Here is a 1122961-nt window from a genome sequence, read left to right on the forward strand (position 1 = left end):
TTATTAGCAGAGTTCTTATTTATATAATAAGTCAATCCACATAGGGAATTCACCCCAAATGAAGTCAATGCCTGATCCACAAACTGACATATATAAGTGTTAAGCTTATTGCTATATCCATTCCATAAACCTGGAGCATCTAACTATTAGCATAAGGTTAATCCAGGGATGCGGGTGGCACTGTGGTCTAAACCACAGAGCCTAGGGCTTGCCGATCGGAAGGTCGGCAGTTCGAAGCCCCGCGACGGCGTGAGCTCCCGTTGCTCGGTCCCTGCTCCTGCCCACCTAGCAGTTCGAAAGCACACCAAGTGCAAGTAGATAAATAGGTACTGCTCTGGTGGGAAGGTAAACGGTGTTTCCGTGCGCTGCTCTGGTTCGCCAGAAGCGGCTTAGTCATGCTGGTCACATGACCCGGAAGCTGTCTGCAGACAAACACTGGCTCCCTCGGCCTATAGAGGGAGATGAGCGCGCAACCCCAGAGTTGTCCGCGACTGGACCCAACGGTCAGGGGTACCTTTATCTTTAATCCAGTGAAGGATGAGTAGAATTTTGTTTGTGTTATGAGACTTTCCTGTCTTCCTCCGGCCCACTGGAGCCCTCTTTGTTATTGTCCCTCCTCCACCTTGAGGGTCAGAGACTGAAATGGTGTGGTTTAGGGATGTGATGTATTACAATGAGAAGGAGGAAATGGTGTAAACTGGGGCACTTTCCACTTACATAAGTCACCTTTGAATGTTATCCATAATGGTGCAGTATCAGTATGATACCATATGTTCAGCTGTTAATGTCCAATCTGAAACCTTCTATTTATATATTAGTCGTTAAAATATTTATATCTCACATACACACAAAGACACACATACGTGTGTGTGTGTGTTTGTGTGTGTGTGATGAATGTAGCTGGAGATGTTTAAGGAATGGAGAGTTCTATGATGCTTTGATTCTACAGTTCCACATTAGAAATTCCAAACTGGGAATGAAACCATCCACATAGAATGATACATTTATCCACTTAAACGTGACTTCTGGCATTGACTTGAAAGAGTTTTTATGAAATAGAATCACACTGCAGCAGAGCATTTGGAGCCATGAGTTTGTGAAACAGTGACTGTCCCGTGGCTTTCCGAGGTCTTTGCCAACACCAGGGATATTATGGTTACAAAAAAAGGCTATGCTTGTGGAATGAAATTAACAGAGTTGGGAGGAACCAATAAATCCACCTTTCACAGATTAGTTTGTATACTTTAGATGCTAGAATAGGCAGAAATTGGGCTCACAGAAAAAATAGCTTGAAATGCAAGAAAGACATATTCCGCAATGAAGGCTTAACTTGTGAAATAGCAGGTGTTTCCAAACTGTGGTCAGAACCATTGTTCTGTGAGCTGCATTCAGGTGGTCCTCAGGCAGTTCGTAAAAAATCATACATCATGTAGCATAGTACATTATAGTTGCTACCACAGGCAGAAAAAAAGTGGTCTGCCAAGATACCCAGCAATTTTCTACTGTGCATGGAGCAAAAAAAGTTTAGGAGCCACTATAATAAAGGATCTTTCTGGAGGAGGCAGAGAAAAACCTAATCAGTTCAGAACATAAACCTCATTTATACTGCAATCCCAAACACATTTCCTGAACAGAATGGGACTTGTTTCCGTATAAACATGTATAGGATTGCACATGGAATGCAATGGCATTTCATTGCCATGAATTAGATTTATTGCCAGTGCACTGTTTCCGTTTTAAGATTAGTATGGCAGGTATTATGAATACACTAAAAAGATTCTAACTTCTTTTTCCTTCCCTAAACATTTCAACAAATCAGTAGTAGTTTTGATTGGTTAAATTGTTTCTCTAGGTTTTGTTAAGAGACACAATTACTTATACTGTGTACTTTCCTAATCCTTCTTTAGCAGTAGTGCAACTCTCCAGCACTACCCGTTTAATTAAGTCTGAATTTCTTATATTATTTTGGTGTGCTGATTACAGGCAGAGACTTAGTGGAAGTCATTTTGGTATCCCAAGAGAATTCTGTGTTAACAATGCATACAGCTTCCCCCCCCCTTTCCTCCTCTTTCCTGAACCCTAGATAAGCAGCAGGCCTCAGCTAGATTTCATTACTATCACATACTCTTCATGGTCATCTTTTAATATTTGAAAGGATCATTTGTTAACTGGAAATGGTCAATTTTTTTCCCTTTGGCTTTTGAAATATAATTTTCAATTTTTAATTTGATTCATTTAGATGAAATCATTAATCAGGGTTGAAACTGAGTTAATTTTCTGGAAAATAAATGAGGTTGTTAGAGTGAACATTATTAAGTGGGTTCCTTGCAAAGAAAGGGATAATAGCTGAAAATATGGAAGACGTTTGAGAATTGTAGCAGTTGAGGGATAAAAACAGAAGAAGGATGCCCCCCCCCCGCTTTTAAATGTAATCTATTTTTTAAAATAAGTTAGGAGTTGGAGAGGAATGTTTCACAATTAAAAACATTAAAGCAGCAGGGCTTAGGAAAGTCTTTATGAAAAAATCCAGCAGTTTAAAAATTAGATCCAATAAGGTGTATTCAGATGGCACTGCAATACATATTGGCTGATTTAGAATCCTACTTGATCATCTTCCCTGTGCATGAAGTTTGTAGTGACTGGACACACAGTGAAGCCAGATGTATTGTTTCCACATGAATTCAGATATGCTGTGAGGTTCTAGACAGCTATCACAAAGCATAATGTCAGGTAAGGAGGCCCTACCATTAATAAGCTTGAAGCAACTGCCTCAGGCAACAGGTGCAAAGAGCAACACCACAGGAACATAAGCTTTATGCTGAGTATTCTAGAGCCTAGAATACCCTAGGAAGAAACCAGGTGCACTGGAGAAATTGATCCATCTAGCTCAGTTCAATCAACTGACTGGCAGAGATTGAACCTGGAACCTTCTGCATGCAGAACAGATACCTCACCACCAAACTAGAGCCCTTCCCCAAGTGTTAAGAGAGCACAGTTGTGTGTGCTACGTAGCCTGCCTTGCATTCTCAGTTGTAGTGGGGATGCTACTCCATTACCTATAGCAAAGTAACGTTCAGCTTCTTGGGGGGGGGGATATAATAACTTTATAATAACTGTAGAGTTCACTGTAAGCTAACAGGGCAGATTACAATTTAAAAATATAACATTAAAAGCAATTGAAATGTATTACAGTCAAGAGAATAGGTTATGTCTAATAGATGTCATGGACTGGCTGAATGCAGAGGAGTGGTGGGAGGAACCAGCTGGGGAACCCCCAAGAGAACCCCCAGAGGGAGAAGTCTCAGAGCAAGGGAATTGGTAGTGGGACAACGATGTGTGGTCAGAGGGAGAAGAAATAGCAGACTGGGAGGAGGGGGTGTTGGAAGCTGAAGAGGTAACAGGTTTTAGTGAGCAGGAAGAGGCGGTGGCAGAGGGCAGTCCAGAACTGGAAGCAGAACAGACTGGAGAGGAGGCAGGCTGCTGAAGAAGCTAGGGGGTCTCCCCCTCCTGCTGTGACCAGCTGCCCTCTCCTCTGGTCTCCCAGAACACAGAGAGGAATGAAGAGGGTGGAGCAAAGAGAGACAAGACAAAGAAGCCTCAGGTTGCTGGGGAGTAGTCTTAGAGAGAGGTAGGAAAGCGGGAACCTTCAGTCCTCACTACTGCCTCCTTGGGGCAAGTTCTTCTGGAAAGAGTTGCTCTGATCACTAGGCCTGAGCTGTTTTGGTTTCTTTGAATCAAGAGCTAGCTTCTCTGACACCTAGTGTTTTATTGCTGACCTGCTTCTGACTCCAGCTACACACACACACTAGATGTCAAAGGTGAATGAAAACAACACAACAAAGGTGCCAGATGCACCTCGGGGGGGGGGGGATTCCAGGACTTCCAGAACTGCCACAGAGAGTATAGTATATTGGGCTTCCCCCATGACTGTGTGAGGGCTATGGAACTACCAAAGGGGCTCCCTATGCTGATCCTGAGAAGCTCTACAGGGAAGGAGTCAAGACGGTTTGAGCATATTACACTGATCCTGGCCCAACTGCACTGATTGCCAGTTACCTTCTGGGCCCACTTCAAAGTGCTGGTTTTGAAATAATAATAATAATAATAATAATAATAATAATAATAATAATAATAATAATTTATTATTTATACCCCGCCCATCTGGCCGGGTTCCCCCAGCCACTCTGGGCGGCTTCCAAAAAAACAGAAATTCTAAAATACAGAAATCCATCAAACATTAAAAGCTTCCCTAAACAGGGCTGCCTTGACATATAAAGCCTTGAATACCTTAATACCTCAAGGACCGCCTTTCCCCATATTAACCTTTCTTCATGTGCCTCCTCCACGAGGGGCTCCTCCCAGAGAAACATTTCTCTTCAACAAGGCCTTGGGCTGATTAAACATACACATTTTGTGTTCTTTTCTTCCTTTTTTTCCTTTTTGCCGTTCTGTAAACTGCCCTGTGATTTTGAATGAATAAAATTTCCAAGCTAGAAGTTGCAGCAGGAAGGAAGAATTATTATTTCCCACAATTTCTCTTAGCCCAAGTTTCATGTAGTTGTGGCCATTAAATTTTTTAGAACAGGTGGAGCCATTATGGTACCCTCCAAATGTTGTTGGACATCAGTTTTCATCAATGGTCATAGATGATAGGTGGTTTACTTCAGCAACATCTGATAAGCGCCATGTTGGCTGCCTCTATATTAAAAAAGACGCATGCTACCTGATTCTTCCTTTTGACTGAGACACCTTTGGACGTGTGAAGTGATATATACATATAATTGTTGCACTGTGTTGCAATTTTGCTGCCTGGAGTTTTTCATCTGGTCCTAAACACAGTGCAACATAATAAACTGCACCAAACCAGTAGTGTATCTGTACCTATATGGTTGATGAAATGTACCGGTATGAATCCTGATGCACCAGCCTGATCCACTAGGCAGTGCTTTGTGAACTTAGTCTCTCTTGGTACTAAGAACTCTTGGCATTGTACTTTCCAGACCATGAATGGGATTGATACCTGAGGGTGGCTTATTAAGTCAGGTACCTGGAAGGGAAGCAAAATGCAGAAACAAATACTGTAGTGGGAGGATGGTTAAACAAGTCACCTTTTCAAACCAGCCGTTCTTACCTTCAGTAGATTTTCTCATACAAATGTATGTGACTGCAACCTGCCAGCTCAAATTTGGCCAAAGTCATATTGTAAACAGATGCAAGCATATGCCTCTGCTTGCAAGAAAATTAAATTCTGTTACTGTTTGGACGGAGAAGATGTTGCAGCAATTCACTTATTTTCAAATTGACTGTATTGTAATGGGATAGCCATCTGTCCTGCCTGCAAACTGCTCAGTTTAAATGTGTTTGCCCGTGTGAATGTTGGCTAGCTGTCTTGATTGAGATGAAAAAGTTTGAGAGTAGAAGAAACTGATTTCAACTGGAAGAAAGAGAATAACCAAGCAGGGGCAGTGAGCGTGATGGCTCTGCCTCTTTTTCTTTTTCCGCGCTAAACTTCCTGGTTTAGTTTTAATCCATTTCAAATGCTTTGCCCTAGCTTTGAAGACAGAACACTACCCCCCTCAAGCTCCGACACTGAGTGGTGGCCGGTTTGTTTTCACAAGCTGAAAATTAAGTGTTCGCATGAGCTCATTTACAGAGAGTGGAGTTGGCAGCATTATCAGGAGAGGAGAAAGGAGCCCTGAAGATGAAAAGCTATCGCAGTGACAGAAGTCTTTATTAGGTTGGGCAGTAATGGAATGTGGTGTACGCAGGATAAAGTGACGGCTACCTAGAGCATTTAGGGAAAACCAGAAGAGTAATCATGTTTTGTGTTGTTCCTAGTCTGGCTTCCTCAGTGATCCTATTGACCCTGGGGGTATATGGGATAAAAGGGGTGGAATGCATATAAGCACATGCTAAGAAAAAGTAAAGTTGGCATTAAATAACCAGCTCTTTACTTGCTGTTTGAAGCACTGCACAGCACTGAAGCGACTGAGTTTAAAACAGAGGGGGAGGGGACTAGGGCCACAGGCTTTAATCAGTTTAATCAGCAAATTTATCAATTGAGGGCACAATTTATTGGGATTTTTTCCTGCTTAGTTCTGCACCCTAAATGAGTATTATTATTATTATTATTATTTTATAAACAGTACAGCAATGCAAACATCCTTAGTTCCAAGTAACACAACCATGTATGGAAAACATTTGACTCACATCGAGTTCCAGCTCTGGCTGCACAGGCAGGGGATGGGAGTAGTGGGTGCATATTCTGCACAGGTTGGTTTCCAGCATGCCACAAAAACCAGATAAAATTGTTTATTTGTGGTGACATGCTAAAAACGCAATATATGAGGCTCTTCACAGCTTTGGGATTGTGACCTGCGGTTGTAAACTCATATCACTAAGTCTACATAACATGCAGAAATTCATGTGCATTTTAAACACTTTTGCATGAATAAATGCCAGCCATCTTGGGATCTTCAAAGAAAAGGCAAAATATAAATTTAAATGATGTTAGCAATGCTCAGAATAGACCCATTTAAATTAATGAATATGACAATCTTGGGTTCTGATTTCTATGGGTCAACATCAGGTAGAACATAGTTTGATAGAATCGTATACAGTATATAAAATCAGTATTTCATTTTTTTTTCAAATAAAAGGAACCTAGATTATTATTATTATTAGTAGTAGTAGTAGTAGTCAAAATTGCAGTAATCAGCAGAAAATGTGTTTCTAGCCCATTCTTAATGGCCCTTTTCAGATATAATATCATACTATTGTTTCCTGCTCAATCAATGAGCTGTGATGAGCATCAGACTCACTTGCCCCTCCGTCACAACTACAAGGAGAAGTTTACAAGTTTCTGCTTCTTTTAAACAAACCACAGCTTCCAGGTATGCCTAGATCAGGGAACTATGATTTGTTTTAATTCTAGCCAGTGAGCAAGATGATAAGTGTTGCTCAAACTGTGGCTTCAGATTGCAGCTTGTTCAGTGGTAATTAGATGCAGAACAAATCATAATTCTCTAAGTTCAGATGTGCTGGGGAATTGTGGTTTGCTTAAAAGGGGATGTTTGTTTTTGGGAAGGGAGATCAGTCGATCTCATCAGAATCAGAGCAAATGGAAGGCTAACTATCACCATAACAATATCTGAAGAGCCATAATGGTAAAGCACATGGTTTGCATGCAACACGTTCCAAGTCCTTGGCATCTCAGGGAGGGCAGAGAAAAGACACTTGCCTGAAACTCTGGAGAGCCATTGCCCTTCAGTGTATGCAGAAATGAGGTATGTGGACCAACAGCCTGAGTTTGCATAAGGTAGCTTTCTATATTTCCAAGCCACATCTTAAACAGAACACCTGAGCCTTGTGCAGATGACCATAGCACATAGGCTGATTTGTGCAGATCAGAGCAAAATCATACCTGTCCCTACCCTGATCTTCATGAATGAACCCTATGTACATGTAACTGCACACGACACATGGAAGAAAACCTAAGTGTTTACAATTTAAAATGCAGATAAGATCTGTCAACACACAGGCATCTATCTGCAGATAGTGGGGATAAGTGGACATGATCTCCTCCATCTGATTAACATGTTGGAGGGGGGCATGATGCAACTATTGTTTCCAGAATTGCAGGTAAGCATAGACATTTGGATGAATTATGTCTTTCTATATGATCTCTTGCTGTAGACTATAACAAACTCCCACTGAATGCATTTTTAAATCTGTGCATATTCCATGTATTTTAACAGCCCCAGAATATAAATATACTGTTTTAAAGCCATTACCTAGCATTTGGGTTCTAAAAGGAGTGGTGACAGAAGGAGAAAAATCAAATGGTATTTTATTTGTTATCATTGGATATAGTGGATTATATTTTGTTTTGGGGGCTATTTTTTCCATTCATTTTACTACATTTTAGTCTTCATTAAGGTTTATCTTTCCTCTCCAAGCCAATATAAAATCCAAAACACTTTTGTGTAGAGAAGAGTGTATTCACAAAGCAAAACCTTTTGAATTATTAGTAGGGGGGAAAATAAAGAGCTAATTGTCACTCTGGCACTTATAAATTTCAAAGCTGCTATGAAATTCAAATTGAGACCTGAAATGCTTTTATAGTCCATCTCTGGCCTACCAATAAACTGCAACCAGGCTTCATTTCAAGTTTCAAATTGCCTGCTTTTTTAAAAATAAAAATATTTAACAGACACATTCTAGCTTAATTAAAACATCATAAGTTTCATTTCCACTAGACTGATTTCCTTGGAAATGTGATTTATTTATTTATTTATGAAATTCCAGTTAGCAAAAAGACCTACCGTACATGCCGTTCTAGTCACAGAGACAAAGAGACAAACACTGAATCAAGAAGGAAAGATAAATGGCACAAATACTGCTTGCATTAATTAAGGTGGCTTGCATTTCTTGAATATTATTTAAATTGGAAATAACAGGCAATCAAGATCCCATCACCATGTTTTTGTGGAATATCCTGTCCATTCCTTCCCCACCATCCCCGATTAAGAATTGCAGGATTTGGTCTGCTGAGCATAGGACACAAAATCAGCGTATATCAATTGCAGACCTTTTGTTTTTAAAGTAGAAGGGATAACAGTATTGCCAACTACTGTGTTTTTCTCTCTGAATAGTATTTTGTGTTTTTTTTTTAAAGCTTAGATCTATTTCTATGTGGAAATATCTGAAGCTCAAAGAATGTGTCAGAATTATAATCCATAGCAAAGCCATACACATGCTTACCTCCAGGCAGAACCAACAACATACCGGGGGAGGAGGGGCATCCAATTCTGATCACGCTGCCTGCTGTCAGTGCAGCCAGCTTTTATGCCGCAGTGACGGACTTGACAGAAGACTGGCTCCAATAGGTCCATTGCCAAAGCACTGCCCACCCCAAGGGCTATGACTGGCCCATTTGAATTTCAGTTTTTGCAGGCCAACCCAGCAGCCCCCATGGCCTGTTGAAGCTCACAGTGATGTCAGCCAGCCGCGCAGGCAGAACCGTACCTGCAGGCCGCAGTCGCCCCTGAGGCCAGAGTACAATTAGCAGTCTCTGTAAGTGCATCTTATTTGCGTGCCGAGGCCCCCAGAAAATTCCCCCCAATAACTCAGACAGACACATTAATTTTGGTTTGGTTTTGGCATAATTTTGGCTGCAACTTTATTTAAATTACAAATTTTAAATTGAGTGTTGGCCTTAGGCTTTGGTCAATCTTCTGCCCCATGGTGGGCCAGGACCAGCTCCGACTTTCCTACGGTAGGAAAGTCAAGTAAACACCCTATAGTGAGGAGATAGCTGTGTCCAGGCCGCCTCCCCACCAGAGATGTTCCCCAGGGCTCATGCTCTGTATTGGCCCCAGCCCCGCACCATTGCGGGGGTGTAAGGACGAGAGCCCCGGAGCCCCAGGATTCCTTTAATGGAATACTTCTACAAGAGCAACCCTGAGGGGCATGCACCTCCATGCGATACCCCTCCAAAAATTTATCAACCAAAGCCTAACCGCCAACCTAACAAGTTGTGACTATTTGCTAAGCAGTAGGCAAAAACCAAATGGCAAAGGCAATCAGCCAGATGGCAAAATTCCTACTGGGCCCCTGAATACAGGCGACCCCCTAAGGCAAAGCAAGGTCACTCTAAACCTGCAAAGGAAACATAGCTGCCAAGTTTTCCCTTTTCTCACTAGGAAGCCTATTCAGCATAAGGGAATTTCCCTTAAAAAAGGGATAACTTGGCAGCTATGAAAGGAAAAGGAGGTGGGCAGGAGGGAGATTCAATCAAGAAGCAGACTGGCTGTGGCTCTACAGCAGGCATCCCCAAACTTCGGCCCTCCAGATGTTTTGGACTACAATTCCCATCATCCCTGACCACTGGTCCTGTTAGCTAGGGATCATGGGAGTTGTAGGCCAAAACATCTGGAGGGCCGCAGTTTGGGGATGCCTGCTCTACAGGATTTCAGACAGTAGTCTATTCCAGTGCTCCCTGGAGAGGCTAGTGATTGAAATGTAGACCTTCTGCATGCAAAGCATTTGCTTTTCTACTATGCTATGAACTCTTCCTCACACTGTATCCAATTTGTAAGAGGGAGCGTTCCATGCATTTCAAGCACATGTAACTATGGCATTAGCTAAAGCTTTCTTAGTTTGGACTACTGGCAACCAAAGGAACCCTTTCAGACATTGCTAGTAGGCTTTTTTAATTTGGTCATTCAACAGCAACAGCGCTGCCAGTGTAACATAAAAATGGCAGATATAAGAAATGAAGTATCATGTAAAAGCAGTTTACAAAGATGTTATACAATTTGTGTGCTGGAGTAGGGTTCGGTTGCTAAAGGAAGCAGCAGCTAGAATTTCTAGAACTTGATTCCTGTAAGAAAAGCGGTCAGATATGGACTGTATGTTAAACCTCTCATATTCAGAATGTGAGAAAGATTTTAAACAATGAGACACTGTATCAGAAAATACTGAAATGTTAAGATGCCTGAGATCATAGATTAATAAAGAGCCAATGTTCAGACCCCTGGGCTTTCCTCACCAGATCTATCCTTATTGCCGTCTGCTTTGATTTTCCCCAATAAACATGTGCCTGACTGTTTCCCCCAGAAAACATACTGATGTTGCTTGTAAGTGACACATAATTTTGCTAGATGCAAGATGGTTTCAGGCTTGTTCTGCAGCTGCTAACTCCTTCCTCCCCTTCCTCTGCTTATGGGGACTATGTACTCCCCCTCCTTTTCTGTCTGTTATTGTCAGGATCCCTATCATGGTCACATACCTCCTGTAACAACACGGGGGAAAATACTGTTCCGTATGTACTTCAAAGCCTATTTTAAAAGGTTGGTATCCTGTAGTGTTATTCTGCATGTATTCTACATCCATACAGAGCAACACAGAGTGAGCATTCTAATGAACACAAATAGGTCCAACTTTCCCCTTTGGGATCAAGCAGTTTTCTGACACAGGTAAAGTTTAAGGTTCTAGGAGAAACTTTTATATGTGGGGCCAATTTAAAGCAGGGGAACACAGTTAAAATGAAAACCATGTGTGCCATAGTGAACAAATCAAGCCCTGTTCAAGTGATTATTACTTATTGTAATAAAACATAGAGATGCCTGATGTGTGGCACCCAAGCTTCCTGAGGGCGGGACAAACTTGTAATTTGACCCTTTCTTATCTCTCATGTACGGCCTTGTCTGTTTTGAAAAATGAGATGGTTATTTAAGTTCCTTAAAGCTGTTTCCAAACAGTTGCTACTTTTGCATGGGATTCAAACACATGCTGGCAAGTTCAGGTTACGCAATTAAAGTTGATTTGGTGCTCTTGTGAAACAAACCCAGCTCTCTCTCTCACTCCCACCTGACTTTTTGTGATAAGGAAAGTAATGGGAAGATGCACAGGAAAATAGGATAACAATTGCTTGATACAATGTCATATAATCTCCCTGCAAGCAAATCAATATATAGCTCAATAAATAGCCAGCATTGTCTAACTTCCCTGCAACTTTGTACAAACAAATCAGGATGAATGCTAAATGAACAGGTTGTCTAGAAGAGACTTGGTTTTTTTTGTATTTCTAGGTGCCCGGTTTGGATTAACAGTCAGACATAAGAAATGAAAGGTTCTAGCCACGGAATAATGCAGAACGGTATTGGACTAGGTCAGGCGAAAGTGTGGATAACCCCATGTTTCTTAATAAAACAACCTAGCTTAAAACATTGGTTTCTGAAGCTACATAACATTTACATAGTTCTAGCATAATTTATGTTAAAATAAATAGTTCAAATAGCTTGCAGCTCTGCTTTGAGGTCTTCCACTTTGCTGCCATGAAACAGTGATTCAGAATTGACTTTAGTAAGTTAACTATGGCAATAAATGTTCATTTCATTCACTTAGTATACTTAATATATCATTCATTTAGTATCCTTAATAAAGTTGGCCTCAGAATCAGATGAAAGCCACTTCAACAGATTAGGAAGCAAATATAAAGTTATGTGTGGCACATCAGATTATTATTTTTTACAATGAAATATATTTAACTGTACATGCAGAACACTTAGAAGCATACCTGAAAATCTAAACATGCACTGAGCAGTCCTTGGAAACAAAACTACAACTTACCATTTTCCTTTGTCTATATCACTGTACCTCAGGTGTTAAATTACAGAAATAATGGCAGCATTCAGATGTAACAACAATCTGTTGTAATGATAAACTATGGGAGCAGGTCTGGGCAAGTAAATAAATTAGTTTATTGTTATATAAAATCATCAATAGCACTAATAACATGTAAATAATGCATGCCCAATTTAATTATTAGATCTAAGTGGATGTGTGTACTGGATTATGTAGACTTGTGCATCAAAGTAGTAAACATGTTAGTCCTGCCTTTTTTACTTTAGAGAGATGCAAGAATAAAACATGCAGGAAGGATTCTTCTGAATTGCTTCACTAAGAAAACCTGCTCCCGCCTTTCAGTGTTCTGGCCAATGAGCTGAAAGGAACTGGGGTGACTGACATGCAAAGGAAGCAGTGATGTCCTGCCTCATTTCCCTCCTTTGCGTGCACTGATCAATGAAGAATTTTTTGCTCCAGTTGGCCATGGCTGCATTATTTTCCTGGCTGCATTTATGTTCCTGGCTAGTGGAGTGGTATTGATTTTCTGGCTCAAAAACAAATTGGCGGATACACAATATTTATTTTTCTGGCTTGAGAGCAAATTGGTAGGCATGTGGTATTTTTTTATTTAATTAAAATTAAATTGTATATTATTAAGATTATATAATCATACTTATTTGTTTGTTTATTTGCAATATTCCTTTTGCACTGTTCAGCAGAGCTGCCAAGAGCAGTTTGCAAGAACAAGATAAAAAAATACAAATAAAACAAAAACACCACATTTAAAAAGTTCATTAATATACACCAACTGCATTAAGCATTTTGCTGTTGGTCACACAAGCATGCTCTAAAGCAAAATGTATGGATACACACTACCAGATTTATATACAAAAGCCCTGGTAGGGCAATGCTACTATTGGATGATTTCATTCTTTTATGATGGTGTCTTTATCTTTCAACAAAAATAACCCCTTTCTATGTATCCCAAAAAATTAATACACAGATGTACAGATTTTAATATATAGATATTTTGGTGAATCAAACATTGGCCCTGATCCAGTAAGGCATAATCTACATACAAAAATAAGCTTTTGCACTGTGCCTGTGAGCACTTGAGTAAAACCTTCCACATCTGGCCTCCTGCGTGATCTCTTATGTTTAATCCAGGGATCTATAGGAGCAAAGCAGCCAGCTGTTGCACTTGAGGACCCCCCCCCTGTAGAGGAACTAACTCTGTTGGTGCAACCTTTCTCATTACAATGATGTTACCCAAGCAATTTCACAAGGATAATATTTTTTTATGGATATACACACCTGCCAGCTGTCATTTAATGGGGTGGATTCATGAGAAATATTTTCAACAGGACATTGAGAAGATAGAATCAACTGACAATGACTTTATTATGGCAAAAGTGGGAGTGGGCCTTGGGCCTTTATTGGTCAGAGTACAGCTTTTGTATTTAAAGCAAGCTTGTACAAGTCTGAGCCAAACCAGTCATATATTGTGGCCTGCTAGTTGCTTGACATAAGAAGAAGAAGAAAAAAATTGAGGTTTGATAAGTCCCTGGTGGTGGGCAAGCATACAGTCCCCTTGGAACGGAACACCACACACCATATAGCAGACCCGGTGTAAGGACCAGGCTTGTTCTAAACTCACAAGATATCACCTTAATTTGGTACCCTGTAGTACCAATGGGGATTGTTTCGCCCACTATTGACTATTCTGACTGGCTGTGTCCATTGCCAAAAATTTGGCTCCATAGATTCAAAATTGCTATATTAATGGAAAGCTTTTGGCTGCTAATATGACAGAGGGTCTGACAAATGAATTCAGCAGGTTCTTTCTCAAGAAGGCTTCCAGGGTGAGGCAATGATAATGTTCCAAGCAGAATATAAAGTGTCAGATCACTTTTTCTGAGTTTCAAAATTCCAAGTGAAAGTATATAGATTCTGTTTTATTCATGCGTTTACATACTTCCTGGATGAATAATGGTTCACAACAATGAAATGAAACCATTTATGACAGAGACAGACTGAGGCTGGGTAGGGTAAGGTGATATCATACAGGGCAACAGTTCCTTTCCCCCCAGGGGGTACTCAGTACAGACAACTATTTTTGTTGTTGTTAAAAAGTGTGGCACTTACTGTTAGAACTTCATGATGAATACCGGCACCTATTTTTGTAGAAAAAAAGCACTGCAGGGTAATGAATGCTTGCTAGATAAATATGTACTGGGAGTGCTCTTTCTTCCTTTATCATCTGCTACCTGATATAGTTGCTTCATTTTGCTTAATGGTTGGGCTGGTTCACTTTCCCACATGTCTGAGGGGCTACAAACAATAGAGTCTCCATGTAGTAAGTAGGTAGTGGTTTGTTTTACATCCTGACTATATATTGTCAGGGATAGAACATTGTGACTTTATCTTAGCAACTGTCAGATAACACATCTTGTTCTAGATGTGTCAAATGTCTGGATGATGCACTCAGTGCTTTTTTCTTTTAAAAAAATAAAAATGCTTAGGGGTACTCTCATTTTGACTCAAGAACATCACCATTTTATAATTCAAATCCTCGAAGCTACTAACATGAGTCTGACCATATTGCGGGAGGCAGTGGAAGACAGGAGTGCCTGGCGTGCTATAGGTCCATGGGGTCACGAACAGACGGACACGACTAAACAACAACAACAAATAGTTCAAATCAGGAAAAATAAATGCAGTAAATGGACAAAAGTACAAAGATTCACAAAATGTTTAGGGGTATGCATACCTCTACGTTGTCGTCCCCAGAAAAAAAGCACTGGCTACACTGATACACTGTCTGACATCATACCTTGAGATGTGTAGACAGTGCTGTTGGGTCTGGCTCACAGAACATACTCCAGTTCCTGTCTGTACATTCCACCCTCCAAGCAAAGAGGCACTCAGGCACATGTGACTTATGGCTAACACTCAGGTGAACTTAATTTAGCACTTCTGTTCCCTGGTGAAATAAATTATTATGTACCGCAGGTAGATTAAAAAAAGACTACTACTACTATTTGGGTGGTGTTGTGTATATATTGTTTGATTAAAGCAAATGTAAACATGGGCATCTTAAGGAAGCACTTCTCACCTATTGCTGCACCAAATGCTATTGCCCATTGGGAGATTAAACCTAAATGTTTTGTGATGGGAGCAGGTATTTGGCTCTTCAGCTCACATTAATCACTTGGATCTTTGCTTTGTCTTCTGGATCCCCAAATAAATCCTGAAACCTTCCAGGTTCTAAATGAAATAGTGCTTAGCTGCTTATTATTTCTGAAACTGATATTGAGATCCTGATTTCATGCTATCAGTACTTCACAGTCGGATTACTGTAATGAATTTTATTTCGATCACGCCATATCTCTTGTGAGTTGCTAGTAAATGGTCCAGAACTTAACAGTTAGACTTCTTTCTTTTGAGGTGTCACTATCTTATCACTTGAATTCTTTTCACTAGAAAGCTTTACCAATGTAACTTAGAATCTCTACTGTTGACCTTCAAATGGCATCAGCTCATTTTTAGGCTCCCCCCCTTCAAGCTCATAGCTCAGATCGCTTAATTAAAACTTTTTACCAGTAAGTTTCAGAATCTCTCCCCCAGTGGTCACTAATGAATCCCTTGCTGAGTTTTCTCAAGGAGATCAAACTAGGCTTCTTTTAGTTGGCTTTAAAGTTGCAGCAGTCACCTGTCCATCTTTGCACTAGCAAGACCTAGGCACACAGAAGCTCTTATGCTGAAAAAAGTAGGTGTGGTTCTCAAACTTGACATAAATCCATAGGCACCTGATAGACTCATAGTGTAAGTGGAGGACATGCTGCTGAGCTGGCCCTTAGTAAAGGCCCATTGAGTCAAGCTACTACTCTTTCATGGGATATGGTAGCATATAACCTATGCATTTGGGAACATCTGCTATAGAAGTACAGTAAGTAAAAAACCTTTATTGGCATCAAACAAACTCGCAGACAAAATAATAACAGATTAAAACTGTCACTGTGGCAAACGCTGTGTTAAGAGAGAGAAGGGAATAATCCGGTATCCGCTTTCACGACAATGGGGCTTCTAATAATTCAGACAACTGCAGAGTATAACGCCGAGAAAATAGTAAATTAAGATATTGAGCCACCATCTTGGTGAGGACCTGGTCCTTCCCCAGCAAAAGGAATTGTAAGATTTCCCGCTCTTTAGCCTGCCTTCACATCAGGCATCCCCAAACTTTGGCCCTCCAGATGTTTTGGACTACAATTTTCATCTTCCCTGACCACTGGTCCTGTTAGCTAGGGATCATGGGAGTTGTAGGCCAAAACATCTGGAGGGCCACAGTTTGGGGATGCCTGCTTCACATCCTCTTTCCTAATGCACTCATTTTCCATGGACAAGGAATTCTTTATATGGAAGCACATTCTAACATATGATTGTCCTGCAAGCTGAAGTGGTAGCACATGGTTGTTCAGTGCATACAGTTTGCTTTTGAGATGTGAATGAATATGTCTGCCTGTGCTGTTCTCTCACCAAATTGCACTACACACAGGGATTAGCATAAGGGCCTTGCATAACTGACTTGTGCTGTGGAGAAAGTAGCTACCTTGCTGTTGTTCCTCCATCTACTTGATATAGGAATAGCCTGGTGGATCAGGCCAGTGGACCATCTAGTCCAGCATCCTGTTCTCATAGTGGCCAACCAGATGCCTGTGAAAAACCAGGGAACTTCTTATTTAATTATGTACTCTGCTGCACCTGATTGAACTTATAGTTTACAGATCTGAATATTACTGGACTAGAACTGGCAAACATTACAAATGAGTGATCCAGGTGTTGGATAAGTATGCAGTATCCTGCTCTTGGATTTTTATTCATTTTTTTGCAGACGCTATGTCAAGCATCCCATATACATTCCTCCGAGTCAAAACTGTTTTTTGTGTCTTTTATTCACTGATGATATTTGAAAGGCTTGACCCTAAATCATTACTCCTCTTTTACTGTTAAAAGTGCTGCTTTGAAATGTGCTTTCCATTATGTATTGGATTACTTGCAGCTGAGAATTGGCTATGAGATGACAAATTCCTTTTGTACAGTAGTCCCACAAGGCTAATGTTGCTATTCCTGCATAATGAAAAAAAAGTCGTGTTTCAGTGCTAGAATTTAGGATTCTCTGCACCTATGCAAAGTTGTATGCAAGACTTCAGGAAAGAAGGCTCCTCGGAGTTTGATAAATGGTCAGCCATGTACTGCATGCCCCATGAACTGGAGTATGGTCCTGAAGCCATGGTCATGCTAAACCAGACCATTAGGATTGGCTTATTTACTGTTATCTGAAATGCCTTTGCAACAAATAAACTGCTCTGAATTGCAATCTCCTTTCTGCTTCTTCATACAGAACTAATTAAGATTGCTTACTTGGTGGCAAAGATCTGCTATAATTTTGGAGTCAAAGATATAATCTTGGAGTCAATGATAATTTAAACAAGCCAATCAGAAATGGTTTTGAATTTAGGAGACAATCTTAACCAGAAATGTGACCTGTTTTAATCAGAGGTTGGGGCTAAACTATAAACTTAAAATCTTATTCATGCCTACTTGTGTTTGATTCAGTTAGATGCAAATTCTGGTCCTTGGGACACTCTGAATCAGCTGTTTTAAAGGCCATGAATAGTGGGTTTACTTTGATTACACTGAAGAGGTGATAATGGCACTGTCCCATGTTTAATGCAACATTGTTAGATGTCCTTTCTCTTTTGTATTAAAACATTCACCTAGTCTTGAGCAGAAATAAAAGGTTCAAAGCTTGTCAGCATCAGTTTTATAGATAGCCATTGAAAAAAATAATAATGAGATATTGGGTATTGTAAGGCTCAAGGGCTGTCTTGCCAGACTCATTTATTTCCATTCACCTTTTGTCTGAATTGCAGACAGAAGACATTCAATTAAAATGTGTCACCTGTTATGTGTGATCTAATTTGTATTTGTAAATGGTACAGATTAGAGCACCAAGCTTCACATGCTCCCAACTTTTTGAAACATGTGCAGAACAGCAATCTCTTTGAGAAATGTTGGGTGTGTTTGCCTGCAAGAAAATTCATTGTTTGCTTATGGTTCAAGGTACCGTATTTGTATCTGGTATTAATATTTTTATTCAAATCACTTGTACACCCCCTGGAATCCGTTGAGATAAAGTGCAGTTTAGAAATATTTTAAATAAAGCAAATAAGTAAATAATCTATACTAAGTTGGTCCAAGTGTGCTTGTTAGATACAGTTCAAATCAAATCTATCCTTAACCAATTAGTATATGGAGTATGTGTAGACCAGAGGTCAGCAACCTGAGGCCCATGAGCTTCCTGGAACCGGCCCACGGCCGTCCTGTGAATCGGTTTAGGGATTCTGTGCTGCTTTTTTTTGCAGCACCATTTTTTTTCTTGCCGCAGGGACCGACTTCCAGGTCGGAAGAGTGCCGGAAATAGCTAATGTGCATGTGCATGGACGCTCCTCCGTCCCGGAAGTGCACCGGAAATAGCATGTGCGCGCTCGCACGGGCACTTCTCACCTGGAGCGTATATGTTATTTCTGGCACACTTCCAGGACAGAGAAGCGCCTGTGTGCATGCACACAGGCTATTTCCAGCGCTCTTCCGACCCGGAAGAGTGCCGGAAATAGCTTGGGCGTGCATGCTCTGGCCCACCGAGAGGTCTGACGGGGAGTGGACTGGACCGGCCTCAAAAAACGTTGCTGACCCCTGGTGTAGACCCTGATGAACATGTGGCTTCCTTAGTTACATTTTCTCCAGCCATTAGTAGCCATAACCTTTTGATGCAGAAGTGCTGTTTTTAAAACCACCTCCACCACCATCATATTACAAACACCTTGGCCTGGATCCAGAGAGATACTTAAACTTACTCAAGACTCCTGTGCTGGCTTTTATCTTACTTTTCATTGAACAGCTGATCCTCATGCTGTATCACAAACTACTTTAGAAACTCCTCTCACTTTCAGTAGTAATTTGCCATGAGTTTGAGGTGGGTGGGGAAGAACTTGATGCTAGTTTTAGAGTTCTTTGGATCCTGGCCATTATTATTGATCCTGGCCATTATTATTCCTGACAGTAAGAGCTGTTCGACAGTGGAATTTGCTGCCAAGGAGTGTGGTGGAGTCTCCTTCTTTGGAGGACTTTAAGCAGAGGCTTGACAGCCATCTGTCAGGAATGCTTTGATGGTGTTTCCTGCTTGGCAGGGGGTTGGACTGGAGGGCTCTTGTGGTCTTTTCCAACTCTATGATTCTATGGTTCTATTTTCCTGTTATAACTATATTAGGCATCTGGTTGGCCACTGGGAGAACAGGATGCTGGACTAAATAGGTCATTGGCCTGATCTAACAGGCTTTTTTGTGTTCTTGCGTTCTTTTTTCTCTGAACTATCAATTGCATTCCTTATATACAAGAGTAAGCTGAAGACAAGAGAGTTGATGCCTTTTAAGGTTTCCTATACTATACTCAGTAATATGCTTCAGATTGCAGATAGCTATCAGGAGACAAAAACTGACTTCCCTTGCTAATTGTTAATTCAGCAGTAGAGCAGGAAAGCTTTAATGTGAGCCATAGCTTTTATCTTTTTTGATGACTTAGGATTCTGTTTTCAAATAAAAAATAAAAAAATGCCTGGCTAATGGACTTGCATTTTGCATCTCTAGGTTACTTTTTATTTTTCTCTGTATTGTGACTACTAATGTACAACTGAATACTGTAATTTCAGACCTATTTAGCATGGCCAACAGGCTCCTGTAAATATAAAAGTCCATGTTTTTGTTTTTCTTCACACCGTTTTTTCTAGTGTGAATTGCAGCGCTGTAGGTAGGTAATAAAACCACAGTGTAACTTGATTTTTATATAAGCAACTGTTTTTTCCTTCTGTGGAATTAGGATCTAATTTGTGTGGACCCAATATAATAATCCACCTGAGCCGCACAGATTACGAAATAATGCTGCATAGTTTATTATCCTAATAAGATTGAAAAAAGTTGCCTCATTTAGATAAATGAATGTTTATTCAACTTGCTTGGCGTTCTTGTAAATATATACAACATGTGGGTCCTAGTGTGTTTACATTACCCATTTAGAGTACTGTACAATGAAGTTGCATGTCCTCTGATACATACATTTCACAGCTTTTCACACACACACACACACACACCCCACAGTTCACATCAGCACAGCTTCGTTAGTATCAAGTTTGTCACTATTGAGCAGCATTGGCACACCCTTTTGGATATGCTTCTGGTGTTACCTAGAGAGGAAGAATATTTATGTTTGAAACGCCTTGGGAAATATGCAAACTGCCTTATCAATAAAACTGTCTTGTACCCATTTCTTTGAGTAATGGATCAGGTTTACAGTCTAGTTTGCATCTTTGTCACTGGAGGCCCAAGTGGCCTCTGTGGGATGGAATGCCTTTCATCAGCTAAAGCTGGTGCACCAGCTGTGCCTTCTGTGAACAGTGAGGCAATTCATGCTCCCTTAACATCAAGGATTGACTAATTTAATACATCATCTGTGGGCCTACTTTTGAAGAGGGCTCCAGAAACTAAAGTTAGTTCAGAATAGAACCACTAGGCTACTGTTTTGGACTGGACATTTCACAACAGTGCTTAATAGAGCTGCATTGGTCTGCAGCACATTTTCAAGTCCAATCCGAAGAGCTGGTGCTTATCTGTAATGCCCTGCATTATTTTATATTCAAAGTCATACATTGCTTGATGCCTAGGTTTTGTTGTTGGCATCCATCTGTCTCAGGAGAGTATGCCTTCAATGGTAAAAAAACTGTTGGAGAGCTACAGTGTTTCCTGTGGCTGTAGAGAACAATGCAGGAGAGACATGCTTTATTGCAGGTGGGACAGTTAAAGGCGTCCCATATTGCTGCTACAGGTGCACCATGGAGTTTCTTCTCTCTGTGTTCCTTTCAGCAATCATTCTTCCTCTGGTCGCTGCTGTGGATACACGACCTGTCTGTCTCCAGGCACTGCAATCTTCTGAAAAGGATTTCCATATGGTGGGGTTAATGTTGCAAGCCTTCATGTCATGTTTGTAGATGCAGAGTTAGTCTGCCAACAGGCCTAGTGCCTGCAGCCAGCTTCCATAGAGCACATCCTTGGAGATCCTGCCATCTTCCATTCTGTGGACATGATGAAGCCAGAGTAGACATCACTGAGACAGAAGTGACAACATGCTGGGAATGTGTGTTTGGAAGAGCACATCTTTATTTGAAATGCTGTCCAGCCATGTGATGCCAAAAGTCTTCCTGACGCAGCGCAAATGGAAGGCATTGAGGCATCACTTTTTGTGGGTGTAAGTTGCCCATGACTTGCTTCCATAAAGCAGTGTGCTCAGCACACAAGTCTAGTAGACCCTCATCTTGGTATTGATCGTTAGCATCACATTCTACCCTACCCTTTTGGAAAGGTGAGATAAGCCATTGCCATAGCGGCCTTGCCAATATGATTGTCTCTCTCACTGTCAATTGAAAGTTTGCTAGTTATGATAGAGCCTGAATAGACAAAATTGTCCACCACCTCAAGTGAGTGGTCATCAGCGCTGATGCATGGAATGTTATCAACATTCTGATATTGGTCTTCATCAGGCTGATGGTGATGCCAAACTCCATGGAGGATTGGGCAAAACATTTGATGATCCTCTGTAGAGCTTCCTTGGAGTGTGCTGTCAAGGCTGTGTTATCTGCAAACAACATCTCTTGGATAAGAACCCACCACACTTTTGTATTGGCATGGAGACATGCCAGGTTGAATAGACCCCCATCACTCCTTTAATGGATGTACATACCATCTTCAGTTGAACTGAAGGCATGCGAGAGCAACAGGGATTAAAATAGGCCAAAGAGAGTTTGAGCAAGAACACATTGCTGCTTCACGCTGCTTTTTATATGGAAGGTGTCTCTGAGGAGACCCGTCTTACTGGTGTACATGTCCTCATGGGAAGACATGATCATGTTGTGATGGGGATTCCATCTTGTGGAACAGTGTGAAGAGTCCTTTTCAGCTGATGAGGTCAAAGGCCTTCATCAGGTCTATGAAGGCTACAAAGAGTATCTCTGCTCTTGGCATTTATCCTGCAGTTGGCGCAGTGAAAAAATTATGGTGACCTCTGAGCTCTAAAACCACATTGTGACCCAGGATAGACCCTGTCAGCAAGTGACTGCAGTCTGTTGAGAACAACATGGTGCAGTACTAAGCATGGTGATTCCACGGTAATTGTTACAATAATCACAGTCACCTTTGTTCTTATAGAGGCTCCAAATGCTGGGGTTGTGCATATCTTGTGGTATGGATCCCTTTTCTCAACACTGCAGGAGAAGGCCGTAGAGGTGTGTCATGAGGGAGGAATTGAGGCCGGCTTTCAGCACTGTTGGGATTCTGTCCTGTCCTGGGGCTTAACCACATGTCTGAAAGATGATGGCATTCCTCAGCTCATCAAGGGAGGGAGGAATACCCAGCTCTTCCAAGACAGGCAAAGTCTGGATGCTGTCAATTGCTGTGCTGGAGACCATGTTTTCCAGGGAGTACAGCTCTTGCTAGTGCTCTGCCCATTGCTTCATCTGCTTGCTGTTGTCTGTAAAGCTCTCTCCAGACAAGGTTTTCAGCAGTGCAATTTCCCTGATAGTTGGTCCTTTTTCAGAAATGAGTATAGCCACAAGGCAGAAGAGGTTTAAGATCAGACTTTTCTTTCTCCTAGACCTAGAGGAGCTATCTTCCCTGGTTAATGAGCACCATCTGCCCCTCATTTCCTCAACAGCACCTGCAGAAAAAGCCTTCCTGGCCATTGGACTCACTATGAGTCTCATCTGCTCAATCTGCTGGAGCCTGTCTTTGCATGTAGGGGATAGACAAGTCTCTAATTCATCAAAGATTTAAGAGCCATTGGGTACTCTCACCTTGTTTAGTCAGCCAGTCAAAGCTGTTTCCTGGGATGTGGCCACTGTCACATGATGACAGCTAGGTGTCACAGGTGAGACTTGAGTGCATAGTGGGGACCAGGGTGAACGAACTACCCAGAGGGAGCACGACATGTATTCCAACAGAGCTCCTCCCCCTCCCTTAATACTCCATACACTGAGATATCCCCCAGCCCCAGCCCATGTGCTGAGATCATTGGTGAAGGCTGTCCTTTAGGTGTCCAACATCTGACCTGAAAAGAGGAAGAGAACATTTTCAGTGATGGCACCCTGATTATTGTGCTTCCTAACTAGGGAGGCTTGCCTGGCACCTACTCTGTTATCTTTTTGGTGTCGGATAAATACTTTTAAAAATGCTTACAGGCTTTAAAGTTCTGCCTGTTAATTTTAACTGCTGCTTCATTGCTGGTTTTATTGTGATTGCTTTGTTTTGCTGTATTGCACTGATTTTATTGCTGATTTCATGGCAAAAATGGTCCTATGAATATAAGTGGGGCTTGCAACAAAATGTTGCAGTGTGAAGTGTTTTTTTTATTGCTTAGTGTTATAAAAAATCAGCTATGCACTCCTGCAGGACACTTTGTTCCATTCCTGCTTCCACCTGGCTTTCTGTGACACACCATTCTAGCCAGCATTTTATGATCTCTGAGAGCACACATTCTGCATCGAGTCCTCTTTTTCTTAGCACCTCATTTCCAGATTTTTGTACTTCTAGGAATACAGTACCGGAGTTTCCCCAGCATACTGATTTGATATGGGTAGTGCTGTTTTATCTGTATAAATGTAAGCACTCATGCCTCAATATCAGAAATAGCAGGAATATTTCCTAATACTTTTGAATTTGTGTAAAGCCGAAGCTGTTGAATTTTATGCTTAGAAGACATTTAAAGGCAGCCCTGTTTAGGGAAGCTTTTAATTTTTAATAGATTATTGTATTTTAATATTCTGTTGTAAGCGGCCCAGAATGGCTGGGGAAACCCAGCCAGATGGGTGGGCTATAAATAATAAATTATTATTATTATGCTGTGCCCCTTTCTTTCACTTCTTTCAATTTCAAACAATCTTGAACTTTTACTGTTTTATTGGAAAGTTTCAACATTCCATAACATATTTTCTTCCAAATGTTTTAGACACACCTTTCTTTCTTTTTATCTCACCTTCAGGAGTGCGCCTAGACAGAGTACGTGGAGGTCGTCAGAAGTACAAGCGCAGAATAGATGCAGAAAATAGCCCATACCTGAATCCTCAACTAGTTCAGCCAGCCAAAAAGCCATGTAAGTAAATCAGTTGGTGGTGTTTTCCTTGGTACGTATACATGAGGTTGCATCCCAGTAAAGCAAGAAGCATCCAAAATGAATCATATGCATTATGTTCCTTATCAATGATGATTTTGTAAACTATTCATATCATCCGTATCCTTTCTCTGAAGAGTAAAGAAAAGACTCTTTTAAGGGTGAGAGCTTGCTAATGCACAATTTATGCAGTGCAAATTTTACATTTACAGGTGATCTTTATTTTCAGTGGTACATAAAACAGCTCATGCTGTGATCATTAGTTCATTGAAGCTTCTAGTCTCAGATTTTACAAGAAAGTGATTTTTGCAGTTTTCACTAACTAAATGAGTTTGACTGCTCAACCTCCCAATGAAAATACATTAGGAGCCTCATTAATTTATAGCAATAGAAGGCTGACACACTACTAGCTAGTATTAGATTAAAGCAGGAAAGTGCTACACCTACAACATGTATAGGGAGGGTGTTAATGTTCTCATACGCAGCTGATATTAAAAGAAAGAACAAGATACAGTATTATAAGCTAGAGGCTTATAAAGCCATTTGTACAAATCATGCAGAAGCTGCTAATTCTTGAAGAAACAAGTTGGGTAGTCTACAAAAACAAGAATTAGCAGCCAACAGCACTTGTGAATTCTTTAGTATGCCACTTTCAAAATAGCTGTTTTGGTGTCTAAGCAGTGGCAGAAGCCTCCAGGCTACAAGAGTCTTCACTTTGGACAAGAGTAATAAAAGGCTCCAAGGATTACCCTGATGGCACTTACCTGGTTGTGTAAAAAAGAAAAAGCAGTATGTTGTTTTTCACCTCCCATTCCCCAGTAGGGGACACTACTGTGTTCATTACGCATGAGCATATGGAGACCTGGAAAGCAAATAAACAGAGTTTGAACTGTAAGCAAAAGGGCATTTTAGCTATGTCAAAGGGAAAAGAAACCAGTTTTACATAAAATTAAAGCTTAAGTGAACATATGGCATCGTTTCCTTTTGCCTTTCCAAAAAACATTATGCTGATTATACCTTCAATTGTCCAATCTGGCATCTTCCACACAGTCTGGATAAGCTGTTCCGCCACTCTGTAAATACAATCTAGGGTTGCATTAAGCAGATTTTGCGCATTATAATAAAAACTTTCTGATAATACAATAAAATTCAATAAACTCTAATGCTTAATTTCATTAGAGGTTTAGATTTTCTGGATGCACAGATTGCCAGCTTTTCATTTGTTTTATATTGTGCCGTTGAGTTGAATTGCTGACAGCTCGGCACATGCACTCACAATTAAGCCTTTTTATCACAGACATAGGTTAATGTGTCCCGGCTGAAAATGTGAGGAATTGGAAGGGTGCAATCCACCAGTAAGTCGTCTTGGGAATGCCCCATTAAAATGAATAGGCACTGTACAAGAATACTACTCTGCTCTTTCACAGCTCCCATTCATTTCAAAGGGAACTATGTAGTGTAACTTTTCAGTGAATTGTCTTCCCTGTGCCTAGCCAAAATCATTGAGATATTGCACAACATACAATAATTTAATGAAACACATTTTAGAGGATTCTATTGCTCAAGATAAACCAGCCTCCGGTCCTCACATGCAATCCTTTATTTAAATATTTATTTAATGGATCCCTGATCATTTTTCTTAGTTCATCCTGTAAGAAACACATATAGCATAACTTCTTTTCGGTTCTTTTGCATCCGTCCCAGCAAGTGTCAAGAGTGGAACAGTGAAATCACTTTGACTAAAGAAGTAGCCAGGGAGATTTTCTGGGTTCTGACAGATAGTCTGAGTGCAACAAAGGCAGTGGAATGAAAATTGGGTTTTATTGATTCTAATTAGGGAAACGTTAAATAAGATTTACCTAGGAACCCTGCTTGTGGCTATTCTAACTGATGCGGCTTCCTGAGCACATTCAGAATGCCCCTGGATTTGTACTTTCAATACTGACAATGCTTTCCCCCCATAGCAAAATAATAGAGATTAGGAAATGTTCACAACACACTTTTTTATTATTATTTCCTTTCTTTTCACCACAACCCAGTGGTCTGCCTACAGGTCTTGTCATGTTGTCAGAACAATGGGTATGAAAACTCTGTGAACCTTAAATTAAACTGTACAGCATCCTGAATCACTGCACAAAGGGAAGTGTTTAAGGGAAAAATAGAGAACATTTCATTTTCTACCACCCCACCCCTAAATATGCTGCTCTCACCCATGCTTTTTTTTTTTAATTAACTTGGTGAGTCTTTGGCACTTCAACAAATTTGTTAAAATAGTTACTAGATTTCAAAATCCAAACAACTCACATCTCCTCTGTCTGCATACATTTTATTACTAATACTAGACAAACCTTGGACTTTAAGAAAAGAAATATTTAAGAAAAGTTGTGAAAATATTTACTTGTTTGTTTTGGTAATTTTGTTTTAGGAAGCAACCATGGGTAATAAAACAGTGAATTAATGGAGGTGTGTGTGTGTGCTCTGAACAGTTTAACATCATCATTGGAAGCTGTTTATCAAGAAATACTAAAACTGCTATCTGTCACCTTTAGATGAGATAAATAATACCCATTAATTAGTTTGAGAATAGTAGAATGTTTTTTTTTGGGGGGGGGGGGTTGTTTGTTGGTGTATCTTTAGTAGTTCTTATGAAACAATGAGCGTATGACTCCAGGCCTGTTGCTAAGTACTATAATACCAGATCAGCTTTTGAATTTCCCTCCTCTGTGAATTGAATACATAGTCTACATTAACTAGAATAGTCAAACAGTTTAAACCAGAGGTCAGCAACCTTTTTCAGCCATGGGCCGGTCCACCGTCCCACAGACCATGTGGTGGCCGGACTATTTTTTGGGGGGGAGGGAATGAACAAATTCCTATGCCCCACAAATAACCCAGAGATGCATTTTAAATAAAAGCACACATTCTACTCATGTAAAAACATGCTGATTCCCGGAGCGTCTGCGATTGGGCTGCATCCGGCCCCGGGCCTTAGGTTGCCAACCCCTGGTTTAAACAATCTCTGTTCCACCCTCTGTCCCACATCAACTTTCAGTCTAAGAATTTCTCCATTCACTTGTGAACAGGACGCTTTCACATTGTAATAATTAATAAACAAACATACTTGAAGTGGTGTCTTGTTTTGGTTTATGAGTGACTGGCATTCTTTTACTTTGTGGCATACCTGTTTGTAAAATACTAGAGACAGAAATAGATAAGAACTCCTGGATAAATTATACAATAGAACATTTTAAAAAAATCATAGGATGAATTTGGTCAGGTTTTAAAGCCATTGAATGCAGTTTCTGAAAACACTTGAACTTCACTAAGTGACAATTTGAACCTTGGTTTCTCCCATCCTATACTTCACAACCTCACACTGGGTCTCATGAGTGGTATATATAGATTTATATGATCATACCTGATCCCACTGAAGTAAATAACTTTCCCACCAATTCTGGTAGAAAGGGGCTATATCCCCAAACTAGCAGTGACATAGCAAATATTATACAGGCCAAAACTTAATATTTGTGGATAGCTCAGCTGGTAGAGCAGGAGACTCATAATCTCAGGGTTGTAGGTTCGAGATCCATTTTGGGTGAAAGATTCCTGTGTTGCAGGGAGTTGGACTAGATTCTTAAGTGGAGTCATGGAAATTACAGTGATTAGTATTAACATATGTTCTGATCTATATTCACAGATAACAAGATTGTCTCTCATTTGCTGGTGGCTGAACCAGAGAAGATCTATGCCATGCCCGACCCCACTGTGCCAGACAGTGACATCAAGGCCCTCACCACTCTTTGTGACCTGGCAGACAGAGAGCTGGTGGTCATCATTGGATGGGCTAAACATATTCCAGGTACAGAATCTATAAACAAGTATATCTTATGAGATTTCTGTCTGTTAAAAAAATATTACATAAAAGGTTAAATAAGAAAATAAATGTAGGACATTAAATGTGGAGACCACAAGGTAATAATGACTAGTTAGGCTGCCTCTCCTTTAAACTAGCATTATTTGCTGGGCCCACCTTGGTCCCTGTGAATTGAACCCCTGCAGGCAGGGTTTTATTTCTTCTGCTTCTACCTTAGCAAAGCATGTAGGTTAAAGTCCTTTGTGACATGCACATCCAAAGGAGTCTTAATGGTCATAAAGCACTTGTGTGAAAACTGGTTTAATATTTCCACATGCTGCCCACATTCCACAGAAAATAAACAGAGAAATTTGTCTTTTGCTTATACGTCTTGCCTCAGGCAACAGTAACTGGAAACAACATTTTGGAAGGAGTCTACATATCAAACAACTTAAGCTTTCCTTGGGTTCAGTGGAATTATGCCTTCCACCACACACACACCTTCCCACACCTACCCCATTTCACTTGGTTTGAATTTGTGTTGGCACACCTGTGTCCTAAAGCAGCTGACACTGTAGGCAGCTATGAACCATGAGCACTGGTGTATTTCAATGTCTGCAGACAACATAACAGTTCTAGATCACATGACCAGTGTCATCTGCAACCAATGTTTTGATTTTTTCAAATAAATATTTAGCACTTCCTCCTTTAACAACCTTCCTTGTCTTCAGGGTTGGCGCAATACATCTTGCTACCAGGAGTGAAGCAGCAATTTATTTATTTATTTATTGTGTTCATATCCCACCTTTTTCGCCAAGGAGCTCAAGGTGGCACACATGGTTCTCCTCCTTCTTCTGTAGTCCCTGTAGCAACCTAGGAGATGATTTGTGATCCCATGGTCAACTCCTTGGTTTGAGGAACTGAGGGCTATTCTCCACAGGCTGTTGGATTGGGCATTCAGACGAGAAATACACACAGTGCCTGCTTATTTGGCATTGTTACTCACTTTGCTAAGAATATGTGCACAGTTGCTTCACCCCCCCCCCTCCAGTGTGTGGATAGGCCTAACTGTTTCAGAGTAGCCACATGAGCTGTGAAGATTTCAAGGGGATTTGACAAAGAACATAAAATAGCTTCTGATACTTTTTTTTTTACTGCTCTCCTTAATGCTAGTTTAACACTTTGGATCAGGCACTGTCTCTTCCAGTGAATTTGAACAATGCTAGGCGCAATCCTGAATGATTCTAATTACTTCTCAAAACCAAATAATAAACAACTATCAATACACATCTAAATCATAATTTGCTTAGGAAGGAGGACAGTAACACACGTTCTGAACCGCTCCGCATTTTCTTCACAGAAGAAACTTAGTTGTTCAGAGTTTGCATCACAAATGGCTTATAAACGAGCTTTTGAATCATGAGCAATGTTTTTCTGGTACAGTTAACTTATTTCTGTCTCCTTAAACTAGTTTGTCTTTATGCTTTGAATGCTACAGTAATTTCTTTAATCAAATTGATGGAAGTCCCTTTCCCAGCCCACACTGAAACCAATTTATTGGTCATGATACGCCAGCTATGTTACTAACAGTCGTAACGAACTGTCAGGCAATATCGCAGTGAAGCTAATTTGAAGTCATTAGGTGTGCAGCGTTCAGGCAACAATTTGTTACAGTGGTTAGGAACACAGCTGACATTTCTGAATGGCTTTGTTCAGAGCAGGTCTAGATGAGCCCAAGCAAATTGTAAACTAATTTAAACATCACTCTGTATTATACTAGCTACTTTGTCTTACACTGGTTGCTAATAAAGCACCCCAGATTAAGTCAAAGCTAGTTAAATAGGTGAGTTTGAGTTTCATTTCTGGACAATGCCTACATCAGTCTTACCAATATGGGGGCATTCGCCCTAGAAGTCGGTCAATAACGCATCATGGTGATTGCCAAATTTATTTTATCAGTTTGATTTGTGTTGTGAATACATGACATAGGTTTGCTTGTGGGTATGGAAGAAACCAGGCAATCTAGAGGGAGAGAAAACAACGGTTTAGTGCCTGAAGTTAGCAGCGAAAGGTGTTGGATATTTAAAGACTGGCATTCTAAATTGCATACCAGGAATCTGAACCAATTGTGAGCTACTGAGGAATACTTGCAACAGCAGGCCCATGGTCAGAGGCAAATTCAAAACCTGGCTTATGGTGGTATATTAAACCTATTAGCTAAATATACATACTGGCGTTCACTTGGCCAGAAGGAGATAAGAGATTGAATTGAGTACAGAACCTTCTGATAACCCTTTTTGAATGCAAAGTTTGTTAACATTTTCACTTATTGGTTGGAAGTAAGTCACCAAAATACTGAACGCATAAGGGCAAGATGCAAAAACCGGTCTCAATGTGGTTACTTCAATTTTTAATGATGTAGAATTTGAGTATCTACAGTTTAACTTAATTTACTGGTATGTATTGTATTTAAACTTTGGGTACCAGTATATTTTTATTGCATACATTCGTATTTGTTATTTACTTTCATGTAAGCCATTGTGGGAGATCTTGTAACCAAGAGGCAGGATACATATTTTCTAAATTAATAAAATAAATATAGATAATCTTTTTAAAATACATAATATAGTTATTATTTATTTATCTTAATGTCCATTATGGAGTCATTCAAGCAAATGTAGAAGTGATCACTTCAGAATAATTCTCCAGGTTATCACAAATAAAATAAAATTAGCTCCAACCATCTTATTATTCAGGAAAAGGATAACTTTGCCAAAATGTGTGCATCTTCACCTCCTTTTTTTTTTTTAAAAGCCACTTCTGGTTTTTATTTGCATTTCAAATCATTACAAATTATATCAACACCAACAGAGGAAGGAAAAAGAAAGAATTAAGAAAACTATTATGAATTATAAACAATTATAACTCAAGAAATCATATAAAATGGTAAATCATATACATTTAACATGTTGTAAATAAATAAAAAAATAGACTTAAACAAATTAATGTCCAACAAAAGCAAACTTCAATTAAGAAGAGACAAGTGAAGGAAGAACATGGATAGAGAGAATGAGATAAAAAGGTAACTAAAAAGAGAAAAATAAAGAATTATATATATATATATATATATATATATATATATATATATATAGAAAGATATATATATATATGTATAGTTTACATTTTTTCTACCCCCCACCATCCCACCCTCCACCCACCATACGTGAAACTGTCCTTTAATGCTTTAATGACAGCTTTCCATTTCCCCTTTCTATAACAACCACGTGTTGGTACTGAAAAGTAGAAGAGGGCAGTTCTGCTACAGCAGTTTATGTTAATGGCAGTCATCATGTTTGACTTTGCAATCATGGCTTTCCTATAGTTCCTTAAAACTTAGTTTCTAAAGGTATAGAATTTTTAACACATGGTTCTATACATGTCTATTCAAAAGTGAGTCCCATTGAGTTTAGTGGAGCTGACTCCCCGATAAATGGGTATAGGATTGCAGCCTAAGGAGATTTTTCTGAGCATAATTGGGAACCAGTAAATGTCCAAAGCATATTAGAAGCAAATTCAATTTGGTGTTTTATCTAAAAATTGATCAATTTTCTCATGCAGATAAATTTCATTTTACTGCTAATCAAGAAAATTTGATTAAAAAATTAGATAGAAACACTGCTATATTCTGTATTCTGTAACCATTTCCTCTTAATTCTTAATTTTGGAGGAATTTTTAAAATTTTTGAATCAATCCCTTGAATGATTATCATTTTTTTTTGGTACCCACTTAAATTCCATTGATACTACTGTGCTGCTCTAGCTTTTATTGAGTGAACAAAAAGATACAGAACTGAGCAGAAACCTACCTTTCCCAGAAAGGAAACACACACACACACACACACACACACACACACACACACACTTATATACGGATTGAAAGGGTTTATCAGTAAATAGAATTAGTCTACTTTCATTAATAAATCAAACAAATGAAAAGTGTTGTTGTGAAACATGACCACATCTTATCTGTAAAAGAAAATGATCACAATGGTATTAGGAAATTCTTGACTTTAGTTACAGGAGCGTAAAGGCACAAGAACAGATGATGGTGCCCTAATAGCCCTTTTTAAGAATGACAGGGCCCCACCATTAGCATCCTTTTATATCCTTGGAAATTGCTCATGCCTCGCTTTTCTGGTTCCTATCTGCCTGACTCTTTTTTATTTCTCTTTCAATTTCATCCGCGCTCGGATAAGCGCATGCTAACACAATATGATTGAGCTGTAAAATGGAACGCTGTCGCCTCTAATCTCTTTTATGTAGATATGGAGGTTCTTCCACACTCCACTTCATTCTTTCTCCATTGTTGGCCTTTATAGAATGGGTTGCCGAGTAATGGAAGCTCACACTGTCAAATATTAGAGCTAGGTTTCACAGGGTGTGATAAGAAGATTATCAGCCTAGCAGTCAGATCTATTGTTGTTCTTTGTGTCAGATTAAAATATTCCTATGTACTGTAACTTTGTTAGTAAAATACTACAGGTATTTAGGAAGGCTGTGTTGTTTCCAATGAGACAATTACTCTTACATGAGTAAGATGTACAGAACCTAACTTAGATACTGAAAGCATATGTTAGTTTTATTGTGTGTTGCATTTTGAACATGGCAAGTTTTGCTTTTGGACATCTTAAAAGTATAAAGCCCATCCCCCCCCCAATGAGATGAGATTCTGCTGATGTCTGACCACGATTTCAAAGTCACTTAGGCATTGTTTCTGTAATGCAACTGTCTCATTGGCATTCTGCAAAAATGGGCAATGCTCTCCTTTTACTAAGTGGAAGCAGGAAACATTAAGCTCTTTAAATGTGCATAACAGGAAGCTTAAGAGACAAAATGTTCTCTGTCGTTTTGCAGACACAAAACACATCAAGTTAGACCAAAGTCCTTGCAATGTTTTACACTTAAAATTAATTTTAATTTGTACAAAAACATTGAATCTAGATTATTCTCCCCCCAAAAAACCCCCCCACCTTTTTATGTTGTAAAATAAAACCAATTGCCATCAAGTGCTTGCAGATTTACCTATTATGTAATTATTACTTGTGTAGCATTGCCTGCTGGTACATTTAGGTTGTCCAAAGAGGTACTAAATATACATAGAGAGACTTATAATTAATTGAAAGACAGCAACCACTATTGAGACATAAAGTTTAAAAATAAGTTGTACAAAGTATTGTGGCATTTTAAAGATGTGAATTATAGGGGTTTTTGTTTTTTAAAAACCCTTTATGTGCCACAAAATGATTTTATTCTTTGCAATTCTTTGATTTTTCCTGCAAAAGACAGAAAACACAGATATCCCTCCAGAAATTTGCATTGTTGTTGTTGTTGTTTAGTCGTTTAGTCGTGTCCGACTCTTCGTGACCCCATGGACCATAGCACGCCAGGCACTCCTGTCTTCCACTGCCTACCGCAGTTTGGTCAAACTCATGTTCATAGCTTCGAGAACACTGTCCAACCACCTCATCCTCTGTCGTCCCCTTCTCCTAGTGCCCTCCATCTTTCCCAACATCAGGGTCTTGTCCAGTGAGTCTTCTCTTCTCATGAGGTGGCCAAAGTATTGGAGCCTCAGCTTCAGGATCTGTCCTTCCAGTGAGCACTCAGGGCTGATTTCCTTCAGAATGGATAGGTTTGATCTTCTTGCAGTCCATGGGACTCTCAAGAGTCTCCTCCAGCACCAAAATTCAAAAGCATCAATTATTCGGCGATCAGCCTTCTTTGTGGTCCAGCTCTCACTTCCATACATCACTACTGATAAAACCATAGCTTTAACTATACGGACCTTTGTCGGAAATTTGCATAGCATATCTTAAAATCTGACATACGAGGTACAGTGAGTTTCATTTGTGTACCTGCAAGGAAACAGGTAAGCTATCTTGAAAGAACATATTTGTATGCTTGTCGCCCTGTTGTAAGCCAAAAATGGCTTATCTTCTGAGTTTACGTCAATAAAACTCAGAGACAGTAGGAGTTAGGAGTCCATTGTTGTTTATTGCTGGGCAATAGGTTACAGTCGAATTGTTTTGCAAAACTGCAACCCCGCCCAAGGGTCCAGGCAGGGGTATTTATAAGTTTCAAACAAAGCATTTCAGCTTCCACCAATCATGTACATCATTACCTCATTTCATGTTTAATACACATGCGCAATAAGCATTGCTAACTAAACTTTGATTCTCACCATGATCTGTTACATTGTGAGTAAACATGTTGGGAACCTGTGTTACGTGTAGCCATTTGCACCATGTATCAACTTATGTTCTAGTTTATGAGCTGTATCTTTGTGATTTACTGTACGTATTAGTGTCCTTCTGTCCCAGTGGGGGACGGCATCTTGCAAAATCATCAGTTTCTTAAAGCAGCAGGTTACCATAACTTCTCTATTCAAGGATTTATAGGGGTTCACATTATCACATTCATTATGGCCCTTTAGGCCACTACCACAACCCCACCAAAGAGAAGTTGAAAAGGGTAGCCTGGAAAAAGCATCAGGGAGAAAATAAGATTGTAGTTGGGAGGGGTCAATAGAACATTGGGAGGAAGATTTCATCCGTTTGCTGATGTGAACACAGTGGTGGAATAGATGAGGGCGAATAAGCTGTATTTAAATGTTGTTATTTCATAAAATTCTTACACCACTTGATTGTAAAAACAAACAAACCTCAAAGCGGTTCACAAAAAAGATGAAACAATAAAAATATCAAGAAATGATTCACAACAGTCATTTAAAACGTACAAAAAGTTAAAATAATAAAACAGGTTGAAATTCACATCAACTTTCTTAGCATCTGGGTAGGCTTGCTTAGCAAGAATGTTTTTAGCAGGTGCCAAAAAGAATGCAGTGAAGGCACCTGCTTGATCTCAATAGGCAGAGAAGATTGAGGCTCTTTGGTTTGGTTGTTACCATGGCTAGAAAATAGCCATGTTGTTCTGGATGGAGTCACATCCCCTCTGACAGGCCAGGTACATAGTTTGGGGGTATTCCTAAATACACTTTTTGTTACTAGAGGCCCAAGTGTCTTCTACCAGCTTGATCTGTTTAACGAGCTGCAGCCATACCCTGAACAGGGATAGAATGACAACTGTAGCCCATGCACTGGTAGCCTTGTGGCTAGATTACTGCAATACGCTCTAAATGAGCCTGCCCTTGAGCCTGGTTTGGAAGCTCCAGATTGCGGATGGTAGCAGGTAGCTGACAGTATTGTTTGGACATCTGCATCTACTGTTGAGCCAGATTAATTTGTATTAATTTACAAAGCCCTTAACAACTAGGTCCAACACACCTCACGGCCTGCCTGAAGCCTTATGTCTCAAGGTGAATCACTAAGATAATTTGCCGGAGTCTTGTTGGTGAGGCTCATGTGATGTCAACACAAATCTGAACCTTCACGAGTCTCAGCCCAGTCCTGTGGAATAGGGAGCACCACTGCAAAAATTTTCTGTTCTGCCATGCTTATGCAGGGAATTGAGTGGGGGAAACCTTCCAGTAATAGTTAGCTGATTGATTTTTTTATTTTAGTTTTTAATGTGGTTTTTAATGTGGATATAATTGTTGAACACTGCTCTGATTTTTTTTAATGAAATTGGGATATAGTGGATTATTATTATTATTATTATTATTATTATTATTTACTATATTTGTATACTGCCCTTCATCCAACTATCACAGGGCAGTTCACAACCTAAAAATACAAAATGAGAGCACAAAATACATAATAAAACAAAACAAAAACAAACCAATAACCCCTACTCCCACAAACATTCAAAAGGCCATAGAATGTGAATCAACCAAGGCCTGGTTATAGGGAAATGTTTTCACCTGGCGTCTAAAGATATGTAATGAAGGTGACAGGTGAGCCTCTCTGGGGGAGTGCATTCCACAAATGGAGAGCCACCACAGAAAAAGCCCATTCTTGATTGGCAACCAGACCTTTTGTGGCGGAGGCACACAAAGAAAGGCCTCAGGTGATGATTGCAGGGTCTATATCAGTTCATATCGGGAGAGGTAGTCCTTGAGCTATTGCAGTTCTGAGCCATTTAAGGCTTTATAGGTCAAAACCAGCACTTGGATTTGGGCCTGGAAACTAATTGGCAACCAGTGCAGCCGGGCCAGGATTGAAGTAATGTACCCAAACCATCTTCCTTTGGTGAACACTTGACCACTGAATTCTGCACCAGCTGAAGTTTCTGCTCTGTCTTAAGACGCATTCCTACATATAACTCGTTGCAGTAATCTAACCTAGAGGTTAACAGAGCATTGATGACAGACGTTAGGCTATCCCTGTCCAGCTAAGGATGTAGCTGGGCCACCAGCCAAAGCTGATGGTAGGCACTCTGCACCACTGAGGCCACCTGAGCCTCAAGCAACAGCAAATGACCCTGAAGTACACCCAGGCTACATGCCTGCTCCTTCAGAGGAAGTACAACCCCATCAAGAGCAAGTAGTCTTCCATCCACCCTGTCTAGGGTACTACCCACTAACAGTGCCTCAGTCTTATCTGGATTGAGCTTCAGTTTGTTGTCTCTCACCCATTACTGAAGCAAAACAACAGTACAGCGCATCCACTGCCACATCTACAGATGTAGAGGAGAATTAGAACAGTGTGCCATCAGCATATTGCTGACAATGTATTTCAAACTTATGGATGGCCCCACTTAGTTGTTAAACGGCATAGGGGATAAAATCGAAGGTTGAAGGCTCCAGAGGCCAAAGAAGACTTCCCAAATCATCACCCTCTGGAAACAACCATCCAAGGAGGACCACAGCCAATGCAAAGTGATGCCAGCCACCCCTAACTAGGACAGCCACTCCAGAATGATACTGTGATCAGGGAGAATTAACAGGAGACAGATTTCCCATTTCTTTCTGCCGACCAAAGCAGTTTCTGTGCCAAAACCGGGCCTAAACCCTGATTGAAATGGATCTAGAAAACCTGTTTCTTCCAAGAGCACCTGGATTTTGTCCACAACCACCTGCTCAAGAACCTTGTCCAAGAAGGGGAGATTGGCAACTGGCTGGTAGTTAGTTAGATTTTCTGAATCCAGGGAGGGTGGTTTCTTCCTCATACAGGTATCCTCTCCCTGCTAGTTTTTATCAGCCAAGAGGGGCAAGGGTCCACAGCACAAGTGGTCACCCACCGTAACCAATCGAAACACATTTTCCACATCCTCAAGCATTCCTAACTGAAACCCATCCAACACAACAGGACTAGACAGTGCTCTGGACACCCCTGGAGCTTCATCTGCTGTAATTGTGAAGTCAATATCCTGGTGAATGCAAACATTCACCCTCAAAATTGTGTTACAAACAAGTCACAGCAAGCTAACTTTGGTCCCACCACCTCCTTCAGGCCAAACTGTATAAGAGGCTTCTCACTACCTGGGAAAGCTCTGCTGGAGGCAGCAAAGTATAGGCAATGATTTGCATGGGGATTACATTCCTAACCCCCACACTCATTAGCATGGATGTTGAAGTCCCCCAGAATCATCAGTCTGGGAGGCCTCAAAACCACCTTTGAGGCTAGCTCTGTCAACTCAGAGAGGGAGACTGCTGGGTAATGAGGCCAGCAGTAAACCAGCAGAATCCCTAATCTGTTCCAATTGCCCAGTGCTAGGAAAACACACTCTAGATCCCCCCACAACTGGACAGAAAGCCTGAAGAGAGAGAAAATTGATATAGACAACAGCAATCCCCCCCTCTTCAACCTTCAAAGTCTGCCCTGATGCTGAATCATGTATCCAAATGGGCACAGCTGGGTGAGACCAACTCCCCCCTGCTCACCCACCCAGTTCTCAGTGATACAGACCAGATTGCCCTTCTCATCCATAATCAGATCATGTATGATGAAGGTCTTACTCAGAGCTGACTGGGCATTCAGCAACAGCATCCACAGACCTGAGGACTGGCTGATAGGACAACCACAGTTCCCCAGATTGGAGGATGGGTTGGTACATGGCACAGTTACTAACTGCCTGTGCCCCTTACCCAGCCTGCCCTACCCCATATTTCCCCTCTCCCAGAACCACTGCAATCCTCTCTTCCTAGGCACATTTAACATCCTTTAATTTAAAGAAACAACAAAACCCCCAAATTTAGAAACCCACAAGTTTAACAGCAGTTAAAAACAATTTTGAACATTTTTTAAAAATATGATAATAATAACCCCACCAATACCCAAACAATACCCCAACCCAGCCTCAGCTTTTGTAGCTGGAGGTCCCTGCCCTCTCAGCATAGCTGCCAAATTATCCCTTTTTTAAAGGGATTTTCCCTTATGCTGAATAGGCTTCCTCGCGAGAAAAGGGAAAACTTGGCAGCTATGCCCTCCCAGGCCAGGTAAAAATGGACTTTAAGGCAAGGAGCAGGTCTTCCAGGACTCGCAGCCAATCAGAAATCTGATTGTGTAATAATGTTATTGATGGATTTGTAAGTTATAACATTCAAATCTTTCAGTAATGTTAAACAGTTAGAATGAGACTTGCATATTCTTTGTAAAAGACTTGTTTGCCTCCAGAGTTTCTTATATGTACTGTTGTGGGGGTGGGGGGGGGTGTTTTCCCCCTCCCTTGAAGTCAACCCTTTCTCTTATCTTTTCCCCAAATCACCCACATCTGTGAGTCCATGCTCTCTCTCACACACACACACAAACTGGTGATTGCACTACACCCCCCTCTTTTATCTGCCTCAACCAATCTCCAAATGAATGCATGCCTATCATGGCCTTAGCTTTGACACTCTGGATATATTGATTAATAGTTGCCCTAAGCTCCTTTTAGCAAATCAAATTTTCACTTTTAGCAAGGATTTCGCCTCTGATTTATTCAGCAAAGTGAAATGCACTAGATTGACTTTGACATTCAGGGAAAATGGCTGAAAAACAAAGAGGAAAGGAAAGAGATATAAATTGTGTGGCAGCTGGGTACTTGAAGCATAGAAGAGACGGCTTTCTTTTTTGGGGGGTAAGCAGAATATAATTTGCTAACTTAAAAACATAAACATTTAAACAGGAAAAAGTTGTTTGCTGAAACTAGATGTATTTTGGGGTGGCACATTTTGCACACAAAGCCGTCATTCATCTAGCTCTGATTGCCAGTTGTGAAAGCATCTGGGTATAATTTTTCGAATAATTACATCTTATAGATATGCCCAAGAATTGTAGATGTGATGTAATGTAGTACAGTGGTACCTCAGTTTATGAACACAATTGGTTCCGGAAGTCTGTTCATAAACTGAAGCGTTCATAAACTGAAGCGAACTTTCCCATTGAAAGTAATGGAAAGTGGATTAATCCGTTCCAGACGGGTCCGCGGAGTACTCAACCTGAGGCATGGGTGTAATTGGTTCCGGAAGTCTGTTCATAAACTGAAGCGTTCATAAACTGAAGCGAACTTTCCCATTGAAAGTAATAGAAAGTGAATTAATCCGTTCCAGATGGGTCCGCGGCGTTCGTAAACCAAAAATTCGTAAACCGAGGTGTTCATAAACCGAGGTTCCACTGTACTTAGTGTTTTCAAGCACTCAATACTACCTGCACATTAGTTGTCTTTCTGGTATATTAAAATAGTGAATATAGTAATATAGGACCAAGTAACTATACTAAGCTCCATTTTTCCTTTAAACTATACCTTACATAAAACTTTAAGGCTAGACACTGGCTATGGGGAAGGGTATGGCTCAGTGATAGAGCATCTACTTTGCATGCAGAAAGTCCCCAGTTTAATCCCCGCCGTCTCCAGGTAAGGCTGGGAGAGACTCCCTGCCTGAAATCCTAGATAACTGATCTCAGTCAATGTAGATAACACTAAGCTAGATTGTCCAATGGTCTGATTCAGTATAAGGCAGCTTCTTACACTCCTAAGTTTCATAATAATTTTAAAACTGATCCAGGTATGTGTTGTGCAAATGGAAAATCACTTCTACATTTGTAAGATAGCCCCATCAAATTATTCCAGCCTCTGAAACCCCAGTCCATACCACTCCATATGATCCACCAACCCTCTGGATCCAGGGAAGCCCTGTTGTGCAGTCAGAGTTATGCTCACTCTTCTCTGTATCCAGCCCTAAATATTTAGCATTTTGATTGAATCACTCTTAATGGTTTCGATGGCATCAAAGTTAAATGACATAAGGGGGGTTAAGGTATGTGATGTCTCTAAACTTGACTACTGTACACCTTTCAACCGCAGCTTTAATACATGAAGCGACTTTGAACAATCGGGTTTGTGGTGATATGAAAGCACTGTGTGTGGTGCTGAAATGGCAGATTTGGAAATACCCATTATTGCTTGATGTTCTTGTCATCAAGTGCTTAATTTTTATTTATTAATTTTTAATCTGTACTTCCATACAAATGTATACACCATATAAAAATATTAAACAAAGATTTCCATAAAACAACAACAACAACAACAATTTATTATTTATACTCCGCCCATCTGGCCGGGTCTCCTCCGCCACTCTGGGCGGCTTCCAACACACATCAAAATATATTAAAATATCACAGACTAAAAACTTCCCTAAACAGGGCTGCCTTTAGATATTTTCTAAATGTCAGGTAGTTGTTTATCTCTCTGACCTCTGATGGAAGGGCGTTCCACAGGGCGGGTGCCACTACCAAGAAGGCCCTCTCCCTGGTTCCCTGTAGCTTTGCTTCTCGCAGTGAGGGAACTGCCAGAAGGCCCTCGGCACTGGATCTCAGTGTCCAGGCTGAACGATGGGGGTGGAGATGCTCCTTCAGGTATACAGGACCAAGGCTGTTTAGAGCTTTAAAGGTCAGCACCAACACTTTGAATTGTGCTCAGAAACGTACTGGGAGCCAATGTAGATCTCTCAGAACCGGTGTTATGTGGTCCCGGCGGCCGCTCCCAGTCACCAGTCTGGCTGCCGCATTCTGGATTAATTGCAGTTTACAGGTCACCTTCAAAGGTAGCCCCACATAGAGCGCATTGCAGTAGTCCAAGTGGGAAATAACCAGAGCATGCACTACTCTGGTGAGACAGTCTGCGGGCAGGTAGGGTCTCAGCCTGCATACCAGATGGAGCTGGTAGACAGCTGCCCTGGACACAGAATTAACCTGCGCCTCCATGGACAGCTGTGAGTACAAAATGACTCCCAGGCTGCACACGTGGTCCCTCAGGGGCACAGTTATCCCATTCAGGACCAGGGAGTCCCCCACACACCCCCGCCCCCTGCCCCCCCAAAACAGTACTTGTCAGGATTCAACCTCAATCTGTTAACCGCCATCCATCCTCCACACTCACACAGGCACTCACACAGGACCTTCACCGCCTTCACTGATTCTGATTTAAAAGAGAGGTAGAGCTGGGTGTCATCCGCATACTGATGAACACCCAGCCCAAACCCCCTGATGATCTCTCCCAGCAACTTCATATAGATATTAAAAAGCATGGGGGAGAGGACAGAACCCTGAGGCACCCCACAAGTGAGAGCCCAGGAGTCTGAACACTCATCTCCCAACACCACTTTCTGGACATGACCATACCTGCCAAGTTCCTCTCTGAAAAATAAAGGACCAGACCGGAAGTAGCATACCGGAAGTAGCGCTGTCGCCATTTTGGAACTGGGTGGAGCATGCTCAGAAGTGACTTTTGATGCTGCTGTGCCCAGTTCCAAAATGGCCACCACACCAGAAGTCACGCTGCAGCCATTTTGGAACTGGGCAGAGCAGCATCAAAAGTCGCTTCTGAGCATGCTCCACCCAGTTCAAAATGGCCGCTGTGCCAGTATAAACCGGGGGGAAACAAAAAAAACAGTTTTTTCAGCTGGGGACATGACCCCGGAGAAAGGAGCGGAACCACTGTATAACAGTGCCCCCAGCTCCCAACCCCTCATTTAAAACATCCATAAATACTTATCGCAATTTTAAAAAATCATGTTGTAGAGGCTTGTCTAAACAAAAAAGTTTCCCGAAGACAAGTGAAGGAAGGGAGGGGTGGTTCCTGCCAGACATTTGCTAGATGGACGTTGCACAGGGCAAGGCCTGTCACACAAAAGGTTCATTTCCTATTAATGGTCAATCATACCTCAGGAACATGGAGAACCACCAGAAGTGCTTTATCAGAGGATCAAACTGACCTAAGTAGAGTATAAGGGATCAGACTTTGACCTGCTTTGGGCCTAAGTTGTTTTGTTGTTGTTTAGTCATTTAGTTGTGTCTGACTCTTTGTGACCCCCATGGACCAGAGCATGCCAGGCACTCCTGTCTTCCACTGCCTCCCGCAGTTTGGTAAGACTCATGTTGGTAGCTTCGAGAACACTGTCCAACCATCTCATCCTCTGTCATTCCCTTCTCCTTGTGCCCTCAATCTTTCCCAACATCAGGGTATTTTCCAGGGAGTCTTCTCTTCTCATGAGGTGGCCAAAGTATTGGAGCGTCAGCTTCAGGATCTGTCCTTCCAGTGAGCACTTCCAGTGAGCACTCAAGGTTTAATCTTCTAGCAGTCCATGGGACTCTCAAGAGTTTCCTCCAGCACAATAATTCAAAAGCATAAATTTTTCGGTGATCAGCCTTCTTTATGGTCCAGCTCTCACTTCCATACATCACTACTGGGAAAAGCATAGCTTTAAGTATAAGTTGTTTCGGGTTTGCGAATTTACATAATTAACTTGAATCTGGCCCTGTTGCAAATCAGCACCTAGTGTAGCTTTTTCAGCAGTGGGGTAACATGTTGCTAGGAACCTACTTGTGTGAGCAGTTAGGCTGCTGCATTCTACACTAGTTGATGCTTCCAGACCAGATACAAAGGTAAAAAGGTAAAGGTAAAGGACCCCTGACAGTTAGGTCCAGTTGCGAACAACTCTGGGGTTGCGGCGCTCATCTCGCTTTACTGGCCGAGGGAGCCAACATTTGTCTGCATACGGTTTTTCTGGGTCATGTGGCCAGCATGACTAAGCCACTTCTGGGAAAACCAGAGCAGCACATGGAAATGCCGTTTACCTTCCCGCTGGAGTGCTTCCTATTTAGCTACTTGCACTTTGACGTGCTTTCGAACTGCTAGGTTGGCAGGAGCTAGGACCGAGCAACGGGAGCTCACTCCGTCGCAGGGATTCAAACCGCCGGCTTCTGATCAGCAAGCCCTAGGCTCAGTGGTTTAGACCACAGTGCCACCCGCGTCCCAAATACAAAGGTAGCCCCACATAAAGTGTGTTACAGTAAGCAATCCTTGCATGGCCTGCTGTGGTCACATTGTCTTGGTCCAGGAATGGTGACAGGTGGTAAAAAGCACTCCTGGAAACAGAAATCACTTGTGCCACTCTGATGGATTAAGGAGCACCGCACCCCCCAAAATGCTTACCTGCTTCTTCATAAGGAATGTTACCCCATCCAGAATAGGCAGTTGACCTATTTCCTGGACACAAGAACTACCCACCTCACAACTGATAGCAAGAGCATCAGAAAGGGTATGATTGACAAACTCCATGGGAGTTTCCTTTATATACCTGGATCACAAACCATTTAGAGAGAGAGAGAGAGAGAGAGAGAGAGAGAGAGAGAGAGAGAGAGAGAGAGAGAGAGAGAGAGTCCAGTCATCCATTTAAGTGACAAATCCTCTAACAAAGTCATCCAAGTACATAGCTATACACATTTTTATTTTTAACAAGTGAAGCCAAGAGACCAAGCAGTGCAAATGATAATAGAAGATGTGTGTCATTTCTATGCAAAGCCCAATTGAATACAGAATCCAATCAAATCCAATTACATGCCTCATCTTAAAGGTGTGATCTGTAAGAGACTCACTCACCATAATACTGCCATCCTTAATGATTTTACTCAGGATTGGGTATCACTGATTTAAATCAGACCTATTTCTGAGCACACCAGTTCAGTTTGAGCTTGCTCTGTCAGGGATGAGATCCCAATATTTACAGGGCTACTTGTACTTTGCTAGGTTAGCAGAGCTGCACGGCAATCTCATTCTTAACACGAGAAGCAACCTTATTAGCAAAAGAAAGAATATAAAGTGCATCCTATTTCCTTATTTTCATGTTACTATGCTCTTCTTTTTCTTCATTTGTAAGAAATCTAATAGGGCCGCTGCTGTGGTGACTGACCTCAAAATTGACCTAAGACTCAAGCAGTGGTAGAATTTTGCAAATGGGAGAGCATCTGGAGTGCCACACAAGACGTAGCAGGGCATCCCAGGCATTTACAGACATATTATTTCCTTAAAATCATGCTGTTCCCCACATAATTTAGTGCAATTTTCAGCCCTCTTAAATGACTTCTAATTAGGAGAGTGCTATAAAACACCAATTTAAATTGCTGGAATAATCTTCCAGGGGCTTCATTTCCCAAACAACTTACATTGTACACTAAATAGATCAAAGAGGGTCAATTCTGTGTAAGTGAAGGAAACTTAAGGAGGGTGAATTACGCTCAATCCTATCTTAAGCGAATTTAACTCAAGGAGGGGAGTTCTTTCCAAACAGAACATTAAAGGCCCAATCCTTTCAGCCCCTTTGCCAGAAAATCTGTGTTTAGCAAACGACTAATGGAACCACTCTGCCAATGCAGTTTCGTTATCTGTTGTGTCAGCATTACAAGTCAACCAAGGACATTGCATTAGCATGGCAGCAGAGGATGTTAGCACCACTATTCTAGAAATGTATACTGCCAGAGGAGGTGCCGCAGCAGAACTGTGGGCAGAAGCTAGGCAGGGGCTGACTCGACAACAGGGTTATAACGGTGTTTGGGATGGCGTGAGCCTCTGGGGGTGAAGTCAGACTGCTGTTTGTCTGATGGTTAAGAGTATGACTGTGAGTTCAAATCTTCCTGGTTCAAATCTCAAAAACCATTAATTCAAAGGTAATATTAGATAAGCCCCCATCTTTCAGTCTAAGCTGTCTCTTCCCCAGTATTAGCATTATCACTACGAAAATAACCACTGGTCTACTTCATCAGGTTATTGTAAGGATTGCTGAGATAATGAAGGATCCTTTTGAGTGCTTAGAGGAGAAAAACTGTTGTTTTAATATTAGCATTATGTGCCACAGAATGAATCAAACTTCTCTGTTCAACGTGGAAAGCTGAAACAAATGTACCACCCTTACCTTAAGTTAACTGCAGTTCTGTCTAGTTACTTGTAAAACTAACCAGGTCACAGCTCTCTAACAGAAGTGGGTGGAGGACAAGAGGTTAGCCTTAATGCCACATGGTGTCAATGCTGTGTATTACAGAAGGCAGAGGGGAGGGGAGAGGAAGGGACATATATTTGATTACACTGGTTTGAGAACAGACTGGTCTTTACCTGCACGACTAGGTCAGCGGAATGGACCAGTCTAGTTTTCTGGACTAAGCTGTGCCCAGTTAAATACTTTAAAGAGCTTCTACTTTCTCTCTGAACGCTGCAGGCTCTCCACCTGCTTAACCTAGATTGGAATAGGATTAATTACTTGAATTGCAAGGTCTCCGCAAGCCATCAGCACGTTTCCAGCAGGACACATGTCCTGTGTTGGTGCAGGAAAGTGCAGCAAAAGGAATGTCTGGGTGTGTTAATGGCAAGCTATGCTCTTGAAAGTGTGTGTTTGGATTTTTAAAAAACTTCTTTTCGTATCTTTTGGGTCCTGTTTCTAATGTTAAATCTAATTTTAGGCAATGCTCCAAATAAGAATAATTATATTGCACATCAGCAGCAGTGCTTACTTATTTAGTTACAAGCATTTTCCTGCCAGTGTCATTTAAGATTGGCAAATCATGCTTTATGGTTTGAGTAATTTAAAAATCACTATAAAAAGAAGAAACTGACATATAATCCATGTATACTATACATGCATACTTTGTGGGTTAAATATGCAACATAACAACCTGGATGGCTTAGTTGGATAGAGCATTGTGCTGATAACACCAATGTTGCAGGTTTGATCCCTATATTCCTGCATTGCAGCAGGTTGGACTAGATTTTCCTCAGGTCCTTTCCAATTCTACAGTTCTGTGATTCTATAATGTAAATAAAACAAATTCAGTTAAGCAACTAATTTGAGGAGGGTACAGAAGAGCCACTCTTGGAATATATTTCATTGCAGACTTTGCTGGAAAAAAAATGAATTAATTTCTTCTAGAGAGGTTTGGGACTTGATGTAAGCAGATAAATTAATAAATAGTTAAAAGTCACAGGGTAAGATGACTCCCTCTGAAATAAAATAAGTTTAAAAGGGAAAGCTACCAGCTGAGAAACAAAATAGAACTTTAAAGTACAAAACATATTAAAATGCCAGGAAAATGTTGAAAATAAAAGGAAGTGTACATTGAAACCAACCTTTGACAACTTGGTCCCCTCCTGATGTTTTAGACACTGGCAGTGTTTTATGGGAGTTACAGTGCAAAACCTCAAAATTGCTCCAGATTGGTGAAGAGTTGTTTAACTTCTAGTTTCTCATAATAATATATATTTATTATGTCATGAACCGCCCTGAGACCTATGAATGAAAGGTGGTATACAAATTTTAATGAGGATAATAGATAAAATTATTGAGTTATATTTTTATCTAATGCCATTGTGTTGTTATTGTTTAGTCGTTTAGTCGTGTCCGACTCTTCGTGACCCCATGGACCATAGCACGCCAGGCACTCCTGTCTTCCACTGCCTCCCGCAGTGGAAATACAATGCCATTGTATTTTCTTAATTAAAATTATAAATTGGTGTCTTGATTCAGAATAATCTAGTCTGGTTTTGCCAACTTTCTTCTAGCAGAGATCTTGTGTTTTTAACTTCTATCTATGTCTGACAGACAAAATGTTTCAAAAAGAATTTTTGGCATAACTTTCCACCAGCCTACCCAATTTCATCACATTAATTTCTGCTTCCATGCAGTTGTTAAAGGCACAGACCCTCCAACATTTATCCAGGGACGTCCCATCCCATTATGATTATTTTACTTTATATACTCCACACATTTTACTAGGTTGCCCCAGCCACTCTGGGCAGCTTCCAACACATATAAAAACATAATAAAACATTAAACATTTTTTAAAAACTTCCTATGCAGGATTGCCTTCAGGTGGCTTGGGGTCGGATAACTCCATAACCTCCAACATTTCTCCAGTGAAAATAGGCACATCCTAAGGAAAAGTGGGGCATTCCAGGATCAAATAAGAAACCGGGACGACCCTGGAAAATAGGGACACTTCAAGGGTCTGCAAAAGTTGACAAGCTTAATCCATGCAAACAGATAAAGATTTCAAAATACAAAAATGCCTCAACAGGAGTTGCTACAGTATCTCTTGCATCTGGAAGCTGCTGCTTCAAACATGCTGCCAAAGTATTTCTTGAGTGCTTTTGTGATTGTGCCAAAGAGTACTTGGAAATCCCCAATCATTCTAGGACCCTTTTGCAAACTAAGGCAAGGGGAGTGAAGAGAAGGAAAGCACAAACCCTCTTACATTTGCTTGCAAATATTGGGGGAGTGTGGGGAGAAATCCCAGCATGATAGGCTGCCATCAATAGCTTGTCCATCTGCAGATGTGGAAATGACAGTTCTGAGGATGCATAGTGTTTAATTTCCTTCCTTTATTAACTTCAATTTCAATTATCTTGGTAGGATATGATAGTCTGATAGTCCTGACTGTTATTTCCACTTCCGCAGTGGGGCAGGCAATATCAAGGCTAGTCCGGTGGCCAGTTACCCCCTGCACAGGCAGAAATAAGGCCTTTGTACTCTCTTTCACCCCTTATCTTAATTTGTGAAGAGAGAATATTGACGGGGAAGAGTTGGCCATTACATTTGAATTCTCTGTGGTAGGGGGCTTTGCCCCTTAGCAAAGAGTATCACATGCCCTTCAATACTTTACAGAAGAATTTGATTTTAATATCCCTTCTCTTATCAAGGATTTCTCTCTGAACTGAATTTTGGTTGCCAATTTTTTTTACTGTCCAGAAGTCTGTCCTGTACAAAACCAGGAAGCCTCCCCACTCTTAGATTAAAGGCATACTAGAAAAAAAACCCAACAAAAACAATTATCCTACAATCTCCTATTATCAACCTTTCAAAATTAGTTTCACCAGTTTATGAAATGACAGCCTGTGCACTCCAAGGCGTTTTAATTTTCATGAGTGTGCATTTACTAAATTTCCTGTGTGTGCATTTTGAAATGTATCCTTCCCTCAAAATTTTAACATCTGTAAACCATTGGAAGGGATCTGAACTGTGAAGAATGACAATTCTAACAATTCACAAGGAATCAAGAAAAGGCAATGTCTCCCAGACAGTTAAACTAAAACAAAAAAAGAGGAGAAAATGATAAGAAATTGCCCCTGTTAAATAGGGACAATTGAAAAGTATAGTATCCCTTGGGAGTTACCTAAATTAGAATTGCAATTTACTTCTACATTTTATTGCTCAAGTTAAAAGAATAAAAGAAAAAGATAGTGGGATTTGCAGTAATTCCCATGGTGTTCCAAATACCAGTATTTTAATGTATCTGTACCATTCTGAAGTGTCTGCTCCATGGTACATCCGTACTTGGCTTGTTATCCTCTTATCAGCCTCTTTGCCTCTCTTTGTTTATTTGAGGAGACAGGAAGACTGTGTGAAGGCTGCTTAGTCAGGGATATCAGCGTTGTTGGCAGGGGAGTGATTGCCAGTTGAAAAACAAGGCATTATTGCTCATTTTTTCCCTCTTATTAGTTTGATTACATTTGCAAATCAAATCAATCCATCAGACATGATCAGGCCTCGTCCGCATTTTAAGGAATAGTAATCTCTGTCTAATAAGATGCAAATGTGTCACATCGGTAAGTAACCAATAAATCATCGTCTTGTCTTTGGCAATCATTAAATATCAGAACCAACAGTCAATTTTTAGTATTTTCAATTTGCGATATGCCGCTGGAATATAAAGATAGATGGACGTAATTACACAAACCAAACACTATTTCAGTTCATTCCAGACAGCAAATTTAGTGGAAGGTATAACTGGCTTGTCATCACACTACATTATTTCTGGCGGTTCATGCAAAGTTCACAGACAAGCTTCAAATGGACACTGCATACACACACACACACACACACACACACACACACACCCTCATCCACATCCTACTCTGGTCAAACTTCATGAAATGTGTCAAGTACCCATCTCATCCCTTGGTGCACAAAATGACAGAAACAGAAAAGCGGCTTTCTGCCGCTTTCTCCAAATTAAACCACATTCTGATGTACTAAAACAATAATCAAGTTTTTTTAAAAAAAAGAAAAAAAGAAACAATATTGGATACATAAATTCTGTATTCCTACCTTTTGGCTTTTCAGTCTGAGCATTATTTTTATTATTAGTTTTCCCACTTAGAAAAACAACTGCCACCATCAAAACACACTGCTTTTCTATTTCCTTTGGAAGAAAAGGATGAAGCATGCTTATTTATGAGAGAGAACTTGCTTACCCAGGCATCCCATATCTAGAACGTTCTGTCTAGTGGTCTGAGGCACACTGCAGGATGGCAATATGCTTTGTATATGTCTACTGAGAACAGATTTCATGTTGCCTTAGGTGTCCAGATAATTAAGGATTGTAACTCCATATATTTTCTGTACCTCTTTTGCTCATGAGTTATTTAGTATCTGACTATTTATAAAGAAGACAGGATAAAACTGCAGAGGACTTAGCAGTAATTGAGTAACCCATTTTTTTCTTTGTAAAGATATAGAAATTCAAATTGTTTCCCTTTTCTAATTGATTAGGGATTTGAGAGAATTGATTGCCTCATGTGCTTCCTAAGGATTAATTAATAGCTCTTTTGTCTTACTTAGAGTGTGCTGCTTTCCATTAATGGGTCTATTTGTACTTAAGGTTTACATGTACTTTAAGGTGGGCTGCCATGTGTAGAAAAAGGAAATCTATTTCCAAATGCATGTTGTATTTTATATATATATATAAAAACCTGAGTACTGAATATTCATACATAATTTCTTTTGCTAAGTGAGATACACATTTGTATGGTTTTCCTTTCCTTTTTCTTTTGGATGATACTCAACTGCATTGTTCCTTATATCTGAATCCAAAGAAGTCGGCCATGCTCTCCATTCGTTGTATTGTCTGCTTGAATGACTTCTTTTTGTTTTACATAATATGATCTTAAAATTCACCTAATCTGAAAATTCATCTGAAAATGAGTTAACACTTGCTGGTTACTAAGAGTTTCCTGTCTCAGCCCAGCTCATGCTTGTGCAGAAACTGAAGCTAATACTTCATTGCCTTCTGCAGCCTTCCATTTGAAAACCATCCATTTCAGATTCCAGTTTTCTGTTCTGAAACTACTAAATTTACAAATATATAAAGCTGCTTTATACATACTTCAGACAATTGATTCATCAAGCCCAGGGCAGGAAATCTGTGCCCCCTACACCCAATGTTATTGGACTTCAACACTTCCCATCTCATTCTCATGGGAGTTGCATTCTCAAAACATCTAGAGGGTCACAAGTTCCCCACCACTTATAGCGTAAGAACATAGAGCCTGCTGGATCAGCCAGTGACCTATCTAGTCCTGATTCCATAGTAGCGAATTTGAATATTCCAACACTCTGCTTCATTGGATTTTAATTTTAATTGATTTTTAATTTCAAGTAACAAAACATATCCATACAAGGAATCCATACAAGCTTAGTAGTTGTACAGAAAATAAATAAAAATAGTGGTTGATAGTTGTAGTCTTAGACATTCAATATCCCCTAATAAACCACTTTCCGAGCCTGGTGCATCCAGATATTTTGAACTCCCATTATCTCTGAAAATTGACCATATTTTCCAGAACATTGGTGGGACACCAGGTTGGAGAAGGCTGCCCTAAATCTTCAGTATGCACACCACCTGTTTTACCGCTGATCTATTACTTTTTAATAACATCTATAGGTTAGAAATAACCTAACCACTTCTTTTACCAACTAGTTTGTCAGGAAAAGAGAGAAACTGTAATTAAGTGCTTGCATATAAGCCGAAACTTCAAACAGCTTTCTGTCTGGATGTTTAAATAGCCTCCTCAGCAACCTCACACTCCGCCATCGCAAAAATAGCCGAAAATAAAATGCCAGAATAATCAAAAATAGCTGCAATGGTCTTTGACTTTACATGCTTCCTTAAACAGAAACAGCTCAGCAAGAGATGTCTTAACATATTTCCAGGTTGCATTGAATGTATGCTTTGTCTTTTCCAAAACACAAGTTCTAGCCAAACATGTAATAGCTGAAATGAAGAAGGGCCGTGAGGGATCAGTCCATAAATCTATCTAGTCCAGCCTTCTGTTTCTGCTGTGGCCAAACTCATGCCCATTGGAAATCCTCAAACATTCATGAGTGCAATGGCACTCTCCTGCTCATGTTTCACAGCAAATAATACTCAGAAGAATACTGCCTCTGGAGATGAAGGTACTGTATAACTATCATAATGAGCAGACACCACTCTCTGGCCTTCATCTATAAAAACCCTTAATCACTAGACACTCCTTCCAGACTCCAGTATAAGTCCATTGATTTCATTGGGTCTACTCTGACTATTATTTTGTTGGATATAACTCTTTGCATGTGATCATGCAAACTGGATCCTTCCACAAGGCTTCACACACTCCTGATTTTATGCAGATTTCCAGTGGACCATAAAAACTTGTCCTATATAATGTGTGTGTGTGTGTGTGTGTGTGTGTGTGAGAGAGAGAGAGAGAGAGAGAGAGAGAGAGAGAGAGAGAGAGAGAGAGAGAGAGACTTTCAGACAAATTAGTTTGCTACCTTTATGCAGATGCACTAGTACCAAGTTTGAACCTTTCCTTCTTGAGCTCTTCCTAGCCATTGGCTAGGAAACAACAATAATATGTGCTAGATAGCATGGCTGAAAGTTCTCCCAGTAGGAGCCACAGTGTGAGTAATTTTGATCACAGCAGCCCGTTGATTTGATTTTCCAAATAAATTAAGTGCGAATTAGGTAAGAGATTTCTGTAGAGGGAGGCTCCACATCTCTGGGAAGCCAAATCCCATTGAGACTTTCTGCTAGCAAGGCTGGCAGAGAGGTGCAGTCTAGACGTTGCAAACATGAAAATGTGAACTGCTGAGCAATCTGCATGTAATTCATTCTTGGCACAGGAAAGTCTAGGTCTATTTTCTGGCAAAGAGGTCTATAAATGAAATAGATTATGAAGTAGTACAGAAAAACTGCTTGTGTTTAAACAATGTGAAGTACAATATCCTTTTACATGCAGTTTTTCTTTGTTACATTGAAACACTGGAAGTATTCTAGTTTGCACTGGAATAGCTTCATTTTAATGCAAGGACTATTTTAGTGGTTTCTTGCAGTGGATCCAAAATATTTTTTATCCTCATTTATTTATATCCCATTAACGTGGCATACACATTTCTCCCTTGCCCATTTTGTATCCGTACTAATCCTGTGAGGAAGAATAGGCTGAGAGATAGCAACTGCTCCAAGGCCATCCAGTGAGCTTCATGGCTGAGTGGGGATCCGAACTTAGACCAACACTTGAATCACTATGCCACACTGGCTTTCATTTTTAGTATTCTTTCTTTGAATCTTTTCACAACTCTACGCTCTTTAGCATTCTGCTGTACTGTTGAACGAGTAGCAGAAAAGACAGTAACGGGAACATATGTAAATAGAAACCCAAATGTAACAGAAACAAATATACTGTGAAATCCCCTGAAAGGAGAGGTAATCAGATAAAATAAAAATATTTAAGGAGCTAAGGATATCAAAAAACTAATAGTAACGACTGATATAGAAATAATTAATGAAAATAATCAAAACCTTAACGGGATGCAGGCTACAACCTTGTTTCACTGCGATTAACAGTTTCCTCAGAAGGAAATTGAAAGAACTGTATTTTCAATAAACATCATTCAAAAATAAAGAGTAAGGAAACACTAATTTTGCATATCCAAGGCCTACAACTCATGCCAAAAAGGGGTTCAAATTGAACTATATAGCTTTCTTAAAAAAACTCAAAACCTGGGCTATGTCAACACCATTCAAAGATAAAGGGTAAGAAAGCTCAGATTTTGCATTCTCAAGGCCTGAAATGCAAGCAAACAAGGGGTTCTAATTAAGCTATATAGCTTTCTGAAAAACTCAAAGTCTGGGCTGCGAGAGCTCCATGATCTAATGTTTGGCTGTAAAAGTCTCTTGAATGTCTATTTTGACATAGTATCTGGCAGCTTGTTCTGTTAAACCACAAAGGCAAAAAAAGAAACAAATCCTATGAATGTGTTAATAAGGAAATAAGATTATTCTCTCATTACCTAACCCACTAACCCAGAATATAAATAAGAAAAAGACAAATGAAGGATAAGTTGAAGAATTGTTCAAATGTTAGAGTTGAGCAAAAAAAGACAGAATATCTACACTGATTTCTATGAAACTGAATCACTGAGAAAGTATACTGCGAGGATACTATCACATCGGGAAAAATGAATTCGGAATGTCCTTTACTACACCTACTGGTGCTAATGTGGGCTATTAGATACACCATTGATTTAAATGTAAATGTGGTTCTTTATTCTGAAGACCAGGTGATTAATTTTGGTAGCAGAGTGATCAATGCCTGATGAAATGTTTGGATCTGTACATATTAGATACAGAAGAGCACCACCAACACAGGTGTCTCTTGCCTAGCTGGGCAATATTTCGGATTTCCTGGAAACATGAGATTGGTACTCAAATGTATGTAGTTCTGCCATTTTTTTCAATTAGGTTCATCACTGATTTGATAAAAAAATATATTTAAATGTACAATTGGGTGGTGGGTGAGAGAGTGGGGGGGGGAGAGAAAGCTTCTGCTATTGAGCTTCCTAGCTACATGCTTTTTATATCTGGTTTTATCAACCATAGTTTACAAATAATTCTGGCTGAACGACTGTATCTGTTAAGGGAGGTGAGCAATTTTGGTGATTTCTCCGAGGGCCTTCTGGCGGTTCCCTCATTACGAGAAGCCAAGTTACAGGGAACCAGGCAGAGGGCCTTCTCGGTAGTGGCACCCACCCTGTGGAATGCCCTCCCACTAGAGGTCAAAGAGAACAATTACCAGACCTTTAGAAGGCATCTCAAGGCAGCCCTGTTTAGGGAAGCTTTTAATGTTTGATGGATTTCTGTATTTTAGAATTTCTGTTTTTTTTGGAAGCCGCCCAGAGTGGCTGGGGGAACCCGGCCAGATGGGCGGGGTATAAATAATAAATTATTATTATTATTATTATTATTATTATTATTATTATTATTCTCCTCCCCACTGCAGCTCCCATGTGCTACAGAAACTTCCATTGCCATGATCAGAAGTCTCGGTTTTTATCAGAGTGTGCAGAAAAATAGGGCAGATGGACATCATTCAAAACATGAATTTTAGACCCTGCTTTTCAGAAATATTGAGTCAGCCTTTTTCACCTGACATTTTCATGGTAGGACTTTGTGCAGAGGCTATGTTCTTAGAGAGGTCAGACTGGAAACCATTGAGCCATTGTTACAACTGAAAAATCAGGCTAGCTCACCCTTCCCCTTTTTGTGAAATGAAAGGTAATAAGTGATGGTTCATCAATATGCAAATATTTCAGAGATTTTGAAAACAAAATTAAAACAAAAGGATATGTTGAAAATTATCTTTTGGTAGATGGAAGAGCTAATAGCTTTCCTTTCCTTTTTTTTCTTCCAGAGAAGACCTTTATAAGCATTTTATTACATGGGTAATTACATATTTAAATGTAATGGCACCAACAGAGCCATTACAGTCCATTGAGTAAATAATATGCATTTTAGAAACCATTTATAAATATGTATTTATTTGACGGACCAGAACGGGTTTTTTTAAAAAAGACATTCTCATTCACTGAGTAAATAATATATGGATTGCTTTTAAAGATAAATATGTATTTCTTCAGGATATATTTCAAGCAATTTGGCAAATAATATGCATTTTCTCTAGCATTTAAAAATACATGGAGTATAAAAAATAATCTACTCTAAGTACGTGTCTTTCAAAGAGATCAGAATGACTCTGAAAACGTCAGAGATTTCTGCATTACATTTATTTTGTCAATTTTATTGCAAGCTCATTCTGAATCGAGTATGCTTTAAAACATATATATTTTCATATACTTTATGCATTTCCATATATTTACGCTTCTTTAGTTAGCTTTTGGAACATTATTTTTTTATATAAATCCAATTCAAAGCCTTCAAGCACTTGCTAGGAAATAACCTATACATATCTGAAGTAAGAAGTCCTGTTGAGTTATTCAGTAACACAACAATCTGAAGCACCCTTGCACCAGAAGGGAAGGGTGTGTGTGTTTGGATTAGATCAGGCATCCCCAAACTGCGGCCCTCCAGATGTTTTGGCCTACAACTCCCATGATCCCTAGCTAACAGGACCAGTGGTCGGGGAAGATGGGAATTGTAGTCCAAAACATCTGGAGGGCTGACGTTTGGGGATGCCTGGATTAGATGGAAGCATCCCAAGTCAGCTGGCCTCTCACTGGCTATCCACTATGGACAGGCAGAAGGCCCACTGGTGGGATCCCTGCCAGCAAAAAGCCCCAAAGCAGGGTGGCTCTGAGGGCAAGGGGGGGGTGAACTGGGCCAGAATCTGCTGGATCAAAGACTGTTTTAACTACCATTACACAATTGCATCAGACTCATCCAAGGCCAAATGATGCACCAGCCAATGAGCACTAAACAAACAAATGGCATGAAATGTGTGAGTGCATTTAATACATAACAGGTTTCTCCGAACCAGGAGGGCAGAAGATGGCTGTAGTTGACAGACTCAAGCCTTCTTCCCCATTGTATGTTTGCCAAAAAATGCCTGCCACAAATTCATTGGTGCTCATAAAATGTTGTCGTCTGGAACAAATAGCAGATTTTCATCAGGTCATCTTTCCATATCCCATGGATCTGACCCTTTTTCTTCCCTCCCCAGAAACTGTTTATTATTTTTTAAAGATGTTAAGTGCATTCATATATTTGATATCATATTTACTTTGTCCCTGAGCTTCATGGCTGAGTGTGTATTTCAACCTGGTCTAATCACTGTAGGTGTTACAATCAGGCTTATTGATTTTATTACCGTATTGTGAGGCATATTTTAAAACAACAACTCTTAAATGCTTATCCAGTTTTGAGCTATCCTTTCCTGGGCTCCTCTCACCCACTCCCTGTGGTTGGCAATCTGTTACAAGTAGTTTAATACTTGCAGATGACCCTCACTCCAGGGATGATGAATACAGTTTCAGTACTGTGAAACTTCACAGTCCACCTGAGTAGTGAGCTTTAGCTTCCACTGGATCCTTTTGCCTGAGATTGACAAAGAGTAGCGTGCACCTCACTGCCCTTGCAACACACTTCATTCCATGCTTCATGTTAGATGCTAGAAAGAGCAGGTGCAAAGGGCAGCAGAATACCCATCATGTAGAAAAAGGGACTTTGGTCTGCACAGCTTTTCTTACCTCACATAATGAGGTGCATCCTCTGAAACAACTCTTCAAGGGGGCATGAGCACTGCCCTTATTTGCATTTGGATATCTACTTTATGATTCACTTTTCCTGACTCAGTTTGATCTTTGCAAATTCCAATACCGACTGACCTGATGTACACCTCCTGGACAAATGAACAGTTTGGAATGAAATGAATGTGTGTCTAAATGCAGCTTCTGTGTAGATTCAGGTTTCTTGGGGGTTTTTTTGAGGGAGAGAGAGGGGGGGATCACAGATTAATGCAGAAATGAAATGGAACAGTCTGGGCATGGGGGGCGGGGAGAGATACATGTGAAACTGACATGGGTTGGAAATAGACTGATTTTCCAATCCTTACCTGAAGGCTGTCAGATGCATGCTACTCTTTTTTACTTAGTTCACCATTTCTAAAATTGGTAAAGATGAAAGCATGGAAATGGGGAGGTGATGGGCAGTTAAGCACTCATTGGCCATGTTATAGAGAAGGTCACATGTGCACTATCTGTGCATACCTGGTTTTCTTTTTCTTTTTTCGGTTTCCCTTTCAGAAATTGCACTCCCAGAATGTTACAAAGCTGCATTTGAAGTTTTCCAGAATTAAAAAAATCAAAACAAACAAATTCTGTTGTGAAAACATTAGGGAGAGGATTTATTTAGAGGGCAACTCCCATTTTTGTACACCTTGTTCTCCTTCCCTGAGTTTCTCTTTACCTCTTCACCAATGTATTTTTTCTCCTTCCTCCCCCCCACCAGCTTTTTATGATTGTTACAGATTTCAATATTCATATTGGGAATGCTATTGGGCTGCTGTTGAGAGAGTAACTTGGGTTCACAGGCTGATGTTCTTTGGGGACCACTTTGGATACACAAACCAGCTATAAGCACAATTATTCAATTTTTTAAAAAGCATTTAAGCCACACATTGAACGTTGTTGGACACTTTTTTTGGCATAGGAGTTGTAGAAGACCTGAAGAGCCCACAACATGAGTTGGTTTATGTGGATGGGGTTTGCTAGTTAGGGACAAATTGAAAGAAATGTAGAAGGGAGGGCACAGCACAATGAGTAAAAAGGAAAATGTACATTTTAGTCATTCTGTGATCACATTAGATTTGGCTGTTACATTCTCAGTATAATTAAAGCAGAAGTATTCATACATTTTGTTTAAAACTGATACAATCTCCTTTTTGTCTGTGATCTCAGTAAGATTGCACTGGAGTTTTTAATTTAGCAGATTAAGAAGCACAATTAAAATATCATGAAAAAGATCATAATCTAAAACCTTCTTTCTGTGCTTGTCCCTAGCAAGTTGATAGCGCAGCCTGTTATGTGTAACAATTACCTCCACTGCTGTAAATTTGCTATAGTTTGTGGGCTGAAGTGTTAATAAATACCTTGCGGTATTCCAGGGGGAAAACCTTTCCACCTAATTAATAAAACTTGGAAGAATACCCAAGATACTGAACCATATCTTTCTTATTAGTGTTGGCTTCTACAAAAGAGAATCCCTGAATCTCAACACATTAGTAAATGTCATACTCTTGGGTTGCACAGAGACCTATTGAAAAACTGCTGATTTGCTGTGGTAGGGGCATCACTGTGCACTTTAGAAACAGTCCAGCTGGGGAATATCAAGTGTATAAAACCGCAGTAAAGCATGGTGTGTGTTATAGGAGCTACATACACCTGCAACATTAAATGAAGCTTTGCAAAATAGGCATACATTTATACTCTGCTTTTGTTACATGAGTTGGTAAGATTTCCTGGATTGATGTTATCTGCAGTACTGCAAATAACTGTAGGTCTTCTTCTTAGACATTTCTCCTTCGCTTCTCAGAAGAATCTATCCCCACAATTCTTAAGACACATTCGGTTACATATTTGTGCTGGTCTCCACAGCTCCTGTGGGCTTTTGGTAAGAAACATTCTCACCTAAGCAGCATAAACAGAAGATGGCCACCAGCTCAGGAATGATGATGGTGAAATCTCCTCCAGTGGTGATTTACTGGGTTTCCAGTAAATCGTTTCCAGTAAATCGTGATCGACTCTGGGGTTGCGGTGCTCATCTCGCGTTATTGGCCGAGGGAGCCGGCGTTCAGCTTCCAGGTCATGTTGCAAAAGGGTACTGATGGTTTATTTCAGTAGCTACCCGGTACCAAACCCCTCTGCCCTACAGCCTTTAAATTGCTGTTTCAGGTCAGTGGACATTAGGCCAATAAATGTTTCCCACCCAGTTGGCTATAGAGCTTTTTTTACTCATACAAGAAAAAAATGCCTTGAAACACATATGTGTGAGAATTATAGATTAAATTGCATTAATACAATTAAAGAAATTAATTAAAAAGCAAGTAAATAAAAATATGTGTTTTCAGCAGGCAACATTTGTATGGATCAAATTATATGATATTAGTGGCACATTGGTGCCTGATATTTTAATCCTTAAATAGAAACAATAGTTTTTCTTTCAGGGTACTTCAATAAACTACTTCAGTGCTCTGCACAGCAAGCAACAAGTTAACAGTTCAGATATTTGCCGTGCAGGTATATTTGTCCTTCCGTGTCAAACTACACGGCTAAAGTCTCACTGTTTTGAATACAAGTGTGCAAATATTTACTGACTGAGTAGTTATCACAGTGACACACATTTGAAGGGGAAGGAAGCAAGAATTGCAAGATCTGTGTATATCTACTGTAGATTTTCTTTAACCAGGACACAATCTATGGCGACAAGTTCCTGGAAAAGTGCAAGAGCAAATCCAGTTCATTTCAGTACAGCTTGCACAGGACAACTTCCTAGAAGACGGTATCCACATTATCAAACACTTGAGGTTTCTTTGAGCTGAAGTCTTTGCAATTCAAAGTTCCTAACAGCAAGCTGTTTAAATGTTTTCATGTGTGACATGAAAAGTGCTTCTTGGTTCTTCTCATATGTGCATGTTGAAATAGCTTCACATACACTTTGACTCTGCAGGAAACTACTGGTAGTTTATAAATTGCTTGAGGGTCACACAGAAAGGTAGGTTTAGGCATGTGTCAATCTTCATGTGCCTTTGGTGTCTCTTGTGAACAAAAATGCTGCAAACAAATTTGTGCATAATTGGTCCTCAACCATAGCTCTGTACACAGTCAGACTTCTGTTCACAGTTATTACCAGAGGATGTAAATTTAGAACATGCTCCTTTCACATTTTGTCTCTTTGCCCTTTCTCGAAGTGCCTCTGTGATTGCTGTGAATTGGCATCATTTAAATTGTATGCATTATTATAGGCAGTAGTGTGCACATTTTTATATGTACTTATCCTCAGATATGTACTTTTCAGTGCTTTTCCATGCATTTCCCATTAAAATATGCTTTTATGTGCATTTTAACCGTAAGACAATGTCTTTTCATGCACACCTTTTGTGCACCAAAACTGCAAAATCTGGAGAAGCTCATAGTCCAATCAGGAGTTGTGTTCCAATCCTTAAGGAAGTTTGGAACAGCATCCCTTGTTGGATCCAGACTTGGTCATTTTTAGAGTAGACTCATTTAAATCAATGGGGCTTCAGTTAGACATGACTTACAAGTCCTTTGGTTCCCTTGTGTTGTGTTGGTATCTGACTATCTTGAGAGACAATGGCGTGCACCTCCAGGGATGAAGGCAAACTGTTGGAGAATCAGAGTGCCTGGTTGTGGCTGTAGAGACTGGTAACTCATAGCTGCTGTCTCCTACATTGTTTTTGCTGCTTTAGCAGCACTAAAATGACCTCTCTGGGATGCAAACCTGAGCAGTGTGTATGGAGGTCCTGGGCTGCCCTGACTACAAGATCCCCCTCTCAGCCTCACTGCTGTGCTCCACAGGAAAGCAAAACAATACACTTGACACCAACCTGGCTGTAGGGGCTGCCAGAAGGAGATGTACAAGATGCTATCCAACCATCTTAGGGACTTCTTAGCCTTTTCTTCTCCCAAAGATGTCCCGCAAGGCAGTGGGTACGAATTTTTCTTCAGGGTTTACTCCTGAAGCCTTTCTCATGAATGAGTATAGCTGCTAGATAGTGGAGGTTTGGGATCAGAGTTTTCTTGGGTCTACTCTAAGTATAACTAAGTCTGAATCCAGTCCACGGAGACCACTAAAGAAGAACAAGCTGTCACTTTGAATAAAGGGAATGTGTGAAATGGAGTGCTGGTGATTTCCTGAGTGATAATTAAAAGCTATTCTCAGAACATTGTCCTATGTCTCCAGACTCCAAAGAAAGCTGCCTATTCTCATTCAATTAGATGAATTGTGTCCCAACAGAGTTTAAGAATGTGGGTGCCAATCATTTTTGTTATATTTCATATATTAATACATTACTACCAGTGCTACCCTTTCTTATAGTAATCAAAGTTTCTACTGAGAGGGATGATATATATGTGTGTGCATTTGCAGTTCATCTTTGTGATGTAGTTGCTTACATAAAAGAAACAGGAGTGATGCACTTGGTCTGGCAAAGAAGGTACAAGGCAGTGAGGTATATTGCAAGATATTTGGCTCTGTTGAGTAGTTTTAGGGTGTGTTAAATGATATATACAGCTTTGATGTTAAGAAATAGCACACTAATCATGAAAAGCTATGTAACAAACAGTGCAATACTGATGTTAGTCTCTTAATTTCCAAATACAAGACTCACAAACATTGGCTTGTTTGGTCATATATATCACCAATATCCAAGAAAAGTGCAACATTCCCAGAGATAATACAGCTGGCAGGTAAAGAGATACATGTCTGACTGAAATCACACCAGACCCTAGAGCAAGAGCTACATGTAGTCTTTGGCCCACTCTTCTCCAATGCAGTGCCCGCCAGATGTTTTGAACAAGAGCCATGCTGACTGATGCTAAAGAATTGTAATCCAAACCATCTGGAGGGCACTGCATTGGGGAAGACTGCCTTAACCCGATTTCATGCTGGTAGCAAGGAAGGGGAAGACTGTGGGGAAATGGATTGACTTCAGCCCACCCCCCACCGGTATCCAGCTTCTGACAGGTTGCCTCTGAGACAGTGCAGTTTTTGACAGGAACAAAGTTTGCACACCCCTGCTCTCGAGCCTGGGGTAGGTAAAATAGTCAGAAGGACACCTTGGAAAGTATACAACATTTGGCCTGCAGATTACGCCTCAAGTTGAACAGTTTTGCTGTTTGAAAAACCTCAAGAAGAACAGTTACTGCGAGTAAGGAGTTAATAAAATAGTAGTTCAGTTCTGAGCATGTGCAACAGATGACATTGTCTAATGAAATGCTGGCCTTGCAGACAAAAAATTGAGAACATCCATTCAAATACCTCATAATTAATTGCAAACAAGTTAAAAATCATTTGTAGTATGGCTTGTCATCCCAATATAAATGTCAGTGCATTATTTATTATCCTCGTCAAAAATCCCACTCACAGGTAGCGATATTTAGCCCATGTTATGGCGTTATGAGGTTGTGCAATCTGATGATAGGGAAACACACAGTGATGACATCACAGCTCAGGAAGTTGTTTCTAAAAATTATGGAGGGGTGATGTCATTTTTGCTGGCATCATAACGAGCAATTTCCTATTGTTTTAAATGTAGAATCTTCATTTTTAATTGATTGCAAATATTACAACAAGGAATCAACCCCAAGAAGTTTTGGGAGTTGTGTGTGTGTGTGTGTGTGTGTGTGTGTGTGTGTGTGTGTGTTTTAAAGACTCTCTACAACCATAATATTCAATAGAAATGTCACAACTTAAAGAAATTAAACTAATTTCACTTTGAATAAGAAAGGAAAAGGAAAAGGTTGAATTCATGTTCCTGGGAAGCCTTCCCAAGTGTCTCATCCGCTCTCCTCTGTCATCCCGAGGCACTGTGGCTGCATTTGTGCGTAGATTTATAGTTTATCTTTATCTATGGCTTCATCGGTAGGTAGCTATTATAGCCGCCTTGCCTGGATATTGTTTGGGCCTGATAGATCTGTCTGTAGTTCATCAAAGGGAAGCTGAGTGGCTAAAAGCCATTGGGTCCAGCTGAGGATGAAATACGAGCCATCAGCCTTGGTAATGGCTGTAAAATTTCATAATTACACGGCCTTTATTACATTGCATAATGATCCTGAAGCAGTATGGAACAATTAATTAAGATTTTCAACCGTGGCTCTTTCAGAAATTAAAAGGTGCTAGTGGCTGAAAGATGGGGGAAAGCGTCTAGTCCTAAAAGCATTAGGGATGCTTAAGAAGTACTTCCAGGATAGTTTCCTTAAAGCAGCAAATCTGATGAGTTACTAGTTAGGTAGCTAATGTTAGGCATAGCTAACATCTGTGCTTTGCTTAGCATGTTAACTTCTAACCAGCAACCTTATATTTTTCTCTGAACGAAAGAGAGAAGGGGGAGGAAGGAGGAGACGCTTTAATCCAAGACCTAGCCATTTGTCACACTTATCATTCAGCTCCACTAATATTAACACTAACATTACAAAACAGATTCCATAGCACAGGAGGGTCATGTAGTTACTCAGTGCTGTACCAACCCATGATTGTTCTATAGTTTGAGCCATACATGGTAAAGAGAGCTCTTCCCTCTTTTTGACTTCTGGACTGTATTTTCCAATATGCCAAGCACTTTAAATTGGTATGTTCTTCATGCCTTTTTAGGCATCTCTGTAATATCTGTTAATTAGGACACAGTTCTGCAGGTATGAGGGAGGTTTGGGTTAAGTGGAATGTTTAATGCTGTTGGTGTAGAAAGGTCAGGCGTACACAGGTGTACATTGTGTACATTGAGTAATTTCAATGTTCCCGCAAGGGGGGGGGGCAATGACAATAAATATTACCTTTGCAAGAGCACCTACTTGTACTACTGGAATAGGATTGCTTAGGGCTGGAGGTCAAACTACACAGAATCATAGAACTGTAGATTGGAAGGTACCACAAGGGTCATCTAGCCCACCCCCTGCAATGCAGGAATATTTTGCCCAAAGTGGGGCTTGAACCCATGACCCTAAGATTAAAAGTCTCCTGCCTCTACCCACTGAGCTACTTTTGTGATAGTCTTGGTTTTATACAAATGTGTAGGGGAGGTTCAATCAGAATCAGAACTGAAATGTGGGGGGGGGGGCGTTAATGCTTTCCTTCTGTACCATAGTCCCAATAACTATTCCAAAAGAAACTGCCACTGGCCCTAGTAGGAAAGCTCCCATTGTTGCTGGGGGAAGGGTGACGTCTCCACGTGACGTCCCTAATAGAGCCTTTCCCCCTCCCTTGTTTGGTCCTGGAAGGTTAGCTTTTGATTACACTTCCCTGTGGCAGCACCAGTGATGGTCAGGGATGGGAAATGGTTTTGGGTTTTGTTTTATTTTAAATCCTGTAACACATACAGCTGCATAGCTAAAAGACAACATGAAGCTCCACATTGAAATAAATGAACAGATAAATACATTTTGTTTTAATGCATTATACGTAGGGCTGCCTCTGAAGACGGTTCAGAAACTTCAGCTAGTACAGAATTAAGCGGTCAGGTTGTTCACCGGAGTAAGACAGTTTGAGCATATTACACCGATCCTGGCCCAACTGCACTGGCTACCAATTTGTTTCTGGGCCCAATTCAAAGTGCTGGTTTTGACCTATAAAGCCTTAAACAGCTTGAGTACCTCAAGGACCACCTCTTTTCATATGAGACCATCTTCTGAGACCCTTCTACATGTCCCTCCTCCTTGAAAGGTCCGGAGTTTGGCAGCACGAAAACGGGCCTTTTCTGCAGTGGCTCCCCTGTCTGTGGAATGCTCTTCCTAGAGAAGTTTTCCTGGCGCCTTCATTATACACCTTTCCTTTTTAACCAGGCCTTTGGATGATTTGATATGCCCTTTTAAAATGTGTTGGGGGTGGGGGGTGGGCTATTGGGTTCCAGGTATAGGGAGGTATATAAATTGAATAAATCATCATTATCATCGGAGCCCACTTGCATTCACACTTATCTAAATTATATAGTGAATGCAATGAGTTTCATGTGACAATTTTAAGGATTAACGTACTACCCCAATACGTTATGAGCATCTTTGTCAAAAGAAAAGCAAGCTGTAGTAATTAAAACAAGTAGTAGTTACCAGACTTCTGAAGTAGATTCTAAACTTAGTTGAGACGGAAATGGTTTTGCTTCTAAAATATATCCACCTTAACTAAACTAATCTGCATTTCTTTCACAAACTCAGACTACTGCCTCCTCTTAATATTGCTGATTTGATATGGACCAGTCGCATAATGTGCTATACTTTTAAATATTTCATGGCATATTTAGGGATCTCCAGGGTGTCTTTTAATTATAAAATTTTGCCAAAAGAATTGTAACGAATCATGTGCTTCATTCAAGGAGGAGCTGGCTGCTTGAAGTCAGTTCTTTTGTTGAGTCATTTATTCCCTTAATAGGAATTTTCTGATCAGCTGTCATTCTTGTTCACACACTGGGTGTCACTGCCTCTAAAACACTTGTCATTCTTTAATGGAAACAAAATAGTCATTGCTGTCAGAGCTGCAATGTCATTCCACTACCCCTTGCTGCGTCAGCAATAGTGAAAATGACAGAGCTGCTCTCAGTAGGGGTAATTAAAATGTAAATATTGATATTTTATTATTTGAAATTACTTTCCAGTGCGGCATTTAATATCTCTCCATCTGTGCGGCTCTGTTTAGCGGTCACTTTAGTACAGCTCTGGGATACCAAGTGGCGGCTTGATCCCCGTTATGTCAAAATGCTTGTTGCTGCTTAATTTTGATATCTAATTAAGTGGAAAAGTACAGTCCACACTGTAATCCATGGCATCTTAACCAGCTGCTTGGGTATATTTAGAATTAATCTCCACTATGGAATCATCCTAATGTATGCAATTAAGAGTCTGCCGATGGCTAATTAGGTGTATTAGAAGCAGGCAGCTTCCCCCCCTCCCCTTTCTTTGAACTGTTGCAGACTTCAGACACTCTGCCTCCTGAGGTAGCCTTAACGACACCAACACACTCAGCCAGGAAATACTAAAGCTGAAATCAGAAATGCAGGTGCTGGCTGGCCAGATTCTCAACCCACTTAAACTGGCATATTTCTACTTAATGAAATTTAGTCTTACTTAGGGCTGCCATACGTCCTGATTTTCCAGGACGTGTCCTGGAATTCATCTCCAAAAATGGCATCCTGTATTATTTTTCAGAAATCGGGCAAAGGTCCTGGGGAAACCGTCAATGAGGGTTAAATCGCATTGAAAATACCTTAAAATTTTTCAAAACTTCTTTTTTTTGAGGGGGGGTAGCTTTCACTAAAAAAAAAAAAAGCCCAAAAATTTCGGGGTCTTCCTAAAGAAAGCTTAACAACACTATGGCAACCCTAGTCTTACTGGGGTTCCACATTATTTGGGACTTGCCTCTTCTTGCGAACCATAACAGAGAGTAAATCTTTAATCATTTGACTGGTTGTTTAAGAGGTTTAGCTCTGCTGTTGTTGGTTTTTTTAAAGCCCTGAAAAAATTATATTGCTTTGATTATTTAAGAAGCAGCTAATTTTTTGGGGGGGGGGATTCTTTTCATCCTACCTTTTGTAAAAGTCTAAAGGTGATTTTTTTTTCATTTTTGTTTAATATTGTAGCATTGTAGGATAACCTTAGAAAGGGAAGGTTTCTCAATTTTGCATCTGTAGTTTTATCTATTAGATTTTTAAGACACAACTAGATAGGTCATATTTATCAACCAGATGTCTCGTTAACAGCCCAAACCTGTTAACCTATTCAAGTTATGGTACCCAAATTAATAGCATCTATCACCATAGAGGAGGCAGCAACCTGTGTCCAATATGTAGGGGAAATTTGTCCAATTCACTACTACTAAAAACTCCCCCCCCCTATCTACTGAGGGCCTTGACTCATTCACACCGACAGGCAGCAGTAAAGGGGTCAGCAAACTTTTTCAGCAGGGAGCCAGTCCCCTGCCCCTCCAACCTTGTGGGGGGGGCAGACTATATTTTGGAAAGAAAGAAAAAAAGAACGAATTCGTATGCCCCACAAATAACCCAGAGATGCATTTTAATATATAAAAGGACACATTCTACTCATGTAAAAACACTTTGATCCCCAGACCGTCCACTGGCCAGATTTAGAAGGCGATTGGGCCAGATCTGTCCCCCGGGCCTTAGTTGCCTACCCATGAACTCAGCAGCCAGACCAGGTGGAATGTGACTACCAGCTACATGCCACATAGAAAATGTGTTTGGAACTTTGGCGAGAATGATAAACCAAATCTTCTGTTGAAATAATGTAGTGCCACTTTAAAGAATCACCTACAAATGTCTATTCCAGTATGAAGCAGACTTGTTCCCAGTATGAAGCAAGAATAGAGCAGTGGGTGGAAGTTGTAAGGAAGTAGGTTTTAGCTAACGATTCGGAGAAAGTTCCTAATACAGTGGTACCTCAGGTTACAGGCGTTTCAGGTTACAGACACTTCAGGTTACAGACTCCACTACCCCAGAAATAGTACCTTGGGTTAAGAACTTTGCTTCAGGATGAGGACAGAAATCGTGCGATGGCGGCGGCGCGGCAGCAGCGGGAGGCCCCATTAGCTAAAGTGGTACCTCAGGTTAAGAACAGTTTCAGGTTAAGAACGGACCTCCAGAACAAATTAAGTTCTGAGATTGGAGGACACTAGCAGCAAAATGTAATGAGACAGCAGAAAGTGGCACAAACGAACAAACTCTCAAGGGTATTTGTTTCACATGATACCATGTAGCTGAAATAGTTGTGGCCACAAAACACATGCAAGACACTGAACTCATCTGACAAGCAGAGTACAGCTGCTCGTTTGGAGCAAACACATAGATCCCTAAACGGAACTTAAGATGTATTAAAAGGGGTTTGGGACTGATGGTGTGAGAGAGACCAAAGATGTTGGCCAATTAATAAGTAATTTTTTTAAAAAAAGCTTGGTTTCCTGAATTTGCTGCAGCAAGGCTAAGGCTCACATTCTCTCCACTCTTCTCTGTTGCTCTTTTGTACCCACAAAAAGCAGATTGAAAGCTTTTCCTTCTGCTATTAAACAAAGCACTATTCTGGTGTATTCCCTGTGCTGTTGGATTGGTGAGGTACAGTGGTACCTCGGGTTACAAACATTTAGATTACAGACTCCACTAACCCGGAAATAGTACCTCAGGTTAAGAACTTTGCTTCAGGATGAGAACAGAAATCGTGCGATGGCGACAGCGCGGCAGCAGCGGGAGCCCCCATTAGCTAAAGTGGTACCTCAGGTTAAGAACAGTTTCAGGTTAAGAACGGACCTCCAGAACAAATTAAGTTCTTAACCCGAGGTACCACTGTAGTAAGAGCTCTTCAGCAGTAGTATATAGCCTGCCTTGGGAGGTGGTGGACTGTCCTTTACTGGAAGCAGTAAGCAGAGGCTGGGTGTGTAGTTGCAATAAAGAGATAGTTGCATCCTACACAATAGGTCTTGTGTTGAGCAAAGGCTTGGACTAGATGATCTCCAAGTTCCCTTCACACATGATTTGTCTCTGAGTTATAATATTTTGTTAATTATTTAATTAATTAATTAATTAACCAACCAACCACTCTTCTTTAAGAAATTGCAGAGTGATACAGAAGTCACCATGTACAATGTTAACACACACAAAAATGGCATCATACAAATCAAAAAGTTCTGTAGGCCTTGCAGAAAATTGAAAGGTTCAGAAACCAAAATACAAACTATATCAGGAGGGCCCAAAAGACTTGCTGAAGGTGCACAGCTCTAATTGTTAAAGAGCATGAAGGATGGCGTGGGACCCTGTGGCACTCCACAGGCCCAAGCACATGTCCCTCAATGTTGCTCTCTGGAAGTCCTCCCTCCCGCGTGTAGGAATGGCCTTTTTTAAAAAAGGAGTGGGGAAAAATGTGACAGCTGTAGATAGAAATAAAAGCTAACAAGCAGGCAAATTTTCTTTTTAGGAAACAAAGCTTTTGATTTAAACAGCTACATCCTGCAAGGTGGTTACCTCAGAGATAGAAGCCTCCTTGCGGAAAAAAACAATGACAAGCTTAAATTGTTCCTCTTTAGGAATGTTATGTAAGGCTTTAGAGAAGGTAAAAGAGTCCAGTGAAATCTTTCTAACTGGCATTTAAATTACATTAACACCTTCTTGTATGGCCTGAGTGAAAGGTCACGCTAGACAAGCAGCATCTTCACTGTTTGTAAATGTCTAATTTGCTGCTTTTAAATTGCTGTGAACCTCACTTACTTAGTCCTGCTGAATGAATCCACTGTTGCAAATACTTCTGACAAGCGAATATTTGCTTAGTGAGAATCTATTGTTCTTAATGGATTGAGATGGACGTGCAGTGTGAATGCATTTTTATTGCCATGCCACCTATCTGCTCTTGTTTCAAGGAGATGAAAGTAGTGTGGCGTTAAAAGCCCTGGGTTTCTCTTATCTGTTTCGCAGCACGTGCAGTTCTATCAGTAGGGTTCATTGGAAAAGTGCTGATGGTCAGCATTCCCCCCCCCCCCATGTCTGTTATAAACAATTATTTTATATTTATATGAACTTGCAATTTAAAAAGGAATGAAAAGAACATAAATATATGCATTTAAATAAGAAATGGAGAAAATGGCCAACTATATTGAGAAGTTATGTGGGAAGCATCTTGTCATGACAGTTGCAGTGAAAGGTTTCACTTAGCCTTTTTAGCCTTGTTTGAAAGAGAAGACTTCTGCATAAATAAAACAAATACTTAAACCTATTTACTTTGTCTAGCTGCATGACTTATCAGCATTCTATCTCCCTTTTGAGGTTATTTTCCATTTGGCTACCTACCCCCCATTCATTGTTTTGTGTACAGCCATAGCCAGCTGGGGGGTGTTTAGCCTCGGGTAAAGCCTCCAGAGCGGTCTCATTGAGGCTCCCAGCCTGTGTACAGTATGTATGTATGCAGATTCACATGAGGGATGCCAAACTGGGTTTTTGACCCGGGTGAAATAAAGCCTAGTTTCTCCCCAGGCTTTGTGCTGTATATATTTGCAGTTTGAGCTCCACAGAATAGGGTGGGCCTGCTAGGTAGGCAGCAGAAGGTGAAATATAGGCATTAAAGGCAGTGTCGGAGCTTCATGCTCTGGCACCAGGGGGCGGAAAGCAGGTGGGGCAGGCCTGGTGCGCCACCCGCAGGGGCGTGACACGCCGCCCACAGGGACATGGCGCGTGTCCTGGGGGGCATGGTGTGCATCCTGGGGGGTGTGGTACGTCGTCTGTGGGGGGCATGGCACCCCGCGCAGGTGGAGGGGCAGCCATGATGACACCCCACCAGGATTGCGCTGCCGGGGGCGGTGCGCTTCCCCCACACTCCTCTTTTCCAGGGAGTCTTCTCTTCTCATGAGGTGGCCAAAGTATTGGAGCCTCAGCTTCAGGATCTGTCCTTCCAGTGAGCACTCAGGGCTGATTTCCTTCAGAATGGATAGGTTTGATCTTCTTGCAGTCCATGGGACTCTCAAGAGTCTCCTCCAGCACCACAATTCAAAAGCATCAATTCTTCGGCGATCAGCCTTCTTTATGGTCCAGCTCTCACTTCCATACATCACGACTGGGAAAACCATAGCTTTAACTATATGGACCTTTGTCGGCAAGGTGATGTCTCCGCTTTTTAAGATGCTGTCTAGGTTTGTCATTGCTTTTCTCCCAAGAAGCAGGCGTCTTTTAATTTCGTGACTGCTGTCACCATCTGCAGTGATCATGGAACCCAAGAAAGTAAAATATCTCACTGCCTCCATTTCTTTCCCTTCTATTTGTCAGGAGGTGATGGGACCAGTGGCCATGATCTTAGTTTCTTTGATGTTGAGCTTCAGACCATATTTTGCACTCTCCACTTTCACCCTCATTAAAAGATTCTTCAGTTCCTCCTCACTTTCTGCCATCAAGGTTGTGTCATCAGCATATCTGAGGTTGTTGATATTTCTTCCGGCAATCTTAATTTCGGTTTGGGATTCATCCAGTCCAGCCTTTCGCATGATGAATTCTGCATATAAGTTAAATAAGCAGGGAGACATGATACAATGTGCATGATACAAGATATTATTATTATACTTGTACCCCACCCATCTAACTGGGTTGCCCTAGCCACTCTCAGTGCTTAATAAAATTTCTAACTCTCATCTAAATCATGCTTTCAAACTATGACCAGGTTGTTATACAGAGCACCCTAGAGGCCTGCATATTACACCTGTCCTGAGAGAAGTGCTACTATGCTATGTTCAGGGCCTTGTTACTCACACATAAAGCTCTGAACAACTTGGGACCTGGTTACCTAAAAGGCCTCTTGCCCCTGCATAGTCCTGTAAGATCACTTAGATCATCTGGGGAAATTTTACTCATAGCACTGCACCACATATAACATCACAGGACAGTGACCTGAAAATGGGCATTTTATGCTATTGCCGCTGCACTGCAGAATGGCCTTCTCTCTGCCATTCGCGAAGTATCATATATTAGTTGCCTAAGATGTCCATGAAGACATCCTCCCATGGCTTTTTTTGACCCATAAAATTGAACCTTATTTCTTAATTTCTATTTTTGCATTTTTCTGTCTTATCTGTTTTATAATGCTGCTAAATTAGTTTTAATATGTTGTTTATTTGTTATATGTTGTTTTTGCATACCACTTAGGGTATAGCCATTTTATCATAGAACTGTAGAGTTTTTGAAATGCTTTAAATAAATAAATAGGGGCGGGGGGGGGGGGGACATAGTAGTACTCAATGCAGGCATTATAACCCACACAAGGTTGAATGGGGTAGGAGGCAGTGAACCAAACACCCTTTTCCATTTTTCACTGAATGCAGTAGTTCCAGGGAATTGGAATAACCTGAAATGACCCCCGTCTCATTTGTGTAATGTTGTACTGCCATCTTTTGTCCGCACGTTTGCCCTGTTCACAAGGCATCTAGGTCTACTTTTAATATCAAAAGGCCCATGGGGTGCACTTTCCTTTCTTCCCTGCCTTAATTCCTTGCTGTATATTGCCCAACTCCTTCTTCCCCCAGGTCGGCTCTGATACTGATAGTGAGCCAAGCTGAAGCCAAGGAACATGGAGAAGTAAGGCAGGGGAGACCGGAGAGTCAGTAACGCTCAGTCATGCACCACTTGGTCAAGGCTGGAGTCAGGTGCAGGTCAGCACAAAGAAACAGTCAGTTGTCAGTGAAGTTCACTCTTTATTCAAGGAAATGGCATACAACTAAATAACATTGCCCAGTAGGTTTTGCCTCTATAAAGCAGTTGCTAGGACTAAAGGTACCTGTCTTCCACCCCTCCTAAGGCTCCTTCTTTCCCAGATGTTTCCCAAGCAGTCTCAAACTGTGTCTGCATACCTCTGGTCTCTGTTCTTCCCTCCACATGCTCTTGTAGATCAGCAGGAAGGAGAGCTTGTTGTACTTGGAGAAGGAGACTCCTGGGATTCTTCAGCAGTCTCTTCTGCTTCATCCTCAGAGTCTGAACTGCTCCCTGTCACAGGTTCCTCCTGTTCACTAAACCCTGTTGTCCCTTCAGTATCCAGCATCTCCTCCCAAACTTCCCTTTCTGACCTCTCCTCAGTGTCTCACCACCAGTCCTCGGGCTCTGAGCCTTCCTCCTGTGGGATCTCCCTTGGGGGTTCCCCGGCTGGTTCCTCCCACCACTCCTTGTTGTCCAGTCAGTCCCTCACACAATTTTATGTTAAAATTAGATACCCATGTGAACACGACAGGACAGATATAGAAATAAATGAGTGTGACAACGAGCATCATTTCTAAATTGACTTTTAGCAGGATCCACACTCAAGTTATTAAGACATTATTGCTATATAGTATTCCAAACACTATTGGAACCTGATTGAGTTCTAAAAGGTAGGGTTTGTGTATCCCTCTTTGCCTCCAAGCTTCTTGGCCTTCTTGGAGAAATGACCAAATAGGCTGCATGCAAAGAACGGAAGAAGAATTCATTGGAGAAAGCAAGTGGCAGGATTGCATGTGTTAATCAACCATAGTGCTAAAGGGCACCTGCAAATTCCAAAAGTTCTGAATTTGCTTAAATGTTTAACTCTTTTACTATACACATGACAGATATTTGAAGTATGGAAAAATCTTTTATATTTTGGCTTTGTTGTTTCATTACCTTTTAAATATTTTTGTCCTAATTGCAGCCCTCATTATGCAAATGAGTACCATGCACTGCAAATTACTGAAAAATCAGAGCCCCCAGAACTTGATATTTCAGTTGTGAAATATTGACTTTGATTTGCATGTCAAATGGACCTTTGACATAGAAATTCCATGGGTGGCGCTGTGGTCTAAACCACTTTGTCCTCTTGGGCTTGCCGACCAGAAGGTTGGTGGTTCAAATCTGCACAACGGAGTGAGCTCCCGTTGCTCTGTCCCAGCTTCTGACAACCTAGCAGTTCGAAAGCATACCGGTGTGAGTAGATAAATGGGTACCGTTTCAGCGGGAAGGTAAATAGTGTTTCCATATGCTCTGCCACTCATCACAGTGCCCCGTTGCCCCAGAAGCAGTTTACTCATGCTGGCCTCATGACCCAGAAAACGCTGGCTCCCTTGGCCTGAAGCGAGATGAGCGCCATACCCCATAGTTGCCTTTGACTGGACTTAACTACCCTGGGGTCCTTTTCCTTTACCTTACCTGTACAAATATAATTTTAGAACAGCAGCACAATGTTGTGTGCTTACCTGAGCACACAAGGGCTGATTCATAGTTTCATGCATACATGTACACCAGGGGTGGCCAACTCCCAAGAGGCTGAGATCTACTCACAGTTAAAAATGGGCAGTGATCTACCCCCTTTTGGGGGGTTCAGGTCTAAGTTGTTGAGCTTTTTTATGAAATGAAAGCCCTGTTTTGGGAGGTTCAGGTCCTTTTTATAGGGGAACAAAACTTGCTGAGCTTATTTGGGGGAGCCAGTGATCAACCACAGACATCCAGTGATCTACAGGTAGATCACGGTCTACCTGTTGAACATGCCTGATGTACACCATTTGGTTGCTGTGCCTTTGATTGCTGGCAGCTGAATGTGCGACCTTACCTCACCTCATTAAAATGCTTTGGTGTATGAGATTATATAAAAGTTTTATCTGATGTATTTTATCTGGGATTTCAGACATGGAAGTCACTGCATACATGCCGGGGGAGGGGCATTGAATCGTGACTAAAGTGTGCAAGATGCTTGTATACTTCATTCACAGTAGTAACAAAGGGTTTTAAAAATGGAGACATGAATGAGTCTGCTTGCTTTATAGAGTCCCAAATCCCAGATGAAATCAACCTTTGTCAGGGAAGAATTAGAATAAAAGAAGCAGTAGAAAGCAATAGATGGCATCCCTTCTCAGATCATACATAGCTGTATGGCATGCATGTGTGTGTGTGTGTGTGTGTGCGCGCACACACACACACTATGCTGAGGGCACCACAGATGCGCCTTTAGTGTCTATGGGGTCCTGCAAAGCATCTTTAAGCATGCAAACAATTTAGGCTACATTGGAATGTGTGCTACATGAAGAGCAAATGGTCCAAATTGTCAGGTTTAAAAGATTACTTCATGTGTATGGAAACTGTAGTTGAGAAATTCATTTCATTAGCAATAATATTGCAAAGGTTTGAATTGGTAACAAAAATGCCAACCGCTGTGTTACCCCTTTATTCCTCACTTTCTCCAAGTGTTAGTTTTATAGACGTGTGGGCAAAAGGAGGGGGGCATCAAACAACTGTTCAGTTACTCAATCAGCGCATAGTTAGTGATATCAGTGAGTCATTAGTGTATAATTACGATTGGAGTGTAAGGTGCAGTTCTTTGAAAGGTCTCTATTTATAGTGAACGAGAGTCTGCATTCAACATACCGGTAGGAGGGAAAAGATGTTGGCACAGGGCGAGTGTGTGGGGGAGAGAGGACACCAGCAACCAGCAATGCAGCTCCATTGTTTATAGCTATTTACAAGAATCTAGGTGGATTTACAATGCCTCGGACTGAGCAACATGAAAATGGTACAGTAGAGAATGCCTAGCAGGGGTTAAGTTCTTATGCCTGCACTGCAGCCTATTTCTGTCAACACTGGGCTCGGGAAACAAACATTTATGCTTTGTGAAATGAAAGTGTATTTTTGAAGACTAGCCGTCAGATATTTTTTGCCCTTCACACTTTCAAATGCTTAGCCTTTTTTGTAAGTTGACTGCAAAGTGCATCAGTTTGCCAGGCCAAAAAAAGAAGGGGGGGAACCAGTGGGGGGGGAGAGAGAGTAAAGGGGGGAGTCTTGACAAGTGCCCATGGCGTTATTGTCAAGTACATGAGCTTCAAGTAGAAGATGGCAGGAGGGTTGGCACAGAACATGCTTCCTTCAAGCCTATTACCTCCGGGGTACCTGACTCTTGAGAAGCTTTTCAATCCTTCCAAATGACGTTATTCCAAACTGTCATCTGGTTTATTTGGAGCACACTGTCTCGCAGATAAACATGCTATTTAACTGCAGGTCAAGGTACAGAGTCATTCTGCTAGCAAAATGCCTGGGATACATTAAATGGCACTGACATGCAGAGGGAGACGGAGAGAGATCAAAGTTGTCACCAGTATGCCTGGAATTGGTCTGTGCTGTGGGGGAAATGCACCGCAATATATTGAAGTGTATTTTTAAAAACCATAATGTAGTTGAACATTTAAAACTATGACCTGTCAAATCCTAGGGATTAAGGTGCTGTGTAATACAAAACACAAAGTTCAGTAGCATAATGGCAAGCGAGGATCTTCTATATCTTGGGAAACAACTAAGTGGCGAGGGGCTAGAAATGTTTTTTATAGTCGGTTTGGGTTTTTCATTTCTTATGGAGTGAAAGAAATCCCTTGTCACAAAAGAAAAGGATGTAGGTGTTTGATTGTTTGTTTGTTTTCTTCCTAGTATGGCAAATTATGCATTTTTTAAAATGGCTGGTTTTATTCATGAAAGCTTCAGGTTTTTGAATTATTTTTAACATGTAAACACTGTCATTTATAGACAAATATATGGGCACTCTGTGTGGGTATCTGTATTGCTTGGAATATTTTCATCAACTGCATCTTATGTTTTTGCAAACTACAGATCAAACAATGTAACCCTGGTTTTTAAAAAATAAAATAAAAATACACATACGTTGTTTTTACAGTATCCAAATTTAACCATCCAGCTTCCTTTACCACTTTTGAGGAAGCCTTATGTTGCACATCCAGTAACAAAGGGGGAAGCTTAGTTGTATTAAAGCTACTTGAGGATCATGGACCAGATCTGAAATGAAATGGAATGTCATTTGTAAAATCTAACCAAATGTCCGGGCCAAATTTCAGTAACCTGCCCTGATTTGAGGGTTTTGTTTTTCATTGTCTGCTACTGTAATTTTGCTAGCAAATCACACGGTAGTTTAGTATCCTTTTACAAAAGAAAACTGCACTCAAAACTTGGTACATAAAAAAAAAACGAAGTAGGAATCTTTCTAAGGTGTGGGGGTGGATAGAAAGGAAAATGCTTGAAATTAAAACTTCTTTTGTGATCAAAAGGGATTTTATTGCCCTTTGCTTAATTAAATGCCTCAGAAGTGTGTGAAACATTGTTGTAGTTAAAAAAAATGTTACTTTGTAAATCGCAGGGACAAAAGGGCTCTACTGCTACTTTAAAGTTTCCGTGCACGTAAATGTCAATAGAGTGCCTTCTCCATCATCAGCACTAAATTCACATTGATGCCTCTTTTCTTCTCTGTATTGATCCTTCCATGAGAACGTAGATTTGTATCTGTTAATTAATGCGTCCTGAAACAGCGTTTGTATTAATCAGGCAGATAAGAAAAATTGGATGCCTGCACCCTCATGACAACCGTAAAAGTGCTGGCCCTGATAAAAATCATGGACGGACCTCAATAAAAAAGTTCCTCCTTCCACTCAATAAACTAATCATCCTGCTTTTAATTATTCGGCAGAAAGATGTGTGGAGATTGGAGAATGTGTAAATCTATTTACTAACAGCAGTGTCTGGGAGGGAGAATGGGGCTGTCACAGGACAGAGCTGCAGGCTACGTTCTCTGTCCATCTGCTGCAACAGAAAAACTGGTTCTTGAGAGAAAGGAAAAAGACAGTGATGCTGGAGCTAATTGAAAATATGCATTCCTCTTTTTTTACCCTTTCAAATTATTATTTCTGTTCCATTTCCTTCCATTTACAACAAGAAGTGTGGCATTATCCGTTGTCATCTTACAGAGAGGTTGTATTGACTTGTTTGATAATGTGTTTTTTTTAAAAAAAATCTTTATGCTCTTAAGGACAAATGTCCTTTCCCACAAAGCACAAAACACAGTATTTAAAATCACAGTTATAGATATATAAAAGGAATGGTTTTCAGTGCCCACTTGACATTGGTTTTTTAATACAGTTTGTGCCTCCTGACTTGAAGTACCGTAATTATCTTTTTGTTTTAACAGGTTCATTTCTGAATTCTGCAGTAGTCTTAATCTAAACTGATGCATGTGGCTTCCCCACTCCTTTTGTTTTCTATCATATTCTAGACACTTATTCTGTTATAAGGAAGGGGCCTTCAAAAGAGAAGGGCAATGTGTTTAAAGCTAAATGAGCAACAAAAACAGACTATTCTTTCAGCACTATCCTTGTCAAAGCACATGTAAGCAGTTCCATAAACAACCAAATGAAAGCTTTAGACATGTCTTAAGACCCCCTTACGAAAAGCTTGACTAATCCCCTTTGATGATTTTATTAAGTACTTGATAGATACCGGTGCCAACTGGCAAAACACTAAGTTTCACCAATAGGCCAGGAAATCGCCTCTTCACTAGCACCTTATGTGATGGGGGGATATTAGCAGTCGGAGATAATAAATTAACAGCTACTGTAAACAGGAGCCTGAAAGGTAAAACAGTAAAGATGTTTGGCCTTAGTGATCCTATTAGGAAGGAAAGGAGGGGAGGAGTGAAACAAAAGCAAAACTTAAATTAATTAAGAAGCATTATTATATTTTCAGTCTCTCTCAAAAATGATGGTGTGATTACTATTCACTAGGCACTTTAATGTGCCATTCTGCTATTTCAGTACTGTAGTAGAGGCAGAAGCCATTACAAAAGTAATTAGTGTCTTTTCTGAAGAGGATAGGTCTTGCTTCTGTTTATGCAGAGGTTGAAGTTCAAGAAGCACTTTGCTTTTTGTTGTGATCATCTTCATCATTCTAGTAAAGTATATAAAAAAATTTCCCTTAAAAAGTGTTCTTTTTGTTACTCATAATAATAATTACCCCCTTTAAAGTGGACCCTGACATCTTTAAAGTGCAATCCTATACATATCTACTCAGAAATAAGCTGAGGTTATTTGATTTGCTTGTGTGTGTGTGTGTGCGTGCATATGCATGCAACGTTAGCGTCTCTCATACCAAGCATGGCCATTATTGCCAGAGTGTTCATAAACAGCTATTTGATCTAAATACTTTAAGGTATTAAAAGTATTAAATTAGAGCTTCAATGTAATAGGTGCTTAGAATATTATTTGGGGGCATGTATTCACAGACAATGATAGGAATGTATTATTTAAAAAGCAGCAAATTCATGTTGCTAACAAAAATTTTCCAAAATTTAATTTAAAAAACCCCACATGAGGCATGCAAATTCAAGTTGACTTGATGAAACTTTTACTGTAATAATTTTATGTTGTACTGATCTTGAAGAGCAGAGGGGGTGGAATCCACAGGTAAAGATTTATAACTTACATAACAACAGCAAGCACGAAAGAATAGTTATAATGCAGAATTATGGTGGCCCAGGATCATTTTAATTATATTTCTGTGTACTTTCCTTCCTGGTTTAGGATTTTCCACTTTATCGCTTGCTGACCAGATGAGCCTTCTGCAGAGTGCTTGGATGGAGATTTTGATTCTGGGCGTTGTATACCGATCACTTTCCTTTGAGGACGAGCTTGTCTATGCTGAAGACTATATCATGGATGAAGATCAGTCTAAATTAGCAGGCCTTCTTGACCTCAACAATGCCATCCTGCAACTGGTAAAAAAATACAAGAGCATGAAGCTGGAGAAAGAAGAGTTTGTCACCCTCAAAGCTATCGCGCTTGCTAATTCAGGTTGGCAGATTGGCATGATGGCTCATGTCATTTCCCCCCACCCCTTCCTCTAATACCTTCTGCATGACAATTTCTAAACATGACAGTAGGAATAAGTAATTCTTAGTTATACTACTACAGGACAATGCTGAATGGCTAGAAACAAGTTAGTTCAAATTAAGGGAAGATCTATGAGTATATGCATTTGTTGCACATGGTTTCTAATTTGGTTAAAAGATGCCAGAAAATTCAGAAGGTATTAAAAGCAAAGATGCTTTTCAATAAACATAAACGTTGTTCTGCTTAAATCCATTTCATAATCCAGATAAGTCTAATCAGTTCACTTAAACCCAATAGAATGGATGCGCCCATGACTAAATATAATATATGATCTACTTCAATCCGGCTACTAAACACAGTGAACTCAATAAGAAAGGTGAACTCAGGTTTTATCAGAAAAGGGAGCAAATCACTGTTTAATCTTACAGGAACTCTCCTTCACCATACAAATTTGATTTTTTATGGTAGCTGTTTAACAGGCAGATATAACTTGTTCAGAAGGGGTTAAGAAATCAAGGAAGGATTCTTCTCTGCATTTGAACTTAAACGTGCTGAAGCAGTGAGCCGGTGTCTGATAAGTAAAAAATCGTTTGTTCTTTGTTGTTTTTTTCTTTTGTGCCTCCCTAATGCTTTATTGTGGTCTTAAGTCCCTTTTAGCATTTGCATAAAGTTCATGATAGATCCCTCTTTAATGACGTGCCGATCATTAGATACCTGTGTGTCAATAACATGCTCTGATGCTATGTACCATTGACAGTCACACCATGCCCCTCCATCTGCTTTTGTTTTGACCCTATCTTTGAACTTTATCTTGGTTGCTGGCCAGTAGTTTTCCCTTTAATTACAAGAAGGAAACTGTCAATAAAATCTGTTAAATGGGATGCAATGAGTGGCTTGAATGGGCGGACGGCTATTTGTTCAAATTCTGCAGCATTCAAGGTATTGACAGTTTGTTTTCTGGGGCCATATGTGACGATCAATCTCAGGCTGGGCTCAGCCGCGCTGAAAAATGAAAAACCAGATTGCTTTTGCTTACTTGTGGATGACGACTTGTGATTTGGCGCGGTCCTAGTGAGATGAGACCTTCTGCCCAAATTGCCCCCCCGAGAGCCAGAATGCGTGACTGTTTTTAGAAATAATTTTTTTAATTGATTTTGTAATTAACAGTTCATCTACAATATTGATGCATGAATCCTCAGATTGATAGGAAGAAAATTGTTTCCAACAATGAAGTTGTACTTTCCTATTTGTCTTCATAATGGGATCTAGCATTTTGCATTTTAATGCAAAATAAAATAAATACCAAAAGATTACTAAAAAAATTTTTTTTCTTACACTGCTATTGTATGTAGGTTTTGTTATCACACATCCTAGTTCTAGTGGCTGTCTCAAATTTATCTTTCCCTAAGATAATAGGAACCATCATAAGGTATCCATATTATTGGAAAGAAATGTTATAGGTACTGATAAAGTGAGATATTTATAAAACTAGAAAGCAAGTACAGTTTGTATAGAAATGCCTACTTTTGAACATTTTCAAAGACAGCTAACCTCTGCATATTTGGAGGTGATTGAGACAGTATTTCAGTCTGACCTGCAGAGATTTAATATGACATTCATTGAAATTATCAGCTTAGCATAAACATCTGGCTTGATTCAATAATAATTAATGTTCTTTTATGCTCTAAATCGGTGAACTGATTTAACAGTAACCTTCCCTCCTGCCTTCCTCCTTCCCTGTTCCACCCATGCATAAACATATAAGACTCGTGCACATAAAAATATCAGTAGCATTATAACTCCAATTCATAATGGTTTTAAACAGGAGGCTTGTGTACAAGACTTCTGGTTGTCGGCAGCTCAGTTTGGGAGAGACGGGAGGTCCACACGTGTTCTAATGCAGTATCCCATCCTGTCCCCAAGTTTTCACTGTCACCCCCAGCTGTAAATTGAGATGGGGGAAAACTGGGTCACCAGACCTGCTGGTTTATAGTTTCATCAGCTTGAACAGCCCCTGTAAGCTTTCCAGTGTAATGTAATGGTCATGAGGCTGGCATGATGCAGCCATGCTGTTTCTCCCTTTCCCGTGTCTTCTGAAATTCAGCCTCCATCTGGATGTTACCAAGTTAAGCACTGGACTCAGGTGGTTGGTGGAAAGGGAATTTGCTTTGCCTAGCATGTGTCCTCCAAAGGCAAGTGTCCCCAACCTTCCTCATATCTGCAACAATACAGAACTCCCACTTGTGGGTGTTTCGTTTTGTTTTAGAACATTTTGATTCCATCCATTCTCCAAAGAGCTCAGAGTGATGTTCACAGTTCCCTGTGATTTTCATTCTTACAATGAAGTCCCATGTGGTACATTAGGTCATAATGTTACCCATTCTGGTTAGTGCAGAGAGATATCCGCCCATGATAAGACATTAGCAAAACCAAACCACTTGATTTGAGTGCAGTATCATTTGTATGCTATTGATAAGAACCATAATCCATTAATTTGCGTAACCCAACAACACTGATGATGTACATTGGTTATATATATATATATCCCATCCCATAGGGGCCTTTGTCAGGTAATCTGGAAACACTGGCTTGGGGGTGGGGGAATCCCAGTCCTTGGCTGTGTAATGTGTGCAACAAACAATTTGGTCCCAATGAGTGCTTTTTTTTTACTCACGCAGAAAAAATGCCTTTGAATATTTTCCAAAGCATGTACTGTATGTACCAATTACTTCAGGCATGCAGGCAGGTGAACTGTTTTCACATAATAAAAGGTGTTCTCTCTGTCTCTTAGTGCTCTTACTAAGTGCTCCCATTTATTGATTGGGCAGTGCCAAATGGAAGGATGTAGGTTCACAGGTTTGTTTGTTTTTAATTATTTCATCAAGAAAGAAATAGTGGCTTGTACTTTTAGGCTGGAGGCTTTTTAAAAAGCTTTGCATGCCCAATCAGCTCAAGTGCCAGAGAATTTCAAATTCAATTTGCACAACTGATACAGATACCTTCTCTCATTGGCTGAACTATTTAAAAAGCTGCTCTTTGTAACTAGCAATACATGAATATCTGTCGATTTTTGTTCCTGTCAGTTTCTCATTTTCCAGTCCTAAGTTCATTTCTGTATCAGTTTACAGGTGACATACATATTTTTGCAAGACCTTTTTTTTAATAACATGCATTTTTGTGCATTATTTTCACCAATATAAACACTTTTGTGCACACTCCATCTATCATCTATGTTTTGGTTGGAGAATTGTATCACAAAATCCACAAAAGTGTGCATTTCAAAGGATAGCTGTCTTGATTCGGGAAATGTGAATTAGGTCGGTTTGCATCAGAATGTGAACCAAACAATTCCCTCTTCCCCAATCTCTTAACTGTAACACCAAAAATTGGGAATCATGGTTTCTATGGAGGCATTGCCTTGTAAAATCAAACAAGGTTTGAGTGGCAGGTTTTAAAAGTGGAGAAAAATTAACCTAAAGATCCAGTGGTTTCTTTTGGGGAGACAGTGTTGAGACACAGGCAGCCCTTCGAGTGCTTAACATCAGTAGGTAGTCCGATAGCAGCTTTATCTCTAGACACAGGCTGCTTAGACGAAACATATGAGGTTCTGTATGGACAGACAAAGTTGTATTGGCTCCTGATGCCTTCTAACAACCTCTGAATAAGGAAGCTGTAGAACTCCAATTTCCCATTAGGTAAAGGTAAAGGGACCCCTGACCATTAGTCACGGACGACTCTGGGGTTGTGGAGCTCATCTCGAGGGAGCCGGCGTACAGCTTCCGGGTAATGTGGCCAGCATGACTAAGCCGTTTCTGGCAAACCAGAGCAATGCATGGAAATGCCGTTTACCTTTCCGCTGGAGCGATACCTATTTATCTACTTGCAGTTTGACGTGCTTTCAAACTGCTAGGTGGGCAAGAACTGGGACTGAGCAACGGGAGCTCACCCTGTTGCGGGGATTCTAATCGCCGACCTTCTGATCGGCAAGTCCTAGGCTCTGTGGTTTAACCATTCCATTAGCTACACCCAACAGCAGTAGATAGCAAGGGAGCAGCATCCTCTTCTGGCCAGCAGTCACACACTGGAGATTAGAATGGGAAGAATTCCTGTTCCGTATACAGCAGACATTGAAAATGCCATTGAAAATAGAGTTTAGTATCTCTATTTTTGGTTTATGTCTTTTTCAGACAATAAGAATCACCATTATTTCTTGGCCATTTAGCAAACATTAAAAGGTATCTATGGCAGTCATATGGCGGTCAGAGTGGCTGGGGAGACCCAGCCGGATGGGCGGGGTACAAATAATAAATTCTTTGTTGCCATTTTTTTAAAAAAAAGTATGCAATTTTGCAATTTCTTTGATTGTTAGGGTTTGAAAAATTGGCTGTCTTTACCATCCATTGTTAAGAAATGCAGACAGTGCTGCAGAAGACCAACTGTAATAGGAGGCACAGTGAAAACAACATTTTAGGAGATGGATTAGGATGCAATGTAGGACCAGTTGAAAGGGCATATTAAACCATTATGACTGTTCATAATGCTGGTTGCTAGAGACCACAACACAGACTGCCATTCTGGAAAGAAATGAGAGTTCTCTCTCATTCAGGTACTTCATAGAAGCTCAATGGACTCATAATTTAACAGGACATTTGTGCTGTACCACTATGTAATCTATGCTGTAGCTCCAGGTGAGAAGGAGTAGAGGAGAACCTTTCACTATCCTGCATGGACAGTGACAGAAACACCAGCACCACTTTTGGATTCTGGCAACAAAATCCCTAAGTTTGGAGCAACTTGTCAGGCAACTTGAACTACTGTCTTTTGAAGCAAATGAAAGCAACATCTTTCAAGTACACTTTTTATATCCCTAAGTAGTGTTGAGATGGCAGTTTCTGCGGAAGCATAAACTAACCATGCTTAAATTCAATGCATTTGAACAATCTGTGCGTATCTGAACTCCTTAGTAATGTTCCCTTTTAACTATCCATTTGAATGCTATTCTACTTCACAACACAGTTTTCTAGTTTCTTATGTTAAAATCCCAAGTTTCAGACTGTTCTGCTTTTGTTCATCCTTTGAACTTTATTATTATTATTACTTATTGAATTTATATACCGCCCTATACCTGGAGGTCTCTTCCCAAGCCCTTTCCCATTTCTGCAACCCTATACATTTAAGACTTGTGAAATCGTCAGGCAAATTTAGATTTTTCTTGAAAGATGTGAAAACCTCTTTAGGAATTTTAAAGGAAGTTTAAAGAATGCCAATTAGATTAGAAAAATGGGTTGGGTGGAGGGAAGTTAATAGCCAGAGTGATATAGCAGAGTGTCCGACTAGGACTGGGAGACCCAGATTCAAGTCTTGACTCAGCCATAAAATTCATTGGTGACCTTTGGTCAGTCATTCAGTCTAATACGTTTCTTAGCCATAACCTATTTTGTGAGGATAAAATGGTGGCAGTGAGAAAACGTGTGCTATCTTGAGCTCTTTGAAATAAATGTGGGTCATAAATTGATAATGCCTGTGCCCTAGTGCTTTTCTAAGGTGGAATTGCCTTGAATTCATGCTTTCTAGAAACAATGTCCAATGGTGAATGTGCCTGAATCGCTGAGGCAACTACGGTAGATCTTCCCCAACAGTTAGGCCACATGCCTGTGTAATATATTGTAACTGGGATTTTCAATGTATTGATTCTGCCTCTTTAACAAACTCATGAAAATGAGTTACAGATAGATAACACTGTATGGAGTGGAAATCAAGCAGTCTTTCATTTTTCAAGGCAGTCTACTTCCCATGCAACTCAGCTAGGTTATTGAATAATGCATCCCTTGAGTATACATCGCAAAAGGTGCAGGTTTAAGTATGCTAAGTTGTATGCCAAACTGTAAATACATGCTTCGTTCTCCCATTGCAAAGTCAGTCAATATTCTTGGCTGCAATTTATAGATTCAGAAACACAGATTTATTTTTTTTGTAATAGAACAATGGCAAGCTGGAAGATGGCTGCACAGGTTATGATGTAGGTATTTCTTCCACATTTTCATTGTTCTGTGGCTTTACTTTTTCCTGCATTCTCCTAAATTCCAGTTCAACAATAGCAAAACTTTAACATTAATTTAGAAATTGGAGTATGTAGAACTTGCCACAGCTTTTAGTTCCTTTGAAAGCTGGCCTGAAAATGTATTTATTTATTTGATTCGATTCCATATATGAATCAGTTTCCATAAAAAAATCTTAAAGCGATTTCACAGTAAAATCAGGGAAGAAACAATTAAAAACTATCCATTGTGTGAAAACAATTCATGTTGAGATGGTCTGCCTTCAGAAACTGATGGAATCTGATGGATTTCTGAATGCCTTGGTCGATTTTATGACTGACATGGTAGGTACTCCTGTTGCGGCTCTCATTTCACTGAGGCCTGGTGAAATGTTCAGAGCCATTGAAAGGATTGGCTTCATCACCTCTGTGGAGCCCATAGATTGCCTTGTACTCTAGTGACCTGTGGGCGATGAAACAGGAGGATCAGTGTCTACAGTGCAGGTGGGGCAAATCTCTACTATGGTGATTTCCAGTGGACCATTCTCAATGTGGAACACTGCAAGGTTGCTTTGAAGAAGAAGAAGAAGAAGAAGAAGAAGAAGAAGAAGAAGAAGAAGAAGAAGAAGAAGAAGAAGAAGAAGAAGAAGCAGCTCTATAACTGCTTAAAGCAGTGACTTTATCTATTTATTTATTTTACAAATTCAAAGACTTCAAAGCGTTCTGCTGCCTCATTTCTATCGCAGTCAGGGATGCCATCGGGGGTGGGTGGGTGTTGAGGGCCCCCTGAAATTTTCAAGGAGGGGACCAGGCTCCCTCAATATTCTGTGGCAATGTCTGCCCGTCACTCATGGAATTCAGTTCATAAACTGGCCAGAGATACTGGCTTCCCCTACCCTATGGTATACAGTTCAAGCCTCTCCAGCTTATCTTTCAGTCGATCCATTCTCCACTCCTTCCTACTTATCTTCTCTTCATTTGCCTTATCTGCCTTCTTATTCTCTAATGTTGCTGTTGTCAACCAGAAAACGAGGATAGATGAGAATAGGGAGAAATGCTTGTAAATGAGTTGGTGCTGGGGTTTTTGTTTGTTTGTTTGTTTTTAGTATAATTCTCCTTCCCTTGCTTCCCCCAGCCCCTTTCTACCTATTCCAGTGCTGGCCAAATGGAACAAGTTAATGTCAGGTTTTATCTGGTCAAAATAGAAACCAAGGTTGAAGTGAGCAACTCTTTGCAGATCCCAGAAAAAGAAGGTCTTGCAGTGCCAAATCTAGAATTATATCATGCTGCAGCTTTCTTGAATGGATGCATTCTTCCTCAGAGCACCACTGGACATTCAGTCAGTGGGCAATACCTTATAAAAATGGGCCAGACAGTTATAGGTCAGAACAGAAGAGCCAGAACAAAGAGGACTGGTTCCAAAATAATGATCAGGGACCGTCCTACAGCTCCTTATAGCTGCTGTGACAGAAGAAGCAATCCAAGAAGCAGGCTGGACAGCAGCCCAGGAAGCAGCCCAATTACCCACATGCAGCAATATTACCAGCTGCACAATTCCATAATCCTGAAAGCTATGGAGGAGGGTTCTGGCAGCCACCTCTCAGCACCTCAACCAGGAGAGCACCTCTGTGACTTGCAGTACAAGCTGTTGTTGGTGATACTGGGTTTTGTGAGACTTCCCAGGCAAGCAACTGCCCAGTTCCATATTATGGTGGAGAGCAGCCTCCTCCATCGACTGGTAACTTCTGCATTGCATCCAGCAGTAATACTCCCTTGTGTGCAATGGGGAATTATCTAGCTGCAAATGCTGAACAAATGCTGAATGATGATGGAAGTGGTTCAAGCTCTCAGTTCTTCTCTTTAGGTCTTGTTTCAGAACCATGCAGTCAGACTGCCATTGGGAATTATCCAGCTGCAAACCCCCGACGTATGTTGCCTGACGATTACCAAAGTTGCCAGCAAAGCGATGTCTTCCCTTCTCCCAACGCCTTCCAGGGTTACCTATACATTTAAGATTTGTTTTCTATCTTTTAAATTTAGTGTCTGGGATCATCATCTGACTTTCCATTTACTGAAGCATTCATGTCCCTTTGTCCAAGCAAGCTAAAAGCACTTGGATATTGAAATAAAAAATACTGTAAAAGCTACATAATTAATTGGCCACTTGTACATTGCAATCAGATTGACATTGCCCAAGCACTGGAGAGATTTATAATGTGTGCCATTGGACTACATGTGTGATATTTAGCCCTCATGGAAATAGTGTCTCAAAATGATATTTCCTCATGGTATTAAAAAAAATGAAATAAATTTGTTTTGACTTGGCACTCACTTATTTTTTTACAGTAACAATAAGGGCCACCGTAAAAAGCATCCTATTATGCTAGAATTTGGAATGCATGGTGCTGTATTTTATTTTTTTTATACCCACAACTTTATTGCAGTCCATAGACCCACAATACATGTTGTTGTTGTTGTTGGTTTCCATTGATTGGTTGGTTGGTTGTCTAGGATATTTTGTTTTTTAAAATGTTTGATGCTTTGTTGTGTTTTTATATGTGTTGTAAGCCGCCCAGAGTGGATAGGGAAACCCAGCAAGGTGGACAGGATATAAATTTAAAAATTATTATTATAGGTCTAAGCGCAGGATTAAAACATTTTTGTTTAGGTAAGCCTTTCCAGACATGTAGAAGTTGCATGTGTCTTAGCTCTTTTTATCATATTTTGGATGTTTTTGAATACCTGTTTTTACTGAGAATTTAAGAGGTTTACATAGAATCAAGTTGTAGATAAATTAATTATTTAAATCTTTGAGACACTGTACTAGCTTTGAAATATTGGCAAAAAGTGGGGGGGGGGGACAGCCCCTGGCTCCTGGTCCGAACAGCCTTCCCTGGTTAGTTCAGTGGTCCAGATAGTCCCCCATTTCCCACAATGGTTAACAGTACATCATTGAGCCACTTCTGCTATCTTGTTGCCCATTTACTAAGTTTAGAGAGATCCTTCTGGAGTTCTCATAGTCTCCTTGGGTTTGCAGCACCTTTGATTTGGTGTAGGGATGGACTAAAGCAGACTAATTTCATCCCAGTTCTGCCTCATGGGCACTCAGTCATAGATCCATTCTTGAAAGAATTCACGGAAAGTCTGCAGTGAAATTGTATGAATTTTGTGCACATGTTTTACATGGAAATATGCATTTTACATAAAGCACACACTTTTAAAGCTAAGTATATACATCGCAGTACATTCATCATACATTTTGTACACATTTTGATGTAAAATGAACATTTTTGTGCATTGTAATGGCATCACAAAGTGTTGGTGCACCAAAAGTTGTCTTCTCATCCACAAAACTAGTTCTGGAGCATTAGGTTAGTTCAGTCCAATGGGAAAAGCAGTAACACCCATCCCTACTTTGGTGTCATTGACAAACTTTGCTCCTTCACTGCTCATTCCAAACTCTAGTTCATCTACAGATAAAATTTACTTCAGCCCTCTGCTTCCTGGTCAACCATGAGACCCATTCTTATCTTGGTATTTTACTTTACTTTTTCTTTAATTCCCAGACCAATTTTAAAATGAAGTTGTCATAGAATATGCATAATATTGTAACTGCATGCTTCCTTGGGCCTGTATCACTGTAACTCTGAAATCTTTAAATGGGTAGAATCCCCATAGGACTCCATTATGTGTAATAACTGATAAAATGCCATCAGAATCAATAAAATGTGCTAAATGACCCAAACTTGCACATAATTAACTACATTTTTCAGAGCTGAAACATTTTCTTTCTTTGCCACACTGCACATTTATTTATTTTTTGTAAATAATGGACTCAATTCCTCATCAACCTTTTTGATGCAAGGATTTCTTTCAGGAGGCTTTCCTTAAATATATATTTATTTAAATTAGTTGCGCCCCAAGTTGATTCTTAAGGTGGCTCAAATAACAGGACTTAAAAAATAATAACAGTTCCAGGTAAATAAGCAGCATACATATTGATCCAAATCCAGAATAAGCTGTTTTCAGAAAAAGGGGTTTCTTCAAGTGGATCAGCAAAACAGATGCACAAGCGCTAGCTAGGATAGTAAAGGGACCCCTGGGGGTCCCGACTCTGGGGTTGCGGCACTCATCTCACGTTATTGGCCGAGGGAGCCAGTGTACAGCTTCCAGGTCATGTGGCCAGCATGACAAAGCAGCTTATGGCGAACCAGAGCAGCACACGGAAACGCCGTTTACCTTCCCGCTTGGAGTGGTACCTATTTATCTACTTGCACTTTGAGGTGCTTTCGAACTGCTAGGTTGGCAGGAGCTGGGACCGAGCAACGGGAGCTCACCCCGTCACGGGGATTCGAACTGCCAACCTTCCGATCGGCAAGCCCTAGGCTCTGTGGTTTAACCCACAGCACCACCTGCGTCCCTTTGCGTCCTAGGGTAGAGAAGGGCATATATACAGCTAACACATGCAGAATTATATGCATTTTCCATGTTGGAGTCTAGACAATCTCCATGCTTTTCACTTAGTTTTCTGAATGAAGACATATATGTATGAATCGAATCTGATCTGTTGCCTTTTGTAGGTTAAAAGTGATTTATTAGGTACTCTGTAAAATTAAGATTGCCCCCTGGACAAGAAAGGCAGATAAATAGCTATATTATTATTATTATTATTATTATTATTATTATTATTATTATTATTAATTTATTTATACCCCGCCAATCTGGCTGGGTTTCCCAAGCCACTCTGCGCGGCTTCCAACAGAAATATTAAAATACAATAATTTATTAAACCTTAAAAGCTTCCCTAAACAGGGTTGCCTTCAGGTGTCCTCTATGAGTCCATTGGGCACATCTAGACATGATATGTACTGCTATACATTCCCCAGCAATGACACTTATTTCCCACATGCCCCCACTCTTCTCCAGAGGTGAGGGAAACACTGGAGCAGATTAGGGAGGGTGGGACACACGGGGGAAGGAGATGGCGGGGAAGTCCCATTGCACCCCCAGAAGTGATTCTGCTTGCACAGTGAGCTGAATGCAACCCAAGGTTAACGAAGATGTGACTGGGCTGCTGTTTCATGCTCCTGCTTGAGTGCTATAGGCAGGGCCAGATTTAGGTGTGATGAGGCCCTAAACTACTGAAGGTAATGGGGCCCTTTATATGTCCAGCTATCCTTTGTCAACAACAAATTATCACTGTTTTTTGTGTTGAATATATGCTATATGGTAATTTGTGGACCCAATAGGTATCTAAAGCCATCTGCACATAACAAAATATGTATTTTATTGAAGTAATTGTTGAATTGAAATACAATTAAGAAGTATATTAATAGTGAAATAATTATTAAGCTCTAACTTAAAATGATTTTTTATTCATAACAAACTTAATAATGCAAACACCAAAATAATGCATTTGGGAATAAAAAAAGTTTTATTTTATTTGTTTTTTATCTTATATTTTGGAAATGTACATCCAGGTTTTTTTCCTTTAAATTTTTTTTTGGGGGGGGGGGCAAGAGAATGGGGCCCTAAGCTATATCTTGTTTAGCTTATACAGAAATACAGCACTGGCTATAGGACATAACAAGGGACTTGGGAATGGTGCCAGGGAATAACAGGTACTCTTCTTTCTGAAACACTGTCCATACTCACCACAGAAAAACCAATCAACCACGAGGACTCCACAGTAGCAGGCACATTCAGCAGTTATAGTAAATCAGACCATGGCTGGCTGGCTGCAGGTCTCTAAACAGATGTATTTACCTGATACCTAAGTAGTTTTAAATTAGAAATCCTGAACCCACATATCTTGACTGTGGAGCACCTGTTGCTCAAAATAAAATTAGAAGTATCTGGATTTTTCTGAGCAAATCTCACCACTCACTGTAAATTTCCAAAAACTCTAAATACACATAGAGTTCCAGAAAACTAAATTGGTGTACTTTCAAGGTTTGTTCCTAGGGCTTTGGGCTTTCTTTATTATCTAGGAAATATATTTTGAAAACACTAGAGTCCAGGTCTGTAAACTGGACATTGAAAACTTAATGAAAAGATGCTTTTAAAAGTCAAGAAAAAGAAAATATTCATACAAATTTCAATGCAAATTTCAATGCTAATTTCTCTTAATCTATATAAACCAAGTGCAGGAAGCAATTATATGTTTGTAATTACACCAGAGACTCAAACATTTTCCAGAAGGTCAATATGGTAATATGAGAGTAATTATCTAACTTACTCATAAGAGAGCCCAGAAAATGCTGGGTAAATCCATGCAAATCCATAAACAGTTCTTGTGCTGCTCCTTATTACAGTGCAAGTTACAGTCTAGAGTGATGGCATCATAACCATGCTTTCTGGCACAGAAACTGAAAACTGCTGTTTTGCTCTTTTGTTTTGCAGACTCGATGCACATAGAAGATGTTGAAGCCGTTCAGAAACTTCAAGATGTCTTACATGAGGCACTGCAGGATTATGAGGCCGGGCAGCATATGGAAGACCCACGCCGGGCTGGCAAGATGCTGATGACTCTGCCGCTGCTGAGGCAAACCTCCACCAAGGCTGTGCAGCATTTCTACAACATCAAACTGGAAGGCAAAGTCCCCATGCACAAACTTTTTTTGGAAATGCTGGAGGCCAAGGTCTGACAAGCACCCTGGGCCTTCCAGTCACGCACGCTGGAATTTTAATGAAAGGGAAAATAAAAAAAGGAAAACCATGACAAAGAAACTTTAGCATCTAAATTAAGGAAACTAAAATGACTGCACTGATACGTCGCAGCAAGACTGAGAAGCAGCAGCTCTTTAGATTCCGTGTCTTCTCTGACAGTTTCCCTTTCTTGATCTCTCTCTTCTTTTTACCGTTCTGATTTTTCTTTTTCTTTTTCTCTCCCCGACACCCTATGCTGCTGAATCTTTTAAAAAGAGGTCTCTAATAGAAGAGAGATGGAAGCCAGGCCTGCCAAAGGATTGAAATCCATAATATGGATGCCAGTGAACTTATTACGAACTACAATACCCCAATGACAAAGGAATCAAAAGAGAACCATCGTAAATAGCAGTACAGTACAACACGATGAACTGACTGAATGCAGTATTAGGTTTCACAAGAGCAGCCTCTAATTAGACGACTTCGATGACGACGCATTGGCTGCTTCTTATCATTGCATTTCCATCTAGATCAGTTACAGCCATTTGATTCCTTAATTGTTTTTTCAAGTCTTCCAGATATTTCTTAGGTTAGCTACGATGTAACTTTTTCAGGGAATAGTTTGAGCTTTATTCATTCATGCAATACTAAAGAGGAAAGATAAATAAATAAATAAATACTGCATTTTTTTGTGCTGGCTTGAACAATGACAAACATTTAATGAAGGACAAATGAATCCTGAAGGAAGATTTTTTTAAAAAAAAAACCACAAATGTTTCGGTTCTTCTTACTAACAGAAGATTTTTTTCTACCAGCTTTACCACTTTTCAGCCATTTGTTAACGTGGGAATTTATCTTACTCAAGCAATAGTTGAAGGGAAGGTGCATATTATCACGGATGCAATTTATGTTGTGTGCCAGTCTGGTCTAAGACATCCCATTTCTTCGCATGAGCTCCAATTTATATCTTAAGTGTTCACTGAAACAAAGGATTAGATTACACCTACAGTATATCAGAGTAGTCTAACATGTTAAGATGCCATGTCAAATAGGAATTAAAAAAAAAAAGTTAGTAAGTGCTTCTGTACGGCCAAGGTACAATTGCTACATCATATTGTGTGTTAATTAATAATATGGCTTGTCTTTACAAAATTGCAGACTTTATTCCAAAGTTCAACCCACTGCAACTAGCAATAAGGCAGAATCAGATATCAGAATAGTCAGCCTCTGACCAAATTCAAGAACCTAGCACTTGTACCCATTATTTATTAATTTGTAAAAAATATATATTATTTTGGGTAGATTGCCATTTTTAAACAAACAGCCTAACCAGTATACCTGCTTTTTCAACCAGTGTTGTCACAGCATAAAAGTTGGTCGATTTCAAGACTGTTAAGAGGTGTAATCTAATGTAGAAACTGATTAGATGCCCCCAGAAAACTACAGTCGCTAAATAACCAATAAACAATAACCTCCATCAAATGCTATACCAATGTACCAGTGTTAGTAGCTGCTCCCTGTACTATGTGAACAACCTTATTCTATGTACACAAATGTAATTAAAATTGTAATCCTAACAAACAAAGGAAATGTAGTTCAGCTTCTCAATGTTTCATGTTTGCTGTGCTTTTTGGAATTTTTTCTGTTGCATTCAAAGACTGTTGTCTTGTTCTTGTGGTGTTTGGATTCTTGTGGCGTGTGCTTATAGACACAGGGTAGAATTAGAGACAATATTGGATGTAAAATTCCTCAGGAGACTTCAGTAGTATATTCTATTCCTTCTGATAATAAGGTTCTTCCTAGTAATAATTAAGAAATTGGAAAAAAAAATCCAACCAAGTACTCATTATGGACAAATACACATTGAAATCATAATATTTTCAAAACAAGGGATAATTTCTGTAACAGTTTATTATAGAATACCTATGTATAGCTTAGAAATAAAACTTTGAATATTTCAAGATTATAGATAAGTCTAATTTTTAAACGCTGTAAATATAGCTTTCATCCAATCATCTCTCAGATGTTGTTATTAACTTGCTCTGTGTTGTTGCAAAACCTTTTTTTTTAAATGCAGACACGTTTCCAAAATTATTGCTACTCGTGTGCTTTAAACAAAATACAACAGGCTGATGATACATCAACCTTGTGCTAGAAATACTGTATATCTCTCATTAGCTATATGGGATTCTCTTGTAGATTGTGTTTTTCTCAGTAGAGAAGTGACTGTCGTGTGGTCCTAGATAAATCATCATTAGCAATTCATTCAGTTGGCCAATAACTTGAAATTAATAGCGTGATAGGAGTTTGGAAATTGGCACGTCCCTTTTGAAAAATGGCAAAACCTCACAACTCCTGGGGGCAGGGGAGGGAAATGGTGCTGATTCTATAAAATTATTTATATATGTAAGAGTGCAGAATAATTATTTTCCAGAAAATTTGTGCAGGGTTTAAGTTGCTACTGTTCAACTACACTATATATGTATATATAAATATCTAATATAAATATTGTTTTTGCTGTATCGCATTGAAGAACTTGGGTTTTCAGGGTCAATAGCCAATCAACACACTCAGAAAAGCCTACAAAGACTTAAAGATGGAATGTGTTAAAGGAACACAGTGCAATTTTTTTATTATTATTGGTTTTCAGTAATTTTTAGAGCTGCAATGAACAAATATCTCGTGGCTGTACAATTGTTAACTGAAACACAGATACACTGCACAGGCATTAGAATAACATTCATCTTAAACCTTGCTGAACGGAATTTTAACTTATTTATTGTGAAGTATTGGGGAAGATTTCAAAAGGTGTTTTAGCATAACAAATTTCATTTAGGGGAATTGATCCAGATGGAATTTCTCCTGCAGAAGCCATTGAAATTAAAGGGTATTGTGTAAGACCTCTATGGTCTTGTTTGGCTCCCCCATTCAGTTCAATGTGCAGAAGAAATTTCTAATAGGCTATTTTATTTCCTCTTACCGTTATTTCTTTCTCCTTATTTAAAGCAATATGATTGTGTGACTCCTGGAAGTTACGCATTTGTTTCAATCAAATCAGATTGTTGTATTTATTCCACTATTTTGCATTTAAATGCTAACATAAAAAGATATAAAAAATTAAAACTGCTATTTTTCTTATGGAAGAGAAAATGGGTGTTGGTAATTGTATTTTAATTATTTAAGCGTCTCTGTTTACCTGCCTAGGAAAACACTTTATGGCAGTCTTATCGTGCAAAGATCGCAAAAGAGGGGAGGGGGGGACTGAATTAAGCTGCTTATTATAATCCAGGAGTTGCATAATAACCACTAGTAAAAACACAAATGAAAAAAATCATGTCTATAGCTGTAGATGGGCTTCACATCTGTAAAGCAATCAACTGTATATTTTTGTGATGTGTATCATACTGTGTGCTCCAACCAATGTCCATTTGTGTAAATGTATTTATTTTATATTGTATATATTGTTAAATGCAAAAAGGAGATATGGTTCTGTAACTCCAATCAGTTCAGATGTGTAACTCAAATTATTATGCCTTTCAGGAGGATGGTAGAGCAATATTAAACAAGCTTCCACTTTTAATTGCTTTTAATTTTTTGTGCGTTGTGGCTTTTGTTTTGCTCTCTCTCTTCCCCCCCCCCCCCAAATCAAGGAATCAAATCAATAAGCCCTACCTTTTGTAGAGCTCCAAGGATATACGCCCTCAAGCTAATGTTGCCACATGGTTACATGCTATATAAAGACTTGTCAAAATGAATTTCAGTGTGGTATAGTCATTTTGCATACACCTGAATATGCAGACTGTCCCTTAACACATTATAATTCATTCTGACAAGCACTTATTTAATCTTAAAACATCTCCACATCAAGCCACGTTACCGAAAATCATTACCTCTCAGTCAGTGTCATAAAAGAAAAGTTCCCTGCAATTTTGAGATCATATTACTACTGTCTACAATGGGCTATTTAATTTCTTCATCAACAGCTATAGTCATTATTCCACTCCTAAAACAGGCTTTATTTATCTATTTTACAAATTTGATAATCTTTTTTAATTAAAAATTTAAAAAGTTCTTATTTGCAGCAGCATTTATGAACTGCAAGCCAAAAAGCTAGTGATAATGTAGATTGGTGTTAATGATGATCATTAGTAATTCTACAGGACCATAGCTGAGCCTTGATTTAAATGTATCAGGAAACAGCATCTCTGGCTTGAGTCAGAAAGGTGGTACCTTCTTGCCACAGGGTCAACTTTTGCTTCTAGAAGACTTTTTTTAGAGTCAACATACAACTACTAATTTTGCTTTTTAGCCTGTCGTGATAGTATTTTGTCATTTGTTTCCTCAACATGTTTCTCACCTTCAGTGCTAGGCAGTCCCTAGAGAGTCATATGACACAAAGGTTTCTAAAGACAACGGAGTATTCACGCCCTGCCCCTGTTTTTCCACTACCTCCTTCCACTATTAAGATAAATTACCAGGTTCCCTTGTGGTATTGGTATATTGCATTCATAAAACATGTCTTCATGGAGATTCCATATTATGACAAAAAAAAGGACACTCTCTGTGGCACCTGATTTTTGGAGGTGTTACTAGAAGGACATTTTCTAAAATATTTTCTAGGCTTAGCCATGGGATTTGGCTGCATTGATCATCTTTAAATGCATGCTAACAAAATGGCTGGATGAAGCAAGCCCTGTCCTTGCTGTGGCTTGAATCTGAGAAGTGTGGTATCTGAAGAAGTGTGGTATCTGAAGAAGTGTGCATGCACACGAAAGCTCATACCAAAATAAAAACTTAGTTGGTGCTACTGAAGGAATTTTTTTATTTTACTTCGACCCAGACCAACACGGCTACCTACCTGTAACTGAGAAACCCAAGATACCATAGCCCTGAGCCATGCAGTGACAGCTGTTTCCAGCAGGTGGCTTTTCTTGGGTCTCAGGTGCACTGATTCAGCAGGCCTGACACATAAAAACTGTATTGGACTGTGGCAGAATTTCATATGGTTTTTGACTAGTCCAAATAAAGGAACCAGGACTAGCAGGGTAAACACTACGTGTCATACACAGCTGTTAATTTACAAAATCCTCTTGGTAACTGTTATCTGTCATGAGTGTCTGAATGGCTAGAGTGAGCATCTGCTTGCTCAAACACCATTTTCCCAGAGAGGAGCAAAATATTTTGCTGAAAAGCAACAAGGGCTTTCCAAGATTTGGATAAGGAAACCACACATTCCCCCGTGAAACCTAACAGCATTGCAAAAATCCAAGAGAGGCAGTTAAGTAATACTGTACTGGGATAGCCCAGTAGCCTCTGGCATTGGTAAACAGAGGAGGCCATTTCAAATATGAAGCAAAGGCACCACAGTTACAAGTGGTTTTGTGCAGAAATTTAAGATCCTGCAATCTACTGGCATTCTGTGACTCCACCTGATTTCAAGACCGACCACTGAATTCACAATCATTCCCACTCAAGCCCACTTTGTGGAGATCACTTGATACGGTATGTCCCTCCAACAAAAATACTCCTTGCAGAAGGCATATTGCAAGAATCTATCCTAGCCCTCTGAGAAATGTTCATTTCAGCAAGATGCTACTGATTTTCATCTGTCACTGTCCTTCCCTACACCTAGTGCCAAGCCTCCCTACTCAACATACATGGCTAAAGTGGCTGGCAACATGCTGAGAACAAAGAGGGACACATTGATTCACTCATTTGATTTATATTCTGCTTTCTGAACCATAAGGACCCACAAAGTGGCTAGCAATAACCTAAAACATATTGGAAAATAAAATCAAAATGTAAAATGCATATTAAATTAAAACAGAGACAAATACACACACACACACACACACACACACACACACACACACACACACACATATACTGGGACAGCCCATTTGCAGGTGGTAAAATAGGGACCACCTCGGCAAAGAAGAATGGAATAAGGTCTTACCAGTGTTGTTGTTGGTATTTCTCCAAGTGCCCGATGATTAGTGTGTGCCATTTTTATACCCAAATGGTCCAGGATGACACGCAGTCATCGTGTAGCATCATTATGATAGCAGCTTTCTAGGAGGGAAATGGCAGTCTTGGGAGAACTTAAACTAGTGGCAGTAAATAAAAAAGAGATATGCTGTGCTCCCCTAGTCTCGACCCCACACCCCCAGTTTGAACTAGAAGTTCCTCCTGGAAAATGTCATCCCGATCTGTTAAGAAGCCCTTTATCAAGGGCCAAGGATGTGGTTACCAAAATGTGGTGACCAGTTGTGTTACCAAAACGTGGAAGATAAGCTTGGTGACCTGGGAAGGACCATGGCAGCTTGAGCTACTGATGCCAACAGTCGGGAAAGACTTACATAGTAATACCTGTATCTAAATTGCAAAAATGTTGAAGAGAACAAATTGTGCTCATAGCAAAGATGGAAAATCTGTTGCCCTTCCAGATATTGCTGGACTACAGCTCCCATCCTCCTTGATCACTGGTTGTGCTGGGTAGGGAGTTGCAGCCCAACAATTGTATACAGCCACAGCCTCTCTATTTGTGTCCTACGGCATACTCTGTAAATTTCACCTGAACGCCAAAAATAGGAATCCTGTTGCTATTTGCCCACTTCCTCCCTTTATTTTATTTGTGCTTTGCTTTCATGTGTGCTGTGAACTGAGACGTCTTAGACATGAGCAGTGTTTATCCTTTTATTAGGCTTTGCAGCTGTTCTTCCACAAGACTCAAATACCCACCCTTCACTTTCCTTAAAATCAGTTAATATACAGAAAGCAAGAAGCATCCAATTGATTATGTGCGGCATCTTATTATTAAGCAAGGCTGAAGGGGGGGGCGGGGAGGAGAGAGAAAGGAATTTTAAAATATAATCCTCCTTTCCCAGGAGCATTTGTCTTGTTCTCTGTGAAGTTAAAGGTCTGAAATAATGTGCCCATCAGGAGCTCAATGTTGCATGCCCATGCCAGTTGGTCCAAGGGCTTGTTATGATGGTAATGACCTGCTGCAACGTGAGCTTTGATGGCAACAATACAATTGCTACCAGCTCACCCGCTGGGAGAAATATTTTATTATTGTCAAATGCCCTCCACAGAGATTTGTTTTGCCTGTTCCTGTTTAAATTAAATCTGGAAAAGGACTGCATTATAATTTCTCTGGAGCATCACGGAAATAAACAGCGAGGTTTTTCAAATTTAGGATTCCTGGCCAGTTTTTAAATATTCTTTATTAGCAGAGAAATTACAGGAGGTGAAAGCAGAGCTGCAGGAATGCGATGGCATCGCGCGAATGCGAGCGCTGCCTGGAAGGACACGGACTCCCTCCGATTTTGCAGATGAGAGTCAAATTAATAATTAATTGGGCCATAAAAATGGGAGGCCTTCGAGATGCACAGAAAGGACAGCACTTCGCTGTGGCTTTCAGAGGAAATTAGGTCATAAAACAACAACATCGCCGCTTTTGAGTAGTCACTGTTTCAAAAAAAAAAAAGCAGGATATAAATTTATTTATTTGTTGTGCTGAATTTGTATTTATTAAGTTGTAGCGTAACTAGAGTTCTTTGACTAATGAACCATTAAAAAGAATTTAAAAGAAATCCAGTAAAACAGCAGTCACAACGCAACACGGAGAGCAGCCTGCATAGCGCTAAGAACAGTGCAAAACTCTTATAAAGCATGACATGCAAAGCAGAATGAATATTATTTCAGTCCAACAGCCACAAACACATCATCATAATAGCTACAAAAACACCCTCATAGAGGTGGAACAACATTCTAAGCCACCATAAAATGGAGAGCACAGTATTTAGATACATGATTTAAAATGTTAAAAGGCTTAGACTTTTTATTTTTTTTAAGTATTTACCTGTAGCTGGAAAGACATTAAAATAGGAGCTAGGTGAGCCTTTCTAGAGCAGGTGTTTCACAACCAAGGGGCCACCACTGAAAAGGCCCCCACCCTCATAGATACCATTTATCATAGATACTCAGAGAAGGGCCTACATGCATTTGGGAAGAGGAGATCTTTCAGATACTAAGGTCCCATGATGTGCAGGGCTTTATAGGTCAAAGCTGACACTTCAAATTGTGCTTGGAAACAGACCAATTCACCAACAATCATCTCAGATCCAAATGATCCACGTTGTCTCTCAATATTGTATAATGATATTACACCATAGGGAAAATATCCTTTTGCTCTATTTTGACTCTGCCACTGGGTTCATACAAATACAAAAGCAATAAACTTAAACATGCAAAGCGAACATGGGAAGCAAGTACCTGCTGCACCCTCAGTTCCTCAGCTAATGGGCAAGTGCACAAGGACCTCTGTTTGAAAATCAGCTGGAAGAGAGAATTAGGGACTGCAATGCACTCCCTGCACTTGCTAAAGACCAACTGAAAACAAGAGAGCACTGTGGTGCCTTAAAGACCAACATGAGTATTATCACCATGTGCCAAACAGAGGGAGTTTTGGAGGGTAGCCACACAAGAATGGGCTTTTTCAAGCCAGCCCATCCCACCAGCAGATTGTTGTCCCCAGAGAAACATGCCTGGCACTTTCATCATTGGTTTTTAGGCACCACACTAAGTCACTCAGACCTTTGGTAACTTCATTATACACATTTAAGCACCAGGTAAAAACATTCCTCTTCAACCAGGCCTTTGGCTGATTGACATCCAATGGCCTTTCAAATGTGTTGTGGGAGGGACGATTATTGGTTTGTTTTTGTTCTTATTTTTATTATGTATCTTGTGCTTTTCATATTGTAATTTTATGTTCTGAATTGCCCTGAGATCTATATATGAAAGGCAGTATAAAAAAATTAAATAAACAACAACAACAACCTTTTAGTGGATTGGTTAAGACAAGTCCTTATGTATCTATATGTTATCTTGTTGAGTTGCTTTGATACTTTTTCTTTTGTATACAGTGACTAAAAAAGTTGTGCCTTGGAAGTCGAGTTGTGCCTTGGAAGTCGAGCAGAATCCATTCCGGAAGTCCGTTCGACTTCCAAAACGTTCAGAATCCAAAGTGCAGCTTCTGATTGGCTGAAGGAAGTTTCTGCAGCCAATTGGAAGCTGTGGAAGCCCCATCAGACGTTCGGGTTCTAAAGAACATTCGCAAGCCAGAACACTCACTTCTGGGTTTGCGGTGTTTGGGAGCCAAAACGTTTGACTCGCAAGGCGTTCAGGATCCAACGTATGACTGTACTACTACTAAATATTATGCTATAAGTGTGCTTCATCAGATACAATCAAAAACAAGTACTTGAGAGGTCCACGAGGGTGGGGCCAATGCCTTCTCTTTCACCAGAGCCTCAGTCCTCATGCAAAGGGATGCTGCTGTCCAATCAGCACTCCTCCCATGCACCATGTACTTATCTCCAACGCCACTGTGTGACACCTGCAGGAAAGACCATGGCATATCCTTGCCCTTCAGTCAACAAAAATATTGACAGCACTTAAGAACATATTGTACATCCTTGGTAAATTGGACAAAACATGGATTCTGAAGTTGAATTATGGATCTGGTTTGGTTTGGCATCTCTTTCCCCATTGCATCTGGCCTGATGGCTTTAGCACCTTACTGGGCCTCCACCACTCACCTGATCTCACAAGTATGCCATGTCCTTTGGGACCCTCCTGCCATAGGCCAGCTCCTTCTGTTCCTACTTCATTCCATGCCCTGTGGGATCTCATACCATTGTCTTACTATGTAGTACAGTGGTACCTTGGGTTACAAACACCTTTGGTTACAAACACTTCGGGTTACAGACTCCGCTAACCCAGAAGTAGTACCTTGGGTTAAGAACTTTACCTCAGGATGAGAACAGAAATTGTGCGGCGGCGGTGTGGCGGTAGCAGGAGGCCCCATTAGCTAAAGTGGTACCTCAGGTTAGGAATGGTTTCAGGTTAAGAACGGACCTCCAGAACGAATTAAGTTCGTAACCAGAAGTGCCACTGTATTAGATGACGCTTCCCTCATGTCTGTCCCATAAATCTAGAAGCATGGACACTCAGAATCAAGGAGGCAGCACAGCTGTGACTTGCTGTAAATGCGCACACGGAGGCAACCTAAGCTTGCCTACTGGAAGGCAACCTAAGCTTGCCTACCTCATGTATATGCCTCGTATAAAAGCAGTGAAGTCACTCTGCAGTTTTGTTTTGTTTTTAGCACCATTTGGGAATAATCTATTGGTTTTCCCAATTGTGCTAATGGTGGAAATGAAAGGAGTTAATAGGGAACTATTTTAACAGTAACAGCATTAAACTCACACTCCTAACACTTTCTCTAGTTCACTGTACCATGTGCTCTGTCTAATCTTTTCACAGCTTCACTGGGACTGTCTACAATATGAGGGACTGTTGGCAAAATTAAGTCAATGGGGAGGAGAAGCAATTTATAAGCTATAAGCCTTCTACAGATTTACAAAACTGATTATTCCAAGTTTTATATAACTTTAACGACAGTGGTAATTATGTAATGTATAAAGGAAAGTAGGCAGTGCTAAATGTGATCTATTGTTGCTATCTTTAAATAGTGAAAGGAGAAGCTAAGCAGCCTTTTGTATTTCCAGGAACCAGAGTTGATCATGTTTAGAACTGGGTGCCATTTCCCTCTGAAATCATCATTAAATTCAGAATTAGCTGATGTGAAAGTCCAATTGATGCAAGATTTTATCCATACTTAATATTTTGCATATTTTGGATTTTTGGGTAGAGTTGGGGGACTTGTATTTTTCTACAGTTTGGAACCATGTTGCTTCTAAAGGCAACAATCCTAGAATCGTGGAATCATAGAATTGTAGAGTTTGGGTCTCAATAATAAATTAAAAAGTAAAGTGTGCTTATACTGGCAATTCACATAGTTATCACAGTGATTTACATCACTATAATTTTTTTTCAATAAAAAAGTAGTCTCCTATCCCACACAAGGCTGACCAGGACCAAAATGAATAGATGCTCCTTTACTAAATGTGCCACTGAATGAATTTCTGTGAGGCTCTTATTGTATCTTAAATACAAATGAGTTCTCTTTTATAACTGGGAGATTTAGGGGAAGAAACTCCAAACTCCCAGTGTGAAAAGATTAAGGTCAATCTCCTGTACTTCATGTCACAAAACCTTTTCACAAGAACAAAATAAGAAACCTAAAAAACACAGCTGTAATATGTTTTTATAACACAAGCAAAAAAGACGAATTTCCCCTTAAGCAGCAATCAATAGTTGCGTGTTTGTGGATTGCTAGTGAAGGGAAATTTACACGTGACTATAAAAGGTTAAAGAATTGCTGGAAATCTTTATATATGACATATATTGATTCAAAGAATACTAATATAATCATAAAACTGTTTAGAATCAATGTTAATAAGTGTTAATAAGTTAATATAGCTGTCCAACAATAAATATAACTTGGATGGCTTACAAACAAAACTATATTAGAAAATATATAATTAACATTAACAGGAAGCATTACAGGACAGGCAAAAAAGTTTCCCCTGAAACACAAATGGTATAAGAAGTTTAAAGCCTAGATTTTAAAACATAATTTACATTATGTTTGAATTATCTGCACCCAAAAGAGCATAGAGAAGGTGCCAGGTGAGCCTCTTTGGGGAGCCTATTCTATAGTCATGGTGCCACTACCAAAAAGGCCCTCTTAGTAAACACTTGCCTCACTTTACTTGGCCTGGACTTCTAGAGTAAGGCCTCAAAAAAAGATCTTAGGGTTCAGATAGGCATATGTTGGAGGAGGTAACCTGGTTCTAAACCATCAAAAGCAGCATTTAAAGTGGGCCTGGGGATATGTATGCCTAGATGTGCCCGATACACTTGAATAATAAACCAGCAATATGCCTTAAAACAATTCAGCAAATTGAATTAAGATTCTATGTTGACTTTCTCTCTATTTCTCGTGCACAGTCTTTACACTTTATATCCAACTTTTCATACATCTTTATAGAGTCAGGAAAAATCAGCAGATCTACATTCTTTTTCTTTTTGTCTTTTCTACCAGAGTTGTTTAATTTGAGCAAATTAATTAAATTGAATAAAACTGGGTAAAAATGACATGTTCGATACAGCGTTAATTACTCTCTATTATATCATGCCATTGCTGTAAAATCAGCTCCCATAAGTCCTTTGACATAAAGAGGCTGAAGGCACATGATATGACTGATCTCTTGGGGAGTGAGAGCCCAACAGTTTGCATGAGCCTTGTTATGGCTTTTTGCAGGTAATAAACACTGTTTTACAGACATCCTGTCTTCAAAACAAAACTGTTTCTGTTTTGTTTTTTTATTTCACACACGCCCCCCACTGACACCTTGGCAATACATATCTCAAAAGCAATACTGTTGCTTTTGGTAGCCAACTTGCTCTGCTATTCAGCTAGGACAATGGAATATTGATATATGGGAAGCTTACAAGCTTACGGTGGTGGTCAAAATGCAGGATGGGCTAAAACGGGGGGGGGGGGCATTTATTGTGAGCCAAAGAGGCCATGGTACTCAGCAGTAAAGTTCTCATACAATTTATCCAGCAATTCTGTAAATGAAGACAATTGTGGAGGAATAAGCAACTGGATGATGGAAAAGGGGAAAAGTTGGGTTCATTGCACACCTTCCAACATCTCACAGAGCAAAGTAAGGACATTGTTGTGGAAATGCAGGATTGAGGCCTGGTAACCCAAGTGTGTCCCACAAGTCCAAATGCAAACATACAGTTATAGATGGGATACTAGAGTCAGTTAGTGAATATGAGAAACTAATAAACGGTAGTATTTAGATAATATTTGGGATTCTTTTGGGGAAATGGCCGGGGGGGGGAATCTACTTGTACGTCAAGCTGCAACATTTTGACTGGACTGTGGAATTAATGCTTTGCCAGTGTTACTTTTTTTAAAATGGATAAAGGGTGCCCAATAGCTGTTATTTTCTGGCCTAGCTCCCCCTTCTTATGGTACTTAATCTCCAGAACAGACTGGGAGCCCTTCAATAAGAGACATTTTAAAATACAGAGGCATTTCCTGACTGCCCTTCTTTTGTAAAAAGGTAAAAGGTAAAGGAACCCTGGACAGTTAAGTCCAGTCAAAGGCGACTTATGGGGTGCAGCACTCATCTTGCTTTTCAGGCCGAGGGAGCCGGCGTTTGTCTGCACACAGCTTTCCAGGTCATGTGGCCAGCATGACTAAATCGCTTCACTACGGGACACCGTGACAAGTGCCAGAGCACACGGAAACACTGTTTACGTACTTTCCCGCTGCAGGGGTACCTATTTATCTACTTGCACTGGTGTGCTTTTGAACTGCTAGGTTGGCAGAAGCTGGGACAGAGCAATGGGAGCTCACCCCATCATACAGACTTGCACTGCCAACCTTCCAATCAGCAAGCCCAAGAGGCTCAGTGGTTTAGACCACAGCACCACCCACATCCCTTCACATAGAGGACTGTCTTCTGCAAAAGAGGGCACAAGGCTGTCCTACTTAGTGCCCACCCATCCCATCAATTCATTAATGAGGCTTCATGCTTGATTTTTTTTTGGGGGGGGGGTGCTGATACAGATACTATTTTGTCCTTGTTCCTGAGCTGCATTGTTCTTACGCTGGCTCAGGTGAGAAATGAGAATCCATATTTGCAAAAGGATTTTGTTGCAGCTCTCATGAATGAATTCCACCACAGCTATTCTGAACCAGTCTTCAGCAAACAAAGCAGACTAGGAGAACTAATCTGCACAGATTAATTTTGTTCTCCAGCCCCAGTTTATGGGACAGCAATCTTGCCATGCTTATTGATTATCAGACAAGACTACTAATCCCCTTAAGGTCATTTAGTGTACTTAATTAAAGAGCAGTTAGCAAGCTCCCCCCCCCCAAAGTAATAGTGGCTGTTAAAAGTGATTTGTACATTACCAATATGGTGCCTATTAATCTAAAGGTCTACTTGGCATTTATATTTTTCCTAAACACATACACACTCACACAAACATTGGGTAGGTCAAATTAGAGCTGAAAAAGACTGTGCATTTAGTTGTTACATTGTCTATAAAGAACAATTGTGAAGAGTGAAAATAGCTTTAAAGCATAAACATGTCAATTTTACAAAAATATATTGGGCTTGATCTATATTCCCGTAGGCTGATGGAACTGCCTGCTGCAGACAGTTCATGCTCTGAGCCAGTGGAAATAAAGGGAAGGAGACTGAGCCATACAGTTAGTCCCTCCTACAAATGAACAACTGTACTCTGTTAACTTTAGATTTTCTCAAAACACAGGATTTGACATGGTGCTTTCTATTCCACATGCACCTATACATTGTAGAGGAAAATGAAATTGCATAAAACACCACATATATTTAGGTATAAGATAGCTTCATTCTACTATCCAACTACATGCTACAGTTATAGTACAGTTACTTAGTTGTTTGGCCCTTACAACCTCTGAGCTCCAGTCCTGTGTCTGGGCACTTTCACCTGACTCTGATAACAATGAGAAATAGAGTTGCTGGCACTATGCTTCAAATTGCCTGTTGACCTCCCCCAGAAGATATATATATATAGGGATGTTTTTCATGTTTGATGTGGTTTTATAATTTGCTGGAAGCTGCCCAGAGTGACTGGGGCAACCCAGTCAGTTGGGTGGTAACTAATTAACACACAAGCATAAGGGATAAGATGGAACCTTGCAGGACCTCACAGTTTAATTTCCATGGGGCTAAGCAGAAGTCCCTCACTGTTGTCTTCTGGAACTGGATCTCTAAGTAGGAGTCCGAATTACTGTTCATCTGATTCCCAACCCAAAGAGCCAATCCAGCAAAATAACTATGGTCAGTTGTATCAAAAGCTGCTTAGAGAGTCAGAAGAATCCACAGACCAACACTCTCCTTTGCCCCTTCTTGGCAGAGGCCATCCATTAAACCAAAAAGGGTGTTTTTGTGCCAAAACTGGGCCGAAAGCCAAATTGAAAAAGGTTTAGATAACCCATCTCTTCCAAGCACTTTTGGAGTTGTCTGAGCAGGTATTTGCAACTGGGCAGAATTTGTCACAAACCTACAGATCCAGAGAGGGCTTTTAAAGCAGTGGGTACCATCTCACCTTCAAAGAGGAATTTATCACTCCTGGATCCCACCCAGTTAATCTCCTGCTATTGGGTGGAGAAGTGGCTTTGACTGGTGATCCAGATCTTTATCTTCCTCACCCTCTGCAGGCCAAGTTTTTCAGGTGGGCCCACCTGTCAGTCAGCTGCCATTACAATGAAGTCAGGTGACCCTCCCCCCATGTTTTAAAATCAAACTGTGCAGGCAAGTGCACAGCCTGCCAAACACCTATGAAAACTGTCTAGAAAACCAGACTATCAAGTAATGGTTGGGTTTTGCAGAGGTAACTGTGGTGTCTGTAAACCTTTTCAGGCAGACTCAAGTCTCTACCTGTCCCATACATGACATCAGGTGTAGGGCAGATGGCTGTGACTTTGCCAAAATGTCTTTGTGGACCAAATGGGGAGGCCCAGCAGGCCTGAGGTTCCTTAACCCTGCCCCGGGAATAGATGTTAATAGCCATGAAAGACAAGGATCAAGTATACATTTGGCTGGTTGTGCCTTTTCAAGGGCATTCCCCATATCTGAGTACAAAACTAATCCCACTTAACCTGACTCACTGTATGTGCTTTAGTTGCGTGTTGAGGTCTCCAAAACCACCCCTCAAAATAATTCACACCACAGACAGAATTTTTGTTTTGGGTTTTTGGCATGAATTTGGCCACAACTTTATTAAAATACAAAATATGTGAGTGGTTGCGCAGGCATTGGTTCTCCAACTGTCCCCTAAGGACAGAACTAAACTAGCCTTGTCAACAAGGGGAAACCCTACAGGGAGAGACAGGGAGCCAGGTGCTTGGCCCTCCCCTCTCCCCTCAGGCTCCCAGGGGCTCTCGCGCAGCCCTGGCCCCCGACCGGAGGTTACGGACACTGCATATCGAGCCCCTGTATTCCTGACCAGAATTTTCCCAACACTCAGGCATTAACTTGAGGGGCCAACACAGTCAACAAGACCCCTCATACAACCAAAATAACCAATCCCTAACCGCCAACCTTACAAGTTGTGGCTATTTGCTATGCAGTAGGCAAAAACCAGATGACACCAGCCAATCAGCCCAATGGAAAAATTCCTACCAGGCCCCTGCCAAGCAGACGACCCCATGATAGGCACAGCAAGGTCAACACAGAGGCCTAAACATAGGGAGGGAGGGAGGGTGATCCGAAGAATGCAGCCAAGAGGAGGAACAAATCACGTGCTTTTATACCCCTGGCTGTCCCTCAGAAATTGAAACATGCTTTTCTCCCCAACAACAGCCTGGGTCCAATCAGAATGGTGGCCAACTCATAGCCCCCACCCCAGCAACTCAGGGGTAGTTTGTTAGGCCCCCACCGCAACACGTGCTCTCCATGAAGGAGAACCCGCAATACCTCCACTGTATGTGCAGCAATGGCAATATAAAGTTCAGCATGAATACAAAAAACCTGTGGTTTCTAAGGACCTCATATGTTTGTTACAGCAAGCCTCCAAGGCCTTCTTATCTGGGACAGAATTCAATAACCCATTCACTACCTGGAATAGCTCTGCTGGACAGCTAGTTAAGGATGCTATGGTGGCAGCCATCACTGTCCCATAGTAAGCATGATAATGTGCTCTTTCCTGTCTTCAGGCACAGTCAATAAGAGGCTTGCACCCCTTGCAGTCAAGCCATCATCTCATCTGCTTCATTGTCTTTGATGAAGCTGACAGGAGCACATTTGTGGCACATCTTCCAGAGGTTGGCACCTGGTTGGCCACTGTGAGAACAGGATGCTAGATGGGCCTCTGATCTGATGCAGCAGCGCTCTTTTGTTCCTATTCAAGTCAATGGAAGTATCCCCTTTGATTAATAGCAGCAGCTTGAGACCTACTTATTATTAACACTGGACAGTGTTGTGCACACACCCATAGTAATTTTAAATATTTAGATACCATTAAAATTGATGGATTCCTCTCCCCCGCCTGCTCCTGGTACCATTTAATTTGGATATTTTCAAGCAGCTTACCAGATAAAACCCTTTTTAATGTTCTATTTATTTATTTTAATACTGTTGCTTGGGATGCCTGTATAATCAGATAAGGATCATTAAATCACTTGTGATTAAATAGGATAATAATATTTGCTCACCCTATTAATATTAGAGCTTATGCTGACTGTATTTTTTTGATATTTCGAATGAAGTTGTCATAATTTTTTTCCAATTATATGAAAAGGCCATATTATCTCATTGTAAGGATTATGTCCCTTACCTCATCTACCATAATGTCTGCACATATTGCACTTCAGATTTCCCCGTGTTCTTAGCAGCTGACCTCAGGCATTTCTCTAGTCTCCCATCTGGCACCTGTTATTTATCCTCTATATAGTTTTAACCATGTTTCCACTCTCACCCCACCCCCACCCAACATTCCTTAAGACACACTAAGAAGTAGCTGTTCATTATCCCCATAGCCAACCATAATCTAAGTCATGTTCTATTCACTAGCTAATATCTTGCACTGCCCTTTGCTATGAGCAAAGACGTCTCTCGCTTAGTTTCCCCGGTCCTTTGAAGAACGAAGAGTTTCAAGAGTTTACTCGTAGGCTTCATCCACACGGCAGTTCATTCCATTTTCACAACATTTCCCTAACTGTTAATCTCCACGTTTTATTTGATATTCCGGATGACACAAGAGCCAGTTCCAGAACTATGGTGGAACATTGTGCCAGTTTACCACTCGTTTTCATTTTACCTGGAAGGAAATAACACGGAAATGACCACTTAATTTGCACTATATTCCATTATAGTTCCAGAAGTAGCTTTTACATCATGTGAATGCACAAATATAATGTGCAACTTAGCAGATAGAGAAAAGGCATCAGAACATAATACACTGCCATGTGATTGCAGCCCTGGTGCTGGCCCCATGTACCCAGGATTGGCCCAATACACAGGACTGTGTTATCTGTGTTACCAAGGCCCGACTAGCCTCCATTAGAAGTTGGGCATTTAGTGTTGGAGCATTCTTCCAGCAGAGATTCAGTGAAGGAGGAGGAATCTTAATGCATCTTAAATCATGTTGGCCATTAAGATGCATCTTAAAGCATCTTAATGGCCAACACGATCACTTTTAGTCGTTCTTGCTGCAAACATAACACAACAGCACGTCTGGAAGCTTTAGTCAAAGGGATACATTTGAAACATACTTAGCATTATGTTTTTGACTGGATACACGGTAAAATCAATGGGACTTAGAGGCAGATGATTAGCACTGGACTCTTCGGGATTCTGCTCAAAAAGACTAGGTTCTATTCACGAATTTCCAAAGTCATACCAACTTGCAAACTGGGAGAAGAGACACTTGAGTTTAAATTACTTGCCCTAGATCACGTTAATATGTTTGCTTCAGAGCTGACAATTCCATTCTTTTTTGTGACTTTCAATAATTACACTGCACAATCTGTTCCTTTATTAGTTCCCCAATGAATAATAATGTGCATTAAAAACTTGGCTGTATGGGGTGCAGCCCCTTTCTTTGCATTTCTGCTGCTATAGCGAATACATATACGGACAAAATGCTTGTACGGCACCAGCTTAGCAGGAACATTACTATTATAGTCTCAGTTCATTCATATACAACTATGTGCGAAAGCACTTTACAAAATACGTCCTGCCTGGCTCTTAAAAGTAAACCGGAATTCACACCAACTAACATTCCATGACTGGATTCATTTCTTTCTATAAAACATTATCTTTCCCTTGCCTCTTAGATGTTCAGTTTAGACTACCTACCCTCAACATCTCTAAATCAAAAGGGATCTCTTTGTTCAGTGGAGTCTAGCTGAAATCTGGAGGGAAAAAGTACTGTGGAATTGTGGGGAATTCAGCAGACCTGTTCTGTTATGACAATTTTAGCTAGCACCTGTAAGAATTTGTCCACGATAAGAAAAAAGATGTGAGAAAAAAAGAGCTTTCTGTAACCAAGGAGGTCCACAGAATTGCAGGACAATTTATTCTAGTTGATTTATTCTAAAGGTGCTGCCAGACGGTCACTGTTTTGTGAGAGGGATATCCAAGAGCATACTGCAAACTTACTTTTGCACTTTTAAAAGGGTATAAAGTGTTTTGCTGCCCTAGCAAAACAAATGTACTTCAACAAAGAAACAGACTATTTTTGTGCTTACAAAAGTGATGGGGAAAGGCATTGAAAAGCATGGGATTATAAACACTCTGCAAGGCAAATAAGCATGGTGGGTGCTCATTGTCACGTATCCACCTCGCAAACAAACCAGAAGGAATGATCAGTAAAGACCTCCGCATAAACGTTGTGTAAGCAAATCAGGATGAATGCTCAATAAACAGGCAATTTTTCCAACATGCACTCTTCTAAATATAACTCTGGTTGAACACCACCCATCAGAAGACATGTCTCCAAGAGTCAGGGGCCACATTGTGAGGTTCAGCCCATGGCATCCCTTGCATTTTTTCACACCACATTGAATTTTCCATCTTTAGGCTGCATGGACATTCATCTTCCAGAGAGCTCTGTGACATTGCAGTAGCCCGGGCAATGTGCCAAGGGGTGGTGTGTGTGTGTGTGTGTGTGTGTGTGTGTGTGGCAGGGAGTTCCTTGCTGTACCCTTCCAGCATCCCACCACCACCACCCAGTATCCACTTTCCTCAGTTCTCTTCCTCCTCCAACCATCCCTCTCTGGCTTCCCTGCTAACTCAGCTGCTTACACATTGTTGGCTTCTGTCCGACGCATCCTCTTCATCTTTGTCACCCATGGCATTTGTGGAAGGAGAGATGCTGAGTCTTGTTTGCCTAGAGGTTGCATTGTCTAATTTGGAAGCCATTCACTTTAATCCCAGGTGGCAGGAGCTGGCTGTGCCTGTTAGTGAGAAAAGGAACTTCACACATGCTTAGACGCACACCTTTATGTGATGCTTCACATGTTCCAGTGAGACATACGACTGAAAATGGATTTGAGTATTTGACACAGTGTTAACCCCTGATTTGAACTTCCTTTCTTCGTTCTTTATATCTGTGTCCCCCCTGTATTTTCATTAACTCCCTATTTGAATAATCCCTTCACTATTATAATTCTACATTCAGATGAATTAATATATACAGTGCATTCCTACAGTGCATTAATTTCTTACAGTGTATTCTCAACCATGGCTACTCAGAAGTAAATCCTGTTGAATTTGGTGGGGAATACTCCCAGGTAAATGGGCTAGGATTGCAGCCTTAAAGGTCAATTGTGGATTCTTTTTTGGCCACTGAAGAAATACAGCCATTTCAGACCCCTTGGGTTAGGAAACGTCTCTCTGTGTCCGGCGGCATGGATAAGAGATGGTATCTTCTTGTTCCTCCTACATTTTCACCCCTGAGCATTTTCTTCATAAGGCTCTTGAACAGAAAGTGCCTGCTAGTGCTCTTTTCCTCTCAAATATATTCATCTTTTGTAATCAGAACTGAGGAATCTTCTTGCTGCCATGTGGAGATCCTGAGGGGACCCCATTGAAACATCATTCATGCCTGAGATTGGAGGACACCAGCAGCAAAATGTAATGAGACAGCAGAAAGTGGCACAAACGAACAAACTCTCAAGGGTATTTGTTTCACATGATACCATGTAGCTGAAATAGTTGTGGCCACAAAACACATGCAAGACACTGAACTCATCTGACAAGCAGAGTACAGCTGCTCGTTTGGAGCAAATACATAGATCCCTAAATGGAACTTAAGATGTATTAAAAGGGGTTTGGGACTGATGGTGTGAGAGAGACCAAAGATATTGGCCAATTAATAAGTAATTTATTTATTTTAAGAAAAAGCTTGGTTTCCTGAATTTGCTGCAGCAAGGCTAAGGCTCGCATTCTCTCCACTCCTCTCTGTTGCTCTTTTGTACCCACAAAAAGCAAATTGAAAGCTTTTCCTTCTGCTATTAAACTAAGCACTCTTCTGGTGCATTCCCTGTGCTGTTGGATTGGTGAGGTACAGTGGTACCTCGGGTTACAAACACTTCAGGTTACAGACTCCACTAACCTGGAAATAGTACCTCGGGTTAAGAACTTTACCTCAGGATGAGAACAGAAATCGTGCAGCGGCGGCGCGGCGGCAGTGGGAGGCCCCCATTAGCTAAAGTGGTACCTCAGGTTAAGAACGGTTTCAGGTTAAGAACGGACCTCCGGAATGAATTAAGTTCGTAACCAGAGGTACCACTGTACTGTGGGAGGCTGAGGAGGTATTGGGTTCCTGAGATCAGAGGACGATGCCTGGGTCTGGTTCTACCACCCTGGCTCTATGGCAAGTTGCTCTGTTGGCTTCTGCCTGTCCATTGCAAGTCACCCAGTTGCACCTTGGCTGCAACAGTGTTCTCTCTCCCTGCTTGAATTATGCTTGTAAGAAGCATGCGGTTTTGCGGTGTGTTTCGTTGAGGTGTGGGTGTGCTTGAGGTGCCATATGGGGACCCGATATCATGCATGATGCATCGTATCAGTAAGGGCAGGGCTTCAAAAGAACAACCAGGCAGATAACTTGCTCAATGAAAGGGCTGCTGATGCCCCTGCGCTGTAACTCCCAAGCTCAGGTGGGTAGGACAACCCACCTTTAAATCATTTTTATTTTTTTTATTCCCCCCCCAAATGATAATAAAAAAACTGTAAACAATAATAACTGGGCACAAGTCTAGATATGTAATACAATCTCCCTCCTGTCAATCATGTGACATCATCTTGATGTGATTGACAGGTGGGTTGTTCCACTCACTTGACAATATCTGAGCCCCAGAATCCAAAAGGCTCTCCACCTGTGCCCTAGGTCATGGATTGCCTACCTATATAAAGTAGTTCAAGAACATATAGTCGCACATCAAACCTTTCACTTTTGGAAAGCGGACTTATTTATTTTTAACAACATAGCATTTATTTGCTAAAAGTTAGCTGGCCTAAACATAGTCCCTCCTGGGCACTTGACTGCATCAAAGAGCTTGTTACCATTTTGCACTTCCTGCTCAAGAGAATTGCTGGGCCATGTTCTTGCTGGGCATTTGCCTCTCAGATTTGGCTGTGCAGAGAAATTACAGCTAACTGCACCTGGCAATGATTTTACAGGACTACTATCTCAGGTGCTCTGGCCTCACTAATGTGATCTCTCCAATTATCGGTAGGCTAGGTTGGCAAGTGATCACAGCACCCCAAGCATATCTCCACCTCTAGATTTCAGTTTTCTGAGGAGTTGGAGCTGGATGTGTGGAAATGCTTGCAGCACTGTGTTCACTTGCCAGCCCAGTAAACAGAAGTTGCAGATAACTCCTTAAACAATGGTTAATGACGGCGTTCTGGTTTGTTTACCTGCTAGAAAGGAGGAACAAAGAAAAAGAGGAACACAGGTTCACAAAGCCAGTTTATTAAGCCAGTGAAAACCAGACAACTAGTTTAAACTTGACTTGTGAATCATGGTTTCCCTAAACAGTGGTTTGTTGTTACATCTGTGCCTTGGCTTAATCCAAGTTTGTTGTGTTGCTTAACACCCACTGCCCACGTGGTTCTAGTGCATGTTCCCTTCATAAAGATTGAGGGACATTGCAAATGGATGGAACACATGTGTATCCTGGCTTACTGAGTCAAGGTTTGATCATATAAATATGGCTGCTCCTTATCTTTGTGGTTTGTTGGGATATTCAGCAAGTCAAAGTTATCCAAAGCATGGTTTTAGCACTATGACCAAACCCAGCCCAGGTGAGAGACCGGAGAAAACTCACCAGCTCAGCAACCAGTCAGAGTTATCCCTAAGTGGCCTACTTCTCATAATACGGCCTAGTAATGGAAAGAAATTGGTGAATGGGTTTGTTGTCAGGAGCTTGTTGTTTCAAAGAAACTTTCAGCTCTGCCTCTCTAGTAACAAAGGAAATACTGGTGCTAAAAGATGCTGTGTGATGTATGGCATTTTTAAAGCTGTTAAAAGGCTCTTAACAGGTCTATAAAATATTTGCCTCCTCCTCCTGCTTCTTCAGAAATTTTTACTTTAGTATTTATCTCCTTGGTTTATCCTGAATTTCCTCCCCTTTAAAACACAAGTTATTAATTATTTCTGAGATGTCAGTATCCAGCTCCCCCTCCAGCTATTAAAAATGTACATGCTTGGTAGTTTTATTATTTAGCATTGAGCAACTTCTACAAAAAGAACCCTGCAAATCAATCAAATTGGACACAAAAATTCATAGCTTTATCATGTCATATCATAGCTTTTTCGTGTTCATTTTCTGCATAAATTGGAGGGTGGAGCTAAAGAGTATAACAAATATCAAGTTTTAGTTCCAGGTAGTCTTTGGAATTTTGCATTGGGTGATGGAGTGAAATTGATCCAGCTCGTGCACTGCTGGGTAATTTCTTTGTTAAGTCTTTCTATCCGTAAGAAGAAACAACACCTCAGGAGTTATGTAAGTAGCAAGGACAGATCAAATGTTGAAGGTCAGTGCTTCAGCATTTACAACAATCTATTCATATATGTAAAATATATTGCAATAAACTCTGAATACCAAATACATTGTTAGAATTTTGCAAAGAGGTAAAAATTTGGTGAACAGAATACAAAGCAAAATTGATGGATGGAGGGATCAATTATGAATTAAGGTGTTCAACTTTAATTATTCTTATATTTAAAAGGGAATGCTGCCAGAGGTCATGTGTGCACTACAAATTTGGTGGGGAAATTATATTTCTCCCCCATTTTCCATAATTATCAGCAAAAATCTACTATAGATCATGATGGAAAAGCAATAAGGCAGGGGGGGGGGAGCAAACTGTTGGTCTCAAGTTCTCCTCACCTTTCGTAATCAAATCACTTTGTGAATAATGTGATCAGTCCAGAATTATCTCAGGTCAAATGGGCATTCCCAGGATGAGTTGCATTTAGTTCCCTCATTTTCTTACCCGAGCCTATTGTATGATTTGAAATCACCAGAGATTACTCTGTTTTGGAGATGGTTTCCACCGACCTTGAAAGCCAAGTAAATTCCAAGTAAAGAAGTGAGAAGAGCGATGTCTCCAGATGACTCAAGTCATCATGCTTCTTGCTTCTTTACTTTGAATTGGCCATTGCTGCTAGCAGGTGTCGCTCTGTGCAAAAACTCTGTCCTCAACTTCCCATCCAGTGGTTTAGTGGAGGATGAATGCAGGGGAGTGCAACATTGGGATTTTTTTTTTAATAGTGCAGAACCAATGACATCACCTTCTAGGCCACAACCAGACTCTGAAACGCCCATCCCAGCCATGTGTGCATGTCTCCATGGCTATATTCTATATTTGGTATATGTTTGAGTACCCTTAATTTTATTGATTTTGGTTTTCCCAGCTGCTTTTTGTTTCACCGTTTCGCTTGCTTCTTCTGCTACTTTTATGCTCTTCATTTCTTTTTCTGTTTTTTTTTTTGTGTTACATTTTTATTATAAGCCATCTTGACAGCTGGCATTGTATGCATTTCCCTACACATTTCCCCCTGTAAAATATGCATTTCTGTATTATTAATTTTTTTAGAAAAAAAACTACACCCCCCAATTTGGAGTGGTATGCAATTCAGTCTCATTTCTAGGTAAGTATGGAAGCTATGAATTAGGCCAGTTTATGTGTTTCTTTATAAGGGACGCAGGTGGCGTTGTGGTTAAACCACTGGGCCTAGGGCTTGCTGATCAGAAGGTCAGCGGTTCGAATCCCTGTGACGGGGTGAGCTCCTGTTGCTTGGTCCCAGCTCCTGCCAACCTAGCAGTTCGAAAGCACGTCAAAATGCAAGTAGATAAATAGGGACCGCTACAGCGGGAAGGTAAATGGCATTTCCATGTGCTGCTCTGGTTCCCCAGAAGTGGCTTTGTCATGCTGGCCACATGATCTGGAAGCTGTACGCCGGCTCCCTCGGCCAATAATGCGAGATGAGCGCTCCAACCCCAGAGTCGGTCACGACTGGACCTAATGGTCAGGGGTCCCTTTACCTTTACCTTTTTATGTGTTTCTTTATTCTTATATTTATACCCCCCCCCCCTTTTCTTCAAGGACCTCAAAGTGGCATATACTGTTCTTCCTCTCCCCACTTTATCGTTTCGACAATCATGTGAGGTAGGCTATGTTGGGAGATAGTGACTGGCTCAAAGTCACCCAGTGGGCCTCAGGGCTGAGTAGGGATTTGAACCCTGGTGTCACATCTAGTCCAGCACTCTAACTACGACACCACACTGCCTTTAAAATGTGGACTGACCAAAATTCTTCTCCATCCCCAGTTGTGTTACTGGGCCACCTGACAAATGAACTGAGGAACATTTACAAATATTGTGATAGTTGATTGGTTCTAAAACATTGTACCTTAGGAGCCCTACTGATAGAGTTTGGTTTTTTTAATATAAAAAAAGCCTGTGAGATAATATAACACTCAGATCTTGGGCCTTTTGGTATACAACACTGTTCCTGGTGCGAGCCTTATTGACCCAGGGCCTTTTGGGGGGCAGTTTCCCATTGGTGGAATGCCCTTCCTCATGAGGTGTATCTGTCTCCCACATGATTAAATCTAATAAGGAATTTAAAAACATTCCTCTTTACTCAGGCATTCGATGGCTGAAAGACACTCTTCTCAGCAACATTGAAACCACTGGTTGAAGGGATCTTTTGGAAAGTAGTAAACTTTTGAAATTTTTTTTTTAAAAAAAACTTGTTGTTGTTGTTGTTGTCTTTACCAACCTGGGCTTTATCAGAAATAATATTGAGGAAACAACCCCTTTCGTGTGATTAGAATCTGTTCTGTCCCTGTCACCTGAGGCACTTTAACAGTCATGGCTCCCCTCAGAGAAGCCTGAGAATTCTCCTTAGTTAAGCTTGCTGGCCTTGCCGAACTATAATTCCCAAAACCCTCAATAAATGATAGTTCTCAGGAATCTCCATGGCTGTTAAAGTGGTGGGATTTTAAACACACGGTGTGGGTGTGAGCAGGGAAACCTGACTTATTTGGTGGTGGGATTCCTCTCACCTCCCACTCCCGCCCGGGGGGGGGGGAGGAACCTGGAGTATTGCTTTTTCTCTGGTGGGAAAGAAGCTTTGTCTGCCATTTTGACAACTACAAAGATTCTGTGGCTGAAGCGGCAGGTGAAACACAGGGAATGGAAACCCCTGAACACAAAGGAAGGGAATAAGAACCAATTTGTTGCCACTGGCTGTATTAAATATTTTATGCTTTGAATTTGAGCAACAATGCGAGAGTGTGCTGACACACTGCTTTTCACAAACACACACACACACACACACACACATGAAGCGTGTTGAGAGGGGGGGGGGACAACAGTAACATAACCCCCCCGCACAACCCCCATTGGGCATATTCTATACTGCTGCTTTAAAATTATATATGCACTGTTGTGTCCTGAGTGCTTCAGACTCCCCCCCCCCGCCTGCGATTAAGAGTCCTGCATGTAAGCATGAGGAGAGCAGACAGTTTCCTGGCATCCCACTTAAAGTGCTTACTGTCTGAGATACTTTACCTGGGAACCTGAGTGTTCCTTCCACAGTGCCTCCTGCCAAGGCCTGTTTACTAAGAATTACTGGGGGTAACTCCACGGTTGCCAGGCAACGGGAACTAGTGCTCCTGCCATTTGAGCCAATTGTCAAACCGAAGGTTTGAGCAGTCGTCTCTTTGAATTGCAATAAATAACAACAACAACAACAACAACAACAACAACTCAACTTACCTCTCAATAACAATTGCACAGTATTGTGTGTGTGTATATATATATACATACTGTATGTATATGTGCCAAATTATCTATCTATAGTATCAGGAAAGAGCACAGACATTTGCTAGGAAAAGGGTCATGCAGGACAGATGGTGATATGTTTTTAATCAGCTTTGCTGAGAGCTAAAAGGAGCTGCGTGAAATGGACAATCGGGGTAAGACGCAAAGTGCTTTGCAAACTTAAAGTTGTGTGTGTATGTGTATTTAGCCTTAGAGTATCTTTTCAAAAATGTGCCATGTGTTTATATACTTCTAAATGCCATGTTTAAATTACTTTGCACGCTAAGAAGGTTGTTTTTTTGTTTTGTTTTTTTGCTTGTCATAATATGCATAAGTGCAGTGAGTTAAGGGTCTCTGTACTTCAAAGACAGAATTGTAAAGCTGTGACTCTATGTAGCTCAACTAGAGAAAACTCTGTGGCTGAAATAAAATACATGGTCCACATGCAAATACAGAATTTGAAGTTTCAGATAGTTGTGCCAAAATATATATTTTTTAATTCCTATATTCATGCTTCACATATGCATTTCCCCATCAAAGTTACCTTGTGATTATAATTCTTTCTTATATCTAGTTCTGCATTTTGCTTAGGTATTATACAACTTCATTTATGTGGGGTTATTTAAATCCAGAAGATAAGAAGCTCAGACAAGGGAGAATCATATTCATATGCCATTACAGTGATAAAATAGATTTTCTATTGCATCTGATGTCTCTCCTCCCCAGCAGATGTAGGTCAGTCTGGCCCTAGGTATATGCATGATTATGTACAAAGCACCCATTTCCCTTATGCATTGTTTTTCTGTTGGCTTTCAGGTGTTAACCATGTCCCACGTGTCTGCTACTGGTTATGAGACGGGCGACACCCTCTGGATTTCAAATTAAGATGAAATGCTGTGTCATCTCTAAACCAGGCTACCCAAGGGCATTGCCACTGATGCAGTCATCATTACTTATTTAGGGATGCCTTATCAAGAGGAGACCTTCCTGTAAACATGATTTGCCTGGCTCTTCCCTTGCACTGCGGTTTCTTGTTCCATGCCATTGAAACATTCATAATGGCTCATTATACATCTTTACCCCTGGCCAGCTCTCAGGGGCACTTCCCAAGACTTGAAAATGTGGGCTCTTTCAAAAACATTTCCATTGTGCCAACCCAGGCTACCTGTGGGCTGCCGGACCGGAGTGCTTTTTGTCAAAGCTCTGCTGCTGTCGAAAGTATCCACTCCTGTACCCAGCAGTTTTGCATCCAGGAGTGCCCATACAGGTCTTCCCCTGCCCCTTATGCTGCCATTCTCTCAAAAGGTCAGGGTGCCTGCATCACAAGAGACAAGAATGACCTGCATCCTGGACCACTGAGCAACTCACCCAGCTTTATTTTTCATAACCTAAAGGGTTGCTTTTCCACTCCCCACGCTCGGAAGCTTGGGACATCATTTACCTTAATAGTGTGGTTGAAACCTGAGAAAGAAGGTGTAATGTAAGTAGCTGGCAGCTGTTGACTTAATCTGTAAAATCAGTCATAGTAGTAGCATACAAAGTTACTGTTCAGGTGTATATAAAATGGATGCGACAACCTGATCCTTACTCTGAACGTATTACAATTCTAGTCTGGCTGCACTGGCATCCAAAATGTTCCCACTTTCCAGGGAAAATTCAAAGTACTGCTTTTTAACCTATGGAATTTTACTTAACTTGGTGCCTTGCTACCAAGGATGCCTTTTCCATTATGCTGTTGGGATATTTTATGGTGATCTTGCTGTTGTGGGATTTAATATAGGATCGCCTTTAGCTTTGCTTATTGTTTTTTTCAGGTTTAGTAGTTTATTTTCTATTTGTTCTGTACTCCTGTTGTAAGTCACCATAAGAGCATTTTTTTGGTATATGATACCAAATGATTATGGTGATAATGATAATGATGATAATTTGGTACAGCCTTACTTGGCGCTGTGGGTTAAACAGAGCCTAGGGCTTGCTGATCAGAAAGTCGGCAGTTCGAATCCCTGCGACGGGGTGAGTTCCCGTTGCTCGGACCCTGCTCCTGCCAACCTACATTTGGGAATCACATGTTTGATGGCTTCACCATGGAAAGTGTATTCTGTCTGTGTAAAGCGAACATGGTTAGAAGTGTTGTAGCCTAGCATTTTCTGTTTTGTGCTTATTGTCTGTGTGCAGAGCTTTTAACATCCATGTGGTTTCCCTCCCAGTTGCATTTTGAAGTGGGGGGACTATGCTACATGGTAAGCATGTAAACACAGAGCTGTATTGCCATATAAAATTTGCAAATGCACACAATGTTACATTCTAGGTGCAGCAATGTAAGGGAAGACTTGTTATGCTCCCTGTCAATTGCAATCCCATTTTACAAGTTTATTACCAAATGTTTGGCATGAAAGGAGTCAGTATAGCTGGGTTTATGGCAGCCAAAAGGGATGGAATCTTAGAGTCTCATATCTATTACAGTACTTCTCCCCTCCAATGGCATACATTTCCTTAAGAGACTCATTTCTTTACTATGCAACATATAATCTATTACACTGAAGGTGGCATATGCCATTGTTATGTTGTATCTACTAGGTATGTGCACCAGCCACAAGATTCACCTTGTAACTACAGTTGCAATATTTGGATCTACTTGGTGACCTTCCAGTTTAACCCGATACCAAAGTGACAGCCTGTAGGTCCACAAGGCGATGCCTGGGCAACATCCTTGCCCCAGTTCACATACCACCAGAACAATTTATGACTGCCTCTGTTGCATACCTTATTTGCATCATGACAGAACAATGGCAAATCTACCCCATTCATTCAAGCATTGTGTTTCTTGTTCATGGTGGTTTTTCAGATTGAGAGACCATCTTCAATGTCATGTCTCTCTTTGAAAGATTGAAATGATTCAAGAGCTCAAGTGCCCATAGAGACCATCCATTGATTCAGTAGAATCTGATGGTCCACAATGACAGAAGCCACTGAAGAATCCAAATATGATCAACAGAAAGCATTGCCCTTTCAATTTCTAGATTGGCATTGGGCACATGGCAGGACATCTTCTCCCATATGGTGCAGTTATTTATTTATTATCTAACGTGTTTGTTACCCCACATTTCAGGAAGTATTACCAAGGTGGTCTACATTCTTCAAAAGGAAGTAACTTCTTGGAGAAGCTAGAGAGGAAAACAAAATTCTGAATAAGAACTGATGCAATTATTCTGGATTTTATTTTAAAGTGTTACACATCAAGGTCGCTTCCCTTACTAAAGTCATGACACATGTGGGGGTCCACATGTGGGGGTGTTTGTTTTTAGATAAGCAAAATTAATAAACCCTGGATTATCCAATTATTGTTTATCCAGGAACTGGGTAAATCCAGTTCATAAATATTTTCCTACTTGGCTGTGTCTTCTATCAAATATTTGTTAACGAAAAACTAACATGTTTACATGCAAACAGAATTGGCAATATGTTAAGAAATGCATTTTTAGTAAACTTGCAGACTGCCTGTTTGGCTTTAAAGATTCTGTTGACAAATACTGATGGGATCAAAATCATTACCGAAAGGGAGTAATGGTCCAACTCTATTTATCTTACCGGATTAAAAGTGTGTTAGTCACAAATCTGTCAGCGGGCATAACCATAACTGTATCCAGTTGAAAGCAATGTGACGAGACTTAGGAGCAACTAGTATTAAGCCATTTTTTGGCATGTTGTGGCTTAGAACTTTGAACTAATGCAACAGTGTTTTTCCCAAAAAACTGGAAACACACACACACACACACACACACGTTCTAATGTATTTTCAATGTTTGTTATTGATATAAGTATTGCTTATAAGAACATGATCATGCATAAAGTAGGTTATAATTTTATCATCTTTAGAGCAGCAAAAGAATCTGCCATGAACATACCATTCTAACTGAATACAACTGAATTTAGCAGCAAGGCCCAACCCTACCATGCCAAAATTGATAGATGCTGAGGCCAGAGAGCAGTTGCAAGGTGCTGGAGGTCAGCGCTGTTTGCAACCACCAGACTCGCTCAGCCTAAACATATCTGCATACTACTACATATTCAGGGAATGAATAACTGGGAGCATTCTAGAGAAACAGTTTCCCATTGCAACCCTGGCTTTTAGGTCAGGCTGTTTTCGGTCCACTAAAACTGGTCCGAAATGCAAAGGACCCAAGTATGGGCAACATATAGGCCAGTCTAGGTAGCTGAGTGTTCACGCAAAGCAAGGAGGATTCTCCCAAAAGACCACAGTACAAAAGGAAATTATTGCATTTCCATTCGCTGCCTACTGTGTTCATGACAATACCCACAGCCCAAACTGATGCAGACAAATTTTACATCATGTCATTTGACCTTTAGGGGGGCATTCTACTCTGTACAGTGGATGAGAATAGGGCTGGATCTAGACACATCAAAGAAGTGTCTCGGTTTAAAGTGTTGTAAATTTAAACAGGGAAAACAGGTAGAGAAAAACGGGACACCACATCACCATCTGGTGGCACAATGTTATATCGTATATACAACGCATATAAATTGTGTTTTCTTTACCAGTCTAGCTGAGTCCTAGGACTGCTCTTCAGTGGGTTATCATGATTAAGACCGTGCTACAGAAACCATTGCAGTGAAAAAGGAACAGAGGCCTGCTTTGCTCCATGCATTTCCGATATTCTACACATGCACAAAATCCTGTCAAGTTCTATGCATGCACAAAAATACAAAGGCATTGATGAAACACCAGTGGTGTAACCCAACCCTACATTTGGTAGCGATGGTGGCCTGCCTTGGTACCATGCACTCCCACTTGCCGCAGATGATCATGTTTAATTTGCATTATCCCAAGTGAGAATTTAACTCAAGGAGAGAGGCATTTGCCTGCAAAACATGGCATCGCTTCTCCCTCTTCTTCCCGTGGCTTTTGTAATACAGCTCAGCTACTCCTCTGGAAGTTGACCTTTGACTTCCTTCTTTATTGTTTCCAAAGGTGTATGGTGGAGAAAGCTGTTGATGGGCAGACTGTGTTCAAGCTTACAGTCTCTGAGAAAGAGACCATGTTTTATTATCGCACTGCAAATGGGCTGCAGCCACCGATAAAAGTAATGACACTGGGGAGAATTCTTGTGAAGGAATGGAATCATCTTAGCGTGCAGGTGAGTGAAATGACAACACACACACATTTAGCATGGGTAAAGTCTTGAATCGTATGATTGGGGCATAGCTGAACAAACACCAAAGAGGCAGAGTTCAGGTTAAAACATATTGCTATAAACTGGTATATATTATTGTAAAAGGGTAAATCCTGTCAGGCTAACCTTTTAGTGTTTTTTAAAAAATAAAGTGTTGATTAGTATATGGATAAGAGGTTAGAGTTTCAAAAAACATTCGATAAAGCAATTCACCAGAAAAACTCCTGAGTATGCTTAACCATCAAGGGATAAAGATAGGTCCGTTTATGGATCAGTACCTAGTGAAAAAACAAGAAAAGAGTAGGAATGAATGAATAGTTCTCAAAATAGAGGAATGAGTCCCCCCAAGAATCAGATTTGGGTCCTGAGCTTTTTAACTTGTTCATGAATGATGCAGATTTAGGGGCAAGCAGTTTGCTGATGATGCAAACTTGTTCAAGGTAGTTAATATAAAAAGGGAATGTAAGGGGCTGGTTGGCCACTGTGAGAATATGATGCTGGACTAGATGGGCCATTGGCCTGATCCATCAAGCTCTTCTTAACTAATCATGGGATGCCTATCAAAGAGGATATCAGTACTATCAGGGTATAGGAAATCTGTATAGTTTAGAATGTTGCATTTTACTCAAACAAATACACCAGCGCTTTTCTGATTATGTGGTCTCTAATTTACGTGAAGTATAACTTGTATGTGACCAGTTCTTTCTGTACTGGATTGAGCTAATGGTGCAATTACTATACAATCCCTGTATATGATACTTCTTAAACCCAGGATGCTATTCATCCATCCATCCCCAATGCCTAAAGTTTACATGTTGTTTGCTTGTTTATTCATTTATTTGATGATGCAAGTGGTACTTCAACTACTTACTAAGTACTTTGTATAAGAGACTACATGTTCTAAATGTGGGGTTGGTGACCTTTTGGGGCTGGTGGGTACAACTGAAATCTTGAGGAAGTACTATGGGCACTACTCGCAAAATGTCTGCTGTAGGAGTGTGACATAACACTAAATGGCTGCCATGGGGACATGTAGAAGAGGCTGATCCAGTGCAAACAGGAACTGAGTAGTAAGAGCAAACAGTTTCTCATGCATTATGGGTTTTTGAGGAGATATTACTGAGACCTCTCATGAGCACCACAGGAGGTACTGGTGGACGTGTTGTGACTGACAGCTATTCTGAACGATAAGCTGCATTCCACCTCATGTACGTTCAGAAACAAAATAAATCCTTTGTTAACCTTTTCAGCAATTGTGTGCAGCAGTTTTCTTTAAGTCAGAATTGTTTTTGATAATTTCTTGAAAAACCAATTCCTACTTTTTATTATTCTTCCCTGCTTTGGTTCTCTCTATTTCTTCTTCTTGATGTGCCAGCAATTTGGTGTGAATAAAATGTTTGGCTGTTGGATTAAAAGCAGTGACCTTAAGGCCAAGCTAATGAACTTTACATCCAGAAGATGTTACATTTGTGCTATTACTGTCAGCCACACCTTGTGGATTGAAAAAATTGCTAAATGCTGGGGTTTTGCAGTGAAAATGAGGTCACATTTTCTTAAATGATTAGGATGCAACAATGCCTTCTGTGCCAATCCTGGTCTTAAACAGAGGTTGCAGTGAGACCTATCATGAAATGCTTGAAATTGTTCAGCCAAGCTTGTTTGCTTATTTATTTAAAGCATTTTTATCCCAATTTTCAGCTAATAAAAGAATGTTGCTGGAGTAGCGTACAAATGTCAGCTATAAGAAAGTCCCTGCCTTCAGGATTTAAATCTAAAAAACACAACACAAAAGGGAAAACCATTGGAGGGAAGGAGGGAAAAGACAAAATTCAATTATGATTTCTTAGCTATAGAATTCTTGTAATGACCAGCTGGATTAAAAATATTACAAGAAGAAGAGCTACTGGTAGGCCCCACATTCCCATCTCTCTCACTTTCCTATAGTGTGATGGAATAGCTACTCCGACTTAATGCACACAGATGTCAGGGACCGTGCTGAGGAGGGGCTGCACTGAGGAGGAATGGTGGGAGCCTCCCCCCCCCTGCTCCTGATCAGGATCCTGAATCTTCCCAGGAGCAGGAGGACAGTGTAGATTTGGAACAGTGGTTTGCAGAGGGACATAGTTCAGAAGGCAGAAGTTGGGAAATACTGGATAGGGAACAGCTAGGAGAAGCAGCTCTGGGAGAGAGAGAGAGCTAACAGCCTCTGGAAAGCATTCCTCCACCCAGCTCAAGGACAAGAAGAGCTGATAGGGTGGCAGAACAGAAAGCACACAGATTACAAACTCAGGGTGACTAGGGAGGAAGTGAGTGGAACTCTTAATTGGGAGCACCGCCATTCCTAGGAAATGGATTATTTGTTCTCTCACTGTGATCATTAAAGTTCCTAACTAGTAAGAAAACTCATTTTCCTTTTCTAGTTACAGGTAGGTTAGCCATGTTGGTCTGCCGTAGTTGAAACAAAATACAAAAAAAATCCTTCCAGTAGTATATCTGAAGAAGTGTGCATGCACACAAAAGCTCATACCAATGACAAACTTAGTTGGTCTTTAAGGTGCTACTGAAAGGATTTTTTGTTTTTGTTTCATTTTCCTTTTTTTACTTATCTATTGTTGGGGGGGGGGAGCTGATTCCCTGAAGCCTGAAAACATGTGACACAGGCTCTGTGGGTCAGTGGCTTTAACTTATCACTATTATGAGGGCTGTTTCCATGAGGTTTGTAGATATGACTCCCACAACTTGAGGATATGGGCCTCAGAAAAGTTTGGGTGAGGAGAGGGTGCAGTTCAGCAAGAGACCAAATGTTTTATGCATAAGGTGCTGTGTTTGCATGTGCAAGGCCCCTGGCAAGACCTGTTTTGTTCTTCAAAGATTTCCTAGTCATCCCGCTAGCCCAGGTTTTGTGTATATTGGCCTAAGACACACAAATATGTTCTCTCTGTGCCGTTTTTGTGAGGTTTGTCCACCTCTAAAATTTCCACTTTTAGTAGCCTCTCGACAGCTACTGTCAGAATAGAGAATACTGAGCTTGATAGAACGGTAGCCTGACTTCTTATAAACCAGCTTCATATGTTAGCTCATAACAGAATAAACCTTTTGACAGTGGGAAATCCATTTCTATGAGAAAAAAATTATGATGCTAGTCCAGGGGTCCCCAAACTAAGGCCCCAGATGCAGCCCAATCACCTTCTAAATCTGGCCCGCGGACGGTCCGGGAATCAGCATGTTTTTACATGAGTAGAATGTGTCCTTTTATTGAAAATGCATATCTGGGTTATTTGTGGAGCCTGCATGGTGTTTTTACATGAGTAAAATGTGTCCTTTTAGTTAAAATGCATCTCTGGGTTATTTGTGGGGCATAGGAATTCGTTCATTCCCCCCCAAAAAATATAGTCCGGCCCCCCACAAGGTCTGAGGGACAGTGGACTGGCCCCCTGCTGAAAAAGTTTGCTGACCCCTGTGCTAGTCCAAAATTCCGTGTTCCATCCTTCTACTACAGTAACTAAGAAGTCAACAGCTGGCCTTTCCTCACCTTTCCAATACTAGTGTCAAGGCCCGAACTGGCTTCCCAGCCCCAGAACTGTTTTATGTTATTCATTCATATATTGTGAAACTGATTTAAGCATATAACTATGAGGAGTACAAAATATCAGTTAAAACAAAACAATGTAACATTGAAATCAAAGGGGTAAGGGGGAAGCATGGGTCACCTGACTAGAAGGTTACAGGAACAGTAATTTGTTTTCATAAGAAGGGTTGCTTGAATAGCCAACTCTTAGGTTGGTGCCTAAAATTCATTACCAGACGGTGCTAGCTTGATTTCATTAGTTAGAGAGTTCATTAATCCTAGTGCCAACACAGTAAATGCACAGTTTCTTGCTGAGGACAGTCTGACAGTGCCACGCACTGCAAGATCTGCCTCAGGGTCAGATTATAAAGATCAGGCACAGGTATAAGGAATGAGGTGATCCTTTAAGTTCACTGGCCCCAGGTTGCTTAGGGCTTTATATGCTAGTAGTAAGACCTTTACTATTAGGCCCTTTTGGAGAGAAGATTGAGAGATGGCTGTTACTTACTCAATAAAGTGGAAGGAGCAAGGTTTCCAGGCTGCCATCTCTTAAAAGAATCGCAATCCAACACTTGGTGTCCCGCTTTGTCCACCAGAAACTCAGTTCAGCTTTGCTCAGCCTCCACTTTTTAATTGGCTTTGTATACCATGCAAACTCGGCAGTTCCACTTGTGTGTTATTTTGTTGGCCTTTTAGGCCAGGCTATGGGCCAGAGGCTCTAGGGCAGCTGATAGAAACTCCCCCATGGTAACAGTTTATTTGAAAACGGTAGCAGATAGGCTACACCTGGATCGGGTACAAAGCACCTGCCACAGATAAGTTATTGCAGGTGATACGTAATCTCTGTTCTGACGGTTCTGTAGGATTGAGATGTAATCTGGCTTTCTTGGGATGCTCACTCACATTCTCTGTCTAAAAGAATAAACGAAAAGATGAAATTTTAAGTTCTTTAGGAATGTTGTGCTTTGATATCCACACTGGATATGGTGTGAGTGGCCATAAGAGTCTGCCAGCTTGGAATGTTTGTTGCAGATTCAGTGTCTGTAATTATTAAATTATGTTTTTACTAGCCTTTATTTTGCCTGATCATATCTGTGTAACTCTGCCGTGTTTTGGCAGACAGCAGCACATTAAAAGCCCTAGAAAGAAAGTTTAAATTCGAAATGCAAAGAGGTAACCAGAACTGAATTACTCTCCTGGGAGCAAAATGCTCTTAGAGTGCCTGTTGAAATCAGCATTATCATTTCAATGCATGTCAAATGTGAGTCATTTCCTAGTTTAGGCAAAATTTCTTTATAAATCTTTAAATCTTCCAGTTCTTTCAAGAAAAGGTTAAAGTACTTATGATTTAATGAGACCGCTTTACATCATAACTGTTTGACTATCAAGAGAAAACTTGTCCTTTCCAATTTGTAAAATCTTTTTATTATTATTTTCCTCAAATGTTTTTAGATAGTCTATATTTTATAGTTAATGCCAGGAAACTGACAACCGTAAATAGCCTGAGCAAAACATTTACTTCCTCATCTTAAGTGTACAAAGTAAAAGTAAATCAAGAGGAGCATCCCTCAAGGTTCGCAGGCTGTGATCAAGGCACCTATCTGTAATTTCACGTTATTTGGGTCTCAAGTATTTTATCATCTTTTATTTTTGAAGTTGCATTCACTGGTTACTTGTAAGGCTGAAATGCTGCATGCTATATTTACATGGGAGTAAGTCCTATTGCTGTATCTGTCCACACCAGCTGCTATTTAATTTGATGTCATTTTGATGCCCAGTTTTGATTGTTTTACTTATATTTTGTAAAAGGCCCTAAGCATGATCATGCATGCAGGGCCAGCCCAGGACGTTTTGCTGCTGTAGGCAAAATGCCCTGCTGGCCCCACAACCACGCCCTTGCCTGTGGCTGTGCCTGCACTGCAGCCACAATGCAGTGACAGTAGCAAGGGTCTGGCGGTGAGAGCAGTGGCACTGCTGCAGTGGTGCAGGCAAAGTCCCAGCATAGCTGGCAGTGGCGCAATGGTGAGGGGAAACAGCTTGGCTCAGCCACCCATGCCAAATAGCTTCACCACACCTGGTTGATGGACTGCTCCTGCATAAATGTATGAATGGCTCCATAAAGGGGCTGGGCAGGCTGTTATGCTTAGTAAACTGTAGCCAGTAGTGTGGCATGGGGGTGTACACAGGGGCAGTTGCTCCAGAAACAACCTTGTTCGGGGCACAAAATTTCAACACCTGGTGCTGCTTCAATACAGCTGTGTGCTTCCGTAGCTGGGGCTCCACTGAAAATGGCTTCCCCATGCAGCCCAGGAAGTGGCCTCTTTAGACGACGGAACTGTTGGCGTATTTAAGCAGAGTAACTATTGCGCAACAAAAAGCGTTTTGAGGAGACTGCAAAGTATAATCAGGAGTGGATTTAATTAAAGAAAAGCAACAGAAGTTACACTAATCATAAGAACATTGCAGAAACATGACCCATCCAGTGACCCACCACCCAGGGTACTGAGCGAGGTATGCAGACCTCCTCATATACTGTATGCGATTGCTGACATGCCTTAAATCAATACAAACTCAACATCAGCTGCTGTACTGCCCCACAGCTGCAAAACTAGGTCACTACATTTCTGTGGAACAGTAATGAACCCTCAAACTGTTAATCACTCAACAGGAACAACTCTTCTTTTCTTATTTCTGTGGATGTGATCTCCTGGGTAATGCAGACACCACTTGAATGCACATGTGTGGTCCGTCCATTTCCACCACCTCCATGTGGTCCCAGGCTCTAGCAACCCACTGTAGCATAGGGTTCTGGACACTTTCCCCCTACCTTCTAATATCATTATTAGGGGTCACGTTGGCTTACCCAGAATGTGACTTTCTTTTCACCTACTTTTCATAATTTCCCCTGAGTTTGAATCAAAGGAGTAATCTCCACATGACTGAGTTACATTTCTAGAAATGGGGGGAAATGTAAATACCCCGTATATTCTTGCGTATAAGACGACTGGGCGTATAAGACGACCCCCAACTTTTCCAGTTGAAATATAGAGTTTGGGATATACTCGCCGTATAAGAAATACAACCCAGCGTATAAGACGACCCCCTGACTTTTGAGAAGATTTTCCTGGGTTAAAAAGTAGTCTTATACGCAGGAATATACAGTATATTTATAATTTGTTTTGAATACGTAGCAGAATTGTGTTTTGTCCCAATGTCTCAAGGACCTCCCCTTCCAACATGGACTTACCTTGACCTTTCGTTTGTCATCAGAAGGCCTTGTACAAGGGAGGCGTAAATCATGGCAACAAGGGAACAGGCCTTTTCAGTGGTGGCTGCACAATTGTGGGACGCTTTCCCCAGGGAAATTAAAAATGTGAAACTGCCACCAGAAAGGCCCTGTCACAGGTCAGCAGTCAGGGGTTTTCACCATGCATGGTGTCCCAAGTGCTAGTGAAACTGACACACATCAAATGCAGATGGGTAGTAAAATGTACCCACCCAGACTATTGATCGGAGAGGCCCACTTATGCCTCAACAAGAAATGAGTTGGGAATAACAACAACAAAAGGCACCTACTTGCATAACATTTGCATGTGATAATTTATACTATAGACATGAATTTAGACATTATTTCCATAATTTAAATGGAAATACAATACATCTCACTCTGCTGGTGAACAAGACTGTGACTTATGTATTGGCACAGCCTGCTGTCCAGGTACTAACTGCTGATGGGTAGCTTCAAGGTCCTTGTTCTCTCTTCTTATATTTCTTTATCTTTAAACCAGACTTGGACTGGACAGTCCTCCAAAGAGAACAGGTGTGGAGAACTTTTGGCCCTCCATATGTTGCAGAACTACAACTCTCACCAACCCCAGCAAGCATAGTCAGTGACCAGCAGTGATGGGAGTTGTAGTTCTGCAACATCTGGAGAGCCAAAGTTTCCCCACATCGGAAATGGAGATTGCTTTCAAATAGAGGACTGTCCTCTGAGAACCCTTCAAAGAGAGAGCTGTCCACTGCAAAAGTAGGATGCATGACCACTCTCATATTGAAGGAACATAATTTATGGTGGAAATTTTTATGAGAACGATCCACTGTGCTCCTGAGTAGCTTCCATTAATTTTAATGTGTTTTTAGAGGGGAATGTCCCAGGAGATTTAGTCTTATGTCTTTTAAATCATGGGTGACAACTCTGCAGGTCATACCAATAATGGGCATCAGTGAACTAAAATGGAAGGGAATGGGCGAATTCAGTTCGGATGACTATCATATCTACTACTGTGGGCAAGAATCCCGTAGAAGAAATGGAGTGGCCCTCATAGTCAACAAAAGAGTGGCAAAAGCTGTAATGGGATGCAATCTCAAAAATGACAGAATGACCTCGATACGAATCCAAGGCAGAGCTTTTAACATCACAGTAATCCAAGTCTATGCACCAACTACTGGTGCTGAAGAAAGTGAAATTGACCAATTCTATGAAGACTTACAACACCTTCTAGAAATGACACCAAAGAAGGATGTTCTTCTCATTACAGGGGATTGGAATGCTAAAGTAGGGAATCAAGAGATAAAAGGAACAACTGGCAAGTTTGGCCTTGGAGTTCAAAATGAAGCAGGGCAAAGGCTAATAGAGTTCTGACAAGAGAACAAGCTGGTCATCACAAACACTCTTTTCCAACAACACAAGAGACGACTCTACACATGGATATCACCAAATGGGCAGCATCGAAATCAGATTGATTATATTCTCTGCAGCCAAGGATGGAGAAGCTCTATACAGTCAGCAAAAACAAGACCTGGAGCCGACTGTAACTCAGATCATCAGCTTCTTATAGCAAAATTACAGCTTAATCTGAAGAAAGTAGGAAAAACCACTGGGACAGTAAGATACAATCTAAATCAAATCCCTTATGAATACACAGTGGAAGTGAGGAACAGGTTTAAGGATTTAGATTTGGTGGACAGAGTGCCTGAAGAACTATGGATTGAGGCTCGTAACATTATACAGGAGGCAGCAACGAAAACCATCCCAAGGAAAAGGAAATGCAATAAAGCAAAAGGGCTGTCCAACGAGGCCTTACAAATAGTGGGGGAGAGGAGGCAAGCAAAATGCGAGGGAGATAGGGAAAGATACAGGAAACTGAATGCAGATTTCCAAAAAAAATAGCAAGGAGAGACAAGAGGGCCTTTTTAAACAAGCAATGCAAAAAAAATAGAGGAAAACAATAGAATGGGGAAAACCAGAGATCTATTCAAGAAAATTGGAGATATGAAAGGAACATTTCATACAAAGATTACCATAATAAAGGACGAAAGTGGTAAGGACCTAACAGAAGCAGAAGACATCAAGAAGAGATGGCAAGAATACACAGAGGAATTATACCAGATAGATATAGAGGTCTCATGCACCCCAGGTAGTGTGGTTGCTGACCTTGAGCCAGACATTTTGGAGAGTGAAGTTAAATGGGCCTTAGAAAGCACTGCTAATAACAAGGCCAGTGGAAGTGATGATATTCCAGCTGAACTATTTAAAATTTTAAAAGATGATGCTGTTAAGGTGCTACACCCAATATGCCAGCAAGTTTGGAAAACTCAGCAATGGCCAGAGGATTGGAGAAGATCAGTCTACATCCCAATCCCAAAGAACAGCAGTGCCAAAGAATGCTCCAACTACCGCACAATTGCGCTCATTTCACACGCTAGCAAGGTTATGCTTAAAATTCTACAAGGCAGGCTTAGGCAGTATGTGGACCGAGAACTCCCAGAAGTACAAGCTGGATTTCAAAGGGGCAGAGGAACCAGAGACCTAATTGCAAACATGCGCTGGATTATGGAGAAAGCTAGAGAGTTCCAGAAAAATGTCTACTTCTGCTTCATTGACTACGCAAAAGCCTTTGACTGTGTTGACCACAGCAAACTATGGCAAGTTCTTAAAGAAATGGGAGTGCCTGATCTCCTCATCTGTCTCCTGAGAAATCTCTATGTGGGACAAGAAGCTACAGTTAGAACTGGATATGGAACAACTGATTGGTTCAAAATTGGGATAGGAGTACGACAAGATTGTATATTGTCTCCCTGCTTATTTAACTTATATGCAGAATTCATCATGCGAAAGGCTGGACTAGATGAATCCCAAACCGGAATTAAGATTGCCAGAAGAAATATCAACAACCTCAGATATGCAGATGACACAACCTTGATGGCAGAAAGTGAGGAGGAATTAAAGAACCTTTTAATGAGGGTGAAAGAGGAGAGCGCAAAATGTGGTCTGAAGCTCAACATCAAAAAAACCAAGATCATGGCCACTGGTCCCATCACCTCCTGGCAAATAGAAGGGGAAGAAATGGAGGCAGTGAGAGATTTTACTTTCTTGGGCTCCTTGATCACTGCAGATGGTGACAGCAATCATGAAATTAAAAGACGCCTGCTTCTTGGGAGAAAAGCAATGACAAACCTAGACAGCACCTTAAAAAGCAGAGACATCATCTTGCCGACAAAGGTCCGTATAGTTAAAGCTATGGTTTTCCCAGTAGTGATGTATGGAAGTGAGAGCTGGACCGTAAAGAAGGCTGATCGCCAAAGAATTGATGCTTTTGAATTATGGTGCTGGAGGAGACTCCATTCCTTCATTCTGAAGGAAATCAGCCCAGAGTGCTCACTGGAAGGACAGATCCTGAAGCTGAGGCTCCAGTACTTTGGCCACATCATGAGAAAAGAAGACTCCTTGGGAAAGATTGAGGGTACAAGGAAAAGGGGACGACAGAGGATGAGATGGTTGGACAGTGTTCTCGAAGCTACGAACATGAGTTTGACCAAACTGCGGGAGGCAGTGGAAGACAGGAGTGCCTGGCGTGCTCTGGTCCATGGGATCACGAAGAGTCGGACACGACTAAATGACTAAACAACAAGAAGAAGAAGAACAAACCAAAATAAAGCATTTGTGCAGAGAATTAATATTTTTTGCTGCATATGCTCTTTCCACTGCTGTGATGGGAGTTCCTGCTGTTGTCCTGTCCTGCACGCACTACCAATGGACTGGCATGAAGCCAGCATGGGTGCTTTGTGGTCTGTATGGATTGGGTTCACTGATTCCGTACATCTGAAACGTTGTTGGGAGGGGGTGGATTCATAATGTGGATGCCCTTAAGCATCTGCCTGGAAGTGGTTCTATTCCAACGTGCCCTATGGATTAATCAATGTGTACTTCTTATTGCTAATCTCTCTTATCTCTGCAAGTACTTTCTTATTCTTTGGGTGATAAAAGAACAAAGATTTTCTTCAAGAACAATGCCTCATTTGACATCTATATCTTACTGTTAATTTACATGATTACATACAGTTCAGAGTGTGGGGGAGAACCCTAAATCAGTGGTAGAACTGTCATTTTAAAGAGGCGGAGGAGGTGGGGGTGGAATGCCTGCATTATTATAAGATTGCATCAAGTGAACTCCAGTAGCTTTTGTTTAAATTAATTTTGGTAAACCTTTTTGATGTAGCTGTTTTGGTGTTAAAAGACAGCTTGATAAATCCTTTAACTTGTCTCTTTTGATGTTATAATCAAGATCCTTGGATTTGGAATCCTGTTTCGTTTGTAATTAGGGGGAAAACACAGTAATGATGTGGCAAGGAAGCAATTGTTCATGATTGGTTTTTACACATGATGATGAGGAGGCCTTGATTGTTACGGCTTAATTCCTAAGGCTCTGGTCCTGTTAATACCTGTTTAACAAGGGGAATTTCAGCAGGTGCTGATTCTCTTGCAGGAATAACAAGAGCTGCACCTGCCAAAGGTTCAGCATAACTACCGTATAAATTGTACAGGTGTGCCATATTTGCCATTGCATCAGGTCTCTCTGCTGTTTAATATTTTCAAAGTAGTCTTTGAGACTACCAAAAATGACATTGTTGGTTTTGAATTTGCTTTTATATTTGTGTTGCTGAACATAAATTTTCTCTTGCTCATTTAAAGTTCTGCTCCTTTCCCCTCTCTGCATTGTGAGTGGATGGAGGGAAACTTGTTGCAGATGAGGAGGAAGATAGTGACTTGCCACACTGCCTGCTTCATATTAAGGGCTGTCACGTGGAAGGTGGAGCAAGCTTGTTTTCTCCTACTCTGGAGAGTACCAGCAACTTGAAGTTACAAGAAGGGAGATTCTGACTAAACTTCAGGAAGAACTTTCTGACAGTAAGAGTTGTTTGACAGTGGAGTTTCCTTCATTGGAGGTTTTTAAGCAGGGGTTGGATGGTCCTCTGCCACTGATCCGTTTGCAGAGATTCCTGCATTTCAGGGGGTTGGACTAGATGGCCCTAGGGGTCCCTTCCAACTTTACAATTCTATGGTTCTATGCAGGCCAGCCAAGGGGAGGGTGCGTATTTTCTCCCTCCACTATCACAGGTAGCATGTCTCTGAATACCATTTACTGGGAATCACAGGAGGACAGAGTGCTGTTGTGCACATGTCCTGGTTGTAGGCTTTCCACAGGCATCTGGTTGGCCTCTGTGAGAACAGGACGCTGGACTAGATGGGCCACTGACCTCATCCAACAGGCTCGTCTTATGACTAACTATGAAAGTCTATTGCAGCATGGTATTAGGTGGAGGTCCAAATGATCTCAATGTCAGCTATCACTGTTCTTGGACCAGGATAGCCTAGTCACAGTGGTTGATGTAATAGCAACCTCAAGTGTGGACTTTTGCAATGTGCTCATGGGAGTCTGTCTTCAAAGCTGTTTTGGAAGCTGCACCTGGTGCAAAATGAAGTTGCTGAGTTGCCAAGTGGACCACTTTACCATACACATCAAAGCCCTAAGCAATTTGAAACCAGGTTAGTTATGCCATGGCCTGCAGACGTTCATTTCATGGGAAGTTGCAGGAGGACTTTTTCCAAAGTAGCTTTCAGTCTGTGGAAAAACCTCTACCAACATACGGCAGATACCGGTGCTTACTCTGGTGACCTTCTGCGACATCTTAAAAACATATCTGTTTGCTCAAGCTTTGCCTGGTCTCTGATACCAGTTGAATGGTCACCATGAATGGAACTGTTGCTTTCTACTGAATTGTTCTATTGCACACCATGTTAGCATTTTTCTAATGAGCAGCAGTAGATAACTATTTAACTAAATACAGTTCGACGTTGCAGAGAGCCCTTTGTGTTTTGGGACTGGTTGTGTTTTAATCCGGTTGAAAAAAAGGGCAGAATTTGAAGTGTGGGTGTAGATTAAATAAGATATGTTTGGTGAGCAACCCAATATGTCTCTTTTAGGCCAGAAGAGTTTAGGAACCAGTGCTACTTTGGCTCCAGCTTGCATTGTCACCTCAAGCCTTTTTGGCTCAAAGCTGTGCATGTCACTCACCCAGGTCTCCTTTGACAATCTTTGATGGGTGCAGCCAGTGCTTTCCCCCCTGAAAAAATATGTTTGGGGGTACTCTCATTTTCCTATTCATATTGAAATACTGCCCCTCAATGAGGCCTAACTTAGATTCACAAAAATGTTTAGGGGTATGCATACCCCTGCATCCCCTCCCCCAGAAAAAAGCACTGGGTGCAGCTGTTAAAAGAATAGAACTTTGTCAGGTTTGGGGCTCTGAACCAGATATGGAAATCAGAATCATAGAGAGAGGTTCTCTCCTCTGTCATCCAGTGGAACTTAGAGCCTGAGGCTGAGTCTAGACATATCAAAGAAGCGTTTCAGTTGCAAACTTTGTATGAGAAATCAGGTTAGCAAAAATGGAACTCCACAGCGCCACCTGGTGTTAGAATCCATAAACCATGCATATAAAGCACTTTTTTCTTTGCCAATGTAGCTGAGTCCTAAGTTAAGTCTAAGTGTTGCATATCGTTTAATATTAATTTAAGTTGTTGGGTTGGTTTGATCCGTCTCTTAAGAACACCACAACATCCTGGATGGATCAGTCCAGTGTCCATTTAGTCTAGTATCCTTCTCACACTGGCCAACCAGATGCCTATGAGAAATCAGCAAGCAGGACCCGAGCACAAGAACACTGTCCCGTCCTTTGGTTTCCAGCAGCTGGGAATCAGAAGCATGCTGTCTCCAACAGTGGTGGAACATAGCCACCCTCCACAAATTTGTCTAATCCTCTTTTGAAGTTATCCAGGTTGGTGGCCATCATTAATACTTGTTGGAGCAAATTCCATAGGTTAACTTGTGTGAACAAGTATTTTCTTTTTGTCTCTCCTGAATCTTCCAACATTCAGTTTCATTAGATACTTGAATTGTGGCGTCTTTGTTCCTCTCTGCATGGGTTTTTACTAAATTACTGTAGTTGGCTTGTGCACATTGTCACTGGGAAGAAAACCCACCACAAAACCAGGGAAGTGCTACTAACCGGCAAAATAAGAAGAAAAACACAACTCCAGGCACTTGAATTAAGGTTTATTCCAGACCCAATGTGTTTTGGAACAAATCATTCCTCAGGGACATGCTTTAGCAGCAATTCATAGTGAATACGTGGGGCATGGCTGTGCTACAGCAGTGACTATAGTCCCCTATGTATTTGATTAAAATTGCCGCTAAAATATGCCTCCCCTCCCCAATAAAGTATTTCCTCCAAAATCCTTCAGACCTGTATAATAATGTTATATAAAGCTTGTGTTTCCCTCTTTTTATCTTTATTTTGTATTTTCGTAAGGCAGCAACTGCCTTTCATATGTCTATACAGCAGGTAGCTTGTGGTTGGAGCTAAATGTTAAATTGCATCCTTTAGTACAGTGTTTCCCAAACTCAGTTCTCCAGTTGTTTTTGGACTACAACTCCCATCATCCCTAGCTGGCAAGACCAGTGATCAGGGGTGATGGGAACTGTAGTCCAAAAACAGCTGGAGACCCAAGTTTGGGAAACGCTGCTTTTATAGGCATCAGCAGCAGTGAGACCTTTGGACTGGAGTTTTGGAATCCTAAGTTTGTTCTGGTGTACTTGATTTGTTACATTTGAAATACCCTCCTGCATGGTACAGGTGGGCATTAAAGGCTTTTGCAAGGTGATCAGAAGGAACCTCTTAGATTATCTGGAATAGCTGTGGCACCTTCACAGGCAGACCACATTCTGGTTTCTTTCTGATCACACTGTGTGAGGTTAAATTTGTATTAATACAAAGCTAGTTCTTCAACATCAAGTTAATTGCTTCAGGTGCTCACCAGAGTCCCATCATTGGTTCCTTCTTTTCTTTTAATTTACATGGTTCTTTGAGGGATTCAGGTTGAACTAGTGTCACCGCACACAAAAGGAAAGTCTTGGATTGCAGGAAAACCATTTCCCGTTGAGAAGGGATTAACATTGTAGGAGATAGTGAGAAAGAAAAGTAAAGGAGGGCAAAGAGAAAAGCTAAAATATCTTTTAGACAAATGCTAGGAGCATATGTAATAAGACTGCTGAATTGGAGTGACATGTTTTCAAGGATAAGAAAGATATTATTGGAATAAGAGAGACAACCAAGAAAATGAAAGGGGATTTAAAATGCCAAGATAGAGAAAGAGTTTTAGTGAGGGGGAAGAACTAATATAAAGCTGGAAGAAAGGTAGTAATATTGGTGAAGGATGATACTGAATTTGCAGCAGAAGTTAAAAAAAAAACCACATGCACCACACACTGAAACACTCCTATAAACATTTTGACGGATTCAACAGAGAGAGTTTCTGTGGATGTTGAGGGCAATACAAAGTAGCTGGGATATTTTGAATGTTGCTATTTAGCCAAAAAAAGGAAAGTAAAAGGGGAAAAAAGTTGAGGACTTTGATCACTGGTGGGATAAAGAGAGGATTGGAAGAGGGAAGGGATTTGCTAGTGAATAGTTGACATATTGAGAGTTTTCTTTTTTTAAAAAAAACAACAGTGCAAATTTCCAAAAGCTAGCATGTGATCATAACCCTTCCTACAGTTTCTGAAACAAAATGCCAAGCTCTGTGTGAAAGTGTGATCTGAATATTGTTGTGCAAAATGTATATATCAACCTGAATCTGTGTATGGATATGGTGAACAGGTAGGATCAAGCAATCATATCAGCATTAAATTTGAAATACATGTGCAAGTATGTAATAGACAGCCAAAATGGTCCCAAAGTTATTGATTTTTTTTTTAAGTAGAGCTAACTTTGAAAGGAAAAGCTAAAATGCTCTGGGGATTTTTTGCTTGCATTCCTGTGATGAATGGGAAATCCACTCCACACAAGTGGAAAATATACAGCCTATGAAATGCATCGAGAAACTGCAATTAAAATTCATCCCAGTTAAGTCAAAAAAAGGAAAAGCCGATATGGGCCTGAGGCAAAAGAAAGAAAGGCAAAGAGATAACTTGCTCCTCCCGACCCTATTCTCTTCCCTTTCCCCCTCACTCTTCTTTACCAATCCTCCTTTATCCTCCCTGGATCCTCTGTTTTATGACAGTTCTGTCACTCTGATCCCCTGATGAGGTTTCTTTTTCTGTCTTCTGTCTCTGCCATTGCTTTGCAGAGGAGTGGGCAAATCCTTAGAGGGAAGGGTTAGGAGACATGTCTCTATTTTCCCCCTTTCTCTCCCTACCTTTTTTCCCCAGGTCTTTTTTTTTTTTTTGCCCCTCAGAATAGCTTCAGGACTCAGGTATTCCCAGATAACCTAGTGGCTATACCTTGGCCTTACAGATGTCATTGAAATCTTTGCATGCTAAGGTGATAAAGGAAGATGCAAAAAAGATGAGGTGGATAGTCTGATGAAATGGCTGGGCTCCTTTAGATAACTCAGAGGGTGTTTTAAATGGGATGAATGTGGAGCGGCTAGCACTGTTGAAACAGCATTTCTTTCACTACAGAGCATGTGAAAAATGGAAGCTAGCCCCAGCATGTCTTTGTTTGGGGGGGAGTAAAAAGAAAGAAAAGGGATATTTTGGTTTAGAGTTGGTAGTGATGGTTCAGAGTCCCTAAATGGGACTTCACATGCAAACCACTTTCTCTTTCAACATTCTCTCCAATAATTAGACTGAAATGTGAATTGATATCTCTGTTACATAAGCTGCATTATATTGAGTCAGATCATTGGTCTGTCTAGCTGTTTAGTATTGCCACACTGGCTGGCAGTGACTCTCCAGGGTTTCAAGCAGATAATGTTCTCTGCTCTACCTGAAGATGCCAGGGATTGAATCCAGACCTTTTTATACATGCAAAGCAGATGATAATATGCTTCTTAAATCGTCAGACTTCTCTAATTGTCAAATAGTTCTTGCTGAAGGAATCTGTAGGGAGAACTGAGCTCTTCCTGTCCAATGTGTATTTTTGTTCATAAGGCAAAGTGCTAAATCAAACCCTTTGAATATGGCAAAAGGCCTACTTGTATACAACTACATGTTACATGCTATTACATGCACATTTCTACAATAAAACCCACTGAGTCCCCTTTTTTGGAAAACCTGTTTTGGAGAAGAGAAATAGTGGGAGGAGAGGATGCTTAACACTCCCACAAACTGTTGATTCACTGTCACAACTCCCGCTACACTAACAAGTTTCCAGATACCCTCACAAGCATGCAACCCAAGGGGAATTCAATGGGAATAGTAGGTGCAATCCCCATGGGTAGAAATACTCTAGGAAGAAGGAGTTTAAGATGGGTGGATGTTTTGTTTTGAAAAGGTGGGAAATTGAAGACACAATTGCAGTATTGCATAAGAAAAATGGGAAGTGTCTAAAGAAACTGGAGGGGCTGCATAAGGGACCTTGGAATTAAAAGTAGCATATGTACAGATAAGTAGTACCAGTAGCTAAAGCAAGGCAGAAGAACCTCAAACCCAGGGTCCTTGGGGCCCCTCTGTCTAGCCCCCAGGACTCTTTGCAGTCTGTGTCAAGTACTTTTGCCTGGCCCTGCCTAACACTGGCAGTTGCTCATGAAAAAATGTGGCCATTGGGTTGAAAGCTTGTAGGGAGAATACTAGGAGAGCTAAGGAAATCAGCCCTGAGTGCTCACTGGAAGGACAGATCCTGAAGCTGAGGCTCCAATACTTTGGCCACCTCATGAGAAGAGAAGACTACCTGGAAAAGACCCTGATGTTGGGAAAGATTGAGGGCACTAGGAGAAGGGGACAACAGAGGACGAGATGGTTGGACAGTGTTCTTGAAGCTACGAACATGAGTTTGACCAAACTGCGGGAGGCAGTGGAAGACAGGAGTGCCTGGCATGCTATGGTCCATGGGGTCACAAAGAGTCGGACACGACTAAACTTCTAAACAACAACAACAACAACAACAAAAGCTCAGAATGATAGTGCAATTCCAGTAGGTGGCTGCATGGATGGATCCTGGGGTTGGCTTATTCACCTTCACTGCCCAGTCTCTAACACCCCCCTTTTGAGTAAGGTGCTTGAGAGGAAGGTGGCGGCTCAGCTGCAGGCACTACTGGAGGAAACAATTGAATCAATATCTATTCCAGTTTGGCTTCAGGCCTGAGTTTGTCATAGTATTGGCTGACCCTGTTCAAGGGAGAGACGAGGAGTACAGTGCTACTGCTGCTGTAGGCTCCCTCAGCAGCTATTGATACCATTGACTATGGTATCCTCCTGGACTGTCTCCATAGGTTGCGAACTGGAGTCACAGTTTTACAGTGTTCCATTCCTATCTATATTACCGGTACCAAAAAGTAGCATCTCTCCAAACTGGCAGCTTAGCTGTGGAGTGAAGCAAGGCACGGTTCTGTCCCCAATGCTATTTAACAGCTATACAAAACTGTGAAACATCAGGAGGTTTGACGAACTGTGACATCAGTACAGCACTCAGATCCACTTTCCTGCTTAATCTCCCTAAACCTAACCCTATCCCTGGAGATAGTTTGGGGCCGTAACTGAGAAGGCTGCTCTGTCCTTGGTCGCTACTCTGACAGCAAGCGGCTATGGAAAAGGGACTCTCATGATGATTACAGAATACATACAGGTTCATGCAGGTGGAAGTGGCCGTTTTTGTAAATATATTGAGCTCTGAAAGGGAAAGTGTAATGACTAAAACAGGCTAACTCTTTCGCCTCTGTACTTCTCTATTGGCAACTTCCTTAAACATACTTCTGGTTAGGGTGGGCAAAAGATGGTATGGCTGGTGAGCCTTGGGGTTGTGTTATGGCAGATTTTGACACTTGGCAGAGCAAAATGAAGTGAGTTGGATCCCAGATAGCACAAGCCTGATTTGTATAGCCTATGACCCTCTCCAAAGCCAAATGCCCACTAGAAACTCAAAAAATCTGCTTTTGCACCCTACTTTCCGCAGGACTGCAAAAACAGCAAGGTTGTTAGGAACCCAGCAGATTGTAATGCATGACTAGAGAGCCTTCATCTTGGTGGGTAACAAATCGTGCAGTCCCTGGTCTATAGTAAGGCCAAAAAATAAAAAATCAGGTGAGAGTGTGGCAACTTCAAGTGGCCTTTAGCTGTCAATCATATTTGTATTCCTTCATAACGAGTTGTGATGATTTGTTAACTGAAGAAATTCGCCGAAGGCCGAGCCATGACGGCAAGGTCTTATGGCCTCTTTGCCCACTTGATGACTGACCGACCAATTTCCGACAATGCTATGAAGGATCATAAAGTTTAGTTCCATGTGCATTGTGATGATAGTTGCATCTATATTTAAAGCTTTCTGTCACCGAAGCACTCTTGGTGTTGTCAGGCTGTCTGTTGGGCTGGATGAGCTGCAACTTCTTGCAATTGAATGTCAATAAGACCAAAGCAATTTTGGTTGATTCATAGCACCAGCTTAAGCATATTCACTTTCACAGATTACATTTGACAGATAGTTACCTTCAGTTGAACTCTGTGGTTAGAAGCCTTGGTGTACTCTTGACAGAGAGCTTAAGAGTTGATGCCTAATGTTTATTTCATGCCTTATTTTTACCTACCTAATACTGCACTGGAATGCCCACGTTTTAATATATTCAGAAAGGAAGTTATAGTCAGTCCAGCAGTTATCTGTAAGTATGGTGCCATCCCGATCCAATTTCAATATTAAAAATAAGCTTGGTTTTCCAATTAGGCAGTTTAAATTCAAGAAGGTAATCTGACAGGGAGAAAAAAGGAATCTTCCCACCTCAACCCCCAATACAAACTAATAAAATTGGAACCACAAACACAAAAGTATATAAAAGGAACAAAAGTTAGGAAAGGTTGTGGGAGAGGCTACTGTTCAGAAATAGAGCACATTCCTTCTTTGCAGAAGTTCACCATCACAGTCCAACCCCAGGGAATTCCTAGGTGAAAATATAGTAGGATGCATGCTGTATGGGAAGATTCTGGATGTCGGGTCAGAATGCATATTGGGGAGGGGGGAACGCAGAGGAGAGGGTCCCCTGCAACAGATAACAAAGAGACCAAGTCACAGGAACCCAATTAAAAATAGTATTAATTTAAACAGATACAGAAAATATAAGCCGGAGCCACTAAATCATGACAGACAAACAAGGACCATGGTATAAACTACAATCCAATTCTCAGAACATGTAAACAATCATAGAATTATTCAAACCATACAGGATGAGATCTCTAGGATTGAATCTCATTTCATTCTTTTCTTTTTTTGACACTTAGAGAATATTCATTGATAGTAGCAATTAACCGCTTATAGCCTCAAATTATTTATTTAATCTCTATACCGCAATTCATCCAAAGATCATAGGGCGGTTTACAATGTAAAAACACTAAAATACGTACCATTGTAACAAACAACAACAATACCCCCTCACACATAGTTTAGAAGACCATTAATTGTTTAATTAGCCAAAGGCCTGAGGGAAGAGAGATGTTTTTTGCCTGGTGATTAAAGATATGTAAGGAAAATGCCAGGCATGCCTCCCTGGGGAGAGCTTTCCACAAGCGGGGGGGCCACCGCAGAAAAAGCCTATTCTCATTTTGCCGCCTTCTGGACATCTCTCATAGGAGGTACACAAAGAAGGGCCTCAGATTATTATAGCAGGGTCCAGGTCAGTCCATATGTATGTAGAATGGAGATGACTATATGTATCAGTTCAGAAAAATAAGAACTATACATCCATAAATGTTAAGAGTAGTTTCAGAGTGACTCCATTTTTAACAATGGGAAAGAGTAACAGAACAGCAGAGCAGTGGATTCAGCTTATCTGAAATGGCAGGGAAACATATTTTTGTTCTTGCTCAAATTGGAGGAGAATTCTCAGCTATCTTGACCCACACAATAGGTTGCAGACATGGTCGTCACACAGATGACGGCACCCTGGACGGCAGCACAACCCCCCTCTCAGTCACTGCCTGCCCTCTTGCCCCTCAGGCAAGCAACCTTGCACACTACCAGTCAACGTACAGCTGAAGGCTTCCTCCGCCAAGCCCAGCCGTCTGCTCTTTTGCCGAGATGTGCAGAGAGCACACACATGCCCCCTAGAAGAGATGTTTGGAGTTACAACCCTTTTTTGAATTTCAGTGGGTTTACTCTGAGTAAAACTTAGTTCGATACCACCTATAGTAATTTTATTGATTCCATTTTTAGTTCCTTCGTGGATGCATAAAGATCAGGGTTTACAGAAGACAGTTTTTCAGCTGAAACAGCACCATAGTTGGCAGCATCACCAGGAAGTTTTGCTACCCAGCTTAGATGTTACCATTGGTCTGTAAGACATTATGCAGATAAATTATCTGAGCTGGCTTGTCCTCCAGGACGTCATCCTTTGATTTCTGCTGTGTTAACATGGCATTTGCATTTTTTTTTGTCTTCTCAAGAACGAGGCCCCAGACAAATTCCTCGTGACATATGCAGAGAAGCCCTTTCATGTTAAAGTGACGTGTTTCTTGTTCTCATGTGTTTGCTATATAAATTCATTATCTCTTGCCAATCTTTAGATCTGCCAAGAACCCTCTGTGTTCTCTCAATTTTCATTCTGAATCAAATATTGAAATGCAAACAGCAAATGATTAAAAATATTCTCTCCACCCTAACCTCACGGTGTGCCTCACAAGAGGATAATGATATACAGTAGATTGCACAAATACAGTACAAAGCTTGATACAGACGGGTGTGCCACATAGACTATAAGAGGCCAGGCATGGTACCAGGGTAGAAGCTGCCATTCCAGTAATCACTGCCATGGCGTTCAAAGGCAACACCAAATTAGGGGGTAGAGGGAATGAGGGAATGCAATAGGAGCAAGATGTGTGCATCAGACTCATTTGACTTCTAAAAGGCTTGTCAGACACTAGATTAATGAACTCTAATCTTTACCTCCTCCCACATTTTAAAAAGCTTGCTGCTGCTGCTGCTTTTTTGGAAATTCAGCATAGGGAGAGAGTTGCTGAAACAAGAAATATGGGAAATGTTGAGCATGCCTATACTATTCTATACTATTCTATACTATACTATACTATACTATACTATACTATACTATACTATACTATACTATACTATATCTGGGTGGGGAACTTGTAGCCCTCCAGTTGTTGTTGGACTCCATCTTCCATATCCCCCAGCCAGCATGGCCAATGGTCAGGGATGATGCGAGTTATACTTCAGCACCATTGGGGTGGCACAAGTCCCACATATCTGTGCTAAGTCTAGTGTGGTGTAGTGGTTAAGAGTGTTGAACTAGGACCTGGGAGACCAGAGTTCGTAATCCCCACTCAGCCATGAAGCTCACCAACTGCAGCATCAGCCCTATAATCAACTTCTTTCATGCATTGCGCTTCAGTCATCCGCCCTCATCCAGTCCATCATGGAGCCCAGTTTGTTTATATTGACCGTTTCGTAAAAACATCTAACAGCCAGTATTCAAAGGCATTAAACTGAACAGCTATTCTAGTTAAAGACCAGGAAGAACCCCACTTTAATAAATTGCATTATAGTAGAAAATGGAATAAAGAATCCTCCTCAAAAGCAAGCAAGAAAGTATATGGTAGATTCCCCTCTATAAGCGCTCACATGAGTCCTGTTAAAAAATAACAACAACAAAACACGCTGCTACTCTCACCAGGAGGAAACCATTACTATTTATGATACTGGAATGAGAGATTACGAGAACAGCAAACTCATTTTTACCTGTGACCAGTGCCTTATTAACCCCTACACAGTCCACTGACCCATAACCATTGAGTTCCTATCATTCCATATAATTAACCATTTAATGCACTTCTAAAGCAAGGCAACCAGGAAGTACAGATCATAGGTTAGCATATGCACCACACTTTGACCCCTTTCCTTTTGGTAAGCCTCCTGTTCTCAAGGTAGCTAATATGCCCCTCACTTTGCTTTCTCCATGACTTTATTCTTGATTCAGTGGCTTTCATGGCCATACACTTCACACACATTTAAAAAATAACTAATGTGCATTTGGGTTGCAGTTGTATAATAGAAGAAATTATTCATGCATAAGTTTATTGGGCATCAGATAGAACTATTCCTGCACAACTGATGGCAGGGTTGCACCCATAGTATTTACCCTTAAATAACTCTAGAACAAGCATCCCCAAACTGCGGCCCTCCAGATGTTTTGGCCTACAATTCCCATGATCCCTAGCTAACAGGACCAGTGGTCAGGGATGATGGGAATTGTAGTCCAAAACATCTGGAGGGCCAAGGTTTGGGGATGCCTGCTCTAGAAGGAAGGTCATCCATTGTTTTTAGATTAAAGATGGGGTCCATCATTCATAGAACAGAAGCTGCAGAAGTTACTTATGCTATGGTTATTTCGGATGGGGGCATAACTGGAGAGGAGCATGCAATGACAAGTAAAATTCTACCACCATGATTTTGTTTTCAAGTTAGAGTAATGGTGGAAGTCCAACTGACTGCTATATTTGTGGAGAGTTTCTGACAGCATATTGGGTGGTATCTTGTGGACAGGCACAGAAAGACAGATAAACTTATCCCACCTCCTGTTCCTTCACTACAAATGGCTTGGTCCTCATTTTAAAATCTCCTACCTCATGTTCCACCACAACTGCAGTGCTTGATGGTGCCTTCCATACAGCAAAGAACAACATATTGGGAAAGGAATATGCTGGCCCAGTTATAGAACTCCTGATCTCTTGATAGATGTATGAAGTCTTGACCTGTATGCTTTCTGAAATGATTTAGGTCCTACTTCCGGGTCCTACTACTTCCGGGTTTCCCGTAACCATTTGGTTGACCACTGTGTGAACAGGATTCTGGATTAGATAGGCCTTTGGTCCAATCTAGCAGTGCTCTTCTTTTGTTTTTTAATTAGCTGAGATTTTCATGTGTAACCTAGTAGCTTGGCATCAACAGGATAACATATAATTTTATATGAATTGGTTTTTTTTAAAAAAAGTTCTGAATCTAAAGCACAGAATTGGTTTTAACTAATAGATGTGCAGTCAAAACAAGAATATTTAGAGAACCCAAAGGGATAATTCATTTTATCCTTGAATTTCTTTACTTCTTAATAGAAAGGTATCACTAATTTATTCTTTTATCATCTCTACTGTCTGTTGTATTTTCTTGTATCTGTTGTCATCGGTAACTACTAATGATTTGTTGTCTCTATTAAGCCATTCAAGGAAGCTATAGACCTGTCATTTTGGTCATAACCTTAATCTGTTTTCTCACCTTGGATTTAATGTAGTGTCTATTCCTGTAGAGTGAGTTTATTCAGAAGGAACTTGATATGCACCAGTATTGGGATTGAGGAAAGGTGGGGTAGTGAAGAGGGTGGAACAAGATATATGCATATATTAACCTAATAACAATCTAAGTTAAGTTGCATAACAGCTCATAGGTAGAGAATACATGTTATGATAACTCAATGAATGGAGTTGATTGTGGATCACTGGGCTATTTTTTTCTTACAATCTAAGGTTGGTGAATTGAAGGTCAGCCTCCATGTCTGCTCTGCCACTGCTATATAACTAACCAATTTAAACTGGATATTATGTAAGAGTCCAGCATTAATTTGGTCCCCTAACAAGTACAAGAATTCCAGCAAAAAAACCCAGCCTTTCTGTCTATTAACTTGCTGGGGACACAAAGTGAAGCTGGATTGTTTCAAGATACCACAAAAGAACAATCTAAATGGCCAACTCCTTTGTGTAGAGATGCTCATTGTGTAGATGGAGACATATCTACACACCCACACAAATCTTTCCCTTGTGCGTGTTTGTGCAAGTATGAAGAAAATTCTTCCATATTCTGTGAGATATGCACACATACATCACATGATATCATCTACCACGTAGAATGACTTGAAGGGGCCTCTTTGTGGAAGCTGTACTATGGTAAGTATCCCTTAGTGGATATTAGAACAAGGAGGTATTAAGCTTGGTTTCAGCAAATGTTCTCCTATTTCAGTTGGGTCAAAAGTAGTGCTTTCAGATGGGAGGGGGAAGAAATAATTCTCAACACACTTGAATTGTGAAAATACATAACTATTCAATATCCTGTTTGCTGCCATTGTTTGGAGTATCTGCTGCTGCTGTTTTGGGGGCACCCCCCCTTCCTGTTACGGCATCTTCTTCTTCCATGATTAGTCACATAGGCAATGCCAGCCAATTAATGCCTACATGTAGTGAAGCAGGATTATACTAAGCATTGTGCTAATCAGTGTTGGCTATGTACAGTGCTAGAAAAGGAAGCCAAAGGAGAGGAAAGGCAATGATTTCTGAATCAATTGTACCAGTAATTACACTGGAATCTCAAAAGGGTGCATTCAGACATGGGAATTATGGCATTCATTTTCCTGGTTATAAGGCTAGTGCTTCTGTTCCAGTTTCTGACATTAATTTCAAACCGCATATCTGTTGTGTCATGGAACTTTGGCTTGTTGATCAATATACCACCACATCTTACTAAATGTCATTCATACCAGTGGCTGTGGTGTGACTCTACAGCAGATTTATGCACATGTAAGCTTCTTTCCCCTCATGATTTATCCATGGAAATAGGAGGAAAGAACTGTATGTTGGAATACTATCCCAAAATTTGTCACGTTGTGATGACCCACAGAAATGGCAGGAAAATCACAGTGCAAAACTCCCATGATTTTTTGGGGGTGGGGTGGGGTTAATGGGGTTGCAAACAGATTTTTTTTTGGAAGTGATTGACGCAGGAATTAGTGCTAAACTTCCACAAGATTTCCAAAAGGGTCTTTCACGTGAAAGGCATGAAAGGTCACATAAAATATGAAAATTATCAGGTAAGGAAATGCCAGGAAAACTGAATGAAGTGCTGTCAGAATGCAACCATAGTGAGTGCAATAAATTCACAATGTTACATAGCCAATAAGGATTAGTTATGTTCTGGTGTCATTGAGGACAGACAAAGCCAATTTGGAATTAAATGAAAGCTTCCTGAATGTGTATACTTTCAAATACCATTATAAAATTGCTGAAGGAGTCTAGATCCTTCAGGATAATGTTCACAAAAGGCATTCCCCTTGGTTCTTCCCTAATATTAGCTGATCACTTCTAGCCTCTTAGACCAGGGAAGGAAATCAGTGCAACTCCAGCTGTTGTTGAACTCTCATCAGCCATAGTTACCTCCTCCTCCATGTCACTGATTCTGGGAAGGAAGACTTGAGAATGGTTCCCCAGTATTACTGGTGGAGAGATGTATTTGTATGTAATGTGGCATGGCTTAATTTCTAAATTGTTAGTTACTTTGACATAGAAAGGGTAAATTGACTGATCTAACAGCAAAAGGTGAGGAAAGAAAATCCACTATTAATAATCACAAATTTTGAAATACACAATTGTCTAATGTTTTGGGCCAATTCTGACGCTTCTCCTTTAACACCATAAATATTTTCATATGTTTAACTTAGACCACGCTATAGAGAAGGGTGCCTCCCGGTCATGTACTAAGAACCAAATGATAAACATAGGAGCTATAGCAGAATATTATGCTGAATTATTGTAATAAGTACTTTTTTAATAGAGGCAAGCAAGCTAATCCTCAGCCAGAAGAAGAAATGTTCCGACCACGAAAAGAAGGTGCATTTCATTTCTGACTTAAAAATAAAGGTGCACTTAAACTTGTAAAAGACAACATTTTTATTTGAATGATATGACAGAACTGTCACCGGACTGTTACCTGCTATAAAGCAAGCAGAAGAATTATTACCTTTATTAGGCCAGTGACACTGAGCTTTAGCCATACATTTCTAACTTCTGTCCCTCTACAGAGACAATTTTCTTTTCTTAAATAAACTGTCATGCTAGTGTTAATATATTGTTGGCTCTCTCATACTCCGAGAATACTGCAGATATAAAACATGTATATGTTAGATTGGTAATAGTATCTTTAGTGTAGCTGACTAGAACAAATGTGTTTCCCTCATGGCTGTGCTAATGTGATAAAGGAAAATTGGCTGTTCATCAGCTTTTGGCTGGGTAAAGACAGTGGAGATGGAACCACATTCTTTTTTATGCATTAATACCACTAAGAACTTTTCACTAGTTATATTTCATGTTGCCTGTGTGTGCAAAGATGTTGTAAAACATGAGATAATGCTACAAATAACAAAGCAGAAAAGGCTGTATCTTCTATAATGATAACAGTCAAACACCAAAAGGACAGTAACTGGCTGTAAAAAAAATGTGTGGTGGAAAAAAGAAAATCATTGCAAGCCACACACTCTCATATCCCCCTCCCATATTCTCCCCTCCCATATATAGACTTTGTATTAAAATGAAATAAAAAAAATTCACATGTTCATTGTGCATTGTTGTGTCAATAGATAAAAGCTAACACCAAATGAGAGTGATGTTCTGTGAGTAGGAAAATTCCCATATGCGAGAACTTTCTTGAACCAAATCGCACTGCCTAGCCATTATGATAATACCCTTCAGATTTTTCTTCAGCGGAAGGGCAATGATTCCATATATCTCAAATTTGGACAATATTGACTGCTTCTGGAAATAAAAATAACAAACCCCAGCATCTGTTTTTATTTATTTTTATTTAAGGAAAGAGAATTTGTCTCCATAAAAATCAATTTTCTATTCATTTCACATTTTCTTAGTTAAAATAGTAATGCAGCCAGGGGTGCCTGAAGCACTAATGATAACCATTCAGGCTTAGATTTCTAGATAACTGTGGCTGTTTATATTGGTCAGAAATGTATGTAGCTTTATTGACAGTGGAATGGGATTTTGAATGCTCATGTTCTGATTTTCCAAATGAATTTTTCAGGGCCTAGCTTCTGCACCAAATTATTCTGGCTTTTCATAAGCCTTTTGTTTGTCCTTATACACTCATTGTTTCTAGGATGCAATTATTCCAGTCCCATTTGATTTGATTAGAGTGGATATCAAGGCAGACTAAAGCACTCTAGCTTCTCTCAGCATCTATTTGGAGAGACGATTCAGCAGCCATCCCTTTAAACTCATGAGTACCTGTTTATGCAAAATGGAAATAGGTTTTCACAAACTGGCAGCAAGACAGTAGCAGCAGCAAGAACAACAACAACAAAAGCTTTTAAACCCCAGGCTCTCCAACCTCTTCTTTGAAACAAGCTGTTTGCTGGTAAAAGCTAACAACTTTCATACAGAAATATTTTTCAAGGTTTATTAAAACATGAACAAGTAATTCATCAAAGCTGAAGTTACGCTTGGCAGTTGTTGGCACCTGGATGGGGAAGGGGTTCTTCATGCACATCAAAAGATACGTCCAGTTAGTAGTTCATAGGGATCTGGGTGAGCTTGATAATGTTTATGGGGATGTATGTTCAGATGTGCATCTGCATTGGCTATGAGGGCAGCAAGATGCTCTGCATATGAGTAACCCTTGTGGCGTGTGAGTGTGTGTTTCGTCACCAGTGTGCATGGGGCTTTCCAGAGTACAAGAGGATCAGTAAAGAAAGAAGCAATAGGCAGTTGTTTCACTCACATGTCTGTTGATCTTGAAGAGTGGTGATGTCCCTTGAATTACCTGTGCCACTGCATCAGCTCACTTTCCAATGGCAATTATTATATTGTTTAAGGCAGGCATCCCCAAATTGCGGCCCTCCAGATGTTTTGGACTACAACTCCCATGATCCCTAGCTAACAGGACCAGTGGTTGGGGAAGATGGGAATTGTAGTCCAAAACATCTGGAGGGCCGAAGTTTGGGGATGCCTGGGTTTAGCTCTGGACTAAACATAGTAGTAAATGATTTTTTCTATCTCTTCATTGGGATACATTTGTTCATAGTTCATGAGTGAGTCATTGAATTGCCAGAATGATTTTTGAGAGCACTTGATGCACTTAATAAAAATGGAAAGATCTGGCCAGAAGGTAATAAATATTACTGCAGTGTCTTTTCCCCATCTTTTCCTGCTTTTAAAGAAATCTTAAATTCCAACATCAGACCAAGAATTTGGTTATAAGGTTTCACCCCGTTTCAAAACTCATAACTACTTTTAGAGGAGATTGACGCGCTATGCTGGATTAAGCAGCTAGTCAGGGCTAATACGGCTTTTACCCCATGACTTCCTCCCAGTAGTATTTATGTACCCTCTTGGGTAAAACATGGCTAAAAGCCAATTACTTCAACTTAAATGTTTCATCTGAATGCACCATTGTGGGATTGTTGGCAACTCATTTCAATTCACCATGCCACAGTTATAGATTATAGAAAGTCAGTCCTTTCAGATTCTTGACTAAGAACTGGAAATGTTAGTTGCAATGCTCTTACTGTGATGCAGAGATAACTGTGAGCTATAAACACAATCCATGCAAATATCAATCCATGCAAATTGACCCTTCATGGATCAATGCCTTGTCGTGGCGAAGGGGCTTGAATAACTCAGAGAAGCTATGAGCTATGCCATGCAGGGCCACCCAAGATGGACAGGTCATAGTGGAGAGTTTTGACTAAACGTGATCCACCTGGAGAAGGAACTGGCAAGCCACTCCAGTATCCCTGCCAAGAAAACTCCATGGACAAAGACAACAGGCATATAAAAGTTATGACGCTGGAAGATGAGCCCCTCAGGTCGGAAGGCGTCCAACATGCTACTGAGGAAGAGCGGAGGACAAGTACAAGTAGATTCAGAGCTGATGAAGCGACTGGGCCAAAGCCGAAAGGACGCTCAGTTGCGGATATGCCTGGAAGCGAAAGGAAAGTCCGATGCTGTAAAGAAAAATATTGCATAGGAACCTGGAATGTAAGAACCATGAATAGAGGTAAGCTGGATGTGGTCAAAAATGAGATGACAAGAATAAATATCGACATCCTGGGCATCAGTGAACTAAAATGGAAGGGAATGGGTGAATTCAGTTCGGGTGACTATCATATCTACTACTGTGGGCAAGAATCCTGTAGAAGAAATGGAGTGGCCCTCATAGTCAACAAAAGAGTGGCAAAAGCTGTGATGGGATGCAATCTCAAAAATGACAGAATGATCTCGATACGAATCCAAGGCAGACCTTTTAACATCACAGTAATCCAAGTTTATGCACCAACTACCGGTGCTGAAGAAAGTGAAATTGACCAATTCTATGAAGACCTACAACACCTTCTAGAAATGGCACCAAAGAAGGATGTTCTTCTCATTACAGGGGATTGGAATGCTAAAGTAGGGAATCAAGAGATAAAAGGAACAACTGGCAAGTTTGGCCTTGGAGTTCAAAATGAAGCAGGGCAAAGGCTAATAGAGTTCTGTCAAGAGAACAAGCTGGTCATCACAAACACTCTCTTCCAACAACACAAGAGACGACTCTACACATGGATATCACCAAATGGGCAGCATCGAAATCAGATTGATTATATTCTCTGCAGCCAAAGATGGAGAAGCTCTATACAGTCAGCAAAAACAAGACCTGGAGCTGACTGTAACTCAGATCATCAGCTTCTTATAGCAAAATTCCAGCTTAAAATGAAGAAAGTAGGAAAAACCACTGGGCCAGTAAGATACAATCTGAATCAAATCCCTTATGAATACACAGTGGAAGTGAGGAACAGGTTTAAGGATTTAGATTTGGTGGACAGAGTGCCTGAAGAACTATGGATGGAGGCTCGTAACATTATACAGGAGGCAGCAACAAAAACCATCCCAAGGAAAAGGAAATGCAAGAAAGCAAAATGGCTGTCCAACGAGGCCTTACAAATAGCGGAGGAGAGGAGGCAAGCAAAATGCAAGGGAGATAGGGAAAGATACAGGAAACTGAATGCAGATTTCCAAAAAACAGCAAGGAGAGACAAGAGGGTCTTCTTAAATGAGCAATGCAAAGAAATAGAGGAAAACAATAGAATGGGGAAAACCAGAGATCTGTTCAAGAAAATTGGAGATATGAAAGGAACATTTCGTACAAAGATTACCATAATCAAGGACAAAAGTGGTAAGGACCTAACAGAAGCAGAAGACATCAAGAAGAGGTGGCAAGAATACACAGAGGAATTATACCAGAAAGATATGGAGGTCTCGTACACCCCAGGTAGTGTGGTTGCTGACCTTGAGCCAGACATCTTGGAGAGTGAAGTCAAATGGGCCTTAGAAAGCACTGCTAATAACAAGGCCAGTGGAAGTGATGATATTCCAGCTGAACTATTTAAAATTTTAAAAGATGATGCTGTTAAGGTGCTACACCCAATATGCCAGCAAGTTTGGAAAACTCAGCAATGGCCAGAGGATTGGAGAAGATCAGTCTACATCCCAATTCCAAAAAAGGGCAGTGCCAAAGAATGCTCCAACTACCGCACAATTGCCCTCATTTCACACGCTAGCAAGGTTATGCTTAAAATTCTACAAGGCAGGCTTAGGCAGTATGTGGACCGAGAACTCCCAGAAGTGCAAGCTGGATTTCGAAAGGGCAGAGGAACCAGAGACCAAATAGCAAACATGCGCTGGATTATGGAGAAAGCTAGAGAGTTCCAGAAAAACGTCTACTTCTGCTTCATTGACTATGCAAAAGCCTTTGACTGTGTCGACCACAGCAAACTATGGCAAGTTCTTAAAGAAATGGGAGTGCCTGATCACCTCATCTGTCTCCTGAGAAATCTCTATGTGGGACAAGAAGCTACAGTTAGAACTGGATATGGAACAACCGATTGGTTCAAAATTGGGAAAGGAGTACGACAAGGTTGTATATTGTCTCCCTGCTTATTTAACTTATATGCAGAATTCATCATGCGAAAGGCTGGACTAGATGAATCCCAAGCAGGAATTAAGATTGCCGGAAGAAATATCAACAACCTCAGATATGCAGATGACACAACCTTGATGGCAGAAAGTGAGGAGGAATTAAAGAACCTTTTAATGAGGGTGAAAGAGGAGAGCGCAAAATATGGTCTGAAGCTCAACATCAAAAAAACCAAGATCATGGCCACTGGTCCCATCACCTCCTGGCAAATAGAAGGGGAAGAAATGGAGGCAGTGAGAGATTTTACTTTCTTGGGCTCCTTGATCACTGCAGATGGTGACAGCAGTCACGAAATTAAAAGACGCCTGCTTCTTGGGAGAAAAGCAATGACAAACCTAGACAGCATCTTAAAAAGCAGAGACATCACCTTGCCGACAAAGGTCCGTATAGTTAAAGCTATGGTTTTCCCAGTAGTGATGTATGGAAGTGAGAGCTGGACCATAAAGAAGGCTGATCGCCGAAGAATTGATGCTTTTGAATTATGGTGCTGGAGGAGACTCTTGAGAGTCCCATGGACTGCTAGAAGATCAAACCTATCCATTCTTAAGGAAATCAGCCCTGAGTGCTCCCTGGAAGGACAGATCGTGAAGCTGAGGCTCCAATACTTTGGCCACCTCATGAGAAGAGAAGAATCCTTGGAAAAGACCCTGATGTTGGGAAAGATTGAGGGCACTAGGAGAAGGGGACGACAGAGGACGAGATGGTTGGACAGTGTTCTCGAGGCTACGGACATGAGTTTGACCGAACTGCGGGAGGCAGTGGAAGACAGGAGTGCCTGGCGTGCTATGGTCCATGGGGTCACGAAGAGTCGGACACGACTAAACGACTAAACAACAACAACATAAACAGCCAAGTTATCCCTTTTTTACAGGGATTTTCCCTTATGCTGAATAGGCTTCCTCGCGAGAAAAGTGAAAACTTGGCAGCTATGGCAGAAAGTATTTTAAACAGAAAAGACAAAAAAGAAGTGAAATTAAAGGTGTGTGGTTCTCCCCTTAGGTATATGATGCAACAAATGTAGGGAATGATTATATTCATTTACTCTTATAGGACCCCGGTAAGCATTGTAGCAATATAAATGCTTGAGAAGCATTTTAAACATTTAATAATGTTACAAAATGTTTGTGAATACTTTGATTATCATCACTACATTGCGTGCACAGTCTTGACACATGGTGGGAAAGAAGAACAGCTGTGGATGGAGGTCGTGGACTGTGCTTGCTTGGAGGTTTTTTTAGCAGAGGCTGGGTGGCCATCTGTCATGGATGGTTTAGCTGAGATTCCTCCATTGCAGGGGGTTGGACTAGATGGCCCTTGGGGGACCCTTCCAAGTCTATGATTCTATGAGTAAGTACCTCCGTATGTTTTTCTCCTGGCCTTAGGAGGGGCTTTTGGTGGTGAGCAGTCCTTTGACACCATTCTGTGTCTTTTACTGTCTTCCATGATGGTAGACATTTAAGAAAATCTGAAGAGTTGATCCATGAACACCCTTCCTTCTTAAAGCAAGAAGGCTGAACAGATATGGACTCTTAAGAGCAATGACTTCCAATCAACTCAAATACCTCTTGACAAAAAAAAATGGAAGAAGAATTATCCTGCATTACTTATTGCCATCTTGGAATCTAGCCAAGTTACAGGGAACCAGGCAGAGGGCCTTCTCGGTAGTGGCACCCACCCTGTGGAATGCCCTCCCACTAGAGGTCAAAGAGAACAATTACCAGACCTTTAGAAGGCATCTCAAGGCAGCCCTGTTTAGGGAAGCTTTTAATGTTTGATGGATTTCTGTATTTTAGAATTTCTGTTTTTTTGGAAGCCGCCCAGAGTGGCTGGGGGAACCCGGCCAGATGGGCGGGGTATAAATAATAAATTATTATTATTATTATAGGAAGCAGGGAGTTTCCATCTATGCATCTGGTTAGCACGCAGATGCATGAGGAAAGAGAAGTTATCAATCAATGACATACCAGTATAATTAACTATGCTTGCCTACAATTTATTTGTTATCATCAGAATACTGACAGTAATAATTCAGATTAGTATCTACACATGGCTATATAACGTTGGTGTTCAATTATATCAGTGTTATTTGGTGATGCACATGGGACAAAGAAGATACTAAATGTTATCTTGTTATAGGATAAATGTTACCCTATTCATGTTTAATTTACCCATTGAAGGACTTTCCCTTTTCAGTAGTTGTATATTCTCTAACAGGAATTGGTTAGAAAATGTATAACATGGTTTTCCAGTGATTTAACTGAAACAATGGCACACTGTATTTCACACAAGGCGGTAAATAACAGATGAGATTAGAATGAGTGTTTTGTTTCATTTTTAAAAAAAATAAAAAGGGCTTTCCCTTCCAAATGTAATTTTATAGGTCCACCACAGCAGAATCAATTTCTTTATAAATGGCTTGGAAGATGACAACACAGCTTTTGACTCCAGAATTCTTGCTGGGCTAATTGCAGATCCCTCTGCTGATGGTGAATGGCGAATTGGGCAAAATTTAAATGGTAAGTCTGAGTATTAAGGGAAGATCTTATTCTGTGGTATGGCTTTCCTGTATTGGCTGGGGGCTGGACTAGACGATCCTTCTGTTACTCTACTATCTTTCACAAGAGATATTTCATTTTAAACGGCCTTGGTCCCGTATACTTGATGGAGCGTCTCCACCCCCATCGTTCTGCCTGGACACTGAGGTCCAGCTCCGAGGGCCTTCTGGCGGTTCCCTCATTGCGAGAAGCCAAGTTGCAGGGAACCAGGCAGAGGGCCTTCTCGGTGGTGACGCCTGCCCTGTGGAATGCCCTCCCATCAGGTGTCAAAAAGGAAAACAGCTACCAGATTTTTAGAAGACATCTGAAGGCAGCCCTGTTTAGGGAGGCTTTTAATGTTTAACAAATTAGTGTATTTTAATGTTTCTGTTGGAAGCCGCCCAGAGTGGCTGGGGAAACCCGGCCAGATGGGCGGGGTATAAATAATAAATTATTATGATTATTATTATGATTATTATTATTATTATTGGACAGCAAAATGCTACTCCACCTGCTTCAATATCTACTTTTATCATATGTTTTCATCTCGAAATGTCACACCATTGCCAGGTTTGCAGATAGGGAGGCACTAGTGCCTTACATTCCTCTTCCATCCCAGTTTCAGCAAGCATAGACTTGTCCTCTATTCTCCTCCTAACTGCACAGAATTGCTGCTGTGGCCAACCATAGGATAATGTGGGGAAAGAAGGGGAAGCTGAGGCATTTTTATTTTCTCTAAAGCTGGTTGGAAGAGGAAAATGTCAGGATTCTTGAATGCTAATGCCATTAAGTTTAAACAAAATAATAATAAAAAATTATTCCAGTAGCACCTTAGAGACCAAGTAAGTTTGTTATTGGTATGAGCTTTCGTGTGCATGCACACTTCTTCAGATACCTTGGAGAAAGTGTGGCATAGTTTCCTTGCATATTCAGTAGCATAAGTGGATTGTAGAGGGTTCTTAATTCTAAGACCCCTTAGGTATAATGTCCAGGTTCTTGCATTTAGTCAGAAAGATGTCGGTCTGTACCTGTGGAAGTTTCTTGGTGAGGTTGTCTAAATTTGTATACCACTTTAGTGTAAATAAAACATTTAAGCAGTTTACCAAAAAATTACATTAAAGTTATCAATAACAAGCAAATGTGTTTTTTTTTAAAAAAATCAAAATATAATTAAAGTCATCAGTGAAACTAGAATTACATATTCAAATACATGTCAGTTTTTACATGTCTGGGTAGGTTTGCCTAAAGAAACCTGTTTTTAGCAGGCAGTGAAAAGAGTACAGTGAAGGCCCTGCCTGATGTCAGTAGGCAAAGGAATACCATTGTGTTGCCATGCTAAAAGATCTATTCCTCACCAATGTGGAACGATTATTTTATGGCAGTTCCTCAGATTGGGCATAGGTGATCCTTAAATAAACTGGTCAGAAACTGTTCAGGGTGTGTGTTCTAAAACTGGCTGAGCCCCAGTTTTGCAAAGGACTAACAGAATCCTTTCAGAAGTGTGGTGATGCCTATAGGTTGTTGAACTGAGCATTCATTCCCCCACAAGGTGACTTAGAAATGTAAGTGTTTTGAGTTCCCTGCAATGTGATCTACAAGTTCCTTTGACAAGTGAAAACAATTAATACAAAAGCAACTTTGGAAAAGAAATGGAAATGAAGACTGAGTTATTACCACAGAAATACCAAATGTTTTGTAATTGTCCTGGCTGAATATTTGGTGAAGCGAAGATAAAATAATTTTTCACCATGTTCTGAACATTGCCATCAATATAAGGTGCCAGTGGTTTTGCAGCTCCCTTAAATTCTGTTTGGTGATGAATTGGTCCTGCAGATTTATTAAGGCTGAGTATCACTGATCCAGAACATACTGCAATTTGGAGCTAAGTCCTAAATATATCTGCATCTGGCTTGGAGAAATGTTTGATTCATTCCAATAGAACCATCCAGCTCCTATATATCAAGAGTTGAAAATTCTCATTTCAAAGTGCTTCTTGTTGACACTGTCACTTTTGAATACCAGACTCACAATAATTGTGTGAAAGAAAAAGAAATCTTTAAAAACATACCTTTCACCTTTATTGCATAAAGTGACAGCTACAGTTGTCCCTACTGTATCTCTTCTCTAATTAGAGGTGGCACATGGGCTGCCTCATTACTTCTGTCTAATGAGCCAGCCTGTGTGCCACCTCTGTAATCAGATAAGAGATAGGTACAAAATGTTCCTATAAAGTTATTATAAATCATTTTAATCAAAAAAATTAAGTCACTGCCCTCCATAGTTTTGTCCGGAACCAAGATGGTTTCATTCAGAAGAGGTAATTGTGCAAGAGAGATCTCTGTGTGCTGAATTTAAGATCCCCTCATGCAGCACAGAGCTGTTTTCTGGTTGATGGGACCGGATTATTTATTTATAATGTATTTTCGCAGGTTCAGAGCAATTTGTTGGGAGGATGCAAGATTTTAGATTGTACCAAGTGGCGCTTACAAACAGGTGGGGAAATTTTCATTTTTACAAAACCCAAATGTGAAATGATCAAAGGAAAGAAAGGCTTACAGCCACGATAAGTTTGCTTCAAAGTTTAACCAGTCTTTTTGGATATTTCTTTATAAAATGGCTAGATTAGATTTGGAACTTTAACTGCATGTACATGGATTCCAACAGGGTTTTTAATTAACTGCAGGGTGCAGGCTGATAAAATTATAGGAGATTGTGCTGAAAGATCAAAGGTTTGATCCAGCTCACTTTTGGCACAACATCCACTCACAGAGAGATCTCCCTAGGCCCTAAGGCATATCAGAACCATGATTCCCTTTTGCAGTAATACACACAGACACCACACCAGGTTGCTACCAGGAACATGGAACCTGTCTTGCCTACCATAACCATAATCAGTATCTCCTTTCTATTTGGGCAAGAAAAACTCAATAGCTCAGCACTGTGTGCATGAGCCTCCACCATCTTCTGATTAGCTTTCCATCCCACATAAAGATCTGGTATAATACTGGCGTGTGAATCATGAGGATGTGACAAAGGGTCTCTATTTTTCTCAATGGGGAATTCCTTTGTTTTCTAGCACTGCTCCTGAGGTGGACTGGATTGAGTTCCAACATAAATGCAATGTAAACACATAGTGCCAGAAGAACACCAATTATAGCTGCAATACTAACCTTACTCGCTTAAGAGTGGGCCCCACCGAATTCATGCTTCTGAGGAGTCATGGTTAGGATTGTAGCCTAAGTTCTTATAATTATTGTTACTTTAACACTGTTATTAATAATGTGGAATCTGTAACACTGTGGCTTATGATCCTGGCTTGTAGCCAAAGCTTGTTTAAAGCAGTGGTTTTCAACAAGTGTGCCGTGGCACCCTGGGTGATGGTCAAGGGTGCTGCGGGCAACACTGGCCCCTATCCCTCTTTCCTTCCCTCCCTTCTCTGATGCCCTCTGCATCTCTGCTTCCCAAAGGCTTGCGCAGCTGTTTGTTGCAACAGCCCTGGCTACAAGCTCCCTAGCAGAATGGTGCCTCTGGGGCTGGCGCGGGGGGGGGGGGGCTTCCCAGGCTCCTATGGGGCACTGTGAGGAAGCACCTCTCTTTGGGCAGGGGAACAGCTCAGAGACCAGGGGCAGCAGCAGCTGCTGCCTGGAGGACTCCCAATGAGAAAGGAGAGGAGACGAGCCTGAGGGAACACTCCACAAGGGAGGGTGTTTGAAAAAAGGTGAGAGGCTGCCAGCGATGGGTGACAGAACTGGGCTCCTGAGCGCCACAGGGGTGCCACAGAAATAATGTAGCTGGTCAAGGGATCTGTGGTCTCAAAGTGTTGAAAACCTCTGGTTTAAAGTAACCAGAGTTCCCAGAATGTTGATCTAATAGGAAGCTCTAGTTAGTTTGAAAACAGAAACAGTTTCTGCCAGCCTCCATTCTCATGGCTGTGCAAGAGGAGGAGAGAAGAGGCAGGAGGTGCAAGCCCAAGGTATGCTGCAGGTCATTCACATAGTGCTATATTATTATTATTATTATTATTATTATTATTATTATTATTATTATTTAGTTGCTTGTAAAACAAACAGACCAGTCTCTAAGCAACTTCTAACATATTTATGAGCATAAGCATAGGTTTATATAAAAATAGCTTTGTAGTTTCATGCCAACAGAGAATAAGGTCATGTAAAAGATAACAACATTCTTAAAATACGTTCTTTTTTTAAAGAGAAAACCATGTAGTTAAATTGGCTTTATCAGCCATCTTTTAAGTCACGGTAAGGCTAATTACAGATGGGTCTTTACAAACAGGGCTTTCTGCTCTTTTTATTGTGTGTACAACTCTTTTTTATATCTATTTTTTTAATGCTAGAGACATTTTTGAAGTATGGTCTGGAAAATTTCCTCGACTCCACAGTCAGTCAGAATGTCGCTGTCCTGGAAGTCATCCCAGGGTACATCCTTTGGTGCAAAGGTACTGCATCCCTAATGGTGCTGATGATACGACTAATGACAGGGTGCTCAGACTAAACCCCGAAGCTCATCCTTTGAGCTACATCAATGATAATGATATTGGAACTTCATGGATTTCATCTGTCTTTAGCACCACTGAACAACTCAACAGAGGAATAGCCATTACAATAGACTTAGAAAATGGACAGTACCAGGTAATTTTATGATTTCTTTATGCAATATGCTGTTCACTTATAGATGAAAATGGAAATTGGTTTATTTGTTCTGCATTTTCTTTGTTAAAAATTAACACAGAAAGCTAAAGAAAATTACATTCATTGCTCACTTAGTTCAACGAAATTTCTAATGAATTGGAAATAATGTTCTGTTACACTGGTGTGATAGTTTGACTGTCAAAATGAAAATAATCCAATTCTTATGAAGGCAGCTGGACTGAAATTTTCCAAGAACTTAATGTGACATAGTACATGATATACTCAACTAGGGACGGGGTAAGATTGTGTTTGACATTTAGATCTCCACAGCTTGGATTCTTGCTATCAGAATCATTGTGGACACAGCCCATCCTGGGCCCCTTGCTGGCTTTTAAGCTCACCAGCCATTTTTTCAGGTGGAGCCTTTGATGGGCTCCTTCCACCACTGTCTCCAAGCCAAGATAAAAGCTTTGTGCTTTCTCCCTTTCCCCTTAGTTTAGCTTGTGAGGTGGGAATATAATCATGGTTTTGTGAACATTCTTTTAGATCATATACCAAAGCCCCTGAGGTTTTGTATGTACTTAAATGGAATGCTCACAAAACACAGTAATTTAAAAGGGAAAATGGGAATATTTCTTTATTTCTACACACAGCTTCAAATGGGATTTGGAGCTGGTTTTCAGAATCCTCATTACAGGAGTTCCTTTGCAGCTCTAGGTAGAGTTGAATGCCTCACACTATCTTTGGAAAGCTATTCCTATTCTGTGGTTTGTCTTCCCCAGGGAATGAAAACTCTTGTTGGTACAATTGCTTCTGCATTAGCCTACATTGCAAATGGCAACAGAAGCCCGCAAATCCACATATAGTCCATTTCCCCATTATTCTCAGTCTGAAATCTATATAACCAATCATCAGCAGAGAGGAACAAATGGCAGTCTCTACAAGGAAGTTCCGATGCCATGCTTTCATGATCTAAGTTTACCATTTATTTATTTTAGATTTTCTAGTCTTTTTGCCTTGCAGCACTCGGGGAAAACAAAACATTCCCTCGAAGGACTGCATTATAAACATAATGACCATTACTGCTCTCCCCTCCACACATGGAGCTATCTTCTTAGAGTGCATAGGAACCCATCTGGATCAGGCCAAAGGCCCATCTAGTCCACTAGCCTATTCTCACAGTGGCCAGCCAAAGGCTTCTGGGAAGCCGGGAAACTAGTCATGAACACAAGAGCACTTTTCCCCACCAGTGATCAGAGACATGCCACCTCAGAAAATTGGTGTGATTGTGGCTTGTAGCCATTGATAGCCTCATCTGATTATGCAGCGCATTGAGCACCTGCCTCAGTGCAGTAGCTCTGGTCTGCTCCCCTTTGAGAAAGACCTTCCTTCCTTCCTTTCTTTCTTTCTTTCTTTCTTTCTTTCTTTCTTTCTTTCTTTCTTTCTTTCTATTGGTCTATAATGCACCTTCCTATGTTCCTTAAGTGCAGTTGCTTTCATAGCTAACTTCAGCTGCATCAAGGACCAATATGTATAAAGGTATTCCAAATGACTTTGCATTTTGCTGTTGATTTGTAGGTGTTTTACATTATCCTTCAGTTCTTCAGCCCACAACCCGAAGCAATACGAATACAAAGGAAAAAGCAACGTGACTCTGACTGGCAAGACTGGCAGTACTTTGCAAGGGATTGCAGTGCATTCGGAATGGAGAACAACGAGTCCCTAGAATATCCTGACTCTGTGAACTGCCTCCAACTTCCTAGGTATGAACAAACAGCATTGTGTGGAGTGCAAATTCACTTGTGGAGCCAATCCAGTGCTCCTGCCAATGTGTTTGCTGATCTCCCTCCTACCTTCTCCCTCTTCTCCCTGGTACACAGCAATGAGTCAGTTGTCAGGAGTCATGGGGATTTCTGCATTGGCGGAACTGCACTTTTTCTCAGTTTTTTAAATTCATTTTATACTTAAAACACACAAAAATGCATAACAAATACATAACAATAAGACATGCATATCAAATAAACACCATAACAAACACACTGTAACTTCTGAATTCATAATCCTTTCTTCACATTTTAGGGTGACTTCCTTCGAGTTCCCCCTATCTGTGCTTCATTTTCAATCATCTTTGGCAATTTCTATATCCTATCTTTAGCTCATACCGTATTATATATCTTCTTTAGCTATTTTACTCTAAATACTTCCTTTATAGCAATTTAATTTTTAACTTTTATAAAAACTAAACAATAAATTCTAAAACCTACAGCCAACACCTGCTTCCAAATCAATTCATACTAGTCAATCTTACAGTATTTCTTTAAATATAGTTTAAATTTCTTCCAATCTTCTTCCACCAACTCTTCTCTCTGATCTCGGAGTCTCCCAGTCAGCTCAGCCAGTTCCATATAGTCCAGGAACTGCACTTTTTCATCCTGGTGCCATCCTGGTACACCAATTACATGAATTTCTACAATTTACCCCAGATTATCTAGTGGGGGACTTGTGTGAGGGAAAACTTAATGATTTGGCGTCTCAGGCAGGATTTGATTAAACAAACAAGAAAGGTTTTGTTAAACAAAGGAAGTTTATGACACAAAGTGGGTAAAACAAAGGATACTTCAGGTTACAGTTATTTCAGGTAACCATTCACCTAATAATATTTATACTAAATTTAACTAATATTACGGACTTCTAATCAAGCACAGCTTCTTTTAAACTTCAGTTGCTTATGTTCAATTACTTAGCTTCAGGTAGATGTTACAGGTTTTTAGACTAAATGGTAAATGCTCAGCTTATTTCCAGTTATTTCACTTCAGTTCTTTCTCCACGCCCTGGTGCCGTGGTGCGACGGATCCCCCCGGTGCCCCCGCCCTGCCCCATTTCCCAGCGCGGCAGGTGGCCGGAGCTGCGTGGGCGGGCGCAGCTTCACGGCGGGCAGGCGCCCTGCGCCACCCAGCCTGGCCGTAGGGCCGGCCTTGTCTTTCTCAGTTGTTGCACAGCTATTGCAGCTTAATACGTACTTTGGTTCTTAAACAAGGAGGTACTTCCTGTCAGTTACACACCCCTTTGACCCCTCTACTCCTGAGGTACTCCAAGTAACAGACCGAAGGGATCACCACACCCCTCTTAACTGGTTTGGGAGTCTTCTCTTTTTGTAGAAGAATCTCTCCCCTCCTGACTGGAATGAGACCTAAGTACTGTAGACTGTATCATTCCAGCTTCTACTTCTCCTGGCTCATCCTCAGCCTCCCAGTTAATTCCTAGCCTGTTAACTCTCACAGGACACCACACACTGCCCTTCACACTAAGCTCATAGACTCCTTCCTCTAGCTTTTGATATATTCCTCGGAGTAGATGTTTCTACTCAAAACCAACTCTCTCTCCTCTCACTCCCTATCTCCCAACCTAAAACCGGTCTCTCCAAAACCTCTCCTTTTCAACTCCCTCTCCTGGAACCCTGGCCAATCAGAAGCTGTCGTATGTTAACCATTTGCTGGCAGGAAAAATAAAAATAAAACACTTTGTGACTCAACCTGCCCAGCAAAATGAACTTTTTCATCACAATTTCCTTCTAGAGAAAATGAATGACTAACCTTCACATTCCTATCTAGAATAGCAGCATATTAAAAGCGTGTACCCAATAGAGGGATGCGGGTGGCGCTGTGGTCTAAACCACAGAGCTAGGACTTGCCGACCAGAAGGTCAGCGGTTCGAATCCCCGCGACGGGGTGAGCTCCCGTTGTTTGGTCCCAGCTCCTGCCCACCTAGCAGTTCGAAAGCATGTCAAAGTGCAAGTAGATAAACAGTGTTTCTGTGCACTGCTCTGGTTTGCCAGAAGCAGCTTAGTCATGCTGGCCACATAACCTGGAAGCTCTCTGTGGACAAACGCTGGCTCCCTCAGCCTATAGAGCGAGATGAGCGCCACACCCCCAGAGTCGTCTGCGACTGGACCTAACTTTCAGGGTTACCTTTACCTTTCCTTTATACATTTATTCTGGAGTAATCTTTAGGGGTCACATGAACACAGTTGGCAGGGCAATAGCTAGAAGAGGATGGTTCCAATCTTTTATTTCTCTGCTTCTTCTACCCCTTTTTCTCTTTCTCCCCCTCCTTCTCTTTTTCCTGCCCCCTTCTCTCTCCATTCTGCTGGGGAAGGGGTAGATTGCTCTTGCCAGAAGTCTGGCCGCTTGAAGAAGGCTTCTGAAATTAGGCCAAGAGGGCCATCTGGCCCAAAGGCCAAGTGTTGAATGGCTCTACTGAAAGGCATTTGTATCTAATTAAAAGATCACTATACAAATTGTTTAAAAGACTGGGTGTCCTTTGATGAATTCTAGGAGACAAGTGAGGGTTTTGTGGGCTTAAGTATAGTCTGCAGCCCGAAGTAGTCTCATAGTAGGCAAGGTGAGTAGCTGAGGGGTTGCAAACATTTCCTAGTTACTCCTCTTGAGCAGTTTTTGTGTAGACAGGTCTAATACTGCTAAAAGTGGAAGTTTTAGAGGTTGGCAAACCTCACAAAAAAGGGGCAGAGGAGACGATATGTCTTAGACCTGCCTACACAAAAACCTGGCTTTTCAGACACAGGTTTGATGCTGACTAGGTTCTGAATTTTGCCAAGAGTTGGTGCAATCAGACAGTTATATGAAACTTGTAAGACTTACTGCTACACATTTGCCTTTAGCCCAGACAGTCACTGTTAAGTCTGTTTTGCATGATGCAAGCTTTTATTTGGGGTTGGGGGATTTTGCGTTCAGCCATAACTGTCGAACTGCAACCAACTCTTAGCAAAATTCAGAACCTAGTCAGCATCAGACCTGTGTAGCACTTGTCTGAAAAGACAAGAGGGAATGTTCCACCAGGTGCAGTCGCTGTTTGTTTTGATGGTGTTGTTGTTTTTGTTTTGTTTTTGCTGTTTCAGTCTTGGCGGCTAGGCTTTTAAAGTGTCAGCATCTTTCTCTGGGCTTTCACGATTCAACATTCTAAGGGAGGAACAAGAGGTCATTGAGGGTACAATTCATTTTCAGCAAAACATATATTTTGCATCCAGTTGAAGTCGGGTGGGTGGGGGAAATAGCCAAATTCATTGGCTGAGCAATGAATAATGTTTTAAAAAATAATAATAAAAAAACGGGTTTCTTTTTTTAAAACAACAACCACAATAACACTCCAACAGAAAAATTAGTGCATCTTTAGAAAAGGAATTCAAGAGCCAATGTGTGAAATGCTACCATAAATGTTTTATAATGGAACATTGTTTTCCCTTCAATTACAAGACATAAATGATAATAGGAAGTGATTGAAGTGAACGATTTTATGTAGGGAAGATGTACAGTGAACCTAATATAAAAATACCCTCTAAAGACTTGTGTATATTCATTGTACCACAGGAAACATTACATGGTAGTGAATAAGAAGCTACTCTGTTGTATTTTTAAAGAAGAAATTAACAGAATGTGTTACTTGCTTGTCCTAAAGATATAAATCAAACTTACTAAGGCTCCATCTGCACTATATGTTTATAACAGTATTATACCACTTTAAGAAGTCATGGCTTTCCCCATGGAAACCTGGGAATCTATTAAATGGTACAAAATAATATATCCTTTGCTTTTAAAGAATTAATCAGGCAAAGGATTTATTATTTTGTAGTGCTTAATAGGTATATAAATGGATTTTCACTTGTTTATAATTGTACTTTATGGATCTTGTATATCCTGTTATGCTTTGAGGTCATGCCTGATGAAAAGCACAGTATACAACAACCAAATAATTAAATAATTATACTAGCTGTTTTTATTTTTTTTATTTATTATTACATTTCTATACCACCTTTCCTCCAGGGAGCTCAAACAGCATACCTTTTTACTCCCCCCCTCTCAATTTCATCTTCACAACAACCTGGTGAGGTAATCAAGGCTGATAAGGTAGTGACAGGCCCAAGGTCACTCAGCAGCATAGCTGCCAAGTTCTCCCTTTTTTAAGGGAAATTCCCTTATGCTGAATAGGCTTCCTCGTGAGAAAAGGGAAAACTTGGCAGCTATGCTCAGCAGGTTTCATTTAAATCCCAGTTTCACCTTCCTATTTTCTTTGCCATTACTAGAGCTGCAGAGATATGGTTGGATGACAATTCTATAATGATACCTTTAAAATCAATCATATCTATCTATCTATCTATCTATCTATCATCATCTATCTATCTATCTATTATCATCATCATCTAAGCTAGCCTGTAGATTTAATCACCTTCTGAAACTTGTCCTGATAAAAGGTATATTTGGGCAACCAATGTGTTTTGAAAATGTGATGCATTCTGGACATTTGTAAAAAAAAATGCTGGAAAACTGATACTGTACTGTTTTTTTTTTTTTGCTTCAACAGCATTACTCCATATTCCCATGGAAATGTTACTTTCAGCGTTCTCACACCAGAACCAAATCGTCGGCCAGGATACAATGACTTCTACAATACCCCAGCACTTCAGGAGTTTGTCAAAGCTTCGGCAGTAAAGATTCATCTACTTGGCCAATATCATACCGCTGTACCTTCGGTTAACTTTAGACACAGATATTATGGAGTCGACGAAATTACTGTCAGTGGAAGGTAGGCTACTCATAGTTTGTATTGAAAATGAAGTATATTTGAGAGTAAACAACTCACTGTGGATTTATACTCATTCAAATGAGGTGAAGATGTACTTCGTAGCATTGATTTCAGAGCCAAAATGGGTTTGCCTTACATCAGATAAAAATCTAACTTAACAAAAATAATCTTTAACCAATTTTTATCCATCAATAATGCTTTTACATTCTGGTTTTGCTAACTCTTAGAAACAGGTATGTTTGATTGAAAGCCTGATTGAAGCTTTGCTCAAGTGGTGCTTCCATTTTTTATTATGGACTCCCATATATGGCAGTTGTAATGGTCTTAATAATGAACTAAACTCTTTGTCTTAGCTGGTTTCTCCCTTTAAAAATGAGGCTTCTGTCAGCGAAAGTGTTGCATTATCTATGACTGACAACTTTATTGTATATGTTAAGTCAGAAGTCTTGTTGAAGGCATAATTACACCCTGTAAATAAAATGCAAATTAAGTAATGACTGAGTCTCCAGTGAAAGATGTGCTTTTTTTTTACTTTGGAATTTATGTTTTAAAGAATATGTACTAAATCAGCTTTTCTTAGTAAGAAAAATGAATGTGTGGCTATAGCGTTTTGTTTTTAATTTAATGTTGCATCTCAACTGGTTTTGTGCATTCTTTGGACTTTTAGAGAAGGCAGGATGTATATTTTTTTAAAAAAATAGATAAATTAAATAAGCACAGTTTTTCTTCTACCGTATATTACTGTAGCATGGCAGTCTGAAATGGTATATAGTCTAATAACTTTAAAAATAATGTGTCTGTGTGTGTCTGTCTCTCTGTGTAGATTCCACCCCAAAGAACAATAAGAGCAACTCTGAAGTCGCAATGAGTAACCCCTAAAGTGTACTTTTTTCGTCCCAAGGGCTGGAGGGATATTAAATTCAATTAAAGTCCAATGGAATGAATTAATAGAAACTAAGTGAAGCTCTTTTAACTTCAATGGGATTTAAGCATGATTCTCTGCGCTAGGCCTATGTGTTTCAATAGAGAGAGCACAATCCAGCAAAAATTAAATGCGAGTAGGAGCTGATTCACTTATGACTTCGGCATGTAGGCTTTTCCTTGTGGCAGGACCCTCATGTCGCTCTCCTGTCATGTAGAGCTGGTGAACCTGTGGGACTCACCTACCCTTACAAAAGTTTTTTGGGCCCCTTGCATCTCCCAAAAGGTGCCATTAAAAATAAAACTAAGGGTGCTGTTAGGCATTTTACTACTCCCCATACCCATGTTCAGGTGTCATATTAAGTTAAACATCTGGGAGGAAGGGCAACTGCAATGGAGCTGAGGCAGGGGTAGTGTTGTTCTTGCTACTTATCCATAGATATTTCCTTTAACCCTCTTGTCCTGACTAAAGAGGGTTTGTATGTTAATTATCTGGGGCTTTGTTTTTTTATGATATTTTTTTTTAAAAAAAATCTGGTTATTGCTCTTCAACCTGGGTAGCCTGGAGAAGGAAAATGATACAAAATAAAATAAAAGATACGTACATATACTCCATGTCCTTTTAAGGAGTTGTGGTGTTCCATATTGAAAGGTTAATGCTGAACGAACAGGTGTCAACTGTAATAAATAATTGGAGCCTTACATCTGCATAGTATACAATGAAAGCACATAATGCATGTTTGATCACTTAATAGTTCGTCTACAATGTGTAGTGTCAATAGCAAAGCAGCATTTACTTGACAGTTATAAATGTTCAACGGATAGAGACATGAAATGGTTACTACACTTAAAGGACCCTTTTCTGAGATGGTTATCCTTAACAGAAGCAGGCAATTACTTTCATGATAGTGTACAAATAACAGGGAGATGCCCTCTCAAATGATACATCAATTCACTCTTCTAAATAGCTTGATTTTGTGTAACTTTCATACTGCTAAACTTTTGTTTTGTGATGACTGAATACCAAATCTGATCTGTTGTGCAGGTGTAATTGTTTTGGCCATGCTGATCACTGTGATACAAGTATTAACCCATACAGATGTCTTTGCTCCAAGAAAAGCTATACAGAAGGCAACAACGTGAGTTCCTTTAAATTTCAAGTTCTCAAGTTCTCAAAACCGAATCCAAAGGCAAATAAGAGTACACCCTCCATAATGGTCTACTGATGTTTGGCTTTTATTTTTTTCATTGTGCTTTTAACTTGTTGTTAACTTGTTGTGGTTTTACTGTCTGGTGTTATGCTTTTTTATTGTTGTAAAAAAAAAAACCAACAACAACTTTGTTTGCTGGAGGAGCAAACCTCGATCCTGCCAAACACAGGAAAGAATGATGAGGGATTCATTGATGCTATAATGGTACGATCTGGCTAGTGAGACTCCAGTTCTACATAGAGGTTCAGTATTGGCTACTGAGCTATTTCTGCTTCCAGTGTGCTACCAGTATCTGTATTTCCCCCAACTATTCTACAAGCATTAGCTTCAGGGGCGTCTTAGCCTTAGAGACTAGTGGCGCGAGGCCCCACAGTGCCAAGTTCTGGAGGGCACCTCCGCCATGCCGCGCCGTGCCCGGAGCCACCTCCCTGACGGAGGAGCCGCCCTCCAGCCCCGCCAGCAGCGCTGCCCTCGCCGCCCTCACCCACCTCCACCATGCCCCTGGTGGGGATAAGTGTCGCGGCAAGGCAACTCGGGGATGTGGAGGCAGGGCAGAGGTGTGAAGCTAGAGAACTCTGATAAGAAACCCGCCTCAGCTAAGGAACTTCGTCGAAACTCCGCTTCCACCATGCCATGCCGTGCCGTGCCCAGAGCCTCAGTCCTGCCAGAGGAGCCGCACTCCAGTTGCTGCCCACCCGGAGGGAAACGTGGGAGTGGGGATGGGGAACGGCGGAGGGATCCTTGCACCATGGCGCCAGATAAGCTTAAGACGGCCATGATTAGCTTTTAAGTCACTTTGGGCTGCTCAGGGCAAGATGAAGTTAAAGTCTGTAGTTCAGTTACAGGTGATTGTGTGGTGAAATTGTCATAAATTTTCTGTCGACCTCCATGGATTCTACTTGCCAGTTATTATCTTTAATATCATAGGGACCTGTGAATGTTGTATGAATGTCCGCAATGCACTTGCCAGTAGTGACTGGTGGGGCTGTGTGGGTTGCATTGGGTTGCATTGCTTTTCCATTTTCCACACATAGGTTGCTGCCACTAACCAAAAGAAAAAGGTGGAAATAGCAGGAGTTTGGTATGGTGTGGATACACTATTGATACAGTGGCAGGAGCATCCGAATGACTTCACTGCAGCACCTGCACTGCACGGAGCCTACACTGCCTTGCCCCTCCCCCTCTCAGTAAGCAGCTGTGATATACTGCATTTGGAAGATGGGAGAGCAGTGAAGTCCCACATGTGAAGCCTTGCTGGCCACTATTGGCACTTGCAGCAGTACTTTGGCAAGAGTTTTGTTATTTATGATTTACTGCAAAATCCATGCACTGTGTGAGTAGACTTAATATGCACAAAGGCATACAGGATCTGCAATAATATTAAAAAAGAAGAAGATGGCAATGCAAAACTAAGCAGATGGACTTTGAAGGCCAGACAGATTTTTCCTCAGATATTCATATCTCTGGAAGAGGTGCTAATATTTGATTGTAGAAAGTATTACACAATACACATATAAGTGAAATATGTGTGCAGATTAGAGTTGCCATATCTTGAAGAGCATAAAAGAGAGCAGCCTGAGCCACTGCCAGCCCAAGCTGGGGAAAGAGGTTGCGCGCGTGTGCGGGGCCACTGGTGCGCCGGTGCGGCTCTTTCCCTGGCTTGGTCTGACAGTGGCTGTGGCGTGCAGATCAGCCCAAACCCGAGCTGCCCGAGCTGGAGCCCAACCCCCCCCCCCCAGCCCTAGACATTTCCTTTGAAATGTAAAAATCCACCAGGACATACCCAGTTCCGCCAGGAAATACCCAGTTATAGAACTGATTTCTCTTTCCACTCCCTTCCACTGCATTCTACTTTGATACAGTAATGCATTCAACTCCATCCTGCATTAACCTCTGCTAGGTCCAGCTGCTGTTGCTCTCATTTCTTTTTCAGTCCCAGGGAGAAGAATATTGCTGCATACTCACCACATACAGTGGTACCTTGGGTTACAGGTGCTTCAGGTTACAGACATTTCAGGTTACAGACTCTGCTAACCCAGAAATAGTACCTCGGGTTAAGAACTTTGCTTCAGGATGAGAACAGAAATCGTGCGGCAGCAGCAGTAGTAGCAGCGGGAGGCCCCATTAGCTAAAGTGGTACCTCAGGTTAAGAACAGTTTCAGGTTAAGAACGGACCTCCAGAATGAATTAAGTTCTTAATCTGAGGTACCACTGTATTTAGTAAGTAAGTAAAACCTTTATTGGCATCAAACAAACACGCAGGCAAAATAATAACAGATTAAAACTATCACTGTGGCAAACGCTGTGTTAAGAGAGAGAAGGGAGTATTCCGCTATCCGCTTTCACGACATTGGAGCTTCTAATAATTCAGACGACTGCAGAATATAACGACGAGAAAATAGCAAATGAAGATAATGAGCCACCGTCTTGGTGAGCACCTGGTCCTTTCCCCAACAATAGGAATTGTAAGATTTCCCGCTCTGGTCTCCTTCTGGGGATGCAGAGCCGGTCCAGGAATTGTTGACGAAGGTCGTCGTAAAGTTTACAATGAAGAACCATATGTAGAAGGCTTTCCACCTGGGGGTCATGACACGGACAGATCCTCTCACCCTCCGCCCTGCCCAAGAACCTTCCCCACAGGAGGTTTGATGGGTTTGCGTTGAACCTGGCCAACGAAAATGCCCTTCTTTCTTGAGGGTTCAGTAGAAAGTCGAGATAATTAGGTTTTGTTTCATGAGCCCACGGGAGGTGGAAAAGAAGGGGGGAACATGTTTTGCCTGCTGCCGCTATAAGTTCTTGTAGCTCAATGTCCCACAACCTAGTAATGACTGAGGCTTTGGCAGATTGTAAGGACATTGAGCGGAGAAATTCCACTGAAAGCCCCAGTTGCTGTACCTTCCTGTTGCAGTGTTGCAGCCCTGGGGGGAGGAAGGTGTCCGAAAGCATTACCTGGAGGAAGGAATCCCTGTCAGAGTCGAGGCAGATTTTTACCACTGTATTTAAAACCATCCGCCCCTGCTCAAAAGATTCTGAGAACTGTGGTTTAACCCTCACAGAGCTACAATTCCCAGGATCCTTCACATACTACTGTTGCTAGTATTCTTGGTGTGTGTGTGTGTGTGTGTGTGTGTGTGTGTGTGCAGTGTATATGCAGATATACAGAAAGCTGCCTTATACCAGATTAGACCATTTCCCCTCTAGTCCAGTATTGTCTTTCCTGACAGACAGTGCCTGGCCAGAGTCTTATGCAGAGAGCTCTCACACCACCTGCTGCCTGATTCTTTTCAGTGGTGCTACCAGGGATTGAACCTGAGATCTCCTGCATGCAAATTGAGCTCTATGATTGAGCTACAGTCCTCCTTGTTCTGCCAGCTGTGTTGAAGGACAACGCAGTTTGTTTTCACCATGAAGAATGCATTTCCAAAGTGTTCCAAGAAACAGAAAATCATAAAATCACAATCTCTGATAGAATGCTCAGAGCAACATGCGATAGAGGGATAAAAATATTATCAGTTATCTACAGCTTAAAACATAAGGATGACAATAAAACCACTAGAGCAGAGAAACAGCAACAAGGTAAAACCCAGATTTCCATCGGCAAAAAGCTTGGGCAAATAATGTTCTAAAAATTGCCAGTGGAAGCTGTATGGGGACGTTGCAAAATGTTCTTAGATTTGTGTATGTATTTAAAATAAAGTAGACTTTTACAGAATACTGCACTTTGCCTACCTTTATCCTTCATATTCCAAATATCCTAAATAGAAAAATAGACACGAGTTGTGCAATTTGTAATAATAATAATAATAATAATAATAATAATAATAATAATAATAGTAATAATAATAATAATAAATTTATTATTTATACCCCACCCATCTGGCTGGGTTTCCCCAGCCACTCTGGGCAGCTTCCAACAGAAGTATTAAAATACACTAATTTCTTAAAGATTAAAAGCTTCCCTGTAGTAAACAGTCCTATAGGAAATCAGTTTTGTAGTAATCTTACTTTAGCTCATGAGTTGGCTGAAGGTTTTCCAATTCAATGTTGGTTTTTGCCTTACCAAAAAAGCCCTGTGCTCACAGCGGCATGAGACTCTCTGCAGCTACCTACTGGAATAGAAGTGATGCCACATAATGTTGCATTGTGTGGGATGTGAAGTGCCATAGCTCAGTGGTGGAGCAAAATCCCAGTCTCAATCCCCACCATCTCCTGGTAGAACTGAGTCAGGTTCCCTGCTTGAAACACTGCTGACCTCCTGCCAGCCAATGTGGACAAAACAAAGCTAGATGGACCATGGGTTTGATTCAATATAAGGCAGCACCCTGTGTTTTCATATATTCCTGTTTTTCTATTTTCTCATTTGATGCCTTGGGAGTGACAGCATCACATTGTATCACACCATCCTCGATGTATTCCTGGTAGCATGTAGAGAAACTCATAGGATGTGGGGCTTTCATTTTAAGTTATAGAAGCAAGCAACACACACACACCCCAGCAAAACAACAACAACACACCCCCTTCCCTTGTTGGATTCACTTTCTACTTTGGAAGAAACTTTTTACCTGCAAGTGTAATAGATTGGTTTCATAGCCAGAAACCATCTTACTCAAAAACACATTGCAATGCTTTTTATATTGTTTAAATGAAATAAAATATGAAGGGGCTTTAGTACAAACTTGTTGTTTTCTACTGGAAACAGAAGCAAAGTCCTGTTGCTAATGTTCTTCTTTTTTCTTTTCTATAAAGAGCTGGATATATTCCAAAGGGGGGGGGGAATTGCCTCAATTTCACTGAATCCTGCTAGCCATTAAAATAATGCTCAATAAACACGGGCTTTTGTGGATTACATTGCAGTCAATTTGGCAAGCGATGGCAAAGTTAAACCTTGATAATGTTCCAGTTCTTGACATTGGAAGGTATGAAAAGGAATATTTTTTACTGACTTTGCCAAACATTAGAGAAGCAAAGGGTTGAGGGCACAGATGTAGTGTCCCAGCAGAACCTTGTTCATACTCTCTCTGCCACAGGAACCTTTGAAGCTGCTTTCAGTCAGAGCACTTCAACGAAGCCCGTGGCAAACACAGAAATATTGTTTGATTTCTTTCTTTCTGTTTCCCCCTTTGCGTTTTCTTCCTCTTACCCCTCCCCCCTTTTTGTTTTGTTTTATAGGATTTTCTAATGTAAACGATCAAAAGAAAAAGCATATGGAGAATAAAATAACCAAAAAAGGAATATATTGTGTTTATATTATTAATAGCATAGCACCATCAAACTGCCTGCCTGTTTGCAGGAAAAGCAAACCACAAACAAGTAAGCAGGCACCTGCCCCAAGGACCTTACAGTGTAAAGTATGCTAGCAAGGAGAGAGGAAAGGGAGATCATGATTGATTCGGTAATGGCAGAATCACATGGACAAGTATACCAGATGCTATGTGTCAGGACCTTCTGTATTGCCCACTCCTGTATATAACAATTACGTAGTAGATCTGTATTCTTCATGATTTTAAGATGTCCAGGTTGCCTAAGTGGTCAGTAGTGGGTAAGGTAAGCTCCAGCTGATTCACTTGCTACAGCCATTCCCAAACCAGCCTGTCCCAGACCAGGACAGCCTGGCATCAGTAACCCATGCTCTGATAAACCCATGTTTTAACTACTGCAATGTGTTCTACATGGGGCCAGATAGGAAAGAAACTGCAGTTGGTGCAGAATGCAGCTGCCCATATATTAAGCAGGAAAGTACACTGGGTTCATGTGCCACCAACTGTAAGATACTGCACTGGCTGCCTGTGCTCTACCAGGCCCAAGTCAAGGCATTGCTCCTCATGTACAAAGCCTCCATTTCATCCTCCTCCTTACTTTATAGCGAAAACTCTTTTGTAGCATGGAAACATCCCCTTTTAAGCTTGATAAACAACAGCCATCTCTCGTTTTAAGACTTTATCACACATTGCGGCTTGCTTTTAGCAACCTGAACAAATATGAAGCTCACACTGTTCCAGTGGATTTGTAAGAGGGCATTTAACAGCATAATTAGACCAAAGTTTCTGGGAAAGGAGTGAAAAGCTTGCAGGTGTACAGGCAGAAAGGTTGGGGGGGACATCGCAAGATGTTGGCTTCAGCATGTTTTGTATTTGTGGTCAAAAGACTGATTTAAAGCATTTGCTAAAAATCAGATTGATTCACCAACTTATTTTAAAAGTTGAACCTCTGCAGTTGAAATGATGGTCTATCACAAAAATGAAGTAAGTCTTTTAAAAATACAAGTTGACACTGTCCTTTTAATTAGAATGAGTATTGTGAAATGGTACTTTGTGGGGATTAATTATAAATATTTGATAGGATCTGGAATTCGCCAAGCACTCTGGCAGGACCTGTGATACCATGTGAAAACAAACTAAATGAATGGTGCAAATGCCCTATCTGAATTTTTGGTGGGTCAATGTTTGTGTTGTTTCAGTAGGTTTCCCAGTTTTAATTAGCTTGCACACTCTGTGACTCTAATTATACTTATCAAGGCTGCAATCCTATGTCAATTTATCTGGTAGTAAGCCCTATTTAAATTAATGCAACTTTTTCTGACTAGACATGTACTTTATAGGATTGCACTGAAGTATCCTTCTTTAATAGACAAGTATGGTAAATTGTATATTTTCATGTATACAGTAATGTCAGTTTCTTCTAACAAAGAATTAAAACAAAATGTATTTCACTCAGCTTCAAATATTGGGAGATATTTTAGTCACTTTTTTACTGCAATTTTGGTGGTGTTTGGTGCTAGCTAGCTTAACATTTTGCAGTCTTACACTATTTCTACATTGTTGCCCCTGAACAGCATTCAAACATCTAAGAGAGGTTGCTTCCAAAGTATGAAAACTGACAGATTTGTCTCAGTGATTAAATACAATCAAAATGCTTAGGGTACATTGTTTAAATAAACCCTTTAGAGTCCCTGCATCTTTGTTCTTCTATCATCTTTCCACTGCTGTGGGGATAGATAATAATAGATCAGGCTACGTTTTCTGGAGAATGACATACAACCAAATATCCTGCTGGCATCTGTCTGTCTCAAGAGACAGTGGAGTGTGCCTCTGGGGGTGAAGCGACCTCTCTGGGGTAGAAGCCTGGGCAGTGTGTATGGAGATCCTGGACTGCCCAAATGACAAGACCCTTCTTGGCCTCACTGATGTGATCCAAAGGAAAGCGGAGCAATACGTTTGGCACAAGCTTGGCTGCAGGAGTTGCTGGAAGGAGGCTTACCAGTCGTCATCCAACCATATTAGGGACTCCACTCTGGATTTACTCCTTGGCATTTTCTTCTCCTGAAGATGTCCCACAAGGCAGCAGGTACAGATTGTTCTTTGGGAAGCCACGCCTTGGTTTTTCAATGGTTACAGGATTCGAATGGACTCCCAGAATGGATTGAGTTCGACAACCAAGGTACCACTGTACATGTTTTCTGTATTACATAGCGTAATAAGATCAGTTTTATGAAATTGCTTCGACTGACACGATTTCTGCTTCAGCAAGTGGCTATATGTGCTCCCCGCCATTTCACTGTGGAGAGGTTGGGGATTTTTTCTTTTTCTTTTTAACCAGTTTTGCCATATGGCCTAGCATTGGTGGCTTGCATTACAACCTCTAACATTTTACAGATGAAGACTGTCTATGCAGTGAGGTCATTTCCCCCCTGCTGCATTTCAAGTCATATTTGCATGTTGCTGCACACACCAGGGACCAGGCAGGGATGTTTTCATCTGATGTGCACAATCTCTTTCGTTTCCCTACATCTTCAAGACACCAAGCTGTCATCTGTGCCTGCACTAATGTACACACTTCAGCAAATTCAACATGAATGTGGGTTACGTTTTCGAATCAGACGGAAGCTGGTTTGAATGGAAACACATCACACAGCATTATTTCTCAAGTGTACACAGTGTGAAACACCAGCAGTGAGAGCAAGAGTGAATGGTAATTGTGTACACAGCCAAAAATAAGGACACACTTAAATCATCTATATTCACAAAGCAAGGGACACTGCATCTTTCAGTGAAGTTACCACTATTGCTAGAGATACTTGCCAAAATTTGAAAGCAAACTGGAAGCAGCAGCAAGTGTATGTGACCCAGATGCAAACATTCATATAAGAAAACCTTGCCATGTCTTCCAAGCCAGCTAGCTGTAGTAGCTGCGGCTGATCCATATACCCTTGGTCATTTTCCTTCCCTTTCAGTGGTTTTGCATCTTCCACAGTAGTGGTGCTTCCTGTGCTGCCACCGAAGTGCATTTCTTCCAGTCACAGCATGCAGTAAAAGTCCCATTTTCCCTCTGCTGTTACCTGCTCAGTCCCACTGACGTTCAGGTATTGGGATGGGTGGCTGGGTGGGAAGAATAAGATGCTGCAGAACTGCCAAAAGAACCAGGGAAGACCTGTTGCTGTGATTCACAAGTGGGGAGATTGGTATTGTGCACAGGTTCTACTTAGGACTAGTTGTGAGAACAGGATGCTGGACTACGTGGGTTTCTGGCTTGATCCAGCAGGGCTCTTTTGACTGAATGCTCAGACCTCCACTCTATGGAACATATTGCATATTCCACTCTATTGCATATTGCATATTGCATATTGCATATTGCATATTGCATATTGCATATTGCATATTGCATATTGCATATTGCATATTGCATATTCCACTCTATGGAACATATTGCATAACAACTTGCACTTGTTTCAAAATACTTCTCTGGTATTTTGTGAGAGGTGATATGTTAATACAGGTACTTTTATAGTAAATAAAAACAAGTTTGATGGGGAAAGTGGCAATCTGCTTCATTTTAATTATATCTATCTATCTATTAGACAAACATGAAAGCACCTTTCAATGCTTGCTTTATCTCTTTTCTGTAATCTTTGGACAGATGATATAGGTTTAAGAGAGAGAGAGAGGGAGGGAGAGGGAGGGAGGGAGGGAGGGAGATATGAGATATACACTTGGTAGAGAGAATGATAGGTTAAACACTTTCATAAGCTTGTTTTCTTCAAATTCACTTTCACCTATGATATAGAACTGCTGAAAACTAGCTTTAAAAAACGGTAATAGCAAAATCCATCTAACGTCTTCAAAGACTAACTTAACACCAGTTGAATATTTATGCAGCAAACTGTGAGAATATTTCACCCTAACTTGATTTTTTTTCCCTTTAAATTTATAGCGTACCTTGGGACAGGTTACTATGGATTTTAAAATGAAATTCCACTTAATTTTGCCTTCATTCACAACAACCTTAACCAGAACATCAGAAGAAGCATATATATTCTGCATGAATGAAAATGAAATATCCTCAAATTGATTCCCCTGACTAGTTTTGACACACAGCAACGGGGTGGGTGGGAAAGCTATCTGGATGAAGCTGGAAATTTTACAAGCTGGAAAATTCTGAATAACTTTCTCAAGATGCCTGTGGTAGTGATGGGTTTGTCCATGAACTCATCCTTGGCAAACAGATTTAATTTCACAGGCCATAGATCGTAGATTTCTAAAATAATTTGTGGAAAGTATTTGTTGAAATAGCAAGGTGCTGTCTCGAATATCCTAAGACAGGTGCCTAGACAACCTGGTAATACACAGAATTGTGAAGGAGCCATTGTATTATCAAAAAAACTTGGTTGTTATCCCACAGGAATACAATTTATTTTGCTGAGCTGATGAAAATCCATATGAGATTTTAGTTTCAAATAGCCAATTAAAATTGAAGTTGTCAGAGTTATCTCAAAAAGAGCAAGCTGGAATAGTGACAGCAAATTAAACAGGCTCCTATTTAGGTTAGTAAGAACGGTCACCAAGAGGGTTTGGTAGCTTTCTGTGTTGCTGAACTGACTCTGGTTCAGTGGCTCGCTGTAGAGATCCCTCTAGCTTATTTAAAATGGGTTCCTGAGGAAGAAGAGAGGGAACAGTTGTGTCCTTAAGGTGTTTTTCCTCACATGGTTACTGCATCCATGCTGGAGGAAGCAATTTAAAAATATAAATACAACAATGGCAACAACAGGAACTAATCCAATCGGTATTTCAAAATGCTATGCAAACAAATATAAATGTTTTCACAAGACATCTAAACTGAAGCAGCCAGGTGGCTTGGTGGTCTCTCTGCTGAGGGTCTTCATGCAACCATGGCACATTATTGAGACATTTCTGTGCTGATGGTTACAACATCAATTTTTCTGAAAATACAGGGCCTCAAGAAGATATTTCCATAGAAATATGTTTATAATGGAGCTTAAAATCTGAAGGAAGCCAGTTGCTAATGACAGTTCCTGGACTAACTGTCCTCACCTCATAAAAGTCACCACGGGGGGGGGGGAGAGACTTTGGTTATGTACTAGTCACAGGTAGGTAGCCGTGTTGGTCTGCCGTAGTCAAAACAAAATAGAAAAATTCCTTCCAGTAGCACCTTAGAGACCAACTAAGTTTGTCATTGGTATGAGCTTTTGTGTGCATGCACACGAAAGCTCATACTAATGACAAACTTAGTTGGTCTCTAAGGTGCTACTGGAAGGAAAAATTTTTATATTTGGTTATGTACATTAGTCCTGATTCTATGAACAACAAAAATCTCAAGCTCTGGTTCAAGGATCAAGGGTTGTCTAGTCCAGGCACCCCCAAACTGTGGCCCTCCAGATGTTTTGGCCTACAACTCCCATGATCCCTAGCTAACAGGACCAGATGTCAGGGATGATGGGAATTGTAGTCCAAAACATCTGGAGGGCCGAAGTTTGGGGGTGCCTGGTCTAGTCCAAGGTTTGTCTAGCCTTGAAGCTGAAGCTGGAAAGTACAGGAAGACATGGTTTAAGAATAGCAAAGCTCAATGAATAATTTGTAGAGGACAATTTATTTGAATAATTTAGCCTCCCTTTCTGAATGATGGAAGGATCATTACAAGGCATTATACTCTTTCTACTTGTCTGGTTTTAGCATAGCACCTGTTAGTGAATGTGACCTCTAATATAACCACAGGAACTTCTAATAGGTAAATATTTCTACAGTCTTAATATTAACAGTTGTCCTGTGGATTCAAATTGGAAATTTATTTTACTGTTAATAATATTAATATTATAACCAATTCATAATTATAAGTTTCCCAGTATCAAAACTCCAACTAGAGTGTTATACTATAGTGATATACTTTGCAGCTGAAGCTTTTGTTTATAAAAGAAATCTAAACAACTAGTGTGAAATATAAGTACCAACAAAACAATACAAATCATACAGCCATAATCTGAGGCAATATCTATGATGTAAGGGAGGTTACCAGAGATACCAGCAAACAGATTCAGCTTGATTTCAAATTAAACATTTGAATCACCGCAGCAATTTATACTGATTTTAGATAACTCATTCCCCCTGGTTATTATTATTAGTAGTAGTAGCCAGTGTATAGAGGGCCACTTTGTGTGTTATAAAGCTATTGTTGTCACTCAAAAGAAAACAGATCTTTGCTGCTTAGTATACCTGCTTGCTTGTGTGAAACAAAGGTTTCAGAAAGTGATCTCATGGGTCTCTCTATAAGGGGAGGCCAACAGATGAGTGATGTCTTCCACCTGAGGTAGACTACAAATACAATGTCTGCCTGTGTACAGACCTTGTTGTAGTGACCATCCAAGACTGCAGTGGGCATCACTTAGAAACCCAGCTCAATACAGACATTTCTTAAGGAAGTTTAATCAGATAACTAGCTCTAAAATACTCTGTTTTCAAGAGTGAATACCAAAGGGAAATGTTGGTTTTTGTAATCAGTTGCAGCTCCTTTCTGGATTCTATCGGCTGACTTTAGCAGCATTGTGGCCTCAAATCTCATGCAATGCAATCAAAGATCAAGCCAAACATGCATAATGCACCTGGACTTTCCTTGGGCAACTCCCATGCACTCTTGAGTTTCAGGCAGCAATATGATCTACACATTAGTTCTGGAGGTGTGGATCCGGTCAGTTTGCACCAGAATTTGCAAAGATTGAATTCCTCAAGCATCCCTATGGAGTTTCACAAATCGCAACAGCTGTGTGTATAGGCTCCACATGGAGGCACTGGGGATGGGAAGCAAGGGCTTCCGTTTGTGCAAATGGGCTTTCCCCTCTCTCTTCCCGATGTTTCACAAAATTGAATTCCACCCAACATTCATGTAATTTTTAGTTATTCATTGACTGCAAGTTCACTTGCAAGCTTGCAGGCTCCTGTGAATGATGTACCATATTTTTCCATGTACAAGACTATATTTTTTCCTAAATTTTTGAAGTTTAAAATAAGAGGCCATCTTATACATGGATAGTGCATAGTGCATTTTCTTAATTTTGCGTTAAAAAAATAGGGGTCCTCTTATACATGGGGGCGTCTTATACACTGAAAAATACTGTATGTGGAGGGTGGAGAATGTCAACTCTAAATGAAGGCAAAAGGCATGCGATTCTGAAAAAAAGGCATGATGCAGCAAGCATGGTCTGAATGTGGGAATAAGTTTCTTTTTATGGACATTCTTTTGTATGTCATCTGAAAGCACAAAAAGTGCCATATCAGAAAAACAACCTACATCCGACTTGGAGGTTCCTGCATCATATATGATCCACAGGTTCAGATTGTAGTTACAGGTAGGTAGCCGTGTTGGTCTGAGTCGAAGCAAAATAAAAAAATTCCTTCAGTAGCACCTTAAAGACCAACTAAGTTTATATTTTGGTATGAGCTTTCGTGTGCATGCACACTTCTTCAGATACTGTGTATCTGAAGAAGTGTGCATGCACACGAAAGCTCATACCAAAATATAAACTTAGTTGGTCTTTAAGGTGCTACTGAAGGAATTTTTTTATTTAGGTTCAGATTGGTTAGTGCTTCCACCTATGACATTGTTGAACAAAGCGAGTGTATGGAATAATTCCAAAAATCCAATCCCTGACCAGTGATGTTGACCTGACCATCAGTTGGTATGAGAAACACTCAAGAGTCAGGAATTTCCATGCAAAGCTTCATACATTGTCCTCTGGATCAGAGCCAAATGCTAAAGTTGATAGATCATTTTCTAGGGAGCGAGTACCATCAAACTCAGTGGGTTTTACTTCCGAGTATACAGGGCTGTCTTAAGCATATGCAGTGCCAGGGTGCAAAGATCCGCCTTGCACCCCTCCCCCCCCAGGTTGCCCAGTCCTAGGCGCACAGGAGGGCAGAGCTGGCCGGCCGCCTCAGTGTCTCGCTGGCTTAGTCCCCCCTGAACTCTCGGCGCAGAGCCTCCCGCAGCAGAAGAGCCCACCACGGCACTCTGACCGAAGGGTGGGCTCTTCCCCGGATGCAAACTCTCGGGCCCTGGACTCTTGGCCTGGTGCCCCTGAGAGCCTGGCATCTGGGTGCCCTGCACCCCTAGCGCCTATGGGTAAGGCGGCCCTGTGAGTATACATGCTTAGGGTTGCACTGTAAGTTTTGTAGGAGTGTCTTGAGTGGCGTATTGTGCATGTCTTCTCTGTTGTATCTTTAAAAAAATTGCAGCACACAACACAGAACACACAATGACGGTATATATACTTGTACCTATGTAGACATTTTGAACCATAATCTCTTTATTATTCTCCATTTGTTCCAGTGTGATCACTGTTGGCCACTGTACAATGACAAGCCTTTTCATCCTGGAGATCAAGTTCATGCTTATAATTGCAAGCCTTGTCAATGTTACGGCCATGCAATAAGCTGTCACTACAACAGGACAATGGATTCTTTTCCTAATGAACACTATAGAGGAGGTGGCGGAGTCTGTGATAACTGTCAACATAACACTACAGGTAATTAACAGAACAGAATATGTCCATGGTGGTTGGCTCTTGCAGTCATTCCAAAGCATCATTACACCTGAGGTTGAATTGTAAGGAAATTTCCATGGTACATATCAGACCAGGAAAATGAGATTGGTTTGCACTATCTGCATGTATTATAGAATCAAGTAAACTTTATATAAAATAAAGTTCCAAGGCAGTTTAGTTCACATGGTTAGAAAAGGGGATATGATCACACCCCACATAAAAAACACAGTGGGGGGTATTCAGCTAACCAGTTGCACTAGCAGAAGTCCTTGCGAGGATTCCTGCTAGCAGAATGGGGGTGTGCCATTCCCAAATCTGCACTGGAGGTTTGTGGGAACCTCCAGAACAGATTTAGGGAGCATGAGAGTAGAGGAAAGTTTATGTTGCTGAAGGAACATCCCTGTGCTGATGAGACCTTATCCATAGTGGTATGTTTAATACAGGCCAATGTGTGTATCAGGCTGGGTGCATGATTCCCCTAATGCCTGTGACCTTCCCACCACATTAGCACACTTTACATGTACTATAATGCAGCAGGGAAGAGGGGTAGCTCACAGGTAGGAGACATGTGATGCTTATCAAAAGTCCTGGGTTCAATCCGCAGTAGGTAGGCCTAGAAAAAACTCCTGCCTGAAAACCTGGAGAGCTCTTGCCCATCAGGTCATGAATAAACAGGAACAGGAGCAGCTGATGGAGTGGTGCAATATCTTTATTTATTGCCCTTTTATTGTCCTACACTTCCTCCTAAAAGGGAGCTCTGCGCAGCTAACAACATAAAATAATATAACAATTTATAAACAATTTAAAACAACCATTAGTCAGCCATCATAAAACTTCATATAACTCCGGCTAGGCATTATCAAATGTTTCAAGATCTTGTGCTTACATAAGAGCCAATGTGCCTCAGAAACTATTTTGCCCTCACCTTGAGACTGTTGTTTTAGCCAGGGAATTGGCTGTACAACATAGTACCTGGTGTACCAACAGAATCTACAGTCTTTCAGGGCCATCAAGCACTGGAAACAAGTTCCCTAGTGGATGCATTAGCCAATGGATATGGTTGACTGGCGAAATGTCTTGTGGTTTGTCTCAAGTAGAAGCAAAGCCCAAATATTTTGAATAAAGAAGTTTAGTGGAACTCTGCCTCTCTACAACTCATGTCTGCTAAGTCATTTAGTTTGGTAATTTGCTTCACCCTAAAACAGGCATCCCCAAACTGCGGCCCTCCAGATGTTTTGGCCTACAACTCCCATGATCCCTAGCTAACAGGACCAGTGGTCGGGGAAGATGGGAATTGTAGTCCAAAACATCTGGAGGGCTGAAGTTTGGGGATGCCTGCTCTAAAATGTATTAAAATAGAACATACTTTCTGAATTTCTAATTCTGCCTGCTATGTTTGTGGTGGTTTTGGGACACTTCCTTTAGTACTCTTGGCTTTCCTCCTTAAGGATGGTAGGGAAAGTTGGATGTTTAAGAGTAATTTCTCTTTTTTAAGTATAGAATATATATTCATACAGAATAGCTTTATAGGAGTGTTGTGTTATGTAACAGATGGAAGTTTAATGGAGTAAAACACAGTTTGTAACAGGTTCATTGTTTCATATGCTCTGGATCACTAAATTGGCAGGTAGAGATGAAAGGTGCATTAAAATGGACGTCCTGAAAATTATAGAATTCCCTCAAAGGAATAGTCTTTAATTTTGAATTATACCGCTAATTTTAATGAATTGGAAGCCATAATGCATAACCTTTCCTTCATGCAGGAAGAAATTGTGAGCTGTGCAAAGATTTCTTTTATCGGCATGTAGATGCAGATCTCTCATCTGTGGATGTTTGCAACCCTTGCAAATGCTACATAGCAGGCACCAAAAACAGTAGTCAGCACTGCAATAAGGTAGGTGGATTTAACCTATAATGTCACCCTATATTCCCAATATTCAGGCTGTGGGAACCATTGCATATGTAGCCAAAACAACACCCATACACAAGAGGGAGGTGTTAGCAGGCTTGGGGAGCCTTGAAATTGGAGAAGTACAAATATATTTATGAAAAAAGCCAACTTGAGGGTAGGGGAGCCCAAACCCATCCAAATAAGGACTGAACATTCCATCTATCAAAGATGCTTTTGCTGAGATTCCTGCATTGCAGGAGGTTGGACTAGATGACCCTTGTGTACATTCCAACTCTAAGATTCTATGATTTGCCATGAAATGCCAACTGGTTGGGTGTGGGTGAAAACTGGAGATCGAATAGTGGTTGGCATCTTGTAGGTACAACAAATAATCATACTTGTTATAACTGGCAGCTGTTGGCACTAATGTGACTTACAATAATTAATGGGATAGATAACATTTAAAGTTTTTAGAAAGAAAGAAATCCTGTTCCAAAATAGTGGCAGATTCACATAGGACTTACGAATTTATTTTATGATTCTGTTATCTGGATCACCATCTCTCCAAAGACTGAAGAAGTATGATAATAATATCAAAAACATCTGTAAAATGTCTTAATGTACTATAAGAACACTATTTTTTTTAAAAAAAAGAAAACCCACTTAAGTAGCCCACAACACTTTCCCACTTGCTAAATAGTTTCCTGATGGGTTTTGAAACTTTCAGCAGATAAAGAGCAGTTCACACATGCAGAGCGACTGCCTTAATTTCTCCAATTTTTGCTTTCCGTGGATATGAGATTATGTGAAGAACTGTTAGACAACAATGCCAGGCTAAGGGTGAGTTGGAGAACTGACACACACAAATGACGACAAATTTGTTACTTTATTTACAAGAGGAAATTTATCTTAAAAAGCCAAAATGGTACCAATTATTTTAAGTCACTGCTTTCATTTGCGAGCAAAAACATTTAGTGCAGTAATAAATCCGTTTCTTTCAAAAGAGCAGGAAAACGTGTAGAAAATCCTGCCTTTGGCTGAGAGCTGGATCAGTCCAAACCCAATTCCCTTATTGTATTCTTGCCTGACACTAAACTTTCTTCATTGGTGCAATGATGAAAAATCCTTTTATCCAGTAACGTTTTGTGGCTTTTTCTGTCATTTCATGTTTGTTTTTATGCTCACTGGGGACATTCTTTTATTGGTAGCTTTGATCCTTCAAGAGGCTCTGTGAGCACAGCAAGATTTGATATCTTCTACCTGTGAAGAGCTCATTGCTAGCTTGGGGTTTAGGCTGGCAAAAAGAAATGTGAAATCCTAGAGCCCTGTACTTGTTAAACTGGGACAATAGTCTAAAGCAGAGGGCCTGATTTTCTGCCTCTAATAATGATACATTTTTGGCCAATAGCACAACTCCAGAAACAATTTGAAAGTCGCATGATATGGTAAGAATGGGAAAGAGAGGGGAGGGGAAGGGAGAATTTAAATGACAATTTTGAGATTTCTTGTTTCAAGCGGCAGTTTTTCAGCACTGGCAGCAATTTAATGGTAAGCCATTCTGCTTCAAGGTGGCAAAGTGTAGGGTGTTTTGTTTTTGGATAGCTAGAAATTTAGCGAAGGCTAAGACTGAGAAATGAGTCGAAAATCAAGATAATATAAAAAAGAAAATAAGGAAAAATGGGTTGAACTGTACAGCTCAATAAGGCATCAATAGACTGCTGCAAAAGGAGCAAGGTAGAACAAAATGATTAAGAGGCATTAAAAAATAGATTAATAAGGCTGGAGAGTATGGGCTGAAATGAATTACATGAAATAGAAAGGCATTATTGAAGGGAGTGTTTCCAGGTCTGACCCAAGGAAGATGGAATCATAAGGAATAAGGCCTTGGCTCATGAAAATTAATTGTCACGTCACAAGGATAATTTTCAAGGAAATGTGTTAAAAATGGGCCACAATACACTTTCTCTGCATAATTTACCATTCCCAGCAGTTTATCAATGCTTTCCTATACAGAACCAGTTATCTGTCATTTAGCCTAAACGAAGATGCAGGATTCTGGAAGAGAACAATCACAAGTTCTTATCCTGTGGATTTTTTTGGGGGGGGGGGCACCCCACCCCACAAAAAGTTGGTTTAGAGAAGTGGTTCTTTTGCAGTGGCAAAACTTCCTTGATGACATTGTATTCTTTTTTAGGCACAATCTAGAAAAGAGTTCAATTTTATACTGTACATATCACACAATTCCAGATCAAGGAATAGCATTAAAATACAATAAAACAGTATTTCAAAATGCAACTTAATATAAAATCAAACAATATGCTAACCTCATAACAACTCCAGCCAAATAAGGGGCATCACTTTAGCCAAATGCTCGGGTGAATAGCTGCATTTTTACTGGGTGTCAAAAGTCAGTTAGTGTAGATGCTGATTGCATTGAAGAAGAGAGCATTTCGGAGGTGGAATGTCACTGTTGGAACTGCACTCTCATGTACTGTCATGCACATGGGTGTAGCCTGGGGGAGCACAGAGGGGCAGCAGCCCACCCTAAATCAATAAAATTCAATAAAAATACATAGCAAACTGAGATTCTGCCCCCCCCCGCCCCACCTGCAAAAATCCAGGCTATGTTCTTGGCCATGTACCATATCTGAGAAAGAACGGTGCCATAGTGAGAAGGGCACCCATTTGCACACTCCCTGGGCCGCTCCTCTGCTGCTCTGGGCAGCTGAGTGATGTTCACAGACTTCTCTGGGCACCTTGATGGAGGAATCTAGTTGCTGGCCTGGGTCATCACAGCAGTCAGCTGGCTGCAGTATTAGAAATGTGAGTGGAGTTGCCAGTGGGGCTCGGATGGAAGAAAGACAGATAGAGTGGGTGAGAGTTGCAGAAGGAGGAAAAAGGAGATAAAAGGGAGGGAGGGAGGGAGGGAGGGAGGGAGGACGCAGAAGGGAAAGCAGCAAGTGGAGAGAGCACAGGAGGCAGGAAGTCACTGGCAGAGGACGAGAGGTGATGAAAAGCAAACTTTTTTGAGTTTCTAGTCCATGGCCTCTCCCTCTTTGGAGGCATACAGCTCTTTGGCAAGGGGGCAAGGGGGACTAGGTGCACCTCTGTATATCACAGCACTGAAGTAAATATATAGTACAGAGATAATATTTAATGCTAGCTAGCCACCCATATCTAACTGTATCATTTGTTGTGCTGGACTTTCTTGTGGGTAAGGTGACCTCTTCATTGAGGACAGACTGGATTTTTTGTGTTAGACTGTGTGTCATAAGCCTCCTTTTTCAGGTCTGGAACCAAAGAGGAGTACTTCTGCTACTAGAAAGTATCTCATGCTGTGACCTAGCAGAAGAGCATTGCTGGGGAAAAGCAAAATGATTATACCAACAAGTTTATGTACCGTGTTTCTCATATTATAAGACACGCCTTATATTTATTTTTTCCTCAAAAAAACACACTATGGCTTATTTTCAAGGGATGTCGACATTACTGCTGCGCCTATCACTATGTCTTATTTTCAGGGTATGGCTTATATTCCTTGAATGCTTAAAAATCCTGCTATGGCTTATTTTATGGGTATGTCTTAAAATATGAGAAACAGGGTACTATGCACCTGAGTTCATTTACTGCTGATATTCTTGGTGTTTCTCATAATGCCACACCCAATACATTATGTCACTACACTGTAAAAAGTCTTTTGCCACCTTGCACAACATTCATGGAACATAACTAACAAAAAGCTGCTCCGTTATTTTCACTTCCCAGTAGGGGTGTTCCTCTCCAATTATACAAGCCTTCCTTCATAATATTATAAGAAGCTGTAAGATGATTCAGCTGGGCATTAACATGATTTATACTTCAGCAAACCCTCACTGGCCTCATTTTTGCTTCATAGTTTTTGATTGTTTGTTTAACATATTTATAGCCCACTTTGTAAGGAAACTTTCTTCACAAAATGCACATAAAAATAGAGTCAATAAAGCTTAATAATCTAATGTCATTAAAAGCTAGCATAAAAGTAACAAATAACTTAGCAAATGCCTAAACATACAAAACTGAAACTTTGTTGACAGTTATCACTGTCACTACTACAGGGAGTGACCTTTGCATAATACATTTAAAATAAAGGTGTCTTGACAGTGTGCATGTAAAGAGCTGGAATCACTGGGCACACACCACTGCCATCTCCCTGAACTACCTGGCTCTGTTCCTTTCTGTTGTCTCTTCTGGGCAACCTTCCAGGGCCATATGCCAGTGGTGGGTCTGGAGTCAAGAGCATAAAGTGGGGCGGGGGAGAATAATAATTTCACCTTTGTACAGTAGATCACTGTCTACTCACACCCTTCCCTCTATCCTCCAAACAGGCAAACAAAATGCATTGTCATAGTTCAAGGATGTGCTCTAGTCTATTAAAAACACCCAAGGGGTGTGTGAAGCAAGGTCAGTGAGAGGGGTGGCCTGGGGAGAGAGGGTGCATCTGGGAAGAGTTCAATGGGCCAGGTAGAGAGGCCTGGAGGGATGCATTGGACGTAAGGTTTCCCACCTCTGATTAAAGCACTAACAAATGCAAGCAGTGCCTTTTTTTATTAAAAGAAATTTTATTAAAGTCCCTTGACTTGATTTGCTCTTTCCTTCCATCCAGTGGTGTGGGTGGGGTTTAGAGGGCGAGAACATGAGAATGGGCAGTGGTGAAGAAGTGAAATCAGAACAGGGTCCAACAAAACCTGGAGCTGGCACTCCTTGAAAGCAGAAAGCCTGTTTAGTATTTTGTGGTTCTGTGTGCTTGGTGGTGATTTTGTATGCTTTCTGTCCAGTTTATGTTTGATAATAGATCAATTCATATTCATCAATGCTCCCTTCCTCCTCCTCCTCCTCCTCCTCCTCCTCCTCCTCCTCCTCCTCCTGTGTGAGCTCTTCCTTAAAGTCATTCTAATGAATTTTTATTCTCACAGTTTCTATAGTTTTATTTTATGGTGAGTTAACTGCTACAGAATAAACTATGGAGGCCTATTTTGTCCTTGTTCCCACTTAAAGATTGTCCAACCTGCCAACCCACCCATGTTGCTAATCAGTGTTTATCAGGGTGGGGGTGGGGGAAGATAAGTTCATCATTCCTCAACATTTTTCTTTTTGTATCCTTTTAGATTGGAGGCCTGTGTAATTGTAAGAGACATGTGTCTGGCAGACAGTGCAATCAGTGCCAGGATGGATTCTACAATCTACAGCAGTCAGACCCTGATGGCTGCGGCCCCTGTAACTGCAATACCTCTGGGACAGTCAATGGAGATATTACCTGTCACCAAAATTCAGGCCAGTGCAAGTGTAAAGAAAATGTTATTGGTAGGTGCAAGGCAATAATCTACAGTCAGATATATTTCCTTTGTCTACAAATTAGAAATAAAAAACATGCGCCGAAGCTTTTCATTCTTTCTTTTTTAAACACATCAGGTGAAATATATTCTTTTTCATGAGAAATCATGGAAAACTGACAAAATAATATGCAGTTGCTTATTTATTTATCCTACCCAATTACAGCTCAAAGCAAAGTATAATCAGCTCTTTGGGTTATTCTACATTTAGTAGGTTTTAGTAGTTACAGGAGCACCTACCACTTTGTAATAATAAAGGACAGAAATAATATAATTTGCTTACTGCACAAATGATTCTTTCAGGAAAACAGCACTTTTTGCATGATGCTATAAACTTAATGAGTTTTAAGCAAAGTAGTTTCTATGTCAGTTTCCTTAACAGACAAAAATAAATGGATTTTTCTCCTCAAAAATATTATGCGCTACAGGGTCCTTTGTGATAAATCTTTTCATTCCCCCCCCCCATTATAATTCTTTGAACTGTTCCTATGAAATGCAAAATGTCAACATAATTCTACAGATCTTACACATTGCTAGGGTTAGTTATCAAGGGCCACATAATTTTAATTTTGTAATTCAATGCCAAGTTGATTATAATAAACTACTACCTTCAGTGTTATTTATCATTTTTTTGACAAGACATGCTTTTTTGTTTGCTATTCCCACAGGTATTTTCCAGAAATTAGATTTGATTATAGCAATTTATTACTTCCAGCATATTTGAGGGGAGCCACATCTATGTAAGGACAAAATCTATCAAACACCCAAAATATACAGGGCATATTATACACTTTGAAATGTTGATGTATGAGAATATTATGCAAGGAAAATTTCTTGATGAAAGGAACTCTGAGTGGTAACTGTACATGCCCCAGACATGCGGTTTTAAAATAACGTTTTGTATTTTAGTATCTATTTATACACCATTTCATTGCAGAAAAAACTGTGCCATGTATTGATGCTAAATATGTTTAAGTGTAAAAAAAGCTTTCCCGTTATTAAGACCTATTTTGTGGAGAAATCCTATGGGCAAACATGGTTAACTACTCTTTAATTTCATTGATTCCCAGGGGACTTGTGCAATTTGTGGATAATCAACAGCACCAAGTGATAAAGCTTATTCTGGACCTAACCGCTTTAGGCTGCAGGTTGTGGGTTGCATGTTTGACTCTTTAAACCCCCCCCCAACACACACACACACACACAAGCTTTCATGCAATTGGTTTTTTTTTTCTGTGTGCAGAGAAAGTAACAATTCCATATGATCTCCCATGGAATGTGTTGGATCCAATGAATGGTACCTTCCATTCATGGAACTGACCAAAATTCAGCAGAAGATTCCCACCTGAGAAGGGAGAATGAAGTCAATTTTTGCTGATTCTTTCCACTACTATTCCATACACCATCTCTTATGCTGCTGCTAAGTGTCCCCCAATCCTCCTGATCAGATTTTCAGAAGGGACAGGAGCTGCAGTGTGACAACAACACGTGGGCATTGGGCAACTCTCCATTAGTGTTTTAATATTGTAAACTGCCCTGTGATCCTTGGATGAAGGGCAGTATAGAAATGGAATACAGTAAATAATAATAATATAATTATGCACTTCTTTCAGTAGGAGCAGAGCTCTGCTGAGTATATGTCTGGATAACATACAATGCTTTTAGCTATTTTCAGACATTTATTGGTGTCACTGAGTACTATGGCATAATTAGTCAAACATGAGAGATGTAAAATTTCCTGGAATCCAGGGTTGGGTAGAGTTTGAGAATTTTTTGGGGGGGGGATGTGAAATATATGCAATACTTTCTTGTAGACTCTAATCTTCCTTTATCATTTTAAGAACAGGTACATCATCTACAACTTTGTTAGCACAAGACAAAAGACACCCACAGTGATAGGGGAAAGATTCAGAAAACTAAGCATCTCTGTCATGTAATTAGGGAGTAGTGATATAGTTGGATGTTCAGTCACACTTCATAATACCATTGAGCAGTTCAAACTTATTTTGTTATTCACATGGTGATCTCATATTAGGTAAAATTATTTTAAAATTATATCCTGTTTCTCAGGAAATAATATATCACTGAAAATGATGGGAGACGTTAAGTTTGTCTACTCACTGCTACTGATTTGATATGCGCACTTTGAGCACCATACACTTTGTGTGCTAATTTATTCCTTAATCTGTATGTCTCTGACTGAATATTTTCAAATATTCATTGGTTACTTTTGCTTGATGCAGAAGATGGAGGAATCTAGTAGTGATGGCAAGGTGAGCCGGCAGCAGTTACCTGACCTCCTGGCAGCAGGGGCACTGTTTCTTACTGGGAAGGAGAGAGTAGAGAGTAAAGTGGCAGGGGTTTTAGTGCTGCATAGATAGAGCCATTATGGTGCTCCTGCCAGTGTGTTTGCACCAAACCTCACCACCACCTTGGTCCTCCCACTCGTACTCTTGGTAAGCAGCAGCTGCTCCCTTGCCAAGAGGTCAGATAAGCACCGTCACTACTATCTAATCCTGGAGGAATTTGAAATAACAGGAATTAGAGGCTATACTGGACCTTGCCACCATGTTGCAAGATCTGTACTCAGGCAGACTCCCAGATTACGCTCTTGTTTCAGGAACACATGAAAGTGTTTGGCAATCTGAAACATTTGAAACTTTTTGGTCATAGTCAGCTGGTCAGGGAAACCAGTGCTAAACCTCATGATTTGCATGTAGAAAGTCTTAGATTAAAATAAACATTGGCATCTCCAGGTAGGGCTGAGGAAAGCGCCTTTCTGAATCGTTGGAGAGCTGTTGTCAGTTTGCTACTGTGTAGATGGACCTGTGGTCTGATTTGGTATAATGTTGCTTCCTAGATGTCTTAAAGTGTAGTATTGAATAGCCCAACCAAAAGCCACAGAAAAGTTATTGTTAGTACTACTTGTGAGCTGAGTATTTGATTGCAGCAGCATGAGTCAGCTACAGAGCAATACTACTTGAAAATGTTGGAAGTGTTTAACTCATTCTGGAAGAAAAGCTCTGGAAAATAGTTTTTATTTTCTTTCCATTTCCATCCACTTCAGACTGTAGACATGCACACATTATTAACAGGAGTGAAGATGGGTTCTAGCAGAGGCATTTTCGTTGTATTCTGATTTAGCTATGTACATTTTATTCCTTCATCAGGGAAGACTGATCCAAAGCTCTTGGACAAGTGGGGATTTCTTATTTACTTACTAGAAGGTGAAACCTCATACTTGCACCATCTGTATATACTATATAATAGCGCCTCCCAACTACCCATATAATGAGAACTGGGGTGCCATTTTACTACTGAACAAAATAGCGATACTGAAATACTATGTATTCAGCATGTGCAGCTATTTAAATATATGTGCTGACTTTCAAAAACAACAACAATTGGATATACTAGTAACCTTAGAGTCCATTGTCATTGTGCCTGTTTAAACAAGCTTGATAACAGAAAATGTAAGTAAGTGCTGCAATGTTATGGAGCATGAGCTGTTAGAGTTAGCACAACTGTTAAATCTTACTAATGATCCTATCACTGGTAAAATACATTAGCACCAATAATTTTATTAAAGTAGGTCATTCATCTAGAATAAAAAAGGGAGAAGAATGTGAATTAAATGCCAAGCGTGCTAACTCCCCTGTACTTGTTAACATTGAATGTGATGCCCTGTAGGCCTTTCTCAGTATCGTTAGGAATAGATTACCTGTCAGGAATATGTATGGCATATTCAAATAAGCACGGTGCATATTTTTAAAACTGATATGATATGAATCCATGTAGACCCATTTTAATAGTTCAAAATGAGTCATAATTCTTGTTAACAATACAGTTATTTTTAAAATTTGCGGCAATAGTGGTCCTTTTTTATTTTCCTTATTGAAATTAAATGATATGCCTTAGGTGAGCCATTCATCACTGCTAAAGGAACTTGCCGTCTGTTGGAGTTCTCCAGTTTTTATCCATATATAATGTATTTCCCACCGTTTGGGGAGATGCTTTTTCTACATAGGAGATTCTAAATATATATATTTGTATTTTTATGTAACTTTTTTTTGAAAAAGAATGAACTTGTTAAAACATGGGACTTCCATTTTATTTTATTTTACTGTATGGTGCAGTTAAACAATGACAGGGTGGTGATCATTTTATTTTCATTACATAAAAAGGCGAGAGATGCATAAACGTGGGTTGGCATTTCTCAAATTATATTCTGGATTTAATTTTTGTTGGTAGTGCAGTTTATACATTAGAAACAATGCAATTCCTGAATGAAAAATAGAAGTTTAAGAAACCTCTCATAATCCATGCCTGAGGCAGCATAAAGTCATGTCTTTGGAAGGAGAAAACATGTGGACTTGATATACTGGTTTTGGTTATACAGTGGTACTTCTACTTATGAATAACTCTACTTACGAATGTTTCTACTTACGAATGGAGCTGCATCCGCCATCTTGGATGGAGTTTAGATAGGATTTTTTCTATTTATGAATTTTTAGATAGGGTTGCTTCTACTTATGAATTTTTTCCTCCCAATGCATTCCTATGGGATTCGACTTACATTTTTTTTCGACTTATAAAATGTGTGTTCGGAACGCATTAAATTCGTAAGTAGAGGTACCACTGTACATGTATGTATGTATGTATGTATGTACAGTATATAAAAACAACCCAGCATTAATCATGATTTCAGTCTACTTTCTGAGACCTCCAGCCTGCACAGAGCATATGCTCTGTCTTTGAGCCTAGCATTCGCAGCTGAATTGGTTTCTAATATGAGAGTTGATTCATCATTGATTGCAGGTGTACTTGCTGAAGATGGGACATTGTTCATGTGTAAGTTGTGCCTATCCTTTGGGTTTTTAAAAAAATCATTTTAATTAAATTTTCCACTTTAACAATCCAATCAAATCACATTAAATATTCCAAATTATACACAAACATATCAAATAATCCATATATTCTGCCAAATTATTTTTTAAAAATTGGGACTTCCCATGCTTCAAATTCGGAGGGCTCTGATCATCATCATAGTTCTACCACATTTCATAATCATTTCCAATGGTTCCTCTGTTTCTTTCTGTTGTTATCCTTCATTCTTTCGCATCCTCTGAGTTGTTCTTACAAGTGAGTTAAAACAAACAATGATATGTTTCTGAGTGGATTTTATGTCTATGATTCCCTTCCATAAGTTCACATGTCTCCTCACATGCTGGTATTTCTGCTGAATCAATCCAAAAGTCTTTTCACTGCTGGCAGCCACTATCTTCACATAGTTCTGATAAAATCAAGTCTAAGCATTTGCTAAGTAATTTTCCCAAACTGGTTGCATCAAACATCAAACATTAGCCTTTCCAGGGGAGATTTACCAAATCAAACTGGAACTACAAATATAATGACACATTAAAGGCTCACCTTCCCCTATGACTATTTATAATTCTGCAGCCCGGTCTTGACTTCCAATATGGTGGATTTCCAAATTAAAACTGCGACACCACTCCCACAAAAGATTCCAGGAAACCGTCCAAGGTTTTTTTTAACAAGACTCCAATGGCTAATGAGATTCTGCTTCTGTCTGGAGAATCTTTTATCCTCTTTCAAGCAAATCAACGATCAAAAGCCTTAATTATGTAATATTTTCATTTCCACACAGTTTAAAGCCATATTATGTCAACGAATACCAAACTTTCCAGTCTCCCTTGTTATAGATATTATAGATATTGTAAATGGTTCTTCTGGGTTTTTTTTTTTGCCAAGTAATATAATGAAGCAAAATACAATAATAAGCGAGGCTTGCCCCCCCCCCCTTTCGGTTCCATTCCATCATACCAACTCAGATGTTAAGCCTTCTTCCACTCAGTCTTTTTTGGTACCTCAGTGGCTGGGTTGCTTAGCAGACTAATTCCTCCCTCCACGCTCAAAGCATGTCCAAAACTTAAATCCAAATTTTCATCTTAAGAAATGGTTCTTGATTCGCTCTTGGAGACAGTGTCCAGAAGAGCCAGACTCTCTCGGGGGATTTCCATCCAGTGTCCCCCAGCTCCTCCTTCCTTCTGAATTTGGGGCTGGGTTGTTGGGCATCTGCAGATGAGACTGTGTCTTCCCTGACCCCCCAGGAAGATTTTGGGAGGCTGATTATTCCCATCTCAGCCTCTAATTACCACGTGAGAGTCGGAGTGATGGGATTTTCAACCATCTTCCGTGGCGCCTCAAGCGGAAGTCCCGTTGTGCCTATCCTTTGAACTGTATTTGGTTCTTGGCCAAGCTATATTCTGGGTCAGGAGGGAATTCCCCCTAGATCCTGTTGGCTGTTGACTCTCTGTTCTAGACTGTTAAAAGTATTTGAGATGGGTTCCTTTCCTGAATTGGCTTGAATTTGTTCTTCAGGCAACTTTCTGTGGTTCTTCTACATATGGTGTGTTGCTGTTTGAGTCCCATAGCTGGTCAGAGTTATAAGATAGTGCTGGTTTGGAATTGGAATTGGCCTAGATGTCCTATTAGTGTCTTCCATTTCAAGGATTCCTAAAGTGGAACTTCAGCAATGCCAAGTTTATATCCCTTCCACCCCCCGCTCAATTTCCTTATTTGATTTATAATGATGAATGATGATCTTTCTTTCTTCAGGTTTAAGATGTGATCACTGCAACTTTGGATATAAACTTCTTCATACTTTAAAGAATGATGGTTGTGAACCTTGCCAGTGTAATATCCATGGGTCTGTGAACAATTTCTGCAATCCTTCTACTGGTCAATGCAATTGTAAAGAAAATATCAAAGGACTTCATTGTGATGCTTGCATTGATGGTTTTTACGGGCTGGATGCTTTTGGATGTAAGCCTTGTGACTGTCAAATGGCAGGATCTGTTTTTGGTACAGCGTGTGATCATAACACAGGGCAGTGTATCTGCAAGCCTAACTTTGGGGAAAGGCGATGTAGTGACTGCTTAGATGGGTACTACAAAGTGCAGCAAAATGATTCCTTAGCCTGTCTACCCTGTAACTGTGATAAGGCTGGTACAGTAAATGGCTCTTCGCTGTGTGACAAATCAACAGGACAATGTCCTTGCAAAGCTAGTGTCACAGGCCTTCGGTGCAGTCAGTGCATGCCTCAAATGTACAATCTCACTACTCAGAACCTTTTTGGCTGTGAGATTTGTGACTGTGATCCTCTGGGAACAGGACCAGGAACAGTTTGTGACCAGCTCAATGGACAATGTGTTTGTCTGCCTCATCACCATGGAAGAAGGTGCAATGTGTGTAAACCAGGTAAGGAAATAAAAAAATCCAGTGCTCATAATGCTGTTTTACATCATTTTTCCTTCTCATATGACAATGGTCTTATTTTCACACCATTGTTTCCTCTTTATCAGGATTTTATGCTTCTCTGCATGGTATTAATGGTTGCATTCCCTGTTTATGCCACCCAACTGGTTCAGTAGAAGAGGTTTGCAACAGTCTCACTGGCCAGTGCATTTGCCAGGATTCTTCTGTAGCTGGGAAGAGATGTGACCACTGCAGGGACTACTATTATGGATTTGACTCTGAAGCTGGGAGGTGAGTGTTCATTGCAGAGTAGAGTTGACTTCTTAAAGCTGTCTTTTCAAAATTATAGATTCAGGTAGGTAGCCGTGTTGGTCTGACGCAGTTGAAATAAATTTAAAAATTGTTCAGCAGCACCTTAGAGACCAACTAAGTTTGTTCTGGGTATAAGCTTCTGTGTGCATGCACGAAAGCTTATAACCCACGTGGGTGGTGCTGTGGGTTAAATCACAGAGCCTAGGGCTTGCTGATCAGAAAGTTGGTGGTTCGAATCCCCGCGATGGGGTGAGCTCCTGTTGCTTGGTCCCTGCTCCTGCCAACCTAGCAGTTCGAAAGCATGTCAAAGTGCTAGTAGATAAATTGGTACCACTCCGGTGGGAAGGTAAATGGTGTTTCCATGCGCTGCTCCGGTTCGTCAGAAGCGGCTTGGGCATGCTGGCCACATGACCTGGAAGCTGTATGCCGGCTCCCTCGGCCAATAAAGTGAGATGAGCGCCACAACCCCAGAGTCGTCTGCGACTGGACCTAATGGTCAGGGGTCCCTTCACCTTTACCTTTAAGGTGCTACTGGACATTTTTTAAAAAGAAATTTCAAAATTATGTGTGTTTGGTGAGGACATATGCTCGTCAAACGGTAAAGCAAGTCACATGGGAAAATTCTCCATGCTTTTTGTCCATGTCCTGGACAAAAACCCCACACAACTGAGAAGTGTGAAAAATCATCCCAAGTCTAATGTCTAAGCCTATAGTAAGCTGTGCAATCCCTGTGTACAGAATCCCCAGGGCACAGATCAGAGCAGCTCCCAAGCTTGAGAGCAAGAGGACCGCCAAACAAGTCTATCAGCTTGTTAAATGAAGTTCAGAGAAGCTCTCTATTCTGATTAGCCCCTACTGTAGTCTTGTCTTTACCCAGCATTGAAAACAGTCATGTGGTGGTGGTGAGAGCCATTGCCCAGCCAAGGATAGGGGTCCAGTTTAACTTGGGGAGAAGATATTGGCCCTCTAAGTAATTCTGGCCCTTGATACTATGTGTTGACCCACCATATTCTGATTGTGAATTGTTTTAACTGATTTGCCTTCTATGTTTTAATCTTGGGGCAACTTTCCCTGGGACTTTATGTTGAAGGGTGGGTAAGAATTTCAATATTGTCATCATCATCAATAAATATGTGAACAGACCTACTAGCAGTTGTGGGATGTAAAACTGCAGTCAAGTACAACCATAGCTGCCAAGTACCCCATTTTGCCCGGGAGACCCCCGTATTTTCTTACCATTTCCCACTGGTCTCCCGAATGGATTTATCTCCCGTAAATCCCCCGGAAAGCAACTCCTGCTGGCGGCCATGTTTCTGGTGCTGCTCTGCCCATTTCCAAAATGGCCGCGGTGCCAGAAGTCACTTCTACGTGTGTCCGGAAGTGCGTAGAAGCGACTTCTGGCGCCGCTCTGCCCATTTCGAAAATGTCTGCAGCGCCAGAAGTCACTTCTACACATGTCCGGAAGTAGCGTAGAAGCGACTTCCGGTGCCACGCCACTGCTGGTCCCGGATTTTTCAATCCGGAACTTGACAGCTATGAATACAACATTCCTACAGTGGACATGTTAGGGGATGCTTTGTACTACTCAGGAGAAGACTTCCTGTTTCTTCCTGAGCTGGGACAGACTTCCACTACATGTGACTTGAAGAGGGTGTGTTCTGTTGTACTAGCATGGAGGAGCACATGGCTTCCATGTTCTGATCAGTGTGTGTTCTCCATTTTCTATGTTGCTGTGTGTTTGGAGAAGTGACTGCTTAGTCGCGGTCACTTGGGACTAACTTATTTATGGAGTAGTTCTAGTTACAGTATGTAACCTAAGCCTGCCTTCAGGGATAGGTCTGTGAACCTGAATGAATCTGTGAGTAAACTACTTTTATATTAACGTTAATCAGATTCTCATGTTTCTTTTTAAGAGGGATTAGAAGGGATTTTACCAGGAAGGAATCTTTAATAGAAAGACTCAGATGAGTTAGCAACAAGCTGATCGCTGCGTAATTTAAAAAGGGGGATGTTTGGAACACTGCTAGAATATGGAACTTGTTAGCACAAGTTGGGAAGGATATGATTAATGACCACTCCCCACATCAAATGGGGGGGTGCCTTTTGTGTGGTCACGTGTCCTCTCCTCCCTCCCTAATCATCCCCACAGCACTGGGCTGGTATTTCCAGCCTTTTTTCCTCCCAGTCATTCAAATACAGGAGTGAAAAGAAACAGCCTGCTAAGGAGGTTTGGTGTTAAGAGAAGCATTTTTTACAGCATTATTGCATCAGTCCCCACACTTCCTGAAATGCTTGGGGCATAACACATTGACACCCACCAATGGGCTTTTCAAGAAGTGTACCTGGCCATGAGACTGATTGTGGAGTGCTAGATAGCTCCAGAGGGTTTTTGTTTTTGTTTTAAGAAGGATCAGAGATTGGCGGGAACTATATCAGTTTGTCTCCTTTTGTTTTTAGTTTTGTGGTTTTATTTTATGGTTTTATGGCTCAACTCGACTTAGCGTAATCACTGAACGCCGAGTGAAGATTGATTGCAGCCCTGGCGATTAACTTGCAGTTTCGTCTTTATTCACTGGCTGTTTTTCCTCCACCTGTTAAAAGACCTGGTTTTGACTCGACAGAACTTTGCTAATTCCTTAGAATGCCTGTTAGAAGGAAAAAACGAAGCAAGAAGAACCAAAACAGCATAATTGGGACTCATAAATCCTCTAAAGCTGAGAAGCGGTCGAAAGCGAATACCATTACTCCTAACCCTGAAAGAGAGCAAACTGTGAGTAATGATGTCGGGAGATCCCCCCCACTCTTTTCTCCAAGGGAAAGAGATGACCTGACTCCTCTCCTCTCAAGGAGGGTTGGAGATGATTCAATCCAGAGGATAGGAGGAGGAGAGACTCCCCTTACTCCAAACGCTGACCCACCCATGTCTTTGGAACAAAACAGCAAAAGAGCTAATTGCCAGCAGATTCCAGACATGCACCCTTACCAAGAAATTTGCATGATGTCTGCAGAAACTATGGTCTTAGTTCTCCAAAGACTGAATGAAATTCTCACAAAAATAGTTAATATAGAGGAGAAATTGAATATCTGCCCTCCCTTTACAAAGCCCAGGCATAGCTATGTTAACGATTTGCCAATACAAGTCACGGACCAAATAAGGTCCTGCCAAGTTCTCCAAAAGAACCAGATTATGCTTGAGATTCATCGCAATGTGTACAGGTGGACGAATCGCAGGTCAATTACAACATCCTTATCCCAGCTTTTGAACTGCCATTATAAAAAAGTAGACCTGGAAAACTTCCACTTCTTGCCTAACACAAGAAATGCCACACGTTTACTTATGACCTTTAGTAAACCGGCATTCCCATCCCGACTTATGGAGATGAAAAACATCTTATGGCGGTCTTACTTTCTCCACCCGGTAAGGGTTTTCAAAGATGAAGTAGTGAGACAGTTGGTCCCTGACAGAGAATCAAAACAAATGCTGAGAAGGGAAATCAAACTAAACAATAGAGACATCATAAATACGAAAGAGGAAGAGAAAGTCGTGAGCTCAGAAATACAAGAACTGAAGAGAAGATTATTAAGCATAAAATCGGAGATTTCAATTCAAAGTATAAGGACACTACAGCCTGGAACACAATATTTAAATATGCCCAACAACTTTCCATCCCAAGGAAGGACATCGGTCCAACACTCGGATCTCTTCCTAAGTGATAGCAATGAAGAGGAAGAGCCTGGCGACCATGATAACTCCATGTTAACAACTCCCAAAGAACTTCAGGTTGCTGATAGACTCTTGATCCAAAATACTCAGGCTGGTCCTTTGCTTAATACTCCCAAAACCCACGAAGACAACCGTTCCTCCCCATTCCATCTTTGGCAAGATAGGACAGATGGAGTTCCTCAGCAGGAAGCTGGCTCTCTGTTGGCGAATGATCCCCATTTTACAGCACATGCTTCTTTAATATTCCCAAAGGCCCAGAAAGAGTTAGCAGCCCCTCGGTCATCCCATGAGCAAGAAAGGGATTGACAGCTAGTGGGCCATTGTGGGGCCGCCCTCCTTACATGGGGTGCTGCGGGATGGGCCATACCTAGTGGGGATGTTTGTCCAGCTGATTCCATACTCCATCATTATACCCCTCCGACCCAAGAGACCTGGCCCAGGGATGACTGGTTAGTGAGGGGATACCAGTCCTTTATAGATGAGGCCAACATGGGGTTTGGGATCACCACCATGGAAGGGCGAGGGAGGTATGGCGGTGGGGGTAGATTTTACAGGCGAAGGGTTTTGAGATGTGGTGATGCTCGAATCCCTTCCAATCTTCGCCCCATCCCGAGGGACGAGGGTAGGGCGAGCAGGGATTACCCACCTCCGTCACTGGTGTTGTGCAATGCCAGGTCTATAGGCAATAAAACCGCCACTATGAGAGACTTTTTCATCTCACTGGAGGTCGACCTGGCTTGCGTGACTGAGACCTGGGTGCGTGAGGGCGAAGTAGTTGCCCTGCATGAAATAACACCCCCGGGCTTCTCCGTCCTCCACCAGTCGCGGACTGTGGGTCGGGGGGGAGGGGTAGCGCTGTTAATCCGGGAGGATTGCTCTTTCAGGGCTCTGCCATCACCATCAATCACCGGCATTGAATGTGTTGGCCTAGTGTGGGGCACCAAGGGGGGCTTGGCTGTCTGGCTGGTGTACCGACCACCTAGCGCACCAGCAGCCACCCTGTCGGACCTGCTGGAGGTGGTGGCAGGCTGGGCCTTGGAGTTCCCTAACCTACTGGTTTTGGGGGACTTCAACGTCCATGCAGATGCCACCCCCTCCTCACGGGTTCCGGATCTGGTGTCTTCCATGGCGACACTAGGGCTCTCCCAGTTTGTTTTGGGTCCCACACATCAAGCAGGCCACACGCTGGATTTGATCTTTGGTGCGGGTATAGACGTGATCATGTCCCCAACTGTGGAAGTGCCATGGTCTGATCACTACGCTCTGAAAGCCAGGATTGACTTCCCGCCCCTCCCCTGCTTGGGTGGCGAGCCTATTTGGGCTCGCCCGCATAGGCTGATGGATCCTGACGGATTCCGTCAGGCCTTGCGGGACCCTGCTCCCCCTGGCGGCTCATTAGAAGAGCTGGTCGAGAACTGGAACAACCGGCTCTTGGCGGCCATCGATGAGATCGCACCTAAGCGCCCTCTGCGACCCCGCCGAAACCGGGCCCCTTGGTTTACTGAGGAGCTTCGGAAAATGAAGCGGGACCTTAGACGGCTAGAGCGAGTATGGCGGCGTGCTCACGACGGAGCCTCAAGAACATCTTACAGGAAACTTATGAAAGCCTATGAGATGGCGGTGAAAGCTGCAAAAAAGTCCTACTTCTCAGCTTCCATTGCATCCGCTAGCTCTCGCCCAGCACAACTTTTTAGAATAATCAGGTCTTTAACAACCCTAGAGGAACAGCCAAATTTAAATACGAATTTGACCCATAGCTGTGAGGCATTTGCGAGCTTTTTTGCGGAGAAAGTCTTGACACTCCGCCGTGACCTCCCTGCCAATTTGGATACAATAACGGAACTGGAGGCCCCTCGACTGTCTTCGAGTTCAGTATTGGACCAATTCGATCAGATACTCCCTGCCGATGTAGACAGATTCCTCCGGGCTGGAAGGCCCACCACTTGCTCCCTGGACCCGTGCCCGTCTTGGCTGATTAGAGCGTGTCCAGATGAGGTACGGGCCCCCCTGGGTGAGATCATCAACTTGTCCCTGGGCACAGGGACTTTCCCAGAGGAGTTGAAGGAGGCAGTGGTGCGTCCACTCTTAAAGAAAACATCTCTAGATCCTTTAGATCTATCCAATTATCGCCCGGTTTCGAATCTTCCGTACCTGGGTAAGATAATTGAGAGAGTGGTTGCTGAACAGCTTGGTAGGTTTCTGGATGAAACATCGGCTCTAGATCCATTTCAGTCCGGCTTTCGCCCTGGTCATGGGACCGAGACAGCTCTGGTAGCCTTAACAGATGATCTCCGTAGACAGCTGGATCGAGGTGGGTCGGGACTGCTGATTCTTTTAGACCTGTCAGCAGCCTTCGATATGGTCGATCATGACCTTTTAGACCACCGCCTTGCCGACGTGGGGATTCAGGGCACAGTCCAACAATGGCTGCGTTCCTTCATCTCAGGTCGGGGACAGAGAGTGGCGCTAGGGAGGGAGTTGTCGCCGCGGCACCCCTTGGTGTGTGGAGTCCCGCAAGGCGCAATCCTTTCCCCAATGCTTTTTAATATCTTTATGCGCCCCCTTGCCCAGATTGTCCGGAGTTTTGGGCTGGGTTGTCATCAATATGCTGATGACACCCAGATCTATCTGTTGATGGACGGCTGCCCTGCCTCGGCCCCGGACACACTCACCAGGTGCTTGGAAGCTGTGGCTGGATGGCTACGTGGGAGCCGACTGAAGTTAAATCCTTCGAAGACAGAGGTCCTCTGGCTAGGTCGGGGCGACATGGGGTTGGGGGGCCAACTCCCATCTTTTGCAGGGGCTCAATTGGTACCAGCGCCTTCTGTCAAGAGTTTGGGTGTAACCTTTGACGCCTCCCTTTCCATGGAGGCGCAGGTTGCATCCACAGCAAAGGTGGCATTTTTCCATCTCCGCCGCATCAAGCAGTTGGTCCCTTACCTCTCTCGCCCCGATCTGGCCACAGTGATCCATGCGACGATCACCTCCAGGCTTGACTATTGTAACTCGCTCTACGCAGGGTTGCCCTTAAAGCTGACCCAGAAACTCCAGCGGGTGCAGAATGCCGCGGCGAGGCTCCTTACAGGGTCCCGGCCGCGGGATCACATTCATCCAGTGCTTTACCAGCTGCACTGGCTCCCGGTGGAGTACAGGATCAGGTTTAAGGTGCTGGTTTTGACCTTTAAAGCCCTATGCGACTTGGGACCCTCGTACCTACGGGACCGCCTCTCCTGGTATGCCCCGCGGAGGACCTTAAGGTCCACAAACAATAATATTCTGGAGATCCCGAGTCATAAGATGGCTAGATTGGCCTCTACTAGAGCCAGGGCCTTTTCAGTACTGGCCCCAACCTGGTGGAACGCTCTTTCCCAGGAGACCAGGGCCCTGCGGGATTTGTCATCTTTCCGCAGGGCCTGCAAGACAGAGCTGTTCCGCCTGGCCTTTGGGTTAGACTCAGCCTGACCCCTGTGTTTTTCTCCCTCATGGCTTGGATTTATGGCCTACTTGAAATGAGGCTGCACTTTAAATTTTAATACTGTATTTTAATCTGTATTTTAACTAATTGTTTTTATGTTTTATTGTGGTTCTGTTGGTGTCAGCCACTTATGGCCTACTTGAAATGAGGCTGCACTTTAAATTTTAATACTGTATTTTAATCTGTATTTTAATTAATTGTTTTTATGTTTTATTGTGGTTCTGTTGGTGTCAGCCGCCCTGAGCCCGGTTTTTGACTGGGGAGGGCGGGGTATAAATAAAAATTTATTATTATTATTATTATTATATCACAGATTTGGGGGCCCATTAAAGAAATGGAAGTCCTTGCATGAATTAGATGACTTCATTGGATGCAACCTTTAAAATTCAATCCTCAGAAGTGGCCATAAGTAGTCGGCAGTGGTGGTGGGGAGCGAGTGGCAATCGGGAGTGGAACTGTAGTCTAGGTAGGAGTGTTTAACCCACTGAAAATTACCATTGCACCATTTTAAGCGTGTTACTTAAGAACAATTAACTGTAGCATGTAAGCAAACTGTAATCTTACTCTTGGCTCCTAGCTGTAATAGAAGGGTGATTATCTACTTTACAGGACTGTTAAAAGAATTTAAGTAGAAATAAAGAAAAATTATGTTTGCATAGCATGTTACATAGGTCATATATTTATTACTCTGGTGTAAAATGAGTCATGTGTGAATCACAGCAACTGAAATTCTGGTGGGGGGGGCTGATATTAAGGACCTCCAGAATATAAAATATTTGGGATATTTTGGGATATCTCTATGTATATGTATATGCATATGTATATGTATAATTTTGGAGACACCTTAAATTCTTCCAAAAAGTGTAGAATCACTACAAAATTTTAAAGTACGAAATACTGAACTGCTGAGCATATAGCAGCTCTCTCGGTTTCTATATACTTGTCTACACTTATGATGACATTTAATAGTCTAAACAGAAACTCTGTTTGACGGGGGAATTGTATGCAATCTGTGGTTGAAAACACTTAATGCAGTTTGGTGGGAAATACCCTTTGCTCTTGATTATAAAAAGGGGAAAATGCAGTATTATAGTTTCTAAAGGGATTTTTTTATTTATTCCCAAAGGAATATTATTCCACAACACAAATTTGCAGCTCATTTTGCAGCCTTAGCTTTTATCAGTCTTTTAAAGGGTGTTGAACTCAGGAGATCACACAGCAAGAGTTACTGAAGAAATTCTTTTGCTAAAAGGAGAGAGATGCAATTGTCAAATGCATGTGAACTGTTTGCAAATTCATTTTAAGCAACCTTACATATTTTATTTCAAACAAGAGTTGCTTGATTAAAAAAATAGCAAAAAAACTGTAGTCTCTAAAATTTCATTTGAACTGTTAGCATGAGGGTAGATATATTTTAAGAAGGCTGGATCATGACTCATAATGTACACTACATTTAAAAATCTCAGTATCTTCTCTGGTAACACAGGTTTTGAAGCTTCCTCAAAACCTGCACAACCTGTTTGAACAGAACACAGGTTATAGTTTGCTATTGAACCTACTCTGCAGCAGTGATGAGGGTGTCTTTTCCTCCTGCACCATTGAATCCTCTCAGTGTTGCCTAACACAGATTTTCCAAGTGGTCTTCTGCATTCTGACCTGGGGGATATATGGTGGAATTCCCAGTAGCACTCTGTGGCATATTTACAAGATGCTTTGATCATAATTTTATTTGCATCTGCTAGTTAATGCATTGTGAAGGTGTCCACTGTCCAGAGCACAGTCTTATCCAGCTTTATTATTATTATTCAGGAGGTAGTTAGTGTCTTCGTGAGGGAGGGCTTGGCTCTAGGCAGTAATCAGCTATGCTGTACATGGGATTGCCTTTTTATTTTTCCATATGCATTCTTTTTATAATAAAAGATTAAAAATACAATAACAGACGCCAGATGAAGTAAAAGTAGAAAGGTTATCTAGAACTAAATCAAGGTTTTGCCAACCCTGCCTGTGTCTGTTAGTCAAGAAAGTTGTGGCTAATTTTCACCTACGCGAGTCTCAGTTATTTGTTCGCACTCTCACCTAGGCCATGATACGGGCCATCAGGGCGACTCTGCCACAGTTTCCTTTTAACATACAAATTGAAAACAAAACCAAGCTGACCACTCGAAGAAGCCAGCTTCCATAAGGTACAGAGGCTCTACTGCCATCCAGTTTGAAAATGTGTCCTCAATACACCTGGGAATGACTGTTTTAAGACAATCAGAGGTTTCCTTAGGCTTCCCATAAGAGCAGACCTTTCTTTTTTACTAATGAAACTTAACTGAGCCTCCTTTTTTTGGAAGTTAAGAAAACACTTCTTGCATAAATAAATAAATAAATAAGGTTTCCTGTGGGTTAAACCACAGAGCCTAGGGCTTGCCGATCAGAAGGTCAGTGGTTTGAATCCCTGCAATGGGGTGAGCTCCCGTTGCTCAGTCCCTGCTCCTGCCAACCTAGCAGTTCGAAAGCATGAAGTGCAAGTAGATAAATAGGTACCGCTCTGGCGGGAAGGTAAATGGTGTTTCCATGCACTGCTCTGGTTTGCCAGAACTGGCTTTGCCATGCTGGCCACATGACCCGGAAGCTGTCTGCCGGCTCCCTCGGCCAGTAAAGCGAGATGAGCACCACAACCCCAGAGTCAGTCACGACTGCACCTAACGGTCAGGGGTCCCTTTACCTTTACCTCCCCTCCTCCAAAATGTTCAGCACAATTCAACTCTCCCCTCCCTAAAGGAACAGATATTCCCCTGTCACTTTAGCAAGGAATGAATTGTCCCCCGACAATTGGAGGGCATTACTGTTTAAGTAAAAGAAACACCATACTTGATTGTGAATGGAAGCTTTTTATATAAATGGATTGCAGTTTTTACTTTTTCTACTACAGACCAGTTTCTAAGGTTCTTCATCTGCAATGCTTAATTATGTGTCTGAAAAAAGCCACGGAATTAAGCCCTGCTATGTCTAACTGAAGTGTTAATGTGTAATTACTTTCTTGATTTGTTTTTGTTTATAGATGTCAGCGTTGTAATTGTCATCCTGCAGGAGCCATTAATGGAACTTGTCATCCTATTACCGGACAATGTGTGTGCAAACCATTTGTAACTGGCTCAAAATGTGACAACTGTGTTCCCAGTGCTAGTAATTTGGACGTCCACAACCTATTTGGCTGCAGTAAAAGTAAGTGGTTGTTGGTCGTAAGAGCAAATCTTTCAAATTAACTGGTTTGCTGATTGTCGGTATTAGTTTAACATTCAAAATAGCTGCTATTCACAACCTGAACTCCCCCCCCCCATTAATATATTTGGGGAAATAGTATGTTTTGGCAGTTAAGAGGCATCATATGATACTTTGTATCAAAGGCAGCATGGATTTTTGTATCAATGAAAGGAAGGAAATTATATTGATGCTCCAGTTTTCTAGGCATACTGTAACTTGTGGTGTTGGAAAATGACTTACTCTGAAAACCTCCCATTCTTGAGCTTTATTGGGATCCCTAGATTTAACAGAAATCCTCTTCAGGCATTGTATGTCCCAGATTTCTCTATATGGGAAGGAGGATGCATTAAGAAGCCACATCCCCTGGTGCCTGCACAAAGGGCACAAACATTTATCGTGGTGAAACATGTTGTCTCATAAACATTGTCTCTTGAATCCCAATTGGCCTCAGAGTGTCCATTTCCAGCTATGGCAAGGTCTACTCCCTTCCCTACAGACCCTCTGGGGTTTTAAGTTCCACCTCTCCATGTTGTGGCAGCCTGGGAGAGGGCATTTTTTGTGGCAATCCATAAGTTGTGGAATTCCCTCTTGAAAGAAGTGCATCTGGCTTCTTCACTATGCAGCTTTCAGTGAATTCTGAAGATGCACCTCTTTGCCCTGGGCTTTGACACCTGAGATATGTGTTATTGCAATCTGCTTTAGCTGTTTTTAATATTGAATTTTAAATTGTTATAACCTGCCCTGGGACTTGTTGGTGAAGGGCAGGTAATAAATCAAATGTTGATGATGTCACATGTACAGCTTGTATGTTTGTAGGCCATAGCTGTCAACTTTTGGATTTGAAAATAAGGGATCAGCACAGGGGCGTAGGAAGATAGGGGTGGTGGGGACGGGCCACCCCGAGTGGCAGGCTCCAAGGGGCGCCATCGCGGGCACCCTTCCCACCCCCAAAACGCGCCCCGCCCCCGGAACGCATATCACACCCCTCTGGAAGGTGAGCCACGCCCCCGGAATGCACGCCACGCCCCTCTGGGAGGCGTGCTGTGCCCCCAGGAGGCGCACCATGCCCCTGGAATGTGTGCCCCATTCCTGGAACGTGCAACCTGCCCCTCCGGGAGGCACACCCCACCCCCAGAATGGGCGTCAGCCCCACCCCCGGTACCGGAGCATGAAGTTTCGCCACTGGATCAGCAGCAGCCTCACCTGTCCCGAGGAAAGTCTACGGTATATCTAACAATCCAGGATAGCAGCGGGAAACGGCGCTGGAATAAGGGAATTTCCAGCAAAAAAGAGAGGGAAGGCTGACAGCTGTGGCTTGGAATAAGGGAGTTTCCCACAAAAAAAGGGAGGGTTGACAGCTATGTTGTAGGCTTCCATGACATCCTGAATGTTGGGAAATCAAGGTTCCAGGTTGTTTGGAAGCTGTTGTTTGTGTGTGTGGGCTGCTACAGATGTTTGTGCTTTTTACATAAGCACCAGCAGGTAAGGCTGCTCAGTGAATTCTCTGTGTAGAGAAAAGTAGGAGCTGTAATGCCTTAAGAGGGTTAAGGGTCCACAATGAAGCAGTTTACCTTACAACATCTACTAAATTCCATAGGGGGCTTAACCAAGTCCCAGCCTGGCCATATTTTATTAATTTATTAAAACTACTAATAATTTCCTATGAAGCATCTCATAGCGATGTACAGTGATAAGAACATATAGAAAACAGTCACATACATAAAAACAGTTAAAGAAATTGCATATACTGTATAAAAACAATAAAAACCGTATTACCTATGAAAAAACAAAAACTACTGCACATATAAAACCAGTTTCAACTCCAATGTTTTAAAGACAGTGTAAGACCTTTATCACAGAGTTTAATGGCAAAACCCTTTCAGAAATGGCCAGGGCTCCCATTCATTTCAAAGGAGCTTATTCAGGAAACGGTCTTGTTGGATTGTGCCTTGAAGCTGCAATTCTGTATGCACTTCCCTGGGAGTAAGTCCCATTGAATTCATTAAAGGCAGGTGGAGTTTACTTCTGATAATACATTTTAGGACTGCACTGTAAATGATGTAGCATATCATGGGTGCATCAGATATTCTTCTGAGTTCTATGTTTATGAAAGTATAAAGTTCTTTTTTTAATATAAAGAGCCTGGAAATTGCATATCATCAAAAATTATTTATATATATACACACAACATGGAAGTCCTCTGTCTCCATTCATTGCTTCAGTGTTTTCTTTTCACTACTTCCAGGTTCTACGGTTAAGGAAGTAGAAGGGTTAATATGTTCTCACAGTCCTAAAATTTTATTCATTGTGATAATAGTTTCAAAGTGTTGTTTCAAATGGGTCAATAAAACATTTCTCTCCTCTCTTTGGAGTTGTTTTGTTTCTCTTAGGAAAATTTTTCTGGCTTTTAAAAAAGAAAACCGCATTGCTTTTAAGCCTGTAAAATTCTCTGCTGTGTTGCTTTTAAGACCGTGAAGTGTATTGTGCGTAATTTCACACCTTAAAATCAAGATCAATATATGTACACATACCCCACACTGTCCCTTCATCATACAACACAAGGAGCCACAAGGTATGACTACGGTTTCTCACTTAAAAACAAAACCCTAAAATGTACTGTAGTTATCTGACCCACATAGGGTTAAATTTATTATTAAAATAATCATTTATTGTGGGAGCAAGACAGCACCTTGATGTATATTTCTTCCTTCTTTTTCATGCTCACTATATTCCAGAAACACACAACCAATTTTCTAAGTCTGCAAGTGAGGAGTTTTATTCATACATTAAAGGGTGTTCCTGTACATATTGAAACTTAAATAAATATTTCAGATATTTGAAATGTAAAATATCTCACAAGCCTGATAATGCTGCAAAATATATTAGCAAAGCTCGGGATAGGAGTCTAAATTTTAAAATCTGACATCTAAGGGAAGAGAAAAGGCAAGATGTTTCTTAAAAAAAAAAAGCTGTACAGCAATCCTCTATAGTTTGGGCCTCTTCCGGGATTTTGGACTGCAACTCCCACCAGCCTCAGCTAGTATGGTCAATGGCAAGGGATCGTGGGAGTTATAGTCCAAAAACTCTAGATGACACCAGGTTGTGAGTTGACTCTATGGCTTGAGGAAATATCTTCCCCAGCTATTGTCACATCCTGAAGAGCACTGTCACTGTGGTAAATTTTTGTGGGGAAGACTTACAACTTGATGAGGCTCTCAGTGTTCATCACACATTAGAACATTCGGCAGGAGGAAAAGCCCACCATATTTTCATTAATATGGAAAAATAATAAAAGTCATAGTAGAATATCTTTCAACTGAGTAAGTTGGTCATCTGTATTGAGTCTGTGCCAGTTTCTCCGCAAGTAGCTTGCATAAACAGACATCTGAAGGGAAAACAAGCTTGTGGGTGTCTGCAGGGAATACATAGAAAAAGACCAGAATTAGGATGGGAGTGGAGAGGCAGCATGAAGCGAGGGATCTACTTACTCCTTTCAGATGTCCCTGCATCTGTATGTTTGCTCTGTATTTGTGCATTGTGCAGATTTTCAGCAAAAGCACCCTTAAAGTGGTTCTTTAGGGAGAATTATGCTATTTTAGATGTATTGCACAGTGTTTTCTAATGTATGCTGGCTGGCTGCTTTGTTTTGGCTTTTCTTAAGATTGAACTGGTGAAACACAGCGCTCCTGCTTCATATCATTTTCCTCTGCTAGAAGAAACTGTTTCTTTTCGTTTTTTTAAATGCCCTTCTGCTTACGAAGTTTGGTTGTCTTGGTGCCTAAATGTGGCTTTTATTGCGTTGCAATCCAGCTCCTTCTCAGCAACCGCCACCAGGAGGAGAAGTTGTAAATTCTTCTGCTATCAGACTTATTTGGAATCCACCAGATTCTCCAAATTCAAACTGGCTTGTGTACAGGCTGTATAGAAATGGGAGTCAAATCTATATGACAGAGGATAACTACCCTTACCGTGAGTGCTCATGAATACTACCTATGCATATTTCACTGTATGTATGTATGTATGTATTTGAATTTGTATACCACCCTTCATCAGAAGAACACAGGGCAGCTCACAGCATAAGAATACAAAACGAGAACATAAAATACATAATAAAAAAAATCAAAAATAAACCAATACCCCCCAAACATATTTGAAGGCCATAGAATCAGCCAAAGTCCTGGTTACAGAGAATTTTTTTTTCACCTGGAGCCTAAAAATATGTAATGAAGGCTGGGATGACTCAATAGAAGATGAGACTCTTAATCACGGGGTTGTGGGTTTGAGCAGAACACTAGGCAAAAGATTCCTGCATTCCTGGTGGTAGAACCTTCGTGGTGCCTTCCAACTCTACTAGCCTATGATTCTGTGAGTGAATGATGAAGGAGAGCCTCCCTGGAGAGAGCATTCCACAAATGGGAAGCCACCACAGAAAAAGCCTGTTCTTGTGTTGCCACCCTCCAGACCTCTCATGGGGGAGGCACACAAAGAAGGGCATCAGATGATGATCATAGGGTCCAGATCAGTTCAAATGGAGGAAGGCCATCCTTGAGTTATTGTGGTCCTGAGCTTTTTAAGGCTTTATAGGTCAAAAGCAGCACTTTGCATTGGCCCGGAAACTAATTGGCAGCCAGTGCACTCGGCCCAGGATCAGTAAATATGCTCAAACCGTCTTGACCTGTTGAGCAACCTGACTACCAAATTCTGCACTAGCTGAAGTTTCTGAACTGTCTTCAGAGGCAGCCCTAAGAATAATCTAGATGTTACCTGAGCATAGAGGAGAGAAGATAGGCTATCTCCGTCCAGATAGTGCTACCTTCTAATACAGGGGTCAGCAAACTTTTTCAGCAGTCCACTGTCCCTCAGACCTTGTGGGGGGCCGGACTGTATTTTGAAGAAAAAAAAATGTACAAATTCCTATGCCCCACAAATAACCTAGAGATGCATTTTAAATAAAAGGACACATTCTACTCATGTAAAAACATGCTGATTCCCGGACCATCCGCGGGCCGGATTTAGAACGCGATTGGGCCGCATCCGGCCCCCAGGCCTTAGTTGGGCGACCCCTGTTCTAATAACATTAGGGTCCACTGGTACTCCATCCAAGACTTGCTTACAAGCCTTGCTTCCTGTAGGCAGTCAGTTTAGTTCTGGTATCAGGTGATTTTACCATTTCCTGGTCAGCAGCCATATTTTCAAATGAGCAAATCCAACAAATTTAACTCCCCTTACTGACCCTCTTTCATCTATACAGTACCAAGGAACAGGTAAAGTGGTCTCTTTAACCACCACCACCCGCTGTGTGAATGGCAAAAGATTCTGTGGCATGGCAGCAACTTCTTCTTAAGCACCTCAGTTACTATGGTAACTCCTATGTCCTTGTGTCTTGCTTGTGCAGGAGAAGGGGTATTAAATAAATGAAAGGCTTCACCACATCCTCTCTTGCTCATCATACTGGAGGGAAGGAGAGAGGGTTGAAGAGCCATTTGCTATCCCCTCACCTTAAGTTGTATAATAGTCTGTGTAGTGGTCATTTGAATTGGGTCTGTGCTAGGTTCCAGAGGGAAAACATTATGTGGGCAGATTTGGTCTAGTCGCTTATATCTATATCACATGTTTATCTGTCCTCCAAAAGGAGTCAAGTATCCTTGAAATCGCAAGTGTGAAATCATGTGGGGGAGGTCAGGCTAAGAGACTGACTGTCCAGAGTCACCCCATGAACTTCATAGCTGAGCAGGGATTTAAACCCAAGTGTCTCCAGCCTAAGTCCAGTACTCTAGCTAATAGATCATTTTGGCTGTCATATGCTTGCATTACTCTTTTTATTGCCTAGAGATTGGTAGTAGTGCACAGAATGAGTCCTGGTCCTCCAGCTGCTGAAGTCCTAAGTTTAGTACTTGCTTCAAGTTCAGATTCTGACACTTTTCTGTGTACACTATCCACTTTTCTATGTACACTATCTTACTGAGCTATTCTGGGATAAATTATGCTTTACATCTCTCATATCCTAACAAGAGTGTTTAGCAATTCAAATGTATATCCGAGAGGTTTACTAAAGTCCCTGCTATATTCTTGGAATTGAATGGAGCAATCCTTCTAGAATAGTGTGCTGATGCCATTTCGAAATCATATTAACATCGATGAGCAGCTGCTCTTAAAACATTAACTAACTACTGGTTTCCTAATCAGAGACTGTTATAGGCTTGTTCAACAAATCATTATTTTCTAAAGCCACAACTGTTCCTTAAAAAAAAAATTACCATTCTGACATTTCCTGACAATCATGATAATTAATGATGTGAATATAATCTACTGTTTGGCATTTGAATACTAAGATAAATTTGTTAATGCTGCCAGATTCTTATGTTTATGACTATATTCTTAGTATGTGTGTAGCATCTGTAAGACACACAGGGGACACCACCTAAGTGCAACAGCGTGCATACAGGTCTTAGTACTAAATGAGAGTTTCAAATTACAAATGTAGAAGCATTGAACTTTTCAAGGAAAATTAACAGTAGTCTCCAAACCTGGCCTGATTATTTGGCTGATGGCTTTGCAACATTACAGTGAAATGATTTTGAGAGTTCTTTTAGAAGGAAGGAATAGGCAATAGATGGAGGGGGGGGGGAAACCCCATTCTTTTTCTTCTGTAACTCTGATACTTTCAGATAACACATTCTTAAATGGTGAAGCTATTTAATACATAAAATAATGCAGAAAACAACCATTACTGTTTATTAATGAAATTAAATTTATAGAGACTTTACTAAAGCAAGGAATATTTTATTCAAGTTTACCAGCAGCAGCGGAAAGCGTTGTTGTGGAAGGTCCTTACTTGATTACCCTCCCAGCATTGGTAATTACAAAGTATCCATTATACTGCAGGTTTAAAAAAATAAAAATGAGAAATTTACATGTGGCTCCTTGGGATCTGACAACTGAAATATAACTTTTAATGTTTATATTGTAGGCATCCAGATCTTCACGGATACCTCTTTATCTCCCTATTCCTTCTATTCATACCACCTTGAGGCCAGCAATGTCCATGGATCTACAAGCAGTGCAGCCTTGACATACAGAACACAGCCTGGGATACCTGTAGGAAACTTGCATTTAAACCCAGTTATTCCTGTTGGACCACACTCTGTTTCATTCAGCTGGACAAGCCTATCAAATGACTCTGGTCCGATAGAGAAATATGTATTGACATGCACTTCTTTACTTGAACTTCAGGCCTGTGACCAGTATGAAGGCTTAGAAACCTCAACAACTGTCTGGAATCTGATTCCATTTACAAAATACAGTTTTTATGTTCAAGCATGTACTCATGGAGGCTGTTTGCAGAGCCAGGAGGTGGCAATAGTTACTGCACAGGCCCCACCTGAACAGCAGCATCCTCCGCTTGTACAAACTATCAACTCTACATCACTGGCTATAGAATGGAATCCACCCAATAAAGCAAATGGTAGGATTCTATTTCTACTGCTTAAGTAGGTACAACATGTTTTGCTCGTATAAGTGCATTTTAAAAATATAATGTTTACTGGGCACAACCTTTTCTCCCCAGGAGAGGTAAGCGGGGCTGGTGAGGGGCATGTAATGGATGGTTAAGTCTAGTCAAAGGCGACTATGGGGTATGGTGCTTATCTCACTTTTCAGGCCAAGGGAGCCAGCATTTGTCCACAGACAGCTTTCTGGGCCATGTGGCCAGCATGACTAAATTGCTACTAGCACATGGAGGACCATAACAAGTGCCAGAGCGCATGGAAACACTGTTTACCTTCCTGCCTACTTGCCCTGGCATGCTTTTGAACTGCTAGGTTGGTAGAAGCTGGGCCGTCATGCGGATTTGAACTGCCAACCTTCTGATCAGCAAGCCCAAGAGGCTCAGTGTTTTAGACCACAGCACCACCCACATCTCTTACCTGGTGAAGGGTATAGTACCAAGGACCACAGAGATAACCAGAGTGCTTGGTGGTGTGACATTTACTTCTGGGCCTAAGGTTTCCCACTCCTAATGCAAGCATTCTTAAACAAAATTTCTCTTAAACATGTTGCTTTGAGATGAAAACTACATCACAAAATTTGAACAATTGGAAGAGTCTATCAGAATCCATAGGAATTAAATTCCTCAAGCCTGTGGGAGGGCAGGTTTTGCAATGTATTGTGGTTGTAGTTGTATTTATACAGTGCCGTCAGTGGACAATGTTTCTACCAGTAGGTGGTACTAGACACAGAAGTATTTTAGATCCTTTCCGGCTGACATAACTTTGGTAAACCACTGTTCTTTCTAGGTATAATTATTAGATATGAATTATATATGAGAGGAACCCGACAGTCGGATGGAAGACATATTCCTCCTGAAAATCGTGTTTTCGAAACAAGTGGGTGGTTCAGTCCTCACCCAGAGATTGAATCTGCCAATGAGAATGCTTTGAAACCACCTCTTACTAGCACCAACATCACTGATTTGGAGCCATTCACAGTATATGAGTTCCGTGTTTTATCAATCAATATGGCCGGCAGCACATTTTCTCGTTGGGCGTCGCAGAGAACAGCAGAGGCAGGTAATTGTTAACCCTTGTAAACTCATTATCAAGACTTAGATTTTTCTTTCGGAATATGCCTTTCGAACCTTACTCCTTGACATTGCTTCTTCATTTAGGTTTCACCTTATAAGTGCTATTATAGGATTCTTTGCCATCCTCTTAACAATTTAAATTCACTAGTATTTCCCCATAACAACTGTGCTTAAACTATACTACATTTAAAGTAGTCTTATTTACAGAGTCTTAAGACAGTATACCAGCAGTATGTCTTCATTTTATTTTGTCACATTTCTCACATATTACCTTCATGTCAGAGTGAGCTTTATGATGATCATTGACAGATGATCATTGAATGAATTCTGGAAGTAGATGTTATGGAACATGTATAGCTGCTGCCAAAAGCTAACCCTACCCCCCTGCACAGTAAATTCTACTCAAACGAAACACATAAAATGGCATCATTGTTTTGCGTATTTTTTTCCATTTCTGCCAGCAGCAGGTTGAATAGATATGTAAAAATTTCACATGTAGTTTGTGATAGTGGATGACCTGTGGGTTTTCTGCTTTGATGGGATACATACATGGGGTGTCATAATGTCTACACCTAGCCTTATGCTGCTGCATTTAAATTATCTATGGCATAAGCAGACCCACTCTCCATTGAACTCGGTGTAACTGAAAAAGATTTAACTTTGTCTGGATTAGGCCCTTACTTTGAAGTATTTTTTTTTCATGGGTTGATTTGAAAACATGTTTAAAAACATTTGTGGTCTCTGATCTATTTTCATGAAATTGGTGGATGTGGTTGATGTCCAGGTTCAATCCAGTTAATTATAACTTATTAAGAAGGGTTCATAAGCATAATTTTATTTTAAGAGTTGTCATATTGAATTAGCTGGTTGTTTATAATTGTACATTACTTTCTAGCCAATGATTTCTCTTTCACTTAATTTTATCTGCTAAACAGATAGGAAGTCTTCCACTATGTTGGATAACAGTGATTTATACTTTGTTATGCTACATTTAAATGAACATTTGAGTCCCATATTTACTTTCTTGGAAGTAAACCCTACCTATTTCCATTAAATTGACTCTCAGAATCATTTGGTTAAAAAAGATCATAACAATAGTCTAACTCAAGTCAACCATGTAGGTATCTCAATCCCAAAGACATTTCAGTTGAACACAAGCCCCATTGATTTCCCTCAGCTGGAACTTAACGTATGAATAAATGGCTGAAAGCCAAGGATTGTGGATTTGGATGTTAACTTTTAAAAACCCAGCATTTTTGCTGTGGATGGATTTGTAAATGGTATTTTCCAAAAGACAACCATTTTACAGTGCCTATATGTCTTGAAAAATGGAGGCTTATCCTGCAGCAGTCACATGTAACATAATTAAACATCTCTGAAATACCAGCTATTATAATACAGGAGAAACATGTTGATTTCAAAACTGCTCAGCAATTAAATTTACTTTGACAGTGTATAAGTGTTCAACAATTTTTCCTCTAATCAGGGTTTTCCTGGGTCGCAGAATGGCTGTGCTTCTAAAAATCCACCTGCATTATTCTGTGAAATTTACACTGTGTTTCAAATTTTAAGTGGTGGTTAGGGCACCATAAAAATAATAGATCCCATACTTTGCCTATAGGTCGGATACATTTACTTTAAATTTGTAGCATTGAAAACCATATGAAAATTCCTTTTAGACCTGAAAATTAATATCTACAAGCTGCTTATTTAGAAATTGGATGCAAACAGCCATTTTATCAAGTTTAACAGATGGTATTTTACAAATATAGTGGGAAAACTTGCCTGACACATGTTGTTCATTTATTTTATGATAAATTAGCACATTTATTTGTGTTTTAGCTCCTGTATTCATGCCACCTCCATCAGTATTCCCTCTTTCACCATATTCTGTCAATGTATCTTGGGAAAAGCCACAAGATAATGAAGCAAGAGGAGAAGTGATGGGGTACAGCGTCAATGTAATTACTGAACAAAAAGTATTGCCAGTGTATTCTCAGGTATTATTGTTATTAGCAATCTGTTTTCTCTGCTTATTGATATATGGATGTTATAAAGTGGTCCCAGTCTTGTTGGATATGCCAAATTCAGATTTGCCAGTGGAGCAGTGCTTGCCATTATCAAAGTGCAGTGGGGAGTATCAAAGTTGTTACTATGGCATTTTGCCATACTTTCTGTTTGTTTGTCTCCGTATGAGAGGACATGGCTTGTTCCTGGCAAATTGTTCTGAAGGGAATGTCTGATGGCTTGTATACATGAAGTCATGGTTTAATTCTGCAAGCATTTAACTCTGCAAGCATTCTGCAAGCATACCCAAGAGGTCCAGTGCGGACAAAACATTTCTTAGTCTCCTGGCCATTGTTAAGAGATCAGGAGTGGGCTGCTTGCTGGAATGCTCCCTCCCTATTGTGGATTTTTCCTTCCTCTTCTTTTCACTATAATAATGCCCATCTAAACTACCTTAAGGAAAATTCATTTTCTTAATGCTAAACCCACTAGGGCTGATATATAATTAATATTGGTGATGATACTAATAAATTTATCTGTTTGCAAGAGACAAGTCTTCTCTTTGAAATACTTGTTAGTCATCCCTCTTATTCCATGGTGATTGGGTTGGTAGATTTCATCACAGAATGGTGTAATGCTTAATCTACACTGTTTGTAAAAATAACCATTTCTGTTTATTTGTTTATTTATTGACAATCTGCTAAATCTGTGATTGCATAAAATCAGTGTAAGTTGCAACACTACAGTTTATATTCAATTACAATTTATATTCTAGTTCTTTGAGGTTCCTTGAAATAGTCCTGTTTCTACTAATGGCTCTTGGCAAGTGTATTAAGGTTAAAAAAGGTTTTATTTTAAATCAGCAAAAGCTAATTTCTTTTTGCTAAATGTACCTTCTTATCAGTGTAAAATAATGGAAATGCTATCAAGATAGCTGTCTTAACTCTATTTGCTTTTTAGGTTCTGTATGTTGCTGAAGCTGATGAACAGTCCTACACAGTGGAAGGACTAGAACCATACAGAATTTACTATTTTACCATTACTTTCTGCAATCAAGTTGGCTGTGTGAGCAGTGAGCCGGGAATGGGACAAACTTTAGCAGCAGGTAAGGGGAGATAAAAAAATTGTATTGAAGTATAAATTCAGCACGTATCTTTCTAATGAGCACCATTACAGATGATCACAGGTTGATGCACAGTGACTGAGATAGGTACTGTGTTAATATAAAGTGACTAGCTTAATTGGTATTTGTTTACCATGACAGATTAAAAACAAAACACCATGTTTTCCACATAGGCTTGTAGTGTATTGGAAAGCCTGCATGAGTTTCTTTTTCATTGAGAAGCCATATAACATACATTTGTTTGTTTGTTTACAGTTTCAGCAAATAAAGTACATAAGCCTAATGTCCTATAGCAAAAACCCACCTTTCTCCTAACCGGGAGTAGTGCAGCAAGTTTTTCTGAGAGCTATATGTATGATTGAAACCTAGGAGGGGGAAAAAGGTACACTTGCAGGATGCATAAATGTTCGCATATTTGGATGCACATGTGACCCTCTACCCCCACATAAATTGGCATAATGTTTGAATATGATTTGTCTGTTTATTGCTCTACAGCAGGCATCCCCAAACTGCGGCCCTCCAGATGTTTTGACCTACAGCTTCCATGATCCCTAGCTAACAGGACCAGTGGTCGGGGAAGATGGGAATTGTAGTCCAAAACATCTGGAGGGCCAAAGTTTGGGGATGCCTGCTCTACAGCATACAGTAGGGACAGGGAAGATTTTTCAGCCCAAGAATTGCAACCCCTTCTATGTCAGTAGGAAGCACTGGAAGCAAAAGTTGGCAGAGCAATGAATGTTAATTTTACCTTTGCACAGTGGGCTTGTTCCCAACCACACTGAAACATCCCTCTCTGTCTTCCATCCAGGCAAGCAATAGGCATTATAAGAGTCTGAGGATACATTCCAGCCAGACAAAACATTCAAGGAGAATGCAAAGCAGGATAGGCAAGGGGTGTGGCTAGGGAGGAGTCCTGAGAACAAGATAGAAAGGCGCATTTAGTCACTGGGTCTGAACTTTCCAATCCCTGGTGTACAGAATTATACTCCTCAACATCAGTCTCAAACACTCAGCTGAGATGTGTAATTTGGAGAATCTGTAGGTGCCAATCCTTCAAATCTTTGTACCTCAGGATTCTGTAATATATTGTAATGAACAGTTTCAAATTTAACTAATGGAATTTAGATAGGACCCTTGGCTATTATTAGTGATAAAGCATCGTTTCCTGCTTATCTGTCAATTCCTTGAAAGTAAATAGCTCATCTAAACCTGGCAGCTTGTTTATTATTGTTTTAATAATTTGGTATCAGTCACATTAAACCATACAGTAGATTGTAAAATTGAGTGACCAGTAGATTTAGATATATTAATTGTTCGGTATTTTTCTATTAATCATTTCCAGGTTTGGAAAGTTGCCATTTTAAGCCTATATCCACTTACTTGAATTAACTCTTTTCACTGAAATCTAGCAAATGTGCTATGTGTGTCAACTCTTGCTGAGACGCACAAGCAAAATACAACTGACAAATTATTTTAAAGGCTAATTTAATTAACAATCTCCTTGGTGCTCATTATCAGGAGTAAATACAAGAGCAGCATCTGAAATGCATTTTGATGTAGCATTGTGGGTGTTTGGGGAAAGAAGCTGCAGATCCAGTTTTGCTAGGCTGTGCATATAACATACCTTATGAAGCACATTTAAAACCCAGGGCATCCCCAAATAATCCTGGGAACTGTAGTTTACCTGCCACTGAGCTACAATTCTCAGCACCTGTAACAAACTACAGTTCAAATGTATGGTGTTTACATGAAGGAGAGAATTATGCTCTTTGCTCTTTTTCAGTGGCTGGTTTTCTTTGGTAGTCTGGAAGACCAATGCAAACCAAAAGCAGAGGGACTGCTTACCAGATACCAAGTGCTTCCTTATTACTGTATAATACATTTTATAACAGTTGTAGGGAGATCTGTCCTGGAAAGTGAGGGGACGTGAAAGGATCCACAGACTTCATCGGGTTCATTACACAGCTTCACTTGGCATGTTATGTTCCCAAGACAATTTATGAGAGAGACTTTGGAGTTCTGCTTAAAGCAAAAGTTCCACACAACTGTTGGCTCTGGGTTGTTCAGAGCATCCCTTTGTAAAGTGGTATGGATCCCTACCTGCCAATAGCACTGCAGGTGTAGTCATCTAGTATCATGAGAGTGAACCTCTTTTTTGAAAAACCAGCTTGAACTTTCCACCTGCATTTATCCGCTTTATATTTGAAACCTTAGAAGCAAATGATACTTCTATACCTTTTCATCATGGAGTTTAAAGTAAACACATGGAAAGCAGCAGAGAAGTGCCATGGAAACCTGAATAATTATTTTCTATAGGGAATCATCAGATATTACTGTTAAAAAATGGGACTGATGCTCCTGCAAATAACTCTGATCGTCTTTGCTGCCAATGGTGAACAGCTGGTGGCTGAGGGAAGATAACCATTTGGTTATTGTCTCTTGCTCATGTGTCAAAGCAAAAGTGAATATTTAGACATTCAGGGGGCATGACAGGCCCATCTGTGTAGGTGTTGCCGGGCAAAACCTGCACAAACAGAAGGATTGTCAGGACCAAGCTGGCACAAGGAGAGGTGCTCGTGCAATGCGTTAGCACTCCTCACCGCTCCAGGTTTCACATATATTAAAATCAGACAATAATGCTAATATTTCTACAGATCCCATTTTAAGTGTAAGCAACAGTAAGCTTGGATGTTTATGCTTGGTGTCTCCAAATTAGAATCCAGAACATGCAAACACAAATCTGAACTTGAAATCTGAATCAAATTCCCACTGATGTCTAAGAAACACAGTTATCATTTATTTGTCAATTATTAAATATGAGTTTCAAATAATTGTGAAACATTTTAAATGCCTAATGTTGATCTTAAAGTGGAAATATAAACGTGTACTTAGGGCTGTCATATGTCCAGATTTTCCCAGACATTACCAGGATTTAAAAGGCGGGAATTTCTGAAAGGTGGCGCTTTGTCCTGGATCTTAGGGCAAGACAATTGAAAAATCATGTTGTTGTTTTTTGGTGTTTTTGTAAAAAAAAAACTTTTGGGGTGTCCTGGTTTTTACTTTTTGAAATATGGCAACCCTACGTGTACCCTACGTGTACTGCATGTTTTATAGCAGGTGAGCATGGTATTCAGAAATGATTTTAAAGTAAATGGCCTCTATATAGCAGACCCCCTTTATATGAGCTTGAGCTATATGATGGCAAAAAAGGTAAAGGGACCCCTGACCATTAGGTCCAGTCGTGACTGACTCTGGGGTTGCGGCGCTCATCTTGCATTATTGGCCGAGGGAGCCGGCATACAGCTTCCAGGTCATGTGGCCAGCATGACAAAGCCGCTTCTGGCAAACCAGAGCAGCACACGGAAACACCGTTTACCTTCCCGCTTGGAGCGGTACCTATTTATCTACTTGCACTTTGCTTTCGAACTGCTAGGTTGGCAGGAGCTGGACCAAGCAACGGGAGCTCACCCTGATGCAGGGATTCAAACTGTTGACCTTCTGATCAGCAAGCCCTAGGCTCTGTGGTTTAACCCACGGCGCCACCTGCGTCCCAGATGATGATGGTACTGATTATCTATTTGTACCAGTGCAATCATAAAACACTGTATTGCAAATTCATTGGACAAGATTCAGCTAAAGTTGGTCATGACTAAATAAACAAGTTCTTTGTGTGATAAGCTTAAGTCCCATTGAACAACTTTGTCATAGTGAGTCCCAGGCTAAGGATCATTAGGAAAGGAGTTGAAAATAAATGCCAGTGTCATAATGTGGTTATACAAATCTATACAAATCTATGGTGTGGCCGCATTCAGAATACTGTTCACACTACTCTCCTGCTCTCAAGTAGGACCCTGGCAGAGACACATGCCCGACTGGCATGTTCCCTCCCTCCTGGTCATAGTTGCCAAGTCTCCCGTATTCCCTGGGAAACCCCGGGTTTTCCAGCCGTTTCTCGCTGGCAGCCTGGATTTAAAAAACCCCCGTAAATCCCCTGGATTCTTACCAGCCCATTCTGTGCATGTCTGGAGTCTCTGGATATGCGCAGAAGCGATTTCTGGCGCCATTTTGGAAATGGGCAGAGCATGCGTAGAAGCGACTTCCAGTGCTGCTCTGCCCAGTTCCAAAATGGCCACAGCGCGACTTTCGGCACTGCGGCCATTTTGGAAATGGGCAGAGCATGCATAGAAGCAACTTCCGGTGCTGCTCTGCCCAGTTCCAAAATGTCCACAGCGCGACTTCCAGTGCCGATCCCGGAATTTTCAATCTGGGAGTTGGCACTTATGCTCCTGGTTGATCTTTCAGGAGCTTCAAAAGCTTTCTCCAGCCCAAACATCACAGCGACTGATGCCAGCTGACATCAGCACACTCAGGCATCTGCAGAGTGTTCGCAATCGCATAACAGACCTCAGCAACTCAGCATTTGGCTAATCTATTTTATTTACATATAATGCATTCAGAGCACTGCAACATGGCTTCCTCTCTAGCATCAGGCAGCAAAGAGAAAGAACAAAGGACAATAGTCCTACACGGAGAATGAATCTCCAACAATCTCACCTCAAAAAGGGTATTTTGGAGTTGGAAAAGAGCAACCAAAATGATCGAATGTCCCTGTGACGAAAAAAAGTTGCAACATGTGGGACTTTTTAGTTAAGGTGGCAACATGATAGTTGTGTCTAAAATTTGGCACGGCGTGGGGAAAGGTTGCTAGAGAAAGGTTTTTCTCCCTCTCTCACTATACTAGAGCTTGTGGACATCCAGTGAAGCTGAATGTTGGAAGGTTGAGGACATATAAATGAAAGTCCTTCTTCACACAGTGCATAGTTATGGGACTTCCACAGAAGGCAGCAATGGCCGCCAACTTGGTGGGTTTTAAAAAAGGGACTGAACAAATTCATGGAGCATAAGGCTATCGGCAGCTACTAGCCACAGTCACATCCGCAGTTGCTGGGAATCCCAGGTAGGCAAAGTGCAGTTGCTTGCGTGCTTCCCATAAACATTTGGTTGGCCACTGTGAGTACAGGATGCTAGACTAGATGGGCCATTGGCCTGATCCAGCAGGCTTTTCTTTTCTGATTGGCCACTTAGGAAGCAGGCTACTACGGTATTAGACTAGATAGCTGGTCCAATCCAATACGACTCCTACTATGTTTTTACATGTGTATCTGCCATGCTGCAGGGCCACATATACCTATTTCTATATTTGATGCTGTTTTTTCCTTTGACACTTGTATATCTGGAAAATACTCAGTTTTCATCAATTTATGAATGGAATACAGTTTCCAAAAAGTAAAACAAGCTCCACTCATTTGGGAGCATAGGATTTGATGTACGGTATATTTTTATTCAAGTTTTGCCATCCCTAGGTTTACTGTATTCAAAGAGAAACCTGTAATGCCTGAATTTCCAATAGTTCAGAAAGGTATACGCTACTGATAAGAACCATATGTTTTGCCTGTCATATAATGGTTTTTAAGCACAATACTCTATCATAGTCTTAAAAACCACCCATATCCAATTAACTGGTAATTAGTGGTGCATTAGATTTTCTTTCTCTATTAAAAGTAAAATACGCAGGCTGTTTGCCTCTGGTCTGAAAACACACATTGCTTTGCATGCAAGTACATAAAAGTCTGTCACTGTGAATTGGACCCAAAGTGATTAAACAAGCACTCTTAATATGTTAATTTATAATTTTAATTACAGCAATCTTGTATATATAGTCATTAGTGAATACTAATATAAATATTTTTCTACCTTTTTATTCATAATGCATAAACCAATCATCCCCTTCTTTCTCAGCAGTTGCCTGTTTTTTTGTTTCACAATACAATCTTTGTTCTTAGTTATGAATGCATTTTGTTCGTTCCTGTCTTGAATAATCCCTCATTAAAACAAAGTCACTTTCTGCTCCATGCTTAAAAGGGAAAATGAGCATGCAAATGTGCCATTGCATCCATACATATATTTATACACACATATATATACTTTTGCTTGCTGTCCTTCAATTAGTCCCCCTTCTTTGAATCTAATTTTATTTGTTGTTGGCTTGATGTATGGACACATGAATTTCAGGCTGGAGCCAATATCTAGACTGAGATGGGGAGTGGCAGGGGGCAGGGTAGAAGAATCAAAGCCTCTCCGGGAAGCTACAGAGGCAGCAAAGCGAAAGCGAATTGGCTTCACCTTTGACAGAAACTCTTGACTAGCGCTGGAATCCTGTGATGATTTTGCTTGGTTAATTATCCAATTATTTATTTCAAGAATATAGGCACTGTGTTACAATTAGAGACGTGAAACATAATCTGAGGAATTTGCAAATGACAGATGATTTAAATAACTCCCGAGATAAACAGTATCCGCTCAGTATCTTCTCTTGCCAAGTGCTCTCCAGCTACAGATTGGGTGCTCTTTGTGAACCACTGCATGAGCCAAACCTTATTTGTTTGTTCTCCCCAAAGGACATATTTCACTCCTCGGGAAATTGCACAAATTATTCTGTTGCCAGTATGTCAAATTTGCATGGTCTTTAGGCTGAGTTTAAGTTGTATTTCTCTTGATTAAAAGCTTTTGGTTCAAAGCAATACTTTTTAATTGCCTAATGATATAAGTCAGTTCTTAGGAAAGAGCCATGCATTTAGGAGTTCATTTGCAATATAACTGAAAAATTCATTGCATGGCAGTAAAACAATTTACTGTTAATTACAAGGAGAAGAATTTGCTGTACCATGCTCACAGATTGCCATGAATCATGCAGCACTCCTAGAGATTTATAACAGATGTGTAAGTGGGATGAATTAGCAGGGTTTAATAACAGAGACACAAATCATGCAGACTTCAAGGAGCTTTAATTGATATACTAGAATGTGACGGGCATGAATCACTCAGCCATTCAACAGCACTGTAACATATGGTCAGCTCAATATGCTGCATCTTAAATCGGTTGGTGAGTCGTTGGTTGTCCCATATGGTGGAAGCAATATATTTTTCGGGATTTTTTTTAAACATTGATTTTTAAAGAAATAGGATTCTATGTTCATCATACAATGAACCCTTAAAACTTGTTATGTTTATTTGAGGAATATTCCAGCCCTACTGTTTTAAACTGGAAATAAGTAGCTTTAATCCTACCGTGTGCAGGTATGTCATCGGGACAACCAATACAGCTGCCTAATCCTTGCCCAGGGATGGTTTGAGTAGCTATAAATGCCCCAAGGCAGCAAACAAGGCTGTCGCTGCCCCCGCTGCCCATTAGTTCTCTACTAGCTCTTCATTTGTACTCTCACCCGTCTCCTATAGGACAAATTTAATATCATGATGGAGGTGACCAGAGAGAAGGGACTAGCATAGTGAATAATGGGTTTGCACCACGGCAGGAAGCTCATTTAACACATGGAAATTTAAAGGCATGGGCACTGTTTCTGAGTACCGGATCTAAAGTTTTTATTTTTCTGTTTTTCTGTTTCAGATTAGCTTTTTAAAAAATATGTAATTATGACTTCTACTTGTGGAACAGTTTTATTACTGTCTATTGTAATTCGTTTGTTATTAACTTAGTTTTGAAAATGGTTTTCAGAGTGTCTTAATGTAAGCCCTCCTATAAGTTTTAAAGATTGAAGTTCAGGGTATTACATTTTAAATCAATCGCTAGGTAACTCTGTTGTTGAGTTGCGTTGCGTTGTTGGGGGTTCATCACTTAGGATTCTGGAATACAGACTAAGGTATCCTTGCTCAACCATTTCTATGTCTCTGTCACTCCCATTCAGTACAACGATTTACCCATGTGGTTGAATGGCAAAATACTTTGCATTGCTAAACTAGTCGCAGTTCTATTAAAAACATTCCCAGCACCCTTTTACTAACATCTTGTAACAATAGCCAAGCTGCTTCAGTGAGTGAGCTCTCATTTTTTTCAGTTGAGGGGCAAACATACCATTGAACCTTTGCTTACGAACTGAAATCGTACACCATATAAGTATATGTGTGTGTTTAAGGACAACCCTACAAGTAGCCATTTAAAAGGTTAGAGTTCTAATTAACAGTAGTCAAAGCATAAATGAGACCATATTCTCATGACGTTTTCAAAGTGCTGCTAAAGACTGTTGCTATTTTGGGTTTTAATTGAAGAGAAAACACTGAGGAGCAAATTTCAGACTAAAACCAAGAGGAACCAAGCATTAGAAGTGCTGCTGATTATTTGAGAGGTTGCTGTTGATATAAACGCATGAAAGAGAGGTAGACTTGTAAATTTTGTAGCTGTAATGCAAATGTGTTTTTATTAGCTTTAGAACCTGACAGGCTATAGGAAACTTTTAGCAGCTGCATTAGCAAACCTGACAGATTTGTGAAAAGAATACACTATCCTTAGAAGCATGGCTGCCAGAATTTAATGTCAACAATTAAAATTTATTTTGATACTCACCTAGTGTTTATTACTGTTTGTATACACAACAGACCTTACTAATACAGAGATGCACTATTAGATGGAATTACCATCTGTTCGCAGTGAAATGCTGGCATCTGTCTTAGCTTCTAAAACTAAAATGATATCGTTTCAAACAAAACAAAGTTAACTGCTCTTTACTTACCAACAATTATATTTTTCTTTTAGGCACGCAGATTGTCCATATGTATGTATGTGTGTGTTCACGCACACAAGCGAAATACTTTTTTTTTATAGTGACCTATGCAGCAATATCTATAAGTGATATATCTTTAACATAAAACAGTATGGGCCATCTGTTTAGTGCCCTCTGTTACACAACAGCAAACACCTAGTCATAGGCGTTTAAACTAATGTTTTACCTTTATAATATATCAACTATATATTATCTAGGAATAAATTTTAAAAACACTACATAATTAAAATATGCAAAATATAGCTGAGTCTACTAAAATACAGTATGCTTTGACAGATGTGTTTTAGGAGGCTTGGAGAAAATTTAAATAGGCAAAATTATAGACTGCTCCTTTGACAAAGCAGCTACAGGTACCACAGTGACACCTTTAGGAAATGTATACTGTGCCTTTTAGCCTCCAGTAGCTATATTGTACGATCCAGTGACATGGCAAACTGTACTGCAGATTTATAATCTTACTTTTTTTCGTCCAAATTGCTGAAGTACCAGCTTCAATAGAGACTCTTCACTGTATGTCAACACACAAGTATTCTGAATCACCAAGGACATGGTAGTTACAATACTAATGTTATACCGAAGATGTTGCTTTTTGAAAGGTTGGGTTTCTGTTCCATATATCACAAAATAATAAATTGTGTCATGCTAGTGTTTAATGCGTGTACACAGTGCATTAACTGTAACTGTAGTACATTTATTTGTGCTAGAGTAGACTTGAAAATGATTAAAAAATCAATACTTTCCTGTCAGAGAAGCAAGTGTTACAATGCATTTAAGTAGTTAATTGCACAAGCCCCATAAAAGCTTCAAATTTGGGTAGCAAAGATGTTATAATTACAGTGCAGGCAACTCCTATTTATTAAAGGATGATTGTTTAAGGGAGATGTGGTTGTTGTTGTTGTAAAGAAAGGTTGGCTGTATGTATTCATTTTAGAAATAATGAATTTTAGCCTTTTTGCTTTAGCAACTCTAAGCTGAACTAGAGGACTCAACCTTGGCACTCGCATTTAAAATGCTGACACAGACTGATTTGCTCCAAAGGTGAAGTTCCAATTGTAAAGCCATGTTTTCTTTTGAAACCTGTGCATTAATACTGCATTTCATTAGCGCTCTGCGCTACTTATGCGGGGAAGCTTGTGACCTCACACTGCACTACTTCAATTTCAACACAGTAAATTTCGAACATAGCAGTATGATACTAATTAGATTGTGAAGTCATAAATGATGTCCAAGCAAGAATTTACAATTCATAGCACGGTTGGTGGGTTTTTGTCTCCCATCATTCCCTCTGCCAAAAGTAATATTTTATCATCTTGTAGAAAAAGTAATAGCAACATACTACAGGTTAATGTGAGAAAATGATGGTTTTGTATGCAAGAAGCTTCAAGGATATGTTATTAATTTGTTATAAATGAAGCGCTTTGGAACAAACTCTTAGCTAGCTGAAGTAATTTGCAAGATGCATATTTTAATCCAGATTGTTCTCCAAATGAAGTTCGTGCCCTATAATCACCGAAAACTCTGCCTTTGATATATACGACATAGTTTAGGACTCTCCTCATGTAAAAACATTACAGGTTTGCAAAGTAATGATTGCTTGGGGTACAGAGTGGATAAAAGTATTGCTATGGAGTGTTGTTGTTGTTTTGTGGGTAGATTGTATGCCTGAGCCCCTTCCCTCTAATTCCTGGATCCAGAATGGATTAAATTCCTGGAATTGTGGTAATGGCCACCTAAATATGGGCCATTAGGGTTACAAAGGAATCAACTCTGTGCCAGATTGCAAATGGGTGGGGCCCACTTCCTCAACTTGCTGGTAGTTAGAAAGACAAAGGCCAGAGTTGAGAGTTGGTGTGTGTGAGGTAGAAGCTGGAAGCTCAGGCTGTAAATATGTGCAAATAAGCCATGGAAGATCATAAAAACATCACACTCTCTGCTGTCCCTCATTCCGAAGGAAACCATACCCTGGCTAAGTGCCTGGAATCATTGGAATCTAGCACTGCAACAAGATTGGGCTGGTGTGCAACAGTTAGAGATATGTATCTTGAGGAAATTGCTGCACCGAAGTTAACCACATAGCATAGCAGTGACCAGTTTTCCAGGCCAGCAAACCGCAACAAGCTACAAAAGACTGCATACCAAACAATTGCACTAAAGCAAAATGCATCGGCTCAACTGCTCACGGTGGGGGGGGGGGCAGCCATCATATGAAAGAATTGCAGTGGCTGCCAATTTCCACTGAGCTAGGTTGAAAGTGCTGGTGTTAGTGTACCAAGTTGCATACAGCTTGGGACCAGGATATGGATACGATCATCTCACTCCCTATATACCCAGTTGATTGGTGTGTTCTGTGGGAAAAAGCATCCTGCAGATACCATCCTACCAGGAGAGCCATTCCACACAATGGTAGAATCGGACCTTAGCAGTACATAACCTTTGGAACTCCCTCCCGCTGTAATCAGACAGGCACCTTCTCTATTGTGGTAAAAGATCACACAAAATTCCTCCTATCAAAGAGAGCCCTATTTCCTATTCCTGATACATTTGATTCACTCTGGAGAGATAGCTGGCTGCCCTTGTTCACAAGAATTAGTTGAATTTGTGCCTTAAGGTCTGTCTTATTATTTTTATGATGCTGAGATAAAATTATTTTCAGTCAGTAGTTAAGGTGAAAAAAAGCCAGTACTGTACCACTGACATGTTCGTTCCTGGTTTCCTGGTGCTGTCTTCTGCTGCGCTATTGCAGAACACTGAGTTGAGTTGTGATGTCAGAGAGTGCAACGAACCAAGCCTCAAACCTGTTGAAAAACACACTCCTTCCCAAATGCTTATTTACAAGTCATGGGAGGGCTGCCATTCAGATTTTTTTTACTAAATCAAGAATTATCTGTACAGTACTGTATGATTGCAATAGCACACAGGTCAAATGTTGTTTGCAATTGTAATTGATAGTGCTTTCCTAGGGGACGATATATTATACCTGTAGAACTCCCAGGTTTATTCTGAAAACCAGTATTGTTTTGATAACCTTAACTGGACAGATGCATCTTTTCTTTTTTTTCTTTTTATATAAATAGCTCCAAGACAGCTAATTGCCCCTTACGCTGAAGGAGTAAACAGCACAGTAATAAAGATAAGTTGGAAGGAACCTGAAGAACTTAATGGACCTCCTCCAATCTATCAGCTGGAGAGAATGGATGCATCTTTAGCAACATCAAGTGTAACTGTAATGAAAGGAATCCGTTTTCCAGGAAATGGGTATTATAAATTTCCAAGTTCTACTCTGCCTGCCAACACATATTTTACAGGTAAGGAGATTGTAGTGATAACATGCAGTGTAAAAGCTTTGGTTTTTGTTTAGACTACAATGGGATAACAAACTTAGTTGGTCTCTAAGATGCTACTGGAAGGATTTTTTTTATAGCGTTTTGTTTTGACTACGGCAGACCAACAAGGCTACCTACCTGTAACTAGTACAATGGGATAGTTAGGGTGTCTTTACACTAGCCCATTTCTCAGGAATTGCTCTTTTTAAAAAAAATCATTTGTTTTTAGAGCACTTCCACATGATGTTATTGTTAACTCTTTTCATTCTGTTGTTTTCTGAGTCATCTTGTGCTTCTTGAGACCTCATTGCTCCCTGTTGATTAAGTCTGGGGAAATTAATGATGGCAGGTCATTTCTAAATGTATGATTATATTATTTAGGCTAGCTTGTGGTGTGCAGCTTTTGATTTTTCCTTTGAACAAACACTCCAAATTGCCCCAGTGAGCTAGTTTCTCTTTCTACTAGTTGCAAGACTTCTATAGGCTTTCCCTCATTTCTCCTCTTCTTAAAAATGGCAAACAGTGCTATGAATAGCAAAAGAGCATTATTTAAAAAAGAAAAATAATAATGTGAGGAAATCAGTAATTAAAGCTTCCCCTCCCAATAGGAGCAGCAACTGGTTGTTATTATTAACGACCTTTGGTTTACCCCTGAATTGTCCCAATACCCTAATCACCAGGCCAGATAATAAATAATGTAATAATAAAAGCGGAGGAATCAGCATGATTAGAGGTAAACCTCGTGATATTGAATACAAAAGATTTATTAAATTGCCCAAGTTTACTAAAAGCCCAGAAAAAATTGAGTATGCTCAATCAATGGAGGCTCAGTTGAAAAATAGAAAAGGAAACTTGAGGGGGTGGGGAGTGAAATTTCATACTTGTTTGTTGGTTTATGCAAGTTGTTTTGTTGTTAGAAAGCAGCCTATGGCTGCAGTCCTAACCATGTTTACTCAGAAGTAAGTCCCATTGAGTTCAATGGAATTTACTCTCAGATGATGGGGTTAGGATTGGGATTGCAGCCTTAATCTTCTTCCTACTGCGGAAATTTAAAAACCGAAGGAATGTACCCTTCATTATTGTTCTTTTTGCATGGAAAGAGGTACAGTAGTCTTTTTTTAAAAAAAAACCTGTTGACTTTATCTATCCCTCCTTATGCATTAAGTAAAATGCACGATGCCAACCTGTGACATGTTTACCCAGAGTAGTAGAGGCAGCAGGGGATCATGACATTCATGAAAACAAACAAACAGACCCCACTTCATTAACATTGTCTTTAAGGTGCCACAAAACTCTATTTTGTGTTTGTTGCAAAAGACTAACATTAACTTTGGAAAGCAACACACAGAGAAGGTGACTGATTTGTAAATATCTGTTGATGGCTGAGATGTTTGCATCTTTTGTGCACTATGATATTTAAAAATACAGTAGCACCTTGGCTTACATTACCCTTGGGTAACGTAAACTTCGGGTTGTGAAAGCAGCAAACTCAGAAGTGTTTAGCTGCGCACACATGCTCAGAAGTGCTCTACCGCTCCGCGCACATGCTCAGAAGCGGTCTGCCACCACGCACGCATGCGCAGAAGCGGTCCCTCCAGTTGCGGAAACCTTGGGATCCGACTGAAGCTCCGGAACGGATCCCCTCTGCAACCGGAGGTACCACTGTATTTCAGAACTAGCAGGTGACAAAATATTTAAAAAAGACTTGTGCAAAATAAGCCAATTGCAGGGGTACAGAAAATACCAGATGAAAGTCTGGAGCGGCGTGAGGCATGTCCATACATCCCTATATATGGCTGTTCCATTCAAGGCCCAAGAATTATTATAGTTGTGTAATTAACAATATATATATATATTTTAAAAAATAATTTTTATTAATTTTACAAACAAAACTAAACAAACAAAACTAAACTAAACAAACTACACAAACATACATACAATATAACACTGTCCCTTCGTTTTCCCTCCACCCACTGGTTCACCTCTGCCACCAGTGAAGCCCGTGTGCTTTGAGAACCAAAGGGGTCCATTGTAAGTTGGGTTTAGCCTCCCCCTTCCCTCCTCCCCCCTCTTCCCCCCCCTGCCACTGAAAGGACAGGAGTGGAGGAGCTCTGAGGATTGGTTTCCCCCAGCTCATTCATAAGTATACATTGACAAATACAAACATAATAGGGGAGAATTTTAACTCCACAATTCTTATTACCTTAACCTTATACTTGTGACTTCCTCGATAGTCTTCCTCCTGGTTTTCCTTAAACAAAATCTAAAATTTATGGCGGGTTTTCTATTTCAGTTTAAAATCCTTTTCTTATAATATTAACTCAACCCTCCTCCTTTTCCATGCTGCCCTCCCACAGACCCCCTCCTGCCACAAGAGGAACCTGTGGGGCACAGCATTTCCAAGGTTCCATTATATCCCCTCCTCACCCCTCTGAGCACCCCCTGCCACTGAGTAACTCAGAGTAAGGAAAGGAGAGTAGACAGCTTTCTGCCTAAACCTAACTTAACTTACAAAAATTTACATTAACTTAAATTCTTTCCTAAGCTGTTCTTATAAGTAATTAACAATATTTTGCAACCCTTAGAAGCATTCATTTTCTGCTGCTCCTTGGATGAAGTCATCGTGCAAATGTTTCTCCTTAACTGGGAAGAATGATAAGTTAGTGGTAGTACATCTGCCTTGCAACCATAAGATACCTTAACCCCAGGTGCTGGGAATTAAAAGAAGTATCTTAGGCAGCAGAGCTAAAAAAAAAAAACCACCTGTTTGAATCCCAGAGAGCAGTTGCTAGGTAGAGGCTAACAATGGTGTGGCTTGGTGTAGGGAAGACTCCAGGAAAAATGGTTTGGGGGAACAATGTGGTAGAAAACTCCATTATAGTGGAAGCAAAGACCTTAATACATTATGTCTGAAAGTTGTTGTTGTTGTTTAGTTGTTTAGTCATGTCCGACTCTTTGTGACCCCATGGACCAGAGTACGCCAGGCACTCCTTCGGCAGTTTGGTCAGACTCATGTTGCCAGGCCCAAACAGAGGGTGGGCCATATGGGCCATTTGGCCCGGGCCTCCGATTCCAAAGGGGGCCTCAGTCAGGCTCACTTTTCTTATCTCAGCCTTTTGTACCGCAGCTTCCTTTCTTGATTAGCTCCTGAACCCCAGAGACAAAGGCACAGGGCAGACTCACATAAACAAAGGCACAAGGCAGACTCATGTAAACAAATCCCAAAATCCCTTGCAGAATCCCAAAAATTTCCACCACCACACCAACACAGGGTAGGTGGGCTTACCTGGCTGGTTGCCACCCATCTTTCTATAGCTGGGGGTGGGGCAAAGGTTCATGAAGGGCTTTTCGGCCCAAGCTCATATTTGTTTTCTTAGCAGCTATACTGCTCTTGGTCTTCACTAGGTAAGTGTTTCTTACCTAATTCTGGGCCTGGGATGCGACCTGCTGGGCATCCTGAGGGTGCTGGGGGCTGGCTCCGGGCAGTTGTGAAGGCCTTGGAGGCCTCCCATGGCCTGTAGGCCGATTGCAGAGCCTCTGCAGGCCCGGGGGAGGTTGGGGCTTGCCTCTGGGAGGCTGCAAGGCTTCGGAGGCCGATCGCGCCCTACAGGCCCATCGCGGAGCCTCCGCAGGTCAGGCGGAAGTCAGGGCTTGCCTCTGGGAGGCTGCAAGGCTTCAGAGGTCGATCGCGGCCTACAGGCCCATTGCGGAGCCTCCGCAGGTCTGGGGGAGGTTGAGGCTTGCCTCTGGGAGGCTGCAAGGCTTTGGAGGCCGATTGCGGCCTACAGGCCCATCGCGGAGCCTCCGCAAGCCTGGCAGAGGTTGGGGCTTGGCTTCGGAAGGCGGCAAGGCCTCAGAAAGCTCAGGAAACTCACTTCCAGGTTGAAATCTCAAAGAGCAAGCTGCTAGGATCTGGCAATGCAAATGGTATCACAAGCCAGGGCATCCCCAGATCAGGCATCTCCAAACTGCGGCCCTCCAGATGTTTTGGCCTACAACTCCCATGATCCCTAGCTAACAGGACCAGTGGTCAGGGAAGTTGGGAATTGTAGTCCAAAACATCTGGAGGGCCAAAGTTTGGGGATGCCTGTTCTAGATCATGGGTAGGCAAACTAAGGCCCGGGGTCCGGATCCGGCCCGATCGCCTTCTAAATCCGGCCTGCGGATGATCTGGGAATCAGCTTGTTTTTACAAGGGTAGAATGTATCCTTTTATTTAAAATGCATCTCTGCGTTATTTGTGGGGCCTGCCTAGGTTTTTTTTTTAATACAGTGGTACCTCGACTTACAAAGGCGATCCGTTCCGCGGCGCTCTTCGTAAGTTGAAACCTTTGGATGTCGAAGCGTCCATTTTGCGCATGCGTGAAGCGCGATTTTGCGCTTTGCGCAGACCGCGCACTCCGCTTCTGCGTGCAGTGAAAATACTTCCGGGTTTGCCGACTTCGTAAGTCGAAACCTTCAGAAGTCGAGGTGCCACTGTATATGAGTACATGTGTGGTTTTATTGAAAATGCATCTCTGGGTTATTTGTGGTGCATAGGAATTCATTCATTCCCCCCTCCCCCCCCCAAATATAGTCAGCATAACTTATTTGTCAGCATAACTTTTGTAAAAATTATTTATATACTTACTTATTTATAAGACTTCAGTGATCCCCAGGGGGGGGGAGGGGGGCCACATTATCTACCTGGCCCGGGCCTCTGCCTGGCTCTGCAAGGGCCTGCATGTTGCTAGCTTCGAGAACACTGTCCAACCATCTCGTCCTCTGTCGTCCCCTTCTCCCTAGTGCCCTCAGTCTTTCTCAACATCAAGGTCTTTTCCAGGGAGTCTTCTCTTCTCACAAGGTGGCCAAAGTATTGGAGCCTCAGCTTCAGGATCTGTCCTTCCAGTGAGCACTCAGTTAGGGTGGGGCAAATTTGAGAAATGGGGAAGGGCGCACCCACTACCAGAAACTTGTGCCCCTCCAGATGTTGCTGGATTTCAGCTGAGCTCCCATCAGCCCCTGCTAGTAGGGTTGATAGGAGTTATAATCCAACAACAGCTGCAAGGCCACAGGTTCCTCATCCCTGCCTTAGAAAATCTCTGGCTCAGTATAAGGCAATTTAATAAAACCTGCCTAAACTAAGCAAATATATGAATCATGGCATAACTGTGGGTCAGTCTCCCATCTCTGCAAAGGGCATTCTGAACCATGCTTCCTTTCCCTTCATTTTATCATTATTGACAGTGACATGTCCCACTATGAAGTATTAGCTGGTCTCAGAAAAGAAAGAATTTAGCCCTCTCTTCATTTCTCTCAGAACCTTTTTTGCTTGGACTATGGCCTTGCACTTAAAATGAACTCACAGTTCCTTCTTGAACAAGACATTTCCTTTCTTCCTCCTTCCTAATCCCAAGAAGCCTAAAGATAGGGTGAGAGGGGAGCTGGAAACACTTTAAACAAGAGTGATCCAGCACAACAAAGTGAATTGTGCTGCTTTGTGAACAAAAACATCTTAAGACATTTTCTAATGTGCACGACAGGGACTTAACGCTACAAATATGCGGAGCTGACCCTAGCCGGGCAGCATTACTGCAGTTGTATTTTCTTCTTCTTCTGAAACAGGACTATTATTATTATTATTATTATTATTAAGTTATCGAAACTTTGAAAAAAAGTCTGCATCAAACATTTGATTTTCCTATATATCCTTTTCATTGAAAAATACAGATTTATTTATGCCTTTGTACAAAATCTCAAAGGCCTCCACTTAAGAATGAATTTTTTCATGTACCTTTTGGTAGGCCTGATATACAAGGTGTTCCAAGCACTAAAAAACTGTTCTAAAAATCTATCCTAAAGAATCCATTGCCAAAGTACATAACTGTCCAAGCTGATCAACATTCAGCAGCTACATCTTGAAATTCCGAATATGAGAATGGAATAGATAACAACAGGGTTGTGTCTAGGTTTCAGGAGGCCCCGGGCAAAGTGCCCTCTGGCTTCCCTTCCTCTGGGCTTGTCTCCAAGCACTGCCAGGTAGCTGGGTTCTGACATTTTATTTTCCCACAATGCCCCAAAGCAATGCTATAGTAGAAGGCATTTGGGAAAGGGGGGGGTGATTGTATTCAGTGTAGCGCTAAGGAGATCATCCCATCAGTGCAAGCATTTCTGGATCACGTTCACAACCCGAGCGCCCACTGTATGTATATTAGGAAAATGTGCATTTAAATGTTGATGAATTTTCACGAGGCGTTTTAAATAAACAATCTGATGTGGAAATGTGGCAGACTGAGCATAAGATTGCAAAACGGAGAACTGAAATTGACAGTTCTGTCCATCACTATCTTTCTTGGCAGTCCTATACTGGTGGGGCTTACTTTTGAGTAGACATGCATAGGATTTAACTGTACAATACCATACTCCAATACTTTGACTTTCTGAAGGACTGCCTGCTTTCCACACTACTCATGAGCTGCGGTTTTCTCGTTCTCGGCTTGTGGTTTTTGCAGAGGACAGTCATGATGGAACTAACAAGTGGTGTATTGAACAAACAAGGAAGGGAAGACATTCATTGATTCCAATTGTCTGTCATGAATATCACCAGGAAACGTTCCTATGAATATTATCAAGGCATGTTTCATCCCCTAATTGATCTTTCAGAAAGATCAAATTAATATCTTGTCTAACTATGATGAGCCTTATCAATTGAGTGATTGCCAATGTTAAAGGGGGGGTGGAGAGGAGAGGATTAATTTTTTCTGTCCTTATTAGCTTAAAGTACTTATGGCCTAAAATCAATCAGATCATAGACTGAACAATGGTATTTTTGGCAAAACTATCAGTCAGGATTTAGCTGTTGCAATATTATACTATACAGATTTGTGTGTGGGAAAAACATAATATAATATAAGCTTGTAAAGCCAAACATTCACATGTTTAAACAATTATCTCCTAGATGAACAGAGGCACACTACTTTGGTTGAGGAAAATGTAAATGCACTTTATTTTTCCATGGTTACGCCCCCTCCCCACTCCAAGAGATGTCACACATTTCATTGAAGCTCTTTTGGCTATGCAAAAATCATTAGCAATTTTCCCAAAAGACAATCTCCTACAAGTTTCGAATTTCCTTTTTGGGCAAAATCCAACAGCAAGCTAGAGATGTGCAGGACCCCCCCCCCCCCCGGAATTTATCTAGCCAACTTTTCTTTTTGCCTTGCGTTGAAACACCTCAGAAGCTGAGATGAGGAAATACCTCCAAATTGGCAAAATTTCAGTTCAATTATAGCCTTTAAGGATCTTAGAGCTACAGTGGTACCTCGCAAGACGAATGCCCTGGGTGACTCGCAAGACGAATTCGTTTTGCAAAAAATTCATCTTGCGAATCGCGGTTTCCCATAGGAATGCATTGAAATTTAATTAATGTGTTCCTATGGGCAAAAAAAGAAATTTCAATGCATTCCTATGGGAAACCGTGATCCGCAAGACGAATTTTACGCAAAACGAATTGACTCGCGGAACGAAAGGCAGCACTGTATTTGTTTTACTTTCCTTTACTATACTGTTCTCAAACTGTACAGTAATGATAAAAAAATAGTTTGAAGCAACTAGCCTCCTAGATATAACAATCTCCTGAGTATATTGGCATCTTGAATGACATGGGATCATGTTTATTTCTATATTAGTCTTCCATTTTTTCCACATTACTCATGTTCTTTTTTTGATGTGCTCAGGAGGAATTTATGTGATGTGACCTCTTGATCCTTAATGTAAACTGACAAATTTATTGTAACCTTATATATTGATGCAAAGCAAATAACTAAATTCAGAATGCTAGTGTTAGCATAACTACTAGAATGAAGAAGTATAGGCAATAAAATTCAGGGCAGGCGTTTAATTTATTAAACTGCAACACTTGTTCTATCAGCATTTTATTTTAAAGGTAGACTTTACCTTTAAAAAGAGACTGGGAAGATAGTAAAATCATTAAGTTCTTTTATGTATTTCTAAACAGGGATGGCTTGCAATTGGTGTGGTCTGTTCATTTGGATCAAAGAGATGTCATATTTTAAATTTAATAGAGAACATAAATGGAGGAGCTTGTAATCAAGAAAGCTTGATTTTTTAAAAAATTGCTGATGGAAAGCCCTTTATTGGCATGTGAACATATCTCTTTAGGCTGGTTAATTACTACCATGTGGAATAAGAGAAGGTTAGTTCATTGGCTAAAAGCAGATATGCTTTTAATTTAAATAATTATGTACCGACTTTGGCCTGTTCATTCCACTTGCTCATCTCACAAGGTAAGCAGTTAGATTTTATAGCACTGGATAGTAATCGATGTTGAGGGGCCTTCTGTATTGATCTAACCAAAGTCTTTGATCTAGTAATCACCAACTATCACTATCCTCCAGGCTCACCGCTATAGTATTACTATTCCCTGTTTTTTTAAAATGTGCAAAATTACAGAGAAATGACCAGGCACTGAAATGGAGAAAGAGAGAGTTGATTAGCCACCAGGGCACAGCAATTTCAACTTTTAAAAACAGAATTATGTAAAATAATGTGTAGCACTTACACCAATCAAAACAGAACACAAAAAAGACATCAACAAGGTAGTCATGTGCACAACAATATACCGGTAATATAGTTGAATAATAGTTTATTGACTAAGTGGTGAATTTTTGAGCCATTCTTGAAAATATGTGGTGAAGTCATTCAGGGTGGACAACTTTTGAGCCTGGGGGCTGCATGCCATTAGGGGTCACATACTGGCTGTGAGCTGGGCCAGAGCCTACAGTAGGAGGGTTTGAGCTTCTCTCCTCCCCACCATAGCTGCCAAGTTTTCCCTTTTCTCGTGAGGAAGCCTATTCAGCATAAGGGAAAATCCCTTAAAAAGGGGGATAACTTGGCAGCTATGCTCCCCACTCACCCTCACAACTCTTAACTCAGCCCATGGGCACTGGCAGATTCAAAATGCCTTCTTTGTCTCCACCTTCTTCCTGATGGTTGACCATAGGAACCTATGAAGCATGTGCAGATAGGTGTCTTCTGCAGTTGTTCCCAGTGGTGTATTAGCTGGGCTGTGGGGAAGGTGTACTCTTATCATATACCTCCCCCATTCTCACTGCCCAGCTAATTTGGCACTGGGAAGAGGTGAAAGGTTTTTGATATGCCCCTCAGCAATTTCCAGCACCAAATAACTGGAGAGAGGGGAGGAGCCTGTGGGCCAGAAGCAGTCTGGAAGTGTGAAGGCCATGTAAAATGCAGTCATGGTCTCTCATCTTGCCCTCGGCTCATCTGGCCACCTGCCCTTCAGAGAAATACTTTTGAAGTACTGGATCTAGAAATGCAGCTGCTTTATGAGTTTCCCTTCAGGTCCTCTAGAATCAGGGCAGGTGCACTATGCTTGGGTTATGCTTCCCAAAGCATACCTGCTGTTCTTCAAATGGAATGACTCTTTATATTTTTGAAAGTGCATTTGGATCCAGCAGAGGCCATCACTCCATGAGCTGGATGCAGAATTGTGGGTTGCCAGTGGTGGAGGTGGGGCAAGTGTTGTGTCCCCCGTCCCGTGGAGCTCTGCTCTAAGCGGGGGGAGGGCACACAGAGTCCACACAGAGGGTCAGTGGAGGTCATCTCCAACAGACTCCTCACCCACTGCCTCTATCTCCCAGTGTACTAGCTAGACCAACCTGCCCACCACCATGCTTCAGCTGCCAGGGCTCCTTGCTGGAACCCCAGCCCCAGAGAATGCTGCTGTCCTCCTCCCACCTGCCTCTCTCCCTTCCCATCCCAGTGGAGCCTCTCGCCTCTCCTTGGTGGGGGGTGGAGGTGCCGCTAATGCCCCAGCCCTGAAGGCTTGACCCAGGCGCAGTTTGGCTTGCCATCTGTGACAAATTGAAGCACTTTTAAAATGTTTATTCCTGCCCGGCTGGCAAAGAGTTAACCCACCTCCAGCCTGACTGGCATAGAACTCTGATGGGGGCGGGACTGTGCCCGGTTTTAAAAAAGGAGGGAGAGTCGGTTTGGTCAGTTAGGAGGGAGAGGGAGGAGGGTGATGTGGTGTGGTGTTATGTGGTGGCTTGTATGAAGACAGTGAAGAGGCTAGGAAAACTTTAGTTAAATGTTTGACTGAGTTTATTTTGTACAACTGGAACAAAGCTAATTAATAAATGACACGTTAAAGAAACACTTATGTTTTTAACACAATAAAACTTCATCTCTGTTTTTGCCAAAAAGAGGTCCGTCTTTATTTTTCCAGCGAGGTACCAGGACTCACAACCGTGGTGGCTCAAGAGAGGGCAAAACTCACCTCAGGCAGGGAGGTGGCAGTTTGTGTCCTGAAGTTACATGGAGGAGGCTTAGAAGGGTAACCTGAGGTGCCAAGAAGTTGCCAGAGTGCATAGGGCAAACTTTTACAGTGGGGAAATCCAACTGAGGGAGACCCTTTACTGGAGGCAAGAGGTTATTCCTGGGGGACAGCCTAGAGTTTCTTAAGGTACCAGGTCACGCAGGCTGGAAGGCTCTCCTTACTTAGAAACCCATTAGTAAAAGGGGTTTATTTTTGAGGCGGCAGGACCAGAGGGTGGGTGTTTTCCCCTCTGGATTCCTGTGTCGCAGTGATAGTAAGAGAGAGTGGGACACGGGTCGTCACATTTTTGGTGGCAGCGTCGTGATCGAAATTCAAAGCTCACGCGCCTAGTTTGGTTTGAGTCTGTCAGGATTTTCCTGTGAGGAAAATGACTCACGTAAGAAAACCCAGAGAGGCAAAAGGAGATGAAAGAACGGAAGGGGCTGAGGGAAGCCCAGGTTCTGAGGTAGAACTGATGAAACTACGAATTGAGATGGCCCGAATTGAAGTTGAGAGGGAAAAGATAGCATCTGAAAGTGAGAGAGAAAAAGCTAGGATTGAAGCTGAAAGTGAGAGAGAAAAAGCTAGAATTGAAGCTGAGGAGAGAATGCAGTCCGAGAGGTTAAGGGTTCAATTAGAACAGGACAGAATGAAGCTTGAAGAGATACGTTTGCGATCAGAATTAACTAGTAGCCCAGTTAATAATGATAGTATCGCAATTAATTTAAAAAGGTTCCCCAAATTTGGAAAAGACGATAATGTCGAATCGTTTCTATTTACCTTCGAACGCGTTTGTGTGGAATTTCAAATACCTGAGGAGAACTGGATGCTTTATTTAAGACCTCAAATTTGTGGGATACTAAGTGAAATTTATGCTGACCTGAGGGAAGAAGAGCTGTCATGTTACCAAGTGTTTAAGCAAAGGGTCAGGGTTCGATGTGGGCTCACGGCTGAACAAAGCAGAAAGGCTTTTCGTGAGGCAAAAAAGGAACATAAAGAGACTTATGCCCAACTAGCTAGCCGCTTAGATAAATTACTTGACAGATGGATTCAAGGGAGTGGAGTGAAGAACTTTGATGAGTTAAAACAATTAATTTGTTTAGAACAATTTTTTAAGCAAATCCCTAGCAATTTACGTTGGTTCTTGAGGGATAAAAAACTGAAAACTGTGGCAGAGGTTGCCGAGGTCTTAGATGAACTACAAGGAGATTTCAATGAAATAGCATTCCCAAAACACTCACAGAAGGGTAATCCATGGAGAAACAGAGAAAATAAAGACAGGCAAGAAAATTTTCCTGTCAGGGAATCAGTTTCTGACAAGACAGGGTCTAAGAAAATCACTTGTTTTTTCTGTAATCGTGAGGGCCATGTACGTGCCAGGTGCCCCCTGCTGGTTAAGTCGCAAACTACACCTACTGCAGCTAAACAAATAAAACTGATAACGCAGTCACAGGAAAATAGCTCGCCTCAGACAGAAGGCTCAGAGAAAGCAGACAGTGCAGCTGAGACTACTTCTAAGGTCTTGCAGGTCTGGAGGGCTGAGCAGGAGTGCAACCAAGATTACATGGAGCCAATTGAATTAAATGGTCAGTCTTGTTTAGGTTTGAGGGACACAGGAGCAGAAGTCTCACTTGTCAAATCACAATTTGTTCCAAAGGAGCAGTACCTCAAGGGTCAGACCTATAGTTTAAAAGGCATATGGGGCCCACATTTTGAAGTACCATTAGCTGAAGTTGATATTACCTACAAAGGATTTTGTGGCAAGTGGAGAGTAGGAATCCTAAATGAATTGGAGGTACCCTTTTTAATAGGGAATGACCTAGCTAGTCAGAAGCACCGTATTCAAGTGATAACTAGGTCACAGTCTCAAGTCACTGAGAGTAATCCTCCTGCAGTTATAGAGTCACCCATAGAGCCTGGTGAGGATGAAGGGTTGATTAGCGTGCCAGTGGTCCAGGAGCACGGTGCCCAATTCTTGAGTGATCAAAAAGAGGATGAAACTATAAAAGAGCTGTGGGGTAAAGCACAAAGTCCTACTGCAGAAGTAACTGTGGAGAACCCCTGCTTATTTACCACCATTGAGGGAAGACTGTATAGAATTTCTAGGAGGAGGAAAACTGCTGCTGTTTGGGAAAGGAAGAAACAGTTAGTGTTGCCAAGAGCTTACCGGTTGCAAGTGCTACAAATGGCACACGACGCACCCTCAGCAGCGCATCTAGGCATTAGAAAGACTAGTGATAGAATCCAAGCAAGATTTTACTGGCCTGGTATGGGCAAAGACATCAAAGAGTATTGCAAGTCCTGTGTGATCTGCCAAAAAGCAGGCAAAAGAGCGGACAAAACGCGAGGCTTGTTACAGTCTATTCCTGTAATTACTGAGCCCTTTTCCAGAGTAGGAGTGGACATCCTCGGGCCTATCTCCAGAGTTACAAAAAGGGGGAATAAATTTATTTTATGCCTCGTGGATTATGCTACGCGCTATCCAGAAGCAATACCTCTAAAGGACATTGATTCCAAGACTGTAGCAAAAGCCCTCATGTCGGTGTTCTTAAGGCTGGGATTCCCCAAAGAAATTATAACAGATTTAGGGACATCCTTCACGTCCAAGACCATGGAAGAGCTTTTAACTCTTTGTGGGATTAAGCATGTTAAAACTACGGCTTATCATCCGCAGTCGAATGGCTTGACGGAGAAATTTAATTCGACCCTGAGCCGGATGCTAAAAACCTATTTCATCAATCATCCTAACGACTGGGATGAGAGGCTGCAACACTTCCTATTTGGTTATCGCGAAGTGCCGCAGGAGAGCACAGGGTTCAGTCCTTTTGAACTCCTATTTGGACGACAGCCACGAGGACCCCTAGACTTGATGAAAGCAGCGTGGTCAGGGGAGGAGCAGATCGACAGCCCTGATGTTGTGACATATCTACAGGAGCTGCAGAGCGACCTCCAAGAGTTACGGGAGCAAGCTGCTCACAACTTGCAGCAGGCACAGCGTCGACAGAAGCAGTGGTATGATGCACACGCAAGAGACAGAACTTTCCAGCCCGGTGACAGTGTGCTCGTGTTAAGAACAAGACGTCGAAAGAAGTTGGAGATGTCGTGGGACGGTCCCTTCAAAGTGGTCGAGAGGATATCTGCGGTGAACTATTTGGTAGAGTTAGATGGGGAAGGGAACCGATGTAAAAACTTTCATGTAAATTTACTTAAGCCTTATTTTGACAGAAATAAGTTGGTGTTACAAGTAAAGGGGAAGATGACACAAGGAATTCATTTAACTGGGTGGGGAGAACTGAGTAAGGGCACAACTCTAGCAGAGGTGTCATTCGATGAAGGTCTGACCCCAGAGCAAAAGGAGCAGTTAAAAATAGTCCTTGCTCAGTTTGCTCAGATCTTCTCAAACATCCCAGGGAGGACCAGCCTAGCAACTCATAAAATAGATACGGGGGAAGCAAAACCCATAGCTACCCCCCCTTACAGGGTGACGGGAGAGCATGCCGACTTGGTCTCTTCAGAGATCAGGGAGATGCTTGCACTGGGATTGATTGAGCCCTCTTACAGCCCCTGGTCATCGCCCCTGCTCTTGGTCAGGAAGTCAGACAATACCTTTCGTCCCTGTGTGGACTTCAGAAAGTTGAACCAGGTGACCGTGCCGGACGTTTACCCCATGCCACGGGTGGACGACTTGGTTGAGACCATAGGAAAAGCGAATTATATATCTACACTTGACTTAACAAAAGGGTACTGGCAAGTGGAAATGGATCCCTTAGATAAGCCCAAAACCGCTTTCATCACTAGAGATGGGTTGTTTGAATTTAAAGTGTTGCCTTTTGGGTTAAAGAACGCGGCAGCCACGTTCCAGCGACTCATCGATAGGATGCTAAGGGGTCTGAAAACGTTCGCCCTTGCGTACATTGACGACATAGCGGTATTTAGCCCATCGGGGAGAGATCACTTACAACACCTAAGTGTGGTCTTCCAGAGGATAAAAGCGGCAGGTTTAACAGTAAAAGCGGCTAAGTGTCAGATGGGGAAAAGACAGGTAAAATACTTAGGCCATGTTCTCGGAGGGGGAGTGATCAGGCCAGATACTAACAAAGTGGAAGCCATCAGAAGCTGGCCGGCTCCCAAAACTAAGAAGCAGGTGCGTGCCTTTATAGGAGCGATAGGTTATTATAGGCGTTTTATCCCCCAGTTCAGCACTCACGCGGCTGTGTTGAGTGACTGTACAAAGAAAAGCCGCCCGGACAAGATTATCTGGACCACACAGTGTCAACAAGCTTTTGAACTTTTAAAGGCTGCTCTGATGACAGATCCCATTTTAAAAGCACCTGATTTCTTTTGCCCTTTTAATTTAATGACGGACGCTTCAGGTGTTGGTTTAGGTGCAGTGCTGGCACAGGAGGGAGAAGGAGGTTTTTTACACCCAGTGTTATATATCAGCCGGAAGCTATTAGAGAGGGAAAAGCACCTCTCTACCATAGAACTCGAATGCCTAGCGATTTTGTGGTCCGTAGGTAAACTGAAGCCTTACCTGTGGGGCCGAAAGTTTACCCTATATACCGATCACTCACCGCTGAAATGGCTAAACCAAATGAAGGGTAACAACAGCAAGTTAATCAGGTGGAGCATGCAGTTACAGGATTACACATTTGATGTCAAGCACATAAGTGGGAAGGAAAACATCATAGCGGACGCTTTATCCAGGTATTTTTGAGAGGTATAGAATGGTGCGAATTATTATATGAAATGTTGGGAACCCTAGCAGAACATTTGTGCTTAGGCGTTATAATCTGACACATGCCAAACATGGTTTATCTGTGTACAAGTTTATGAGATGTTAATTTAGTTGACTTTATAATATGTATGAATGTTATAGAATGCACTGAAGTATTTTGGACCCCAAGCCCATTGCTTTGGCATTGCTCTAGTTAATTAAGAGCAAGCCGACGCAATGTCTTTGTGGTGGGGGGAGATATGTGACAAATTGAAGCACTTTAAAAATGTTTATTCCTGCCCGGCTGGCAAAGAGTTAACCCACCTCCAGCCTGACTGGCATAGAACTCTGATGGGGGCGGGACTGTGCCCGGTTTTAAAAAAGGAGGGAGAGTCGGTTTGGTCAGTTAGGAGGGAGAGGGAGGAGGGTGATGTGGTGTGGTGTTATGTGGTGGCTTGTATGAAGACAGTGAAGAGGCTAGGAAAACTTTAGTTAAATGTTTGACTGAGTTTATTTTGTACAACTGGAACAAAGCTAATTAATAAATGACACGTTAAAGAAACACTTATGTTTTTAACACAATAAAACTTCATCTCTGTTTTTGCCAAAAAGAGGTCCGTCTTTATTTTTCCAGCGAGGTACCAGGACTCACAACCGTGGTGGCTCAAGAGAGGGCAAAACTCACCTCAGGCAGGGAGGTGGCAGTTTGTGTCCTGAAGTTACACGGAGGAGGCTTAGAAGGGTAACCTGAGGTGCCAAGAAGTTGCCAGAGTGCATAGGGCAAACTTTTACAGTGGGGGAATCCAACTGAGGGAGACCCTTTACTGGAGGCAAGAGGTTATTCCTGGGGGACAGCCTAGAGTTTCTTAAGGTACCAGGTCACGCAGGCTGGAAGGCTCTCCTTACTTAGAAACCCATTAGTAAAAGGGGTTTATTTTTGAGGCGGCAGGACCAGAGGGTGGGTGTTTTCCCCTCTGGATTCCTGTGTCGCAGTGATAGTAAGAGAGAGTGGGACACGGGTCGTCACACCATCCCAGTGGCTCCAGCCTCAATGCAGGAGCCTGTTGTGGGGGTGTCTGGTTGTGCCCCCTCTGAAATGTGCACCCGGGTCAGTGGTCCCTCTCCCACCCCCACACTATGCCTCTGGCTGGATGCTTCTTTAGACAGAAGGGGCGGAAATTTTCACTAATACCGTCTGCCCATCACTTTCCATGCCATTTGAGAGGAAGCCCCAAGCTTTGGAGAAGGTTTTCAGGGGCATAAATGACTGCAGCAGAAAGTCCTCCTTCAACCCACAGAACCATCTTGTGTGTGAAGTTTCACAAACTTTGGACTTAACCCCTCGTGAATGGTTTTAAAGGAATGTTGCAATGTTGTTGAAAATTAAGCAGGTGCAGATCTGTTCAGAGCCTAAATGGAAGACCACACTTGTTTCAGTTCTTATTTAAAAGATTCATAGCCTCTGTTCATCAGTCATGATGCTTGGGCAGGGGAGAGAATAAAGTAAACTACACAGTAAATGTATGCATAAATGACAATAACTCAATAACCAGCTGCTTTTCATTTCACTCCTCGTGCCCTCAAGATTCTGCAGTTTTACTTGAGCATTTCTCTTTAGTTATCTGCATCTTCACACAAAGTATGCTGTTCATTAGCTATTCCCAAGTACACACTAGATGGCAGAGGCTTGAGTGTCTATCGGTCATGCTGCAGGCCTAAGATAATCTGTGCCTGAAGTTATTATATCAGACAACTTTATCTTTTTTTTAAAAAAAAACAAAAAACCAAAAGCAGGCATTTCTGTGTTCTCACAGTATTTCAAACACTTCAGTGGAGCTCTGTAATAAATCTTGTTGGATCCCACCCTTTTTTCTTAAGATGGAATACCAATCATACCAAGTACTTTGCCAAATTTTCTTTATAATACAAAAATTGAAAAAACGAATTATATGCACACTTTCTGCAAAAGAAAAAATATATAACATGAAGAGCGGGGGGGGGGGGCATGTCTTAGTCCTTAAAGTTAAAAATCAACAATCCACCCTAGACTCCCAGTATAACACACAAGCCTTTAGCTACCTAAGTCCATTAATGCTAATGGCTTCATGCCTTTTCTTTTATTCATCACAAAACTGATAACACTTGGTCAGCTTTTTATCAGCCTGAAATATTGACAGTAGAATGAGGTTCTTCCGTTAGCCAGACTATACCATTATCTTGTTCTTATAACTTAAGCCATCCTGAAAATGCTGTTACAATGAATTTATTACAACAAATATAAAGAGCCATAAAGTGGTACTGGATTCTTTGCAGCTGCTGTGATTTATACTCATTGGGCATGAACCAACCAGCCATATTTAATCCCATTAATTTTGCTTATTTGGAAGAAGAAGAAGAAGAGGAGGAGAAGAGTTTGGATTTGATATCCTGCTTTATCACTACCCGAAGGAGTCTCAAAGTGGCTAACAATCTCCTTTCCCCTCCTCCCCCACAACAAACAGCCTGTGAGATGAGTGGAGCTGAGAGACTTCAGAGAAGTGTGACTAGCCCAAGGTCACCCAGCAGTTGCATGTGGAAGAGCGGAGATGCGAACCCGGTTCCCCAGATTACGAGTCTACCGCTCTTAACCACTACACCACACTGGCTCTCCAGTGTGGATCCAGTGGATCAGACCAATGGCTCATCTAGTCCAGCATCGGGTCCTCATCGGGAAGTTAGTGGGACTCAAAACAACTAATTTTTTTTTGCCAGATTGTGCCCTCAGATTTTTAAAATTTTATTTAAATTATCAAGTACTTTACAAGGATTATATTTTGAGTCTGGGTTGTTCTACTTGTTCTGCAGGGTAGTGTTCTGTCCAAAAGGCTAGATGGGGGTTGACAGGACACAGAACATCCCTGAATGGTATCCTGGAGGATTTCCCCATTAAATTTGTGCCAATGAGTGGTACCCATTCACCCGGATCGGCCCTGATGGGGATAGCAGCCAGCAATTGGACTGGCTGATTCAGGATATATACCCAATGCCTATGCCAAAATCTGACTTACATCTGTAATCAATAAAGTTGTGGCCATTTTGATCCCAAGCTGGTGTCAGATACAGTGGTACCTCGGGTTAAGAACTTAATTTGTTCCGGAGGTCTGTGGCGGAATAGTGCCTGATGATGATTCCAGTTCATCATGAGTTAATCTATCACTCCCATTATAGGCAGGTGTTCCCTGGGAGGTGGAGCTAGAGGGCATTCTAAATGGCAGTTGGGAGTTGGGAGTTGGCAGTTGGGAGTTGGCAGTTGAGAGTAGAGTGTTAGAGAGGGATGCAGGAGCTGTATTAACAAGTCTGTGTTATATGAAAAGAAGATATGTGCTTTTAAGAACCAGAGAAATTCATGTTTATAAGTTAAATAATAAAGTTAAATGTGCTTAAACGTTCACTGACTCGGCAGTGTCTCAGTACCTTCAGAGGTGTGACAAAGAGGGGAGAACAAAGCTTTCCTGTGGAAGAGGAAACTGTTTGCTTTTTCTCCTGTCATACAAAGGGCTGGTTACCGAAGCCAAAGGAGCCACATAGTTGCCTAAGGGAGAGGCATATTGTGCAGTAGGGATCCCAGGGAGGGAGACCCCACTGGTGGCAATAGGTTTTGAACGCAGTGCCTGAGGTACTCTGGAGACAAGTCCAATTTGGACACTGGAGGTTTTTCTCCTGTTTGTAGAGAAGCACAGGGAGAGCCTCTGTTGTTAAAGCAGTGAGGGGTGGGAAACAGGGAATCCCTCACAAGGTCCGTTCTTAACCTGAAACTGTTCTTAACTTGAGGTACCACTTTAGCTAATGGGGGCTCTTGCTGCCGCTGCACGATTTCTGTTCTCATCCTGAAGCAAAGTTCTTAACCCGAGGTACTATTTCTGGGTTAGCGGAGTCTGTAACCTGAAGCGTCTGTAACCCGAGGTGCCACTGTATTTCTTACTGCATACACATTATCAAACCGCTCTGTTTCCACAGATGACAGTAGGCTAAGCAAAACTCCAGTTTTGTAACTACAGCCATATCAAACCACTATAAGTTGTATAGGATTAAGATCCTCTCCCCCATTGCTATGGAATTATATTGGTGGAATTAAACTGCCCATAAAAACTTAGGCTGCAATAAATGCCTTTGCTGCAACAGACTAACACATCTAACCCTCTGGACATGAGTAGTTTTATGTTGATGGGTCTCTGTAAGTGACCCATTTTTCCTGGACGAACATTATGCTGGTTTGCCAGGAATATGATTTTGTTTGGATTCTCATTTTTCTTAACCTTTTATTGTGATAACATTGACATTAATCTACGCGCTTTGTAAATAATAGCACAGTCAGTATTAAAGGGTATGTAGGATGCACCTACTCTGAGCCAACAGTAACACACTATGTTAGGGTGCCCTTTAAAACAATACAAAAGGTTTAGTTAATGCAATGTATCTTATAGAAATAGGCCAATGCAATCCTATTCAGTCAATCCCATTTCCATTTCCCTAGCTGCCAATATGCATCCAGTTCAAGTTACTGCTGCATAGCTACAAAGTCCTTCAGGGCCTTGTCCCACATATCTTGAAGGGTTCCTCTCTCCATACTGTCCTTAGCCCCTGCTCCAAGCAACATGTTCACATGTCATAGTGAGAAGTCAAAACAAAATTAAAAAATCCTTCCAGTAGCACCTTAGAGACCAACTTAGTTTGTCATAGGTATGAGCTTTCGTGTGCATGCACACTTCTGCAGATACACTTCTGTGACTTCTGTTTCAGTGTATCTGAAGAAGTGTGCATGCACACGAAAGCTCACACCTATGACAAACTTAGTTGGTCTCTAAGGTGCTACTGGAAGGATTTTTATTTATTTTTACTGCATCAGACCAACACGGCTACCTACCTGTAAATAGTGAGAAGCTGAGCCTTTACACAAATTGCCGAGAGTTATGGAATGAATCTGATCCTATATCCAGTTATTTCTTCTCTTTATCAGCCTTAAAACCCCTTTACTGGGAATAAAATGGTTCGACTGGTTTTGTTATTAGCCCTATTTTTCTGTTCATGCTTTCTTTTTTGGTCACTGTTCACCATATTGAGCACTGTAAGTAATAATACTAACAGTGATAATAAGTCACACTTCCCAGACTGACTGCTTTTTTGAGATTATATCAAATAACAGTTATATTTGATAACAGCTATTCAAAGGGAATAGCTGCTCCCTTTTGTTTCCACCTGCTTCTCCCCTCTATTTTGCCATACAATAGTTTGCACAGTTCAAAGACAAACAGCAGATATTTCTGTGTTTTCAAATGGCCTTTCCACACTTACCTTTGTGGTTGTGGTTCCCCATCCCAGATATTTCCTCTAGGCTCTTAGCATCATCCCTATTCTGCTAGTATTCCAGAACAATATACTCCCCAAAGCCACCTTTTCTTCTACGAGAAAAGAAAAATCTGATTTTTGTGAAAGATCTGGAATAGATTCTCAATTATTTTCATTTGTGGGACACGTGTATAAGTATTATCATGGTTTCTGTGTGGAGGGAGTGGGAGTTGGAGGGTGAGCTTTGGGACATACCAATTACTGGAAACCACAGGAGGAGTGAGTGCTCTGGTCCCAGGTTCTGCTTGCTGGTTTCCCACATGCATCTGGTTGGCCACCGGTTGACGACCCGATCCTGGACTAGATGAGCCATTGGTCTGATCCAGCAGGCTCTTTTGTTCTTTCATTCTTAAATCTGTTTCACACTGCTTCCCTGTGACCAGTGTGAGTTGTCAGTTTGTGAGCTCAGTTCAGAAGAAACGATAGTACTGAATCGAAGTACAGTCATACCTCGACATCTGAACAACTCAACTTCTGAAGGTTTCGACTTCTGAAGTCGATGAACCCGGAAGTCTTTTCGCCGCACGCACATTCTGTGCCTGCGCAGAAGTGGCGTGTGCGGTCAGCGCATGCGCAGAAGCACAAAATTGCGCTTCGCGCATGCGCAGAATGGGCGCTTCGACAACTGAAGACTTCGACTTACGAAGAGCACCGCGGAACGGATCGTCTTCGCAGTTGTTATCTGCCCACCAAATTTCATCACAGTAACATTTTTTGTTGTAGTTCAGGTAGACATATAGTTCCTCCTCTAATCTCATGCACTCCCACAAGTTTAGAATTCTGGAATACTAGGTTTAAAGAAATAAATAGCAGCTAAAGGGCTACCTACCCCTGTGTGCATACGCCTAACTTCGACATTTACTGGGTGGAAGAACATTATAGTATGTAAGAGGTGTGTCTATAGGCACAGAACTTTTCTCAGTTCAGGCACAACCCATCTTTAATGTGAAAAGGAAACCTCCAGACTAACTTTCTAATAACAGTGACATGTGACCAAGGGTGCAGACAGTCAGCTGCAAATTCATTCTTAAAAACATTAGATTAAACAGAAACTATTTCATTGTAAGCATGGAAAGGCCCTCAAACAGGGAGCAGCCATTGCTTCATTGTCATAGGATATTAGGAGTGTACCTAACAGAGTTTTACTCTGCTTGCAGTCTCCATCTTGGAAAAGCTGATTTATAGCTGCAACATCCAGCCTATTTTACTGTTATGCTTTTCTCATTAGAAAAGGAAAAGGAAACTTAATGCAACAGTCCTTTGAAAATAATCATTTTATGAAGCACAGTAAAACAACTGAAGAAAAAGGTCACTAACTACTGTATTGAGAGAATTTGGATGTGCAAGTTATGTAGCTGAATCATCATCAGAAGAAAATGCATCTGTATTTGATTGAAATGTGATCAGAAACTTGAAGGGCTTTTTCTTTTTCATTAGATTTTCAGAGTCCCCATACCAAATAGTTTTCCACACAAAAGTTTGGTGAGTTTATTTATTCTGAGTGAAGCAAACTGTTTTATGTCTCTACTGAAGAAGATCACTGTGTCAAGAATAATTAGGGGAAATGGCACAGCAAACACTACAGGATGAAATATTGTATATTTCTTACTTTCAATTATTGCCTCCTTGGTAGAATCATTAGCATTTGGCAGATTTGTTGCTGAGTTTGTTGTTCTGCTTTGAAAGTTTGGGATAGGCTAGATGTAGCTTGGTCTTCCTGCACTTCTGTCATGACTTGCAATTCCTACTGAATTTCTTCCTTGATTTTTGCTGACCTTTTGCTTTGTCTCATTGTAGTCGGATCAAATAACTTTTCAGGTTTAGTTTTTCTTAAACTTGTGACTTCATGTCTCCTTTAATTAGGAAGGGCGATCCGTGCTGTACAGGAAGATGAGAGAAGACAAAATTAAGAGGTTCAAGGAAAATTTATTTACAAGCTAGTGAGGAATTTTGGAAACCAGTTCAATACATTTTTTTGAGTACCATTGGTTTTCCTTCCTCATGATTCTATGCTTTCACTTTGGCTTATTATCTGTCTCAGATCACTCCTAATCTTTTATTCACCATGTGCTTAGCCTAATCAATAAGCAGCCTCACTCACTGCAGAATTTCTACTTTATGTATGCTTTCAACTCTTCTAAATCGTAACGTGTCCAGATTCTGCCTTGGCTGGAGTACTTGTTGTCTAAATTTGTCATGTTTCAGATCATTACACTGACTTTAATTTTGATGTATTTGTATTTTACCCAGCTCTAGTCATGGTCTTTCCCCCTCAGTCAGTTTAATTACTTTTTGCCTGAGCAATGTTTGTATTACTAAAGCCATTATTAAACACAGGTTTACGCTGAGCCTAACAATGGAAATCAAAGAGATCACCAATTAGTTATTTGGATGACTTCAAGATGGGTTAAGTCCCTTACAGTTTAAGCTCTGTGGATATTATGAATACAAAGCTGTTTATTTCATGTAGCTTGCTTAAATTATCTCTTATCATGGGATAAACAACACTGACTCTAACCTCTGCTCTTTTTTAATAAAAAAAAGGGAATGAGAAGTAGAAGACCAACAATCCTAGAAACTATAAAGAAAAATTCCTTTTGACTTGCTTACATATCTCCTAAGTGTGTATGTTTTACATTAGTGCTATATTTTACTGAAGTTCAAAGTTCCACAGAAAAGTGTATTCTAGTTGTATCAGGTTGCCAGTGAAGTCCAATCCTGGCAAGATAAGTCTAGTGCACCTGAGGCAGAAGACAAATGTCACAGTCAGACCGCACATTTAAACCATTATTATGCCACTTTAACAATCATGGCATAACCCAAAGATTCCTGGAAATTATACAGTAGTTTGTTAAGGTGTTGAGAGGTGTTGGGAGACTCTTCATGGAACAACTGTTCCCAGCTATCCACATAATGCACTGCAGTAATCCAGGCAGGATGTTACCAGAGTCCAACTTTTCTCTCACAGGTATTGAAATTGTCCTGTGAAGATACCCTGTGTTGTGAATAGGGAAGGGCAGATCAGGCTTAAGTTGGTCCATGTCTTTTTCACACATAACTGATAGGAAGTCTGTTTCATCTCATTTTCAAGTGCTTAAATTCTCAATTATAAAATTGTATACATTTTCAAGAGGTTGGTCATTTTATCCTTCCTTCCTTCCATATTATAAAGCGGTTATATTCTTTACAAGTTCACACTGCTTGGCGCATCTAGGAAGCACAGTGCAGTACATTGTGGTTTTAAAATATTTGTGAAAATGCTCTAAGAAATGAAAAGTTCATTACAGATCTGGTAGGAAAAAATGCTGGTGGCTTCCATGGACACATGGGGGCAGCCATCTTTTTTTCTGTACAATTATCCATGAAGGGACAGCACATAAAGATATTTGGCTGCTTCCTGGAGCTTTTTCACAAGCATTTCAGCTTGTACAGCAGTTTAACACTGCTGTAGTTGCTCCAAGCAGCCTGAAGCTGTAAAAAAGAAGAGGAGGAGGCGGGAAGACAGAGAGGGTATTTGGATAAACTAATAATAATAATAATAATAATAATAATAATAATAATAATAATAAAGCAGATGGATTATGCAGTGAAAGGTTTGTAGAACTGTGAATTTGCATATATACTTTCCAACCTGCAATGACCCTTTGTGGTACAAATCAGCTATGTTTGTTTCAAAAGGTGGAGCATATAAAATCCTCAAGCTTTCCTAGTTACGAGGTATTCTTGAGTGGTACTATTACTGGCTGTGCAGGACATTTGCCCATGAAATATTATTTCTGTGACTTATGCATCCAGTCCAGTTGGTAATGATTGCATATGTCATTCATATTTCTAGAGATAAGTAAAAATATATATTGGTTTTAGGCACCCTAGTTGTATCTGAGGATGCAGTTTATATAATATAAAAATGTTGATAATTAACTGCATTATTTCACCCCCACTCTCTTGATATGTTGGAAATTAGATGCATGAAGAGTACCAACCTTCACTTTACAGATGGTCCATGAAATTAGGCCAGGAGAAGTTAAATGACTTGACTAATGCCCTACTCTGTGTCTGTGGCAGAACTTGGTGCAGAATCCATCTCTCTTAATTTACAATCCCTAACCACTAGCCATTGTTCTCTTCCTAAACAAAACATCATTCAGGAGCTAGGAGGGGAAAGTGCTTCTAATACATCAAATCTTATCAAATGACTCTAAACTTATCTCGCCTTTGTTTTCACCAAGGTTTGCTGTAAATCTTCTTAACTAGAGAGCAACAGGACTGGTGTCCTTGCTAAAAAGAGAAGATTGATTTACTATATTCATACAGAGGCAGGCAGCTGCTTCCAGTGGGTACATAATAATGAATACAAGCCTGAAGACACTTTAAAAAGTCTTAAAGATTGGATGATGTTATAAATGTTTGTATAGTAGAAAAACTGAAAAGGTTTTATCCCCAATGTCTGTTTTGAATAACTGTGCAAAAAAAAGCCCCTTTACACTATCTTAGAGGTTTCTTATTCCTCAAATACTCTAATTGATTGCTCATTGGGCTCAGTCAGCCCAAAGTAGAGAGAAACTTTGTACAGACATCATTAGTTTTTCTCCATTTAAAGATTAATCATGAAGAGCTCTGGCTCTTTAATTCTGTAATTTGTATATTTAATGGGCTGCTGCAGAATCTATGACAGTAATTAGCATAGCCTGAAAACTCATTAATACGCAACAACATGATTAATGCAACATTAATGCAAACATGACTGAAGTTATTTGGGTTATGTAGTAAGAAGATTAAAGCTAAAATGTCCTGTTTGTTTTACCAGTAGTGGGTATAATGGGGTGGCAAAAAAATAACAGGTATCAAATTTGTCACTTTAACATAACAGAATGTACTTGAGTCTAAATCAAGATGGTTTCCTTGATCCAGGATGATAGGATGTATAGAACACCATTCCTTGGTCCTTTTATTAATTCCTTTATTCAGCCACCCACCCACATTCAGATTTGTTTACAATTCCTTTTCTTTACCCTTTTTAGATTGACCTCCTTAAGCTTCTGGTTGCTTTGAGATATTGCAATGATAATAATGGGGGCAGGGGGGAGTAATTAGTTGAATATATATTTCAAATCTGCCCCAGATCACAGTTACTACTTTAAGAAAGTATCACAAAATATCGCTCATGAAAGGAGTCTCCATGTGAAAGTCGGCAGTCTTCCTCATCTGGTCTCCCCAGGGCCTCAGCCCACCCCATTCACTTGGGTTCTCCAACTATCAGGAAAGCGTTTGGGAGGGTTTAGGGGATGGAGCATGCCAAAAGCCATCTCATGATAGCCCCTTCTGATAGTACTTTTCTGAAGCCAATCCAAGGAATGTTCCTTTTTCTGCTACCAGCAAAGTTAAGTTGGCTATATTTGCACTACTATCAATTTCCATGAAAAATCACTTGTTCACTATTCCTAAAGATAGTTTTGTTGCAGAAGGTATCATACCTCTGGGTCGAAAGTAAGGCTACATAGTTTTTCAGCTTAGAGCCATCCAGCAAAACACAAACAGTGTATGGCAGAGTGATGTGGAAAGTTGAGAACAATGAAGAGAATAGAATAAAATATATGAAATCAGCAATCAGTAGGAAAGGGCTGAAAAAATATATTAAAGAGACCTTTCACCATCTAGCTCTAGCCTTTATTTAATATAATAATATTCAAAGCTTCTCAATTAAGGGTCCAGCTATATGTTACAGGTAGCATGTGGCAGCTACTTGATAGAGATCTAATGTGTTTTCTGTAACATAGGTAAAGGTAAAGGGACCCCTGACCATTAGGTCCAGTCGTGACCGACTCTGGGGTTGCAGCGCTCATCTCATGTTATTGGCTGAGGGAGCCGGCGTTTGTCCGCAGACAGCTTCCGGGCCATGTGGCTAGCATGGCAAAGCCGCTTCTGGCGAACCAGAGCAGCACACGGAAATGCCATTCACCTTCCCGCTGTAGCGGTTCCTATTTCTCTACTTGCATTTTGACGTGCTTTCGAACTGCCAGGTTGGCAGGAGCAGGGACCAAGCAACGGGAGCTCACCCCGTCACAGGGATTCGAACCGCTGACCTTCTGATCAGCAAGCCCTAGGCTCAGTAACCCACAGCGCCACCTGGGTCCCATATATGCTGGCAAAGCAACACAGATAGAAAGAGAGCACTTTGAATGAAGCTCTGCAAGAGGATCTTACTGAATCACATGACACATCTACACACTGCAGCCAGCACACTAATGTTTGCAATACACTGTTTGCAAAGCTCTGCAATAGACCAATGCCTCAAAACTTGATGTTCTTAGAACATGACATGCCACACCAGTATCACTACCAAACACACTAGTACAAATACTGTCAAGAGTTTAGGTATTATTTACAGGGCTGTCAGGCAATTACTGAAGCTGACTCTTTTACCTTGTGTCTCTTATTATTTGTTTTAATGTTGGTTTTTATGTATTTTTAATCTGCCTTCAATATTTTAGTAGCAATCAGTTTTAAAAAGGTAAATATATGTAAAGGAATAATCAGGAATTAAGTAACCATGACATCGCCCTGAGGACAAATTTCTCTGTTTTTCCCTCCAGTTCTCCTTTTTCTTTGTGCCACCCCTAGCCCTCCGAAATGCCACCTGAACACTAAAGGAGATTTTGATTATATCCCCTGTTATGTTTGTTCAAAGTCAGTTGTTGCATAGCTCTGAACAGCTACTTTAATAGCATGATTGATGTTCATTATCTCAAGTGAACGTCTTAATATTTGTGAGTACACTGTGATGCATTCGTTGACAACCTGTGGCATGATTAAAGTCTGTGGGTCAAAGGATATTGTTTGTGGCGTGAGGTAATTAGTAGCCTTATGTAATATGAATACGTGTTGCAGTTATGATTCTTTAATTTTTCATAATAGTTTCTGTCTACACAAAGAGCTTCCCATTACTTATTATTTTCTGCCTGGCAAAGGAAGGGAAAAATGAATATGAAGAAGTTGATTCATTTGCTACAGCTGGGTAAAACCCAATAAATTAGCCTGCTCTGTGTTTAATGTGCTAAGGGGGAATCACAAGGACATGGGTATGAGTAGATACGAAGTGAGAGCACATTGTTAATCATAACTGCCCTTGTTGAAAACAGCATGGAATCCCACAAATAATTTTAATATTTGTCGCATAAGTGCCAAAATTGTGTCAATAAAATCCTCATCAAATGCTTACTCCTCATCAAATGCTTACTCTTCACTGTCCTCCTCAGTACATGCTTTTTCCTGCCTAGCAGCCATAATTGTAGACAAGGCCAGCCCAAGACATTTTGCTGCCTGAGGCGGAGCAGCAAATTGCATCCCTTGCTTCATGTCAAGACACATAGTACTATCCAAAGCCAGTCAACTTCTTTTGACACCTGAGGCATAAAATTCACCAAGTGTTTATTCTCCATGACAGTAAAATACAGTGTGGGGTTCTTTGTACAAAGGCTTACATTACTTCCTAGAGTAACCATCTCAGGTTATGGGGTCACATGGTCACTCTAGGAGGTCCTGCCAGAATGTAAGCCTGTGTACAAAGAGCCCCCCAGTCTTCCATTTTGTACATTTAATGAGGCAAGTGTAACACACACACCTGCCTCTAATGGAATTCCTTCAAAGTTCTTCCATTCTCCAAAAACGAGGCAGAAGAAAATACCACTTTTGTGGAAAGAGAAGACTCATTAAAATAGGTGGAGTTTGACACAGCACAGGAATAAACCATCTTTATTAGTGGTAGGAGGAAAGGTAGAGCAGATGGACAAGTGAACTTCATCTTTCATGAGGTACATTTTTAGAAAACAACACCTGAGCAGGTAATTCTTCTAGCATATTCAGAACTCATGTAAATTGGATCATGTACTTCAAGTGCACATATTCCCCTGGTCCTCCTGGATAATAGTTCTGGCTTTTTGTTTCTTATCAGACACATTGGTTTCTATTGAATGCATGAAAAACTGAGAGGTAAATAATATCCTTTTATTTCCAACCAGGCATTAAAGTGAGTTTTAGAACTAAGGAACTTGATGGTCTAATTCTTTTCTCCGTTTCACCTGGGAATCAAGAGGAATATATTGTACTTCAGTTGCAGAGGGGACGTCCTTACTTTCTCTTTGATCCTCAGGTATAGTAAATTTGCCAGTCTCAAAAGCATTTTATGCCTTTTAATGATATGATTTTTCTTCTTTTTCTGCTTATTAATTAATAGGTTAATGGGTTCATTTAAATTGAATGTAGTGAGGTTTGTTAGAGGACAGAAGTTTAAAACCTATTACTTCTCTGGCACTGAATTACTAATAAGTTACGAAGTCAAATTGAGTTAAATTTCTGCATTAAAATTGTTTGGCCCCCATGAAATACTGACACTAAGATTGTATAACTCAAGATCTTTGTGGATGGAGACAGAACTTCAGTAACATAATCTCAAGCTCTGCAAAGCTGACAACACTCCTTTTAAAACTACATTATCTAATGAAATAAAGAACTGTTTATTATGTAAAAATAACACAAATGTCAGTATCGCCAGTATTTTTAAAAAATACTGTATTAAAAGGTGTACATGTTAATTCAAATATATGCTTGGCAGAAGAAAAATAAACCTATGATTAGACAGCCTAAGAAGAAACTTTGAAAAGAAATGAGAATAATGTAGATTTTGAATATATTACATATATTAAGGGCTTTCTTGTGACTGTGTCACCAGTGTGGAGTACAGCATATCTTTTTTTGCTGCCAGTGTGTGGCAAGAATTCTGGAAGCATTCCTGAATATATTGCTCTGTGAGCTGCACTTGTTAAAGGGTAGGGACCAGACCAGACCAGTTAAATGCAGATCAGATTTAGGCTTATTGTCCCCCACACGCAAAAAATGGACAAAAAGGACAAGTCATGTGGCATCGTAAAAACTGACAAATACACTGTGACGTGAAGTTTTGTACCAACATAGCAACTGCTTTGCTAGTCCATCATCTAATTTCCAACAATAGGATGGCTAGCAAGTTAATGACTAAGCCAATTTAGCAATATTACAGTGGTTTTATTATTATTGGAAGCTAAGACTTGCCCCTTGTTATTTGTTCCTGGCGTATGATATAGTCCTTACATCACTCTTGCATGGAGGCTACAGGTTACAGTTCCAGGATTGATGAGGCCCTGGGCATGGTGTGTTCTGGTGCACCAGAGTGTTTTGTTTTTTTTTAAAAAAAGAGGCACAGGGCAAGCATCAACGTTGGACTTTACCAGGGAACAGCTGAAGCCCTAGCAGCTGCTTAAGGACACCAGATGCTGACTCCGGTCCTGACTTTTAGTAGATACCTAATGGGCTTGATGACCAACTATGAAAAGCTGCCAAAGTTTTCCCCAGTGCAGTTTCTATCACCACTGTCCTTGCTGCTCATCTGCTTGTTCCTACTACCAGAAGCAGCCCCCATTGGGCACTGTGTCAGGTCACTGTGGTGGGGTCAGCTCCTGCTACAGAGAAAAATGTGGAGTGCTGCAGCCCTGCTCACCATCCTAATAGGTCTGATGAACATACACCACAAGATTTTGGGTGTGGGCAGAAAAGGCACTAGGAAGAGTAGGGTGGAAATAAAAGATGCAGAATTTGGGGGGCTGGAAGTAGGAAGAAAGGCTGAGGAATGCCCATGTAGGAGCTAGCTGGGGCAGAGAGGAAGCAACTTTGCATCCAGGCAAGTGGTGTGGCTGCTGGAGACTGAAGTCAGGCTTGTTAGCCTGGGGAAGAGCCAACATACCTCCAGCCTTGCATTCTCCCAGGAAGGCCCCTAGCTAGCAAGGCAATGGCAAGCCTCAGGAGCCCACTAGAAGGGCTGGTCAGGCAGTTTGAAGGTACATCTCTTACCCAGAAATCTGGATACATAGGGAGCTTATAACGTGGAATGATGAAGAGACCCTTCCCAGGAGGGCACCGAGGGAAATATATTAGACAGCTAATATATGAGAAGAATGCTAGCCCTTATCCACCTTCCCAGCCTCCCTGAGTCAGCTACTTGGGTTTACGTAGGCCGGGTGTGGGTGGGTGCAGGGAGGTGATATTTGTGCCTGAATGGATCAATTGTCAACCTGGACATTTAGATCCTGCTCTCTGAGACCCAAATTGAGACAAAGCAGAACTTGAAGCAGTTGAGAAGGCACTCTGTGATGTCTTCGGAATTAGAAGAAATATACTCACCTGAAGACCCTTAGAAAGAGTTGTTGCTGTTTTGTAGTGTTAGGGGTGGTGGAGCTGTACATGCCCCTGGACTTTCTGTTGTGCTGTGTGGACACTTAGGATATATAAATCGAGCTGTTCAACTGCATCTTGCCTTCAGTTCTTTCATTGGACTCAGAACATCATATGGAGGTGGAGCCTTCTGACATGGACACACCACAGCAAGAAAACGAAACAGGCCTTGGTGGCCTGTTATTTCTGTTGGTCTACCTTATCTAGCCTCCTCTTGCCACAAATACATTTACTGATAATTAATCTTATTGGTCATTGGGAGTTTTCATCCCCCACTAGTTTTAGAAGGATCTAGATAAGAATAACTTTTTTTAAAAAGAGGTGCAGTTCCCTTTCTAGGTAAAGGTAAAGGGACCCCTGACCATTAGGTCCAGTCGTGACCGACTCTGGGGTTGCAGCGCTCATCTCGCATTATTGACCGAGGGAGCCAGCGTACAGCTTCCAGGTCATGTGGCCAGCATGACAAAGCTGCTTCTGGCGAACCAGAGCAGCACATGGAAACACCGTTTACCTTCCCGCTCTAGCGGTACCTATTTATCTACTTGCACTTTGACATGCTTTCGAACTGCTAGGTTGGCAGGAGCTGGGACCGAGCAATGGGAGTTCACCCCGTTGTGGGGATTTGAACCGCCAACCTTCTTATCAGTAAGCCCTAGGCTCTGTGGTTTAACCCACAGCGCCACCTGCGTCCCTCACATAACTTTTTTTTTTGAGTTTTAAAAAGCTTTATTTCTTATTCTTTTAAAAAAGTTACCTTATGTGCGTCCCTCACATAACTGGCATGAGAATGCAAGGGTTTTCTCCTGGAGAGACTGCTTCTTTCTATAGCTTTTTATAAGGGCTGTTCTTGTCCAAATCTTGCTTATCTCAGAATATTTAAATGTGATTACTATAGTTGAAATTCTTTTACTCCAAAGCAATTCCTGTTAGAGCTGACAGCACTGTTACAAAGGAAATGGGTTGTGGACTGTAGTCATTCAGCTTTTAACATGTTACAGAAGCATTCAGAGGAATGTGTCTCATATCTGCAGAGTGATTTTCTCCAACTTTCAACTCTGGTTGGGATATTCCCTTCTGTAGCTTAAAATGTTGAAATTGTGTTGCTACAAATATGATTTCTGATGAATAAAATAAAATGCTCCAGATTGTTGCCAAAACATATAAAGAATCACTTTTGTAGACACCTCATCTTTGGCATGCAGCATCGTTTGTAACAATTTTAACGCTAACTAAGTACACTTTGATGAGACAGCATTTAATAAAATGCTCATTAATTTCATCATTAGCAAGGGTATGCTAAGAAGTAAGCCAGTTTCTTATGTCACGCCCAATTAGCATCCCATGCTAGTAATCCCATTAGTATTGTTGAATTCACTAATGGAAAAACTAATGGGCATGCTACCAGGGCACATTAATTGGGCATGACACCGGTTCTGGTTTTAATTATTAAACTACGATAATGAAATGTGTGTTTGTAAAATATTAAAATGTTGAAATAGGGTGGAAGACAATAAAAAATAGTGTATGAAACGGAAAGCTTGTTGGCCTGTAAAATGCATTCTCGTGGGACAGAGAACTTCTCTGTGTACCAATATATCAGATTGACGAAAAGCAGTAACTCTGATGAATATTTACTCTTTTTGAAAATAAGCATATATACCTTTTGAAAATGCTTGGGATTTTATCTCTAGTAATCCAGTGTACTTGAGAAAAGAAGAGCTAGGAGGAAACAGGTCATTTAACTACTAAGTAACAGCTTTTATGTAGCAACATATTTTGTTTTAAAATTATATTGTCATTGCTGTATCATTTATCTTGTATTTTAGACTAATATTTGGGCATCTTTGTCCAAGACACTCCTACTGTAGCGGCAGACGTGAACAAATCTTAGACACAGGTCTGATTGACATAGCCTGTGTGATTGTTGATGGCTGCTGAAAACATGCTTGATAATGCATCATGCACTGAATCTGCTGTTATTATTTATGTGCCATTCTAACTTTGACTTCTGTGAAACATGTTGGGCTGCTTGATACTGTTTTGCCTTTCCACAAAGCTGTACATAATATGAATCTTAATTTGGATATGTCCCCAGATAATATATTTTATTACAGCCTCCTTCATAAAGAACAAACACTAATTAAACAAGAAGTTCCCTATAACACACATTCATTCTAGAATGAGTGTGTGAGCACTGTCATTGCGTTTTCCTGTGTTTTTAGTATTGTGCTTACATCTGCTTTGCTTCCTACAAATCTAAAATTTATAGAGTTCATTTACAAGACCGTTAGTCATTCAGATCACTAAAAAACATGACTCTTGTGTAATAGGTTACAATTATGTATGTGTTTGGATACATTTGTTTTAATACAAATGGAGAAAATTATGATTATACAGAAGTTTTGTTTTAAATGCACTTCTTACATACAAACGATACCAGAAAGCTGTCTCCTACAAATGCTATCACATGCTGTCTTGGGGTGTGCGATTGTTCTTTTAAGGATTGGACTAATTATTCCAAGACAGCCATCATTTATCCAAATACAGATTCTACATCCACTTTTGACAATATACTCTTCCTGAAGCTGCTAGGCATGGTGCTGCAAAGAGCTTTCCATAAATAATCTGCAGTGTTTGAAAAATGATGCAATTAGTGTCAAAAAAAAAAGCGCTATTGATTTTTCTGTCTTTGGACACAGAGCTAGGACCCACTAACACCTTCCCCTTCCCCTTTTACATCCCCCTACTCTGAGCTGCAAAAGGAACTTCGGATGAAATAAAGTGAAGTTGAAATGTTGATCTTATTTCTCCTGCAGCTCTACTGAAAAGTAGGGATACCGTGGTAATCTGACAGTTCGATTTCCAACACAGATATTGTTTCACTGGTACGAGCAATTACCTGGACCTTCCTTATGTCCAATTCTGTCTTGTTTACTTTTTACCAGGGGGAGAAAAATAATCAGTAGGTGGATGTGCAAACTCTTGCGCAAACTCACCAGAGAGAGAAACAAAGTGGATGCTGAATCACATCAGAACACATGTTGGAATGAGCATCTAAGTGCACATCTTGCCAGCAAAGCATGTCAGTAGGAGGCACATTCCACTATACAGTACATACAAATTGCATTCCCACCTACATCTAGTAAACATACATGTTTTGAACTTTCCACTATAATGTGCATCTGTTTGAATAATTTATTTTCCAGGCGTGAACTGGCGTATAAAACAGAACTCTGGATGTGTCAGAGTTGTTTTCAGAAAAACAAAGATATCACAATACCCTGGAAATAAGTTGGAAATGTTTTATAAAGAACTTAAAAGAACTTAAAATCTGTTCCTGGGCATTGGGGAATAGTATGGGAATAAGTGTTGGGGGCTGCAGATGGAAAGGGAGTTATAGCGAATCACATCCTCTTATGTGAATGGAGCAGAAGCTTGGTGCTCAAGCCTTAGTGTCCAAACATGGTTCTTGGAAAGTGAAGTGAAAATGGCTCAAACCAGGATTCAAAGAACCATGGAATTAGTTCCATGAGTTCAAGAGAGCTTTTCTTAACAAGTAGTAAAAGTGAGAAGTTCCATCATGTAAGAAGTAAGCTCCCTACATATGTCCAAGCGATCTTTAAATTCTAGTATTGATGGGTGTTACCTAACTATGTCATACTCAGAATAGATGCACTGAAATCAGTGGACATAAATTATTCGTGACTAAATAATAATAATAATAATAATAATAATAATACCTTTATTGTCATTGTACAACCTGTGTACAATGAAATTAAATGAGCCTCCCCCCAACACTCAATCTCTTACCAGACAACACACCACCTTGCAAGTCAATTTCGTTATGTTATTTTTCGTTCAACAGCCTAACAGCCCATGGATAGAAGCTATTTTTTAGCTTGTTGGTACGGCTGATTATACTTCTATATTTCCTGCCCGAGGGTAGAAAATTAAAGAGTTGATGGCCGGGGTGTGAGTCATCCCTGATAATTTTTCTCGATCTCCTAAGGCAACGATCCCTTGCGATGTCACTAGTGGACTCAAGGGACAGCCCATAATATCATGTGCTGTATTCACCACCCTCTGTATTCACCACCCTTTCTGTCCATGTCTGTCAGGCCAGCATACCACACTGTGATACAATATGAAAGGACACTTTCTGTTGTGGACCGGTAAAAAGAGTTCATCAGTTGTTTAACATTATTCTTTCGCAAGACCCTGAGGAAATGGAATCTCTGTTGGGCCTTTCTGACCACCTGTGTTATGTTGATTTTCCAAGTGAGGTCCTCCTAAGGTAAACTCCCAGGAATTTAAAGGAGGAGACTCTCTCCACACAGTCCCCCCCCTTCCTCCGGATGTCCAATGCCATCTCCTTTATCTTACTAATATTTAGGTGCAAGTTATTCTCTAAGCACCATGTAGATACTTTCTGAACCTCCCCCCTGTACGCTGTTTCATCTCCGCCTGCAATTAGGCCCATTGATTTCACTGGGTCGACTCAAAGTATGATTTAGTCAGGTGACACTCATGGTTTCTTCTTCTGGTTTAGGCTGCAATCCAAACCCTGTCCAGGAAGTAGAGGAACTTGATGGAGCACCAGGATCCACCACTGGTTGGCATGGAAGTTGAGAGGAGGTTAGACAGATTCCTGCACCAGCCTGGCACTGGCTTAGCAACTGAGCCTGAATTGGGCCTGATGTTGCTGCATGATGGCAGTCAGGCAGCCTTGGGGTCTAGTGGATGAAAGGGAACCTCATTCCTCCACATCTTATCCTCAACCAATATCAGAACTTGTTGTGGGCTGCTGTTGGTGGGGATCCTGTTAGTGACCATGTTATGCAGGCATAACAAGGAGCTCTGCGTTGGTGGAGTCTGGCAGAACTAGGTGCAGGGTCACTTCTGCCCAATTCCTTCTCTACTCCCCAGTCCAGCAGGAGTTTTGATTGTAGTGCCTCTCTGTAAAGCAAGCATCCAAAAAAGAAGACGAAACCACAGCTAACAATCGTGCCCATGCTAGTCTTGACATACAAATTTGAAACAAATGTAAGAAATGCTTCTTTGTTGAGCTTCATAGATATTAGAGTTTTATTATATGTCACCGTACACATTAATAGAGCTATAATAACACAAGCACAGTGGTACAGGTACCTCGGTTCTCGGATGTAATCTGTTCTGGAAGCCCGTTTGGCTTCCAAAACATTTGGAAACTAAGGCACAGCTTCCCATTGGTTGCAAGAGCTTCTTGCACTCAGTGGAAGCTGCGTCACAGGTTCAGGTTCCAAAAAACGTTCGAAAACAGAAGCATTTCCTTTCGGGTTTTTGGCGTTTGAGAACTGAAACGTATGACAACGGAGGTGTACCAAGGTACCACTGTACTTTCTCTCATTTTTAACTAGGATTTCCAATTAATAGGTTTTAAGGTGGCTTACATTTCATTTATAAAACTTTTTTTTTAATTTGAAAAAAAGACTTGGAACCTAAAACTGTTTACAATGTAAAGGTAAAGGTAAAGGGGCCCCTGACCACCAGGTCCAGTCGTGTCCGACTCTGGGGTTGCGGTGCTCATCTTGCTCTATAGGCCGAGGCAGCCGGCGTTTGTCCGCAGACAGCTTCCGGGTCATGTGGCCAGCATGACAAAGCTGCTTCTGGCGAACCAGAGCAGCACACGGAAACGCCGTTTACCTTCCCGCCGGAGCGGTCCCTATTTATCTACTTGCACTTTGATGTGCTTTTGAACTGCTAGGTGGGCAGGAGCTGGGACCGAGCAACGGGAGCTCACCCCATCGCACGGATTCGAACCGCTGACCTTCTGATCAGCAAGCCCTAGACTCTATGGTTTAACCCACAGCGCCAATGTGGTTGCAGCAATAGACGGCGATTAAAACTGCAAATGGAAGGTGTAAATAATTTGTTGTCAAAGATTTGAGAAATGAGAGCACTTTTAATCTGGTGCATAAAGGATAACAGTTTTGGAATAGGGTGAATATATCTGGCTTTAGAATGTAGAGAAGGGAGTTATCATAAGTAAATTAAACACATGCCATTTAGAGCTTTAAAAAGGTCAAACCCCAACAACTCTTTAACTGTTCCCTGAAGCCAATAGGAATCCAGAATAGATTTTGGAGCCCTGGTATATATAGTCCTGGGGACTCACTCCTGTTAGATTGCTATGTAACATTTCACATCATCTAAGGCTTCTGAGTAATAACCCATAAAGTAAAATACTGTATTTAATATTACAAAAGATACTTTTGAATTGCTATCTCTCTTGTGGTGTGTGAATGATTTTTTAAAAACATGTTCCATTATATAAACACTGGGTTTGTGTATATATATGGTTTTTTTTTAATTTAGTAGATTTATATCCCACTTTTTTACTAGGGTCCTCAAAGTGACTAATAATATTTATAAAATGCAATAGATATGTCAAGAAACACAGGCACACAAATGTTCTAGTTTTAGGGTGGGATTCATCTAATGAGTCCAATCAACAGGAGCCCTGTACAGAGACTTCTGCTTGTGCAAATACATGCATGCGTGCGCACACACACAAAAAACTAGCTCAGGGAGGGGCCAGGAGAACAGCGCGAGGTGGAGAAATGGAGGATAGTTACATCTAGGAAACTAACATGCTTCTGCTGGTGGAATGATCAGAAGAGGTACAATGTTAAATTCCTCCCTGAGTATATTAGACAAGATATTTGGTACATCCTGATGATTCTGTTCTGTTTTTGTATGTAAGTGTGTGGTTTGCGTTATATTTCAAAGGGAACTAAAAACACATGAGTGATGGTATCTAGGTTTCTATCTGAACTTGGGAGTCTTTGGATTAATGTGCAGTTGCCCCATGTGGTGAGTATTTCTGCAGCAGCGGCCCGGTTGGTGTATTTCTTCCATTGTCTAGTCCTGGACAGGAAGGTCTATAAAAGGGTAATAATTAAGTGGCATGTGAATGTTTCAAATAAGTAAAAATAGCCCTGCTAGTTCAGAGCAAAGGCCCATCTAGTTCAGCATCTGGTTCTCATGGTGGCCAACCAGATATCATACTCATAGAGTTGGAAAGGGACCATGAGGATCATTCTAGTCCAACCTCCTGCAATGCAGGAATATGCAGCTGTCCCTTATGGAGATCAAACTTGCAACCTTGGCATTATCAGCAGCATGCTCTATCCAACTGAGCTATCCATTTGTTGCCTAATATCCACAGAAAGCCTTGGAAGCAGGACATGAGTACAATAACACTCTCCCCACTTGTGTTTGCCAGCAATTGGAACTAAGAGGCATATTGCCTCTAGTAGTAGAGGTGGAACATAGCCACCATGGCTGGTAGCAGTCTGTAGCCCTAGAAGACAGCTGCATATGTCTGAGCCCTGACACTCGTCCTCACCACTGGGATTCCTGGTACAAGGATAAACCCAGTAATAGCCAGACTGTGGGAGGGTGGCCACTATGACTTACTTATAGGACTTACTTTCTACCCTGGTCACTGCTGGCTAATTTTTGTTTGAAACCATTTTCAGTCAGCTCAGTGAGAACTGACCCTTGCATTGCACTGACATTATTGGATGAAGATGTAATGAGGTTGTGTGTAATGAAAATTTACCGCTGAATTGTGTGCAAAGTTGAAAAGTTTGATTGTGAATGGTTCTACCATTTCAGCATGGGGGGGGGGCTTTATGTACTGTAGGATATTTTAATTTCACTTTGAAACAAAGTTGCCTCTGTATCTCAAGGCTGATATAATAATGACCTATCTCGGTACATTTTTATTAATTGTTTAAATATCTTTTAAAAGGGATCTGCTGTTGCACTAACGCCTGATAATGATGGTGGAAGACAATATAATGATAACAGTTGGCACCATATAACTGCTGTAAGGAATCAGGCTTTGGGAACAATCACTGTGGATGGGCAGTTCACAGGTAATTCTCTCAACTCATAGCATTATTATTAATTTTCTCAAGTGATTATCACAATATTTTTTATAAAGGTTTCTTCAGATTTTTCTTTCATTTTCACTTTGTTTAAAATTTGGGCACTTTATCATTGGAAGGATGCAGTAATAAAATACAAGATGATGCTTCTGAAAATACACACAGGTTTATCTTTAACTTGGTAATTTTCAGTTTAGACCTCTGGGCCTCTCTGAGCCCTTTCCAAATGAATAAATTGGTACGTTTGTGTTGATAATTCACTCTAACTGAGGGGTGGCCAAATGTTTCAGGTTTGTGGCCAAACCTGCAAACTAAAGAAACTTGTGGGCACCCCTCCAACACACACCATAAGCGAGATCACACCAGAGCCTGTTCTACTGGTTATAATAAAATGGTTTTTTCCATGCCTAATTTCAGCTAATAGAGGGATGTGGGAGGGAACCACAAAGGCCACAGGGAATGTTGTAGGGATATATATGCATGCCCTTGGACTGTCACTATCCTGGTGACCCCAGAAGATAGCCATTGATTCACTGGGCTTAATAAAATAAATTAAACCCAGTGTTCTAGAGCTCAGATGTCTAAGCTTCTCTGACCAGGTCACTCAGGTACCGATCATCAGGGAAATGATAGTCCTGATAATCTGTTTGGATGTGTTTTGCTCCTTCCTTCTCCTTGTAGCTCAGAGTGGCATGACAGCTAAGCCAAAGTTTAGCTTAATATCTCATCTGAAGCTGGGATCATGGTCCAGCTCTATCCTCCTTAACCACATCCTGTAACCAAGATCAAACCTTGGCTTCAGATCCTAGTTAAGGAGGAAGGAGTTTCACCACAATCTCATGTTCAGATGACATGTTTAGCCAAATCTTGGCTTAGCTGCTGCCCTGCGTTGAGCTAAAAGGACCAGGGAGGAGAAAAGTGCCTGCAGTCTCCTCTTTATGAGCAGTGAAAGATACAGGTGTTACTATAATTACAGCTTAACCAGGAAACATAAAAAAAGGATTGCTTCTGTTACCAAAAAGAAAATACAGTAGGTGCCAGTGAGAGATTTCCATAGCCCTTTTCCCACCCAGCTCCTTCCTTGCTTTAGAAGCCAGGGGCGTATGGAGGACTGCATCCAGATGCTGATATCATTGTACGGGCAGGGTAGTGTGGAGACAGGCAAATCCTGATCTTAAGGCATGTTGGGCTTTGACTGATATGAATAAAAATTGTGCTTTTCCTTTCTGTGCCCTTTCCCTCACCCCGTGATGATGTTAGGATACAAATGGCAGAATTATAGGATGTAGTGTAGCTCTGATTCATTCTTCCTGCCCTGGATCCCCCACCTACTCCTGGTCCCCTTTGGTCATGGCATTGATACAAGGGGGCTTGCTACGGTAGTGAAACACGTAGATCCTCCCTGTTGTTCTGACACACCATTTTCTGATACCAAGTTACCTAATTTCACCCTGTTAGCTATTATGGTTGTACATCTATAAATGAGATAAATTACATTGTCGGGCACAAGAGATAGGGTCTTTTCAGTTTTGTCCCCACTGTTGTGGATCTGAATTACGTATATGTGGTTTCTAAAGTGCAGGTCTTCAAATGTGCTTTGACAACTCATCTATTTAAATCTGCCTTTCTTCAACAGTGCTGCTGATTCTTGAGACTCAAAAGTTTCTTGCAGTGCTGGTTTTTATGGTTTTTGATGCTTCAAATGCATCTTTGTGTCATTCATCTAATCTCAGCACACCACGTTGTTAGGACTTTGTCTTGAAATGTGGCCAATAAATACCTTAAACAAACAAACAAACATTGTTCTCTACTTTTTCCATGGTGGTGAATTTTGACCTGACACCGTCTAGTTCTTGCTAGAATAAATTTTCTTTGGCTGATTTTAGGTTCCTCATCAGCTGTCAGTGGTAGTACCATTATTGGAGAAAACACAGGAGTTTTTGTTGGAGGACTCCCACAGGGTTTTACAATCCTAAGAAAAGATACAGGTAAGAAGGTGTTGCATTGTTTGCATGGCAATACTTTCACTTCCCAGCCTACCCTTGAGTATTCACTCGAAGTCCTTGTGCTACTGCGGTACCAAGTATGAAGTCCCAGAGCCATTCCAAGTGAGATGAGTTGGAGAACTGATTGGACTACTCTTGATGTTATGCATTAATTGTTTTTATTTCTTATTTCCAAGAAATTCATTATATTCTGTGCATTTCAGCTTTTTAACATATTTTTTTGTCAGGCGCCTCTAAAATAGTTACAAGAGGATTTGTGGGGTGTCTCCGAGAGGTGTCCTTGAAAAAGATACATCATCCTCATGAAGTTTGGGAGCCTTTAGAATGGAAGGAAGCAGTGGAGCAAAGAAATGTTTATCGCAGCTGGGAAGGGTGTCCAGGCATGCTTGCAAATGGAGCACATTTTCTTGGGAGAGGTATAACCCCATATTAAAATTGTTTGAAATACTACCTGTGCTTTTTATTGTTCTGAATTTTGTGAAGTGAAAAAATACAAAATATTTTATTTGATCTTATTTAGAATTTGGTGTTTTTCGAATTTAAAATACATCTATATTTTTAGTAACAGGTAGGTAGCCGTGTTGGTCTGCTGTAGTCAAAACAAAATAAAAAAATTCCTTCCAGTAGCACCTTAGAGACCAACTAAGTTTGTTATTGATATGAGCTTTTGTGTGCATCCACACTTCTTCAGATATACAGTGTATCTGAAGAAGGGTGCATGCACATGAAAGATCATACCAATAACAAACTTAGTTGGTCTCTAAGGTGCTACTGGAAGGGATTATATATATATATATTGTTGTTGTTGTTTAGTCGTTTAGTCGTGTCCGACTCTTCGTGACCCCATGGACCATAGCACGCCAGGCACTCCTGTCTTCCACTGCCTCCCGCAGTTTGGTCAAACTCATGTTCGTAGCTTCGAGAACACTGTCCAACCATCTTGTCCTCTGTCGTCCCCTTCTCCTAGTGCCCTCAATCTTTCCCAACATCAGGGTCTTTTCCAAGGATTCTTCTCTTCTCATGAGGTGGCCAAAGTATTGGAGCCTCAGCTTCACGATCTGTCCTTCCAGGGAGCACTCAGGGCTGATTTCCTTAAGAATGGATAGGTTTGATCTTCTTGCAGTCCATGGGACTCTCAAGAGTCTCCTCCAGCACCATAATTCAAAAGCATCAATTCTTCGGCGATCAGCCTTCTTTATGGTCCAGCTCTCACTTCCATACATCACTACTGGGAAAACCATAGCTTTAACTATACGGACCTTTGTCTGCAAGGTGATGTCTCTGCTTTTTAAGATGCTGTCTAGGTTTGTCATTGCTTTTCTCCCAAGAAGCAGACGTCTTTTAATTTCGTGACTGCTGTCACCATCTGCAGTGATCAAGGAGCCCAAGAAAGTAAAATCTCTCACTGCCTCCATTTCTTCCCCTTCTATTTGCCAGGAGGTGATGGGACCAGTGGCCATGATCTTGGTTTTTTTGATGTTGAGCTTCAGACCATATTTTGCGCTCTGCTCTTTCACCCTCATTAAAAGGTTCTTTAATTCCTCCTCGCTTTCTGCCATCAAGGTTGTGTCATCTGCATATCTGAGGTTGTTGATATTTCTTCCGGCAATCTTAATTCCGGTTTGGGATTCATCTAGTCCAGCCTTTCGCATGATGAATTCTGCATATAAGTTAAATAAGCAGGGAGACAATATACAACCTTGTCGTACTCCTTTCCCAATTTTGAACCACTCAGTTGTTCCATATCCAGTTCTAACTGTAGCTTCTTGTCCCACATAGAGATTTCTCAGGAGACAGATGAGGTGATCAGGCACTCCCATTTCTTTAAGAACTTGCCATAGTTTGCTGTGGTCGACACAGTCAAAGGCTTTTGCATAGTCAATGAAGCAGAAGTAGACGTTTTTCTGGAACTCTCTAGCTTTCTCCATGATCCAGCGCATGTTTGCTATTTGGTCTCTGGTTCCTCTGCCCCTTCGAAATCCAGCTTGCACTTCTGGGAGTTCTCGGTCCACATACTGCCTAAGCCTGCCTTGTAGAATTTTAAGCATAACCTTGCTAGCGTGTGAAATGAGCGCAATTGTGCGGTAGTTGGAGCATTCTTTGGCACTGCCCTTCTTTGGAATTGGGATGTAGACTGATCTTCTCCAATCCTCTGGCCATTGCTGAGTTTTCCAAACTTGCTGGCATATTGGGTGTAGCACCTTAACAGCATCATCTTTTAAAATTTTAAATAGTTCAGCTGGGATATCATCACTTCCACTGGCCTTGTTATTAGCAATGCTTTCTAAGGCCCATTTGACTTCACTCTCCAAGATGTCTGGCTCAAGGTCAGCAGCCACACTACCTGAGGTGTACGAGACCTCCATATCTTTCTGGTATAATTCCTCTGTGTATTCTTGCCACCTCTTCTTGATGTCTTCTGCTTCTGTTAGGTCCTTACCACTTTTGTCCTTGATTATGGTAATCTTTGTACGAAATGTTCCTTTCATATCTCCAATTTTCTTGAACAGATCTCTGGTTTTCCCCATTCTATTGTTTTCCTCTATTTCTTTGCATTGCTCATTTAATAAGACCCTCTTGTCTCTCCTTGCTGTTTTTTGGAAATCTGCATTCAGTTTCCTGTATCTTTCCCTATCTCCCTTGCATTTTTCTTGCCTCCTCTCCTCCGCTATTTGTAAGGCCTCGTTGGACAGCCATTTTGCTTTCTTGCATTTCCTTTTCCTTGGGATGGTTTTCGTTGCTGCCTCCTGTATAATGTTACGAGCCTCCATCCATAGTTCTTCAGGCACTCTGTCCACCAAATCTAAATCCTTAAACCTGTTCCTCACTTCCACTGTGTATTCATAAGGGATTTGATTTAGATTGTATCTTACTGGCCCAGTGGTTTTTCCTACTTTCTTCAGTTTAAGCTGGAATTTTGCTATAAGAAGCTGATGATCTGAGTTACAGTCAGCTCCAGGTCTTGTTTTTGCTGACTGTATAGAGCTTCTCCATCTTTGGCTGCAGAGAATATAATCAATCTGATTTCGATGCTGCCCATTTGGTGATATCCATGTGTAGAGTCGTCTCTTGTGTTGTTGGAAGAGAGTGTTTGTGATGACCAGCTTGTTCTCTTGACAGAACTCTATTAGCCTTTGCCCTGCTTCATTTTGAACTCCAAGGCCAAACTTACCAGTTGTTCCTTTTATCTCTTGATTCCCTACTTTAGCATTCCAATCCCCTGTAATGAGAAGAACATCCTTCTTTGGTGTCATTTCTAGAAGGTGTTGTAGGTCTTCATAGAATTGGTCAATTTCACTTTCTTCAGCACCGGTAGTTGGTGCATAAACTTGGATTACTGTGATGTTAAAAGGTCTGCCTTGGATTCGTATCGAGATCATTCTGTCATTTTTGAGATTGCATCCCATTACAGCTTTTGCCACTCTTTTGTTGACTATGAGGGCCACTCCATTTCTACTACGGGATTCTTGCCCACAGTAGTAGATATGATAGTCACCCGAACTGAATTCGCCCATTCCCTTCCATTTTAGTTCACTGATGCCCAGGATGTCGATATTTATTCTTGTCATCTCATTTTTGACCACATCCAGCTTACCTCCACTCATGGTTCTTACATTCCAGGTTCCTATGCAACATTTTTCTTTACAGCATCGGACTTTCCTTTCGCTTCCAGGCATATCCGCAACTGAGCGTCCTTTCGGCTTTGGCCCAGCCGCTTCATCAGCTCTGAATCTACTTGTACTTGTCCTCCGCTCTTCCTCAGTAGCATGTTGGACGCCTTCCGACCTGAGGGGCTCATCTTCCAGCGTCATAACTTTTATATGCCTGTTGTCTTTGTCCATGGAGTTTTCTTGGCAGGGATACTGGAGTGGCTTGCCAGTTCCTTCTCCAGGTGGATCACGTTTAGTCAAAACTCTCCAGTATGACCTGTCCATCTTGGGTGGCCCTGCATGGCATAGCTCATAGCTTCTCTGAGTTATTCAAGCCCCTTCGCCACGACAAGGCATTGATCCATGAAGGGGTATATATATATATATATATATATATATATATATATATATATATATAAACGATCAAATAGAAGCAGCACAATATAGCAAAATTCGGAGAAAACCTAGCCAGCTTTATCCCTTAAAATGGTTTCCTAAAGAGCAATGGCTTGCAGATCTTCTGAAAATCCAATAGGACTAAGCTTCTAACAGCAGGTCCCATAACATCAGAATCAAAACTGAAAGAGCCTCATTTTACTTCTTAATTACTCTTAAGTCTACTGAATATGTTATGCGCAAAGACATGGAAGCTACTGTAATTGCACTTTCCCCAGACCTGTCATAGTATATGAAGGGTGGATGGGACTGATGGGATATGGCCCCACACTAGAGATGCTGGTGTGGGACCATGTGATCAGTCTCACTCACCCATCAGACATCATGGAGTCCATACTACTGGGTTATATTCATCTTTATCACAAAACCAGACCCATGCAAGGGCATTGCATTTCACCAGACAAGATGGCCCTTGGCCATCTCTGGCATATGACATTTAATATCCTACACAGGGCTTTGTTCTCCAACGCATTGCTGCTTGCATTTTCTAGTTATTTTAATGTTATTGTTAGTGAAATTGAGTTTAATGAGAAAGTCATCATAGGCCAATGACCTGTTTAAGATACAGTGGCTTTGATGCACACACACACACACACACACACACAGAGAGAGAGAGAGAGAGAGAGAGAGAGAGAGAGAGAGAGAGAGAGAGAGAGTGTTGTACAAAGGCAAATCTGCCTGTCTGAAATTTCTCCCTCATTTCAGTATGTAGTTCCAAATGCATACTGTAATGCAGTTGAAATGAAGGGGGAAGCCTACATGAGTGTGGCTAACTCACTGCTAAGTTATGACTTCAGTATTCATTTCATTCATCTCAAAAACAAGCCCTCTATTTATTGGGCTGATATTATATACAATTCCTTGAACTGAGTCTGACGGAATTTCATTCTCACTTATATAATTATAGAGACTGCAGTATAACATTCTTTGCATGGTTTTCATTTCTTTTCTTCCCTTTCTGAAGGTTTCCTAGAACTTCATTCAAATGTTTTACATGCTGGTCCGGACATGGAGATCTCCTTTATTTTTAAAACGGATCAGCTGAATGGATTACTTCTGTTCATTTACAACAAAGAAGGGCCAGATTACATTGCAGTAGGTGTTTATATTTTTGTTTTCAAATAGGTTATTTAAGAATTTTTATGTATAGATGCTGGATTTCCTTTGTGTGGCAGGATAAACTGCATGATATGAAGAAATTTACATGAGAGAATATATCAATTGCTACTTGATTTCATTCTTCCCATCTGTCAACTGAAGTAACTCATTACCTTTGTCCTAATCTGGAGGACAGTGGACTAATCATGGCAGTAGTTATATGAATAGGAGTGTGCATCCATAAAGACTGTTCATTAGGTCCTCAATTTTGTTTCTTAGGTATAGTGATATTCCCATAACCTCTGTGACCTAATCTACTTTCCTGTATAGTTTTATAGCTAGAAAGAATAGTATCTTATTGATTTTTGTCTTGTGCCATTTCACTAATGTATTTCATTGCCAGGCCATCTGGTTTCTCTACCTTTATACAATCATGGGATCACAGATTATTGGAAGTTGAAGTTGTTTGAAAAGGCCATCCATTAATAGGCCATCCATTAGTATTTAACATTTCTTGACCACTAATATCATGCTTAGTGTTATAAAGAACTCAGAAGTAACATGGTCCCTGCCCAGAGGGTTGCAGTACAAGTCCTAAGCACATTGGCCCTGCAAAGGACATGTGGTGCTTTTTGCTGCACTCAAAGAACTGCTAGTATAAATGGCTTATCACTCCATAGGTGGGATACCACCTGGCTTTTGTCTGGGACACCCTTTCCCCTCTTTTTCCCTAACAGGTGCACCACAAAGTAGGTAAGTGCTGATAGTATCCATCAGTTTTAGTGCATGCACATTACCTGAACACCATGGGTGATAGTCAGCTATATTCTTAGGCTAGTGCATTAGTGCTAGAGCAACAGGATTTCTTCCTCCCCAGATCTGTTCTGGATGTTTGAGGGAACCCCCAGAAGAGATTTAGGTGGTGCGGAGGAAAAGAAGAGGGGAGGAACATTCCATTGCACAAAGCGTAAGCCTTGTGATGACAGAAAGTTCTCCGTAGTGCTATGTTGAACACAACCCCATATAGATATCCCAAGTAATGATGAACAGATCCCTCTCACTCCAAAGGTTTATTGTTTTCTGTGAGTTCATTCTGCCCCAAAGTCCACTTTTCCAGAATTTATGACTAACTACGGCTCCCTTCAGGGATTGTTGAAAAGAATCAAATAATTTGAAAAACCCAACAACACCTGAATGCAAAATGAAACATTTGCAAGCAAATTTCAGTCAGCGGTATTGGCTTTCCAAATTTATTTCAGTGTTATTCAGCAGGGATATTAACCTGGTTTTTCCACGAATCAAAGCCACTCCATCATATAGTTCACCTGTCTTTTAGTAACTCCCCAACTCTCTTGCAAAGACATTAAGATACTTAAACCAGTTACTTGACTGTAAAATAAAATAGCAACGTAGCTTATAGAAAAAAGCCCCCCCCTTTTTTTTACTGCAAGGAATTAATTTATATTTCCCTATTTGCATACATTTCAGGTCATCATTGCTACTGGCCATAGATAGTTAAATAGCTAAAGCCATGGACAGCTAAATGTTTTTTCTTTGTATTTTTTCCCCTGGCATTGGTGAGCACCTTCCATTTCTGTGTTGCTGAGCTACACCTTTACAATTAACTCCTTATCACTACTGCATTAATGTAGTAGTGGAGGCAGAAAGTATCCATGCATATTTGAGCTGACAAATAATATTACATTTGTATGTAATATTATGTAAAATTTACATTTTATATAATATTACATACAAATAACCTACATTTTCCTGAACTGGGAAAAGTTTCAGGGGCAGTGTTCCATATGTTTGATTTGACTTTAAATACACAAAACAAAACATGTATGTAGGCAAAGTCACATTACCAAGCCATACTATCCCACACAAGATCCCAGGGGAGGGAGGTCCCCCACACTCTCAATGTGTTTTTAACCATTCTTGGCATCCTTTTCTTCCAAAATGGGACTTTTATTTTTTTCACACACCCATGTGCATCTTACACCTGTTCCCTCCACTTAGTTGCAGGTAGGAATGAGATAGGCTACATTATTTTTTCCAAATTCTTATGAAACAGCAGCAGCAACAACAACAACAACAACAACAACAACAACAACAACAACAACAACAACAACAACAACAGTATCTATAACCTGCACATCTGACTGGGTTGCCCCAGCCTCTCTGGGCAGCTTCCAACAAGTTAAGTCTTCAGACACAGTAAAACTTCAAACATTAAAAACTTCCATATTCTGGGCTCCCTTTATATGTCTTCTAAAAGTCAGATAGTTCTTTATTTCCTTGACATCTGATGGGAGGGCATTCCACAGGATGGGCACCACTACTGATGAGGCCCTCTGCCTGGTTTCCTGTAACCTCACTTCTCGCAATGAGGGAAGTGCCTTAATTCCCTCGGAGCTGGATCTTAATGTCTTGGCTGAACAATGGGGGGGGGGGTGGAGATGCTTCTTCAAGTTCTCTCCCTCACCAAATCCCCTGATGAACCATCAACTGGCCATTCTGAACAGCTGGCCAGTAATCCACTCCTTACAAATGATTACGTAGTAGCTACTGTCAGAATACTTGCAATGTGTAGCACTTAAAGTATTTGGCCTACAGTGGGCGATAGGGCAACCTTTCAGAAACAAGTTTCCTTTGTAAAATGCACCCCAAGGACACCCTTCTTTTGCAGAGTGCCTTCTTTTTAAACTTTCTAACTCACAGACCCTTTGCAGTGTAGATGCCGATGGCTGTGACTGGCGAGATATGCGGGATAACAGGACACAGTACATTTTCTCTTCAGGAGGTCGCCTCACAGTGCCATTTGTTGTGAATTATTATATTATTTTATTATGTGCAGCCAGTTTCTTCCCTTAACGGATCATAACAGATGGGATTATATGGTCTTTCATGAGAACTAGCACTAAAGTCTCATTGGAAAGGAGTGTGTGACAGCTCAATGACTGCTTTTGTGTAGCTCCTGTCTTTGAATTCAGAAGATGAAAGGACAAGGAGGGGGTGGAAACCAGGGACAGGACTGAGCTGGCAACTGGAAACACATGTTTGATCAGCTGGGGTGTTTTTTTTTTAAAAAAAACTAAATATATATTCTATCTGCCTATCTGGTAATATTGATACATGATACAAGATGATGATATTTATTAAACAAGTGTATCTTTAAGAAAAGATAATGCACATCATAAGTTGCCCTCTTTATTTCACATAATAAGATTTTGGCATGGATGCTGAAATGTCTGTTTTTCCTGTGGCCTTATTAATCCTTTTCTTTCACAAAGAACCTTATTTAAATGTCATTTCCCCCCTGAGCTGGACAATTTAGAATCTCAAAATATACTTACCACTGCATCCCAAACAAGAGGCAGTGTTGACTATTGAAATCATGCAGGCAATTTAACTAGAAAATGAACATTTTGGTGATGCGTGCTTATATTAGATAAACCGACTCATAAATATACCCTCAAATATACCCCATTATATTTTTTTTAAAAAAACCAATTTCTTCAGACATTTCCAAAAATATGCAATATTATTTTTGGACCAGCATAAATCATGTATATTTAAAATTCAGTACACTAAATTTAAAGTTAGCAGTTAGATTAAGCAGATCTGGAATTTCTTTCTCAATGGACTAGTCATAATATTCTTCATATTACAGTTGGCAAATACATATTTTCCCATTTTGTAAAATGATTAGAAGATGCAGTCATACTTTAGGTCAGTCTTTTTTCTCCCATCAGTTATGCAAATCTCAGTAATGAAGTCATAAGCTAGTTACACACAGATTAGAAATAAAGATCATGATCAGCTCAAGTTAATACTTTTTAAGTTCTGTTGATTTCATTGAAAGAAGAATAGCATGTGCTTAATGCTTCTATCAAAATAAATGGGATTTTAAAGTGCTTAACTCTGACTAGAGCAGTTCTACATTCTAAAAATACTTGTTGGCATTTGTCTGTCTCGAGAGAGAATGGAGTGTGCCTCTGTGGGTGAAGCCAAATCGCTGTGTTAGCAGCACTGAAGTGACCTTCCCTGGGGTGCAAGCCAGGGCAATGTGTATGAATGTCCTGGGCTGCCCAGACGGCAAGACTCCCCCAGCCTTGCTGATGTGGTCCAAAGCAAAGCAAAGCAATATGTTTGGCACTAGCTTGGCTGGAGGGATTGCTGGAAAGAGGTGTATAAGGTGGTGCCATCCAGCTGTCTTAGGGTCTCTACTACAGATATATGTATGGCTTACTTTTTAGCCTTTTCTTTTCCTGAAGAGACCCTGCAATACTAGTGGACACTCAATTATGCATTTTGCTATATCCCTAGAACAACACACATTTTTCAGATGGTGCTCATTTTTCAGATGTGCTCATTTTCCTGCACAATTAAGGTTGTGATCCTACAGACACTTACCTGAACCCAGTGGGACTTACTTCTGAGTAAACACACATTGGGTTGTGCTGCATGTTTGTCTCAATTTCCTTACCTTGAGACTGAAAAATAGTGAGATATAGGTTACCCAGGTTTGTAATTATCCACCCAAAGCAATCTGTCTGAGGAAGTGTCATGTGATTTAAAGCTTGCAGTTTGTTTTTAAACATGGGCAGAGCTCTGTCAAATCCCTACTGGACTTACACTAGCAGGGAAGAAAGTGAGGAGGGGCTTCATGGTCTCTCTTCACCTTTTAAAGGCTTTTTTTTCCTGTTGGGGAAAAATCATTTCTGCTGGTTCAGTTGGAATGGTTGCAACAAGGACACATTCATGGACAGAGCTCCTAATCTGCCAAATCACATCCCATGGACCATATGATTGCACCCTAATTGTGCTGATAAAAAAAATATTTATTTTGTGTTTCTTCTTGTTGGACCAACACTGTCACTGAAATGTTAATGAATATTATTTAGCTACTATTTACATTTCTTCCATTGCTTAAATGCATTTTTGTCTTTGCTGTCATCAATTCTTTCTTTTCTGTTTCAACTTTGAACTACAGGCAGAACTAAAAAGCGGAGTCTTGTCTTTTCTGCTAAGCAATGGCATTATTTTGACACATGTGAATCTCTGGTTAGGCTTGTCCTATTGCGATGGAAAATGGAATAAAGTTATTCTGAAGAAAGGAGGGTTTGTAGTTTCAGCAAGTGTAAATGAATTGAAAGAACATGTGGTGGAACCTGGTTTGGACCAGCTGTTTGTAAACTCTCCAGTCTACATTGGCGGAATCCCAGATGAGGTCCAGAATGTCTTTAAAGAGCTGGGATTAGAACAAGGTATGTTACTACAAGGGAAGGAAACATGTCTGGAAGTGGATAGCATATATTGTGGCAGCTTGCTGAGCAATTATACAGTTTGGTCAAGTAGATAGCATGCAGAAATAGCAAGTGGAGAACTTGCCCAAGGGCCTCCCCAAAGCTGGAGCCAGCTTTCAAGGATTGGAAGGAATCCCCACCATTTGTGAAATACTTCTTTTATACAGGGGAATTCCAACTTATATGAGGGGTTCTCTTCCTGGCTGCCGCATGCAGGGCCGTCTTAAGCCCATCCAGCGCCCTGGCACTAGGTCCCTCCAGCGCCCCCCTCCAGTGCCTCTCCAAGGGCCCGGGAGTGCCAAGCGGACTACGGCAGCAGCGGGAGGCCACCTCCGAGGACTCCGCGCTGCGCCTTCTTCTCGTTTCCCCAGCGCTGGGTTCCGCTCAGTCAAGCTTCGCCACCAGCGCGCGCACCACGGGACCAGCAAGAGCTGCTTGGGCGCTGTGTGCACGCTGGTGGTGAAGCTCGACTGGGGAAACGAGAAGGAGGCACAGTGCAGAGTCCTCGGAGAAGGAGAGAGACGCACAGCCTCTCAGCTAGTGAAGTGCAGTCCTGGCCAGATCGCCGGAACCCTGCGCTCACTTGCCGCCCTACCAGCACCCGGCGCCGTGGTTCTCCGCGCCACTAGCCTCTATGGCTAGGATGGGCTTGGCCGCACGCGTCAGCAGAATGCATGCAAGTCCATTCTGCCCTATTCTGCCCCTACCCCATCCCCTTTCAACACTGAAAATGGTGCACATGTTAGCGGTCACATGGGTGCTAATTGTGCACAATTAAATTTTAAAGAATTTCTCCCGTGCCTTCTCCTTTAACAAGAAACAATAGTTGCTCTTAACAAGGCTGCCCTGATATTAGAGAGACACAGTGGTATGTTAGATTAATTTCAAACATTAACCCATGGGTACATTTGCTGTAGATGACTGAGATTGTTGTACACCACAGTTGGTATTTCTTGTACACTGAGCAGTGGGCAGCTGTAGCAAAGCTTAGAGTCAGATTCTAGCAGTACTCTCTGTTCATCCCAGCCAGACCGCTAAGTGAGGATAGACATTTTGGGGGCTTTTTGATTGGGGCTTCTAGAGATCCTAGACCCAGGGGTTGTCTAGTAAACTTTCAGAAGCCTAGGGCTATACCAGGGCTTTGCATTTTATATCCTATTTGCCAAATTATAACAAATTAGATTTATAGCAATTTGTATTTGGCCTTTGCTGCAGAAGCTCCTGATAAATTCCAAAGCAGGCCACCAGGAGGTAGGAAGTAACAATGCTATACTGCCAATAGCTGTGTTGGGCCGAAGGTGTGAGGGTAAAAAGTATGTAAGGGGCACATGTGGAAGGGAGACTTCTAAGCATGCCTAGCCAAAGGCACTAAGAAGCCTCCTTACAGACCTTCCAGCTCAACTTGGGAACATCATGGATGGAGAAGACGTAGACACTGGAGGCAAAGGCAGTCTATGTTTGGGAGCGCTTCTACACAGGGGTGGACATGACAAATCTGAATGGTGGGTGTGTCACCTGATTGATTCATGTGTGCCTTTCAGATTTGCAGTGTGCTTATTCTGCTTTACTTAAATGCCTAAATAAACATTATGGATGTTTTAAGCACAATTTGGATTGCTTTTGTTGTAGACAAGCTGCTTTTGGGTAGTTTTTCAGAACATAAACAGCTACAGTTTTCTTAAGATGTGCCTTGCTCACTTTGCAACTGGAAACGTAGAGGTGGGAAAGGTGTCCGTGCTTCACCCCCAATTTTCCCACTGCAAATGGTCTCATCCTGAAGTGACTTTGCTCTAATAAAAGCAATTATTAGTTAGTTACCCACATTGGCTCAGTATGTAATTTCAAGTTGGAGTTAGGTAAATGAAAGCAAACAGATACCCACCCACCTACTATTACCCAATTAGAGCAAGGCATTCCAAGTACTTTTCAATTTTTTATATTATGGCTACAATAATTAGACTGTAAAGCACGTGTGAATATTCATGTTGTGAAAATAGCCATTTCACACTGCTTCTGTTATTATGATAACAGCATTTAACTACAAATAGCATAAAAGTTACATATTATAGGAATAATCTGTGATAGGTTTCCTCCCAAATCAATATTTTGCACCTGTTGATGTGAATGCATGCTGACAAGTGGCAAAATTAAGGTTTTTCCATGTCGCCTGAAATGTTGGATAATTGGTGTACATTTCAGTGCGGTAGAACTTCAGGAATGATAGCTCTGTATCAGCTTAAATATTTTTTAATCATTTCTCAAACATAATTTGAAGTTTAACGTTTACATCTAGCTCTCCTTATCGCTGAAATGTAGCACTGCAAGAAGCAAAACATGATTCTTAATTAACAACTGAAGCCCTTTATGTGATACTAATCCCTTACTATTTGCTAGGTTTTGGTGGCTGCATGAAGGATGTTAAATTTACACGAGGTGCTGTCGTTAACTTGGCATCTGTGTCCAGCAGTGCTGTCAGAGTCAATCTGGACGGATGCCTATCAACTGACAGTGCTGTTAACTGCAGGGGGAATGACTCCATCCTAGTGTACCGAGGAAAAGAAAGGAGTGTTTATGAGAGTGGTCTACAGCCATTTACAGGTACCACACGGGCCTCTTCCTTATATGAAAAGCTGTGTGACTTTAGTTCATTTTCTACTGTTCTATTCTCACATTTATACACCCCCCCTCTCTCTTGCAAGAATATTTGTACCGGACAATTGCTTCTAATGAAGGAGGAACTGTATATAGTGCCTGGGACCGTGGTCGCACAAGAGAATCAGGTAATTAACATTTCTGCATTTTGTTCTTGTTTCCAGTCTGGCTTGGTAGCAATGGCAATGTTTATTGTGGAAAGAGAGAAGACACACCAAAACTTACACACTGAAATCAAAGAAGCTTTTGGCCCAGTTCTTACAGTTGTTATTTCGAACTTGAAATACCATGGTTACAATTCAATGTAGGATTAAATATGCTACGACAGTTGTTTTTAGTGGGCTTCAGCACATATAAAACAGAATTATATTCTGGTCCATATATTTCATATATTTCTTGATTTTAATATATTTTTTAAAAAGCATCTTAAGCTATGTGTTGACTTGCCAGATGATAATTTTGTTTTTGTGGGCACTTGTCCAATTTTTTTTTCTGAGCAGAGACTTTTGGGGAGGGATTATACATATACATATACATTAATCCCTATAGATAAAACATCAATTTTAGTGGTGTAGCCCAATTTCATAGGTTCAAGGCCACACATGATCCATACAAATGTTAGAAATTTGACAAATACGTATGTCTGGCAAGTACAATTATTGATAGAACTGAGCAAAAAGATAAGCATTGGGGCGGAAAGTCAGGCTCCCCCTGAATTGTTGGAAAACCTCAGCACCACCCTGAGAATATTTGGTGGTACTGAATATATCACAACAAATAGGGTGAAAACTTGTGGACATCTTAGTACCTTGGTTCCCAATGTGGGGCCCACGGCCCACAGGGGGGCAATTTGATTGTTAAGGGGGCCATTCAATAATGAGTTATTGATAGTCAATGACCTTTTAGGCTTCCTCCACATGAATAGGAGTTGACTTTTTGAATAATAAGAATTATATGTTATGGGAGTGATCAGGATTTTAGAGATGCTTAGGTGGGGCATAGCCAAAAAAAGGTTGGGAACCACTGCCATAGTGGATTCAGCTTTATTATTGCTGGAACTTATTTTAATATTTATTTATAAGAGTGATTCTTCACTGCCAACGTATCGCAAAAATTCAGGGTGGTGTACAATAAAAAGTTCAAACATCATAAAATTATTAAATCATAAAACACAGAACAAATGAACAATATTGAATCAAATTAGTTCTCTTCAAAACAGTTGTTGATAATGTTTTAAGCAGGGAATGAAATACAATTGTGAGTGCTACTCTGATTTCAGTGTTGGGGTAGGGGGAATGTGTTCCAAAGTACTGGTGTCACTAGGCTAAAAGCCTTAGTTTGCATAATAAATATGATAACAATGAGACCATCAGGCATCCATTCTGTAGATGACACAGTATAAGGGCCAAGGGATATAAGGTACAAGGTGGCCCTTAGGTAACTTGATCCTAAGCTATTGTTGAAAGAGGCAATAGGCTTGGTTTCTAGTCCTTCCAGTCCACCTCTGTGAGCCCTTCCTTCGCCCACCATATGAACCCTACAAGATTTTTTTCATTCAGTATTAACTGATACAAAATGTTTCAGAAGAGAATTTTCTCCCTTTCCTGTTGGGAAGGGGCCATTCCCTTCCACCCTGCTCTTGCAGTGCAGGCTTAAGCCAGGCTTTGAGGAGCAGCCACAAGGTTCTGGCAGGCCTCCTAGAGGCCTCCTAACTCATTCCCAAACACTAATAAGTGCTTGCTCAGCATTCAGAAGGAGGCAGAAGAACTCTAGGACCAGGGCCGGCTCTAGGTTGACCCCCGGTGGCGCGGTGCACCAGGGCGCCGGGCTGGTAGGCGCCATGCTGCGCCCTGCAAGGGCAGGGGCGCCGGAGTGATCTTCGCCCCTCAGTGCCAGGGCGTGCGACCTGCTCGAGACTGCCCTGTCTGGGACTTTGTCAGAGTCCTCATACATCTTCCTGAAGCCAGGCAAGCACTTACAGTGGTACCTCAGGTTACAAATGCTTCAGGTTACAAATGCTTCAGGTTACAGACTCCGCTAACCCAGAAATACCACCTTGGGTTAAGAACTTTACTTCAGGATGAGAACAGAAATCTTGCTCTGGTGGCACAGCGGCAGGAGGAGCCCCCATTAGCTAAAGTGGTGTCTCAGGTTAAGAACAATTTCAGGTTAAGAACGGACCTCCGGAACGAATTAAGTTCTTAACCAGAGGTACCACTGTACTGGACTTTAAGAAGGCACCCTCCTCGCACCCAGTGGGACCACACCACCCTAAATCTGCCTTTGCCTCACCCCCATCTTGCTTGAATTTTGTGGTGAAAGTGATAATAGGTAGAGACTTTTGGGAAGACATTTTTTTCTCCAACCTTGTGGCTTCAAGCTGAAAATATAAAGATGATTTACTTTTTGGGGCAGCCATTTTGCAGTGCCTTTGAACCAAAACTTTCTGATTTCCCTTTATTGCATGAACTGTTGCAGTATTGTTTGGACTGAATTGATTTCTTCAATTATTGTCATAAAATGCTGAAACCACTCTGGTATATGACCTCCGCAATCACCAGTCTCTTTGCAAATTAGTAGTATAATGTTCCTGCATCACAAAAAGCTGCTTTCCAATGCTTTTTACCAAAGCAGAGTTTTGACTTGCAAATGTGCTGCTTATACAGCTTAATGCCACCATGTGGTCGACCATCCCAGAGCGAGCAACTGCAGCCATATTTTTGCCCTAATTGTCTGACCAGAGTAACTCAGACCATAAATTTATATTTACAATCTGACCACAGCACGGAACAGCTACATGTTCCCAAGGGCTGGGAAATAATTGCACTATTTAATTATTTTTGAGTCAGTTTTGTTGTGTCCCTTATGAGAAGACCATCTGCTATACAGTACCTTACCTTGCCCTGTGATACATTTTAGAACTAATAAAATCAATATATTAATGTAGTATTGTCAGCAACCTGAAGATTTGCACGTGGATCATTGCTCCTTTCCGGAAGAAACATAGGCAAACACTTTGAAATTTAGCATACTGATGCCCCTTACACAGACTACCCACCTACCAGATTATTTTTTTAAACGAGTCTTAAGGTATCAGGGCGTAAAAGAGGGGCAGTTGATGCTGAGAGGCTACAGCAGTCCTAATCACCAGGACTCTAGAGTACACATGCATTTATAGCAAAACTATCATCCATCATCCTGCCATAAAGTTCCTTGGGCCTTTCCTTGGCATCCATTGTGCAGTCATCTGTGATGAAGTTGTTTCTGGCCAGATCTTTACTTGATATAGCAATATCTAATAAATAGTTAAAAGTTATTGGAAATAAGATTTTTTTTAAAAAACAACAACAACAAGGGTTGCAAGACTTACACGAGCTGTGCTTTGAAAGTTATTTTAATCACCTTCATTTATAAAGAAACAAAACAAAACAAAAAGCAGCAACCTGTACTTTATTATTTGAACTGACCCAAAGCAAAGGGTCTTGCAAAATGTTAAGCTTTGTTTCCTTCTTAATTATAACTTACGTCCCTGCAATGCACCATCTGTTGACATTAATAGACACACATCCATTGATAATACAGAATTAGATTGCATGTAATATCTCTAGGTTTTGTAATTTGGGAACCTGAAAATATGAAACTCCAGCTGTTTAGAAAAAGACATCATTTTAGCAAAAGTTTTACTTCTCAGCAATGAAATTTCAAATGCTAGTGTATAACAATAGTCTAATTATCTGTTCTTGCTTGGATACAACATTATATTGTTTAAACTTCTACAGTCCACCCCCTTCCCTTGTGAGTGACGTTTCAAACACGTTTGATACATTAAATGTATTTTGAAAACCTGAACTAGACAAAGAAGAATGTTATGTAGATGGAGTTCTGATGGTTTTGAAATATAGCTAAAAGTGAATGGCTCAAGATGTGCAGTCATATTAAATCAATGCTGGAAAGTTACAACTCTAATAAATTGTATTTATGCTAATGGCGAATCTGATTTACTGCAACTATTAAAAGTGAAGAATGGGGCAACAGTCTTCTTAGGACTGCTGTTTTCTCTGTTCCTCTTTTATCCTTCCACAGTCCCGCAAAACGTGCCGACACCCTCACAAGCTCACAGCATAAATGGATACAGCGCTGAGGTTACGTGGGACGAACCAGTTGGGGTCAAAGGTGTAATTGAGAAGTACATTCTAAAGGCGTCCAGCAAAGATGATCCCAGCATACCTACTGTCAGAACGGAGATTTCTAATGCTAGTGCATTCACAGGTACATGCCAATAAATATGTGTGTGAAGCAGTATTTTTAATCTGTTGGTGGCGGCGAGATGAGCAACTGTGTTCAGACACTGCAAAATAATTTGGTGTTTTCATGAGTATGAGAGAAAGAGAACATGTCTCTGGGTGAAGCAAAGCCAGAGGGAGGACAGCTTGAAGGCAAATACACAAAGAGGAACAACCCATCTCTTTATTGCCCAGACAGGGGAGGAAGCCTGACCTGGAAGCCTGACCTGGAAGCCTGTATATGGGTCACTGAGTAAAAGATGGCCTGCTTTGGCTTATTGGCTCATGTTGTTTGGGCAATATTCCACGAATTTCCTTCTGTTTTCAAGGCAATGCCCCTTAGGAATAACAGGATTGGAAATTGCTTTGGTGTTGGAGGATGTCTTCTCTTTCGTCTGGAGTATCCTTTTCAGCTTTTATGTTTGAGAAGCAGGAAGATGTCAGGAGGGAAGGGAGATCCAAAGAAAGCGGGGAGGGCACAGGGCCTTAAGGAAAATAGGCAGAAAGATTAAAAAAGGATTCTAGTAAGCAAAAGAAGGCAAACACATACACGTTTGGGCCGCCTGCTTGCTCTCCCCCCCCCCCCCCGGCCGCGTAAACAATGCTTCTACCGTAAAATATTTTTCTTTGGCACATACAGTGGGTTACAAACACTTCGGGTTACAAACTCCGCTAACCTGGTAGTAGTATTTTGGGTTGTGAACTTTGCCCCAGGACGAGAACGAAAATCGTGTGCTGGCGGCGCAGTGGCAGCGGGAAGCCCCATTAGCGAAAGCACGCCTCAGGTTAAAAATGGTTTTGGGTTAAGAACAGACCCCTGGACGAATTAAGTTTGTAACCCGAGTTTGTACCACTATACTGCAGATGACACCACAGGAAGAAGTGATGGCTCTGATTGGCTTGTGAACACAGGAAGAATGCATGGTTCTGATTGGCTTAGGCTGGCTTGATTGACAGGGAGGGATCCAGTGCCCCATCCCCCCTCCTTGTTGTTGTTGTTTAGTCATTTAGTCATGTCCGACTCTTCATGAACTCATGGACCAGAGCACGCCAGGCACTCCTGTCTTCCACTGCCTCCCGCAGTTTGGTCAAACTCACATTGGTGGCTTCGAGAACACTGTCCAGCCATCTCGTCCTCTGTCATCCCCTTTACCTTGTGTCCTCAATATTTCCCAGCATCAGGGTCTTTTCCAGGGAGTCTTCTCTTCTTGTTTGGTTTTTCTCTCTGAGGCTTCTTACACAGAAAAAAGGGAAGGGGAATGAGCAAAAGAGTGCACCGCCCTACCTGGGCTATTTCTTTGGGTGGGAGATGGTGGCTATTGGTGGGACCTGCTGGTAGTGATTGTTTTGATTGGCTAAAAAGTCCTGTGCTTTAATTTTTGTGTATTTTGTCTTGTGGTTTAGCTACGTTTGAAAGGGGTTAGGGGCTATGCAGCTTTCAACTTTCCAGAAGCCCCTTGCTGGCAAATGAGTAGTTTAAAATAAATGTGGCAATATCATTTTATTTCTCCATTATTAATACAGTAAAAACATCTTACTGATTTCTGTATAATGGAGTAATCAGATCTAAAAGTCAGCAAGCTAACTTTTGAGAGCACTGTTGGTCAAGCAGATGTATTTCAAGGACTTTTCAGTTCAGCCATGTGCTTATACCTGTTTAGTTGATGTTTGCTTAAATTCACATGAAAAGATTCTGTCAGCACAAATATTTGGGGAATGACAGTTCTCCTTATTGATATCCACAAGATAATCCTGAACAAACAGCAGCATTTTCTACTTATTGCTCAGTTTATGTCATTGATTCTGTTCTTGATTTAAAAGGTATCAGTCATCAAGGGAACAGAAAAAGAAGTTTTGAATTTAGGTGACATTAAAATCAGGATCTCATCATTGCCTAGGGTTCAAAAAGTTATTTTTGGTATGTTCAATATATATATTCTTTTTTAAAAAATTAATTCTTTTTACCCATACATATTACAAAATATTTTTGAACCTAATCTCAGTCTCAGCCCAGGGTTGATATGGAACATGAAAAAGATGATTAATAATAACCAAAAGCTGCCTTACATAGTTCTTTGGAGTGCAATTTACCCATACCCAGTCTGGGAAGAATTCCCAAAGTTGTGAAGTTATTTTGGAAGGTTAAATGTTTTAGGTAAATATTTAATATATGCAAAATATTTAATTAGAATATGCAGACTCTATCTCTGTAAATAAAATATCATTATGTAAAACTGCTTGCAGCTGAAAAGGGAAAGCATTTTGATAACTGAGTTTTTAAAGTATTTTGAGTAACATAGTCCATTGCTGAGGGAATATAATATACATGGTAAAGGTAAAAGGTAAAGGGACCCCTGACCATTAGGTCCAGTCGTGACCGACTCTGGGGTTGCGCGCTCATCTCGCATTATTGGCCGAGGGAGCCGGCGTATAGCTTCCAGGTCATGTGGCCAGCATGACAAAGCCGCTTCTGGCAAACCAGAGCAGCACATGGAAACGCCGTTTACCTTCCCGCTGTAGCGGTTCCTATTTATCTACTTTCATTTTGATGTGCTTTCGAACTGCTAGGTTGGCAGGAGCTGGGACCGAGCAATGGGAGCTCACCCCGTCACAGGGATTCGAACTGCCGACCTTCTGATCAGCAAGCCCTAGGCTCAGTGGTTTAACCACAGCACCACCTGGGTCCCTATAATATACATGAGGGGCAGTCATATGTTTGAAATAACTTTTCAGGAAAAAATTATTAAGAGAAAGAGAGAAGGAAACATGTTTAACTCTGTTCAACCTGTGGGGTGTTTTCAGACAAGTGACAATTTTTGCATGTGAAAATTGATGTGAAAATTGCATGATAAAACTGCTTCCTTAGTTACTAATGAACAAACCCAAGAAAAGGATCCATCAATGGGGAACAGGGGCAAGATTTCATGCCTATTTATGAGAACTGATAACATTGGTAATCTTTACTTTAATGTGAATACAAGGTGTGTGTGAAGTGACAGCTGTGCCCATAAATGTAATCTGGGCCGTCTCAATTACAACACCCAAATTGTGAAACTTCTTTCCTAAGAAAGGTTCACTATTGACTTGTGCAGTTAAGATCTTATTCTTCCAGATCTTCCACTTGTTATAATTCCTACCTCCTTTAGTTAGTGCTCACTAGTTTTGTAATGTTGTTTTAATATTGTAAACTACCCTGTGCCCCTTTTGCAAACTGAAAGGCAGTAAATAAATTAGGTTAAAAATTAAGTTCAATCAGGGCCAGCCCACCCATTAGGCAAGATGAGGTGATGGCCTCAGGTTGCAGGATCCACGGGGCAGAAGATCTAGCTTCCAAGGAATATTGCCTGTGCTGCTGCCATGGTAGCAGTGACAGCTGTGGCACACTCCATGGAGGCCAGGTCTGCCGCCTTGCGCCCTCTTGGTGAATAGGAGGCACTGCCGGTCTCCTCCCGGCGAGGGCTACCCCCTGGGGCAGGGCTCATCAAACTTTTTAAACAGGGAGCCAGTTCACTGTCCCTCAGACACTGTTGGGGGCCAGACTATAGTTTGAAAAAAGTAAGGTTTTTTTGCAAATGCAACTGCCATTTGCAAATGCAAATGCAGGCCAGGCAAGGGATGGCGCTGAGCAGGGAGACCAGCCCACAGGTGTCGGCGCTGCACAGTGGCGCGACTGCCTTCCCCATAGGCGGCGATGCCGCCACTTAAGCTGCGCCCAGCCACACCTCCCCCTGGCTGCTTCGCCAGGGCTAGTGAGGGAAGTTGGGCTGGATGCAGAGGTCGTGCACGGAAGTGGGTTCTGCAATTGCCGGGTGGGCCGGGTTCAGGACCCTGGTGGGCCAGATCTGGTCCATGGACCGTAATTTGAGGACCCCTGCTCTGGTGTTTCCTGGGGGGTCCGTACTTACCCGGTGCGATTTAGAGCAGGCAGACCACCAGACCAGGCCTTTGGTTCCTCCTTCAACCATTGGATAAGGTTGATTTGATTCCTCTCCTTGTTTTCAGGTGCAGATCTTTATTCCCCTCCCCTTTGTTCCTGATGCAGTTCTTCATTCACCCATTCTTTCCTGGCAGGGGGGGCAGCAACACCATTTTGTGGTTTGCCTCAGATGCCAAAATGGCTTGGGCTGGCCATGAGTATAATAATTCACAGTCAGCATAGTTGTCAAGGTTAGCTCTGCTATGGTATAGCCATTATTAATCTCAGAGCTTTCGGTAGAGCTCTCTGCCTAAATCTTATAGAAACCCTGTAGCAGAATTCTGGCCAACTTAATTTTTTTAAGAGCTGATAAAAATCCAGTGGTCTTCAGATGTGAATTCTCCTGCTTGCCTTTTGCGGGTTGATTGCAAAGCAATTTGCACAGCTGGGCAGGTCTGCAGGTGTTTGGAAATGCGTTAGATAGGTGGCCACCTACTAACACATGAGTTAATGCAGAGGACATGGGAAACCTCACAGGAACTGAAACTCTGCTGGCTGTTAGCTCAGGTTGTGCCAATAAATCAGAAAGCCATAAGGGCAGGCTTACCTGTGCTAGAAGCATTTGTTTCCTTGGTGGAGAAGATTGCTTCAGTTGAAAATATGTTTTGTTATTTTAAAGGAAAAGGCTGCAAATCAACTTAAATCTCCTAAAGCGGATATACAGGGAGTGTATATTTCATAAATGGCTAACACTGAAAAGACAGTTGTTACTTTTTAGATTGTACTTTAAAAATATGGTTTGCCTTTTTCATTCTCTGTGTTTGTTTGTTTTTAGAAATGAACCAGCAAAGACTGTACGCCTTGTTCAGACAATGAGGAAGAGGTGTGAGATGCTCATGCTTCCTTCTTAGTGGGGGGAGAAAATACTTAATGGACATGGGGAGACCCTGCAGGGTTTATGTTGTAAGGCCAGGGAGATCTAGCATTTGTTTCAGTACAGGATCTCATCAATGTACTTGGTGTCTTCTCTCAGTGGCAGGAAGAGGGAACCTGTGACCCTCCAGATGTTGCCAAACTACAAATCCCATCAGCTCCAGGGATTATGGGAATTGCGGTTCAGCAACATCTGGCGGGTCACAGGTTCTCCACTTCTGCTTTGTGATGAGGGGATGAGTGCATGGATAGCGGAATATTGAAAGTACAAGTTCATTGAATTCCAGAGCCTCTGTAAGCAGGGATTTCCATTTTCATTCTAGGATGCAAGACACATGTTTCTTTTCTCACTTGGGTTATCCATATTCGAAAAAAGTTAACATATGAAGTATCCTTGAAAAACAGCCTTCTATAGTGTGTTTTGTGGCAGTAGTTTTTTTTAAAAAAAATAGCACAAATATTTATTGACAACTGTACATCTTCCAGAGTAGTGAGTTCTCATCAGACAGGGAACTTTGTGTGTGTGTGTGTGTGTGTGTGTATTGCTGAGACTTGAGTGTATGTGAAACTGCAGTGCAATAGAAATACAATAGTGGCTATACTGTGATGCAGTTATTCTAGGAAGTCATACATGTATGGCTAATTATATGATATCTTCTGAAGATTCATATGCCTGTATGCCAGAGGGGGAAATGACTTTCCTGAATACTTTTCCTGGACTTTTCTTCAGCTGAACTTTGCCTCTTTTGCAAATGAGATTTCAAGCCTCAGTGAATCAGATCTGCAGTCAGACAAGTGGAAAAATGCTTTTCCTGCTTGATACCCAGTATTTACCATTGTATCATCTAATGCACAATCTAAAAATCAGCATTGCCAAATCAAAATTCCCATAATTTGTCTCCTTCCCTTTTATCTATCTGTGAAATATTTGTGCATTGTCCTCACTTGCAGAATAAGGATCATCCAATTGCTTTTTGTTGTGGTCTAAAATAACCCAGGACACCAGGGTTATTTTTATTTAGTTATTTAGAAGAGCCACTGTTCAGGGTGTTCAGCAGGGTGAAATATAGAAGAAATAATTAAACAATAAATACATAAGTCACTTTTTTAAAAGCATGGGATAGAAATAACATAGAAATAATATATAATATTTATGCATCTTACCCATGCTGCTGTAGGTAGAAATCTTTAGATGAGCAACCTGGTGTGGATCTAGACACAGGAAAAAAAATGCTATCAATAAGTCAGAAATTGGATTGCTATAACAAAAGAAAAAAATCTCTTTGGAAAATCGTGTTTTAAAATTTTCTGCTCTCTAGTGCCATTTGGTGTTGCACGTTTATAGCGCATTCAAATTGCTGTTTCTTTACTAATGTAGTTGAGTCTCTGGATGCTTCCCATGAGAAAGGTTGGAATGCTGCTGTGGGAATAATGCCTCTCACATTTGTATAGAGGTCTCTCTTTGTCAAGGAGAAGGGTGAGAGCAGGGGCCATGTACACAAAGAAGAATAAAAGCTACCGGTACAACAATGAGCTCACAGCAGGCAGTGTTCTGTGTAGTCTAATTGTTCAGTGGGAAAGCACAATGCAAAGGGAAACAGGAGGTGGAGGTTCAAGCCTCAAGGTATAGACTTCTGTGTCAGGGGTAGGGGTTGGGCAGCCAAGGACTATATATCCTTGGTGGAGTGCTACTGTCAGGATTGCGCCATGGGCAGGAGACTGGAGTGAATCAAGAGCCCAGAAGCTCCTGGGTCCTTAAGGTATCCTGGGCCATTAATGATTTGTAACCTTAGGCTGAATGCAGGCTAATGCAGGCTATGGGAGAGACAGAGTTTTGATTTTTGCTCTGATCGTAATTATGTTCTGTTATATACCGCATTGGCCTGAATATAAACTGCACTTTCCCCCCAAATTCTGACTGTGAAAAGTTAGTGTCGCTTATATTCACGACCTTACAAAAATTGGCTTTTACTATATCGCTGCTGAAACAGCTGCCCTAGGTCAGTGGCCCTGCCTTGCTTTCCAAGGCTGGAATGGAGAGTGCCCCCCCCCCCGCTCAGGATGCCACCACGAGGGCCATCAGGGGTGCGGGACAATGGCGCCCGCCCTGACCGTGGCTCCCAAGCCTCTCCCAAACTGCCAGAAAGAAGGGGAAAAGGCTGCTGGCAAGGCAGTGTGGCTCCGCCTCAGGAAATAGCCCGGGAGCACGGGGCTATGGTGCCCAGCCCGCCCGCAGCTCCCAAACCTCCCCCAAGCCACCAAAAAGAAGGGGGAAGGGGGGAAGTCTGCCAGCAAAGCGGTGTGACTCCCCCCCCCCCGAAGCAGCCCGGGAGCAATGATACCCGTAGGATTTTCTTCTGCATTCGCCATTTATGGGTGTGAGTGCCTGTGAAATTTTAAGGAACGGCTTATATTCAGGTATTTTTTTTCTTTCTCCCCCTTGAATGTTAAAGGTGCAGCTTATATTCGGGCTAATACGGTATTTAAGAAGAAGAACTTATGCTTGATCATGCATTTGATTTATACAGTACACAACTTTCTGGATGTATCTTTGATTGTTTTGCATCTGTTTTGAATAAGTTCTGGTTGGTAAAGATGGGTTTAGACATTTTTTATTCCAAAAGGAATCAGCTTTTGTGCATCCAATTGCTGCACAATATCAATATCTGCATTACGGCAGTGTTTAACTTGGGCAACCTTTTTTGCAGTTATAACTTTTCACTATTGTTGGGTTGGATATGACTGACCCCTAAGAAGCATAGGATTCTGATAAAAGGCTTCTTCTTCTCCACCACGCCTCCCAATACTCTGGTGTTAACTGTTGTGTGGTTGACTCTACTTATAGTTGAGCATAGAAGTATGATTAAATTACATTGATATTAGCCCTGTTGTAGGGCCATACATCTAAATACATTAGTGAAATCATGGTTTCACTAATCCAAGGAAGTCCTGTAATGGTCTCCAAACTGTTTTATTAATATTGTGTTGATTAGGAACCGACCATTACTGTGGAAGTTCCAGGGCTGCATTCCCTTCACCACCCTGTGGACAGATTGAGAAATATGCTTTAGGGAGACATAGAAGACAGAAGTGCCATGCCATCATTGCTCCAGTTTCTACTAGCCACTTTTGAGTGACATTCACAGCAAGAAAGAACAATCATTTTCATACATTCATCAGTCAGTGCAGAGAATGTAATTGTCCATTGTCCTTGCCTAGGACAAGCATGGTGAGAGGAGAGATTTATTATACCCCCTCAAATATGTGAGCTCAAAAGATGTCAGGGAAACAATCTTTGCTCTCAGTGTTTACTAATTACGCAACCATATGTAAGACAAACCTGATGCAAAAAAACCCAAACTTGTTCTAGCAATAGCTACAATGTTTGCTTGTTCATTGGTTGGCACAGAGCAGTCCATGTGTCCAATAATGCACTTTGGTCCTTTAAATAAATGTTCCATCTTGATTTGGGATGGGGGAGCAATTCAATTCAGATCACATTTTAAGGTGCACCTATCTAATTTGCACTTTCCATAACTGTATCTGAAGTGAAACACAGCCAACCTTCAATGTTCACATTTTTCTAAATTTTGCAGTGCCATTCTTCAGCCATGTAATGCGTACCAGCATGCATGTGTTGAGGTAAAGTGTGCATTGAAATGAATATATTAGTGAAAACTTACAATATGCATTATATTAGGGGAAATTGCTTTGTAAAAATGTGTATATTTGGGGCATATGAGCCATCAGTGAATCTAATGTAAATGCAACTGAAGATAAACAGATGTCAAAGCAGGGTCAGAAATGGAACCATAGAACTTCCCTCTAATGTTCCAGTGATGGGAGGGAGCAGTTTGAAAGTGCATTCAATAAGCATAAAGTAAGCATTATTGATGTTTTCAAAGTGTTAGCATCCCATGTAATGCTGGAGTGTTGGCTTCTCTATTAAGCTCTTTGGAACCAGCCGATCCAGAGATCTCACCACTAAGCGCTAATGCATTTTGCATTAACGCTTAACACCAACAAAGTGTGACTCACCACAGTGGTGGGGTTAAAAAGGAGAAGCAACAACACAGGATTTCAGTTATCTGCAGCACATAAGCAAATGCATGAACCAAACCTTTAAATGTGATATTTGCATGTGTGTTCCCCCCTCTCTTTTCAAAAAAAGTAAAATGTCAGAATGTGCTTTTTTCGTTTTAAATAGGAAATGATATTTTTGTGGTTTGATGTTACTGAGCTTTGGGGTTCCATTGCAGTTTATATAGAGCTGCACTGAATTTTTGTGTTCTGACAATTTTTACATGGGCTTTTAAAGGGAAAGCAAAATTCCACTCAAATACTTGCTGCCTTTCTGTCTTTTTCCCCACCCACCCTCTCATTTATTTGCAGCCCATTTCAATGCTTTTCTTCTTCTTCACTCTGGGTATCACTCTGTGATGATGTTATGGGGGACTATGATGAGAGAGCTGGTAGCTTATGAATAAAACAAGTTAGAGGTGGGGTAAGGTTGGCTTGGATTCCCAGCCCCCATATAATCCCTCATACATAATACCCCTCAGCAATGATCAATCTACTTAAATTGTGCCCTCAAAACCCCTCTCAGGTCAAATCCATAACTCTATTGCATGCAAAAGTCTCATGTTCCATGGGCTTGAGTATTGACATCAGCCCCTTGTCATGGTCAAATCACTTCCTGTTGAGATGTAGGCTTTCAGCACCTTCTCCCTTTGTAGAGGAGGGGGACCTATGAGGATGGTCTGCTCTTGGAGGCTGATGGATCAAATGGGTTTCCAGATGGCCCTGGGAGATTTTCCAACTGATATGACTGGTGTTCCTCTTTAAGCTCTGTCCAACCTCTAGAACATCTGAATGGTTTGGGCCATTATCACGATAGTCTCTGAGAGCCACCTCCAGCTTCAAGGAGCCCGTTTGACTCCCGGTATACTCCAGAGTTTAGGGCAAGGAAATTAGCTGGGAGACTGCTTGAATGCAAGTGGAAGACAGCACGAATCAAATGCAATCAAACTCTGGTTGAGGGCTCATCATCAAGCCTACCTAGTAGCAGTGAAGGCAGCAAAGAATACATACTTTGCTGCCTCTATTACATCCTCTTTGTGCCATATGGCACAGAGCTTTTATGGATAGTGAGGGGCCCCTTACAATCTGGCCTGAAGGAGGTGGCAGAACTGATGGTAGCTCACTGTGACTTGTTTGCAAAGCAATATGAGGATAAAATTGCTTGCATGCACTATTACAGCAGATTAACCTCAAATGGGGGTGGGGCTGTGACATCACTTTATGGTAGTTCCAGTCCTACTTGGATGGTTGTTTCTTGGGGACTGTTCTTCAGCCCTGTGGAACCTTCAGGGTTTGATTTATTCCCCATCCCATTAACCATCTACATGAAACCGCTGTTTGGGGTCATCCAGAGGTTTGGAGTACATTGTCAGCAATATGCTGATCTAGGTTAAATTACTGCAACACGTTATTTGTGGGTCTGCCTCTGCAGTCAGTTTGGAAACTTCAGCTGGTGCAGAATTCAGTAGCCAGGGTGCTCACCAGGGCAAGATGGTTTGAACATATAACCCCAATCTTGGCTCAACTGCACTGGCTGCCAATTAGTTCCTGGGCCCAATTCAGATTGCTAGATTTGACATATAAACCCTTAAATGGCTCAGGCCTGCAATACCCCAAGGACCTCCTCTCCCCATGTTAACCAAGCCAGACTTGGTGACAATCATCTGAAGCCCTTCTTCATGTGCCTCCTCCATGAGAGGTTCAGAGGGTGGCAACATGAGAATGGGCCTTTGTGGTTAATTGGTACCAGTAAGTGTCATTAATATGCATGAGACTACAATGCAGGGGGACAGGTGTGGTCCTCCAGTTCCTTTTGTCTGGCTCTCAGAACTCCCCCTAAGCCATGTCCCCATCCCAGGCCACACACTTTACTAACCTTGCACCAAGCTTTCCTTGAGTGCTTTTGCCTGGCTGGAATGTGCCCCTGAGCTGTGCTAATGCCTTCTGCTTGCTGGATGGAGCTAACTTTTGCATGGTTATAATTAGCTCACTGTGCAAAGATAAGAGTCACATCCATTGCTCTCTTGTGTTTGCCTTCATTGTTGGTCTGTGGCCCCCAGAAGGTTCCTCACAAGGTAATGTGGCCCTTAGGCTGATAAAGGTTCCCCACCCTGGCTTCAGTGTTGCAGCCCTTGGTTCCAATCTAGTAGCAACCTGTCAGGGCACTGCCCAGCGAGACCTTAAGGGTAGAGAGGGCGGAGGAGGCTGGGCAGGAATGGCTGGGAGAAGAAGGACAGGGAATAGTAGTAGGAGAAGGGGAGGGCGTGGCAGGAAGTAGCCAGGGAGTGCAAGGGCTGGAGGATGCTGAGCAGGAGCCTCAGCACCACCACCAGCTCAGGAACAGAGGGGGAGATTACTCAGGTTCCGTCAGCCAGGGAGAGGCAGGAGTGGAAACGTAAAACACAGAGGCGGAGATTAGGACTGCCTAAATTTTTATGCTTGAAAAGAACCCGCCAAAAGTTACTTCCGGGATCTGAGTCCGACAGTACAGATGGGTGAATGATGTCTGCTGCTTTGTACATATGTAAATAAAACCTGAAATATGTATAGCTTTGAGTGATCGGCACCATTTCTTGCGGAGAGCACCCCCACCACCCTTACACAACCTAAACAGCACAAGCTGTTATTTTAAAACAGGGAGTTAAAAAGTCCCTTGGGAATTCAGTTCATATGCATTCGCATGCACGTTTTTCATAATAAAATGTAGTTTTGTATGTTATTTTAATTAATATATGAATTTTTGTGCACACCTTTTGGCTTGAGGACAATTCAGAAAGATGTGGATTTTGAAGGATAGCCATGTTCCTTACCACAAGGATGTTAAAAAATGGGCAGCAGTGGGCAGAAAATACCTAAAGACACACAGCTGTCTAAAGCTTGGTAGATCAGATGTGATTATGAAATGAGTTAACTTTGAATAAAGTCTTGGGGAATCTGTTGCGTCTGCCCCTTCTGGCTACACCCCTTCTCTCACACAAATGCTTGCAGTTGGTAGGTATGAAAAAAGTACACTTCTTATTTACATAGTTCAGTAAGGTACTTTTTCCTCCTCTCTCAGCTGCCAACCTAGCTGTTTGGCTAGCATCCACTGTAATCTGTTCTCCTTCATTATGTTAATCTGTGGGCGGAAAGATTTCTGTCATCTTCAAATCGCTTGTACAGCAATGGTAAACACCTTGGCCTGTCTGTAATTGGACAGGTGTCTGCATTGGTGTCACCCAGCTTTTAATTCAATTAAAGAACTAGCTGCTCTGCTCTCATTACCCACTCATTTCCTCTGCACTTCCAGTCAGTCAGTGAAATTTATACTCAGCGCCTGCCTATCCTGCAGTACAAAGTCAGCAGCCCCATAACTAAGATCCTCATTGATGTACACCCACATTAATTTATAGCTGAGCAAATTAAATTATGCATTGTTATGAAAATATTCTGAGACTGTCATAGGTACTTGTAGTGGGTTTTAGAAAGAACTTTTATCTTAAAACATAATCATGCATTAGTTATGACAGCTGAGTAGATGATGAAGCACTGGATGTGGGGCCCCCAAAAACTTTGTCTTGAATTTTGGTCAGTTCTATATTGCCCTGTGAATATCCAGTTATGCCCAAATGCTAGAGTTCACCAACAACACCTACAGAGCTCTACACAATATTTTTAAAAAGCTAAATGAGCACATTTCTAGCTAGAATGTGGATTGTAATTGAGTTGATTGCAGAGTAGCATTGGGACTAAAATGGTGTATGTGTGCATGTATAAAACCCATCATCATAATCTTCTTCATCATCATCATCCTCAGATAATTATGACTTCCCAAGCAGTTAACTGTTAACTTCAGTTTTTTTAAAGGATGCAGTAATATAGATCCAGTTTCCGGGAAGGAAGTTTATTTCTGAGTATACATGTTAATTTACATAATTTGTCAAACATAAACACTCATAAAAGCATAACAAAATTAATAAACAGTAGAATAAAAATCAAAAATACCATACATATGAACAGTGCTTTTTTCTTGGGGTACACAGAAGTACACATACTGCTAAACATTTTGTGAATCTTTGTACTTTTGTCCATTTACTGTATTCATTTCCCCCAATTTGAACTATAAAATGGTGATTTTCTTGAGTCAAAATGAGAGTACCCCTAAACATTTTTAAAAGAAAAAAACCACTGCATATGAATAGCTATATCTATGAAATTCTGCCTTAATCACTGAACCTTTAGTTTGTGACAACAGTACTCTGATCCCTTGTCATCTTTGCAGTATAATACTACTGCAATGCAGGCAGGTTCTTCCTTTAAAAAATTATTACGTCACAGCAAACGTTCGTCTTTTTTTTTTATTAAAAAAAACCCCACATGGTAGATTACAGGCAGTAAATCAATTGAAGGTACCACTCTTTCTGGCCAGTGAAGGGAACCTTTGGAAATAAATTAAAATTCCAACACAGACATTTTGACACAGTGACCCCATGAAACTGAATAATGTCATTTGTTAAATATGGATGTAAAGTTAAGAGTGTAGCGGCGAACCGAAATCACACCTAGCACAAGAGGTCCACTTGGTATGCAAAGCAAGTTTTTTTTTATTAAAATAGCCCCTGTTTAATCATTAGTAATATTTAATTTAGTATCTGTTTCGGAAGACAAACCTTGAGGCCTTATTTTGATTTATCTGAAGTAAATGAAGAAAAACCAGCAGTGTTGTACCATCAGGCTGTGGTTTTTAAAATTTCATTTACATTCCATTCTTAATGAAAAATCACAACAGCTAGGCAGTATATGAAATGCAGCTCAAATATAAAGATTTTTCTTACTGTATTTTTTAAAATAAAATTTATTAAATAGCAAGTGTTTACTGTAGAATTACCGTATAATATTTTAAGTGAAACAATTATTTGTTCAAAATTCCTAAGTGGCATTGAACAATATTTAAGAGATGGTCAGTGATAAAGATGGTTTAAATTGTGGCTCATTATAGTTCTTGGTATATGTCCCAGTTTTGAATATCATTGGTTTTGCAGGACAGGGTGAAAGCTCCCCCTCCCCACCAGTAAGATTGTATTAACCTAGTGATTGAATTTAAATAAATTTGACAAACCTTTGAAATGCGAAGTGGTCATATTTGATGGCAGAGTGGCCAAAAAATGCAGAAGAAATATTTGGTGTAACACTACTCTGCCTTGATTGATTGCCTTGCAAGTTCACCCATTGGGGATTGATGAGAAGATGGGCATCATTTAAACACATTGTTGTGTATTCGCAACCAGGGTGGTTCAAGAACAAAGAAATGGTGGCTACTCTTTCAATTAATAGATGTGGGTAAAATGGGGTTTCTAAATCATGCTTGGAAACCAAATGGTGGTACTAATTCTTGATCGATTAACACAGAGGTCTGATTTATATGGCTCAGCCCACAGATAAATCTGTTTTTCTAGTAAATGATTCAGTCGCATCCCATCATGGTTTAAATGCACTTAGCACACCTCTTGTCTATTCATGTGTAGCAATAAGTGCACCAGTGATCAGTGCATACCATTAGCATGCTATGCTATCCCTAAATGTGGATGGAGCCGGTAGACGTGGTAACATAGGGGAAGGGCTACAGCCTCTGCTTTGCATGCAGATGGTCACAGTCTTTCAGGTTTCAACCCCTGGCATCTCTAGGTAGGACTGGGAGAGACCGCTGTCTGAAATCCTGGAAAGCCCCTGCCAGTCAGTGTAGACAAAATCAAGCAAGATGGAACTTGCTATAAGGTAGTTTCCTATGTACCTAGATATGGTGTGATATTTATCCATAAAATTGGTGGGCCGCTTTTCACCACAGATGTGGTGTGTGTACACAAACATATCTATTTAAACCTCAGTGGCTGCTTTTGGGAGAGTGGAGAGCAATTCTGGTTTTGCACTGGTCATTTGGCCCAGAGTGTAGCAGCTAAGAGACTGATAGAGAAAGTGCAATCCCAATTGTGATGCTGGAGGGGGTTGAAATCAGCAGATGTGGCCCTCTTGCCAGGCTGTGCTGTTGCGGAGACCACTGCAGACAGAGTGAGGCTGAGTGGACCAAGTTGAAAAATTAGTTTACTTTAGTCTGAAAAGCACATAAAGGAGAAGAGAAAATGCTCCAGTAGCCCATAAAAACTGGACAAATAATTGTAACTAATTAATTTCCCATAATTTTTTCCTATGGTTATTAGACTAGCCAAAATGAATTGTGCCTGAAGCAAAAGTTGGAGGCAATAGGGCTTCTTCTTTGGACAAAATATTCACGTCAAGTGAATTTTTAGAGAAGTGGGGGGAGGGATTTAGATGGGCTGGGAGGTTGGGTTGCATAACCCTAGATTGCCCCTGAATTTAACCTAAAGCAAAAATATTGAATCAGGCATTATAAATCAATAGGTATAATCAATGTGTGAATGGGGGATTGGGACTGGATCCACCAGTTGTGGCCCTGACCTCCACATATTGATTATTCCTTCTGCACAAAACCTGCATCAATAGGTTCTGGACTAAAGTAGATGTTTTGAATGCAATTAACGCAGACATTTTTCTTATGTAAGTAGCTGCCACAGTAAAGCCTCCAAGTCTTGCAGGTGGGCAAGGGAAGCTTGACTCTTTTCCTCCTAGCTGTGATCCTGACCAACATTCCTCTCCCAAATGTCTGTTTGCATTTCAAGCGAAATTTCTCCCCACCCCCACAAGACCTTGCTTAGACTTTCCTGTGGCTGGTGTTTACATAACAAAAGCGATACATGTTAATTACATTTATGCTATTGATGTCACGTCTAATTTCTGCACGTGCAAACTGCATCCTTTTAAAACGCAGGGTGCCGAAAGTGTGCACAGAATCAGATGTACTGACCGGTTAATATAGGGAGGTCAGGGATGAGGCCAGTGGGCACTGTTGTTGATTCTCCTTCCATGTGTTAAGTTTCAGAATTTCTAATTAGGGTAAAGATTAAATCGGAACATCCGGCTTGAGCAAAACCTCTGAGAAATCTCCGGGGAAGTTTTACAGCAAGGCTATCAATATTTCTCAGATGAGACTCGACCTGTCCCTGTCTATTGTAAACATATGATGTACAACTAGATTCGCTATTGTGCTAAATTATCTTAGGGCATATCTTAATGTTCTGTGATCCTTGCATACTGTACACACCTCCACAAAGCATTGCTTATTTCTTTTGCAGGCATCCTGACAGGCTTGCAGCCCTTTGCAAAGTATGCTGTAACCCTAACGGCCTGCACTTTGGCTGGCTGTACTGAGAGCTCGCATGCCTTGAACATCTCCACTCCACAAGAAGGTAAAGTAATTTCAAAGGTCTTGACTTCCACATTTCAGTCATGAATAATAAAATAGGAGAGGAGCTAAATGCTGCAAAGCCATTTGCTGGAAAACCCCAACCTAATTTGATGACAAAGTGCATTGCCAGACCATAATTGCTCCATTTTTTGGGGGGTGCTAAAATGAATCAAACTCCATACCCTTTAATGACATGCATCTTTAATAGCTGTAATGCAGATTAATGGGCTTTTTAATTGCTGTTACATTGTTCATGCAAGAGCCTTGTCATTAATATGAAGCATCTGAAAGATTAATGAAAGCTTCCTCATTTTACTATGGCTCAGAAGTAAATCTAGAGACAGTCTGACTAAAAAGAATTGATTGTATGGCACAGTATGAAATTGAGAATCAAATGGTTGATTTCCATGGTCTCTTTTAACTGCTAAACACCAGCACAGGCAACAATTATTTCAGCCTGATGGAACCTCAAAATGCCAATTGGGCCGTTTATTAATCTGTTGTACTTGAAACTTAAAAGTTGCAAGCATAAATTATCATTTCTGAAGCTGGTATTAAGCTCAAGAGCAGCTAGAAAGAGAAATTATGTTCGGGTTTTGCTTTTAGAGACTAGCTCAGTAACTTCTTCTGTGTATCAATTACTGAGGAAAGGGTTCTCAAAAGATTAGAAAGAATATTTATCTTAAACATAAAAGAAAATAACTTGAGCCAGACTGTAAAATTACACCAGTACATAGCTTTCCCCATGAAATCAAAATTGTTTGTTTTCTTGATGGCAAATTTATGCTACCATAACAGAAAGAAGGATCTGGCCCTAATATTATTTCAAAGAAGGCCCATAAGTTAACACAACCTTCTTTGTTTCTTCTATTACTATATGAATGATGTTCTTTTAAGAATTTACCTTCAACAAAGTTTACCTTCAAGTGATGCAGTAGCAGAAGGTGATGCTGACTCACTACCTAAGGAGACAAAGTTCACACCCCAGCATACCTGGCAAGTCCCGGACTGCAGAATCCGGGACCGGCAGCCGCGCGACACCAGAAGTTGCGTCTACGCACTTCCGGACATGTGTAGACACGACTTTCGAAGCCGGTGCCGCAACTTCTGGCATAGACGCAACTTCTGGTGTCGCTTTGCCCATCTATGGGCACCAAAAATGGCCGACGCTGGCTTCGAAAGTTGTGTCTACGCATGTCCGGAAGTGCGTAGACGCAACTTCCGGTGCCGTTCTGCCCATCTATGGGCACCCAAAATGGCCGCCACCGACACCAGAAGTCGCGTCTACGCACTTCCGGACATGCGTAGACACGACTTTCAAAGCCGGTGCCGGCCATTTTCGGTGCCCATAGATGGGCAAATCAGGGGGGGGGGAATGGCCGCTGGCAGGAGAATATAAGGGGGAATAACGGGAGATGAAGTGATACGGGGGACCGCCAGGAAAAGGTAAGAAAAAAACGGGGGTTTCCCGGGGAAAATGGGGTACTTGGCAGCTATGCACCCCAGGCTGTTCATATCTAGAATAACAGAAGGTGGAATTTCCTCACATTCACTTTTACCTCCTGATCTGCCATCATAGATCATTCACTCTTATCACCCTAGATTGTTATTGTTGTTTAGTCGTGTCTGACTCTTCGCGACCCCATGGACCAGAGCACGCCAGGCACTCTTGTCTTCCACTGCCTCCCGCCAGTTTGGTCAGACTCATGAAAACACTGTCCAACCATCACGTTCCCTGTCGTCCCCTTCTCCTTGTGCCCTCAATCTTTCCCAACATCAGGGTCTTTTTCCAGGGAGTCTTCTCTTCTCATGAGGTGGCCAAAGTATTGGAGCCTCAGCTTCAGGATCTGTCCTTCCAGTGAGCAGTCAGGGCTGATTTCCTTCAGAATGGATAGGTTTGATCTTCTTGCAGTCCATGGGACTCTCAAGAGTCCCCTCCAGCACCCTAGATAGCTGCCTAATAATTTTAGAATCTGCATACTCAAAAGAACTGTGGCTCATCTCTTTTCTCTCAATTGTTGCTTCTGAGTTGGAGTTATCATTGCTGGCATTCATCTGTCTCGAGAAACTCGAGGCTTAACTCCTCCCCTGCTAACAAAAAAATGCAACCCTCCAAATTTATTTTACCTGTTGTGTCGTGGGTTTCTTAATAGTAGTCATTCAGTGACAACATCTTCATGATAACAGCTCTTTATTTAAGGCAACAAGACAAGACTGACTCTGAGGACAGGAAAGCTACATTTATAGGGACAGGGGACTAGCTAGAAAGGGATACATTTTGGAGGGAACAATATCAGGCAATCACAGTGCTGCCTTTTGGAGGGAACCAATAAGATAGAGGATCCAAATACAGCAGCTTAAATGAACCAATAGTAGCTGAACCAAAAGGCAGTTACTTTACCCTAAAGCACATACAGACAATAGTAATGCAGATATAAAATCCTTTGACTCAATACACAACACCACCTATTTTTATTTTATTCAAAGATTTATATTCCACCCTTGAAATAAAATGTACCAGATCATCTTATACAACTCTGAATTAAAATAGCTCACTAAAATACAAAGTTGCAAGAACAAAGCCCCCAAAACAAAAACAAAATTCTGGGTTAAAGACTTTGGTTATAAAGCTCAACAAATACAATAAAGATACAAATCCTATGAAATCAGAAATGACTTAAAATGGCTGCTGAACTAAAAAGGACTTCAATATGCAATAGAAGTTCAACAAGGAAATGAGTTCAAGGCCACAAATTGCCCATGCCTGATGTACAGCCAAGGTGATATGGGGCAAGGCAAAATGGGTTGCCAATTCTCCTTCCTCCTCGCAAACAGCACTTCTTATTTTTGAGGGCCAGAATTGGGATGTATGCCTTGGCTGGCAGACCTGCTTGGCTCTCAATAGGTGAGAGGACTATACACTCATGGCTTTTGCAAGACTGCTTTGCAAACAAAGATAAGGTGTTGTTGTTTTTTTGCTTGCAAAGGGTGTGTGTCTGCTCCATTTGGGATTTGAATTTGGATTTGGGATTTGATTTTGTGAGAATTCATAAGAAACGATCATGAACCTGCATGCATTCATTACAAGCATATCTGAGTGTAATCCATTTAACTCCAGCCATTCCCAAAAGTTGTGTCAAAAACCCAGTCAAGCCTGGGCATGTGTATGGAGGTCCTGGGCTGTCCAGACACCAAGACCCCCCCTCTTGACCTCGCTGATGTGGTTCAAATGAAAGCAGAGCATCTGGTATCAGCTTGGCTGTAGGAGTTGGCTGGAAGGAGGCGTACAATATGCCTTCCAACCATTTAAGGAACTGCATTCTGGATTTGTGTAGGGTTTACTGCATATGGTAATTCTCATGCGGACTGACTTTTAGTTCCTTAATCATCACCATTTGTGCACTGTTTATATGAATCTATGCACAGATGCCATTCACAAACATCAGTTCTAGGTTACTTTGAAATGTATCTTTCAGTATTTCCTATTTATTTATGTATTTAAAAATAATTTATATCCTGTTTTTTTTCTCCCCGAAGCGAACCCTATAGCATACAATAAAGAGAAAAAAGCAATAAAATGTCTACTGAAATACTGAAGTCCCATTCCAAATCCCTAAATCCAGTTAGCTTCTAGAGTCTTCTAAATGCACTCACTGATATTTTAGTGAATTGATAAGTTAATGCTCTGCTACTATTTGTCAATGGAAATTAGATTATTTGTGGATGACTTTGAAAAAACAAACAAATTGCAATTACATAAATATGGAAGTCAAGCATTACCATGGACATATAATAGTATCTGAGGACTTCTTTTGTAAAACATTTAGCTCTTATTTCTCTCTTCTAAATACTTACAGTAGTGTAAACAAGCATTCTATAGGTGATTTGGAAACTAATCTCATATATGCAGATGTATTGTCATGTATATAATGATTTTTTTGCTTCACAAAAAAATCAAATAAAGCCATGGGGAACATGTGTTTTATCCCTCAGAAGGATTGGACATAAAGTCAATGTAAGCAGTTTCTATTTTGGGATGCTCATGTTGCATGCATAGTAACAATCCACTGATGATACAGAAGAATGACAACAATCATACCCTCTAGCTTTCATCATTCCCCCATTGAACCATTCATCACTTAACATGCACATTGCCAACCAGTATTGGCTGATGCTATGCAAAAGGCTTGTGAATGATCAGGCTGCACTTGGATCAAGAAGGCTGTTCCACAGCTTAGAGCAATGACAGAAGATTGTGGAGACCCTCTCTGGCATTGATCAGAATGAAGTTTAGTGTAAATAGCTACGGCATTTAGGTTTTATCTCATCCATTCCGACTGGATCAGGCCCTCCTTGCTTCTGCTTGAAGTCTTTTACACAGAACTGAGTATGCAGATTGCTTAGTAGTATTTCTCATTGACATAATTATATTAATTATTTCTTCTACACCAACTTTGTGTACTTGTCAAAATGGAAAAGCAGAAAGTACCGTTGTACCTACCTGAACGGTAGATTTCCTTGTCCAGTGTTGCATCGCTGAGTTGGGCTTACTTGTGTCTCTGGTGGACGACAGCAGGAGTATCTTTTTAAAGGAAAGAGGCTGGCCCCATCTTCAGTTTTGTGTACTGGGGGTGGGGGGCAAGGGTAGCTGATCTCCCCTTGTCTCTAGAGCAATGGGCCCACTTGTCCTATCTGGGAAATCCCTTCTCTCACAGATCATAGGAGAGGAAGCAGTTTGGCCCTCTTAGTTGTATACCTGTAATGATCCTCTGGTACTAAAGGGATGGTGGCTGTAATTGCTGCTGCAAAGGGCTGCTCCAGTTTCCTGGTTGGGGGTTGGTGGCGATTGATGCCCATGCTTGTAGAGCTTCTGGGAGACTTTTTAGCATCCTAGCTACTGCCAATCCCAGCTGTGATCCACTACTTTGGCCCACAACCATGATTAGTGAAATCAAATAAACATTTTAGCTGGGTGGAAATACCTTGGGAGAGCCTGGGGAGGCTGCCCGCTTCTCTCTTCCTAAGTCAGATGGTGGAGAAGGAGGCAAGGGAGAGAAATATTTTAAACTACTTTTTTTAAAGAAATAAAACGACAGTAACTAGTAAGAGGGCTAAAAAGTGAAATGAGAAAGAATAAAGTAAGCCAAGATGAAGAAATAAGAGGAGCCGAAATGAATGTGATTGCTTTCTTGAAGCAGTAGTGAAAAACTGAAGAGGGGGCAGCCGCTTTCCTGTCAAAGCCTTCGTCCTCTAGAGGTGCAAATAAGAGCAACCCAGTGATGCTACACTGGCAAGAACAATTGGGGTTTTTATTTTATTTTATTTTTAAAAAAATACATCTCTAATATATGTTAATTTTATATTGTCAAGTTGTTGTCTCCAAAATCTAAATAATTAGCTGTCATTGTTTTAAATTTTATTACAGATTTCAATGTAAAGTCTACTTTAGGTGTTATCATTTTTTTCTTCATTTCCCCCCCACAGCTCCACAAAATGTCCAGCCACCTACAGCTATTTCATTTCCCACATCTCTGTTCCTGAGTTGGGCTCCACCAAAAACACCGAATGGGATTATTACACAATATTATTTATACATGGATAATCAGCTTATTTATACTGGAAATGAAACAAAGCATATTGTCAAAGGTGAGTTATTTTTCAGAGTCCGGTATGGAATACAATGGAGAAGATATATTTTTACATTGTGTTTGGCATTTTAGACTGATTACCCTTTCCGAATCCAGCATCAGGCAATGTGGAATATATATGCGCAGGATATTCAATTCCAGTCCTGCTTCCCCTGTTTTTCCACTACACCACTCCAGTTGTCAGCCAGCGTTAGTACTTTTGTATACTTTGGGCTTTCTCCTGGCTTGCTGATACCTTCACCACTTCTGCATGGGTGATGCTGTTTTGGGTTCACACAACTAGGATAATCACTGTTATTTATGACATAGAACACTGTGGACTGGTTCACATAAGCCTGTTTGACCACAGTACCAAGGAGGTGACCTGCATGGCTGAATGAGCCATCACAAATCAGTTGCCATGGATTTTTATATTGGGGAAAGACAAACACAAGTCAGTGGAACCCGCTAGGTCAGTTTAAAATTTTCTACAGTGTATCATCAATTACACCAGCCCAGCCACTTGGCCCAGGAGGTACAGGACCGTCGTCACTGCTGATGGGTTCTGCCAGGATGCTAGAGGCTTGGCAGCTGCCTGAGAATGCAGGATGCAGATGCACCTGTGGAAGGGTGCTTCCTACCACTCTCACTGCACAAGTCTGGTCTAAAACACAGGACTGAACTATTAGTTGCACTGACTCACCACCCCGCTTTTATGTGAAATATGTGTGAAATTGGCCAGAATCTAAATACTCTGGCTTAACTAGTTTGTGGGACAAAACACAACTCATTTCCTGATGATACAGTTTCTTTAAATGTGTGGCATTTCTGCATTTTGAGTTAGTGCAGGAAAACTTTGAATGCATTCCGTTAAAATTTCTTGCTGTGCACATCCCATAAGCTACTAGTGTGGTGGGTCACTTCTGACACTGAAAAATGAGCCCAGTTAGAGAACCCCCTGAAGGCTGTTGATGTATACTATAATAAATAGTGCACACTTTAAGTCAAACTTTTTCATTCTGTATTCAAAGGTAATGGATTTTCCGTAACCATAGTAACCTTGGTGTATTTCTAGATAAATACATGAGGTATATACATTTTGGTTTTATTTTTGAATATAAACTACCACATTATGTATTGCTAATAATATGAAAAATAGGATATAGGTTCACATAATGACAGTTTAAACTAGTATGCATTTTTCTTCTGCAAAAAAATAAATATTTATCAAATGTATAGGTGCAATTAATATCCCCCCTCCAGGTTTTCCTATATTCTTGTAGTGTCGTTTATCTTTTGGGGCTTTTTTTTTCTTTTCAAGATCTCCATCAATCTTTTTTGTGTGTGCTTGTGTGTGTGCTGTCTTATTCTTCGGTTTCTAAGGATTTGGAATACGGACTGGTGGTAATATTATCATGAAAAGCATTATTAAAAGATCTGTGGGGAAAATGTTCTGTGATGCAGTTTGAGAACGATACAATTTATATATTTATAATTTTATGCCACTTTTTGTAAAACAGGTAAAAACACTTTTGCAGTAAGACTAGGCAAGCTTGTAGTAACTCTTGTGAGATATCAGCAAAACATTCAATGACAGGAATCTCAATAACTGCTTTAGGTGTTTCCCAAGGGCTTAGAAATGCCCAATGGAATTAAAGAATAACTTCCCCCCTTTAAGCAGTGCAAACCACAGTACTGTACCACAAACCACTTTTTAAATTTAAAAAATTCCTTCCAGCAGTGGTAAACCTGTTGACGACTGTTAACGAGTGTTAACGACTGCAATTGATCTCACAGGAAAAAGCAAGGGGTGAGATGGCATAAGTAAGCTTTATCATGTATAATGAGATAAGAATCCAATGTCCAGGTCTGAATAAGGACACTGGATTCTTATCTCATTAAACATGATAAAGCTTTCTTATGCCATCTCACCCCTTGCTTTTTCCTGCAAGACCAATTGCAGTCATTAAAAGTCATCAACAGGTTTAGCACTCCTATCAGCCAATCACCCATTCCCACCACCCTTCTGAGTAATACCCCGTCCTACCTTCTGACTATACATAAGGGTCTGGTGACTTCTGTTTCACTGTATCTGAAGAAGTGTGCATGCACACAAAAGCTCATAGCTATGACAAACTTAGTTGGTCTCTAAGGTGCTACTGGAAGTATTTTTTTTACTTTTTGTTTCGACTAAGTCAGACTAACACGGCTACCTACCTGTAACTAGCACTTTTTAAATGCTCATCAATATCCAAGAGACTTACCACGATATAGTGTAGGTAGCTATTCAAGAAACTCAAAGCTAAACCCTTGTGGGTCACGTGGAACTAGTTGTACAGTTCTTTGGACTCAGGCCTCTGTGGCTGACAGCCTCTACCTGAGCTAAAGAACTGAATCTAGTAGGATGTAATAAACTATCTAGGCTTGTTGCTGGAATGCAAGCGGTGACAGGAGCAAGAAACAATAACTATAGTGTGTGTTCCTCTTATCATCTCCTGGGGGGTGGCTGGGCAGTTTGAACCCAAAGGGATGGGACAAATGTATAGGCAGCAGAGCAGTTATAGCAGCAATGAGGAGGTAGGCCCATGTGGGGGACGGGTCCTATTAAAGGCATCTTTCTCAGTGACCTCCAAAATCCTGGGGCTGCCACTGGGTTGTCCAGGTTAACTTTAATTGCTTTGAGCTTAGCCAGGCTCATCCTCAGGAGAGGAAAAGATCATTCTTAGGCTCCCAGGTGATCTGTTTGTTGAAGATTTATCCTAATTTGTTAGCTTAAAGTTTGTGTGGAGGTTAGATGACCAGCTCTTTATTGAGCGTTCATTCTTATTTGTTTTGGGGAGGGGGATATTAAATGATGTTGCATCAAGCTTTATCCTACACTTTCCAGTGCATACCCCCATCACTTTCCTTATCGTTAAAACCTTCAGTTTCTTTCATGGGCTGTGTGCTTTTTGTCCAAGAACTCCAAATCAGCTTGAATTATGCAACTGAATTTACTGGTATGTGAATCCCATCTGGAAACAGTGGCAGCCTAGAAGCGCTCTGAGCCAATCCAAATCATGCCTTTCGATCTCAGCTATCACATGAGTAGCAATGCAGCTTCTAAATGATGAAAAGGCCATCAAGGGAAAAGGGGAAAAACTGTGGCCAAATCCAACTAATCCTATGTGTGCTTTCCTGGGAGTAAACTCATATTGAGTTCAGTGAGACTTTCTTTGGAGGAAATGTTCACAATACACCATACAACCTTCCCTTTTTAATGCTTAGGGTTTGTGAAAATGATAAGAAACTAAACCACCAATACCCCAAAATTACAATGGGTTGATTATGCTGGGTTTATGGAATAATCAAGCATCTCACTTAGCGTTATAATGCAAACATAAGATGGCAGAGTCTGACTGACAACAGTGACATCGCCATTGATCGGTGCTGAGTGTCATTAATTCTGCAGATCTGGGTTGCAGATTCAGCATGCCCGAAATCAAAGGGCAAAGCGGGCTAGCTGAGTTTGGCATATCAGTGTTTTAGCTTGAAAACAGATGGATTTAGGCCATTTACTTGGTGTAACATTATGGGGATCAGTAGAGAAGAGAAGAGGCGTATGTCTATTTGTGGCATGTCTGCTGTATCACTTCCTCTAGCCATGCATTTGGGCAGTGTTAAATAAAATCTCCTTATTTAAAATCCTTTTAAATAGTGTTTAAATATTTCCTGCTGATACAATCTGCTAAAGTGGTTATCCTTGCAGCAGATTTCAGTTAACCTTGTCGCAGATACTAAGCCCAAAGCTTCGTTGACTTTTAGGGGCCTTGATTATGGAGCAAAACCTAATGGTGTTATTATAAGACCACAGCTGGACAAGCTTCTGGAGTCCCTTGTCCTTTGATCAGATTTGGGTAACATAATGATCCAGGGGAGAACACACACGCACTGTCTGTGCCTCGACTGCTGAGCACTTGGCTATGAGGAAAACGCTTTCTAAAAATAAGCACAGAGATAATGACACAAAAAGCTTTTACCAAAAATCTAGCAAAAACCTTTGTCAGAACATTCACAACCATATGGTGGTAAGTAAAGGCAACTTCATATATTGGTTGCAGCTCTGGATTATGACACTATTGTGTTTTTGTTGTACATTTATAATGATTATTTGTATTTGTGAGGCACTTAGATCATTATCTGGAAAACCCAGTACTGTGTTGAATTGATGACGACTAGGGTTATGGGACCAGGTGGCGCTGTGGTTAAACCACTGAGCCTAGGGCTTGCTGATCAGAAGGTCGGTGGTTCGAATCCCTGTGACGGGGTGAGCTCCCGTTGCTTGGTCCCAGCTCCTGCCAACCTAGCAGTTCAAAAGCACGTCAAAATGCAAGTAGATAAATAGGAACCGCTACAGCGGGAAGGTAAATGGCGTGTCCATGTGCTGCTCTGGTTTGCCAGAAGCGGCTTTGTCATGCTGGCCACATGACCTGTAAGCTATACACCGGCTCCCTCGGCCAATAAGGTGAGATGAGCGCGCAACCCCATAGTCGGTCACGACTGGACCTAATGGTCAGGGGTCCCTTTACCTTTACCTTTTTAGGGTTTAAGGAGGATTCTGTTTTAGCAGTTTTATGCACAGCATTTGGTGATTCCAGCTTGACAGAGCTTTGGAATGGTCATATTTATTGAAATACAACAAGAGCCGATCAAACAGTGAGAGCAGGTGACCTTACTCATTGCACTTTCCCATCTTGCCTTGGGGTATGTGGGGGCTGAACATGTACAAAGTGCCCCTGAAGTAGAGCATTTCCCCTATTGTACCTGCCCAGCCCTGTGGACACTCCAGACCACTCCCAATATTGTAGCTGTAGATGCTGACTGTTGTGTGGCCACAACCCTGTAATACCCCACGGAGGCATACTGTGGCCTTAATTTGTTCTCCTGCCCCACACCAAAGGCCTTTGCAACCATCCTTCAGGTAAGGGATGGGGGTGCAGCAAATTTGTTCCCACTAACTGCTATCCATCAGCTGTGTGGTGTAGTGGTTAAGAGCGGTAAACTCGTAATCTGGGGAACCGGGTTCGCGTCTCCGCTCCTCCACATGCAGCTGCTGGGTGACCTTGGGCTAGTCACACTTCTTTGAAGTCTCTCAGCCTCACTCACCTCACAGAGTGTTTGTTGTGGGGGAGGAAGGGAAAGGAGAATGTTAGCCGCTTTGAGACTCCTTCGGGTAGTGATAAAGTGGGATATCAAATCCAAACTCTTCTTCTTCTTCTAATCTACTTTATGGGGTTCTTTGAAGGTAAAATGGAATAACTCATGTAAATACATTACTTCTGCTCACCAAAGTGTGCTAGCAACAATGGTAGCAAGATGGTGGAAGGAAGATTATTTCTGAGGCATATGAGAATTGCTGGGTTTCATCTGTCTCTCTATGTCAGAGGTTTTCAATTTTTTTGAATCCATGGCTTGCTTGACCATCTAAATTCTTTCCTCTGTGGGGAAACACATTCTGAGCCTCAGTTATGTTACCCCTTGCCTGCAGAGCTGGCAGTCCCTCATGCCTTTTCCAACATCCTCCTTTGTGGAGTGTTCCCTCAGCCTCCTCTCCTCTCCCTCTCCTTGGGAGTGCTCTGAGCAGCCGCTCCTGGCATGGGCGTAGGCAGGGGGGCAGGAGGGGGAAATTGCCCCCCCCCCGAAGCAAAAGGCTAAGGGGCGCAGAGTGGCAGCCCCAGGCTCCCGCTCCCAGCATGAAGCTCCAGAGGCGCGCAGGGAGCGTAAGTGGAGGAGCGCTAAGCGGGAGCGGGGAATGTAAGCGGAGGAGGCAGCCACAGGCTCGCGTTCCCTGCGTGCCTCTGGAGCTTCGCGCCGGGAACGGGAGCCTGGGGCCGCCTCCTCGGAAGACCTGGGAGGTGCGGAGGAGGCAGCGCCAGGAACGGGAGCCTGGGGCTGCCTCCTCAGAAGACCTGGGAGGCGCGGAGGAGGCAGCCATAGGCTCGCGTTCCCCGCACACCTCTGGAGCTCTGCTCCCGGCGCGTGGGGCTGCCTCCTCGGAAGAGCTGGAAGGGCGCAGACCACGTAGCCCCGCCCACATTCCCACTGTGGCCTCTCCCCTCCCACCCCTCCCCCGCCCCTTGCCCCCCCCTAATTTTGATCCTGGGTACACCCCTGGCTCCTGGTTTCTGACCCAGCACCCCTGCCCCAAAGAGAGGTGCTTCCTCACGCTACTCCACAGGGACCTGGGAAGAGGATGTTTCCAGCATTAGTAGTTTGACAGAGACTGGCTGAAGGTGGATGTGAAGCCACCATCTTACTCGCCTTGAGTGGCAACAGTGGGCACTGTCAGGCCTGCATAGTGGAAAGGCTGCCCTTTGGCTCCAGACACTTGGTTCTCAGGCAAGCATTGCACACAACAAGCAGAAGAAAGGCCAGCACAGTGCCTGCCTTTCTGTTCAGCTTCCCTACCTGTCTGTCTGTTCCCAACAGCAAGGACTGGCAGATGCGCTGGCTGGGCTCCCACACCCACTTGCTTGCTTACTCTGAGGTCAGCTCAGCTCAGCATCCCCTGGCCAGCTCCAGAGGAATCATTCACCTGGGGAGCTTGTAGTCAGGTCCGCTGCAACACAGCCATGCAAGCCTATGGGAGGCAGAGATGCAAGAGGGCATCAGAAGAGGGAGGGGAGACCAGTGTTGCCGGTTGTATCCCTGACCATCATTCAAGGCACCCTAGGGTGCCATGGCACACTGGTTGAAAGCCATTGCTTTATGTTCTTAGGGTACAGCATTGCAACCAGAATTTAAACAATGTCCCAGCAGCCATAGGAACTCTAAATCAGGATACTGAGGCTAAATGGGGGAAACCTAGATGCTTTTACATGCATTTGCTATTAACAGGAATTTACATATCTATTTTAATTGTGTTTTCACTTATGCCACTCTAAGGTTTTAAGCATCATGTTGCTTTCAACCTGCTTTAACGAGCTCTTTTAAGTTTCAGATTCTATTTAAAAACGAACCATTCTAGAAATTGAATTTCCCTGGTAGGGTCTTTCTGTAGTTTCTTTTACATTTCCTGGAATCAAAAGCATTGCATTAATTAGTTTGCACAGTAAGCAACAACTTGCAGGGTAGATGATCCTAGAATTACTGGGCAGTGGCTAATGTTGTAAAACAGAGTGTTGTACTGGGAAGTGGGAATGTAAACTGGAAATGAAGAATTGTGTTTGAAGGAAAATAATGTTGTCAGTGTAGATATTACAGGCACTGTGTAATATATAGATATTACAAGAACTGTGACCTATATAGCAGGATAATTATTGTTGGCTGGCTGTTAACCCCTGGGCTGTAACTGAACATTACAGGTGTATCACATCAAATGCACCTGCTGCGCTGGGGACTACCTGGTCTAGGATGGTAATGAATGATGGCAACACAACCAGTGGATGTAGTAGAGACCCAAAAGCGATAGTTTATTATCGGCCTCTAAAGATTTAACATTTAACAGTATTCTCCTGTGAGGCACACGGGGAATAATATTACACATTATATGGAAGTTTCCACTTACTGCTGAAGGACGCAAATCACCCTTGAAGCCATTGGAAGTGTTAGCTGTTTCTGGAGGGAACCTGAGCCATTCTCTGCTACCGTGAAGTTACTGGAAATTGTGTGACTGAATTGAGAAGCAGGGTCATTCATATGCCGTGTCTAAATTTCTCATTTGCCCCTACTAGAACATGTCCTATGCATTCTTGCTCATTAAGCAACAGAATATACTATGGCATAATAGTATTACAGAGGTATGTTAACCAAGGGTTAGCTGGCTATTTCCCATCCTTTAACTCTTTCCCATCCTTTAGAAAAAATATATATGTTCATAAGTATATATGCTCATAAATATATATGTTCATAAGTGTCAGGGGTTCTTGCGACTACTCTAGAGTAACGACGCTCCTCATGCTTGTCTTTAAACAGTTTTTATTAGTGCAGTCTATTTACAGTGAGACAGGTGTGTAAAAACATGTCTGCTCATTCCGATGCAGAATCCGGCACTGCCCCCCCACGTGATCTTCTCCAACATAGGAGTCTCGGGACAGTGAATCTCCTCCCTTTCTTTCTCCTGCGTAATTCCGGAACTGGAGGAAAGGGTCTACGCTCCATGCTTTCCTTCTCCCCCTCTCTTTCCTCCCTCCTGTGTAGCCAGGGATCTCCCATGCTGCTGGAGCCCTGGCCCTCTCTCTCCACTTCCTGACTGGCCTCCTCAGAGCCCTCGCTTCCATCACTGCTTGGGGTGGAGCTACTTCAGATGCAAGGGGGAGGTTCTCTGTACTTTCTTCCCCTTACAATAAGTATTAACTGTTCATAAGTATTAACATATAAATATATGTTCATAAGTATTAACTGTCCAAGGCTCAAACTACATTTTATGAAGAGTTCCATTATTCTTCCTTCTGTATTTTTTAAATGTTTGAGTAGAAAATCTGCTTTAAATGGAAATAATAAAGTAAAGTAGGAATTGCAGAGTTAATAAAATACCAAGCTCTTGGGTCTTTAATATCTGCATAGTGTCCAGTCATGGTGAATGTGCTAGGTTGGACATAAGGCATTGCAACTGGGGCCTATAAAGAATGTGACGACCTGGCCCTTAAAGGGTATGGTTCCTAGTCCTTTCACTCCAGGTCACTTGCCAGTTTAAATCATCAGCAGGTCACACACTCCTGGGAATTTATACTTTCCTTAGATATTGACAGTATGATTCAAGGTTGCTATTTTTATCAGGCAAAAAACTTAAAGTGCTCTGACATTCAAAAGCATCCTAAACTAAGCCTGTGGTATTTTCAAATTTACAATTGCATTTTGAAATTTACAAGCAGAAATGTTGTAATATATTAAACCCATACTTTCGGTTCTATTGAGGGAAAACAAAGAAAAGAATTCTCACTCAGAACTATAATTTTCTTCATGACTGAAAATTGAGGCCAGGAAAGGCAAGACCTTTATTTCCTGTTATGTGGAATATATAACTGGCTGATGAGAGCAGCTGACTATCAGTTTGGTTTCTGGTAAGGGATCAATATAGCAACTGCCCGGCAAGAAGAAGAGTACTGTACCCACTTGGCCTTATTAAGTGGCAACAAAGAACATAGCACAGGCAGTTTTGCATGCCACAAGGTTCAAGGTATATACGCTTAGATAATATACCAGCATGCCTAAATCTGGATGCTGGGGGAAAACACGCTTCTTAGTTTGATTATATGTTCAGAGACAGGGCAGGATCTAAACAGCTGCTTCAGGTGAGGAAAAAGGCTTTGCACACAGTGGGATTTTGATTGTTTTTCTTTGAAGCCAAAAGTGGTTTGCAAGTCAACACAGAAACGCAATTTAGTCCAAGATGCACACTCTGCTTTGGCACATGGAACTAGTAGCATGGCTGCTGCCATGGATCCCACCCAGAAAGTGTTAGAGAAGTATCCTCATATTATGAAAACCTGCTGTTTTACATTTCAAAGCAGAGATGAGAAACTTTGGTCCTCTATATGTATGAACTACAGATTCAGTCATCTCTGCCCAGTAGCCATGTTGTCTCGAGGTGAAGCCCAAGAACATATGGAGGGCCAAAAGTTCCCCATCCCTGTTCTGAACAATGCAAAAACAAACAAACAAAAATATGCATTAACCAAACTCGTTGATTCAAATTTACAGTATATCTAGATGCAAAAGACCATAAGAGCTGTAAAGAGAGTTATAGCTGTGTTTTGCTGCTTGAACAACCCCTGCCCTGCATTAAAGCATAGCCAAGGTTGAAACTAGGTTTTTGTACCAATCATCCAAATTGTTCACATAAAGCCCCATAGCATTTAAGTTAAGTTCTGTTTCCCATGATGTTCAACTATTACTCTAAAATATGTTGTTATATGTCTTCCTCTGATCGAAGCTTATTACATAACCGGCAGTTTAGCTTCAAAAGTTGTTATAATTTTATAGGATGGATATATTCATAGCCGTCATACGGATATATACTTACCATATAAATTTGGTTCTAGTTAAAGATGATGTATTACGAAAAAGAATAAATAGTGCACAAGCACTAAAATTAAGTGAACATAAATTGAAGTATGTAAGAAAAACATCAGATTAGCATTCTTTAAGTAAGGCATAAACTTAATCTTTTAAGATGGTTATCATGAAGGAGATGAGGAAATAGAGTTCATTACTGTTCCAATGATGGCATTACTGCAAATACTAAACTCCATTATTGCAGATGCACAGTGTAAATGCAACTTCAGCCTGCTGGTATTGATTTCTTTTTATGCCATTCCTAGCAAATGTATATGGTGGCATGTAAATAAACATCTGGATTCATAATTTAAGGAATGGTGTTGTTATTTAATCATCCCAGTAAAGTACTTAGTGACACAAGGTCTGCAGACGTAAGTAGAAAAAAAAATAGTGAGCTAGAGAAAAAGCAGATTTTAATGCTGATGAGACTATATTGCTGTGGACCCTGTAGCTAAAAAGCATGCCCTGAAATATCTTATAATTTTATGATAATTATGAGGCACACAGCTAGTGGGACTGTGGTTACAATCAAACACAGACCTAAGCATGCTTTCACCCATTGATTTAAAATAGGATTAAGCTTGTTTAACACAGAGTTGATTCTGTACATGGTCTTTGATTATCAACCAGCTTTAATCTAGACAGAGGGACCAAGCTTTTGCATTGCTACATATTTGCCATCCTGTGGTACCACCCAGGGACTACAGTGCTTGTAAACTGTCTGTTGGCAGCTCTTACGGAGTGTTTCCATTACAGAACTTTGTAGTTCTGCTACTTAGGCGACTCGACATTCCTGATGACTCATGTGATCCAAAAGCAGTGTGTAAGTTTTAAATTATAAATGGAGCCACTGCCGCACAAAAGTATTTTATGGGAAATTACTTTGTTTTGAAGTGTGGGTGTGAGTTGGAATAAACATATGAACCGACCCTTGGTTCTGCATTTCTGCCACCACCACCCACACTCATCGTTAAACCCCTCAAAAGGTTTCCCAAGTTTTGTAAGATGGACCCCATTTTTTGTGTGACTTGTTACTGGTACTGAGCAGGCAACTGCCGAGGAGGCAGCATTGCACAGCTCCAACCTAATCAAAAAAATATTCTGGGGAAACACAACTTAACCACCCATTCCAGACCTTTGGAACAAGATGTTGCCTCTCTCATCTCTTTCCCCTTGTTCTGTGCCAGTCTATTCCATTCATTTATGTAGAATATGGCAAAGAGGATACAGTCTGGAAAACATTTCGAGGAACCATGATCCCTTACCTTGCCATGTACAACAAGATGTGAGGGACAGAAACGCAATAACATTTTGCCTAGGCCAGCAAAATAGCTTGAGTGAGCACCCTACGTTCTTCATAGAAGCTGGGGTGGCAGAACTGAACATAGCCAAGTAGGCATATTTAAGTTCTTCATTATGAGCTAGTTGGTGGCTTGGTGCAACAGTACAGTCAATAGCCGATGATATAAATCAGATGTGAGGAACCTTTGTCCCTCCAAACGTTGCTGATCTGAAGCTCAGTCCCTGACCATTGCCCATGCCCGCTAGAGCTAATGGGTGTTCAACAACTTCTGAAGCACCAAAGGTTCCCCATTCGTGATGTAATTCTGACTTATAGGGACAATACAATGCTTGACTTCCTGTATCTGGAGTTAGTGCAAGATAGTGGTTTAATAGACTGGGCTCCCTGATGCAGGAAGTCTCTGGTTCAAATTTCACATCAGACATGAATTCAACAAGTGGTCTTAGACAAGCCTCTCTCTTTTCTCTCCGCTTCAGTCTCCCTTCTGCAACAGGCAGATATATAATAATAGCTGTCAAGTTTTCCCTTTTCTCGCAAGGAAGCCTATACAGCATAAGGGAATTTCCCTTTAAAAAGGGGAGAACTTGACAGCTATGCATATTATTGTTGTAGGCAGATACTTTGAACGCTAAACTACTGTAGGTGCAAGTCTTTGCTAATCAACTTTCAACTGAAGGTTGCCTCTGGTTTTTCCCCACTGTCATCTAAAATATGCACTGATTTTTTTAAAAAAGGAGGAGGATGCAGATACTGATGTATAATCATGTTTGATCAAACAGTGAATTATTCTATAGCTTCAATACAAGCAGCCTTCATTTTCACATCAAAATATTTTACACTATTATAAATCTTTGCCCCAAAAATCAGTTTAAAATTGGTTTTTAATTAGATGCATAGAAAAAGGCACACCATGTGTCAGATATTTAGGGTGTTTGGATAATTGAGATACACATAGCTCTCTTTAAACATTAAGGTATAATGATATTTTTCCTTTTGTCAGCTGAAATGTTTTGGACTCCTGTTGTGTTGTTGGCAGGAGTTAATATGATTGTTCCAACGGCACACAATCATTTTTTCTTGTAGTGTTAAGTTGCACTAGGGATGTGAATCTATGCATAATTGAAGTCTTTCTGTTTAAATTTATATGCAAATATAACTCACAGTGAATGGCGGTTGAACAATGCTGAAAAATGCTTAAAGCAGTATAAAACATAGGGAGAGTGAAAAATGAAAAGGTGAAAAAGTCCACCTACACATTAGTAATATGAGAGTGCTTTTCTTTATAAAAAAAGAGATGGTGCTTTAGCATAACTAGAAAGCCGGAAAGCAAAATGTTTCTGTTGTATGGGAAAGTTAAAAAAAAAGTAGAAAGTAAAATTTTGGTACCAAGCATTTCCAAAAGACCAAAGGGAAATTTCAAGGGACTAAATGATTGATTTCAGATAGATGAAATTAGTTAAATTACAAGGAATCTGATTTCTTTAAGGTGGTAGTCCCAGAGGATTCTTCTCTAGAAGACATGTCTAGAAGACATCTCAATAATTACAATTCTAGTGCACCTGTCAAACCAGAGAGACTACAGAAGCTACTCTTTTGATGAATCCACTGCTACTTCTCTGCCCTTCCAATTCCGCATTGGTTTATATAAGAAAAATGAATATTTTGTAGTCATAATGGAGTTATGGAACTCTGTCTTCTGCCTATCCATTCACCCATGGGTGTGTTCTACACTGTTCCCCTCTCTGATTCCCAATGCAGAAAAATCTTAGTAAGAGATTAAATCATGTGGTAGATCAGATATCCTGTAGTTATTCATCTGCTGTCTAATGTTTCATTCACAAAGAAATAGATGGTAAATGTTATTTCAGACCCAATAGTAGCATCTGCAGATAATGTATCTTTAAATAGGGTTTCTAGTTTGAACCCATATTTAATGAGAATACCTTGGCTGCTCTGATGGGAGCACGAAAGTTTCTCACTTCCTTGTTAATCTTATTAGGACGCGCCCCCCCCCCCCAGTTATCTAAATTTTTAAGTCATCTGAACTTGATAAATTAATAAAATTGGCTATTTCTACAATTTGTTTCTGTGACTTCATTCACTTGGCCAGATAAAATCTAACAATTCAACACAAACTAAGTGCATGGTGAAATAAACTTTCACAGTGTTCCTTAGTTCAGTCAAGAGAGCATGAGACTCTTATTCTCAGGATCATAGGTTTGAGCCCCACTTTGGGCAAAAGATTCCTGCATTGCAGGGGGTTGGACTAGATGACCCTTGTGGTCCCTTCCTACTCTATAACTCTGTGATTCTGTTATTCAATCAGTAAGCCAGCTAAGCATCTCTGTACAGAGGGAGTTGCATAAGTACTATGAAAAAGACCTAGCTAATGTTTAGTGTGGGGATTTAACACTGAAGTGGAGAAGCATGAACCTTATAATGTTAGTTCTATCATGCAACCAGAGGTAAATTGCTTGTGGAAATGTAAAATAGAGAGTTGCATGGCTGAGTGGAACAAATGCTTACTAAGTATGATAAATTCAAGGAGGGCCAGTGTGCTGTCATGAATGCAAACACTGGACTTGGTCCAGGGAAACCTAGGGTCAAATTGCCTCTCAGGTACCCTGCAGCTCACTAGATGACTGTGGGCCTGTCACTAACTATCTCTAACCAAAATTAACCAAAGTGGATTGTTGGCAGGATAAAAGATCATGAACACCGCCTTGTTGAACTCTTTAGATTAGGGTTATCCAATATGTTGTCCCACAGGTGTTGGGATACAACTCACACCATCCCTAACTATTGGTTATGCTGGTGGGGCTGGTGGGAGTTGCAGTGCAACACTACCTCTACCCCTGATTTGGGGGGAAATGAAACATACAAATAAATAAACTGTCTATAGATATAGTGTTTGGAAGTTTTAGGACGGGCCATGTTTATTTCTTACAAATTTAGTTCTTCTTGGGTTACTGTCTGAGATGGCCTAATATGGCCATTGTGAAGAAACTAAAATATTTGTTTAACCGGTTTCCAAAAAGAAGAAGCTGTTCTAACAACTCACTTTAATTGATAAGAAGTAATCAAGAAGCTCCTTGCTTGGTCCCCAGGAAAGCGAGCAAAAAGGATGGAAGCATGGAACAGAGGGAATTGAAAAATATCCCTTGATCTGCATGCTTCAGATTGGGGAATTCAGAAGTCTCTTAAGGGTTCGCCACTTGTGAATTATGCATCTCACACTCACTACTAGGCGTAAATGCATAATTCTAATCTGTTCTTATTATTTATTTATAACACACCGGTAGAATGTAAATTGTCTGCCTCCTTTGAGCAAGCTTATCATGCCATTTAAGGTATGCAGATATTTCAGGGGAGTCTACATAGACAATTTGCCTAGGCTAGCACATTGATTCCAATTAAAGGGCATATAAACTGCTAATGATAAATTAAACTTGTTCTCCCCAGCTCACAGGTGGTCTGCACAGGGGGTGTTGCAAGAGAAAGTCAACAGAAAAAAAGTATTCATCCTGAAATAATATACACAATGTATCTTAACCACTCTGGTTTTAATCCCCGCCTGCCGGCTTTTATAGTACGCAGTAAAGAACAGTATTGCATATGGATGGGGAAATAGCAGTTGCCTACCTTCTGGCAGGGGCATTTGAGTCCATTATGGATGGGGAAGAGGAGCAGGTGAAAATGTATGGATCGTGACAGCTTATAAGTGGCTTGATGTTGACTTCATCTTCCATTAAAAAGCTAGTCCATTTCTAGCTAGTCAGCCCAATACTCATTGGGATGGGGGCAGAATCCTGGAGATTAGTTCAGCTCACACCTGTGGATTAAAATGAACCCAAGGCCATTGTTCATTTTGCCTTCCTCAACCATCTACCCTTTATGAAGATGATTTGTCTTCCTTTACCATAGACATAGGTTGGTTGCTGACTAATGGAACTGGAAAAGTTTTTTGTTTGCTTTTTAAGCACACCTTTGGGATTGACAAACATTGGTTATGGATTCTTACTTTCCTCATAGCAATAAGTTTTTTTTTTATAAAAATTTTTTTTCAAGAGTTTAGTGTTCATAACATCACAACTGGGCTTGGTAACCAAGCAGGGGAATATTTTCAGGAGAAGCTATGCAGAAGGAAGCCTGTGTGTGTACAGGCAAGTACATCATATGGACTGGCTTGCAATGCACTGTGTCTATGGGCAACATGGAGACGCTCACGCCGTCTGCTGCCTTGTAGCATATTTCTACTGTGGTTGATGCAGCAGGTAGGCATTGGTTTCCCCTTACAGCGGTCGCAGCAACATCAAAGTGGCCTCTCTGTCTACTTCACACTAAGCCAATGGAAGCAATCAGCAGCTCATTGTGTCTCTCCTGACTGTCCTTTATCTCCCACTTCCTCCCAATTAAGGATAAACCAGAGCTCTGTACTATGATGGTCCAGAAATGACTGGTATGTATTACAAGCAACTCCCAATTTACGTGGGGATTACATTCCAAGGCACCGCACGTCTAAGTGAAATTGCATATATTTGAAACACCATAGAACAAGCCTGCAAACAGCGTGTTGCACCCCATCCCGTTCAGTTCACATGATGCACGTGCAGGGGCGGAGCTAGCTGCTCTGGCACCTGGAGCGGCACACACCCATGGGGGGGGTAGCCCTCCATGGGGGTTGGGCTAGCTGCCCGTGGGGGCGGGGCGAGCCTCCCAGGGTGGTGATGCAGGGATGCCACTCCCCCTCAGGGTTGACACCCAGGGCGGACCACCCCCACCACATACCCCTTCCTCCACCAGTCTGTGCGTGTATGGTTGCGCACATATTGGACATGCCTAAAACGGTCACTGCCTGTATATTATTTCTATACAGTGGTGCCTCGCTAGATGAATTTAATTCGTTCCACGGGTCTTTTCTTATAACGGAAAATTCGTCTAGCGAATCCCATAGGAATGCATTGAATTTTTTTGGAATTTTTTTTGCCCATAGGAACACATTAATTGAATTTCAATGCATTCCTATGGGAAACCGCAATTCGCTAGACGAATTTTTCATAAAACGAATTCATCTAGCGAGGCAACCTCCGCTCGAAAAATCCTTTCGTTAAGCGGAAATTTCGTTAAGCAGGGCATTTGTTAAGCGAGGCACCACTGTATTGCCTAAAAATTAGTTGTTTTTTGTTATAGCTCCAGTGTATTGTGTATGCGAGAGATATATATGAATACTGTATTCCTGAACATAGGTAGTAATAGGGGGGAAGTGGGAGGTAGGGGACTTCCTTGAACATTAAAAAGAATTTGGTTGCATTTGTTCAGCTTCTCTTATCCTTCAGTACCCAACCCAGCTTTTCTAATCTACTGTATATACCTTTCTTGTTTTCCATCCTTTCCCTATCAATCCCAGTCCTATCTTTATTCAAATTTTTTAAAAAATCAAAAACTTCAGTTTCTGTGTCTTAGGTGGAATCTACACACACACAAGAAACGTTTTAAAAATGCTTTTAAAAAGGTTTTGGAAAATATATTGAATTTGCCATAGCTCACAATCGCCATCTAGAGTCACATTTGCATAATGCACTTTGCAATACACTTAAAACCTTTTATTTGCAGCTGTATGCCTGAGTCCTCAGTCTTAGTTACATAGGCAGCTTCACAATTCTCTTATTTTACCACCACCACCACTTTGGCCCTGATTTTTAAGGTTAGGCTTGCATTTTGTTTACAGCTGCGTTCTGTTTTCTGTGTTTGTCTTTACTATTACTTTATTTTGCTAGTTCCTTATTTTTTCCGAAAAATCAGACTTTAATTGGTGCTAGCACAAAAATTCCTGCACCTAACTCTCTGTAATTTGGCTGGGTTAATCCCCTCTTGAGGTGCTACTCTGTCTCCAAATTCCATGTACCTATTTGATAAAACAAAAAAGTTATGGGCAATTTTGAGGTTTTGGTGGGGGGAGGTAGTCTACTGTTAAAAGAAAATTTATTCTGGACACTTGGAAAAAGTCATCAAGGGTTTTTGCATATGTGTTCAGCAGGAATGCTTGAAAAGTCCTACTGACTTTGGTGCTCCCATTTGCCTTCTCTTGGTGCCAATTATTTATTCACTTCTAATTTTACACTTCTTGTTTGATGTGCAAACTGTTTGGGTGTTGGATTATGCAACTGGATTTTGCTTGTCAGGACAAGGTTGTAGCACATCAAGGAACAGGTAATTCTCTTCAGCTGAATAGAATGTGAAAGGAACGTTTCCCGAAACGTGCTTTAGAATGGAATCCTCAGCTATGGCTGACCTCTGCTTACTTCTACAACAGTAGAACATGATAGATTGCATTACAGCTTCACCACCCTTTGTTCTGTCATTCAGTCCTAATTTACTGCTTGTAGTGCACAGGAAGCCAAGGCTAGCTGGAAACCTATTTTCAGTGCCAAAATGGGAGCATACAAAATAATAATTAGGATGGGAATGCCTTTGAACATGCACAGAATGTCTTCCACCGAAGAACCATAGCCAGTCTCTATTACTGTGGAATTATGAGAGCTAATCTTTCAAGCAGGAGAGTCTGAGTTCAGAGAGGGAGGAAAAGACAACATTGGGTTGTTAGTGTTAGGGTTAGAAGCAAGTGAGTTGCATCAGCAGAAGCTGGCTGAGGGACTTACACATAGAGTCATACCAAGACTTAAACAAATGCTTGGTTTAATGGAGAAAGTAAAAATAACCAAATTAAATTAGGCTTACACAAAATACCCACACAACCAAACCACCCACCAAGTGCACACTGGGAAATCGCCCAGCACAGAGGCAACACACAACACCCCTGATATACCCTGCATCATCAGCTTCACAGCAACACCTGTAGAGCTGCTCCACAGCTGCAGAGCCCCAGTCATTAAATCTTTCCTGACTCTTAAAGGTACAGTGAAACAATAATGACACTTTTACACAATCATTCAACAGTTAGATTAGGTTTAGGGGACCCAGGTGGCACTGTGGGTTAAACCACAGTGTCTAGGGCTTGCTGATCAGAAGGTCGGCGGTTCAAATCCCTGCAACGGGGTGAGCTCCTGTTGCTCGGTCCCAGCTCCTGCTCACCTAGCAGTTCGAAAGCACATCAAAGTGCAAGTTGATAAATAGGGACCACTCCGGCGGGAAGGTAAACGGCGTTTCTGTGCGCTGCTCTGGTTCGCCAGAAGCAGCTTTGTCGTGCTGGCCACATGAAGCTGTCTGCGGACAAACGCCGGCTCCCTCGGCCTATAGAGCGAGATGAGTGCTGCAACCCCAGAGTTGGACACGACTGGACCTGATGGTCAGGGGCCCCTTTACCTTTACCTCAGATTAGGTTTATCGGATTTACATAATGTTCAGCATAAGAAAAGGAGCATTTTTTATTATTAAAGATGTTATCGATTTACAAAAATGTATGCAATGTCTTTCGTAACGTTTTTACAAATCAGTTTCATTTGTTGAGATATTGGGAAGAAAAGGGAAAAAGGGGGTAGATGGGAGAAGGTAGGTGGGGTTGGGGTTGGGTGGTGATGTTTCTATTTTGCTTAGTATATGTGGGTTTTTTTTGTCAGCGTCGCTTCTGTAGGTTCTCTGCTGTTCGCTTGTGTTCCTTTGGTGGTGAGAGATGTTGGGGTTGGCCTGGGATATGGTTGTTCATTTGTGGTTGGCTGTGGTGTTCTTTGTCCCCCTTTATCACATACACAGCCCAACAAGACAACGACAAAGATCCATCAACAGCATACAAATCAGTATGGCTAACCTGACCCAAAACACCCACCCACCCACCCCACTCACACAGGAAAAGGACCATTCTTTCCTCACCATCCTCCAGTCCTTCTCTCTGGTGTGGCACTCAGAGAGCAGCCTGCTCCTGTCCCAGCTGGACTCCCCCCCTGCCCAGCACCTACCAACTGCCCTGCAGGAACTATTCCAGGAAAAAGAGGGGAGAGTTGATTATAAGACCAACGGTCTGTTCCCACTCCAACTGGACCAGCTTTGTTTTGTTTTGTTTTGTTTTAAGTGTGCCATTTTATTAACTCAAGGACCACCTCTTCCCATATAAACTGACTTTGACTCTGTGTTCATCATCTGAGGCCCTTCTTCTTCTTTCTTCTTCTTCTTCTTCTTCTTCTTCTTCTTCTTCTTCTTCTTCTTCTTCTTCTTCTTCTTCTTCTTCTTCTTCTTCTTCTTCTTCTTCATTTTCTAAAGTTCAGTTTTACACTATACATTTGAATTCAAACATTAATCACAATCATCAACATTTAGGATTCCCAGAATCCTTAGACTTCCCTCCACCCGTCCATGGTTTCCATTATCAAACTTTTTCTACCGCATCATAAAATTTCTCCATTTTTCTTAAAATAGTCCATTTTTACCTTAGTTTTTTATACATTACAATTGTTACTCAAATCCTGCCAAAGTTTTTAATTGTTTACAGTGTTCTCTTAAATAAATTGCAATTTCCCCCCATTCCTTATTAAAGTTTCTATCTTCCTGGTTTCTGATTTTCCTGGTCATTTTCGCCATTTTGGTATAGTCCATCATCTTCATCAAGTCTGTGGTCAACACTTTATCTTCTTCTCATCTCTGGGCCAGTAGTATCTGTGCTGCTGTTGTCACATACATGAATAATCATTTCTGCTCCTTTGGTATTTCATCTGAGGTCCTTCTTAATGTGCATCCTCCACAAGATGTCCAGAGGGTGATAACACAAGAACGGGCTTTTTTTTTGCAGTGGCTCCAAGTTTGTGGAATACTCTTCCCAGGGAGTTTCACCTGGTGCCTTCATTATACATCTTTAGGCGCCAGGGGAAAAGGTTCCTCTTCAACCAGGCCTTGGGCTGATTAATATTCTAAAGCCTTTTAAATGTATTTGTGGAAGGTGGTTTTTTTTTTTAAAAAAAAAAAGCACCCACAAAAAACTTTATTTGTGCTTTGACCTTGTATTTTTATCTTGTGTTGAAGAGCAGTATATAAATTGAATGAAATAATAATAATAATAATGCACCCACATTTTTACATATGCTGTTAGCTGCTTTAAGTAGCCCATTTCAAAAGTGGGTTATAAATTTACTAGATAGCTAACTACTGACAGAGCAACACTGGAATACAAATTGTTGCATTCACCCTGCCAAGTGTGACGTGGACACACATGTACAACTTGCCACATACTTGTAAAAAATAATATGAAGTGAACTGGAAAAGTTATTGAGAATATCTTTAAAATCGTTGCCACATTTTACTCAGGTTTGCATCCTTCACTCTGTAAAATGTGCAGGTGTACTGACGTGGAGGTTCTGCTGATGTATAAAGCATAGCATACAAAGCTGCCTTAATTCTGATTAAAATCTGGTACCTCTCATTTTGGCATGCTTTCACTCTCAAAACTCAAAGAAACCCCAGATTTAGTGTTAGTGTCTGACCCATATGATCTGATTTGTCAGATCAACTGAATGAATAGACTGTGCTTCCAAGTAAGTGTATTTTGTATGAGGATGTAAGAATCAGATTTGCTGCGATTAGTAAAGCACTTTTCCATTTATAGTGATATAAACCTGATGTAACAGAATTGTAAAATAATTGTCCAAAATGGTTGTCTCTGAAGCAGGATTTCTAATAGTAGCACTAAGGTTGAAATTACTTTGGTATTATGCATATCCTTATTGAGTTCAGTGAAGTTGCTCTTTGTTTATATGCAAGCAAAGACATTTCAGGATTGGGACCAGTATGTTTGACTCCTCACTAATTGAAATGAGAAAGCAAAGAAATATTCATTAAGCCATGGATAGCGATGTAATGACCTCATTTAAACCAGCCATGCAAGGAAATTCAGATTTAATACTGAAAAATATGACTAACGGTGGAGGCCAATATATGAACCTTATGCGGATGGATATTTACATAGATAAACCACATTTAGGTTAGCTCTGCTTCATCAGGATGATGATAGGAATTTGAATCTCAGACCCAGAAACCTCCCCCCTAAATAAATTCACACTTGACTCAAATTTTAGTTTTGTTTTTTTGGCAGAATTTAGGCCACAACTTTATTGATTACAGAAAGTGAGTGGTTGCATAGGCTCTGGTTTGACTAGCTCCCTGCACCCTTGCAGGTAGTGCTGACCCAGGGCACCAGCATAGGTCAGCCAAGGGTGAACACCTGGATACGCAAAAAGCCGGGAACAGACTATGTCCGCCACCCAGATGTCCCCCTACTCAGGCATGGGCACAACCCCCTCTCAGGGGTTGGCCAAACCATTTGAGTCCCTGGATTCCTTTAACGGAATACCCTTCACATAGGGATGGCGAGAGCGTTCTCCCATCCCTATTATCTGAACCAGTGCCTATCTGCAACCTTACAAGTTGTGACAATTTGCTATGTGGCAGGTGAAACCCTATTGGCAACAGCCAATCAGCCAAGTGGGGAAAATTCCTGTCGTGCCCCTGTCCCAACGACACACGACAGCATAGCAAGGTCAAGCGCAAAAAACCCTAAAAGTAGGGAGAGGTGGGCAGGTGTTCTGAATGCACACGCCGAAAGAGGACGTTCTGGGTCACGTGGATGGGTATATATAGGTCTCTCAATCCGTTTGGACTGCACCCCATTGGCCAGATTGAACCCAACATCGAGGGACCTACCAATCGGGTGTTGTGGCTGACCAGTCTTACCCACCCACAACACAGGGGATCGGTCTCCAGGTCTCACCGCAACATGTGCTCTCTTTTAGGGAGGACATGATTTGCAACTGGTTTTTTTTAAGCAAATTGTAAAAATATGGTCAGATTCTGAATTTTAATTAAATTCTTAACATGTATTTTTGAACTTCAGGTCAGCCAAAATTTTGATGCAGAATGTTTAGCAATTCTAGCATCAAAGCCAGAATATACATAAGCTTAGACTGCGTTTCAGTTTTCTTTCAAGCCATGCAGAATAAAGCAAAGCCTTAAAAAGTATCTTTCCGCCATCACTAAATATACACAACATGTTCCCACACTTCTAGAGTGGCTTATTTTGTTATATGGAAGTAATGTTTTTTGGAAACAACACTTGAGGCCTTTGTTACTCTTTTCCTGGAGACGCCTCAGAAAGCATTATTTATAGCTTCCAAGGTTCACTAGATTTTAACACAATATCACGATGGTTTAGGTGTCAGTGACACCATAAAAACAGTCTCTGAAACTTCATATGCACATCAGTTTTTTGACAGGAGCTATTACATTGATGTCACTCTGTACACAACCAATCACCACTGGTGTTCCACCAGCTGTGCTATTAACCAAAGGGAAATGTTCGTAACCTGTAGTCTTGATTCTGCATGCTGTGCAGAGTTATAACCCCTCCCTTCATTCTTTGGAAAGCATATACATGATGGATAGTGAAAAAAGAAAAAGCAGTTCCCTTACCAGGGAAGTTGTTAGTGATGTGTACAAGTTTAGGAACGTGTCTACATAATAAAGAGATTATTGGTGCAATTGTATGCATGCCTACTCTGAAAAACTCAATTGAGTACAGCAACATTTATTCCTAGGTAAATGTGCATAGGAATGCAGTCTCAGATATTATAATCTTATGGTTGTTGTTGCTGCCACAGGAGCATGATGTCTGCGACTGGTGTAGGGAGGGCCAAATGAATGGACGCAGGATTCTGGTATTGGGCTGGATTAGGCCACAACTTTATTGCTTACAAGTAAGAGTAGGTTTGGCCAAGGCATTGGCCATTTTTTCCAGCATCATTCAGGAAGCCCAAATTCTGCCTGAAAGGAACCCAGTGGGGTTGACCCTAGGACCTCCGCCACACATGCATTCCTGTTCTCTCTAGAAGCTCCACAGGGGTGCCTTTAGGGAACCAGAGTACTTCTTCATCACATTGCAAAATTAAATTTTGGAATTCGCTCCCACAAGAAAGAGTGATGGCCACCCATCTGGATTACTTGGATTAGGCAAATTCATGGAGGATAAGGCTACCAGTGACTACTAACCACAATGGCTATACTATGCCTCCATGGTCGGAAGCAGTAAGCTTCTGAATATCAGTTGCTGGAAGCCACTGGAAGGGAGCGTGCTCTTGTGCTAAGGTCCTGCTCGTAGGTTTCCCACAGGCGTGTGGCTGTCCACTGTGGGAACAGGAGGCTGGACTAGATGGGCCACTTGCCTTGATCTTGCAGAGCTACTCTTATATCCGGATGTTCTTAACAGTAGCTTTGAGACAGCAGCAATCTTTAAACAGACGTCTGCCCATATTTTGCATTCATAGCAACTGGCACATCTCATACTAAAGCAAGGGTAAACACTTGAAGCTTAATAGTTAAAGCAGAGATGTGGCTCTCCAGCTATTGTAGAGACCGTTGACGGGCCTTAGCCCTGCAGTAGAGCTTCTGTTTTGCATGCAGAAAGAACTAGGTTCAATCCCTGGCATATCCAGGCAGACCTGGTGAAGACATCTGCCTGAAACACTGGATAGCCGCTGTTAGTCAGTGTAGACAATTCTGAGCTAGATAGAGCAGTGGTTTGACTTAGTGTAAAGTGTGTTTTTGTGTATGTGTTTGTTTGCTCCCATAATCTCTGACCCCCTGGCCATGCTGACTGGGCTTGTTGGAAGCTGTAGTCCGACAGGTTCTGACCCTCCTGGGTTAAAAAATAAATGGTAGGAAGTGAAGACATAACTTTTCAGAAGAATAAAATAATGGGCAGAGACATGCCATTATTTTAAACAATTAAGAGATTCTGTATTATAGCGTTGATAAGACATGCGCCATTTTACAAATTGAAAGGGGCAACGGCTGACTTTTAATTTACTAATGTGGGAGTGAGTAATAATGTGATAAAACCAGTTCAATTTCTGTGAAGAGTTAAAAGAAAATCATTTCCTGCTTATTGGTTCATTTTGTAAATAGAGATCAATGAAATTCCTCCAACAAAAGCATGAAATCAATTGCAAAATAGCATATAATTTGTGATCTGTATTGTAAATTATAGTTTATTTGACGTTAATTGGTGAGGTTTCCATATACTGGGATGCATTTCCGCATAACACATCTCTGGATAATTCTCATGGATCCATTTCTAATGCATCTTAGAGTGATCTGTTTTTCATGCCCACAACTGCCTACATTTGCTCTTATGCAAATAACCCAATCAAGCAAATGGAAAACAAGATGCTGTAATCAGAAGGGCTTGACAAACAGTAACCTTAGAGTTTTAGGGGAGTGCCCCGGATTTAGATTTATGTTCCTACCTGCATCTGTAGCAGCAATTGATCCATTATGAAGCACTTGAATAGGTCAATATCAGACAAGAAGTACAAATCAGATCAGATGTGGCAAGTAATTGATGCTGGTTTGATTTAAATGTGTGGTTTCTGTAGCTCACTGTTTGTAGGAAATGTAGCCTGGTCTCTTCTCGTGGGGACCTTTTCTATCTCCCATTCTTGTGGCTACTTGTCATGCCACAAGATATGAGAGAAACTTCAATTCGTTTAGAGGCATGCAACCATTGTTTTCCTTAGTGAGTAATCCATTGTGGCTAGGCTTGAAAGCAGATTTATTCCCTGAGAAAGGCAGGAATAAACATAATAATGGAAGAGAAAGGAAAGGCTGGGATAAATCTGCATATGATTAAAAAGATATATAAGGGTAGATTCCATGGTACATGATCAGGGTTGTAGGTTCGAAGAGGCTCAAAACCACTGTGACAGAAGACTGGTGCCAGAACCAAGGACATTCTACCACACATCACATTTCCTGTTACCAGCTCTGATCAGGTGCACCACTTCACCCAAAGCTTGAAGACTAGGTTTCCACCCAATGCCTTAACCTCCAAAAGTTGTGACATTTTGCTTTGGGGAAAGGCAAACCTCTAGACCGGCCAATCTGTTTACAGGGGAATTCCTTCCTGGCTCCGAGTTCTGAATACAGCAACCACAGCAAGGTCAGGAAGCACTGTTGGAAAAATGCCCTGGGGGGGGGGGTTGCCTGCAAGCCCCCAGAACTCGAGTGTCCTCCGGTACGCACAGCTCTGGAAAAGGCACCTCCCTTCTCTTCCAGTGTGCTTCTAGCAACATACATCATAATGATATATGCACACTAAGCCTCTGGCATAGCACAGCAAGAGGTGTGAGACATCGTAGAGCTAACCTACTATTTATTTACACACTATGTACAGACAAAAGCATAACGGTGTCTGTTCTCTCCAGCTCCGAGAGAACAAACAGAAAGAAATAAAAGTGAAAGTACAGTGTAATGGTACCTGCAGCGGACGAGATAAGACAGTCTTCCAAATTGTTAGAATACAACCTAGGGAATAAAATGAGGTTAAAGCAGCAACCTGAAAAGCGAAATATGGTCAAAATGATGTGAAATTGACCTAAAATGTAAAAGAATGATTAAAGATGAAGAAGGGTGAAAGGGTTTTCTCTTCAGCCAACAGTGCTGTGGAAAGCAAGCGCAGCCAGCTCTCTCTCTCTCTTTTAAAATTTATTTTTTATTAAAGATTTTCTTAGTTTACAAAACCTGGCACTGGCATGGCAGCAGCTAATCCCTTCCCAGCCAGTGAGGTCTCTGATCGGCCCATTTGAAACTGGGGTCAGGCAGGAGGTCCTACTTTGAGATTGTGCCAGCCAGGGGAATTCCCAAATGGACAGCAAACATGCAATAGCTGTCTGCCAGGATGAAGGCCGAGGGTGAGGAGCCCCAACCGCATCCCACCTGAAAGGGTGAGCATCCATTGTAGACAATGTCTTGTTTTTTCCACTTGAAATATTTTTTCACTTGAAATCATTTTTTCTTAACACCGATATGTTCCATTTTAATAATAATTTTATTATTTATACCCTGCCCAACTGCCTGGGTTGCCCCAGCCTCTTTTGCGATGAATTTCCACTATGGTACCCAGCCACCTTGACAATCTTGCTATTTTTGCCAGCTTATTTCTTTTAGTCTTTATTAGTCTCAGGTACTGATTCTGGAACACAACTACTTCACATCACATTTCAAAGTTCTTCCCTCCCTTTCCACAGAACCTTACAACTCAGCTATTGGAAGCTACATGAGCTGCACACATTCTGAATTTATTGCAGGGAGCCATAAACCCAGAGGGTTGTTAGGAGATAAAGAAATGTATGTTTTCAGGAAAAACAGTTAATTCGAGTAGAGGAAGAGCTAAATATGAAAGGAAGTGTGTGCTAATGTAGACAGGGCCTTACAGAAGGCTGCCATTTCCAAGACCTCAGGGAAATTTCACATATGAGATATTATGAACTATATCATAATAGCTATATGTAATATCTAACACATTTTATGAGAGAAAACAACCCTTTGAGTGTATTAAGATTGATGTATATATGGGAGTGTTCATTATGTTTTATACATAAAATAGTATGAAACAGATTAATGCATGTGCCTTTTTTCTATATTACATTTTCCGCTTTCGTTCAGTAGCTCAGTTTTGCAAGAAAATATATAGAACAAAATGAGATCAATAACTATGCTAACACTGTTTATAGTATTCTAACTCCACCGCCACCATCCCGCTTAAAAGTGCAAAATATGTGGTAGATTATGTGCTTTCTTTTCAGTGTTCCTGAATCCAGTCTTTTATGAAATCCTAAGGGGGAAAAACTAAGTGCCATACCTGTTTCCTCCTTTTGTAGAATTGCGAGTTTTTGCAGCGTACCAGTTTCTCATCAGCGCTTGCACAATTGTTGGCTGTACCAACAGCTCCCAGGTCACCTTGTTTACAGCCCAGCTGCCACCAGCTCATGTGGATGCACCAGTCCTGACTGTTTTGGATTCTAAAACAATATATGCACAGTTAAGTATAGACTTTCCTCTTACACCAGTGGTTTCAGTTTGGGCCATCTTGGCTGCTTCTCTATTGGTCTCCAGGAATGCTCAACTTGTGTGTGGCAGCAAGGGACTCCCAGATTGGCCTTGCCTCATTGGGGGGAAGCCTGGTTGGGGTTTTAGCAGAGTCTATGACTTTGACTCAAACTAAATGTGGATTTAAATGTGAGGTTACCTTTGATGTGTCTAGTTTTTCCCCTACCAGAAAATGGGTTTAATCCTCCCCCACTAAAACAATGAAAGTAACCCCCTCTCCCTCAAAAACTATTAGCACCAGCACTGAAGCTTCCATTGGTTTCAATGGAGACAGCAGTGATCCTTTTCATGCTAAAGGTCACATGTTCAAGTCTTGCTGCCTCTGGTTACAAAAGATCCAGCTACCAGGGTTTCACCCCCTGCAATGACATTTGGGAAAGGGGCTACCCTCCCCGTGGGCTACTCAGCAATGGAGGTGATAACTGAGCGCTCCCAATCATCTGAGGTGAGGGTGTGGCCTCCAGGGAATACTAAGGGCCTGTTGAAGGAGCTTGGTAGGTTTAATTTTCCCCATGCCCGTCTTAGTAGAAGGAGCCAGCAAAGGGCTATGAGCTATGAGCAGATATGAGGTATCAAAACCTTATGAAACCTTATATTTCATACCAGATTAAAATGCAAGTCTTTGTGGTGAGCTTCTTTTCTGTAAACTTTAAACAAAACATCTTGGGTGCCAGATGGGTGGGGTATAAATAAGTAAGTAAGTAAGTAAGTAAGTAAGTAAGTAAGTAAGTAAGTAAGTAAATAAATAAATATTATTTTGCTGGCTCAGTTCAGTTATTTTTCTACTGCTGGAATTTGACAAAAGGGTCAGTCAGTCACTATGTGTGTGTGCGCGTGCGCACGCATGTGTGTGCATACATACATACACCTATATATGGCTTGCGTTATTCTGCTTTTATTACCATTTGTTAACTGCTTGGAATGTATTTGGAGAAACATGCATACATAATAAATAAAAAATGTGGCAGACCTCTGTTACAGACCTGCTACAAATTATAGTGGCACAATAGTAAGGCAGCTTCCTATGTTCTACATCCGAGTAATAGAGTCCCCCTATCTTACCTGGGCTTACCTGTGGATTCTCATTCTGAATGGTCATAGTGTAGGCCAGTCTACTGACTCAGTCTACTGATTCCTCTCCCCAACCTTTCAGTTAGGGGTCCATTGTCGCCCACCTTCTAGTAATTCTAGATAGTTCATGTATAAGGGGTGGCCATCGTCTTAGCATATTCCTTTTCTCTCTCTTTTTAAAAAATCTGTTAAAGTTCTGATGAAGTTTTAGCATAGTTCATACTGTTGTTGACAGCCCATTGGCAATTGCAATGGGGCACCTCTTAATACCTGAAGTGTTTCTTTGGATCTGGGGCTTGCTCTTGGTGTTCTGGAAAGTCTTCTCTTGGTGTTGTTAGCAAGATGGCCCCCAAATGGTGACCAGGATGAGGATCTATCTCAGTAAACAACACTGCCTCATCCTGGTACCATGGAGAATGGGAATTCACAGGAAAGCCAAATTTTTACACCCCCCCTTTTAAGATGACACAAATATTTTATCTGTTTATGCAAGAATCCTAGTGAGTTCAATCACAGAGAGGGTTTGTGACAAAAATTAAATTTATTATGATTAAATGCATAGAAGTGATTAGTTTAGTGCCTCTGTGAACCTTTGATTATCACTTGCCAACTTAATTTCCATTTTGTCTTTATGCAATCAGTGTATCCTACATATGGCCATAGCCTCAGTGCAAAGATTGCCACAGGAAAAAAAAAAAGCTTGTGATACCATCAGCATGAAGCTTTTACCTTGAAGATATTGTCACAATCATTTGGGCTCCAAGTACAAATATTACCTTTAAAGAATGTTTCATGTTGCCACATGTGTTACTTCAATATTTTCCCCAGACTGTTTGATGGCCAGGTTATTTTTCATCCTTTAAGTAATTACTATAAGGATTTCCCCCCTTTATACTTTGTATTTCGATAGTTGTGTGAGTTGCTTCCTGAATGCAATTATGTCTTGCTTTTATTTTCAGGTGGAAAGCACCAGAGGATGTAAATGGCTACCTGCAGCGCTATATTCTGTACATTGCCAATAATGAGAAAAATGCCACAGTTTGGAATGTCACCTATAATTCTACAGATCTTTTCCAGCACTATACCATCCGACACCTTTCCCCTGGTACTGAATACTTCATTAAGCTTGCAGTAAGTTGCACACACACACACACAAATGAGACAGTCAAATAGATAACTTTTATGTGTATTTATATTTATGCTTCCTTTTGACTATTGTGAAGGGTGTCAGAAGCATAATTTTAAATTTTGTATAACTTTAAGCAAGTTTTGCAACAACATGTTAATGCCAAAGAAAGGGACTTGTTTTTAAAGAAAGGATAGGCAAAACCTACCAGTTCCTCACCCCATAGCTTTGAAAACAATTGACTCCACCAAAGCTCCGGAGGGGATCACAGAAATGTGATAGCTTTCACAATTCACTACATATTAATGATGGAAGTTAAATTCAGTTTGCAACAACCTCCTTCCCTGTTTCAAAAAAGCTTCTCCCCAGTACAAGCCCTGGCCTTTTTAATGATTTGGGCTTGGACGTGTATTGAGTTCACACACTGCTACCAAACTAGCTCTCCCTTCCTCTTCTGAATCCAATTTCCTTCTCCTAAACCTAGTTCATAGCATGGATGAGACACTGCTACTGGTGGCAAGAAGCTCTCACGCTTCTCCTCCCTCCCTCTACCAGTGTGCCATGGGACACAAGAGTCCAGTGCTCATTGGAAAAGCATATTTTTAAGTACTCCTGAGTCAAGACCTCTGGATAACTTTGTTTTCTAGCATTCCTTGTACCTCAGGAACAGGTGTTGCAGTATTCTTGTAGGTACTCCAACGGAGGGAGGGATGTGTATGTATGTGGAGAACTTGGCAAGTCTGGTAGAAGAAAGGTACAGGGGATTGCCTAGGAGTCCACAGAGGGTGGAGGAACACAAGGAGGCTGGTGGGAAGGGTTGCTTAATCCACTTAATCTTTCTGCACACACTCAGAAAGACTAGATAAGTTGTTCATGTGTTCACAAAGTGAGTATGAGCCAAGGGAGTTCACACATCACTATTGCATAAAGGCATTTTGTGTTGTGTGTGTCTTAAATTCCGTAGGTGCTCATATTTAACCAAGCCCCAATTTCCACCATATCTTCTTTATTTTTGGCGTGGTGAAATTTCTTTGTAAATCCCCACAAAAGTAAGTTTGAGAAAATACAAGTGGGGGAAGGTGTTTATTGCAAACCGGCAGCATTTTAAAATGTCTTTTAAATGTCATTGCTGTTCTTTTGTGCAGTCATTTCCTTTGGTGTGGGTTTCCCCCCCCTTTTTTTGATTACAGAACAGTTTAAGTTCCATGGTACAACTGAAAATACCTTGAATATAAACATGAGATTGTCCCTATTTGTTTTAAACACTCTCATCATTTTATAGTAATACCTATATAAGGACATTTGCTTTGATAAATGCCATAGAAAAATATTCTGCTCTTGATTATGAATACATTTACATTTATGTGTAGACACTCTGTATGCATTCATTTTGCTCAACATGCTCTTGAATGCTCTAAATATTACACCACATTATACCACGAAGAAAATAATTTACCTTCAAGTAACTATAAGGATCTGACTCAGAGTCCACCAAAGCAAGGACATTCAGACTAATTAAGGATGACTTGGAATCCATGTTGATAGCATTTTCTTGTCCTTTGGGTATTTCAGCACAGTAAACTATAGAGTATTATGTACATTTTCTGCAGTTTTGTATGCAGTTAACACACTCATCACACATGGTCCAACTAAAATCATTGGGATGGGATAAATGTAACTTAAGGATGCAGCTACATCTGTTGTTCAAACCATAAGCATTAAGTGGCCTGTTAAATGGACTTTTAAAAGCAGTATGATTGCCTCTTCTAAGTATAATCTACAATGAATAACTTTTTTTTAAAAAAAAGATTATTTTCGGCAAACTCCAGTTTTATTCTTGGGTATGAAAGTAGTGCTGTGCTTCATTTTTATTTATTTCCCATCTTTTGTCAGAGGAGCTTGAGACAGCATACATGACCCAGCATTTTTTTCCTCACAACAATTCTGGGAGGTTGTTAGGCCGAGATATAGTGACTGAATGAAGGTTGTTCAGTGAGATTAAAGGCCGAGGGTGATTTGAACCTAGAGCTCCCCTGTCCTAGGCTGGTGCTTTAAACACCACACCATACTGGCCTCATTGGCTATCTATCTATCTATCTATCTATCTATCTATCTATCTATCTATCTATCTATCTATCTATCTATCTATATCTATCATCTAAGCAGACCCTTATATTTACTAATGCTAAGATTGTGAGGAGGCAGGAGACTGCAACTATTCAGTGCCGAGGAAAAGGCACTATTCACCACATGTCCACAGGTAACTCCCCCCCCCCTTATTTTAGGACTACATCCAGGTTGTCCCACTGATACCTTGGAACAAATTAAGTTAGAAAGAATTGGCTGACTGTAGGTAAAAATACCATAGGAATAACAGGTATGTTTTGCCCTATGGAGTAAATAGTGGTTTGTGATTGCAACCAATCTTACATCTAGTTTCACCTTTTCAGCAGCAAGATATGATGAAACTGTTAGTTTTGTGATTTATCTAGCTGGATATTTGCCATGAACAGGGCTGGAAAAATATTTTCAGCACAAGGAGTACATTCCTTTGGGGACAACTTTTTGGGGCTACATGCCTATGGCAAGTAGAGGCTACAGTCAAAAAGGGCAGGGCTAGACTCACCCCAAACTCTTTCTTTCTTGAACATTTACATCACAGAGCCTAGGGCTTACCAATCAGAAGGTCGGCGGTTCGAACCCCCGCGACGGGATGAGCTCCCGTTGCTCAGTCCCAGCTCCTGCCAACCTAGCAGTTCTAAAGCACATCAAAGTGCAAGTAGATAAATAGGTACTGCTACAGCTGGAAGGTAAACGACGTTTCCGTGTGCTGCTCTGGTTCGCCAGAAGCGGCTTTGTCATGCTGGCCACATGACCTGGAAGCTGTACGCCGGCTCCCTCGGCCAATAATGCGAGATGAGCGCCGCAACCCCAGAGTCGGTCATGACTTGACCTAATGGTCAGGGGTCCCTTTACCTTTACCTCTCCATCCCTCATTCACAAGCACACATACGTGTGTGCACACATGCAACAACCACCCATTTCTTACTCTTTCTTCTTCTTTCCTCCCCAGCTGACTTCCTTCCTCTTACCCCATTCCCTGCAGCAATAAGGTTTTGGAAAGTTCCCATTGCTACTGATTCTAATTGCTGCATGAGAGGAGGCTATAGAGTAGATGGTGCAGACTGCCCACCCCACAAGAAGTGGCCAATGGGTGTGAGTGGAGAACTTTCCAGTCCCATCAATTTTGTTGTGAGATTCAGTATAGTTGCAGATTCAGTGGAGTCTACAATCCTATAATCAGTTTCTGGGGTTTCCAGATTCAGGGGAACTAAATCCTGAGTAGACATGTACAGGAATACATTCTAAAAGTGAATGGAAGCAGATGATGGAAGTGATGTGGCTATGTGACAAAAAAAATGCACAATATGCATTTACACACACTATATTTCATTTGTTCACAGTAGAGGACATTGATCCCATTCCCCCCCTTTTTTTAAAAAACCACTTAGTATTTTTCTCTATGATGGCTTGTTGAGTCTTCATTAATGAATTATGAACTGCTGTGCTTATGTAAACAATCTACACCTTACATATATGCATTGATTTCCATTTAATTGTCACTTTCAGATCAATGTATACCATAATGCAATTTTTGCAGTCTCTGTGCAGCCCCACAGACCATATTCTAGAAACTTTCAGTCTTCCCTATACAGTGGTACCTCAGGTTACAGATGCTTCAGGTTACAGACTCCGCTAACCCTGAAGTAGTACCTCGGGTTAAGAACTTTACCTCAGGATGAGAACAGAAATCGCGCACCGGTGGCAGTGGGAGGCCCCATTGGCTAAAGTGGTACCTTAGGTTAAGAATGGTTTCAGGTTAAAAACGGACCTCCAGAACGAATTAAGTTCTTATCCTAAGGTACCACTGTAGTGCAACTCACTTTCGGGGTTGGTGTGTTGTGCGACAAGCACACAGAGTGCAATGAGATTGAGTGTTTGGGGGGGGGAGGGAGGCTCGGTTAATTTCATTGTACACAGGTTGTACATTGCCAATAAAGGTATTATTATTACTGTCCAGAAAATGAGGAAATCCCCTGCATTTCTTTATCAAACTAGGGCTTAGCGTTATATGTGAACCTAGCTCAGTCCCTTAACTATGGTTTATTAACCATGAGTAAAGTTTGCTGCTTAACCAAGCTCTGTTGTTGGTTTGTAAACCATAGCTACGTTGAACCATAGCTCAGAGTTATGAGTGATCCTGGGCTGTCATCACCCCAAAGTTACAAATCCACAGGTGGGTTACAGAAAACTCAGACCTCTCCCAAGGCAGCTGCTCTCACTGGTGTTTTTAGTGCAAGTATTCTGTTATGTAATAAACCAAGATTTAAATGACTATCTGCCAGGAACCTCAGCTTTATCTGTGATTCATGGACTGTGTGTAACATTGACCATGGTTGATGATAACCATGGTTTAGTGTGATGTGTGAACTCTGGGAAAATTAAGGGGAAAGCAGCATCCAGGGCTATTATATTAGAGTTTTGGATATTGTTAACCTTTTCAAAAATGCAACTGGTTTCTTTTATCCAACCTTCATCAAGAGATGGTGACCCATAGCACAATCAAATAGGGTGATCCCACCAGGTCATAATTTGTGTGTTCTATGGCCCATTAGCCCCTGTCTGGGCTTTCGGAGAGAATTTTACCCCTTTATGGGGTACCTGATTTTCATCCCGGATCAGGGGATGGGACACCCCCACCCTCTAGCTTTGTCCATCTCTATTTATTAGTACACTTGTAGGCTACTCCTGAGGGACCCAGGTGGCGCTGTGGGTTAAACCACAGAGTCTAGGGCTTGCCGATCAGAAGGTCGGCGGTTTGAATCCCTGCAACGGGGTGAGCTCCTGTTGCTCGGTCCCAGCTCCTGCCCACCTAGCAGTTCGAAAGCACACCAAAGTGCGAGTAGATAAATAGGGACTCCTCCGGCGGGAAGGTAAACGGCCTTTCCGTGCGCTGCTCTGATTCGCCAGAAGCAGCTTTGTCATGCTGGCCACATGACCCGGAAGCTGTCTGCGGACAAACGCCGGCTCCCTCGGCCTATAGAGCGAGATGATAATAATAATAATAATAATAATAATAATAATAATAATAATAATAATAATAATAATTTATTATTTATACCCCGCCCATCTGGCCGGGTTCCCCCAGCCACTCTGGGCGGCTTCCAAAAAAAAACAGAAATTCTAAAATACAGAAATCCATCAAACATTAAAAGCTTCCCTAAACAGGGCTTCCTTGAGATGCCTTCTAAAGGTCTGGTAATTGTTCTCTTTGACCTCTAGTGGGACCTCTAGATGAGCGCTGCAACCCCAGAGTCGGACATGACTGGACCTGATGGTCAGGGGCCCCTTTACCCTTTACCTTTACCTAGGGTACTCCTATCCATTTTACTTAGAAACAATCCCTCAGGCACATCATTGTAACTTATCTAAGTACAATGATGAAATAAAATTGAACTCTTCAATCCTATTTCTAAAATGTGACTGAGTTTCCAATTTTATTGCTACTAATCCAATGGGATTTTTCTTACGAGTGCTTTTTTTGCATATCCAGTTCTTTTCCATTGAAAAGCAAGAAAAAAACTATCTTTCCAAAATGTTTTTTTTAAAAAATATTTAAATATCCTACAAGTTAGCAGCCTAAATAAACAACGTGAAGAAAAGCAAATGCTTACAAGCTTACAACACTGCGTTTTTCAGCTCCACTTATTCACGTGGGGAGCCTTCACCCCCTCACAGAGAAGCGGCCTTTCTAATTCCTGAGCATCCTTGTTGAAAAAGAAGCAGGCAGTTGCAAAGAGTGATACACAGCTCGCTCTCTGGAGAGGCCTGCTCCTGGGAAAGGATCTTCCCTGCCATTTCATAGGCTTTGTGTAACTTTAACTTAAAATAAATCCCCACAAACAAGTGAAAAGGTATGAAGGGATCATGTTTTGTTTGAGATCTAAAAATATACAATCAATATAAGTCTTTACAAAGCCTCTTGAGTTCTGGCTTTTTTCTGATTGGCATCTGCTGGGGATGTATCTATAGATTTATTGTTGTGACTTATTTTATACTTTTTTTTTTTGTAAAAGGCCTGCAGTGGAGGTGGCTGCACGATAAGTGAAGCTAACTCAGCAACAACCACCGAGAGTACACCAGAAGGTGTTCCTGCTCCTGAAGCCCAGTCTTATTCCTCTGACTCCTTTAATATCTCGTGGATGAAGCCAGAGTATCCGAATGGTAAGTGAACTCTTTTAGCCTCAAGTTAAAAAGATGATTAGTAAAGGTAAATTAATATTCTAAATGGCAGCTTATATGTGGTGCTTAATTTTTAATGATCATTTTAGCGCATAAAATACCTGAGATAGTATCATTGTCTATAGCTAGGAGACAGAAGTTTTCAGCCTTGCTTTGCTGTTTTAGTGGCTCAAAAGTGCTCCCTTTTGATGGTTCACATGTACTGCATTCCTTTGCTTAATGCATTTCGTGAACAACTGAACTGAAGGAACGTCTTTGATACCTCTTAATAACGTGTTGATTTTTATAGCATTATACCATACCTTTTGACTTTTAGATGATTTATTTGTTGATTCATCTTGCATTTTTGCTTTCTTAAAAGGGAGACAGTAGTAAAGGGATTAAAGCGATTGACTAGGGGATGGAAGGATAAGTCTGTTTCCGGTCTGTGCCATTTTCAGATGTGTTTGTTCATAAGTCTGCTGCATCCTGTTTGCATCAAGCTGTGATCTTTTTTAAAAAAGTATGAAAATCCACATTATTTTTGAACATATCTCCCCACAAAACACAAGCTTTTATATGCATTTCAATCTAGAATACACACTTTTGTATGTATTTCAACCCAAAATATGAACTTCTATATGAAGTTTGGTAAGTTGTCTGGGCTTTTTTCTGGCCAAGAACAGTATTTCAAAATTCAGAGAAGTGTGAAAAACTAAAGGATAACAGCATTGTGATCCAAATAATAGTTTGTGCAAATTTGTTTGTTTAGCTTACAAGATCAATGTGATGTGGTAGTGTTTGACTTAGAATATGGACACTTAGGTTCAGTCTCTGCTCAGCCATCTTGAACTACCTCAGAAGTTTTTAGGATAAAATAGGGTGGGGGTACAGCATGCATAGTACTCTCATGGAGGAGAAGGAGGGTTAAAATGTAGTTTATAAGAATGTGCAACTGCTGCAGGGTGATAAAAGTTGACTTGGCCAAAGCTTTCCATTCTAAATAACTAATCACAGTTACTGTAGCCAGAATTGTCACCTTTCTTAGTGACTCTGGGCCAATGGCTTTTTGAGCAACTGAATTTTAGCAGGTGAAACTTTTTCCTGGTATAGAGGTAAATTGTGGAGAATGCTTCACCTGCTCAATTCTGGTACATGAAGAAGGCTAGTAAACGTGGTCGTCTTATTTGCAGATACTTGCAGATACTTTAAAAATAACTGATTTTTAAAAGTACAATTTTTAAAAGTACAAAATGAATATTTGGTCTCCTAGCATTCCCCCTGCATTCTTAAGATTTATATAAAAATTACACTAAGAAATCAATTCAAGTTGAGTAAAAGGTAAAGGTAAAGGGACCCCTGACCATTAGGTCCAGTCGTGACCGACTCTGGGGTTGCGCGCTCATCTCGCATTATTGGCCGAGGGAGCCGGCGTATAGCTTCCAGGTCATGTGGCCAGCATGACAAAGCCGCTTCTGGCAAACCAGAGCAGCACATGGAAACGCCGTTTACCTTCCCGCTGTAGCGGTTCCTATTTATCTACTTGCATTTTGACGTGCTTTTGAACTGCTAGGTTGGCAGGAGCTGGGACCAAGCAACGGAAGCTCACCCCGTCACAGGGATTCGAAACGCCGACCTTCTGATCAGCAAGCCCTAGGCTCAGTGGTCTTTGATAGACTAAGAGTTATAAAATCTCTTCCCTCCTGAGGGGGAGGAGATGTTGTGGGCCCACGAAGCCATCACATGTGTGTGTGTGGGGGGGGAATGGTTAGCATTCCCCCCCAGCCCATTGGTTGACTCCCCGCCGCGGCGCGCCCCTGGCAGCAGAACATGGTATTCTCTACTCTTCCAATCCCAATGTGTCCACATAAATTGATAACTGCAATACCCTGTAGCTACTCATACACAGAGGTATCAAACAGCTAAATTCATGAACTATCAAATGTAATCTTTTACCTGTTAGGTCTTTATGTCCAGTAGATGACTACCAGTGCACCTAGGTCCAAATGCATTTTTAACGGCCAGCACCCAAAGAGCAATATAGGCCCCGAGGAGTTTCATAGTTCCAACAGTCTTCTGCAGTCATGAAACCCAAACAATGGCCAGATGACACTCTGGAGTTACACTTAATGTGACATGAGAGGCTGCAGCCAGAAGGACAGTTTGCCATCTCCCAAAGTGCAGCTCAACGTGTTTTGTATTTGTGTTACCCTGGTCAATATATACAGGTTCACAGTACTATTTGGCAGGCTAAACTTTGCAGATATTTGACCTGAAACATTTACAGTTTGGGACCCAGGTGGCGCTGTGGTTAAACCACTGAGCCTAGGACTTGCTGATCAGAAGGTCGGCGGTTCGAATCCCTGTGACGGGGTGAGCTCCCGTTGCTTGGTCCCAGCTCCTGCCAACCTAGCAGTTCGAAAGCACGTCAAAATGCAAGTAGATAAATAGGAACCACTACAGCGGGAAGGTAAACGGCGTTTCCATGTGCTGCTCTGGTTTGCCAGAAGCGGCTTTGTCATGCTGGCCACATGACCTGGAAGCTGTACGCCGGCTCCCTCGGCCAATAATGCGAGATGAGCGCACAACCCCAGAGTCGGTCACAACTGGACCTAATGGTCAGGGGTCCCTTTACCTTTACCTTTGCCACCATGCCCCACCCCAGTCTGGTGCATGCTTCCCCCATCAGCTGCAGTACATGTATTTGGGATAGGAGAATGATACACCCACTGTCTCCTCCTGCCTGAAACAGGTTTCAGGTCATATGAATGGTCAGTTGGGTGATAACAGCTCATGGATATATGTTTGTGTGATTCTAGACACCAATGAGCCACATGTGTATGTGTGTGTCATGGGGAGGAGTTGAGTTGCCCAACAAATCTGTGTCTTCATTATAGAATCATAGAATCATAGAGTTGGAAGAGACCACAAGGGCCATCCAGTCCAACCCCCTGCCAAGCAGGAAACATGAGCAAAATATGGAATAGCTTATCAGGGTACCTATAAGAATATATCAAGTCACAGTAGCTCCAAAAAGCTGAAATTCATTGGTTATTGAGATTTGCAACCAAAACATGCTGCCACAAAGGGTGGAAGTACTATATAAGAAGCTGTGCACTTGTGAAGGAAACACTGTCCTGACTTGAACAGGCAAAAAAGAATAAAATGTTTATAATTGAAGTTGACATTTAAACTAACTGTAAAAAGCAGCTTATTTCCAAGTACAGAAGACAAAACCTATGATAAGTTATACAGCCCATTAATTACATTCACAGTTCTATTATAGGCAGTCCTGTGGTGCATTTTACAACTTCCATACAGAGCACTAACAATGTTCCCCTTGGATGTGCAGAACATTGGGTTGATTTAGATATCAGGGTAAAGGCAACAGAGGGTTAGGGGGTCAGGAGACCAATTATTTGCTAACTACCATGTAATTTCAGTGATAATGGCAATGGTATGGATTCTCTTTCTAATGTTCACTATAATGTGGATGTGATATCCCTGGGATCATTTGAAATTTTTTTACATACAGATAAAAAAATGATAGAGAAGCAGAAAGCTCTCAGTTCTATTTGGAAACTACAATTTGAGTGACAGTCAGTATCACTAGGCAGATAGTGGGAAATATTGTACTCTTACATCTCTATGGACCAAATTATCTAATGCCTGGCAATTGGTCCCCACCCAAATGAAAATGCCATTAAGATTTCAATTGGAGCAGAAGCCCTTGGGATTGTAAATGTCTCTGTTGCCATCTTGGACCTGGTCCCTCCTGGGTTTCATGATACAGAGGCAAAGGAAAACTGCACTCTGGACTTTAAGAAGGCCAACTTCAAAAAGCTTAAAGAGCTATTGGGTGAGATCCCATGGTCAGAAATACTCAAAGAGAAGTGAGTCCAAGATGGTTGGGAGTTTCTTAAAGGTGAAATATTGAAGGCCCAGATGGAGACAATTCCAACAAGAAAGAAAAGTGGGAAGCCTCTAAAGAAACCAGTGTGGCTGCATAAGGTGCTTACAGATGAACTGAGATCTAATAAGGGCGTGTATAATATAAGAAATGGAAGAAAGGGGAAATCACAGAGGAGTATACATGAGTAGCCAACCATTGCAGGGTGAATGTCAGGCAGGCCAAAGCTCAGAATGAGCTCAGGCTTACAAGGAAGGTTAAAAATAATAATAAAAGGTTTCTTTGGCTATGTTTAAAGCAAGAGGAAGAACAAGCAAGTTGTAGGTCCTCTGCATGGAAAAGACAGAGAAATGCTATTGGGTGACAGAGAGAAGGCAAAACTGCTCAACACCTAATTTGCCTCTGTCGTCATCCAAAAGGATAGCAGTGCTCAGTCTGGTGGTAACAGAATCAACATAAATGTAAAGTTAAGTAATGTAAGTCCTGAACTCCACCCACCCAATGTCATTGAAAGTCTCCTGTCTGACTCCAAAAGCAGCAGAAAATCAGCACCCCCCCATGGTATATTTTTGGGGAAGCAGGGCTAAGAATGGCTCTAGCAGTCAGGCATGTCAAACCTGCGGCCCTCCAGATGTTTTGGCCTACAACTCCCATGATCCCTAGCTAGCAGGACCAGTGGTTGGGGAAGATGGGAATTGTAGTCCAAAACATCTGGAGGGCCGCAGGTTTGACATGCCTGCCTAGCTTTACTTCATCTGTGTCTAAAGAGTAGATCCACATTTAGCACAATACTTTTGGCCTGCCCACATCTTTATCTAATGTCATATATAACACTACATTTAGGGCACTACAAGTGTGGCTTGGTCAAAATGGAAAACACAGCAAGAGAACATTGCAAAATAGTATTACAAAACAGGCCCCTCTCAGCTGTCAAACCTGGGCGGCAGGGGATGGGAAAGATAAGGAACTGACTCACCGGGTTGAATCCACTTCCCCATCCCTGTCTTTTCTCCATCATTAGAGAAAACTTCCTTTTAGTTGGAGCACGTAAACCATGTTTATGCTGTATGGCAACGAAAGAAAACTCCCCTCTGCTTACCAAGTGCAATACAAATTAGTTAACTGAACCCATAGCACCCCTTCCCTTCCAAGGCTGCACTTCCGAAGTAATGTCTCAATGAATAGCTATTTACTTAAACATTCGTATTTGTCTTATTTTTAAGAACAACCGCAACAATTAACATTGCAGAGGAGGGGCCAAGGTCAAGAGACAGATAGAGGAATTGTCTTTTGACTTGTACTACAGCAGTATGTTTAAAATATGGATCACTAGTTTTTCTAGGTCTGAAGGTGTTAGGATTCTAAATGGTCGCTATACATCTTCAGTGTCCTTGTTTTAATCCACACATGCATTTGCATGCAGAGTGGGGCCGTGAAGCGGAATTGCCTCAACTTTCCCAGCTCGATTGCTTTGACTTACACTTCAGAAACAGGTCTATTAAGAAGCTAGTCTATTAAGGTCTACTTTCTTTGGAGCAGTTTAATTTTACTTTTTAACAGGATGGGCACAGTACTGCTTCATTGGACTTCTCGTGTTTTACAGAGATTTGTTTTGGTGGCACATGTATGTTGCTGCCTCTGTTTTGTAAGCTGTGGAGATGAGAGAATGTACTGCCTTGAAGCTCTGTTAAAAAACTATTGCTTCCCTCCCTCTTACCTGTTACAATCTTTTAAATCAAGCCTTTTAAGTTCCTCTTTGTTTTTGTTTGTTTAAATAGGATTTATTACTAGCTATGCATTGCACATGGATGGCATTCTGGTACAGAATTCTTCCCAGCTCAGGTATTTTACTTCTGGACTTTCTCCTTGGAGTCTACATTCCTTCAGAGTTCAGGCATGTACGGCAAAAGGCTGTGCGCTAGGCCCACTGGTGAGTAGTACCTCAATTTACATTCTGAGAATGTAATAAATGTCAGATGGCAGTGAATATCAGACTAAATGGTGATGCTTCACACTGGTCAGTACTAACCCATCTGGCAAAATGTGACATTTTATTCAAAAAATGCCATTAAAAGCTGCAAAGGATTGGAATAGGTCACCACTAGGCACTGTTCCAAAATATCATATAGCTACAGTAAAGACTGAGAGAGGGAGGGGGGGAGAGAGAATGGAGATTGAAACGCATATTATTAAAATTAAGGAAAGTTAATATGTTTAAGAGGTGCAAATGTGGCTTAATCTGACTTATAAGGATGCAATTAAAAGAAGAATTACTATTCTAGTAATGAATAAAAAATTCTAGCCTCTGCCACACCATAAAAGTTTGAAGATAATATAAAGTTCGTAGAAGAACAAATCACATTAAACATCACATTACCAACATCAATGCCTAATATGGTATGTTGTTTTGAAAAAAAGGTATGGATGTAGGATTAAAGGGAATGTATTTCTGAATGTGACGCAGCAACAAATAACACACTGAGAATTTTAGAAATGTATAACTCTTAGTACTGAAATAATAAGTTGGAGGTTTAAATGACATCTACTTTATTCTCTAATATTGACAGCCCTTTGGTTCTGTAACCACTTTATGGTCCCCTAATAAGTATTCTTAATTATATAAATCTAAAAATAAAAGCACCAGAAGTTATTTAATAATGTTAGTGTTTTCTAGCATAAGAAACAATCACATTCTTTGGTGATCTTGCCTCTGACTCTAATAAGAACATTGCAGAATGGCACGGTGTTGTCTCAAAAACAACATAGCTTCTGTCTTTATGAGGTTTAATTTTGTTAAAATTGAACTTGCACTTTGCATTAAAATCTGGGAAGAAAAGCTCCCCTCCCCACCCAAGCTTTTATTCAAGAATAAAACCCCACTGAAATACATACTCTAGCATTTCTGGCAAAGTTTTCCTTAACAGGCTTTCACTTTGTAATAATAGCTTCACTGTACGAAGATTACCTTTAAAAAAAAAAAAGGACACCAGGACTGAATTTTTTATTTTTATTTTTGATCACATTTCCCTTTTTCTTCCCAAGATTCATTGCTTTAAAATGCTAGTAACATCATCCATCTGTAGAACAGGATTGTAGACTTTATTACCATTAAACATTTTATAGCTTCGATGGGGTTGATGGATATTTACTCTTAAAAGCATGAGTGGCTTTTTGCCAATTTTTCTACTCAATTTTTTTTTAATATCCTGGAAATTTAGGGAACAGTTCACCAAACACTTGTGCAGCTGCTGCTGTTCAAACTCCATTCATTTCTGTAGGATTTGTGTGGGGCTCCCACACAACCTCTATTCAAATGCACAAAGGTTGCGCAGCAACAACAGTGTTTTAAACTTTTCTTTTGTTTTGTTTAAGAGGTCCCGGTTCCAGTGAGTTAGCATTAATACTGAATCACTTCTCTCTAATTTAATGCACAGATAGTAATACTAAGCATTTCAGATGGTAGCATTGCACTTGCTGCTCACAGTATATTTTACTTGTACGGAATTGCAATAGTCTCAGAATATTCCGCCGTGTTCTGAAAGAAACTAGTAAGCATCTGCACTTCATTAAAGCTGAAACTCAGCCCTGACTTTCAGTGCAATTCAAAGTAGGGGTTTAGAGTCAACCTAATACTTATCTGTATCGCCTGCTCAGAATGCAAACTATTTTCCTGAGCCAGTGATCCATCTCCAATCACAAGAATTGAAATGCAGTGTCTTTATTTAGAGAGCAACTCACCTAAATGCTGCCAGGAAGTTAAAGCAACACATCTTCATTTGATTTTCTGAAAGATTCCCCCCCCCCCATTACCATTTATATCCAGCACTTGGTTTAGAAATATATATTTAGCTCATTGAGAACTTTAAATAGAAGCAGGGACATCTCCCTGTGGTAAACTGATATTATCCTTCCAGCTATTTTTGTTGCTGATCTTTTATTTAATGTGCCCTAATCGATTGAAGAGATGCTTTGCAACGCAAGCACCTCAAAGAAGCAGCTTTTTGAAGGTAGCAGATTTTAATGAGGTTTTTTATGTATTGCTGTTGCATAATATGTTGGCTTAATGGTTTTTTCAGAGAAGCTGTGTATGATTTCAAATTTAATGAAAATCTGGGAAATGGATAAATCAGAAATAATTAACTTACCCTTAATATATAAAATAGTTATCCATTTGGAATCTCTACCGATTTCACTGTGCTGTTTATGGAGGTACATACAGTAGCTGTTTAGAACTTTGATTCATCTGGGAATCATAAAAACACATCTGATAAACAGGGTACATATCTCAAAACTACAAGTATGTACTTTAAGAAAATGATAGATAAATTAATATATAATATACAATTGCACAATATGATTTTGAAACATCATCTTTATTTTGTCATATGTTCTCTTATTTGGAAAAATATTAAGCGCAACTTTAAATGTTCTTACTTGATTGTTAGTTGTGCTTATTTTTTAAATTTCATTTAATTAAAATATTATCAGTATATAAGGCATTGAATGAAAGCCAGGCAAGTTTTTTTGTCCACTCAATTTTTATGTTTAATGTCTTGCCTGCATAGTAAACAATATGCAATTTAATATACAGTACTGAAAAAGCATAACTATAAGTGCAATGCATCAAGTGCAGAATGGCATATAGGCATTTAATCCAAATTGTGCCTTATATTATGTGAGGCACAAAATATGAATATGATGAAGCAGGTGCACAATAGAAAAGAAGGAGGGAAACTTGAGCTTGGTTTATATTACTAAGCACACTCCGACTCTTGAGAAGCTTTTTGTTGTAATGGTAAAATAATAAAACAATAATTATGGAGACACAGATAACTGAAAATTAATATCACACATCTATCACATAATGCAGCCTTTGCTACATTTTAAAGGTAGTACTAATGAAATTGGTATACAGCAGAGTTTCAGTACAATTCCACAGGAGTGTATGGCTTCAGGATGACAGTCTATGTGTGAAGTCATGTATTTCATATGAATGTTCAGAATCTTTGAGAAGTTTAGCAATATTCAACCCCCCACCCCCACCCCCCTGGCCTGCAGTACAGGCATATATAAACTTCTGCTGTTTTGATGGAGTCATTAACCTGTGTTCTGGGATCAGGGTTTGCCAACATTTTGGGGTTGCTGAGTGCATTTGGAATTTTATGAATTTTGCATTAGGAATTTTGTTATTTTTTGTGGGAAAACAAAAAAGGTCTGACACATCTAAAAGAAGAGAGGGAGAAAGAGAACTATGAAATGAAATGATACAGGCATGAACCTCACTCAGCCACCCCACCCAACCAATAGGAAACAGGCACACCTACAACAGTCACCACTTATAGATGGAAGCTCTTTGGCCCAGTCCTCTGTTTAGAGCAGAACAATGAGTGGTGTCCAGTCCTGGCTTCCAATGAAATGTGGGGATGTTTAAGAGGCTTTGTTCAATGGATAGACCAAGCCAATGCAAACCAAAACTGAACAGGAAGAACATACCGTCTCTCATGCATTGTTCATGTTTGAGGCAATATTTATGGAGACCTTTCATTGACACCACAGGAGATACTGACAATCACAGGCAGGCATCACATTGGTGATCCCTATTGTAGGTACATGAAAGCTGAAAATAGCCATTGCAGGATATAGGGTCATAGGTAGCTATGTAGAAAAATTTCACACATCATTTGGGAAGACAGGCGAACTAATATCAGTGTACTGGAAGAAGCAAAGATCACCAGTGTTGAAGCAATGATTCTTCAACATCAACTTCGTTGGACTGGTCATGTTGTGCGGATGCCTGATGATTGTCTTCCTAAGCAACTACTCTATTCCGAACTTAAAAATGGAAAGTGTAATGCTGGTGGTCGACAAAAGAGGTTTAAAGACTGTCTCAAGGCAAATCTTAAAAAAATGTAGTACAAGCAATGACAACTGGGAAACACTGGCCTGCGAGCGCTCCAGTTGGAGAACAGCCTTTACCAAAGGTGTCATGGGCTTTGAAGAAACTCGATCTCAGGACGCAAGGGAGAAACGTGCTAAGAGGAAGGCACGCTTGGCAAATCCACACTGTGATCAACTCCCGCCCGGAAACCAATGTCCCCACTGTGGAAGGACGTGTGGATCCAGAATTGGCCTCCACAGTCACTTACAGACCCATTGTTAAAACCGTGTTTATGGAAGACAATCTTACTCAGATACGAGTGATCGCCAAAGAAGAAGAAGAGGATCAGATGCTGCCGGGGGGTGGGGTTTACAGGGGAGGGGTGGCATGTACCTGGCCTTTTTGTCAACCACATTGTTGAATTTAGTGGGAGGGCAATGGAGGCCAAAGGGGTGGGGGCAAGGTCAGCATGATGGAAGTGCAGCAGTAGGAGTGCAAGATTGGCCCCATCACTGTGCTCACACCTTGCTGAGCTTCCTGCCACCTCTCCCTCCCAGTAAATCAAGCAGTGAAGCTGTTGAGAAGCCAGAAGCACACCACTGTCCCTCCCTGGAGGATGCTGCTGGACAGGACTGTAAGTATGGAACTGGAATGTGGTCTTGGGGCCTGAAACAAAAATATAGACAGGCGGAAATAAAAATTGGGAACAGGAAGAAAGACAAGGAGGACTTGAACTAGGAACAGAAGACATTAGGCAGAAGTAATGTGGGAATGCTAAAGATTCATGGGGCAGGGAAAGAAAGTGGATAGTTCCCAAACCACATACTCAGGAAGCAAACAACCCAGCAAGTGTGATCACAAGAAACATGAAGCACCTGTTTCCGTTGTGTTTTCCTTTTGAAGGAGGAGAGGATGGCCAGAGGTTTGGCAACTTTTACCTGTGGCTGCAGGAAAGCATGGCAGGGAGATGAGCTCCTTTGGGGTAGAGAGAAGAGCTCTCCTAAGGTGCAAAGATCGATGGATATGGAACAGAAAGGGTGCACAGTGTCTTGGAAACTGCTTGCTAAAATGGTGTTCCAATACCTGCTCTCAGTTGTTTGGCAGATGGGTTTGATAGTATTGACAGAAGACATTCATTCACAGCAGCAAAAAGGCAACAGTCACATCACAGGGCACCTGTCTCTTCCCCACTCCATCACCACAAGCCTTAAGACCTAAACGATAGGAGCACTGGGGCTGCAGGACAAGTCTTAGGTTGAACACAGCTTATGTTTTACATATAGGCAATCTTGGATTTCATCCAGGGCACAAGCCAATCACTAGGGAAAGGGGGAGGCCCCCTCCCATAGGCACATCTGAGCCAATAATGAAAGGCACTGCATGAACCAATAGCCTTGCTAGCAAAAGTTGACATGGATTGCCTAGTCTTTGCCAACGGAGAGCTCATAGGCAAGGAAGGTGAGGAAGTTCCAGTTCATAGGATTTCCATGTCAATAAGCTGCAAATGCATGAAAGTCAGTTGTAATCAATCAAATCTGTTATAATTCCTATAGACAGGGACTTAGAAGCACTCACAGCAATGTAGAAATTATAATTAGGCATGCTTACAAATCTTCCGCTAGTGAAGTTCTGTGTAATCTTTCTTTCTTTCTTTCTTTCTTTCTTTCCTTCTTTCCTTCCTTCTTTCCTTCCTTCCTTCCTTCCTTCCTTCCTTCCTTCCTTCCTTCCTTCCTTCCTTCCTTCCTTCCTTCCTTCCTTCCTTTTTAAAACAATGTCTATTGGAGCAGAACAGATAATACATGAACCTAGGTTTGTTTGTTTTTTCAGAGTTCTGTTTATGGAATGTGTGATTTATGTGAAAATTGTTCTGTTTGGTTTTTTTTTAATTACTTATTGATTATGGCTACTTTTATTATGTTGTAGTTACCTACTTTTCATGTTGTAAGCCACCCTGAGCACAATTTAAACTGCGGAAAGGCAGCATACAAATAAAATTAATTATGTATGTAATGGGATAATAACAGGGAAGAAATAGGGGAAATTACCTTTCCTTCCTTATAATAATCTTCAGATGAAGGGCAGTCTAGATAAAATAAATATATATATAATGCATGATAAATGCATATCTTGCTTTCTATCTATAAACCTAAAAATATTTATATTAAAATATTTATATATTCATTTAAAATATCTGAACAGTTTAAAACAATTTTATATAAAAAAACTGCACAATAAAAACCATTAAAAAATTTACAATCAGAACTCATTATTAAAATAAGATATTCAGGGACTTAAGAATGATGGGTACTCATTTCACAGAATCCAAGAGGAAGGGCTGTAGTTCTATGGTAGAGCATCCGTGTAGCATAAAAAGGTCTAGGTTCAATCACTAGCCTCTCTAGGTAGGACTAGGAATATCCCCTGTTTGGGACTCTGGACAGCCACTACCAGTCAGTGTGGACATTACTGAGCTAGATGGAGATACAGGTCTGATGTTGTATATGACAACTTCCTATGTTTCGGTGATGACAGTTGTTACACACGCTCTCTGTGCTGACCCATGGCGCTGAAAACAGGAATGGAGGCAATCTGGAAATCTTTCATTGCCATGTGCCGAGTGAACAAAATGTTCCTTCTTCTCATGCTTCCCTTTTTTTCTGTAACAAACAAGTTTTTTTCCTGTAACAAACATTATTAAATTTGCAGGTAGAGGCTCGTACAAGTGAAGATGCGCCTGAAGGAACAATTGAATTATTTGTCTTTAATGATGGACCCAGAGCAGTTCAAGTGAAATGGCTTCCTCCTCGTGAGCCAAATGGGCAGATAAGCTACAATGTTCTTTTCACTGGCATCTTCTATACTGATGAAGGTATTTTCATTTTGGCACTTCAGTGGAAATGTTCTAGTGTTGTTTTGCTATATATTTGTGTCTCAGGAGTGGTTGTTGTTGTTTTTTTGCAAAATAATTTTCTTACGAAGACATTTGGAAGGACTGCTACTGAAGTGAAATCTGGATCACCAATGCAGCCCTAGCTGTTTCAAAGACAGAATAAAAATGTTGGTTCATCATGATGGAGGGTCAACTTATAGATCTTCTCTGTAATTTGTAGTTTGACTTTCAGCAAAGATGCTTAAATTTTTGCTGAAGTGAGCTGTACTAGCACCATAGGCACCAGCTCCTAGGGTCTGAAGCATGTTTCATTTGAGGGGGCCAAGCCTCCTTACTGTTCAGAGGATGTTTGACTCCACCCCCTGGCTCTTTGCAACATCATGCATGCGATGTCAGGAGATTGTGTTGGGTCCCCTCAATCATCTTGAGAAGCTGGCGCCTCTGACTAGCACTACTCATGCACCATCAAATCTAATGCTCAACTCAATATTCAAAACCTTGAACCCAAAATAGTATTTGCTGGCAAATGTAAATGTGCCATCAAATCTAATGCACTTCCTAATTTTCATGATGTAATTTGGCCAAAAAAGTTGCACATTACATTCAAGTAAATATGGTAATCTAATCTATGGCAGAAGAAGACTCTTATCAGCCAACAGTGATGGGAATCACTTTTCTTGGAAAAAATATCTAGCACTCGTAGCTAATCTCTGGTCAATATTTGGATTTTATTTCCTGATTTTCTAGTTGCACCAGATACACACAGGGAAGTGGGGAAAATTAGAATCAGTTCATATTTAAAGGCAGATATACTGAATTCTTAGTTTCTAAAACAAGATGTGAACTGAAACCACCATTCATTGAAATTCATGCTTCTTCAAATTTTGCAGTGCAGTTCTTCAGCCAAGTTGTTGTTGTTTAGTCGTTTAGTCGTGTCTGACTCTTCGTGACCCCATGGACCATAGCACGCCAGGCACTCCTGTCTTGCACTGCCTCCCACAGTTTGGTCAAACTCATGTTCATAGCTTCGAGAACACTGTCCAACCATCTTGTCCTCTGTCGTCCCCTTCTCCTAGTGCCCTCAATCTTTCCCAACATCAGGGTCTTTTCCAAGGATTCTTCTCTTCTCATGAGGTGGCCAAAGTATTGGAGCCTCAGCTTCATGATCTGTCCTTCCAGGGAGCACTCAGGGCTGATTTCCTTCAGAATGGATAGGTTTGATCTTCTTGCAGTCCATGGGACTCTCAAGAGTCTCCTCCAGCACCATAATTCAAAAGCATCAATTCTTCGGCGATCAGCCTTCTTTATGGTCCAGCTCTCACTTCCATACATCACTACTGGGGAAACCATAGCTTTAACTATACGGACCTTTGTCGGCAAGGTGATGTCTCTGCTTTTTAAGATGCTGTCTAGGTTTGTCATTGCTTTTCTCCCAAGAAGCAGGCGTCTTTTAATTTCGTGACTGCTGTCACCATCTGCAGTGATCAAGGAGCCCAAGAAAGTAAAATCAGCCAAGTAACATGCACAAAAATGCATAAAGTGTTCCTTAAAATTGCATATATTATTGAAAATAACATACAAAAATGCATTCTGCCGGGGAAAGCTGGTTTGCAAATATTTGAATAAGCAAAGTTGCCTACAACAATGTGTATATTCGGAGAATTTCTTAGTAAAATGCTGGTGAAAGTTCATGTGGATTTTACAAACACACAAACTGTTGTGGATGTGTGATGAACTGGATTCAGTACTGGAAAAACAAGAAACTGAAATCGACATATTCACCCATACCTAGCTGTGCTCAACAAGCCACAGAATATCAGAACTATTGTCTCAGTCACCCTGTCCAGTGAAAGAAGCCTCAACTGTCCTATTGTTGGTCATATTTCTTGCCAGTTTTGCTTCAGTCTTCACTCTCATCCTCTTTTGACCCTCTCCAGTTTCCTTACCTGGAACATCCCTTATCAAAGGTATATGCTCATGCCTACTGCTGCAAAGTCTATTGCCTGGACCAAATTCCCAGTAATTTCTGTCTAGTCCAGTGGATGCCCAATAACTGATATTTCTGCATAAGAAAAGATGTGTTTAGGATGGCTCTTACTCTCTGGATTAGTACATCGAGGTAAGATGCTATCACTGAAAGTTATCCCGCAAAGTGCTGTTGCAGACAAATGCACAAGCAGAAACGTTTTGGACCAAGTGCTTCAGTCATACTAATTTCGCTGAAACCTAAGACTGGGTAGTGAATCTCCTTTGAAGGATTCACCTTCACCCTGTAACAGATGAAAACACTTTGCTAAAGTCACACAGGTTGCCATAAACTCCTTTTCAGGTCATTGTGAATTCTAACGTTTGCCAAACCACTTTGAGTCATAATTTGGAAAACAGTTTCTCTTCTAGCAGATTGCTTCATTAAGGGGCTTGCCTTGGTTTGCCTTCCTTGTGTTTAAGACAGGGCTCAATGGTTGACCTTTTACAGATATCTTTGTTGTTTAGTCGTTTAGTCGTGTCCGACTCTCCGTGACCCCATGGACCATAGCACGCCAGGCCCTCCTGTCTTGCACTGCCTCCCGCAGTTTGGTCAAACTCATGTTCGTAGCTTCGAGAACACTGTCCAACCATCTTGTCCTCTGTCGTCCCCTTCTCCTAGTGCCCTCAGTCTTTCCCAACATCAGGGTCTTTTCCAAGGATTCTTCTCTTCTCATGAGGTGGCCAAAGTATTGGAGCCTCAGCTTCACGATCTGTCCTTCCAGGGAGCACTCAGGGCTTATTTCCTTAAGAATGGATAGGTTTGATCTTCTAGCAGTCCATGGGACTCTCAAGAGTCTCCTCCAGCACCATAATTCAAAAGCATCAATTCTTCGGCGATCAGCCTTCTTTATGCAAGATACAGATATCTTGCACATATGTAAATTACTACACAAGCGGCTGCAAAGTGTAAGACCCCATCCCATTTTAAACTGCTTTGTTCAAAATGTACTTCCAATGGTATTTGATCCTCCAACCCATGAAGAAAAATCAGAGGACAGTGAACAGCACCAGAAACATATATTTCCTTGTTTCATGATAATTTAGTGTGCAAATTATATTAATAATGATTGTTTTATAGCAAAATGTTGCCAGCAATTTTATGTAAAGTTCAGTGAGAAAGTTCCTGTAAGAAAGTTTTTGGATTTTAAGTATTTGCCTCCTGTCCCCAGTATACATATAGGATACACTGATATAATCCATATCATAAATGGCACAGGATAAATTGCAGATAGCATTAGTCAGATTTTAAAAATAATCAAGAGAAATCATGTTTTGTTATTGTATTATCAGTAAAGTAAGTGGTGAGTTGGATGCATTGCTCATGGATTGTTCAAACAAATACTGCCATCACAGCTCTTTCAGAAGTCATGTGTTAGTTTACACACTGGTGTGGTTTGAATTGCTTATCCACTGAAGGGTTCAATGTGTGGCAGGGTGTCTCAGCTGACCCCCATACAAAAGCTTGGTCTCTGTCTCTCTCTCTCTCTTTTATATATAAAGTGAAGGCTTTGATGTTTTCTGCTGCGAAACACTTGTAAAATTATGAGGTGAAGGAGTTATGATCGATTTGGAAAAAAAGAAGCAACATTTTGGTTGGGCCCCATGACAGCCCGGCCATTTCCGCTGAGGCAGTAGGGTGAATAATGCAAAAGCCATATTCCCCCTTGTGTTTAATCTTGCATTGTTTTTCACAGAGAAAAAATTCTACTTGCCTTCTAAGTCATGTCATCCCTGGTTGTCATCCCGTCTCTCAAACCATCAAAACTGTATTAAATGTTGCAAAGCTGCGCGGCAAGAGAACTTTCAAAAGTCAGAACCCATTTGCAGAGCAGCCCTTGTAGAAAATGTATTCTGTTCTCGGCAGAATTTTCCTTCAGTTCTTTCCACTGATAAGTTTACTGATTTCTCCCAGTGGAATCTGCTGGAATTTATCGGTTCATGGTTGGCAGTCACAGATTAAGGTAAATGTCGATCCGTAATGACCCTCTACATGTTAGTATTGCAGTAAAGCTGGGCTTTTATGTCAAAGATATCGGAGAGGGAGCTATTACACATGACAGGGGTGATCAAGGGACTCCAGACCAAGGCAAGCATTATTAAATATTGACTAGTTCTGTGATTTATGTAGAGCTGGAGGAAAAAAGTGACTTTTTAACCATTATATATTCTTCAGCAACGAAAACCAGCCATTTATCTCCTGCTGGTAATAAAGAACAGAGTGCCTGCATATTTTAGTGGAGGGGGGAAACCTGGCCTTATAAATGAGATGGACTCTTTCATGATAACATTTCAGTTTGTTAATTGCCAAAAGGAAAACAGGCAAATTGGAAGCAATTACAAGTTTTGACTTAAAGAGGTTTCTCTGTTGCTTCAGGTCTGTGGGGAGAAGAGAAAAAAAATGTATGGGGAATGGAACCCGGGAAATTTTCATTTATTTTGTTCACTGTTACTGAAACTTTGCTTTGCAATGCTAAATGAATAAAGATAATCTAAATATTGTTTCCCCCCCACGCTCTAAGCAGCTATTATGAGTGGCATTTATGCAGGGTGTTTTTTGGGTATGGGTGGGTGTATATTTCTATGCAAGAAAGAAATTAAAAATTAATTCATCAAACTTATTTAAAACATCATCTGCTCTGTAGATTTACACAGAGCTTATTGAATTGTCTGGTGGTTAATTGGATATATCCTTGACATAATGAACAACTGCATTTCATCCTTAACTGCACTGTCTGTTAAAAGGACAGAAATAAAAATGCAAAAGTTAGGGATGGAACTTGGTTGAAATGAAGATATATTAGCATCAAAACAATTGCATCTCCAGTGTCAGTCAGCACACAGTGAAATTCTAAGTGGCTAGTTTGGAAAAATGAATGAAGAGGCAAGCTTCAGCTCTTGGACAGAGAACTACATCACATAGCTTCATTTTTATGTGTGCACTCTCTAGAAGCATAAGTAACATCGACACAATTTGGAATGCTTGAGATGTCTCGATCCCACATGCAGGGAAGCATGTTTCTTATTTTAAGGGACAGAAACAGTGATGTATTGTGCAGCAAATCAATTGTATGATAAGTTAATGCTAAAATCAGCATCCAGGACTGGATGAAGAGAAAGAGGAACAAAGAATTTTTTCTGTTTAGTCCCCCAGCAACCATATGTTTTACAGTCTCTTCAAGTTTCATAACACCATTTAATAATATCTTTGACTTTTGAAATGGTTGGATATACAGATGCTCAATCAATTCTACAGTGCAGGTGGAAAAACATGGGGGAAATAGGTTGTCATTCCATTAATTTTTATTCTGCAGATATCCGCAGAAAAAATAATAAGTGTGAACCTGCAAAAATGCAAATAGTTCTTATAAGTAGTTTTACATTCATCATAAGCCCATGAAACTGGATGTTGTATAGCACAGATAGGGAACCTCTGGCCCTCTATATCTTGTTGGACTCCAGTTCCCATCAGACCAAGCCAGCGTGTCCATGGGCAGGGATGATGGGAGTTATGGTCCAGCAACATTTAGAGGGCCTAAGGCTGTAAAGGTTAGTGACAGGTGTTTTTGCTGGCTGACTGTTGTACACTTCAGGCACTATTTCTTCTAGGAATTATTTGCCAGCCTGAGAGGTAAAATAGAATTCTCTGCCTATGTGGTCAACATAAGCAGGCCATGTGTACAAACCCAGCATTCTCATTTCAGAGGTACAAATATGATGGTCTTGAAGCTACATAAACTAGGAAGCCATTTGTTCTCTTTGTGCAGGCATATCAATGTTCCTTAAAGAACACTAATGAGTTCATTAATGTTAACTGAATTATTGTTAAAACTCTTGTTGATTGCTGTGAACCAGGTGGCCCGGCCACCTGACTAAGCAGGAGCTTTTATTGTTGAGTATTTTTTTTAGTTTCAGTCAATTATTGTGATCATTTCATACAAACGTGTGATTTTTGTCCCACATCCTCCTCAGAAATGCTCTATTGTTCCTGAGTCTGCAGTTTTTTAAAGTCTTTCTGTGTATATTAGATCTTCAGGCAGCTCTCATCATGATTTGCTGGCTGTGGTGCAGGCAAAAACAAACTATAATTCCCATGATTCAATAGGGCACTGATCACAGAGACATCACCATCAGTGTTCCTGTGCCAACAGTCTCAAAAAATACTCACTGAGATAGCTCCCAAATCCAGAGCTAATAGCATTGAGGCCAAGGCAGTTCTCCAATCATTAACTGTAACAATGCTGTATTGCCTCACTTCCATAGAAAATTAGATTGCATTGCATTCTTAGTTTTGACTATGACATTTTTTGTTATTGTTTTGTGAAACATGATCTATACAGTATATAGATATTATACTGTGAGGGTTTTATAGATGAGGCTTCACATGAAAAGACAGGTGTCTCTGTCTGAATATTTCTAATATTTTCACCAGAAAGATAACCACAGAATGTAGCAAATCGGCCCAGCCACTGAATATGTATAATGTGTAGTTTAGTCAATTATTTAATAGAAGTATAGTATATATAAAATACAGTACATGGATGCACACACATACTAAGGAATTAAAAGGGATGAAAGAAATGTTGTCTCTGTCCAGGGTACTGAATACATATGTGTATTCATGTATTGTATACATATGCTTTCATTGGTTAGGCCAAATAATTTTTAATCGTCTGGAGCAGAATAGAAGTTTGCACACTGAGTGAACATCATCCTTAACTTTGGCATTTAGCTTTATCCTGAGCTGAACCTTTTATCCTTGTTGCTTAAATATTTGGCATTGAGAAAGCAGAAACCAGAACCTCTGCTGGACTTTTCGTTCACATGTATGTGATTAGTAAAACTGAACTGAAGACCAAGCAAGATACTTTAGATCATTTGCCAGGCTTTTTCATATCTTGCTTCCCACTCACAGCTTCAGTACAAATTCTAGAGAGAACTTGTACAGCATTAATAGTCTTTAATCCTTCAGAAATAAAGGTACTGAGTTCAACTAAGGCATATATTTATTAAAGACCTGATATGTAGGCTCAGCTTATTTCTGTTTCACTGCAAAGTAGAAGCAAATGATCACAGTTGAGAAGTTGGTTAGGGTAAGCTTCCCCACAACAGTATACAGTATAGACATAGAGTGCTCCCCATTTTACTTTAAGCTGTTTACCAAAAAAGGTGAAATGGCAGGAAGGTTAGTGCCATGTGGGCATAGTGGCAGGGTACTTTGCCAACCTTCCCATTGCCCTTTTTCATCCTCTGGGCTTCTCTTACATTACTGTTTCATGTTGGCAAACGGTTCCATGTGTTTTTCTTTCCATTAAACATTTCTCACATGCTTCCTAATCTGCAAAAGACCCATGAGACTAGTTATTTTATCTTGTCTTCCCCTGAGCTTTAATTGAATTGCAGGAAACCAGTGCAGCTGGCTAACACAAGCTGTATATTGGTGTCTCTCTGCTTTCAAGGGAAGTTCTTCCTGTTACCTCTAACATTTCTTTAAAGGTAAAAATAAATAAATTATCTGTCTAATATTTTTTAAAAGTTCCCCGTATTATATTCTGTGCACATTGGTTCTGAAGTCAGTGACTGAAGTGGATGGCAAAACACAGAGCCACTTTATATCATAATTGTGAAACTTTTCCTGAACTGAACAATTTCAGGCTGCAGGTGGAATGTTTTATGTTTACGTTTACCTCTGGGGTAACATCATTTTTAAAAAATAATAATAATCTACTAATATGTCAAGGAGAAGGGCACACACACACATAACATATGGAATAACACTTCTATTGTTTCAAGACTTTTATTAAATAAACGTGATGCCAAGAGGCTGACTATTTCCAACCTTCTACTGATTTACTCTGTGACCTGGGCAGTCCATTTAACCTTTCTGTAATTTTCTGTATCTTTATTCAAGAAGGATAATAATACTTTATATCCCAGGAGTAGTGAGGACTAATTAGTTAGTGTATTACAATGTTCTATGTAAGTGGTAAATATAATTAGTATTAAATTAAGAAGATAGTATACATGAATCCTCAATATGGTGGAAAGAGGGACTGTCTGAAACAGTGGTGCTTAACCTAGGAACTGCATGAAAAGGCTGTTCAGGGAGAAATGATTTCTCACTTTATATATTATTGCCTGCAAATATTTTGTCCATAAATTATTATTTTTTTGTGGCATTTCCCTCCCATGCTTTAACATTGTTTATGTTTTTGTAGTTTGTGGGGATATTGGGACAAGTAACTCCCCTCCCACATTGGCCTCCCTATGGAAATTATAACTGAATTACAAACTACAAATCAAAACTTGGCATCAGTGCCTGCATTGGCACCAAAAAATCAATAGGACCTATGGTTAACTTATTATGAAACTGATTAGTTTGTTTTAAGCCAGGATCCCTGGTTCAGGCACAACACTGAGATTTTTTAAAAAAAGAACTTATTGGTCAGAAGTCGTCCTCCCAGTCACAATGGAGGAGGAGGGAAGATTGTGTAAATCCACTGCTCCCCTTGGGTTTATTCAGACTTATTTAGGTAAAGGATTCCTGGACGGTTAAGTCCAGTCAAAGGTGACTATGGGGTGCGGCGCTCATCTCGCTTTCAGGCTGAGGGAGCCAGCGTTTGCATGACTAAACTGCTTCTGGCACAACGGAACACCGTGATGGAAACCAGAGCGCAGGAAAACGCCATTTACCTTCCTGCTGCAGAAGTACCTATTTATCTACTTGCACTGGTGTGCTTTCGAACTGCTAGGTAGGCAGGAGCTGGGACAGAGCAATGGGAGCTCACCCCATTGTGGGGATTCGAACCTCTGACCTTCCGATCAGCAAGCCCAAGAGCCTCAGTGGTTTAGACCACAGTGCTTACATAGCACTAAACCACAGTTTAGCGTAGCATGTGAACCACACCAATAGGTCACTATTATTACTAATTTATTCCTTACAGAGAGTTAACACCTACATTTGTATTGTATATTGAACCTGGCCTCGCAGATTTCAGCATTTTATCCTATTGGCCAGCATTTCTCTTCAGATTCCTTTTATGCAGAAGCCCATCATATATGAAGTTGTGCAAATTTCAGCTAGCAAAGTCAGGATCGTGTTGAATATAGGCTTCCATCCTTTGTGGAATAGTACACTTTGACACTAATGGTATTTTGTTGACAATATCTGTATTTATTATATGACTTTTTATAAAATTGTTTCTTTTCACTACTTCACTCTTCCAAAAGCAAATTTATATTTTTAAATGGTTTGTGGCTGACCATGTTAAAGGGAACTGGTTCATTACTGCTCACAAAAGGATTTATTTTGTTAACATAAATCAGTTTTATTCCACATTTTTATTATTCTCCTGGGTCAGTTTCTCCAATTGGAATCAATACAAGTGTAAGTGACACAATCAATCTAGATATTTGATTGTGGATTTGCCCCCCCCCCCCGGCCCGTGCTGCTTAACTAGTCTCTCTACCAAGGCATCTCTGGAGAACTGAGTTCTTATTGACAACCATGAATTATGAATACCAATTCATAATCTTTTATTGTATGGGAGGATATACAACACAACTTGTATAACATTTATATTACAAAGCAGATTTTGTTGTTTTTAGGTTTCTTGGGGGATTAAATTTATTAAAAGTATGAATCTGTTTAATGCAAAGGGTCATGGTTTGAACAGATACTTTGCATTCTAGGAAAGTTGTGTGGCATAGTTGCTTAAATTTTTAATGCCTGGCTGTAATAAGAACATAAGGAAAACGTGCTGCATCAGGCCAGCGACCCATCTAATCCAGCATCCTGTTCTCACAGTGGCCACCCAGGTGCCTTGTGGGTAGCCTTCAAGCAGGAGGTGGTGAGCCCAACAGCACTCTCCCCTCAAACAACTGATATTCCAACAACTGCTTTTCAGAAGTGTCACTGCCCCAACCATGGAGGCAGAGCTTAACTGTTGTGACTAATACAGTCATACCTCGGTTTAAGTATGCTTCAGTTTGAGTACTTTCAGTTTAAGTACTCCGCTGACCCGCCTGGAACGGATTAATCCACTTTCCATTACTTTCAATGGGAAAGTTCGCTTCAGGTTGAGTTCGCTTCAGGTTAAGTACGGACTTCCAGAACCAATTACACCCATACTTTGGGTTAAGTACGCTTCACGTTGAGTACTCCGCGGACCGTCTGGAATGGATTAATCCACTTTCCATTACTTTCAATGGGAAAGTTCGCTTCACGTTAAGTACGCTTTAGGTTAAGTACAGACTTCCGAACCAATTGTGTACTTAAACCGAGGTACCACTGTAGTCACTTATGGCTTTATCCTCAATGAATGTGTCCAATCGTCCTTTAAAACCACCCATTTGGGTGGCCATCGTTGCCTCCTGTGGGAACAAATTCCAAAGTTTAATTGTGCACAGTGTGAAGAAGTACTTTTTATCTGTCCTGGACCTTCCAGCATTCAGGTCCAAAAAAACTGTACTGCTATGAGAGACCGAGAAAAACTTTTCTCTATCCACTTTCTCCATGTTAAGCGTAATTCTATAAACTTTTGCATGACACCACTAATGACTGGCTGTGTTGCTTAAGTTGTTTGAGGTGAGCTCCCCAAAGCAAAAGTTTGACTCAGTAAGATTTACAGTGGTACCTCTGGTTGCGGACATGATCCGTTCCGGGGTACCGTTTGCAACCCAAAAAGTCTGCAACCAGAATGGCGCTTCTGCGCACGCTCAAAGTGAGATAGAGTGCTTCTGCGCATGTGCAACACTTCTGCGCATGTGTGTGCGGTGAAACCCAGAAGTAAACACTTCCGGGTTTGGCGTGTTCGCAAGCTGAAAAGATGCAACCTGAAGCGGATGCAACATGAGGTATGACTATAGTAGTCTGGAGGACCAACATAATAGCATAAACTGGATTAGGTCATAATTAATATACTTTCAGTTTTGTTACATGAAGAATTCAGCATAATTTGGAGTTGTCTGCATCCTTCCTGAGGTAGTTTGAAAGTCTTCTGTAGATCTGAATTCCTCAGGCCTACATCCATAGCAGAAACCTCTGAATTCACATTGAATACAAGGTAGGCTGCAATCTTCACCACCACCACCCCAATGTTGATGTTGGGAAGGGTGGTTTAGCATGCAGTAGAGTTGTCTCCCCACCAGCCTCCATCAGCAGAGAGGAGTACCACTTTTGCTGGGAATGTGCTCCGCCTGAGTTGGTGGGAAGCCAGCACCATCAGATCTCCCACGGTTGTAGCCACTGGAAAGCCACTAAACAGACCATTTTATTGCGGGGAAGGCAGATACTTTGGATCTGTGGGATTCAAGGTTCTGCAGATCTTTCAAGCACTGGAGCTAGTACAGCAAAAAGCAGCCATAACCCCCCATTTCCACCTTGATTAGCAGGAGCTGATCGGCCACAGTTAGTGTAGGTCTATTAGAGATGTCTGCATCACTGTCCCCCACCCTCTGCTCACACCATGTTCTGGTCTAATGCCAGATCTCATGGAGGATGGAGGCAGGGCTGGATCCTGGTGTGCTTCTTGTGTTGCTGTGGGGGGGGGGATCTGGTTCCTAAGGAGAAGGTGCCCATGAGGTTCTGGGCTCTGGTCCTACAGGGGTGGTAGCCTAGGAGGTTTCTGTCCTCTTCCCCATGCTTTTTAACATCTATATGTAGATCATCAGGGGGTTTGGGCTGGGTGTTCATCAGTATACGGATGATACCCAGCTCTACCTCTCTCAAATCAGAACCAGTGAAGGCGGTGAAGGTCCTCTGTGAGTGTGTGGAGGCAGTTGGAGGATGGATGGCGGCTAAGTGGTTGAGGAGTCGGATCTGCCGCCAGCGCTGATGCAGTGAGGAATCCTCGAGCTCCAAGGTTCCTGGTACTGTGAGGGAGGGGGAGAGCCACGAGAGCAACGCGGCCCCTCAAAAGAACCCCAGATTGAGCTTTCTGGGGGAATGAGAGCTCAGCTGCGCCCAAAGGTGACTCCTCTGCTCACCGGCAAGCTCTCCTTGAGAGCTCCGAGTCAGAGCAGAGTTGCAGTCGCGGGTGCCATTTTCAAGTCTACTGCTACCCTCACAGAACGAAGCTCCGAGCCGGCAGTGGAGAGCGGTGGATTATTATTTTTTTAAGGATTTGGAAGACATTGGACACCGTGAGTAATAGAAAGATTTTTTTTAAAAAAATCCACTTGAAAAGAATTGGCCACGGGAGGATATTTAAACAGGAAGTTGGTCTCCCCCATTGAGAGAACGGTGATGCAGTTAACTTGCCTGCAGCTGGAGAGTTTGACCGGACTTTAATAACTTCCAAGGATTGGTCTTAAAACCTTCCCCCTGAGGCAGGGTAAAGGGGAGAAGGATTGATAACATTAAAATCCCTGTAAATTTTTTAAAATTTGGACTGGGGAAGCCCCCCGGGAACTGGAGTCGGGTCCCTGGAGGGGTCAGCCAGCCACCATTATGACATCACAATAGGAAGGAAGCCTCTTTGAGGCTGAGAACTGTTAACTCTGAAGAGAGAGCAAATATAAGGCTGTGTACAAGAAGTTTGATAATGCTCTTTTCAGAAATGGACACAAGATTTTTAAAATATGAACAAGAATTAAAAATGAGAGTTGAGAACCAGATCGGACGTAAACTTTGTTTCTGAGGTTTGGATATACGAACAGCGCCAGTTCCTGCATTGTAATCTCTGCAGATCCCATGGAATTTGAGACAATCAGGATGTCAGTAGACACAACATCATCTAGACTTTTTGGATTATCAAAAACTCCTGGAACTGATTTTGGACGTGAGAGATGAATTGCGACAGAACAATATAGAGATCCACAAAATAAGGCAGAACTCTGTGGAAAGTGAAGGTGGATTGGTCTCAGTAGAGAATGAACTGAAGCAAGATGCAGTCCTGGACAATATAACTGAACTTAAAAAAGAGGAGGAAGATATATGGAATACTGTTCCCCCAGTGGGAGAGGGGGAACAAGACTTATGCTTCAATCAAGGAGTCCTCAAAGAAGAACCAGCATGGAATAATGTCCTCCCAGTGAAAGAGGGAGGGCAGGATCCATGCTGGGGCCTGAGCTTAACTGGGGGGGGAAATGAGATAGGGCTGGAAAGTGGAAACATAGCTGGATGGTACTGTGCTACAGTAACAAAATTGGGGGGGGGCAGCAGGAAGGAAGAGTGGTGGACAGGTGGCGAAAGTGTGGGAATAGGGTGAGGAGTACAATGGTTATTTTCTGATAGACTAAGATGGCTTCTCACAGCAAGGGAACCGCCAGAAGGCCCTCGGCACTGGACCTCAGTGTCCGGGCCGAATGATGGGGGTGGAGACGCTCCTTCAGCTATACTGGACCAAAGCTGTTTAGTTTCCGAGCACAATTCAAAGTGTTGGTGCTGACCTTTAAAGCCCTAAACAGGGCTGCCTTCAGATGTCCTCTAAAAGTCTGGTAGTTGTTTTTCTCTTTGACATCTGGTGGGAGGGTGTTCCACAGGGCAGGTGCCACTACCAAGATGGCCCTCTGCCTGGTTCTCTGTAACTTGGCTCCCAGTCACCAGTCTAGCTGCCGCATTCTGGATTAGTTGAAGTTTCCGGGTCAACTTCAAAGGTAGCCCCACATAGTGCATTTCAGTAGTCCAAGCGAGAGATAACTAGAGCATGCTGGAGCACATTATGTTACACTAGCTGTGATCATATTGAAAAAGAAAAATCTTCAACTGAATTCATGCACTGTTCTTTGAGTAAAACTATATACAGAAGACAATAGAAAGGATAGGATAACATTAAAACTGAGGGGCACAGGACACTCTGTATATTGTTTTTGTTTAACCTAGACATTTACTGAAAAACCATGTAGTTTCTGGAAATGGTTTAAGGTCTCATTAGCTTCAAAAGAAAAACAGTGGTGAAAATGATCTAATGCTGTCATGTGTTCTGATTGCTCAATTAAGATATGCCCTGCGTGGATCCTTATTTTGTTTACCTTATGACATTGAGAAGCAATTAAATTCTTCCAGCCTGGAGAGGTGTTTGGTTAAACAACTTGTTAAAGAATTGGGGCTTGGGGGATTTCTTGTTACAATATAAACAAAGGAACTTACAGGGTGTAGACCTTGGAAAGAGTACTCAGAGTTGAATTCACAAAGTAATGGACAGGAATATGTTTTAAGGGGCATAACTGACTTCTCTTGCATTACGGCTACACCAATTTTTAAACACCTTGCTATGTACCTTCACCTTTAGAGCATAATTAGAAGGCTTGAAACTCTGATCCAACTGCAAGAACAGCCAACTCATCCATCAACTCAAAACCAGTTTTCATAATTATTTGAAAGCACCATTCACAAAGAAAAGTGCAAAGGCTGAACAAAAATGACATTAGACTTTTAAATGTTTTTGATGGTGCAGAGGCCCAATTTCCCCAAACTTGTAATTGACTGAAAATCCAATTTGCAACAACTATGCAAATTAGGCTACTTGTTGATAAACAAGTAAAAAAGAAAAGTACTGCCGAACAAACATGAGTTTTGTTTCACTTGATAGACAGAAAGATAGAAAGATGGCCAGACAGAGAACTTTAGTGCACAATGTCCCCCCTTTTTGCGGCCCTTACAAGACTTCTCCTGCAACTCCTTCAGATTTATTGAAAACCACTGCAATAGAAGTTGATCAGTAAGACAATTTTAGCTCTTCCTCTGAATTAATCATAAAGTTTTCTATCTCAGCTAATTTTCCCATCTGTAAAGTGGGAACAATATTGGGCTGTCTTACAGGAGTATTAGGAAGATGAATGTGATGAAAAATGCAAGATCATAGGTTTTGTTTGATCTGTTACTGAAAAGCTCAGCTCATTGTGATGAATTGGAGGAAGCAATTATGGGTTAAGATGAAACAGTTCCAGTTCAACAATCATACAAGGGATTGAACCTACTCATGAGCAAACATGTAGACCCTCAAACCTGTTGCAAGTATCTCTACAATCTTATCCAGTTACTAATTAACTCTAGGAAAGTCACAGTAGAGTATCCTCCAGCATGCATCTTTAACCTGCAGTTGGATTGTCTGAATTTACATTTCCTGACTAGCGTCTTTACCTTTCCCCGTGACTGTACTGTAATGGCTTACATGCTATGTAAGTGGCATGAGGCCATAAAATGCACAGCGAGGCCAGCTTCGTTGAAGGTACCTAGTCTCAAATTCCTAACCAGGGATTTCTACCTAGTTACCTTCTGATGTGCTTCCTGCATCTATCACTTCTCAGTTATTTCCAGATGTGTTATTTTTCTATTATACTGCCTCTCTTGTTGCTTTGAATTAGTGTTTTAAAATAGGCTTTAATGTTTTTAAGGTTGATGTGTTCTTTGTACATGACCATGAGCAATTTTGTTACTTGTCAAGGGGACTCTGAACTGTTAAAATGATTGGATTAGCAATACAAAATGACTGCTGTAAATTCAGTGAATCAGGGTGGATATTGCCATTCAATACTATTGCTTCTTCACGTATACATTCATTCAACGAGGTGAAGTATGAGATAAAGAGAACTCCTCTTTCTGAATGCAAAAAAGAACGAATTTAGTTTATTCTATTTCCTTTTCTATTACAGTCTTTGCCATGAATGGCTTGATGTTGTGCCATTTTCTATTCCTGTTACAATCTTTGTAACATGAATAAGAAATTGGAATGCTAATGCCTACCAGATAGTATTCCATGTCTGCTTGGTGCTATACTGCACTACTGTGACCTTTGCAGTATTATGTATTCTGATTGGCTGTCCATTTCACCTCTTTCCCACAAGTTAATAAGGCTGTAAAAAGGAGAGAACTTGAAATGGCCAGCCAGTCAAATTACAGAATATTGAAAAGGTCAAAACAGTACAGCTCACAGGGAGAAAAAAAATTACGGGAATATATGAGGCATTAAAATTCTTGTGACAATGATTATAAGAAGAATGGGAAAGGATGCCCATTTATGTTATTTCAGTCTAGTGAACCCCATAGGATGATGGACCCAGGACAGCAGTAATTCATGCACCAGCCATCCACTAGAGTTTTATGCACCTATTTACATGAATATTAAAGAAAAAAACATGCTTTAGAACCTCTTTCGAACAATTCCCTTACATTTGCATGCTCATTCATCAATAGCAGCATTGGGTGAAGCTTATAGTATGTGCCCATAATAGCACACTTTATTACCTCAGTTTTCACCCGGATAGATTGTCAGATATATATTTTTAATCTATGCATATCATTTTATATAGAAACTAGCAGGATAAAATGGCAGTAGTAAGAGGCACCTCTCTACAAGACATGAGATTCCCTTCTCCACTAAAGGTGGCCAGGTGTCCCAAAGAAATTGTGAAAATAGCTTGAAATCTATCTATTTGTTTAATTTGTATACTGCCCTTCATCCGACGATCACAGGGAAGTTCACATAAAAATACAAAAGGAGAACACAACATGTGCAAAAACCCCAAACCAAAACCAGACCAACAATCCACCTCTCACAAGCATATTTAAAAGGCCATCGAATGTCAATCAGCCAAACACCTGGTTATAGAGAAATGTTTTTGCATGGCACCTGAAGATATGTAATGAAGTTTCCAGGCAAGCCTCCCTAGGGATAGCATTCCAGAAACAGGAAGCTGCCACAGAAAAGCGTCGTTCTCATGTTCACACCCTCCAGATCTCTTGTCGAGGATGCACACAAAGATGGGCCTCAGATCAGTTCATATGAGTAGAGGTAGGTATTTTAGGTATGGCGGTCCTGAGCCATACGTGGCTTTATAGGCCAATACCAGTACTCTGAATTGGGCCCAGAAACTAATTCACAGCCAGTGCAGTCAGTCTAGGAATGACATTATATGCTTAAACCGTTTTGCTCTGGTGAGCAGCATGGCTGCGGAGTTCTGTACCAGCTGAAGTTTACAAACTGTATTCAGAGGCAGTAATCCAACCTAGAGGTTACCAGAGCATAGACAACAGAATTTAGGTTATCCCTGTCCAGATAGGGGAGCAGTTGGACCACCAGCCAAAGCTTATGGAAGGCACTCCACCTCACTTAGGCCACCTGAGCCTCAAGTAAACAGTAAGATCCAGAAGAACCCCCTAGCTATGTACATGCTCCTTCAGGGGGAGTGTGACCCCGTCAAGAGGAGGCAACCTCCCATCCATCTGGTCTAGGGAACGACCCCTTAAAAGTGCTTCAGACTTATCTGCATTCAACTTCAGTTTGTTGGCTCTCATCCAATCCATTACCAATGCAAAACAACAGTTCAGCACATAACACTGCCTCCTTCAAGCAGGCAGGAACCACCCCCTCTCACAAGGAAGCATTCATCACCTCCCTGGCCAAGCCAGCTGTCCCCTCCCTGCTAGTTTTTATCACCCAAGAGCAGCAAGGGTCCGGAGTGCAAGTGGTTGCCCTGACCAATCCAAGCATCTTATCCAAATCCTCAAATCTTACTAACTGAAACTCATCCAACACAACAGGACTAGACAATGCTCTGGGTGCTCCTTGACCTTTATCTGCTATAATAGTGGAGTAGAGATCCCAGTGGATGAAACCAAGCCACAGTGAGCTCCCATTGGTTCTACCACCTCCTTCAGCCCAGACTGTAAGTGATCTCTAACTACCCAGAGATGCTCTACCAGTTGACACAATAAGGATGCAATGGAGGCAGCAATGTATTGTATACCATCTTTGCTGCCTTCACTGCCACTAGGTAGGTTGAATGATGAGCCATCAGTGGTGTTCAATTGCATTCTACTCACATTTGAGCAGTCTCACAGCTTGTTTCCTCGTCCTAAGCTCTGGAGTATCCCAAAGAGCCAAGCGGGCTCCACAAAGCTGGAGAGGGCACTTGGGGTGATTCTGTCAATGGCCTGAGCCATTTGGATATTCAAGAGGTTGGCCAGGGCTTTGACAGGAGCATCAGTCATACCAGCTGGAAAATCCCCCAGAGCCATCTGGAAGCCCACCGGATCTATCAGCCTCAAGGGGGAGACCATCCTGAAAGGTCCCCTGTCTCTGCGGAGGGGGAAAGGTGCTGAAAGCATAAATCTAAACAGGAAATGATCTGGCCATGACAAGGTTCTGGTGTCAATATCACCCACTTTCAGATCACCCTCTTCCTGCCCAGTTGAGAAAACAAGGTCCAGAGTTTGACCTGCCGGTGAATAAGATGTTGAAGTCCCCCAGAACCAGCAGTGTGGGAGTCCTCAGCATCCGTCAGCTCAGGCAGGGAAATTGCTGGCAGCAAATTGGGTTGTAAACCTCCTGAGTTTCCCAGGGGTAGGGGATTTGGATAATTACTCCAAGCCAATCAAGAGCATGGGAAAATGCTGCCACCATCATGAATTTATGAATCATAAATAAGAACAAAATAAATTTCAGCTTGTTTTGTAAGAAGTTTTTTGCAAATCTTTATAGCCATTCTGTCATCATTGGCATTATTTTTTATCTCCAAAAAGCAGTCGTCTCTGTGTTATCTCTGCGTATGGAAAATATTTTTAATCTCATTTATTACATTTAACCTCTATTGATCCTTTTTCACCCAAGTTACATCCACCGATTGCTACTTGGTACAAGTTCGCTATTTTTGCTTCTAACAAGGCTCATAAAATTGTGCTTGACTCATAGTTAGAAACAGCAGAGTGGTGTGGGCTGCTTTCTAAATGAGCTTTTCCATATCTGTGGATTGTACATTTCCCACCTTTGCTCACGCAGCAGGGGATATGATAGCCTGCAGACTTTTCTGGACTATAATACATCTCCTTTGTGAACCTCCTTGTATTGAACAAGCCCCTAAATACACTTGAGTCAAAGGGTCATTTATTTTTCACCCTCCTCTTCTCAGCAGGCATAGTGAGTCTATGAGATAAAAGTATTATTACTATTTTTTATATATATAAAAAAGGTTGCATGATCTACAGGTTGTAGGCAGTATAAGGAACAGAAAGCTGCCTTCATCTTCCCCCTTCATTGCTCTCCATGGCATTTCCTTGTCAGTTTATTACTGCTACTTACACACACTGATCTTAGTGAACACAATGGGGGGCTGGCTCAGGCTGCCAAAGAGAGCAGTCATTCCAAAAGTTCAGATCCCATGGGTCTCTGCTTCAAAGGAAAACCTCACTTAGGTTGCATGGAACTTTTGCTCTGTGTGAATTTCTTGGAGTGCTACAATGATGATATAATTAACGAAATATGGTAGAAGATCAAGGAGGGTTACCTTTGGGTCCTGGCATTTCTTTTCTAGCTGTGTTTTTTTGCATAGGGACCCTAAAAGGATGTCCATGTTTTTAATCCCCCCTCCCTTATTATTGCACTGGTCTGTTGCCCTAAACCCTCAGCCTACGATTCATTTTATGACACACAAACATTTAGAATGAGGCTACAAATACCCACCCACCCCCCTCTTTTAATATTTACACACAGGGGCACTTTCTGCAATAAAAATGGAGCACAAAGGATAATATCATATACCTCCCCCGCCCCACTCTATTCGTTGTGCTTGTAGAGGAGTACGTTTGAACAAGCCATGAGAAGGAAAAGTAAGTAAGTGCTAATTTATGGGTCATTTTTCAACGCCTTGAAATGAAAGGCTTTTGAAGTCCACTTTTTGTTTACTTTAAGAAAAAAAAAGCCTTATTGTAATCTCAGTGATGTAATATTTAATAGCAGCTAGATATTGGTCGTATTTGGAATTTCAAAATGGGCCTGAGTTGTTTGGCTTCACTCAGTACTGTTTCCCTTTAGTGACTTTTTTAAGCTGCCCGCGTCGAGCATCCCAGGGGGGAGCCACAGCGATGTCACCCCCCTCAGGGATGACACCCGGTGCGGACCACCCCTTCCTCTGACACTGTGTAGAAGAGAAGCCTTTTCCGCTATGCATTTGTGCTGGATTGGCTTTTGACATACCACTGTATCCATAAAAAGAACTTTGCTGGATCAGACCAAAGTCCAGCTTCCTGTTCCACCCATGTCTCTTGGGAAGACCACAAGCAGGACACCAACAACCACTTCCTGTAAATCTGGAGGCAGCATATATCAGTCATGACTAATAGCCATTGACAAGCTTATTCTTCCATGAAATTATCTGGTTCCCCTTTAAAATAAGCTTACCAGATTTTTTTTTCACTGAATCTAGGGACACTTTTCAACTTCCTACTAAATAGATGGATTTTGCCAGGGGACTGATTTGTAAATCCGGGGACTGTGCCGGGGAAATGGGGACATCTGGTAACCTTACTTTAAAAGTCATCCGGGTTAACTGTTTTTTGAGGCAGTGGCTGCTGTTAGGGAGAGATGATTGTATGAATTAGCCCCAAAATCAGGATTGCCTGCTTACTGTACAACTTTCTGCTGGCTCTCCATGAGGAAAGGCTGGTTCTAGAAGCTTCCTTCACAGAAATGCCCTTGCTGAATGGAGTGGACAGTAAGGGGTTGATGAAAACATCCTGGTTGAGGATCCTGTCAGGAAAGGGAAAGGCTGAAACAAATAGAATAAATGGTTGCCTCAGTGCAAACCGTACAGGAGGAAGAACAATTGCCTTCAAACTTACCAGTATCCCAGGCTATTGCTAATATAGGCATGAGGCACATTCTTGTTGTCAAACTGCTGTGTTTAGAATTGTGAGTCAGGTGCGAAGAAGGACACCTATGAAAAATGGAAAGAGGAATGCGCTACCCACTTATACTCACAAATAGGATCCAAGCTGAGGCAAACTAGTCAGGAATGCCATCAAATGATATGAAATGCTTATCAGTGTTGCACTTTCTTTCAGGCTGAACCAATGTGGCTGCATTTTCCAGCCCACTGAAAGTCAAGTTTATGCAGTGAAAAGTGGCAAAGCTGCACACTGTGTGTCACTGCCAGCATGAGTAATTTGAGGACCTGAATTCTTAAAGAAAAGGGTGTGTGTGTGTGTGTGTGTGTGTGTGTGTGTGTGTGTGTGAGAGAGAGAGAGAGAGAGAGAGAGAGAGAGAATAAGATTTTCCTAATATTTTAGTTGCCAGTACTGCAAATTGTTTGGATAAGAAACCTTTGTTCTGTACATAATTCATGTTAGGAGATCTGTCACTGGCTCCTCGGTTGGAATTTGAAGCAGTGAGCAATTTGAACTCCTGCTTTGCCTAACTCATTATAAATGTGCAAGTTCATTTTTTGGAGGGAGCTGAATAAAATGGTTATGTAATTACATACTTCTCATAATTATTGAGTAATTATATACTTCTCATAATTACCAAGTAATCATTCTGCTATAACTAGAACTTAATGTTACAACTAATTATATAATTACTGTGTATTACTGTTGTTATCTAGGCATCAGAACAAAGTGTTGCTTTGCTGATAGCTTTTTATCGTAAGCATTTTAAAACAAAAATACTAATATTTGTTGTGTAGCTGAAAGTGGATCTTACATACTGAACATACAGTGGAAAATAACACTTCTTGCAAGTGGGAAAAATGATTGTGTGAATGATTCATTGCTTTTGTATTCTGTAAAAGGGATAAAATGTTGCTCCTTTAAAATATATATATAATTAAATGCAATGGAATATAATACATGAAAATTGTTATTGGCATCCATCTGTCTTGGGAGACAGTGGAAGAGTGCACCTCAAGTGAAGTCAAATTGTTGGAGAGTTATAGCTCCTGATGTGGTTGTAGAGACCAATATGGAAGAGACGTGTTCAGTTGCAGCTGGGGCAGATGAAGGCTCCCAGTACGTTTCCGAGCACAATTCAAAGTGTTGGTGCTGACCTTTAAAGCCCTAAATGGCCTCGGTCCAGTATACCTGAAGGAGCGTCTCCACCTCCATCATTCTGCCCGGACACTGAGGTCCAGCACCGAGGGCCGTCTGGCAGTTCCCTCATTGCGAGAAAATCTGGTAGTTGTTTTTCTCTTTGACATCTGGTGGGAGGGCGTTCCACAGGGCAGGTGCCACTACTGAGAAGGCCCTCTGCCTGGTTCCCAGTAACTTGGCTTCTCGCAGCGAGGGAACTGCCAGAAGGTGATGGAGGTGAAGACGCTCCTTCAGGTATACTGGACCGAGGACGTTTAGGGCTTTAAAGGTCAGCACCAACACTTTGAATTGTGCTCAGAAACATACTGGGAGCCAATGTAGGTCTTTCAAGACTGGTGTCATGTGGTCTCGGCGGCTGCTCCCAGTCACCAGTCTAGCTGCCGCACTCTGAATTAGTTGTAGTTTCCGGGTCACCCTCAAAAGTAGCCCCACATAGAGCGCATTGCAGTAGTCCAAGCGAGAGATAACTATACTATACTATACTATACTATACTATACTATACTATACTATACTATACTATACTATACTATGGTTACAGGTAGGTAGCCGTGTTGGTCTGGATCGAAGTAAAATAAAAAAATTCCTTCAGTAGCACCTTAAAGACCAACTAAGTTTTTATTTTGGTATGAGCTTTCGTGTGCATGCACACTTCTTCAGATACAGTGAAATGGAAGTTTCCAGGCACTTATGTAGAGAAGGGGTGGGGAGGGGTGGGGATGGGGAGGGGGGATCACTCAGAAGGGTGGTGGAAATGGGTGATTGACTGACTGATAGCTGTTGATGACCGCAAACGACTGCAAATGGTTTTGCATGAAAAAGCAAGGGTTGAGATGGCTGAAGATCGCTTATCATGTATAATGAGATAAGAACCCGATATCTCTGTTCAAACCAGGTCCCTCCATGGTTTTGAGCTTGGTGATAAGTTGCAATTCAGCAACTTCTCTTTCCAGTCTATTTCTGAAATTCTTTTGTAGTAAGACAGCTACTTTGAGATCTTGTATAGAATGTCCTGGGAGATTGAAGTGTTCTCCTACTGGTTTTTCTGTCTTCTGGTTCCTGATGTCAGATTTATGTCCATTTATCCTTTGGCGTAGGGTTTGGCCTGTTTGTCCAATATAGAGAGCTGAAGGGCACTGTTGGCATTTGATGGCATACACAATGTTAGAGGATGAGCAATTAAATAGTCCTGAGATGGTATGTTGGATGTTGTTGGGGCCAGTAATGGTGTTGTCTGGGTGTATGTGGCAGCAAAGTTGGCATCTGGGTTTATTGCAGGCTCTGGTACCAGTGTCCATGTTAAGTCTGGTGGTTGTATTATTGTGGGTGAGGAGTTGTTTAAGATTGGGTGGCTGTCTGTAGGCAATGAAAGGTCTTCCTCCCAGAGCTTGAGAAAGGGAGCGGTCATTGTCCAGGAGAGGCTGTAGATCTCTGATGATGCGTTGTACTGTTTTAGCTTGGGAGCTGTATGTGATGACTAGTGGTGTTCTGTTATTTTCTTTTTTGGGTCTGTCTTGCAGCAGGTTCTCTCTAGGTATCTGTCTGGCTCTGTTGATCTGTTGTTTAACTTCATCAGGTGGATATTTTAGTTCTAAAAAGGTTTGCTGTAGATCTCTTAGGTGAGATTCCAGATCAGCGGCACAGCCATGGGCACCCGCATGGCCCCACAGTATGCCAACATCTTCATGGCAGATTTAGAACAACGTTTCCTTAACTCCTACCCACTCAAACCTCTCCTGTACCTGCGATACATTGACGATATTTTTATTATCTGGACACATGGACAACAGACCCTGGAAACCTTCCACCAGACATTCAATGACTTTCACCCCACCATCAACCTAACAATGAACCAATCTATGCAAGAAATACATTTTTTGGACACTACTATAAAAATACAGGATGGACGTATAGACACCACCTTATACAGAAAACCAACTGACCGACAAACATATCTACATGCTTCTAGCTACCATCCCAAACATACCAAACAATCCATCGTATACAGCCAGGCCTTACGTTACAACCGCATCTGTTCCAACTCTACAGACAGAGAATCTCACCTAAGAGATCTACAGCAAACCTTTTTAGAACTAAAATATCCACCTGATGAAGTTAAACAACAGATCAACAGAGCCAGACAGATACCTAGAGAGAACCTGCTGCAAGACAGACCCAAAAAAGAAAATAACAGAACACCACTAGTCATCACATACAGCTCCCAAGCTAAAACAGTACAACGCATCATCAGAGATCTACAGCCTCTCCTGGACAATGACCGCTCCCTTTCTCAAGCTCTGGGAGGAAGACCTTTCATTGCCTACAGACAGCCACCCAATCTTAAACAACTCCTCACCCACAATAATACAACCACCAGACTTAACATGGACACTGGTACCAGAGCCTGCAATAAACCCAGATGCCAACTTTGCTGCCACATACACCCAGACAACACCATTACTGGCCCCAACAACATCCAACATACCATCTCAGGACTATTTAATTGCTCATCCTCTAACATTGTGTATGCCATCAAATGCCAACAGTGCCCTTCAGCTCTCTATATTGGACAAACAGGCCAAACCCTACGCCAAAGGATAAATGGACATAAATCTGACATCAGGAACCAGAAGACAGAAAAACCAGTAGGAGAACACTTCAATCTCCCAGGACATTCTATACAAGATCTCAAAGTAGCTGTCTTACTACAAAAGAATTTCAGAAATAGACTGGAAAGAGAAGTTGCTGAATTGCAACTTATCACCAAGCTCAAAACCATGGAGGGACCTGGTTTGAACAGAGATATCGGGTTCTTATCTCATTATACATGATAAGCGATCTTCAGCCATCTCAACCCTTGCTTTTTCATGCAAAACCATTTGCAGTCGTTTGCGGTCATCAACAGCTATCAGTCAGTCAATCACCCATTTCCACCACCCTTCTGAGTGATCCCCCCTCCCCATCCCCACCCCTCCCCACCCCTTCTCTACATAAGTGCCTGGAAACTTCCATTTCACTGTATCTGAAGAAGTGTGCATGCACACGAAAGCTCATACCAAAATAAAAACTTAGTTCTATACTATACTATACTATACTATACTATACTATACTATACTATACTATACTATACTATACTATATTTGCTGTCCTTCCCAGTTTTACATCATAAACAAGTTAAGTGTGTGTACTCTTCAGTGTACTCTTTAGCCATAATTAATTGCTTAATGAAGTTCTGGTTGTTGTTATTCTATAGTATTTTCCTCAGATTTCAAAATAAGTCAGCCAGCCTTTAAATAAATAAAAGAATCAACAACCAGGCACAATAAATTAGGTCTGCTGAATAAGAACAATCCAGTAACAGCAGAAAACACCAAAAAAACCTCATTTCCACTCTCTCAAACACCCTCTCAACTAGGCAATTAAACCCACCCCCTTCTACAGACTCTTGATACTGCGATTTTTCAGCCACATTACACACCCACATTATGGTTTTCACTTTTCCAGCCCTGTCTCCTATGGCAATTGTTCTTTATGACTTACAGCTTTCTGTTAATGATCATATGTTTTATTATGGAGAAATATTGTAACAATTTATGTGTTTTTTTAACATGGGTGAGCTTTTATCAGCTAGAGAAATTTTTAGCTTTTTCTCTCTTTCTCTTCCAGCTAATGGCAATTATGCTATTTTAAATGGGACACAAATTTTGCATACCAGCAAAGAAGCAAATATCTGGGTGCCCATTGGAGGACTAATTCCGTTTTCAAACTACACAGTTCAGGTGAATGCTTCCAATAGCCAAGGCTATGTGATGAGTGATCGTGTGATGGCCACCACACCTCCTTCAGGTAAGTATGATGACATGTTCTCTGCCCACCGCTTCACAAGTAAAGCACACAAACATTTTCACAATAAAATATTTGAAGGTGGGGTGCAGTTGTGCTGTTACTGCCCTCTTCACCCCTATATGCACTATAGATTTAAAGTAGTATCAGAGCACTTTGTAAACAGTCTTGGCTTCCCCCAAAGAATCTTGGGAAATGTAGTTTGTTAAGAGTGCTGAGAGCTGTTTGGAGACACCTATTCTCTTCACAGACCTAACAGTTCTCAGAGTTTCCTGGGAAGAGAGATTGACTCTGGGACTTGTAGCTCTGTGAGGGGAATGGGAGCCCACTAACAACCCTCAGTGCCATCAACAAACTACACTTACCAGGATCATTTGAGGGAAGCCATGAAGTGATATGCAACTGCTTTAAATGTGTAGTACAGAGGGGCCTTTCTTTCTGTCTTTCTGTTTAAGTAGGCCAGGGGTTCCCAAACTAAGGCCCGGGGGCCGGATGCGGCCCAATTGCCTTCTAAATCCGGCCCGCGGACAGTCCGGGAATCAGCATGTTTTTACATGAGTAGAATGTGTCCTTTCATTTAAAATGCATCTCTGGGTTATTTGTGGGGTCTGCCTGGTGTTTTTATATGAGTAGAATGTGTCCTTTTATTTAAAATGCATCTCTGGCTTATTTTTGGGACAGTGGACTGGCCCCCTGCTGAAAAAGTTTGCTGACCCCTGAGGTAGGCAGTCACCAATCTTTTTGGAAACATGATGAACTGTTTCAGGCGCCATCCAACCCACGCTGCTGCAAGCAGACACAAACCACCCTTCACACTGCAGACCCCTCCCAATGTGGGTTGGGCTGTGTTTTTTTTTTTTAAGTTTCTTGGTCAGCCGCTACCAGCCTAAACCTCTGCCAACCCTCCCTACTTCCCTTCCTTGCTCCAGAATGGTGTTCGCAGTGTGAGCTAGGTGGGTTTTTGTGTGGCTGTGAATGAGAGGGGTGGTGGCCCTGATGACAGAGAAAGAGAGAGGGAGAGAGAGAGACTCACAAAAGAAAAGAGCAGAGCATCTTTAAAGATGGGCATATATTTAATATTTATGCCAACTTATTATAGGAATTATGATATAGTTTCTTTCATCATTTGATTGTTGTTGATTACAATTAGGAAACGTATAGCTTTGAAATGATCTTTTTTATGACCTTGTGGTACTTTAAAAGCAATACCTCATTGATTAAATAGGTTTTAGTTCATGCTTCCTTTTACTTAATGATCTGAAAACATATTATCCTGATTTACACATACAATCATGCTGAAAAGCATGTGGCATTCACTAGACTATGTGTGTTTAAGTAGAATTAAATTAGCACTGGAAGTTATTAAAGAAATTTTCCATCCCGTTGTCCAGTGGACTGTGATTCGTACTGAAATGAATAATAAATGAACCAGCACATATGAGAAAAGCACTGATATATACGACATTCTATAATCCATATTTACCTTGCCATTATGTTTTATTATAATAATTTTGTTTGAGTGCATTAACACCCTAGGCCCTAATGCCACATTTTAAAATGAAACAGTAAACTGCAGCACTCTGTCGCAACCAGTTGGTAAGAGGAATTTATCAGATTTGCAAGCTTAACTGAAGGTGATCTGAAGACTTTCGCTTAAAAGTCCAGCTTTGGAGGGCATTTGGGTATGTGCTGGTTCTCTTTTTGAAAGACAAGCATTCTTCACGCAGGCTTATCCTTTTAGCTGATCCTTTTAGCTCTGTTCCCAAACCAGTGCCATTGCATAACGCCACCAGCCAGGAATTGGCACACCTAACCAGGATGTGTACTTGATTTATAGGGTGAGGGGTGCCAAAAAGCACAAGAACACGGTTCATAGTGTTACATTGTGGACTTTGCTTACTGAATCAATATGTAGTGATTACAATATCATTTGCAGCCGTTGGGTCATCCAGAATTCTTCTTTGGTGGCCAAGTGTGGTGACTTCTGTGGCTGATATTCCTGACCCTTGTAGTTGCAGTGATGAATACAGGGACCTAACACATTCCTTTAGTATATATTTCCTCCAGTTATTTCAAATGACTGTTCTGCCTTTGATTCATTCAATCTTCCTTTACAACAGCTCTTGAAAGTATGATCCTTTCTTTATCTTAACTCTTTGTTTTTCTCACAAAACACAACCTTTATACCAGAAAGTATGGAATGTAGGAAATACGTTTATTTGCATGAGATTGCTGTTTACCAGATTGTTTCTATATTCTGGCAAACTTTGGTGTAGATTGGTATTGTACAGTTTACTCCTGCTTTCTGCCGCTCCTCTCCCATTCCCTTAAGGGCAGAAGCAGAACTGTAACAATCAATTACTATCCCCCCCCCCGAATTGTTCACTTAATTGAAGGGCATGTGTAGAACTGTAGCATACAAAACAGGGGGATGTGTATATTCTTTTCCAAAAGAAACTACATTTTGTGGCTGTACTTACTTCGCCAAACGTTTATTAGGCATTGGAAATATAGGCCATCATAAAACATCCATATATACAATTTTAAAATATATACAGATAAACAGCCATGTAAAAATATGTAATAATGAGGACTTTCATTGGAGTTTCTTCCCGCTAAATAGTGCCATTCACCACCCTAAGAGATACTATTGATAAAAACTCAGCCACCCTTGAAGATTTTGTGGCTGTATTCAGTGTTCTCTAGCAGGTGCTGAAATCACAAGGTTCATATCAGTTAATGAAGAATGGGAATTGAGAAATATGTAATGGTTTGAACTGAAAGCATGCATTAATTGCTAGGATTAATCCATTCATTTCCCTGTGATAAAATGGGAAATTGGTTTATTTATTTAATTTGAAGCAGGCTCCTGTGGTGTGAACTTGTTTTGAATATTTGGTGGCTATCCCTTGATTTGGACAATAGCATATTTGACATGGCGTTTGAAAGAACAAATGACTTACCTGTGTAATCTAATCAAGAGAAATTATTATCCCAAATGTACTCTCAGCATAAAACTGTATTGATTTGTTAATTAATGTAAGTTCACCAAAAGGAAATATAATTTGTTATAACAATTCTCAGCTAGTAGTAAATTTTGTGCAAAGTGTGAGTTTTTCTATTTGTAATATCAAAAACAAACAAAAACACCAACATGATACTTTTAAATGTTGTTATTTTTAAAATAAAATCTTGGATAACAATTAATTGTAAAAAGACCTGCACTTAAAATATAGAAGGTTAATGAAAATTATTTCTACGTGACAACAAAATACAGCTACTGTATTAAAAAAGTAGCATTTTTAGACTCTGGAATAGTTCGGTTATTTAAAAGATTGCTATGTAATATTCTTTAATATTTTAACATAGCAAGAAAAACATATTTTGAAGATTATTACATAGTAATATTTTAAATAACTGAGAATAGTGTTTAGAGTCATTTTTAAAAGCATCTCTTTAAGATGAGGTTACATTTTTATCAACTATCCTCATTCTTTCAGTGCTGGTTCAAGAGTTCTTAGAAAATAATGTAAAAAAATAAAATAAAAACAAGATCCAAATGTGAATCCATAAATATGAAACTTTGTTGTGACCCTTCCCCTGTAGAGGTCTTGAGTTACTAATGGGGTTAAGAATTCAACTCTTAATGGGACTTGGTGCATTAGTGTTTTGTATGCATGGAATTTGGCATTTGGTTTAATAAGTGGTTGACATTGGTGATGTCCCTTAATTTGCTTAAATCTAATTGGCTCTTTTATCAGTCAAACCTGTATGGATTGGCAATTGATCAGAAAGGGTCAGCCATGACTGTGCATGTAGTTAAATGATGGAACCACCAGCTAAACTCGGTGCTGCATTATAATAAGCTGAAACCAGGAAAACAAATGATCTCAGAGTTGTAAAGCGAAAGAAAACAGAAGTTTTGCATGATGTTCAAGTTCAGAACAAAGGCATTATGGAGTGTATAAATTTTAAATACACTGCATTTGGCCTCAAGACTTTTTTTTTTCCAGAGGAACTGAAATCTTGTCTGGAACTGTCTTTGTTACATCAAAGAACTGCATGGAAAGCTAAAAGAGACAGAAGAAGCATAAAAGGGCATAGTTTAAAATGATTAGTGACAAATTTCATACTGCAGAGGTAGAAATAGTTTTCTTCCGAGCTCTCTTTTCCCCCCTAAAAGGAATAAATTCATCCCATTAATCTTGTCCTAATATGTTTCAGGAGGAGTGTGTGTGTGTGTGTGTGTGTGTGTGTGTGTGAAGCTCAGCAGAATAATCAGACATTGGCATTCAAGCAATTTTGAAAATAACTCAAATAATTTTGAAATTAACTCAAATAAATAGCAATTATGGTCTTGAAAATAGCATGAGGAAATTTATGAGAACATTATACATTCCATTATAGTTGTCTTGTGGGATGGTTTCGTTGTGAGAAAGACAAAGGAGGAGGGTGCAAGGAAGAACCTACTTCTTTGAAATGTATGTTGTGCTAGCTCAGTTCAGTAGGCAATAGAAGCACCTGCCTAGGATGTCACAGTTCAAGTGGCGCCAGGCTTCCCTGGAAAACTGTCAAATTAGGAGCACATATGTACCCCAGACCAGAATCCCGAGGGGGGGTTGGGGGGGAGTGAAGGGGCAGCATAAATGTTCTCTACTGTTTTCTGTCCTATTGGCACTGCTATATCTGCAGTGTGTTATACACTGGGCTCCAAAGCTCTTATCTTACTACACTAGGGATTATATAGCTACATATGAAATTTCATGCATATTAGTTAATATCTTGACCCTCCTCCATGAAAATAGCTGTTTTAGCAGAGATGGTTTGGAAACTGCAGCTGGTGGAGAATTCAGCAGCGAGGGTCTGAACGTATAACACCAACTCTGGCACAACTTTGTTTCCAAGTAAAATTCAAGGTGCTGGTTTTGATCAGGAGTCTGGTGTGATCCCACTTACAATCCCCACTCCGATCTTCCTGCTCAGTTCAGGAAGGATATGTGTTTCGGCTGGCTCTCCACTAAATAGGGCTTGAGTGTTGCCAGAATTCTTTAACTCCTGAGCTTCATAGAAGTGTCTTATCAATGCAACTTCATTTAATTTATTACATTTATATCCCCCCCCCTCCTCCAACAAGATTAAGGTGGCACACATGGTTCTTCTTCACTCATTTTATTTTCTTCACAACCCTGTGGTGTAGGTTAGCTTGCGAGAAAGAGTGTGACCCGCTGAGCTTTCAAGTCAAGTCTCCCCAGTCTGCAAGCTAACCACACTACCCTGTCTCTTACTTTACAATGGGAGCATTTAAATTTCTCGGTATTTAATGCATGCAGATAGCAAGACATAATGGCTTACCTTTTAATATATTTCTACATACAGAGGCGTAGGAAGGTCAGGTGGTACCCAGTGCGGAAAATTTCTTGTCACACCCCCCCCCAACACATTGATTATGATTTTTTTTGTCTGCTAAAATGCATTTACGTTATTTCGTATTTTCTTACAAAGGAATGTGGATTCTGAGCCTCTGATAACAAGTTGACGACTATGGACAGATACTTAAATCTTTAGGATGGATTGTGTTTTGGCTTGTGTTGTTTTATTTATATTTATTGTTTACTTATTTAATAACATTTGTTTTAAAAAACCTGAAAAGTGGTTTACAAAAAAAACCACAGCAGTAAAATCAAGAAATATTAACAATCCTACTTTAAAACATACAAAAGCTAAAATATTAAGATTAAAATTATATCAACTTCCTAAGCATCTAGGTATGCTTGCCTAAAGAAGAATGCTTTTAGCAAGTGCCCAAAAAGAGTCTAGCAAAGGCACATGCTTTATTGAAATTTCAGCTTTCACGACATAGGAAAACGGCCACGTAAACAGCTATTTTCATGGAGGAGGGTCAAGATATTAACTAATATGCATGAAATTTCATATGTAGCTATATAATCCCTAGTGTAGTAAGATAAGAGCTTTGGAGCAGGCATTTTATTTAAGAAAAGTTTTTTTGTTTTGGTTTTTTATGAACCGCCCTCGTAGGGCAGTAATTGTTCCTTGATAATTTGTCACCCTCCTCCATGATGGCACCTAGGGCGAACCGCACCCCACACGCCTTTCCTACGCCCCTGTCTACATATACATTCTGTATGACAGTTCAGGAATCAGAAGGAAAGACTTTATGTAGCTGCAATAATAGCAGTCTGCTTTCTCAATAAAATGTCATCTTAATAAACTGTCAGCAGAGGAAGACATCATGATTTTATTTTTAAAAAACAAAAATGCATTAATGTATTTCTTATCCTGCTTGCATGGAGCTTGCTACAGTGCAGAGGTTAGCCTTCTGATTAAAAAGAAAAAGAAAAATTCAAGCAAAGTGAGCCAAATATCAACTTTTGAGGTCCTAAGCATAGCAGAGGACGCTTTGAAGCTTTCTTGCTTCCAATAGCCTCAGCAAGCCTCCAGCATAGACGTGGCTCCCTAACACAGTTATGTACTCTCATGTGGGTTATATAGACGAAAAATGATAACAAAAAGGAATTCTCTTAAGTGCATCTTGAGGGCATGAATTGTGGGGTTTAAGCGGAGAAGAGGGGATCAATCACTGATCCCACCCCCCACACATTACCAGGGGATAAATAGTGGGATATTGTTCCTTAAGTATGATTTCCACAAGTGTTCTTTTTTCCTTTTGGCTTTTCCCCCATTTTCAAAGGCAGGCATTCTATAACTTTCAGGTTAAAACCAATCCTGTTTGAGATGAAGTAGTTTGAAATGAAACAGTAAAATAAAAAAATGGAAAGAAGAAGACATCAAATGCTTACTTAGACTTTTAGGATTTGCATGCGTGTGTATTGTAAGATTGTGGTTATATTGCAGCGGGTTTGCCATTCTTTTAGAATTGTATTTTGACTTCTTTAAAATCATGCTCTGGTCATTACAGATGCTCTTTTGGTCTCCTTTTGTGGGGCTTAGTCTAGAGTCCAGCTGCATTTTTTACAGCTTTCTGATCCTCACAATGCATGCATGCAGGATGGTACTGGACCCTAGTTGTCCACATATGTTTCAGAGATCAACATAGGCTGCTGCCCCACACTGGCAAAAGGAGGATCCTGGCAGAAAAGCAGCTGAGACTTTTGCTTTGTTCCTACATGCTCACAACACTGCTGAAACAAGAGGGCTTGATGTTGTTCTCTTGACATAGATTAAGTGAGCTATCTTCATTATGGGGGGGGGGTAGAATGTTTTGCCCCCAAAGATGTAGTAGTTTTACTCAGTACCTTCCCAGTGAGTGGCCTGTGGTATTCTGTTTAGACATTGGAACCTTGGCTTCAGATCCATTCTTTGTTGGAACGCTTGAGTTGCAAGAAGGACACCAACCTAAGAACACAGGAAGCTGCCTTATACTAAGACCAGCATTGTCTGCACTGGCAGGCAACAGCTCTCCTGGATTTCAGACAAGGTTCTCTCCAAGCCCTACTAGGAGCTGCCAGATATTGGACCTGGGACTGCCTGCATGCAAAGCAGAAGATATACCATTGTTGGTGCTTCCCAAACTGTACTCCGAAACCATGCTCACTTCAGAATCCAAAGTGCATATGCTGAAAGCAATTGTGTTTTAAGTCACATCAGTCGTGATTTCACTATAAGCGTGGTTATAATCGTTGGATATTATAACCATGAAGTGAAAATAGTACACTAGACTATTGGACTATTGTTTGGATCAATTGATAGACTTGAGCTCTTCATTCCGCAAAGAAGAAGAAGAAGAAGAAGAAGAAGAAGAAGAAGAAGAAGAAGAAGAAGAAGAAGAAGAAGAAGAAGAAGACTGCCCTCCCTCTGAAATGAAACGAAAATAAATAGTAGCTTAGGTCTCTCAATTCCATTGAGAGTGAGGAAAAACATGAACCTGCTTTACGTGTTCCTTGCCCCACTATGAGACATGTTCTCTGTGTTTGGTATGGATGGGTTTTTAAATTTGTGCTTTGAGGACCCCAGGACCCCCCCCCCAAAAAAAAAATCCACACAGACACGTATTTTAGTTTAAGGTTGATGGGCAAATAATTTAGGCCACAACCTTTCTAATTACACAATGTGAGTGGTATTGGCTTAGGCATTGACAAACTATAACTGACTCCTGCCCTCCTAGCAGGGAGTCTGGAAGGGTAAACCAAACAAGGGTGCTCCATTGATGCAAATCGACTAAAGCTCACCCTGGTGTTCCCGTGGTCCTGGCATGGCCCTAGCCCCTCAAGCGGACTTCAGGCAAGATCTAGGACCCCCAGATTCCTTTAACAGAATACCCTTTTCGTGGAGGGGCAAGTGATGGCCGTGTCTCCTCCCCGACACAACATTAAGCCAATGCCTAACCACCAAACCTTACAAAGTTGTGATGATTGCTGGGAGGTAGGTGAAAACCAAATGGCCAGTGTCAATCTGCCAAGTGGGAAAAAAATTCCTACCAGGCCCCTGCCACAAGACAGGTTACCAAATGAAGTCCCAAGCAAGCCCAAAGCACAGACACCAAAAGAGGGAGGGTGGGCGGAAGTTTGGCAGCGTGAAGCAAGTGCCTCTGACACATCGCTTTGACATTTTTGTACCCCCCACGCTCGCACCAGCCCACCTGATTGGCTCTTGGGACTGGCGCGATCCTGGGGCCATCCCAGAGAGACCCGGGCTACGCCCAGCTCCTGGATGTTAGTGGGGCCCCAAGGTCCCGCACGCAAGCAGGACCCTCCTTGAAGAGGATCCCATTTCTTAAGAACCATCAAATGATGGAGGAAAGAGGTTTCTGATAATGATACTTTTCATCTCTTAATGTATCCTCCCTTATGTAACCAGAGTTGGCTATAATGCTTCGTCTTTTACTTTGACGTGTAGGACAAAACCCAGCCAAGCTGTTTTGAGATTTTGCTAAATGACACCGTGCACCAAAAAGTCTTTTAAAAAAACTTGGGCTAGCCAATTTCAAACAGCCATGCAATAATTAATTCGCTTGCAAGAAAAATACTAAAGGATAGTTGCTAAAAATGAGGACATTAGCATAAAACCATTGATGGCAAGTATGTATTAAAGGTACGTGCAGCACCTGAAGCATTACCCTTAATTTGAGAGGTATGGTGCATTTTTTATTAAATCTATATTGCCATTCAGCACTCTGGGTTTTCTTTGTGGAGGCCACGTAGGGCAGTTACTCTGACAGTGGCGATAAGACCATGGTATCAAATTGAAAATGTGTAGATACTGTCAAAATACAAAAACTAAAATAAACACAACTCTTGGTTATATGTCAATCTTCCTCCCTAGGTATTGCGTGAGCTGCTGTGATGTCACAAAAGCCATAGCTGAGAAACACAGAATCTGTTCTCAAATGTAATCTTAGGATATCCTGTGAATTGCATGTACCATGCAGCTGTGTTACGTGTGGTGTAGTGGATCAAGAAATTGACTTTGACTTTGACCATGATTCCTAGGTTCATGATGCTTACAAAGTGAACTTGAGCCAGTCACACACTCACGTGTGCAGTTTTATGTTGCTGATTTTTACATCTTCATCACTGGAGGCTCATTTGACTTGCAGTGCCTTCCAGGAGCTATGATGGGTACAACATCTGTGGCCCCTGGACATAGATGCCCTGGTCTCAACCCAACCTACCTTACAGGGTGGATTTGAGGATGAAATGTGCACCATCTTGAACCCCTTAGAGTAATGTACAAATTAAATAAACAGTGATTGGTGGTTTCTTGACTAGTTCATTTTTCAGCCCCATTGCTATGCCAGTGTGATGTAGTGGTTAAGAGCAGTGAACTCGTAATCTGGTGAACTGGGTTCTATTCCCCGCTCCTCCACATGTAGCTGCTGGGTGACCTTGGGCTAGTCACACTTCTCTGAAGTCTCTCAGCCCCACTCACCTCAGAGTGTTTCTTGTGGGGGAGGAAGGAAAAGGAGAACGTTAGCCGCTTTGAGACTCCTTCGGGTAGTGATAAAGCGGGATATCAAATCCAAACTCTTCTTCTTCTTCCCCCTTTTTATGCCTCTTCATGCACTGTTATTGAGAGAATAAACATAATGAGAGAAAGAAACACCCCTGAATATGTTGTTTTGCTCTTTGTGGACCTGACTATATTACTTTGTGTCTAAATGTAAAGAAAGCTCCCGACAGTCGTGATGTATTAAATTATAACTGAGAACTAATTCAAGGATCAAAGATGCTCTTTGGGAGAGATCACTTTACTGGTAGGAAAAATCATTACCTTTTTCCCAGGCTCATATATTTGTACTATATGTCTTGGAAATATCACTCCTCACAGTTTCTGAATCTTGATGTTTAATTTAACACAAAGGTCTTTGAGCAGCTCAATGGGAGGCTTTTGCTGGCAGAGTCTCATAGAAGAAAATTGAAATGTACATGTTTTTTCTCATGTATCAAAGAAGTGCAAGAATCTAAACTGACATTTTACATCAAATGAATTATGAACTGTGTACTGTGTACCTAAGGGAACAACAAGCAAATTAGATTTTTTGTTAAGGGGGGAAGAGAAGCCAAAATAATAAAAAAAAATAGGTTTTAGCTGAACCTGACATGTAATGCAGTATTCTTTGTACACTAGAGAATATAGATTTCTTCAAAGAGCCAATACTTTGAATTCTTTAGACATATTGTGAACAAGACAACGAGTCAGTTCTAGTATGCTGCAGCTGGAACATTGAACTTTGCTAGTATTGCTTCTTCATTGGTTTTGACACATGATTGCGCTGGAATGCTTGTGTTGACATGTTATGCTATTAATTTATTCGGCCACAGGTCCACTGGATCAGTTCTTAAACTAACCAAAATGCAACATAAGTAGCTCTCTGCCTTTCTTGGGCACAAGGCCTGCTCAGTGTTCCTGGCTCTGGGATGCTTTCATTAGATCTTGTGGGACCATCGGAGTTTCTACGAGATCTCACGTGAGCACCCCTCCTCCCAGAGCCCTTCATCCTGAGCTGTATGAGGCTTTATAGGTTGAAAGAGATGTAGGGTAGAAACCTTGATTATTTTTATAAATGCATGAAAATGGAAGTCATTCCAGATTTCTGAGATTTCCAAGCCTCTTGTCCTCTTTTTCTTGCCATGTCAGAAGATATAGCTGTTTAACATATGACTTCCAAATTATATATGTGTGTGTGTGGTGAGTGAATTAATTTTGAAGCTATGTGTCCTTAACAAGAGGTCAATAATACATGACAGCATACAAAGCAACTATAAGGACCAATGGCTGTGAAAAGGAATTTATTCTTTCAGAGATTTAGATTAGCATGTGATATCTATTTATTTGTTTATTCCTTGTTTTGGTAGCTCATTATTCTATGACAGTTATTGGCTGGGTATCTTTTTAAACAGCATGACATATAATTGGCTTTTCTGGACAGCAATAGATTCCATCTAGTGTCTCCCTGACACGTATTTATAATCATTAATCAGTCAACTAATTGCTTATTGGCATTCTTTTATTCTTTGCATAGTTTTAGCAGAAGTTCAGCTTGAGGATGATAAACTTGCAAAGGTGCTTGTAAAGATGAGTTGCCGTGTGCTCCTCTTAACTGTCCCTTTAAAGCAGTGGCTAGATGTTGTTCAGCTACAACTCCTATCACCCCAGACCGGGGAATCCCCAAACTGCGGCCCTCCAGATGTTTTGGCCTACAATTCCCATGATCCCTAGCTAACAGGACCAGTGGTCAGAGATGATGGGAATTGTAGTCCAAAACATCTGGAGGGCCGAAGTTTGGGGGTGCCTGCCCCAGACCATTAGGCTTGCTGGTGGTGCTGATGGGAGTTGGAGTCCAGTAAACAAATGAGGGTCACAGACTCCTTATCCTTAGCTTGGAGTGTGAGCCAATTGGCTAAGCAACGTGAGTGGGTCAGATCCTGTGACTAGGCAAAACTTTAACTAACACCAGAGTTCAAATTACAAAAACAGAGTTATTTCTATATTTTTAAGAGAGCTGAAGAAATAAGCTATTTTAAAAGAAAGAAAACTTATATTCATTGATATCTAAGGGAGACTTGGTTACTAAACAAAATTTCTTTAGCAGATATGAAGGCATTCAAAGGAAAGACAAGTCGCAAACCCACCCTTTTTCATCTCTGGAGATTCTGCAAAGGGCTGCCAAGTAGAAAGAGGCTCAACCAAACAGGAAGCCAGCTGCTTTTGACATCCCTTGTTGTTTAGTCGTGTCCGACTCTTCGTGACCCCATGGACCATAGCACGCCAGGCACTCCTGTCTTGACATCCCTGGGGTTCATTATGTAGAGAGAGGGCCCAGTGAGGTGGGATAAGAGATATTAATGGAACCAGCCCCCTCTTGATTTTTTTCTGTCAGATCAGGTTGCAGGGGGAGGTGTGAGGACAGTACTTTTGATGTGACTTAATCTTTACCTTGGTTAATGGCATGAAGAGTTTCTGAGCCCAGGCTGCTGTCCAAAACATCTGGGTTGGCAAAGGCTATCTTCAAGGTACAAAGATGGGTGGGGGCTTTTTGATAGAGGGTGCAATTCAGTTTTGTAATACTTTTCATTCTTGTACTTCTTCTTTGTAATTACACCATGCCATTTCACCATGCTAATTGAGCATTTACTGGACAAGATGTGTTGATTCAGTAAGTTACTGGTGGAGTGGTTGCCCCTTGAGGGCTATATTAAACCTTGAGCAGAGCATTTTGAGTAGCATTGCTTGTTAGAGCCAATATATCACCCTGATAGGTACATGGCTCTTCTGTTAAGAATGTGGCAGAGAAATTATTGCTGCCTTCTAATTATTGCTTAGATACTAAGCAATTCCTTGGAGGAGAAGTTAGGACTAAAGAGATGAAAGAGGAAAATGTTTCCTGAAACACTCCTATTATTAAATATATGTGAAATGCTTTATTTTTGAATAATCAGTGGGCATTTGATATATGGGTGCAGGTGATTAGTTGCTTGGGAAGTTTAATGATCACCATGTGAACAGTTTCACAGAACACCTTTTTTATTACTGCTCAACAAGAGACTCCACAGAAGTGCTCTGATCCTTTAGAGTGCAATTTTGTATTTTTTATGTTTTCAGAAATTATGTGTAAATTATATGTAGCTCTTAATACAATAAGAATATCCCACATTGTCCAGCATGTAAACAAAACCTCTGTAGTCCATACTTAACTCTGCTTGGATTCACATGGAAATAAGTTGCCTTTAATGGAAGCATTTGAAGGCGTTTTTTTAATTGCAGTTTCCCAAACATGTTGTCAGATTTTGAGTAGGGCTGGAGTCTGACTTACATTGCTGTGCCCAATATTTTATGTTGTGTGATTTGTATTGCTTATAGTTCTAAGTGTTGGATCGTATTTTACATTCTTAATAAATTTGTAAGCTGCCCAGAATATTTAGTTGATGGATAAGGAAGGAAGGAAGGAAGGAGGGAGGGAGGGAAGGAAGGAAGGAAAGGTGAACCTGTGGATTACCAACTCCCTTTCTATTTGAGAGTGTTTCATCTTAAATCATGTTGGTGTTGGGGGAATGGCTCTGAGCACAGACATGGCATGATAATGGCATTGCAATGGAAAGCCTATAGTACAATAGTGCAATAATGAAGGGGGGGAGAATATGTTGAATTAAATGGACCATGCTTACATTGCTTTTGATCCTCAGAAACAGGTTTTGTTTGTTTGTTTTAGTGCATGGAGCATTTTGATTCCATCCAGCATATGTTCTCCACATTTTTCTCTGCTCTAATTCATCCATGTTTTTCGACAGCTCCAGATGGCATGTTGCCTCCAAGGCTTTCATCTGCCACACCGACCAGTCTTCAGGTTGCCTGGTCTACACCAGTTCGCAACAATGCTCCAGGCTTACCCAGCTACCGACTCCAAATGAGGCCTAAGCACTCCCTAGAAGATAGACTAGAGTAAGCAAATAATAAAATCTATTAAACATAGTGAAGAAATGTAAAATGATCTGCAGAGTAGCATTTCTGTACATATGTAATGCGTCCCACCTTCATTTTGTTTCCTATTTTCTCTTTTAATGTATTTTCCCCCCTTTAGATTGCTTTCTGAACCTTCAGCATCATTAACCCATTTAGTCACAGAACTGCAGCCGTACACATCATATGAAATGAGGGTTATCGCCTGCAATGGATACGGTGATACATACAGCAACTGGACTCTAATGATTACAGCAGAGGACAGTGAGTAGTTTGTGGAACTGCAGGGTGCATTTCTGCTTAAGTAAATGCCCACAAGGACAGCATATAAGACAATCATATCTGATTTAATGATAATAGCATTTTTCAAGATTCATCACTCAGCGCTCTTAAGCAGGTTCACACTTATCTACTGGTGAATCAATGGAATATTGAAAAGCCAGATAAATGCATAATTGCAGAAATTTGCTCCTATAATTTGGTTTGGGTGATCCTACTGATCTGCAGCAAATGTGTTGTTTCTTTAAAATTACTTTGGCTTTTCATTTACCTAATTTTAAACCTTGAAGTTCTGTTGGAAGCAGTAGTTTTTTGGGGGACACTCAGGATAGCGGCAACACTTGGTGGGAACAGGATGTTGGAGTAGATGAGCCCTTAGCCTCATCTATCATTGCTCTTCTTATGTACCACCAAGAGCTACTCAGACCCTGGTGCCTGAAGCTTTGTTTGTTTGCTTTTTAAATGCACATAGAAATGAAAGTTGGATGCAGGAAAGCTGCATCCTTGATGGAATCTGCATCCAATGTTTGCCTTGTTTCATGATAAAGCCAGACCTAGGTGGAATCTACACACCTATAAAAAACACACTGCAAAAATGCTTTTTGAAAAAGCGTTTTGAAAAATACATTGAATTTGGCATAGTTCACTGTCTCCATCTAGTGTCACATTTGCATGTTGCATTTTACAACACATTTAAAACGTTTTATTTGCAGCCGTGTAGCTGAGTCCCTAGATGGATTTCACACTTTCCCCACCCCTCACCAGTGTATTTAACATGTAGAAAGCCAATGAACAAAGCTTTTTCAACATGGCAGTTCATCAACTGGAATATCTTTACCGGCAGTATTTCAGTCTGCTAAGCAGCTCTTTAAATACAAGAACTCTGTCAGAAGCCACATTTGGGTGTGGGATTTAAATTATCACTTCTTTATTACTTTAACTATTTCCCGTAACCCTAGAGCCAGAAATTGGTTAGAACTGACAACACTTTCTGAACAACTCCCCATTTTGGTTGTATTTATGATACCACCACTGAGATATCCTCTAAAACTGGTATATTGTACTTTGCTGATGTGTTTTCCTCACCCTCCGAAAACATGCAACTCTCATTATGTTTAATACTTAAAAATCTCTTTCTATTGCCCGCTATGTGTGTTTGGGCTCTACTGTTCCCACGGGTGTCCATGGGAGGTTAATTGGCTACCCCACTTCACCCCAGTCTGTACCAGTAAGTAAGTAAACACTCATTTCTAGTCAGGTGATTAGAAAAGGTTAATGATAATTTTGTACCATTCTTTAAAAAGTAGAGACTGAACTTTTGAAGCAGATGAGCAAAATAGCCTCCCATAAAAGATAATTTAATTTGCCAAAATGAAACTACCTTCCAGTATTAATGCTGTAATGAAATGGCTTGAAGAATGAATCAAAGACATTAAGGGAAGTGATATGCCCCTCCCCCTTCCACTCCTCATATTCTGTAGTTCGCTCTATAAACAATTCCTTCCGAGTAAAAAGAGTTTATTATTTTATTTTCAGCATTGGCAGGCTAAGCTGTGTTGCTGTCATCCTCTTGCAGTCTTCCTTCCAGTGACAACTACATTGACAACATGTTATATTCCACATTGATTTTACAGTTAAGGAGCTGATTGTGATATATAGAGATTTTAAGAATTCAGCTGAGAGGCTGACTTTTGCCTTTTATCATTCCATTAAAATTTTATAACCATCTTTTTCATGTCATTTCACCCATGAATTCTTACTTTAGAAAGTGATAGCTACTGCTGTGAGCATAACTTTTTCTCATGTTCAGAGCATTTTATTGTATTAGCAAACTACCCCAATTATAGTTAATACTCATGTTTTACATAATTGTGCTGACCCTTTCAGCCAAGCAGGACCATGCTAGTTGGTGTGTGTGTGTGTGTGTGTGTGTGTGTGTGTGTGTGTGTGTGTGCGCGCGCGCGCGCGCGCGTGCAAAAATGATTCTGCTTGTCACTTAAATGGGAAGTACTCTGCAAGAGTCTTGGGTACCACGATTTAACACTTCTCTATCCAGAGGGGCCAATTAAACAGCTCTCCAAAGTCTTGTTTGAATTGAGTGAGTTTTAAAGGTCTGCCTTTTTAAAGAGCTGCAGAGAGAGCATATGGAAAGACATCCCTTTTAAAAAAAAAGTGGGGGGGGAGTAGAAAATTGAAGTTAAGCATCTCTTCTCATATGTTATAGCAGATAATGTTAAGAGGGCTATGTCTAAACTCTGCAGGGGTTTGTAACACAAGTTCATCTCATTATCCCAAATGTTTCACCTATAATGCCAGCAATGTACTCAGTAGGGATGAAAGGCTTATTCCTCTTATCGCAAGGGAGAACAAACTGCTTGATTATTTTCCTCCTGCAGATACCCACAGTTTGATTTTTCAGATATATGTATAATTAGAAAAATTGCTGATGACCAGCCCTGAAAAAATCTTCAAAGAGCTTTGAATTTATTTAAGATGCATATCCAAAAGTCACCATGCCTTATATTTAATATGCCTTAAATGTGGTATTTCCCCCCCCCCCCTGTGTTATTATCATCCTAAAAAGAATGCTGCTTCAACAATATAAAATCTATATACCTTTGCTGGCACTGTAAACATTCAAAATACCATTCTCCCGCCCTCCCAATTATGAATATAAAAGTTCAAATTCTGATTTAAATTAAATGAGTGCCAAAATTGGTTGGGTTTCAGTAGCACACTGCATCTGTTGTGCATTTTGTTTGTTCTATAGTCCAATCTTTTGAAATGTGAAATAACCCTGAAATAAATTTTATTACCCTGAAATAAAAATCACTTTTTAAGGCTGTTGCAGATCAGTTCCCATTTAAGTGACAATCAGAATCAGAGCAACTTCTTTATATAAATTTATAAGCATGAGTAAAAGTGCAAGTGGTACCAGGAACAGAACTTAGGGCGATTTATCAACAATTAAAAAGACCTTCAACAATACTTCATGCCAAAATTGTTATTCTTTCTTCCTTATACTCTCATCATATTTTGTTTAATAATGGCCCAAACTGGCTTTTCTTCCTCCTGTATACTAACAAGCACTATTAATGTGCTTTCAGTGGGCAGTGAATAGTTGCTGCATGTGGAATATCTCCTGGTTCTAATATGATACGGAATGTAACTCAATCATTGACACTCAATTAAAAATATGTGAACCCTTTTGATTCTCTGAAACTTTTAAAAAAAGCCTTCAACAAACCAAAAGCTGTTTTAAACAATTACTGTACCCAAGTATATCTTTTTTTAAAGATTTTCAATAAAATCTAATGTTCACAGAAAATGTCATAAATGTCAAAATTGCTGTGGGCAGAATAGGTGGATATAGTATTTTCTTGATCTGCTGTAGCAATTTATAGATTTCAGGACGTGGTTTATAAGAATGCTAAATGTTCTGGAATTACAGCTGTTACTGATCAGTGATTGAGCCAGATTTGTGTTATTGCACCATGTTCTTGCTTGTACCTAGAGAGCAGTAAAGCCTCAATATAATAAAAAGCACCTGCATTTTAAATGAAATTTCAATTGAAAAACTTAACAACCCTTCAAATTGCAGAATTTAACGCAGCCCAGTAAAGCTTAAATAACACTTTGCCTCCACAGGCTGAGGGTTTTTGCATTCAAGGTGACTTGATTGTGTCGCATGGCGAAATTATTTACAATTAAGGGATTTCTCTGGAGGGGGCTGCAGAGTATTTGCTGTTCCACAACACCTATGCAGGCATATGGTCGGTCTTTTTCAGTATTCATGGAGGCTCCTGAACCTTTATGATAATTGAATCAGTTAGAGTGCTGAGTGGAGCAAGCATAAAACCTGTTAACCTAAAGGTCAGATCTGTGCATTGTTTATTTATCAGTAGGTGAAAGAGCTAAATCGGCAGCTTCTGTCACAGTCACAGTAAAAAATCACCTGTAATATTAACAGGGAGTAGATAAATTGCAAAAAAGGGATTAGAATGATAAACAGAAGAGAGCAAAATATTGCATATATAACGAGAGTTCCAGCAGTGGTTTTTACTGGGCTATAAAATGCAAAGGCTTGTTAAGACAGCCTTATGGGGGTAATTAGGAGCATGCTCTAGAAAAATGGTAACAGAAGCTAGAACTGTGGTTCTCAATGGCCTTCACAGTTCTGAATTGCCTTCACAAGAATTTAGTTGCCAACACAGTAACACGCCACTATTGATGGTTAGGTATGTGCATTGGTGAGGCAGTTTTGTCTGGACAGCGGACACTTAGGTTCATTGATCCTATTGGCTGTGAAGTTCACTAGCTCACTTTTGACATCTCTTAGCCTAACACATGTCCCAGTACTATTGCTAGTTTAAGGCCATTAGATGATACCCGACAGATCAGACCAACGGTTGTCCAGGAGTGGACAACATTGGTTGTACCATTAGACATGAAGACTCTGGCAGCAGTTGCTTGGGTAAGGAAAGTGATGAAGTATACCCCACAAGTGCCCCAGAAAAACTAGTACAGCCCTTTTTTTGTATGATAGCACAGCAGCCATTTTGGGTGTTATGATCTTGAACAATTTCTCACCGAGTTCTCACTCTAAAAAGCACTTTTTCTGGGGCCACAATCTTGGGTGGCACTGCAAAACATGTGCTCTTGGGCACCTGAAAAAAGTGCATCTTTGGGGCTCTATAATCTTGCTCAAGTAACATGACTCATGCAAGAGCACAGCCAGGAAGATGCACACCCTGGTTTGGGGACTCAGCATGTTGGAGGTATGGGTACTGAAAGACAGAGCTATTGTAACATGGATTCTGATCTGTCCCCTTTAAGCTAATCTGCTCCCCTCATGTTCATTGAGGCATATTGTCCCTTCACCAGTGTTGAAGTAAAATTCAAATGCCAGTCCAATCAACTTCTTTGCATGGAATGGCCAAGGCAGGTTTGTGTGTCTTGCTCTTTGCTTCAGACATCAATTTATCCTGAACTAGCCCTTGGGGTAGGGCACCTTTTTCAGCCTGAGTTATTAATCACCCTTTTCCTCATTTGTGTTACAGAACCAGGTCCTATAGATCCACCACTTCTATTGAATGTTAAATCCAGAGAAGCAACTCTCTCCTGGCAGCATCCATCAAAGCCAAATGGCATCATCACCCACTACAACATTTACCCAAATGGCCAGTTGCACACTACTATTCCAGGAACCAGATCTAAATTCACTGTACATGCCTTGCGCCCTTTCACAGTTTATCACTTTCAAGTAGAAGGTTGTACTTCCAAAGGATGCTCTCTTTCCCCTGAGACAGCGCCCATGAAGACCCTTCCAGATGCACCTGAAGATATCCCCGCTCCAGAGCTCTATTCGGACACACCGACATCTGTGCTAATATCATGGCAGCCGCCTCTTCATCCAAATGGGCAGGTGGAAAACTTTATAATAGAAAGGAGAGTGAAGGGAACGGAACAAGTATCCACAGTTGCTACCTTGCCCTTCAATTATTCAAGGAGTTTCCTGGACCAGAGTGCTGCCCTTAGCCCTTGGGTGAAATATGAGTACAGATTATTGGCAAGTACTTTCAAAGGAGGCATTAACAGTAGTGCATGGGCAGAAGTTATCACCAGGCCCTCGAGACCTGCGGGCATCCAACCTCCCAAGGTGCAAGCATTGGGACCAGATATCGCACAGGTTTGTTGAGTTTCATTTTTGTGAATGCCATTGCACATCACCAGAGGTGAATTCTAGCTTATGTTTAGAGATTTTACTGCAATGCACTGCATACAGTGGGCTGTGTACAAGAGTAGCTTCCATACAACTGCACCAGGACCTGCATACTGTCTCATACCACAGCTACCTTTCCTTGACTTTTTAGTGTTTTGCTGGTGGTCACAAGGATAGCCCAGATATCCTTGTGGTCCCCATGTCTCCCTAATAGGTCTCACTCCAGTTAGCTTACTAGTCATTCCCATATTCCCTATCCCGGACATACTGATGGGTCTGAGACCCTGGGCATGACTGCTGCCTTATTTCATGTGTAGCCACCATGGCAGGAGTGGGGGGATTTGTGTCCCTCCTGATGCTGTTGGGCTACAGCTCCCTTCATGCCTGACTACTGGCCATGCTTGCTGGGGCCGATGGGAGTCCAACATCTAGAGGGACCCAGGTTCCTTGTACATGCCTTATCGTATGCACCACACACTTATTATTTGACTGAGATTCTGTGGTTTAACCCCAAATCAACAGAAATCCAGCCTGTTCCTTATTGACTGAGAGTATGGTCATTTATTGGACTCGGGTGGCACTGTAGTCTAAACCACAGAGCCTAGGGCTTGCTGATCAGAAGGTTGGCGGTTTGAATCCCTAGCAGTTCAAAAGCGTATGAAAGTGCAAGTAGATAAATAGGTACCGCTCCGGTGGGAAGGTAAACGGCATTTCTGTGTGCTGCTCTGTCCCGTTGCTTGGTCCCAGCTCCTGCCAACCTAGCAGTTCGAAAGCATGTCAAAGTGCAAGTAGATAAATACAGCGGGAAGGTAAACGGCGTTTCCGTGTGCTGCACTGGTTCGCCAGAAGCGGCTTTGTCATGCTGGCCACATGACCTGGAAGCTGTACGCCAGCTCCCTCGGCCAATAATGCGAGATGAGCGCTGCATGACTGGACCTAATGGTCAGGGGTCCCTTTACCTTTTCCTAAAGCTGAGTGTGGACAAATGCCAAAGAGAAGTTTCAGCGGAGCAGCCCTGGCAGAGTCCAGCAAGGGCAAACAATAGCCATATCTAAAACAGGCTTGGAGAGTGCTCTCCCACTTGCAGCCCTGAGAGTAATAGTTTGATCTGGAAGCTAGAGAATCTGAAAATAGGAAATAGCGAAGTGCTAGAAAAGCTAAGGAGGGAACCTGAAGTGCTGCATGCAGAAGATATCAGGTGACGGCAGAGGGCAAGGCATAAAAATACATCCAATAGGCCTGAATAACCCAGAGGTTTTATACTACCAACCAACTACAGGGGCTGATGATCCATACCCAAGAAAGTAGCACACAGTCCAGCCTGATTCTGAGGTTACCAACTTAAATAACAGAGTCCCCAAGAATGCATAAATGACCATACACGACTCTGGGGTTGCGGCGCTCATCTCGCTTTATTGGCCGAGGGAGCCGGCGTACAGCTTCCGGGTCATGTGGCCAGCATGACAAAGCCGCTTCTGGCGAACCAGAGCAGCACACGGAAACGCCGTTTACCTTCCCGCTGTATTTATCTACTTGCACTTTGACGTGCTTTCGAACTGCTAGGTTGGCAGGAGCTGGGACCGAGCAACGGGAGCTCACCCTCTCGCGGGGATTCGAACCGCCGACCTTCTGATTGGCAAGCCCTAGGCTCTGTGGTTTAACCCACAGCACCACCCACGTCCCAGGCTGCACTCAGCTTTAGCGTCCCCCAAATTCAGTGAGATGCCACTTCTATACCAGGAAAAAGTCGGGTAGGGAACCTGTGGCCCTCCAGATATTGCCATCCCTGACCATTGGTTATGCAGGCTAGAACTAAAGGGAGCTATAGTTCAATGAGACTCAGAGGGCCACCAGTTGTCCACTCCTGGGTTAGATGTGATAATTTAGTGTTTAACCTCAAACCAACAACATTTCAGCTTATTCCTGTCCTCCCATCTACAATACTGTGTTCTTTATTATGCTGTTGAAATGCTTCCAGTTTTCTCTCACACACCTGAAATACCTGGAATACTACTGTGGGGGCATTTAATTTTAATCCCAGAGCCAGACTAAAATGTGCACGATATAAAAGAGAGAACGAACAAAAAATGAACAGCCCTACCCTTCTAGACATTATTAAAATGCTAATTGCTGCGAGTGTTAAATGTTCTGTGTTTTCAAATATGCGTCAAAACATCTGCTTTGCTTTAAATCTTTAAAGAAGTTAAAATCAATGTGTAAGTTGACTAACTAAGGAAAGAGCAGCCTTAGAGCACTACCTAGGAAATTTTCAATTATTCACATCCTTCATTTGGGAATGAACTCTAGAGGACAGGATAACTACCATTGTTTTGGCTTGCATACAAACTTCATTCAAGGGAAATTAGTGTAACCAAACAAGAGGGATTTTTGTAGCTTAGAAGCCTCTTTTGTGTAAATACACACATGCTTCCATGGATTCAGTCTTGTACTAGTGCCAAAAGGCATCGGTACAGTAGCTTGCTCACTAGAGCACAAAACAAAGGACGTTTGCATAAGTCTAGAGACCAGCCACTTAAATGGTGGCGCATGTAGATACTCAGTTTACGCTAAACAATTTGAATATATGGATAGAAACAAGACAAATGATAAAATCTAGAACCACATTTTGAAATCTTGACAAGCAGGTCTATATCTAAAGTGGTGAAAATGCTGTAGACTTTTTGAAATATATTGCACCCACATCACTACCCAAATGAACTCAACCTGTGGTTGCAAAGGTAAGCATAATATGTAATTTATTATAGACCAGGGTTTATTGTGATGCATGGAAAGAATACTTATATGAAAGTGGGTAGGAATACATCGAAACCATTTGATACAGGCAACTCGCAACTTGTGTGCATTGGACTTACACACATTTAATTTTACATGTTTGACAAAATAAGTAAATAAATAAATAAATAAATAAGGGGGGTGGAAATGGTGGGGAGAGACATTGACAAGCCCACCTGCCATTGAATCCATTGTGTTTTGACTATACAGTGGTGCCTCACTTTACGAATGCCTCGCACAACGAAAAACTCGCTAGACGAAAGAGTTTTGCGTTGCGCGAGGCATTCGTAAGACGACAAAATTTTCTATGACCGCCGCTTCGTCTTATGAAGCGCGACCATAGAAAGTGGCAAAGGAAGATCAGCTGTCAGCGAGGGAAGCTGACAGCTAATCTTCCTTTGCCAGGGGGGGGGGATGGAGCCGAAACGCGGCAGTGCGGCAGCTGCCCATGCCTGTCTTCCCCTTGGCTCGGGGAAGACAGGCGGGGGCAAGCAGCGCCCACTGCGATTCAGCTCCGTCCCCCGCCGCCGCCTCTCGCCTGCCTCCCCCGACACGGAGCGCAACTTCGGAGGTCTCCGAAGTTGCGTTCCGTGTCGGGGGAGGCAGGCGAGAGGCGGCGGTGGGAGAAGGTCTTCCCCCGCCGCCGCCTCTCGCCGCGCACAGCTGGCACGGAGCGCAACTTTGGAGACCTCCAAAGTTGCACTCCGTGTTGGGGGAGGCAGGCAAGGCAGTGGCTGGGAGAAGAGAGCTTCTCCCCCCCCCCCCGCCGCCTTGCACACAGCTGACATCTGACGGGGCTTCGGAGACCTCCTCCGAAGCCCCATTGCATGCCGCTGCCAGTCCCCCAGAGCCTATAGGAACTCATTGATTAAGTTTTAATGCATTCCTATGGGAAACTGGGACTCGCTAGACGAAAAATTCGTTACACGAATTGACCCGTGGAACGAATTAATTTCGTCTAGCGAGGCACCACTGTATGTGATTTTGGGTTTATGTGCTATCCCTGGAATGTAACCCCCACATAAACTGAGTCGCCTGTAGTAAGAAAATAGGAAAATTTGTATATAAGACAATAAGTCATATAACTACAATAAGAGATCAGAATGTGTGCATGTCTGTGTATCAAACTAACTGTATTAAAACCTGATTGAAACATTGGTAATACCTTGTAGAAAAACGAGAATAAAGTGATGGTGATTAAATAATTCTTGCTTAATAAATTGTGGTTTATTAAGCTGAGAATGAACACTTATGTCTGCAGTCTCTGTGCTCTATGTGAGCATGCTTCAGCGCTAAGGGATATTGGATCATTCTGTTCACCTGTTCACCTGAGGTCAGGAACAGAAATCACAGCTGTAGACAAAATGTAAAAAGAGAAGAACATGACAGTGAAAATTATTTAGAAATGATATTTACATTCCCACTATAACAATGGAAAATCTATATATTGTCATTGTTATCATTGTCAATAACTTCAATTACACTTTTAAATGGATATAATCCTGTATATGTTTTATCTCTTCCTGGCTATTGTAATCTGTCTGTGACAGAGCTTGAACTAAAGTTTTGCCCTCCTGTATCCAGTATGCCATATTGGCTCTGTCAATATAGAAAAAGGGGCAATGCAAGAAAAAATGAGTACATGCCCTGCTCACACAGCATCTCGTACCCCTGCAGGGTATAAGTGGCACATATCAGCTGTTGTGGGAACAGAACAGGTGTTGGACAGATGTGCTGATACAGCTCTACACTTTTTCTGTTCTGAGTATTTTAATAGTGAAGAAGCCATTTCATAGCAGCATGTGTCCAGTAGATTCTTCATCCCTTCCAGGTTCCAAATCCACAGGTCTCATACCTTGTATTTGCAACATATGGTGTTCAAGCACAGCAGTGACTTTCTGCATCTGTACACCTTACTTTTTTGTTACATGCTTCTGTTGTAGTATTTTAATTTAAAGCATTGCAGTATTTTTGAATGCATTGTTTTAGAATGATACTGTGATTTAACATTTTTGCAAGTTGCATTGAGTAGTGCATAAATAAATAAATAAATAAATAAATAAATAAATAAATAAATAAATAAATAAATAAATGTACGTGCTGCAGAAATGTGAAATAGATTGTGTAATGCCGTAATAACACGTTAGACAAATGACAATTGAAAGGTAGCCTGCAGAAGATGCTAGAACAGCTTAACTGTTCCACAGATCTCTGGTGCAGATTCTTAGGCCAGAATTATGCTTTATGCCAGACACATAAAGCATAATTCTGGCCTAAACTTTTTACTATGCATGACTTTTCCTCCCTGGATGAGGAAGGCTAAGGACAATCCAGATGTACAAATTGTTTTTCCATTCCCAGCCTTGTCTGCTAGAACCCTGCTTAAGTATACAGGACTTTCCTTATTGATATCCAGAAATGAAGAAATTCTGACTTGGTTTTCATCACAGGATATGATCATATAATCCACCAAGCTACTTAAGCCCCAACACTTTCCCATGTAGAAAATTAGGTACTGACATAAACATATAGCCTTAGCTTCTCAGGAAGATTCTATGAGTGACTCCTAATTCCAGTAATGATTATTTTTCTTTGATTATATGTCCCATTTCCAGAAAATGTATAAAGAAGCAGAATATATTATAAAGAATGACATATTAATTTTTCTTATTTAGTCATAAATCATCATGAATGGTTTTGTGGTATGTAACATTTGAAGAGCTTTGTCATAACATCCCCAGTAGCATACAGCTTTCTTTTACTTGGCTGGAACCTTCATTTTGGCTTGAATGTTTATTCTGGAAGTAGTTAAAAACAGCAGGCCACTTCTACTTCCTTCAACATTTCATTGTCATATGTGCCTGGGAGGTGGCTTTGCATTTTACTCGGTGGGTTACAAATTTTGTACCCTCTACTTTGGCATATCTCAGGCTATACCTTTAAAGCACATTCAAAACATTTTTTTCCTCAAAAAAAAGTCTGGGTACTGTAGTTTATCCCTCAGTGAGTTTACAATTCCCAGCAGTCCTTAACAAACTACAGTGCCTAGTGCCTTGAAGGAAAGCACATTCTTTCCTTCACAGTAAATCTACCCCTACATAGTCCGGTTCCAGCAGATATACATATATATATATATATATATATATATATATATATATATATATATATATATATATCCCTGTGCCTTTTTCTCAGGAAACACTATTCTGCTTAACATGAAAGGTTTTGTCTATGTCAAAAAGAAATGCTTCCCAAGGTTATAGCTGTTTAATGGGAGGGAAATGGCTAATTTCTATCCCTTTAAATTTTGTGGTGGAGAAAATAAGGTGCTTTGATCTTTAAATGACAGCTTCCTTAATCATTATAGTGAATTAGTTAATCTCTCCCAGAAGCTGCCCTATTCTAGCTTCCTCTTGGGCACCCTCTTTCTTAGTCTTCACACCGAGCTTCAAATCAGTGTACTGCTGTTGTCAACACCAAACCATTGAGTGCGCCCTCTTATTTTCATACATTGCTGAACTCTCACCTTAAAGGTCATCCAACTTGGTAAAGAACAGCAGAAACAAGCACTGCAAGATATGTTGTTGTTTGAAATCTGGATTCACAGTGAGGTATTTTTGTTGCACAAGTCAAGAACTTTGTTGTCCTCCCTACACAAGATGATCACTATTCTTTTCTCTACTCTGGAGATATATTGCTTACTATGGCCAGGAGATCCAAAGAACTTCCATGTTTGACTTGCATTTCTTAAGCAGCAGAATCCACCACCTCCCTCATGGCGGATGGCAAGCAACTGGAAAAGATGGAAGCTTAAAAAGCAACTATGAAGTGGCACAATGGTTTTCTTGAACAATAGCAACAAAAGAATAAGCCACAAAGTATGCCTAAGCCCTCAGGTGAACAAAGAAACACGGGAAGCAGCCATATATTGAATCAAATCATTGTTGACTCTGTAATTTCTAGCTCAATATTTTCAACATCGACTGGTAGCCAGGGTCTTCCCTAGCCCTACCTGAAAAGGCCTGAGATTGAACCCAGGAGCTTCTGCATGCAAAGGATGTACTTTACGTAACAGTGAGCTACAGTCATTCCCATAGAAATTAGCATTTTGCATCCAGGCCTGTCATATTAGAGGGCACTTTTATATCTGTTAAAGTCTGACCATGCTAGTCATTGCATCAGCAGATGCATTCATAGAATACATTTTTAAGTTTCTGCTCTCGGGAAATCTGAAAGGTTTCCATTTGCCAAAATAGACTTTCCTACCTGTTCCTTCCTGCTGTTGCACCCTGACTTCTTGGAAGCATGTTCAGTTCTGTAGTATGGTGTTCACTGTAGCATGGGCAATGCAGCTGTAGGGTTGGAGGAAAATCAGCAGAAACAGACATCCAACCCTTTTGCATGAGTGTAAACACCTTCTGGTTGACTCTGCTGGATCCAAACCTGTATGAATTACATTTTTAAATTTTTTTACAGGGTAAGACAAGATAATTACAATAAATGTATAATTACAAGAAAAGTTTTGTTAAGTAAGTGAAGTGCCAAATATACTCAAGCCACATATTGTGAAGGTAGATCCATCTCAACTTAATATCAGTCAATAACACAAGCACATTGCTTTCAAAAATCACTACATACACAGTGTCACCAGTCATTGCAAGGCTGGAAGTTCTGAAGTTGAAGTTAAGGGTGGATCTGTCAATTTTTGTTTTTCTCAGTTACTCATTTTCCATTCTTGAGGCCAGTTCTTCACATTTCTGCAAGAATTAGCAATTCAGAGGGGTTTTTTTAAGTGCATTAAAATTCATCAGCATCTTATTGAAAATTTCTTTGAATATACACAGTTTTGCAAGTAATGGCCCTAATATAATGTCATTTATATGTTATTTCTACTAATATATGCATTTTATACACACATCCCCCCAAATGCACCATTTTGTACACATTGTTTGGTTGAAGAACTGCATCTTAAAATTCAGAGAACTGTGAATTTCAAAGGATAGCTGTGATTCAGTTTTTGTATTCTTTCAGAAAATGGAAACCAGGAAGGTTGGCATTAAAATCCACACCAAATTGAATTTCTTCTACATCCTCACTGTTGGTTGGAACCCAGCATAATGTATCCAGAGGACTTTTTGAGCAGTGCAAAAGCATTTTCTTCTGTGCAGACCTGCAATTGTTTTTCCTTTGCAGGAAGAGTTTTCTGTAGCTAGTATTTCTCCCTCTCTTTCTCTCTCTTTTTTGTAGAGATTGTAGCACACTCCATGCTACAATGGAATAGTTGCTGGTGCCAATTCTGTAACAAGTTCTCTTGGCACACAAGCACTTGCTCTTTGATAGACATGAAAGAGCTACCTGATCGGATTTTGGGCGTCTGCCCTAGAAATGTGGAATGGCTGCAAGGCACTCAAGTAGCATGATTAATTAAGCTTTATTTTAAATGACTCCTGTAGGGGTTGACTAAAGCAGGTGGCTTAATAGAAGAGGGTGTTTGAGAAAGAGTTCTTTTTATACATCTTAAAAATAGCTTCTGTGATGGATGCTAGAAAGAGTAGATCACAGAAAGGCTATAGCCAGTCTTTAACACTCCTTCTAAATGAATGGAGGTTGACATCACAGGACACTTGGCAAATGAGGACAAGGGGGAAAACAGATCTCGTTAATAGCTTTTGCTGTTCACCATCACAAGACACTGAGAAAAATATTTGAGGCTTTGGCGAGTGTGTTTTCTTCCAAGCTGGTTTCACCAATAATAATTAGGTAGAATGAGATGATGTCCAAATAAATCTCCATCCCCAGGTTCTGAAGGAGTCCAGCAAAACAAAAATGATGCTATTAGTGGCATTTTAAAGATACTAAATATATTGTGGCAAAAGCTTTCATGTGCATGAAGTACTGTAGTTGTGCAAGTGTAAGCAGCTTCCTGCAGCCTTGAACCCTGGGACCACAACTCCCACCGGCTCCCGATATCATGACCGATGGCCAGGGATGTTGGAAGATGTAGTACAAAATACCAGGCAGACCCCCAGGCTAGGGAAGGCTGAAGTAGGGGAAGAAAGGTTTCTTTCTTGTTTCTCCTACAAAGTGAAAGCAAGACCTGTGTTCTTAGGTGGGGAATACTTCAGCAGAATGGAACAGTGCTGTATTTTAGTGGCAGGGCAGCTTATTACTAACCAGCACACACACCTGCTACTTTAAGCTTCTGTTCACATCCCGTCCAGTAACATAAAAGCATTACAGTTTTCTGTGGTCTTTCTTGTTTACATCCTCCTTTTACAGTCACCTGATTCTCGGAGAGGAATGGTCAACTGCCACCTTGGGGTTTGAAATATACTCGGAGTCAAGAGTGAATTTCATGCTCTTTATTCAGCTCATAGTCATCAAGGAGGAGAAGAGAAGACGAATGAATCTTTTCCCAAAACCATCTGCTTATATACATTATTTACACAATGGGCCTTGCGTGATTGGCTACTTCAGGGCTACACCTGTGGGCCAATTATATTGTGGATTGACTTTTGCCTGCAGTCTGATTGGCTGCTCCTACAGGCCAATCAGGTAGCAGATTCACTTCTGCCAGCCGCCTGATTGGCTGCTCCAGCAGGCCAATCAGGTTGCGGATTCACTTCCACCTGGAGTTGGATTGGGTAGCTCCCGCTGATTCTGAATCCTATTGTTCTAGGATTCAGCTCAGTACATAACACCCCTCCCCTCTAAGTTCCAGTCCTGCCCGGGAAGTTGCATTCGTAGTCCCCAAGGTCTGCTGGCCGCCTCCGTGTGCGTTGTGGCCTGGGGTGTTCCTTGGTCAGGGGTTCTGGTTCTGGCTCGTGTTCCGAGGCTGCTGGCTGTGCCGGGGCTGTCTGGTCTGGCGCCACTGAACCACTAGGTTGTAGCTCTGGTTCCGGTGTCCTTCCAGCCTCGGGGCGCCCCTCTGTGCCTACTGCTTCTGCTTCCTCTGCCCACCCCTCTCGCTCTACAGGCCTCACTGCCCTGCTGTCCCCTTGGGACCCCTCTGTCCCGCTCTCCTCCCGGGTTCCTCCTGGGAATCGTCGCCGTATCTGGTCGCAGTGGCGGCGCCAACATTGCCCCCCTTCCGTTAGTACCTCGTACGACACGGGACCGGTCACCTTGGTGACTGTGGCGGGTACCCATGCTGGGCCTGCCCCAAAATTCTTTGCATACACTGGGTCCCGGGCCACAAATGTCCGGGGGTTCCTGCCTTTCCCCACCACTACCTCATCCTGAGCTCTGTCGGGGTGAAGTCGGTCCAGTCTAGTTGCAAGGCGCCGGCCCATTAGTAATTCAGCTGGGCTCCGGCCCGTCGTTGTGCTTGGGGTGCTGTGCTGTGCTAGAAGAAATGCGGCAAGGCGGTATTCCCAGTCCCCTTGTGTCATGCGGCGGAGGCTGTCCTTGGTGGTCCGCACCATGCGCTCCGCTTGGCCATTGGTGGCAGGGTGGAATGGTGCTGAGCGGATGTGGCGGATGGCGTTCTGCGCTGTGAAGGTCTGGAACTCCTCTGACGTGAATGCGGTTCCATTGTCCGAGACGAGGGTGTCAGGGAGCCCGTGGGTCGCAAACAGCTTACGTAGTACCCGGATGGCTGCCGCCGTAGAAGTGGATGGTACCAGTGCGACCTCCAGCCATTTGGTGTAGGAATCCACCACTATGAAGAATGTTTTTCCCTGGAAGGGGCCAGCGAAGTCCACGTGCAAGCGTGACCATGGATGTCGGGCGGACTCCCAGGGCTGGACTGGGGCCCTTGGGGGATCCGGGCGGGATTCTTGGCAGGTCTGGCAGTGTTGGACCCAGGCCTCTATCTCTCTGTCAATCCCCGGCCACCACACATAACTCCTGGCAAGGGCCTTCATCCTCACTACCCCTGGGTGTGTCTCGTGTAGGGCTGTGAGGACCCTTTTGCGGAGGGGCTGGGGAACAACAACCCTGCTTCCCCATAACAGGCACCCCTTGTGGGCCGACAGTTCATGTTTGCGGTTTGTGTAGCCAGCGAATTCTGGCCCGGGGCTGCTGCTGGGCCATCCTCGCCACACCCAGTCCAGGACCCGGGAGATGACCCTATCTTTTGTGGAATGGTGCGCAACTTCTTGTGCCTGAATGGGTCGGTCGGGAAGCAGCTCCAGGGTCATAACCTCTTGCGCAGGCGCTGGGTCGGGGCCCGTTTCTGGTAGTGGTAGCCTGCTGAGGGCGTCTGCGTGGCCCATCGCCTTCCCAGGGCGGTGGATTAGTGCATACTGGTAGCCGGCAAGGAAAATTGACCACCTGAGGACACGTGGAGACAACACTTGGGGGGTCTGCTTCTCAGGGGCAAACAGGCCAAGCAACGGCTTGTGGTCAGTCACTATGGTAAAGGGCCGCCCGTACAAGAAATCATGGAATTTTTTTACGCCCTTCACGATTGCCAGACCCTCCTTGTCAATCTGTGAGTAGTTTCGTTCGGCTGCAGCAAGCGTCTGGGAAAAGTATGCCACCGGCACCTCTCTTCCATCCGGGAGTTGGTGTCCCAGGACAGCGCCGATGCCATAGGGAGAGGCGTCGCATGCCAGCACCACTGGCAGCCTCTCGTCGAAGTGTGCTAAGACCGAGTTCGAGACGAGCAAGTCCTTGACTGCCTGGAATGCGGCCCTTTGTCGCTGGCCCCACACCCAAGGGGCCCTTTTATCTAGGAGTCTGTGTAGGGGCTCCGCTACCGCTGCCTTATGGGGAAGGAAGGCATGGTAAAAGTTCAATAGTCCCAAGAATGACTGAAGTTCGGGCTTGCTCTTGGGCGCTGGGGCCTCACAAATGGCCCGTACCTTGTCACCGGTTGGATGGACCCCTTCTGCGTCCACCTTAAATCCCAGAAAGTCCACCTGCGGCACTCCCAGTAAACACTTTTCCCGCTTCACCTTGAGGCCCGCCGTCTGGAAACGGTGCAGGACGGAGCGGAGGCGGTCCTCAAATTCCTCTGGTGTGGGCCCGGCGATCAGTACATCATCGAAGAAGGGGGTGACACCAGGAATCCCTTTAAGGAGAGAGTCCATTAGATTCTGGAATATGCCTGGTGCCACGCTAACGCCAAATTGCAGCCGCTTTACTCTGAATGCCCCTCTGTGCGTCACAATCGTCTGAGCCTCTGCTGTGGCTTCGTCCACAGGCAACTGTTGATACGCTTGGGCCAAGTCCAGTTTGCCAAAGATTTTTGACCCAGCCAGGGTGGCGAGGACATGGCTGACCACTGGCACTGGGTATGCATGGGCCGTGAGAGCCTTGTTTATGGTGCATTTGTAGTCTGCACAGATGCGGACCGAACCGTTAGGCTTGACGGGTGTGACAATTGGAGTTTCCCAGGGGGCGTTGGGCACCGGCTCCAGCACTCCTTGCTCCACGAGCCGGTCCAATTCCTCGTCTATGCGGGGTTTCAGGGCAAACGGGACCCGGCGGGCCTTGTGCCTGATGGGTCGTACAGCGGGGTCTAGCTGTAGGGCAATGGGGGGTCCTGTATATCGTCCCAATGCCCCATCGAAAACCCCTGGAAACTCTTTGCATATGGCGTCCACGTCCACTTGTAAGCTAGTGCGGTTCACCCCGGTAATGGCTAGCCCCAGAGGTCCAAACCATGCCAGTCCCAGTAAGCTAACGTAGGGGCCCTTAACTACCAGCAAGTCCAATTGTTGCTTTCGCCCTCGATATTGCACCCTGAAGGTCCCCACCCCCATAGTAGGGACCTTACGTTTCTGGAAGTCCCGGAGGGTGAATGGGGCCGGCCTTAGTTTGGGACCCCCATTAGGGCACAGTTCCCTTAATGTTCGGGCCGAGATTATGGATAGAGTTGAACCCGTGTCCAGCTCCATGCGGCATGGGGCTCCCTCTATCTGTACCTCTATATAAATTTTCTCTGTGCTGGGATGGGGCAACTGGAATACCTGGTAGTCCGTGATCTCCGTCGAGTTGCCTTGGTGCATGGTGCCGTGTGACCTGGGGCTCCTGGGTCGGTCATCTGATGCTTGTCGACGGGTGAGTCGAGCCCGACACACCCGGGCGATGTGTCCCAATTTTCTGCACTGCCTGCACTCTGCGTTGCGGAAACGACAGGTCCTCCTCTCGTGGTTCTCCCTGCAGCTTGCACAGTTCCCTCCTTCTCGTCGAGGCTGCTGTGGTGTGTGTGCTGCTTGAGTGCGCCGCTGTACTCGGTGTACTTCCTCCCTGTCAGATTCGGATTCGTCGGTGAGGTCTTCGTGGTAGACCCTCGGTTGGGATGGCGGGGCCGGTCGTGCCTCTTGCGTTGACCTCTCGGCGGCTTCGGTTGCCAGGGCTTCCTCCAGAGCAATCTGGAACGTGAGGTCTTTTTTGGCGTAGAGGCGTCGTTGCAACATCTCGTCCCTCAGGCCACCGACGAGGTGGTCACGAAGCATGTTCTCCAATTCTGAGAAGTTGCATAACCGGGCGGCTTGGCGGAGGGAGGTCACAAACCCAGTTATGGTTTCCCCCGGGGCTTGCCGTTTTGCGTAGAAGGCATTTCGGCAAGCTACCACCGAGGGCTGTGGTGAGAAGTGCTCCTTCAGCCGTTCCATTATTGTTTTGTAAGAGACGGTAGCGACATCTCTAGGTGCAAGGAGAGCCCGGGCAATTTCAAACGTCTCCTCTCCACAGACGCTGAAGAATGTCGCCCTCTTCATGGCATCGTTGGTGACTTCTTTCGCTTGCAGGAGGAAGTTGAAACGGGCGGCGTACCCTTCCCAGTCTCCTGATGCTGGTTTGAATGGCGAGAAGCTGCTGTCGGTTGCCATTCTGGGTTCCTTGGGTCCTGGAGCTGAAGCCTGGATGCACGGTGCGATGCAGCGGTGCAGCAGGTGGCGGTGCTGCGGTGCAGTGTGTGGTGGCGGTCAGCTCAGCAGGATCCCATCCTCGTCGCCAGTGAAATATACTCGGAGTCAAGAGTGAATTTCATGCTCTTTATTCAGCTCATAGTCATCAAGGAGGAGAAGAGAAGACGAATGAATCTTTTCCCAAAACCATCTGCTTATATACATTATTTACACAATGGGCCTTGCGTGATTGGCTACTTCAGGGCTACACCTGTGGGCCAATTATATTGTGGATTGACTTTTGCCTGCAGTCTGATTGGCTGCTCCTACAGGCCAATCAGGTAGCAGATTCACTTCTGCCAGCCGCCTGATTGGCTGCTCCAGCAGGCCAATCAGGTTGCGGATTCACTTCCACCTGGAGTTGGATTGGGTAGCTCCCGCTGATTCTGAATCCTATTGTTCTAGGATTCAGCTCAGTACATAACAGGGTTTTACATCAGTTGTGCATTGTAATACATGTAAGGTGTAGCAGGAAGAAATATCTTTTCTTTCATGTTGTAAATTACAGCATAATATTGCCTTGCTTGGATGATTTTACACTGTTTCATTAGGGAGGATGAAGATAATGCAAATAACTAGGAAGGATTCAGTTCTGCCTCCCCCTAGCTTTAGATTTGTTTTTGTGTGGTGCTTTTGTCATTTACTTTCATGTTGTGAGTTAGGAGTAACAAAAAAAACCTGAATAGGAATTTTTAAGCCTTGCCAGAGTGAAATCTTTTCCATGATGATAGGCTACTGTTAAGCTGTTCCTGCTCCTGTGATTTAAAAGATGCATTTAACAATGTTTTCTTTAATACTGTTCCAAGTTCTTTTTACCCAAGACCTTCAGTGTTCCTAAAAAAATTATGTTGCTAGGTGCCTTACAAGTATCACAGTCTAAAAATTTAATGAGTTCTTAACATCTGGCCTGTTTATACATTGGTATATTTTCGACTGTGAAATTACTGATCTAAGAGTGGTCAGTCAATAATTGTTTGAGGACTAGGGGAAAGATCTTTGATAATTCTGTTATGATTTTATTTATTTTATAGCACTCACATTTTACCAGCTGATTGACATTAACATACTCTTTAAAGCAAGGATGGGAAATCTGAGGTCCTGTGGCTGTAGCTGGACTCCAGTTCCTATCAACCCCAGTGAGCATGGCCAATGGTCAGGGATAATGGGAAATGAAGTCCAGCAACATATTCAATTTAATTATAAATATTTCTTTTATAATTTACAAAGGTATGTAAATTATAAATGAAACATTGAGTATAAAATACTCAGACTTTGCCCTCCTACTTTGTACTAACATATTTCTAAATATTGTTCATATGTGGCCCTTAATAATACTGTAATAGATAATCTTAATTATTTTAGTTGGTTAGTGTCTGACATTACCCATAGGTAATGCCAGTAAATTGTTTAATTATTAATCATGTGATTAATGATTTGTTAATATTATTTTTATTAAGGCTAGTCTGTTTAAATATTCTGTATAGCGGAAGAATGGTTAATACAATAATGTTGATTTAAAGAATTTAAAAGGATGAAGGAAAGTATATAGCATATGGATGAATAAAAGCATATTCCACTGCCCATCTCTGTGTTTGATCTTTCAAATAATGAACAACTATGTTCCCTTTGTTTCACATTTTACTATGGGGAGGTCTGTGTCTTATGCAGTCCAAAATAGACGCCACCCTATGGAGTCTATTTTAAATCTGTACACCCTAATGGCTGCTCTCTATAGGGAGGCACACATGCCCACTCCATACATTGAATGAATACACAGAGAGTGATCATAGGGTCACATGGACTAGCCCCACCCATGGCCGTTGTTATGCGCTTTGCCAGTGCTTCCCTGATTAATGTTGCCTGGAGGAGATATCCATGTGAACAGATGTACATGTAGAGAACTATTACATATTAGGAGGAATTAGGAGGAATCCTAACATGGCAGTGTGGGTGGGGCTAGACCATGCAGCCTCTTGGTGAAGAGAAGGTGCTGCTGGTATTCTCCCACCCTTGTTCCTGATGTCGATCTTTATTTCTGCCTTGTTCCTGATGTAGATCTTCACCAACCCCTTCTTCCCTGGTGGGGAGGGTGTTATTTTGTGGTTTGCTTCAGGTGCCAGAATGACTTGGTGATAGTATGCTAAGATCCATGAACTGCTGACAATTCTTCTTCTCATTTTTTTTTAACATGGCCATATAATGTGAAATAGAGACCTGAAAATAATTGGAAGCAAATGCCTAGAATAAGCCATATCAGAAGAAAACATTGCTGTCAGAGCTGTGCTAATTTGAGAGTTGTTTTTTGTAAAAAAAAATTCTTGTAAAATTCTCTTTCTTTAAATAAAAAAAAACTTTATTTTTTCCCCAGGTTTCCTGGAAGGCTCCTTTCATACTGAATGGAGAAATACTTAGTTATGAGATCCGCATGCCAGACCCTCGAATCACCCTTACCAGCAACTTATCATCTTCAATGAACCACGTAGTAACCAATCTGATCCCTTTCACAAACTATTCAGTCACCATAGTGGCTTGCTCTGGTGGCGGTGACTACATTGGAGGATGCACAGAAAGTCTGGCTACATACGTGATGACTCATCCAACCCTCCCCCAAGGCATTAGTCCATTGTCTGTGACTCCAATCAGTGAATCATTTATTGCGGTTTCCTGGCAACCACCATCCAGGCCCAATGGGCCCCACATAAGGTAATGTAAATAGCAACATATGCAACTTAATGAAAATATGGGTCTCTACATATGCCCAGAGATATTGTTTTTAAGCTGTGGTCTCAGGAACCCTAGGGTTCTTTGGACGGTTTCCAGGGTTTCCTGAAGTAAAATGTTCCATAATGGCAGAGAAGACTGCTGGCCCACCACAGGACCAGGGAGATGTTGAGTATTTCTGTAGGATATTTTCTCATCATTGGAGGACTGGTAGGCTTCTCCAGTCCTGCCAACCTAGCAGTTCGAAAGAATGTCAAAGTGCAAGTAGATTAATGGTGTTTCTGTGTGCTGCTCTGGTTCACCAGAAACGGCTTAGTCATGCTGGCCACATGACCTGGAAGCTGTACACCGGCTCCCTCGGCCAATAAAGTGAGATGAGTGCTGCAACCCCAGAGTCGGTCAAGACTGGACCTAATGGTCAGGGGTCCCTTTACCTTTAGACTTCTCCAGGGCCCTGAAATGCTTCCCAATATAATCCACAAGGTGTTCTGTGGCAGACAGATCAGCATGGAACAGATTGTAGTTCTAGATTTGTGCACTATGAAAGCAGAATTCCCATTTGTGTGTTATCTGAGACCATTCTTTTTTGCGATGTGTTTTCTGTCCTTAAGATGGTTCCATATTTTTCTGGAAGTTCAGCCACCTTCACTTAGATCCCAAAGTCTTTTGTTTTGGGTTGATGTTGGCCAACATAATGGAGCAAGAAAGAGAGCTGATAGAAAATGCAGGTGCAGAAGAGTTTGCCAACGCACCACATGTCTGTAGAATCAAAGTTTCAATCTTTCTATACTGGCTGTCTTGGACCTTCCTGCTCCTATCTACAAAGCAGTTCTTCCGGTGTAGCCCTGGAATGACCCTCTGGACTTCAGAAAAAAGGAAATTATACATATGTTATGAGATCTTATTCTCTTTCTTGCTTAATATGTAACTATGAGACATTCCAGCAGACTAATTGCATGCATTGCAGAATAATGAAATAGTTAGGTTTGGGAAGCAATCTACATTTCTGTATATATTTACAGCATGATTCTCTCACCACTGGTAAGAGAAGAAACACAACATAAGCTGCACCTGAAAACTTCATTTTCTTCATGGTGTGCCATGCTGCTTCCAACCAGAACAACCACTGAAGCAGTTGCTCAGCACAATGTGTTGGGGAGAGGAGAGGATAGGGCACCTGCCACCAGTGGAGGCGATTTGTACGCAGTCACTATCCAATGCTTTAAAAGATTGTGATATTTCTCATGGCTTCTACATCAAATTACAGAGAGACCAACCAGAACTAAATAATTCTGCGGGTTTCAGGAGGCGGGGAGGAGAGGATGGTTCTGTTGACATTGATAAACTAATAACATTGAAATGGTTCCTATGATGTGAAGACAGCAGTATATTTTGGTGGTGTTAACTTTGGGATTCAGTTTCTCTTGGGATAGAGGTGAAATTTATACAAAGAGAAACAAACTTGCAATCCACAAATGAGTTGAAATTTGAATACTTGAGCTTGAGTCCCTTTACTATATTTGATTTCAACCAAAACATTGGTCTGTTGACTGTAATAAACTGGTGGTGGTGGTGATGAACTGAATCACTATAACAAAGATATATTCAAAGCACAATCCACAGCTTATTTATTTCATTGTCATTCCTAAATACCGTAGCCTAATCTAAATGTGTTCCAATGCAACAATTGTCTATTAGTGTTTTATCTCTGAATTTTATACAGTGCTGTGTATGTGCAGTTTACTGTAGTTTTAAGTTCCTTCAGTTCCTTAATCTACATTGCCAGTGTTCACGTGTGCATTGATTAATTACAGCAAAACAAATATTTGAATGTAACCATACATATAACTGTATCGAGATTATCTGTGGGTGGAGTTTTAATACCAATGCATGTGTGTATCTGAGTGCCTTAATGAAGCAATCCAAAAAAACAAACTGTGTGTGTTGAGATTGTACCTATTTTATTTATTTATTTATTAGTTAGTTAGTTACATTTCTTCCCTTCCTCCATGAAGGGTGCCCAGAGCTATTAACAACCTAAAATCAAATAAAACAATATACAGTAATGAAAGTTACATTGATAAGACTAACAATACCTGTCCCCTTCTGAAGGCATGATCAAATAAGGGCATATTCAGATGCCTCCTGGGAGGTCTACCCTGGGAGGGAATTTCAGAGCAGAGTGTATTCCCACTCTCTGCAGCAAACGGACTGAAATAAGGGCTTTGTAAGTTGTAGGTTGCGGCATATGCAGAATGGCACTCCTTCAAGTACTTGAGTCCCAAATAATTTAGGGGGTTGCACACTAGTACTAACGCTTTGAATTGTTCCTGGTATCTCACTGGCAGCCAGGGCAGCAGTCTTAAAATGAGAGTGATGTGCTTCCTGTGACAACACCACTCACCATTCTACATTATGCACTGGCTGCATCTTCTAGATCATCTTCAAGGGCAGCTCCAGAATGCATTGTAGTAATTTGTATGGAAAGTTATCAAAGCATGAATTATTGTGGCCAGATTATATTGGTTCAGGAACAGTCCTAGCTGAAGAACCTGCTGTAACTGGGCATAGGCATTATTTGCCACTGGAACAACCAGTGCTTCAGGTGACAGTTTCGCATCAATGACTACCCCAGACCTTGAACCTTCTCCTTCAGACATGTCAGCTCTCTAGAGAACTATTCACTCACGAACCCCCCCCCCCCATTTTATCCATCTCAGTTTATTGCCTTTAGACCAATAAAGGTTGGCTCACCACTGTACAACCTCTTTCAATTCTGGGGGGATGGAGAGGTAGAGATACAGTTGCGTCATTTTCTGTGATGTTTTCCAAAGATGCAAGTGTGCCTTAGTAAAACACTGCACGAGACAAATCTTGGCGCGATCATGCATACCATCACGTCAAGCCTGCTTTTGTTGCGTTGTTTTATCAATGGCCCTGTATGCATTGGTAAAACCAAACTGTGCATGGTACAATCCTAGAATTTATTTTATAAATTCGCTTAAATTTAATCAGAAATCAGGAGGAACAAGTCAGAGCTTCCATTCTCCCATTCACTCTTCCAGTCAGTCAGCTAGCTGTATATTTCTACAAGATACTCCATTCCTATAACCCCTGTTTTGCTATCTCACACCATACACAATGGTTATTGAACACACTCAGTCCTGATTATGGGCTCTTAGACTTCTGCCCTCACCAATATTTTCGTACAGGTCAGGGGTATGAGTCTGCTGATACCTCTATCTTGTCTGTGGGTGCTGTCTTTTTTGCTACTGACACTCACTGGTATTCACCTTGGAACATCAAGAATAAAGGTAGTGATGGTTACAATAGGGCCAAGAGAATTCCTGAAACAAGTAAGGCACATCCCCAAAGGTGATTGGTTTCAAGCCTGTTTGTCACAACTCTCAGTCAAAATTAGCTTCCAGAAATTTTTGGAAGCCGTTGTAATTAAACCAATTCTATCCAGTTTAAATTTGCATTGTGGATATAGCTTCAACTGTGAATTCAATTGTACAGATTCCATTGAGCTTTTCTTCCTTAATGTGCTGTACTAAATTTAAGTTCAAATCCCCACGACGGGGTGAGTTCCCGTTGCTCTGTCCCACCTCCTGCCCACCTAACAGTTCGAAAGCACGTCAAAGTGCAAGTAGATAAATAGGTACCACTCTGCCGGGAAGGTAAACGGCGTTTCCGTGTGCTGCCCTGGTTCGCCAGAAGCAGCTTAGTCATGCTGGCCACATGACTGCGAACAAATGCCGGCTCCCTCGGCCAGTAAAGTGAGATGAGCGCCGCAACCCCAGAGTCGTCCGCAACTGGACCTAACAGTCAGGGGTACCTTTACCTTTATCCTGAAAGGTTATGCAAATGTTTAATGTTATAAATCATTAAATACTCTCAGATTCTTTTTTCTAATAAAAGAAGTGTTGTAAAACATATCGTCATCCGTTTTGAAATGAATTAGGTAAGTTACAAAAAGTGTCAAATCCTGAAACGTTTTTTTTAAAAAAACTTTAGTTGTAAAAACAAAATAGTGTGTGACTTTTAAAAGCAACCTGATTTTTGTGTAATAACATTAGTTGAGATAATCCCAGCGTTCTGCTTGTCTTTTGTGTTAGATATGAGCTCCTGAGACGTAAAATCCAGCAGCCACTTGCATCAAATCCCCCTGAAGATTTAAATCTCTGGCACAATATTTACTCAGGAACTCAGTGGTTTTATGAAGATAAGGGTCTTAGCAGGTGAGATTACAAAAACTATAAAAACAAATGCTGGCATTTTGTATAGTCTATGCTTAATAGTTCAAAGTGTTGCTCGTGTCTCTGTGTTGTGAACATGTTAATTATGTAATGAAATATTTTCTGTCACCTCCTTTGGCATTTGCCATTATTAACACACCTGGGTTTTTGCTGTTTTGTGACTCCTGCATGTTGCATGCAATTTTTGTTCTGTTTTAAAGAGAGCACCTGAAAAGCAAGATTTGAACTACAGTACCAGGGTAGAAGGCAAGCCATTTACACGTATTTAATTTTAAAGTCAAATCATACAAGCACCAGCTTATACATTGGCATGCAGGGCATCTGCACAGCAGGGATCTGCACTGTAAATTAGTGATGTGTTTGCCTAGGAAACAAGGCTAGCCTAAGGCATTTGCTGCCTGAGGTGAAGGACAAGATGGTAGCCCCTTCCATTCTAAGTGGACTGGTAGCTCAGTCTTCAACACTGATGACAGGAGAGTGTTCTCCACCACACCTGAGGACAGCTGGCTAGCTCAAGGGTTAAAGGACAGGCTTTATGACACAAATAGCTGATACCCAGTAGAGGGGAACAGTTGAAGTGCTCAGAGGGAACAGCCTGGGGAGGGGGCTGCCATTAGGGATGTTGGAGAATTCTAACAAAAAATGAAATGGAAGTGGAAATTGCCTATGTTAGTTTATTAGTCCTGTGTTCAGAACGGAAATCAGTAAATGAATATGATCAGTATACACTGTTGTTCCTTTTATTCTGCAAATGATATTTCCTTTGCATTGAGAGGGAATAACTAACGACAATGTATGTAATTAATTGCATAAATCAGGGGAAACAAAATTTAAAAAATCCTTCCAGTAGCACCTTAGAGACCAGCTAAGTTCTTCAGATGCATGCACACGAAAGCTCATACCAATAACAAACTTAGCTGGTCTCTAAGGTGCTACTGGAAGGAATTGTTTTTTTATTTTGTTTCGACTACAGCAGACCAACATGGCTACCTACCTGTAACTATAAATTATGGGAGTAACCTAATTTTGCCATAACATTCAGTGAGAGGAATAACATAGGGTGGAATTCAACAATGTGCAAATATTATGCCAGTCAAGGCATAATTTCCAATAGGAGCCCAACATTGGGGCTTACCAACCCTTATTATCATGCCTTTTATCCACCTCCATATAGCACCCCATCTTCTTTTGGCATTGTAAGGAAAAGATTCAGATATCCACTTCTTTCCCTACATATGACCAAATGCTGCTGGGATTGAAGTGAATTGGAGGTGGAACCCCAGAAGGGAAGGAGAAATTAAAATGCCCTCTGTGCCAGTTTTCAGTTGGAGATTGTTCTCTTAGAGGCAAGTTTAGGCTGCAAGCAAAAAAGAGAACATTAACATCACGTATCATTTGAGCATCAGCAATACTGAACAAGAGTCTCTGAAAGACAGCTAGATGTAGAGAAGATTATCCATGGGCAGGACGTTTGAGAACAGTGTCGTAAGATAAATTTGCAGTCATTTTGTCGTTTGTGTATCCAGAAGGAAATCTCACTGTAGGAAATACAGATGACTCTGGAGTAAGTTTGAGGAGGTTAATGAGCATAGGGAGGAAGGGGAGGATTAATTGATAGTCTGGGAATGGTGGGAGTACTGTAGACTGGCTGCCGCTACAAGGATGAAGTGAAGTTTGAAAGAATATGAGTCAAAGTACAAAGTAGATTAAGCATGCTTTTTTGTTACGAGTGCAACTCTTTTACCACCACCACCCCAAAAGGAAAGAAAAATGAATGCATCCACCTCTCCACTTTCTTTTCTCCAAAAATTGCAGATGGCTGGGGGTGGGGGCATTATCCTGATTAGGATTGCAGTTTATTGGAGCAGGCTTTCAGTCACTCCCCACAATTCCATTTTCGCACCAAAAGGTAACCTTGAGGATGCTATCTGCCCCAAAGGTGCTATTTGTCATGCACAATTCCACATCCACTGAGTATCTGGATGGGAAGGAGTGGAGTTCTAATTCCTATGTGTACAACTTTTATATGTTTAGGCTCTGACCCTTTACCTCTGGTTGTGTTTGAAAGGGATTAAAGGGGAGAAGGGGTTTTCTCTGGTTATAACTTTTTTTTTTAAATACAGTATTTAGATGAGGCTATCTGTCAGAGGGCCTGGTATGGCTACTCTAGAGTAACGACTCCAGCATGGTCTTTTAAGGCTTTTATTAAGTGCTGATTATTTACAGTGTTCAGAGCAGTAAAAATGCATCCTTAAGGTGAGGTGTCAGAACTCCCGAATGGCGATTGGCGCGTTTTCTTCCAGCACCACAACTTTGGCAGACCCAACCTCTTCCCCCTACGTTTGCGTCGCAATTCGGGAGTTGGGGGGATTGGCCTCCCCCCCCGTGCGTCCAACTTCCTGTCCCACCTGAGGCATGGGCTCCACAACCCTGCCTGAGCCTCGGACACCACTTCCTGACTCTCCGCTGGAGGCAGAGCTCTCCTTACTCTCTCCAGTGCTTGGTGATGGGCTGGAACTTAAGATGGGAGGGACTTCCCTGTATCCCTTGTCCCTCACATCCACCCCCCTCCCAGGCTCCTCTCTCCCCCTCCCTAGTGGCTCTCTGCTTGCTGGGGACGAGTGAAATCCCAAGAAGTCAGTGGCATCCGAGCCTGTGGGTGTGAAAATTTCCCCCCAATCCGGCGATCTCTCTCCTTCCCCCTGAGAAGACGGAAATCCCAAGAAGTCAGTGGCATCAGAGCTGGTGGGAGTAAAAATGTTCTGCCAGTCCTCTCCTGCCTCTGACGTCGTCGACCTCGGTGAAACCCACACCTCTTCTTCCGTGTCCTCAAATTCCGCTTCCCATCTCCATGGGGAGCTGCTGCCTGCTATCCCTTCCTCCTGCTCCTCCCCCTCTCCCTCCCTTTCCATGTGCCAGGGCTTGGGCCTGTGGGGGAACAGGGCGTGGAACTCTTCCACTAAAAATTCCTCAGGGACTTCCGTGGCCGGTATCCACTCATTGTGGGATGGCGGAGTGTCCTCCCATGCTATCAGGTACTCCAGCCCTCTCACCCCTCTCCTTGAGTCTAAAATCTCAGTTGCCTCATTGAGCTGTCGGGCGTTTCCCGTCTCCCCCCCTCCCTCTGGAGGTTGATCGCTGTCCCTGAACCTGGTACTTTCCCTGTACGGCGACAGCAGTGATCTATGAAACACTGGGTGCACTCTCATGTCCTCCGGCAGTGCTAGCCTGAAGGCTACCGGGTTGACCTGTTGCGTGACCGTGAAGGGGCCCAGCCTCCTGGGTGCTAACTTTTTGCATCGCCCCCTGGTGGGAAGACCTTCCGAGGATAACCAAACCTTGTCCCCCACCCTGATGACCTCTCCCGGCCGCCTGTGGCGATCTGCCCCCTTCTTGTACGCTTCCTTGGCCCTCTCCAAGTGTTCTCGGAGCTGCTGGTGCACCGTCTCCAGGTCCTCTGCCCAATCCTCTGCCTGTGGGCCCTCTTCCTCCTCCTCCCCCTCCCTCTCCGGGAAAGATCTGAGGTCGCGCCCGTAATTGGCCTTAAAGGGCGACACCCCTGTGGAGACGTGCACCGCATTGTTGTAGGCAAATTCTGCTAGTGGCAGGCGATCCACCCAGTCCGTTTGCCTCTGGCTGACGTAACATCTCAGGTACTGCTGCAGAATGGCGTTGACCCGCTCCGCCTGTCCATTGGTCTGCGGGTGCCGAGCCGTCGACAAGCTGACCTCCACCTGCAGGAGGTTCATTAGCCGTCGCCAGAACCTGGAAACAAATTGGCGGCCACGATCCGAAATAACTCTTAAAGGCAATCCATGCAGTCGGAATACGTGGTCCACAAACAGTTTGGCCGTCTCTTCTGCCGAGACCGCCCTGGCACACGGTATAAAGTGGCACATTTTGGACATGAGGTCCACCACCACCAACACTGCGGTCTTGCCCCTGGACGACGGCAGGTCTGTGATGAAGTCCATGGACACTACTTCCCACGGCCTGTGCGGTGTGGCTAATGGCTCCAGCAAACCTGCTGGTGGCGCTCTGACCACCTTTGCTCGCTGGCAGGTGTCACATCCCCTGACATAATCCCGAACATCCTCCCGCACCCCTGGCCACCAGAAGTGTCTCATGACTAGGTGAGTGGTTTTGTCCCTTCCGAAATGACCCGCCGTTGGGTTGTCGTGCATCTGCTTGAGAACCTTACCTCTCAGCTGTTTGGTTGGGAGGTACAGGGCTCCCCTGTAAAAAAGCAAACCCCTCCTTTCCTCAAAGTCTTTGGCCTGCTCCCTCCCCCCTCTCAGGTCTCTGAAGATGCGGGTGGCAAATTCATCCGCTGCCGTCAGTGCGGTGAGTTCTGCCTCGCTCACCACTGCTGCACCGCATGACCATGCAGATGGGGGGAAAACGTGCCTCGGTGCTGGTGGCAACTCCTCCTCCATGTACTCTGGCTTGCGGGAGAGGGCATCCGCCCTGACGTTCTGCTCCCCCGGGATGTAGTGGATGGAGAAGTTGAAGTTCGAGAAGAACTCTGCCCACCGTATCTGCCGCTGGTTGAGCACCCTGGCCGTTCTCCAGAACTCCAGGTTCTTGTGGTCTGTGCACACCTGGATGGGGTGCTTGGCGCCCACCAGGAAGTGTCGCCAGTGCTGGAACGCAGCGTGGATCGCGAGAAGTTCCCTATCAAAAACTGTGTAGTTGCGTTCAGGCTGGGTCAGCTTCCTGGAGAAGAAGGCACAGGGTCTCCACTCTCTGTTGGCGTCCAGTTGCAACAGAATCGCTCCCACAGCTTTATCAGAAGCATCTGTCTCCAGGCGTAGGGGCGCATCCTGCACCACGTGGAACAGGTGCTGGTCTGAAGCGAATACCCTCTTGAGGCTTTCGAACGCTGCTTGTGCCTCTGGTGTCCACCTGAACTTCTGCTTGCCTCTCAGGCAGTCGGTGATGGGAGCCGTGACACGAGAGAAGTTCTTGATGAACTTCCTGTAGAAGTTAGCGAAGCCTAGTAGGCGTTGGGCATCTTTGCGCGTCCTGGGGCTGTGCCAGTCCAGGATGGTCTGCACCTTGTCCTTGTCCATCGCCAGCCCCTTGTCTGACAGCTTGTAGCCCAGGAAGTCCACCTCCTTGGTGTGAAACTTGCACTTCTCCAGCTTCACATACAGGTGGTTGTCCTTCAGGCGCTGCAACACCTCCCTGACATCCTTCACATGCTGCACTGGGTCATTGGAATAGATAAGGATGTCATCCAGAAAGACCAAGCAGTTCTTGAAGAGGAGGGACCCCAGGACGTGGTGCATGAAGGCCTGGAAGCAGGCTGAGCCCCCTTGCAACCCGAAGGGCATCACCAGATATTCAAAAGAGCCCAGAGGCGTGAACATCGTGGTTTTCCATTCATCGCCCTCCCGGATCCTGATCAAGTTGTACGCCCCTCTTAGGTCTAGCTTGGTGAAAATCTTGCCCCTGCGTGCCGCTGTCAGAAGATCATCCACTCTGGGCATGGGGAAAGCCACTGGCTCTGTCACTGAATTCAGCCGTCTAAAATCCACCACCAGACGGCGCTGTTGCGTGTCTTTCTTGTCCACCCAGAAGACCGGGCTGCCCCCTGCTGCCTTGCTTTCTCTGATGAACCCCCGCTTGAGGTTCTTGTCGATGAAAGCGCGCAGATCCTCCAGTTCCTGGTCTGACATGGCGTACAGCTTGGCTGGGGGTATAGTTGCCCCTGGCACCAGGTTGATCTGGCAGTCAAAAGGCCTGTGTGGAGGTAGGTGGTCGGACTCCGCTTCGCTGAAGACCTCCTGCAGGTCCCAGTACGGCTTGGGTATCGCCTCACCCCCTTTGACGTGCATGGTGGCCACCGTGGCTATCGGAGGCCCCTCCCCTGGTTGGTGCTGCATGCAATGTTCCAGACAAAAGTCCGACCCAAACGTGATGCATCTCTGGTGCCAACTTATGGAGGGGTCGTGGCGCGCCAGCCAGCTCATTCCCAAAACGATGGGGGGGTCTGAGATGGTCGTGACGTTGAAAGCCAGTGTCTCTGAGTGCCTTCCCACTGTCATTCTCATGGGGGGGGGGGGTTTGATGAGTGATGGCCCCTCCCAGCAGCTCTCTGCCGTCAATGGTTGCCACGTGCAGGGGAAAATCCAGCTGCAGAAGTTGGATCTGGTGCTCTTCTGCAAAGTTTCTCGAGAAGAAGTTGGCTGAGGCACCACTGTCAATTAAGGCGAGGACTGTCAGGGGATAGCCATTTGGGAGCGTCAGCGTGACTTCTAGAACCACTCCTGCTCTGGGAGGGGTGGGCTGGCTCTGCTCCTCTCTGTGCGGGTGGGCGGGCTGGGGCTGTTCACTGCTGACTGTGCCTGGCTGCTGCCCCTTGTCTCCTGCAGCCAGGCTGTCTCGTTTCCCTGCTGTGGTGCTACGTCAGTGGGGGAAGGTACAACCGTTCCCGCCTTTCCTTGCCACTCTCTGCGATGAGGGCAGTCTCTGACGCGATGCCGGGGGGAGTTGCAGAGAAAGCAATTCCCGCCTCTTCCCTCCTTGCGTCTTGGCGCCGCCGGGGTTTGAAAAGCCCGCACGCGCGCTCCCCCGATCTCCATCGGTTCCGGCTCTGGGCTTGGTCTGGGCGGGTCTGGGGGCGGTCCCTGGGGTGGGGTTTGGTGATGTGGTCTGTCCTGAGAGCGTGGGAACCAAGGTTTTGCTGCGCGCGTCGCTTGTTTGTCATACCATCTGGATTCCTGTCTCACCCCCACCGCTAGCGCCGCTTTGCTGAGCTGATCCATAGTCTGCGGTCTAGGACCTCTTGCCAGCTCATCCTTAACGTCTGCATGCAAACCCAGGTAGAAGGCTGATTTCACTGGCTCACTGTTCAGATCCCACCCCAGTTTGTGCACCAGCATGGTGAATTTCGCCCAGTAGTCCCTAACTGTCGATTTTCCTTGTGTTAAGTCATGAAGCTCCTGTTTAGTGGCCTCCATTTCACTGTCGCTAGCGTACATTAATTTTAAAGCTTCTAGAAATAAAGTTGCGTTCTTCATGCAAGGATTTTTTTGCGCGATGAGCGGTCTTACCCATTCCCGGGCGGCCCCCGTCAAATGCTCTATGATAAAGTAGACTCTGTGCGCGTCATCTGGGAATTCTGCTGCATGCAATTCCAGCGCATAATTTATTTCTGTCTCGAATCCGAGGTACTCCCTCGGGTTTCCGCTGAACTTGGTGACTAGGCTCTGTCCCCTTCTCACTTGGACTAGCTGCGGCTGGGGTGCCCCCCCACCTCTAGCGGCTTTCTCCTCTTCCAACTTTTTCTGCAGGTCTAATACCATCACCCTTAGCTGTTTCTCAGTCTCCTCTTTTGTCCTCACCTGGTCCACCAGCTTGTTCAGCTCCTCCTGCGCCCCTCGCGCCTCCTCCTGAGCGGCATGCAATTGCTGCTGTGCGTGCGCTGTGAGGTTCTGTAGCTCCTGCTTCGCTGCTTCGGCCTCCAGCCTCCAATGCTCAGCCTCTTGAGCGCTCATCGCTGCACTCCAAAGTAGCCAAAAAAAGATTCGGGAGTTGCTGTCAGAGGGCCTGGTATGGCTACTCTAGAGTAACGACTCCAGCATGGTCTTTTAAGGCTTTTATTAAGTGCTGATTATTTACAGTGTTCAGAGCAGTAAAAATGCATCCTTAAGGTGAGGTGTCAGAACTCCCGAATGGCGATTGGCGCATTTTCTTCCAGCACCACAACTTTGGCAGACCCAACCTCTTCCCCCTACGTTTGCGTCGCAATTCGGGAGTTGGGGGGATTGGCCTCCCCCCCGTGCGTCCAACTTCCTGTCCCACCTGAGGCATGGGCTCCACAACCCTGCCTGAGCCTCGGACACCACTTCCTGACTCTCCGCTGGAGGCAGAGCTCTCCTTACTCTCTCCAGCGCTTGGTGATGGGCTGGAACTTAAGATGGGAGGGACTTCCCTGTATCCCTTGTCCCTCACACTATCCTTTCACACTCACTCACACATTCATTCATTCATTGGCTGTTATAGCACACGTTGCTTGAACTTACACAGCTGTGTTATTTGAAACATTGGGTTTTTATATTTGGCTGGGATCAGCTGATGAAGCATGAGGCAAATACTGTTAGGGTGGGATGCAGAGTTTCAGATCAGTGGGTTTTCCCAAAGAGGAAAAAGCACCATTGAATCAACTTCATATCTAACTGCTGGCAGCTTGCCATTGCTGTAATTGCATCTTGAATTGAGCTGTAATCCCTCACTACTTTGGAAAACAATAACAATCCTATATGGCATCTTACTTTGTTTATTGTTACTGTGCTAGTATTGGCCTGGTATTTCAAGCAAACCTGTAATTCTTTGTCCGTGGATCTCAAACAGTACAAAGAAGCACCTTTTTAAAAGAAAAGGAAAAACAGCCTTCCTTTTTCATGGTTAGTAGAACAATAATACATGTTTAGCATGCCTCAACTCTTCAAAGGATATATACCGGTATTTTTCTATTTCTTTTAATGGTAATAATACTTTAGGTACACAACATATGAATACAAGACCATAGTGCACAATGAGGTTGGATACACATCAAGCGAAGAAGTGGCCGCTACAACATTGGCGGGTTTTCCAAAGAAGGGAAGTAACGTCACTGCACGACCTCTTAACCATACTGCTATAGAAGTGAAGTGGTCGACCCCAAGTAAGTGCCCTTGTTATTTTGACTCCCAGTCAGGGCTGGGCTATTCCCCACATGTATGTGAATTGCTTGATTTCTCTGCACTTAAGGACAGACAGCAGAATATGTGAACTTTGAGGGAACATTTTGCAATCAAAAGGATGTGAAAGTTTGATCTGTGGTGTCTGATCTGTGTTGCAAGTTAATAGGCCAGGGTGGTTAACAGGACCAGGTCTGTCCTGCCAAGCTGTTTCTTATGACCCACCTTTCCCGCATTCAGTTTACTGGCAGTAAAGTTATTTGCAGCGATAGGAGCAGTATCCCTCTGCCCCACCATTGTTTCCTAGGGGGAGTAAAGAGTGTTCCAATCAGCTCTGATTATTCTTGAGGCACCCTGGGAAACACTGGGAGAGATTGACATGCTCCTTCCTATTCCAGAGTGCTCTGACTTGCTACAAAACTCATTCTGTGCCACAGTTAAGCAGCTAAGAGGTGCATCGTAGGTAACATTGAACTTCTCCTATTCCAATTTGCTGGGGGAGGGGCCTGGGCTTCTACAACCTTCCCCCCTCTCTGAACAGATTGATGGAGACCTAAAAAAGACTCTCATTAACCCCCAACACTCCTTCCCCACTACATCTAGTGGGAATGAGATGCTGGGGAGGTGGTGGTGGTGGTGGTGTGTGTGTGTGTGTGTGTTTACTAAGCGGGTTTGTGGTCTGTAGGTGTACTATATGTTTGGTGAAAGTGTAGTCTGTATGTGTGCGTGTCCGGCATGTGTGTAATGTGCGTGCGAGCAAGAGAGTGAATTTGGGTTGTGCAGTGCCTGCTTTCTCACACTCTCTTATGCTTTGTGCATGTCCACCCCTGGATGTGGCCCTTGAAAGGGTTGACCAATAACAAATGCAACCCTCAGGCCAAAAAAGGTTAGCCACCCCAGCATTAAGTGAAGTTGCAGTAGGTCATCTGTATATGAGCTAGCTCAAAGTCATCCATTTTCATGATTTACTTTGCTCAGGTGAGCTGAACGATCATTGGCATCTTGTTTAAGAGCTAAATGTCTTTAAAATGATGGAAACAAAACCTGGAAAGAAACCAGCCCCTTTTTCAACCTTGAAATTCCATATACATATAATCAATGTATAGAAGAGAGGCAAGATCATGCCTGCTGTGCCTGCCCCTGCTCTCCATGTATGTACAAATCTTTGGTTTGTACAATTTGTATGTTGTGGTCAATTATAATAAAATCGGAGCAAAGTAAGACATAGATTCAGAGCTCTTGGGAGATTGGCACAATGACTCACAGAAGCCAGTATTTTGGTTCAAACTCTTCTTCACATCCAGGAGAGTTATGGATTTTCTGTGCATGCAAAAGTACACATTTGTGCTGTGTCATCTTAAAAGGAACATATCCATTTAATCCAGATTACCTGTCCATCAAAGCAGTGGGTTAATTCTTCAATATGTACATGCAAATCTGTCTGTAAGCACTTGCTAGTGACTCTCAGCAAATATAGGCTCCTTATTTTATAATTGGATGCCTGAAGTAAGCATGCTTATAAAAACTGACAAACCTAATAGATCTGAAGCAGGCTGCTGAAGTTTCATTACTTTAGTAATCTGAACCTCTGACCTTCCAGATAGAGGTAATGCAATCTGGCTTCATTTTCATTCTTACTGCAGAAATTTCCTAGATATCTGTTTATGAATGCAAAGGTTAAACATCAAGTGAGGGTCATTAGAGCAAACCCTCATTTATTCTTTCATTGCTGGAATGCATTACACTAGGCAAACTAGCAATCTACCTTCTTCCAAATGTTTTCATTTTGTCACAGGCCTATGCCTTCCCCACAAATAACTAGATCACTTGAAAATAGCTTTCTTTTATGTCTTTGTTTCTGGTGGGATCTTGAGTGAAAAACAGAAGTTGGGGGAACGTAGGTCCTGTTGAAATTGCACTATAGAAATAAAAGAAGCTGGAAACAAAGGTATGGTATATCAGTGCATGGTCTCTCCATGCATTCGCTCAAATTCTGAACAAATCTATGCGGGCACAACTTTTCCTCTCCCCATACAACCAGGGAGCTTGCATTTTTCAGTGATCTAATTTCATGCAAAGAGCCTACATATGTATACATTGCAGGTACATAGGTTCTGTTCACACATTTGGTGGATGGGAAGATGGGGCCGGTATGTGTGTGATTCCCACTTTTCCTATCTATGCACTGATATCCCCAAATGTGATTGGAATCCAAATAGGATTAGAGTCAGTCCTTTATGGTGTCGTAATTAAAGGTTTTAGTATATTCCGGCGTATAAGACGTCTGGGCGTATAAGACAACCCCCCCAACTTTTCCAGTTAAAATATAGAGTTTGGGATATACTCGCCATATAAGAAATATGACCCGGCGTATAAGACGACCCCCGACTTTTGAGAAGATTTTCCTGGGTTAAAAAGTAGTCTTATACACAGGAAGCAGCTAAATTTGGTACATCTTGGATTAAGTGGTTTGAGTAATGTGACCTTTATTTGTATTACAAACATTTGCCCCTGACTGATTTTTCATTTGAAAAAACATGTTTGCTTCTTCCTTTAGGAAGAAGGGTAAGATATAGATTCATCATCATCATCATCATCATCATCATCATCATCATCATCATCTCAGTAGCAATGATGCTATTCTTTTCCTCAGATGCTTAGGTTGTGCTTAAAGTTAAGGATTTAGGGCATACTAAAATAAGCACTCCTAAATTCCATTGTTTTCAGTACAATAATCACACGTTAAGTAGAACAGAAAGTGTCCAAAATGTTATTTTATATGGCATGATTTGTCCTCGTCCATAATGCAAAGAATGTAATTCTCAACAATACTGGATGTGTAATGTCTGAGGATGAATCTTACAACTCAGTGGTGCATGTGGGAACATGGTGTATGGCCCCAGACTCAACCTACATTTGGTTGTTTGTTTGATTAGAATACTGGTACCACAGTTTATAGCCTCCAGAAGGCCCTCAAAGTGACTCACAAAAGAATACAATCACATTCAAATGTGGCCTCAGAAAGAAAAGAAAAGAAACTTGGTAGCCATATGATGCCAGGTTTATTCAGACAGCATTCTACCCTCATACTGGTGTTGCCATGCAGCAGCTTCCACCGAGGACCTCCTGGGGTGAGGGAGTGGGGACCAAACAGCCAAATCCTGGTCCATGATAGAGGCAGTTCTTCATGCTGAAGGCTATGAATGAAATTTTTGCTTCCATGATGCTTATTTCTCTCTATGGTTGGCAACAGCTGAAGGGGCCCTTAGGGTGTGGTTTTTTTATGAATCAATAATTTGGATCTTTGCCCAGATGTAATTAGTGAAATAGACAGGCATGTGTATTCCCTGCTGACCTGGAATCAGTATGTGCAAGGAGTGGTGGATGAATGTCCCCAAGGCATGGTCTTCCCACCCAGCATTCAAGGCAGTTCCCAAGAGGGGCTTAGGAATCCAAATTACATATACATCGTCGAATAGATGGTTTACTCCCCATGCTTCTAATATATTTGGCACTGACAAGATTGACTATACCTTGGCGCCTAGTCGCTAGGCTCAAAGTCCACAGTTTCATGAGCACAAGAAAGTCTATTGCATATATAACCAGTGTTACCGGTAAACTTAATGCTGTACCAGAACGTGCAAGAATAATATTACTTGTTCTTTCATCTCCAGTTTCTCTCCCCCCCCCAATATTATTTGGATTTTTTTTAAAAAAATAATAATAATTCTACAGCCTTGCAGGATGTTCAAGGAAATGTTGAATATTATGTCCTCTCATGGAACACCACTGGCCATGACAACACCAGGAAGATCCCCGGCAGTGAAAACCTAGCAGTCATTGGAGAACTACAACCTAACACAGAGTATTGGATTTCGCTTCAAGTCTTCAATGGGGTGCACAGCATCACAAGTGAGGTGGTGCATGTGAGTACATCAGACGGAGGTAGGTTTAGTACTGGATGCAGCCTGGCTTAAAATCTGAGAATGAAATTGATTGATTTTTGTTAGGGTTGAGATCAGTCATCCTTCCATTATGAAATTTCCGGTATAAGAGGGAAAAGGACTAAAACGCTAAAATGCTTAAGTGCTGGTTGTCATCAAGTGGCCGATCAATAAAAGGTCCCACTGAGACAGCAGCACAAAGCTCTAATAGCGGATATTAACCCACTTTGTTCTCATCCTGCCCTGTTCACTACTATCCGTGTGCTCAGTTTGGAGCTGAGTTCATGTCAATAAACGGAGAGATTTAAAAAACAATTAATGGTTTTTAAAAAGATTTGCTCTGCGAAGCAGTGTGCTTTTGACATGACAGTCAACTCTCAGGCCATTCCTGAGTCACCAAAAATGGAAGGTGTAAACCCCACTCTCTGGGAGTTTTTCCCTATGAGTCATTTCCAAGTCAGTTAGCAAGCGGGAGGGAGGGAGGGAGGGAAGAAAGCAACTTGTGAATCTGAAATGTGTTTGGAATGGCCTTTCTAATCTTTTTGGCTTTATAAAGTCTCATTATAAACATTATAATATCATTACCTCAGAAGCAAGTGTTCCAGGTCATTAGCAAAGCACTTTAAGTGGGGATTGCATTTCCTTTGCAATGCCAAAGGTCAGCCCCCTTTTGTTTATAAAATAGAACTCCTTGCGAGTGCAATTTTTCAACTGGTTAAGATGGACCTACGAGATGAAAATAGGTCTTTTTGCATAGCTATTTCTGACATGCTTAAATAATTTGTGTAATTTAACGCTAAGGAAGATTTTGAAAAGGAGAAGTGAGGCTTCATCATTATCCTTGGTAATCAGCATTCAAAACCATTTACATAATAACAATATTGCACGTTGCTTCTCATTGCCCAAGTTACAAGGCTGCTAAAAGCTATTGATATGTCACTTTTCGCCACAGAGTGCATTTAAAGTTGCTGCTTTAGGAACAAGATTGCTGTTTGGGCATGTGTGAAGAATGAAGCCAAACCAAATAATTGTGGATGGGGCCACATAGATAAGTGAATAATCTATCATTGTATCCCACTGGTCACATTCTGCTTAAAGATGAAGGCGATGCTGGTGGTATAAAGCGCTTTACCACCATCTCCCACTGTTTCTAACTGAGATTATAATAAGCCAATTTAGAGAGGAATACAGACAGTGATAACTTCATCAGAGGCAAGCAGATAAGCAGCAGACCCTCTGCTAAACCCAAATTCTAATCTGCATTTGGTTAAACACATGATTTTACAGAGACAGCTGGAGTTTATTCAGCTTCTTCCTTTATTTCTAGAGCCGGAGGGCATGTTCCCTCCAGAGGTTGTCATCATCAACAGTACAGCTGTACGTGTCATCTGGACATCGCCTTCAAACCCAAATGGTGTTGTCACAGAGTATTCTGTCTATGTAAATAATAAGCGATACAAGACTGGAATGAAGGCACCGGGGTCTCTGCTTTTAGGAGATTTGTCTCCATTCACTGTTTATGATATACAGGTTTGGACAACTTTTTTTTATCTATACGTATGCTGTAGCTGATTATACATAATGGGGCAGGAGAGTGTTCTGCTTTTCACTGGTATTTCGAGGAACAATTCTGTGTATATATATATAAACATGCAAATCTAATAACCACATAAGCATTTATTGTAGTATGTGTAGATACATATTTATCTGATGGGAGTTCTCTATAGACACACATATAAGTGGTTTCATATTTTTAAATCAATGGGTTCACAAGCAGTTCCCCCTCCCCCTTAACATACATTTTATTTTTGCATTTGTGTAATGTATTCGTATTTTCCTCTATCTCAAGAACATCAAAACTACATCTCCTCTGATCCCATAATACTAAACTTACAATATATATTATAAAGAGGGAAAAATCCTACTCCTACTCATTAAAACAAAATTGTAATTGTTTTAGAAACATCAGGCATGCATAATACATCAACCTAGAGAAATAATGATATTGCATTTGTTAGCCTTTTATCATCTTTCCCCTCCTCCCTTCTCTTTGTGGAACAGACTGATCTCAGCCATGAAATCCTAGTCTTCTAAAAATACCATTAATTTTTAAAAACCTTTCTTTCCCCTCTTTTTCCTCCTCCTGTCTCCTTATCCTTGGGTTACCCCGAAATCTATATGTAATTTCCAGGTTTTTTGAATATGCTCAAGACAAGAGCTTACAACTATTTCCCCTGTAATTGAATTGCATTTATTTCTTGAGCAGTTTGTTTTGCTTTAATTGCAACTTTCCCGTTTTGTTTGTCACGTTCAGACTTGGCTTAGTCTGAATTATGTATGGGGAGGTCGCAACAGTAATCATGTATACTTTGTCCTAAAATTTGCATCCCGTTGCAGCGTGCCATAAATAAACGTCACCCAGAGGCACACCATAACAGATTTCTATGTTCCAACCCCTCTGCAGCGGCAGGCCCCCACCTCCATTAATACACATATGACTTTCCAGTTTCTGCATGGGCACACATTTGTCTTTCTTCAACAGTAACACAAATTCCAAGCACTTTCACACTTTGCGGACCTTCATATTAATTTACCAAAGGCAATATTAATCAGTTTCTCTTCGTTATCCTATCTGAGTATTAGCACCAGCACTTGTGGCAATGAGTTATAAGAGAAAATCCAAAGTTGTAATTGTGGATATTTTTTTAAAACCCTTTTTGCCTTTCATACTCTGTCCCTTCCCAAATACTTAGCTTCCTAAAACAATATCTCCATTTGTGCCCGCCTTGTCCTTGGTCATCACGTGTTGACATCTGTCGACTGGTACTTTTCATGTATTGAGTTGCCAATGCAAAGGTGACATTATTAGTCTTTCCTTGGAGCTATTTAAAGTACTCTTAAGAACTGAGGGAGTCCTATTTTGTCTCTCATCTTCAGGGTTCATCAAACATTAATACATTGCTGTGAAAGCAAACCATTCCTATTTTAAAAATGAAAAAAAAAGCTGGTAGATTCAGAAAGGTGATATGGTAAGGATCCGAGGGGATCCCACAACAACAATATACTTCTACCCCACCTGGGTTGCTCCAGCCACTCTGGGTGGCTTGCAACATAATATAAAAACCCACAGTGAGACATTATAAATTCTAGAATCATAGAGTTGGAAGAGACCACAAGGGCCATCCAGTCCAACCCCCTGCCAAGCAGGAAATACCATCAAAGCATTCCTGACATATGGCTGTCAAGCCTCTGCTTAAAGACCTCCAAAGAAGGAGACTCCACCACACTCCTTGGCAGCAAATTCCACTGCCGAACAGCTCTTACTGTCAGGAGGTTCTTCCTAATGTTTTAGTTTGATTAAAAACTTCCTGATAAAGGGCTGCCTTCAGAAGTCTTTAGAAATTTATGTCATTGATTATCACTTTGAAGTCTGATGGGAGGGCATTCCACAGGGTGGGCACCACTACTGAGAAGGCCCTCTACCTGGTTCCCTGTAACCTCACTTCTCGCAGGGAGGGGACTGCCAGAAGGCCCTGGGAACTGGACCTCAGTGTCTGGGCTGAATGATGGGGATGGAGATGCTTCTTTAGGTATATAGAATTCTCACTGACAGGCCAGAGTGCTGGGCTTCAGATGTTTATCTTAAGGCTCAGGCAGGTTCACATGGGTTCAGATGGTTCTTCAGATAGCCATTTGGGGATTGTAGATGAACACCAGCCTCTGAAATTGAGCCTGTAAACACATAGGCAGTTACTGGGCCATGTAACACTAAGCCCAACCATGGGTACTGTAAGCATGTATGAAAGAGCATGCAAATGTATAGAGTGAAAATCACAGCTGCTGCACTCCTGCTGCTGCTGTTACACTGTATGGAACTAACCCATGGTTTAGCTTAGCATTATAGCTGAACCCAAGCTTATGGTTTGTCTTGCTCCAAACATATCACAAGTAGTAAACCTAGAACAAACCTTTGTTCCCTCGTTCATGCTTAGCCAGGATTTGACTAAGTGTGCATGAGAACCAGTTCAGTGTAACAGGTGCAGAGGTGTGCCATTTGCTCTGAATGCCTAACTCTTGTCTGTGTCATCGCTTGTCTAAGTACCTCAAGGTGGCAAGCTTAGGTTTCTTAGGTGGTCTGCCATATGAATACTAAGCAATCCCAGACCTAGTTAGCTTCAGTGATGCTCGTGACACAAATGTTCAGTAAGAGTTCTGTGGCCATTGTAAGGGTCCTTAGCCCCTGCACATGCCCTGTTTCAAACCCAAATATGCTTTGGAAGGTTAAGGAACCTTCAGAACAGCAGTGTGGGGAGGGAAGGTTCCTTTGAGAAAATGGAAGCTGTTCTCTTAGCAGTGGAATGCAGACACCTAGAATTGCTGCGGCAAGTTTATAAGATTTGGCACTATGGAGTAACGGTATTTCCCTGTAGTCCTCATTCAAAATGGAAGAGCCATAACTGAGTGATAGAGCACATCTTTGCTTACAGAAGAGCCCAGGTTCAATTCCCAGCATCTCCAGATAGGGCTGAGAAAATTCCTTATCTGAACCTCTATATAACCATGCTAGCCAATGTGGACAATTTTGAGCTAGATGGACCAGTGGTACCAAGTAGTGCTTAGCATAAGCAGAATAACTTTCACTTTCCCAGTGCAACTTCTGCCTCTGGAGCAGATTTGGGAATGGTGCATGTGGGGGGAAGTACCCTTGCCCTAGCCCCAGTCCTTACGGTAGCGCAAAAATATGGTAGGATTCCTCCCAAAAAGTTCCTAAGTCCCCACCATCACATTGAGCCCGGTTTTACTTGATTTGTAGTCATGCTCTAACTTCAGTTACTGAATAGCTAAAACTATATTTTTCTTTCTTGCTAACTATTCTAGGTTGAAGTCTGCACAGTGTACGCTTGTGTGAGAAGCAATGAAACACAAATTACGACAGTGGAAGATGAGCCAAAAGAGCTATCGGCACCACGGATTCATGTCCTCGGTCCACGGTATTTAAGGGTCTTTGTTTGTCTTAAAACCAAAAGAACCTGTGGTGATAAAAGAAACAGAAAATGATTTTGTGCTTTTCAGCCTGTAAAACAATTGTTGTTTCCTCATAGTGTCAAAGATAAGAAGAAATAGTGCAATTAACTTATGAAGATGTCTTCTACACTGGTCTATCTATGCTAGCATTTCCTAACCACCTGGAAGTCTCTCTCTGTGGATCTCTGGATCAAGTGAGGCTTAGTATAGAAGTTTCCATTGACATTAATGGCCACTTTTATTTATTTTTTTACTAAGCTGCATAGCCACGCTGGGTGGGGGTGGGGGTGTCAGTGAAGATAATGGCAATATTTTGGTGAGGGTTACAGCTAGAGAGCCACACACACTAGGATCCCAGCACCAAGCACAACCATGCCCCATGCCTGTAATCAATTTAAGAAAAACAAGAAACATAGTGTGTGTTACATGTAAAGAACACTGTACCAACAAGTAAGAGTTCTTTCCCAGGTACGTAACCTGAGATCTTTCATCCAGAAGAGATTGAACCTGCAGCTCCCTCTGTGTAGTCCTCCCTCTGTGTAGCCCTCTGTTATGGTCCGGTGCGTAGATCAGGCTCGCCCCTGAAGTCCTTCCTCTTTCTGTGTATGGAGGATGAACCAGGTAGGCCACAGGGATCTGATGGAGGGGCAGTGCATTTCCGCACCTTCCCGTCAGTGAATTGGAGACTACAATGCCTGAATAAAAATCTAGGTGTATTTGATCTTGTATTATCTTTTCCATCTTTTTCTAATAGAGAATTCCCTCCCCATCCCCCTCCCCCACCCCCCAAAAAAGCAAATGGGTGCCAGACTGGGAAAAACAGCTGAATACTGACAAATGCAGTCATTCTTTTCCTAAAAAGATCCAGGACTCGGAGTGCCAGCATGGCCAGAAGAGAGGTTGTAACTAATGGCTGCCCATTGCCAAGACATTTATCAAAATTATGGCAACAATAAAGTAGTTAGCCTCCTGCGTGCTTGTTATTGTTGATGTGGTTTTATTACACTTCTGGCAGAGATTGGTGCTTAGCTTGTTTCTTGTGAGTGGGAGAAGTGTCTCTTTTGAATAACTGCAATCTTACACCTAAATCTTCAGTAATATGCTAACAAAATGGATCTACACATGCAGTATTTCAAAGAAACTTCTGTTTTCTCTTTGTACATTTTCTCTGAATTCTGTTATTTGTTTGTGCAAAGTACAACTGCTAGGTGAAATTAAGCTTGCTATTTTTCTGTCACATAAACATGTCTAGTCAAAGCTTGTTTGATGATGAGAACTCAATTCTGGAAATCATCCCCCTCTCCACCCCTGACTTTCACTGATGTATGCTTTTGTCTGAAGTATGGAAAACACTTATGCATGTCTCTGTTATTATATACAAACTAAAAATGTCATAACATACAAACGCAAGAAGATCAGAAATGCCTTGCAGATTTTATAATCTGCTGAGCCAGAAACAGACTTTCTCCATTGCCTTCCCTTACATGTCATATTATCATCAGCTGTTCCTATATCCCAAAAGAATACTAACTACTGATCGATTGCCCGGACATGTCTGGCTGTGGCCTACACGTGCCCCGGGTAGTTCATTTATTTGCCACGGTGGATTTGCTAGAGTGGAATTTAATCAATAGCTAATTCATTAATTCTGGTCCTTGAGTATGTAGGGACCATGCAGTATAAAAATGGCTGGCTGGCTTCAACTTTGATTGAAATATGACAAACACTACAGCTGGCAGTTTCAGTAGGTGCTGGCCTGCATATGAATTTTTCTTATTTATCCTCCATCAAGGAATAGGTTCAAGGGGAAAATAACAGATTGTATAAACAAGGAGACATTTTAATACATATCTGCCAATGGGGAAAAGGTATGATTTCTAGGAGACAGCCACATGGGAGGACGGCAATGCAACTCACATTCTGCAACATGTTTTTTTTATTAGAATTATTATAGCTCTTCCTCTTATGTTGCATATGTGTATTTTTGAGGATGGGGGAGCAAGTGGGCGGTGACTTTTAAGAACTATTTTAAGGTTATACCATTATTGTTTTTACATACAGTTGGTTTAAATGTTTTCTCACAATGCCATGGCAATCTCAAGTTGCGACCCATCATGCTGAGTGCAGCCAAATGCAACCTGTGACATGTATCCAATTTTAACTATTCAGGCAGCAAGCGAGAACTGGAACTTTATTGAGATTCTCCACTGTCAAACATAACTGGTGGACTATGTTTAATTTGCTGGGATATAAGTTGTGCAAGTTCTGCAGAAACTGTTATTAACTACCCAACTTGTTCAGTGTCTTTGGGATGATAGCCACTTGTTGTAATGGAAAGCTATTCTTTTCTAGCAGCTTAGCCAAGATGTCCAGCGGGTATCGCTTGTATCAGAAGGACCTTTCGTACAGTTCTAGCTCAGTCTTGATTCAGTTGGTGAGTCACAAGGCCCAATTCAAACAATCTTGTATGAACCTGTCCCCATCAGTAGCAATTGAACAAAGAAGCCAGATAACATTTTCAGGCAAAGTGGAGACTTTTAAAGTGAGTTGGTAGTATGAGGACTCAGAATGGAGATGAGCTGGTGGTCTCTGGAAGCATAAAAATGCAAGCACAAAATTTGCAAACCACTGAAGATAAAAATTAACTGCCACTTTTTTTGCATAAGATTCTACTTTTATTTTTGTCTGTTCACTTATCACACCATAATAAGAGTCTGCTGGATCAGGCCAGTGGCCCATCTAGTCCAGCATCCTGTTCTCACAGTGGCCAACCAGATACCAATGGGAAACCTGCAAGCAGGACCCCAAGCGCAAGAACCCTCTTCCTTCTTGTGGTTTCCAGCAACTGATATTCAGAAGCATGACTGCATCCAACAATGGAGGCAAAGCATAACCATCTTGACTGGTAGCCATGGATAGCCTTTTCCTCCATGAATTAGTCCAGTCCTCTTTTAAAGCCATCCAAGTTGGTGGCCATCATTGCCTCCTGGGGGAGCACATTCCATAGTTTAACCATGTGCTTGCTGTGCGAATAAGCACTTCCTTTTATCCATCCTGATAAATTTTATCATGTAAAAAAGATTAAGAACAAAAACAAGGAACACCATGTCAAAAGCATTCTATGCTTAAAAACTGTTTACTACATATTTGCTTAGCTCCAAAATAATATGCACTAAGATGTATATCCAGCCTTCAAATAATTTTAAGGGTTCATCTTTCTTTCTTTCTTTCTTTCTTTCTTTCTTTCTTTCTTTCTTTCTTTCTTTCTTTCTTTCCTTCCTTCCTTCCTTCCTTCCTTCCTTCCTTCCTTCCTTCCTTCCTTCCTTCCTTCCTTCCTTCCTTCCTTTCTTTCTTTCTTTCTTTCTTTCTTTCTTTCTTTCTTGTCTCTATATGTTTGTCAGTAATGTCATTTATATGTAAGGATTTTTTTTCCTTGAGTAGAATATGCAGTGAATATAAAATAGACTTTCACAGACTATGGCATTAATTCAGCAAGTCAGATGGAGATTTCAGAATAATAATGGTGACTCTACAAGTAACCTGTGAAGTTATCCCTTCACAGGTGACATTAATCCTTCCTCTACATATTGTTATTGTTATACGTTCCTCTGTTTATACCTCAAGGTAGTGGAATAATAGTTCACTGTGTTATTTTTTATTCTGTAAAAATGTCAAAGTTTATCTCAGCTGCTGCTGTCTGAATGTAACCATCTCACTTTAAATGAATGCTAATTTACAATGTCACCAAGTATTCTGACAGTAGCCATGTAATTGGGCTTGAACATTCTTTAAAATGTATGTTGGGAATAACATATGATAAGTGTGTGACCCTACTAGAGTGAAGCACTAGTAAGTCCATCCTTTTAAAAGGAAATATTTAAGCATGTGCTTCTTAATTGAACTTATAGAACTCAAAAGAACCTGTCTTTGCCTGGTTTGTGTCCATATACTATAATGCTACTGTCTGGTTTTGTGGACACTTATAACAGACAGCATTTAGCTCTGCCTATTGTTGTTGTTGTTTAGTCTTTTAGTCTCTTCGTGACCCCATGGACCAGAGCCTGCCAGGCACTCCTGTCTTCCACTGTCTCCCACAGTTTGGTCAGACTCATGTTGATAGCTTCGAGAACACTGTCCAACCATCTCGTCTTCTGTCGTCCCCTTCTCCTTGTGCCCTCCATCTTTCCCAGCATCAGGGTCTTTTCCAGGGAGTCTTCTCTTCTCATGAGGTGGCCAAAGTATTGGAACCTCAGCTTCAGGATCTAGCCTTCCAGTGAGCATTCAGGGCTGACTTCCTTCAGAATGGATAGGTTTGATCTTCTTGCAGTCCATGGGACTCTCAAGAGTCTCCTCCAGCACCATAATTCAATAGCATCAATTCTTCGGCGATCAGCCTTCTTTATGGTCCAGCTCTCACTTCCATACATCAATGAAACAGAAGTAGATGTTTTTCTGGAACTCGCTAGCTTTCTCCATAATCCAGAGCATGTTTGCAATTTAGTCTCTGGTTCCTCTGCCCCTTCAAAATCCAGCTTGCACGGTCCACATACTGCTTAAGCCTGCCTTGTAGAATTTTAAGCATAATATTGCTAGCATGTGAAATGAGCGCAATTGTACAGTAGTTGGAGCATTCTTTGGCACTGCCCTTCTTTGGGATTGGGATGTAGACTGATCTTCCATGATCCTTCATGGATCACTGCCTTGTCATGGTGAAGGAGCTTGAACAACTCAGGGAAGCTATGAGCTATGCCGTGCAGGGCCACCCAAGGTGGACAGGTCATAGTGGAGAGTTTTGACTAAACGTGATCCACCTGGAGCAGGAACCAGCAAGCCCCTCCAGTATCCCTGCCAAGAAAACTCCATGGACAAAGACAACAGCTCCGCCAATTAGTTTAGTGAATATGGCAACAGAGATGATCAGATCTGCAGAACCAAGGGTCATAGTGCAGTGGTTTCCCTGCAGAAGTTGCAACTTCAGTGCCCAGTGCCCAAGCTCCTGCCAAGCTCACAGTTCGAAAGCATACCAGTGTGAGTAGATAAATAGGTACCATTGCAGTGGGAAGGTAAACAGTGTTTCCATGTGCTCTGGCTTCAGTCACGGTGTCTCGTTGCACCAGAAGCAGTTTAGTCATGCAGGCCACATGACCTAGAAAGCCATCTGTGGACAAATGTCAGCTCCCTCACCCTGAAAGCAGAGATGAGTGCCACACCCCATAGTTGAATTCAGCTGGACTTAACAGCCCAAGGGTCCTTTACCTTTACCTATACTTGTTCTTGTTGGAAGTCCTGTCTGTCAACCAAGTGTCAGTACTTCCCAAAAGTAGACTGCCCTGCCCTGGTACTCCTGAGAATCAGAAATTTAAAAGACGTTCAAATTTTGCTTTTGACTATCAAACATATGCTTTATATTTTGGTATGAGCTTTCGTGTGCATGCACACGAAAGCTCATACCAAAATATAAACTTAGTTGGTCTTTAAGGTGCTACTGAAGGAATTTTTTTATTTTGCTTCGACTCAGACCAACACGGCTACCTACCTGTAACTAAACATATGCTTTGTAGCAATTTGATGTATTAATATATCATCCTTTGGTACCAAAATAAAGGTTTGTTTTATAAGACATTGAAAACACTTGAGAATAACGGTTGCACTGAAACAGTGCTCTGTCTGTTTGAGGTATTTCTATTTATATACCACTTTTCAGGTGGATCTCTCAAATTGGTTAGCAAAATACCACTCCAACGATGATTTACCTTAGCTTTGCAACTCAAAGCTCCGTTGCAGCAATGTTAAAAGGACACCTGTATGGATTTCAGTTTCAGCAACAGCTAAATGGAACTCACATATCTTATGAGTTGTCTTACACATTAATGATTTTTGTTGCTCTAGGTCACTTCAGATTAACTGGGCATCACCAGGACAACCAAATGGCATCATCCTAGGATATGATCTGTTACGCAAAGCTCAGCGACGGTGCACCATGCCACAGCAGCTATTAAAACATCAGGGTGGAATGGCATGTCTGTCCTTGCAATGTGATATCCATGAAAATATCTGTGGAGGCCTGTGCTATAACCCACAGTTTAAGGTAACATCAATTAACCTGCTGGTGAACCTGCTTTTATATTAAGATCTACTGAGTGAGTTCCACCTTCAGAGCCGAGGAGACTCATTATTGAATACAGGGGCTTTTCAGTTGTCCCACCACATTCTGTAACTCACTCACCAGCAAAAGTTGAGTATATGAGCTAAGGAGAAAATTATGAGTTTGAAAGTCCATGGCCATGATGGCATATATATTACCAACCCAGGGAGTACCGTGTGCATCCCTATCCCCAACTGCACACTCTGTCCTTGACGGCTGAGCTATTCAACAGAATTTAGGGGCTCTCCAGACTGGTGTCTTAGTGTGTGTGTATTCTGCAATGTGTTCTTGACACAATAATAGTGCATTAGTAATGGAGGGGTAGCCAATGCCACAAGAAGCACAATTGGAATTCAAAATGACCTTAAGAGATTGGAGAACTGGGCCAAAATGAATCTCAACAGGAGCATATGAAAGATTCTGCACTTAGGCAGGAAGAACCAGCTGCACAAATATAAGATTGTGGGGGGCACCTGGCTTGACAGTATTGCATATGAAAACGATCTAGGGGTCTTATTAGACTACAAGCTTAATATGAGTCAACAGTGTGATGCAGCAGAAAGAAAGAAAGAAAAAGAAAGAAAGAAAGAAAGAAAGCTGATTCTGTTCTAGGCTGCATTAACAGAAGTATCATGTCTAGATCAAGAGAAATACTAGTACCACTCTATGGTCTTGCTCAGACCATAACTGGAATACTGTGTCCAATTCTGGGCACCACAATTAAAGAAGGATATTGACAAGCTGGAACGTATGCAGCGGAGGGCAACCGAGATGATCAAGGGTCTGGAAACCAAGCCTTATTAGGAATGACTGAGAGAGTTGAGTATCTTTAGCCTAGAAAATGGGGGACCGAAAGGAGATGTGATAGCCATCTTCAAATATCTAAAGGGCTGTCACATGGAAGATGGAGCAATCTTGTTTTCTTCTGCTCTGGAGGTAGAACACGAATGAATGGCTTTGAGATACAAGAAAGGAGATTCTGACTAAACATCAGGAGCTGTGTTGGACAGTGGAACAGACTCCTTTGTGAGGTGGTAGTCTCTCCTTACTTGGAGGTTTTTAAGCAGGATGGCCATCTGTTATGGATGCTTTAGTTGAGATTAATTGTGTTGCAGGGGGTTGGACTAGATGATCCTTGGGGTCCCTTCCAACCCTATGAGATTTTATGATTTATTCTACTTTAGTTGGTTCTGGGATGCTTCCCTGATGCTACCACATTACTTCTATCTGGAGGGGCTATAGCACAACAAAAAAGTGGGGGAAAGATTAACAAGAACATTTGTGGTATAAAAAGTTATGAGATTTCAACAGGAGGTTATGGGATAAGTTTCTGACTGAAAATGAAACGGGGCCATCCCAAAACCTTTGCAGTCACAAACATCACAAGCACAAATCATCATGAATGTGCAAAAAGAATGACACCTGGAGGAGGCCATGATGTCCTGTTTACACACGTATCCATAGCATTGATTTGCATGCTGCACTATGGGATTGTGATGCTTGCATTACAGTGGAATTAAACTGTGCTGCTGTAATATGGGTTGCATGATGCCAGCATTTGCCATCACAACTGATAACCTTGCAGTGCTGAAGCTTGAGCCAATGTTTCTGTATGCTTCAATTACAGTGAATCCATAGTAACTGACTGCTTTTAGATACACATCTGTTTCCAACGGCCTTGTGCTACCTATATTATTATTATTTTTAAAAAACAAACTGACAGTAAAAAGTATGAGGAGATGCTTATACAGCTTCCTCTAGTGCATTTTATTCTTCTCATTTATCATAATCTGCATGGCAAATATTAGTTTATTGGGATGATTAGATGCCTTTTTGGAGACTTACTTGGTTGAATGATTTGATGCCACTTTACAGCAAATCCATTTAGTTTCAGCTACAAGTGGGTGGTTGTTTACGTGACAATGATGAGCAACTCTGAATGTGGGCCGATCGTGCTTTGTCAGAAATATTTTAAAATCATGGTCATTTGCAGATTAATGGTCATATTAGTTGCAGTTTAGGAGTGGGATCAATAATGTAGTCAGAGAGTAGGAGTCTGTACACAGTTTTTTATTGACAAATGAGGTAGAAAACTCTTAGTTTGAAGGTAAGATTTAATGTAATGAAATAATGTCCCTATTTGTCAACAGCATCATCACACATGCAATGACAGCGTGTATTCATAAGATCGCTGTCAGACAAGACAGCAATTAGGAAAGTGAGTTATCTGAGTGATTCACATCAAAATATAAATTACAGCAGCTGACACTGCCTTAGCTATGTGTTGCATCTAGCATTGGGAAAGTTTAGCCCTTTATTGTCTCACCTGTAAGATTTAAATATGCATTACTGCATTTTTGAGAATATAAGTATAAGGTTTTTTGTTTGTTTGTTTTATTTAGTGAACTTAGGACCTTTATAGTTTGTTACCAGCTGAGAAAGAAAACACGAAGGGAAATATATATATTTGGGTACAGACCAGGAATATGAATATGAAACTGCAGTTTTAGTGATGTAAAGGGCTGTGATTTTATAGATTTAAAATTTAAGTGTAAGAGGTTCTGCCATGAGTTGAGCTCTTATTCTTAACTCATCCCATCTCTAGTGCAGGTATTAACACACTTTGGACCAGGCAACACAGGCACCGTGCTCCCTTTTAGAGTGACCCCACTCTTGCTCAGAGCCCACAATGAATTGCACCATCCAGCTCCCCATAACTCACACATCTATCCGTGTTCTGAGGAATGCATGGCCCCCAAGGGTGAGGCAGGCACTAAAGGGATTCTACTCCCTGTCCTCCTTAATAGTTGTGGAGCATTCTTTTCATGTGCTATATTAGGGGTACCCAATGTGTTGCCCTCCAGATGTCATGGACTACAATTATAGTCATTACTGAGCATTGGCCATGCTGACTGGGGCTGATGGGAATTGTAACCCAAAAGAATTGGAGTGCACCACGTTGGCTGCATCCTGCTCTAAAGGATGCCTTAGGCTTCTCACCAGCTTCCCATCTCCTTTTCCCTTTAATCACACTGACCTTGTCAATTGTAACATATTTAACCGAATACATGAAGAAATTGATCAGATTTACTGATAAATTGGGCTACCTCCCACGGTAGTACAGAATAGGCTCCCCTGGAATAGGCTTTTGTGTCATGGGTCAGGAGTCAGCTTCACCTGCTGAACAGGGGGAGAAGGTGGAGTGACTCCACCTGCAGCTGATCAACCTTCAAGGACACAGAGGAGAAGGCACTGATGAGAACCAGCTGGCTTCAGCCTTCTTAAACAGAGCTCTCAGCAGCAGTCAGATTCTGGAAACAACACCTGTGGTTCCCTACTTTGTACTTACTGCTCTCTGTCTGGACCCTTGGTTTGTGATCATTGGATTTCCTGACCTCTGGATTGTCTGACTACATGGTTTACTGTTTGCAGAACCCTTGGAATTGACTTGACTTTGTATGTTGATTCTGCCAGGTGTATCTTGTAGACTCTTCTCTTTGTTTGACCTCATGCTCCACCAAGCTCTACACACTGTTGCTTGGCAGCAGGACGACAACACTTTTGCCCCCAAGAAATCAGTTTTTAGGCTGGTTTCCAAGACTACATTGAGTGGGGGACTGCTTCTGCAGGAAAAGGAACCTGTGTGTCTTTGTGTGCCGTGGATATTTGTCCTTCAGAAGCCATTTTTGTGTGTGCAGTTCTTCTAGAGGGCCAGCACACTAACCTTTATCTGGGCCAGATTATAAGCCACACTAGAGAAGAATCTGAGGCGTTCCAAGGGTCATAATTTGAGGTGGTTTTTGTGAGTTTGCCTCTCTGTTCGTTGCTTACACTTAATACTAGCTGTCGCTGATGTGGTTGATGGTGAAAGGAGGATCATTGAGAGCCTTGACTGAAGACATTGCAGGTGGCTTTGTCTATAAATTATTTGAAAGCTAAATGATCCTGCTATGAGCCACCTTCAGAGGGTTGTACCCCAAAAGTTCTCTAGATAGCCAGGCAGGCAAGCAGGTGCTAGAAGAGACTTGCTTTCTTAGCTTACAATGTTTCAGAACAGAAAGAGCCTGCAAGGAGGAACAAAGGAACACCATGATGAAAAAAGTAAGTATCCCAGTGTATCAATACCATATAGTACCATTTGATATCTGTAGTGCAAGAAATTCACTAAGAAAAAGACTGTAATGGGTTTTTTAAAAAATCATTCACTGGCTCCAGCTCAACTGTGATCATCTTCATCTTAAAAATAAGCCATGCTCTTTCTGAAAATCAAGAGCCAAACCTCTGCTTCCCCTTCCTTCTCCTTTTTCTAGGACACAGTATGGCCCTTATACTATCTGATTCATGTTTTATTTTCCACTGTGTTTCAGCATTGGGCACAAGAACTTATGTCAGTGGAGTGCCTTCCAAAAAGTTTTATCCAATATTGGATCTGCCTTTTGCCTGTTGCCTTTAGCAAAATAAAAGCAAAAAATAAAAATAAACAAAGTTTAGTCTGCATTACCTTTACAGCCCTTCATTAAGGATCTGTACCGTGTTGACAGGGACTTGTTGCCACAGTGCAGCAGAGTCTTCAAACCATGATTCTTCCATTATGCATTTCATCTTGCATGCTGATTTAAAGGGAGTGCAATCAAATCTATGAATTTAGCATCTTAAAAGTTTAGTGTATGAGCATGTTGTTAATTAATTAAAAAGTGTAACTAATCCCAAACTGCAATTCATTCAAGGCCAAGAGGTACCAAAGAAAGTGATAGAAGGAAACACAATCTTAGGTGTTAATAAGGTGCTTTTAAAATAAGAGAATATGTTTATCGGTGAAAGTCGCCAAAAGAAACCAATTAATATTCTGGATGATAAGCATCTTATATGGCATCCTTCTGTGGGTAGGGTTAGTTAAAACTGTAGCATTCACATTCTGTTTCCACTAAGATAAAGTTTTCAGATCTTGGCTTCATAAAATTTAAATGTTTATCATACATTGTAATCCAGAACCTTAAAAAGTAAAACAACCATTTCAGTTACAGTCCTTGGAAATGTAGGTCTAACCAACTCCAATACGCATCTTCAAAGCTGAACTGAGTGAAACACATAAGGGAGCCTAAGGTTATACCACAACAGTATATAGATTGATAAGTTTATTGTTTTGCCTTGGGTATGTGTTTTTGGTATGTGGGTTTTAATGCTCAAGTAAGTTATGCTAGAGACTAATGTCCTTCAATTAGCTGCTGAATTAATGTGGATTGGCAACACACACTATGCAAATAAACATTTATTTATTTATTTATTTCATTTCATTTGTATCCCACCTTTCCTCCAAAGAGTTTAAGGTGGCACACATGCTTTCCCACCTGCCCATTTTATCCTCAAAACAGCCTTGTGAGGTAGGTCAGTCTAAAAGAGAGTGACTGGCCCAAGGTCACCTAATGGCCTTCATAGCTGAGTTGGGATTTGAACCCTGGCATGCCAGTCCCTAGTCCAACACTCTAATCACTTTCTCACATTATCTTATTACTTTAATTAAGATCCAAGTCAAAAGAACATTTGTTTACATTTCTGGAAGTTTGAGCACGGTAAGTGGGTCTTGTGGATGTTCTGACATCACGTGATGAAAATTCACTCAAAACCCATGGCTTTCAAAGTTGTATTTAGAGCACAATGCAGGGCACCTGAAGACAATCCAATCTGCTTGCAAAATTTGAGGAAATCTGAGAGAAGCAACCAGTGCAGTGAAAGGATCTTCAAGTGGGAATTAAAAGTATGCTTTAGTGCAAAGACCCAGGCCACTTCTAGTAACCCAAGCTGCTTGTACTGGCCCACCAGGTCTGTCAAAATTGGGTACCTTGACCAAGATTAAAAGGTGGGGCATCTCAGTTGGTAGAACTTGAGGCTTTTAATCTCAATGTTGTAGGTTCATGCCCCACATTGGGCAAAAGATTCCTGCGTTGCAGGGGGTGTGAACTAGATGACCCTTGTCCATTCTTCCGACTATAATTCTATCGGATGAAGGTCCTGGGTTTTGCAACTCATGCTATGAGTAGGCTTGATTATGTGACATAACATGTGTTTAGTTGCTCTCAGAATGAGATTTCCTCCATTTGCACTTCTTTGTCCAACCCACAAATTGCAGCTCCTTAAAATACCAGGGAGCAGTGTGATTTAAAACAAATTCTACCTGCATCCCTAATTCCTGTTAATCTAGGTAGAACTAAGTCAGGTCCATTGTATGGACTATAATTAGGAAATGAAATATTTTATATTAGGTAGGATAGCACATATATGGCCCTATGCCTGATTACGCCATCCACCGTTGCTGTTCCTAAATAAAATAGGATGAGATAATACTGACCTTATGAGAACCCTGGCTGCTTCTGCACCTAAATAAAGGAGGATGAGATAATGATGATCATTACCAATTTCTGTATGTTGGCTTTTTTTCCTTCCAGAATATGACACAATCCTGACATTACTTGAATGCATTCTGTTTTATGGGCTGATAATGCATATCCTCTGGGCTTCAGACCAATGCAAATAGTAACTGTCTTAAAATGCTGCCAAAAATGCTATTTTGCAATTTACAGCATGTTGCAGATGATGTTACACAGCTATGTAATAAGATAGTGAAGCATACAAATGTTAGCTAGCTGGATAAATGAGCTTCAGCATTGTGTTGAGTAGGAGCAAATTGGTGAGCTGCTTCTTAGGTACATAGTGACAGCTACTTTTAACAAGAGGTTGTCTCGGGAAAGCATGACCAAATTCCCCATGGAGAACTTGATGGCAGTCTATCCTTTCAGAAAACTATTCCTCTGTTGGGCGGGAGAGGTCTCTAACATACTTGTTTATGCCATTACAAGTCAAGTTGCAAGGCAATATCAGGCTGATCCTAATGACTCTAATCAGAAATGCAACATCTATCCAAAAGTGTCCAAATGCCATGCTTGGAAGGGAACACTTCGATATATTTGTGAGAGAGGTAATTCTGTTCAGTCTCTAACATAAGAACATAACAGGAGCCTCCTGAATCAGGCCATTGGTCCATCTAGTCCAGTATTGTGTTATCACAGTGGCCAACGAGATGCTGGGGATTGAACCTGGGATCTTATGCATACAAAGCAGATTCTCTACCACTCAGCTGTGTCCCTTACACAGTTTCATTTTCAGTCTGATCATGTTTCTTTATTATGGAGGTAGATTATCATATCCTCAAGCTTGAAGGTAAGTTTCCTCTGAATTTGTACCACGGGAGGAAACTTATCTCCCACCAACCCCAAGACAAAGGTGTCTCTTCTACACTTCTCAGATCTTTAAAACAGAATTTTGTTTAATAATTGTCTTGTAGCGAGGCAGACACTCTAGTAACAGTAATTCCTAGCAAGTAAGTATGCAAATACACATAGGATGGAATAAATTAACAGCAGTGCAAACTTGAAGTGCATAAACCAAACAGGATTATGGTTATAGTCACACACACACTTGCTAGAGACAGGAGTATGTCTCATTGAACTCAGTGGGACTTAATTCCAAGAGCAGTATTACAATAATTCAAAATAAGTGGGGGAAATACTGCTGTTTCCCTGGACAAAAAGACGTCCCAAATGTGAACTCAGGGTTCTGAATTTTAATGCATCCAAATGAGTAAGGTTTGAATCTTACTCATTTGGATACTTTAAAATTAAGAATTTGGACAAATGGGCCATTTCCAGCTCTGGTTTCCCTACCATTTCAGGGAAACTTATGCCTCCCCCCATTTCTGACATTCTGTGATAAAGGAATCAAGGGAATATGTGAGTTGCTTTGTTTTACTGACTGACCGCATAAAAAGCTCAGCTTCATAAACTGTTAATTTCTGTAATTTTCTTTATCTTCCACTCAGTTTGATTGTTAGCATTTTCACCTGTTTAAAAGTAATTACGGAAGGAAATGTGAAAGTCATAGTATCATTGCCCTGCATGCTCAGAAGAACTCAATGGGGCTAATCACGTGAATAATGTTAGTGCCTAAAGGAATAACGGTACTGAACCATAGCAAGCCTGTGTATGCACTAGTTAATAGGTTTCCACTAATACAGATAAGTCGCTGTTGCACCATCAATCTGCCAAAGTATAGATAAAGATTTTCTTGCTGCCATACATTTCAATTAAACTTACGAGCTGATGGCTGTATGTGAGGCCGAGCCACAGAAGGCTTGTACTTAAGAATCTGATCTCACCTGGGCTTAGATAGACTGACGGTTGAATTATAGATATAGACATTTAAGGGAGGGGGTGTGGAATAAAAAAAAGAAAAGAATTCATCTTTGCCATTAGAAAGTTAATCCTCACCTTCAAAATGCACATTTTCATTCAGTGATGCATTGGAGTATTATTCAGCTACCACCAGACTGGGACATGTGGCTTTGGCGTTCTGATGCTTTGAACTAGGCTTGGAAATGGACTGCCTAACTTGCTTCACAGATTTCTGCTCCCTTCCTAGCGGCAGCACTGAATTAAGGGCCAGCCCCATTTGTCGATTTCAGCTGCTTCACAGATTTCTGCTCCCTTCCTAGCGGCAGCACTGAATTAAGGGCCAGCCCCATTTGTCGATTTCAGCTGGTTCACTTAAGAGCATGAGGCCATAAGGCAAGCCTGTTAGATCAGGCCAATGGCCCATCTAGTCCAGCATCCTGTTCTCCCAGTGGCAAATTTTGCCACTTACTTTTAATAAGCAGGAGGTAAGGTGGGGCGCAGGTGGCGCTGTGGGTTAAACCACTGAGCCTAGGGCTTGCCAATCAGAAGGTCGGCGGTTCGAATCCCTGCGACGGGGTGAGCTCCCGTTACTCGGTCCCAGCTCCTGCCAACCTAGCAGTTCGAAAGCACGTCAAAGTGCAAGTAGATAAATAGGTACCGCTACAGCGGGAAGGCAAACGCCGTTTCCATGTGCTGCTCTGGTTCGCCAGAAGTGGCTTCGTCATGCTGGCCACATGACCTGGAAGCTGTATGCCGGCTCCCTCGGCCAATAACGCAAGATGAACGCCGCAACCCCAGAGTCGGTCACGACTGGATTTAATGGTCAGGGGTCCCTTTATCTTTTAAGGCTTGTATAAGGCTTGTACAAACCTTTTATTTCCTCTTGCATAGAGTTCTGCTTTTAGAAATTACCAAGAAGACTGAAGGGGGGAAATCCTTTTTAAAAGTATCCCCCCCATGTGTAGTTAAAAAGGAGCTGCATGCCCAGCTAACAAAGTATAGCAGAGATTAGACATGTCAAATGGCACATTACTACAACCAACTACAGCACTGATAAAATATGCAGGGTTAAGGGGCCTGTCTGCACTATAAATTAGTTTAACTATCATTACTTCCTCATTCCCACAGAGTTTTCATTTTGAGGGGAATCTGGGGATGCTTAGCAAAATTTTTTTTATAAAAAATACATATATTCTCATAATATTTTTAAAAATATTACTCCACAGTCAGGAAGTCATTGCAAAACCTTTTTAATTCACTTTGTTGCTGTAGTTGTGTTCACTGTAGTGTTTATAGAATGTTGGTGGGTTTATATATAGCAGGGGTAGGGAACCTGGCAGAATGCTCTTCCCAGGGAGGGTCGCCTTGTGCCTTTGTTACATCTTTATGCATCAGGCAAAAATATTCTTCTTCCAGGCCCTTGACTAATTAAATAATCTATGGCCTTTTGAAATGGGGGGCGGGCAGGAGGGGGAAATGTTATGTATTTTTGTGTTTTTATATTGTAAACTGTCCCGGATGAAGAGTTCCGCAGATATGTAATAAACAAATAACAACAGTAGCTGCAGACCCACTCGCAGTGATCCCCACCCCCCCAGGGAGCAAGGACCCAGACATGAGATAGGTGTAATAAACAGCACAAGATGTTCTGGGTATTTTATAATTGGCCACAAATTTTATTGATTACAATTGTAGGTAGAGTTTGGCACAGGCATTGGGTGTGTGTCTATTCTCAGCCTTCAGATGGAGGGCTGACCCTTGAGCAGGGTCATGCCTGGGATTACTGAACCTCCTCAAGATGCAGTTCTCCCTAGGTGGCCCCCTGAGGTGGCTGCTGGAAACTCTAGAGCCTGTCTGTCCCACACTTGACTTCTGGGCAGACTTCCATCAAGGCCCCTCTACTGCGGTACTCTGAGATTGCACCTGTATGGGATAGGGGTCATGCAAAACTTCGCCCCACCCCAGGGCCGGCTCTAGGTAGAGTCCCGGTGGCGTGGGGCGCCAGGGTGCCGGGCCGGTAGGCAGGGTGCTGCGTGGCAAAGCCATGCTGCGCCCTGCGAAGGCGGGGGCGCCGGAGCGATCTCCGCCCCTCAGCGCCAGGGTGCGCGGCCTGCTCGAGACTGCCCTGCCCCAACCCAATGTTAGACTAAGGATTCCACTCAATGCCTAATCTGCCAAAAGTTGTGGCTATTGCTATGACTAAGGCAAAACCTCCAAAAGGGCCAACCTGGTAGAAATAAAAATAATATATAATTGACATGATAGTTTTGCATGTGATCCATATACGATGCTGATTTATACTATTATCATGGATCTGTTTATGAAAACGTTAAGGCCAAATTTCTGCTATACCATAAACATACATAGATACATAATTTTATTTGTATGCTGCCTTTCCACAGTTCAAACTATGCTCAAGCCGGCTTACAACACGAAAATATGCTATGTAAGAAAAGTAGTCATAAACAATAAATGAAACATTACAAAATCGACAACTAAACTGAACCATTTCCAAAAGATACAAAGCAGAGATACAAAACACCACCAAAAGCACAAGCCCGGGGTGCAGTCCCTAAGACAGTGGGGTGGAGTCTTGTACACCTCCTTCCAGTAACTCCTGCAGCCAAGCTGGTGCCAAACGTATTGCCAAACGTATTGGACCACATCAGTGAGGCCGAGGGGGGTGGTTGTCGGACAGCCCAGGACCTCCATTCATACTGCCCAGGCTTGCATCCCAGGAAGGTCACTTCAGTGTTGTCAACACAGTGGTTTGACTTCACCCTTGGATGTCCATTCCATTGTATCTCAAGACAGACAAAGGTCAACAACAAGAGGACATGGCATGACTTTCAGCCATTATATCTGCTTTAGATTTATGCATACTTTCCCCTTCTGATTGTTTTCTGCAGGAAATATATTTTTAACACATCGTGTCTCTGTCCTTGTTCTTTTAAAATACTTTAAGGTGTGTTGTAACGGGATTCTGCACAACAATACACCAGGTTTCCGGTGCTGTGAAGACAAATACATCCCAGTTCTGCATAATACATCAGGTGTTTGCTGTGGTGGCCAGGTGCATGCTGTGCAACCGGAGCATCAATGTTGTGGTGGCTATTACACAAGAGTACTAGCAGGTAAGGGAGGAAATAATGCAAGAATTTGACATAACAAATCTGCACAGTTGTCTTTCAGAAGAATGAATTTGTATTTGTGCGTAAATTTAATGTTTCACAGGATAAGAAATGGAATAGTGATGCGATTTTTGCCTGATATTGGAAGAGCATTCTATGCTCAAAATGACACTGTTGAATGGATGAATACATAAGTATCTACACCAGGCACCCCCTAACTGTGGCCCTCCAGATGTTTTGGCCTACAACTCCCATGATCCCTAGCTAACAGGACCAGTGGTCGGGGAAGATGGGAATTGTAGTCCAAAACATCTGGAGGGCCGAGGTTTGGGGATGTCTGATCTACACACTTGTTTGTTAGGCATTTGTTACCTAAATAGCTTTACAACGGCTGAATATGTGAACAGGATGAGAATTGAGAGCTTGGTGTTGGTTGAAGAACTATGGGTTCAAATCTCCACCGAGCCATGATGTTCACTCGGATAACTTGGGCCAGTCACCCTCACTCTGTCTAATTCTAGTGGGGAGCAGGTGAGTGCAAAGTTAGTTGCAGCACATTTTGCCTCACCACAACATGCTAAACTAGTTATCTTTTTAATTGCATTTATACACCATCCCTTAACAAGCTCACTGCGTGGCTTGCCACAAAATAGAATGGCTTCCAAGAGTGACTTTTCTCCACACAGCGCAATCTGACACTGCAGAAAATGGGTTAGCTCCGTCTTATCTGCCCATATAGACATATACCCAATTCCTAATTAAAAGCTGTATATATTTAAGGGTTTGGGGGTGGAATCAAGGTCCAGTATTACATTCCTTATTGCATATTGTCAGAATAACTAAGTACTCTGGAAAATGGGGTGCTGTTTGGTATGAAATCTGTTCCATGATACATCCCCCCCCCAAAAAAATTAAGCTTGCCAAGAAAGAAACATTCCCCCCCCCCTTTGAGCAACCCTCTTAATATTATTTGCAATTAGGTTTTTGACACATTTTAAAATAGGGCAAGTATGGTAGCCCAAAGAAAGATTTTCACTGGATGTTTAATTCACAAAACTCTTTGCAGACAACTGTGAGGTCAGCAGCTAAATTAACTGCATTACCCATGGGTTGGCAAACACTCCCTGTGCTCAGAAGTACTTTGAATTTCAGCCAAGCTATGCAGCACATCCTAAATTCCAGTGCCTTCAGAAGTCATTCATATATCACAATATTAGAATGCCTCCCATGATGTCATCCAAAAGGGAGAAAACTGCTGTCCCAATAAAGGAGAGTATTTTGGTGGTCTCATTAATCTCAATGTACTAAAATAAGAAGATCATTGTCTATGACCTCTAGACCCATCCAGTGGTCTCTGTTAACTAGCTTAATGCTGTTTAAAAGGTAAAGGGACCCCTGACCATTAGGTCCAGTCGTGACCGACTCTGGGGTTGCGCCGCTCATCTCGCGTTACTGGCCGAGGGAGCCGGCGTACAGCTTCTAGGTCATGTGGCCAGCATGACAAAGCCGCTTCTGGCGAACCAGAGCAGCACACGGAAACGCCGTTTACCTCCCCGCTGTAGCGGTACCTATTTATCTACTTGCACTTTGACGTGCTCTCGAACTGCTAGGTTGGCAGGATGCTGTTTACATAAGGACAAAATAGTACAGTGATGCAAACTATCTTGTCTCTAAAAGAAGCTCAAATTCAATTGGCAATTGTTAAGTTTCAAGCAGTGAACTGTTTGCCAGCAGTTGTTTTTTTAAAGATGTGGTTTCTGCTTTTTTTTCTTCCCCCTTGTTTCTTAAGTGCCGCAACAAGAACAATATTGGTCACTTTCTCCCCTCTCTCTCTTTATAATTATGCTAATAACCCCAAGCGAAATGTTAATGTGGGTCATTTTTTGATAAGGATAACAATTAACTGGTAAGACTGCATGTTAGTTTTCAGAGAGAAAACATTTTCAAGCTTGGCTTGGAATGGATCCCATTTTGAGAGGTTAATGAGAAGGTTACTGATCCTTTGTGTCTTATGTCTAATGGTCCTTTTATAAAATAAAAATATATATAAAATCTGTATTATTTCCAATTGATGTAGCTTACATACCCCGTTGAAGGCCTTACTCTGTTCAGTCATGAAATTAGATTTTGAGGAGAGCAGAGAAATGTGGTTAAGTATCTAAACTGATTATATATCTTACACTCCCAAGGTTTGCTCTTGTCTTTTTTGGTTTATTATTGACTTTATTTGATAAAGATATTTATACAGGGCACTCTTGGCATGCATGCCTTCCAGATGTTGTTTGGCCATTTTTTTAATAATGTGAGAGATGAACTTAAGTCCTTTGCTACAAGCATGAAGCTTAGAACTCAGGAAAGGAGTGGTAGTGTTATCTTTGAGGAAAGAAGATAAGGATATGAATCCCAAAGCAAAGATGGGAAGGGGTGAATTTCCAAACTATAATAAAGTAAATAATGCTAACGCTCATCACACTTCTCTCTCTCCCTGGGGTTTTGTGGAGAAAGTGAACAATGTTCTTTCCTGAATGTCATCTGAGAACATTGTAGCTAGCTTCCAGCAAGGTGACTTATGCCTCAGATTGCATGCACACACTAGTGGTTTTGGACACTTCCCTTTTCAAAGCTCCCCTAATAGATCTCCAAGTGGCATATTAAACTTGAAGAAGATTCTGAAGAGGAAACTTAAGTGAAAGATAGCTGGTTCACATGTGGACTGCAGCATGCATGACTTTCGGTGTGTGTACAGTTGTATTTTTCTTAAAATGACTACCTAAAGAATTTTTGAGGACAGGAGTATCTGGCGTGCTCTGGTCCATGGGGTCATGAAGAGTCAGACATGACTAAATGACTAAAACAACAACAAAGAATTTTAAGAAATGGAGAAATAGAGCAGTGTTGTAATTAGGTGTCCTGTGCAGTATTATAGCAATGATTCATTTCAACACTAGTAGTGTCGCTAGTTTGTACATGCCCAATCTAGTACAGCTTAGAAACCTACTTTGAGGGGCTTTAATAATTTATGGTAGAATTAACACCATTTGAAAACCATAGTAATATCAAATAAGAAGAATTTTACTCTTTAAAAAGTTTACAAAATCCCAGAAATTCAGGGTCTCCCCTAGCTATAGTATCTGAGGTTCATCAACGTGGGAGATATGGCAGAAATTCTCTCAGGCAAAATGTGGCACATGGTAGCAATTGTAAAGTTATATATATGCCAACCTAGCAGTTCAAAAGCACGTCAAAGTGCAGGTAGATAAATAGGTACTGCTCCAGCGGGAAGGTAAACGGCGTTTCCGTGTGCTGCTCTGGTTTCGGTATTCTGTTGCGCCAGAAGCAGCTTAGTCATGCTGGCCACATGACCCGGAAAAACTGTCTGCGGACAAACACTGGCTCCCTCGGCCTGTAAAGCGAGATGAGCGCTGCAACCCCAGAGTTGTCTGCTACTGGACTTAACTGTCAGGGGTCCCTTTACCTTTTATATATGGGCATAGGCCAGGCATCCCCAAACTGTGGCCCTCCAGATGTTTTGGCCTGCAACTCCCATGATCCCTAGCTAAGAGGACCAGTGGTCAGGGATGATGGGAATTGTAGTCCAAAACATCTGGAGGGCCAAAGTTTGGGGATGCCTGGCATAGGCCATCTCTTTTGACAGAAAAGCCTTCCTCTATCAGCCACACCAATCCCCTTTCCTTTTTTTCCCTAGCCCTTTTCTCTTTAATCTTTGTTAACTTGTCCACCAGCCCTGTCCTTTTCCTTCACAGTTGTGATACTCAGACTGTAAACCTGTTGGACAGGAATAATATTATAGGTGTTTCCTTCTAATGTTTTACACTTTTAGCTAAAAGCTTAACATGCAAGGACATTTCCACCCTTCACTGGAATAGTCTAATGTGCAGATAACTGTATTTGCACCCATCCATTCTTTGCCTTTTTTGTCCTTCCTCTCCTTTGTTATCTGCTACCCTGTCAAATGTTAGATTGAAAGCTTAAGAATCCCATATCATTCTATGTACATTGATGCTGATGTGTAAATAATATTAATCTACTACTGCTACTGCCAACATCAACAAATAATGGAATGGATTATGTAGATTTCCATACTATGTTTAAATCTACAGGAGAAGTATGCTGCCCAGATGAAGAACAAAACTGGGCCTCTGTTGGGATTGGGGATTCCTGCTGCCGGGGAATTCCTTATTCCACATCAGGGAACCAGATATGTTGTGGTGGATCTCTCCATGATGGCTTCAGTCAGCAATGTTGTGGGGGACAAATAGTAAGCAAAGACCTGATCTGTTGTGGCGATGCTGAAAAGGGGGAAATCCATCTACCCACTGCAGGTACTCTCTTAAATTGTTGCAGAAATATACTCTGTTCTCTTTTTTTGCTATTAAAAACTTAAGAAAGGTTAGTCTTCCCAAAATGATTATTCCATCCAATAGAAGAAAAGAGACCTGGATACTGAACTGCTTTCAGAAGACACTTCTAAAACTCTTAACTACCTGCACAGACAATCTTGTAGCTGTCCAAGGTCCTGTTTTCCTTGATGGAATGCTACCAGCTTTCCCTGTGAGCTTTAAGTTCCCATGGAATTGGATACCTAGCCTACTTTACAGGGCTGCCACAAGGATAAAAGAAGCTGGCAGTTGTGCAACAAATAAATGACAATTAAATAAAAGTAGTTGTCTCCCCTACACTCCCTTCCCTGATAAATTAATGACAGAATGTTGTGATCAACTGACTGGTGCCTACCCCACCCGCATTTGAAACCTCAGCTCTGAGCGATGAAGGAATAACACATTATCCTCATGTTTCTCCTGAACCAGGTCCCTTTCTATAGCAGCACATTGTGTGGCTGCCACAAGAAAGGGCTGGCTCGTAAAGCATCTCTTTATGTACTTTATTACTTAAACTCTTTTTATTTGCCTGCAGGAGCCCTTTAACAAAATCACATTGAATTGACTTTCTCACACCAAATCAAATCTCCCTGGTCCCAGTTCAGTTGTCTTTGTCAATATGTATTTTATAAATGGAGTGAATTAACAGATGCTGTTGGAAGAGAACTGCTGGGGTAGCATTCATGTTTTTACTACTCTCTCTGGGCAGATGAGTTGTGTAGGAGTGTAATACAGGTACCTTGGGATGAAAGTCGTGTTCTTCATTTCACTGTGTATATATAGATAGATATATGTGTTCTTAAACTGCTTTTCTCAAATTCATGCATTTGTAGATGGAAAAGGTTTAAAAAATTTCCTTTTTTTAGCTTTTTCAGGCTTTGCATATTGTACATTAAATTTTCAACATGAATTTGTTTTTTAAAGGCACAGTAGTGGCTTTTCAGCATGTACAGGTAGACTAAAAGCAATAAACCTTTTAATCAGAGATTTGCTAAGTTGCATGTTTATCTATTTTAGAAAATGTCAACTCTGCCTTTTGGCCCCCAAGATTTCTACCCCAGCACAAGGAAAAACGCACAACAATTACATTTGAAACAGTAAAACAAATAAAAACAGCAATCCTTCTTTCCTTCCACTCTGTGGTTTTAATCTGAAATCATAGGCACAGTACTGCCCCCAGAACTCAGAAACTGCTCGTGCTAAAGAAATTCCCTGTCACAAAATGCACCTAGAAGAATGGGACTTTCGAACACTGATTTCCTCTGTTTCTAGCACAGAGGCTTCTATCACAGACAGAGACATCTACTGGTTTCTTTTGGTGGTTATGTTACAGCATATTGTTCAGAATTCCCTCAAGGAATTAACATCCATGCATGGTTGTGTTTGTTTAGAGTCCACCCAAAACAACAAGAAGCAATGTCATACATATTTTTATACTCCTTTCCTAAGCAACACCCTTTATAATGTCAAAATAAAACGTTCAGTTACAGTGACCAGACATCATATTCTAGTTGAAGGAAATAGTTCAAGTAGTCAGTCACAATGAACACCAATTATCTGATTTGGTTATGAAACACTAAAGCTACAACCCTAAACACACTTTCCTGTAAGTAAGCCATATTAAACACAGCGAGACTTCCTTCTCAGTAAATGTGAAAGAGAGCGCTGTTGGCCTCATGCAGCACAACCTTGTGCAAGTTTACTTGGAAGTAAAGCCTACAGCATTCAACGTAAGTGTGCCACCTTAATCTTTATTTTCTTCTTCAAAGTTCAATCATTTTGCTGTTTTGCTGGGTTAGTACTACAGTACATGGACCTTTCTGAGAATTTTTAGAGGGATATTAAATAATTCTTTACAGGTCAAGGAGTGTCTTGATGGGGTTTGTGTGTTTCTTTCCCTTCTACTTATATTAGCATTGCATATGCCTCCAGAAAATATTTCTATTTTCTAATTTTTGGCAAATTCATATTTATTTATTTATTTATTTATTTATTTATTTATTTATTTGTGTGTATGTCTGTGTATGCACAATTTGTTGGAAGGCAATTCTCCCTCTTTAAGCAGTTGATTGAGGTGATGTGTTTGAAAGTAAATCAATCCATCAATAATATATGGGCCTATTTTCCCTTCCCTTCCCTTCCCACCCACTGCCCCACTGCAGGCATGTTTTAAACTGTACATTCTCAGTGTCAAGGTTCAAGAGTCAAGTGCTACATGTGATAAATTAGGCTGAGGTCAAAGGCTATACAGTGAGGTTTCAGAGGAATGTCTATTCCTGAATTTGTAGCTCATTCATGCTGAAGTGATGCACTATGGGAATTACTACCCAACTCTGCTCGGCAACATCTGCTCTCCCTAAGTGAGTTAGTGCACGTCAGACATCTTTATGTCAGAATATTGCAGTGATGGATGCAGTCTTCAGAAAATGCTGCATAAAAATCTGGTGTGCCGTTCTGGCCATTAAGTGAAATTACTATTTAAATTAATGGCGCTGTCACAGTTTATCTGTGCAAAGAATGAACGCTGATTAGGGTATTAAGTAATTAGCAATTTATCACGCTGGAACAAGGTTGATAATAATTAAAGAAGTAATGGTTTACCAAAGAAACTAGAAAGGGAGTCACTTCTTGTTATGTGAGTGAAATCTTGGCTGAAAAATTTAATTCAGTGAAACAAAGATGAGACTCTTGGTGAAAGAATGTGCCTTTCTTTTTCTCCCCTAGAACAAAAGTGGTTAATCATCAACATTTTACTTTGCTTGCCAATAGTGGCTCTGAGCTAAAACATTTGCCTTTGCTTAAAAACAAAACAAAAACACGCACACTATCCAAAACAATACGTGATGCAACTGGGGGACAGGAAGGTAACGTTAAACTTCAACTCATTATCACATGGTTAGGCGTAGCCTCTGAACATATGAGACTCAATGATTGCTGCAAACAGACACTGCTGTGTCCTGTGGCATGTGCTAGGGTAGGGGGGTGGATGCTGCATGCAAGATTATTGCTAGGACTGTGCTGCTTTGTTGGTCTTGATAACCCATCGGTGGGTGTGATATTATGCTACTACACAAAGCTGTTAGATCCACAGAACTGTATCATAAGGCAGAGGCTGAAAAGGGAGGATAAGTCTGGAACAATTCACTTGCACAACACCCTGCTGTCACTATTGTCAGTGCAATACTGAGTGCTTCATGTTTAATATTAAACTTTCATAATAGAATCCAACTGGCGGGCAGAATAGGAGGATGGATTTGGTCCTCTCATAAATAAATCATCTCTGCTTGGCACTGCATGTTTGTAAGATTGAACAGTTCTACTTTAAAAATTTGACCCTGACATGAAACCATTTACTATCGTAACTAACCCCATGAACAAAAATTCTTCGGTTGTATGCATTCAGCTAATTATACCCTGTGCTATAGCCCCAGCTAGCGTGGTCCTTGCAGTATAATGATCTTAAGAGAGCCTCTCTATGAAATGTATGCTCATCCAGTTTACTGTTCAGAGGTTACTAAACATGCACTAATATCCCAGGATTTATTTCTTGATAGTATCCTGCTTCATCTTATGGAACACAGCTGCCCCAGGGAAGCCAGGTGGTATCACTCCAAGAAGTCTCTGCTGTAGTAGAGTCACAGACAGCACCCTGGCACAATCTTCATTCAAACCCCTGACTCCTGTCTACTTTGGAGAGGGACAGACAGGTGGGGTGGGGTGGGTGGGGCTTTCTGCAGGTACCATTTTCCTAGCAAAGCTTTGGGAACTGGGAACTGCGTATTCCGATTAAAATTATTTTACCATCTAGTCCAGTATTATCTATGTGCTCCAATGGGCAGCGACTCTCCAGTCTCAGACAGACAGAGCTGCTTCCTATCACCTGCTACCTGATTCTTTTGAACCTGAGATTAAACCTGGGATCTTCTACATGTGCTCTGCAGTTGACCTACGACTCCTTCCCACCAGATGTTCTTGACCTCTAAATCTCTGCTGTCCTCCTATCACCAGCTTCTCTCCAGTTTAACCTTCTTTTGTTGTTTAGTCGTTTAGTCGTGTCCGACTCTTTGTGACCCCATGGACCAGAGCACGCCAGGCACTCCTGTCTTGCACTGCCTCCCGCAGTTTGGTCAGACTCATGTTGGTAGCTTCAAGAACACTGTCCAACCACCTTGTCCTCTGTCGTCCCCTTCTCCTTGTGCCCTTCTACTCATTGCCAATTCCCACCCATCTTCTCTCCTCTCTTATTTCTCTTTCTTTCTCACCATCAGAATGTTTATTAACATGGAAGCAGGTTCACAGCAATTTGACACAATTCACTCATTTCTAGAACAAAACCTATTTTCTTGTTTGTTTTTTCCACAGGAGTGAAGAAACTGGTTTAGAGGCCAGTCATCACTACATTTTGTTTTGAAATGTCAAACATTCACACCATGTGGCATAAGTAGTTGTGCACTGCAGATGTTAGCAGCTTCTTTCTGTAGTGTGTATGCAAGCAGAGGCCTTTCCTTATCACTGGGAATAGCTTCTGAACAAAGGCTTTACCAGTTTAGTCATCTTAAATTCAAAATTAAGTACCACTTTAGTTACCTTTTCCCTTGTATCAGTAGCTGCCTCATTCAGACATTTTTATGCTGTATTTTATAGCATTCTCCGTACTTTCCCCCACTTTCTCCCCTTTTCGCATTCATATATAATGTTTTATTGTTGCAGGAATGTTCTGTTGTGGACATGAATATGTGAATATGTCAAGTACCATATGCTGCTCAGCTTCCAGTGGTGAGTCTAAAGCCCACATTAAAGAGAATGACCAAGTGCCATTAAAATGCTGTGAGGCTGAACTTATTCCAAAGAGCGAGGAATGTTGTAATGGACTTGGATATAATCCTTTGAAATATGTTTGCTCTGACAGGATTTCAGCTGGAATGATGATGAAGGTAATTGATAGAAAACCTCTTGGTGGTTCTGATTTGACAATAGAAAGAGAAATACATTGTTCATAACTATTTTTGTAAAATAGGAATATAAAAACTCCTGTGTGCATTATTCATTTTCACATTACATCCATATTAATACCGAATGAGTTTGCCATGATTGATGTTATTGCAGTGAATTCTAAAGGAATTAATAATGATTAGCTGCTTCTTGTGATGTGTTGCTCAGCACTTCAGATTAGTCCAAGGGCTGAAAGTTAGTATTCCAACTGGGCTAGGTTGTGTGTGTGTGTGTGTGTGTGTGTGTAACTACCTTCAGTTGTGTTGCCAGTTCTTAATTCCTGCTGGCACTACTTTGTATAGTCTTAAGACTACTATCGTATTTTTGCAGATCCCTAATTTCATTTTATGTGATGGCTGCTACATAGGAGGCCACTTAGAAGGCTTCCAAATTAAAGCTCAATTTCATCTGCTGCAGTCCAGTGGTAGGCATCTGTTTTGCGTACAAAAGTTCCCAGATTCAGTCCTTGACTTCGGCAGGTAGGGTTGCCTAAAAAGATGGAAACCTGCTGCCAGTCATTGTAGACAATACTGAACTAGATGGCCAATTGTCTGAGTCTGTACAAGGAAGCTTCCTATGCTCATTAGTCAGCTCCTTCCCAAAGCTACTGTTCCAAGAGTTCTTTGACAGAGAGGGGGAACCAGTTGGCATTACGTTGATTCAGCTGGGTGTGTGGGGTGAACAAGAAGGGTCAAGCACTGGTAGGTGCTGAGTAGACACTATAGTTATGGGTATGCTCTGTGTTATGAGATGAAACACTGTGATTCAGTATTGATTCAATTATTTCAGTAGTTCCTCTATTTTTGTCTTAGTCTTGGAGACAAGCTAAAAATGCACCATTGACTACAATTTAAGAAGCATAGCACTGCATGACTGGGAAAATGGGGGAGGGGCTCCACATAGGCTTATATGTTAGAACTGTGCAACAGAATTGTTGTATTTTGGGTGCCTTGCTTTCCACACAACATCAGAATGTCATGTGCTAATTCTTTTGGGGTTAAAAAAAGAATTTTGAACAAGATCTGTGGATCAGTATCATTTTAGGAAAATGCATGTGCTTCCCTTGTATTCTCACTAGTCACACTGTGAAGGAGGACTCTTCAGTTGTAAAAAAAATAAGGATTTAGATTGTGGTGATGGATGCAGTTTGGGTGTGAGTGCAGACTACACTGATCTAGAAACCAGAGTAGTAATTTATTTGTGTTTTATCAATACTTTTATACCCCCGAATAATAACATTCCCTTGGCAATTTGCAAAAAGAATACTGTAATTAAAATGTAAATACAAAAACCATAGGGTTTGAATCAGACTTCATTCATACTGCTAGAGGAGGTAAGGTGACTTTTGCCACTTTCCTCTCTCCCCTTGCATCTCCCACTGTCACCTGTGCCAGAACAATTTGGGAGATGCTGCTTGGGGCTGCAAGGTAAGGGTGTTGGGTGGGCAGGGGATAATTATGAAAATATGCCACCCCCATACTAGCAGGATCTCTTCACTGGATGTAAGGGGTATTTCTATGTGTGGAAGACAAACTATGGAAACAACCCATTAGAAACTAATAGCCACAATATCATAAAAGCAGTGGAAAACATGCAGCAAGATTTAAATTACTAAAAAGCCTGGGAACATAAAATAAGGTCCTTGCTTGACTCTGAAAGGCTGCATGAGAATTAGTATTGTGGGGTGCCTTTGAATGTGTGTAAGAGAAAGCAAGGTGTATGTGTTGGATTAAATCATTTTTACATGGACTAAAAAGCTTGGGAACTGGTTTTGTAGGTAAAAGAAGAATGCAAAGCTAGCACTCTGTGCCCTATATCCATGGAAGCAACAGCATACTGTGGGCGATGTGACTTCGACAAACATGCTCACATTTGTGCTTGGATAAAGAGTTACTGGGATAATACAGAGAAGAAAGGAGATGGAGGCATATGCCCAACTTTGGAGGAGAAGGTCTACACTGGAGGTCCAACTCAGTATTCGTTCACAGGTAAACCATGTCTCATCTACTTTCTTGGCAACATTTGGTAAATGTCCAAGTTGGTTGTCTTTTGACAATGTTTTCTCTTTATAGATCTGAAACTGGAACCTCATGTCACATATGAATACAGAGTAGCCACATGGAACAAATACGGAAGAGGATTAAGTGAAATTGGCAGTGCTACTACTAAACAAGATGTACCTGAAGGTGTAAGTCCACCCCAGTGGACCAAAGTAGATAACCGTGAAGACATAATATTTCTAAGCTGGAAAGAACCTCGGCAACCAAATGGTATTCTGATAAAAACTATTGTATGATCTGATTATGGAGTTGAACATAGGAAGCTCCCCGTATGCCAAGTTAAAACATTGGTCCACCAGCTTAGCATTGCCTTCACCTATGGGTAGTGGCTCTCCAGAGTTTCGGACAGGGGTCTCTCCCAGCCCTACCTGGAGATGCCCAAGTTTGAACATGGGACCTTCTGCATGCAAGGCAGATGCTCTGTCACCGAGCCACACCCTCCCCTCAGTGCCCAATGGGCTTGCTATAGAATAATAAGTGCTTTGCTTAAGTTCATCACCCATGTATTTGTCATGATTCCAGAGATATTAAACCTGCATTTCATATATGTCTTCCATTAGCAGCTAGACAGCCCTCAGCAAAAAAGTGTCAGGCTGATATGGTGAAGATTTATCACACATAACTTCTGCAGGACACTCCAATAATGCTATACATGCTTATTGTCATGACTTGCTGATTGATAATTTAAAGTGAACAGTTTGTACAATAGGGTTGCCATATTTCAAAAAAATTGAAAGGTTGTTGAGCTCCCCCCCCCCCCAAAAAAATGCAATTAAAAACCCGTGTTTTTGAGCTATTTTTTTAAAAATGAAATTTGCCAAAAACTGCACTCCTGACATGGGCTGCCATACGTCCAACGATTCCCACCCAGATGCTGTTTGCAAGTGCGAAATACCGGTCGTATGGCAACACTGCAGCAACTAACGATACTGTTCAGTATCGTCATGTGCTGCATTAGAAAAAAGTATGTTTGAACCCACATGATTTGATGCAAGAGGCATTTTTAGATTTGGTTTGCTTTCAGACTTGCTCACAGGAAACCTCTCTCTTGAGGGTGCCATGTTCAAATTGACAAGACTTTCACACTGGCCTCATTCAATTCAATGTTAAATGGTGATTTAGTGTTATATGAGTGATATATTGTAATGTAATTAAGTATTTTGTCCCAACTTTACACTGTGGCTCATCCCTTGCTTATTGAAACAAACCATCTTCATAAACCATGGTTTGAAGCCCTCTTGTTTCAGTAAACTGTACTCAAGACCAACCACAGCATGTCCAGGTTTGGCTGTAGCTCCAAACTGCAGCAAAAACTTTCCTTCTCCTTACAGCCATACTGAAGGAGGAAAAGGATGGAAGGAGTGCATGACCCCATCTTGTTCATGTAACACTAAGCCAGGCTTCCTCAACCTTGGCCCTCCAGATGTTTTTGGCCTACAACTCCCATGATCCCAAACTAGCAGGAACAGTGGTCAGGGATGATAGGAATTGTAGTCTCAAAACATCTGGAGGGCCAAGGTTGAGGAAGACTGCACTAAGCCATAGTTTCATGTTATGTTTGAACAAGGCTGGGATGTCCTTAATTTCACTTTCTAATTGGATTTGTACCTGTTTTAACTTTTCTTCTCTCCTCCCTCACACCCTGCCCACAATTTAGTACTATCCTTGATTGCAAGCTGCTGCCAGGCACGACTCTTTCTTACTGAATCCCTTATAATATTTTGTGAAAATAGTTTGTCCCATGAATTCCCGATATATCTTTAATCCAAAAACATTATTTCCCCCCTTCCCCCTTATGACAAGGTATCATCATTCATTACATTATTCTCCGAAATGGGATTGAGCGTTTCAGAGGAAAGGAGCTGAGTTTCGCAGACACTGGTGGTATTCAACCATATCAGGAATATTCATATCAGCTGCGTGCATGCACTGTTGCTGGTTGTGCGGACAGTAGCAAGGTGGGTTAATTCTTCACTGGAGGGTGGGAGCAGCTGTGGGGAGGTTCTACAACAATATATTTGGACAAGGAAGCTTCAGCATTGGTTATCCATAAAGGCCCTTCCAGATATGATTTACTTGTTATTTTTTCTGCTGTGTACATATTCTCTTCATTGTCAGTGTTTCTAAGTTTCTTCTCATTCCCTTTGGGTCAATCTGTTCCTTCAGCTGGAAGCACCAGGCAGGGGCCCTTTGCTGCCCCTCCCTTCCACCACGCAATAGTTTACAGTCTGCAGCAGCCGGCAGAGGGTGCCTAACACTTCTCTTACCAGCTGATGTATGAGTGGCCCTCTGCCAGCCAGGAGAGGAAGTAATCTATAGGAAGCTGAGGAAGGGCCAGCAACTCTTTCAAATGGCACCCCAGCAAGTGGCAAGGGGAGCAGTGGCGTCAAAGTTTATGCCAATGTTTACTGGCGATAAAAAGCCCAAAGAAATGAGGCTGTTAAAATGCAGAGACACTGATGAACCATATGGAAGGGTGTTATCAAGAGTTCCATGGCAAGGCAGCCTGCTCTCCAGATTTTCCTCTTGCCTGGCGCTATGCACTGAAGACAAAATGTTGTGAATCTGCTTTGATAAATTGTACACCTAGACTCATGCGTAAACATATTCAAGGTCAGATTTTGCCGGGGTGTGTGTGGAATAAACCAAGGGGAGAAAAGTAACGTACTACAGGGCCATGGTAATGATATGCCAGAGCAAACAACAACATTTTAAACTAGAAGTGACATTCTCATTGATCAAGGTATCTTCTGTACTATTACAATAAATTGCTGTCTAATTCATGTGTGTTCAGGTAGTTGCAGTCACTGTCCAAGGAGTCCCAGAGACTGTTCAGCCACCAACAGTTACAGCTTTGAGTGCAGTGGCATTGCGTTTGAGCTGGATGGCACCCAGGAAGCCAAATGGTATCATCCGAGAATACCAGATCAGTCAAATGGGGAAAGGTCTTATATATACGGACACTGCAGGCAAGATGCAGCATACAGTATCAGGTAACGATAGAAAGCTCTGTAAGCAAAATGCTCACCGGTTATTTAGCATTCAGACTTTTTAAAGGTTGCAATCCTAGGTATTTTTGATGGTAAGCCCCTTTGAGGAAATGACGGGTTTGGCTTGCCCACATAGAACGATGTAGTGGATTCCTGAGGTGCCAGAGTGTTGTTGTTTAGTCGTTTAGTCGTGTCCGACTCTTCGTGACCCCATGGACCATAGCACGCCAGGCACTCCTGTCTTCCACTGCCTCCCGTAGTTTGGTCAAACTCATGTTCGTAGCTTCGAGAACACTGTCCAACCATCTTGTCCTCTGTCGTCCCCTTCTCCTAGTGCCCTCAATCTTTCCCAACATCAGGGTCTTTTCCAAGGATTCTTCTCTTCTCATGAGGTGGCCAAAGTATTGGAGCCTCAGCTTCACGATCTGTCCTTCCAGGGAGCACTCAGGGCTGATTTCCTTAAGAATGGATAGGTTTGATCTTCTAGCAGTCCATGGGACTCTCAAGAGTCTCCTCCAGCACCATAATTCAAAAGCATCAATTCTTCGGCGATCAGCCTTCTTTATGGTCCAGCTCTCACTTCCATACATCACTACTGGGAAAACCATAGCTTTAACTATACGGACCTTTGTCGGCAAGGTGATGTCTCTGCTTTTTAAGATGCTGTCTAGGTTTGTCATTGCTTTTCTCCCAAGAAGCAGGCGTCTTTTAATTTCGTGACTGCTGTCACCATCTGCAGTGATCAAGGAGCCCAAGAAAGTAAAATCTCTCACTGCCTCCATTTCTTCCCCTTCTATTTGCCAGGAGGTGATGGGACCAGTGGCCATGATCTTGGTTTTTTTGATGTTGAGCTTCAGACCATATTTTGCGCTCTCCTCTTTCACCCTCATTAAAAGGTTCTTTAATTCCTCCTCACTTTCTGCCATCAAGGTTGTGTCATCTGCATATCTGAGGTTGTTGATATTTCTTCCGGCAATCTTAATTCCTGCTTGGGATTCATCTAGTCCAGCCTTTCGCATGATGAATTCTGCATATAAGTTAAATAAGCAGGGAGACAATATACAACCTTGTCGTACTCCTTTCCCAATTTTGAACCAATCAGTTGTTCCATATCCAGTTCTAACTGTAGCTTCTTGTCCCACGTAGAGATTTCTAAGGAGACAGATGAGGTGATCAGGCACTCCCATTTCTTTAAGAACTTGCCATAGTTTGCTGTGGTCGACACAGTCAAAGGCTTTTGCATAGTCAATGAAGCAGAAGTAGACGTTTTTCTGGAACTCTCTAGCTTTCTCCATAATCCAGCGCATGTTTGCTATTTGGTCTCTGGTTCCTCTGCCCTTTCGAAATCCAGCTTGCACTTCTGGGAGTTCTCGGTCCACATACTGCCTAAGCCTGCCTTGTAGAATTTTAAGCATAACCTTGCTAGCGTGTGAAATGAGGGCAATTGTGCGGTAGTTGGAGCATTCTTTGGCACTGCCCTTCTTTGGAATTGGGATGTAGACTGATCTTCTCCAATCCTCTGGCCATTGCTGAGTTTTCCAAACTTGCTGGCATATTGGGTGTAGCACCTTAACAGCATCATCTTTTAAAATTTTAAATAGTTCAGCTGGAATATCATCACTTCCACTGGCCTTGTTATTAGCAGTGCTTTCTAAGGCCCATTTGACTTCACTCTCCAAGATGTCTGGCTCAAGCCAAGATGTCTGGCTCAAGCCAAGATGTCTGGCTCAAGCCAAGATGTCTGGCTCAAGCCAAGATGTCTGGCTCAAGCCAAGATGTCTGGCTCAAGATGGTACAATTTCAGAATCCAGGTGGAGGTTGCCTGCTTCATAGCACTGCTACACTTTTAAATCCTTGCAAGTGGAAAATCTAGCATAGCTGGGAGACATTTTCTGCCCAGCTTTTTCACTCCATGCTGCATTCTTCTTGCAGGGAATTGGGCTGTATGTGTGTGTGTAGGAAGGCATTCAAAAACATGATTCCTGAAATTACAATCTGATGTGGTACATTCCACTCTGCCATCTAATAACTTTTTCTGTGATATTTCGCTTACATCATGTAATGTGTAGAATTGGGGTGTAAGCAATAACACTACCCAAAGGAGTCTCAACGCGGCTAACATTCTCCTTCCCCTTCCTCCCCACAACAAACACTCTGTGAGGTGAGTGGGGCTAAGAGACTTCAGAGAAGTGTGACTAGCCCAAGGTCACCCAGCAGCTGCATGTGGAGGAGCAAGAACGCGAACCCAGTACCCCAGATTACGAGTCTACCGCTCTTAACCACTACACCACACTGGCTCTATGAGGGCTCTATGAGGGCTTTATGTGGCAAAATCAGCATGTGTTTCCATGGTGAACCATGCCAAAACCATGTTGAGTTTATCACCCAAAATCATATCCTGAAGTGCTGCTGAAATGGGGATTGCGGGCAAACACTGTTGTAAACAGTGTTTGTAAACACTGATATCAAATCCAAACTCCTCCTCTTCTTCTTCTGCTGCTGCTGCTGAGGGATAGTAGAAGGTTTTGAACATGAGATTAAAATAATCACATTTCCTCCTTACGGTGCTATGTGTCCCAATGAAATTGAATACCTGTTTTCTTTCTCTCTCTCTCTCTCCTAGAACGATATGATTTATTATGCTCTTAATCTCATTCCAAATTGGGATGTGAAACATAAGATTTGATACTGCCATCAGCCCCTCCCCAGTTTCCATTCTTTTACATCTGTATGTATAGTTGGGGTTTTGTTTGTTGCTAACGTTTTGTGCTTATAGATGTCAGGTTATCGGTGGTGCATCCTTTACCTCTGGATGCTGCTTGTATTACATACCTGCAGTGGACATCTGTGATTTCCCTGTGGACAGTGTGGGTGTGTGGGTGTGTATGTACACACACACACACACACACACACACACACACAGCCATACTGTTGACATTGAAGAATATCAAGTGGCATATAAATATCTGAAATTACTGATACATGCAGTGCTTTTTTCTGGGGGGATGCAGTAGTATGCTTACCCCTAAACATTTTGTGAATCTAAGTTTGGCCTCATTGAGGGGCAGTATTTCAATATGAGTAGGAAAATAAGAGTACATAAGCCTAAACATTTTTTTAGAAAAAAGCACTGGATACATGTGAGGTTCTTTTTTTAAAAAAAATGTTTTGTTATGATTTCCAAATTCCTTTGATGAAGCAAAACTGTCGGGCACATCCTGAGATGTTGGTCCAGGGACAAACAGTCTTAATTTGTCATTGGAGAAACACATTTACTGTTCTCCCTATATTACATAATCTGCCTAGTAGGAGTAGTACTTGTAGCAGCAGCAGCAGTACATTCACAGTACACTTCTGTTAACGTTGCATTGTTAGTCTAGTGTTGAAATGTCATGTTTAGCCAACTTCTGATGCCAATTAAAACATTTTTATTCTCTTGGGCTTTTTTGTGGGGGCTGATGAGGGATATTCCGTTGGATGCATCCGTGCCTCTAATGTTGTTGGGGAATGATTTGGTATTTGCTGCGGAAACTATTGATAATGGCTGTCACCTGCTGTTTTACATTCCCCCCCCCCTAATTGTTAGATAATTTTTCGTTGTTGTTGTTACAGCTTTTAAATCATTGCTACCTTCCCTGGGATCATGAAAATGAATAGCATGATATAAATCAAACCAATTAATTAATTAATTAATTAATTTCCAGTGTTAAGTGATGGCTTTAAAATACTAGACAGAGCCGCACTGGATGAAACGAAAGATCCATGTAGTCTAGCAGTTAGTTCCCAATGGTGGTTGGCAATATCATAGAATTAGAGAGTTGGAAGGGACCAGGAGAGTCATCTGTCCAGCTTCCTGCAATGCAGGAATCTTTTACCCATTGTTGGACTTGAACCTACGACCCTGAGATTAAGAGTCTCACAGTCCACCGACTGAGCTATCTATGCTTCTGACAACCTTAAAAGCAAAGCATGAAAGGCAAAAATCCACTTCTTGTTGCTGTTTGCCATGCTGGCCTGGACTAGGAATTTTCTTTGTCCTGAAGTAAAATTGCCAAAGCAATTGCCAATGAATATTTCTGTTGTCTACAGCTTTAATTAAAACAACCCCACTCTTCCAATGGCTTTTTTTTTGTATTCAGCAAGAACATCTCCTTACTGAGCAAGGCAAGAGTGCCTTTTATTCCACCTCAAGGTGGAATAGTGCTTTTTTCAATGTGATAATTACTACACTCTAAATTCATGGTGTTCACTAAAACAACTGTACTTATTTCACATATCTCAGATGTTTGAACTGGCCATCGTTTCAGGCCCCTGTGGACCTGTGTTTTGATTTTTCTCATCTTCAAAAAACCTCTACTGTTCCCAGAGCAACAGTTGAACGTTAATGAAGCTGTAGCATTAGCGTTCCCTGAGACTTTCAATCCGAGTGCCTTACAAATTGCAGATGAGGAGGCTTGCACCTTGCCACAGCACCATTGTCTCGCTGCTTATTTTTAATTACATCAAAGCTTTGGAAACATGATCCCGTAAATGCTTTGTGGGAATAGCGGTGAATGTGCTCGTCATGTGAAATCCATAAATTGCTTATAATCCTCTCAAGATGTTAAAAAAAGCATTAAGTAATTGAAGACAGGAAGTCCTCAGTTAATTATTTAGAGGTGTTATCAATGCTTTAAGTAAACTGAAGCATTTTCTGCTATCGCATGGAGTAGAATGCCACTGGGAGCGAGGGGCACCAGCCATCATCTTCTCATATTCTCTAATGCAAACAGCCTATGGCAGCTTGTCAATAAAAGACCTTTTTATATCATTTATTAGTGAACACTTCCAGTACTCTGTACAGAACAATTTGGATGACAGTTATGGCATTGTTTCACTTTGTGTTACTACTCCTTTACAAATGGTCCTGCTAATGCAAGCGGGGGGGGGATGGGGAGGGAGACTAAAATAATTAGGGGGCATTCTATTAAAAGAAAGCTAAGACTGCCCTCTTCAGCAGCAAGAACAGGAATTCATTTTCCCCAGTCTGTTTTTGCATCTCAGATGCTTCCAGAATAATGGAATTTCTGAAAAGATTCCTCTCTCCAATTTACTAAAGTTATTTCATAACAGGCAAGCACCCACGGACATACTTTTCATTGAACATATTTTATATGTTGTACAGAATATTTTGTGACTGAAATGGTTAGAGAATTTCACAAAAGTGGAAATTCCCAAGGGATAGCTGTCTGTTGTGCAAAAAGAACAAGAATTCCTGTAGCACCTTAAAGATTAATCTTGTGGCACAAGCTTTTGTGGGTTATATCACCCATTTGTTTGTTTGTTTGTTTGTTTGTTTGTTTGTTGTTATTTCCATTTATTAGTCATCTAATGAACAATATTCTTTAAACAAAAACAGTGGCAACAATGCAGGCACTTCTCATGCAAGGTTTCACTGTAGTAAATTTGTAAATTGGGCAAACTTGTGGATGCCTGGGCTGGAATAATATATGCAAACTGATGCAACAATATCATGAGAACAGCAAACTCGTGCCTTTGTTTTAGACTGGGACTTGACAAGGCCTGATATTTGAAGAGATAAATGTATGGTTTTTGCCCTCACACCTACATTATTAATTTTCATCTTCAGATTCTTCCTGAACTACCAAATTTCTTTCTAAACTCACTCATTTACAAAACAGTTTGAGGATATGGCAGCAGTACTTTAAAAAGAAAGAAGGGTATGTGTGTGCTCATTTAGACATGAAACTTCTTATTTCATTTTTATGGTCATGCCAGAGGAGCATATGAGCTGGAGGCTTGCTTTGGCTTCTGATACTAAACCATGAATTCGTGTTATATCTGAACCCAAGCAGAGAGCAAGAGCGAGTGAAAATACAGAAGAAAACGTCTCCTGTGCATGCACAATGTTTTCTTCCAATTTATTGTTCAAATGAATATGCAGTCTTCAAGAAATGCTGCTTATTTGTATTTATTTATATATTGCAAAATTTTCACTCAGCCTTCTTTGCAAATTCCAGATGGATTTTGGAATTGTGCCCATGGAGGAGTACATTCAGCAAACATTTTGGCAGAATTGGCCATCCATTGGTCTGTTTGTGGTCCTTTGAGAAAAGATACACAGGCAGGACAACTCTGTTTTTAACAGCTTTTGCTAATTCAAACTTCCAAGTCATTCCAAAACAATTCCTAAAGAGGCAAGCCTTATCCTGAAAGAGGACTCAAATGAAAAGCAAAGTGGTGATATTTATGAGTGGAAAGAACCCACATTTTAAACTTTTTTCTCCTGCATATGGTTGAGGTGATCATGGGCTGCCCCCCAGATTCATCTCTCTCCCATCTATGACGTTAGGACAATATTAATGAAAAAAACACCCATACAGTCTTCTTTTTTACACCATTTTCCCCAGTCTGTACTAAATGGTTGTAAATAAATAGTGCTTTCTAATAAATATTTACTTTTAAAAGTGAATGAACATGACTCCCTTTAGGGGAGTTGAAATAATCTGTTGCCACAGTAATCTTTTCTATCATGAAATACTGTTAAAAGTTTGGCTCCCATCCATGTCTTTCCCTTTCTAGCCTGCAACTATCGTTTTTGCTCGTTTGCTTTTATGCTAAGTATATAGAGATTTCCACCACCACCACACTTCTCTTTGAGTTCATGATTAGGTTACAATCCAGACTGTCTCTCTGACTCCTCTATTTTTCAAAGCTTTGCATCTTGTTCAGTTTGCAAGCAGCTTGAAGCCTTGGGTGTCATTCATTCATTCATTCACTGTATTTCCCTTCCGATGGGCCTGTTGTGTATTGCTGCTCTGTATGTATGACCATTTTGAAATCCACAACAACAATGAAGCTGTAATCTAACCGTTTTTAGACAAAGGGTTCTGCCCAAAGGATTTTTTCTCCCCTTGTCATAGAATTGCATTGTTTTTCTTAAAGTACTTACAATACTAGTTTAATGAAAACATTTTGCAAAGGGTAGAGAAGAAGAGATAAGAAAGAGCGGGACCCATCACTGACAAGGACAAGGAAGATTAGAGGAAAAATACAAAATGTGAACAGAAGTCTAATAGTGGTTTCTGTGCTCGTAAAAGGAGGAAATCTGGTGTCTTTCCCCTCCTTGATATTGCGTTTCGAGACTTATGCATTAGAATGAATCCATATTTACATATTTATAACCCATTTTCAAAGATGCAGTTGGGTCTTGAAATATTTTGTGGTAGAGGAATGCAGATAAATATAAAGGTGGAGCCATGGGAGGTAATTGTAAGTTAAGGATAGAGAAATAGGAAATGGCTTATAAAACTGATACTGACTGGGGGAAGAGGTTATATTTTTGGAATGGATTCCAAAGCACAGTTAATGAGTATAAAATACAACAGCAAGTTCTGTTTAAAATCCTGCTAGACCCTGGAACTAAGAGTTGATATATGTGTAGCTTTATACGATCACAAAATATAACTCGCTGATGGCATTCATTACTAGCAAGATGTGGCAATCTCCAGGACAGCTTTAAAAGCGGGGACTGAAAAAGTGGCCATTAACTATCACTAAGGGAGCCAGTGTGGTGTAGTGGTTAAGAGCGGTAGACTTGTAATCTGGGGAACCGGGTTCTCGCCTCCGCTCCTCCACATGCAGCTGCTGGGTGACCTTGGGCTAGTCACACTTCTTTGAAGTCTCTCAGCCCCACTCACCTCACAGAGTGTTTGTTGTGGGAGAGGAAGGGGAAAAGATATTGTTAGCTGCTTTGAGACTCCTTCAGGTAGTGATAAAGCAGGATGTCAAATCCAAATCCAAACTAAATAAATAAATAAATACAGTATGTGGTATGCCTTTGAATACGTACTGCTAGAGAACTAACAACATGAAAAAGGCTTTTGTCTTGTATTCTGTTTCTGGGTTTACGGAAAGCCTCAAATTCACTGTTGGAGTTCACAGGAGGTTGGACTAGAGGGACCTTTGCTCTAATCCAGGAAGGTCCCCTTAAGCATTTATAGATGCTGGGTTGGCATCCATTCAGCGCTGTCATTGTTACCCTAACAGAACACTCAGTATATCCCACTGTGAGAATATCTGGTTGTTGAGTGCTTTGGGCATCTGGGTGATCATTGTGTTGGGAAGGAGAGAGAGAAGACTATGACCAGCAAATGTATTTCTGAGCATAGCATAATAATTAACAGAAACAACTTATAAACTTGTTTGGGGTTAATTGAGGTTCTGTGAAGTGCTACCAAATTTGGGGAGGAAATGCCTTCAATATTCAGACATTATCCCCTCATACCAGGGAACTGGGAGTGCAGCTGTATGCTTACTTCTGTAATTGCAGAACTACCTACACCTTCACCTGCCCAACAGGTAACCAGTGTTTCCAAGATGGGCAACACTTATCTGTTAGACAGGGGGGGGGCTTGGATGAGTTTTACACCATCTTCCTCCTCCTCTGCATCAACAAGTGATGTCAAAGCTGATAGCGACACTCATAGATTATGTGGTACTCATGGATAGTTTAACTATGGTCATCCACCCTCTATCAGCCTCCTGGTTGGATTACTTCAATGAATTATAGTTGGGGCTGCCCTTGAAAATGACTCAGAAGGTTCAACTGGTACAGATTATGCTATAATCTGCATATCACACCAATTTTAAAAAGAACATCATTGTCTCCTTGTTCACTTCTGGGTGCAATTCAGTGTGCTGAGGCTTACCTTTCTACTCCTATATCAATATACCTGTGTCTTCAGCCCTTACACTGGGGGCCCTTTTTCGGTTGTGTCCTTGTGCTATTCAACCATAGAGGAGAAGTCTTTTTCTGTGCTGGCACCCCGTTTGCAGAATGCCTTCCCTAACATCACTTCCCTGGCACCTGCTTTGTAATTTTTCTCCCACCAGGCAAAATACCTTTATTCACTCAGGGATTTTAATATGTGGCAAGCCTTAGCCTGCTTTTAAGGATTTTATTTACTGTCTTATTATTGTTATTCTGTATGATGATGATATATAATCTGGGTCATAGCAAACATCTGAAGACTTCATTTTAATCCTATTTGGTTTGGTTGTTTAGATCTTCAGCCTTACAGAAACTACAGCTTTACACTCACAGCATGTACATTTGCTGGATGCACTTCTAGTCGGACCAGTTCAGGTAGAACACTACAAGCTGCTCCCCAAGGTAAGTAGAAATATATTAAGTTCTGCAGAACCTGGAAGCACTTACACCAGCAGTACGGTAAATGTTCTATAGAACAGATCCCAGATTTGTTTTTAAAGAAGAAAAAACCCTCTGGGTATCCTCAAAAATTCTAATATGATATTGAATTTGTACAGTCACATCTGTGTTCCTTTGTACCTGTGTACACACCACGACTTTGAGGTAGTATGCAAAATAAGAGAGGGAACCATCAAATAAATGAACAGAATGGAAGCACAGAAAAAGGGCTCTCATGCTATTGCTGTAATACACTGTTTAAGCACCTAACTTTCAAAGAGTCCAAGGAACAGAGCTGGGGAGAAAGAATTGGTGACAGGACACAAGAAAAGGTATAGTCTGCACCATCTCCAGGCACAATTTTCAGTGGCAAATAGTAGGTACTGTATATACCAAATTATTCTCAGCACGTTTTACCTACAATTTAATTTCTCCCATTTCTATTTCCATAGATTTGGAGGAGGATGCAAGGACAAAATACTTACTGTATTAGTTGGCGCTGTGGGTTAAACCACAGAGCCTAGAGGGCTTGCTGATCAGAATGTCGGCGGTTCAAATCCCCGTAACAGGGTGAGCTCCTGTTGCTCGGTCCCAGCTTCAGCCAACCTAGCAGTTCGAAAGCACGTCCAAGTGCAAGTAGATAAATAGGTGTTTCCGTGTGCTGCTCTGATTTGCCAGAAGTGGCTTAGTCATGCTGGCCACATGACCTGGAAGCGGTATGCTGGCTCCCTCGTCCAATAACGCGAGATGAGCGCCGCAAACCCAGAGTCGGTCACGACTGGACCTAATGGTCAGGGGTCCCTTTACCTTTAACTGGGTGACATACAACATATAATAAAGCTATAAAATACAATTTTATATTGCAGTCTGAAGGTGTTGGTGGATTGCTTTCGTCTCTGGCATAGGGTACCATAGGGTGCCGGAACATCAACCCTTCCTGAGCAAAGATAGGCTGGCCTCACTGATCCATCCAACAGTGGAATTTGCTGCCAAGAAGTGTGGTGGAGTCTCCTTCTTTGGAGGTCTTTAAGCAGAGGCTTGACAGGCATATGTCAAGAATGCTTTGATGGTGTTTCCTGCTCGGCAGGGGGTTGGACTGGATGGCCCTTGTGGTCTCTTCCAACTCTATGATTCTATGATTCAGCCCTCAGATTAAACTTCTGTAATGTATTGTGCCTGGGGATCCATCTGAAGACAGTTCAGAAACTAAGATACTCCAAAATGCACCTGTGAATCTAACACCTAGTCCTGGGTATTATGTTCACATTACAGCTTTCCTTTGTCAACTGCATTGGCTCTCAGTTAATTTCTGAGACCAATTCAAAATACTGGCTTTGACTTTTGAAGTCCTTCAGAGCTTGGAACCAGGATACTTAAGGACTGGTTACCTCGGGGTATGCTGGTCCATACACTAATATCCTCAAAAATTGCCTTTCTTTGGGTGATCTTGCCATCTCAGGTGCAAAACATTTTGTAAGCTGCCCTAAGAACCTGTTGAATGCTAGGTTATATATAAAATTAATTTTAATAAATAAATAAATAAATTGTATGGTTGTTTGCTGTCATCGAGATCAAGCTGAATTGATTTTGGATTTTGGTGTTATTAACTAACACAGTCTACCATCCTAGCTTGTTTATAACATTAAATAATTATGCAAAGATGTTGTTATTAACACTGTATTACTGATATAATTACAGGGGTATGGTCACAGCCTCGTCATATCACAGTTAGCTCTACAGTAGTTGAATTATATTGGGATGAACCGGAGCAACTTAATGGAATTATTTCTCAGTATCGATTGCTTTGTAATGGAGAAGAGATTTTCAAGGGTAGTAAAGAAAATCTGAATTTCACTGATTCTGGCCTGCAACCAAATAGCAGGTAAAATGGCAGAGGTGTCTAATAAGTGTTTAATCTAGTATAATGTATTTATAACTTCTGAAAATGTTTGAACGTGATCTTACTGTTGGACCCCATATATGGATATCTCTTTAGCATTCATATGAATGCTGAGCATGATAGCAGCTGAATTCAGTTTTTCAAAGCTTGAGACAAATCAGATCAGCAGTGCTATTAGCTCATTAGTTATGTGTGAGAGCCAGTAGACAATAGACTGAATCCAAATGCCACTCCTCACTCTAGTGAGAGCAAGTGATCTGTGTAATCAAGGATTATGATCTGTTACACACACACACACACACACACACACACACACACACACACACACACACTTACACATACATAAATACATATAACACACACACACACACACACAGAGAGAGAGAGAGAGAGAGAGAGAGAGAGAGAGAGAGAGAGAGAAATGCAGGAAATTTAATATTACAAGTATCTGACACAACATGTTTTATGATGTGCATTCATCAACCTAATCATTGTTAAAATTTAAAGTAAATGTGTTCCAAATAACTAAAATATTTGATTATTTTGTGAACATTTCTTTCTGTCCTCCACTCACTGTACCCCGTTGCTTGTTTACAGATATGTTTACCAGCTAGAAGCCAGCACATGGGGTGGGAGCAATACTAGTGGCAAATACATTATCCAAACACCTGTGGCAACACCAGAGGAAATCCGCATCCCATATAATGTCACAACAATTGATGCACATTCCATATTTGTAGCTTGGGAAATTCCTGGTAAGCATGAGATTCACTGTATAACAAATGTGGGATATGTATTAAATGAGTTATCTGTCTGCTGAAGTCATCTGCTTTTCACGTTTTTGGTTTCTGTGATTTAGGAAGGAATGTTTGATACCAGTGTTGGCCCTACCTTCCTTCCTCAAGTGGCAGATTTGGATTTATCATTAAAAGGAATCAATATATGTATGTATGATGTCTCGGTTCCATTGAGTTCAATGGGACATACATTCAGGAAACTTGATACCAAATTACAGCATTCATTTCTTATAAGTGTGACCATAATTACAGGGAGGAGAAACATTTGGATTTTCTCCTTCAGGCACCAAAATGTATTGAGCCATCTCTGGTTTATGATAATAATAATTAAGCAATAGAATCAGCTGTATTGCCTTCAAATTGAGGAAATATAATTTAATGCCAAATTGTGAATTTTAATTTAATAGTGATCATCTAGTCATACCATCTATGACTTATGTGCAATTGATTAATTCATTTTAATTTGGCTTCAGACAGTTATTTATTATCGGAGCCTTTGAAAAAGAGGAACCGTATCCTTGTTCTCCTTTCTCTGCTGAGTTCATGACAAATGCAGCCAATTCTGGGGATGTCTGCTCTCCAAAAAGGAAGCATTAACAACCCCAGTGTAGTGTCTGTTTGTCATACCAAGAGTTGCTGAGTGAACTCTCAGGCAGTGTACTGTTTAGTATGAAATTAAAGATGTTGTTGGGACCCAGGTGGCGCTGTGGGTTAAATCACAGAGTCTAGGGCTTGCTGATCAGAAGGTCGGCAGTTCGAATCCCCGTGATGGGGTGAGCTCCTGTTGCTTGGTCCCAGCTCCTGCCCACCTAGCAGTTCAAAAGCACATCAAAGTGCAAGTAGATAAATAGGGACCGCTCCGGCGGGAAGGTAAACGGCGTTTCCGTGCACTGCTCTGGTTCGCCAGAAGCAGCTTTGTCATGCTGGCCACATGACCCGGAAGCTGTCTGCGGACAAACGCCGGCTCCCTCGGCCTATAGAGCAAGATGAGCACCGCAACCCAGAGTCGGACACGACTGGACCTGATGGTCAGGGGCCCCTTTACCCTTTACCTTTAAAGATGTTGTTACACATCCTCTGTTGGGCCTCTACCTCGTGATACTTTCCCCTCAGACTAGAAGGGTTCCATCTACCATCTTCACCAGCAAGTGTGGCAATCAGCTGGACTTTCAGCTATTTACCCTCACTGTATGGGTATTCCAACACAATGGTGGTTAATATAAATGTAATGTTCCATTACTATAGTGACTTGCTCCATTCTCATGTTGTGTTTGGCTCTGTAATCAATAGTTTTCGACTGCTGAAAAATATGAGGAATTGTGTATATGAAGGAGATTGTGCTCTCATCATTTATTTCAGACAGAAACAGGAGGCCATATCTAAAATGGTTATGTATTGAATCTGAATTTGATTTTTTTTTCATTTATAGCTTCTTTAAATATATTCTACTAATAATACTAATTTGGCATTTTTCTATGGAGTCTTTCTTCATAAACATTAAAAATACTGTACTCCCACCTTGCAGAAAAGCCACAGAATGACAAGAGGATATAAAAACATTCAATATAAAGTTACCTGGTAAACATTTGCACTCATGCTTGGAATAGTAAATATTCCTGTGATGCCCATTGAACCAATGGTTAATAGATCTATAATATCCTGAGCTGTCAATCTTTTAGTTTTCAGAAGCACAAAATCCATTATAGAAATGCTATAATATATGAAAAAGATTAAAATCTTAAATTAAACTTTTCCCCTTCTACTGCCTAGAAGGATTTAGAACCCAGGAAGAAGGCAGGTGAATTTGACTTATAATCTACACTTGATTTCATTGGAAAGTCTCTCATACTGTCTCAGTTTTGATAATAAGTTTCACTGAAAGCTTTGAATATTCACTATTACAAATATGTTTTGTTATCTTTTTGAAGCCTGATCCTATGCAGAGTTAGTCATGGCTAAGTCCATTGATAATGTGGCTAACTATGTGTTAATTACACACAAAGAATTAAAAAGTCAAAATAAGAAATTGAATGATGTGCATGTTTCATCAGAAAATGGGCTTCTCTCTGTTCTCCCATCCCACTCTTCCCCCAGAGCTTCTGAATTGTATGCATTTCTAAAAGGTTTAAGGGAAAAGCTTAATTGCAGCAAATTCACAAACATAGATAGATGCATATGCCCACACAGAAGGTGTTTGTGAAAGCAAAGGTATATCTCTGAGAAGCAGGAACAAGCAGTGTGAGGGGAAATATGGGAAGCCAGCCACTACCATCATCACCACCGCAGTTTTATGATAATAATAGTAAGCTAACTAAGGGGAAAGAGAGTCTGAAGTAACTGAAGAAAAACAGGACAGGCCTGAGGAACTAATGCACCTTCCATATATTGTTGGACTCCGACTCCCATCATCCTTGACCACCTGCTTTGCTGAGGGGGCTGGTGGGAGTTGTAGCCCAACAACATCTGAAAGGCTCCCTTTTTCCTACTACTGAAATATTTATTTTATTTAAATCATTTCTATACCACTTTTATTTTATTTTTTTAAAAAAAATATCAAAGTAAAACATTGCGGATAAAAGTCAAATACAAAAATGTAATAAGCTCCATAATCAGCATCATTGGTAACTAAACAAAATAACTGAGAAAGGAACAGCACCCAAACTCCCCCACTGCCCAGTACAGTAACCTCCCCCAGAATGCATCCTTGGGCCAATCCAGCACATCCGAGCCTCATTCTCATGCGTTCCCACCAGCCATGCAGATAAATAAGTAATTTGCAATTGGCTCATTCACCCATCTCCATCTAGGACAATGGAATGTCATAACTACTGAGGAGTACTGAGCAATTTTGAAACACACAAAAACATGACAAACCAGACTCTCCCTGGACAGCAAAAATACAACTCCTGATTACCACCCAGTAATACATCACTCACTTTCTCCTACTGAACAGTATGGTAGGTTATAGGGATTTGCAAAGAGAGAGATAAACAACATCTTGTTTCATAGAAATATTGGCATGATGAAGCACTTCTATGAGTTTTCTAGCAAAAAGTAGGGTGATGTCTCACTGTCCTGGATCAGATTGGCTCTCAAGGACTAAAATTGCATGGGATTGTCAACCCATAAAAATGAGGCCTGGAGGAAATGGCTGAAAGTATGACTGGAGGGTGTCATGAAGGGATGGCAATGTTAGTAGCAAGCCAAACCTCTGTATACAACTATGATGTATTACTGGCAAGTTTTCCCCCCCTGTTTTGTGGGTTTAGTTTTATTTTTCTTTAGACTTTACTTTATCCATGAATGGATCTTCAGTTATGCATTCAATACATCATATTGAAATACTCAATTTCTCCCTTTTACATTCAAAGGTCAACCTTTATAATAAGGGTTGGCAGTGATTCTCCCATTGAGACAGTCATTTTAATTGATATTGTCTCCAGGAATAAAATTGCTTTTTATTAATCAAGTTTTGATGAGAGGCTAGTTGGCCACAGTATCTTCCTGTCTATGGAAAGTGGCTGCATTCTGGCATTCGATCCCCTTGTCTTCTATAATAAATTAGGATCACATAAGCACCCACAGGATTAATTATGGGCTACCTATCCATGGAGTCTCCTTTTATTTTAATTATGATGTTTCAACAGCAGTGATGTCTCCAAATTCCATAACTTTATAGATGTAATAATTCAAAACTCCTGTCTAAGCTAAATGGTGAGATGTCCAAGCAGTGGTTAAAGTGATGAATTAAAGGAGAAAAAGGTGTTTGACACACCTCACTTACTATGGAAAATAGGGCTTTAATTTCTGAAAGAGCAAGAGATACTGGGTGTCGGTGCACTTGTTTTACCAATATGGTACTACGGATCTTATTTTCAATGGCTGGGGTCATTATGGACAGGGAGTAAGTTTGGATCCAGCCCATTGTGTCCTTGAATGCACTCATTTAGGGGTTTTTTTCTGATAAAAGTAAAGCATTGCCAATAACTTCTCTGAAAGTGATTTTGCTACTGGAATAATAGTTTGGGGACTGAAACGGCCTTGGTTATCCTGGCGAGAGATATACAGGAGTGTGGCCCTGTTAATTCTCTTGGATATTTCAGGGGTTTATGTTACAATTTGAGTGCTGTATCCAGGTGGGACCTAGTGGCTTCAGTGGTTTTATGGTCGCTCTGGTTTTACCTGGAGGATAGGTCTTAAAAGGTGGTGTTGGATGGCTGATGCTCCACACATTGACCTTTTAAATGCAGAGTGTCTCAGACACTATTCAGCACCTACATGAAACCACCGGGTGAAGTTTTTGGAATACTTGGTCTAGGGCATCCTTCACCAACCTGGTGCCTTCCTGCTGTTTTGAAGTGTAACTCCCATTAGCCTCAACTAGCAAAACCACATTGTGTGCTGTAAATTACACCTCAGTGTGATTTTATTTGTGCAGCTTTTGGTAGAAAATAAGATTGTGCCATTAATATGAATATTTAGCATTAAAAATGATGATGGAGCAATATATGCTGTTTTATGATAATATGGGTGTGTTTTTAATAATAAACATCAGAGGAAATCTTTACGTTGAACATTAATAAAATACATAAGATATGTAGCTGAAATCCAACTCTAGAAGATATGGGAAAAACAATATTAGACCACTGGTCATTATTGGGTTTGAATTTTTGTATATGCCAAAGAACATGTGATGCTTTTCTTTCTGTTGATTTCAATAGTGTTTTTAATCTATACGGGGGAAAACAGAATAACCTTTTAAACCATACTGTCTTACACATTTTCCTTATGAGACTCCTTAGTTTTGAAATGATTTTGAAGGTGCTTTTTTCAGAATTGTCCATTATCCACTGTCCAAATATAAAGGATAAAGGGGGAAGAGGAAAGCCCAAGATGTTGTTTGATTGACTTGTCCTGTTGCAAAATATGCACCTGCTGTGAAATGAAGTCATGGAGGGGGAAAAGTGGAATAATTTAACTTTTTTATTTGTAAAGATAATCAGGATTTTCTGATTACATCTTAACTTCATAAATGTTAAATAACCTATCAGCATCTAGTTGTTGTAAATTATGAAAAGGAGTATTGCTGGGAATATTAACCAACTAAATCCTTGTTCTTTAGTGAACACGAAAATGCGTTATGGCAGGTTGTCATTGTGCTCACGGTAACTTTGACACCAAATAACAAAACTGCCATTTGCACTTAGGGTAAATTGGTTCACTTGTGCTTTTACTGTTCTTTTTATTCTGACATAAATTTATGAACTCTGGAACTAACCAAGTCGTGTGGTTTCCCAGCTGACTTTAACAAATCTGCCCATTTCATTCCATTCACTCATCAAACCATCATTGCTGTGGTAGTTTCAGACTCGCTGCAGATATTTTAAGACATAGGCACTTTTCTGACCGCCACATTTCCATTTCCTATGAACATTTGCCTTTCTTGTTTTCAAAGGCATCAGCTGATAGGGGAAATATGTTACACAGAATAAGAGGGCAAAGCATCCTACTGACAACCCCATTGTTCTTCAATGCATTTTTTACATGACTTGTGTAACATATTCTTGCTTTCTTCCTGAGAAGACTAGATCAAGGCAGTCTATTTACTTTTAACTTTATTTATTTGGGTTTCTGGCCTGTCCTTAGCAACAATCTAATACAATTTCAGATGTGAATAAAAAGTCCAGATGGCATCCCTCCAACATTTATATTTAGGTAACATGCAAAATGGCACCCTCCTTTTGGAATCTGCTGTCTTTTCTGGCTTCCTAGTGAGGTTATTCCTACCAGTTTTGAATCAATATAATATAGTGGACAGAATACCAAAGCTCCACTCCTCTCTCCGTGTTTCGTTTGTGTAGCTACATTGCACATATATGTGTAACACCCATGCAAGGCTCCCATGAGGCAAGGTGAGGCAGCAGATCTTGATGTTGATCTTTCTTCCCCCCTTGTTCCTGATGTAGATCTTCCCTCTCCCCTTCTTCCCTGGCAGGGAGAGAAGTGAAATTTTAGGATCGGCCTCAATCTCTTATGCTGTCCCTGATTGGATGGAGTACTGGATGGAGTGCTTAGTGATAATGCCTAATGCAGTTTTTGTCAAATTTGTTAGACTACAGCTCCCATTATCCTTGACCACTGGGCCTACCCAAGTTTGAGAAACACTGGCCTAATGTGTGCCTTCAGCCCAACCTATCACACAAGGTTTTGGTATGAATAAAAATGGGAAAGCCCCACATGTGTTGCTTCCATGAGCATTTTGAAGACAGGGCAAGATACAAGTGTGAAAGACAGCATGTCGTGGAAACCCAGGCTATGTTAGAGCTGCCCTAAATCCGGGTTTTCCTAGACACGTCCGGGAATTGCTCAGAAAAATGGTGAATTGGCAAAATCGGACGCATGGCAAGTTGGGCTGTTTTTATTTTAAAAATATATAATGGTTTCTTACAGAGCTTCTTGGCACCCTGCTGTCCACTTGTGGGGCAAGTAAGATTGTGCTATATGAGTCTACATGAACCTAAATATGCTTTCATACCTTTGGCTTGTGAAATTCTCTGAGTAAAGTATTTCACTTCTACCCATAACCCTTTCCCTACATTGTTCTGGTTTTGTATAATCTGAAAAGTCCAGTCTACTGAATGTTGGATCCTGTAGAACAGGCATGGCCAAACTTTGCTCTCCAGCTTTTTGGGAATACAATTCCCATCATCCCTGACCACTGATCCTGTTAGCTAGGAATGATGGGAGTTGTAGTCCCAAAACAGCTGGAGGGCCAAGTTTGGCCATGCCTGCTGTGGAACAGTGGTGGACAACCTGTGTCCCTCCAAGATGGTGTTGGGCCTCTGACTCCCATCAGCCACAGCCATTATGACCAATGATTACAATGACCAATGTCCAGTGATGGGAAGTCATGCAGAAGTGGAGGTACAATGGCATGTGTTGATCCTACTTTGAACTTCTAAAGTTCAACAGAAGGTCTGCATGGAGCCCACATTCATGCAACTATAAACTCATAGAGTTATTTCTGGGTGATCAGAAATCCTGTGAAAATAGGGTTTCCAATTCCAATTGAATATGTGTGTGATCCAATTCCAATATGTGTGTGATCCCACTCCATCCTTCTGTCTGAATATCTGAATAGGGTTTCGATGGCTTATCTTTGACTCTTAGCCAAATGTGTTAAATATCTCCATGGCTGATCATGATGTTTGAGTTGGTATTGGGAAAATAAAAAATTCTGTCTGTGGTGATTCGTCTCTGGTGCCTAATGCTTGTGACCACTGAAATGCTGAGCATTCATGTGTGAATAAGGTATGTTTATTATTCATGTATGAATGAAGTATCATTATCAAGAAACACAATCTTAATCATTCCAGTGCTTCATGGCACAGAGTTCCCCTGTTTACGAGGAAACACGAAATCAGAAAGACTGTGCATGTGAAACAGCAATTGTCCTATGAACTGTTGTCTATTTTGTAACAGGATCACTTAAGACTAATTCGCCTTTGAAGTACAACATACTACTAAATGCTGGCAGTACCTCCCCACTTGTAATACCAGTCGGCCAGCCTAACTTTGCTCTTTTGGATGGTCTGGATCCGTATACACAATACGAGATAAGGATACAAGCCTGCCAGGATGGTAAGATGTTAAGTAATTCTCTTTTGTGATCAGCAGACAGTGCAGTTTTGCAAAATAGCTTCTGTTCAGCAAAACAGATAACATCTTATTTCAAAATTGAAGTGAAATGTTTACCTAGTAAAAGCAAAGCCTGACACTGAGTGGTGCATTTTACATTTCTCCATATTATATCATGAATATTTTAAAAGAAAATTTAAAACGTTAGCATTTGGGGGAATGGTAGTCCTTTTTGTGAAATGCATTATGAAAAGCATAAAGTAGGTTTTTTTAAAAAAAATGGTCTAGAAGTACACATCAGATACAATCCATTCTCAATTGATGTTACATCAGCAATTTATCTCTTTTTTATTATTCATATAAAGCAGAAGGATTATTGCTCTGTTATTTTGGATTACAAGGAATGCATGAAACCTTATCTAAAGGGATCTGTTGGCATGGGTAAAGCACTTACATTGGTGGAAGTCTACAAGAACCGTTGAAACTGAACTTGAAGCTTCTGGGTATTGGGGACTTGTAAGATTGATCCCATCTTTCAAAAACTTTTATGACGGTCCAAATCAATATTATTTCAAGAACTCTTCCTGCACTGCTTGCCTTTTTTTTGTATCATTCAGTGAGCAGGGAGTGAGCCTTGGGACTCTGAGAGCTCCTTCCTCCTCTTGCTTCCTGCCTTCACATGCTAGTCCTTGTTAGCTTAAACTACAATTGGCTGTTGTTGTCCGTTAAACTGTGGTTTAATGTCAGTTTTGCTGTCCAAGATCTCAAACCTTTATTTCATGGCATTCATACACCACTTGATTGCAAAATAAATAAATAAATAACCCTCAAAGTGATCTACAAAAAGATAAAACAATGTAATCAAGAAAAGTCTACAACCTTATTTACAAACAAACAAAAGTTAAAGTAGTAAGAGATTGAAATTACTCCAACTTTCTAAGTAGCTGGGAAGTAGGCTTGTTTAAACAAGAATGTTTTTTGCAGGTGCCAAAAAGAGTACAGTGAAGGTCCCCTCCTTGATGTCAATAGGCAGGGAGTTCCAAAGTGTAGGTGCTGCCACACTAGATGAACACGTTCTTACAAATGTGGAATGGGTGTTGTGTTATGTTATGTTGCACCTGTAGTAGTGCCAATTCTGCCCATTGAAGCAGTGTAGTAGACACATGTGGAGTAAGGCGATCTCATAGACAAACTTGTACCTAAGTTGTTAAGGGCTTTAAAACATTCTTTGAATGTGGTTTAATATCCTGGACAATAAACTGATGTTAAATCATAGTTCCCTATCTCAAACATAACAGGAAACTTTAGTTTAAGTGAACCAGGATCAGTGTGCAAAGGGAACACATGAAAGCGGGTAACACATGAAAACAGCACTTGTTTCTAGCTTGCTAAACTATGGTTTGGTTCTCCAAATCAATTATTTATTTGTTTATGTCTATAGCTACTGAGAGCCATTTCAGTGGTGGTGCCCCAGTTGTGAATTATCCTCCCTAGTGGGAAATGTTTAGAACCTATGCTGTGGCCTTGTGTTAGGTGATGACCTTTTAAATTGTTCCCAGGGTTTTTAGACGTGTTTTAGTGGTTCTTACACCTTTGACATTGCCATTACCTCATGTTGGTTTCATTCTGGTTTTATGTTATGTTGGTTTCATTCTGGTTTTATGTTTATATTGTTCTGTTTTAAATTATATATTGTTCTATTTTTATGGTTTTATAAACCTTCCAGAGAACTTTGATAGCAACTGAAGTAAAAAATAAATGGAATGCTTAAGAATGAAAAGGAAATGTATATTTACATTGTGTGTGTGTGTGTGTGTGTGTGTGTGTGTGTGTGTGTGTGTGTGTTGGTTGTTTCATGGGCATTTGTCAATCCAAAGAGCATGTTCCAGTGTCCAAAACATGATCCTTAATTGATGCTTTTGTTTTCTTGGAGTTGGCTGTGGAGTTGGCGAACGGGCATATGCAAGGACGGCTGAAGCACCTCCTAAGGATTTGAGTCCCCCTGTCATTGCAGCCACTGGATCGGCATCAATAGAGGTGAAATGGTCACCACCTAGGAAACCCAATGGAATAATTAGAAACTACTTTGTTTACAGGTAGCTTTGGTTGTTGTTGTTTAACCTACTCAGATGCTCAATATAGAAACTACAGTAGCCCCCACCTTGAAGTTTTATTCAGCTCCAATAATAATTAAATTATTGGAGTGCATATGTTGGACAGCATGGGGGAAATCCACACCAGTGTTTTTAACCTGAAAAAGGAAGGAATTGGGCTAAGTGTGATTTCTACTGTCACTACAATATTATGGCCCCAGGTGGTCTATACCACTGAGCCTCTTGGGCTTGCCGATCCGAAGGTCGGCAGTTTGAATCCCTGCAGTGGGGTGAGCTCCCATTGCTCTGTCCCAGCTCCTGCCAACCTAGCAGTTCAAAAGCACGCCAGTGTAAGTAGATAAATAGGTACCGCTGCGGCAGGAAGGTAAACGTCATTTCCGTGCACTCTGGTTTCCATCACAGTGTTACATTGCGCCAGAAGTAGTTTAGTCATGATGGCTACATGACCCAGAAAGCTGTCTGTGGACTCCCTTGGCCTAAAAGCGAGATGAGCGCCACAACCCCATAGTCACCTTTGACTGGACTTAACCGTCCAGGGGTCCTTTCCTTTTAACCTATGGCCTGGCAACCTTAAGGTTGTCAAGAAACCAAAGGCCAAGAAGTCATAGAAAGGAAACAGAGAAACACAGAAAGTTGGATTGGCCCCTCCAGCTCAGTATTATCTACGCTGAATGGCTGCGACTCTCCAGGGTTTGACCCATAAAACTGAGGATTGAACCTGACACCTTCCGCATGAGAAGCGTTTGGCCTGCCACTGAGCTACAACTCTTTCCCATTGGTAGCTGTGGATCTAAATTCATTGAACTTGCCAGCCAATTCTTTGACTTAAGGTTTCTAGGAGTCTATAGAATTCTGGTTCTCCTGGAATATTTTCACCTGCTAATTGTATGGCCAAACACATCAAACCCCTCCTCTGTATAAAGAGAAATATAGGCTTCACCCTGCTGGTTTTGTAAATAAAGCTGATGATTACAGCTGCAATTCCACAGCAGCCAGAGAAAAGGAAAACAGGAAATATAATGCAGAAAGTGGAAAATACTGTAAATTGAATTTGACAGCATTTGATGGCATTTGATTATTCTAGTCACAGCCAAACAATGATATAAAGAGTAATATGAAACAGAATGTGTTACTGCCTAGCAGACTCGAAAGCAATAAACCTTCCTCCAATGTGACACAATCACTTCACAATCATAATTGTAGCCTGTTTGATACCTCTGAGTACAGCAGAAGGGCACTGACTGACATAGATACATTTTGTTTTTTATTTAAAGTGAAATGAAAATGGCGCATTGGGGCTCCAGATACAATCGTTATATTCACCTACATAGGCATGAATCACTTGGCAGTTATTTCAGCTGAAGTTTAAATGTGCTTAGACAACAACAATATCACATCTTTCTCAGATAGCTGTGAAAAAAATCAGAAATTTGTAAGGGCAGAAATGGGATGTAAGCACAGAGTTCTCTTTTTTTTTTTTGCATGTGATACCCACACATAGCCTTAGACTGTTATAGCAGGAAGTCTGCAGTATTTCTGGAGGATGTTATGGTATGTAATTTCTTTTTCATCATTTGCTGCCACTGCCTTGCTGTCATATATACACCAAACTAAATTTATTTAACCTGCAAGTGGTAGGCAGCTTTTCATTAAGCCTGGAGGATATATATTTGCAAGCGTGTGGAGTTCTCTGCTAACCTTCCTGATATTCTCACCCAACTCCAAACCTATGTTAGATAAGTTTTTAGAACAAAACTGGAGGTAGGGAGGTAAGTAGGTAGATAGGTATAGCAATATTTATTCATTTATTCTGTGTTTCTATGCAACCACCACCCCCCACACAAACACAATATTAGTAACAATGCAATGTAATAAAACAATAAAAAGCAGTAAAAAGAAATTTCCCTCTAGCAGAGGAAGAAATCAAGCCAGTTGACAGAACTGATAAACCAATAAATCACAAACATTGGGCATCCAGGTTTTAGAACCACAAATTATTTAAGAGGCCTCAGTAAATAAATAAAAAGACCTTTGCCTTGCTCTGAAAAGACCATAAAGAAGGAGCAAAGAGTGCCTCTTTGAGGAAACTACTCCACAGTCAGAGTGCCCTTTTATAAATGTATTTACTTGATTTGCTTTTGCTTATTCTGATGATAATAACTGAGTAGGTTGTGGGGGAGTAATTCAGTTGGATACTGAATTCTTGAGGCTCCCTGGATGGCAAGAGGACTGCAGAGTACAGCAGTAAGGGTTACGGTTAGTAATATGTAGATTTTAGGGTGCCCTAAAGTGAGGGGCCCTAGTCAGTTGCCCAGTTTGCCCTCCACTAAAGTCTCCACTTCAAGCTACGTGTACCTATGTTCTTGGCTATAAAGTTTGTCCTGATAAACATCACTCTTTGAACACCTTTAATTGAGTGGAGGCATCAAACCATAATATGCAGGTTCAATGACAGTTAGCAGTTCCTGAGAAGGGCATCTTTCTCTTGTGCTTCTCTTTGTGTGGGGGAAAAGCTTCCATTTAAATGAGCAGCTGAATTCTAAATCTTCGGGCTGTTGAAATGACTAGAGACTGTTCAGCCACTTCTGCTCGGAGTTTATTCATACATGAGGATATTCTCCTTTTAGCACTACAGATGGAACCATTTACCTAACCATAAGTTTCTTTCATTAAATATTCAACAGTAATAAGATCTAAACACTTTAACCAGACTACATTGTTCGGCTTTGCTTGTGGAAGAGCTCACGGTTGGTGGCATATTTGATCTATCAGGGAGAAAAGCTGTTTATCACAGATTTTCCACGTTACTAAACAGTAATTTGTGAACCCAACAAACAGCTATGGTGGCTAATAGAGATGCTATGCAGTGCAAAGCAAATCACCGAGCATTGCTGCACATAAAATATAAAAAAAAATCACTTTTTTGCGATTGACATATTTTGGTACCTCACTAGGAGGGCATTTAATGCAAAACTCTGCACTAAATGGAAGCAGCACAAGTGTACCCTATGCTTCCTGGCAACTAATAAACATTTAATTAATTTATTATATTTGCTCTTACATTTATGTCCCACATTTCTTCCAAGCAGCTCACAGGGGGGATAGGTGGTTCTCTTCTTCCCCATTTTATCCTCACAACTCTTTGAAGTACAGTGGTACCTCGGTTTATGAACACAATTGGTTCCGGAAGTCTGTTCATAAACTGAAGCATTCATAAACTGAAGCAAACTTTCCCATTGAAAGTAATGGAAAGTAGATTAATCTGTTCCAGACGGTCCATGGAGTGCTTAAACTGAAGTGTTCATAAACTGAAGTGAACTTTCGGCCGGGGCCAAAGGGGGCCGCGCTTGCCCTGCGGAGCCACTTCCCTCGCCCATTTTCACGTGTCTCTCCTAAGCGACTCGCTGGCCAACCCAGCTCCTCGCGGCCGCTGGGCAGCAGCGAGAGCGCCGGCAGCGGCCCCAATGGTGTCCTCCGTTCCAGGCAAAATTTTGGGAAGGGAGGGGCGCCAGAGGGACCTTTGCACCAGGGCGCTGGATGTAGTTAAGACGGGCCTGCCTCCCACATCATACTTCTCCCTATCCTGAACCACTGCGATTGAGACCACAAGCTTAACATGAGTCAACAATGTGATGCAACAGCAAAAGAAAAGAAAAGAAAAAGCTAATGTTATTCTAGGCTGCATCAACAGAAGTATAGTGTCCTGGATCACGAGAACATCATTGTCCCACTCTGTTCTGCATTGGTCAGACCACACCAGGAGTACTGTGTCTAGTTCTGGGCATCACAGTTTAAGAAGAATATTAACAAGCTTGAACATGATATCTAAAGGGCTGTCACACAGAAGATGGAACAAACTTGTTTTCTCCTGCTCCAGAGGCTAGAACCTGAACCACTGGCTTCAAGTTAAAAGAAAAGTGACTCCGACTAAACTTCAGAATGAACTTTCTGACAGTAAGAGTTGTTCAACAGTGGATCAGACTCTCCCAGGAGGTGGTAAACTCTACTTCATTGGAGGTTTTTTAGCAGAGTTAGATGGCCATCTGTCATGAATCCTTTAGCTGAGATTCCTGCATTGCTAGGGATTGGACTCAGGACCATTGGGGTCCCTTCCAACGCTACGATTCTATGATTTTATACCGTACTTTCACTTGATTGCACTCGTGTTATTACATGCTTGTGTTGGCCCATGTACATACTTTGCTTTTCCTTATGCAGTACCAAGTCAAACAATAACCAAGTCAACTTTCACCACCAACTTAGCACAAAACAAGAACCACTGCTTCCTGTAAATATGTCATGACTTTAAAAACAGTTGCTACAGGTAACCAGTATTGAATCAACCAAATTTGACAATAGGTAAAGATTTGTACTTGCGAAAGAAAAAGTCCATTGTTCATAGTGTGTGATCATGACACCTGCCTAGCACCCGAGCTGATTTCACATCAGCAAATTCACCATGTTTGCAGTTGCAAGTGGAACATCAGGTAATTTGGTGTAATAAGCATGCACATTGTTAATGATAAAAACTGAACTATACTAGACTATAGTCTTTTTGATGTTTGTACTTCAGTATCAAATGATCTCTTTACTTACTAGTGGCTATAAAAGTTATTTACAGATGATTTTTGTATGACTTTCAGACGTCCAGTGGGTACTCAAGAGGAACTGCTTATATTCATCTGGTCTGAAGGTGCTTTAGAATTCATTGATGCTACAGATGTCCTTCAGCCGTTCACGGAGTATGAATACCACATTAGGGCACAGAATTCCAAGGGCTCTGTGGATAGTCTGTGGTCTTCAACACAAACTCTAGAAGCCCCACCTTGGGGCATGAAAGTTCCCTGGGGCCAAGCTTTAAGCGCTTACTCTGTGCTCCTAAATTGGACCGAACCCACTTCTCCTAACGGTGCCATTTCTCAATATCGTGTCGTCTATCAAGAGAGAGAGAGCGACCCAACATTTAACAAGCCAGCTGTTACTGCATTAACTGTATCGGTAAGTGTTAGATAATCAGCCAACGTGAAGGAGTCATTTTTAGAAATGCATGCAGTTTCCTTTTCTGACCTCATTTGTGGTTTAGAAGTGCTTATTAGGGCTGTCGGCCATTTCAAGAAAGATTGCATGTTTCTGGTTGTATTATTTATTTGTTTATAGAAAACATATTTATATAATGCTACAGCATAAAAAAATCAAAGTGATTTACAATAATATCTCTGGATAAGAAAAAACATATAAAAATTCAATCACACAAACTATGGTTAGTCAGACAAACCATTGGTCATAGTTGATTAATCAGTTATATGTATATATGAGTAACGACAATAGTTCTGAAGCAAACAAGGATACTTTGTTTTTAGTTGATGTGCACATACTTCATAGTGGTCACTATCTTAGAAAAAGCTATTGTATGGGAGAAAATCCAGGGATTTTTCTTTTTGCCATCCCTAGTTTCCTGCCTCTCGTGTGTTGAAAGTATTTGTATTAAAATGTGTTGCCCAATTAATTGGAAGCACCTTTTTAGTCTTATAAAAATGAATTGATTAATAGATTATTTACATGGTGCAATCCTTAGTTGCCCATGTACGCTAATAGTGGATTATTCACATTCACTCTACACATGAGCAACAGCCGATCACAATCCCATGCATGTGGGCTCATAAGTTCCACTGAGCATAGCAGAACTTACTAGTAAATATCCTTTGGATAGGAGACTTAAAAGTCCAAAATGAAATATAATCATAGCAAAATCAGATATATATTTTCAACCATTCCAAGTGCATGCTGGTTTAAGCATGATAGTAAAATTAGCATTAGCTTGACTCCTATGATTTATGTTTAGTAATTAGGAAGATTTGCCTCATAACTCTTCAGAATCAGAAATAAATCAACCACCACAAAAAGAAAACGCTTTTACCAACAGTAGCACCTGGCAGTCCCATACTGTAAGTTGCAAACCTTGACAAATACAGGAACCTCTAATTAGATGGATACAATTTCTGCATGGAAGAAATGGCAGAACTTAGAACAAGATACAGTGTGGTGATTTTGCTGTAAATTGACTATTTCAGCAATCGTAATGTCAAAGGAGGCGTTGGACTAGCACTGTGTTGCAAATGTCTTACTTCAAAAAAAGATACTGTAGCACTGGAAATGGTTCTGAAAAGGGAAGCCAAAATGATCAAGGGGTTGAAGTAACTTCCCTAAGAAAAGGATATGCTCCTTACAGCTCAGGAAAAAGATAAGGAATGATATAAGGGAACTGTGTAAGATTATATAAGTTGTGGAGAAAGTGAATGGAGTTTTGCTCCATTGTTTTGTGGGTGGTGCTGTGGTCTAAACCACAGAGCCTAGGGCTTGCCGATCAGAAGGTCGGCAGTTCGAATCCCTGCGACGGGGTGAGCTCCCGTTGCTCGGTCCCTGCTCCTGCTAACATAGCAGTTCGAAAGCACATCAAGTGCACATCCGGCGGGAAGGTAAACGGCGTTTCTGTGCGCTGCTCCAGTTTGCCAGAAGCAGCATACTCATGCTGGCCAGTGACCTGGAAGCTGTATGCTGGCTCCCTCAGCCAGTAAAGTGAGTTGAGCGCCACAACTCCAGTGTCCTCCGCGACTGGACCTAATGGCCAGGGGTCCCTTTACCTCCACCTTTACCTCATAATACTACAACTTGGGGATAAGTAATAAAACTGAATGTTGGAAGATTCAGGATGGACAAAATAAAGTGCAGAGTTGAACTGTGGGATTCGCTCTAACAAGATGTAGTGATGGCCACCAATATGGATGGATTTGAAAGAGGACTAGACAGATTTATGGAGGATAACGCTATCTATCAATGGCTATCTACTAGCCATCATGGCTATGCTCTGCCCTCATGGTTGGAGGCAGTAGGCCTCTGAATCCTGGTTGCTGGGAACAGCATGTGGAGAGAGTGCTGTTGACTCGGGTTCTTCTGGTGGGCTTCCCATCGTCACCTGGTTGGCCACTGTGAAAGCAGAATAGAAAAAAATACTGTCAGGAAGCAGGCCTCAGTTGTTATTTACCATCTGATGTATGATGTCTACTTAAGCCAGCCTCAAAAAAGACGCCTATCTGCTGCCACTGTGTATTAATCTGAAGTAAAGGCATGGAAAATACCAGCCCTGGGACTTGTTAGTCTTGTTCTACCCCAGTGCAGAATAATGGAGACCTTCATATATTCTAATTACATTATATATAACTCATATAATAATGGAGGCTTTCATATAGTCTAGAATTCACCACAATATAGACTCATGTCAGATCAGAATATCATAGATTCAGGTAGGTAGCTGTCTTGGTCTGACACAGTTGAAATAAATAAATAAATAGTCCAGTAGCACCTTAGAGACCAACTAAGTTTGTTCCAGGTATAAGCTTTCAGATACCTGGTATCTGAAGAAGTGTACACACACACGAAAGCTTATGCCCGGAACAAACTTAGTTGGTCTCTAAGGTGCTACTGGACATTTTTTTTTTAATTTATTTCGACAGAATATCATATTTTATCTTAAAATTTTCTGAATACCATATTCTGTAGAAAGTATATGAGCTGTTGTTTTTTTCTTGGGTTACTTTCAACATGAGCAAATTAGCAGGGATAAGAAGTGGTCAATATTGAGGAGGACCCTGAATTTCTTTCTCTTAATTTTTTTAAATGTTATGCAGGCATGGTCAAACTTGGCCCTCCAGCTGTTCCCATCATCCCTGCCCACTGGTCCTGTTAGTTAGGGGTGATGGGAGTTGTAGTCCCAAAAAAGCTGGAGGGCCAAGTTTGGCCATGCCTGCACAGTATTGCTTCTGGGCAATATATTAGGACCTGAAGTATCTAAAATTGCACACTTTCCCCAAAGCAAGTTTATTGTTTCCCACCAGTGATCAGACAATTTAACTCTCTTGCAACAATTTAAAACATGTTTTAAAGGTTAAAGGCCAGAACTGACAAGTGGACAGTTTCTAGTTGTTTTCAAAATCATTTTCAAGTACCATTCAGCATGATGTTGAGTTTTGGAATTCCTCTCTCCAATCATGCATTGAACTGCCTTGCACATCATGCCAACAACAACTGAAAATATCCAAGATGGTTGCATTGAGGGCAGTAAAATGTACCAAAATGGCTTTTTAAATAATGTTGCCACAGCATGTTTCTTTAGCAAAGGCATTTTAACGCCTTTTAAATTAGTATTTTCTTGGCACTGGAGAAACATTACCCTACAAAACCTGAAATGGAAAAAATGTCAGAAATATATGCATAAAGATCAAGTGTGGTTTAGATAGCACTGATGCATTTTACTATATCTTTCTATTTTTATTTTAAAAATCTTTCACTTTTCATTTAAAAATGTGTGTTACTGTGCTAAACATTTGTCTCTGCAGAGCAAGACAGCTTCACTGGGTCATCGTCCCTGCCCACCAAATTTATTTCAAATTAATGCTTTATACTAAAGCAGTGCTTTATTTCCCTAAGTGCAATGTAGGACACATTGAATGGGACTCTGGATTTGGGGATAGGATGTGCTGATGTAGCAAATGCAGTCCATATTGGTCTTCAGCCTATGCTGGTAGCCTAAGCCTCCTGTAGGAGCAGTTGACAATAATAATAAGAGCAGTGACTTTTTCTGTCCAATGTCATTTTTCTGAGGCTTCTGTTTCAGGGAACTTCTAGTGCTAAATTGCTGAATTAAAAGAGACAGGGAACTCACATACACCGTGGAACTGATTAAGTCCATTCAAGAATGAGGAGTATCTTAGAGTCATGAAAGAAACACAACTGATCTCTTTTTGCACATTTTCTATTTTTCCCCAGTGGTCCTGAAGTTGCCATTGGATGCAACTAATATTTATGTATTTCATTTACTAATATCAAACCCCATGACTAGGAAGATGAGAAATTAAAAATGTTATCAAACGTATCAACCTCAAAACTATTTCAACTCCCCTGAAATTATCTGGATATTTTTCCCTCATGATTTGTTGGCATTGAATTTTGTCCAAAACAAAATTTCCACCTCATCACATGTTACTAATTATATATATTTAAAAACTCCTTGGATTCCTTTAAAATTCCTGGTGTGCCTCCAAATTCAACTTGAATTTTGTATCAGATGAAAATTGATCTCAACCCTAATTATTGACATAAATAGTACTGGGCTGATATGTGAATAATGCCCGTGTGTGTGTGTGCGTGCGTGTGTGCATTCAATTTCACAGGAATCTAAAATAAAGACATCATGTTTGAAAGTTGCTACTCTGTGGAAATAGAATTTCCCATGAAATTGCTGGCAAACACTTAACTGCAAATTTGTGAATGAGATGTTTTAATTAAAATCTAATTTTATTGAAGGAACTAGTTTCCAATGATTAAACTTATGCCCCTTTAAAATATAGCTTACGGGGGTACTAGGCTAAAGCATTTAATCTCTTAAAGCATCTCAACTGGAGCCCTCTCATGGGATATGCCATTAGTCATTCTCTCACACAAGCTTTCGCGTTACTTTACAAGACTTACAATACTGAGCAAGCAGTGAGGTCTGTCCTTTATGATTCTATTGCTAACAAAGTTCAAGATTTGTGTCTGTGTGGAGAGAGGAGATTCATATTTACAAAGCCTTTGCTAACCAAGGAATTTGTTTTAGCATTGCTTCTCGTGTGCATTGTATTCAATGTATACTCTATGTCCAAATAGACCGCAGAAACCTACACCATGTAGCATAACAGTAAAAGCCTGAAAATGAGCAAGTAGAAATGTAAAGAATGGCTGCAATGGCTTGGGGCTGTGGCCTGTGCATTGGGTGGAATTCAGTGCTGCACTCTATCTGCTTGCCAGACAGAATGATCCCCCTTTCCTCCCCCATTTGCCCCAAGCCACTTTCAGGGATGCAGGGGGCACAGGGAGGAGTAGAGGGGGCTTCTGCTGGTGAGGCTTATTGGGTGTCTCCCACCCTTTATTCCCACTCCACCTCTCAACCTTTTGCTGAATCACAAGTGCAACAGAGTTCTGCTTGAGCTTCTCTTTCCTGTAAATTGTTTGGTTTCTCTTTCTCCTTCCCACCTTTCCTTTCTAAGTTTCATTTCCCCTTTAAATGTAACATTCCTGGGATGAACTTCTGAGCCTCTTGTGACCTTTAAGCTTCCTGGTATGAACAGGCTCTAAATTGAATGTCTACCCTTTTTTGGCCAAAGGGCTGCATTCATCATTGGCCCCAGTGGAGTGGAGGCACTTACCTGACCCTCCCATCACCAGTGTCACTGCAGCTTATGAAGAAGGTATGGTGCAAATGCATGGGGGGTGTCCCAGATTGATAGGTCAGGCAAACAGTGCTGACCACTACAGGTCGGCACTCCGACCCATGCATATCACATAGAAAGACATAGAGGACACAACATGCATGGAGACAAAAGTGTGCAAACACACACACATCAGGCACACATATGAAGATATGGTTATTGCGTCTTACTGGCTCATCAAATTGTTGATCTGATGAGCATAGGGAGGGGGCCACTTGCATCCCCATTGGGGTGCTGAACTGGACAGAGAACACCACAATCCTATGTATACAGGCATGCCCCCCCCTTATGCGGGGATTACGTTTCGGGCCCCCACATGCATATTTGAAATCATGTAAAGTGGGGAGCACCCTCTAAACACCCTTTAAACTCCCTCTCTTCAATCAATACGAAAAATACTGTATCCAAAAATATCCACAACTGGAATTGAAGCTCTGGGACAGGCAGGAGGCGACAGCTGCACTACTCTGCCCATCAGCTGTTAAGCGGGGAGGCTGAGAAGAGTAAACAAAGCTCTGCTGCACCTCCAGTCTCTTCAGAGCTTCCTTTGTCCTCACTGATGATAGTATGTCTGGGGAGGGTCTCCTCACGATCCATGAAGACTCTCAAGCTCTCTCCTGCCATTTCTGGGTTTGAGTTGATTGGTTGGTTGGTTTCCAGGTGCTGTACATCTACATGCTGGGCGGGACGCCTGTACCTTATCCCCCACCCCCGTTTCTGATGTTGAAATGAAAAATCATGTGGTAGGTGTCTTGGGGGATCAGAAAAAGTTGCTTGGGAGGATGTATTATCCCCCTGTGCTGGGGGTTAATTACCTCTGCTCTAAAGCAAAAGGAACAATTTGACAACAAAATACATCACATAAAATCATAACATAATTACGCTTCTTCACAGTGGCTGTAATGAAATGTAACATTACATTGCAGGATAATAGTTCACCAGGCATATATGGGAGACTGCTAATGATGTTGGGCACAATTCAGCCTGTTACACTTCTTAAAATTCCATTGATTTTCATGGCAGAGATTTTCATGGCAGAGAGTCGCCTTGGATTGCCATGGGCAAGATATAGTGGTTAAAAATCTGATGAGTAAAATGAATAAAATCCAGTGGTCCTGGAATGTGCTCAATATTTCTCTACAGCAGGCATCCCCAAACTTCGGCCCTCCAGATGTTTTGGACTACAATTCCCATCATCCCCAACCACTGTTCCTGTTAGCTAGGGATCATGGGAGTTGTAGGCCAAAACATCTGGAGGGCCACAGTTTGGGGATGCCTGCTCTACAGTGATAACTTGCTGGGCTGTAGCCTACCTGGAGAAAAGTTGAGTTATTCTTTCTGAAAAGCTTTTGTTAAACCTTACTACTGGTAATTTCCTGGAACAGTCATACAGTTCTGATGTCTGCAATGCAATTTGGCATATCAGTTCTCAAGTAGGGACTGTGTAATATTCCTGTGCCTAGAAGTGAGAAACATCTGCCCCAAAGCAATACATCATTGATTCACCAATCACTTACAAAGCACCTAATACGATCCGAGTGCTGTGCCAAGATACAGTCCCTGCCTACAAGTTTACAATCTAAAAAGACCTGATGGAAAAGGAAAAAGGAATGAGGAGGGAAGAGAAAGCAGGCTTGGGTATTAGAGACACATCAGCTGCTGCAGTTATGCAACAGTCTTGTTACAAATAAGAGAAGTGGAAATTAAGTATTCCACACTGAGCAACAATATTTTGCACTACCCATCTTTTCAGACACCTTGAAACACATTTGGATTTCTGAAATTATATGGCAAGCAAGTATTCAGAATATTGAGAGCTACGTATGCCACCAGTTCAGGCTATGTGCCACTTAGCAAAGACCAAAAGCTGCAAGTGGCAATGAGGGGGCAAATGTTAATTGAACTGCTGTGCTGCTGCTAGCATGGAGAGTAGCCACCAACAGAAACAAGATGGCTGCCCCAGACATGCCCTATTGGAGCTAGAAGATCACATCGTTAGCTCTGCAAGGGCTTATGGGTTATGAGGAAACCATACACAGATGACTAATTTTTTTATGGTTCACAGCCAAGCAAAGTGAAATTCAGCAGCTGTTCAGGACAAGTGACCACTCTAACGGCTGCAATATAACCCACTAAATAGAGAGGGAATTGCATGAGAGCAAGAGGTTAGCAGTGATTATCGGCAGGTGAGTGCTTTATTGAAGTTGAAAGACCATTAACATTGATGGAGTAATTATTTCAGCTTGAAAGTAATTACCTTGATGGGTGATAACTTCTCCAGTGTTCCCAGATTGGATTGGGCCAAACAGTTGTGAACTCCTGAAGCCTAGAAAAATATTACAACAATACTGCAATGTTTAAACTACTGAACTCACTGTTAGAGTGTTTTAATTATGCCTAACAGTGGAGGGATTTTTAAGTTGCAGCAACCAGCGAACTCTCAAATAGAGAGACATTTACTTTCTAATCCTAGTGAAATGACCCACACCCGGCACAGGCACCTCAAATTATTCATGTTATTTTAATTCAGCTTTCAAGATGCAAAATTTGCTTCCTAAATAGAGCTGGTCAGGAATGGCTGACCCTAACTTTATTGTACCTTTGAACTGAGGAGGCTTTAGTAGAAAATAAACCATTGTCTCTTAATCTATTAATAATAGGAGCTTGATATAAGTGTGTAAAATACGCCTTGCAATCAAAGGGATTCATAAATTGCAGATATATTCATTCTCCATGTTATTCATCATTGACTGTCAAGAAACTGGATGATCTCTGTTCAGGTGTGTATTTGGATATAAATGAACATTTGTGGGTGGCTGATCAGTATTGTGCTTGCTGGCCAGCCCTTGCCCTCCACACATTTATTGATATCATTCATATGGAGCCCACGAGAACCTGCAAAATAGAAGGTCTCAGATTGTGCATACACTTGTTGGCATCCGTCTCTCTCTCTCTCTCTCAAGACAATGGAGTGGTCCAAATATGAGAGCAATACATTTGGCACCAGCTTGGCTTCTGGAGTTGCCAGAAGGAGGCTATGAGGTGCCATCCAACCATCTTAGGGACTTCGCATTTGTTTTCTTACTCCTTCTCCTGAAGATATTGCACAAGGCAGTGGAGATTTAGGAGCCTATATATACCTGGTATGTGTGTGTAGACTCCATGCAACTAGCAGAGATGAATGTGTGGAGGTCAGAGAATAAGGCTCAGAGGTCTTGTGCATGGCTTAAGTCAAACATCGGTAGTGAAACAAAGAAAGAAGGAAAGTAAATGGGAAGTCACTCATTATATAGAAGATAAATAACTTGGAGAAGAAAAGGTTCAAATGTATTTTAAAGCAATCTGTTTAAAAAACAACAACACATTATATAGAATATAAATGTATTTCCATTTCACTTCTCCACCAGGTGGCTCAGACATGACAGAAAAGGAAAATGGACTGTAAGGGAGGAGGGAAAAAGAAAACCCAGGCAATATTTCTTGGTTGCAGAACTTTTGTTATGGCCAGCTGGTATGGGAAATATTTCAAGGCGGGGTGGAGTCAAAATTGCTGGTGTTTCAGCAGAGCAAATAGAGAGCTTCTGTAGCCCCATCTCTTTCCCCTCTCCTCGTTGTCTTTCAGTTTCCTCTATAAAAGCAACTTCACTAGATTACATAGGTCATGGGCATTTGGGGGGGGGGATCCATTTGGATAAGAACCACAATATTTTCAATGAATTCCATCCTTAATCTGGGGAAAAGGATGGGCTGGGGAAACCCAGCCAGATGGGTGGGGTATAAATAATAAATTATTATATTATTATTATAAAAATATATGGAGGAGGAAATAACTCCCAATCCCCAGGAAAGCTTGTGAGTAAATTCAGTAAATGTAATAAAGAAATGTCTTAGCAGACATTTGGAATAATACTGTGAACATGTCAGATGGTCCCATATGCCTCTGCAGCTAACACACATGCGGAGAAATATATTCCTGAATTGATGGAACGATGTAGGCAGAAGGGGACTTATATGCATCTCTGGTGAATATGCCTGCAGGTAGAAAGTTTCTGGAAAGGGGTGCTTCAAGATATGGCTGTACAGTGGTACCTCGGTTTATGAACACAATTGGTTCCGGAAGTCTGTTCATAAACTGAAGCGTTCATAAACTGAAGCAAACTTTCCCATTGAAAGTAATGGAAAGTGGATTAATCTGTTCCAGACGGTCCGCGGAGTACTCAACCTGAAGCGTACTTAATCTGAAGTGAACTTTCCCATTGAAAGTAATGGAAAGTGGATTAATCCGTTCCAGACGGGTCCGCGGTGTTCGTAAACTGAAAATTCGTAAACCGAGGTGTTCATAAACCGAGGTTCCACTGTAATTGTATGGCTAATCAATTTGTGAAAACTCCAAAAGTATCATTGTTATCCATTTATACCAGGTTCTTATTACACAAAATCTGAAAAGTTCTATGCAGTTGTCCAAAGATGGTTGATACAGCACTTTAGAAGATAGTGTCCTTTTCTTTCAAGGACCCTGGTTTTTTTTTTTTCCGTGTGTGTGTGTGTGTGTTTTTAAGATTATTTCTATCTTGATTCCCAGCCCTCAAGAAGCAATTTCTCTTAGAGGCTAGCCAACACCTTGCAGCCACCCCTTCCCTCTCTAGCTTTTTTCCATGGGTGTTACTCTTGTGTTTGACAGTTGTCATACCTGTTCGTTGAATGGCTGTGCAAATTATCTGGATTATTTAAAACTTAACCATAGCAATTAGCATCATTTCACTGAACATCAGCCAGGTGCCCTATGTCTCCAAAAAGTCACATTGCATTATATATTTTATAACTTGAATTTTGGGTTTTTTTGACAGGGATCAGGGAATGAATTTTACTGTGTACATTCCTTTTCAGTGATTATGGCTCTGTTTTATTTTTTGCTAGAGCAATTACGAAAGTCATGGCTGATACCTATGCCCACTAGAGTTTGGTTCTGTTTTTCCTTTCCTTCTTCTTTTTTAAAGGATAGTTATTGATCTCTTGCTGAGCTGAGATTTCAGTTTTATGCCAGATAGCTTGATTAATGGGTTGGTTTCTGTAAGTGGACTGAATGGGGATAGGAAGCACAAGCTGCCCATACTGCCAGCCCTAAATCCGTCAAGACACATAGCTCATTATGAAACAGTTATCAAGTATACATGAAAAATTAATTGGGCTCAGTTTGATTCTGAAAAGAATCAGCCTTCTACTTGGCGGTCCCCCCAATCTTTCCAGATGTTGCGCACCAGCCCCTCGAGGAACAGCAAAGGGAGATGTATTAATACGTTGTATTGATTAGATCAAGACCCCTGACAGTTATTTGTAGAGATACCATCTGGCGGCTGTTCGAATTCCTTCACCAAAAACAGGACGTGACATGTTATTAATCTCAACTCTCTAAGTATAGACAGTTGCCTTTTCTGCTAAACCGCATTTTACCATTCCGTAGGAGATGAATGCAGACCTGAAGGGTGCTGAAATTAAGGTTATTACACAAATTGAGCCATATGGTCCAAATATTTCAGCAAGAAAATTGCCAGGCAATAAAAATTGCTCCTGCCTTCCTAATGGTGTAAATTACAGTTTAACCATGGCTCTAATGATGTCCTTCTGCCGCGCTTAACTACTGTTACATGAAGGACATTGTTTTAAAAATATAAAAAAAACAAGTAAATGCCAGCAGCGTGTTTTACAATCTGTTAGTGTGTCATTAAGAACACTGTCAGAATTACATAAACATAATGGCAGGCAACCTAGCATACCAAAAAAGAACAAGTATAGAAATAAGAGTGTCTTGAAAACTCAGCAGAGTCAAGAGCTCTCTCAGTTTTTGGATCTGCTCCAATCTGCAGTTTTTTCTGCTCATCACGTTTTTCAATAGGTTTTTTTTTAAAAAAAATGAAACAAAACACAGTATGCAAATTCATATGGAAGCCATAGTGCGGTGGTCCTTGTGGAAAATGTCGTTAGTGTGTACTCTAGGCCTTGTTCCTAGATTTACCCATCAGCAGCTCCATGTTGGATCATAATCATCATGTTGTTGTTTGTTTGTTGTTGTTGTTGCTCCTGCTACTGCTCATTACCCACCCTTCACCGTAAGGTCTCAGGGTGGGTTACGGCATTAAAAACATTTCCAGGACATCAGCTGAAAGGTTCACTTTTCCATCAAGTGGCTCAATAGATCAAATAGAGTAAGAGCAATTATTAGAATTATAATTGTTTATTTTAATTTATTACCTACCCTCAGGGCCGGATTTAGGTTTGATGAGGCCCTAAGCTACTGAAGGTAATGGGGCCCTTTATATGTCCAGCTGTCCTTTGTCAACAACAAATTGTCACTGTTTTTCATGTTGAATATATGCTATAGGGTAATTTATGGACCTAAAAGGTATCTAAAGCCACTCGCCACTGTTGCTTTATGTAGGTTTTATTTTATCTGTTTTTTTATATTTTGGAAATGTACATCCAGGTTTTTTTTTCCTTACTTTTTTGGGGGGCCCCCAGAGCTATAGCTTGTTTAGCTTATATGTAAATCTGGAACTGCCTACCCTTCACCCTAAGGTCCCTAAGGTGAGATACAACAATTAAAATACAATATTGACATTAAAACACAATATTACACAGTATTTTAAAAAGTTTAAAAACAACATAAAATTAAAGAAATAAGGAAGATCCTGAAAATATACATCTCAAGTGTCAAAAGCCAGGGTAAATAGGTGCACCTTCAGAATTTGCCGAAAGCTGTATAATGAAGGTGCCAGATGCACCTCTGTGGGAAGAGAGTTCCACAACTTGGGAGGTGCCACAAAGAATACCGTTTCCTGGGCCTTCATCCTCTACTGAGGCGGTGGAACAACCAAGAGGTCAGCCAGTCTTAGCACCTGAGAGGGCCTGTAGGGAGTGGGGCAGTCTTTCAGATGTTTGGGGACTGAGTCCAGTGCTTTAAACACTAATGTGACCACGTTGACTTGGGCCCAGAAACGACCTGACAACCAGTGCAACTGTTTTAAAGCAGAACCCCAGCCAGCAATCTGGCTCCTGCATTTTGGACTAATTGAAGTCTCCGAGTCATCTTCAAGGGAAGCCACACACAGAGCACATTACAAAAATCCGAAATTGCCAGTCCATCATTCTCCCTGGACACTGAGGTCCACCTCTGAAGGCCTTCTGGTGGTTCCCTCACTGCACGATGTGAGGTTACAGGGAACCAGGCAGAGGGCCTTCTTGGTGGCGGCGCCCGCCCTGTGGAACGCCCTCTTCAGAAGTCAAGGAAATAAATAATTAAGGTAGAACCACGGTTTATGAACACCTCGGTTTACGAATTTTCAGTTTACAAACGCCACAGACCCATCTGGAACGGATTAATTCACTTTCCATTACTTTCAATGGGAAAGTTCACTTCAGTTTACGAACGCTTCAGTTTATGAACAAACTTCCGGAACCAATTGTGTTCATAAACTGAGGTACCACTGTATCTGACTTTTAGAAGACATCTGATGGCAGCCCCGTTCAGGGAAGTTTTTAATGTTCAATGTTTTATCATGTTCGGGTTTCAAATGGACCTCCAGAACGAATTACTGGTAATTCGTAACTAGAGGTACCACTGTATATCGAAACCTTCATTCTCCCTCTTCCCACTAATGTCACTCTATTACGTTCAGTAGAGAAATATTGAGAGGCCAGCGAAGACAGCAGTTACTATTCAGCTCAAATTTTAGTCTGAGCCAGAGAAGAACTGGGGTTTCTAATTCATTCTCCTCTCCATTGAGGCTAGCTTTAATTAACTTCCAAAGTTATTTTCTGGGCCTGGCTTGAGAGAACTTTTCTGGCATCTTTAAATCTCAGTCATAACAATTAGCCTTTGCTAATTCAGCATGCCCAGTGTTTGCAAAATCCACCCTGTGGAAGGATCCTAATACAATCTAGGGAAACATGTTCTTTTGCTGTGATATTCTGCAATCAGATCCAGGTTCTGAAGCAAATGGTTGAAATAGATTAGTGTAAGGAAAATCCCACTGCCTTTTTATGTCGAGAGTAGTAAACAACAATCAGAGGTGTAGAAAATATTCATTCGGAGAAAGTAGTTTTCAGATAGATTTCTTGATATACGAACATAATTTTTTTTCAAAGGTAAAATATTTTTGTTCTAATAGTCCAATAAACTAGTCAGAAACTCGCACCAAGAAAAAGGCTTTTGTCATGTTTAGCCAGCAAAACTGCAGCAAAGTTGTTGATAATTTAAAAGCTGCCTACTCTGTAAAGAAAGGGGGAAAAAAGGAAAAAGGAAATACCCAGCAGAGTAACTGAATGCAATGTGCTAAATGCACTTGCTTGTAGAATTCAGCCACTGACTTCTTTTATGAAGCTTTTTTTTTCAAGTTAAAGCAAGGAACTCGCACTCTTGTTGGGACTGCTGCAAATCCCTAGCTGTCAAGGGGTGCCAAGAAAGGAAACAATTTATAGTCACACTAAGTAGTGTCTCCTTTTAGGCGGTGATCAAATACAAACCCAGTTGCTTTTAACTGATGTAGGGCACAATCCACCAAGTGCTGGTGCCCTTCATTCATTTCAAAGAGCCTGCATAGTATCCCTTTCTCCACTCAGGAGTCACTAGAATGAATGGCGATTTTGCTGTATATTTCTAAGTTACAGTGGAAGAGGTGAAATAATTCAGTTGGCTTTTATTTGTTAAGGTGTGTGATTTATTATTGTTAGCTAAACAGGGCAGTTTCACATTTTTAAAGAACCACTGGTTCATATACAGTCATACCTCGGTTTAAGTACGCTTCAGGTTGAGTACTCTGCGGACCCGTCTGGAACAGATTCATCCACTTTCCATTACTTTCAATGGGAAAGTTCGCTTCAGGTTAAGTACGCTTCAGGTTAAGTACGGACTTCCGGAACCAATTATATTCATACCTCGGGTTAAGTATGCTTCAGGTTGAGTACTCTGCGGACCCGTCTGGAATGTATTAATCCACTTTCCATTACTTTCAATGGGAAAGTTCACTTCAGATTAAGTACGCTTCAGGTTAAGTACAGACTTCCGGAACCAATTGTGTACTTAAACCGAGGTACCTCTGTACTTTCATTTGTTTACTCATTTCTATCCCTAAGGTGTAGCACTGTCAGGGCAGCTTACAAGGGCAGCTTACAAATAAACTCAACCAGACCCTCCAAGTGTCCCAATTTTCCAGGGACAGTCCCAGATTTACAGAAGTCGTCCCGGTTTCTGATTTGATCCTAGAATGTCCCGCTTTTCCTTAGGATGTTCCTATTTTCATTGAAGAAATGTTGGAGGGTATGGTTATGCAATCCCCGAGCCAAGGAGATAAGTAACAATACAACATCTGAAGGGAGCCCTGTGTAGGGAAGTTTTAAAATATTTAATATTTTATTATGTTTTATATATGTTGGAAGCCGCCCAGAGTGGCTGGAGCAACCCAGCAGTGGTGCACGTTGTGGGGGCGGGGCGCAGCGCACGTTTTTGCGGCGGGGCGCATCATGCGCAATGACGTGGCGCGTGTTTTGGGGCGGGGCGTGCCACATGCAGTGACGGGGTGCGCGTTTTGGGGTGGGGCACACCTTTTGGGGGCGGGGCAGGCAGCGGCGATGGCACCCCTAGGATCGTGTCGCTCAGGGCGATCCGCCCCCACCGCCCCTATCTTCCTACGCCCCTGCAACCCAGTCAGATGGGTGGGGTATAAATAATAAAAATGATGTTGTTGTTATTGAGTAGAACATCCCTGTTTTCATTAGCAAAGTGTTGGAGGGTATGAAGTCAACTGGATGAAAAGATCCTATAGCTTCTCTTAAGTGCTCCTTCCAGGGCAGAGAATTCCAGGTGCACTCAAAATAACAACAGAAACGTCTTTCATAGTGCATATGCATCCTTTGTAATTGATGTGAATATGGAGTTGATGGTGTTGAAAGAGGTTGGAGAGAGGCAGGGAGGATTCTTGGAACAAACTGCTCAAGGGACAAGGGACTGGATTCCCCCTTTCTCCGCTCCCCTCCTCCAGTGGCTTGACAGGAGGTTAAAAGCTTGCCATATTCTAGGAATAAACAACTAGTAGTTCATTGGGTCAGCCCAGACCCATAGTTTTCCTATCTATATCTGCAGTATATAGCTTTATGCACATCAGCCCCACATTTCCCCTGTACACAAGCAAAGGGTTGTTTAACTTTCCATTAGGAACCGTAACAAGTCTTTGGCAATTTTCTCGCCCTACGTATCTTAATTGTTCATCCTTATTTGCCTGTTTCTCTCTCTCTCTCTCATGGGTAAGAAGTCATCAGTTGCATGTGGGGCAGCTGAAAGACTCTTAAGAGAATGTTTAGATCACACTGTTCAAATTCTGCTGGCATTTTAGGTTTGGCTCTGAAATTTTAATTGATTTTCTTTAATGTTATGGTGTTTCAGTGTGTTAGATTTTGTGTGACCCTTTGTGGACCACTTACGGATTCCTTATATTAGGAGCTATATAAACTATAGAGAAAAATAAATAAAAGGAGGAGGAGAAAAATAAATAAAAGTCATGGGGGGGGGAATTGTGTATGTGCCTCTGATATGTAAGAGGACAAGAGTGACTTGAGTGGCACATGCACACATGCATATATCCATATAGCATAAGTAACCTCAATATAGTGCAAATAGGACATCTGTGTGTATATTTTTCTATGCATTGCATGTTACTTCTGCACACAGGGGAGGTGTACCCAGTAAGCATAGGAACCACCTCCCCTTTGAGCTTTAGATATTGTGCCTTCAAAAACTAAGGTTGGCAAACAAAGAGAGAACAAAGTGATGAAAAATAAATTTCCTTATAGAGCACTGGAAGCAGTCATTTTCTTAATGTCTCTGATTAATGGCACTCTTTGTTCTAACGATTACTCCCAAAGAAGTGATAAATAGCCATATTACCTGTCCATCAGCTCTCAGATGCCACAACAGTTCTCCTAATGCAGCTAATACTCTTCAAATCCTTTCCTGCGTCCCAGGAAGGAAACTCCAGGGCATGTTGGGAGATCTTAAAACAGAACAGAAAGCCCAGAGTGACAATCCTGGAAACTGCTGGATCACCAGATCAATAGATTCAAAGATGACTAGTTTGTGTAGCTTTGTGCAGTTTAAACATTTGTGCAGGGAGTCTACCCACGCAGAGTGTTATTGACAACCACAAATCAATGCTAATTTTTGATCCTTTTCAACCTACACAAACCTCTTGACCCTTTCACCACCTTTGGGGCACTTCAAGTAGTCAAAGGCAATCACAAGAGAAGGTATAAACTTGTCAGGATTTTGAAGGCTGAGTAGTTTTGATCATGCCCATGAGCTGAGCTGAAAAGTTTGTACAGGTGCCAAATGCATAGTTTTTTGGGATGCTCTTGCTTTCCCACTCTTAATGAAAGGAGCTTTAAGCAACTCCTGTGTTCATTAACTGGTGAGGGAAGCAGGAAGCCATCTGAAATATTCTAGAGGTGCACATTTGTTTGAAACCATTGTCAGCCTGCTTCTGCTTGCTTTCAAGATGACTTTCAGACAAAACTACGCAAATCCACGTTTAAGTTATCAATATTTGAAAATGTGCTTAAATTGTGTTTTTATTGTTGCTTTTTAACATTAATATGGTACACCTGTACTATAGGTCCTGTAGCATGATCTGGGCTAATTTACTATAACTGTTTAGTAATGCTTTCCAAAGTGAAGATGCAAGAGATTTTGAAAGGTATATAAGCGATTCCCACTATGTCTATGGCGAATATTTTCAGTGGGACTTGCAGCTCAGTGGTAGAGCACATGCTTTGCTGGTTTGCTTCCACTGCCACTGGTGGAATGAAGGACATCTTGGTGTTCTGCACCAACTTAACTTCCCGAATGGTCTTCAAGGGCAGCTCAATGTGGAGCATATTCTGCCCAATCTCAATGTAGGGTTAATGTGACAATTCCTGAGTAAGTTGGGAAGAGGAATACATCAGAGTCAGTGCAAGATACTCCGCTACCTGAGCACGGTGAACCACCTGTGCACTGACATCTGCTGCCTCCTCCTTCCTTGGCCCTTCCTCAGGTGGAGGCACTCCAGGCAAGGTGGCAAGGGCATACTATTCTGAACACAAGAGAATGGAGTGGAAGGAAGAATATTTTGTTGCATTTCCATTCATTTCATTATTGAAAATAATTGGGCTTTGGCAAGTGGGAGGGTAGGAGAACCAAGATGCTTCCAGCCTAAGTGATAGGATATGGTATAAAGTATAAATCGAAGTAAATGAATAAACAAACTTCCAGGTCTTGTACATATGAATAATTACTACATATTAAGGACGTACAGAGGGGCTCTGGCAAAACCTGCTCTCACCATTGGCAAATGCATCCCAGCTGACTTATACTGAGACGGACTCACTGATCTGTCTAGCTCAGTATTACCTACAATATCTCCCAGCCCTATCTAGAAATTCCAGGGATTGACTCTGGGGCCTTTTGCATTCATGCAAAGCAGATGCTCTTTTGCTGAGCTACAGCCCTTCCCTGGAATCCCACTGTAGGAACCTACTGCCACATAATTGACTTAATCTTTTGGCAGGAGGTAAGGATCCAACCAACTAGTCTATAAAAGTCTCCCTAGATTCGTAGTAGCTGGAACAGATACAGGAACAGATGGGTGTTGAAGTGCATGCTGTCTTGAAGAAGTGGTAGCATGCTATGCTCAAGCCAAAGTCAATACGTGATTGTGTTAAGCATATCTTTTAAAACTAGCAGCTGTGAGCAATTCAGGGACCAAAACATGTGAGGGAAGGTCTAACCTTCCACCCACCCTCACCCCTCAATGCATGGGCGTACCCAGGATCAAAACTAGGGGGGGGGCAAGGGGAGGGGCCAAGGCACGGAAGGGGAGGGGCCACAAAGTGGGCAGGAATGGCGAACTCGCGCTCCGCCGGGCTGTGCCCCTCCCTAGAAGCAGGGCTGGTGGGCGGAGGCGGAGCCCAGCCCAGCGGAGCGCGAGTTCAGCGTTCCCGCCCGCCGCGCTGCGCTCTCTGGTTCCCCGCCGCGCTTGGCCTTGCCAGAGGGCGCGACGGGGAGCTGGAGGGAGGGCGCAGCGCGGCGGGCGGGAACGGCGAACTCGCGCTCCACCGGGCTGTGCCCCTCCCTAGAAGCAGGGCTGGTGGGCGGAGGCGGAGCCCAGCCCAGCGGAGCGCGAGTTCGGCGTTCCCGCCCACCGCTCCGCGCTCCCTGGTTCCCCGCCGCACTTGGCCTTGCCTGAGGGCGCGCCGGGGAGCTGGAGGGAGGGTGCGGCGCGGCGTGGCGGGAATGGCGAACCCGTGCTCCGCCGGGCTGTGCTCCGCCTCTGCCCACCAGCCCTGCTTCTAGAGTAGGGCAGCTGCCCTAACTTGCCCCGTGGTGGGTACGCCCTTGCCTCAATGTGATGGTCCTGCCAAAACATTCACTTCTCAAAGAAGCTTCAGTTCTGCTTGAAATAATATCTTCTTGGGCAGGAATTTTAACAAGGGGTGCAATACAAGGAAAATACTACTCACCTTCCCGTGCACCATGCTTCTAATCCTGAATATCATGGGTGCTACGGCCCTAATGACATCTTCCCTAGTGTGGCAAATAGCAGCTTCAAGGAGGGCATGAGTGGTAAAGGTTAATTCTTACTCCCAGTGTGCTGTGGTCCCAGTCCTGATTAGACGCCCTGGATCTGCTGTTTATAAAACAAAAGAAAAGGCATGTTAACTGTGACCAGGAATTTTACATAATCTGTGGTTTGGCCATTACCACGTTATAGGAATATGATTATACACCCCAATCATTAGCTGATAGTTAGGTTTCGCTATTTTAAAGTCCCCCCAACCTCTCGATGCAGTCCATAAAAGAAGCTTTCTAAGGAATCTTGAATTATTGCAGCAAATAATACAGGACAGTTTGTAGCAAGCTTTATGAAAATTAATTAGGTTTTTTTAAACAACAATAGCACTAGATTGCCGTTCTTGATTGTTCCGTATGCAGACAAAGACACACAAAGAGCCAAGTATTTTATATCTTACGTGTAGAGTTCTGTGTTTGTTCTATTTCCAAGGCTCTTTGTAATACATAAAACCAATCATTTAACTTTGCGCGGCCACCCCATCGTCACTACTAAACCTTAGGGTGTAAAGTTTAGGCTTTTAAAAGTTCAGTTGTCGAAGTGTAATACATAACTGCCCTCATAAAAACCTATTAATAAAGACTGCATCCAATTGTAAAGCTAATTTTAATTGTGTTTTGTGCCAGCATAATTTCTGATGACAGATTTTTATTCCAAGCATGAACCTCCATTTGAGCTCCATACTTTTAACCCACAGTCCATAATTTTGCATTGGACTATACAAGTTCCCTTTGGCTATGGCAGTTTGAATGCTTCCACTTTCAAGGATCTAAGCCATAAATGTTTATTAAAAGAATCTATAATGAAATCATTTTTGTTATTTTTTTAATGGCTGCCTTGAGTATGTTGGATGACTGAATGCTGGTTGTTAATCATTAAGTACTCCTGGTATAAAAACTGTTTGATAGTATTGCCATCTAGGGGCTGAACGGGATTCTCCATACTGAAATAAACTGTAATTGAACAGGTGCTACTATTGACAATATGCATATGTTTTTCTTTATAGCCCACATGCTTTCCGTGTTTCTTATGAAAAGTGGTATCTCTGAATGTCCCCAAGCAGCTAATGTTTTAAATATGTATAATGTATTTGAGGTGATTCTATAGGCATTTAAACCATCCTATACTTTTGCGTCCATGAACGATCACAAAGTGGTCTTTTAAGTATGTAAAACTTTTTGCTTCCTGAAAATGGGATGTGTGGGTGTTATAATGCTGTTGTGGTTCAACCTGTCTTCAATGACCGTTGTATTTTTCTTTCAATTAATGATATACCTATACTGGACTCAGGTCTCTGAGAGCTGGTCCTTATGTAGATGAAGCGGCACATCCACACAGAACAGGGCCATCCTGTGGGGAAGAGGACTCCTCAAAGGTAGTAAAGTAAAAAAACTTTAGAGTGGGAGCTCTACAATTGGAAACTGAACAACAACCCAATGTGGACTGATCATACTTGGCTACATTGGATGATGGTTACTGTTTTACTAAAGCAGACTTGGGGTCAGTTAGCTTCCAGTTTAAGCGAATAACAGAAAATGAAGAGCATCCAAGGAACTGGTGGTCTAAATGACCCCCCCCAACAAAAATAGATTTTAGCAACTGCTTCACATTGGTTTCAGTGTATTTGGTCTACAAGCCATCAACATCATGAAGGATAGAGTTACCAAGACAACTGCAGCAGAGAAGAAAACATAATATGCATTTACCCAAGTTCTGCCTTTTAAAATAAAGGCATATCTAATCCATGAACAATAAGAAGTATATTTTAAAACAATCAAAATAATTTAAAAAGAATAATATTGGCTCAGGTCTCATCTTTCCTATAGCAGCTGTGACCTAGTTTGGATGCAAAGAACTTGACTCTATTTTCAGCAATAGAGTTTTTCGGCTTATGTTTCATATTGATACAGCACTTAAGAGAAGAAGGCTTTACAGTGTGCCTTATTTTTGTTTATTTATGCAGGGGTGGTGCGCCCCATTTTACTGTTTGAGGCAAGACAGGAAGCGTCGCTCCCTGTGCCCCTGCTGCCAGAGAAGCAGCACCAGCATCGTCGCTAATTTGCGGCAAGATTGTGACAAAATTGTGTGAGGTCTCCTGCATTCCACAATATATTGCCAGAAATGGGCGAGTGGTGAGGCACCTGCGGAGGTGCTGCTTTGGGGACTTCTGCCGCCTGAGGCAACAGTCTCGGCCTGCCTAATGGCTGTGCCAACCCTATATTCATAACATCAAGAGATTTTGAACTTAAGTGGAAACAAACAAACATGATGGTGTCAGAGTTTTCCCCCATAGGAGTTCATACTGGGGAGAAGAAATCGTTACAGACCATTGCTACCAGCCCTGTATAGTGACACACCTGTGCTTATATGGGAGGTGTAGCCAATTATGTCCCTCCAATGATGGGTGACTCTTTGATCCAGTAGAAGCTTCTGTGAGCAGAGATGGGGAAGTATTGATTCTCCTTTTGCCCCGTGCCTCTAAGATCCTATATCACCTCCCAATCTGTTCCAAAGGGTCTTCATTCTTCTGGTGTAGACTGGGGGAGTTTTGCAGCTAGATAGAGGAGGAAGAATTGGCAAAAATGTTACCTGTTTACTGCTTATGGAAGACCCTGCTGTCTGTCAGTGGAGGGATGCTGTCAGATATGACTCATGAACCAATAATCCAACTTTATGTTTCTACATTCAGCTGGAATCCTTGTCAAATAACTTTCACTGGGTGAAATCCAGTGGTTATCCACTGGTGGAAAACATTCATCAGTGGAACGTTTGGCATTTCTCCTTGTCTTTGCAGTGTCCTGCACCTTCTCTAAATCTGAAGCACCCTCTGAATTGCCCTTTCCCCTTTTCACTTATGGATGCCTTTTGTCAGTGGGCATTCACCATTGAATTCAAACTACTATTATTTTCTCTCTCTGAAAAACTATGACTAAGACTGCAACCTATATATATCTACTCAGAAGTAAGCCCCGTTAAGGTCAATGGACTTACTGCCACATTAATATGTATAGGATTGCAGGCTAAGGCTGCAATCCTGCACACAATTGTCTGGAAGCAAGTGTTATAGAAATCAATGGGACTTTTATGTAAATTAGTCATGTAAAGAATTGCATTGTGTTTGACCTCAGTATCTGATTAATACAGTGCTTCAAGTGTAGGATTGTCAAGCATGGGTGACTAGGAATTCCTAACAATAACTATCCTTTCAGCTCTCCCTTCCTCTCTTCATTATCAATCTTACTGCTGCCTGCCCTGTTTAACAGGGAGAGGGGAGGAATAATTGTCATTGAAAAGTATATTTATAATCAGTACTGGTGGCATGTTGAGTTTTAATATTCAGAATGGACATTCAAATGCTGCATTATATTTATCTAAAAGGAAAGCTCATTGTTGTGGGGAAATAACTATTTAATTATTTATCATCTAACTTTTAATATTTTAAAAAAGAAATGATTATTTTTCTGCGAAAAAATTGTTTCTGAGTCTGTTAGCTTAGCAGATACTTAAATATTTAAAAGGTTAGAAGTGCTGGCTTTTAGCCACTTAACACAAAATTGGGGAATTGACTCCTGACTTCTTTGCACGGTGAAGGAGATAGACCTAACCACCAGAAAAAGAGAAAATGTACTCTAACAGATCTGATATGAATGCCATCAAATTGTTTGGGTGAAGCAGGAGGCATTGTGACAGATATAAAATCTTTTCATATAAGATTATTTTCATTGAAAGAAATACAATGGTAGTTTACAGATGATGATGATAATAATAATAGTAGTAGTAGTAGTAGTAATAATAATAATAATAATAATAAGCCATTATGGTCATCAGGGATGATGGGAACTATAGCCCAACAACATCAGTCAAAACATAGGTTTCACATCCTTTCTGGCCCTTTGTGCCTGCTGAAGATTATGCACAAACTTGGTAAAATTTGCCTGTTAGTGTTGGGCCTTCAAGATACATTTTATTCAACAACCCACCATAATTCATTTATTCAACCAAACGAAAGAATATTCTGCATATTTCTGCTGCAGGGAACAACACATCAAACTCACTTGTTTGGTTTGAAGCCATTCACAACTTACCATATTCATGTTGTTGCTGTCAACAACGCTGGGCAAGTTTCAAGTCCATGGACTTCCGTGCGTACCCTGGAAGCCCCCCCAAGTGGCCTGACCAACTTTATCGTGGAAAAGAAGGAGAACGGCAGGGCACTGTTACTTAAATGGGCAGAGCCTTCCAAGCCCAATGGCAACATTAAGGTAAGCCCAACCTAGAAAATGACTTAATCAGGGTGGAGAGGTATGAACATACGTTAGAACATCATTGCTGAATACATGGTGAAAATTGTTGTCCGTTTTGTAGTTCCGAAGGGATGTGTGGTTTGTATGTAAGGTGCGAGTGATGTCAGGACCTGCATGCATCAATAGACAGCCACCAGCACCCATAGATCGGGCATCCCCAAACTGTGTCCCTCCAGATGTTTTTGCCTACAACTCCCATGATCCCTAGCTAACAGGACCAGTGGTCAGGGATGATGGGAATTGTAGTCCAAAACATCTGGAGGGACACAGTTTGGGGATGCCTGCCATAGATGATGTCTTCCTTTGACCCTTTACAAGCCACCTCCCTGTTCTTCGTTAAATGATCTGGAGCAACTGACCCTATCAAAGAAAACTCCCAGGACCTATGTGTCAAAGGAGAACTATGGGGCCATGACGTTGGGTGATACTATGCTAAGGGACGCCATTAACCATAGAACTGGCCCAGAGTGATGTTGTCTTAAATTATTCAGATGAAAGTAAAGCCGGTTATATGGGAAGTGCCCAAAGGAAACTCTCCCCATGAAGACTCTTGTGCTCAAGACAGGCAAGATATATGTGTGAAATGCTGAGGTCCCCATTTCTGTCATAATTACTTTCTTCCTTTGCACTGTCTTTGTTAAATTTAATTCTCATGGTATTTTTCTTTTCTTTTCTACCTTTCTTCCCCCACCTTTGACTGTAGGATATATGTATGATTGTATGAAGATGTAGCTATCACAGGTTTTTAGTAATCGTTTTGCAAGTGGTGTCCTTTTGATGGATATTGGGCTACATTCTTAGAATTACAAAGAGCTCTATACGTTTGTTACCATGAACAGTTGGATATCCTGCATTAAACAGAACTGCAGTAGATTGACCATTAAACAGAATGGCATGCTATAATTTCTTTACATTTGTTGTCTTATCCTATTTATTTAAGCATGCTTAAAAAACAACAGCATGATTAAAGTTGCCACTTATATATTAAACGAAAAGCCGCCCAAAGCAGCTTAATGTGGCGTTCAGTTGGACCTTCTGTTCTTTACCTTTTGGGACTTTTCTGCTTTCCTTTCGGTGCTTCTCAGAGTGCAGGGGCGGGGAGTGAGAGGAGGCAATAGTTCAAGATCTGGCCCAATCAACTTCTCAATCCGGCCCATGAACGGACCGGGAACCAGCGTGTTTTTACATGATTAGAATGTGTTGTTTTATTTAAAATGCATCTCTGAGTTATTTGTAGGGCATAGGAATTTGTTCATTACCCCCCCAAAAAATATAGTCCAGCCCCCCACAAGGTCTGAGGGACAGTTGACCGGCCCCTTGCTGGAAACAGTTTGCTGACCCCTGCAATAGTTCTTCCTTCTAGGAACACAATCACTGGACTTTTCTTTCTCTCAAAAACAACAATCGGGGAAGGAATGGTTGCTGCTCCTTCTGATTGCTCTGGTTTGTTTGCTTGCTTAATATGCAACTTGATCTTCAGTTCCTTGTTTCTCAGGACCTTTCCCCATCTCAAAGTGAGGGTTTAATCCTGTTAATGCCAAACTGGCAATATTCCCTTTTGTCACATCTATTCAACTGAAAACTATGGATCCCCGAGCAGCAGAAGTTTCCAAGTCTTTAGTCACATAAACTCAGCCAGTCAATTCAGACCTTCACTGCGACAAGTCCAATGTAGACTGTATGCCAGCCTTCAGCTTCGTTGCCAGGCCGGACAGGGCAACAGCCAATGCCCAACCAGCAAGCAAGGCACCACCCTCCAAACAGGGCCTCTGACTGGCCCATTCAAATTATCCCTCTTTGGCGGGAAGACCGCCCATTGATACCACCAGCCAGGGGGAATTCCCCAGCCCCAGCCTGCAAGCAAGCACAGCTTAGTTGCTAGGGTTATACACAGAGGGGGCCTCAACAGTTGCTCCCCACAGACACAGTGAACGGCCACTGTAGGCCAACCTCCTTCTGAGGCCCAGGACAGTACATGTGAGTCCCCCCCACACACCGCTCCTCATCACAACACAGGCATTGATGTCCACAGGGGAATTAAGGTTATCCCCCTTCTGTCAGATGAACCATAATCCCAGATTTCATTTTTAAAAACCAGCCTTTCTAGAACCTAAGATAAGAGGCAAAGGGTGCAGACGCCCTTCTGCCAGGGTGTGTGTGTGTGAGTGCGTGTGTGTGTGCTCCTACATTTCACTGTTTTAGCCGAAATGCATACTCTGACAGAATGATCACCTTAATATGACTTTTCCTTCCAACATCTCTTGCAGAAAATAATGTTGTTCTTTTGGAGGAGGGAAGGGTTGAAGGTAGATGTTCCAGGTTTTATGGGCGCCCACCAAACATTTATTGTGGCTTACAGAGTACTTGACAGGCTGTTTATGGAGTCTATGATGGGAGTCATACATATCTGGCAGGCTCCATTTGGCTTATTGAGCTGGAAGCAATGCAGGCCTGAGTTGCAGGATTTGGCTGTGAATGTCTTGCCAGTAACGTATAGCTTTTGTCGATATGTGTTATTTTTCTTCCAGACCTACAATATTTTCAATGATGATAACCTGGAATACAGTGGTTTGTCTCGTCAGTTTTTCTTCAAGCGCCTAGAGCCTTTCACTCTCTACATCCTGGTCCTTGAAGCTTGCACTGCAGCTGGCTGCAGCCGCTCTCCACCCCAGCCAATCCGGACGGACGAAGCCCCTCCTGAATCTCAGCTGGCACCTGTAATCCAATCGGTGAACGCGACTAGCATTGGACTGAGCTGGTCTCCGCCAATTAATTCAAATGGGAAAATAACGCGCTATGAAGTTATTCACAGACGCAGCAAAGGAAATGCTTCGGGGAACAATGCAACAACAGAAGAAGAGGAAAATGTTTTCACCGAATATAACACTGAGAGCACGGCATTTGTATACAGTGCTCAACATTTGCAGCCATGGACTAGGTATGAATATAAGATACGTGCCTGGAATTCAGCAGGTTACGCCGACAGTTCATGGTCTGCTGCAGAGACCAGTCAAGCTGCCCCAGTGCACTTGGCTGCACCTGTCTTGAGATACATCCCCAAAAGTCCAAACAAAATTTGGATCTTGTGGTCCTCCCCAGAAGAGCCCAATGGCATTTTGCAGTCTTACAGGCTCCACAGAAATAACGTTCCATATCCTTTTAGCTTTGATGCTGCTACTTTCAACTATACTGATGAAGAGTTGCTGCCCTATACAGAATACTACTATGCAGTAACTGCTTGTACTATGGGAGGCTGCTCCACCAGCAACCATGCCAATATTCGGACACTTGAGGCAGCTCCAGACTTTGTGAACCCTCCCACCCTAGAAGATCTTGGCTCCACCCAAATGAACATATCGTGGTTACCACCCCAGATCCAAAATGGAGAAATCACAAAGTACATTTTAAAATTAAATGGTGAAGAGCTCTATGTTGGAAAAAGTTTATTCAGAAAAGTGTTGAATCTACAGCCTTATACCAGGTATGACATCATGATAGTTGCTTGTACCAATGGAGGATGTACAGCTAGTGCACCCCACTCTGTTTGGACGATGGAGACTGCACCACTTAATATAGATGCCCCCAGCTTGCTAGTGACAGGTTCAGAATCGATAGAAATCACGTGGAAGGCTCCTGCAAATCCAAATGGCAAAATCCAAAGTTATGAGCTAAGGAGAAACGGGTTTCTGGTTTATTTGGGGCTGGATACTCGTTACCATGACTTTATGCTAACTCCAGGAAAAGAATACAGCTACGCTGTTACTGCAAACAACAGCCAAGGAAGTGTCACCAGTGCTGTAGCCACAAGCAGAACTAATCCCTCTGCCCCATCTGGAATGTCACCTCCTCGATTGCAGGCGTGGTCCTCAGACACAATTTTGGTTACTTGGGACCCACCAGCAAAAGTCAATGGGGATATAGTCAGCTATACAATCACACTGCGGGACCCTATTGAATCGGAGAAGAAAGATGCTCATCTGGAGTCAACACATGTTTCCTTTGGGAGACGGTACTACACTTTCGCAGCATTAGAACCCTACCACAGGTAACTTGTGAACACGTACCTTAATGAGTGAATATTGTGTGTTATTCTGATCATAGTGTGACACATGAAAAAGGCAGAGCAAAATGCTGTTATGCCAATGCAGCCTTAAATGACTGGTGAATTTTGCCCCCCTGTAACCAGTTTGTTCTAATGGTGGGTTGGAATTGGGAGGTTGGTATCCTCAAGATGCAGAAGACCAAACAGCATGTTAAAACAGGCTTAGCAGGAAGGACCCCATATTTCTCCCTAACAGAGGCACCAGCTTCTTGGCATGATTGAGGGAGCCCTACACAACATCATGGCGTCATGCACGCAATGTCATGAGGAGCCAGGGGGTGGAGCTGAACATTGAGGGGGCCTGAAAGTGCTATGCCTTCAGAATGTGATGCTATGCTAGTAGAGTTTGCCAAAATATTCCAGCTAATACATTATGAACAGTGTCTCAAGGCATGAATCATAGAATCATATATTTGTGGAGTTGGGAGGGACTGCAAGAGTCTTCTAGCAATGCAGAAATCTTTTTGCCCACCGTGGGGCTCAAACCCACAACCCTGAAATTAAGAGTTTCATGCTTTACCAACTGAGTTTATGAGATCTCTTCAGACTGGTCCTCAGTACTGAATGGAGGGTGGCTGTGGCAGCTTTCATCTGAATGTATGGTAGATTATCCATTGCAAAAACTGTCAACTCTTCATTCAGCAGAGTTTACTGAATCAATCAGTTTTTCTTTTTCTTATAGCCAGCTCTTGTCAATGGGATCTTTAATATGCCACTAGCTGCTCAATTAGAAGAGGACCTTTTATCAATAGCTTCAGAAAACTCCCCTACTTTTTTCCTGTTCAACTCTAAGCATTTGTATAGGCCTAAGTATAGAACCTAGCAGTTCAAAAGCACGTCAAAGTGCAAGTAGATAAATAGGTACCACTACAACGGGAAGGTGGGGATGCGGGTGGCACTGTGGGTTAAACCACAGAGCCTAGGGCTTGCCAATCAGAAGGTCGGCGGTTCGAATCCTGCGACGGGGTGAGCTCCTGTTGCTCGGACCCTGCTCCTGCCAACCTAGCAGTTCAGAAGCACATCAAAATACAAGTAGATAAATAGGTACCGCTACAGCAGGAAGGAAAACAGCGTTTCTGTGTGCTGCTCTAGTTTGCCAGAAGCGGCTTTGTCATGCTGGCCACATGACCTGAAAACTGTACGCCGGCTCCCTCAGCCAATAACGCGAGATGAGTGCCACAACCCCAGAGTCGGTCACGACTGGACCTAATGGTCAGGGGTCCCTTTACCTTTAAGCACACAGTGTGCATCACATTCCCTGCCTTTTGATGCATGGCAATCTCGGAATTACAGGGCAAGAGTGCTCATTTCTTTTCCTCCCAGAACGGGTTGTCCCATTATTTTCAGTGGAAATTTATAGGAAGTGGCTGGATGCACATGCAAGGTTTTCAACCAATTATTTTAACACGTTTTCACTTGCTAGCTAAGTGGGGAAGTAATGCATACATTTTTGCAGAAGAAGTCTCATTGATCTCCATCATTATTTTATAAATAAGAGCATGGGCAGAGAAAGATAAAAGTTCTGTCTGAGTCATGGATAGTCATGGGAACAAACCATAGTCCATGGTCCAGCTTTTCTCAGCTGGCTGGCAGTCCAAAACCTCTGGAGGCCACCAGGTTGTGGTAGGCTAACAATTAATTTTGTAAATTTAATGCAAACGGGCAGGAATGCGAGTTCAGATCACAAAGCCTGATCCTTTTTCTTTAGCGGAGCTCATGATACAAATGTTGCACCATGTATATTTTTTAGAAATGTGGTAAGACTTGTTTGTTTCAGCTAGCTTTCAGTGGCCTGAGTTAAGCTTTCTGTTTCATCATATATTTTGAAATTATAAGCCACCTAATTGGTTGACTGAACAAGGAACCTACAGTTTCTCTTACAGTAGATATAAGGAACTTTTAACATTTAAATGCAACTTCTTCCTAGTTCAGGCAAAGCATAGCCATTGTCTCACCAAATATATTCAAAGTACTGTGTTCCTAATATATAAATCATGCTGATTTGTTGCAGACATGGGGATCGCAGTGGGCACACATGCAGGAATGTCTCCATCCATTTCAGCAAAGGAGATAAAGGGATGTGCGTGTCTGCAACTCTTGCTTTGCACTGAACTAAATGGGGGGAGGGGAGTGCTTATGCAAGAGGTTGCATGCATTGAAGGTTTGGGACCTTCATGTATGTGAGGCCATTATGCTTGCTACCCAGCCAGATGGGTTACTACTACTACTACTACCACTTGTAAAAGGTAAAGGTAAAGGGGCCCCTGACCATCGGGTCCAGTCGTGTCCGACTCTGGGATTGCAGCGCTCATCTCGCTCTATAGGCTGAGGGAGCCAGCGTTTGTCCACAGACAGTTTCCGGGTCATGTGGCCAGCATGACAAAGCTGCTTCTGGCGAACCAGAGCAGCGCACGGAAGCGCCGTTTACCTTCCCACCGGAGCAGTCCCTATTTATCTACTTGCACTTTGATGTGCTTTCGAACTGCTAGGTGGGCAGGAGCTGGGACCGAGCAACGGGAGCTCACCCCATTGCAGGGATTTGAACCACCAACCTTCTGATCAGCAAGCCCTAGACTCTGTAGTTTAACCCACAGCGCCACCTGGGTCCACTACCACTTGTACCACAGTGCAAAAGTGGAGGGAAAAGAAACATCCCACCCAGTGGAACGCCCTCCCATCAGATGTCAAACAGATAAATAACTACATTCGTACCTTGGATCCCAAATGCCTTGCGAGTCGAACGTTTTGGCTCCCAAACGCCACAAACCTGGAAGTGAGTGTTCTGGTTGTGAATGTTCTTTGGAACCCAAAAGTCCAACGTGGCTTCTGCGGCTTCCGATTGAGTGCAGGAAGCTTGTGCAGCCAATCAGAAGCTGTGCCTCAGTTGTCGAACGTTTTCAGAAGTCGAACGGACTTCCAGAATGGATTCCGTTTGACAACCAAGGTACGACTATATATGACTTTTAGAAGACACCTGAAGGCAGCCCTGTACAGGGAAGTTTTAAATGGTTGATGTTTTATTGTGTTCTTAATATTTTGTTGGGAGCCACCAAGAGTATTATTATTTACATTTGTTTTAAAACACCACACTGCTGTGCACACCTCTCTTTTGGAACATCTTTACTGTAATCTACACGTATGTGCAATACGGTAGATACATTTATAGCCCTCCTTCTACTTAACTTCCTTCTGATGTGTTTTTCTAAAGGTATGAAGTCCAAGTGCAAGCTTGCACACTCCTGGGCTGCACTTCCAGTGAATGGGCTTCTCTACAGACCCTTGAAGCACCTCCTGAAATCCAGCCAGCCCCACTCATAGATGTGCAGTCAAGCCATGGTGGAATCCAGTCTGTTCTTTCCATTGTGTGGACAGGTCCAAAGCAACCAAATGGGAAGATCTTATATTACGAGCTTTACAGAAGACAAGTAACACTTGAGCAACTAAATCTAGACCTGGTCCTTGTTTATAATGGTTCGTCCACATCCTTCAAAGATGCCACACTTCTGCCTTTCACCGAATATGAATATCAGGTATGACACATACAGAATGAAAACCTAATCATGTACTATGAACATCTTAGGAAAGAAGTTTTATTGCTAAATTGTTAATATACTGTAAAAGACTATATACTCAGAAAAAGTGTTACAGATAATTCCATATAGTTCACATGGTCAAAAAGGACTTCAAGAATTAAATACAGTTAATTTCCCTCCCCATTTTTTGGCACAATGATTCCCATTTTTACATCTTTTTTTGGTAATGCACAGAAACTAACATATTTTCAGAGGCATGGTGCGAAATGTTTGTGAACGCTCTCAGCGCTTTTGTTTGTTTGCATATTTATACTCCATGCTTTCATAAAAATCTATCCAGGTATCATACAGCATATAAAAATAAAACCAGCAAGAAGCATCCATAAAAACCTAATTATGAACATCAGCAAAACAATAAATACTGGCTAATTAAAAAGATACCATTCATATTGCAAAGGCCTGTCAAAACAATATAGTTTCAAAAGATATGTGAGAGAAGGAAGGGATGCGTACTGCTTGAATCACTGTTGGTAGGGATTTCAACAGGCAGAGCCTGCCAGACTAAAGACTTGGCCCCTAGGGAAGGCTAACTGAATCTCAGGGGTGTGAGGCACCACCAGAAGTGCCCCACCAGAGGATCTCAGTGATCAAAGTGGAGCATGGGGAATCAGGTGGTTCTTAAGATACTTTGAGCCCGCTTTGCTTAGGACTTTGCGAATTAACAGAAGTATGTTGAACCTGGCATAGTAATTTGGCTGGCTGGCTGCAGTCTATGCTAGTTGAAGCTTCCAGACCAGATACAAAGGCAGCCCCACATAAAGCATGTTACAGTAATCATTCAGTTGCAGCTCTTTCCCACACAGGGAAATACTGTTTACTCTGAGTGGCTGCTGCTCTCCCAGTCTGCAATCTTTCCCAATTCTACCTGGAGATGCTGGGGATTGAACCTGGGACTTTGTGTGCAGAGCAAATGTCCTCCCCCTGAACTACAGCCTGCAATAGAGGATGCTGGTAAGGTTTAAGCTGCCAGTCTGATCAGGACTGGAAGGGTGTGTGAGTGTGGGTGTGAGCTGAGCATTCCGTTCTTGGTGTGTATGACCTGGCTTGGCTCCATATAGAGCTATTTCTATATGAAGATAGCTTTTGTATTGTATGTAAAGGTAAAGGGTAAAGGGACCCCTGACCGTTAGGTCCAGTCACGGACGACTCTGGGGTTGAGGCGCTCACCTCGCTTTACTGGCCGAGGGAGTCAGCATACAGCTTCTGGGTCATGTGGCCAGCATGACTAAGCCGCTTCTGGTAAACCAGAGCAGCACACGGAAACGCCGTTTACCTTCCCGCCGGAGCGGTACCTATTTATCTACTTGCACTTTTTGCTTTCAAACTGCTAGGTTGGCAGGAACAGGGACTGAGCAACAGGAACTCACCCCATCGTGGGGATTCGAACCACCCGCCTTCTGATCGGCAAGCCCTAGGCTCTGTGGTTTAGGCCACAGTGCCACCCGCATCCCTTGTATTGTATGTGCATAATAGTAAATCCAGAGGCCTCTTATTCATGTCATGAACTTTAAAGGAAAGGTTATAATAACTCTCTTGCTTCAGTATTTATTCCCATGTCTTCTTTTCTGAAGAGAACATAAAGCCTAATGAACTTTGGAAGTCTTCACTGTTTGCCACTGAATGTTCTTGGGTGATCAGACTGAATCTGTATTGCTGCTGTTGGGAAGTCTGTGACCTCCATTTGGCAAGTGTATGCCAAAACGTCTGGCATCTTGGGGGAGCCCATCTTTCATCGCTGATGATGACTCTTGGGTTACTTGATTTCCTACTCTTTCTAATGATGTAATTTTCCTTAAACTTCAATGAACTTAATGGCAATGAGGTAACTGCTAGGATTCTTTCCAAAATAGATCGCTTTATTTTAGAGACCGATATCTTTTTTTATCCCCCCCTTCCCCTACCCCCATCCCTCTCTCTTCTAGTTAATGTACCTGGGGGGATACTTTTTTCTTGTAATTGGGCTCTTTGTGGAAAAAATTATTAAATCTTTTCAGAAAACTATCCGGTACATCATGGTTGAGGTAAACGCCTTTAAATCAGGTGCTCAATGTGTTTTGGAAGCAGTGTGGGCTTCTTAAATGAGTAGATGTCTCATGTCTGAGACTAAGGGGAAGAGAAGAGGCACTGGAAATTCATTTTTCCTCTCTTTTCTAAAACATATTATAGCTACCATGTGCCTTCTACAGCACAGGTCTTCAATTAGTGGGTGGAGACCCACTGGTGGGTCACAACCTGATCCAAGGTGGGTCACAAAAGGAGCTCTACCATCATGCAAAAAGGTTGAGAAATTGGTCCTCAAATGCATGTTAAAGACAAAAGTTAATTAAGTAAATGAACTTAAACATGATCTTATTGAAATAAAAAAAATTCCTTCAGTAGCACCTTGAAGACCAACTAAGTTTTTATTTTGGTATAAGCTTACGTGTGCATGCACACTTCTTCAGATACGCTGAAATAAAAACTTAGTTGGTCTTTAAGGTGCTACTGAAGGAATTTTTTTATTTTACTTCGACCCAGACCAACACGGCTACCTACCTGTAACATGATCTTATTGGTTGAACTGAAGTCTGTCAATGGCCATTATTTCATTCTACTGGAGTACATTCTTTCCTGTGTGAAATGCATATAATCTATTCACAACAGGGTTTCTATGGGTCTAAATAGAATCCTGTTTCCTTCTTTCCAATACATGGTGCATACAGGCAAAAGCATTACAGGGAATGTTTCCCCCACCTCACTGTTTTAATTATAGAAAATAATGCATGGTATGCCGTGCTGGTCCTACTCAGAGTAGACTTACTGAAGTTGATGGACAAGTCTAATTTAGGTTCGTTCTGAGTAGGACTTAGTTGACTACAACCCCGTGGATACTTGCAATGTACAAGGGAAATGGTTCTAGGTGGACAGTGTTCAGTGGACAGCAGGTGCTCTCTCGGGTATTCTGGGCCCAGGTATACAGGACATTAACAGTAAGACGTATTCCCTTGAAATTAGGATGGCAACAAATTGGTAATCAATAGAATTCCTGCAGTATTTGATATGCACTCTGGCGGCCTTTATTTATCACTACACTGACAATCTCATTCTAGATCAACTCAAGTTTCCAAACTGCCTCCTTAGGCAATCCCTCATACACCACATTACAATAGTCCAGACAGAGATTTCCAAGGCATGTCCAACCATAGCAAGGGCTCTGTTTTACAGAGAGTGATGTACCTGTTGTATCGGCCAAAGTTAACAGAACACATTCCTTAGCATAGCCTCTGTATGGGAATTCAAGTTGTTCCCAGCCTAACACGCTACTCTTTGGGGGAGAGTGTGACCCTACCTATGATGGGCAATTCTCCAGCTTTAGGACCACCCACCACAGGGTGCTGTGCCTTCTGCAGATTAATTTTTTCAGTTATTCAGCCTCATGCAGTGCATGACTCATTCAAGGACAAAACTGTCATGTCTGGTTCGGATGGAAAGATGAAACAGAGCTTATGCTGATGTCACCCGCTCTAAAACTCTGGATGACCTCTATCAGTGGTCTCATGCAGAAGTTAAAAAACAAAGGAAAGGGACTAGATACCTTGAATGTCAGATGCAAGCTTCTTCAGGGAATGACAATAGTATCCCACTTCTACCTTCTGGAATCTTTGGTCAGCGAAGGAGTGAAGCCACTGCAAATCAATACTCCATGAATTGATCTGGAAGGACACCATGCCTGAATGTATTAAAAGTTGCCAGGAGGTCCAGGAAAATAAACAAATCACATTTCCCCTGTCTTTTCCAAGAAGGGTCATCAACCAAGTTGACTGACACAACCCACATTCTGACTAGAAGCAAGATTGAAAAATGCCTGGTTAATATGCATCAAGCAACACTACCTAGAAACACTCGGCCACAGCTTGCTAGAATACCTTGACCAAAAATGGAAGATTGGAAACCCAGGCTATAGCTGTCCAATCACGTGGTCCTTTTTAAGGCAGCAGGCTCATTTGTGGCTTTTTCAAACTAGTTGAAACATGGGCTACTCCTAAGGAAGTCTTTTTCTCTTGGCAATTCCAGTATGAGTCATGGTGGGTTGAGTGAACAAGTTGTAGGGTGAACAGAAGCAAGTCTTCTGCTTCACATGCCAACAAATGGGATTAATGAAATAAAATCCGACTGGAGAAGAATTTGGGTAACTCTAATACTAATATTGGGGAGATGGTGGTATGAACATGAAATAGATATGAACAACTTTATGTGCAAAAACCAATGCAGTGAGCTACTGAAAGTTCTAACCCTTCCAAAAATATAAAAGCTGTTTAACCGCTTGGAGAAGTTCAGCTAGATCAGATTGTGTGGACACAGTAGTAGGAGAAAAATACTTACGACCTTTGAGCCATATCCACCACTGAATAAGCCTTCAAATGAGTTCAAAGCCATGTCTGATCAGATTTGTCATGAGTGTTTCTCCACCTGCATTTTATTAATTAATTCTTTATTAAGGTCCATGCTGAAACTGGGTAAGTCTGACAGTCCTTGGAACTAGTTGTGTTCAAATTGCAGATCCTTAGCAGTCTTGTGTGTGCGTTCCTCTGCCATTACTGTCATTTGTGGCACCCTTCAGGGATCTATTCTTAGTCCCACCATTGTTGACAATTTATATGTTGCCTGTGAGACACCTTATTCATAAGTACGGGGATTGGCTTTCGCTATTATGCTGATGAAACCCAGATTTATATTTCACTTAAGCACGATATTGATTCTGCTGCCTCTCTCTCGGAGGCTTGTTTGCTGGCCATAAAATTTTAAATGCAACTAAATTTCCTCCAGCTGAATGAAACTAAAATTAAGGCACTAGAGCCAGGCCCTTTGCAACACTTTAAAAAATGCTGTCAGTCATCAAGGTCCAGCTTAATGGGTTTGACATTAACAGCACAACTGAGGTATTGGGGGGAGAATCTTCCTTTTCTTTCTCTGAACCTTTAGCAAAAGTCCATGTATTTAGGACAATATTGGGAGGGCCTGCGGCTCAGTGGCAGTCAGAGCATTACAGAAGGTCCCAGGTTCAATCTTGGCTTCTCCAGTTTGGATCAGGCATTAGGTGATGGGAAACACCTCTGGAGAGTCATTGATTTGGAAGAGTCATAATCCCCAAGCCAGAGCACACTATTTCCAACTGGCTGCAGAGGATGCTGCCTTGTATCTCTGAATGATTTGCTGTTCTGCCTTTGTGTCCTTCTGCTCAGACTCTATTGGATTTGGGTTATCCTGCTATAAGTATGCATCAGGTGTCTTTTAGACTATTCAGTTGCCTAGTCTAGAAAGCAAGCAGAATTCCCATCCTCAGAGGGGGCTGAAACACTCTGCATGACTGACAACTATGGACTTGCTTCCTCCAATTAGGAGACATGTCCAGAACATTGGCTCAGGAAGAAACATAGCAGTGGGCAGTGCTTTTTTCTGGGGGGGGGGGAACGCAGGGGTACGCCTGCCCCTAAACATTTTGTGCATCTAAGTTTGGCCTCATTGAGGGGCAGTATTTCAATATGAGTAGGAAAATTTCTAAACATTTTTTTTTTTAGAAAAAAGGACTGGCAGTGGACCACACTGAAGCTAGATGATTTATACCCTGTCATTCTCTGAAAATAAAGTGTGTCTGGTCTACAAGAAGTTTGGGAAACACTGTGATTGTGCGCTATTGACTTTCTAAAATTTCCAACCAACAGCTTGTCGAAACTCGGCATTCTAACTACATACAGTGGCCTTCTCTTCAGGGAGGTTTACAAGCGGAGCATGATATTAATATAATGTTGCTGATCAGAGATAAACTGTATCTCAAAATGGGGAGTGGTATATATTTGGCTGTTATCCACTACCAGATCCACTACCAGATCCATATAAACCATAAATTTATTTGGTCTTTTTAAAGAATTAGCTTCTTTTAGTGGCCATCATAACACTTTGTGGCCATGACAAGCCAGGGGTTGAAAAAGCAAAAGCCTGAAGTTTTAGTTTGTCTTTATAGAGATGGGAAAGCAAGGTACAAATGAATGAAACGAAATAATTTATAAATAATAGTACTCATATAGCTGTCCACCTTGCTATAATATTGTTATACTGCATTATTAACTATTTAATATGATTATCATATACAGTGCTATTTTTCTAGAAAAAGAGATGCTGGAACTCACCAGGAACACCTCCCTTGTTCTCCTATAACGGCAATGGTGCCCACCTGAGAGGTGCCAGAGCTGTGTTCTGGAGAGTTCTGGCTGAAAAAAAGCCCTGAACATACAGTATAATATAGATCAGCGTTTCTCAACCACTGTTCCACGGCACACTAGTGTGCCGCGAGACGCTGGCTGGTGTGCCGCAACGTGCGGCGACTGGAAGGGCGATTTGCATTGTCACGTGCCTGGCGGCCGCCAATAAACACCACTGACCCGCCGGAAAGCAATATTTCTCCTCCTCTTTCCCAAAGCTCAGTGCAAACGAGCCTGGCGGCCGCCAATACACAACACTAACCCGCCGGAAAGCAATATTTGGCAAGTGTTTCTTACAGTCATAATTATAATATAGGGCGGCACAGAGTTAATTTTTTTAACTTTTTTAATGGTGGTGTGCCTCGTGATTTTTTCACGGAACAAGTGTGCCGTGGCCCAAAAAAGGTTGAGAAACACTGATATAGATAGTATGATAGTGTGCTCTATTGCTTTGCTGGCAGATGGGGAAATAACAACAACAACAACAACAACAACAACAACAACAACAACAACAACAACAACACATCAATAATTTTATTAGTTATACTAATCTGGACGGGTTTCTGAAGCCACTCTGGGCAGCTTACAACATAACTAAAACCATAAGAAAAACATCAAAAACTTCTCTAAACTAAGCTCAAGCTATCCAGAAATTGTATTGCCATCACACAAATGAAAGAGCCGTTTTTGCAGACCAGAGTTTATCCACCTTTGCAAACCTCTATGAACAAGGAGGCTGTTTATGAATCTCTGTTTATTCATTAAACCAAACAAAGGTATCTGATTTATTGGCCCCTCCACATTAGTTACGAGCCTGTTATGGCTCTGCTCTCCCAAGACCTCCTTAGGTAGATTGTGATTCTGACATATTCAAACGCCATGACAAGCCTATCTTTTAAAAAGACATTAGTGTGAGTGCCATGGGAAAATACACCCCAGGGCTGTAGATGAATTGATATGATTTCCTTGATTGTATCTTTTTATTTATAAGGCATAATTTATGAGCACTGAAAAGCAAACTAAAATGAGTGATGACTAACTACAGCCAAAGTAATAAATCAGCAGCACTGAAAGAAGTAGTGATTTTGATCGAATCTATTGAATTAGCTGTTGCCCTTAGCCATTACAGGTATTGGAAAGACCTTTTAATATCTGCTTATCTCTCTCTCGGGAATGTTTTAACTATCTCATTATGTACCCATAGGAAACAAATTATTAAATTGTCTGCCTTTTGGAGTTAAACATGTTTGCATCTCATCTTCGTTACTGATGCATTAGAATATTAAAAGGAACAAGGTTTGGCTGAAACTTTGATAACCTTTTTTATGTCAGACTTAAATACTTCGTTCTGCCTCTCAGTCATGAAAAGAACAAGTTATGGAAGCAGAAGTGTTGCTCCTGTTTCTAAAAAAAGACTTTACAACATGAAGACCTATATGTCCCAGAGTTGACTCACCAGATTTCATTGTCCAACAGACCAAGGCTATATCCGTACCATACATTTAAATAACATTTATTTGGTCTTTTTAAAGAATTAGCTTCTTTTTAGTGGCTATCATAACACTTTGTTTAGATACTACTTGACTTTCCCCAAAGAATCCTGGGAACTGTAGTTTGTTGAAAGTCTTAATAGTTCTTAGGAATGCTTTATTCTCCTGCCAGAGCTACAATTCTCAGAATGGTTTAACAATCAATCCCTCTTCCCAAGCAACTCTGCAAATTATGGCTCTGTAAGGGGAATAAGGGTCTTATAATAACTGTTCACCTGGGGCTCTAGGTGGGCAACTTTTGCCACATGGCATGTTGGGTCTGGGGAGGCCACCATCTTACGACCCATCTTACAATCTGTTGATGCTCCCCCATGGTTACTAGGAGCCATGCATTCAGGCTAGTGGATCCCAAGCCTGTGCAACTCCTTCCCAACTGAGATTAGACAGCACCCACCCTCCTTGCTGAACTTCAGGTACATGACTAAGATTTCCTTGTTCTGGCAGGCAATTTAAGGTAGTGTTCTATTTTATGATGGTTTATTATTATTTTATTGTCCCATTTTCTGTGGTTTGTTTTTATGTACACCACATAGAAACATGAATGGTTCAACATTAGATTGTTGTTTAGTCGTGTCCGACTCTTCGTGACCCCATGGACCAGAACATGCCAGGCACTCCTGTCTTCCACTGCCTCCCGCAATTTGGTCAGACTCATGTTGGTAGCTTTGAGAACACTGTCCAACCACCTCATCCTCTGTCGTCCCCTTCTCCTTGTGCCCTCCATCTTTCCCAACATCAGGGTCTTTTCCAGGGAGTCTCCTCTTCCCATGAGGTGGCCAAAGTAGATATGTATAAAACATTAGATACATGTTTTAAATACATAATTGTGTGCTTGAGCTGTCTAACAATAAAAACAACAACAATGCAACGAGGGAAAAGTGCACATTTAAACATATGATTCACAAAGATGTCCCTAACATACTTTCATGAAAGTTGAAAGGAAGGTGTTCTGCAGCATCTTCTTGAGGGCCTCACTCCAAAGTCTTAGCCATTAGGAAACTGGGAAATCACATACATTTAAACTGAAATGTTTAAAGGTTGGTCTGTTTTACATTATTGCATTCTAACAAAACATTTCCCTCCGTCTTTGCGGGAAAGCCAATGGGTCACTTGGAGAGATTGCTGTGTAGACATTCACCAAAGGAATGGCTGTTTGGGGACCATTCTTCTGCCATATCTTACGGCAGAGGTCTGTAGCACAACCACTTGATATACCACCTTGGCTGCCCTTCTAGATTTGGTCATCTGACTGTTCCATTACCAGCCTGAAGGAGCAGGGCTCTGTGAAGGCACATTTTTCAGCTGCCAAACAAGATTCCATTCGCTGTGCCTAGAATTCTTTCGTTCACTAAGTGGATGGATTCAACTGAGCTTTCCCTTTTTTTCAAAGTGCTGTCTGGGCACGTGGCCAAGAAAATGAAGATGAAGACATCTGAGTTACTGCTTGTGTAGATGAATCTGGAGCCCTCTTATGGCTTTCTTAAGCCTGTGCACCTTCTAATGATGATAGAAATTTTGGCAGCGCTTTGGATTTGGGGGTCTGCGCAGCATGATGTAAGATTAAATTATAAAGGAGGCACTATATAGTTGAAGAATTCAAGGCGCAAGTACTTTCTGTTCCCATTTCCCCTGCCATAGACCAGAAGACTTAGACCTGAATCTATTACTCAAAGGATATTTCAAGATTCTCATATGAGAATTATAGGTATTCATCATGAATGCAGTATTAAAACTTCCAGGGATAGCTGTTATTAACTTGTATGGTTATTAACTGGTATGGTAGCTTAATGACAGCACTGGCCTTCAATGTCTAAAATAAATAGCATTCAACTTAGCTCATATACTCCTTAATTTAGTTTAAATCCAGGTTGTGCCATTTTCTCTGCAAATGTCTCTCAGCTCAGTGATTGCAGCTCCACCCCCATATGTTGGGTGGGCACATGCAGTTCAAGTTTTACTTCTCTTCATAAGCAGCATGTACCATTCCTTTAGAATAAGTTGGCTGTGCTTGATGAACTTTACACTTCTCCTTGTTTTTGTTTCATCTTCTGTTTCATCCATTCTTCCCTGCACAGGGGGTCATGTCTCAGTAGATCTGCTTTATCCACCTGCTTTGTAAGGATGATAGTGGCATTGCTACTTACAGTATGTGACTGTGCAAATTTGCTGGAAGCTACAATAACAGAGTTGAAAAGCTATAATTGACCTCCCCTCAACACACACAAAATAGGGTCCAAACCCTCTCCCCATCTGCCTAGCTTCCCCTAGGGATAGATGCACAAATTTTGGTAGTCTTATTTTTCCAACCTTAAGTTCAGTTTGCCAAATTTACGCATCAGTTTGCAATGGAGAATTAATGCAGGCAATGCAGGTGCAATGCCAAAAGGGCATACTCTCCAGCTCCCTCATTTTTTGTAGTGACATTCTTTATTTCTGGTACTGCTTCGCTGATACACTGCTGCCCTTATTTCACCATTTGGGGAGCTCTGGGGGCATGTCTTCATGCAATTGTTGCACACAGTGTTGACTAAATTGGACGATCTTTCCGTCTTCCAAGCCCCCAGAAGTTGAATATCTGGATGTGCTTGAGCTGCAGCTAATCTATGTAGTAAGTGAAAACCAGGCCCATTTTAATAAATATACTTTAGGTTTTCCCTTTATTAAGTTGACCTACAGCAGTGGAGAAGGCCTTCCAATAATGTGTTAAAAAACGAGTGGGAAGTTGTGAACCTGTGGAGAAAGTGTGTGGAAACGAGGGATTTCAATTTCCACGTGGGAAAAGCTGAGTATATGAAAGCTCCACAGTGGTTGGGAAGAATGGCAGAGCACCTGCCTTGCATGCAAAAGATCCCAGGTCCCATCCCTGGCATCTCCAGGTATGGTTGGGACTACCTTTAGTCTGAAACCCTGGAGTGTAACTGCCGGTCAGTGTAGAAAATACAGAGCTGAGTAGCCCCAATGTGTGACGTGGCATAAGGCAACTTCCTATGTTGCTTAGCCTGCGCCTCCTGCTTAGTGCAACTGCCAGTGGAGGAAAGGAGCTATATGGAGGCATCCTTAGCATTTGGGTACCATCCAGCTTATCTAATTAACTGATCGAGATTATACAGATAATTTAAACATGGCCTTCGGAGAACATACACTACCGTAGTGTCACAGATGGGGTGTTGGCTACTCCCGAGTAAGCACTCCACACATCCTCTGGATTTTCATAGTTTTATTGTGCATGCTATATACAGTGGTGAGATGTCTCAAATCATGTCTGCTCTGCATGGGGCAGAAGCCCACAATGGCGTCTCGTGGGCTCTGACCCCCCTTTTAAGACTCCAAACGCCCCTCCTCCTTGCTCTATGGGTCCTCCGTGGTCCCAAACCAGGCTCCTGATGTGCCGTTCCCTCTCCTCCCTCCTTTCCAGCCCCTGCTGAAGCTAGCTCCTCCCCTGCTTCCCTGCTACCAACCTGGAGCTGAGCCACCAGGACTCTGCAGAGCCCTGGACCCGTCTTAACCCTTCCTGTTCCTGATTTGAACTCCCAGACTTGCTGCTGCTCTCCCATCGGATGGAAGTAAGCAGAGTGGGCTGCTCTCTGCAAGCCCTCTCTCTTACATCCACCCCCCCTCCAGGCTCCCCCCCCCCTTTCTGAGGCCTGGTTTGCCTGGTCTGATGTCTGTAAAGAGGGCTGGAAGCCTGACAGGTCTTCCTCCTCTGTAGTGTGTGTAAAATCCTGTTCCCAGTCGGTGCTGTGTGGCTGGTCCGTGTAGTTCCTTCCGTTGTCATCCTCCTCCTCCCTCTGGAAAATTGCTTCCGATTCCCGGAGGGCTCCTTGGGTCTGCGTCTCCCCTGCTCCCCACCTGGGATCGCCCTCCCCCTCTGTGTTCCCTGTGCTACTGACGTGTGGTGGTTTGGGTCTGTGGGAGAAAGGAGCGTGCAGTTCCAGTGTGCGGTCCTCCCCTTGCATGGTGTGCGTGGTTGCCTCCGCGTTTTGGGAAGCAGGAGTGCCCTGCCTGGCCATCAGACATTTTAACCCCCCCCCTCCCCCCACCGGGAGCCCGGGCTCGCTGTGGCACTGTAGACCTCCTCCTCTTCCTTTCTTTCTGGAACCTCTTGGCTGCCTTCTCCCTCCACCCTTCTCTCTAGTGTCTTTTGTGTGATTTCCTCCCCCTCCCTCCTGTCAGCGTCTTGTGTTGGATGTGTGTCACGTCCTCTGAACCTTGGGCTTTCCCTAAAGTGTGAGAGCAAAGACCTGTGACCCACGGGATGGACCTTTCTCGCTGTAGGTGCTTCCCCCCTGAAGGTGACAGGGTTGATCAGTGTCAGAACCTTGAAGGGCCCCAGCCTTCTGGGTGCCAGCTTCTTCCCCCTTCCCCCCATGGGAAGGCCTTCTGACCACAGCCAGACCCTGTCCCCTCCGTGGAAGACCTTCTCCAGTCCCCCGTGATGGTCTGCCCCCTCCTTGTAAGCCTCATTGCTCCTTGCCACGTCTCCATCCAGTTGTTGGTGTACTGTCTCCCTCCTCTCACCCCATGCCTCAATAGGTGGTCCCCCAATCTCCCCCTCCCCCTGCTCTGGGAAGGCTCTGGGGTTTCGCCCAAGACTGGCCTTACTGGGTGTGAGCCTCGTGAAGACATGTACTGCATGCCCCTCCGTGGGGTTGTCATGATATTGCCTGAGAATCTTCCCTCTGAGGGAGTCCTGGGGCATATACCGGGCATCATTGCTAAAGAGTAACCCCTCTTTCTCTGCAAGCCCTTCCCCTGCCCCTTCTCCCTCCCTCAAGTCCCTCCGTATGTTCTGGGTAAAAGTGTCCTCTTTGGTGAGTTGGCTCAGTTTCTCTTCCTGCATCCCCGCCTCGGCGTCGTTCCATCCGCCTGGGGAGCTGATGTGGTGCGATCCTGAGGATTCTCCTTCTTTCCTGCAGTGCTCCTTGCCGTCTGCATCTCCAAAGGTGAGATCTCCCCGGCGCTGGCTGCCCACAGGGTCATTGTCCATTAAGTCCAAAGCTAGCACTTCTGCGTGCTTGTTCACTGTCATCTTCCGAGAGGGGGTCTGTTGCGTGACCTCACCCTCCTGCAATTCCCTGCCGTCTATGGCCGAGACGCTCATGGGAAGCTTCCTTGGGAAAAGGGGAATCTGATTCTGCCTAGCAAAGTCCACCGATAGGAAATCATTGCTGCTGCCCCTGCAGAGAAGCCCGACTGTCTCCTGGGTCTGGCCTCTTGGCAGCTGCAGACTTACTTCCATCTCTTTGTCGTGCTGTGGGGTGTTACAGGAGGGCTCAGTTGTTGGTGCTCTGCCTGGCCCCTCCCCTCCTGATCTGGCATCCAGGCTTGTGTCTGTGCCTGCCTGCTCTCGCCATTCCTTCCTCTGGGGGCAGTGTTCCACCCAGTGGCTGGGTGCATTGTAAAGGCATCTCCCGCCTTTCTCTTCCCTCTGTTTTCCCGCGTCAGCGTTTGAAAGTACCCGCGCGCGGGCTTTGTCCCTCTGCATCACATCTGGCTGGAGGGGTCTGTGCTGAGCTGTAGCTGCCTTCCAGGGACTGTATGGGAGCTTGTGGCCGCTGCCTTTCCCCTCCGTCTGTCCCCTCTGCCCGGACTCGCCTCTCAGCCTCCTGCACTTCCACGCCACCATGCCTCTCAGCCTTAGAGCCAGCTTGTGCTGAGGGTCGCCCTACAAAGTGCTGGCCCGTCCCGAGTGTCCTCTCTGCTTGTCCAGCCTCCACTCCGGCTTGGCTGTGTTCAGAGCTGCTCGGTTCACTAAGCCTGGCTTCCCCTGTGCCCGGGTGCCTACCTGGTGCTTGAGCCGTTCCATAGTTGCAGGGTGCTGGCTGCAGCTTGCTCTCTGCTACACCCCTCACGCATGCCAATCCTCCCTTGGCATCTCTCTCTTCTGCTTTAGATGCTGCCAACTTCATGCCGGCTGCTACATTTGCAGCCCTCTTCCCTCGGGGTAGCCATCAAGAGATTGTGGGCTTGCTGTCACAGATGGGGTGTTGGCTACTCCTGAGTAAGCACTCCACACATCCTCTGGATTTTCATAGTTTTATTGTGCATGCTATATACAGTGGTGAGATGTCTCAAATCATGTCTGCTCTGCATGGGGCAGAAGCCCACAATGGCGTCTCGTGGGCTCTGACCCCCCTTTTAAGACTCCAAACGCCCCTCCTCCTTGCTCTATGGGTCCTCCGTGGTCCCAAACCAGGCTCCTGATGTGCCGTTCCCTCTCCTCCCTCCTTTCCAGCCCCTGCTGAAGCTAGCTCCTCCCCTGCTTCCCTGCTACCAACCTGGAGCTGAGCCACCAGGACTCTGCAGAGCCCTGGACCCGTCTTAACCCTTCCTGTTCCTGATTTGAACTCCCAGACTTGCTGCTGCTCTCCCATTGGATGGAAGTAAGCAGAGTGGGCTGCTCTCTGCAAGCCCTCTCTCTTACACGTAGGAATTCACTTTTAGAGATCAGTGTAGTGGAATTACACAGCTAGGGCCCAAACTGCTGTTTTCTTTGTTGCGCCTGCAACAAATGCTGATGCAGCTGAGATTCTCCAGTTGTAGTTGGATCTATAATGTCTATATCACATTCCTGCTCTCCCAAACTTTTCCTTTTCAAATTGCCAATATTTCTCAACCGTACATTCAGGAGACTAGAAGGCTATACCGGTTTTCTTCTTTAAACAAAATGCAAAGCTACCCCACCCCACCCCAAAAAAAGTGGACTGGCGAGATTGCATAAGAGCATGTTTTAGTGTAGATAGAACTGCTCAACGTGAAAGCTTACTAAGGAATTCTTAATACTAAAAATCACACAGACAGTCCTCTTGTATTGCCATTTAGATCTATCATTCTGATTGATCACTGTGTGTTTCACTATTATTGAGCCTAATTTAACCCTATACACTTACACATCCATCTACTCCATCTATTGTACCTGACATTCTACAAATTACTTACTCATGCAAATGATGACCTAAGTCAACCTTTTATGCTATTCGTGTTTAATTATACAAATGATATTTGATAAATAAGATTATACCTCCTTCCATATGTTTATTCTCTCCTTGATGAAAGTGAAATTTAATTTTCATGCAGATTTGTTGGAGGCTGTGCTTAATAAGTGCTGAGTTTCATATAGTGTGCAGATTACTCTGGTTTTGGGAAGTTGACAAAAACAAAATCCGTTCACAGAGAAGAGCTGTTTTTAATTAGATGCAATTCCAGCGACCGGATCTTGGAATCGTAGAATTGAAAACCATGCGTCTTGATTGATAGAACAAAATGAATATAACAAAGTGAGCATTTTGGCAAAAGCAGTATGAGAAGATGCTGACTTGTGTTTTTTTTTTTTGAGAGGGTATTTCCATATTAAGCAATAAATGAAATTTGATGTATGATCAATTGAATTAATGCCATTAGGAAAAAAAAACATTCAGTAACTAAAGTCTTGTCTCATTTACTAAATAAGAGTAAAGGGAACATCAGAAATATACTGTTTTGGTTGACTGACCAGAATATACCGTACCACCTGGTCTACATAGCACTGTCATACCTCAAGGCAGCATTGATGATTGCCAACATTTCACACAGTTATCCTACATCCTCTACTGATGTTTCCTGCTGATGAAGAAAAACACAAATGGAGAAGTGGAGGGTTATGACTCATGCAATAGTCTGGGCTGCTAGGAGGGGCTGTACCACTGCAATGTTTAGGCTTTAGGCTTTCCCAGCTTAGCATAAAACTTATCTGTTGAAAGTTGAATGGACCCTCAACTGTGCCAGAAAGACAGAAATATTGAGAGCACTGTAACAGCATTTAATGGAAACCTTAATGAGAAAGAATGGTTCTTTTAAAAAATTCTTAAATATATAGCTCAACCTGTTCCTGCATGTATGCACCTGGGCATGTCTTCAGCTGTTCAAATATGAAGTGTGTTTGTTTAAAAATAAAATCACCTAACAGCCTAGTCACTCAGGTGTGTGCTGCAACAATGTAGAAGGTTAGGTTGCAGTAGAACGTTCAGTGAAGCAAGGGAGCAATTTCATCTTACAATACTGTCAATCACTTCTACGTAATTACCAGAGGTGTTACTATGGCATACAGATCTTTACCTAAGTACTGTATGCCAAATGTTTTGGTGTTGGTTATCAGCTTGGGAATATTAAATTGGGAGGGTGCTCTAGTTTACTGTGTAGAAGCAAACTAATTTAAAGACTTTATTTAGAGATTATTTGGGGTAATTAAGGGGGTTATGAGAGAGAGATGAATTTGATTTAGAGCAGGATTTGTTGCGAAATTAATTGAGGGTAAATAAATTCAAGAGAAGCTGACTTTGAGTGATTTAGGATGGGGTGAAGATTAACTGAATAATTTATTTGGGGTGATTTGGATAGGAAGTTTGCTGGCTGACTATGTGAAGTTTAAATTCTAAATGTGTGTTTGTTTAATACACACGCAAACTCATTAACAAGCATATGCAAATATATGCCCCTTTGTCTTTTAAGTTCCTAGCAATTTTCCTGCTAATTAGTGTGCCACACTTGTACGTAGTTTTTTAAGATGTTCAAAATGTCTAGAAAGGTCTGTGAGATGTCTCCCTTACTCTTGAATCTGTCTCACCACCACAAGACTTTGCAATTGCCCATATCTGTGCTGCGCAACAACATCTGTGGCCTGTGGCTAGCAATGCTGGCTTGCCAGTGTGGGAGCTTTGACCTTTGCTGATGTATTACATTTGTTAGCTTTGACGGATTTTGTATTGGAGTGGGTGTGGCAAGATTCAGTTGACCAAGCCTGCTTTAAAAAGGTAAAGGACCCCTGACAGTTAAGTCCAGTCGCAGGTGATTCTGGGGTTGCGGCACTCATCTTGCTTTACTGGCTGAGGGAGCCGACATTTGTCTGCAGACAGTTTTTCCAGGTCATGTGGCCAGCATGACTAAGCCGCTTCTGGCAAATCAGAGCAGCGCACAGAAACCCCGTTTGCCTTCCCGCTGGAGCAGCACCTATTTATCTACTTGCATTTTTTTGGCGTGCTTTCAAACTGCTAGGCTGGCAGGAGCTGGGACTGAGCAACAAGAGCTCACCCCGTCACAGGGATTTGTACCGCTGACCTTCCAATCAGCAAGCCCTAAGCTCAATGATTTTTAGACCACAGCGCCACCCGCATCCCATAAGCCTGCTTCATCTTTATGTAAAAATGGTCTAGAAGTTTTGTTGTTATCTTTTAAGTCCTTTATTAATGGGCTTTTTTTGCTTAATTTGGTTTACTAGTTGACTTGTTGGGTGGGTGGGTGGGAGGTACATTGTTTGAATTCTGCACTTTTATTCAACTTGTTTAGTTTAAACTTTTATGAGGCTTTCCTTATTAGCCACCACGAATGCTATTTGCAGCACACATACTTTTAAAAGTATTAAAATGAATAAATATACCGTTATGTGGTGCAAATGAAAATAAGCCTCTTACTCTTCCCCACAGACTACTTAAGGCTGCTTGAAATCTCACAGCTCAAATGTTATTTGTATTTTTAAGGTTTGGTCGGTCAATTCTGCAGGCAGGACTGCTAGCAGCTGGACCCAATGCAAGACAGGCCCAGCCCCTCCTCAAGGACTTCATGCACCTCTGTTTGATACAGTGGCATCTACTTCAGCTGTGGTGAAAATCAGTCCTCCTCTTAAGCCAAATGGAATAGTCAGTCTCTACAGGCTGTTCTCAAATAATACAAAGGGAAAGGATATGGTGGTGAGTTTTCATCAGACAAATTCTTCTTTTGAGCTGATAAGAATATTTGCTGTTTGATTTTTTAGGACTCTCCACAGATGTAAAAAAAAAAAAAAGCAGCAGCCCTTTGTTTGGTTTCATTCCTTTGTAAATAGGAAAAAGGACCACATTTCCAGTGTGGTTTGCTGTGCGCAATATTCTGTCCTTTTTCTTATCAGCTGTCAGAAGGAACGGCCACCCAGCAAACCATCCATGGACTGAGGCCTTTTACTACTTATTCTGTTGGGGTCGAAGCCTGTACCTGTTTCAGCTGCTGCAGCAAAGGACCCGTGACACATGTCACCACAGAGCCAGCTCCGCCCTCACAGCAGCCTCCTCCCTTCATTCACAGCATGACCTCAAGGAATGCTTCTTTGCAGTGGGATGCACCTCGGGAACCCAATGGCATTGTAAGAAGGTAACTGCTGGGATATCCTTGGTGTCAACACTTAACATCTATGCTGGCTGGGCTGACTCTTCAATTGGTTTTCAAATGTCTGCCTTCCATTTTCGAGTCAACTTTAACAGCATTCACACCTGGCACCAATAATAGGAAAGAGGCTAAAGGGGTTTTTTTTTGGTCAAGTGGCATGAAGGAAAAGACTCAAAGACTGCCTAAGGAACACAATGCCCATTGATGTTAAAGAGCCTTATAAAATGGAATCTCCTTGTAGGAGGTGCTGGAACTCAGTTTTACTCAGAGTAAACCCATTTGGATTAATGAACATGACTAAGTTTGGGGGGTACTCTGAGTAACTCATAGTTGAATGTCACCCAGTGTATGCATTGCCTTCAAAATAAACTGGAATCCTAGCAATCAGTGTTTGGTGTGGAGAAGAACAGACTGAGTCTAGTTGCTCCATCCAAACAGCAACTAGGTGAGATTCCAAATGTTATCAGGTTGTTTATATGCAGCCATGGTTGCTGGACTGTGTGCCACACCCTTTCACCAACATGGGGAACGGGTAATTGGTTCAGTTTGTTCTTATTATGTATTTTGTTTTTTCTCTTGTTGTGAACTGCCCTGAGATCTATGGATGAAAGGCAATATACAGTGGTACCTCTACTTACGAATTTAATGCGTTCCGAACGCACATTCGTAAGTAGAAAAAATTTGTAAGTCGAATCCCATAGGAATGCATTGGGAGAAAAAAATTGTAAGTCGAAGCAACCCTATCTAAAAATTCGTAAGTAGAAAAAATCCTATCTGAACAGCATCCAAGATGGCGGACGGAGCTCCATTCATAAGTAGAAACATTCTTAAGTCGAGTCATTTGTAAGTAGAGGTACCACTGTACAGTTTTAACAACAACAACAACAACAACAACAACAACAACAACAACAACAAGGGATATACAGGCGTTGGCCTGATACCATTCGCATATAGCCAAATGAGAGGCCTATAGCTTAGTAAACCCTCACCATCACAGTAATACCAAAAAAACCTCAGTGTCTTGTTGATGCCACCAAACTTACTTTACCTTAGACAAATCAGGAATGAATATTGGTGCCTAAGAAAACTAGGCAGATTAATTATCTGTTCCTTTGGCATTGACAGTCTTGGAAAAAATCCCAGGCATATAGATACTAGCGGTCTACAAATCAACATTGGCCTTTTTTTCTTCTTGCTCTACCCCTACCCCACTGCACTGTTTACCATCTAGCCTCCCCCCTACCATCTAGTTTGGAAAACTCAAAACCCAACACACTATTTTGTGACATGGATTTTAGAAATTTGTTTTTGGTGTGCCGGGATTTGTCACATTTTTTCCAGACTTATGCTGTATTAGGGTCCAAGCATTTGATGCTGATCCCAGTAAATAGGATGCTGGCACTAAGGATCTGGAGAAATTTGTGTTCATCCCTAGACATGCAGGTCTAGTTACCTAAAAAAGTTATCACTTCAATATTTTCAATACTGGCATATAGTTCAGTTGTCAATAATCATTGGTTGGTTGGTTGTAAGATGCTCTGGGTTGCACTGGGCAAGATAAAATGACTAGAAAATTCAGTACGTCATCATCATCATCATCAATGGTAATTGATTTACAATAAGTAAAATATTGAAAGCGGTGTGCAGAGTTCTGCAGCAATTAAGTTGAGAGCAGGCCCTTGTGTTTGACCTGCAACAAGACACATAAGCAGGAAAGGTAAGCTTCTGTTTACCTGCTAATTGTGGCTCATTAGTGCTTCCGTCTTTTCCTCCAGGTATGAACTCCACATGCACACATCCTGCCCTTCCTATTTGCAGCCAAGAGAAGGAGCTTGTAAACTTGGCCCTGTTGAAGTGAAATACGCAGGAGATGCTCAGCGTTCCAATGTGAGTGATCTACAGCCTTATACAACCTACAACCTGAGGGTGGTGTCTTACAATTCAGTAGGAAGCACTGCTTCAGAATGGATCAGCTTCACTACCAAAAAAGAAGGTGAGTTAATACAGGAGAGTATAAGAAACGTATTCTGCCACTTTATATGCTTAGAGCATGAATGGGAACGTGTGGCCCTCCTGATGTTGTTGGACCACAACTCGCATTACCCTTGGCCATTGATCACTGAGGCAGGCACTGGTGTGTCTAGTTTTACTGTATCTTGTTCATTATTGTTTTTAATCATCTCTATGGCTGCGACATACCATTTGGGGTTCATGCCATGGTGTGTAAGCATTTTCCTCTCTTAGCATCTTGACAATGGTGGAGATGGCAAAGGAGTGTGGTACATGGGGGTGGGGTGGGGCAGTGAGGAGAAATCCATCTATTTCATTTCAAAGAGCAAGTGACAAGAGCTGGGAGGAGCAATTTACCAAAGCATTGCCCCTCCACCAAGTTCACACTAGAGGTTTACATTAATCAACGATTGGTAAGCAAAATAATGGCAGCCCAAATAATGCTATTATAGCTATATGGGTTGGCTTGCCTTTGGAGACCTTTATTTGGTGCAGACTGCTTTCTTTTCTTTTCTTTTTTGGCTGGACATTTATTTCAACACATTCCTATTAACTCAGAGTTAAAGTTACTAAAAATTAGTGATCTGAAAAGCAGACTTCTCTGCAGCTTTACAACAATGGGTTTGCAATGAAAGGTTGGCCTCCTAGGAGCCATCATTGCAGGTCACATTGATTATATAGTCTAGTTAGTTAATTGCTGTATTAATTTATTCAGCTTGTTAACTCCATCAGCTCCTCAGGTCTCTTGTATGTGCACTCTGCGTTCTTTGTTTCACTTTCCTCTGTAGGTTCTGAAACAAATAATTTAAAAGAAGAAGTCACTGGCTTGTAAGCTTTCTTCTTTCCTTTAGCGCAGAGCCAAAATCATGACAAATGAACATGCCCACCTTCTGTCCATAAACTTACTTTCATCTAACACAGTATTTCAAGAAGAGTGTTTGATTATATACTTATGTATGATCCTATTGATTGATTATCTGGAGCAGTGAAATAGATGGTTATTTGCAACACTTTCTAACTGTTTTTGAAAGTAATGCTTTGAGAGGAAAAATCAAAAGAATAAAAACGAATGGGTGTCAAAAGACATAATTTATTCTTGAATAAATATAGTTTGGAGGGGGGAAATTAACTCCATTGACAGTTTTAGATTAAATTGCCTTAAATATTAATTCAATATGAAAAATGGCTTCCTTGTGTATTTAATAATATGAAAGATAATTAACAGCTCTAGAAGTATTTAATGTTTCTGGCACGTTTATGGGAATGCTCACAATTCCAGCAATTGCAAGTGAAGTGCAACTTTTTTTCAAGTTGTGATGAGTTAGTACGGTTCTGATCCTTTCCACACATTCTGCATAACATTATTTTGTTTGTTTGTTTGCTTGTTTATTAAGACATTTATATACTGCCCTTTACCAAAAGGCCACATGGCAGTTTACCACATAATATGTAACATAATTATTGCACAGCACAAAAAGCACTGAAAAGCAATTATTTCCATACAACTAATTAAAAAAGCAGCAGCATCAAACCACTTGTAAATTACTTCAGGCCCTATTCCCTTCATCCAAAAGCCTGCTGAGGCAGGTATGTCTTCACCTGTTCCCTAAAGGAAAACAGTGATGTGACTAGATGTATCTCAGTGGGGAGAGTGTTTCACAGACCACCCAAATATTTGGATTCTCCAAACAGCAGTGCATTTTTTGCAAACACTATTTAAGAGTATGTGTTCTCTCTGAAATATTTTATGTGTGAGATAGTTCATGATCAATCTTGCTTTATACCTAGAACTTAAGTTTAAGTTTTGTGGAAGTTAATTATGTTATTGTGTCTGTACTAGGTGCTATGCCTCTGTGAGCTAGTGTGTTGTAGTGGTTAAAAGCGGTAGACTCGTAATCTGGGGAACTGGGTTCGTGTCTCCACTCCTCCACATGCAGCTGCTGGGTGACCTTGGGCTAGTCACACTTCTCTGAAGTCTCTCAGCCCCACTCACCTCACAGAGTGTTTGTTGTGGGGAAGGAAGGGAAAGGAGAATGTTAGCCGCTTTGAGACTCCTTAGGGTAGTGATAAAGCGGGATATCAAATCCAAATTCTTCCTCTTCTTCTTCACTTTTTGCTCACCAACCCCCTCACCAAAGCCATCCCTACCCTTTCTCCCGAACTTTGATCCTCTCCCTGCAGAGCTTGCAAAAACCACCCTTCCCCTCTTCCCTCCCTTCCTCCCGTAGACTTTGTCAAACCTCTACAACTTGCTTGGATTGCTCTCTCGCTTGCTTGCTTTCTCACCTAGGCAAGCCACCCCCTTCGCCTTCTCTCTCCTTGCCAAAGCCACCCCCCTTCCCCCACAATCCAGTGCTCCTTCCACCACGCTGAGCTCCCCACACTCGTCCTTTCACTGCTGAGGTGGTCCATCAGCTCTGAGAACCCAGCTTGTCTTCACGCTGTATTTTGCAGTGCTACCTGTTAGCAGCCACACAAAATGCAGTTTGATAACATCCTTGCAATTTTATTGTATGTATAGATATGGGGGGGAGCCCCATTCTGGCTGAAATGCATTTGGCACCAGCAAGTGCAGTACTCTTCAGCAACATCCTTCCTTCATAACTGTACAGAAAATATGTGTGTCCCCATGTACCTATGGGAGCAGCCATCTCTCCCCCCCCCCCACACACTGTTCCTAATGCAGTCAAACCTCAGTTCTAGAACGGCTCTGTTTTCAAACATTTCGGCTCCTGAAAGCCAAAAACCCCATTCAGAGAATGTCCGGCATAGCTTCTGCTTGAATGCAAGAAGCTCTTGCAACCAGTTGGAAGCCTCACCTCGGTTTTCGAACGGCCTTCCGATTACGTTCGACAACCGAGGTTTGACTGTAGCCTTACAGGGGCCTGGGTACATGGGTATAGTCATCCTTTTCCCTCTATAATCCGCATCACTGGATCTATGAGAAAGCCAAGGTCAAACAGGCAAGAAGTAGGCAATCCGACCGGGCAGGATGTGAGAGTCAGGGTTGAGCAAAGTAAAGGAAATGAGCGTTGGAAAGCAGATTCAAGGAAGTTCAGGACCTGCTCTTTGGCAGGTTCAAACCAGGTTCAAACCAGGAAGCTCTAACTGGAGCTGTCAATCACCTTCCTATCAGCCTCCTTATGGGAGCTCCTGGGAAGGTGGATCCAAAGACAACAGAGCAGCTTGTGACTTCAGGTGAGCTTGTTGAATTGCATTAAAAATGATTATTCCTGACACTAACAAGTGGTCCTCTAAGGATTATTACTGAATAAATGTATGTGAAAAGTCCTGAACATTACTAGGCATTAGTATCCTCCAACTGCAGCAGCCCACGTGCTCATATCGTGTCTTCCTGCTCCATAGCAGGAGTGTGAAAATGGCTCTAGATCTTATACAGATGTGTTTAATCTCTAAAAACTGAAGAGGCATTTATTTATTTATTTTAAAAAAGACTTTTTTCCTGTCTGTTTTCTTCTGCCAGTACCTCAGTACGAATCTCCATTTACAGTTGTCAGCAATTTATCCACTCTCTACCTTGACTGGAGTCACACCTTCTCACTGAATGGGCCGCTGAAGGAATATGTGCTAATGGAGGGAGGGCAACGCATCTACAGCGGCTTTGACACCACTCTGTATCTGCCAAGGACATCTGACAAAAGTCAGTTTGAGTTTCACAGTTCTGTTTCTGGCTAATGCGTCACATATATATCGAGTTTTATGAGGTATCTTTATACAATTTGCACCCCACCTTTGGATCAAATGAACCTCAAGGCAGCAACCTATAGAGCAGGCATCCCCAAACTTCGGCCCTCCAGATGTTTTGGACCACAATTCCCATCTTCCCCGACCACTGGTCCTGTTAGCTAGGGATCATGGGAGTTGTAGGCCAAAACATCTGGAGGGCCGCAGTTTGGGGATGCCTGCTATAGAGCGATTTCCAAGTGATACTCAGAGTAGACCTATTGGAAATCAGTGGTCTCAGATTAAGAACATAAGAAGAACCTGCTGGATTAGGCCAATGGCCCATCTACTTCGCATCCTGTTCTCACAGATGCTTATGGGAAACCTGCAAGCAGGTCCCCCAAGCCCAAGGCCACTCTCCCTGCCTGCGGTTTCAAGCATCTCTGCCTCTGAGGGAAGAGGTGAAGCACAGCCATCATGGCTGGTATCCATTGTTAGGATGTATCGAAGAGACAGTTGACATACAAAGAGACAGTTGACATTTGTAGCTATCTTAGATTGGGGAGGGAGGGAGGGTATCTATCAGGATGTGCAGACCAAAGCAAATTCCGGCCTCCTCTCCTTGAGCTCTGGAGTACTGATAGCAATACAACACCCTGGGCCTATCATTAAGTGAAGGGAAAATGGAGATGCAGCTGTTTCACTATGCATTAAATGCAACATGTACCTTGACCCTGAATTAACATTATTTAGCTAACAGGCTGGTGAGGTGTGAGGGGGACTTGAGACTTCTGTTGTCAGATGAAAGGGGAAAATACACTCACGCCCCAACCAACTGCTGGGAAATGTGGTTTGGGAGCCTTAGAAATATGGAATCTGTTTGGCAGATTCCTTCATGTGTATAGAGCTGTACCTTGAATTGAAGCCAAGTAGAGTTTTATGCAAGTATCAGAACATACAATGGGCTCTAGATCAGCTACCTCCTTTATTGCCTATTAAACCCTTAGTTATGCTTCTAGGGCAACGTAAGTATTTTCTTTTGGTCCCTTTTCATTTCATGTTCTGCAGACACAGAAAGCCACACCCAAGTCTGAATACTTGCAATATCCTTAGTGGGAAGGCATTAACCATACCACATGCAGTGGTTGTAAAAATACTTAATAGGGAGATGATAAAAGGCATTTTCCATCTTCAGGAGAAGCTGTTTTCATTCAGTAAGAAGCCACTTTAGAATTTATATGCTAATGATTACGTTTTGTATATGAAATCGATCAATAGCCAACGTCATACATTGCAGAAGACAGTCCTATGTTTAAAAGGCTGTTATTCCTCTCTTTCTGAAGGCCCTGCACCCTGCAGGGGAAGACTGACTGGACGCCCTGGATGGCAGGATCCACAGAGGCAGGACATCCCAGTGTAGAACTTTATTCCCCACTCCTTCTTGATGTAGATCTTCACTCACCCCTTTTTCGCTGGTGGGGAGGGAGGAGCCATTTTGTGCCAAATTCTGGTCACCCCAACTGGCTGGAAGGGACTCATGAACCTCCATTTGGTGCATTATGAGTAAGGGATGTGGGTGGCGATGTGGTCTAAACAACAGAGCCTAGGGATTGCCGATCAGAAGGTTGGTGGTTTGAATCCCCGCAACGGGGTGAGCTCCCGTTGCTCGGTCCCTGCTCCTGCCAACCTAGCAGTTCGAAAGCACATCAAAGTGAAAATAGATAAATAGGTACCACTCCGGTGGGAAGGTAAATGGCGTTTCTGTGCGCTGCTCTGGTTTGCTAGAAGCTGCTTAGTCATGCTGGCCACATGACCGGCTCCCTCGGCCAGTAAAGTGAGATGAGCGCCGCAACCCCAGAGCCCGCGACTGGACCTAATGGTCAGGAGTCCCTTTACCTTTACCCTTTACTATGAGCATAGCAAGCAAGCAGCCAGGCAGGCAGGGGGAAATGAGGTTTGTGTCAATTGATGCTGGCGACAGGCCATGCCTCAGGTTTAAAGCAGACATATTTAAAGAATTAAATAAGCAGAATAAGAAAATGACAGTATAAGACGTTTATACAGTGTGCATGTTTTAATCATATAGTGTTGTTCAGCCTATTCATTTCAGGTGTCTTGTACGACTGACCAAGGAAGTGCGGTAACACCAGTGATCAAATACAACACTGCTACAGGACTCGGTAAATTCACAAAGGCGGCTCCTTATCATTGTGTGCAGATTTGCTGTCAATGGTACACATTGGCTCTGTGTGTATCTCAAATGATGAAGTGATTCAGATCATGATTCCATGTACCTGGGTGGAATCACACCATTAACAAGGCATTTCAAGGTGGATTAGATGGACCCCTTAAACTTCCAAGTGGCTTTACAGCCTTGGTTTCTCCCAAAGATTAAATGCACATGTTTTCCACCTCCCCTCTTTTCTTTTCTGAGAAACAAAACCAAACTGGCTGGAGAAATGGCCAGAGCTCAATAGGGAGAGACACAGAGGGTTTTTCCCATTTTGCTGGACACAGTGAGTTGTTTTCCAAGGCCACTTCAAAATCACAGTGATTTAGGGGAAGGGAGGTTTAGGCAAATCAGTGTTGTTGTTCATGTGGGTCATTATGTTTTAGTTATGAGAGCAGAGCATTAGTGGCGGAGTTACAATACTGGGGTGGCTTGCTTCTTTCCCAGTTATTATTATTGCCTAACAAACAATTAAAACTCATATCTTATTTTTTTCTGGGGGGGGGAGTACTTTCAGGGAGAAAAAGAAACTGCAACTTTTTAAAAAATAACAAAAATAAAATCGCCTAGCAGGATAGCTCCTTTACCCATTTGTCTGAGTGTTAGAAGCTTTCGTGCCCAGGGGTACCTCCTTCATGTCTCCAGTTTTTGAACTGATTGCCCACAAAAGAAACGAGGGGGTGGAATATGATTTCTATTTTCAGACCACTAAAAGGTAACCTTTTTAGAGTGGCAGGACCTGTGCTCAGGAATTCCCTGCCTCTGCTGAAAACTTTTCCGTTCCAGCAAGCCCCTGGTTACCTTTGTTTAAAATATGTTATATGTTATTTTTTAATGATGGTTTTATGCCTATTTGTTTTTGATTGTGCTGTTTATTTTAGACATGCTTTATCTAAAATTGACTCTATAGACCTCTTGGATAACTTTTTTTTTTCCAGCAAGTGGTTTATAATTCATTCAAAAAGAAAGAAAGAATGCACACCCTTTGCTAGAGAGACCAATGTACCCTGTGAGACTCTTTATTGTATCCTGGTTAAAACTTATTCCTTAAAAAAAGTATTTCCCACCAGACTTCCCTCTTTTAAATCCCCTTCAAGGATTAAATTGACACAGTTGTTGTGGTCTTTTTGGCTTGAGTGCAAGAAAGCTTTTTGCAACATATATTCATGTGAACACACACACACGCGCACACACACCCACACACACTACCTCCTGATAATTGTTTCAGCTGTTCAAGGTTATGTTGATGAATCAGCCTTTGCTTTTACACACACACACCACCTTTTCTTCCCTGGCAGGTGCCAATGCAGAGGTGATTTCCAACCCAAGTAGCAATGCCAGGGCTTAAAACACAGTCTCCAGAGTGCACTAACCTTTATGATCCAACCCACTGGCATACTGAGCCACTGCAGCCCCTTGCAAATGAGCAGAGTGTGACAAACAGCCACCAGCATGTTTCCAACTCCTTATAAAACCAAATAAGGGGCGAAGATAGATCACACTACATTTTCTTTCTAAAATAATGCGTGCCCACCCTCTTCCTTCCCCAGATATCACAGGCCCTACGTTAACAACCCCGGGAGATAAGCACGAAGCAGAGGCAAAGCAGGCAACCTTCTACACAGAGCTGTGGTTTGTGGTCCTAATGGCCATCCTTGGCTTGATCCTTTTAGCAGTTCTGCTGTCCCTGATCCTGCAGAGGAAAATAAGCAAGCAGCCTTATGCACGGGAAAGGCCTCCTTTAGTCCCACTTCAAAAGAGGATGTCGCCGATGAGTGTCTATTCACAAGGAGAGACCCACATGGTATGCTGCTTGGACTGTGAATTGTTTTTCAGGCATGCTCTCCACGTGTGTGTGTGTGCATGCATGCACGCATTAATGCACGCATTAATGCACGCATGCAGACACCTGCCCACGCATGCACATATAGATTGAGGAGCTTTTTGGCCGAAGGGAAAACTGCAGCTTCTGCCCTGGCAGTGACTATCAAGCCCGTTATGTGTGCTAGTTCACATTAAGCAATTCTCTTGCAATTTTCCGTCCACCTAGAGAACATATGCCTTTGGGCAACCATACAAATGTAAACTAATATAAAGAATGTAATTTGGGAAAATCCTAGAACTGTGGAGTTGGAAGGGACTACAAGGGTCATCTAGTCCAACCCCCCTGCAATGCAGGAAACTTGCCAAACATGGGGCTGAAACCCACAATCCTGAGATTAAGAGTCTCATACTTTACCAACTGAGCTACCTGGAGAGGCCAGTGGTATCATCTAAGGCAGCTTCCTATGCTCCCAACAGTTAAAGCAAATTCACTAAGCACATACTTAAGGTTTGCTGCTTGATATGGGGCAGAGGACAAAAGCAGGAGGTCTTGGTGGTATTCTCTCCCCTCTTCCCATAATGTTTCGCCATGTGTACTTGGGTCACGTGCTTCGCAACCAGCAGCACAAACTGTTGGAGAAATGCACTGCATGAGGAAATATGCCTAAATGTTTGGCGCGTGGCTGCAGTTCTACACTGAAACCAAGGGAGTTTTAAAATACTTAGCTTTGGCCAGATGACACCTAAGTAGAGGATAACTCTGCCTACCGCTCAGGATGTGAAACTTGGCAAAGTTACAGAATTTGAAGAGAGAAGCAGCCGCTTTTATCTCTGCCTTGTGCCTTTCTAAAGGGAATCGTTGCAGAATTATATTGCTAGCCATTTCCCCCTCTCCCACATGTGCTGTGTTCCCCCCGCTGCCCCCTTCAGACTGCACAGCATGCTTAAATGTTTCTGTCATTTTCGCAGCTCAAGCCTTTGTTAAAAGCCTCTTAAAAGAGTGCAGCAAGTCAACAATTTTAATTTTTATGTGGCCCCTTAAGGACCTGTCAGTGCTGTGGCTACTCCTCAAGCATTACTGAGTTAGGGGGCCAAGCGGGTGCCTTAAAGGAAAATGTTTGTGTTTCAAGAATGACCCTCAGGAGCTGGGGGATGCTGCTCTCAGCAACATTTCTATGGTGACTCTGGGTGGATTGTAAAGGCTAAATTAGGGCCTGTTTAATCAATTTTAGTTGAGTTTCTGAACTAGTAAAATGAGCTTTGAAAATAGGCTGGTTTGCCTTTTATAGGAATAGTCAGTTGTAGCTGAAAGAAATGCTCAAGAGCACCAGTAAAAACAAAAACTAAAAACTGAGGATGCAGTTTGATTATAATAAGCCAAAATGTGTGAAAAGTAGTTATTACAATAGGGAGAGAAAAACCTGAGTGTTGTAAATGCTTAATTCAGGCACCCCCTTGTTACAAGGCTGTAAAAAGTTCAATGAAATGGCTTAATAAGATATTCTCCCCTTTTCTTTGTTCTGCCTTCTGCTCCTAGCATCAGGCTCATAGTCTAGATACCGTAGGCCTTTAGGAACATTTGAAGCTGTGTTCTTCCAAGTCAGACCATTGGTCAAGCTAACTCAGTGTTGAACAGCAGTAGCTGCCCAGGGTTTTTGACCTGAATGTTTCTTTCCCTGCTGCCCTAATTATAGGTGCTGGGGAATTGAACCTGGGGCTTTCTGCATGCAAAGGATGTGCTCTACCACTGTGTGGTCTCTTCTTCAAAATGCCCAGGATCCTTGCCTTCCTTTGGTCCCACTTACCCTTGTTCAGGGCAAAGGAATCTGCCTTATACTGAGTAAGACCATGGGTGCATCTAGCACAGTACTGCCTACAACAGAAGTAGCCAATGTGATGTCCTTTCGATGATATTGGACTACAACTCCCATCATCCCTAGACACTTGCCAGGCAGTGTGTGGCTAATGGGAACTGGAGTCCAGCAGCATCTGTCAGGTACCATTTTGGCTACCCTGGGTCCGCTCCACTGACTGTCCAGGGTTTCAGACATGGCTTTTTCAATGCCACAAGTGGAGATGCCAGGGATTTAACCTGGGACCTTTTGCGCACAAAGGCTTTGTGCTACCTCCAAGCTCCAACGTTAGCTGCTGGCATTACCAACACTTTGCTATGTTCCCAGTCCCAAACAGGAACCCCCAGTCCACTTGCTGCTCAAATCCAGCTACTGAAAATGAACTAGGCCTGGGTGGGAGGGGGTCCTCTGGGCTGTGCCTGCTCCCAAGCATCAAGCATGCTGGCAATGCCTCCTGCATTGAGAAAGGGCCTTACAGGTGGACTGGCATACACATGTATCCCTCCCACACACAAGGGAGGATCCTGGGGCAATCAGGACCCCCCAGCCCACCCTTCAGATGGATATGGATGCGCATGTGAGGTCTCTTCTCACACCCACCAAACAAGTGGCCCGCAGGCGAATCATCAGCAAGGGGGCAGAAAGAATGGAGAGAGACCCATTTTAAAACAGTGAACTTGAAATTGTCGTAGTATTTAAGTTTATGCTATTGTGTTCTGTATATTACCATTATGGCGTATTTTGTTTATTTGATAAATTTAATTAATATAATTTAAATTAAAGCAACCTTGCCCATCGAGATTTCCCAGCTACCTCTGACCTCAAAGGGAAACTAAAAGCATAGACAGTACAACCTTGTTTCTGCTCTGAGTGTGTCAACAGCTGGGTGAGGTTTACATGTTAAAAAAAGCCGCATTTCCATTCACTCTCTTTTCTAGTTTTCCTTCCCCTTCGCCTTTGGAAGGTTAACTGTCTGAGTTGCTGCTCTTTCCCCCATTTCCGCTGTTTTAACTCCTTGTCTTCTCTACTGCCTTGCCTCTCCTTTATTTCCTGCACCTATGATGTTTCAAAAAAATGCAGAAACCCTCTTTCACTGATAATCCCTGCCATCAGCCTCCTCTTGCTACTTCTTTACAAGTCCCTGTCATCTCGTCTTCACAAGTATCACAGAGCTCAGATAAGGTAAGCCTTTGCGATGCATATGTCTGCATAAACATTGAGAAAGATATATTTCTAAACCGCTAGGCAATGTCTTCTTTCTGCATCCCCCCACCCCCACCACTGTATTAGATTGAGGGAGTCGCTCTGTTTTATTATCGCTTTCAAGGTCACCCGGCATAAGGTGCAGATAATTGTAAGTGCAGGTTTTTTTTACACCTAACTCAATTACTGGCTTGAATCTGGAACACTCAGCCACTGCAGTCCCATACAAATGCTAGTGAAACTTGCCTCCAAGAGCAACAAATTGGCTTTCAGTTGCCATAAGCCTTCACTGCAAATACCTTCCCATTTTTCTGACTCCGTATAATGGGGCAATTCCTCAGCTGCTACAGATCAACATCGCTTTGCTTGATGGCACCGGAGTTTCACGGGCTTCCTCCTTGCTGGCGCTGTGGCCCGCTCGGTGCAGGCATTCATTGCAAGCTAACCTTCTTGTGGAGCATTTGTCACAGCACCCAGGTCATTTAGAAATGCCATTAATACATTTCTTCCCTTTTTAATCTCAGTTTGAGACGGTTGCCGATACGTCTGAGTCATCAAGCAGCGTCACTCTCAAAAGCTACACAATGCACGCTGAGGTAGTGATTAGTGCGGGTCCAGCCTGGGCGACCAAGCGCTTGCAATTTTCTTGAGTGTTGGCATGAAAGTTTATTTTTTGCATGATACTTACTTTATAGCAGAAAAGGGGGTGGTGCTGAGCATGCTCTTGTATTGTTTTCATTGTCCAGGTAATGGAGCAGGTGTAGAAGTGTGGTACATAGGCTCAGGCAAAACTAATGGGTTTCTTTAAGAAAATTAAAATTGGGCTGATGCAACAGGGTTGTTGGGTTTTTTTTAGGAACATAAGAGCGTTGATTTCTATTAAATCACAAACTTAGGATAAGCCACACTTGGGAACCCAGGGGGGTTGGAAAGCTGAGTATTTACAGCTAATGCAAACAGTCTCAATCCATAACCATAATATCCATATTAAGAGCATAAGAGCCTGCTGGATCAGGACAGTGGCCCATCTAGTCCAGCACTCTGTCTCAAGGATTGCCAACCAAATGCCTATAGGAAGCCTATAAACAGGACCCCAACCCAAGAGCACTATCCCCTTCTGTGGTTTCCAGAAGCTCCTTCGATCTTCTGAGCATGAATGTGGTCGAGTGATTAGTATGTTAGAGCAGTGTTGCCCAACCTTGGGTCTCCAGCTGTTTTCTGACTAGTTCCCATAATCCCTTACCACTGGTCTTGCTAGCTAGGAATGATGGGAGTTGTAGTCCAAAAACAGCTGAAGACCCAAGGTTGGGAAACACTGTGTTAGAGTCAAACCCAGAAGAGCTGCATTTTCATTCAGTAAATCCTTATTCAATCCCAACATCTTCTAGAAGAGCAACCCATTCCCAGCTTGCAGGCATGTTTCGAACCTTTCCATTGTCTGAGAGTCTCTCCATTTCTTCCTGTAGAGTGCAATTGGAACCGTTTGGTGTTTTATGTGATAAACTATGTGGCATTGCTTCCTCATCTCTCGGGTTTGCTGTGATTGCAGTGCCTGCTTGTGTCTGTGGGCTTTTTTTTAACAGGGCAGGTCACTGGGAGAGCTATGTGACCAAACTATGAAAGCAGAGAATGTACAAAGCTAGGCATAACCCATGTTAGCAGAATCTTTAGAGACCCTACTGATCTACAAGCTTAAACCCCCCAGCAGTCATTCATTAGTGAACCAATGGCCCTGCTCACCTTGCAGGCACTGCTCAGCAAAAGGCTGTTGTTGGAGTGGAATGGGAATTGTGCGGGTGGCATGCATGTATTGCATGCTTAGCAGGAGATCACCTTGTGAAACTGCATTGCAGGCGGCTATGGTTTCCACAGGGAACAATAGCTGAAGAGAGTGCTAATGATCCTTGCCATGTGTGTTTAATGGTGTTCTGTTATTGGTCATAAACTCTGCTGTGAAGATGGGCTCCTGCAGCATTGTGAAATTAACTCTCATCTGGTCATCAGCTAAGGACAGCTTACAACCCCCTGGGGATCATTTTGTAGTGGAAGCCACAGTATGGTTTGGTAAAAGCTCTTCCCAAGACAACATTTTATTTGTTTTGTCTTCTACTTCCATGCTTCTAGGGATTAGCAGATACAAAAATTTCAGCACCAGTGTCTCCTTTGAGTATGCATAGCAATCAAAGTACTTCCGGCTTTCCAGTACCAAGCCAAAGCCAGATGCAGTGTACTTCTTCCCAAGGTTCTCTACATCGGAGTGTCAGTCAGCTTATTGATGTCTACGACAAAAAGTCCTTAATAGAAGATACCGTTTGGGATACCATTATTCATGGTCATGACAGTGGTTTGGTAAGTTCTTTTCAAGGGAAGACCGATAAGCTTTTTGGGCCAGTGGCAATTGCAGCATAAAACCCAGTGGAAAGAGAATACTAGGAAACCCTCTCCCCGCCTCCCAAATATTAGTAGAGTCATCAATCCCTGCATTCCACCACTTCTGGCCAATAACCCTTTGCTTCCAAAGCTGTCTGTTCATCTAGCTCATTTAATCCCAATTTATACAGGGCACAGGGAAAGCCCAATTACCTTAAAATGTACTTACTCACATGCACTGGTCTATTAACATGCCAGCAATTGATGGCCCAATGTTACAAATGAATGGACCAACTTACATGGTAAGTGTATTTTAATGCAGTTGGGCGTGCATGGAAAGCTTACAAAGATAACTTGCCATATGGGAGGAAAACAATATAAGCAAGTTCATTCCTTTCTTTCTAGATTTTGAGCCACATCCTATTAAGAGAGGTAAATTATCTAATCAATTGTTGAAAATGCCAACAGTGTTCCTGAATAAATTATTCTTCATTAATATTAGAAAGGCGTTGGGAGGTAAGGCGTTTCCGCCATTATGTTCTTGGAACATAAGCCTCTTCAACAGCAAAAAGTAAATTTGTTTGTTTGTTTGTTTATAGTATGTGGATGATGAAGATCTTGTGAGCGCTATAAAAGGCTTCAGTACCGTCACAAAAGAACATACAACATTTACGGACACACATTTGTGAGTAGTTTTGCCGCTGGTACGATGGCATAAGCAGAATATGGAAGGTGTTCTTTCTTCAAGCCATTCTGAACACACTTGCCTTGTTTAGTCATTGTGATGTAATGTGCCTACCAATATATGATCTTGATTTTTAAATTTTTTAAACAGCGTCAGTATTACCATATACTTGTGATAATGCATTGCTAAGAAGGATAAGATTTCACCCTACAATTAAGATTTTACAGAGTAAATTTTATTTATATAGTAAAGTATGTATTATAAAGTTTTTTAAAATGTGCACAACCGAGCCAGAAACATTTATAATCATTTTAAGCTCCACTTAGAAAAGTATGAAGGGAAACCATGGTTGGATAAAATGGCCTATTTGTCGATAATGAGCCACCGCTTATTTATGCTACAACATATATAAAAGTCTGCATTGAATGTTTCAAAATGTCTTAGTTTCAAAAAGAAACCAGTAAAAAGTAAATTGCATGAGGGTTTGGGATTGTGTGAATCCAAGTCACCCCAGATCTGTCCCAATACAACCATTCTCCTACACCACTTAGGTTTGGTCCTGGGATGTTCCACAGTACATGATCAGGGAAGTAGAGAGTTTGATATTTATACAGTGCTGTGTGTGCTCTTTCTTAAAAAAAAAAAAAGATTACTGAAATGAGTTTAGTTTGACTCACCTGTACAGTGGAATCTTGGCTCACTAAGAATCCTATTATATACCATGCCGATTTCTTGCATCTCTCTTAAAATATATAAATTTTCCACTATTGTCCTAGCAAATCGTTCATTATAGTTCTTATTCTGCAGTGGTTTGTTTTCCTAGCCATGTGTTGAAATATTTCCGATTGCCCTCTTATGTAGACTGAAATTACAATTATTTGTAGGTCAGTTCCATACCTAGCACCGAGTCGTACTGAATTCTTTGGAATTTACCCCCAGAAAAGTATATATAGGATTGTAGCCTAAATCGTTCCAAAGAACTGATCTAGGAATTTAGTAGTTTTAAGTATAAGCTACATCACTTTGCATCAATTTTCTTTGATTAAGTTATGTATGTTCTGTGTCAATAGCTAACTTTTGCTGTTGTCTGTAGCAGGTGGTCATCTTATCACTGTTTTGTTAGGCACAGGTTGAAACAAAGGTTCTTGTATATCTAGTTTTGTGGGCTGATTGGATGCAAGGTGCTACAACCATGCCACTGATAGTAACAAAATTCATTCCCTGAAGCAATAAGGCAGTTTTCATTGGCATACCCCTTGTCACATGTGCAGATATGTCTTCTGTGGCAAGGGCATAAACATTCCAACCCTACACCAAAACTGAAGATTTGGCTTGGGAAGAACAAGAGTAGAACATCATTTCTAGTAGCAAACTGTTGTATGTGTGCTACTGACAATAAAACCTTTGCAATTTTGTCTGTTGATAAGAAAAAGGGAATCACATTTGAACTCAGTCCAAGTGCCCTTCAAACCATAAAGTCCCAAAGGACTGGGCCCACTAAAATTTATACAAGTACTCTGGTTAGATGGTTTATGAAATGTAATTTCATGGTTTATTTAGAGCTGGATACTCTTTTTCTATGTTTAATGTTACCTGTTGAAATAGCAGATATTTTCTTTTCTGCCAATATACTTGCGGAGCAAAGGACAAAATATTAAGTTACTTTAAAAGCTGTCTTGTGTATTGTTTTTTACACAGAAATGCAAGCTAAAACTAAGTATTTTTAATTATTGTACAGAAATGTAATACATTTCAGAATAACCCAATTAATAAATGGTTTCAAACAATATTTTTCATTGGGTGTCTTTGACTCATCTTGGCCTATGGTCCTATTTATTGCTTCTATGAGTATAGAATTACTTTGGACAGACCACTAGCTGGACTTTCGTCTAGAATATTGCTATAAATTAACGATTGAACAAAAGTTAGAAAATGCCAGTATTATTTCCCTAGGAATTTTGCTACAGAATAAATTATCTAGCATTTACAGCGGCCTTCCACAACCTAGTGCCCTACAAATGTCTTGGACTCCCAACTCCCATCAGCCCCAGAATACATGTGCATTGAGATTTGTGGGATTCTGGAGCAGTATTTTGTATAATGTGGATACCATCTCCTTGACATGTCCCTTAGATGTCAGGTGGTTTTTGAAGGTGATCAAGGACCTAGTGGCTGCTTTTACTTCTGAATTGTTGAAGGTGGTGTGTTAGCCAGGATATTTGGGTGTCCCATAGTTTGTCTTATATTTCTTGTGTTGATGTGGGCTTGTTATTTTTTGTAGAGGTCTGTTAGGTGGTGTAGGCCTTTGGCTTGCCATGTTTTTATTTGGAAGTTTTGGGCTGTGTGATGGGCCGGGGGCTTAATGGAGATGTGGTTGGGGACAATATGCCTACTTTTTTTCCTCGTTTGTTTTGGAAGAAGGGGTATGCTATGGTGGGGGTGTTTTTGATTGTGTCTATTTCAAAGTGTATCCATTGTTTTGACTTGTCTTCTAGAATGTATGGGATTACAATATGTGGCACGCTTTACTGAAAAGAAGAAATGTATACACAGATCTGAACTGTTCCAGGCCAACCATGTGTATGCATGGCACAGGAAGAAAAAGGAGTGTAAAAACCTTACAGAAACAGAGATATACCAAGGTGCTCTTTGAAAGTTACCTGAATTTTTTACAATATACAAATGTTCAAAATTGATTCTAAAGGCAGCTACTTCTTTTAGATTCATTGTTTGGCTCAAGCTGGAGGATGGTAAAAGCTCACCAATGCTTTTCTTTTGGTATTACAAAACTACCCTATATTTTTTTTGGGGGGGGGAATACTATGCAATGTCTTACACTTGCAGAGTCAGGTCACAAGTTTAATATGGCCTAAATCTAAATCTCTCTTATTGCTAATATTTGTGGCTTATCTCAATTGTTAATGCTTTCCAGGAGGTGTCGCCAGTCTTGTAAGCAATAAGTGTTTTTTTCTCATAATAAGTAAAATAATACACAACTATTAATTTCTTTAAACTTTAATATTAAAGACAAATATATGCAAAATAATATTTTATAGCATTTGAATCAGTAACAAGATGTTTAGAATTGCAGTATGATTAAGTTAACAAATTGCACCAGGTGATGTATACAAAGTTTATTAATACTAGTAAAAAATATGGTGACTCAACAAAAAAAAAGGCAAACGTAAGGTGAAGTGGCCATGCCACCCCTCTTTCCATTATTATTCCCAATATGGAACCACAAAAGCATGAAGAGAGACCGAACTCACTGAAGACCAATAAGTAGGCAACAGACATTAAATATTTAGCATGTGCAGAGCCACAAATGGGAATCAGAGTTAGACATTAGAAAATGCTCCCCTTACAACAAAAATGGTAGTGCATGCCAGCCTCCATTAAAGAAGGCTTGAAATCAAAGTCTGTACCAGAATTGGACTTCATATTCATCGTCATATGAAGTCAACATCAATTTAGAATACTTTTAAAATGCTTCAATTCGTTGTGCTGTGAAGCCAAGTCCTTTGTGTAGAATGATGTGTTCCCTATCCTCCTTTATTCTACTTCCAGGACATCTTGAAAGAGAGAGACTTACAGATGCCCACAAACACATAAATGTAAACATATTATCCAGTTTAGTGTTTAAAACCTTTGATATATATTTTGGATATAAATATCCTTCAGCATTTTTACAAGGTATAATCCTGGCAGTTAGAGTCACTTTTCTTATGCCGTGGAGAAACTGCTGTCTTTGTAGGTGATGGAGAAGGTGCCCCAGATGTTTCAGATCCTCCTTCCACAATACTTGGTGAAGACACCAGATGAGGTGCTTTCTTCCTCCCCAGGAATCCTCCTCCTTCAAACCCACTTTTCTTTTTATTCTCTGCCTTGGCTTCATTTTCTTCATCAGTCCCTCGTTTCTTCAACTCCAATACATTTTCGGGCACTTTCTGACCATCACTTGCCCCATCTGCTGCTCTGGCAGCTCTTATCTCAAGTGCTGCTATTGAAGCCCTTTTGTCAGTTATGTTTTCACCTGTCCTCTTCACTTCTGCCTGTACAGGACTCTGGTTGCCATTCTGAAGAATACCTCTGTCTACCATAGTTTTGTTCAAATTAAAAGCCTGGATCTCTCTGTAGCTGTGAAAACTCTCTGTCCGCCGTGCCCTGGCTAATAAAGGGCTCTCCCTATATGGCCGTATGGAACCATATGTAGTGGTTTCGTGGATCATTTCACGGTGTTGCAACTGGAGGCTGAAAATATTTTATATGCATGAGTAGGAGCACCAGTATTAATGAACACAGTCACACTGAACAGATAGCAAGAGCTAGAAACAAGGTATTCTCCTTTTCAAGCATCTATGGTGCTGTTGCTTGTGATGTTACCATAGCTATTCTACACAAAGATAGTGGAAATTAAATGTTAATGGGCAGGGGGGAAGTATCTGATCTTTCTGGGAGGCACTTATTTTGCATATTTAACAAAAATTAAACTTGTAACCTTTTAACTGTTGGCAGCTGACTGTACCAAAGGAGACTTCTCTGGCTGATATCTACATTAGTCACACTCAAGAGTAGATCCAGTGAAAATCAATGAATTTGAGTATGGCTCATGTTGGCTATCACTTTCTGTAACATGCAGTTCTAACAGGGAACCACTATATCTAAAAAAAAATCCAAGTCTCAAAATGTTTAAAGTACTGAATGAAAAGATTCAGATTACAATTTACCAGCAAGTACAAACATGCACATGTGGCAAGGACATACCTGGAGCTGGATTCACGCAGGCGGCTTTGCTGCATCACTGAAGTGGCTGGGCTGATATTGGGAGTCGCACAGCGAGATGTGCTCAGGTCACACTGATCCAGAAGCTTAAGCAGTTCTTCTTCTGTAGGACCACCCACATCTTTTAAGAGAAAAAACACAGACCACACACATGCATTTAAACGGCCATATTCTGCCCACACTGCATAGCCCATCCAGATCAGCACCTTGTCTCGTTTGAGCCAAATACTGAAGGTAGAACCCTGGCATTTTTTTAGCATGCTGTTCCTAGCTATCCAGCCTTGCTGATCTACTGCAATTCACCCGGAGATCCACCAATAAATGCTCAATCTACCTTCTTCCCAGCTCTGCTTTAAGAAACAGGTTGGAACTGCAATACAGTATAGGAAGAATACAACATCCTACTGGATAACTACTAAATCTGGCTTCTTTCATTAATAGAAAAATTGGATTATTGCACATCTGACTATATAAAGGTACAGGTAGGTAGCCGTGTTGGTCCGAGTCGAAATAAAATTAAAAAATTCCTTCAGTAGCACCTTAAAGACCAACTAAGGTATATCAAGGTAGATACCTTTTTCTTCGCTCTTATTAACCATATCCATAGCAGTGGTGAGGTCCCACATCTGAATACTGCCATTCACGTGCCCCGTGAAAAGGTAGCGTCGTGGTCTTGAGCCCATCCGACTGGATCCCTCACATTCTCGTACCGTGAAGGATGAAATGGTAGTACAGTCAACAGCCTGAATTTCACATATCCTGCATTAGAAATTGCACAAGGGCACATTAAGTCAACCAATCTGCAAAAACAAGGGGCATTTTCATTTTTAGGTAAACGCTGAGAGACTACTAGTAGAACAAAAACTGTAATAGAAATGTTATTACTTGATGAATAAATCCTTAAACACCAAGATAGGACGGCAGTGTCTTCTTAAATTTATTTAAAGAGTGCACGCAAAATAGGACACTTCTGTTACTACCTAACACACCATAGATATTCTCTGCCTTTCAGTTATCCAAATATCCAATCTGACATGCAAGCTAAGAATCGCAATGCAGCCCTGTGACAGTTATGGAAGGGGGAAGAACCTCAGGGCGCTCATGAGATGTGGTCTGCCAAAGCCAGCAACTGGCACTGATGTGCTTGTAGGGTTATAGACTGTGGCCATACTATACCATAATATCATCATGCATATGTTAAAGAATGTTCTAGAAAATGCTTTGCTCCATACTGATGCAGAATAAAAACTCAACTGTTTCCATCCCATTTGTGATTTACCACTAGCTACGTAACTGCCAAGAGTCAAAATCCTTGCAGTGCCTTGCTAGTGGTAAATCACAAATTGTCAACTTGAATATTATGCCATATCAAGAGGGCCACAATTCCTCCCCAAATTTAGTGGGAAATTCAGTGGTAGTCACAAGGTTATCCTGGAAGCATTTGTTCTATGAAATGTTCTATAAACTGCCATATGCTTTTAAAAAAAAAAAAAATCTGTATAAATCATTCCAAGAGAAACCTGTGACTACAACTTCTGCTTTGTAATTGAGAACCCATCTCTTTTTAGCGAAGATGGCGGAGTAGATGTTCCCAAAGCAGTTCAAGAGCAAACGCAAAAGAAAATCTGGAACATCTGAATGCGCCCAATGTAAACCGCTGTCATAGGAAGCAATAACCAACACAATTATTTCTGAGATAAAATGGGTATAGATGAATGCAGGTTTAATTAACATGTAGAAGGCATAGGTTGATTAGACTATGCCTGCAGTAATCAAAAGAGAAGGAGGAGAACAGAAAGAGGTCAAAGTTGAACAAGCTTTGAGTTATTATGTTAAGATTTACCCTAGTACAACACCAATTTTAATAACCGTGTGGCAGTTTCTTCCTGTGCAAGAACAGGACATTAAATCATAGTGATTTATAACATTTATTGGGATGATAATTTGGCCTCCAACCATATTACAGGCTTCTAATGCTATTTGCTTAAAAACAAACAAGCTGTCAAAGGGATAATCTAGGTGCACAGAAAATGTACTCTTGATTAATTTTGGTAACAGTTGCTTATGATTGTACGTAATGAACTTTGATGCAAAGAAGATTGATTCCCTTAAAGAGTTTTATTCATTACAAGATTAAGCAATAAGAAACGATAGGCCATGTGTTAAAGATACTGTGTGCCGGTGAATCGCTATTAGTGGCCTTGGTTGTACTAGCAGTTTCAATTTTAGAACAGTGCTATTTTCTTTAACTAGTATCCAGGGCTTTCAAAAACACTTTAGCTGCTGTTTCCACGTCTTTGGATTTCATTTACTTTTAAATGGCCAAGCAACATATCATATTATTTTATGAAAGGTAGCAATACACACTAGCATATGGGAGGAACAGAAGAGAGCTCTAAAATAAGGGATATAATTAAATGCCCATTAAAAAAGTGGAAGTTAAATGCAAACCTGCCTGCAGGTAAACTATGGTTGTAAAATACAAATTTTACTATTATGAGTAAAGCCAAGACCCAAATTGATTCTTTGTCCTTCTATATCCTTGTATCCAGATTTTCAAATACTTATCAATGTTTAGTTCTTGAGACATTTATGTAACAGAATAAATTCATTTTAGAGATAGGTTAACATTTGTGCTGGACATGCAGAATCATAGCCCTCTGCTGCGAAAGTAGGATACCATGACACCCACTCATTTTTTTCTGCTCACTGCCAAGGATCTAATAGCTGAAAAATAGACGCAGAATAAAGACGACATTTAACAAATGATATGCAGGATCCAGAGGCAATAAACAGCCTTGAGTCCTGATCCTTGTGACACAGTATTAAAGCGACACAAACTTGTTTTCATACAGGGCTGGTCTTGACCTTGTGCAGAGAAGCTGGTGCATGCATTTTGTGGATGTTATCTTTATCATTTCAAGGGGGGAGGGGGGAAAGAGAGAAGAGTTCTTACAGCTTTTGTTAGGGCAGGAATTTTTATACTGTATTTCATTCCTGCCACTGTCTGCCCAAAATCAGCACAGCACTAAGCCCCCCAATTATGGACTCATATTCCCAAAATGTTATCTTTGCTGAGAGTATAGAACAGGTGTAGGGAATGTTTGGCAAAGTTACAGGGAACCAGGCAGAGGGCCTTCTCGGTAGTGGTGCCCTCCCTGTGGAATGCCCTCCCTTCAGATGTCAAGGAAATAAACAACTATCTGGCTTTTAGAAGACATCTGAAATTTTATTATTTTATTATGTTTTATAAATTCTTTTAGCTATTCATAGTGGCTGGGGTGTAAATCATACTACTACTACAACTACTACTACAGTGGTACATTGGTTTAAGTACACAATTGGTTCTGGAAGTCTGTACTTAACCTGAAGCGAACTTTCCCATTGAAAGTAATGGAAAGTGGATTAATCCGTTCCAGACAAGTCCACGGATTACATGATAAAGTGGGGCCAAGACTTGGGAAAACCAATCCCAATACAAAAATGGGAAAATCTCTGGAAACGCGACTTAAACTTTACACCAAATTATGATTTGAAAGAAAATATTCTAAAAATGCTAAACAGATGGCACCTGACGCCATTATCAAAAATTTATCCGGGGGTCAGTAATCTATGCTGGAGGTGTAAAAAGGAAATTGGCTCATATATTCATATATGGTGGAATTGCAACATAATTAAGGGATTTTGGGAAATGTTATACAAAGAATTAAAAAAAAATACTGAAATATCCCATCAAGAAAAATCCGGAAATGTTCCTCTTGGGAATGCTACCGGAAGATGTTAAATCTGAGGATAGGTGCATAATAAGTTATGCAGTAGCAGCCGCTAGGCTTCTAATTGCAAAAAATTGGAAAACCTCGGCAATTCCCAGCAGAGAGGACTGGCAAATCAAGGTATTACAATATTGTAGACTAGCGATAAGATATGAAGAACTCAAGGGAACGGACACAGAGGCAATTATAAAAATATGGAAACCATTTACCAATTATATAAAAGATAAAGTGGAGAACCCAAACCTGATCTCAGACCTTTAAAGGGTTCTATCATAGGTATAAGCATAACTGTAAATTGTAAAGGGTTTATATTTATATGTTATTGATAATTTTGTGTAACATGATTGGTAGTGTGTAATATCTTATATGGTTTTTCAGGGAGGAGCCCGGTACAGGTTGGGAAGTCATGAGGGAGGAGGGCCAGGGAGGGGGGGGGAGGGGGGAGGGGTGGGGAGGGGAAAAGAACAAATACACGACAACATATTGTTGATGTACATTATTTTCTGTTTTAATTGTTTGTACATTTTTGAAACTAATAAAGCTTTTCAAAAAAAAAAAAAAATTAAAAAAAAAAAAAAAGAAAGAAAGTAATGGAAAGTGGATTAATCCGTTCCAGACAAGTCCACGGAGTACTTAAACTGTAAGTTCTCAAACCGAAGCGTACTTAAACCGAGGTATGACTGTACTACTACTACTAGCCTTCCAGATGTTGCTGAACTCCCATCATACCTGGCCATGGCCCATGTTTACTGGGGCTGATGGGATTTGTAGCTCTCCAGAGGCTGCTGAACTACAAATTCCCACACCTGGCATAGAACAATTATTCTACAGTGATAATCTTAAACACGATGTGCAGAATGTAACCTGCCTTCCCTCCCAGCCAACAGGATTACTAGAGTGTCGTCATGGCACAAACATGAAGGTATTCTGTGACTCCACTATGCGTTCTGTCTTGGGTACAACAGTTCTGCTGGCCTTTTCATTTTCTTTCAGTATCCCCCGCGCCGAGAAAATGTGAGGCAGCAGTGGAAGAAGTATAATGTATGTTGCCCACATAGTGGAAAGAGATAATTTGAGAAGAGTGGGATAAAAAGCAAATTAGTTGACTGTACTTCTGCCATTGTCTATGTGGAACCAACAGTGAGAGGAACATTTGCACTAATCTCCTTGGCCTGATGTGAGAAAAGCAACACTGGCACCATAACAAGGAAGCCCTCCTTTCAAACTCCCACATGTCATCAATGGAAATCTCATGGAAGCAGAGATATCTTTTATCATACATTAATCGAAGGTAGAGACAAAAGTCATGGGATTTTAGTGTCAGCCAAAGCTATTTTGGTAATCTAACATCGATTGTTGTGCCAGAGCTAATCATGGGAACTTAATCAGAGAATCCTAAAAAAAGGTAATTTGTTTGGAACATTAACAATGAACAGAATTATTATGCTCTTAGGTGGTACATTAGCCCACACCATTTTGTAAACATTGGGATTTTATAATCATTGCAGTTAAAATTCTTGACATAATCTTACCACAGTAAAACGTCTTGAGCAAATCTTAACACAGTAAAAACAAACAGAACTTCTTGTTGTTAATTACTAGGCTACAAATTTACAATAAACCTTGACCTTCACTTTAATACCCAGCTGCACAATAATGTTGTTGCTTACCTTTTTCCAGTAGAAGAGAGCCTCACAAATAGTTTGTTAGTGATGGGAACAACTTTTTGGATAAACACCTGTTGGTCATCACGCTCACCAAATGGTCCTGTAATTGGAAAGCAAAGAAGATTTCCCCCCCTCAATTCAAGGCCATTGAACATCTATATACTGCACAGTAAACATTAGATAAACAGCCATTTAGTTCTATGTACTAGTTTCCAATTTTTCTGTGAAACTTTTCAAAAAGCTGTCCAAAATGTTTAACAATGCACCCATATCACTATCTCAATGTGGCCCGTAACAATCCCTCCCTCAATACTGTTCATAGATGCTCAGTAATGTTCCTTTCCCCTTAAGGAAGTATCGAAATCATCACCCTGTTTTTTATGGGTTCAACTATTGTTAGTAGTCACCAGTTACTAGTCATTTTCTCTCTGCATTAGCTGTATACTCAGAAACATGTTTGCCACGGGAGGGTCTTGGGGCTGAGAAAGAAAGAGAAACTAGTAGTCCCTCCCCCACTTTTTATAATCTTAATTTCATCTTTTATTTCATGTTGCCCTGAGTAATATCACTAAAACTACAGGGTGGGTAAAAGCACAGTTGCAAATGTATTAACAACTGTTCAGAGATCTGCACTGGTGGGCCATGTGCTACCAGGCCAAGTTCAAGGTGTTAGTGTGGAGAGCCCTTAACTGTTTGGGTCCAGCTTACCCCCTTAGATACCCACTCAACTGTTTATTTACAGAACTCTCACTGTCACAAGTGCCACGTAATACCTTCTGCACTTTTAAGAAACTGGAATTTTAGTGTGGCAGCATCTATACCAGGCACCCCCAAACTCAGCCCTCCAGCTGTTTGGGACTACAACTCCCATCACCCCTGACCACTGGTCCTGTTAGCTAGGGATGCTGGGAGTTATAGTCCCAAAACATCTGGAGGGCCGAGTTTGGGGATGCCTGATCTACACTTTGGAAATCCCAACTCCCTGCTTCATATTCTTTTTTGGTGCATAATTAAAATATTTTAGTTTAGGCGGCCTATCCAGCCATGTAGAATTTATATATGCTTTATCTCTCTTTAGCTACTGCTGATTTTAATTATCTTTTGAATGCTTTTAAATACCTGCTTTTAGCTATTTTTAATCTGGAACTTTAATGTTTTGTAAATTGCTTAGGTTTTTTTTTTAAAAAAAGAATCAAGTGCTATATAAATTATTCAATGACTGAGAAGTGAATCCTTGGACCACCTTCCTGCCATCTAGTCCTAGGCAGCTACTTCTTCCACTACAGGCCATTTCACATATCCCCTCCTCTTGTCATTTCCCATATCCTCTTCTCTTGAACACTGCAAGATAGAAATGTTCCATTCAGAGTCTCAAAGAACAGATTAGCTACCCGGCTGCTCCACTCAGAATGCTTTATCTACCTATATCGTTTCCAGAAGAGTAACTGCCATGGCTCTCGGTCTCTTCCAAGGACAAAATTTTGAATGATGCCAAGGGAGTCGATCCTGGCTGTGTTGAAATCATTCCTCTGAAACGTGTCACTGTCCAGGTCCGAACATGATTGTTATCTGCACAAACTAGAAAAAGTACAAGAAAAAAGGTTCACAAAAAGATACAGCTATCATTTTAAACCTCAACCAAAGTCAAAACCTCACAATATTTTTGTGTTACTAATCTCCATTCCTGTAGCCTCAATGAAACTTTGTAAGAATTGGTTTGCATTTTGAGTGCCTTCCAAATGTCTGAACTGAGGGTGCTTGCGGGTCCCTTTGTCCTATAAGCACAGATTCAGGTAGGTAGCTGTGTTGGTCTGACACAGTCAAAATAATAATAATAATAATAATAATAATAATAATAATAATAATAATAATAATAATAATAAACTGTCCAGTAGCACCTTAGAGACCAACTAAGTTTGTTCTGGGTAAAAGCTTCCGTGTGTATGCACACTTCTTCAGCTTATACCTAGAACAAACTTAGTTGGTCTCTAAGGTGCTACTGGACAATTTTTTTATTCCCATAGGCATTGTCTGCTTAAGTCTTGCAGGAAGCACCAAGCACGCTAAGCGAGAGCTACAGTGCATCACTGTGTGCTAATAGTGCACCCTCCCTATCTCAGAAACACACACACACACACACACACACAAGCCCCAGGAAGAGTATGAAGTAAAGGATATATTGCCCAGTGACTGCCAACTCCCATCCAGCTATGGATATTTGCGTTTGAGCCTCACCTCACCATATCACCATTGCTTTCTTTACTTTCTTCTATAAATTGCATCCATGACCTCTTAATTTCACTGGGCTTTCACACCAGAAACTCAGTATGAACAGGAGGTACAAGTGGGGAAGTGGCTTTTATCCACTCTCTTTCTAGCTTCAGGAGTTTAAAGAAATGAATACAAATTAAATAGGAAATAGCAGGAGATCCCATTTCTTCCAACATGATTACCTGACACCAAATGTTTCTCCGACAGCATGATCTTTGTAACGGGGCTTCGGTGAACTGTGAAAGTCTGAAAGAGCTGAGGGCCTGATCCAACCGTTTCTGGGTGTTGCACAATCACACGCACTGCTCCTGAACTTGTGCCATACGCAATCTCAATCCAATTACCACTTACACCTATGGAAAATAAAACACCAATACAAAACTGCACTTGCTTCCAAGATGGAATAGGGGCTCGAAGCTGCCTAGGAATTCTGCATAAACCAATGAGAGGCTTGTACACAGCTTCAATACTTTTTTTTAGAGATGTGCCCCATTTACAGGCTAATATTGGCCTCTTACTATTCTGTAACAACTCAGCATTAATCCTTAGTAAAAGGCGAAAGATTTATACGATCTGAAGAGAAACCAGAGTAAATTTTAACCTAATTTTAATTTAAAATAGGATTATGAAACAGTATTGCTCAAAGATGATACTTAAGAACTATCTATTTTATGTATTGTTGGTTTTCTTTTTCCTTTTTGCTGGTCTATGACCGTAATAAAGATATTAACTCAGCATTAATTACTGCAAATTTCTTTTCCCCCACCCCCAAGACATCATGAAAGTTGGCAAGCAATGTTGGCAAGCTATGAACAAAAAATGAAAACTGAAAAAAGTTTGGAATTGTGCAGCAAAAAACCTTCTTGCATTACTAAGCCATCTTCCAGAATATGACACCTCAGTCCACTCCTAGAATGGTTTAAACACATTATGCACAGCAATAAACCTGGGTTTTTATCAAGTGTAAACTGAGAAAGGACAGGCATGCAATCCTGGTTTCTAATGAACATGTTGCATGGTGCATTAAAAAAAACACCCATTTTTTCCACATTCTCACTAAGAAGATATTCTTAGGCAATGTTTGACAGTGGCACCAAGGAAGTCTCCACTTCCCCAATACTCACCCTGAAAAAAAAAATATTTCAAAACTGCACTGTAGAAGACAACCGTTTTTAAATAGGAATGACAGGGGCCCTAAAGGTTTGGCTGCTTGGTGTCAATGTTAAAGTGGATAATGTACTTCACCTATAAAGAAATACTGTTAAATAATTCAGCAACTGATGTCTCATTTATGCCATTCAGAAACACAATACTTGGGCTCTCTTCACAAGGTGTGGCCATGACTGCGCTAGGAAATGGCAGGTGTGAGATTTCTAACTGCAAAAACCTATGCTTGAATGTGCATAATGTGCTCACGTGTCATGTATAAGCAGACACAGGAAAAAAATGCCTCTGAATTTCCTGTTCTTTAAAATATAATTTTTTTAAAAAAACCAAAATCCACAAACATCTTCTGGTTGAACATATCATTTGGTATGTTCCCTTGCAATAGGACCGATTTAAAATGGAACATTAAATTAAATTTCTTACAAAAGGATGCATTGAGAAGGTAATAATAATGCTCCCATACAGTATCAAACATTTATTATTAATGGACATTAAAGGTGAAGATGGTACACACTTGTTTTGGGTGTGAGGTAAACACTAAGTGCTGTTATGGCATCATTGGAAGGGTCATGGTAAAGTTCTGTCACCAGAAGATCATTATCCTTCATTCGTAGTGGAAATTTCTGCATATCTGTAAAATAAAATTTTTAAAACACACATTTATTTACCTATTTATAAATCACCCATCATCAAAATATATTGGGGCACTGAACCATAGGTATAATAGTCATCTTAAGGTAGCAAATAAAAGAAATTCAGATCATGATTCTACCAAATCATGAAGTACTGTAAAGTGTTGCTAATTCTGAATGGGAGAAATTTCATAGTCTTACCAATGTAATATATGGAGCCATTGTTGCAGCCCAGCAGTAAGAATGACCCAGCAGTATCATAACTGGTGATGGGAACAACATCTTGAACCTAAGATAAATAAAATGCAAGTAATTACAGTATTTAAAATTGCATTTTTTCATCAGAATCTATCCAGTATTTCACTAGAGACAGTGCAATATGGACCTATGCTGTCTGCCAGTGTACTACAATTTTCCTTTTTAAAAGTGAATATAATTTTATTAAAGTTTAATTGGAGCTATTCCAATAATGTTAAAGTTTACATAATATAAGGCAACTTCCTAAAAGTTTATGAATCTTTGAAAGAACCCCATTGCCACATTCTCTAACCATTTTTCAGATGCCGTAACTACAGAAAGGTTGTTTCTCAAGAGCATTACAGCCCATGAAAATTAAAACAAAAATAGTATTTTGTTGATACTTCTTTGAGAATGTTCCCCTTCTGACTGAATAATCAAACATGTAGAGTGGAGACAGTTTTCAGCAACCAGCTTCCAAATAACCTGCAAGTACACTTTTGCCTTCAAAGGTTCCCACTAAATAGCAATTCCAGAAAGTGCAATTCACGGCGTTGTTTAGCAAGTACTGTAACTGATTTGCTCAAGAGCAATAATGATCAGCAAGTTTGTTATCAGTTCCAACCAGATTTCTCTTGCTGTTCCAAGTTAAAATGCCTTTTTAAAGAAAAGGCAAACTATCTTCCATCACCGTGTTTCTAAATGCTGCCCATGTTTGGGGAGAAGCATACATGTCCTGCGCCCATTAGATGGAACACTTGATATATACAAATCTAAAGAAAGCGAGTAGCAGTTTTAAGAACAGAACTCATTCTTAACAAGTAAACTGCAACAGTATTAATGGTAAAACAAAAACAACTTGAGAGCCTGTCACAGCTCATGCATGCTGCCTCTGCCATTTTCTCTAGTTCTCATTTCCATTTCAGTTCCTATCTCAGTCCCCCTGAGAAGAGGTTTTTCAGAGGATGGAGGAGGTACAGTGGGAAGGAGTGGAGCTCTAGCACAAGACAAGTTTGGGTGCAACCCACTGTATTTGTTTAGCAGCTTGTAATGATTAAGAAAAGAAAATCCAAACAGTATTTATAGTCAGTTTTTCTATAAAAAAAAGATATCCAGAGAACCCACATTGTATAACATAGCAACTTATTGAGTCCCTACAACATAGGCAAGGTGCCTTTGGATGTCCATCTCACTACTTGCCCTCTTAACCCATGTCCAGTCTGCGTTGTTCATAGAGTTTGGGGGGGGAGCTGATCACATGAATCCAGGGGGGGGTTATCCTTAGATAAGAAGCAAGTCGGTCTCCAGAGCCATGAGGGTGCTGCCTTACATATAATGGCCAAAAAAATCTGGACCAGGTTACATCAAAGACTGCTTTGCCTTCCATTGCATAGCAAGGGCAATAAGATCTACAAAGGTAACCCAACAGCTCTATTCATTCCCACTATGCCATTACATTCACAAGAGACAAAGACACACCATTTCTTACCCGGAAAATATTCACACAACTTCAGCAAGCTTCCAAGGAGGGGTGTACATAATGTGAAGATCATAATGTGTGATCAGCATAGCTATAAAGCAGACACTGCCTATTAACTCCTAAAGTAACACTTAAAACATAGATCATCTTCTTGCAGATTAGGCAGAGACTAAAGAGTTTTTAAGCAGGTACTGACAGAGCTTTTAAAGTGGTTTTAGCTATTTGTGTTAGATTCAAATGCACTAGGTCAGTTTTCAATACATAACATGATTATTATGTTATATCACTTGGCTTTTTGCATTCTTGCAGTGTTAGTCATTGGCATGACTGTCACTTATGGGTAAAATCAGGATTTATTCAACCAGTACTGTGGCAGCCACGGGAGTCAGCCTTAGGTCACTTCTGCCTCTCGAGATTTGCAAGGCAGCCACTTGGATTTCATTACAGTGTTTTTACATTGTGCCACAGAAACATTCATCTGGCTGTGTTACAAGGTTTGTTTCCTGCATGAATGCCCAGCTCTTCCCTCAGTCTTGTCTGGAATCCAAGAATCTCTATTCTCATTGTCAGAATGCATAATATATAAAATCACTGGGCATTTGAGAATAGAAATATAAAATAGATATCTTTGAGGCATGATGTGCAGTGCAATCAGTTCGAGAGCTTTGGAGAGTCCTCAAGATTAACATGCAACTTGTTTGTCTTAGATGTAGTCTGACTTACAAGTAAATGCAATAATAAATTGTAATGAAGAATAAGAAAAAAGAATCCTTAAGAATGGGTAGTAAGAGGCTTCCTGTTTCTGGCAGTGGGAAATGGCTGAGTCCCATACGATCAGACCCCAGCCGTGCCAGTAATTCAGGGGTGATATGGGGGTAACTAGCCATGGCAGACTCCGCAGGAGTCTCGAAGACCCGCAGATTGTCCAAGATTGCAAGCTTGCATCAAGGTGCAGGCGGCAGGACACTGGGTCAGAGCACGGTACGGCCAGCACTCTCCGAAGCCACTCTCATAGCCAGGAATATTTGTTTGATAAAATAATCACACTTGGACAATAAACAGACATAGTCTGGACTGAAGAAGACTGGGGGGGGGAAACCTGCAGATTTGTACAGTCCCTGGCTTGAACTTCAAAGCTCGGACTTCAAAGAGATTCTCATCATGATGTTTTGGATTACGGAGGTACTGGTTCGCTCTTTTTTCTTCACAATACTTACAATTGGTTTTCTATGCCAAGCCTCATTAAGAAACCTAATTTATTTTGAGGAGTACAGATGGACTTCTATATATAATTAAACATTCAATCGTGCAGCTTCATTAAGTGCAAGAGAGAAGGCTAAATGGATGTCTAGCAGCCCCCCTCCTAGGGTCCAGGAGGGGGGAATGTGTGGTCTCCGAAAGCCGATCGATCGTCAAATGATTTACATTTGTGGAATACAGTTTATTTACATTGCAATATGCAAACAGCATGCCTAACATCAAAAGACAGACTTGGACAACAGCCTGGATGGGAGTAACTTAACAGCTTAACAACATGGGAGTTGCTGCGTCATTACACTCTAAATGAAGTCTCGGATAATAGCCTGGATTGAAAGATTGGAATGAAGTCAGGAAAAGCTGCACTGGCAAACAGATAGTTGGAAAAATACATATTTACAAATAAAGCTGTACTCGGATGTAAGGATATATGATTTTGGACATGACTGAGAATCACATAGCCAGGGACGAAGAAATTTAAAGCGTTAAAATCAGAATGTGGAAAGAAGGAGAACAACAGGAAAAGGGCAGGAACGAGACGTGGGAGCTATTCTTCCGGAGCTCCAGACTATGGGAAGCCCGGGAAAAATTAATAATTAATAATTTGGATTACAATTTGGTCTTTTTTTAGTTTTTAGTTTTTAATTGGATTGTGATTAGATATTAATTGGCTGTTTTTATTGGAGAATTAATAAAAATGATTTTTTTATATATAAAAAAAGAATGGGTAATGATAAACTTTACAAAATACGGTAGTACCCTCAGCATTTATGTTGTTTTTACATTTTCATAAAACAGTCATATTGAGCATTTCTGTTTACCATACCTGCCAGTGTTGAGTCACGGCATTCCATACTCCAACTTTTCCTGTATGACTAGTAGCCACCAACTGATTACCAATGAAGAAGAGAGCATCCACAGGAACTCCAAGACTAAATACTCCTATTAGAAGAAAAACAACCACCTAAGAAAGTGTGCATTAAGTTTGCTTCCTGAACTAATATGATCAACCAACAAAAAGGGGTGTGTGTGTCAGAATGCAATGTGAGAATTACAATGCTGCTTTAAGAAAGTTAGAGAGCTTTTTTTAATCAGCTAAAAAGGCAATAAATACATTATATTCTGCTGTAACAATATTCTATCCAGCTGCTGGTTGGTTAATAGAAGATTCAGCAACATAACCTGCCGTGACTGGGTACAGTCTCTCTACACATTTACTTCAAGAGACCCAACAAATGCCTCAATATGTACTGAGGTTACAAGTGGCAGAAGGAACAGCAGGTTTTAGTCATGCTTGTCACAAGCACAAAATCAAAATAGTTGCATTCTATGTCAGTCCTTATTAACCATTTCTTGTTTCATACTGAAAACAGACACTCAGGACTGTATCCAGTGAAGAAGTTCCATTATCACAAGGATTTCCTTCTGCACAACAGAACGCCCCCTCTGCCCTCTCACACATCCCATGTGCCCTCCCCAAACTGCTCTGGAGGGTTGGGGAACAGAACAGATTTAGGGAGTGCATGGGAGGAGGAGCCAGAGTAACTTCCATTGCACAAGCAAAAATCTAGCATTCCTTGCACTAGCAGAAATACTTTGTTTGATGCCACCCTCATTCTATTATTCTTTGATGTTAAATTGATCCATGTGCACATTGTTGCAAACTCTCTCCAATTATGAATTGTCCAATTTTTGGCACAAAGTGACATGGTTGATTAATTCATTACTACAGCTAATACGAATGTAAAGTGTTTAAATAGCCAGAATACATCAAGACTGAAGAGATCTTGTACTTTTCCAAGTTTATTTTTTTTTGGGGGGGGGGGTGACTTGACAATGTTTGTCAGTTGTAGCCATCAGATCAGATTTAATAAGATTAGTATTGGAAACTGCAGCAAAAGAGTTTAGCATGTTGCCAGATTAAGTGACTTCACAGTATAGTTTTTAATTGTAATTTTAAAGAGTTAATTAAACCTGCAGTAGAACCATGTAATTATATGAACATTTTTAAATATAAAAAGCTCTACAGAAACCCTTTGAAGACCCTTCAGAATTCCAGACTTTACAAGGGTAAACTAGTTACTGGTACAACCTGTACAACCTGCTGTTCCTTCTGCCACTTGTAACCTCAGTACATATTGAGGCATTGGTTGGGTCTCTTGAAGTAAATGTGTAGAGAGACTGTACCCAGTCACAGCGGGTTATGTTGCTGAATCTTCTATTAACCAACCAGCAGCTGGATAGAATATTGTAACAGCAGAATATAATGTATTTATTGCCTTCTTAGCTGTGTTGGTCTGCAGTAGTCGAAACAAAATAAAAAAAAAATCCTTCCAGTAGCACCTTAGAAACCAACTAAGTTTGTCATTGGTATGAGCTTTCGTGTGCATGCACACTTCTTCAGATACCAAAATGGTATTTTGAAGAGGACAGTAGGTGCTGTTTTCAGATAGCAGTCAAGAAGCCTGGTGCATAAAGTGACTTAATTACAATGCCAAATAATTTTTCAGGACATATGATCATCTCTGATACTGACTATATTTAACAGCAGGGCGCATAAAAGCAGGCAATAATAAAAAGGAGAGAAAGAACTAGAATTGATTACTCTGGAGAAGGATGAAGTTCAGGGAAATCAAGGAAGACAGCATGAATAGTCTGAAGGAATTTAAAGTGTCACTCCTGCTTAGGCTCAACAATCCTGACGGCCGTCCACAGGGAAGACGACGGCATAAGTAATGACAGGTTCTTGTCTTAAGGGGCCCTCTCAGTAAAATATTGCTTATAGCAGCAATCCAGTAGTGGTATCTTATGTAAGTAATATTGAAGAGAAAACAGCCTCTGGGAGAGCTCTATCATGGAGATGCCAGCCCTTGCAATTTTCCATAGATGGTGTTGTCAGCTTCTGAAGAGTGTTTGTAACAACAAAATGTTTCTTTTACAGGACATGAACAAAGCACTGCTTCTCTATCCCAAGGCAGGGCTGCTAACATTAGGCTCTGCAAGATAAATGGGCCTATAAAGTTCTCTGAAAGAGAAGAGTTTTGCTTATTAAATGAACTGAAAACTCTTTGGGATATATCAATTTCAGTACATTTATAACTTTTAGCGCATGCTACATAACGCAATGACTCTAATGAAGCCGAATTGTTCATTTTCCGTTTAAACACTTAACTTAAAATTAAAATTCATTAACACTACAGTACTTGAAAAGCCTGATTTAGATTTCGTTAAATGCAGAGGGGAAAGCTTGAAGGGGCTGCCCGGACACTGAAGTCCAGTGCTGAGGGCCTTCTGGCGATTCCCTCGCTGTGAGAAGCCAAGTTTCAGGGAACCAGGCAGAGGGCCTTCTCAGTAGTGGCACCCGCCCTGTGGAACGCCCTCCCACCAGATGTCAAAAAGAAAAATAACTACCAGACTTTTAGAGGACATCTGAAGGCAAACCTGTTTAGGGAAGCTTTTAATCTTTAAGAAATTAGTGTATTCTAATACCGTGTTTCTCATATTTTAAGGTATCCCTACAAAATAAGGCATGGCAGGATTTTCCTGAGGTGGAAAAATATAAGGCATAAGCCGTACCGGGTGGTGGGAGCAGGTCTGTGGCAAAGAAGGGTTGCTGCTGCCGCGTTAACCCTCGGGACCTGGCTGCAGCCTCAGCGCGCAGCGCACGCAGCCCCAGAACCCGGCTGCAGCCTTTGCGCACCGCGCACGGACACCCGGGACCCGGCTGTAGCCTCAGCGCGCAGCCCCAGGACCCGGCTGCAGCCTTTGCATGTGGACACCCGGGACCTGGCTGCAGCTGCAGCCTCAGCGCGCAGCCCCAGGACCCGGCTGCAGCCTTTGCCTGCTGCGCGCGCAGCCCCAGGACCCGGCTGCAGCCTTTGCCTGCCGCGCGCGCAGCCCCAGGACCCGGCTACAGCCTTTGCCTGCCGCGCGCGAAGACCCGGTGGGAGCAGGTCTGTGGTCTGTACCGGTACTTAATTTAAAAATACGACATCCCTTGAAAATAAGCCATGGTATGTTTTTTTCAGGAAAAAGTAAATATAAGACGTGTCTTATAATATGAGAAACACGGTATTTCTTTTGGAAGCCGCCCAGAGTGGCTGGGGAAACCCAGCCAGGTGGGCAGGGTATAAATAAAAAATTATTATTATTATTATTAATACTACTACTACTACTCTTATACAATTTCTTAAGTAAATATTGTTGTTTTACTGTATTATTATTTTACTTCTTCAAACTTTGTCAGCCACATGATTACTGCATATTGAAGGACACTCTAAACATCTGATGAATAAATTTAATAATCTCCATACTGCCAATGTGCAGACACAACAGCCAAACAGAATTGAATATTCACACGTTGTCCACATCATTTCCCCCACTAAAATACTGATTCCCTCAGGGGGCTTAATTACTTGAGGGCAGAAAACAAACCTACTCCACTGAGTACCTCTCTAATCATACAACTTATTTTGGAAAAATGCATGAAGATACTACATCTATGCTGGCAAGTAGATTAAATCTATGGTGACAGCTCTTCATGGCTAGAGGAAACAGTCTGTCATTATCATTACCCTATTACTTAAATGTTACTTTTGGAACTCAAAAGATTCCTTGTATCTTTCTCTCTGCCCCTGCTCAAAAAGGCCACTGCTGATGTTTGGAAGCAAGTATGTATTTTAATAAGTAAGTCAAGCTATCAATCAGATCTGCAGAGTGAAGTATTTGGCTTCTCTAAAAGCCCTTTTCATGTTTATGTACCTTCTGGTAGCATGAAGCCCTTGGCTCTAAAGCTGTCTGGTGCCAGTGCTGGCTATCTCGACTAATTTCTGCTCAAAAGATTATTAGTAGCAAAGCATTGCCCAAATTGTGTTTTTTGAAGGTTATCAGAAGGAGACCTTGAGAAACATGGCTTTTAGTAAGAACAAGACAAGCTGGCAGTCATTCCAAACTGTCATCTCTAATTCCCACATTCAGGTTCACCATGCAGAGCTGAAATAAGTCAGTCAAAAATTAAATTACTTTCTACTTATTATCACAACAGGGCTTCAGGAACACTTCAATAAGTGACATATACCACTATGCACCCATTAAGCCAAGCATGGCTTTTAGATTTTATCTTATTTCCTATTAAGATACTGCTTTAGCGTATAAGTGATGGATAGAGAAGCAGCTATATGAAGAAATAAAATGTTGAATGAACAAAAGTTTACCTTTCATTCACTGTGGCCAAAAAGTTTGACAAGCAATTGCACAACGTAATTGGAAAACAGTGAGCCAATATCTATTATTAGGAACAGGAACGAGAGTGCACACTTGCCTATTTCACTGCCACTACCACCATCCTGAACGCTCCATAAGATGATACTGCTCTCAGATGCGACAGCAACCATTTTATCTTTGTCTCCATGTGGACCACCAACAACCTTTGCATTGAGAGCAACACGTTCAATAGTCCAGTCTAAATAGGGACTCGTGAACACTTGTTGCCATCCAGAGGATTCTTTGATTCTGAGAGAAAGATATACAAAAACATATTTTTGCAAGCAGGTTTTCCAGGATATGCTAAAACTTCAATGAACAACAGTTATTCCAACTTGTCAAAAGGGAGCAGAAAAATTATTTGATGTAGATCATATTTTTTTAAAGTGCCTACAAACAAAGGAGAAAAATAGTGAAACTTAATTTCGGTACCTAAAAGATAAGATCTAGATGCAATAATCCACTGTTCCTTATAGGATATAAGTCACAGTCTGGATTTATCTAAGCCAATATGTTTCAAAGGAAAGGAGTGAAACACACTTTGTCTAGTATTCTGAAAGGTAGACTCCTGGGACATCTTTCACTTGGTAATTTCACATAATCAGCAGATTCCCAGCAATGGGGAGGGAGATGGGATGTATCATTATCTATCATTATAAAGTATAACAGCACTTTCTAGGTGCTGTGCACAGATTAAAAATCGGATAGTCCCTCCTTGCCTGTAGGCTTACAATCTAACAGAAGCAACACAAAAAGGATGGGTAGGGAAAGAAGAACAAGAAAGGCAAGCCCTAACTTTTAAAGTTCCATAATAGTTCTTATATTGAGCGGCTGGAATGGAGACAGTTGGGGGTGGGGAAGAGACCAATGGTATTTGGGTCTCTTAACCAAAACTGCTGCAGCCTGGTAGAATGGGATGTAATAAGGTTAGTACATAATAACTATTCTGAATGAGACTGTTCTTGTAAGATGTAATCTATTCGTCTGGAGCAAGAAAAACATTCATAAAAAAAATTAAGGTGGGACCATGTCTAGTTTGGCATAAATGAGGACAGTATAGGGAACATTTCTGTCCTTCTTTGTGCAGCTCAGAACAAAGCAGCTGCTCCGTTTTTGCACAAGAGAAGAGTGTTTTCTTTCCTCATGTGAATAGATGCCTGTGGAGAAATATGCAGGCTTGTGGGTATTCATTCACTGCTGAACACTCAAATGCAAACTAGACAGAAAGCAACAGTATAGTAGAAATGTTGCAACTATAGTGGTGGGGAACCTGCAGCCTTATTTGCAGCACCTCATTTGGCCCACAGCATAGTTTGGCCCAAAGCACATCCAACCCTCCATTACCTAATGGGATAGGACATAAGTGCAAGACAGGTAAACTCTAAGTGTACCCCTGATTCTTCCTGTCCAGTTGCTGGGTAACAGAAAAAGATTCAAAATTCAGAAAGTGCTGAATTACAGCTGCAAAGGAAAACTCAGAAGTGCACAGACTCTTTTTTTGCAAGCACGTATTGAAGGTTGCAATTTCGGCTGCACAAAGGGAGGATCAAGAGCAACCTTAAGAGTGTGCTCCTGATTCATCTGTTGAACGTGGAAAGCCAACCGGATAAGAGTTCCCCACCCCCTTATACTCTGAAGGACATAGGAAGCTACCTTATGGGGAGGGGGTGTGAAGTCTTATCAGTACTTCTCAGGTCTCTAAAATGTAGGGACAATCCTGGTAGTGGGGGCATGTCACATTAAACATAAAAAACCCAAACAACCCTGCAGTTTACTGTGAACAAGAACATGCTCATGCACACTGCTGAAATCTCGAGCACTTTACTTCTCCCTTGCTCCTGCCATGTTGCTGGGGGGCAAGTCATAGTCTGCTTGAAATTACATCCCAATTTGTGTTTGGACATGAACCAAGACAAGACCATAGGTTTCCTGAGAGGGAAGAGCGAAGTGCATGTGGTTTTAGCTATGTGAATAAGCATCCTACACACTAACCAGTTTATTTTAATTATGGTTTATATCCTGCTTTCATGCCAACTAAAAGCTTTAACCAAATGTAGCAACAGCCCATTCTGTTTTTTTATCACAAATGGCTTGACATGGTGGCACAGTTTCACATCCCTAAGTAAGGCACCATATCCTCAGTGAATTTATACTGGAGCACTGACTCACAGAATCACATCTTGAAGTGCCCTAACACACACTACTCCACACAACTGAAATATTTTGCTAATGTCTTATGCACATAGTAATTCGTGAAGATAAGCTTTGGTCACAAATGACCTCCTGTGTATTCAATATAACGGGCTTCATTATACTTTACCTGTTGAGTGAACGAATTACCTACATTTATTCTGAGTCCCCCAGACAGAACAACTTTTCACAGAATATTTCCGGAACTGCAACTGTTAGAAGTATCAGATTTCAAGCATGCCTTTTCCTTTTAAAATAAATGAAGAGGGGATTCAAATTCTTTCCTGTTTGCTGCTTCTGTATATTTTAAAGGGAAGGAGCACAAATTTTGCAGTTGTGCATGTATGCCGGGATACAAGAATACTTGAGGAACGTGGCCATAAGATTGATTCAAAATGTCTGCTCTGTTGACGATATCTAGTTTTGCAATGGCAATCATAAGTTGAAGTCATAAAGCAGGGGTGTTACAAAGCTTCTCATTCCTGCCTCAGTACTACTCACACTATTAACAAAAAATAAACAAAAACTTTGTTTCTTTTAATGAATGCATATCTTGTATTTTATGAAAACTGTCCTGTAGAGCATAATTACTGGAATATAGACTGAAACAGTATTGCTCATTGCATCTTTACCTATAACAAACTGCAAAGTGAGCATATGCAGCTACAATCCAGTTGTGATGGCCAGCCACTATCAAAACTTTTCGTGGATCCACAGGAAACCCTTTAAAAAGAAAAAGAAAAACACAACAGAGGTTAAGTGAGGTTATTGAATTGATGGTCATGAGTCTTATTTTTCCAGAGTAGTGAGTATTCTTAAATTCTGCAGCTGTAATAAAGCTGCTGATGCACATGATGAGCTGCATTTGGCATGGAAGAGTTAGCAGAGCAGAGCAAACTCTGGGGAACTAAAGCAGAATACTATGGCTACTGTAAGCACACATGCCCTTCTGCTCTCTTTCCAGAGGAAGAAGATTTACCCCAGAAGCAGATAGATGATCACCATTCAATACCTGGCCCTATACTACAACCTAGTTGCAGCCTGCATGTACTTATATCTCATTTATGATGCTTGCACTGCAGGGCTAGTCTTCACTCAAATCTGCAACCTGTCACAATTTTCAAGGATCGGCAAGAACTAATTTGGGCTTTTCTTAAGATACACTTGCAAATTATTTTTCCACAAATATTTTAAATGCATTAAAGAAATGAAGATCGTTTTGCTCACCTAGCCTGACTGTATCTTCTCCAGTACCAGCAAGTGAAGTCTGCATATTCCCTCCTCGGGCCTCACTTTCAGGACAGCTCTGAGGTGCTCTGACTTCAGTAGATGCTCCTGAAGAAGGGCTAATCCTGCGACTTGGAATGCCTAAAGAAGATAAGAAATTTGTCAAATCTGGTTTTTCTGGGCTTAGATAAAGGCTGCTACACCTTTGCTGGTAGTTCAAACACATGAGGTTGGCTTTTGAGAACTGCAAGCAGAAGGAAGCTCATGACAGTGGACTTTCCCATTCCCTCCCATCCTTCCAAAATGCACAAGGGGCTGCAATGGGAAGGGGAAACTTCTCAAATTAATCAGACAAAGTACCTTGCACATTTCGAGCTCCATTTATCTGTAGTACCTCAACAATTTTGGGCAACTTCCCCCTCCTGACTATTCCTGCCCCCATCCCACGCTATTCCATGGCGCTGCCCAACCCTCAGTGAAAGTATAGCAGCCTCCATAACTAATTTGTAATTGCCTCAATAGTATTAAGAACTACTCTACCACAGAGTTTTGGTTTACACTGACTTAACATCAAAGCAATATATATTCATTTAGAGATAGTGGGTTCAGTGGGAAGTACCGTATTTTTCCGTGTATAATACACACACACCGTCCCCCTATTTTTGGGGACTCCAATATTAAGAAAATGGGGGGAGATTGCCCAGAGTTGTTAAGCTTTTGGGGGGAGGATTTCCCAAAGTTGTTGAGCTTGGGGGAGGGGGTTTGCTGAAAATCGCTAACCCGCCTGACCGATGCTGCCAATCGCGGACGCCACCAATCGTCTGACCGCTCGCCGCCAGCACCAGCCAGTCGCCTGCCCAATTGCCACAACAGCCAATCGACAGCAGCCCTTGCCGCATCCACCACTCACCCGCCCAATCGCCGCTGACAATCTCCTGCTTGCGTTTGCAACCAAACACCTGTCCTCCCTCAGCACTATTCGTGTAAAAGACGACCCCCCCCCTTTAACATTATTTTATAATTTAAAAAATGTCTTATACATGGAAAACTAAGGGATACCATGAAGGGGGGGGGGAGTATTTGATCCCCTGCTAAATTTGCCCATTGGCCCTCAATCTCTGACTTTTGTCTTCTGGGTTTCTGGGGTTTTCCTGTTGTTATTCTGTCCCTCACAGCTACAATAAACCTACCATTAAAATTATGGACTGGTCATTTCTTCGTCAGAGGGCAAACGGGCAAATTTAGCAGGGGATCAAAAACTCCCCCCCCCTCACTGTATATCAGTCCCTTTCTAGAAAATCAAAATCACCTGAGAAATACAACAATGTACTGCAGCCTTGTAGTTAAGCATTCACATGATTGCCAGACATCCAATAGACATAAGGTACACATATATTTCCCAGTGGTGACCCACAACTGTTTGTCTGAGCTACTGTGTGAGCCCTCCTTAACCAGAGACTGAAGAAGATGAATAATGTACAGCAGCAGTAACAAGCAGCTAAGATGAGGCATGATCTTGAAAGGGTCTATTGTAATAACCTCAAAACCACAATGAGAATGCTTATAATAAAGTAGACACTATGGCAACAGCAGGAAAGTGATTCTGGTGTACACATAGAACTAACATAAAGGTGGCAGCAGAGATGGAGAGAATCCTGATAAGTTCTTGAAGTGGAAGCTTCAGCAGGCATCAGCCCATAGTGTCTCTATACATAGTGAACCCCACAATGCTTTGACCAGCTCAAATGCCACACAGAGCTGAAAGTATTTCATTACTGTAAAGATGCAGAGATTTTCAGGAGTCGCTTCTTGATGCTGAAATAAAAAATGGCATACAAAGCATGCTCAAGTACCTGGAGGTGGCAGGTATCCATGGAAGAGGACACTGCCACAAGAGGAGCGCTCTAGCTCTTCACACAAGAGTAACCTTCTTACTGAAAGGAAACAGCATATAAATCAATAACAAAGTATACGTATGTGAATACTAATTGAGTTACTTTGCAATCTTTTTTTATACATATATAGCTTTCTTGCTGCAAAAGGGCAAGGCTAGGCTTCGAACAGCAACACAGCTTTAAAGTAAAGTCAGGTGTGCTTGGGCCCAAATGTTGTTGATTCCCCACCAAACTGCTCGGTAGGTGGGACTTTGCCAATCTTCAGGTGCCACTGGAGATTAATTAACTTCATAAAATAATATATATACTACTTTTGGGGTCTCAATAAGGCCGCTATGGCTTATAACATTAAACCTCCAGTTGCACAGTTATAACCCTGCCCTTTGATACCTGGTGTATATTTTTATAACCCACCCTACTTTTATTATTATAATTTGCTTTAATCTGTTTTTGATGTTGTATTTTAATTTTTTGTAACACACCCTAGAACCTTAGGAAGCAGGGCTTAAATTCATAATAACAACAGAGAACTTTAAAAACATACCAAAACAAGAAATCTACAAGTTATCAGCATTTGTTTATAAAAAAAGAAATCATAGCCACCCACCAAAAATATAATCAACATGGGACTTAATCAATCCTCTCTTAGGAGATCAATGTGCTGATCTCCAAAAACATTCTGTCTCGACTCCCAGCAAAATGTGCTCTGTTGATGATGGAACGCAGAGGAAGTGAAGGGGAAGCAATGAGAGGTATTCCCACTGGTTGCTGGCCCTCCAACCCACCCAAAAGTCACCTGGGAATGACAATATATATGGCTTAATTGTGTGGGGAACCACTACTGGTGGTTCTTTAAAATGATTAGTAACTGATCATGATGTTCAGACTAGTGGGTAATTTAAATCCATATATTTACCTAAAGGTGTAATTCCATAAAACTCTGCTTCATGCCTAAGTACATTAATGCTTACTCCCCTGCAAAAAGGTAAAAAACAGAAATATTTACAAATTAAATAATGCCGTTTTTTAGCACAAAAATTAATATTCTAAACACAAAAACTAATAAAAACTTAGTTGGTCTTTAAGGTGCTGCTGGGAGGAATTTTTTATTTTGTTTCTTTTATAGGAAGTTTTATTTTAACATGATAAAATACTTTGATTAAACAACTGAGAATATCTTTAAATTCTATGGATCAACAGAAACATCTACACAAATGTTAAATTAAAGCTTTGTGAAGAGATATACAGTAGTCTGGAACACTCAAGCAAAACCTCTGTTCTTTGAAAACATTTTTTTTTAAAAAAGTAAGCTTTATGAGCAGCAGAAATCACAGAACAAGTATTATGGGATACATATAGAATGTGCTGACTAGAAGTCCAATCTAACACATAGATGACAGAGCTAGGTGTTGTCACATGGGTGGGTGAATGTGTGTGTCTCAGCTGAGGCAAATGCACAAAAGAAAAGCTAGCTTAGCTCACAGGCCTGGCAAGTTTCTTCAAGTTGAACCCTTTCAGAATTGTGCCTCAAAGAGTGTACACATACTTTAACGTGTGTGGTTTTAGCTGCTAGATTGGGCTATAAGTGTCTAGTACACAGGTTACAAGAGGATATTTAAAGTCTCTCATACAGCAAAGCCTTAAGGAAGACCTAATAGTCTTTCAGAAATCAGGGGCCCCTTGAAGTTCCTGCAGAAATTCACCTCTAATATTTGGGAGAGTAGATTATTCTGTGGAGTTCAGGGGATACTACTGATACTTTCACAAGTACAATTTTTTTTAAACTTCAATTTAAGTGAGCTTAAGAGTGTTTTTATAACAAACTTCCACCAGAAACGTTTTTAAAATCAGAGTGAGAATTAACACTGAGTTCCTTACCGCAAATCTAACTCCTTTGTTCGAAGAAAATTTAAAATAGGTGCAAATGCTGCAGGATCTCTGTCAATAAATATCTATGAAGAAATGAGAGCCCATTTATTAGCTTAACATATAAGTTTTAGAATACAAGAAATTATGCACTCTGAAATCTTTATTTATTTCAATGGAAGCAGTTTAAACACAGGATTAATTCTGCAGCAGAAATCTGTGTGACCTAAAATGCTTAATTCTGGCATTATTTAGCCCTACATATATTACAACATCAAATTTTAAAAAAATAAACCCTCGTTTTTTAAAAAAAAGTTATATTTTTTAACTTTGCATTTTCATGATGCCTACAATTACCAGCAGCCACAATTTGTCTCTATCATTCAACTGAGCACAAGACTGAGTCTCCCCATTCTAACTAGAGATGTTGCAAAAGTGCACAATTCACCAATTTAGAATACAAATTTGTCCAGTTCAAATTGCAAATTGTATTATAAATCAAGTGTCATTTCCCTGAAAAGTTTGGAATGTAAAACAAGATTCTGCACACACAAACTCAGGATTCAGGCAGATCAGGCTGGTTTGTAGGTATATATGCAAAAAGTTATTTAATATTTACTCCTTACTCTTACTGATTGCCAAGAATTATGTGGCCAGAACATCTGATCAAGAAGTCTTTTGTATGGCAAGTATTGTATTTGGGTAACTTTTTTTCTATTGTTTCTATGGTTTACCAGGGCTGCTTCTCTGTTGTTTCTTGCAGCTGTGCTACTGTCCTTGCCCAGATGTAAAGCAGAACCCTTTTGGGATTAGGCCTCCTCTCATATAACTTGATCACTCCAAACCAGAATATTATAACCACCTGTACTTAACATTGGCTTACAAATATGAAAGCCTTTGCATTTATACAAATGAATTTATATGATATACATAGATTCCAAAAGTTTCATCCAGCAAAACCCAATACAGTAATCAACTTTCATATCATAATCTTCTTTTTTTAGAAAGGAATACTCACAGCACCAGTTTCATCTTTCAGTGTTGAAATTCTTCCACTCAGCAAACTGAAAACAAATAAAGCTAAATTACAATATAGCTTGGTAAGAAGAGTTGGGTGAAGAGTCCTAGTTTCTCCTCTGCTCTCATAAAGTCTCATAAAAGAGGGATGACATCTACCAACAGTATGTTTTTCTATGCAGTCCCAAAATCACAAATCATAGAAACATGTGGTTTTAAGTCCCACACATCTGCCATAAAACATATGTAGGGGCATTTGCAGGAAATAATTAGTGGGTATAGCAGGGATTAAGCCCCCCCCCCATTTCTCCTTCCAATTCTTCCCTAAACTCTTCTGCACCATTCCATTCATTCTCAGAAATGCAGGTTTGTAAACATGCATTTGCTGATAAAACACGTGGTTCCACCCTCACATTGTACCGACAATTTTGAGAAAACATTTCCTCAGAGATCACTATGATGTGTAAATACAACACACAAGGGCTTATTTATGTAACATACCCATAACATGAAACTGATAAGAAATGTTAGACTTCAAACTTGAACACAAGCCTAATTATGAACTGGGCTACAAAGCTACAAAGTAGGTAAGCTACACACTTAGACACACTGGTCAATGTAAAAAAAAAAAAAGCTACTGAAGATTTACTGGGGAGTAAGTTTTATTGAACTTAGACTGAATAAAGATCCATAAGATCTGGCTTCAAAATACCTGGAAAAAAAGGAGTCCGGAATCCACATTAGTGTTTGTCTTGAAGTGCTGAACCTGGAACATAAATATTAGAAGTCAGGAACTGAACTGGTAAGTTCCCTCCCTGCAACCAACAATTATTATTATTATTTACTTATTTAATTAATTCTTTCCTACCTAAGAAAAATAGTGTTTGAACACAGTGGGCAAGACCCCCAAAATTGCAAAAAGGCCTCTGTTCAAGCAAAAGGACTTCTCATTCCTCTCTTACTCCCCACCCCCAGTAGCCCCTCATGTATCTCATTCATTCTTCTAGGAACCCGTGCAAAAAGGAAGCACTTGTCAAGGTTGGCTAAAATTAGTCTTGACTATCCCACTGAGACCAATGAAATGAATTAGTAGCAACCAAGTTAGTCCTACAGCTTTCAGTGGAAGTTAATCCAAACTATCTTTTTTTGGATTAGGACCCAAAGACCAGGCCTTTGCAGTTGTTATTACCACAAATAAACGTCTCCTCCTTCCCAAACACACAAAATTAAGTTGCTTGCATTGTTTATGACAAAGCAACTTATGCATATTTACTCAGGAGCAAGCCTCATGTTCAATAATGCTTACTCTCTAGTAAGTACCGTATGCTTGTGATTTCATTTTAAGTCTGTATCGCTGAATGAGAATTTATTTCTGGCCACATTGGGAGTACATGTTTTGTAATAAGTTAAACTTTATGAAAATGTCTATGTATGTAAACTAGAGAAGTTCAAATAATTTCACGCATGCGAGGGTACACTTATTTTAAAAATCCTGTGCACATGTAGAAAAAATGGTGCATTTGTGTGCACATAAGAGAAATAGCCCTAAGACTGGTCTTTAAAGTCTGAAATAAAATTGCTATTCTACCATTTAGCATGTATTCCATTCAAACTATGGAACTTTTCTGTATTTTAAATGAAGAATGTGTACAACAGAGGCTCCTACATGCTATCTGTACTACTACTTGTTTGTATTGTTGGTTACTACAGAATCATAGAAGTGTAGAATTGGAAGGGACCCCAAGGGTCTATGATTCTATAGTATATAAAAAAAATACAGATAGCATATAGGAGCCTCTGTATTATACACAATGCAGATTCTGTGCAGTTTTGCAATAAAGGCATGACAAAGCCAAATCTCTGAACAAAGGGCTCAATATAGTCATTTTAAGCTTGAAAATTGGAAAACTTTCTCCTATGAAAAAAATAGTCAGAACTACATTTTTTTCTGGTTAACTTTTTAGCAGTAAGTTTGAAGGTTCAATCGAGCAGAATTCAAACACTCTTGCAATCCTAGTTTATTATTAGAAACACACTCAAATAACGAAACTCCAGTAGCTAGAACAAACGTATTATTTCCAAGAAGTCAAACAAACAATGCTAACTTGAACACAGTTCAGTACCCATGATATAAAAATATAGAATAGAATCCAAACAACAGTGAAATTAGTCCTGGTGAGTCAAATGAAACCTACCAAGAAGGAGCAATGTACATCTTAAAATACAAAACTGACTCTGCTAATTCTGTGGCAGTATTTGACTGCATATTTTCGCCTCCAAGTTAATTACATGTTTTGCGGAACAACATGATCCAAAAATATTCCCCCACAATTTCCATGAAAATGAAGGGATGTTACAGAGCAGTAGTTGTTGATGAATGGCACCAGAATGCTGATACTTAGATGTTAAGATACAAATAACATTACTACATATAGCAACATATGACAATGATACTTTATTTACAAAAACTTAATAGTCACAGCAAAGTGGTAGGAACTTAAAAGAAAGCACACCAAGGATAGCTATTTTTTGCCTCACAAGAAGTAAGACATGTTTAGATTTTAAAAATGCTTGTCCCTCAGTTTAGAAGTTACATCACTTTTCATACTCTCTGTCTAACCAGCAATAAGTGTGTTTTGCTTAAGGCTGGAGTCAGATCTGGAAAACTGCTGGATTTAAAAGTTTTTAAAAAGGGGGTCCACCTGTTACTTCTTTGTCCCATAATACTGGGTGTAAAAAGACACTAGCAGAAACTACAATAATCTAATCCCATAGTCATTCTCCCTCTTGAGACCAAGTCAATAAGCAGACTTTTTGACTATAATAGCAGGGTGGTGATTACCAGCTTTTGGTACCGGTAACTGCCCTGAGACCTCCAGGTATAGGGCAGTATATAAATTCAATCAATCAATTAATCAATTGGAGGCCAGCTTTTCCACTAGTGGCACCAGCGTTGTGGAATGCCATCTCTGCTGAATTATGATAAACCTCATGATACTAGCATTCCACTAGCCCTTGAAGACATACCTCTTTAAAGGAACATTCTCCTCATCTCCTAACTAAACCTCCTGTTCAATCAAATTGTAGTTAACTGCTGTTTTAACAGGCCTTCTTATTGTACATTTTAATTATGAATATTTAATGTTTTGAGAAAACTGTTTGAATGCGCATCTTAATTATGTGTGACCAGTGCTTTTTTCCCCTAAAAAATGTTTAGGGGTACTCTCATCTTCCTACTCATATTGAAATACTGCCCCTCAATAAGGCCAAACTTAGATTCACAAAATGTTTAGCAGTATGTGTACCCCTGCATCCCCCCCAGAAAAAAAGCACTGTGTGTGACTATATTCTTATAACTGGTTTTATACTTGTAAACCACTTAGAAGTCATTTTGGCAAGTAAGAAATATACAACATATAACTGTTAACAAGCTCTTTGTTGTCATATTTTCCTCTTTCCCATGCCTGCTTTGCACAAGTTCTCATATGATGAGGTGTTCAAGAGTTTGCTCACTATTTGAGACATTCTGGTTGGTCCTAATAAAGATTTGCCAACTGTGGATTTTTCACAATTTTTATATTTTCTTTGGTACAAGTGTCAAAACAAAAGAATGATAATAATCTCAGTTCTTTTTTTAAGGTAGATGGGTGGCTTTAATGTAGCTGGTAGGCTATTCAATCCAATTTTCTCAAGGAAGCTCTGCTATGAAGACTGGGTATATTCTATTTGGCACAAACAGAAATAAACTTTACTTTGTTTTGTTGCAATTTATCAGCCTGATTAAAAAATGCTACTGTAAACATATAAAAGGCCACAATGATTATAACATTGTTCATCACTCTTATTTTCCCATATGCTCTTTTGATAACACCAACTTATTATCAAGTAATACATTAATTTCAGTTTTTCTATAAAATAGACAAGTTCAAACAATACTACCATACTATGAACAACAGGTTAAGAGGATCACTTAGATGTGATGCAAGTTGATGTGCTTTTGACATTTAGAAACCTTTTTATGGGTAAAATTGAGGGATTCAATAATACTATTGCAAATCAACAAAAGACCATTGAAACATTATTTTGTTTGCAACATTTATTATGTATTGATATACCATTCTGATTTACAGTATCATGCTTTTCAATCATTTTTTCAATAACTGCACTACAATTGTTAGAATGTGAAGATACAGAATAAAGCAGGTTTCTATTTTTCACCTAACAATATAGCTTTTTGTTTTCACTAAAATACGAGTGTTTCATGTTGTGTAATACTTTGGCCTAGATTCAGAGCTCTGATAAACAGAGCTCAGCTCACAGAATGGGATAATCACAACAGAAAGGCCAAAGGAAGATAATTCTTCTGGATGCCCCATCTCCTAGATTTACCATATGCTCTAGTCTAGAGGACTGAAGGAGCCTCTAGAACTGTGGTTCCCAACCTGGGGCACACGCCCCACAGGGGGGCAATTTGATTTTGGCGGGGGGGGGGCAATTTGAGAATGAGTTATTAACAGTTAATGGCTTTTTAGGCTTCCTCCACATGAATTGGGACACGGGTGGTGCTGTGGGTTAAACCACAGAGCCTAGGGCTTGCCAATCAGAAGGTCCGGCGGTTCGAACCCCCGCGACGTTGCTCAGTCCCAGCTCCTGCCAACCTAGCAGTTCGAAAGCATGTCAAAGTGCAAGTAGATAAATAGGTACCGCTACAGTGGGAAGTTAAATGGCGTTTCCGTGTGCTGCTCTGGTTCGCCAGAAGTGGCTTTGTGATGCGGGCCACATGACCTGGAAGCTGTATGCCGGCTCCCTCGGCCAATAACGCGAGATGAGCGCCGCAACCCCAGAGTCGGTCATGACTGGACCTAATGGTCAGGGGTCCCTTTACCTTTACCAAATAAATAGGAGTTCCCTTTTGAATACGAATTATATGTCACAGAGAGGGGATTTTAGAGATGCTTAGGCTGGGAAACACTGCTTTAGAACAGGTAGTGTGAGGCGCTTCCTCCCCAATACACTTTGCTAAAGTATCATCTGGATAAAATATTCTCCAATAGATCCAACCAAATGAGGTGGTTCATACATAATGCTAAGCCAAACCACGGTTTAATTACACATGTGAAGGTTCCCACAAAGGAGACTGTGGTTACTGCACTCCTCCCCCTGGTCATCTGGCTGCAGTGATCTAAACCATGGTTTGGCTTACCACAGGGGTCGGCAAGGTTTACCTTGCCTGGGCCTGTTCACTGCCGCGGAGGGCTCCGTGGGCCGGATCGCAGGCCCATGTTTGACAGAGCACACTATAGAAGGAACAAGGTATCTTCGGACCAGGGAAGCAAGTCCGGAAAGGCCAAACAGACCCTGTGGGATTACTAAAGTGTACACCAGAAGGTATTAAAAAGGCTGGAATGTTGCTAGAGAGCACACATCATACATGTGTGGGGCCCAGACACACAAACTGCTGACCATTCAACCTCGGGAGCTGCTGGACTCTCCATCAGAGGTTTGTAAGCAGAGGTTGGATGACCATCCACCAGTTCTTTAGCTGCAATCCCTGCATTGCAGCGGGATGGACTAGATAACGCTTGGGGCTCCCCATCCAACTCCACAGTTATTCTGATTCTATGAATCTCACAGAGTTTCTTTACCAGTGACACCATTCCTCAAGCAAGTTATAAAGTACGTAAAGCGGCAAGGTACACACACACAAACACACGTGGGTGTGTATACTTTTGTGGGTGGGTCACGGTGAGTGTGTATACACACATGCATACACAGACACACAAGGCCTTGACTTCGCCACGGGATTCTAGTAGCCAGAAAACTTCAACATACAGTACTTATCTCCTAAATGTGTTTGTTATCGCAGTAGCAAGGCCTGGTCTCGTCGCCGTGAATTTGGGGGGGTCAGGGAAGAGATGGTATCGTTTCGGCTCCCTCCTCCGCTCCCCGGCACCCTTGCTCCCAGGCCCTGCCTCTCTCGCCCCCCACCACCACCACCTTGCCCGTCGGAGGCCCCGCCGCCCGCCTGCTGCTCACCTGGTGCCCCCGACATTGAGCTGGATAATCTCCCCGCTGCTGCCTGCGCCGGCGAAACCCGCGCCGTTCCCCGCCATCTTCCCCAGCAGCGACTCTGCCTCCGGGCACCGCCTGTCGCCGCTTCCAGCCGCCGCCGCCGCCGCCCCGGAGTCGAGTCCAGGAGGCGGCGGCGGGGCCGGGGGAGAAGAAGGAGCGTCCAGCGAGGCTGCGCAGCCCTCCGAGACAGGCACTGGGCGCGCCGACGGAAAGGCTGCCAGGTCGGGACGTGGGAGGGGAGGCTGAGGCAGCCTCCCTTCTCTCGCCGCCCGCCCGCCTTCCCCCGTTTCGTCAGGCGGCCGAGGAAGGCCCTGCCGCCGCCTCCGCCGCCACTACAGCGGCCTCCGACCCTCTTCCCGGCCGAAAACGCTGCCGCTCTCAATGGCGAGGAATGCCATAGCAACGCGCGGTACCTAGAGGAGGGGGCTCCGCGAGGGACAAAATACCGACGCTGGCTGCGCCTTCGCGAGATCGCGCTGAGGCCGAAGCGCCGCGAGAGAGCCTCTCGCTTGGGAGGAGCTGGGGCAGGTGGCGGCGCCGGCAGAACTTCCTTCGCTGCTAGCCTCTCGCTGGCCCTTTTATTTCGTTTGTGGACTCGATGAATGCACACAGATAACGCGAGCTCCCGGAGGAGCTCACAGGCTTAGGGGAGGATTTAGACTGAGTTTCTGTCCCCATGTCCCCCACGCACGCGCGCACCCGCCACCTCCACCACGACCCAGGTAGCGTTTGGAAGCCCCTTCCTTGGAAATAAGCAGCGACCCGATTCCGTGCGCGCGCACGTCTGTCACCTTCACAGCTGGTTTGCTCCTGGTATTAGCCAGTATGCGCACACGCATAAAAAAGGACTTGGGAGGGAAGTTCGGGACCACCACCACCACCCCCGCAAGACTGAGCAGGAAAGTCTCTTTGGGGAGGAAGGGTGGGATGTAAGTTCAGTTGATGATATCAATTCATTAGTAACACACAGCCAGACTGCATTGGCTTAAAGTAAGCTGAGTTCTGTACATTGCTATCTATAGAAGTTTCCTCCCCTAAAATTTGCACCTATTGTCTAAGATTGCTTAAGAAAGTCCATAAAAAGAGGTTAAGGTCAATAATATTATTGTATTGTTCACCTAACTGTCACAGCTGTGCCAACTGCCATAACTGCCACATACATCACAATTATACTTAATATTTTCCTGTCTGTATCTCCTCACCTAAGATATTCTGAGATAGACAATCTCTGAACCTAGAGGTTTCATATAGCCATATTTGATAATATATCCATTGGCAGACATCTCCTAGCACGCAACAAGAGCCCTGCTGGATATTAAGGTTGTCATGTGTCCTCTTTTTCCTGGACCCGGTCTTCTTTTTCCGGGGTAAAATTTGGGACAAATTGCATTTATTTGCTTTTAATGGCCGTCATAGCATCCTCTCTTTTGCTCTTCAAAATATGGCAATTGACCCATCTAGACCAGAATCCTATTCCTTCAACCAATACAAAATCAGAAAGCAGGACCTATGTGCAACAGCAGCATTCTACCAACTTGTGATTCCCAGTACTGTATCAGGGTTAAAATCCATCTTGTATCTTGGCACATTGTTTTAGTAAATAGGCAAACATAATAAGCAGAAGCATTAGGAACAGCTTGTGCATCTGGCAAACTGGGAAGTTAATGTTTGTTAGAGATAGTTATGGTCGTTTATATATAATGCTTTTATGCAGTATTCACATACGCTTTTAAAAACATGTATCAAACATCTCAAATTCTCTTCTTTCAGTATCAGTAAAGATGTGTTTGTATCCTAGTTTGAACTTTAGCTTTTGCAATAATATATTCAGCCTTGAAGTTAAGTTACTTCTCAGAACAACAGATAAAATTTAGTAGTTGCTTGGCAACCACATTCCAGAGGTACGAGTGAAGTTTGTGTATGAACGGATTTTGATCAAGCTGGACCTGTGATGCAGGCAATCTGGACTACAGCATTTGCTACAGCTAAGAAAAGTTTCTGTGTAAATGGAGAGAACCACACCTGACAATCTAGACTTTTGCTGCTTTGCTAGGTGGAAACTTTGGACCTACACAAATGGAAGATGACCCCATGCATATATTGAGACAATTCACACCTGGATATTGGTGAATAATGCTGTTTTCACATGCCAAAAAAGACATTGTTGGTTGACAGCTAAGGTAATGGGATTAGCCGGTGCCTGTTGAAAAGTTATAGTGTTTGATCAACTACTACTTGCATTGTCTTTGTGTTTTTACTTCTATCCGTTTGAACATTAAAAAAAAAAAACTTATTCATGCTGCTAAAAAACCCATAAAGTTTTTGCCCCATAAAGTACTATTTACTGCATCCTCAAGAACAAATAGAAACTCTGAATGATTTTTGGCAGAAAACCCACATAGGACCCAGTACAGATCAGGGTCCCACAAAGCTGTTCTTCCTTCCAAAGAAAGGAAGCGGCAGCTTCCTTCTTTTCCGCTTCTTTTCCAAAGAAAAGCGGCAGCATTAAACATGTTTTTAAAGTATTACTCATATAATGTGTAATTCAAAATAATAATAATATTTGCCTGTAGCACAAGGGCTTTCATATCTGATCTTCAAAACTCTCCCTAGACCATACCGCCTCCTCAACCACATCCCTTTCTGCAGTTTACATTTCCTACTTCATGTCTTCCTTGAATATTTTTGCCTGTGTGGAATGTGTCCTTGAAGTCTGATAATGCCTCTTGGTTGCATGAACGAAGGATAGAGAGGTTGTGCCAAGATAGGATTGTGGGCCAGTGTTGGATTACCCAATAGGCAGACTAAGCAAAGCAAGGGCATAAAAATAAATGTGATTTTAAATAAAGAATTAGAAATTTGTTATAAAAAAGCATTGAAGTGGTAATCATTTTTCTAACAATGATTAATATTAACTGCTCTGCAGAATACTTTTTTCTTTTCACCTGAAAAGAATAAAAACCCTCAGAGAACAACACAGTCAGAACAGACTTAATTCACCTACCCTATTATGCAGGGAAGTGGGCATGCTTTATTGAGTCAGCTTCAATGAATTTATCAAGAACTAGTGTCATTGAGCCCGTTAAATAAACGGGCGCTAGAACATATGTTGTCAAACATTTGTAAAAACCCTCGTGAGTGGAGCCGCGAGTGTATCTGTTGTTTGCTGGCTCACGCGGGCGGACGCTCGCGCGCATTCCCTCCCTGAAGTCCCAGCACTTCTTTGGCCTCTCTTCATCCCCTCACCGGCTTTTAACACACCCACCACAGCCAACCCACCCCCAACCCACCCACCAGCGCTGCGGCTTCCCTCCTTCTCACCTCTCCTCAGCAGCAGCAGCGGCACTGCCTGCGCCCATAGAGTCCTCGCTCCCACTCAGCAGCCGCCCCCCAGTACATTCCAGAGAGAGCAGGCGAGGCGGACGGGACCCTCCATCCAACACCGACCGACCAACCGGCCAGAGCAGACCGTCCCGTCCTACTCCGCCGCCTCCGCTTAGGAACAACACACGACTCTCAAGCACTGACAGACTGATTGACTGAACTAAGGGAGGGAGGGAGCCGAATGCCTCGTGTCTCTGCGCTCCAAGTCCCAACAGCTGCCCGTGGGGCACATGCGCAGTAGCGCAAACCCACGGACACAGGGACTGGACGCAGAGACACTTGGACTTTATTATATAGGATTTTGCAATCAGAGCATTTAGAAAGATGATGTTTTAATTTCATCATACCTGTAAGTTTTGTGCCATTTCAAAAAATGTTTTTATTTTACAGTTTAATGTTGTTTTTGTTTTGAATTACATATGGGGGAGCAGCAGCATCTTTTCAATGCTTTTGGCCTTTAAGGCCTTAATGGAGCCTTGCTCTGAAAATAGTTCCAGACTGCTGTCCTAGAAAATCTCACTGCTCAGAAAAGCAAGCCGTGCTGCCCAGTGTAGTATATGGAGGCTGTGGGAATTAGGAATATTATCGCCCCCTTCAGAACTCTCCAAACTCTCCTTAAATTCAGACCAGGAAGTTTAAAATTTGAGCTATATAAAACCATTTTAATTGATGTCAGTTTTTTCTACCACGACTCAGCATCCTTTATTGCCATGGCTTTATAGGATCGTTAAAAGTCAGGGCTGGATTGAACTTTAAAATGCCATCAAGCCCTTCACTATTACTTAAAGTACAGGTATTGATTTAACTTGATGTTGTAAACTTTGACTGGTAGGAATTCCACAGTCTCCAGCAGTGACTTGCTCTATTGCAGTACGATTCATACAATGTACAAAAATTAACACCATACGTTTTTACATTTGCTTCTGCAATGTGAGCTGTTACTTCTATCCTGATTGTGGCAACTGCTTCCCAGTCCCACATGCTGTTATTTTTGTGTACAGCTTTCAAAACATGCAAAAATAAAAGGCGTTGTACAACCCTCAGGTCACAGAAAGCATTCTGGGCAACTCAGAGAACACATATAGTACTTTTTAAAGTATGTCTCTAGTCTTCAAGTTTGCAGAGAAAATTTTGAATTGAGAATCTATTTAAACTATTGAAACCCAAAATAAGAATGGAAGCACAAGCATGTTTTCTTGTGGAACTAGTTATTGGTAGGTAGCCGTGTTGGTCTGGTGTAGTTGAAACAAAAAAATATATATTTATTTTTCTTCCAGTAGCACCTTAGAGACTTTCCTATGGAACTGACAGAGCAATTCTAACTATAGGAGAATTTACACTATATTAAGTTAAGATGCTGTAAGTTACCTGTTTCAAACTCTGTTCAGGAACAAGAGTACGTCCCGCTGAGCCAGTCTCAGCCTGGCAGAGGGAAAACAAGCTTTAAACTGGAGTTCGACCATCCATTTTCCCAGTGTTAAATTCCGCTCAGTTGCTAAGTCACATGACCAAGCTGAAAGGTGTTGGGAATAGGTCCAAGTCTGCTTCTCCCTTGTCACACCACACTCCCAGAACACCCTGTTTTCAGGACTTTCCCCATCTGAACTAGGATAGGGGGGTTTCAGCCAGCATAGTCCCAGCAGAGCCCAGCCTCAGCCAACTCAACCAGAGATCAGCCTATTCCAAAATCATTCATCCTGGCAGACCTTGGGAATGTTTTGCACTGTAAATCTCACTGAATCGACAATGATGTTCTGATTATATATATATGCATGCAGGTGTATAAGTGCTTCACAAGCAAAATGACTGAAGCAGTATACAATAAAAATAAAATGCAAAAGATGAGAAATTCAATAAGCAAAAGGCACTTAAACTACAATTGTACAATTATTGATTGTTTGAAGTTACTGGGTCACACTTCAAGGGAAGTGTGTGTGTGTGTACAGTGGTACCCCTGGTTAAGAACTTAATTCGTTCCGGAGGTCCGTTCTTAACCTGAAACTGTTCTTAACTTGAAGCACCACTTTAGCTAATGGGGCCTTCTGCTGCCACCATGCCGCCGGAGCACGAATTCTGTTCTCATCCTGAAGCAAAGTTCTTAACCTGAGGTACTATTTCTGGGTTAGCGGAGTTTGTAACCTGAAGTGTTTGTAACCTGAGGTACCACTGTATATGTAGATACACACACACATACACATTCAGTAGCCACCTGTGTAATACTGTAGTCTACATAACTTTGGTCTGCTATTTTGAATTTTAAATTATAATTTTTCATTGCAACTGAAGATTTTTTTTAGGTCCAGACCATTGGTTTTTTTATGGCCAGATGAAGCTTTCATGGGTTCCATCTCCATGCTACTTGGCTTTTTGCAATTTTGCACTTCCCAGCACTTAAATGCATCTTTACTGAGGGTGAAATTCCACAAAAGATACGGCAGCAAGACTTAGAAGAACTATGAGTTTAAGTTGGATGTGTATACTCAATGGTCTACTATTATTATTGGCAATGTTTGTATGTCTGCTACTGACATACAACCACGTCATTTTTGAAATTATATTCTCTCAGTCTAGACTGATGTCTAACTATTTCTCTAACTTGGTGAAGTATTAAATATTCCACTAACTTCACACCTTTCCACAAAGTTCTGGATGCTTCTGAGGGGCCCATTTCTTAAGGCTACAGGTGATGTTTTGTGAATGCAAAATTAAATCTTATATCTGAAATATCAACACGCGGTAGTGAGGCTCATTTGGAAGTTCACTTTTAATGTAGCTTTTTCATGGCTCTGCAAATTTTCAACAGAAGCTGCTTATGATGTTATCTAGAGACATCTTACCTCATAAATGTTGGTATGGGGCAGGCAGGGAGACAGGTAGAGATAAAATGCCTGGGTAGGGGGTGGCAGAGAGGAGAGGATGGTGCAGTTGTGCCCTTCTGAAATGATACCATTATTAATTGTTTGATTGTTGGACTTCCAAAACACATGAAACCAGTGCCTTTTTTTCTAAAAAAATAAAAATGTTTAGGGGTACTCTCATTTTGAGTCAAGAAAACCACCATTTTATAGTTCAAATTGGGGAAAATAAATACAGTAAATGGACAAAAGTACGAAGATTCACAAAATGTCTAGGGGTATGCGTACCCCTGCATTCCCCCCAGGAAAAAAAAGCACTGAATGAAACATCAAAGCTATTTCTTTAAGTAAAAATAAAGTCCAGTCTCGTAGCTGCTATGTTAATATTTGCCCACTAGATGGGTGTATTGGCCTGGGTTAGTAATGAATAATTCCAGTAAATCTTTGTAATAAAAATGCATTTTCGAAGAGGAGTACTCCAATACCGTGTCACAAGTTGTCATGTGTATGTTGTTTCCCAGTGGACCTGATTCAACAAAAATAAGTAACGAAGTTTCAGAGTCAGAAGGACTTGTCATTTTTCTACTTTCCATAGAAGCAGAATAGTAACTGTTAGGTGTTACAGGTAGGTAGCCGTGTTGGTCTGACGTAGTCGAAACAAAATAAAATTCCTTCCAGTAGCACCTTAGAGACCAACTACATTTGTTATTGGTATGAGCTTTCGTGTGCGTGCGCACTTCTTCAGATACACTGAAACAGAAGTCACCAGACCCTTATATATAGTGAGAGGGTGGGGAGGGGTATTACTCAGAAGGGTGGTGGGAATGGGTGATTGACTGACAGGTGTGGTAAACCTGTTGATGACTGTTAATGACTGCAATTGGTCTTACAGGAAAAAGCAAGGAGTGAGATGGCTAAAGATAGCTTTATCATGTATAATGAAATAAGAATCCAATGTCTTTTCGGACCACGTCTCTCCATGGTTTTAAGTTTGATAATAAGTTGCAGTTCAGCAACTTCTCTTTCCAGTCTATTTCTGAAATTATTTTGTAATAAGACAGCTACTTTGAGATCAATCAAAGTCAATCACCCACATGATGGGACCAGTCACAGGGATGAGCCGGGGGTGGGGGGAGGAGGGGGTGGGATACGTCATGGATCGCCACAAGGTGGGGGGAATCATACAGATGAGCCACAGCAACGCGTGGCAGGGCCAGCTAGTTTACAGTATAATTAAGACCCTACATAGCATGCATTACAACACTGATTCCTCTACAATCATCTTTGCCACTCCTTTCCACCGCCAGGCTAGTTTTTATGGAGTTGTTCTAAGCAAACATATTTTTCTTAGCCATGTGATTTTTGTAGAAACACACAAGAGGTTTTTGAGCAGGGATTGCATCCAGTGCTACAGACCTCTGCTCACATAATGGGATTTCACCTTCTTTTCTCTCCCCGCCCCCCTCTGTTCCTGTGCATCCCCAATATCTGCTCTGAAATGTTAGGGAACCCTCTAGGCAGTTTTAGAGGCACATAGGGCACAGCCAGGAGGGAGAGGAAGGTGAAATCCCATCATACAAGTGGAACTCCAGGTCTGCCCCTTGATTTTTTTCCTGGTATGAATTTTAAATGATTCAGCATGTAGAAGCTAAATTTATTAGATGCATTTCAGAGCAAAACCTCAACCACTAAGGGTCGCTATGGAACTGCAATATTTAATTCTGCAGAGTTCTAGATAGATGTTCTGAAACACAAAACAAGTGCCTCAAAATATAGGGGATTTGATAACCCCTTTTATGAGTTGTTATTGTATATTTAAGAAATTTTCCTTTACTAGGATCTGAATGTGCAGACAGTATTACTGAGGCAAAAGTTCTTAAAACGCAATTCAGACACCCCCAGACAAGGATTACTAATCATGTCTTCCAACTTTTTACTATGATCTGAAAGTACAAATGTGCAATTTTAATGCAGAATGGAGCAAAGAGGTATGATTGCCACAACTATTATCACACAACACCATGACAGTTGTCAGCTTGTTGCAGCCTTCATTCCCGCTAAATGGGAAACTAGGGATTAGAGTCTCATGCTCTTTGGTGCAGCTGTTTGACACCCATCCTCCAGAACCACTTTATATTACAAAATTCCTGCGAAGAAGGCACTTAGTCTAGACATGAAAATTGCAAATGCGGGGTTTGTTTTTGCTGTGCTTTTCTGTGTATATAGACACTTTGAAGCCGTGGATAGCCAACAGCCATGGGTAGGCTTAAGAGAAAAAAAGCATATAAAAACATTAATCAGTTTAATAAATCATCTATACAAGTGGGAGCTGCAGCAAAATGTTGTGGTGCAACCCTATCTCCAAACATATTTTACATATTTTGTTATAGGTGATTCAAATGTTTGAGCAACCGAGAAGCTGATATGCGTGATTTTGCAATATATGATATGATATATATGTCTTTTATTCATCTGGGTAAACTACCACCACCACCCCACCATATATGTCACCAGTGAAAATCTTGCCAATATAAAGGCAGTAATATCAAGCCAAGGGTAGGAGTAAAGAACTATCAGAATTCTCCAAGGTAACCCACACACTACAGTTTACTGCTGGGAAATAAATTCCTGAAGCCAGGAGATTCCAGGAGGCACTGTAAATTGGGCTACCTAACAGCTGCAAGTGAGGACGGCTACCTGTTGTTCTGGGCGCTGATCAAATAAATGCATATATATTTTCCGTAGTGCAGCACAAAACACAACTGTGCACCACATATAATACATTTAGGAAACACTGGTTTACAGTTCTGAGGCTTGGTTTTTATTACTTTCGTTCTTACTTGTCCTAGAATCATAGAATCATAGAGTTGGAAGAGACCACAAGGGCCATCCAGTCCAACCCCCTGCCAAGCAGGAAACACCATCAAAGCATTCCTGACAGATGGCTGTCAAGCCTCTGCTTAAAGACCTCCAAAGAAGGAGACTCCACCACACTCCTTGGCAGCAAATTCCACTGCCGAACAGCTCTTACTGTCAGGAAGTTCTTCCTAATCTTTAGGTGGAATTTTCTTTCTTGTAGTTTGAATCCGTTGCTCCGTGTCCGCTTCTCTGGAGCAGCAGAAAACAACCTTTCTCCCTCCTTTATATGACATCCTTTTATATATTTGAACATGGTTATCATATCACCCCTTAACCTTCTCTTCTCCAGGCTAAACATACCCAGCTCCCTAAGCCGTTCCTCATAAGGCATTGTTTCCAGGCCTTTGACCATTTTGGTTGCCCTCTTCTGGACACGTTCCAGCTTATCAGTATCCTTCTTGAACTGTGGTGCCCAGAACTGGACACAATACTCCAGGTGAGGTCTGACCAGAGCAGAATACAGTGGTACTATTACTTCCCTTGATCTAGATGCTATACTCCTATTGATGCAGCCCAGAATTGCATTGGCTTTTTTAGCTGCTGCATCACACTGCTGACTCATGTCAAGTTTGTGGTCAACCAAAACTCCTAGATCCTTTTCACATGTACTGCTCTCAAGCCAGGTGTCTCCCATCCTGTATTTGTGCCTTTCATTTTTTTTGCCCAAGTGTAGTACTTTACATTTCTCCTTGTTAAAATTCATCTTGTTTGCTTTGGCCCAGTTGTCTAATCTGTTAAGGTCATTCTGAAGTGTGATCCTGTCCTCTGGGGTGTTAGCCACCCCTCCCAATTTGGTGTCATCTGCAAACTTGCTCAGGATTCCCTCAAGCCCATCATCCAAGTCATTGATAAAGATGTTGAACAAGACTGGGCCCAAGACAGAACCCTGTGGCACCCCACTAGTCACTACTCTCCAGGATGAGGAGGAGCCATTGATGAGCACCCTTTGGGTTCGGTCAGTAAGCCAGCTACAAATCCACTGAATGGTAGCATTGTCTAGCCCACATTTTACCAGCTTCTTTACAAGAATATCATGGGGCACCTTGTCAAAGGCCTTGCTGAAATCAAGATAGGCTACATCCACAGCGTTCCCTTCATCTACCAGGCTTGTAATTTTGTCAAAAAATGAGATCAGATTAGTCTGACATGACTTATTTTTCAGGAACCCATGCTGACTTTTAGTGATCACAGAGTTTCTTTCTAGGTGCTCACAGACTGTTTGCTTAATGATCTGCTCTAGAATCTTTCCTGGTATTGATGTCAGGCTGACTGGGCGGTAATTGTTTGGGTCCTCTCTTTTCCCCTTTTTGAAAATAGGGACAACATTTGCCCTCCTCCAGTCTGCTGGAACTTCGCCTGTTCTCCAGGAATTTTCAAAGATTATTGCCAGTGGTTCTGAAATCACCTCTGCCAGTTCTTTTAATACTCTTGGATGTAGTTCATCTGGCCCTGGAGACTTGAATACATCTAAACTAGCCAAGTATTCTTGTACTACCTCCTTACTTATTCTGGGCTGTGTTTCCCCTGCTGAATCATTTGTCCTCAGGAGCACCATTCTAGACTCAGCAGAGCAAGGCTTGAAGGCCTCCTCTTGGATACCTGGGTCGCAAAAAAGCAGTACATTTATTGTGATTATGGGTTGGTATCTCGTGTAACCCTAAATATAGCAGTGTTATCATCATGGGTCTGTCACCATTGTACAGTATTTTAACTTGGAGACATGGGCCCCACCTGCACTATACCTTTGAAGGAGTATCATGCCACTTTAATCAGACATGGCTTCGCCAAAAGAATCCTGAGAACTGTAGTTTGTTAAGAGTGCTGAGGGTTGTTAGGAGACCCCGATTCCCCTCACAGAACTACAATTTCCAGGGCTCCCTGGGAAGAGGGCTTAATCGTTAAACCACTCAGGTATAACCTGTGCCTTTAACTACTCTGGTGCTTGCTCAGACATCTACACCCATGGTATACCACAGTGTTTCTCAACCAGTGTGCCTCCAGATGTTTTGGGACTACAACTCCCATCATCCCTAGCTAGCAAGACCAATGGTCAGGAATGATGGGAGTTGTAGTCCCAAAACATCTGGAGGCACACTGGTTGAGAAACACTGGTATACCACGTACATTATAATTAAGGCTACAAATGGTTATGTAAGGCCGCAAAGTGTTTTACACTACAACACATCAAATCATATTTAAAGCCTGCAATGTGAAGTGTTTTAAAGAGCACTGTTAAGTGTATTCAAGGCCCTCTTAAAACTGAATCAATCTTTCCCCAACCACGAGGTTGACATAATTAATTTCCACCTCACAGAATACTATAAATTTTGCCATTGACAAGAAATGTCTCTTTTAATGCCGACCCATATAAGTCCTATTTGTTAATGAAATGTTTATGTTGTGTTTTCTTGTCTTTTTTTAAATAAAAAAATTGTTGATACTAAAGCAGTGTATTAAGAAACTGATTGCATGTTGAATATCCAGCAGGAAATAAATCATTTGAACTGGATTTATTTTTCTGAAACTATTTTTCAGGCTACTACATTATTATTGGAGCACAGGAGTGACGGTGAGTAGCAAAAACAAGTTTGTATAGCTGATAGAAATGGCATCTATTGAGCTAATAACCTGAAATTTGGTGTACCTGACCTACCTGATGAGCTTTACAAAAGCACCAAATTTTAAACTGATCTAATAAAAATTACCACAGATACATTGAGCTAAAAAGTACTGAAAACGTAATCCCTTTTTCCAGTTATTAAGACGGCACATTATATATTTATTTCTAATTTTTAAGTAAAACTACTGATGTACTTTATTCAGACTTGTAGTGGAGCCCACACTTTGATTGCCTTGGTGAAGTTCTGATCAGCTGTTCATTAACATTTCCTTGTCCCATTAAAGTATATGGAAACAAGTACAGTAATCCTCCATTTTATGTGCTTTAGACTTGCACGGTTTCAACCATACACGGTTGAAGGCAGGCTGGTTAAAAGTATGCAAGGCAAGTCCCAAGCCAGGTGGTGAGCTTAAATGCTCTTTTCACATCACGTTTGCTTGGAGTTACCTAGCTTTTAAGCTCCCCCCCTTGTCTGAGAGGCAAGGCCCATTCAGCATGCCTGCTCTGAGCTGCTCCCGCAAGATCATGTGTGGTAATCCAAGTTCCTGAGAGATCTTATGTGAGTATCTGCAGCCTTCTGGAGCTGGTACACATGCCCCCACCCCATTACAAACCCATCACCTCTCCACATCTCACACAGCAGTCACTTAACATGGCTGCATAGCCCTCAACTGTCCCGATTAAATCAGGACATCCCATTTTGGGGAATCGTGGCCCCAAACGTGCAAAAGCATGGTGCCCCAAAACATGCGAGATTGCGGCACCCAAAAAGGTGCAGTTTTGGGTGTTGTGCTCTTGCACAAGTCACACAACCTGGTTTTCAACTGCAACGTGTTGGGAGGTATGGACCCTGCAAACACTTTCTAACACTGAAACTAATCTCACAACAAATTTGTGCTGTAGACCATGTGGAGAGAGATGCCTGCCAGGTGCTTAACTGGTCAAATAGTCAAACTAAGAGGGGACAACATCACACAGCCGATCATGTATCCCACACTGCAAACTTCTAGACCCCACCCCACATAACTAACAGGCAAGGGTCAATGGGAGGATTCCTCTGGCAAGGCCCCCTAAAGTTCAGATATTTCATGAAGTGATACTGATCCAAGACAACAAGGCATCTTTGCTGGTCCCAGGCACTCTATCTTCCCCATCAGGATTTGGGCTTGAAAAATCAAGTAAAGGTTTGTGTGCATGGAGAGTAATTTACAGTGGAACCTCGGTTTATGAACACCTCGGTTTACAAATTTTCGGTTTACGAACGCCACGGAACCATCTGGAACGGATTAATTCACTTTCCATTACTTTCAATGGGAAAGTTCGCTTCAGTTTATGAACGCTTCAGTTTAAGTACCCCGCGGACCATCTGGAACAGATTAATCCACTTCCCATTACTTTCAATGGGAAAGTTCGCTTCAGTTTATGAACGCTTCAGTTTATGAACAAACTTCTGGAACCAATTGTGTTCATAAACCGAGGTACCACTGTATGACCAAGCACAATTTGTGACACTGAGCAACATGATTGTTGATCACAAGGCACGTCTGTTAAGATAGCAGCCTTGGCTGCTAATATCCAAGGTTAATATCCAAATACGAGATTGCCTTAATTCTGAACTTAAACTGGCAGGTATTTTTAGCACTGAATTTATTATTATTTGGCATTGCTTGTCTGCATTAATCCTGAAGCTACTCAAAAATCTTAGGAAAGACTACTTGGGTAAATATTCTATAATGCAACTCTGTTCACAGGACATACAAAACGCTTTCCCATTATCTGAAACTAAAGCTCTCATATTGCTGCAATATTCAATGGCAGTTTCTACATAGGGCTCTCGTGCCACACCTCTGAATACCAGCTGCCCTTAATAAATTCTTCCCAGACTGAAGTTAAGAGGAGCCTAGTGCTGATAGAAGGGAAGGTCCTAAGTAATGGGTACAATATATTGCAAAACTAATCATAAAGCCATCAAACAAATTATCTAAAATTAACAAATGTATTCAAATCAAAGAAGAGGGAATCTGCAAATATAAATAATTCACAAATTTCTTCAATTTTTTAATTTTTTCCCCTTTGGCTTTGGGAAAGTTGTGAATAATGTCATTCCTCCCAGGGGTTCAAAATAGACTTTTTTCTCTATCCACTTAAATAGGAGCCTCTTGGGAAGGTAAGGCTAAGAGCTAATGACTGGCCAAAGGCCGCCCAGTGAGTTTGTGCCTGAGTTGGAAAAGTTGGGTCTTTAAGAACAAAAACAAAACACACACACACACACAAAGGACTAAGGCTATAGCCTTATTAATAATCTAACCCCCCACCGCCCCCCTGTTGCGACGCCACTGGGAGGCGGTCTCCACCATTCCTCCTCTGTCCAGTTCCTGACACTACTCTTGCCCTAGTGATTGCAGTAATGGGAAATCAATCCAGCTCCTACCCACATTTCCTCCCCTCTTTGTCTTCACAGCCCTAGCCTGGGTTTGCTGTAATCCAAAACATCCGGAGGGCACCAGACTGAAGATGGCTGCATCAGTATCTATAACCAAGAAAGCACAAGCTTTTGATTCTTATGCAGCACTTTTGGATTTCTAGCAAGTAAGGCGCAGTCTATTTTGGCAGGTCTAGCAGTTTACTGGACTGCATTTTTGTTATGGGCAATTTCACGAGGCATATCACAATACAGCCCACAATTTAAGGAGTGGGGGGAGGAGAGAGATAAAGCTAATAGACAAGCACTAAAAAGCCACTAAATTATCAGGTACACGAAAATTCAAGAATCTCAGTTTCCTGCTGTTGGTCTTGATACTTCCTCCCACCTGATTGTAACAGAATAAAAAATGTTAGGGAGATTAAATTGATTTCACTGTCTATGCTTGAATGCCTAAATTCTTCACTCTTTTCTTGGCACGCATTTAGTTCCCATTAAAGGTAATGGGAGTTAGGCACCATCTTCAACAGAAGGAAGATTCCACTGTGTGCCACCCCTGTGACTGGGGCTGTTCTCTTCCATTGTACAATTTGTACATTTCACAGACAGTAGCTCAGGCTGGAAGAAGATATTGCTCCGAGGGAGGGCTTCATTTATTTATTTAATACATATGAACATTTATATCCTGCCCTTCTAGCGCTTACACATCATTCAGGGCGGGTCGCGGCAATCCAGATGGACTATAAAATACAATCATGTTCTAAAAATACAATATATAAAGAAACAGAGATGTAATAAGGTAATAAATGTAATAAAAAGGGAGACGGATGCAGCAGACAAAACAAAGCCATGCGGCCAAGTAAGGATAATAATGCCTATCTGAAAAAGGCTACTTAAACAATAAGATTTTTTGCCTTACAGTGGAGCCCCCAATCCTCACTGATTAGGTTTTGCAAAAATAGAAACAAAGAGGGGAAATTGTTGCTGGTGGATAACAACACATCACAGTAGGAATTAAGCATCTTCAGTGGGCACAAAATGCTGGCTTCCGGTGGGATATGTGTGGATGGAATGGAGTGCCCTGGAAGCTGGCATAGCAAAGCATAAGTTATGTGCAGCCCAATTCTACAAGCAGTGAGAGGTTTCAGAGTTTCTAGAGCTTACCTGGGTTTGGCTTTCTTTGGATTGAAGTCATAGAGACTTACTGGTATCACTGAAAAAAATATTTTTATTTTTTGTTTGGTTTTTTCAAAATTTGCACCTTTATTTCAAAAGGCGAAAGTTCAGCCTTAAACACCCCAACATACCTGTCCCCAGTGCCACCTCAGAGTCTTCTGCTCCCACATTGGACCTTCTTCATCCCTAGATACAACCCACATAATAGAAAAGTAAAATGTTAGTACAATCTTTGGCGATCACTTGTAGCCGAGAAAGATTGTCTTCCATAAACACGGTTTTAAAAATGAGTCCGTAAGTGACTGTGGAGGCCAATTCTGGATCCACACGTCCTTCCACAGTGGGGACATTGGTTTCTGGGCGGGAGTTGATCACGGTGTGGATTTGCCAAGCGTGCCTTCCTTTTAGCACGTTTCTCCTTTGCGTCCTGAGTTCAAGTGTCTTCAAAGCCCATGACACCTTTGGTAAAGGCTATTCTCCAATTGGAGCACTCGCAAGCGTTTCCCAATTGTTGGTGTTTATACTACATTTGCCTTAAGACAGTGTTTAAACCTCTTTTGTTGACCACCAGCATTACACTTTCCATTTTTAAGTTCGGAATAGAGTAGTTGCTTTGGAAGACAATAATCAGGCATCCATACAACATGACCAGTCCAACGAAGTTGATGTTGAAGAATCATTGTTTCAACACTGGTTAGTATAATAGACAACATGAAACTATAGGACAGCAGGCAATAAACCATGTCAGCTGAGTGACTCATTAAAGCCCTCACCACCATGCCTTCGCAAGGGCCTGGGCAAAGAGTTGCCTGCAGAAAGTTAGCAGTATCAGTGCCAGACACACCTCGGAGGGGAGGTAGTTCCAGAGACAGGGTGCTGCTACAAGGAAGGCCCTGCCATTTGTCACAGCGGCTCAAACTCCACCTGGTGATAGGGATGGGTAAATCTGTCCATTTTGAACACTATGAAATGTTCAGGTTTCTACATTTCCACATCAGTTTGCACATTTTTTTTAAAGTCCTTGGGAAAATTCACCAGCATTTTAATGTGAATTTCTCCTAATATTCATATTTTTGTATGCAGTTTCACCTAATACACTTTTTTGCATATAAATGCTCCCTAATATAATGCATTTTAGTACGTTATTTTCACTCAGATATGCATTTTTACCCACACTTTGTTTTAGTATATGTATTTTTTTTTTACACATTACTTCACAGGAGAACCACACTGCGAAATGTGGAGAAGTGTGGATTTCGAAGGCTGGCTATGTTTCAGTTCATGTATTGTTTCACAGTGCAAATTAGGTATATTTGGCCTTAAATGTGAACTGACCTGAATGTCTCCAATGCCCCTACTTGGTGGTGAGATCACAAGCATAGCCTCCTGTTAGATGCCTTGGAATGGATGAAATGGAAAGGAGGCACAAAAATGTTTTAAAACAATGGAAAATAATCTTTATACCAAGTTGAAAATTGGTATTATCTCTCCTCTCCCTGTTTTATCTTTATGGAGCCACCTTCCCTAGAAGGTTGCCAAAGCCCTAGCTTGAACATATTTAGGAAACTATTTGTGTTAGGGGCTAATAAAATTGTGAAGGATGGAATGTTTCAATTTACTATTATTCCATATTTGCTTTGATAGCACACCAATTCCCAAGCTTAGCTCCAGGGTTTAGACGTTAGATCTAAGCTCAAATAAATAAGTAAATACAGTGGTACCTCGGGTTAAGAACTTAATTCGTTCTGGAGGTCCGTTCTTAACCTGAAACTGTTCTTAACCTGAGGTACCGCTTTAGCTAATGGGGCCTCCCACTGCTGCCGCCACACGATTTCTGTTCTCATCCTGAAGCAAAGTTCTTAACCCAAGGTACTATTTCTGGGTTAGTGAAGTCTGTAACCTGAAGCGTCTGTAAATGTGTGCCAGTGCTGGAGATGGGAATGAAATGTTAGCTCTCACAGACTGCAAAAACGCTGTCAGGTTTTGTAACCTTCTCCTCCTGCACTTAATGACTGCCTTGGGATACTAGGGAATTCCTTGTCATTTATGCTAGATTGGTAGTCAGGATGACGGACTGACAAGAGATGGAATGTGGGACGAATAGAAACCTGGATTTAGAGCCACACTGAATTACCATGCCCAGGGAATGAAGGTAAATCTGTTGCAGTTGTGAAAAACAAAATTAGAACCGATTAGTGGCTTTCAGCTGGGTGTCCAGAAACAAAAAAACACCCGAAGCCTATATTTAGCAGCAGCCACACAAATTGCCTGAACCTTTAACGATAATGGGGAATTGCTACAGTCGATCCCTCTGAAAAATAGTGCCACCCATTTATGTAGCTAAACACAGTCCCTGGCAGGAATTGCTAAATAATTTCTGTGTCTCAGTACCGTTTCAGCTTCAACACTTTAAGTGCCTTGACCTACATCTCTCGTCAGCACTCTCTGTAAATGCACCATCTTTCTCTTCTGTCCAATGACATAACAATGCATTAGCGTGGTTAATCAACCTAGAGAAGTACTCCTTCTGACATAGTGCATAAACAGGTCAGCCATGCCTTTGGCTAAGCTGAACCTTGAATTGGGTGGCGGCGAGGGGGTGGGGAGGTGAGCATTTGTTCTGCAGTGATTCATAAATACAGTAATTTGAAGGCCCAGAGGGATTACATTGATCACCTGGTCTAACCTTTTGCACAACAATAGACTATAGAAATGCTCCTGCTGTTCTAACTCAGGGCTAGCATATTGTTATGAGGCAGACTGTTTATTCATTCCACTTTCTTGCAGCAGAGTCCAGGGCAGCATACATGGTTTTCCCATTTTATCTTAGCAACAATCCTATGACATAGCTGCAACTGAGACTGAGGAACACTCCAGGTGTCCTTTTTATTGCACAACCATGATTATTTGTGCCCATGATGCTATGGGGTGGTCACATGTGATTCCACCTTCAATGCTGTTCGCACATGCAAAGGTTTTGGGGTGGTCATACTGCTTCATTTCCAACCAGTGCCTATCCTCTAACTTCCCCGTGAAATCCCGTAGCTTTTTATACCACAAATGGTATGGTGGGTTAAAGATCTCCATTTAAAAGGCTTTCTGAAATAGGAATATTTTGCCTACTGAGAAAGTGTGGGGTGAGTTTTAGCAGGAAGGAGCAGATATATCAATTGCAATTTATTCCTCCAGACTTGCCGCTTCATTTAAAACACAAGGCTGAGCAGAGTTCAAAGTCCTATCCTGAGCAGAAAAATAGAAAGCATATTGAGGCCTTCTTTTAATTAAGTCCAGCTGCAAAGCAAGCTGGCTCCATCTTTTTTACCCCGCTTAACAAAGAATCAGACAACAGACTGAGAAGTAAGTTTAAAGCATGATTTACTTACTCATAGTCAAGCATTTGTTCTTAGCAGCAGCAACAGTAAAATAAATGCAAGCAAAATACATCAATTAACGTCTAAAGAGCCTCAGGGATGTGCTGATGCTGGAGCAGTTGGCTATACATGTGTTCTGATCACTATTTGAAGAGAAAAAGTGGGGGGGGGCAGCAAATACTTTGTTCTTCCCGCCCAATAAAGGAGGGGCAATGATATCACACAGAACCTTCTCTACCAATTACATTTCTATGGTCTGCCTATCAGCAGGGTGGCTCTGTGGGCTTAACATGCTAACTCACAATAATATGCATTGCTAGATTTGGCAAAACTCCCACAGAAAGGTCACTGCAAGTGAGCATAGTGATGGCTGGTGTTGGTGCCTTTTTCTCCATTGATTAGTGGCTGTAACATGCCTGTACCATTTTGCGGTATTGTCTTCCTCCCACCTCCCGCTTTTTGTTGTGGCAGCTATTTTGTGGTATTCCACGTACTCCATGGCAATGGCTGCCATTTTTATCCAGCACTCTCTCAAATTCGAAATTTGCCCACTGCCCTCAAAAGACTGGTAGCCCCTGTTGTGAAAATGAAAATTCCCCATAGATGTTCAGAGCTGTGGGTGAGCAAAGCTCATTTTCAAACACATGCATACTCTGTTTGTTTCTTCCTCCTGCAAGAGCTATACTAGCAGTATTATCCATTTGACTCTCATCAGAGCTTTTTAATGTGAAGGATCAACATTGGTACACAATAACCCAGGTGGCGCTGTGGTTAAACCACTGAGCCTAGGGCTTGCTGATCAGAAGGTCAGCGGTTCGAATCCCTGTGACGGGGTGAGCTCCCGTTGCTTGGTCCCAGCTCCTGCCAACCTAGCAGTTCGAAAGCACAGCAAAAATGCAAGTAGATAAATAGGAACCGCTACAGCGGGAAGGTAAACGGCGTTTCCATGTGCTGCTCTGGTTCTCCAGAAGCAGCTTTGTCATGCTGGCCACATGACCTGGAAGCTATATGCCGGCTCCCTCGGCCAATAATGCGAGATGAGCGCGCAACCCCAGAGTCGGTCACGACTGGACCTAATGATCAGGGGTCCCTTTATCTTTACCTTTAAGTTCTTAATAAAGAAGGGGATGTTTGGGGAGATTATGCAGCAGAACATTTTCTCATCACTACAGTGGAGATTGGTCTATTAGGACAAATGGGGCAGTGACCCACCAGCCCCAGTTTGCTGTGAGCCAGCCCCCACCTCTCTTTCATCTTACTTACCACCAGTAAGGGGCTGAGTCTTCCTGCCACTGGCTCTAGCTCCATCTTTTTTTTAAAAAAAGCAATTTATTAGATTTTTCAAATAAACACATTAAACAATAACAAAACATTCAACAACAAACACAACACACACAATATTTCTCTTTTTAACATCTATTCATCTATCTCTAATTCCCAATGCTCTGCCAAGCTTGACTTCCCTCCTTCCCCTCATTTGGTTTTCTTATCAACTCTTATCTCGCAGTTCCTTTACTCCCTCTACTTAAAGTCATTTCGTAGGATTTATTTCAATCCTGCAAGTGTCTTTAAACTTCTACAGTTCCTCTCCATATAGTCCACAAATTTACTCCAGTCTTTTTGGAACTTTGCCTCTCCCTGGTTTCGGATCCTGCTAGTCAGTCTTGCTAATTCCGCATAGTCTATCATTTTCGTCTGCCACTCTTCGATCGTTGGTAACTCCTAGGTTTTCCATTTTTGGGCTAACAAAGTCCTTGCCGCAGTTGTCGCATACATAAATAATACTTGATCTCCTTTTAGAATCTCTTGTCCTATATGACCCAATAAAAAAGCCTCCGATTTTTTGGGGAAAGTATATTTAAAAATCTTTTTCAGTTCATATATCATTTCCCAAATATATCATTTCCCAAAATCTTTTAATTTTTTCGCATGTCCACCACATATGATAAAATTCACCATCTTTCTCTTTACATTTCCAGCATGTTTTACTACTCATCCTATACACCTTGGCTAATTTTACTGGTGTTAAATACCATCTATACATCATCTTCAAGACATTCTCTTTCAGGGCAGTACATGCAGTGAATTTCAATGTTTGATTCCACAATTTCAACCACGCATCATATTCAATATTATACCCAAAATCTTTTGCCCATTTTATCATCACATCTTTTGTCAATTCATCTTTCGTATGCCATTCTAACAACAAATCATACATTTTTGACAACAATTTTGTTCTGCCTTCCAACAATTCTATTTGAAATTTGGACCTTTTATCTTCAAAACCTATTTTTTAATCATTTGTAAACACATCATATACTTAGTGGTATTGCAGCCATCCAGTCAAACATTCTTTAATTTCATCATAGGGTTTCAACTTCCATCCCTTTTCTGATTTCCTCAGTATCTCCTCGTAAGTGGCTCTAGCTCCATCTATGGCTGATCTCCCTGCGTTCCCCCTACCAATCCCAATGGACACCAGCCTCCACTGAGTCACTAAGCAACCATACATTCATAAGCTGGAGGAAGATGGGCTTCAAGGTCAGAATACATTCCAGCCGCAGCTGCACCATTCACTGCCTATATCCAGGAGCTAAAGATGCGGTTGCAGATTTTCGCCAGGCAACTTATAAAGTCCAATCAGCAAACTAGTAAGGATGGCCACCAACAAGGGGAAATCATATCTCATTGAGGAACGAGAAGAAATGAATTGATTATGAATGTTTACTGGTCTGGGTTTCTTGCCCTTTGACTCAAAACAATGTCATTTCACATTGCCTTAAATATGGCAATGGAGCAGCTCAGGTCAAGCTGCCTGCCCAGGAGCCGTTCATAATGCAATGGCACCCTGCAGGGGCCTTGTCTGATGAATGCCTCCTGTTACAGGTTGCATTTTGGGTCAGCTGAGTCTCAGTAGGAAAGAGGGCTAGGCAACCTACCACACTGATCTTATCCAAGCCCTCTGCTTTCTCCCCTTCCTACTGTTGTCTGCAAATCAAAAGCAGTAAGAGAAGGTGCCATGTTGAGAATGTGAAACAAACAAAAACACACGCACTGTAACCCAGCTCTGAAAATACAGAAGCAGGAATGTTGCCAGTTTTAAGCAGGCCTTGAGCAAGGGGCCTTCTGGGACCCACCCGTATGCCCAAGCTACTCTCTCCTCCTGAAACAATACTGTTTTCTGCCCCCCTGCCACCATTTTCCATTCCCATACCCTCCAACACTCTGAATCCGAAATCTGGGATGCCACCTTCCCAGATGCCAACTTCCCAGTTTTAGTGCAAGACCACGACGGCCATTTTGGTTGCTGTGGTCTTGTGCAATTTCGTGCTGCTGTTCCCTCCCCCCCAAAAGCAATTTATTCAGGCACAGTGCCTAAAAACACGCTTTTTTGGGGGGGTACCACTCAAGATCATGACCCCCCAAATTCATGCTGTGAAATCACGGAAGATTGCAGCAACCAAAATGACCACTGTTCTCTCCACAATAAAAAATGGGATGTCCTGTTTTTCTTGGGACACTTGTGGGGTATGCAACCCCCCACCACCACCACCACAACCTTAGCAAGCTGTGGCACAAAGGGGGCCCATATTTTATTTTTCTTTAATGTGTACAGCTTGTTTCAGATGGCCAGGGGCACTGCTTAGTGAAGTATCGGTCCAAGTGTGCTTAGCATTTTCATTCCCCCAGAATGCCACTGAGCCCCATAGTCTCTCTCAGTGTTTCTCAGCAGCAAATGTTTAAAGAGGAGGGGAGGATGCTGTGTTGATTAAGAGTGCTGATACTGGGTATGTTCCGTAATTTGCTGCTCAATCCTGTTGTTGCCTATGATTCTAAGACTTATGCCCTAAGATCTGCCGCTAATGGTGCCACAGTATGCACATGGAAGCTGGTCTTCACACATTATCTTAGATGGATAAGCACAAAAGAGTCCTGCATTGTGGTTCTTCCCCGCTGATCCACCTGCCTGAACAGCACACATATAGCCCTAGTTAGCAAATCGGCCAAAGCGCTGACCAGCTCTTCAGGAGTTGGAGAAGGAACCTGGAAACTACTCTCTGCAATTCTCTCCTTTTGTCATGCAGGTGATCATCACTAGCGGTTATTGCTTGATCTTCACATAAAAGAACACTCAAGAGCACCACTCTGTCTATTGGCACCACATTGGTGACACCTGCAATATGTACTCGTTTGCATCAAACTAATGGAACAACATTGCATATAGTCTTGCACCCCTCTCCCTGGATGGTGCAAGGGGCATTCCTCACAATTTCAAATTTGCTACCCACACCAGCAGGGGATTAGCTCCAGCTGTGAAAAGGGGACGTATAGTTTTCCAGGACTAATGTGATGAAATGGCACTTCAGAGTTTTTCTTCTGGCCCCCATTGTTCCTATGAAGATAAATTCTGAGTCCATGGCTGAAGCTAGACTGGTTAAAATTAAACACTCTATCCAGTGGCCCGTTTGCTTTGCTTCATTTTTGCAATTATTATTACAGAGCATATAACAAAAGGATATACTTTCAAGAGCATCTCTTTTTAATTTTCTCTTGGTGCCCTTATTAACGGCAAGCGAAAATTTTACTTTACTTTCTTTCATAGTGGCGAAATGACACACAAAATTATCATTGTAATTTTTTGTGAAATACATCCCCTTTGTACTTTGTATCCCCCAACCTGCTTCAGTTATTATTCCTCCTTCCCCCTGCTACATTTTGAGTTTATTTGTGCCATTGTTCTTTTTCACAGTTTTAAAAGGCATTACTACACAACTACAGTGAAAGTTCATTATCTCTTTTGCAATGTCTGTTACTATTCCTGGCAGGTTAACCAGATCCTCGGTTCCTCAAAATGGGTGGCAGGGTGGGGGTGGGGGTATAACAGGCTATGTGATTTAGTGGCTAGAGTGTTGGACTTGGGAGAGCCAGGTTTAAATCCCCATTCATGAAGCTCATGGGGTGACCTTGAGTCAGTCACCATTTTCCAGTCTAACCTACCTTATTTGGTTGTTGTAAGAAGAAGAAGAAGAGTTTGGATTTGATATCCCACTTTATCACTACCCGAAGGAGTCTCAAAGCGGCTAACAATCTCCTTTCCCCTCCTCCCCCACAACAGACACCCTGTGAGGTGGGTGGGGCTGAGAGACTTCAGAGAAGTGTGACTAGCCCAAGTTCACCCAGCAGCTGCATGTGGAGGAGCAGAGACGCAAACCCAGCTTCCCAGATTACGAGTCTACCGCTCTTAACAACTACACCATACTGGCTCTCAGATAAAAGGGGGAACCTTGTCTATCACCTTGAATTCCTCGGTGGAATATAAATGATGAATATACAAGGAGAAAGTCTGTCCTGACCCAGAGTTTGAATGGACATTTGTATGCTTGTCTGGCCCCTAGTTCTTGGGTTCCATGATCACTGCAGATGGTGACAGCAGTCACAAAATTAAAATACACCTGCTTCTTGGGAGAAAAGCAATGACAAACCTAGACAGCATCTTAAAAAGCAGAGACATCACCTTGCCGACAAAGGTCCGTATAGTTAAAGCTATGGTTTTCCCAGTAGTGATGTGTGGAAGTGAGAGCTGGACCATAAAGAAGGCTGATCCCCGAAGAATTGATGCTTTTGAATTATGGTGCTGGAGGAGACTCTTGAGAGTCCCATGGACTGCAAGAAGATCAAGCCTATCCATTCTGAAGGAAATCAGCCCTGAGTGCTCACTGGAAGGACAGATCGTGAAGCTGAGGCTCCAATACTTTGGCTACCTCATGAGAAGAGAAGACTCCCTGGAAAAGACCCTGATGTTGGGAAAGATTGAGGGCACTAGGAGAAGGGGACGACAGAGGACGAGATGGTTGGACAGTGTTCTCGAAGCCACCAGCATGAGTCTGACCAAACTGCGGGAGGCAGTGGAAGACCGGAGTGCCTGGCGTGCTCTGGTCCATGGGGTCACGAAGAGTCGGACATTACTAAATGACTGAACAACAACTAGCCCTGGTTCCTATATGACTGAGAAGGGAAAGTGAGGGCCCTCCTCAGCAGATGCCTATTTGAAGTGGCCAAGGCAGGGGAAACAGAGTCAGTTTCCATAGCAATGTGCAGGGTGCAAGTGAATGTCCAGCCATGCCCAGTATAAGTGGATGATGTCATGGGCTCATGTCCCCATTTGGAACATTTCTCCGCTGCCTTCTATCCCCTTCCTCAGCTGCCTACCAAATGCCCACTGGGTTCCCATCGCTCTCAGGACATGTCTCCTCAGTGGTGCCAATCATTTACTGCTTTCTGCTCCATCTCTTCAACAGCCACTGGATGCCAGTACGAAGAGAGACAATTTTGTTTTTCACCTGTGGTCTTTGGCTCAGAGCAGTTGCTCGTGTCCACCGTAAATCTTTTGGTTTTAATAAGATGTGCTTGGTGGGGGTGGGAGGGTGGGGAACGAAGCTGCCTAATCCGAAAGCATTAATCACTCCTCAGAATCCAAATAACCTGCCTATTATCTGGGGATAAATAATTCCAGCAAAAGATATAGAGGTTCCAGGCAAACTTCCAGAGCCCAAGTCTCTTGCAGTAAATTTCCCCCAAAATAGCTTCCACCCAAATCTGATAATAGATAAATACCGAGCTCTGATTTTTTGAACATATGAAGCTGTCTCATTGTCCAGGTTAGGGATGAACTAAGGCACAGTCTAATTCTGATTCAAAGCTGCTATCACACTCTTCATTTTTAAGCTTGTCCTATTCTCTGGGCTGCTAAAAGAAAACGAAAAAGAGAAATGTGCCTCTGAAAAACCCCAAACCAAATAAGATAGGAATCATTCACCTTTTATGAGAAAGTCTAAGGCCTGCCTTTTATTTTTTTTTCAGTCAGCTAACAATTGCAGTTCCTTCTGTACATTGAAAAGTGAGGCTGCAAATCCCTCTAGGTTGTGATGGGAAGAACTGCCATTGCACTATATGGGGTGTTGAAGATGGCTACTACCAAGGTATTCTCTAGAGGAGGACAGAAATTCTCCAATAGTTCAGGATAAACTCTTTAAAAAAAAGATTTTAAAGCTTTGTTCAAAAATCGAGAGGTTTTGGCTCAACTGTGGTAACAGGTTATCACCACACTGCTCATGGTATATTCTTTATTAAAGGTTTTCTTGGCTTACAAAGATATGTGCAATGTCTCTCATAACATTTTTACAAATCAGTTTCATTTGTTGAGACATTGCTCATGGTATATTCTGAGACTTTTGTTTCTGCAGTACAAATTACTAGTTTGTACTGCAGCAGCTAAATCTGGTTCATAAGTTTGGACTCACAGACTTTCCCCCAGTTGTCAGACAACATTCTACTCACCACATAACTCCGCAAACACCCAGGAATAATTTAACAGCTCTTGCAACTACTCCTATGTAGTTGCAAGAAAACAAAGAAATGAAATTTCCTCTTGTGATCTTTTTGATATAAAGCATTTTTAATTTTTGCTTTTATCCACCCACTGGGGGAAAGCTTATTATTATAGCATCAATAATTACCAGGTATCAGTGAATTCATCAGCAACAATGAGGAAAAGGAGAACAAAGCAATTAACATACCGTGAGGCATACAGTGTTCTGTTGTCAGCAATTCCAACAGTCAACCCCACATATTTTCAGATTTAATGAGTTTTAAAATAATAGATTCAGTGACGAGGTGAATCGCGTGCATTTTTCTCTCCTTACCATTGGTCTTGGTGACAAATGACTGCCAAGTGTCAAGGCAAGGCAGGGTGGAAGCTGTGTAGAGTTTATGTTGCAAGCACCATTCTCCCTCATGCTGACAAATAGACCATCTGCTCCGTCTAACAAGGCCCGTCACAGTTTGACTCTTCTGTAATCATCTTGTTTAATAAGTCAAGCATTTTTGCTTTGACAAACAGGTTTGCTTGTACTGCGCTGTCTCTCAAATCCCCGAAGTCATATTGCGGAGGTACTTTTACAGTTAAATCATATCAGACACATCACGAACCCGCAATCAAAAAGCCCATGTTTTAAATGGACTGCAAAAAACCAAATAAACGCACATATGCACATATATCTCTACCATGCTTTGCTTCGAGTCTTATTCATTCCGTCATTCCTTCATTTACTTTATATCCCAGCTTTCCAGTTCCCCCACCGCCAAAGAAGCCCAGGGGGGCAGGCACAGCACAGCACTCATAAAACGAACAAAACATTATTTTAAAACATTTTTAAAGCATTCTAAACAACAGTTAAAATCATTATCTCAACTGGTAATCACAGGAAAAGTGTCTTTCAACCATCAGATGCCTGGATAAACTAGAATGCTTTTAAATTTCTCCCAGAAGTCAGTAATGAGGGAGACAGAACCATCTCACTAGAGAAGGCACTCCACACATGGGGAACCACTATGGCAAAGGCCCTGTGCCTCATGAGCCAAACAGATGCTCTAATATGGTTTATGACTTCTTTATATGTTAGCACTAGTACCTTGAATTTGGCCCAGTAGCTCCCTGGCAGCTGCTGTTGTGCTTTCAGAAACGGCGAGGCAGTGTCTTACTGTGCTGCCCTACTTACTAGTCTAGTCACCCTGCTTGAAAACCACAGGTAGAGAAAGCAAGCAATAGATGTTAAAAGTGCACTACTCATTCTCTTCCTGGGTCCAGACTTCTTCTCCCTTTGCTGCTGCTGCTGCTGCTTAGAGTAGGTAAGTGAAATGTGTCTCTGGATTCAAAGTGATTTAGGCTAAGGCTGTTACCCTCCAATCCAATGGCAGGACTTTCGGGGGGGGGGCATAAGATACATTAGATCTCCCTCTCTGAGGGTTCTGAACTCAGGTCAATGTTGGATAACCGCTCACTGCTGCTGCAGCAACTTCTATTCCTGGTCTTACGGCAAGCAGACCTCTGGAGGGACATGTTGTTGGGGGTGCGGAAGTGTTGCTGACATGCAACAGCAGACCAAAGGGAACACTTGGATCCAAAGGATGGACCGGCACCCTCCATGTGACCCTAAACCAGGGTTTGAACTACACCAGAGGAGGAGCTGGTGTAACTTAATCCCAGTTATTTCTCTTCTGTTGTTTCCAATAGTTCAAAATATTTAAAATTAAAAATTAAAACTGGGGAAAACAAGGAGGAGTACAAGAGTGCCCACGATCCCTATTCTGTCCTGCTGGCAAAAGTTGAGCTGGATCGGGACATTTTGTACAGTATTACTAAATAATACAAATTATATAATTATAATTATAATAATTATAACAGTATATCTTGATCTTATAACCTGCCCTTGAATGAGTGAATATTGAAGATGGAAGAGGACAAGTCACAGGGCTATTTTTTGATGAGAATCACATGTTGTTGTTCTGGCCTTAGAAAACATCTCTCTCTATATGGACCATCACTTAAGGAGAGCAAGCTCCTTTCTAACTCCCCTCTATTAAGGACTGGTAAATGGCTGGATTGGGGAGCTGAGAAAATGTTCAACCACTAACACAGTAGTGATTCAGAAAGACCCAGGGACCAAAACATTGCCAACTAAAGATGCTTCGGCAGTCCTCCTTTCATTTTAGGTCATATACTGTACTGATGCCTTAGCCCTAAGACAGGCATGGCCAAACTTGGCCCTCCAGATGTTTTGGGACTACAATTCACATCATCCCTGACCACCAGTCCTGCTAGTTAGGGATGATGGGAGTTGTAGTCCCAAAACACCTGGAGGGCCAAGTTTGGCCATGCCTGCCCTAACATGTGGCGGCTGACAACTCACATCAATCTTCCCCAAGGGTGTGATTGCATTTGGCTCAATGGTTGTGAGAAAACTTGGTATAATCCTTTGGGTTGGCCCACATTACATTCAGAAGAAAACTGCGGAACTCCTTCCTTCCAGCGGTGTGTCTGGCACCACTGTACATTTTCCATTGGCAGGTCAAGAAACACTTCTTTGCCCAGGGCATTGGGTAGAATGGATTGTGTTAGATCTGGTTGCTCCTTCCTCCTGCAGAGAAATGGAACTCAGGTGTTGTTACAGAAACAGCTATTGTTCAATTATTTTGTTTCCTTTCCAATGAAACTTCAGTTACTTTACTTTTTTTTTACCAACTATGCCCCAACTTGAGACCCTAGGGTGAAGGGCAGGCAAGATGTGTACCAAAGAGATTAATTAACTAATGTCTAGGAGGAGGGCTGCAAAGGTAACTGGAGTTACAATATCCGGCTATGAAGTACTCCTCTGGTACAGATATATTTGATAGCACCTAGTTAATTAGAAAAAAAAAACATACAAGGAATCAAGAAATTGCATCAAAACACAACAGGTAACCATTGGTGAAAGATTAAATACATCTAATGCACCGAGACTTCATGTTTTAACCTACCCACGGTCAACGTAATGAGCCACTAAAACATGCCCTGTTGTGTTTTATTATTTTGTTTTGTTTTCCATCACTGCACGTTCTATAAAATGTGTATCTTAATGAGACTATAATACAGCTGCACACAGAATAAATAATTCTCTAACTTTGCCTCTCTGTTTTTTAAAGATCACACCATTTCCTGAAAGGAAGAAAAAGAGAGCAATAGCAAGAGAAGAAACAGAAAATTGCAAGAGGGGAGGTTTTTGTTGTCTTTCAAATAATCTTGCTTGGCTATCTCCAAAAATATTGTTGTACCACCTGAATTAACAGAAATGTTCCTTCATCCACTGATTACTCAGAGGGAGACTGAGAGAAAAATAGTTAAAATGGATATTTTCCAGGGAATATTCAGCCAGTTGATTTAGATGAGCTGCAAAATAAGAGCAGGGTGTTGGGGGTGGGGAAAGGCATCAATTTCAAGATGAGGAAGTTATTATTTATGGTGCCCTCTCAAATGGGAGATATGTAAGATTTTATAAAAGGATTATGCAAAACTTAATTGTTAAAAAGAACGAAAGCTTGTAAAACGATATGCTGTATTTCAACATCAACTTCTGACAAATTCTAAATAAACTTGCATTTAATATAAATCAGGGTTAGGGAACTTTTTGTTGGAAGATTCCATTCCACCTTTTGTTGCAGACATGGGATTGTAGCGTGTCACATGTCTGTTTACATTCCAGACTGCTGGATCTCGTGAGCGGAACTTCCGCTCTGTGTATTGCTTTTGTTTTGAGTCTCTCCCTGAGAAGACGGCAAGGAGAAACGACATGTTTCTTTGTTCTGATTTATGTAAAATAAATCCATAGTTTTAGTATGTATCCACAACCTCAGCCTCTTCTGTTGTGCAGTTTACATTGCTACGTATAGTGTGCTCAAGCCTGAGTCGCTGATTTACATCAGAGCCAGAGGTCGATGAATCTCCGCAGCGTGAGAGCTGAGAGGGAGATGATCTAGCTGGGGGCTAGCCAGCTGGCCTTTCGACCCCCGGATGCCGTCATGGGCCCAGATCTGAGCCTTTACACCAGAGTAGGTTCTTGTGAAGCTGAATTCAATGCACTGTCATATTCACTTTTGGATTGTGAATGGTTGTTGCAACTGTTTAAGGATGTAAGGGTTAATGTGAAATGTCCTATACAGGTTTATCAAGACAACAGGTCCTGTTTGGCTTTGCTAGCTTCAGAGAGTTGCAAGCAAAGAACCAAGTACTTACAGATAAAATTATATTGTGCAAGGGAGTGTATGCAGGAAGGACTCATTCAGGTGACCTACATGCCAGGAAACGGAATTCCTGCAGACCTTTATCTTCCCTCATATGGAGGGCAAATTTGACAGGTGGCGGGGGGACAGTGGGGCGGTGTTCTATTTACCCTAATTGACCAGCCCCAGTTAAGTGCAGTTGGAAATAACAGAAGGGAAATTCGCAGGTATATCAGGTGGCTGAAAATGCTCTGGACCTTTGGATTCAAGCCTCTTCCCAGTTCTCCCTTGACACATCCTCAACCATCTCCAACATAGTCCCCCTTTTTTAGCTCCAACCGTTGGTAGGGGCCAGTGCTATGGGTGTTTCTGTGGCAGCAAGGAGCATGAACTGTTGTATCTTGTGGTCCACAGGACATCCTCCCAGATGCTATAGGATTGCAACCTTACCAGTGTTTATGTTTTCTATTGCAGGGGGGTGGGTGGGTGTGGTTGAAAGGCATGCACATATTTTAAAATAAATAAGTCCCCTGGTCAGAGATTGTATGACCTTTGTGTTTTGCACAGCAACCAACAAACTACAGTGCTACCTCTAGTTCCAAACTTAATTCACTCTTCCAGGTTAGCGGACTTTGTAACCTGAAGCGTTTGTAGCCTGAGGCGTTTGTAACTCGAGGTACCACTGTAATGTGATATATCAGTGCTACCGGGTATGTCATACTGGTAGTAACATAGGTACTAAAGGAGTTTCCTCAAACAAAATTTGTTCTATTGCCCAACTGAAACATTTTATACAGCTTGCCCTAGGCTGAAAAACCTATAACTTTAAAACACAACCCTGAATTGTGGTATAAACAATTATTATGTAAGTTCAAGAATGAGTGCAGAGTTCCTGCAAATATCAGTATTAATAAAACATTAGCAATGCATTGCATTTTGTAGTCACTGCCATCAGACCAAATCCATTATTTATTTCTAGCTCCATTTAGAATTTAACACAGGCGGGAATAGGTGTTTTTTTTTAATGGAATAGAATCTTTTATTCTAAGTTAACGTTCATAACAAAGGATGTTATTAAATACCTTTTAGGACCTTCTGGCTCATTAAATGTATACTATGACCTCCTTCATTATCAGTTTTCTAAAAATATATATGTTAATCTATGTATACATGCCTGTGCATATACAGTATAGTGAATTTTATCCCTATACTAAACATTTTCACCTAAATGCTTTAAATATCTATTTTATATTAGCTGATACAGTGGTGCCTCACTAGACGAAATTAATTCGTTCCACGGGTCAATTCGTGTAACGAATTTTTCGTCTAGCGAGTCCCGGTTTCCCATAGGAATGCATTGAAACTTAATCAATGCGTTCCTATGGGTTCCGGGGGACTGGCAGTGGGGAAGGCAGGCAGGCAGGTGCTTGCTCTCTTGCTTGCCTGCCTTCCCCACCGCCTGTCACACGAAGATGGGTGGGCGCTGCTTGCCGGGGCTTGTCAACCCCGGCAAACAGCGCCCACCGATCTTTGGATCTGTGTTGTGTGACAGGCGGGGGTGGGGGAAAAGCAGAGGATCATTCCTCCGCCTTTCCCCCGCCCCGCCTGTCACATGAAGATCGACGGGCGCTTTCAGAAATTAAGTTTGTTCAAGTTTCCTTAATTTTTCAAAATCTATTCATACTTCAACTGCTGGAACCCATTCTAGTCATTGCCCATTTACTCAACAGACATGAACTCTTTGGGTTTTTTTTACTCCTTCGCAGTTCTGCATCGGCATTCTCTTTCATGTATGCTCTTATAACCTTCACTTACAGAGTGATTGCCTTTAAATATTAAGTTGAGACAGATATGTGATTGAAACATAATTCACTGGGAACGTATATGCTGACAAGGTAGGTTGACATCTTCGGAAAGAGTGCCTGAAGGTCAGAGAAATATGGTATGTGATTGGTATTAGATTTCAGCCCTTTCTCCTTCTTCACCCCTTTCAATCTACAGTATTCAATATGCAAATTTACACTGCTAATAAAGTATTAGCCATAGGAGAAGATTGAAAATCAGCTGGAGTCCATGCAAGCTCATAAATCCACAATATGACTGCCATCATCTCAGAATCTCCGTCTGAGCATAGTTGTCCTCAAATACAAGCTTCCTAATCACCCCTTGCAATGCAGCCTTTTGGTTTCAGCAGACACCAAAGCACCACTAATCCTGTCCTTGCTGACTAAATACCTTATGCCACCAACTCCTTTCACAGTTACCATAACATTGATCCAACTTTGCAATGCTAATACATGTTCTGACTGTGTGTGTTTTAGCACCTCAAACTAATAAGAAAAGCCCTGCTTGATCGCGCTAAAGATCCACCTTATTCTTACCATGTCCAACAAGATGCTTACAGGAAGCCCACAAACAAGACCTTAGATTTGATTATTTGATTGTTGACCAAATTCAGTATGACTAGGTACTGGGACGATTCAATAAGGATCCTGGGAATTCCAGGCAAGCTTTGCATCACATGTTTCAGCCCTCCTAGGTGGTGAGACTCTAAACCAGGGGTCGGCAACCTAAGGCCCAAGGGCCACAAGCAGCCCATGGGGGTCGTTTAACTGGCCCAAGAGCCACCCCCGATCCAAGCCGCCCACTCGGTGGTGTGCTAAACCGACACAGCACAGCAACAGGGACTCGCTCCTGCAGCACCAGAAATCGCATCTGCGCAGACGCTGGAAATCGTGGGTGCGGGCACTCATGCACACGCGTGATCCGGCCCACGGAGGGATCTCCGCTGGAGTGAACCAGCCCAGGCAAGGTAAACCTTGCCAACCCCTGCTCTAAACTGCTATTATTTGTCTTGTTCTCCATTCATCCTTACTTCCCAGAAGCCCATCTGTCTCCCTGAATGACCTGCTTCCCTGCCAGCTGACCCAACCTGAGGAGCCAGAATGGTTGCACCAGAAGTGGTTTAGTCATGCTGGCCACATAACCCAGAAAGCTGTCTGTGGACAAACGCTGGCTCTTTCAGCTTGAAAGTGAGATGAGTGCCACAACCACACAGTTGCCTTTGGCTGAACTTAACCATCTTGGGGTCCTTTACCTTTTACCTTACCATCTTATTGAAGGTGAGAGTCCTGCTTTTTTGCTTTTGCTTGGTTGCCTGGAGCTCACAGGGTTTTATTCAGTGAAGACTGTTGCCTTTGCTTTGGTTTTTTCTTTTCCTGGGACTGACTCTGCAATATGATCACCTCCGAGAATTGCCTTTGCCAGCTGTAGGCTACCTGACAGCTATAACATTGTCGGAGAATTCTGAAGAAAACAGAAATGAGAGTGGAAATTGCCAGTATTCACTTTTCATCCCACACCCTGAACTTAAATCAATCCAGTGAAAACAATCCATATTTGCTATTGTTGCTTTCAGTCTGCAGAAATACGCAACTGATTACATTATGCCTCCTCCCTTTTGCTTTGCACTGAAACGAATGGGGTGGGATAACATAATGAAAATGTAACTTATATATTTATGTAATTTCACCACAGCGGTAGTTTGGGGCAGAATATGAACTGCAGCAGAACAGAAACAGCACTGCATGTGATGAATACAGAATGGAAAAAGGATGCCTTCATATATCCCTTGTCACTTCCAGCATCAAGAATTCCCAGAGGTTCCTCCTTCTCTCCTGGGCATTTTCCTAGTTACAAACGAACAAAAACAAGGACTTGTTTGCTAACTTGCTATGCGGTACTTTGAATACTAAGTAATTGACCTGGAACACGATTGCATTAAAACATCAGTTTTAAAAAGAAAGGAAAAAAAGAATTGAGGGGGCATGCACTTGAATCCTTTGTGACTCTATGTACTTCAAATCAAGAGATCATTTCTAACAGCTGTGTCCTCTAATGTAACACCAACTCAGAGGGAGGCATGCCACATTCTGAATCATAAACTGAATCATGTCTTGCAGCACCACAGATATTCCCAGGAGGTCTCCCAGTCTGGTATGTGGAAGGATGAAAGAATACTACTTGAGATTAGTAGGAATGTTAATGCTATTCAGCAAGCTGAACGTGGCCTAAAATATTAATGGCATCAACAGATAGTCATAGCTCCCTTATGCTGAATAGGCTTCCTCGCGAGAAAAGGGAAAACTTGGCAGCTATGCAGATAGTTCAAGCATGGCTGCCAATGCTATTCTCAATTAGGAATTCTCTTGCTCTAAGAGATGCTCCACACTTTACTATACATAAAGGCCTATTGGTGTTTGCCATGGCAAATATGCAAAGCATGAAGGGGAGACTCACATCTCCAAACCCGCAGTTGTGTGTAACATACATTAGGAAGTTATGGTGAGCTGAGGCCATGAGCATATGTATGAGAATTTCACATATGTGTAAATAACTGGATTGTTCCAGAAGTGTCAGAATAGTTGTATAGCTAACTTCTTCCTGTGGCTTGAGCATTGCCAGTAATTTGTGTGAGCTATGAAGCCTTTAGAATCAGGGACATCAGGGAAAGAGTTGGTGAAGGTGCCTGCCTGTGATTTTTATACAGAATGTCAAATATATATATGGACATGCAGATTGAAGAAGGCTTAATTCTTAATGGCTAGGTTTACTAGATTTAGGGAGCAGCTTCCTTTCCCACTTGACCTAGGTGCCTTTTTATTTAGTGTATTCATTACAATATTAAGAGGTCTCACCAATCCACTCCACTCCCCCCACATAATAATAATAATAATAATAATAATAATAATAATAATAATAATATATTTATACTCTGCCCATCTGGCTGGGTTTCCCCAGCCACTCTTGGCGGCTTCCGACAAAATATAAAATACAATAGTCCGTCAAACATTAAAAGCTTCCCTAAACAGGGCTGCATTCAGATGTCTTCTAAAAGTCTGGTCATTGTTCTCTTTGACATCTGGTGGGAGGGCGTTCCATAGGGCGGGTGCCACTACCAAGAAGGCCCTCTGCCTGATTCCCTGTAACTTGGCTTCTTGCAGCGAGGAAACCGCCAGAAGGCCCTCAGCGCTGGACCTCAGTGTCCGGGCAGAACAATGGAGGTGGAGACGCTCCTTCAGGTATACTGGACCGAGGCCGTTTAGGGCTTTAAAGGTCCGCACCAACACTTTGAATTGTGTTCAGAAACATACATTAACTCGTAGAGCTTCCCCTCTGCACCACGTGCAACTACTAACCCCACCTTTTCACCTTCCTAACCTCCTACAAGCAATACAAACTTTATTTGGGAGTGATCTCTCCATTCATTTCCATCACCACCAGATCACTGCTCATCTATCTTATAGCAAACATCAGATCAAAGTGTTGCCTGCAACATGTGTTGGATCAGGGATGTTTTAAGACAGCCTGCTTGTTATAGTGGTCATGAAGTCCTCAGCCACTCCAACCAAGGCAGCCCTTCACCCCAGAACACCTTAAGTTTGCTTTACAACTAAGTGCTAAGAAAATCACCTGGAATTCAAAAATGCAAAAACATTTTTTTCTATTTTTTTCCCTCCTCCTCCAAAATATTTTTAGCACTCCTCAGCAAAAAGTAAAGTAAAACATATTCCCCATGGAGAACAGGGAAGCGAGAAGGAGATATTGGGAAGGGGGGAGGGCTGAGAAAGTTATTTTTGCACACTATAATTAGAGTAATCTGTAACAATTACAGTAGCTGTCTGTGTGCCTTTCTTTTTCACTGTAGCTGTGTGGTGTTCTTAATTGCAATCTAAACAGAGAGCCGTTGTTTTAGAAGCAGACATTCTGTTCTTGAGCAAGTTAATTACAGATCATAACATCACTTGGAAGAAGATACCCACCTTCAACATTCATGGGAATCAATATAAAAAGTTCTACACTGTGGCCCAGAAAATATTTTGTAGCTAGTTAAAGTTGAACTCCAAGTGGATTTGGCAGTTGCATAAACAATGTAAATTTGGTCCCATTGCCCCAGTGTTGATTCAATGATCAAGAGTTCCCTGTGAGCTCACACACTCCTACATGTGTCTCCTATTCTCATGGACAGGAATCGCATCTCCCTTTCATTTTTGGAGACAGGACATTATGTATCCCCCCGCCCCCATTTCCAGTCCAGGAGGACCTCCCTAATTTAGAAGCATTTACAGGGAACAACTGATTTAGACACATCAGATAAGTGCATGATGGCACATGTACACATTGTGCCAAACCTACACGTGACCCGAAAACGGCTTGAAAACATCAAAAAAAGAGGTGAAACAGGGCGGGGGCAGAACAAGGTGTATGCAGGCTTTTTCAATGGTGGCTCATTACTCAATTTCACTTAAATGCACAGTGCCTTGGAATGCAAACCTCATGTAAATTGGGAATTGCCTGTACCACTTTTTGAAACTAAGTTAAGCTGTCCACGTTTTCTTGCTGCTGTCTGGAAAAGCACATGAATCTGACTTTTGAAGAGTTTGTAAGTAAGCTATTTTTAACTTACCAAACATGTGCTCTCTTTTTCTATGCGAAGAGAAGAGAGGAGAACTTTGGAAAGATCTAATTTTAAAGATCCAATAGCCTATATTTCCACACTTTACTTTGCTGCACGTTTTGTGATTTTAAATGTGTGCTGGCGCTCTCGCACCAAGAGAGTACTTGTCCCAAACCTGGATCTAGGCATCCAGGGAATTCTTTTAAATCATTATAACAAAGCACTAAAAATACCAACAAATCTCTCTTCCCACAAAAGGTGAGTAAGTCAAGGAAGTTGTAGCTTAGCCCTCTCCCTGGTGTGCTGTTTGCCTTAATTCTGATTTGGTATTTGGGAACACTGAACCAGGCAATCACTACTTCCACTTGTAATATGAAATTTGTAGTCCAGACTCCCAGGAGGTCTTTGTCTCCAATGTATGCATCAGATTCTCTGACGATGGCTTACTATTAATGCTTCACAAATATGGTCAGAATAATTAGACTAATTAGAATTAGACTTTTGTTTTGTGTTTTCTTTGGTCTAACACAGGCACCCCCAAACTGCAGCCCTCCAGATGTTTTGGCCTACAACTCCCATGATCCCTAGCTAACAGGACCAGTGGTCAGGGAAGATGGGAATTTTAGTCCCCAAACATCTGGAGGGCCGAACTTTGGGGATGCCTGGTCTAACAGGTCTTGTTTGGGTGTGTATCTAAAATAACAACAATAAGCAAATCTAAATAGATTTGCAGCTTCTTTTATGTGACTTCTTTAAGTCAGCAGATTGTCATATGACTAATAGACACTGTGCCTTTCTAATGGTATATTCAAATGGAGGAATTAGCAGGTATCAAGTTTGATAATCAGGGATCTGGACAGCTACAATTCGCTTAGGTACTGGCCAATTTCCATACGGATAGCTCTTATCCTCTTAATTGATATGGATTCGAGTCACTTTCTGTTTAATGTTGTCATTGCTAGAAGAATCAGGTGCCTGGAAGCACCCAGGCTGCGAGAAAACCAAATTGTTACTCAACGTAGCAGCAAAGAACAACTGCTACCAAAGAGTGAAGTACACCAGGGAGTGAGAGCATACTGTGAATCAAAATTAACAACTGTTAATTATAAGAGATGCATGTTATATCTAATGCCAAGATGTAATTCATTTTGTAAAAACAAAAACATTCGTTGCATTTCAGAGAAATTGACATTTCCCCTGCTCACTGGAAGTGTAAATGAAGAACATGAGATTAAATACAGTCATTAAATACAGTAGTCCTCAAACCTAGAATAGTCTCTTACTCTCAGCAGAGTGCATGCTCTCCAGATTGCAGCTAAAGCACATGGACAACTTTCTGAAGACAGGCTTTATGGGCTGCAAGCCAACCACTGGTACATCTCTGCCTTCCTATCTGGATCTATTTTGAAAGGTAAGCACTAGTCTCTCCTTAGTGGAAGTGTGACAATGAGATCAGAACACTCAACAACAGGGAAGCACTATGGAACCTACCCAACACATTCTACAACTGTCCTTGGATCTGCTTTGGTATAGGCGCTGTTTTTATCCTGGGTACTTCACCTCAAGAGCCATGTTTGCCTCTTACTAATCTAAACAGCATCCTTTTAAAAGCAATAAGCTTTTGACCACAAATAGTATACAGTATAACTCAAACAGAAACACCACAGGATAAGAAACTGGAAGCCATTTTGGAGACTGCCTTGGGAAGTGGGGAATGTTTTGCCTCTGGATGACACAATAGAGCACATCTAGCCTAGTGCCCGCTCTAACCTTACAATGTTGGGAGTTCAGTAAACTAGTGAAGAGAAATCAGGTCATATATCATGGGCACAACATGCCACATTTCTACTCTGGTGTCGAACATCTCGTCAGAAGAATTGCAAGGAGTTCTAAAAGCCCTCAGCATCTTACCCGTGTCAACTGCACGTAACAGGCCACAGGCACTCTCAACACTCTTCTCCCCACCTCATTATTCCATTGTACATAGTCCAAGTTGTTTTATGCCATGGAGGAAAAAGAGACAAAAATGTGTCCCTCTGCTTTGGCACCATTTGCTTATGCAGACCCCTCCCCCTCCAGCCTGGTCTCCACATCCACATCCTCACCCTTAATCCTGTTTCCTTATTAACCACAATTTCAGGATAAATTAACAATATGTACTATTTTTTTCCAAAGTGGCACTGCATCGCCTGTGAGGCTGTTATGAAAATAATGTGCCACTTCCAGAATCACAATTCTTTTTTATTATAATAATTTTTATTAATTTTATAAAGAGAAAAAAGGAAAAAATCAGCAAGAACGTACAAGACAATAAAACACATTAAAATACAATAACAATATGCAGTAACATAACAATAAAAGAAAACACAAAAATCTAGATACAAATCCATATTCCTTTAACATTGTATATAGGGACCTCCTCGAGTTCCCTCACTCTGCGCTTCATTTCCTTTTTATCTTTAGCAATTTCCAATAGATTTTTATAAAAATTTCTTAGGGTTTCAACTCCTTCATACCTCAATATACTTCACATAATCTCCAAATCCACAGCTTCTATACAATTCTAAATCTAAACCAGAATCACAATTCTTGGAACACTTGAAAGATTCAGGCATAGTATCCACCAGATTAGCATCATCTTCAGAGATCCTGTGGTATATGGTGAAGCCCTGAAACCTTATGAATATCTAACCGTAGCCAGAACTCAGGAAGGCAGGGTCTCTGTGATATATACTCCTTGTTATATACACAATCCTAGTTCTGTCTACTTACTACTTTTAAATCAGTGTGGAAGACAAACCCAATAGGTGAACTGAAAGATTCTCAGTGACTTAAGATTTGGTTCACTTGCCCCTTTAGGTCCATGTCTGCTAACATTAGGGAGAATTCTTTGAAGGTGGTCCACCACTGGTTTTTAACCCCGGTCCAACTAGCTCTTATTGTAAGATCCGATTCCCCCTTATGCTGGCTGGGTTGTAAGGTACGAGGAACATATTGGCATACGTGGTGGGGATGTAAATATGTACACAAGTTCTGGAAGAAGGGGGTAATACAGATTGGCAGTGCTGTTTTCTGTGGGTACTCAAGGGTATGCAGTACTGGCACCTTCCCCCCCCAATTGTTAAAAGTGTGACATTTACTGTAAATTGTGTCCTCCCTAAAAGAGGCCACGTGTTGCAGTGAGACCTGGAGACTGACCTCCTGGTTGTGGGTGGGTCTATTGGATAGCCACAACACCCGACTGGTAGGTCCCTTGTTGCTGGGTGTGATCTGGCCAATGGGGCTGAGTCTAAATGGATTGAGGGACCTATATAAACCCATGCACGTGTCCCAGAGCTTCCTCTTTCGGGTCATGCATTGGAATACCCGCCCACCTTTCCCTACTTTTAGGGCTTTGTTGTGCTTGACCTTGCTATGCCGTTGTGTGTCATCTGTCGTTGGGACAGGGGGACGGCAGGAATTTCCCCCACTTGGCTGATTGGCTGTGGCCATTTGGGTTTCGCCTACTGCGTAGCAACTTGTCACAACTTGTAAGGTTGCGGATAGGCACTGGTTCAGGTGATAGGGATGGGAGAATGGTCTCGCCATCCCTATATGAAGGGTATTCCGTTAAAGGAATCCAGGGACTCGGTTTGGTCAACCCCTGAATGGGGGTTGTGCCCATGCCTGAGTCCTGGAGAGCATCTGGGGAGTGAACAGAGTCTGTTCCCAGGCTTTTCACCTGCCTCAGGTGTTCACCCTTGGCTGACCTATGATAGAGCTCTGGGTCAGTGCTACCTGCAAAGGTGTAGGGAGCTAGTCGAACCAGAGCCTATGCAACCACTCACTTTTCTGTAATCAATAAATTTGTGGCCTAAATTCTGCCAGAAACCAAAACTAAAATTTGAGTCAAATGTGTCTTTATTTAAGGGGGAGGTCTCTGGGTCGGAACACGCAACAACTTCATGGTGAGTACCAGCAACTTTTTTCCTATTAAAAAAGCACTGCAGATTGGTATTGGTGTTGGCAAACAGGTCACCGCGGATGCTAAGCTTATACATTTTTGATGGTGCCAATGCTGACTTTACTTCTCAGCAATTAATTTTGTATCTGTTGGTCGCTGCTTGTCTAGTGATCTCTCAAGGGTGGAAGAATGCATCTTGTTATTCTACTGCTCTATGATTTTAAAAAGCCATGTTAATTGCCATTTCTGAAAAACTGACTCAAAAATACATGCCAACAGGAGTGATGCAGAGCCCTCTGACTTTGTTTCTGCTTGGAGGCCATTTGTGATTTTTATGACCAAAAAATCTCATGGGAGGCACATTCTAAATATGAGTTTATTTGGCAACATTCATGAATATTTGTTCTGTTTGGCAGAAATTTGAATCTTGTTTTCCACTGTGGAATATATTTCATGTTGTTCATTTTTTAAAAAGCTTTCTATGATTATTATTTTATTACCTTGTAATTTTATTCTTCCTGTTTTTAAGTACAGATAGGGTGAGCCTACAGAATTAGCAGTTTACCGCAATCAGCCCATTGGAATTTTCTTCTATATTGGGGACGCTTACTTTAAGGTATGGGCTGGTGTGGTGATTTTTTTATTTATTATAACAATCTGTATGTGATATTGTATATTTATATATTATATATGTCTATTTTTTATTTAAAAAACACACCAAACAAATAAAATGCCTTATATTAGGGGAAGTTGCTTTGCAAAGCTGTGTATATTCAGCAAAACTGCATACAAAAATGTGTAAGGAAAACTCGCACTAAAATGCCAATGGATTTTCTTTTTTTAAAAAAAACCAACCAACCAAACAAACCACAAACTGATGTGGAAAACTGAACTTAACACTGGGAAAATGGGAACCTTAAACGGACTGGTTTGATCACCCCTAGCTACTTCACCACCACTGCTTTCCAAGCCAAATTGCTCCCCCTTCGAGGAGACTCAGTAGAGCAGGGGTGTCAAACTCAAATTCATCGGGGGCCGCATCAGCAGTTTGGTCACCCTCAAAGGGCCGGTTGTATCTGTAGGACTATGTGTCCACTCTTTATTATCATAAATTATTGTCACTGCATTCAATTATTACTGTTTTTTGTAATAATGTAAGTAATAACTAGCTCTGAAAGCGGAAACATAGTCAGAATAATGGCAAGTAGATATTCAAATGTACAATTATTGTACAATTTATTGAAAAATGATTTTTGGTAACTGCACTGGGTGGTGGAGGCTCGCTAGGGTTTCATGCAGGACCTTTGCAGAGCTACTAGTACCTGGAGATGCTGGGGTCCTTCTGCATGCAGGACAGATGTTCTGCCAGTGAGCCACCACCCTTCACCAAAGGGACTGGCTGAGGTTGACTCACTGGAGCTGTTCTCCTGGTTCCAGGGTTTAAGGGCCAGAAGTATAAAGCAGCATCCTATGTTTCTGAGGAGAGGGAGAGGGAGAGGGAGAGGAGGAAGGAAGGAAGGAAGGAAGGAAGGAAGGAAGGAAGGAAGGAAGGAAGGAAGGAAGGAAGGAAGAAAAGAGGGAGTGGGAGGGAGAGAGGAAGGAAGGAAAGAGGGGAGAGAAAGAAGAGTTGGAAATAAGGAAGAGAAAAAAGAAGGAAAGAAAAAGAAAGAGGGAGAGAAGACGGAAAGGGAGAAAGAAGGAAGGAAGTAGAGGGAAAGAAAGAATAAGAATGAGGGAGAGGAAGAAAGTTGGGAAGGAAGGAAGGAAGGAAGGAAGGAAGGAAGGAAGGAAGGAAGGAAGGAAGGAAGGAAGGAAAGAGGGAGCAGGAGGGAGAGAGGAAGGAAAGAGGTGAGAGAAAGAAGAGTAGGAAAGAAGGAATAAAGAAGGAAAGAAAAAGAAAGAAGGAGAGAAGACAGAGATAAAGAAGGAAGGAAGGAGAGGGAAAGAAAGAATAAGAACGAGAGAGAGGAAGAAAGAGAGGGAAGGGGGGTTGCCGCCTTGATTCAGCGCCAGAAAAGAGCGCGAAGGGACCCAGGGGCATAAAGCATTTCCCCGGCCCCAGCTGTTTGTCGGTGCTTTGTTGGCACGGCGCTTCAGCAGCAAGGTCCCACTGCTGGGTCCCGCTGGCTGGGGCGCTCGGCGGGCCACATGACGAGGTCTGGCGGGCCGGATTTGGTCCCCGGGCCTTGTGTTTGACACCCGTGCAGTAGAGGATATGGAAGCAGTTATCTCGGTTGGTTAGAGGTGGCGGAGAGAGTTGGTGCATTTGAGTCGCAGTTGTTTTTCTGAATGCTCAGACCCTCTTGAGGGCCACTGAAAAGAACTGATTCGCTGTTCTCAAAGTGGGTTACGACTGTCTTAGGGAACAGTGAGCTGGAAACTATCACCCGTTCCTTTGTACCGCTCCATTTGGATCACTGCAGTGTGCCACTGAAACCACTTGGAAACTTCAGCTGGTTGAAAATGAAGTCAATTAAGAGGTATAATACATTGTTAACAGCAGCCTTCCATTCCCTCCTCTGGGTAACAGCGACTGATTGGCAGTTTCTGCTCCCTTCTTGTGTAGGTAAGCAGCAAAGGATGTCTCGAGCTGTCAACAAGAACAAAATCCTAACGACGAGGAGACATTTTACATGCAGCTTAGCTTCTGTCCAGCATTGATCTGCGTAGGATGAATAATGTTCCGCTCTGTTTTAAAGAGCAAAACAAACAATTCATGATGCTTGCATATGCAAGGAGAAAAGAAAGACATGGGATTTGGGGAGAGAAATGTAGCATGCTGTTGGACTGCTGCAAAAACACACAAATCCTTCAGTGGAATTAGTTAAATTATCTGTATCGATATGTGCAGTGAGTTGCCATTGTGTGCTCTGCCAAGAATGCCTGTGGTGAAATGTCAGTCCTATAATGCAGGGGCAGAGAACCATTTTTCAGCTCGAGGGCAGCACTCTTTGGGGGGGCAACTTTCTGGGGGCCATATGCCTATGGGGTTGGGGCCAGAGGCAAAAGTAGCCAGAGCAACAAATGTGATCCCCCCCCCTCATACAGGATGCTTGTTTCTACATACACACATGCACACCCCTCTCCATCCAGGCAAGCAAGAGCATCATCAGAGTTCAATGATCACCAATGGAGGATGCGTAGCCAGGCAGGGTGGCCTGGAAATAGGGGGTGTGGCTAGAGAGTTGTGACTCCTAAGGGCCAAACAGAATGACTTGTCCCCAGGCCTGTTATTATAATGGGTTTAGGCAGTGCTTTTTTCAAATAAATAAATAAGTGTGTGTGTATGTTTTGGCGTACTCTCATTTTGACTCAAGAAAACCACCACCATTTTATAGTTCAAATTGGGGAAAATAAATACAGTAAATGGACAAAAGTACAAAGATTCACAATTTTTTTAGCAGTATGTGTACCCCTGCGTACCCCCAAGAAAAAAAAGCACTGGTTTTGGGCCCACACAGACTGGAGTTGGTTGCGAGATCTGCAACAAAATGTTGCAGGGTGTTATCTGCTCCTGTTCAAAGTTCCAGACAGCCTGTTCTGTTGTCTTCCAGGATATTCCATTCCATCCCTCGTCTTCCTGTTCTTTTCACCCACACCCCAACAGTCAGTCATTCCATGCCCTATGAGCATGCTCAGTCTTCACTGAGTGGATGTCCTTCACACACACACACAAAAATATTTCTTATACTTCTATACAGCTTTGTTTGAGGGAGGTTAGACTGATAACTAGTGACTGGCTCTGTGAGCATTGTGGCTGGCCAAGGACTTGAACCCAAGTCTTCCAATTAAAATCTGGCACTGTGGCTGCTACATTGTGGCAATGTGGCATTATAACAACATCACACTGAATCACTAATACAGCACAAAGTGGATCTCATATAGTACACTATCTCCTGGCATGAATCATTATGGCATTTTTAAAGCAGAAGATGTTAAGTTGGACCTATAAATAGGGAACATACAAGACCTTCCTGTTTGATCATTATTAGGATCAACATAATTTTATTTGTATGCCGCCTTTCCATTGCTAAATCCAAGTTCAGGGCGGCTTACAACATGAAAAGATTCACATAATTGCAAACATAATAAAACTAGTCATAAATAATCAATAAACCACATCAAAAAGTACAAAACCAAAGTAAATAATTGTAAATTCAAAGATCTAAAAGATACAGAAAAAATTAATATCAATAGCAGCACCAATATCCTGCAATAAAACCCCAGTCCAGGACGTCCTAAATTAGCCAAAGATCAAAATCCCTCACATCCCCTATTTTACACTTGGGCAATATAACTGATTTCTGACATTTCAAGTGACAACCTAAGTGTGTATTATTAATCACATGTAATTTGCATCAGAGATCTGATGTTACAAAACATCATAGTCTGTTACATCTGATTACACTGCTTTAGCACTGAATGTAGATATGGTACAATCAATATGGTACACAGGTGGCGCTGTGGTCTAAACCACTGAGCCTCTTGGGCTTGCTGATCAGAAGGTCAGCGGTTCGAATCTGTACGACAGGGTGAGCTCTTGTTGCTTCTGCCAACCCAGCAGTTCAAAAGCACACCAGTCCAAGTAGATAAATAGGTACCACTGTGGCAGGAAGGTAAAAGGCGTTTCCATGAGCTCTGGCTTCCATTGCGGTGTTCCGTTGCACCAGAAGCAGTTTAGTCATGCTGGCCACATGACCTGGAAAGCTGTCTGTAGACAAACTCTGGCTCCCTCGGCCTGAAAGCAAGCTGAGTGCCACACCCCATATTTTCCTTTGATTGGATTTAACCATCTAGGGGGTCCTTTACCTTTATGTTTTACAATCAATACAATACCCAATGCTATTTTCACCTGAAAAATGGCTCCCAGGGAATACTCCCCCCCCCAGCACCAGTTAGCTGCTCTGGCATAGGCTTCTTAAGCCCTGATGGAAATAATTTCAAAGGCACTAGCAAATTTGTTCCTGTAGTCTCCCCTGCTCTCTGTCTAATGGTCTTCCCCGGCAGCCTCAAGACTTATTTTTAGGCCTTTGGGCTGTGGGAAGTTTTTGTGACCCTCTCAGCTTTGTACTGTGAAGCTCTTCTGTGGGTAATTTATTTTTAGCTTTTGCTCATCTCTTTTCTTTGTTTATCATGTTTTAGTGGCTAGCTGTTTGGCTCTGGATTTCATCTGCTGTTTCCCCCTTTAATGTTATGTGGCTATTTTATTGAAAGGAATGACAGAAATGTCTTTAAAAAATAAAATTGAATACTTATTCTAGAAGCTCCTACAAGACAGACTTCCCCAACCTGGTGCCCTTCATATGTTTGTACTGCAACTCCCAACAGCCTCGGCCAGGACAGGAGCCAAATGGCAATTGTAGTCTCAAACATCTGGATGGCAGCAAGTTATGGAAGGCTGGTCTAAGGGCAGGCAAAATCAGGGGTGAAGTAAGTACCTACCAACCTTGGGTTCCAGCAGGGCCCCTCTTTGGTTCCCTGTTGTGTTTCTTTTTTCTGTTTTTTAATGTATAGCCCAGCTGTCAACTGTCATGGTATCCTCCCAGGACATCGTGGGATGTCAAAATGGCAACTAGATTCAGCCACCTGATATGGCTGCCCAGGTAAAACCAAGGAAGCTTAGCTCACCAGAGTTCACATAGTCCTTGAGCACCATCAAGTGGAGATTCCAGCGGGAAAAGTGGCCCTCTTTTCCTGCGCTTCTTTTTGCCCTCACATATTTATTTCCCTCCCGCTTTCACCACCTCTTTGTCCATCCCAGTCACTGTAGCAACTTGTTCAAGGACTGGAAGACAGGAAGAGTCATAGAATTGGAAGGGACCCCAAGGGTCATCTCATCCAAGCCCCTGCAGTGCAGGAATCTCAAGAAATGAAAGTCTATCCCATTCCCCTCAGTGGGCCTACAAGCAGGGCCTTGGGGGCTGAAGGCAGGTGCCTGCAGGTGAGGGCAGTCCTTCAAATAGCTTGGCCCCAAATTGTTCGGGGTATTAAAGGTCATCACCAGTACTTTGAATTGAGCTTGGAAATGGGGAGATCCTGCTCAAAATAACGAAACCGAAGTCTTCTCTGCTGAGAAAATAAGCTGCAGGTACTGCTTTTCTTTCAGAACATGTCCTATAAAACAGTAATTAATTGTTTGCCCATCCCCATAGTGCTAGAAGCAAATCAGTATTTTTTTTTGAAAGTATGTGTTTTGATATAGAAAACTTAAAGGAAACAAATGGCCAGATAAGAGGATACTTTCATAGGCACCATAAGGTGCCTAGATTGGAACAAAATCTCCACACTTGGATTTCAACCACGTTCTATTTGAAGCTTTAAAACAGTTTTCAAGATTTAACACTTCTGACTGAATTCACTGAAGAGTCAGAAATCACCACGGCAGCTGCAGCAAATTTTATAGGTCCCAAGCTGACTGGAATGTCTATGAACCTATTAAGAATCCATCCAGTCAAAAGGAATCGGGGACTGAATGTGCTGGATGACAAAACTATCACTGGTACACTAAACTAGAGATTTTAAGGTTCAGCTACCACAAACTTACTTTCTTTTTCGGGGGGGGGGGGAGGAAAATCCAAAAGTATCATACAACATAATAACTCTATTTATATTGAGCCAGTGTGGTATTGTGGTTAGAGTGCCACACTAGGATCTGGGAGACCAGGGTTCAAATCTTGATTCAAGCATGAAACACGCTGGGTGTTCTTGCATCAAAATGGCAGTCTGCCCTACCAAGCGTGGCTACCATGTTGGTAGGTACCCATTCCCTCACCATTCAGATCATAGAATCATAGAGTTGGAAGAGACCACAAGGGCCATCCAGTTCAACCCCCTGCCAAGCAGGAAACACCATCAAAGCATTCTTGACATATGCCTGTCAAGCCTCTGCTTAAAGACCTCCAAAGAAGGAGACTCCACCACACTCCTTGGTAGCAAATTCCACTGCCGAACAGCTCTTACTGTCAGGAAGTTCTTCCTAATGTTTAGGTGGAATCTTCTTTCTTGTATTTTGAATCCATTGCTCCGTGTACACTTCTCTGGAGCAGCAGAAAACCTTTCTCCCTCCTCTATATGACATCCTTTTATATATTTGAACATGGCTATCATATCACCCCTTAACCTTCTCTTCTCCAGGCTAAACATACCCAGCTCCCTAAGCCGTTCCTCATAAGGCATCGTATCCAGGCCTTTGACCATTTTGGTTGCCCTCTTCTGGACACGTTCCAGCTTGTCAGTATCCTTCTTGAACTGTGGTGCCCAGAACTGGACACAGTACTCCAGGTGAGGTCTGACCAGAGCAGAATACAGTGGTACTATTACTTCCCTTGATCTAGATGCTATACTCCTATTGATGCAGCCCAGAATTGCATTGGCTTTTTTAGCTGCTGCATCACACTGCTGACTCATGTCAAGTTTGTGGTCTACCAAGACTCCTAGATCCTTTTCACATGTACTGCTCTCAAGCCAGGTGTCACCCATCCTGTATTTGTGCCTTTCATATTTATTTTTGAGCCAGTCAGATTGAGGCAATAATTGAGCCAGTCAGATTGAGCCAGTCAGATTGAGGCAATAATGCTTCTAAATACCAGTTGCTGGAAACTGCAAGGGGGGGTGCTCTTGTGCTCATGTGCTGCTTGCATGTATCTCATGGGCATCTGGTGAGCCACTGTGAAAAACAAGGTGCTGGACTAGATAGGCCACTGGTGTGATCTAGCAGGCCCTTCTTATGTTCTTTCCCCCAAAAAAATATTTTATTGAAACTTTTTCATAATTCTTAATGCGGGAGGCGCATTCGCAACCCGCAGCGCCACGTCTGCGCACACGCATGAAGTGATTCAGCACTTCTGCGCATGATGCCATTTTGTGTTTCTGCGCATGCGCGGGTGCCAAAACCCGGAAGTAACCCATTCTGTTACTTCTGGGTTCGGGGCGGAGCGCAAGCTGAAAACGCATAACCCGCAGTGTTCGCAACCCAAGGTACGACTGTATACGGCACCTGTTTCGCTTGCTCTCTCAGCTTCTTAGAGCTACTGATCCCTTTTGAGCTCTGCTGAAGACACTTGGAGGTGAAGCATACTTAACTACTCAGAAAGTACCTAGCATTTTGCAGGAATGTGATTTGCGTCATCACTAGGCTAACAGTTTCAATCACTGCTGCTCCAGGTGGAATTGTGACCTTTTCCCAGCTCACATTAGCTATTTTCAGGACTGGATGCTACCGTGTGAGCAGCTGTTGGCAGCCCTTTTGTCATAGGTGGTAACAAAAGACTCTAGGCATTTAGGGGTCCCGTTGGAACACATGCATTTTATTTTACTTCCCCTTCTTGTTTTTCAACCCAAGTGTTCCTTTTCATGGCCTGAATGGGTCCTTCTGTTTTCTATGATTGTGTAAGAACAAAAATAAAAAACTAGTACAGTGGTACCTTGGTTTACGAACTTAATCCGTTCCGAAAGTCCGCTCTTAAACCAAAGCGTTCTTAAACCAAGACATGCTTTTCCACAGCAGTGGGGGACTCGGTTTACAAATGGAACACACTCAACAGGTAGCGAAACACGTTCTTATTCCAAAGCAAAGTTCACAAAGCAAAACACCTGCTTCCTGGTTCGCAGCATTCTTAATCCAAGTTGTTCATAAACTAAGCTGTTCTTAAGCCAAGGTACCGCTATAGTTTATCCTGAGTTTGGAGCCAGTATTCAAAACTCAGGCATACAGGAGTTCAGATTTTAGACTATAGTTCTCATTTATTGCATTTATAAATGACAAGTAATTTAAATCAGGACTAATTTATTTCAATCATGGGAGCTAAATTCAACAGCTTGGTCTCAATCCAAACCAGTAGATTTAAGATAATCCTTAAATTGGAAGATGTGAAAAAGTGGCATGGGAGGTAACGATTACAGATAAAATGCACCTGCAGCAACTACTCTTCTAAGTCAGCAAATGAAAGTAGCTAATAAATTATAATCATTCCTTTGGTGGTAGTTCTATAGGTCATTCAAAACCTTTTATTTGTTTATCATTGATTTCAAAGAATTTAGCAGCTTCATAAGCCATTGAGCTATTGTGGATAACTTAATAACACCAAGCAGTCTGAGACTCATTCAAATTCAGTAAGGATAGTCTGTAGTTAAAGAGATGTAGGAACAAAATGTAACATCTGGAGTGCTCCCATCAATGGCAACTCAAAACTATTATTCTGCTCATGACTTTCTCCTTATTTTGATTAATGTTTTTATGAATGTGTGCCTTGTTTTCATTTCTTGTTGATTTTTACTTTTTCACCCAGAGAGGTATTTGCTTGTCAAAACTGGCAAATGAAGGTATTTGTCATTTACAGAGTGTAGCCAGCCACGAGACAAGTTTTCTCCCATTTCTCCAATGTATCTTAACTTTTACCTAATGTCAAATGAGTATGGAAATAATCTCAACACACACACACACACACACACACACACACACACACACACACGACTTTCAAGTGTACAAAGTGCTGCAACCTGCCCTGCAACCTCATGGTAAAGGATGAGTAAGAAATCTGATATAATAATAATAATAATAATAATAATAATAATAATAATAATAATATGATGGCAGGGTTGTTGTTTTTTTAAAAAAATCAGTATGTAACAAAAAAGTGCAGATTTTTGTCCTAGACCTTTCAAAAACCACAGGACTCTTGCTCCACCATCAGCAAATTGGCCTTTGCTCTGATCCAGATACAGAATCGGTCCAGGATACCTGAAGGAGCGTCTCCACCCCCATCGTTCTGCCCTGACACTGAAGTCCAGCACCGAGGGCCTTCTGGCAGTTCCCTCGCTGCGAGAAGCCAAGTTACAGGGAACCAGGCAGAGGGCCTTCTTGGTAGTGGCACCCACCCTGTGGAACCCCCTCTCACCAGATGTCAGAGAGAAAAACAACTACCAAACTTTTAGAAGACATCTGAAGGCAGTCCTATTTAGGGAAGCTTTTAAAGTTTAATAAATTACTGGTACTGTATTTTAATATTCTGTTGGAAGCCGCCCAGAGTGGCTGGGGAAACCCAGCCAGATGGGTGGGGTATAAATAATAAATTATATTATTATTATTATTATTATTATTATTATTATTATTAGAGATACCAGCATTTTGATTGACTAATTATTATTGTTATTATTACTTAGATTATCAATTAGACATTGACAGATAGCCTGTCTAGCAGGGGCAGCTACTACAGTACCTTCTAGATGTTGAACTTCAATTCCCATCAACCATTCCTTGCCTTTGGCCATGATGGCTTGGAGTCCAGTAACATCTGAAGGACATCACCATGTTTGTGGCTACTCCTCTGATGTAAGGGAAGTTTTTGTAAGTGAAAGGATTTAATTGTGACTTCTTTGGGGTGGGGATTTTCCAGTCCACAATGCTTGTTGTCTCATTATGGGAGAGTCATTCCCAGTTCCCTTGAAATTCAGGCCCTGAATACGTGAGCGTTACTATGGTTACCAAGTGTCAAACTGAAAGGAGGGCTGCCTGTTAAGCAACAGTAATAAGTGAGGCTGTTTGGTTTCCACACTAAAGATTTGCTAATTTCACTGCCTCTTGTCCCAAAGCTTGTATTTTAGACTGGAACATGAATAACATGAGCTTGAAAAGTTGGGGCGGGATCCAGCCAAGTGTGCACTTTTAAAGTCTAGTTGATTTCAACAGCTACGGTAGTTAAGTATGTGTTTAAAGCTGTGCCACTGAAAATCAGTGAGATTTGGAAGTTCAGCTAGTGTTGTTTACTCTAAAATGTAATGAATTCTCCATGCCTGGACCTGTGTCCCCAGGAGCAGAAGCAAAATAGGTTGAGTATCTATGGCAAGAACTCATTAATTAAGGGCAGTGCTTTTTTTTTCTTTAAAAGTGTTTAGGGGTAATCTCATTTTGACTCAAGAGAATCACCATTTTATAGTTCAAATCAGGAAAAATAAATACAATAAATGGACAGAAATACAAAGAACATGCATTACACCAGGAAAGGAAAGCCGCCATTGGAGATGGTAACAACGAAACTGACCCATCACCGTGCTAGATTCCAACTCCTTTGTTGTTGTGGTTTAGTCGTTTAGTCGTGTCCGACTCTTCGTGACCCCATGGACCAGAGCACGCCAGGCACTCCTGTCTTGCACTGCCTCCCACAGTTTGGTCAAACTCATGTTTGTAGCTTCGAGAACACTGTCCAACCATCTCATCCTCTGTCGTCCCCTTCTCCTAGTGCCCTCAATCTTTCCCAACATCAGGGTCTTTTCCAATGATTCTTCTCTTCTCATGAGGTGGCCAAAGAGAAGCTATGAGCTATGCCGTGCAGGGCCACCCAAGGTGGACAGGTCATAGTGGAGAGTTTTGACTAAACGTGATCCACCTGGAGAAGGAACTGGCAAGCCACTCCAGTATCCCTGCCAAGAAAACTCCATGGACAAAGACAACAGATTCCAACTCCTACTTCACACATTAAATGCTCGCTTCTATCTGAGACTCAGGAAACACTGTGACAGAAAATAAGGCCACCATCGGGGGTAGCAGCGGAACTGATGATTCACCACGCTAGAGAAGAAACTGTTTTTTGTTTCTTCTCCCATTAGATTCACAAAAAAGCACAGACTAAGGGTACAATCCAAGCCCCCCACTGACAGGGTTGTGTGGAGCAACAGAACTACTGCCACACCTGCAGCCCAACCACTCCAGGCTGGCACAGGGATCCAATACAGACCCTCATATCTCCCTAGTTATCACCACGCACACAGATAGCCCTTTTCGTGGCTTCTTTTAAATTAATGCCTAGCATTTTAGAATTCTAAGGTTGTGGGAGTACAGATGAGAAGAGGAGCTGTGTGTCTGCCTGAGTTACAATGAACCTAGTTACCATGATGAACTTTTCCCTACAGCTCATGATTGCTGTGTTGGGAGGTACTTTGACTTAGCACCATCCTCTCTATCTGCCACAACTCTCCTAGGCCATGACCTCAAAACCTGACAATTTACACCAGTCAGAGGAAATTGGCGCAAGACAGATGCCCACTGACCCCTACCGCCTCTCACAGAAACCAGGACACTGCTTGTACACATGCTGCATGAATGGAAATGTTGGGAATCCATTACAGATCTCTCACAAAAGCCAGATTTTTTTCCCACAGAAGAAAAAGCAGGTTGTTGTTTTTTTACTGCATTATTCTGGAGTAGTAAGCGGAATAATGATGAAATTGTGTGGCAACATGTCAACAAAAATCTGATACAAGCAGCAACCATGCCACTATAAACGGTATGGGTGGGATTCACCTGAAAATTCCTGTCAGCAGAAGCCCTGAGCAATGGGGATTCCCCCCCTCAACTCCCTGAAATTGGTTCTAGGTGGGGTGGGAAAACCCACAAAATAGCATGTGGGGAAGAAGGGTGGGAGGATCATAAAGTCTGGCAAGCTGAAATGGTGGCGCTGATGGACGGACCAGAGCAGTGTGGCAGAGTTCCTCCTAAAGCAAGCACCCCCAAATTCAGCCCTCCAGCTGTTATGGGACTACAATTCCCATCATTCCTGATGACTGGTCTTGTTAGCTAGGGATGATGGGAGTTGTATTCCCAAAAGAGTTGGAGGGCCGAGTTTGGAGATGCCTATCCTGAAGTGTGGAAAGGCCCTAAGATGGTGGAAAGAATCACAAAAGAGAACACTAGATTAGAGCCAAGATTTGCCCTGTGATGATCTTTAGAAAATGAAAGGGAAAGGAAACAAAAATGTCTCTCAGATTAAGTGGTTATTAGGTGGACTTCCTAGAGGAATCTAGTTAGATACTATGGAAAGGAGAAAGATGGGTCTTTGGTCTGATACTCAGCCTCTTCTTCAGCAGTTATAAGACTAAACCAAGAATAAAATATGCCCCTACCCAACTCAGATCGGAATCTAAGCTATACAAAGGAACAACTACTGGCAGGATAGGCCGCCTTTAGAAAACATTGCCATTAAAAACCACACAATCCCCAACCCCTGGAAGTAACGTAATTTTTTGTTATGAAGGCCAGACCAAATTCATTAGTTAAACCAATCTGTGAGTCAAGGTCAAACCTCTGTGTGCTTTATTTGGTCAGTAAAGATCCCACCGTGAACTTAATCTTAATGCAAAACATGTCTTCCAAGAGTACATATTTTCACGTAAAGTCATTGAGAGAAAACAAAAACTGTGTGTGTGTGGGGGGGGAAATGTACAAGAAATAAAAAGATCATACTGTCATCCTTAGTGAATGTTTACCTACCAAATACCTAGTTCGTGAGCCCATGTGATGCAGATGAGATTCACTGAAAACATTTCACTGAGCAGATTGTTTCCTGAGCAGATCCAAGCTTTGTTGCTGTGTCTTTGATAACGCTTGAACTCAGGACAAAAGGGAGAAACCTGCTAAGAGGAAGGCGTGTTTGGCAAACCCTCACTGTGATCAACTCCCACCCAGAAACCTATGTCCCTACTGTGGAAGGACGTGTGGATCCGGAATTGGCCTCCACAGTCACTTACGGACTCACTATTAAAACCACTATTACCACTATTAAGTATCTATTACACTATTAAGTATACCACTATTAAGTATCTGAAGAAGTGTGCATGCACACGAAAGCTCATACCAAAATAAAAACTTAGTTGGTCTTTAAGGTGCTACTGAAGGAATTTTTTTATTTTATTAAAACCATGTTCGTGAAAGACAATCTTACTCGTCTATGAATGATTGTCAAAGAAGACTTGCAGATGCTGACCTTTTACAATATACAGGTATTTTCAAACAGTTTCCTTAAGTGGCTGACCATATTGGGGAAAAATTCCTTCCATCCATATTATGGAACAAGATGGTTCTACTTCTTCCTTGTAAATGGTGTTTCTTGAATGCCTCCCACATTGACACTTTGGGGGAAGAGGGGAGATGACTATAGTGGCCAGAGCACTCTTGGCCATGAAGCTCACTTGGTGATATTGATAACTGCAATCAAGCAATCAATCAAGCAATAACTGCCAAAGGTGGAGGAAGAGGGAATGGATAGATGCAGAAATGACTCAGCTGTGTGTGAGGGATAAGGCCAGGTAGAAAAGACAGAGAAATCTGATTCAGTTTGCATTTAAAGGCAAACCTACCCAATTTGCATTTTCCAAAACATGCAAACCAAGCCACAGCCATTCTTTGAAATTTGCACTTCACTGAATTTTGCACTTCTCCTACTAAGTAATGTGTACAAAAATGCACATATGTGGGTAAAGTATCTACAAAAAATGCATATATTTCTGAAAACAACATACAAAAATGCATTATGTTAGGCAAAATTGCTTTGAAAAATTGTGTCATCAGGCAAATGTGCATTCATACAGGTACATATTAAGATAAATGCACACCATATAAGAACTTTATAACTACTCCCACAGGATATGATCTACAATAACACAAACTCAATCATTTTTCTGGTGCCTATGCACCCTTATGTGAATAAGGCTGCAATCCTAACCATACTCAGAAGCATCTCTCAATGAATAAAGCTTGCTCCCAGGTAAGCGCAGCTGTAGTGGGACTACAGAATCAGTCCATAGTTAGGATTTCAGCTACCTGTATAGTGGAACTACTAACGTCTTCTGAATATGATCATGTTTTCAGGAATGTAATGCTTGCTTACCTAGAAGTCCCATAGACACCACTGGGACTTCCTCAGTGATGGACCTTGAGGTCTCAGATTTCAATGACTCCAAAAATTTGGCGCTCCCAGCCTCTCACATTCCATTCTATATCATTGTTATGGGGACTCTGAGATTCTGCACCCAGTGCAGCCAAACTGGTTGCACTCCCCTTAATCAGCCTCTGATTGCTATGTTACTACAATGAAAAGCTGCAGCAGAATCTAAAGAGCTACATTTGGCATGCCCAAGGACTTGGGCAAATCTTTTTTTAATTTTTCCACTTGAAAAGTAGACCCTGTCTATTGAAACTCCCATCAGTTTCAAAAGCAGTCTGCCACGTGGCATAGGGACCAGATGTTTGATGGCAAAGAAAAATCAGGTTTCCTTCGGCTCACATAACTAGTGGCACTGCTGAATGGGTTCTGACCTCTAAAGTACTGTATGAACTTTGAATAGATGCACAAATTATGTCCTGTACAAATTATGCCCTGACCTCCCTCTAATAGAAAGAAATGCAGTCTTATCTAGCAATTTGTATTGTATTTTCCCGGGGGTAGGGGGCATAGCTGCCAAGTTTTCCCTTTTCTCGCGAGGAAGCCTATTCAGCATAAGGGAAAATCCCTGTAAAAAAGGGATAACTTGGTAGCTATGGTAGGGGGTGGGGGACCACATCCAGCTGCATCCTGCTTACCTTAAAAAATAAATAAATCTCTCAAATCTTTGTGCTTGCTACATTGCTGTGGCTTCAAAGAGACACACAGCCCTGAGTTTGTTGCTCAAGGGATTGTTGGCAATGCAACGTCCTTCACCCCTATCCTCCTGCTATATAGATGAGCAGGGGATCAGACTGTGTGCCTAAAACCTAACACATTTCAGGTGTGCTTGGGCACAATCTATTTCAGAACACATCTCATTGAGATGAATAGCACAATGTGCTTGCTCAGGGATTTTCTTTCTGTGTGTCTACCTGCCCAGCCTTGAATGTGCTTGCTTGATTGCTTGCCTGAATGTGGGTGGATTTAATTAGTTCCCCCTACAAGTTTTTAAAAATTATGTAATTTCAAAGTCCTGCTCACGATAAGCAAAACTTTAATAAGCTCCTCTTTCATATTCAATGACAGGTGATGAAATGTAAAATTGCCTCCCTTATTTCTCATTAATACGGCGGAGACTGAAAATATCCCATTTTACCAAATCTGCGCTTGATTTAGTCACGAAACAATTATAAAGATTTCCGTTGTGTGCAATTCATACTGAAAACATGTACGCTGAATGTTTGTAGAAAGGGAAGCAAGAATGCCATTGAAAAAAGGACAGGGCTGGCTGCTTTCAGACGGTAGCACAGGAGAAGACCCGCAGGGGGGCAACAGGAGGTTTAACATGCTAAGGTAGGGGTTAGCAATGGGGCTAACAGTCTGCTTTCCCTGGCACCCACATGACCCCTCCCCTCTGATAAAGGTAGGCTTGAAAGGAGCATTCTGTTGTTGCACATAGACTAGGGTGTGGTGTGATATGAGTGGAGTGTCCACAACAGTTCCTTTGGTTTGCAAATGTGTCCATCTGTGCTAAGGTCTGGGGTTCAGAGGGGGGAAAGTGGAAAACTGGCAGAATTAGGTTGTTAGGAAGAACAGGGAAGGCAAGAAAACTGGATTGAGGATTGAATTCAGCCTATACAGCCAGATCAGCTTAACATCTGGCCCTCCAACTCCCATCAGTCCCAACCATCATGGTCAACAGTCAGGGACAACCGGGGAGGGGCCACTGCTAAGCCGCCCCTGCTATAGGGAAAACACAATGTAGCTGGAGACATTTCCAAGCACTAGACGTTGCATGACCTTATTTAAGTGATGTTTCGATTATAATTCATACTAAATACCAAAACGTACCAGTACTTAGGCTTCAATGATACTAGGCTTCAATGACCTAAACATCTCAAAACAAATAGAAGCATCCCAGGCCAGCTCACCTCCATTAGCTGATGATAATATGTAATTGTTGAAGAACCCCCATCTTGGGCGTTATGATTGACAGGGAAGACTCTGCTGGTGGTGCTAGCACTGGGCGCTCCCTGGTTGGCACTGACTTGTGCTCAGGTCCTGTTTGTGGGTTTCCCATAGGCATCTGGTTGGCCATTGTGAAAACAAGATGCTAGACTCGATGGGCCATTGGCCTGATCCAGCAAGGCCCTTCTGTTCTTATGAGAAGATGTGGAAGAATAATATAAGTACATTTTCCCACTGGTATTAAAGCCTCTTAGGGAGAGAGGCTTTGAGAAGAAAAACAGCCCCCAGGAAAAGGAATCCAACCAAAGAATCACATTTAATTTCTCTCCACATATCCCAGTGAAGTTAATAAGCTAAAATAATAATAACATAATTAATTTTTCACTTCCAATGAGACCTTCCTGTCCTGACATGCTACTTTTAACAGCAGCAGAGGGAGGTCTGAGTATAGTTGCCTTCAGAACAATGTCTAGGCAGGATTCAGGACATAGCTTCCCAAGTGCTGGATTTATGCACTTGCTAAGAAAAAGAGCTTGTAAGATCATATGTAAACATTTGTCATAGGTGAGTTACAATGATATTGCCTTGATATGCTATAATAATAATAATAATAATAATAATAATAATAATAATAATAATAATAATATATTGTTTATACCCCAGCCATTCTGGGCGGCTTCCAAAAAATAAAATAAAATAATCGATTAAACATTAAAAGCATCCCTAAACAGGGCTGTAAATATGCTATAAATAAAAATAATGAGGGGTGTGGCAAAATGGCGATCGCCACTAAAATGATGATCTCCTGCTGAATAAGGAACCATTCGCGCTGTTGCTGTTTCGTCGCCACCGCTGCCATTGCTGCTGTTGTGTTAGGGACAATGGGTGGGATTGCGGAAGCTGTCGGAGCTGGGTAGGAGTGCAATAAGGGCCTGGGAGAGCAGAGCGGTGGCCTGGTGCATTTGCTGAGTGAGGCACTGAAGGCCAAGTGCATACTGGAGATCACATCCAATTATGGCAACTAGACAACAACTCAAACTGATGGACTGATGACTCTCCTCCCCACCTATCCGCCGACCCCTCCCACCCATGCCTATATACTTAAACCAAATCCTACTTATCGATGGCATCTGACACCAAGGAAATTGGCGTTGAACCTTACAAAAATGCTAGATAGGCTGTACAGTGGTACCTCGACATCCGAATGCCTCGACTTACGAAGGTTTTGACTTACGAAGTTGGCAAACCCGGAAATCTTTTCGCCGTGTGTGCATTCTGCACCTGCGCAGAAGCAGCGCGTGTGGTCTGCACATGCGCAGAAGCGCAAAATCGCGCTTCGTGCACGCGCAAAATAGACACTTCGACAACCGAAGGTTTCGACTTATGAAGAGCGCTGCGAAACGGTTCGCCTTCGTAAGTCGAGGTACCACTGTACAGGCACATACTTTCACATGTGGTGGGAATGTCCCCAAATACAAAACAACAACAACAACAACAACAACAACAACAAGAAGAAGAAGAAGATATTGTTATTATTATTTATACCTCGCCCATCTGGCTGGGTTTCCCCAGCCACTCTGGACGGCTTCCAACAGAATATTAAAATACAATAATCTATTAAACATTAAAAGATTCCCTAAACAGCAGTCCTACAAAAAATAATAATATGTAAAATAACTAAATAGGTATTGGAACCCACCCCAGAATTGGCCCTATTAAATATTTTACAAGACAATAATACTCACTTGCATCATAAAGAGCTTATAACTCACCTACTCTTGGCGGCCAGAAACACCATAGTTAGACACAGGAGACACTTGTCTGGAGTAAGCACAGACCATTGGTGCCAAATTATATGGGAAATGGCCTTATTAGAAAAGTTAAGCAACAAACTGAAACTGACACAAGGACAAAGGAAAGAGGACACCTTCACCCTGATAGGGCTCCCTTTTGTTACACACACATCTCAAACTGACAACAATGATAGGAGGGATCTACCACCAGCATACAGATCAATATAGCTAACTTGACCCAATATTCCATACCTCCCTTCACAAACACAAACAGATCTCACTACTGTTAATCAAAGGCAATTAAAGGCAAACAAACATGCCCCCCCATCTTCTCTCATTGCCAATATAAACCAAATATGCAGAAAGAGAACCTACTCAATTGACACTGACTTGAAAATCCCACATATACACCAAATTGACAAAACAACAAGACCCTCTACCCTGTAAAATGTAACCAAAAGACTTTATAGTCTGAGAGAGAGACAGACAGACAGAGAGAGAGATTGCACATTCTTTGTAGTTCATGAAAATCTTTAATAAAAATTATTTCAAAAAATAAAATAAAAATAATGAGGAATCCTTCTGAGATGTGTGAAGTGCTAAGCAATGCTGAGGGCGATAATCATGTGAGTTTTCACTTGGGTGTCCACTTGAGTGTAGTTTACTGTGCAATAGTTTCTGTTATTGTCTGAGATCAGAAATTTCAAGCAAGATATGATCTATTTTCTGTGTGCCTGCATATACGCACATGCGTGGGCGGCCCAGCATGAGATTCATATACAAGACAGATGGACAATTAATTCTCTTCTCTCATTATCCAAGGAGCCTTGCTTATTGTTGTTGTTTTTTTAAAAAAAGCATTCTGTCATTTCGTACCAAAGACGGCTGTTTAGTCTAAGCATAACAAACATGCTGGCCCGGATCGTGTTTGCTAGCATTGGGGGGGGGGGGGAGCCATTAGAGAATAGTTCCATTTATGGAAACTGCAAGAGGGATGTACGTAGAATTTGGAAGTCATTTGCATCCAAGCAGAAGAAAGTGGTATAACAGAACTACTATTATTATGTGTCAAGAGATGACCCTCATTTGCTTCAGTTGCAGGCATGGCCAAATATATTTTGCTGTGAAGCAACAGCAGATGGGAAAAGAAGAGATGTGAATGCTGTTCAGGATTAAGTTGTTAGGAAGAATGGGGAAGGCCAGGGAGACTCACTCAGTGAGAATTGGACTCAGCCTATACAGCAGGATTGGCTAACCTCAGCTTTCCAACTCCCATCAGTCCCAGCTAACATGGCCAACAGTCAGGGATAAATGACATTCCACTAACAGAAATTGATCACACTGACAGTTGAATCCTATTTCAACAGTGACAAAGGGACAACGTCCTGCACAGGGCTGGGCTGCCCATGAGGTGGGGGGTGAAAAGGCTGCCTTGGGCAGTGGAAGAGAAAAAAAGGATTCCCGTCCTGCCTCTGCTGGCAAGAGTATCACCTCTTTGGCTTCCCATGTATGTTCCCATTTCTCCTCAGGTGATGAAATGGGAAGCCCTGCCCCTGGTCCTTCGCCATATCTGAGGGCAGCGAGCTGGTTGAGGAGATCGTGGAGGAATGATGAGGGCTACTGCTTTCACCAGAATCTGTGGCTTGAGGCAACCACCTAAAGCAGAGTACTCCCCATTGATTTGTTGACTTGCTTCTGAGCACGTAACCCATTACTGATGCTTCCAGATACAGGTAGGTAGCCGTGTTGGTCTGAAATAGTCGAAACATTTTTTTAAAAAAAATCCTTCCAGTAGCATCCTAGCACCTTAGAGATCAACTAAGTAGCACCTTAGAGACCAATTAAGTTTGTCATAGGTATGAGCTTTTGTGTGCTGTTTCAGTGTATCTGAAGAAAGCTCATACCTATGACAAACTTAGTTGTCTCTAAGATGCTACTGGAAGGAATTTTTTTTATTTGATGCTTCCAGAGTTAGCTGGGGATTTTGTACTGTTGCACACCACCCTGCAAGATTCCCGGGGTTCCAGGCTCACTTACCTAGCGTTCATGTTTCCTTTTTGGAAATGAAGCATAGTGGTGACTGTAGTGTCATTATGATATATGGTTTATTTACACATATATACATGTCTACATGTAAGGAAGACTAGTGGATTGTTCTTTTCACACACAATAGATCCTGCCTGCTAAATGTCCCAAGCACATGGGAAATGAGAGATACACACATCTGGCTCTACATGTTGAACCTACACTTTTTTAAAAAGATGTGACTATCACTTTACAGGAAATCCCTTCAGAGTATTTTCAAGTGAACTACCTTTGGTTGCTGAATAGAGACAGAACTATAAGAGGCCTTTTTAAAGACCCCCCCATTAGAAAAGTAACCTTATATTTTAAAAAAGTAAAATTTTATGGAAATGTGGACTTTATTTTAATAAAAGCAGGAATCCAGAAACTTTTACATTGAAAATGGGTTTCATGTAACACACAATAAATATTTATTTTCTTTGAATGTAATAAAATTGGCCTTGGCCAAAATGAACAAAACAACTAATGCCAATGGATCAGTGCAAACACTATTCATTATAGGGAGGGTATGGCTTTAATTATTTTAATGACTGCCAAAGGGAACTGAGAAAAAAGTAGTTATGCAATAAATATATCAGATTTACCAAGGTGGTAGTACAGAGCTTGCTGCGACAGCACATGAAAAGAAAGAAAATGCATGACTTCTCCAATAAAGTCACATAAAGATATCCCATAAAGGGTAGGTGATTTAAAATCCTAGCTTTATCTGAAGTTTCAGAAATACTGTTATTCTGCTAAGCTGAGGAATCAGTTTAATTTATAAGCCTTCTGTGGCTATGCCCTCTTGTATCTCTCTGCCCTCCTTTCCAAATTTATTCCCGCCCATTCTTTGAGCATGGCTGGAAAGACAGGCAGAGCAGCAAACCAAACACTGGCTTAGCCATTCCCAACCAAACACAAGTGTTTACCACAGCATCTTCTTCTTTGGGAAGTTAACAAGGTATCCAGTAGCTGGCACATAAGATGGAATAAGGATTTCCTCTCCCCCGCCCCCAAGTGAAAGGATCAGCCACTTACACCCTAACAAGAAGAAGAAGCAGTCAGGTCTCCACCTGAAGTACCTAGCAGCAGAGTGTGTTAACTTACTCCAGTTGGTGTAACTGGAGCAGGATCAGGAGGAGGTAGATGATCAAATATGGGGGACAACACTGACGGCAGCCATAGCAGTCCTATCTCTAGCTAGGGAGCATGGGAGTAAAAGAATATGGCAGAATCATTGCCACATTGAAAGCCCTGCTTGTACTGTCCAGGACAGAAAATGGGGGACCTCGTAATATCTGTGGATGTGGGTGTGCCAGTTCGAGGGTGGCATAACAGAGAGTCCTGGATTAGGCCCCTCTCCAGGTGCCGGACCAGTTTAGGATCCAGCAAATCTTTGGCCAACCCATCACTTCCATGTCCCAGAAGATCAGAAGCAGTTCTTTATAAAACAACCACCATATAGTTGGCATATCTTGCTCAACTATATTTTGCCTGCAGTAGAGAAATAGCTTCTTGCATTTGCATTGGAGGAAAATGAAGTGTATGTCTAAGGGATTTTGGCATAGCCACAGATGTTTATACTCCTGAAAATAAAAAACAGACAGACAGACAGACAGACAGACACTTTGGCAGACTTTCATGGCAAAATAGTACCATCGCATTTCACATCTACCAAAGGGGGCATGGCAGATAATGTGAAGAACCTCGGATCATCAGATTAAAGCCACTCTTTTCCTCTTGCCACAAGCTCTGTGCTGTTCGTGGTTTTGTATATCAAAAGACAGTGTTGGTGTGACTGCTATGTTGAAAACGTTTTTCCTTCACAGGCAAATAAGTGTGGAGGTGTGCATGGAAAAACATTCCTTAGAGATGAAAATATATTCTTCCCTGCCCATTATATCCATGAACAGGAACAGTAAGACTCTGTTTGTTGATCTTTCTTCCTGTCCATGTGGATTTTCCATTATGTCATAGTTTCCACATGTATTCCTTTCAAATGAGAAAAAGTGTGCTGGAACTAATTCAGTGAAGTCATGCCAAAATCAGTCACATGTTCCAAGCCTTTTACCCCAAGTTAGCAGTGAAAGGTGTCAGATCGGGTAGACAATGACACTATACCAGAGCTCTGGTGATATAACCAGGAATGACCAGCTGCACCAATATAAGATGAGGGACACCTGGCTTGCCAGTAGTACATGTTGAAAGGATCTAGGGGGTCATAGCAGACCACCAGCCTAACTTGAATCAACAGTGTGATGCAGCAGCAACAGAACAGAACAGAAGACTGCATCAAGAGAAGTCCAGTGTCCTGATCAAGGAATGTCATAGTCCTGCCTTGGTCAGACCCCACTTGAAGTACTGTGTGCATTTCTGAGCACCACAGTTTAAGAAGAATATGGGACAAACTGGAAGGTGTGCAGAGGAGGGCAACTAAGATGATCAATGGTCTGGAAACCAAGCCTTATATGAGGAATGGTTGAGGGAACTGGGTAAGTTTAGCCTGGAAAAGAGGAGACTGAGAGGAGATATGATAGCCATCTTCAAATATCTAAAGGGCTGTCACATGGAGGGTAGAGCAAGCTTGTTTTCCCCTGCTCCAGAGGCTAGGACCTGAACCAATGGCTTCAAGTTACAAGAAAGGAGATTCCGACTAAACATCAGGAATAACTTTCTGACAGTAAGACCTGATCGACACTGTGGTAGACTTTTCTTCCTTGGAGGTTTTGAAGCAGAGGTTGGGCAGCCATCTACCATGGATGCTTTAGTTGTGATTCCTGCATTGTAGAGGGTTGGATTAGATGGCTGTCTACAATTCCAACTCTACAATTCAATGATTCTATTTTAAACCAGATATTAAAACAACAGAACAGCATTGATAGCACAAAGGCCTCATGAAACAAGAATCATTTTAGCCAGGGGCCTCAAGCTTAGCAGGGACGGCATCTGCCCATTTGACACCATCACCACTACAGCAGATGTTCCTTTTACTCTACCCCACAGGGCAGTTGTTTCCAAGACTGTATGGGAAGGATGAGGAGGTGCCCAGCAGCGAGTGGAGATGGTAGGGGTCCTCAATGACAGCAGCTTCTTCTCTTCCTCACTGGGCAGTTGGGACCAGTGGCCTCTATGACGGGAGAAGAATGACCCAGTCCACTTTGGGAGAGCCTGTGGCAGGGAAAGAAAGATTTAATCATCTGTGGAAATGGTTGAGTAAGAATGCAGCAGATGGTGGAAATTAGAGAGAGATGCAAAGACTTACCTGACATCCACTGGGAGTAACCTGTCAGTCAACCTAGAAGAGAATTATCTGTCACTTGAAGCTTGAAGCAAACATGGATGAATGACATCGGTGACCTTGTTCCTGCTCCTTGATCTCTCTTCTCTTACCGTCCTTTGAAAAGTCTCTAGTCACATATGAAATCCAATGCTCACACGATGTATTCTTATACAGCCCTTAGGGCTGCAACTCGTTCTCTAGTCCATCACAAGGATACTTAAGAATAGAGCTGTGCCACCCTCCAACAGCTTCACAGCTTGTCAAGATTTGCTTTCCAAAGCTTTTTCTTTTTGATTCAGGCTGCAATCCTATACACAGTTACCTGGGAATAAGTCCCGCTGAACTCAGTGGGGCTTACTTCTGAGTAGAAAACCACGGGAAACCCGGTAAAAGTGTAAGCACAGTCTCTGCAACTTCGCAGCTCTCTAATCAGAGCGCAAAGTGGTAATGAAAACCAAAACAATCCAATTACAACAGTAAATTCAATTGGAAGGTAAGGCTGGTTTAAAAACAACCTAAATTGATCCGTGTGTTTAAAATAAAGAGTATTGCTTCTGCTGGAATATTCCTGCATCCATTCTGCTATTATAATTTTCTCGTGGTGGTAAAAAAAATGTATGCCGTAAAGCTTTTATTTTAAAATGCATATCTTCTTATTCTTAAAATCTGATTGGGTAATATGCACAATACAAAGGGACTGGTGATTCTGGGTGGCCCCTGCTAGGATCCCACCAAGGAGGACCACTTGGTAGCCTTCCTACCGTCTTTCAGGCCTGGGAATGGACAAATCCAACCACCCACTTCCATTTCTCTCACTTCTTGCACTTATTTGTTTTTATGTACATTTTAATATAACTCGTTCAGAGAGCCTTGATGCAGAATGGTAAATAAATTCAAGTAATAACTATCTTACGTATCATCCAAAGAACATAAATATTATGCCAGAATCCACCAACAATAATCAATCAGCACAACCCAGCCCAGGAAGATAAATACCAGTGAAGCTGTTACTTCCTGGATAACCAACTATTATTTCTGGGTAAAGCTTCATCTTCATGAATTCTTCAGCATTCATTTAAAGGAGGTTATGCTTTTCTCCTAGATTGGATTTCTCCGCAATCTGATGCAAATACAGGGTATTTTATATTATTGGAGCTACAATAACCATAGAACATAATATCTTTCCCCAAGCAGCATTTCTTTACTAATTTGATCAATGGGTTCTTTTAAGTGATGCACAAACTCTGCCTTCTGAAAATTAAAGAATGTACAGCATAATGCCCATCAATGAAATGTAATGCTTTACAGTTTTCTCTAGTGCACTTTGAATGAAGCCTATGGAGACTTCAGAGTAATGTATTAATATCTCTGGAGTAGATGCAATGTCCCTTAAATGACCTTTAATTGGTTTCTTCTAGACTTTCTAATGCAAAAGAGGAGCAGAAGAAAATCTATTTTTTAAAAAAATAAAAAAATTCACCATATAATTCTCCAGTGCAACATAAAGAGATTATTGCACTAGGAGAGAAGTCCTACATTGCACTTATTTTTTTCAGAGCTTTTTCGTTTTTAGTGGTAGCCATGTTGAGATTAAAATACTGCCCTGAAATGCATTGATGTTGAAATACTGTCCCTGAAATAAAATTCAGTGGGATTGAACACCAGCAATAATGTCACAGAGACATCAATTTCCCTTCCAGTTCAGTCTTACAGGGTGCACTGCAAATATAACAAAAGTCTTGTTAGATCACGCTAAAGGTCCACGTAGTCTAGCATTCTGCTTTGTGCAATAGCCAACCTGATGCCCCTGAATAGTAACTGTATATACCAGCAGATGAAATATCCATAGATGGAACTTCAGAGATCAACATCATTGCTCAGTAAAATAGCAATTGCCCTTGGAGCTTGACGTGGCTCAGGTTTTGTGACAAGTAGCAGTTTGAAGAATGATTTGGGCGGACAGCATCACATTACATCAACTGTTGATGCAGATCAGAGGTCTGCTGCCTTCCTCATACAGAATTAGGTTTAGTTTTGCTGAAAGACCTCAAACTGCACTTTATTTTTTACAACTAAAAAGGTTATCACTGAGGAACAGAACATGGACAGTCTGGAACATAACTGTAATTGTGCCCAAGTCTGGGGCTAGAGGTGTGTGTGTGTGTGTGTGTGTGTGTAAAAAAGCCAAAACTTTGATCTGGTTGCAGACATTTCGTGAATAAAGATCACTATCAACTTTTTCGGATTGTGTGTACCTTCTTGCCTGGATACCACACACACACACACACACACACACACACACACACTTCTCCTTCTTCTTCTTTGGTGATCACTCGTAGCCGAGTAAGATTGTCTTCCATAAACATGGTTTTAACAAAGTGACTGTGGAGGCCAATTCTGGATCCACACATCCTTCTGCAGTGGGGACATTGGTTCCCGGGCGGGAATTGATCACGGTGTGGATTTGCCAAGCGTGCCTTCCTATTAGCACGTTTCTCCCTTGCATCCTGAGTTCGAGTGTCTTCAAAGCCCATGACACCTTTGGCAAAGGCTGTTCTCCAACTGGTGCACTCGCAGGCCAGTGTTTCCCAGTTGTCAGTGTTTATACTACACACACACAATTTAGTACCCATTCTATTCTTGTGATTGCAATTTGTTTTAAACCATTTTAAATGTTGTGTTTTAAATTGTTGTGACCTGCCCTGGGACTTATGGTGAAATCTGGGTAATACATTAAATTATAATAGTCTGTAGCAAAGCTAAGGGAATGATGCAATCTGATTCTGTGCAAGGAAAACTGCATTCACAACTCAGCGCATACACAAGGGCCACTGGGAGGTAATCCTTCATACGAGGAAAAGTGAAGGATTTGGGGGAGCCAGATCATCCTATCAATAAGCACTGTCAGAGGCAACATAACCAGCAAATAGAAATAATTTTTAGTCACAAACATGTACATCACCCACCATGACAATGCTGATTTGCAAATATTTTTTCTAAAAAGCATGCTTACCCCCCCCCCAAAAAGAGCATGCCATTTATTTTAAGAAGACTCAAAACACGAACTACATTGATTAAATGTACCATTATATCTCTATGAATAAAAGTTCCATTTCTAGTATGGGACTCATTAGGTGTGCATTATGTAATAAATGATATAGTGGTTGCTTAAGAAAAGAAAAGGCCTTTTAAATAGGAAAAAGCCCACTACATCTTTGGCCCCAGTTTCTGTAGATTGATTACTGTTGAGTGTATGTTTTATTATAATGAAAGTTAATCCATTGAAATTAATGGTATTTATTGTAACAAATGACGGCCGATTTCTTTAAATAAATGAGAGCCACATACTGAGCAAGAGGAAGGCTATGATGGAAGGCCTATTAATGATTAACTAATCATGAAAGCAGTCAAATATGATGTGTGTGGTTGCAATATGAATGGAGAAACCTTTGAGTAAGAGAAATGAGCCAAAGGAATAATGCACTGAGTTGGTACCAAATGGGAACTGCGTCCATAATATGTTTACTGGAACCTTTGTTATACATAATGTTAGAAATATTCCACATTTGGTTTTTCTGGCAGAGTTTCTTCCACTTCCTGGAAAGGTTGGTATGATGATAATGTTCTCATCATTGGATTTACAGATCTTTCACAGAAACCACTTATTCCATCTGTAGATCAATTTAATAGTACAAGGAAAGAAAAACGGACACAGTGATTATGTTCCCCTCCCCATGAAGTTCTGGGGTGGCAGGTGGAACATACATCAAGGTGTGACCAGGAAGGAAGGCCAGGGCCGGCGTACTCATTAGGTGGTGTGAAGCAGCTTCCTCAGGTGGCAGAAGACCCATGGGCGCCCCACCTGCCCTGCTGTCTCCATCGCTGGTGGACAAGTGGAATTGGCAAAGAAATGGCGCTGGTTAAGAAGCTATGCTGGTGGAGAAATGGCACTGGCATTGGCACCAATTTCTGACAAGATGTCAATGGAAATTGGCACCAATGCCTGCACCGCTTTCTGCCAGTGGCTCAGTAGGCAGTGGGGCAGAGGCAATGCCAGTGGCATGTTGGGTGGGGTGGCAGAACGGTATGGCATGTCCCATTTGACCTCAAGTGGTGCAATGGGACATGCCAGCCCTGAGGAAGGCAGTGGGCTGATCCACTTAGTTACTGTAGTGAAAGGATGCTTAGGGTGGTGGACTAAAGTTTGGACATTGGTATTAACAAAGAGATTAATGCAGCATGGCCAAGTCCTTAAGGGAGTGCAGCAGTGCAATCGATTTGATGGAAATGGGTACCTTTTATTCTGTATGTAGCAAGATAGGAGGATCCTTGCTTTGGGTAGACTTATTGCCCTGTCATTTGTGGTTCTGAAATATTAAAGTGGGAGCATAGGCCATTTAGCATACAAGACTAACTTTATCCCACTCTCTTTGTGACTTTTTCCTTTTTGTATAGGAAATACGCACTTAGTTTGCTGTTTTGTTCAATTTATTTTCTATATCTGTCATTTGACTTCTGGGCATCCACTTGTTAGCGTCTCAGGATGACTGACAGTTGAACTCTTGCATTACCTCTATTGAAACATCTCAGGTGCGTGTGAAGTGATTTGGTGATGTAAGGCAATATTAAAGTTATTTGATAATGCCGCTCAAAGATTCACAGCTCTGAGGAATTTATTCCCGGTATTGAAAGATCTCGTGCTTTGGGTGGTGTGAAGAAATATGAAAGCTCTGTCTGTCTGTATTGGATTGCTGTTGCAGACATCATACAAGTCATCCCTTGATGTTGGTACCATCAAAGGGTGAGTAGGCATATGTTTAGCTATTGCTTTGAGCATTCAAAATAGGGTGACAATCATTCCTACCTTTTGGGCCCGCCAATAAAATATTTGAGAGGGCCGGTCCCCTCAAAGTTAATGAGCATTGCCATTCAAATGGTGTGTGCGCACCATGTGTTTGGAGAGGTCAAGTCAGAGACCCATGTCCTCTGACCATGATTTGTGCAAAATCTTTATTGGATCCTTCTTGTCAAACTTGTCAGGATGATCAGATGCATTTTTATGTCCTTTTACTCCTTTCAGATCAAAGTGCATCTATATCACTCTCACTATGACCAAGTACTGTGCTGGAGCAAGTAAAGTCAACCATTAACTTGAGCTCAAACACTGTAATTTTTCTCTTTGGAGTTCATCTTTTAAGCTGTTTGTGCCCATTTTATTTCACACTCTGCTGATTTTTATTTACCTTATTCTGTTCTATTTTATTCTCTTTATTATACATGCTTGGATAATGTATTTTATGTACTTCGTATTTTGTTTTCTCACTGCTGGTCATTGACCACAACAATAAAGATTTTACTTAGCAATGCATAAATGGAAAGGAAACACAAGGAACTTTTGCTTCCTGTCCCTACCCACCGGAGTCTCATTTGAAGGAAGATATAAATCTTGTGAAATGCTCCTCTACCCACTTTGGACAAGACCTGGAAGTGCAAGAAAAAGAAGGGGGAAACCTTGTAACTCTGCTCTGGCTACCTCCTTTGAACATTCAAAGCAGCTGTTAGCTTCCAGCCTTAACTAGAGCAGTTAAAGGTACAGGTAAAGGGACCCCTGACCGTTAGGTCCAGTTGTGGATGATTCTGGGGTGGCGGTGCTCATCTTACTTTACTGGTTGAGGGAGCTGGCATATAGCTTCCGGGTCATGTGGCCAGCATGACTAAGCTGCTTCTGGCAAACCAGAGCAGCCCACAGAAACACCACTTACCTTCCTGCAGGAGCGGTACCTATATGTCTACTTGCACTTTGATGTGCTTTCGAACTGCTAGGTTGGCAGGAGCTGGGACTGAGCAACGGGAGCTCACCCTGTCGTGGGAATTCGAACCGCCAACCTTCTGATCGGCAAGCCCTTGGCTCAGTGGTTTAGACCACAGCGCCTTCACTAGAGCAGCTAATTATTTTACCAGATCTCTCTCATGGACTTGTTGGTTCCCCACTTCCCTTGCTGCTGATATAGACCAACTGCAAAGCTGGCACATTGACTGTTTTTGACGGGAACTGGCATTTCACTGCATTATTCTACACACATTTGCAAATATGTTATTTATCATCTTGTTTTGCATCTGTGATTACTCTCTTGCTTTTTAATTATAGATTAGTGCAGAGCAAAGCAAATTGTTGGATGGGACCCAAGGACAAAATATTACTTCTTTTTGGCTTAATAGAAATTGGATCAGAGACCAGGAGGGGAGCCTTGATTCTGGATAACATTTCCACCCTGGGTGTTGCTTCTGTGCTGCAATGTAAGCCTCTTAAATCTGTTCAGACTGCATATACCAGCAAAAGAACAGGGGACAGCTGGGAGTTGCCTGGATACCTTTACTCCAGGCAAGTGGGTGGGGTTGAAGAACGAGCTATGACATTCTGTGCAAATTGTACTTCCATTTATCAAGGTTTTCAGAATATTCATTCATTTACTTAGTTCTTCAAGCTGTTGTAGGATAATCCAAACCCTGGCTAGATCTAGGGAAGTAATAGTACCACTGTATTCTGCTCTGGTCAGACCTCACCTGGAGTACTGTGTCCAGTTCTGGGCACCACAGTTCAAGAAGGATACTGACAAACTGGAACGTGTCCAGAGGAGGGCAACCAAAATGGTCAAAGGCCTGGAAACGATGCCTTATGAGGAACGGCTTAGGGAGCTGGGTATGTTTAGCCTGGAGAAGAGAAGGTTAAGGGGTGATATGATAGCCATGTTCAAATATATGAAAGGATGTCATATGGAGGAGGGAGAAAGATTGTTTTCTGCTGCTCCAGAGAAGCGGACACGGAGCAATGGATTCAAGCTACAAGAAAGAAGATTCCACCTAAACATTAGGAAGAACTTCCTGACAGTAAGAGCTGTTCGGCAGTGGAATTTGCTACCAAGGAGTGTGGTGGAATCTCCTTCTTTGGAGGTCTTTAAGCAGAGGCTTGACAGCCACATGTCAAGAATGCTTTGATGGTGTTTCCTGCTTGGCAGGGGGTTGGACTGGATGGCCCTTGTGGTCTCTTCCAACTCTATGATTCTATGATGTGTGGTGATGTGGTGATGTGTGGCGGAATGGAGAAACCACCATATCTGCAGCCTGTTGCTCACACCTGGGGGGAGAAATGCAAATCACTCCACCAACCTGGAGATGACACAGCCATTGGTCCTGGATGAAGCCCAGTGTTGTCAAGTGATGGCAGTGGAGTCAGCTGGGATTCTGCACATCCCTGGCATGGCTCAGCCCATCCCACAGAACAGCCCATTTTGTAGCTTTCTGCAAGCTACCACTGGCAGAGATCCCATTAGCAGTACTTCCACTCACCTGCCCATTTGGTGGGTGGAAAGGGGAGTTGGTATCGCTCTGTGGGCCAGACGTCAGCAGGGCTTGATGAACAAAAACGCCCACCCAATACAGTCTCTCTCAAGCTGGTGCAAGGGGGCTTTGGATTGCAGCTTATGCACCACCCTTCATTGAAAATTTCAGGGTGGATTCCTCTAAGGTTTCCATAAAACAACAATACAATAACGCCAGGGGGGAAATACAATATAAACAGTAGGAAAATACAAATACTAAAAGCTAGGTAACAACAGTAGTAAATGCTTCAGTAAATAAATGGGTCTTCAGCCAATCAAGATGCCTACCTCAAAGCTATATAGGAGCTGATTCTAAAGGCTGGGAGCCACTACAAAAAAGGCCATTCCTCTGGTTGTCTCCAGGGGGATTTGTGTAGGCTGAGGGACAACCAGGAGGACCTGAGCTAATGATCTCAGTGTATGGGCAAGCCAGAAAAGGATTCTCTTGGGTCTTGTGGTTAGATTTAAGAACATATGAAAAGCCTGATGGATTAGGCCCGTGACCCATCTCTCCTTTCCTGTGGTTTCAGCAAACTGATGGCATACAGCCTCTGATGGAGGAGATGGGTAGATTTATTAAGGGATAGAAAATGCAAGAGAACAGCTGAAAACTCGAAGAGTAATGAACAGAAAATCCAGCCGGTCTTGCATTACTTTGCAGACAAAGCCCAGCTCACCAGACATGGTTAAGAAGAGCCAATACAGCTCAATGAAGGTTCTTGACAACTGTCAAGGATGTAGATACATATTTCTTCAAGAGACAGGTCAAGTGACAGGTTATACTTCCTTAGATAAAAGTGATGCAGAGCTACAGCAGGCCAAAGCCTGTACCTGACACAGCTGCTTTGGCAGTGTGCACATTGCAGGTTCATAGCACATTGCAGCTCTCAAACGCTTCAGCCATATGTCAAGTGGACACCCAGCCTTACAGAGCTGCACTACAGAAGGAGCAACCTTAAGTGCCTTTTCACACATTGTGCAGAGGCAAACCCAGGTCTACAAGGTCAAGAGGGAGCCACAGCAAATCTTACAGGTGTGTGTACAATCTACAGTCAAGTCAGTGGCGATGTTGCAGGACTAGGCATGGTGCCAAATCCCTAGAAGATGGCAAGGGAGACTTGGAAGCACAGCATGGGCATATGGGAGGTAATCTAATGTGTGAAAAAAGGCACTCAAGGTTGTTATTTCATTTTAAACATGCGTTAATTAACATTCATTAAGAGAAAGGGGGAAAGACTACCATGTACCATACTGCATCGATCTCCCCAGTGCCTCACTCTTCTCGGGAAGCGGCAGTGACCCACTGTGTTGGGAACCTAGGACAGCAATGCCACCCAAACTGCATGACCTCAGCAGGTTATCGAGAAGAGAAAATGGAGGGGAGGGACTTGAGCTCACTGATTGAGTGTGTGCTTTGCATGTGGGAGATCCCACTGTCTCCATTTGAAAGGACCAGGTAGCAGGTGAGGTGAAAGACTTTTTTGTAATTTTTAACAATACAGTGGTACCTCGGGTTAAGAACTTAATTCGTTCTGAAGGTCCGTTCTTAACCTGAAACCGTTCTTAACCTGAAGTACCACTTTAGCTAATGGGGCCACCCGCTGCCGCACGATTTCTGTTCTCACCCTGAGGTGAAGTTCTTAACCCGAGGTACTATTCCTGGGTTAGCTGAGTCTGTAACCTGAAGCGTCTGTAACCCGAGGTACCACTGTAATGGGCTACACAGACAAATTGTCTAACCTGGTATAAAGCACCTTCTTTTATTCATGTGCCTACAACACTGAACTCCTTGGTAGAAGGGGCCAGATAAAAATGTAGCTATTAATGACAAATTGACTGTGAGTCCATGCTCTTGAGGCCTTGTCACATTTAGTCTGAAACACAGGGAAGGAGAGAGTCCCATGACTGACCTTCATAAATGCTGCTCCTAATCTCAAGGTGGGGGGAAGGGGCTGGGCAGGCAATTCTACATAACACAGTATGGCACATAGAGTTCTATGGTTCCTGCCTGGAAGACTTGCAATTCATTTCTTCACCACCATTAATGAGCCCTCTGAAGGTTATTAGCCATGGCGAGGGCAATGTGCCTGAAAAATCTCCAAGCGACTTGACCACACTACTGCCCGAGGCAGCTGCCTCCGTTTGCCTAACAATAGAGCTGGCCCTATGTGGGCCAAAGTACTGACTTAAAATCGTAGAATCATAGCATTATGGAGCTGGAAGGGACCTCAAGGTTCATCTAGTCCAATCCCTTCCAATGCAGAAATCTTTTTGGCCAAAGTGGGGCTTGAACCCATGACCCGAGATTAAGAGTCACATGCTGTACCGACTGAGCTATCCTAACTTGGTAGAAGGCAGCTTCATGTGAAGCTGAACTAAGTAGCATATACGGAAGTCCTCACCCCACCCTTTGGCAGCTCCAATCTCAGAATTATTATGAGCACATTCCAAAACAGGTTTAGGGAAAGTGCTATAGCTCAGTGCAAGCAGAAGGTCACGGGTTCAATCCTGCCATGTCTATGTAGGACTGGGAGAGTTCTGGCCTGGAACCCTGGAGAGTTGCTACCGGTAGCTGTCTGTGTGAACAATGCTTATCTAGGTGCACCAAAAGTATGACTTGGTATAAGGTAGCTTCCTATGTCCCAATGACAGCCCCTCTTTCCCTCCTCTTGTTAATTCTGATTAAGAAAAGATGGATATTCTAAGGACTGGTCATTAGGCTTCTATGCAAATTAATTAAACATTGTGTTTAACAACTGACCTTCTTTCATACGGAATTCGGAACCACATCTTACTTTCATATTCTGCTTTAAGAAATGATGTGTGAATATCAAAAGGCCTCATTCTCTTTCATTAGCAAAGGGCCAGGGAACACAGCTGGCAGTGCCTCTGCAAAATCTGTTAAAACAGAAAGCAAAGAACTGTGAGAAAGTGATGGGAATTCTGATCTTAAGGCTGCATTATTCACTGACTATATACGTAGCCAGTGAGTGTTTTGCAATATGTTGGCACTGCGTCATAATATTGGTAGTATCGTATTGTGGAAAAACATAATATAATAGGATTAGAGCAGATGACAGTATCAAAATAGACAAATATAGATTGCATGCTGCAGTCTGAGAACACTGAGAGACCATTAGGATGAGCCAAGTGAGTCTCTGTGGGGAAGCTGCTCCATAGCTAGGGTGCCTCTACTGAAAACATGGTATGTAAAAAAGCTTCTGAGTAATTCTCAGAAAACCTTCAGAAGTAGGGGAAGGGGTTGAAAGTAGAACATATTCTCTGCATGCACAGAGTTTCCTGTATCTCATGGTAGGACTAGAAAGAGCTCCTGCTGAAGCTCTAGGTGGCTACTGCCAACCATGTAAAGAATACTAAGCTAGATGCCTCAATGGTCAGAGCCAGTATAAGGCAGCTTTCTATGTTCCTAAACAGATCAATACACCCATAGTGACCTTGTGAGTAAAGATTAACACCCTTGTAATCCATTTCCAGGGACCCAGGTGGCGCTGTGGTTAAACCACTGAGCCTAGGGCTTGCTGATCAGAAGGTCAGCGGTTCGAATCCCTGTGACGGGGTGAGCTCCCGTTGCTTAGTCCCAGCTCCTGCCAACCTAGCAGTTCAAAATGCAAAATGCAAGTCAAAATGCAAGTAGATAAATAGGAACCGCTACAGCGGGAAGGTAAACGGCGTTTCCATGTGCTGCTCTGGTTTGCCAGAAGCGGTTTTGTCATGCTGGCCACATGACCTGGAAGCTATATGCCGGCTCCCTTGGGCCAATAATGCGAGATGAGCGCCGCAACCCCAGAGTCGGTCATGACTGGACCTAATGGTCAGGGGTCCCTTTACCTTTAATCCATTTTCACAAGAGGAGTAACTTGTGGGTATGTTGTTCTGACAAGGGGGGAAATCAAGCACAATTCTCAAAAAAAAGCTTGGATTCTGAGCAGATGAATGATTCAATCAGCCCCCACAAAATGTGCATAGCATCAATATTCCATCTGAACTTTTAAGATGTAATTTCAAGGTTGCAATGATGTCTTCTAAATGGGCACCATCGTAGTCTCTCTGCCAAACTAGGGAGTCAGAATGTCTGAGCTGCAGTTCACTAGGGCTGTTGGACCCAACATGAAAAGAATTCCATCTGGTTCGATGAGATTCCAAGCGCAAAGCTCAAACTGAAATACTCCCACATTTTTCTGGATTGTTGGTTGTTGGTAATTTTTTTTACACAGATGAGCTGCATAACATCTACGGGTTCCTTCCTGTTTGGAAAATATTCATCTCCTGGCCCTGTTAAACTAAACACCATAAGGTCATGGATTTAAATTCTCTTGTGGTATGGTGAGAACTGATGGGACCTCCCCCCCCCCTTTTTTTCTACATTACCTAAGAAAAATGGCAGCAATTTTAATATGTACGTGGCAGAGCATTCAGTCGGTTTAAAGAGCCAGATGCTCATGCATAAAGCTAAGGCTGTTAAAGTTCTCCGGTAAACTTTCATATAAAGAAGGCAAGTAAATAAATTGGTAGTGCTAAAATACTACCAAAAATACATAGAATCAAATCAGAACAGAAGACTAGTCCAGCAGCTAGTTCTCAGAGTGGCCACCGAGATGCCGGTAGGAAGCTCACAAGCATTGACATGAGAACAATATCATAGTCCCACTGCTTTTCCCCAGCAATTGGTATTCAGATTCATACTGTCTCTGCTCCTGTAGATAGCCATCATCACTATTAGACACTGAAAGCTTTATCCTCTATCCTTCTTCGTGTGCCTTCTCCACAAGAGGTCCGGACTCTGGAGGGTGGCAACATGAGAACGGGCCTTTTCTGCGGTGGCTCCCCATTTGTGGAATGCTCTCCCCAGGGAGCTTTGCCTGGTGCTTCATTATACACCTTCAGGCACCAGGCTAAAACATTCCTCTTTAACCAGGCCTTTGGCTATTCGATGCCTTTTTAAATGAGTTGTGGAAGGGAGGGATTAATGGGCTGGCTTTGTTTTTGTTTTTATTATGTATTTTCTGGTTTTTTTAATATATACAGTGGACGCTCGGGTTGCGAACGTGATCCATGTGGGAGGCACGTTCACAACCTGCAGTGTTCTCAACCTGCAGCGCCACATCTGCACATACGCGGGTCACGATTTGGCACTTCTGCGCATGCACAAAGTGTGATTTAGTGTCTCTGCACACATGCACGAGCGCCGAAACCTGGCAGTAACCTGTTCCGGGACTTCTGGGTTTGGCGCGGTGCGTAGCCCGAAAATGTGCTACCTGAAGCGGCCGTAACCCGAGGTATTATTGCAATTTTATATCATGAACCGCTCTGAGATCTACGGGTATGGGTATACAAATTTAATAAATAAATAAAATTAGTCAGATCCCTTTTTAAAGCTAAGTTGGTGGCCATCACTCTATTTTGTGTTAGTAAACGGCATTCACCCTGCATTGTGTAAAGAAGTACTTTCTCTTGCCTGCCCTGACTCTTTCACGATGATGCCACGATCCATTTTCTGGTCATTCACTGAGTTTCAATGGAGGGGGTAAAGGCAATGTAAAGTACCCCTGGACGGTTAAGTCCAGTCAAAGGCAACTACTGTATGGGGTTGCGGCACTCATCTCGCTTTCACGCCGAAGGAGCCGGCATTTTTCCACAGACAACTTTCCAGGTCATGTGGCCAGCATGACTAAACCATTTCTGGCACAATGGGACACCATGATGGAAACCAGAGCACATGGGAATGCATTTCACCTTCCCGGCGGAGCGGTACCTATTTATCTACTCACACTGGTATGCTTTCAAACTGCTAGGTTGGCAGGAGCTGGGACAGAGCAAATGGGAGCTCACCCTGTCGCGAGGATTCAAACCGCCAACCTTCTGATCAGCAAGCCCAAGAGGCTCAGTGGTTTAGACCACAGCGCCACCCGCGTCCCTCACGTAATTGGTTTTGAATATGCAAAGAGATGTGAATACATAAGAGGCTTCCGAGAGAAATTCAACATTGCTCTAGTCACGGCAAGCATTTTAACTTGCCAGATGGCATGATTCCCACCCCCGGTCTCCTCGCTCTGCACACTGTTCCATGGATTCCTGCAAAGGATCCTGTGAACTGTAGTTTGTCATGGGTGTTGAAAGTTGTTAGGAGACACCTATTCTCCTCACAGAGCCACAATTCACAGAGTTCTCTGGGAAGAGGGATTAATTATAAAAACCACTCTGGGAATTATAGTTCTGTGAGGGGAATAGGAGTCTCTAATAACTCTCAGCACCCTTCACAAACTACAGTTCCCAGGATTCTTTGGGGGAAGCCATGGCTGTTAAAGTAGCATAATAGATCTTTAAATGTATAGTGTTGATATGGTCTGAGGCACCGCATTGCCAGCTGGGTGTGGTTGCAGCCGCTCTTGAGACCATGCATTTCATCAATTTAATCAAACCTAAAATCAATCCCTTTTTATCTGGTCAGTAGATTGCAGCTGAACATGTAACCTTCATCATCCCAGATCCTCAGCCTTGAGTGGTGCTACACACTCTGAATTATTGCGCATCCTTTGATAATAAATGGTGATGTGTCAGTCACCAGTCATGTCATTTGAGAAAAGGAAGGCGCTAAGGAATAATGAAATAGTGCTCTTGTAGTTTAATCAAATATTCACCAAAGAATGCCAACAGCCATTACAGACAAGTGAGGTTTTTCCAAGGGACAGTAACTTAGGAGAAGCTCAGCAATCTGACAGCCTATTATATAATTTCATTAAAGTACTGCTATTCCCTGAATATCTGACAAGTGATGCATCTCTCTCTGTGTGTGTGTGTGTGTGTGTGTGTGTGTGTGTGTGTGTGTGTGCATGTGTGCGCACACACAACTTTCTATGCAATATCTCTGGCTCTCTGGAAGAGCCAATAATCTCTATTTGGCCACCCACAATAGAGTACCCACAAAATTCCCCTTGAAGGTGCTGGGCACCCACAAATTTCGGTGCCAGGTCCATGCACGCTGCATGGCACCAACGGCCCCGGGCACCCATGGTCACGGGGCCAAGTTGGCACTCCTGTCACTAACACCATAACTACTAATCCCTCTTATTCATTGAGTGAGGGAGTTAGTGGTCAGCCAGTGGCTACAAATGGCAGTGTGGTGGTTTAAGCATTATCTAGTGGGAAGGCTGTCACTTCATGGCAGAGCACCACCTTTTGCATGCAAAAGGTTCCAATTTCAATCTCTGGCATCTCCAAGTAGGGCTTGGAAAGACTCTGACTTGAAACCCTGCAGGGCTGATGCCAGTTAGTGTTGACAATGTTGAACTTGAGGGACCAACTCTTTGACTTCCTATAAGGCAGCTTCCTGTGTGGCAAGAGAACACCTTGGCATTGCTTGATGTCTCACTGTTCTGGTAATTAGCATAGAAACACCCAGTGGAGGCTGGTCCATTAGGGCAAACTTCACCAACTTCAATCAACCCTTACCAATGCACCTGCCTTCTTAGTGACAACCAGTCCAAGGGATGGCACTGCCTCCAATGTCCTCCTCCAGAGTCTCAGCACTGGCCTGGTAAAACTTCGCAGGCAAGAGAATGGGGACATGGCTAGAATTAGTTGGCTCTGTCTATTCATTGCCACTGGGCCCACTTACTGTTTACCAACTTGATGACTACAATTTTTGACTACAATTTTCATCAACCCCAGTTGGCGTGACCCTGCTGGCTGAGGCTGATGGGACTTGTAGTCCAAAACATTCAGAGAGTAGCAGTCTGGCAAAGCCTGATGCAACATGTGCACGTTCTTCTTGTCATGTGTAAGGGTTGATTCATAGAATATTTGATTGCTTAGTGGCTGTAAGCCAAATGCATAGCTGTCTCCATTCAAAAGTATCGTGCTTTGAGTTGACATTGAGTGAGAGAAAGTTCTCTCTGTGACAATCTGTTACGGCAAATTCATACATGCAACCCATAACATCCTACTCCAGTCAACGAAGGATGAGCAATACAATGATATCTTCTTCTTCTTCTTCTTTGGCGATCACTCGTAGCCGAGTAAGATTGTCTTCCATAAACACAGTTTTAACAATGGGTCCATAAGTGACTGTGGAGGTCAATTCTGGATCCACACGTCCTTCCACAGTGGGGATATTGGTTTCTGGGTGGGAGTTGGTCACGGTGTGGATTTGCCAAGCGTGCCTTCCTCTTAGCACGTTTCTCCCTTGTGTCCTGAGTTTGAGTGTCTTCAAAGCCTATGACACCTTTGGTAAAGGCTGTTCTCCAACTGGAGTGCTCACAGGCCAGTGTTTCCCAGTTGTCAGTGTTTATACTACATTTTTGCCTTGAGAAGTCTTTAAACCTGTTTTGTTGACCACCAGCATTACGCTTTCCATTTTTTTTTCAGAATAGAGTAGTTGCTTTGGAAGACGATCATCAGGCATCCGCACAACATGACCAGTCCAACGAAGTTGATGTTGAAGAATCATTGCTTCAACACTGGTGAGGTCAAATTCCACAAAAACAGGTTAGAGATGAGCTTGCAGTATCGCCAAATCTGGGAGAGTTGTGTACAGCTATTAAACAAATGAAAAACAACAAAGCCAGTGAACCTGATTGGACACCTGCCAAAATCTTCAAAGTGTGCGGAGTTGAACTTACACAACAACTTCACAAGCTCATCAAAAAAATCTGGGAAAGAGAAGAGATCCCAGCAGACTTTAGGGATGCCAAAATCATCAATCTCTTTAAAAAAAGGTGACGGAACTGATTGTGGAAACTATCGAGGCAACTCTTGATTAGCTGCAGCCGGCAAAATTCTTGCAAGGATCTTAGCAAACCATCTCTTAACAATATCCAAGGTGACAATGATATCACACCCATCTGGATTTGGGTAAGGGTTCCTGGGCAGAGGGAATGACTTCTAAGGGGCATGGACTTAAACTTGATCGTTTTAGGGATTAGGAGACCCTTTCTCAGCTGGATGACTAGATTAGGTACTAGATCATGCAGCAGCTTGAAGTCGATAGTTTCAATGGGTCTTGCGCCCTGCTAAAGCTGCAATCTTAACCCCATTTACCTGAGAGTAATCCCCAATTGAATTCTGCAGGATTTAGCTCTGAATAGACATGGTTAGGATTACACAGTTCGTTTGCATAGGATTGCAGCCTTTAAACAGCAATATCTTTGAATGTTTTGAGCTGCTTTGTAGACTTGGTCAGAAAGTGGGCTACAGCTCCTCAGTCTAGTGTATACTGAGCTCCTCACTCTAACTGCACCACAGTGGTTGCCTCTTTTCTCTATAGCTGGAAATTAAAAGCCCTGTGAGTAGGAGGAACCCTGGCTTTTGTTCTTTTGGTGCCTGGTGACAAGGAGAAATGCAGAAAGAAAATCTATCACAATAGGTAAATGACAGAGAGCATTAAAATGGTATTAGAAATTGTCTTCACAGAGACAAACCCCCGTTTTCTTGTAAATCTGTAATAGACTTATAAGGTTTTGTTCTGTCATATTTTCCATGCCTGCTTACACTCAAAAAAATTGGTTGGCTTTTTTTTGTCTTTAAAAGCCTGTCATTAATTGCTACAATTAATTATAACATTTCATAATGAATTCATTTGTGGGCGTAAGCAGCTCTCACTTTAAGATGTTGTGACAATGAAAAAGAAAACCATAATTTCATTTTAAGGCAACACATGTTATTTTTTATAGCAATGGATCTGACAGCTCTTAGGTTTATTATTATTATTATTATTATTATTATTATTATTACTACTACTACTACTACTATTAAAGGCGTCATTGTATTCTTGTGATTTTGCCACTTTAAAACGGAGCTAAAACAGAGCAAAATTGTTAAGTAATTCTCTGTTTTCTCCTGGGTATTCAGGAACACCCTGAAAATAGTGTTTCGCCATACAAAGCTTCCAAATGTGATATACAGTAAGCCTGCAACTTATGTGGGGGTTACATTCTGAGGAGCATGCCTAAAGCCAAAATTGCATGTAGTCCAGATACATTGGGTGCAATGGTGGGTGGCATTGCCAAAGGCTTTTCCCTCGGATGCCTACTCCCTTTTAAAAATAAAATAAAAATTGTCAAGTGCATAAAGCTGAATGCGAACAAGTTAAATGCGTGTTAAGTTGTGGGCTTACTGTAATTCAAAGGAAAGGAACAGGGAAGTCGGAAGTGGCTTGTGCCAAATGAGAACTGGCTTAATACTTTATTATTCAGGGTGTTCAGTGTTGTACCTGCTTCTCCTCCTCCCATTTTTTCCTCACAAGAACCCTGTGAGGTGTGTTAGGCACCTCAACCTAACTTCATGGCCAAGTGGAGATTTGCACGCCATACCATGGGCGTAGGCAGGGGGGCAGGAGGGGGCAGTTGCCCCCCTAGAAGCAGGGCCTCTGGCCAGCCTGCCCCGCTGCCCACCGCCACCCGGTGCCGTCTCCCTTCTCTCTGGCTGGCTGTGGGGCGGGTAGAGGGAAAGCCCCAGAGCCGCGCAAAGCATTTGGCTGGCTTTACCTCCGCCCGCCCCACAGCCAGCCAGGGAGAAGGGAGCCTCGGCGATCGCAGAGGGGGAGGAGGGTATCGGAACAGCCCTATTGAATGACCATGGCTTTCCTTGCCCCACTGTGGCCCCTCCCCCCTTGCCCTGGCCCCGCCCCTTGCCCCCCCTAATTTTGATCCTGGCTACGCCCCTGCGCCATACTCCCAGGTTGTAGTCCAATGCTTTAACCATAACTGCTACACCACACTTGAGATAGACTTGCGTTTCATGCTAATATGAAAGCTGCTTGTCCTACTCTTGACTGTGAATATTAAAAGCTACACAGAGGCGTTCATCCAGGCCAGTGGGTCATCCAGAGGAGTCTTTCCTTCTTCCACATGTAGGTGAATCCGGCACTTCAAACTACGAAATAAGGCTCCAAACCAAAGAACACTTACTTGAGAGTAAGTCCCGCCGAATTCCTGTGCAGAATAGTGCTGTAAGTGTGTTCTCTGGCCAACCAGTTCCCTGCGATTTTCTCCTTCTCATTCTCATGGTTTTCTGAGCAGGCAATTCATAATGGAAAGCAGATGGCAAGCATGTCCCTCTGCTCAGGATGAAAGAAATGTGATAATTATACTTTGTGCCTCTCACTTACCTTCCACTTTATTGCTGACCTAGTTGGAAGCCTTTCTCCAATCGCCTCCTAAGATGTCCCACAGTGTGTGTCTTCACTCTTTTCCCTGTCTTACAGTGACGTTGGTTTTAATATGGACCTTGTGTTGCCTTGCCGGCAACAATCTCACAGCACTCATGGGAGAATTAGTCACACTGAAAACTAGGTATGCACAAGGAGGAAGAAATACTGTAGAAGGCAGTGCTTTTTCCCCAGGGGGTACTCAGGGGTACATAGTACCGGCACATCTTTTTTGTTCTTGTCAAAAAGTGTGGAACTTACTGAAAGAACATCATGGTGAGTACCAGCACCTATTTTTCTAGGGGGGGGGGGGAAGCACTGGTACCAGGTAATTAGAAACATCAGTTTTGCAAGGATTGGTGTGAGGAAGGTCAACAAAATATAATGAGGGATTTCTTTATAGAACAGAAACACTCTAAAACATTAAACATGCAATGGCCCTTAAAAATCTGCTTTATAGACAGAGCATGAGAAAGCTAGAATGAAAGCTAGAATTGTATTGAAATGGTCTAGAGTTCAGCAATTTTCCTATTGTGCTTCCAGTGGCTTTTCTGTTCAGATGCTTAAGAGAATAATGGAGATTTTTTTTATGACGGCAGAAGTAAACAGAGAATCTCTAAGATCCACTGCCATTCTTCAATGACACTTTAAGTCATTTGGAGCCTGAATATGGGCTGGGGATAAAAGGCTAAAAGAACTGCACTCATTCTTTGAGGCCACAGGCTGTTTTCAGACAGACTTTCAAGAACCCCAAATGCAAGTATCGGGGCGGGGGGGGGGAACCCTGCTACATCTGTTAAATGACAACAAGGAGACTTGTGGCACCATAATGCATTATGTCTGGGGCTGCCAATATCATGTCTGTGGACACACAGATATGGCTTTGAGGATTTTCCCTGGCACCTGTGAAGTCTCTGACGCTCTAGTCCTCAATTTCTCCATTGTCATAAAATGGTGATGGTGACCACCTTCCCCCCCCCCCCCCGCCACAAAGAAAGTTCATAGTGTAGTAAGAGGGAAGGAGAGAAAGGAACAGAAAGGAGAAAGGGATTCAGTAATAAGAGAATAATCTGGGAGAGTTGGGTGTGTGTGCGCAGAATGGAGCAACCGGGAGGTGGGTAATCAATTTGGTGAACAATTTGGTGTAATCAGCAAACTTGGCTATCTCCCTGCTCACCCCACCCCCTGGGTGGATCACCGTCGGGCCGATCACCCCCTATCTTACAATACTCAAGGTGGCTTACAAGCTGAAGAAACAAAGAATGTACACCTTATCATCCTCAGCGTGATCTGTCACCAGATCAGTCATCAGTGTGGACAGAAGAACGGCTAATGGTTAGCGATGAAGTGAGTTGTGTTAGGTTGCTGCACCCTTCTCCCACTGAACCCTTTGAACTGTGTAAGGAAAAAACCACGCTGAGTTAATGAAATCAGTAGGAACATAGAAAGCTCCCTTTCACAGAGTCACAGGTCCATCCAGCTCAGTATTGCCTACACTGACTGACAGTGGCTGAGTTTCTGGAAAGAGTCTCTTGCAGCCTTACCAGGAGATGCCATACACGGAACCTGTGACCTTTCACCTCCAAAGCAATAATTCTACCTATAGCTTGAATCTTATTCTGGATGAGAATCATGTTTCCCTTTTTATGCTTCTATTAACCTTTCCTGTCCTTTGCTTTTTTCAGAGTACCGCAGCATTGTGCCTCAGTTTTCATAATGTAAACAAGCTATTGCTTGTTCTTTTTAACTGGTGCCATCATTGTTAAACTTTGGTCAAAGAAGTGCACATAAAAGACTCTCTTCAGTTCTCTCTCTCTCTCTCTCTCTCTCTCTCTCTCTCTCTCTCATCAGCTGGGGCTTCCCTTGCTCTGTTTCTCCACCATATATCAAAGTTTGATTAAATTAGAAACTTATTGGCTAGCATCCTTGAAGCCTTATATCATAATTTAAGTGCTTCTTAATTCTCAAGCTGCCTCAACCTCTGCTCTTCGATTTATCTACCAGGATTTTTTTTTCTCCTGTGAATAATTATCAGATACAAGTGGTGTATAATTTAAAGGCAAAGTTGAGAAGAGAGTCAGGGCTCCTATGATGTTGTCTGAGACCCTGTTGTGCTTTTTAAAAGAGTTGTGATCGTGTGAGAACTCATTTTTAAAAAATCTGCTGAGTACTCATCCTTAGCTAGCAGGAACAGTGATCAGGGATGATGGGAATTGTAGTCCATAAATTGCCGGAGACCCAAGTTTGGGAAACACTTGTTTAAAGGTATGCATTTGACCAGGTTTGGTAAGAGAGGCTTAGGCTTCATTGCAGTTGAAAATAAGGTTAAGCAACAATCTTCAGTGAATTAGGCAACAGGGCTTCATGGAACATAAGAGCCAGTGTGGTGTAGTGGTTAAGAGCGGTAGACTCGTAATCTAGGGAACCGGGTTCGCGTCTCCGCTCCTCCACATGCAGCTGCTGGGTGACCTTGGGCTAGTCACACTTCTCTGAAGTCTCTCAGCCCCACCCACCTCACAGAGTGTCTGTTGAGGGGGAGGAGGGGAAAGGAGATTGTTAGCCGCTTTGAGACTCCTTCGGGTAGTGATAAAGTGGGGTAACAAATCCAAACTCTTCCTCTTCTTCTTCTAAGAAGAAATTGTTGTTGTTTAGTCGTTTAGTCGTGTCCGACTCTTCGTGACCCCATGGACCATAGCACGCCAGGCACTCCTGTCTTGCACTGCCTCTCGCAGTTTGGTCAAACTCATGTTCGTAGCTTCGAGAACACTGTCCAACCATCTCGTCCTCTGTCGTCCCCTTCTCATATGTTGCACTAAAAGTCCATCTGGTCTAGCTTCATGTTCTCACAGTGGCCAACCAGTTGCCTATGGGAAGCCTAGAAGCAGAATCTGAGCATAGCAGCCCTCTCCCCACTTGTGCTGCCCAACAACTAATAGTCACAGGCCTTACGCCTTTGATCTTGGAGGCTATATAGGCACCATGATCTTATTCCTCCACAAATATGTTTATCTGAAGCCATCCAAGTTGGTGGCCATCACTATGTCCTGTTAATTTCATAACTATGTGCTGTGTGAAAAAGCACTTCCTTTGTCAGTCCTGATGAGAGGGATGTCAGTATGAGGACAGGGGAAAACGTCTATGTGCTTTCTGCACACATTATCATGCTGCCTCCCAAGCTATTGTGGAAAAGGGTGACATATGCTTTGTTTGCTTTTGGAAAGAACTTCGCTGGAGAAACTCCAGTGAATGTGTGTGGTGTTGGTGTTGAATCTACCAACCTTAGCTTTTTAACTGGAAACAAAATATATGGTACAATCAGAGATGTATTGAACATTATTGCTGACAGTTGCAACTAGTAATATTTTTTATTATTTCTTATAGTTGTAACTCCACTAAAAATTCCCACAGACATCTTGCTTGAGTAGAACCGACCACATTTGCTACTAAATATATTTTAGGTTAAATTCAGGGCAATGCTAGAAGAAAGGAAAAGGCTGAGATTTTGGGGCTCATTTTCCAGGATATCTTCAAGTGTTTAATTATGCACTTCAGAAAATGATGCTCAAATTGGCTTGAAGCAATGGGGCGGCACATTGTCAGTATTAATTGAAAACTGAATACATTTTCAAGCTGGTTCCAATTAGAACACAGTAAACAAACAATCTGTTTTGATTTTACTTTATTAGAGATGAAAGCTATGCCTAGGTTCATGATTTAATTTTTTTATATAAAAAAAAACCCAAAGAATCTCAGTTACACACCCACCCACTGTTCTTTTGCACCATTTCCTTAGTTTTAGACCCTTGGTAAAAATTTTAAATATATATAATCACTATAAATGTGGTAATATGCATTTCATTTTGATGTTAGGTCTCTGTTTTGACACTAGTTTTCATAATGAATTGCTAATGGGTTGTACATGAATCTTGCAACCCTTAAGAAAGAGTTATACTACTCACATTGGGCCATATAATGTCTTCTGTAATGCTTTGAGACCTTCCTCTCTTTTGTTCCTGTATTTGGTGTTTGCTCTGCCCATTTACTTGTTTGATCCACTACTGATACAGTATCTGCATTCAAATTTCTTCAGTCTAAGAACATAGCCTTTACTTCATGGCAATGTACGACCAACCAACCCCATAGCTGCCAAGTTATCCCTTTTTTTAAGGGATTTTCCATTATGCTGAATAGGCTTCCTCGTGAGAAAAGGGAAAACTTGGCAGCTATGACCAACCCCCCTTGCTTCTTTTTAAACTATGATTTTACTGAAAAGAAAACCACTTTGATAAGAAAATAAATAAGAAGAATAATCAAGTTGTGAGTATGTGATAGAGGAAGAAGACTATCTAGGAGAAAAGTTGCAGCAAAGAGGAGACTATACTAAGCCAGAAAACGAATTTGCAAATGGCGGCGATCATCACAAAGAAAGCCACCCAATGTTTGGATGAGTGGTGACTGATCACTCAGTAGTTTTCTAATATCTACGAGCCAACTTGAACTGGAAGCAAGTGACAAACCTCTCTTGTTACGAATCAAAGGAACAAATCAAGGGCAGAAACATCTGCTTCTTTGCCTCAAAATGTTCTACTAAACTCATGAAGAGAATGCAGGATTTTGAGCACGGCAAAAATGCAGGAAATGGTTCTTTTATTCTTAAGCAGCCTGTGACCTTCAGCACCCGCAAAGAACAAAGAGGGAGGTTTTCTAACCACTTTGATAGCAGTGTTCACTTTGGAAGAGATTGTATTGAACCAGTGTAATGAAAGATCTTACCAGAAAAATAATTCCTGGGTGTTCATATACAGTCTTGGGGAAACTGTCAGAAACATAAAATGAGTCAAGAAAAGGTCTGTTGGTTTCCATTTCAGTTCATCTCCTCTGTGTCCATTGAACTATGGTTTATTAAATCATGGCTGAGCATTGTGCGTGAATCCTCCCCAGCACCTTAGCCATGTGTTGTTGTTTTTACTGTCAGGAAACTACTATCTGAAGCTATGGTTTGTTGTTGACTTATGGACCTTCATTTGTTTTAACTATGGCTTGATATTATATGCAAGCACAACATCTTTCGTTAACCATGGTTTGTTTGACCACCCCACCGCAGATGCTCACCAAGGCAAGAGCACTTAAAGAAAAGAACAAAAACTTGGATGAAGCAAGCCATGGTTTATCTGATCATCCATGGGACAACTTGTGATAACTTGTGTGTTGCTTAACAAGCAATGGCTTAGGGTCAGTGCTTTTTTCTGGGGGTCCGGAGGGGTACGCATACCCCTAAACATTTTGTGAATCTTTGCTTTTGTCCATTTACTGTATTTATTTTTCCCAATTTGTACTATAAAATGGTGAGAGTACTCCTAAACATTTTCTAAGAAAAAAGAAGAAACACTGTTTAGGATTATGTGCAAAGAAGATCTAATGTGGTCTAATACCCCATGTACAATGCCCCATGTCAAAACTAAGTACTTGGGTTCAAGCTTCCCAGGGCTTCTGAAATCAGATCTATTGTTAATATGTACCAGATGAGAAAGGTTCCATAATACTTCCATAATACAGGGAATTTGGAGAAGGAATGTAAAGTTAGAAGAAAAGAATTTGCTGCAATCTGCTCTTATGAATGTCTTTTGAGGTAGCTATCCTTGGGTCCCAGACACAATCTCATCCTGCATACACACACCATTCTGAATCCCTTTCATTGGAAAAAAGGGGGTTTCATGGTTATTGTTTTCTTGAAGGCCACCTAGGCAAACTAACTGAATGCTAGTCTCCACATACATTTATAATCAGATTTTATAACGCTCCTTTTATTATTATTATTTTAATCACACACTGGACAGACATATTTGCACAGGTATGGAGTGTTGTTATATTAGTTACAGTATAGAGATTTTTGGATGAGAATGAATCTTTGCTATACTTATATTTGAATGAGCTGCATGATGGGTGGTGGAGTTATTTTGTTTTGCAATCCCTTTTAATTACAGTGATCAGAGAAAGTTATTGTGAACTCTGCAAAGATAGAGAAAGAGAGAAGGCGTTTCTGCTGTCAGTAGTGAAGCTAGTAAATTGTTTGCTAGGGGAATAGCCTTGGGGGAAATACGATGCCTAATTAAGAGGTTCTTATTGAAGGGATTGTGAGCATTTTTGCTTCATCAGCAAGGTATCAGCACTATCTTTGGAACCATAATCAAAACTGTGCTCATTAGCACCCGTCTTTTACACTTTCTGAACTGCTTTAGATTTCAAAGAAAAATTCTACTGATGCGTCTCAAACAAGGCTAACCGTTTGGAAGGTTTGCATCTGAAGAAATACTCCAGAGACCAGGACCTAGTTCTTGCTTAGGTGGTAAAACCTGTGTACGGGCTTTATTATTTCACACCAAATAAAAACTGTACACATAGAAAACTAGCTTGGGGCGAAAACAATAGCTCATTAGTTGTGTCCTGCTTTATAGAGGACACTCCTCTATTTGAGGGCATCCTCTGTCTCAGGGGTGGGGAACCATGGCCCTCCAGGCACTGCTGAACTACAATTCCCATCAGCCCCAGCAAGCTTGAGCAAAGGAGCCCAGTGGTGATGGGAAGACCAAAGCTTCCTCACACAGTCCAATTCCAGACTCAAGATATTTTTTTTTAAAAAAAAACTTTATTTGATTAAAATACAAAAGAAATACAAAAAATACAAAAAGAAATAATAATACAAATAATAATACAAAGGAAATAATAATAATAATAATAATAATAATAATAATAATAATAATAATAATAATATATCACAATAAAAAGAATACTCCTATTTCCGGCTGTCCAAATAAACAAACTAAGTCATAAATTCAGAATTTAAATCAAAACATAGATACATAAATCAAAAGAAATCAAAAACTCAAAATATAAATCAAGACTTAAAGGTAAAGGTAAAGGGACCCCTGACCATTAGGTCCAGTCGTGACCGACTCTGGGGTTGCGCGCTCATCTCGCATTATTGGCCAAGGGAGCCGGCGTATAGCTTCCAGGTCATGTGGCCAGCATGACAAAGCCGCTTCTGGCAAACCAGAGCAGCACATGGAAACGCCATTTACCTTCCCGCTGTAGCGGTTCCTATTTATCTACTTGCACTTTGAGGTGCTTTCGAACTGCTAGGTTGGCAAGAGCTGGGACCAAGCAACGGGAGCTCACCCCGTCACAGGGATTCAAACCGCCGACCTTCTGATCAGCAAGCCCTCGGCTCAGTGGTTTAACCACAGCGCCACCTGGACTTACATGAACCCAAATTATTATCTCCTTTATCTCTTATAAGTTACCTATATTTCATAAACAGTGAATTGCAATATATACATTCTTCATCTGTAGACCGACTTCCACTTGTCCTTTTCCCGGGTAAGTTACCTCAATACCTTTTTGCACTGCTTCACTTGTTTTCAATTTTTGATCTATACGAAATGTTAGAAGTAAATCCAGGTTTTTATCATGGGGCACTGCTTTTTAAAGTACTCGCCAAATTTTCCCCAATTTTGAGCAAATTTTTTATTATTACCCCCTCTGATTACATTTGTTAATTTGTCTAATTCCACATAGCTTACTAATTTTTCTTGCCATTCTTTAATATTTGGGGTATCTTCTTTTTTCCAATATTTTGCCAATAGGATTCTTGCTGCTGCTGTCGCATATAAACTAATTTTTTCATCCTGTTTTTTTATATCCTCCCCTACCATTCCTAATAAAAAGAATTCTGGATTTTTAAAAATATTATACTTGCATATCTTTTTCAACTCCTCCAGTATCCCATTCCAAAATATTTTGACTTTATCGCAGTGCCACCATATATGTACAAATGTTCCCACTTCTTTTTTGCACCTCCAGCAGAGATTATATTTAGTTTTGTACATTTTATGTATTCTCACCGGCGTGAGGTACCACTTGTAAAACATTTTTACCATATTCTCCTTAATTCCCTCTGATGCCGTGAATCTCCACGAGTTTTTCCTTAGCCTTTCCCAGCTTTCCATTTGTATAGGCTTCCCCAGATCTATTGCCCATTTTGTCATGGTCTCCTTCACTGTTTCATCTTTTAGATCCCATTCTAGTAATACATTATACATTTTGGAAATGGTTTTCTGACCATCTTGTAACAAGTTAATTTCTAATAAAAAGGGTTCTACCAGGAAACCGTTTTTTGAATAATCTTCATTGAATCTGCTATTTATTTGATGATATTGCAGCCACCCCGTTAAGTGATGTTTTATCTCTTCATATTTTTTTATCTTAAATTTACCTTCTTTTTCTTCTAATAAATCTTTATCTTTCCCCCACTTTCCTTCTGAATTTATTTTCTTGATTGTAATTATTTCTATTGGTGATGCCCATTTCGGTGTTTTTGGCTCCAATAATCGTCTGTAGTTTTCCCAAGTTTTTAATAGGGACTTCTTAATTAAATGGTTGTTAAACCCCTTATGCATTTTGACTTTCCCATCCACTAAGTAGGCATGCCAACTAAATTTATTATCGAAGCCCTCAAGATCTAATAATTCGTGGTTTTCTAAGGTGATCCAGTCTTTTAGCCATAAAAAACATGCCGCATCGTGATATAATTTAAGGTTTGGTAAGGCCAATCCCCCTCTTTCTTTTGAGTCTGATAACAATTTATATTTTATCCTGGGTACCTTGTTATTCTATATAAATTTTGTAAGGTCCTTCTTCCATTGCTTGAAAATATTGTTACCTGTACCTAATACTGGTAGCATTTGGAACAAGAAAAGCATTCGCGGTAAGATGTTCATTTTTATTGTTGCTACTCTGCCTAATAACCAGGCTCAAGATAAAGTCTTGATGGCAAATTGATTGGGGAAGATAAGACGGCAGAGTGGGCAACCTTGAAGTTGCTCAGCAGCTAGACAGTAGGCTGTCCATACAGGTTACCCGGTCACAATATTGGTCTCCGCTATGGTGAGATGTATTGCATTTCTACTTAATTATTTCTTAATTTACATTTACCAATATAAATCAGCATATGCAAATCTGTGTCCACCTTTTGGTGATGCCTTTCTTGGCAATGCATGAATAGCTGTCCTACTCTATGGTAGAGCCAGGAGTGGAATTTGCAATTCAAATTGTACCATACATTCTGAGAGCAAGTGTAGCAGCTAAGCATCAAAGTTAAGCCTGCACCCAACTATGGTGATTTTAGCAGTTGGATCTTTTGTCTTCCCATACAATCCCTGCTAAAAACCTCTGGTTGTCGGGACTGCCCTTCACTGGCATCTGGGCACTGAAGAGGGGCAAGAGGATGGAGGTGCGGTTCTAAGAGAGAGACAGGCCCACCATGTCTCTCCCCTGTCCTAGGAGAACGATGGGAGAACTGTTATGAGGAGGCCGCCTTCCAGAGAAGCAGGTGAAATAAACCAAATAGGCATGACCCCTGAGCAGGAAGCTCCAAATTCACCAAGGTTCTGTTTGGTGAAAACAAGCAGTGCCCAAAATGGAACCACCCAATATCCCACAGGCCAACGCTGTTCTGATTTTGACCTATGCAGCCCTAAAGGTTGTCTGGGACATTGATATTATGGAATAAAGGATTCCTCATAAAATCAAGAACATCTTTCAGGGGTGGGTGGGTGAAGACCTGGTGAGACATGATGGATGGAGGCCTGGTGAGCCAGGCTGAACATTTGCTGAAAACATTTTTTTAAAAAAAATACAACCATCTTTCTGCACATAGGAGACAAGAGGAAGCCTGCCAGTTCTGGTTATGCCATAATTTAGTTATGGCTCTGGGGCCTGACTCTAAAAAGAACATGTTGCCAGTTTATTGACTACAGCCTGGCATACAGTCAGTTATTTTCCACCTCACATAGCTCTACTTTAGTTTGATTTGTGTCTGTGATTCGAGCAATAGGTTCCACGGACATCTCTGGAAAGAGGAAAATAATGAGGTTTCCTTGGGGAATATTTCCGAATCAGCGTGTGCTAGGAAAAGGAAATCTTGCTCCTACTCATGAGCTGATGCCAGTGTTTTGGAGTACTTGCAGACAATGTGTGACATGCAAACGGGAGTTTTAATAGGGCTATTCGAAGTAAGACTCCAATGACAGATTCCTGGAATACATTTCAAGAATGCATTGCTTACAAAATAATTCAGTGCAGGCTTTTTATTCTTTCTTTTTTCAACTTTTTTTTACGGAGGCTCTTTCACCTCTTTGACAAGCAGTGGTGGAGGAAGCCGCTTGGGCGTCTGGGGCAGCGAGCCCAGGGGTGGGGAGAACCGCATGTAGGGGCGGGGTGCACTGCGGTGCCCCTGGAGTCTGCCTGCCTCCTCCCACTCAGCTGCCCTAAAACTGGGGGGGGGGGGAGGGCAGCGAGCAGACCGTTTGAGCAGTGCAGAGCCTGCACGGACCCAAGCCACCACATCTCTCCCAGGAGAGACACATGGCTCGGGCATGCTGCAGGCCCTGCCACTCGGCATTTTGTCACCCCCCTCAGTGGGGACACCTGGGGCGGTCTGCACCCACCGCACCCCCCTTTCCCTTCCCCTGTTGACAAGGTCCCAGCTAATGGATCCTTTGCATGCAAAGTACAGTTGGGTGGTTTTTTGTTTTTTTTAAAGGAACCACATATGACAATGTCAGAAAAATATCACTTTTCAGAATTACTTATGATCTTGATCGAAAGGCTCTGTCATTTGGCAGTCACACTTACAGGTTAAAACAGGCATCTCCAAACTCAGCCCTCCAGATGTTTTGTATTTATCTATTCCTTCAGTAGCACCTTAAAGACCAACTAAGTTTTTATTTTGGTATGAGCTTTCGTGTGCATGCACACTTCATCAGATACCTTGCATGCACATGAAAGCTCATACCAAAATAAAAACTTAGTTGGTCTTTAAGGTGCTACTGAAGGATTATTATTTTTTTGTTTCGACTCAGACCAACACGGCTACCTACCTGTATTTATCTATGTACTTGCACTTTGAGGTGTTTTCAAACTGCTAGGTTGGCAGGAGCTGGGACCGAGCAACGGGAGCTCACCGCATTGCGGGGATTTGAACCGCCGACCTTTTGATCGGCAAGCCCTAGGTGTCCCTTGGATCGAATTGTATTCCACACTAAATATCTTTTTTTGCTAAGTGATAAAGGGAGTGTAATGAAACTATCAGAAATGTCACTGCTCCATTTCCACTGCTTTTCTCTTTATCTTCATTAACTTCATTCAATCCATTGCCTGGATTTCCAGTTCAAATTAATATTAGTCACCAGAAGACATGTTTGCAAACTGCTTCTCTCTAGGCCTTAATTATTATGCAAACCATCTGGCCTTTTTGCCTGCATTGTTTCCTTTTATGCCTTTTCTTTATAACAACATAATTGTCGTTAAAGATCTGTTTCAACGTCTTTGAAGCCTGAGCAGGATATCTTTAACAACTTTGAGATCTTATTTAAATATATGCAGAAAATTCCATTCCATTTTTAAAATGTGGCCTGGAGATCAGAACTCAAATGTTTTTAAGAGGTTTAGTTGGCTTCATCCCAATATTTATTTAATAAAATAGTCTGACCTGTGCAGCTCTAAAGGTTGTCTTGGACATTGATATTATGGAATAAAGGACGCCCCATAAAATCAAGAACATCTTGCAGCCCTCCTGTGTCGGGGGGAGACATGAACCAAATCATCGTCTGGGACAGGGTGATGCTTAGTAGTATATTCTTCCATTTTCATATTGGTATAATTTTTTTCTTCTGTTTCATTTCACTATTTAATTATGTTAGTTCAGTCATATTGGTTTATATCAGGGGTGGGGAACCTCAGACCCAGGGCTTAATGTGGTCCACAGGAGTACTCTATCTGAACCATGGAACATTGCCTAGAACAAAACCCTAACCCTCCTCCAGTCATTTTACTTGGCTAGAAAGTATCCTCGAACTGTGATCCTAGCTTGCCTGAATGGAGGATGGAAAATGGTGTGTGTCTCAGCACATTTCCTTTTACCACATCCACCAGTCGTATGTGGCCCCTGGAAAGTTGCACATGAGGGACTCTAGTCCTCTGGCTAAAAGAAAAGGTCTCCCACCCCTGCTTTATACAGTGTTGTTTTTTGTTTTGTTTTGTTTTGTTTACAGTATTAGGTTTCTTACCTGCTGATGTGTTTAAGCTGTTCATTAGGTTAATTTATTTGTATAGCTTTACCCAATGTTGTATGGACTGGGGTATTTGTTGTTGTTGTTGTTGTGATTATTTATAATTGTTTCTAAGATGTTTTTAGTTGTTACACTTCCCATTCATTATTTTGTGAGCCATTTTGGGGGGAAATTTTGTGGGAAAGTGGTATAAAAATAGACAGCAACAAACCTACTAGGTTGAAACTACCCTTCTGTAATGTGGGGACAATGATACAGGCCTTCTTTACAGGGTTGTTGTAAGGATCACTGAGGTAGTTGTGCGTGTTAGAGGCTTTGAATGCTTAAAGTGTGCTGCATGAATGCAAAGTATTATAATTCCACTCTTGTCAATTGACTATACTTTCTATTGACTAGTCTTTATTTTACCTCAGTGGAAGACGGAATCCATTCACATTAAATGCAGTTTCTAGAAGGGTAATCAATATTGTCAGAAAGCAGTGAAGTTCGCTTGTTAACCTCTTCTAAAATGCTGCAGCACTCAATAAGAGGCAATGACTACATGTGTCACACAATTGTGAGCGACACAACAGTTCTCTGCCTTGACATCTGCACCAACCTCACACCAGAGAGAAGGTTTGAATGCATGCATCTTGCCCCATTACCCTGGCCTGTGGGCATTGGGTAGGGTGACCTCTTAACCATCCCCCAAAAAGAGAACAAGGGAGGACACAGATTTGCATTAAGTTTGAATATCCTAACTGATGTCTACGCAAATTTAGAAATGCATACTATATTTTTAATAAAAATACATCTCACCATGGTAGCAAGCAAGACTGTGGCCAGGTGACCTGTATGCCGGCTCTGTCGGCAGTAAGGTGCTATTTATTAATGGGCACCCTCAAGGCTCCTGCTCACCCTTCTTATGGTTGTTTATCCATAAGATAAACTGGTTTCTGACTGGACAGCCCTTCAAATGAAGAACTGTCCTCTGTAAAGAAGGTGATGTGGCTCCTTGGTTTTGGAATGTTCTCCTACGCCAGGGATGGGGAATCTGTGGCTCTCCAATGTTGTTGGAATCCAGTTCCCACCGTCTTTAAACATGCTGATGGCAATTGGAGTCTAACAACATCTGTAGAGCCACAGTTTCACCATCCCTGCCCTAAACCCTATTGCCAGTTCTAAAACATCTATAGGCAGTTGCTTCCTGTGTCCCAGCTCCTCAGAGGAATTGTTAGTAATAGGGATATGTTCTCTAGGAAAGCACAACCTTGATGGCAGAAACCTTGATGACACAACCTTGATGGCAGAAAGTGAGGAGGAATTAAAGAACCTTTTAATGAGGGTGAAAGAGGAGAGCACAAAATATGGTCTGAAGCTCAACATCAAAAAAACCACTGGTCCCATCACCTCCTGGCAAATAGAAGGGGAAGAAATGGAGGCAGGTACCCTATTCTCTTCTTTTTGATCTGTTTGTCACCAGGCTGAAAACATGACCTCTGTCAGGTTCAAGATCTACTTTTATAATTTGATGGCACTTGGGAAAGCTGAAACAGCTGCTTTCTGGACTGTTTTCTGGAGAAACCTTTGTTTTCTTGACTTTGACAATACAGTATATGAAAACTCTCGTAATAAACAGCGGTTCTATTTTTGTAATACTGGCTCCTGTCTTTGTTATCTCATGTCACCAACAGCGTCCCTTGAATTGTGAGCAGTTCCTGTTGAGTGACAGCTGTCCTACCCAGACACCTCAATGTCTCTCTCCTTTGTGTGCTACTGTAACTCGTCGACATTGCTTTTGGCTTGTTAATATTTCATAACCTTTTCACCTCAACTCCAGGCGATGGTTGTTAGAACATAACACCAAGAGATAAATTCTGCTCTTGGTTTTGTTCCCCAGCCACATCAGTTTTAAGGTTTGCATTGTATCTTGACAGCATGTATATATTCCTCTACGTCTTAAGGTTGGCCAAGGAGGGGGTACCATCTAAGTTAATCTGTGTGTCTCATGCATTAATATCAACATGACCAAAAGCAGAACACATGTAGCTTCACTAGGGGCATTGGAGAAAAATGGGCATATATAGTTGAAAAAAGAAAATACAAGTGGGTGTTGTGGAGCAGGTTGGGGTTAAAGGCAGATTGAGATCTGGAAAGGTTTTGGATTACTGTTCTACATTGAGATAATTGTATGATGACAGAGTTAAAGTAGGCAAGAAGTGTCAGTACTTAGAGATCTGTTAAACAATACGACATTACTAAACTGATTATATGGGGGGGATATAGTGCAATCCTATACATGCTCAATCAGAAATAAGTCCTATCGAGTTCAGTGGTGCTTATTTCCAGGATCATGGGTACAGGATTACAGCCTTAATGTGGGAAGCAATTTCTAGTTAACCTTTCTTGCAACAGTCCTATAACTTACCTTTTATAAGCTTACCTTCCAAGTCCCGGACTGCAGAATCCGGGACCGGCAGCCATTTTACACCGGAAGTTGTGTTGATGTAACTTCCGGTGTTGCTTTGCCCTTCTATGGGCACCCAAAATGACCGCCGCCGGCTTCAAAAGTCGCTTGTATGCATGTCAGGAAGTGCGGCGACGCAACTTCCGGTGTCGCTCCGCCCACCTATGGGCACAAAAATGGCCGCCGCCAACACTGGAAGTCGCATCTATGCACTTCCGGACATGCGTAGATGCAACTTTTGAAGCCGGCGGCAGCCACTTTTGGTGCCCATAGAAGGGCAAATCGGAAAGAAAAAAAATGGCCGTCGGCAGGAGAAAATAACGGAGAAAAACGGGAGACGAAGTGATACGGGAGACCACCAGGAAAAGGTAACTAAAAATGGGGGTTTCCCGGGGAAAACGGGGTACTTGGCAGCTATGTTTATAAGCAAGGCCCAGATACGGCAATACACAAAAAACATCTTGTACTGCGCCTTCCTCTTATGTAGGCAAGTAAAGAGAAGGTGCCTTGGGGAAGGAAGCCAGGTAGAAACTACTTTTGATACAAACTAAAAAAAGTGCAGGGGTTCATTCGGGTACATAAACATCTGCTTTTCCTTTTGAGGCACCCTTTAAAAATCTCCAAATGTTGTTTTTGTGGGAAAGCTTCTGGAGCCGTCGACTGCTTCCCAGGAATGACTCTGCTTCAGCCGTGTTCAAGGTAAGGTTACCTCCTCCTACCTGGCCAATCCCCCTGGCAACGCCTCCCCGAGCTGCATTGGACAGGTAACTGCGTGGGCGGAGATCACCAGTATCCAGCCCGGGAAGGCAGTGCCGGCCTCCGAACTTCCAGGGCTGCCCCAGGGATCCTAGGGGGCTGCGCGCGGCCGCGCAAAATGCGCCTCCCCTTTTATGTGGGGAACGGTCATTGTGCCATCATAGTGTGCTCTTGCAAGGCATCTCTAGTCCAGAAACCTTCAAGCTGGCCCCAGATTAAAATGTGGTTCACAGCAACCTTCTGTACCATGAAAATAAATAAAAACGGTTTTTTTAAAAAAAAACAACCCCAATTGATTTTATCAGGGTGGGATGGAGAGCACTGTCACATTTCTAAATAGCGTCGACAGAGTAGGACGTTCCTTTGATGGCACACCAAGTTCTCAGCACTGTGGCCCCATAGTCTCTGGCACTCCCAAATTCTATAGAACTGTTAAAATTCACTGGGACATGTAAGGGAAGGTGGTTGGTTTTTCTTCTTCTGGATTATGCCCTCCATGTAATATAGTAGGTGGCAGATGTATTTATTTTAATGCATTATTAATTAACCATATTGATGTCCTGCCACTCCAGAGAACCATTCAACCCATAGCAAAATAAACTCCAAACGCAAACAAAAGGACATAAACACAATTTGCTGAAGTAGCAGTGCAGAGCCAAAAGCCCTGCTTAAATTTTCTTTTGAAGATTCATCCGTAGCAAGTCAATGATACCTGAGTCCCATTAAAATCAATGGGACACATTCGTTATGGACTCCTGTTAGCTCCCATTCATTTCCTCCTCAAAACACCTCCCGCCCAGGCCAGGTAGAATTTAGCACTGAGCTACGAGGAATGTTCCATTTGTGCAAGCATTTTAGCTTCATCATAGCTCAGTGCCCCAGCCCCACTAATATAGGGCTGCATGGGTGCACTGGGAGAGAGGTAAAAGTCCCATTGCACAAGGAGAAGTCTTTGCATAGGGCTTGTGCTGATGCGAATCCCTCTCCCCGTACAGAAGTTCCCAGTCTGCATGGAGGTCTTGGTGCTGCTAGGGTGCATCTCTATAGGGATTCAGAAATAGTAAATTCATGAGCCTTTTTGATATGCCTTGTCAAACCTGATTTTCAGCCCCCGCCCACCCAAAAAAGAAGCACATTCATTGGAGGTTGGTTGATGGATGATAAGGCAGAAAAATACAGTAGTGTTATTACTAACTTTTTACCACTTTGTCAAGACAGGAGTGCCTGGCGTGCTCTGGTCCATGGGGTCACGAAGAGTCGGACACGACTAAACGACTAAACAACAACAACAACAACACTTTGTAGTTACTTCTCTTCCTTGCCTACGTTCCTTCCAGCTGCCCACCCCATATTTTCAGGGAGAGCTTTATTCAGTTCTCCAGATATTATGCCGTGCTTTGGGTTGCGATTTCTTTTTCTTTTCTTCTTCTCTGGCATTTATTTTTAATGGCTTTCTTTGAGTTAGCAGCAGCATCACAATGAAGCAAAGTGAAGCATGGTACAGGAAAGTCCACTTTGGAGTCCTCCCTGAGGGGTGGAGGTGCGGTGATCACTGAAAAGAAGCCTCTTCTATATGGAAAATCTAAAGAGCAACTCTTTCCTTGCAGCCAGCTGGGAGATGTCTTCAGGCACACACATTTATTTATTTTTTTGTACAGCAAAGGGCCTAATAAAAATAGTTGGATTCAAATAACGCATGATGCTCCAGAAAAAGGCCATCTACTCAACTCTCTGCAGCTGGGATGTCAAAGGTCTCATCCAGACACACAACCAACCACAGTGATTCTGTGCCACTGAAGAATGGGACTGCATTCACACCACAGTTTATTATTTTACCCTGATGTTTCCTCAACTGCTAATTTGCACATTATAGTTGAGCTATCACATGACATGAAAACCACTTCTGGAAATATATCATGGAGCTCTTTACTAAGAAACGTAGCTTTGTACATGAGGTATTGATTTGATAATAATAATAATAATAATAATAATAATAATAATAATAATAATAATAATTTTTCTGTAATTGTGATGTTTAGCAAAAAAATTAGTTGCTGTTTTGTTAATAGTTTTACAGATTGTAATTGTTGTATTGATGGTTTGTTAATTATTTTATATGATTTATGCTTTATTTGTGATGTGACGACCACATCAGGTTGTGTATCCACAGCGGTGACCAGAGGAGGAATGACTGCTGGGAAGAGCACAGAGAGTAAAAACACCATGGTGCAGCTGCAACAGCACAACTGGACGTCTTCATCTGCCCCAGCTGCAACAAAACATATCTCTCCTGTACTTGTCTCTACAGCCACAGCAGGTGCTATAACTATTTAAATTTAAATATAGGATAATAGCTTCTAATATTAAATTCAGCTTTATTGATAAACCACAAAATGTATTTATTTGGGAAAAATAGGAAGAAACTTGCATCTTGCAGTCATTAAATATTCTCTCTATTTGGAAACCATTTTCAGACTTGCTATTTAGAAATGTCTAATTACCATTAATTAAAATGCAGCCATGAACACCATTCTAATTTATAATTAGAAAAGTAATTTGAGTCTGAAATTCATTCCCCGGAAAATATTATTTATCACTGATGAAAGAATTGTTATGGCCTATTTAACAAAAGGAAGATCTGATAGGAGGATGAGTTGAAAGTTACATATTTGTTCTCTGGGATTAGCTCAAATTAAGAACTGAGCTAGCAAAATTCATCACTTTTTAGGAACATCTCACTGGTGTTAGAATTTACCAGCAGAAGTAAAACATGAAAACATGTGCCTATGGCCTGATCCTGCAGGGTTATTTTTATGTTTGTGTGACACATAAGCACAATGTGATGAGACATACGAACCTTGACTAACCTGCTTATTCCATTGATAAGAATGTAAACATGAAGAGCTGGAAATCTGCTCAATGAGGTTTCCATATAACTTGCATTCATTGCTGCAATCATGGCCAAATACTATTCTCCCCCCTACAATTTATTACTAGCTGAAGCTGGTTGATAATCTTTGAAGGCCTTTGAAGATTGTGAGAAAAAAAAGTATTGAAATATAAAAGCAAGAAGCAAAAGTAGTTTAGTTCATAGGCATGGGTTTTAAGCTCCTATTATTGAGGTGTAACTAGCTGAAGAGAAAAGGGCTGTATGTGGGAAGTGAAAAGGGGTTTTGTGTCCCTAGGAGCCATAAATGAAATGGGAGTAATTGGGCAGGTGCTATTTGCAAACCTCTGACTACAAGACGTGTCACAAGCAAGCTAGGTGTTGGAAATGTTGCATTCCTTTAGGATTAGCAATGGTGTTATACATGATACAGACATCCCGGGAATCTTTCAAGCAAATGCAAAAATGTGTACGTCCTGTATGTTAGGATTAACTGAGCTAATCAATCAATACTCAGACGTGACGAAAGCAGGAACATAATATATTCCAATGTGAACTCAACAATTTGGACTCTGACTTGTGGATTTTGGTAGCTTTTGCTGATTTTCCATGGGCATCACTGAGGCTTACATCTTGCCTGCAGAAACTACAAAAGTCTGATCTTATTGCTTTCTGAAGGCAAAATTTGGAATAACTGCCCTGAGACCTCTGGGCAGTGCCCCCCCTTTTTCTTTCCCTTAAAAAAATGTTTAGGGGTACTCTCATTTTCCTAATCATATTGAAACACTGCCCCTCAATGAGGCCAAACTTAGATTCACAAAATGTTTAGGGGTATGCGTACCCCTGCACCCCTCCTCAGAAAAAAGCACTACCTCGGGGTATAGTAATAATAATAATAATAATAATAATAATAATAAATTTTTATTTATACCCCACCCTCCCCAGTGAAAACCAGGCTCAGGGTGGCTCACACCAATAAAATTAAAAAAAAACATAAAAAGCAATTTATTAAAATACAGATTAAAACACAGTATTAAAATTTAAAATGCAGCCTGATTTTAAGTAGTCCATAAATCCAAGCCATGTGGGAGGAAAACACAGGGGTCAGACTAAGTCCAACCCAAAGGCCAGGCGGAACAGCTCTGTCTTGCAGGCCCTGCGGAAAGATGACAAATCCCTGGTCTCCTGTGAAAGAGCGTTCTACCAAGTTGGGGCCAATACTGAAAAGGCCCTGGCCCTAGTTGAGGCCAATCTAGCCACCTTATGGCTCGGGATCTCCAGAATATTGTTGTTTGTGGACCTTAAGTATAGGGCGGTATATAAATTCAATCAATCAATAATACAAGGCTTTCTGTAGCTGTACATACACATTGAAGGTTCTGTCCAGCTGCTTCACCAACTGATTTTTTATTAGGCTGAGGAAAAATAATGTTTTCTGTCATGGGACAGAATCGAGTCATATTATTTGGAGGCACTGGTTCTCTTAATCTGCCAGATGTAGAAGAGCATTGCAGAGCCTTTCAGGCACTCTTTGTACTTCCCAAACAAAAACAAGATGGCGCTCCCGCCAAATTAGCTGGGGCTAAAACCTCCCCCAAAATGGAAAAGGAAAACAAAATGGCGATCGGGCTAACAAGGGGGGGGGGGTTTCCCGGCCCTAGGAAATTCCCTACCAGCCCCCAAGCAGAAGGGTAACGGAATATTAGCTAAGCGCTCAGAGAGGGAACTCTCAAAGATGCCGAAAGCGATCGGCTGGACAGAATAGCCCAGACAACAAAACACACAAATTGCCTGATAAATTCAAAGCCCCGAAGCTGCAGCCACAGCCAGAAGCAAGAACAGAAAAGCCGCTGTGCAAAGGGCCCAAAGGGAAAATTAAGCGGGCAGCAGGAAGCTCTGCAGACCGGGAGCGCTCAGGGGGCAAAAGCCCCGTGGAGCGAAAGCCCCTCTAGGGGGAAAGGATGGGGAAGGAATAATTAACCAAGGAGGAGAAGAAAACAATTGGAAGGAATTGAAGGGAGAGAAGGGATAATGGAAAGAAATCACCAGGATAATCCGTCGAAGGTAAACTCGGCTGCACAGAGGACACGCTGTTAGCTTGTTCCGAATGCACGCGCCAAAAGAGGGCGCTCTGGGTCACGTGCATGGGTATATATAGGTCCCTCGATCTGTTTGGACTGTGCCCCGTTGGCCAGATTGAACCCTACATTGAGGGACCTACCAATCGGGTGTTGTGGCTGACCAGTCTTACCCACACAGGGGATTGGTCTCCAGGTCTCACCGCAACACGTGCCCTCTTTAAGGGAGGACACAATTTACCAGTCAAAAGGCTGCTTGGTCAAGTGTTCTAACATAGTTTGAAGCAGCAGTCAGTGGGAGCTACTGCAAGAGTAAGTGATAAATTCAATGAGAGTTGCTCTAGAATAAAAAAGTTAACATTTGTAGGTATGTGCAGATACAAAGCAGCTCTTTTCGTTCAATTGCCTGGTCTGCTGAACACAGTGACTGTGGATGCTCAGAATCTCATTGCAACTTTCTAATCTGGAAAACTTTTCTTTAAAAATGATGCTGCAGCCAAGCATTATAAACTGGACAAATTCATATGACAAACCAGGCAATTATAAATTTCAGTAACGTAAAATGGCTGTCTGCCAACGATGAATTATTTCTTAGGCAAGTGTGAAAAATCGATAGGAAAGCACAAGAGTCTCTTGCCAGTGTGCACCTTGTTTGGGTCAGAGGTAAAGTACCAGTCAGATTGTAAAGTACAGTCATACCTTGGTTTAAGTACGCCTCGGTTTGAGTATTTTCAGTTTAAGTACTCCACGGACCTGTCTGGAACGGATTAATCCACTTTCCATTACTTTCAATTGGAAAGTTCGCTTCAGGTTAAGTACGCTTCAGTTTAATACTCCACGGACGGTCTGGAACGGATTAATCCACTTTCCATTACTTTCAATGGGAAAGTTCGCTTCAGGTTAAGTACGCTTCAAGTTAAATACAGACTTCCGGAACCAATTGTGTTTGTAAACCGAGGTACCACTGTACCATTACAATCTCTTCTAACCAGGGCAAGTTATTTTTCATAGTTGTCTTGGTTTTCTAGGGCTTCACCTACAGAGTGAAGTAGCTTTGCAACAATTACTCGCCCACAATATACTGTATGTTTGTTGATTACCAGCTTTCATCGACATATCTATTAGGGTTGTGAACAGGTCCTCCCCCCACAAGGTTCGCCTTTTATCAATTTGTTTTTTAAAATTATGATCTGAGCCACTCGTACACTCTTTGCTTCAGTCTGTGTTTGGTGTTCCAAGCTGCTCTGTAGAAAACAGAACTCTGTGCTCCTCATTCATTATTTTTCTCATTTAACAAAATAAATTTTTGCCTTTGTAAAGTTTTCCTCTTTTGGCCAAAGTGAACAAGCCCCTCCAGAGTGGATTAAGTCTGCCAAATTGCAGACAAATAGGTCCAGTGGCCTTTTGTGGGGGAAGTAAAATGAATTCATGTTCTTCCATAATTCACATTAGTTTCTTTTTTTTTTTTGAGAGGTAGAACAGGGGTTTGTGTCTTTCTTAGCTAATGTAAAATAGCTAAGAGGTGGCTGAGTGCTGTGTATGCTTGCTTGCACCTTTTAAAAAACCTTTGCAGCTTGCTTCACAGCAGCCTTTCAGGCGTTAGGCCTTACAGGCCTCCAATAGGCCTATGGCATGCATAGCTGCCAAGTTATCCCTTTTTTAAAGGGATTTCCCCTTATGCTGAATAGGCTTCCTCGCGAGAAAAGGGAAAGCTTGGCAGCTATGATGGCATGAGACAGTTCAGAATGATACTTGTGGAGTTTTGAACAGCTCTAGTTTGTGAGTGTGTGTATGTGTAAAGCTGAGCAATGCAGGATTTAAAGGAACACATCTTAAATTAAATTTAAAAAATCCTCCACTGCATTCATTCATTCATTCAAAACACGCACAAATTGGAGCTCCTCCTTAGTCAACATTTTGGACAGCCTCACTTCTTGAAAATCCAGTGAACAGGTGTGGGGAACCTTTGGCCCTCCAGATGTTGGTGAACTACAACTTCCATTAGCCCCAGTGAGCAAGGCCAATTGCGGAGGATGATGGAAAGATCAAACACAGAGCTTTGTGGGACTGCAGAGTTCAGAAATACTAAAGGAACAGAAGGCGTTGCGGGGCCTCAGCTGACTTGAGGAGATATTGATGACAGGTTTTGAATCAGTATTTTTTGGGGGGGGGGTATCCAAATCACCCCAATATGTCTAGTTCAGTGGTGTCCAAACTTTTTTCAAAGAGGGCCAGATTTGATGAAGTGAAGGGCCATGGGGGCCGACCAAAAGGCCAACCTGCCACAGGGGCCGGTTTAAACCAACCAGCGGGCCAGATTAAGCCCCTGAAACGGACTTTGGACATGCCTGGTCTAGTTATTCAGCCTTCCTCCCAGACAGCCAATGCACACCACCAATATCTATGACAGTCATCTATGTGTGTCAGCAACTCCTCTGACTTAATTTTTATCAATATTGGGTAGTTGTTGCAGCTGCTGTCTGTCTTGATAAGGTTTACTGTTTCATATTCCAAGAACCACTTGTCTAGTAAATTCATCTACAGTTTAGGGTACGGTAGCAACACATTGCATTAACAATATGAACGTGGATATTTCCTGGAAGCACCGAATATGTCAGCGGGATGATGGCTTAGCATTTATGAATTCCAAAAAACACCCTTCTAAGGAACAAAATAAACCCTTTATAAACTGATCGTTGGGTGTTTTACTTCGGGCTACCGCGAAAGAAGATTCGCCCAGTCATCACTGTACTGTGACACCCACGAAGACATAGATTTTGCACTAGCTTACAATAAACCTCCCTCCACTGTTGGTACCATATACAGTGGACGCTTGCATTTCAAACGTGATCCGTGCGGGAGTCACATTCGCAACCCGCAGCATTCGCAACCTGCGTTTGCGCACGTGCGGGTTGTGATTCGTGATGCACTCTGCACATGCGCAAAGCACAATTTAGTGCTTCTGCATGTGTGCGTGTGTGCCAAAACCAGGAAGTAACCCGTTCCGGTACTTCTGGGTTCGGTGCGGATCGCAACCCAAAAAAACACAACCTGAAGCAGCTGTAACCCGAGGTATGACTGTATACAGCTGCTTTCTTCACATCTGACCAGGCAGTTCTGCCAAGGGTGAGAGGGAAGAAAGCAGCACAGTTTTCATGTCCAGAGAATCATTCATGCGCATGATAATCCGCAACAATCTTTGTGCTGAAAGTGAGAGCTTCAATAAAATGGGGAAAAGGGGGAGAGATTGATAAAACTGGTTGCTGAGGGATGGGGACCAAAAGCATTTTATGCTGATTTTTTTGCCTCCCTATATTCCCCAGTAATTTGAGTGCTGTGTGAAGTTATATTCATAGCTCTGGTCATTTATGTGTTTCTGATGTATCCAGAGCTATTTGGCTAAAGGAGTTGTCATGGCCCAGGCCTTGGAACAGGATTAAGGGTGTCATAACTTCCTGAAGAGTAGGAGCTGCTAGGAAATCAGGAGGAAGCCAGCTCAAATTGTTATTCATGGTGGGAAAGGCTAATCTGCAACCATAGACTTTGATCTTCCTTTCAGTAACACCTGAGAATCTCGTCCCTGATTATTTGTCATGGAACATCAACCATTCCTGCCTAGAAAAATAGTTGTCCTCAAGCTGCCCAGCCCAGCCAGAAGCAACGCAGCACACATTTGGTCGATATTTTGTTCCCGATACTTAAAAAAAGAGAACGTAATTTGTAAATTTATACAACCTGAAAGCCAACTAACAATCACATCACTATAACGATTCCTGTCATATAAGATGGAATTATTATACCTATATTGCATGTGAGGGTTAAGCTATTCTGCTCTGCCTGAGTGCTGTCCCATGTCCTGAAAAGCCTGCTGTTTATTGCATATCGCTGATTTTATCACACTCACCCAGCTCTGAATATGACAAAAAAACTGTGGCCTTAAATGGACTGATGCTCCATTTAAAAAGAACCATGTGCATAGAAAGGGTTCATTGACATGGTATTGTTCTGTGTCCATGGAAGTTGTTGTATGGAGAATTATTCCATTGCACAAGTGGTACAGCCCTGGCAAAGTTTTATCACCTTTGCAAGAACCCAGTGTCCAGTTTCGAGTATGAAGTGTGCTCAAAAGTGTGCACAGTTCTCCGCAGCATAGAACAGAAACACAGGAAGCAAACTTATACTGAGTCAGGTCTATATAGCTCAGTATTATGTAAATTCACTGCCAGTTCTCCAGGATTTTAGAAATGCCAGGGACCAAACCTGGAAACTTCTGCAGGCAATGCAAATGCTCTCCCATTTAGCTATGGCCCTCTCCTCACCCTACTTTCCCATTGCTTTCTGTAAAAGATCCACAAGCAGATTTGAGTACCCATGGACTTCGAAATGGACTTAATCCAAAACAATCTAACAGCTAAAGACTTAAGATGTTATTTGGCAGCCATTTCCATTACTTTCTAAGGACCAATTTTCACATCAGAACCCCAGTTCAAAGAAGTGTGAACAGATTATTTGCAAATGCAACTGACTTGCAAAAAAGGTAGCATCTTAGCCTGAATTTCAGGATGCTATTTAAATGCTGTCCATGTCTGAAAAATAGCTTGCAAAACCAATTCAAAGCTGGGCCCGATATGTAGCAACAGGAAAATAAAGCACAACTGCATGCACCCAATCTCTTCAGCGTAGCTGAAGGGGACTCACTTTATCATAGCCAATGTGTTTAAGACAAACATAATGCAATAGCAATTATGAAATGCAATATGCATATGCAAATGCAATATGAAAAAGGTGCATTTTTTCATGGAAGAAGAAATAAGTTGGTGCTAAGAGGACCTATTATTTTATATCTGCCAAAATAATTAGTTTTGTTTGCTAAAATTAAGGCTGTAACTTGGTGCAAAGCTATCCTAATCCACTGTGCTATTTTTACAATAGATTTCTCAGGGTTTTAATGTCGACAAACAGGAAACTCGGTAAGGCATGTTTTAATTAAAAACTTTATTATTTTCATTTTCATTACAATTCACAGTTTATGCATGGCAAGAGGACCTTTCCTACCATGTCAACATTCAGAACACTGTGCTGGGAGAAATAGTGGGGAGGGGCCTTTCCTTTGATGAGCCTGGCCTGGTAATCGTTAATGGAACTTTGCTGATTTGAGATGTACACTCTCAGTAACTCGTCATTGATTGCTATTTACATTGATAACTTAGATTTGTTAGAAAAGAAGATGAAGCATCCGTACATTTAACATTCATAGTTCATAATGCTATTCAGTAATCAGACAGAATGGATTTGTTACTTGAGTCGTGTCCAATTGAAAGTCCCATTTTGCTTTAGATGGTCAGATCCAAGGGTGCAGGCCTCAATCAGCTCTACAGATGCAAGCCTCTGATTTCAATGAAGTTTGCATCATAGTTATGCTTTGAGGATCAGGCTGCCTATTAATCTCTTAAGGGGTATTATATTTGTTTTATATACAGCCAGGATGAAATAGAATAAAATGGTGGAAAAAAATAAAAGACAATCCATTCCGTTATTTAAAAATCCTGCATTCCTTCTGAATCTTGCAAACACTTAGAAACAAAAGACACAAGAGGCTATAAAATTAATGCCCCCCCTCTTTAAAACAATTAAAGAAATCCCAAGGATTGGTTTCAGATCTGTGTATCAGCCTATTCTACCCAAATATTCAATTATAAGCAGATTGTGCTATTGGTCAACTGTTTTTCACGCCTGCATTTGTGTTCAGATACCGTCTATATTCTTGATGTAGAAAGTCACAGTGATGCCAGTTTCAGCTGCATTCCCACTTTTAATCCCAGCTCCAGAATGGGCAAAAACGTATGATGTAACATTCAGGAAAGCAATCAGCCGGCGGGACCCCTGTGCTAAAATAGCGTATGGCATGACGTGGCTAAAACAATGAAAATTTCAAATCCTTATCTGCCAGCAGCATGGAGTTTTAATAGAAATGCTGATAATTCAGGATTGTTTCATGTTGTTTCTGTGTAAAACGAGTCTTTTGATTGCACCAAGTTAATCTTACCTATCAAATTGGTTAATAATACAAAACTGAAGATATTTGGTATATGATGCATGGGACTGAACTGCCAACTACGGCTTAAGTAACGAGACCTGAAATGGATCCATGAAGTCTACAGGTCTGTTGAGTGTACATACTCTGCACCTGAGTAATAAAAAAAGAAAAGAAACCTACTTGCAGGGAGACACCTTTTGCAACCCTGGTAATTGCAGTGCCTTTAAAGCTAGACTTAGAAGCGGTGCTGTGATGTTTTTGGATTTGGCATCAGTTTCTTAATGCTGGTATCCTCAGCTTTAGACACCCTTAAAACATGATTGTTATGGTCTAGATGAAATATCAAAATGAGATATGTTACTCATGCAAGAACCAACGAACAAAAGAACAAACAAAAAACCATTATGAGAGTTATAGAGGTTCTGTTTCTTTAAAAGATAAGGCACTGACAAAATTTTCTTAGGTAAAAGGCTGCATAAGATTTTCTTGCCATTTACATATAGATTGTAGTCCATACACGGTCCGTTCCTAGGCTTGGTAAGGTAGACCCTGAAAAGTTTAAGGACTGATTCCCTCAAAGCTACATTGTTAACCTAAACCAGCAGTATTCATTCTTAACGCCTTATGGCACATTAGGAGAGATGAAGAAACAGTCTGGGCACAAAAAAGGCATCAAACATTGCTTGTTCCAGCATTTGTCAATGACAGAAGTGCCATTCATTTTGTGTCTTTCAAGAGATACGATGGTGACTCTGAATCCTTATTGTGGGTGGATTTCTGTTGGAATTCATGCACATGATAAAAATAATGCTATTAGCATCGGTTATGGACAAGGGGAAAAAAATATCAGGAACTACAAGGTAAAGTCTAAACCATAGGCTTCTTCTTATTAAAAGATCAGGATTCAAAGTCAGTGCTACTTGATGTTTTCAATGACAGCAATCTCTTCTGCTGCACAGTGAGGAGTCAAGCCATTCATATAAATGCTGTCCGTCTTTGTGATGGCAGGCAAGAGGTCTTTCTCGCTGGTGAGGTGGTTGACAGACAAGGTTCTCTTGCAAGGAGTCAGGTCTTGGCTGTGGTTCACTGCCATTTCTGCAGAGAGCTTCCTTTTGATGGAGGTAGCCCGCTGGAACTTGTCGTAAATCTCCACACTCAGGCGTCTACGTGTTTCTTTGAACTCTGCCGTGACGTTGGCTGTCCATTCAGCTGCATGAGCTCTGAACTCTCCCACCTAAAGAGCAGAGGGGAGAAGGGGGGGCAGGGAGATAGAAAGAGAGAAAGATTGGGAAAGAGAGAAGGGAGAAAGATAATGTTACTTTGCACTATAAAAATTAACACATCTATTAAATCTCCATAGGAACAAAGGTATCCGGTGTTGACCATAGGCTGACATAGAGCAGCTGCACATTGGCACACCTCCCTTGTGCCCACAAATACTCCCTTTGATTGATGCCCAGACTCTCATTATTTTGTTTCAGTGGAAGAATTTAGCTGCCATCTTACTAATATAACAAAAAAGGACACACAGCAACAGCTAAAAAACCTCCACAGCTAAAACATTTCACAGCTCTTTTTATAATTTTTATCCAGGCCAGTGAGGTGAAATTGCCTTTAAAAATTAAGCCTCGACAGCTGAGAGCATCCCAGCTGCACAGGGAGCACTGAATTCCCAGCAATCCAGAGCGTGTGTTATGTGTTGTTACCAGGGGAGCTGTCGTGGTTATTTATGGACGCCCTGGCAGTATGTGTAATGATCCCTGTGAGACTCGGCACAGGCGTTTCTAAATTTAGATGGAAAGGGCTTTTAAAAGAAAAATCTCAGCTGTCGCTGTTCTGTTTTTAGTGCACGTTCAAACTGAGGATTAATGCAAGTGACAGTTTTAGTCAAGTCAGCAGAATGATTGCCAGTCTCTCCCTCCGCTGCAGTAATAAGATTACTGCGTGAAACTTGCAGGAGTGGTAGAATGAAGTGATCACTAACACTTTCAAATCATGCATATATGTATATCCCAGGGTGCAGGCATAATGATAAGTGTGGAAACTCGTTTCAAAAAGTAATGTAAGCTAATATTTCTCTTTTGTACAATTTGAGGCTGCTATATGTGGGTGGGTGGGGATACACACACACACACACACACACACACACACACACACACACACACACACACACGATCTTAGTGTTGCAGCTAGCCACTTGCACTGATGTTTTTTGTATTTATTATTTGAAATATTATTATTTAAAATACCTATTTAATATTCTGTTTTCCTCCCCCCCAATGTAATTGAAAGGAACATGCAATATATTTAAAGTAAAACAACAACAACATGAGAGCAATCAATCACTACCAACAAATCAAAGCCACCAGTAGATTAAAACTGGCTGAAACAGCCAAAGGTTTAACAGTCAAAGGATCAACAATCAACTCTTAGATCTAAGGTATAAGGTAGCTTCCTAGGTTTCTTCCTAAGGGCTTTCTATATGGATGGCAACACTTTGAATCAGGCCTGGTAACAAATTGGCAGCCAGTGCAGGCAAATGGAGCAGAGGTGTAATATGCTGACAGGGTCTCATGCCTGTCAGCAATTGTGCTGCAGCATTATGCACTAGTTGCAGTTCCTAGACCAAGCACAAAGGATGCCCCAATGCAGTAATCCATATAGAGTGCATTGCAGTAAAAGTTGCCAGTACAAGATGATTGCATTCTTTTCTTTCTTAAAACCATACCTCTCTCTCTCTCTCTCTCTCTCTCTCTCTGTTTTTTGCAATAAACTTGGTTAATTTTTTTATTCTAATACTTGTCTCTTATCTGCTTGCTAATTCCCTGATAACTGGTGCTATTATCAGTTTCCTTGGTTCTGTGGCATGCTGTAACTCTCAGCTCAAGACCTGAAAATACATGTATTGGTTGGGTACATGAATACTTGTGCATGCACATGCATGTGCACACACAGTAACACTCTTGATGAAGCCACTCATGTACCCAATGTGCATTGGTTCATAATAAGATATAGATTTTTATGGTCACTCCATTAAAGTTGAGAGCAGATTATGCATGGGCATTTTTACTTAAAACCCATTTGATTTATTTTCATGATTCATTAAATTTAGAAAGGAGGTGCCAGACTGCTGCTTTAATCACTTCAAAGTGAATCTTTTTATAGTAATTACTGCACTTAAATAAATTAGCCTAATTGTTGAATTTTCAGTCATTGGCTGAAACGGAGATTAGCAAGAACGTAGAAGCGGAGATTTCGCAAAAGTATAAAAAAATAAAGCAACATGAATTATGAAGCATTCACTATTCAAGGTTGCATTGTCTGACCTTAAATAGAATGAATCAGGGTTACAGATTTTGATAAACTACAATAAATTTATTGTGGAGATACCTTGCCAAAGGTGTTTTGCAGTAGTGGCCAGCGGGGTGGTGTGAATGGGGCTGCGTTGATGACCCAGTTTCTCAATGCTGCAACCATGCTACCAGTTAGCAAGAAGAAAAGGAGGAAGGACAAGGCAGTGGGGGAGCTCTGCATGATGTGGGCATAGCAGGTGGAAGCACCGGATTGGCTCCATGGTTGGAGCCACACCACACCAAGCTCCCCACTGCCTTGCCCTTTCCCCTCTTGGTAAGTAGCAGCAATGTGCACCACTAGGAAATCAGGAAGGCAATGTAGCTGCACCCATACAGTCTCATCAGCTGGTATTGGCTCTACATAGAGTAGGGTGGCCACTTGCACATTGCCAAGGGACCCTCTGGAATGGTGTATGATGGGGCATGGAAGGGTTGCAGTAGGCTGAGGAAAGTCAGCAGGGCTTCCTTGTGCAAGCAAGGAGCCTTTCCGCTCCTGCAAAACATCTCTGGATCCATGCCAGTGTGTTTTTAAATCCTATTTTCTATTCTGTATAGCATCCAGGATCCTATGAAAAATTAATCAGCAGTCACACTGTTTCTTTTTCAGGTCTCCCCTCGATGGCAAATTGAGAACATGTACCTTCCATTTACAAAATTCCTTCTGTGATGGTTCCTGATTTAAAAGGGGCCAAGCATTTTCACAACTAAAGTTGCTAATAAAAGCAAACAGAAGTCAAAAGCCACACTCTAGACAAGATTAAAAACACATTAAGTCCCTTTGAAATTAATGGGGCCAGTATCTGCACTTAATGCAGCTTGAATTTAGTCATACTTGCCAATTTCTGAACTGTTCCTTTCAGGGTTCCCCCAGTGCCACCACTTATGCTATTATAATGGAATGTGAAAATGTCACTGACAATCTGGACTGTTATATTTCAAGACAATGTGCAAAGCCTCCTGGATTTAGAATGAGATGTTATTAGACTTGCTTTGTTTTGGATACCACCTTTCTTCTCTGTCACCATCCCATACCTGAGTTCAGGCCAGATCTTGAACTTGAACATCCTGAACTGACCCCTTATTTTGTTGTTGCTAAAGAACCAGTTGGCTATGCAGCAGGAACTATTCATAAACTCTGCAAACTGCTTGGTCACACATCCAGGAGATGACAGAAAGTTACATCTCCCCAAATTACTGTACAATTGGAGGAGGGGGCATGTTCAACAATCTTTATTCACACCATTTGTATAGATGGCTTTGCACTCAATGGGTCTCTGAAAAACTCCAAAAGCGCCAGCATTCCTCATCACATTGCAATAACATGCAAAGCAAAGTGTATGGGCTCCGCCCTTGCAAACTGTTTGTCCATGTCTTTTTTCAACATGGACATTTTGTAGGGTGTGGTACCAAAAGCACAATTTCCCTAGGTCTATAAAGGGGAAGGTGGTCTCTCAGGTAACTTGGTCCAGATCTTGAGCAATCTTATTCTCAGAGTTCTTAGTCATAAGGTGCTCTGAGGTCTGTTTCTTGATTACCTTTTGTAAGTTTTAATAGTCATTTTTGTAATAAAATGGAATTCAGTTGTTTTTGATGGTGCCTGTGGGCAGAAGTAACTCATAAAATAAAAAGGTGATAGGGATTTAGTGCAGCACACTATTAAGGCACTCCCGTTTCCTTTTTATTCTTGGGTTACTTGTACATATAGTGGTGTCATCCTTCTCTATTGCATCTGATTGGAGAAAGTTGGCATCACAGTTGCTGGAAGTAACAATGAACAAGACTATTGCTCTGGACTCTAATTCTTCTGTGCCCTCAAATGCACTCAAAGAAAATGTTACCTTTTCAAAGTGGCTTTCCCATGTATTGCTAAAAACATAAGCTCAAAAGGTTACTGATAGACGGTCGCACAATTTTCAGACTGCCAGAGCTCATAAGCAACAAGCTCTTGTAATTACATTCCTCCTCCTCTTTATAACAATGTTTTGGTGAGAGTTCAGCTTCCTTTCCCCCCCTGAGGTATGACATTTTCTCATAGTACACTCAATTTTACCTTAATAATTTGTAGCATAGAAGTCAGTCTGTAGCTGATGCTAAGTGATTGAAATGCCAGTTGTTTGGGATTTTGTATTGAAGACCCAAACATTTGTACATGCATATCATACAACCTCAAGGGCAATCTAACTTCTTTCATTGAACCTCTTTTTGTTTATTAATGATACAGAATTCAGTACTAAAATTATTTATGGCCACACCTACAAACACACACACACACACACTTCACACTTTATTATGGAAAATATTTTCTTTACAGACATATTGCTACTCTCTAAAACAGGGGTGAGCAAACTTTTTCAGCAGGGGGCCAGTCCACTGTCCCTCAGACCTTGTGGGGGGCCAGACTATATTTTGGGGAAAAATATGAACGAATTCCTATGCCCCACAAATAACCCATAGATGCATTTTAAATAAAAGGACACATTCTATTATTATAAAAACATGCTGATTCCTGGACCGTCCGCGGGCCGGATTTAGAAGGCGATTGGGCCGCATCTGGCCCCTGGGCCTTAGTTTGGGGGCCCGTGCTCTAAAAGTTCGGACAAATGATTGGAGTTCAAATATGTATTTAAATAAACGTATGTGAGAAGAACTTTCTGAAAGCATATTAGCCATTTTGTACAATAGTAGCTGTCTAGAGAGTTTATAATGTACAAGTGGCTTCAAATGTAAATAATAGGGGCAAATGAAAGTACAAGGCATGCTCCAAGTGATTGAACCTTCTAAGATCTAAGAGCAGAATGTTCTTTACTTTCCATATGGAATTGTCTCCCTTGTGTCCTGTACAGTCTGTAAGGGAGGTGGGAGACCACTTTCAGGCAGAGAGCCAGATCCAAAAGTAGCTAAGCCTTCCAATCCAACTTCCATAGCAGATCTGATGTCTGTTACAAGCAGTATGGCTTGTATTGGTGCTAAATGCTGAATGCAAGCCACACCTGAAAATGAATAACCAGGAGGTGCCTGATGTTCCTTTGCGGTTGTCTGTCCTGGGCTTGATGTCCTATGTCATTACTTGAGTGGCAGGTGGGCATGGCCTAGTCACACAGCCTCGTGTGCCTAATAAAGCTGTCCTAAATGAACAACTGAATGAAGTAACTCATAGGCTGAAGACATCCTTGTTACAAAATGCATATGGTTTTTAATAGGAAGCTTGAGATGCTTTCAGTGTACTGAGCTCCCTCTTTTATAATTTCTAGCAATTATGACTAATGCATTGTCTGAAGCTCTGAAATCATTTTTGCTGATGTAGTTGTCAGTTATTTAAAAATAAAACTTCCCATTAACCTCCTGAGGATACAGCAGTCTAACTAGAAAGAATAATTTAAGTGTCACATTATCCATGCAGAAGACTAGAGTACAGAATGTTTTGTCTTTCCTTTCAAAAATCTCTTTTTTTTTTAACATCTCAGGAGCTGCTAAGTTTGCTTCTGTTTCTGAAAACAGATGGGCTCAGATGGAATCACTAGAAAGCAGGGTGATTGCTGGGCTACTTGTGCCAATTTATTGTTTGGCTAGGAAAGCTGTTCCACTTTTAGTTCACTTGTCTTTGAAGACTGCCAGCGAGATGAATTTATGAAAAAACTGAAAATAACAGGGCACTCCAAGGTCTTTTTAAAAGTTTCCAGCTCTTTTGGTTGCAGACAAAAGCATAAAATTATGACTTCAATAGAGCCTAATGGTTCAGAAAGCAAATAAAGGAACCTGTGTTTCTTTTAAAATCCATCTGGGTGGTTGTGAGGGATGGGAATAAATTTTGAACACACAAGCTAACCATCTATTGCTTCACTGATGGACAAGTAGGTCCATCAAGAACCCCCTTGTTCCTCTGATGAGGTTACCATGAACAAAAGGCTGTAGGTTTTGTTCAATACACAAATAAGCCATCCAGTTTCCTGGCTGATTCAGACTCCATAATTCCAAAACTTCCACACTTTTCCACTTTCTTTCTATTGTTATTTGGACAATAATCCTTCAAGTTTGAAAGGAGAGGAGAAGAAGCAGGCTGCCCCAATAATCTAACTCCAATGCTTATCCTACACTCACACCCAAAACTTGCAGCAGAATGATGACCCACATGCTTACTTCAACATCTCTTCCCTAAATCATGGTGATTGGAATGCACTGTGATTAAAAGTGGCACCAGTCCATCAAAATGAAAGGTATGCAAACTTATCCATCCCCTTCGCTCTTGGGCTGTGGGTGTTTCCCCAGTCAGTTTGGTTTCGATTCACAAAAAAATTAAAGGTAGTGGGAAATGACTGCATTTCAGTTTATGAAAAAAAAGGAGGCAACTGAGAAGATTACCGGTAGGTAGTCTCTGCTCCATCTCAATATGGCACAATCTTATTTCGTAACCTGAAAAGCCACCCCAAATCAACCCTAGTTGCCTGGTTATTTGGGGTACACAAACAGCTACTCCTGCTAATCACAGTCCTCAGGGACTGGGCAGAGACAGGTCACCTGGAAGCAGCAATCAGCAGTGACTTGAAAGCAGATGCCTGGACCAAAGGTGAAGTATGACAAGGAAATGAAGCGGTAAGGCAGGAAGTTGGCCAGATACATGAACTTCAGTACTATGGACAGCTCCTTATTGGAGAGAAAAAAACCACCACCCTGTTCTGTAAATCTCTGGGGAAGAACATAGATAGGCCTTTGGTATGTCAAAATACCATTCCCTTACTGGCCTTTAATCTAGTACACCTCTGGATTCTGTTATCTCCTGGAGAGTCTATTGTTGTCTCAGTCAAGAGAGAATGAATGAATATGGAGTCTTGGGCAATTGAAAGGTTGGCTCTTCAGATAACTCAGATGATCTGGTCTACTACTGCCAAACTCACAGTGATTGGGGGGGGGGGCTCTTCTTCTGTACTGGAGTCCATAATCTGCTGTCCCTAAAAGAGGCTATTTCCTATCTCTGGGGGTCATGTTACCAGGAGTTCCTGGAGCTTCAACTTAGCAGGTAATTGTACTGTACCCACCCTGTGGATTCCCCTTGGGCCAGATATCAAAGAGATAAACAATTATGTGATTTTTGGGAGAAATGTGAAGGCAGCCCTGTTTCAGGAAGCTGCTAATATTTGATATTGTGTCGTGTTCTTTTCCACTCTGTTGGAAACTGCCCAAAGTGGCTGGGGCAACCCAGTCAGATGGGTGGGGTACAAGAAATAAATTACTAAATGGCATATGCAATGGCTGCGACATGCAGTTCACTGGTCCACCATGCAGGTGAACTACATTTTGCAACCTCAGCATAGGTGGCCACACACAAACTCTAACAACAACAACAACAACAACAACAACCCTGGACTGACCCTCCCCCCAACCAGAATAACTCTTTGATAATCTGGAGGGGAAGGAGAATAAACTGTTTTTTCCCAGTAAAGCCTTGCTTGAGCCACAATGTATTGCTCAGTTTGCTTTTGTGTGTTCCTGTCAACATGCGAACTAGGTAACTAAGGATTATCTGCTCCCATACGAATCTGTCCAATAACCAATATCTTCTTTTGATACCTTTTGTCTTGAGTCCAAACTTCAGAAGTCAGACATGTGGCAACTGGAGAGAGTTTTCTGTACCCTACCGCTAGTAGCAATATACCTTTCCAAGTGACATTTGTCTGGCACCTATTTTGAATTGTTTTAGGTGACAGGTTAAAACTATTTGATGTAATGAATTTCAGTGCTGCTTTTGAGATTTTACTACCTTGTTTCATTGATCTGTGCTGTGTTCTGTTGGTTTAGTGAGATTGTAACTGGTAATTGTATCATATTTTAATGAAATTGGGTGATATCAAATGTTATTCATACTTGGTTGGCTATCACCCAGGGGCATTAAAGAAGTTACATTTTTTTTAGAATGTAAATGGTGTGTGTGTGTGTGTGTGTGTGTGTGTGTGTGTGTGTGTGTGTGTGTATATATATATATATATATATATATATATATATATATATATATACTGTATATTATTTATATATAGTGTGTGTGTGTGTGTGTGTGTGTGTGTGTGTGTGTGTGTGTGTATTCACCCACTCTGCCTGCCTCAGAACCCAGAGTTGCAAAAAAGCCTAGCCCTGCTTCATGACCTCCTTGGCTGGATTGTGTCCTTGATCTCTGATAACACTTAGCTAGATAATAAGGAGTGTCTGCAGAAAGTAGCCTACTGTATAATGACAAATTTTGCATGTGTTGCTCTGTCTACTTTATGGTCCCAACACCTAAAAAAGATTGTCCACAAGGGAACGTGGCCAACAGACAAAGTTCCCCTACTTCTGACTTAAGATAATATCACCCTCGTCAATGATAATAATGAAGTCTAATCTCCACGCTACTTACTTAACAGTATTAAAAAATGGAGGACTACATGATTTGAAAACTGCATATTAAGGAAATGAGGCACTCCACTGCCTCTGAAATTGAGCTTCATCAGAAATCTCATTCCATCTAATTAAGCTTCCTGATCTTAACATATTTTTGATAGGCAATTGAGTGATCAATGTGTGTTGTACAGCCCTTGATTGCCCAGGAAAGGGACAACGCCTACTGAAACAAACCAATGGGCCACAATATCAAAAAAGCAAATTGGTGCTTGAGTAATTGAATAGTAGAATAAAGAACATGAAACCCCTGAGAGGGAGTAATGCTAAAAATGAATGCTAGGGACATGAGGCTGCCATAACATATAGACTACATTTGTCTTGTTGAGTAACGAAAAGCCTTACAAGCAATAAATGCTTTATTATATACCCACTTGCCTCTCTCTTCTGCACTTGTGAACGTATCAGTGTTTCTCACACTTCTGATAAGCAAGGCACACTTTTTCTGTTTTAAGATGGAAAGCACAATTCACTGTTACACCTAGGGTGGTTTACTTTTACAAGGTGTAAATATTACTCATCCTCAGAGGAGCCTACACCATGATTGGAAGCAAACAAGCTAGAGCTAAAAATTTGTGACAGGCAGCTTCCTCTGAGGACAGGATAATTGAGGTGTGTTTCTCCTTTAGGAGCGATTGAACAGCCCAGTCACAGTGGATATGAAGACTTAATAGAATTATATGTGCCGTGTAGAGGTTGACTGAAAGGAGACCACGCCAGAGCAATGAATCATGAAGATAAACAACAGGTGTCCTCTTGTGTTTCTACATGATTCCCGACTTCCCAGCCAAACCTTAGCCTTTGATCTCTGAGTGATTTCCATAGGCAAGAGTTAATTCTTCCACATAAATTTAATGGTGCTTAAAATCCTACCAAACATTTGCTCACAGGGAAAAAAGTCCACTGCATATGTCTGGCCACAGCTGCTTCAGGATTGCTATCTTTCTCTCTGTGTGAAATTTCTTGCTTTTATTCAATGACATAGATGAGAGTGGCAGGGTGCTTGATTTTAGCCCTTCTCCACATGCACAATGGTCACCACCAGTTTCCTAAGTAGCAAAGCTGGGTCCAAGAGTACCCCAGAGTGAGCCCCTCTTCTGGCAGTGCTGAGCCCTCCAATAGCTTTACAGCAAAGGAAAATAGTCTCAGAATGACCCAGCCAATCCGGTTGTGTGCTTCCTCAGCAAAAATCACACCACTTTGCTTGGCTGCTCCACCATCCCTTCTTGGTTAGCTGACTTCTTGATAGCAGGATTAACCCTTAAGTCACACATGGAATGATATCAGCTGTTGCACTTCCAGCATGATTGGTCCCAGCAACCTTACTGCTACACACTGTGGCCAAGCTCCCTGTCTTGTTTTCTTCCCATAGCTGCCAAGTTTTTGCTTTTCTCGCGAGGAAGCCTATTCAGCATAATGGAAAATCCCTGAAAAAAAGGGATAACTTGGCAGCTATGTTTTCTTCCTTCTCTACATTCATCCAAGTCACCTTTTGATTCTAGCTACAACAAACTAAAGAACACAGGGCTGCCCTCATGAAGACTATGATGATGTTTGCAAGCTATTTGGACTTAGGACTGACAATATTTAATAGTATTGCTGCATAAAGAATCGACTCCCCTTTCACCAAAAGCGAAAGTTAATTCTTCAGTGACTGCCAAACACAATTGCAAGGAAGAATCCTATATTGGCAGGGCACATAGGAAATATATATATAAAAGAGCTTGTTTTATGTGCTGGGAGCTTGCAAGGCAGAAAAGCTTCTGCCTACAAAAGAATACAAATGCTCCAACAAAGTAAATCAAAACACTTTTATGTAATTTCCTTCTTTTTAAAAAAAAAAAAAAAATCCAAGGTAGCATGTTAAAGCAATGCATTAGAGCTTCCAGGCAACACACACACACAAAAAAAATCATAGAATTTACTCTGTACTTACTGCCAACAATAGTTCCAAAACCATTGTGATGAATGGGTTTGTTTATTGAAAGTGCTAGTGTTCCGGATTAAAGGAATGCCAAATGGGTCTAGGCATTTCAAGAGGAAATAGATATATATGATTTACAGCAGAAAGTTTGCTGTGGTACTTTGACTTCATATAATTGGAATAAAAGGGGGTGGGGAGTCCACATGAAAGCCATTATGTAACAGTATCTTGCTTTAGTAAAGGAAACATGAACTAAAGTACAATATGGTTTTCATTTCTGTAGAAACAGTGAATACACTTGTTTAGACTGCAAAAGTGAGAAAGATAATGATGTGAAAACACCTTTGTTGCAGTTGCTGAACAAACTAGGTTTGGCACAGTTTTGTGTTATAGTCCCTTCTCAAGTAACAGTGCACTGAGTAGACAAAAGAAAAGTACTGTAATTGAAGCACTTAATGTACCTAAACAATTCCTTCCTTTTTAAGGGTCAGAGCACACATTTCACTGACTAAGGTTATTAATCAACACAGTGGCTGGTTTACATTTATCGCCATTCTGGACAGCACAGTTTTTAGATTGTACGCCCTTTGGGGTAAAAGTTCCTGTTTAAATTGTGTATGCAGCCATGTACGGTGATGGAGCTATATACAGTACAGTACAGTAAATAAATGTTAACAACAACAGTAAGAACTGCTAATCACATGGATCACTACTATCACACTGTGAATTTCTATGCCAGGAGCAGGGAACCTCTGACAGAAAGCATTCAACATGGCACCCCATTCCAAGCAGCCTGGCCATGTTAAGTGTAACTTTTGGTCCAGCAACAATTAATGCCATGCTATGTCTTATTCAACAATGAGCATAGAAGGGAAAAAATAGTTGTACACACAACATAGGGCCCTTAAAATAAAGGTGCAATAATTTAAGAGTGTAAGAATCCAGTTGGATCAGATGAGAAAGAGAGGTGGTAGGATATACCGTATATATTTTTCTATGCCAAAGTGTCACTTTTAGAAAAAAGACAGCTTGTGAGTATTATGTTAGAGCTTTATTTAAAAAATATGCATAATAATACTAGAACTCATGCATCACCCAATGAAGTGGGTTGGCAGCATATTTAAGCTGGATGAATACATAATTAATTTATAGAATTGAATACAGTTCTGGGGGACAGATCTGTTGACGGGTATTACCCTCCAGGCTAATGGAATAAATGGCAATGTGCCTCTGAATGCCAGTTGCTGGGAGGTAAACAATGAGAGAGGGCTTCCCAGAAGCATCTGCTTGGCCACTGTTGAAACACAATGCTAGAGTGGAGTAGATATCCAACAGGGTTTTGCTTAAGTTCTTTCTTATATCCATCTACTTCAGAATCCTTTTCTGAACACTGACCAAACAGATGCTTCCAGGAACTCCACAACAAGCCATTCATGAAAGTAACACCCCCTCCTTGTTCTTTGTTCCCAGCATATGTTATTCGGCAATGTTATTAAGTAGTATGCAAAATAGCATTTAAAAACTACACCATGTAGTTTTTGTGACTCACTTGTCTCTCTTTTCTTTCTACCTTAGTATAGCTTACTACTCATGAGGTGGGGTATGTGGACACCATGCAACCAGCTGAAATCTTCATCAATTTCCATTCCAGGATACAAGTACCAAGATACTCTCAAGGGATGACGACACAGATTTGAGAGTAAAAACCAGATAGGGGGCATTGCCAGATTATCAGAGGCCAGGTTAAGGAATTAAGACAGAAAGAGCAAGTACAAGTACCAAGATACAAGTACCAAGATACTCTCAAGGGATGACGACACAGATTTGAGAGTAAAAACCAGATAGGGGGCATTGCCAGATTATCAGAGGCCAGGTTAAGGAATTAAGACAGAAAGAGCAAGTACAAGTACCAAGATACAAGTACCAAGATACTCTCAAGGGATGACGACACAGATTTGAGAGTAAAAACCAGATAGGGGGCATTGCCAGATTATCAGAGGCCAGGTTAAGGAATTAAGACAGAAAGAGCAATCTAGAACTGAAAGCAGGTAAGTGATGCAAAAGGAGTAGAATAGCCTAAAAGTGAATTGTTCTCGAAGCTACGAACATGAGTTTGACCAAACTGCGGGAGGCAGTACAAGACAGGAGTGCCTGGTGTGCTATGGTCCATGGGGTCACAAAGAGTCGGACACAACTAAACGACTAAACAACAACATCCAAACTAGGACTAAATTGGTGCTGACATTTAAAGCCCTAAATGGCCTCGGTCCAGTATACCTGAAGGAGCATCTCCACCCCCATTGTTCTGCCCGGACACTGAGGTCCAGTGCTGAGGGCCTTCTAGTGGTTCCCTCGTTGTGAGAAGCCAAGTTGCAGGGAACCAGGAAGAGGGCCTTCTCGGTAGTGGCACCCGCCCTGTGGAACGCCCTCCCACCAGATGTCAAAGAGAAAAACAACTACCAGACTTTTAGAAGACATCTGAAGGCGGCCCTGTTTAGGGAAGCTTTTAATGTTTGACGGACTATTGTATTTTAATGTTCTGTTGGAAGCCGCCCAGAGTGGCTGGGGAAACCCAGTCAGATGGGCGGGGTAATAATAATAATAATAATAATAATAATAATAATAATAATAATAATAAAAGTTCCATCAGCACAACAATTTACACTTGCACAACATAACTTTCCCACATCTCCTCTCCCTTTGCCCCCCCCATCTGTTCTGGGTCCCGCCCCCATCCTCTAGAGCAGATTTGGGGAGGCAACATTCCATTGCACAAGTATAAATCCTTCCGATAATGGATTAAGGGCACCAGATATTGCCCAGTGTTTCTTCTTAATAATGAGAATGAAATAGTATCCAAATAGCCTGTAAGAATGTCTCATAGGGAATCTGGCATAGGGCCTTCTTGGTAGTGGTGCCTACCCTGTGGAATGCCCTCCCATCAGATGTTACGGAGAGGAGTAATTATATAACATTTAGGAAACATCAGAAGGCAGTCCTCTGATGTTTTAAGGTTTAATGTTTTATTATGTCTTTATATATGCTGGAAGTACCCCAGAGTGGCTGGGGCAGCCCAGTCAGATGGGTGAGGTACAAATAATAAATTATTATTATCATAAGAATTTAAGGAGAGCGCTGCTGGACCAGACCAAAGGCCTATTTGGCACAGTATCCTGTTTCCTGAGATGGCCAACCAGATGCAACCAGAAAGCCTAAAACTAATATATGCTATTTAGGGGCATGCTGCCTCTGATATTGGAGACAGTACCCGGCCACCATGACTAGTGTCTATTGACAGCCTTACCCTCTCATCAATTTGTCTGGTACCACTGATCCTAGGGCTTGCTGATCAGAAGGTCGGCGGTTCAAATCCCTGTGACGGGGTGAGCTCCTGTTGCTTGGTCCCAGCTCCTGCCAACCTAGCAGTTCGAAAGCACGTCAAAATGCAAGTAGATAGATAGGGACCGCTACAGCGGGAAGGTAAACGGCGTTTCCATGTGCTGCTCTGGTTCACCAGATGCGGCTTTGTCATGCTGGCCACATGACCTGGAAGCTATACGCTGGCTCCCTCGGCCAATAATGCGAGATGAGCGCACAACCCCAGAGTCAGCCACGACTGGACCTAATGGTCAGGGGTCCCTTTACCTTTAAGTCAGCACTCATCCCTACATTTTGTGGAAATTAATTCCCTAATTTAACTATAAGCTGTGTGAAGAAGTACTTTTTCCTTTTTTTGTATGTCATGATACTCCCATCATTCAGCTTCAATAGATGGCTCCCAGTTCTGGTATTATGAGAGGAAGACAAACCTATATCTATCCAGTCATATATATATATATATATATATATATATATATATATATATATATATATATATATATTGTTTTGACTGCGGCAGACCAACACGGCTACCTACCTGTAACTAGTACTATCTCTATCCACTTTCTCCATACCATACATGCCCGCCCGCCCCCGCCCCGAATTGCCTTTTAAAATAAAAAGTGTCCCAAACACTGTAACCATATAACTCTTTACAACAGGTGTCCTTTTAAGGAACTCCAAGTAATTTTATAACAGAAGTACAGGAAGATTTGTCCTAGTATCTTGAGGAAAAGTGACAGGAACACAAGAGTTTAACACCCCTGAGCCATATGTCAGATCAGGGCCCAGATTCACAGCCTTTCTCCCTAGCAGTTATACTATGTGTTTTTTCTACTAGAAAAATATCTTCATATTACTGTGCCATTACGAGCTGGGTGCCAGGTTTTCCTGGGAATAAATGGATGTGAAATACTGAAGTGCCCCCATACCAGACCTTCCTCATTAGGCAGCACTACTGAACATAAAAAGCATGTAGAGGATTGCTGACGCAATATATCTTCCATAACAAATGGTTGGTTGCATTTTGTTTTGGGGAAATAATAATAATAATAATAATAATAATAATAATAATAATAATAATAATTTATTTATTTGGTATACCCCACCCATCTGGCTGGTTTTCCCCAGCCTCTCTGGGTGGCTTCCAGCAGAATATTAAAATACAATGATTCATCCAGTATTAAAAGCTTCCCTAAACATGGCTGCCTTCAGATGTCTTCTAAAAGTCCGATAGTTGTTTATTTCTGATGGGAGGGCGTCCCTCAGGGTGGGCGCCACTACTGAGAAGGTCCTCTGCCTGGCTCCCTGTAACTTTGCTTCTCACAGCGAGGGAACCGCCAGAAGGCCCTCGGCTCTGGATCTCAGTGTCTGGGCTAATATGGGAGTGGAGACGCTCCTTCAGGTATACTGGGCCAAGGCCGTTTAGGGCTTTAAAGGTCAGCACCAACACTTTGAATTGTGCCCCGAGAGTACAAATGAGCAGATATCCCGAGCAGAAAATATCCTGAATGTGTTTCTCTTTTTGTAAAACATGATTTGTTCATACAATCTATATACTAATAAAATATTTTCTTATCCAACGTCCAAGAAAACAAGCTGTTTATTAAACTCCAATGACATTTTAATTAAAATAATTTATAGCCACACTATAACCAACAGATGCACATTATCATGCGAAGAAAAAAAAAGTTCACCTAAAGTGAAACCAATACATTTGCCTTCAAATGAATATCTATGCCTCAAAATGCTAGCAGATGAAGACACATCAGAAGATGGATTAATGGTCCATAAATGTGGGTCAATGCTTACATTATAGGAAATACATACTTTCACAAATCACTAATCTTAATATTTGGTATAACCTTTCAGAAATTTACATGCTGAAAACCTCGAAGGACCAATAATTCTGGGAAATATAACTCACAACTGAACCTTTGGGTCTCATCACATCTACTCTTTATTTCTGTCTAACTGTTCTAGTATATGTGCTGCTGAAGTGAGCATGTCTGTCTAGCTGTTCAGCTGAAGTATTATCATCATTATCACTTGGTTAAAAGTAGAGAGAATTAAAAAGCAATACAGTGTATTGAACAGCTATAATAATAATTTAAGAATAATAATAATAATAATAATAATAATATTTATTTATACCCCGCCCTTCCCAGTCAAGACCGGGCTCAGGGCGGCTAACAACAAATAATATCAACACAAGTATAAAAGAAACAAATCGGTTAAAACACAGATTAATACAATGTTAAAATTCAATTTTAAAATTAAAAATCTACGAATAAGATAAAACCATTATGAAATAAAACAGGCATCCCCAAACTGTGGCCCTCCAGATGTTTTGGCCTACAACTCCCATGATCCCTAGCTAAAAGGACCAGTGGTCAGGGATAATGGGAAATGTAGTCAAAAACATCTGGAGGGCCGAAGTTTGGGGAAGCCTGAAATAAAACCTTAGGGGAGGGTAACCGCAGGGCCCTAGTCTCCTGGGACAGAACGTTCCACCAGGTCGGGGCCAGTACTGAGAAGGCCCTGGTCCTGGTCGAGGCCAGCCTAACCACCTTGTGACTCGGGATCTCCAATATGTTATTATTTGTGGACCTTAATGTATTTACCTGCTGGCAGCTATTGCTTGATTCAGTGCTGCAGCAACAAAACACTCCAATTAAAGGAGCAGAAATTGGGGGGGGGGGAATGAGTATAAAAATATTTAAGAATTGTCCAAGTATTGTAAATTACATCCTAGTGCTGAGTACTAATGTCGTCGTCTGCACTCCTAACCATGAACTTGGCTTTTGAATGCTGACAGATTGTAGCCCAAATGGGACCATTTTAAACAACCAGAAGCAGTTATCAGCACATCTGCAGGAACCCTGAGATTTGCAGAAGTAAAAAAGAAATAATTTTTAAAAGCCTAAGGGGGCAACCCTCTCACAAGCAAGGACTGAGCAGGCTTAGTAGCCATGGAACGTAGAGTCACAATTGGAAAAGAAAAAATGGGGGACAGTGAAATAGCTCTCTGGGACCCTAAACAGGAGAATTTCTTTTAGAAGAAAATATTCTACATGCCCTGCTGGTCATGTATGAATAGCAGACTCAGGTGGGTGAGAGCTTATTAGTTTGGAAGTGGAAGAGAGCCACACATTTCTACATACAGTACTCAGAAGGACACTGGTTTGTAAATGAAAAACAGAGTGTAAATTAAAGCCTCAGAATGTGCTGAGGCTTTAATTTACACTCTGAATTATGAATTATGGTGCTGGAGGAGACTCTTGAGAGTCCCATGGACTGCTAGAAGATCAAACCTATCATTTCTTAAGGAAATCAGCCCTGAGTGCTCCCTGGAAGGACAGATCGTGAAGCTGAGGCTCCAATACTTTGGCCACCTCATGAGAAGAGAAGAATCCTTGGAAAAGACCCTGATGTTGGGAAAGATTGAGGGCACTAGGAGAAGGGGACGACAGAGGACAAGATGGTTGGACAGTGTTCTCGAAGCTACGAACATGAGTTTGACCAAACTGCGGAAGGCAGTGCAAGACAGGAGTGCCTGGCATGCTATGGTCCATGGGGTCACAAAGAGTCGGACACGACTAAACGACTAAACAACAACAACAACAATGTGCTGACAAGGGGCTGTCAGCTAACAGGACATGTAGAACGCTGTGGTTTCAGTTGGAGCATGGAAGAAGACCAGAGGTGAGGTGTGTGTGAGAGAGAAAATAGGGTCTCACCTGCTCAAAACATCTATCAGCTTATACTGTAATAAACATCCTGTTTATTATATAAATAAATAAATCACATCAATATCTAATTATGAATCTATTAAACGAAGACTAAAATAGCTCTAGAAATGTCTAGAAGTGTGAATGTGTTTTATTGTGTTGCAGCTAGAACAACTTCTTATCAGGTTTGTAGAAACGCAACTGTAGACAACAATATTAAGCAGTTACTAGAGCAGTTTTTACAGTCTTGTAGTAGTATTTTGTAGCATTGTTTGATATTAACTAAGTAAAAATTCTTAAACTAGGCTTACAAACTTAAACTTTGTAAAAAAGAAAAAGGAAAATATTTGAGTCATAGTCAGACTACTTCAAGTTCCTTACCTCTTCCTTGGTCTTTTTGGATATAACTCGTAGCCAATCACCAATCATGCTCAGGACTGCAGCAAAATATGCAAGGCCTACAAGGATCCAGAACCATACCATTGGTTTGTAGACATCGGAATATTCAATATCTGACCCCCCTGAAAAGACAAAGTTCCTTTTTATTTAAAAAAAATTGCACATAAATATAACTTTCCGATTTACACGGATCATATTTTATTTACTTTTCATTCCAATTCATGAAAAATGTTGGCCATTCCTTTGCAGAACAATAACTTTGGTAGAAAGAAATTCAACCATGAAGCATACAAATGAAAGCCTCGATGTGCCCAAAATTCAGCCAACTTTCTTACCAAAAGCAAGTAACTTGTACGTTTCATTGATTTTTGTGACAACGGCATGCACAATCTTAAATCTTTCCCACTGAACTCAGTTGCCTGGTTTGAATATAATACTATATGATGGTTTAACATTATGTGTGTAAGCTTTAAAGCTCCCCTTTCTCTCTCCAGCTTTGGCATGGCTGAGAGAAGACCAGAAACATGTTAAACTCACCAAGAGTACTTAATTTCATCTGTATTCAGGGGAATTCTGCCAAGTTCAAATGCCAGTTAGTGAACAGACTAGAGTCATGAACCACAGGTGGACCCTAACTTGTTTGTACAAACCACAGTTTTAACTAGTTAGAGCAGGCATCCCCAAACTGTGGCCCTCCAGATATTTTGGCCTACAACTCCCATGATCCCTAGCTAACAGGACCAGTGGTCAGGGATGGTGGGAATTGTAGACTAAAACATCTGGAGGGCCGAAGTTTGGGGATGCCTGAGTTAGAGTTCCTGAGTTTTTACACAATGGGGAAGTCCAGTTAGTTTTAAAGTGCAAATAAAAGCTTCCACTCTCCTCCTGGCCACAAGACGGTCTTGTGAGGGCTCATTCATATAATTCTAAAGTATTATTTAGCAAAAAGCTCAATTATACTTTAGAATAGCTGGGTTGCATCCACAATTCCCCTCCTCCTTTTGTTAAGCAGGCCACAGATATCCCAGAATCACAGGTAAACTCTGCAGCTGGGGTTGCAAACCTATGCTTCAATGTAACTGAATTCTGAGTAGACATGATACAACTGTACTGTAAAATATTTGATTCCAGACTATTTTTGTATTAAGCATGTGAAAAACAGTTTACATATTCTGCATGCACACTCATGTGTCCATTAACATTCACTTATTACCACTGAATGGATTTTAGCAGTAATCAATTAAAAGCTGGAATCACAAAGGATGCTGTCTTAAACAAACATTCAGCTTGCTCAAAAAACCAGTTTGGCTACATCTGAATACTTGATATAGCTACTCAATGTTGGCCCATTCCATAGAAATCACAGCACTCTTTGAAATCTATGGAAAACAGTTTTACCAAGAAAGAAAAAGAAAGGACAAAAGAAAAAAAGCTCCAGTTCTAAATTGCAGACAATGGTTGTTAACGTACTACTATTTGGCTGAAAAGAAATGAGAACCACTGACAAATAATAAAAGGCAAATGCCTGAAATTTCTGGGGGCTAACTATCAATCCACTATACAGCATGGCTCAAAAGTATAGTATTCTAGTATACATTTGTTGTATACAGATTAAAAGTGGAACAAAAATGACAATGGAAGTTTGTTTTAAGGCTTTGTATATTATAAGCAGGAGGCTACCTGCAGAACTGCCTAATCCCTTATATCCCTGCCCAATCATTGAGATCTTCAGGGCAGTCTGATCTTATAGTTTTCATTTGTTTTTATTCTTTGTATTGTACTTTTGTAAACAGCCTAGAAACTGTTATAGTTAAGTGGCATATAAAATGTTTGTTTGAATGAATGAATGAATGAATGAATGAATGAATGAAATAGCTGCTATTCTGGAATACATAGCACATTTTAGTAATTCTGCTTTACAGTTGCAATATTCAGGGTCACAGAAGCATTGATGGGCAGGGATAAGAAATGATGTCATAGTCTAGCACTGGGTCTGAATTCATCACTACCCAACCCTAGGAGGCAATGCTATGCTTACCAGGTGGGAATTGCAAAGAAGCAGCAGGAAGTTGACTAAGGATACAGGGTTTTATTCAAAAGGGACAGCAAAGGAGGCCACGTATTGGTAGCGAGTTCAGAAAGCTCAGGATGAAATGTATATGAGCACCAAGAATCCATTCTGAGGGCAAGGGCTCATTGAAGTAACAGAAGGCAAAACCAGGACTTCAGCAAGGGCTGGCACAGTTTCATAAATTAAACTGGGGTAGGGAGAAGGAAGCCTCGTCTAGGCTTCCTAAGAATCCAGTGCAGACAAAAGGGTAGGTGCCATTTTAATATTTTGGATATCAGAAATGCCTAAGGCCAACCTTGACACCAGGACTGGCAAAGCTTTGAATACAATTCTTTTTAAAATGCTAAGAAGGTTGACCTCATGTTTTGCACTTTTGACTAATGTGAATTTTTGCACACCTCCATATTTTCTAAGTTAAGCATTGTCACCTAGTGGTAGACCAAGCTGACTGCAATGACACGGACTTAGTGTTCCAGGCATTTTGAGGTTACGTGAGGATAAACCTGTCGTGAGTATTTAACACTGCTTTCAATTACAGGGTAAGCAATTTCATTGACTCCAGTACATTAGTGAAATTGTTTAAGTCTTCCTCTTAACATTCTTAGGCCACTGCTGTAGTCTGCAGCCAGCTGGCAGCACTATCATCAACATCAACTGAATGTAAGCATTGCAGAAGAACTTTAAAGCAGAGGCATATGATCTGCAGCTAGCCTTCAAGAAGTGAACAAAATATATTGTTGCACAAAACTTTGCACATTTTCCTTAAAATGCTACATTTGCTAAGGAAACAATCTTACTAAAGACCTAGCGAGCTGAACCTAAACTTAGGGGGATGGCTGCAACACTATAAATTTTAGAAGTACCCAGGGATCTTTACTACTTTATACTAAGCAAAGCCTCATGTCTAAGGGGCCTCGGAAATTTAATTAAGTATCTGTATCACACTGCTGTTATTCTAGGCAAGGCCAGAATATCAATGGTGCAGTTGGAGCAATTGCACTAGGGTCCTGCCTGTAAGGGGGTTCAGACTATCATCTTTCATTGGGGGTGGGGAAACAAGTCTGTTGGAATTCCAGGAAGAATGTTAGGAAGCAAAGCATGTAGCTGATGAACTAGCTCCTGCCTTTCAGCATTTTTAAGCCAACCAAGTGAGGTGAGTTGTGAATGAGGAGTGATTTGTTTCAGCACCAGGAGTTAGAAATCCCTGGGCCCTAAAGAGCTGCTATTTCCCTTCCTTTTATTTCATTTCATTTCCTAGTCAACTGAATCTCTGTAGTTTGCCCAGAAAGTGCTGAGCAGCAGCAGCAATCAGTCTGGCCAGAAGGAAATGGCCTTTGCATTACATTATCCATTACTTTCCCCTTCATGGATCAATGCCTTGTCGTGGCGAAGGGGCTTGAATAACTCAGAGAAGCTATGAGCTCTGCCATGCAGGGCCACCCAAGATGGACAGGTCATAGTGGAGAGTTTTGACTAAACGTGATCCACCTGGAGAAGGAACTGGCAAGCCACTCCAGTATCCCTGCCAAGAAAACTCCATGGGCAAAGACAACAGGCATATAAAAGTTATGACGCTGGAAGATGAGCCCCTCAGGTCGGAAGGCGTCCAACATGCTACTGAGGAAGAGCGGAGGACAAGTACAAGTAGATTCAGAGCTGATGAAGCGGCTGGGCCAAAGCCGAAAGGACGCTCAGTTGCGGATATGCCTGGAAGCGAAAGGAAAGTCCGATGCTGTAAAGAAAAATATTGCATAGGAACCTGGAATGTAAGAACCATGAATGGAGGTAAGCTGGATGTGGTCAAAAATGAGATGACAAGAATAAATATCGACATCCTGGGCATCAGTGAACTAAAATGGAAGGGAATGGGCGAATTCAGTTCGGGTGACTATCATATCTACTACTGTGGGCAAGAATCCTGTAGAAGAAATGGAGTGGCCCTTATAGTCAACAAAAGAGTGGCAAAAGCTGTAATGGGATGCAATCTCAAAAATGACAGAATGATCTCGATATGAATCCAAGGCAGACCTTTTAACATCACAGTAATCCAAGTTTATGCACCAACTACCGGTGCTGAAGAAAGTGAAATTGACCAATTCTATGAAGACCTACAACACCTTCTAGAAATGACACCAAAGAAGGATGTTCTTCTCATTACAGGGGATTGGAATGCTAAAGTAGGGAATCAAGAGATAAAAGGAACAACTGGCAAGTTTGGCCTGGGAGTTCAAAATGAAGCAGGGCAAAGGCTAATAGAGTTCTGTCAAGAGAACAAGCTGGTCATCACAAACACTCTTTTCCAACAACACAAGAGACGACTCTACACATGGATATCACCAAATGGGCAGTATCGAAATCAGATTGATTATATTCTCTGCAGCCAAAGATGGAGAAGCTCTATACAGTCAGCAAAAACAAGACCTGGAGCTGACTGTAACTCAGATCATCAGCTTCTTATAGCAAAATTCCAGCTTAAACTGAAGAAAGTAGGAAAAACCACTGGGCCAGTAAGATACAATCTGAATCAAATCCCTTATGAATACACAGTGGAAGTGAGGAACAGGTTTAAGGATTTAGATTTGGTGGACAGAGTGCCTGAAGAACTATGGATGGAGGCTCGTAACATTATACAGGAGGCAGCAACGAAAACCATCCCAAGGAAAAGGAAATGCAAGAAAGCAAAATGGCTGTCCAATGAGGCCTTGCAAATAGCGGAGGAGAGGAGGCAAGCAAAATGCAAGGGAGATAGGGAAAGATACAGGAAACTGAATGCAGATTTCCAAAAAACAGCAAGGAGAGACAAGAGGGTCTTCTTAAATGAGCAATGCAAAGAAATAGAGGAAAACAATAGAATGGGGGAAACCAGAGATCTGTTCAAGAAAATTGGAGATATGAAAGGAACATTTCGTACAAAGATTACCATAATCAAGGACAAAAGTGGTAAGGACCTAACAGAAGCAGAAGACATCAAGAAGAGGTGGCAAGAATACACAGAGGAATTATACCAGAAAGATATGGAGGTCTCGCACACCCCAGGTAGTGTGGTTGCTGACCTTGAGCCAGACATCTTGGAGAGTGAAGTCAAATGGGCCTTAGAAAGCACTGCTAATAACAAGGCCAGTGGAAGTGATGATATTCCAGCTGAACTATTTAAAATTTTAAAAGATGATGCTGTTAAGGTGCTACACCCAATATGCCAGCAAGTTTGGAAAACTCAGCAATGGCCAGAGGATTGGAGAAGATCAGTCTACATCCCAATTCCAAAGAAGGGCAGTGCCAAAGAATGCTCCAATTACCGCACAATTGCGCTCATTTCACACGCTAGCAAGGTTATGCTTAAAATTCTACAAGGCAGGCTTAGGCAGTATGTGGACCGAGAACTCCCAGAAGTGCAAGCTGGATTTCGAAAGGGCAGAGGAACCAGAGACCAAATAGCAAACATGCGCTGGATTATGGAGAAAGCTAGAGAGTTCCAGAAAAACGTCTACTTCTGCTTCATTGACTATGCAAAAGCCTTTGACTGTGTCGACCACAGCAAACTATGGCAAGTTCTTAAAGAAATGGGAGTGCCTGATCACCTCATCTGTCTCCTGAGAAATCTCTATGTGGGACAAGAAGCTACAGTTAGAACTGGATATGGAACAACTGAGTGGTTCAAAATTTGGAAAGGAGTACGACAAGGTTGTATATTGTCTCCCTGCTTATTTAACTTATATGCAGAATTCATCATGTGAAAGGCTGGACTAGATGAATCCCAAGCCGTAATTAAGATTGCTGGAAGAAATATCAACAACCTCAGATATGCAGATGACACAACCTTGATGGCAGAAAGCGAGGAGGAATTAAAGAACCTTTTAATGAGGGTGAAAGAGGAGAGCGCAAAATATGGTCTGAAGCTCAACTTCAAAAAAACCAAGATCATGGCCACTGGTCCCATCACCTCCTGGCAAATAGAAGGGGAAGAAATGGAGGCAGTGAGAGATTTTACTTTCTTGGGCTTCTTGATCACTGCAGATGGTGACAGCAGTCACGAAATTAAAAGACGCCTGCTTCTTGGGAGAAAAGCAATGACAAACCTAGACAGCATCTTAAAAAGCAGAGACATCACCTTGCCGACAAAGGTCCGTATAGTTAAAGCTATGGTTTTCCCAGTAGTGATGTATGGAAGTGAGAGCTGGACCATAAAGAAGGCTGATCGCTGAAGAATTGATGCTTTTGAATTATGGTGCTGGAGGAGACTCTTGAGAGTCCCATGGACTGCAAGAAAAGCAAACCTATCCATTCTTAAGGAAATCAGCCCTGAGTGCTCCCTGGAAGGACAGATCGTGAAGCTGAGGCTCCAATACTTTGGCCACCTCATGAGAAGAGAAGAATCCTTGGAAAAGACCCTGATGTTGGGAAAGATTGAGGGCACTAGGAGAAGGGGACGTCAGAGGACAAGATGGTTGGACAGTGTTCTCGAAGCTACGAACATGAGTTTGACCAAACTGCGGGAGGCAGTGCAAGACAGGAGTGCCTGGCGTGCTATGGTCCATGGGGTCACGAAGAGTCGGACACGACTAAACGACTAAACAACAACAAATCCATTACTTTCTTTGTGATTTCCCCCCTTTTACAATCCCACCCTTGTTTCTTTAATTCTTTTATCCATTTCTCGTGAGCACTGTTGCAACACCTCTGCTCATCATGTGAGTTCTGCAACACCTCGATCCATGACACCTCTTAATCATTATGTCACTTTTCACAGCTCTTCCCTTGCAATCATCTTGCAAAGCAGATCAGGCTGAGATAAAGACTTGCCAAAGTCTACAACAGGCATCCCCAAACTGCGGCCCTCCAGATGTTTTGGCCTACAACTCCCATGATCCCTAGCTAACAGGTCCAGTGGTCGGAGAAGATGGGAATTGTAGTCCAAAACATCTGGAGGCCAAAGTTTGGGGATGCCTGGTCTACAATGAGGGTTTCATGGCAGAACAGGAATGTGAACCTCTGCCTTCTACATCTAAACACAAAACTGTACCACACTTTGCCTGTTTAAGATTATGCTTCAGAGAGAATTAGCTCTAATTCTATACTCTTTAATATGTTTCTGTTTTCATCTGCTCATAACTTAGTCTCATGTAGCTTTATTACTATATTTAGCATGACCTCTGTCATCATGTTGGAAGATGACAATGTACTGTACATGGAAAAGCTTTCTAACTTTTCACCTTCACAGAACATTGTATTTTTCTGGAATTGTTAATGGAATTGTTTCATTTCAAACAGCTAAAGAGAATTTACACTCAGGTCACAACCACACCATACATTTAAAACACATGGCTTCCCTCAAAGAATTCTGTAATTTACTCCTTCACAGAGCTAAAGTTCCCAGCACCTTTAAACTACAGTTCCCAAAATTCTTTCGGAAGTCACATGCTTTAAATGTATGGAGTAGATGTGACCTTATTGTACCCTAATTCTTCAAGCAAGGCTATGAATTGTTTCTCAATGTCCTTTGTAAGCTCATTTATCAAATGATAATTACAACCATAAAGATTTCAATGCATAAAAAATGACCTCTTTCTCATTCATGTGGACTATTAATTTAGACATCTACTACAATTATGGGCATTTTAAGCCAGCAGTAAATAATTTGTTCAGTGACAAAAGTCACAGTTGAAATGTAAGGAATAATAGATCATTGAATTAGATAAATTGTTTTCAAAACAGGTATAAAGAAAAATGGATGTTTATCACAAGTGTCAGAGGGTCGTCGCGGCTACTCTAGAGTAACTCCGCTTGAGTCCAGTTTGTCTTTAAAGCCTTTTATTGTGCAAAGTATTTACAGTGCAGAGATAGCTTAAAACATGACCTCTCAGTCCGAATCAGAATCTGGCAATGACGTACATCTGTTCCTACGCCAGCAAAGTAGTCGGGGCACCCCAAAATGCCTCCCCCTTGAGCTCAAGGCGGTGGAATGGCTCTACAGCATCCTTGAGCCCTTGCCTACATCTCTCCTCCCCTGAGCTTTCCCATCATTCCGCACGCTGGCTTCTCTCTCCCTCCGAGTCTCTCCCCTCTCCCCTGGCTGCTTCAGACCCACTGCTGCTCCCTGGGCTTGGCGAGGTGGACGTTAGGATGATGGGGGCTGGCTCCCTGTAGGGAGTCACCCTTACAATAAGCATTTAGAGTCATTGGGAAATTCTGTCCTGTAAATGTTCATACAGGTATTGCAGCATAAAGCAGTTCACCAAATGCAAATTTCTCTGGTTGTTACATTATCCTTTTCTCTCAGATTCTGCGATTTGTTTCAGGCAAAGTATGAAATGGATACAGAGCAATCCCATAAAAGCAAAAGTATCCCGTAACTTGAACAGGTTAGTCTATTCATTTAAATAATCCATTGTTTGCATGAGGAAATCCCTCTACTGAAATGGAGTGTTCTACATGCACAAGGGAGCCATATAAAAATGGGAGCATGCATCAATTTTTGGATTGGCACATCTGTGTATAGACATTCACACACATTGGGCATAGATATACTGTATACAGATCTGATCTTAAGTAAGATGTTATACCTATCCATGCATACTCTGCGATTTGTCTAAATTATTTTTCTTTCAGTAAATCTCCTTGCTAGTCAACCCGCTTTTACACTCTCTGGGATTAAAGAGTAGCTTGCCATTTGGCTGAAAGAAAGCACATGCTGCACATTCTTTCAGCACATGCTGAAAGAAAGAAGAGTCTTAACATCACCTGCAATTATATACAGCATCTTGCTGGATGAAAGAAGTAGAAATACTTTACACGAGTGGAAATATTTTCATTATTGTACAAAAGTGATATCTTTCAGCAACAGACTGTAAAGAAGAAGTGAAAGCATTCCTTTAAAATAAAATAAAAGTGGGAACAAATACATTCCTGCAGCTGAATAATCTACTATCAACACCATCCATCTTCCATCTCTTTATCGTCTATTGTTATTTCAAAAAAAAAAAAATTCTACTAGCATTATAAAGATAAAAACCTCTCCAGGTCTATTTCATTTATTGATCTATTTGCAAATGCTTCTGACACTTATCTCTGTAAGGATTCTCTAAGCTTCCTACTCAGTCCTTTCAGAAACATAATTTCCCAAAGCACATTTTTAAACAGTGGATTTAATGTTTCAATGTTCAAGGATACCTGGCTGGGGACTAGCAGGTTGATTAAAAGTGGTGATGTGTAATGAAGCAGTGGAACCACGACAGCCTTGACACTCATGCTGGGGCAGAAGGCGGGCAGGCATAAACTGCTGCACCAGTCTGGAGCTGGAAGCTACATGCTAGTAGAGTGACACTGGTATCACTCTGTGGGTGAAGGCCAGGAATAGCAGAGGGAAAGTTCTATCCGATTCAATTGTTGCCTAGCCACTATAAAGTCCACTGCAAAAGGGTTTGGGTTTAAAAGGCAGAGTTAAAGTGGGGAGTTAAAGTGAAATAACATTAACATCTTTAAGAGGAGAGGAGATAATACACATGCTAACAAAAAATAAATAAAAATTTGGCTGGGCATTTTTGACCAGAGTTAAATAGAAGCCAGACAGCTGTCTTCAAATGCCAGTTATTGAATTGGCTTTGACCTAATGCATGACTCATCACCATCAGAAATCTTTTCACATATTAAAGTAGCCCTGACCTATGCAATTACATTTGTTTTGTTCTGCCAAGTTATTTGTTCAGGATACATATTCCGTTATTTTATTTTGTTTGCAGAATGAATGAAAGTATAAAAACCACACAGGCACACACCTGAACAAGGGAAGGTTATCCTTGCTGGTTGTTCAAGAAATCTCAGTGGCATTTGGTATTATTCTGGAGCTCCTCTCTGACTTGAGGCTTTGGGAAACTATATTAGATGTTTCCACACCTTCACCAAAGAGGAAATTTCAGAAGGTGGTACTTATGGGATACCTGTTGGCTGCTGGCCTATCTGGGTTACCTTAGGATCCCATGTGAAATGACTGTGAGGGCTTGTCAGGAGATTTGAATTGTGATGCCACCAATTTAGAGATGATGCCCAACTCTTATCTCTCATTTTCATCACATTCCAGAAATGCTGTTGAAGTTCTGGAGCCAGTAATGATGGAGGCTAAAAAAATAAGGCTTGATGCAAAGAAGACAGATGAGATTCTGGTCAGCAGAATAGCTACTCCAGGAATCAGGATTCAGCCCTGTGGTGTTTTCTGGAAAGCACAGATTCATAGTCTGGGAATGCCTATGTATATAGTATTGACCCTGAATGCTCAGGTGACATCTATGACCAGATGTGCTGATGCCACACTTAAGACTGGTGGACCAACTATCTCTAATCCTGCAGTAGGCAGGTAAAATCTAATTCAAGTATGCCCATTGTGATACTTGTCTTAATAACATCACTTCTGAAGTACTTCAAAGTGTTTCATCACATGGTGCTTGCCTTTGAAGAATGCTTGTGATCAGAAGCATATTACATCATTACTGGGCTGCATTTCCCCCAGTTTATTTCCAGGCTCACTTCAAAACACTAGTAATGCACCTTTGAAGCTCTATAGGCCTTGGACCCAAAGGACCACCTTATCGAATGATCACATACCTAAGTTCATCTGCAGAGCCCACCCCACCCTGTGTTTCCCCAAATCTTGTATAGCTGAGACCAGGGAGGGGACTCTTTTGGTGATAGTGTCCAGATTTTGAACAGAAAACTCCAGCATGCTGCTAATCCTGATGGGATTTCACTCCAGTGCATGGTTGACCTTCCCTTTGGGGAAGAAATGTCAATTTTTAGTGCCTTTCTTAAAAGCTGCTTGATTGGTTTTATTCCTGTTCTTATGGATTGCTCTTCCAGTCTTCTACTGCGTTGTTTCTTCTTTTGAATTATGCTTTTAGTCTTTTATTGTATTTGTTGATGTTTTATAGCACAAAATTGTTCCAGTTTTTATTTTATATGAATTACCCCCTTGTACTGGCAAGCTTGAACATTTAGGGAAGACAGGATATAAATGTTTCAAGCAAGCAAAGTAAACTAATAGCAGAGAACTTCAAATCTCAATCATATTACTATGTTAACTTGTATAAAATTATCTTTCTGTATACCTGATATGGAGAATTGTTTTAAAAAGCCATCAAAATTGAACCATATGGAGCCTTAGATTAGATTTCCTCATATACCAGACCACATGCAGCATGGAAAACTGCTTTTGAAATTGGTTTAATAAAAAATAATAAAAGTGATGAGATTAGAAGTAGTTGTTAAAGAAAAAGCTTAAAAGTTCGACTATTGCATTGAAATTGCTCAACTGCCAACAAAAAGATACAAATTGTACCTATAATTGGCCTCTGTACCTGAGAAGTGGAAAGCAGATGATGTAACACAAGTTTTTAATAAAGGGATTCAGCAAGAAACAGGAAAATTACAGGCCAGCTAGCTTAAATCAGTTCTGGGAAAATTTGCGGAAAGCATTACTAAAGATAATATAAAGAATATAGAAGAATGTATTGCTGATGAAGAATCAATATGACTATTGAAAAGGTAGTCTCATTAGTCTTTCAGAGTTATTTGACAGTATTAGAAAGCATAAAGACAGAAGTGACCCAGTGGACTTTGTGTGGCTGGGCTTTGAAATAAGTTTTGACAAGGCTCTTGCCAAAAAAGGCTTCTGAGCAAATTTAGAATAAGAAGCAGAGAATAGGAATGAATAAATAAGTTATCACAATAAAAGAATGTAAGAAGTTCAGTTCTCAAAGGATCTGTATTGGGAGTGAGACCCATGCAATTTCACTTGTTCGTAACTTTTTCTGGAGTTAGAAATGAGCCACAAGGTAGCGAAGTTTGCAAATGATACCAAATTATTCAGGTGGTAACAACAAAAAGGGATTTTGAAGAGCTCCAACCAAATATTTCCAGACCTGTGGAATGGGCATTATGGTCAAATCCAGTTAAGTGTAAGGCCGTGTGCAGTGGAGCAAGCAACCCTCACATCATAGGGCCATGGTGGGTAACCTTTTGAAATTGCATGTTAGGGATTATTAAGGAAAATAAACCTGCCGGTGTCATAATGTCTTTACTTGGAATATTGTGCATACAGTTGTTCTGGTTGCTGCATCTCAAAAAGGATATTGTACAGCTGAGAAAATGGAAGAAAACGGCAACCAAAATCAGCAAGGGCTGGATCCGCTCTCCTGTGAGGAAAGGTTCTAAAGTTTGCAGCTACGTATTTCATTTAGAAAAAGGCAATTGGGGATGAAGAACATGACAGACATGCATAAAATTACCAGAACGTAGACTCATCAAATGAAGTGGAGTAGTGGAAAACTCAGGACAAATAAAAGGATATACTCCTTCCCACAGCCCATACTTAAATTATGGAATCTATTTTCGTATATGTGGTGACAACCATCAACTTAGAGGGAGGCAGGGAGGGGGGGGGTTATTCGTTGGTAGTTTGGGCTGTTGTTTTTTCTGTTCTTTTTATTTTGTGTTCATCAGTGTGCAGATAACAGTATAGTTAGCAGCAAAATCCATATGAAGCTGCCGCTGAATCAAGGCTATTGGTTCATTATTGTTTCATTATTGGTTCAGTATTGTTTTTACTGACCGGATTTCAGGCAAGGAATCTCTCTCTGCCCTCTCTGGAGATCCCTGGAATTGAAGCTGGGAACTTCTACATGCAAAGCAGATAGTCTCACTGAGCTAATCCCAATGTACGGAGGTGTACACCAGGATATTTTTTTAAAAAAAAATAGTCTTTTCTTGATATGACACTAGAACTACAGGTATATGAAAAAATGTTGCATCAAGAGGTCCATGAAGTGGAAAATGTGCAAAAATTTATACTAACATAAATTACTAACATACTCTATGCTCTAGTCCAGGCATCCCCAAACTTCGGCCCTCCAGATGTTTTGGACTACAATTCCCATCATCCCTGACCACTGATCCTGTTAGCTAGGGATCATGGGAGTTGTAGGCCAAAACATCTGGAGGACCGCAGTTTGGGGATGCCTGCTCTAGTCAATGTTCTACAGTTAAGTGAGCCTTTGCACATAATGTTTCTACTGTAAACATAACCAGGGTAAGCATTTCGTTGCATAAAAGCAAGTTCTATGGCTTTGAATAATGTACCAGATTGATAGAACACCAGCCAGGAGAATAGATGCCTTTGGGAATCATTTATGCTTCCTTCTGTGTTGGTTTTATCAACATAACCATATCATGGTCCATTCTTGTCTATGAGGATCACAGTCTTTTGAGCATGGAATTAGAATCCCAATGTCATTTTTGTATAATATATGCATATGGAAGCAGATAAAGGAATCAGGTTTTTCATGCATGTTTCATACAATAAGAAAATGACAACAATAGGACATTTTTCCATTTTAAAACATACACATTTCAGTAGTTGGGTATGAGATGAAAACATTATGACATATTCTCATATGTCAGAGTCTATATTTCAAAACCCTTTCAGGTCCTTTTGATAAAGTTTTACAGAGAAGATTGGGGCAGTTGGTTGGTTGTATTTTGCTGCTATTTGGAGCTGATAGCCTGGTTTCCAATATTTTAATGTTTTCCTTATTTTGTTTATTTATTTATTTATCTATTTATTTATTTATTACATTTGTATACTGCCCTTCATTCGTAGAGCTCAGGATGGTTTGCAGCATAAAAATACAAGATAACACCATAAAACACATTTCTTAGTTGTTGTGGCTGTATATTCCATGTTACTACCTGTAAATCACACTGATTTTTCTTTTATATAAAGAGTGGTACTGTATATAAATGAAATAATAATTTAGTAAATAAACAAGATACTAAACTGTTTGGAGGTTGTTGGGTTTGTTTGGTTTTTTTCCTAACAAGCAGTATATAAATCTTAAGGAATAAAATAAATAAATAGTGTACACATCTCTGGATATAAAAAAAAATAAACAGCAGACTTTAGTAAAAAAATAATAATGATAATCTTACCTGCAACGTAGTCACCAAACCCAATCGTTGATAGGGTGATAACTACAAAATAGATTGCATCTAGTGTGTCCCAGTCTTCTATGTGCTTGAATATGACTGCAGGGAGAGCAACAAACAGCACACAACCAAACAGTATGAATATTATTGTCGATATGATGCGAATCTTTGTCTGACTCACATTCCATTTCTGGGAGGGGCGGAAGAACAAAGAAAGGGAAAGGTGGATGGAAGAAGAGAAGAATCCATTATTAGTAAAACAGTGGCTTTGTATGTATGCATGTATGTGTTTACAAAATGTAATTTTTTTTTACTAAATACCTCTAGGCACAACGTCTAAAAGTTTATAAGAAAACAAAGCATGCAGCAAAACAGCACTAAGAGCAAAAGCACAAGGTTGACGTAGTGGGGGGGGGGACATTTCAGGGGTACAGGGTAAATAAGTTTCAGCAATGAGTCTCCCCAAGACCCGAGGAAACAATTCTCATACAAAGATAGTGTGGGCTGACAATAGAAATACATGACTGTGATAAATGCAAAATAAAGTAAAATTGATGTGTTTTATTTTCTTACGCCTTAGGTTGTTTTGGTGATATAAATTAGTCTCATTTGGGTTCTACACATTTTGCCTTCAAGGAATTTATTTCCTAGGATAATATAGTGTGATGCTGGTAAAAACAAAAAATGCCACCAAAGTCGCTGCAGGAATTCAGTGTCGGGAGGGAGGAATTCAACACTGCAGTAAGGTAAACTTTCCATCAGCGCAAGCATTTCAGTTTGCCAGGTGGAACAAACCCCCCTCTCCTCTTCCTGGACACTGTTCTGGGGGGGGGTCTCTCCAATTTGGGGTGTGTGGGAGGTATGTGGGAGGGATAGAATGGGGGGGAGCCCCACTGTAGAAGTGGAAGTCCTTCCTTCCTTCATTAGGTGAACCGCACCCTTAGTCATTTATTCTGTTTTAAAGAAAATAGCATAGATCTGAAATGAAAAGTCCCTCAGTCACTTGATGGAGTTATATATTTTATCTATATTAATTGTAGAATTTCTTTTGATTTACTGACATTCCACACATTCCAAACGAGGGGTCTGCCAACAAGCAGGCAACTATCACCAATTCCCTCTTCCCTCTCAGTGCCCCTTTTTTCTACAAATGATCTGGAATGTTGGGGCAGCATGAACAGTGGTTCAGGTTGTGTGTGCAGGTGGAATAAACAAAATTGCCTCTATCTGCTAGCACAATTCTCTGCCAGATCTCAGTCCTGTCTGTGAAAGGCAGGAGTCTTAGTTAGGATCCAAGCCTATGGTTGTACAGGGAAATAGTCTATGACAGGTATGCTTTATGTGTTTGTTCCAGGAAACACCAGTGTCTTCCAACAGGAGCTGTAACATGTAGATCTGTCCTCACTTGCATTATTCCTCTACTTCCTAATTAATTATTCAGAGGTTTCTTAGGTTTGTTCCCTCTTTTATGTCTGTGGTCATGATACATAAACTCCACAGGTGAAACTAAAGTAAACCTTTACATGTGCTCTGGGTATGTTCTTATTATTAAAGTGAGTGCAATGATTCTTGTGCATTTCCCCCCCAACCCAAGTTGCCTTCTTATTCAGCTCCCTTTTTATTCCTTGCTTTCTTGTGCAATGTATTTTTATAACTTTCAATGCCAAAAGCCCTTTGGTAAAGGCTTTATATGAGCACCAGGGTTTTTACAATTGTCTTAGGCAACTTAGATAGATACTGCAGAAAAATAAGTACAATTCACCTCATGGCCAATTTTCTTACTATTATTTTATTGGGGAAAGTAGTTTTGGGAGATGGCATCATGATGCAGAGAAGTTCCAGAGATGTTTAGCCCTTTGTGCACCTTTACATCTCTGCTGCAAAGAATCCACCCCATAGCACAGTCTTTGGTAGCAGGGCAGTAGCAGGGCCAGAGAAGAAATGCAGTAGGCATGGTCTTTGCTCTTTACCTCTTGACAACTTCTAAAACTTTTCCACCATGTAAAATGATTAATTGCATTCTTGTAGTTTTGTAGTGGATCCTGTTATATGCTTTAAATTATTATTATTATTATTATTATTATTATTATTATTATTATTATAAGTTACAGAAATTATTTGTGGTTCAAGACAACATGCTTAGCATACTCACAACAAACGTGTCTTCTACTCTGGCGATTCCTTTCCCAAATATGGTCCCAAGTTGATCTCCAACTCCAGCCAAGAGAAAACCAAAGAGAGGAATTCCCAGTAAGGCATAAATGATGCAGAATATCTTTCCACCTTTTGTACGTGGCGAGCTGTTCCCAAATCCTAAATTACAAACAACTTGAGCTGTTGATAAATCAGTTAAAGGCATTAAATTACACATCTAATTTGTACTGCAGATAAGGACACTTTTTAAATGTTCCCTAGGAGTATATATCACATTAAAACAATCCTATGGAGATCTTACCCTAATTGGATTGCTAAACTCACTTAAAACTGAACTGCACTGGGGTGTTCTGCAAGGAAACAATTTGTCTTTCTAACACGGTGGAACTGCCACTGAAGAGCTGTTACTCTTTACAAATGATATCACTACAGAGGCTTACTTGGGAAGATTCATTTCAAAGAGGATTTTTCTGATGCTTTAAGAGAACCAGATACTCATAGAAAGCCACTAAATAATCTACTCGTACAATATAAGCTCATTATTTTTCACTGCACACCCTCAAGACCATACAGAAACAAAACCCCACCAACTTTACTGAAACTGAAGATTTCACTTGAACTGTTCACATAATGTATGCCATGTTTTGCTAAATATAATTAATTCAATGGCACTTGAGTTATATGTTGTAATATACAGTTCATTTCATGCACACATGTTACACACTTGTGTTCATGAAAGGTGTAACATGGGCTCAGGTTGCTAGTGCAGGTGGAACTTAGCAGGCCTCCTGCAGCCTTTTGTTTCCGCCCTCCCATTCTTTTTTCCTCCTTTGTGCTTCCTGGAACAAGCAATGAGCCATGCAGCCAGTGGCTCCAAGCTGCAAGAAGAACCAAGTGAACCAAATCTCTCCAAAGGGGAGATTTTATAGCCTGCATCTTTGTTAACCCAAAGACTACATGATCCTTTTTGCAAGAAAACCTTTTTCATCTTCATTTTACTGCTAACAGATGGAGACTTGTTTGCTGTAACTTCTATAAACTCTGAGTAAAACATCCACTTATTTGCAAAGCTAAGTGACTGTGATTTAGTTTAGCCTAAGCATTTTTGTGGGGAAAGTTTGTTTAAAGGTAGATGAGGGCAGATGCAAGTCTAACCAAGTTTTAATGTGCTTAGAGCAATCACCATTGTGCTAACTCTTCTATAAAAGAGTAAGAATCTTTCTTCCAAACCTATATCTCCAACATTATATATTTTAAGGTTGGACCCTTCCAGTTTTGTATTTCCATCAGTGAATAGACAAAGCATCAACATCTCCTTAATTGCTGTAGCAAGTTAATACGGTATAACTTTGGACACTGTAATAAAATGTTTTTGCCTCTGCCTTGCCCACTCTCTAAACTTGGCATAAGTTGCTCATTTAGCAGCTGCATGCATATATCTATGTCTAAGCATTCTGTTCAAGTCTCTCCTTCCCAATGAAAGTGAAATGTACTCGGAGTCGAGAGTGAATTTCATGCTCTTTATTCAGCTCATAGTCATCAAGGAGAAGAGGAGAAGAAGAATGGCTCTTTTCCCAAAACCATCTGCTTATATACATTATTTACACAATGGGCCTTGCGTGATTGGCTACTTCAGGGCTACACCTGTGGGCCAATTATATTGTGGATTGACTTCTGCCTGCAGCCTGATTGGCTGCTCCTACAGGCCAATCAGGTAGCAGATTCACTTCTGCCCGCCGCCTGATTGGCTGCTCCAGCAGGCCAATCAGGTTGCGGATTCACTTCCACCTGGAGTTGGATTGGGTAGCTCCCGCTGTTTCTGAATCCTATTGTTCTAGGATTCAGCTCAGTACATAACACCCCTCCCCTCTAAGTTCCAGTCCTGCCCGGGAAGTTGCATTCGTAGTCCCCAAGGTCTGCTGGCCGCCTCCGTGTGCGTTGTGGCCTGGGGTGTTCCTTGGTCAGGGGTTCTGGTTCTGGCTCGTGTTCCGAGGCTGCTGGCTGTGCCGGGGCTGTCTGGTCTGGCGCCACTGAACCACTAGGTTGTGGCTCTGGTTCCGGTGTCCTTCCAGCCTCGGGGCGCCCCTCTGTGCCTACTGCTTCTGCTTCTGCTTCCCCTGCCCACCCCTCTCGCTCTACAGGCCTCACTGCCCTGCTGTCCCCTTGGGACCCCTCTGTCCCGCTCTCCTCCCGGGTTCCTCCTGGGAATCGTCGCCGTAGCTGGTCGCAGTGGCGGCGCCAACATTGCCCCCCTTCCGTTAGTACCTCGTACGACACGGGACCGGTCACCTTGGTGACTGTGGCGGGTACCCATGCTGGGCCTGCCCCAAAATTCTTTGCGTACACTGCGTCCTGGGCCACAAATGTCCGGGGGTTCCTGCCTTTCCCCACCACTACCTCATCCTGAGCTCTGTCGGGGTGAAGTCGGTCCAGTCTAGTTGCAAGGCGCCGGCCCATTAGTAGTTCAGCTGGGCTCCGGCCCGTCGTTGTGCTTGGGGTGCTGTGCTGTGCTAGAAGAAATGCGGCAAGGCGGTATTCCCAGTCCCCTTGTGTCATGCGGCGGAGGCTGTCCTTGGTGGTCCGCACCATGCGCTCCGCTTGGCCATTGGTGGCAGGGTGGAATGGTGTTGAGCGGATGTGGCGGATGGCGTTCTGCGCTGTGAAGGTCTGGAACTCCTCTGACGTGAATGCGGTTCCATTGTCCGAGACGAGGGTGTCAGGGAGCCCGTGGGTTGCAAAAAGCTTACGTAGTACCCGGATGGCTGCCGCCGTAGAAGTGGACGGTACCAGTGCGACCTCCAGCCATTTGGTGTAGGAATCCACCACTATGAAGAATGTTTTTCCCTGGAAGGGTCCAGCGAAGTCCACGTGCAAGCGTGACCATGGATGTCGGGCGGACTCCCAGGGCTGGACTGGGGCCCTTGGGGGATCCGGGCGGGATTCTTGGCAGGTCTGGCAGTGTTGGACCCAGGCCTCTATCTCTCTGTCAATCCCCGGCCACCACACATAACTCCTGGCAAGGGCCTTCATCCTCACTACCCCTGGGTGTGTCTCGTGTAGGGCTGTGAGGACCCTTTTGCGGAGGGGCTGGGGAACAACAACCCTGCTTCCCCATAACAGGCACCCCTTGTGGGCCGACAGTTCATGTTTGCGGTTTGTGTAGCCAGCGAATTCTGGCCCGGGGCTGCTGCTGGGCCATCCTCGCCACACCCAGTCCAGGACCCGGGAGATGACCCTATCTTTTGTGGAATGGTGCGCAACTTCTTGTGCCTGAATGGGTCGGTCGGGAAGCAGCTCCAGGGTCATAACCTCTTGCGCAGGCGCTGGGTCGGGGCCTGTTTCTGGTAGTGGTAGCCTGCTGAGGGCGTCTGCGTGGCCCATCGCCTTCCCAGGGCGGTGGATTAGTGCATACTGGTAGCCGGCAAGGAAAATTGACCACCTGAGGACACGTGGAGACAACACTTGGGGGGTCTGCTTCTCGGGGGCAAACAGGCCAAGCAACGGCTTGTGGTCAGTCACTATGGTAAAGGGCCGCCCGTACAAGAAATCATGGAATTTTTTTACGCCCTTCACGATTGCCAGACCCTCCTTGTCAATCTGTGAGTAGTTTCGTTCGGCTGCAGCAAGCGTCTGGGAGAAGTATGCCACCGGCACCTCTCTTCCATCCGGGAGTTGGTGTCCCAGGACAGCGCCGATGCCATAGGGAGAGGCGTCGCATGCCAGCACCACTGGCAGCCTCTCGTCGAAGTGTGCCAAGACCGAGTTTGAGACGAGCAAGTCCTTGACTGCCTGGAATGCGGCCCTTTGTCGCTGGCCCCACACCCAAGGGGCCCTTTTATCTAGGAGTCTGTGTAGGGGCTCCGCTACCGCTGCCTTATGCGGAAGAAAGGCATGGTAAAAGTTCAATAGTCCCAAGAATGACTGAAGTTCGGGCTTGCTCTTGGGCGCTGGGGCCTCACAAATGGCCCGTACCTTGTCACCGGTTGGATGGACCCCTTCTGCGTCCACCTTAAATCCCAGAAAGTCCACCTGCGGCACTCCCAGTAAACACTTTTCCCGCTTCACCTTGAGGCCCGCCGTCTGGAAACGGTGCAGGACGGAGCGGAGGCGGTCCTCAAATTCCTCTGGTGTGGGCCCGGCGATCAGTACATCATCGAAGAAGGGGGTGACGCCAGGAATCCCTTTAAGGAGAGAGTCCATTAGATTCTGGAATATGCCTGGTGCCACGCTAACGCCAAATTGCAGCCGCTTTACTCTGAATGCCCCTCTGTGCGTCACAATCGTCTGAGCCTCTGCTGTGGCTTCGTCCACAGGCAACTGTTGATACGCTTGGGCCAAGTCCAGTTTGCCAAAGATTTTTGACCCAGCCAGGGTGGCGAGGACATGGCTGACCACTGGCACTGGGTATGCATGGGCCGTGAGAGCCTTGTTTATGGTGCATTTGTAGTCTGCACAGATGCGGACCGAACCGTTAGGCTTGACGGGTGTGACAATTGGAGTTTCCCAGGGGGCGTTGGGCACCGGCTCCAGCACTCCTTGCTCCACGAGTCGGTCCAATTCCTCGTCTATGCGGGGTTTCAGGGCGAACGGGACCCGGCGGGCCTTGTGCCTGATGGGTCGTACAGCGGGGTCTAGCTGTAGGGCAATGGGGGGTCCTGTATATCGTCCCAATGCCCCATCGAAAACCCCTGGAAACTCTTTGCATATGGCGTCCACGTCCACTTGTAAGCTAGTGCGGTTCACCCCGGTAACGGCTAGCCCCAGAGGTCCAAACCATGCCAGTCCCAGTAAGCTAACGTAGGGGCCCTTAACTACCAGCAAGTCCAATTGTTGCTTTCGCCCTCGATATTGCACCCTGAAGGTCCCCACCCCCATTGTAGGGACCTTACGTTTCTGGAAGTCCCGGAGGGTGAATGGGGCCGGCCTTAGTTTGGGACCCCCATTAGGGCACAGTTCCCTTAATGTTCGGGCCGAGATTATGGATAGAGTTGAACCCGTGTCCAGCTCCATGCGGCATGGGGCTCCCTCTATCTGTACCTCTATATAAATTTTCTCTGTGCTGGGATGGGGCAACTGGAATACCTGGTAGTCCGTGATCTCCGTCGAGTTGCCTTGGTGCATGGTGCCGTGTGACCTGGGGCTCCTGGGTCGGTCATCTGATGCTTGTCGACGGGTGAGTCGAGCCCGACACACCCGGGCGATGTGTCCCAATTTTCTGCACTGCCTGCACTCTGCGTTGCGGAAACGACAGGTCCTCCTCTCGTGGTTCTCCCCGCAGCTTGCACAGTTCCCTCCTTCTCGTCGAGGCTGCTGTGGTGTGTGTGCTGCTTGAGTGCGCCGCTGTACTCTGTGTACTTCCTCCCTGTCAGATTCGGATTCGTCGGTGAGGTCTTCGTGGTAGACCCTCGGTTGGGATGGCGGGGCCGGTCGTGCCTCTTGCGTTGACCTCTCGGCGGCTTCGGTTGCCAGGGCTTCCTCCAGAGCAATCTGGAACGTGAGGTCTTTTTTGGCGTAGAGGCGTCGTTGCAACATCTCGTCCCTCAGGCCACCGACGAGGCGGTCACGAAGCATGTTCTCCAACTCTGAGAAGTTGCATAGCCGGGCGGCTTGGCGGAGGGAGGTCACAAACCCAGTTATGGTTTCCCCCGGGGCTTTGCGTAGAAGGCATTTCGGCAAGCTACCACCGAGGGCTGTGGTGAGAAGTGCTCCTTCAGCCGTTCCATTATTGTTTTGTACGGGACGGTAGCGACATCTCTAGGTGCAAGGAGAGCCCGGGCGATTTCAAACGTCTCCTCTCCACAGACGCTGAAGAATGTCGCCCTCTTCATGGCATCGTTGGTGACTTCTTTCGCTTGCAGGAGGAAGTTGAAACGGGCAGCGTACCCTTCCCAGTCTCCTGATGCTGGTTTGAATGGCGAGAAGCTGCTGTCGGTTGCCATTCTGGGTTCCTTGGGTCCTGGAGCTGAAGCCTGGATGCACGGTGCGATGCAGCGGTGCAGCAGGTGGCGGTGCTGCGGTGCAGTGCGTGGTGGCGGTCAGCTCAGCAGGATCCCACCTTCGTCGCCAGTGAAATGTACATAACAGAAAGATAATGAGAAAACCTCTTACACACTTTTTTTTTTTTTTTGGCCTGGTCTGGATGCGAAAACACATCAAGATTTGCAACATGTTATTTAAGCAGGTCCTGATCCAGCTAAGAAATCAGTGCATGAAAGTAGACTTTTGCATGTATACCACTTCCTGTATCAAGAACTGCGGGGGTGGGGTGGGGTGGGAATCAGATACCCATCAAAATCGACATTAGAAATTGCATCCAAATATGACTGCTATCCAAATATGATTGCTATCCTCACTGCATTGCTTACAAGTAGCAGCTGGCATGATGAAGCAGTCATGGAGCTACCCTCATAAAACAGGCACCACTACATCTTACCTGTGAATGACTAGGGCAAAGTTGGGGCTGTGCAGATGCACTATCAGGAACACCAGATTGGCTCCATCCGTGTATCTGCACCATCTCAGCCTCACCCCTGTCCTATTCTGCCCAGGCAAACTTTAGTGACACTGGTGTCAGGAAGGTGGCTCCACAGCTCTGCCCTACCACACCACATCAATGAAATAGGTGGTTAGATAAATATCCCTATATGCATATATATCCCTATATATAGCTTTTTATGTTACTGTCCTTTTTTGAGTCCTCCCTATAACAGAAATTTCTCAGGGTGGCTTACAAGATTATTATTACGGTATTATTATTATTATTATTATTATTATTATTATTATTATTTTAAAAGATGTGTTAAAAGCAATAAAATAGTAATATAACAAGATGTGATGCAGCATGAAGGAAAACGCAAAATTTAAGATAAAAGCAGGATAAAGAACAAAGTGCTGAGAATAAAACGAGTAACCATAGCTGCTTTGAAGTATAGCTTGAGAAGCATACCTTCATGGTGTTATACCAGTATACTTGAAGGAGCGTCTCCACCCCCATCGTTCAGCCTGGACACTGAGGTCCAGCTCTGAGGGCCTTCTGGCAGTTCCCTCACTGTGTGAAGTGAAGTTACAGGGAACCAGACAGAGGGTTTTCTCGGTAGTGGCGCCCACCCTGTGGAATGCCGTCCCATCAGATATCAAAGAAATAAACAGCTACCTGACTTTTAGAAGACATCTGAAGGCAGCCCCGTTTAGGGAAGTTTTTAATGTTTGATGTTTTATCGTGTTTTTAATATTCTGTTGGGAGCCGCCCAGAGTGGCTGGGGAAACCCAGCCAAATGGGCGGTATATAAATAAATTATTATTATTATTATTATTATTATTATTATTATTATTATATTATAGTATGTTAATATAAAAATGTGTACAAAGAGAGTAAGGAGAAAAGAGTATATAAATATGTACATGTGAGCCATCATTCATGGTTTGTTTTTCTATAATGTATAGATCATCAGTTCACGTGTCCTGTTAGCCACAGCAAGAAATGACCTATGACTTAGGATGAAAAAACCATAGTGCTAATGGTGTCTTCTTGTGGTTTGCTTATAGAAAAACAAACCATGAATGATGGCTCACATGTACATACTGCTAAGTGAAGTATCGTGGTTTGTTTCTCCTGGATCTAGGCAGGGCAGAGTGAAGCAAGACCAGCTGAGCAGTATACACCAGTTGCTAATCACGATGCTGTGCCTCACAGTTGGAGGCAGTAATGCTTCTGAATACCAGTTGCTGGAAACCACAAGAGGAGAGATTGCATTTGTACTCAAATCAAATGATGCGTTTCCAACAGACATCTGGTTGGCCACTGTGAGAACAGGATGCTGGACTAGATGGGCCACTGGTCTGATCCAGAAGGGCTCTACTGGCGTTCTTGTGCTATAAGCCATGAATCAGGCACATTGTTTCTCTGTGGTATGTGTGTGTTTCAAAGAGAATGGAAATAAACAATAAATCAAGACAAATGTGGGTTGTCTAATTTTTAAGCCAAAAATTTATGTTCAGGAGATGTGGCATATATGACTGGCCAAAGACGACATGGCAGTGATGATACACAAGACATTACATTTTGGACCAGAGTATCTATACACCCCAGGTAGTGTGGTTGCTGACCTTGAGCCAGACATCTTGGAGAGTGAAGTCAAATGGGCCTTAGAAAGCATTGCTAATAACAAGGCCAGTGGAAGTGATGATATTCCAGCTGAACTATTTAAAATTTTAAAAGATGATGCTGTTAAGGTGCTACACCCAATATGCCAGCAAGTTTGGAAAACTCAGCAATGGCCAGAGGATTGGAGAAGATCAGTCTACATCCCAATTCCAAAGAAGGGCAGTGCCAAAGAATGCTCCAACTACCGCACAATTGCGCTCATTTCACACGCTAGCAAGGTTATGCTTAAAATTCTACAAGGCAGGCTTAGGCAGTATGTGGACCGAGAACTCCCAGAAGTGCAAGCTGGATTTCGAAAGGGCAGAGGAACCAGAGATCAAATAGCAAACATGCGCTGGATTATGGAGAAAGCTAGAGAGTTCCAGAAAAACGTCTACTTCTGCTTCATTGACTATGCAAAAGCCTTTGACTGTGTCGACCACAGCAAACTATGGCAAGTTCTTAAAGAAATGGGAGTGCCTGATCACCTCATCTGTCTCCTGAGAAATCTCTATGTGGGACAAGAAGCTACAGTTAGAACTGGATATGGAACAACTGATTGGTTCAAAATTGGGAAAGGAGTACGACAAGGTTGTATATTGTCTCCCTGCTTATTTAACTTATATGCAGAATTCATCATGCGAAAGGCTGGACTAGATGAATCCCAAGCCGGAATTAAGATTGCCGGAAGAAATATCAACAACCTCAGATATGCAGATGACACAACCTTGATGGCAGAAAGCGAGGAGGAATTAAAGAACCTTTTAATGAGGGTGAAAGAGGAGAGCGCAAAATATGGTCTGAAGCTCAACATCAAAAAAACCAAGATCATGGCCACTGGTCCCATCACCTCCTGGCAAATAGAAGGGGAAGAAATGGAGGCAGTGAGAGATTTTACTTTCTTGGGCTCCTTGATCACTGCAGATGGTGACAGCAGTCACGAAATTAAAAGACGCCTGCTTCTTGGGAGAAAAGCAATGACAAACCTAGACAGCATCTTAAAAAGCAGAGACATCACTTTGCCGACAAAGGTCCGTATAGTTAAAGCTATGGTTTTCCCAGTAGTGATGTATGGAAGTGAGAGCTGGACCATAAAGAAGGCTGATCGTCGAAGAATTGATGCTTTTGAAATATGGTGCTGGAGGAGACTCTTGAGAGTCCCATGGACTGCTAGAAGATCAAACCTATCTATTCTTAAGGAAATCAGCCCTGAGTGCTCCCTGGAAGGACAGATCATGAAGCTGAGGCTCCAATACTTTGGCCACCTCATGAGAAGAGAAGAATCCTTGGAAAAGACCCTGATGTTGGGAAAGATTGAGGGCACTAGGAGAAGGGGACGACAGAGGACAAGATGGTTGGACAGTGTTCTCGAAGCTACGAACATGAGTTTGACCAAACTGCGGGAGGCAGTGCAAGACAGGAGTGCCTGGCGTGCTATGGTCCATGGGGTCACGAAGAGTCGGACACGACTAAACGACTAAACAACAACAATCTAACAGCTTGAGAACACCTGTTGACACTGAGTTTGAGCATCAATTCTACGTTAGCTGAAGCATTAAGCAGCAAATTCCATGAGGAATTTTAGTTGAGAGAGAACACTGCCACATAATTATCTCCTTTTAATTCAGCTTGTTGCTTTTATCATGATTTGCCCTCTTTCACAGAACCTACTGTATCTCTCAGCTGGCACGTAACATCTCTCTTCTGTTGGAACAATTTTAGTATGCTATATTCGGATGCTGCTATGCTTTGGCACAGGGTTGAAGACTCACTGTGTGGAATTTTTTTCTTGCAAAGTATAACTGTCTCCTTTTTAGTCTATTACTTGCTTTTAATATAAATCATTACACGTTAAAACCAGACAATGTTAAGTTTAAAACAAGGGAAGTTACAGAAAAATTACGCTTCATGCCTTTGCAGGAGACGTGGAGGGAAAATGCGAATGACTCATGCTTCTGCCCCCTGGCATGAGTGGTGGGAAGAAAAGAGGTATATCAGTTATAGAGAAATGAACATTATGTCCATGCTAGGAAGAACATATAGCTTGCCTTGGGCATATATGTATCTCTCCACCTTCCCATCTCCAGGATGCAACAGAAGAAGGGAAGGCCACTCCATCAACTCTGCTAGGAAGTCAGCTACATCAAGCTTCCTCCTCTCCCTCAACTCCCTCAGGTTGCTGAAGAAGAGCTGGGAAGCAGGATTCTGCTGAGAGACCATCAACTTTGGGCTTCTCTTCTGCTTGAACTGCTTCCATTTCAGCTAACCATTTTAAAAACTTTGTAACTAAGTCTGCATACACACTAGCCCACCAGTAGCACCAAAATGTAGTTTTTCTCAACCCAGAATCATTCACACTCATCCTCAACATTCTGCTTTCAATTTAGATTGATTCTAGATTCTGCTGCCCATAAAGGGTGTGGTTTCTTGATACATGTTTGAAAACCTTGCCCCTGATTAGGTTATCCACACCCTTTCTTCTCTGCACATGCCCCAGGTGAATGAAGATGGTAGTCGAGATTGTGATCTTGGTATACACCCACCCACAATGTCACTGGGCAAGTGTGGTTACACACGAACCCGTTGACAGAACCACTTACAGCTGTTCCCAAATGGACACACTGAAGGGTAACACAGAATCAACCTTTTATTTAATGAGCTTTTATATTCAGAATGAAACCAGTTTCTCAAGAAGCACTTTTCAGGGGCAAAAAAGACGCAGTATATCTAGATTCTATGTGAACTACGCAGAAAAAAACCCAGTACACAATTCTCCATTGACTCCAGAATTAAATGTTGTAGGTATGCAATCTAAGAACTTCCTTCCCAATCCCTTTGTCATGTATTTTATATTGTATACCTGAGGATAGGGATTGTCTAATTTCAGATTATTGTAAACTACTCTGGGAACCTTTCAGCTGAATAGGCAGATAAAAATGCTTTAAATTGGGGTGACTATTCTTTTTTGGACAAAGGACCCATGGCCAAATTTCAGTCAAGAATTTGCTGAAGTGTAGAACGACAAAATTTTAAGCCCTTTTTCTATGAGTTATGAATGATAAAGTTCTTCATATCAGTTAACGTAGGGAAGAACTGCTCATAGTGGTAAGTGGTCCCAAATAGTGATGCTATCTAAAGTGTGTATCACACCTGCAGGCTTGCCATCAGCATCTGACTGGCCACTGTGAGAGTGGGGTTTAATTGGTTTAATTCACACAGAAATGGGAAAATGCCTATGTGTATTAATGAAGGTTTAAAATAGAAAATGGCTAAATGTGTAGTGCTAACATTGGGGTTTTTCCACAGTAGTTTTCTAATAGAATCAAAGCGGCTAAATGGGTTAATGATTACCTGTTGATTGTTTTCTGTTACTCTAAACTGAATGTAACCTAGGTAAAGGTAAAGGGACCCCTGACTATTAGGTCCAGTCGTGACCAACTCTGGGGTTGCGGCGCTCATCTCGCGTTATTGGCCAAGGGAGCTGGCGTACAGCTTCCAGGTCATGTGGCCAGCATGACTAAGCCGCTTCTGGCGAACCAGAGCAGCACATGGAAATGCCATTTACCTTCCCGCTGTAGCGGTACCTATTTATCTATCAGTACTTGCACTTTGACATGCTAGGTTGACAGGAGCTGGGACCAAGCTGCTAGGTTGGCAGGAGCTGGGACCGAGCAATGGGAGCTCACCCTGCCGCAGGGATTCAAACCGCCAACCTTCTGATCGGCAAGCCCTGGGCAGGGCAGTCTCGAGCAGGTCTGGCGCTGAGGCGCGGAGATCGCTCCGGCACCCCCGCCCTCGCAGCGCCCCGCCTGCCGCCCCGTTGCCCTGGTGCCCTGCACCACCGGGACTATACCTAGAGCCGGCCCTGGCCCTGGGCTCTGTGGTTTAACCCACAGTGCCACCCACTGTAACCTAGTGAGTTGCAAATTCACCATCTTGAAAGGGTGGTGGCTTTAAGTCTTTCTCTGAATACCACAGAGAACAAAAGGATGTAAATGAAGCTCTCCAAGAAGCTGTATAGCCTAAGGCAGGCTGAGGCAGGCTGGAATGGGGGAGAGAGAAAGTGTATTGATTTTTAGACCTATCTTTTATTTTTAAGAGGCTGAGCCTGTGCTGGATAATACAAACCATTGTATGGACATTTTGGATGTATCTTTGATACTTACGTTTTTTGAAGAGTTCTGCAAGTAAACTTTAAATGATTTTTAAATGGGTTCATTTCCAAAAGGAGTCAGTTCTTATGCATCTAGTCACTTCAAGCAGTGTAACATTAATATCTGCAATATGGACTGGGTGGGCTTTTGATCTGATACAGCAGAACTCTTTTTATGTACTTTAAGAAACTATGCAGAAATAGGAACCTTAGCTTTCTGTACTTCACTCTCTCTGCTTCTTCAAGACAACCAGAGCCACTCTAAGAAATAACAAACCCACACTTTTCTAAACTAGAAAAGGCCATTCCCCAGACTAGGAAGTAAAACACGATCTTTATAAACCACTCCTATTCACATGCACAAGATAATGTGCATCCACAAGTCCAGATTAATCAGAATATTCATAGTCATCCCCTGATTTTAGTATGGTACCTCTCCATGCTGGCTTTTAAGCTGAAAATGTGCAGGAGGTAAGTTGGGTGCAATGAATAGTTAAGTAAGAAAACAACAATTTGCAGTTTGGATTCTTTCCATACTTGGACTCCAGAGAAAGAAAGAAACAACCTTGTGAAGTGGAACATTGAGGATACCTAATTGCATGTTGCCCAAACTCTAGGAAAACTTGTATAGTCTAAACAAAAATTAAAGCTGAGCATCAATAAACTTGATACATAGGAATAATTCATAACCCAACAAAGCCCAGTATCTTTTTTCTCTTGTCTGCCTATGTTATTTGATCAATGAAATGCATTAGCATATGATGTAGGTTGCAGAATATTCCAAGAGCCTGGTCAAAAATACTTACAACATAAAGTATAACAGGTTTGGCTATCTAGGCATCTTACAAATGCTTTGGCATTTCCGAAACTGCCACCTTACATATGCTGAATCAGTTATGTATTGCTTTTGTGGATTCCATGTACCATATCCATGTTACCTTAAAACAGGAAACTAATGAGTGGCTTGGCGTTTAAGCAAAAGTGGGGTTTGAGGAATTTGTGTTGTAGATTTCTGGTGTTGTATATTTATATTTTCTAATGTTTCCATAGCTTGTAAAAATAAAAGAATGCAAAAGTATTTATTCCTAAAGCCAAAAAATACGGTAGCTATATGCTTTGACTTTATTATAAGGCCGTTCGTAATTTCAGAATCAATGTGCATAGTACCAAAGAAATACAATGGGAAGAGTGATATTGCTCAGTCCATTTAAAAATGGACTGTTTTAAAGCAATCAACCTGGATATTTTTAAGATGCAAAAGATACTATCTGCTAGCTGGTATCAGTTTCAGCTTTGTACCTTATGATGCAATTTAAGGCCCCCATTTATCATTTTTGGGAGGCATCAGAAAGGGGGCAAATATCAACTCAGTCAGTCATATTGGAGAGTCTGGAATTAGGCACACTATTCCCCAACAGATACAATTTGTTTCAGCCATGTACCTTATGACATAATTGTGGGTATTGGAAACGTGCTTCGAGATCTGCTAAAATGTCTTAGAAGTTGCATAGAAGATTGGCTGGCAATTCTGGAAGTGCTAGAACTTTTGTATAGTGTATATTTTATTGTTCTAAGCTGCTTTGAGGAAAATCGAAATATCATTTTTTTAAAAAAAACAAATGAAAAACATTTGTGCAGTATCTGATATTCAAAACTTTTGTACCTAATCGTATGCTATGACCTAAGTATTTTGACATGGTCACTGGAACTAGAAGGGCTAGGGGAGAATGGCAAGCCATCTTATAGTTTGCAAATTACATAGGAACAAGGTTACTCACACACCTGATGAAAGGTAGATTAATGGGGAAGCAAGGCTACTTACAGAAAGATATCTCAGAAGAGCTCTAAACTCATTTATGTGAAGAGCTCACCAGGATTTTCCTGAAGGCAGGAAAACCCTTGGAGCCCCGAAGATGCTTGGGAGGGGAAGCTTTCCCAGGGCATGGACTGAACAATAGCCATCATTGGTAGTAGCCATTGATAGGCTTACGCTCCATGAGTTTGTCTACTCCTCTTTTAAAGTCATCCAAGTTGGTGGACTTCACTATATATTGTGGCAATTATTATATCTGTATAAACACTTCTTGTGTGAAATGATTTTTCTTTTCTTTTTGTTCTTCGTTTGTGGATTTTTTGTCGATTACCCCATGTGTAAAACTTATTAATAATGATTTAATAAAATACAGAAATAATAGTATCAGCAGGTTGTGCAATAGCATAAGTCTTTCCTAGAAATCATGCTGTTGTGATTAACTTAACTTCCTAGAATAGCACTTTGGATTTAGTGGGGAAATGTCTATAATTACTTTATTCAAGCTGCTAACCATTGCTACTCATTGGTTGCATAAGAGTGACATATAAGCCATTTACCCTGTGTTTGTCCCATCCTCAGTTTTTTCCACCAGTTTTAATTATGTGACCATTACAGGCATTAATTTATAGAAGAATCATAGGACTGTAGGCCTGGAATGGAACTCTGGGGGTCATCTAGTCTAACTTCCTGCAATGCAGGAATCTCAACTACCGGTAGATCGTATTGGTCCCTTGAATCACACACGGGCTTCCATTCCGGTCCTGAATATAAATAAGAGAAGTCCTATTGACTTCAATAAAGACATCAAGTGTCCTGTATCAAGGCTGAAGCAACCAGCCCTGAATTCTTAATTCCCTTGCTAGAAGAAATAGCGGCTCTCTTGCTTTTTGCTACATACGGCTGCAAGTAATGTTACAGGCCAGAAGGAGATAACCGGTAGGTACGGTAGCTGCTCACTCAGGTGTTGTCAGGTGATAAAAGACATCAGTGTGACTTCACACGATTCTTTAAAATAACTGTGGGAGGAGCTTATTTTTTTAATGTACCAAGGACTGTGGGTGTTTTTTTTACCACAGGCTGATGGGACTAGAGTCAAAAGTGGCCAAGACCAACATCCCTCCCTCCCTCTCTCTCTGTCTCTCTTCCTTACCCCTATCTGTCTTTTCCCTCTCTACTGTATTTCTCCTTCTGCCATCTCTTTTCTTCCTTCTCCCTGCCTATTAGGATGCCAGGGGAAAGTGGGGGCAGGGGGAAATCAGCAAAAATCACCTCCCCTTGTTCCATCAACAAGGGTCCCTGCTATATCAGAGTCCCCTTCTGCGAATGAAAGACGCTTGGATCTCAGGAACCAAGCCTTTCAGATCCACTTGATACCTTGCCTACATAAACGAGCTTATCATCTCTATTTATTTATGATTAAATTGGAGCTGCCAAAAGTCAAGGCTCTCTCTGCAACTGATGAGTGTCGGGGTCAAGCAACATCTGGAGGGCCACAGATTTCCCATGTCTGCACAAGTCTTAACCAAATGATATAGAGTATGACTGTGCCCTGCTTTCTGGATGTCAGAAACAAGTTGCTATTACTCTTAGCTGACAACACCAACCTATCAGTTTCTTAGAGAAGAACGTATCTTTGCCCAAAGGTTGAGGGAAATTATTTCATAAATGAAAGTGCCTCACTGTTTCCTGTTGTTGTTTTTTAAAAAGAAAGCATTAAAGCCCAGGAAGATAAGGGACATAGCAACAGTAATTGAACCTAGTGATAGTACATTTTAATGGTCTTCAAATGGCATTATTGTGTGGTGGTGGTGAAGAAGAAGAAGAAGAAGAAGAAGAAGAAGAAGAAGAAGAAGAAGAAGAAGAAGAAGAAGAAGAAGAAGAAGAAGTAGAAGAGGTCAACGAAATAAACATTATACTCCATGCTGCCATTAATCCTTAAAAGCAGATTTGGTGACAGACTGCATTTTTACTGTTCTCTTAGGGAATAAAAATCTGTTGGCATTTCTCACTTTAAAATGATTTTTATTCTGCAGTGTGAAAACTGAAAGCCTTCAAAAATCAAATCTCCTTTTTGATATATCATCGCAATTTATTATTATTATTATTTATTGAATTTATATACTGCCCTATACCCAGAGGTCTCAGGGCAGTTCACAGAATAATGGTGCTCAACAAGTGGACTCCCAGCACCTGGTATTCTTAAGGCATACTAGAAGAGGAAGCATAGCAAACCAAGCAGCAAAATGGACAAAAAAACCAAAAATTAAGCACCAGAGACTAGCAAATCATCCCTGAACTTTGTAGCATAATACAGTAGAATACCTTGGCTCCTAAAGGTTTCATTTAAATCCAGTGCAACTCTCTACTATGCTGACTAATTTTCTAGTCAAACATCAGCTTTTCTATCATAAAGATGGACAAAGCCAGCTGATTGAGACACATTGCATAAAACTACAGAATCAACAGTGTTTTCCTTCCTCCATAGATAGAACATTGTATCTCTTATTCTATCACCCTCCCAACCTTGCCTTTGACTGCCTAAGCTCTCAGCAAAGACTCTGAAAAGTTACCTCCAGAGGACCAGTTTACTGAGTATCCTGATTTGTGTGTACAAAGCTTGCCCAGAGGTTATATGGTGTGTGCCATTTATTAAGTATTCATCCTCATTTGTTTGGGCAGAGTTTATGTGACTTCCTGTCAAATCAATTGTGAACCCACACTTTCTAATGCATTTCCCCATCCCCCAACAATAATTAATAAATCTGATTCTTTTTTTTAAAAAGTAGGCTAGTTGCACTGGAATGCCAGAGTGCTTTATAATCCATGTTAATAGCAAAAACCTAAATTTGCTAGTATGCAATTGAATCCCTCCAGCAGAATAGTTCCCACCCAGAGGCTTTAAAAAGACATATTCACGCAGCTCTCTCTTTAAAACCAGTTGCAGATCAGATTCCCCAAACCAGCAGGATGGATTCCTATCTGTCTACCAGCTAAGAGTTAGGTGCCCCTGCTACTATATTATTAAATTCTATGTTTTATTCAGGGGTTTTATTGTATGTTGATGTTTTGTATAGCATGATTTTAATAGGTGTTTCAGAACCACTTTAGGAACTAGATCTGGCTGAGAAATGGAATAGAAGGAATAGTAAGAAAATGATGCAGGTGGCTGTCAGAAGGGGACTACAGTACTTGCTGGGAAGGGTGGAGACACTGGCAGAGGAAAGGGGTGCGGTGGATCCCTGGGTGTCATCCCTGAGGGGGGTGACATGCCACCCCAGGCCTCTTGGGATGCTTGCTCCACCCCCTCTGGCAGCTAGCCCTGCCCCCGGGTGGACAGCATGTGCGCCACTCTGGGTGCTAGAGCACTTCAATTAGTTAAGATCGCCTGAAAAAGATTTGTGTCTCTAGCTGGACCCTTGGTAAGTTGATGTGGAAAGAGAAACCTACCATTTGCGTACAACATTCCTGAATTGGAATGCTGAGGTGTAAGAACTGCAGAGGAGTTTAGCTAAGCAGTTGTGGGTCATCCATTCTGCTAGGAAGCCCTTCTCATATCAAGGGAGAGGGTCGTGTCGGAAATGTTATTTGTATAAGGCACTGAACTTCTCCCACAATGCACTTGTAACAAAAGTATGTAGTCCATGTGATCTGAACTCAGGGGCAACAAAACCATATGCTTCCTTCTCTGGAAACTTATTTTTTCAGAAAAACTGGCAATCAAATAGGATAGCACAGGTGGTTGATGAGCCACTATCACAAACTTTTTTTCCAAACAGCTGCTCTGCACGGCACTGTAGTTGATGCAGAATGCAAAATGAGCTATTACAGTGTAACCACCATCTGGTGCACTGGCCCAATAGAGAAAAAGGACCAGTGTCTAAGATACTGTGGAATGGGTGGATGGGCAGAAATGGCACTGGAACTGCTTCTACACTGCATGTTTTCACTGGAATTGACATAATTAATTCAGTTATCATTGTCTTGTATTCTGCTTTTTATAGATGAATTTACTACAAGTTGCATTAATGGTAAATTAAACTTGATTTTTTATGAAGCCTAGAAGTCTCCATACAGTAGAAACTAACTTCTTCAGCCAGGCTACACCTCTGAGTCAGCCCCCTTGGCCATAGCTGTGTTTCCCCTTGTCATTCTTCTGTCTTTTTGGAGACTTGATTTGCAGATATTTTTCTAATGGCCACCTATAATATTTTATATTTTAATACTGTACATCACTATGATATTTAATGCCATGGCAATACATAATCATCAAATGAATGAATGAATCAATGTCAGTACCAGCCTGCCCAGTGTGGACTGACAAAAAGCTATTGAGATATCTGGAGAGGAAAGTGGTTCACAAGACAGGTGAGGATGTTTTTGAGGGCCCAGGTGCAGGAAGCGTGGAGCTCATCTCGGGACAAGTCCAGGTTATAAATAAAACACATAAGGTCAGAATTGCATTAAAACTGGGTACAACTTTATTGACTACTGATGTAAGCTAGTTTTGGCTAAGGCATCGGGTATGTATCTGGTATCAAGCAACCCACCTGCTGGTTGATCAGTAAGGTGGATCGACCCTGAGTCGAGGGTTGCCCCTTGTCATACATCACGGAGAACAATCCCAACATTCAGAAGGTTACTATGGCCCATTGACCCCCATGTGGACCAAGCATATCCTTCCTGGACCCTTTTATCAGGGTATCCCATGTCGAATGATCCAACCCAATGTCTTATCAGGCTCTAGCATTGAGTAAACTTGAGAACAGCTGCAGGTAAGGGAATTAACTCATGCAATGTTGCAAGATTTTCTTGCTGGAGCACAAGACCAGCCAGACTGTGATGAACCCTTTATTTACATTTTGGTATTTGAAAAAGACATCCAAAAGCAAAAAGCTTTTCAAGCGCATTATTTTTCTTGCGGACTAACATGTTACTTAAGACTACCAGAAAAATGGTATCAAAGGAAATGTTGCAGTTCTGTTGCTGAAACTAAGCAAGTTCCCCCCCCCCATGTGTACCGTAAATTGCCTGGCAACTGTACTTAAATTACTCTACGCTCTTTAGCAGGGCAGTCTTAAGCATATCTGGTGCCCTGGTGCCCTGGTGCGAAGATCCCTCCGGCGCCCCCGTCCCGCCTCGTTTTTCAGTGCGGCTGTCTGGCGGGCGCAGCGCGCCGGCGCCACCCAGCCTTGCCGTAGGGCCGGCCCTGCGCTTTAGGGTAAGAGCAGGGTAATAAGCAAACAATCAAACAGCAAAAGCCACCAGCCCCTTCCCCCAAGAGACATCCAGGAGGAGTTTGTTCCATTCACAATCCCTAACACTTACATCCAACCATGCTTAACCAGATCTCACAATAAAGCTGTGATATCTATGGATGAGGAATCCCTACACACAGCAGCACTTTCCATTCTGATGAGATAATTTTATATTTCTGGCCCTTAGCCATAGAAAGTTTATGGATTGTATTCACCAGCACAACAAGGGCAGCTGTCACAATTAAGGACTACAAATCACATGAAACGCAGCAGACACCAGAAAAGCAGCAAAATATATTAATACTAGTTGAGTCATGTAGACAAATTATTTGATAAAGAGGTAGGTGAACTCCTTAGACAGGCTAAGAAACAGAAATTTTAATAAGTGCTGTTGGAAAATGATCACGATAGTAAATTTCAGCCCCAGTGCAAGTTAGGAAGGCTATTCTCCAAAACAAGTCTATCTCTTAGCTACCACTAGCGCAACAGCATGTGGTTGAACTACAAATAGCTGTATAAAATAAAAGTGACAAGAATGCTGGCCTCAAGAGAGCATGCTTCCTTCACTGCACATCCTAAGCATCCATCACACGAGGTTAAATGACTAGACACTACCACATTACTCCAAACAAAGAGATAGGCATATTCGTTTTCCAATGCTAAAAGGGGACTTCTCGTAAAGAGAATGGGAATTTGATCTCTGTAGTACAGCAACACCATTTGTCCTTACCAGAAACTGACTCAAATGCTCTTCTGTGAGCAAAACAGTGGGTACAGATGGTTCTTACAAGGTGGTTTCCATAAAAACAAAAACACAACACCCAATATCTAAAGTACAAGCAAACCATCATTAAAATAGCACTATCTTTAAACAGCAATGAAATAGCAATACGAATAACAATCTTAGCATCATATTGCAGCAAATCAGTAAAAACAACATATTAAATAATTTCAGTGACAATATATTAAAACCATTTCAGCATCAATTTAAATCAACAACAGTATCTTTAAGGAAAGTCAGCTCTAAACAAATGACTTTTCAGAGCCCATTTGAAACTTGAACCATGGGTGCTATAATCACCTCAGCTGAAAGAGCATTCCACACACAGGGAGCCAAGGTTGAAAAGGCCTTTTATCTTCTGTCCATTATCTATTACTCTCAGTTGTCAAACATACTGAAGAAATATACTACTTTTGCCAGATCATCTACTTACACATGCCTGGTATTCAGAGATTCTGAAATAGTAGGACCTCTGCTGATATAAAAAACTAACTATGCAAACGCCAACAGAAGAAGAAGTTTAGCCTTCAATCTTATTCAAATTTACTTTAAAGTGTTGCTAGACTCATTGGAACTTATCTCTAACTAAATAAGATGTGGCAACTGTTTTGCATGCAGTAATCATAGCAGGCAATCTTTTAAAACCCTGGGTTGCAATCAGCTAAGGCCTACTCAGAGTAAACCCACTGAAATTAATAAACCTTATTCATGTTCATTAACTTCAATGGGTCTTCTCTAAGTAGGACTAGCATCAAATACCACCCACAGTTATATATGCTGACTCTTTTTTAAAAAGTTAAGATTCTTGTGAAGTTGAAAAAAGTGCATGTAATGGTCAACTAAGATGTTTCCTCCCTGCTAAAATGGAAGTCCTTGTGTTCGCATGCATGAGAAAATAGTACTTACGAGTAAAACACAAGGGAAAATGTTAACCACACACCTCGTCATAATGCTGAAACCCATGGGCATCCAACGAAGCTGAATGTTGGGAGGATTTAAAACAGACCAAAGGAAGTACTTGCAATAAACTGTTGAGTTTGCTCCTACAAGAAGCAGTGATGGCTACCAACTTAGACAGCTCTAAAAGAGGATTGGACACATTCATGGTTATCAAGTGCCTATGAGCTGTGACGGCTATGTTCTGCCTCCACTATTGGAGGAGGCATGATTCTGAATACCATTTGCTGGGATCACAACTGGGGAGAGTGCTGTTGAACTCAGGTCCCACCTTTCAGGCTTCTCATGGCTGCCATGAGAACAGAATGCTGGAGTATTGGTGGCCATGCTTTGGCTGTAATCACATCCACATTCCCCACCTGAGTTCACTATTAAGGAGTGGTACGGTAAATCATCATGAGTTGATGCATGGTTGAATGAAGCATTTGCTGTACAGTACTTTATTATCTGGTAAGTACATTGTGTGCCTTATGTTATATAGCTGGTAGATGATTTTTCCAGTAAGAAACAAGAGAGGGAGAGAGAGATCACCCTGCTCAGGGGAGCCCTGAGGTTTGCAGAAGTACAAAAAAAAAAACCCACCACCATGCACATTTTTAAAAGGTAGGGTTTCCTCCTTCCCCCAACCCCCCAGCAAAGTCCCAAACAAACATATGCAATAGCCACTGAATGCAGAGTGGAGGCACTGCTGAGGTGAGCATACAGCTTTTCGTTACAGGTCCAATTCATGTATGTAATGCAAAGATCCTTCTCATTGCAATTCACAACAATAAACTGCAAAAACTATGTATCATGAATTACAGTACTATAAAGCAGAAGAAGCTGGTTTTTAATGCTCAGTTAAGACATTCAGTCTGAAAATGCCAGCTGTTATAGTAATAGTAATAATAATAATAATTATTATTATTATTATTATTTATTGATACGCCGCCCATCTGGCCGGGTTCCCCCAGCCACTCTGGGCAGCTTCCAACAAAATATTAAAATACAGAAATACAGAAATATAGAAATTGGTGTACAAACATGTCTCTCTTGGAACACTGCTGCTGCGTAAATAGTTGGGTTATGTATGAAAGTGAGAGCTGGACCATAAAGAAGGCTGATCGCCAAAGAATTGATGCTTTTGAATTATGGTGCTGCAGGAGACTCTTGAGAGTCCCACGGACTGCAAGAAGATCAAACCTATGCATTCTGAAGGAAATCAGCCCTGAATGCTCACTGGAAGGACAGATCATGAATCTGAGGCTCCAATACTTTGGCCACATCATGAGAAGAGAAGACTCCCTGGAAAAGACCCTGATGTTGGGAAAGATTGAGAGCACAAGCAGAAGGGGACGACAGAGGACGAGATGGTTGGACAGTGTTCTCGAAGCTACCCATGAGTCTGACCAAACTGCAGGAGGCAGTGGAAGTCAGGAATGCCTGGAGTGCTCTGGTCCATGGGGTCACGAAGAGTCGGACACAACTAAACGACAACAACAAAGCGTTCAACATTGGAGTGGCTGAAGGGGGATGTTTTACTTCCTTTCTAGCCCTAGAAACAAAGAGTATCCAGCTTTCATAATATCCAGGCTCTGTCCAGCCAGACCTACTATAATAAATACAGCTATTTTGAGCCACTGCCCTCCTTAGAAGGACTCCAACCTGAAGTGGCAAGCTAGCTCAGTATTCCAAATCCACATAGATATTTTATTTATGCAAAGTGCAAAGCATTCTATTTTTAAACATGGTTTCAATTAAGGCAATAACTTTGTGACCCTTGAAACACTTGGATGCATACTTAAATTTGCACATTTCAACATTCTTGGCTGAAGGGTCAAGGCCTTGAAAGACATAACAAAAAATTAATGATTTGGTGAATGAATGAAACATTCTTGACATCACCAGTTTTACCTGGATGAGCAAGACAGAGGCTTCTCTCTTTGCAATCTTGTGTTTGTCCCTGCCCCCCCCCAGCAATAGTAGCATAAGGCACTTTCACGTTCCATTGGTTGTTCAGAGATATGTTAATATAAATGAATCAGAGCATGAGATGTGGAAAATAATGTCTTGAGCTATGTTTTCCAAAATTGCTTTCTGACACAATAAAAGCTACCAAGGACCATTCTAAAAGTAATTTTGGATTACTATGGGTTTTTTGAATTCAATAGTAATTTTCGAAAATCTATTTAGCAGCATTCTACCCAAAGTTGAATGTCAACAGAACTGCAGGCTTGCCTGCTTCAGCCAGGGGTGCCATAAGAAACCAAAAAGGGCTGCTCTCTTAAATGGGCAAGTCTGCTCAATTGCCGGGGGGGGGAGTGTTATACACCTTTCAACTCTTTTCCTTAAGAGATATAGGTTACAAAATGTAATACAAATATTATATACCATATAAAGAGGAGGAAAATCATTCAAGTTACTCAGTTATTGCCTCTCAGTCTGATTTCCAAATATGCAAATAAGGGATGACCACAATTTTGTACCTACTGTATGATAAAGCTACTCCATACTTGCATAAAATTACTTGGGATATTCAGGTCTTACTTGGTGAGCAAGTTTTTCAGCTATAACCATGTTCCATAAATTTCAACACCATGGTCCAGCATAGAGAGCCTTTGAGTTTTTCCATTGTTGGGCAATGGATAACCTGGCTACTGCCACCAAAAGATAAACAAATCCTAAAGTTGTATACCCACTATGGGTCCCTCAAAGACAACTCATTTATGAGAGCAGATTTGGGGTGTACAGACCAGCCCACCACAAGCAGCTACCTCCCCTGAATCTGCTACACCTTTCTGAAAGGACTGCCAGGTACATAGCCCAGTTTTGTGCTGGGTGCCAAGAAGAAACACAGTGCACTGGCAGAGGGGAAACAGAGACCTCCCAACTGCTCAATGCTGCCTTGAACCCCCCCCTTCAAAAACTAGAAGTTTGTTGTATTATTGTAAGTTACCACGGAGACCTCTCATCAGGCAGCAAGGTACCCTGGAAATGTTTTAAATAAACAGATAAATATTGATAGTGCAATCTGCAAATTGAAGATATGTGGAGCACTCCCATAACTGGTTTTAGAGGTCAGGGTAGAATAATAATGGAAGACACTGTAAATCCGGCACGTCTGCCTCATTTGCTCTCCTGGTGTTTGGCAGCCAAGTTGCCTCATGTTTAACAGGACTTGTCTGTGATGAGGAGACAGACAGCTGCCTTGCTGTCATAAAAGCAGTTCCCTCTTTTTATGATTGTCAGTGAAATTCTGCATAGGTTGGAAGTTTCCCCCCACTTCTTTTTGTATACAGTGCATCACTTTATTATGCTATCCATATGCTAACACAGACTTTTAAGTGGCAATAAGACCAGGGAATACTTTCCATATTGATTGGTCTCCCCTCATGTTGCAGAGGATTCTGGGCTGTTCCTAAACCCAACACCACAAGTAGAGTGCACAATGTAAAATACCCAACACACCTCTATGGCTACATACTCCATGGGTGGTGGTAGAGGAGGAGGACAACCTTTTTTTCAAGGACGTTTGACCACCATAATTGATACTTTCACTATAGTTCATCTGATAAATTTCCTGGAACAAAGTCTAAAACATACTTTTGTAACTCCAGTTATTTAACATATATAAGATCACCCCAAACTACATGTTTGTTACAGGTAGGTAGCCGTGTTGGTCTGGATCGAAGTAAAATAAAAAAATTCCTTCAGTAGCACCTTAAAGACCAACTAAGTTTTTATTTTGGTATGAGCTTTCGTGTGCATGCACACTTCTTCAGATACAGTGAAATGGAAGTTTCCAGGCACTTATGTAGAGAAGGGGTGGGGAGGGGTGGGGATGGGGAGGGGGGATCACTCAGAAGGGTGGTGGAAATGGGTGATTGACTGACTGATAGCTGTTGATGACTGCGAACGACTGCAAATGGTTTTGCATGAAAAAGCAAGGGTTGAGATGGCTGAAGATCGCTTATCATGTATAATGAGATAAGAACCCGATATCTCTGTTCAAACCAGGTCCCTCCATGGTTTTGAGCTTGGTGATAAGTTGCAATTCAGCAACTTCTCTTTCCAGTCTATTTCTGAAATTCTTTTGTAGTAAGACAGCTACTTTGAGATCTTGTATAGAATGTCCTGGGAGATTGAAGTGTTCTCCTACTGGTTTTTCTGTCTTCTGGTTCCTGATGTCAGATTTATGTCCATTTATCCTTTGGCGTAGGGTTTGGCCTGTTTGTCCAATATAGAGAGCTGAAGGGCACTGTTGGCATTTGATGGCATACACAATGTTAGAGGATGAGCAATTAAATAGTCCTGAGATGGTGTGTTGGATGTTGTTGGGGCCAGTAATGGTGTTGTCTGGGTGTATGTGGCAGCAAAGTTGGCATCTGGGTTTATTGCAGGCTCTGGTACCAGAGTCCATGTTAAGTCTGGTGGTTGTATTATTGTGGGTGAGGAGTTGTTTAAGATTGGGTGGCTGTCTGTAGGCAATGAAAGGTCTCAAGCTCTGGGAGGAAGACCTTTCATTGCCTACAGACAGCCACCCAATCTTAAACAACTCCTCACCCACAATAATACAACCACCAGACTTAACATGGACTCTGGTACCAGAGCCTGCAATAAACCCAGATGCCAACTTTGCTGCCACATACACCCAGACAACACCATTACTGGCCCCAACAACATCCAACACACCATCTCAGGACTATTTAATTGCTCATCCTCTAACATTGTGTATGCCATCAAATGCCAACAGTGCCCTTCAGCTCTCTATATTGGACAAACAGGCCAAACCCTACGCCAAAGGATAAATGGACATAAATCTGACATCAGGAACCAGAAGACAGAAAAACCAGTAGGAGAACACTTCAATCTCCCAGGACATTCTATACAAGATCTCAAAGTAGCTGTCTTACTACAAAAGAATTTCAGAAATAGACTGGAAAGAGAAGTTGCTGAATTGCAACTTATCACCAAGCTCAAAACCATGGAGGGACCTGGTTTGAACAGAGATATCGGGTTCTTATCTCATTATACATGATAAGCGATCTTCAGCCATCTCAACCCTTGCTTTTTCATGCAAAACCATTTGCAGTCGTTTGCAGTCATCAACAGCTATCAGTCAGTCAATCACCCATTTCCACCACCCTTCTGAGTGATCCCCCCTCCCCATCCCCACCCCTCCCCACCCCTTCTCTACATAAGTGCCTGGAAACTTCCATTTCACTGTATCTGAAGAAGTGTGCATGCACACGAAAGCTCATACCAAAATAAAAACTTAGTTGGTCTTTAAGGTGCTACTGAAGGAATTTTTTTATTTTACATGTTTGTTGACACCATCAATGGACTCCAAAACAAAGATGAAGCAAGATTTCCCTTTTGCAGCCCATTTATAGCATTTGTTTTCATTCCCCAATGGAAGTTCTGAAGCTTCTCTGGAAAAAAGTATAACTCTCAAATTTGCAAGAAAGGAGGTCTGTGTGAGCTGGATTCAATATATGCCTGTGTGCATTTATCTTCATGGATGGAGATCTGCTCCTGGTTTTATATTATAGTTTTAGAACAACAACAAAAATACTTTTTGCTATGTCTGAACTAAACAGGATGCTGCAGTTTCTTGCACATGGCAGTCAAAAGCTGCTCAACTCTGTAGCAATGCAGCAACTGAGGGATTATTCACACTTGCCTTTTGCCTTGCTCTTTCCAGGCACAGGTCCTCACTTAAAATTTACATGTCTGAGCATCTGAGGTTTTTGCCCCACAGCTTTCTCTGTGAAAATCCATTCTTTAGTACTCAATTGGGGCAAACATCAATTTGGGTTCTCCACAAATTGCCATTTGTTCCAGCTGAACTTTAAAAAGCGGGTTTTCACGGGGAAAGCTCTGGAGCAAAGAAAAAAGGCAGGAAAGGGAACTTGGACACAAAACTTTAAAGAGTGGACCCTGCCTGGAAAGAACAGAGGCAAGTGTGGATAAGCTCAAGATGCCATCTATGGTTTCATTGGTAACTGCTAGGCAGAACTGCTATAACAGTAACCTTTACATCAACCTTAAATCGTGGGATGTTCAGAGGTCCTGCAGAACCAATATCACTTTCTGATGAGGACATGCTCAACTGGCATGGAGCATCCATATCAAGGACAGTGTGTTAATTGGTCCCCAGATTAAACTGCGGATGCGGTTCTCAGTTGGCGCGTAAACTGGCACACCATTAAGGAACATGTGCATGCAGGACTTAAATCTCTCCCCCCTGCAATCTAATAGCACATGAAAAAAATAAAAGAGCCTTTGGTCTGGCATGTTTTGTTTTGATCAATTATCCATGTGACTGACAAACTGCAACACTATCTGCTTCCTATTCATTAAACAGACGTCTAAATTGAATTATAAGCTATTACATTGCACCTTGTAATTATATATTTGCTACTCAGGGTTCATGACTTCCACAGCATGTGATTAAAAAGGGACAACTCCATTTTAATTAGCCGAGTGTGCTATTTTTAGAAAAGTTTGATCACCTGCAGGACAGATTTATTTTTTATTTTTTTAAAAAAGTGTGTGGGGCAAGTTAATGGTTACATTAAACATGCAGTAAGATGGCATAAAAAGACAGGTGTGCAAACATGCAAATGTTTAAATCAGAAATTAAGAATAGCTTTGTAAACTATCAACAAAAAGCTATAACTGGCACATCTGTGCAAGGATTAGAAATGGCACATTTGTGATTTCATAAAGCATAGGGGACAGAAGGTACCAGCAGTTCTAGTTCTGAAAACATGACAAGAATCAAGAGATTTACTTCATCTCTCCTATAAAAGCCACTACAGTTGGTGAGAACCCTTTGACTGGGGTTTGGAGAAGTATTTCTTTCTTCCCAAATGCAATGATGATTCAGAAGAAAATAGTCCTGAGCCATTAACTCAAGAGAAAACATCCTAGTTTCAAAAATTCAACTACTGAAAATATAAAGAATATTAACCCAGCTTTTCTGACCAGTGCAATCCTGTCCCTGAGTTAAGAACCTGAATAAGGATAGGTACATTTGCTGGTACATTTTATCATATGTGGTAGACTTGTAGAGTAGCTAAGGGATTTTGGGAGATGATACATAATGAGATGGCAAAAAAATATTTAAGAGGAGTCCCCCAAAAAGACAAGAAGCTTTTCTCCTAGGGATAATTGGACTTGATGTACCAAAGAATCAAATGAATTTGTTTCTGTATGTGACTACTGCAGCAAGAGTACAATATGCCCCCACATGGTGGGAGGATGAAGTTCCTACGAAAGAAGAGTGGAAGTTGAAATTGATGAAATACAGTGGTGCCTCGCTAGACGAATTTAATTCGTTCCACGGGTCTTTTCTTATAACAAAAAAATTCGTCTAGCGAATCCCATAAGAATGCATTGAATTTTTTTTGAATTTTTTTTGCCCATAGGAACGCATTAATTGAATTTCAATGCATTCCTATGGGAAACCACGATTCGCTAGACGAAAACGAATTCGTCTAGCAAGGCAACCTCCGCTAGAAAAAACCTTTCGTTAAGCGAAAAGTTCGTTAAGCAGGGCATTCGTTAAGCGAGGCACCACTGTATGCTGAATTAGCAAGTTTAACTAGTAAAATTAGAGAACAGGACAAGACAGCCTTTAAGGAGGATTGGAAAAGGTGCGCAGCCTAGGAGTCATTTTGGACTCACAGCTGTCCATGGAGGCACAGGTTAATTCTGTGTCCAGGGCGGCTGTCTACCAGCTCCATCTGGTATGCAGGCTGAGACCTTACCTGCCCACGGACTGTCTCGCCAGAGTGGTGCATGCTCTGGTTATCTCCCGCTTGGATTACTGCAATGCGCTCTACGTGGGGCTACCTTTGAAGGTGACGCGGAAACTGCAATTAATCCAGAATGCGGCAGCTAGACTAGTGACTGGGAGTGGCTGCTGAGACCACATAACACCGGTCATGAGAGATCTACACTGGCTCCCAGTACGTTTCCGAGCACAATTCAAAGTGTTGGTACAGACCTTTAAAGCCCTAAACGGCCTCGGTCCTGTATACCTGAAGGAGCGTCTCCACCCCCACCATTCAGCCTGAACAGTGAGATCCAGCACTGAGGGCCTTCTGGTGGTTCCCTCATTGCGAGAAGTGAGGTTACAGGGAACCAGACAGAGGGCCTTCTCGGTAGTGGCACCCGTCCTGTGGAACGCCCTCCCAGCAGATGTCAAGGCAATAAGTAATTATTTTACTTTTAGAAGACAACTGAAGGCGGCCCTGTTTAGGGAAGTTTTTAATGTTTAATGCTGTACTGTTTTAATATTTGGTTGGAAGCCGCCCAGAGTGGCTGGGGAAACTCAGCCAGATGGGCGGGGTATAAATAATAAATTGGTGCTGCTCTGGTTTGCCAGAAGCGGCTTTGTCATGCTGGCCACATGACCTGGAAGCTATACGCCGGCTCCCTCGGCCAATAATGCGAGATGAGCGCTGCAACCCTAGAGTCGGTCACGACTGGACCTAATGGTCAGGGGTCCCTTTACCTTTACTATTATTATTATTATTATTATTATTGTAGATTATTTTAAAAATTATCATAAACATGTTAAGATGCTCGTAGGTTTGGAATAAACTCAGCAGTAAAAGATATTCTGAGAATAAGGTGGAGAAAGAAAGTATAGATTAATTATAAAATGTGGCAGCAATAGATAGAGGAAACCATGGAAGGGTGGAAGGGAAATTGATTATCTGGGAATTACATATCAGAAAATATTTGACTAATTGTATTTCATTTTTGGAATATATATATATGTATATGTATGTACAGGATTGCTAAATCCCTTATTACAGTGCAGTCCTGGCATTGTTGCAAAAGGATAGTGAAACTATGAACATATGATTATGGGAAACCAGTCTTCCAGATGTTGTTGGTCTCCAACTCCTATCTCCCCTAGCCAGTATGACCAGTGGTCAGGGATGATTGGGAGGGGATTGAGGGAAGTCACACAATGATGTTAATGGAAGTTATGATATTGTAAGAAATATTTTTGTGTTGTTTGTTGGTTTGTTTTGCTTGTTTGTATTTTCTTTTTATATAAAATGAATAAAAACTATTGTGTGTTTTTTTAAAAAAAGTGGTCAGGGATGATTGGAGTTGTGGTCCAGAAACATCTGGAGAGCCACAGGCTCCCCACCTCTGCTTTAAGGTGTGAACTGGAGCAGAGTGAGGTAGCCAAATTTGCTTTATGTTATACATTTTATATGGGAAGCAGAAGCTTTAATTGGATTTTCTGCCTCGAGCACCTAGATTTCTTGTGCCAATGTGTGAATTGATCCTTGCTCTTTTCAGTGTTGGACTATAACACACCAATATGATCTGGGACTTCAAATGAAAAGAAAAAAAGAATGCGTATGAGAAATCATTTCAGGGGAAATCAGCATTGCGGAATTGCGATACGTCCAGTGATACTTGAAGTATGCCGTGTTGGATTATAAGGGTCTTGTTAAAGTTTGGTCAAGAACCCAAGTGTCCAAGAGGAAAGAAAGAATGCAAGAGTGAGTCAGGGTTCAAGTGCTGTTACTGACTGTAAGACCTTTTCTGGAAAATGTGTTGCATCTCAGAATTCAAAAATAGACCAATCCTAGGTGAATAACCACTTGTCGGTATACTCAAACAAAACCACAAGCCTGCTTGACAGAACCAGCCATGGCACCACTAAGAACAATGCATATTTAGCTTTGAATTCTTTAGGGCTTCACTTAGATGCCTGCTCAAGAAAATCCTTCAGCTGCTGCTTCATAGACCTAAAGGGAACCTTTATGTTCAGAAGCATATTGCCTCTGAACACCAGATACTAGCGGTGGTTAAGTCAATCATGTCTGCTTGTGAATGTCCTTGAAGAACTGGCCGTCCTAAAAACAGAATGTTGAGCTTGTGAGTTCCACAGAACTCAGTGCTAACAAGACAAATTCAGATTACAGTACAGCGACTTTCTACCACCTTACTCTGGTATACTGTGACCCTGTGGCAATGCTTTAGTTATCCGTGCACTAGCGACACCAGCCTAGGCTACCATAATGCACTCCAGTTTTAATGATGGCTTGGAAACTTCAATCCGTGCAAAATGCAGCCAACAGGGTACTGCTAGGTGATTGGCAGTAAGAACATATGACATGATAACTATGTTGTATCAGTTACAGTGGTTGCCAGTGCATTTCCGCGCTCAATTTATGGTGCTGGTGTTAACCTTACAGCCCTAAATGGTTTTGGATGATGACCATCATCCATATCAGCATTCCTGCATGAAGAAATCAACTTCTGAGAACTTGTGTACCCACCTGTAAAAGCATTTATGCTTACAGGCACAAAGGAGAAGGCTTCCCCCCACATTTGTGGAAATCTGGGATTTGACAGGCTCTTCACATCTGCTGGAGATGGAAGTGTTAGGAGGCTGCTTCTGGTATGGAATACCTTCCTTGGACCTATACTTAGTGGAACCTTCTATTCCCCCCCCCGCCCCACCTCCAATGTTGGACACCGAAAATTCTGTTGCTATTTGTATTGTTTTGACTGGTGTATTTTATGTATTGTAGTATTGTTGTTGTTGTTTAGTCGTTTATTCGTGTCCGACTCTTCGTGACCCCATGGACCATAGCACGTCAGGCACTCCTGTCTTCCACTGCCTCTCGCAGTTTGGTCAAACTCATGTTCGTAGCTTCGAGAACACTGTCCAACCATCTCATCCTCTGTCATCTCCTTCTCCTTGTGCCCTCAATCTTTCCCAACATCAGGGTCTTTTCCAGGGAGTCTTCTCTTCTCAAGAGGTGGCCAAAGTATTGGAGCCTCAGCTTCACGATCTGTCCTTCCATTGTAGTATTACTGTATATTTAAAGGTAAAGGGGCACCTGACCATCAGGTCCAGTCATGTCCGACTCTGGGGTTGCGGCGCTCATCTCGCTCTATAGGCTGAGGGAGCCGGCGTTTGTCCGCAGACAGCTTCCAGGTCATGTGGCCAGCATGACAAAGCTGCTTCTGGCGAACCAGAGCAGCACATGGAAACGCCATTTACCTTCCCGCTGGAGCGGTCCCTATTTATCTACTTGCACTTTGAGGTGCTTTCGAACTGCTAGGTGGGCAGGAGCTGGGACCGAACAACGGGAGCTCACCCCATTGCAGGGATTCGAACCACCGACCTTCTGATCAGCAAGCCCTAGACTCTGTGGTTTAACCCACAGTGCCACCTGGGTCCCATTACTAACCAGGCCTGACCCTGCTTAGCTTCCGAGATCAGACGAGATCGGGCGTGTTCAGGGTAGTATGGCCGTAGACAGGGTAGTATGGCCGTAGACTGTATATTTATTTTGTATTAATATTGTTCACTGCTTTGGGGACCTTAGGCTGAGAACTAGTATATAAATAAACCACACCATACAACATGATCTCACTACTATGCCAAGATTTGGCTTATTGCATCATGCAAAATACCTCATGGTTATTGTGTGTCCCAATTTTTTTTTACAAAGTGTTATAAACATGCTCAATTTATATATCATTGTAAGCTATCTTAAAGAAAGTTCCCCCCTAAAAGTTATTGCTTTAACTATACTTAATAAATAAATACAAATAACTATGTTTCAAATGGCATGGTCATTAAAAAAAGACCTCCAAAATTTCAATTTCAGAATTAAAATGCTTCAGAGTTTTTTTTTGTTTTGCTTTGATATAAGCTGTCAAAAGCCCATATTTAGAACCAAAATTTAAGCACTACAAAATTCCAACTCTTCATGATATACTGTAATGAGCTTCTAGGGATATTATCAACTGACACTTGCCAGAAAATGTAGATAATTATCCCAACACAGGCTTATTGTTTTGCTACTTCTGCATGCCATACAACCTCAGGGAAACCCTCTTCCCATATATTCTTCAAATGGACATCTTTAATTTGACCCTTGCTAGCCCTTTACATTCCAATATGTTACTGGGCGTGGGGGTGCCTTTTTCTGGAATCTGTAAATACAGCTTAGATTGTGTCATTGAGGAAGATTTTTTTGGGGGGGGGGGTTAGAAGAATGTGATCTTTGGCTGCATGAAACAATGAATGCAAGGTCGAAAAAATCAATACTCAAGGAGAAAAGATGATGTTGGAAGGGGAGAGTAGTTGAGAATCATAAAAAGAGAAACAGCATAAATAAACTAAGATGACTGAAGAAAAGAGTGTGTAATCTTTGGGGTTTCATTCTTAACTATATTATTTCATCTTTGTCAGTGGCAAGCCCTATTTAACACGTTGGAGACATTATATTGCCTCAACTTGGAAAAGTGCACACACACACACACCTAGTGCTTTTTTCTAGGGGGATGCAGGGGTACACATACCCTTAAACATTTTGTGAATCTACGTTTGACCTCATCGAGGGGCAGTATTTCAATATGAGTAGGAAAATGAGAGTACCCCTAAACATTTTTTTTTAAAGCACTGTGTATAACAGAAGATTGTAGCCTGTTGAGTGGGTAAGCAAACGCAGCTGCTTTACTTGTTGGTAAACCATTGTTTCTCTTGAGAAATACATACTAGCTTTCAAAACACTTCAGAACTGAAGATACTATTTTGTCTGTACTGCCACTCTGTTGTATTCCCCCCCCCAAACCTACTCTAGCCAAGAAAAGACTTCATTCCAGACTTGGTCAGTTTCTGCAAGAAGAGTGGCAGTGGGAGAGAGAGAAAAGGAAAGAAAGTTACCCGCCCCACCCCGCCTCTGCTCCCCCTCCATAACCACCAAAACCCCACAAGTCTTGTTTGGATGGAACGGATACTTGCTTATCTCACATGTGCAGTGGTCAAGACAAGGATGGAGAGAATCCCCATAAGCTTGATTAGGAATTATTTGGTATTTATTTAAATCTTTCTATCCCACCTTTGTGCCTCATTCCAGGCAATTACAAATCATAATGATCTGCACAACTGTTTTCAAAATACAGTACTCAAAAAAACAAAAAAACAAAACAAAACCTTGAACCAGGAAAACATGTAACATAGCACACAGTGACTCCAATTGAGGGTCTATATGTCTAGCACAACACAACATGATTAAGGCTGCAATCCTGAGCACACTTTCCTGGAAGTTAGCTGAACACAAACTTTCTTTCTTGGGAGTAAGCACCACTGAACACAACAGGGCTTTCATCTGAGTATATAAGTGCATGGGATTCTGTTGTTAGATCTTCACTGGATGTGAAGTCAAGCTTACTTTATTGTTGTGAGGTTTAAACACCCCCAGCAAAAGAAAAGTCCACCACCTCCAACCAAGGCAGTCTATTCCATGCTCAAATAGCTCTTTTAATTTCATTGTACACAGGTTGTACATTGACAATAAAGGTATCATTATCATTATCATTATTTGGACGCTTCTAACATTTCTAAGTCCTGAGCATGGATGATGTGTATTTTAACTGATTTTATCTATATCGTCCCTTGTGTAACCTTGTTATGCACTACAATGTTAAGCAGCATATAAATTGTTAAAGCAAACAAAATACATTGCCAAAGTGACTGGGGCTGAATCGTAAACAAGGTCAGTTTTCTAGTTGGTGTCCTTCCAGTTCGATAATGTGATAATTGGGTCTTAGAACTCATGATCTGAAAACTATTTCCTTGGATTCTTTTATCAGGCAGAATTTTCACTTGTATAAAATGGTCAAGTAGAATATTTGCCTAACACTTCACAACACTACAGTTCATTCAGACTTCCCCTTAACACTTTGCTTAATAAAGTGGTACTCAACATATGCAAAACCAGAAGCTGTAACGTAAGCTTCTTCCTCTCTCTCATTAACAGACCCATTCTGGCTTCCAGAGAACATAGTGTTGCAATATTTTGTGCAATTTTAAAGGTAGCTTTTGTTCCTTGCACCAATGAATAGGATGCAACAAAGGAACTTGCATCAGCATAATTTAGAACATTTGCTAAGTGTACATAAGCTAGTTTATGTGAACATAGCTAGTGCACTTAGTATTCTCCATCCATTAATGAAAAGAGAAATTGCATGCAAAATTATCCAAGAGGTGAGAAATAGCAGCAGATGGCATGATGGGGCACCACTGCTGACTTGACCTATGATCCGGTGCATCACAGCTCCTTACCAAGAGAAAGAAGGGAGAGCAGTGAAAGTGCACCTGTAGGAGAATCAGATTGAGGCTGTACAAATGCAGTGGTGGAGCCATTCTCACTGCTGCCTCATCCCTCACTCTTCATCTCCAGGTAAGCATCGGTGACACAACATACGCCACAGCAGTCCACTCCTGGTGAGAAAATGTTAGTGACATTCTCATGGGTGGGGGCAATGTTTCATTTGTTTACTTTATCTCCAAGTGGACAAGGGGTCTTTGTGAGTGGATTTTCTTTCATTCTACAAATCTCTCTGCTGGTCTGCACTCTGCAACCTTCCTGTGTGATTGCCTTTCCTTAAAGAAACCCCATGATATCTTCAACTGCAAGCATGGGAAGAAGGGAGGCTATCAGCTGTGTGTCTGATGCCTGTTCACCATTATTTTTTTAAGCGAGGTCTTTTTTACGTTGCTGTTTCTTAAAAGCCTGTGCAATTTTTTTTAAGGTCAAAGGAACAGATTGTTTTAAAAACAAAACCAGTGAGTACACCAATCCCATGCTTAAAGTTGAGGGACGAAGAGAAAGATGTTATGAGGCAACTTCTCCCATTGTTTTTTTTCCCCAGATCAGGAAACTTAGGCAGCCAGCGCTGTAGAAATGTTTAATTGAAAGAAAAATCCACATACATCACCATGACCACCTCACAACAACGAAGAAACCTTAACTCTACCTCCATCAAACTTTTGATGCTAATACATATCAGCTCAAACTTCTGAGCTAATACATATAATTGTTCCAACATTTGAAAATAAGAGGAATGTTATGATCTACTTGAACATGCTTGAACATCCCATTGGCATCATTCCCATTCTCATGGCTACCACAATTCTTGATTCTACTGGCATCTCAAGTCCTGATTGCCACATTTTTGTTTACATGCAACAGTCACTGTTACAACTGTTAGGGTTTGTACGCATGCAGACCTAGAAGCTTCAGGGCCTCCAACAGCGTGGTCAATTGCAAGCAGGGCAGGCCATACATCAAACCACTGATACCCATCTCAAATTTGCAGCTCTGCACATGTTCCATATGAATGCAGTAAAACCCAGCCAGCAGGAAGAGGGTTAATAGTACAATTCCCCATTGTTCAGCTGAATCAATAAACTACATAACAAGATAGAAAATGTTCTGACCTCAGAAGAAATGCTTGTGCCCACAGGGGACATAGACTAGAGAGAGAAACATTATTTACAATAAAATTTCATTTGAACTCATAGACCAGGTCTCTAATCACAAATGTGGATCTACAAGGATTTACTTTAGTCTGTTAAGTGCTAGCTCAAACCTGCCATCAACCATGGCATACCTTCCAGAATGCCAATAATTGCTTGCTATCTTTTTAGTTTCGGGACTTGAAGTAGCTTTGCACGACCTTATATTGTAAAGACCAGAAGAAAGCTGGAGATCGTCACGCCTAGTACAGGATTTAAGAATTTATTGCAGAGCGTCGGGAGGAGCTACCATTAAACACACATTATCCTATTCAATACTGAAGGCTGTTTGTTCCATATTCAAAGCAACCGATGTGCACCAGGCCATTAGTGACTGTAGGGCATTCAGAAGACAGTTTAAACAAGCCAGGTTGTTATAGAGGCAATAGTATATGCCCAGACTGAGGCAGCTGCCTCAGGTGGCAGAATCCAAGGGGCACCCACACCACCACCAGAGAAGCAAACAGAAGTGGCCGTGGCAGCTTCCGGTTTCTAGCAAAATCTTGTGAGAGTCCTGCAGGTCAATGTCACGGGGCTCTTGCAAGATCTTGCCAGAACCTGGAAGCTGCAGCCGCGTGATCCTGTTAAGTGAGGCTTTGGCAGGGGCAACCAGAAGGGTGGGAAGCACATAACATGCAGCACATGCACAGGGCAGCACTTTCATATTTCGCCCCTGGTGGCAAAACGGACCGGGCCGCCCCTGCATCTACCAAGGGTTGCATTAAACAGCTGCCAATCGGTTACTCTGGAGACGCTAATGTTCAATGATATTTCTAGTGATCTTTTTTTCAGTTCCTTTTCTTTATGCCATTCATAATATTGCAAACTCCTGCCTCCTTCACCGGGAGGGGGGGAAGTCTACACTCCTCCTCTGTGTGTCCATTTTGCTGTCGAATATGGAGCTGCCTCATCCCTCATCCCTCCTTCTCTGTGACTGGGGCAAAATGCATATTGAAACACATGAACCTGCCATCATTGTGTCTAGTTTGGCATGGTGCTATTGTCCATTGAGCACCTGAAGTGAAGGATGCATGCACAACATTAACAAGGTTATGAAGAATATTTGTCATGAGCTGTTGCACACTACTACAAGCCTAATACAACCCACTATGGTTAAATCTGAGTTTGCCTGCTATAGCTTTATAATAAAAAATGGATTTCCCAAACAGGCTGATTACTTAGAATGTTGAAAACATTCAACATATATATTAATTCTAGACAACATTTGTCTAGAATTATGTCACTTCTAGAGACCCAGATCAACAGCTTAAAGCACAAGCTTGTTTTAAAACATGAATAATCAAATAATTGGTGTAAACAGTGCACTAATGGACTGCCACCTTCACCCTTCATATAAACCTACTTTCTATTAAAGTTTTTATGTCATTTATTGAATCTTATAAAATGTAAGTGTGCATGTCTAATGAAAACTGTTTTTGCCAACATACCTTAACTTAAAATATAAAAGCACTATTAAAATAGACAAACAAAATCTGCCAAATGAAAACATATACTTTAAACTAAATTTGCTTTAGGTAATACACTCTTCAAAATAGAATAATAAGTTTCATCCTACCTATGGTGGTAATAACAGTGCCAGCAAAGAAGAAGGAACTTCCCAAATCCCAATGACTGTTAGACGTGTTTCCTTTAGGATTGACTCCTGCATTTATTGCTGCCACTACTTGCTGCAAGTTTAAAGAGATATTTGTCAATATTTATGAAACATAAACAAGAATGTTAGAATACAGTGTTTTGTATGGTATGTGAAGATAAAGTAACTTATCAAATGTCAGCTGATGAAAGAAAGAGACAGAAATTTTGGGTGGCATTATTCAACTGGCTTCACTTTTAGCAGCATCTAACCGAAGCTTGAAATATAATTAAATTCAAAATATTACTCATCTTTGCAACTCTTGGTTACTCTTCATGTCTTACATTGCTACAAAATAAAGAGTTTGTTGCGTCACTAGAGGTTCAATGCAGAGGCTAACTGCTGGTGTTAGAGGGCAGAGAAAGCCTCTAATTTCAAGTTTCCTGAAAATTCTCTTGATCCTAACTGAGAACTATCACATGGGCATTTAATGGCCATTATACAATGCAACATATACTTAGAGCCTGGGAGATCTAACAGCATAGCATTTCGTTTCCTCTTCTCTTGCTGTACCAGTCACATTTTGCATTCCTGGGACTCCAAACTGCCTGAAGCTTCCATCTCTGATCGAACACCGAAGGCCATGGCTGGCTTTGATTCTTGTGGCTAATGAAAGGCACTTTGAACAGAAGCATGATACTCTCTAGGAATGTCAACAGGTGCCAGGTAAACCTCCCCCTCCTATTGAGTGGTTGCTTCGAGGAAGATGGTGAAAACAAAAGCATATGCCTGGGTCAGAGGAGGCAAGTGGGCGAACTTCTGATATTTCCAGGTTCTTACGGAGAGGAAGGTATGGAATGGAGGGTATCATAGGAGAGAAGATGGCAGGCACTTAACATTGGTTGTTCCTGCTCAGACACCTAGCCACCCACACACATAGAGACTTGAGTAGCCATGGTGTTTAGATACCACCCTGCCAAGTGAGCCCACAAGAAAGCAACTCTCATTCATTGTTTCATCCTGGATGAGGTAGCTGGCCTGGTGTGGATTACCGAGACCTAGGTGAGCATGCTAGGGGTTTGGGGACCTTCCTGATTTTGCCTGCCTGGGTACTCAGTAAAGCAACAGTACAGACCAGAGGGGAGGCTTGGCAATAAAGTCCATCATTCTCACCAAGAAACCAATCTATCTGGGAGCTGGATGTAAGTGTTTGTACTTAGTGTTGGATTGCAAAGACAAGTCTTAGTCTACCACCCACCTCACTGCACAACCTCTTCCCAGACTGAGCAGGCAGAAGTGGTTCTGGTGATATGTAGGAGAACCCCGTAAGAATAGCCTTGGGAGACTTCAATATCCTCTTTATCAATAAGAGGAAACTGCATAGTGCAGAATGAGGCTGCCAAGTTGGTGAGTGGGACAGCCTGGTGGGACCACGTATAACTATTCCTGAAAGCATTCCATTGGCTGCCAGTAAGCTAACAGGTCCAAGGCAAGGTGTTAGTCTAACTGGCTTAGACTATTCAGGTAGAATCCAAAACAATCCTGTTCACCAAGTCATTTGATAGGAAAATATACTGTTTCTTGTTATTTAACTGTTAGCATATTCAATTGCTTTTAAATGCTCTCTCTCTGTGTGTGTGTGTGTGTGTGTGTGTGTGCGTGCGTGCGTGTGTGTGTGTGTGTCACACACACACAAACCCATCTATCTATCTATTTTATTGTTTGCCAACTAAGGCTTCTTTGGGAGGAATGATGGGATTGAAAATAAATAAATAAATAAGCAAGCAAGCAAGCAAAATGCATATCTGGGATTTTGACCCTAGGAACATATTTAGGGCTAACCTTTTGGAAGACCTGGTCGAGTTATGCTTCTGTGAATAAAAACTCTGAAACCACAGGTTTCAATGTTGAAACAGCCAATAAAATCAATGAGGTCCTACACACTAAATTGTATGTATGCACTTGCCTGCTTGATTACTCATGATTAAAACTCTTGAGAGCTGTCTAACTTGCATTGAAGTAAACTGCTTTATGGATAAGCATGTCCTGTACATTTTTGGAGAAAATAGTGGAATATTAATGTCAACATTGAATACTTAAGATTTCGGATAAAATAAAAATACATGCTCAAAACAATTTGTTTGGAATAAAGATGATGTTCAGTGCAGCTGAAAAGTATGATAAATAAAGAACTTTACTTTTCATTGCTTCATTGAGAACTGATTTTAAAAGCTGTATCTCAAAAGAGTGCTAACTTAAGCCTTTATTTTAAAATTAGGTAAAATCCTGCAGGCCTAAAAGTTCCCAAACCTTTATTTTATTGAATCTGTAGTTGCACACTTGATAAATGCTATTTTAGACACCAATTCCAAATTTTGCATTAAGTTCCACTGATCTGGTTTTAACGGAACTCATTTCAAAACAAGGGTGCTTAGAATTATACACTTGCACCCCCAATCATAGAAACACTGGGAGCATATCCACATCAGGCCCATTACACAGATGTAAGAACCACTTGTTTTCAGTAAAGCTCAGGTCCAATTTAAATGTAATGGAAAGCGAGCAAGAAGTACCGCCCCATATAACATTGCATGTGCCTTGCTTCTACAAACATGTCGCCTTGCCTCTGTCTCCACTGTAAAAACACCAGGGGTTAGCAGCCCAGCCAGATACTTTAATGGTGTGCTACCACTGCACATGTTCTCGAAGGCACCAACATGAGTCTGACCAAACTGCGGGAGGCAGTGGAAGACAGGAGTGCCTGGCGTGCTCTGGTCCATGGGGTCACGAAGAGTCGGACACGACTAAACGACTAAACAACAACAACAACCGCTGCACATGTAAAAGCTGAGGGCCCAGCTTAAAATATAATTTTAGGCATGGGTGAGTAATTCTTGCCTACCCAGCACCATGTTTAAAAAGAAGCCTTTCTATGTCTACATACTTAGCATCACATCTCTATGCACCAGGTTCAGTTGTAGCACCACAAATATAATTTATATAATTTACAAATATAATTTATTCACTTGCATACAAACTCCAATATTATTTCTGGTACACATTTGCACCTACCTCGGATTGGGACACTAGTATGCCCTTTCCTATGAGTAGTTGTGCTTCCAGACTATCTCATGGGGCAGACAAAAGGCATATACTCCATGATTCTATTCTATTCTATTCTATTCTATTCTCTCTCTCTCTCTCTCTCTCTGTGTGTGTGTGTGTGTGTGTGTGTGTATTCTCTGTGCATGCACACAACTTTTTAACCCAAAGGCCCCCAAAGTGATAAATAGTATATCAATACAACAAAACATAAAAACATACAATCAAATTACAATCAAATACAATAAATCAGTCCTCAAAATAACAATATCAAACAGATACTAGAAATGAATACCTATAGGGGGGGGGGCAAAAAAGGTTTTGCTAGCCAAATAAAGGATGCTATCCCCAACCCAATATCCCATACACTTAGGGTCCAGAAACCTGAGCAGATTATAAACACTTGAAAAGCTTGCCCCAGCTACTTATCCCATTTCAATTATTATCCATTCTCTTTTAGGCCATGTAGTCCAACCCCCTGCTTGATGCAGGAAATCCAACACTCAAGCATCCCCAACAGAGCAAGAGCAGCTGGTGTGGTGGGGGCAATGCTGGGGAGCTGCCCTCCCAACACCAAACCATAGTTTGCCTGGACAGACACTGGGCTGTGCAGCAGTGAGGTCAGCGCTGTATGAGTGCACCAATAGACGTGTGGAATGGCTCCATCACTGTGCCTGCACAGCCCTGGCCTCACTGCTACTCAGTCCCAGCTCCAACGAAATAAGCTACAGCAATCAGTGTGTGGAGGGTGTTTCTGTGGCACTGCCCCGCCACACCTGGCATTCCTGGTCAAGAGGTTTCCACTGAATGTTAGACTAAAGGGGCTCAGTGGTAGATTATTTGCTCTGCATGCAGAAGCCACAAGTTCAATGCCCATCGTCTCCAGGTAGGACTGGGAAAGGCCTCCTGTCTGGAAGCCTAGAGAGCTACAGGCAACACTGAGCCAGATGCACTAATGATCCAACTAAGTAAAAGGAAGGTTTATATGCTCCTAAATCTAAATTCCTCTAAGTCTGTTAGATCTAGTCCAGAGAACAAGTGTATGGAGCTATTGGTGTATCACGGTTGTATAATAATGAACAGTACGGGTAGCAATTCCAAAAACCAATTTGTACAACCATTCAATTCATTCATAATTCTAGCAGGCGGAGATACCTATTTGTAGTTATGAAAGCATTTTATACCACCTTTATGCCACCGAAGTGATTGACAACAGCAAAATCCCAATGTGCTTAAATAGATACGTCATAACTAGGCTTGCCATTCGTCAGGAAAATTCCTGACATGTCCTGGTTTTCAGGTGTGAAAATATGGCAACCCTAGTCATAACCACAATACATACTCAAGCATTTGGTGATTTTATTTAGCTAAACTGGATCTACGTAGATCTTTCTCCCAACTGAACCATATGGGTATGTTGGGAGCAACAGCCAAAGAAGGGATCCAAGAGCTCAAGAAGTTCTTAGGATTCTGACCACGTGTTCCATAGCATGGCTATATAATAATACTAGCATGAGCCAGGGGGACAAAGTCACAGAGAACTCCTCCAGACATGCCCAAGGCTTACACAGGCACAGTGGAGCCCATTGTTTTACTTTCAACATGATAATTTGTTCAAAAGCTACCTCATGACATGAAGCTTAGATTTCTGGTCAATCCAGTCCATTCACCACCTTTGAATAAGTCACAAGTTTGACACTTTCTAACAAAAACATTTTCATTCATGCACTACATCAGCATCGAAAATTCTGCCCATGCATGTAAAAAGTTAACTAGGGAATGGCCAAGCACAGTGGCACTAGTGCAGCCCTCTTAATACTGACATTGCTGGTACTTATCTGGACCACAAAGGACAGGGTGGTAGGCCCGGGATTGTGTGGACATACCGATCGGAGCACCAGATTGGCTGTGCTGGCTTGCCCACTCAACCCTCACTTTGTCACTGTCCTGCCCTGCAGCCACACCATCAATCTAATACCCTAGGTGTTGGTACCTGTGCTTCATTGCACTGAGTGCTTTTGCTCTTAACATCAGGAATGACCCAGAAGAGAGTCCCTTCTGCATTACACTCTACCCTTTCCCTTTCTACAACATCCATGAGTGTATAGTTAACAGAGGACCCATTCCTTTTGGAGGTTTGTAAGAAGTAGAAAAGCATCTGTGCAGGGTATTGATTTAAAGTAGCTACCACACAACTGCTTCTTTGGTTGAAGCTGGATTGAGATAAGAACTAAAGTACTGTATAGTGTGACTAGGTATATTCTTATATTTTTATTTTTTCAAACTTATGCATTGCTATCATCACTGAGGATACTGTTAATAGTGTCCCAATATTAACTGCCCGAGGCAATGGAGAAAACAAGATATTCCACATAATCTGTTTGTTCACAAGGCTGTTACCAGAGTAGGGCTTTCAAAAACTCAAGTGGAATTTTGTCATGCGATGGGAAAAGTGGAGGATGTATGGAGATATGATACATGCGTATTCTTGACAATACTTAATGCAGGGGTGGGGGACCTGTGGCTCACCACAGGGAAGGAATTCAGGAGGGAGCCAGATAGTCCCAGCCAACCTAGTTATTTTACAGGGCAAGCCCTGACTACCTAATAGCTTTGTTATCTAGGAGTCTCAGTAAATTTTACTTGTGTTATGTTTCCACTACTCAGGTCAGCTTGCCTCAACCTGGTTTTATACAGGTAGCCTACAGTCCACCCTTAAAGATGTTTCTTACAGATATATTTCATGTCTATGTGGAAAATCAAGACTAATCATAAATCCCTCCACCTAGAAACTGCAACATTCTCAGTAGGATTACACAACAAACCATAAAACCAATAGCACTTTGCAGGGCACATTATTGCATTATCAGGCATTCCAATGCAAACCACATGTTTTTAAACAACTCACTGGCTTTCCCATAAGAAAGTGGTCACCCCACTTGCGACTTTGGCTATACTATGCATAATCGTGTGTGTGTGTGTGTGTGTGTGTGTAGCCACAGGAACCTATAAAATTTGATAACCCATTAAATCATTTAACTTCAGATGTATTTGACACTGTGATGGATCACCATGTTAAAATAAGTCTCCCTGGGGAAATACTACATTAAAATGAAGACAGACATAAAAGGTCAGTTCCTCAAGCTGTGCATATTTCTGTTTGATTTTACAAGTGATGATTTAGCCTAAGGTTACGTGCAACACATTCCAGTTTCTAACCATTTATATCAGTGAAATCCCATTACTTAGAAACCAAATCCAGCATGGCTGGATTACACCATCTGTAATAGCAGTAGAACTAATAGCACAAGGCCACTGAAGAAGAAAACTTCCATGAACAACTCATTCACTGCAGGAATGCATATGACCTAGACTTCCGATAACTGAACCTGTCAGAAAACTAGTTCACCTATGCACACATTTAGAGAGAGAGAGAGAAAATGTTGGCATATACTGAAAAGAGGCCCAGAGTTTTGAGTCATCTGAATAAGCCCATAAACAGCTCACACCTGTGGGTGTTGGTGGTGCAACCATGCAGATTGCCTGTGCTTTTAAAAAGAGTCCTAATTTGATCTTGTAAGTACAGTGGAACCTCGGTTTATGAACACCTCGGTTTATGAATTTTCGGTTTATGAACGCCGCGGACCCATCTGGAACGGATTAATTCACTTTCCATTACTTTTAATGGGAAAGTTCGCTTCAGTTTATGAACAGACTTCCGGAACCAATTACACCCATGTTTCAGTTTATGAACGCTTCAGTTTAAGTACTCCGCGGACCGTCTGGAACGGATTAATCCACTTTCCATTACTTTCAATGGGAAAGTTCGCTTCAGTTTATGAACGCTTCAGTTTATGAACAGACTTCCGGAACCAATTGTGTTCATAAACCGAGGTACCACTGTACTGTAAAAGTGTCACAGATTATTTTAGTTAGAAATCAGGCAGTATTTGGAATACTGTATAACATATTATCCTTTGTGTACACCAAAAAGCATGACAGTAAATAAGGTGTCCTTCATTGTTGATTAAATCCAGGCATCCCCAAACTGTGGCCCTCCAGATGTTTTGGACTACAATTCCCATCTTCCCCGACCTGTTAGCTAGGGATCATGGGAGTTGTAGGCCAAAACATCTGGAGGGCTGCAGTTTGGGGGTGCCTGATTAAATCTCTGGTTTGGGATATTTATAGAGGCAGGAGTTGAGAGACAAAAGCATGTTAATGGAGAAGAATCCCAGAATCATATAACTGTAGAGTTGAAAGTGGCCCTGAGGGTCATCTAGTCCAGTGTTTCTCAACCAGTGTGCCTCCAGATGTTTTGGGACTACAACTCCCATCATTCCTGACCACTGGTCTTGCTAGCTAGGGATGATGGGAGTTGTAGTCCCAAAACATCTGGAGGCAGACTGGTTGAGAAACACTGATCTAGTCCAACCACCTGCAATGCAGGAATCTCAACTAGATCATACATGACAGGTAGCCATCCAACCTCTGCTTAAAAACCTCCAAGGAAGGAGAATCCACAACCTCTCATGGGAGTCTGTTCCACTGTCAAACAGCTCGTCCTGTAGGAAAGTTCTTCCTGGTGTTTAGTAGGAATCTCCTTTCTTGTATTTTGATTCCATTGGTTCAAGTCCTACCCTCCAGAGCATGAGAAAACAAGCTTGCTCAATCCTCCATGTGACAGCCCTTAAGTGTTTGAAGAGGGGTATCATATCTCATTTCAGTCTCACTTTTCCCAATTAAAATTCATTTTGTTAGTTTTGGCCCAGTTCTCTAATCTGCCAAGGTTATCTCAAATCCCAATTGTCTTCAGTGGCCTTGGCTACCCCTCCCAGTTTGGTGTCATTTGCAAATTTGATTACCGTAGCACCTCTTCAATAATTTCATCCAAGTCCTTTATGTTGAACAACAACAGGCCCAGGACACAAACCTGTGTCACCTTCCTTGGCACTTTTTTCCAGGATGACAATGAACCATTAATGAGTACTTGTTCAGTTCAGTTATCTCATCCAGGTCTTCTTTTCTCACCTTTTTGAAAATTGGGACAACATTTGCCTGTCTCCAGTCTGCAAGGATCTCACTTATTCTCTAGTAATTCCCAAAGAATTACATCCACAAGCTCCTTTAGTATCCCTGGGTGCAGCTCATCAGGCCCTGGAGATCTGAATTCATTTGAAGTAGCTAGATGTTCCCTACCCTCTTTTCCTATGTTGGGCTGCAACTTCCTCCTTGTATTGTTTTTTCTGTTAACAATAGGCTGTGCTTTCAATTTGGGTGAAGATAAGAAGCAAATAGATGTTAAGCAGTTCTGCCTTCTCTCTGCCAGCCCACAGCATTCCTCCATCTTCTCCAAGCAAGGGGCCTACTACTTGCTTATTTTTCCTCTTGCTTCAAACATTTTTTTTATTTTTTAAAACAAAATAAAACAAGGAATTTGCTTCAGAAGGATGTATTTGAGAAGCAAGGTGAAAGTGGAGCTAGGCATTCAGTCATATGGTGCAATGCAAAGAGATTCCCCTAGTGAAGGTCTACTGCATATAGGAGAAGTGCAAAAGGAAATGAGAAAGAACGGCAATCCCATCTCTCTACCAGCAGCTCCATATAGCCAAATGAAATCCCAATTAACATTTTTTTGGTAGAACACTGAATGTGGGTGCCACTCTGATTGCCAATGTCACCCACGTAATGCTTGCACCATAGAGATGATGGTGAAAGTATACAATTGGGCTGAAATGTGGGACAATTGTGACTTGTAAGAATGGTCTCATTTATATATATTTATTCTATTTATTTACAAGACTGCTTACATATCCTTCATCATAAGGTCCCTGGGCAGGTTACAACAATAGGCAGCAATAGCTTACAAAAAGAGGTAAAACTATTAAAATCATAGCAGAAGTAAAACCTTTCCAAATGGTACAAAATAGTATGAATTCATAAAATGGGGTGGGTCCCACAAAACAAAATAACTATCAAAGGCAAGGGTCATAGCTGCCAAGTTATCCCTTTTTTAAAGGGATTTTCCCTTATGCTGAATAGGCTTCCTCGCGAGAAAAGTGAAAACTTGGCAGCTATGGCAAGGGTAAAGATGTGCGTCCTCAACGTATGTTGTATAATGAATACACTAGAAATCTGTGGAGAGGGATCGCCACAATTTAGGGACTAACACAGAGAATGCCTTCTCCTAGACCACCACCACCACCCCTCTGAGGGTGGCAGAGTTACCAAGAAAGTCCCCCCCCCCTGCAGATCAAGAAGGTCAGTAAGCCTGGAGACAGTCCTTCAGATATTTGATGCCAGAGACATTTAGGACTTTAAACACTAACATGAGCACTCTGAATTGGTCCAAGAAATGAATTGGCAATCAGTGGAGCTGATTTCAAACAGGGTTATATGAGTTCTAATTGAGCCCCAGCCAGTAATCTGGCTGCTGCATTTAAAAACAGCTTGCCTTTTCACATCATCTCTAAGGGCAGTCCAATGTAGAGCGCAATGTAAACAATCCAATCTGGAGGTAACCACAGCATGGAGCACAGTGGCCAAGCCATCTCTTTCAAGAAGGACCACAACTGGAGAACCAGACAGAGCTGGAAGCAGGCACTCCAGGCCACCAAGGCTACCTGAAGCTTCAGTAGCAGTGATGGATCCAGGAGGAACCCAGATGTTGTGCTGGCTCACTGCTATGGAAATGTGGTCTCTTTGCAACAAAGTTACTACTTTTGAATTCCCTATAACTTAACAACTGCCTATTTGTAGCAAAATCTCTATATAGGATGATTCCTATAACCCAAAATTGTGGATTTATTTTCAACAATGTTGACATTTTCTTTCTCTGTAGGTATGCACAGTGAACTAGTTATCTAAAAAGGCCCTCTTTCTCAACCAGTTGTGTTCTATCCCACCCTATTCTAATTATTTTTAATGTTTGTGTTTTAGCATTGTGTGAGCATTATTATGAACGTAAAAGTAGCATTCAAGGTTACCCTTATGGCACTAAACATTACTTTTATTGTGGTACACAAAACTAAAAGCTATAGGTCTGTGCTAATGGTGTGAATCATGGAAATAAGAAATGAGAAAATCATATCAGATCATATTACATCACTAAGTTCATCTTCCTGATAGTGGCAGGAAGATGTGAATGACTGCACTACCAAAGGGTCTTCAACTATTCATTTTGACAAAGTAAGGTGAATGTGTTTCACTGACAAATCAATCATTCATGTTATGTGCTACTTCTACAATTCATCTAGTTATTCATATTAAATTATATGAAAAGTACAGAAAAATAAGAAGGGTTTTCTTAGAAAAAAGCTCAACTGTTAAGAAATTTATGAAATGTCTCTGATAATTTCTTAGGATCATTTCACAGCAACTAATTTGCTAAATCACTGTGTAGGAAAAAAATGGGTTTATTGAGTGGGAACATGTTTCCCCAGTTCTTTGACTATTTTTTTAAACCCAAACCAGCATTTAAGACTACTGAATACTGCCTGAAACATTCACCTACTTTCATTTTTAAAAAGGAAAGTGAAAATATTTTTTTTTATAATTATTGTCATCTGCATCTCTGCCCAGAAGTAATCCCCACTGAGTTACTTCCAAGCAAGTGTATAAAATTTTAACCTTATGTAAGTCTCAGAAACAGTCTGAAAAAGAAAATACCTCCTTAAATAAACACCATGGATATCATAATTCAACTTTTCCTGTACAGTCGTACCTCAGCTCCCGAACACCTTGGGAATCAAACATTTCAGCTCCTGTCCTGAACGATCAAAAAGCGGAAGTGAGTGTTCTGGTTTTTTTAATCTTCTTTCGGAAGCCGAACATCCAACGGTGCTTCTGTGGTTTCTGATTGGCTGCAGGAGCTTCCTGCAGCCAATCAGAAGCCACGCTTTGGAAGTTGAACATTTCGGAAGATGTGGAATGGCTTCTGTTCGACTTCCAAGGTACGACTGTATTGAACAATCATTCAACTCTAATATCTCAAACCTTCAAAGTGTCCCTATATTCCAGCAATGTCCCTGATTTAGAGAAGCCATCCCGGTTTCTGATTTGATCCCAGAATGTTCCACATCTCTTTAGGATGTCCCTATTTTCATTGGAGAAATGGATGGTATGGAGTTATCTGACCCCTGAGCCATCTGAAGGCAATCCTGTATAGGGAAGTTGTTTAATGTTTTATTTTGTTTTTATTTATGTTGCCCAGAGTGGCTGGGGCAACTCAGTAAGATGTGTAGGGTATAAATAGTAAAATTATCATTATGGGATGTCCCAATTTCATTGGAGAAATGTTGAAGGTTGTGTTATCTTACCTTCTGAAAAGACTGTGATGGTCTTGCTCTAGATCTGACTTTCTCACATCTTCAACATAACACATATTATACTTAATTCTAATCAACAGTGTCTGGGATTTCAACATACCCTACTCTGAAGTAAATAATATGTGTAGTGCAATTTATAGCTTACTGGCTTTAGACTTGATTATAATGGTTCCAAAATATAATATACACTGAAAGGAAGACTGTGGTCACTCAAAGTTAATTAATAACTCCAAAATTATTCAGCAGGTTCTTGAAACCTGATGTCAGTTTTCAAATAATGCACCACTGGTGCATCATTAGAAAAGTTACTGCAGAGGAAGCTGACTTCTCAAAAGTTAACAAAATTTCCTGATTAACCAATATTCTGACACAAATGAATGCTTTTCATTGATTCAGTCCATACTTGAATGGTTTTCAAGTTCCAAGTATGCCACCTAGCTAATGTATGAACTATACCATTGACTATTGGGTTTCTCCAGTTGGAAGTGTGTGTTCATCTCATGGAGTCAGTTTACTAGGTGTTTTATCTCTCTGTGTTATGATGATGATCTGATCAAATGTAGACCCTAGACCAGAATAATCATTTCAGCCTAAGGTACTGGAGTTGAATGATTATCCCAAAGAAAAAATGTTGAATAGTAAGAATCCATGGTGTCCATTTAGAAAGTTGTTTTCTTTTGTGCCTTTTAAAAGCTGCAGTTCTATACATGCTTATACAGAAGCAAGTCTCACATAACTCTGTTTACATGCAGAGACTTACCGTACACTATAAAAAGTTTCTTATAAGTACTTTCACTTTTCAAGAAATGGAGCCCCCCCCCAAAAAAAAACAGGTATAAAGATAAGAAGACTAATTAAATGTATACAAAATTAAGTTATACTAAATAGGGACCTTTATCACTATGGAGGATATTCACCAAGTCAAACAGAAGTGTTTAAAGCAGGCATCCCCAAACTTTGGCCCTCCAGATGTTTTGGACTACAATTCCCATCATCCCTGACCACTGGTCCTGTTAGCTAGGGATCATGGGAGTTGTAGGCCAAAACATCTGGAGGGCTGCAGTTTGGGGATGTCTGGTTTAAAGACTGTGGGAAATACAAGCACGTAGGCAATGAAAACATTTGGGAAGCTGCAAAATTAGGATAGTACAAAATCTTGGGAATGGAGAATTACAGTAGTACCTTGGTTTAAGAACAGTCCGGTTTAAGGACGATTTGGTTTACAAACTCCACAAAACCGGAAATAGTGTCTTGGTTTGAGAACTTTACCTCGGTCCAAGAATGGAACCCGAACGGTGAAAGGTCACCGGCAGCAGGAGGCCTCATTAGGGAAAGCACACCTCGGTGTAAGAACAGTTTCGGTTTAAGAACGGATTTCCGGAACAGATTAAGTTTGTAAACTGAAGTACCACTGTATAGTGCTTTAGTGGTGAGGGAGGAGATCATTCAAGTTTAAAGAAAAACAGCCAAAAATGTTGGCATTGAAATCCCCATTAGATAAACCTCCTTGCAAATTTCACATTGTCAGGTTGTCACAACTAGAATACTAAGGTTCAAATCCTAGCCAGTGACCAAGTAAAAGGTCATAATAATGACCTACTTAATAGTTATGTTGTTGAAATTAACACAATTTTTAAACTTTCTACAGATTACTCGTTTTATAGACATAATAATAGGGCTTACGGGAAAAGATTAAAGTGAACAGAAATATTACTGGTATATGTAGTAAAGGTAAAGGGACCCCTGACCATTAGGTCCAGTCGTGACCAACTCTGGGGTTGTGGCACTCATCTCGCTCTATTGGCCGAGGGAGCTGGTGTACAGCTTCCAGGTCATGTGGCCAGCATGACTAAGCTGCTTCTGGTGAACCAGAACCAGAACCAGAGGTGAACCTTCCCACCAGAGCGGTACCTATTTATCTACTTGCACTTTGACGTGCTTTTGAACTGCTAGGTTGACAGGAGCTGGGACCGAGCAATGCGAGCTCACCATGTCGCAGGGATTCGAACCACCGACCTTCTGATCGGCAAGCCCTAGGCTCTGTGGTTTAACCCACAGCGCCACCCGCGTCCCATTATATGTAGTACACAGCCCTAAAAGCCATTTGAAGCCACAATAGTTCCACTGATGGTAAACCCCTAACTCCTGAGTAAATGGATTAAGCATTAAAAGTACCACAAATAGGATATCTACCACAAATTAATAGCAACTAGGGATGCTCCACTTTAGATCAAATGCTATTGAGTTAAATCTTAGCAAGAATCCTACTGGCGATTACAGAAAACTTTCATCAATTATTGTTGTGATATAAATGCCCCATGTGTATTGCATTCATAGGATTGCTTCAAAAAGTCCTTGTTATACTACAACTGTCCATAGTCACAAACAACTAAAAAATTATAGGAAGCTGAATTTAATTTTAGCCCGAAACAAGGTAACAGGTAACTACTGTCTGAAAACAGAACATTATAGTGAATAAATTTCTGTAATTTTCTTCACACTCACTCTATCATTAGAGCTATCTTAATACCCTACTATTGCATAATGTTTATCTTTATATCCTTCAGAAAATTCAGTTCTAAAATACTGTTTATGTGTTCAGTCACATGGGAGAACAATCCCCACTGAAGCGAAAACTGTTATTATAATTGTACCATGAAGGAGCAACTGAACTCCATTGCTCAACACAATATATTTTCAAGAGCAATTAAGTAACTACATAAGATGACAGGAGGAGGGCAAACTTCCAAGCCAGAAGAAGAATGAAAGTTTATGCCTACTATAGAAAGTATGGAGAACCTTTTGCATTCCAGATGTTGCTGAACCACAGCTCCCATCAGGCCCAACAAGCATCGCCAATGACCAGGGATTTTGGGAATTGTAGTTCAGCAACATAAGGAGGGCCCTAGATAACCCACACCTGTGCTATAGAATGGCAATCAGCATGTTGGCTGCAACTCAGGTGAAGCTGAACTTTTCAAGATGGGCAGATCATAAAGTGAATCCAATAGAATGATGTCGCTGTCACGCAGTGCATATTAAAATGGGCTAAAACTGCTCCCTTTAAACAAACATACCATCCTACCAGTTGGTTGCCAGATTACATCAAACTTTTCTCACAACTACCTTGGAGCCCTCCAGAACCAACTACTTGTGGATTAGGGGTGCTTAAGAAATACAACCTTTGCAAATTATTGTATGCATTTGTGGAATATCTGAACACAAGAGTTTGGATTAGGGCTGCTTGAAGAGTTTAGTACTTCTTTGATTTCCTATATAAAATTACCTGACCCATTAATTTAGCAATTAATGAGAGGATCTGAATTTAGCTATCTACCTGATTAACACTTTTCTGGATGTTAAGACATAGTCCTCAGCAGTTTAAGCATGACGAAAATATGCATTTCACTAAACACTTTGTGAGGAAATACACAATTAAACAGTGCTTTTTTCTGGGGGGTTGCAGGGGCACGCATACCCCTAAACATTTTGTGAATCTACATTTGGCCTCATTGAGGGGCAGTATTTCAATATGAGTAGCCCCTAAACATTTTTTATTTATTTATTGGGGGGAAAGCACTGCATTTAAATATGCATTTGGGGAGAAAATTCATGTTTAAATTATGTATTAAGATACATATTTAAATAAGTGTTTTTGAAATTATCATTTTTATATGCATAAAAAAGATCAATGTAGAATGGAATAACGGGTAAAAACATGTTATAGTAACACAGGCTAAAAATAGGCAGATTCAGCCATACCTAGCTGGGGCATCAGCTGTTTCATTCAGAGCTCTATACATTGACAAGAGTGAAAGGGATTGAATGCAACGCCAAGGTATCTTGCAATGATTTACAATGTGTGTGCATTCAAACATTGAAAAGTCTGGGCTTTTCATAGGTAGAATCAAATATTCTTTTTAACAAGTAATTTCAGTCAGACTGTACTTCAACAACAGGGGCAGAATAAATTTACTTATTTAATAAAATGCATGAATAAACATGGCCCTACCCTTTGCATTATTATATGGTTGTTGTGGTCTTAGTATATTGATTTCTCTATTCTCCTAGCACTGAGAACAGTACAGTAAAGAGCCATTTGAAGACTCACTGGGGGAGGGGCTGGTGGAAATGGAGCTGGGAGGCCCACTGGTAAGATCATAGAAACATAGAATTGGAAGAGACCACAAGGGCCATCCAGTCCAACCCCCCTGCCAAGCAGGAAACAAACTTACAATGAAACTTACACTGCTAGAAGTCCCCTCTCCTTGGTAAGCCCATGGAAAGTTCCTCAGCAGTAGGAACCAAATCAGGGTGAGTTGGGGGCACAGTGGATTTGGAAGAGGATTCCCCTAACCTGCTCCCCAAAGCAGACAACAACCACACAGCTCATGGGACTGGCAAAATTAAGTCCTTCCCATTGACTGCAATAAAAGGGGCAAAACCAAAAATGCCCCCACCAAATGGTTTTAGAAGCTACCCCCTCCCATTTCCCTCCCTGGGAAGTCAGCAGGCAGAGCTCTGAATGCATTGGCTGCTCTGCCATGGAATCTCCTCACCACCATTTGCCCTGCCAATGAATGGCATTAGGATTAGTGGGAATTAAAGTACAGTAAGCTTCAAAAGTTCAAAGTGATATGTTGTATCTGGTACCCTCCACTGACTTCTGCAAAGAACTGCTTATACTTGGTTATGGCCAGAAAAAATATTCATACAAGTCAGTAAGCCTCCCATTTGTTCTTTTGCCAGGCAATATGACTAAATAACAACCTAAATGTAAGAGGAGAATGCTGTATTGTATCTGCCAACAAACAGCAATTTAAGAAGCACAACAGAAGCATTTGATGGAAGGATTTGCTCCATTAGCCTAGTATAAAAAAAAATGAAATTAGCAATGATTTTTGCACAATAAAGCCTTAAGTCAAATTACTTGTGCCAAACATTATTTCTTATGGATATCAGGCCATGGTACATTGTAGCTGGTATTGCTGCATCCGTGTAACTAATAAGCAACGTTTCCTTTAAAACATGGCAAGAGCACACTTCTTTACAGGGAATTACCTGAATCAGTTCTTCAAGTACTGTGTCATTCACACAGTTATGGTGCGATACGAACTCCTGCTTCTGGAGCACAATTGTTGTTCTCTGGTTACTTTCATGTGGCTGCTCCAGGGCTTTGAAAACAGTAGCTCCAATAATTAAATACAGAACCACCACCAGAAAAATGGTTGAGACCGTCTTCCATTTCATAACATTAATAGTTGTATCACTCTCCTCCCGAGAGGCAAGCACGGTGGGTTTGGTAGAAAATGAAAGCCTGGGCTTGGAGTTCTGAGTGGCAGATTTGGGATCCAGCAAGTCAGGTGCCGCCACTGAAGAAAGAAAGAAACAAACAAAAAACCCAGAAAGTTACTTTTTTCCCAGGCTTGTCACATATGTATTCAGTACTTCTTTTTGCTAGAGGGTAAGACAGAAGCTTTAACTTCAGAGATGCTGACATTATGAATGAACTCGACATATCTATCTTCCCCATGATTTACAGTTTACTATATAGACTGAGGGGTTCCTGCAACCTGTTGTGACAGTACTGTAACTGTGGTCCAAGTACTGCAAAAATGTACATAGCATTTTATATAATTTCTGATGGTATTAACTTTTCTTGTTTTGGTTTAAGCATTGCGCATGAGATACCCAATCTATATTTTAAGTTTAGCTCTGAAAAGTTAATCTCTTCTTACATCTTACACACAGTGCTGAGAAATGCAGTGTTAACCATTTCCTCTTGTGCATAACTTTCAACAAAAATTCCCCTATAAGATCACTGAGATATTGGCCATATCAATGTACTTTTTTCCTCCAGTTATTAATTTGTTTTCAATGACCACAATCCTCCTTTCAGTAGTGTTAGAGAAATTCATCATGAGTAGCATCAGTCAGCAAGTATTTGTTAAGTGAAATCCATATTAGAAATGTGAGTGCTGGTACCTAGCTGAAAAAAATGCATGTATGTGGCTAGAATTTAAAGTAGTTCTTAAGTGCTAGGACCAAAGTTGTAGGTGAATGGGAGGCTAGGATTTTTCTACCTCTATGTCATGCAAATATTAGAAGACTTTTTTCTTACAGCAGCTACACATAGAAGCCAATAAATTATTGCCTCCATAACTCCTGGAGAGTTAAATAAGAATATGCCATATCAACACATTTGAAATTTCTCTATAAGGTCATGAGAATATTGGCCATATTTAATATATATTTCCCCCTCCATTTACTAATTTACTTTTGAGTGACCACAGTCCTCCTTTCAGTGGTATTAAGGAAATCCAACACCTAAAAGCAGGTGCAAATCTCTTTCCCTTCATCATTTTCATCATCTGAAAGGTGGACATGCTTTGGAGAAAAAGGGGGTGGCAGAATGCTGTATCATACTTCCCATGCATAGAAGTTCAACTATATTGCATTATAGCACCATCAGACATAGAACGAGAGAGACTTGCATGCATAGTAAATTTAATTAGTATAGTTGTAGACGCGAGCTCCCCTTTCCCCCCAAAAGGGGCAGCAGGTAGGAGCTGTCACAGATGAGAAACTTCAGGTGATCATTCGTCATGACTCATTGCACTGAGCTGTCGTGTAGTTACGTACTCTTTTTCAACTCCTAGAAAGCTATAACTTGAGGCAATACCTTCACACGCCTAAGACCCTACGTTGTATTGGCTGTCTGGCAACTTTTACTGCCAAGCAACTACACTGATGCAATCAGATATTTCTAAGTGGCTGAAGATGCAGTCTTAGAGCCACCACACTCTGCCTGCAAGAGATGTGATGGAACTAATCCCATTGATTTGAGGGGGAGCATTACAGAGTCACTGGTTTGAATGATGCTTGCCTAGGGCCTTTAATGTAAGCTCCCCTTTTGACTGATGGTGGTAATGGCTTGATGTTTAAAGGGGCAATCTACAAGCTGATTGGGCTGCAGCTACCAGCGTTAAAGCCCTGTGGACTTTTACGGATATCTTGGATTGACAAATAAATATACTTTGCTTTAACTGGGTAGCAGATCAGGTTGAGGAATGTGCCATGGGCAGGAAAATTAGGACAATCCATGGGGCATTCCCCATCCCACCATTGCTCAATGCAGGCACTATCACTTTCTTCTCTCTTCCCCCTCAAGTGTTGTCACCCTGCTTCATCTCTTTCTCCCACCCCAAAATGGTGGCAAACCAGGTTTGTTGCTACAGCCCTCCTGTTATTCACCAGGACATTCTGTTCTCTTATTATTATTATTTTTTAAATGTGCCTCCCACCTTCTGCCCAGATGCAACTCACGCCCATACTCCAAAGGAAATCCTGGCACCCTAGGGAAGTCCAGTCCCTAAGTTCCCTTGATCCACTCCCCTTTAGGAAGCTGTATGCAGCTAAGCTAACAAAGCAGGGGTGGGTGGGTGGGAGGGATGGGAGCTTAAAGCGCCTTCTTCTTAACGCTGATCGCATATATAGCAGACATACCCACTCTCAGCATCCCCCCCTTCCCCATCAATCCTTCACTCTTATCCATCCCCATCCACCTGCTTAGCCCTTATAAAGCTCATCCACCTTGCCAAGATTCAACACCACCACCCCGCTCGCTCCCAGGATAAATAGGGAACCTTCACTCTGTAAAGCATCCCGAGAGATAAATTACATTCCCATGCCTCCCCCCACCTCTCTCTTTTTTTAAAAAGGGAAGCAACCCATTTTCCTCCTCTCCCCTTTAAAAATGCTCTTGAAATGGTTTGCAAACGGCGCGTCTTCGTCTTCCCATACCCACAAGGATAGCAGGGAGCGGGCTGGATTCGGGAGGGGTCTTTATGGACCTCCCGGACCCTCTGATTCATCCCCCCACCTTCCCTTTTCCATGTATCCCCAGCCGAAGCAACACACACCCCTTGAACAAAGATTAAGTGCAAGGAAGCGCCTAGGAGCCAAGGTGTTGCATGCAGCAAGGAAAGCTCGTGCAGGAGGGATGGAGAGCGGAGGGGGGGAGGCGAGGGAGGGATGGAGGCAGAGAAAGACAGCAAGGCAGGTGGGTGGGCATGGGCAAAACGGGCTCTCCTGCAAATGGGTGGGGTGGGGCTCTCTTGTGGGGAGGGGGGGAGTCCCCCCTGCCCTAGAGCAAAGATGCATCGGCAAAAGCAAAGGAGCATGCAGCAATTTTTTTTTGTCTTCCCAGGCATATATATCTCTCTCTTTCTTTCCTTCTCTCCGAGCCAGCGAGACGCGCCATTGTAACGAGTACTCACTTCTTATTTACAGACCCGGTGCCCTCTCCTCGCTTCACGGCCAGGCATTTTTTCAGGGCTCGGGGAGGCAGAGTTTGAGAGCAGAGAGAGGTGGCGAGGGGGTCGGGGTGGGAGAGGAAAGAGGAGGGGAAGGGGGGAGAGAAAAGAAAGAGAGAGGAGCAGCGCGTGGGTCGGAAGAGGCACCACAGAGATAGAAAGAGAGGGAGAGGGGGGGAAAGGCAGGCGAGCGGGCAGGCACACGCGCGCACGCACACGCAGGGAGGCATACAAAAAAAGGAAAGGAAAGAAAGAAAGAGAAAGCTGTTCAGCTCGGATTCCACGCGCGCCCTCTCGCCGGGGTGTGAGCTGCCTGCGCGCGCTTCTGTGTGTGTGTGTGTGTGTGTGTGTGTGTGTGTGTGCGTGGCTTGTGTGTATGCGCGCGCGTGTGTGAGGCGCCTCGTGCGTGCGTCTCCTGCGGTGTCTGGGTGCATGTGCAAAGCGACGGGCTCCACTCAAGGTGTGTATGCGTGTGTGTGTGTGTGTGTGTGTGTGGAAACTCCCTCCGCTCGCTGCTCTCCTCTTCTTCCCCACCCACCTCTCCCACCCACCTCCGTCCTCCCAACCTTCCCGAGCGCGCGGCTCGCGCCTTTTTGGACGTAGGGGACTCGGCACTCCGAAAAGGAACCGGCGCGCTGTCCACGGAGCCCTTTACGCAGTTCTCGGGGTTTAGTTTTTGTGGAACTGTTAAAGTGTGTGGGGTTTTTTTTGGGGGGGGGAGTACCTTCCCCGCCCCCTACCCCTCTCGCTTAGAAGAGGCGACTCTGCCGGCTGGGCGACTCCACAATTGCCCTTCCTACGTATCTCTGTGAATGGAGGGGGCTACAGGCAGCCCGCAGTGCCCTCTATATTGCATATACAATTACAGTATAACATTCAAGGCAGATGATGCTCAGGCATGACCTATGGGCCGCCCTGACCCCTGTCTGCGGGCAAGCTTTCCTGCTAGGGTGGGCTCCATAGCTGCCAAGTTTTCCCTTTTCTCACGAGGAAGCCTATTCAGCATAAGGGAATTTCCCTTTAAAAAAGGGATAACTTGGCAGCTATGGTGGGCTCTTCGAGGCGACTCTCCTGCCAGATGTGTATGACTGACAGCCGTTCTTCCCAGCCCACCCCGATGCGCGTGCGCGCGCCCGTGGCACGACGGGCCGGCCGATACTCGCCAATCGGCCCTTTTCCCGCCAAACGCCAGTTGTGTGCGGAAACCGAAGCCTTTGGTCTCCTCACGAGGCAACAGCCATAGGAGCCCTGCCAGCACCAGTCGACCCGCAGCAGTTTCTACCTGCTCTCTTTCTTATACAGCCAGCCTGTCCATCTTCCTCCTCCTTAATCTCCATGCTGTCCCTCCTAAAACTCAGCAGGGTTGATGGGGGACAAAACTATAGTAATTAGTTATCTCTGCCTCTCCTTAGCTCTGGATCTGCCTGTTATTGGATCTGGCTCCGCCTACTGTTGGTTAGATGTATACAGTATAACGAACCATTTTGGTTATACTGTAAATTATTAACTATTATTATTGGTGATGGACGCCAGTCAACACTGGGAAGGGAAATCCTAGGTAAAGAGGAAGCAGCACTTTTTAAATGGGAAGAAACACACAGACACATTCCTTTGCCCTGACCCTTTAATGACCCCTTCTCTTGGACATGTGGCCTGAGTCATCCGCATTTACCTTTTGCCCTGTGCTTTCTAGGCACAGGTCTGTGCTTTTTCTGACCCACCACTTGCCCCAGGAAAACCTGCTCTCTAATGCTCAATCAGAACAAACAGCAACTCGGGTTCCCCCACAGATTACAGAGAACGTTAAAGAGTGGATTTCTGCAGGGGAAACATGTGGGGCAAAAGGAAGGAAGTGCTTGACACAGACTGGAAAAGCACAGCCCGGCACAGTACCTGGAAAGTGTGGAGGAAAATTAGTGTGGATGAGCCCAGAGTCTCAGTCAGGACCATACGTATAAATATTAATAAGTTGTTGTGAACTGGAGACAGCCTTCTTGGGACCTTTCATTAAAACTTAAAATGCATTTGAGCTTCTCTCACATGCTGCTTGTACAAGCACACATGTGAGGGTTTGCCAAGTGTTGGATAGAAAGCAAGAGAGAGATGGCTTTAATTCAAATGCACCTTGTAATCCAATTGAGTTTGCAGATGCAGAAAGGCCAGTTCAAACAACACAGGTGAAATTGGCCTAACTAAAGATTTGCCCAGGTTGCTCTCATTTAGGGGATCAGGTGTGCAGTTTCAGTGCACTTAACCCTCTGGAAACTGGTCTTTGGCAAGTTGCTTCCACAGCCCCTGCCAGCCTCTCCAGCCAAGAGCTTAGCTATTTTATCAACAGAATTATTTGGTGCAACTCTTGTTAGGACTTATATTGCTTATGCTTCCTCATTGAAAACAAGTGCATATAAAAGTTGTGAGTCAGGGAGGAGACCAGCCTTAGAGCTGTTCTCTCTTACATTTTTGTTTTCTACATGTAGGATATTCATAGCTGCCAAGTTATCCCTTATTTTAAGGGATTTTCCCTTATGCTGAATAGGCTTCCTCACGAGAAAAGGGAAAACTTGGCAGCTATGAGGATATTATAGGACAGGGTTCCCGAAATTGGGTCTCCATCATCCCCAGCTAGCAGGACCAGTTGTCAGGGATGATGGGAATTGTAGTCCAAAAACAGCTGGAGACCCAAATTTGGGAAACCCTGTTATAGGGAATGAAATACCCATACCTGAAGTCATGCAGTTAACAAGAGGGCAGCCTGTGGCTCTCCAGATGTTGTTGGACTCCAAATCATGGCTAATGATGGGCTGCAACATCTGGCGTGTCACAGGTTGCTTACCTCTGCATGACTAACTAGTCATATAGCTTAGCTCCATAAAGGTCAATTGTAGGTACTGGTTTTCCCTTTTTTATTTATTGAAAGCACTTCTAAGCTACTTTTAGCAATTATTTCAAGGCAGTTTACAATAAAATAAAAGTAACAATAAGTAAAACAAATAAAACAAACAGCATATAAGGAAACAATTAATACTTGGGGAATAAACTATTTTTTTTTTAAGTTTTAACATGCCAGGGTGAATTTTAAAATATGGTTTGCCTAGTGCTTAAAGGACCATAGGGCATACTTCCCCAGAGATGGCATTTCATAGCTTGGGCACCACTTCCAGAAAACCTGTATTTCGGTACTTCCAGCCCATTTGGGCCAAGCGATGCTTTCCTGCCCTACACCTGAAATCATATGTGACATTATCTGTATGATATGGGGCAGGTGAAAATATGACACAGCTGTAAGTGGGTTGGTAGGCATCACCCATTAGATGATTTGCAAAGCCCTGTGCCATTCCTGCCTTAGTTGCAAGCCTCATCTCCAACAGAAGTGGTATTTGGAGGAAGGCATCAGCTTGATGGCCTTAGAATATGGGACAGGAATGAGGAAATTGATTCAGATGGCAGGTCAGTGTCTTATCACACACACACACACACACACACACACACACACACACATGTGCCAAATTTGGTAAGTAGACAGGAGCACCCACCCATCAATCACCTAATGCCATAATGAGGCCAGGTAACTGACAGCTGTCAAAGTTCCAAGGAGGTCACTGTAATCACTGATCATCTGTTTGAGCAATCTTCTTTGAGCCGTGCAGGAGTGTGCCTTCAAAGAAGAAGTGTGCATGCACACGAAAGCTCATACCAAAATAAAAAACTTAGCTGGTCTTTAAGGTGCTGCTGGAAGGAATTTTTTTATTTTGTTTTGACTACGTCAGACCAACACGACTACCTACCTGTACAGTGGTGCCTCGCTAGACGAAATTAATTCGTTCCACGGGTCTTTTCTTATAGCGAAAAAATTGTCTAGTGAATGCCCATAGGAACGCATTAATTGAATTTCAATGCATTCCTATGGGAAACCGCAATTCGCTAGACGAATTTTTTGTAAAACGCATTCGTCTAGCGAGGCAAGCTCCACTCGAAAAATCCTTTCGTTAAGCAGGTCATTCGTTAAGCGAGGCACCACTGTACCTTCAAAGAAGCTCCCTTTAACCCATAACCAGCTTTTGTTGTTGTTAGAGGTCTCTGAATAAGGGGAAACTCCTCCTAAAACTAAAAGGCACTAAGCCCAGCATTTGCAAAGCACATTGTGCAGTGTTTCCAAACCTGATCAGTGGTGCCTGCTAAGCCCCTTTTGCCCAAGCTCTACCTTACATGCCCCTTACTCAATGGCATGTGTGATGTTGGGTGTAGGGCAGATGGGTGTGGCTTGCCTAAAATGGCTTTGTGAGCCAAAGGGGGTGGGCTGGTCAACCTAATTAGGCCTGTGGGCTGAAGGCTCTCCACTCATATGCACCATAGCCCAAACCATCAGCACCAAAAATTGCCATACGGAAGTGTACTGAGAGTGTGGGTTACAAATGAGGGGGGAGCTTACGGTTATACACCATGTGCTTAGTCTTATTCCCACTAAACAAGGCTTTCAACTTTCAAGCCAATTTTTTGAATGTGTATTATTAAATATGTTGTAAAGGCTGCACCACGATCTGCACTGTACACGCATAAGGTATTTATTCAATTGTGCATTGAGGCTTTTATTCTTAAATCTATTTAGATCCATGGGATGAATCCTTAAGGGCCAGCTTCACACCCCACTTTTCTCAAGAAGACTGATCTCTGTGATGCAGACAAACAAGTATAAATAAAACAAGTACACTTAGGCATCTATCTTCCAATAACATACCTTAGCACATTCTCTTCCAATAACATACCTTAGAGCAAATACTCTAGAGTAAGTTGTTTTAGGAGTGTAGCCATAACTCGGATGTAGGCTTTGGCCCAAATGCTACTTACTATGGGAAGGATCTGCAAAGCTCCACAATTTGTAGCGGAGCCTCCAGATAGAAAGGGCATCACTACATATTTACATGACCTAATTCTCTTCCGCTAGAGCCTGGAAAAAAAACTGTACATAAATATCACGCTCCTTTCCCCCCTGAAAAGTTTGTTACCAATGGCCCTGTATAAACACTGCCTGTTCCTCCCATGAGGGAAAAGATTATCTTCCTACAGTTCCTTCTACAGTTGTATGGAAAAAGTGGCATGAGGCATTTTATCCAGGGGTTGTCTGCAAGACACATTAAGTAGAACAGCCTCACCTTATTGTTTTTAGCATTTCCTGTTTCAAAGGACTTATGTTGTCGCTTGTGTTCCATGGAACACATGCATTTACAGTTTTTATTTTCTTTCATTAAAATCCTTGCCTTTCTTTCACCATGGAAAGCAAAGCAGTGTGCATATGGTTTTCAGGTGGAAACGCATCCAGACACTGACCAGTCCCAGACTCGCTTAGCTTTAGCAAGGTGGTGACCTCATTTTATCTTCACAGGTATCCTGAGCTGATCCTGACTTCATGTGCCTTCATATTACACTATGGGTCCTCTGTCAATCTATATGGCTAATGAAACATTTCAGAAGAAAGGGTCACCACCCCCAGATAACCGTAAGCAGTAAACAAAAGGTGCTTTTGCCTTTATCACATTAGCATCCTACTGACAGAAGCAACTAACCCTTTCTCTTAATCATATTTATCACTGCCATACTCTACAGTATTAATTTCAATGGTTTCTGCAGCACTTCCAAAGTTTAAAATGTTTATTTACTTAAAGTATTTGCCGGGTGCTTTTGGATTCTTGCACCAAATTGTCCCCTGCTGGTTTTACATTGGTTTTAAATTCATATGGTTTTTGCTTGTTGCGTTTTTAATAATCATTTTTATTGTTTAGGTTCTGGTCTGTTTTATACTTGTAGTGGGTTTTGTAAATTGCACAGAGCTAATTCTGCATGGGCAGTACGTATATAAATATAACAAATAAATACATAGGGTGGTAACCAACTAACAAGTTACATTAGTCAACTGTTTTTAATTGTACAATGTAACTTGCCTACTCTGTCCTCTCCTTGTGTGCCCCCTAAATCTGTTGTGAGGATTCCTCCAACCCTGCAGAGGAGATTTAGCGGGGCACAGAGAAAGGAGAGGAGAGGGAGGAGTCATTATATTGCACAGCTAAATGTTGTTGCACTATCATAACTACATAGTTGGATACTGTCCATACTGTATATCAGACATTTTGTGGCATAGTCCTCAAAAGATGGTATACAACTGAAGGAATATTTGCAACTTTACAAAAGTGAGATTATTTTTGCTATACAATGATGACAGGTCTAGGGTGAGCCCATCACTCAGCAGTGATCTGAAGCTCAGCTTCCAAACTTAGGATCTGCTCTATATGGTATAAAGCAGGCACCCCCAAACTTGACCCTCCAGATGTTTTGGAACTACAGTTCCCATCATCCCTGACCACTGGTCCTGTTAGCTAGGGGTGATGGGAGTTGTAGTCCCAAAACATCTGGAGGGCCAAGATTGGGGGTGCCTGGTATAAAGACTACAGTATATTTGTTCGTTTTTACTTCATTTTCTCTTCTTTATCCTAACAAGCACAAGTGAGTACTTGCAGCAGTAATAGCTGCAGCCCCAACGTACCCGACCAATTTTTGTCATAGTTGTTAAAAATATAGGAGCTAGCTAGAACCTTCTCCAACTTCATAATTCTAGTGAGAGAGAGATACCCCATATTCCCTGCAGCTTCAATAATTTACTGGCTACATAAGCCTGAAGAAGACTGCTAGCAAAGATTCAGGATGAGAGTGAAGAAAAAAAGCGGCCATGCATTTTGCTCCACACTGTGCTGGTAATATATTTTGTTTTCTGAAGCCATATCTAAAACACAGACCTAAACCCATAGCTAAAATCCAGTCCTAAAATTTGTGCTGACTTGTCTGATTGTGGCACCAGAGTAAGACTGTGGCAACATCAATGAAAAGTAATATTTTTATGACATCTTCTGTGCAATGATATGCATGTTTATTCAGAAGTAAATCCAGTTAAGTTCAATAAAACTTTATCCCTGGTAAGGGTGTACAGGATTGCAGCCTAAACCATTTTGCTTTATGTTTGTTAAAAGATTTCTATGCCACTGTTCTTATATCATCTGCAGCATTCTTACGGTAGGCTGCCATTCTGTCCTAACACGTTTGTACTTTGCAGTAAATTTTGTGATGGGCTTTAAACTTGCATTTATCCTTATTCTCATCCATAAGCCTTTGTACATTATACAGGCGTATAATAAGCAACCAATCAATGCATCTAAAAATCAACTTGTATTACAGTCCAGTACTGCAACACTGGCACACAAAACTATTTAACGATAGGTAAACAAGTCTAGTTAGCAAGAGCAAGGTAATGTGTAATAAAAAGTTTGAGTGGCCGTAATTGCTTGCCATTGAGAAATGTTTGGTATAAAAAGGTCATTTCTTGTTTATATAGTGTTATTTTTTTGTTATTTCTAAGTTTATGCCTCATTGCAACATTGGACACCCTTGCTGCTTTCTCAGCTGAAACATTACTCAATATGATGGTTTTAATAAGAGACATCTTGAAACCGGGAAAGAACAACATCTTGTTCATGCCTGACAAAAAAGGTCTATGTTGCATGCCATATTTTCTTTGGGACCTTTTATTTTTGCAGTGTCTGTTCCACAGAATCAAGCCTTCTTATATTTTTGTTGTAATGCTCACTGGAATATTGTGTGTGACCATCTTGCCCTTCCAATTTAGAGGTGACCTCTGAGCAGTTTGAAGTTTGAGCACTACATTGGTACTGAACTTCATTAAGCAAACAAGCTGAAACACTGAAAAAACATACTGCAGACAAACATAGACTGGATCAAGTGAGAGCCGAGGTTACAATATATCTTTCTAGTTTCCCTAGCAAATTCTTTGCAACTGATGTCACCAGTGCACAACATAAGAAAAATATTTTAAAAGTTGTGGGGAGAGTGCATGGTACCCACATTGTTTATAAACAGAAGAAGCACAGTTGCATGATGGTGGAGCACCTTGGAAAAGTGTTCAGCACCCATGGACGCATTTGAAATACCTCAGTAATGGAAGGCTGAAGTTAATGTCCACATTTTGTTACACATACAATGTATGAATCCTGTTTCCACAAGTACAGCTAGTGTCAAGATAGAGTTCAGTGTTGCTTGCCCTTGTAATCTTCAAAAAGTTGCTGCTGGATTGGCTGATAATGTATGCCACAAGTCTAGAGAAAATAGCCAGGGGTGTCATGGATCAAGTGAGGAAATACCATCTGGACCCCCCTCTAAGAGTGACACTGGGTACTGTCAATAGTTCCAGAACCAGACACTGGCAGGGCTGGGCAGTAGTATCTAGTAACTAGTATCTAGTAGGATTAGAATTAACATGCATCACCTTGTAGTCCAGCGTCTCAAGGCAACTCACATAAGAAACAAATAAATATTTTAAACATGCAATAATAACTAAAAGTAACCACACTAAACATATATGAGGCTAGAATACAACCCGTAATCCATCAGTGTTTCAGGGGTGGGTGGGGAAAATGCTGCTGTGATGTCAAACACATTTAAAGTGAAGCTGTTTACAATCGCCGCTTTATGTTGAAAGAAAGAAAGAAAAATTCCCCATGTTATCTTCCAGAAATAAATGTAAAGAGTGTTTACACTTGTATTTATTCATGATCGAAACAAAAAATAAAAAAAAGTTCCTTCCAGTAGCACCTCAGAGACCAACTAAGTTTGTCATTGGTATCAGCTTTCGTGTGCATGCACACTTCTTCATGATGTTTTTCTGTAGGAAAACATTGCTTGTTTTGGTCTTGTGTTTTGTTTTAATAAAAAAAAAAGAGGAGAGAGAAAAAGAGGAGAGAGACTCCTAGGTATCATTAGCTAAAATCTCAATCAAAGTAATTATCACACTCACTTGTATATCTTGATCACAGCATGACAAATTATTTGTTAGGCATCTATGTGATCGTTCTCTAATGCGGCGTCAATGTATAGGGGGGACATTTTCACATGTGCCCATCTATTTTCATACTGCTTGGTTGTCACTTTTAATTTGGCTGTAATTCTCCCCCAGCTCTCGTAACTGTCTTATTCATTCATGGACAGAGAGTGGGAAGTTGTTTCAGAATTCACAGTGTATTCGTTGTCATCATTAATATTGTCAAGGCATATTTTCCTCAACTCGAAGGTCTCCTTGTGGGATTCCTGCTCTTGCCAGTGTCATGTTACTAGCTCTTAATAGCTTTCACCTGGATGAAGTACTTAGAAGTAATCATAGACTGATAAGATTAATTGGCTTGGTTTAGCAGATCAGATGAATTGATTTCGGATTAGCTTGAAATGAAAGATCATTGTACCTAATGGTGGTTTTGTACTAGTGAAAAACATTTCTGCTTGCACCATGTAGTAGGCCATCCAAATTTCAACTAACCCCCCACCCCCACTACATTCTTTGCCACCTCCTGGAAAGTTGAGTGGCTACCCAGAACATAGAAGACTGCAGCAGGTAAATGGGATTTGTGGAAACTGAGTGCTTCATCTCTTGTGTGAGAAGAATCTCTTCCTATTTCACTAAATCACTATTGGATAGAGCTCATGGCAGCCTATTTAAATGCTTGTTGTTGTTTAGTCGTTTAGTCGTGTCCGACTCTTCGTGACCCCATGGACCATAGCACGCCAGGCACTCCTGTCTTGCACTGCCTCCCGCAGTTTGGTCAAACTCAAACTCTACTATTTAAATGCTACTGATGGTCTATTGGCAGATATTGGTAGAATGCGAGACAAGCTGACTATTTGATTAATGATTTAATACAACCATCATTCATTATGATTCTGCATTAATTTTTGCCTATTTATCTGAAGAATTTATTGATTTATCATCATTATTCATTGAATTAGGGAAAATGTTGAACATGTAGGAAATGTTTCAGTATTTTCCTTCCCTTCATGACTTCCTGTGCTTATTTATGTTAAAAATAAAAAATGAAGAGTAATTTAACTAAGTACTTTTAATTAAAAATGGAGCCTAGGCCTGGAGAAGCTGATGTTATTATTAAACCCGAGGTCATTACTGGTGATCAAATTATATCAGAACTGGATAGATTTGAGGATCATTTGAGTATGAAGATGGATGTAGCAAAGGGGGGGGAAGTGGATGACAGAGTCTATAAGCCAGGAGAGGTGGAAATAAGAAATACTAATCCCTGAAACAAATTCCAACTATCAGCCAACATTTCATAGCTACTGGGCATTCTCAACCCTCACTGGACTGCTTAGGATTCCTCCCACACACACCAAGTTTTCTGTACTTCTGAAAACATTGGGGCATTCACAAGCCTACTGATACCTCTCTCTTTGCACAGACAGTACCATTTTGGCTACTTACGGTAAGTGATGGCACTGAACATTGAAATTAGAAGAAATGATCGGGTAAAATACAAGCTGATTAATTAACGCAAAGGAGACAGACAAACAGCAATAGAATGCTCACATGAAAAACATGAAGAAGTCGATGCAAAAATTATCACAATGCAGGAAGTGAGAAATGAGGAAGGAAGCAGGGTTTGTTTTTGTTTTTTTGTGATTCTCTCTTCCCCTTTAAAAACTGCTTTGGCTAAAATCTGCTTTGTGGGGGTCCCCACCCCCATTCTCCAGAGTTTTGCTGGCAGCATAGTAGCTGTCCAAAAATTATTTTATTTCCTGTCCCACTGTTGGATGCCTTCTGTAAGCAGGAATAAAGAAAGAGTAGTGGAATAGCACTAAGCACAGAGTAAATAATGGTGTGTTGTTGTTGTTGTTTTTTAAAAAAGTTAAGTCCAGTGATACAATGGGAGATCAGTGAGAAAAGTTTTAAGTTCCATCAAATTCTATTACATTTTCAATTAGATTGGGTCGATTTCTGCCAAAGTGGAAGAAATCTTCTACAGTGGTACCTCGACTTCCGAAGGCGATCCGTTCCGCGGCGCTCTTCGGAAGTTGAAACTTCCGGAAGTCGAAGCGTCCATTTTGCGCATGCGCAAAGTGCGATTTTGCGCTTTGCGCATGCGCAAACCGCACACAACGCTTCTGCGCTTGCTCAGACCGCCCGCACGGCAAAAATATTTCCGGGTTAGTGGACTTCAGAAGTTGAAACCTTCGGAAGTTGGGGCACTCGTAAGTCGAGGTACCACTGTACTTACTCGGCAGTTGCTGATTTGCATTACATTTTGTGGGGATATTTGCCTTAGATGATCACATAATCATCAATGATACACAGGTATCGTTGCTTTGTTGTGTGCACCTTGTTGTCATGGTCAGCATCCATCTATCTCAAGAGACAATGGAGTTTGCTGCCAAGGCTGAAGTCAAACTGCTGGAGTATCACAACATCTGCTATGGTTGCAGAGACCGGTAACTCAGAAACTTATAACTGCTGCCTCCCACATTGTTTTTGCTGCATTTTGCTGGGGTGTAAGACTGGGAAGTGTTTATGGAGGCCATGGACTGCACAGATGACAAGACACCCCCATCAATAACTTTGCTGATGTGGTTCAAAGGAAAACAGTAGTATTTTTGCCACCAGCTTGGCTGCCGGTATTGCCAGAAAGTCGCATATAATGTTTCATCCAACCACCCTAGGCACTCCATTCTGGATTTGTATAGGATTTACTCCTTAGCCTTCTCCTGAAGATATACCATAAGGCAGCAGAGCTGTAAATGGGCTACTTTCCCAGGTTGACAAGCCCCATCAGCCCCTCAATTCCCTCTACAGCATGTGCAGAAACCGTCTCCTTGACCATTGGATCCACTATTGGTGTCGTCTGCTCAATCTGCCAGAGCCTGTCTTCGCATCCCTAACTTTCCAAGGGCTTGAGACCCATTGACTACCCTCACCTGGTGTAGCCAGCAAGTTGAAGCTGTGGGGCTGCTGTCACATGCTTCTAGGAGCCACAGGTGAGAGCTGAGTGCAGGGTAGGGACCAAGCGTGGACAAACTACCCCAGAAGGAGCATGATGTGTCCCCCCACAAGAAGCACTAGCCTTCCCCTAACACCAATAGCATAGGAGCCAACTTCTAGGGACTGTGAGGGCTTCAGCTCCCACGATAAAATATTTGAGGGGGCCAGACCCCCCACAAAGTTGATGGGCATTCCAATTCAAATGGGGTGTGATCTATTACATGGGCCTCCACAATATGTTGTTCAAGTTGGCACCCCTGCCCCCTAGATGTGCACATATTCCACACAATGAGGGAATTACAGTACACTGGCTATGTTCAAGGTCTTCTTGTTAACATAGGAAGTCCTGAACAACTCAGGAACAGCTTTTCTAAAAGACTGCCTGCCTCTTTATAGACCTGTAAGATCATTGAGACGAGTGGTGCTCTATGCAGGTATTATTCAGTGCCTTTTGTACAAATATTATGCAATTCTCTTTGAAGCAAGAGTTGGCAGAGTGTTCAGAATGAAATGACTGAACCTTCTTTGGATTAAACATTGCTCTGTAAGTCATGTCTCAGTCCCAACAAAGGGGGCATCCGAGTTGATTCCAGGGATTGGCAGTGCTTGGCAAATTGCCTTTGCTTTGGCAAGTGCCTTGTGCTCCTCCTTAAGAACCTCTGTCCCCAACATGATTATATGGTTCTATGAAATATATATTATTAAAATAAAAGTGATAATTTAACATTTATTTGTTTACACAGGAGATTTTTTTTTTCAATAAAGCTAGCTGCGACTGACCTCCCCCTCACACCACTTTGCTTCCTTTGCTTCTGCTTTAAGAGAGAAGTGTGAATTAATGGGTGTTTCTTTTTTTTGCAATGGATTAGTTGTGTGGCAGATGGAAAAAAAACAACCTCATTACTATTTCGAATTAATATTATCTCCTTGAGGGGGGGGGCGCTAACGGTGCATTGGCCCAATTCCAAAAGCAGTCCTAATGTTCTTTTGTAATTAACTTTTCTGCTTCCTTTTTCACTGTCATCTGAGCTTATAGAAAAAAGGTTGACAACCAGCATGCCTGAAGTTCTATTCCAGTCTGGTTCCAGTTTTTACAAATACCTGTAATTTTTCACAAAAATAGATATCGTGGTGCAATATTTTTCCCCAACCCTCCCCCCCAATAGATTAAGCTTCTTTCTATGTGCTCATATTTGTCATAAACATGAGGACATTGAGCTGGGGAAGGAAGCAGTGAGTCTAGTTTTCAAGAGAATTGACAGTGGTAAGATAAAAACCGGGACCCAGGTGGCGCTGTGGGTTAAACCACAGAGTCTAGGGCTTGCTGATCAGAAGGTTGGTGGTTCGAATCCCTGCAACAGGGTGAGCTCCCGTTGCTCGGTCCCAGCTCCTGCCCACCTAGCAGTTCGAAAGCACATCAAAGTACAAGTAGATAAATAGGGACTGCTCCGACGGGAAGGTAAACGACATTTCAGTGTGCTGCTCTGGTTCGCCAGAAGCAGCTTTGTCATGCTGGCCACATGACCCGGAAGCTGTCTGCGGACAAACACCGGCTCCCTCGGCCTATAGAGCGAGATGAGCGCCACAACTCCAGAGTCGGACACGACTGGACCTGATGGTCAGGGGCCCCTTTACCTTTAGCTTTAAGATAAAAACAGCATATTGCATAGTGTGTAGTACTTGTACTTTTCAGGGGGAATGACCTCCCATGATTCTAATACCTAAACTAAGTACCAGAACAGGGCTTAGGTACCTTTAATAATTGGTATGTGAATGCTTCTCTTCCTCTCCCCTTCTCTCCACCTTTTCCTTCTGTGCCATGTACTTTAAATTGTAAGCCTGCAGCCTGCCTTGTTTTTGTTGACTTTGTGTAAATCATAAAGGCAGCCATTATGGTAAAAAATATAAAAAATGCTTTAAATTATAAGCCAGATACTTTCAAAATTGGAATGAATTGCCTTAAAAAGCTGGAGGGGGAGAGTGTTGCTCAAGCAAAAGCTCTAAGAACTGTATATAAAATACTGTAGCAAAATATTTTTTGTAATGAGATTTATTTGCCAATAATCAATATTTTGTTTCCTGTGTGTATGAAATGAGGTACACTATTTTTATTAACTATATAATCCCACACACAAAAAGAACAAACATAAAAGAATCAGAATCTGAAATTCTGGCAGTTTATGTTCTCTTTCACACTTTAAGGTTATTAACATGAACAATTATGGTAAGGCTTCACAGTTTAATGGAGGAATAATGTAACAAACACCCCTGTTTAAAAGGCAGCTTAGGGCTAAGCATTTGTATCATATGCATGGGAGTCCATAGCCAAGCGGTATTTAAACAGTGGGAAGACGGTTCCTGCTTAGAATATTTTGGTGGTGGTGTAAAATGCCACTATTTATCCTAAAGGGGTTTCAAAACTGTTTACAGCAAAGTAAGTGAAAACAACAATAGCAATTTTAAAAATGCATTAACAGCAGCAGAATTACAAACCAAGCAAAAAATTAAAAATTAAATTAAACAACAACCGCGGAGCTATGCAGTTTAAACCTGAAGAATGCCTGAAGGGAATGAGTGAATTGCACAGCCCACAAGAAAGTAAAAAGTGCCCTGCTGGATCAGGCCAAAGACCCATCTAGTCCAGTATTCTGTTCTCACTGTGGCCAGCTAGATGCTTATGGGAAGTCCCCATAGAAGTTTATACTACAGCTGTTTGGCAACAATAAAGGGAGTCCTGCTTCTTGCAGAAGCGAGTCTGACCTCCAAATACAATGGAACCTAAATCAGAGGCGGATTTATGCAAATGCGACCACGGGTGCTAAAACTATTATGTAGAATGGAAGGTGAGAGCGGGGTATGTGTGGATTTTGGGGCCCCAAGATCCACCACAGCCTCAGGCAGGACCTCAACTGATTTCATACTGTAGGGAAATTCTTATGGGAGCATTTGCTCCTGAAGATATTCACTGGCCAGAGCATTTAGGGTGTTTAAAGTGGATACCACAGACAGCATGTATGAGTTGCACATGCAACAGTATATGTGATGCAATGGTGGGTATATTTTTGCCCACAACTCAACTCATACTAAGCAACAAATACATCCCCAATGTTTTCAGATTTGTAAAATTCCTGAATAGAGTCGACATGGTCTTGAACGTTTTTAATGTGGTGTATCTGAGATGCATGTAGCAGACCCTCCAAGTGTCCCTGTTTTCCAGGGATGTCCCTGATTTAGAGAAGACATCCCACTTTCTGATTTGATCCTGGAATGTCCCACTTTTCCTTAAGATGTCCCTGTTTTCATTGGAAAAAATGTTGGAGGGTATGATGCAGTTACATAGCAAATTGAAGGCAGATTGGTTTTCATCACTGAAAAATTAGTCCTCAGTGAGGTAATAAGTGAATCCAGGTAGAGAATGTAGAGGGAGTCCCAGTAGAAGTCTTCTGTGGATTTGCTGGAATGACTGGTAATTTCCCCCCCTGCTGTGTGATTTGTAATACTCTACAAACCACTTCATCTGCCAATGTCTTATATTCTGTTATTGTGCTTGATGTCTCCTCACTATATTCTCTGTATTCCAGTATTTCAAGCAATCCTGTATATATTCTTTCATGTCCATCACATCTAACCTCACAGACTGCAGAGTTTGGGAGATTGTCTCATTAATCAAAGAATATTTGATCACAAGACAAGCAATAAAAGTTGAAGGCAGTTGTTCAATGCCAGAAGTATCCGCTATTCCACCTTCTAAGATTGAGAATCTCATGGAAGTGTTAGCCTTCCCAACAGCATATTCCCTCAAAATTTGGTTGCACAGCCTTGTTAACCCATTGGGCACTCTTAAATATGTGTGCTTGGCATTTCCTGCCTGCGTCATTTCAAAAAAATAAAACAGAATTCATCCCCTGCCTCAAATAAAAGGTCTAACTGTGCTTTGATGGTGTTTCCTACTTGGCAGGGAGTTGGACTGGATGGCCCTTGTGGTCTCTTCCAACTCTATGATTCTATGGTACTGATCTCACCACAAAGAGCAAGGTCATGTGACCCACAATGCTCAATGGTTGATATTGGTAGGGTACAGTTTCTGTTGCTTTTCCTCCATAGCTCTTGTATATGACCTATTAAGTTGCTGTTGACACACTTAGGTCTCAGAGCTCACTCTAAAACTCTTGCTGACTAGATGGATGTGTGTGTCTGTGACTGTGTACATTAAAATAAATAGATATATTTAGGATTGGGGTGCAAATATCCCCCTTCCCGCCACCACCCCTGCCCCATGGAACCCCATGCTCTTCAGGCAATTAGATCAGGATCTGAATATTCCATTTTCACCTTGTCCCAAATTAACTGGAAGCCTGATTCTGCTTTGGAACCAGGGCTCAGCTTTGAAACACGCAGAGCGCATTTTTCTCAAGAAAGAAAAGATGAGTAAGTGAAAATGAGATTCTCTCTTCTTTCAGCTTAGACTGATGTTACTCCTCTAGGAAAACCTGAGTTTTCCTGGAAATACCTGTGTGTTAAATTAATGCAGATTTTTTGTTTCTGTTGAGATTTTCTGCAATGGACGTACAGAAGTTTACCAACCTTTCAGCTAAAAAGATGTTGCACTGCAACTTGCAGAAAATTCCTGCTAACCCAGTTCAAACACAGCAATTAACAGGATGAATCAATTTCAGCCACATAAGATCAAAGAAACCTCCCATCAGCTGACTAGTGAAAATGATTCCAGAAAGAAGCCACTTAATCTCTAGCAATAAGCAGATAGTCTCTTGATTCCAACAGGGTTACATGAATTCTTAATTTTCTTGTCAAAAATATCTGCTGCCCTTATTGAAATGTTTGATTTTTACGTTACCTTCCTTTAGAGAAAAACTTTTCAGTGGTGGCTCAAGTGATTCCTTGAGGTGATAATGACCAAAACAGATAATCTATATTTTATTTATTTTACAAAATTATTGAGAATTACAATTATTTACATGGGGGAAAACCAATGAACAAATGAAATTCTGGGCCAGAGAAAAGGTATCACAATTATAATGGCCCAACAGCTGAGCTAATGTAACATTATTCCTCATTATGGGTCTAATATAGAAGAAAATAATCATATTCGTCAGAATGACTTAAGACATTATAAACAACATTAACGGATGCTAATTCCCCAGAGACTTGAATCCATAATGATTTTTCAAAATTGTCACATAATGGGCAGAAAATGTTATTAGTGTTATTTGTATGAAATATAAATGTACTCCATTCTGCTAAAAAGGCATCCTGTTTTGCTTGTCTCTTGATGACATGGTTTTAATGCGTAAGCTTCCCTGCAATGGCAAATTTCCAGAGCGTACTGTACTAGAAATCTATGGCAAGAGTCCTATTGTTCTTCCACACTTGTGTTATCGTAAGTCTGGCAGCAACTAACATGAATCCAATCAAATCCTTATTACGACCCCCCCACTGAGTCAAACAGTGAAAGTAGCATTTATTTTGTTTGGTGTTTTAGCAATTGTTTACCCAAAAATATGCCAAAATTTGGCACGCCCCCCCAATAACTCTTGCCTTCCATTCTACTCAATTCAGTACTGTACATCCTAGTTGTGATTCCTTAAATCCGCCTCTGCTCTGGGGGGCATAGAAACTGACAGCAGTTGTTTAACTTTCCAGGTGCTATCCCACTGACAAAGAGGGTTTCCTTCCCCTGTATGTCTGTACCAAACTTCCCAAGGCCTTTTCTGTGATATCTTCTATTATAATGCAGAAGAGTTTGAAACCAGGCTCTTTGATTCTTCTGTCACACCCAAACCAAGCTCTCAATAGGTACAAAACTCCTGGTAAGTTACCTCCTGAATCCTTCTGCTGGGAATAAAATAATGGTTGGATGGATATTAAGCTACAGTAGTTGACTTGGATATTAAGCTAGTTGTACAAGCCAGCACAGTCCCTTCCCTTCCCAAGCTCTTGAGTTGTGCCTCTCTGTCCACACATGGATGGATGGATGGATAATTTAATATGAGAGGCCCAATATACCTGAAGGAGTGTCTCCACCCCCATCATTCAGGCCGGACACTGAGGTCCAGCACTGAGGGCCTTTTGGCGGTTCCCTCACTGCGAGAAGTGAAGTTACAGGGAACCAGGCAAGGGCCTTCTTGGTAGTGGCACCCACCCTGTGGAATGCCCTCCCATCAGATGTCAAGGAAATAAACAACTATCTGACTTTTAGAAAACATCTGAAAGCAGACCTCTTCAGGGAAGTTTTTAATGTTTGATGTTTTGTTCTGTTTAATATTCAGTTGGGAGCCACCCAGAGTGGCTGGGGAAAGCCAGCCAGATGGGTGGGGTATAAATTTGTTGTTGTTGTTATTTAGGGTTGCCAAATTTTGAAGAGCAAAAAAGAGGAGACATTTGCCGACTTCTACTTTTAATTATGGATTGTTATGACAACTCTCATTTCACGTACCCATGTAAAAGAGAACATGTCCTGGGAAAAGAGGACATATGGCAACCCACTTGGAGAAAGACAGCGATGCAGAGAGCTGAGTTTAGGCTTTCTAAACCCCTTACAGTGCTGGCTGCCTCCCTAGAGATCCAGTGTGGTAGAAGCAAATTTGGGCCTATCTGTTAAAGAGTATTTAAGCTGTTCACCTCCATCTATGATCAACCTGTACATTGCGTGTGGAGACCCTTTAACCTAGGCCTAGGAATAAATTCAGACACGACTCATATTTTTGGTTTGGTTTTTGGCAGAATTTAGGCCACAACTTTATTGATTACAAATCAAGTGAGTGGTTGCATAGGCTCTGGTTCCAAAGCTACCTAGGTAGCACTGACGCTGGGCGCACTATGTCAGCAACCAGGTCCACACCTGGGACAGGGTCCTGACTAGTGTCAGGCCTTGATTCCCCCATGTGTGCCCAGAACTCTGGAGAGGGCACACCCCGCTTGGGGGAATACCAACTAGAAGTCCCGGGGATTCCTTTAAGAGGAATACCCGTGGATAGGGTGGTAAGGGCTCATTCCACCCCTATCAGCATGAACCAGAGCCTATCCGCCAACCTTACAGGTTGTGATGAATTGCTACGCGGCAGGTGAAACCCAAGTGGCACCAGCTAATCAGCCAAGTGGGGAAAACTCCTGCCGTGCCCCATCCCCAACGGCAGACGACACACGACGGCAAGCAAGGTTAAGCGATAGCCCTAAAATAAGGGAGCGGTGGGCGGGTGTTCAGGTGCACAGTGCCGGAGAAGGAAGACTCTCTACGGCACATGCAACACATAAATAGTGGTGGCCACCTGACTCCTTTGATTGGCATGCCGACAGCCCAATTGCACCCGTCAGATGGACCAGGGTGTTGTGGCTGCTCCAATTATCCCCGCCCCAACACCTAGTCCTGGTTGCCGGAACCCACCACAACACGTGCCCTCTCTGAAGGGAGGACCCAATTTGTAAAGAAATGCAAATATTGCATAATGCCAATAAGTCACCAAATGTGAGTAGGCACTGCGCCCCCGGAACTTCTCACTGCTTGGAAAACTGGAGTACATGTATGAATCACTGAGTTAAAGAAGTAACAACAGAGAGCTTTAAAGCATACTGGTAATATTTATAAGAGCTCTCCTACTGACATTCCGCCAAGGAGGTGTATATTTTTAATAAAACTATCCCTCTTTATTATTACACTTGGTTAATGCTACCGTGCTTTTGGAGTAAAGAAAAGCAGTAACTGCACAGCAACATTAGAAAGAGACACTACATAAATTCTCTTCTTGGCTGCCATCTGTTGCTGTAGCTGCCATTTGTTTAAATGGCATTGCAGAAGTGCAATCGGTTTGCTCCATTAGCTTTTGTGATTTAACCTTCACTATTTGGTTTTGGTCTAGTAGCCTATAGCAAGAGACAAAATTAAATTGTAACGTAAGGGGAGATAGGAAACGCTAGGCTGATGTAGTAATTATATGAAATGTCCTTGCCTAGCAGATACATTCATTAATGAGTTTATTTATAGGTTGCCAACTTTCCAACACATGAATAAGAAATACCAAAAACTGCTGTGTTTAGTCAAGAGTATTACATTATTAAATTATGAAGCAATTCATAAATGCAATTAATTAACTGAATATTCACATTCCCAAACTTTCCATATATGGTTATATATCCTATAACAAATTGATTGATATCTGTATGATTTATAGATGTTCAAGCAAATATCCAAAGTCTGATAAATGTCAGCACTCCTGTGAATCACAGACCTTTTGTAGGCCTGAAGAATTCATTGATACGTTATTATATATTAAAGGTAAATTATTACCTATAAAAAATTATTATATATTAAAGGTAAAGGGGCCCCTGACCATCAGGTCCAGTCGTGTCCAACTCTGGGGTTGCGACACTCATCTCGCTCTATAGGCCGAGGGAGCCGGCGTTTGTCCGCAGACAGCTTCCAGGTCATGTGGCCAGCATGACAAAGCTGCTTCTGGCGAACCAGAGCAGCGCACGGAAATGCCGTTTACCTTCCCGCCGGAGCGGTCCCTATTCATCTACTTGCACTTTGATGTGCTTTCGAACTGCTAGGTGGGCAGGAGCTGGGACCGAACAACAGGAGCTCACCCCGTTGCAGGGATTCGAACCGTCGACCTTCTGATCAGCAAGCCCTAGACTGTGGTTTAACCCACAGCGCCATCTGGGTCCCTATTATATATTAAGTGTCAACTAAATGTGATTGGAAAACACAGAAGTGAATATTGACAAAGGGTGGAGAAATACATGTTTATTTTCAGACATTCAGCTAAATGCTTCAGGAAGATCAGCATTTGCACATGAATGTCAACAGAAACATTCACCACAATGTGGATGTTCACTTTAATATTGCTATTGTATAACAGAACTATTAAGTGCATTTATTTTTAAATGAGATTTTATCTCTTGGATTTTCAGCTGTGCGTATTGTACCTTTCAGATACTGTCTTGTTTGGTTTTCTCAAAAATTGTGATGCTCAATCTCTGTAATGCTTTTCCCAAGCAGATGCTCTTACATGCACCTGACATTTCCCCCAGGCTTTTAAAAAAAATCTATTAGAAGGATCTGATTTTGGGTACTCTTGTGTTGTTGTTGACGACTGCTTTAATGTTATATCTGCTGCTATAATGTTATGCTGTTATATAATGTTATACAGTATATGCTGTCATTTATCTTTTAATTCCTGGGGACCACCTAGATGACATTGTTAGCAGACAGTATCTAAATGACAATAATAGAATAGAATAATATATACCTGTCACAACTGAACAGAGGAGACCTTACTTCAAAGTAAAGATGCACAGGTCTGTGCTGCAAGGGTCATTGGGAAGAGTTTTCAGGAAACGTGAAAAAGACTTGCAGAGCTTCTTGGCGTTATCATTCTGGCTGCATGCCAGACACTTGACTGCCCTCTCTGAGGGAGAAGCAAGGCCATGTTTTTCAGCATGAAAACCTGACTTTTCAGATATTGTAAATTAAGGTAAATGTGCCCTGGTATGCACTGTGCCATCTGGCAGCGTTGTTTAAAAGGTTTGTTTTCATGATTGCTTGGCTTGGCTTTGTATGCTATGATTATATTCCCCGTTTCTTTCTCAGTTTTGTTTTGTTTTTTTTAGGTTTTGATTCATTTTGCCTTGGGATACTTACCTCTTAGGACTGTTTTGCCTAATGGTCTTCATTAATTAAATGCTGGAAATGCTTTTAAATACTTCATTTGTTGTGGCTGGCATCCATCTGTCTCGGGAGACAATGAAGGAGTGTGCCTTCAGGGGTGAAGTCAAACTACTGGAGAGTTACATCGCCTGCTTTGGCTGTAGAAACTGATATGGGAGAGACATGTTTGGCTGCAGCTGGGGCAGATGAAGGTGTCCAGTTGCGCTGCTGCAGATGCATCGTGGCATTTCTTTTTTCTGTGCTGCTCCCAGCGGCATCGAGGCTCCTCCTCCAGTCACTGCTGTGAATACACAACCTGACTGATCGTCTCCTGGTGTTGGAATCATCTGCAAGACATTCCCACAGGGTGGGGTTAATTTTGCCAGCCTTCATGCCATGTTTCAGACATCTTTGTAACACTGAGTTGGTATTCCAACAGTTTTGGGGGGCCTGAAGCTAGCTCCTCATGGAGCTTGTCCTTGGGGATCCTGCCATCTTCCATTCTGTGGACATGAACAAGCCAGTGTAGACATCAAAGAGATGGCAGTATGAACATGCTGGGAATGTGAGCTTGGGAGAGCACATATTTGTTTGAGACCGTGTGCTGCCATGTGATGACTCAAATCTTCCTGACACAGCGCATGTGGAAGGTGTCAAGGCGTTGCTCCTGGCGGTGGTCAATTGCCCACAACTCACTACCATAAAGCAGCATGTTCAACCACAAGCCTGCATCTCATTCTGCTAGCATCTCATTCTGCCATACCCTTTTGAAGAGGCGAGCCATTGCCGAAGCTGCCTTGCCAATACACTTGTGCAGCTCAGCATTGATGGAGAGGTTGTGGGTTGGTTTTATTGCTATTTTAAATGAACATTTTATAACATCTTGCATAAACCGCTCAGCTCTGCCTCTGCCCCACTCTCCAAACACCAGTGGGGCAGCATTGCAAGTGTATACAAGCAATATTCATGAAATTGCTGGGGACTTCTTGTTTATGTATAGTCTCTGAGTCATAATGATGGACCCATGTTTTGTCCTGAGTAATTAGTCTGGCGAAGAAGTCATCATGGTTTTCATGACACATGACCAAAAGAGCTCCTGAGCATGTGACTCATTCCTGCTTCTGGAAATGAATCAGCAGCTAGGAAACCCACGGTACGGACACCTTTCTCATGTGCAAATGGTCATGGATGATTTTTTTCTACAGAGCCCACACTGATCTTGACATCTGCAGCTTGTTAGTGAATGGTTATGCAGCGATCCTCCAAAATGGCAGACTTGCCTGATGGTGTCTTCATCAATGGCGGACTGTGGTCACCCAAGAATGGGAGCCGTTCCACCAAAGTCCGACCACACTTGAACTGACGGTGCCAGTGCTTGACTATGTCATACGATGAGGCATCCTCCCCATAGTCCCTTTCATCTCATCGAACGTCTCCCATGGTGTGCGCCCTTTCAAGTACAGGAACCTGGTGACCGCTCTGCATTCAACTGGTTCCATTATCAGACGTTACTCCATGTTAGCACCCGTAACAGAGAAACCTTTAGGAACTCAGAGCTACAAATTACCACGTTACCTATGGAGAGAGGTATCATTATACATGTCCAATTTCATCCTCCTACGATAGCCATAAGTGGGTCAGGGGAAATCTTTAATGAATGACCCTTATAACTCACAGCCTTGTTGCGAGGGGAACAAATGGGAAATTGGGGAGCCACGTACACCACCTCAATTTCTTTGAATAACAACAAAAACCCATATTCCCCTCCCATGGGCTGAAAAGCAACTAATAAACTCTTCCTGTATATTGCTGCTACAATCAGTTATCCACTGGTCCATCCCATTTGCCTAGAGAAAACACACACATACCAAGAGATTGGATAGCAACACAATGAACATTTCTCTCAATTCCACTATCCCCTGCTCTACTGTAAAAACAACAAACCTTTGGACAACTTTATATATATGAAAGATTAGCATCTGTAACTATATAATCTGTAATACAGCATAGGCAAAAAAAAAAAGAGATGAATAGATACTAGAAATAAAAATGCTCACAAAACCAGGAAAGAAGACAGCTCCCCACCTTCCATGCTTTGATTGCTACACACCAAGTTAGGGCAGCCTTGCCAACAACTATCCATATTTATCTCTGAGCTATAAAACCCATTTATAAGTAAAGGAAAGATTAGTGCATAAGGATCAGATCAATCGTTAACCTTTTGTTTGCAATGACAGGATCATGGAAGGGAGTGTGCATTTAACAATTATGATGAAATGCTTTTTTCCAAAACAGGAAATGAATGGTTCTCGTCTTTTTCATGGCTCTTCTTGAGAGGCTTTTCACATACAGTATTTCCAATAAAATCTGTTCAACAAAACCACAAATGCACACCTTTTCAGGAATGGACAGGTATGACTCTCCCAGACAAATATCTTTGGTAGGACTTTGATTTCTCTTTTCATCTTTTATGCTAGTTTGAGCCCAGGTGCCTTAGAAAATATATTGGGGTTTATTTTTCGTAGGTTGGGAAACCTCAGGTCCTTTCCCCACTTCTTTCTGAATATATGATGGGAGTTGTACAGGCATTTGTACACACATGGATGGCAGAGGTGGGAACATCATGCTGGATGGGCAAGGAGAAACTATGTTCACTGCCTTCCATGCAGGCAGCCAGTGGCTGTTGCTTCTCAGTGTCTTGTGTAGGTGCAGTATCAAATACTATTTTCATTCCATTATAGGCGCTTAGGACTAGCTGAACATGAAAGACACGCTACATTTTCAAGAGTTTTTCAGGATGTTGTTAACGCAGCTTGGGCACTGCGTTATTAAGGGATTTCCTTCTGCTATATACAAGGTCCCATTAAGATCAGCTAAGTCAGGCCAGCTCCAAATTCTGGCACTGTTAGATCCTTAGGGTCTTGAGATTGGACATCTTTAGCATGGAGTTCTCTAGACAAGGATGCTCCCTCAGCTTCCAATAGCAGCTTATAACTATTTCTTTATTTTTTGAAACCTCTTGTCCAAAAGTATGGGGTGCATTTTGAATTACCCCTATTTGTTCTTACACCCACCCACATTCAAAAGGCATGTTTTTACATTTTAGCATTTTAAAAGTGTATAGTCCAAGACTCACTCTCTCTCTCTCTCTCTCTCTCTCTCTCACTCTCTGTATGTGTGTGTGTGTGTGTGTGTGTGTGAGAGAGAGAGAGAGAGAGAGAGAGAGAGAGAGAGAGAGAGAGAGAGAGAGAGAGAGAGAGAGAGAGAAAGTAATTTTTCTTAGGTCACATTCCATTGCTTCACTTCATTTCAGTTATGTAGTTTTTGCTGTTTGCAAAAGATGTGACCTTTATGGTTGGTCCTTTCAATTTTTTTTACATTTCTACATATTTAGACAAAGATACATTCCTACTTCGGAATACAATGAAAATGAAAATAGGGCAACAGAACAGCAGGAATTTCTCCACTGTAAAAAGGGCAAGGGCTAGAGACTTGGCATCACAGTTATGACTGTAGTATGTTCTCAGATGAACAGTTCACAAAATAACTCTTCTTATTTGTAAATGATTCTTTTGCTTGTTGATAAGATTGTTCATAGCAGGGCCGGCCCACCAATGAGGCAATGTGAGGCAGCCGCCTCACATGGCAGGATCCAGAGGGGCAGAAGATCCCTATATAATCTTTATTCCACCCCTTGTTCCTGATGTAGATCTCCACTCTGTTGGGAAATTCCATTCCACCTTTAGTGCAGACATGGAACTGTTGCGTGTCACATGTCTGTTTACATACCAGCACAGATTGCTAGGAACTTCCGTTGTATAGCTTTTGCTTTTGTGACTCTCTCTGAGGAGACGGACGAGAGACAACATGTTTTCTTTGCCCTGATTTATGCTTAATAAATCTGCTTGTTATTATGCTTTCACAAGCCTCCTCACACCGCTTCTGTTCGTGCAGCGTGCTCTGCTAATTTAGTGTACTCAGACTTTTGAAGTCTGGGTTGCTGGTTTACGTTGCACCAGAGATCGGGGGATCGTCCAGCGTGTCGGCTGGAAGGGCATGATCAAGCTGGGGGCTAGCCAGCTGGCCTCTTGACCCCCTTTGGATGCTGACACACTCACCCCATCTTCCCTGACAGGGAGGGGGTGCCATTTTGTGGTTTGCCTATGAACCAGCCCTGGTACATAGAAAGCAATTCTATAGAGCTTGGAGGTGGGGAAGGTGCGGGAAATGACTCATCACTACCTAAAGGCTATTTGGGCCCCCGCAGGCTAGGCCAGAAGTTGGGCAGAGCCTTTTAACAATCTTTCCCCCCTTTTCATTTCCCTGTTGTTGTGTGTCTTCCCCCCACCCACCCCACCCCGCTTCTCCCTGGTCCCACTGGTTATTGGGAGCTAAAAAAAAGTATGCCAGTTCCAGGTTTGGCTTAGTTGTCTCCCATTCTAGGGCCACACCACTGGGTCCAAAACCACCCCTGACACACTCCCCAAATTCCCCATTTTGACCCCCTCACACTAATCTCAGAGCACCAAGAATAAGCCAACAAAGATAGTGGAGCTTTCTGTGAACACAAAAGAGAGGCCTCTGCATGTGGACCACCCTGTCAGAGTGTAAAGAGGAGGATATGACCATCCTATGGCCCCTGAGACCCTGAGACTGCTCCATTGATCCATTAGTGCTCTACCTAAGAGCTGCAGAAAACTCAAGCTGAATAAAATGAAATAACAGCATAGACCACTTCCCCGCTTTTTAAATGAAACTACAAATACTAGTAGAATTTATTTTGCAAAAATGCATACTGAACCTCTACCTTTCCCCCAAACACAGAACTTTTGAGACATTATTTCATTCATTTTTAGGTTTATAAACCAGCTCCTAAACTCCTAACAATGGGTAACTTATTAAAAACAAAATGCACCTGGGAGCAAGTTCTATTAACTCAGTGGCACCTGCTTCTGCTTAACTCATAGGACTGCACTGCAAGTTTATTTTCTGTCTGAGTCTTACTTTCTCTAATACTGTATCAAGAGTGACAAATACAATCTTTTTTTTCTTTCCCTCCATCTATTTTTTCTTCTTCTTTCTCTTCTTCTTCTTTCTCTTTCTGCTCTAATTTAGATTAGTTTTTTAATCTTGGTAAAAAGAGATCCAATATTAATCTTTGTATTCCCCCCCCCCCAAATTTTTTCCAATAAAATTTATTCAACAAGAGAGAGATAAATACAATCAAGCAAGGGCTGAGGCACCGCTCACTCCTCAACCACGAGCACAAATTCCAGTCATGGAACAGAATTCCATGCTTGGGGATCAGGGCCGTCTTTAGCACATGCGCCGCCACAAAGATTGGCCCAGCGCCACCAAATTTAGTTTAGCCGCCCCCAGTTGTTGAACTTTTTTGGGAAGGGAGGAAGCCAAAGTTGTTGACCTTTTTGTGGGGAGGAAAATCACTCACCTGCAACAACGACACAGCGAAAATAACTGCTTTTGTTTCCTGACTCGTTGGGAATATGTGACACTACAGAGTAACAGAGCGACAGATGGGGGCGGGGACTTTTGCTCCATTGCTTTTCACTGCCGCCGATCGAGAGCACCAGGATACAGTAGGTATATATTTGGCTCCCCCCCCCCGAATACATTTGCCGCCCCCCAGAATTCGGCGCCCAGGTGCACCATACCCCTTGCACCCTCAGGTAAAGATGGCCCTGTTGGGGGTGGCCAGCAGCCCATCATCCCAAAACCAACATAATTCCTACCACTCCTGGTCCTGCCACTCCACACACTGCCCTGGCCTTCCTACCTGCCTACTTGGGTTAAAGAAGGATGGTGCCCTTTCTCTGCGTTGGGGGGGGGATGTCATAATGCAAATTCTTAAAAGAATAATTGAAAATCAAAGAGATTCATGTACATGATTTAGTAAAATGAACAGAGCATAAGCAAGTGTGTTTGTGTATGTGTGTGTTTTGTGTCCTCAATGTCGACAATTCGAAATCTGTAGCCTGCAGCGGAGAGGTTGCTCTGCCTTGGCACAGGAACATTCGGAATCTGTCTCAAATGTTATTTTGCTCTTGTAAAAACAGTATTGTGTAACATGCATTGCAACACTTAGTTGAACCTGAAGTTCCTCGAGTTGGGGGATAATTCACATAATTCCCCTGTTGATAGGACTATGAAGGTAAAATTGAGGTTTACTAAATGAAGCTGCATGGCAAAATGTTCATCCTGATTGCTTTACTAACAATCCAGGCCTTTACTCAGCTCCCACACGACATGCATCACATAGTAAATAAGAGTGGCAAAGCAGTTGCTTCACTATTACATGTACTTTAGCAGTGACTGACTAGGACTACGTGCTGTTGCAGCAATAATTCTTCTTGCCTTTGTATAATTCAATGCAATGGTTTAATTACAAATGGTTCAAATTTGCTAGGAATTAATTTAGATCCTGACTATTTTTCTTCTGGCTCTGGGGTATAGCAGTGCCTAGCAGAACTAGCATTTTGAAGATACAGGGGTTTGCTGAGCCTTTTGTTTTGGTTTCTGTGCTAGAATGCAGGCAAAGATGAAATCAGCTGCTGGGTTGGAAGTGAAGTGAGCCCTCTCAAAAGGTGAGGCCATGATCATAGTTTTGAATCTATGTCCTATGTGAAAAGATCAAAGCTGAAGAAGGAGAAAGTATAAAACCTAGGGATGGATTTCAGTTTTCCGTTTTCCTAATCTTAAATTCAGTTCTCCACGTTTCCACGTCGGTCTGCAAATTTTCTTTTAAAGAGTCTTCATGATCATTTATTGGCATTTTGGCGCAAATTTCTCCTAATATACACATTTTTAATGCAATTGTTCCTGATGTACATAGTTTTGCAAAGCAATATCCTCTGATATATTTTGTATGCTATGTTCACTCCCAGTACGTTTCCGAGCACAATACAAAGTGTTGGCGCTGACCTTTAAAGCCCTAAACGCCCTTGGTCCTGTAAACCTCCATCCCCATCGTTCAGCCCAGACACTGAGGGCATTCCAGTGCCGAAGGCTTTTTGGCGGTTCTCTCGCTGAGAGAAGTGAGGTTGCAGAGAACCAAGCAGAGGGTCTTCTCAGTAGCGGCACCTTCCCTGTGGAACGCCCTCCCAGCAGATGTCAAGACAATAAGCAACTATTTTACTTTTAAAAGACATCTGAAGGCAGCCCTGTTTAGGGAAGTTTTTAATGTTTAATGCTGTATTGTGTTTTTAATATTCAGTTGGGAGCCGCCCAGAGTGGCTGGGGAAGCCCAGCCAGGTGTGTGGGGTATAAATAGTAAATTAATAATTAATAATAATAATAATAATAATAATAATAACATATACACTTTTATGCACATTTTAGTATATGAATTTTTGTACACATTACTTGGCTACGGAATTGCATTACAAAATTTGGGAAAGTTCGAATTCTGCATGATGGCTGTGTTTTGGATCACACATTGTTTCAGAAATTATGGATTAGCTACTTTTGCCTTTAAATGTGAATGAAAGATGCAGGATAACGGTATACAAAATAAACAACTCAAGACTTCTATGTTTGAATTAATTTGTATAATTTATGCAAGTTCCTGAGCTTATATTAGCACTGAGTATTGATATTCAGCACATATGCAGCATGGGTAAAGCAAGAAAGTAATTGAGAGAAAATATCTGAGTTATGCTAATATTGTCTTTGAATATATTGTCCAACTTGGATTCCTCTGTCTACTTCAAGCTCAGATTGATGCTCTCTGAACAACTTTCATGCTGCTAACCTTATATTTAGATACAGTACATGCATTGCAAAAAGAACCCTTCATTAACCAGAGGGCCCAATTAGCCCTCTGATTTCTCAATCTTTATATGCATTGGGTGGGAAAGAGCCAACATACAGAAGCATCTGTGGTCTGAAGACACAGATCAAGGGAGCCATTTAGCTGGCTTGCTCACTAAGAGCCCTTCTTAGTACAAGCATCTCAGCTGATACCTTGGGACCCTGCAGAACTGAGATGTTTGGCTTTCTGGGCATGAAATAAGAACTGAATCCACAGTGAAGCAGTTGCCCACATCAAGGCTATCCATGCCAGGATTTTAGGTGATGCAGTGAAGCAACAAGGGGACTTTCCCAATGTCTGTTGAATGCTTGCTTATTATAAGTAGCATAGCGGGGAAAAGTAGCTCATCTTCCCAAAAGGTCCTATGTGTACCATTCTCAGGAACTGCTAGGGATAGAAATAGGAAACCACAGGCCTACATTCTGCTGCCCCACCCAGTGAGTCACTCGGGGCTGTAAAGGGAAAGATTCCCAATCTCTATGAGCAGATCTGCTATATATCTAAAGCACACCTAGCACACATTTAAAGCACACGTCTTCCCCTCAAGAAACCTGAGAACTGTAGTCTGTTATGGGTGCTGGTAATTGTAGCTCCGTGAAGGCAGCAGTGTCAGAAGCTGTGGCAGGATGGGGTGTGGAGGGTGAACAAAACCTGCTGCACCAGCCCAGCTCTTGCCGCCACTGGGCAGGCACGGGGCACAGAGGGTTCACAGGGTCACGCTGTACCACCTGCCCACCCACACATGCAAGGGGGGAGCCCGGCCGGCCAATGTGACCCGCATACCTGCCAAATTGCTGTCAGAGAAATAAGGGACCGGGCCGGAAATAGCAGGCCGGAAGTAGCGCTGCCACCATTTTGGAACTGGGCAGAGCATGCTCAGAAGTGACTTTTGATGCTGCTTTGCCCAGTTCCAAAATGGCCGTCGCGCCAGAAGTCGCACTGCAGCCATTTTGGAACTGGTCAGAGCAGCATCAAAAGTCACTTCTGAGCATGCTCCGCCCAGTTCCAAAATGGCCACCGCGCCAGAATAAACAGGGGAAAAACAAAAAAAATCCGTTTTTTCAGCTAGGAACAGCTGGAAAAATGGGGATTTCCCAGGGAAAACGGGAGACTTGGCAGCTATGGTGACCCGTAGTGGGTGCATCCCTCCAACACTAGCCAGGCGGCCATTCAGCAAAGGGGCTGGGGTTGCGTCGGCAAGGTCAGGACAGGCGCCAGGGCCATAGCTGCCAAGTTTTCCCTTTTCTCGCGAGGAAGCCTATTGAGCATAAGGGAAAATCCCTGTAAAAAAGGGATAACTTGGCAGCTATGGCCAGGGCCGAGAGACCCCCAGCAACAGGCAGGGCACTATGGGGATCCCGGGGGGGGGGGGATGCCTGGTTTTCACCTCCTCAAAATTGTACACCTGGGGTTATGGCACCCCTGCCCCTCCATGCTACACCCCTTTGCGAGGGGAAAATTTAGGCAAAGTCATGTGTTCTGGATATGCAAATGCCCCTCCACATGTACCAAATTGTCAGCCCTCCCTTCAGTCCTATATATTTTTTAAAAGCACATTTCTCATTAAAAACAAAGACACCTTAAACCAACACCCCTCTTGGGTGTTTTAATGCTAACTTTTGAAAGAGGTAGCCCTGTTAGGCTACTTTCCCCTTGGGCAGTCTAGAAAACGTGAAATCATCTGTTTCAAGGATCCCTACAGGGAATATCTGTTTTTATTTCACACTGTATTTTCAGAGACCTGTGGTCACTTCATTCTGTAAGGGGCAACCTGTGCCGAGATAAGGATTGAGTATGAATAAGCTCATCTTGAAGCACAAGCCAAATCAGATGTTTTGTTTTAAAACTGCGAGATAAGGAGAGTTAACAAGCTCCCCTCATTGCAAACTGCAGATTCTGCAGATGTGCTCAGGAAGATCAAACTTCAAAGTAGAAAGAACTAGTGTCAAGGCAGGGAACTCTGGTGGAGGAGAGGGGGAAACACGGCAGAGCTATATTTTCTAGGGAAATGTGCTTACTGCTTACTCTGCTTTGAAGGGGGAATTCATGGGTGTGATGCTGCCTTCTTTCAGTCTTCCCAAAGGCACTCATTACCGAGCCCATTCGGAGCAAGGAGAGGTTGGTGTGACTTTACCTTCCTTCCTCTCCTGCCTGCCTGCCTGGTCGTCCCCCCCCCCCCCCGATGAATAACAGCAAGCTAACAGAATTCTTAGCACTGTTGACAAAAATACAGCTTCCAGGATTCATTGAGAAAAGCCGCAATGCACACCATTCATTCCTGGACCCACTTACCTGACAGTAATCCCCGCTGTAGGAATGTATAGGATTGCACTGTTTCTCCAAATTGACAAGTCTCATTTGACAACAACTAGAAATTAAATCTTTGGTACAGAGCTTTCCAAACTGTGTGTCATGACATGTTAGTGTGTTGGCTGCAGTGTGTGGATGTGTCATGTGAATGCTCCCCGCGTTCCTCCCGAGGCTGGAAAGGGGTTAGTTTAACCTCCAGTTTACTAGTAAAACTGAATTACTATGTTGCAAAATGATTCATGTCTAAAAAGTGTGTCACCAACATGAAAAGTTTGGAAAGTTCTGCTTTAGACTCATCAGCCCAGGACTGATGGTTGTTCTGCCAGTAGAGATTCAGCAGGTGCCTTCTATTTCAACATGACCAGCCCTCTCCCTGCCATGGCCTGGCTGCATGCAGAGGAATGATGGGAGGCACCAGCTGGAGAACCCCCAAGGGAAGAAGTCTCAGAATCAGGGTGGTGGGAAAACAATGAGTGGTTAGAGGGAGAAGAGGGAGCGGACTGGGAGGAGGACGTGTCGAAAGCTGAAGAGCAACAGGATTTAGTGAGCAAAAAGAGCCTGTGGCAGAGGGCAGTTCAGAATCGGAGGCAGAAGCGGAAGCTGGAGAGGAGGGGAGCCAAGAGGCAGAGATGAGTCAGGCTGGTGAAGAAGCCAAGGGGTCTCCCACTCCTGCTGCGAGCAGCTCCCCTCCCCTCTGGTCTCCTAGAGGCAGACGAGGTATGAAGAGGGAGGAGCAAAGACAGACACAATGACAGCATCTCAGATTGCTTGGAAAGGAACCCAAGGAGGAGGATATGGGGACCTTCAGTCCCCACAACTGCCTCATAGGGGACAAGATCTGCCAGGACGCGTTCCTGTGCTGACTAGGCCTGGCCTCCTGACAGGGGCGTAGCCAGGATCAAAACTAGGGGGGGGCAAGCCATGGTCGTTCAGGGGCGGGGCCAAGGCACGGGAGGGGAGGGGCCACAAAGCGGGAATGTGGGCGGGGCTACAGGGCCAACGGGCCCGATGAGATTGTGGCGGCGGCGGCAGCGGCCACCTTGTGCTTCTGGGGCTGGCAGCGTTGGCGGCTACCCTGCTTGACTGGAGAGGACGGGAGGGTCGGGCAGGCGAGAGGGGGTGGCAGGGCAGGCGAGGGCGAGGCAAGGCATGGCCACAGCCACAACGGCTCTGAGGCGTTGCTGCATATCAGCATAATATTTCAACCATGGTTCAAGCCCCACCTTAGGAAAAAATTCCTGCATTGCAGGGGGTTGGACTAGATGACCCTTGTGGTCCCTTCCAACTACAATTCTATGATTCTATTGATATATTACCATAGCATATGCATCATTCTGCTTTCTTGAATTGTCCTACTCCTAGACATAGCAGCCAACTCCTAGAGGCCTAGGTGCCTCTCCCCCCCCCCCCAATTACTGGTAAATACCGTATTTGAAAGAGTCATTCCCCCCATGTTGATGGGCTTTCTATGTGGGGCTTATCTGCCCCCCCCCCAGATTTTATTAAGGATGGAAGAGGGAGGGAGGGAAGGAAGAAATAGAGAGGGGGATAACTCATATTTGTGGGTGCCTCTGGGTGACGCTGTGATGCTGGAACTCTGCATGTACAGGAGCCTTGTAAGCAGCTTTCTCTCTGCTTGATTTACAGCAGGCACGTCCAACAGGTAGATTGTGATCTACCAGTAGATCACTGGATGTCTGTGGTAGATCACTGGTAGGTCACTGGCACCCCTAAAAAAAGCTCACCCAAAATTTTCTTCCTCCCTAAAAAAAGTTGAACTATGACCTGAAGCCCTAAACAAAAATGGGCCTCCCTCCCTCCTAAAAGAAGCTCAACAAGTTTGACCTAAACCCCCCAAAACAGGGCTTCCCTTCCTTAAAAAAACTCAACAGCTTTGACCTGAACCCCCCAAAAGGGGGTAGATCACCCCCAGTTTTAATCTCTGTGAGTAGATCAGAGTCTCTTGAGAGGTGGCCACCCCTGATTTACAGTAGATGCAGGAGGAGGGGCAGACTGGAACACCACTGCTTTTTATAAACATCACTGTGTCTGTCAAAGCTACAGCCCCCCCTTTCTTATTCACTTCCTTTTAGCCTTGCAGAGCCACCTTAGTCAAATTGAATCCTCTGAGTCTGCACCCTCATTAAATCGCCAATAGAACTCTTAATGCTCCTGAATGCTCATTAACAAGTCCCACTTAAGAACAATAGGGTGAAATGGTCAGCTATCGAATCTTGCCTGGGGATATATGCTCCATTGTCTTAACTGCTTAACTACTGGTAGCCACTTTGCTTTATTTATTTGATGTGTTTTTGTTACAGCTGTGCCCCCCCCCAGCAAGCGGAGACTTAGCTGCTCTTGCTAAAGCAAAGCCCTTTCCACTTCAGTTTTTGGAGGGGAAAAGTGCTGGTTATGGTCTGTAAAATACATTAATTTTTTGCTTCTGGGGGGGGCAACTGCCCCCTCCTGCCCCCCCTTGCCTACGCCCATGCCTCCTGAGCTGACCTTGTTTCCTTTAATAAAGAGCTAACTTCACAGATGCTGTGTGATTTATTGTTGCCCTGCTCATGACACTCCTCAATGCACCTCTTTGCGATCCTCGTCCAAGTTACTACTTCTCCACCATTGTGTCATCAGGATGATTGACCAATCCACAATGATTTGCATAGGCCAATCTGGTAGTCCCACCCATCTCTTGGTTGAACTCTGCTGTGACCAAAATATAGTGACTACATACAGAAGGCAAAGATGAGATTATTTTTTTTAAAAAAAAAATATCCTAGCACTAGAACTGAAAAATTCTGGTTTGTATTCTGTCCTAGAACAATGACAATATTTTTAACGCAACTTGCAGTTGAACTGTTTGGTTTATTGGGATACTAAGCTTCTAACACCAGGTCAAGATTAGTTTGACCAGGTGTCCATTCTGCTACAGTTGCCAAATAATCAAGGAGAAGATAAATCAGGCAGTGGAACGGTGCCAGAATGGAACATTGCCTTCCTATTGCTTTGAGTTTCCCATACTTGCCTCACTGTTTTAATCAGCTGTTTACTTTCTTTAAACAGAATTTCTTACTCCACTCTTCTGATACATCTACTTCACTCAGAGTGGTTTACAGCAGATAAAATCCTATGTTTGTGATGCATGTAGTTAGTCATCCGTCTAGCTTAAATTTCATCTCTTTGAATGGGCACTTATATCAAGCAATTGACTTTTAGTTGTAAGTAACTAAACACATTCCATTGTAGGCTGTGACTTCAAAGACAAAGAACGTTGTGTACCCTCAAAAAAAGTTCTGATAAAATGTGGGGGACAAAAGAGAAGTTGGTATGAAATGACCCTCACAAAATGATATAAAATTCATTGCTATAAAGTATTTTACTGACAGGTGAGGCTGAAGGGAGACTAAAGCTGAAATCCTGTACATACTTGGTGTGCAACACAATCCTGTGCTTATCTACCTGGAAGTAAGTCCCACAGAATTCAAAGGATTTACTCCCAAATAAGAGGGCATGTGATTCTATCCCTCTTATTTGGGAGTAAATGGATTCCATATAATGAGTTTGGATTAATTAGTCTAATACATTGGCATTTACATATTATGATATCCAGAGGCTCCAAAAATTAGACATACAAATGTTTCAACTTTTAACAAAGAGTGGCTGCAGTCCCAAACACATTTACTCACAAATAAGTCCTGTAGAACTCAGAAGAACTTTGCTGTGAGAAAATAGGCTTAGAAATGCATTGTATGAGGTTCAGCATCAGTTAATATAGCATTTTTTGCCAACTGAAAATCACAATAATAGAAACATAATAAATGGAATTGATGGTTAAGTATTGGCTGGTACATAGGAACAATCAATGTTCAGTAGCTCCAAAGTAGGTTTTATTTATTCTAGTTCAAAATCCCAACTCTGGAGTTCAGACATTCTGAATCACCAACACATCACAATGGTTGTGATAATTGCATTTTGATTTGTAGCAAGGATACTTACAATGGAAGTGATACCGTGCCTGAAGGTTCATCATTTGGTGGTGTAATTAGAAATCAGCATGCTTTTTTCCTTCCTTGGATAAAGTAGTATTGTATTTCCTTCCCATTCCTCCAAAAAAAAGTGATTCACTTTGAGCCATTTCCTTCAAATAGCATGTCTCATTCTTAAGTGCATGCAAATTTTGTGTGCTTGTATTTCCTTTCCTAAACAATCACAAGTCAATAAGCCATTAGTGGTGTTAAATCTATCACATTTGCATGATGATTTACATCTTCCAGGCACTTTACAAGGGATACTTGATTTAACTGCAAAATATTCCTCATGGAAGTGCCTCTTTCAAGTGTCCCTCACGACAATGGGGAAAAACACAAATAGGAAATCCTCCAGAGGAGATTAAAAGGCAAGAGCTTGTGCACTTGATCAGAAAAAAATATTTATTTTTACTTCCTACCCAACCATTATTCATGCATAAGGCGTGCCTGTTCTGAATGCAATGCCATTGCTACTGTAATAGTATCCAAAGAGTTGTTAGAGACTCAGCGGGGTTTGAAGTACATAATATTTTCCATTCTTTAAAGGACAACAAAGATCTACATGGCCAAAGTTTATTTTTAAGATCCTGTGGTCACTAAATGAAATCACAATGTGATGCGTGTGGCCCTGAAGAACTGCTCCTCTTCTGTTATTTCATACAAATAAAAAGGCATCTGGACATTTTATTTTCATAGAAATGCCTCATTAGTTTTAAACTCCCAAACTCGCCGTCAGGCAGTACCTTTCCTAGGACCAACCCAAACAACACAGAATGGTGGCAAACTTTCAAGGCCTCCAGAACTCATCAGGCAAGATGTTACACAACACAGGGGGAGATGGGGGAGAACAAGGGAAAATAAGAAACAAAAAGTACAAAAACTATATTTGATGTTGTAGTCATTGTTGGAAGTTCAACAGCAAGGATCAATTAGTTTGTAACTTGAGGGTTAATTACATTATATTAAAGTCAGCTAGCCAAGAGGGGGTTGGCTGGGAATGCAACCAGGCAGAGTGCCATGATCCTCACTGAGGTAACGCATGCTCTGATTGGCTGTATAGTTCTGAAGAGTTTTCCTCTGTATGTTTGCTTGTATGTCTCCCTGTAATAGGGACCCAGGTGGTGCTGTGGTTAAACCACTGAGCCTAGGGCTTGCTGATCAGAAGGTCGGCGGTTCGAATCCCTGTGACGGGGTGAGCTCCCGTTGCTTGGTCCCAGCTCCTGCCAACCTAGCAGTTCGAAAGCACGTCAAAATGCAAGTAGATAAATAGGAACCGCTACAGCGGGAAGGTAAACGGCGTTTCCATGTGCTGCTCTGGTTTGCCAGAAGTGGCTTTGTCATGCTGGCCACATGACTTGGAAGCTATACGCCGGCTCCCTTGGCCAATAATGCGAGATGAGCGCGCAACCCCAGAGTCGGTCACAACTAGACCTAATGGTCAGGGGTCCCTTTACCTTTACCTTTACCTCCCTGTAATATATAACACCCAAACTAAGAAAGACAAAACCTCTCCTCAAATAATACACTGGGATTATTCAGTTTGCTCAACAAAGTGTTATCCAAAGTTTTCTCTCTGGTTTCCATTTATATTAGTTATTTAAGGGAACAAAAACTGTGTGTAATCACATACCTAGGATTCTGGAATAAAGAAGCAATGGCTGTTCCTATTTCTGAATTTACCTGATCTGTCACTAGCATCACTGCAGCTTAGGTTAAAGGTACAGGTAAAGGACCCCTGATAATTAAGTCCAGTCATGGACAACTCTGGAGTTGCCTGCTCATCTAGCTCTATAAGCCAAGGGAACTGGCGTTTGTCCACAGACAGCTTCCAGGTCATGTGGCTGCTTCTGGCGAAACCAGACCAGCACAAAGAAACGCCTTTTACCTTCCCGCCGGAGCAGTATCTATTTATCTACTTGCACTTTGATGTGCTTTCGAACTGCTAGGTGGGCAGGAGCTGGGACTGAACAATGGGAGCTCACCCCGTTCGAACCTGGGTGAGCCAATCAAGTGCTTTCCCAGTGTGTTTGTACCACATTGACCTCGCTGCCACCTCCACCTCCCAATAAGCTATTGCAAGACCAGTGGTGGGAGACCAGCTAAGCGCCCCACCCTGCCAACCACTTCTGCCCCTCTTCACGCCTGAATAGGCGCCAGACTGATTTATTGCTGCTTCCATGGGTTCAGAGGGTAGAAAAGAGAGGTGGGGTTGCGTATCACATGCATACTAATGATACTTCAGCCCAGAGCTCTAGATCAGGCATCCCCAGGCTTCGGTCCTCCAGATGTTTTGGACTACAATTCCCATCTTCCCCAACCACTTGTCCTGTTAGCTAGGGATCATGGGCGTTATAAGCCAAAACATCTGGAGGGCCACAGTTTGGGGATGCCTGCTCTAGATAGCAGTTTATTGTCCTTTGCTAAAGAGATGAAAATGTTAAGATAATCTCTTTTTTCTTTAATTGCTACTTTTAATGCAGTTCTGTAGTTCCCCCTTTTTAATCTTTGCAAATTACATTTATCCCTGTGTTGGGGGGGGGGGACTGCTTAAATATATTTGTCAAGACTTCCAAATCCACTTTTTCCCACTTTACTAAAAGAGATACCTTGCACAAATGGTTTCTGTCCACCTCTGACTTTTCCTGTTGCCAGCCTCTGAAGAACTATATCAGCTTTGGCTTTTGACTTCACTGAAGTAGAAATCTATTTATGCAGCTGGATCCATTTGTTTTCATTTAAAGAAACCGGGGAAAACCCACAGGAACTAAGAAGCATATTTTAGCCTGATTGAAGGGGGAAGAAAAGGTATAGCTTTAGGTATTGACAGGAAATCCCAATTAAGAGAGGTTGAAGAATATACATGAAATTCTAAGCCCACCGAAGTCAATGAGGAAATAAGGTGCCTGGGAGTTAAAGTGGCACCACAGGGAATTGATTTGCAAGCATACAGAGAGAAATTCTTTGTTAGGAAATCATAGGAGCTAGGGCTTAATCCACAAAAAGTGGTCCCTTCAAAGTAGGCATTATGACGGAAGGCAGGGTTGCATTATTTAGTACTGTGAGATACTTGGGGGATGCCTTTAAAAAAAAGTGTATGCCTCTCTAACATAACTGCGTACCTAAACAAATATGCTTGCTAAATTGTTAACCCCCCCCCCCCCGCCGACCATACTCACATCATGAATTCACCCATCTATTGCCAAAATTCCAGACAGTATCAAACTATTGCATTCCAGAATTGTCATCGTTGTTCTCCCACAGTTTTTTTTTTTAAGGCCTGGTTTGTAGAGATTTTTCTGAACTTGAATGGAATAGCAGCACATGTGGATGGACTGAACTCTATTGATTCACCTGGCTTGCATTCCTGCCATTGCATGTCCTTCACAATTACATGTCCCCATTCCATTTGCAGTGAGAGATTTTACTTTCTTGGGCTCCTTGATCACTGCAGATGGTGACAGCAGTCACGAAATTAAAAGACGCCTGCTTCTTGGGAGAAAAGCAATGACAAACCTAGACAGCATCTTAAAAAGCAGAGACATCACCTTGCCTACAAAGGTCCGTATAGTAGTTAAAGCTATGGTTTTCCCAGTAGTGATGTATGGAAGTGAGAGCTGGACCATAAAGAAGGCTGATCGCCGAAGAATTGATGCTTTTGAATTATGGTGCTGGAGGAGACTCTTGAGAGTCCCATGGACTGCAAGAAGATCAAACCTATCTATTCTGAAGGCTCCAATACTTTGGCCACCTCATGAGAAGAGAAGACTCCCTGGTAAAGACCCTGATGTTGGGAAAGATTGAGGGCACTAGGAGAAGGGGACGACAGAGGACGAGATGGTTGGACAGTGTTCTCGAAGCTACGAACAGGAGTCTGACCAAACTGCGGGAGGCAGTGCAAGACAGGAGTGCCTGGCGTACTATGGTCCATGGGGTCACGAAGAGTCGGACACGACTAAACGACTAAACAACAACAACATTCCATTTGCAGCCACTCTGGGTTGTATGTTGTTACTACTACTACTACAACAACAACAACAACAACAACAACATCACAAGAAAGGCTCTATCATTAGGCAGAGGGAAACATCTGTCCCAGGCAGAAGACGCTGGGATGCTGGAGGACATCTACCTGAAGCCTCCAGTTCAGCTGTCCATCTGGTTGACTTCTGCACAAGGAACTGGGGGAGTAGGTATCTTGTCTTTGCCTCAGGCAGCAAACTTTCCTGGGCCAGCCCTGAAGCTACTTCATTGTACAGAAGCACAGGTGCAGCAGTATTTTTGTTTAAATCATTTGGATGCTAGAAAAGGGAAAGAAGGTAGGCGCTTAACCCTGCAGCTCTGAGCTGTGAAGAAGCCTGCAAGCAATGAGAGGTCTTACTGCTTTCTAAGCCTCTCAGAGACCCAACATGAGTAAGGGAGATTTCCTTGTTCTTTTTCCCTCAAAAGCACAGGAAAGGGGGGATTTTTTAAAACTTACATCTTGCTGAGCTGTGGGAAGACATATTTAACTGTTCTATAAGTCTCTTTGCAGTCATACATAAGATCTGAAAGGTTGGGAAAAGGTTGGCGGATTTCCCAAGAATAAAAAAATGCACATGACAATGAACTGGGAGTGCATTAAAAACAGCAACACATCAGCATTATGATCCCTTCCCATATTTATACAGATCTATGGTATGACCTGTGGGTCCTAGAAGGTGTCAGCATGCAACAGCAGCCACATCCTGGGCATGGCTTCGATTGGCCATTTAAACCAGGTGAGGCCAGCCAATGGATCTCAAACCCTTGGTGGGTTGGGGTCTTCCCTGCATGCAAAGTCAGGCTCCAACTTGAGCGGACAAGACTGATAGTGAGTCCTATGGTCAAGAAGACGCCTTCTGCATAGAGGGAGGTGAGGGGCAAATAGGGCTCGTCAGCCTGGGAAGGTAGCCCATCTAGGAGAAGGAAAACTCTGATCCTAAACCTCCATTGCTTTGCAGGATATCTTCTAAGAGGATAAGGAGTAAGAACCCTACACAAATGCAGAGTGGAGTCCCCAAGATGGTGGGATGGTGCCTTGTACACCTCTGTCTGGCAACTCCTACAGCTAAGCTGGTGCCAAATGTATTGTTTTGAGCCCAGGACGACAATACACACTGCCCAGGCTTGCGTCCTGGGGAGGTCACTTCAGTGCTACGAATGCAGCAGTTTAACTTTACCTCCAAAGGCACATTTCATTGCCTCTTGAGACAGATGGATGCCAGCAACAATTGGCATGACCATACTTGGAATAACTGTGTACAATTGTCGCTGCATCTCAAAAAGATTGTTGCTGTATGTTTTTTTGGGAGGCTAGTCTAGATGTCATCTTTGGGGTCGCCTCCAAACCTATGAGTGCTTATCTCTATTTTCTGCAAAGAAAATAGGGCTGTTAAGTTAATGGTTCTAGTCTGTGTCTGTGAGGGAGAAGTCTTGAACTATGGTAGGCTGAAAAGAGCCTCTAAGTTGAATCCAAAGCTATGGCCCTAGGCCTCCCTGCTAGAAACCTAAGGTTATGTTTGTGTGCAGATACAAGATATGTTGGGAGTGTTAATGCTGTGCATGCACCTTCCATCTTATGCTCAGCCTGTATATATGTGTATAGATAAAACTTACAAGGAAAAAGCCATCCACCTCCAGGGACCTTCATTCCAAGGGACACCTAAGATCTCTTATCACTAGGAGATAGAGGTGCACATAGCAATACTGCGGAGCTGGAAAAGAAGCAGGAGTAAGAGGCAAACCAATATGAAGTGGGGTCTGAGAAAATAAGGGGTGCTACCAGGGATAATAATAATAATAATAATAATAATAATAATAATAATAATAATACCCCGCCCATCTGGCCGGGTTTCCCCAGCCACTCTGGGTGGCTTCCAACAAAACACCAAAATACAGAAATCCATCAAACATTAAAAGCTTCCCTAAACAGGGCTGCCTTAAGATGCCTTCTAAAGGTCTGGTAATTGTTGTTCTCTTTGACCTCTGGTGGGAGGGCATTCCACAGGGTGGGTGCCACTACCAAGAAGGCCCTCTGCCTGGTTCCCTGTAACTTAGCTTCTCGTAGCGAGGGAACCGCCAGAAGGCCCTCGGTGCTGGACCTCAGTGTCCGGGGGCAGAACGATGGGGGAGGAGATGCTCCTCCAGGTATACTGGACCGAGGCCGTTTAGGGCTTTGGTGATGGCTTTCTCATCCTGCTTGCAGGCTTCCTAGGGGCATCTCGTTCACCAATGTGAGAAGCAGGACTAGAGAAGGCCCTTTGGTCTAACCCAGCGATGTTCTTCTTGTGCTTTGAGGTTCTTTATTTTCTGCTCATTGTGTGTGACTGAGTTCACGCTGAGAAAGCACTAAAAGATTGATGTATTGCTTGGAACTCCAGCAAGTGGAAAATCAAACAAATGAACTTCTCTCTCAGCAAAGATCATAATGCACTGGCTATGAGTAATAAAGGCCAGCGCAGGTCATTACCGAAGAAGCTGAGAACATGATCACTGTTTGTGGCCTGGGGCTGCAGGACAGAGTTTCAAGTCGCAACTTGAAGCAACTCTGACTTTGTATAGGTAGCTGGTTTAAAAGAAGAAGAAGACATGAACTACTTCCTGATCATTGTATTTCAGGAGACGAACAACGTAATCCTCTACAATACATATCTTCTCAAGTTTGATGCAGGAACATAGGAAGGCGCCTTATACCGAGTCAGACCCTTGTTCCATCTAGCACAGTACTATTTACTGGCAGCAGGGGGGCAGATAGGCAGGGGGGTGCAGATGGATTCTAGGTCCTTCTGCATTCAAAGGAGAGGCTCAGCCACTGAGCTATGGCCCACTGAGTTGAATCAAGTTTACTCCTAGGTTATGGGATTGTGGCCTAAATAATCATTAGTGACATTATTGAGGCACTCGCTTCTAGATGTTTCTGATCAAATTGGGGCAGGTGATTCCAACATCAGGCAAATAAGTTCAGATTCAGTGGTACTGTGGCTCACAGGTGGACTTATCAGGTATAGCAACATATATAAGGTAAGCTCAGTTTTAAAAAGAGATTGGCATGCCTAATCTGAGTGATTTCAGTGGGTTAACTCTGCATAGGTACAGGCTGCACATGAACAGCTGGGGTGCAATGTGGGCAGTTTATTCACATGACTACTTACACTGACTAAAATGGTTTTGCTCTTATATGGCTGATATACAAGACAACTATGTTATGCATGAAAGGGTGAGAAAACGCTACAACAGGAGCACCAACTCAAGGGGGCTGATGTGTCTCTGGCCTCCTCAGTCTTTGTTGGTAAGGGGCCAGGCCCCTCAATGTTGCAACCACTGCAGTAAAAGTATTTTGCTTTGTTCAGGACAGACAGGCCCCCCCTATGGTTAGGGTGGGTGGCGCAAGGCGTGTGGAGAAACGGGGCAGGGGGGGTGCCGGAGGGATCGTCGCACCATGGCGCCCGATATGCTTAAGACGGCCCTGAGGACAGATGCACCCAAATGGCCACTGGGAGTGAGGACGACACAGAAGAGGAGGACTTCAAGAGGTGCAACTGGTGAATTGTTCCCCCCTGAATACGCCGGTCCTATCTGCATTGTATTCTTCACAGCCACCAAACCAACTTTTTACGCCAGTGCTATTTTCACTGGGGTCAATGGAAGTTCTGTCTAATTATAACTTCAGGATTTGGCCCATGTGGTAAAATGTTCAACACACTTAAACTCCAGTAATGAAATTTCACACTAGGTAAAAATATGATCTGCTCTCAAGGAGAACAATAACTTTTAGCACTGTTTCCTGCAATCACCATCCTTTGAAATGTTTTTTTTGCTAAGGCAGTTTGTGGACTATTTCCCAGGACGTTCTTCACAAGCTCACTAGAAATGTATCATGTGAGGCAGGTTCTCTGTATCCTTTATGGTATAATAATAATAATAATAATATAAAATTTATTATTTATACCCCGCCCATCTGGCCGCTGTTGATTCACCCTGTGCTATTATGTTGGGGAAGAAAATTAATATATACTTTTGTGTACTCCAACTATTCCTATTTAACAGGGACAGTCTCTGCAGCTTCTGCCATCCCTGCCCATTGGCCATGCTGTCTGGGGCTGATGGGAGTTGGAATCAAGCAGCACTTGGAGGCACTGGTGGTTGGTGCCCATTGAGAATGGTAGGGCTGGAGGTCAAGAGTAAGGAGAGGCAGAGCCAATGAGAGGTGGAGTCAACCAATTCTAGTTTTGCCCCCATCCTCCTCTCTGTTTTGTTCTACAGTGATTGAGGAGGGGAAGCTGACTTCCAGAACCACCTACTGGACTGGTTGGTTGGATGTAAGTAAGAAGAGAGGCAGGTGGGGATTGACTGAAGGCAGACCAAGGTCTCTTTCCTTGGCGGATGTTTCCCAAGGTCGGGGCATCTATAATCTCTGTTCCTCCCTATGCATCGCTCTGCTTGTCCTTGGAGTAAAAGGGGGAGGGAGCTTATCATAATAGGCAAGGCAGACTTGGGATTCTCCTGCAGCCTCTGCCATGCCTCTCCTCTGCTTCAGCCTCTGAGTCTGAGCTGCTCCATCACAGGCTATCCTTGCTCACTCAAGCCCAGGTGCACCAACTCCTAGGGGCCGAGGCAGTTTTGGGCCCCCCAAAGTATTTTTTGAGGGGGCCAAGCCCCCTCAATATTCAGGGGGAAATCAGCTCTGCCCCCTGGCTCCTCGCGGCATTGCACACATGAAAAGTGTTGCCCACTCCTTCTCTAATGGCAGGGCCGGCCCAGTGTTGGCCTAAGTGAAACTGTTATTGAGTCCCGAGTTTGGGAAGCTAAGTGTTGTTTAAGCAGCCTGTACTGATTTAATGATGAAGAGGGACTGTTGGCAGGTATAACTTTCCATGCAGGGATGAGAAAAGCTGCAGGTGCAAAATTCCCTCTTCTGCACCACTGCTGAAGAGATCCGCATCCTGTCTTGCTTTGTATCTGGTCACTGTGTGCTTGACATATAACAAGGCCCTTAAATTAGTAAATTACTTTGCATCCTGAACTTGCCTCTGCTAGTCTTCCTAACGTCATAAAGCCTATAGGAATAACAAAGTTGCTGCTTAATAACTTAAAAACAGCCAAGAAGCATTATGCTGTCATGAAATTTCATCTTTCTTTCTTTCTTTCTTTCTTTTTACTCTTCAGTACGCAAATAAACAACAAGCCTGGCTTAAATGCATTATTAAAGGTTACTAACAGACCAAGGATATTGAATTTGAAAGTCCCAGGGAGCAAATGATAAATGCATAAATAAGATGACACGATTTGATGCAATTACTATGTCCTGAGATTCTAGAGAAAATGATTTTCAGTAATCATTTCCTTCTCAGAAAGCCTAACCAGGCAAATAAAGGGACAAATGATCTGGAGAACGGGAGGCAAGAACATTGTGGCTTATAACCTTTGTGGGGAATTCTGTACCATGGTTGGCTCAAACATTCCCTGTGGTCTACTTACCCTACAGAAACAGAAGCATCTGTCTCCGAGAGATGTGCATCATGCTAATTCATAAAACACTCAAGAGTTTTGCAAAAACAAAACAAAAAAAGAATAGAATTGCAGAACAGGAGTTTTTAATGTCTAGCATTTCCATGAGTTGGAATGCACAAAGCCTTTACCATAAATCAAATATAAGTCCATTGCAAAAACAGATCCATTTCCTGGAAACTATCACCATGATTCTTTAAGAAGGGAGGGGATTCCTCTGATGGCAGATGGTGGAGAGGTGGGGGGGAGCAATGGGGAAAGCGAATTACCCTGTAGTTTGTAGAGAGGTAAAGGGCTAAAAGAGGAGTATGACAGGGGAGAGGAAGGTGTCAAAGAAGTACAGAAGTGTTAAAGTGAAAGAACTAGGAGTTGAAGTTGCAGTCCAAACCCCAGTTTGCTGGGAGTAAACCCCACTGAATTTAATCGGACTTCTGAATGGACATTGTTGGGCTTGCACTGTTGGTTATTGTTATAGGAGGGGGGTCAGTCTGGATGATCCCCCTGGGTCACTTCCAAACTTGTGATCCTTTGACTGTGAGGTTTAACATCTACAAGAGGAAACCTGGTCAGTCTAGTTCTTTTGTTCAGCTGGCCAGTTAAGTGCTCTCAGCATCTCAAAGAGTGAGCCATGTTGCCATTGTGCTCTCAGAGGACTAGGCAATACCTCCACTCCGCCCCTTACCTACCTGGGTGCAAATTCATCCTGGGATATAGAACAATAGGCCAATGGAAACTGTGTATGTGTCAGTTTTGGCTGTTGCTGGAAGCTGGAGAGACAGGGACATCTCTTGCTCAGCGCTGGACCCAAAGCTGAGTTTGGAGCATCTCTGGAAACCTAATGGAGAGGCAAGATCTATTGGAGTTGTTGATGCTGTGAGCCCTCACATTCTATGCTCAAGCTGTATAAATAAAACCATGGCCATCTCCACTGCTGCTCAGAGATTGGGGTGCACACAACATTAGGTAAGAAAAACCTTGATGTCCAAGAATATAAATAGCCTGGACTAGAGATTTGTTTGTGAATCAGATGTTGGGCTTGTTCTTCCTCAGGTTTCTGTCTTGAGAGTAGGGGACACAACCTGATTACATGCCAAGCATACCATGGTGTATTATTCAGATAATTTTCAGTTAATCTTCTATCCAAGTGTGTCTTTCAATTCCAGGTTGTAGCGTGGTGGGCAGGGGGATTATTATTTCTTTACTCTGTTTCTCAGCAAGGACTCCAGTCATTTATTGAAATATTGTCTCAATTCCTTTGTTTCACCAGGGGATAACATTTTATTCAGCATCTCGTTCAGGGAGGGGTGTGTCATGTTCCTGGACTGAGGAGTCAGTGGACCAATTTCAAACTATGATGGTGTCCAATTATGGCTAGCCAGCCAAGTACAAACCGTGAGTTTTCAATCATGCCAAACTGTATTCAAGTTTTTTTTAGCCATGGCTTGAGGCTATAAAGAAGGTGCACAAAGAGTCTGAGGTTTGGCAAAAGGATTTCCACTGCAATTATTTGGATTGCAATCTGATAATATTATATTTCCTACATCAGGGATGGGGATCCTGTAGCCTTATATGTCCAAATGCTACTCCATTGCAAAAGCAATCTCTCACGCTGTTGCTCAGACTGTTAGTTTGTTATGTGGAGAAGCTTTCTACCTTGAAAGGAGGCAGAGAAAAGCTTGCAGTCAGCAGTGGCACAGCCCTGGCAGGTTTACTACTTCAGTGACAACCAGGCTTTAGGTATAGGGTGGAAGGGGAAGGCACTGAACAAAATATTCCTACAGTAATCCATAAGCTACACCAATGACAGCTTGCACATTGTAAATGAGCTAATTACCCTTTCTTCGTTAATGCCATTTTCCCATAATCAAACTGCACAGCAGCGGATTAAATGCCAGGGATATAGAAAAGTATAATGTCAGCCATTTGACTTTTTAATACCAACCAATAAAGCAGATAACGATATTTCTCAAATGCACTCGTGAATATCTTGAGTACTGCGAGTAGACCTTATTGTTAAGGTTATGCTTCCACTTGTACATGAAATTATCCCTAGTTAGTATTCAGCTGCTGTCAGTTCAGGGTAATGCACTTGGATATATGAACTAAAGACTTGGCCTTGCAATTATTATTTAGGTCAGGAGAACTTTACGGAGAAGAGCAGTTCCCAGCTACTAGGGCAGGCTTCCCAACCTGGTGCCCTCCAGATGTTTTGGACTATAATTCCCTTTTATATCCTAGGGTGCCTGACCAGAAACAGATTTACTTACAGGAAGGTGGAAAAGCTTGCTGCTTGAAATGGCAAGGTGGAAGGGCATTACCTGCACATAAGTTCATTCACATGTAGGTGCTACAACCTGTGTGTGAAATGGCATTATAGGAAATCTTGCAAACAAGTTTACTTACTTGCATCTTGCTATTAGGTTTGAAGCAGGCAAGGTTGAAATCTCACAAACTCTGCTCAGGCAGGAAAATTAGCACGACTTTCATAGTAACATAGCAACTTTTCCATTACAAATTCAGATGAGTAAATTGTGTTAGGTGGCTCAGATACATGAGCCCAAGTGACATGTTGTGGGATGCAGTTATTTAGGACAGTGTTTCTCAACCTTTTTTGGGCCACGGCACACTTGTTCCATGAAAAAAATCACGAGGCACACCACCATTAAAAAAGTTAAAAAATTTAACTCTGTGCCGCCCTATATTGACTATATAATTATGACTGTAATTTATTCTGTATCTCTTCCTCTCCCCGCTTTTTAAATACCAGTAAATGAAGCCAAAAGAGAGACAACAGTGCTTAAATGCACAGATGTTTAAATGCACTTACTTGCAGGCATGCTAAGGTAGATTTCATTCGGAGGGAGGGGAGGAGAGGTGGAGAGAGGGAGAAGGGGAGGGAGCGCAGCCCAGAGCCGGCTCCACTCGCACTCTATTGTTCCAGGCACCAAGGCGAGTGGGGGTGGGGAGAGAAAGAAAGAAGCTGCAGGGAAATAAAGCGGCAGTTGCTTACACGCGCGTAAACGGGTGCCGCTTTATTTCCCTGCATGGAGGAGGGAGGAGGGAGGAGGGAGGAAAGCTGGAAAGCTCCACGAGGGAGGAGGGAGGAAAGCTCCGTGAGGGAGAAAAGCCCCGTGCATCCCCTCTCCCTGGACTGAAAGAAAGCCGTAGCTGCTTACATGCGAGTAAGCGGCTGCTGCATTCTTTCCCTGCAGGGAGGAAAGCCCCGCGTGTCCCCTCTTCCTGCACGGAAAGCAAGCGGCAGCCGCTTACATGCGAGTAAGCTGCTCCTGTTTTCTTTCCCTGCAGGGAGGAATGCCTTGTGAAAGATTGGCGGCCGCCAGACGTCGCGGCACACCAGCCAGCGTCGGGCGGCACAGTACTGTGCCGCGGAACAGCGGTTGAGAAACGCTGATTTAGGAAATTCCTTGGAAGTATATCTTAATTTGGGGGTTGAATTTTGGCCACTCTTAATATTTAAAACAAAAGCTAATATATTTTGCCACTGCACGAATGTGTAATTTCCTGTTTCTCATTTTGACAAAAGAAAACAAACTCCCTTTGGCATAAAAAAAATGGACCACCAAAGAATAGGAACATGTTCCTTTTTGGATATGGAAGGTGATGCCCTAAAAGTGCAAAAATGTAAAATACATAAAAGTAAAGGTAAAGGTATCCCTGACCATTGGGTCCAGTCGTGAACGACTCTGGGGTTGCGGCGCTTATATCACTCTATAGGCCAAAGGAGCCAGTGTCTGTCCGCAGACAGCTTCTGAGTCATGTGGCCAGCATGAATAAACCGCTTCTGGTGAACCAGAACAGCGCACGGAAATGCTGTTTACCTTCCCGCCGGAGCGGTACCTATTTATCTACTTGCACTTTGATGTGCTTTCGAACTGCTAGGTGGGCAGGAGCTGGGACCGAGCAACAAGAGCTCACCAGGATTTGAAACCGCTGACCTTCTGATCGGCAAGCCCTAGGCTCTGTGGTTTAGACCACAGCTCCACCCACTTCCCACGTAAAATACATAGAAGCCTGAATTAAACTGGCCCCCTCTTTGCTCCAGTTAAAAAACCTGAATTATTTTCAGATATCCTCACAGTGTACATGCAATTGTACTTATAGTTCTTATAGTTACATTTTCTCCAAGGTCCAGATAAATATATAAATATCCCCATTCACCAAATGTTGATATTGAGCACAGGGGCTTTCCCGCTACCATTTTCAAGGCAGTGACCTGAAAGACAGTATTTGAATTTAGTGGAGAACTAACTCGGTGAATATTTATTTCCCCCAAAAGTTGACCCTTTGCACACTTTGCACTCATGCAAAATCAATTCACACTGACAAGAATTTGAACCCTTACAAACGACGTGTGTAATTATTTAAAAGTTTGGACATTTAAGAAGGGGTCTAGGGCAATATTAATAAGCTTCCCAGTCTTAGCCTCTGTAACCTAGATGTAACTTTTGTCTCAAAGCTGCAGAATGATAAAGTGCAAATGGAAAGGTCATTTTGCACCTGCCCTCTGTCAAATTACCCTCTCAGCAAATTCATCCCAAGAAGCCATTTTAAGAATGTCTTATCAAAGGTGGATCTAAGTTCAACATCAATCTCCTTTATTATAGAAATCATTGAGTTTTTCTACTTCTTTTTAAGCCACCAAAAAAGTCCATTGGAGGAGAACATTTAGGGAAGAGAAAATGGGGGAAATTATACTCGCCTAGCTCCACCTCCAATTGGGATGTAGATCAGTAATTGGGATGTAGATCAGTAGATCAGTAATTGGGATGTAGATCAGTAATTGGGATATAGATCAGTCTACATCCCAATTCCAAAGAAGGGCAGTGCCAAAGAATGCTCCAACTACCGCACAATTGCGCTCATTTCACACGCTAGCAAGGTTATGCTTAAAATTCTACAAGGCAGGCTTAGGCGGTATGTGGACCGAGAACTCCCAGAAGTGCAAGCTGGATTTCGAAGGGGCAGAGGAACAAGAGACCAAATAGCAAACATGCGCTGGATTATGGAGAAAGCTAGAGAGTTCCAGAAAAACATCTACTTCTGCTTCATTGACTACGCAAAAGCATTTGACTGTGTCGACCACAGCAAACTATGGCAAGTTCTTAAAGAAATGGGAGTGCCTGATCACCTCATCTGTCTCCTGAGAAATCTCTATGTGGGACAAGAAGCTACAGTTAGAACTGGATATGGAACAACTGATTGGTTCAAAATTGGGATAGGAGTACGACAAGGTTGTATATTGTCTCCCTGCTTATTTAACTTATATGCAGAATTCATCATGCGAAAGGCTGGACTAGATGAATCCCAAGCCGGAATTAAGATTGCCGGAAGAAATATCAACAACCTCAGATATGCAGATGACACAACCTTGATGGCAGAAAGTGAGGAGGAATTAAAGAACCTTTGAATGAGGGTGAAAGAGGAGAGCACAAAATATGGTCTGAAGCTCAACATTAAAAAAACCAAGATCATGGCCACTGGTCCCATCACCTCCTGGCAAATAGAAGGGGAAGAAATGGAGGCAGTGAGAGATTTTACTTTCTTGGGCTCCTTGATCACTGCAGATGGTGACAGCAGTCACGAAATTAAAAGACGCCTGCTTCTTGGGGAGAAAAGCAATGACAAACCTAGACAGCATCTTAAAAAGCAGAGACATCACCTTGCCGACAAAGGTCCGTATAGTTAAAGCTATGGTTTTCCCAGTAGTGATGTATGGAAGTGAGAGCTGGGCCATCAAGAAGGCTGATCTCCGAAGAATTGATGCTTTTGAATTATGGTGCTGGAGGAGACTCTTGAGAGTCCCATGGACTGCAAGAAGATCAAACCTATCCATTCTTAAGGAAATCAGCCCTGAGTGCTCATTGGAAGGACAGATCGTGAAGCTGAGGCTCCAATACTTTGGCCACCTCATGAGAAGAGAAGAATCCTTGGAAAAGACCCTGATGTTGGGAAAGATTGAGGGCACTAGGAGAAGGGGACGACAGAGGACGAGATGGTTGGACAGTGTTCTCGAAGCTACCAACATGAGTTTGACCAAATTGCGGGAGGCAGTGCAAGACAGGAATGCCTGGCGTGCTATGGTCCATGGGGTCACGAAGAGTCAGACACGACTAAACGACTAAACAACAACAACAACAGCTCCACCTCCAAACCTGAGAAAAGAAACAATTTATCAGATCCACAAAAAATGAACAAGAAAACACCCAAATCCAAAATAAATTTTCACTTTTTGTTTCCCCCAGTTTAGATTGAAGCTATAATCCCCAACCTGGTGCCCTCTACATGCTTTGTACTACAACTCTCATGATTTCTTCCCATTGGCCATGTTGGCTGAGGTTGATGAAACTGTCCTACAACATAGAATTCACTAACACGAGATCAAGCGATGGACAGCTTTAAAATGAGATAAAACAAATTCACAGACGATGAGGTTCTCCGTTGATGTTAACTGTGATGGCTAGACTTCATACAGTATCGGGAACACTATGCCTCCAAATACCAATTGCTGGGAACATGAGTGGGGACCATGCTTTTGAGCTGAGGTCCTGCTTGCAGGCTTCCTGTGGACATCTGGTTGGCCACTCTGGAAACAGGGTGCTGGACTAGATGTTGGACTATTTTATGGTCTGATCTAGCAGGGCTCTTGCATTTTAACACCAGGTTGAGGAAGGCTGAACGGAACAGAAGAATATATCTGTGACTCTCAGTAGACAATGCTTATGGCAGCCTTCTCCATCTTGAATAGATATGGATGACATAGAAGAGATTCCTCACCAAGAGCATGCAGTTCATGATGTTATTGTTATTGTAAAGTTATGCAATATAATAGGACACTTTGACTTAGCTGGGGGTGGATAGTGCAGCCTGTGAAAAGTATTTAAGATCGCAAACAGCAATGAAAATAGCAAATGAACAAGCAACCAAGTCTTTCAAACAGGATAAAGGACAAACCACGATGCACTAAACTAAGTCTCCAGATGAGAAGTCTCCCTCTCATCTCCAGCACCCACTTCCACTAATCTCTCATGTGGCGCTGTCTTTTATTTCTTCCGTAGAACAGGGGATGGGAAGAGAAGAGTTGTAGGAGGGGCACAAACAAATTTAGCGGAGCAGGACCATTTCTCTGCCGTTTGAACCAAACATATTTCAGCGTGTGACCTTATATTGCAGTTTTCTGCTATAAAATCTGGAAGGATTGTCTTATGCACATGTCCAAGGTTTTTGTTTGATTTCACAGAATTAGGCAGTTGAGGAATTACTGGAATGAGACAACAGTTCTCTTCCTGCAAGGAAATGAGAGAGAACCGCTTCCAAAAGTATGACACTTACTGAGCGAAACCTTGTCTCTCCATAAAACTGTCGGGTTCTGCAAAGCGGCCAGTTTCATGCTGTTGATTTGGTATGTGCTTGCTTTGATCAGGGCCACATGGTGTTGAGCCCCTGGCTGTGAGCGACAGTTCAGCAAATGAAGTGAAGAAAGAGGCAAAATGGACACAACACACTTTGAACTGAGATGGGAGCTGGCTTGAACCAATAAGATACCTGCTGTTCCGATCAAGGGTTTGAGCTGGATCCTATCTTTAAACAAGATTATGAAAATGTTGGATCTAATCTGGGTGCCACTAAACCCAGTAGTGATGTCAGCTGAAAGCAAAATCTAGATTCTTCATGACTGGCAAACAAGTAGTCATTTTTTGTGGAGTCGAAGTGTGCATGCACATGAAAGTTTATACTCAGAACAAACTTAGTTGTTCTCTAAGGTGCTACTGGACATTTAAAAAAAAACTATTTATTTTATTTCATTTGTAATGTTTTCTGTCCTTGGTACAAACCTTTCAATTAAGTAGCACCCACTGGCTTCAATCACATTACAGTGGTACCTCGGTTTATGAACACAATTGGTTCCGGAAGTCTGTTCATAAACTGAAGCGTTCATAAACTGAAGCGAACTTTCCCATTGAAAGTAATGGAAAGTGGATTGATCCGTTCCAAACGGGTCCGCGGAGTACTCAACCCGAAGCGTACTTAACCCAAAGCATGGGTGAAATTGGTTCCGGAAGTCTGTTCATAAACTGAAGCGTTCATAAACTGAAGTGAACTTTCCCATTGAAAGTAATGGAAAGTGAATTAATCCGTTCCAGATGGGTCTGCGGCGTTCGCAAACCGAAAATTCATAAACCAAGGTGTTCATAAACCGAGGTTCCACTGTAGTAGATTGGGTACCACAATTTTTTTTATTCTGGCTGCGTACACACTATACTTTTAAAGTTCACTTGAAATGCATTATTTCCCTAAAAGAATTCTGGGCGTTGTAGTTTACCCCTGACATATTCACAATTCCCAGCAACCCTTAACAAACTACAGTGCCCAGAACGTTTTGAGGGGGGGGAATGTGCTTTGAATGTGCTTTAGTTTGTGCTCAGTCTCAGCGTGGTGAGGCAGCTGAAGAATGCATATTTGGACCTTTTTTCAGATGTCACTTTATTTATGAACTGTGTGAGCAACCTGATGAAAATCATTCTTACTCTTGGCCCATCATCAACAATAATGCCATATTTTGTGAAGTCATTATGGACCTGAATAAAATTAAGCAAACAATGGTGAATATGTGCCAATACTTTTATTACAATCAAGCAAAATGTCACAAAATCATGGCAAGCTTTCAGGTTCCCCAGAATTCTGTTACATAAAGCAGGGAACAGGGTGTTGGAATTTTCCATTCCACCTTTAGTTGCAGACATGGAATTATTATGGATCACATGTCTGTTTACATTCCAGCACAGTTTGCTGGCGTGAGCGGAGCTTCCGCTGTATTGCTTTTGCTTTGGACTCTCTCTCCGAGGAGATGGCAAGGAGAGATGATATGTTTCTTTGTCTTGATTTATGTTTAATAAATCTGTAGTTAATAGTATGTATTCACAAGTCTCAGCCTCTTGAGTTTGTGCAGTTTACACTGCTGAATATAGGGTGCCCAAGTCTGGGAGGCTTGGGTCACTGATTTATGACAGAGCCAGAGGTTGATGGATCTTCACAGCCAAACAGCTGGAAGGAGACGATCCAGCTGGGGGCTAGCCAGCTGGCCTTTCGACCCCAGAAGCCGACATTGAGGTTATGGGCCCAGATCCGAGGCTTTACACCGGAGTAGGACTGCTGTTGGCTGCTGCAGCGTTCCGGGAAAAGATGCAGGCATTGGTTTGTGGGTATGCATTTTGTGAGGTGGGGGGAAGGAAAACCCTGCCTCTTGCGAACACCCCCCCCCCCATTTCAGCATTTGACAGTGGCAAGGAAAACAAGAAAAATTTATATTCTCCAGGGCTCAGGGCAGCTAGGCAGCTAACACCAAATATAAATTACAATAAAACATAATTGCACTGTTATGGTCCTCTGTGATGGATTTAAATTTTCTGTGGTGTGGATTACGCATCTTGCCTTACAGCAGAGGGTTAGATTAGACAGCTTTCTACCTAGAAACATTAATTCTGTCTATTATGATGCAGGGGGGAAAGAGACGGTAGGCTCTCTCCCTGACTCCCCTGATGCTCTCCTGCTACACTGTTTATAGTTCATAGGTTAACACATAATTTCCTGGGGATAGCAAGTAGAGCTGTGAAAATTGAGACAGGATGTATCCCAAGAGGGTCAGGATCACGCAGTACAGGACAAATTGTACAACACGCTGGTTGATATTGTCACTGAAATTTACATTAAATGTGCACGGTCAACAAGCTATTTGTGGCTTTTCTTTTCGTTCACATCCTTCCTGTTGGTCCAGGTTTCCAGATCATTACTTTAAACTGGTGATTAAAATATTAACAAATTAGACTTCCTGGCTAAAGGCCTGGCCAGTATGTTTTAGTAATTTATTGTGCAAAGAAATTGCAGAATTCCAAGAAGCATTTGATGCTATTTATATCTGCAAGATGACAGATACAGACAGGTATTTTAGATCAAGTGCCAATCAAACTGGTAGCTCTTGTTGCTTCCATAAAAACCTGTGTATGTGTGTCAAATGCAGAAATGGTATGAAAGTGAATGGAGTTGTTTAATCACTTTCAAGTCATCACTTTTATGCTGTCACTAGCATATGGCCTGATGAGAATTGTGCACATGTGGTGAAGGTTCGCAGAAGGAATGGAAACCTGTTGGGGCTGAGGAATTTTTAAATAGAAAGTATTTTTGTGAGTTTCTGGGTGCTAGGCACTTCTAATCCCTGGATTCAGCAAGTGTTATAATTGAGTCAAGGTTTAGGGTGTTAAACTGAGTGTCAGACTACTCTAATCCCTGGATCTAGCAAGTGTTTGCAGCTAATTAAGCCAGGCTAGCCTCCTGGTTGTTGGGCCATTAAGGAAACAAAGGATCGAAGGGTTTGTGCTAGACAGGAAATTGTTGCCCCCACCTCTCAACAGATAAAGCAAACTGGAGAAAGCAGGAGAGAGCAACGGTGGAGATCAATGATGTCTGAATCTAAGGCTGCAGCTATGGGAGAAACAAGATCCTCTTGGGGTATTAATGCTGAGAATCCCTCCATTGCTGGCTCAGGTTGTATATATGTGTAAATGAACCACGCATCATAAAGGCAACACATAAATGTCCCTCATTCCCAAAAGGGAACACGGACCCTGGGTAAGTGCCAGGAACCCCTAGAATCTTGTGCTGTTCAGAGATTGCGCTGGTGTGCAACAGCATCTTTTAAAGAGGGTGAAGAGTGACTCAGCCATTTTTTAATGTATGTTATATGCGCCTGAGACCAGGGGCGGAGGAAGGGGGTGCGGGCCTCCCTGGGTGTCACCACTGAGGGGGGTGACAAAATGCCGGGTGGCAGTCACTGCGGGGCCTGCAGCGTGCCCGAGCCACATGTCTCTCCTGGGAGAGACGCGGCGGCTTGGGCACTCACAGGCTCTGCACTGCCCAAACGGTCCACCCGCTACCTTTTCCCCCCCAGCTTTAGGGCAGCTGAGTGGGAGGAGGCAGGCAGACTCCGCAGGCCCTGCCGTGCGCCCTGCTCTTATGGGTGGCTCGCACCACCCCAGGCGCCCAAGCGGCTTCCTCCGCCGCTGCTTGAGACCAGATTTTAGACTGTTATGTGTCGTTAACTTTAACTATGTACAGTGGTACCTCGGTTTAAGTACACAATTGGTTCCGGAAGTCTGTACTTAACCTGAAGCGTACTTAACCTGAAGCGAACTTTCCCATTGAAAGTAATGGAAAGTGGATTCATCTGTTCCAGACAGGTCCGCGGAGTACTTAAACTGAAAGTACTCAAACTGAAACGTACTTAAACCGAGGTATGACTGTATGTTGCTGTTTTCAGATTTGTTGTTGTACACCAATAATGATGATAATAGGGACAGGAATGGGAAGAGGAGCTGCTTCTCCCTAACCTCTGTAAAACCTAGGACACCCTTAATTATTTTATTAAATTCATACATTGCCCTTTTTCTGAAGATCTCAGGGCAGTTCACAAGCTGAAAATACAAGATAAAAGCACAAATAATTGGTTAGAACAAAAATATACCCAAACAATTGTTAGTAAATTCAGTTCCACCTTAAGCATTATACCTTAAGGGTTAGACATGTTGCTGAGATAGCGTGTCACATGTCTAGGCATTTCTGATATATGCTGAGTTTGCTGTATGAGTTTGTAGCGTGACTGTGCTGTGCTCTGTAATGGTTGCTTTACTCACTATAGGAGGAGGAGCACTGCTTGCTCTCTCTTCTAAGAGTTCTAAGATGCTGTAAAAATAAACTGCTTATGAAAATACAAGATGCCTCTCATCTGCCTCGTCCTCTCCACAAACACTGCTAACCCTGCGTGGATAAGCTCTGCTAATTGCGTGCCCAGGCTACTGCGGTCCCTGGGTCGTGTTCCCTTCGAGACACCGGCTCCTGGAGGGAGAGAAGAAGAAGAAGAAGGGGGGCTGTTGGCTTCCCAGTTTCGGTGAATGTCTCAACAACAATAACCCCCACCCCTCTTTGTCCTACTAGAAGTGACTTGTCAGGTGGGACACAGCGTGCAGCGTGCTCTTCCTGGCAGGTGGATCAATGTTGCTGACCAAAAGGGAGGAGGGGCAAGGTGGTGGGGAGATTGGCACTGTGCAAACACAATTGCAGGAGCACTGGATAGGCTTCACTGGTGTGTTTGCACCACAGTGAGGTCACCATCTCACCCACCTTTGTGGAAGGCAGCTCAGCAGTTCTGACCCACCCTAAGTGTTTGGCCAATTCTGCCTCCTAGGTTTATGACTGATTATCCACACTTGGTGGGAGTTCTGATTGGATTTTGGAATGAACAGTACAGTGGAAGTGTTTATTCTTATACATTATATTCTTCAATTTGAAATATATTTTTGTTTGGGTGAAACTGCTGGTGTGTCCTCGCTTTTTGAAGAAATTTATTCTCTAAGATTGCGGGGCAGGGGTGGAGATTATCTCCTTGTTGACTCTCCTTGTGAGAATTCTCTTGAATGTGCCATGTCATCATAGCGCAGGATAACAAACACAGGCAAAACCAAAACTAATAGGTATAAGCTGTGTTCAAAGCTGTGGCTTGCTGTTCTGCTCAAAAGCATTCTTGGGTGTTGATCCTACTTGTGGTTTTAAAAATTAGTAGGGAGGAGGGGGGCAAGAGAGTGAAAGCTTATTAATGTTCACCTTTTGGTTTGTTTTTATTTATGAATCACCCAGCAAAGAATTTGCACTAGCTAGTGTCCTGCAGTTCAGCCATGTTTGTACAGCCAGAGAGAGTGCTTCACAGGAAATGCCACTAAGCTAAATTTGACTAGGGATGTGTTTTGCGAAATGCTTAAGGTCTTTAATTCCAAACAGCTGACTGAAAACATGCATTACCTTCCTGAAATTGCACAGAAAATGTTCCCTTGATAAATGGGCAGGGATGGTCCTTTTGCTTAATGGATGGGACAGTTGCCTAGGAATCAGCTCCGTAGGGAACATAAAACAAGTCGCTTGCTGAGTTCTCCCTTCTGCAGCACCAGGTGACTCCGTTGCTGCTAGAAAGGGAGGGGGTAGGTAAGCAGAGGATACGCTTATTCGAATGCACGGATCATAGCATGGGACTGCCTGGGAGACAGGCTGAGACCTTGGCTGAGACCTTTCCAGGCAGCCAGATTTTTAAGCGTGGCCTTGGCAAAGGTTGCACACCAAAACAGAGCTTTTGCAAACTCCCCCTGCCCCTGCACTTAGCCATATTAAAATAAAAAGGCAATAATGGCCATAAATAATAGCACTGCCAAAATGTCGCTACAGTTATGTTTGATGTGCAGAGCTTTTGCTCTATTTATTTTCCCTACCCTGAAAAACGACTCTTAAGTAGGGAAGAAGCAGAGAAATAATATGGCAATATTTGATAGCTGACATTCCACCCTGGATATATAAATAATAAATTCAATTCAGTCCTACTCAGAGTAGACATTGAAATGAATGAGCCTAAGTTAGTCAGGCCCATTAACTTCCATGGGTTTACTTTAAGTAGAACTAACATTGACCCCCCCCATTCATAGTAACTAGTGGGGCACATGATGACAAATAAAGGGAGATGGGCATTTAAAAAAAAAATCAGTGATAGAAGTCGACTACGTTGCATTTGAATATGGGAGTGTTTTTATATAATAAGATTATATAGATGTCACACCTATGACAGGTAAAAACATTTTTTTTGAAAAACAGTGCCATCTGTTGGACGTCAAAGCAACACACACTATACTAAATAGTTTACTCCCAGGACACCTTGGGACATGGGGTGCCATCCTTCCGATGCAAGCGTGCAGAGGCTGTTGGGAGCAGCTGGTTGGTGGCTCCTTCTGGGAGGCCGGGGTCGGATCCTGCCCCTTCGCTGCCTCCGCCTCGCCTCTCCCAGCCACCCTCCCCATGTCCGCCTTGGAGAGCCTGCCCCCTCACCCGCTGGGACCCACCAGGGGAACCGGCCAGGCCCTCCCGAAGATACACATGGGGTATGTGAGGGGGGGTCGGGGTGGCGGGTGACATCATGTGGGAGGAAGATGATATCACACATCGGGGGGACCTGAGAGAGTGGTGTCATTACATCATGGGGCTGCCCTGAGAAACAGGGGCGCTGAGTGGAGGAGGGGGCGTACCATTGGGGAAGAAGAATGGGGCGGGGCGGGGTTTCCCCACGGTTAATTTTGGGGGTGGGTGGGGTGGGGACATTTTCAAGAACACGCGAGGGTGGGGGACTCTTTTTTGGGGGGAGTTATTGTCTGCAAAATTAAGGGGGACTCTGAAGATGGGGGGGGCGGTGCTTCTCCTTTCAATGGAAGCCTGGTGTGTGTGTGTCTTATCTATCAACAAACCTCAGGGCCAATCTTTACAACTGTACGCTTTGTTTAGATCTAAACACGGAGTACTTCTCATATGGACAATTCTATGTTGCATGTTCTAAAGTCGGCAAACCAGGCAATCTCTATATCTACACAGACAATGGAACAACAAAAAATATTGTATACCCACAAGCATTGAGAAATTAAACATATTAGAAATGTACGCTTTCTCTTTTCTTTCTTTTCCATTTTACAGACTAAGCCACAGCAACGCGTGGCCGGGTACAGCTAATAATAATAATAATAATAATAATAATAATAATAATCAGGACACACACGCCAATTAGGTCTGTCACAGACTTCCATGATATGGATGGGAGACCATTGCAAAGGAAGGTATGCAAACTCCTTTGCTCCATCCCTTTGCCTCATGCCGTCTCAATGCCTCCACGTGTGTACTGCGACCCGTGTTGTTAGACGCTACTCTTCAGACGCTACTTTCAAGTTTTAATTAAACTCATGTAGGGGAGGGGCAGTGTTGTGTTACGTTATTGTTTTTTATATGCTGCCTTTCAGCAAAAACAAACAAAAAACACGGCCCCAAGGTGTCTCACAGAGAGCTGCACACATGTGCAAAATTCAAATGCAATACAAACTGTAAAAATTCAAGGCAGCAAAATCTTAACGTATGCATTAATGACCCAATGCATTGATGCTCCAGGCAAAGGGCAGTGCCCACAAAAATATCAGAGAGAGAAGTAAATTCTTAGGCGGCAGCTTCTCCTTAAAAGGGTTCCGGGCTGGGTGGGGGTTCCTAGGCAGTTTAAAAAGCTTGCCCCTCGGGTTCTAGCAGTCTCTCCCCTATAGCAACCTGCCCCTTGTAGTGGGCCATACAGTCTACTCACACACACCCCTCCATCCCTGCCCAAGTCATGAAAACTCAGGGTTCCCCTATGCATGGGGAGTCTTTATGGATTCATTAACACTTTCATCAACTGGATCAAGTGGAGAAGAGAGCACACACTGACAGAAGGCTTTTTGGGGAGTGGGGGTGGGTATGTTTCTTCTCAAGCACCACTTGTTAATCACACATCCCAAGCGCTTTGCGTTTTCTCTCAAACCTGAAAATCCGCATTGATTTCTCCCTAACTCTCTGCACACACACACACACACACACACACAGGCATACACTTCTAATCTTTATTGCAGGAATCTTGAGACTTGGGACTAAAAATAAAAAAGGGTTTCTATAAATAGAGATAATTAAAGCAGCTTTTAAAACTCCCAAATAAACGTGACTGCTTTGAAATAAAAATGCATTTTTTATGAAGAACTCGGTGGGATTACAAAAATCACTTATTTGGAAGAGAATGTCTCCTAAACCAGAGCAAAAAACTGTCTGGGGAGGGCTGCCTACAGCGCAGAAATGATGTCACTAAGCTTTACCATTTTGAGTCGGGGATATAGCGACAAATTTTGAAGTGCAGTGGTACCTCGGGTTACAAACGCTTCAGGTTACAGACTCTGCTAACCCAGAAATAGTACCTCAGGTTAAGAACTTTGCTTCAAGATGAGAACAGGAATCGTTCTCTGGTGGCAGCATGAGGCCCCATTAGCTAAAGTGGTGCTTCAGGTTAAGAACAGTTTCAGGTTAAGAACGGACCTCCGGAACGAATTAAGTTCTTAACCAGAGGTTGCACTGTATAAAAGTTCATTGGGACAGTTCCTATAGTCATGTCCCCAAGGAGAGTGAACAAAAATGCCAGTCAATTTTTTTCCCCTAGGATTGGTTTTACTTTCTTTCACCCCACCTTTTCCCAAATAATTTCACAAAATGCTGCATGCACACACCGTACATTTAAAGCACATGTCTTCCTCCAAAGGATGTTGGAAAGTGTAGTTTGCTCCTCCCAGAACTACATTTCCCAGGACCTTTAACAAGCTATAGCCTTCGGGATTTTTTCGGTGGGGGGGGGAGCCATGAGTTTCAAATGTAAAGTGTGTACGGAGCCAAAGTCTTCATTTCCCCACACGTGTGCCTTAGCTCTTGCTCTCCCGGAAAAAAAAACAATTCCACATGGACTTTAAAGCATTTCAAAGCAGAAGCCAGTCTGGCCTAGAATGACCCAAGCTCTGAGGTTTCCAAGCAGAGGCCTGTTTGCCCTGAACTGTTCATTGCTCCCTGGGTGACAGGTTTGTAGTTCCTGTTGTTATGGGAATAATCTCACTGCTCGCTAACACCTTCCTATAGCCTTTGCAGACTTCCTGAGAAAACGCTGAGAAACACACTCACTTTCCTTTGCGCCCAGAACCGGACGGTTTTAGCCATTTCAGCAGGGTAAGAAAGGATCTGGGCTTGTTCCTTTCTTTTCTTCCCCTCTTTACTAGAAGTCTGTTTGTTCAGCGAGGGAGGGAGTGTGTGTGAGAGAGAATCTTGTTTTTAAAAGCTCAAATTGAAGCATATGTCCCTTCCCTCTCTGTTCTGTTTCCAGTCTTTGCAGTAGCGCTCAAAAAGAACAGGAGATCTGAGGACACCAGGATTTGAGTGGGGTTGGTTTTTTTTTTTTGTTCCTATCACAAAATTAGCAAAATTGGTCTTGCTTTACACACCCCACGCCCCTTCCCATCAAATGCATTGTATTCCCTTTACATATGGACTCTAGCCTTCCTTTCCTGTCTCTGCTGTCACAATTTGTCATCATGGTGTAGTGGTTAGAGTGTTGGACTAGAACCTAGGAGAGCAGGGTTCAAATCCCCACTCAGTCACAAAACTCAGTGGTTGACCTTGGGCCAGTTACTCACACATGTTTAATAGGCATGTGAATATTATAAAGAATATTATAAAGCATCTGCACACAAGAAGAATGTATCAGGGATGCCCAAAGTTTGCAAAAGTTACCCTCAAAATATTTATTAACTATTTTATGACATTTGCATGTTGTCCCATAACATAAAGTTATCTAGGCAGATGGGGGGTGGGCAGCGTAAATGGAGGGGGAGGAACCCAAGAGAGATTTAAAGTAGTTTTAATCAATTTAAGACACTTTTAAGCAATCAATTGCATGAGTTTTAGCTGAGTGAATTTACATAAATCTGGCTACAACCACCTTTTCCAAAGGCAAGAATTGTATTTTGTTTGCTTTTAGCAGATGCACACATCTTAAAAAGGGGCCTTCCTTCTGCATGTGGGAGGAATGAGAATACTTTTTCTTGGACGGTGCTTGTGTTCTGCAGCTCTTATAAGCGTGTGCACCGCAGATCATTACAAAAATCTGCCCTATTCATTTACCGTTTTAGAGTAAGTTAATAGTCTGAAAGATCTATTATTCTAACCAATTAATCAACCACACACCCTTGTGTCCCTCCCAAGTGCCAACGAGGAGCAAATGTTGCCCACGAGCAGCCTATTTTACAGTAAATCCAACCAGATCCATTCTGGGACTGTAATCATCCTGTAAAAGGTTATTAAGGTGTGAAAAACAAACTGTTAATGGTCATTTTACAAATGTACCCCATTTCAGACGCTGCTGCAGTGTGACTGAATGCTGCAGAACAGCAGGCAGAGAAGAACCTTCTGTGATGTGTGATAATTGTAGAGGGAATTTGTAGGCGGTGATACTTGGTGTCAGAATAGAGGTATTATATGCATAGCTGCCAAGTTATCCCTTTTTTAAAGGGATTTTCCCTTATGCTGAATAGGCTTCCTCACGAGAAAAGGGAAAACTTGGCAGCTATGATTATATGTGCTTAAGAGTGTCCCCATTTTTGTCTGTGGAATGTTAGCAGCATATGCTAAAGAGCTCAGAGAACACTGACATGGGGTTATCAAGCAGCCTCTCATTCCAAGATAGAAGTATATCTGACATTATACTCCGGGCCCGGTATCTCGTTCCAGGTTCAAGAATTTAAGAGCATAAGAGCGCTCCTGGATCAGATCAACGGCACATCTAGTCTAGCATCCTGTTCTCAAACTGGCCAGCCAGATGCCTCTGAGAAGCCTGCAGGAGTGCAAGAACGGCCTGCCCACTTGTGAATGCCAGCATTCAAAGTCATGCCACCTCTAGGACTGGCAGTAATGCATAGAGCAGCATATAACTTTTCAGTTCACCTGTGAAGTCTGTGTATTGCTTTTTAAAAGGCATAATTAGAGCGAGTCAAATACATATTTGTTGTAGCTCAAAGGTTGAATTTTTTTCTTTCTTAATAGTGCAAATTAGCAAAGGTCAGGGGCATAGCTGCCAAGTCTCCCGTATTCCCCGGGAAACCCCCGTTTTTCTATCTGTTCTCAGCTGAAAAAACGGTTTTTTTTTGTTTTCCCCCCGGTTTATTCTGGCGCGGCGGCCATTTTGGAACTGGGTGGAGCATGCTCAGAAGCGACTTTTGATGCAGCTCTGCCCAGTTCCAAAATGGCTGCAGTGCGACTTCTGGCGCGGCGGCCATTTTGGAACTGGGCAAAGCAGCATCAAAAGTCACTTCTGAGCATGCTCCACCCAGTTCCAAAATGGCGGCAGCGCTACTTCCGGTCTGCTACTTCCAGTCAGGTCCCTTATTTCTCCCACAGGAACTTGGTAGGTATGGTCAGGGGTGTAGGAAGATAGGGGCGGTGGGGGCGGGGCGCGATCCCAGGGGTGCCATTACGGCTGCCCGCCCCCAAAACGTGCACACCCCCCTGTGCGCGGTGCGCCCCACCCCAAAAATGTGTGTCCCGCCCCTGCACGCGGTGCGTGCCACCCCCAAAACGTGCACCGCGCGTCGCCCCCTGGAGGGCAGCGTGCCTGCTCTCCGCCCCCGGTGGCGAAGCATGAAGCTCCGCCGCTGGCAAAGGGACCATAACAGAAGATGAATCATCAACAGCATGGCATCCAGTTTGGCATTCTTGGCCCACCCTCTATAATATTGGCACAGCCCTACAGTCTTGTTCGTTTTATTTGCAAACTATTACATTTGTATCTCACTTTACCTTCAAGGAGCTCAAGGCCCTGCTCTGAATTTTGTACTCGCAACAACCCTCTAAGGAAGCTGAGGCTAAGAAACAGTGGCTTCATGTCTGAATGGGAATTTGAACCCTGATCTCCCAGCTCCTAATCCAATGTTTTTTAATTGCTACGCCACACTGGCAAAATGACAGGCAGAATGGGATAATGGGCTACTTCATCTGGTAGGGCCTGGGAAACATCATAGCTCTGTTTCCATGAGCTATTTTGCCTGCCTGTTGATTAAAACTGCCCTGAACAATTGGAATATTTGCATTCCTGATGGCCGACCCTGCAGTCAGGGCAGGACATGGTGCGATTACAAAATCCCCAGCAGTATTAATATAGTCCCGAGTGCAACGCTCTTGTGGACATGATCCAAAACAAATGGGGGAGAGAAAAATGAGATACAGGTTCTTTGTTGTCTAGTTATTGAACCAGCATCAGGAAGAGTTACTTCTGTTCTCTCCTCCCCTGCAACCATCTCTTTTGTGACCTCTCCTTGTACTGCACAAAAGGCGCCTTTGTTACCTTTGTAAGAGATCAGGCTCTGCACTGCTCACTGCTGGGAAGCAATGGGGATCAGATATGATTGGCTCTATCTGGGATCAGATATGATTGGCTCTATCAGATATGATTGGCTCTATCCCTTCATGGATCAATGCCTTGTCGTGGCGAAGGGGCTTGAATAACTCAGAGAAGCTATGAGCTATGCCATGCAGGGCCACCCAAGATGGACAGGTCATAGTGGAGAGTTTTGACTAAACGTGATCCACCTGGAGAAGGAACTGGCAAGCCACTCCAGTATCCCTGCCAAGAAAACTCCATGGACAAAGACAACAGGCATATAAAAGTTATGACGCTGGAAGATGAGCCCCTCAGGTCGGAAGGCGTCCAACATGCTACTGAGGAAGAGCGGAGGACAAGTACAAGTAGATTCAGAGCTGATGAAGCGGCTGGGCCAAAGCCGAAAGGACGCTCAGTTGCGGATATGCCTGGAAGCGAAAGGAAAGTCCGATGCTGTAAAGAAAAATATTGCATAGGAACCTGGAATGTAAGAACCATGAATAGAGGTAAGCTGGATGTGGTCAAAAATGAGATGACAAGAATAAATATCGACATCCTGGGCATCAGTGAACTAAAATGGAAGGGAATGGGTGAATTCAGTTCGGGTGACTATCATATCTACTACTGTGGGCAAGAATCCTGTAGAAGAAATGGAGTGGCCCTCATAGTCAACAAAAGAGTGGCAAAAGCTGTAATGGGATGCAATCTCAAAAATGACAGAATGATCTCGATACGAATCCAAGGCAGACCTTTTAACATCACAGTAATCCAAGTTTATGCACCAACTACCGGTGCTGAAGAAAGTGAAATTGACCAATTCTATGAAGACCTACAACACCTTCTAGAAATGACACCAAAGAAGGATGTTCTTCTCATTACAGGGGATTGGAATGCTAAAGTAGGGAATCAAGAGATAAAAGGAACAACTGGCAAGTTTGGCCTTGGAGTTCAAAACGAAGCAGGGCAAAGGCTAATAGAGTTCTGTCAAGAGAACAAGCTGGTCATCACAAACACTCTCTTCCAACAACACAAGAGACGACTCTACACATGGATATCACCAAATGGGCAGCATCGAAATCAGATTGATTATATTCTCTGCAGCCAAAGATGGAGAAGCTCTATACAGTCAGCAAAAACAAGACCTGGAGCTGACTGTAACTCAGATCATCAGCTTCTTATAGCAAAATTCCAGCTTAAACTGAAGAAAGTAGGAAAAACCACTGGGCCAGTAAGATACAATCTGAATCAAATCCCTTATGAATACACAGTGGAAGTGAGGAACAGGTTTAAGGATTTAGATTTGGTGGACAGAGTGCCTGAAGAACTATGGATGGAGGCTCGTAACATTATACAGGAGGCAGCAACGAAAACCATCCCAAGGAAAAGGAAATGCAAGAAGGCAAAATGGCTGTCCAACGAGGCCTTACGAATAGCGGAGGAGAGGAGGCAAGCAAAATGCAAGGGAGATAGGGAAAGATACAGGAAACTGAATGCAGATTTCCAAAAAACAGCAAGGAGAGATAAGAGGGTCTTCTTAAATGAGCAATGCAAAGAAATAGAGGAAAACAATAGAATGGGGAAAACCAGAGATCTGTTCAAGAAAATTGGAGATATGAAAGGAACATTTCGTACAAAGATTACCATAATCAAGGACAAAAGTGGTAAGGACCTAACAGAAGCAGAAGACATCAAGAAGAGGTGGCAAGAATACACAGAGGAATTATACCAGAAAGATATGGAGGTCTCGTACACCCCAGGTAGTGTGGTTGCTGACCTTGAGCCAGACATCTTGGAGAGTGAAGTCAAATGGGCCTTAGAAAGCACTGCTAATAACAAAGCCAGTGGAAGTGATGACATTCCAGCTGAACTATTTAAAATTTTAAAAGATGATGCTGTTAAGGTGCTACACCCAATATGCCAGCAAGTTTGGAAAACTCAGCAATGGCCAGAGGATTGGAGAAGATCAGTCTACATCCCAATTCCAAAGAAGGGCAGTGCCAAAGAATGCTCCAACTACCGCACAATTGCGCTCATTTCACATGCTAGCAAGGTTATGCTTAAAATTCTACAAGGCAGGCTTAGGCAGTATGTGGACCGAGAACTCCCAGAAGTGCAAGCTGGATTTCGAAAGGGCAGAGGAACCAGAGACCAAATAGCAAACATGCGCTGGATTATGGAGAAAGCTAGAGAGTTCCAGAAAAACATCTACTTCTGCTTCATTGACTATGCAAAAGCCTTTGACTGTGTCGACCACAGCAAACTATGGCAAGTTCTTAAAGAAATGGGAGTGCCTGATCACCTCATCTGTCTCCTGAGAAATCTCTATGTGGGACAAGAAGCTACAGTTAGAACTGGATATGGAACAACTGATTGGTTCAAAATTGGGAAAGGAGTACGACAAGGTTGTATATTGTCTCCCTGCTTATTTAACTTATATGCAGAATTCATCATGCGAAAGGCTGGACTAGATGAATCCCAAGCAGGAATTAAGATTGCCGGAAGAAATATCAACAACCTCAGATATGCAGATGACACAACCTTGATGGCAGAAAGTGAGGAGGAATTAAAGAACCTTTTAATGAGGGTGAAAGAGGAGAGCGCAAAATATGGTCTGAAGCTCAACATTAAAAAAACCAAGATCATGGCCACTGGTCCCATCACCTCCTGGCAAATAGAAGGGGAAGAAATGGAGGCAGTGAGAGATTTTACTTTCTTGGGCTCCTTGATCACTGCAGATGGTGACAGCAGTCACAAAATTAAAAGACTCCTGCTTCTTGGGAGAAAAGCAATGACAAACCTAGACAGCATCTTAAAAAGCAGAGACATCACCTTGCCGACAAAGGTCCGTATAGTTAAAGCTATGGTTTTCCCAGTAGTGATGTATGGAAGTGAGAGCTGGACCATAAAGAAGGCTGATCGCCGAAGAATTGATGCTTTTGAATTATGGTGCTGGAGGAGACTCTTGAGAGTCCCATGGACTGCTAGAAGATCAAACCTATCAATTCTTAAGGAAATCAGCCCTGAGTGCTCCCTGGAAGGACAGATCGTGAAGCTGAGGCTCCAATACTTTGGCCACCTCATGAGAAGAGAAGAATCCTTGGAAAAGACCCTGATGTTGGGAAAGATTGAGGGCACTAGGAGAAGGGGACGACAGAGGACAAGATGGTTGGACAGTGTTCTCGAAGCTACGAACATGAGTTTGACCAAACTACGGGAGGCAGTGCAAGACAGGAGTGCCTGGCGTGCTATGGTCCATGGGGTCACGAAGAGTCGGACACGACTAAACGACTAAACAACAACAATCTGGAGAGGCAGCAGAGCACCAGACAACACACACACACACACACACACACAACCGCCCTGCATCCGGCCACACTGGTGGATAGAACAGCTGTGATTTAGAATCTGATGGGCAGTCAATTTGTGTCAGGCCTTGACACACGGAGACTTTATCGAGCATCAGCCCATCGGGCAATAATATGCCGCTGTCTCATTGCTTAATAAAATGAGAGTTGCTCTGTAGCTCTTATTAAAAAGTGCTCACTGCTGATGTTTGTGTGCCCAGGGCTCATTAACACAATATTGGAATGGCGGTGTTGTGATTAAAACCCGCACCTTCATGTGCTGAAACTTACAGCGGTGGAACAATTAGTAGAAACCTCGGGTGTTAATAGTGGAGCAAACTGCGACGCAAATACTGCTGATCCATGAAGCTAATCCTTGCTAGTTTCCGGGTTGACGTAGAGCAAAGGCCAGCAATTAGCAGGTCTACAGTCCACCGAGAGGTGTCCTCAGTCGCTGGCCTCTCTTCCAAAAAAAGGCACTCCTCTTTCCTTTTCTCCTAATGGGTTCCCGGAAATAGAGCAAACGTCTGCACCGAGACAGCATAAAATTGTACTGCTATACTATGAGGGGAGCGAGGACACTTTAAGTATGTGACATGGGAAGGTTGTGTTCCCAATTCTGCAAATCACTTAATGGCAGGCTGTGAAAGTAGCAGGGGCCAAGATTTGTCGCTGGTATAGTTGCTCCAACAGTCATTTTACCACAGAACATCTCTTTGCGTTGCCAAATGGCCATCAGAAGGGAAGAAGGAGAGTGGGGACCACCATGTGTAACCAATAATAATAATATATAATAATAATAAAATCCTGCCAACCTAGCAGTTCGAAAGCACATCAAAATGCAAGTAGATAAATAGGAACCGCTACAGCGGGAAGGTAAACGGCGTTTCCATGTGCTGCTCTGGTTTGCCAGAAGCGGCTTTGTCATGCAGGCCACATGACCTGTAAGCTATACGCCGGCTCCCTCGGCCAATAATGCGATATGAGCGCGCAACCCCAGAGTCGGTCACGACTGGACCTAATGGTGAGGGGTCCCTTTACCTTTACCTTTTATAATAATAGTATATTATTTATACCCCGCCCATCTGGCTGGGTTTCCCCAGCCACTCTGGGCGGCTTCCAACAGAAAAATAAAATACAGTAATCTATTAAACATTTATATTTTAAAATGTGAGGTTTACACAATAACTTCTCACCCAACAGCCAGGAAGGGATACACTCTAGATTTAGATAGACAGCATGTACCATCTGTGTATTAATAGGGAGCCAGGACATCATTTGGGGAGAGGAAAAGCGTGAGGAACCTTTATTTTCCTGGATACAGAGTCTGACCTTCCTGCGCCGTGCCACCTACTGGTCCTTGTGCATATGCAGCTAACACCACAACATTCACCTAGTCATTTCTCTCTTGCCCTTCTTTCCCTTTTTTAAAAACTATCCCTGTTAATGCCAATACATCGGTAACAGAACAAACTGATTGTTTGGCAATAACAGGGCTGTTTTTCCAGGGATGAATGCTGTATTATCATTCATTTTTCTTTTGGGGGGGTTATTTTAAATAAATTATATTTTTATGATTTTAAACTCAATATTATATGTTGGAAGCTGCTGTGGGATGGGCTAGCCCCTAAAGGGAGGCCAACAAATAAATGTATTTCAGCATTGTATCAAAGGGAGCCATGGCTGCAATATGCATGGCAGATCCTCCCAGTGTCCCTATTTTTCAGGGACGTCCCTGATTTAGAAAAGCCATCCCAGTTTCTGATTTGATCCTGGAATGTCCCGCTTTTCTTTAGGACATCCCTATTTTCATTGGAGACATGTTGGAGGGTATGGAGTTATCCAACTCCCGAGCTGTCTGAAGGCAATCCTGTATAGGGAAGGTTTTTTAAAAAAATGTTTAATGTTTTATTATGTTTCTATAATATGTTTGCAGTAAGATGCAAAATTTAGAAATTCATTCTTTTACTGTCCATCACAGAAGTAGCACCTGTGCATTAATTGCATCAGGAGGAAGCAAAAGAGACAATATTTAAGAGAGAACCTACTGAACAAACTTATCACAACTGGAACAGGGAAAGGATAGTAGTCTGTATACATTTGCATTTTAGTGTGTGAATTCTTAACCATGTGTTTTAACTGAAGGTTGGTCTTTTCGTTTCGCTTTTTGCCACTGAATCTGTGTGCTACTAATGGCAGAAGAATAGCTACTTCGCTTTGATTTAATTGCTGGTCTATTTTTAAGCTCTAATCAATCCATTAATCGGTTAATCAACTCTATTTACCGGTAAGTGTTTGTAGCTTTTAAAGCAGCAATTGCATCCAAGGACCAGCAAATCCTGAATCTCAACATGAGGTTTGATTGAGAATGCATTAAGATACCTTTTTAGGAAGGGAATAGATAACGGAAGGGAAACAGTTGTGTGCAGCAGAAGCAGAAGCAGCATCAACTACTGCCTCTATCTTTCCATAAAGGTCAAGCAACAGTAGTAATATCTGGCAGTGAAATTTAACATTTCCATAAGGCAAATTGTTTCTCATGTGAAACCATTCAGTTTGCATTTCAAGGTGAGTTTGCCTAATTCGCACTTACTGAACCACTACACCACACTGGCTCTCATCTGGTTGGCCACTGTGAGAACAGGATGCTGGATTAGGTGGGTCGTTGGCCTGATCCAGCAGGCTCTTCTTATGTCCTCCCGAAGCGACGGGTCTTTAACCATGCTTCACCCATGATTTTGGGCAGGTGTTTTGCTAGTCATTTTACTAATATTGCATTGATAAGGTTACAGGTAGGTAGCCGTGTTGGTCTGGATCGAAGTAAAATAAAAAAATTCCTTCAGTAGCACCTTAAAGACCAACTAAGTTTTTATTTTGGTATGAGCTTTCGTGTGCATGCACACTTCTTCAGATACAGTGAAATGGAAGTTTCAGGCACTTATGTAGAGAAGGGGTGGGGAGGGGTGGGGATGGGGAGGGGGGATCACTCAGAAGGGTGGTGGAAATGGGTGATTGACTGACTGATAGCTGTTGATGACCGCAAACGACTGCAAATGGTTTTGCATGAAAAAGCAAGGGTTGAGATGGCTGAAGATCGCTTATCATGTATAATGAGATAAGAATCCGATATCTCTGTTCAAACCAGGTCCCTCCATGGTTTTGAGCTTGGTGATAAGTTGCAATTCAGCAACTTCTCTTTCCAGTCTATTTCTGAAATTCTTTTGTAGTAAGACAGCTACTTTGAGATCTTGTATAGAATGTCCTGGGAGATTGAAGTGTTCTCCTACTGGTTTTTCTGTCTTCTGGTTCCTGATGTCAGATTTATGTCCATTTATCCTTTGGCGTAGGGTTTGGCCTGTTTGTCCAATATAGAGAGCTGAAGGGCACTGTTGGCATTTGATGGCATACACAATGTTAGAGGATGAGCAATTAAATAGTCCTGAGATGGTATGTTGGATGTTGTTGGGGCCAGTAATGGTGTTGTCTGGGTGTATGTGGCAGCAAAGTTGGCATCTGGGTTTATTGCAGGCTCTGGTACCAGTGTCCATGTTAAGTCTGGTGGTTGTATTATTGTGGGTGAGGAGTTGTTTAAGATTGGGTGGCTGTCTGTAGGCAATGAAAGGTCTTCCTCCCAGAGCTTGAGAAAGGGAGCGGTCATTGTCCAGGAGAGGCTGTAGATCTCTGATGATGCGTTGTACTGTTTTAGCTTGGGAGCTGTATGTGATGACTAGTGGTGTTCTGTTATTTTCTTTTTTGGGTCTGTCTTGCAGCAGGTTCTCTCTAGGTATCTGTCTGGCTCTGTTGATCTGTTGTTTAACTTCATCAGGTGGATATTTTAGTTCTAAAAAGGTTTGCTGTAGATCTCTTAGGTGAGATTCTCTGTCTGTAGAGTTGGAACAGATGCGGTTGTAACGTAAGGCCTGGCTGTATACGATGGATTGTTTGGTATGTTTGGGATGGTAGCTAGAAGCATGTAGATATGTTTGTCGGTCAGTTGGTTTTCTGTATAAGGTGGTGTCTATACGTCCATCCTGTATTTTTATAGTAGTGTCCAAAAAATGTATTTCTTGCATAGATTGGTTCATTGTTAGGTTGATGGTGGGGTGAAAGTCATTGAATGTCTGGTGGAAGGTTTCCAGGGTCTGTTGTCCATGTGTCCAGATAATAAAAATATCGTCAATGTATCGCAGGTACAGGAGAGGTTTGAGTGGGTAGGAGTTAAGGAAACGTTGTTCTAAATCTGCCATGAAGATGTTGGCATACTGTGGGGCCATGCGGGTGCCCATGGCTGTGCCGCTGATCTGGAGGAACAGGTCATCACCAAATTTGAAGTGGTTGTGGGTAAGGACAAAGTGGCAGAGTTTGGTAGCAAAGTCCGCTGTGGTTTTATCTGAAATGGTGTTCCTTATGGCTTGTAAACCATCATTGTGTGGGATGTTGGTATATAGAGATTCCACATCCATAGTGGCTAGTATAGTATTGTTAGGAAGATTGTTCAAATATTGTATTTTCCTCAGAAAATCTGTGGTGTCACGTACGTAGCTGGGAGCACTGATAGCATATGGTTTCAGAACAGAGTCCATATAGCCGGAAACACCCACTGTAATGGTGCCAATACCTGAGATGATGGGGCGTCCTGGGTTTCCTGGTTTGTGTATTTTGGGTAGAAGATAGAAAGTTCCTGGCCGAGGTTCCGCTGGTGTGTTTGTGAGGATCTGTTCTTGGATGTGTAGGGGTAGCTCCTTAATAATCTTGTTCAGTTCTTTTTTGTATGCTTGTGTGGGGTCTGAGTCCAATTTCATGTAAAAGGCAGTATTGGAAAGTTGTCTGTGGGCCTCTTGGATGTAATCAGTTTTGTTCATGATGACGACAGCTCCACCCTTGTCTGCCTCTTTAATTATAATGTCTGGGTTGTTCCTGAGATTTTCTATGGCTCTCCTTTCAGCATGGTTTAGATTTTGTTGTAAGCGATGGTGTTTTCTGGTCACATCCGTTTGGATTCTGTGGCGGAAGCATTCGATGTACAGATCTAGTGTGGTATTGCGTCCATCAGGAGGGGTCCATGTGGAGTCCCTTTTTGTGTAACTTCTTTTCGGTGGTAGTTGGTGGTCAATGTTCTGTTCATTGATGCGTTTGGAGGGTGATGGTTGTTCCCCAGTAAGTTGAGAGGTGTTGTGTTGTGGGGATGTAGTTTGTTCTACTTTGTCTTGTTCTTGTGTGTGATGAAAATACTCCTTCAGGCGTGCCTCCCTGCCCATCCATGCCTTCCTATTTCACCCTTATCTGCACCTGCCGACAAAGGTCCGTATAGTTAAAGCTATGGTTTTCCCAGTAGTGATGTATGGAAGTGAGAGCTGGACCATAAAGAAGGCTGATCGCCGAAGAATTGATGCTTTTGAATTATGGTGCTGGAGGAGACTCTTGAGAGTCCCATGGACTGCAAGAAGATCAAACCTATCCATTCTTAAGGAAATCAGCCCTGAGTGCACCCTGGAAGGACAGATCGTGAAGCTGAGGCTCCAATACTTTGGCCACCTCATGAGAAGAGAAGAATCCTTGGAAAAGACCCTGATGTTGGGAAAGATTGAGGGCACTAGGAGAAGGGGACGACAGAGGACAAGATGGTTGGACAGTGTTCTCGAAGCTACGAATATGAGTTTGACCAAACTGCGGGAGGCAGTGCAAGACAGGAGTGCCTGGCGTGCTATGGTCCATGGGGTCACAAAGAGTTGGACACGACTAAACGACTAAACAACAACAACTGCACCAGAGACAAGAATCATATCCCCCCCCTCCCCCTTGCTAATGGAAACTAGCAAAAGTGTTTTGCTTCCACAAAGCTTTGGCTTTGTTGGGCTAAAAATGTCCTTTGCCATCACTGGGAAAGGTGTTTAATTCTGCTCCTCTGCGACATCTGTAATGAGCCCCACAGCATGGCTGCTAGTTTAAGAGGTGCTCTGAATGTAACAGAAAGCAATCAGGTTCTCCGGTCCTTCCCCCATGTGGAGGTCAAATGCTGATGAATAGACTGCCTGGTGTGTCCTCCTCTGCTGAAAGCCTGCATGCTGCAGGTGGGGCCGACAGAAGTGTAAATTTTATTATGCCAAAGAGTTATAAAATGCAATCCCTATTCAGACAGAAAGAAGGAGAAGAGCTGTAAGAGAAGAGGAGACACATGACTAGCCCCTTGATCACCAAAGAAGCACATTGCGACATCAGATATTTTGTGTACTAAAGGTCAGGTTCTGTCCCTGACATTTTAATTGAAAAGATTCAAAGGGAGCGGGGCTGGAAAAGACCCCCCACTGTCAAAGGCAGTATGCTTCTGAGCACCAGTCACTGGAAACTGCCAGGAGGAGACGACAGTCCTCTTGCGCCAACAGGCTTCCCATAGGCATCTGGTTGGCCACTGTGAGAACAGGATTCTGGGAAAGACGAAACATTGGCCTGATCCAACAGGTTCTTCTTATGTTCCCTGCCAGACAGATAAGGCAAGACTGGGCTAGATGGACACACAGTGGCTGGGCTCTGACATAGTGTAACACTATGGTTTGTGCCAACCATAGTTAAGAACTCGGTGAAAATTAAGACTTCATAAAAATCACTTCAAACCTCCCACACACACACACATGACTTGGGTTGCTGTGCATAAGAGAAACTTGGTAGACAAGGAAGTGGCAAGAACAGGACTAGCTGCTGCAGTGGCAGAGCTTCATGCTCTGGCACGGGGGCGGGGCTGGCACGCGTTCCGGGGGCGGGGCGCACGTTCCAGAGCCATGGTGTGCATCCTGGAGGGGCGTGACAAGCATTCCAGGGGTGGGGTGCGCCTCCCAGAGGGGCGTGGCATGCATTTTGGGGGCGGGGTGGGTGCCCGCGATGGCACCCCTTGGAGCCCTCCGCTCGGGGCGACCCGCCCCCACCACCCCTATCTATCTACGCCCCTGAGCTGCTGTGTCCAACCATGTCTCTGTCTCACATGCCAGGTCAATTCCTCCACCCATGATCAAATCATGGGTGGCACTGGTCTTATTAGTCATTGACCTGGCATTACACAGCACCACTTTGAGATCATATGGGATGCCCCTGTTGATACCTGTATTCCTCTGGCCAAGGCCAGACCTGAAGGCAGGGATAGTCTCCATACAGTGACTATACCTGGCTTCTCGGTAATGACATGATCTGGCCCACAAGCAACTCCTCCTCCTGCCCATGATCACTGAGGTTGGGTGTCCTTTTGCACCCACCCTAGTGGTACCTGCCCCAGCCATTATGTTGGCTAAGGCCCACTCCCGAGGCAGCCTTGAGCCTCTGCCCTTAAAAGCAAACTAACTTATATGAAACTAAACTAATAAAAAGTTTACACGTAACAATTTCACAATTTAAAACAACACCATTAACCCTCCATTAACACCATTATGGATACTATTTGCCTGTTCCTGAGGAAGCATTTTTCATGTGTCTCAAAGCTCAAGAGGCATGAGAGTTCAAACACACCCCTGTCCTATCCAAACATACCGGTATATACAAGAACCAGGCTCTGGATGAGAAGATAACAGCAACAACAAAGGCCATACTTCTCACTGACTTCAGGAAGATTATCCAGATGTCTCCATTGATGGAACCAGTTCTAAGAGAACCATAATGCAAGTTACGTTATTTATCAAACACAGTAGGGTCAAGCCTACTCTTACAGAAGATCTTTTGAAAGTACAAGACCTTCTGTTTTTGATAAATATCAGAACTTGCTTTGCGATGCTTCCAGAACTGGTGCCATCCCAATTTCACACCAGTGTAGTTTCATAATGTTGAGTCGAAAGAACGAAACCATAGTAGCTGCAACACAGCTTAGACTTACTTTTCTTGTCATCGTTTCCTCATCCCTCACAATGCCCATAAACATTGTATCAATGACGGCCAGCCATTTTTGGCAACCCTACCACAAGTCTAAAAACAAGAGAAAGCCTCCCTGGGCTGTTTTGGCTCTACCTCACTTAGGCAGGAAGCAAAAGGCTACACATTGTAGGTCCAGAAGGCAGAACAACACCTACAGTATGACACCGTGCTGTAGCAGAGTCTGTGCCCCACTGGAGCCACAACTATTTCCTTTTCATTAGCTCTTGTGTCTTTAACAGCAATGTGCTGAAGTTAGGAGTTTTGATAGTGTTTTAACTTCGTGCAATACAAAGTTTCACCTGCTGATTGCTGTGGACCAGGCTGCCTAAGGCACAAATGTATGCCAGGCTGTGTCCTACTCACACTGCAACCCCACCACTGGCATAACCCTGGTCTTCTCTGCATGCCACAGATGCTTCAGGCAGCTAGCTAAGTTGCTGCTGCTGGTGGTGGTGGTTTTCCTGTAGTGAGAAATAAGAACAGTGCATTAAATTATAAATTGGACAATATTTAAGTAGAATCATAGAGTTGGAAGAGACCACAAGGGCCATCCAGTCCAACCCCCTGCCAAGCAGGAAACACCATCAAAGCATTCTTGACATATGCCTGTCAAGCCTCTGCTTAAAGACCTCCAAAGAAGGAGACTCCACCACACTCCTTGGCAGCAATTCCACTGCCGAACAGCTCTTACTGTCAGGAAGTTCTTCCTAATGTTTAGGTGGAATCTTCTTTCTTGTAGTTTGAATCCATTGCTCCATGTCCGCTTCTCTGGAGCAGCAGAAAACAATCTTTCTCCCTCCTCTGTATGACATCCTTTTATATATTTGAACATGGCTATCATATCACCCCTTAACCTTCTCTTCTCCAGGCTAAACATACCCAGCTCCCTAAGCCGTTCCTCATAAGGCATCGTTTCCAGGCCTTTGACCATTTTGGTTGCCCTCCTCTGGACACGTTCCAGTTTGTCAGTATCCTTCTTGAACTGTGGTGCCCAGAACTGGACACAGTACTCCAGGTGAGGTCTGACCAGAGCAGAATACAGTGGTACTATTACTTCCCTAGATCTAGATGCTATACTCCTATTGATGCAGCCCAGAATTGCATTGGCTTTTTTAGCTGCTGCATCACACTGCTGACTCATGTCAAGTTTGTGGTCTACCAAGACTCCACGATCATTTTCACATGTACTGCTCTCAAGCCAGGTGTCACCCATCCTGTATTTGTGCCTTTCATTTTTTCTGCCCAAGTGTAGTACCTTACATTTCTCCTTGTTAAAATTCATCTTGTTTGCGTTGGCCCAGTTGTCTAATCTGTTAAGGTCATTTTGTAGTGTGATCCTGTCCTCTGGGGTATTAGCCACCGCTCCCAATTTGGTGTCGTCTGCAAACTTGCTCAGGATGCCCTCAAGCCCATCATCCAAGTCATTGATAAAGATGTTGAATAAGACTGGGCCCAAGACAGAACCCTGTGGCACCCCACTAGTCACTACTCTCCAGGATGAAGTATGCACCCAAAACATGAAGGAAAGCGGATTTCCCGGGAGGAAGATGGTGGACTAGAAGGAAAGCTATTTTTGCACCCAGACCCCAGGGTCTTTTTATTAGAGAATGTAGGAAATGATAGAATCTAAGCCAGGGGTCAGCAAACTTTTTCAGCAGGGGGCCGGTCCACTGTCCCTCAGACCTTGTGGGGGGCTGGACTATATTTTGAAAAAATAATAACGAATGAATTCCTATGCCCCACGAATAACCCATAGTTGCATTTTAAATAAAAGCACACATTCTACTCATGTAAAAACACCAGGCAGGCTCCACAAATAACCCAGAGATGCATTTTAAATAAAAGGGAACTTTCTATTCATGTAAAAACACGCTGATTCCCGGACAGTCCGCAGGCCGGATTTAGAAGGCGAATGGGCCGCATCTGGACCCTGGGCCTTAGATTTCCTCCCCATGATCTAGGCAAATAGAAAAAAGCACAGAACAAACGAAATGAAAAGACTTGTGAATTTGAACAGCTTACTAGAGCCTCTCTTCCATTCGACGACTGTGTTTTCAAATCAAGCTCCTTGCTTGCTTCACAATTTATTGCTACTTGTTGAAGGTAAAATCGTGGAGCCCTGGCAGGGAGCTAATTAATTTTCTTGGGTCCCCATGGTGGTGTCTTCTCTCTCTTTTCTGTTTTCAATCTTACTTTACTCAGGGCAATAGCTCGCCGAACTCTTCAGCTGCAGCTTTGACAGAATAAGCTCTAAAACAAGGACTTTTGGATACAGCAGAACCAAATAAATTAACAATGGATCTCTCATTTCCCCATACTCTTGGTGGTGGTGGGGGGATGTATATAATAGCATTTCTGGATTTATACATGAATAGATCATCCAGGAAATAGCACTTCATGTGAAGTATAGCATAATCATGAAAGGGTCCTGTATCCTCTCTGTCTGCCAACTAACAATAAGCTGGACCAGCACTCATGTGTTATGAAATCTGATTTGTGAGTATTTGTGTATTGCTCCCAAAGCCCTTAATATGGCTACACACATCCCATTCTCCAAGCGCTAAGAGGTTTCGGGGGGCCCAACACAAACCTTGGGTCTGGTTTTCTTGGAATGAAGACAGATGGAGATTGGTGGTGTATTATTTGATATAAAGTTTATGCACACCGATGTAGTGGCTGAGCATGAGATGGAAGGCTCGTAGCACTAACGCTCCTTCTCCTTGTAGATCTCTATATGCATCATTTCAAATACTGTTTTGTGGTTTTGGTGTTGTTGTTTTAGTTGCCTTTGGGAGGCCTTTGTCCCCAAAAGGCAGCATCTGAATACTTCAGATAAATAACCAAAGCAACATATAAACAAACAAACAAACAAACTGAGTAGTCCTGTTTTCTTTACTCACATCCACTGTATGGTGACAAACGATAAAAATTGTCATTCTAAGTATTTATTACTTATGCCCATTTTTTCCTCTCTCCTCAAGGGTCCCAGATAACCATGATCCCAAAGTATTCCTTGATGGGGCCTTTCAGAGGACACATGAGTATCAAAAGTAGCTGTAAGTATTACTACTACTACTACTACTACTAATAATAATAATAATAATAATAATAATAATAATTTATTTGTACCCCGCCCATCTGGCTGGGTTTCCCCAGCCACTCTGAGTGGCTTCCAACAAAGATTAAAAATACATTAAAATGTCACACATAAAAAACTTCCCTGAACAGGACTGCCTTCAGATGTCTTCTAAATGTCAGGTAGTTATTTATCTCTTTGACATCTGGTGGGAGGGCGTGACATGAGTCAGCAGTGTGATGCAGCAGCTAAAAAAGCCAATGCAATTCTGGGCTGCATCAATAGGAGTATAGCATCTAGATCAAGGGAAGTAATAGTACCACTGTATTCTGCTCTGGTCAGACCTCACCTGGAGTACTGTGTCCAGTTCTGGGCACCACAATTCAAGAAGGATACTGACAAGCTGGAACATGTCCAGAGGAGGGCAACGAAAATGGTCAAAGGCCTGGAAACGATGCCCTATGAGGAACAGCTTAGGGAGCTGGGTATGTTTAGCCTGGAGAAGAGAAGGTTAAGGGGTAATATGATAGCCATGTTCAAATATATAAAAGGATGTCATATAAAGGAGGGAGAAAGGTTGTTTTCTGCTGCTCCAGAGAAGCGGACACGGAGCAATGGATTCAAACTACAAGAAAGAAGATTCCACCTAAACATTAGGAAGAACTTCCTGACAGTAAGAGCTGTTCGGCAGTGGAATTTGCTACCAAGGAGTATGGTGGAGTCTCCTTCTTTGGAGGTCTTTAAGCAGAGGCTTGACAGGCATATGTCAAGAATGCTTTGATGATGTTTCCTGCTCGGCAGGGGGTTGGACTGGATGGCCCTTGTGGTCTCTTCCAACTCTATGATTCTATGAAATGGGCGGGCGCCACTACCGAGAAGCCCTCTGTCTGGTTCCCTATAACCTCACTTCTCGCCATGAGGGAACCGCCAGAAGGCCCTTGGCACTGGAACTCAGTGTCCGAGCAGAACACCGAGACGCTCCTTCAGGTATCCCGGGTCAAGGCCGTTTAGGGCTTTAAAGGTCAGCACCAACAATTTGAACTGTGCTTGGAAACATACTAAAGCATTCTTAGCAAAAACAAGTGCTACAGTCTTATTTCAAAAACACCTTAGTGTTCATTCTCATGTTATTTGCTTCCAGTAAAAACAAACTGTTTGCAAATAATATGGAAATGAGTGTTATATTTGAACTGCATTCCGTTATAGTTCCAGAAGTCGCTTTTACATCATGTGGACGCTCAAGTATAACGTGGAAACTACTCCGTTTTCATGACCTTTTACTCCTGTGTGAATGCAGCCTAAGTGGGGAGTATTTACAGGAGACCCAGAGCACTTTCAATTTTTCACTATTTTCGGGTGGGATTCGGGTGGTAAATTCAGTTTGAGCAATTAAATAGAGGGCCTTCTCAGTGGCTCCTTGTTGTCCTTCCACCAGCAGGTGAAGATTGTTTTCCTTTTGGGGACCAGCTATTTTTTTAAAGGAAAGGGCTGTTAAATAGTGCTGTGCTGTTTTTTTACTAACTGTAATTTAATATATTTGTTTTATAGTGTTTTAATTCTATTATAGTTCAATTACTTTTTAACTATTATCTATCTATCTATCAAACACCCTATACCTGCAGGTCTCAGGGCGGTTCACAAGACACAAAATACATAATCAAAATATAAACGGAAAGAGCCGAATAACTCCCCCTCCCCCCAAAAAACCACACACATAAAAATAGTTTAAAACAATTGAAAAAAATTTATTTATTCTTATTAAAAAAAATTAAAAAGCAGTTTAAAAGAAAGTAAAGAGTACACTCTGGGCCTGGTGGAGAGAGGCAAGAGCAGGACCCTCAGACTCTCAGCAGGTGTATTACCCTTTATATGTGGTTTTCATTCGCCTAAGCCGCCTTGAGTCCCTGTTTGGGAAATTAACAACAGCAGCAACAACAACCTCAGTATTATCCAAGCTAACTGGCATCAGTTCTCCAGAGTTTTCAACACCTACCTTTCCCCCCTGGAGATGTGAGGGATTGAACTTGAGACCTTCTGCATAGAGAGCATGAGTTTTGCAGCGCTATGGCCTTTCCCAAATGAAACACAAGCCAAAGTGACTCATCCCATAATCCAGCTCCAAGGTTCCAGAAATGCCACTCGTTTCCTGCTTTCCTGTATATGTTACTCATCCGTTCCAACCAGTGGGGTTGGACTGCTGTGGCCACAAGTGCCGGTGCAAATGGGGAATGCATTCAGGGAAATTACTTTAATGGTACCACTTTAACTTCAAGTTGCCGGAAAGGGTTACTGTGACCCACACTGCCCATCACATATGGACACCTACTTCAGATTGCTTTTATCCTTGCCTTCCTACCAAATAAAAATGCTGGAGCCTAACGCTGACAATTAACACTGGCCCTTGGAGACACAAAGCATTCGACAGTCAATCGCTTTTACAGCTCCAGCTGCCAACGCAGACTTGAACTGACCCAGTGAAGTATCTGTGGGTGGGAGCCAGCGTTGCACCAGCAGACATGACAGGCCTTGCCTTCCCCTTGCAGGGCCCCCCATGCACCTAATTCTCTCCAGGAGGGGGTCACCCAGCCATCTGGAACAGATTGGGGGCATGTGGGGGGGGGGAGTGCAGGGAGGATAAGAAAGTATTGTTGGCATGAACAGAAGCCTATGAGTCAAATGGACCCACTCAGGTGGATATCACTCTATCTTTCTTTCTTACCTACTTACTTAGGTAGAGCATTTGTAACTTACTCTTCAGGCAAAAAGGTTGGCTTACATACAATTAAAATAAGACCATCCCTGCCCATAGGCTTACAATCTAAACACACAGAGAGAATGCACGCAAGGGAGAAGTGGCAGGGAGGGAAGATGAACAAATTAATTTGGGCACTGACTATTAAACAGTTGTTCTTATAATAACCAGTTGGTACAGCTGAGGGCTAGGAGGTTCCTGATACAGGTGGTCTTTCAGCAAAGCTAATGGAACGAGCTCTTGTTCCCACCTCTCCCCTGGAGCCAGCCGGATGCCCCCAGGTGACGGTTGAGGGAGAGGAAGCCTAATGGAGCAGGTTTGTCACTGAAGAGCCGGTGGGGTGAGCTCTGCTTCCCATCTCTCCAACTTCTGTTTCCAGCAGAAGACCATTGGCACTGGTAGGGCAGAATGCAAGGAGGCTGACAGGAGGTTTTTTCCAAATGCAAATTGCAGGCGTCAGGGAGCTGACCTGGACCTCAGAGGAGAGCATAAGGTTAAAGCCTGCCTATATTGCATGCTGGGGTTCTGATATGGATCACACCCCTGCAGCTGCCATTTGCATTTTAGGGAGTGGGGGAGAAGCTCTTACTGCAGTGAAGATCCAGAATTCTCCAAGGTATATAAAACAAAACCTGAAGGAGAATAATAATAATAATAATAATAATAATAATAATAATAATAATAATATATTATTATTAATACCACACCCATCTGGCTGAGCTTCCCTTGCCACTCTGGGCGGCTTCCAACAAACATTAAAATACATCAAATATCACAGATTAAAAACTTCCCTAAACAAGGCTGCCTTTAGGTATTTTCTAAATGTCAGGTAGTTGTTTATCTCTCTGACCTCTGATGGGAGGGTGTTCCACAGGGCGGGTGCCACTACCGAGAAGGCCCTCTGCCTGGTTCCCTGTAGCTTTGCTTCTCGCAGTGAGGGAACCACCAGAAGGCCCTCGGCGCTGGACCTCAGTGTCCGGGCAGAACGATGGGGGTGGAGACGCTCCTTCAGGTATACTGGACCGAGGACGTTTAGGGCTTTAAAGGTCAACACCAACACTTTGAATTGTGCTCGGAAACGTACTGGGAGCCAAAAGAATATTGTCACTTGTTTTTATGCAACTGGCCCCAAAGCAACCCTCAGCTACAGTTTAATTTAGTTTATGGTCAGCTAGTGACCCTGTTTACAGGACTACAGTTACAATTACATGATGACGTCATGTGTGATGAATATTTTAGAGTGGCAACTTTGGAAAGCAGAAGTAATGGAAGAAGGCATTCAGATTTCCCAAACTTTTATATGTTTCTCACTTACTCGTTTAATCTAAAAAACAAATAAAGTCCTGGCTGCATATTTGTAGTGCAGTGAAAATAGGCATGCATACATTTCTTTCTGCTTTTCCGCCTCCATCCCTTTAAAATCTTTCCAAATGAAGATGATATTGAAGATTAAACAACAGCAAGCACCATGCTCTCATGAGAGCTTAAATGGCAGATGATACATTAAAATTGTGATTTAATAAGAATACAGAGAGAGAACTCATACATTATTTATTGTAAACTATAGTGACTGAGTAATCAAACAGAAGTGGAGAAGCTATGCTGAATTATCACTTATTTTGTTTCAGATTTCTCATACAGTGTATTTCTTTATGTAAGAATCCAGATCTTTCAAAATAAATGAATGTGCAAGATACTTCTTAAGCCCATTGACTGAAAAAACTTTTTTTTGTTTTCTTAGCCTTTTCTCCCAGTTCTTCATGCAAGTTGTCAAGCCAGTACATCATTCAAGATCACATGTCTACACATTACAGAAAATTGCTATCTGCCAAAGGTATTTGGACTGTCGAATAATAAGTGTGCCCATCAAGCTGATAGCTACAATCACATAACAGGACGTGTTTCTTTGGCGGTTGACTGGCATCTTAGCAACTGGCAGAAAAACTTAGGCAAAACCAGAGTGTGAGAGTAATTTCTAAGGGATCACATTTCCAAATGTTATGTCTAAAAATCTTAAATAAATATTGAGATTTGAGTTTTAATTCCCTGTTTTTGTCTAGCAAGTGAGGTAGTCACTACTTAGAACAGGGATGGGGAAACTGTGGTCCTCCAGGTGTTGTTGGGCTTCATCATCCCCAGCCAGCATGGCCAGTGGTTAGGGATGGCAAAGGTAAAGTACCCCTGGATGGTTAAATCCAGTCAAAGGCAACTATGGGGTTGCAGCGCTCATCTCGCTTTCAGGCCGAGGGAGCCAGTGTTTGTCCACAGACAGCTTTCTGGGTCATGTGGCCAGCATGGCTAAACCGCTTCTGACAGAACACTGTGACGGAAGCCAGAGCGCACAGAAACGCTGTTTACCTTCCTGCCACAGCGGTACCTATTTATCTACTCACACTGGTATGCTTTCAAACTACTAGGTTGGCAGGAGCTGGGACAGAGCAACAGGAGCTCACCCTGTTGCATGGATTTGAACTGCCAACATTCCGGTTTAGACCACAGCGCCATCCGTGTCCCTTGATAAGGATGATGGGAGTTGGAGTCCAACAACTTCTGGGGGGGGGGTCACAGGTTCCCCATTCCTTGATTTAGGGGGGAAAAAACCATGTGACCATGAGCAAAATCTGTGTTGCATTCCCACCTACATGAGTGGGAGATGAAGGTGATGGTGATGATTTTTTATTATTATGTCATGGCATCTTTAATGCCTGTGCGAGCTTATTTCCTGGGCCTGTGGGTGGACTGATTCCTGGTTCGTTCCAGTTCTGTTCCTTAAGGCAATTCCATCATGCTTCCTACTTAGCACAGCCTGGTCTTATATGTTATATATGCCTTGAGGTTCCAAGACCAGAGTCCTATCTTGCATGATGCGGTGAGATCTTGGGCCTACAGTTCTCCTGCTGAAATCCTGCAACTGGTGTATACCACAAATATTGGGGGCCCCAGGGAGGTTGGTCTTTTGTTGCGCTGAAGTGTAAGAGTGCCCTTCCAGATAGCAATAATGCAGTAATATTTGGGAAGTATTGAAGAACTAATAAAGAAGAATAATGTGTGGACGGTCCTGTATAAATCCACCATTATTGCATCAATTACATGTTACAGAATATACCTACAAAAAATGCCACAGGTGTGTTTGTGTGTTTTCTCTTTTAATATGCCATCATGCATACGCACCCCTGCCTGTTTTCGGTCCGAAGTAACATTTGTCCACCTTTGGCCCCCAATGCATTTAAATCACACAGAGAAGAAACAGCTAGGATTATTGCAGGCAAAGCTCACAAACTTTCACCATTGGAAATTTCATGCTCGTAAATGTTTAGAAGCATCTCAACTACCTGAGGGGAGGCTTCCATAATTCACAAGTGAGAGATTTTACTTTCTTGGGCTCCATGATCACTGCAGATGGTGACAGCAGTCATGAAATTAAAAGATGCCTGCTTCTTGGGAGAAAAGCAATGACAAACCTAGACAGCATCTTAAAAAGCAGAGACATCACCTTGCCGACAAAGGCCCGTATAGTTAAAGCTAATGTTTTACCAGTAGTGAGGTATGGAAATGAGAGTTGGACCATAAAGAAGGCTGATTGCCAAAGAATGGATGCTTTTGAATTATGGTGCTGGAGGAGACTCTTGAGAGTCCCAGGGACTGCAAGAAGATCAAACCTATCCAATCTGAAGGAAATCAGCCCTGAGTGTTCACTGGAAGGACAGATCGTGAAGCTGAGGATGCAATACTTTGGCCACCTCATGAGAAGAGAAGACTCCCTGGAAAAGACCCTGATGTTGGGAAAGATTGAGGGCACAAGGAGAAGGGGACAACAGAGGACGAGATGGTTGGACAGTGTTCGCAAAGCCACCAACATGAGTCTGACCAAACTGCAGGAGGCAGTGGAAGACAGGAGTGCCTGGCGTGCTCTGGTCCATGGGGTCATGAAGAGTCGGACACAACAAAATGACTAAACAACAACAACAACAAAGCTGAACAGCACCTTATCTCTGCTCTCTGCCCCTGTGAAGATGGAAAGAAGAGGTTCCCAACAGAACATGAAGGAACTAATTCAAGGACTCGCATGACCTTCAGCCAATTCTTTCAGTCCATTACATTCCTTGAAGCCGAAGCCAAAATTTATAGGGACGAATTCTTCACACGCCAGGTCCTCGGATGGAAGATCTCATTTGTCCAAATCAACTTCAAGTCTTACTTTCGCTCCCACGTTGAAACTGCACTCACTGGAACAAACTCTAGCTGGAACAAACGCAGAGTGGCAAGTCGCAGCTGCATTTTACCCAGGTTTCAGGCGTTCAGAAGAAATCTCCCTCAAAGCTCGGTTTCAAGCATTCAAACTCTGCACAGAGTCATTTGAAAGCATCAAAGCACAAAAATAAAACCTGTGAAGGATTTCCTTTTCATGCATTGCAAATCTTTCCCACCAGTTCCCTACTGGGCTAAACAGGGGGAATGGAGAAAAATGGCAGGCTTGCTTAAATAAAAGCTCTGCATGTGAAAATATAGGTAGTGCACTGCTTATGACCACCCCCCCCCCCTAATGCCAGCATATCCCTGAGGTGTGGGTATTGAAATAACAAAACTAACATCCATTGTTCCCTTAGGTATTCTGGTTTTAGTATGAGTTGTATCATGCTAAGAGCAGAAAACATTCATCTTGAATGGAAAGGTTTTGCTTTCACTCCCCAGCTAATTCACTGACATATTTTGGAATAGGGAGGCATTTTCCTTCCAGTCAGGTTGTCTCGTTTCGAACCTGGGGATTTCACATTATCTTGTAGTTTGGCTCCAAGAGCCCACCTGGTGTGCCTTAGTAAACAGATAGCTTGTTATATATATGTGTGTGTGTGTAACTTGGAAGATGCAAAGCTAATTTGAAAACAATCTTCTAAATTATAAATATATATATATATAACAGATTCCATGCATCCACATAATCTGTCCCTACCAAAGAACAGTAATTCTGAGGCGGGCTTGAGCAACACCTGGTGACTTCTGACAAGGATAAGGTGGCTGTTGCTGGAGCATCCCAGCCATGGCATTTCCACTTTTGCTCTGTCTAAACCCATTTGTCTAAACAGGTCTGCAGAATAAGCCCTTCTGTACAGTACCCTTGATTTCTCAGGGCTCTTAGCAGCCAATTTGTAGGCAGAACAGCGAGGCTTTGATGAGAATGGAACTAAAGGAAGGTTGGGATTTTGTTATCTCAGGAGGTCCTACCTATATTAAAAATAATATATTGAGGGTCTTTCCCCCCCCCCAGGGTCTTTCCCCCCCCCTCTTATGGAATAAATAACAATTTTTGGAGGCAGTTAACCATTGTTTATTACCTTCGATCTTTTGCCTTTTTCGTAGTACAGACCCGCAAAATGTCCAGCTTGCTTAATGCATGATGTACTATTTACTCAGTTAATTACTAAGGTAACAGCTGAGTTGTTTTTTTTAAATGTATTTTTATTAAAGATTTCTTGGTTTACAAAAGTATGTGCAATGTCTCTTTTTTCAAGCTACGTTTTCTACAGATCAGTTTCATTTGTTGAGACATTAGTGTTACATTAGGAAGAAAAGGGGGGAGGTGAAGGGGGCCATGGTGGGTGGGGGTGGGGTCGGGTGGCGATGTTTCTGTTTTACTTAATGTATGTGTGGGGTTTTGTGTCAGCGTCGCTTGTGCAGCTTTTCTTTGCTATTCGCTTGTGTTCCTTTGGTGGTGAGAGAAGTTGGGGTTGCCTAGGGTGTGGTTGTTTGAATTGGCTGTGGTGAACTTTGTTTTCATGTGTGAGTGGAGTGGGTGGGTGGGTGGGTGTTTTGGGGTCAGGTTAGCCATATTGATTGGTATGCTGTTGGTGGATTCTTGTTGTGGTCTTGTTGGGCTGTGTATGTGATAAAGGGGAGCCATACCAGGGTGAATGCATCTTCCTCTATTTGTCCCCGTGTCAGTTCCAGTTCATTGGTTAATTTTTCTAGTAAGGCTGTTTCCCATACTATTTGGTACCATTGGTCCATGCTTACTCCTCACAGGTCTCTCCAGTGTCTGGCTATGATGCTTCTGGCTGCTGAGTGGGTGGGTTATGAGCTCTTTGTGATGTGAGTGGGCATTATTGTCTTGGAAGAAGGTAACAGCCGAGTAGAGATGTTGAAAGATAACTGTGGCTTTCACCTCTAGAGAGTCTAGAAAGAGTTACGTTGCCAGGGAGGTAAACGGCCAATGGGAGCTCTCCAGGCAGAAGCAGGGATATATAAGGGGAAGCAGGAGATAAAAAAGGGAGATAAAAGGAGTTGAGTGGAGGTGGATTGGATGAGAGAGGTAGAGAGGATTTTGAAATAGAGGGTTAGAGAAGTTAGAGGTGAGCGGTGGGGCAGAATCTATAAGAGTTAAGAAGAGAATTTCAGTCAGGGAGAACAGGGGGAGAACTAAGACTAACGGTTAAGCTTAAAGTAAACATAACTGAGAAACCAATAAGAATTGAGATGCTTGTAAGATCTGCACAATAAATAAACTTAATTGTTTTGTTCACTGATCAACTGACTGAGTTCAAATCAATTGTGTACCAGTACACAGATATACTGGTTGGTGGCAGCAAAGGGAAGAAATAGGCGAGGGAGGTATTGGGTCAATAGACCGTCAAACGTCCGGGGACCCTTTACCGGTGTAACTCGCCACGATAACCTTATCACATCAATGTCACATGCAATGCTAAATCTTTTAAAATGCAGGGCTCCGGCAGTTGTTCATGGTAATGAGGTGGAGCCATGCAAACATCTTAACCATGAGCACACTATCTCTGTTTCAAGCATTAAACCAAACCTGTGTAGGGAGCATGATGCTATGCGCCCCAGCTCACATTCGTTCTTCCATATGCAGCCTTAACCACCAAAATTTTAAGCTACAGCTGAGGATTTGACCTCATAATCAACGAAGAAGAAATAGAAACCTACCACAAATAATTTCCTCTTTTATATATCCCATATTGCGGTTAGATTTCCAAATAAAAGGTTTAGAGAAGGAGGTTACTTAAGAGCACACTTTTAATTGAATCCAGGCTTTCAACAACCCTATCGCTTAGAAGCAGGTCATTCATTACTCTTTCCTGTAATTTGAAAGCAAAATACTGAAAACATAGATAAACAACTTTTTGTTTTGTTTTGTTAATTCAGCTGCTGTTGATTCATCTGCTCCAAAGAGTTTGAACACGAGCATTAAATGTAAGTATAACTTGTTTTGCTTTCAAAATAACGTCTGGCTTCACCTTGTTTGGTCTGGAAATATTTGCTTTGGGTGATCCCTCTCATTCTCTCCTAAAACCTTCATGCCATTTCCCCCAAACCACTATACTTTCAGCATCCTATATACCACTGACCTGTTGGCAAAGAAAAATAGCACTGTCTGTTACTTTAGTATTGTCTGCGTTGCATGGGAAGGGTGCCATTACATCTGAACTGTTTGTATCTGTTCATTAAAGTATCCTGCTAACATGTATTTTAATCTGATTCTCACAATACTGGTAAAATCCAAAAGTCTAAGCACAAAGGGGTTTTTCAAGTTTAAGGCTGCAATCCATTATAAGACCTTCATTTATAAGTGCAGGATGTGATTCGTTTAGATACATTGAGCCTCCCTGTTGGAAAAAAAATCGTGGATTATACAAAAGATAATACTGATTTCAAGATTGCTGCTTCAAAGTGCATTGAAACCTCTCACACTCTTGGGGCGAATGAGATAAATCCAGACTTAGAAGCATTTACACCACCTTTTAAAAGAGGGGCGGGGACCCTTTTTCAGAGCATGAGGGCCGCACTCTGTTGCGAAAAAATTTCCAGGGGCCGCGTTCCAGTGGTGGGTGGGGGCACAGGGGAATGTTGCAATGGATATGGCTTTGACCTTTGTACGTTATACAGTGGTACCTCGCAAGACGAAATTAATTCGTTCCGCGAGTCATTTCATATTGTGAAAATTTCGTCTTGCGAGGCATGATTTCCCATAGGAATGCATTGAAATTTAATTAATGCGTTCCTATTCGTCTTGCCTCCACACACACACACACTCGCAAACACTCACTACACTGTACAGTACTGTACCCACTTCTCAGCTGATCAGCGGCGGCGGCGGTGCTGAGGGGGCCAATCCCAGGCCGGCCCGAGGGCAAGTGGGAGAAAGTGTGCGGTGGCGGTGGCGCTGAGGGGCCAATCCCGGCCCAGCCCTAGGGCGAGCAAGAGAAAGCGCGTGGCGGCGGCGCTGAGGGGGCAGATTCTGGGCCGGCAACGGCAGCGGGCGGCAGTGGATCCCTGAGGGCAAGCGCGGCACAGCAGCGAGGGCAAGGGACTTTACTGTAATGCGTCCCTATTCGTCTTGCGAAGCACGGCCATATAAAACTTCTTTTTGCGAGACGCCTCGCACAACGCAAAACGCTGTCGTCTTGTGAGTTTTTCGTTGCGCGAGGCATTCGTCTTGCGGTGTACCACTGTATTTCAATAGCACAAAATTCAGGAATGGTTACACTCACACCTCTCCATCCTCCATTCAGACAAGTGAGAGGTTCAAGTACACATTCCAGCCAGGAAAAAAAATCCAGGGGCATGTCCTGAGGAGAAGGAACATGGCCTAGGGAGAGCCCCACAGGTCAGCTGTAGCAGCACAATCCTATGCATGTCTATTTAAAATTAGGTGGCACTGCAGGCAGTCACCCTCCCACAGTTAACAATAGGGTGTAACCTGTCCCAGGTGTGCATAGGCTCCCTCTGTGATTTAGAATCTTAATCAGGCAGGGTTCTAACCAGGGGACAGGGAGCCTACTCCCTGAGAACAGAATCTACTCTCCAGGCCATCCCTCCAATGTGTGGATTATGAGGGGGAAGGGCTGTCTCACTGCCCCCCTCACATGGTTGTTAATCCCGTGAGGGCAAACACCTGAAAGGGGCTTGGGTTCAAGGGGATTTATTATTATTTAAGTGTGTGTGTTAACTATGTGTCCATATATCAGCTTTCCTGTGGTCTTTGTGTCACCTGTCTGACTAGTTAGATACCATAATGGCAGTGCCACCAATGCTTTTGGCCCCATGATGGGGCAAAACCTCATTCATGAAACCCCCTTCATAGGGAGGTGTGCCTGTCCCCTATACATTGGTGGCATTTGGACACCAACTGTGAAAATTTCCATTCACCCAGACTTTTGAGGAAATCAACGTTTACTCAAATTTCGGCAGCTCGTATTCCATTGCATGTTTTTGTTGTTTTGTTGTTTTTTGTTTTAGAAATATATTTTATTGCATAGATTGTGTTTTTATGCCGTTCACTGCCCTGAGCTCCCATGGGAGGAAAGCTGGTAGGGAAATGAAATGAATAAAATTATTTAATTTCTTGGATTATTTCCATAAAGAGCCTGCAGAAAGATGTGCAGATTGTAAGCAATAAATAAGAAATGGATGAAATGTTTTTTGCACAAAAAGGGATGGTGTGGGAGGGCCCCTGGGTTGTTGTTGTTTAGTCGTTTAGTCGTGTCCGACTCTTCGTGACCCCATGGACCATAGCACGCCAGGCACTCCTGTCTTGCACTGCCTCCCGCAATTTGGTCAAACTCATGTTCGTAGCTTCGAGAACACTGTCCAACCATCTTGTCCTCTGTCGTCCCCTTCTCCTAGTGCCCTCAATCTTTCCCAACATCAGGGTCTTTTCCAAGGATTCTTCTCTTCTCATGAGGTGGCCAAAGTATTGGAGCCTCAGCTTCACGATCTGTCCTTCCAGGGAGCACTCAGGGCTGATTTCCTTCAGAATGGATAGGTTTGATCTTCTTGCAGTCCATGGGACTCTCAAGAGTCTCCTCCAGCACCATAATTCAAAAGCATCAATTCTTCGGCGATCAGCCTTCTTTATGGTCCAGCTCTCACTTCCATACATCACTACTGGGAAAACCATAGCTTTAACTATACGGACCTTTGTCGGCAAGGTGATGTCTCTGCTTTTTAAGATGCTGTCTAGGTTTGTCATTGCTTTTCTCCCAAGAAGCAGGCGTCTTTTAATTTCGTGACTGCTGTCACCATCTGCAGTGATCAAGGAGCCCAAGAAAGTAAAATCTCTCACTGCCTCCATTTCTTCCCCTTCTATTTGCCAGGAGGTGATGGGACCAGTGGCCATGATCTTGGTTTTTTTGATGTTGAGCTTCAGACCATATTTTGTGCTCTCCTCTTTCACCCTCATTAAAAGGTTCTTTAATTCCTCCTCGCTTTCTGCCATCAAGGTTGTGTCATCTGCATATCTGAGGTTGTTGATATTTCTTCCGGCAATCTTAATTCCGGCTTGGGATTCATCTAGTCCAGCCTTTCGCATGATGAATTCTGCATATAAGTTAAATAAGCAGGGAGACAATATACAACCTTGTCGTACTCCTTTCCCAATTTTGAACCAATCAGTTATTCCATATCCAGTTCTAACTGTAGCTTCTTGTCCCACATAGAGATTTCTCAGGAGACAGATGAGGTGATCAGGCACTCCCATTTCTTTAAGAACTTGCCATAGTTTGCTGTGGTCAACAGAGTCAAAGGCTTTTGCATAGTCAATGAAGCAGAAGTAGACGTTTTTCTGGAACTCTCTAGCTTTCTCCATAATCCAGCGCATGTTTACTATTTGGTCTCTGGTTCCTCTGCCCTTTCGAAATCCAGCTTGCACTTCTGGGAGTTCTCGGTCCACATACTGCCTAAGCCTGCCTTGTAGAATTTTAAGCATAACCTTGCTAGCGTGTGAAATGAGTGCAATTGTGCGGTAGTTGGAGCATTCTTTGGCACTGCCCTTCTTTGGAATTGGGATGTAGACTGATCTTCTCCAATCCTCTGGCCATTGCTGAGTTTTCCAAACTTGCTGGCATATTGGGTGTAGCACCTTAACAGCATCATCTTTTAAAATTTTAAATAGTTCAGCTGGAATATCATCACTTCCACTGGCCTTGTTATTAGCAGTGCTTTCTAAGGCCCATTTGACTTCACTCTCCAAGATGTCTGGCTCAAGGTCAGCAACCACACTACCTGGGGTGTACGAGACCTCCATATCTTTCTGGTATAATTCCTCTGTGTATTCTTGCCACCTCTTCTTGATGTCTTCTGCTTCTGTTAGGTCCTTACCACTTTTGTCCTTGATTATGGTAATCTTTGTACGAAATGTTCCTTTCATATCTCCAATTTTCTTGAACAGATCTCTGGTTTTCCCCAATTTCTTTGCATTGCTCATTTAAGAAGACCCTCTTGTCTCTCCTTGCTGTTTTTTGGAAATCTGCATTCAGTTTCCTGTATCTTTCCCTATCTCCCTTGCATTTTGCTTGCCTCCTCTCCTCCGCTATTTGTAAGGCCTCGTTGGACAGCCATTTTGCTTTCTTGCATTTCCTTTTCCTTGGGATGGTTTTCGTTGCTGCCTCCTGTATAATGTTACGAGCCTCCATCCATAGTTCTTCAGGCACTCTGTCCACCAAATCTAAATCCTTAAACCTGTTCCTCACTTCCACTGTGTATTCATAAGAGATTTGATTCAGATTGTATCTTACTGGCCAAGTGGTTTTTCCTACTTTCTTCAGTTTAAGCTGGAATTTTGCTATAAGAAGCTGATGATCTGAGTTACAGTCAGCTCCAGGTCTTGTTTTTGCTGACTGTATACAGCTTCTCCATCTTTGGCTGCAAAGAATATAATCAATCTGATTTCGATGCTGTCCATTTGGTGATATCCATGTGTAGAGTCGTCTCTTGTGTTGTTGGAAGAGAGTGTTTGTGATGACCAGCTTGTTCTCTTGACAGAACTCTATTAGCCTTTGCCCTGCTTCATTTTGAACTCCAAGGCCAAACTTGCCAGTTGTTCCTTTTATCTCTTGATTCCCTACTTTAGCATTCCAGTCCCCTGTAATGAGAAGAACATCCTTCTTTGGTGTCATTTCTAGAAGGTGTTGTAGGTCTTCATAAAATTGGTCAATTTCACTTTCTTCAGCACCGGTAGTTGGTGCATAAACTTGGATTACTGTGATGTTAAAAGGTCTGCCTTGGATTCGTATCGAGATCATTCTGTCATTTTTGAGATTGCATCCCATTACAGCTTTTGCCACTCTTTTGTTGACTATGAGGGCCACTCCATTTCTACTACGGGATTCTTGCCCACAGTAGTAGATATGATAGTCATCCGAACTGAATTCGCCCATTCCCTTCCATTTTAGTTCACTGATGCCCAGGATGTCGATATTTATTCTTGTCATCTCATTTTTGACCACATCCAGCTTACCTCCATTCATGGTTCTTACATTCCAGGTTCCTATGCAATATTTTTCTTTACAGCATCGGACTTTCCTTTCGCTTCCAGGCATATCCGCAACTGAGCGTCCTTTCGGCTTTGGCCCAGCCGCTTCATCAGCTCTGAATCTACTTGTACTTGTCCTCCGCTCTTCCTCAGTAGCATGTTGGACGCCTTCCGACCTGAGGGGCTCATCTTCCAGCGTCATAACTTTTATATGCCTGTTGTCTTTGTCCATGGAGTTTTCTTGGCAGGGTTACTGGAGTGGCTTGCCAGTTCCTTCTCCAGGTGGATCACGTTTAGTCAAAACTCTCCACTATGACCTGTCCATCTTGGGTGGCCCTGCATGGCATAGCTCATAGCTTCTCTGAGTTATTCAAGCCCCTTCGCCACGACAAGGCATTGATCCATGAAGGGGGGGGCCCTGGGAGTATGATCCTAATTCTGGGGAGGGGGGAGAGGAAGCCATTTCACAATTCCGCAGCCCTCTAGATTTTCTGGTTTGAATAATCTCCAAATGTCACAATGGGTCCCATGCAAGCAGACCTCCCCCACCCCACTCCACATACAGAGTTGCTTCTGAATTCTGGGTTGGCTTCTGGACTTTGTTAGCTACCCCTCGTATTACCTTCCAGATTCATTCTCATTCCTGGGCAGATTATCTGCTGAGCAAGCATTCCTCCCAAAACGACGTTCCTTGCAGAAGTGCCTTAGAATGATTAAAGAAGCGCAGTCCTCCTTCTTATGAGAGAAACAGCAGGACTTGCATAGCATAGTGAAAAGGTGGCTGAGAAGAGAGGGAGAAGATTGTACGACATAGCAAATGTGTTGCTAGTTCTGCCCTTAATCTGGAAGTTAGTCGTAGCTCATTAAATAGGTTGTTTGTCAATGGCATTGAATTTGCTCCTCTGCCTCTCCGCTGTCTGTGGCAGAGCACGGGTTGCTTGACTCTTGTTGTGTCTCTATGGAAAAGCAAGTTAATTGGAGGAAGTATTGTGGGTTTGTCTTATCTGCTGCCATTGCACCCATTGCAAGCCAAATCTATGTATATAGATGATGCAGGAGCAAATAGAGCATGTTCTTGGGCTGGATCTACACTGACCCTTTTATCATTGTTAGAACAATGTTAGATACATCATTCTGAAACATCACAGGGCATACTGGTAAATTAAAAACGTTCCTTACCTTGTTCTGTCTGTTAACAATACAGTTTCCCTATTGCCCGTTCCTGGTTGCTCTGTTACAAGCAGATTGCAATGTGTCCATCTATGTTATGAAAATAATTCCTTAACCCTTCCTTAATGGTATAAACCATTAATGTAGATCCGCCCTACGTCTACCTCTAGGCAATGGATACCACATCTAACTTTTCTTACTATACCTAAGAAGAGCATTTCTGCTGGCCCATGTTAATGTTTTACACAGCAATCCAAGCAATAGGAAGCCAGAGTGATTTACACCAAGGTAAATTATGCCAGTGGAGCTTCCCTGTTCCAAACTCCTTTCAGGAACAGGGCTACTGCTGGCTGAGGTGGCCTGAATTTGGCAGAGGGGAAGCAAGATTTTCAGAGTTTGACTTGCACCACTCTTTCTACCAAGTTAACTACTGTGGGGTTGCCAGGTCATGTGACCAAGCTGAAAGAAGACTGGAATGGGATAGGTCTCCCCTGCCCAGCACCAGAACATCCCTCTTTTGAGACTTCAGCTCAGTCCTGGCTCATCTGGGATGGAGGTCCTACACTGGTATATAGGTCTTTGGCTTCAGCCGGTGTAGCTCAGCCAGCTATCTGCCTATTCCAAACCTTCCTCCTCCCAGCACATCTTGGGTTTTGAATTGATCCCTTACCCTCTAAGATTTGCCATAGTTCCTTTCAAGGATAGGTGCTCTCCTTGTAATCATTTGAAATTTTGAATCGGTGTCTCCCATTCTTCTACTGTAGATTTTATCAACGAGATAGATCAGTGGTTCTCAAACTTTCTTTATCTGAAACTTTCTTTATCTTTATATGTTTCAGTGTATCTGAAGAAGTGTGCATGCACACGAAAGCTCATACCAATGACAAACTTAGTTGGTCTCTAAGGTGCTACTGGAAGGATTTTTTGTTTGTTTGTTTGTTTCTTTATCTGGGTAACACTTTCAAAATGTAAAATTTGCTTGCACCACACCGATATTTTTAATGATAAGAAATACATTGGAAAACAAAAATAAATAACTCATAGCAGTGCTGGATTTTTAACATAGAACACTACTTTATAATATGATCATGGGACATCCAGAAAGTATAGAACAATGCAACTACATAAGAACTTGAATCATTTGCAAAATATAATATTGATTGTCCTTGATTCTTCCCGACACATTTGGCATCCTCTCCCGCCACACCCATGTGATGCGCCACACCCTTTGAGAATCACTGGATTACATGATGCATAATGTGTTTCCTGGTTCATTCATTGAGGCCACATTGAGTATTTTACTTCACGGGCCTATTACTGAACAGGTGGCAAGATATCTGAATGTTGTCACATCGCTGAGATTTGCTATGATTGTTAATTCCTAGCATGTCAACGCTAATGATTAATAACTTGCTCTGCTGAGGTTATGCATTTGTACTTTATATTTTGTACTCTGTTTATTGGTTGGCCAACCGTAACGAACACTTGATTGACTGAAGTAATGTCAAGAGAGTTTTTAGGCTAAAGAAAATCAGTGCTATGAGGTACAGAAGATGCTAACAAATGTAAAGCCAAGGTCTGGGGGGGGGATGTAACAATGACTGGATTAACCGCTTAGAATCGTTTTGAACATAATGTTCTTTGTCTCAACACGCCTTGGGCTGTGTCGATAGCCAGTCAGCTAAACTCACATCCAATCCATGCTTTCATGTAAATCAATCTTCAAGTTATTTATTTATACATCATATTTATAACCCACATCTCCTCCAGAAGGAGCCTAGAAGAGCAACAAATATCCTCGACAAAATTAAAATTAAAAATCAGACATATTTTTAAAATGGTTAACGTGTAACCAAATCTTGTGTCTCAAGAGGCCCACCAAAGCAGAAATGTTTTTAGCAGGCATCTGAAAGAATACAGAGATGCTGACTAATATCCATACCTGCCAAGTTGCTGTCGAAGAAATAAGGGACCGGGCAGAAGTAGCAGACCGGAAGTAGCGCTGCCGTCATTTTGGAACTGGGCGGAGCATGCTCAGAAGTGACTTTTGATGCTGCTTTGCCCAGTTCCAAAATGGCCACCGCGCCAGAAGTCGCACTGCAGCCATTTTGGAACTGGGCAGAGGAGCATCAAAAGTTGCTTCTGAGCATGCTCCACCCAGTTCCAAAATGGCCGCCGTGCCAGAATAAACCGGGGAAAAGCAAAAAAAAATCCGTTTTTTTCAGCTAGGAACAGCTGGGGAAACGGGGATTTCCCGGGGAATACGGGAGACTTGGCAGCTATGCTAATATCAAGAGGCAGGAAGTTCCAAAGTACAAGTGCTGCTACACGAAAGGAATGACTTCTTACAAGTGAAGAGCAGACATTGCATGCCACCTGTAAACGGGCAGGTTCTGCAGATCCAAGTAACTGATTCAGCATATATGGGATAAAGCAACCCCTTAACTAAACTGGTCCCACAACATTAAGGGTTTAAATACCAATAGTAACACCTTGAACTTGGCAGCCAGTCAGAAATCCTGTCAGAAATCATGCTGCAGGATAACTTGTAATCATTTAGGAGTAACTTGAGCACAACCTGTACAGCAAATAATCTGCAGGTGATCCGATACTTAGCTGTAAGAAGAAGGAATAATGGATGGCTGAATCTGACGAGATAAAAGAGATGGTGGAAATGAGGTGAAAGGTCAGTGCAAGGCCAGCTACAAATCAGTTTTCTTTTTCTGACCTTAAAATGATTCAATTGCTACATAGGGACAACCTAAGGTGCGATGAGTTGCTAATGGATTTACAGAGGGAAAATTAAATCAGTTCTAAATACAGAGACTAAGGGGGAAATAAAACAAACAGCACAATGAGGCAGAACATCTACTAGCTGAGGGGGAGAAAATGTTTTCAGTTCCCAAAACATACAGAACAAATGTCACAGAAGGGTAATTTTAATATGTCTCAGTAGTTATCTGTTGGAGTTTGGATTCCCTCCTCCAAACTATTTTTGTTACTGGACTAGATAATTCCCAGTGCTATTAAGTAAAGGTGGATCTATGCACAGAAAAGCCCCCAAGTCAGAAATGAAATCATTACAAAAGAAAAAAACCGCAATGAAAAATAGCATTATTATTATTTTGCTCTCCAGCGCTATCTGGTGTTGCATGTTTATAATGCATTCAAAATGTTGTTTTTTGACTAATATAGCTGAGTCTTAACTTTCACTATTGCATTCATGGTTGTTGCTGTTGCTGTTGTTTCCTTTTAAAACAAAAGACTGCAATGATTTACCAAAATGCTCAGTTCACTACCACAGGTAAGTCAGATCTGAAGTGGCTCTTGTGACCTAATGAGACCTAATGAACTCATTTTATTTATCTAAGGCAGCAATTCTCTACCTACTTACCTGGGAATAAGCCCCACTGAATTCAGTGGGGCTTATATCTGTTTGGACATTATAGGACTCTACTGTAACATTTCAAATAAGGCATCCACTCAAAATAAATACTGTAAGGTGCTCACTCAGTGTAAGCTCTAGGCACAGAGTTAATAGGCCTAATAAGCAAACAATTCTTTAGACATAAAATGACTTGATATCTACCAGAAGAAGGTCCTGATTAGTATTTGCATTTGTAAAGCTACTGGATAAACACGGAGTATGTCAGAGTGATGTGGGCACATTGTCAATTTTCTGTTGTGTGAGGTATGCAGTTACTTCTTTAATACATTTTAAAACAATAATGGAGAAGACTTGTCCCTGATTAATGACATTACCACCGAATAAATTTGGACCCATTTTTTAAAAACCCGTGAAGGTTACAAAAAATGGCAAGTGCCGTGATAAACAAGGGCCTTAACATAATCACTCGTCATACTGAATGGCATCAGATTTTTATTCTTAATCCATGAAAGCTCATAAAGATGCATTCACTCTTTGAAAGCATAGCATGTTCGTCACCTGTCCCCAGATGGAAAATGATAAATTCAGGTAATAACAAAGGATAAACATATAAATTGTTCGATGGTAGTTGACAGGGCTTTTTCAGCTGGAACTCAGTTCCGGCAGCTCTCAGATGGGTGCCATTGCAATTATAAGAGAACAAAGGAGGCATTCATGGAGAGTTCTGGCACCGCTTTTTGTAGAAAAATAGCAGTCGTCATTGAAGACTTACAATAGGGGACTTACAATTGCCCCCCCCCTGTAATTAGCTTGGGATGGGTGTGGGAAAACCCCCAGAAAAGTACACAAGGAGGGTGATTGTTCCGTCTGGCAAGTTGATGTGCTTGTGCAGATGGAGCTTTTATAATACCGGTAGCACCATGTTGAATTCCACCCAATGCGTCCTCAAAGTGTGGTTGGACTACAGCTTTGTTGAAGGTGCCCAGTGATGTACATCTACTGGAACCGCCTTCTGTGGCTGCCGTTGGGGCGTGCTTACGATCCTGACCTCCACAGGCTCAGGACAAGCTCTGCCCCCAACACCTTTATCGGAATATTTCACTACTCTCTGGGCAGATGATGACATAATTTATGCTAATTTCCAATGCCTAACCGCCACTCAAGCCTCCTGAGGCTCGCCGCCAATACCCTCACACCCACAACCAATGTCTTATCCCTCTAATTATATCTGGCCACTGCCAGATCCAAGAACTTCCTTGATGCACGCCATCATATGACTCCAGCCCGTTGAGCTGGCAGTCTGTGAAGAGTTAACCACCGTTGGGTGAGTCCTGTGATGTACATCAACTAGGACTCACCCTGGGGCCTCGCAGAATCTTATGGCTGGGTGCCAGATAGTTTGTCCATTCCAGGCTGACACCTTTCTGGCCACTGCCAGAACCAAGAACTTCCTTGAACAGCTGAGGGGGAAGCGGGCAAAGATGCAGAGTTCCCGCCTCTGCTCTGTTTAAAGGGGGTGAGGCCCCCTTATTGGTCAGCCCAGGCGTGACGTAGGCGGGAACTACCTGCACACGAGGGGCTGGGCTCCCAGCCCCATCGCGAGAGTGCAGAAGGGTCCCGCCCAAAACACCACCTCCGTTGGGATGCGGAAGTGGTTTTATTTAACAATAACCGAGATGCCTGAAAAAATGTAACGCAAATGGGTTTGGGACCATTTTTCCATCTTGAGGTAAATTCCAAGGTATCTAAGGGTAATAACATATCCAAAACACATTTTTAATGTATTTTTGAACAAAGAACTGTACTGTGAAATGCATAAATGCACAGAATCCAATGGATTCTGATCCACATATTAGTTCAGGACTTGACTTATATCAGAATTTTAGAAAATGAATTCCTGTGGATCATGCAGAATCTCACAATAGTTCTAAAGGGATGGGTTAGCCTGTATAAATCCCACAGTTGCCCAATAATAGTCTTTGCCTCTTCAGGTAAACTGAATTCTGTTTTTAAAAGCTACTTTGGAGCTAAGATTAGCCCTTCAGGCTCTTTGATCGTTAGCCTGACAATCTGCAAGCAATGTTTACATCCAGTCACAGGAACAGCTATTAGCTTCCTCTTACTTGTTCCACTTGTAGAACTCAGTGGGGAGGAAGATGGGGACAAAATTAGAATTAGTTGGCTCTGCCTGTCGTTGGCTCTGGCGCCACCTAGAGTTAGCCTCCTTGCTTTGTGCCAAATGGGCACCAGCCTCCACTGGGTTCTACTAATTGATATAAAAAGCAAGTACAGATGAGACAAAAATGTTAAAGCAGCTTCTACTGTAGTATTAGACAGTTATTCATTCATTATTATGATGCTTATTATTGTTGTTGCATTTGTGGAAATCTGAACGAAATGGCACTTGGGTCATCATTAGCATTACACTCTCAGCTTGTGGATACTGGCAGAATTAATGAAACCTAACATGCTGTGTTTGTTTATAGCAGATAAAGATGGTCACTGGCTAAAAATAATACTTGCAACATATAAAATTAATAAGCTTGGGTCAGCCAAAACACAAAAGCAAAGTTTAGTACTTCTAAACTTTTAGTTTAGTACTTTAATTTCATTGTACACAGGTTGTACAATGACGATAAAGGTATTATTATTATTATTATTATTATTATTATTATTATTATTATTATTATTTTTTCTCCTTTATAGGACAATTTATACTCCCAGGATGCCACAAGCCATGATGGGCAAATTGGTCAGTTTCAGTTCAGTCAATTTTAAGTTCAGCTCCCCACATTTCCTCAGCTGTTTTTTTTTTTTTAATGATCTCAAGAAAATTCATTACCATTTTAGGGCGAACTTCTCCTAATACACACATTTTTGTAGGCAATTTTACAAAGCCATTCCTCTTAATATAATGCATTTTGTATCTTTGTATCTGTTTTCACTAATGTTCATTCATATGCAGACTTTACCCTAGTATATGCATTTCTGCCCATGTTGCCGTACTTAGCTGGAGAAGTGCATTGCAAAATTCAGAGAAATGCGAGTTTTAAAGGTATCGGCTGTGTTTCTGTTTGCATAGGGTTTCATTAAGTGCAAAATATGTACGTTCGCCTTCAGGTGTGAACTGAATTGAAATTCCTAGTGGCTACTAAGAATGCTTAGCTCTCACTGGCCTGTTTTGGTTTGTTTCTTCTATGGGATTTTAATAAGGTTTGGGGAGTTTTTCTGGTACTTTGCAAACCATGGACTTCCCCCAAGCCCATTGATTTATCCCTCTTCTGTATGTATGATGCCAGTTTGACTACATAAGGATCACCACTCACAGTATGTAGGATTTTTTCCCCTTAAAAAAATACTCATACCTGAAGGAAGACATATTTATACCAATGTGTATCTATATCTAGAAGCTGCACAGAAGGTCTGATAATCTGCTATAGATAAATATGAGTTATCAGCCTGCTTAGGTTATATATAGAACTATTTTGTGAAGCCAATATTTCTGGAAAGGGGGGGAAATTACCTAGTGTAGCAGATTGTTTTTCTGTCAGCCTAGCAGTTTAGCTTATAGCTCATAGCATGCTGAGACCTTGCTTATTATTATCTGCTATTTCACTGCTGTAATCTCTGTGGGGCAAATATTAGTCAATTAAATTAGTTTAGAATAGCACACTGCCTTTTTTATTATTAAGTTAGTAAATTGTTTGGGAGCTCAATGCTGATTTAAGACTGCAGAATTTCAGAGCAATGTTTCTACGTGGATTTCTGGGCATTTGGGTAAAAGCCAGCCAAAGTTCAGCACTTGTTAGTCCTCAGTAGTGGGCAGTATAGTGGGGCATTATCACTCACTTGACCTCCTGGTCACTTGCATAATTTCTGTGTACTAGGAGGTAGAGGGACAAGGCGGTGAGGTCAGTGTGGTGCAAACACGGCAGCGGAGCCAACCTGGCACCCCACCACAACGTCCCCCCCCCTGCGTCTTGCCTCCCCTTCTACCTCCCAGTACAGTGATGGCGAACCTATGACACGCGTGTCAGACGTGACACGCAGAGCCCTCACTGCTGGCAGGCGCCCTATCGGCCCATTTGCGCTGTTGTTGTTTTATCCCCCCCCATTTGTTCTTCCGCTCCTCCTTATGCTACAGATTGTCTCCGCTGTTAAAACCCGTTGTCTCCGCTGTTAAAACCCGGATCCATTGTTGTTGTTGCTGCTGGTAGCCAGAGAATGGCAGACTATGTCGGTGCTGCATGTTAGTTCCAGCGTAGGTATTATTCTCCATTTATTTCTGTTCTCTTTCCCCCCAAAAAAGCGCAGCAGCTTTGGGGCACCCCCCCAAAAAAAAAGCTAAGCAACTTTTGCACCCCCCCCAAAGAAACCTCCAAAACTTTGGCCAGCAGCTCCCCACAAAAAGCTCAACAAATAAGGGGTTTTTTGTTTGGTTTGGTTAAAAAAATAGTTTTTGGTTTATTAAATACAGTTATATATTACAATTATACATTTTTGTTATCTAAACTATAAATATCGCAAAATTATGGGTTTTTTCTCGAAGTGACACACCACCCGAGTTATGCTCAGTTTTGGGGCGAATCTTGACACACCAAGCTCAAAAGGTTGCCCATCACTGTCCCAGTAAGCAGCAGCAACGTACCTGGCCAGAGGTCAGGCAGTGGCAGCACCCCATCATTCCACCCGCTATTGGATTGAGATGGGAAAGCTTATGCGTGAACTTATCTCTCCCGCTGAATTCAAAGCGTACTTAATTTTAACTGGATTCTGCCCTTTATTTATTTGCTACTTCATTGTAAAGGTAAAGGGACCCCTGACCGTTAGGTCCAGTCGCGGACAACTCTGAGGTTGCAGCGCTCATCTCGCTTTATTGGCCGAGGGAGCCAGCATACAGCTTCTGGGTCATGTGGCCAGCATGACTAAGCCGCTTCTGGCGAACCAGAGCAGCACATGGAAATGCCGTTTACCTTCCCGCCGGAGCAGTACCTACTGTATTTTCCTGCGTATAAGACTACCTTTTAACCCAGGAAAATCTTCTCAAATCTCAGGGGTCATCTTATACGTTAGGTCATATTTCTTATACGGCGAGTATACCCAAACTCTATATTTTAACTGGAAAAGTTGGGGGTCATATTATACGCCCAGTCGTCTTATACGCCAGAAAATCTACTTGCACTTTGACGTGCTTTCGAACTTCTAAGTTGGCAGAAGCTGGGACTGAGCAACGGGAGCTCACCCCGTCATGGGGATTCAAACCGCCAACCTTCTGATCGGCAAGCCCTAGGCTCTGTGGTTTAACCCACAGCGCCACCCGCGTCCCTTCATTGTAGAAATGTACAAATGAATGTGAAATTGCCACAAGAGAAATCCAGCCTATATGAATGATCTCCATCACTCAAGCAAGTCAGCAAGGCTCTTTTCCATGTAGGATCATTACTCCCCATTAATCAAAACTAATGAAATTGTATAGCATTTCGGAAGAATCAACTTGTTCAGTTGCTCAAATAACTATTCAGAGGATGGCTTCTCTTTCTCCATCTCCACACTGCTGCTGTTGCTAGTTGCAATTATTGTTGCACTACTGCTGTTGCTAGTTGCTAATTGCAACTTCTGGCAATTATGCATGATGTGAGGAAACCGATGCAAAAGATTGTTCTTCCTCTCTCATAATACTAGAACCTTGGGTCATCCGTGGAAGACATTCAATGAGACAGACAGTCAAAAGGGAACGTTCCTTCACAACATGCATAGTTAGCCTATTCTCCCTCTCTTATGAATGGAAAGGGGTCTAATATTTGAATCTGAAACATAAAATTGTGTCCTAAACATGCTTTCTAAATTTCATTTCAGTATCTTTCACCATTCAAGAGAAATATACGGTAATGTTGAAAACAAAGAGAGAATGCCAAATAGGCCAGTAAACAGCAGGCTCTTGCTTTGCCAATATTGTTTAACGCTTTAAAAGGGTGGCTGCTAGGGTTGCTGCATTTAAAAAAGCAAAAATTGGGACACAAAAGTTGTTGAGCATTTGGGGGGGGCAAAGTTGTTGAGCTTCTCTCTCTCTCTCTCTCTCTCTCTCTCTCTTTCTTTTTTGCCCTACCCTTCCAGGTTGCCGGACATCCAGATTTCCCCAGACATTTAAGCAATTTTCGACACAGTTTACGACGACCAAATCCTGACTATGTCTGGGAAATTCTGGACATATGGCAACCCTGGTGGCTGCAATCCATCAGCCATCAAAAATCAAAAAGAAGCATTCCTGGGATCTCCCACCTCCTTTTCTCCCAGGATCATTTTAGTTAGCAGGATTCCTGATTGGCTAGAATTAGCTCCTGTGATTTAATATAGGAAGCACTGCTCTCATTTTAAATTGGCTTCATTGGCCCTTAAGCGACGTCAACTCAAAGCCAACTTGATGGCTGCGTAGCACTATGATGCCATCACTTTGAGAATGTGATCCTTTGATTGATTGAAATTGCTCCGTGACAAATGAAGCAGTAACAACAAAGAGGGAAACAGTGACTGTGGGGAGTTGTGAAAAGTGACAGAAAAATGCAGGATTCAGGTGTTTTCAGGTGGGGTTTCAGCTGCCCCAAATTGCTACTTTCAAGATGAAAAGCAACCATAACTCATCCCTAATAATACTAATAATACTTATAAATCTGAAATATCAAGTGTTCAGCTTAAGGTCATGCCCTAATGCTAGTCAAATTCTACCTGCTCAAATGGCCAGACTTTTTAACCATACTATCTTGCTGCCTCTCCTAGTATTGATGTGTGATGCACCTTTCTGGCTAATTCCTGCCTCCAAATGCTTAATTTGATCATGGGATGCACATCTGATTGAAAAACTATACAAAACTGTTTTAAAGCTCATACCAAAATAAAAACTTAGTTGGTCTTTAAGGTGCTACTGAAGGAATTTTTTTATTTTGTTTTAAAGGAGTTTCAGATGCTAACCATTTTCCTATTTTGATGTTTGGGCATGATTTGCTTGGCAGAGATTTATTTTTTTTATTTTTTTTAAGCATAAGGTTTTGGCTCTGGGTAGATTAGGGGGAAAGGCGTAGCTATGAAGACCAATTGACATACATTTATTCTAAGGTTAAGTGATCAGAATTACAAGTGTGTACAGATTGAGCGGTTTGCAGCAGGTGCCTAGTGGAAACAGCATGTTGACACAGTACTAAATGCTACTCAGATAGCAAAAGGATTATACAACCAATTGGGAAAACCAATCACTCAGCTTGCTCCATAGCAATCTTTAGCTCTGTATCAATCTTTCGCAGTTTAATAGCCTGCCTGTTTTCACACACTGCCACCCTCTATATTGCCACGGACCTTGTCTTTCTGAACTAACAGTACTGCAAACCATGCTGCCTTTGAGTTTCCTCAAGTACCACTCATTGTTTGTTGAAGCGTAAGCAAATAGCTATTTGAAAAAGCTGCCCCATTTATGATTTTATCTACATACATGCCATAAACTCTCTATAGCACCCATAAATGCAACAGATAAGCTAGTCGGGTGAAGTGCCTTTGAAAGGCACTGCATTTCCTTCTTTTCTGTAAGTCTCTTACCCACTTATATGTTTTTGATGTTAATAATGTGGCTTGTGTGGTAGTGAAGCCACAAGCAGTGTGTCCATATAACGCAGGCATAGGCAAACTCCGGCCCTCCAGATGTTTGGGACTACAATTCCCACCATCCCTGACCAGTGGTCTTGTTAGCTAGGGATGATGGGAATTGTAGTCCCAAACATCTGGCGGGCCGGAGTTTGCCTATGCCTGATATAATGCATTCAAGCAGTAGCGTCATCCCTGCAAAGGCATAATGGCAGCGTCACATAATTTTTCTGTGTCCCAGCAATGTAGCTGCTTCCTTTTCCTTGTAGGAGGAGCGAATGGTGACTCTTCATTCTGTGGTAGGATTTAAAAGGGTGGACTCAGGGAGAGTGTTAGGGTTAAACCTGTGCCCCTGGTGTCTCATCGACCCCAGTCATTCATAATCAAGCATGCTCAGATTTGCTAGCCCCACCTTGGGTTGATGTTGCCTTCCTTGGCCACGCTGGACTTTGGTAGAATGTCGGGAAGTGGCTTTTATAGAAGCTGTGGGCATTCATTTGCGCAAGTCTCTGGAAAAACGCCATGGTCCTATGGCATTTTTCACAGGGAGAAAGGCAAGCATGGCAGAGAGGGGCATGTTTGCCTCTGCTGCAAAGCATATGCTGCCACTTTGAGCTATCCCAGCAATAGGGATGGATGAATCTCAAAAATTTTTGTTCCTTCTCATTTTTAGTAATCTTAAGTTCAGTTTGCAAACTCTTCTTTAAAAAGTCCTCCTGAAGATTCATCAGTATTTTACTGTGCTTTCCTGCTATCGTACACATTTTGTATGTAATTTTGACTAATATACTATACACATTTCTGCAAACAATTTCCCCTAATATAATGCATTTTTGCATGCTTTCACTTAATGTATGCATTTTTTAATATTGCTGCATGCCACCCCAGTCTCTGGGCAGTGCAATATTCCTGGGGTTCCAGGTTCTTTCCCAGGGTTCATGTTTCCTTGTGGGAATGAGGCACAGTGGAAACTGTAGTGTCTTCATGATATATGCTTTCTTTACACATACAGTGGTACCTCTGGTTACAAACTTAATTCGTTCCGGACATCCGTTCTTAACCTGAAACCATTCTAAACCTGAGGTTCCACTTTAGCCAATGGGGCCTCCTGCTGCCGCCACACTACCGGCGCGCAATTTCTGTTCTCATCCTGAGGTAAAGCTCTTAACCCGAGGTACTACTTCCGGGTTAGCGGAGTCTGTAACCCAAAGTGCTTGTAACCCAGGGTGTTTGTAACCTGAGGACGAGGTACCACTGTATATACAACCTGAGCCTACAATGGAGGGGCTCCCAGCATTAACACCCCAAGGGTGTCTTGCTTCTCCCCATAGCCATAGCTTTGGATTCCAGCAGAAATCTCACTCTCTGACTTCTGCCTGCTTCTCAGCCAGCTCCCCCCCCCCACAGCCACACACTCTTTTGTCTTTCTCACTATCAGCCAGGTGAGGGAGGGGGTTCCCCCATTTGCCCTGTGGCGTAGAGCAACTTCTTTGTTCATAGGACCCATACTTAAGGACCATCACAGCCCTTGCCCCGTAATTCAACAATGGGGTCCTCCATTAGCGTTTAACCCTTTCTGGATCCAGGAATTAGAAGGGACTCTGGTATCATACAGTCTAACCGTTCCCCCAATTCACAAGAAAATATTTCTTTGTTTGGAGAACTGCATTGCAAAATTGGGGATTTTGAAGGGTGGCTGCTCTTTGGTGTGTGTATTATTTCAGGAAGTGGAAATTAGGTAGCTTTGCATTAAAGCTGTGAAGCAAACTGAATTTCTCCTTCATCCCTACCCAGCAACAATCTAGTATTAACACTCACCCATAAGACTGGGCTAGTACTTGTCTGAGTGGGCTGGGTGTCAAGTTTTGCTTCTGAAGCTTTCTAGCACGGAGTAAATTGTTTTATCACATTGTTTGTACTGAGTTCGACAAATTGGTTATACAGTGCCCTGGATATGTTCCCAAAAGAGTAATGGTGACTGAGAAGACAGCTGTCACTTATAGCCATGCCAACAGGAACAAGGAAAACAGGGTGATGATGATGGACAATCAATTCTGTTAAGTCGATGGTGCCAGACACCACTTCTCCTGAATGTGAGTGGGTGCCAGATACTAATGCACACAGCTGAAGACCATGACCAGAAGAAAATGCTAATGAAAATATTGAGAAAAGCAATTGTTTGTGGATGGAAAAATAGATGAATGGATTCCTTTCTGCAAACAATTGCTTTTTCCTGGCTTATGCCATGTAACATTTCCCTGCTAATACACAAAACACTGCTAGTCATGTTGCAGGTAATATAGGATGGTGCTTTTCCCAAGATTCCTTACTCGGAGCAGAGGCTGGTGGGTGTTAGATGATGTGCTTTTAGAGCAATACTTTTCGCACTGCCCTCTAACATCTCAAAGTTGGAGGCACCATCATGTCCTTCAAAATCGCTCTGGGGAGATATTGTTACAAGGCACACGGAGACTAATTATCTTTAACCTTTTTACACCCAACTTTAACTCAGCCTATATCATGGGACCCACTTTTAAATTTTTTTAATCATATGGTGTCCACCTCTCTCTCTCTTTCTTCCCTCCCTTCTGTTTCCCTCTTAGCGACTCTTAATACTCCTCTGTTTTTCCTGCCTACAGCCTACTGTTCTTCCTTTCCCTTTCTCCTTCTCTTGTCTTAAAAGCATTTGAAAGAATCCTGGTGCCACCGCTACACCCAATTGTTCTTCACAAGCTGCAGGGAATTGCCGTAACTCACGGTAGAGAATCTGCTTCTGCAGTTCCAGGTTCAATCCCCGGCATCTCCAGATAGGACTAGGAAGGTCCCCCGTCTGGAACCCTGGATAACTGTTGTCAGTCAGTGAACAGTGCTGAGCTGCTTGGACCAATGGTCTGACTCAGTGTAAGGCAACTTACTACATTCCTAAGCTGAAGACCAGTGACTGACCCTGATCTTAGAGGCTGAGAAGAGTGCTGTTTCGGTGCTCCTTATAGCTGCAATCCAAAGTGAAATATACTCGGAGTCGAGAGTGAATTTCATGCTCTTTATTCAGCTCGTAGTCATGAAGGAAAAGAGAAGAAAAATGCCCTTTTCCCAAAACCATCTGCTTATATACATTATTTACACAGTGGGCTTTGCGTGATTGGCTACTCCAGGGCTACACCTGTGGGCCAATCAGTTTGTGGATTGACTTCTGCCAGCCGCCTGATTGGCTGCTCCTGCAGGCCAATCAGGTTGCGGATTCACTTCTGCCAGCCGCCTGATTGGCTGCTCCTGCAGGCCAATCAGGTTGCAGATTCACTTCCACCTGCAGTTGGATTGGGTGGCTCCTGCGGACCAATCAGACTGCTGATTCTGGATCCTATTGTTCTATGATTCAGCTCAGTACATAACACAAAGATAATTTGTTTACTTATTCAATTTGTATACCGCCCTTCATCCAGGGATCACAGGGTGGTTTACACTATGAAATCACAAAAATACATAAGATAGCAACAAACAAAAACAATAACTCCCACATCTAGTCCAGCATCCTGTTTTCTCAGTGATCAACCAGATGCCTATGGAAAGCTTGTAAGAAGGACCTGAGTGTAACAGTGTTTTCTCTCTCCACTTGTGACTTATAGCAACTGGTGTTTGGAGACAAATAGCCTCTGAGAGTAGAGGTAGAACATTCCTATCATGGCTAGTTGCCATCAATAGATAAATTTGTGAAGGATAAGGCCGGTGGTATTTTTCTAGAAAAAGAGGTGCTGGAACTCACCTTGTTCTCTTATAATGGCAATGGCCCCATCTGAGCCAATGGCCAGAATGGAGTTCCAGAGAGTTTCAGCTGAAAAAAAGCCCTATATGAGGCTAAACTCCTTTTAAATCCTTACATGTTGGTGGCCATCCCTGCTACTTTTCTTCTTCTTCTTTGAAATAATTTTTATTTGATTTTACAAATATAGAATTATAACAATACAAAATACATATTTAGAGATTTCTCTGAATCTCTGGACTTCCCACCTTCCCCTCCATGGGTCCTATTGTCAACCTTTTCAACTGCATATTATTTCATAATCCATCTTTTATGTCTCTCCATTTTGCCCACAATATTTGCTACAAGTGTTATTACAATCCGGCTAATGTTTTCATGTCCAAGATAAATTATAAATTTCCCCCATTCTTTATTGAAGTTTTGGTCTTCTTGGTTCTTGAGCCTACCGGTTCCGTTTGCCATTTTGGCATAATCCAGCAGCTTAGTTTGCCATTCCACTCTGGTAGAGGCTTTGTCTTCTTTCCATCTCTGGGTTAGTAATATCCGTGTGGCTGTTGTCACATACATAAAAAGTCTTTTCTTCTCCTTTGGAATATTGGTACCTTGTTGTTGTTGTTGTTTAGTCGTTTAGTCGTGTCTGACTCTTCGTGACCCCATGGACCAGAGCACGCCAGGCACTCCTGTCTTCCACTGCCTCCTGCAGTTTGGTCAGACTCATGTTCGTAGCTTCGAGAACACTGTCCAACCATCTTGTCCTATGTTGTCCCCTTCTCCTAGTGCCCTCCATCTTTCCCAACATCAGGATCTTTTCCAGGGAGTCTTCTCTTCTCATGAGGTGGCCAGAGTATTGGAGCCTCAGCTTCAGGATCTGTCCTTCCAGTGAGCACTCAGGGCTGATTTCCTACAGAATGGATAGGTTTGATCTTCTTGCAGTCCATGGGACTCTCAAGAGTCTCCTTCAGCACCATAATTCAAAAGCGCCAATTCTTCGGCGAGCAGCCTTCTTTATGGTCCAGCTCTCACTTCCATATATCACTACTGGGAAAACCATAGCTTTAACTATACAGACCTTTGTCGGCAAGGTGATGTCTCTGCTTTTAAATATGCTTTCTAGGTACCTACAATTCCTAATAAAAAAGCTTCTGGCTTTTTAACAAAAGCTATTTTAAACATTATTTTTTTCAATCCATTATATATCATTTCCCAAAATGCTTTTGTTACCTTACATGTCCTCCACATGTGTTAGAAGGTGGGGGCCATCACTGCTTCTTATGTGGGGGAAGCAATTTCCTCTTTTAGCAATGCGCTGGATGAAGAAGTACACTGGACAAGAAATAGACTTGAGACATCCATTCCCAACTAGGTGAAGGTAACATGTAATTGCAGGAGCACTCCTTGTCCAGCTTCTATCCATGCCATTGTACTTATTTATTGTACTCCAAGAAGCTGAAATGCCATTTATTTTCTGCTTACAAACCCTTCATATTTTCTTGTATGCAGACCAGGACCAGCAGAAAAGAGAGATGCTCATTAAAGCAGTTGAGAAATACAAGAAAGAAATGTCCCGGATCCCTTCTGGACCTCTATGTCATCCCAGGAGTGTTTCCACGGAGAATTGTAAAGTACGTGGAGGATATTGATTGTGCAATCTGTATGCGACTTATTTCTAAAGTTAGCTGCCTTCCTGGTTTGCTCCCAAGGGACAACGTCCCAAGCTAGCTCAACCTATGGCTGGCATTTTCCACTCCTATTAAGAATTCTGACAATCTCAGCTTTCCATTTTTTCCACCTTTAAAAAAGTAAATCAAGCCTCTAGACTTCCAGGTTGTCCACAAATGCTTGAATATAAGCTGGCAGCAGGAAAGAAAATAAGAACTCAGTCATGCCATGCCATCAGGGTAAGATTTGGGGGGAAGTCAGAGGTCCACGACCCCACTCAACAGAATGAGAAACCCAGCCAGGTTGGCCTACCACATTTTTAACTTGTTATATATTATTTAATTTATGAATTACGTGAAGTAGCACACTCTACCATCTAAAAGAAGTCCTCCCCATTTTAGACCAGTAAGTCCAGAGTCTAAGTTACCTAACTCTACCACTGAAAGAATTATATTGTTTTAAAATTTCATGGATCTCCAGACATAGTTTCGTATGATAGTCAGGTGATGACCATGGGGGGAAATCAGGATAATCTTGCATTTGGAATGAATCATTGGATCATAGAATTGTAGAAGGGACCATACATTTAACGCAAATTTAAACCATGTTACTTCCCCTAAAGTATCCTGGGAACTGTAGTTTGCGCCTCACAGTTGCCAGCAACCTCAACAAACTAAAATTACCAGGATTTTTCGAATGTGCTTTAAATCTGCTTTCTTCCAGGTTGGAAGACCTGTGTGCTGAACAATTCCTTTGGATTGGTGGCTGCTCAGCAGCACCCCTGGCTGCCCCTTACTCAATGTAGCTTGTTTTTCTTTTTAATTAAACTTCTTATTACTATTACACTAGCATTAAGCCAGGCATTGCACAGTCAGTATTTAATTTAAATTGTTTTCCCCAGCACCATTTGTTTCGCCCACTCTGCAACTGAAACTAATTGGCACATGCCCCATGTGATCTGGCATGTTCCTGTGAGTCAGAGACATTTGCCACAAACATTGACACGATGACCTAAGCTGTACTCAGTGCCACCTTCTGCTCAATATCCCAGCCACTCACTTCATCCTGTTGTTTTTGCCTCACCTGAACAAGGAATGGTGATGCCATCGTGGCAAATCTGCTCCAACCTAAAAAAAAAAACCCACACAGCTTTGGGGGACTTCTAAGTCAGACCCTGGCAAGGTAAATTTTATGTGCGATCGTGTCCTCACCTGTAAACATGCCACATAATAAAGGGGTAAGAATTCTGAAGTGATCAATTTGTCCCACTGCAGACTTTGGGTAAGCAGAGTTTTGCATATTTCCCATGCATTTTAAAAAAGAGAAGGAAATCCTTGTGCTTAGAAAATATTCCCTTGCATTAAAAAAAAATCCATGGAACTAGAAACCTAGCATGGCAAAGAGCTGGCTGGGCTGAAACAATACAGTGGTACCTCAGTTTACGTACATAATCCGTTCCGGAAGTCCATTCTTAAACCGAAACCGTTCTTAACCTGAGGTGCGCTTTCCCTAATGAGGCCTCCTGCTGGCGGTGCCCTTCCACTATTCGGATTCCATTCTTAGACTGACGTAAAGTTCACAAACCGGGACACTACTTCCAATTTTGCGGAGTTTGTAAACCGAATCGTTCATAAACAAGACTGTTCTTAAACCGGGGTACCACTGTAGTTGCTATAGTTCAAGAGTGGCCCTTTAGAGGGCAATATTGCAGTAACATTGGGGGAAGCATCACTGAGCAGCTAATTATGTGTTCAGTATAAATCCACCACTAAAGCTTCATTATTGCACCAATGACATGTTGCAGAATATAGGTAAAGGTAAAGGGGCCTGTGACCATCAGGTCCAGTCGTGTCCGACTCTGGGGTTGTGGCGCTCATCTCGCTCTTTAGGCCGAGGGAGCCGGCGTTTGTCCGCAGACAGCTTCCGGGTCATGTAGCCAGCATGACAAAGCTACTTCTGGCGAACCAGAGCAGCGCACGGAAACGCCGTTTACCTTCCCGCTGGAGCGGTCCCTATTTATCTACTTGCACTTTGATGTGCTTTCAAACTGCTAGGTGGGCAGGAGCTGGGACCGAGCAACGGGAGCTCACCCCGTTGCAGGGATTCAAACCACCGACCTTCTGATCAGCAAGCCCTCTGTGATTTAACCCACAGCGCCACCTGGGTCCCTGTTGCAGAATATACCTGCCAAAAAAAAAAACCCATCACCTGCCTGTCTGAAGCGGCCTACTTTCTCTCTGGACTTATAAGCAGGAAGTCATGTAACACCTAACCAAATACAATTTAGAGATCAATGCAGAGATGAAGTATTGTGGTTACTTCAATGTTTTGAAGAAATTGTTTTTGTCAGGTCTACGCAACTGATGGCCCACTTAATGATGTTTTGTAGGTGCAAACCTACAAACCACAGTCACAATATAACACCATGTAGCATTAACTGTGGTTTACCGTGAACTGAGCCGGTCCTGAATAAAAGCACACATACATAATTTCCATATTTCCATAATGAAGAAGGCTTACAACATGAAAAAAATACCTTCTCTACAATGTAACAAAAGTAGTCAGGAAATGTTTTATCTCCCATCTGCAGTGGTTACAGAACAGCCCGACTTACACTTCCAGTGGACGAATGCGATCCTTGAAAAAAACAGAGCCGCACTCTCCACCGTGTTTCAAGAAGATGCTTTCGAGTAGTCATTCCCCAGTTTTGAGAGCAGAGGAGGCCATCCATGATATTGTCCAGTGGTCTTTATCTCAGACTCAAAACAGTGGCAGAAGTATATTCCCACAAGGTCCTCTTTCACCCACCAAGTCTCGCATGCCAGTTCTGAGCCATACCAGAAGGGAGAAGCTTCAAATCCGTCAGAAGAATTTTTTTGCTGCTGATCTCCTGGACAGACATGCACAGTGGTTCACTGAAACTGTGCAGCCTTTTACTCCCAGAGTTTTAAAAACAGCAAGCAAGCCATACCTTTCAAAATACAGGTATTATAATGGCCCACATGGAAAGAAAAGTCCCTCGCTTCATCAACAACCGTTCAAAAGACCAAATAAGTTTAACAGGTAGGACACTCATCAGCTTAGTTTGCATGTAGTGGGCTAAACCCAGCCATGGCCTGTCAGTGTTATTCAACATTTCATTTTTCATTTTCAGGTCTTCGGAAGATGAATGTCTAAGATCTTATGGAGATTACTCTGTGAGGCATCCAGTCAAGGTTGTTGTTCCCTGTTTGGGTGCTGAATGAAATTACACGGGCAGAAATATTCAGAAATATAAGCAATTCTGGTCTTGAGCATAGTGGGATTTTTAAAAGCAATTACAAACATGATAGAAATGCATCAGGAATGGCTAAACTTTTTTAAAAAAAAAATCCACAGTGAATATTAGGTGCTGTTAACTGGTATGAAAGCAATTGAAAATTGTACTTGGGAAATCTAGTATTTCAAGGGAGATAACAGTGGCCCTTTTTGATATAAAGTAACAGACCTAACCTTAAAATAAACAATAGAATCATAGAATCCCAGCAATGCAGGTATCTTTTGCCCAACATGGGGCTTGAACCCACAGCCCTGAGATTAAGAGTCTTACGCTCTACTGACTGAGCTGTCCCTAAAGCATATGACAATATGTTTTTTAAAGCATAATTGCGTAATCACCCAACCCAGTATTCTCCCTGCAAAAATGAGACTGTAAAAGCACAAATAATGTGTTCGGTTAAAGTAATGTAGTCAGAGATCTTGAGGAACACAATATCCTTTCACTCTGCCATATTTTACACTTAAAAACAACAACAAAGGAAATGTCTAAACATAAAAGTTTCTTCTTTTGCTTTTCTTTTTGGATAATTCTGATTAATGGAAATGGAAAATGGAAAATAAGAGCAGTTTCAGAATACAGGGAAGGACTGTAGCTCAGTGTTAGAGCATCTGCTTTGGATGCAAAAGGGGGTCAACCCCTGATATTTCCAAGTAAGGCTGAGAGAGACTCCTTGCCTGAAACCCTTGAGATTCACTGCCCGTTGGTGTAGACAATACTGAGCTAGATGGGCACAATTGTGGGCTCAGTTTAAGGCAGCTTCTTATGTTCCTAAGGTATCACGAAAGCGCACAAAAACACCTTTATAAGCAAAAGTGCCTTCCTGGGCTTCAGAAGACAAAACCTGGTGTATAAATTGTGTGGTTGGCCTACCACTTCCCAAACAAAAATTTCCAGACCTGTTTTGCACCTTTCAAACCCAGGCTCAACAATGAACATCATAGTTTTGCCCCTTTGGTAAAGCAATGGGCAATAGGGCACCACTGGGAGACTAAGTTGCCTGGGTTTTCACTTATTTTTCATGAGATCAGAAACAGCACAATTGTAACCCTCATGCTGTCGGAAGGTCCTTGATCCAGTGAAGTATGTTGGCATTTTCACCCCTCCCTTTGCAAGAATCGCATGATCTTTTGTTTTACTTTCATGTCATGAGAAAGGAGGGGGCGGAAGCTGCTCTTTGGTTCTTCCGTCTTTGGTACTAATTTTTTTTCGCTCTTATCTGTGTAGAGATAAGATGGCTGCCTGAGAACTGCTCTTCTCATGCATGTCTGTAGTGATTTGTAGTGTCTGCTTGAAGTATGCTTCAAAACCTCCACAGCTTTGCTTCTGTTTTACTCTGCTGAGTTTTGGTGCTCACAATGAGCAGGTGTGAGTCCACTGCACCAGGACCTGTTCTCCGGGAAAGCTGTGCCTATGTTCCTGTGATCGGAAGGTCGGTGAAGGTGCTCCAGTCGCCTAGCCCAGGCACACGCTTAAGACGTGGGCTGAACAGGGCGTACTAACAGCAGAACAGGGATAAAGGTAATGTTTGCTGATTCTTTCTATGTCCCACAGCCCCACCTCACCTCCAGTGAAGTTCTAAAGGGTCCCTCAACCCTTTGGAGTAGACTGTGGGGTGGGGAGTGGGGTCAGGTGACTGCAGTGGGAGGGGGAATCAGCAAAAATCGCTTCCCTCCCTGTCCCACTGCTGAAAGTCTCCACTGGATCAAAAAACTTTCCAACAGCATGAAGGACACCATCCACCTCCCTTATGAACCTATTGTGAAATTTGATCAGGGACTCACAGATTTTAAACTCTGAAGCTTACACAGGCAAACCCCGACTTGCACGAGGGTTGCATTCTGGATTCTCATGTGCATCGGTGGAGCGTGCATAAGCCCACCCCACCCCCTGTTTTGCCCTGCCCTCTTCCAGGTCAGAAAATGGCATGCACATGCTTTGAATGTGCACAAAATGGGAGCTGCCTGTACCTGAGCATTTGCCCTATTTTATTTAAAATAATAAGTTGTTTTGTTATCTACATCCAGGCAGAGTAAAGGTAAAAGGTAAAGGGACCCCTGACCATTAGGTCCAGTCGTGACCGACTCTGGGGTTGCGCGCTGATCTCGCATTATTGGCCGAGGGAGCCAGCGTATAGCTTCCAGGTCATGTGGCCAGCATGACAAAGCCGCTTCTGGCAAACCAGAGCAGCACATGGAAACGCCGTTTACCTTCCCCCTATAGCGGTTCCTATTTATCTACTTGCATTTTGATGTGCTTTCGAACTGCTAGGTTGGCAGGAGCTGGGACCAAGCAACGGGAGCTCACCCCTTCACAGGGATTCGAACCGCCGACCTTCTGATCAGCAAGCCCTAGGCTCAGTGGTTTAGCCCACAGCGCCACCTGGGTCCCTTACATCCAGGCAGAAAGTAGGCTCAAATTTGATATGTAGTGCACTTCTTTTGTAAACAATATTGACATGTAAAACAAACAAATAAATGCAAGGAGTGCGTGTGTGTGTTCTTTATATTGTAAGAACTGCACCTGAGAGAGTTATGGTCGATTCTCAAGTACCTTTCCTCATACTGATTCCCGGGACATCTTCTCTGTGCATGCGTACACACTGTGTACCTTATGAGCTTCCCTATTAAAAGAGGGTACTTTTCTAGAAAGCAAACAGTAGTTAGACCACTGTTGGTTCACATAATGCATCTAGCAGGAAGCTAGCTATTGTAGAATTACAAAATACAAGATTAAGCGATACTAGCATATAAAGCAATTGCTTGTTTTCTTTTTGTCTATTGTAGAAACACCCACATAACTCAATTTCTCTTCACTCACTGCTTCTTGCAAAGTAAGTATATTGTACATTATTTAATAATAATAATAATAACGGCAACACACCCGTTCCTATGTAATGCAATACTAAAAACCTGATGCTTATAAAAGAGTCAGAAAACCTGGAATATGAAGATAACTGAGTTATAAGAACTTCAGAAGAGGCCTGCTGGGTCACACCGAAAGCCAAATGGTTATGTAGTCCAGCGTCCTGTTTGCAGGACGAATCCTCTCTCTGTCTTTGCAACTTTTATCTTGTCAGTGATCAGTACAATATAGGCGTACAAGGAAAAACAAGGAGGATGTGTCTGGTTCATAGACCGCAGTACAGTCAAAGTTGGATGACACGAGCTTTTAAAAGAGTTTACTATTAATGAAGAGTCTGGACTTATGTAAAAGTGAAGTCTTTATTTCTTCAAAATAAATATCCCTTCTGCTGCTATGCTTCTCTCCTGCTGCAACGCCTTACTCTCTGCATTGATTTCCTTGCTGGTTGAAGGTGTGTTCCCTTCAAACTGTCTTTTTCTTTTGTGTCACTGACTTTCTCCTCCTGCCTTATTTCCTGATTCTCTCACTTAGTTCCCATATTGATGTGACATTTTGTGCCTCGGGGACAAAGCAGACTTAGCCTGCAACTGGTTCTATCTTGTTCTATCACTGGCAATTTAGTGCAGTAACTACATGAGGCTGTGAAGTAACCTGTAGGTTGGCTGAAGGGACCAATAGCCTTAGGCCCCATCTGCACTATACATCTAAAACAGTCTTGTACCACATTAAACAGCCATGGCTCCCCGCACAGAATCCTGGGAACTGTAGTTTGTTAAGGGTACTGAGTTGTACTCCATTCATCCTACACAACTACAATTCCCAGGGCTCCCTGGGAAGAGGGATTGAGAATTGTACTACTCTGAGAATTGTAGCTCTGTGAGGGTACAAGGAGGAGGGTCTCCTAGAAACTCTCGACACCATTAACAAACTACAGTCTCAGGATTCTTTGAGAGAAGCCTTGACTATTTAAAGTGGTATGATACTGCCTTAAATGTATATTGCAAATGGGGCCCTTTTTAGTATGTTCAAGTTAGGCATATCTAATAGGGGTATGTGTTGGATTCAGATGACTCCTGGATCCCATAGCAAAGTGGGGAGTCTCAGGTAGAGTTTTGGAATTACACAGGTGAAATGGGATCTCCATGACATGGCATGAGTTGAAGCCAGGGCCTCTGAAATGCTTCATGGTACCCCAGCAATAACAACATTAAAAATAAATAAATGCAAGAGTAACACGTATAAATTTTATTGTCGCATTCAACTCAGTGGGTCTACATGTGCTCAGATTTGACAAGGTCTTGCTTGTTAATCTGCCTTTCATCTAATGTACCGGTACTTGAAGTTGCTAGCAAAATTGGTAACACATAAAAAGCAGTATTTCTTTAATTTACTTATCCTGGTGTTCTGTTTCATGCTGACGAAGAGAAGAAGAGTTGAAGTACCTTCAGTTTCTCCAGGAACTTGCAGCTGACATTTTGAGGAGAAGCTGCTACCGCAAGGAGTGAGTACTCAATTTTTTTTCCTAATCATTAATTAATTCAAGGGTGGCTAATCTGTGAACTTCCGAATGTTGTTGGATTACAGTCCCAGTCAATCATGGGTTTTCAGAATTCTACACTGTTGTGTATATGTCTGTTGCAGTATAAAAATTCAAAACCCACTAACAACACAGCAGTAATAATAAAACAAGGGCAGACAATGCACTAGAAAAGTGCAGTATAAAAAAAATATGTTGCGAGTTAGGGGCCTAAAAATTAGCAGTGCACATATGTTGTCTGGTACCAGGTAAAATGATGAAGAGTTAGACAGAAAAGAAGCTTTACCTTACAGTTGACCTTTTCTTGCCTTTGCTTCTGTAAAGTCATTGATTATGTTCTCAAACGCTACGCTGCACAAACGCTTGCTTCTGCACTCATCAGCACCAAAGTGTTTAGTCTTTCATTCAGCATGCTTGCCGTTACTTCATTTTTTTCTTTGTGCCATTTTTGAAAACCACCTTTCGGCACTGAAGATGGTGATGGGCAACCACAAGTAAATTCAGAGGGCAACATCTACATTTAGGAAAGCACTCTCCATTTTGTTATGTCATATAACGTTTAGGGAAGGCAGTGGCAAACACGTTTCACAAGACACTTAAACTGGAAAAAAAATGCTTAAGGAAATGATTTAACAAGGTCTTTGGGGTAACATTCTTGTAAATTTGTAGCAGCACTGAAGATGTTTTCACTCGACATCTCAGTCAAATTGCTGAGGAACCGAAACTTGCCGAGTGCAATTTTGTAGGCACTAATATGTGAACTTCATGCAAGTGAGTAATCTATTAATTGGGTAAAATGATTCTGCTCTGAACTTTTGAGAGCCTTCCAAAACAACTTTATTCTATAATAATAATAATAATAATAATGATAATAATATATTATTATTATTATTATTATTTATACCCCGCCCCTCTGGCTGGGTTTCCCCAGCCACTCTGGGCGGCTTCCAACCGAATATTAAAAACAGTACAGCATCAAACATTAAAAACTTCCCTAAACAGGACCGCCTTCAGTTGCCTTCTAAAAGTAAAATAGTTACTTATTGCCTTGACATCTGCTGGGAGGGCGTTCCACAGGGCAGGTGCCATTACTGAGAAGGCCCTCTGTCTGGTTCCCTGTAACCTCACCTCTCGCAATGAGGGAACCGCCAGAAGGCCCTCGGTGCTGGATCTCAGTGTCCGGGCTGAATGGTGGGGGTGGAGACGCTCCTTCAGGTATACAGGACCGAGGCTGTTTAGGGCTTTAAAGGTCAGTACCAACACTTTGAATTGTGCTCGGAAACGTACTGGGAGCCAGTGTAGATCTCTCAGGACCGGTGTTATGTGGTCCTGGCGGCCACTCCCAGTCACTAGTCTAGCTGCCTCATTCTGGATTAATTGCAGTTTCCGGGTCAACTTCAAAGGTAGCCCCACGTAGAGCACATTGCAGTAGTCCAAGCGGGAGATAACCAGAGCATGCACCACTCTGGCGAGACAGTCCACGGGCAGGTAGGGTCTCAGCCTGCATACCAGATGGAGCTGGTAGACAGCTGCCCTGGACACAGAATTGACCTGTGCCTCCATGGACAGCTGTGAGTCCAAAATGACTCCCAGGCTGCGCACCTGGTCCTTCAGGGGCACAGTTACCCCATTCAAGACCAGGGAGTCCTCCACACCTGCCCGCCTCCTGTCCCCCAAAAACAGTGCTTCATGCTTCATCAGACATGGGCTTGTGGAAGTGTTTAGGTTTTTTTTGCTGTTGAAGACATGATTTCTACTCATGACATCACTAAGGTCAAGTACTTGTTCCTCAAATCTTTGAAAACTTTCACACAAAGCAGCAATGTAGGTGGTAAAATACTCCAGCAAATGGGCTCAAGCACAAATATCTAGCATTTCTTCTTGTAGGCCGACACTTCCAACATGGGATCTTTCAAGGACTGGTTCCCACAGTATAGCCATAAAGGCGACCTCTGGTTTTTCCATATTTTTCACCATTTTGTGTTGCTCAGTTTTTTTTCTTTTTGTTATCCATGCTTTTAATTCATGTATATATTTCTCTACAAAACACTCAAAGCCTACAAAACGCTCTACGATCTCAACAACAGAAGTTAACATAGCGCAAGATGTAAATCAGCTGGTCAAAGTGTGGTACGTCAGGAAAAGAGTCAATAACTATAGAGGAGTACTTGACAGTAATTATTTCCATGCACAAAGCACCAAGAATTATCCCCACCCCTTAATAAATAAAATGTTTATGTGCAAAGCTCTACACGTGCTGTCTCTGCGATCCTATACACACTTACTCAGCAGTAAATTCCACTGAAGTGAAAGGGACTTGCTTCTGAACTGACATGCGTAGGATTGCTCTGTAGATCATCTTATGTATTACACAAACATAATATGTGAAGAAAACCTTAAAGTTGTTTCTATGGAGGTGGCCCCTACTTTTTCCCGATAACGTTAAAGTGGGAATCCTAGGGAAGAACCAGGATTTCTCTTTACTGCTTTGAAAAATAGGCCCGCATCTATTTTTCTTGTTGCTGTTTTCATGGCTTTATTTTGGCTCTCTTTCATGTCTCTGCTGATGTACATTTTTCATTCTTTTTCTAAGGGCAGTGAGTGATGTGTTTCAGATGCACACTAGAAAGAGAAGGTATGACCTTGATGAGGTGAGCATACACACACACACACACACACACACACACACACACACACTTGTGTCTCTCTGTGTGCGCGCTACCAGCAATGCAGTAGCCCTGCATCTACGTAGATCGAATAACAATGTATACCATTTGGGCTGCTACACTTTTTAATTAAAAAGAGAACACAATTAGATGCCTAATGAATGAACTAACAGTTTCAGAGTGGATTATATGTGATGCAGGCAAAAACAACAACAACAACACCAACCTTAATCCTCCCCTCCCCTTGACGATAAACTGATAATGTAACTTAGCATTTGATGAAGTATTCAGCTGTCCAGGTCCTCATTTAAGTGATGGAAGGCCCTTATTGCCACTACGGTATGCATTTCTCCTGTTTGAAGCAACAGGTAAAGCCAGTGAGGATTTGTAATCCTCCAGTTTTAGAAACGAGTCGGTTAGATGCATGAGCTGAACTACAAAGCCCTGCCACCAACTTTGAAGTCCGCTTGGCTTCAAAAGGCCTTCCTTGAAACCTGCTCTGATGGTGCAAAGTGCATGTTAAGAGGAACCAGGCAAATACAAGGCAGCACCAGGTGTGGCTGCATCTTCAAATAAAAATACAGTGGTACCTCTACTTACGAATTTAATGCGTTCCAAACGCACATTCATAAGTAGAAAAAATTTGTAAGTTGAATCGCATAGGATTGCATTGGGAGAAAAAATTCGTAAGTCGAAGCAACCCTATCTAAAAATTCGTAAGTAGAAAAAATCCTATCTAAACCGCATCCAAGATGGCGGACGGAGCTCCATTCATAAGTAGAAACATTCGTAAGTAGAGTTATTCGTAAGTAGAGGTACCACTGTACAAAATGTTATGGGGGGATTAGGGAGGGACTCTTGTAATCCAAAATGAAAACTTCATAGCACTGTTCACCATAATGCAAATTTCAGCTAATGATGAATTCGTTGGTGAAGTTCACACATCACCAGTGGTTTGATGTGAATGAGCAGTGTGCTGGTGCACAGTTCTCAAAAGTGCTTGTGGTGCCCTTCCCCTGCTCCTGTTGCATGGCAAACAAAGCAATCCCGAGTCCAGCTTGTTTGTTTCCTGAAAGAATCCTCAAATACTAGGTTTATTCATTTGGAGAGAAACAAACTGTGAACCCAGATCTGGATGGTGCAACAAATCCAACTCTTGCTTGTCCATGGGGGAAGAGGGCTGCCATATGACTGGGTTTTCCCAGACATTACTGGGATTTGAAAGGTGGAAGTGACATCTGGGGGGAATTTCCAGAAGGTGGTGGTTTGTCCTGGATCTTTGGCATGGAAAAATTGTGGCCGTGGGTGTTTGTAAACACACTAGCAGGGGAGGAACACTGCAGGAACTTTTGAGCAGCATGCAGTAGTGGTTGGTTTGGTGGGGCAGAACTGCAGAGTGTCCCCCCTAAGACAGGTGACACTACAGTTTACCGACATGGTGTGGAGCAAGGTGGCTCACTCATAAAAATATTCTGTCTCCCTGCCCCCAAACCCTCTCCTCACAAATGTTTGCAGTTGTTGCCCTCCTACTTATGCTTAGGTAAAGGGGACCCCTGACCATTAGGTCCAGTCGTGACCGACTCTGGGGTTGCGCGCTCATCTCGCATTATTGGCTGAGGGAGCCGGCGTATAGCTTCCAGGTCATGTGGCCAGCATGACAAAGCCGCTTCTGGCAAACCAGAGCAGCACACGGAAACTGCGTTTACCTTCCCGCTGTAGCGGTACCTATTTATCTACCTGCATTTTGACGTGCTTTTGAACTGCTAGATTGGCTTATCTAACATAAATTGATTTCCTGTATAGTCCATTATTGCTTTAAAATGATTCCACAGTCATGGGACACTGGGTAATGACTATTTTCTCAGCTTCTGGAGAATATCAGGCAAGGCCTGCTGAGTTCAGACCAAAGACTTATCTAGTCCAGTTTTCTGTTCTCATAGTGACCAACCACATGCTTTCAGGAAGCCCACAAGGATCTTATTAGGGCTGATAGAAAATTTCCTACCCTAATCAAATGCCCCAATTCAACACATAGAGGGTGAGTTGGAAAAGGGCATTTTGCCAATTTCTTGGAAGATGAGGTAATTCTGAGAGGATTTGCCTTAGGTATGTATGTAGTATGGTGGAGCAGTGGATTCCTTATGATTCCTTGTCTCAGGGGGCAGGGGGAGAGTAATGGAGATTAGGGAGCTGGCCAGCCAGAATGAAAGCTCTGCTGATGGAGCACTGATGAGTTCCCTGCTCCAAAAAGATCCACTATGTTGGTTTTCTACTATGGAGTCCCACATAGATCATATTTCTGGAGGTGGAAAACCGTGGCCACTGGCTGCCCATCAGAAACCACTGCCAGGAGAACTCTTGCAGGTGTCAGCTAAGTGTCCTCCCTTAATGGACATAGAACAAAAGCTGTGTAAGCTAAATATTTAGCCTTCCACTCCCCCTTGAACCATCTTGTAGATTTTCTTTGTGCCAGCCCCAAAATCACTTTCCCATTTCAGGTGTGCCGTCACATAGCACCAGCGCTCCAAATTGCCAAAACAAACTGGAATTGTGTGGCATAGGGGTGTGTTTTTCCCCGCAAACCAGGATACAGCTGCAAATTGCACTGGATATACTAAAACCACAGGGCTGTCTCATCTTGTTGTTAAGCTCTAGAGTTCTTCGACAGTGTTCCCTGAAACAAGGGGTTATGTGGGAGTTAACTATGTTCACTATAAAGGACAATTAAGAGGTAATCTAGATAATTGCAAATTAGGTTGTAGAGAGGCTTTGTGTCATTCTAAGTGGAATGGGTAGTTTTGGTGATGGTAGTGTTCAGACATTAGTGTGAGTAACAGTTAGTGGGCTGTAGAAAATCTGTTATAGCACAATCAAGGAAGAACTTTAGGTTATTTTTCTTTGTAGCTAAGGGCACTTCAGGAAATGGTTCATCAAAATGAATGGATTTATATTGTCACTGGCTAGGCAGTTCTGAATCCATCCCTCTTGAAGTCAAATCCTGCATGGTATGAAGACATTTTGATAATGATCACACTGAAAGATCTGACATTTGAATATGTTGACCTTCAAGTAATACACACAAACATACACAAACAAACAAACACACAAACAGAGGGCCGGCAGAGTGAGGCAGCTGCCTCAGGTGGCAAATTCTGAGGGGTGGAAATTGGCTAGAAATGCATGCCATGTGGTCTACCCTGCATCTTCTAAGCTAGCTTGCTGCCCTCGAGTGCAGTGGAAGACTTTGTTTTAACCACCATGGTTTAAGTAAGATCCAACTCCCAGTTTAGTCAGATTTTGGGCACAAAATGGGGAATGCACCATCCCTGCGAATTCACCTCGGGGAGCAAAATGGCTTGGTCTCCTCCTGGCGAACAGTGAACTAAACTTTGTCTATCTTTAACCATGGCAGCCAAAACTTTGTGAGCTGCCATTGCAAACCCTCTGCCCCCAGTGCACCCAAAAAATGACTCCTCTCCTTTGAGCCATGTCGCAGCAGGATCCTGTCTTTGAAGGCAAGCACCTTTCATCCCAGTGAAACCTATTTCTAACTAAACATGCATGAGTTTTGGACTCTGTGATCCCTTGAGGCACCTCCTGTTTTGCTTTCTCCAGGGTTCACACTCTATCCTAAAAGATCAGCCTCCTCCTATTCCCTCTTTCCCCCTTGTTCCTGATGTAGATCTTCACTCACTTCTTCTTCCCTGGTGGGGGAGGCGCCATTTTGTGATTCACCTCAGGTGCCAAAATGTCTTGGGCCGGCCCTACACACAAATACAATTCTTTGACAATATACTATGAAACTTGGGTGGGTTTTTCCTTCTTTCTTTGTTGTACCAAAGTTGTATATTTGTCAGCGGAAGGACCATAGCTCAGTGATACAGCATCTGAGCTAGATGGACCAATAGTCTGACTTGGTATAAGGAAGCTTCCTATGTTTCTATGTATATACAGTGGTACTTCTGTTTTAAAATGTCTCTGTTGATGAACGTTTCGGAACTTGAATGCCGTAAATGCTTCCCTTTTTGAACGCACCTCGGACGTCAAACTTTCAAGGCGGCTTCCGTATTGAGTTTTCTGTTTTGAGGCTTCCATATTGAGTTTTCGGTTTTCGAACGTTTCGGAACTCAAACGGTCTTCCAGAACAGATTACATTCGAAAATTGAGGTACCACTGAACATTATATACCCCTTTGTGTCTCTGTGTGTTTGTAACTACATCTGTTGCGGAAACACACAAAAGGTGAACATTATTGAAACGTTCTTTGAATCCTAGAGAATATTCTGCCCACTCCCCCAAAACTACCTTAAATCCAGACACCAGACACCAAACAACAAACCATAATTTCTTTTTATGACAGGATTTTTAGCACTCCCTTAGAACTTAATCCAATTAATGGGTATTTTAAAAAGATGGTGATGATGAATTAGGATACTTCTACTTCCTTCACAAGCCATGAATGTTCCCTTCCATATATTCTTGTGTTTTACATCTTCAGTTGCCAATATTCATCAATAAATCCACACATTTTTTGTCTAACATCCTCTTATTTGGTTCCACTCTCCCTTGCCCAAGCATATTGTATGTTGTATATTGACAATGCAACCCTATGCATACTTACTAAGAAGTAAGTCCAGCTGTATTCATTAGGCCTTACTCCCAGGTAAGTGTGTTTAGGGTTACAGTCTAAGTTGCTCAGCTTGGACACTGATAATATGTTGAAGTCTACTTTTCATTATCCTCATAAACAGTCACTTACAGAGCAGAATAATGAGCCATTAAAGAACATTTATCACCTGCAGCCTTGGAATCTATGACTTGAACACATTTCAACAGAAGAGGCCATAATATGTATGCAATAAATATTTCTGAGAACTTTACCGAGCCTACCTGGGTAAGTAACGCCAAGAATCCAGCAAAGTGGAAAGAGCCCTTTCCCGCTTTCTCTTTTTAAAAATTAGCCACCAAGATGTATCTGTAAAGTGCACACTACTTTGTGCAATGGATGGTAATAAGCTCAAGAGCTGCAATCCTGGTTTGTTTTCTGTGAGGTCTCTTTCTCAGTAAATTCTTTCTGAGAAAGCTGTGGAGTTAAATGAGAGGGTTGACTCATATTGCTGCTATTTGTGTAATGGCTTTAAACATACACCATCTCAAAAGTCCTCCCTCATCCAAAACTGCACAAAAATTATATATAACTGTCATAACTGAGTAAGGTGAGGGCACAGCAGTTATTTTACGGCTTCTGTGGTCTGATCTCGTGGCTCAGCATTTCTCTCCACAAGAAACAAGCGGAGAAGGGGTTCCACATTTATTCATTATAAAGAAATCCCACTAATGGTTTTTTTTTTTTTTGCATTGGCTGGGGGTTGGATTTGACGACCTCTGATGAATCTTCCAATTCTGGCATAATCATTTTTTCTGCTGTTATTTAACATGCTTTCTTTTTGAGATTTTAGTTTGATACATTGGATTTGTTTTTAACTCATTATTATATTGATCACCTTGAATAGCTGGGTAGAACAGAAAGGCTGTATTTTAAATGAGTCACTAAAATATTTCAAGTGTTAAGGAAGAGAGATAATAATAATAATAATAATAATAATAATAATAATAATAATAATAATAATATATTATTTATACCCCGCCCATCTGACTGGGTTTCCCCAGCCACTCTGGGCGGCTTCCAACAGAAAAATAAAACACAATAATCTATTAAACGTTAAAAGCCTCCCTGAACAGGGCTGCCTTCAGATGTCTTCTAAAAGTCTGGTAGTTGTTTTCCTCTTTGACATCTGCCACAGGGCAGGCGCCACCACCGAGAAGGCCCTCTGCCTAGTTCCCTGCAACTTGGCTTCTCGCAATGAGGGAACCGCCAGAAGGCCCTCGGTGCTGGACCTCAGTGTCCGGGCAGAATGATGGAGGTGAAGGCGCTCCTTCAAGTATACTGGACCGAGGCCATTTGTAGTTTCAGAGCTAGTTGGGCTATTGATGGTCCAATTTTTATGCTTTCTCGTTTTTCCCCTTTTCCCCCTTAGCAATGTGGCACATTTGGAAATAGGGAAGCAGCTGACTGGGAACAATGGGAGGAAAGGCATGGCTACTTAGGGTGAAGACGTGGGGCTACCTTTGAAGGTGACTCGGAAACTACAACTAATCCAGAATGCAGCAGCTAGACTGTTGACTGGGAGCGGCCACCGAGACCACATAACACCGGTCTTGAAAGATCTACATTGGCTCCCAGTACGTTTCCGAGCACAATTCAAAGTGTTGGTGCTGACCTTTAAAGCCCTAAACGGCCTTGGCCCTGTATACCTTAAGGAGCATCTCCATCCCCGTCATTGAGCCCAGACACTGAGGTCCAGCTCCAAGGGCCTTCTGGTGGTTCCTTCCCTGCGAAAAGTGAGGTTGCAGGGAACCCGCCCTGTGGAACACCCTCCCATCAGATGTCAAGGAAATAAACAACTACCTGACTTTTAGAAGACATCTGATGGCAGCCCTGTTTAGAGAAGTTTTTAATGTTTGATGTTTTATCATGTTTTTAATATTCTGTTGGGAGGCGCCCAGAGTGGCTGGGGAAACGTTTGTAGATGTTTGTAGTCATTTCTACATTTCTCTTCCATGTATTTTAACCAATTACCTATATATACTATTATATTAGTAAGCGTCGTCATCGCAACATCCTAGGAATCCACAGATTAATTATGTGAAGAAGTACTCACAGCAACCCTGTGGAAGGGACTATTAAAGTCCCTAAATGAACCTAGGGTTTCCACAGCAACCAAAGCAAAGTGTCCATTTAAATCCCAAAATAAACCCATTTCCCCCCCTGTCAGACAGTCCAGGCATATTAATATAGCCTAAATGCGGTCCTGAAAGAGAATAATATTTCTGCAGTGCCAGTGAAAAAGAAATAGCTATTTTTTTTGTTCCTTGTGCATAAATCTTATTTTATATTATATACACACATAGAATGGATTAGCTCAGCTGGACACAGCTTAACTTCTGAGTCGGCAATGATAGTTACAGCTGAGATTGTCGGTTTTATGTAATGAGTATCTGTTGAACACTGCAAATGTTTTACAACTCACACAGGCACAATATAGCATTGTTTGTTTCTCTGGAAAGGAAGCAGTAAAGTTAGGCTTGCCATATGTCCGGAAAATTCCAGACATGTACAGAAATCGGACTCCTAAAATAGCATCCTGGGGAATTTGTTGAATCTTAAGAGATCTCCGGAATTTCCCGAACGTATGGCAACCCGTTCCCCCCCTGATTCTTTCCGTTTGTTTTTTTTAAAATTTCCTGGGAAGGCTGCCCCCCAGCAGCAATAGAAGTGACAAAGGGTCACTTCCCTTAGCCGGGGGGGGGGGGAGGGCAGAGTGAGGAGGCTGTGGAGGGAGGGAGGCGACAGAGCAGTCTAGCAGCCCCTAGCTGTTGAAAAAGGGACCCCGTGCCAGGGGTGTCCTGTGGAGGCGTGGTGGCGGAAGCAGCAAGAGGGGGGCTGCAGCTGGGCACTCAGGAGCTGCTGGCGCAGCCACCTCACCCGAGGGGATTGAGGTGGTGCCGTTGGTTCGGCTCACCCATCAGGTACATGGCGGCAAGCACATCCTCATGTTGCCAGGGAGGGCTGCAGCCATTCATGGCCACCGTCCTCTTCCAGCTGCAGCACCGTCAAGGCGGAGATGGGGGCCGGGCAGGGAACAGTGTGTGCATGTGCGCAGGAAAGGCCTGGATAGAGAGGGCAGCAAACTCTGAGGAAGGGGAACATAACCAGCTGTGGTAAGTTCGAGGTTGGGGGGGGGGAAGGTCGCAGCGCCTCACTACACATTTCTGAGGCCTGTTGGGGGTCTGAGCAGCTGGGTGAGGTGTAGTACAGAGGAAAGTAAGGTGGGGGCCGTGTTGGAGAAAGAGGTGCAATAGGGCCTGGCCATTTTCATTGGGAGGGGGGCTCCCGGGGTTTTTTCACGCTTAAAAAATGGGGGAGGGAATCCCTTCCTTCCCTGCTCTAAGAAGAAGAATCGGCTCTTGGAGATGCTAGGGCTCAACAACTTTGGGGGTGTCAGGAATTTTACATTTTTTAAAAAATATGGCAATCCCAGTAAAGTAGAACTTAGTGAAGTGTGAAACTAGGCCAACAAACAGCCCATAATTATTGTGCATAATTGTGAGGGTCGGAAATGTAATGTGTTAACCACCAGTGTTGTTCTCAGAGCAAGGCTATTTTGATGTGCGCTGACCTTCCAAATAGATCAATTGTGTTAACTAATTTTAATATTGATTGTGTGTGTGTGTGTGTGTGTGTGTGTGTGTGTATATATATATATATATATATATATATATATATATATATATATATATATATATATATATTCAGTCTCCCATACAAAAAATACACCTTCATGCAGCTCATTTCCCTCCCACAATGATGGCCACCAGGATTAGGCAAATTTGTGGAGGACACCAAGGCTATCAGTGGCCAGAAACCATGGTGGCTACGTTCTCCCTCTGCAGTTGCTGGAAGCTGCAGGAGGGGAGACTGCTGGTGCGCTCAGGTCCTCCTTGCAGGCTTATGCACAGGCATCCGACTGGTCAATGAGAACAGGATGCTGGACTAGATAGGCCACTGGTCTGATCCAGCAGGGCTTTCCTTATGCATGCCTTCTCCCCCGCTCTGCTCCACCAAAAGCTTCTTTACTTTTTATCTTTGCTGCTGCTGCAAGCGACAACAGCTGCCACCGTGTTGGCAGCCTAGCTATCATTCTGTATCATTCATACTGCACTGAGCCTAGTGTCCGTCCAGGATGGAGGGTGAGGGGTTTGTGTTTGTCTCCTGCCAGAAAACAATAGCGAACAATATTCAGAGCAGGTCCTGAAAGATTGTCACCTTCTCTAGAAGAAGTGTGAGAGAGTGTTTGAGAAGAAGTGTCGGCTCATGGCTTCCAGGATCGCACCTGAATTGCCTCACGTATGACAATCAACACAAGCGACTTCCATTCAGGGAGATTCTTTGGCCATCTGAATTTGAGCGATTGTTTCTGTGACATTAATAAATTTCAGGCCTCCAAGAGTATATAATGGAAACACTTGCAAATGAGGAAACAACCACAATTGTGACAAAAGATGGATTTCTTGTTTCTTTGTTTCTTCCCCATAAATTGTTTCTAAGGGTATCGGATAAAAATTTAGATTGCTGGGTACTGCTCTTGATATTAAATTCAAGAGCCAAGGCTGAGAAAGGACAAGGAAGGACAGGTATTTGCATTATGATTCTTGAATAGCACATTAAGTCAGATATTAAACAACAAAAATGGATCTATAAAATGCAGGGAAATGTGGTGAGGGGGCAGGTGAACTTTCTGGAAGTCATGCTGGCTAGACATAGGTCAGTCTATGCCAACCTGATGCCCTCCAGATGTTTTGTTCATTTATTCAAAAGCATTTCTAAAAATCTTTTAAGTATTTAAACATTTAAAAATAGTTTGAATATTTAAAAGCAGTATGCAAAACTAACATGAAGACAATAAAACAATATCATAAAACCGATAAAACAGCATTATAAAGGTAAAGAAACCCCTGACCATTAGGTCCAGTCGTGACCGACCCTGGGGTTGCGGAACTCATCTCGCATTATTGGCCGAGGGAGCCGGTGTACAGGTTCCAGGTCATGTGGCCAGCATGACAAAGCCGCTTCTGGTGAACCAGAGCAGCACACGGAAATGCCCTTTACCTTCCTGCCAGATCGGTACCTATTTATCTACTTGCACTTAGACGTGCTTTCGAACTGCTAGATTGGCAGGAGCTGGGACCGAGCAACGGGAACTCACCCCGTCGCGGGGATTCGAACCACCGACCTTCTGATCGGCAAGCCCAAGGCTCTGTGGTTTAACACACAGTGCCACCCGCATCCCCAAAACAGCATTATAAAAACATGCAAAAACAATAATTCAGAAATAGCAAGGTCCAATCTTATGGATTGTGGAAAGGCTGGACAAAAAGATACGTAATCACAAGACATCTAAATCAAGGAACAGATGATTCATATGTGGCAGGGAGAAGGACATTCAATGGTTACCAGTTCATTAAGGGAGGGGAATCGTCTCTATTGCCTTGAACGAGATGGTGGTACTACCACTCTTAAAGAAACTGTCCCTGGACCTATTGGTCTGGACTAATTACTGACCACTCAGGAAAGGGGTTGGAGTGGGCCCTGTTGGGGCAGCTACAGCAATTCATGGATGACATGGATTCTCTAGAACCACTTCAATACGTGTTCAAATCAGCCTTGGTTACTTGGATAGATGATAGAGGAATTGCAACCTTGCTCCTGATTCTGGACTGACTCCATAGGATGGGAATTTGGGCACTGTGGTACAGTGGTTCTGGTCTTCTCTGGCGGAGTCCCAAGTGATTTTTGTCCTCACAGCGGTTATGCTACAAATCAGGTGGAGGGGAAGGAAACAAGTGCTCAAAGTGATGTTGGGCATTGGTCCCAGAACCCAGGAGCCAGACTTGGATGAAGCAAAAAGTGTAGGTGTTGGCCTACGTACCTGTTCCAGAATATCTAGAACACTGTTTGACAACTGAAAGCTCTTTGAAATTGCAATGAGGCCCATACAGAATACATTCCTGTTGCCCCGCATTGTTCAGTTACAGGAATGTAACTACAGTACATGTTTGTGTGCAACACTTTTATAGCCCTAACAACCTTTCTCTTCACCCCCTACTTTTGTTTTAATTAGGTAAAAATGCGAAGAATTTTTCAAGCCCTGAAGGATGATTTGAACATCTGCCCTCATCTGCCAGATTCTCCTGTCTGTTACACTTGCTTGAAGCACAGGAGAAGCTGTCTAAACACAGCCACCACCTTTTAAGTCTCAAATGGTCTTCTGAAACATTGGACTCAAACAAGCATAACAGACTTTATAATAAGAGAGGAAGGAAATTTACAATGTAGAGAGCCATTCAGAGTACTGTAGACATTAATTAAACTTAACTTGAATAATTGTACTATCTGAAGAAAATTGCGGTTGAATCCTAGATTTCTCCATGCAAACTTTTTAAATATTCTATGTACTAATAGTTAACTCATTCTGACTGTTGGTAACAGCATCATCCATGAACAAAAGGGAGTGGTCAGTAGGCTTGGGGGAACTCTAAAATGCCCTGAGGCCACTGGTCAGCAACTATCCAAACAGCCTCCTTCCATGGATCAACTTGTCAGATGCAGCATTGCAATTTTCTAGATGAAAGCAAAAACAATTCTGATTCAGTCTTTGTGCTAATTTTTCCTGGAATGAATAATGTAGGAGGAACTCATCACTGGCTACTTCCAGACACAATGACTACATCACTTCTTACTTCTCGTCATTGAGTATAATTTTATGTTCTGAAAAGAAGTTGGTTTGAGCAGAGTCATGTGAATGAGCTAACAAGGACATAAATTGAAGGACCAGAATTGGAGGCACAAGGAGATGCTGAAAATGAACTGGTTGCATTTTAAAAGTTCATCAGGAGAACTGTACAAAATGAAAAGAAGGATGCAACTGTTTCAGCCAACTTTGGTTAAAACGCAAGCTAAATGCAGCGGTACCTCGCAAGACGAAATTAATTCATTCCACAAGTCGTTTCGTGTTGCGATAATTTCGTCTTGCGATGCACGGTTTCCCATAGGAATGCACTGAAATTTAATTAATGCGTTCCTATAGGCAAAAAAAAGTCAGAACAAAGTCAACCGTCAGCCTGATGGGGACATAAGAACGCGAGAGGGGCGTGAGGCGCCGCTGCCCTCCGGGGTTCCTGCAGGTCTGTCCCTGCGGCGCGCTCACTTCCCCTTCCCCCAGCTCGCCCTCCAGCCTCGCGTCCGGCGCCAACTCGCCCAGGAGCAGCCATAGCAGCCACACGGCTGCTCCGGAAAGTTTTACAGCTCTGCTGAGCGCCTCCATCTCTCGGCCCAAGCCTGGCCCAGGCCCAGGCAGCTGTGCGGGCGGGGAGGGGGAAGCAGGAGGAGGGCCAGGGAGAGGCTCCCTCCCTCCTTCCCCAGCAGCCGGACCCTCGCGCCCAACCAGACAGACAGCCTGCCTGCCGTTTATGCGCTCGCTCTCCTGTTCGCACGCTGCCTCTGGAGGCAAGGTGGTGAGGCTACTTCGTCTTGCGAGGCACGGCCATAGAACAATTCGTCCTGCGAGTCTCCCAAAAAACCGCAAGACATTTTCGTCTTGCAAGTTTTTCGTTGGGCGAAGCATTCGTCTGGTGAGGTACCACTGTATAATGAAATGGACTTTGAGTAATGTGAGTGAATCGGTGTTTGACACTCCTAGGCGCATTTTGCGATGGAATTTCATTGGCACGAGCAGTTTCTGAGCTCTGGGTGCAGTACTGCTCCTGAGAATTCAGATTAAAACTGCAGAATGCTAGGAAAGGAGGACCATTTTTCTGTCCCCCCACTTCCAGCTATTCTCTGAAGACTGGAGAAGAGACCCCTCTAAAGAATATTAGGGTGGTGGGTGGTGGAAGGACTAGACCAGGCATCCCCAAACTTCGGCCCTCCAGATGTTTTGGACTACAATTCCCATCATCCCTGACCACTGGTACTGTCCTGATCATGGGAGTTGTAGGCCAAAACATCTGGAGGGCCGCAGTTTGGGGATGCCTGGACTAGACCATGTGAAAATGAACATAAGATTTTAGCTGCAGTTCATTCATTTTCAGCTTTTTTGTTATTAAAAAAGAACCTAGACATTTCGTTGTTGCGCTCATAACCTAGGTACAAGGTGCAATTTAGCTCCTAGCTTTCATATCTCAGTTTCTAACACTGGAGTGAGTGAGTGAATGGATGGGATTTACCTAGGGCAGGCGTCCCCAAACTCAGCCCTCCAGATGTTTTGGAACTACAAAGATGGTCCAAAGATGGAAGCAAGAAGAAATGGCAACTAAAGAGGAGTGCCAAGAGAAATTGATGAACTATGTTGAGATGGTGAGATTAACCAGGAAAATTCGGAACCAGCAGGGCCAGACTTTCCTAAAGGAATGGAAGAAGTTTTCGATATATTTGGAAAGCAATTGTAACCAATTGACATCACTTGTAGGGTTAAAATAAGTTTTGTAAGGAGTAATATATAAACTATTGTGAAAAGAACCAAGAATAGGTATTAAGATTTGAATTTATAGCAATAACTATAGTAACAAAATGCATAATTAGAGAAGATTTTAGAAAAACCATCAGTTGAGGTTGAAGTCTTAGGCTGTGATAGCCAAAGATTTTGGAAATGATGTTTAAAAGAATGATGTATAGGAAAATATGTGTAAAAACCAATAAAAATATTATAAAACAAAATACAAGTCCCATGATCACTAGGTAACAGGACCAGAGGTCAGGGGTGATGGGAATTGTAGTCCCAAAACATCTGGAGGGCCGAGTTTGGGGATGCCTGACCTAGGCTCACACAAAAACTTCTGCTTATGCCATGGGGCTTTCGCTCTCTCCTCCCCCACCACATGCCCCCCCAAATTGGCTCGAGAGTCAGGGGAAACCCCAGAACAGCACAAGGGGAGGACCATTCCACCTGATAGGCTGAAATGCTTCTGAGACAGAACGTTCCTAAGAGTGTGACATTGGATTCCACCTGGAATATTTAATTAATGCAAAATTTCTGTAAATGTGTTTTAGACTGATGAACACTGTGAGGTTAGAACAAAGCTATTACCACACACACACACACACACACACACACACACACACACACACACACTATGCACAGTTGCAAAAAGACGTAAGAGAAGCATATTTAGGCACTGAAGGCTAAAAGGAAGCTTAAAATGTTTATGGCAAGAGTCAGATTTACCCCAGTTCTTTCTGCCTTTCCTGACTTAATGAGCCACTGGCCTCAAGGCCCAAGATCTGTTCAGACAGACTATTTAATGTTTATCATTAAGTTCAACATTCTGTTGTGCTTAACTGTGCTTCTCTTATATTTAGGATCTGTTTACTAGCATATGTAGAATCAGTATAAATAGGATGGTATATCCCTCGGAGATAAAATGTATAATGTGCCTCTCTTGAACCTTTCCCATTTAGATGCACATATAATATTACTGCAAAAGCTTTGACTGTGTCGATCACAGCAAACTATGGCAAGTTCTTAAAGAAATGGGAGTGCCTGATCACCTCATCTGTCTCCTGAGAAATCTCTATGTGGGACAAGAAGCTACAGTTAGAACTGGATATGGAACAACTGAGTGGTTCAAAATTGGGAAAGGAGTACGACAAGGTTGTATATTGTCTCCCTGCTTATTTAACTTATATGCAGAATTCATCATGCGAAAGGCTGGACTAGATGAATCCCAAACCGGAATTAAGATTGCTGGAAGAAATATCAACAACCTCAGATATGCAGATGACACAACCTTGATGGCAGAAAGTGAGGAGGAATTAAAGAACCTTTTAATGGGGGTGAAAGAGGAGAGCGCAAAATATGGTCTGAAGCTCAACATCAAAAAAACCAAGATCATGGCCACTGGTCCCATCACCTCCTGGCAAATAGAAGGGGAAGAAATGGAGGCAGTGAGAGATTTTACTTTCTTGGGCTCCTTGATCACTGCAGATGGTGACAGCAGTCACGAAATTAAAAGACGCCTGCTTCTTGGGAGAAAAGCAATGACAAACCTAGACAGCATCTTAAAAAGCAGAGACATCACCTTGTCGACAAAGGTCCGTATAGTTAAAGCTATGGTTTTCCCAGTAGTGATGTATGGAAGTGAGAGCTGAACCATAGCTGCCAAGTTATCCCTTTTTTACAGGGATTTTCCCTTATGCTGAATAGGCTTCCTCGCGAGAAAAGCGAAAACTTGGCAGCTATGGCTGAACCATAAAGAAGGCTGATCGCCGAAGAATTGATGCTTTTGAATTGTGGTGCTGGAGGAGACTCTTGAGAGTCCCATGGACTGCAAGAAGATCAAACCTATCCATTCTTAAGGAAATCAGCCCAGAGTGCTCCCTGGAAGGACAGATCGTGAAGCTGAGGCTCCAATACTTTGGCCACCTCATGAGAAGAGAAGAATCCTTGGAAAAGACCCTGATGTTGGGAAAGATTGAGAGCACTAGGAGAAGGGGACGACAGAGGACAAGATGGTTGGACAGTGTTCTCGAAGCTACCAACCTGAGTCTGACCAAACTGGAGGAGGCAGTGGAAGACAGGAGTGCCTGGCGTGCTATGGTCCATGGGGTCACGAAGAGTCGGACACGACTAAACGACTAAACAACAACAACATAATATTACTGACCTACTGTTATCTGCTGCCCCCAGCTGTCCTGAGTTGATTTGGGAAGATTATCCATCTGGTGCATATGGAAAGCTCGTTTAGATGATCCTGGTGCTGACAATAAAGATGTGTGTGTTTTTTTCTTTAGTGGAGAGATGTTTGGTGCCAAGTGTGGTGGATTGCCATCATACTGTGAAGGACTATCTCAAAAAGGGTCTTAGGAAGCACTGCTAATAACAAGGCCAGTGGAAGTGATGACATTCCAGCTGAACTATTTAAATTTTTAAAAGATGATGCTGTTAAGGTGCTACACTCAATATGCCAGCAAGTTTGGAAAACTCAGCAGTGGCCAGAGGATTGGAGAAGATCAGTCTACATCCCAAAAAAGGGCAGTGCCAAAGAATGCTCCAACTACCGCACAATTGCCTTCATTTCACACGCTAGCAAGGTTATGCTTAAAATTCTACAAGGCAGGCTTAGGCAGTATGTGGACCGAGAACTCCCAGAAGGGCAAGCTGGATTCGAAGGGGCAGAGGAACCAGAGACCAAATAGCAAACATGCGCTGGATTATGGAGAAAGCTAGAGAGTTCCAGAAAGACATCTACTTCTGCTTCATTGACTATGCAAAAGCATTTGACTGTATCAACCACAGCAAACTATGGCAAGTTATTAAAGAAATGGGAGTGCCTCATCAGCTCATCTGTCTCCTGAGAAATCTCTATGTGGGACAAGAAGCTACAGTTAGAACTGGATATGGAATAACTGATTGGTTCAAAATTGGGAAAGGAGTACAACAAGGCTATATATTGTCGTCCTGCTTATTTAACTTATATGCAGAATTCGTCATGCGAAAGGCTGGACTGGATGAATCCCAAGCCGGAATTAAGATTTAAGAATTAAGGAAATCAGCCCTGAGTGCTCACTGGAAGGACAGATCCTGAAGCTGAGGCTCCAATACTTTGGGCACCTCATGAGAAGAGAAGACTCCCTGGGAAAGACCCTGATGTTGGGAAAGATTAAGCGCACAAGGAGAAGGGGACAACAGAGGACAAGATGGTTGGACAGTGTTCTCGAAGCTACCAACATGAGTTTGACCAAACTGCGGGAGGCAGTGGAAGACAGGAGTGCCCGGCATGCTCGGGTCTATGGGGTCACGAAGAGTCGGATACGACTAAACAACTAAACAACAATCTGAAAAAGAGTGTAGTAGATTAAAAAGTCAATATGACCATATCATTCAACATTTTTCTGCAACTAATTCTAAAACAGGGTGCCCATGAAGCCTGGTGAGGTGGCCACCTTGGGTTGCAGAAGCCCAAGAGGTGCCCCCCCCCCTAGTAATATCTTACTGAAATCTCACGAGATCTAGCAGGATTTCAGCGAGGTCACACACTGCTGCCACTTAGTGACTGCAGCCGCACAACCCATGTAAGGGAGGAACAAAAGGGCTCTTCTGGAAAGTGTCCCAGGTCTGGGCTCACTTTGGCAATGTCACTAATCCCAGACCCCCAAAAGACTGGAATACACCCTGCTCCCTGCCAAACTAGTTGTTATATATCAGAGACAGCTAAAAAAAAAACTTATTTATATACAGGGCTGGCCCTACGGCCAGGCTGGGTGGCGCAGGGCGCCAGGGCGCCTGCCCGCCCGGGGGGCGCCATGCAGCTGCGCCCGCCCACCCGCCGCAGAGCTGCCCCTGGCAGCCGCGCTGTGTGCTACGCCCGCCCTCCCACCCACCGCGCAGCTCTGCCCACCCGCTGCGCTGGGAAACGGGGGCGGGGGTGCCGGAGGGATCCGTCGCACCATGGCGCCAAATATGCTTAAGACGGCCCTGTTTATATAGTTAAAAAGAGAGAAAAAGAGGGAGATTCTTATTTGTATATGTGACATCATTATAATTCCATTAATGTGAGCTGTCATATAGACAACTCTGTTTGGCTTCGTTAAGGGGTTTTCCGAACCCACGCAGGAAAGACAGAAAAGGAACGAGCTAATCTTGACTATTTTCAAAAGGACTATAAATTTATTTAAAACAGCACGGTGCTCCTGTATAATTGCCAGTATAAATCAGCATGGCTCTATTAAAGCAAATGAAATCACTCTGATTAAAACCAGCACAAGTTCTAGTTCCAAGACGCAGGCAATTCACGTCCTCATACAACAACTTATGTCCTTGCTTTCCAACTGCTGAAGAAGGATCTGCATTTGCCTAACACGGGCATTCCTCTTGGGAGCAAACTCCGACTGCAGTTTACAAAATCCTTTTTGCAGACCCCATTTAAGCTACCAGCCTCTTGTTACCATCCCTTTTCCATTGACAACAACCATCCATTCATCTTTAGAGCTTCTGCTTACATACTGATGTTAAATCCAATAAAACAAAGTAATAAATATCCTCCCCCATCCATATCCTCCTTTCTTAATGTGTCCATAAATTTCTAGCCAAGACTAGTAGGTAATAACACGTACAAACCTTGCACACATTAAAAAAACAGCGATTGAAAGTAAGCTGAGGCATGGACTATATCTGACTGCTTTGCTTAAATGATGGTCAAGCTCCCATCTGCAGGATAGGAAGCAAAGCAAGTTTTGGTGACCCTAGTTGTAGGTGGGTTCAGGCATGACCCAAGACCAGATTTCAGCACAAAGGGATTTATTGTAGCAACAGGAACAAGACTGACAAACAGGGGGATGTGGACCAGTATATTTACAAAGGTAAAAGATAAAGGACCCCTGGAAGGTTAAGTCCATGCAAAGGCGACTAAGGGGTGCAACGCTTATCTCGCTTTCAGGCCGAGAGAGCTGCCGTTTGTCCACAGACAGCTTTCCGGCCAGCATGACTAAACCACTTCTGGCGCAACAAAACACTGTGATGGAAACCAGAGCGCACTGAAACGTTGTTTACCTTCCTGCCTCAATGGTACCTATTTATCTACTTGCACTGATATGCTTTTGAACTGCTAGGTTGTCAGGAGCTTGGACAGAGCAACGGGACCTCACCCCGTCACAGGGATTCTAACTGCCAACCTTCTGATTGGCAAGCCCAAGAGGTTCAGTGGTTTAGAACACAGTGCCACCCGCGTCCCTTGAGCCGGCCAAGGCAAAACACATACCCCGCCTGTGATAGGTCGCCTTAATGCTGCAATTAGCAAATCACAACAATGACCCTATCTCAGCAGGGATTGACTGCCTGTCAGCCCCTAACAATGTCATTGGAGGGTTTTAGAATCCTCTCTGTCTTTTGTTAGGCCTTTTGTTAGGCCTGCATTGCATGCATATACCCTGATTTCGGCCTCCAATGTCTGCATACATAACCACCACCACCACCCTAAATCTACTCTGGATGATCTCCCAACCCTTGAGTAAATTTAGGGGTTGGGGAACTTTTCCTTCCTTTCCTGTTCCACTGACTGAAACTTTAACATCAAGTGAGCAATACCACCGAATAGATGAATACATACTTAACATACATGATTTCAATTGTATGCCACATTTCCATAGTTCACACCATACTCAAGGCGGCATTCAACATTAAAATAAAAAATACATAATTACTAACATAACAAAAGTAGTCATAAACAATGAATAAAACATCAAAAAGTACACAACACAATTAAACAATTTCCACATAAAGTTACAGTGGCACCTTGTTTTTTGAGCGTCTCGGAAGACGAATGTTTCGGTTTTCGAACACCGAAAACCCAGAAGTAAATGCTTGTGTTTTCGCAATCAAAAGTCTCGCTGCTGTAGTGGCATACATAAAAAAAGATACCTTCTTCTTAGGGATCTCCTTTCCTACAATGCCCACTAGGAATGCCTCTGGTTTCTTAACAAATGTGTTTTTCCACACTTTCTTAAGTTCATTATAAATCTTATTCCAGAAGTCATTCACTAGTGGACATGTCCACCACATGTGGTAAAATGAACCTATTTCTTTCTTTTGATTGCTAAATATTGGAAGCAGCAAACATTACCAACGATCGTCGAATGGCAGGTGAAGATGATGGAATTTATGGAACTGGCGGAGATGACCGGATGAATCCGCAACCAGGGAGAACAAGCGATTGAAGAGGAGTGGAAAGATTTTAAATTGTATTTAAAAAAGTATGCTAAAGTAATATTTTAGAATAGAAATTAAGTGGTAAATAAAACTGTGGAATAGTGGAAGAAGTTATCTAGAACAGGAAAATAAGAGATATAAAAGGTGATTATTTGAAGGTAGAATTTGCTATTTAGAAATGTGAATAAGAACCACAGGGATGGGATGGGAACCCAAGGAGGTCCCAATTTACACTGTGATGAAGATAAGAGGTAATGGTATATATGTTTTTGTTTTTTGTTTCTTTTTTGTATTTTTCTATTTTCTATTTTTGTATTTGTCTTTTTTCTTATTGTTTCAAAATCTTGTTAACCTTTTGTTGGAAAATTAATAAAATATTAACATAAAAAAAGTAAATGCTTGTGTTTTCGAATGTGCCTCAGAAGTTGAATGGCTTCCATTGGGTTTCCCCCCCCCTCAATTTTCTCCATTGACTTAGCAGACTGCCCTTTGCACCTCGTTTGTTGAACATTTCGGAAGTCAAACGGTCTTCCAGAACAGATGACGTTCCACAACCAAGGTACCACTGAAACAGAAAATAACTGCAACAGCCTGACCCCCCCCCCCAATAACAAACCCTGAACAACACCCCAGGCCATGAGTCTGTTCAGCAATCTCAGCTTTTGCAGCTGGAGTCAGTCCGGGCCCTGCAGGTGGGAAAAGGCCTGCAAGGCAGGGGTCAGGTCTTCCTCTTAAAAGTGCTTTCCTTGGGCTCAGTTCTGTTTCGGGTTGGAAATTGCAAGGCTACACAAAACTCATTTGAGTTTTACTTCGCTTTACTTTTTAGATTCTTGGTTATCCCCAAAGCAATATAACATTTCCAAGAAAGTGATACATCTGCCTTCACAGCAACTTTCTATTTTTATATTAATATATTAATAAACAATGAGTGTGAAATGCATGGGCAGGAACAAGTGCACAACCCATGAAATGGGGGTGTCGTGTGTCTCCCTCCTTGTGGAAATATCACCAGCAGCATGTTTATCAACCCGTAAGTAGTAAGCATTGCACAGTGGTACCTCGAGTTACAAACGCCTCAGGTTACAAACTCCGCTAACCTGGTATAGGGCTAAGTTCAAAATCTGCCAGCAGATGTCACTGTTGCTCCATGCCAGGGGTAGGCAACCTCAGGCCTGTGGGTCAGATGCGGACTAATCGCCTTCTCAATCTGGCCCACGGACGGTCCAGAAACCAGCGTGTTTTTACGAGTAGAATGTGTGCTTTTATTTAAAATGCATCTCTGGGTTATTTGTGGGGCATAGGAATTCATTCATCCCCCCCCAAAAAAAATATAGTCCGGCCCACCACACGGTCTGAGGGATGGTGGACCAGCCCACGGCTGAAAAAGGTTGCTGACCCCTGCTCTATGCCTTTCATTGGAGAGAAACCTGCCACCCCACATACAAAAATGTCCCAAGAACCCCTCCAATATGGGTAGACTATGCAGCAATTTGTAAGGCCAAATTGCTAGTCAGGCAGCAGGCTGAATAAACACTTTAGTTTGCATAACACAGTGTAGACCTCTTAATGTTTATGTACAATATGGCCACCAGGCTCCAACTCTTGTACTGTATTTTAAAAGGCAATTCCAAGTTTGCAGGGCTGAATATTAACAGAATGCATTGCAGGCAGAATGAGGCAGGCAAGCTCCATTAGTAACATCATTACTGGCCCCAACAACATCCAACATACCATCTCAGGACTATTTAATTGCTCATCTTCTAACATTGTGTATGCCATCAAATGCCAACAGTGCCCTTCAGCTCTCTATATTGGACAAACAGGCCAAACCCTACGCCAAAGGATAAATGGACATAAATCTGACATCAGGAACCATAAGACAGAGAAACCAGTAGGAGAACACTTCAATCTCCCAGGACATTCTATACAAGATCTCAAAGCAGCTGTTTTATTACAGAGAAATTTCAGGAACAGACTGGAAAGAGAAGTTGCTGAATTGGAACTCATTACCAAGCTTAAAACCATGGAGCCACCTGGGATGAATAAAGACATCGGATTCTTATCTCATTATGCATGATCAAGCTTTCTTTAGCACCTCAGCCCTTGCTCCCCCCCCCAGGACTACAGTGGTACCTCGGGTTACGAACGCGATTCGTTCCGGGTCGCAGTTCATAACCCGAAAAGGGCCCGGATTGCCGTTTTGCGCATGCGTAAAGCCGCACAGCGCTTCTGTGCACACGCGCGCGGCGAAAATACTTCTGGGTTTGCGAAGTTCGTAACCCGGGTTGTTCGTAACCCGAGGTGTTTGCAACCCGAGGTACGACTGTAATTGCAGTCATCAGCAGTCGTTACCAGCCATCTACAGGTTTACCACTCCCATCAGCCCATCACCCATTCCCACCCACCCCCACCACCCTCTGTATATATATAAGGGTCTGACACTTCTGTTTCAAGTGTATCTGAAGAAGTGTGCATGCACACGAAAGCTCATACCAAAATAAAAACTTAGTTGGTCTTTAAGGTGCTACTGAAAGAATTTTTTTATTTGGAGGATCATTGTGTGTGTGCTTGGTGTGGGGGCTCTTTGAAACACCAAAGTGAACTCCTAGGTAGGCAGAACCGTTTACCGTAGAGTTGCCATATTTCAAAAAGTGAAAATCCAGACAAAGGTTGTTGAACTTTTTTGACAAATTCGCCCTCTCAAAAAAATTAGCCAAAAGCTGCTCACAAGGGCTATGTCTGGGAAATTCTGGACTAAGGGCAACCTTAGTTTACCCTTCTTTTGATGCTTGTCTGCACTGATTTGGGAGAAACAGGCCTCGTTCGCGTGCAACACTTTACCGTTAGGGCATGCCATTTGTGAGGGCGAAACTGAATTATATTAATTTAGCCAAAATATCTTTAGAATTACCAAGTCACGCCCCAACACTTTGGCACCCATTTTTGAAATTCGAAAAATTCAACACACCGTACCATACCATGGTTTATGAAACCATGGTTTTCATCCTCCAAACCCAGCACAGCAGCTTAACCATGGCTTATTAACTACGACCAAACCATGCTTGGTTCACAGTTGGCTTATAAACTATGGTTAATTGTGCAAACCCAGCCACTGACAGATTTAAAGCATTGGAAAGCTATGTGCCGCCACTATTAAATGAAGCACCGATTCCAGGAAAAGTCGGTTTTAAAAAAAAAAGCAGGGGTGAGGGGGTGGTATCCACTTAGCAGGATTGTACAGGTAGCAAGCTAGCTATTTCTGTTCCCTAAAGTCTTTAATCTGTATCCCTCAGGTACTTTGTAACCTTGATGGGATCATGAGTGCCCTTGAGGCAGTGTGTTCCTATTTGAAAATTACTGTTCCAAAAGGTTTACTTTAAATGATGTCAGAGCAGACCTATTGCACACAACCATTTCCTTGTAGTTTGCTCCCCCCCCTTCCTTTTCAAGACAACTATTTTCTAAATCGCACACAAACTGTGTTGGTTCATAAGAAAAGAAAATCTCCAAAACAGCAATACCTTTATTGGGACAAACCAAAATGTCGCAAAAACGGAACAAGCTTTTGAGTTTCAAAAACTACCAGGAAAGAAGTTACACAAAAGCAATAGTTTGTTTAGGTTTTTTATTATATTTTAGGAGGGTGGGGAGGGGGGAGATGGATGAAAAAACCAAATGGACAAAATTATTATTCATTAAATGTGTATATCGCCCTTCATCCGTAGATCTCAGGACAGTTCGTAGCATAAAATCGAAATATATAAAAAAATGCAAAATACATAAGAACAAAAACAACCCAGTAATCTCCTCCTCCCACAACACATTCAAAAGAGCATCGGATGTCAATCAGGCAAATGAAATCTGATCTCAGGATTTTCAGTTCCTAAACAACCCTTTGCTCTCACCGTTTCAAGTCCAGAATCCAGATTTACTGCACGTGGCAGGCTTTGTCCAGCTCGTTTTCTTCAGTACTTTGAGGGCTTTTCGTTTCAATTTCACTGGGGGTCCTAGCAGATCTTCCATCAACTGCTTGGGCTGACTGGTTGCAAGCTGAAAGGGGAGACCTGGGAGCAAAGCCCAAGGGCGAACCGGCAGCTAGGATTTCTTGCAGCCATGCGTCATTTATCTGGGAACACAGACACACAGAAAAAGTATACGTGTATCAATCCGTGCAAGGAAGGCGTTTATTGATTCCAATGGTGAGGACTGTTTTTCGCATTTCTGAGTCTAGTAGTGGAGCTGAAGGCCATGTTTTTCAAAAGTCAATTGAATTGGCCTACTGAAACCTCGCCCTGCTCCCGTGTAAGCCTCATCATTGCCTCTTATGGTCAGCTAGCTGGGCCCTGCTCGAAAGTCCACTTGTATAAAAGATTGGTTTTGTATAAAAGATCTTGTATAAAAGATTGGTTTTGTTAATTTGTTGAATTTGGAAAATTGGAATAAAATGTATTTAAAAAAAAAAAGAAAGTCCACTTTCTGACGGAGAAAGGTGTAAGAAGAGGGACTTGTTATTGTTATTATTCCAGCACTGAGGCACTGGATCATATGAGCAGAGATGTTTCAAACAAGACCTTTGTCAGAATGTAGGGGCAGCAGTTGCAAGTTGCCGGTCTCTGCAGCAACGGCAGACGCTGTGATTTCTCCAGTGGTTTGACTTCACCCCTAGAGGCACACTCCATTGTCTCTTGAGACAGATGCCAAAACAACTTGTGGGACGAAGTGCAAAATTTAACTGCTGGTTTTAGAATCTGGCATCCTAATTTTCTAGATGTATGAGGAAATTAGCAAAGGTTTCTGTGTTTTGTTTATGTGGCTATATTATTATTGTTGTTGTTGTTGTTGTTGTTGTTGTTGTTGTTATTAGGTTAAATTGTTGTTGTTGTTATAATATGCATTCATACCCTGCCTTTTTCTCAGATTGAGACTCAAGACGGCTTACAGATAAAAATACAAAAAAAGCAGGCAAAACAGAAAAAGCAAAAAACATAGAAAAGTTAGCCATTAACAATTGATTAAACACTAATGGAATGAAAACAATATGAAGAAATTGATTACCGGTAAAAAATACTGATTGTAACAACAAGAAAACCATCGCAGCATTTGCCCTTGCCTTAAAAATTCAGTTTCCAAAGGCCTGGTGGAATAAAAAGGCCAATGGCAGAGAGACAACAAGGAGGGAGCCATCTAAATTCTCTAGGAAGGGAGATTCAATGTCTGGAAGCAGTACTGTGACCGACAACCTTGATTCAGAGAGATCTACAAACAGCAGTAGGCCCAGGCCAAGTTAGTGTGAAAAGCTTTGAGAACAGGAAATCTCCACTTCTGAGATAACTAGAGGACATGAATGCAACATTCCCATTCCTAAAGGGGAATTAGGCCGGCTTTAGTTCTTTAATTCCACTCCGCACCATGCAAAAAGGGACCAGAACTGAGAACACCAGCCACCACTTTGGGTACTGCATGCCCAGTGCTGGAAATTCCATACACAGCTCCAAGCAGCTGGTTTGGGTATCCACTGCCAGGAACCACAGGTATAGAAATCCAGCAAGGAATGGGACAGGTGCAGGGTTTTGCAGACGGTAAGATTTGGTTCACGGGGGAGAAGGCTATCATAACCACTAGGCATGATGGCTACGTACTACCTCCAGTGATAGAGGCTGTGTACCTGTCAATCAGTAACCGAGAATTGCAAGTTAGGACAGTGCTATTGTGCTCATGCCCTGCTTGCAGGCTTCTCATAGGTAACTGATTGGCCATTGGGCTAGGATGGGCCTCTTTTCTGTGCTATTCTAAAAGCTTTCTGGGTAGATTTAATAGTCAGACCCAAAGCTTTCAGAACAAGAAAACTAGACCTTAACTATACACCTGTGTATCTAGTACTCACTCCAGCTAGGTACTCAGTTAAGTGTTTTGAAGACACAAAAACACACAAACATCCCTTTTAAGTTCTTGAACATGTGCCATGATTCCATACAGACTTCATGATTTGTAAGCCAAATCTACACAACAAAGGTATCTTCAGATTTTATAATTGGGGGTGGTGTGGGGGAGCCATACAAGGGCTCTGCTGCTAATTTATGGTCACTTCCTCCTATATTCACTTTTCCCGTCTTCACGCTGATATGCTCACAACTTGTATAAGTAGAATGAGACACTCCCATAAGCACTTGCTCAGATGCATCCACAGTCTGAATTTCCTGCGCTTTGGTACATTCAAACTCATGTTTAATAATATGCGCAAGTTACCTTTTGTAGTTTGCTGCCCTCTGGTGTTGCTTTTTGGTTTCCAAGCAAACAGTCGCTCTCAGTTGTTTGGGAGTGATCAGTAAACGGTGGCGATCTCAAGCTTGGACGGACAAGACAGGGACTCGCTCTGGGAATTAGATATGCCCCGTGGGAAATGCAAGAGCTGCCATTTCCTGGAGGAACATCAGAAGATCCTGAGGGAGGAAAGTGCGTGGTGATCATTGTTTTGTTACATTTAAAAAACTATAACAGGAATAAAAACAAAAAAAGAAATAAAAAGGAAAACAACAACCAACTGTTTAAAAACGGTTGCCAGTTCGCTTTTTGGGTCCAATTCAAGGTGCTCATATTAGTGTTTAAATCCCTAAACAAGTTAGGCCCCATATACCACCTTATTCTTCTGACTGTAAATTGTATAAATTGATTTTAATTTTGTGTTTTTATATTGTTGCAATGTGCCGAAGGATGGTTAAGATACCCAAAAGATGAAATAAATAATAGCAATGGCAGTTTGTTGCTGTACATTATGCCGGCCTTGCAGCATCTGAAGACTATGCAAGGTTTTACAGAGGTGTGTTGTTTGTCAATTAGGATGATCATAGAATCATAGAATTGTAGAGCTGGATGGAACCCTGAGGATAATCTGGTCCAACCCCCTGCAGTGCAGGAATATGCAGCTGTTCCCTCTGGGGATCGAACCTGCAATCTTGCCATTATCAGCATCATGCTCTAACCAACTGAGCCATATAGGAAGTTCCCTTCTACAGTCAGACCATTGGTCCACCTAGCTATGAACTGTCAGTGGATCTTCAAGGGTTCACACAGGAGATACTCCTAGTTCTACCTGGAAACACCGAAGACTGAATCTGCATCTACTGCATGCTAAGTGGATGGTCTACCATTGATCCACAGCCCTTCCCTGACATAAATCCTTACAACAGGAACATATACTTATTTACATTTCAAGTACTACAGGTAAAGTGTTTCTGCAGTCTCCCACGTGGGTGCTTTCAGCTTGAAAGGTAATGGTTTCATTTTGCTAGTTAGTATCTGCATAATGTGAGGCCATTGGGCCCAAGGCTATTAAGGAGCCAAGCATTCATGGAACTGAGCCCACGGACTTGCGTTCTTGAGTAGTCCCATGATATCCTTAGTGATTTCATCAGCGGTTAAGTGGTTTGCAAGCTGCAGCTCCAATGGCCACGAAGGCCTCTCTTGCCCCATCATAATGCGCCCACTGTATCTTGCTGCCCCTACTCCTGTTGTAGGCAACAATCCTAAATCCAGCTGAGCCTTTTCTGAGAATGTCGATTGGAGAAAAGCCTTCCACGTGAACATCTCCCTTTACAGAGTTCACAGAAAAAAGCAGTTTGCAGGCAACCGTTTGTTTGGGCATATTATACTTCTGTGGTTGTAAAGGTTTGGCAGTAGCGTTAAGACGACTCTCTTGTCACTTTATAAATGCCATCTCCAACTCCTCGAAAGATTCCATCAACTCTTTCTCTGAAAAATTCTACACATCACTTGGGAAGACAGGTGAACTAATGCCAGTGTACTGGGAGAAGCAAAGATCGCCAGTGTCGAAGCAATGATTCTTCAACATCAACTTTGTTGGACTGGTCATGTTGTTCAGATGCCTGATCAACATCTTCCAAAGCAACTACAGTACTCCATTCCTGAACTTAAAAATGGAAAACATAATGCTGGTGGTCAACGCAAGAGGAAAAATCTCTAAATATGTAATATAAACACTGACAATTGGGAAACACTGGCCTGCGAGCGCTCCAATTGGAGAGCAGCCTTTACCAAAGCTGTCCTGGACTTTGAAGATGCTCAAACTGAGGACGCAAGGGAGAAATGTGCTAAGAGGAAGGCACGTTTGGCAAACCCTCACCATGATCAACTCCCACCCAGAAACCCATGTCCCTGCTGTGGAAGGATGTGAGGATCCAGAATTGGCTTCCACAGTCACTTACAGACTCACTGTTAAGACCATGTTCATGGAAGACAATCTTACTCGTCTATGAGTGATTGCCAAAGAAGAAGAAGAAGATCACTTTACATGCAGAATTTTACACCATTATGCCCTGTAATGGCAGCCTTGAATTTTATTCCGCTGGTCATACTGAGAATACAAAATGGTAAAGGGCAAACATAGGGGGACAGATTCAGGTACCTCTATTGTCCCTCTGTATCAAGCTATAACAGGAATGTTATTAAACAAACCTCAATACTGTTGTGAAAGTGATTACCTTTGCCTCCCACCTCTGTGGAACCATCTGACTCAAATTCTGCATTTTCTAGGGGCACTTTTGGGCTGGGCTGTTGAAATGTGGTTCTTCTTTTAGTTTGTTTTGAGGCAGCCTCTGGAAAAGGAGATGTAGCACTTTCACCATTGCTTCTGTTTTCATGACACCTTTGCCTCCTCACAGTAATCTTAGTAATATCTTCAGATAAGGCCTTTTCCACAAGCAGCCCATTAGTGAATTTTGTTTGGCTGCCAGGACTTTGAAGAGGGGAACTGGAAGAGCCTGATGACTGTTTGAGCCGAGTGTTCAGAAGAGAGACTTGTGTCCTTAGCATCTCGTTTTCGTCCTCTAATTTATCGTGATTGATTATCAGGGTATAGTACTTATCCAGGTTTTGATCTGCCTCTGCAGGTTTCTCTTCAACCAGTTCCTTCAGTTCTTCCAGCTCCAACCTTATCTCTTCTGCAGTGGCATTCCTATCAGAACCTATGCAATGCAAGAACAGCCATTAATAAATGAAGGCTTAGCAACAGAGACTTTCAATATACTTTACCTGAAAATATTGTAAAGAGCATTTCAGCAGCAGTGGACACCAAACACTATCTACTCCTTTAGATATGAAGTTCATCTAAAGACCTAAAGATATTCCTCAGTCCTCTTGCAGCATGGCCTTTTCTGCAGTGGCACCAATGTTGTGAAACTCCCACTCATTGGATGTCTATTTCATTTCCTGTCTTTAGTTTCTCTGATGGTTTTCCAATGTGGTTTTTCAGAGAATGCTATAATTGCTTTAATTTGTATTTTAAAAAGTCTCTTCCCCATCTCGGGGGGAGGAGGTGTTGTGGGCGCCATGAGGTCTTCACGTGGGGGGGAATGGTTAGCATTCCCCCCCAGCCCATTGGTCATCTCCCTGCCGCGCTGCGCCCCTAGTGTGGCCAATTAGGTCGCTCTGGGGGGGGCGTGGCTCGCCTATTTAAGCGAGAGCGCGGCAGGGACTCTGCCTTGCTTCTTCTGGATTCAATAGCTGCGTTTCTCCCACCCACCTCCCCCACGTAGGCAGGGTTCCTTCGTGACAGTGCTATGGACTACGGTTGGTCGCCTATTGGGGCCTGGTAGGAGTTTTTCCCACTTGGCAAATTGGCTCAGGCCTTGTGGTTTTCGCCTACCTCGTAGCTACTCGTCACAACTTGGATTTTGGCGGTAGGCATTGGATTATCTCGTGAAGGTACAGGTGTGGGGGGGGAGGTTGCGGCCATCACCTCCCCCAAAATGCGGAAAGGTACTCCCTTAAGGAGTCCGGGGGCATTGCCAAGTCCGAAGCCGTGGTAGGTGAGGGCCAGAGGGCACGCCCCTAGCGGTGGCCCTAGGATGAGCTCCTAGTTGATGCGCATCGCAGGACTCATCCAACGGTGGTTAACCTTTCACAGACTGCCAGCAGAGCGGGCTGGAGTCGGATATAGTCGGTTAGATCCAATGCCTCGGCCAATACCCCTCTACATCCGTAATCAATAAAGTTGTGGCCTTCTATGCCCATTAACCTTATGCAATGTGTCTAGTGTTTTTATTTCTCGGGGAGGCGTCGGGGTATCGCCACACAAGATGTAATTTGTGGGTCATGCATGCTATGGGCCATCTGCACCAAATGATGAGTTAAAATATTTTAGCAACTACCTAGCTACTTATGAAATTGCCAGAAGCTTCATATGAAAAATGAGAGGTGGGGACCTCCTCTCTGCTGTTGCCAGTGGATGAAATAACAAGTAGGGTGGCAGGAGCTGGCCCAGAATAGGATAAAAAGGCATCTGTGCAGAAGGCTGTAGATAAAAGCTCAATGCACACCAGGATGATTATGCTAGATAGTGGGTTGATGCTTACCATGGCACAACCAGAATCCCAGCAGGACCATTTTTCAGGGTCAGAACAAACAGCAATACTTTTTTTGCATTCTAATGAAAGCACGTCAAAGTGCAAGTAGATAAATAGGGACCGCTCCGGCGGGAAAGTAAACGGTGTTTCTGTGCGATGCTCTGGTTCGCCAGAAGCAGCTTTGTCATGCTGGCCACATGACCTGGAAGCTGTCTGCGGACAAATGCCGGCTCCCTCGGCCTATAGAGCGAGATGAGCGCCGCAACCCCCAAGTCATCCGCGACTGGATCTAACAGTCAGGGGTACCTTTACCTTTAATGTCAGCCGGGGCTACTGATGAGGGAAGTATTGTTTCATTTTTGCATGCAGACAGACAAAGGTATGAGAATCTCCAGCCCACCGGCCAAATTAGACCCTAATTTGGCCCACGGGGCTTTTTCCCCAAAACCACAGCCAGCTGCCACTCACACGTGACATCAGGTGTGGGGCAAGTAAAGACACGGCTGCAAAGGAACGATGAGGCGCTTAAAGTGTCTGTTCCTTGGCAGGTGGGGCTTGCTGACAGGACCTATCAGCTGATCAGCCTTAACAGCCAAGCCTCTTTGAGGTTGTCACCTGACATTGTAGTGACAGGTGAATAATAGGTGCGCAGCCCCACACACGTCAAAGCGGACTGCCTAAGGGAGGAGGCCCACCTGTAGGATGGAAAAGGCACCTGCACTACATACCTGGATCCATCTTCTTCACTTGAATCTCAAGTTCATGAATCTGCTTCACCATCATCTTTTTCTCCTGCTTTAGTTCTGTGTAGGCTTTCAGCCAATGCTGAAATCTATGATGGAAAGAATCAAATTTTGTCTTGAGTTGCCCTATTTTCTGCTGGCTATTTGCCTGCAAAATAAAATAAAAATAAACGGGTAAACATTCATGCAATTATTGCTGCAGAAGCAATAACCACCCACCCAAATGCAAAACAGGACTTCTCATTAGTTCAAAGTAAAGTGCATGGATATTCTCCTTTCTCCTGTTGGGGCAACTATGCCATTTCTTAACAGGACCTGTTAACTAGAGCATTTAATGAATTCCATAAAACGAAATGAATGTCTACTGATGTCCTTCGGTTTGCACCAGACAGGCCCAATAATAATAATAATAATAATATATTTATACCCCGCCCATCTGGCTGGGTTTCCCCAGCCACTCTGGGTGGCTTCCAAGAGAAATATTAGAATACACTAATTTCTTAAAGATTAAACGCTTCCCTAAACAGGGCTGCCTTCAGATGTCCTCTAAAAGCCTGGTAGTTATTTTTCTTTTTGACATCTGGTGGGAGGGCCTTCCACAGGGCGGGTGCCACTACCGAGAAGGCCCTCTGCCTGGTTCCCTGTAACTTGGTTTCTTGCAGTGAGGGAACAGCCAGAAGGCCCTCGGCATTGGACCTCAGAGCGATGGAGGTGGAGACGCTCCTTCAGGTATAGCCCTAACTGTCAATACCAGAGATCCAAAAACACAGTCCAGTTTGCACATGCAGCTAATGGTTCACTGCAACCATGTGGCCAGGGAGATGTTAATCCAGGTGATAAACCAAGGTTTCTTCTCGGTTTACCAACTGCAGCTTGTTTGAGCAAACCTTGGTTTGTTCAGAATGAAACAAACCACAACCCCTAGTTCGGGCATAACACTAAGCCAGGGATCATGGCTTGTTCTTCCTGCCATCTAGATGACATGGGTAAAAGGGAAGATTTCTGCATGTTAGCAGTAAGGCATCACTACGGTTTACCATAATGTGCAAACACTGCTGCTATATTGCCCATCACAGCAACTCTTTACTATGTATGCTGTAAGTAGCACAGTAATAGACTAGGGCTACTGTCCTATGCACACTTACCTAGGAGTAAGTTCGACTGAACACTGAGTACTATTTCCGAGAAAACATCCATAAGATTATGCTCTACATCAGGCATAGGCAAACTCGGCCCTCCAGATGTTTTGGGTCTACAATTCCTATCATCCCTGACCACTGGTCCTGTTAGCTACGGATCATGGGAGTTGTAGGTCAAAAACATCTGGAGGGCCGAGTTTGCCTATGCCTGCTCTACATATATCATGTTAAACTTACAGATAACATACTTTACAGTTATGATTGCAATAGAACTATAAACTTAAATATCAGCTTGTCTTCTTCAAATAAAGTGGATTTTGATTTTGGGAACCACACCTGCAGTCACTCAATGTTGCTTTGTTACTTGGCGTCAGATAAAATGTATTTAATCTATACATGCACATTCTAGAAAACTCCCCCAATATTTTAAAAAAAACCCAAATCAGCCTTTAATTTCAGAAGGAACCTATTGACCTACAAGATATTCTACCCATGATGTCAACAATATGCTGTACCTTTTCAAGGAAGGCAGGTTTTTCAGAAGTTGCAGCTTCCAACTCCACCTCTGTAGCCTCAAGACTAGACTGCAGAGTTTCATTTTTTGGCAACTGCTCCAGAAAAGGATCGCTGTCATCCAGCTTTTGTATGAGGTCTTGGAATTGCTGGGCGAGGACATCCAGCAAATACTCTATTTCAGAATATTTGTGTTTGGCTTCCTGTAGATGATAGGCCAACCGTCCATTCTCTTCTTTGACACAAGCAACTTCATCAATCAGATCCTGTTCTTTTGCCTTGAAATTCTCTTCTGCACAATGAGAAAGTTTAACTTCTTCGCTGGCCAGTTTCAACTGGGATTCCATCGACACCAGTGCGTTTTCAAATTCATCTCTAATTTGCAACTTCTCCTTCTCCCTTTCTTCTAGCTGCTTCACAAGCATGGAATTAAGACCTTCTAAATCAGATACTTTATCCTGATTTTCTTTCAGCTCTCTCTCTAGAGATCCTTTTTCTAACTTTAAGACATTCACCTCACATTCCAAGCTTTGCAAAGTCGCACGCATCATTTCTATCTCCGCGGTGGCTGTTTCTGTCTCTGCTTTAGCCATCTCTGCCCGAAGAATTGCGTCTTCCAAATTGTCCTCCGACATCTGCAATTCTCTTTCGAGATTCTCAATTTTGTCTGCGAGGGAGTCAGCTTTCCGTTCGCTTTCTTTCAGTTTTCCCACAAGGTGACACCTTTTCTTTTCGTCGGATTCTATTTTTATTTTGATCTTCTCAATGCCCCGTCGCAGCTGAGACAACTCCTCCTGTGCTGAGTTCAGCCTAGTTGCAAGTTCACCCTTTTCTATAAGCGACCCTTCCAGAGACTTTGATATCTTGGCATATTCCATTTCAGAGATACTTAACTTGCTGTGTAAAGTTTCAAATTCCCTAAGGCTCACTTCTTTTTCCTCATTCAGATGCTCTATTTGGCTTTGCGCTGCCTCTTTTTCTAACACAAGAGCCCTCATAACCTGATCCAGATTCTGTAACTGCAGCAGAAGTCTGTCATTTTCTGTTGATAACCGATGAGTATCGGCCTTCGCGGCCTGAAGCAATTTTGCCTGAGTATTAGCTTCGGCTTCCAATATCCTGATAAATTCAGCAGAATCCCGTTTACTTGACTCAAGTTCTTTGATAGTCTCTTGCATTTTCTGGCACATTTGATCCGATTCTTCTTTATCCTTCAACAAAGCACTCAGATCTTGACTAAATTGGTTTCTCTCAGTGACGAGTATATGAAGCTGCTCTTGAAGGCCAAAAATGCTTTTCAGTTTATTTTCCTTTTCTTTTTCCAAGTGCTCGTTCTTTAACTGAAGCTCCTCAATGTCGGTCTCCATGGATAAGGCGTGGTTCTCAATATTTGCTTTCTCAGATTTTATCCTCCTCAGTTCATTTTCAGTTTCAAGAAGCCTCTCAGTCCAGTCGGCCTTGTCCATTTCCAAATCTTCCAGAGTCTCTGTTGTGTCGGACAGTCTTGCCTTGTACGTTTCCATATCAGATTTTACCTTGTCAAGTTCTATTCCAAGAGCCATAAGGCTATAAGTCAATTGCTGGTTATCAAAAGTAACAGACTTAAGTGATTCATTTAAGTCCCCTTTTTCTTTTTCGAGTGCTACAACTGTTTTGTCCAACTCTGCACAAGCAGTTCTCTCTGAAGCCAGCTCCTTGTCCTTTGAATCCAGGCCCGACTTTAGGTTTTGGATCTCCATTAGTAGAATATCAGTTCTTTTACTGCTTTCCTCCACGTCAGGGAAGGGCGTAGAAATTTCATTACATGTCTGCTCTACTTCTAGCAGAGGCTTTTCAGGGGGCCTTTGGCTTTCCAAGGTGTTCACAAGCATCGCATCGGTGTTTTGAGAAGGAAGAAATGATAACTCACGAGGAGAGTTTGGAGAACTTATGGATATATCTATTGCATTTCTGGATTCTGTGTCTAAGTCCAGAAGGCATCTTTCTCTAAATTTCATGTCAACTGCTTGGCAAATAGATTCTTCATCTTCTGTTCTATTTGCTTCACCTGCCCTTGCTGATATTTTACTATTCTCGGCTTCAATCGTTGTGATTTCACTAGACATGCCATGCAGCTCCAGTTGACCCAAGAGATCGATTGCTTTCTTAGTGGGAATCTGGACTTCCTAGATGTAGATGGAAAAAAGAGAGTCATTTTAATTAATAAGTCACTTTTATCAAATTGATATATTTATTTATTCTTTCATTTATTACATTTAACTGTGATACTTCCTCCCCAAAGGAGTCCAGGGTGGCAAAAAAATTAAACAAACACATCTTCAGAAACAGTTCCAATGACCTCTGCCGAATAAAAAGGGAACCGATATATAATGTTTTGGTAGATAAAGAACACACTTAATAGTCTGTTGATCACCTGGGAAAATTGTTTTCTGCAGGGTGCTCCCATTGTGTGGAGAGCTCTGCTCACTTTCAATTGCTGCACAGACCCTCCTAGTCCAACACAGGGAAGGCTGGGGAACTTGGGCAGGTGGGGGCAGAGCACATGATGACACTGGGGGTAGGACTTGCATGTGGGGCCCCACTGGCTACACAACTTGGTGCTCACATTTTCAGGCAAATGCTTGAAGACACCTCATCTCTTTTGTAACATTTCACCAAAGCAGGCTCTTCCCACCTACTGATGTCATTCCCTATTGCAGGGGTGGCCAACTCCCAAGACACTGCAATCTACCTCATAGAGTTAAAAACAGAGGCAGTGATCTACCCGCTTTTTTTGGGTTCAGGTCAAAGTTGTTGAGCTTGTTTTTTTAGGAAGGAAAGCCCTGTTTTTTTGGGTGCAGGCCAACACTGTTGAACTTTTTTTTTAGGGGAGCCAAATTTGTTGAGCTTGTTTGGGGTGAGCCAGTGATCTACCAGTGATCTACCACAGACATCAAGTGATCTACCAGTCGATCACGATCTACCTGTTGGACGTGCCTGCCCTATTGCATAAATTGACCCTCTGTAGTTATAATCACACATAGCTGTTGTTGCTAGATTAAATATATGAAAGAACCTGGAACTGAAATACTAATATTTAGCAACCTTGGCATGCTCAACAATATGGCTTTTTTGCTGTGGAGGTTACTCTTTTCCCCACTCTGAGCATATTTCTTGGCTGGAACTAGGGAGGGGCAGAATTTAACTGGCAATAATGGCCGTAAGCTGAGGCTTTAAAAATGAGTAAGTTGATGAGGAGCTCTGCTTTCAGCATTCAGATACAAAACCAAATCTTTATGTACTTTGATTCACACTATTTCTTAGCATAAGAACTACAGCATTTCAAGGCTGTCAAAATAGTTTCAAATTGGGTGCGTATGTGAAAGAAATAAGTTTTAAAACGGGGATAGTTAGCATGGTGCCCCTCCAGATGTTGTTAAACTACAACTCCCATCAGCCCCAGCCAAGGGTCAGGGATGATGGGAGTTGAAGTCCAACAAAACATCTGAAGTTAGCCACCGTGCTTTTTAAACAGTCTTCGCTCCCGCTCTAAAGAGACTTCCTCCCTTCTCTCCCAAAACAGTACACATGGGCAATCTCTTGAACATACATGCGAAACTGCATGATAAGAAATTAGGCACACTTACGTGTTCAGTGTCAACACAAAGCAGAGACTGAGAACCTAAATGAAGGCCTTGCAGTGCTTCCTCTGGTTCCTGAGGCAACAGGTCAGGGTGTTTCTTCTCGGCTGGGAATTTAGATGCCACCTGCAAGACCACATCATTAAGTTTTTGTTGCCACTGTTTGCTTTCAGATATATTTTGCTTTTGGAGGCCATCAACTTCCTTCCTTACAGAAAGGAGCAGCTCTTGGATCTTTTGTATCTCTTCATCTTCAAGATTTTTATGCGACTCAAATGATTCTTCAAGCTTCCTGAAGGACTTCTCATAAGCCTCACGTAAGAGGCGTTCGACTCTCGTTTTTAAATGATGTTTTTCAGGCAGGGCATGCCCCTTCTTCATGATACACGCCCATGTCTCACTGTCATTCGCTTCTGAAAGAGAGTGGCCGTGTTCCTCAGGGGTACTTTCTAGATCAGCTTGTTTGCTACTACTTAGGTCACTTATTTCATTTGACGGTCTGTACTGATCACAGTCGATATCAGATTCCATAAGAGTTGAACTTGTACACGAGGAGATTTTGCTGCAAGAAGGAAATCTCATGGACAACTTTCCATCCGAATGAAATTCTTCACTCATTAGAATAGGGGTTACCTGCATTGTGAAGGAAGAATTAGTGACTTGGTCGAGGCTGGTTGATAGTGTAGCATTTTCTTCCCTGAGCATGTCAATATAGCTTTGCAGCTCTGATATTTTGGAGGCCATACCCGAGTGCTGCTCTTGCAAGCTGCTATATTCATTTTTCAAAGAGAAGATTTTTTCCTTGACCCCATCAAAGTGCATTTTAATTTCTTTGCTGGATTGCTTCAAACCTTTGCAGTCAAGTCCATCACAGCATTCCAGAGCTATTAAGGGCACTCGCTCAATATCAGATTGTGCTGCTATTTTACTGTGATCTATTAAGCCACCAGAAAAAGCCGCGCTCTCTTCTGTTACATTATTAATTCTGCCGATGAGCTCTTCTGCCATTGCGCCTGTGATGCATTTCAATTGAGAGTCTTTCAGCTGTGATGCTAATGTTGACTTCTCAATCTGCAGGTGTTCGAACATTTTCTCCAACTCATTTAGCTTGCTCATTGTCATGTGTAGGGAGGCTACTAATCGGACATAATCACTTTGGCTGGGAATCAGATCATGAGGAGCTGACGAACACTTGGCATCTATCTGTCCGCTAAAGTTGTCCTTGGAAACATCATTGAAATGTGCTGCTGACTGGTCGTTCCCTTCCCCTTCTGTAAGCTCTAAATACGGATTTTCCACAACTTTAAGAGCTTGCAATTCATGGTTCAGCCTCTCTCTCTCCATTTCGTTCTCTTCCAGTTTTATTTCCATAGTTCTCAGAGCAGTCTCCAGCTGCTTTACTTGATCAGCATAGTTCTCTACTGAGGCCTCTCTATCCTCAAGATCCATCTGAAGCAGCTCTAGCTGAACCTGATATTTATTCAGTTCCTCCTCCTTTTCTTCCACAGATCCTCTCAGCTGTCCCAGTGAATTCTTCTCCACAGTAAAGCCACCAGCTGCATGTTCGTCCCTTATTTTCAGCTCCTTGACAAGCTCCTCGTTCTCTTGCAGCAACACATCGTTTTGATGCTGCATTTTATTAAGTGCTGCCCTTTCCTGTCCTAGAATCTTGGTTTCTTCAGGTGCTGCCTGCATTTTTTCAAGCTGCTGAAGCAGTGTGTTATTTTTCTTCTCCAAGGACATGACCTTACACTTCAGCTCCTCGTGTTCGTTCATGAGCCGCTTCTCTCGCTCTTCAAATGTGGCTTTCTCCACTTCAAAATGGCATGCTTGCTCCCTTAAAGCACATTCTAATTTCCTTTTTGATTCTTCTTCGGCTTTAGACAGTAACAAGCTTTTCTCTCTCTGCCTTTCTGACAGCTCCAAGAGGCTTTCCTCCCTCTCCTTCAGGCTTTTGGACAGATGGAAGCTTGTCTGCATTACGTCTAGATTTCCTTGCTCTAGGGCACTGATATCAATCTTAAGGCCAATATTTTCATCACTAACTCCTTCAATTAGCTTTTTATTTAAGGATATTGGTTCCTTGTGGCTAACTGTTTGAGGCGTAACTTTCAGCTGCTGCACTGTATCCTCAAGGAAAGAGTTACTGCTTTTAAAATCCGGAATCTCTGCGTGCTGCCTAACTGATTCGGCAATCAGTGCTTGCAATGACTTGTTTTTCTCCTCGAGAGCCTGTAAAGTCTTAGTGACCAAGTCCTGCTTTTCAGAAACAGCTGCTTCCAACTCACTTATGCGCTTTTCCTTCTCCCTAACAAAATCTTTATGCCTTTGCTCTGCTGCAGCCAGTTTTCTTTCTGTTTCATCTCTGGCTTGGACCAGCTCCTCACATTGTTTCTGGAAGCTGGATTTTAACTGCAGGTGGGAAGCTAAGGATGTTTCCAAAGAGGCCATACACCTGTCCTTTTCCAACATTTCATCTGCTACCGTCTCCAGCTTTTTCTGTAGAATATCCACCTGTTTGGTGAACTCAGATAATTTCAGCGAATTGTTTTCTCTCTCTTTCCTGTGTTTTTCCTCAGATGCTGCTGTTTTATCCTGAAGGTCATTGTGGGCTTTTCTTTCTGCTTCTAGCTCTGCTGTTTTGTCTCCCACCATAGCTTTGAGATTTCTAATCTCCACGCAAAGGTTTTCATTCATACCTTCTAAAGCTTTTACTCTCTCATTACTTTTAAGTTGTTCGGTCATTAAGGCCCTTTCCAGGCTGCAAATCTTGCTCATCAAATCTTCTTTTTCTGAAACAAGTTCGTTTATGAGTTGCCCACTTTCTTTTTTCCACTGGGAAAGAACCTCAACCTCTTTTTTAAGTCCTTCACACTCTATAAGAACTTTCTGCAAAGCTTCCAGATCCTCCAGTTTTACAGTGAGCTCTTCAATGGCGTTTTCTTTGTGCTTCAGAAGCTGCTGGAGAGAATCTCGCTGGTTTTCCAATTCATAAATAGCAAGTTTCATTTTCTCCAAAGTGAGAGGATTCTCTTGTTTGCTCAGATTCTCTTCAAGTAGTTTTAACTCTTTTTCCAGAGAGCAATTTTTATCTGCAATCCAAGTGATTGAAAGAAAAGGGGAAGTATTTAATTTACAAAAAGTAAGATTCCTTTATTCTCTCTATTAGTGTTATTCGTTTATTTTATCTATTTTATCCCACTTATTCTCATCTAGTAACTTAAGAAGGTTTACACAGACACACCTGGATCTTATCTTTTCCCCTGTGCACTGCAAAACGTAATACATATTTTACCCAGTTATCGAAAACTACAGTGGTCGCCCAAGCTGCTTACAACCTGCTCAACAAGATTCAACTCAGTATATGCTATACACAGGGACCTCAGAACACAGAATAAGGTTTGGAATGGGAAGGAAACCTAATAAAAATTGGTGACTCACTTTTCATATCTTCAACGACGTTTTGACTCTGCTGCAGAAGTTGTTTGGTTACACATAGCTCTTCTTTTAACTGAGAAATTTCTTGCAACTGTTGAGCCAACTGGCAGTGAAGGATGCTATTTTGCTTCTTTGTTTCCTTGGAAAGGAAGCAAGAATTAAACAAGTGAGAGTTAAAGAAATGGCTAACTTTGACTAAGGTTCTTTGACTCACTGGGCAAGCTGAGACATACATTCCGAGTTTGCTAAACCATAGTTTACCAAGCCAGGAACTAGCAGCAGGTCTTCTCCCCTTGCTCAGCAATCTTGGGTAGCCAATCCCTTCTTTTCATACTAGTTCTCAGAAGCTTAAACCACCCCATTATGCCCAAAATGGGCGACTATTGTTTAATGTCGCTTTGCTCCCCATCGTTTAAGATCCTGGTTAATAAGCTGACCTTCAAACCACAGTTCCTTGCTTCCAGACATAATGGAAGTAGGATCAGTGTGCTGAGAAAGGGAGGAGAGAGGGCACAGACAACTCCAGCTTGCTAAAGTATAGCCACTGCTTGCAGGGAACTTTTAAAATGCAAATAGAGGGTCCAGCAAGAAATAAAACAAAAACAACTGCTGAGATGGCTTTACTAGGGAAAATATCAAGGGAGATGAATTCTCCAATGTGATTCCAGGCACAACAGTGACCGTGAACCACACTTGCTTTTCTTTCTGGGTGTATAGCCTACCATCCAAGCCCAAACATATAATTCAGGCACTTTACGTGTAGGAACGTTGCAATTATCTAGCCGGCTATACCTTTTCAGGTCGTCTGGCCCACACAGTCCCTTCATCAGGAGAAGAGTGGAAACGGCTGTGGCTAATTGACTTGCCTCCCAGCCCACAGACTAAGATAAGGGCTGCTGAAATTAAGGCCTTTAGAGATCGCCGTGAGGGCACCAACCCCTTTAATTTTGAACTGTTGAATGCATTATCCGGCAGGAGAAAGTGTGTGATGTATTATTATTGGGCAGTAGCTAGAATTGCATTTTTGCCGCCCAGAGCAACTGTCTCGGTTCTCATGCACTTGTGCATTTCAGCGCTGCTTAATACCGCTCAGCATGAGAGACTGAACCAAACCCTGCATTGGAGAGACACAGGAAGGAGGAGTGGAAATGTTGCTCTTAGACTGAGGTTGTGTGAATGAGCCGGTTGTCAATTATGCTTAATGCTGCTATGTATATTTGTAGACCAGATGTTTGCTTTGTAATAAATGGTTGGCTGGGAATTAGCTTTGTTATCTGTATGCCTGGTGGGTATGCATGAGTGAGACTAGGAGAACTGCTAAGGGTGTATTTCAGAGAGGTTGCCATTGTCTGAGGGGTGGTTAGGAGTGTAGGCACAGCTTCTATTTCAGTTATTTTGTTTAGTTGCCAATGACGCTGTTTAGTGGAGTCTTACTGTATTTTTGTATCAGATATCTTCCTGTTTTTTTATATATTTAAGAAAATGCTTTCTTTTCCTGATAATACATTGGTTTAAATGTGTTATTTTGTATTTAACCTTCATCTGTACTGTTTTATTTTGATGCTTTTGCCAATGCTTCATTTGATGCTTTAAGTTAGGTTGTAGAGCAGGCACCCCCAAACTTCGGCTCTCCAGAGGTTTTGGACTACAATTCCCATCATCCCTGAGCACTGGGTCCTGTTAGCTAGGGATCATGGGAGTTGTAGGCCAAAACATCTGGAGGGCCGCAGTTTGGGGGTGCCTGTTGTAGAACGCTTTGAGGTATTTTTTGTTTGTTTTTTAAATACAAAGCGGTATAGAAATTATTTCAATAATAAGTAAATAAATATTGGGAAAAGCCTTACCAGTCCAGACATGGTCTACATGCTTTGGATTGTATCAAGGTGGTCTGCAGGGCTAAAGTCTCTAAAATGCGAAAGGCACTTGAAGCTACACAAGCTACTTAAGACACACCCATTCTAAATGTAAATCCCAACTAATGTCTTCCAGATGCAACGATGTCTCTCAGTGAAAAAAAGAGAAGAGAGTACCCTGAAATGTGCTTAGAATCATTTAAAGGTTTATAGCCCTCAATGTGGCTTATTTTAGAAGGAACAAAAAAACCACAAAAATGTGTTACATATATAATACAAAGACAACTGCACAACATCGGGACCATAATTTTACAAATAGTTCACTGAAATATAAGGTTTCTCCCTGTGGGTTAAACCACTGAGCCTCTTGGGCTTGCTGATCGAAAGGTTGGCAGTTTGAATCCCCACGACGGGGTGAGCTCCCGTTGTTCGGTCCCAACTCCTGCCAACCTAGGAGTTCGAAAGCACGTCAAAATGCAAGTAGATAAATAGGTATTGCTCCAGCGGGAAGGTAAATGCCGTTTCCGTGCGCTGCTCTGGTTTTGCCAAAAGTGACTTAGTCATGCTGGCCACATGACCCAGAAAAACTGTCTGCGAAAGGGGACAAAGGGTGGCTCCCTCGGCCAGTAAAGCGAGATGAGTGCCGCAACCCCAGAGTCGTTCGCAACTGGACTTAATTGTCAGGGGTCCCTTTACCTTTACTTTTACTCTCTCCCTATCTGAACTAAGTAGATAAAAAAGATGCAAAAGAGAATGAAAACTTTCTGACATCTAGAGGTTCTGCACACATCCAAGCAACTCAGCTGTGGGAAACAAAAATAGCATTTTATGCTATATACTTTCTGGCTTAGAGGGCTTCCGCAAAGAAGCCGTGTTTGGTCCGGTAGCCCAATTCCACCACACGTTCCCACAAACGCGAATAACCTTCTCCTTCATCAAGCGTGAGTTATCGGTTGACAACTGCCCTATCATTTCTTATATACTAGGAGAACGGCAGCAGAAATATTATCACACTGGCAGGCCACAGCTGACAGGCAGTGTACTCTAAGCAGCTGCCAAGCGGCATATGCTAAGTAAGGAAACCTCTAGCCTATTATAAATTATGCCAGGACAAGGGGGTTTTGCAGGTCAAAAAGCGGGGTGGAGTGGGGGGGGAGAGAGTATCAGAGAACCACAACCCAATCACAGCTCCTTTAGTGCTTAATGGAAGAGGGGAAACTCTGCAGCCAAAGAGGTCTCTTGAGTTAAAACTGCTATCAGAGACAGGGTTAGAACTCATGGAGGCTTAGGGGCCAGGTCTTTTCTGCAGAAAGCAGGCATCTCACGGATAGATAAATCAAAAGCTGCCGCCCTCCTGCAATAGCAGATCCTAAACACACGAAAACTCTTCCCCAGGAAGGAGTGTGAAACAATTTGGAGCACTCTGCACTGAACCTTGAAAGCATTAAAAGAAAAAAAGAACTGGCCCCTGTCATCATAACTCTCTCTCTCTTGGGAAGCAAAAATAAAAAAGCCAGTTCCCAAAGAAAATGGCACGTACAAACACATACCGCCCACTCCTGAGCCGCTAAGATAACAGATGGCGTTGGCAGGGCTTTGTTGGTCTCGAGCCCTCAATTATCCATCTAGTTACTACTAGCAGATGGGCACCAAACGCACCAAAGCCAAATTTAAGAGAAGGGACAACCAGGATGGGAAGCATAAGCTGGAAATTTGCTGGCAAAGCAGGTCTGTATTTCCAGCTATTTAAGCAAATCAGCCCGAGAGCAAGATTAAACTTGTTGTTGCTTCTGCTCGTCGCCCGTCCTCCCCGCACACCCCGTGCCGCAACCCCCGCTCAGCTCCCGTAAGAAAGAGAAGAGGCAAACTGCAGTGCCAACGTTTCCCACACAAGTGCCCAAATGCAAAAGCTCAGGGTTTTTCTGGGTTTTTTTTTGGATGCGCAGCGCATAATGAGCACCCTGCAGTTAAAGGCTCCTTAACAGTTTTAAGCACAAGCATAAGGACCATTAGCCGGCGATTTAAAAAGCGCTGCTGGAATACGATCACGGTCAAGTGGCTTAAACGGATGCAGAGCGCAATGGGGCTTTGCAGCCTGTGTGATTATCATTAGGGGCTGGACCAATAAGCTCACGGGACTTTGACAGACGACACGAGCTCTGGCCTTCATCATCAAACTGTGCGCAAGGAAGCAACGAGATACTCTTTTATTCCTCCCCCCCCCCCAAACTTGGCTTTTCTCCTCCCACATCCCAGTTCTCCCAGTGGTGCTACCAGCAGGCACATCACTCTTTTGAAATGACAGGTGCAAGGAGCTGTAGACTCCATTGTGTGATGGGACACACAAACCCGCTGCTCTGCCGTGTCACCTCCCCCTCCCCCAATAACAGTTTAGGTAGCCAGGGGTCTGGCAAGACCTCAGCCTATCTGGGAACCTGGGCAATGCACAGACCAGAGGCTCTGCAGCAGCAATCGAGTCCGCTGCATTTCACTGGATGGGAAGCAGTCACAGGCGTTTTCCAGACGGACCTGCAGCTTGCCTCGTTTGGCTGAAAGCGCCAGTAATGAGGGCAGAAGATACCTCACAAAAGCCTCCTGGATGCCACCTTTTGAAAAGTCGCTCCAGAGGATTGGAGGGGACTCCTACGGAAAACCTTGGGCTGTGTTTCACAGGGCTACAGTGGGGAGTGGCTAAATAACTTCCAAGTTTGCAGGAACAATACACTTCAGCTAACCAGGCCCTTTGCTGCAGATTGAAATTTCAAATATATATTGGCTGATGGTCAATAAACAGTCAAAAGGCAAAAACCTCCATTATCTCTCACCACTAACACTTGCTCTCTAGCTTGCAGATTGTGGCTGGCAGCCATTCTGACTGCTCTGAGCCAGGTCACAGTGATATCGTTAACTGTGCAGTTGACGGGTCACGCAGTGTCCTGCTCCTAAATGTATCTCTTCTTTGCCAGAACTGAAAGGGCAAGTAGGAATCACATCAGCAACACCAGACCGTGGGTCGTAAATATGCAGTCATTCCTGTAATTCTGTTTACCTCACAGGCTTTTTTCAGTTCGCTTTCCTTCAGCTGCATTGCCTGAGCAGCCTGGTCCGCTCGACTCAACTTCTGTGAAAAATCATCAACCTTTTTTTCCAATTGCTGCTTTGCAGACTGGGTCTAAAAGGGTGCAAGACGGCAAGTTTTACTTTGCAGCCATGTGTGACATTAAACAGAAATATTCTCAGTGCAGCTGGGGATTCACAGAAGAGGCCACTTAGAAGCATGTTTTTAGAGGTCAGTGACGGGGATGATGAGGTGTCTAGAAGCCTCTAAGGAACGTTTGAAAGAGTGGTGTTTGTTGAGCCTGGAGAAGGCTAAGGGCAGAAGACGGAACAGACTTGCTGCTTCAGAGAGCAGGTCTAGAACCAAGGCAGATTTCTGCTCAGCATTAGGAAAGCCAGGGTGGTCTAGTGCCCAGGACCTGGGTTCAAATCCCCACTCGGCCATAAAGCTCATTGGGTGACCTCAGGCCACTCACTACCTCTCAACCGAGCCTACCTCACAGGGTTGCTGTGAGGAAAAAAATGCAGAGGTGGATATGTGCACCACCTTTCAGTTCCCTGAAGAAAAAGTGGGATATAAATGTAATAAAAATAATAAATTAAGAACAATTAGTTAATTAAAGAGCTCTTGGTGAACCAAACAGCCTCAGGAAGTGGTGAGCTGCCCCTTACTGGAGTTATTTCAGCAGTGGCTGGATGGGGTTTTTTTTTTAATTAAAAAAATGTCCTTGACTTGAAAGATTCATGCGCTGAGGGAGCTGCACAAGATCACCTCTGTGGTTCCATCCGACTCTATAAAGTTCTAGGATCCCTCCCCCTTACCTGCCGTGTTTACAAACTACCTACCTTCTCGAGTTCTGCTTGAAGAAGATTGTAGTTGTTCTTGGCTTGATGCAGTTCCCCTTGAAATTTAGTTTTCACCTGATTGAGCTGGAGAGATGCTTCCTAAAACAGCGGCGTTGGGGAAAATCAAAATGATATAAACCAGGAATGTGGTGAATTGTTGGATATTCCTGACCTGATCTCAGGCAGGAAAATAAAAATAATAATGGGTGAAACTTCCCAGTTGCTATGCACCCTGAAGACTTGCATGTCTTTTTGTTGGTTAGACCTTTTATTAAAAAGAAGAACAATGAGAAAATTGGAATATATAAATAGATATTTTCTACTGCTCCACTTCAGTCTTTTTCATTATGGTTTTGTTGACAAGGGTGGGAAGGATCCAATTGCATATACAATTCACTGAATCGCATCTATGGCCTGTAAAACTAGTACCATCAGCCCAGTGGGGCTTTAGAGACTTAGTTTTTCTTGAACAGCTGCCCTCTTATGGCAAATTGCTTTGGAAACCGTGAAGAGTTTCAAAAGCAGCTTGTGACATGGCATGGAGGTTAGGAGTTCAAAGAAAACAAAGGGGGGGGAAGGCAAAAACTCCACTGAGATTGCACACTCTGCATGTTAGCTTAAGTAGGTGTGCGGATCCTAGCCTAAGTAGGCAACATTGGAGGACATAGGAGAGAAATCAAGCTGGTATGCAACTTGTGGCAGGAAATCTGGGGCTGGAACCAAAGAAATATTAAGGGGCAGGGCAGATTAAAGCTGCAATCCTACGCACGCTTATTTGGAAGGTAAAAAGAAGCACTTTTTTCCACGGACTGAAATGGGAATATATATATTTTTAAATTTACTGCTGGTCTTCATTCTTAAAAGAAATGCAAATCTTCTTTAAACCTTGGTGGTCCTGGTATTTCAAAAGATGTCCAAGAAATCAAGAAACAAGCCAATAAACTAGCTTCCATTCATTGCCAGTGTTATGTGTGAAAACCACCACTACATGCCAACTTCTCTGGATTACGCCCTTTGGTCTCCCATCCCATCCCCAAGGATCAAGCAACAACCCCAAACATTTTATTTTCCTTACAAAAGGAGAAACGGAAGGATTTTTCTAAACCAATTTCGCCAGACCTTTGTGTAAGCAATTTCCTTTGCAACTGTACAAACAAAGTACATTACAAGTTATGTTTGCCACAAAGGCTGCAGTCTTATGTGCACACACAGCGCGGAAGTAACTCCCACTCAACTGAATGGGGCTTTACTTCTGAGCAGACATGAAAATAGGTTGTGCTGTAAGTAAGGCTGTTCACCTGTGGATGTGGGCTGATGGAAGTGCGATGCAGGACTGAACATTAGCAGGATCCTTCCAGGGCCCCAGGGCCTCCCCCACCCCCCTTTCACTTGTGAGAATTTCTCTCTTTCCTGGCTTTACCTCCTGGTACACTTTCTCTTTCTCTTTCATTTTCTGTTGCAAAGAGTGCTGGGCTCTTTCAAAATTTTGTCTCTGGCAGTTCAGCTCCTCTGAAAGCCTTTTCACCTTTTCCTCGGATGCGGTGTGCTAAAAAAGGAGTAATTTAAATATCACAAGGGTTAGAAATATCTGGAACTAATATGAACTGAATTAAATTATAGGTGGAAAGGGGAGGGGGACAGTAGAGCATCTTAGAATAAAACAAATAAGAATGAATGATTTATAGATGAATAATTGTGAAGCATGATGTAAGGAAGTTGTCACCCTCACAGAGCAATGGGAAAGGCTACATTTAACCTGCTCAGGTAGGATTGCTGCTGCTAAAATGCTTTCCCCCCCTCCCAATTCTTACTAGCAAAGACAACAACTCAACAGATATAGCCATAACTTATTTCAGTATATGGCATAATGAAAAACTTAAAATTAGGGCCAATTACACCCATGCTTCGGGTTAAGTACGCTTCAGGTTGAGTACTCCGCGGACCCGTCTGGAACGGATTAATCCACTTTCCATTACTTTCAATGGGAAAGTTCGCTTCAGTTTATGAACGCTTCAGTTTAAGTACTCCGCGGACCGTCTGGAACAGATTAATCCACTTTCCATTACTTTCAATGGGAAAGTTCGCTTCAGTTTATGAACGCTTCAGTTTATGAACAGACTTCCGGAACCAATTGTGTTCATAAACCGAGGTACCACTGTACTTTCAAAGGGAAAGTTCACTTCAGGTTAAGTACGCCTCAGGTTAAGTACGGACTTCCAGAACCAATTAAGTACTTAACCTGAGGTACCACTGTACTTCAATTAACGGCACCAAGCTGGGCAAAAAGAGGACTCTCTGCTGCTCTAGCACTATTTTAATTCCAGTAAGCAATTGGATGATAAAGTGGTCACAAGCTGTGGGCAAGACAATACACTTAGACAGGTGGGGGAAATGGTGGAGTGTGGATATAAATTTTACAGCCTGTTATGTGATAAGAGAAAATACAATGAAAATGTGTTATCGTTGGTACCTTACCCCAGTGAAATTGGCTAAGATTTATAAAAAATATTCAAACCTTTTTTAGAGATGTAGTAAAGTAGAGGTGGGAACAATGTATCATATGTGGTGGGGATGCAAGGTGATTAAACAATTCTGGACTAAGATATATGAAGAGCTGAAAAGAATATTTATGAGCACAATTCTTAAGAAGCCAGAAGCATATCTGATGGGCTTAATAACTAATGATATTCCCAAAGACAAAAAGAACATATTCCTCTACAGGAATCCACTGCTGATCCCGCATGAGGCCGGCAGAAGGCCAACTTTGTAGCGGCGGTGGCGGCAGCGGAGCCGGCAAGGGCCCGATCCCGCACGAGGCTGGCAGAAGGCCGGCCTTGCAGCGGTGGCGCCGGCAAGGGCCTGATCCTGCGCGAGGCCGGCAATGGCAAAATTAACGGCTTCAATTAGAGGCAGCTCCGAGCAAAAAGTTAAGAGAGAGTGGGAGTGTGTAGAGACATATATGGAAATGGAAATAAATTTTAATATAGACATAAAAGCAAATACGCTCAAGGATACAAGATAATATTACAAAGGATAGAATCATTAAGTACAAACAATTGTTAACACAACAAGAAACAATAATATAAATACCAATAAGATCGCACATGGGTGAGGGAAAGTTGGGAGGGAGCGAAGCAGAAGGTGGTATCTGAAGAATTATTAAGAACCTTTAAGAACGTGATATAAAAGCAAAATGATATATGTAATTGGAAATATGTTGATTGATTGTGGCTGTAAGCTTTTTATTTTCAAAAAATAAAACATAAACATAAAATTAAAAAAATTAAAAATTAAAATCATATTAGGCAGGAAACTAGATTAATTAGATGGTAGACTGGATAGGAGGCTTGAATTCCACTACATCAGATAATGTCGGGAGGGTGATTCCATGGTTCTGCCCTACATCAACCACTACTGAGGTCCACTGAAAAGCATTGCTTCAGCAGATATCAGATTATATGAATGTCTCTCCAATGTCAGATCCACAAAAGTATTCAGTGAGTGTTGTGCATGCATATGAGAAATGCCTCTTTAAAAGTCTAAGATTTAAGAAAGCACCTTACCTGATTGGTGGTCTGGTCAAGTTGTGCGTTAATTCTAGTTACTTCGTTTCTACTCTTGTTCAGAGCTGTATCTTTTTCTGTCGACTCCATTTTTATATGTTCCAGCTGCAGCTTAGTTTCCTGAAGTTTAGCCATGGTTGATTTCAAATCCTGTGTTTGAATCTGCAGATTACGTTCCAGTTCTTGAATTCTGGATCTTAACTCTGTATATACACAAAAGTGTGAATAATATAGTGTTGCTTCATATATCTTGGACAGAGTTCGCTTGCTTTTCTACAGGGAGATATCAAAATCACCTCTGCATACGAGTTTGTAAAATGCATTGTTAGCTTAGCTTTGTAAACACATCTGCCATGAAACCCTCTTAAAAATCATAGTCATACCTCGGTTTAAGTACACTTCGGTGTGAGTACTTTCAGTTTAAGTACTCCGCGGACCTGTCTGGAACAGATTAATCCACTTTCCATTACTTTCAATGGGAAAGTTCGCTTCAGGTTAAGTACACTTCAGGTTAAGTATGGACTTCCAGAACCAATTACACCCATACTTCAGGTTAAGTATGCTTCAGGTTGAGTACTCTGCGGACCCGTCTGGAATGGATTAATCCACTTTCCATTACTTTCAATGGGAAAGTTCGCTTCAGGTTAAGTACGCTTCAGGTTAAGTACAGACTTCTGGAACCAATTGTGTACTTAAACCGAGGTACCACTGTACTTAAATTCTGGCATAATATACCTATGAGTGATTGGGAATGATTATGGAAAAAAAGTTATTAGATTCACTCTATGTTATAATTTAAGAGAAAATATAATGAAAATGCAATACAGGTGATGCTTAACCCCGGTCAAATTGGCAAAGATATATAAAAATAATACGAATATGTGTTGGAGGTGTAAAGAAGGAATAGGCACATTTATGCACATGTGGTGGGAGTGCAAGAAAATAAGAGAATTTTGGGAGGGTATTTACAATGAAATTTTTAAAAAAAATGTTTAAATTCTCCATTAACAAAAAAACCTGAGGCTCTTTTACTTGGTATTATGCCACGAGAAATTAAAAAAAACTGCCCGACCCATATTTATGTACGCGACCACTGCAGCTAGGATCCCAATAGGCGAAAATTGGAAAAACCAATAATATTCCCATGAATATTGAGTGGTTAGTAAAAATGATAGAGTATTCACAGCTTGCAAATTAGCTGGGAGATCAAGAGGAAACACCATACAAAGAGTCAATAAAGATTGGTCAATATTTAAAGATCTCAAAATTTATATAGAAAATACAAATCCCTGACAGATGTATAAATAAATCTAATAAATAGACAAGAGAAGTTAGACAAGAGAAAAGATGTAATTATTACAAAATAAAAACAAAATAAGCAGTATGAAATGTGCACAGATTTAATGAGTGACAAAATTACACAATGAGACTGGTTGGAAGTCAATAATCACAGTATGTTCGCATCTTGGTTGGTAGGTAGGTAGAAGGGGTGGTGAAGGGGAGGTATGTGTTGTATGTTTTGTATTTAATATATGTAACAAAAAGTATACAGTGGGACATCGGCGTACGAATTTAATCCGTTCCGAATGCACACTCGTAGGTCGCAAATTTCGTAAGTCGAGTTTCCCATAGGAAAAGCGGTTTCCCATAGGAATGCATTGGAAACGAAAAAATTCATAAGTCGAGGAAACCACATCTAAGAACTCGTAAGTCGAGGAAACCGCATCTAGCCGCAAACGGGTTTTCCATTCGGATGTCGAAAAAACTTAAGCGCGCGGCCACTTTTTCCGCTCGTAACTCGAAAACGTTGGATGTTGAATAGTTTTTAAGTCGAGGTCCCACTGTATATTGTTTTGTAACGTATTGATATTTATAATAAAATGGGAAAAATCATACTTAAATTATTTTGAGTTCTCTAGATAGAATTAATAATAATAATAATAATAATGTTTGCAGGATACCTTTTAATGTCCTGATCTTCTGCAAGCATGTAACTCAGGGATGCAGAACCTGTAGACCCCCAGATATAGTTGGACTCCAACGCGCATCATATCCAACTTGTGGTTGGGCTAATGGAATCCCAACATCTGGAGAGCAACAGGTTCTCCATCGCTCATGCAAGCATTTGCAATCTGGAATGAGCACTACTATACCACTGTAGAGGGCCAGCATTGCAAGCTCATCGGTTGCATTGTGTTGCAGGAAGCTAACTAACTGCAAAGTTCAAGAATGAGTTCAAGTTTGTTACGATATTTGCGTGATACCTTGGTTCTGGATTTTCATCTTGTCAATGAATGAAGAGTCCTTGCAACTGTCTGAGACACTGCTGGTGAACTCTTTCTTTGCCGATCTCCGGTCTTCGTGACTAGGAGTTGTCCCAGATTCCCAAGGAAAATGTGATGGCGTTGACCTGCTGCTTACAGGAGTTTCTTGACTACTGGATAAAGGCTGGCTTGGCGTTTTCTCTTGTTGCCATGAGAACACAGACGAGGAAGCCTGTTGCCGGGCAATTTCTCTGCGACTTATAGTACTTTCGGGATGCGGAGGGATTGTTTTCTTTTAAAAACAAAAGAAGAGAGGGGGGAAATGCTTACATAATTGAACTGGCCTCAATACAGAAGATTCTTCAGAGAAAAAGAATTGACTACTGAGAGCTGGAACAAACAACAGAGGTCACTCTCTAGCATACTGTTCTTTATGAGGAGAATCAAAACCTCTACCCATTCATCATTCTTCAACCTGTATGACAGTTTTGTAATCTGAAAGTCAACTGTGGGCTGCTTCCCATATTTTGTTTAGCTTTCTTTTGGTTGAGAAACTCCACCTTTCCCATTCTGAACCAATTCTTTGTGTTAACAGCATTCTATGCCTTGTTTCATACCATTATCTGACACTTCACGCTCTTCAGTTCAGCTTCCAACCTCCTCCTTTCTTCTGTTTCTTTGTTGTATTTTACTTGAAGCTCCTCAAACTTTGAATCTGTTTGTGCAAAATATAAACATCTCAATAAGTTTACGAAGCAAATGTTATACGTCTGTGTGTGTCCTTATAAAAAAAACAAAGATACTGAAGTGCAATGTTTCTCAACATGGCATACTAGCAAAGCATGCCATTCTGATTTAAGGAGCATCCTTTACAATACATAATGGCTCTGTCTGCATACAGAGGCAAGCTGAAGTACTTGGATTAAGAAACCAGAGCGTGCAAAAAGCACTCCACCTTCTCTCCACAGCATTGCAAGAGCTTCCTGACAACTAGAAGAATGGCATCTTGTAAACCAGAAGTTCGGAATGTGTGGCCCTCCAAATATTGCTGGACTACAATTCCTATCATCCCTGACCTTTGATCATTCTGGCTAGGACTGATGGAAGGTAGTGTTGAACAATTTCTAGAAGGCCGCAGATTTGCAATCCATAGGGCAAACAAACCAGGTGGTACCTCTAGTTATGAACTTAATCCGTTCTTAACCTGAAACTGTTCTTAACTAGAGGTGTGCTTTCGCTAATGGGGCCTCTTGCTGCCGGTGCGCCGCCGGCACACGATTTCCGTTCTCGTCCTGGGGCAAAGTTCTCAACTCGAGGTAACTCTTCCAGGTTAGTGGAGTTTGTAACCTGAAGCGTTTGTAACTCGAGGTACCACTGTATAGAGGACAGTCTAGTGTTATGTCTGAACCTGGGGTTGTGGTTTGTTTTTTTGTAAGGAACCAACCACGAGTTAAGGCTGGCTAACAAGTATGGTTTGTTAGGGTGAAACAAACTTTTGTCCCAAGTACAGGCATAAGGCTAAGCTGTCCTCTTCTGGCTTGTTCATCCACTCACACCAGAGGAGGAACAAATCAGGAGCAACTGTTTATATGCACCAGCACAATATGGTGTAATAAGCAAAGAGCCCTGGCTTACTAATTTTATGTTTGTTGAATTGTGTTAAGGAAAAAGAGTAACAAAGAACATTGGTATCCAAGTGTCGCACATTTAACGATTGCATTATGCATGCAAAAGTGAGGAAGGATAGTTGGAAACGAGGAAAGATAGAAATATTTAACAGCAAAAAGCAGTTGTTAAGCTGGACATAATGTTAAGGAAACAAGGAAATTATAGAGAAAAGCTGGAGTCTGGAGGCCGGTTGGGCAATACATAAAAAGAGCATTCAAAACATAAGAAACTGGGATACAATATATTATACTGTATGTTGATATGAAGAAACTAAAGATCAAATGTAAGTTTTAAGCATTATTTGTTACATTAATAAGGTCGATTTTATTCATGTGGCATTTTGATAAAATCCTCAATATTACTGTAAATGGCTTCTTGATTTTCCAGGAAGTTTGAAAATGCTTATATGCAAAATTACGTATATGATTAATAATAAAGTGTTTGCTTTTTTAGAACCTCGGTTTACCATTACATGAGAACACAGTCACTGTCTGGGCACTTTGCCCTCAAGATGAACAGGACACAATTAATATATAATGTGAATGACAGTTGGTCATGTGGGCAGGATTGCACCACTGTTAACTTTTAAAAACATACGGGTACCAAAAAAAATCTAGAAATTCTATCCATAAAGTTCTTAAGATAAAAACAAAGCATACCATTGTGACCTGGTGTTGAAGGAGCACCGAAGTTCTTCTGTGGTGTACCATTGAAAGATATATCTGCAGCAGCAAAGGTTTTCTGGCTTCTTTCTAGTTCGTATTTGTATCTATTTTTTAATTAAAAAAAATGAAGGCATAGAAAGTTACCTTAATAATAAGCAATGTCAGTTTGGATTCAGACTAAATTAGCTGAACTTAGGTCACATTAAAATGGTTGGTACAAGTTAGCCATGATTTCATTGTGATCCAAGCTCAAATAACTTACTTAGCAATCCATTGCAAACTCACTTAGAAGCAGGTTAGGTAAAGGTAAAGGGACCCCTGACCATTAGGTCCAGTCGTGACCGACTCTGGGGTTGCGGCGCTCATCTCGTGTTATTGGCCGAGGGAGCCGGCGTACAGCTTCCAGGTCATGTGGCCAGCATGACAAAGCCGCTTCTGGCAAACCAGAGCAGCACACGGAAACGCCGTTTACCTTCCCGCTTGGAGCGGTACCTATTTATCTACTTGCACTTTGACGTGCTTTCGAACTGCTAGGTTGGCAGGAGCTGGAACCGAGCAACGGGAGCTCACCCCGTCGCAGGGATTCAAACCGCTGACCTTCTGATCAGCAAGCCCTAGGCTCTGTGGTTTAACCCACAGTGCCACCTGCTTGCATCTAATAAAGCAAAGATGGCTAACCCCTGGTTGGGAGGAGCTCGGCTCGTAGAACCTCACCTTTTAAGTTCTTGTTCAAGCCTTTCAGTTTGTTTCTTGCTTGAGAGGAGCTGTCCTTCTTGAACGCTGACTTGTGATTCTTTCACCTGAAGTTCATGAGAAAGTTTCTGTCTGGTTTTCTCCAGGCTGTCACAGAGTTCCATCAAGTTCTGGTTTTCTCTCTTCAGCATCGCTCCTTCATTTTTTTCATTTTCCACCTAATCGGAAGAGTACACAGCCACACCCAGTATAACTTGATGTAGGCTGCTTATTTTAAAGTTATGTTTTATTATCACATTTTTGTATTGCAGTAAATTGTTATAAGGTGCACATTCTTTGTTTTTTCAGCTTGTAAACCGTCTTGAGTATTGTAAGTTGGAAAGACGATATACAAATTAAAAAGCGATGGTGATGATGACGACGATGACTTTCACTGCTGTTCTGTGAAAAACCATATTAATCAGTTCTGGAGAAGAGTTAATATTTTTCTCCAGACTGTTTTTCAATGGGATATCAACATAACATTGGAGTGGAATATGAAAAGTCTAATCTAAGTGTTAAACCAAAGCTACCCAGTATGGTGTCCTTGTACATAAATTATAGTGTTGTCGTTTTTAAGTTGCCCCCAAGGGTAATGTATGACATTCATGGTGGTTCTGGCCACAGTGGCTCTTTCCCCTCTCAGCTTATAGTCTAGTCATGAAACTGGTCAAACAGTAAAAACTTGCTAGAAGCAGAAATGCTACATATTTCCAGTATGTGCCTTTTTAATTGAAGCAATGAAAAAATTATGAGAATATACTAGCAATATCAGACTGTCCCCTAAATTGGTACTATATTTATATCTATATAGTTATACTACCTTCTGCTTCTGTTTTTGCAAAGCAGCCTCCAGAGACTCCAGCTGAAACTGCCTTTGCTGTCGCTCTTTTTTAAGCTTCTCAAGTTGACTTTCAAGTTCTTGAATCTTGTGAAGGGCTTTTGTGGAAAGGCCTTCCTTCCACTCTTCCACAGCCCAGCTCATCTCGTCAGATTCCGACGCCTTAAGGAACAGGAGGCTTCACAAAGGGGGGTGGGGGAGAAGAAGAATGACCTTAAAGGCATTGCCCTTTTGAGTGTCCACAAATATTTCTCTGCTAGCCTTTGCCCTCTAAATGTTTCAGACTACAACTCCTATCAGCCCCAAGTGTTGGAAGGGCACCAGGTTGGAAAAGGCTGGTCCATATGATTGAAATAAAGGATAGATTTTGTGTCTATGAGTCTTATTCCTCAGTTATGTGCTAATTTAGAAAGTGGGTGTAAGTCATTATAGGTCAGGCATCCCCAAACTGCGGCCCTCCAGATGTTTTGGCCTACAACTCCCATGATCCCTAGCTAACAGGACCAGTGGTCGGGGAAGATGGGAACTGTAGTCCAAAACATCTGGAGGGCTGAAGTTTGGGGATGCCTGTTATAGGTGGAAGGAATTTTTTATGTATAGAATTGTTTTCTTTTATGTATGTTATTTGTTTTTTGTTATACTGGATATATATATATATATATATATATATATATATATATATATATATATATGAGAAAGTGGGCTGGTGACATGGGGCAGGGGTTTTGCTTGTTCACTACAGAGCCGAAGGCTGAGGTGAAAGGTGGTGTTTGGGTTGAGCCCTCAGTTACTATTACTAATGTATATGCCGCTTAACGTCAAAGCCGATTTTTAAGTGGTTCATACAAATAAAAACCAAGTACGCAAACATTTTAAAGTCATGCTGCAATCCTAACCTTCAGATGGGCCATGTGGGGAAGATCAGGATGTGGTTGTATGTTTTATTTTTTCATTTGCTAATTGTTGTTGTTCTTTTCTTTTTATTTTATTTTCTATCTCACTTTTTCCTTTGTTTTTTCTTTCTTTTGTATTTCTTCTCCCTTTGTCTGGGGCCTTTATTAAGGTCCATAGATTGCATACTCACTGGGGTAGTAGATGGTTTATGAAGGACCCTGAGTGAGAGACAGGGAAAGGTTAGTCTCCCAGGGTGAGAGACTGGGCAAAGAAAGGAAAGATCCCAGCTGAGAGCTGGGAAGAACTATTGTCCTCTGTGGGTGGGCCATGAATTTTAAGAGAGCACTCTATACTTTACTTATTCATAGAATCATAGAATCATAGAGTTGGAAGAGACCACAAAAGCCATCCAGTCCAACCCCCTTCCAAGCAGGAAACACCATCAAAGCATTCTTGACATATGCCTGTCAAGCCTCTGCTTAAAGACCTCCAAAGAAGGAGACTCCACCACACTCCTTGGCAGCAAATTCCACTGTTGAACAGCTCTTACTGTCAGGAAGTTCTTCCTAATGTTTAGGTGGAATCTTCTTTCTTGTAGTTTGAATCCATTGCTCCGTGTCTGCTTCTCTGGGGCAGCAGAAAACAACCTTTCTCCCTCCTCTATATGACATCCTTTTATATATTTGAACATTGCTATCATATCACCCCTTAACCTTCTCTTCTCCAGGCTAAACATACCCAGCTCCCTAAGCCGTTCCTCATAAGGCATTGTTTCCAGGCCTTTGACCATTTTGGTTGCCCTCCTCTGGACACGTTCCAGCTTGTCTGTATCCTTCTTGAACTGTGGTGCCCAGAACTGGACACAGTGCTCCAGGTGAGGTCTGACCAGAGCAGAATACAGTGGTACTATTACTTCCCTCGATCTAGATGCTATACTCCTATTGATGCAGCCCAGAATTGCATTGGCTTTTTTAGCTGCTGCATCACACTGTTGACTCATATTCCATTTGCATTTTCTGTAGTTGCAGTTTTATTATAGGAAACTCTTAATAAAATCTTTTGTTTTTTAATGATGTGGTATATCTCTCCAGCTGAAGAGGCCTCAAGCAGGCATGGATGACCTACCCTGGCATATCTACTGAAAGTTCTGCTGCCCCTCTGATTAGGAGGACAAAAGAGGGGTGTTGTCAAGGCAGGGAGTGAGCGTGTTGGGGGGAAGCGGAGGGATAAATAAAGTTGTGCTGCACCCAAACTCCCTTAATTTCACTGGCCCCATTCACAGAGCTCAGTATAATTCACACCACCAAAAAATGCAGGGATAATTAATACTCATCACCAAGGAATTGACAGAAGGGCAGAAAATTAAAGTTTACACTGCTCCTCACATCCCCAATCCCCTGGCCAGGACCAGCTAAGATGCAGCTTAACTTGCAAAGGAGACGGTGACTGAGACAGTCCTAGGTAAGTCGATCGCCATCATATTTTGGCTGATCCACTATGCAGGCACTATGTTTTTATGATCTTATATTGTTTTGATTATATATGTCACTGTATCTTTTTTGGTATTATGTTTAATATTTATTAGAATTATATCCTGCCGTTCATTCCAGCACCATTCGCCACATGAGGGACTCAACACACTGTAAAAAAGAAGCTGATGAATTGTTCTAAGAACCCGGACCTCCGGCAGAGCACAATTGAAAGCCCTTACCGGCTAGTAAAATGACAGAGACCAGACCAGAATTCTAGTGAAAAGCAAGGCGGCTAGTTAAGCCTGGTCTTTATTAAAAAGCTGTTGCAATAGGGTTCTCCCCACACACACATAGGAAGGGGGGGGGGAAGAGACCCAGAGCAAAGTTTGTGCAAGCTCTTATATAGAAATTTTAAATTCCTGCCCTGAAGTCCAAGATTGCCCCCAGAAACCTCATAGATATACCATGTTTCTCCAAAAATAAGCCATAGTGATAGGCAGTTTAACCTTGTAGGTTAAACTGTACCATACTTAATATAAAAAATAAGACATCCCCTGAAAATAAGCCACCATGTGTGTGTTTTTGAGTAAAAATAAATATAAATTTTCTCCTGCCTGGCAGGTTACCTGTGAAGGGTCATTTGACTGAATTACCTGGAGAGCCTGGCCAGTCTTTTGTAATGATAAATACTTAGTTCCTGAGCCAGGTCACAGGTTCATATCTTAAATGTGCCCTTAAGACAGGATTTGTGAGGAAAGAGAGAATGGAGAGGTTTCCCACTTTGACCTTGCAGAGAAATATTTGAGGTCAATTTGTTCAGTACTTTTTTCTGTGAGGTTTCAGACATGTGGTTTATATATACAGTTATGAACATTTATCTTTTATATATACAGTATATCATCTTAAAATTCTTACAACACTTCTTTTGCTCTGAATAAGGCAGCATGACCCACCAACCGATGGTTCCTTTGACAACTTCTAAAAGGGGATTTGACCAATTCATGGGAGATCAGCCTATCAATGGCTTCTAGTAGACATGTTGTCTACATGGTTCACCCAGGATCAGGGACAGTATGACTCTCAACACCAAACATATAGGTTCCCTTTCCACCAGATCTCACAAGCCTGCATGAATTTCCTGGTAAACCTATGGCAACCATCCAAGTAGAAGGCAGAACAGATAATTTTTTACCCTTAATGTAAAAATATATAATGAAGGCGCCAGGCAGACCTCCCTGGGGAGAGCATTCCACAGATGGAGAGCCACTACAGAGAAGGCCTGTTCTTGTGTTGCCACCCTCCGAACCTCTCATGGATGCACATGAAGAAGGGCCTCAGATGATGAATGCAGAGAGAGGTGGACCTTGAGGTATTGCGGTCCTGAGCCATTTAAGGCTTATAGGTCAAAACCAGCACTTTGAATTGGACCCAAAAGCTAGTTTTATGTTCCTGGAATAAAGAAGTGGCTTCTGATATGTAAAGAGCACTTACAAAAACCAAAACAAGTCCTGCAAAATGCAACATTCGGAACCCTCCAAAAACTCTGTTTCCCAGACAGGTGGAGAGGTGCAGGGAGCAGTTTTCCATGCCTTCGAAATTTTCATTAATTTTAGATTTTACACCTACCTAGAAGCCGGAATTAAGATTGCCGGAAGAAATATCAAAAACCTCAGATATGCAGATGACACAACCTTGATAGCAGAAAGTGAGGAGGAATTAAAGAACCTTTTAATGAGGGTGAAAGAGGAGAGCGCAAAATATGGTCTGAAGCTCAACATCAAAAAAACCAAGATCATGGCCACTGGTCCCATCACCTCCTGGCAAATAGAAGGGGAAGAAATGGAGGCAGTGAGAGATTTTACTTTCTTGGGCTCCTTGATCACTGCAGATGGTGACAGCAGTCACGAAATTAAAAGACGCCTGCTTCTTGGGAGAAAAGCAATGACAAACCTAGACAGCATCTTAAAAAGCAGAGATATCACCTTGCCAATAAGGTCCATATAGTTAAAGCTATGGTTTTCCCGTAGTGATGTATGGAAGTGAGAGCTGGACCATAAAGAAGGCTGATCGCCAAAGAATTGATGCTTTTGAATTATGGTGCTGGAGGAGACTCTTGAGAGTCCCAGGGACTGCAAGAAGATCGAACCTATCCATTCTTAAGGAAATCAGCCCTGAGTGCTCACTGGAAGGACAGGTCGTGAAGCTGAGGCTCCAATACTTTGGCCACCTCATGAGAAGAGAAGAATCCTTGGAAAAGACCCTGATGTTGGGAAAGATTGAGGACACAAGGAGAAGGGGACGACAGAGGACGAGATGGTTGGGCAGTGTTCTCGAAGCTACAAACACGAGTTTGACCAAACTGCGGGAGGCAGTGCAAGACAGGAGTGCCTGGTGTGCTATGGTCCATGGGGTCACGAAGAGTCGGACACGACTAAACAACAACAGAAGTAAGGCTGCAATTCTATTCCCCCGCTTACTTGAGAGGAAGCACCACTGGATGCAACGAGAGTTTCTTATGAGCAGACATGTTATTGAAGTGCATGGTTAAGTCTTCCCTGCAACCCTCTCTCTTTCTTTTTAGAAATCTATTGAAGAACGGTAGTGCAAACCTATGCACTTCTACGGGGGTGTAAGCCCTATGGAACTTCATGAGGCTTAAACTTCTGAACATCACATCAAATACATAAATATTTATTTATCTAATTCTACACATACATGCATACACACGATACATAAACTATACTGTGCATAATATAAAAATAGTAATGCAAGGCATATATCCTGCTCTGAGTCCATCCCACGGAAAGATCAGCTCTCCTACCTTCTTTTCCAGCTGCAACACCCAGGATCTCGCCTTAGTTTCTCATTTAGCACCTACAGAGGATTCAAACCTGCCACCATCTCCCCGACGCAGGCGGTTAGCGGAGGACAAGCCGGGAACGCCTATTGGCCAGCCCCGAACGTCAATCTCTTTCCTGCTTTCTTCAGTTGAGCCAATAAGAAATCACCGGCTGGTGTGACGACACCTCGCTTCTGAGTGGCGAGTTTGGGCTTCCCCTTCAAACCTCATTGGCTGGGAGGGCAGAAAATAAAGGCGGGAGGCGATGTTGCGCTTTCTTTTTAGCCAACAGCGGACGCGCCTAGAGTTCCTTTCAGAGTCTTGTCGCAAAAGACAACAAAGGAGTTTTTGTGAAGCGTCGTGGGTTCCCGCCAGACCTTGTGGACTACAACTCCCATCAGCCCCTGCGAGCATGGGGAATAGTCAGGAGTAATGGGAGTTGTAGTCCACAACATGGGGCGTGGGGAAATACTGTGTGAGCCACCACTGCAATAAAGACTAACCAGTTTATCATGGCATGAAGTCTCGTGGATTAGAGACAGTAATCACAAAAAAGGCTGTGCGGAATCCGGAACTTTATGCCTGAACAGATCTGCTATGCCCAGTCCTTACTGCTGAAGAGACCAGCAGTGGAGACTGATGGGCACAGGGAACCCAGGTTTTTTTCGTGATGTGTCACCCAGACGGATTTGTTTTCTTTATTTAATTCAAGGTGATGTGCATGGCTCTCCCACTCCGCTCCCAACATGTTATCCTCACAGCTTGTTTAGGCTGAAAGATAATGGCTGGCCCAAAGGGAGCTTCATATCTGAACAGGAAAATAAGTGGAAACATCTAGATAAGAAATGAATAAATATAGAGGCAAATGGGAAGGTGATGGGCTCAGTTCAGTTACATGTAATTAAGTCTGGTTTCGGCATAGGATGAAGATATTGTGGATTTGTTTCTTCTAATAAACATGCATAGGATTGAAATAGTAAGTCCCTATTTAAAACTGTGCTTGTCACGGGATTGTTAAAGTTGAAGAAATAAGTGCTTTGAAAAGGGGAGAATGCTGTTGGTATAGGTCCTTCTTATGGGCTTCATATAAGCCATCTGGTTGGCCACTGCAAGAGCAGGGTGGTGGAATAGACGGGGCACGTATATATTTGATAGCAACTGTTCTCAGGTAATTCCACTTAAAATTAAGTCCAGGATGTATGCAATTATAAAGAAGTTGACTATTCCGTAACTGATAATGTGCTCCTTTCATTTATGAGCTTTGCCTGTTTTTTAAAAAATACAAAGATCAGACTACCTTATCTGTTCTTGCCACTAGGTGATTCCCTTTTCCACAGGAAAAGGCAAAACAGTTCTGTTTGCTTTTACAGTATACAGGAAAAGCAGAAATCTGTCTGCAGTGGTTTTTAAAAAATGTTAGGAGTGCTGTATAACCAGGACTCTAGCTGCACCAGGTTCGTCAGGTGACTCCTATATTAGATCTTGTTTTGAAAGATTAACACATTCTGGAACATCACTAGCATGGTGTTTGGAATAGTTTGCTTTTTTGCATCAGTGTAGCAATAAGGCTGAAATCCTTATTCCTGCACTTAATCAATCCTATCCACCTCAGCGGAAGGAAAAGGATTCATGCAAGCAGAATGCTAATGATGAAGTATGAGCCATTCCTCACACCTGACAAACATATATTTTTTAACACATATTTTCATTGATGGAGACTTTGTGAGCTTATGAAAACCGTATCCTCATTTTTGAATAGACATTTAGGCAGATGGAAATGGTTATTATGTTTCCTTTCACCCTTCAGTTTAGACCTCTTAGACTGACCCTTTCCCCATTACCCATGCTAGCATCCTATTAAAATATATTAAACGGAACTTAACAGGCTTCAGGTCAGGCAGAAGATCAGTATTCCCCTTGTACAGATAAAGGAAAACCTGAATCTGTAAGCTAGTCAAGGCCTTTTTCTTCTTTGGATGTGCAGGTTGCGACAGGGTTATATCACCTAAGAATCAGAAACCATTATGTGAGATATTTTATTTCATTTGCCTGGGGATGGGAACCTTTTTCAGGTCAAGGGCCACATTCCTTTGTGGATAGCCTTCCAGGGGCCACATACCACTGGTGGGTGTGGCCAGACATGCACCACTCTTCAACCTCAACCCAGGCAAGGAATATATGTTATCACAGTTCAAGGGCACATTCTAGCTGGGTAAAATCACTAGAGGCCACGGAGCAGAGGCGGTTTTAGGGTAGCGCAACTGGTGCAGCCTCACTGGGTGCTGTGCTGCAGGTGGCGCCACAAAATGCTGTGGAATGGAGTGAGAGAGGTGGGGGGGGCAGATTCTAGCGTCACATAGGACGCTGCTGAAATCTTAGAGCTCAAAGTTCACCACTGCACGGAGCAGGGCCAGTGAGAGATTTGCCCTAAGGGACGTGGCTCGGATAGTTTTGATAAAGAGGCTTGCAGGCTGCATTTAGCCCCTTGGACCTGAGATTTTCTATCTCTGCTCTATACCCACTTACCTGAGAATAAAGCCCATGGAACTCAGTGGTGCTTACTTCTGATTAGGCATGTATAGAATTGAACTCCTAGTAATTTTGATTTAAATAACACACATACACACACACACACACACACACACACACACACACGGCCCGGCCCTGCTGCTATGGAGGCTGAGAATTCTTGCCTGGAGCACTTTTCTTGAATTATTGGGAAAATTATAATCAAAATTAGGAAACATGGCTCTATAAATAAGAACACATCAACATCTCAGTCTCCAGGGATAAAAGAGAGAGAAAATTCAAAAATGTTGAGAAAAAAACAATGGTGTTTTTAGTCTACAGCTTGAGTCTGTTATCTTGCTCAAAGTCTTTTTTATTTGTATGGTTGATAACCTAATGAAAACTATTTGGCTCAGTGTGCTGCTTTAGCAACTGTAAGCCATAAAATATTAAAACATGTTAGCTCATGCTTCATGACAACAGGTTTGTTTTCCAGCATTGTGTAATCCAAATTCCTTTTCCAAAAGAAAAAAAAGAAAATAACAATTACTAAATGTAACTATTAGTTGGCACACCAGACATTAGAAAAATAAACTCTTACTTATTAATTATGGTGCACATCACGAAATTTAAAAAGTACCGTCTTGCGCAGCATGAATGCCATCGGGATATTTGGTGCCTGTGCAACACCCAGAATTTGTACACATGGCATTGGTCCCAAGATGGTTGTACATGAGAAGTGAGCCTTGAGATTCTATGTCTTCCCACACATATAGTTTGAATCATATGATCCAGTCTGTACTCTTCATCAGAGGCTATTTCCATGTGCCCCACCTGAGAGTGATGTGGAGGGTTGCCACATGAGAACAGGCCTTTTCTGTGGCTCCCCCATGTCTGTAGAATGCTCTCCCTAGGGAGATATGCCTGGGACCATCCTTGTATTTCGGCAGCAGGCAAATACCTTTCTAGGCCTTTGGTTAATTAACAGTGGTCCTCATATTTTAGTAGACAGGCCTTGTCTTTACTAATATGTTGCTGGGTGAGCATTTTATGTATTTTGTACTGTTCATCATTTTACTTTTTTCTGGTTTTAAATTGCTTTTATGTGTTGCATTTCACCTTGTCAGGTCGCTTTCCACAGCCAGGTGATTGCCTCTGTCTATCTGCCAATTCCTCTCCTTCAAGCAGAAGAATGCTAAACGTCACAACTGTAGCCTGGTACGTTCTGTTGGGAAAGAGGAAAAGGCCCACCTTTATAGCTGCTCACCTGCCATGTACTTTTGTGATCACAGATGGTCCATAGCCAATGGCAACATCATTATCTCATTGGGCCTCGCAAGTCCTAGGAGGCGGGTCCTGTTGATGTCATTAAGCATGACATGTTAAAGCATTAACTGCAGTACAACACATTGAGAAGGCAGAGCAAGAGGACCTTGCAACCTATGCTTGTTGTGAACTGTTGTTGTGAATTAATGATGCAATTGCCAAAGTGTGCATTTAATTTCCTCTGACCTTACTCTTTATATTCCTCTTCACCAGCTCGTATGCCATTATGCAATTTGGTACTTTTTAAGGTGCCACAATACATTACTGCTTGTTCAGAAAAACTCCCAAAGACATTTAAGAGTTCATTGGATGAGGCAGGGACTGAAGCTGCTCTCGCCCACCTAGAGATTCAAGCCCTCCCCTTGCCACCCAGGCAAACCTGAAAACTTCTCCTCAACCTGGGGGGGGGGGTCTGGCAACTCTATGTGGACTAGACCTTAGTGAATTCTTCGGGTCTAAGACCTTTTGTTGCACCCAAAGTCGAGATGCAGAGTATCCAAGCCTGATTCAGTTATTTATTAATCAAGTTAATTATTAAAAACCTTGTACAATTCATATGTTCTTACTTCAAGCACTATATATTCCACACATCACCAGGACTAAATAATCACTTTTAAGAGCCATATCTATAATATAAATATTTATAAATATAAATGTGAAATTTATGCCCAATATTTCCACGGGTTTTGCAGCCATCATTGGAAACACACTTCCAATTTGCAATTTTAGATGCATACTCTAAACCAGGGGTCCCCAGACTTACTGTGCAGTGGGCCGGTGCCCGCCGCGCCAACCGCGCGGCGGGCCGGAGGGCAGGGGAGTGCGCGCGCAGCGGGCTGGAGGGCGGGGGAGTGCGCGCCCGTGCGCATGCGCACACGCACACGGGCGGGGAAAAAATCACCGAAAATCGCTTGTGCGCATGCGTATGGGCCTCCCCCGACCCGGAAGTGCATCGGAAATGACCTCTTCTGGGTCGGGAGAGGCCCATACGCATGCGCAAAATGGATTTTCGGCGATTTTTTGCCTATTTTTTTGATCGTCGCCGCGCGCTGTAAGAGCGGGCGGCGGCAGCGGGCGGCGGGGGTCGTCGCGGGCCGGATTGGGAGGCCGATTGGGCCGCATCCGGCCCGGGGGCCGTAGTTTGGGGACCCCTGCTCTAAACTCATAAAAGTGTGTGCATCTTCAGAAGATGCCAAGGGAATTGTGTTATTAAGTAACCCTTACTTTCTCAAGCTCTTTTCATTTAACAATTCAATAGTCAGTTTTGGTTCAAAATCCCATCCCGGCATTTCTCAATCCATTATCAAGGAAATCAAAGCCAGATGAAAGAATATATTTATATATTTTAGGTCGATTTTATTTCAGAGTGAAAAGACCATGTATAGAAATGTAGGCATCTGCCTCCTGTTTTGTGGCTTATGCCATAATTTACTGTGCTACAAACCATTTTTTTTGTTTTTGCATGAACATTTCAAACTCCTGCGTATCAAGTAAAAAAACAAAATCAGAGGCAAATTGTTATGCTTTTTATTTGATACGTAGGCATTTGAAATGCCACATATTGATGCAAAAAAACAAATAAGGTGCTTAAAGCACTGTAAACGATGGCATAAAGAAATGGGTTGGTCTTTAAGGTTCTGCAAAACTGTTATTTTCACTGCAACAAAATAACACCGTTACATCTCTAGAACATATTGTTGTGCAGCTATTTAAAAAATTACCTTTTGAAAAATGCACCAACTCTCCCATATTCTGAAGGATACCAATACAAAAGCACGAGCTACTTGAACACTGGTGAGCCTTGAGCAAATTATGCTTTTGATTTATATAAAATCTTGTTAAATATCCAAAATGGTGGTAAAAAAAGTATGAGGAAAAGATCTGGGAAGCATAATTAAAGACAAAGATTGGGAGGTCAAGCAACCCTGAGAAGATGGTTTCTGCTAATATTAAAGAGGCCACTCAAAAAATATTACATCAGTGGTAAAGGGCGCATATGCAATGGGCTCTCATTACCTCCACTATCAGTTGTGTTTTGGAGGTGATGTGGGATTAAAGGTACATATCATCACCTCTGGTGTAAATGTACTGATATGAAGGCTTGGTCTTCGCTCTTCAATCTGAGCAGGCTGAAAGCAACGAGTAAGGTTACCATAACTTCCATCATAGAGCTTCAGTATGCTGATGACAACGTAGTGTGTGCATGCTCAGAGGATGACCTCCAAACCACCCTAAATATCTTCGCAGAAGCTTACGAAAAACTTGGCCTGTCACTCAACATCCAAAAAACCAAAGTGCTGCACCAACAAGTATAAAATAACCCATCTGCAGTGCCACAAATTCAACTCAATGGTGTAACATTGGAAAATGTCAATCACTTCTCCTACCTGGACAGATATATTTCCACAAGGGCCAACATTGATGCCGAAATCCAGCATTGCCTGAGTTCTGTGAGTGTGGCTTTCTCCTGACTGAGTGTTTGGTTTCACAGGGAAACCAAAATGCTTGTTTACAAAGCTATTGTACTACCAACCTTACTGTATGCTTGTGAAACATGGACCACTTATTAATGTCATCTCCATCTCCTCGAAAGATTCCATCATCGGTGTCTCCGAAATTTTTTACACATTACTTGGGAAGACAGGCGAACTAATACCAGCGTACTAGAAAAAGCAAAGAACACCAATGTTGAAGCAATGATTCTTCAACATCAACTTTGCTGGACTGGTCATGTTGTGCGGATGCCTGATGATCGTCTTCCAAAGCAACTACTCTATTCCGAACTTAAAAATGGAAAGCGTAATGCTGGTGGTCAACAAAAGAGGTTGGTGGTCAACAAAAGACTGTCTCAAGGCAAATCTATAAAAAAATGTAGTATAACCACCAACAACTGGGAAACACTTGCCTATGAGCACTCCAATTGGAGAACAGCCTTTACCAAAGGTAAAGGAAGACGCTCGAACTCAGGATCCAAGGGAGAAACACGCTAAGAGGAAGGCAAGCTTGGCAAATCCACACTGTGATCAACTCCTGCCCAGAAACCTATGTCTCCACTGTGGAAGGACGCATGGATCCAGAATTGGCCTCCCCACAGTCAATTATGGACTAATTGTTAAAACTGTGTTTATGGAAGACAGTCTTACTAGGCTACGAGTGATTGCTGAAGAGGAAGAATGTACAAAATGAACTGATTAGTATTACAGGTGATAATAGTGAATTTACTCCAGAATTATTTTTGCTTTCTATGCTTATGGGACATAATAAGGATATCAAGTCTAAGGACTTAATTTCACACTTTCAAATTGTGCTGGACAGATCCTCACTTGGCAGTGCAAAAACTCTGGACAGCCATAACTTACCAACAAAGTAAAGAACAATTTAGACTTTAGCAATAGTGGAGAAAATTACACATAATATCTGAGCTTTATACGGAAAAGAAAAGCCACTCTAATTTTACGTCACCAGGCATGACTTTATTACATGTGCATCCAGCAAACACCTACAAACACACACACACACCAGCAGTTATGGACTTTTGGCAACTTCAGTGTATATAAATTGAACTCTGGGAACTCTTGTTTATTCTTTGCTGTGCCTTCTATATTGCATGGGTTTTTTGTTTTCCTTTTTCTGTGTTTTATATTGTATTTTTTTTGCTTTTGAATTAAAAAAAGAACATCAGGAATAGATAGATGAAGATGATAGATAGATAGATAGATAGATAGATGATAGATAGATAGATAGATGGCTTCACACACACTTAGACCTGCTCATCCAGGTCTTATCTTCTTATCTGAGTTCCTTGCAGGAGTTCCAGCCCAAATCTGGAATGTTTCTTCTTTTCCTTCCTTCCTTTTACCAACTCAGGGTGTGACATGCAAAGCTTCCCAGGGCATCGTGCTATGCAGCACAACAAACAGTATAACCTGCTTAATATTACCTTGGAACCTTTTTCAAAAGTTCCCATCTGTATGGAGAGATTTCAATATGTATACTGAAGGTCATCCAGAATTTAATGCCATGGAGACATTACAGGCCCATTTAAACACAAAGGTCCTTACATGGCAGTGGCTTTATTACACTTCCTTCCAGTGATTCTCTGCAATGGGTACAGCATGTGGCCATACTAGATTTCAAAGCACAGTACATTCCAGGTATGCAACTAACAATTACTGCAGAGCTGCAGTAGCTTTTAGAATAGAGTTGGAAGAGACCACAAGGGCCATCCAGTCCAACCCCCTGCCGAGCAGGAAACACCACCAAAGCATTCTTGACATATGCCTGTCAAGCCTCTGCTTAAAGACCTCCAAAGAAGGAGACTCCACCACACTCCTTGGTAGCAAATTCCACTGCCAAACAGCTCTTACTGTCAGGAAGTTCTTCCTAATGTTTAGGTGGAATCTTCTTTATTGTAGTTTGAATCCATTGCTCCGTGTCCGCTTCTCTGGAGCAGCAGAGTATTCATTTATTTGTTTATTTATTCATTTATTTATTTAACAGTATTCATTTATTTGTTTTGCAAGGTAAGTAACATGTATCTACACCATACACTGTAGCACCCTCACAGAGCTACAAATACTAGCACCCTTAACAAACTACAGCTCCCAAGATTCTTTGGGGGAATCCATGACCGTGAAAGTGGTATACAAGTGCTTTAAATGTACAGTGTGGATGTGACCATAGGGGGCATAAGTTAACAGCCAAATGTTTTATCACATGTGGCCTACCCAGATGCTTAGAAAGTTGAGGTAATTTTAATCTTATATTGGTATTTTAACTTTTGTATTTTTTAAAGTACAGTTGGAAGAAGTACCATCAAGAGCACAATGGCAAGAAAAGTTGATAAACTACGCAGAGTTAGCAAGGATAACGGACAAACTGCGTGAAAAGGACAATACTGTAGTGACTTTGAAAAAGAATGGGAACTCTTTACAATATATTTGCAGAAACAACAGAAAGAAATGGTCTCACTGGCAGGATTTAAATAAACATTTACAATTTTATTTACAGAGAACAAGAAGTATAATAATGTGATAACATAATATTGTATATAAACAGCAGAATGTATCATCTGATGCAATAAACCAGAAATGGCAGTTGAGGGAAGTCAACAGGGAGGGGGAAAATTGGAAAATGTATGTTTAACAATGATATTGGATATTTGTTTTGAGAAAAGAAAATTAATAAAAATTATTTTTAAAAAATAAAGTAAAGTACTGTTGTGAATTTTTCTCGATGGTGGCTCTCATTTACTCACCATACACTGTATGGGGTGAGTTTTCTAAGAACATGGTTGCTGCAACATCTGGAAAGGTGAATTTACTACTACCTTTCATGAATTATGGCAGGGGTGGTGAACCTGTGGCCCTCTAGTAATTGTTGGAATCCAGTTCCTACCGGTATTTGTTCCAGCCAGGGGTCAATGGGGGTTTGTTTGTTCCGCCAAGAACAGATATTACTTTTGGATTTGGACAAGGCAACAAGCTTGCCAGTTTTGTTCCTTGATGATATTTTATTTACAGGTAGGATGTGAAAACAAGGAACAAAGGCAAAAAGCAAAAAACTAATAATTTACATCCCTCAAGTCACCAGGAAGCCCTCGAAACAACAATGGGCAGGTTGTTGAAATAGCAATCTTCCATAGTCTTGATCTATGCTAAGATTCATGGAGTTTCCAAGTCCCTTTTATTCATTTTTTGCAAACTTAAACATTCTCTGGGACTAAGTGACAGCGTTCCTTTAACTGGTGGCCGATCTTGAAGCCCTGCTGCCCATGACTAAGTGATAGACATGAAATTAGCCACCTTATCAGGTGGTGTCCAAACGCACAATAAGAGATGCAGCTGGCTAACTAAAGGGTCCCAGACCCCCTCCAAAAGAATGGTCTGGGTATGAGGCGCCATTGTTGTATGTACACCTCAAACTTCTCACAATACCAAGGCATTCCACATCACCGTTTCAGAGTTGTGGCCGAACATCTGGAGGGCCAGTGGCTCCTCATCCCTGCATCATAGCTTTAATGTAACTATATTAAAGCCAGTGTGGTGTAGGAGAGCCATTGTGGTGTAGTGATTAAGCGCAGTAGACTTGTAATCTGGGGAACCGGGTTCGCGTCTCCTCTCCTCCACATGCAGCTGCTGGGTGACCTTGGGCTAGTCACACTTCTCTGAAGTCTCTCAGCCCCACTCACCTCACAGAGTGTTTGTTGAGGGGGAGGAAGGGAAAGGAGAATGTTAGCCGCTTTGAGACTCCTTTGGTAGTGATAAAGTGGGATACAGTATCAAATCCAAACTCTTCTATAAAGTACTATTATTGATTCTAACTTCTTGTTCTAAGCATATTCCCTTGGTAGCGATACTTCCAACAGGGCTTTCTTCCAAGTGAATATGCCTACAATTGCATCTGAAAGCTGTGACCAGAAACAATATTCAGGGTTCACCTCCTTCCCCAGAATTTCTAGAAGTTAACTCTCTGTGTACAATGCATTTTGTCCACAGCACACACAGAAATGTATTTAAGTGCATATCAATGTGTGAACTCTACACTAAAGCACCATGCACAGCCAGGCAGGGGTATATTTTGGTTTTTCTCTCTAGCAACAAATACCATTGTGTTTGACTTTGAAGTGAATTGAGGGCAGGCTCACGTAAAGCAAATAAACATATCACTATCAATGTGGGACGGGCAATTCAAATCCCTATTGTGGCACTGGCCTGGGCAGAGAGGTTGAAAATCCAATATGATGATGAAAAAAATATTCCATCCCTGCTAGCATTTTGCGCCCCAAAACAAAACATTTTTTTTTAAAAAAAATTGATTTTCACGAGGAAACAATGAACAGGCAACTTCCTCTGCAACCCTCTGAAGGACAAGCAACTGAAAAGCTTTTGAGGCTGTCTAAAGTAGAAGAAATTAAGAGTCCAAATGGCAGACCTTTTTTAAACCAATGGTGGCTGCCACCCAATTGGATCAGGCTGGCTAGCAGACCACTAGGGTAGGATCAGGCCTGTGGGTTGATTGTCCACCGCGTGGTATACAGGAAGCAGAGCAGGCCGTGACAATATGTAAAGGCCGGAGTGGCACGTGATATAATGACGTTTCAAGTGTATCCTATTATCTTCTTTAAAAAGTTTGTGGGTATGTGGCAATATCCCCGTGGTTTTTTTGGAATGAAGGATCCACCTCCGCAGCTCTGTGGGGGAAATGGGGTCTCCTAGCACCTCCCAGCACCCTTAATAAAACACCGTTCTCAGGAAAGCCACGACAGATCCTGCTTTAAATGCGTCGTGCAGATGGAGCCTTAAGTTCCTTCCCCGGAGTTGGAAGCTATCACTTTTTAAAAAAGCAGGCTAAGGACAGAACTGTGAAGGCCTTTACCTGCAACGACACCCAGGGCTGTAAGGCGGTTTTTAAAGGAACTCTTTCCAAGTCCCGCCACCCCTCTCAAACTTCGCTCCTACCCGCGGAGGGGAAAAGCCGTCACCTTCCCTTTCGGCTTCTCCCCCCCCCCCGGGCCGTCTCCTCTCCAAGCCCAACTTCCTTAAGAGTCAGGGAAGCGCCTCCCTCCCCATGTCTGCGACACACAAAACACACAGCGCGACTTCCCCGGTTCTTTTGCTTTGCGGCAGGACCCTTGCAGATCCGTAGCTTGTGCCCCCCACCACCCTCCGCCGCAGGCTTTTTCGCAGCGATCGGGTCTTTGCTCTCCGCTCCCCCACTGCGCCCGCCATGGGCGAAACGAAGCGGTTGCCGCGCGCCTTCCTGCAGAGCAATCCCCACCCGCGTTGAGATCCACCTCGATGCCTCCCTTCTCCTCCCTCCCTTGGCATCTGCTCTGCCCTCCTAGGGAGTGAGTCGCACTTGGAAGGCATCATCCTTGGCTTGGGCCGGACGAGCAGCCCAGTTTTTTAAAAATTTCCCCTTTCCACACTTCTCTCTTCCATTCATTTGCTATATATATATATGTAGTGTGAGCTGTGTAAAAAAAGGGGGGGGGAGGGAAAAGAGGTGAGAAAGAAAGAAAGAAAGAAAGAAAGAAAGAAAGAAAGAAAGAAAGAAAGAAAGAAAGAAAGAAAGAAAGAAGGCCAAGTCCTCGACGACGTCTCCTGCCCTGCCGTGGCAGCGGCCGCTCCGCATTCTTGGCATTCCTGGGCCGTGACTCCGAGGTCGGCGGCTGCTCCTCCAAGCAGCTCCGCATTACACGCCAGAGAAAGAGCGCCGTGCGCGCGCGCGCTTCCCGGCCGCCACTCCGACTCCTCCTCGCTTTATAATCCAGACTCCAATCCCCTCCCTCACGTCCTTTCCCCACCCTCCTGGCTCCCTAACCGCCCCCGTCCCAGCGCCCGTCCTGCCCTCCTTCCCGAATTTTATGCCTCCTCTCTCAAACTTCTCCAAACTTTCCCCAGCGCCGGTGGGACGCACGAGTGTGTTTCTTAGGGAAGGGGGAGGAGAAGGCGGAGTCGGTTTTCCTTCTCTTTCTCTCTCTACTTCCCAACAAAACTTCGCCACCATCCAGATTCTCCGTTTTCTCACAGCACCGCCCCCCCCCCGCGCCTCCAGTTATTATTAGTAGTATTATTGCAGCGATCGACGTAAAACTTTCTTCCTCTTGCTGCTTGGATATTTTTTATTTTTTGGTGAAGAAGGAAACTTTGCGCATCCATCGCTGGATCTTCCTCACGGAGTTTTGTGTGGTGCGTGCGTGTGTGCTTTGCATGAAAGCTTTACATTTTCTCTTGGGGGCGGAGAAAGGAAGGGATCCCAGCGGACGAGGCGCGTTGGGGAGAAGAAGCTGCTTTTGGGTGACCCAAGAAACAGGTAAGTGCAGGGATCGGAGTGGGGGGTGGCGAATTTGAAGAGTTTGGACGCAGTTTATAGCATTAAACAGGAAGCTGGAATCTTGTGATAAGACGATGCTGTGTGTTTTGCGTTAGGAAAAAAAAGTCTGCCTATAAAATGTGGGACCAGTTGGCATGCAGTTTCTGAGACAAGCTTCTACTTCTTTTACTCTCCCCCCTCCACTCCGCCCGATTTTAAATAGGGTTGGCTAATGTGCAGACTTTGCATTCAGAGGGAGCCCTGAAACTCAAAGGGCCTTTTAGACAAAACACTACTCTTGTAACCTACAGTGTGATCCTGTGCATGCCTACTCGAAAGTAAGTCTCATTAGGTTCAGTGGAGCTTGCTGCCAGGTAAGCAGGTTTGGGATCGCGCTCCTGCGCTCCTTTCTATTGTTTGTTTTAAAGCCGGTAAACAGATGAACGAACTTCTCTGCTCCGTGGATCTTTTGCTCAACTTTCAGCCAGCTCCCCTCCCACTCTCTGCTGGGTGAATTTACCTTCTTGCTCTTTGTTAGTCAAGTCTATACTGGTCATCCAGCGCTGGCAAACTGCGGTGTCAAGAAGCAAAGGAATGTGGTGGCGTCTGCTTGTGTGCCTTGCCTGACAAAATCTATTAACCTAAAAAAAAAGTTTCCAAAAGCTATCTTTTAAGGGATGAGTCACTGGCAGTCCAGTATATACTCTACACAGAATAAGGTCTCTCTATCTGTGTGTGTGTGCACTTAAACATTGTAAATGGTTTGCTAGTTTTGAACTCTGTGGGCAAAAGGGCCCTTTTGATTACAAGTCTTCTTTCTTTGTAGTCTCCTGGAATGTGCATAATGAAAGGTGCGGATAATGAAGGGAAGGTGTCAGATACGGAATGTCTTGCTTTAAATATTCCCCCTTGTGATGTCTTTATTCTTGTGAAATGTGCATGCTGAAAAGTTTATGTAATAGGGAAGACCTGTTTTATATTTGTAATATTTACTTTAGAAATAAAGCACACACAAGTGGTTTCTTGTACTGTAGATCCTAGTCATGTGTGGACTTTTACAAGCTCTAAGCTGGCCTGCTTAGATGCTCACTAGCCATTAGGAATGCAAGGAAAGCCATGGTGGATCAAACCTAGAGTCCACCTAGTTCAATTGTGGCCACCCAGATGCATCAGGGAAACTTGTACAAGTAGGGCATGGAGGGAGCTTCCCTTGTTGCTTGATGCTGGCAGTTCTGTAGGTTTCATATATTTGCATGCTGGAATGTTTTGTCCACAACTTGCGTTGTTAATGTATATAATGTGGTCTCCACCATCTGGATTTCCCAGTGGATAGGAGAGGTGGATCTACTGTATTCAGGCCGTGCTTAGCAGTAGCCTTGGAAAGGATGTCTAGATCTGGACTTCTTTGGTTTGCACATAAATGCGGATCACTGGATTGCTGAGACTGATTATTGTGCAAGAGATGCCTGGCTGCGGAATGTGTGAACTGGTTTAAGTGAAAAGCAGTGTGTCTGGGCCAACATGATAGTGATGGCTCATACATACAGGCGTCACTTGATATTGTAGTCATCCTATGATAGCCAGGGATGTGTGAACCAGGCAAGCTGCATGGTGAGGTAACTTGGGCAAGGGGGTGGTGACTTACCCGAAGCAGATCACGAAACTTTGGGGTCTCCAGCAACATATTGTCCATCATTACTGATTTTTGGATCTGGCTTTTGGGCATGGTGGGTGAGGGCCTGGGTGCCTTTTGTAAGCTTCTTCTCCCAGTTCCCATTTATAGTGTTGTTTTCCAGTGTGCTTTAAGAACGTAAAAAGAGCTGTGCCATATGAGACCAAAGGCCCATCTAGTGCAGCATTCTCTTCCAACAGTGGCCAGCCAAGGCTGCTAAAACTGATGACTATATTCTACCTCCACTGTCAGAAGCAGTACTGTATGACCCTGATCTTCTTCTTCTTTGGCGATCACTCGTATCCGAGTAAGATTGTCTTCCATAAACATGGTTTTAACAATGGGTCCATAAGTGACTGTGGAGGCCAAGTCTGGATCCACACGTCCTTCCACAGTGGGGACATTGGTTTCCGGGCGGGAGTTGATCACGGTGTGGATTTGCCAAGCGTGCCTTCCTCTTAGCACGTTTCTCCCTTGCGTCCTGAGATCGAGTTTCTTCAAAGCCCATGACACCTTTGGTAAAGGCTGTTCTCCAACTGGAGCGCTCGCAGGCCAGGGTTTCCCAGTTGTCAGTGCTTATACTACATTTTTTTTAGATTTGCCTTGAGACAGTCTTTAAACCTCTTTTGTTGACCACCAGCATTACGCTTTCCATTTTTAAGCTCGGAATAGAGTAGTAGCTTTGGAAGACTGTACCAGCTGCTGGGAGTCATACTTTGGAAAAGTGCTTTTGCGCTAATACCCTCCTTGCAGGCTTTTCACAAGCATCTGGTTGGCCACTGTGATAACAGGATGGTGGACAGGATGAGCCACTGGCCTGATCCAGAAGGCCCTTCTTATGTTCTTCTGTTAGCCAGACACGTATGGAAAACTCACAAACGTGGCACAAGTGCAAATGCACTCTCTCACTTGTGCTTCTCAGCAACCGGTACTCAGACACATACTTGTCATAATGATTAATTAGTCAAATTTGTCTCACTGATCTCAGGTCGACTTACTTCTGAGTGAATGCTAAACCATCTTAAAGCAAGCAAAACTGTTGAATTTAAGTCAGTTAATCCATGAGTGTATTTTGGGAGTCTTAATAGTGCAATGCTACTCAGAGGTAAGTTCTATTCATTGGGGCTTACTCCCTGGCAAGTGGAGTTAGGATTGCTGTCTAATTTGTGAATCTTTTTGAACTCTGACGGCATGGATTGCTATATTTACTTTGCAAGACGCATAAAAGTATTTTGTTGATGATGATAGTAACGTTAATATAATTTTGGGTCAAATGAAAAGTCATGGTTTGGTGGCCTTACAAACAAATGGCCAGGGTTAGGCATGTTTTATGGACATAATTAAATATTTTCTGAAGAGGCTTGAAAACCCACGTGCTTCTGTGTTGTGGCTAGCAGAGGAAGCTCTTTTCATACCAAGAGGAGCATGATTGAGCATACAGTGCCTGACCAAAACATCTCAAGATATCACTGTGTAGTGAGCACTTGAATGAGGATGCTAATTAGTGGTGTTAGAAGAGAGGGCAGTGGAGTTCACAATCCAATTAAGTTGCAATACTTGATTAGGCTTTAAGTAGGCCTATCAACAGGATTCAATAAATATTAGGCAATAATCTGATGCTCACATATGCAAAAGTAAATCCCATTGAACTCAGTGGGTAGCAGTTGCTTGGCTCTTAAAGGATTGGGGGAATGGGCCCATAGGCACAAATGTGCATAACACCTGCATATGCTTATCTCTGTGTTTAGATAACATTTAGAACACTGTTTCTCAAACTTGGGTCCCCAGCTGTTGTTGGACTACAACTCCCATCATCCCTAGCTAGCAGGATCAGTGGTCAGGGATGATGGGAGTTGTGGTCCAACAACAGACTCCCACAAGAGGTTGTGGACTCTCCTCCCTTGGCAGTTTTTAAGCAGAGGTTGGATGGCCATCTGTCATGGATGCTTTAGCTGAGATTTCTGCATAGCAGTGGGTTGGACTAGATGACCTTTGGGTTCCTTCCAACTGTTAAGATTCCATGATGGGAGTTGTAGTCCAACAACAGCTGGGGAGTAAGCCAACAATTTCCCCACCCATATCAGCTTTGACTCATTCTTCAGTTACTTTGCACACACTGCTCACTCCATATCGGCTCTTTTTACATTTACCCCCTCTTCCCACAATTTTCCATCAAATTCAAATTTGCAGAGAACACCTAACTGGGAGGGGCAGCTAATGGAGAAGGACAGGGCTGGGTGGTAGGACACTTCTGCCCAATCCAAGGCTCCCCACACAGTTGCAAATATGTGACTGCATTTGGAAGACTGTACAGTTCCATTGTCTCACATCCATGAGGATATTACAGAGTTGGAGAAGGTTCAGAAAAGGGGCAGCCAGAACAATCAAGGGGATGGGATATCTTCCCTATGAAGAAAGCTTGCAGTGTTTGGGACTTTTCAGCGAAAAGGTGAGTGAGAGGCGACATAATCTAAGTTTTTATCAAATTATGTATGGTTTGGAGAAAGTGGATAGAGGGAAGTTTCTCTATATCAAGGCACTAAAACTCATGGACATACAATGAAGCTGAATGTTGGAAGACAAAAGAAAATACTTCTTTGTGCAGTGCAAATATAGTTAAACTGTGGAACTTGTTCCCACCGGAGGCAGTATGGGGGCAGCCAACCTGGATGGCTTCAATAAAAGAGGATTTTCTTCCGACTTGTCTATTATGTCCCATGTCTCCTGTTTCAGAACAGTCGTTAAACATAAATTTATACCCATGGGATGATGGCAGTGATAGAAACTCAGATATATAATCTAATCACCAAATAGCACCTTTGGTTTTTGTGGCACCTACCTTTTGGAACTCCCTCCTCTTGAATATTAGTCAGATGCAGCCTCTGTTGTCTTTTGGTGCCTACTTTTTGGACCAACAAGCCTTTTAAATTTACATCTTTCCCAGTCCGCAGCTGTGTTGGAATTGCAAACTGTTGTCTAATAATAATAATAATTATTATTTTTATTTATACCCTGCCCATCTGGCTGGGTTTCCCCAGCCACTCTGGGTGGCTCACAGCATATATCAGAACATACCAAAACATCAAACATGAAAAACTTCCCAATACAGGGCTGCCTTCAGATGAATTCTAAAAGTCAGTTTATTTCTTTGACATCTGAAGGGAGGGTGTTCCCCAGGGAGGGCATCACAGTTCAAGGGCACAGTTCAGGACCAGGGAGTCCCCCACACTTGCCCGCACCCTGTCGTCCCCCCCCCCAAACAGTACTTCTGTCCTGTCAGGATCAATCTGCCATCCATTATCCAACCACCTCCAGACACTCACACAGGACCTTCACTGCCTTCACTGGTTCAAATTTGAAGGAGAGGTAGATCTGGGTTTCATCCACATACTGGTGAATGCCCAGCCCAAACTCCTTGATGATCTCTCCCGGGAGCTTCATATAGATGTTAAAAAGCATGGGGGAGAAGACAGAGCCCTGAGGCACCCCACAAGTGAGAGCCCAGGGGTCTGAACACTCATTCCCCCAACACCACTTTCTGCACAGAGCCCAGGAGGAAAGAGCTGAATCACTGTATAACAGTGCTTCCAGCTCCCAGGTACTCTAGACAGTCCAGAAGGATGTCATTGTCGATGGTATCAAAGGCCGCTGAGAGATCCAGCAGGACTAGGGAACAGCTTTCACCTTGGTCCCTGGTCCGCCGGAGATCATCGACCAGGACAACCAAGGCAGTTTCAGTCCCATGATGAGGCCTGAATCCCGATTGGAAGAGATCCAAATGGTCCGTATCCTCCAGGCATGCCTGGAGTTGTTCAGCGACCACCCGCTCAATCACCTTGCCCAAGAATGGAAGATTTGAGACTGGGCAATAGTTGGCCATATTGGCTGGGTCCAAAGATGGTTTTTAAAGATGGGTCCAAATATGGTTATTAAACTGCTTCTTTAACCATCACCCAGCACTTCCCGACCCGCTTTGATGAGCCAAGATGGGCAAGGATCAAGGAGTCAGGTGGTCGGTTTCACTTCTCCAAGCAGCCTTATTGTTTCATTACTTTATGTTTGCTAACCCTGAGCTCCTTAGGGAGGAATGGCAGGATATAAATTTAATAAATTAATTAACGGGACATCTTATTATTGAAGCTGATCCTTAAGATTGTGTAGACTTATGGGAGCTTCAGTGCTAAGGCTTTAATCTTTTGTAAACTTACCAGGAAGCAAGCACCATTGAACACAGTGTGACTTATTTCCAAGTTTAAACGTGTATTGGATTCTGCAGTAAATGCCTGATTGCGGAATTAAAGCATGCCAGAAAAATGAGGACAGCCTTAGTAATGATTGTGATGAGGTTTATTTTTAAAAAAAAGTAATCTAAAATGAGGAAACTGTTGTTCCTGCCATTTTTCATTGATTGTGTATAGTAGCAGTGATACCCTAGGTGCAACATTGTTCATGGGAGCAATTAATAGGCAGCTGGTGTTGATGTGTTTCAATGCTCTTCTCAGCTGGCCATTAATTGGCAGCAGATGCTATGCGCTTCTTCTACTGTTGTTGCTTAAATGTGGGACAGGCTCCTGTGAAACAGATCTGGTCATATACAGTGTTGCATAAGCCACAAGTGTCTAAACTGGGCATAACTAAGAGGCATAGAGGCATAGACAAATCCAAAACAGTCCCATGATGAGGCATGATTTTTGTTGTTGTTGTTGTTGTTCAAAGCGTTCATGCTGGAAAAGCTTCTAGAGTGGTTTACAAATCAATAAAATAATGCAGGACAGTGCCTGCCCTCAGATACAGAACCTAAAAAGTCATTGCTCAGAAGCAACAGAGGAAAACAAACTCGGCCCTCAAATTCTTGATGTTGCAAGGTTCTTATAATCACCAGCTTGGATTGGAATGGACTGTGGGGTTTTTAATTTATTTTTAAAAATGGTGGTAGTGGTGGAGCAGCAGCAGGGTGTGGCAGCTTCTGAGAAACAGTGGCACCAATAAATAGCACCAATGACAGGTGGGAGAAACCCTGGCCTATCACAAACATCATGTCTGCATTTGCACATCATGCTAAACTATGGTTTAACACAATGTGCTTGAGTGAAAAGGTGCCTGAGTGAGCCTAATCTCAACTTGCTATTATGTGCGAACCTGCAAGCATGGGTTTAACCCAGGCATAGGCAAACTCGGGCCTCCAGATGTTTTGGGACTACATCTCCCATGATCCCTAGCTAACAGGACCAGTGGTCAGGGGATGATGGGAATTGTAGTCCCAAAACATCGGGAGGGCCGAGTTTGCCTATGCCTGGTTTTACCCTAATTCTGGACTGAGGGAGGAGATGAGAAGGTGCTCTGGAAGGGATGGAGTTAGGGAAAGGGAATGCATGTCCACAGTGCTGGGTTTTGTTCTGCAGACCATGGTTTTCAGGAAGCCACTGTATGTTTGGAGTGTACCCAAGCCAGTTTTGTCACGCTTTTGCTCTGGTGTTGGATTGGAGTTGATTAAATCAATTTAACTTGTGTAGTGTGCTAAGTTGTAATACGATTCAGTGGCTTTGTAAGGTTAATCGGATTGTGAAGGACACTTGGCTCTGAATGTTGGCTGGTAAGTACTTTCTGGTGCAGTCTGGCTAAGCTAGGGGTCAGCAACCTTTTTCAGCCGTGGGCCGGTCCACTGTCCCTCAGACCATGTGGTGGGCCGGACTATTTTTTTTGGGGGGGGGGAATGAATGAATTCCTATGCCCCACAAATAATCCAGAGATGCATTTTAAATAAAAGCATACATTCTACTCATGTAAAAACGCCAGGCAGGCCCCACAAATAACCCAGAGGTGCATTTTAAATAAAAGGACACATTCTATTTATGTAAAAACACTCTGATTCCTGGACCGTCCGTGGACCAGATTGAGAAGGTGATTGGGCTGCATCTGGCCCACGGGACTTAGGTTGCCTACCCCTGCATTAGAAGGTCGGAGTTGAACAGTAAGAATAAAAATGAGCTGGTGAGTCTAAAAGACTAAGCTAAACAGTACCTACAAGTGATTTTTCCTTCCCACTTCCAACACTGACTATGAATCACTCACGAATACAGTGCTTACATAGGCTTACATCACTAAGCTGACATCACTCAGGAGTAGCTGGTATAATGTGGCACAAATGTGATCCACAGAGTTGTGTTTTTCTTCTTTGAAATACACCCGAGCCCATGAAGTTGATCCCATGGCAGACGCTAGTTTGAAGGCCACATTTTTCTCATAATTGGGTTGGGCCTGCATACTTTAGGGAGCTCGTTGTCCCTCCTGCAGTCCGTGAAACTAACTGGGGTCGTCTCTTGGTGTAGTGTTACTCAAACCGCTACGTTTTTAAAATTCTTGCCAAACTTTTCTGCACACTGAACCACCTGAGAGACAATGTGTGGCCCAGATTCATTTCTTAATGAAGGCACCAGTCTGTGTGCTGCTTTCACATTTTTCAAAATGATTGACTAGCTGTCTTCCTTTTAAGACCTTGGAAATTAAATGAGATCTGGTTTTGGGCTGGCAGAAGAAAGATATCCTTGCACAACAACTAAAATTAGAGCAAATTGTTTAAAGGGTACTTTTATCTTTTTTGTCTCAGTATGGCCCAGCATCAAAGGGCCTACCTTGTAAAGTATTAATACTAATGTTGCTATCATGGAACCTTTTGTAATCATAAACCGCACATCCTTTTCCTCCTGGTATGTTTTATTATTCACTCGGTAAACCGCATAGCTGTACCTTATAGTTCCTTATTGGCAACTGTGGCGGTTTAATCAAGGCAGCTGCAACAACCATTATTTGAAGTCAGCTTTGTTTGAAGCTCACTAAACATTATGTTAGCCATAGTATGTTGGTCTGGATGATGCAGCAAACCATGGTTAATAGAAAGTGGAAGGAAAAGCGTCCAGACTCCTTTTCCTGACTGCGCCAGAGGGGCAGAGTACGCAAACCTGGGGAAAATGTCGGCTCATTCACATTTCACTAATCTATAGTTTAGCATGACATCTAAACACTACTACTGAATCAAATGGTTGGTCCACCTGACTCATTATTGTCTAGATGGACTTCAGCACCTTTCCAGGGTTTCATTAGTCTTTCCCAGCTCTGCTTGGAGATGCTGGGGATTGGAACTCAATACTCTGCATTTATAGCATGTGTTCTGCCACTGGACTCTGGCTCTTCTTCCTCAAGAATGTCCTTTGGCTTTTGGAGTAGAACGTGTCTGGAACTGTATCGGGGCAGCCTGGAGCAACTTATTTATTTTGTTTAAAACAGTGCAGCTGGGTAAGTTTCCATTTCGAATTGCAACACCGTTTCCTGCCCATTTGATACTGTCATTTGTGCTACAACGCAGACACACTTTCTTTAGTACTTTTCCGAATACAAGGGGACAGGGGGCATCTAGCCCCTTTTGAGTTACAGCAGATGTTGACAAGCAATGAGAATACAATATCCTTATAGTGTGACAAACTTGCATCTAGGGTTAATGAAGTAGCAAGATTAAGTAAGCAGTATGAATGCAACAATGCTATTGGCACATAAGGACTTTTTGTTTCTTTCATAGCACAGTTGATAGAGCACAAGACTCAATCTCAGGGTCGTGAGTTGGAGCCCAAAGTTGGGCAAAAAGATTCTTGCAGTGAAGGGGTTGGACTAGATTACTTTCATGGTCCCGCCCAACTCTACGATTCTATGGCTTGGCCATTTTTTAGCCTAAGACAGAGGACATGGTTATTTTACATTTACACTTGCATTTTGACATCTCCAGCTAAGAAGTAATGGTTAGATAGAGTTCCCAGCTTTTTCTTCCTTTACTCCTTATCAGGATGTGCATAAAAAGTGGAGGTCCATTCAGCAATGGTTCTCCATGATTTCTCTCCCAGGCCTATCTGGAGATGCCAGAGATTGAACCTAGGACCTTCTGCATCCAAAGCAGTTGTTCTACCATGGAACTGTGGCCCTTCCCCAAAGAGCATGATTTCATGAATCCAGGGTAACCTTCTCATTTCTCTAGGCTGTATACAGAGCTCATTTGAGATCCATAGGTAAAGTTTGCATCCTTGCCCTAAGCAACTTAGTGCTCATTGGAAGTCCTTCGTTTTATGTAGGGCAATTTATATTTAACGCAAACGGGAATGGTCTGCCCTAGATAACGCATTTCCTCTGCTCCTGTCCTGAATTTATTTAAAGTTGTATTTAATTTGTAGAGGTGATCCCAGGGATTTTTGCTTGGTGAGTTCTTCAATGAAGAATTCCAGAATTGTGCAATAGGGAAGGTGTAACCCTGTGCTCTGAATATAATATTCAAATTGATCTCTATGATGCAGATTTGCATGCCACACAGATTAAGGCCACCAGTTTTGTAAGTGTTGTCAGGCTTGAAATACCCGGGTTTAGATTGAGGTCGTTGGTGAAAGGATTTGTAATTGAGGAAGGCTGGAGAAAGTGACTTTATTATGATTGCTGTTACTTCTGCTGGCTTGCTGTCAACAGGGGAATGAATTAATCTCTAACTGCTTGGCCTGCAGGGTCTCGGTGCTTGAAACTTGAGAGCTCAAGGCATCTTCTGCAACAGCTGCTAAAGACTGAGAAAATGCCTATGATTACAGAACTGCAGAAACTACAAGTCCCTGCCTGTTAATTTGTGAGAATGCACTCTTTAAATGTGCATCATCCGTACACTTGAGCGAAGGAGCAGAGCCACCTTAAGGTCTTGCAGGGTCTTGGGAGGGTAAAATAGGGTGTTCGGCTTCAACAACCTGCCCACAATCCTGCCCTTTCCCCCCTTCCCCCCAAAACTAGGACCTTAGTATTTCCACAATTAATTTCACTGTAGTTGCCCTTCTGCAAGAACATCAACTCTTTAAATGAGTAGGCAAGCGGCTGTTTACAAGGCTGAGTAGCCACGAGCATTTCCTTACATGACACATGCTAGGCTTGTTACATTAAATTGTGCAGTTTCTGCTCAGGAAAAGAACTCAGGAAATGCCTGGAAATCACTCAGGCTGGCCATTTGCACTCTAAGCAATGAACTGACTGGTATAAGCAAACAAACAAAACTTCTTTGGTAATGGATCCTCTTGTCAACGTGGCCAGAGAGGGGAAGGCATAGTCTCTGTAAGAGATTGGCAGTGAAAATGGTGAAAACACTTGGAGCAGCTCTGATATAAAGAGAAATGCAAGAGACCTCTCTCTTTTTTTAGAGTAAGTAGTAAATAATAAAAGAATAACACAAATGATATAAAAATGTGATGAATGCTGGAGGAGAGATGTGTCAGGTTTTCCTACATAGCTGAGGCTTCAATACTTTGGCCACCTCATGAGAAGAATCCTTGGAAAAGACCTTGATGTTGGGAAAGATGGAGGGCACTAGGAGAAGGGGACGACAGAGGACGAGATGGTTGGACAGTGTTCTCGAAGCTACGAACATGAGTTTGACCAAACTGCGGGAGGCAGTGGAAGACAGGAGTGCCTGGCGTGCTATGGTCTATGGGGTCACGAAGAGTCGGACACGACTAAACAACAACATTTCTTTTTGCATTACAAAATCAGTTAAGCATTGACAGGTTCCCATTTGAAAGATCCCAAAGCCCTCCCCCTTTATTTTATTTTCCCCCGCTTGCTATTTGTAGAGCTCTGTTGGTTTTATTTAAAATAGGAGCAGGCTTGGGATTCTCACGCGGGCTGTTGCAATGGGAATGAATATGGTTGGACAAAAGCATTTTGTTTTGAGCTGCTGGGATTACTATTTTTTAAATTTGTTACATTTTTTTTAACCCCACAATCTTTCCAAAACGTTCAGGGCAGCAATGGAAAGAAGAGAGGTAGCCCACAATTTGCTAAGCTCTACTCATAAGCATCCTCAAAGGATCAAAAGTAATGAATGTAAGCCTCAGGAAAGCAGAGCCTAGCAAGTCACCAAGCCCAAACCTCTTGACAATTAAGAGCAGTTCAGACATGGAAGAAACTTGGGTTTTCTGCCAAATAAAGAATGCATAGGATTGTGGCTTTCAACTTGCATAGCAGCCCTCAAATTTGAAGTTGAAAGGGTTTGCTTCTAGACAGAATTACATTGACTCACCGTGCAACATGCCTTCCTGTAGCTCCTTGTTCCTCCTTTGCCCACCATGGCAATGCTTGGCAGCCAAGTGACCATCCACAAAACAATTATGACTAATTTTGGAATCTGACCCATCATTGGAAAAATGATTGTCATGTGGGAAGGAACCATAACTTTGCTTAATTCTTTCCTATACATTTGAGAACGCCTTAAATTACAGTACAGTACGGATCTGTGCTCACTGGAAGGACAGATCCTGAAGCTGAGGCTCCAATACTTTGGCCACCTCCTGAGAAGAGAAGACTCCCTGGAAAAGACCTTGATGTTGGGAAAGATGGAGGGCACAGGGAGAAGGGGACGACAGAGGACGAGATGGTTGGACAGTGCTCTCGAAGCTACAAACATGAGTTTGACCAAACTGCGGGAGGCAGTGCAAGACAGAAGTGCCTGGCGTGCTATGGTCCATGGGGTCACGAAGAGTCGGACACGACTAAACGACTAAACAACAACAACAACAAAAATGGGTGGATCACCCCTCCCTGCCTTTTGTAATATGGAAGCTATAGTCCTAAAGCAGGGTCCCCAAACTAAGGCCCGAGGGCTGGATGCGGCCCAATCACCTTCTAAATCCGGCCCACAGACGGTCCGGGAATCAGCATGTTTTTACATAAGTAAAATGTGTCCTTTTATTTAAAATGCACCTCTGGGTTAATTGTGGGGCATAGGAATTCATTCATATTTTTTCCCCAAAATATAGTCCGGCCCATAGCTGCCAAGTTATCCCTTTTTTAAAGGGATTTCCCCTTATGCTGAATAGGCTTCCTCGCGAGAAAAGCGAAAACTTGGCAGCTATGGTCCGGCCCCCCACAAGGTCTGAGGGGCAGTGGACTGGCCCCCTGCTGAAAAAGTTTGCTGACCCCTGAGACCTAAAGGGTCTTTTTAAAATTTATTTTTAAAACGGCTTAATTTAAGTTAACAAAAGGAAAGTTTCCTGCTGCTGCTTCCTTCCTGCACTCCAGAAAAACCTCTCTGGATGGTTGGTGGGCCTCCATTAACCCTGTGGGATAAGATACGGGAAGTTGTTGGGAAAGGGATGAATTGCCCAAATTGGAATTGGAGCATGACATAAATTAATTTACAGGTCACTCCTTTGGGACCAAATCCTATATAATTAATCTCCAGATTCCAGTATAAAAACTGTATTATGTGTAATCTGATCACTTCCATTAAAGCCCTAAATGGATTGGGACTAGGGTACCTGAAGGCCTTTATTTGAATATGCCTACTCTTTATAGTCTGCTTCAAAGACATTCCTGAGGTTCCCCTAATAACATAAGGCTTTCCTACAGAGAGGACTGCTCTGTGTGGGACGCAGGTGGCACTGTGGTCTAAACCACTGAGCCTCTTGGACTTGCTGATCAGAAGGTCGGCGGTTCGAATCCCCGTGACGGGGTGAGCTCCTGCTGCTCTGTGGCAGCTCCTGCCAACCTAGAGGTTTGAAAGCATGCCAGTGCAAGTAGATAAATAGGTACTGCTGCGGCGGGAAGGTAAACAGTGTGCTTTGGTTTCCATCACTGTGTTCCATTGAGGCAGAAGCAGTTTAGTCATGCTAGACACATGACCCGCAAAGCTGTCTGTGGACAAATGCTGGCTTTGACTGCACTTGACCATCTAGGAGTCCTTTACCTTTTACCTTACATGAATATAGCACGCATATAGTGCAGATATGCAGAATAAAACAAATGAGGAGCTATTGTGGATATTGGGTCCACATGACCCAATGGTTGTCCATTGAGTTTCACCTGAGCAACAGGACTTCCTCTTCCTCTCCTCCTCCTCTGCAGTCCTCACATGCCATCCCACCTCTGATCTGGAGGGTCTCCCGACAGCTCACACTGCAGCAGTGTTGAATACTACCCCTTGTGTTCTCTCTGGGGACCAGCAGAACTGTGCTGATGCATCAGATTTGGATGAACCAGCTTTGAGAAGATCCTGGTACATGCATGCCTTCTGACGGTACTCTGAGATTCACAGATAAGAGTCCCAAAGCTATTCAACTAATATACTTGCTCCTTGCTTTACATGTGGTAATGTTTTAAGGAAGCACTTTAGATTTGGGGGGAAAATAAGGTGTGACCTGATCTTGACTTTTCCTTTTTAAGGGTTTCCTTATGCTTCTTCTTTTTGGAATACCAAGTTTAATCTTTTCTTGCAAGAAGAAAAGATAGCTTGGGATTTACCTTGGCCCTTAGTTTGTGGCTGTTGTACGCTTATTCTTCAGAATTTGGGCGGGGATGCAGGTATCTGTAAAAACATGAAAGGCATTTTGTTTTCATTTAGTTCTGTCTCCTCTTCGGAATTCCTAGGCTTATCCATTGGGCTGTGGGCTCTAACCTGTGATGACCCTATTTCTAGCACAAAAAAAGCAAGGTCAGCTGCAATCAGTTTAACTGTGTGCTTGTCTGTGTGTGTTTTTGACCAAGGAAAATACTTGACATTCTTCAAGTCTCTTAGATTAGGTCTTATCATAGAACTCCCCTTTTCATGGAGACAAGAGTTGTGGTGGGGGGGAAATTGCCCAGAATTTGAAGTGATTACTATTATTATAAACTAAAGGTCTGGACAGGCCCAAGCAAAGCCAGAGGACCGTGTTAGTCTAACACAGCCAAACAAACTTGGCCGTTTCTCATGCCTGTATAATGACTGTTGTTGAGTTCTCTACCTTTTAGCTTCTTCCCATCTGCCATTGCTGTTTGATAAATAATATTTTCCAGAACAAAAAAAAAATCCTTCCAGCAGCACCTTAAAGACCAACTAAGTTTTTTATTTTGGTATGAGCTTTCGTGTGCATGCACACTTCTTCAGATACACCAGGCGACTTTAGTCTTCTGTGTGATTTTTCCTCTTTCCCCAATGTATTCATTTAAATCTTGATTTTAAATTGGAGTTCCCACTTTCCTCTGGTTAGCCACACCTTCAACAGTCTTGTAGCATCTCTTGCTCTGTTGAGCACAACCATGTGACCTGACACATCACATTAAACATACACCAGAACAGACCATTGGCTCAGCATTGTCCACACTGGCTAGGAGCAACTCTCCAAGGTTCTCTCCGAGTTCTACCTGGAGATGCCAGGGATTGAACCTTCTGCATCCATAGTATGGCCATGGCCCTTCAAAACTTCCAAGTGAAAGCAACTGAATGGCAAATTTCACAGAGCTAATAGCAGTTGTCAAGAGGTCTTAACCTTCAAGGATCACCAGGTGACATGGCTAGTTGTTAACTCATGACAGCCAATTACACCATAGCCTGAAAATCCAAAATTGCCATTTGCAAGTCTGCCAGGGAAATCCTGCTTATTCACAGTAACAGAGGTCAACATTAATGACTGAAGCCAACCTCCACCCCTTGTCAGTTACAACAACGGAATAATGATCAGCTTGGTGACAACTCTGAGGTTCATTTCTGATGCAAAAGGCAAACTAATGCATAACTGCCATCTGAGAACAAGGATGGATAAGCTGCTTTGAAAATGTGGGTGCGATGTGAGAAGAATATTCATGTAAAACTATTAAGAATAATCATAGTTCTGCACGGTCAACAAACACGAAAGCATTTTCTTGTGTCAAAATATTAATTGTACATCTCAAATTTGTTTAAAGCATTATTATGTTTTTTACTGGCATAAAGAGCAAAGCTGTTAGCAGACTGGATGGGCCAGGGAAAAAGAAACCGGGGGGGGGGGCATTATCAGAAGAAATGTTTATGTTCCATAATGGCAAGTTTCTATTGAAAGTTTCTGGTGGGCATCCTAGCAGAGAAATGCAATCATGATCATTCATATCTACAAGCACTCTTAATTCATCAGTGTATACATTAATGTGTTCAGAGGTAGAAGATCCCAAAGTATTTGCTTTTGGCATTCTGTGGCAAGGCAACACAATTGTCCAAAATATAAGCATGAAATCAAAAACACTTCAGCAAACATGCTTATAAATGCACCCTCAAATGCATACTTCATTCTGGGCCTGATATTTTAAATTGCTTGGCAATTAGGACCAGGTTTTTAAGAGCTTCTTCAGAAATAGTAATGGACTTGTGCATGCCCAGTGGAATGTTTAACTTAAGTTGTCCATATAAAGTTGTTGACAACTGAAAGACAATTGTTACAATAAATGAAAAACCCCAACCAAGGTTTCAAATGTTTCCTATACCGACCAGGGTTCAAGTGAGATAAACTGATTGGTCAGCATTCTCCAACACGATGCCCTTCAGATGCTTCCACTCCAGCCAGTGTAACCAGTGGTTGGGATGTTGGGAATTGTAACCCAATCAAGGAGGTCACCTATAGACATGAGGACAGGTAGCCATTGATAGCCTAATCCTCCATGGGTTTGTCCAGTCCCCTTTAAAGCCATCTAAACAAGCACACTTCACTGCTTCCTGTGGCAGTGAATCCTATATGTTGAGTATGCCCATATCTGGGGTGGGGGGGCAGTCTTTCCTCATAAAATAGTCTGTCCAGCCTCTCTCTTTCTGGTTTGTTTGCCCTAGTTCTGCACTTTTCCAAGCTCTGTGATACCCTTGGTGAGAAGTTCTATTGCTTAAGAACTTTTCAGACTAACTAGCTTCAGACTAACTTGGTACATTTCCATATATAGCAACATTAGGATTCCCACTACTTTTGAATGTACTAACCTAGAATCTCATTGTTCCCTGACCTATAGATAAGGATATTTTTAAGGCTGGAAGACCGTGGATCATACCCTTCACTTCTCAGACTTCAGTAGGATTTAATGTGCCTGCAGCCTCACATGCACAATTTGCAGATGACGAAATTACTTGTTGCAGAATGTTGATTTCTCCTAAGGTTTTTCTGTTGCTTCCCGAGTTAAGGTAGCATTCACCCTTCCTATGGGCACATTCAGCCCTCCACCCGGAAAGAAAATAAACCAGAAAGGAGGAAATGTTTTAGTTTGTGACTATCTGAAGCCTCTAATGATTTCTCTCTCTTTGTCTTATAAACGATCCATTTGAAAGAGCTCATTTAAAAACAAACAAGCCATTTGATTTTCCTAATGGACAGCTTGGTGAAACACTGTCAGTTGTGCATCTGAGCCTGCTTGCTGCGACTGTAGTCCTCCAAAGCTAGATTTTTTCAATAAAAGAAAGCTTTATGTTATGCCCACAAGATCATCCAAACCTGGCAGGTTATCAGAGAGAGCCAGTTTCACAAAGACCTACGCTGGGGAAACAACCTGGTTGAAATTTACCGTTGCTTTTTCCTCTGTGGGAAAAAAACAAATGACTCTCTATTCATCTTTGAAATGGATCTTTGAAATCTTGTGTCCCAGTGCTAACGAGGTCAGGGTTTTCTGGATTCAGATTCTGCAATGACATTGAAATGGAAATAGTAGTGACACCCAATGCCTGCTGTAGTATGCTAATAATATTAAAATTTATGAGTCGTTTTTCGATCAAAAGGGCCCTCAAAGATACATGCCTGAAGACACCCAGTCACTCTAGAATATCGGGATGGAATAAACAGAAAACACTAACTTCAAAGGCTGCTTGTTTTGTTATTGTCATACCTCCGCTGCCTTGCAGGGCATCTTTGAGAGAAGAAAAGGCCAATGGACTAAACCCTATACAAATCTAGAGTGGAGTCCCTAAGATGGTTGGATGGTGCCTTGTATGTCTCCTTCTGGCAACTCCTGCAGCCAAGCTGGTGCCAAACGTATTGCTCTGCTTTCCTTTGGATCACATCAATGAGGCCGAGAGGGAGGTCCTGTTGTCTGGGCAAACCAGGACCTCCATACACCATGCCCAGTCTTGCACCCCAGGAAGGTCAATTTGGTGCCAGCGATTTGACTTCGCCCCCAGAGGCATACTCCATTGTCTCTTCAGGCAGCGGATGCCAACAAAGGGAGAGAGAGAGAGAGAGAGAGAGAGAGAGAGAGAGAGAGAGAGAGAGAGAGAATCTAAATGTACTAGTCTACAGCGTTTGAACACTTGCTCTCTTTTATGTGGAAAAAATGGGGCTGGATTCAAATAAGTAGTTTAGGGGTTCCCTTCCTTCCATGTCCCCCCAACCCACTTGGCTCTGGCGGGGGTCAGAAGAACCCACAGAATACTGTTCGGGGAGAGGAGAGGTGAGGTTGTTCCATTGGCCAAGCAGAAATGCTTGCACTTGACAGAATGTTTGTTTTAGTGTGATGTTGAATTCCTCCCATAATCTATATCTTCTAAATGGTCTTACCCCTGATTTACTATATATTTCATTAATCCCCCCTTTGTTGCTTCAAAATGTAAAAACCTGTTACTTTTTAAACAAAACAGGGATTTTATTAGAATAGCAGCAGAAATTCGTTGATTTCTTTGAGGCGAGTTCAGAGATGACTTGTTATTTTTATTATTTTAAATTGATTCTTACATTAACTTTTGAAATGGTCAAGTTACCACATTGTTGTTGTTTTTTAGCATGCCACTTCTTAGTGGCTAGCTCACACCTGTGAGCACCCTCCAATGATGAAAACTGGTATTTACCACACTTAGGAGAAACACTGGCTTTAAATGGTTTGCCATTGTGTGATCCTAATCGCTGTCATCATAGGAGAACACATTCAAATGAAATTCCACCCAAAACTGATGCGATAAAAGTAGTTGCCGTGGATTTGCACGATATCTTAAAGTAACATGAGAATCTGTCCTGCTGCAATTCCGTTGCGGCCTGTAGAGTTCCATGGTGTGAATATTTTCATAGCCAAGAAATAGCAATTTCTGGGGGCAGGAGAGATGAGTTGCCATTTTACAAAGAGGTCCTCTGAACAATGAGCTATAAAACTGTAACATATACAGCTCATTTGGGAAGAAAGAAACTGTACATTGGCTGCAGAGAGCAAAAGCTGTAACCTAAGGTGGCTGCTTTAATCACTTTCCGTTTGGCAGGAATACATAAGGTCTTTAATTTCTCAGAGGTTTTTTTCACATTGAAAACATACTTCTGGGAAAGTAGTCTAAGCTGCAGGAAAGCTCTTTGGCCTGATAAAGACTTAATGACTCCAAATTTCTTAATCTTTAACACGTTCCTCTTCCTTCTGGTTTTCTTCCTCCCCTTTTTAAGGCTAACCATGTTACAGTGTTATATCTGCACTGTTTAACATGGTTAGCTTTAACTAGAACATGCAGTGCGCTTACCGTACTTCAAATTCTGTTTTGAAACTAACCATGGTTAGCGCTGACACTGGCGAAGATGCAACACTGCACCATGGTTAGGTCTGAAAAGGTTAGGGGGGAAAAGGGACTGCATGAGCCCAAGTTTATTAACCACGGAATGACACATTTGCACTGCACATAACGACACTGGAAATCTTCTCTCAACACCTGTTTAAGCCAAGGCATAGTACTTGGATTTTTTAGCCATTGCAACCCTAAGTCAAAGACACACATTTATTTTTAAACATTTAAAAAACTATATTTGAGGTGCATTTCCCCCTGATCTTAAAGCTTCCTTGCTCTCTCTGTAACCGAGCAGCATTATCACTTTTTGGACAGGAAGCCCAAATTTAGATCTCTGTAAAAGGTTTATTAGGTTCTTGCCAGTGTTTTTATTCAACATGAAATTTAAGTGAAGACGCCGTACAGAGTAAACAAGCAGAAATGTAAGTGAAGACGTCTTGGCAAAGATCCACTGGTACTTCAGATGGCTTTTGGATAAAGTAATGTTTTAATGCTCCCCACCCCAACTCATCATTCCTTTCTTGAAGTGCTGCAATCTTCATAATTCTTCCTTGGGGACCAGTGAACTGCTTATTCCCCACCCCCACCCCAGTTGAAAAGTAGCTCAGTTTTGAACTAGAGGGCTGTTGTCCTCACTATAAGCCAGAAGTCATGTGTGGCCTTCCATTTCATTGTGTCTGGAGGGGAATGCAGCCCTTAATTATCAAATTAGATGCACATTCTGGTTTCTCTGGCATGCCTTCCTGGCTGGCCATCTGTTAGGCTGGATGTGGGCCCACCAAGAAAGTAGCCTTCTGGTTTCCAACAGTGCCCAGGCTCCAACCAACGGTAGGTTAAGAGGGGCAGACTGCTGAACAGTTTATATTGTGCTCCCCTGCCAGGAGCTCTTCCTGCGATCAAACCAATGCCAGCCTAAGCCCATATGTCTCATTTGCATGGGTTCACATCTGTGGAGGCAGATGTTGCCATTGCTATACAGAGAGTAAATGATAAGGAATGGGGACGGTGGCCACAGTTTATAAATCAAGAGGCTCTTTGCAAATAAGTTAATAATGGCACCACTTCATCATCGCAAGCGACTTAAGAAAAAGCCCTACCAAGGTCAGTCCCATCAGCTTTCTTTCCCAGTTCTAATACCCAGAAGCAGATGGTCTAACACAAGAAAAGCATGTAATAGCAGGTCTGAATATTAAGGGCTTTCTTTGGTTCAACTCAGTTATAGCAGTGGTTTTCAACCAGTGTGCCATGGCACCCTGGGGGGCCTTGAATGATGGCCAGGGGTGCCAACTGCAACACCAACACCGACCTCTGCCCCTCTTTCCTTCACTCTCTCCTTTGATGTCCTCTAGTGTCTCTGCCTCCCAGTGACTTGCACACAGCGGCGGAGCTTCATGCTCCGCCACCGGGGGTGGAGAGCAGGCGCGCTGCCCCCAGTGACATGGCACACATTCTGGGGGCGGGGCGCGCCGCGTTTTGGGGGCGGGGCGGGCAGCGGCGATGGCACCTCTGGGATCGTGTCGCTCGGGGCGATCCGCCCCACCCCCACCCCTATCTTCCTATGCCCCTGTTTGCACAGCTGTTTGTTGCAGCAGCCCTGGCTACAAGCTCCCCAGGAGAATGGTAACTCAGGGACTGGTCAGGGGATACTGGTTGCCAGGTGCAGAGGCGGCCTCAGAATAAACAAGCAGGCAAGAAGGCCAGGGAGTCTAGCCAGCCGGTCCACCAGCCCTTGATGTTGGGAATGGAGAGACAAGTCATGGGCCCCTGTGGGGCAGTGTGAGGAGGCAGTGTGAGGGGTGGGGGTGGGGGCAGCTCAGAGACCAGGGGCAGCAGCAGCAGCTACCCAGAGGACTCCCAAGGCGAGGGTAGAGGAGGGGAGGCTGAGGGAACACTCCACAAGGGAGGGTGTTCGAAAAAGGGTGAGAGGCTACCAGTTCTGCAAGCAAGGAGTGATATAACTGGGCTCCTGAGCCCCACAGGGGTGCCACAGAAAGAACACCGTGGACTCAAAAAGGTTGAAAATCTCTGAGTTATAGGAATAGTTCACTTTCCTAGAAGTGGTTTGAAACATTGTTAGAGAAGCCCTCGTTGCACTTTGGATGTGTGTGAGAATTGACTTGCAAGCATATTTGCTTCAGACTGAAAAAGCCGCAGACCTGCCTTTTGTTGGAAAAACTCGTCCAAATTTCTGTAACATTCCCGTTTCATCTTAAGCTGAGTAGCAAAAAGAATCCCACTGAGACACACTGTTAAGTGGGAAAGGGATAGTATATGGGGCTGAGAAAGTGGCTTACTTAAGACCACCAAGTTGGTTAATGGCTGAGGAAGATGGAAAGCTTTGGGGCTTTTTAGTTTAGAGAAAATGTGTACAGGTTTTCCTCCCTCTCAGTACTAAAACATGGGGCCATCCAATGAAGCTGAACGTTGGAGATTCAGGAGAGCGCATAGTTAAACTATGGCATTCTCTCCCACAAGACATATTGATGACCACCACCTTGAATGGCTTTAAGAGAGGGTTAGACAAATCCAGTGTGCTTTTTTCTTTAAAAAAAAATTGTTTAGGGGTACTCTCACTTTCCTACTCATATTGAAATACTGCCAAACTTAGATTCACAAAATGTTTAGGGGTATGCATCCCCCGAGAAAAAAAGCACAAGACAAATTCATGGAAGGTGAAATTATTGCCAGGATGCCCTTGGATTCTATTTGCTGGGAATCACAAGTGGGAAGAGTACTGTTGCGTTCAGGTCCTTTTAGGGGGCTTCCCAAAGGTTGGCCTCTGACAACAGGATGCTGGACTCACTAGAACTTTCCTCTTCTGTTCTTAATCACTTAGTCATTATTTTAGACTAACTCTGCCTTTCCCAACCTGGAGCCCTCCAGATGTTTCAGACTACCAAATCCCATCAGTCCCAGACAGCCACCACTGATCCATATATACACACTGGCCCTTCCTTAAATGCTACATACAGGTAATAAATAAATGTTGACAGAAAAGTTTCCAACTGCCCAGTTTAGCACTGACCAGTCTCCCTTGCCTCTTTCGCTCTTAGCTCAGTCCTAGAGGGTACCGGTAGCTGCAAATCTTCACACACTTCAGAGAATTATTGCATATAGATTAGCAGTGTGTGTTGTGGGTTTTTTTAAAAGTGGTGAACTGTAACATTCCTCCCAAAGGCAAAGTGAAAAGATTTATCCAACTGTAGGAAAAGAATCCATCTCCCTCTGCTCTTGATTGCTAATTAGCCTCTTATCTAATCTGAGAGATTGTTAATGACCAAGTTAATTGTAAAAGAGATAAATCAATCCATCCCCTGAAAGAGCTTCAATCCCCAGATGAAAGTCTGTTAACTAGCTTTATTTCAGCTATATACTGTTGTAGATGACTTAATTTTTTCAGGGTGAATCTGGCTAGAAAATTAAGGAAAGTGTTAGCAGCCATGCAGAAACTCTGTTTTGTTCCAGTAATGCGGAGTTGCTGTTTTGGTTACCAGTTACTGCATTTTAGAATAACAAAAGTATTTCTTCCTACAAAATATTTACTTTCATATATTTACTGTTCCCATGTAGAAAGATTCCCATGGGAAATTCCTATTGGTCAAGCTGCTCAGTGTAATCCCCCACCCCTTATAAGGTAACAGGTTTAGGTAGATAAAGGGAATCAAGTTGCGATATAGATATCAGCAAAAAGAACCGAAAAGGTTTCAGGTTTTAAGAAAGCACAAGAAATGTGGAGTGTGAGATGGGATTGCAGTGCTTGAAAAACTGATCCCCAATGTGTGTTTAGTGTTCCCTTCCAGTATCTACCTATACAATTGACTTGTGAGAAATTGATTGTTTAGTGTGGTGGAACATATTCTCTGCTACTCTTTGCCTATAATATTAGGCAGGTGCTTTTTTGTACTGTTTTGGACAGCTGATAAAATATCTTGTTTAGAAAACCATACCCAGACTTGTTATATACATACAGTGGTGCCTCGCTTAACGAATGCGTTTTACGAAAAATTCGTCTAGCGAATCGCGGTTTCCCATAGGAATGCATTGAAATTCAATTAATGCGTTCCTATGGGCAAAAAAGTAGGAAAAATTCAGTGCATTCCTATGGGATTCGCTAGACGAATTTGTCGCTATAAGAAAAGACCCGTGGAACGAATTAATTTCGTCTAGCAAAGCACCACTGTGTGTGTGTGTGTGTGTGTGTGTGTGTGTGTGTATGTATATTTGATTTTAAAACTATTGTTTTTATCTATATATTTTGTGATGTCTACTGTTTTTATTGCTATTTATAATGACAATTTTATACTATTATGTATTTATTTATTCAATTTATACTCTGTCCTTTATACTTTTTATTTTATGTGGTGGTGTGTATGTCTTGCTAAATAATAAAATAAGTGGGAGCTGCAGTGAGACGTGCTTCCGTTCAGGATTCTGCTGAATGTGGAAGGGTTGGGTGAGGAGGAATGGAGAAGGGGCAGGGCTGGGTGTGCATAGCCCCACGCCTCCAATGCGATTACAGTTTTTTAATCCCTGAAGAGGGACCAAGGAACAGAATTGATTATACGAATCTTGTCGCGTTCTGGATGGGTGTCCAGGCTTACAGAGAAGACCTCGAATCAGGTCAGGTGTTGCAGGACCACGGATAGCTCCGAGTGAGCCGCTTAACTCCAACAGAGGTTGAGAGCAGATTCAGGCCTTCTAAAGCCTCTGCCTCTTCTAGGCTCCAACCCATCGTGGAGAACTTCCAGAACCTTAGGTGGCCAGCCCTTTGGCCTGTTACGGAAGGTTCTTCTGGGGATCTTATCCGACAGCCTCAGGCACAGTGGCCCCCTGATTTCCGGCAGTGAGCTCAGAGCCCTGCACCAGTTCTAGCGCCTTAGCTAGCTCTTCTGCAGCCGTTGACCCTGTACCTAGATTGCTCCTGGATTCAGGGGTCATAACAAGTACACAGATAGGAGTTGATTCTTAATGACCGTGCAGCCCTTTTCTCTCTGTGACAGAAGTGGATGGCTCCCATTTGTTCCAATGTATAGCTGTGCAGTTTGGAACAAAATGCTTGCCTTGCATGTGCAGATGGACACACAGAGAGAGAGGCCTGTGCAAAACAGCTCCCATCTTTTTGTTTACTTCTCAGTAGGGTGTATCACCAGTGATAGAGAGGGCATGTAGTCCTCATTTAATGGCACTTCTCTCATATTGAATGCCAGGGAGGAAAACATATAGAAATGAATTCTTGTAGCTAATAAAAGTCACATGTGGTTTAGATATAACTTTTTCTAAAGAGTTACTGGATGGTCTACGTGTTTCGGTTTCGTTTACTAGCTAGCCATAATTGGTGGTTATGTTCTCCTCTCAAATCCTCTGCCCATGCCTGAGAATTCCGGGGAGGGAGGGCCTTTCATGTTATTCTGGGATTAGGCAGAAGCAGCACGAACCTCTCCAAAATTCAGCTTCACGTGAGAAAACCCCCCTCCTTGCTCCAGAACTGGGTGGAAGCGAGGTCTCTTGTATTGCCCTTGGTTCTCCCTATTTCAGAGCTCAGTCAGTACAAGGAAAGACCTCACTTTGTCTCTCCAGAGTTGGAGTAAACAGAAGAAGGAAGAAATTTAACTTAGGAGGCCCTGCCTCATCTTTCCAGAATTGGGGAAGGCAGGGGATAGAGTTTGAATTACAATGGTAAAGTAGGTGGTCTCTCAGTGAAATGCACAATTAACTCCCCATCTCTTGATTTGCTCCAGTTTTAGACAAATTATACCTCATTCCTCTGACTCACGTGCAATTTGAGCACTGGTGGGGTGGGGTGGGGGGCAGGCTTCATAGGTAACTTTGAACATGGCCCTCATCAGAGAATGATGAACTGTTGCCCCTGACAATCTGGCGAGGGGAATTGTGGAGACCTGTGAATTCAGACAGCACTGCCCGCTCCTTGCTTTTCAAATCCACTGAGAAAGAGAACCACGCCTGCAGAAGAATGAGCTGCTTGACCTATAATCTCTTAAGTGTAGGAATGCTCAGTTTTAGGTATAATAGTATCAAAACTGTGGTGGGCTATGTTTTCCAAAGTGCTTTTTTCTCCTTGACAAAACTGCAAGGAGAAACAGACATAGCCCCATGGAAGGCGACCTCCGTGCTGAGGCCCTTGTCAAAGATCTTTTTTGTGACTGGGAGAGTTCTCGGTGGTGGCGGTGCTCCAGTTATGGAATTTTGTCCACAGAGAGGCATGCCTGACACAATACCGTTGATACTTTTGGTTCCAGAAAGTAACCTTTTCATTCTTCCCAAGCCTATTAAAACTGCTGCTACTTACTCCTCCCCAACCATTGTTACGTGGCAATGTGTCATTTATTGTTTTTATCTCGACTGGAAGCCCTCCTGAGAGTTCTGGCTGAATTCTAGGAGTCTACTACAAGATTCCCAAAATAAGGCACAACTGAGCATGTCTTTTAGTGGTTGCCACAAAATTCCTATTGCTTTTACTGAAAGGCTTTATGTTGGATTGTATTAGGATAGCCAGGCAAAAAAGAGGGCAAGAGTAGTTGAACAGGAGCACAACTATTAAAGCCACACAGGCCTTGCCCTCTTGGCCAAACGAAGTTCAGCAGGTATTAACAGGTAGGTAGCCGTGTTGGTCTGGGTCGAAGTAAAATAAAAAAATTCCTTCAGTAGCACCTTAAAGACCAACTAAGTCTTTATTTTGGTATGAGCTTTCGTGTGCATGCACACTTCTTCAGGTATTAACAGTTGTTGTAGAAGACAGGATTTCAGCAAGTGTCGCTTGTCATGCAACCAACATGTGTTGGCGTTATAAAAATTGCAGGCATCCTGTCATCTTGTTCTGACCACCTACATCTGAAACCTCTGATAAGTTGTTGGTGCACGGAAGGTTCATTATTCTACGGCGGAGTTTCCCTGCTGTAAATAGCTTCTTGCATCTCCTCATGACTCCCGTGAACAAACTCAAGTCAAATGCAAAAATATATGCATATTTGCACAAGTGGCTGTCATACGAGATTATTAATTAATTAATTTTTTTAAAGCCCCAAACCCTAAAACAGATAAAAGTTAAAAATTTTAAAATAGCAGAGTGAAAGCTATAGGCCACTCCTCATGTCATCATCTTGGATCTGCCCCCCCCCTAACTTAAACTATGCCCTCAATGTTCAGAGTGCTTTACAGAGATCTGTTTTTTAAAAAAAGGAAGAAAGAAAGAAAAAGATGGGTTTTGCTCTCAAGGAACTTAGAATCCATATGTTGACAGTGGGGAAGGGAGGGAGGGGAGACAAGGGTGGCAAAAGATGAATGTGAGGACTTGTGGTTAGGGATGAGGATTGAGGAGTAAACCAAGAGTGCCATGTAAAAAGTGAAAATTGATGAGGGATTTGAAGGAACGAGAGGAGCAGCTGCAGGCATAACGGATACTAAGGAAGAAGAAGCATAATTTAAGGTTGCAGAAATTTGCTTTCTCTCAGAATTTGGATTGCTTTGAGGCAAGTAAACAGATAGATGATAGATAGATAGATAGATAGATAGATAGATAGATAGATAGATAGATGATAGATAGATAGAGTTTTTTTCCCAATAAACCAAACCTATATATGCCTTACCGAGTTTTCAGGTTAATAGCTAAGAGTTAGAAATGAGATCAGAGGATGAAGAGATCTCTTGCATGAGTGAAGATGTTGCATGAAAAGAATACTTGTACCTTTTATGCAGTATGAAGCAATATATCTGATTGGGTTCTCTGGGATTTGTCAACTATTGTGGCTTTTTCAGCGACCCCCCCCCTTTCTTTTTCTTTTGCTTGCCTGAGGCAAAAATAAGTCATCAAAACAGAACTCTACAGTGATAGGAGGGGGAATGAATTACAGTCTCAAGCCTCTGAACAGAATGCCTGACAGTCTGCGTGTGTCTGTGATTTTAATTTTATTGATATTCAGGTAAATACAGGACATATTGACATAGCAAGCAACAGAAACAAATTTAAACTAAAGAGCATTTACAGATACAAGATGAAGTTGTTTTCCAAAATAAATTTCCAGCTAGGGATTTTAAGTTGTTTTAAAATGTTTTAAATATTGTGTTTTAATATTAATGTTGTGTTTTCATTGTTGCAACCCGCCCTTGGACCTTAGGATGAAGGGCAGGTAATTAATAATAGTAATAACAATGTATTGATTTATAGATCAGTACCTTGGAGAAAAACATGAGGTATAAATGCAATAAATAAAGTATCTTTCCAAAAGTAAGAATGACATAGCGGTGAGCAGGACTCGGATAACCCCATATTCTTGAGCACAAGTTCTGAACTGAGCAACCATCCGAGGTTTTCTGGCATGGGCACAGACCCCAGCCAAATGGAAAGCTTAACTTCAGTCATTTGTTTTGCATGTGAAGACCCCCGAGACCTCCCAAAGAAAGACACAGTTGACACCAATATTAGTTTAAGGTTTTTTGGCTTAATTTTGGCCACAACGTTATTGATTACAGAATGTGAGTGGTTTGCTTAGGCATTGGTTCCAAGTCCCGCACTGCAGAATCCGGGACCGGCAGCTGTGTGACACCGGAAGTTGCGTCGACGTAACTTCCGGTGTCGCTTTGCCCTTCTATGGGCACCAAAAAATGGCCACTGCCGGCTTCAAAAGTAGCTTCTACGCATGACCGGAAGTGCGTCGACGCAACTTCCAGTGTCGGCCCGCCCATCTATGGGCACCAAAATGGCCGCCGCTGACACCGGAAGTTGCATCTACGCACTTCCGGTCATGCATAAATGTGTCTTTTGAAGCTGGCGGCAGCCATTTTTTGTGCCCATGGAAGGGCAAATCAGAAAGAAATAAAAATGGCCGCCGGCAGGAGAAAATAACGGAGAAAAACGGGAGACGAAGTGATACGGGGGACCACCGGGAAAAGGTAAATAAAAACAGGGGTTTCCCGGGGAAAACGGGAGACTTGGCAGCTATGGCACCTACACCTCAGGCAGGACAGCACTGACAACTGGACACTGGCAAAAGTCAGTAAGGGTAAACATACTGGGGCAGCATTGGTCCTACCACAGATGCAACCTCACCCCAACATGCTCCCAGGTGCCCTGGCATGGCCCTAACCCCTGGATGGGGATCGGACAAAAGCATGGCGAGCAGCTGGAGTCCTTTAACAGAATACCCTATCACACATTGGGAGGGGCAGGTGTGACAACCTCCCCTCCACCACACCTTGAACCAATGCCTAACCGCCAAACCTTACAGAGGTTTGCTACGCGGCAGGCGAAACCCAAGTGGCACCAGCCAATCAGCCAAATGGGAAAATTCCGACTGGGCCCCTGCCCCAAAAGCAGATGACACACGACGGCATAGCAAGGTCAAAGCAAAACCCTAAATATAGGGAGGGTGGGCGGGTGATCCTATGCCCGAGGCCCTAAGAGGAAGCTCGATGCAACGTGCAGCGGTATAAATAGGTCCCCCGGCTGCCAATTCTCTCAGCCCCATTGGCCAGAATGACCCCAGCAACCGTGGGACCCAATCAGGTAGTTGTGGCTATCCAAACGCTCCCAGCCTCCCACCCACAAATGGTGATCTCACTGCAACACATGCCCTCCGTGAAGAGGACACAATTTTTCAACATAGAAAGAATAAAGGTGGAGGGGTGTTGCAGCTTGGAAGAGTTGGGGGCATGAAAGCAACCAACTTCTCTCATGGTTTCATGGCATGTGCAAAGTGAGAAGCTAATAAGCCATCCCGCTGTGCATTCTGGATTCAGATTAATCCCGAAGTGAGGAGTTTTTTGGAGGGATTTTTTTTGGGGGGGGGGCTGTCAGGATCAAAACAGGTTCACTGCAGGATGGCATGGAACTGGGAACCCTGAAGCACTTAATGCTGCCTTGGTACTCTAGACATTTTTTAAAATCCTGCTGAAGACAAAAAATAATGTCTCTAAGCTTACCATAATGCCATGGTGGGGTGATGGAGGAAGGGAGAGCCAACATCAGAATGGGGAGAGGGCATGGAAGAAGAGCTCTGTTGCGACTGACAGGTTAAACTTGTAATTAGAGGGAATTATTTTACCTGGGAAGTAATTTGAAAGGTATTCAAATCTTTGGTATGCAACACAATGCCTGTTTGGTGTAACCAGCCCACCACATCTTTCCCCTGTGTAGGTCCTTGGCTTCCAGGGGGTAGTTCTGGTATACAGTGGTACCTTGGTTTATGAACACTATTGGTTCCGGAAGTCTGTTCATAAACTGAAGCGTTCATAAACTGAAGCGAACTTTCCCATTGAAAGTAATGGAAAGTGGATTAATCCGTTCCAGATGGGTCCGCGGAGTACTCAACCTGAAGCGTACTTAACCCGGAGTATGGGTGTAATTGGTTCTGGAAGTCTGTTCATAAACTGAAGCGTTCATAAACTGAAGCGAACTTTCCCATTGAAAGTAATGGAAAGTGGATTAATCTGTTCCAGACGGTCCGCGGAGTACTTAAACTGAAGCGTTCATAAACTGAAGCGAACTTTCCCATTGAAAGTAATGGAAAGTGAATTACAGTAATCCGTTCCAGATGGTTCCGCGGCGTTCGTAAACCGAAAATTCATAAACCGAGGTGTTCATAAACCGAGGTTCCACTGTACTAACTGGCTTCTACTTTTAGTGGTGTACAGTAGATACTGTTTCTGGGCCTTACACCACCTAACCCTGGTTAAAAATGAGTAGTCAAAAGTTTGGGTTCACTTGAGCATTCCAATCTGAGTTAAGGGAATGCAAACTCTGTATAGAGGGATTGTTCACATCACAGACTTTTCTTCTCGTATGCAGAGGGTGGAGGTTCCATAGTGTTGCCATGAACTGGTAGGATTGTACCAGATTCATTTCTGAGATCCAAGACAAATAAGTGGTTTGCTAATTTGAAAATTTTCATGTCAAACTGTATGGTCTCATACATTTGTGGGTCTGTAATTATCTTCACTCCAGAGAGAATAATTTGATCTTAGTTTTGGAGGATCACCACATAATAGGGTTTTCTGAGGTCAAATCATGATCATATGTTGCTAACCATTTTGGCAAATTCATACATTTTTATGGGAGTTCTTTCTGTGTGTCTGTCTGTGTGTTAGCCCTGAGAAAAGTGAAGGATGAAGATGGGATAATGGGTGTAAAAGAAGGGAGCTAAAAAGAGAGCTAAATAATTTTTGAAAAACTAGCATTCTGTGCTAATATGCCACACTTAGGGGGGAAAAAGGTGACTTGCAGTTATACTTAATACCTGACTGAAATTCTAATGGTGGTGATTGGGTTGTAACCAATGGTAGGAAGTAGGAATCATAAGGAAAGGATAGCAAGATGATGGAAGATGGCTTTTCCTGTGACCACCAAAGCCAGTCCTCATAAAATAAACGCACGCAACACAAGATTGTTATTAAAGTCTAAAATGAGGCTGTCCAACATCTCTTCCTCAAAATGGGTGACATACAGTATAGCACAGAAGAGTTTAAGCTAGCTCAGCACTAGTTAGAAAGTTTTTAAAAAATGTTGCACTTGTATTCCAGACACCCTGGTTATCTAAAAGGGGTACATTTTTTATACCCAACAGCTGAAACTCAGGTTGTGAAGTTCACACCATAAAATAAGCCTGAGTTCTAGAACAGGAACCTTAATTGCAAATGGGACACTGCAATAGCCTTGTGTGTGTGTGTGTGTTACCTCTGAGTATTATATCCGACAACTCTTGTGCAGTTTTGACTTGCCATGCTTTGTAAAAAGAAAAGTGTTCATACTACGGTCATTTATCCCTGTGTACCGTGTTTCTCCTAAAATAAGACGGTCCTCAAAAATAAGCCATGTCAGGCTTTTCGTTAGTAGAATAAATATAAGACATCCCCCGAAAATAAGCCGGGGGTGGGAGCCGCTTGGCTGCAGGTGAAGCCCGGGATCTGCGTGGGCGACTGGGGGTGAACACCCTGAGCACTGCGGCGGTAGCGAAGAGGTGCCCGATCAGCTGAGATGCGGGCTGATCGGGCGCCTCTTCGCTACCGCCGCAGCGTTCAGGGCGTTCGCCCCCAGTCGCCCACGCAGATCCCGGGCTTCACCTGCAGCCGCAGCTGCCTCTCACCAGGCTCTTCGGGCTGCGCTGTGCTCCCCGAAGCGGCTCCCGTGCAGCCGCCTCTTGCCACGGGGACCGTGCAGCCGCTTGGACTTGGATCGGATTTCACAGCGTGAGTAGGCACCGGGTGGGGCGTGAGTGTAGCTTTTGCGCATTTTCCAGCCCAAGTGCCGGCGGAGAACATTAGCTGCGAATGGACAATCGCTGCCTGCCTCCTGGCGCCCTATCAGTCAGCCCCGTGTGCTGCGCGCGAGAGCTGAGGGCTGTTGCCTGCCGGCGGCGCGAGACCTTAGGGGAAAAGAACAGACAGCTCGGCTCGCTGTGCACAAAGCGAGGGCGGCGGGTGGGAAGGGGAGAGATGTGTGGGGAGAACCCTTTCGCTGTTTGGAGCAAGAGGGGATGTATGGAGGTGTACTGCGGAAGAGGCAGCTGCTGTCGCCGCCTTTCCATACTCCTTTCTGTGCAAAGGGAGAGCGGGTTTCTTACAGCCGCCGCGTTTCTTTGGGCATTGCTTATGAGCGCCGAGAAAGAGCCCTGTGTCATCCTCAGCAGAGCAGAACAGACAGTGCTGGCTAAGAGAAAAATGACTCGCGGTGCCCTTGTTGCACCCAAAGTTATTGCTCTTGTGAGTCTCTCCCCCCTCTGCAAAGACAACAACAACAAAAATAAGACATCCCCTGAAAATAAGCCGTGCTGTGTTTTTTGGGAGGAAAAATAAATATAAGACGTGTCTTATTTTAGGAGAAACACGGTAAATGATGTGTAAGCTAGGTGCTCTCGATCTCATTGCTGAGCCTTTCAATGAGAATCTGTGGGTTTTGTTCTCCATCATTTCCATAGGGTTTAACCAGTACTTACCTTGAAAAGATCCCAAACCTCAACCGGGCTCTCAGATGTTGGAGCTGGAGTGTTTGGCACCAGGGAGGGTGGATACATGTTGAGAAAACCCCAAGTATGGAGTCCTCCCTTAAATAGTGTAGCTTTTCAGAAAACATGAGGCCAGGAAGATGCAAATCTCTTTTGAGAATATTTCCTCCCTATATTGATTTGATGCCATAGCATGTACTGTTTTGTTCTTCTGTAAATCAAGAGCACAGACTGACTTCCTGTAATGAAATGCACTTTTGTTTTCCATATCAGTTTGAGCTGCCAAGCTTAAACAGAGAAAAATATTGTATGTATCCATGGATATCTAAATTTAGAAAGGCAAACAATTCTCCCTCCTGTTGCAGATTTAGAGAGAGAAAGCGATGGTAAGAAACAACCGCTTGTGGGATATTTCTGTGTAGGTGGAGAAGATGAGGGTTTTTTTTTTTTTTGTTTTTTAAGAAAGGATAAATTGTAGGCAAATATGCAGCACTGTAGTAATAAACTACCATTTATTTTTATTTTAAAAATGCCACTTGTGTTGGATGGCTAAAATAAGGTATCATAGGTCAGCAAGCTGGCAGCAACCGCAAAGTGGAAGTAGTGTATGTACAGTATAATGAACTGGGACAACATTATTTAAATATCTGGAGGAGAAAGAGTATGTTTAGATGTGGGCACCACCTTCCTTGGAAAGTTATCAAGGAGGTTTGTTGACAGACTGCAAATTATTACACCAAAATGAAAATAATTTGAGTGAGTTGGCTGTTTGTAAATATGGGGAGGGCAATGAAACAGTTTTTGAATTTAAAACATCTTTAACCCTGCCATTTGGCCCAAACAAAGGAGCATGCTACATGTACGTCTCATTTGAACGTAAAGCTAAATTACGATTTAGCATTATGTGAATCAGCTTTGGTAAGTCTTGGGCTCCTACTTCCCCCCCCCCTTCTCTTTCCCCTTCCACTTAATGTTATGTCGGAATGCAACACAACTGTGGTTACCAAAAGAAACCCATCAGTGGAATTGCTTGTGGTAATTTGATATTCTTCCAGTTATGTTTCTTGAACGCTGTCCTATTACACTTGAGTAGTTCCCACTGCCAATAAACTGTCAAGCGAATTAAAATAAAACATTTGTATGGGAAGCTCTGTTTCATTGTGTCAAATGGCTAACCTAGCGCAAGTTAAGAGACAAGCGATAATTTAATTGGTTTAGTGCTATGTGATCAATCCTCATAGATCCTTAGAGTTTATAACTTCAGGTCTTTTATCACTCCATTGGCCAGGGAAAGAGACAGCCCATTGCATTGCAGCTGTCCCTCTTGTCAGGATATGAATCTGCAGCACAGAGGACAATTACTTTTCCTAGTGCCACACAAACTGCTCTTCTTATTTATTTTTACAGTATAATACTTTACATCCATTGGCCGCAACCAAGGGACAGTGTTGTGCAGTGTTACAGGAGCCTTTCCCAGCCTGGTGCTATCTAGACCTTTTGGGTTACAATTCCCTTCATCCCTGACCACTGGACATGCTGGCTGGAGGGCACCATGCTGGGGAAGTATGTTTTAAGGTGTCAGATGCTACGACCAGGGGGATCCAGGTTCAAATTCTCACTCAGCCATGAAGCTCACTGAGTGATCCCGAGCCAGTCACCGTCTCTCAGGCTAACCTACCTCACAAGAGTGTCAGGAGGACAGAATTGGAGGGGACCGTGCTACATTGAGTTCTTTGAGGGATATAGGTAAATAAATCTGGACTAACGATCAATTACATTTGGCCCACATAAGCGCCTGAAAGGAGCTTTTAAATTTCAGCCACTTCTTCGGAATTCGCAAAGAGAGTGCCAAAAATGCAGACACTGTGCTCTTGTAAGCACTTGGCAGATTTAATTTGCTGTTTGATGAAAGGGTTCCTGAACCAAGAGAACTATTCCTCCTCCTCCTCCTCCTCCTCCTCCTCCTCCTCCTCCTCCTCCTCCTCCTCCTTGGGCAGCTGTGCCAAGTGTGTGGGCCAGTTTCTGAAGCTGGGGTTTCCCCTTCACCCCACTTGCCTCATGCCTCCCAATACATATGTGTGGGATGCTGTTTCCATGCAGTTTTCCGTTGCCTCATCGAGTCGCTTGTGTCCACTGAATAGCACTGCTTTCCCTGGAAGCTTTTACAGCACTGAGACTTACAACCATAGACTTGCCCCCTCCCAAAGCCTGTTATTTCAGCCATTCATATAAATTGTGACCATCTCCCTGAAAGAACCCTTGCTGTTCTTTTTCATAGTTTTCTGCCCTCTTCATAAGCGGTTGTTGATTTCTATTTTTATAGCTGGTGTATTCATAAATTCCCATCTCGTTGTTTTCAAAGATGATTATTACGGCATCCAAATGCAGTGCGGTGTAGTGGTTAGAGCAGGGTGGTCCAACTTCTCACACCAAGTGGGCTGCAAGAGTACTGCGTCATGGAAACGGTGGGTCGTGCACTGCTTTGTCATGCAGAGGGAGGGAGCAAGGCTAAAATTTGATGTGCACCCCCCTCCTGTCCAGTCCTCATGCTACCTACCTAAGTGAGGCACTGGGCTTTGGGAAGGACATGCAAGGCTCTGGCAGGGTCCTAGAGCCCTCCTCACTCCTTCCCAAAGCTGGGAAAGGCCTAACTAGGCTTTGGGATTCACTTAGCCAGTTTTAGGAAGGCAGTGTGAGGAATGCAGCGAGGTGTGTGCGTCAAATGTAGCCAAGGGCCACCAAAAATGGCATTGAGGACCGCATGTGACTGCATGGACTACCCTGGGTTACAGTGTCAGACTGGCACATAGGAGACCTGGGTTCAAATCCCCACTCAGCCATGCAGCTCAGTGGGTGACTTTGGCCAGTCGCAGCCTCTCAGCCTAACCTTACCTCACAGGGTAGTTGTGGTAAATGAAGGGAGGGGGAAGCTATGTACCCCACCTTGAGCTCCTCAGAGAAAAAGCATGGATAGAAATGCAACAAATTGGGGTGAAGTGTTAACACTAAGGGGTCCTTTTCCAAAACATTCCAGTTCACTGGCAGCAGGCAGTAATTTCAAGTAAGGATTGCCCCCTGCCCTTCTTATTTCAGCAATAAATCTTCATTGTAAGTATACTAGTTGTATCAGGCTAGTTAAGCCCACACATTATGCATTGGGGGGGGGAGGAATGCTATAATACTTTGGGGGGGGGGATGAGGCAGGGAGAGAAGGCCATTAGCTCACTTCTGAACTGTTGCTTTTGCTTTTCAAAAGAGGTGGCAGTGTGGTTTGCCTTTGAAACAAGCACACTTATTCATAAGCATAGCTGCCAAGTTATCCCTTTTTTAAAGGGATTTTCCCTTATGCTGAATAGGCTTCCTCGCGAGAAAAGGGAAAACTTGGCAGCTATGTTCATAAGCTGTTAGCTCTGTGTGATTTATATCAAGGCTTACTGTGAATTAATGCTAAGAATGCCATTCTATGCAGGCATGCAAGCGAAGTTATTTGGAAAAGGTTTTAGTGATTGCTTTCTATGAGATTTAGACTGGTCAGGATTTAATTACAAACTGGGGGAGCAGAGGAGAGAGGCATGGGAGAAAGGGAATGGAACTTCTGCCCTTCACAGAGACAGAGAAGCAAGCAGAAATGCAGCTTCTCCTGTCCCAGCTTTTGAAGCAATTAAAGCAATTAAAACAAACCAATTCTCTACTCAGTGTTGCCCATATTCAGTGCTCTGAAAAGGGCAGAAGCTACCAAGTTACATAGCAGCTCTGCGGCCTGAAACCAGCTAGGCCTCAGTGTATAGGCTGGGGAATATTCTAGAAATCAGGGGGTGGCTGCGCTACGGCCCTGCATATGTTGCTGGACTCGCAACTCCTATCAGCCCCAGCCAGCATGGGATGATAGGAGTTGTAGTCCCAAGTGTATCTGGAGGGCCAAAGGTTCGCCACCCTGTACTGTGTCATTACTTCACTCACACTGTAATTTTAACCGGCGATAATATGCTTCCAACTTTCTTGGCAAAGAAAGAATTAAAGTGTTCCTCTCCTGTTGATGAGCCTGCAACCCTACACTGTACGTACATTTAGCTGGCTGTAAGTCCTATTGGAGTCAATTGGGCTTCCTTCTGAGTAGCCAAGGATTGCACTGTGCATATATCAGATGCACTGGGAAGTTATCCCACAAAGATGTCTAAGGCTTGGTTCACAACAGAGTTGCTTACCGTAGTCAAAATGATGAGTTTTAAATTGATGTTTGATCTTTAGGACTGATAAGGTATAAGGTGCACTTATCCAGTGGATCTTTTTCAGACCCAGGACTTAACCTTTAATTCCAATTTGCAAGAGGAGACCAACCTTTAATTTCTGTACTGTATATCTTTTCTCTTTCTCTTTCCGTACACCCCTCTACTTCCTTCTCTAGTTTTCAACTTCTCTCTTTGACCTACTTTTATTTCTGTTTTCTCCCCCCCCCTCTCTTTCTGGGAGGAAAAAGCAGCAAGGAAAATATTGGTGGTGCCACCAAGGATAACAGCTATATACTTCTACCTAATAACCCTGGGAATTGTTTGGTGAAGGAATACGAATTCTCCGTTAGAAATCCTTTGCAAAATGATAGTTCCTTACGGTGCGGGAATTCCTTGTAAACTAGGTTTAAGTTTCTGCTAAAAATATGCCCTGAGACATGACCTTGTTATGCATCCCTGCAGACTAGTTGAAGTAGAAAGTTTAATCTACTTGAATTGCTCTCTTGGTAGTTCCACCACCCTCAGAAGTGTGGGGATGGGAGTGGGTTTTGTCTGCGTCAGCCCCTAAATTATGAAACTCAAAAGAACATAAGAGTCTGTTGGATGAAGCCAGTGTCCCATCTATTCCAGCATCCTGTTATCACAGTGCCTAATCAGATACCTGTGGGAAAGCCGCACGCTCAAGAGCACTCTTCTCTCCTGTGGTTATAGAGACTGGTATTAAGAAGCATTATCGCCCTCAACCGTGTAGAGGCAGAGCAGAGCCATTGTGGGTAGTAGCCATTGATAGTGTTATTCTCCACAAACTTGTATGCAAGTCGGTTTGCCATCACTTCCCCCTGTTGGAGTGAGTTCCATAGTTTAACAATGTGCTCAGTGACTAAGAACGTTCTTCTATCTGTCCTTAATCTTCCAACATTTAGCTTCATTGGACATCCATGAGATCTAGTGTGTTGACAAGGGGAGAAAAAGCTTTTCTTTATCCACTTGCTCCATGCCTTGCATAATTGCACGAACTTCTATCATGTTACCTCTTAGGTCTCCTTTCCCCTAAATTATAAAGTCCCAAATACTGCAGTCTTTCCTCAGCCAGATGGGCGGGGTATAAATAATAATATATTATTATTATTATTATTATTATTATTATTATTATTATTATTCCCCTTGATCATTTTGGTTGTACTTTTCTGAACTGTTTCCAACTCTACAATATCCTTTTTTGAGGGGAGTCTATCAAAACTGTACACAGTATTCCAAATGAAATTGTGCCACAAAATTCTAGAACGGCATTATGATATCGGTAGCTTTATTTTCAGTTCGTTTCCTAATGACCCCTTGCATAAAACCAGCCTTTTTCACAGCGGATGTGCAGACAGGCTCAACATCTTCATTGAGCTGTCTACCACCTACCCCCAAGTGTCAGTCACTGCCAGTTCAGACCCCATGAGTGTAAATGTGAAGTTAAGATTTTTTGACCTGACGAGCATCATTTTTACATTTGTTTGTATTTAATTGCATATGCTGTTTCACAACATAGTCACTCAGTTTGGGGATGTCCGTTTGGAGCTCTCCACAATCCCTTTGTGTTTCAGTGACCCTGGACAATTTAGTCTTGTCAGGAAATTTGGCCACCTAACTGCTCACCTCTGACTCCTGGGTCCAGTGCCGAGGGCCTTCTGGCGGTTCCCTCGTTGCGAGAAGCCAAGTTACAGGGAACCAGGCAGAGGGCCTTCTCAGTGGTGGCGCCCACCCTGTAGAATGCCCTCCCACCAGATGTCAAAGAGAAAAACAGCTACCAGATTTTTAGAAGACATCTGAAGGCAGCCCTGTTTAGGGAGGCTTTTAATGTTTAATGGATTGTTTTATTTTATTTTTCTGTTGGAAGCTGCCCAGAGTGTCTGGGGAAACCAGACATTATTATTATTATTATTATTATTATTATTATTATTATTATTATTTCTGAACAAGTTAAAAAGCGCAGGTCCAAGTACTGATCCTTGGTGGAACGTTGTTTTCTACATCTCTCCATTTGAAATGGTTTTACTTGTTTTTAACAGCTGCGTATAAACTCCTTTGCTGTGTCAATTCTTTTAAATTGCATGAGTATACTGCTGTAACCTGACCTGGGACCTTATGGTGAAGGGTGGGTATCAAGAAATCTTATAAACAAACAAAGAAACAGAGACTGTTTCATTGCAAAACAGCTCCAGCCCACATTTTATGTGGCTGTTGTGACAGGTAGTATCTTTCATCCCTGTGTGCTCTTACCGTGAAGATTTCTCTTTTTGATTAGGGCAGCTAGATGAATGGATGTTTAACGGCACACATCCCTTTCCATGCCCTTTATCTTTGCCAAAGGAAACAGGTGTGTCGTCAACTGTGTTCCCACTGCAAACCCGAATGCTGAATAAACCGTGAAGCGGCCCTCAGACAAGGAGGTTTCCTTCACTTTTGCTGGGCAGCCCATGTAGCCCAGGGTGCTGACTTAATGGTTAACTGTGCAGTACTGATTAAGAGTGCCATAATCTCTGTCTCCCCACAGCCCTGGGGGTGGAACCACGAGGAACAAAGCATTCCTGAAATGAATGAATATACTAGGGATATTTCCAAGAGGGAAGCCTTTTTGTTTGCTGCTGCTGCTGCTGCTGGCGAGAAGTGCCAGAAAAAACAACAACATTAAAAAGGAATGTCACAGCTAGCTGTGGCAACTTGAGAGCATCTTTCGTGCTTTCCACTAGAAAGAAAGGCTTAGGTAGGACCATAGTATGTGCAACTTAACAAGATCTGAGTTTGAAGCTCCTAACATTTCCCCCGCCAAACTGTGGTAAGTCCTGAATTGAATTGGGATAGTGGTTTCCAGCAACTGGGATTCAGAAAAGCATTACTGCTTCTAGCCGTGGAGGCAAAGCATGGCCATTATGGCTAGTAGCCAGGGATCCTGTTGTCTGGCTGGTCCCTTCCCCAGCTGTGGGCTTATCTGGTGGCGGCAGCAGGATCAGGGAAGCTACCTGCCATTATAATTTCCCCACAATGGACCCTGCTGGAGCACTTGAGACCGGACAGCTTCCCAAAGACAGTGAACAAAGCCTTGCATATGTGGTAAAAAAAATATTGGCTAAATCAATCTTAACTTGAAACGGGAAGCTCTAGAAGCTGCTAGTTAGCTGAAAAACTGTTCCTTCTAAAAACCTGCTTTTATTCTTGGAGCTACATATTCCAACAGCAGGTAAGTAAGCAAATCTTTCCAGATGAGACCTGTCTCTGGAATTTGGCACTTCTTTAATGCCCTCTCTTAAAAGTGCAGGCTTGCACCTCATCAAGCAAGTTGTGCTAATTATCCCCTTATCCATGCCATGCCCAGAACTGCATAGTTCAGATAGGTGTGCTGTAGTTCTGTAATATACGGAATGCTGGAAGAATTCCAGAGGCTGTTAGTAATATTACTGTATGTTTTTAAAAAGGGAAAGAGTATATATTAACATGTATGCATGTACTGTATATATCTAAGATGAACTTGCTTGTGCGTTTCACAGCATGGCACACTATGCTACCATAAGCCTATGACATAAAGGAGGTTGTTGGGAATGGTCATAGGCTATTCCTGCATTTAACATGTTGACCTGAATGACAGAAAATTAGTCACCCAAAGCCCTGCTGGAAACAATGGAAGGCATTACCAAAGCTGCACTCCTAGTGCAGATTTATAGGGAAATACACCTTGCTGAGTTTAACTTTAGTGAGACTTGTTTGCTGTTATTCTGTGCTTATGCAAAAGAGTTGCTGCGGCACATCAAGGAATTCATAAGCCAACCTTCTCCAAGATTGGCATGCCAGCTAAGTTATGATACAATTGCAAGATAACATTGCAACGTGGTGTGGTTGACTGTTCTAGTCAGTCAGCCTTACGTTAACGTTTCCTTCAGATAGTGCAAGATAACATCAAACAAAAATTATGCAGGCAGAGCATGCCAAGGAATAACCTGGAGAATCAATAGAGGCAAACTACCTGGTGCATGTTAGCTACTTTAAGTTTATTCGCAGAAGCTTCCAAATCCTGGCTGTCCCTTAGCAGCTGCTACATCCAGAATGTGGGTCTGAGATAGCAGCAAGACAGACACCATGGGAACCGTCTGGTAATGAAACTTTAACAGATGCCACCATGTACCAAGGAGTTCGTACGCCTTTCAAATTTAAAGCAAGGAAAGTTTTCAGCTTTGCATGCTTTGTGGTTCTGGCTTGCCTTTCAGGAACTGTTCCCTGAAAGTTTTTTTTTTTTTTAATTCTCCTAAGAAGACTTTCCTCTGCTCTCAAGTCTTTAGGCCTGTAAGATCTACTTTGCTCTTTCAGTACAGGAGTTGGAAACCTTTTGCCCTCCAGAAAGTTTTGGACTCCCAACTCCTATCAGCCCCAGCCAGGAATGATGGGAGGTTTGTAGTATAGTCGTACCTTGGTTGTCGAACGGAATACATTCCGGAAGTCCATTTGACTTCCGAAAACATTCAACCAAGGTGTGGCTTCCAATTGGCTGCAGGAGATTCCAGCACGCAATTGGAAGCCGCGTTGGCACACAGGATATTTGGGACCAAGGGTGGTTTTGCTTAGCTGGCCAAAAGGGGAGATTTTTTTGGGTTCTGCTTGCCGATGCTATATCACATGCCTAGTAGGGAAATGGGGAAAAGGTCGCCAAGCCATTACAAAAGGGGAGGGATGATGCACCCTACCTGAAGGAAACATATATAATCCTACTTTTACCTATTATCTTTATGCTTTTCTATCATAATATGCTCATAAATTTGTATTCTGTGTAATCATCATCAATAATAATAATAATTATTATTATTTATTTATACCCCGCCCATCTGGCCGGGTTCCCCCAGCCACTCTGGGCGGCTTCCAACAAAACATTAAAATACAGAAATCCATCAAACATTAAAAGCTTCCCTAAACAGGGCTGCCTTAAGATGCCTTCTATAGGTCTGGTAATTGTTGTTCTCTTTGACCTCTGGTGGGAGGGCATTCCACAGGGTGGGTGCCACTACCGAGAAGGCCCTATGTATTTAAGATTGTGCCTTGTAAGAAATCATATTACAATGTGCTCTTGCGATTTACAGCTGAATTAGCAGAACAACACATTTAGCTAAACAGATGGCCCAAGGAGGAGGTCAACTACTATATGTTATATAGTCCCATGTCCCCAGAGGTTCAGCTGGAACAGGATGTTGGGTGACACATTGAGACTGGGTGCCTGGAATATATCTGGCACAAAGGTACCCTGACATCAGGAGATTTATTCACTTGCTAAGCTAAATCAAAGGCCTAACAGGGTAACTTGGGGAAAGCGTAAGAATGCCCCAAAGGTCAGTACAAGAAAGCAGAAGTGAATCCCCTCATGAGGCCACAGATACAAGGAGGGATTCTGAGGTGCTGTCCGAAGCTCATTGGCTTGATGCTTAATGCAATATATGAATATGTAATATCTGATGAACCCCTGGACAACCATTGATCGGGGTCCAGAACCTTGGGGTTCTGGGCCTATTGCTGTCAGCAATAAACTTACTTCCTATTTCTTCACAACCTCTTCTGTGATCCTTGAGAAGCCACTGAAGTAAGGTTCCACGCTACAGTACGACTGTATAGCAACATTGGAGGACCACATGTTCCCCAGCCCTGTTTTAGTAGAACCTCAGGGTCCACCAGTCAAAGTCAGCTGCAAGATAGTGGCTGAAGAGAGCAGGCATCCACATACGGTAGATGGGCATAGGCTTAGGGCGTGTATGAGCACACATTCAGCTCAGGGATTTCTCTATCCTCAACAGAACTGAGCTTGCAGTCCTTTCACACGAAAAGATCATTCCAGGTTTCCTGCTAAGCTTTATTTCTTTCCATCAGCTTTGTTTGCGGAGGAATTGCGAGTCAGAGACTTACTCTCCCGACCACTGCAAAGCACCCACAGATCTACCTGCTTTCCTACCTCCTGTGGATCTTGATCAATCTTCCCACCCCTGATCTAGGAGTGGGAAAGTAACTGAGTCAAGGCATGTCTAAAATGCTTCCAACACTTTCCCTGTAAATCCCACCCCCCCTTGCGGGATCTAAAGGTACAGATTGGCACCATCTGAAGGGTGTTTTATTCGATGGAGGTGACCAAAATCAGTATTACATTCCATCCTGTACAAGCACAGCTTGTTTCACGGGAATGTTTCTCACGGCATTTTTAAAATAGCATCTTGTGCCTTCACTGTGAACAGATGCACAGAGCATTTGGGCAGGCCTGTTTAAGATAAATTTATGTACTTAGTTTTTCATTTTTTGAAAAGAAACCTTTATATCGAATTGTACTTGCTTTGTGTTACAAGTTGTAAAGCACATTCCATGGCAAGAAATCAAACAAGTTCTTGGAATACTAGTTTACTATGTCTCATGGTTTCTCTGATGAATAAGCTTCATGAGTTTAATTCCATAAGAGAACAAAGGAGAAAAATGCGCTGTTCTTTATTTTTAAGAATTCGTAGTTTCTAATAGGAGCAAAATGATGACATCTTGACTCCTCCTTGCTTGGTGTTGGCCATGCAATTTTATACATGTCTACTTGAAGGTAAGCCCCATTGAGTTCAATGAGTCTTACTCCCAGGTATATGGATATATAGGGTTGCAGCCTCCATCTATCCATTTTCTTTCTACATTTTGTATAGAGTGTTTGCAGTTTGCGTTTTCCTTCTTTCTCTTCCTGCCAAGTTCTGAATGCCAAAAAGAATGGAAGTTATATTTATTTATCTTAACAGAGAACTATCAAATAGTTAATTTAGTCTAAGGGTGTGACTTATCTAGTTAATGGAAATGTATTTTAATTAAACAATAAGTTTAGATAAAGTCCACTGGCAAAACTGCAGTTTACAAAAGCAGAGCTCAGGCACTACGTAGCCCTATCCTCTGTGACCTTTGTTGAGTTTCCTTTCATTCTTCCCACTACTTCATATCAAGCTATTTATTGTCTTGGGCATATTGCAGAATGTTCGTTAGCTATAGGCATATATTAGAACTTGAGGTTTTTTTCCTCCAAGAAACTTAATTCTTATTTAGTGCTCGGAATGCCTTTTAATCCAACACAACCTCTTCTTGGCTTTTCATAAGCCATGGTTGCAAATTACGAGTTGTCCTTGGGAACAAATACAGCGGTACCTCTGGTTAAGAACTTACGGTAATTCGTTCCGGAGGTCCGTTCTTAACGGACCTGAAACTGTTCTTAACCTGAAGCACCACTTTAGCTAATGGGGCCTCCTGCTGCCGCCGTGCCACCGGAGCACAATTTCTAATTCTCATCCTGAAGCAAAGTTCTTAACCTGAGGTACTATTTCTGGGTTAGAGGAGTTTGTAACCTGAAGCGTTTGTTACCCGAAGCGTTTGTAACCCGAGGTACCACTGTACAATTTTTGCTCTCTCCTTCAGAGTGAATTCCTTTCGTGTCAGAGTTAATCATGGTTTAGAGTTAGATGCAAACCATGACTGCTGCTAGTCTTAGAGCCATGTTTTCCACTTCAGGTTTACGAGGGAACAGGGTTAGCATTTGCTGTACATGTAGCTCTAAACCATGGTTTGCACTAGGGATGGGGAACCTGTGGCCTTTCAGGTGTTGTTAGACTCCAGCTCCCATCATTCTTAGGGACCTTGGGATGAAGGGCAGGGAATAAATAAATAACCCCCAACCAATGGGACTGATGGGAGTTGGAATTCAACCAGAGCCAGAGAGCCACAGGTTCCTCACCCCTGGTTTACAGTCATGGGGGAAAGAAGGAGAGAATTATTATTACAGTATAACCATTAGGAGTCACCCACAAGTTGCCTATGGTTCGAATAATGTCCATGAGGTCTTCCTCTGGCATCCATGAGGGCTCTGAATGCCCCTGCCCCCATTGCCCCCTTAATCATGAGGTGGTGAGGATGGTGACAATTTTATTCATAGAACAAACAGAAGAAGAAAAAGTGTGATGCTCTTTTGCGTTTCCTCCTTCAGCTCTCTGCCTGCTTTCCAAGGCTCATATTAAGTCTACTGGATCCGACATTGAACCGCATTGCTTGGCAAAGCAAAGTGTGTGTGTGTGTGTGTGTGTGTATACACTTTCTGTTGGGGATGGAGGTTAATTTGGAGAAGTGGGATAAAAACAACAGTGTGATACCCATGGTACTTGTTCCAAAATCCCCAAGTGCCCATGAGCCTAAGAAGTTTGGTGACTCCTGGTTTGCGGCTTAACATGACATGTGGGCGCGGTCAGAGAGTTAAAACAGGACAGTGTACCTTTGCAATGCCATCACTGCGGAGAATGTTGTGTTTGCACATGTGGGGCAGAGCATGCATTCAGTGCTCCTTCAAAGCTAGTCGTCACTTCTGGCTTGTGTCAAGGTAATTGTTCTTAATTATATGTAAATTGCCTTGAGATGGTGGCTTGGAAGGTGATTAATAAATTGGCGATGGCGATGAAGATAATTCTGTCTGGGTGGAAGGAAGCTGGTTTTAACTGTGCTTGCAAGGCAATGACCATTACATAAAGGCAAAAATACTGCTCCGCTTAACCCAAAGCAAATAAACCTCATTTTTCCATTTGTGTGTGTGTGTTTTTCCCCCAGCAGGGATCTGCCTTTGGCATGGGCAACCTTTCCCAAACCTGGAGGAGAAGAGCAGCCACCGGAGGAGCATCATTCAAGTCTCTCTTGCTAAGAAGATCTAAAGCGTGAGAAGGCGAAGCAGCAGGGACGCTTTCCCTTTGCCCCAGCAGCCATGCCGTTTGGGTTGAAATTGCGAAGGACCAGGCGCTACAATGTCCGGAGCAAGAACTGCTTTATGACTCGGATCCGCTTGTTGGACAACAACGTGATTGAGTGCACGCTCTCTGTGGAGAGCACTGGGCAGGAATGTCTGGAGGCCGTGGCTCAGAGGCTGGAATTGCGAGAGGTGAGGGTAACCCAGGGAAAGACCATCTGCCACCTGCAATTTGGCATATTTTTAGTTCAAGCTGTTTGTCATTTGGAATCTGTTTATTAGAGTCATGTTATTCTTGGAACTGGCCCGATCTTATCACTGAGTGGAACTTTGGCAAACGTACTCTGCTTACATAAAAGTCCATTACCTACGGTTTGGATGGTGATTCAGTGATATTTCCTGTCAGGTCCTAACTCTCTTAAGTGGTCTGAAAGAGAACTTCATTCTCTTTCTCCCTAAGCGAAAAGGCTCCTTTTCGTGTTAATGTTTCCTCTTGAGGCAGGGCATCAAACAATCAAACATGTTCAGAGTTCCACTCCTGCGGATATTTCTGTACAGTGGTACCTTTGTTCTCGGACGGCTTAATTGGCTCCCGAATGCCGCAAACCTGGAAGTATGTGTTCTGGTTTGCTAATGTTTTTCAGAAACCGAACCTCCGATGCGGCTTCCACTTGACTGCAGGAAGCTCCTGCAGCCAATCAGAAGCCGCGCCTCGGTTTTCAAAAGATTTCAGGACGTTGAACGGACTTCTGGAACGGATTAAGTTTGAGAACCGAAGGTACCACTGTATTTCACTGGAAAATAGTTACAAGGCACCCTCCCCATCCCCATTTTTTACTGACAAAATTCACAACTCGCGAATGCAACTTGATTGTTGAGCTAGTGAAGCACTGTGCTTTCAATGCAGGATAAGTTATCCCTGCTCGTGCTGCATTCCATCGAGGCCAGTTCCTCCCCCACTCCCTCCAGTCCAGTCATCACATAAATGTCTTGAGCTGTACGCAGTGGGCAGCTTTCTGTGCAAACCAGCACTTGCTTGCCAGGCATCGAGGAGAGAAATTTGTGCTCGCTCATTTTTTTGCTTGGAATGTTGGACGAGCCTCAGATAATCCTTTTTAAATAAATAAATAAGTACAGTAAGTAACATTGTTTCTGGAATCTCTTCTGAAGAATTATGCCTCTTTCCCTGTCTGTAGCACATCTATTTATTTATTTTTAAATCCCACTGGAAGCTGCTTCTGTTAGAAGCTGCTTTTAATTACTGTACTGTTCTACTGTAAAGCCTCGAAATGATGTAAGTTTAAACCACACCCATGGCTTGGGCTCACGGGACACTCATTTTAACACAACCAGCACTGGAAACCCGAATTCACCCTGATGCATGAAATAATGGTAATCGCTCTGATTCCATTGTTGTCTTTTCTTGCTTTGCGTTCAGTGTCATATTTTCACTGAGATCTCTGGTGTTTGGCTTTGAGAATGAAGCATGCCTTTGGTTGATTTCAAAGGTCGTGAAAGGATATTTAAAGCAACCGGGATTTCACAGATGGTAACATTGATACCTCTGCTCCACAGACCCTTTGCTTTATTTTCTGTATGTCTGTAGTGGAGTTACAAGACTGCAAAATGTCCTGCCCATAATGGAAAAAGAGGCAGTGAAAGAGGATGACCCACTTGCTCAGACAGTGCAGTGAATCCACCTTTGGCCTCTACCTGTAGTTGGAGCATCCTCTGTTGCTGCCTTGCAGCCAGGGCCGGCTCTAGGGGTAGGCTGGGTGGCGCGGGGCTGGCAGGGGGGGGGGCGCCGTGCGGCAAAGCCGTGCAGCGCGCTGCGCCCGCCCACTAGGGCTAGGGCGCCGGAGCGATCTCCGCACCACGGTGCCAGGGCGACCGACATGCTTGAGACGGCCCTGCTTGCAGCTTCCAAAGCTCATGGCAGGATCAGCAAACAGCAGGGCTGGCCCAAATATTAGGCCTCAGGCAGCAGGTGTTGCTGGGCGGGGCAGCGATCACAACCCCTACATCCCTTCCTCCTGAGCTTCCACACCATTGCTTGTCCACTAAAGAGCAAGTCTGTGTGTATCACAGTCTGGTCGAATAGCCTGCTGCCATCAAGTATATACTGGTGGATGCTATCCTGTTCCACGGCCAGTGTTGAAGTAAGAGCAATCGGCCAGGCCAGGTCAACTTCTGCATGTAGAGCCCATAAGATGTCTTGGCAGTCTGCAAGTCACTTGAACTAGCCTGCACTTTAATCCACACTGAAATCTGACAAATGGGATGCTTGCTCTGACAACACAGAGGAACGAAACAAGCCAAGTGGTTATTTTGTTCCTAACCTAGGATCTGAAATTGGCTTCAAACCTTGGTTCATGAGCTCACTCTTAGAGCTAACCATGGTTGATGTCCGTGGTGATACAGGGAGCTGTCTTTACATGAAGTCAGACTATTTGTTCATCTATCCCTACAAGGTCTCCAGTAGAGTCCCCAACTCCACCCCAATCTGGGACCTTCTGCGTGGAAAGCATTTTCTCAACTTCTGAGTTCTAGTTCTTCCTTTAACCAATTATAACATCAAGCCATTTGGGAGGGTGCGCGGAGTGAGGAAACTTGCGTTTGAGAGAGGTGCGATCTCTTAGGCCTAATCAAAGGATGGGGAAGTGTTACATTTATTCTGATCTCAGGACTGACAAAAATTCAGTTGTTTCCTAATCTTTGATCATAAATTCTAAGTGCAAGGTGTATGTTGGTGCCAGAATCCCAGAATGTCTTGAACCCATTCACAAGCCCAGATGCCGTGTGAAATTCAACCACTAAGCTACTGTGAAAAGTCATATGAATTATTCCCCAAACTTGGATGGCCAGAGTTGGAGATCTAACTAGTTTGCCATTTAGTATAGGATGGAAGAGTGAAGCAGTAGCTTAGCAGTAGAGCATTTACCGTACCTTGCATGTGGAAGGCCTCTGGTTCAATCCCTGGCATCTTAAGGTAGGGCTGAGAATTGTCCTCTGTTTGAAACCCTGGGGTATCAATGCCAAACATTGTGCCAGCGGCTCTGGATAGTTCTGCAGCTCTGACTTGGTCTGAGGCAAATTCTTAGGTTCCTAAAAATGAAACCTATTATTATTTGGTAACTGTTAATACACATAGATGGGAGGGAGGAAACGGGAGAGGGGTTTTGCTCTTTGTAAACTTTGCCCAGCGAATAAACCTGCTTTTAAACTCTCCCTCCCCTTCTCCAGACACACTATTTTGGCCTTTGGTTTCACAGCAAGAGCCAGCAAGTGCGATGGGTGGAATTGGAGAAACCGCTGAAAAAGCAGCTGGACAAGTTTGCCAGCGAGCCTTTGCTGTTCTTTGGGGTCATGTTCTACGTGCCCAGCGTTGCCAGACTACAACAAGAAGTCACAAGGTACCCGAAGCTCTGTTTCATTCTACTCTTCATAGTTAAGACCGCTGCCTTGCTGCAGGTGTCACCAATAGCAGACGGCTCAGTGGGGTGGAGGGGCTTACCTGACCTCCTGGCAGGTGAGTCGCTGCTGCTTACCAGGTGCGGTGAGGTGCCAAACGGGGTGATGCCAGATTGACTGCGCTGATCCAATGGTTCTATGCTGACTTGGCTGCCGCCTGACTCACCCAGCAGCAATGGCTCACGTACCACAAGGTGACGTAAGCACTGTTGACCACTACGGAATGTAACATTTGCTCCCGATTTTGAGACCATGGTTTGCAGGGAGAGTATCTCAGGAAGAGTTGCTAGGTACTGAAAAAACTCTGGGGACCTGTCCGTGGCATAAATCTGCATAAGATTTACATATGGAGGCAGTTTTTGGCTGACTGTCAGAGGGGAAGGGGGTAAGCAAAAACAGAACTCCACAGTGCCACCTGGTGCCACAGCGTTAGAATGCATAAACAACACACATAAGGCTCGTTTTCTTTGCCCAATGTTGCTGAGTCCTGTGTCTGCATTGGATTCAAAATTGTTTTGACTGTTTTTATGCATGCAGTTGTTTTATATGTGGTTTTATTGTATTGTAAGATTGCTTCAAAGTGCTTCATAAGTGGCGATTCACAAATGAAATTAAATAAATAAATGTGCCAGGAGGAGACTTCGGCAACATCAGGCAGGAATGTGAGCAATTCCTCCCCACCCCACCAAAAAAAGTCGGTACTTTAATTACAGACCCGTTAAACAGCAAATTTGTGGCCATCCAGCTGTTCTCTGTATTGCCAGCCTTCTGCAGGTGGAAGTACAGTACTTGTCTGGTATAGCTGAAGCACCTGCGATTTGAATAGTTACCTGTTATAAAACAGTCTTTATGGCCCTCTGAAGGACAGATATTTGCATGGATTGCTAATTTAAGTCGGCTCTTCAAGTGCAATGCATCCCTTGATGCTGATATAGATCCCTGTTTATAATACTTGCAGATCAAACGGCCATGTTTACACGGCTCTCTAGTTGCATAGACAAAATCCACCATATGGCCGTGTTACCTGACTTACGCTGCAATCCTGTTCATTCTCCTCAGAAACAAGCCTCGTTGAATTCAGCAGTGGCTCTAGATTTTTCTCCAGTCTAGGTCACTGTGGACGATTCCAGCAGAAATCCCAAGCTGCCATTTTAGTGTTTCTAGATAGACATAGGCTTAGTACTTCTTCCTGAAAGGACGTGAGTGGCATTTGAATCTCCTCAGGATCATTGAACTGTAACGTGCCAAGCCCTATTCACACATGCATGGAAATTAGTGTAAATATGAAAGCAGGCTATAAAGCTCAACAAGTATGGTATTGTGTTTGTTTGTTTTTTACATTTTCAGTAAATTCTAAGGCTTGGTGCAGACCTTCAATGTGTTTCCCTGTGCGAATTACCCCACCCCCACCCCCCACCCCATTTGCGGGTTGCTTTAACTTTGGAGTAGTGTTGCATCTGCACAGAAACAAATCAGGAGTAATATTAAAACAGGTGGTGTGGCTGTAGCATGGCTGAGCCCCCTCACGTATCCTTTCTCACACGGGTTGGTTATGTGAATCATCCTTAAGCCTGCTGTGGGCCTTTAAGATGTCCAATGCCACAGGAACTCAGCTCCTTATACCAGGCCCATTCCCTATCCAGTGTGACATTTCCCAGGGCCTGAGAGCAAGGAAAAACACCATAAATAATGAGCTGTATGAAATATTGAAGGTCACATTTACAAAAGGACCCCACATCAAAAACACAGTGGCAACGAGATGTTTATGCAGGGGACAGCAAGTTGGCTTATCATGCGGTATTTTGAAGTCCAACTGAGTTGCACTGATTTCACTCATCCGTCTTTGTGGATTCCATTTTGTCTGCCTTTTCCATGCCAGGCTCATAGTTCATGATTCTAACCAGGATCAATTTCCCCAGATACATCTTTTTTTTTCTTCCTGACTCGGCATCCAAAGCAAAGTAAGATAAAGTGAGGAACTCGTAACGTGAGCAGTTTTCTGTCATTGTTTATCTATCAGCCTGTTCTTCTCATCCTGTGATTCTAACTTTCCTGGAAAATGATGCAGGATGAAAATCTGTTTTGTGATGGCAAGGGGAATTATAAATCAAGAAGGAAAAAAAACCCAGTTGTGCCTCCATCTCTTCCTCCCTTCGCCCATTGTTTTCCAGCAAGGAAAAAGGCACTCATAGTTTCCTCAAGCATTTCAGTCTGTCTTTGCAATATACTCTTTTTGCATGTTTAAAACTGTTGCAGTGTGAGAACATTGTTTTTAAGTGCCTTCCCTCTATTTTGCATTTTTTAGTGCAAATATTAATCCTTTGGTCAGGTAACTATTGTTTCTAAACAGTACACTTTTCATTACCTTGATAAGTTTGGGTATCCTACTGTACCAGTCTACCTTTGAACTGGGGGCTGCTGATCAGATTATTTTGCTCCAGGATGTGGATTCCCCCCCCCATTTTTTCCACCCCAAGTACCCACACTGGTCTCATGCACATGGCTGCAGAATTCATGCTCAGAGGGCACACCATAGGAAAATAGGTCCTGCATGGCTGCGGGTATCTTGCTAAGGGGGCCAGATTTTGGCACACTTTTAATAGCCGTGCTTTCCTTCAATATTATCAGTAAAATGTTGCAGACCTGTTGTGAAACCTGGAACAGAATAGACTAGGCCAGGCACCTTTTGAAAGTTATGTGACTTTTTCAAAGTGGGTGTTTTTGTATGGTCATGTGTTGGATTTCATGTTCTTGGATTCTTTGTTTTCATTCCATGGGATTCTTCTAGAGGGGTCAGAACTTTCTCCTGTGGGCTTTGGAATGAGAGCGCCTTCATGGTTTTAATTCGCTGTTTATAAAAATAATTTGCTGAGGATGGCAAACCCTTCTCCCCGCTGACTCCCACCAGTGAATGGAGAGCTTGTTCCCATTGTGTTGAGTACTGAAGCCTAAACTCTTTCTGGGAAATATCTTAAGACCATATTGAGGCTTTGCTAGGCTCTCAGCCTTGAAAAATGGGGGGGGGGAGGAACTGTGTAGGTCAGGGAGGTGAAGGCAGAATAGTCATACATTATTTGAAAACATCTGAAATGTGTATTGCCTAACTTGGAAAAGTCAGACGTATCTTGCAGCGGCAACTTACTGTCTGTAGATATTAGAGCAATTTCATGTTGGTAATTAGTATTTATTTCTTTATTTTACTCGAGTCATGTCCTGCTCTTTAACAGGGCTTCCAGTGGCTACCCATTCAAAGGGCTGGATGGTCTACACCAGTTCCACCCACAACAAGGGTACTGTTGGGGGGAGACTGTTGGTGGGAACAAACTGTGGTTAAGCTTAAGATGAAGGGACCCCTGACCATTAGGTCCAGTCGTGACCGACTCTGGGGTTGCGGCGCTCATCTCGCGCTATTGGCCGAGGGAGCCGGCGTACAGCTTCCAGGTCATGTGGCCTGCATGACTAAGCCGCTTCTGGCGAACCAGAGCAGCACACGGAAACACCGTTTTCCTTCCCGCTGGAGCGGTACCTATTTATCTACTTGCACTTTGATGTGCTTTTGAACTGCTAGGTTGGCAGGAGCTGGGACCGAGCAACGGTAGCTCACCCCGTCGCGGGGATTCGAACTGCCGACCTTCTGATCGGCAAGCCCTAGGCTCTGTGGTTTAACCCACAGAGCCACCCCCGTCCTGTGGTTAAGCTTAGCTACAGTTAATTTGAAACAAAGGGCTGGGCAGGTGGATTCTCCTGGTGCAAGGTTAGGAGAATTTGGAATTTGGTTCCTTTGTCCAGGTCCCAGCTGAACATAATACATGATGCTGCAAGCGAGTCATTTTCAATCACCCATCTCCCCAATCTACATTTCCCTAATTGGCTAATGTCAGAATGAGGATTATGGATTGGGTAGATTCAGGTTAGCTCATAAGTGTGGTTTAATTGGGCCTATCCCCCACTCCTCCTAGATTTTGGTTTAAATCAATGCAGTTTCTTCACCGCTTATGTTGACAGTTTTTTGTTAATGCCATTTATGTCAGAAACCTTCCAAATCAAGTCTGTATGTATGACCTGAATGAGCGGCTTGCTTTGTGTGATTGCTTTACATTTGATTGAGATTGGGCTGCTCGGGGAAAAAACAACTTTAAAAATAATATACACATCTTGGCGCTTTCCGATATTCTCTGTTATGCTTTGCCTGACTAAACGTTAACTGTTAAAAACATGTCTAAAGAAGAAAATATTTAAAAATTAATTTTTAGAAAAGTTGAGGATTCCTTCCCCCAACAAACACACTTGGAACGACATGGGAAACAGCAGTACTTTAGTACTGTACTTCAAACGTCTTGAGAAGAAAGTGGACTCGTAAATGAATGAACTTTGAAAAGTGTAGCCAAGGGGTGTGTAAAACGCTCGTGGCTTCTATTGGCACGTGGAGCAAGTGATACGGCATGGCTCTGCCAAAGGAAACTAAAACCTTAGAGGCAAACAAAACATTTTGTGGTAAGATCAAAACGCTTGAAGCGAGATGGTTTGCTTAGAACTTCCTTCTTAAAGACCACAATTCTAAACAGTTTTACAGCTAGGGATTAAGCCCCATTGGACGCAACAAACCTTCTAAATCGACGTGCATAGGATTGTACAATGTGCTTTTCTGCTGTAGAGTAATGCATTTCTCCTGGGTGGGATGGGGGAGGGGAGTGTTCAGATTATTCTGATGGCAGCTTTATATCATTGAGGCAGCAGGTGCATATGTAATATACATTGACATATGTCTCAGTGACTCGTGGTTGTCATACATAGGTTCGTTGAAAGTTTTTTGTATGAAACAATTGCCCGTTTCACCTACGCAATGGCGTTGCAAAGTCAGAGGGGCATGAATATACATGAATATAGATTCGTGAACTCGTCCTTTGGAGTGGGCAATCTGAGAACCTTTGATCAATTTCTACATTGATGCAGCCTGAACCCATAGGCAAAACTGACATTATTTAATGCTAGATTCAGATAGGTAGTCATGTTGGTCTGACGCAGTCGAAATAAAAAAATTAAAAAATAGTCCAGTAGCACATTAGAGACCAACTAAGTTTGTTCTTCCATTCTGAAGGAAATCAGCCCTGAGTGCTCACTGGAAGGACAGATCATGAAGCTGAGGCTCCAATACTTTGGCCACCTCATGAGAAGAGAAGACTCCCTGGAAAAGACCCTGATGTTGGGAAAGATTGAGGGCACTAGGAGAAGGGGATGACAGAGGATGAGATGGTTGGACAGTGTTCTCGAAGCTACGAACATGAGTTTGACCAAACTGCGGGAGGCAGTGCAAGACAGGAGTGCCTGGCGTGCTATGGTCCATGGGGTCACAAAGAGTCAGACACGACTAAACGACTAAACAACAACAAAAGTTTGTTCTGGGTATAAACTTTCGTGTGCATGCACACTTCTTCATGAAAGCTTAGTTGGTCTCTAATGTGCTACTGGACTACATTTTAATTATTTAATGGTGTGGAGGCTGATTCAGTTCTCTAGCATAGGCTTCAAATATCTGAAAGACCATCTCCTTCCCTACAGTCCCTCTCGGGTGTTAAGATGGGCACCCAGCACCCTCAAAACTTAACGGTTAATTTCATACTGCAGGCGCCTTTTACTGTATTGAAAGCCCCAGTTCGCTGTAATCAAACTTGCTGACATCTGTTCATTCTCATTGCCACTGGGGGATGTGAGCCATACCCAATGTGGCTAGTTAGTTGGTTGGTTGAACAAGAGTAGAAAAAAAATAGAAGCTTCCTGAATTCATGGCATTCTGGTTTCCTTCCTCTGCACTTCATGGGAACGCAACTGAGTCAGTGATCAGAGCAAACCTCGTTGGAGGATGCAAGGAAGACCGGAAAGCTGCTTATCATTTGGGCCCTTTCAGCGATGTGCTGTATTTATATTGGAAATGGCAGGGCTGTTTTTCCTTTGGCTCTCAGCTACAGAAATGCTGCTGCTTTCCAGGTCCCTTAAAAAAAAAAAAGTATTACAATATGATCTGGAAACATTACGGTGCTTTGGCATGATCTGAAATTAGGCGTGGTAGTATCAAGAAGAAGCTCAGATTTAGGTATATTTTTTTCTTGCTTTAAAAAATGTATTTCTATTTGTACATTTTACGGGAGGAGAGGGTTAGGAGTGCCCAGAAATAGGAGCAAAAGAGTTTGATACCTGATTACCAAGTTTCCAACTGAGTTGGAAAAGCACACTTTTCTATAAGATGGTTGTGCGTTTCCAATTAAAATGCATATTGTAACTTTAAACATGGTTTTAGTAAAGTTGGCAGCCCTATTAAGTAGAAGCACAGGGGCCAACTTGTACATTTGGCAGCTCAAATGAATGAGCCTGCTTGTGTCTTAAGAGCAAGCACTTTACCTGTCTCTTCTTTAGGTGCTCACTATAAGAAGAAATTGGAAATACCCACTATTGGGTTTAAAGCACTAAGGTTTGTTATTATATCCAAACCAGGAACAGTAATTGCTTTAACCTTTGGTTTATTGGGAAAATCCAGCATCAGATACTATAGTTTGATTCAGTACAACATGGTTTAAATGAGCCACAACTTGCACTTGAAGCAGATTTTCCCCATCTCCTCTTGCATGCACGGAAAAAGGAAAGGGGAATACTTGAGCCCACAGTGTAAGCAGGGTCACTCATGTAGCACCAAGCTCCATTTTAGCTTTGCATCTGAATCAGACCATGGAAATATGGGGAAGTTTCTGAAATTTGCCTGCAAGAACAAAGATCCTGAATTCACACCACAAATTGATCATTCACAGTCCATGTGAATGGCTAGTTGGAAGTCAGTCTAAACCACAGTGCCTAGGGCTTGCCGATCGGAAGGTCGGCGGTTCAAATCTCCGCAACAAGATGAGCTCCCGTTGTTTGGTCCCAGCTTCTGCCAACCTAGCAGTTCAAAAGCACATCAAAGTGCAAGCAGATAAATAGGTACAGCTCCGCGGGAAGGTAAATTGCGTTTCCGTGTGCTGCTCTGGTTCACCAGAAGCGGCTTTGTCATGCTGGCCACATGACCCGAAAGCTGTCTGTGGATAAATGCCAGCTCCCTCGGCCTATAGAGCGAGATGAGCGCTGCAACCCTAGAGTCGTCTGCGACTGGACCTAACGGTCAGGGGTCCCTTTACCTGTTGAATTGGTTGGGACTTACTCCTAGGTAAGTAAGCCTTGGGCATCTTCCCAAATCAACCACCACATTTTGTGTTCACATAAACTCTCAGCAGCAGTCTTGGAGACCTTAGTACAGCCTAGTAGTTTATTACTGCTAGTAGTAGTTTATCACTTAGTAGCAGATAGGTCATCCCTCTTTCTCCCTGGTGGCAGGAACCACCAGGAACCACCAACAAGGAGGAGGAGAAATCTGCTAATCTACTGGGAAGGGTTTGGTCCTGGGCATGTTGAGACCACGATGTGCTGAAGAGTGTTGGCAGTGCAGAAGGAGGGTGCCCCTTTGCATCTTTTTATAAATATAGCAACAAAGATGATTCATAGTGTTCCTGCCCAAGCAATGACATCACCTAAGCATCTCATGCTGCTGGTGGGGTGGGACTGCTTAAATCAATTTCCTTGCTACCCACTTGCAATCTCAGCACAAGCAATTCTTTGCCCTTGCTCATTGTCCTGGTTCCTGCTGGGGAAGGTTTCTGCTTGCAAATGTTCTAAAACACCTTGCTGCTCACGAGAAGCAAGCAGGCTTTTTGACCTTTTTATGTGCCAGATTATGGGTTGAATTATGGCTCTATCATGTGGCCCTGCCAAAATGCAACCAGACTAGGTGTTAGTTAATCTATATATAAAAAAATGTAGGCATTGCGCGCACAGAGGTCACAGCCTTTCTCCGTAACTGCTGAACCGTAATGTAACAAATTTGGCCACAACGTTCCATGCCCATCAGGGAGGGATCTGGCATTAAATTTTTTCCCAAAAAACCACACCTTTCACACCTAAAATAATGATTAAACACAAAAAGTGGCGCCCAAATTAGACGTCACCACCAGAAGCTCTGAAAACTCCAGCAGCATCCAATAGAAAGGCAGATCACACCCTGCCGCCTCCAAAGCTGCGCCGCCAGATGGCATCAGAAAATTCCACAGCAACGAACTGAAAACAGTCCTTTTGCAGCAACAAGACCCAGCTTTTTCAATAGGCCGCAGCATTGCCAAGCAGGGAAAACTGAGTAGGCCTCACCATTGCCCAGTAGGCCACAGGCAAAAACAAACAGAATATGGGGCTTTCACAACTGGGGGGGGGGTCACAGGGATGAGGCACAACAAAGGGAGGGGGGAACACATAGCCATGGGGGGGGGAGGTAGGACCCTGAGTCAGCCAAAGCAGTGGGCCGTGGGGACATTTTCAGGAACACGCGTGGGTGGGGTAGTCTTATTTTTTAAACTTACAGTAGGGGAGTCAGGGTTGGGACAGGGCAGGTGAGGGGACTCTGAAGGGAGACTCTGAAGGTCAATTGAACAGGAAAAGGTCCATTTAACACAAAAACCCACAGCAATGCGTGGCCGGGCCAGCTAGTGCAGCATAAAAATGTGATATTGCAGCCCACTTCTGTTCAGTTCAGCCCATCCTTAGGGAGAAAATGGTGGGGGCTACTCTCTGGAGTCTGCATCCACCCGGCTTGATTCAGAGCAGGCCTCTTTCACCGCACAGCAGCCTTCAACCGTCATGTAAGGTTGATTTGATTTCTCCTCACCCCTTGTTCCTGGTGTACATATTTCATTTGCCTTTTCTTTCCTGATGGGGTGGGGACGCCATTTTGCAGTTCGCCACAGATGCCCAGATGTCTTGGGTCGGCCCTGTGAAGGAACCAGACAGAGGGCCTTCTCGGTAGTGGCACCCGCCCTGTGGAACGCCCTCCCAGCAGATGTCAAGGCAATAAGCAACTATTTTACTTTTAGAAGACAACTGAAGGCGGCCCTGTTTAGGGAAGTTTTTAATGTTTGATGCTGTACTGTTTTTAATATTCGGTTGGAAGCCGCCCAGAGTGGCTGGGGAAACCCAGTCAGATGGGCGGGGTATAAATAAATTATTATTATTATTATTATTATTATTATTATTATTATTAGCAGGTGTTCCACCACTGAGCTACAGCCCTTCCCTGTGTCAGGTGGCAGCGGTATGTAAAGATAGGGTAATACTTATTTCTATGTTTTATTAATTTTATTTAATAATTTATAGGCCACTTAACCCTTCCCCTGCTGAAGAAAAATATTCATGCTTGCTTTATTCGGTCAGGCTGTTTGGGTTATTGGTTGGCCACTGTGAGAACAGGATGCTGGCCTAGATGGCCTGATCCAGCAGCCTTTTCATATGTTCTTAACTAAGTTGTGTGCGTGAACGAGGTCCGCTTGTGCAATCGGACTACCTCCCCCTCTTCTCTGCCTATATGCCCCTGAAATTGCCCCTGGAGGGTTGGGGAGAAATCCCAGAACAGGTTTAGGGGGCACACAGGGCTGGGATGGGGTGGGGAGTCCCACTACATGTGGGGACCTTATTCTTCGCATTCATACCCCGCTTAGCACCCTTTGCATCTTGAAGTTCACTCTTGTATCTGAAAACTACCCCCTCTTGGCTGCTTTATATTTAAATTGGAACCACGTATTGCATTCCTCGGCCACCATTCCATCCCATTGATGACTCTTATGCTGCCTAAGCCCCAGAATTGTGAATCCATTACTGTTTAGACAGCATCAGTTTGAATTTAGAGGTTGATGATCCATTAGAGCAGGGGTGTCAAACTCAAATTCATCGGGGGCCGCATCAGCAGTTTGGTCACCCTCAAAGGGCCGGTTGTATCTGTAGGACTATGTGTCCACTCTTTATTATCATAAATTATTGTCACGGCATTCAATTATTACTGTTTTTTTGTAATGATGTATGTAATAACTAGCTCTGAAAGCAGAAACATAGTCAGAATAATGGCAAGTAGATATTCAAATGTACAATTATTGTACAATTTATTGAAAAATGATTTTTGGTAACTGCACTGGGTGGTGGAGGCTCGCTAGGGTTTCATGCAGGACCTTTGCAGAGCTACTAGTACCTGGAGATGCTGGGGTCCTTCTGCATGCAGGACAGATGTTCTGCCAGTGAGCCACCACCCTTCACCAAAGGGACTGGCTGAGGTTGACTCAGTGGAGCTGCTCACCTGGTTCCAGGGTTTAAGGGCCAGAAGTATAAAGCAGCATCCTATGTTTCTGAGGAGAGGGAGAGGGAGGGGAGGGGAGGGGAGGGAGGAAGGAAGGAAGGAAGGAAGGAAGAAAGAAAGAAAAGAGGGAGTGGGAGGGTGAGAGGAAGGAAGGAAAGAGGGGAGAGAAAGAAGAGTAGGAAATAAGGAAGGAAAGAAAAAGAAAGAGGGAGAGAAGACGGAAAGGGAGAAAGAAGGAAGGAAGTAGAGGGAAAGAAAGAATAAGAATGAGGGAGAGGAAGAATGATGGGAAGGACAGAAGGAAGGATGGAAAGAGGGAGCAGGAGGGAGAGAGGAAGGAAAGAGGTGAGAGAAAGAAGAGTAGGAAAGAAGGAATAAAGAAGGAAAGAAAAAGAAAGAGGGAGAGAAGACAGAGATAAAGAAGGAAGGAAGGAGAGGGAAAGAAAGAATAAGAACGAGAGAGAGGAAGAAAGAAAGGGAAGGGGGGGGGTCGCCGCCTTGATTCAGCGCCAGAAAAGAGCGCGAAGGGATCCAGGGGCAAAAAGCATTTCCCGTGCAGCATGAGGCAGCGGGTGTCCGTTTTAGGAGAAGTGTGTAAAGCCTCAGAGTTGCATGTTTGTGAGGCTGAGTCGCTGCTGAGCTCACGTTCATGAGGCTGAGCTGCAGCAGGAGGAGGAGGAGGTGAGGCAAGAGGAGGAGAAGGCGGCGGTGGCTTGCCGGGTCGGTGCCCGGCAGCGCTGTGCGGAGAGTCCCAAGCCTCTGGGACGCAGCAGTGCTCTGTAGCACTTTGAATCCTCCTCCTCCACGCGGCGCTGCTGGGTGCTTTGTCTGTGCTTCAGCAGCAGCAGCAGCAGCAGCAGCCGTTTCCAGGCGCCGAGCCGTGGCAGGAGGAGGAGGATTCAAAGTGCTACAGAGCACTGCTGCGTCGCAGAGGCTCGGGACTCTCCGTGCGGCGCTGCTCCGGCCGCCTTTCTACCGCCCCCGGCGCCAGCTGTTCGTCGGCGCTTTGCCGGCGCGGCGCTTCAGCAGCAAGGTCCCGCTGGTGGGTCCCACTGGCTGGGGCGCTCGGCGGGCCACATGACGAGGTCTGGCGGGCCGGATTTGGCCCCCGGGCCTTGTGTTTGACACCCGTGCATTAGAGAATTGCGTTCTGCAACAAAGTATGGACCCCGGGTTTCTGCCAGGGCTGCAGATCCTTCCCATGAACTCAAGAACTGGCCATCCCTTGTATAAACTGTTGAGGGAGAGCTTAATGTAATTAGCTGCATTTGCATAACCATTGTAATATGCAAACGAGCCTGAAAGAAGATGGGAGTTCAAAAGTGTGACACAATTTCCTTTGCGCCTTTCTTGCATCTTAGTGCTTGCGGAGTTCAATTAACCCTCTTTGTTACGAAAAAAAATGAAAGCAATAATTAAAACGAGACAACTTACTGACTAATTGTACGAGGCATTTTCAGCATGACTTGTTTGAAATAACTGAAGTGGCCCCGACCTTTTGGGTTTTACAATCTGTAGATTTCTCTGTAATGGGGATGTAATTTTTCTCAGATGAAAATAGGAAAAGCATCTCTGCAGATGCTTCTACACAGAAAAATAAATGGTAGTTCCCACTTGTGCAAGGAGGGGAAAGATAATTATCCGAATATGATTAACTTTCCCCCCTCTTTCTCCCACCCCCCATGTAGTTAACAGTGAGGAATTTATGTACTGTGAGAGGTCAGTGAATGGGTAACTAACGTAAATGAATGCAGCTTTGTTCTTTTTGCTAGGGCATTCAAATAATTCACTGGAGAGTGGCTGATGAATAATTTGAGGGGAAATATAAATATATCCTCAAAATTTCATGAGATGTGTTCAATCTCTCCACAGTCTCTATTGGCACAGCAGCATTCCAGTGTGACCATCAAGCTACACCCGTGAGCAGACCCAATTTGCCTCTGACAGTAAAAGGACTTGCTCAGTGCCCTATCTTTGCCCAGGTCAGATAACAATGTCACTGGTTTGCACAGAACCTTAAGCAATAGGTGCTACATGCACACCCAGGCAAAGCATTGCATTCACATGCTCTCCCTGCCTGCCCCGTTGCAGGAGAAAGGAAGGAAGGAGAATTTCTGCCAAGCTTACTTTAAAGCGATGTCCGTACTGTACCTTGAAAGCACTGTGACATCACTTTGAACAATCACGTCTTCCCGAATGAAACCTGGGAACTGTAGTTTGTTAAGGGCATCGAGAATTCTTAGGAGGCTCCGGTTCCCCTCCCAGAACTACAGTTCCCACAGTGGTTTGCCACTGAATCCCTCTTCCCAGGGATTTGTAAGGGAATCGTACCAGATTCTTCCCTGATGAGGACTCCTCTAGCGGGGTCATGGCACACCACACCCCAGTGCCTGCAGACTCCATTATCAGCGCACCCACCCCTGAAGGTAATCGGGTCGTCGGAGGGTAACCGAATGTATAATTTGAAAACAATCCTGTTGCACAGGTGATTCTGAAGTTGGGATTTAGTTAACAACACCGTTGAGCCTACAAGTCACAAAAGAATTCCATTCGCTTGCCCAGACCTGTGGCGGTTCTGCAGAGCTTAGCGCTGTAGTGAGCTGTAAACACATACCTGGGCGCGAGCTGCTGGGTACAAGGATGCCACTTTTACATAACCCCTCTTGAGAGGTGACCCACATTGGCTCGGGATTGCAAAGGGCATCTCTCCATAAATACAGCTGAAGCCCATGCAGGTACTTACTTAGGAGTAAGTCATGTTCAGTACAGTGGGACTTGCCTCCAAGTAAGAGTGACTGTAAAAGAGGCTTATCATGGCAGTTTCTATACAAACTGCTTACAGCCTGGAAGATAATGTGTCGCTTCACTGTGAGAATCCAAAACTTTTCAATTCAAGTTCCCCATATAAAGCATTGCAGTGCAGTGCTAATTTGAGATTTCTTTCTTAAATAATTCTTGTGCCCCCTTTAGCTGCTGTGTATGAATGATAAAGCTATCAATGGCAACTAGTTGTGCGAGCGATATAATTATGTCCACTACACAGCTATGCCTGTTTATACCAGTTGCTGCTGGGGAGCTGAGTGGGGAGGGTGCTGTGCTTGGCTTTCTGTAGGCACCTGCTTGGCCACCATGAGAACAGCATGCTGGATCCAGCAGGACTCTTCCTGTATTAAAAATAACACAAATAAAAGATCAAGACCAGGGCTCAGCAACCTTTTTCAGCCGTGGGCTGTCCCTCAGACCTTGTGGGGGAACCGGACTATAATATTTTTTTGGGGGGGGGGAGGAAATGAACGAATTCCTATGCCCCACAAATAACCCAGAGATGCATTTTCAATAAAAGGACACACTCTACTCATGTAAAAACAAACTGATTCCCGGACCGTCTGCGGGCCGGATTGAGAAGGCGATTGGGTTGGCCCCGGCCCTTAGTTTGCCTACCCATGACCAAGACCCTGGGAAGAGAGTGGTCATAGCAGGGGAAAGCAGGGTGCTGAGAATTCCAACCCATTATTTCGAGTGGCAAGCACTGACGTAGCCAATGCCCAGTGCAAACTGTTCAGCACTCTAGTTATAAGAAGCACATGGTGTTCAGCTGGGACTTTTAAAAAGGGAGGGGGGAGGAAATCATGCTCTTTCTCCCACCCTCTTGCTTTCTTCCCCGCTCATTTCAACTGCCTTTTCTCTTTTTAAATTGTCTTTTCCTTATTCCTTTCCAAGCTTGACAAATTGGGTTAATCCTATTGGGCTTCTGTGCTTTTTTGCTTCTTCTTCTTCTTTTTTAATTGCTGTCACCTTGTTTCGGATTTGCTATAATTTATGGTCCTAGTTCAGCTGAGGTATGCTCAAGAATGTCTTTGAAAGAATTGGAGGCTATTCCAGAAATGTGTGTGTGATGTTTGAAAAAAACAAAACAAAACCCCAAACCTGCATGTTTCTGGTGCTGTCCTGAATCTCCTGGTATTTTGGATTAACCCTGATTAATAGGTGGTTGTGAAGGGAGTTTGGTGTACTTTGTCTCCCTATAATTTGCTTTAATTAATTCAAGAGTTCAAGGGCAAGCACTAAGGATTGGGTTGAGACATGCCTTCCATTTTGTTGCAAAAGCACATGCTATATTACTGCCCCCCTTTTTTTAAAAAAACCCCAAAGATTTAGTCTTAATACATTTATTTTAAGTGTCTCTTTTGCCTTGGTTTTAATGTATTTATATGGGAGCTTTCTTGCCTTCCTCTTTGTTTGTTTGCAAGGCACTTCAGGTTACCCCGGGCCAAATAAAGCAGCTAACCAATTCAATAAAAAATAATAAAGCTGATTATTTCAGTACATCCAAAACCTTAGGACAAAAGATTGAGGACAAAAGATTTGTGGGAGAACATTTCTTCCCAGTTGGTGATGGCAGCTCCCCAACCCTTACCCTGCGCTCTCCCCCTCAACGTAGGAAAGGAGAGAACGGCGCCTGGAATCAAAGAATAGAGGAGATCTCGAAAGTATGGTGAGAAAAAAAATATTGCCCCAACCATTTCACGCCATAAGATGCATGGTGAGAAAAACATATCGCCCCAACCATTTCACGCCATAAGATGCGTAGTGGATGATCCCTGTCTGGGACCCTGCTGCCAGTTGGCAGACACAGGATTACTATCTTGGTGAGCAATAGGCCAAACAGGTAGAAGCGAGAGCACATCCATCAGTTTCACTTTCCAAGGCTGGCATTCCTGCCCCCATGGCACTGCCTTAAACCTGATCCATTCATCAATTATTGTTTTTATCCTGCCTTTCTCTTAACAGCTTCAGGGCAGCATATATGCTTCTCCACCCAGAAGGCAAGTGAGCGACCCAAGATTAGCCAGTAGGCTTTGTGGCTTCCTGGAGATTTGAACCTGGGTCTTTCTGGACTGGTATTAGCCCATCACTCTCACTGCTGCACCACGCTGCCTCTCTTATAAACACACATCTCAGCCTACTCCAGTTCCTGTTTCGCAGTTCACTGCTATCTTTAAGCTGCTAGGGACTGGGGTGCCTGTCATCCCAAACTTGCGACATTTTAAGAAAACGTTCATCAGTTCTACGGTTCACTGAATCAATATTTCTTCTGCACCGTTTTCATTTTTTTAATAAAATAAAATTAAATAAAAACCATTCATATCACTGAGAAATTACCAGGAAGATGGGAACAGGTCTAGGCTGTTTAATTAACCAGTCCATCCAGTAATTACGTAATGGAGAGGAATTTATGGTAAAAGGAGTTGTACCTTGCTGGCAACCAAGATGCGTGTTTTATATCATAAGCTGCTATTGAGCACGTTCCTTTAATTTTTTTTTTTTTCAAATTCATCCAATTGAAAGTATAGCTTGGAGACATCTAGACAGTGGGTTGTATCCAGTAACAAGCTCCATCAGTGCAAGGATTCACACGGGTGCAACAGAACTCCAGCCCTCTTCCTCCCACCCTAAACCCTACGTATTTTCTGGGGTTTTCCCCAACCTTCCGGAGCAGATTTGGGGGAGGCAGGGGGTGCACACAGAGAGAGGGGAGGAAAGGTCCATTTTGCAAGTGGAATTGATTGCACTAATGAAACACCCTGCAGTCACAGTAAGGCTGCAAGGTTTAGACCAGGGGTCAGCAACCTTTTTCAGCCGTGGGCCGGTCCACCATCCCTCAGACCATGTTTGATTCATGGTCTGTGGACTATATTTTGGGCCGGACTATATTTTGAAGAAGAAAAAGAACGAATTCCTATGCCCCACAAATAACCCAGAGGTGCATTTTAAATAAAAGGACACATTCTACTCATGTAAAAACACTCTGATTCCCGGACCGTCCGCGGGCTGGATTGAGAAGGCGATTGGGACACATCTGGCCCACGGGCCTTAGGTTGCCTACCCCTGGTTTAGACAGTTGGAATGGTTGTTTGATCGACAAAAGCTTCCATTGATTATCCAGCAGAGGCTAATTTTAATGGATTCAGCTGAAAGTTAAAAGCATACAGGTGTTTTTATTTTTAAGTTGTTTTTTTTGGGGGGGAGAGAACTGTTTCCTTCCTTGAGTATTGCTTTCTTTACTCCACACACTTCCTTTGGTATCTTAAATATGCATGTATTTAAAATACGTTTGCTCAGAAATGATCAAGAAGTGGAAACTAACCTTACCACTGCTGCAAACGTAGTGATTGGAAAGAACTGGAATAAGAACATACCTGCTACAGAGTTTGAATGTATCAAACAGATCTGGGCCATAGTGATGACGATCAGTTTAACCTACTATAACAGAATATGTGTAAATCAACCCAATAAATTTATAGAGCAATTGTGGGCTGTTGTTTTTTTTAGATGTTCTGGAATAACAAGTTCAGCAGTGTAAACCCTATGCTATTTTTAGTTTATTGTAATGTTATTAATTCAAAGCTATTGTAATTATTTTTGGTATATCAATGATCCAAATAAAATATACTTAATAAAAGTATATTTTATTCAGATCATTGATATATCAACAATATATTTGATGTTATGCAGATGTCGCTAAACTTAATCAGTTTAAACACTCAAAACGTCTTACTTATGAATCACTTCCCATGAGACATCCTGAAGCAGTTTACAATATAAGAGCTTATACAGTGGCACCTCGACTTACGGACGACTCGACAACTGAATTTTTCGTCTTACGAATGGGGGTAATGGCCGCACACTTACAAATGTCTCGACGTACGGGGGAAAAACGCGGCGGTTTTAGATAGGGATTTTTCGACTTACAAATTTTTAGATAGGGTTGCTTTGACTTACGAATTTTTCCGTTTTCAATGCATTCCTATGGGAAATCGCGTTTCCAATGGCGTTTTTCGACTTACGAAGGTGCCTTCGGAACAGATTAAATTTGTAAGTCGAGGCACCGCTTTATATATAATATAAAACAGTTGCAAACAGTTAAAAATTGCACATATAAAAACAGTTATAAACCATTATGAAAAAGAAGTTTGCAACAGCAACAGCACATAGATAAAGATTTTTTTAGAAGACCTTTTGAAAGAGGAACATCTTCAGCAAGCACTGAAAAGACCATAGAGAAGGCGTCTGCCTGATATACAACAGAAGGTACCATCACACTAAAGGCCTGATTTTACCACATTTTGTGGTACACGCCTCCTGATAGAATGGTGTGAGCTTGACCCAATTTGTACTTGCTCAATCGATCAGTTGGAAGTTATAGTTCTTACAGGTGAAAAAACATCATGCAGACCATGGTATGAAACAGAAATTAGTGCAGGCCATTTTGTTTCTCCCATCTTACGTCAACAAACCAAGATCTTCCACTGAGTGTTTCCGTATGGTGTTTGTTTCTGCAGATGCTTTCAGCTTTTTTACTTTATACTTTCTTGAGAACAGCTAAAAAGTGGAGTTGAAGAGACCCAGCAAGGTCCATCTCTGGTGCCTGAGCTTCTTTTTTTAAAAAAAACAACAACAATCCCACAATCATGGCTTTCTAGAGCAGCCTTTCTCAACCTTGGGTCCCCAGATGGTGTTGGACTACAACTCCCATCATCCCTGACCACTGGTCCTGCTAGCTAGTTATGATGGGAGTTGTAGTCCAACTTCCAGGGGTGAGAAAGGCAGTTCTAGAATGACTCTAACCCAGGCTTCCTCAACCTCGGCCCTCCAGGTGTTTTCAGACTACAATTCCCATCATCCCTGACCACTGGTCCTTCTAGCTAGGGACCATGGGAGTTGTAGGCCAAAAACATCCGGAAGGCCAAGGTTGAGGAAGCCTGCTCTAACCCCTTTCATGTATTGTATCAGTCACATGGACATGGTCTATGAACAGAACAGGGCAACAGAGTTACGCTGGTCGGCTTGCTTAAAAATAACTGAACAACATTTTCAAGCATCCCTGCTTAATGGATGCTGCTGCGGTTTAAATATGTGTTCCATGGTACAGTAATGAGGATAAAGAATGTGACAGGGCTTCAGACAGAAAGAGATGGTTCCGCCTTGCTGCTCTCACCTGGATGGGCTAAAACATTTGCCCTGTTCTACTCCCTAAGTGCAACTCTAGTCTGTTATTGTAAATGCCACGATATGCATCTGATGGTGCGTAAGGTTACAACTCACGTTTTCTGCTGAAGGGAAACAACCATCTTGTAATTCCATCTTTGCCTGGACTTGTTTTCCACTCCCATGCATACCCGTTGAAATGAGGTTGGCAACCTTGCAGCAATTTTACGTACAGTCAAAACAGGGAAAACTCTGCTAGACCATCATTGCTAACGGAAGGTCTTCTGTTCACATACTCCAGGCTTATTTTTCTTTCCAGGCAACCTAATTTAGACAAGCCCCAAAGGCCTTCAGAAATTTAGCATCTAGCAAAACTCCCCAGCCTTTTCCAGTGCTCAGCAAGGCTCTGAAGTGCATTCTTAATTATAATGTCACAACTGTGCAACAAGCTGGAGAATTCAGGCTTGGTCGGAACTTTGGTGCTGTCTAGCGGCCAGCTCCTGCATCTCTATCTTTTAGTGGCCCTGGAGAAGGAGAAGAACAGCTTTGCCTTTCAATGAACAAATGTTTTTCAGCAGGCATTTTTTCAGATGCTCCACACTCATAGCTAACATCTTGCAAAAACACTATAGGAACTATTTCAAAAACGTATTAGAGAGTTCCATTGATTTCTTACAACACATCTTTATAGATTATTATTAGCAGCTTCCAGACTGTCAGTATTTTCAGGGACGGATTCAAGCACATACTGGAAATTTTAGATTTGCATTATTAAAGTGGATTAAAGTCCTCTGTTGCCCTGGCACAACACATCCAGTTATATAATAATAATTAAAGCATCCGTTAAGGGGAAAAAATAGAGTTTTTGCAGTTAGGAAAGTAACAGGAAAATGCAGAGAGTGTGTGTGGTAAGATTTATACAGTGGTTCCTTGGTTCTCAAACGCCTTGGTACTCAAACAACTTGGAACCCAAACACTGCAAACCCGGAAGTAAGTGTTCCAGTTTGTGAACTATTTTCGGAAGCCAAATGTGTTCCCTTTGGAGTGTTACGCTTCTGATTTGAGTGCCACACTTCCATTTTGAGTGTTACGCTGAGGTCTGTCTGTTTTTGCTATTTATTTTGCTTTTTTTTTTGGCGCCTCTTTTTTGTTTTGTTTTTGTGACTGTGTAGAACCCAGTTCAGCTACTGAAGGATTGAATAATTGTGTGACTACAGTACATTGTTTATTGCTTTCATTTTATGGATCAATGTTCTCGTTAGATAGTAAAATTCATGTTAAATTGCCTCTTTAGGGTTTGTCTTTAAAAGTCTGGAACGGATTAATCCATTTTTGCATTCCTTTCTATGGGAAAGCACGCCTTGGTTTTGGAACGCTTTGGTTTTGGAATGGATTTCCGGAACGTATTAAGTTTGAGAACCAAGGTACCACTGTAAACACAGAGCAGGGAGGAGAACGATGAATGCTCGTTGTTCCATGCAAATGTATTAGAATGAATGCTCAGTGAACAGTGGGCACAACCTCCACACAAGCCTTTGTGAAAGCAAATCAGGATGAATGCTTATTAATCAGACTATCTGGAGGAGCACTGTGTTGGTTGGATTTTGATATATCACAGCAGGAAAGGGCAAGAGTAAGTCCTGTTGACCACAAGGGAGCCTGAGTAAACATGCATAGGAGTCTGCTATGTAGGCTTTGCATGCAGTTGAGAATCCTGGAATTTAGAACAGGCATTTCTCTTCCATGGCCCTCTGGTTCACATGCACAACAAACCATATAGAATGCTTGGGTATAAACGTAATTGTCCAGAAATCTCTTTGTTCTTTCGGGGTGGGGAAGGGTGGGGGGAATCCCAAATGTAGGTACTGTTGGTTTCATTTTGCTGTATCTCTTGTTTACAGGTATCAGTATTACCTACAGGTAAAAAAAGATGTTCTTGATGGACGATTGCGATCTTCACGGGAACATGGGATAAAGTTAGCTGCCTTGGCGGTTCAAGGTACAGCAAACTCACCTGCTCTCTCTTTCTCATATCATCTGCTTATTTGACCGCAACAGGAATACGTTCCAGTTAGACTCGATATGGCAAGCTGCTCAACATGGTAGCTGGCTTGATTCAAAAGTATTTCAGATGACAGCCACTGACTGACATTTCCAAAAGTGCCGCTTAATAATTTGGAACTAGTATATGTATGGAATTCAGCCCCCAAGAAATAATTCCTGACATAACTGTGTTAGAAATTTATTTCACTACATTTCCTTAGGTGGAGATTCTCAGGACTATTGCATGAGATTGAAACATGTAATTTAAATTTGGAAGTGCACATTCTAGCCACGTATTTCTCTCTTTCTCTCTTTCTCTCTCTCTCTCTCTCTCTCTCTCTCTCTCTCTCTCTCTCTCTCTCTGCAATGCGCTTTACGTGGGGCTACCTTGGAAGTGCCCAGAAACTGCAATTAATCCAGAATGCGGCGGCTAGACTGGTGACTGGGAGCGGCCGCCAAGACCATGTAACACCAGTCTTGAAAGACCTACATTGGCTCCCAGTACATTTCCAATCACAATTCAAAGTGTTGGTGCTGACCTTTAAAGCCCTAAACGGCCTCGGTCCAGTATACCTGAAGGAGCATCTCCACCCCCATCGTTCTGCCCGGACACTGAGTTCCAGCGCCGAGGGCCTTCTGGCGGTTCCCTTGCTGCGAGAAGCCAAGTTACAGGGAACCAGGCAGAGGGCCTTCTCGGTAGTGGCACCCGCCTTGTGGAAAACCCTCCCACTAGATGTCAAAGAATACAACAACTGCCAGACTTTTAGAAGACATCTGAAGGCAGCCCTGTTTAGGGAAGCTTTTAATGTTTAATAGATTATTGTATTTTAATGTCTGTTGGAAGCCGCCCAGAGTGGCTGGGGAAACCCAGCCAGATGGGCGGGGTAATAATAATAATAATAATATGTTGTTGTTGTTGTTGTTGTTGTTGTTGTTATCTCTCTCTCTCTCTCTCTCTCTCTCTCTCTCTCTCTCTCTCTCTCTCTCTATTTCTCATTATGTGGCTGCCCATCCCAGTTAACTGGAAGTTACACTGGAAATATTGAAATTCCTTCAGTAGCACCTTAAAGACCAACTAAGTTCCCTGTCTTTAAGGTGCTACTGAAGGAATTTTCTTATTTTGCTTCGACTCAGACCAACACGGCTACCTACCTGTAACTAGAACTATGGAAGGCACCACATTGAGCCGCATGAAATGGAAGTCCATCAACCTTAAACTTAGTTGGTCTTTAAGGTGCTACTGAAGGAATTTTCTTATTTTGGAAATATTGAGAGTGAACAAATGTTGAAACAGAGGGGGAAATAATTTTAGGAACAGGTCTTGAACCCATAACTCATGCTTCCTCATCTGATGCTCTTAGGCATTGGTCTATAGCATCAGATGCTAGGGTAGAAAGATCAGAGTCCGCTTGCACCACTCTTGAAACAGAGACCTACCCTGCAGTTACTGTTATAGATTGTGACTAGCTAAACAGTAGTCTAGTTCTTTTAGTGGGTAAACCATGGTTTCCCACTAAATGAATGAGTGTACTTCTGCTTCCTCTTTCCCCTTTTCTGTTCCATAACCCAGGGATGGAGAGTAGTAGTTTTACATCGTGATTGGCTAAGTTGTGGCCCTCCAGATGTTATCAGATTACAAGCCCCATCATTCCTGGCTATTGGTCCTGTTGGCCGAGGCTGATGGGTTTTAGAGTCCAGCAACATTTGGAGAACCACAGGTTAGGCATCCCTGTTTTAAACTAACCAGAGTTCCCCAAGATGTCTGACTGGGGAAACTGGTTTGTTTAATCTGTGATTTTAATGATAGCCAACCAGGATCAAAGTGGTTCCAGATTCTGATTTGATCTCATTAAGCATTGTCTGAACAAGTCACAGTTAGGACATAATAGGAAACTGTGGTTAGTTTAAAAATCAGAAGTGGCAGGAAGGAGAAGCGAGGATGGCTGCATGAGACCAAGGTTCACCACAGCTCATTCTCATAATAGAAAATCATTGTTTCTCATTACAGCCAAACTAAGCCAGTGTTTTCTCAGGGCATAGCTCCAAAAGCTTGACTGTGGACTGAGATAGAATGTGTTTTATTGTTCCAGTGTTGTAGGCATTCAGAAAGCCTTATGTGCCCACATTGTTAATTTTCTGCATAACCTATTGGCCTTATTTTTAAAAAAATAATAATAAATTTGAATATAGGAACAAACATACAATCAGTTACAGTTCCTGCCTGTCCCCCCATTGTCCTTGATTGAAAAGTGACATAGGGAATTCCAAAAGTTTCCCCCCTGCTTCCTTTAGATGTGTGTGTGTTTTAAAAAGTTGGTGTGCAGATTTTTTTAAAAAATGAAAAGAATTACACGCACAGTTTCTTATCTGCTTGTGTTCTCTAGTTTAGAGGTAAACACACATTTCTAATGCGAAATGAAATGAAACAGCATTTTTGGCACCCAGTAATCATGTGAAATTGTCTTGAAGGCTTTGCAAGAATATTTGACTAGTGTAATTTACGAGGGGAATTTCCAGCATCTTGAGAACCTTTTCAGCAGTGTTTGATCTGGTTCAAATAAAAGAAAGCAAGAGCTCTTGGGCAATATTTCTCTCTGTTAAAATGAAGCAGGGTGGGGGGGGGAGAGTCTTTTACAGACAGTATTATAGCCTTCAGGAAATACTTCTACCCTCATTCTCCCAATTCCAAAACATCTGAAAAATGAATACAATTATTTGCATGGCGTTATGTGCGGAATACAAGTGATACATAAAAGTCCTATTCAGTCACTCCCATCCCTAACAGAGTAAGCACATATTGAAGAGCAACCCACAAGCAGAATTTAAAATCCATTGCCCTACAGTGCCTCATGACTGGAAGAAAAGTTTATGCACAAGTTCCTACAAAGATATGGAAATAATGAGAAAAAGAATTCTGCAACCTTCAAGATGTTACAGAAAGAACATTTCTGCTAGACTTCACCTTGCAACTTTGACTTATGGGCAGGATTTTCATCATCTCGCCTAGGAGGGCTGGAGACTTCAAAAAAAGGAAGAAATCTGAAAATGCAAGTTCTCTTTTCCATGGCCGCTTGAATTGCCTGTCCCCATTTTGCGAAGAAACTTATTAAGACCAACAACTGATTATCTCCTCCTCAGAAAAGGATAGGCACTGAATCTTCCACTGCCAGCTTCTCAACAGAAATGCTCAGAAAACTTAATTGTTTTTCAGAGTAGGTTAAAGGTAAAGGACCCCTGGATGGTTAAATCCAGTCAAAGGCAACTATGGGGTTGCGGCGCTCATCTCGCTTTCAGACCGAGGGATCCGGTGTTTGTCCACAGACAGCTTTCCGGGTCATGTGCCCACCATGGCTAAACTGCTTCTGGTGCAATGGAACACCGTGACGGAAACCAGAGTGCACGGAAACGTCATTTACCTTCCCGCCTCAGCAGTACCTATTTATCTACTTGCACTGTTACGCTTTCAGACTGCTAGGTTGGCAGAAGCTGGGACAGAGCAATGGGAGCTCATCTCATTGCATGGATTTGAACCACTGACCTTCCGATCAGCAAGCCCAAGAGACTCGGTGATTTAGACCACAGCACCACCCTTGTCCCATTTTTCAGAGTAGGACAAGAGAAGGCTTGCATACTATCATATTGACCTGGAGAGATTTGCGATAAGCTGAGCACAAACCATCGCCTTTGTCTTACCAACCTGCAAGGGGTTTAGCAAGCCCCCTTATAGTATGTGTTCCAAGACATAATGATCTGGAAGATTATCAAGCTCCTGGTTAACTGTGTTTGGCTTGGTGGGTCACAAATATGGGGGTGTTTCTCTCTGTGTATGTGTGACTGTAAGAGAAAGAGAGGTGAGGGAGGGACACTCCTGAAAATGGAAGCCAGGTTATAAAGAATCCACACACCCTACCTCAAATCTGTGATCTGTGATCAAGAGGATGACATCATCCTAATTGGGAAACAACCCAAAGCGGTTCCTTTTTGCAACAATTTAGAAAAATAAGTGATGAAATCATAACATTTGTGGTCCTGTGGGCATGTATGCATGTTTTGTCTTAGTTTGTTTAAAATAGTTTTAAACTGTTCTTCATCCAAATGGATTCTATGGCAGTGTTTAATTGGGAGGAATCAAGCAATCCATGTTTAAGTTAAATAAGGGTTGTTGTTGTTTTTACTAAAAAAATAAAATATCCTTTGGTGAGAAAAGGTCTTTCCTTTGGTAGGGCATATTGGGTTTTTCCTTCTAAGTCACAGATTTGACACCATGCTCTCATATTTGCATTGGACATCTCAGTTCGCTGCATGTTAAACATTTTTGTATCTGTTCAAGATTGAGAGTTTTATGTGCAGGGAGCGCTGAGCTAATGTGTTTTGTGGGTTAATTTTCTCTCCCTCTTTCCTCTCCAGCTGATTTTGGAGACTTCCATCAATTTGAATCTCATGATTTTCTCCGGGAATATGTATTATTTCCTATGGTGAGTTCATACACCTTGATCTTTCATTTCACCTTTTGCATGTAGACTTTTCCTGCTTCATAGAATAATAGAATTGTAAAGTTGGGAGGGAACCTGACGGTTATCTAATGCAACCACCAGCAATGCAGGAATCTCAACTAAAGCAGACATGACAAATGGCCGCCCAAGCTCTGCTCATTAAGTGATCCGCCTTGACCTTCAGCAAACTTCAAGAAGTCAGTGGAGAAAAGTGATTGTCTCTTCCCACCTTGGAATATAGTAAGCTTGCAATTGACGCACATTTAATTTGCGCACATTCAACTTTACACGCTTGGCAAATTAAATAAAAATGGAAATGGGGCTGGCGTATGGGGGAAAAGGCTTTGGCAATCCCACCCCCTGTTGCACCCGTTTTGTTTTGACTATACACAATTTTGTCTTTAGGTGCGATCCCTGGAATGTAACCTCCATCTAAGTTGAGGGCTTACTGTATATTGATCGCCACTTCCCACAAAAGCCTAAAAGCCCCACCCCTTCCAGAAACCCTGCCTCCCAAGCCCTCCCCGTGCACGTACATCAATCCCTGCCTCCTCCCTGGTCAAGTGGGCCTTCCCGGGACACAACTGAGGAGGAGCAAAAACTGACCTTTCACTTCATATACTGCAGCGACAACAAAGGATTTAGGAATACCCCCAAGCTACGAACCTGCTCCTTCAGAGGAAGTGTAACCCTATCAAGAGCAGGCAATCTCCCACCTATCTGGTCTAGGAAACCACCCACTAACAGTGCTTCAATCTTATCTGGATTGAGTTTCAGTTTGTTGGCTCTCATCCAGTCCATTACCGAGGCAAGACACTGGTCCAGCACTTCCATTGCCTCACCTGCAGATTTAAAGTAGAAATAGAGCTGAGTGTCATCAGCATACTGCTGACAATGTACCCCGAACTTCCGAATAACCCCACCCAGCAGTTTCATGTGGATGTTAAACAACATGGGGGATAGGATTGATTCCTGCGGAACCCCAAATTGATGGTTCCATGGGGTTGAAAAGCATTCCCCAAGCAAAACCCTCTGGGAACAACTGTGCAAGTAGGACTGGAACCACCGCAAAGCGGTGCCACCCACCCCTAGTTTGGACAGTCGCTCCAGAAGGATACCATGGTTGATGGTATTGAAAGCCGCCGGGGGCCGAGAAGAATTAACAGGGACATGTTCCCCTTGTCTCTCGCTCGACTCGCTCCTATAGGACAACCAAAGCAGTTTCTGTGCCAAAACGGGGCCTAAACCCCAATTGAAATGGATCCAGAAAATCAGTTTCTTCCCAAAGCGCCTGGATCTGGTCTGCGACCATTCGCTCCAGAACCTTGTTCAGGTGTTAGATTCAGGACAGACAAAAAATGGTACTTCTTCACCCAGTGCATAGTTAGACTGTGGAATCTGCTTCCCCGGGACCAATGTACCAATGGCCAACTTTAAAGGGGGATTAGACAAATTCATGAAGGATAAGGCTGTCAATAGCTGCTAGTGGTTCTATTACCTCCAATATCAGAAGCAGTATGCCTCATAGGTCTCTTCTTCTTTGGCGATCTGTGGAGGCCAATTCTGGATCCACACATCCTTCCACAGTGGGGACATTGGTTTCCAGGCGGGAGTTGATCACGGTGTGGATTTGCCAAGCGTGCCTTCCTCTTAGCACGTTTCTCCCTTGCGTCCTGAGATCGATGTTGTGCTTATGTCCTGCTTGTCAGCCTCCCATATGCACCTGACTGACCACTGCGGAAACAGCATTTCGGACTAGATGGGCCTTTGGCCTGATCCTGCAGGGCCCTTCTTTTGTTCGCACACTTGGCAGGGAGTTTCATCTCATTACTCTGAGTTATGCATACTTAACTTTACTTTGTGGGAGTACTGGGAAGCTAAAATAGTGCTATGAGCACGTGTAATCTGTTGTTCAATGTAATAGCTAACTGGATATTTGAAGGAAGGTTTCCCACATCCAAACTCGACGCTGTAATTGGCACCTTCATCCTGCCTGGCTTTTTAACGGTGTCCACCCACTGGAAAGAGTTAGATGTCCGCATGGGATAGTTTACTTAATTGGCCCTTATTAACTGCACAGTCAATGGACCAAAGACTTTGCTGGCGGGTGAGGTGTTTCTTGCAAGGGGGAGCGGGAGGGGGAATAGCAAACTTGAGAACCGGTGAAAGGTTGCTGCCTTCGGACTGTGTTTGATCTTGTGCAGCTACAATATGTGTCAAATGGCGTTTCTTCAGCAGTGAAAAGAACAAAGTTATGTACACAGAACGCCTTGCAGGTGTGCAGCTGTGTACAGGCACGTAGCATGCCATTTTTCATTAGCACGCTACTGCTTTCACATTTTTCAGTGTCAGGAACAAATATTACGGGGAGGCCCCCAGTGAGCAAGAACTAAGGCAGTTTGGTTAAGTATACATACACACACAGCCTTGAGGCATTCCAAAATAATCACTCAGAGTTTGATGGCTTTTTTTCTTTTCAACTTTGAAATTATGAGCAGATTCCATTTTGTACTATTGCACCGGATGGTTTTAAAAGATAACCTGTGCCACACGCAAACCGTGTTTACAATGTAGACATCTTTCTCCCCCTAACTGTTGAGATCACAAATGTATTGGATTGCATATTTTTTTAAAAAACAGAACTGGCAGCAAAGCTTTTGATCTCAAAACCCTAAGTACGTAGCAGAAATAAACTTAGTTCTGGAGCTAATAAGCTGTTTTTTCTCAATATTATTTTATGTTTTTCTACGCAAAAGGGTATCTTTCATTTGAAAGGGAGATCATGTCTATATTGGAGAGGAATTTCCCCTCTCTGATGAAGATCTGAGGCTCAGTGGTAAAGATAGGTTTGCATGCAAAAGAAGGATATGCCTGCCATTGGCTACTAGCCACAATGGTTGTGTTCTCCCTCCTCTGTCAGAGGCAGTATGTTGGAAATCCCAAGTGGAGATATTCCTGCTGTGCTCAGGTCTTGAGCTTGGGCTTCCCATAGCTTCCTGGTTGGCTACTGTGAGAACAGGACGTTAGATTAGATGGGTCTTTGGCCTGATCCAGCAGGGCTCTTGTTATGCTCTTAAGTCCCAGGTTCCATTTCCAGTGTTCCCAAATAGAACTAGGAAAGAGTCCTATCTGAAACCTGGGAGAGCATGGAATTGTGTGCCTTGCTATAAGGCAGCTTCCTGTGTTCTTAATGGGTCAGTTTAATTACCTGTACCCTTTGCTTGGATGGATTCTATGAAAGTGCTTGCTTTGTAAGCACTTTTTCTTTCTTCCTTTTGCTCAGTAGTCTCTGTTATACCAGATGGTTTGTAGGCTTCATGCTGTGCAGCTTCCAAGTTGAGCTTTCATCCACAAGAGAATGATGTTGTAGTCCTGGAAGGACTCTACCACCTCAGATTGCAGGGTTCGTGGTTGTGGTTGGGGTGGTCCACCCAAATCTATAACATTATATTGCTATACGAGAGGGAGGACAATGTCTTTGCCCACTTTTCTTTACACAATGCATAACTGTACACACCTACCGTATGTCATGTCCCCACTTACTCACCATTTTTCTAAATGAATAAAGCACCGATTATGGCAATCTTTGCCTCTAGGAAAGTTGCTCCAACTCCTTGATCATTGTTTTATTTCCATCTCTCTAGGACTGGATCCAAGACGAAGCAGCCCTGAAGGAGCTGACTGACAAAGTAGCCAAGGTGCACACAAAACACAGGTGAGACCCAAAAATGTCAGTGTGTTGCTCAGATAAGGCAGCTTACATTCCTTCGTTATCAACTGTTTCTGGAGTAGGTTTAGCCTGCGATGCTATTTCCTGCAACCTGTGTTTCTGCTTTGGCCAATGGCTTTGATACGGTCTGGGATGTCATCTCTTGGGGAAAAGGTGGCTTCCTTGCCTATTAGCCATTGTAACAAAATGGACCCGGCAAGTTCAAAGGCAGTGGGCTTCTGACGAGGAGATGCTGGGGATAATCAACAGAGGAAACACCGTTGCTTTCAAGCCAGCCTTGAAGCATTTGGGTGGGCACTCTCAGGTGGGTGGGGAAGCATGATTTGACTATTACATACAGGAAATCGTGCCTGCTAATTATTTCACTGTGATGTTACACGTGCATCAGAATGCGCTTGTGCCTGTAGTGAAGGCTGGGGCTGTTATCTATTGCTGACAGCGGGTGCTGAGGTTGAGAGAGAATAGCTTAATTCCAGTAGGAAGCCAATACTAGCAACAGATAGTGACTGGGTGGTACCATTTTTGCATGACTATAACATTTCCTTTGGCTTTGCTCATTTTCAGCTTTGGACTGTTTTTGATGAGATCTGGATAGTCTAGGTTTAAGTTTGGGGGACAGGAGGGTTGCCCAATCTATTTTGGCCTTTGAATGTTATCATTATCAAGGGCACCTGAAATATATTCGGAGTCGAGAGTGAATTTCATGCTCTTTATTCAGCTCATAGTCATCAAGGAGGAGAAGAGAAGACGAATGGCTCTTTTCCCAAAACCATCTGCTTATATACATTATTTACACAATGGGCCTTGCGTGATTGGCTACTTCAGGGCTACACCTGTGGGCCAATTATATTGTGGATTGACTTCTGCCTGCAGCCTGATTGGCTGCTCCTACAGGCCAATCAGGTAGCAGATTCACTTCTGCCAGCCGCCTGATTGGCTGCTCCAGCAGGCCAATCAGGTTGCGGATTCACTTCCACCTGGAGTTGGATTGGGTAGCTCCCGCTGATTCTGAATCCTATTGTTCTAGGATTCAGCTCAGTACATAACAGCACCCAATGTACCATTCTCCTGATGTCACTGGACTCCAACTCTCATCGGATCCGGCCCCGCCCAGCATGGCAAATAGTCAGGGATGATAGGCAATGTAGTTCAAGAACATATGGAGGACACAACACTTGCCTTCTACATGTTGGATGCCCCTATATAATTCTGGCGTGCTATGGTCCATGGGGTCACGAAGAGTCGGACACGACTAAACAACAACAAATATAATTCTAAGTTAGCAAATTCCAAGGGTTCAACCTAGAATCTTTGGTCCTCTGGGCAATCCTGAGCCGTCTTTCTCTTAACTCGATTTGCAGTGGCATCTCTCCAGCGGATGCGGAATTCCTGTACATCAGTGAAGTAGAACGACTAGATGGGTTTGGGCAGGAAAGCTTCCCCGTGAAGGTAAGGAACTACAACTTGATTTCCAACTGAGGCCTTTTATTGTATTAGGAAAATATGAGACGTCCTGAACAGCTTGCAATCAGCTTGCAGAATAAGTCAAAACGTTGCAGCTTTTAGCTTTCAAAGTCAGCCTCCACCCCCACCCCCATTCATTGTTTGTGGAGGTATTCTGTAGCTTTATCTGCCAGGGGCAATCTGATTTCTACCCTAAGGCACATCTCAGCTGAAGATCTGCCCTTGTCTCAGCTTCAGCTGATTTGAAGAATCCGGACAACTGTCTGTTTCGCCCGAAGGGACAGAAGGAAATAAACAATTTGGCTCCTCCCGATGTGTTCTGAATCTTATGACAGCCTGCATCAAAGTTAATGATTTTTGCACCGGAAACCAGAAATTGATGCAGTATTCCATGTCGAACCTTTGGGACAACTGACAGAAATAAAAGATTTAAAGTTCTGCGCTGCGGCAAATCAATTCTCTAATCCATTCTCTTTTGTAGTGTTTGGTAAGCACCAAAGTGAGATAAACACAAATTGGATAGGGCGCAGTAAGCATTGCTGTAAGAGCTAACTCCACACTTCTCTGGTGGATCCAGAGAAAAATGCAATTAGAAGTTATTCAAATTATGCTTCGTCCTAAGCCCCAGCAAGGTCCTTGATTCTGATATTGCTCCATTGTACCTCTGATGATATTTCTTTGGAATATTTTATATGAAAGAAGCAAGCGGCCTTGTGGATTCAATCTTGATACGCGATATATGTCCGTTCCATCAGTGGTGCAGATCTTCTCATGGGAAGTTTGTTCAGCCCGAAATATCTGATGCAAAAGGCATCTAGATAAGAAATAGGATTTTGTTGTTGTTTGTTTTTGTTGTTTGTTTTGCTTTATATTGTGATCTCCGCTTCTTAAATTTTGAACATTTACATTTATTATTATTATTTTATTATTATTTACATTTACATTTTTTAATTATTTACACTTATTATTATTATTCATGTAGGACAATCAAGGAAATGACATGCACCTTGGAATCTACTGCATGGGGATTTTTGTCAAGAACAGAATGGGAAGGCCCACAGTGATCTACAGGTAAATACAGGATCAGGAAACTTTGTAGAAATATTTAAAATAAATAAATAAAATTGTCCAGTAGCACCTTAGAGACCAACTAAGTTTGTTCTTGGTATGAGCTTTCGTTTGCATGCATGCGCACGAAAGCTCATACCAAGAACAAACTTAGTTGGTCTCTAAGGTGCTACTGGACAATTTTATTATTATTATTATATATTTCTACTGTGTCAGACCAACATGGCTACCTACCTGAATCAGGAAAATTTGTGTCTGACTGATCCAAAGCTAGCTTGATTTCGATCAACTTGGCTAGATGGGTGAAAACTGGATCCAACCCAATTATATTCAATTTCATCCAATGATGGGATCCCACTGACAAAAGAGATTCCACTGAAATGGAGAGGGAGGATTTCTTTTGCCAGTTCCTCTGCCTGGCTTCTGTTCCCAGTACTACCACCCACACTGTTCCAGAGGCTCTCAAACCTAGTTTGAGGTTCTGTTCTGGAGCCTTCATAAACTCCGGTCCAGCATAGGGCCATTTCAGTTGTGGCACAGACATTATGGAATGCCCTACTTTGATGACACCAACTGGCTCCTCCTATTTGTTCTTTTTTTGTTAGCTTGAAATATATATAAATATGGGGAAACCTTTGGTGATGGCTGAGAGCTGCTCATATTTCTCATTTGTTCTAAGTGGGACTAGTTCACCGCTCTAGCAGAACAGCAGGGTTGGATATAGCCCTGTTTGTATTTCATTATAGGTCATGAGTTTGCACAAAAAAGGGAGATTTTTCCCCAAAGTGATAAATAAATGCAACACATCCATTTGTGTTTCAGCTGTTTCCCCTTCTAAAACAAGGTGTTTTATTTTATCGATTTATTCATGGTTACATTTATATACCAGGTTTCCTCTAAAGCAGGCACCCCCAAACTTCGGCCCTCCAGATGTTTTGGACTACAATTCCCATCTTCCCCGACCACTGGTCCTGTTAGCTAGGGATCATGGGAGTTGTAGGCCAAAACATCTGGAGGGCCGCAGTTTGGGGATGCCTGCTCTAAAGAGTTCAAAGGAGTACAGGTGATTCTCCCTCTCCTAGGAGGTTAGTCAGGCCAGGGTTACAAGGGAAGCTTTGTGGCTGATGGAGACTTGAACCCTGGTCTCCTAAGGTCCTCATCCCACACACTGGCTGCGTAGCATTCCCATCCACAGAACCATTAACATGAATTGGTTGGAGGTAAAGACACATTTACATTTGCTGCTTAGGTGATTACTCTGTACATGCAGCCAGGTCATTGATAATAATTTTCACAAGCTAAACGCATGGAGAGGCTTGATTGGGCCAAACAGTTACTGAACATTCTCCTTGTACTGAAAGAATCATGTCAACTCTGGCTGTTTCGCAATGGCATGTCCGTTTCAGCAAACTTGCCTCTCCGCAGGTGGAATGATATCGGGAATATAACACACAACAAGTCTTCCATTGCTGTGGAACTGCTCAACAAAGAAGAAACTGTGCTCTTTCATACAGTAAGCAAAGCATTAAAAGATAAGCCTTCAGGGCTCCCCCCCCTTCCAACCACAGGATCTTCATTGTATACCTTTTAAATGTGATGGATTCTTACAGGCGGTTTCCCAGCGTGCTAGCCTAACTTCCGTGAGATCAACCCCACCCCAGGAGCTTGGAAAGGGATTGCAGTGAATGATAACTGAGGTTGTTAGTAGGGCTGTGCACTGGATTCAGCTGAAGCCTGGCCGACACAGGGCTTGGGCAAAGTTAGGTTGAAGCAGCCTTGGATCAAGTCTGGCTGCCCAGAGTGATCCGAGGCTGTCAGGAGGGGTAGCACATCAGATGGCAAAGCTGCAGGGGTCTGCTTCACTGGTGTGTTCTCAACAGGGAACATGTCGGCAAAACAGATTGAAAACTTCGCTCACCAGCTGATGAGTGGAAGATTTGATCCTGCAAAGCTGCGCTACTTTTCCAAGCCTCTTTCCCATACGGAATGCGATTGCAAAGAAGCACCCAGCAGGATTGAACCTTCCTGCTCTCTGTTCGGGGGGAGTCTCTGCTTCTTCCTCCGCCCCTCCTCCCAACCATAATTGAACATGAACTCCAGCCACAGATTGATTCGGGGGCAATCCAAGGTGGTTCAACTTGATCTATGGCCTTTTAAACCGGGGGGGAGGGGTATTTGTTATTATGGTATGTCTTTTTGTGTTTTCATATTGGAAACTGTCCTGTGATCGTCGGATGAAGGGCGGTAAAGAAATTTAATAAATAAATAAAATAATACAGTAATAATCCAGGGTTCTGGATTGGGTCAAGGGGGCTGTGCACAACCCTAATTGTTAGCCACCAGTATTATCCAGTTTTGTAGCAACAAAAGAACTGCCTTGCAGGCTGAGTCCAGAATCCATCTAGTCATTTTTTTATTTTATTTTTTACCAGTGGGCAGCCAAATGCCTTGGGAACTTCATTGCTGTGCCCTGGTGCTTCTCTTTAACCTCCTGTAAATCAGATCTTGGTCTTTTAAAAGAAACTCCATTTGATTTCTCACGAGAAAAGCCTTGCTGGATCAAACCATTGGTGGCTGTAGTTCAGCCTCTTGCTTTGCACCATGTCAAGCCAGATGCTTTCAGGAAACAGGGCTTGAAGCCTTAGGTTTGACACTTGTCATTAGCACCATTTCACCATTGGACTGCTCTCCTCTGGGCACCAATGGTGTGACTAGTTTGCATTAGCATTTCTGTTGCATTAGCACCAGCATCCCTATGACATGGATGCTGGCATTTGTGCATGTGTGTTTCTGAGCAAAGCATTATTCCTACTGAACATTTTAGAGGAGCGCGTTAACCGTTACATAACCCTTTGCTATGCTAGTCACAGTGTAATTAAGTGCTTTTCCTGCATTCCCTTGTCTCCCTGCCCCCCTCCACCCTTTCAACTTTTTAAAGGACGACCTTGAAAATGCCAAGTATATTTCACGGCTGTTTGCTGCAAAGCACAAGTTTTACAAGCAAAACAACATCTGCACAGAGTGAGTACTTTCCCCTTTCCCAGTTCTGGCTTCTGCTTGTGAAATGTGAAGCGACCTCATTTCGGTTCAGGCTTTTGGAGGCCGTTTTTCTTATTTGTTCCCCACCTGCCTTCTCCCCCACCCTCACCTGCAGAGACACAGCAAAGAGAAAAATTGCTCTGGTTCAGAAATCCAAGGAAAGGCCTGCACAAATGCTTTCTCGATTGTAAACTTAGAGGCTCATTTTAGGATGAAAGGGTAGCCGCAATCCGAAACACACTGGTTGCAATGGGAGAGTTAAAAAGGACCTTGGGAAACTGTGGAGACCAACCCTCTCCTAGGTGCAGGAACGTTGCGGCGGAATAGTGCCTGATGATAATTCCAGTTCATCATGGGTTAATCTATCACTCCCAGTATAGGCAGGTGTTCCTTGGGAGGCGGAGCTTGATGGCATTCTAAATGGCAGTTGGGAGTTGACAGTTGTGGGGAGTAGAGTGTTAGAGAGGGATGCAGGAGCTGTATTAACAAGTCTGTGTTATATGAAAAGAAGATGATGAACTAAGAGTTTAAACAAATGAAACCATAACGAAATATACATGTTCTCCAGTTAAAATAAAGCTTTCATCTATGTTGTGTCAAATTGGATGTTCCTCCTTATTCCAGCAACGTATCTAAACTCAATAGGGTGGTGACTGAAGAGGGGAGATAAAAACTGAGCCTGAGGAGCAGGTGGATAGTTTGCATCTCAAAGTCACGCACAGAGGAGGCAAGTGGAGGGAAAAGAGTGCCTTGCAGAGGCTAAAGTGCTGAGGCAACAGCTGCTGAGGTGAACCTGAGTTGAGAGGGAAACCTTACTGAGGGCACAAGATTGTTCCTGAAACATTTGCCTGGAGTTTTTAAGGATACAGAGCCACGCTACTTGGAAAGCTGGAACTGTACTCTATGTACTAGCAAACCCATATAAAAACAGGGAGTTTATTTGGGAGAAAGAAGGAATAGTAGGTTGTTTGAACAATAACTGAATTCCTTCAGCACACTGTTAGTAATAGAGAAGGGAGGATCGTCACAAACGTCCACCCAGAAGTGGGCAATAGCACAGGCTGCCAGTGGTCTAGTGGCATATTCAGAAGTGCAGGGACCCATTTGTGATTGTCACAGCCACGGCCGTACTAAGATTATCCAACCTTCTAAGATTACACAATAATCTTATAATATAAGAAAGAAAATATAATTATAATCTTATAATTAGGGATGCATTGTGACAATGTGCAGATCTCCATGTGTCACCCAGGGTTGTTTATAGCCATATGATCGTACAATTAAAAGAAGGAAAAACAGTTTATAAAAACAAGCTAAGCTATTATTATTGCTATTGCTATTGTTATTATTATTTAGTTACTTTACTTATAAAAATAACTCAGAGCAGTGTGCAAACTCAGCAGAAATAGTAACACCATTTGCAAAAAAAACCGTATAAATGAAAACCTAAAAGACAGGTCTAGCAGATCATGCATCCACCAAAAGAGGACACAAATACAGTGGACCCTTGGGTCATGTTACCTTCAGGTAACGTAACTTCCGGGTTGCGAACGCGGCAAACCCAGAAGTGTATACAAGTGTGCCATGCGCGCATGTTCAGAAGCGCTCTGTGCACCTCGCACGTGCACAGAAACGGCGCCTCTTCTTACAAAATTGTCGGGGTGCGCACGGACCCCCGAAACAAATGAAATTCGTATCCGGAAGGTCCACTGTACTTTACTGTACACTGTACAGCCAGTGTGGTGTAGTGGTTAAGAGCGGTAGACTCGTAATCTAGGGAACCGGGTTCGCGTCTCCGCTCCTCCACATGCAGCTGCTGGGTGACCTTGGGCTAGTCACACTTCTCTGAAGTCTCTCAGCCCCACTCACCTTACAGAGTGTTTGTTGTGGGGGAGGAAGGGAAAAGGAGATTGTTAGCTGCTTTGAGACTCCTTCGGGTAGTGATGAAGCGGGATATCAAATCCAAACTCTTCTTCTTTAAAAGCCTTCATGCTAAGAACCAAAAAGCCCAAGCGAAAAGGAAAATGTTTGCCTTGTGAAAACTAGACAAAGAAGGTGCCAGGCAAGCCTCCCTGAGGAGAGCATTCCACAAGTGGGGAGCTACTAATGAAAAGCCCCATTCTTGTGTTGCTGCCCTCTGAACTTCCCGTGGAGGAAGCGCACAGAGAAGGGCCTCAGATAGCAATCACAGGGTGGGAGTCAATTCCAAGCAACGGCAGTGCATTATAGTTCAAAAAATACCAAAGAGGCATGTCCCACGAAAATACCTGAACTGCCAAAGTCCAAGGCCAAAAGCTATGTCTCCAGCATTCAATGGAATCCATATAACGATGTTGCTAGATGGGCCTCTGTGAGGAGGGAGTTCCACAATTTAGGAGCTGTCACAGAGAAAATTCTCTGGGCTGCCATTCCCTGCCCCTTCTTTTGCCATTTATACATCTTCATGGTGGCTGCAAGATGGCTTTGCCCTGCTTCCACTTACTGGTTGCCAGGTCATATCATTTGGTACCTCTCATCTTCTTCCATTTTTTGTGTGTTTTATGCTGTATTTCCATTTTGGTTGTGGTTGACTGCCTTTGCGGCCTTGCCTAAGGCATGGGCGATGCCTTCAAAAATCAATAAAATAAGACACGGGTTTAATCATTCTCTTAGAAGGGTATTCGAGGCCTGTGATTGCTAGCTGAAAACCTTTTTCCCCTCTAGTGCTTTTTTAAAAAATGGCTCTGTTGTTCGCATTTCTTCTTGTGTGTCTTATTTTCTAATTGCACATAACGTCATTCACCAGATCAGAAACTGTAAGAGGAGAAATTCCACCTTTCTTCTCTACACGTAAGCACTTTACTCCTGCTCTGTCTTGCGAGTGCTTTTCTCTTTCATTTGCTCTCTTCCTCCATTCTAGCATAATTTCTCGTTAAGTTATCCTGCCATGCATCCTGCTATTCTAGCATCATGTCCAGCACTTATTTAATATTTCCTCTCTCGGCCTTGTGTGTGTGCATTGCCTCTTGAGTGACTTGCTATGCTCCCAGATTCTTGTTTTCTTCCTTGCCTAAACCACGTTGAACTATCTTGTGTTCCCTGTCCTCATTTCTCAATTTGCTTTAGTTCTTTCCCTTTCACTCCTCCCCTCCTTGCGTTTTCAGGATAATTTGTTTACACGTCCTAAGCTTACCCCCACTGGCTTACCCAAAGGCCTCTCATTTAAGCCTTTCGCATAGTTGGTATTTTGCCAATATCATTTATTCATAGTTCCTGTCACAGGACATATTTCTGGGGTGCCTCCTTCCAGATTCTCCCCAATACCACGCATACGAAACACCGGACGTTAACAGTATGATGTGTACATTCTTATTCAAAATGACGTTTATTTTTAAAATCCCCCTTCATTTTTTTCCTCCCACAGACAATCAAATTCTCCTCCTCCTATTAGGCGGCGGCCCACCTGGAGTCGATCATCCTTGGTAAATATCTTGGGATAAGTGACGAGCTAAACACTAAGCACCTAGGGGGGGGGGGAGAGAAATCTAGAGCTCTTTTTATAACCACAGAAATTTATAGTATAGTTATAGTAGAGCAGTGTTTTGTGGAAAGATTACTTGAAAAGTCAGTACAAGACTCCTTCTACCATTAAATGTTTTCTGGGGAGGGGGGGGTTGAATATTTGGGGAAGGGCCATAACTCAGTTGTTGAGCTTGCCCGAGGTATAATCAATGGCACCTCCAGCTATGGCTTGGAGAGTTTCCCTGCCTGAAACCTGGGAAGCCGCTGCCAGTCAGTGTAGACAATATTGACCTAGCTGGACCAAGGATTCTGATTCATGAGAAGACTGTTTCCTATAACTCTGTGTCAAACTGCATTTTTTTTCCTTTTTGCATTTTAGCCAAGGCAACACCCATTTATTATGCCACCTATGCATGTCCAGTGTGGAGAGCACTACACGGAAACTCACAATTCACAAGGTATTTATCACAAATATTATGACGAAAAACAACAACAGCAATAGTAAATACAGTGGTACCTTGACTTACGAAGACGATCCGTTCCGCGGCCGTCTTCGTAAGTCAAAGTATTCGTTTGTTGAAGCACTGCTTCTGCGCATGCGCGAAGCGTCATTTTGCGTTTCTGCGCATGCGCTGACTGTGTGCGCCACTTTGCGCAGGTGTAGAACGTGTGCGCGGGGCGTGCGCGGCGAAAAGACTTCCGGGGTTGTCGACTTCGGAAGTCGAATCGTTCAGATGTCGAGCTACCACTGTAATACATTGATAGGGCTATTAAGTCGTCAAGTGCTGGTCATGCTGACAAGCTGCTGCTGGGAGTAGAGAGGAGAAGAAATGGAATGGGGAAGGGAGGGGGCAAAGAGTGTCTGGAACCTTAAACAGAAGCATTCCATGCTGCAACATTTTGTTACACATTCCACTTGTTCACGTATAGTGCGCCTAGATTTTTCAAAGCACTTCACAAACTTGATCCCACTTACCTGCGTAATAGAACTGTAGGGTAGGACAATATGGTTACACATCCGCAAGAAAGAGAAGAGGACAAGAGACAGTGCCTTGCCGTAAAGCTGGTGTGAAGAACCCTTGGCTCTCCGAATATTGCTCCAAACTACATCCCCTGTCATCGGCCATGCTGATGGGAATTGTAGTTCAGCAACATCTGTAGGGCCAAAAGTTCCCCATGCCTGCCCTAAGGCCAGCAACTTGGCTTGTGGCAGGCGTGAGATTGAAACTGGTTAGCAGTTGAATCTCTTGGCTACTGTGCCGAAACGGCCCCCTGTTTAAGCGGTATGTGCTATCCCACCAAGCTTTGGCTTAATGGTCAGGAAAAAATACCACACCTTTCAACAAATAGGAGTGGATTTCTCTCCCCCCCCCCCGGCACTTCTCTCATTGTGTCAAAATCCAAAGCTGCAGAGAGAGAGAGAGAGTATATTTTTAAATGGCAGGAGTCTGGCAGGAGAAGGTGGATTAGGGGCGAGACCATCCCCGATCATTACTATTTCTGCACTGTCATTTCTGCCTGCTCTAGAGGCCGAGAGCTTCTAATTCTACCCCACTGTTTTGCTGATTTTGGAAAAGAGTGTTTGTTCTGTTTTGCATCCTCTCCCCGCCAGCAAATTTCAATACACTCAAGTATTACAGTAATATGGCTGAGTGCCCCTAATCCAGCGCCATGTGTGTTAAGATGAGCAAGCAGGCTTCCTATTTACATGAACAAGGTGGTGGAGCAGGAGGTGAGACAGTTTGCTTCACACATCTGGAGAGCTGTGCCTATAGAAAGTCTCCTGTGTTGGGAGGGATGTCTCCCTGTGTTTTGCAGGGATGGGCAATCCGTGTGCACATTAGGAGTCATTTGTCTGCAAGAGTGTGCTGGCTTGCGACAACATTGGCATTTTCTTAACGGAAGAGGAAGTGATCCGTAGCTCTATCCCTGCTGGTCACATTCTTCTTCCTGACTATGGCCGGTTCCACGAGTGCCTTGGGCTCCATAGCTAGCAGTGGGGAGACCCAGCTTGTGCAGGCAGGACGGCGATGTAGTCATCAGAGTTTTGGAAGGCCCTCTCTCTTGGAAGGCCATGATGGCAATATTCTGGCTCCACTTTCAGACCCAATATGCCTCTGAATACCACTTGCTGGGAATCGCAGGTGGGCAGAGTGCCACTTTATTCCTGTTTGCAGGCTACCCACTAGCTGGCCAGTGTCAGAACAGTTTGCTAGTCCAAAAGACCCGGCTTACGTTCTCTTATCCCTTACTCCACTGTCCTTAGCCTGTTTGCTCATGATGTTTCTCCTTCGTTTCTCGCTTTCTCCTGCCCACAGACAGCATTTTTCATGGAAACGAAGATATGTTTTACTGTAGATCTCAGAGCAGCTTGGACAGGTGCGCGATGGACTTCAGCTACTTGAACGGCAACGTTCCCAACGGCAGCGTGTGCAGCGCCCAGAGCATGAACTCTCTCAACCACTCGCAGAACTTCATCCAGGCTTCTCCGGTGTCCTCCAACCTCAGCATCCCTGGGAGCGACATAATGAGAGCGGACTACATCCCGAGCCATAGGCACAGCGCAATCATCGTGCCTTCCTATAGGCCGACGCCAGACTACGAGACGGTCATGAGGCAGATGAAGAGGGGAGTTGTCCACCCGGACAGCCAGAGCCAGTCCTTGAGGAACCTCAACATTGGGAACACCCATGCATACAACCAACCCAAAGACCTTGTGTACAGTCAACCGGAGATCCGGGAGAGGCCTCCTTACGCCATTACGTACGGGCCTCAGGGCACTTACAAAAAGCACGCCGCGCCATCTGAGCAAGTGAACCCCATCAACGCTGCGCAGACGAAAGCAGCAGCCAGTTCCATTTCCCACACCGTTAGCACCCCGGAACTGGCCAACATGCAAGTCCCCAACAACCAGAGATGCGGCACGGCGCACATCTTAAAAAACTACCTTTTCAGGCCGCCGCCGCCATATCCGCGCCCCCGCCCAGCTACCAGCACACCCGACCTCGCGAGTCACCGCCACAAGTATGTCAGCGGTAGCAGCCCCGACCTGGTCACTCGCAAGGTGCAGCTTCTGGTAAAGACCTTCCAAGAGGACAGCTCCCCGGTGGTCCACCAGTCTCTCCAGGAAGTTAGTGAGCCCCTTATGGCAGTCAAGCACCACGCGGCCGTCAACAAGCGCCACAGCTTGGAAGTGATCAGCAACATGGTGCGTGGCATAGAGGCGATGGCTTTGAAGAGCCTCAACGCCCCCCTGCCACGCAGGAACACATTGCGCGAGCAGGTGCAACCAGAGGAAGTGGTGCCCAGGGCTCATGAGGTCCAGCAGCTCCCTCACTACCACCACAAGAAGACCTTCTCGGACGCCACAATGCTGATACACAGCAGCGAAAGCGAAGAGGACGAAGAACCTTCGGAATCGGTGCCTTCCATGGCGGCGCTCCATGAAAACGTGGAGTACAGCGCTCAGCTGCAGGCTGCCTTGGCTAGGATACCAAACAAGCCTCCCCCTGAGTATCCGGGCCCCAGGAAAAGCGTCAGCAACGGAGCCCTCCGGAATGAGCAGGCGAACGTTTTGCTGGCCGCCTCTCGAGCCAGGGCTTTCAGGCCGGGTCCTGCGAAAGCCATCAGCATATCTCGAACTGATCAGGCATCAGTCAATGGGTCCTCACTTGGCCCATCCATCTCCGAACCGGACCTCACAAGTGTAAAGGAAAGAGTCAAGAAAGAGCCAGTGAAGGAGAGGCCTGTGTCGGAAATGTTTTCGATTGAAGACAGTATCATAGAAAGAGAGATGAGGGTAAGTATATTTTCAGTTAGGACACAGATGGGGTGGAGTGGAATCTCTGAATCAAACTGCTACAATAGATTTAAAATTTAAAAAAGTTTTGCAGAGCCATTGAAAGACTAGACCAGTGTTTCCCAAACTTGGGTCTCCAGCTGTTTTTGGACTACAACTCCCATCATCCCTAGCTAGCAGGACCAGTGGTCAAGAACGATGGGAATTGTAGTCCAAAAACAGCTGGGGACCCAAGTTTGGAAACAGAGCTAGACAGTCTGAGAAGGAGAGGTAAAGTCAATGCCTTTCTTTAATCGTGTTGGCTGTCAAGAAGTCAGCTCAAGAATGTAGCTGTAGTAAAAGTTGAGATTGTAATCATACTGGCTAGAAACTTAATTTGAAGAATGATGCTGAGATTCTCGAAGTGCTGTTCACAGCACTTGACTCTGTTACAGACCTTCTTCTTGTTCTGCCATGCTGGGTTCAGAGCTCCTAATCATGCCTCTAAGGTAGAAGAACTTCACATGTAATGACTCAGATTCAGGCACTGTGCCAGCCATAATTAAGCTATGCCATAGTTTGAGGTTCCAAATATACAAAAGGCAGCCATGGTTTGGAGCTGCTTGCCTGCTTTCATTTCCCACCCACTCAGAACTCAGTTTCATCCCAGCTCCATGGTGCAGAAGCCTCTTGAGATCGTAGCTGTGGTTTGTCAGTAGTCTGTGACTTCAACCACAAACCAGAATTAGCACAAATTATTTGTTTGCAAACCAGCTTCAAACTTTGGTTCTTGACCCTGGTTTTTCAGCTCCAAGCAAACCATTGTTTGTGAGCATACTTGGGTTCAGCCACTGGTCCTGTTTCAGGAGTGATGCTAAACCATAGTTCAGTATTATGTGAATGAGCAGATGTGGACCTTGGGCTTGCATGTTCCTCCTCTCCTCTCTCCTCTATACACAACTGCAAGGAGGAAATAGAAACACCTTTACAGTTTTTCACTGACCAGAACTTACCATTGTATCCAAAAAGGACAAACTGTGGTTAGTTTAAATCAGGGGTCAGCAAACTTTTTCAGCAGGGGGCCGGTCCACTGTCCCTCAGACCTTGTGGGGGGCCGGACTATATTTTGAAAAAAAAATGAACAAATTCCTATGCCCCACAAATAACCCAGAGATGCATCCTATATAATAATGTCCAAGTTGTCCCTGCGTCCAGTTGTCCCGTGTGTCCCTGGGGTACTGCGCATGTGCCCCAGGGACACAGGGATTGGACGGAGGGACAACGGCCAACCGCCGCTCCGCCAACCGCCGCTCCGAAGCCCAGTCTCATGCTGGAGGCGGCGGGGGAAAGAAGCGCTCCCCCCCTGCAGCCTTGCTGCGCACCGCCGGCATGGGACGGCGCTTCCTCGGCGAACACAAGCAGGCAGACAGCCCGCCTGCTTGCTTCCCCGAGGAAGCCGAAGCGGCAGCGGGCGCCGAGGGAAGCTGGCTTTAGCTTGGCGGCGGCGGGAAGAAGTGGAGGAATTCCTCCCCTTTTTCCCGCCGCCGCCAAGCCAGTCCCCGAGCCGAAGTGCGGTGCGGCGGGGGCTTTTCGCCGTTTGCCTTCCCGGAGCGAAGGGGGAGGCAAACAGCGAAAAGCACCCGCCGCGCCGCACTTCGGCTCGGGGACTGGCTTGGCGTGCGCGGCGAGGTGGCGGGGGGGGGGAGGAGAAGCGCTCCTCCCCCCCCCGCCGCCTCACCACGCAGCGCCGACATGGGACGGGGCTTCGGAGACCTTCTCCGAAGCCCCGTCTCATGCGGGAGGTGTGCGGCGAGGCGGCGGGGGGGAGAAGCGCTCCTCCCCCCCGCCGCCTCACCACGCAGCGCCGACATGGGACGGGGCTTCGGAGACCTTCTCCGAAGCCCCGTCTCATGCGGGAGGTGCCCGGCGAGGCGGCGGGGGGGGGGAGAAGCGCTCCTCCCCCCCGCCGCCTCGGCACGCAGCGCCGGCATGGGACGGAGTTTCGGAGAAGGTCTCTGAAGCCCCGTCTCATGCGGCAGGTGCGCGGCGGGGGGGGAGAAGTGCTTCTCTCCCCCCCCCCCGCCGCCTCGCTGCGCACCTCCCGCATGAGACGGGGCTTCGGAGACCTCCGAAGCTCCGTCCCATGCTGGCGCTGCACGACAGCAGCGTTCTAGCGCCCGTTTTTAAACGGGCTGAATTCCACTAGTTTTAAATAAAAGCACACATTCCATTTATGTAAAAACAGCAGGCAGGCCCCACAAATAACCCAGAGATGCATTTTAAATAAAAGGACACATTCTACTCATGTAAAAACATGCTGATTCCCAGACCGTCCGGGGGCCGGATTGAGAAGGTGATTGGGCCGCATCCGGTCCCCGGGCCTTAGTTTGGGGACCCCTGGTTTAAATGATGGTTCATTGAAAGAATAATAAAACCAGCTATTAAAGCAAACCATGGCTCAGTTTATGTCAGAACTCAGCCTCTGTCAAATACAGTTAGAGGCAGAACAAGTAATTTTGTAAGGAGGCTTTCCAAACAAAGACAGGATTGATTCAGCCATCCTGAAGGACTTTTTAACTCCCATTTGTTTCAGCCTAACACACTCCATTGTCCTGAATGAGAGGCTGGAGCAGAAGGAGGCCTGAAAGCTTTCATCAAGTACACTACAGACAAAAATACAAAATAGCTGAAGTCATCATCACCCCTCCAATCTCTCCCCCCCCCCATCAAAAGCTACCCACACTGAAGAACATTAATTCAAGGCTCATTTTAGGGCAAGGTTTTCTTCCACAACCCCTCCCAAGAGCATAATTCCTTAGTTTATGCAGTTTCCAGGTCAGCCAGAAGCAACTACCCTGTTTCTCATATTTTAAGACATACCCATAAAATAAGCCATAGCAGGATTTTTAGCATTCAAGGAATATAAGCCATACCCCGAAAATAAGACATAGTGATAGGCGCAGCAGCAATGCCGGCCGCAGCAGGAGGAGGAGGAAAAAAATAAGACATCCCTTGAAAATAAGCCATAGTGTGTTTTTTTGAGGAAAAAATAAATATAAGACATGTCTTATAATATGAGAAACACGGTAGACAGAAATGCATTGCCTCTTACAGATCTGGAAATACCCAAGTTATACGCTACTGCCAACTACAGAGGATGATGAGGTGATAAGGTTTGGGGAGTGGCATAAGAGCAGCTTTCCTGGAAACACCTGGATTTGACTTGCAACTATTCCTTAGCCCCACTGAGCGATTGCAGAGCGCCTTCCCCGATATCAACCATCTCAGGTGCTGTGACTGGCAGAGGACATACTATGGGTGGAGCCACCGCTGGGTGCTCCCTGATTGGCAGTGCCCCTTGCCATTAAAAAGGTCACAGAAGAGTCCATTCATTCAGAGGGAAGGCAATGGAAATAACAATTTATTATTTTTATTAAGAATAACAAATTAATATGCTGCTAAATGCTGAAACCAGCTTCTAAGTGGTTTACAAGTATAAAAAGCAATTGCACAAGCGTGTTCGTTTTTTGTTTTGAAAAAAAAAAACCCCATAATTAAAATATGCAGTAAAACAGTCCTGTTTAAAAAGGTAAAGGGACCCCTGACCATTAGGTCCAGTCGCGGACGACTCTGGGGTTGCGGCGCTCATCTTGCTTTATTGGCCGAGGGAGTCGGCGTATGGCCTCCAGGTCATGTGTCTATCATGACTAAGCCGCTTCTGGCAAACCAGAGCAGCACACGGAAACGCCCTTTACCTTCCCGCCAGAGTGGTTCCTATTTATCTACTTGCACTTTGACATGCTTTCAAACTGCTAGGTTGGCAGAACACAGCAATTAAAACGGGATGCAGGTCGAGAAAGTGCTTTGTTCGCCCTTAGTTTTAGGAGAATTGATGGCGCTTCTGAATGTTGAACCCACATTTGGAAGTAAATTTAGAGGCAGGGGAAAAAAACACACACAAAAGATTAATTTAACTCATTTCAGAGCTTAGAAACGTTCTCGTTTTACGTGTCACAATTTCGCCTCCTTCCACAACGCCTCTACCTGGTGGCAACAGAGCATTTCCAATTGGCCTTTTCTTGAATTGGAGGTGGGGTGGGCGTTGGATCTGCATTTATTCACTTTTCGCTCAACAGAGCCCATTGTACTAATTTCAATGTAACAATGCTGTTTAAAAATCCGCCACCAGTCTGGGCTTATGTTTCATCTTTGTGGTTTGTTTGGCTTGCCTGATGCAGCTCACTCTGTGCCTAACATTTACACACACAGCACACAGCACGCAAGGGGGGCGGGAGGGGGAGAGAGAGAGAGACGCCTGTTTTTGATAGCAGGTCCCCTGTATCGTGGGACTGTTCCTTTGAAATTAAAGCTCTGCACTCATGTTGGAACAGGCCCCCCGGGGAAATAATAGGAAGTTTAGGAGACGCATTTGGATTTGCTCTGCTAATGGCCGTCATCTGCACTCCTCGGCCGGAGTTGTAGATTTTGTGGGAGATTAAAAAGGCATTCCAACATTCTGCTGGCATTATTTCTAATCACCCCGAGATGAAAGCATGCCTTTTCTTGCCAAAAGTATCTAGAGAAACAGAAGATGGCAGGCCTGGAGGCCCAGAAGAGGCCCTTGATGTTGGCAGCGCTCAACGGTCTCTCAGTCGCTCGAGTTCCAGTGCCTGAGGACAGCCAGGATGAAGCAGTCAAGGTGCCAATGGATGAGCGGGTAAGAATAGGACTAGCAAAACAAAGGGCCGCCATTTTGGTTTCCGTCGGCAACGGCTTCTGAAGTATTAAAAACCAGGTGATATATTGCAATGCCCCGGTTAACACACGGCTGCAGAAATCACAACTCTGTGCATAAGACTGCTGGTGTAACATGAGGATGCATGTAATTGGGGCCAGAGCTAGCTCATGCAAATCTTGCCTCAGCTATGAGCCCTTGTGCAAAACCTCTGCCTCACAACAGAAGAGTATTTTGCCCACAGAAGTCTCCATAAGCACCGAAGGGTATTTGAATAAACGAAATGGACACACCTGTAGACATTTGCTGTCCCATAAGCATGTTTTCATAGGATAAAAGTAAAATAAATGGAGACTGCCTTAGGCAGCTGTTATCAGCACACCCACAGTGCTTGTTAGTGGGTTAGTGGTTTTCTTTTCTCACACAGTATGGACGCACCCACACGTGCAAATGTGCACCACGGTTTCACAGACTTTCACTCAGTGCTATCATTTCCCTTGAAATTTAGACACTACTATAGGAACATCGTTGCCCCAGTGTCCAGTTCTCTTGGTTCCTGTGTTCACAACCATTTGGCTGTCACTGTTACAACTTCAATGGCCTTAAGTCTTTCACGAAGTGTTTGCACAATCAAGCACCGCCATCATTATTTAGCTGTGGTCATAACTATGGGCACAAGTAACACCCAATTTATGCAGTGGTTATGTTCCAAGGCACCGCGTGTTCAAGTGAAATTGCGTATATTTGAAACACAATCGAAAAAGCCTACAAACACCCCGCTCCGCCCTGCCTTTTTGTGACATTTTTGAGTCACTTCCGGGTGTGGCACGATGCATGTGTGTGTGATCATGCTCATATCGGATGTGCTTGAAATGTATAGTGGTGTTCATCGAGGATGTTTCCATGACCAAAGGTCCTTACATCATAAGACTGAGACTCTCTAGCCTTGGCAGGCTATTTCCATCTAAAGATCAACACAGCCAATCCGGCCCTGCTGGTCTTCCTAGACCAGGCATCTCCAAACTGCGGCCCTCCAGATGTTTTGGCCGACAACTCCCATGATCCCTAGCTAACAGGACCAGTGGTCAGGGAAGATGGGAATTGTAGTCCAAAACATCTAGAGTGCCAAAGTTTGGGAATGCCTGTCCTAGACCTTTCACCAGATTTTGATCTGGTGGACCATGCAATTTTTTTCATCCCCTGTGAAATGAAAGGGTTTTTAAATTGTTCCACTCCCCCCCCCCCAATGTTACAGTCAGAGAAAGTAATTGGGGATGTGGTGATTATTGATTTCACCTCTTCGTTCTTTGAATGGTCCTTTGGCCTCAAGTGTCTACTTCTTCTCAACTGTCTTCTATGTGGAACAGGTGGGATACAGTGGTACCTCTACTTACAAATTTAATGCGTTCCGAACGCACATTCGTAAATCGAAACAAATTGTGAGTCGAATCCCATAGGAATGCATTGGGAGAAAAAAAATGTAAGTCGAAGCAACCCTATCTAAAAATTCGTAAGTAGAAAAAATCCTATCTAAACTGCATCCAAGATGGCGGACGGAGCTCCATTCGTATGTAGAAACATTCGTAAGTAGAGTTATTCGTAAGTAGAGGTACCACTGTAGATTATCAGGAGTTTGGGATTATGGTGTTATCTGTAAAATACCTCCCCGCCCCACCCTATAGAGAACATAGAGAGTTTAATGCAGGCAAGATGGAAGAAATAGACAACCCTTAGCATTTGGGGGGGGGCCTCCTCTGATGATTTATCTCATCACTGAAAGACAAGCAACTGCAGTATTTTATATGAGTCACTTTTGATTATAATGCCCCCTTTTGTGTTTGTTTGTTTGTTTGTTTGTTTTTAATTGAAAATAGTGCAAAATCCTGAGGAGGAAGCTAGAAGAGGGGATGGTGTTCACTGAATATGAGCAGATTCCAAAGAGGAAAGCAGACGGGGTCTTTACCACAGCGACGCTTCCTGAGAACACTGAACGTAACCGTGTCCGAGAAGTTATTCCGTATGAGGAGAACCGCGTGGAGCTTGTCCCAACCAAAGAAAACAACACGGGCTACATCAACGCCTCACACATAAAGGTAAAGACTGGGGGGACGGAAAGAAACTGCCTTTGTGGGTTGAAAGGCTGGGGTTGAACTTGGGAGGCCAGAGTTCAGATGTGAACTGTGCTGGGATGTGAACTCACCCGGCTGGCCAGTCCCCAGACGCTCTGTCTCAGCATCACTTAACCTATATGCAGTCCATGCCTGTCGTCACAGGATTGTAGTAATTATAATTTGTTAAACATTTTTTTTAACATGAATAGTGCCTCTCCTGCCTTAACCTTTCTTCGTCCTCGCAATAACCTTCTTCCGTGACTCGACTTGGTCTGACACAAGGCTTTCTTTCTTTTTTCTTTCATTCTTTCTTTTATTTTTACCCTGCTCTTCAGCCACAAAAAAGCAGCTGAAAGCAATCATTAATAAGATAGTCCCTTCCCTCAGGCTTACAATGTAGAAGAAACAGCACAAAGGGAAAAGGGACTTGGGAGGGAGGAGGAGAAACTCGGGGCACCAGTTCACCAGTGTTATTTCTGGCTGGGAAGGTAGGGGGAAGCAAGCTCTGTTCTTTGGCTGATGAATGCGGCCATGCTAGTCTCCCTTTGCCACACTGTTCTTCCTGGATCCAGAATCCTTCAGCCCCATGGCTGAAGCCAGGGGCGAGAGTGTGTGCCCTTCAGCTGTGCAGTCCTGGGACAGCTGTCAGCTGAAGCCAAGTGCAGCTTCTCCCTCCGTGACCAGGGAATAGGGCCAGGTTGATCTCCAGCCTGCCTTGATGTTACTCTGAGTGGCTTGGAACAAAAGTTAAAAACAGGCTGGAAAGCTGTGCGAGTGCTGCAGGTTCTGTAAAGACTTTTGCCTTGAGCCCAGTCAGGCACCCTGGGTTCTAGCCTAGGTGCTGTCTGCAAAGGAAAATCGTGTGTCAACCTCAGTCCATGGCTGAACCTTGCTTTGAACTCTGCTGCTTCTCAGACCCTGGCCCTATGCCGTCCCTACGTTCTGTACCCTGAATTTGGAAAAGCTGGGCAATCTGTGAAAGGAAGGTAGATTTGGGTGGCATTCATGACCCTTCTCCCTTCTGTTTTATCCTAATAACCCTGCAAGGTAGGTTAAGTGGAGAGGGAGTGACTGGAACGTGTCCAGAAGAGGGCAACCAAAATGGTCAAAGGCCTGGAAACGATGCCTTATGAGGAACGGCTTAGGGAGCTGGGTATGTTTAGCCTGGAGAAGAGAAGGTTAAGGGGTGATATGATAGCCATGTTCAAATTTATAAAGGAATGTCATATAGAGGAGGGAGAAAGGTTGTTTTCTGCTGCTCCAGAGAAGCGGACACGGAGCAATGGATTCAAACTACAAGAAATAAGATTCCACCTAAACATTAGGAAGAACTTCCTGACAGTAAGAGCTATTCGGCAGTGGAATTTGCTACCAAGGAGTGTGGTGGAATCTCCTTCTTTGGAGGTCTTTAAGCAGAAGCTTGACAGCCATATGTCAAGAATGCTTTGATGGTGTTTCCTGCTTGGCAGGGGGTTAGACTGGATGGCCCTTGTGGCCTCTTCCAACTCTATGATTCTATGGCCCAGGGTTATACACTGAGCTCGATGGCTGAGTGGGGGATTTGCATCTGGCTCTCTCCTGTCCACATCCAGGACTCTTAACCACTATGGCTGTGTACACACCATCTACTTGCACTGGTATGCTTTCAGACTGCTAGGTTGGCAGAAGCTGGGACAGAGCAATTGGAGCCCACCCCATCACATGGATTCGAACCGGCAACCTTCTGATTGGCAAGCCCAAGAGACTCAGTGGTTTAGACCACAGTGCCACCCGCTACCTTTACTTTTACCGTACACACCGTACATTTAAGGCACATTTAACCTCCATCAAAGAAACCTGAGAACTATAATTGGTTAATTTGCTGTGTTGTAGCTCTGTGAGGGATAAACTCCACTTCCTAGAATTCTTAGGGGAGATGGAAATGTGCTTTAAATACGCTTTAAATGTATGGTGCATATGCGGCCTATAGGAGAGTGGCTCTGGAAGCAAACCTCCTGGCTCTTTGCATCAGGAGTGAGGAATCTGTGGCCCTGCAGATGCTGTTGGGACTCTTAACTCCCACCAGCCTCGGCCAGCAGGCCTAATGGTCAAGGGTGATTTGAGAAAACTTGAACGGATCTGCTTTCATGAACAATTTCTGCGCTGGTCAAAACAGTATTAAATTATGAGCATATCTTTGCTGCAAGACATCCGTACCAAGTTCCAAGCTCGGTTTGGTCATAAATTTACAACGCTAAGCCCTTGTTGAGTCAAAACACCTCTCTAAAACCAGAACCCTGTCAGATTTCTGCCAAAAGATCTGGTGGGTAGCAGATACTGTGTGTTTTTGGCACAACCTACCTCGGCTTGGATGACTGATTGCGGAATCTGAATTCCCTCCCTCCCCCCCCCCCATCCAATGGGAGGGGGGGGAGGACAAATCATTTCTGAGAGCATAATTTTGCTCCATCAGGTGGCAGGGGCCCAGAAAGAATTCTCCCCAGCCAGCTTTAAGAGTTCATATTTCATCTTGTGTGTCGGCCTCGGACATACCCACATTGTTCTGTGGCGCATGTAGCGACATGTGCTGATGCTTAGTAGTATACAACCCTGTGCGCTGCCAGCACTCCCCCCCTCCAAGGGGCTGTTGCAGAAGCCAGGCAGATGTTCTCTTACTCAGAAGGTGAAATTGCATCTGCAGATTTTTACCTCCGCCACGCAGCGAGTGTTTTTCACCCAGTTATCAATTTTTAATATCCTGCAGTCGGGGCCGCAAAGTGCTGCCGCATTCCATGCTGTGCACTCCCTCTGGACTAGTATTTATGGTTTTTTTTGCCCATGCCTTGTGCCAGCAGGCTGGGCGGTTGGGCCACCGTGGAGCAGACAGAGCAAAAACTTCCGTAACGTTACGATAAGATCTTGCCCCAGACTCCTACGCTGCTAGACCCAAGCTTGCAATCTTCAACAGGGTTGTCTGCCTTTCCCTTTTTTGCTTTGATCCTGGCTGTCAAGATTAACATGCCTTCAATCTGTGCATGCTAAAAAATAATAAGAAATCTGTTTTCAGTGGGCGCACTCATATGTCCACATCAGCAAACAACTTTCTCTTCACTTTTGAGCTGCTGGGATATAGACACGCTATACTTCTGGATACCAGTTGGTGGAAATTGCAAGTGGAGAAAAGTGTCATGGAACTCAGTTCCTGCATGTGGGCTTCCCATAGGCACCTGCTTGTCCACAATGAGATCAGAGTTAGACTTGATGGGCCTTTGGCCTGATCAAGGAGGGCTCTACTTACGTCGCCATGTCCATATTCTAAATCTCACTGAAATTGTTGGGATCATTCTTAACTAGTTTTTCAACAGCCTGTGGTGTTTCTCACCTCAGATGAAATAAACATGTCTATCTCTCTCTCACACACAAACACCATATAATGATGTGCTCACCACAGGAGCATGTTTATATAGGCCTTGAATCTTGGGATGGCCCTAAATGGCTTTGGCCCTGTATACCTGAAGGAGCGTCTCTACCCCATCATTCATCCCAGACACTAAGGTTGAGTTCCAATGTACTTCTGACGGCTCCCTCGTTGCCCACCCTGTGGAACTCCCTCCTGTCAGATGTCAAGGAAATAAACAACTATCTGACTTTCGGAAGACAGCCCTGTATAGGGAAGTTGTTAATGTGTGATGTTTTACTGTGTTTAATGTTTCAATTTGTTGGAAGCCTCCCATAGTGCCCCAGAGTGTCTGGGGCAACTCAGCCAGGTGGGCGGCATATAAACGGCATATAAACCGTTGTTATCATCATCCTCTTCATAATCATCATCATCATGTGACAGGCAGACCTGCTTCTTCTGATTCAGGTTTCTCCCCTCTACCCCACCACCCTGCAAATTTGTAGAATGGGTGTTTTGTGGGTATTTCATCTGGAAAAAGGAAGGATGGAAAGGGGTTCTGAACGCTCCATTGGCTCTTTATTTTTCCTCCACATCCCTGGTCCTTTTCTGTTGCTTCCTTGTTTCCAACATTGCCCTCTGAAGCTAAGCCAACCAGGTCCTAAAGCCAAAATATAAACAGAGGGTCATGTTTTGTGCATGTAAGAAAATTGCATGCAGCAAGGATGGGTGAGTGGGTTAAGCTGGCTGATAAACATGAACCTCTATGAGCTCATGACGAAGAGCATAGGAAGGTCTCTGGTACTGAGCCAGACCATTGGTCCATTGGTATGGTTTACCAGTGTCCTGGCAGCTGTTTTCCAGAGTCTTGAACCAGCCCTACCTGAGGATGTCAGGGATTGAAAGATTGAACCTTGCACTTCATGCGTGCAAAGCAGTGAGCTAAGGTCCTTCCTTAACTATGCACAGTTGCTACAGCAGAAAGAGAGAGGTGAAGATGCTCAATTGTGGCATGGATTTTGTAGTAATCTGTTGTTCTCTCCTTCTCTCTCTCTCTTCCTCAGGTTACAGTGGGCGGAGAAGAATGGCACTACATAGCCACACAAGGACCTTTGCCACAAACATGCCATGATTTCTGGCAAATGGTGTGGGAAGAAGGGGTGAATGTGATAGCCATGGTGACAGTAGAGGAGGTATGTAATATGTGGTTGCATGCTAACAAATCACCAGAGTCCTCTTCACGGGGAACTCTGAAAATTGTACCTCTGTAAGGTGTATAGGCGCCTCCTAACAACTCTCAGCAACCTTAACAAACTTTGGGGGAAGCCATGACTGTTGCTGTCGTAGCTCTTTACATATATGGCATGAATAATGGACAAAGGCAGATTTCTGTCTGTCCCAGTGTTATACAGTGGTACCTCGGTTTATGAACACAATTGGTTCCGGAAGTCTGTTCATAAACTGAAGCGTTCATAAACTGAAGCGAACTTTCCCATTGAAAGTAATGGAAAGTGGATTAATCCGTTCCAGATGGGTCCGCGGAGTACTCAACCTGAAGCGTACTTAACCCGAAGCATGGGTGTAATTGGTTCCGGAAGTCTGTTAATAAACTGAAGCGTTCATAAACTGAAGCGAACTTTCCCATTGAAAGTAATGGAAAGTGAATTAATCTGTTCCAGATGGGTCCGCGGCGTTCGTATACCGAAAATTCGTAAACCGAGGTGTTCATAAACCGAGGTTCCACTGTATCTTTTATACAATGTGTCCAATCAGAAGGTGTGGTGAGGGAGGTTCACACCATTCTCCATTTTAGTCACTAGCACCTGATTCTCAGACAGAACAGCACAATTTGGTGGCCCATCTTCAGGCAGAGAAGATGGGCCGAGGTGGATTTAGGGGAGCATGACCGGTTTGGTGGCCCTGGGAGTTAAGCTTTGGGGTTGCTGCAGGGGCATCACAACTGTGATGTAGAATGTAAGGCGAGAGGCGAGCGGGGGATTTGACGTTGCACAGGCGCCACTGAAATTTGAGCCCCCAAACTCCACCACTGAGAAGGGCGGGGGGGGGGCGAGTTGCTCACTGCACCCTCACGGCCACAAAAGGGCCCGGTGTCAATGAGCTGTCCCCTCAGATCACCTCTTTGGAATGGCATTCGTCCAAGTGGGCCTGCCACCGACCTCAGGTCGACCCTCACTGCAGATATAGGCAGTACATTCAAAGATGTTTTGTTTGCCTGCATTTTCTCTCTTCCCCACCCAGTCCTAGTTCAAACCTGAGAGCATGCATTCCTTGGGCCTCTGTGGGCTTGCTCCCTACCCTTTGATCAGCTTGTCCTGTGCTAGAGGATAAGAGCGAGAGCCACTCTTGAGACCGGACCATGTTTTATCTTGTGTACACTTAAGGGAGGTTCAAATCGTTGCATGCATGTTTTGAAGATCGAGGAAGCGCTCTCCATGACAATCTGCTTCTCTTTGCCGGTCTTCTGTTTGCTGTTTTTTTTTTCTTTCTCAAAATTCCTTTGAACCTTTGCCTGGGATGACTCAACCCCTTACAACCTTGTTTGTATCAGTCTAGCTGGCCTCACAGTATAATGATGGAAGTTTAGCTCCATTAGAAGATTGCTGCATGCCAAACAAAGCAGTGGATTCTGAGAACACAAAGCTGCCCTTATTTGAGAAGAATGATATTCTCAACCTATCCAAGGCCACCTCTGCATTACTAGCATCCTTATCAGCTGCAAATACATCAGAAGTTGTTGTTCCAGTTAAAGTATCCAGTAAAAAAGAGAGAGAAGAAATCACCTTTATTCCCATGCCAAGCAAAACAGTTATTTCTGTTGTAATCCCACAACTGTATGTTGTGCTATAAACCTGGCACACACAAGTAAACCAGCCCTGCATCCTGTTCAGAACTCTGCTGCCTTTACAGGCACACAGGAACAGCTGTTCTGTTTAAATAGTGCGGCCTGATTTCCCCCATTTTAAACATTTAGCACTATCAGCTGTTCAGAAGGGGGAGCAAGAGTCCATTAAATGCACAGTTACAGAGTAATCTGACCACAGAGAAAGCCTCTTTCTAAGCGGCGGCAGGCAACGGTGCTGTCTTATGACCTGAACTCTGATTATATGCATGCATTCATATCATGGCTTTTATGATGCTCGGAAACAACGAGGAATCTCCACTGTCCTGAGACGGTGGAAATTTGCAGACAGTAATTGCAGTATGAATGCACACTCCGTGATAAGAGGGCACTCCTGGAACCCCAGGATACACGGGGGCAAGGGAGTTAGTTGTTCATGGGGAAACAGTCAAATAATATCACAGTCTCCTGCCCGCTCCCCATTTTCCTCTGATGTCCTCACTCAGCTGTTTTCTGGGAAACTATAACATGCTTCCCTGAGGTGGTTGCTTGAACTTTGGGTTTGTTGCAGTCCCCCACAATGAAGAGCATCTGCGATATTTTCTGTGCAGTGCTGTAAACGCACACTAGAAATGCTTTTGTCTGGAGCACACAGCATCGTTTGAGGCTGCATGTTGTTGTGCGGTTATTAGTCTGAACACACATTTTGGGACTTTGGACAATTATGGGATGTTTCGAGCCATTCTCTTAATTCCTTTACTTAATTCCTTAATTCAGATTTTGCTTGCGGCGTGTACAACCCATGCAGGGGTGCCTAAGGGTATGTAATACTGTCCTTGACTTCACTTGTTCTGTAGCCGTGAAGCCTTCACTGGTTGGTGGCGCCAGCTTTATCATGGCGCCTTGAGGGAGAAGGGGTCAGTTTGCGTAGAAGTTACACTTTGCCAGGGTTTTGCCCAGTTTCCCACACCAGCTTCTGGGGTAGGAGGAAAGCTTTTATGCTAGGGATCGGCAGCTGAGCCAAAACTTTCAAGGACACATTCCAGCCAGGCAAAAACACTTGGAGTATGAAGTGACGGGTGGGGCCTAGGGAGAGTTTTGAGGCCTGGAGGGCCACAACTGGCCTGCGTTCCTGAAGTTTTCCCACCCTTGCTTTAAACCACACAGGCACAGTACTTGATTTTTAGGCATACCCATTGTTCACTGTGGCTTGTGGCTGTAAGAACGGACCGTGCTGATTTTTTTATTTGCTTCTCCTTCCTTTTGCCATGGGACAGGAAAGAGGGAGAGCCAAGAGCCATCGCTATTGGCCGAAACTCGGCTCCAAGCACAGCTCAGCCACTTACGGGAAGTTCAAGGTGACCACCAAATTCCGCACTGATTCTGGTTGCTATGCCACTACGGGTCTCAAGGTCAAGCACCTTCTGCTAGGGCAGGAGAAAACGGTGTGGCATTTGCAGTACACCGACTGGCCGGATCACGGTTGCCCAGAAGAACAAGGCTTCCTCTGTAAGTTGTGTGTGTGTGTGTGTGTTTGAAATGTGGGTGCTTTCTTTTTGTTTTGAGTGAGGACATCAGTGAAGTTGAATTTAATGTTGGAGTGAATCCTTAGAACTATTTGCTGATACACACACACACATACATATCATATACGTGTGTGTGTATGTGCCAGCCATATAATGATACTGACATTTATTTGCTGAGCTTTATTTTTAGGGAATAATAATAATAATAATAATAATAATAATAATAATAATAATAATAAAAAATTATTTATTTATACTCCACCCACTCTGAGCGGCTCCCAACATCATAATCATCATGTGATAAAATATCAAACATTAAAAACTTCCCTAAACAGGGCTGTCTTCAGATGTCGTCTAAAAGTCATATAGTTGTTTATTTCCTCGACATCTGGTGGGAGGGCATTCCACAGGGTAATTGCCACTACTGAGAAGGCCCTCTGCCTGATTATTATTATGTTTGGGTGTGTGCAGGCCGGGACCGAAGGTGAAGCTGTATGTTAAAAAGAATACGTGAAAAACTATTAATAACAAAAAGGAAGGGAAATATTTTCTCGACTGTGTCAACAGCTTCGTTGTGCAATTGTGTGTAGGCCTTTTGTAAGAGTTACACTTTGCCAGGGTTTTTCCTAGTTTCCCTTGACACTACCAGGGCAGGAGGAAAGCATGCATGCTAGGGATCAGCCGCTGGATTCAGCCGAGTCTAATCTGGGGATGCATATCCCCATATGCCAACCTAGAGGCTGTGTGAAATTCCTGGAGTTTATGGCAGCAGAAGCTGCTTGCAGATCACTCCATGGAATGGGGATTGAGATGATGGCCCATTGCCTCATGCTTAAGGTGGCCTTGCAAGTAAAGTGTTTATTCCGCAGAGGAGGATGTGCTTTGCATGCAGAAGATCCCAGATTGATTCCCTGGCATCTCCAGGATTACCAGCTAACATAGATGGGAATCATCATGCCCAAGAGCTGTTGCCCATTTTAAGAAGAAAAGAAGCTAGATTATGCCAGCACTCAGACTTTGCTTTAAAATCCCTAAAATAAAATAAATAAATGAATAAAAATTCCTTCCAGCAGCACCTTAGAGACCAACTGAGTTTGTCATTGGTATGAGCTTTCGGGTGCATGCACACTTCTTCAGATACCAAATTGCATGCACCCGAAAGCTCATACCAATGACAAACTCAGTTGGTCTCTAAGGTGCTGCTGGAAGGATTTTTTATTTTATTTTTTACTACGTCAGAACACGGCTACCTACCTGTAACTATAAAACTAAAAATGTGTGATAGTTGCACAAACTTCTTTTATGTCATTACAACAAAGACCCTGGTGGCCCCCCTGCATTCATATGCAAACGTTTGCAAATCAGCAGAATTTGGGAAAAACGATAGTGATGATGAACAGCATGAAAACGGCAGCAAAACTATGTTTATGAAACAAGTACGCAATACATCCCAAATGAGTAGATCATATTAATACATAAACATAGGCAGAGCCCCCCCATCGGGGAAAACATGGGAGACAGATAAATGAGCAGGCTCCTGAATGCTTCAATTTCAATTCAACACCTTTATTGGCATATATATAAAATATAAATACAAGAACAAAACATACAAAACATATAGGTCATTAGTATAAATAGTAACTCTACATCATACAGAAATAATGGTGAGCAGGAGGAGGAAAAGGCACACAAGGGATCCTCAGCTATCATTGTTGAAGGCTAGATGTATTGATTTTAATTACATAAATTCTGGACAAGTAGTGGGCCATAATTCTGGTAATTTCGGGGAAGTCATCCCTCAGCAAGAGCTGGACCACTGTTTCCTTGTTGGGGAGGGTTCCAGGTCTCATAAAGGATAAAGGGGGGCCAAAATAAAAAAAAATTGGAAAGGGGACAGTCCAGAATCATGTGGGCCATAGAGTCTACCTCTTTCTGGCCACAAGGGCATAATCTATTCCAGTAGGGGATGCCTTTGAGTCTTCCAGATAACACGGAGGACGGAAAAGCATTTAGGCGGGCCAACATAAATACTCTGCGATAAAAAGGAGATACCAGGTCATATATATAATTAGGTATCAATTCTTGGTGCGGCAGCAGCCTCAAGAAGGCAGGCGAGCATACTAGAGGTTGGGCAGGATGAAGTTTCTGGAGTTCAATATCAAGCAGTCTCTGCTTAATAAGATATATGAGTCCTCATATGTCAAGAGGGAATCCACTGAGAAGCCTAGTTGCCTGAGTTTGTTGGAAATATTAGAGAACCATATACAGCTATAGTTGTCTTTCAGAAGATAGGATATCAGGCTATCTGGATCGGTATTAAAATGAATTTTTAGCCAATATTTAAAAGTAATGATCCAACCACTTGTCTCAAGAAGGTGTTGGCCCAATTCTGCACAGATAGCCAAGTATGGCACACATTTGGGTACTCCAAGGTACAATACATCACAAATGAGTAGATCATATTAATACATAAACATAGGCAGAGCCCCCCATCAGGGAAAACATGGGAGACAGATACATGAGCAGGCTCCTGAATGCTAATACCTTAGGTACCCACCTAATGTTCATTGGGAGTGCGTTCCAAGGGGCAGGTGCTGTTAGAATACTAGGCCCACAGCCCAGTATTCTTGTGCTGCGACTGCCCTCCGGTTAAAGAAGACAGCACACATTTTGTAGTTGCTAAACTACTTTATTAGAGAGAGATGCAGAAGCATTCTGCCATCTTCTCTCAGTCAGAAGCGAAAGTAAAATGAGAACAATGAACATCACATGACAGGAGATCGGGTTAAATCCGGGCTCCTGCGTGGGAAATAACAGCAGTCATATATGTAAACAATCAGTCACATGCAACAGATGTGCCATGTATAGGATTTATGCTAACAGGTGCCACCACTCTAAAGGCCCTGCTCTTAGCTGATGAACCTTGGAAGCATATGGCACACACAGCATGTCTCTTCTTATAAAGGTTGGGTTCATGTAGACCACAGAGCCTTTAGGTTTTGTTAAAGACAGTAGCCCTCTTCACTCCTAAATACGTCTGTGTTTAGTAAGCATGTGAGTTAGTGGTGGGATTAGTGGGACTGAGCATGCTAGCTCTGTCACACTCACACACCCTGGTTGTCCTCCACAAATTGAAGGGAGCCTCTGCAGCAGGGAGCTGCTTGTAATGCAGATTCCATCTTCAGGCTGCCACTTGTGGAGGGTGATAATATTAGCAATGGAGCTGGTATGCTCACCACACACCCTTCCCATGTCTACTTAACTAAGGGGGGGGGTTGGTGACTTTCAGTGACATGTAGCCCACGTTAAGACGACTGTCTGTTACCAGACAGGCAATTGCTTTCTTTCCTTCTTTGTTACCCTACACGGGGCTTTCTCTGTGTAGGAAAATTTGTGCATGAAACAGGCCAGAGAGAGAGAGAGAGCAGCAGGCATGTTTGAAATTCAGAGACATTCTGCAAGGTAAGGAGAGGGCCAGATGGATGCTCCCTACCCATTAGATACTGGCTCTGACAGGCATTTGTTTCAAGGGGACCTTGCTGCTGTTCTGATCCCAGCCTGTTAATAGCAGGAATTGCTGTAAGTAATGTCTACAGTCATCTGCTTAAGGGACTTGGGGATTTGCAGAGGGGGAAAGAGTGTGTGTGTGTGTGTGTGTGTGTGTGTGTGTGTGTGTGTGTTTAAGAGCTGTTTGATTTAAAGGACCGAAGTCCCAAGTAGTAATTGACACCCTGCTGCTTCTTGCTTAACTCAGTGCTGTTTGCTGTCCAGAGGCCAAATAATTAGTGCCTTCTAAGAATGGTAAATTATCATAATTTAAAAGGAAGCTTGCTTGCTCCTCCATGCATTTGTCCTCTTTTTATGTGAGGCTGGGTAGCATTTCAGGAATGTGATTTCCGTTTTATTCCCGCCATGCAGCCTATTTGGAAGAGATCCAATCTGTGCGACGCCACACCAACAGTGTCCTGGACAGCAGCAACAACTGCAACCCCCCAATTGTAGTTCACTGCAGCGCCGGCGTGGGGAGGACGGGGGTCGTCATTTTGACGGAGCTCATGATTGGCTGCTTGGAGCACAATGAGGTGAGCAAACCTGTCTTTCAGAAGGCGGGCCTCTTCTTGCTTAAATGCAGGTGTGATCCTGCAAGCCCTGCTGCAAAACGTGAAAGTATGTGGGGAGGAGCTCCGCAAATTCCAGAGGGTTAACCAGGTTAAGTCTGAACAAACATACAAGAGCTTGGCGGAAGCTTTCGCAAATTGCTTCAGCCAATGCCCAAAGTGGTTGTCAGGTGTCGTGAAAAAATGGAGCTGGTTGTTTGCGAAGTGCAAGAAGTAGTCTGTTGACAGGTTTTGTTTTTTTGCAAAGCTTAAGGTAAGCAAAACTTATATTCACAACACCTTTCCATACTATTATGTGATTCCCTTTATATAGGTTTTATAACCTGATCCTAAGACTAGTAAGCAAGGTTTATTACTTTCTTTCAAGTAAGAACCGTGCTCTTAGTGCTACTTCCTCTACACACACACACACACACACACACACACACACACACACCCCTTTAAGGTACTTTTTTCAGGAACAAAATGGCCAACCAAGGTAATTTGAGATGGACTGGCAAAATGAAAAACACACATATATATTTTTGCAATACTGAGTGCAAAAAAGAAAAAGAAAAAGTTTTCATTTAGAGAGTTGCAATAAGAATGCCATGACATATAAAACATTTCTCCCAGATGGCTAAACATTAAGGAAGCTTGACTTGGAAAACAAGGATGTAGCCACTGCTTTGTTTTTGCATCAGGTAGTGGGGGGGGGGGGAGAAATATGGCAGATGCTCAGTTATTGGGCTGGGCTGTGCAAGTCCCAACTGGTCTGCATTCCCTGCCCCCATGCCTAGGCAAGGCTAAGTTCTAACTGGCTTAGCAAAGCAATTAGATCATGAGCTGTTTATCAGATTCCACACAGCAGCATTCTTTCATAAGAGTGTGCAAGTATAACAAATTTCAGAATAGAGAGCTGGCATTCTTAACCTACATCTGCTTGAACGAGGTGCCTCAAATGGATTGCTCCATAAGGGAACCTGAGAGAGAGAGAGAGAGAGAGAGAGAGAGAGAGAGAGAGAGAGAGAGAGAGAGAGAGAGAGAGAGAGAGAGAGAGAGCCATGCCATGTGGCCCTATTTGGGCTTTGCATTCTGGTTGGTACTGTCTACTTGGTTCTAGACTTGGTATGTGCACCCCACTCTCATTCTCATTCTTTTCAGGGAGAAAGTAATAAATGAACCTGACTGTACTATTTATAATAATAATAATAATAATAATAATAATAATAATAATAATAATATTTGCCCTCATGGGACCCAGGTAGCGCTGTGGGTTAAACCACTGAGCCTAGGGCTTGTTGATCAGAAGGTCGGTGGTTCGAATCCCTGCAACGGGGTGAGCTCCTGTTGCTCGGTCCCAGCTCCTGCCAACCTAGCAGTTCGAAAGCACGTCAAAATGCAAGTAGATAAATAGGAACCACTACAGTGGGAAGGTAAACAGTGTTTCCATGTGCTGCTCTGGTTTGCCAGAAGCGGCTTTGTCATGCTGGCCACATGACCTGGAATCTATACGCCGGCTCCCTTGGCCAATAATGCGAGATGAGCGCGCAACCCCAGAGTCGGTCACGACTGGACCTAATGGTCAGGGGTTCCTTTACCTTTACCTATTTGCCCTCATTAGTACATTAGTCCATGCTTTGCATGTAACAATATCTCAATTTTCCTTTATTTAATTTTTTATATCCCAGCCTTCTAGCCTAAAAAATACTGCTCAGGGTAGCTAACTACATGAAAAATTGCTGTTCCTGGAAACAATACTAAACCATTCCAGAGAGACCGAGAGACCAGGTGGCAGTTTAAACAAAACACCCTAAGAGCATTGTCTGCCTCTATTGTTGACCGTTGGCCATAATAAACATTGATTGATTGATTGAACATTGTCTGCCTCATAAAATAAAAGCCTGCTAGAATAAAAAGGCCTTCAGTTATTGACAGCTGCAAAAATAAGTATTGCAAAGAACTGGAAAAAGACTAGCACCCCAGGATCGGCAGATTAGCTTGATTAAAATACAAACCGTCGTAATAATGGCCAAACATATCACAGAAGAACCAAGTAAGTTTATAGAAAGAGGGTCTCTTGTTTGCAATGTCTTGGAAGGATAAATACCAGAACAATATTCAACTGTACAATGCTTTTGCTTTATTGTAAATATATAGCTCATGAACGATATATGAGCAGATTGCAAACTTATATAATAGCTGTACAAATCAATATTACTGGCAAAAATGAGTGAGGGAAGGAGCTAGCAACCTTCACAGCGCAAGGCGTTCCGTAATCTGGGTGCAGCTGCTAAGAATACGCTGTCTCTTGTCCCAGACTGTTGTGATTTCAATGTAACTGAAATGCCAGGCCATGGTGGCAGTGCTGGGCACGATCTCTGCCTGAGGCCTTTGAAGAGCCACAGACAGTTCTAGCCAGCTGTCTGCCTCAGTACAATGCTGGTTTCATCAGCTTCTTTGGGTAGCTGGGGAACTGCTGACCCCCAAAAAAATCTAGTACAGGCCAGATGATTAATTCATGGAAGATAAGTCTGAGTGGCTACTGGCCATGATGGCTGTGTTCCCCTTCCACTGTAGAGGCACTATGCCTCTGAATATTGGTTGCTAGGAATCACAGATGGGGAGAGTGCTGATTTCTTGATCCTACTTGCAGATTTCCATAGGCATCTGGTTGGCCGCTGCTGGTTTTGATGGGCCGTCGGCCTGATCAAGCAGGGCTCTCTGTACGGTCTTTCTCCTCGCGGTGAGGGAGAGGAATGCATGAGAAGCGGAGATTACTACCAGCTCGAGAACTTCCCAAAGTGCATCTTTTGAACAAGCCCTGTGATGCAAGAGGCAATTATTTATTTAGAGTATTTGTACCTAGCTCTTCAGCTAGAAAGGCTCCCAGAGCGGCCTACATGAAATCAAAACAAAGTCCTCTTATTTCCGTGGCAAGGGAGCTAAAGAGGTTCTTGCCACATTGGCATGGTCTGTGTCAGTCTTCCCCAACCTGGTTTCCTCCAGATGTTTTGGATCACAAACTCCAAGCTGGCTGGGGCTGATGGGAATTGGGAGTCTGCAGTCTGCAAACATCTGTAGGGAACCAGCTTGGGAAAGCCCCTTTTTGTGTGGAAAGGGAAGTTTCAGAAATGAGGTTGTCTGTACACTGGAAACGAACGTCGTTTGGTGAAGGAAACTGGTGTGAAATCCTGAGGTTAATTTAGAGGGAAAAGACAGAAGGCATTTGTTCTCGGGGTTGTCGGAACACGCCTGGGGGGCACACACAGCCCCTGGAATGAAACAGACCTCTCCGGGTGTCTTCCTTACGAAACGCAGCCCAGGATGATCACAAATCAGTCCCAGTGCACACCAGCAGCACATGTCTAAAGACATGTGCACGCTCAATCAGCGGAGCATAGCAGAAACTATCATGGAGCATGAGTGTAGCAATAGTACAGTACAGCGGAAGAGAGATAAGACTGACTTCCCGTTCTCACACTTTCCAAGCCTAAAACGTAAACACTGACAATCATACATCCAGCAACAGAGGAGAGAAATGCTAACAGGGTGACTCTTCCAGTCAAAATGGTAATGGCAGAGTTGGAGAAGGCCATTGGTGAGATAAAGTGATGAGGTGAGAAGTGTACTAATTCTACAAAGGCGGGAAAAGCCTGGCTGGCGGGTTGAGAGAGTCGTCAGTCCCCTAATGACTGTAGTGACTAGGTGAGTGAGGGGAGACTGTCGAGCCATTGATGCAGAGCGAGCAATCCTCTCAGGTGAGGAGCTTGTGGCCTGGAAGAAGGAGCTGGCTATGGCTCAGTGACAGATGTCCTTTGATTTTCCAACCTCTTTTCTAGGAAATCATTGCTTTTCTCTTTTTCTCATATGAAGACGATAATAAATGCCTTTAATGGCTGCTCCATCTGCAGTTTGCTCTAAATTTGCCCTCTTATGTATCTCCACTCTGTTTTCTGCAACTTCATTCACCGCACCAGTTTTGATAGCTACTGAGTAGGGCTGGGCGATGTCTGGTTTTCAACATCGTGATCTATCACCAGCTAAAAATAGCGCTATACCGATATACCACGATGTCTGAAATAAGGATGGAACTATGTAGAGGCAAATGGGGTGATGTCCTGGCAACCTCTACTACTTTAGGGTTCTAAAACAAATACATCTTTTACTTACCTTTAACATGTTGTTAACATTTGTTATTTTAATGTACAGCGCAACAGGGGCGGCAGGAATCACGAGGGAAGCGATGGCTGGCTTCACAGTTTCTCCCACATCACAATTTTTTTTATGTACATATTTTTACATATTTATATTCCTTCGATTTTGCAGAGAGTGGATGTTCCAGTGATGCTGCAACACCTGAGGGAACAAAGGATGTTCATGATCCAAACCATCGCTCAGTATAAATTTGTCTATCAAGTCCTCATCCTCTTCCTGCAAAACTCTAGACTCATTTAACAGCCTCAGAAGAGACCCAGCTGCTTTCCCATACATGCAACCTTCTGGATCTGGCTGAGAATCACTCCCTCCATGTTGTTTGGAGGGGACGTGGCGTGTTCTTTTGGCAGTATTTTGTGACAAATACGCAAAACCGACAGTAGGGAGACCTTGTTCTTCCTACAAATTATTTTATATGAGATAATTTATTATTATTATTTTTCCTCGCAATGATGTGTGAATGTTCTTAATTTGTGAAACACGTTATGACTTTGGAATCATGGAAACACATTTCATATGGCTGACCTTCTTTTTACAACCTGACAGTTCCTATCTGACAGCGTTCTCTTGACTTTTGCATTTCTGTATGACCTGCTAGGCAGTGGCTGTTTTTATTCTTCAATTTGGAGGGATGCAACCTGTTTTCAGGGCATAGAAGAGGTGGCTCATATCTAAAAGCAATATCTTTTTCTATATGGGCGACTCCCAATTTACATGGGGGTTACGTTCCAACACACCACACATATAAGTGAAATCATGTATTTTGAAACACCGTTGAAAAAGCTGCAAACACCCCATTCAACCCCCACCTTGTTCTGCTCCCTTTTGTGACATTTTTGTGGTGTTTTTGAGTCACTTCTGCATTCGGTGTGATGCGTGTGTGTGCAGTCGCACACATATCAGATGCGCCTAAAACAGTTGCTGCCTGTAATATTACATTGCTCTGTGTGATACATGCAGCTTTTTACAGGGAAATAGCCTAGTTTTCCAGTTGTCTCTTAACATCCAGGTGAGCAACATTGGACAAGAATGGTGATGGTATATGTAGCCACACAAAAAAAGCTCAAATGGTTTACATAGAATCCGTCATTGGTATTATCCTCTAGCACCCCAGACCCACTTCACTTCTTTTTTCTCCCATAAATGGCATTGAATCCTGGCTCAGGAAAATGATTTCACTTGACTAAGCAAAGGATCTTGTGAGTAGAAATGGATCACCCGGTTCTGTTTCTGGTTGTGTTTCAGTTTGTCACATGTTTTGGCTATCAGTCACATTCTGCCTTGTTTTCACATTAAATCTGTTTTTTTTTTAAAGAAAAGAAAAGTAAAACTCTGTATGAAAACTCGTATTTAAATCATAGCTGCCAAGTTATCCCTTTTTTTAAGGGATTTTCCCTTATGCTGAATAGGCTTCCTCACGAGAAAAGGGAAAACTTGGCAGCTATGATTTAAATACAAATCTAAATACGTATTCTAAATGTGTAATTAAAGGCATATTTTATCGCAGAAGAAATGTACGGGTTTCTAAATGTATTTTACTGCAAAATGCAGATTTTTTTTAAAACAGACACATTTTTGGTACTTTAGTGTATAGCAAAATTTGGGAAAGTGCAAAACTTGAAGAGTGGTGATTTCCCATTCCATGCCTTTGTCCAGGAAATGAGAATGGGGTTTGTAAGCTTAAAAAAAATGCAGACAGGGCAAAATCCCCCACCCAGCCCTATCAGTGAGTTTATGGGGCATTTGGGAGGGAAACCAGAACTGATTTTGTGTGAAAACAATATGTGGATTTAATTCTGTTATGGATCACAAATTCCTTGGCTGAGCATATGCTCAGAGGCTCCCTTCTCTTTAATTCTTAGTCTTTGCCTGCCCACTTTTTTTCTCCCCTTGGTGGACTTCAGAATTCTAGTACAAAAGAAAGCTGGAAGCCCGCTCAGGCCTTGTACAGGGAACCAGCCACTGGGAAGTTCATCTGTGCCGGCCCATGAGATTTCACCATCTATGATGGATATTTATGGTACCCACGAGGTCTGTTGAAATGAGTGGGAGCTGTGCCCTCCTAGTCTAGACTGGCAGTGGCTGTCCGATGGCCATTCAACTGGGAAACCTGATGAATGGCCATGGAATCGTTTTCAGGAAGAAGGTGCATTCCGCTTCTAAGCTATGCATGGCTCCTCCTTCAACGATGCATCTATGATGTTCTGTAGCTGGTTCTTTGGCCTTCTGTTTGTTTCTTTGCATGCCGTCAATTTCAGGCAATAGTGCTTAAGCAGCTGTCGCTGAGGTTGGCAGGCAGTTGGTACCCAAGAGCGACATTGGATGTAACAAAAGAAAGCGGGGACAAATCCCGGTTTTTATTCATTTAATCAATCGTATGCATTTTAATTTAATTTGTCAAGTGTGAATTTAAAAAAGTGGGTGGAACTCGATGTTGCGCTAAGGTGATAGTTCCGTCAGTTCAAACATTTCTGTATTAAATCTCCCTTCTCCTCTTCCAGCACTGTGGGTTCTTCCAAGCAGATTTGGGAAGGCATGAGGGGTGATGTGTGGGGCGGATGAAGAAGTTTGGGGGGGGGGAGTCCAATTGCACTGGCAGGACTCATTGTGCTGGCTTCTAGCAACTTAGCTGAACCCAGCCCTCAATTTCTGAAGCAAAAAGCATTAGAAATGAATTCCCTTTATGTTTAGGTAATGCACACAAACGTCAGAGCAGAGCTCATCTTAGAACAGGCATTTTCTTCTATGCAAGAGAAAAGGAGAAACGTCTCTTTTAAGATGGTGCTGGCTTCCTATCTGTAACCTTTTATAAGTACTGGTGCATAATCAAGCTGCACTCTTTGACTTTTAGAGCAAATCTATGGAGGGAGGTGGAGGAATACATCATGGAGGGAGTTGCATTGGTCTTCCCCACCCACTTTTTATTTACAGATAGGTAGCCGTGTTGGTCTGACGTAGTCAAAACAAAAGAAAAAAAATCCTTCCAGCAGCACCTTAGAGACCAACTAAGTTTGTCATTGGTATGAGGTTTCGTGTGCATGCACACTTCTTCAGATGCATACACACGAAAGCTCATACCAATGACAAACTTAGTTGATCTCTAAGGTGCTGCTGGAAGGAATTTTTTTCTTTTGTTTCCACTTTTTATTTGTAAGGCTTTTCCTCTTCCATTGGAACAAATGAAAGGATTCCCCCCCCTTTCCATTGGAACAAATGAAAGGAAATAACCCCACTCGTGCAGTCTCTCTCCCTTCCCCCATCCTCCAATTCTGGGGGCCAATTTCGGCAGTGACGGGGCTTTGAGTCTACTAGATCCGGATCTGCCGCTGAGGTGACCTTCTTTTTAACCCTTTCACCCTTGGGACACCAATGACATTTCAGTGCCACCAATGACATTCATTCAGTGCTAGGAGGCCTGTAGCCACAGACTTCCATTTTACAGAGGGAGAGACACAGTTTCCAATGGGACTCCTTACTGCCCTTCTTGGGAGCTTAGGATTTCTCCCTGAAAGTGTTGCTTTTAATCTATCAATTTAATTGACGAATCAATCAGACTTTATACCTCCTAATAAAATGGCAGACCACATTGGTAAAGAAAAAGAGATACTTTCAAGTTTCCCCCAAAATGATTTAAGTGAAGAAAGCACAGGGAAAGCCTCTCGCTGATGCACCTTTAGAAATCCTGCTGCTTCCTTAGTTAACTCCAATTTTCAGTCCAGCATCTCCTTGTCGATGCCAACATATCTCTTGTTAAATTAGCTGCAACCATTTAAAGTCTTTTAGTGGCATCTGCATGATAATTGCACAGAGACACTTTGTATCTGGGAAGCCGGCCAAGGAATAAACCTTGAAGCAAAGTGTATTAAATTAGTTATCTCATTATAGCTTTTTGAATAATTTCCTAATGATGAATTAAGTTTGAACCCAGAGCTGTCAAGTCCCATTGCTCCATTTGGCCTGACAGGTAGGGAGTAAGATGGGGGAAATCAACCACTCCAAGGTCTGATTACTACGAGATCTGGGTTGGAATGGGTATATTCTTGGCTTTTCTGGAAGTGCGCAAACAAAAAAGAGCCATATTTAATAAGCAGGCATAATGGATGCTAAAAGGGAAAAGTCAATGCAAAGCCGCCAAGGCTTTTTGTCACAGTGCACACATCTTGCCCACAAAATTACAAGGAAAGCCTCCTGCAATGAGCGAACAATGCTCACGAGCGAGCCAAATAGTTGCTAACATAATAAGCAACAATTTTCATGCTATTCCTAAAATGGCTGATGGTGTTCAAAGTGACTTTCCTTCTTTCTAAATTAAAACGCCTGTTAAATTTAGGGTGATTTTCCACATTAGGTTTGACCTTGACAACTTTCTTAACATCTTACTCAGAACAAGAGATCCTCGCGTATCTTCAGTTATTCCTCTCTGTCCTTAATTATAACACTCACCAATATATCAATACTGTGTCTCTCTCTCTCCCCCCCCCCTGGTTTTAGTAGGGTCATTTGGCAAAAGTAAAACTTAAGGTTGTGATTTCAATGAAGTACTTTCTCAAAACCCAAGTTCCTTCTCGGATGGCACCCAAGTTTGGGAATGAATTTGCCCCAGAATAAATGAGAGCAAGACTTTTAAGAGAGTTGCTTTCCGTTACTTTGCCATAGTTTTATAATGCAACCATTTGGCTTTTCTTCTTTTACTAACACACGTCTATGCTCAGTAGTCCCTAATCCAGATAAAGTTAGTCGAAAACCACATTCCTATTCAAGAAGGGGTCCTGTGAGGGCTGAAAGGAGCAGCATTGGTTGAGAAAGCTGGGTTGTGTTCCAAGGGTTCATTTAACTTGGGAGTTTAATTTAAACTCTTATTAACCAGGTATCTGCATACAAAGAAGAGTGATGTTTTTAGGAACCCCATTTCTTTCTGCATAAAATTTATGCTTTACTAAATCGCCCTGTCTGACATTTGACCTGTGCACCCAAACTCCATGACCTTTCGTTCTGACTTTGTTGGATGACCAATACTTTGTTAACTATTAGGAGAGCCTTGTTGAGCCTTGTAAGGTGGCGGCAGTAGTTTTATGCCCTTCCCTGGGCAAATCCCAACTGGCCATGATGATTCTTGCTTTAGTGATATCCAGGTCACGACTGTCACACCCATCATATTATTATTGGGGATTACAGCTAGTCCAGACGTCGAGCAAAACCATAGTGAGCTGATGATGCTGATGTTGAAACAACTACGTTGTTTTCCTGGCCCAATGCAAAGAGCCACCGATGGCCTCTTAAGCCCTGAATCAGGGGTCAGCAAACTTTTTCAGCAGGGGGCCGCTGTCCCTCAGACCTTGTGGGGTTCCGGACTAGATTTTGAAGGGGGGGGGCGAGAACGAATTCCTATGCCCAACAAATAACCCAGAGATGCATTTTAAATAAACGCACACATTCTACTCATGTAAAAACACGCCGATTCCTGGACCGTCCGCGGGCCGGATTTAGGTGATGGGGCCGGATCCGGCCCCTCGGCCTTAGTTTGCCTACCCGTGCCCTAATTGTTAAAGCATTACTTTCTCTTATGGATCTCTCCTCCCAGTTTAAAATCTTCCTGAAATGTCCTCCTCTGGCTTCCTCCACTAGTTCTACTGTAAGGACATTCTTCTCCCATATGAACCTTCTCAGAAACGTAGATATTTGGTTCCTATTTTATGAACATTCCTGCTTTCTAATGTTGGATGGGTAGCTATCGTAGATGGGGGTCTTTTTATCTGGTTGTCCCCAGATTATGGAAGCACTGCTCAGGGACATATTCCAGGCATCATCATTGCTATCTTCCGGTACCAGGTGAAATCTCCCTTGTACATCCTAGCTTTATGTGAACTTCTGCATCGTGGAGCCTTGTGTGTCTGCAGAGACTCCCTGAGCAATTGAGAACCCTGGAAGATCACACAAGGTGCTGGGAGGTGTTTCATGGCCCCAGGAGAAGGGCTTAGGCCAAGGCCATGTCTCTGCAGCTCCTCTCTACCTGTGTTGCATCCGAGGGCAATAACACCTGAATAGGACTAATGTTAGTTGGTTGAATTTTTTTAGACTGGACATGGCTTACCTACCTGTTTTTAACTGCTTTTGTCTCCTGCCTTACAGTTGTATGCTACAGATTTTGGCAAAGTGGCTAAAATGCCATGGTATGGCACACACAAAAGATTAAAAACAACACTTTTTACGAACCCTAGTTCCATTAACAGCTTCAGAATCTAAATTCCTCCCTTCCCCCGAAACATAACGTCTGGAAATTAATTCATTGCAGCCCGTTCTTCTAAAACTCTGGTTTTTCTGCTGCTATCTGCTGCTGCCTTTGAAGGCATTAATTTTTAAAAAAATAGAAGCTGAAAGGAACTAAAATTAGCCTGTTGGGATCACCTCTGATGGGAACATTCTCTTTGTGTAAACAGGAGTATCCGTTTTACAGAACGCTTGCATGTGCATTATTTCTGTATTGCACCTGTATAATCATATC

The 1122961-nt window shown here is 42.3% G+C and overlaps 7 protein-coding genes across 24 annotated transcripts in view; 4 read left to right on the plus strand and 3 right to left on the minus strand.

Moving 5' to 3' along the window:
* The window catches only part of ESRRG (estrogen related receptor gamma), a 465740-nt gene extending 370120 nt beyond the window's left edge, over window positions 1-95620 (plus strand). For 8 of the 9 annotated variants that reach the window (XM_035111337.2, XM_060272996.1, XM_035111336.2 and 5 more), the window contains 4 exons: window positions 24274-24384; window positions 28100-28261; window positions 78619-78888; window positions 91367-95620. In XM_035111337.2, coding sequence (XP_034967228.1) covers window positions 24274-24384; window positions 28100-28261; window positions 78619-78888; window positions 91367-91611 — 788 coding nt within the window. In that variant the 3' untranslated portion in view covers window positions 91612-95620. The remainder of the gene's footprint in view (window positions 1-24273; window positions 24385-28099; window positions 28262-78618; window positions 78889-91366) is intronic. The other variant, XM_035111345.2, reaches the window with a different exon arrangement.
* A 22881-nt stretch (window positions 95621-118501) lies between these two features.
* On the plus strand, window positions 118502-571319 carry USH2A (usherin). Its single transcript, XM_060273280.1, has 73 exons — window positions 118502-118594; window positions 119256-119919; window positions 123430-123595; window positions 157636-157771; window positions 160219-160282; window positions 162144-162438; window positions 164017-164201; window positions 168814-169035; window positions 171002-171095; window positions 172202-172354; window positions 184779-184974; window positions 186756-186886; window positions 192028-192223; window positions 198892-199533; window positions 199638-199821; window positions 210091-210254; window positions 214104-214262; window positions 217264-217758; window positions 218588-218860; window positions 220717-220874; window positions 221842-221986; window positions 233715-233945; window positions 262419-262549; window positions 272459-272585; window positions 274484-274585; window positions 274831-275019; window positions 279674-279804; window positions 284804-285077; window positions 287511-287714; window positions 287816-287896; window positions 291852-292037; window positions 308168-308281; window positions 313765-313926; window positions 340902-341061; window positions 343161-343332; window positions 349465-349612; window positions 355298-355449; window positions 362104-362266; window positions 387781-387960; window positions 401724-401874; window positions 402014-402156; window positions 407232-407860; window positions 423914-424248; window positions 428385-428507; window positions 437033-437196; window positions 440948-441157; window positions 442484-442686; window positions 446035-446147; window positions 452071-452269; window positions 463517-463685; window positions 467804-468025; window positions 472793-473016; window positions 474852-475062; window positions 475147-475344; window positions 476938-477092; window positions 477929-478127; window positions 487192-487299; window positions 489034-489217; window positions 489833-489990; window positions 497515-497673; window positions 499604-499766; window positions 504428-504782; window positions 527778-528005; window positions 530576-532092; window positions 535358-535679; window positions 553044-553253; window positions 553451-553689; window positions 555480-555697; window positions 559199-559375; window positions 561495-561578; window positions 563179-563432; window positions 568633-568857; window positions 569478-571319. The coding sequence occupies exons 2-73, from the start codon at window positions 119435-119437 to the stop codon at window positions 569565-569567; spliced, it is 15789 nt and encodes a 5262-aa protein (XP_060129263.1). The 5' UTR covers window positions 118502-118594; window positions 119256-119434; the 3' UTR covers window positions 569568-571319.
* Window positions 571320-572562: 1243 nt separating this feature from the next.
* KCTD3 (potassium channel tetramerization domain containing 3) lies at window positions 572563-611173 on the minus strand. Of its 2 annotated transcripts, none has more exons than XM_035111328.2 (18): window positions 611111-611173; window positions 600999-601052; window positions 600288-600333; window positions 599282-599355; window positions 598320-598378; window positions 597362-597442; window positions 595509-595649; window positions 594914-595004; window positions 592150-592340; window positions 587656-587771; window positions 584057-584144; window positions 583738-583854; window positions 582239-582409; window positions 581208-581363; window positions 579789-579885; window positions 574920-575104; window positions 574328-574466; window positions 572563-573814 (listed from the first exon to the last, which is right to left on the minus strand). In XM_035111328.2, exons 2-18 carry the CDS (start codon window positions 601025-601027, stop codon window positions 573250-573252), a joined length of 2346 nt encoding a protein of 781 aa, XP_034967219.1. In that variant the 5' UTR covers window positions 601028-601052; window positions 611111-611173; the 3' UTR covers window positions 572563-573249. The 2 variants fall into 2 exon arrangements, with proteins under 2 accessions (XP_034967219.1, XP_034967218.1); XM_035111327.2 differs by lacking the exon at window positions 611111-611173 and adding an exon at window positions 606323-606801.
* A 103547-nt stretch (window positions 611174-714720) lies between these two features.
* KCNK2 (potassium two pore domain channel subfamily K member 2) lies at window positions 714721-844706 on the minus strand. 3 transcript variants are annotated; one of them, XM_035111325.2, is made up of 7 exons: window positions 844639-844706; window positions 805709-806019; window positions 789201-789312; window positions 751181-751341; window positions 749032-749218; window positions 734970-735109; window positions 714721-717010 (listed from the first exon to the last, which is right to left on the minus strand). In XM_035111325.2, the coding sequence occupies exons 1-7, from the start codon at window positions 844670-844672 to the stop codon at window positions 716693-716695; spliced, it is 1263 nt and encodes a 420-aa protein (XP_034967216.2). In that variant the 5' UTR covers window positions 844673-844706; the 3' UTR covers window positions 714721-716692. The 3 variants fall into 3 exon arrangements, with proteins under 3 accessions (XP_034967216.2, XP_034967215.2, XP_034967217.1); XM_035111324.2 differs by having other exon boundaries at window positions 751181-751362; XM_035111326.2 differs by lacking the exon at window positions 844639-844706 and adding an exon at window positions 808927-809310 and having other exon boundaries at window positions 751181-751362.
* Window positions 844707-870756: 26050 nt separating this feature from the next.
* LOC118078013 (spermatogenesis-associated protein 7-like) lies at window positions 870757-945454 on the plus strand. 5 transcript variants are annotated; one of them, XR_009557385.1, is made up of 12 exons: window positions 870757-870848; window positions 888269-888343; window positions 892857-892949; window positions 898274-898321; window positions 920828-920949; window positions 923577-924049; window positions 924141-924201; window positions 927089-927135; window positions 928591-928668; window positions 931298-931355; window positions 936122-936264; window positions 942113-942164. XR_009557385.1 is itself a non-coding variant. In XM_060273000.1 (11 exons), the coding sequence occupies exons 2-11, from the start codon at window positions 888283-888285 to the stop codon at window positions 942242-942244; spliced, it is 1173 nt and encodes a 390-aa protein (XP_060128983.1). In that variant the 5' UTR covers window positions 870757-870848; window positions 888269-888282; the 3' UTR covers window positions 942245-945454. The 5 variants fall into 5 exon arrangements, 4 of the variants coding, with proteins under 4 accessions (XP_060128983.1, XP_060128984.1, XP_060128985.1 ...); XM_060273000.1 differs by lacking the exon at window positions 936122-936264 and having other exon boundaries at window positions 942113-945454; XM_060273001.1 differs by lacking the exon at window positions 942113-942164 and having other exon boundaries at window positions 936122-937565.
* An 8661-nt stretch (window positions 945455-954115) lies between these two features.
* Window positions 954116-991304, minus strand: CENPF (centromere protein F). Its single transcript, XM_035111322.2, has 17 exons — window positions 991183-991304; window positions 985978-986173; window positions 985137-985333; window positions 984417-984526; window positions 982707-982804; window positions 982090-982381; window positions 979826-980028; window positions 977683-977808; window positions 976263-976361; window positions 975409-975531; window positions 970510-970645; window positions 967075-970160; window positions 963451-965613; window positions 961782-961944; window positions 959191-959673; window positions 956939-957132; window positions 954116-954818 (listed from the first exon to the last, which is right to left on the minus strand). The coding sequence occupies exons 2-17, from the start codon at window positions 986137-986139 to the stop codon at window positions 954621-954623; spliced, it is 7833 nt and encodes a 2610-aa protein (XP_034967213.2). The 5' UTR covers window positions 986140-986173; window positions 991183-991304; the 3' UTR covers window positions 954116-954620.
* Window positions 991305-1003044: 11740 nt separating this feature from the next.
* PTPN14 (protein tyrosine phosphatase non-receptor type 14) lies at window positions 1003045-1117767 on the plus strand. Of its 3 annotated transcripts, none has more exons than XM_035111317.2 (19): window positions 1003045-1003851; window positions 1048636-1048960; window positions 1052012-1052181; window positions 1072322-1072419; window positions 1076871-1076938; window positions 1080601-1080671; window positions 1082048-1082135; window positions 1083133-1083221; window positions 1084644-1084731; window positions 1086157-1086239; window positions 1089661-1089718; window positions 1090138-1090216; window positions 1092077-1093557; window positions 1098110-1098253; window positions 1100146-1100364; window positions 1104823-1104951; window positions 1107896-1108127; window positions 1112063-1112226; window positions 1116571-1117767. In XM_035111317.2, the coding sequence occupies exons 2-19, from the start codon at window positions 1048787-1048789 to the stop codon at window positions 1116697-1116699; spliced, it is 3564 nt and encodes a 1187-aa protein (XP_034967208.2). In that variant the 5' UTR covers window positions 1003045-1003851; window positions 1048636-1048786; the 3' UTR covers window positions 1116700-1117767. The 3 variants fall into 3 exon arrangements, with proteins under 3 accessions (XP_034967208.2, XP_034967209.2, XP_034967210.2); XM_035111318.2 differs by having other exon boundaries at window positions 1048639-1048960; XM_035111319.2 differs by lacking the exon at window positions 1003045-1003851 and adding an exon at window positions 1003858-1004225.
* The last annotated feature ends 5194 nt before the right edge of the window (window positions 1117768-1122961 follow it).

Source organism: Zootoca vivipara, chromosome 3, assembly GCF_963506605.1.
Source record: "Zootoca vivipara chromosome 3, rZooViv1.1, whole genome shotgun sequence".
NCBI classification, from domain to species: Eukaryota; Metazoa; Chordata; class Lepidosauria; order Squamata; family Lacertidae; genus Zootoca; species Zootoca vivipara.

Bases quoted from the DNA above. Each gene is read 5' to 3' on its own strand.
- LOC118078013 (XM_060273000.1), top strand. From the start codon at position 888,283: ATGATCCCAAAGTATTCCTTGATGGGGCCTTTCAGAGGACACATGAGT. The intron at 898,322-920,827 runs GTAAGTATAACT...TCTTGTATGCAG, and splicing joins TTTGAACACGAGCATTAAAT to ACCAGGACCAGCAGAAAAGA. The intron at 931,356-942,112 runs GTGAGCATACAC...TGTTTTAATTAG, and splicing joins GAAGGTATGACCTTGATGAG to GTAAAAATGCGAAGAATTTT.
- USH2A (XM_060273280.1), top strand. From the start codon at position 119,435: ATGATTTGCCTGGCTCTTCCCTTGCACTGCGGTTTCTTGTTCCATGCC. The intron at 210,255-214,103 runs GTAAGTGGTTGT...GTTGCAATCCAG, and splicing joins CCTATTTGGCTGCAGTAAAA to CTCCTTCTCAGCAACCGCCA. The intron at 402,157-407,231 runs GTGAGTAGTTTG...TTTGTGTTACAG, and splicing joins AATGATTACAGCAGAGGACA to AACCAGGTCCTATAGATCCA.
- PTPN14 (XM_035111317.2), top strand. From the start codon at position 1,048,787: ATGCCGTTTGGGTTGAAATTGCGAAGGACCAGGCGCTACAATGTCCGG. The intron at 1,048,961-1,052,011 runs GTGAGGGTAACC...CCCCTTCTCCAG, and splicing joins AGAGGCTGGAATTGCGAGAG to ACACACTATTTTGGCCTTTG. The intron at 1,090,217-1,092,076 runs GTATTTATCACA...TCCTGCCCACAG, and splicing joins GGAAACTCACAATTCACAAG to ACAGCATTTTTCATGGAAAC.
- CENPF (XM_035111322.2), bottom strand. From the start codon at position 986,139: ATGAGCTGGGCTGTGGAAGAGTGGAAGGAAGGCCTTTCCACAAAAGCC. The intron at 984,527-985,136 runs GTGAGGTTCTAC...ATTAAAAAATAG, and splicing joins CTTGAACAAGAACTTAAAAG to ATACAAATACGAACTAGAAA. The intron at 954,819-956,938 runs GTAACTTGCGCA...CTGTGTTCCCAG, and splicing joins AGGGCAGCAAACTACAAAAG to ATAAATGACGCATGGCTGCA.
- KCNK2 (XM_035111324.2), bottom strand. From the start codon at position 844,672: ATGATGAACCTTCAGGCACGGTATCACTTCCATT. The intron at 789,313-805,708 runs GTAATTCCCTGT...TTAAACTTGCAG, and splicing joins TACTTGAAGAACTGATTCAG to CAAGTAGTGGCAGCAATAAA. The intron at 717,011-734,969 runs GTAAGGAACTTG...TCTGCTCTTTAG, and splicing joins CCAAAAAGACCAAGGAAGAG to GTGGGAGAGTTCAGAGCTCA.
- KCTD3 (XM_035111327.2), bottom strand. From the start codon at position 606,399: ATGGCGGGGAACGGCGCGGGTTTCGCCGGCGCAGGCAGCAGCGGGGAG. The intron at 601,053-606,322 runs GTGAGCAGCAGG...TTTATGTTCCAG, and splicing joins CTCAATGTCGGGGGCACCAG to GTTCAGCACTTCAAGACAAA. The intron at 584,145-587,655 runs GTATGGTAAACA...TATTTATCTTAG, and splicing joins CCGTGACTCAACACTGGCAG to GTTCAAGATGTTGTTCCCAT.